Source organism: Pleurodeles waltl, chromosome 6 (assembly GCF_031143425.1).
Source record: "Pleurodeles waltl isolate 20211129_DDA chromosome 6, aPleWal1.hap1.20221129, whole genome shotgun sequence".
NCBI lineage: Eukaryota > Metazoa > Chordata > Amphibia > Caudata > Salamandridae > Pleurodeles > Pleurodeles waltl.
The window spans coordinates 84582870-85698505 of NC_090445.1; the positions used below are offsets into that span (position 1 = coordinate 84582870).

The following is a 1115636-nucleotide window of genomic DNA, read 5'->3' on the forward strand; positions in this document are numbered from 1 at the left end:
CCTCCAGGTGTGCATTCTCGAACTTTCTCGCATTTTGCAATTTTTTACCGAATCGCAAAAAAATCGCAAATTGCGAGAATGCAAATTGCGATTCGGTAAATGGGCCTTGCAAACCAAAAATAGCGATTTTTAAGAAATCACTAATTCCAAATCGCAATTTTGTTACATGGCCAATTGCGACTCAGAAATAGCGATTTCTTAAAAATCGCATTTTGCGATTCGCAGACTCCAGTTTTCATACATCTGGCCCAAAGTCCTTTTAAAACCTTTTCATACATAAGATCACTTGCTGTGGGATCCCGCTATTTGGATTTTAGGAATATGAAAGCTTGCAAGCCCCAGTTGCTCCTGAGAACTTTCCTTGTGTTTTACTAATGCCCAAGTTATCTTTAGATAAGTCCCATGCTTAAAACAGTAAAGTGCAACTCACCAGTGAAGGTAAGCACCCCAGGTAAGTTTCCCTTAGACCAACGTGTAAGGTGCAATTGTCATGTGCAAAGGAGGACTATTGAGGTAATCTAACCTTACCCAACAAATTAAAACCGTTGCATTACAGTTTTAAAAACACCATGTCTGGTACAGTCAATTATAAAAAGGTGAATAAAGTTCATTTAAACAAAGAACATCTATTAAAGCAAATCCCCTCCAGCTAGGCAATTATAAAAAGAGGTTCTCAACATGCTCACCTAACATATGAGTCCAAACATTTTAAAAATCTTTACCCAGCATGGTGGCATGTGCTAAAGGATTCTGCTATTTTAATGTAATACATCTGGGAATATGAGAACTCGCTAACCCCAATTACTCCTAGGCACTTTCCGTGTATATTACCAAGGCCAGATTGATCTTTATATGGGTGCCTTATTTAAAACAGTGAAGTGCAATTCGCCAACACAGGTAAGAACAGGTAAGTTCCCCTTAGACCACTTTGTAATGTACGAGTATCATGTGCAAAGGAGATCCAAAAAGGTAGCTTGAATCATATTCCCACCAAAAATATTTTGTGGACAATTTAAAAATCAACCTCTTAATGCGGGGTCATAAGGTGCATGTGTAGCCCTTGAACCAGAATTAAGAGCAATAGGCATGGGCAAAAGTGATATAATCAAAGTTGCCCGGCCTTGGCCCTCAGTGAGTTTTTGGGCGATTTCACAAGTCGACCTCCTGAAGCGGGGCTGAAAAGCAGCTGGTGGATTGTAAAATGAGCATTCTTGGGAATAGCACTTCCTTGGTCTTTTACTGATCCAGCTCTTTTAGAAGCGGTCTTAAAAATGTTATTCCCTTGCAGGCTATGGGAATTGAACTGCTGCTTAACCAGGTTACTACTGCTTGCTGGCAGAAATGAATTTGCAGCGTTATGAAAGTTGGTTTCAACGTCCTTTTACATTTGGCAAAAGGGACTGGACATAGGCATAATATGTGCATTGGCGACTCTTAGTGATATCCACATAGACGGCATCTTTGGTTTTGCAACAGTTTTTTTCCATGATGGGATCAGATCTTTAGTGTTGGTGATCCCTAGTAGATGTAGCATAAATTGATGTTTCGTGACCTAGGAGAAGTGCGTAAATAGATATTTCTGAGGTCGCAAGCTTTTGTATGAGTTAATCACTGTCCAGGCATGTCTTCTTCTTGTGAGGGAGTTTTTATCTATTTGCAGAGACAGCAAACGTATTGAGGAGTTTATTGCTCTATTAAAGACTTCTTTTCCTATACCAATGGCCCATAATTCCTGAATACCTAACTCCTCGATGGCCTGACTTAAATATTCTCCCCAAGAGCCTTTTTGGTGGCTGCTCTGTTGCTCCTCGATTTCAAGCCAGCATAGATTGTCAATAGAGACACTTTTGGAAGTGTGAAATCTTGAGCACAGTTTGGCAAAAGTGCACTTACTTTGACTTGATGGATTTTTTAAAGTCAAACTCTAGTCGAACCTGTACTGGTGAAACTCTTTTTGGGATTGAAATCACTGATTAATACACCCTTGTTTGGATCATGTTCAGTGTAAATATTTCCCGACGTGCATGATTTCCGTGCCATAGGCCACTGTTGGCATTAGCTGAGATTACATTACAGTTAACAAATGGCTGAAAGACAGACCGTTCAATTTCTTTTTCAGAATTTTGAAGCTGAAGGTTAATAACTGTGCTTTTGCGTGAAGGGCCGCCACATGATACTTGAAGGTCAAACGGCGCTCCAAGCTAATGCCTGGATATTTGAATGTGGTTGCCACCTCAACTTTCTTGTCTTCTATAAACCATGTGAATGACTTAATGTTGGCATCGACCAGATACATTACTTTCATTTTATTTAAGTTTAGCTCTAACCTTTGAGTATCCAGATGTTTTTCCTACAGCATTCATGCTTTGTTACAAGCCTATCTGGGCCTGGCGCAGGAGGACATTGTCATCTGCATACTGCAGGCTGTTAATCTTCTCTGACACCAATATAGGAGGGTGGCTGTTGTCTTGCCGGAGGGCACCTGCAAGATCTGCAAGGCATAAGTTAAATAAGCTTGGTGCCAGCACACAGCACTGTTTAAAGCTGTTCATTGTGGGGATTTAATTTGTAAGGCGGCTACTGTCACCTATTTTGACCTGTGCCCAGGTGTCAGTGTGCAGAGCCACTATTGCCTTTAACAAATCTCCTGGAATGCCCAAATGTTTGAGTTTTGTCCAGAGGTGACTTTGGGGGACCCTATCGAAGGCGGACTTAAGATCTACAAAGCACGCAATTAGCGGGGATTTCCTTTGCTTGGCCTTCTCTACTAAAATGTTTAATGCTGTCAAGTTCATTAGTGATCCCATGCCTGCTCTGAAGTCTGTTTGAATTCTGGTATCAGGTTTTTCTCCTTTACCCAAGCTTGTAGGTGTTGAAGTAGACATGACACAAATAGTTTTGCCTCTACGTCAATTAAAGTAATAAGCCTGTAGTTGTTTGATGAGGTTGGGTTTCCATTCTCAGAGATGGGTTGGAGTGAAAAAGGTCGTTGAAAAGAGGTGCTAGATAGTAGGCCCAGTAGTTTACATTGCATTTCAAAAGGACATTTCTGAAGGCCATTCGCATCCACCGCCCCTTCAGCTTTTAGTTTTTTCAAAATCTTTTCTAGCTGATCTATATCCACAATTGGGTCAGCATTTTGTAGTAGCTTTTTAGTGGGACTTTCAGGTCCGTCAGGAGATACCAAGTCACCGTTCGTCAATTTGACTTGCTGTCCATTTTGGGCGCTCCAAGATGCAGCTTTGGATAGATGTCTATCCTCGACCTCATCAGTGCCTGGCTTTGCATACATTGTGCGGATGTCAGCTTTCCAGGCGTCTGCATCAATGCCAGCATTTTGGTGTCTGGCTTTTCCAAAGAGCAACTCATTAACCGCTTGCCAGAATGTTTTTCTGTTTGGCTGTTTGCTGGACCATAAGAGCTTGTTCCACAATTCTTCTTGATAGCTTCTTTTTGTAGCCAAGCATTCTTTATGGAATTGCTGTCTCAGGATTCGTAAAGTGGTTTTATCAGCCTGCTCCCCCTTGTTGGACTCCTTGGCCACTCGTCTCGTTTCTCTTGTAATTTGTGCTTTTAATTGACATAGCCCACTGCCAAACCACTTCTGACCTTCTGAACTTGTCTTCTTAAGTGGTACTGATCTGGCTGGGAATTTTCTAAGTAAAGTCATGGGTAGGGTAACCCATTTGTTTTCATGTTTCAGTTGTTTTTCTAACTCCTCTAAGGTGCCATCACAGTGGTAAACCTCTCCCAACACCATCTCAATCCCATGTCCGTGCCATTTTAATCTTTTTAGGTTTTCATTGAATGGGGTATAAATCAGTCAGTTTGCTGGACTCAACTGTCGGATTTTGCAGGCTATCTGGAAGGCTTGGGAGAAGTGGTGACTCTCCGTGCGAGTTGAACTTTGAAAATGATGGACCAGAGGTAAGGCAGCTTTGCTTACCAACGTGTGGTCTATTGTGGATCTTTTTCTACTGCTTAAGTAAGTGATGGCTGCTGGAATGCCCTCCTTTCTATTGCCAGTCAAACGCCGTAGACCTAGTTTTTCCAGCTGCTTTCGGAGCCTATTGCAACGCGGGTGGATACCTTTTTTTTTGCTTTGGTGGCTTAGATCTACGTTAAAACCCAGGAAATGATAAATGTAGCTTGCTTGTAAAGGTTCTGTAGTATTTTTGATAAATTTTGCAAGATTGCTATGTGTTCCCCATTCCTGACTGTGCCAGGATGGATGTATACGTTGATGATGACGAGTGGCATGTGGGTAGGTATCTCTTTTTTGGGTGCTAGCTTGGTGGCTTGTATCCAATTGACCCCAAGATCGATTTTTCTTCTGTTGCCCAATTTAGATTTGTGGAGCAAAATGTGGATGGTCCCCCCCTGAGATGCCCAAAATGTGAACACTTTTCCGCAGTGACGCAATGCTCTAGGTAGCCTTCTATTGACGTTGGATCTTGTCTCCAGTTTTCCTCTTTAAAACAATGGCAATTGTCTAGAGAAATAACAAAGCATCTCCATCTTGTAGCATGCTTTCTAATCCATGGGAGTTCCAAGAGCATATACTGATGCAATCCAAATCCGTCACCACACTATTACTATTGCCATCAGGACAGATACGATTCATGAATGTTGGCAGGCCTGGGGAAACCTGATTTTTGAGTGGCGTGATCTCGTGATGTACCTGTTAGTCCTTCACCTGATGTGCCTTACTTGGTTATTGAACAATTGTTAGGTTCTCAAAGTGTAATGGCTCTGGATCAGTCTCCAATGTACCCTCTAGGACCATGCTCTGCCTATGGTGAGTGGACGGTTTAGGCCTCTTGCTTTTGCAGGAAGCGGCAGTCCTGGATAAACAAACCAATTGTGCTGCTCCTTACTGTCTGGGGTTCTGCAGGGAGAGGGCTTTGTAATGTTTACTGGGCTTTTAGAGGTAGACTGGGGCTCTCTTGCACCATGCAGTGATGATGAAACTAGCCAGATGCTTGACCAACCAAGTTCTGTGTTTTGTCCATTGGTTGGGAGGCTGTTTTTTTCACTGCATTAGTCTGCAAGCTGAAGGGGCTTTGAGTGGGTACTGGCCCTTGTTTGTTCCCCGGGGTAATGACAGCAGAACTGATTCCTTCGTTTTTTTCCTCCACAGCTTTGGTCACTACTTCTGGTCTGTGTTGGGCGAATAACTGTAAAATTCAGTTTTGTTGCGTCACTTAACTTTTCTTATGAGATTTTCTTTGCCTTTTCATTTCCCTTTTTGTTACGGCAGAATCTTTTCTTCCCTTTCCTCATTCATGTTTGCTAAACTAATTTGTTCCCAAGCCCAAGGTACTAAACTCTTCCGGCCTGCATCTGCTGCGTCTAGTTGTGGGGAACTTTTGTTGCTAATTACACTTTGTTGCCTGTGGGGCCCAGGTCTGCTGGAGGCGGTCAGCTCCAATGAGTGCCCTGCTGCTTGCCCACTGTGGGGATGTACTGTTTTTGTGATGCCCTCTTCTAAAACCCTCATCCTTTCAAGTGATTTTACAGATTGAGACCTTTCCTCCACCAAGATTTTGTTGAGATTTGTTGGGAGGACCTGAAGCTTGTCCTCTACGCATATGTGCAATGTGATTTGCTGTGTATAATTGTGATTTTGGGACCGCTTTATTAGTTTGTTGAGGGCTTGCAATTTCTTATTGATGCCTACTTTATGTGTTGCCATGATGTTAAGGAGGTCCACCTGGAGTTCCTGGTTATCAGCTTGATGGTGGTTTGCTGAAGACATTGGGGCTGATTATGAGTTTGGCTGACAATTTACACCGTCTGCCAAACTTCCGACAGGGAGGTTGCCACCATACTGGCTACCTCCCCGGCGGCCCCATTAGGAGTTTCCCGCTAGGTCAGTGGGCAGAAACTTGAGTTTTTGCCCGCTGAACAAGTGGGAAACAGCCTACAGCATTGTATCCGGTTCGTAATCGAGCCAGCGGCAATGCTGTAGAGCTGTAGTATCTCCTTCATTGAGGAAGTACCCACAAAAGGAATAAAGTACTCTCGACCATATATTACTGGGATATAGTGAGCCACGGATGAGTTCTAGAACGATGTAGAGGTATGAGGAAAAAAGTCAATATCCTTTAAAAAGCCATGAAACTCTGAGCTGACCTGCACTATCCTTACAACGTATGGCAGCGGGTGCTTTATTCCCTCTGATTTATGGTCATGCACCCACACTTCTCTAACACTTTATATATACTGTTTTAATGCTTCTTGTTATGCAAGAGACACTATACAGTAAGGTCGCTGTACTTTATTCCTTGTAGGGGCAACTTTATCCCATACATAATGCCAAAGAGATCACCAATACTTTTTATAATAATGATAAACGGCATGGGTGCACCCTTACCAGTTATGGTGATAAACATGTGAGTACTTTTACCATTTCTAAAGGCAACCCAGATGAGGATACATTTACCCTTTCAGAAGGTAACAAATTAAGCACTTCCTTATCTTTGGTGCTAAACTACATTGGTGTACTCCTATTTGTACAGCAGGACGCAGCACCCTGACAACGCATGTGCACAGATAGTTCTTCATGTGTCAAGATATAATGGGCAGCATTACTTGATAAACAGTTTTATGGGCACACCCTTACTATTTCTAGTGATGAACTGAAAGCAGGCACTTATAATATTTGTTAATGTTATGTCTTCCTTAAAGTTTATAAAGAGAAAAAACGTCTCTCCCCATATCAAAGCACTATCCAATTCACACATGTTGTAAAAATATTAAAAGTGGAATACAAAAAAAATCAGTTGCATCAACCAATGTTTATATTTTTTCATTAGATTCCTCTGAATGTAATCTGTAAACTTCAATACAAACTCTTAGCTGCAGCTCTCACAACACATAATTGATATTTTAAAGGGACAGGTCAGATTAAACAAACCACTCATGTAACTGCTTGACCATAGCAATTCATCACTACCATTTGTCCCTGCCCATGCTAACCCTGGTAACTGGAAGCACCCTATTTTTCTGTCCTGCTACTAGTTAAATAATATGTAGTTAGTATTTCTCCAGTCATCTCTCATGGTCAAAAGGAAGATTTGAATACAAAGTGAAATTAACTGGTTTTCCTTAATAAATCTTCTCTCACTCATTCATTAAAGTCGGCTTCCTCACACTTCACAACAGCCTTACATCATTCCTGGGAGGTCGTGGTATTTGTTGCATGGGCAATATAAAGAAAAAACAATTCTCTACTAAATCAAAGTTTCTTGTTGGCCTGACCCCATGTTAAGCATCTGATTTACCTTACATGGAGAACTGTATTCCTCTTAATGATATTTTGCAATCCAATGCTTCTCGCTCAACCTGCGTCTGGCGTTGTGTGCTTTGAGTGCTCACTATGGTCTCTATCCTCCCTGTCTTTTCAAGGTCCCATATCAGAACAAGACTAGCACCTTTCAGGACCGTGCTGAACTCATAAAATGTATAAACTTTCATATGACTGATTCTATGGATACGGCTGTCTCTTCTACGATATAGTAACTCTCATATCATGTATTTTAATTCTCTCTAGCTACTGCAACGCTAAGATATTTATTTTGGAATTTTGACAGGTTAATTTCTCTCTTACAGGTTTACAATGATTATAAGACCTTCCCTCCTTCTGTTACATTTCATTCCGTTGTTGGTGTGTGATCCTTGTCAGATGTACCGTCTTAATCTGTGTTGTCATCACCCTACAATCTTCTCTATTAATCATTAAGTTATGTGTCTTCAGTCATCAGTTTGTGACTTGTATTGTACTTTCTTTTTCTACTTCTTGTTTCCATTCCTTTTATTTTTCCCATCTATTTCCCCGTCCTGCACCCTAATTCATATAGGCTCTAATCTGTTTTTTTCTTCTTTTGTAGATTATATTTTCCTGCCTTAATCTTGTCATATTTTACATATAGAAAAGTCCTCCTAAATCACTCCCATCTATCCTTTATATGTTACATTCAGAGTTACTTTATGGAATGTAAAAGGTTTCAATAATCCTACTAAATGACAGAGAGGGTTATCTCACTTAGCCAAGCTTAACTCAGGCCTGGATTTGTTGCAGGAGACTCATCTCACCGACACTGAAGCACTAAAACTTAAACGAGGTTGGGTGGGTTCGCTGTTGGTGTCTCTCACTGATAATAAAAGGAATAGTATTACTATCCTCCTTAAAAGAAACCTAGATTTTAAAGTTGTGTCACAAGAAATTGATGATAAGGGAAGATGGCTTATTGTCAAAGTTCTCATTAATAAAATCTCAATAACAATATTTGATATCTATGCCCACACAGAAATCAATTATACCTTTTGGCCAGCAATCTCCCAGAAATGTTCACTATATCCTGATGCATACTTTATTTTGGGTTGGGATTGTAACTAAATTATGGATCCTTTCTTAGCTAGAGAATCTTCAGTCAGATTTAATTCTCATAAAATGCACAAACAATTTCAGTCCCCCATCTCACAAATTACTTTAATTGATTCGTGGAGACTCTGTAATCCCACGCTAAGAGAATATTCTTTTTATTCAAACTCACATTGATCTCTCACTAGATTAGACCATATTTTTTATTCTAAGCCTTGTCCCAATGTTTTATTAAATCCACAGTTGGCCCTATTTTGCTCTCAAATCATGCCATGGTCATCACAGATTTGCACTTGGTACCACTCATCCTGACATACATAGATGGAGGTTCAATGATTCCTTACTAATTTGTTAATTCTTTTCATCCTTTATATTGTTTACCTTAGAATTCTTCTCCATTAATGAGACTCATGATATTTTACCTCTACTTTTATGGGATACATTTAGGGCAGGTGCTTGTGGGTTTTATCATTGATTTTGTATAAAAAAAAGAATAGAGTATGCCTCAAAGAACATAAAAACTTATTGGCGTCAATCAAAACTTTAGAACATAAATACTACACTTCCAAATTAAATAGTGATCTTCAAGATCTCCTCAAAGATAAATTCCAATTCAATGAACTTTCAACTAAAGAATCCTCTCCAGTCTTGCTAAATAGTAGTGCTTGCTATTACCATGGAAGGAATAAAGTTAGTAAATTACTAGCTGATTATCTCAAAACTTAAAAACAACGTTTAAAGATGGATTCTATATACAATTTACAGGGCAACCCATTGATAAGAGAAGAAGAACTATTGAAAGAATTCACTCAATTTTTTGTACACTTCTGAATCCCCAGTAGCGTGTACTCATATTGAATCTTACCTAAATTCTACACCTAAATCTATTCCTTCACACTTGGACTTCAACTCTTTAGAAGCAGATGTTTCATTGCTTGAAATCTCAGAAGCGCTTGAGTCACTGAAGAAAGGGAAATTGCCTGGTCCAGATGGATTCACTGTAGAATTTGTTTCTCCACTTTTCTAATATTCTAATTGTTTAAAAATTTTGCCTCATCTAGCCTTACGACTGGTACTTTTCAAGAGGCCACAATATGCTGTATACATAAAGACGACAAGGATCCTATGTATTGCCAAAATTACCTACCCTTTTATTTGGTTAATGTTGATTATAAATTATTTGCAAAACTTCTAGCGATTCATTTGGAATCCTTTCTTCCACACCTTATCAGTAAGGAACATTCAGGTTTTATAAAAAGTTGGCATCAGAAAAACACTTGTTTGTTTTTTAATGTCCTAAGCAAAGCATCTCTACTTAATTACCCACTGCCAGCAATTACTGTAGATGCTGAGAAAGGTTTTATAGGTTAAGTTGGGAGTTTCGCTGGTTTCGGTCCTAAATTTGTAGCATTAGTTTCACTACTCTATCAGTCCCCGAAAGCGTCAGTGTTAAAATGAGAGTATCTCATCATATTTTCCTCTTCAACATGGTGTTCGTCAAGGGTGTCCTCTCTCCCCCTTATTATTCGTATTGGCTCTTGAACCTTTCCTCTCTCGGACCAGAAATGATTCGTCAATATTGGGTTTTCAATATGATAACCAACATCTAAAGTTAGCATCATTTGCTGATAATATTCTTCTTTTTATTTCTCACTCAGAGACATTTTTACCAATAATACTTAATGACATACCTTCTTTTTCTAAATTTAACTTGGATAAGACAGACATTCTCCCTTTAAATAAGTACATGACTATACAGCATTTTACGGGGCCATAATACTTTGGGCCATTTCTGCCATCCTTGGGGCCAGATCGGCCTATTTGTATTAGGTCCTTCAGCCCCCAGGGGGGTCAGAAATTACTAGACACCAGGGATTTTTTAAATTATTATTTTATTTACGGGGAGTGGCCCCTTAGGCAAGGGTCACACCCCATGGGGTCATAATTCATTAGTCCATTCCTATTAGGCCCATCTGCCCCCAACAGGGACAGAAACCACTTAGGCAGCAGGGATTGTGGTGTCTGTGTGTTTTGTTTGGGGGGCAGTCCCTTGGGCAAGGGTTGCTCCCCATGAGGAACATTACTGAGGGCCATCATTTTTGCCCCCCTTGGAGGCTGATTAGTCTATTTTTATTATGCCCATCTGCCCCCCAGGGGGGCAGAAACCACTTAGGCACCAGGATTGTTGTGTGTGTTTTTTTTTTGGGGGGGGCGGCACGTAGGGCAAGGGCCACTCCCCACAGGGCACATTACTGATGGCCAATTCTGCACCCCCCCTTTGGGGGCAGATCAGCCTATTTTTATTAGGTCTGTCTGCCCCGAAGGGGGCAGAAACCTTATAGGCACCAAGGATTGTTTGTGTGTGTGTGTGTTTTGTTTGGGGGGGTGGCCCCTTAGCCAAGGGTTGCTCCCCATGGGGACACATTACTGATGGCCATTTCTGACCCCCTTTTGGGGCAGATGGGGTAATTACCACCGATCCATGAACCGGGGGGGCAGATACCCACTAGATACCAGGAAACTGAAAAAGAAATAGAGGGGTGGGGTGGGGGCTGCCAACCACTATGGGCATGATTATGCCCCCCACCCCATCTGAAGGGGGTAACAGTTCCCCTTGCAAACAAAAGTATCTCATTCCAATGGCAAACAAACGGTCAGTTGACTCTTTTGGGTTTTGATTTTACATATGAGCCAAGAGAGCTTGGCTAACTCCCAATATCGTTCCACTTGGAATGGTGAGCGGCTGCACTTTTTGGACTTTGGTATGTTGCCACCTAGAAAAACATAGCAGACCTAGACACATCTGAAAATTAAACATCTGGGTGAGTGCAGGGTGGTGTGCTTCACATGCACTTCACACCATTTTCTTACTCACAATGCCCTGCAAACCTCCAACTTTGCTTGAAATCACACATGTTCCTTACATTTTTGTGAATGTTCCCAGAATCTGCAGGAATCCACAAAATTTCTACCACCCAGCATTGTTGCATCTATACCGAAAAACATTCTGCCCCACTTGTCAGCCTAAAACCGTTTGGAACAAAATGGCCCTTTTGGACCCCCTCAATTTCTACATGTTTTTGGCCGTTCCCTGTCACAAGCACTTGGCCCACATAAACAAGGGAGGTATCATTTTTATCGGGAGATGAAGGGGAACTCCGGGTTGTAGGAAATTTGTGCTGGTGAGGTTATCAAACACAGAAATATGAGGAAAATGTGATTTTGTTTTAGCTAATTTTCAGGTTTGCAAGGGATTCTGGGAAAACACACGCTGGGGTATCCATGCAAGTCACACCTCCCTGGACTCTCTCACATGTCTAGTTTTCAGAAATGTCTGGGTTTGGTAGGTTTCTCTAGATGGCTGCAGAGCCCAGGACTAAAAACACAGGTGCCCGCCTTGCAAAAACAGGTAGGTTTGTAATAGATAATTTTTGTGTGTCCATGTTGTCTTTTGGGTCCTTCTCTGTTGCAGGCACTAGGCCTACCAACACAAGTGTGAACCATTTTTATCGGGAGACTTGGGGCAATGCTAGGTTGAAGGGAGTTTATGGCTACCCTCAGATTCCAGAACTTTGCAGCACCAAATTATGAGGAAAAAGTGTTTTTAGCCAAAGTTTTAGGTTTTCAAAGGATTCTGGGTGACAGAACCCAGTGCGAGCCCCACAAGTAACCCCATCCTGGATTCCCCTAGGTTGTCTAGCTCGAAAAAATGTATAGGTTTGCTAGGTTTCCCTAGGTGCCGGCTGAGCTAGAGGCCAAAATCCACAGCTATGCACTTTGCAAAAAACATGGCCGTTTTCATTGGGTAAATGTGATGTGTTCATGTTGTGTTTTAGGGCATTTCCTGCTGCGGGCAGTAGGCCTACCCACACAAGTGAGGTACCATTTTTATTGGGAGACTTTGAGGAATGCTGAGTGGAAGAAAGTTTGTGGCTTCCCTCAGACTCCAGAACTATCACAGCATCGAAATGTGAGGAAAAAGTGTTTTTTAGTAAAATTTTGAGGTTTGCAAAACATTCTGGGTGACAGAACCCAATGAGAGCCCCACAAGTCACCCCATCCTGGATTCCCCTAGAGGTCTAGTTTCCAAAAACGTATAGGTTTGCTAGGTTTCCCTGGGTGCCGGCTGAGCGAGAGGCCAAAATCCACATCTAGGCACTTTGCAAAAAACACATCAGTTTTCATTGGAAAAATATGATGTGTCCATGTTGTATTTTGGGACATTTCCTATTGTGGGCACGAGGCCAATCCACACAGGTTAGGTACCGTTTTTATTGGGAGACTTGGGGGAACACAGAATAGAAGAACAGGTGTTATTGGCAATTATGTTTCTCTACATTTTTGCCTTCCAAATGTAAGGCAATGTGTAAGAAAGGAGTCATTTTGAGAAATGTTGTGTAATCCACATGCTAGTATGTGGACCCCCGAATTCAGAGATGTGCTTCTAAACTCCATATCTTGTGCCCATTTTGGAAATACATACGTTTCCATGATACTTATTTTTCACTCTTTATATTTTACCAAATTAATTGCTGTATACCTGGTATACAGCGAAAACCCATTGCAAGGTGCAGCTCATTTATTGGCTCTTGGTACCTTGGGTTCTTGATGAACCTACAAGCCCTATATATCCCTGCAACCGGAATGGTCCAGAAAACATAACAGTGTATTGCTTTCAAAATCTGGCATAGCTGGAAAAAGTTACAGAAGAAAACATAGGCAGAAATGGCTGTGTTTTTTTTGCTCAATTTCAATATTTTTTTATTTCAACTGTTAGTTTCTACAGGAAAACCTTGAAGGATCTACACAAATGACCCCTTGCTGAATTCAGAATTTTGTCTACTTTGCAGAACAATTTAGCAGTCTGGGATCCACCATTGGTTTCACACCTATTTCTGTCACTAACTAGAAGGAGGCTGAAAGCACACAAAATAGTAAAAATGGGGCATGTCCCAGTAAAATGCCAGAACTGTGTTGAAAGATTTGGTTGTCTGATTCAAGTCTGCCTCTTCCTGAAAGCTGGGAAGATGGTGATTGTAGCACAGTAAACGTGTTTGTTGATGCAATTTGCAGGGAAAAAACAGATGTTTTCTTCTGCAGCATTTGTTCCCCATTTTTCGCCAAAAAACATTTTGGCTACTTTCTTGGTCTCCTCCTGGGGAACCCACAAACTCTGGGTACCTTTAGAATCCTCAGGATGTTGGGAAAAAAAGGACACATATTTGACATGGATAGCTTATGTGGACGAAACGTTATGGTTGCCTAAGTATGAACTGCCCCAAATAGCCAAAAAAAGGCTTGGCACAGGAGGGGGAAAAGGCCTGGCAGTGAAGGGGTTAAAACTCTACATAGTACCATAACTGTATATTGTTATTAAATTATATCATACACTTTTATGTTATTACCTCAGTTGTTGATTACTAGCTGAGGACTCTACTTTTCCTCATATAGTGTATCTTCCACACCTCCCTTATTTCTTTCCCCTTATTCTTCCTTCTTTTCCCTCCTTCTCTATGTGTAGTGAAAACACTAAAAGCTTTCTTTTACTTCAAATGTACTTTTAATAAATAACAAAATATTATTATATTTGAATGTACTTACTCCACGTGATATATGTTACTTCTACTATTATTAAGTTGGGCTTCTAAACAACTAAAAATGTATCAATGTCATAAATCTATTGTTAAAATGTTGAAGAGTTCAAAAAGTGAGTTGGTTATGTTTATGTATGCCTAATGTTTTTCAATAAATCACGCAGAATAGCATATAGTTTGAATGGACAGCATGCATAAGAAATACATGGCTAGTTTCTACTGAAAAAATCCATCTGTCTTAAGAACAGGTTTTAAAAATCTCTTTTTAAAAGATTTGTAGTATTTATAGAAAAATACAAAACTGGACAATTAAATTGTCATCCTGCATGGATGTGGGAATATAAACCGTTGTGGACACGTCTATTTTAGAGGAAATGGATACCTTTTATGAAACAAATATGATCTTGTGTATAAACATTGGTCTGGTGTTATTCTTGATAGTATTACAGGAGTATGGAATGTACTATACCCCTGCTTATCAGGGACATCTTAAGGATTTTGGGGGCCCTGGGCAAACCTTAATTTGGGGACCCCTGTTCGGAACAGCTCTGAATTTAGAATTCACTTACAGGTATTTTATTCCCTCTTTGGCCAGGTTACTGACAGTGCAAATTATAAATCTCAGTCAGTAGTTTCAACCGTGTCCCCTCCAACTTGTTTATATATCTGACTGCTGTTAAATTGCCCATGCCTTATAGGCGGGAACATCTTACCTTTCCCTTTGCCAAACTTTGGATTACAAAGGAGCCTGCAAAAAACTCTAAACAGTTTATGTGCCCTGACAACTCCCTCTCTAATCATCCTCCTTCAGTACAAACAGTGCACCCCGGATGTGAAGATTGGCATCAGATTCTAACACTATGTCTGGGGAAGTCAGAAAGATAGTTCAACTGTTCTAGGCTACCATGTGGTCAAACTACCATTTTATTTCCTCCGGAGCTTCCATATCTAACAGAAACATTTGTGAGTAAGCTAACTAGTGTCTTAAATGCTTTATCTTGAAACTCTGAAGTGCTACAGCCATGGAAATAATGCCTTATAAAAGAAGCTAGGAGACCCACTGCTCTGAGGAGGTGTCTCAGGGATGTGTAACAGAACCTCAAGACATTTCTTAATTCCTTTTTGATAGCATTGAGTTTTACATTTGGGAGTTTCAATTTTCCCTGCTCTGTATCCACCAGAAATGCTAGAAACTCCGTACCTTTTGAAGGTACCAAATTCAATTTCTCTACATATATGATAAAGCCCAGATCCTGAAGAAGGTCCACTGCTTTTCCCACCCTTTGTTATTATAAGATTCTTGCCCTGATCCATGAAGAACATGCCCTGACCCATAAAGAAAGTATCCTTCAGATACACCACCATTTTGATGCCCTGTGACCTGAGAAAGACTGCTACTGGTTTTAAAAGCTCTGTAAAGCAACAAGGGAGTGAGAAAAGACTGAAAGGGAGGTACCTGACCTGGAACACCTGTGTTTCTCATATGAATTGAATCTATTTCCTGTAAGGATAAAAGACGGGAACTGGTAGATTTGCTTCTTTCAAATCTAACCTCATCATCCAATCCCCTAACAGCAGTATGTCTCTCAGATCAACCACTGTTATTCATCTTGAAGTGCCTGTACACTAAGAATTGATTGTATCTCCTTAAGTTTATAAACAGTCTGAATTTCTTGCACTTTTTTGTACTAAGAATATTTTACTTACAAATCCCTAAGAGTGCAAATTGCACTTCTCTCTAGTCCCTTTGAGGAGAAGATTGCCCATCTCCTTGGACACTAAAAAAACCCTGTTTTTGTGGAAAAACATTGGCAGTGGAGGTGTGTCCTGAAGGAGGAACAATAGAAAATCTATTTGAAAACCCCACACAGTTTGAAGAACCGATGGATCTTGAGGAAAGGGCTCCCCCCTCTTGGTAACAAGGGCCAATCTGCCTCCAACTTGTGCATGCAAAAGGTTGAACACTCTTACCTGATGCGCCCTCTCCCCAGTCTGTCCGGAGAAAGGCACAAATCTTCTAACTCTTCATCATTGTGGGAAGAAGTCTACGCTGTAGGGATTCACCTGTTGCCTTGAATAGGTTCTGAAATAGGTCCCTTGTCCGGCAAAGTGACCCCACGGCTCTGGGAGAGGCCCGACCAAATACTCACATGTGGAAACGAGTGAGCCTTATCCAGAGTTGTGAAAGTATGAATGTATTTATTTATCTATCTCACATATTCATTCCCAAAAAGCATACCCAGCTTCAGAATCAGCCGTCCCTTCCAACTTAGGGTCAGTTCTCAACAGAGAGCTTTTATGCCTCTCAAAGGAGAAGGAAGTGTTGGTATTACCTGAAAAATAGTTCGCTCTGTCTGCCCAATTAGACACTACGTCCAGGTCTAATTCCTCCCCTGGAGCCTTCGCTTCCTCTGCATAATGGAAAATTAAGATTTTGTTAAAGATGCTGTCATAATGTGAAGACTTTTATCCTATTATAAAATGAACTAGCCGTGTCTGGAGAGAATGGGCCCACGCTTAACAAAAAGTATCTGTTAGAGCTAGTGAGAGAGCTCAGTAACCTACTCACTCTCTACTCTAGTACGGACATACTCCTACCTCAGACTCAGCCTTTCACCCTTCCAAGGCTGATAAAATTAATTGTCTAATGATCTTACCATGTTATTTACAGATCAACAAAATATCTTAATTAACTTGTGCCAAACGTGCAGGACAGCTGTATAAAACTGATCTCTCCCGACTGCTGGTAGGCTTCTCATATAAAGACTTTCACAGTCAAGTAATGTAAATTAACAGACGTTTTCAAATTTCAAAACTGGTTCAATTTTAACATCAACAGACTACATAATTACCTTTATTACTAATGGTTTAAAATAAATATTTAGTTTCCTCTTCCCACAGCCACAATACCATCAGTGGTAGTAGCTTGTTCTCCATGATTTTTCACAGAGTTGCTCAGTGCTCCTATGGGACATGCATAAAACTGAGAAAATTAAACACAGACCAGAAACATAGAAGGAAGCATGAAGATGCGCTCTTTTTTATTTTATTTTCACATCCTTCTCTCCTTCCTGCGCATCAGCCCACTCTGCGTTTATTTGCTCTTGCAGTGCAGTACCTGCCTCACAGCACTAATAGTTCCATCCACAAGTACAAACTCACTGTTGTATTACTGCTCTATTTCACCCTCTTTCTCTTTTCTCAGACTTCAATGTCTTCAATGACTGCTGTTCATGCAGACCACAGAAGAAAGGGTAAACCTGCAGTCTTTCTGTTCTCTCTTGCTACTATCACGCTCTCCTGCTTCCTTCACCTCACACCACACTTCTGATGCTACAGGGCAGTGGGTTTAGCAAGCACTGCTTGTGTCTACTCCTGCAGCAACCATCCAGCTTTCGTTCACCTATATCAGTTACAAATACTCCACTTGAAATTGCAAAGCAGCTCGTCCACACCCAGCACATGGAAAACCGACATGCATTGCAGAGAACAACAGAAGAGGATGAGAAAAAACACAGTGCTCCAAAACATTCAGAACTTCTAGGCATAGTCATGAACACAAAAGAACATCGTCATGCAGCTTTTGAATTCATCATACAAACAACAGACCATGGCATGATAATGATTTGTTAAGTACTGCAGCCAACATACTTTTTCTGTGCACATCTCAGAAGCACCAACAGAGCACCTTACCATTTCCATCATGGGACTTGGAAAAAAACAGCAACCTTAGGTATAGTTTCCATCCTCATAGAAGACACTGACAGCTAGCAGTCAACGGATGTTAACACTGACATTATGCTCAGTAAACTATTTATTGATGCAAATTAAGAAATCTTGGAGGCTGCACTCATAAAGCATTTTCCAGTTCACTATGAAATTTTCTTTTAGTAACGGGACAGAGAAGCCATGGTTGCAAATTGTTACTACCAACATTCAGTTTAATACTTTCACCTCCTTTAGCTACCATTCCACTTTACTTGAAAACTTTGCATGGCTAAATAATGTACACTACCTACTACTTCTTCACTAAGGGCCAGATGTACGACCTCTTCTTTTGCGACTCACAATTTGTGATCCGTTTGGGAATCGTAAATTGCGAGTCGCTAAACAAAGTGTACAACAGTGTTAAGTACACTGTTTGCGATTCCCAATAGGGTAGCAAATGACCTAACTCATCAACATTCATGAGGTAGGTCGTAATTTGTGACCCCATTGGGAATGGGCGCACTCACAGGGATGGGAGCCTGCTGGGGTCAGCAGACCACCATGCCTGTCACTGCTTTTTAAATAACTCAGTTTTTTCTTTTTGAAAAGTTTTCTTTTCATTTTTTCAGAGTACGAAGTGGTCTGTGGGACCACTACCTGTTCTGAAAAAATATTTTCACTACCATTCACAAAGGAAAAGGGGTCCTGTGGGGACCCCTTCACGTTTGCAAATGACTTACCACCAATTTGAAATTGGTGGTAATCTGCTAATGTTTTGCGACCTCATTTTGCTCGCAAAACATTCATAGATACTGTTCAGTGTTGGTATTAGACGAGGTAACAAGTTACGGAATCGCAAATTGGGCTTTGTACATCGCAAAAAGCATTTTTCTACTCGCAAACGGTTTGCGACTAGGAAAATACTTTGTACATGTGTCCCTAAACATACTAACTGTACCGTTAAAATACATTGCTCTTTAGTAGACTCATTAACACGTTGGTTGCACAACTTAGCACAAACCCCTGCAGTTCTAAGAAATATGCGATTTTCACCCCTTCCCACTAAGAGCAGCACTTTTTTAAACAACCTCTAAAATATTTTACTACAAGTATTCCACTTTATCATTAACCCTTTACTTCATACGTACACTTCATACCTTTCCAGCATAGCTGTATAGGTTTAACATTGTTTGCATCTTCTTACATTTTAATGTATACTTCACTATCATTTGCTGTTGTCCTTCAGCAATCAGACTCTACAGTTCCTTGCTTCTGCACACATCAATATCCACCCCATGCCATCTACTTGTAGAGGTTCACATTTCTATACAACATTGCTTTAAAGCCAGATGTGCTGGCATTATTCTCTTATGCACCCTTGTCAGTGTCTCGGTTCCATAAATCGAGTGAGTGGCAATAACATGTTATTGACTGCATCACTAAAATGGTGGCTATGTTAAAGGTAAATGCACAACAATCCATAATTTCTTTTTACAAACTGTGTGTGGGGGGGGCAACATTTGACTTTATAATCCCCCAAATAACATAAAGTGTACCTTTTTGCAGTTTTTTCTTTATTACACAAACTTGGCCTAAGGGCATTGGAGCACTTTACAACAAAACCAACGCATGCTGCACATTTTTGTTTTCTGACACAGAATAAATCATTTGCTGAGAATCACAGGATTTGGAGCCAAAACCTTCGGTCCTAAGGCTGGCAACTCTAGCCACTAGGCCACATCTCCTGCCATTACTTTATAAAGAGCACCAGTGCCATTTAAGGTAGACTAGCTCTATACAAATACCCCAGTATAATAAAAAATAAACTATTGTTACTCTGATGATAAACTCTTTAGGCAGAAGTCACAAAACTCATCACCAGCAGACTGGACCACGGTAATGCATTCTACGCCGGAATCAACAAGAAACTCACCCGCAAACTACGTAACATCCAGAACACCGCCGCCAGACTGCTCCTCGACCTGTCTCGACACTGCCACATCTTGCAACACCTGCGCAAATTACACTGGCCTCCCATAGAGAAAATAATCACCTTCAAGATCCTCACCCACGCACACAAAGCCCTCCACAACACTGGACCAGCCTACCTGAACCAGCGACTCAACTTTTACGTACCCCACAGGACCCTACACTCAGCCCAGCTCTCTCTCACCGAAGTACCCCACATCAGGAAAACCAGAACAGGAGGATGCTCCTTTTCCTACCTCACTGCCACCGCCTGGAACGCCCTTCCTCTCCACATCAGACAAACCACCCCCTTCCCAACTTTACGAAGGAGCTGAAGACATGGCTTTTCCAAGAACCACCTCACCGGTGGACGCTACACTTTCCCCCTCCAGCACCTTGAGACCCTCACGGGTGAGTAGTTGCGCTTTACAAGCACTGATTGATTGATTGATTGAAAACTCCTAGTATATCTGCACATTAGCCTGCATAAGCCAGTGATATTGGAGGAGGAGGTGCGCATCTAAGATTTCCTAGTGAGCCAGTCTCAAATAGGTGTAACAAACGGGTGGTAGATAGCTGGTGGTTGAGTGTCTGCTAGAGTGACCGGTGTTTAGCCTGCAGGTCACTATTCCAATACTAGCATGATCGTTTGGTATGTTAATGTACCTACTGCCTAAATCTCCCCTCACGATTACTTATAGACAGCACACTGTAGCTACTTTTCACATTACACATATTGTTAGGTTTACACAAATGTAGAACTTGAGGTACAAAGAGCCTATGGATTTGCCACAATCTATAGAGTTTTAGTCACATGGTGAATCCAGGGTGAGAATACAGGTGCAGGTACCAAGTTCAAAATGAGTACCATTGAATAGGGTAATAAATGCTGTTTGCAACTAACATCTTAAATAGTCACTAGCTCCATTGCTAAATAGTTGTGTCCTTGGTGCAGGCTCTCGCATTTCTCATTAACGACACGCTGACGACGACACTAGACCCCCGTATCCCTGACAACTGACTTTACTTCACAAGTCCCATCAGCAAGATTCTCAATGTCCACGGAACAGGACCTCGCATTACCCCGGCTGTGCAGCGCATCTTCGACACAGATCCATGCAACGTTCCGTAAACCAGGACTGAAGGTTCTTTTGTTCAGCAGGTCTAACTCGGTCCCTGTAGCCGGCCAGCACTCCATTACAGTTAGCCAGAACTTGTGAACGTGTGACTTTGCTCTTGTCTGGTGCAACCAAATACCCATAGTTGGCCTTTTGACACTATTTTTCTTTAAAAGTGTTAAAAATCAATGTCTCTAATTCTACTGATCGGATTTATGTAATTTAGGTCTTGTTTCATTTATTTAAAACTACTTTGTTTTTCTAGCTCTATTGGGGGCTCTTTTTATGGTGTGTTTTCACTGTGTTAATGTTTGAAGTGTAGCACAAATACTTTACATATTGCCTCTAAATTAAGCCTGACTGCTCTGTGCCAAGCTACCAGGGGTTTGAGCACAGGTTAATTTGGGGTTTGTTGTTTCTTACCCTGACAAGGATTGTGGTTGCTACTTGACCAGGGCTCACACCCCAGTCACCAACAACCCAATTTCTTACAAAAGTCTATAAGCCAGATGTCACAATCCATCAGCTTATTGAACAACGATAGTAAGCACAAATACAGCCACTCTACAGTGTAGCACAATAATAGTATAATACAACCTTGGTTTTCAAGTTCAAAGAAAAACTGTCAATATCATACCAAAATGTTGCTATAGTCATTTATGCGAAAAGGCAACTAAATGTAAAAATACACCACATATTAATGCAATAGAAAAGAGACAAGATGACTGCATAGCAAACAACTCAATCCAAAATACACTTCCTTAGCTGAGTATCGATGTGGCTAATCTCATAACTGAATAGCGATGTGGCTGCCATCTTAAAATATGTCATCCCGTATGTATACAATCATGCATGGACATAAGCAACAGGAAGAAACACAAAATAGAAATCAAGCTCTCCCCAGCATGTTCAACCCTGAATACACACGGTCATTAAAAAGAGAAAAGACATGCAGAGATCAAACATTATACTGCGTAGCATGCCGCCAACACAGCTGCAACTCCGCTCTGTCAAAATACGATCTCTTAAGTCAAATATGTACCACAGTCCCCAACATCTGTAACAGTAGCTGCACCGCATAATATACCATTGAAGTGTGATGTAGAAAAAACAAAGCCTCAGCCAGTTAAGCAACAAAAACATTTCAAACACATCAACCAGTTTCACATGGCAGCTCAGCCAAAACGTGTGTCAATAATGGCGTTCTGCCACAAACCGACATGCCCCAATCCTCTGTATCCTTCCCCCGCTACCAATAGCAAGATGTTTACATGTGGAGAAGGGCAATACCAATCCGCGAAAGAAGCCGCCATCTTCATCTAGTCAAAAATACTCAACTTTGGAAATTATAAAACCAATCTAAGTGTTATGTATACTGTCACATCTAATGCCAAGCAACATTACGAATCCCATTAAGTTCATCTATACATTTAAGGCCTGATTTAAGAAAAGTGGCGCTGCACCTAGTGCAGCGCCACTTTTTTTGGACCCCTTAGCACCTCTCTAATGGCACCATGTGTGCGCTGTATCTAAGATACAGTGCACCATGGCGGTAGTTAGGTATGTAGCGTCAACATTTTTTACTCTAGTTCGGAGCTTTGCAGGATTAGCGTAAAAAATGTTGACGCTAATCCTGCAAAGCCCTTTGAGGCTCATTGTAAACAATGGTGTGCCTCCTTTTAACGCCTGCTCTCAGCAGACGTTAAAAGTGGTGAAAAAAATAACGCAAACAAATCTCTTTGATTTCTTTGCACCATTTTTTTGCCCCCCCACAAACGGGTGAACGCCCCCTTTGCATGCATTATTCCTGGCGCAGGCATAATGTGACGCAAAGGGCTACAAAGTGGTGCAATGCATGCATGCATGTAAATTTGGCGCAGCGATTTTGGCCTTCTTGGGTCACATAAGCATTAAAAAAAGTATGCTAATATGGCGCAAGGAGGCGCAATGGGCTCTTAAATCTGCCCCTTAGTTTTTGATGTATCACCCACATTCATAACCCAGCAACCAGTAAAACACTTGCATGTGTAAATTAGCAGCCAAGTAGGCCTCCATCGTAGTCTAGTCAAAAAACCAACTCGACTATAAATCCAATACAGTCACATCAAATATTAAAAAGCATCACAAATCCCATTTATTGATCTGTGCATTTCATCGTTTAGTAACTCATCCAAATTTGTAACTCAGCAGCTAGATAACTGACCAACATTGTTGCTTCAACAACCAGTTAAGTGCCATCTTTTTCTAGTTAATTCCACTAAACACTACAATAATTAAAATCGTAGTTGTCCCTAACTCAAAAGGATGCATGTATTTAATATTGAAATAATGGTCTGTGTAATATGCACAGCCTAGGGTGAAAACTTTATTGATTCACCACTAGGTCAAGATCAGTACAGTTATACAAAGTTCAGTGTAAAGAATAATGAAATTCATCATCAGTATTAAAACCCATCTGAATAGATCTCAAATATCCATTTGCATTTAATTGCCTCAGGATCAATGCATAAACTGGGGGTAGCGTGACATGTTAGCATGGAGGAGTCTTGTTCATTTTCAGAATTACCCTGACAAATCGCTCCACCAACTAAGAATGGCCATGTATCACCACCCACAGAATAGAGAAAGAGCTATCAATGTGTCAGTCCTTCACGCGGCGGGCCTGGTGAGGCTTCATGTTGTTGTGACTCCTCCATACTAGCTAATACTGATAATGAATTTAATTATTTTTTAGAGTGAACTCTTCAAGTACTCTGTGGGACACTCCCTTACTTGATCAAGAAGGATTTGGAAATCGGACAAACTGGGGAAGTTGAATCAGCCTTTTTATACACATTTTCCAGACATGGATGTGGAGCCACAGTTGAAGGCTTAAGAATTAGGTTGATTCTTTTTCAAATGTGCTGTCCAGGCTGCTCTGCAGCCACAGCCTTTGTGCAAAGTGTTGGCTGTTATAGCGCATACCACTGAGGCTGGCTCCAAGCAGGAGTGTCTGTTAGGGTGTGGAAAAGGGAACTATAAAGCCACAAAGTGTCCTGACAGTGTGTGACTCCTCATGAGATCTATAATCAGTTTCCACCACCACACAAAGCCACGTTAAAAACGAAACCGAAACACAACTAAAAAACAACTTTGCTCCACTTCTGTTTAGGAGAAATCTGAGACCGGCAGTTCCACAAACTGAGACACTGTAACCGACTATCAGCATGAGAAGTAGGAGGTGTTGTACCCCACGTGCAAGAATGCTGAACAATACATAACATTCACCCCCTGTCATAGATCTGGGCCTAAATCTATCATTTTTTTTGCTCGCCATACCATTCCTGTTTAGACCCAGCTATATGCAAATTAGTCTTGACCCTGCTCGTCATAGGAACAGTCCAGCCTAAACAGCCAGGCCAGGTCCTCCCGAACCAGAAAACAAGTATCCTGGGACCGGTTTTAGGGTATCCCCCTCATCAGCCAGACTAGCTTGAGTGTAGTGGCACAGCGAGCATGAGCTTACCCTTCTCACTTACGGTGACTAATGCAAAAAAAACAGATGCTGGACTGAATGCTAAACACTAACAAACATTCACCCAGTCACAGATCTGGCCCTAAATCCACTGTTTTGTTGCTCGCTGCCAAATTCCAGTTTGGACCCATCCATATGCAAATCAATCTTGGCCCTGTTCTCCATGGTAACAGTCCAGCCTGAAGTGCCAGGCCAAGTCCTCCCTGAACCAGAAAACAAGCATCCTGGGACCGGTTTCAGGGTATCACCCTTCATCAATCAGGCTAGCTTGAATCCAGTGGCGTACCACACACGCCGAAATTGAAGAGATGCTCCTGAATCTGCTCTCCAGAGGGACTCCTATGAATAGATCCAGATTTACTATGCTTTGTGTTTCACAGATATTCTTTTAGTACAGCTAGAAAGCATCACCAAATATGGCTTTCCAACATACTACTAAGTGACATGTGACACTTTTCCATGTTGGTATTCCCACAATGGGGAATTGTATGCACGATACAAGTCGGAGGGGTAGAAGGCAGACTAAGCAAGGGGTGTCGAACTGCAAGGCTTCCTCCAGGCTTGCCAACGTAAGGAGTTGGCAGACAGTGCAAGGCTTGCACTGCACAGGGCTTGCAAGCATGAGGCTGTTATAGGGTAAGCAGCTTGAATAGCTGCACACATTGTGGAAGGCTGATAGTGTGGAGGATTGGCAGAGACATACAGTGTACATGCTGGCAGTGTGCTGGACTGACTGAGCGGGATAGCTGTGAGCAGGCTGGCTGACAGTGTGCAGGCTGACAGACATTGTGCAGACTTACAGCATATAAGGCTGAAATAATGGCAGTGCACAGGGGTACCAGAAGCTTTTCTGCAAGGCTGGCACTCTGTGTGAAAGACTAGCAGAGCGCAAGTCTAACTTCAGTACACTGTGCAGGGCTACCAGAGAGTTTATAGGCTTAACAAACACTGTGATGCTTAGAGTGTGCAAAGCTGGCAGTGGGCAGGGCTGGCAGAGTGCAGATTATGGCTGGCAATGAGCAGGATGACAGCGAGCAGAGCTAGTCAGCTGTGCAGGCTGGCAGTGAGCTCAGCTGGCACAGTGCAAGACTGCTGTCATGGATGAGACATTCCAGCTGGTAGACAGCTTGCAGGCTTACAGGGTGCAGAACGGGCAGTGCACAGCGCTGGATTTCTGCAGGGCTGGCAGTGTGCATGGATGGCGCACAGTGGGAGAACTGACCTAGTGCAAAGCTGTCTTCAGTGCTGACGGTGTGTAGGGCTGGCAGAGTGCGTGCAGGCTTTCATTGTACATGTTGATTCGTTTCTAAAAAAAAATATCTCTCTCTCTCTATATATATATATATATATATATATATATATATATATATATATATATATATATATATATATAAAAAAATGCAAAAACTTCCACAGTAAAGACGCACACTCAGGAATTCACAAAAGCTAATAAACACTATTAGCTTTTGTGAATTCCTGAGTGTGCGTCTTTACTGTGGAAGTTTTTGCATTTTTTATAAATAATTAACTGGAGTGCTCTGCCGGTTGTGACGCACCACCCCTCTTGAGCCTCCAGGAGCCCGGTTGTGAGCATTTTTGTTGTTGATATACATATATATATATATATATATATATATATATATATATATATATATATATATATATATACATGTTTGCGACCCACCAGACCGCCTCTAATGCTGCCGAATGCCAGAATTGCCTAGTCTTGGTTCCACCTCGTGCCTCTGTCTTCCATCCCTCTACACTCACTCTCCCTTTTTGTCAAGCTGTAGGCTCTTTTCAACCCCTGCTTTCTTCCTTTGTCACTGTTTTCATATGTTTTTCTTCGTCCTTCCTTGTCCCATTTCTGCTTTCCTCTCTTTTGCTCTGGATAAAAATGTTGGATGATGAAAAATAATACCTGTTCATCAAAAAATGTGTGCCAGTGCCCACCACTGCAACTACTAACAAAAACCAGTAGGTCTCGCCTATGAGAGCCTTGCTTTGGCAGTGTTTTGCACATCAGGCCGTATGCTTGGCAGTGTGGGTCAAACTGGTTTTAAAAAGCTCCGTAATGCAGCAAAGTGAATTGGCCCTGGGTACAACAGTCTTTTTTTATTATTACCTTTAGCTATGCTGCACAGAATACATGGATACAAATATTTGCCTAAGCTGGCAATGCCCGTTCTATACAGCATGAACAAAAGGCAATGACAGAGCCAGTTGTTATAAAGGAGAGCCCTATTGACTTTGCCAATGTTTGTCAGGTCTCTGCACAACACTTGTGAGTTTGAGTAAATCAGTTAAGTTAATCTGCGTAAAAAAAACAAGCATTTGCAGTATAATCGGTATTGCATTTGCTAGAGCTAGAGCTACTGGCGTTGTAAATTACAGTTTTTTACCCATGTGTTTTAGTTTAGAATGGAGTGGATGTATGTGGTGTGGCGTGGAATTATGCGTGTTATGTCATGTTATGTTATGCTATGCTAAGTTGTGTTGTCTTGTGTTATGTTATGCTATGTTGTGTTATGTTATGCTATGCTATGTTGTGTGTTGTGTTATGCTGTTTTGCGTTATGCTATGCTAGGCAATGTTGTCTTATGTTGTGTTATGTTATGCTTTGTTGTCTTATGTTGTGTTATGTTATGCTATGCCATGGTGTCTTATGTTATGCTATGTTGTATTATGTTATGTTATGCTATGTTGTGTTATGTTATGCTATGCCATGCTGTGTTGTGTTATGCTATGTTATGCTATATTGAGTTGTTATGTTGTGTTATGTTATGCTATGCTGTTATATTGTGTTATGTTATACTATACTATGTTGTGTTATGCTATGTTGTGTTATGTTGTGTTTTGTTATGCTATGTTATGTTATGCTATGCTGTGTTATATTACGCTATGCTATGTTGTGTTATGTTATGCTCCAAGTATCCCAGAAAATACTAATTGCCAACAAATACTTCTACCGTATCCACAGCCACTGCCCCAACCTAAAAGGCTTGCACTTTATCTGTTTGCAGTAGTCTCTCGAAAATCCGAAGTGCCATTGTTCATATTAAGTTTTTCTTTCAACAAATCAAATGGCCGTTTCAATTCTGTGCAGTAGGTGTTCTTGAATTTTTAAGAGAGCTCAAAAAAGAAAACAACATATCGAAGCTTCTTGTCACGTGGAATGTAGTTCACAACTGCTTTTCAGGATCTCCTGCTGTGCAGGGAGCAGGGGTGACTGCGAGGCTCTGGTTTGGTGCTGTTTGTATGCAGCGGACTAGCATTTACTTGCCTGTACTTCTCCTGTGGGGGTTCAGTAGAGTAGGCAGGGAGGGGAATAGTTGCCTGAGCTGTGCCAAGGTCAGCCTCTACGGCTGACAGTTTCTGTCTCCACGCGGACAAGAGAATCAATACTTTTGGAATGCGGCTGTGCCCTTGTTGTAAAACAACAAACTCATGGCGTCTGATGTTTGTAGGCACCTCATGGCAGCGCCTCCCCTCTGATGTGCATCCATTACACATGAAGGGATAATTGACAAGCCAGCCCTGGAACAGCGACAGACCATGGGAGGGGAGAGGGGCGTCCGTGGCATTAGCAACAAAAAGATGAAAAGGCCGGCGAGGTGCATTTTAAGTGACGTATAACCAAGTATCAGATGGGAGGAGGAGCCATGACACCATGTAATAGGAGGAAGCCTGACATAGTGTGATGGCCATCAAAAATGTTCTCTTAGTGAAATCCCCTGGGAGGGAACTAAGCACAAAAGGGAGGGTCATTTTGAAAAATGGACCAATAATAAGGAGGTATTTAAGACAAGCACAACAAAGAACAAATGGCAAGAGTGGGTATGGGTAAAAGTCCATATTGAATACAACACATCTTGCAGACAGCGCTGCGCCCTGCCACGATCAACCTAATAAGACTATGATTGTACATGCCTGGTAGTGGGTATGGCTGACACAGTGGAAGGCTGGCCACAGGGCATGCAGCATGCAAGATGGCATGTGAAAGGAAGGCGCACCACATAGCAGGAAGTGTGCAGGGTTATCATAACAAGAACCTGTCAGACAGTGAGCGGGAATGGCAGACAGTGCACAGGCTTCCAGTGTGCAGATGCAGAGCTAGCTGGGCTGTATGTTTGACAGAATCTACAGCGGCAGTCTATGCTTACAATGTGCAGGCAGGCAGCGTGCAGGCTGAATGTGTGCATGGAAGTCCGAGCCAGGCTGGCAGAGTACAGGGCACCCTACACAGCCGCAACCCTGCATGTCATAGGAGCTTTGCTCTGTGAAAATTCTGGTTCAACAAGCACCCTCTGATGAATCTTTTGTTCCAACTGAGGCTGACATAAATATATTTGTTAAAATATATTTGATAAAAATATATACATGATATTTCAATAATGTGAAGCCCACTTGGCCCCACAGGGAAGACAAAGAATGTTGAAGATTAAGACAATAAAGGTTCATTAAAAGATTTGGAAAGTAACAAACTCAGAATGAATTGTATTTCAATAGACAATGCATGAATGCATTAGTCAATTTATTCAACACAATTTAAAGTCATATGAGCAGAGACAAACCCTATACTGCTAGGTTAGGCGAAAATCAGGAACATTTTGGGAAGAAGTCATGATAAGAGGATTCTGCCAGAACGCCTCTGAAGGGCAATAGCAAGCATCTGCTCTCAAGAAGTGGAACAGGGCATAATGCAGGCAAAGAAGCTTCTGCTAGCCAGTGAGAAGAGGTATCTGTGTCTGCATTTCATTAACTTATATCACACATTTTCGAACACTTTGCTGCACCGACGCATGAGTCCCATGAAGAAAACCAATCAGGTTAAAGTAGGAGCACATAAAGTAAGTTCATTAGTTTCTCAAGCTAAGGCACAATGAGCTCACACTAAAGACAAACAGCTGTCTGCAACATAATGAGATACGTCCAGTCCAAGTTGTTCTGCACAGGTGCATGCTACAAGGACTGGTTAACATTAAGCATTCCCATGAGAACAGAAAACAATAGATGCGCTGTTTGAGATTGCTGGTCCAGCAACTTCTGAAAGAAAGAAATACACACAACATGGAAGAAATGGCACCAAAGGTTAGCACTAATAAAATGAGACCTGCATTAGTTATGCTTATCTCAAACATGAACAACACACAGTAAATACATTTACATGTGCACATGTTAATGTCGAAATTAAAGTAAATCATCTAATTAAAAAAACAAAATCACCACGGTAAGGCAGTGTGCATGACTGGCACACAGTGTAAGGGGCTAACCGCATACACACCTGGCACTCAGTGTGGTTGGCTGGCAGTCTGCATGGCTGACACACTTTGTGGGGGACCGGAAGTGTGCCTCTTCGTTTGCCAGCCCTGTCCAAGGCAAGCAGTATGCTGGCATGCAGGCTGCATGTTTGGCAGAGCACCAGGGGCGTAGCTGCTGTTGGTGCAGTAGGTGCAGTGGCTCTGATGCCCAGAGCCCTGAGGGGCCTATTGAAACCTGATAATTGCTCTATTTTACTAAACTCAATGGCAGTCAAATAGGCCATTTTCTGTGCTTGCAGCAGGTCCTACGACATCCTTGTTTGCATCTGCAGAGCACAAGCCACCCAGAGCCACAATGTAAGCCTGTATTCAGGACTGACAGCAGGGTGGCAGAGAGCAGGTCAGAGTAAGAGAGTTGAACTGCAGCCAGGAAATAAAAGTGGAGAAAGGAAGCCGAGTGAAAATATGGACTGAAAGAGAGTAGCAAGACCAGAGATTGAGGGGACCAGAGGGTATAGGGATGACTAAGTTTTGAAGACAGATTCTGTCTCTCTCCTTGTGGGCACTGTGCAGATGTGTAGCTATTATTAGTGCAGCGAGTGTAGTGGCAGCGAGGATGCTGCTCTGATTACTTACCGTATTATCCTAGTTCTACTCGTGTTTGTCACAGTTATTACATTTTGAGGTGAACTCTCGTCCCAGACAGGAAATGAAATGAAGCCCCACCTACCCCCTTGGGTACTATATTGGGCTACCATTCCCAGAATTAGCTTGTTATTTCCAAGTCTATGTCAAAGGCTAACTAAGGAAGGTAAAAAGTATACTTCACCAGTATCATTATAATGCTCACCCATATATAGTTAATGCATTATTAAACATGAACAAGAAAAATAAAATATAAGCCCAGTAATATAAAATAAAGAACAAGTTATGGAAAACTGATGACAAGACACAAACACCAACATTTGCTTGATTATCCAAAACATTATTCAGTCTGTAATGCTTAATAAAAGTATTGTCTGATGACTAGTTTGCAGCTCTACAAATCTCTTGAACCCAGACCCCCTGCAACTCTGCCCAGAAAGCAGCCATACTCCTTGTGGATCTGCCTTGTACAGTATTACGTTCAGAAGCAGTTTGAATTGCCTGGATGATTGTGGATTTAATCCACCTGCTCAAAGTTATCATTGTAGCTTTCCACCTCTTCCTGATTTTCCAAATGTGCCAAAACGAATCAGATTTTTTGAACTCTTGAGATCTGTTAAGATAAATAGGCAATGCACTCTTAACATCCACAGTATACCAAATCGAAACCTCCTGAGGAGGAGAGGAAAAGAAAGCCAGAAGGATCACCTTTTGTGAAGTGTGAAGAGAGTTCACTTCGGAAATAAAAGATGGGTCTAGTCTCAGAATTACTCCATCCTCAAAAAACCCTAGGAAAGGAGGGTGACAGAGCAAAGCTGAACGCTCCCCAATTGTGTGTGCTGAAGTGATAGCTACCAAAAAGTAGACCTTAAAGTGGAGAAATTTGAGATCCACAGAATCCAAAGGTTGAAATGGAGAAAGCTGGAGATTCTTGAGCACAGTAGGAAGGTCCCAAGGAAGTAAACGAGGATACAGAACAGACTTAGCAAATGATAAACACCTAAACGTTCTGTAAACCAAAGAATATATCTGTTTCTGGGGCTCCTAAAATGCTCTAAATGCCTTAATTGTAAACCACTATGATTTCGGCCTGGAACTAGAGACATTAAGATGAACGCCTTCCACCAAGAACTGCAAAACAGAAGAAAAGGAACAAGATGAAGCTAATAAGCCATGCAATTGGGAAATAAAGCCCAATGCTCAGAATACGTTTTTATGGTAGAAGGTCTCATGGATCTCTGAATAAAGTTTACCACATTGGCCTGTAGACCTTGTTTTAACAGGTTCAATCTTTTAACCTCCAAACCAACAGACTCAATTTTAGGGAAAGAGGCAGAGAGGAGGTCTCCAGGGAGAAAGAAATAGAGGAAGAATCCCAGTTTTTTCACTTCAGCCATCGAGGATCCGCCTGCCAAACGTGCCACTACATAATCCACAAGAATATTGTCCATCAAAAGAGTGTCCATGTTTTTTAGAGAATACAGTTTAGACATGAATCTTGGTAGGGCAATTCTCACTGTATCTTTCCATTCTTGGTTAATGACCTACATCACAACTGATGAATTGGAAGGCCTTCATTGACAGGTTTCTGGGATTGGTGAAGGGCCGCCTCCTGTGAAGCAGATGGACGTTCAACAGCATCCATACCCACATACTGTCTGATGTAGGTCAAAACCTCAGGTAGCATCCCTTTAAAAGTATACTTCCCCTTCTGTTCTGGCACAAGGAAAGTACCATTCAAGTTAGAAGACACATCGGAAGCAAACAGAACATCAGACAATGGTTTTTCAGTCTTTTTGGGATCACATTTGTGGAATTTCCTTAAGGTATCAAGAACAGTTCTTTTAATCCTCTCTTTCTCTTGGTGAATGATGATATAACTCGAGTCAGAGGAAGATAGGGATGCAGGCAGGAGAGAAACATGCTTATTCTTATGCAGGCTCCTGGGTGGCGTCTGAAGGAAGTCCACCCCCGGGGGTCTTTGGGCGGGTGGTAAGGTCCAGACCTCAGGGATTGACATTCGTCAGTTCAGATAGTGGGGTGGGGTTAGGTAGCAGTTAGAAGGTGCCAGCCATTCTACATCATTCTGAAGGTGTGGTCCTGAATGTTGCAGTTAGGTTCGTTTGTCAGAATTAGCGGTAGGTGTAAAATGTCAGAATAGTCGGATGCAGTTAGAAACTCGATCCGAATATTGTGTGAGGCAGGCAGGCAAAAGTGCAAACTATAGAGGATGCGCTTCTTACCAGTTGAAGATCATGACAGAGGCCGAGTGCATTCACTGGCTCACGCTGGGAAATGCTTTGCTAATGAAAAGTAGGCCCTGGGGATTATGGCTGTCAATCACAAGTCAGCGTGTTACGTGCGAAGTCCGCGCCACCTTCTGAGGGCGCGGTGAGCCTAAACAGCCAGGAGGGGGCAGCAGAGAATGTTAAAGCGGGTAGCAGCACCAACTATTAGTAGAGAATGGTGCCCATTTTTAAAAGTAGTCTGAGGCAAACTGTGTCCAAGGCACAATCATTAGCAAGCCAGTATCATATGTTGCCAGCTCTCAAATGTTCAGCACAGGGGCAAGTTAGTGCCTCTTTTAATACAGAAAATCAGTTGGTTGTGCAAGGGGAGGCAATAATTGACTTAGAAAGAATGGATAATCGCAAAGTATTGGAAGAGAAAAAAGATAGTACTGAGGTAGTAGTATTAATGAGTCCAAAGACACATGTTAAAGAGTCTTTTGCTGCATCACATAAAAGTGAATTAAGAAGATGGATTTGGGTTCTGCAGAATGAGGAGTTACTTCAGTTTAGTGACAGGTACTCAGGCAACAGGACCACAGTCCTTGCAGGTTGTGGCGGCCTGCAGGACAATGAAGGAAGAATGCTGCTTTGTGCACAGAAGGACAGCAAGGTCCAGCCGGCTGGGTATCAGGCATCCCACGTCGACCGGCTAGAAGAGAAGAAGAGGTTTGGAGCAACCATCCCGACAACGCAGGAGAGGAAAACTTCTGCAATGACGAGTGTGATTCATAAAAAAGTGGATTGGAAGTGCTATGATGGGAGTGTTGGGGATGGGGAATGTCCTAGTGTAAGTGCTGTGCAGGTTGGAGGGGCTATTGATTGTGAGTTGGATTACGAGGAAGAAAATGAGGATCTGGAAGAAGGGGAAATTCTGCATTGGAGGAACTAGAAGAGAGAGCAAAAGATGGAGGTATTGAGTTGAGCGGGGATAATAAAGGTTTGTCCCAAGATCATGTTTTTCAGAAAAGAGATGCACAAGGGGGACTTCAAGAAAGAAGACAGGGTGTTATGAGGCCACAGGATAAGAGAGGAAAAATGAGAGGTTCGCCGGAGTCAAAGAACAGATTAAGAACAGGTGAGACTCAATGATGGAGTAGCTGGTGGGTTATTGAAGCAAGGGCTCCACAAAAAGTGCAAAGTAAGGGCACAATTTATATGCTCATTGATAAAGGTGTGGGGTCAGAGCAAGGCATTGGAGAAAGTGATGACAGGTAAAGAAGGTGACAATATGTCAAAGACAGTAGGTGATGACCCGAAAGGAGCAAGTAACACTGAAGAGAAACAAAAATCGGGGGTGAGTAAAGAAGAGCAAGGGAAAGTTGGTGGGGAAAAGAGTAAAAACAAAGGTTTGAAAAGGTTACCATACATGGGTTTGTCCATGCCTTTGGATGTACTTCTTAGCACAGGCACAAAAGAGAAGATTTGGAATGGAGAGTTAGTAGATGTGTACAAGTTACTACACTGAGATTTACAATCCAAAGAAGGCTCCAGAGAAAAGGCTAGGGAACTGGTAAAAAGGCCTAGAGTTCTGACGACAATAGACACTTGGACATCAGCATTTTAAATCTGTGCTAGTGTATATTGCGAAAAATATCCTGAAAGGTCACTATCCTTATTTAAATACATAGGCACAATTTGCAAGGCTCACACGGAATTTGGGGGTTTTCCGTGGCTCCACTATGCTTAGGATTGTAAGACCAGCATGGTGCTATTACCTGAGAAACCTTGGGGGTGAGGTAGACAATGAGTTATGGGTGCAGTGGATGTACTCTCAAAGGCCCCCTCCAACTGTGCAAACTGCCAGCAGTTTAGCAGTAGCATATTGGCCTTTTCCTGGGAAACCCACCTCTTCAGGGGTGGGAAAATGTGGTAGAGGTCAAAGTCCCAACTCTGGAGCATGCTGGGGGTTTAACAGGGGTTACTGCCCAATGAACCCTTGCAAATACAAACATAAATGTTCACAATACGGGGTTAAGCATGCAATATTGCAATGTTTCAACGAGCAGGCAAATTTTGGGGGGAGTGGTCAAGGCAGAGGCAAGGGGGGACCATTTTACCCTGGTTACAAAGGCTTTTACACCAATCAATATTGCATGTCTGACATTCTGGTTAAAGTTCTATCCAAATAGAGAAGAAGCAACACAGTTGGAATGGGGTTTCAGAGAAGGTTTTAGACTTAGATATCAAGGACCTAGAGATAAACAGTTTGCAGTCAGTCTTAAATAGGCAAGGTAGCATCATCAGGTTATTAGGCAGAAACTAAACAAAGAAGTGGCAGAAGGGAGAATGGCTGGCCCATTTTCAGATTGGCCTTTAACTGATTTAATGAGTTCTCCAATTGGTGTGATTCCTAAAAAGAATGAAGGTGAGTGTCACATGACACATCACTTATCATGGCCCCATGGTATGTCAGTTAATGAATACATAGCAAGAGAGGATGCTGCAGTACAGTTTGCCACAGTTAATGCTGCTTTTGCTCTGATCGGAAAGGTGGGTTCTGGTGCTAAGCTAGCAAAATGTGATATTAATTCAGCTTTTCGTCTGCTGCCTGTTCATCCTCTGGACTTTTCTTTGTTAAGTATTCAGTTTGAAAATCAGTTATATGTTGACAAAGTGTTACCTATGGGTTGTGCGATTTCTTGCATTTTGTTTGAGGCTTTTAGTTCATTTTTACAGTGGGGTTTTAGTTTCAGGACAGGCTGTGAACTAGTGGCACATTACCTGGATGATTTTCTGTTTGTTGTTAAAGACAAGAAGCATGATTGTGAGTGGGCTCTTCACGAATACAAAATATGGCAGCTGGGCTTGGTGTACCTCTAGCCTCTGAGAAAACAGAAGGTCCAAGTACTTGCTTGCTGTTTCTCCGAATTGAGATGGATACAGTGAAAATGGATGCAAATTGTAGCTTTGCTAGAACAAGCATTGGTGGCGACAAAGCTTCAACTGCATCAACTCCAGTGCCTATTGGGGCATCTTAACTTTGCTTATAGAGTGGTCAGAGCAGGTATATCCTTTTGTAGATGCCTGGGCTTTACGATGTCCGGAGCTCAGTTGCCGGACCACAGGATCGGAATTTCAGCTGCAATGAGAGAAGACATGGAGGTTTGGGTAATGTTTTCGAAAAGTTTCAATGATGTGACCATGAGGTCACTAGATTTGGATTTTTATTGCACAGTACAGATATTTTCAGATGCAGCTGAGTCTACAGGCTTTGAACTATTTTGGGAAGGGAGATGGTGTGCTGAGCATTGGCTGCCACAATGGATCAGAGAGAAGAGGAGCATTGCCTCTTTTTAGTTTTTTTTCATATTTAGTAGCTTTGGCAGTTTGGGGTCGTTATTTGAAGAACAAAATGGTGACCTTCATCGTGGATTACATAACAGTGGTGGATATGGTCAGTGGACAGAAAGTCAGAGATAAACACCTCTTGCAATTGATGCAAAGATACATGCTGGGTTGCTTAACGTTTAACATTGTCTTTAGAGCCAAACATGTGCCAGGTGTGAACAATAATGTAGCAGACGCATTGTCTTGTTCACAGTGGCAGAGAATCCATGGTTTGGTGCCAGGAGCAGACTTAAAGAAAACACAAGTGCCTCAAGAGGTATGTGAGCTAGCAGAATAAGGATGCTCGACATGGTTGAGAATTCACTAGCAAAGAGTACTAGAGTTGCTTGCAAAAGAGCATGGGAGGAATTCATGGAAATGGTGACAACTTTCAGACCTCATGGCAAACAAGGTTGTCTATTATGCAGGGAGGATGTACTGATAATTATTATGAATAATATTGCCAAAGGAATATCAGCAACCACGGTCACTGGTAAGTTAGCTGGTTTAAGTTTTTACGGTAAGTTTTTCTGGGGCTACGAACCTACAGCAGGAGAGAGGGGCAGAAGGATGCTACAAGAATGGGCCTAGGAACATCAGAGATGTAAAGTAGTAAGGGACCTTAACTCTATGAAATTATTGCTGCGATTGGTTAAGACACTCAAGTTAGTGTGCTTTTCTTTGAGTAATTGTTATTTGGGTTATGTATGTGTTTTTTTTTTGGTGCTTTCTCAATATCAGAGCTTGTAGGGTCTACTCAATCAGGTGGTTTGAAAGTCAAAAATGTAAAAGTAACAGATGATAAGGTGCAAATTGTTTTGGAATATTCAAACACTGATCAGAAAGGAAAGGAGGGAAAGGTGTTGCCAGGCAAGATAAATAGTACAGTGTGTCCAGTAACAGTATGGCACAAGTTTAAGGAGACAAGGGGGGTAGGGACGTTTCAATGAAGATTTATGTCCACCAGGATGGATCTTGTTTGACAGCTGCACAAGTTTTAGGTGTTACGTGAAAAGCCTTGTGTTTTATAGGGGAAGACCCGTTCCGCTCTTGGACCCACTCGTTTAGGATTGGCACTGATTCTGAAGCTGCCAGGTTGGGTTTTACTATACAAGAGGTAAAAAGATTAGGAAGTTGGTCTTCGGACTGTTACCTGCGATACATCAGGGAACTTGAAGATGCTTAGCTTTTACGATACACTAACTGTTGTTTTTTGTTTCAGGTTGTGAAGCGGGCCAGCATTAGCTTTCCTATCCATATGGATAACTGGACATTCTTTTGTCAAAGGGTCAGTGAAGCAAGCTGAGAAGCGTCCTTTTAGGAAGAACCTAGGCTTCTGTAGTAATGAGCTAAAGAGTGAATGGCAGGAGAGGAAGGGTATGAAATGGGGGCAACTTTTGCCTTTTTTATCTAATTTGTTGACTGTTGGAATTTGTGCTGATCTGCATTTTATTACATTTTAGTGAGAATGATCTTGTGCAGCTATCAGGGCTTGGGCTTATTAAAGCAACAAAGAGAGATCTGGACATTATTGGGCAATCTTGGAATGGAACAAAAATGATTCTCACTGGGCTAGTTCCTAGAAGAGTTTGGACAGGTGCAGTAAAGTTTACTGCAATAGAACGAGCCAGGCGAAAGGTTAATGGAGAGATGCAGCGTTTTTTCTAGATCTAGAGGTATTGCCTGTTTGGAATATTCTGACATAAAAAAAGGAGATTTTCAGTTTTTCAGGCAGGATGGTGTGTACATCTTTCTTTTGTTGGGAATGAGTTATATCTACTGGAGATCAAAGAAAAAGTTGGCTTCCACGTTGGCTATTCAAAGATGGTGCTGAGAGTAAATATAGGCTGTTTGGCGACAGCCCATCTCTTATAAGATATGTAAAAACTGAGTAGCTTGCTGTTTTGGCGACAAGCAAGAACAAGTATTCAAAGAAAATATTGGGGTGGGGGACAGGAAAAATGCCTTTACAGGGTTATTTCCTGGTGGCAGGAAGTAAGGAGGCTGGAAGGGTTGGAGACACTGCAGAAGTAACTTTGGCTGAGGGACACAGGGGAGGCAGGGTGAGGCAGAAGGGAAAGGCTGTGGGTGAAAGAATGGGCATGGTGAAGATTGGAAGTGGTAAGAATGGTTTTGATGCATTTTACTGTTGTGGGGAAGGTTTATGGGTGGGGTGTTAGGAGATGTTATTTATATTAGTGAGGAGATTAATTTTAAATTGTAAATGTTAATTAAAGCGGACTTTTACTCTAAAACTGGTCTTATCACTCGCCATTACACCCGAATAAATGTTTCCCCATGAAGGCAAAATAAAGAAAGCCATAAAATCACCAGTCCAGACACACAGCAGGAATAACGATCAACTACATCATTCAGCAAAAAGACACAGTCTTACTTATCTTTAAATACAAATTTCAAAATTCAGAGACGTACATCCTCTTGCTCTGAAAGTGGAAGTCCGCAGATTGCCATATTATCGTGCTTGCGCAGGAAATGAGCCACCTTCCTCCACGACATGGAATACAAAGCAGCCGATACCAGAACACAGGCCTCTTCACTCTTGCATCCTGAACACCAGGGGTTCCCCGCCCCCCACCTGAGGAGACAGCCCTGGGTGGGAACTCCTGGTGTTCAGCCCAGGGTACAGGCGAAAAAGAGGAGCAGAAAGAAGGCCCAAGGCCCACTGGCCTGACCACAAAGACAGTTGACCTCTAATAGGCCCTGTTGGCCATTTCTAGAACACAGTGCACAACAGTGCACCCAGAAGGAGGAAAAGAGACTCAAGCAACTAGAAGGTCAAAGTCATAGTCAAGAAGAAGCTGCATGCCAGACCATAGAAAAGATGAAAGGAATGGGATACGACCAGCTGATCCAGACTGGGACACCTGGTGATCCACCAATTGCAGAAGGAGAGAAGATCAAGAGTGACCTAGCCTGAAAGTCACCTTTGAAAAGTCATGTGCTATTGACTGAGTGCATCTACCCACACAAGCAAGCCACCAATGTGAAACATCTCTGCCCCAAGCTTCCCACCACATATGTCCAGACACAGTCACTGGCTGCCTAGAAAACCATAGCAAGCAAACCATGAGACACAGATGTCTTGCACAAGTTAAAGAAATAATGCACCAGCCCCACACCATGTAAGGAGGCTATGAAGGCCATCTAGTCAGCATCATTCCATCAGTCGACACGCCAAGGAAGAATCCCTGCAACCAAGTTGTTTGCACTTGTTCTTTTGTCTAGGTTTTTGGAGGCATGTGATGTCTGAGGAACACACCACAGGTCAGCCCCGCCCTACAGGCTACACTCCCCCATCCATTAACAGGTGACCCTGTCAATAAAAGAGGCCAGGTGCATGTGCCTGTGGCCCAGTTATGCACCCTTACATCTTGTGTCATTATCTTTAATTCTTTAGCATGTGGGCCTAGGGTCACAAAGTTACAGTATGACACCCTTGCTATGCCACTGTCAATATGTCCGGTGCCATGGCATTGTTTAAAAGTGGCCATCAGCCTCATACTGCAATGAACTACCCGGTCTCCCTATTCAGATGCCAAACTGGCTAAAGATCAGTATAACTCATGATATTCAGTGTAGCATAATCATGTAGAATTGCCTTAGAACTGTGCGAGATTAAGCATAAATATGTAAGAAAAGTAATTCTGTGTATTGTGCTATTTCTTAGCAAAAATGCCCTGCTTGCATCCAAAACATGCTTAGAATGCATTCTGAGCTAAGAAATAGCTTGAAATGCAACAGAACAAGTGTGCTCTTGGGGTAGGATTTTCCCCCAACTTACTCCTCGCATTTGGCTCTAGTTTCGTAGCGCAAAATGCCCTCTTGCATCCAAAATGGATGGGAGGATACATATTATTCTAAGAAATAGCACTAAATGTGCTCTTGCTGTACAAGTTGTCTTCCCTCAGATTACTCTTAATTACCTGAGCAGGATTAATCCCGTTATCAGTATTTCCGCTTCGAAGAGTAACACAGAATTACTGAAATGACTCTGATTACTCTGGCGTAATTGGAATTCCTCCCAGCCTTAGAGTTCAGTGCTCGAGAGGATCCTCATTCTTGTCCCAATTTAGCCTCCTCTATAGAGACAGGCTGCAGTTCAGCTCTTCGGCACGAGTAGTCGCTATCTCTGCCTCTGCCTGCTGCTGGACCCCTGACTGACCTTCAACAGGCTCAATGTCTTCTCTCTGCAGGTCATTGGGTGGGAAGGGAGGATGGCGCCATGCCCTATGAATAAGCAAATGAACCAAAGTGACACGGATCTTATGTTATACATGATTTGACTATTACCTCATCACAGACATTGTGAACCTACTTCTGGTAGAGTGCATCCCCAAACATGGACCTTCTCTAACCTATAACGCTTTTGTTCCTCTTCCTTTGTTCCTTTTCATTGCCACAGAGGATGTGGTGTGAAGGGTTCAGATGACATCCCCATGGTCCTAGTGTCCTAACAATAGGGGGAGGGCAATTATTCAATCTGTTTTGTACTTCATGCACTTGATGTGGCACCTAGTTGTGCTTGTACGAACTTTCAACAGTTGATTAAACTTTGCTCAAATAATAAATGGAAGCAAAAATCATTTTTTTTAATTTTAGCAACAAGGCCCTTCTGTTATTTGCACAAACTCCAGTTTCCTGGTTATGGTCTAGCTTCCCAGCACAGCTGTCACTAGACATTTATGTGAGAACCACCAGGAAACGGGGTTTGGCTCCACCCACATGTTGGGAGTCAGGACTAAATGTTTTTATTGGACAGAAATTGTGTGCATCCACAAAAAAAGTGCTTGCCCTCCACACAGCTGTGATAATTTTGTTTATTTATCCTATTTATCCAGTTGACTGAGCTTGAACTTTAAGGGGCACACACATGCCATTGCAGTGCTATTAAAGTCTCTTAGATAACTAAATCGTTTATGGTATTTTTCTAAAGCAGCAGCACAAATAGGAGGAGGCAGTCATCAACATACATGGATTTTTAGGTCTGCCTTGTCGGTGTTTCATAAGCCAAAACTATTGGCATTGCCAATGCGTGTTTTGAAGAAGAAACTAAAACTAATCAGAAAGAGAAAGCAAATGTATAGATACTTTTTTGGTACACCCACCCAGTCTCAGTCTATTATGAAAAGGTTCTGTTTTTCAGATTCTGTTTTTCAGATCCTGTTTTATACATACAGGAACAGATTATGGTCAGATGAACATGCTCTTTGTAGTTAGCATTTTGCAAGCTTGCTGCCACTGACCACTCTTGCAGGGTCTTATGGTCACTGCCACATAGAAAATTGCCTTTAAAGTAAGCTGCTGCACAGTGTGCATTTTTATTTCTACAGCGCACAAGCTTCTGAGGTCATATGGCTCCAGCCGGTTTTCATCCAAGCTCTACTTCGAATTGGAGACCCTTGCTTGGCGGTTTAGGCTGGATTGTTCTGACTGAAGCAGGGTCAAGACTGATTGGCATGTGACTGGCTCCAAGCTGAGGTAGTCTGGTCGGCAAAAGAATCATAGGTTGGAATGCTACTCTGAGTGATTGCCAGTGGCTATACTTGTTGCTAGCATTCCTACCATCACCTTATTTGTGGTCAAAGATATCAAGGGGCCCATAGAGGTCAGGGAAAATGCACAAGTTTTATTAAGGCATGTGACAACCCTAGGTAACTGTTCAAAATGTGTGTCTCTAGTTGGCAGTCACCTTACACCCTGTCCAAGAAGGTACTTTCACTCTAATCAGGGCAAGGGAGTTACATACCTAAGATAACCCCTGCTCACCCCCTTGGCAACTTGGCACAAGCAGTCAGACTTATCTCAGAGACCATGTGTAAAGTATTTGTACACACAGGAAGACTATGCAAGCATCACAAAAGTCAAAGGTACTCCACACTAGTTTAGAAAAATAGGCAATATTTATCTGAGTTAAACAAGACAAAAACAACAAAAATCCAACATACACAAGAAAATAAATACATTTTTAAAGTTAAAAGTCTTAATCCATAGGAATCAGTGGATGCAATGCATTAGCACAAAGTACCTTGCATGTCTCAAAAATAAAGCCTCAGGAGAGGTGATGAGTCAGAAAAACAAGCGATGCGTCGATTCCTTAGTCACAAGTGAGGCCGTGCATCGTTTCTTTCCCCGCCGGGCAGGCGATGCGTTGATCCTTTCCCCGCAGGACAACGATGGGTTGATTTCCAGCAATGCAGCCTCAGTTCCTTGCACTGATGTTGAAGATTTGACGCCCAGAGACAATGAGTGAGAAATCCAGACGCACAGCAACGATGAATCCACACTGAATCAGGCAATGCGTCGATTTTGTTTTTTTCTTCAGGTCACCAGTTTCCACTTCCCAGGTCCCAGGGACTGGATTTGGCACCACATGACAAATCAAGACTCTCAACAGAAGAGCTCAGGCACTGGCAGACTTTACAACAGTAGCCAAGCTCTGTTCAAGCCCTTCGAGAATCTTGGAAAGCAAGATGTAGAAAGCAAAGTCCAGTCCTTTCACACCCAGAGCAGAAGTAGCAGCAGCAGGCCAGCACAGCAAAGCAACAGGCAGAGTGGTAGGTCTTCCTCAAACATCCCGCTATTCTCCCTGGCAGAATGTCCTCAGTCCAGAAGTGTTCTGAAGTTGTGGGGTCAGCAGTCCAATACTTATACTCATTTTTGCCTTTGGAGTAGACAGACTTCAAATTAAAGTCTTTGTAGTATACAGGATGCCGCCTCTCCCTTTGCCTGGCCCCAGACACACTCCAGGGGGTCGGAGACTGCTTTGTGTAAGGACAGGCACAGCCCTATTGAGGTGCAAGTGTCAGCTCCTCCCTACACTCCAGCCTAGGACGACCCATCAGGATATGCAGGACACATCTTAGCTCCCTTTGTGCGACTGACTAGAGTGAATTCACAAACATCCCAACTGTCATCCTGATCCTGAAGTCAAAAAGACAGGGGAAACCACAGCAAGAGCTGACAGGTCTAACAAGTGTCCCCCCCCAGCTGAAAGTGGGGAGAACTACCCAACCTCATGGGAGTTCTCATCACTAAGGTGGAAGAATCTGGACAGACCATCAGCATTAGCGTGTTCTGTGCCAGGGCGGTGCTCCACCATAAAGTCCATATTCTAAAGGGAGAAGGACCACCTAAACTGTTTAGGATTCTCACCCCTCATCTGCATCAGCCATCTGAGGGGCCTGTGGTCTGTCTGAATCAGGATGTGAGTCCCAAAAACGTAGGGTCCTAGCTTCTTCAGCGCCCAGACCACATCAAAAGCCTCCCTTTCAATTGTGCTTTACCTCTGTTCCCGGGGCAGTAACCTTCTACTGATGAAGGCTACTGGTTGATCTAGGCTCTCTTCATTAAGCTGTGAGAGCACGGCTCCCACACCATGCTCTGAAGCATCTGTCTGCACTACGAATTCTTTGGAAAAGTGAGGAGCCTTGAGCACGAGTGCTGTGTTGTGTTGCCATTTTAGCTATAGCTCCATGCACGTTAGTTTGATACACTAGCCCGCTGTGCACTTTGACCTAGATATATTTTATTCGGCTTCGCATTGTTATTTTTACAATAACCAGTTTTACGGTCTTGTTTTAAATTCATCTAACTGTTTTGCTTAGCCCAGCACTGTGTTATCAACAAGACATTCTTGATCGCTTTGTGCTTCAGTCAAGGCTACAGTTTGGTACATTGCCGGTAAACGTGGTAGAAGTTTAGTCTCCAACATTCGTAGAAAATACACATCCTTACGTAGGGACATTTTCTTAGAACATTAGCTGTGTTATTATAAAAACACCTCCTAGTCCCATTACAGGTTAAGAGGGAGATTCCAGCCAGGGAACCACGACTGTATGCCGATTGCTGAATGCTTCGCTGCAGATGCTAACGCAGACTACAGGCCTTTGCTCAGGTAAGAGGGTCGATGTCCTCCCGGGGGAACCTGAAAGGCAGAATTAGAGCTTAACATGCTGTGCTCAAATTATGACTCGGATAGAAAATAGTCCATCGATTCTAGTAGCAACATGATAGCGTTATTCTTATGCTTCACTCTCATCGTAACCATTTTAATATTGTCATGCTGTGTTGTTCTGGTTATTGTAGCTCACGCTTTGCTACATAAAATGCAGTCATTTTATTAAACCAATCCTTTAAAACTCATATTGCTTTTATTGTCATTTATATATGAGACTGAATTGCGAATGAGAGAACCGGATGCGACCTGAGTGACCACGGCTTCCCTGAGAAGTATGATATGTCATGTGCTTGGCTGCCCAATCATCTCTACCTTTTGGGAGAGACGAGGCACTGCTAGTTAGCTGGAGCAAAACTCAGATTTGGAGCGACAGGTGTCACCTACTGTGGGTCAGACTCAGTCTCCCACACTGCGGATGATCTTGCTGCTCAAAATCCAGTAGTTTCATTAGAATAATGAGAGCCTATGCGACATGGCGCCGCCAACGTTTGGTCAGGCTCTAATTTTCGGGTTCTCCGGAGTATCCCAGTCTCATTATATATGATGACACCTCAGTGCCGTATGCGGAGACGTCTGTGGTACTGAGGATTTCCACCACAGCTGTGTAGGTAATCCTACTACAACTGGCAGTTGTTCAAGCTTGAACTTTAAAAGGAAACCCCATTTTGGTGTGCCTTATCTGAACTAATAGTGTTACTATCATGGCGAATCCCCAACATGTACAAATAGCTGTTAACATGAGACAACCTCGCACAGAACACTTACTAGCAAATGGCCTAACAGCCCAGGGAGGTCCAGTCACATCTGTGGTGGACGCCCATGCAGCTTTTAGAACAGAACTGTTTTACTCTTGGGTCACATTTCCAGCAGTTGATGGGACCACTAATACATTTCATCAATATACACCTGCGAACGCGCCTGGACAATACAGAGCGTACGCATATTTAGAGATACCTCTCTCTTATCAAGAACATAATAATTGGCTTGATGGCGCCCTACCCCATACAATATTACCAGTAAGGTTAGGTTCACTAAGTAATGACGGTCCTACCTGGCCTTTATTGGCCACCTATACACCACATCCTGTGGTTGGAAATTTAGCAGTAGCTGAGGTTCGTCGCTTATACATTGAATTAACAGCAATATACAGACGATTAGTACAATTTGCGATGAAAACATTAAGTGCAAACCCAGCACGTGTTGCTCTAGCACATCCACATGCAGTAACGCCAGGTATAAATCCTGCAACTGTACATTCGATTATTGGTAAAATACCCGCCAAACAAGAGGAATCTCCATTTTGGTTAGCACAATAATATGCTGGAGGCAGTATTTCCCCATACGGGACCTCAGGATAAACATAGAATATTAACGATGTGCTTGCCAATCGGGATGGTCCCTACAGTGGAAAACTGTAATACTTGGGGCACGGTATTTGCCGCGCTCTACACAACTGCACACGGTACAACGACACTTGCGAATTCACTAGAAGTGATGAAACAGATTCAAGATGAATATGGGGCTGTTCCGGCCCTAGATTTGGGGGTGCAATTGATGGGCAATTTTGCCATAGTGTCCTCAATCATTGTAAGTAACCTTAAAGGGGAAGCAGTCGCACTTGCAGTGTGCATGCAGCTTTGTGACGTTCCACAACAAGATCAAGAACGAGAGCTTCCTAAAATAGTAGCAGAGACCTATTCAAGTATCGGTCGAGATAGCCTAGGGGCCAGACCACAAAATCCTCAATTTCAGAGTAAATCAAAAAAAGATACCCCCAAACAAACACCTGAGGGTAATAAGAAACGCTGGGATAAAAAGCAACAAACGCCTAAAAAAGAAAGGGGAGAATCTCCGTGTACGGAGACCCCACAGAATAGGTATAATTTCAGAAATAGAGATAATATCAAAATGCCTGATAGATATCAATATACTGATACACGCCAATCTCGCTCCTTTCAGGACTTATCGGAAAAGAGAAATGAGAGAGGTGGGCGATCAGAGCGAAGAACAGAGTACGTGAAACCGAAACAGGAATCACAACGCTCTTCGGAGGTTTCTGTTAAAAAGGAAGAGAAACCTGCCCAACAAAAACAACAATTTAAAAAGAAAAAATTGGCAGCAGTCGCGGTCCGACATGTCACACAGGAAGAGGGTCCTCTTGAAGAACAAGAATTGGGCCCTAGTCTTGCTGGACAGCGCGGCAGAGGTCACAATAGTTCTTCTTGAGCATCTGGAGGTGAAAGCAACTGATGACTTTATACAAGTAGAAACAGCGGACATGCGTGTCTCCGAGCCTGACAGGATGTACAAGGTAAAGCTACAGTTAGAAGGAGACATTGAACTCACAATAGACGCGATCTTTTGGGATCACATAGTAAAAGAGTATGATGTCTTGTTGGCCGAACAAGATTGGCTGCCTGACTTCGTCCTTACCTGCCCATATGGAGAAGATGTCATTAAGCCTTCCTTCTCGACCCTTGTTCCAGGGGAACTAGCTGAATCATATTCCATTGAATGGGCTCTAGAACAAGCACCTGCATTATACAGAAATCACGTAGGATGAAATAAGGAATCCCCCTACCATGTAATTCCAATTAAAAGTGAACCTCAGCCACAACCGCAGTATCCTATAAAACATGAACCAAAAGCACCAGTGAGAGAAATACTCACGCAATTAGAGTACCAGGGTGTGATTGAACCCTGTGTCTCGCCAATGACTAACCCTTTATTCCCCGCAGCAAAACCAGACCATTCATACAGAATAGTCTTAGACTACAGACATCTAAATAGTCATACACGTCATACACCTATGCTATACAAAACTCACATAGCACTGCACTAATGAGCAACATAGTGCGTAAAAAAATACAAAACAACACTAGACATTTCCAATGGGTTTTTCTGCCAGAATATTGCGCCTGAAAGTAGAGACTTAACAAGCTTTAGAGCACTAGGCTCTCAGAAAATTCTGTCGTTTACCTCAGGGGTATAAGAACAGCCCAGGACTGTTTGCAGCTCGGGTCACTGCTATTTTGCACGAGATCGACCCTGAAGCATTGTCCTATGTAGATGATATATATCTCACGGATGATGAACTACTACAACATTTAAGACGGGTAGCCTGCATTGTTGTAGGGTTTTCCGCATTTTGCTACACATTTAATAAAAAAAAAAAAAATAGCCTTCCTCAGCCTCCTGTTTCTAGGATATAAGCTGTCAAGTGAAGGGAAGAGCCTAGTGCCACAATTCTTAGAAAAGTGCGCACAGTTACAACCACCGAATACGATTAAAAAACTCCAATCATTATTGGGTTTCTTAAATTTTGGCAGAACCTACATTCCAGAATATGCTACGCGCATAAAACCTTTATATGACCTAATACGTCCCGATTTTTCAAGTAAATTCTGGACAATACATGTATTCTTAGAGAATTGCAGACAGACATGCTTGCAGCACAACATTTACACACAAGGGACAACAAAAAACATTTGGTCATCAGTGTAATAGCTGGTGCCATCGGGTTCACCTATGTGACATTTAATGAAGGTGAGACAGTCCCGATTGCATACAAATCACATTTGTATTCAGCAGCTGAACAACGCTTCGCTACCACAGAGAAAATTCTCACTGCTGTACAGATGGCTGTCATTAAAGAAAGACCTCTTGCCCAAGGAAAACGCATTATTGTTGTTTCTCCAATCCCAGCCCTAGAGGCTGATACAAAAGCTAGCGTTCCAAACGCGAAAGCACTACATCCACGTTGGATACAATGGGCTAAGTCTCTGGCAGCCACTGATGTAGACAAATTGTTTTACCTAAAGCTACAAACTCAGGAATTCCTACAATATGAAGTAGAATATCCAGTTCCAGCAAATATTGCCTATTGATCAGTATCATAGAGTCATGTACACCGATGGCTCTGCACAACCTGCAATTGGAAATAAACATCAATATTCTGCTGCTTGCGCAGTCGTAAGTGGCTATGTGGAAGGGGATACATTTTGTCTTCTACATACCTTTACATAGACCCTAGGGGTTTGTACAGCACAATTGGCTGAGCTAAAAGCTCTGCTGATGGCACTGGAACACACAGATCCGGCACAGCCTACGCTGATTGTTTGTGATTCATATTACTGTGTCCAGTCCTTTAATGAATACCTGCATTATTGACGCCACAATGGGTTCGGAGACTCCAAAGGCAACACCATTAAACACAGACTACTGTGGGGGAAAGTAGCTGACCTGAAAGAGACGCTACCGAATGTCCATGATGTGCATACACTTGGACACCAGCGTGTTGGAATACATGTTGCTGGAAACACATTGGCTGAAGAAGCCGCAAAGTCAGCAGTGGCAGTAGCCACTGTAGCTGCAGTGACTCGCTCAAGTTCAAAACCAGACGCAGACATTTGGGCTGCAGTGAAAGCTTCGGCTGATGGTACGCCCCATCCTAAAGGATTTCCTAACAAATATCACTACCATATGGGAAGTATGCTGAACGCTGAGGTCAACATACCAGGCGTAGGTGTAGGGGACATCCCTAACAAAGATATGAGACCACAATTGATTAAAGCAGCACATGAGGGGGTAGCATCTGCACATGCTGGTGTGGCGGCTACAATTTCGATCATACAGGCCCGTTATTGGTCACTCCACCCCAATCACAAACAATCTGCCCCAGTCTAATACAAAACATTATGCCTTACTCTAGTCCGCCTAACTCCAAACCGCCCGCTCCAATCCAGTCCTCCCCACTTCACGCCAATCCAGTCCACTCCACGCCAATTCACCCCACTCCATCTTAATTCACCCAATCCAATCCACCACAATCCACTCCACACCAATCCAATCCACCACAATCCAGACCAGTCCAATCCACCCTACTCCAATCCAATCCAATCTACCCCACTCCAATTCACCACAACAGACTCCTCCCCAGTCCAACCCACCCCACTCCAGTCCAACCCACCCCACTCCAAACCAACCCATCCCACTCCAAACCACCATATTCCAATCCAAACCATTGCAATCCAAACCACCTCACTCCAATCCCACCCACTGCAATCCACTCTAACCCAATCCACCCTCCTCACCCCAGTCCATCCCACTCCAATCCACCGTTATCCACCCCACTCCAATCCAAACAAAACCACCTTAATCCACCCCACTCCAATCCATCCCACACCACCTTAATTCACCCCACTTCAATCCAATCCACACCAATCCAATCCACTGCACTCCACACCAATCTAATCCACCCCACTCCAATCCAGTTCACCTCACTCCAGTCCAATCCACCAATCCTAATCCAGTTCACCCCACTCCAATCCACCCCACTCCACCCCAATCCACCATACCCATATCCAATCCACATTATTCCTCTCTACCCCACTCCAGTCTACCCCACTCAAATCCAGTTCACCCCCTCAATCCATCTCACCCCATCAATGCAGTCCACCCCACCTAAGTGCATTCCACCTCACTCAAATCCATCTTACCGCACCCAATCCTATCCAACCCACCCCACCCCAATCAAGTCCACCCCATTGAAATCCACCCCACTCAATGCATCCCATCCAGTCCACCCCACCCCATTTCCATCCATCCATCCCACTCCAATCCTCTCCACCCAATTCACTCCACCCCACTCCACTCCACCACACACCCCTCTACTCCAATCCACCACACTGTACTCCAGTCTACCCCACTCTAATCCGATCCTACCCATGCTACTTCAGTCCACCCCACTCAACTGCAATCCACCCACTCTACTTCAACACATTACACTTTACTCCAATCCACCCCACTCCACACCACTTCACTCCAGTCCACCCCCACTCCAACCCAATCAAATCCACCGACCCTAGTTCAATCCACCCCACTCCAATCCAATAAAGTCCCCCTTAATCTACCCCACTCCTGTCCAGTCCACCCACTCCAAACCACCTTAATCCAACCCACCCCAACCCACACCAATCCAATCATCCCACACCAATAAAATCCACTCCACACCAATCCAATCCTCCCCATGCCAATAAAATCCATCCCAATCCAATCCACCCCACTCCATTCCAGTCCACTCTACTCAAACCCCCCCACTCCAATCCAATTCATTTCATTCCAGTCCAGTCAGCCCCACTCAGTCCAATCCACCACAACCCACCATACTCAAATCCAGTCCAGTCCAATCCAGTCCACCCCACAAAAAAATCCATTCCACTCCCGTCCACCCCAACCCACCCCACTTCAATCCACCCCACCCTAATCCAGTCCACCTCAGTCCAATCCACCTCCAATCCGCCCCAACCCAATCCACAAAACAGTCCACCCAAATCCAGTCTACCCCACTTAATCCAAACCTTCCAATCCTTTCCAACCCACTCAATTCCACCCCACTCCAATTCACCTCACCCACTCCAGTCAAATCCACCCCACTGCCGTCAAATCCAGCTCACTCCAGTCCAATTTACCCCACTCCACCAAATCTACCCCATCCAATCCACCCAACCCAATCCAATCCACCCTACTCCAATCCAGTCAACCCCAACCCAATCAAATCTACCCCAGTCCAATCCACCCTGCCCAATGTAATCCATCCTCCTCAATCAATCCTCCTTCCCACCCCACTGCAACCCACCCCACTCTAATCCAATCCAGTCTAGTACAATCCACCCAATCCAGTCCACCCTAACCCATTTCAATTCACTCCATCCAATCCACTCCACCCCACTCCCATCCATCTCACCCCACTCTACTACAATCCACCCCACAGCACTTCACACTACTGCAGTCCACCCCACTCTACCCCAATCTGCCACAATCCAATCCAAAACACCCAGTTCAGTCCACGCCCTCCACTCCAATACACTCCAGTCCATACCACTCCAATCCAATTCACCTCAACTCAACTCACCCCACTCCAATACAATACAATCCTCCTCAATCCACCCGCTCCTGTCCAATCCACTCCAATTCACCACACTCTAAACCACCTTAATCCAACTCACCCCAACCCACACCAATCCAATCCATTTAACACCAATCCAGTCCACCCCACACCAGTCACAGCCATCCCAATCCAATCCACCACATGCAATCCAATCCACACCAGTCCAATCCAATTCAACCCTCTCCACTCCAGCCTATTCCACTCAGTCCAATCCACCACAATCCACCCTACTCAGATCAAATCCACTCCAGTCCAATCCACCCCCAACAATATTCATTTCACTCCAATCCACCCCACCCCATCCCACATACCCCACCCCATCCAACTTAAATCCACCGCACCCAGTCATTACCCCTGAATCCAATCCAATCCACCCCAATCCAGTTCACCCCACTTAAACCAATCCACTCCGCTCTGTTCCAGCCCACTCAATTCTACCCAACTCCAGTCCACTCCAGTCCAATCCACTCCACTTCTGTCCAATCCACCCAACACCTCTCCAATCCAATTCACCTTAACTCACCCCCCTCCAATACAATACAGTCCTCCTCAATCCACCCACTCCTGTCCAGTCTACTCCAATTAACCACACTACAAACCACCTCAATCCAACTCACCCCAACCAACACCAATCTAATCCATTCAACACCAGTCCAGTCCAAACCAATCCAGTCCACCCACACCAGTCAAATCCATCCCAATCCAATGCACCACATGCAATCCAATCCACCCCAGTCCAATCCAAATCAACCATCTCCACTCCAGCCCATCCCACTCAGTCCAATCCACCCTACTCAGATCCAGTCCACCCCACTCCAACCAGCCCCCCTCTAACCCACAGCAATCTGCCCCACTCCAATCCAAACGATCTGCCCCACTCCAACCCAAAACAGACTGCCCCACTTCAGTCTGCCTAACTCCAATCCAAAGCAATCTGCCCCGCTCCAATTCAAAACAATCTGCCTCACTCCAAAACAATCACCCCCACTCCAATAAGCCACACTCCAGTCCAATCCACCACACTCCAATCCAATCCACCACACTCCAATGCACCCAGCCCACACACTCAAATCTCCCCCCTTCAATCCACCACATTCTGCCTCACTCCAATACAATAATCCAAAATAATCTGTCCCACTCCAGTCCACAACAATCTGCCCCATCCCAATCCAAAACAATATGGCCCTCTGCAATCCACACCAATGTGCCCCACTTACATCCTAAACAGTATGCCCCACTCCAATCCAAAACATTCTGCCCCACTCCAATCTGTCTCACTCCAATCCAAAACAATCTGCCCACTCCAATACAAAACAATACGCTCCACTCAAGTCTGCCCCACTACAATCCAAAAAATCTTCCCGAATAAACCCAAAACAATCTGCCCCAGAACAATCCAAAACAATTTGCCCGATTCCAATCTGTCCCAGTGCAAACCAAAACAATCAGCCCAATCCAATCTGCTGCACTCCAATCCAAAACAATCTGCTTGCTCCAACCTCACCCATTTTAATCCAAAACAATCTGTCCCACTCCAATCCGGAACAATCTGTCCCACTCCAAACCAAAACAATCAGCCCCATTCCAATCTGCCCCAATGCAAACCAAAACAATCTATCTCACTCTGATCTAAAACAGTCTGTCCCATTCCAATCTGCCCACTCCAATCCAAAACAACCTGCCCTACTCCATTTCAAAACAGTCTGCCCACTTCAATCCAAAACCATCTGCCCCTCTCCAGTTCAAAACAGTCTGCCCCTCACCAATCCAAAACAATATGCCCAATCCAGTTTGCCCCACTACAGTCCCAAAAATCTGCCCTACCACAATCCAAATCAATCTGCCCCACTCCAATGCGTCCCAGTACAAACCAAACAATCTGACCCACTTTGACCTGCCCCACTCCAATTAAAAGCAATCTGCCACTGCAACCCAAAGCAATCTGCTCCACTCCAATCCAAACCAATCAGCTCCACTGTAATCCAAAACAATCAGCCGCACTCCAGTCCAAAACAATCTGCCCCACTCCAATACAAAACAATCTGCCTCACTCCAATACAAAACAATCTGCCCCACTCCAATCCATAACAATCTGCTCCACTCCAATACAAAACAATCTGGCCCACTCCAATCCATAATAATCTGACCCACTCCGATCCATAATAATCTGCCCCACTCCATCCTGCCCTTCTCCAATCCAAAACAATCTGCTCCAAACCAATGTGCACAAACTCCAATCCAAACCAATCTGCTCCACTCCAATCTGCCCCACTGCAAGCCAAAACAAACTGCCCCATTCCAGTCCAAAAAAGCCTGCCACATTCCAATCCAAAAGAATCTGCCCCACTCCAATCCAAAACAGTCTGCCACGCTCCAATCAAACAATCTGCCATAGTCTAATACAAAACATTGGCCCTCATTACAACCCTGGCGGTCGGTGACACAATGGCGGTAATACTGGCAACAGGCTGGCGGTAACTACAGCCAAATTATGACCATGGCGGTAAGAACTTAGATAGACAGCCACTTTACCACACCGACCACCAGGGCAGAAGCAACAGGCACCATGGCGGTAGCCGCCTACAGCCAGGCGGAAGCCAATGTTCCGCCCACCATATTAAGACACCGGAAACTGCTACCTTTTCCGGGGTGGTATGACCAACATCAAAAGCCTGGCGGAAACACTGCACAGACGGGAAAGGACTCACCTTTGGAGACACAGGCAATAAGCACACCGCCATGGAGCCCAAGCTGAAAATATTCCCAATTATTTTCTATGTCCTGCTCCACCACGAACGCCAGTGACAGCGAAGACGACCACAGTGAGTACAGCCGCCTAGCACACAGGGGAGTGGGGGGAGGAAAAAGAGAGCGACAAGCAACACACACCCCTCACCTCCAACACCATACACACAATCAGCTGCAGTAACAAAGCATATTTACCCTGTACCTCGGATGAATAATGCAGGGACAAAACGTTTTAGAAAAAGTGAATGTAGTGAGACCAACACAGTAGAAATAAGAAAATGCAATGTAACTGTTATATACATATGTACAGTTCAAGGGACACTGCCCAGTCCTCATTGTGTGTGGGCCACAGGGCCACAGGCAAAAGTCCAAGGCCCCACTTGTCACCTGCATCAACACAGAGAGAACACTGCAGGGGCATCAGTTGGAAAATAGGCATTCACCTCAGGGGGACGGAGAACGGGGGGCACCTCAGCTGGCAGATGAAAGAAGACCACTGGTTCTGGAGGGGGCAACATGCCCATTGCTCTGTTCTGGGGAGTGCAAGGCCACAGTCTCTCAGGTGGGTGACTTGCCCACATTCTCTGGAGGGGGCATCGTGCCCTGTGCTCTTGATCCTGGGAGGCTGGGGTTGGTGGGTGTCTTACCCACTGGTTCTGGAGGGAGCATCATGCCCTGTGCTCTTCATCCTGGGGAGGCTGGGGTTGGTGGGTGACTTACCCACAAGTTCTGGAGGGGGCATTGTGCCCTGTGCTCTTGATCCTGGGGAGTCTGGTGTTGGTGGGTGTCTTACTCACTGGTTCTGGAGGGGATATCGTGCCCAGTGCTCTTGATCCTGGGGAGTGCAAGTTCACAGTCTCTCAGGTGGGTGTCATACCCACTGGATTGCATGGGGCAGGCCGCACAGCAGCCCATGGACGCAGGACTACATACCGTCCGCCGGCGGTGACGGCTGCTCAGTGGTGGTAGTGGTGCTGCTGTATTGATGGGTACTGTACTCACCCTCTTGTGGCTGCTGTGATGCCCTCAAGCGCCCATTCAGTTCAGGATAGGCCACTGCCAGTATGCTGGCCATCAGGGGGGTCAGGGTTTGACAGGCACCCCTTCCTCGTTGGGAGGCCATCCCCAGCTGGGCCTCCACGGTCTTCCGTGCCCAGCGTCTCAGGTCCTCCCACCATTTCCAACAGTGGGTGCGCCGCCTGCCGTAGACCCCCACGGTCTAGGGTCCGCACGTCTTTGGCGATGGCACGCCATATACCCTTCTTTTGATGGGCGCTGTCCTGCAGTGGGAATACACACAGCAAAATAGTTTCAGTCAGACAGTTCTGCCTGTTATACTTACGACCCACCATACCCCTTCACATCACCATTTGCACACACATGGCCCAGCACACAACCAATACTTCACCCAGAGGACATCCACCCACCCCCCTTACACGAGGCCTTTACACACGCCACCCCATGCATTCATGCCACATGCATCATGCTCACAGTGTACTCACCTGTTGGTCTGGAGACCCATACAGCAGTCCATACTGGGGTAGGGCCCCATCCACTAGTCTCTCCAACTCCTCCGAAGTGAAGGCAGGGGCACACACACACACACACACACACAAACACACAGCAGCACATGCAGTGTAGGTCCTCTCATGTTGAAGGTTAGGTAGCAAGTGAGGAATCAGATAGAAAATGGCAGTCATGTCCGCGGCGGTGAATAACGTCACCGCCGGTGTAGATTACCATTGGCCACTGTACTCCATAGGGCCCAATGTTAACCAATGAGGAGTTGCACGGCGGTTCCCGACCGCCTCTCGTAAAGGCGCAGCGGAATTACCTAATTTCCATCTGTCCCACCATACAGGACAGGCGGACACCATTTCAGGGGAGGGGGGCAGGCCCTTGATAATAAATGCATCACAGTTAAAATTTGGACATACAGGACATATCCCACTTACCCAATACAAATTGACATCATGCATTGTACTGTTGTGGCTCCAGTGTTCAGTGTGTGACCGGCTCCTCACTCCTTTGTCCCTTAGATTGCTACCGCTGCGGATCAATAGGAGATCGAGACATACCCCAGTGTACAGACCCCTGGTGGACTTGGTAACAATGGAGGACAGGCACATGATCCTCACCTATAGTCTTGACAGGGACACAATCACAGACCTGTGTGCCCAATTGGAGCCTGACCTGATATCTGCTATCCGTCACCCCACTGGGATCCCCCCTCTTGGTCAAGTTCTATCAGTGCTCCATTTCTTGGCAACTGGTTCTTTCCAAGTGATAGTGGGCTTGGCAGCAGGAATGTCACAGCCAATGTTCTCAATAGTGCTGACCAGAGTGTTGTCTGCCCTGATTATACACATGTGCAGCTGCATTGTAGTTCCCCGGGTGGAGGATTTAGCCACAGTGAAGGCTGACTTCTATGCAATGGGACATATCCCCAATGTAATTGGGGCGGTTGATGGAACTCATATTGCATTTGTGCCCCCCGTCAGAATGAACAGGTGTATCGAAATCGTAAGAGTTTTCACTCCATGAATGTACAGATGGTGTGCTTGGTGGACCAGTACATCTCCCATGTCAATGCTAAGTGTCCTGGGTCGGTGCATGATGCCTTTATCCTGAGGAATAGCAGCATCCCAAATGTGATGGGCCAACTACAGAGGCACAGGGTGTGGCTAATAGGTTAGCCCTGGTTCCCACCAGGGTTCCTGGTTGGTGAATGGGTATGGTGTTGGCCATATGGGAAAGTGTGTGGCTAAATATTGTCCCTCAATATTTGCAGGTGACTCTGGTTACCCCAACCTAGCGTGGCTGCTGACCCCTGTGAGGAATGCCAGGACAAAGGCAGAAGAACGTTACAATGAGGCACATGGACGAACAAGACGGATAATCGAAAGAACCTTTGGCTTCCTGAAAGCCAGGTTCAGGTGCCTCCATCTAACAGGTGGATCCCTGTGCTACTCACCCAAGAAAGTCTGCCAGATAATCGTGGCATGCCGCATGTTGCACAACCTTGCCTTGAGACGCCATGTGCCATTTCTGCAGGACGAGGGGGCTAGAGAGGGCCGTGTGGCAGCAGTAGACCCTCTGGACAGTGAGGATGAGGAGGCATAGGATGAGGATGAGGACAACAGAACAGCAGTGATATGACAATACTTCTAATGACACACATGTAGGGCAGTGTTACTTCACATTTCATTGTCAGTTATTTGTATATGTTTGGCACTGGCATGCTGTTATTTCCCACTTCTATGCCCACTTACTGTACCCTTTGGCAATTTATTTTACAGATGTTGGTGCCCCACTATCGCTCCTGGTGTGATCACTGCAGCCAATTACAGGTCTTTCCTATGTGCACAATTACTGTACAGTTGAATTGCAATGTTTGAACCTGGTTAAGCGAATACATACTTAAAAAATGGAACATACTCCATACTTGTATTATTTCCAAGGGTGTTTATTGAAGTGCTAAGAAGAAGAGGGGCAAATGCAAGGGGATGGGGTGATGATGGAGGGAAGTCCAGGGTATTGTTCCAGTCTATTTGTAGCACAGGTGCATTGTCCATGGGGACATAGGAAGGGGAGCAATGGCAGTTCAAGGTGGACGGGGTGACAGAGTGGGACACAAGGGTGACAATCAGGAGAGTCTCATTTCCTGGCGGGGGTCTTGGCAATAGTCTCTGGCTTCTGCCTGGATAGCAGGGACCATTTGCCGGGTGGTTCTCCTTCTCTAGGGGGAGGGGTGCTGGTGGCCTGTTGGTCCTGTGGCGGGGCCTCCTGTCCACTAGCGGCAGCAGAGGTGGAAGGCAGTTCAAATGTCTGGCTAGTGGCAGGGGCCCGCTGTTGTGAGACTGCCTCCCTCATTATGTTGGCCATGTCTGCCAGAACCCCTGTAATCGAGACCAGAGTGGTGTTGATGGCCTGCAAGTCCTCCCTGATCCCCTGGTACTGTCCCTCCTGCAGCCGCCTGTTCTCCTGCACATTGTCCAGGATCTGGCCCATCGTGTCCTGGGAATGGTGTTATGCTCCCAGGATCTCGGTGAGTGCCTCCTATAGAGTCGATTCCCTGGTCCTGTCCTCCCCCTGGCGCACAGCAGTCCTCCCAGTTTCCCTGTTGTCCTGTGCCTCTGTCCCCTGAACCCTTTGTCCACTGCCACTGACCCCAGGTCCCTGATTGTCTCGGGTATGAGGTGTGCCCTAGGGTCCCTGTAGAGGTGGACACACTGCTGATTGACGTGTCCTGGGGACAGAGGTGTGGGTACACTGGGTGGGTGCTGTGGTGGTGTTTCCAGATAGGGGAGGCTCTGAGGTGGTGTGTGACTGTGCCTGGGTAAACGAATGTCCAGAGGTCCCTGATGGGCCAGGTTGGTCATCCAGATCCAGGCGAAGAGGGTTGCTGTCATCACTGTGGGCCACTTCAGTTGGGGGACTGGATAGTGCTGGCACCTCTTCTCCGGTAACATTAGCTGGGATACCTGTGGGGATGTAAATGCTGTGTTATTGTTTCTGTGTGTGACATATTGTGCATCAGTGGATTCCCCTATTTGGTTGTATTTGTCCTGGCAGCTTTCACTTGTATAAATTGGTATGTGGTGGGCTATCTGATTCTCTTCTAGGGTGCATGCTTTAGTGATTGGTGTCCATGCAGGGCTGTGAGTGGTGTCAATGTATTGGTATGGCATGCAGGTCTTGGCATTGGGATGAGTAAGATGTGATGGTGGGGTGTGTGGGAGGTGGTAGAGTGATGGGAGTGAGGGTGAGGGTGGAGGTATGTGATGGCATGCAGGTAGGGGGGTATTAGTAGTATACAGTTGACTTACCAAAGTCCAGTCTTCCTCCTACTCCAGCCAGGCCTTCAGGATGCATGATTGCTAAGACTTGCTCCTCCGATGTTGTTAGTTGTGGGGGAGGAGGTGGGGGTCCACTACCAGTCCTCTGTACATAAAGTTGGTGTCTTGCTGCAGTGGAACTTACCTTCCCCCGTAGGTCGTTCCACCTCTTCCTGATGTCATCCCTGGTTCTTGGGTGCTGTCCCACGGGGTTGACCATATTCACAATTCTTCGCCATAGCTACATCTTTCTAGCTATCGATAACTGCAGCACCTGTGCTCCAAATAGCTGTGGCTCTACCCTGATGATTTCCTCCACCATGACCCTTAGCTCCTCTTCTGAGAATCAGGGGTGTCTTTGTGGCACCATGGTTGTTGTGTAAGGTGTGTAGGTGAGGGTGTGTATGCTAATGGGTTGGGGTGTGTGATGTGGGGTGCGTGAGTGGTGTATAGGTGTGAGTGGTATGTGGCTCTGGTTGTGTGAGTGCTCTTGCTGTCTCTCTCTGTTGGCAATTATTTGTATTCGTAAAGGGTTGTGGGTAATGTGGGTGTGTGTTTTATAGTGGTGTGTGTGTGTGTCTGGGTGTGGTGTGTGTATGGGTGTCAGGTGTGTGTCATTTCAATTGTCCAATGTGGTGTTGTTTTGTATGTGTGTGTGTGTATTTTGAGTGCGGCGGTATGCACCGCCAATGGTTTACCCCGGTTGAATGTCCGCCGTGGTGATTCGTGGGTCATAATGTAGTGGGCGTTGTTCTGTTGCCGTAACTGTGTGGGTTTTGATACCGCAAGTTTATCACTGACCTTTGGTGTAGCAGACTTGTGTCTGTGGCTAAATAGTGACGGATTGGTGTGTGTGTGTGTCATAATATGGTGAACGGATATCCGCGGCGGCGGTGGTATGTTGACGGCAGTCAGTATGGCAGTAAGTGGGATTTACCACAACGTCATAATGAGGGCCATTATGCCTTACTCTAGTCTGCCCAAATCCAGACCACTCGTTCCAATCCAGTCCACCTCACTTCACTTCACGCCAATCCAGTCCACTCCACTCCATGCCAATTCACCCCACTCCATCTTAATTCACCCAATCCACCACACCCCAATCCGGACCAGTCCAATCCACCCCACTCCAATCCAATCCAATCTACCCCACTCAAATTCACCAAAACAGACTCCTCCCCAGTCCAACCCACCGCCACTCCAGACCAAACCACCCCACCCCACTCCAAACCAACCCATCCCACTTCAAACCACCAAATTCCAATCCAAACCATTACAATCCAACCCACCCCACTCCAATCCCACCCACCGCAATCCAATCTAACTCAATCCACCCTCCTCACCCCAGTCCATCCCACTCCAATCCAATCCACCATAACCAACCCCACTCCAATCCAAACCACCTTAATCCACCCCACTCCAATCCATCCCACACCACCTTAATTCACCCCACTTCAATCCAATCCACACCAATCAAATCCACTGCACCCCACACCAATCTAATCCACCCCACTCCAATCCAATTCACCCCACTCTAGTCCAAACCATCCATCCTAATCCAATTCACCCTACTCCAATCCAATCTACCCCAATCCAATCCACCATACCCTAATCCAATCCATCCCAATCTACCCCACCCCAATCCAATCCACTCCCTCCATTCCTCTCCACCCCACTCAAATCCAGTTCACCCCCTCAATCCATCTCACCCCACATCAATCCAGTCCACCCCACCTAGGTGCATTTCACCTCACTAAAACCAATTTACTGCACCCAATCATATCCAACCCACCCCACCCCAATCAAGTCCACCCCATTGTAATCCACCCCAGTCCAGTGCATCCCATCCATTCCACCCACTCCAATCCACTCCACCCAATTCACTCCACTCCAGTCCGATCCACCACACACCCCTCTACTCCAATCCACCACACTGAACTCCAATTCACCCCGTCTAATCCGATCCTACCCACGCTACTTCAGTCCACTCCACTCTACTGCAATCCACCCCACTATACTTCAACCCATTACACTTTACTCCAATCCACCCCACTCCACACCACTTCACTTCACTTCACTCCACTCCAGTCCATCCTCACTTCACCCCAGTTCAATCCACCCCACTGCAATCCAATACAGTCCCCCTTAATCTACTCCCCTCCTGTCCAGTCCATCACAATCCACCCACTCCAAACCACCTTAATCCAATCATCCCACACCAATCAAATCCACTCTACACCAATCCAATCCACCCCACGCCAATCAAATCCACCCCACTACATTCCAGTCCACCCCACTCAAATCCCCCACTACAATCCAATTCATTCCAATCCAGTCCACCCCACTCAGTCCAATCCACCACAATCCTCCTTACTCCAATCCAGTCCAGTCCACTCCAATCCAATCAACCACACAAAAAAATTAATTCCACTCCAATCCACCCCAACCCACCCCACTTCAATCCACCCCACTCGATCCAGTCCACCTCAGTCCAATCCACCTCCAATCCACCCCAATCCATCTACCACAAAACAGTCCACCCAAATCCAGTCCACCCCACTTAATCCAAACCTCCCATTCCTTTCCAACCCACTCAATTCCACCCCACTCCAATTCACCCCACCCACTCGAGTCAAATCCACTCCACTGCAGTCAAATCCACCTCACTTCAGTCTAATTCACCTCACTCCACCCAATCTACCCCTATCCAATCCACCCAACCCAATCCAATCCACCCTACTCAAATCCAGTCAACCCCAACCCAATCAAATCCACCCCTATCCAATCCACTCTGCCCCACCCCAATCTAATCCACCCTAATCAATCAATCCTCCTTTCTACCCCACTGCAACCCACCCCACACCAATCCACCCCATCCAGTCCACCCCAACCCATTTCAATCCACCCCACCCCACCACAATCCACTCCATCCAATCCACTCCACCCCACTCCAATCCATCTCACTCCACTCTACTACAATCCACCCCACAGCACTTCACACTACTGCAATCCACCCCACTCTACCCCAATCTACCACAATCCAGTTCCCAACACCCAGTTCAGTCCACCCCCTCCCATCCAATACACTCCACCCCATCCCACTCCAATCCAATTCACCTTAACTCACCCCACTCCAATACAATACAACCCTCCTCAATCCACCCACTCCTGTCCAATCCACTCCAATTCACCACACTCCAAACCACCTTAATCCAACTCACCCCAACCCACACCAATCCAATCCATTCAAAACCAATCCAGTCCACACCAATCCAGTCCACCCCACACCAGTCAAATCCATCCCAATCCAGTCCCCCACATGCAATCCAATCCACCACATGCAATCCAATCCACCCCAGTCCAATCCAATTCAACCCTCTCTACTCTAGCCCACCCCACTCAGCCCAATCCACTACAATCCACCCTACTCAGATCCAATCCATTCCAGTCCAATCCACCCCAAAAAACATCCATTCCAGTCCAATCCACCACACCCCGTCCAGTCCATTACACCTCAATCCAGTCCAATCCAATCCACCACAATCCAGTTCACCCCAATCCAGTCCACTCCACTTAAACCAATCCACCCCACTCTGTTCCAGCCCATACAATTCTACCACACTCCAGTCCAATCCACTCCACTTCAGTCCAATCCACCTAACTCCTCTCCAATCCATCCCACTCACACCAATCCAATCTACTGCACTCCACACCAATCTAATCCATCCCATTCCAATCCAATTCACCCCACTCCAGTCCAATCCACCCCTCTCCAGTCTAATCCACCCCACTCCAGTCCAATCCAATCCACCCCTGCGCAATCTAATCTACTCCTCCAATTAAGTCCACCCCACCCAATCCAATCCACTACACTCAATCCAATCCCCCTCACTCCATTCCTTTCCAGCCCACTCCAGTCTTCCCCACTTCCATCCAGTTCAACCCACTCAATCCATCTCACCCCACACCAATCCAATCCACCTCACTTCAGTGCATTACACCTCACACCAATCCACCTTACCACACCCAATCCAACCTACCACATCCCATTTCAATTCACCCCCAATCCACTCCACTCCACCTTATTCCAATCCACCTCGCCCCACTTTACTCCAATCTACCACACTCTACTCAAATCCAGTTCACCCCACTCTAATCCAATCCTACCCTCTCTACTTCTATCCACCCCACTCCATTCCAATCCACTCCAATCTACTTCAATACATTCTACTCTATTCCAATCCACCCCACACCACTTCACTCTACTCCAATCCACCCCACTCTAGCCCAATCCACCCCATTCCAATCCACACCACCCCAGTTCATTCCACCCCACTCCAATTCAATCCACCCCAGTCCGTCCTACTCCAATCCAATTCACCTTAGCTCACCCCACCCAAATCCAATACAATCTACCTTTATCCACCCCACTTCTGTCCAATCCACCCCACTTCAAACCACCGTAATCCAACCCAACCAACACCAATCCAGTCCATCTCACACCAATCCAGTCCATCTCACACCAATCCGATCCACCCCACACCAATCGATTCCACCCCATACAAATCCAATCCACCCCAATCAAATCCATCCACCCCACTCCAATCCAATTCAACATACTCCAGTCCAGTTCACCCCACTCTGTCCAGTCCACCACAATCTGCCCTACTCAAATCCAGGCCACTCCAATCCAACCCACCCCCAGAAAAATCAATTCCTCTCCACCCCAGCCCCATCCAGACCACTTTAATCCAATGCAATCCAGCCCAGTCCATCCCAAGCTAATCCACCTCAACCAATTCCGCCCCAATCAATCCAACCCATTCCATTCTAACCCACTCAGTTCCACTCCACCCCAGTCCAATACTCCCCAATCCAGCCCAATCCACTTTACTCCAGTGCAGTGCACCTCCATCCAATCCACCCCACCCAGTCTACCCCAATCCAATACACCCAGCCCACTCCAATCCACCTAGCCCACTCCAGTCTACCCCACCTAATTTAATCAAGTCCACTTCAGTCCACTCCAGTTCAATCCAGTCCACCCCACTCTAGTCCAATCCACCCTACCCAAGTTCATCCACTAAAATACAGTCAAATCCACTCCACAATCCACTCCAGTCCAATCCACCCACTCACTCCAGTCCTGTTCACCCCACTCCAAGCAAATAAATCCAATCCACCCCACTCCAATCCACTCCAGGGCTCCCCACTCCATTCCAGTCTAATCCATCCCAACCCAATCCAATCCAATCCAACCCACCCCACCCTAATCCTATCACTTCTGTCCATTACCCCCACCCCAATCCAATCTAATCACCCCACCCCACTCCAATCCACCTCACACTATTTCAATCCAACCCACTCTATTGAATCCACTGCACTCTACTCCAATCCAATCCACCCGACTCTATTCCAATCCATCCCACTCTACTCCAGTCCACGCCACTACCTCAGTCCAGATCAAACCTTTCCACCCTAATCCACCCTATGCCACGGCACTCTCTGCCACTGAACCATTGAACTCTCCTCTCCTCCACTCAGCTATACGACACTCTACCCTACTCTACTCTACAACACTATACTCCCCCACTCCACTCTATGACGCACCACTAACGTTTAGCCATGCTGAACAGCAGACACAATGGTGGACAACTTGGCAAAAACACATTGCCAAAGCCGTAGCTCTAGTATAGGTGAGACCTATTGCCGTTGCCAATGCTTGTTTGTTCTTCCTGCTTTACATTCTTTCAGTATTTATTTAATATATAAATGATGTTGCAAAATCAAAGAAATCATGCAAGCAGCTCACTTTTTGCAGATAATTGTACATCTAGTAAATCATTTAGGCATAATTTGACTGCTACTAACTCAAAGAAGGAAATGGTTATTTTTGACCTACGCAGATTGTAGTGTGCTAGTCTGTAATGAGAGATCGAGTGTCTCAGAGACAGAAAATACAGTTTCCGGGCACTTTGCACTTTTGTGGACCTGTCATAGGAAAGTGTAACTTCAGTCTTCTACATTCAATGGGCTGTTAGCTGAAAGGCCAGACACGGCTGAAGGTGTAATTTATGACAAAGGGGCCCAAACTTAAGGATGGTCTTGCGCCATCTAACACCACATTAGTATGATTTTTTTTACGCTAATGTCACATTAGATTGCCAAAAAGGCTGCGCCATAGCTACACAGCGGCGCAATACATGCATTGGGCTACTTTGTGACCCTTTGCACAACATTATGCATGCGCCCTGCATTATGATTGGAAAAGGGGCGCTCCGGCACAAGGCCTGCTAAAATGGCGCAATCTACAAGATTTCATTGTGCCATTTTTGGCGTCATTTTAAACATCTGCTGAATCAATGGGCCTCCTTGCACTCTGCTCCACTAGCGTCAGAATCTTTGATGCTAGTGGAGCAAAGCGCCACAATAGCGCCACAAATGTTAACATTATGGCCCTCATTACAACTTTGGCGGGCGGCGGAGGCCGCCCGCCAAAGTTGCGCGTCGTGAATACCGCACCGCGGTCGGAAGACCGCGGCGGGTATTCAGAGTTTTCCCCTGGGCTGGCGGGCGGCCGCCGAAAGGCCGCCCGCCAGCCCAGGGGAAAACGACCTTCCCACCATGAAGCCGGCTCGTAATCGAGCCGGCGGAGTGGGAAGGTGCGACGGGTGCTACTGCACCCGTCGCGTATTTCACTGTCTGCTATGCAGACAGTGAAATACATTTTGGGGCCCTCTTACGGGGGCCCCTGCAGTGCCCATGCCGTTGGCATGGGCACTGCAGGGGCCCCCAAGGGCCCCGCGACTCCCCCTCCCGCCATCCGGTTCCCGGCGGGAGAACCGCCAGGAACTGGATGGCGGGAGGGGGAGTCGGAATCCCCAAGCCGGCTTGGAGGATTCCTTGGGGGCAGCGGGAAACCGGCGGGAGACCGCCGGTTTCCCTTCTCTGACCGCGGCTAAGCCGCCGCGGTCAGAATGCTCCCGCGTGCCGCGGCCCTGGCGGTTCTATACCGCCAGGGTCGTAATGAGGGCCTATATGTTCTAATACTGCCATGGTTTGCCATATCTTAAATACAGCACACACATGTGGCGTTAGGGGGGAGCAGACGGCGCAAGAAAAGTGGCATTTCACGATGTGAAGCTCCACTTTTCTTAAATCTGGGCCAAGGTCTCTTGAAAATAGTGCTGATATTGGATGAAAACAGGCTGGATTAAGATTCTGGAAGCTTCTCCGGGCTGGCTACAGAAACTCATCCTTCCTGTCTCCTCGTCCTGTCTACTCCTCCTCCTCCTCTATCACAAACACAACCATTATGTGATTGCTGTGGGGAGCAGACCTATGGTATGGTGGCCTGGCTTCGTTTGTAAGTATGCATCTAGCAAATGCCTCACTTCAAACATAAATGTCCATTTTTGTTGATTCATTTTCCTTTGATTCATTCGTGGGCTGCCTGTGGTTGTTAGGGGAACACAGATAGAACAAATAGGCAGCTTTCCAAGCGATAATCTGAGATTTGAAGGTCTTTTTTTATGTTCTTGGCTCTCTATTTATATCAGACAGGGAGCGCTATCCTGTCAATAGGAATGTTAGTCATGCCTGTCAACTTTAAAATAACCACTTAGAGTGCACATATTTCAAATTGATTATTTATTGCCACTTGATTGCGTTAATACTACCAGATAGAGCCCGTTTTACCAACCTCAGAATAATGAAAGGTGAGTTCCCTAGCAGTTGCTTGTAGTAGATCCATAACTCACTGAGCTATTTTATCAGGATTCTACTTGTGATCTGAGAGGTGCATAAATATCTCTACAACTATGTGTTTAATTTGCTGACCTGCCTTGCATAGAATACAGGGCTGTAACCTCTCACACCCAATGCTATATAGTGGGCACATTAACTTCTAAGTTCTTTTATGATCCATCTCTATAATAGTATCCTAGCTTCTATCTGACCTGGGCGTCGCTTCTGTGGCCACCCTGCACTGAGCATCTGAGTATGGACAGCAGAAGGCGCAGAGACGTCTAAGGCTTCTTAGAATTTGGGGCAAGATCCAGAACAACGCATCCGGAACCACGCCTGCGTTCTTCACGCAAGCGGAACAACGCTTGCCTGAACAATGCAGGCCTTTGGCACCCCTAATGATCTCCTTCCCCAAGGATTCTCTCATTTTACAGTGCCACTCATCTCTCCATAGCTCCTCTTTCACATGATTTTAGTTTGTTTTATAGCGCTATTCATTCCAGTGTAGGGTGCCAGAGCACTTTACATCACTCACATTACAAGGAGTGCAGAATTATTAGGCAAATGAGTATTTTGACCACATCATCCTCTTTATGCATGTTGTCTTACTCCAAGCTGTATAGGCTCGAAAGCCTACTACCAATTAAGCATATTAGGTGATGTGCATCTCTGTAATGAGAAGGGGTGTGGTCTAATGACATCAACACCCTATATCAGGTGTGCATAATTATTAGGCAACTTCCTTTCCTTTGGCAAAATGGGTCAAAAGAAGGACTTGACAGGCTCAGAAAAGTCAAAAATAGTGAGATATCTTGCAGAGGGATGCAGCACTCTTAAAATTGCAAAGCTTCTGAAGCGTGATCATCGAACAATCAAGCGTTTCATTCAAAATAGTCAACAGGGTCGCAAGAAGCGTGTGGAAAAACCAAGGTGCAAAATAACTGCCCATGAACTGAGAAAAGTCAAGCGTGCAGCTGCCACGATGCCACTTGCCACCAGTTTGGCCATATTTCAGAGCTGCAACATCACTGGAGTGCCCAAAAGCACAAGGTGTGCAATACTCAGAGACATGGCCAAGGTAAGAAAGGCTGAAAGACGACCACCACTGAACAAGACACACAAGCTGAAACGTCAAGACTGGGCCAAGAAATATCTCAAGACTGATTTTTCTAAGGTTTTATGGACTGATGAAATGAGAGTGAGTCTTGATGGGCCAGATGGATGGGCCCGTGGCTGGATTGGTAAAGGGCAGAGAGCTCCAGTCTGACTCAGACGCCAGCAAGGTGGAGGTGGAGTACTGGTTTGGGCTGGTATCATCAAAGATGAGCTTGTGGGGCCTTTTCGGGTTGAGGATGGAGTCAAGCTCAACTCCCAGTCCTACTGCCAGTTCCTGGAAGACACCTTCTTCAAGCAGTGGTACAGGAAGAAGTCTGCATCCTTCAAGAAAAACATGGTTTTCATGCAGGACAATGCTCCATCACACGCGTCCAAGTACTCCACAGCGTGGCTGGCAAGAAAGGGTATAAAAGAAGGAAATCTAATGGCATGGCCTCCTTGTTCACCTGATCTGAACCCCATTGAGAACCTGTGGTCCATCATCAAATGTGAGATTTACAAGGAGGGAAAACAGTACACCTCTCTGAACAGTGTCTGGGAGGCTGTGGTTGCTGCTGCACGCAGTGTTGATGGTGAACAGATCAAAACACTGACAGAATCCATGGATGGCAGGCTTTTGAGTGTCCTTGCAAAGAAAGGTGGCTATATTGGTCACTGATTTGTTTTTGTTTTGTTTTTGAATGTCAGAAATGTATATTTGTGAATGTTGAGATGTTATATTGGTTTCACTGGTAATAATAAATAATTGAAATGGGTATATATTTTTTTTTGTTAAGTTGCCTAATAATTATGCACAGTAATAGTCACCTGCACACACAGATATCCCCCTAACATAGCTAAAACTAAAAACAAACTAAAAACTACTTCCAAAAATATTCAGCTTTGATATTAATGAGTTTTTTGGGTTCATTGAGAACATGGTTGTTGTTCAATAATAAAATTAATCCTCAAAAATACAACTTGCCTAATAATTCTGCACTCCCTGTATACAGAGACAATGACTCATACGTGTGCAAATCAGTCAATAGGAAATCTTATATAAAACAATGAGCAGGACAGTACTGGGTACCTAAAGCAGCTCTGGCAATTTTATCTGACCAGCCTCTTGTTCAGGAGTGGGGGTGGTGCAAGTGTGAAGCTCTGCTGCTTTTGTTACTGGGGGCCAATATTGCAGCACCTCTGTGAAATTGGCCCCAGGCCCCCACAGCTGCAATCACGTTATACATACTGGTAGCCAGTATATTTTAATAGTGTGTTTGTCTAGAGAAGCACCAACTCAGGATTTAAAACGTACCAGGTGCGGCCCCTCCATGTGGGTGGAGGAGCCTCACCCCGCCCCAAAAATGCCCCCCATAACGGAAAAATAAAATGGTACGCTGGTATGCATCAAAAATAAAGTTGCAGGAGAGGTGGTGCTTCAGAAAAACAAGCGATGCGTCAATTACTTACTCACAAGTAAGGCTGTGTGGTGAGTCTTTCCCCACTGGGTAGGTGATGCGTCGATCCTTTCTCCACAGTACAACGATGCGCTAATTTCCGCCCATGCACGCTCGGTTCCTTACACTGATGTTGAAATTTGACGCCAAGTTACGATGCAGGGAAAATCCAGATGCACTGCAGCAATGTATCTGTGCTGAAGCAGGCAATGCGTCGATTTCGACAGCGCTGTACCTATTTCCCAGCCGCTGTGCAGGCTCTGCACCGATTGTTCTGCCACAGCGACCGCGGTGCATGGATTTTTTTTAGTTCACCAGTTTCCACTTCCCGGGCCCAGAGACTGGATTTGGCACCACATGGCAAGTCAGGACTCTCAGGAGAAGGGCCGAGGCACTAGCAGATGACGTCTTTGATGTCCCTGAGACTTAACAACAGGCAACAAGCTCTGTTCAAGCCCTTGGAAAGCAGGATGTAGAACGCAAGGTCCAGTCCTATCACTCCCAGGGCAGAAGTAACAGGAGCAGGCCAGCACAGCAAAGCACCAGGCAGAGTGGCAGGTCCTTCTCAAGTATCCAGCTCTTCTCCCTGGCAGAATGTCCTCAGAAGTGTTCTGATTTTGTGGGGTCAGCAGTCCAATACTTATAGTCATTTCTGCCTTTGAAGTAGAAAAACTTCAAAGGAAAGTCTTTGTAGTATACAAGACGCTGCCTCTCCCTGTCCTGGCCCCAGACACACTCCAGAGGGTTGGAGACTGCTTTGTGTAAGGACAAGCACAGACCTATTCAGGTGCAAGTGTCGGCTCCCCCTACACTCTAGCCCAGGAGGGCTCATCAGGATATGCAGAACCCATCTCAGCTCCCTTTGTGTGACTGTCTAGAGTGAATTCCCAAACAGCCCAATTGTCATCCTGACCCAGACGTGTATTCCACAGAGAGGTAGAGGCACAAAAAGGTTGCGCAAGAAAGTACCCACTTTCGAGGGAAAATGGCAGAGAACATGGTAGTCAGCAGTTGAGCTGATCGTGGCGTTTGTCGGGTGAACGACATGCTGCGCGAAGCAAGAATAGTAGAACCGCTGTGGGAGCGGTCTCGGCGGTCTCATCGGAATACAGAGTGAGCAAGGGGAAAGGGATTCCGTCCTTACCAGCGTGTCCTCAGTTTTGTTGGCGGCAGCAGGCAAGTCGCGAATTGTGCTATGGGTTATTCCCGAGCCTAGGTGCTGGAGCCGGAGGTGTGCAGTACACGCTGAGGACGGTGCTCGCTGGAGCAGAGCCGCCTGGAAGTGAGGAAGATCTGGAAACTCACTTCCAGGGTCACGTTGAGGGGGATGAGTGGGGGAAGCAGCGGAAGAGGCAGCACCAGTGATGATACTTTGGCATCTTCTTGTATACAGCAGTACCTGCTTTCCACAGTGGAAGGAAGGTGGAGACAAGCTGAGATTCTGGGAAAGGCAAGGAGAAGATACAGAAGGTTCCCCAAGACAAGCAGTATGGAGAATTGGGGGAAAGGAGGATGACGGGTCTTCACAAAACCAGGGCGGAGAGGCTAGAATTTTTTTACCTGCGGGCATCAGTCAGGACAGGGGCATCCCTTGGAGAAGCTGGTGAGCAAGTCTGTCAGGGTGATTGGATTGAGGATACCCCCAAGAGAGAGAGAGAGAGACACCTCCAGCCAAAAGAGATCCCAAGCCAAGGCAGCAGCCCCGGGGAGGAAAAAAACAGCGACGGCACCCCCCAAGAAGCTGCAGAAAATTACCCCCTTGCTCAGGCCTTTTTCTAAAGCACAGGAGGGCTTATCTGGGACCTCAGCTACACCCCCGTATCTTGGTGTAGGGACAGGTAGGGGCATGGAGGATAGAAATACGAAGGGAGTGGAGATGGGCTCTGCGTTACCAGCTCTAGAACTACATCATTGCTTGGAGGATTCAGGAGGGGAGGTGCCCAATGAAATTGAACCTGGGGAAACTGTCGAAAATCTAATCACAACAGAACTGACAGAAGCCCCAAAACTGTTAATCCTCAAAACAGACAGTTACCAAGTGGAGTAGGAAATGGATATTTGAATCCTCAGAAGTCCTGGAGGTCTCAGGGTATCCATATGGATGACGATGAATCACATGGTTCACAGGTTGGTTCCCTGGAGAAACTGTTGCAGTCCTTAGCAAAGTAGGTTAGGAGTGGTTTTGCCAGCCAGGCCAACCAGAAAGAGATACAGGAAGTCTGTGAAGGGTTAGCAGACAAGCTGGATGTATTGACACAAAGAAGTCAAGCCCTCGAAGTCCAAGTAGAAGAACTAAAAGCAACCTCCATAAATGATAGGCAAGAGGTAGACAAACTGAAGGTAAAATATAAAGAGCGGTTTGACAAGCTTGAATCCTTAGAGAATAATGCAAGGAGGAAAAACATCAGCCTGATGAATGTCCCAGAAGGGAAAGAAGGTGAAAATATTAAGACTGTAGTGGTTGAGATATTGATAGAAAGTGGTGCCTGGGAGGGCTCAGATGAAATGCTAGCTAATGATATTCAGAGAGTGCACCGAGACTGCCTTCGGAAGCTTGCAAATAAAAACAAACCTAGGAAGATTCTTGTGAAAATATTACTTACTCAATCAAAGAAAAAGTACTGACTAAGGCTATAAAGTTAGGAATGTTGAGTGGGAAGGACATTTCCTTTGAGGTTAGGTCAGATATATCTCATACAACTTTAAATAAAAAGTGGGAGATAGGTAAAAGGCTGGATGAATTAAAAAAATTGGGGGCTACAGCACAGTTAAAATTCCTCGCTACTTTAAGAGTCATGATGAACAATAAAAAGTATAACCTAAGGCGGATAATATATTAGAGATACTTAGAAACAAGCTATGAGTGATCTTTAGAAAGGCAATATCTTCCTTCTCTTCTCTTTTTTCTTCTTCCTTTCCTCTTTGTGGCTCTCTTTCTTATTGCGAGTAATAAACTTTCCGCTCTTTTTCTTTTTTTTCATATTTAGTTAGGCCCGACAGCACCCAATGGCTTCTCACAGCCAAACTGGAGCAGGGTTGGGTTCTCCAGGGAGGGGGGTTTTCAGGTAAGGGGGGATGGAGCAGAGCACCGAGTGGGGGGCATTGGGAGAAATAGAGAAAAAAAATGTGGTATGCCTCAGAATATAATGGGATCACAGGGAGAATATAATACACACAAAATTATAAAAAACAGGGAAAGTAAAGCCAAATGAATGATAAAGAATTTCAAGTCCTATCTTAGAATGTGAATAGTCTCCAAGTGAGGCCCGGGAGAGATGCCATTTTTCAATATTTAAGGGACGTCCGGCTCAGATAGTAAGACTCCAGGAGTCACATCTCACCAACAAGGAATCTCACGTAATTTTCAAATCTCAGAGATGAGTGAAACAGATGGTGTGTACAGATAATATGACTCATTCATGGGGGGTCCTAATTTGAATTAAGAATCAGCTAAATGCCTCAATATTGAGTCATAAATCAGATGGGAAGGGCAGGTGGTTTATAGTAAATATTAAAATCCTTGAAAATGCTTACACATTATTAGATGTGGATGACCTAGAGCCCTTGCAAGAACTGTGCCGAGAATTGCTGGACGCCCCATACCCTATCATAATGTCAGGTGATTTTAATGTAGTCTTAAGACAACCCACTGGATAAATCAAGTAAAATAGATCCTTAGAAAGCCCAAAATCACAGACATATATTAGATCAATAATGAAACAATTTGCGCTGTCTCACATTGGGCGAGAAAATCATGGTCAGGATCGCGACTACACATATCATAATAAAAAATATAAACATCATTCTAGGATAGATTACTTCCTAGTAAATAGGTTACTTAAAGGAGTAATCTCTGACATCCAGCACATAGAGGCACACTTGTCTGACCACACAGCAGTGGTTTTGAAGATGAAGTTTAAATCCGGTGCTCAAATAAGGAGGTGGACATTATATCGTTCATTCTTAAATGACCAGGAAGTGATATAAACCTTGAAGGCTAAAACCAGCCAGTTTTTCAAATTTAATATGAATACTGCTGCGCTTCATTGGTTTGTGATTTCTATAAAGCTTTCATAAGGGGCACTCAGATTAGCCTTTCAGCCCAAAAGAACAGAGAGTATAGGAAGACAATACAGGAATTGGAGCATGTCATCGCCTTCCTAGAGGGGAAAATGATAGAATCACAGATGCAGGAGGAGGTGAGAGAGGCCTTGTGGAATGAAATTCTATTGCAAATGGCCTCTTTAGCTGCTGTAGTAGAAGCTAGAGTGAAAGACAGATGGGAAGCAAGTAAATTAGAGCACTTTGAATACAGTGAAAGTGCAGGGAAACTCCTGGCCTGGAAAATTAAGACAGATTTAATAAGAAATGAAGTAAGAGAGATAAGATGTAACATCACGGAAAATGCTGAGGGAGACCTCAGAGGAACAGTAGGCCTTTGTAGATTTTTTTGGGTCACTGTATACTGTAGACCCAATGACAACAGCACTGCTAAGACCCAAGTGGTTTGAAAATTTGCAGACTGAAAAACTTGCAGAGAGGGAGAAGGAAGAGTTAGAGGAGACGATAACATCTGAGGAGGACCAGATGGGTTGCCTATTGAGTTTTATTAGGGGATGAAGGAGATTATTAACCCGGTACTAACTCAGCTGTTCGAGAGCATCCTTAGAGGCGACAGCCCCCTTCCAAAATCATGGGATGAAGCAGTGATTACCTTGATACTAAAACCAGGGAAGGACCCTTTGACATGCGAATCATATAGACCAATCTCACTGTTGAATAATGATTATAAGTTATTTTCCAATATTTTGGCAAAAAGGTTGGGTAAGGTGGCGGGGAAACTGATCCGGGAAGACCAGAAGGGTTTTTTAAACGGAAGTTATATGTATGAACTATCTCATGAATTAGTTGGAGCTATAGATTTGGCAAGGGCAATAAAGTCCCTCTAGCCATAATTACCATGGACACCACTAAGGCCTTTGACAGGGTGAACTGGGAATATCTAAACACCCTGTTGGCACATCTCAATTTAGGTGAGAACTTATGTAGGGTACTTAAAGATATTTATAAGACCCCGATGGTCAGATTACTGCTAAATGGGAATCTAACTACGGCTATCAAGATCACGAGGGGGACTAGACACGGCTGCCCACTTTCCCCTCTATTGTTTAATCATTATATTGAGCCATTAGCCCAGAAGATTAGGAAGGATCACTTAATTAAGCTATTTCTTATGCCAGCTGGGAAAAGAAAATATCACTATATGCGGATGACATTATGATTTATACAAGAAATCTGGGCCCCACGCTGGATAGGCTAGAATGTTTAGTGTCGGACTTTGGGAAGGTGTCGCATTATGCAGTTAACATGTCCAAAATGGAAATTATGACATGGAATATAGAAGAGGATCATAGCCTGGGAAACAAAGAAATAAAATATCTGGGCATTAAATTTTGCAAAACCCTGGAAGAAATTGCACAGGTAAACCTCATTTGTGTTATGAAAGAGGTCAACAAGCTCCTATTAAGTTGGTCCTACCTCCCGTTATCTCTGTGTGGAAGAGCAAACTTGATAAAAATGTCCATTCTCCCGAAACTCTCCTTCCTCTTCAATATGATACCTTTGCATTTCAAGAACACCTGGATACAAAAATTACAAACCAAAATGGACTCCTTCATTTGGGCATCTAAGGGAATTAGTATTGTAAGGAGGAAGTTGAGAAGGAAATACAACAGGGGAGGAATAGTTTTCCAGACATCCAATTATACGTGTGGGATTTCCAGTTAAAAAATGTGAAAAACCTGTTATCTGGGAAAGGAGGGAATCAGTTAAAGGCGACTATGTTGAAAGTAGTGGGAAGAGAAGGGTCAAAATGTATGTATAAATTTGGCCACCCCAGATTTTACAAAAAAGTGTGATTGAATGTTTTACATGCTGCCACTCAGCTATGTGCCCAGATAAGGAAAACAACTAATTTATCATAGTATAGCACTTACGCTCCTGTGTGGGACTCCCCTGTGTAGGAGGCTGGCCTGGTTTGTATTGGTACTTACACCTTACACCAGGTTCAGTTATCCCTTATTAGTGAAATGTAGACAGTGCCTAGAAGCCAGGCTCTCTAGGGGTAGCTATAGCTGAGCAGCCAAGGCTTATCTAGGAGACATGCAAAGCTCATGCAGTACCACTGCAGTCACACAGTACTCACAAACATGAAAGAAAACACTCAGGCCCTCATTACAACCCTGGCGGTCGGTGTTAAAGTGGCGGTAATACCGCAAACAGTCTGGCAGGAAAAAAATTGAATCATGACCATGGCAGAAACTGCCAACATAGACAGCCACTTTAACACTCCAACCTCCACGGCGGTACAAACAAACACCGCAGCGGTAACCGTCAACAGACAGGCGGAACACAATGTACCGCCCACCCAATCACAAGAGGCCTATCCGCCACCTTTTCCGGGGCAGAACCAACGTGAACAAAAACACGGCGGAAACAGTACACAGAAGGGAAACCACTCACCTCTCCATACCCCACGAGGAACCAGAACGCCATGGAGCCCGAATTGCAGATACTGCCGATGCTGGTCTTCCTTCCCTTCTATCAGGAGCACCAAAGATGGCGGCGACGACCACGTTGAGTACAGCACCTACAACACAGGGAAGAGGGGAGGGAAAAGAGAGTGACACACACACGCAACACCCCTGCCCCCACCCCAACCCTCACTCACAACACCATACACACAAATACACGCAGCAACATTACATATACACTCTCCCCACCCTCTGGAAGAACGCAAGGACAAAAGGAAATGATTTGAACGAATGTAATCATGTGAAATCTCATTATCAAAATTCAAAATCCAGTATATACAATTATGTACACCAACTACACAAGTCCGGATAGTGCACCAATCATTGTCCGTGGACCACTGGGCCCAAAATGCAACCCTGGTGGACCTGTCGACAATGGAAGAGAGACACATCATAGTCACATACAGACTTGATTGTGCAACTATCCAGGAACTGTGTGCCCAGTTGGAGCCAGACCTGATGTCAGCTATCCGCCATCCCACAGGGATACCCCCTCTAGTGCAGGTCCTGTCAGTACTCCATTTCCTGGCAAGTGGTTCCTTTCAAACAACAGGGCTATTGCATCAGGGATGTCCCAGGGATGTCCCAGCCAATGTTCTCTAACATGTTGTCCAGAGTGTTGTCTGCCCTGCTGAAACCATGCGCAGCTACATCGTGTTCCCTCAGGTGGAGGATTTGCCCACAGTGAAAGGTGACTTCTATGCCCTGGGACATATCCCCAACATCATTGGTGCCATTGATGGGACACATGTGGCATTAGTACCCCCACGCAGGAGTGAACAGGTGTACAGAAACTGGAAGAGCTACCATTCGATGAATGTGCAGATGGTGTGTTTGGCAGACCAGTACATCTCCCATGTGAATGCCAAGTTTCCTGGCTCAGTGCATGATGCTTACATTTTGAGGAATAGCAGCATCCCTTATGTGATGGGGCAACTCCAGAGGCACTGTGTGTGGCTAATAGGTGAGGCCAAGGACCCGATACAGTGTGAATAGGTGTCTGCGTATGGGGATGTCCCTAAGGGTTAGTGTGTGACTGGTTACCCCAACCTGTCATGGCTACTGACCCCAGTGAGGAATCCCAGGACAAGGGCAGAGGAACGCTACAATGAGGCACATGGGCGAACTAGGAGGGTGATCGAACGCACCTTTGGCCTCCTGAAGGCCAGATTCCGGTGCCTCCATATGACAGGTGGTTCCCTATACTACTCACCAAAGAAGGTGTGCCAGATCATTGTGTCCCGCTGTATGCTGCACAACCTGGCTTTTCTGCAGGAGGATGGGCCAGATGGTGGTCTTGTGGCAGCTGTGGAGCCTGTGGACAGTGAAGAAGAGGAGGCAGAAGAAGAGGATATCGTCAACCGAAACACCATAATCTCGCAGTACTTCCAGTGAGACACAGGTAAGAAGATGTCACTGCCTCCCACATCTCATACTATTGTTGGAGCTAGCATAAGTCTGTGATTTTCACTCAGTGTATGGACCATGACTTGTCACTTTGCCTTTCCATTTCACAGATATGGGACCCACTTTGTGCGCTCTGCTATGTTACCTCCTGGCCTACAGCTGTGTTACATTGGTATGTGCACAAGTAAATTGACATTGCTATATTCCATGGTTATTGCAATTACACATTTGTGAAAGCACAGTCTGACTCCAGATTGTTTTGTGATTGAAGTGTGTTTATTTCTGTGCTAATAAGTGGAGGGGGTTGTAAAATGGGCTTGGGTGATGGGGGGGAATGTCCATGGCAGAGTCCAGTCTATTTGTTTCACAGGTGCATTGTCCAAAGGGACGTAGGAAGTTGAGCATTGGCAGTTTACGGATGGACAGGGTGACATAGTGGGACAGAAGTGTGACATTCAGGGGGTCTCATTTCCTGGCGGGAGTCTTGGCAATGTTCTCTGTCTTGTTCCTGGATCTCAGGGACCGTTTCAGGGTGGTTCTCCATCTGCAGGGGGTGGGGTGCTGGTATTGTGTTCCTGTGGTGGTGCCTCCTGTCCACTAGCACCGGCCGAGGTGGAGGGCTTTTCATCGTCCAGGCTAGTGTCAGGGGCCCCTTGTTTTGCCACTGTGTCCCTCCTGGTGTTGACAAGGTCTTGCTAGCATCCCTGCAATGGTGACCAGGGTGTTGTTAATGGACTTCAAGCCCTCCCTGATCCCAAAGTAGTGTTCCTCCTGCAGCCGCTGGGTCTCCTGAAACTTGGCCAGTACCGTTGCCATCGTCTCCTGGGAAAGATGGTAAGCTCCCGTGATGTTGGAGAGGGCCTCGTGGAGAGTGGGTTCCCTGGGCCTGTCCTCCCCCTGTCGCACAGCAGTCCTCCCAGCTTCCCTGTTGTCCTGTGCCTCTGTCCCCTGAACCGTGTGCCTACTGCCACTGCCCCCAGGTCCCTGATCGTCCTATGTTAGTGGGGTTGCCTGGGTTCCCTGTAGTGGTGGACACACTGCTGATTGGCGTGTCCTGAGGACAGAGGGATGGGCCCGCTGGGTGGGTGCTATGCTGGTGTTTCCTGAGGGGGGTGGCTATGTGGTGGCTTGTGACAGTGTCAGGGGAACCGACTGTCCCGAGGTCCCTGATGGGCCGGGCTGGTCATCTTGATCCAGTTGTGCAGAGCTGCTGTCATCACTGTGGGTCTCTTCTGTGGGGGGACTGGATATGTCTGGCACCTCCTGACCGGTGTCGCTGGGTGGGGGTCCTGTAGGGGTGTAAAAGCATAATTATTGCATCTGTGTGTGCCATCGTGTACAATGGGTGTGTGACCCTCTACTCCAGTGCTTGCATTCTTGGCTTGGTCCTAGTGTGATAGTTGGTTTGGGGTCAGTGTGGATATCTGTACTGGACATGCTTTGGTGATGGGTGTCCATGCATTGGTGTTACATGCAGAGCTTGTTTTTGGGATGTGTGGGTTGTGTTGGTGGGGTATCTGTGGGTTGTTGGGGTGATGGGTGTGAAGGTAAGGTAGGGTGTGGGATAAAGTAGTAAAGATTTGCCTTACCAGAGTCCAGTCCTCCTGCTACTCCTGCAAGGCCCTCAGGATGCAGTATTGCCAAGACTTGCTCCTCCCATGTTGTTAGTTGTGGGTGAGGAGGTGGGGGTCCACCGCCAGTCCTCTGTACATCAGTCTGGTGTCTGGAGACCACTGAATGCACCTTCCCCCGTAGGTCGTTCCACCTCTTCCTGATGTCATCCCTAGCTTTTGGATGCTGCCCCATTGCATTGACCCTGTCGACAATTCTCCGCCATAGCTCCATCTTCCTTGCAATGGAGGTGTGCTGCACCTGTGATCCGAATAGCTGTGGCTTTACCAGGATGATTTCCTCCACCATGACCCTGAGCTCCTCCTCAGAGAACCTGGGGTGTCGTTGAAGTGCCTTGATGTGGTGTGGGTGATGTGTGAGGTGGTGGGTGGTGGGTGTTATGATGGGTGAGGGGATGTGTTGGTGTGTGTTGTTTGAGGTGTGTGGATGTTGTGTAAGTGATGGTGATGTGTGTCTGTGGATGCTGCTGTTGTTTAAGGTAGTGTATCTCTCTGGCCTTCTTTCAGATTTTTGGTTGTAAGGGTTTGTGGGTAATGTGGGTGTGTGTTTTATATTGGATTGGGTGTGTGGGTGTGGTGTGTGTATGTGTATCAGGTGAGTGTATTTTGATTTGTCCAATGTGGTGGTGTTTTGTATATGTGTGTATTTTGAGCGTGGCGGTGTGTACCACCAATGGTTTGCCGCGTTTGAAAGACCACTGTGTTGATTCGTGGGTCGTGATAGTGTGGGCGTATTCTTGTTGGCGTGACAGTGTCGGTTTTGGTATCGCCAGTTTATCACTGACCTTTGTTGTGGTGGACTTGTGTGGGTGTCTGTATTGTGGCGGATTCCGAGCTGTGGGTCGTAATACCTGTAGCGGAATTCCGCGGCCGCAGCGGTATGTTGGCGCTCTGCACGGCGGTAAGCGAGATTTACCGCCAAGGTTGTAATGAGGGCCTCAGTGTTACAGAAATAAAGGTACTTTATTTTAGTGAGAAAAATGCCAAAAATACCATAGAGACTATACTCCCTTAGGAGGTAAGTAATACACAAATTATTGACATTAGTATGCAGAAATAGGCATAAAAACAGTTAGAAAACAGTGCAATTAGTGAAAATCACAATAGTTAGATATAGTCCTTGGGGGATCACAAACCATATACTAAGAAAGTGCAATGCTAATGTTGGTTTCCCACCTAGGCAAGTGTAGAGGGGTGCTAGGAGTATTAGAAAACACCAAAGGTAAGTAATAGAACCCACCACAGAGCCCAGGAAAGCAGAAGTGAAACACAATAACTTTCCTAGAACACACAGAAACACGAGAAAGAAGATTATGCAAGAACCAGAAGAGACTGCAACACACCAACAGTGGATTTCTGGACCTTAAGACCTGTGGAAGAAGGGGACCAAGTCCAAGAAGCACAGAAGAGACCAGGGAGATCCGGAGCCCCTGCTAACTCGGATAAAGGTGCAAAAGAAGAACCACTGGTGAAGAAGAACAGTCAGTGCTGCCCCCAATAAGACGGATTGAGGTTCCTGGGTGGTGAAGATGATGTCCCACTCTGGAAGGAAGATTGCAGTCTGGTTTGCATCACTGGAGTCCGCCAACAAGCTTTGGCATATGCAAAGCTTGCTGTTAGCGGAAAACGGCGCTGCCCGGGACCAGGAAGGGCCAGGTGGACTCTACCCAGGAGGGGGAGGTAGAGGGGGCTCTCAGCACCTCAGAGAGCCCACCAAGACCAGACAGCGTGCACAGGACTCCCACAGCGCAGAGCCAAAGAAGGTGCAAAAGGAGGCCCATGCAGCACTACGACAAAGGCTCCCACACCGCCGGAGAACCACTCAGGAAGATGTGCATCCCAGGATAGAGTGCTGGGGGCCAGAGCTGCACGGTCATGAAGAACTTCATGGAAGGATACCAACAAGTCTTGGCATCTGCAAAACACACGGTGCACGGGGGGTACTGTCTTGCCTGGGGAGGCAAGCTCTTACCTCCACCAAAGTTGGACAGTAGGACGTCAGGACCACTTCAGTCCAAAACCTGTGATTCAGGATCCACACAGCTTGTCAGGAGAGGGGATCCACGCAGATGGTCGCCGTTGCAGTGAGGTGCCTGCTGAAGCAGGGGAGTGACTCCTTCACTCCAAGGAAGATTCCTTTGCTCTTCTGGTGCAGGCTGAAGACAGACTGTCCTCTGAGGATGCACCCTATGGGGGAGATATGCCTTGCAATAGTGAAAAACGAATTTTCACTATCAGGATATGTAGAACACACATATGTCCTACCTTTTCAATACACTGCAACTTGCCCATGGGATTGCCTTGGGCCTACCTTAAGGGTGACTTACATGTAGTAGAAGAAAAGGTTTGAGCATGGCAAGTGGGTTCACTTGCCAGATGAAACTGGCAGATTAAAACTACACACACAGACATTTCAGTGGCAGGTCTGAGACGTGTACAGGGCTACTCATATGGGTGGCATAATCAGTGCTGCAAGCCCAATAGTAACATTTGATTTGCATGCCCTGGGCACATATAGGCCCTCATTACAACATTGGCGGTAAAAGCCACTTACCGACGTGCAGAAGACCGCCAACACACCGCCGCGGCCGCGGAATTCCACCACAGCTATTATGACCCACATTTCGGAATCCACCAAAATTAAAACACCCACACAAGTCCGCCACACCAAAGGTCAGTGATAAACTGGCGAAAACAAAACCTCCACCGTCACGGCAACAGAAAAACGCCCACACTATCACGACACACGAATCCATGCGGCGGTCTTTCAACCGCGGTATTCTATTGGCTGTACACACCGCCGCGCTCAAAATACACACACTTTTACAAAACACAGCCACATTGGACAATTCGCAATACACAAACCTGATACACATACACACACCACTCCCACACACCCATTACGATATAAAACACACACCCACATCACCCACAAACCCCTACTACCAAAAATTCCGAAAGAAGGCCAGTGAGAGACAGCACCAGCAAGAACAACAACATCCACAGGCACACAACACCATCACCCACAGAACTTCCACACACCTAACACAACACCCCACTACATATCAGCACACTTATCACCACACACTCCACCCCACACATCACCTACACCACCCCATGGCACGGCAACAACACCCCAGGTTCTCGGAGGAGGAGCTCAGGGTCATGGTGGAGGAAGTCATCCAGGTAAAGCCACAGCTATTCGGATCACAGGTGCAGCACACCTCAATTGCAAGGAAGATGGAGCTATGGCGAAGAATAGTGGACAGGGTCAACGCAGTGGAACAGCACCCAAGAAATCGGGAGGACATCAGGAAGAAGTGGAACGACCTACGGGGGAAGGTGCATTCCGTGGTCTCAAGACACCACCCAGTGGTTCAGCGGACTGGCGGCGGATCCCCACCTCCTCACCCACAACTAACAACATGGGAGGAGCAGGTCTTGGTGATTCTGCATCCTGAGGGCCTCGCAGGAGTAGGGGGAGGAATGGACTCTGGTAAGACAAATCTTAACTATTACATCCCCCACCCTACCTGCATGCCGTCACATACCCCCACCCTCACCCCAGCACTCCAACTCCTCACATATGCCCCAACATCACAAACCACCCATCCCAACACCAAGCCCTGCATGCAACAACAAAGCATGGACACCCATCACTAAAGTATACCCACTGCACATACCCATACAACCCTCTAAACCATCATCACACAAGGTCCCACACAGGAATGCAAGCACTGGGGTACACGGTCACCCACCTATTGCACACCATGCCACACAGATGTAATAACCATCCTTTTATACCCCTGCAGGACCCCTACCCAACGTCACCGGACAGGAGGGCCCACACATGTCCACATCACCAACAGAAGAGGCCCACAGTGATGACAGCAGCTCTGTCCAACCGGATCTAGAGGACCAGCCTGGCCCATCGGGGACCTCGGGACAGTCGGTTCCCCTCACCCAGTCACAGGCCACCACAGACCTTCCCCCCTCTGGAAACACCAGCACAGCACCCACCCAGCGGGCCCATACCTCCATCCCCAGGACACGTCAATCAGCTGTGTGTCCACCACTACAGGGAACCCAGGCTAACCCGCCAACAACAACAGGGACCTGGGGGCAGTGGCAGTGGGCACACGGTCCAGGGGACGGAGGCCCAGGAACACAGGGGAACTGGGAGGGCAGCTGTGCGACAGGGGGCGGACAGGCCAAGGGAACCCACTCTCCACGAGGCCCTCTCCTCCATCATGGGAGCCTACCACCACTCCCAGGAGACGATGGCAACGGTACTGGCCAAGTTTCAGGAGACCCAGCGCCTGCAGGAGGAACAGTATATGGGCTTCAGGGAGGAACTCAGAACCATCAGCTCCACCCTGGGCACCATCGTAGGGGTGCTGAAGGAACTTGTGAACACCAGGAGGGACACTGTGGCATGGACGATGAACTGCCCACCACCTCCGCCGGCGCTAGTGGACAGGACGCCCCGCCACAGGACCACCACACCAGCACCCCACCCCCTGCAGAGGGAGAACCACCCCACAAACGGTCCCTGAGATCCAGGAACAAGACAGAGCACGATGCCAAGACCCCCGCCAAGAAATGAGACCACCCTGATTGTCATCCTACTGTCCCACTTTGTCACCCTGTCCAAACTTAAACTGCCCCAGCTCCACTTCCTATGCCCATATGGGCAATGCACCTGCGAGACTAATAGACTGGACTCTGCCATGGACATTCCTCCGCCATCACCCCTCACCATTTCACTACCCCCTCCAATATTGAGCACTTAAATAAACACAATTAAAGCACAAAATAATCTGGAGTCTGTTTGTGATTTCGAAATAGTGTATTAGCAATTACAGTGACAAAATGCTCTTTGAATTGTAATGTCAACATAGCTATGTCACACAGCTCTAGTCCATGAGGAATCTAAGCAGATGTCACACAGTGGGACCCACATCTGTGAAATCGTAAGGGAAAGTGACAACTCAGTGACCATACACTGGGTGAAAACGACAGACAGTAGAGAGGTAGTAGTGTTAAAATACATGTAGTAGGCAGGCCTGTACTCTTACCTGTGTCTCACTGGAAATATTGCTGGATCACTGAGTCCCTGTTGTTCATGTCTTTCTTCCTCTGCTTCCTCGTCTTCACTGTCCACAGGCTCCACAGCTGCCACAACACCGCCATCTGGACCATCCTCCTGCAGAAAAGGCACCTGTCATCGCAAAGCCAGGTTGTGCAGCATACAGCAGGCCACGATGATCTGGCACACCTTCTTTGGTGAGTAGAATAGGGATCCACCTGTCATATGGAGGCACTGGAACCTGGCCTTCAGGAGGCCGAAGGTCCGCTCGATCACCCTCCTAGTTCTCCCATGGGCCTCATTGTAGTGTTCCTCTGCCCTTGTCCTGGGATTCCTCACTGGGGTCAGTAGTCCTGACAGGTTGGGGTAACCAGAGTCACCTGCAAATGGCGAGGGACAACTGTTAGACACGCACTAACCTGTAAGGATATACCCAGACAACCATTCCCACTGTCTTGCTTCCAGGTGCTCACCTAATAGCGACACACGGTGCCTCTGGAGTTGACCCATCACATAAGGGATGCTGCTATTCCGCAGGATGTAGTCGTCATGCACTGAGCCAGGGAACATGGCATTCACATGGGAGATGTACTGGTCTGCCAAACATACCATCTGTACATTCATGGAATGATAACTCTTCCGGTTTCTGTACACCTGTTCGCTCCTGTGGGGGGGGACCAAAGCCACATGGGTCCCATCAATGGCACCTATGAAGTTGGGGATGTGTCCCAGGGCATAGAAATCACCTTTCACTGTAGGCAAATCCTCCACCTGAGGGAAAACGATGTAGCTCTGCATGTGTTTCAGAAGGGCAGACAACGCTCTGGACACTACTTTGGAAAACATAGGCTGGGACATCCCTGATGCTATGGCCACTGTTATTTGAAAAGACCCACTTGCAAGGAAATGGAGCACTGACAGGACCTGCACTTGAGGGGGGATTCCTGTGGGATGGCGGATTGCTGACATCAGGTCTGGCTCCAACTGGGTACACAGTTCCTGAATTGTGGCACGGTCAAGCCTGTATGTGATAATCACATGTTGCTCCTCCATTGTCGACAGGTCCACCAACAGTCGGTACACCGGAGGATGCCGCCATCTCCTCACATGTCCCAGCGGACGGTGCATATGAAGGACAACAGTGAGCACAGAGTCAAACAACTCAGAGGTACGTACCCACAGTTTACACAGAACACCATTCATACACAAAAGGTGGCCTGTATGTGTGTTGAATCTAGGCCTAAGTAAGTGTGATGCAGTTGAAAATGAAGCCATGTGGGACGATGAAATGGAGGCTGCCTGACCTCTAAAGTGGGACAATGGGATGTGAGGTAACTGCGCTGGTGTTGTACACCGTCGCAGTAGGCGGTCGAAGACCGCTGCGCAATGCTGCATTGGTTAACATTGGACCCTTTGGGTCCCAAGAGCCAATGACGATGTACGCTGGCGGTGACTGTACGCACTGCCGTGGACGTGACCGCCATTTTCTATCTGTTCAATCACTCGATACCTGATCTTCGACAGGAGAGGACCTACACTGCAAGTGCTGCTGTGACCTCAGTCTGGAAGAGACAATGGCTCGAGTGTCTGGGGAAAGGGCCCCTTCCTTCACATCGGAGGAGTTGGGGAAACTTGTGGATGGGGTCCTCCCCCAGTACACACTACTCTACGGTCCGCCAGACAAACAGGCAAGTACACAGGGAGCATGTTGTATGGGCTATGCCTGTGTGGTGAGGGCTGGATGTAAGAAGGAAGGGGGGAGAGTGCTGCGTGCATGAAAGACGGTGAATGCATGTGCCACATGGCAAGGGTAGGGATGGAGGCCAATCAGTTTGACGGTGCAGTTGGTAATAACTTCTCTTTTTCCCCTGTACATTTCATGTAGGTCAGCGCCCACCAGAAAAAACATATTTGGCGTGCCATCGCCAAGGACGTCCGGACCCTTGGGGTCTACCACAGACAGAGCACCCACTGCTGGAAAATAAGGGAGGGCATTCGCCGCTGGAGCAAGAAGACGGCGGAGGCTCAGCTGGGGATGGCCTCCCAACGTAGGAGGGGTGCCCGTCGCACCATGACCCCCCTGATGTTCAGGATCCTGGCCGTGGCCTACCCGGACTTGGATGGGCGCTGAGGGCATCACAGCAGCCAAAAGGTGGTGAGTACACTCTCATTCTGCTGACTTTGCGTGCAGTGGAGGTTTCTGGGTGGGGGAGGTGGGCTGTGGGTTTCCCTAGGCCAGGGTGAGTTCCGTAGGCAAGGCCCCTCCGTAAGGCAGGCCATGTGGCACCCCACCCCACCCCACCTCTGTAGAGTGACAACTACACCTAGTCATGCCCCTGTATCATCTATGTGTGCAGATGTCGTCCATAGCCTTGTAGGCCATTTCCCAGGAATTGAACAGTGGAACCCAAGAGTGCGGCGTAGTGCAGGGGGCTTCTGTGTCTGTCGTGTCCGCCAACAGTAGCGGTAATGCATGCACTCAACATGTCTTTCTTCTGTCGCCCCCCCCCCTTTTTGTGGTCTCCCTGTTCTTGTGTGCATTAGCATCATCAGGTGGAGGAGCAGTGACACCGGAGCACCAGGTGGCTGCATCCCACATGGCCATGGAGGGCCACACTACGGACTCTGACTTCACCAGTGGGACGGAGTGTGAGGGGAGCTCCACGGCGGGGATAGGAGCTGACACCAGTAACACAGACTCGTCCTCTGATGGGAGCTCCCTTGTGGTGGCGGCAACATCTGTGCCACCCCATCTACAGGTATAGCCGCCACCCCCCTTCCAGCACCGCCCTCCCAGCAGCCCCTCAGCTTTTGCCCCGTGCCCGCTCACCCGGGAGGGTGGGCATCACCTTCGCCCCAGGCACCTCAGGCCCTGCCCCAGTCACCCCTGCTGCCCTCAGTGAGGAGGCTATTGACCTCCTCAGGTCCCTCGCTGTTGGGCAGTCTACCATTTTGAATGCCAACCAGGGTGTAGAAAGGCAGTTGCAACAAACAAATGCATTCCTGGAGGGCATTCATTCTGGTCAGGCGGCCCTTCAGCGAGCTTTTCAGACTCTGGCCTCAGCACTGATGGCAGCCATTGTCCCTGTGTCTAGCCTCCCCCCTCCAACTTCCTCCACCCCGACCCAATCCCCTGTACTTCAGCCTATCCCAAGCACACCTACAGACCAGCATGCACACATGTCAACACACAAGGGAAGCTCAGGCAAACATAAGCACCACACATCCCACAGGCACTCATGCAAGCATCACACACTTGCAGACACACCAACATCCACTGCCTCCACTGTGTCCCCCTCCTCCTCATCTCCCTCCTCCCTCCCAGTCTCATCTACACTCACACCTGCATGCACTACCTCTACAGCCACTACGTCCCTCTCCAGCACACCCACCACCACACCCCGCTCATGTGCAGTCACCACCCCCACTACCATTCACACGTCCTCTGTGTCCTCTCCCAGTGTGTCTGTGACACCCCCTCCCAAGATACACAAACGCAGGCACACACCCACCCAACAGCCATCCACCTCACGACAGCCTCCAGCGCATGCACCTTCACCCAAAGTCAGCAAACGTACACCTCCTACAACTACCACCTCTTCCTCCACTCTCAAACCCCCTCCAGCTACCCATCCATGTGTGTCTAAAAAACTTTTCCTGTCCAGCCTTATCCTCTTTCCCACACCTCCCCCACCCCGTCCGTCTCCTAGGTCCCGAACTAGCACCTCAGCCACAACATCTCCGGGACCAGTGTTGCCTGTAGTCACCGGAATCTGGAGTGGACCAGGCCACCAGGGCAGCCAGTGTGGCACGGAGCCACAGCACAGACAGTCCCCCACCTGTGAAGCATCACAAGTTGGCCAGTGCCTGGCAAGAGAGGGGGAAGACTCCAGCCACCAAAGCCGCTCCCAGGGGTCCCGGTGGGAATGTGGAGTCAGCTGTGACACCTTCCAAGGTGGGGAAGGGCCTCAAGAAACCCGGCAAGTCAGGCAGGAGCAGCACGGCGGAGAAGACCGCCATCATCCCCGCTGCCCAGGAGGCCACCTTCAGCACAAGCCCAGCTGCCCAGGACAGGACCGCCAGCACAAGCCCAGCTGCCCAGGACAGGCCCACCAGCACAAGCCCAGCTGCCCAGGACAGGACCGCCAGCACAAGCCCAGTTGCCCAGGACAGGACCGCCAGCACAAGCCCAGCTGCCCAGGACAGGACCGCCAGCACAAGCCCAGCTGCCCAGGACAGGCCCGCCAGCACAAGCCCAGCTGCCCAGGACAGGCCCGCCAGCACAGGCCCAGCTGCCCAGGACAGGACTGCCAGCACAAGCCCAGCTGCCCAGGACAGGCTGCCAGCACAAGCCCAGCTGCCCAGGACAGGACCGCCAGCACAAGCCCACCTGCCCAGGAGGGGCCCGCCAGCACCAGCCCACCTGCCCAGGAGGCCACCGCCAGCACAAGCCCCGCTGGGCCATGAAGGACTGCCAGCAAAAACCCCGATGGGCCATGAAGGACCGCCAGCAAAAGCCCCGCTGTGCCATGAAGGACCGCCAGCAGCTGAGTCTCTGCAATGGAGACCCGCCGCCTCAAGCACCGCGAAACAGGGCACCGCCATCTCAAGCACCGCTGCACAGGGCACAGCCGTCTCAAGCACCGCTGAACAGGGCACCGCCATCTCAAGCACCGCTGAACAGGGCACCGCCATCTCAAGCTCCGCTGCACAGGGCACCGCCATCTCAAGCACCGCTGAACAGAGGCACCGCCATCTCATGCACCGCTGAACAGGGCACCGCCGTCTCAGGCACCGCTGCACAGGGCAACGCCTTCTCAAGCACCACTGCACGGGGCACCGCCATCTCAAACACCGCTGAACAGGGCACCGCTGTCTCAAGCACCGCTGGCCCATGAGCGGCAAGCGCACTGACGCAACTGAGTCCGTCACGGGGTGAATGATGCACTCTGGGCACCAAGACCCCTCCAGAACCAGTGGAGACTGTCATCCACTATCTCTGTCCTTAGCAGGATCAAGCACTCTGGGCACCATGCCCCCTCCAGAACCAGTGGAGAGATCCATCCACTACCTCTGTCCTTAGCAGGATCAAGCACTCTGGGCACCATGCCCCCTCCAGAACCAGTGGAGAGATCCATCCACTACCTCTGTCCTTAGCAGGATGAAGCACTCTGGGCACCATGCCCCCTCCAGAACCAGTGGAGACTGTTATCCACTTGAGAGACTGTGGCTTTGCACTCCCTAGGACTGAACAGTGGGCAAACTACCCACTGTAGAGACTTCAGAGACTGTGGCTTTGCACGCCCCAGGATTGAACAGTGGGCAAACCACCTACTGTAGAGACTTGTGAGACTGTGGCTTTGCACTCCCCAGGATTGAACAGTGGGCAAACCACCCACTGTAGAGACTTGAGAGACTGTGGCTTTGCACTCCCCAGGATGGAACAGTGGGCATGTGGCCCCCTCGTGGATTTGGCATTGTGCACTCAAGCGGCTGAGGTGCCCCCCCTTTCCCTCCCCCTGAGGTGCCTGTTTAGTTGCTCTCTTATGCCCCTGCAGTGTTCTCTCCGTCATGGTCGGGGATCTTGTGTGGGCCTCGCCCATACCGTGTGGTCCCATGTTCCACGGACTTTCTTAGAGCACTACCTGGACTAATATGCTTGGTATATAATTTGTACATGGTGTATAAATATATATATATATATATATATATATATTTCTGCCTACTTGCTTTTAATATATTACAATGGTTACACTATTTTTCTATTGTCTTTGCATTCTTCCGGGGGGTTTAGGGGTGTAACTGTGATGTATTGATATGCATTAGTGTGTGTGTTGTAGTGGGTGAGGGTGTGGGTGTTGCATGTGTATGTCCCTGTTTTTTCCCTCCCCCCTCCCCTGTGTCGTAGGTGCAGTACTCACCGTGGTCTTCGCCGCCGGCATTCGTGCTCCTGGTAGAGGAGCACGAAGACTATTGCAGGTAGAATTTGGAGTTCCAGATCCATGGCGTCCTTGTTCCTCGTGGGGTGTGTAGAGGTAAGCGTTTTTCCTTCGGGATTCCTGTTTCCGCCCTGTTTTTATCCACGGTGAATCAGCCCCAGAAAAGGTGGTGGATTGGCCTGTCATAATAGTGTGGGCGGTACATTGTCTCCCGCCTGTCTGTTGGCGGTGACCGCTGCGCTGTTTGTTTGTACCGCCGTGGCGGTCGGAATGCTAAAGCGGCTGTCTTTGTTGGCGGTTTCCGCCACGGTCGTAATTGCAATTTTTTTACCGCCGGCCTGTTGGCGGCCTTACCGCCGCTTTAACACCGACCGCCATGGTTGTAATCACCACCCAAGTGCTCTTTGCTGGGGACTTACTAGTAAAACAAATATGCCAATCATGGATAGACCAAACACCAACACAATTTAGAAAGAGAGCACTTACACTTTAGCACTGGTCAGCTGTGGTAAAGTGCCCAGAGTCCTAAAGCCAGGAAACACGAAGTTCAGCACAGTATCATAACAGGAGGTCAGAAGCCAAAAAGACAGCGGAGACCACGACAAGAGCTGACAAGTCTAACAGTAACTTACAGTCTTTTCTTCCCACTTTTTACTTCCCCTCCCTACATTTCAATTGTCCTCTTAAGGAGAGTCCAATACCCCCTGCTTTCTGCACTAAGTTGCAGATATTAACAAATAATGAAACTACCTTTCCAGAAGGCTTGTGAAATAGCCACATTGCCTACAGAGAAGTGAGATATGGGAAGAAAAGAGTACGTGACGGTGCAAAGACACTCTTTCAAGGTGGTAGGTCTGAGACGTGTACAGGGCTACTCATGTGGGTGGCATAATCAGTGCTGCAAGCCCACCAATAACATTTGATTTACATGCCCTGGGCACATATAGTGCTCTTTGCTAGGGACTTACTAGTAAAACAAATATGTCAATCATGGATAAACCAAACACCAACACAATTTAGACAGAAAGCACTTGCACTGTAGCACTGGTCAGCTGTGGTGAAGTGCCAAGGGTCCTAAAGCCAGGAAACACAAAGTTCAGCACAGGATCATAACAGGAGGTCAGAAGCCAAAAAGGCAGGGGAGACCACGACAAGAGCTGACAAGTCTAACAGTAACTTACAGTTTTTCTTCCCACTTTTTACTTCCCCTTCTTACATTTCAATTGTCCTCTTAAGGAGTGTCCAAAACCCCCTGCTTTCTGCACTAAGCTGATATCAACAAATAATGAAACTACCTTTCCAGAAGGCTTGTGAAATAGCCACATTGCCTACTGAGAAGTGAGATATGGGAAGAAAAGAGTACGTGATGATGCAAAGACACTCTTTCAAGGTGAAATTTGTCAAGTAAGTATCCAGTCTTGGGATTTATTTTGCTTTGTGGTACTTATAGTTCTGCATAAGGATAGGGGAAGAGCACAATAACAAGCCCAGGAAAATTTGGTGGTACCAGACAGAAAATAAACCCTGAAAAATGCCCCACACCGCATCAGTTTGTTTTTGTTTTTCAGTAACAAGCTTCCGCTTTAGAAGTTTGTTGTTGAAAAACAAGTTATGTGGCTGCCTGAGAGATGGCAGTCGCATACCAAACTTGGCATGGCTTCAGAGAAACATCCATGGCGGAAATTCATCTGAAGGCACAGAAAGCACTGCTGAGCCAGTGGTAATCTCTATTTATGTTGAGACGGCCAGGGAGGCAGGTGTACGTAATGTCTTCTGCCAACCTTACTGATAAGGGGGAGGTCCACCAAAGTCAAAATCAGACCCCTATTTTTTTCCTCACAGCACAGCAGGGAATCAGTGCCATTTTTTAGGGTCGAGCCTGCGATAGCATGCGCTAGTGCATGCGTGTTGCTAGTGAGACACTGTTATAGTTATAAATGGCTTGGAGCCCGTCTGTTACTTACCATTTGTTTCCTTGCATGGCACTCTTCTTTACAGCTTCGTAATGCGTCTCTGGAGGCCAACAAATCATTTCCATTCCCATCCGTGGAGCAGGGACTAAGCACTGATTGATTGAACTTTTAATCAGTGCCTGTCCACTGCTCCTAACTTCTTTTAACTTTTAGTGCCCTGCAAACAGAAGGCGCATGACTAGCAAAAATGTGCCGAGCAGGAAAACAAAATTGGAAAGCTGTATTTTCAATAGTTAACTTTTTACATTTATTTTAACAAGTCTTCTTTTTTCATGTTCAACTCATGTTTTGTGTTTTTTCACTTTTTGTGCCCTGCAAACTGAAGGTGTGTGACTGGCAAATACATGCCCAGCAGGTTAAAAGAAAACAGAAAAATGTTTGCTCATGGGCGCTGTTCTCAAAAGATAACTATTATTTTGTTTGAACTGTTGCAAAGCAACATTGTTTCTTTCTTGTGTGTCCGTTTTGAAATTGCTACTTTAACACATAATCAGGCAGTATACCTCAATCCACCCCAATCCACCTCAATCCACCCCAATCCAATCCAAACCACTCACCCGATCCACTGCAGTCCACCACACTCCAGTCCTCCCAAACCACCCCACTCTAATCCAAATCAATCTTCCCCACTCCAATCCACAAAGATCTGCCCCACTGCAATCCAAAACAACCCACCCCACTCCAACCAGCCCCACTCTAATCCAAAAAATATGCCCCACTCCAACCCAAAAAAATCTGGGCAGTCCAATCTTCCCCACTCCAATCTAAAACAATCTGCCTCACTCCAACCCAAAGCAATCTGCCCATTCTAATCCAAAACCATCTGCCCCATTCCAATCCAAAGCAATCTGCCTCACTCCAAAACAATCACCCCCACTCCAATCAGCAACACTCCTGTCCAGTCCGCCACACTCCAATCCAATTCACTACACTCCAGTGGTCCCAACCCACACACTCCAATGTGCACCCTTCAATTCACCACATTCTGCCCCATTCCAATACAGTGATCCAAAATAATCTGGCCCACTCCTGTCCACAACAATCTGCCACACCCCGTCCAAAACAATATGCCCCTCTCCAATCCACAACAATCTGACCCACTTCAATCCAAAACAGTATGCCCCACTCCAAATCCAAAACAATCTGCCCCACTCCAATCTGTCCCACTCCAATGTAAGACAATCTGCCTACTTCAAAACAAAACAGTATGCCCCATTCAAGTCTGCCCCACTACAATCCAAAGAATCTGCCCTAATAACAATCCAAACTATCTGCCCCAGTACAATCCAAAACAATCTGCCCCACTCCAATTTGTCTCAGTGCAAACCAAAACAATCAGCCCAGTCCAATCTGCCCCACTCCAATCCAAAACAATGTGCCCACTCCAATCCAAAACAATCTGCCCCACTCCAACCTGCCCAATTTCAATCCAAAACAATCTTCCCCATTCCAATCCAGAACAATCTGTCCCACTCCATACCAAAACAATGTACCCCACTCAATCCAAAATAATGCATTCCACTCTGATCTAAAACAGTCTGCCCCACTCCAATCCAAAACAATCTGCCCCACTCCAATCCAAAACAATCTGCCCCACTCGGATTCCCCCACTAAAATCCAAAACCATCTGCCCCACTCCAATTCAAAACAGTCTGCCCCACTTCAATCCAAAACCACCTGCCCCACACCAATCCAAAACAATATGCCTCACTTCAGGCTGCCCCACCACAATCCAATAAATCTGCCCCATCAGACTCTAAAACAAACTACCACACTCCTATGTGTCCCAGTGCATACCGAACAGTCTGCCCCACTCTAATCCAAAACAATCTGTCCCACTCCAATACAAAACAATCTGCCCCACTCCAATACAAAATAATCTGCCCCACTCCTATACAAAACAATCTGGCCCACTCCAATCCATAATAATCTGCCCCACTCCATTCTGCCCCACTCCAATCCAAAACAATCTGTCACGCTTCTATATAAAACAATCTGGCCCACTCCAATCCATAATATTCTGATGGATACACCTACCTGTGGATTCCTCACCTAAAGAATTCTCCCCTCGCGCCAGCCTTCGATGGAAATTTCTTCTAGCTCTGCACGTCGACGATGACGTCACAATCACCCGACTCCACGCGACGCCACATGACGTCATCCAGGCAATAAGAAGCCCTCGTCGACGTGCAGACGTCAGTTCCCTTTTTTCCGTGGCCGAATAACGGTTGTTTCTTCGAGGCTCACAGGGAGCTACTGTTACCAACGGACGGTTACGATGTCGCAGCCTAGAAAATCCGGCTTTAAACCTTGTAACCAATGCGGGGGTCGGATGTCGGTTACCGACCCCCACGAAAACTGCCTCCGGTGCCTTAGTTCCGATCATGAGGTCGAGGCATGCGGTTCGTGCCAGCGTATGAACCCTAAGGCACTCAAAGAAAGAGAGGCGAAGTTATTCTTGGCCCGGTCCAAGAAGAAGAAAGAGAGGCGTCATAGGAGGGAGTCTTCGTCGAGATCCTCTAGGTCTCGCCATCACCATAGTGGCTCTCGGCGCCGTCATGGATCTCGGCGCCGATCGAGCAAAGGACGGTCCGGGTCTAGATCGGCTTCTCCGTCGACTCGGCGTCGTCCGACGTGGGAGATAAGCCCGACCGTCAACCCTCCACCTCCGGCGACCCCAACGTCACCTGGGTTGGTCGTTGAGGTCGAGCCTCCCCAGAGGCCTGAAGGTTCTCCTGGCCAGGAGTTACCTGGACCCTCTTCGGCGGCTTTGTCGGCGCCGGTACAGCAGCAACAGTACCCGGCTTTCCCGACTCCGGGATCGGATCCTGCAGCGTTTTTGAACTCTATGTTTAACATCTTTGCTTCCATGGCGCTGGGTGGAACTCATGCAGGTCCGTCTGGTCCTTTGGCCTACGACTTGGGTGTTCCGGCGTCTTTCAAGTCGGCGCCGTTCACCCCGTTTATGTCTGCTGCGTCTGAAGCGACGCCGATGCCTACGACGTCGCTCAGGATGGCTACACCTGTTACAGCGCCGTCGGATTCACCTCGGATCCCATTGACGTCCAAGAACGCTGTGGAGCCGGAGCCTCCGGCTTCGGACAAATCCGAGGTTCGGCGCCGACGGAGATCCAGGCTTGGAGTCCAGACTTAGATCAAGGCGCCTGGCCCTTCGTCTCTTGGAAGAGGAGGAGTACGCGAGGCAACACCTGGAGGAAGGAGAAGTTGTAGAGCCCTCAGGTGACTTCCAGGGTCTGGACTCAGCTAGTGGCCTTGACACTACCCCGGAATGGGACCTACCTTCTCCTGGAGAGATCACAGAGGAAGCAGCTTCTTTCCATAAGGTCATTCGTAAGGCTGCGGACTTTTTGGATATTACTCTTCCTACCGCGGAGGTTAAAAGAAATGTATTGACAGAGGTCCTCCATCCGACATCTGCTTCTGCTGAGCCTCTTCTTCCATTCAATGAGGCTCTGCTGGACCCTATTAAGGATATTTGGGTGAAACCTGTTTCCACCGCTGCGGTCAACAGAGCGGTGGCTCGGCGTTACAGGACGGCGCCTGGGGATCCGTTGTTTCTTTCCAGGCAACCAACTCCGGAGAGCCTTGTGGTCCAAGCTTCATGTTCCTCCAGATCCTCTCCTGGTTCGTTTCCTGGGGTTCCTGCTGATAGAGAGTCAAAAAAGATGGACCATATGGCTAAAAAGACATTTTCATCGTGCAGTATGGCCCTGAAATCTTCCAATGCCACATGCATACTGGGGCGTTACATGCATGCCCTTATGGAAGAGGCAAAGGGCCATCCTAATGTGTCACAGGAGATGCTGCAACTCTTTTCGGATGCTCAAGCGGCTGCGACGCAAGTGATCCAGTCTGGTTTGGACACTTCGGACTCGGTGGCTAGGTCTATGGGCACGACCATAGTCTCTAGGAGGCAGTCTTGGCTTAGATCATCGGGCTTCTCGACGGACGTGCAGGCTACACTCCTTGATCTTCCGTTTGATGGGGAAAAGCTCTTCGGTTCTAAGGCTGATTCAGCCTTAGAACGTTTTAAAGAGAGCAGAGCGACAGCTAGATCCTTGGGACTCCAGTCGTCGGCCTCATCCACCTTTAGAGGCTTTCGGAGATTTAAAGGATTTGGTCGTGGTTCCTTTCGAGGAAGGCTGCAAGGACCACAACAAACTGCTTCTACCCTGCCTTACAGATCCTTCAGGGGCAGGGGCAGAGTCCGTACGAGAGGAGCCACCTTGCAGCACTCTTCCTCTTCCTCAGGAGGGGTGCAGCAAGGAAAGTCCTCCACCATTCCCTGTCCACTCATCTCCAGTAGGGGGGAGACTTACCCTTTTTCTTCCAATGTGGAGGTCATAACATCAGACTCCTGGGTCATCGACATTGTGAAGAAGGGGTACGCTCTTCCCTTTCGGGAATTTCCTCCCACCCTCCCTCCCCGCCCATCCTTCTGTTCGGAAGACCATTTTCTCCTGTTACAGCAAGAGGTATTATCCCTATTACAAAAAGGTGCAATAGAGTTGGTTCCCGAGCAAGAGAGGGGTCAGGGGTGCTATTCAAGATACTTTCTGATTCCCAAGAAGGATGGTCAGCTGAGACCGATTTTGGACTTGAGGTTTTTGAATTGGTTCCTCAAACAGGAAAAGTTCAAAATGCTGACCCTCTCACAGGTTCTTTTGGCGTTGAACGAAGGAGATTGGATGGTGTCGGTCGATTTGCAGGGCGCGTATTTTCATATTCCAATCCTCAGATCGCACAGGAAGTATCTCCGTTTTGTGGTGGGATCACAACATTATCAGTTTGCGGTCCTCCCGTTTGGTCTTACTTCAGCACCTCGAGTCTTCACGAAGGTGATGGCGGTGGTAGCGGCTGAGCTCAGAAGAAAAGGGATCGCTGTGTTTCCCTATCTGGACGATTGGTTGATCAAAGCCAGTACTCCAGAGCTCGTGCGGTGCCATCTCCAGTCGACGACTCAATTGTTGTACGACCTGGGGTTTTCAGTCAATGTACCCAAGTCTCACCTGGAGCCATCTCAACACCTCCTGTTCATAGGGGCAGTATTGGACACGACATTGAATCGGGCCTTTCCTCCACCACAGCGGGTTCAGGACATACAGGCTTTGATTCCAATGTTTCGAAATGGAGCGGTAGTTCCAATCCTCAAAGTCCTTCGTCTGCTCGGTCTGTTTGCTTCTTGCATACTGTTGGTCACTCATGCACGCTGGCACATGAGGGCTCTCCAGTGGTGCGTCGGCAGGCAGTGGTTTCAGCACAAAGGGGATCTCGAGGACTCGATAAAGATCTCCAGAGACACTGCAGTGGATCTTCAATGGTGGGCAGCGGTCGACAACCTGTCTCAAGGAAGGCCGTTCTCGCTACCCCCACCAGTGACCTCAGTGGTAACGGATGCTTCCATTTTAGGGTGTGGAGCTCATCTGGGGGACCTGGAGATCAAGGGCCTTTGGTCTCCAGTAGAACAGAAATTACACATCAATCTGTTAGAATTGCGGGCAGTACGGCTGGCACTCAATGCCTTCCTCCCTTCCATTCGCGGTCAGTCAGTCCAGGTTCTAACGGACAACACGACCGCGATGTGGTATATAAACAAACAGGGAGGAGTGGGGTCGTATCTTCTCTGTAGAGAAGCTCTTCGACTCTGGTCCTGGCTTCAGGACCACAAGATCTGCTTGATTGCACATCATTTGGCCGGAGTCCTGAATGTGCGTGCAGACATTCTCAGTCGACGCAGTTCGGTCGACCACGAATGGCGTCTTCCTCCAGATCTAGTTCTGTATATCTTCCAGATGTGGGGATATCCACAAATAGATCTGTTTGCAACTCAAGAGAATGCGCAGTACCCACTATTTTGCAGCCTCCAGTATCCGGTGCAAGGAGCTCTGGGGGGCGCGTTTCAGATGTCCTGGAAGGGTCAGTTGCTTTACGTGTTTCCCCCCATACCCTTGATTCCTCGAGTTCTCAGGAAAATCCGCCAAGACCGAGCTCAAGTCATCTTAATAGCTCCGGATTGGCCCAGAAGGGTGTGGTATTCGGACCTACTCCAACTCTCTCAGTGCCCTCCGCTCCGTCTCCCTTGCAGGGTGGACCTCCTCTCGCAGTCGCAGGGGCAGATTCTACACCCCCACCTCCAGAGCCTGCATCTTCATGACTGGAGATTGAACGGGGCAATTTGAGTTCCTTTTCTCTCCATCCAGATGTGGTGGAAGTTATTCTATCGGCCAGGCGACACTCCACAAAGTCAATCTATGCAAATCGTTGGGCTAAGTTTATAAGCTGGTGTGGAGAGAATAGTTTAGATCCTTTAAGAGCTGGTTTATCTGACAGTTTGTCATTTGCGCTCTATTTGGCACAGAAAGGTTTTTCAGTTACCACTGTTAAGGGTTATCTATCTGCACTATCTGCTTTTTGTGCCTTCCTGATCAACCATCCTTCTTTAAATCACAAATTGTTTTAAAGTTTCTAAAGGGACTCACTAATAAGTATCCGCCCACGCCATTTGCTATGCCTCAGTGGGACCTTAACTTGGTTTTAACTTTTCTTATGGGGGCCCCGTTTGAACCCTTGCACGCTTGTTCTTTACGGTTCCTAGTATTTAAAACTGTTTTCCTGGTGGCAATAACGTCTGCCAGAAGGGTTAGTGAGCTTCAGGCTCTAACTGTAGAAACCCCATTCCTTTCCTTCTTCAAGGACAAAGTGGTGTTGAGGACCAAGGCGGCTTTCCTACCGAAGGTTGTTATACCCTTTCACCTGGGGCAGTCAATTACTCTCTCTTCCTTTTACCCTCCACCTCACCCATCCAAGGAGGAAGAGAGGCTCCACCGGCTGGATCCGCAAAGAGCACTGAGCTTCTACATCGCCAGGACGAAAGAGTTCAGACAGGATGAACAGCTCTTCGTTGGATACGTGGGGAAGAGGAAAGGTAGAGCGGTCCACAAGAGAACGCTATCCAGGTGGGTCATTCTATGTATTAAGATCTGCTATTCTTTGGCGAAGAGAGATCCACCTGTGGGGCTTCGTGCCCATTCCACCAGGGCCAAAGCAGCTTCATCGGCCTTGGCTAGAGGTGTTCCTGTGGCTGACATCTGCAGGGCAGCGACCTGGGCATCCCTCAATACTTTTGCCAAGCATTACTGTTTGGACTCTGAGGTCAGGAGGGATGGCCATTTTGCTCGCTCGGTGCTGCAAGATTTCTTGGTTTGACCATTCGAGCACCCACCTCCGGAGGTTATACTGCTTGGGGACTCTATTCTTTAGGTGAGGAATCCACAGGTAGGTGTATCCATCAGAAGAATAAGTTACTTACCTTCAGTAACGCTTTTTCTGGTGGATACAGTAACTACCTGTGGATTCCTCACGATCCCACCCACCTCCCCGTTGCCTGACTGGTCAAACCAAGATCTCTTTGGGTGTGCATCCTTGATCTTGTATATATATATATATATATATATATATATATATATGTATATATATATATATATATATATATATATATATATATATATATATATATATAGCTTTTTCATGCATATAGTTGTATTCATTGTATATACTTTTCCTTTGCAAATTAAGATAGTGAAAAGGACATTTTGGACTGGAATTATACATATATATATTTATTTCTATCTCGAATTGAGCATTCATAACTGTGATTTATATTGAGTTTTATATTAAATGTTTTATTTTCATCTATTCTGGATGAATGTGTGCTCTTTAGGTTTAACCTGTTCGCCTCTATGGCACATAAAAAAATTGTGAAAACTGACGTCTGCACGTCGACGAGGGCTTCTTATTGCCTGGATGACGTCATGTGGCGTCGCGTGGAGTCGGGCGATTGTGACGTCATCGTCGACGTGCAGAGCTAGAAGAAATTTCCGTCGAAGGCTGGCGCGAGGGGAGAATTCTTCAAGTGAGGAATCCACAGGTAGTTACTGTATCCACCAGAAAAAGCGTTACCGAAGGTAAGTAACTTATTCATCTGCCACACTCCATTCTGCCCTACTCCAATCCAAAACAATCTGCCCCAAACCAACCTGCATCAACTCCAATCCAAAACAATCTGCTACATTCCAATCTGCCCCACTGCAAACCAAAACAAGCTGCTCCACTCCAATCCAAAACAGCCTGCCACTCTCCAATCCAAAACAATCTGTCCCACTCCAATCCAAAACACCCTGCCCCACTCTAATCCAAAATAATCAGCCAAACTCCAATCAAAACCAATATGCCCCAGTTCAGTACAAAACAATCTGCCCTACTCCAGTATGCCCAGCTCCAGACCACCCGCTCCAATCCAGTCCACCTCACCTCACCTCACCCCAATCCAGCCCACCCCACTCCATCCCAAATCACCCCACTGTATCCTAATTCACCCAACTCTAATACACCACAATCCACCACACACCAATCCAATCCACCCCAATCCAGACCACTCCAACCCACCCCAATCCAATCCACCCTGTCCCAATCCAATCCACCCCATCCACTCCAACCTACCCCACCCCAATCCAGTCCACCCCACTCAATCCAATCCACTTCAATCCATTCCTCTCCACCCCACTCTAGTCTACCCCATTCAAATCCAGTTCACCTCCTCAATCCACTTCTCCCCACATCAATCCAGTCCACCCCACCTCAGTGCATTCCACCTCACTCCAATCTACCTCATCACACCCAATCCAACCCACCCCTCCCCAATCAAATCCACCCCATTGCAATCCACCCCACTTCAATGCACCCCACCCAGTTCACCCCACCCCATTTCCATCCACTCCATTCCACCCCACTTCAACCCCCTCTCCGCCCACTCCAATCCACCACACCCCTCAACTCCAGTCCACCACACTTTACTCCAATCCATCCCACTGTAATCCAGTCTAACCCACTCTACTTCAAACCACTCCACTTCACTCTACTCCAGTCCACCCACTCTGCCCCACTCTACCCCAATCTACCTCAATCAAATACACACCACCCTAGTTCAATCCATCCCCCTCCAATCCAATTCACCTTAGCCCACCCCACTCCAATCCAGTAGAGTACCCCTCAATCCACCCCACTCCTTTCCAGTCCACCGCAATATACCCACTCCAAACCACTTTAATCTAACCCACCCCAACCCACATCAATCCAATCATCACACACCAATCCATTCCACTCCACACCAATCCAATCCACCCCATTCCAATCAAATCCACCCTAATCCAATCCACCCCACCCCAATCCACCCACTCCATTTCAATCCACCCCACTCCAATCCCCCCACTCCAATCCAGTTCAATTCACTCCAGTCCACTCCACTCAGTCCAATCCACCCTATTCAAATCCAGTCTACTCCAATCTAATCCACCCCCAAAAAATCCATTCCACTCCAATCCACCCCACCCAACCCCACTTCAATCCACCCCACCCCAATCCAGTCCACCTCAGTCCAATCTTCCTCCAATCCACCCCACTACAAATCAGTCCACCCGAATCAAGTCCATCCAACTTAATCCAAACCCTCTAGTCCTTTCCAACCCACCCAATTCCACCCCACTCCAGTCCAATCCACCCCAGCGCACTCCTGTGCTATCTACTCCACTGCAGTCAAATCCACCTGACTCCAGTCCAATTCACCTTTTTCCAGTCCACCCCACTCCATCCCAATCTACCCCGTTCCAATCCACCCAACCCCAAACCAATCCACCCTACTCCAATCCAATCAACCCCAACCCAATCAAATCCACCCCAATCCAATCAACCCCTCCCCAATCAAATCCACCCCAATCTAATCCACCCTACTCAATCAATCCTCCTTTCCACCCCACTCCAATCCAATCCAGGCCCTTTCGGATCCACCCAATCCAGTCCACTCCAACCATTTCAATCCACCCCACCCCACCCCACCCCAATCCACTCCACCCCACTCCAATCCATCTCATCCCACTCTACTCCAATCCACTACAATCTACTCCAATCCACCCCGTTCAAATACATCCACCCTACTCTACTCCATTCTACCCCACTCTACTTCAATCCACCCCACAGCACTTCACTCTACTGCAATCCACCACACTCTACCCCAATCTACCACAGTCCAATCCACAACACCCCAGTTCAGTCCACCCCCTCCAATACACTCCAGCCCATCCCACTCCAATCCAATTCACTTTAACTCACCCCTCTCCAATACAATCCACCCACTTCTGTCCAATCCACTTCAATTCACCACACTCCAAACCACCTTAATCCAACTCACACCAATCCAATCCATTCAACACCAATCCAATCCACACCAATTCAGTCCACCTCACACCAGTCAAATCCATCCCAATCCAATCCACCACATGCAATCCAATCCACCCCACTCCATTTGAAACCACCACACTCCAATCACTTTCAACCGCTCCACTCCACTCCAGCCCATCCCACTCAGTCTATTCCACCACAAACCACCCTACTCAGATCCAAACCACTCCAGTTCATTCCACCCCACAAAAAAATCCATTCCACTCCAATCCACCCCACCCAATCCTGTCCACCTTCCAATTCACCCCAATCCAAACCACCACTACACAGGCCACCTAAATCCAGTCCACCCCATTTAATCCAAACCCCTCACTCCTTTACAACCCACTCAGTTCCACTCCACTCCATTCAAATGCCCCCACCCCACTCCAGTCAAATCCACTCCACTGCAGTCAAATCCACCTCACTCCAGTCCAATTCACCTCACTCCAGTCCACCCCACTCTATCCCTATCCAATCCACCCTACTCCAATCCAATCAATGCCAACCCAATCAAATCCAACCCAATCCAATCCAATCCACCTCACCCCACCCCCCCAATAAAATCCAGCCAACCCACACCAGTCTAATTCACCCTACTCAATCAATCCTCCTTTCCACCCCACTCCAACCCACACCACCCCAATCCAATCCAGTTCAATCCAATCCACCCCATCCAGTCCACACCAACCCGTTTCAATCCACTCCATCCAATCCACTCCACCCCACTCCAATCCATCTCACCCCTATCTACTCCAATCCACTCCAATCTACTCCAAACCACCCCACTCAAATCCATCCACCCACTCTACTCCATTCTACCCCACTCTATTTCAATCCACCCACAGCACTTAACACTACTGCATTCCACCCCACTCTACCCTAATCCAATCCACAACACCCCAGTTCAGTCCACCCCTCCAATCCAATACACTCCACTCCATCCCACTCCAATCCAATTCACCTTAACCCACCCCACTCCAATACAATCCTCTTCAATCCACCCACTTCTGTCCAGTCCACTCCAGTTCACCACACTGCAAACCACCTTAATCCAACTCACCCCAACCCACACTAATCTAATCCATTCAACGTCAATCCAATCCACTCCACACCAATCCAGTTCAACCCACACCAGTCAAATCTATCTCCTTCCAATCCACCACACACAATCTAGTCCACGCCACTTCATTTGAATCCACCACAACTCAAATCCCCTACTCCAATCCAGTTCTCTCCACTCCAGCCCATCCCACTCAGTTCAGTCCACCACAATCCACCCTACTCAAATCCAATCCATCCCCCAAAATATCCATTTCACTCCAATCCACCCCACCCAACAATACCCCATCCCACCCCACCCACTCCAATCCACCACACCTCAGTCCAGTACACCTCAATCCAGTCCACCCCAATCCGGTCCAGTCCACTCATTTCTACCCCACTCCAGTCCAATCCACTCCACTCCAGTCCAATCCACCCAACTCCTCTCCAATTCACCTCACTCCAGTCCACCCCAATCCAATCCACCCTACTCCACACCAATCCAATCTTCTGCACTCCACACCAATCTAATCAATCCCATTCCAATCCAATTCACCCCACTACTGTCCAATCCATCCCACTCCAGTCTAATCCACCCCACTCCAGTCCAATCCAATCCACCCCACCTCGATCCAATCCACCCCACCCCACCCCAATCTAATCTACCCCTCCAATTCAATCCACACCACTCAGTCCAATCCACCTCACTCAATTCCTCTCCACCTCACTCCAGTCTTCCCCACTCCAATCCAATTCACCCCACTCAATCCATCTCATTCCACTCCATTCCTCAACACCCCACTCCAGTCTTCCCCACTCCAATCGAATTTACCTCACTCAATCCATGTCACCCCACACCAATCCAATCCACCTCACTTAAGTGCATTCCACCTCACTCCAATCCACTTTACCACACCCAATCCAATCCAACCTACCAACCCCATTTCAATCCACCTCATTCAATCCACTCCACGCTATTCCAAACCACCTCACCCCACTTTACTTCAGCCCACCACACTCAACTCCAATCCAATCCATGCCACTCTAATCCAATCCTACACACTCAACTTCAATCCACCCCACTCTACTCCAATCCATCCCACTCTATTCCAATCCACCCCACTCCACCCCACTTCACTCTACTCCAACCCACCCTACTCTAGCCCAATCCACCCCAATCCCATCCACACCAGCTCAGTCCACCACACTCCAATCTGATCCAGTCTATCCTACTCCAATCTAATTCACCTTAACCCATCTTTATCTAGCCCACTCCTGTCCAATCCACCCCACCTCAATGCACCTTAATCTAACCCACCCCAACCCACAGCAATCCAGACCATCCCACACCAATCCAATCCACCCCACACCAATCGATTTCACCCCACAACAATCAAATCCACCCCAATCCAATCCATCCCACTCAGTCCAATCCATCACACTCCATTCCAATTCACCCCACTCCAATCCAATTCAACGCACTCCAGACCAGTTCACCCCACTCAGTCCAATCCACCACAATCTAACCTACTCAAATCCAGTCCACTCCAATCCAATCCACCCCCACAAAAATCCATTCTCCTATACTACACACAACTGTACTCCACCCCACTCCAATCCACCCCACTCCAGTCACTTTAATCCAATGCACTCCCCCCAGTCCATCCCAATCTAATCCACTCCAATCCAGCCCACCCCAATCAATCCAATCCACCCCACTCCATTCCTACCCACTCATTTCCACCCCACTCCAGCTCAATCCACTCTACTCCAGTGCAGTGTACCTCACTCCAACCCAACCCACCCACCCAGTCCACCCCAATCCAATCCACCCATCCCACCCCAATATACCCACTCCAATCCACCCCACTCCAGTATACCCCACCCAATTAAATCCAGTCAACTCCACGTCAGTTCACCCCACTTCACTTCAGTCTATCCCACGCCACTTTGGTCCAATCCACCCCACTCTAGTCCATTCCCCCTCACCTCACCCCACCCCAATCCATCCACTCAAATCCAGTCCAATCCACCCCACTCCAAACAAGAAAACCTAATCCACCATACTCCAGTCCACACTAGGGCTCCCCACTCCAGTCCAGTCTCCAATAGCATCTGAATTTTTGACGCTATTGTTTCTAATACTGCCATGGTGCACCATATCCTAAATACGGCACACACAGGGTGAAGTTAGTGGGGAGCAGGTGGCAAAAGAAAAGTGGTGTTTCACAATGTAAAGCACCACTTTTTAAAACATCTGGGCCAGGGTCTTTTGAAAATAGTTCTGATATTGGATGGAAATGGGCTGGATTAAGGTTCTGGAAGCTTCTCCGGGCTGGCCAAAAAAACTATATATTTCTACAACTATGTGTTTAATTTGCTGACCTACCTTGCATAGAATACAGGTCTGAAACCTCTCACACCCAATGCTAAATAGTAGGCACATTAACTTCTAAGTTGTTTTATGATCCATATAATTGTATCCTAACTTCTATCTGACCTGGGCGTCACTTCTGTGGCTGAGGGAAGACCGACCTGCACTGAGCATGTGAGTATGGGCAGGAAAAGACCCAGAGACGTTTCAAGGCATGGGCAAAGTGAAGTCTGGCACAGGGCCCCAGTCTTTCAGTGGGCCCCCTGATAGATCCAGCTCTATTCTCCACACAGTGCTTCTATGATGACATTTTTACCCCTTAGCTGCTGGACCTCCACCTCCCACCCCCAGTGCTGAGCCCTTCTTTGGCTATTTAGGGTAGTTCGCGCTTAGGCCTTCATAACTTTTTGTCCACATAAGCTATCCATGCCAAATTTGCGTCCTTTTTTTCCAACATCCTAGAGATTCTAAAGGTACCCAGGGTTTGTGGGTTCCCCTGGAGGAGACCAAGAAATTTCCCAAAATACCGCAAACATTAAATTATTTTCAGAAAAATGGGAAAAGAGGGCTGCAGAAGAAAGCATGTGTTTTTTTCTTAAAATGCCATCAACAAAGGGGTTGCAGTGCTAAAATCACTAGCTTCCCAGCTTTCATGAAAAGGCAGGCTTGAATCAGAAAACCACATTTTTCAACACAATTTTGGCATTTTACTGGGACATACCCTATTTTTACTATTTTTTTGCTTTCAGCCTCCTTACAGTTAGTGACAGAAATGGGTGTGAAACCAATACTGGATCCCGGACACCTAAACATTTCTGAAAAGTATAAAAAATTCTGAATTCAGCAAGGGGTCATTTGTGTAGATCCGTCAAGGTTTTTCTACAGAAAGTAACAGCTAAAATAAAACAATATTGAAATTGAGGTAAAAAAAGAGCTATTTCTGTCCACATTTTCTTCTATAAATTTTTCCAGCTATGGTAGATTTTTTAAAGCAATATACAGTTATGTCAGCTGGACTCTTCTGGGTGTGGGGATATGTAGGGCTTGTAGGTTCATCAAGAACCTTAGGTACCCAGTGCCAATAAATGAGCTGCACCTTGCAATGGGTTTTCATTATATACCGGGTATACAGCAATTCATTTGGTGATATATAAAGAGTAAAAAATTGGTATCAAAGAAACCTTTGTATTTCCAAAATGGGCACAAGATAAGGTGTTGAGAAGCAGTGGCTATTTGCACATCTCTGAATTCGGGGGCCCCCATACTAGCATGTGAATTACAGGGCATTTCTCAAATAGACTTCTTTTTTACACACTGTCTTACATTTGGAAGGAAAAAATGTAGAGAAAGACAAGGGGCAGTAACACTTGTTCTTCTATTCTGTATTCCCACAAGTCTCTCGATAAAAATGGTACCTCACTTGTGTGGGTAGACCTACTGCCCGCGACAGGAAATGCCCCAAAACACATCGGGGACACATCACATTTTTCCAAAGAAAACTGACCTGTTTTTTGCAAGGTGCCTAGTTGTAGATTTTGGCCTCTAGCTCAGCCGGCACCTCTGGAAACCTACCAAACCTATACATTTTTCAAAACTAGACACATAAGGGAATTCAGAATGGGATGACTTGTGGGGCTCTCACCAGGCTCTGTTACCCAGAATCCTTTGCAAATGTCACTGGCAAAAAAAAGCTTTTTCCTTACACGTCGGTGACGGAAAGTTCTGGAATTTGAGAGGAGCCACACATTTCCTTCCACCCAGCATTCCCCCAAATCTCCCGATAGAAATGTTACCTCACTTTTGTTGGTAGGCCTAGTGCCCACGACAGGAAACGCTCCAAAACACAACATGGACACATCAAATTTTTACATTGAAAACTGATGTGTTTTTTGGAAAGTGCCTAGCTGTGGATTTTGGTCTCTACCTCAGCCGGTACCTAAGAAAACCTACCAAACCTGTGCATTTTTTAAAACTTGACACCTAGAGGAACCAGGGATGGGGTAACTTGTGGCACTCTCACCAGGTTCTGTTACCCAGAATCCTTTGCAAACTTAACAATTTCACAAAAAAACACCTTTTCCTCATATTTTGGTGATAGAAAGTTCTGGAATCTGAGAGGAGCCACAAATTTCCTTCCACCCAGCATTTCCCCAAGTCTCCCGATAAAAATGGTACATCACTTGTGTGGGTAGGCCTAGTGCCCGTGTCAGGAATGGATCACACAATGGTCAATGTTAGTCCATAGATGAGGGCAACTGATGACCCTGGGGTGATCCATTCCTGACGCAGGCACTAGGTACAGGCACTCAAGTGGGGTAGCGTTTTTAGCACGACAGGTGGGGAAACACTGGGTAGTAGGAATTTTGTGGATCCCAGCATATTCCTGTAGTTTGTGTGACAGAAATGCAAGAAAAAATAGAGTTTTTAATCAACATTTCACCTTTCCAGGGTATTCTGGGTAAGAAAACTTTGGGTAATCCACACAAGCCACACCTCTGTGGACCCCCCCGGGTGTTTAGTTTCCAGAAATGTCTGGGTTTGGTAGGTTTTCCTATATGGCCGCTGATCCAAGGACCAAAAACGTAGGTACCCGCCTTAAAAAACCAGGTAGTTTTGTGATTGATAATTTTGATGTCTCCACAATACGATTTGGGCAGTGGAGTTTGGGACTGAATTCCAGAAATCATTATTGGTGCTTCCACTCCCATGACCTCCTCCTCGGATTCCCTCACTACCACCCAGCAAAAGTGCCTTTCATCTCTCCATAGCCCCCCTCGCACATACATTTAATTTGTATTATAGCGCAGGTAATGGCTGGCTTTACTAATCCACTCAGCTATTCACATAAAATAAAATACAGATTTGATATTTGCAGTAGGCATATAAACCTCCTGCACTACTTTATGGCATCAAAACTGCCACTAGACAAAAGTCTGATCCTTTTGTAGGAGAAACATAATCACAAGAGTTAGCTTGACTTTTTTATTGCTGCCTAAAAGCTACAGTTGCAACGCGTCAATTGGAGTATGTGCATTGCTTTGAAGACACAAGTTGCAAGAGAACTGGAGACGAATATATATATATATATATATATATATATATATACAGAGAAGAAGACTGTTTAGTCGAAACACGTTGTTTTTTGTTTGTTGCACTGAATAATTCAAACTAATTCACCTTAACGGAGTGCGCTGCCATAAGATTTTGTTCAACAGATTAACCGAGAGCACAGTCAGCTTCCGTGCATCGCACCAACTAACGAGCGCGTCGTGAAAGTAAATGTTTCAGCGACGGCGCCAAACATCGTAGAAGCTGTTTTGTTAGAAACAAATGCGGTTCCTGGATTAGCATTGCAGAAACAAGAGAAAGCTGAGTACAGGGTTAGTCCGCATGGAATTGTGAACAGAATAAAACAAACAGCAATTGTTGTTTCTATCGACGTTGAAGTGGCCACTGTCTGGGAAACAGTATATAAATCTCCCAGTGTTTGTGGCGGTTAAGGCTATTTAAAGCTGGTAAGAATCCAGTTATCAACAGTTTTTAGGAATTGGACAGTGCAAAAGGGTAAAAATATTTTAAACATTCACTTGATTATGGAAGCCAGAAAAAGTAATGATGGCCACGAAACTATTTGATGCAAGTGATCAAAATATCACGTCGGAAATTACGGCATCACAACAACAACAAAAACTCATCTTGAAATATCAATGTTTTCAGCTTGAGAAACAATATAAAAGGGAAATTAGTAAAAGTTATGAGGTGCTTACATTGGAAAAATACATTGAAGTAAAGAGAATTCCCAGGGGGTTACGGATATTAACTATTCCAACATACTCAGATGTGAAATTGGAGTTATTCCAAGAGTGGGAAGAGAATAACACGCAATGTTCATTAAATATGATGAGAATACTAATCAAATATGCTAAATTGGACGTGGATGAGACACAAGGTAAAATTAAAGATCTGGAGGAACAAATAGCTAAAAATGAAGATAAAAATGAGCAGGAATCATTAAGAAAAAGTATGGAAAAAAAATTGGATAAATATGAAGATGTAATACAGGAACCTAAGAGAAGTAAATTCATCAGAGATGAGAAGGATTCCAAATATGGAAGAATCTTAACATTTGCGAAAAGATTTGAAAGTTTGAAGTATGATGCTAAATGGAACAGTGCAAAACAAAATGTTAATAACACTAACACTCTTAGTGAATCTGATGTAGACTTAAGTGAAGAACTATCTTTGGAACATGTTGATATTACAGTGAAAAATACTTTTTTAGAGGAGATGAAAGTGCTGTATTTGGACCAACGATTAATGAGAGGAAGAGGGAGAAACAAAGGCAGTGGCCTCGGAAGAAACACGGATTTAATAGGAAAAGGAAGAGAAAGACAAGAAGAGCCATAAGAAAAAGTAACAGAAAGGAGACAATACCCTCTCAGGAGTCAGAAAAAATAACAGGGAAACTTGACTTAGTAAGAAACCTATAAGATTATGAATTAACACCAGCAGAACATCGTATGCTGAACAAGGGTTTATCGTTTTGTCCTGAGGTTCATTTTAACTATGTGGAGACTCGTATTAATGTTTATAAATGTATTCGTAAATTGAAATTGATCAAATTCCACTCTATGGAATCGCAGGAGGGGGACTCTAATAAAGTTGACACAATAATTAATTAATCAGTACATTTTGAGTTACAAATTGATCAAATATCTGATTTGAAAACCATGTTTGATTTATGTCATAATTTATCAGATGAAGACTATACGGAAATGGAAGTGCTTCAGGAATTGATACCAACAAACATAAACTCAGTCATTTTAAAGAAAGATCTACATTTTGTCCAGTTCTATCACCTGGCAATAAAATGTATACATTTTCGCAACTTGTATTGGGAGATATAGACAAACTACAAAAGATAAGACATCATTGATCACGAGAGAATTTAACAAAAAGTGAACTGATGGCAATAAAAAATTTGATGAATAACAATAACATCATAATTAAGCCGGTGGATAAAGATGGAAACATTGTGATTTTAAACACACATAGTTATATTGCGGAAGCATATAGACAGTTGAAGAATGAGTCAAATTATAAAAAACTCAGCCATAATCCTATAAATCGAATGATCCACCACCTACATTCTAAATTAGATGATTGGCATCAACAATAGTTGCTTAATTTTGATGAATATAAGTTTCTGAAGAAGGAAAATCCAACTTTACCAACAATTTATTTCTTACCTAAAATTCATAAGTCTTTGATTAATCCACCAGGCAGACCAATTGTTTCTGAATGTGACTCACTCTATGAAAGAGTATCTGATTAAGTAGACTTTTATTTGCCACCCATTGTAATGACATTGAGTTCATATATAAAGGATTTAGAAGATCTACTAAAAATTTTGACGAATGTAAATTGGAGTGATGAATACTTATTGGTTACTATTGATGTAGTCTCTTTATATACATCTATCAATCATGACACTGGTTAGAAGGCATGTGAATACTTTTTAAGGCAAAGAAACATCGCTGAATTGGAGCATTCAAAAATGCTATTGTCTATGATAGATATGTGTCTTAAAAATAATATTTTCATATTTAATCATGAGATCTATCAACAAATATGTGGGACAGCCAGGGGTATTTCCCTTTCTCCGAATTATGCCAACCTAGTAATGGGATGGTGGAAGTGAGAAGTAGCATGGGGGAAAACAAATTATGTATATATGGACAAAATTGCCTTATGGGTACATTTCATTGATGATTTGTTTATCATTTGGCATGGCTCACAGGAGGAATTCAAGATATATTTTTAAAACTTAAATAGAAATGATATAGGATTACAATTCACATGTAATATGAGTAAAACTTCGATTGATTTTTCGGACTTCACAATTTATGTTGAGAATGATAAACTACAAACAACAGTTTTTCGTAAGGAAACTGCAACAAATAGCATATTACATGGGAAAAGTTTCCATCCCAAATCCTTGCTAAAGAGTATTCCATATGGTGAACTAGTCAGAATGCGAAGAAATTGTTCCAGTGAATAACCTGTAATACTAAATTCACTGTATATGTGATTGAATGCCACTGTGGCGCAAAATATGTGGGTAGTACAATTTGTATGCTTAAAAAGAGAATTTTAGAGCACATCAGGGCAATTATACATATGACTTATCCTATGCTGTAACTAAACATCTAAAAATACATGGAAATATTGACTGGAAAACTTTAAGATATTTTTGTTTAGATCATATTCCAGAACATGAAAGAGGCGGTGACAGGATTAGGAATTTAAGGTAACTAGAATCTAGATACATTATTAAAATGAGGACTAAGATACCGTTTGGGATGAATAATGATGAGGAACTTTTTGTATATCTTTGATTAATATTTTGAATAATGAGGATGAGAGTAATGTTGTTTTAGTGATCACAAGAATGTTGACCTCGAATAAGTAATATAAAATTGATCTCAAATACTATATAATTGGCCATATAATTAAACATAGCACTTAGCAACTAAATTTGAAATAACTGTGTAGAAATCACTTACCATCTTCAAGTGGATTGATGATTTAGAATTAGAGCACGTTTAGCACATGAATGTGGTGTTCCTTTCTTGTTAAAATTATGATAAATTAATGTTTAGGTGTACTTGGGTATAAATATTGATGTATTATGGATTATTATGTTATTGTAATTTGGTATAAAAATATTCGTTTATTGTCTTTTAAAAACAGCGTACTACAATATCCACAATGCATTGTAAAAGTCTATTAAATATGAAAGTATAAATAGTGACAGAAAGAAAAGACTTTGAAACCGAGAAGAAGACTGTTTAGTTGAAACGCATCTTTTTTTGTGTGTTGCACTGAATAAATCAAGCTAATTCACCTTAATGGAGTGCGCTGCCATAAGATTTTGTTCAACATATATATACATACATATATATATATATATGTCACAGGAAGCCTGCCCCAGCCTGCACACTGTTCTTCGGGTAATTCTGAGAGACGGCACAAATCCAGTCCGACTAGTTGCTTTTCAAAAGGGATTTATTGTTTCATTCAATAAAGTGCAAAGTGGGAGATTCCACAAAGAAAACCTGTCCTACGCGTTTCAGCAAAAAGCCTTCGACTGGGCCATCCCATAGTGCAGTGCAAAACATAGATTTAAACGGATCTCCTCATTTTTGTCTACACCTTACCTTAAATGTATAAACACACACAAACCACTTGTGTAACCATGTAGAGTTACTCCTATACAATCAATCTTCCTTATGACAGTATGAAAATCCAAATCATGCAATGACCTTGTAATGAGTTACAGTTTATAGAATCATATGATCATTTACGTTAATTCACTCATTTTTTGATATGGTACTTCTTTTGATAAAATACTATTTCTTAATACAATGCTTATCATAGGTTTGACTCCTTAATATCATTATTATGTACATTCGCTACAGCAAATAATTTACTATCTTTTACTATTAGCACATGATCATTGTTAGAAATGGGGTCTTTGATTGGCAGTCAGGTTACCCCCTGTCCAGGCAAGGACCCTCACTCTAGTCAGGGTAAGTCACACACAATCCAAATTATCCTGTGCCCACCCTCTGGTAGCTTGGCACTGAGCAGTCGGGCTTAACTTAGAAGGCAATGTGTAAAGTATTTGTGCAATAAATCATACAATAACACGATATAGCACCACAAAAATACACCACACAGTGTTTAGAAAAATATATAATGTCTATCTGGATAAATGCAGGTCAAAACGATTAAAGATGCAATAAGTAAATGTTGAGATATCACTGAAAAGAGATATAAAGGTGGTCATTACAACCCTGGCGGTCGGTGTTAAAGCAGAAGTAAAACAGGCAACAGGACGGCGGCCCACTGCTTTATCCTGGGGAGTGCAAAGCCACAGTCTCTCAAGTCTTTTCAGTGGGTGGTTTGCCCACTGCTTTATCCTGGGGAGTGCAAAGCCACAGTCTCACAAGTCTGTCCAGTGGGTGGTTTGCCTACTGCTTTATCCTGGGGAGTGCAAAGCCACAGTCTCTCAAGTCTTTTCAGTGGGTGGTTTGCCCACTGCTTTATCCTGGGGAGTGCAAAGCCACAGTCTCACAAGTCTCTCCAGTGGGTGGTTTGCCCACTGCTTTATCCTCTGGAGCGCAAAGCCACAGTCTCACAAGTCTCTCCAGTGGGTGGTTTGCCCACTGCTGTATCCTGGGGAGTGCAAGCCACAGTCTCTCAAGTGGATAACAGTCTCCACTGGTTCTGGAGGGGGCTTTGTGCCCAGAGTGCTACATCCTGCCAAGGAGTGAGGTAGTGGATGTACCTCTCCACTGGTTCTGGAGGGGGCTTGGTGCCCAGAGTGCTTTATCCTGCTCGTGGCAGCCTCAGTAGCGTCGAAGCGTTCGGCGCTCATTGGCCTGCGGTGCTTGTGGCGGCGGTGTCGTCTGAAGCGGTGCTTGTGGCGGCGGTGTCCTCTGAAGCAGTGCTTGTGGTGGGTATGTCCTTGGCAGCGGTGCTTGTGGCGGTCTTGTCCGCCGTGCAGGTTTGCGGCGACTTGCCTTTCTTTCTGTGCCCCTTCCCCACCTTGGATGGTGGCGCAGCTGTCTTACCACTCCCAACTGTACTCCTGGGAGAGCCTTTGATGACAGAGGTTTTGCCTTTCTCCCGCCGGGCAGTGGCCAACTTTTTATGCCTCTGAGGTGGGGGACTGTCCGTGGTCTGGCTCCTTGGCACACTGGCTGTCCTGCTGCTTGGCGCACTCCAGAATCCGGTTACTGCTGGCACCACTGTTCCCGCTGATGTGGTGGCTGAGGTGCTGGGTTGGGACCTGGAAAAGAGGGCCCTAGGGGACTGAACGGGTGGGGGAGGTGAGGGGAAGAGGTCAAGTTTGGACAGGAAAAGTTTTTGGGACACACTGGGACGGGTAGATGGAGTAGGTTTGGGAGTGGAGGAAGAGGTAGTGGTTGTAGGAGGTGTACGTTTGCTGACTTTGGGTGAAGGTGCATGGGCTGGAGGCTGTCGTGAGGTGGATGTCTGTTGGGTGGGTGTGTGGCTGCGTTTGTGTACCTTGGGAGGTGGGCTCACAGACACACTGGGAGAGGACACAGGGGATGTGTGAATGGTAGTGGGGGTGGTGAGTGCACGGGGTGTGGTGATGGGTGTGCTGGTGATGGACGTAGTGGCTGTAGATGTAGTGCATGCAGGTGTGAGTGGAGACGAGACTGGGAGGGAGGAGGGAGACGTGGAGGAGGGGGACACAGTGGAGGAAGTGGATGTTGGTATGTGTGCATGGGTATGATGCTTGTGTGAGGGCTTATCATAGATTTAACTCATTGATATCATAATTATTTACGATCACTGCAGCAAATAATTTTCTATCTTTCACTATTGCCACCCCATCGAGAAGTAAGGTGCGAAGTGCCGTAAAGAAATCTAACCCGGTAAAGTACCTCATAATTCATCCTTATCTAAAAAAACAGTCAGCCCCATGGGAACAAATCATATAACAAATAAATAATCCATCAAATATTTGCTTGAGGTGGAACTATCTCCCAGGAAAGTACTTATATTTAATCAAGGATTCATTATACTGGCCTCATATAAACTGTCACATTCTCATATATTTCCCATGTAAACACTTATATCTCAAAAGAAAAAGAAGATTATATAACGGACAACCTAAATATAAATTATGTGAAAAAACATGTGTGCAAAGATGGAACAGGTGATAGGCAAAGGGATGGCATCATCTTTCTTTGAATGTCTGTTATAAAAATCAGAGATTTCCTAACAACATTTATAATTTTCATATTATTTATAAATGGACATGAAGTTCCGCATCCGTGTTCAAACCCCAAGGTATTTCTGTTCCTATTGTTATGATCCATTTGGATTCCGCTCTCTTAAGGGTCAGCTCTCGATCTCCTCCCCCCTTATGTTGGTTTTCACATGATGGATACCATAATAACGAATATCCTTATAATCTCCAGCATGGTGATCCCAAATGTGTTTTGCGATAACATAGGAGTAGTCTCTATTTACTATTGCTCTTAAATGTTGCAATATATACGTAGTTTGTTTGTTTACAGTGCTACCAATGTACTTTTTGCCACATTTACATTCTAAGATGTAAACAACAAATGGGGTTTCACATGATATCCGGTTCCTGATCCTCCTCACGGATCCATCAAAATATTTGAACTCAATCATACTCTTACTATACCGGCAGGCTTTGCACTTCATGCATTTGACAAAACCTTCAGTTTGGAGCCAGCTTCTTTTTCCACTTCCTTGCGAGGGCAGATAGCTTTTGACTAGCAAGTTGTTCAAAGATGATGTTTTTCTATAGGTGATCCTTGGATATTCCATCATCCATTCTTTCAGTTCTTGATCTTTCCTAATGATCCTCCAGTTCTTTCCAGGGGCTGTTCTGATTTCTTCATCTGAGCAGTTAGAATCCATGATGTACCTAATGATTTGATCCTGTTTATTTTTCTTTTCTTTTTTTATTATTTTTAGGAACTAATAAGTCCTCCCTGTTCTTTTCGATGGCTCTTTTCATAGCGTCCTCCAGTATAGATGCTGGGTATCCCCTCTTTATAAATCTCTGCAACATTTTCTCACCCTGAATTTTGAAATCGCTCATTTCAGAGCAATTTCTTCTGACTCTTAAAAGTTCTCCATAGGGCACACTCCATTTAAGTGCTTTTAGATGTGAGCTATTAGCAAATAAAATGCTATTACAGCTGGTAGGTTTGCACTATAGTTTTGAACAGATCTTCTCACATTCAATATACACTTCAATATCCAAGAAGGTTATTCTTTCTTTGCTTATTTCAGATGTAAATTCTAATCCAAGCAGGTTGTTTTTAAATGAATTTAGGAACTACTCTAGTTCATTCTGCTCTCCTTCCCAAATTAGAAAGAGATTGGCAATAAAACGAACCCAAAGGACCACCTTGTCCAAAATCTCAGTATTTTCCTCTGTTCATATACACTCCGCTTCCCAGTGGTCCATTGTAAGGTTCGTATAAGTGGGAGCAAAGGTTGTTCCCATGGCTGTTCCTTTCTTTTGGATATAATAGTTACCATCAAAAGATGTTATCAGTGAGATAGAAATCAATTTCCAACAACATGTGTGTGTGCTCCAATAAACTTAGTGATCTGCTGCGTAGAAAGTATGCACAGGCTTTCAAGCCATCCTCATGTTTAATTGAGTTATATAAAGACACAACATCCACCGTTATATTTCCATGGTATTCCATTAATCGAATTTAAAAAATCCATGGAATCTCTAATGTAAGATGGAAGTGCTGTGACATATGGGATTATGGGAGAAAATGTCTAGAAATCTTGATGCTTTTTCCAGTAATGAGTCACAGTTACTGATTATAGGACGTCCCGGAGGATTTTTCATACTTTTGTGTACGTTCGGTAACACATAAATTGTTGGTGTTATGGGATGTTGTTTTTTGATATACATCAATTCCTCATCTTCCAATAAACCTTTTTTGTGCCAGTTGTTTAATTTTTCATGAAATGTTCTCATGACTTCTTTCAAAGGATCTTTCTCCAATTTTTCATAGTTGTCTTGGATAGCTAATTGTCTATTAATTTCATTGCTGTATCCACTGTGAGCCATCACAACTATGTTTCCCCCTTTGTCTGAGGCTTTTATTACAATATTTTGTCTTTTTGTAAATCTTGTAATTCCCACCAATCATTATTAGTTATGTTATTTACATGTCTGGAGTGTTTCTGTTTTTAATTTTTAACAATATCTCTCAGGTCATCAACCAACAGTTCCTGAAACACGTCCACCTTATTCCTCGGTGGTAGTTGTGAACAAAATTTAGATTTTCAACCACTCATTCCTGATTTGTTTGTTTCCACTCCCATTTTTTAACAGAATTGCAAGTCCGATAATTTCCCTTCATTCAGAGGTGATGTTATACTAGACTCTTGTTCCAGGTCCCATAAGTCCTGTAATGGTGTAAGATACTTTGATGTCAAATTCAATAAGGATTGAAGTGCTCCCAAGTTTGTACCTTTGGGGGGTTTATCCGCAAAATATTTCTTTAATTTTATTTTCCTGCAGAATGTATAGAGATCAATTTGTGATGTTGCCAAGTCCATTCTCGCACTAGGATAGAACAAAAGATTATTATGTTGACTCTTGAGAGCTTTTGAGGATGTATTGATCACAAGATTATCATTTAAATCTAATATCACTTTCTTGTGCTTCTGTTTCCTCTTCCTTTTCAGGCTCCGCCTTGTTCCCTTCGGTCGGTCTGGTTCCCTGGCCTCATCTTGTCTCCGCCTTTCTGTGAGTTGACATCTGTAGCAACCTCATTTCTCCTGAAAAATCTAACTTGGTGGTCGGTGCCATTGACAGTCCTTCGTCCCCCGAACTTACTTCGGAGCTTTCCACACTGGAGGGTTTATCTGACTTATCTTGAATTTGGTCAATCGCCTGTCTGCTGTACATTGTATCAAAACGTCTTGCAAACGTGTAAACCCTCCCTACTGAATATCATTTTTATCTCTATAAAAAATGTTTTATTTTTTTCTGTTGAACTTCCTTTTCATGCTTGTCCAATTTCTTTTCAAGTTCCTCAAGATCTCTTGCCTCTTCCTCAGTGTCTATATATCTATATATCTATATATATATATATATATATATATATATATATATATATATATATATAAAGAGATCACTTTTATATGTGGGTGTGATTTGCCTAGGGTCACAGCCCCCAGGTAAACCACACACGCATTGACAAAAGTGATCTCCCTTTATATATATATATATATATATATATATATATATATATATATATAACAATATGGTCAAAAGTTTTTGGGCGGCGCACTCCACTGTCGGTGCCAGGTGACGAAGAAGACCACTCTCATAAATATTATAAGCCAAAAAATTCACTGCACTTCCATGAAGTCCAAAATTAACCAAACATGGTGGTTGTTGCTTTGAAATAAATACACGTTAATTTTTAACTTCATGGAAGTGCAGTGAATTTTGTGGTTTATAATATATATATATATATATATATATATATATATATATATATATATATACATATAAATCTATCTATATATAGATATGTCTATATCTATATACATAGATATAGACATATCTATATATATATATATATATATATATATATATATATATATATATATTTCTAATAGCTGTATGGTTTCCCTGGGGGCCGACTGTGGCCCCCCAGGGAAACCATACAGCTATTTTAAAAATTGCCCCCATAAGGGGTCAGCCCAGCTCACAGGAGATGCACCAGCGGACTTTTCAAACCCCCCTCCCTGGTGTCGGCCACTGGTCGTGACTCGCACCAGGGAGGGTGTGCAGGCGTATTTAACCTATAGGGTTAAATACCATTTCCTTTATTTTTAATCCAGGTAATGTGTGGGAGTCTAGTGCAGACATTTTGCAGAGAAGTGTTATGTTTATATTTTCAACTCCTTGCACAATCCATAAATAGTTCCTTTTAGATTAAAGCAGGACCTCACATATGAGAAATGGCAGGGGTCTGCTGCTGTGTTACAATATTGAAAACACACACTATCCCTAAATGTTAAATGGCAACACATTTAGAATTTGACCTAGTTTGCCTGTAGCAGTGTCAGTGACCTGGCCAAAGAGGGCACGAAAAAGCTGAAACTATATATTAAATCCAAAACTACTTCGAATAGGGGGCCCCAAAGTCAGGCGCAGCTAGCGAGAGGAAAATTAAACGTAGCTTTTTGCCAAGCCGCCATGCACCTCTCCATTCGCTCCTCTATCGCAGGTTGCAGGCAAAGGCTCCCAGCCTGCCCTGTGGCCAATACTGACGTTGCTCAGAGCAGCGTTAGGATTGGCTGGGAGCGCCCAGCCAGAGTGCTCCCTGGCAAACTGGGAGCCTGTGCATGCTCTCTCCAGCCTGGCAACTGTTTGCTGGGCTGGAGAGAGCCTACTGTGCATGTGTGTTTGGCCGGCCCGAGACCGCCAGCCAAACACACATGCGCTCTGAGGAGGGGTGCTCTGTCACGCCTGTGGTCCTGCCCCTTTTATAGTAGAAACATAATAAACAGAGTTTATTATGTTTCTACTATAAAAGTTTGCAGCTGCTGGCGGGGGGGCGATGCTCCTCCGCCATAGCAGAGGAGCCTCCCCTGCCCAAAGTATGCCTGACCAAAGGCCCCCTAAATCCTTAAAGTGTCCCTGAGAAGGCGGGCTACACAGAAAGCGTATGAACACCAGCGAGAGGTGTTTTGCCGTAAACTTCATGCGCAAAAATATATTAGGATACATATAAACCAACAGGCTCAAACCTGAAGCCAGACGCTGTAATCTCTTCCTCCCTATTCTGCTGGAGAATGGCAATAAAGATGCTGTAACTGCATTACCTGTGTCTCTGTTTTTTGTAAGCTAACTATGGCTACAACACTGGTGACGACACATTGCTACTGCTGCTTGTTCTTCACACAAAACTGTCCTAGGTCTCATGTTGTCTTCGGAAGCTGTGGTGAAAGCTTAACCCCATGTTTCGGTGCCTGTGGATGTCCAAGTGGCCATACCATGCACATGTTGGCTAACTCCCCATCTTTGTTTGCCCATCTGACCTTTAGGCTTATAGGGCCAGATGTATCATCACGGCCCTTTGCGATTCGGAAATAGCGATTTTTTGGAAATCGCTATTTCCGACTTGCAAAGTGCCATGTATCACATTTGCGATTCGGTAATAGCAATTTCTTTAAAATCGCAAATGCTATCACCGAATCGCAAATTGCGATACCGCCCCCATTTGCAGCTATGGGCCTGTTGGCCCATATCTGCAAATATTTAGCATTTCCAAAATTGCAATTTCTGAACCAGAAATCTCAATTTTGGAAATGCAAAACCCCAGGGTGCTGGGGGCTAAGGCCCCCTCTGCTGCACCCCAAAGTTTTTGGGGGGGACATGTAAGGTTCACACATGCCAAAAGGGCATGTGTACTTTACATGTACAATTTAAAAATGCATTTTAAATGCATTTTAAAATTGTGCACATGGTTACCACCAAGTTCAACTTGGTGGTAATTAGCGATTCCTAAATGCCAAAATTGCATTTAGGAATTGCTTCATACATGTGCTAAGGAATCGCAAATAAGGAATCCTTATTTGCGATTTCTAATTTAGAGAAATTGTGACTCTCTAAACAGGGTCACAATTTTAAGGAATCGCTATTTTAGCGATTCCTTAAAATTGCGTTCAGAATGTATTTCATACATTCTGAACTGGCATTTTGCATTCGCAAACGGGCATTCGCACCGTTTGCGAATGCAAAATGCTTTCATACATCTGGCCCTTAGACACAGACACTCTACTCAAGATGGTGAAGATGGATAAAAGAGTTTGACAGGTATGTGAAAGCCCCTGGTATCAAAAGCGACAAGACACTGCTTGCCTTCTGGACATAGTGTGAGCCCTGCTACCAGGAACATCATAGTTCACCTTGACGAGAGCGAAAGACAGTCCTGTGCCAAGCTCAAGGAAAGTTTGATGGCATACTTTCTGGCAAAAAGGAATGACTCAGAAACGTACATTTTACTACACAAAAACTATGGGAGATGATTGTCACACTTCTTGGGGCTTAAAGGAGCGTGTTCAATAGTGTGACTTTTAGAATTATAACTGTGAGAGGGCAATTCCTTCAAAGGACATTGCAGGCTGTGACTCTGTCATTGTCCATCAAATGTAACTGCAAACGTCATGCAAACATGATGATATTCTAGCCACGGCTCATGCCTCTTGCACCAGTGACTAGCAGGTCAAAATAATGAGATGAGGCAGGCATATAAATGCGACAGAAGCCACAAACAACAATGTCAAAGACCAGCGTGCTGAAAACAGTACAGTGAAATGTTTAAGCAACAGTTGTGGGTACTGCCGACCCCACAGGTTTTCAAATAGTTTGCAAGGATCAAACAGAGCACAGAGGGACGCTCCATCATTTCTCACTGAACACTAGTCCTGAAGTCAAAATGTTTATTAAGCCAGGGCCAGCTTTGCAATCCCCTAATGACCTCCTTTTCCAAGGATTATCTCGTTAGAGTACCCCTCATCTCTCCATAGCTCCTCTCTCACATGAATTTAATTTGTTTTATAGTTCTATTCATTCCAGTGTAGGGTGTCAAAGCACTTTACATCACACACACATTATACAGAGACAATGAATCATAAGTGTGCAAATCAGTCAATAGGAAATCTTATATAAAAGAATGAGCAGGACCGGACTGGGTACCCAAAGCAACCCTGGCAATTTTATCAGCCCAGCCCCCTGGTCAGGGGTTTGGGGTGGTGCAAGTGCGAAGCTCGGCAGCTTTTGTTACTGGGGGGCGATATTGCAGCACATCTGCGAAACTGGCCCCATGCCCCCACAGCTGCAAAACCGGCCCCATGCCCGCACAGCTGCAAAACCGGCCCCCGCCATTCCAGCCTCTTGGGAAAATGCCAGACGCTCGCTATGGCCAGATCAGCCCTGACAATGAGGATTATAAGATGCAGGAATCACGTTATACATACTGCCAGCCAATATATTTTACGAGTGTGTTTTGTTTAGAGAAGTACCAACTCAGGATTTAAAATGTACCAGGGGCACCCCCTCCATGTACCTGGAAAAAAAATGCCCCCCCATGATGGAAAAATAAAATGTTAATAAACTTTGTTTATTACCATTTTATTTTACAGCGTCCCGTCCTGAACCGAGTGTCAGGACAGGGTGTGACAATTGCTGCCGAGTGACAGCAGGGAGCTGTGCAATTGTTTAAAATGTGTCTTGCGACGGCCAGCCTGACGTGCACTTTAAACATCTCTAACCCAACTGTCTTAAGACAGCTGGGTTAGAGAAAGCACAGGTCTACAGTGCTCTTTTGAGCGCAGAGAGAGCCCACCAATCCTGACACCGGTTTCATGCTGATTACCAGCATGAAACCAGCGTCAGGATTGGCTTGTGCAGTTTCCTGGGTCCCATGATCGTTGCGTGTTGCTGGGAGAGACAACGCAAGGAGGGAAGTTCTTCGACAGGTAAGTGCCTTTTTTTAAATGTTATTTTTATGGTATCCCCCTACTACCTTCCCCCATTGTAAATACGAGCTAGCGCCACTGAGACATACCACAGTGGATGGGTTGGTTTTACTAATAAGAATGTATTTGTACACGAACAAACTCTTTGTAATAAGATTTGAATAATGAAATACCGGGGGTGCATAATCTGTAGCATGCAGTTTGCATGCAGCTCTTCCATGACAGTTCATCGGTCACTGTGCTCTCTTAGGATTGCAAGATTTCCTTCATGTTTTATGTGTTTTAAGGCCACATCTTTGCTCATGAGAGCGCGCACCCTGACCCCCCGCCACCCACAAGACCACTGCACCGACTTCACTTCCAACACCTCCATGTGTTTACCGGACCCTCCTTCCTGGATCTTTTCAGTTATTATGTGAGATCCGTTCTGGATTTTGCCACTTTCGGCACCACTTTATGAGACTTCATGCATGTGCTGAGAACTTTAAAATATTTGATCCTGGACTTCACATAGAAATGGTGGTAAGTGCAAGTCTGTGTGCCTGTGAGTCACACTGGTCCGGAAGGACGATGACCCGACTGCCCCATATTGCACTAGGGCCTATGCAGGTCGGAGTGTCACACGCTCCGAACAAACCTTCTCACAAGAAAAGTCCATTTTGTGGGCCTGTGAGCACTTTCAACTGATGTACACGGTACACCACTCGCCCTCATCACTGATTATCAGGCGCTGGTTTCAATTTTCAGAAACCCCAGAACAATGATGACTCGATGGATTGAGAGGTGGTCTGTTCACCTACGGGATTACAAGTTTCACATTGTACACCGTCCAGAGAAAGATAAAAAACAGGCAAATGTTCTCTCCATATATCCAATCATGTCACCTGAAACAAGACTTTTAAAGGCAGAAGGTAATTCTTTTAAGAAAGGCTCCATAGAACAAGCAGCATAATGAGACCAAGAACGTTTCCATACTATTAGAAATGGGGTTTTTGGTTGGCAGTCGGGTTACCCTCTATCCAAGCAAGAACCCTCAATCTAGTCAGGGTAATTCACACACAATCCAAAATTATCCTGTGTCCACCCTCTGGGAGCTTGGCATGAGCAGTCAGGCTTAACTTAGAAGGCAATGTGTAAAGCATTTGTGCAATAAATCATACAATAACATAATATAGCACCACAAAAATACACCACACAGTGTTTAGAAAAATATATAATATTTATCTGGGTATTTGCTCGTCAAAACGATCAAAGATGGATTGAGAGGTGGGGTGTTCACCTACGGGATTACAAGTTTCACATTGTACACCGTCCAGAGAAAGATAAAAACCAGGCAAATGTTCTCTCCATATATCCAATCATGTCACCTGAAACAAGACTTTTAAAGGCAGAAGGTAATTCTTTTAAGAAAGGCTCCATAGAACAAGCAGCATAATGAGACCAAGAATGTTTCCATACTATTAGAAATGGGTTTTTTGGTTGGCAGTCGGGTACCCTCTATCCAAGCAAGAACCCTCAATCTAGTCAGGGTAAGTCACACACAATCCAAAATTATCCTGTGTCCACCCTCTGGTAGCTTGGCATGAGCAGTCAGGCTTAACTTAGAAGGCAATGTGTAAAGCATTTGTGCAATAAATCATACAATAACATAATATAGCACCACAAAAATACACCACACAGTGTTTAGAAAAATATATCATATTTATCTGGGTATTTGCACGTCAAAACGATCAAAGATGCAATATGAATTTGTAAAGATATCACTAAAAAAAGTGATATGAAGTGTCTTAAATCTTTAAAAAGCAAACAAAGTCTCTTTCAAGCACAAAGTACCTGGTTTGGAGTGGAAAATCTCCGCAGAGGGCCACAGAAGAAGAGATACGTGGAAAAATGGTGTGTGCGTTGATTTCTCCCCTGCACACACGGACTTGCGTCGTTATTTTTCATGCGGGGAAGTCGTGCGTCGTTTTCCGGCATGCGGACAGTCTCTTTCTGTGGGTCGCGGGATTACCATGTCCCGGGGTCTGTGCATGGATTCGTTGGCTTGTTTTCCGGCTGCACGTCGTTCCGGGAGGCTGTGCGTGGAATTCTCGTTTTCACGGCAGGTGTTGTGTCGATTTCCCCTCTGGAAGTCGGGCGGCGTTGTCCTTGCGAGGCCATGCGTAGAAGTTCCGGTCGCCCCGAAGGTGTCGCGTCGATCAGCATCAATGTGCGGCGATTTTCTTGCCGCGGAGCAAGCTGTGCGTCGAAATTTTCGGCGCACGAAGAGTCCAAATGAAAAAGAGAAGTCTTTTTGGTCCTGAGACTTCAGGGAACAGGAGGCAAGCTCTATCCAAGCCCTTGGAGAGCACTTTTACAGCCAGACAAGAGTTCAGCAAGGCAGCAGGGCAACAGCAAGGCAGCAGTCCTTTGTAGAAAGCAGTCAGGTGAGTCCTTTAGGCAGCCAGGCAGTTCTTCTTGGCAGGATGCAGGTTCTGGTTCAGGTTTCTTCTCCAGCAAGTGTCTGATGAGGTAGGGCAGAGGCCCTGTTTAATACGAAATTGTGCCTTCGAAGTGGGGGTGACTTCATAGAGTGGCTAAGAAATGCACCAGGTCCCCTTTCAGTTCAATCCTGTCTGCCAGGGTCCTAGTAGGGGGTGTGGCAGTCCTTTGTGTGAGGGCAGGCCCTCCACCCTCCGAGCCCAGGAAGACCCATTCAAAATGCAGAGGTATGCAAGTGAGGCTGAGTACCCTGTGTTTGGGGTGTGTCTGAGTGAATGCACAAGGAGCTGTCAACTAAACCTAGCCAGACGTGGATTGTAAGGCACAGAAAGATTTAGGTGCAAAGAAATGCTCACTTTCTAAAAGTGGCATTTCTAGAATAGTAATATTAAATCTGACTTCACCAGTCAGCAGGACTTTGTATTACCATTCTGTCCATACTAAATATGACCTTCCTGCTCCTTTCAGATCAGCAGCTGACACGTCAACAATGTATGAGGGCAGCCCCAATGTTATCCTATGAAGGGAGCAGGCCTCACAGTAGTGTAAAAACGAATTTAGGAGTTTTACACTACCAGGACATATAAACTACACAGGTACATATCCTGCCTTTTACCCACCCATCACCCTGCTCTAGGGGTTTCCTAGGGCACACATTAGGGGTGACATATGTAGAAAAAGGGGAGTTCTAGGCTTGGCAAGTACTTTTAAATGCCAAGTCGAAGTGGCAGTGAAACTGCACACACAGGCCTTGCAATGGTAGGCCTAAGACAAGGTTAAGGGGCTACTGAAGTGGGTGGCATAACCAGTGCTGCAGGCCCACTAGTAGCATTTAATCTACAGGCCCTAGGCACATATAGTGCACTCTACTAGGGACTTACAAGTAAATTAAATAGCCAATCATGGATAAACCAATCAATAGTACAATTTACACAGAGAGCATATGCACTTTAGCACTGGTTAGCAGTGGTAAAAGTGCACAGAGTTCAAAAGCCAACAACAAAAGGTCAACAAAAATAGGAGGAAGGAGGCAAAAAGTTTGGGGATGACCCTGTCAAACTGTGACATTTATGCCTTATTATACAATTATTTCTCTCTCCATCTCTACTGCGGTGTGTAGTAATACACAGCAAATAATCAGCTCTAACATACTAATACTTGCAAGAATACATTCATTGGCGCTGAATGAAGTGGCAGAAATGATGGAGCCCGTAAATAGTTAAACAGTCACCAAATCAAGTTGAGACATTAATAAAGTGCTTCTCGAGATGACCCTACTAATCTAAAAGTGCTACTGCCAGTCCATTGGGCAGTCTTGAAGCATTCATTCTTGTAAGAACACATTACTGCAGCTGACCTGAAGGACATCAGTTCCTGGGCCGTAGAGATTATTTTAAAACCAACCAACAAATTGGCTCTCTGATGAAGTACATCTCAAAGTAGACCTAATATTATGTAAAGTGTACGTGCATTACCATCACCCAGCTCCAGATTGATAAGATTTATAGAAGTAAATTTGTTATAGCCGACCAGAACAACATCTGGTTAGAAGGTTGCTAAAAAGATATATGAAAACATTTCAAATTAGGTCATATCATGCAAATGACCCTCCCGCTTGCCACAACCAAATACAGGCGGCTGCAGAAGTCAATAAACTTCATTTAAAACTACTAGATACCATAATTAGTGCAATTGTATAGGTACTCTCCAATTCACAAATATATATATTTAACCTGATCACTAATTTGATCAGAATCAGTGTGCATACACAATCTCAAGGAATCCTTATAATTTCTTGCGGCTTAAGCAATAAAAAGCTAGTGGAGGTATTCTCTTACAGCTTTCAGTGTCAAAGTACACAACAACATAAAGTGTATTACACACACTTGCCCCCAAATTCACATCCATATCCACAATTAGATGGACTATTTCCACCCCTTTTCCGTAAACTAGTTTCAAATAGATGATTAAGGGAGGCTGTGATATTTGAAAATGCGCATGATGAATAACAGTTCTAGCATATTACAAGAAGACTACTTTAGAAGTGCTCATGAGGGGCTAGAGTTGTAGTATTTGTATCTCCCCTTCTTGGTCACCAAGCTCACAATAAAATATAGATGCTTATGTGGTACCATGATGTGCATTTCTTACTAAGACAAATAAAATGGTGTTGTTCCTATGTCTGACTCTTAAATAATAAGAGTATTTTCAAATAGGATATAAAATAATTACATACATTAAGTGTGCTCTTACAATTATTTAGTATATAAGTATTTTAGATTGGGAATATATTATATGTGTGTATTCTGACTCCTGGGTCTGTCAGTGCCCGGACTTTCCTAAACTACGCATTGCCTCTGTTATTCTCCAGGTTCCTCTCTCAGGGTGCTTTGAGAACGGATGCCCCTATGAGTCATTAAAGTTTTTCCAAAGCCTCTGCTCAGCTCCTCATTGGTGTCGCCTCGACATGGCCGCCTCCCCCTTCCTACCATCACTTTCTCTCCCCCCGCTCAGTGTGAGGATTCCAGGAGCAAATGTCTCCAGTTCCAGGACTTGTTTGTCAGAATGAATAGTTCGGAAACTGATTCTTTTTTTTTTTGTTTTATTCAGACGGCCTTATGTTTGACAGAGGAAATGAACTGGCTTCTATATTTTTCTGAATGTACTTCCTTCTAAGTCCCCTCCCTTGTGGGCGCGGTCGAGTGCTGTCCCGTAGGTGAGCGGCTCGAGAGACCTCCTTCATTGCATCCCGTGGCCCGAGCGAGGCAGTCACAACGTATAGCGCGGCGACCGTACAGGTGGGTGCGCGCGCCCAGGAAACATGGTTCGCTGTTCCGTGGACCCCCTTCAACTTTTCTCTGCTGCTACCCTTAAACGATGCTTCACAATCTTTGTTAGTTTTTTTTCCGTCCGGTGTGAACTAATTTTACACAGAGCCATCGTGTTTATATGGATATATGCAAAGATGTTTCGGAGTTGCCATATGCCAAAGATATTTTTCAGTGCTTAATTTAGATATATAAAAAAAGATAAAAATAAACGCCGGTGCCGCAACGTAGACCCCTGAGGGCGTAGGGCCCCCCCGACAGTTCAGGGGCCCGTTCCGTCCGAAGTCCACTGAATATATGTGCTTTATGGCACCTAGGAGCCCCTCTTCGCATACTGCAGGGGGGCGCCATCATTGTAGGTTAAGCCACTGAGAACGGTCTGGCGTCGCAACCGTTAACAGAGCCATTGCTTCTCTCTGTGGGCATCGTCTTCTCTCTCTGGGCATCGTCTTCTCTCTCTGGGCATCGTCATTTCTGCTCTGAGCCCATCAGAAGTCTCCTTGGCCCCGTGACAATGTAAACGTTAGAGATGCCGTGCCCGCATGCCAGTAGGCGTGCGCCTATGCTCTTTTGTAACTATCTTTAGATAAGCAATGTAATTGTTTTAAGAAGTGAATACAACTAAAAGCGACCCTAAACAAGCACTAGGCAAACATCTCTGCCCATTAGCGTCCTCCGCAGTGGCGGAACATAAGCCCCCTCAGCCTCCGCGGGGGGGGGGGGGAGGGGGGGGGGCGGGCCGTCCCTCCGTGTACTTTATTGGGGGGGGGGGGGGGGGTGCTGTCAAGCTTCCTTATACAACTTGAGTTCCATCATTTTGACCTATATTCGTTCGTGCTTGCCAGGGCACCCTCTAGCAGAAGGGTCTCTAACCTTTTTCTGTAATACGAGCTACTTATATTCAAGGAAACTCATTGAGAGCTACTATTACTTGTGTCGTAATCATGACCACATTTGACGGGATTTCTCTAGTGGTGACTATATACTAGATTACTAGCAGTCATTACTTCAGTGTATCATTGGCAGCAGTACTGTTAAAAAGGCGTTGTTAATATGGAATGCCTCTACGTGGGTAATACATAACCATAGCTGCAGGCTCTAGCACCAAGGTAATCCCATTTGTAAAAATATCTCCAATACCACATGACTATCACTCAAATAGCAGCTTTAAATATATTTTGGAAATTCAGAAATGTTCTCCAGAATTCGAGTTATGAGTTCTGAAAATAAATACATTTGTGTCTCAAATATACACTCTTAGTTTTGGTATTTCTATATTAATTCAGCCAAGCAAAAGCTTTTAATTTAGTAGGTGGGCTCCGCCCACGAGAGCTGCTTACAGGTACCCGAGGAACTAGCAGTAGCTCATGAGCTACTCGTTGGAGATGCCTGCTCTAGCACGATGGGTTGTTCCCCACTTCGGCGCACCAGTCCATTCCCGTTCGCCACTCCGGGTGGGGCCTTAAGTTTTTATGACAAATATTAAAAACATTGGTAAAGCTAACAGGCCTCGCCTTCCCAACCTGGTGCGATGGTTCCCATCCATGACATAAAACATGCCACCACCTAAACATGGCAGCCACGTCCTTGCTATATAAAAACGTACATTAAAAATAATAACCTGTGCATGTAGTTTTAATAAAACGGTCAGGGTGCTTCCCTACAGGCAGGTGTAGGTGAAACAGTCAAAGAGACCCGAAAAGGTTCTATTGACAGTCAATCAGGTAACATGAAGACAAAGTTTAAACACACAGTGATGACTGAAAAAACAAGCATACAAAGGCACATGCACGGATATATGGCACACTGGGAGAAATTCAAGACGCACTGTGTTATGTTGCTTATTGGGGTTTATGAACGACTCCTAGCCTTATCCATGAAGGATACTGAAACACAGGAGTTACGCGTTCCAAAGCTGCGCTTATTGCGTGTTGTTGGAATTAAAATGAAGACATGCTGTTTGAGCGTGAAATGTATTTATTTACATCAATATATTTTTATTTAAAAAAAAGAAGCAGTCCTGTGCCCTAGTATTGAATGGACCTAATTTTGTGTGGGTGTGTTCCATGTGAAAGGAGAGAATGCCCTCACTCACTGCAAAGTTAGAAGTGGGCTGACCCACTGCCTCGTGCTGTGGAGGGCGAAAGGGAAATGTGATCAATAGAAGAGGGCTGTCTGAGAGCCCTTTCTGAAAATATATTATACATATAATTTTAGTAAAATAATAAAATGCCTGTTAAAGTACTAGGAGGTGAAAAGGTACAAGCAAGTAAGGGAACTTCGAGTTCGACACGACAGTTTAAGAAGTTAGACCTGTGGATGCTGGTGTTGGGTGCTGCCTGACACCTCTTGGATAAAGTCTGTCTCCCCTCACGTGGCTGTCCTTTCCCTGGGAGATGACTGGAGGTATAAAGGGAGAGGCAGCTTGGGCCCTGCAGCGGAAGCTGCACAAGTCCGCCTTTATGCTGCCACGCCAGCTTCCTTAACTGATGCAAGTGAATGTGTTCAGTGCTTAATTTGTACAAAAGAGGTACCATGGCCCTCGCCACCAGGCCCCTGCAGCTTGCATCACCCACTGCCCGCGCTGCCATTGCCTGTACCAGAAAAACTGTTACCCATCCCATTCCTAAAGCGTGGCAGTTCAGACTATTCAAGGGCACCCAAGCTGTAAGAATGGCTTTGGCAGCAGGTAGTTGTCATTTGTAATGTAGATCATTGGTTCCCAACCTTGTGACCACTGAATCATCATTGGAACCCGGGGACCCCCACTGAGTCATTACTGAAAGGTGGGGACCTAATTTGTTAATCTTGTTTAATTTTTTCAGCAGTCACGGACCCCCTGAGGAGGCTTTGTGGACCCCCAGGGGTCCCCGGACCACAGGTTGGGAGCCACTGATGTTGATTAAATAACTGTTGTGCTCATTTCAAAATTAGACAGACAGCGCCCCCATGTGGCAGAATGTAGTGAGAGCCGGCGTTGACTGTTATGTGCTAGTGCCAAACACCAGAAACCACTGGAACAAATTAAGCACTGATTATGTGTTTGGTAGACTGAGTATGCCAAATCATTGCTGTCTACCCGGGAGGCATCAGCTGTAGGGAGTAGAGGAGACTGAAAACAGATGTAAGTTAGCAAAACTTAATGCCTAGTGAGTCAGTGCCCCTGAGGGACTGAGGAAGAGCATATTTCACAACAAGTTGCTGACATTTTAGAAGCTTCTGTGAACCGAATGCATGAACTTTTTTAATGACTCCCATGGTGAGCTCACACAGATCCAAATGTGTGCAGGTGTAAAGAGGAAAAATGTTGTTACTCAAACGCCGATATTCCATAAACTGAAAGGCTGTCTTGTGGGCTGACGTAACAAGTGGATGAAATGGCAACCAACCGAGTGGCTGAAGAGCGGGACCCATTGCCCCACTCAGTGTATGCTGTGCTGTGGGCTGATCCAAATATGGTTGGCAGTGTCTCTACCCAATGGCTGAAGAAGGCTGACCGAAAGAATACTATAGGTCTATTCTTATAGGATTTTTTTTGTAAGAACAAAATGGCTTGGCCTATCCTAGACTTAAAAATTACATCTTCTTTTAAAGAACATACATTGTTACTGAAAATCAGTTATGGCGCTTTCAGCTAGCCCTGGAATTTGAGCCAACAACCTGTTGCCTTCTTTCAGGGAGGGGAGGGAGATCGCGGTGCTGGTCCGAGGAAATCCCTTCCAGCCCCCTGGGGAAATGCCTGAATCCCTTTAGGAATAACCCGGCTCTGATGACGGAGGTTTCTTCTGCTTAGACAGGCCTGCTCCTCAGTGCTTAATTTTTAAATAAAAATGTGCCCAAAGCCCTCATTTTAAACACGTGGCTGCTGCAATTAAATGTGTGATCACGAAATGCTGAGGCAGCGTAATCCTGAAGCCATCTCGGGCCTCTTCAATCCATTTACAGCCACTCCCTGCCCCTTCAGCTCACTCTAGCAGCTTTCTGCTTTCTACCTTTTTGACGCTTTTTCGTTTTTCTCTTTCTCCGTCTTTCCCATGTGCGTCTTTTTTAAAGGCAGAAGCCTAAGCGCCGGCTCTCAAAAATACGTGCCGGTGCTCAGCACCGGAAACAACAAGCACAAATTAAGCAGTGCTGCTCCTTTTTCCTTCTTTCTCCCTCTCTTGTTTCGACGCTCCTTCTCTTAGGGAGGGTTCTAGGTCCATTATATTCCGTGTGCTGTTTCTCTGTGCTTCTCACACCTGGTTCCCTCCCAGTTTATAGATATAAAGATCTGCATAGTTCACCATCCACTCTCTTCCCTGCTGGTTCGCGTTCTTTGTACATGGTAAACCACAAAGCCATCTGCAGGATATTGAATTGTAGTTACATTTATATAGGGCTTCACTTTTGTCCACTACTGCATTTTGTCCTAACATCCATGCTGGCTGCGACTCGTAAGACAAAACACAAAGGGCCGCTTGGAACATACATGTTTCTGTCATATCTAGATTTATGGTTTGCTGAAGGTTTTCTCCTGTGTTCTGATTCCCATTGTTATCATTCTTCCTGGTAAAATTGTGTGTTTATGTTCATCTTCTTTGTTTGAGGAAAGTGGTGGTGGGGTTTGCATTCTCGCTATGGTTGGATTCTGGGGGCTTGATACCGATGTGAGGGAAGCCCGTCCACCCTCAGAACCCAACAGAGACTACAAGGACTTCCCAGCCCCCATGTTCCTGGCCCACCTCACTGACCTTGGGTAAGGTTACCAGGGGATGCCATGTCATTGACATCTTCCAAGACTTGGTTGTCCTTTCGCAAACCATTGTGTTTAGGTGTGCTAGTCCAATTGGTTAGATTCAACTTAACCAAGAGTACTGCTCACAGAATACACTTGTCTATTAAATTAAATTCCTTCAAATAATGTGTTCTGGCGGCATGGAAATAATACACTGCTTTATTTTGTAAATTATTTTGGGGCCTGTACCCAAAGTGTTGCTCAGGCACCCATGGCCGAAGCTATAAAATGTCAGGGTCCTAACACTAAAGGTCAGATTTACAAGGCCCTAACGCCTCCTTGCGCCACATTAGCATCATGTTTCTTTACGCTAATGTGGCTCAACGAAGCAAAAATCGCCACACCATATTTACAAAGTGGCACAATGCATGCATTGCGCCACTTTGCAACCCCTTGCACCACATTATGCCTGCGCCAGGCATAATGTATGCAAGGGGGGCGTTCCAGCGCTAGAAGGCCCACAAAAATGGCGCAAAGAAATCTACAAGGTTTCATTGCACCATTTTTGGCGTCATTTGTAACGCCTGCTCAAAGCAGGAGTTAAAAGGATGCACCCATTGAAATCAATGGGCCTCCTTGCACTATGCTCCACTAGCATCTACATTTTTGATGCTAAAGGAGGAAAGTGCAACAATAGCATAAAAAATGTTGACGATATTGGCCTAACGTGCACCATGGTGCACCGTATTGTAAATACAGCGCACCCATGGTGTCGTTAGGTGGCAGTGGGGGGTGCAAGAAATACTGATGCACCAGATTCTTGTAAATCTGGGCCTAAGGGTGCATAGTCCTAACTCCATCTCAGGCCTCTTTAATTCCCTGCCCAGCACTCCCTGCCCCGTTCTCTCACTGTTACAGGTTTCTGCTTTCTCCCTTGGTAATGGATTTTATGTCTTTCTCTTACTCTGTCTTTCTATTTTGTGTTTTTCACTCTCCGGCTATGTCTGATGCAGGAAAATAAGTGCCGACCCGCAAAAATAAGTGCCGACACCCCCCACTTGCAACCACTGGCTCAAATTAAGCACTGATTAATAACCTGGGCCCCTTCAAATTGAAGTACAGACACTGTGAACTGACCTTGTCCAGAGAGCTAGCAAAGACCCGGTAAGAAGTGCCTAGTGATCTTATGTCGGTATTCCTAGTTTTCTGTCTGGTATTCCATGTTTTTACGTTGAACTCAGGGCAGCACGTCCTAGCAATACAAAAGTATAACTTTGCAACCCTACTTTAATATACCTGATTAATGTTTACCTTTTCCTGCGATATTCCAGATTAGAGTCAGAATAGTAAATAAACCTTCATAGCTGTTTTTGGGGAAAGGGGCACTTTCTAGGACTAGAGTTAAAATAATAATACTGCCTTTCTTAGTCCCTAACTGATATCCGGACCGCACATGCGACCTCTTCACTCTGACCTGACATTTTAACCAGCGGCACGTTGCATTCCTCAAATTGTAGTTTCACATTTAAATTATAACCCTTGACTCAAAGAACCTAGCAGGCAACCTGCTGTTGACTAAAACTCCCTGGCTGCCTGCGTGTATTGTACATGGCTTGTGTTTAGTTGCTGGCAGTTAAATACCTCTGGGCTGCACGCAGGTCCTTTTCATGGAAAAGTGGTATACGGTAGGCTCAGTGTTGAATTACATGGTGTTTGGGCGGCTCTGCTCCAGGGAGTTGGCTATGATTTGTCTTATGTTAGTTGAGCGGCCGCCATATTTAATTCATCTGCTCAGCATATTTGTTTTGTTTTACAAAAACAAACTTCAGGGGTGTGAGTTTGCTTCTGTAAAACAAACAACAAAAAGTAATGACCTTAGTACCCTGGGAGTATTTTTTTCTGTGTGGGGCTGCCAGGAATGAACTGGCAGTCCCGAAGAAAAATAAATGTACAGCCTACCGTCCACTCCAAATAGAGCGGGCGGAGTGGTGTAATTACACGAATGGCTGCAAGTCCTCCAGGCCAATGGTGTAAGGTTTCCATCACTGGGCCATTATCTGTCGCCGATACTGAATAGAGAGGTGTGTGTTATGTAAATCAGTCCATATACAGCAGTGCTTTTCGTATTTAACGATTTATTACATGCGTTAAAAGAGCAAACAAGCGAGCATCCATCACAGCTAACGGTCTCCCCTCGTTGCCCACATCTCGCGCCCCTACATTCTGGCCTTAGAATCCCACCATGTCATCACGTTCTATAATGACGTATTACAACCTTCTTTAGTATTAAAGACCCACAACACATTCCCCTTTCTAAAAAATATAAGTATATTTGTATTGAATAAATACCCTATGTTTAACTACTAGATGAACTATTACGTCTTGCATCAAAAATAAATAAACTAGAAAATCTGGCAAAACAACATATATATAATTTCAAAGGAAAATGTTCAGAGATGTAGAGCCTGATTACGACCTTGGTGAAGAGGATTACTCCCTCCCGAACGTGACGGATATCCCGTCCGCTGTTTTACAAGTTCCATAGGCCATAATGGAACTTGTAATAGGGCGGGTGGGATACCCGTCACATTTTGGGATGGAGTAATCCCCTCCACCAACTCGTAATGAGGCCCGTAATCTGTTAACCAGATTGGAGGTTTCTTTTGTTGCTTAGTGTCCTTGGACACTTCAGCATTCAAGTCATTATCTTTGTCATCATTATTATCGTTGTTTCCAATAATCTCATTCTCCTGGTTCACTCAGGTTTCTTCACATGCAATGTCAAACCCTGTAGTATTGCTACTATCAGAAACATTTGCCCTGTCAACATTTTCGTTAATAGAATTCTCACCACAGTTTACCATGGCATCATCCAGTACTTTATATATAGATTCATTTGAATTATAGTAGAGTTTGGTGCATGGCACTTCACTATTCTCTTAAGGTTCCAAAACCTCCCATCTGTAAGATGTACTGCATTATTCAACACTTCCATAACTCCCATAGATTTATAAAAGTGACTTTCACTCTTCGAAAGCTTGTAAGGTTTCTTAACACATACTTATTGACCCACACTAAGTGGACATTCCTTAGTGCCATGTTTCACATCATACTAATTCTTCCTTTAACTGTGTAGATTCCATCCTATTGTGTACTTCTTCCTTTGACCATTGCACAATATTGGATTCAAACAGTCATCCTGGATTGTACTTGGTTCTAGGATTTCTTCCTCTCATGAGAGCAAATGGTGAATATCCTGTAATTTCACAATTGGACACTATACATCCTTACCGTTTTCTTTAACCAAGTTTCCCAGTCACAGCCCCCTGAAACAGATAGTTGGATGGCATTTTTGATTATTCTATTGAAGCGCTCCACAACACCATTACTGCTCAGGTTGTACCGTGATGTTGTTCTGTGTGTGATTCCAACTCTATTAAAATATTCTTTTGCTTTGTTAGACATGAACTGTACTCCATTATGACTTAATAAATGTGTAGGTATCCCCTTCACAGATTTTTTTTTAACTATAAATCTGAGGACAGTATCTACTTTCTGCACCACCATAATCACTGGCCACCAAGAGAACATGTCCATTAGTACTAAGGCAAATCTTTGCATGTCTCGTGTTGGATCCATGATATCATCAATATATACAGAATCCCAAGGTGCCTTTGGCACTGAAAATATTCTCATGGGTGGCTTCATTGTCAACTAGGTTTTAACTGCATTATTACATTTAGAACATTCACGTACATACCTTTGAATTCTAATATCCACCCCCGGCCACCAAAATGAACTTTTCACCCTTTGTTTTGTTCCTAATATTCCAAAATGACCTTCATGACAAAGATTTATTATTTGGTCATAAATATCATTTGGTGGTATAAAGCATTTTCCTCTCCAAATGTAACCTTCTTGCATACACAAATCCATTCTAACTTCATAAAAAGGTTTACATTTCATCTCCAATTTAGATTTGTCGGCCATCCATTTTGTAAATACGATGCTACATTAATCAATAGTTTAAACTCCTTGTATGCAAGATCCCATACTTCTTTCTTAATGCAAGAATTCTCACAATCATGTACATACGTGATGTGAAGATCCTTCCACACTTCATCCTCACATTCAACCAATTGTTTGGGCATACAGGATAAAAATCAGCTGTTACATTTACTTTTCCTGGTATATACCTGGTATTTGTAATCTTGCAATTTTACTGATAGTCTAGCTAATCTTGCAGAAGTATTGATAGTACATTCTGTTGTTAAACCTTAACTAAAGGTTTGTGGCCACATCTTAATGTAAAATGCCTTCTCCACACAAATGTTCTAAAACAGTCAACCGCCCATGCACACGCAAGGGCATCTTTTTCTATCACCAAATATTTTTCTTCCGTGGACGACAATGATCTAGATGCATATGCAATTACATTTTCTTTACCTTTGTTCTCTGTCTGAGTAAGTACTGATCCTAGTCCCTTGCAACATGTATCATTATGCAATGGATAGTAGGATCAAAACATTTGATTGATGCCACACTAGTGATGCATTTCTTCACAATTTGAAAATCCATCTCACATTCAGCAGTCCACTCAAATTTGCATTTAGCTTTTAGTAACTGTCTAATATAAAATGTTTTCTCAGCAAAATTCAGTATGTACGTTGAGCAAAATTCAGCTAAACCAATAAAAGACCTCACTTCTTCTTTAGTAGTGGGTGCTAGTGCATTTTGAATACCATTCACCAAAGGTGGTTTAGGTCTGATCCTGTCACAATTAATCATATGCCCCAAATATGTAACACTAGTTTATGCAAATTAACATTTTGAATACTCAATTGTCAACCCACAAGATTATAAATATTTATCACCTCTTCGAAAAACTGGTCATGTTCAGCTTTATTTCTTCCATAGATTAAAATGTCCTCTTGAAAGAACTGAACACATTTTAATTTCCCAAATAGGTGTCTTTAAGCGTTGAAATACAGCTGCTACTGATGCCAAACCAAAGGGCATTCTTTTAAATCGGTAGTAGCCTTGTGGCGTGACGAATGCAGTAAGTTCTTTGCTGTCCTCAGACAAACATTTGATGGTATGCTGCTGATAAATCTAGAAAACCATTTAGCATCCTTCAGCATAGATAGCATTTAATTTAACATAGGTAACAGGAATTGATCCACTATTATATTGCCATTAAGGTGGCGTAAATTCACAAATAATCTCAGTTTACCATTTGATCGGAATGCTACAACTAGTGGTGAAATCCATTCTGAAGCCTCTATAACCTCAATTATATCAGCGCAACCAATTTTTCTAATTCACTTTTAACTTCCTTTTGTAATGAAACAGGAATGTTTCTAACTTTGTGGATTTTTGACACTGCCCCTTCCTTAAGCTTTATTTTGTGTTCGAACCTTTATAAATTCCCAATAGTTTTGCTGGATACTATATGAAATATCCTTACCATTCTCTCTCCTATTTTCACTCCTTCATCTACTACAAGTACTTGCTGTTTGCCATTTGGATCTAAAATAATGTGGAGGTTTTTCTGATCCTGATAACCTAAAACTGATGGTCCCATTTGTGCAACATATAGTTTGCCATGTGCTTGGGAAATTTTTGACTCAAATTTAAGACACCTAAATTCACTGGTATTTATCTATTCACCACTATATCCTTCCAGTTGCATTTCCATTGCAAAACATGTTGTTCCTACTTTATTTACAAATACTTTATTCCAGACCTCTTCATTAACAATAGGATAAGGTAACCCTGAATCTGCAAAAAATAAAAGCGGTATACCACCTATTTTCATCCAACATTCAGGCTTATTTCCTAATAACAAACAACCATCTTTGATGTTCAAAATAAGTTTCTCCTGAAGTTTAGTAACTGTATCTTCTTCTTTTCCTGCAGAACCTTCCCCTTCAGATTCACACTCATACACATATTTACCCATTTTGGACTTCTTTCTACATAGTTGAGCATAATGTCCCACTACACCACCGTCTTTGCACTTTACCTTCTTGGCAAGACATGGCTTTCCAAATGCTAAGTGGTCCCGACTATCACATCTATAGCATCTAGGAGTTTCTTTAAAAGAATATCCTGGACCTCCTCCTACATTTTTGTACTTTCTGTTAATTTTTTATTCAATGTCAGGTTCTTTAGTTTCATTCTTTAAAGCAATAGCACACTTGCTAGAAGTTTCTGCTTTGCAAACGATAGCTAAAACATCATGTAAAGATGCATCACCATTATCCTCAGCCGTTCGTGAATGGCAGGATTGCATGCATTCATCATTACTTGGTCTTTTACGTGATCCTGTAACAAAACCCCAAATGCACAGTTGTTAGCCAGCCTTCTTAATTCACTAACATAATCATCAATTGATCCAAGTTTTGATTGTTTTCCTTGAAAAAAATTGTACTGTGTTACTCCAATGCATACTTTTGGAGCAAAATGGTTACCAAAATCTTCAATAACTAAATTAAATCAATTAACATCTCCACTGCCTTCAGCTGACTTATGCATTTGATTATAGGTTTTCAATCTTTAACAAGAGTGCAAAAAAAAATATTTTCTTGTGATCTGGTGCCATTTTCCTTTCAAAGTCTATTGTTGCAATGTAATTCAGAAAATACTTCTTCCATTCACTCCATTTAAACATGGGTTCTGTTCCAGGAGACTAAAATGCCTCTGGTGGGCATAATGAGAAAGTTTGCTGGCTCATTGTTGTTGGATGTGGAATTCTCGGATGCTCTTACTTCCCTGTCCAAACTTCACCACTCTACACAAAGAAAATATATGTATGTGTTAAGATGGCTTCTTGTTATGATATTAGAAAAATTCTTCTCAAATAGGCAATTACTTCACTCATGGGCGTAGGAAGTGTGGGGGACGCGGGGGATGTATCCCCCCCAGATTTTGGAGGGTGGGGGACACGGGGGACGAAGGTGGGGGGGACAAGGGGACACAATCATTTCCCCTCTCACATCTATTATTCAGAGGGCCATTAGCGCACAAAAGCGCTACTTATAATAGCCCTGTAGGGACCATCCTCCAATCTGATGTAACAGAATGAAGGTGAGTCCGGAGGCCCGCTGCGCTCTCTGCCCTTTTGTCCTGTTCACAGCTGTGGGCATTAAGGGTGCTCATAAGAACAAAGGGCATGAGGAGGAGAAGAGTTTTGGATGATTACTGTCTGAATCACCTGCCGCCTTGAAGAGGAGCTGCAGGACAATGAGGAAGATCTAAAGAGAGAACAGAGTCCCACTCAGCCTGACACCTGCAGGCTAGAAAGGAGACTCTGTGAAACACTATATTTGTATTTGCCTAAGATCACACCAGTTGGTGAAACAGTGAAGCCGAGATTGAGCCCAGATTGAGCCCAGATTTTACCTTTTCACTCAATAATTTAGCTATTAGAAGAGTATATTTTTCTAACATTTATGTTTAATGTTTTATTATCTAGGTAATGAAGGGCTTGATTACAGCGTGGCTAACAGGGAGAAGCCATATTTCATTTTGGGCCGTTATGCCTAGCGTTATTATTTATGTTGTTGTTATCGTTACATACTTCAGTATATTGAAGTATATTATCTTTTCTTCACTCTAATCTGAAACAATCTACCCTATGCCACTGCACCCTACACCACTTTTCTCCACTCTGTGCTACTCTACGCCACTGCAATCTATGCTGTACCACTCCACCCTACTCTGCACCACTACACTCAATGCCACTGTACTCTGTCCCACTGCACTCTCTTCTGTATCACTGCACTCTAATCTACTCTACACCACTCCACTGTAGGGCACTTCACTCTACTTTGAAATCATCTCCTCTATGCCACAGCAATCTACGCAACTCTACTCTATGCTATGCCAGTCTAATCTACCCTGCACCACTCCAATGTACCCTGCGCCACTCCAATCTGCTCTGCACCGCTCTATGCTACTGCACTCTACATCACTATGCTCCACTCTGCAACAATCTACTCTTCACCACTATACTGTACTCTGCAGAAATCCACTCTATGCCACGGCACTCTATGCAACTCTATTCTACTCTGCACCACAGTACTCTAAGCCACTCTTCTCTACTCTGCATCACTCTACATCACTGCACTCTACACCAATGCATTCTATGCCACTCTACTCAACAGCACTGCCCTTTATGACACTCTACTCTGCAACACTGCACTCTGTCACTGAACTATACCCCTCTCTGCTCTGTACCACGGCACTCTACTCTGCACCGCTCAACTATATGCCACTCTACTGCACTCTACACCAATGTACTATATGCCACTACACTCTATGCTACTCTACTCTGCATCACTGCACTCTACACCAGTCTACTCTACCTTACACCACTCCACTCTACCATCACTCTATGACACAGCACTCTGAACCACTGCAATCCATGCTGTGCCACTCCACTCTGCTCCCCTCTACTCTTCACCACTCTACGCTACTGCACTGTACGCTAAACCAGTGCAGTCTTCGTCAATGCACTCTACACCACTTTACTCAAAAGCAACGCACTCTATACCACCACACTCTACACCAATCTTCTTTGCACCACTGTACTCTATGCCACTTCACTCTAGACCACCCAACTCCACTCTATGACACTTCACTCTGACATTACACTCCATGATATTAGACTCTGACACTCTATTCCATTAAACTCTAACACTTTCTCCACTCTGTAACTCCCTACACAACTCCCTATACGCCACTCCATTCCACTTTACTCCACTCTATGCCACTCCACACCACTCTATGCCACTTCAATCTACAATACTCTACTCAACGCCACTGCACAACCCTCTATGCCACTCCACTATACAACAATGTACTATGCTCAACAACACTCTACCCAACTTGCTCTATGCCACTTCACATTACTTTACTTCACTCCAGTTCACTCTTCTTTAAAGCTTTCCACTCTATGACACTGTCACTCTACGACACTCTATTACACTGTGACACTACTCCACTCTACTACTACTTTATGGCATTGGCGCTTGATTAGAGATTCAGATCTCCATTGATTGCCTTGTCACTCATATGAGACGTGAGTCAGATTTATCTTCGCCGTTTTGGTTACAATCACTCTGTAACCCTTTTAACTCAAGCTTAACGAAGGCTTAGGATGATCCTGATACTTGTCTAGGGGATCGAAATATCGTCGGCCAAAGTACCTTGACTTGAATTTGTGATATTGTACATAAGTTGGCATAAGCATAGGTACTATGAGCTAATGACTTCTTGATTCACTATTTGAGTCATTCATGTAAAAGTCGGTGTATAAAAGCTTGTAAATCATTATTGTGGATGCTAACCTTGTAGGAAAGTGGTCTCTTTCTAGCTTGGTTACCCCCACATTTGCCCTGTTTGTCAGTGTGTTTGAGTGTGTCTACTGGGATCCTGCTAATCAGGACCCCAGTAGTTATGCTCTCTCCCTTAAATTATGGTTGTTGCATACTGGTAACCCAGTATTTCACCCAAAATTGGCATACTGGTACCCCTTATAAGTCCCTAGTATATTGTACTTAGGTACCCAGGGCATTGGGGTTTCAGAAGATCCCTATGGGCTGCAGCATTTCTTTTGCCACCCATAGGGAGCCCATGAAAATGCTTCTGCAGGACTGCCATTTCAGCCTCCGTGAAAAGGTGCATGCACTAGCAGAGGTGCCCCCACGACCTCCAGGACCATTTTCCCAGACTTCATGAGTGCGGGGATGCCATTTTACATGTGTACTTGAAATAGGTCACTACCTATTCCCAGCTACATAATGGTAACTCCGAACATAGGTATGTTTGGTATCAAACATGTTGGAGTCATACCCCAAGGCTTTTGCAAGCATTGGTTGTATGATTTCATGCACTCTGGGGGCTCCTTAGAGGACCCCCAGTATTGCCATTCCAGCCTTCTGAGGTTTTCCAGGCAGCCCCAGCTGCTGCCACCTCTCAGACATGTTTCTGCCCTCCTGTTGCTTGAGAAGCTTAAGTCCAGGAATGCAGAACAAAGGATTTCCTTTGGGAGAGGGGTGTTACACCCTCTCCCTTTGGAAATAGGTGTTACAGGCTTGGGAGGGGTAGCTTCCTTCCCTAGGCCACTGGAAATGCTTTGAAGGGCGCATTTGGTGGCCTCCTTACATAATCCAGTCTACACTGGTTCAGGTACCCCCAGTCCCTGCTCTGGCACGAAACTGGACAAAGGAAAGGGAAGTGACCGCTCACCTGTCCATCACCACCCCAGGTGTGGTGCTCAGAGCTCCTCCAGAGGTCCCTGGGTTTTGCCATCTTGGATTCCAAGTTGGCAGCGAACCCTGGGAGCATCTGAGTGGCCAGTGCCAGCAGGTGGCGTCAGAGCCGTCCCCTGATAGGTGCTTACCTGTTTAGCTGACCAATCCCCCTTTCAGGGCTATTTAGGGTCTCTCCTTTGGGAGGTTCTTCAGATTCGGATTGCAAGACTCCAACATAAATCTTCTGCATCCTTTACTTTACCTTCTCACTGAAGAAACTGCATCTGGACCCTCCAGGAACTCTACAAACTGCAATAACAAAGCAAAGACGACTTCTGCAACATTGTATCTTCAGCTCTTGCCAGCAAATGCAACTGTTTCCCGGTCGTGCATCCTCAGAGGATAGCCTATCTTCAGCCTGCACCAGAAGAATGAACTAATCTCTCTTGAAGTGAAGTAGTCACTCCCCTGCTTCAGCAGGCACCTCTCTGCAATGACGACCATCTGCGTGGGTTCCCTCTCCTGTCGAGTTGCATGGATCCTACATCACGGGTGGTGGACTGAAGTGGTCCCGATGGTCCTGACGTCCTACTGTCCAACTTTGGTGGAGGTAAGACAGTGCCCCTGTGCACTACGTGTTTTTCAGTTGCCAAGGCTTGTTGGCATCCTTCTATGAAATTCTTTGTGCACAATGTAGTTCCGGCCCCCAGCACTCCTTCCTGCGATGCACAGCTTCCTGAGTGGTTCTCTGGCGGCGTGTTTTCTAACTGTTTTTATTGCTATTGCTGCATACTAGTGTATATAATTGGTGAATTACTTGCCACCTAACGGAATATAGTCTCTATGCTATTTTTGGCATTTGTGTCACTAAAATAAAGTACCTTTATTTTTGTAACACTGAGTATTTTCTTTCATGTGTGTGAGTACTGTTTGACTACAGTGGTATTGCATGAGCTTTGCATGTCTCCTAGATAAGCCTTGGCTACAGCTACCCCTAGAGACCCTGGCTTCTAGACACTGCCTACATTTCACTAATAAGGGATAATCGGACCTGGTATACGGTGTAAGTACCATAGGTACCCACTACAAACCAGGCCAGCTTCCTCCATACCACTGTACTATATAGGTTACTTTTTACATTTTTCTTGTAAATGGTGACATTAGGTCATCCAGATAACTTGTCTAATGCCCGAATACCAGTCTTTCTTGATTTCCCCTGTTGATGTTTTCCCACTACATTTGATCTTTTATATTTTGATTGAATAAATGCATGAAACATTCCATTTGCATACTACTTTAATATAATTGTTTATGGGAATGGTGTTGCATTTTATTCAAGGGACCCCTGTCCCTTTAAAGTTAGTTTACAGCTCCATTCTAGGACACTCTACTTACTCCATGACACTACGCCACACCAGTCGATGACAAAGATTCTCCTTTATGCCATTAACTTTGAGCCATGCTGAATAGTAGTTGCGCTAGTGTACAGCATCGCTAAAACACATTGGCAAAGGCAATAGAACTTGCATAGGCGAGACCTATTGCCTTTGCCAATGCTTGTTTATAAGGTATGAACTTCAAGGTGACTTGCAATATCCTTATGTACGCAGGGGGTATTTTACCCCATATAATACATGGTCACACCACCAACTTTCCCACAAACCACTTAAAACCTTAGTGCATAGGTTCTGTCATTCCTAGCTATTAAAGTAGAGCAGAAGAAAGAAAAGCAACATTCCATTTTTTGCTTTAAACAGCTGCATTAATTATGCTCTGTAACCTGATCTACCTTTTACCTTGGCTGCTAGCTCTGTCAGAAGGCACTGTAATGTCAGAACTCGACTGTAATAAGCCTATCATGGTCATTTTCTGATGTCTTTTCCTTATAATCAGTGAATGCCTTTTCTTTATATGCAGTGACTTGGTGCATCACAAACAGCCGTTTCTAAAGAAATTAGTGACTGCAGTTTATACAGAGATTAGAAAATCCATGTTTATATACCCTGTAACTCCAAGAGCTTCTTCAGTTGAAATGCTTCTAGTTATGACTGATGTGGAGCTGAGCTTCCCAAGATCACACACAGGAGTAGAAGTGTTATTAGAACTCCGGTTTCGGAGCACAGGTTACAGCTGTTGTACCTGATCGCTTTTGCTATCTCCAGTGCAGTTCCAATTGGCATGAGGCTAGGGGCATGATGGGTGTGGGGCGCAAAGGGTATGTTCTTCCTTTTTACCCTCCTACCTTTATTTGCTTGGTGCATGAAGATACAAGGTTAATCAACATGTTATTTTCACATTTGAGCTAATTACTTTGTGAATGTAAATAACAATAAAATATACTTTCAGACTGTGAAAACATGCCTTCCTTTCTCCCTATTTCACTTCCAATATATGATTGTGTATATTTATCGGAGCCTGCAGTTTGTAAACAACGAGCGATTTGTATAGGGTTGATTGAAACTCCCCAAGGCTGTCCCTGTCCCCCCCAGAAATGTATTGTCTCCTACGCCCCTGACTTCACTGTAAATTACTTTTTTTTAAATCTATATATTTTTATATATATCGTATTCCTCAAATTAACACGTGGCACACCGTACAGTTACAAGGTGAGTGTGTCACCGCTCGGTCACTTGTCTCCTCAGGCACTCTGCAATGTATTCTGGTCACTCAGGCTGTCACCTGGGAAAACAAGGCTTGTTGCTAAGCAGCTGTGATTCTGTGCTGCCTCCAGCACAGGTGGATAAGTGTGCGCGCTCCCTCCACATGGTTGCATAGCTCGAGAGACGTGTGCGCTCACCAAACGACAATTCTAGCAATGCCTCAATCTTCCGCTCGTACGTTTTTGCCTCGGCGCGATCCATCCTGAGCTCGCGCCTGAATCATGCTCACAAACAGTTCCTTCGTTTTGGCATGAGACCGTCTCGAACCGTGCTCTCCAACGGTCCTACACTGTACGTTTTTTGCTATAACTAATCGAATGCTTGCTACGCACTGAGCGGCGATACACGATTTCCTCCTCTGCAGATGCTCCTCAGTATAAATGCTGTCTGCTCTTGTGTCACCAATAGTTCGGATCCTAACTCGTCACTAACTTTGTTATGTAAATGAGTCCACACACAGTAGTGCTTTGCGTATTTAACGAATTATTGCATGCTTTAAAAGAGCAGACAGGCGAGCGGCCATCACAGCTAACGGTCTCCCCTCATTGCCCACATCTCGCTCCCCTACATTCTGGCCTCAGAATCCTACTATGTCATGTTCTACCATGGCATATTACAACATTTTTTAGCATTAAAGACCCACAACAGTGGGCCTGTCAGGTTGGTGGACGGAGTAATCCGCCAAGTCACACATCTTGGATGAGAAGGATACACATAGATATCTGCAGCTGGCACACTAACCCACTGGTTTGCAAAAATAATCACTTCTCCCTCCCTCTTACTGTTTATGAATTTAACAGCGTACAGCTGTGGGAGTAGGGGTACTGCATACGCCAGGTGCATTTTCGTAGACCAGTGGTAATGCCACTTGGATCTGGCACCTTATCTTTCATGAATATTGAAAAGACTCGACCCCAGGGTGAAAAAATCACACACACAAACATAGGCACACCCACCCACACACACACTGTTATATCCTAGATCCGGGTGGGAGCGCGAGAAGGCGAGTGTTGGAATGTCTGTGTTGTGTGTGCGCGAGGAGAGGAATGGGAGTTGGAGCGTGAGGAGAATGTGCGAAGGAGGGCGGACGACGGTTGCGGAGAGAGGCGGAGGTCGGGATGTTTTCTAGACAGAAGAAGTGAAACTCAATGAATAAATAACTCGAGGCATCTTTGAAGGCGTGTTTTGGTTTCAATCTCGCTCCGATATTACACTGGCGACGAGAGGCTTTTCCCACGCCAGCTTCGGAAAACATCCTGACTGGAGAAGACATATACGGAAGGAAAAGGGAGATGTCAATGAACTTGCGTGAACTGTAACCGTAAGCTGCCTACAAGTTCAGGGTTTTCTTTGTTTTCAAACGTGTTTCGTTCGTCTTTCATACTTTTGATTTGAGCGCAGATGGTGCTCTCCTCGAGCTCACGGTTACTAAGACAACAGAAATGCTTGCTGATGTCAGAAGGATTCTCAGGCAGATGCCAGCGCATATCTAACCGTTTTTTAAAGCAACTTACATGCTTTTGAAACTTAAATCCTTCAGCGTTTCCCATGTCCAGGATAATTCTATTTCTTATCGTTGGAAGTCATATAAAGTGCTAATTTCGGAGTTCTTTGCCATCACACAGTTTTTTTTGCCGTTCCTTCTTGCGTGCCATCTCTCCTTCGACTGCCTCGCAATATTGCCAGAAACAAACCTCTTTGGTCTAGTGTTACACTAGCTAATTATATATATATTATTGTTTTTCTCCCCAACACAATACAGAATATTGCTGCTCCACCTTTTTTTCTCTCCACTCATGGAGATCCTCCAATCAAGTGGAGCAAATGGAAGAAGGTATTTGAAAGATATTCTAGAGTTTGTGGTACATCACTTAGTACTGAAAGGAGGACTGCTTTGTTACTTCACTGCCTAGGTACGGAAGGTCAAGAGATTTTCGACCATCTTCCAGATATTCCTGACACTGATTCTATTGCCTTAAATGAATATGAAATTTGTATTAAAAAATTAGACTTACATTATCTACCGAAAATCAGCACAATTTTGGAGAGGTACTATTTCGGTAGGAGACTACAAGTTGAAGGAGAAACAGTTGAGAATTACTTAACAGACCTGAGACGTTTGGCCTCCTCATGCAAGTTTGGCTCTACTTTGGATGAACGGATTCGTGATCAGTTCATGCTAGGATGCAAAATGGATAAAGTACGCGACGAACTATGGTTGTTAGATGATCCTCATCTAGATGATGTCATTTTACTTGCAAAGAGAATTGAACACTCAGTAAAGTGTGTTGATGTCATGAAGAAACAAGAGTATAAGGAAGTTTCTGTAGTGCGGAAAGATAGTAGACCCAATAACTCCTTTCAAGGGTCTGCTAACAATAAAAGATGTTTTAGATGTGGCAAAGAAGGACATTTTGCCAATGATAAATCATGTCCGGCTGCTAAAGCTTCCTGCTCCTACTGCAAGAAGAAGGGTCATTTCTTTGCGGTGTGCAACCAAAGGAAGTTTAAGAAGTCTGTCAACTCCATTGATATTGACCTTGATGAAACTCAGAGAGTTGATGACTTCCAGTGTGGTCAGATTGTTTTACAGATTTCTGACTGCAAAGTTAAGGGTCCAGTAGATTACGTATTAGTAGATGGAGCAAGAACCTTAATGCTTTTTGACTCTGGCGCCAAAATAACAATAATATCTAATCAACTGTATCAGGAACATCTAGAAGGGAAAGTTCAACTTTTCGAACCTGACATCAGACCATGCGCTTATGGGGGTGAACCCATAGAGCTACATGGTTACTTCGTAGGTGTACTGGAATATGCTCAACGATTTGCTACGGGGAAGGTGTATGTTTCAAAAAAAGGGGATAGCATAATTAGCTGGTGGCATCAAAAAGATTTGGGAGTGATGCTTGACCCCAATAGTTCTCCTTCTATTGTTCTTAAGGATCTGCCGGATGTGAGAGAAGTAAATAACACTGAAGTAGTTCCAGATTTCATTTCCACTCTTCGTCAAGACTTCAGAAATCTATTTAGTGACAAGATAGGTTGCATGCGAGGTTATTCACACAAAATCAGATTGGTTCCTGGTTCTGTTCCTGTTTGCAGCAAAGTTCGTAGTGTACCTTTTTCCATAAGGGATGATCTTCAAACGGAGTTGATGAAACTAAAGGATCAAGGAATAATCGAAGAAGTGGAGGGCACAGAATGGTTGGCCCCCATTGTTATTGCAAGGAAAGCTAATCGCCAGATCAGACTTTGTGTGGATCTCCGCAGGCTTAACAAGTGTGTTGTTGTGGATAGGTATCCTCTTCCTAACATTACGGAATTGCTGTCTACAGTCTCAGGGGCTAAGTTTTTTTCTACAATAGATCTCACATCGGCTTATCATCAAGTCGAACTAGATGAATCATGTAGAAACTACACAGCCTTCATTACTCCATATGGCACCTTCAGATTTGTACGATTACCGTTTGGTCTGATCTCTGCTGCTTCTGTTTTTCAAAGGTTGATGGAACGTGTGTTAAAAGGTTTGTGTGGAGTATGTATATATCAAGATGACATACTAGTTTATGGTAAGGACTTCAAAGAACATATGACAAGACTCAGAGAGGTACTTAAGAAGTTAACAGAAAGTGGTCTAACAATAAAGGCTGAGAAGTGCAAGTTTGGAGTGGAGGCCATTGATTATCTAGGGCACACTATTTCTGGTGGGGGTGTTTTACCCAAGAAAGAACTGGTTGACTCTATTCGGTGTTTGTCTTCCCCCACTTCGAAGGAGGAACTAGTGCGATTCCTCGGTATGGCTGAATTTTACGGTAAATTTGTCAGGAATTTTGCCAGTTCATGTTTTCACATGAGAAGTTTGCTAAAAAAGGGTACTGATTTCAAGTGGGATGAAGAGTGTGAGAGGGAATTTAGCAGTATCAAGGAGTCTTTGGTGATAGCGCCTGCACTCAAGAATTTTAATCCTAATATGCGTTCTATTTTGACGACCGATGCCAGTAACAAAGGGTTGGGAGCAGTTTTACAACAAGGTGGTTTAAATCCTGAAAATACCATTGTCTTCATTTCTAGGAGTCTTAGAGGTGCTGAGAGCAAATATTCTGTGATAGAGAGGGAAGCACTGGCGGTATTTTGGGCGATTAAGAAGTTAAAAAAGTTTTTGTGGGGAGGTTCTTTTGTCGTGCGGACTGATCACAAACCTTTATGTCAAGTTCTCCACTCTAAGGGAATTGATGCTGTCTCTAGTAGGATCACTAGGTGGATTGTTGGGTTACAGGAATATGATTTTATTGTAGAATATGTTCCTGGTTCTCACAACTTGTCGGCTGATGTTTTGTCTAGATTGGTTTCTACAGAAGGTAAGAACAATGAGAGTGAATGTCTGGAGGGTGATGATACAGAATGTTTTGATCAAGTGTGTGAAGTCAGTTTTGAAATAATCCCTGAGGTCAAATGGCGTGAAGAAACCTTAAAAGATGTGGTGCTACAAGATGTCATCAAGTTGATACAAGATGATTGGAGGATTAAAAATAAAAGTTGTGGTGGAAGTGCTGAATTTTGGAATGTGAGAAATGAATTGGTTTGTGTTGATGGACTGTTATTGAGAGGTACGAGGTTGGTTCCTCCTAGAAGTGTGAGGAGTCAATTGGTAAATCAGGCTCACGATAGTCACATGGGCATATCTAAAACCAAAGAGAGGTTGCGTTCCTCCTATTGGTGGCCAGGAATGGACATGCAAGCTGAAAGGGTTGTCAGAGATTGTCTACAGTGTGCGGTGAGTGAAAAAGCTTTGAAACCTCGTGTTCAACCCATGGTCACTAAGGAAACTCCAAAAGGACCGTGGCAAGATATTGCACTTGATATCTTAGGACCCATTCATAGTGGTGGTATGGCTGAATACGTGATTGTGGTTATTGATATGTTTTCAAGGTGGCCTGAGGTAAATTTTACTGGTAGTATCGAAACTAACAAGGTGATTAAATTTATCAAGAAGTTAATAATTCAAGAAGGCTTACCCACTACCATTCTCACAGATAATGGAGTGCAGTTAGTTTCAGGAGAAATGAATGAGTTTTTGCATGGGTGTGGTGTCAAACACAAACTCTGTTCGTTGTATCATCCCGAGGGTAATGGTATGGTGGAACGTTTCAATCGAGTTCTCAAAGAAACTATTTCAATTGCAAAAGATAACCAATTGAATTGGAAGGAAGAAGTGCTAAAAAAGGTTTATCTCTATAGACATACCCCTCATACGTCTACAGGGGAAACACCTTTTACTCTGTTTCGAGGGAGGCGTGGAAACTCTGAATTGGAACCTTCTTGGGTTAATAATTTACTTGATGGCAGGGGTAGGATGATGGTGAATGATGAGTGGAGGTCCAGGGAGTGTGCAAAGAAGGTGAAGAGTAAAATTAATTTTGATAAAACCCATGCTGTGAAGAAAACGGAAGTTCATGTTGGTGATTATGTTCTTATCAGAAATCCTCTAATGAAAAAAAAACTCTCTGGTCCCATGAAGGTTGTGAAGTTGTTTACTAATGCTGTGAAAACAGATGATAATAGAGTTTGGAATTTGAATAGAACTGTGAAATTTAGAGGAAATCTCAATTCCTTGTGTAGGAATGTGTCTCATAAGAAGGCCATTGGAGTCTCCACGCAGAAATCAGACTCAAGTAGTCGGAAGGATATCGCTGAAGAGTTGCCGTGCGGTTCAGATGTGAGGAGATCGAACAGATCTGTCAAACCTCCGTCATATCTCAAAGACTATAACTTGTCGTGAAGAATCTATTGTACAAAATACAGTAATTATTTACAATTAGTTTGCATGTTAAAAAAAAAAAAAAAGGTTTATGTTCTGTTACTGTTGTTTTGGTTAAGGAAGGGAGAAGTGTTATATCCTAGATCCGGGTGGGAGCGCGAGAAGGCGAGTGTTGGAATATCTGTGTTGTGTGTGCGCGAGGAGAGGAATGGGAGTTGGAGCGTGAGGAGAATGTGCGAAGGAGGGCGGACGACGGTTGCGGAGAGAGGCGGAGGTCGGGATGTTTTCTAGACAGAAGAAGTGAAACTCAATGAATAAATAACTCGAGGCATCTTTGAAGGCGTGTTTTGGTTTCAATCTTGCTCCGATATTACACTAAGGACTTCAAAGAACATATGACAAGACTCAGAGAGGTACTTAAGAAGTTAACAGAAAGTGGTCTAACAATAAAGGCTGAGAAGTGCAAGTTTGGAGTGGAGGCCATTGATTATCTAGGGCACACTATTTCTGGTGGGGGTGTTTTACCCAAGAAAGAACTGGTTGACTCTATTCGGTGTTTGTCTTCCCCCACTTCGAAGGAGGAACTAGTGCGATTCCTCGGTATGGCTGGATTTTACGGTAAATTTGTCAGGAATTTTGCCAGTTCATGTTTTCACATGAGAAGTTTGCTAAAAAAGGGTACTGATTTCAAGTGGGATGAAGAGTGTGAGAGGGAATTTGGAACTACTCCCCAGGGTGAAAAAAGCACACACACAAACATAGGCACACCCACCCACACACACACACAAACAATTGGATTATAAAACATCAATAATACATCATGGCAGAGAACTTAGGACCTATGAACACGGATGAGGATGTCAACAAGATCCTTTCTGTTCCATCCCTCCTGTCAGATTTTAACAGAGCTCAAATAATAGCTCAGACGAAGTCCTGGAAATCTCTCACCAAACGGAAAAGAAATCTGATTAGCACCATACTACATGGGGTGATAATGACCGAATATTTAAGATTCAATGCAGCCTGAGGGGTGTGTAAATGACCAATGCCCGCTGATTTTCTTAAATGATGCCACTTTTAGAGAGAGTGGGCCCGAATAGCTTGGCACTGCACCAAAGGACTGGTTAATACCGATCATAAAAACATCAAAAAGATTGTCAGAAGCAATCCTGGTGGTAATTCGTCTGAGTGACAACCAGTTAAATCCACAGTAACAACATATTTGAAAAAAGGCTTGATGAGATTGATAAAGAAATGGTTGAGGACAAGGATTTTCATGTGCAATCAAAAATACAAAAATTTCAAAAAGACATGAAAAAAGTTTCACTTGCTAAAACCTGTCTGTACTCTGCACCAGATTACAGGGCTCCAGCAGATAAGGAAGATGAACAGGCAGACTCCAATTCAGATAAAAGATCTACAGACTCAGAAGAGTGGACTACTGGCAGTGAACAGAGAAGTAGACCACGGTCAAGGACTGAAGAAAACAGTGGCCACAACAATAGCAGGAATATAATAATCCTCCCCCTGTTTCTCCAATCACCGTTTCCACCAGTAACACCAGTGATGGGTTAAAGCAACCCTATAATCAGACAGACCCCCAAAGATACCATCAGAACTACCAACCTACTTTTTTAGGACGAGATCAGGGACTCATAGGCAGAAGAAAAAGAGAAACACTGGTCCAATTGGAAACATAAAAACCCAGGGTACAGAAATGCAGCATGACCAATGCAACACCAGGGACCAGTACAAAAAAACGTGGCCTACTCAACAAAGGGTTAGGTTTTGTATCTACCACTCCCTTGGACAAGTTCAGACTACATTGCAAACTTGCTGCTTTCTTTTGGAAACTTCGGCTAAAAGCCTATTTTGGGGAATAGCACAAAACAGAAGAACAGGCAGAGAGCGGCCTGAGAAAAAAGTCTACTTTCAATTCCCCCAAGCACATGATCTCAGTTGAACTGTTAACCTTCGAACAGCATTTATCACTGTCGCGCACAACATCCTCATCAATAGACTTCACAACATCGGCATTCAACAACACGCCCTTAAGTGGATCACCTCTTTCCTCTCAGGATGCACCTGGAGCATCCGCTTGCCTCTGTTCACCTTCGCTCCCAAGAACATCATATGTGGCATGCCCCAAGCATCATCACTCAGCCCCACACTGTTCAATATCTATATGTCCCCTCTCATGTACTTCAGTAGAGCCAATGGACTCAACATCATCTCCTACCCTGAAGATACATAGCTTGTCCTCTTTCTGGCCAAAGACCCCTCTAAAGCAAAAACAAACTTCTGCAATGCCATGACCGACGTAGCTGACTGGATGAGAGATAGCTGCCTCAAATTGAACTCTGACAAAACCGAGGTACTGATCTTTGGAAAGAACACCTCCGCTCGGGACCACGGCTGGTGGCCGGAAGAACTTGGACCCACTCCCTCACCGAGCTCTCAACCTCAACATAATCTTGGACAGCCAACTGACCATGAAACAACAAGCCAACACAGTTGCCTGTTCCAATTTTCACACCCTCCGCCTGCTGCGCAAGATCTTCAGATTGATCCCAGTAAACACCAGAAGGATCCTTGCACAAGCCCTTGTCACCAGCCACCTCAACTACAAAGCATTCTACTCTGGTATCCCCTCCCAGCTCCTTAGAAGACTCCAGACAATACAGAATGCGGCAGCCAGACTTATCCTGGGCCTGCCCACGTGTACCCACATCACCCCTCTACACAGGAAACTCCACTGTCTCCCTGTCCAGAAAAGATGCCAGTTCAAGACACTCACACACGCCTACAAAGCCCTCCACAAACTGGCACCGTCCTACACCAACCAGTGGCTAAACTTTAATCTTCCCTTGAGACACCTGTGCCCTTCTTCACTCATTCTGGCACAAGTCCCCCGAGTCCATCGCACCTCCAGTGGGAGCCTGCCATTACCTCCTCTTCTACCTCCCAATGGCACCCTCCCTAGCAGTCTACAGAAAGCAACTGAAGACCTGGCTTTTCGACGCAGATGCAGCAGCCTCATCGCCCAGATACCCCAAGGGGAGATGGTGTTGTGCCTTACAAATTACTGATTGATTGATTGATTGAATCATGGGGAGATTGCTGTCTTTCACAGCATGAGCAACAGAGAGAGAGAAGCTCTGGAGAACTTAAAAAATGACAGTAGTGTAGTCATTAAGCCTGTGGACAAGGGCGGTGGTAGTGTCCTCCAAACCATCACTGCTTACAAGGACGAGGGCAAAAGGATACTAGCAGACCAACACAACTACCGCAAGTTAGACTGAGATCCCACGAATAGTCTCTAGAGGGAGATAAATACACTAGTAGAGAGGTTGAATGTGAAGGATGGATTACTAAACAAGAGGCGAAATTCCTTCAGAATACCAATCTGGTGACCCTTTTTTTACAGACTTCCTAAAATTCATAAGAATAACACCCCCCACCCCCAACCAGGATGTCCCATTGTTTTCAGAATAGGGTCCCTATAAGGACCTCTGCCCCAGTTTTGCGACCATCTTTTGAAACACTTGGTGCAAAAAACTGAAACCTATGTAAAAGATACCAATGATTTCTTTCTCCTTCAAGAAAACACGCTGTTAGCAGGGCTTGATTTTGAAAGTCAGGTTTATATCCTTCCTCAAGAGGATACTCTGGAAATCATCTGGGAATTCCTAGAGAGTTCAGAATGGAGCCACACTACACTCCAGGGAATTCATACTAGAATGTGGCAGACTAGCATTACTGAAGAACTTTTTCTCATTTGAAGAGACAACATTCTTTCAACAATATGGCACATGGATGGGAAGCACCTATGCTCTAAATACGGCAGGCCAGTACGTGTACAACTTTGAAAACATAAATTATGAACAATGATAACCCATATAGGCTTCACATAAAATTATGGAAGTGATATATATATATATATATATATATGACATTCTATTGATTTGGTCAGGAAGCACAGAAACCACCACTGAGTTCATCACATGGCTTAATGTTCATAACAGCTCGAGGTTTATGCATACTATCAGTAATGAATCCCTGTCATTTATAGACACAAGAATGTTCCCAGAGCCTGGCATATTGCAAACAGACACCTATCAGAAACCCACAGATAAAAACAGCCTATTACTTTTCAACAGCTTCCAACCCCACCCGCTAAGGGAAATACTTCCATTTGGGTAGTTCTTGCATCTCTGTAGAAACTGCAGTAGGTTGTCAGATTTCAAAAGACATACTGAATCCCTAGAAGAGAAACTGAGGGCATGGAAATACCCAGAACATGTTATACAAACCATTAAGAAAAGGGCCGGGAACCAGAACAGACGCGTCTTCTAGAAACTATGAACAGACAAAACCAAGAAGTCAATCTGGTATGTGTTACCACGTAGAATATAGCATTAGAAAGGGTGAAAAGAATTATTAATAAGAATTGGCATCTTCTGAACACCAGCAGAAGAAATTTAAGGGATACCCTGGTCCACATTCCCTAAAAACTGCAGAGGAATGACCCCACCATAGCTAGACCTTTTGGCCTGCTAATAGTAGTATGCCACGTCCCGTGTGGACAGTGCAGTGTCTGTCCACTTACATTCAGCACCAAGACCACTGATCTAGGTCTCCCTACACCTTGGCAGCTCTTCAGACACACCAATTGCTATTCACAACAGGTAAGTAACATGATTCAATACCCACCCACAGAGCACTTTACAATAAAGGTTCTCCGCTTTTGCCATCCCTTGCCTCCTTCCATTATCCTGTTAGACATCCCAGGTCGTCTTCAGCGGCGCTAGCCGTAATTCCTTTAGTAAAAATGTCTAAATGGGGCGAAAGATCTATGTCCTACCTTTGTGCCAAGTTGTGGGACTCTCTCTCCCTGGTTTTACGACAAACCAGCCACGAATTTTTAACCCCTGTCACTAAGTCTGTGTTCTGAAGACTTCTGCTTAGCACTGGTACGCCTTTGGGTAGCCATGCGCTCAATAAGTTCTCATAACATAACATAACATGCGGGGACAAGTATATCGAATGACTGCACACAAGGCAAAACAAGATTATGTGAACATAGAAGCCACATAAGTTGTAGACGAATCACAGCAAAAATGGCCACACAACACTTGATTTGAAATGGGTTGGGTTGTGATTGAACAAATAGACAGGGACAGCAAACACGTAGACAAGATACTGTACGAAAGGGAGCGACGTTGGATATACAGATTATCCACAGATACAAAAGGTCTGAATGATGATGTACCTTGGGGACAGATACTATAAGTATGCCTCCATGTATGGAAAGGTCACCAACATGTTCCAAGCTTGAATCTGGCCACAAGGACACACAATGCTCGTGTTCACGTACCATGGGATTCGTCCTTGTCCACGATATACTTACATTACCTATTAAGGGAGGGAAAGATCCCACAGCATGATGGGCGGCCTGTGTTTTTAGTCTGTCCTGGCCAGAGCTTTAGTTTCTGCTCAGACTATTGTTTTAAAAAAAAATCGTATACATAAAAACATATGTATCTGTGCATACATAGAGGACCTTAATACAGTCTTCATTCCAGGCACACTTTTTCTCCAGCACAGCGTACAGCATGGGTTAATGGGCCAGCCCACCCCAGCCATTGGCTCTGCTCGCTTTGAGGAACTGCATTTTGCTTGTGCACATATGTACATTCACCAAAAAACGAGAGCTCCTTAGTCCCAAAGCTCAAATAAACATCTCACTTTTTATTTGTCTCTTTTTGAAGTTGCTATAATAAAGGTTTTTACTGAAATTTTGGGTTTCAGTTTGTTGAGCTCAATTAAGTGTTTGTTTATGGCTTCTGTACTTACCAATTGCTTTGATTCTTGGTGTACATTTTGTGGTGCGCCTGCGCTTTGTAATGTTTACGCTCATGCTCTGGTAATTGACGACTTCAGTTGTCTTCGTTTTCAGAAAACTTTTTACAGGCTGGTTTACTTAACTTGAATTTCTGTTTAAACAACTTTTATTGCCTCTCTGAAGTCTGTGCCGATTGTAACCGTTTTGCTTCCGTGAGGAGTGTTACGTTTTCATTGTGTGGCGACCCCAGGCTTTGGACTTAAATTGTGCTGCTGTGTTTTACAAGCAGACAGTAAAATTAGTGCTTAATTTGTGCTTGTGGTTCCCGGTGCGGGCCGGTACTTATTTTTCTGCTTCAAACATTTACTTCGAGCAAAAGACACATATGGGAAATTCGGAGGACGAGAAAATAAAAAAGCGTCACAATAGGAGAAATGAGAAATCTGCAAGAGTAAGCTGAAAGGGCGGGGAGTGCCTTTAAATGGAATGAAGAGCCCAGAGATGGCTTCCGTATTACGCTGCCGCAGTATTCCGTGTTCGCACATTTCACTGAAAGAAGCAGCATGTTTAAGAGGAGGGCTTTGGACTCCGGGACGTTTTTATTTACAAATCAAGCACTGACTAAAATATAATAATAATGATGCCAGGTTGAGGTTTCTTACGTCAGGTCTTTAATACGCAGTTAGCTACATGAAGAATTTTAGGGAGTTTTTTCCCCCCAAAATTACTGTTTAAGTATTTTGCCAGATATTGTACATTTTTGTTTTCTATGATGAGATCAAATTGCTCCTTAGTATTTTCCGTCCTCAATACAACTTCTAATGGTGAGGTGGTTACATGTACATTTGTTTTACATTTATTTGGGCTTAACCTACTTTTGTTGTGCGAAAGGTGTTCACGGGATTTCGATTCAAATTTGGTCCTTCAGTTTACTCTGAGCGTAATTGTTTTTATTTTGTGTGTATTTTTATGTGCCCACTTCCGTTGTTTGTCTTTGTATAGTGTGTTAGATATTTTTAAACTTCACACCTTCGTACTTCTATTACGTGGTTCAGTATAGGTTTGTTACATTTTTAGATCTGGCTTAGGGACAGCTTCAATTGTTCTAGTTTAATTTTTTATTACAAAAACCAAATGTACATGAGTACAGTTTTTTATATTCCTGCCACTTTTCCCCATATTGTATATGCTTACAAAAAAAAAAATTGCGGACTTGACAAGACCAGATCAATTGGCTTTGCCAATGCTTGTTTGGTAATGTTTAAGTATAAATAGTGCCTCTAGGAAGTCTTACAGTAGTGACCTAGGTCTAATGTGTGAACATGTGTGCCTCAAAAGATCTAAGCAAAATTAACAAATATTGTATGGAATCCTGAATAATACAAACGTTCACCCCAGTCACAGAGATCTGGGTTCAGTCCATATTTTTTTTGCCTACCACACCAACCCACTTTGGACCCAGCCACATGCAGATCAGTCTTGACACTTGTACAGCCCACACTGCCTGCCAAGTCATCCCTGGACCAGAAACAAGCATCCTGTGACCGGATTTGATTATTACCCCTCATCAGCCAGGCAAGCTTGAATCCAGAGATGCAGTGAGCACAGTACCCATGTCTTGGCATACCCTTCGCACTTAGAGCAACAAAAGCAAAAAGAACAGATGATGGATGGATGGATGGAATGCTGAACAATGCAAACATTCATCCCATAGTAAGAGATCTAGGTTTATTCCATTTTTTTTTTGCCCAACACACCAACCCAGTTCAGACCCAGCCATATGCAAATCAGTCTTGACCCTGCTCCCCATGGCAACAGTCCAGCCTGAAGAGCCAGGCCAGGTCCTCTCTGGACCAGAAACAAGCATCCTGGGACCGGTTTCAGAGTATCACCCATCAGCCACAATTAATTAAACCCGAGTCTTTGTGACTGGGGTGAATTTTTGCATTGTTCAGCATTCCGTCCATTACCTGTACTTTTTGCTTTTGTCGCCCTCTTAAGATCTAGCCATTTGACCTAATTGAATAGGGTGGAAACTTAGGACAATGGAACGAAACAAACATCTGATATTATATTGAGAGGTTTAAGCACTAGCTCAGTACCAATCTGGTTTAATGTTGCAAAGGTTCAGTTTACTGGTTTGCAGAAATGTAAGGATTGATTCAGGGAAAAATCACTGTCTCAAAGAGTTGTTGAAAGAAGACTGGCTCTCAGGACTGTAAATAAAAGTGGGCAGAATATTCCAGAACATGTATTTAGCCACAGCAAGGGCCCTCTTGCCAGCCGTCCAGGGTGGCAAAACTACAGGTCTAGTATGTAGGAATTCTGGAAACTACTCCTATTAAGGCTTCGTCGACCTGACTTTTGGTTTACCTGTTTATCAAAGGGAGTTCAATTCAGCCTGGCCACCATTGGATTGTAGTTTATTTTATATCATGCCAGGTGGCAGTGTTATCTATCATACAGCTTACATCAAAAGTGCTTGATTGAACTCGTATTGTGGTTTTGTCACTCCACCTTGTCAGGCATTGAAGTGAAAAGATGCGAGAGACGGAAAAGATAAAGCATTAGTTGCTAGTGCATGAATGGATAGAAAGTGTGTGAGTACAGGTTGGCCTATGTGTCAGATGTTTTGGTTTGATCAGTATTTGGTAGAGAATGCTCGCTAGACTGCTCCTCTACTCTTCATACTCCTCATGTACAAATACAAAGCCTTACACAACATTGGCCCAACATACCTCAGCAACCGCATAAGATTCCACAAGCCTACCAAACACCTGCACTTGGCTGGACTGGTACTCTCACACACAGCCTGCATATGCAGAACCAGAGGTCATGTCTTCCCCTACCTCCCTTCTAAAGCCTGGAATGACCTGCCCCTGCACATCAGAGTCACCTCCTCAGTTCTTGAATTCTGCAAGAAACTGAAGACCTGGTTCTTCACCTGCCCCATACCCTCTCGCTCTTACAGCTCCTGCTTTAGTACCAGGATAACCTTCCCCGTGTGTTTTGCACATTACAACTACAACTCACATAGTATCTCTACTCCTACCGTTCCACAGAGATGTCAATGGACGGACGTCAATGGATGTAGAAGAGAATGCTCTAATGAGTTCACCCAAGAACAGCAGTGCAGTAACCATTTGACATTCTGCTACCTCTCATAGTATCTTCCTTATTAGTCCGCCCAGGAGCTGCATGGAAGATTCCACAGGGTCCCCTCAAGTTTCCTTACACCACTGGGTATATATGCCAGTGATCACCAAATGCACATGCAACACTGAAGAAAGAATGTGAACCACTCCTGGCCATAGGGTATGCTCGGCTCCCCTTGTCCCCAGAGGCTGGCTGCAAAGGAAGGTGAGGACAGCCTTGGGAACCTGGCCCCCTACTGAAGCCAGCTGCCAGGAGTCAGGAGAGATGTAAAAAGTGTGGCAAAACAAAGTGAGTGTAGAATAAAGGACATAGACAGAATGGGGACAGAGAGTGACCACAGCCACCATTTTCTGAGTCTCAGAATTCCCAAGTGAGATGTTTCAAACCCAACAACCTTCAACATCCAGTGGCACCCTGTAGGAGGCTGGACTGGCTTGTAGTGAGTACCAAGGGGTACTTACACCTTGCACCAGGCCCAGGTATCCCTTATTAGTGTATAGGGTGTCTAGCAGCTTAGGCTGATAGATAATGGTAGCTTAGCAAAGCAGCTTAGGCTGAACTAGGAGACGAGTGAAGCTCCTACAGTACCACTAGTGTCACATGCACAATATCATAAGAAAACACAATACACAGATATACTAAAAATAAAGGTACTTTATTTTTATGACAATATGCCAAAGTATCTCAGTGAGTACCCTCAGTATGAGGATAGCAAATATACACAAGATATATGTACACAATGCCAAAAATATGCAGTATAGTCTTAGAAAACAGTACAAACAATGTATAGTTACAATAGGATGCAATGGGGACACATAGGGATAGGGGCAACACAAACCATATACTCCAAAAGTGGAATGCGAACCACGAATGGACCCCAAACCTATGTGACCTTGTAGAGGGTCGCTGGGACTATTAGAAAATAGTAAGGGTTAGAAAAATAGCCCACCCCAAGACCCTGAAAAGTGAGTGCAAAGTGCACTAAAGTTCCCCAAAGGACATAGAAGTCGTGATAGGGGAATTCTGCAGGAAAGACACAAACCAGCAATGCAACAACAATGGATTTCCAGTCGAGGGTACCTGTGGAACAAGTGGACCAAGTCCAAAAGTCACAAGCAAGTCGGAGATGGGCAGATGCCCAGGAAATGCCAGCTGTGGGTGCAAAGAAGCTGCTACTTGACAGTAGAAGCTGAGGATTCTGCAGGAACGACAAGGGCTAGAGACTTCCCCTTTGGAGGATGGATCCCCCACGCCGTGAAGAGTCGCGCAGAAGTGTTTTCCCGCCGAAAGACCGCCAACAAGCCTTGCTAGCTGCAAATCGTGCAGTTAGGGTTTTTGGATGCTGCTGTGGCCCAGGAGGGACCAGGATGTCGCCAATTGCGTCTGGGGACAGAGGGGGCGTCGAGCAAGACAAGGAGCCCTCTCAGAAGCAGGCAGCACCCGCAGAAGTGCTGGAACAGGCACTACGAAGAAGAGTGAAATGGTGCTCACCCGAAGTTGCACAAAGGAGTCCCACGTCGCCGGAGGGCCACTTAGAAAGTCATGCAATGCAGGTTAGAGTGCCGTGGACCCAGGCTTGGCTGTGCACAAAGGATTTCCGCCGGAAGTGCACAGAGGCCGGAGTAGCTGCAAAAGTCGTGGTTCCCAGCAATGCAGTCTGGCGTGGGGAGGCAAGGACTTACCTCCACCAAACTTGGACTGAAGAGTCACTGGACTGTGGGAGTTACTTGGACACAGTTGCTGGATTCAAGGGACCTCGCTCGTCATGCTGAGAGGAGACCCAGGGGACCGGTGATGCAGTTCTTTGGTGCCTGCGGTAGCAGGGGGAAGATTCCGTCGACCCACGGGAGATTTTTTCGGAGCTTCTAGTGCAGAGAGGAGGCAGACTACCCCCACAGCATGCACCACCAGGAAAACAGTCGAGAAGGCGGCAGGATCAGTGTTACAGAGTTGCAGTAGTCGTCTTAGCTACTTTGTTGCAGTTTTGCAGGCTTCCAGCGTGGTCAGCAGTCGATTCCTTGGCAGAAGGTGAAGAGAGAGATGCAGAGGAACTCTGATGAGCTCTTGCATTCGTTATCTAAGGAAATCCCCAAAGCAGAGACCCTAAATAGCCAGAAAAGAGGGTTTGGCTACTTAGGAGAGAGGATAGGCTAGCAACACCTGAAGGAGCCTATCAGAAGGAGTCTTTGACGTCACCTGCTGGCCCTGGCCACTCAGAGCAGTCCAGTGTGCCAGCAGCACCTCTGTTTCCAAGATGGCAGAGGTCTGGAGCACACTGGAGGAGCTCTGGACACCTCCCAGGGGAGGTGCAGGTCAGGGGAGTGGTCATTCCCCTTTCCTTTGTCCAGTTTCGCACCAGAGCAGGGCTGAGGGGTCCCTGAACCGGTGTAGACTGGCTTATGCAGAAATGGGCACCATCTGTGCCCATGAAAGCATTTCCAGAGGCTGGGGGAGGCTACTCCTCCCCTGCCTTAACACCTTTTTCCAAAGGGAGAGGGTGTAACACCCTCTCTCTGAGGAAGTCCTTTGTTCTGCCATCCTGGGCCAAGCCTGGCTGGACCCCAGGAGGGCAGAAACCTGTCTGAGGGGTTGGCAGCAGCAGCAGCTGCAGTGAAACCCCTGAAAAGGCAGTTTGGCAGTACCAGGGTCTGAGCTACAGACCCGTGGGATCATGGGATTGTGCCAACAATGCCAGGATGGCATAGAGGGGGCAATTCCATGATCTTAGACATGTTACATGGCCATATTCGGAGTTAACATTGTGAAGCTACACATAGGTATTGACCTATGTGTAGTGCACGCGTGTAATGGTGTCCCCGCACTCACAAAGTCCGGGGAATTTGCCCTGAACTATGTGGGAGCACCTTGGCTAGTGCCAGGGTGCCCATACACTAAGTAACTTTGCACCTAACCTTTACCAGGTAAAGGTTAGACATATAGGTGACGTATAAGTTACTTAAGTGCAGTGAAAATGGCTGTGAAATAATGTGTGCATTATTTCACTCAGGCTGCAGTGGCAGGCCTGTGTAGTATTTGTCGGAGCTCCCTATGGGTGGCAAAAGAAATGCTGCAGCCCATAGGGATCTCCTGGAACCCCAATACCCTGGGTACCTCAGTACCATATACTAGGGAATTATAAGGGTGTTCCAGTATGCCAATGTGAATTGGTGAAATTGGTCACTAGCCTGTTAGTGACAATTTGGAAAGAAATGAGAGAACATAACCACTGAGGTTCTGGATAGCAGAGCCTCAGTGAGACAGTTAGTCATAACACAGGTAACACTTTCAGGCACACTTATGAGCACTGGTGCCCTGGCTGGCAGGGTCCCAGTGACACGTACAACTAAAACAACATATATACAGTGAAAAATGGGGGTAACATGCCAGGCAAGATGGTACTTTCCTACACACCCGCCCGACTAAACCTGCCCTACTGATGGAACAAGAAGTCAAAATTTGCCTGATGCCTGCAGGTTACCAAGGAGGTGTTGCTGCCCTTCTGGATTTCAGTTTAACAACCTAATGCATTCTGGGAGGTGCAGGCATGGTTCCTAACTCACCTCCCCCTTCATCTATTGTAGGAGGCTGGACTGGCTTGTAGTGAGTACCAAGGGGTACTTGCACCTTGCACCAGGCCCAGTTATCCCTTATTAGTGTATAGGGTGTCTAGCAGCTTAGGCTGATAGATAATGGTAGCTTAGCAGAGCAGCTTAGGCTGAACTAGGAGACGTGTGAAGCTACTACAGTACCACTTAGTGTCATATGCACAATATCATAAGAAAACACAATACACAGTTATACTAAAAATAAAGGTACTTTATTTTTATGACAATATGCCAAAGTATCTTAGAGTGTACCCTCAGTGAGAGGATAGGAAATATACACAAGATATATATACACAATAGCAAAAATATGCAGTATAGTCTTAGAAAACAGTGCAAACAATGTATAGTTACAATAGGATGCAATGGGGAAACATAGGGATAGGGGCAACACAAACCATATACTCCAAAAGTGGAATGCGAACCACGAATGGACCTCAAACCTATTTGACCTTGTAGAGGGTCGCTGGGACTATTAGAAAATAGTGAGAGTTAGAAAAATAACCCTCCCCAAGACCCTGAAAAGTGAGTGCAAAGTGCACTAAAGTTCCCCTAAGGACAAAGAAGTCGTGTTAGAGGAATAATGCAGGAAAGACACAAACCAGCAATGCAACAACTGTGGATTTCCAATCTAGGGTACCTGTGGAACAAGGGGACCAAGTCCAAAAGTCACAAGCAAGTCGGAGATGGGCAGATGCCCAGGAAATGCCAGCTGCGGGTGCAAACAAGCTTCGACTGGACAGAAGAAGCTGAGGTTTCTGCAGGAACAAAAAGGGCTAGAGACTTCCCCTATGGTGGACGGATCCCTCTCGCCTTGGAGAGTCGTGCAGAAGTGTTTTCCCGCTGAAAGAACGCCAACAAGCCTTGCTAGCTGCAAATCGTGCGTTTGGCGTTTTTGGACGCTGCTGGGGCCCAGGAGGGACCAGGAGGTCGCAAATTGGACCTGAAGAGAGAGGGGACGTCGAGCAAGACAAAGAACCCTCACTGAAGCAGGTAGCACCCGGAGAAGTGCCAGAAACAGGCACTACGAGGATGCGTGAAACGGTGCTCGCCGAAGTTGCACAAAGGAGTCCCACGTCGCCGGAGACCAGCTTAGAAAGTCGTGCAATGCAGGTTAGAGTGCCGTGGACCCAGGCTTGGCTGTGCACAAAGGATTTCCGCCGGAAGTGCACAGGGGCCGGAGTAGCTGCAAAGTCGCGGTTCCCAGCAATGCAGCCCAGCGAGGTGAGGCAAGGACTTACCTCCACCAAACTTGGGCTGAAGAGTCACTGGACTGTGGGGGTCACTTGGACAGAGTCGCTGGATTCGAGGGACCTCGCTCGTCGTGCTGAGAGGAGACCCAAGGGACCGGTAATGCAGCTTTTTGGTGCCTGCGGTTGCAGGGGGAAGATTCCGTCGACCCAGGGGAGATTTCTTCGGAGCTTCTGGTGCAGAGAGGAGGAAGGCTACCCCCACAGCATGCACAAGCAGGAAAACAGTCGAGAAGGCGGCAGGATCAGCGTTACAGAGTTGCAGTAGTCGTCTTTGCTACTATGTTGCAGGTTTGCAGGCTTCCAGCGCAGTCAGCGGTCGTTTCCTTATCAGAAGGTGAAGAGGGAGATGCAGAGGAACTCGGATGAGCTCTTGCATTCGTTATCTAAAGTTTCCCCAGAGACAGAGACCCTAAATAGCCAGAAAAGAGGGTTTGGCTACTTAGGAGAGAGGATAGGCTACTAACACCTGAAGGAGCCTATCAGCAGGAGTCTCTGACGTCACCTGGTGGCACTGGCCACTCAGAGTAGTCCAGTGTGCCAGCAGCACCTCTGTTTCCAAGATGGCAGAGGTCTGGAGCACACTGGAGGAGCTCTGGACACCTCCCAGGGGAGGTGCAGGTCAGGGGAGTGGTCACTCCCCTTTCCTTTGTCCAGTTTCGCGCCAGAGCAGGGGCTAAGGGGTCCCTGAACCGGTGTAGACTGGCTTATGCAGAATTGGGCACATCTGTGCCCAAGAAAGCATTTCCAGAGGCTGGGGGAGGCTACTCCTCCCCTGCCTTCACACCATTTTCCAAAGGGAGAGGGTGTCACACCCTCTCTCAGAGGAAGTTCTTTGTTCTGCCATCCTGGGCCAGGCCTGGCTTGACCCCAGGAGGGCAGATGCCTGTCTGAGGGGTTGGCAGCAGCAGCAGCTGCAGTGAAACCCCAGGAAGGGCAGTTTGGCAGTACCAGGGTCTGTGCTACAGACCACTGGGATCATGGGATTGTGCCAACTATGCCAGGATGGCATAGAGGGGGCAATTCCATGATCATAGACATGTTACATGGCCATATTCGGAGTTACCATTGTGAAGCTACATATAGGTAGTGACCTATATGTAGTGCACGCGTGTAATGGTGTCCCCGCACTCACAAAGTTCAGGGAATTGGCTCTGAACAATGTGGGGGCACCTTGGCTAGTGCCAGGGTGCCCTCACACTAAGTAACCTTGCACCTAACCTTTACCAGGTAAAGGTTAGACATATAGGTGACTTATAAGTTACTTAAGTGCAGTGTAAAATGGCTGTGAAATAACGTGGACGTTATTTCACTCAGGCTGCAGTGGCAGGCCTGTGTAAGAATTGTCAGAGCTCCCTATGGGTGGCAAAAGAAATGCTGCAGCCCATAGGGATCTCCTGGAACCCCAATACCCTGGGTACCTCAGTACCATATACTAGGGAATTATAAGGGTGTTCCAGTAAGCCAATGTAAATTGGTAAAATTGGTCACTAGCCTGTTAGTGACAATTTGAAAGTAATGAGAGAGCATAACCACTGAGGTTCTGGTTAGCAGAGCCTCAGTGAGACAGTTAGGCACCACACAGAGAACATATACATGCACACCTATGAGCACTGGGGCCCTGTGTGACAGGGTCCCAGTGACACATACATATAGGCCACAAACCTATGAGCACTGGGGTCCTGACCAGCAGGATCCCAGTGACACATAACAACCATACTGAAAATATAGTGTTTTCACTATGGGCACTGAGGCCTGGCTATCAGGATCCCAGTGAGACAGTGAAAACAGTGACAAACACTCTGACATACACTCACAAACAGGCCAAAAGTGGGGGTAACAAGGCTAGAAAGAGGCTACCTTCTCACACAACCCCCCCTAAACGAAGGACAATAAGGCTAACCTTGGCCAGTTGAGACTTTATTGTCTAAGTGGTGATAAGTAGAGAGTAGCTCTGCAATAGACTGGTTACTCCCTTTATCATCCACTATATGGTTACTTCCCTGTGGGGATGTAAACCACCCTGTTTGAAGTTTTTTAGCTAAGCAACAATGTGAAGATGTATTTTCAGAGTTTCTATCAGTAAGTTTTAGTTTAGAGCAGTGGGAATTGTCCACTGAACCTATTTGTAGTGATGGAAATGCCAGACAGGGATGCTGTCTCAGAAAAGCCATAGCTGGGCAAAAACTTTGTCCATCTGGCTGGAAGAGAGAACAGGGATGCTGTTTCTCTTGAGTTGGAGCAGGGCAGGGATGCTGTCCTATGAGCTCCACACTAGGGCAGGGATGCTGTCCTAAGTGTTGTGAGGTAGTGCAGGGTTTTTGCACTAAAGTTTCTCTGGGAGGGTTGGAGGGATGCTCCATGTTAACTAAAATGGTGCTCTTTTTCTCACCAATGTTAGTTATCCCACAGAGAGGTACTTCCACCTCAGGGAGTCCAGCTTTGCCAGCTGATGATTCCCTTGGAACAGGTGCCACCCCAGGAGAGGTTTCTCCCACCACAGGAATAGTATCCTGAATGGTAGGGTGGTTAGGGGATACTGTGATACCCTTTTTACCTGTTGATGGAGAGGGATCCTGAGTTTTCAGGCCTTCTCTCCTTTGCTTTTTCATTTCAGTTGAAATGAGAGGGAACAATTCCTCAGGGATCCCCAGCATGGCTGCATGGGCATAAAACTCTACATCAGCCCAACCTGAGGCCTCTAGGTCATTACCTAAGAGACAGTCTACAGGTAAGCTAGGTGATACCACCACCTGCTTAGGGCCAGTAACTCCACCCCAACTAAAACGGAATTATAGCTAAGGGAAGAAACTTAGTGGAGTTATGGACATCAATAATCTTATACTGTTGTCCAATGATGTGTTGTTCAGGAGGCACTAGGTTTTCAGTCACCAAAGTGAAACTGGCACCTGTGTCCCTGTAGGCCAAGGCCTCAACACCATTTATTGAAACTGTCTGCCTGTACTTATCCATTGTAAGGGGACAAGCAGCCAGTGTGGCAAGGCCAGTGCCACTAGGTGTGACAGAAACTGTCTTGGGACTGATTACATCAGTTTCCACTATGGACCCATAAGTGAACCCAACTACACCCTTTGCTTGACTGTTGCCAGCAGTCCTACCACTAGTACCACTACTGCTAGGGGCACTAGAGCTTGATGTATTAGTGGTGGTAGGCTCAGGGGGTTTACCTGGACAGGACTTATCCCCTGGCCTATGGCCTCTATTTTTACACACAAAGCACCAAGGCTTTTTAATGTGTGCAGGTTGGGAAGAAGAGGAAGAATTTGTTTTATCCCCACCCTCTGAAGAGTGTTTAAGATTTGAAGTGGGATCTTTGGTTTTACCCTTATCCCCATGCTTATCTTGAGATTTTTCACCATCTTTCTTCTTATTGCCATCTTTGTCACCCCCTGTATGAACTTTTCTGTTCACCCTTGTTCTGACCCATTTGTCTGCCTTCTTTCCCAATTCTTGGGGAGAGGTCAGATCAGAGTCTACCAGGTACTGGTGCAACAAATCAGACACACAATTCTTAAGTATATGCTCTCTCAGGATTGTATTATACAGGCTTTCATAATCAGTAACTTTACTGCCATGTAACCACCCCTCCAAGGCCTTCACTGAATGGTCAATGAAATCAACCCAGTCTTGTGAAGACTCCTTTTTGGTCTCTCTGAACTTTATCCTGTACTGTTCAGTGGTTAAGCCATAACCATCCAGGAGTGCATTCTTAAGAACTTGGAAATTATTAGCATCATTTTCTTTCACAGTAAGGAGCCTATCCCTACCTTTTCCACTAAATGATAGCCATAGGATAGCAGCCCACTGCCTTTGAGGGACATCCTGTACAACACAGGCCCTCTCAAGTGCAGCAAACCACTTGTTAATGTCATCCCCCTCCTTATAAGGGGGAACTATCTTGTGCAGATTCCTGGAATCATGCTCTTTTGCAGGATGACTATGGGGAATACTGCTGCTGCCACCATGGGTATCTAAACCCAACTTCTGTCTTTCCTTCTCTAATTCAAAAGACTGTCTATCCAAATCCAGCTGTTGCTTTTTAAGCTTCAGTCTGGTTTGTTCCACCCTCAACTTATTGAGTTCCCTCTCTAACATTCTGTCATCAGGGTTGGTGGGAGGGACATTCCTAGAAACAGAGCTATGATGGGAATGAACAGAAGGAGACCTGTCCCTTACAGAAGCCACCCTAACAGCTTGGTTTACAGAAACATTACTACCAGTATGGTGAGAATAAATGCTTTTGCTATGATGTGAGACAACACTATTTATATGGTGTGGCTCATCATCATTACCATCTATGCTAGATTGTCTAGTAATGGGCAGGCTAGGAAGTTTCTTTCCTGAATCTTTTCCTGGGGGAGTCCCTGAATCAGATTGAGAACTATTAGGTACTTTTTCAACAGATGGGGCACCTATGGCCTTATCTTGTTCTCTAAGCATGTTAATTAACAGTTCCAAGGCAGGATTCTTCCCTACACTCAAACCTCTCTCTATACAGAGACTCCTTGCTCTTTTCCAGCTAAGGTTGTCATATGCAAGTTTGGACAGATCAACACTTTGGCCTGTGCCAGACATTTGTTAGAGAGAGTTAAAGTGATAGAGAAAGAGACAAAAGTTTTCAGAACTTTTTGGAAAGACAGAAAAAAACTTGTTAAACTTTTAAGAACTTTTTGAAAGTTTAGGAGTACTTTTCAGCACTTTAGAAAAGAGTGAAAAGAGGAAATGCAAAACTTTTTGGCTATGTGTATATACACTGACCTTGTTTTGTATATTTTTCTCTTATGAAAAGTACAATGACAAGAGTGGTAAGTAGTCTCAAGCACTTATCCCACCACTGCACAACCAATGTAGGAGGCTGGACTGGCTTGTAGTGAGTACCAAGGGGTACTTGCACCTTGCACCAGGCCCAGTTATCCCTTATTAGTGTATAGGGTGTCTAGCAGCTTAGGCTGATAGATAATGGTAGCTTAGCAGAGCAGCTTAGGCTGAACTAGGAGACGTGTGAAGCTACTACAGTACCACTTAGTGTCATATGCACAATATCATAAGAAAACACAATACACAGTTATACTAAAAATAAAGGTACTTTATTTTTATGACAATATGCCAAAGTATCTTAGAGTGTACCCTCAGTGAGAGGATAGTAAATATACACAAGATATATATACACAATAGCAAAAATATGCAGTATAGTCTTAGAAAACAGTGCAAACAATGTATAGTTACAATAGGATGCAATGGGGAAACATAGGGATAGGGGCAACACAAACCATATACTCCAAAAGTGGAATGCGAACCACGAATGGACCCCAAACCTATGTGACCTTGTAGAGGGTCGCTGGGACTATTAGAAAATAGTGAGAGTTAGAAAAATAACCCTCCCCAAGACCCTGAAAAGTGAGTGCAAAGTGCACTAAAGTTCCCCTAAAGACAAAGAAGTCGTGTTAGAGGAATAATGCAGGAAAGACACAAACCAGCAATGCAACAACTGTGGATTTCCAATCTAGGGTACCTGTGGAACAAGGGGACCAAGTCCAAAAGTCACAAGCAAGTCGGAGATGGGCAGATGCCCAGGAAATGCCAGCTGCGGGTGCAAACAAGCTTCGACTGGACAGAAGAAGCTGAGGTTTCTGCAGGAACAAAAAGGGCTAGAGACTTCCCCTTTGGTGGACGGATCCCTCTCGCCTTGGAGAGTCGTGCAGAAGTGTTTTCCCGCTGAAAGAACGCCAACAAGCCTTGCTAGCTGCAAATCGTGCGTTTGGCGTTTTTGGACGCTGCTGGGGCCCAGGAGGGACCAGGAGGTCGCAAATTGGACCTGAAGAGAGAGGGGACGTCGAGCAAGACAAAGAGCCCTCACTGAAGCAGGTAGCACCCGAGGAAGTGCCAGAAACAGGCACTACGAGGATGCGTGAAACGGTGCTTGCCGAAGTTGCACAAAGGAGTCCCACGTCGCCGGAGACCAACTTAGAAAGTCGTGCAATGCAGGTTAGAGTGCCGTGGACCCAGGCTTGGCTGTGCACAAAGGATTTCCGCCGGAAGTGCACAGGGGCCGGAGTAGCTGCAAAGTCGCGGTTCCCAGCAATGCAGCCCAGCGAGGTGAGGCAAGGACTTACCTCCACCAAACTTGGGCTGAAGAGTCACTGGACTGTGGGGGTCACTTGGACAGAGTCGCTGGATTCGAGGGACCTCGCTCGTCGTGCTGAGAGGAGACCCAAGGGACCGGTAATGCAGCTTTTTGGTGCCTGCGGTTGCAGGGGGAAGATTCCGTCGACCCACGGGAGATTTCTTCGGAGCTTCTGGTGCAGAGAGGAGGCAGGCTACCCCCACAGCATGCACAAGCAGGAAAACAGTCGAGAAGGCGGCAGGATCAGCGTTACAGAGTTGCAGTAGTCATCTTTGCTACTATGTTGCAGGTTTGCAGGCTTCCAGCGCGGTCAGCGGTCGTTTCCTTATCAGAAGGTGAAGAGGGAGATGCAGAGGAACTCGGATGAGCTCTTGCATTCGTTATCTAAAGTTTCCCCAGAGACAGAGACCCTAAATAGCCAGAAAAGAGGGTTTGGCTACTTAGGAGAGAGGATAGGCTACTAACACCTGAAGGAGCCTATCAGCAGGAGTCTCTGACGTCACCTGGTGGCACTGGCCACTCAGAGTAGTCCAGTGTGCCAGCAGCACCTCTGTTTCCAAGATGGCAGAGGTCTGGAGCACACTGGAGGAGCTCTGGACACCTCCCAGGGGAGGTGCAGGTCAGGGGAGTGGTTACTCCCCTTTCCTTTGTCCAGTTTCGCGCCAGAGCAGGGGCTAAGGGGTCCCTGAACCGGTGTAGACTGGCTTATGCAGAATTGGGCACATCTGTGCCCAAGAAAGCATTTCCAGAGGCTGGGGGAGGCTACTCCTCCCCTGCCTTCACACCATTTTCCAAAGGGAGAGGGTGTCACACCCTCTCTCAGAGGAAGTTCTTTGTTCTGCCATCCTGGGCCAGGCCTGGCTGGACCCCAGGAGGGCAGATGCCTGTCTGAGGGGTTGGCAGCAGCTGCAGTGAAACCCCAGGAAGGGCAGTTTGGCAGTACCAGGGTCTGTGCTACAGACCACTGGGATCATGGGATTGTGCCAACTATGCCAGGATGGCATAGAGGGGGCAATTCCATGATCATAGACATGTTACATGGCCATATTCGGAGTTACCATTGTGAAGCTACATATAGGTAGTGACCTATATGTAGTGCACGCGTGTAATGGTGTCCCCGCACTCACAAAGTTCAGGGAATTGGCTCTGAACAATGTGGGGGCACCTTGGCTAGTGCCAGGGTGCCCTCACACTAAGTAACTTTGCACCTAACCTTTACCAGGTAAAGGTTAGACATATAGGTGACTTATAAGTTACTTAAGTGCAGTGTAAAATGGCTGTGAAATAACGTGGACGTTATTTCACTCAGGCTGCAGTGGCAGGCCTGTGTAAGAATTGTCAGAGCTCCCTATGGGTGGCAAAAGAAATGCTGCAGCCCATAGGGATCTCCTGGAACCCCAATACCCTGGGTACCTCAGTACCATATACTAGGGAATTATAAGGGTGTTCCAGTAAGCCAATGTAAATTGGTAAAATTGGTCACTAGCCTGTTAGTGACAATTTGAAAGTAATGAGAGAGCATAACCACTGAGGTTCTGGTTAGCAGAGCCTCAGTGAGACAGTTAGGCACCACACAGGGAACATATACATGCACACCTATGAGCACTGGGGCCCTGTGTGACAGGGTCCCAGTGACACATACATATAGGCCACAAACCTATGAGCACTGGGGTCCTGACCAGAAGGATCCCAGTGACACATAACAACCATACTGAAAATATAGTGTTTTCACTATGGGCACTGAGGCCTGGCTATCAGGATCCCAGTGAGACAGTGAAAACAGTGACAAACACTCTGACATACACTCACAAACAGGCCAAAAGTGGGGGTAACAAGGCTAGAAAGAGGCTACCTTCTCACATCTATCTCTTTTGATCAGAAACCATGCATGGTCTAAAAGAGTAAAGTACCAACCTAATGTCTTCAGCACCCCTTCAGTTTCCAACCCAATCCCACGAATCTGACGGTAACCACCAAGTGAAGAGAAGGCAATCCTCACCAACATGCAGCTACAACAAATTATTTAGCCCATCCACCAAAGTCCTCCACCAACCACTGAATGATGCTGCTTAAAATGAGCTGGTGGTTGCCAGTGGGGGCAAACAGCACTTATTTTTGGGGACTTGCACTTATTTGTCTATATCAAATATTTACAGAGAGCATGTAATGAAAACTCAAAAGACCAGGAAAGAAAAAGACGAAAATCAGTCACAAAGGGGAAAAGCAGGAACCAACAAAAGTGAGGTAATGGGGCATGGAGTGCCTGGCAGTGGATCAAAGAAGCAATAAGTGGATTTAAGACTACCAGCCTTTACATTCAGCATACTGATGTTTCATTGCATTGACTGTTCGCTTCGGAGCAGAGCTTTAGACATTGGGCAACTCCCAGTCCTGAGGCCAGATGGTGCCTTCTTGGATTAATGGACCTAGCACACCAAAGTGATGACGAACAAAAGCAGCGAAGGCTGCAGGCTTAGACTTTCCCATCTGCCAGTAGATCAGTGACAAAAGGTCTTGGCCAAAATAGGCTGTTTTGGGCTTGGTTCATACACCAATACGGGCTGCTTTTGTGACTAAGATGTGTTGGTTCCCTAAGGGTAATGCTTTCCTACAATAATCTAGTGAAGCAGATCAGCAGAGCTCTTGCTATGGCTGTAGTGGCAGGTACATTTGCATAGAGGCTTGTAGCAGGAAAGACCCAGGCACACACATACATTGCAGATCTATCCAAAAGCATGTTTCACGATAACCCAAGTACTCAGCTCACTCCCCACCCAGTAATGTTTATTAAATCACGTAGGTCTCAGTTTTATTAGATTCATATCTGTCTGCTTGCAGAAGGCCCAAATCAAGTCAAGTCACTTAACCACTGTAATTAGGTTACTCAAAAGCTTAATCATATTAAGCATTGTAAATCCATAAATCAAGAGCATGTCTAGTTATAAATCATTGCTTGTCAAGTAAACCACGAAGTCTCTAGGAGCTGGGGATTTTCCAGTGTTGACCTGGGGAGTACCTCTCTCAGCTGCCAGGCTTACCTCGCTACCCTGTGTTTCATCAGAGCCCTGGTGTCTGGTGGGCCTGGGCTGCAAGTGCCACGCTCCACGTACTCCCATTTAGCTGGCTTATCCTTCTGTAATGCATCCCAAGGCTAGTCCACTGTGTCTTCCACCCCTCTGGGACCGGGTTCCCCCTTAAGCTGATCCATGTGGAAACCGTGTGCTCTCTTCTGCTGCTGAAAATCTGAGACATCAAGCTCTTTATAATATCATTTAATTATTGTTTTAGATTTTTTGCATCCTCCTTTTTAGGGTCGAGCCTGCGTTGCATGCGCTCGCGCATGCGTATCGCAGCGAGACGCTTTTGTATTTAGAAAAGGGCTCGGAGCCCTGTCAACTTCACGTCAGGTTTTTTATTGGTTCGTGGGCTTGCCTAATAAAATCTGCTTGCTTTCATTAGTCGAAGGCAAGCACACGTCATGCCTTTTCCGGCGGCTAGCCCTCCTCGAACGCAGGGACCAAGTACAGAAAACATGCGAGGCTCGCTGTTTTCCATCGGGCTCGTGGACTTCTTTTTCTCTAATTTACGAGCGCGATCTCGCTTGGCAGAAGTCGAGCGCTTTACATAGTTAATTTCACTTTTTCGGGTTGTGTACACAAATGCACTTTTGCCCTATAGGTAAAAAGTCGGGTTAGAAGTTTACAACGCGATCAGCTCTAACATGAGCAAACGCGAGACCCATTGCATTGTAAATGCTTGTTAAGTTTTGCTTGCACAACCACTGCTCGGTGCATGTGAAATCTATTGTAATAGATAGTATAAAAGGCCTTGCGTTCTGCCCCCTTGCTTTTCATTGGTTCCTGTGCTTGCCACTTACTTTTCCTCCGCTTCTATTGGCTGTAGCAGACTTTTCTGTTGATCCTTGTGTGTTTGCTCCTATCTCTGTGCCGAAGCTCAAGTACTGTTTTCATCCGCTTTTGGTTAACTTTTTTTACGTTTTGCCCGCACAGATCTTGCCTGTGCTTCGTTACATAATCTCCCCATGGCTTCACGCATTTCAAGCATGCTTGTTTTCATTTCATGCGGGCACTCCATATCTTAACCACAACAATGGCTTTTTCGCAGAGTCGATCGTGAATAGAATATGAAAGCTGTAAGATAGGGCTGCACATACTGGACACCTACTGCCATCAAGTGGCTGTGTGCAAGCACGGGATTACTGTGGTGCACCATTCACTCTTAGTCAAAAGCAATTTATGGAGCTCATTAGAACGAGTGAACAGAATCCTGCCTGGTAAAAAGCCTGCCACCAAACTTCCTCCTGTCTTTGCAGGCTGCATTGTATGGTGCCTGCCCCACCAAAACAGACAGGTCACTCTGATTGTCGGTGTTTTGTAGGATAGAGAAGTGTCTGCAGAGTAGAGGCTCTGCCCTGCTGCATACATAGGGCACCGCAGAATGGTGCTCATACCATGCAGGAGAGAGCAATCACTGCAGGAGAGAGAGGCCCCAGCCTCTGACAAGTAGAGGCATGGGGTCTCCTCTCCATCATAATTGAATTACCCTCGATAGGCCTGGTATCAGTGCTTAATTTGTAAGTAAAAAGGTGCCGGTTCTCAAAGCTCTTCTCTTAAACACGCGGCTGCTGCAATTGAAAGTGCGAGCACATAATACTGAGGCAGGGTAATCCTGAAGCCATCTTGGGCCTCTTCAGTCCATTTACAGCCACTCCCTGCCCCTTCAGCTCACTCTGTCAGCTTCCTGCTTTTCCCCTTTCTGACGCTTTTTAGGGTCGAGCCTGTGTTGCATGCGCTCGCGCATGCGTTTTGCAGGGAGACTCTTTTGTATTTATAAAAGGGCTCGGAGCCCTGTCAACTTCACATCAGTGTTTTTTATTGGTTGGTGGGCTTCCCTAATAAAATCTGCTTGGTTTCATTAGTCGAAGGCACGCATATGGCGTGCCTTTTCCGGTGGTTAGCCCTCCTCCAGCGCGGCGACCAAGTACAGAAAACATGCGAGGCTCGCTGTTTTCCATCGGGCTCGTGGACTTTTTTTTCTCTAATTTACGAGCGCGATTTCGCTTGGCAGAAGTCGAGCGCTTTACATACTTGATTTCACTTTTTCGGGTTATGTAGATAAATGCACTTTTGCCTGATAGGTGAAAAGTCGGGTTAGGAGTTTACAACGCGATCAGCTCTAACATCAGCAAACGCGAGACCCGATGCATTGTATTTGCTTGTTCTTTTTTCTCTCCCTCAGTCTTTCCCAAGCGTCTTTTGCTCGCAGTAAATGCTTGAGACAGAAAACTAAGCGCCGGCCCTCAGAAATAAGTGCCGATGGTCCGCACAGGAAACAACAAGCACAAATTAAGCACTGCCTGTTATAAGCGTGAAGAACTAAAGTTCATCTCCCCAGAACACTGTTTTCGTTCTTGGCTTCTCTCTTACACGTCCTCACGTCTCCATGGGATGTAAGTTGAAAGCAGCTCCCAGTGCTGACTTTAATCACAACTGCTCAGGCAGCACTGAGAACCTGGCTCTGAACTTTGGGCCATTCGAGACTGTGCATCACTGGAGGACAGTGCCACCCTGTGATGCATTTGTGGGAGTAAGATAAGTATTATTACTGGAAGCAATAACACAGACAAACATTGCTTAATTTGTGGCAGTAGTTGCCTGGTTGGAGACATTAATTTTTGCGGCTTATCCTGTGTTTAACTTTATTTATTCATTTATTTCTAAAGGAGATTTCCGTTATGCCTTTTTGTAATCTACTTAAGTCTCAGCGTTTTTAAAGCTAATTAAAACACTAGTAACTGTCAATACCTGATAACCTTGTCCATAGTTCCTTGCCGTTATCGTTAAAATTTGTGTTTCGGTTCAGACCACCACTTTGAATCCGATCCTTAAATATTAATGCTTAGAGTCTAGAGAAGGTTCACTTACTTGCAATCACTTCATGCATGCATTTGTCTGTTCACTCTCATCAGCAACCATACAATGTACCCTTCATTTGGCTCTCGTCAGTTTCCCTTTCTCACTTATAGGAGTAATTTCCCATCTGATAGTAATATTGGACACTGTTTCAGGCGGTGGCATAAAAGTGTTAATATGCTCATTATCCTTCTTGCATGTACGTGCCCCCAAACCACTTGTGGACGTCTCCCTTCCTTGCCTTATTTTGTCTTTTCTGTTGGCTTTGTGGTCTTTGATAGCATCTTAACCTGACAGGGGCAGCTCCTCCTTAATGGTGGAGGAATGTCACCCCCCGCCAGCAGAGGCAGTTGCAAACCTTTTCCACAAAAACAATAATAAACTTTGTTTGTTATCGTTTTTGTGGAAAAGGGGCGGAGCCACTGGGGTGATGAGCAATGAGAGGGAGTGGGACTCAAACAAAGCTATTTCGAAATGGGCGTTGGCTACCGCTTCCACCATAGTCAAGTTTTCCCAAGAGCTCAAAAGCTCAAAATCTATGGGGAGACTTCTGTCCTGGCTAGCACCCCCTAGGCTCTTCCACTTTTTCATTGCCATCCTCACTAATGAGGTCCCTGCCCATTGCCCATTTTGCAAAATACATAACAGTAACTAGATGGGCCTGCACCCATGACTTCTTCTTTTTGGCCATAAAGGCCCATTTAGCAAATGTTTTCACTGCCCCGCTTGTCATATCTGTGTCCTCAAAGGATTATACCCTGTTACCTACTTTACCATATGCACATCTCTCCTGTATGCATTGCAGACTCCACCACCAAGGTATGCTCAATTAGATATGATCGGTCTGGCTGTTCAGCTGCCACAGTTCCTCTGGGAATTGTGTCATCTCCCTGTACACCTCCGGGGCTTGCATCCTGAACATGTCCATCTGGAAGCGAGAGAGAGCCTCTGCTTGAGAGTTCTATACCCATCTGCATGTGCCTTGCCCTGATCTCAAGGTTGTTCTGCAGTCTCAGTTTAACAATTGTTTGCATCAGCCTCAATACCTAAGGGATCCTGACTGCTCTACTGTCGATCGAATTGACCATCCCTTTTTGGTCTGATCATAGCGTGATTTTCAGGTTCTGCAACCGCTCATGCCAAGTTTTTAGGGCCACAACTATGATAAATAGCTCTAAGAAGGTTATGTTCTTGGTGACCCCTCCTCTACCTATTCCTGTGGCCATTCTTTAGCACACCATGCCCTCCCGGGCACTGCCCCAAATCCCTGGCTGCCGGCTGTGACTTTGAATAGTTCTAGTTGCTTCACTGTTACCCAGCCTACCCTCCAGATTACCATACCATTAACATCTGCCAGGAAAGACAACCACATGGCCAGGTCCCTTTTCACTCCTGCCTCCAACCTAATATGGTGGTATTTCTTTCTTAGGCCTGCAGTGAGCTTGCTGAATCACCTGACAAACGCCCGTCCTGCTGGTATCCCCTTTGCTGAGAAGGTTTAATGTCCCTATTCACTCCTGAATTTCTTTCAAAGTTCCTTTCTCTGGCTTCATCATGGCATCTATGTTCCTTGTGAAAGCCACCACCTTGTCCTCAGGGATCCATGAGGCGCCTGCCACACCGTCCAGCTCTATACCCAGGAAAGCCAGTTATGTGGTTGAGCCAACCGTCTTGTCTGCTGCCAGTGGGACCCCCAATGCTTTGGCCAACTGTGGGAATGCCATCAAGGTGCTTCCTTTACCTGAGCATGTCCTACCTATGAAGAGAAAGTCATCTAGGTGTTCTAACTACTAACTACTCCTTGGTGGGGTGCTGCCTATGTGACTCCCACTCCAAAAATGTGCTGAATCACTCAAGTAGGAGCAGGATATCGAGCAACCCATGGGGATCATCTTGTCGTAATAAGTCTGCCACTCAAACTGGAAGCCCAGCAGGTGGGGGCTGTCCGAGTGTAGTAGGGAGTAGTCTGAATGCCAATTCTGTCTGCTTCCGCCATCTCTGCCACCTTCCTGCTGCTCTCACTAAGCCTGTGGCTTCATCAGTGGTTGTATAGCCCACTGCTCATTAGTCTGGGTCCATCCCATCATCCACTAAATTCCCCTCATGAAAGGGCAAGTGGTGTATTAGCCTGCACTGCCCCAGCTCCTTTTTGGGGACCACGCTCAAGGGGGATATTACTAAGTGCTGCATTACAGGGTGCTGGAGACGGCCCATCACCCATCCTAGCCTCACTTCCTTTTCAATCATTTGACACACTACTGCGGGGTGGTTGCTGCCTGATTTAAGGTTCTTCACTACTGTAGTGTACTCTCACCCTTGAAAGGGATTTTAAAACCATGCTCAAACCCATTCATGAGCAATTGCATATCCTCTCTGTTCTGACAGCCGAACAGGAGCGCCCTCAGCTTTGGCCTGTTTATGGATGACCTGGCTACCCTGAATTTCGCACACTCCCTAACCCCAGACCGCTCAGGCCCTCACTATCTCTTTGTGCCCATTTCGTTTTTTGTCATGTGTCATGATGGGTTTTTCTCCTTCTGCATTTGGCAGAGGGGTATCCCCCTGTAATTAGCACATACTGGACACCAGCTACATTTGTTTTTCTCATAATTTCAGCAAATCCCTGTTTTTCCCTTATTTTGGGCTGGCCCCTTCCAGCCTGACCCTGGGGAAGCTCCTGCTTTTCTTTTGTTTACCTTTGAATGCTGATTGACGACAAAAGGACAGCTCTCCCCACCTGACCATTACCTCACCTCCCCCACTATCCTAATTCTGTGCATGTACCACGCAATGTCCGCCTCATCCCAAATCATGTCTGGGTACCTTTGCATCTTCAGCCTAAAGCCTTTATCATATTCCAGCCAAGCATCACCTGTGAATTTCCTGTGAGCTTCGTGGATTTGCTGCATCCAAACCCTTCATTGGTATTTCTAGCAGGGAGAGGATATCAATGAACCCCTTGCTTCATATCTTCTGCGTAACTGCTAGAGAGGATCAGACTGGTGAGACCTGTGGCACTCATTCTAATAGAAGGCTGGCCTGGGGAAGGCCTGTTGTGTGTCTCTGCTGGTTGACCTGTCAGTGAAGGCTTTTTCTCTTTAGGCTCTCACCTACTCCCCAGTGCAATTTCCCATGCCTTTATTGGGGACCTACTTGGTGCGCTTGGTGTCCTCCCCACTGATAGGTCCCTTTGATCCCCAGTGTTGTGATTGGTCAGCAAAGATGCTAGCTGGGCACCTCCATGCCCAGCTCTTCCGATGCCTCACCTGCCAGTTCTACTGGGAGCTGCCCCATTTGGCTCATCTGTGGCATGCTGCTTACTTCAGGGAGGCTGGGTCGTGGCGTCCCTTGGTGAGAGCTGCTGAGACCAGAGGTGGCTGGCTGGTACTTTGTGATGCTGCTGTTTTCATTGCTTAATTTGCTGCAGGGGCCTCCCTGCTGCTGCAATGCTGGCCACACCTCCTCAGCTACCTGCGCGTTCAGCCCTCTCGTCATTGGATTGTTGATGCCGATAAGGGAGGGCAGGCGGTTGAGTCAGCACTTGGACCCACCCCTCTTGAAGCCCATGGCTGCGCCCCGGCAGTTGCTGGTGGCAATAAAACTCCAAGGCAATGTGTCCCTGTGACCCCCTCCTGCTGCCAGTGATGCTTCCAACACTGGGTTCTGGTCTCATCACCTCGTGGACTGTCCCCGATCTTCTGCCCCGGTATTGAAATTGGGAGCCCTTGCTGAGAGACTAGGATGCCTGCAAAATTGGCCACAACAATACTCAGGCTGTCTCTAAATTCAGCCACTGCTTCTCCTAGCCTGTGGACACCTTGTATCTTTGTAATGCTCCCCTAGGTGCTGGGTTGTGTCGCTATGGAGGCAAGGATGTGTCTGTCCCTTTGCGCTCTTGCAATTCTACCTCATGCTCTGTCCATCTGATCCCAGGCCCAGGTCATATCTCTGAAGAGAGATGGCTGTCTCTAGCCCTCAGCTCTCTTGGTGGGCCCTCGGGCCCTGGTCTGAGCTGGGATCATCTAGAGCAGTGTTTTCAAACTTGATAATGCCGTGCCCACCCAGTGGGAAAAAATAAATCAGCGGGCCCCCCACAGAATGTTTTATAACTATTCTATTAAGTTGGCACTGCTTAATAAGTGTAGACTTATTTAAACATTGCAGTTAAGTTCTGTTACCCTTTTACAAATGCAGTAAACATTTTTCTGCTCAAAACAGAGCACTATTATTTGCATAATCTTTATTTTGACCAGAGCCAGGCGCCCCCACTAGGATCCCCCTAGGTGGGCTCACTCCCCAGTTTCAAGACCCCTGGTCCAGAGAATTGCGCCGAGATTTGCAGGGCTCGTACCTTCCTCTCTTCAGCTGCACTGCAACTCCGCTCACTGTATTTTCTGCTGTAAATTTCACCTGTGGTCCCAAGGTAGCCACATTAGTCAGTCGGTCATTTAGGATGTCGCCTCACCCACACCATTGGTTACTTTTTTGCATCCTTAGTCTGAATTTACAGCCTTGGCCTCACCGTGTGTTCGTGGAGGGGGGGCAGGCAGAGTAGGGGGATCATAAGGGCCTGCCTTCTTGTGAGCTGCTTCTTGCACTGTTGTCATCGGGACCTTCGGCTGGGTTAACTCTGTGGCCCCTTTATGCCCACTCTCTGGCCCCTTTATGCCCACTCTCTTCCTATCCTCAGCTACATCTGCGTGGCTGTTGTGCAGGATGGGATGTTCTATGCTCAAGGACAGGCAAAGACGTTGGGTGGGGAAATAGTCTGGCCATTGTCTTATTCTACACCCAACAGGATAAGCCTTGCCAGTCCTTTCTCAGGGCCCCTTGCAGTATATACCCCAATCACTTTTCTTCTCCATACACAAGCTACCCACATTTTAGCTAACAACATCGTTGTTAAGACAAATATGCTAACTGTTGACAGTGAGTGTTCTGTACACCCTAAGAGGGTCACATTAGCAGTTTGGAATAAAGGATCTCCACTATCCCAGACACTTTCTGAATATCTGTTCCCAGTATACTGCTATTTTAGGATATTCCCAGGCTGTATCACTGCTCTGCCCCCTTATGTATTTTTTTAAACCTTTTTTCCGGACAGGGGACTGAATTCCCAAGTCCTAAAATGGCTGCCGCCACATCTTTGTTGATGTGGTGGCAGCCATTCCGTTCTTACCTTACGATCTGTCAGCTCTGTGGATTCTGCTCAGCATGAAATATCTATATTTTTTCAAATCGCACATTCTGGACCAGGATCTAGCTTTCTGCCAAATCTGGTCTAATTCTATTCGGCTGTTTTGGCTGTAGTTGTGCCTAATTTTCCTACTGAAAGAGTGAATGGCCAAAATGCATTTTGGGATCCCTCTTTTTCTCTGCCCTCGCTTGATGGAGAAGCCAGAACTTTACAGAACAGTAGCTGAGGTGGTTGAATTTTTTGGAAAGGTTTTTCTAGCAGTGCATTATTAGCAACTAAAAAATGCTTCGCCTATGGAAACGTGGTCCTAACTGGCAGTTGCTACTTAGTAATGTATTATGTATAAATGTATGTGTGAATATTTACATATATATGTATGTGCCTGTGTGTGTGTGTTGGTGTGTATTAGGTTGGGTAATAAGATATTAATTTACGTAAAAAGAACCCTCAGAAATTCACTGAAAAATAACCCAAGGGTTGAAGTGGATTTATAGTTAGATAATGTAATAAGACTTAAGCTTATGTTAAAAAATCTAGAAATTCTCTGAAAAAACAAAGATTAAAGTGATGCTGTAGATAGTGTTGAGCTAATGCAAAACCAAACGTTTGCTGAGCCTTGCTCTGCTTATGACCTCACATATTTCACCACTCTTGTCATGTTAAATGGCATCAAAAGACATCACTGACAATATTTTGAATGGCCTTATCGATGACATTACTGATGATATCATCCAACGAATATATAAGTTTTCGTTAAACTTTTCATACTTGCAGGCATTAAGGTACACAAAGATTCCGTTTTCCTTAACATCTATACAGGGAGTGCAGAATTATTAGGCAAATGAGTATTTTGACCACATCATCCTCTTTATGCATGTTGTCTTACTCCAAGCTGTATAGGCTCGAAAGCCTACTACCAATTAAGCATATTAGGTGATGTGCATCTCTGTAATGAGAAGGGGTGTGGTCTAATGACATCAACACCCTATATCAGGTGTGCATAATTATTAGGCAACTTCCTTTCCTTTGGCAAAATGGGTCAAAAGAAGGACTTGACAGGCTCAGAAAAGTCAAAAATAGTGAGATATCTTGCAGAGGGATGCAGCACTCTTAAAATTGCAAAGCTTCTGAAGCGTGATCATCGAACAATCAAGCGTTTCATTCAAAATAGTCAACAGGGTCGCAAGAAGCGTGTGGAAAAACCAAGGCGCAAAATAACTGCCCATGAACTGAGAAAAGTCAAGCGTGCAGCTGCCACGATGCCACTTGCCACCAGTTTGGCCATATTTCAGAGCTGCAACATCACTGGAGTGCCCAAAAGCACAAGGTGTGCAATACTCAGAGACATGGCCAAGGTAAGAAAGGCTGAAACACGACCACCACTGAACAAGACACACAAGCTGAAACGTCAAGACTGGGCCAAGAAATATCTCAAGACTGATTTTTCTAAGGTTTTATGGACTGATGAAATGAGAGTGAGTCTTGATGGGCCAAATGGATGGGCCCGTGGCTGGATTGGTAAAGGGCAGATAGCTCCAGTCCGACTCAGACGCCAGCAAGGTGGAGGTGGAGTACTGGTTTGGGCTGGTATCATCAAAGATGAGCTTGTGGGGCCTTTTCGGGTTGAGGATGGAGTCAAGCTCAACTCCCAGTCCTACTGCCAGTTCCTGGAAGACACCTTCTTCAAGCAGTGGTACAGGAAGAAGTCTGCATCCTTCAAGAAAAACATGATTTTCATGCAGGACAATGCTCCATCACACGCGTCCAAGTACTCCACAGCGTGGCTGGCAAGAAAGGGTATAAAAGAAGGAAATCTAATGACATGGCCTCCTTGTTCACCTGATCTGAACCCCATTGAGAACCTGTGGTCCATCATCAAATGTGAGATTTACAAGGAGGGAAAACAGTACACCTCTCTGAACAGTGTCTGGGAGGCTGTGGTTGCTGCTGCACGCAATGTTGATGGTGAACAGATCAAAACACTGACAGAATCCATGGATGGCAGGCTTTTGAGTGTCCTTGCAAAGAAAGGTGGCTATATTGGTCACTGATTTGTTTTTGTTTTGTTTTTGAATGTCAGAAATGTATATTTGTGAATGTTGAGATGTTATATTGGTTTCACTGGTAATAATAAATAATTGAAATGGGTATATATTTTTTTTTGTTAAGTTGCCTAATAATTATGCACAGTAATAGTCACCTGCACACACAGATATCCCCCTAACATAGCTAAAACTAAAAACAAACTAAAAACTACTTCCAAAAATATTCAGCTTTGATATTAATGAGTTTTTTGGGTTCATTGAGAACATGGTTGTTGTTCAATAATAAAATTAATCCTCAAAAATACAATTTGCCTAATAATTCTGCACTCCCTGTAGTGCTAATAGGCATACGTTTTGCAACAAGCAGAGCAAGCAAAATATGAAGCATATCTGTGAAATCACCCACATTAAGTAAATATTATGCTGTTTTTGATTAGTAATGAGATGCATAAAAACGTAATGGCTCTGCAGACATTAATAAGATCAGCAACTTATTACATTAAATACCATTCAAAAACAGTGTTTGATCATTGTTTACCTTAATGAGATGTGCCTTTTAAATGGCTGATCTGACGGAATTTTAAGTGAACTACCGACCTTGTATGTAAAAATACACTACACATATTACCAAAGTGAAAAGAATGGTGTACACTATTTGAGCAATCGTGCCGCTCACTGGAGTAGCAGGCCAATTCGCACCTCGACAACTTGTTTCATGATTATCAGAATGCTGAGAAAAATCTTCCTGCTCATCCCCTTCCCAGCACGGAAACAAGTAGCCCCGGCATTGGATATGTGAAGGATTGAGTACTGTAATATGCTCTATTTAGACACCAATAACAGCCCACAAGACAAACTACAGTTAGGGCAGAACATGCTGACGAGGACTATTTTAGGGATTCCAGTCAGTTTCTAAGGGACTTAGGGCCAGATGTAGGAAAATGCCAATTTGCGACTTGCAAATTGCGAGTCCCTGCGACTCGCACTTTGCAACTCGCAAATTGGTATGCAGTACGGTGTCTCAGACACCGTCTGCGAGTCGCTATGGGGTCGCAATGATCCACCTCATTAATATTAATGAGGTGGGTCGCAAATTGCGGCCCTATAGCGAGTCTAGGCACTCGCAAACATGGAGGCCTGCTGTCGTCAGCAGACCTCCATGTTCGTGACTGCTTTATCAATAAAGCAGTTTTTTTTTTTTAAGTGTAGCCCGTTTTCCTTAAAGGAAAACGAGCTGCACTTAAAAAAAAATCCGAAACCTTTAGTTTCGGTATTTTTTCAGGGCAGGTAGTGGTCCCTTGGACCACTACTTGCCCTGAAAAAATTGTTTTTGGTCCATTCGCAAAGGGGAAGGGGTCCCATGGGGACCCCTTTCAATTTGCGAGTGGGTTACCGTCCACTTGAAGTGGATGGTAACTGCAATACCATTTGCGACCACATATGCGGTCACAAATGGTATTGCATGCCACTCCGAATCGCAAATAGGAAGGGAACACCCCTTCCTATTTGCGATTCCGAAATGCATATTGCGAGTCGGTCCCGACTCGCAATATGCATTTCTGCATAGGAAAATGCGATTAGCGAGTCGCAAATGGCAATTTTTGCCGTTTGCGACTCGCTAATCGTTTCCTGCATCTGGCCCTAATTGATCTACACTGTCTCCCCATGAAATAGCGCATTATGTTTAAGGCCCTATGCCTACTGCACCAGGCCCTTTACCAGACCAGCCCAGATGGAATTAAGGCAATGTTGCACTGGTACATTGTGGGTAGAAATCTTCATTCAGTTCAGCTTAATAGGATGTCAGTGCCTAGAATCCAAAGAAGAGGGGGGGGGGGGAGAATGAGCCTTCTCTGTTGCGATGGCAAGACTGTGGAACTCACTCCCTCATCATCTGACATGCATTAATTCGCACTTTCCCTTTAGAAAAGTCTTAAAACCTGGGATATCTCTTAGCTTTTTTTCCCTGCTGTTCTGTTAATTAGTTTCCTTTCTGTTCGCACTACAGCGCCTTGACGCCTATGGGTAACCACTGCGTTTTATAAGTATTGTTCATATCATATCATGCAAAGATACTTGGATTTAAACCATCTGTAAGTGGGTCACCAGTAGATGATAAATTCTACAGCAATCCATAATGTCTCAGAACTTTTACTGAAATTATGGAAACAAGTATCTGCACTTTATCAGCCTCCAGCGTACCTAGAAATTGTTGACAATATTACATGAAAGCTCTTTAACGTTAGTGTGAGCACATAAATCCAGAGGGGAATAATTTTGTAAGGAGGAGCTATTTGAAATGTATGTCTGCAACTCATAATAGTTTTGCTCAGTCTTGTTTAAATGAAGTACTGCTTGCACTTCGCTGGTAGCTCAAGTGTTCACCGTTTAACTTTCACCACGAAGCATTGTTTTAAAAGTTGTGTGGGGCTGCTGGGAGAGCAACAGTCACAGCTCAAACATTTAAGAATAAAGTGCAGTAAGGCCTCTAGTTCTTTGAATACCATTTTTAAAGCATGTCGAGTTGGAGCTGTATGCTTTATTTAAATATTTTTTATGATTATTATTATTAATAAGTATTGCCATTGGTGTATTTAGAGGAAATACATTGGATTATGGCAATTGATAACTTATTGCAGTTACTTTTCGACAAAGCCAATTGGTCTGCTTTATGTATGATAAAGCCAATGGACCAGCCTTTTATATTGTGGTGTTCTGACCATTTGACAAAGGCAGGAGGTCTGCTTTACTTAAAATTACACCCTTATATTTTTACTGTATGTAAAAAAAACTTCAGAAATTTGCTTAAAAAACAAAGGTTAAATTGACGTTATAGTTAGGTTATAGTAGTAATATGTTACTTTACATTAAAAAACCTCAGAAATTCACTGAAAAAAACAAAGGTTAAAGTGATGTTATAAAATGACAGTTACTATGTTACACGTTAAACTAAAAAACACTGAAATTCACCAGTTATAGCTACTCTCGCTATCACCACACACTGCTTAATATTTCACAAATTACATCACTCATGACATGTTCTGTGACATAATTGATAACATCTATACAACAACTGACATGGCATCATTGATGACAAAACTGTGCATAATGTCAAAGTCAATAATCTCCACATTGTATGTCCTCTGAATATGGATGTAAGCATATGGACATGGACTGTGTAGAAATAAAATGCCAACAGAGGAAAACTATAGTACACCAGAGTGGATGCAAACATGTTTATTTCATAGATAAAATGGCAAACATAGTTGAAAAAAAGGTCACATGGTACCTCCATGCCTACTCATAGTGCTTCCTAGCCAGGGAGCTTCTTGAGGTGAGGGGGTGGTGTGGGTCCATTTGGGAAGATCAAGGATGAATCTGGCCACTGAATAATGTTTGTTCTGAATTCTCTTCGGGAGGTGCATGGTGATTCCTACATAAAGTGAGTTGCCGTAGTCCAGCAGGCTGGTGACTAGGGCTTGAGTGATGGGTCGTCTGGTGTTGACATTGAGCCATTTAAAGATTTTATGGAGCATGCGAAGAGTGAGGAACTAGGCGGAAGAGACTGCATTGATCTGTTTTTTTATGGTAAGCTTGCTGTCCAGGATGATGCCAAGATTGCGAGCATGCTCTGTCAGAGTGGGTGCTGATCCTACTGTGGTGGGCCACCTGGTGTCGTTCCATGGGGAGGTGTTGTTTCCGAAAATCAGCACTTCCATTTTGTCTGTGTTGAGTTTTAGGTAGTTGTCATTCATCTGGTCGGTGATGCCAGTCATGAACCTGCGGAAGTTGGCCTTCGTGGTGGAGGGGTCTTCAGATAGTGAAAGGATGAGTTGAGTATCATCTACGTAGGATATAATGTTCATTACGTGGGTTCTGACGGTGTTGGCTAAGGCGGTCATGTAGATGTTGAACAGTGTAGCGCTGAGTGACAAGGCTCGAGAGACGCCACAGATGATGTTCCTGGGTTCTGAGGTAAAAGGTGGTAGGCAGAATCTCTGCGTTCTTCCATTGAGAAAGGATGCAATCCATTTGAGGGTGTCTCCTTGGATTCCAGTGTGATGCCTCTTAAAAGGGTGTGGTGTTGAATCCTGCTGAGAGGTCACGGAGGATCAGGGCTGCCTTTTCTCCCCGGTCAAGGAGGGTTCTGACGTCATCTGTGGCATCAATCAGGATAGTTTCAGTGCTGTGGTTGGTGCACAATCCAAATTGGTAAGGGGTCCAGAAGCTTGTTGATCTCCAGGTATTCTATGAATTGGCAGTTTATGGCCTTTCCAAGGACTTTGGTGGGAAAGGGGAGCATAGAGATGGAACGGTAGCTCTTGAGATCGGTGGAAGGTTTCTTGAGACTTTGTCAGACTTCTCAGTATTTCCATACTCTGGGGAAAGTGTCAGTGGTAATAGATGAGCTCACGGCAGGACTTGGAAACCAAAGCAGCCCTGGCAACTTTTTTTTGCCAAGCCCCTTGCGAGAAGGGGCGGGGTGTTGGTAGGGGAGGGGTAACCTTTGCACGCACAGGGAGGTCTTAATACTGTTCGTGCAAAGGTACCACAAACAGTTTTTAGACCTCATAGGTGATGTGCAAGGGCAAGCTTGCTGCTATTTTGGGGGCAGAGTTCTCAGCTGTGCTGCAAAACCAACCCCTAGACACAAAACTGTCCCCGATGGCTCCAAAACCAGCCCCTGCCATTCCAGCCCACCTGGAAAATGCCCAATGCCTGCTATGGCCAGTCCGGCCCTGGATGAGTTTAAGGTGGTGGTGAGGTCGCTGGTGATCATGTTGCTGCAGAGGTTGGATTGTGGTGGGGCAGGGGTTCATGGGTGCTCTTGAGTGGACAGAGTTCATGATAGCTGCAGTGTTTTGTGCGGTGAGCTGGTCCCAGGTGGTGAGCAGGTTGCCTGAAATAGCATAGAGGTTTGAATCAATGGGATTGAGGAGGCTGAGAGTGTTGATGACGGTGGGTTGGGGTTTGAAGGTTTTTTAGATAGTGGAAATCTTGTTGTGGAAAAAGTCTGCCAGGATGACGCAGAGTTCCTGAGAATGGGTGATGATGTTTTTGGTGGCTGAAGAGTTAGAGAACCCTCTGATGATGCTGAAGAGTTCTTTGCTGTGGTTAGAGCTGACTTTGATGCAATCAACCAGGGCACTCCTCTTCAACTCTTTTTATTTTTGGTGATTTTCTTTGAGGGACAACTTGTAGGTGGTCTGTGGGCTTCCTGCTGGTGCAGCATTTTTTGTAGTCACTTGCAGTTGTGGTTCACGACTCTCACTTTTGTGGTTTACCAACTGGCCTGTTTGGTGGGGCTCATGACTTTGGTGAGTTTGCCGGTGCACTCTGTCGGCGCATTCGGTGATTCTGGCGAAGAAGTTCTTCACATTGTGTTCTAGGTTTTTTGTGGTCTCGGGGTTGGAGGTGTCCACTGGTTCTCTGATACTTTGTTCCAGCTGTGGCGTGAGGTGCTGGAAGGCTTGGTGTCTGTGCAGGGGGATCCTGTGATGGTGAAGGGACGATGGCGTGGTCTGTCCAGGTGAGCTTAGTGACATGGCTGTACTTGACTCTCACTAGATGTCAAGATTTGGGTTGAGTGGTAGTCCTGCATGGTGTGTGGGGTCAGTGACTAGGTGGGTGAGGCCGATTTTGTTCATGCTTTCAAAGAGGTTGGTGGTGTTGGCAACGTTGATGTCGTCAAGGTAAAAATTGAGGTCTCTGAGGAAGATGCAGTGTTTGGAGTTGATGGTGAGCAGGGTGATGAATTCGAGTGTGGTGTCACAGAAACTAGGGCGTGGTCCTGGAGGTCTGTAGGTCAGGATGCCTCTGATGCTGGTTTTGCCATCGATTTGGAGTTGGGAATTGAGGTATTACATGATCAGGCTGGTGTTGTCTGCGACAGTGGCGCAGTGGATGCTTTCTTTGTGGATGATGGTGATTCCACCTCCATGTTTGTTGATGCAGATGCAGTCCCAGTGTGCTATCCTTAGCCATCTGGAGTGGCTGAGGCGATGTCAGAAGTGGATGCATGGCTGAACCTGGTCTTGGTGAAGAACACAATGTCGGGATGAGGGAATTGATGGTGTCCCAAATCTTGTTGGCATGCTTACCGAGTGATTGTGGGTTGAGCAGGAAGCAGTGGAGTTGCTCTTAAGCAGTCGTGGTTGGCATGGTTGACTGGTCGGCGTGGTGGTGGTTGTTGTGGGTGCACCAGTGTTGCAGTAAAAGAAACAGTGCTGGCGGATTGAAGTTTCTACTGTTGATCGTGGAGAAATGGGGCAGCTGCAGAGTCTGAGGTCCAGGGCTCGGAGCTTGGCGGCGGTGTATCGGCATGTGGCAGGAGAACTAGGGTTCCTAGTTCTGGGCGTGATCCAGGTGCAGACTGGCTTGCCTTTGGCGTCGCCAGCGGCATGCCCGATGTGTGTGACCACACTGCAGCCTCCATTAAGTAGGTCCTGGGTGGTGGGAGGTGGGTGGCGGGAAGCAGGAGCAGCAGAGTGGGTGGGGAAGGAAAAGAAGTGACAAGGAGGCCAGTTTAGATATCAACAAAACAGATGCGGAACAGCAAAAACAAAAAAGTAGAAGAAGAAACAGTGTATGATTGAAGACAATGACTTAATAAAGCAAGTGAAAAATTAACAGACACAGACACTGAAAATAACACAGCAAGTAACAAAAAAAACGAAAAATTGGCAATTACACGGCTAAATATGGCTAACCAGAATAACAGGATGAGTAGTGTTATAAAAGAAAGAAAACAAGATAGTTGCATTTACATTTGTATGTATATATAATACCGGGACAGACCAACACATCTGACATTCTTACAGAGCATGCATATTTCTTATACGCAGGGACTGATCAAAGTCAAAACCATGCCTCTTTTAAGAACTTGTGAAGTAAAATGGGGATGCAAGTGTCCAATGTTGTTTATTTGGAATCCAGTTGATGAAGTGTCAGTACATGATCCCCTTCTTTTTCATGTTTGTGAACCAGTTCTATTGCATATAAAAAAAACATTAATTCATCCGAGCCATGTAAATTCTTCAAGTGTCTCAATACTAGTTTTGATCCATGTTATGGATCGCCACTAGGTGTTTCAAAATTATTTCTCATGCGGGGAATGTGGTACTTCCCAGGTATTTCTTTGAACAGGGACATGTCAAAACATATATTGCATAATCCGATTACAGTTCCATATTTTATATATGTTGCTTGTGCCTATGTTGTGGGGATAATCATATGTTTTACACATCAGGCCGTGTTTGCAATAACTGCATTTGTAAAACCTTGTTTCCTGCATCGGCCATATGTTTTGTGACACATTGGGTAAGTGACTTGTTACTAATGAGTCTCATAATGATCTTGCCTCCCTCCTGCATGTCTGTTTGGGATGTCATCCTCCCCACACCCATACAGCAACTGCTTTTTAAAATACTCCAATCTTGGCACATGATCCTTTTAATTTGCTTTGCTTCCCTGCAGCACTTGGTCATGAAACTGATTACTAGGTAATGTATGAGCTAAACCATGCTTGGTCCTCTTAGTAGTCCCAAATAAAAGATCCTCTCTTGTTTTATGGGGCATCTTATCTGCTGCAGTTTCTCGGAAAAAGTATGAATAACCATTTCACTCAAGTACTCCACCATCCTTCCCTTCTCTGTCCTGAAGAACTTTGTTGTACTACAATTTTCTTTCACCCTCATAAGTTACCCATAAGGGATACTCCATTTGAGAGCTGGGAGATGAAAGCTCCTACCGTGTAGAAGACTGTTCCATACCTTACTTCCTAAACAGAATATATTCTAACATATTTCTATATAGCATAAGCTCCAGATTTAAGAATTTGATTCAGTCTCTGCTGAACTGACTGGTGAATGAAAGATTGACATTACAGTTTAGTTCTGTAGTAAAATCCCTAATGTAACTCTCCTCCATCTTCTAGATAAAGAACAGGACATCACTAATGTCACGATATTCATGTGCTATTTGGTTAGGTTACTGCCTCTGGCAACGTGCTCCTTCAATCAGTCCATTAGAAGATTGGTGTTGCTGGGGATCAAACAGGTGCCCAGTCCCCTCAGTTATCTATACAGTACATTTCCAAACAAGAAAAACTTCTTTGTCAGGCAGAACTCAATGTTATTTATGAGTATGTTGGTATTCATGCAATGAGTGCGTCTGTAGAAAATGGTTACACACTTTCAGACCATCTTGGTGTCTAATGCTTCTGGATAGGGATGTGACAGCCATAATTACCAGGAAATACGTTTTGGTCTTACAAATAATTCACATAGGTATTCTCGAAGAGGCCATCTATTGCACATATAATTGACCTATCAGGTGCAATTCTTGCAGCTCTTCAGCAGCATATAGTGTTGGTTCAGCAGGAGTATCTTGTTTTAAAAAAATGTATTCCTCGTACCACAAGATTTTACCATCTTTCTTCTTCATCAACAAATAGCATATGCTTTTTTTTGCTTACTTACTCTGATTTACACTGGGACCCTGACCCAAGGGTAGGTCGCTCCCCCTGCCGCTGCAGCTCCTCCAGCTCCTCCAGGTTCCTGAGACCCACCTCACAGTAAGTACCCCCCACCTCCCAGCCCCTCGCCCTGCCCCGCGCTACTCACCCTCTCTCCTGCTTCTTTTCTTCTTTTCTTCTTCTCTGTTCTTCCTCCTCGCTCCTCTTCTGTAATCTTCTTCTGTACTCTTCTTTTCCCCGTCTTCTCTCTTCTTCTGTGTGCTTCTCAGCCTCTCCTGTCGCCTCTCTTCTTCTGTGGTCTTCTGCCTGTCTTCTGCCTTCTGTTCTTCGTCTTCCGTATCTTCATCTGTGATCTTCTGCTCTTCTGTGATCTTCTGCTCTTCTGTGATCTTCTGCTCTTCTGTGGTCTTCTGATCTTCTGGTCTTCTGTTCTTCTGTTCTTCCGATCTTCTGTTCTTCTGTTCTTCCGGTCTTCTGTTCTTCTGTCTTCTGTCTTCTATCTTCTGTCTTCGGTTCTTCTGCCTCCTCCGTCTTCTTTTCCCCGCGCCTGCCCTCCTGCTCCTGCCTCATCCCCCTCCCTCACTCGCCTCCCTCTCTCTATCACCCCTATCTACCCCGTTCGCTATCTACCTCCCTCACTCCTCCTATCTACCTATCTCTCTATCTCACTATCTAACTCCCTCACTCTCCACCTCCTCCTATCTACCTATCTCTCTATCTATCTATTTCTCTATCTATCTATTTCTCTATCCCCCCGCTTCCCGCCACCCCCTCTATTACCTATCTTCCTATCCTCTCACTCTACCTCTCACCCTCACCCACCTCTACAACCCCCCCACCCCTATCTTCACAACCCTACTCCTATCTCTCTCAATAATCTCCTAAACTTCCTAACACTCACCCCCCTCCACCCTTAAACCCCCCTTCCCCAGCTCTTCTCACTCTACCTGTCCCCCCCTCCCTCGCGCTTTCCCGGCGCGACCTCCTGCACGCCCCCACCCCCAGCTCCCATTCGCCCCCAGCTGACCCCTCCCCCCCTCCTACCTCTTATGGCGGCTGCTGCGCGACCGCGCCGCTGGCGCGCCGGAGGCCCGCCCGCGCCCAGCGCCACGACCCCTGGTCCCCAGCTGTCCCGAGCCCCGCCGATCCGCTACGACCCCACCACCCTCCACGCCCTCAACCCAGGGCGCTCCAACACCTGCTTCCAAGCTCACCCCAAACGCACCCATGGACCCTTCACCTGCAACTCCTGCAAACGCATCTTCCACCATGCAACCACCACGACCACAAGCCCACGCGCCATCAACCACCTCAAGTGCATCCTGGTCAACGCTCGTTCCGTCCACAAGCACGCCGTTGAACTCTGGGACCTCCTGGACTCCACAGCACCGGACGTCGCCTTCATCACGGAGACCTGGATGAACGCCTCCTCTGCTCCAGACATCGCCACCGCCATCCCCGAAGGCTACAAGATCTCCAGAAAAGACCGCACCAACCAAGTAGGAGGAGGTATCGCCATCGTCTTCAAAGACTCCATCAGCGTCACCACCTCCACCGAAGACACCCCTCTCGCCGCTGAACACCTGCATTTTTAGATTCGCACCGACCCCAGGACCACCCTCAGAGGATCCCTCGTCTACCGTCCTCCCGGACCGCGCGCCCCTTTCAGCGACGCCATCGCCGACTTCATCTCCCCGCACGCCCTCCCTCGCCGGACTACATCCTCCTAGGCGACCTCAACTTCCGTCTGGAACAAAACAACGACCCCAACACCAACACCCTGCTCGACAACCTCGCCAACCTCGGCCTCAAGCAACTGGTGAACACCGCCACCCACATCGCCGGACACACGCTTGACCCTATCTTCTCCGCTAGCAAACACGTCTTCTTCAGCCACACCTCCGCTCTACACTGGACCGACCACAGCTGTGTACATTTCACATTCCGACGCGAGACCCGCCACCTCCGCACTCAACCCATCCCTCGTCGACAGTGGAACAAAATCCCCGAAGAGCAACTCTTCTCTGCACTCGCCGCCAACCAACCCACCCTCACCACCGATCCCAACGACGCAGCCCTCAGCCTCACGAACTGGATCTCCATCTGCGCAGACAACCTTGCTCCCCTCAAACGCACGCATCGACAGGCCAACACCAAAAAACCTCTCTGGTTCTCTGACACCCTCAAAGAATCGAAGAAAACTTGTCGCGCCCTCGAGAAGGCCTGGCGCAAGGACCACACCGCTGACAACATGACCGCCCTCAAGAACGCTACCCGCGAACACCACCACCTGATCCGCGCTGCCAAAAGGAACTTTTTTACCGACAGACTGGACAAAAACAGCCACAACAGCAGATAACTTTTTAGCATCGTCAAGGAGTTCTCCAATGCCAACGCCGTCACGCCCTCACAAGATCTGTGCAACTCCCTCGCCACCTTCTCCCATCGCAAGATCAGCGACCTCCACGACAGCTTCAGACACCAGACCCAACCAAGCATCACCAAACCCACACCTCCGACCATCACCCTCAACGACTGGACCCACATCAACACTGAAGAAACCAAAACCACCATGAACTCGATCCACTCCGGCGCTCCATCGGACCCCTGCCCTCACTTCATCTCCAATAAAGCCGACAACATCATCGCCCCGCACCTCCAGGCCGTCATCAACTCCTCTTTTTCTTCTGCTACCTTCCCCGAATGCTGGAAACACGCTGAAGTCAACGCCCTACTAAAGAAACCTACGGCTGACCCGAGCGACCTGAAAAACTTCCGCCCCATCTCGCTCCTCCCTTTCCCCGCCAAGGTAGTAGAGAAGACCGTCAACAAACAGCTGACCACCTTCCTGGAAGACAACAACCTGCTCGACCCTTCACAAACCGGATTCCGAACCAACCACAGCACTGAAACCGCCCTCATCTCAGTCACAGACAACATCAGAACCCTGATGGACAACGGTGAAACAGTCGCCCTCATCCTCCTCGACCTCTCGGCTGCCTTCGACACAGTCTGTCACCGCACCCTAATCACCCGCCTCCGCTCCACCGGGATCCAAGGCCAGGCCCTGGACTGGATCGCCTCCTTCCTCTCAAACCGATCCCAAAGAGTTTACCTCTCTCCGTTTCGCTCAGACCCCACCAAGATCATCTGCGGCGTACCTCAAGGCTCATCGCTCAGCCCAACACTCTTCAATGTCTACATGAGCCCCCTCGCCGACATCGTACGCAAGCATGACATCATCATCACCTCCTACGCTGACGACACCCAACTTATACTCTCCCTCACCAAGGACCCCACCAGCGCCAAGACCAACCTACAAGAGGGCATGAAGGACGTCGCAGATTGGATGAGGCTCAGCCGCCTAAAGCTGAACTCTGACAAAACGGAAGTCCTCATCCTCGGCAACACCCCGTCCGCTTGGGACGACTCCTGGTGGCCCACGGCCCTCAGCACCGCACCGACCCCCGCAGACCACGCCCGCAACCTCGGCTTCATCTTGGACCCTCTTCTCACCATGACCAAGCAAGTCAACGCCGTGTCCTCCGCCTGCTTCCTCACCCTCCGCATGCTCCGCAAGATCTTCCGCTGGATCCCCGCCGACACTAGAAAAACCGTGACCCACGCCCTCGACACGAGCCGCCTGGACTACGGCAACACCCTCTATGCTGGGACCACCGCCAAGCTCCAAAAACGCATGCAACGTATTCAAAACGCCTCGGCCCGCCTCATCCTCGACGTACCCCGCAACAGCCACATCTCCGCACACCTGAGACACCTGCATTGGCTCCCAGTCAGCAAAAGGATCACCTTACGACATCTCACCCACGCACACAAAGCCCTCCACAACAAGGGACCGGATTACCTCAACCGTCGCCTCAGCTTCTACGCCCCCACCCGTCTCCTCCGTTCCTCGGGCCTCGCGCTCGCTGCCGTCCCTCGCATCCGCCGCTCCACGGCGGGTGGGAGGTCCTTCTCCTTCCTGGCAGCCAAGACCTGGAACTCCCTCCCCACCAGCCTCAGGACCACCCAGGACCACTCCGCATTCCGGAGACTCCTAAAAACCTGGCTTTTCGAGCAGCAGTAACCCCCCCCCTTTTTCCCCTAGCGCCTTGAGACCCGCACGGGTGAGTAGCGCGCTTTATAAATGTTAATGATTTGATTTGATTTATCTACCCGTTCCAAGCACAGTGCATCACCTTGATGACATTCTTCATCGTGTATATATGTACACCTTGATCACAACCTAATTGTATGTATTACTGGATGCAGATAAGGTCCTGCATGTAAAAAATATTTCCTACTTTTACTGTCTTTGAAAATACTGTTTGCAACTACATCAAAAACTAGTGAATGGATTTACAGCAAACCTGGCATTAAAGTAGAACTCTGCTCAGCGTGGTTTGGTGTAAATTGGTTGAGCAGGTTTTGAGATATTAACGTTTGAAAAAGATGCTGGGTGGGCTTGAAATGGTTAGCACTGTTAGAGAAGCTGGTTAAAATCACGATCTCTGGCAGTCACATTCTAATTTTTTGATGAATGGGATTGGCGGATGAAGTTTATGTTCTACTTTGTTTAACATTGTGATTTTGGTGAAAATAGAAATTATAGCTCAGTGAAAAGCAAACATCCACAGCAAAGGGAGGCACAGCGGAGGAGGGGGGTGTCCAACACAGGGAAGTGGTTGAGAGGAGCACGTAGACACTTAGAATATTGAAGAATAAAAAAGAAAAATAGCGTTTTTGCCCCTGTAAAATTTTAATTTGACTGACAATCGCAAATAAGCAGCAGCCATTTTCCATTGGGAAACAGGCACAGCTTGGAGGAATAAAGTTAAAACAATCAGTGTTGTGTTTTGGTGATGGTCACCTCTGTTAGGCATAGTCAAGGACCGTTTACAGCACAGAATGGGTAACTGACCGGAGAACGCAGTACATCATAAAATAATCCCACAAATTCACTGAAAATACAGTTATGGTTCTGTGAACGCAAACCTAAAACCTCTTTTTCCTGTTCCATTGCCAAGTGGTGCATTGGGCACGGTGCACAGAGTGGTTATGATGTGCGACGAGCGCAGCCGATCATAACTGGTGCATTGTCAACGCTTTTTCAGGGTTGTGTTCACTGAACCATAACTAACCTTTAATTGTGTGTTTTTTTCAGTGAAAATGAGGATGTAAATACTGGGACAGATGAAGATGTAAATACTGCAGAGCGCAATGCGATATTTAAAGCCGCTGTTGAGTGTGGGAAGAGTTTGTAACACATGCAAGGGAAAACCTTAACCGTGTCACGGTGCACTTCCTCTTCCTCCACAACACAAATGCAAACACATAGTAGTCAGCAGATATGTATGCAGGGATCATACCATGCTTTTGTCGTGTAAAGTCGTTTTAAACACAGATATTCAACATAACTAAACACAGGAGGTTAAAACTGTGCAGTGAGATAAAAGCCTGATAATATGGCCTTCTGAGAATGATCCCAGGTGGTGTCTTCTTAAATTGGATCCAGAATGTACTATGTGAGGCATCAATCAGTGTGTTCTCAAGTTAGCTATGAGGTACTGTGCTAATGTATTTTTTTTAGCAAAGTAGTAGCAAATGCGTGACTACTGCAGTTCGTATACCTGTTCCAAATAATATGTTATGGGCCACGTTTATTTAATAGTTTCATAACCACTCTGCCTGCTTTGGTTCTAAACTCCGCAGCCTGTCAGTGGTAGGGTCTTTTCACAATACATTTATTTTATAAGGACCTTTAGTGCCATCAGAATTTCTTAGCAAGGTAAAAGGGGATCTTGTCTGCTTGGAGTCTACAGTGATGACTATAGGCTGTCTTGCTGTCTACCTGAAAGGGCCTGCAAGCAGTAGGAGCCCATGAGCAGACTGTGTCCTCCCAACCTAATCACTTTTATTCTGTTTGCTTTCTCCTTTGATCTCCAGGACCATAAGGAATGAACAATGATGTTTCCCAGCTTGATGTGGCTCTTGGTTCTCCTACTAGCCCTGCACATAGAAACAGATACAGGTACCCTTTCTGGGCAGCAGTGTTGTCTCTCTCTCAGCAGAGCTGTCACTTTTTGCTGACGGTGTTGTCTCTTTGCTGATGATGCCTTTTCTCTTTCCTGATGGTGCTTCCTCTTTCCTGGCAGTGTTCTCTCAGTACTCACAGTAGTGTCTCTCTACCAAGGTGTAAGGAAATGCCTCCTTGGCATGGTTACCCCCTAACGTTTTGCCTTTGCTGATGCTAAGTTTTGATTTGAAAGTGTTCAGGGGCCCTGCTAACCAGGACCCAGCACCAGTCTTCTTTCCCTAAACTGTACCTTTGTCTCCACAATTGGCACAACCCTGTCATCCAGGTAAGCCCCTTGTAACTGGTACCCCTGGTACCAAGGGCCCTGATGCCAGGGAAGGTATCTAAGGGCTGCAGCATGTCTTATACCACCCTGGGGACCCCTCACTCAGCACATGCACACTGCCTCCCAGCTTGTGTGTGCTGGTGGGGAGAAAATTACTAAGTAGACATGGCACTCCCCTCAGAGTGCCATGCCAACCTCACACTGCCTGTGGCATAGGTAAAGTCACCCCTCTAGCAGGCCTTACAGCCATAAGGCAGGGTGCGCTATACCACAGGTGAGGGCATATATGCATGAGCAGTATGCCCTTACAGTGTCTAAGCAAAACCTTAGACATTGTAAGTGCAGGGTAGCCATAAGAGTATAGGGTCTGGGAGATTGTCAAACACGTACTCTACAGTTCCATAATGGCTACACTGAAAACTGGGAAGTTTGGTATCAAACTTCTCAGCACAATAAATGCACACTGATGCCAGTGTGCAATTTATTGTAACATACACCCAGAGGGCATCTTAGTGATGCCCCCTGAATTCCAATACGACTTCTAGTGTAGGCTGACCAGTTTCTGCCAGCCTGCCACACACCAGACATGTTGCTGGCCACATGGAGAGAGTGCCTTTGTCACTCTGTGGCCAGGAACAAAGCCTGTAGTGGGTGGAGGTGCTTCTCGCCTCCCCCTGCAGGAACTGTAACACCTGGTGGTGAGCCTCAAAGGCTCACCCCTTTTGTTACAGCACCCCAGCGCATCCCAGCTAGTGGAGATGCTCACCCCTCCGGCCACTGCCCCCACTTTTGGCGGCAAGGCTAGAGGAGATAATGAGAAAAACAAGGAGGAGTCACCCACCAGTCAGGACAGCCCCTAAGGTGTCCTGAGCTGAGGTGACCCCTGCCTGGAGAAATCCTCCATCTTAAGTTTGGAGGATTACCCCAATAGGATTAGGGATGTGCCCCCCTCCCCACAGGGAGGAGGCACAAAGAGGGTGTAGCCACCCTCAAGGACAGTAGCCATTGGCTTCTGCCCTCCCAGACCTAAACACACCCCTAAATTCAGTATTGAGGGGCACCCCAGATCCCAGGAAATCAGATTCCTGCAACCTGAAACAAGAAGAAGGACTGCTGACCTGAAAGCCCTGCAGAGACGACAACTGACTTGGCCCCAGCCTTACCGGCCTGTCTCCATACTCAAAGAACCTGCACAGCGACGCATCTGAGGGGACCAGCCACCTCTGCCGAATCAGAGGACTGCCCTGCAACTTCTAAGGACCAAGAAACTCCCGAGGACAGTGGCACTGTCCAAAACAACAAAGAAGAAACCAACTTTTAAAGAACTCACTCTTCGCGCCAAAAGCGTGAGACTTCTCACTCTGCACCCGACGCCCCCGGCTCGAGCTCCAGAGAACCAACACCACAGGGAGGACTTCCCAGGGACTGCAACCTCGTGAGTAGCCCGAGACGACCCCCCTGGACCCCTATAGTGATGCATGCAGAGAGAATCCAGAGGCTCCCCCTGACCGCGACTGCCTGTAACAAGGAACCTGACGCCTGGACCAGACACTGCACCCGCAGCCCCCAGGACCAGAAGGAACCGAACCTCAGCGCAGGAGTGACCTCCGGCGACCCTCTGCCTAGCCCAGTCGGTGGCAGGCCCGAGAAGCCCCCCCCTGTGCCCTGCCTGCATTGCTAGAGTGACCCCCGGGTCCCTCCATTGAATCCAATACAAAACCCAACACCTGCTTTGCACACTGCACCCGGCCGCCCCGGTGCCGCTGAGGGTGTGTTTTGTGTGCCTACTTGTGTGCCCCCCAGTGTTCTACAAAACTCCCCTGGTCTGCCCTCCGAAGACGCAGGTACATACCTGTTGGCAGACTGGAACCGGACCATCCCTGTTCTCCATAGGCGCCTATGTGTTTTGGGCCCTCCTTTGACCTCTGCACCTGACCGGCCCTGTGTTGTTGGTGTGGTGGTTATGGGGTTTTCTTGAACCCCCAATGGTGGGCTGCCTATGCCCCAGAAACTGAACTCGTAAGTGTCGTACTTACCTGAAGAACTAACTTTTACTTACCTCCCACAGGAGCTGTTTATTCTTGCACTGTGTCCACTTTTAAAATAGCTTATTGCCATTTTTAAAAAGACTGTATATGATATTGCTTTTATTCAAAGCTCCTAAAATATCTAAGTAAAGTACCCTGCATTTAAAGTGTTTAATGTAAATCTTGAACCTGTGGTACTTAAAATAAACTAAGAAAATATATTTTTCAATATAAAAACCTATTGGCCTGGAGTAAGCCTTTGAGTGTGTGTTCCTCATTTATTGCTTGTGTGTGTACAATAAATGCTTAACACTATCCTCTGATAAGCCTACTGCTGGACCACACTACCACAAAATAGTGCCACTATCTTACCTCGAGGGGAACCCTTGGACTCTGTGTACACTATTTCTTACTTTGAAATAGTATATACAGAGACAACTTCCTACACAAGGGTTTTGTATTTGGACCTCTGGTGATTCCTCTCTCTCCATGAAGCACTTTTTACTTTCAGTACCTGCTACTGACCATGAGTGGTTTTTCATACCTTCTAGGACTTTCCCGTCGCCCGCTTGTGATTTCTTATGATCCATCACCATTTCTTATCACAGTTGCTAATACATGTGGTGCTGTCCAAAATTGGTGTTCATCTCCTATCCTTTCTCCTGCTTTCACTTTGTGTGTAATGTTTTTCCTTCTTTCTCATTTGTTTTCTCATCCCCCCATAGTGCTCTATTATTATTTGTGGTAATTTCTCATCACCTTTCTTAGTGTTTTGCTGATCTTGAGTAAGTCATTAATATCCATTTTACTGTTTGTTCTGTGGAATTTAGTCTCTTGTGTCATCACACAAAGAATGAGGTAAAATGCTGCCACTATGCTCATCACATTGCTTCTAACATGTCACTTTTCACCTGTGTTGCACTGTCTTTCTTCCTCTGTGGTATAGTGTGTTCTCTTTGCTCACCTGGGATGTTTTCAGTCCGCCTTCTGTGCTGTCCATTGTCTCCTGTGTTTGCTTTCCTCATCTAAGATTTGTTATTTTTGGTCACCTGTGGTGTTTTCTGTTCACCACTTTACCCTCAATGAATTGCCTTTCTTCATTAGTGGTGTATTTTAATTACATTGATTACTTTAAACTACACCACTACACCACTGTTAGTTTCTGTCATATGCAGTAAATACATTTCACCTGCTATGTCTTCTCTACACATATTTTAATTTCATACCTTTATTTATTTTTCTCTGCTGTTCTATGTCTAGTAGACTACAGGCTATGCACCCCTTTGTAGACTGAATCATGCATGTTTTGGTAAAAGCAAGACAATTGGTAAATGTTTTACTCAAATTGTGATTTTAATTATTGTAGGCACATGCCTCAAGCATCACAAGCCACCATATTGGAAAATGGCCACCAAATACATTTTTCACTCATAACCGTAGAACAAATTCATAGATTTCACTGTAATTTGTTCAGCAGTCAATCCTATCCAAAGAAAGGTTAAGACTACATTTGTGGGAGAAAAATATGAATCTCTTTAATCCTTAATAACAATGAAAAAAATAAATGTTTTAATCAAAAAGACCATTATTTTAGAATGGTACATATTGAATTGTAAGACATCAGGCTTATATGATGGTAGGTTTTAATGAAACGTATGCTCAAATATCAAAGGAAATTCTTGATCTTATTGTTAGTAGTATATTAAAGTACATTTTCTAACCAGTTCATAAAATGCAAACAAGTTAACATTAGAAATTGAATTTATTTCTCTACCCTCTATTAAATTTCTGTTTATAGTAAAAATTATTTTTGTAAAGTAATGAAACTTATTAGGTTGAAAACCTTTGCACTAAGAGTCTTTTTCTCTCAAAATGTTAACTAGGTATGTTCTTAACAATCATCATACTCCTAGTCACCACCTTATCAAAAAGCACTGCAGGGTAAATCAGCCTTTGTACATTTGCACAGTGAAGCACATCCACTTTTGTACTTGCCTTTGACCAGTTCTTGTGACTTTGTGCCTGCAAGTGATTGAGTGATTTATTGTGACTGCTAATGTAAAGAATGTATATTTTGTGTTAAAAAGGTATTTAAGCCTGGATGCCTGGGACATCTTGTTTGGGGTCAAGGGCAACAAGTTTTTATGTTTACTTTGTCCTTGGGACAAGTAGGCCCAACCCTCTGCAGCACAAACCCTTTGGCTGCCTGTTTACAGAGAGGGGAACTCTCTGCAGTTGAAGTAATGTGTTTCCAAAAGATAATGCTGTTCGAACTTTTATTTATGGTTCATTATTTGAAAGCCTTCATTATTAGGATGAGTGCTGTAAATAAATGTTTTAAGGTCACACTTCACTACTGACGTTGGTTCCAGTACAAAAAAAAAAAAACGTGTATACACATGTTTGAAAAGTTTAGGCTATGAGGCTAAGTATAATGCTCCCAGAATGCTCTCTGATTAGATGCAAATTAAGTGTTATTTAGTAAAATGTGTTGATGTATGCTAGTATTTCCCAAAAATATTTCTAATCGAAAATCAGTGTAACCATTTTCAACACGAATATGGGAAGCATGAAAATAAACAAACACTGACAAAGCCAACTGATCTGACATATTTTTATAAGTCTTTTAGTTTCATCAATGCGTGTCTTGTTTTGACATGGCTTTTGTAACACTTTATTGTTGTGGGAGCTACCAGGACCTCAACATTGTAACAAACACTGGCAAAAAAAAACCAAAAAGTTTTTGAACTCTAAAAGCACACGTTGCCACCAGTGGCATAACAAAGGCCCCGTAGCCGCCCTCCTGGGGGCCCCTTCAGTACAGCACCTGCCCTGAGTGAGTCTGGAGAGGGGGCTCCGCCATGTTCTTTGCAAAGGGGCACCCTCCAGTTTCGTTACGTCACTGATTGCCACTGTAGTTCCTGACACTGAACAAAACTACTTTGTGTGCCAATATGCTCCTTGTGGAAGGGCAGAATGCGATCATTCACAGTAAAGCCAGCAGAAAGAGAGAGAAATAGAAGTTTAATAAAAACAAAATGTCTTTGTTAACACCAGACCTAATTAGAGACCAAGACCCACATGTAGGTAGTTTTTTGCATGTCGCAAACAGCGACTTTCGCTGTTTGCGTCGTGCAAAAAGCACATTGTGATGCACAAACCCAGTTTTGCGATTCGGTAACCTGGTTACCGAATCGCAAAACGGGTTTGCGACTCGCAATTAGGAAGGGGTGTTCCCTTCCTAATTGCGACTTGCAGTGCAATGTAGGATTGTTTTGTGACCGCGAACGCGGGCGCAAACCAATTGCAGTTTGCACCCATATCAAATGGGTGCTAACACTTTCGCAAAAGGGAAGGGGTCCCCATGGGACCCCTTCCCCATTGTGAATGACACTGTAAAATTTTTTTCATTTTTGTAATGCATCTCGTTTTCCTTTAAAGAAAACGGGCTGCATTACAAAAAAAAAAAACTGCTTTATTGAAAAGCAGTCACAGACATGGTGGTCTGCTGTCTCCAGCAGGCCACCATCCCTGTGAGGGCCGCTATTCGCAAGGGGGTCGCAAGTTGTGACCCACCTCATGATTATTCATTAGGTGGGCATTTGCGAAGCCCTTGCGAATCACAGATGGTGTCAGGGACACCATCCTACATTCGGATTTGCGACTCGCAATTTGCGGGTCGCAAATCTGAACCTACCTACATGTGGCCCCAAATTCTTAATGAAAGTCACAAAAGTGCACCCATGGTATATGTCGTACCCCTATAAAATATTTGTGAACTGTATTTTAGCATGGGTAAATACGCATGTGTAGATTTGCTCATGTGAAAATCTATTGAGCATTTGCAAGTTAATTTTCCCTCCGGCCACTTTCTTCCCAACCCTGGAAGAAGTTCTAATTCTGCCATTGTCAGGAGTAAATGTCCAACCTTTCTTATTATGGGAAAATATTAGAGAGAAGCTGGTGAAAATCTTTAAAACATGCAGGTTAGTAGGTTTGCAGACTCTAAGGCATTCCAGCCCTGGAACTATTGCTTACTGCTTCCTCCAGCCCCAGTATGCAGATCTGCAGAAAGGTGGCAAAATAAGGAAATTGCTACAGTAGGGATTGAAACTGCAAGTATTCAAGCCCTACTATGGTAGTAGCCCTGGCATAATCAGAGAGGCTATTATCAGAGCTCTTACATAATGAGATTGCTGCCATATTTTGTCGCCACACTACTTGGCACCAAAGGGACAAGTAGATCTTTTTACAGGACAAGTAGATTTGAGAAGCAACCTGTCCCCTGGACAAGTAGATATTTGAATAAATTCCACACCCCTGGCCCGGGAATTGAGATGACTTTTGAAGTTTCTTGCACTAAATATGTCCTGCCTGGTAGATTGTTCTGAGCAAATGCTATTGAACGACATTCAGAATTGGAGAGATATTATCTAATTCTCTATTTTAATATGCCAATTACACAAGCCTGGCATTTTTAACACTTATTTCTTGGCTGCAGCAGCCATATAGAAGGTTGATAACCTTTAAAATGTTAAAAGCAGACATAACTGCTACGATCGCTTCAAATGTATGTGAGCAGGAAATGGTACAAATGGACAGTGTCGCTTCGGGTAATAATTCCACTTCACCACCATGTTATTTTGTTTCTTCCTTAAAACTTTGATATGGTGTCACTCTCCATCAGTGCATGAAAGCCTGGTAGTGTTATGCATCAGTTCATTCCTATGGCTTAAGGCTTTCCACTAATGTCAAAAATATGAAAAGATCTGCATGCACTGAATACAAACCACAGTTGCTTACAGTTTAAGTTCTTTTCAACGTATGAAAGCAATGCAACAACATGAGTGTCTACATAATGTATGAGATGAGAATGTTCTGCCTGCCTTCAGCAACACCATAAGCAGCATGCAGAAACATTCTTGTGCCAGTTTTCTCTTGGTTACAGGTTTCCAGTTGCACTGTTATGGTTGCAACACCAGAGTATGAGCCTCCTAACATTTTTCTCTTGATAAACTACAACTTTACCATAATATGTTACTGCTGCTATTTGGGTGGCCAGTGGGTCATTTGATCTAGCTGATCATCTGGAGGCTATTCAGGCCATTTCTTTTGCACTGTTTTTGCCAGATCGTCTATGAATCTTTTACCTCTTTTAGCTCGGACTTTTAGCTTGGACTTTCAGCTGTTTATGTTGTAGACATCAAATATGATTTGTATTTGGTGCATATTGAGTTTACTAAACTGATTTTGTATGTAGGCAATTATGTTCATTGGTCTTGTCTTATATGATTCTATACACAATGGCAGGTCCATCTAGGATCTTCATATTAACATGAGGACCATTATGTGCATCATCTCTTTCATCATCTGCTGGAACCAAGTTCCCATGACTTTAAAGTAGTTAAGACTATTCTTTAGAGTTCATGGACCGCTGATCTAATGAAGATGGTCCATAAATATTATTCTGATGGATCCAAACTACCTGTGGATTCCTCACCTTATGAATTCATCCTTGCGCCAGCATCGGACGGAAAGTCTCCTTCCCAGCTCTCCACGTCGACGAGGATGTCACAATTGCACGGCTCCAAGCGACTCCGTCTGACGTCACTGTGCCAATAAGAGGTCCTCTCCGGCGTGCTCACGTCAGTTTACTTTTTTCCGTGCCTTCAACGCTAATGTTTTTTTCCTGGCTCGTTGGATAGAGTTGTAGCATTAGTAGTTACAATGTCTCCCCATATAAAATCGGGTTTCAAGCCTTGTAATGAATGTGGCGGTCAGATGTCGGTCACTGATTCGCATGGGGACTGCCGTTGGTGTCTTAGCTCTGAGCACGATGTCAAAGGGTGTGGATCGTGCCAGAGCATGAACCCTAAATCACTAAAAGAAAGAGAGGCCAAGCTTTTCTTAGCGAAGGCTAAGAAGAAGGGCCTTGAAAGGGCTTCATCTCATGCTGCTTCCAAGAGGCACAAGAAGCGTCGTCGTCATGACTCACGGCGCTGTCATGACTCACGGCGCCGTCATGACTCACGCCGCCGTTTGACACGGAGCCGATCGAGGTCGAGGTCTCCATCTACTAGACGTCAAAGCAATTGGGAGGTGAGCCCTACTGTGACTCCGCAGCCCCAGAGTCCAGAAATATCTCAGACACCATCTGTCTATGAGGTGGCTCCTCATAGCCCTCAGTTTTCATCGGCGCCACAAGAGCCTGATGTGCAGCAGCAGGCTTAAGACCAGAGATATCCTGCCTTCCCGGCTCCGGGAGCGATCCGGCGGCATTTCTAAATGCTATGCTATGTATGCTGTTTTTCAGTCTTTGGCCCCTGCTGGTGCACCGGCGGGTCCCATGGGGCCATTAGCATTTTCTCTGGGCTCCCCAGCTCCATATAAGATGGGGCCGTTTATGCCCTGTTGGGGGTGCCGGGTCGACGCCAATGATGTCTCCACGAGGTATGGCGTCACCATCTAGATCCGTGGCGCCATTGCCATCACCGCGTCAGCCGACGCCGATGCTATCCCCTGGCCGGCCCCATTACCTGCGTGCCAGCCGACTCCAAAGAAGGTGCCGTTGGAGTCCGTGTCAGCGCCAGATCCGAGTGTTTCTCGGATCCATCCATCCTCTTCTGTGCCCGGTCGGGATTCGGAAGCGGTGCCTTCGGCGATGTCGACGCCGAGGCTAGAATCCCGCTTGAGATCTCGAAGGAAGGCCTTGCATCTCCTTGAAGAGGAAGAATACTGGCAGTTGGAAGAGGGCGAGCTTGTAGAGCCTTCGGATGAATACCAAGGATTGGGGTCAGCCAGTGGGCTGGATACTTCCCCGGAATGGAACATTTCATCTCCAGGGGAGTTTACGGAGGAGGCAGCGACATTTCATTCAGGCATTAGAAAGGCAGCGGACCATTTAAACCTGCCTTTGTCTGCAGCAGAGGTGAAGACAAATCTGCTAATTGAGGTGCTGCATCCCTCTACGTCCTCGGCTGATCCTTTGCTGCCCTTCAACGAAGCATTGTTGGAGCCTATTATGGACTTGTGCAGGAAACCAGTTTTGTCTCCAGCTGTAAATAGAGCTGTAGCAAGGAGGCATAGGGGAACACCCGGGGATCCTGGGTTCCTTTCAGGTCATCCAACCCCAGAGAGTTTAGTGGTTCTAGCGTCTTGCTCCACAAAGTCTGCTCCTGGTTCATTCCCTGTAGTCCCGCCTGATAGAGAGTCCAAACGAATGGAACAGTCTTAGAAAAATATATTTTTGTCTTGCAGCATGGCGCTCAAGGCTGCAAAAGCTACCTGTGTGCTGGGCAGGTCTGTCCACGCCCTTATGGACTCGGCCAAGGCTATGGTCGGGGATCTAATGTAGAAGAAATCTACGAGACGAGCTACAACAATTAACCTATAGGAATAATGATCCTCAGGTACAAATCACTACAGATGCGGATAACTATAATGTTGTATGTCGAAAACTGTCAGTGACACATGGATGAACAGTACGGCTGAACATGGATTTAGAATAACAAATGAGAGTATTCTATCACCAAAATGTAATTTTATTTAATGATTTTGCAAAATGCTAAAATACATGGAGGACATAAAACCAGATATAAGAAAATGAAGAACTTGGTACCTAACTCAGTCATACCAAACTCATACTAGACTAAAGACAAATAGAATAAAGAATACAAAGGTAAAAACTACACAAAATATACTGAGATTTACATGATAACAAAAGAGAGCTTAGAGAGGCAAAAATTACAAATCAATAAAGAAGAAGAATATACTAATCTAAGAAAATACAATAACAATCTATACTCTAATACAAACAGAATCTATGATTGGAAAAGAACGGTGATGAAGTTGTTCTGTCAGAGAGGTACAGTAGGGACAGAAGGCCTACGCGCGTTTCGGTGTTCCTCAGTTGTAAAGGTCACCTTCATCAGGGCCATTCCCAATGTTACAATCCAATGATAATCTAATCTTAGCAGCTGAGCATCCTGGTCATTTTTTATGATAAGTTCTGGATATACATGAATGGTGTAGTCATGATATCTAATAAAGGAAAATATATATATAGAGAGATATAATGCTAGTGTCCTGTAAATCACCAATTCTGATTTTTATTTAACAGAGAAAAAGTTTTTATTTGGGAATAGTATTTGTGGACCTATAATCGGTCCTCACTTTATCATGCGATAGGCCAATTGTAGATAAGTTATAGGCCAATTATATGGAAGAGAGACATGGTTCTCTATTAGGGAAAGTATTGTGACAATCAAAGTTGGCATTCAACTGTAGAGTTAGTAGAAAGATCAAAGATGGGAAATGAAGAGATTATTGAGATGATTAATTTGGTGTGAAAATAGAAAATCTGGTAATCAGTAAACTAATATATGGAAGTGCCTTACTCAATGCTGCTTCTACTACCTTTCCCAAGTTTAAAAACAATGCACCCAGGTGTGTTTTGAAATTAGTTATAATAAATTAGTATTTTTTATTATTCTTTATGGTACCTGCTACATCCGTCTATAAGATACGACTGACATAAAGCTGTTCCATTCTCACGATTGAACGTGAAGATGCCTTTTGTTGTCAATAGGGGTAAACATACTGGTGGGAAGAAAACACTGTAGTCAATATTAAAAGACTTAGGTGCAGGGTGACAGTATAGCTATATACTGTTATGACTGATGATAGATTAAAAGATTAGCCTATATATAAAGAATTCTTTATATTTAAAAACTAGAGATCACCTGAAAATCAGTTAGATGGAACAGACTTGCAGGTTCTGCTCTATGGTCTTTAAAGTATCCTCGAACTCGTGTTGGGCCCAATAGCAATTCCAAGATATATGTTTTTAATAGGAAAGCTAGACAGGATAAAGGAAAATATCACAAACAACTCTTAAAAAGGAATCTCATTCTAATGTGGGAGGATCTATAAATAGGAAGAATTATAAGGTGGTCTCTCAAGTCGAAAAGATATGCCTAGTATGCTTACCTGCATGCAGAACGGCTTGGCATTCGATAATTACTGCTGCGTTCTGTTTTATACTGGCTCTAATTGATGGGCGCCAGGGAGCTCTAGACCGCGCATGGAGAATGAGGCATGCCAATCCACGGCGGCCGCCATATTAGGCTAACGGGAGTAAACGGAGCCTTGCTGGAAAGAGAAAGCAGATGACAATATAATTGTCAATATAGCCTGACTCGGACCAACTATATGGGAATAAATGGCATTAAGGTTGTAAATATTGTCCTGTAACTGGATAGTCTGTATTTAGCAGGGCATTTCAGATGACGTGATGTATTAGACAGCAAATACATAGAAATCCAATGGAGGCCAAATGGTCGCCATGGTAGAATGGACAGGATTACATATTACTTACTAGATTAGGATTTTTTTTGCATTAAAAGAGGGTTTATAGGGCAGATGGTAATAAGAATAAGCCAAATTATATTTTATTCGGTATTTCAGCACTAAAAAGTAAATATTAAGAAATATATTGAGAATAGTTTAAATATAGGCTACCATTGATATCATCCAAGTGATTATTCTAGTGTCTTCATGGTATAATTGCTGAAGAAAGAAAGGTGTCTCATAAGGTGACTACAAAAGAATAATCAAATGAGTAAACACCATAACTCACTAAAAGTGAATAAAAAATATGACACCGATTATATAATGGCATTTTCCCAAGGAATGTATTCATTCAGCCCCTTTACGCAACTATCCAAGGTAAAGATCCAAAAGACCTCCAGTTTCTTCCTGATTTTATTATCCTCAATCTGTCCTGATTTCTTAATCTTTTCCAATATGGTGCAAGTGAGATCATCAACTTTATGTCCATGTTGTTTCCAGTGTTGGACTAATGGGGCACTCTCCTTGTCATTGCGTATGTTGGACATGTGTTCCAGTATTCTTATTTTAACTTCTCTCCCTGTTTCGCCAACATATAACAGGGGACAGGGGCAGCAGATCAAGTAGATACAATTAGCTGTTCTGCAATTAGTCATATCAGTACATTTGTAGATCTGCCACAGGATGCACAGAGGCCTTTTGGAACACTCTTTTCGGACGCACAGGCTGCGGCGCAGCAGATTATACAATCTGGCCTTGATACAATGGACTCAGTTGCCAGAGCAATGGGGACATCTGTTGCTACAAGGAGGTACGCTTGGATGAGTTCCTCCGGATTCTCCTCGGATGTACAGACCACCTTACTAGACTTGCCCTTCGATGGTGAAAGGCTGTTTGGGGAGAAAGCAGACTCTGCCCTTGAACGTTTGAAGGAGAGCCGGGCTACAGCAAAGTTCTTAGGCTTACAGGCTACCCCTGTTGCCCCTTCTAGGCCTTTTCGCAGGTTCAGAGGGTTTGGTCGTGGGGTAGTTTTTCGGAGGCCCCAGTACTCGGCCCAACAACCTGCCAAGCCATCCTATTGATCCTTTAGAGGGCGAGCGAGGGCTAGAGCTAGAGCTAGAGGGGCAGCCCAGCAGCACCCTTCATCATCATCATCATCCTCTTCCTCTGGTGGACGACAGCAGGGGAAGCAGCCCTAGTTTTCCCCACTTTATCGAACATGCCTCTCCTGTAGGGGGAAGTCTTTGTCTTTTTCTCCATGAGTGGGAGTTGATAACAACAGACTCCTGGGTGTTGAGTGTTGTGGAAAAAGGATATGCTCTCCCCTTTCAGGAGTTCCCTCCTCCCTTCCCCTCCGTCCCTCGTTTTGTTCAGAAGACCATCTCCTGTTGTTGCAACAGGAGGTTCTGGCCATGTTATCAAAGGGTGTGGTAGAGTTGGTTCCAGAGCAGGAAAGGGTCAGGGTTGTTATTCAAGATATTTCCTGATCCCCAAGAAGGACGGTCGCCTGAGACCGATCCTAGACCTGAGGCTTTTGAATTGGTTCCTCAAGCAGGAGAAATTCAAAATGCTGACTCTAGCGCAGGTACTTATGGCGTTGAACAAAGAGGATTAGATGGTGTCTGTCGACTTGCAGGATGCGTAATTTCATCTCCCTATACTCAAGTCGCACAAGAAGTATCTCCGATTTGTGGTGGGGTCGCAACACTACCAGTCTGCGGTCCTTCCGTTTGGGCTTACTTCAGCACCTCGAGTCTTCACAAAGGTGATGGCAATGGTTGCAGGACATCTTAGGCGAAAGGGAATAGCGGTATTCCCCTACCTGGACGATTGGTTGGTCAAAGCCAAGTCTCCAGAGCTGGTGCTGCATCACCTGCAGGTGACAACCCAGTTGTTGTTCGATCTGGGATTTTCGGAAAACGTGCCCAAGTCTCACCTGGAGCCCTCTCAACGCCTCCTGTTAATAAGGGCAGTACTGGACACAACATTGTATCGGGCCTACTCCCACCCCGCCTCAGCGGATTCGGGACATTCAGGCGCTGATTCCAATGTTTCAAAATGGAGCGGTTATTCCAGTCCTCAAGGTCTTACGCCTGCTTGGTCTGTTTGCTTCTTGCATTCTGTTGGTCACTCATGCGTGCTGGCATATGAGGGCTCTTCAGTGGTGCCTCCGCAGGCAGTGGTTTCAGCACAAAGGAGATCTCGAGGATTCAATAAGGATCTCCATGGACACTGCAGCGGATCTCCAGTGGTGGGCAGTGGATGGCAACCTTTCCCAAGGAAGGCCATTCTCACTACCACCTCCAGTCGCCACAGTTGTTACGGATGCCTCCACTCTAGGGTGGGGTGCTCATCTGGAGGATCTGGAGATCAAGGGTCATTGGTCTCCGGTGGAACGGATGTTTCATATCAATCTGTTGGAACTGCGAGCGATACGTCTGGCTCTCAAGGCCTTCCTCCCTTCCCTTCGCGGTCAGTCGGTTCAAGTCCTCACGGGCAACATTACTGTGATGTGGTATGTAAACAAGCAGGGGAGGGTAGGGTTGTACCTTCTCTGCAGAGAAGCTCTGCGGCTCTGGTCCTGGGCTCAGGACCATCAGATTTGCTTGATAGCAAATCATTTGGCCGGGGTTCTGAACGTACGTGCGGACAGTCTCAGTCGGCACTTCTCGGCCGATCACGGGTGGCGTCTCCATCCAGACCTGGTCTGGTACATCTTCGGGATGTGGGGATCTCCGCAGGTAGATCTATTTGCCACTCGGGATACCGCGCACTGCCTGTCGTTCTGCAGTCTCCGATGCAAGGAGCGTTGGGGGACTTGTTTCAAATACCCTGGGACGGCCAGTTGCTTTACGCGTTCCCCCCTATACCCTTGATTCCTCGGGTCCTGAGGAATATTCGCCAAAACAGGGCCAAGTCATCTTGGTGGCACCGGATTGGCCGAGAAGGGTGTGGTACACAGACCTTCTGCAACTGTCAAAGTGCCCTCCGCTCCGTCTCCCGCTCAGGGCAGACCTCCTCTCGCAGTCGCAGGGGCAAGTTCTACACCCCCACCTCCAGAGCCTGCACCTTCATGCCTGGAGATTGAAGGGGGCAACCTGAGTTCCTTTTCTCTCCCACCAGATGTAGTGGATGTTATTCTATCATCCAGGCGACACTCCACTAAATCCATTTAGGCCGGTAGGTGGGCTAAATTTGTGATTTGGTGTGGAGAGAAACAGAAAGATCCCTTGAATGCCCACCTTTCAGATGTTTTGTTATTTGCTCTTGATTTAGCAAAGAAAGGCTGTGCAGTGGCTACAGTTAAAGGTTATTTGGCTGCTCTATCGGCTTTTCTTTGCCTCCCGGCCCAGCCCTCTTTATTTAAATCTCCGATTGTAAATAGATTTATTAAGGGCTTGCTTAATAAGTTTCCTCCTACACCCTTTCATATGCCTCAGTGGGATTTAAATCTTGTTTTAACATTTCTGATGGGTTCACCATTCGAGCCAATACATTCATGTCCTTTAAGGTATTTGGTCCTTAAGACTGTTTTCCTAACTGCTATAACCTCTGCTAGGAGGGTTGGGGAGCTTCAAGCCCTTTCCTTAAAGCCCCCCTTTACCTTGTTTTTCCCTGATAAAGTGCTACTGAAAACCAGGGCGGCTTTCCTGCCAAAAGTTGTCACTCCTTTTCATATAGGGCAAGCTATTACCCTTCCCTCTTTCTACCCTCCTCCCCACCCCTCTAAAGAGGAAGAGAGACTCCATCGATTGGACCCTAGAAGGGCTCTCAGTTTTTATATTGAGAGGACAAGACTTTCGCCTGGAGGATCAACTGTTCGTGGGGTATGTTCAGCGGAAGGGCAGAGCAGTCAATAAAAGAACAATCTCCAGGTGGGTCATTCTTTGTATAAAGGTTTGCTACTCACTGGCAAAGAAAGTTCCTCCTGAGGGTATCAGGGCCCACTCCACCAGGGCTAAGTCGGCCACTCTGGCCCTGGCAAGTGGGGTCCCGGTGGTGGACATTTGCAAGGCGGCAACTTGGGCGTCCCTCCATACCTTTGCAAAGCATTACTGCTTGGATTCTGAGGTTCGGAGGGACGGCCATTTTGCACAATCTGTCTTACAGGATTTCTTGGTGGAGTCAGATGGGCACCCTCCGAGGAGTGCGGTACTGCTTTGGGACTCTATTCATAAGGTGAGGAATCCACAGGTAGTTTGTATCCATCAGAAGAACAAGTTACCTACCTTCGGTAATGCTTTTTCTGGTGGATACAATAGCTACCTGTGGATTCCTCACAGTCCCACCCGCCTCCCCGTTGCCTGTCTGATTGCACTAGGATATGTAGTTGTGTAGATATATGTATATATTGATGTTTTTTCCTGTATATATAAATGATGGTTTTTGATTATGTTGCATCATGAAGGTTTTATGTATATATGTATTTATTGGAGTTATTGTGGAAATCGGGTCTCACCTGTTCGCCTCAAAGGCACGTAAAAAATGGGTGGAACTGACGTCAGCACGCCGGCGAGGACCTCTTATTGGCACAGTGACATCAGACGGAGTAGCATGGAGGCGTGCAATTGTGACGTCCTCGTCGATGTGGAGAGCTGGGAAGAAGAATTTCCGTCGGATGCTGGCGCAAGGACGAATTCATAAGGTGAGGAATCCACAGGTAGCTATTGTATCCACCAGAAAAAGCATTACCGAAGGTAAGTAACTTGTTCTTTTAGTCACATAAAAGTATATCTTCAGCTCCATAAAGAATGTGACAAGCTATGTACAGTTTGATGAACACAATTATCTCTTCTTTTAGTGACTTTGGGCCAGATGTAGGTAAGTAAAAATTTGCGACTTGCAATTTGCGAGTCATACCGACTCGCAAATTGCAACTTGCAAAAGTGCATGCAGAAAGGTGTCTCAGACACCTTCTGCGACTCGCTATGGGGTCGCAAAGACCCACCTCATGAATATTAATGAGGTGGGTCGCATTTTGCAACCCCATAGCGAGTCCATGCACTCACAGGGATGGTGGTCTGCTGGAGACAGCAGACCTCCATGTCTGTGACTTCTTTTTTAATAAAGCAGTTTTTTTTTTTTTTTTTTTGCAGCCCATTTTCCTTAAAGGAAAACGAGTTGCAAAAAGAAAAACTTCCGAAACCATTTGGTTTCGGTTTTTTCAGAGTAGGCAGTGGTCCATAGGACCAATGCCTGCTCTGAAAAAACTTTTTTTTTGCATTCACAAAGGGGAAGGGGTCCCATGGGGACCCCTTCTCTTTTGCGAATGAGTTACCACCCACTTCCAGTGGGTGGTAACTGCGAGTTGGTTTGCGACCGCATTCGCGGTCACAAAGCAACTCAGCATGGCGATGCGGTCGCAAATAGGAAGGGAACACCCCTTCCTATTTGCGAGTCGCATCCTCAAATTGCGAGTCGGTACCGAGGGGGGCAGAACCAACTAAGCACCAGGGATTTTTTTTTTTGCGCCAATGTCACGCAAGGGGTACGACCCCGTAGGCAAGGGTCACTCCCCAGAGGGGGGTTGGGGGGGCCGGGAGGGCAAATTTATTTTAGGCCATTTCTGCCCCCCCAGGGGCAGATCGGCCTTTTGTTATTAGGCCGATCTGCCCCCGGGGGTGGCAGAAACCTCTAGGTGCCAGGGCTAAAAACTTTTTTTTTTTTTTTTTTTTAGAGATGGGGAGCGACCCATTAGGCAAGGGTCGCTCCCCTGGGGGGCAAATTGTATTTAGAACATTTCTGCCCCCCTCGGGGGCAAATTGGCCGATTTTAGATCAAAACAACTAGGCACCGGGATCTTTTTTTTTTTGTGCCAATGTCACGCAGGGGGAGCGACCCCGTAGGCAAGGGTCGCTCCCCGGGGGGGGAAAGGGGAGTGGCAAATTTATTTTAGGCCATTTCTGCCCCCCCTGGGGCCGACTGATCTAGAGGCCAAAATCCACAGGTAGGCACTTTGCAAAAAACACCTCTGCTTTCTGTGAAAAGATTTGATGTATCCACGTTGTGTTTTGGGCCATTTCCTTTCGTGGGCGCTAGGCCTACCCACACAAGTGAGGTACCATTTTTACTGGGAGACCTGGGGGAACGCTGGGTGGATGGAAATTTGTGGCTCCTCTCAGATTCCAGAACTTTCTGTCACCGAAATGAGAGGAAAAAGTGTTTTTTTTGGTCAAACTTTGAGGTTTGCAAAGGATTCTGGGTAACAGAACCTGGTCAGATCCCCACAAGTCACCCCATCTTGGATTCCCCTAGGTGTCTAGTTTTTAAAAATGCACTGGTTGGCTAGGTTTCACCAGGTGCCGTCTGAGCTAGAGGCCAAAATCCACAGGTAGGCACTTTGTAAAAAACACCTCTGTTTTCTGTGAAAAAATGTGATGTGTCCATGTTGTGTTTTGGGCCATTTCCTTTCGTGGGCGCTAGGCCTACCCACACAAGTGAGGTACCATTTCTATCGGGAGACTTGGGGGAACGCTGGGTGGTAGGAAATTTGTGGCTCCTCTCAGATTCCAGAACTTTCTGTCACCGAAATGAGAGGAAAAAGTGTTTTTTTGGTCACATTTTGAGGTTTGCAAAGGATTCTGGGTAACAGAACCTGGTTAGATCCCCAAAAGTCACCCCATCTTGGATTCCCCTATGTGTCTAGTTTTCAAAAATGCTCTGGTTTGCTAGGTTTCACCAGGTGCCGGCTGAGCTAGAGGCCAAAATCCACAGGTAGGCACTTTGTAAAAAACACCTCTGTTTTCTGTGAAAAGATTTGATGTGTCCACGTTGTGTTTTGGGCCATTTCCTTTCGTGGGCGCTAGGCCTACCCACACAAGTGAGGAACCATTTTTATCGGGAGACTTGGGGGAACACAGAATAGCAAAACAAGTGTTATTTTCCCTTGTCTTTCTCTACATTTTTTCTTTCCAAATATAAGGCAGTGTGTAAAAAAGACGTCTATTTGAGTAATGCCCTATAATTCACATGCTAGTATGGAGGGCACCCCGGAATTCAGAGATGTGCAAATAACCACTGCTTCTCAACACCTTATCTTGTTGCCATTTTGGGAATACAAAGGTTTTCTTGATACCTATTTTTCACTTTTTATATTTCAGCAAATTAATTGCTGTGTGCCCGGTATAGAATAAAAACCCATTGCAAGGTGCAGCTCATTTAATGGCTCTGGGTACCTAGAGTTCTTGATGAACCTACAAGCCCTATATATCCCCGCAACCAGAAGAGTCCAGCCGAAATAACGGTATATTGCTTTAAAAAATCTGACATTGCAGGAAAAAGTTACAGAGTAAAACGTGGAGAAAAATGGCTGGTTTTTTTCACCTCAAGTTCAATATCTTTTTATTTCAGCTGTTATTTTCTGTAGAAAACACTTGTAGGATCTACACAAATGACCCCTTGCTGAATTCAGAATTTTGTCTACTGTTAAGAAATGTTTAGCTTTCTGGGATCCAGCATTGGTTTCTCACCCATTTTGGTCACTAACTGGAAGGAGGCTGAAAGCACAAAAAATAGTAAAAATGGGGTATGTCCCCGTAAAATGTCAAAATTGTATTGAAAAATGGGGTTTTCCAATACAAGTCTGCCTGTTACTGAAAGCTGGGAAGATGGTGATCTTGCCACCGTAAACCCTTTGTTGGTGCCATTTTCAGGGAAAAAAACACGAGCTGCCTTCTGCAGCCCTTTTTCCCCATTGTTTAAAAAAAAAAAAAAAGATTTTCACTGTATTTTGGCTAATTTCTTGGTCTCCTTCAGGGGAACCCACAAAGTCTGGGTACCTCTAGAATCCCTAGGATGTTGGAAAAAAAGGACGCAAATTTGGCGTGAGTAGCTTATGTGAACAAAAAGTTATGAGGGCCTAAGCGCGAACTGCCCCAAATAGCCAAAAAAAGGCTCGACACAGGAGGGGGAAAAGGCCTGGCAGCGAAGGGGTTAATAAGTGATCACATAATAAAGAGAAGTAAGGGCCAGATGTACTAACATTTGTGTTCGCGATTATCAAATAGCCATTTTTTGCGATTCTCTATTTGTTAATCACAAACACTAATGTACTAAAGTGTGTTTTACACTTTTTGCGATTCCTAGTGGGTCGCAAGTAGATTTACCACATGAATATTAAAGAGGTAGGTTTCAGTTTACCCACATTGGGAATTGCAAAAATCACAGGGATGGTGGCCTGTTAGGGTCGGCAGACTACCATGTATATGATTATTTTCAAATAAAGCAATCTTTTTTATAAAATGCAGACCGTTTTCTTTAAAGGAAAACGGGATGTGTTTAAAAAACTGGAAAAGTTTTCTTTTCTTTTTCTACGAGTAGGCAGTGGTCCATGGGACCACTTCCTGCTCTCCAAACATATTTTTTCAACCATTCTCAAAGGGGATGGGGTCCCTTTGGGACCCCTTCCCATTTACAAATGGGTTACCACCAACTTTGAGTTGGTGGAAAAATGCTAATGTTTTGCAACTGTATTTTGGTTGCAAACATTTATACATACCAATGCAAATCAGTATTAGGATGGGACACCCTAGATGCTCCCATTCTCAATCCCAAACTGGACTTTGGTAATATGTTACCAAACCACCATTTGGGCTTGGTACATACGAAAATGTTTTTTTTACGTTCACAAACAGCCAGATTCTGAGAATCGGGACATTAGCGAAGGCAAAAAAGCTTTGCGTATCAACACTAATTCTCAATCCAATTAGAGCAAGATTTTTCAGCCCTTTACTAAGTACAAAGGCAAGTCCATTCAATACTATACCAATGCTCCATAAACTGAATAATGTGATGTTCTGTATTGTGAAATTTGTATCTGATAGAGCCTTCTAGTTGCAGATTCCTTACCTTAGAATTTCCACCAGGTGTCATACTGGACCCAGAGAATTTTCTTCAAGCAGTACCCTTGCGTGCCGTCATCGGGTGTTAGTCAACTTCCATGCATCGTTGGCGTCATGTTCACCATGATTACGTTGCGGTAGTATATAGGCGCAACCCCAGTGCAATGATGTGTGGTGTCTGGAGCATGACCATTTTTCAAAGTCATGCACAGAGTCCAGGGCTATGAACTGTGTGGCTGTAGCTGATCTTTCTTGACAGGTCTTGACAAATCATAAAGATGCTACCAGATCTGCAGGTTTAGTGAACTGAATAATCTACTCGACTTAACTGTAATGCATTTGATACATAAACTGGTCTCAAATTGTTTGATCCTAGGCAAATATTTTATTTCACTGAGTCACCTCTTATGTAACATATAAGCGTATGTTTCAACAAATAAGGTCAGCATGTCTGTGGTACAAACAACTCTTTTTTTTAACTTAATAGACTAAACTTTTATTCCATGTATAATAAGCATCTAGTACTGGGTACACTTGACCCTGAGTTGCCTCTTAGGTCACGAATAGCATTGTCATCACTGCAGAGCAGGAATGTTCGCCAGTTCATGTTTTAAAACTCTACTTTTAATAAATATATTACTAAAGCATGATGTGATAGCTCACTGTCATTTACAGGCAGCTCATTTTCCACTGACCTGGCCAAAACCTATCCCACTGACATGCACTTTTACAGATACAAATATATGTCATAGAAAAGACTTTGCGTCCTTTTAGATCTCAAGCTCTCTCTCTCTATAATTGGCTGAAGGTCATTGAGCTCATCCTGAAAAAAAATGAGTGTTACGCTGCAGAGACAAGTGGACCTGTCCTGGGAGTGGCTCAAGATCTTGCAAATTCAGCCTCTAATAATTGCATCAGTAGTAATTTTAGAGCATGCACCTTACATGCTAAACCTTAAAGCCATCATGAGATACCTGGTGAGGGGAGATGTTTCCAGGGGAGGGGGCCTTGCAACTTTGGCTACGGAGGGTGGTTTCTCGGGTGACAGCAGGAATCTGGAAGCAGTTGTAGGGGGTGCCTCAACCACGGGAGGAGGGGGTTCCCACTCTACTTACTCCACCTGCCTCCTGCCAATATGTGGTGTTACTAGCCAATTACCCAATATTGGCACCTATGTCTGTGGAGACTACAGAGCAGTTGGAAAACAATGTTACTCGTTGGCTCAGCCGCAATTTTAGTTTTATTTCTAGTCTACCTAATAACATCATAATGGTAGGCAGAGCCAGGTGCGTGGGCCCATGCTAAAAATGCTTCAAAAGTGACTGTGTTATTGTTTATTTAAATCATCCACTAATAGCAGAAAGCCTAATCCATCAGGCCAACATGGGCTTGGTTAGGTCAAAGACAAAAAAGCTTCTGCCGTTATCCTTTATTAACCATCTTAATCAAACCTTGGGTGGCTGTAATGCTCCAGAAATAAGCCCAATTATTATAGCATAAGTCGCAGGGATCCCGATATTGAATTGTTTTGAGGCCCCCCTCCAATTTGACAGAGCCAGACTGACTTGTGGACCCTGTTCAGAGCATGGCTGTGTTTGATACATCCCCCAAACAGCCCGATCAGTTGGATCAACATGGTCTTTTGCTTGACACCACCACTGTATTGACCATCCTGTTGATAAATCCGTATTGGAGAGATGTTGATTTAAATCTTGTTGACAATTTCTCATACAGTGTTAAAATTCTTAGTTGGAACATAATGGGTGTCAAGGCTAAGTTGAGGTCATTGGAATGGTTGTATCACAGTAAGCACAGCAGGAAACCTGAGCTGAAGGTGAGGTATTTTTTTGCGATGCCTTTCCATCTTTTTTGGGACATCTGGGCTTCTAGCTTGGTTTAAGGTAGCCCAAGATTGCTTTGTAAACCTAGTGGATACTGGTAGTGGGTTATTTCAAACTTTCTATCTATATTGGGCCTCGTATCCAGGGTTATTTATAATCAATTTTTGTAATGATGACTTTTCTGTACATACCAACACCAATTTTAGTTCTGTTTTTTTCTTTTATTGATATCCCATACCCTAGCCCCCTTCTTAAGGGGGAGGGTTAAATTGGTGTTAGCTGGGAATTTCAATGCCAAGTTGGGTGATACCTCATCCTTACTGGGGCAAAACCCTTATGAAGTGACCAGTTCCTTATACCCTTGCCAGAACTGAGGTGCAAGACACTCTCTGATTTACCCTCTGTTAGGCAGTCACAATCTATGTAATGCCCTTACGTCTGGTTCTGACACCCTAAAAATAACCACGTTTAACGGCAGGGGCGAATGCTCTAAAACTGGTTATGTTTTTGTCAAAAGGGAGTTATGTAACCTGATTCAGCGACCACAACCCCCTCACCATCTCACTTAGAGGGTCATTACGACCCTGACGGTCGGTGGTATAGAGGCCGTAGTACTGCCAACAGGCTGGCGGTACCTACCGCCATATTATGACATTGGAGGTTTGGCCAAAACCAAACCGCCAATGTACCACACCCACCACCACGGTGGTAACGACCGCTAGGCTGGAGACTACAGTCTCCAACCCAGCGGCTGTCACTAGGCCACCGCGGGATTATGACTCCGTCTACTGCCATCGTTTCTGTGGCTTTTTTTACCGCCACGAAAACCATGGCGGTAGGCACTATCAGTGCCAGGGAATTCCTTCCCTGGTACTGATAGAGGTCTCCCCCGCCCCCTCCCCAAAGTCCTTCCCCACCCTCCCCCTCCCGAACCCCGACATAAACACACCTCCACGCGCATACATACACACACGCATACCCACATACACCCACCCATGCATACATTCATACACACACACACCGCAACACACAATAACATACATAAAAGCACACACACATTCACACAACACAACATAACAGCATACACGTACCCATTCATGCACACCCGCATTACACACGCCGCACACCCGCATGTACACATACATAAACAATCACACACAACAACACCCCTCCCCTGTTGGAGAACCAGAATTACCTGCTTGCAGGGGGTCCTCCGGCAGGAATCGGGACGCGTCACTGCTGCCAGTAGCAGCATCCACCAGTGTAACACCGCCAGGCCGTATCACGTGTCATGATACGGATGGTGGCGTTCTTCTGGCATGGCGCTGCTGCTGGCAGAAGCGACACCTTACCACCGTCAGCCGCCATGACCGTAGACGGAATACTGCCATCCTCCTGGCGGTATTCTGCCTACAATCATAATTTGGCAGTCGGCTGGTAGCCACGGCAACAGTCTTTTGGTGGCCATTGCCGTGGCGGTAGGCGACATTTACCGCCTATGTTGTGATGAGGGCCTTAGGGCGGTGCGGCTCGCAATTTCAGAATCGCAAATCCTGATGCAGAACGGTGTCTCAGACACCGTCTGCGACTCGCTATGGGGTCGCAAAGACCCACCTCATAAATATTAATGAGGTGGGTCGCATTTTGCGACCCCATAGCGAGTCCCTGCACTCACAGGGATGGTGGCCTGCTGAAGTCAGCAGACCTCCATGTCTGTGACTGCTTTTTAAATAAAGCAGTTTTATTTTTTATTTTGCAGCCCGTTTTCCTTAAAGGAAAACGAGTTGCAAACAAAAAAAAATAACGAAACCATTTGGTTTCGTTTTTTCAGAGTAGGCAGTGGTCCATTGGACCACTGCCTGCTCTGAAAAAACCTTTTTGGCAACATTCACAAAGGGGAAGGGGTCCCATGGGGACCCCTTCCCTTTTGCGAATGAGTTACCACCAGTGTGACACTGGTGGTAACTGCGAATTGCGATGCGAGTCGCAAATAGGAAGGGAACACCCCTTTCTATTTGCGAGTCGCATTTACAATTTGAGATTCAGTACTGACTCGCAAATTGTGAATAAGCATCGCATAAGGTTGTTTGCATGGCGCAAACTGCGATTTTCGCAGTTTGCACCATGCAAACGGCTTCCTACATCTGGCCCTTAGTCTCCTAAAGCGAGCCAGTCGGGATGTAATGGTTAACGGTAAAGGTTATCCGACAAGGAGAATTTGAGCTGGTATGGAAAAATGCTAACATACCCATAGTTTTTTATAAACTTGTATCCAGCAACTTGAATATTATCCTTACCTGCCTCTCTAGTGAGGTAAGGGGCATGTCTATAGTTGCCGCTTTTGAGTCCCTGGGTGATGCCACAAAGTGGATACTTATGAAAAATATTTGGCCAGTAGAGTAAGGGCTGCATCTTGGTTTAACAAAGCATGTGAACAGGTAAACAGAAGGCTGCATCTCGCTTTGAGGAAAACCCAAGGTTTAGGGATTATATTGCAATGTGCTGTAGGAAATAGAAACAGACTTTGCCAACAAGGAATGATGAACTGAGGACTGAGCTACGGGAAAACATAGCATATGTTTGCTTGACCAAAGATACCACGATGTTCTGGAAAACTGTTAACAATGTTTCCTTGCATACCTCCGATAAACCCGCTTTGAATTGTAATATTGCTCCAGAGGCATGGGTGACGCACTTCAGTAGGATATATTGTTCTGCTGATAGTGGGTCAGTATGGATAGATCCTAAACCACCCCAATTTCTAATGAGCATCTCCTTTTCCCTAGAAGAAGTAACTACTGCCATTGTGATGAGTCTGTCTAACAAAGCACTTGACCCCATGGCATCCCAATGGACCATTACAAGGGTGACATCGTATTCTGAGCACCTCTTCTAACTAACTTGTTTGATCATGTCTATGAGGTTGGCTTTCCCAAGTTCTAGAAGACATTGATTATTGTACCGGTATTAAAAAGGGGTAATTGTCCTATCTTTTTGCTAGGCTTCTCAGTTGAAATAGTTGGTTGAATATTCTCAGATAGGCTGGTAACCTGGCTTTCGTACAATAACATCCTGTCTGAGTTACAGTATAGGTTTTGCTCTGGTTTTGGGAATATAGAACAATATCTCAACTTGCATATTTTGATCAGTCAGTATAAAATGGTTAAACATAGTTCCATTCATCTTGCTCTTGTGGACCTTTTAAGTGCGTTTGAATAGATCAGAATAGATCAAAGCTCTGTGCCCTGTTGACTTCGTTGGTTGACTTCATTGGGGGTCGAAGAGGGGTTGGTGCACTCCCTACGAGCGTTGCATTTTGCTCTTTCTGCCTCAGTGAGGTTTGGGTGTAAAGGAGAATGTACTGACAGGGTAACTTGTGGAGTTCATTAGGGCTGTGTCCTGGCCCCTATTTTATTCGTCTTGTATATTAATAAACTAGAGACTTCCTTTTGAAAGAAAGGAAGGATCTGCCTGTTGTAAAAAATAGGCTGTTGCCTGTGCTTCTTTATGCCGTTGATGCAGCCTTGCTAACCAGAACCCTTTATGGGTTCAAGACCCTTTTAGATGGGAATGTGGGTTTTATGGAGAATGTTAATTTAGAGACCAATAGGTCCAAAACCTTCTTTGTGGCATGTGGCTCAATAAAACATAACAACCTGCACTTTTACAGTGACAGGAAATTGCTTGGAAAGAGCGTAACATTTTAGCAAAATAATACCTGGGCTTCTTGTCTGTTGAGCAAGAGACCATGGGCTTCATTACGAGGCTGGCGGTCATGAGACCGCTAGCCTCACTATGGCGGTCCTTCCGCCACGGACTCGGCAGTAAGGACCGCCACATCACGAGTTGTGAGGCTTGACAGACGCCAAGCCTCCACAACAATGCCTGGCCTGCCGGTGCGGTTGCACCGCCGCACCTCCTTACAAGGCTGCTTTCCGTGTTGGTCACTCCGCCACGAAAACCCTGGTGGTCACACATCCTGTGACAGGAATCTTCATTCATGTCGCTGGCACACACATGCACACATGTCCCCACACATGCACAATTCCCCGCCACCCATCCACACACCCACAAACACCCCCACCCCGTCATGCATGCATGCATGCATTCACATACACACCCCTCAGCATATGCATACATCCACACAGACACCCCCACTTGCTCAAAAAACCTGCACACACACACCCCAACTCACTCGCAAACATACACTCAGACACCCCCCTACTCGTGCACATACACGCACACACACATTTACACGCATGCATTCACCACTTACCTTCTCCGTCGAGGAGGACGTACGGGAGGGGATGGGTCCTGGGGGTCTTGCACCGCCAGCACCACCACGCCAGCAGGACTCCGCCATGCTGTATTACGGCTTCTAATACAGAGGGTGGAGTCCTGCTGCCGTGGCAGTGCTGGCGATGCAACTGCCACTACGGAGTCGGACTTCCGTCTAGAAATGGGTGGAAGTCCTCCAAGGACTCCTAATGTGGACGCCAACAGACCACCAGCCCTGGCGGTCTGTTGGCTGCAGCGGCTTCGGCGGTCCTGGAAAAGGACCGCCAAAGTTGTAATGAGGCCCAATGTTTTTCACAGACAGTTGACTCTATATTCAATTTTCCTCCAGGGTCAGAACAAGCCCATCCGCCCGCTCATGAAGATTTACAAATAAAAGTGTATTCCCTTTCTCACATATGGTGCAAGGATCGGGGGGGACAGTAATGTTAAGCATTTGCAGGCTAAAGAAAACAGGGTGCTTAGAAGGATCCGGGGGTTTCCAGCAAGCACTCTCTATTTCATGGACCACGAAGAAGAAGGCTTGAACTGCATAGAGGAACATGCTAAACTAGCACCTTTGCTTTTATGGTGCTCAATTTGGTGCAATGACCAAGCCACACTTAATAGGAATATTACTAAGGATTGCTTTGCATGTGCCCTATGCTCCCTCAATAACTTGTCTACAGTATATTCAGTCTAACTTCCTGAAATTGGGTAGAGCCTCTCTTTTCCTAAATAAGAGGACCCTTTGGAAGGACGATAAGTATATAAATATAGGTCACTAATAATATTTAGGTGAACAGAGCATGGAAGAGGGAACTATTTGAGTCTGCAGAGTGCTTCTCCAGGGGTACGCACAAATTCAAATGAGCCCTAGGCTGGAGCCACATTTGGAATGGGTTAGTACCCCCTGGGAAAGAATGTTACACACCAGATTCTGAAGGGGATCAATTAGATGGAAACCTTCCTTCACCCTAAGTGAGTATGATCTAGCCAGCGTATGCTGCTGGCCCTGTGAAGAAACCTCTCACCAATCCCTGCTTCATTTTGTATTCTTCTGCAAATATTGTAAAGATCTGTTGAGAAGCCTTTTGATCTCACATTTTAAAGAAGCTACAGTTTGAAAGATGTAGAGCAGCATGATCTATTTGCAGACTCAGAGGAGGTATGCCACAGAGTTGGTTGCTTTTTAAAATCTGCTGTTAGACCTCAGAATTCCTTATTGTGTTAATGATTATGGTTGGTGTTTTTATTTAGATATTATTTATTGGATTTAATCTTGATGTACCATCATCAAATGATTTTTCAAGGATGAAAATTTGCTGTACATTTATTTATATTGATATAATTCTGTAAATCGAATGCCCAGAGGCGTTTTGGCGCTGACATAGAGTCCAGGTAGATAGCATCGAAAACACCGGCCTTAAATAGGGGTGGTAAACAACCACATTTTAAGATGCTTTCTGAAACTAGCTAAGTTCACTTGAGTTCTGTGAGCCAGGGGGAGTAAGTTCCAAAACTTGAAAGTGGAGTAGACAAAGCTCCTACCTCCCCAGGAGACTTTGTTGCGGTTAGGTATATCCAAGGTTCTAGATACAGTGGAGTGCAGGTATCTTCTGGCTATGTACCACCTGAAGCTTTTCTACAGGGGTTTTGTACCAATCACATGAAGAGATTTATGAACCAAACAAAGCACTTTGAAGGCTGCCCATTTCTTTATCCGAAGCCAATGGAGATCAACTAACACTTGAGACGAGGAATGCAACTAAATTGCTTAGAAGAGGAGCAGCAGCATTCTGTAAGATCTGGAGTTTAGTAAGTGTGCCTAACTGTAAGCCCTGATACAGAGCATTGCAGTAGTCCAGCCAAGATAGCCCCAGCGCAATAACAACTGTTTTTGTAATTCAAAGGGAATGAAGGGACGAATCTTCCTTAATGTTTTCAGAATGACAAAACAGGACAAGGTGATTTTGCTAACCTGGTCTCTGAAAGTAAAGTTGGTGTCAAACATTACCCCTAAATTCTTGACTGGACTGGGGAGTGTACCCGGAATGAGGGCCACCAAGAAGAGTTCCAGAACGAGGTGTCCTTGTCAACTAGAAGAATCTCAGTTTTGTCGAAATGTAACTTAAGGCAATTAAGCCTCTTCCATTTGGCCACTTCACACATACAAATATTGAAACTCTTTGCGGCCTCCTTGACACTATTCCAAATAGGCACAATCATTTCTGTGTCATCTGCATATGCTATGGTGGAGAAACCAAAGGATTTAATATGTTTTACTAAGGGGGTAACATAAATATTAAACAACGTAGGGCTCAAAGAAGAGCTCTGGGGAATGCCACAAGGTAACAAGAAGGGTTTTGATCTAAAGTCTCCAAAACAAACTGACTGTTCCCTGTAATATAGAGAAAAGGGACCAAGAGGTCTAAAGCTGTACCACGAACCCCGATGTAGACTAAGCGCTCGGTGAGAATGTCATGACTCACCGTATAGAAAGCAGCTGTCAAATCAAGCAAAATCAGTACCGCCTTCCCGCCGTTGTCTATAATAGTTCCTCTGAAGCTACCACCAAAGCTGTTTCAGTACTATAGTTGGATTTTAACTTTTGTTGGGCTTCATCTAGAAGACTGTACCTATTCAAAAATTCAGACAGAACGATGTTAGAGTGCCTTTCAAGAATTTTGGCTGTCATAGGGAGGAGTGGGAGAGGGCGATAGTCTTGCTCTTCATTGGGATTAAGAGAGGGTTTTTTCAGAATGGGGAATATCAGAGTCTTTTCCCATTCATTAGGGATCTAGCTCATGGTAATAGCCCTGTTCATTAAATCTGTCAAAGTGTGAGCAACAGTCTCAGCTCAACCTTATTTCTGAAATAGTTAGCCAGATTGTTGCATAGCTGCTGATTCTGTAAAATAGTAGTGGGGGAGGAGGGGTTGGAAAGCTTTTTGACAGTTTTAAATAGTTTTTTCGATGGGTTTTTAGCTGAATTATTCTTCTCAGTAAAATACTTGGATTTCTCTTTAATAATCAGTTTTTATAGGCTGGTAATAATTCTTGGTGTTTAGACTTTCCCAAAGGAGTATAGCCCTTTCTCCAATTTCTCTCTTTTAAACAACATTTTTATTTTAGTTCTCTAAGAGTAGAGGAGAACCAAGGTGCCCTAGGTTAGCTCTGTGACTTCTTACTTGTCTCACAGTGGCCAATTGAGATACAACTCAACTAATCCAGTTTGCATACTTAGTTGTGTCAGTATTGGGATCATCAGTCAAGTGAGGTTGGGTAGTTGCCAAAGTTCTCCTAAGTTCATTTGTGTCAACTTTATTCCATGCCTCCACTTTTCCTAACATAGTCCTAGCAGTAACTGGGCTCAAAACTGGAATCCTAAAACTAAGACCTATAGCCTTGTGATCAGACCAGGTTAGAGGTATTGCAGCGCCAAACTTCAGGTCAGGGTAACTTGAGAAAATGCCTCCAAGAGTTTGATCAGCCTCCTGCGTCAGGTTAATGACAAGTTGTTTACGATTAAAACAGTTTAGATTATCTAACAGCTGTATGGTATTTCTATTGTCAAGATCTTCTAGGTGAAAATTAAAATCACCTACAATGGTGTAGTTGCAATGGTGAGCACTGGCTATCATCAACTCGTTTAAGTCGGTACAAAAGTTGGCTTTAGGACCAGTTGGCCTATATATATATCAGAAGACCATTAAAGTTGGCCTTATTATTCAACTTGTGTTTAAAAGCAAGAGCCTTACAGTCTTTTAGCCTTGTAGGCTAAAAGGTGATGTAAAAGTGTTCCTGACATATAACGGCAATGCCCCCCCCCCCCAAACACGTTTACCGATCCGGTCCACTATAAAAAAAAAAGACATAGCCTATAAGAACTGTGACAGTTAGGTCCGGATTTGACACCTCATCTGCACAGGTTTTTGTGAGGAGCACACGATCTGGAGTGTGTGAATCTAAGTAATTGTGCAGGTCATATTTGTGCTTTATTACTGACCTTGTATTAAGCAATACACAGTTAAGTGTTAAAGTAACATTGTTGCGAAAAGAAATAGAAACTTGTTCATCACTATTCCTGTTGGCAGTTGCCAGCTTAAGCAATGTTTGACACTTAAAAGAGCAGTGCTCAGTGCCTGGCTTCGGAAGCCAACATGGCTGCCGCATTTTAGCGGGGCTCTGCGGCTTGCCCCGAATCCGGCACCATCCTACCTGACCTTGATGGCCGGTTTGGCACCCGGACTGTTGAAAAGGTACTGCAGCAGCTGGTGGATCGGATCTGGTCGGGGCTGGTGCCGGTAAGCCGCACCTGGGCATCACGCAGGGGTGTAGGAGACAATACATTTCTGGGGGGAACAGGGACAGCCTTGGGGGACTTTCAATCAACCCTATACAAATCGCTCGTTGTTTACGAACTGCAGGCTCCGATAAATATACACAATCATATATATATATATATATATATATATTGGAAGTGAAATAGGGAGAAAGGAAGGCATGTTTTCACAGTCTGAAAGTATATTTTATTGTTATTTACATTCACAAAGTAATTAGCTCAAATGTGAAAATAACATGTTGATTAACCTTGCATCTTCATGCACCAAGCAAATAAAGGTAGGAGGGTAAAAAGGAAGAACATACTCTTTGCGCCCCACACCCATCGTGCCCTTCGCCTCATGCCAATTGGAACCGCACTGGAGAGATCAAAAGCGATTAGTTACAACAGCTGTAAACTGTGCTCGGAAACCATAGTTCTAATAACACTTCTGCTCCTTTGTGTGATCTTGGGAAGCTCAGCTCCACATCAATCATAACTAGGAGCATTTCAGCTGAAGAAGCTCTTGGAGCTACAGGCTATATAAACATGGATTGTCTAATCTCTGTATAAACTACAGTCACTAATTTCTTTAGAAACGGCTGTTTGTGATGCACCAAGTCACAGCGTGTAAAGAAAAGACATTCACTGATTATAAAGAAAAGACATCAGAAAATGACTATGATAGGGTTATTACAGTCGAGTTCTGACATTACATTGCCTTCTGCCAGAGCTAGCAGCCAAGGAAAAAGGCAGATCAGGTCAAGGAGCCTAATTAATAAAGCTGTTTAAAGCAAAAAAATGGAATGTTGCTTTTCTTTCTTCTGCTGTACTTTAATAGCTTGGAATGACAGAAGCTATGCACTAGGGTTTTAAGTGGTTTGTGGAAAAGTTGGTGGTGTGACCATGTATTATATGGGGTAAAATACCCCCTGTGTACATAAGGATATTGCAAGTCACCTTAAAGTTCATACCTTATAAACAAGCATTGGCATAGCCAATAGGTCTCGCCTATGCAAGTTATATTGCCTTTGCCAATGCGTTTTAGCCATGCTGTACACTAGTGAGACTACTATTCAGCATGGCTCAAAGTTAATGGCATAAAGGAGAATGATGTGTCACCGACTGCTGTGGCGTAGTATAATGGATTAAGTAGAGTGTCCTAGAATGGAGCAGTAAACTAACTTTAAAGGAACAGGGGTCTCTTGAATAAAATGCAACACCACTCCCATAAACAATGATATTAAAGTAGTATGCAAATGGAATGTTTTATGCATTTATTCAATCAAAATATAAAAGATCAAATGTAGTGGGAAAACATCAACAGGGGAAATCGAGAAAGACTGGTATTCGGGCATTACACAAGTTATCTGGATGACCCAATATCACCAATTGCAAGAAAAATGTAAAAAGTAACCTATATAGTACAGTGGTTTGGAGGAGGCTGGCCTGGTTTATAGTGGGTACCTATGGTACTTACACCTTATACCATGTCCATTTATCCCTTATTAGTGACATGTAGGCAGTGTCTAGACGCCAGGCTCTCTAGGGGTAGCTGTAGCCAAGGCTTATCTAGGAGACATGCAAAGCTCATGCAATACCACTGTAGTCACACAGTACTCACACACATGAAAGAAAATACTAAGTGTTCCAAAAATAAAGGTACTTTATTTAGTGACACAAATGCCAAAAATACCATAGAGACTATACTCCCTTAGAAGGTAAGTAATACACCAATTATATATACTAGTATGCAGCAATAGCAATAAAAACAGTTAGAAAATAGTGCAATTAGTGAGAATCACAATGGTTAGAAATGGGCCTAGGGGAAACACAAATCATATACTAAGAAAGTGGAATGCGAATGTCGGTTTCCCACCTAGGCAAGTGTGGTGTGTACAGGAGCACTGGGAGTATTAGAAAACACCAAAGGTAAGTAATAGAACCCACCTCAGAGCCCAGGAAAGCAGAAGTAAATCACAGTAACTTTCCTAGAACTCACAAGAACATGAGAAAGAAGATAATGCAAGAACCAGAAGATATTTCAAGACACAAAGGGTGGATTCCTGGACCTAAAGACCTGTGGAAGAATGGGACTAAGTCCAAGAAGCACAGAAGAGTCCAGGGATGACAGGAGCCCCTGCTAACCCGAATCAAGGTGCAAAAGAAGAACCACTGGTGAAGAACAACAGTCAGTACTGCACCCAAGAAGATGGATGCGGGTTCGTGGTTGGTGCAGATGATATTCCACACCGGATAGATGATTGCAGTCTGGTTTGCATCGCTGGATTCCACCAACAAGCCTTGGCACAGGCAAAGCTCATGGTTAGTGGAAAATGGCCACCCAGAAGGAGGAGTCAGAGGGGGCTCTCAGCAACTCAGAGAGCCCACGGAATACCAGGCAGCGCATATAGGAGTCCCCAGCATGGGGACAAAGGAGTTGCAAAAGGAGGCCCACGCAGCACAAAAACAAAGGATCCCACGCCTCCAGAGAACCACTCAGGAAGCTGTGCATCTCAGGAAGGAGTGCTGGGGGCCGAAGCTACATGGTACACAAAGAATTTCATAGAAGGATGCCAACAAGCCTTGGCAACTGAAAAACACGTGGTGCACAGGAGTACTGTCTTGCGTGGGAAGACAAGCTCTTACCTCCACCAAAGTTGGACAGTAGGACGTCAGGACCATCAGGACCACTTCAGTCCACCACCCGTGATGCAGGATCCATGCAGCTCGTCAGGAGAGGGGACCCATGCAGATGGTCATCGTTGCAGAGAGGTGCCTGCTGAAGCAGGGGAGTGACTCCTTCACTCCAAGGGAGATTCGTTCATTCTTCTGGTGCAGACTGAAGACAGGCTGTCCTCTGAGGATGCACAACCGGGAAACAGTTGCATTTGCTGGCAAGAGCCGGAGATACAATGTTGCAGAAGTCGTCTTTGCTTCGTTGTTGCAGTTTGTGGAGTCCCTGGAGGGTCCAGATGCAGTTTCTTAGGTGAGAAAGTGAAGTAAAGGATGCAGAGTCTTGCAATCTGAATCTGAAGAACCTCCCAAAGGAGAGACCCTAAATAGCCCTGAAAGGGGGATTGGTCAGCTAAACAGGTAAGCACCTATCAGGGGACGGCTCTGACACCACCTGCTGGCACTGGCCACTCAGATGCTCCCAGAGTTTGCTGCCAACTTGGAATCCAAGATGGCAAAACCCAGGGACCCTCTGGAGGAGCTCTGAGCAGCACACCTGGGTGGTGGTCCAGTTTCGTGCCAGAGCAGGGACTGGGGGTACCTGAACCGGTGTAGACTGGATTATGTAAGGAGGACACCAAATGTGCTCTTCAAAGCATTTCCAGTGGCCTGGGAAAGGAAGCTACCCCTTCCAAACCTATTTCCAAAGGGAGAGGGTGTAACACCCCTCTATCAAAGGAAATCCTTTATTCTGCCTTCCTGGGCTTGAGCTTCTCCACCAACAGGAGGGCAGAAACCTGTTTGAGAGGTGGCAGCAGCTGGGGCTGCCTGGAAAACCTCAGAAGGCTGGAATGGCAATACTGGGGGGTCCTCTAAGGAGACCCCAGAGTGCATGGAATCATACAACCAATGCTTGCAAAAGCCTTGGGGTATGATTCCAACATGCTTGATACCAAACATACCTATGTTCGGAGTTACCATTATGTAGCTGGGAATAGGTAGTGACCTATTTCCAGTACACGTGTAAAATGGCATCCCCACACTCCTGAAGTCTGGGAAAATGGTCCTGGAGGTCGTGGGGGCACCTCTGCTAGTGCAGGGGTGCCCTCACACACAGGTACTCTGCACCCTGCCCTCAGGGCTGGAGGGCCTTCTATAGGGGTGACTTATAAGTGACCTGGTGCGGTGTAACTGACAGTGAAAGGGTGCATGCACCTTTTCACCCAGGCTGCAATGGCAGTTCTGTAGAAGCCATTGCATGGGCTCCCTATGGGTGGCAAAAAAATGCTGCAGCCCCTAGGGATCTCCTGGAACCCCAATGCCCTGGGTACCTAAGTACCATATACTAGGGGCTTATAAGGGGGCACCAGTATGCCAATCCTGGGTGAAATACTGGGTTACCAGTATGCAACAACCATAATTTAAGGGAGAGAGCATAACTACTGGGGTCCTGATTAGCAGGATCCCAGTAGACACACTCAAACACACTGGCAAACGGGCCAAATGTGGGGGTAACCAGGCTAGAAAGAGGCTACTTTCCTACAAGGTTAGCATCCACAATAGTGATTTACACGCTGTTATACACCCACTTTTACATGAATGACTCAAATAGTGAATCAAGAAGTCATTAGCTCATAGTACCTATGCTTATGCCAACTTATGTACAATATCACAAATTCAAGTCAAGGTACTTTGGCCGACGATATTTCGATCCCCTAGACAGGTATCAGGATCATCCTAAGCCTCTGTTAAGCTTGAGTTAAAAGGGTTACATAGTGCTTGTAACCAAAACGGAGAAGACAAATCTGACTCACTTCTCATATGAGTGACAAGGCAATCAATGGAGATCTGAATCTCTAATCAAGCGCCAATGCCATAAAGTAGTAGTAGAGTGAAGTAGTGTCACAGTGTAATAGAGTGGAGTGGCAGAGTGTCGTAGAGTGGAAAGGCATAAATAAGAGTGAACTGGAGTAGAGTGAAGTAAAGTAACATGAACTAGCATAGAAAAAGTTGGGTAGAGTGTTGTTGAGCATAGTACATTGTTGAATAGTGGAGTGGCATAGAGGGCTGTGCAGTGGCGTTGAGTAGAGTATCGTAGATTGAAGTGGCATAGAGTGGTGTGGAGTGGCATAGAGTGGAGTAAAGTGGAATGGAGTGGCGTACAGGGAGTTGTGTAGGGAGTTACAGAGTGGAGAAAGTGTTAGAGTTTAATGGAATAGAGTGTCAGAGTCTAGTATCATGGAGTGTAATGTCAGAGTGAAGTGTCAGAGTGGAGTTGGTTGGTCTAGAGTGAAATGGCATAGAGTACAGTGGTGCAAAGTGGATTGGCATAGAGTGTGGTGGTATAGAGTGCGTTAGTTTTGAGTAAAGTGGTGTAGAGTGCATTGACGAAGACAGCACTGGTTTAGCGTACAGTGCAATAGGGTAGAGTGGTGAAGAGTAGAGGGGAGCAGAGAGGAGTGGCACTGCATAGTTTGCAGTTGTTCAGAGTGCTGTGTCAGAGTGATGCGGTGCATGGTAGACCGGAGTGGTGCAAGGTAGAGTAGACTGGTGTAGAGTGCAATGGTGGGGTGCAGTGATGCAGAGTAGAGTGGCATAGTGTAGTGGCATATAGTACATTTGTGTAGAGTGCAGTAGAGTGGCATATAGTTGAGTGGTGCAGAGTAGAGTGCAGTGGTGCAGAGTAGAGAGGAGTATAGTTCAGTGGCAGAGTGCATTGTTGCAAAGTAGAGTGTCATAAAGGGCAGTGGTGTAGAGTAGAGTGTCATAGAATGCATTGGTGTAGAGTAGAGTGGCATAGAGTGCATTGGTGTAGAGTGCAGTGATGTAGAGTGATGCAGAGTAGAGAAGAGTGGCTTAGAGTACTGTGGTGCAGAGTAGAATAGAGTTGCATAGAGTGCCGTGGCATAGAGTGGATTTCTGCAGAGTACAGTATAGTGGTGAAGAGTAGATTGTTGCAGAGTGGAGCATAGTGATGTAGAGTGCAGTAGCATAGAGCGGTGTAGAGCAGATTGGAGTGGCGCAGGGTACATTGGAGTGGTGCAGGGTAGATTAGACTGGCATAGCATAGAGTAGAGTTGCGTAGATTGCAGTCGCATAGAGGAGATGATTTCAAAGTAGAGTGAAGGGCCTACAGTGGAGTGGTGTAGAGTAGAGTAGATTAGAGTTCAGTGGTGCAGAAAAGAGTGCAGTGGGACAGAGTACAGTGGCATTGAATGCAGTGGTGCAGAGTAGAGTGGCGTGGAGTTCAGTGGCAGAGTGCAATGTTGCAGATTAGAGGGTCGCAGCGTACAGTGGTGTATTGTAGAGTGGCATAGAGTGCAGTCGCCTAGAGTGCTGTGGCGCAGAGTACAGTGGCATTGAAAGCAGTGGAATAGAGTGCTGCGGTGCAGAGTAGATTGGCATAGAGTGCATTGGATTTGAGTAAAGTGGTGAAGAGTGTAGGGGTGTATTGTGCAATGGTTAGAGTAGAATAGCATAGATTGCAGTGGCGTAGTGTAGAGTGCTGCAGAGTAGAGTGGTGTAGAGTAGAGTGGTACAGCATAGATTGCAGTGGCGTAGAGTAGCACAGAGTGGAGAAAAGTGGTGTAGGGTGCAGTGGCATAGGGTAGATTGTTTCAGAGTACAGTGAAGAAAAGATAGAGAAAAGATAATACACTTCAATATGCTGAAGTATGTAACGATAACAACAACATAAATAATAACGCTAGACATAACGGCCCAAAATGAAATATGGCTTCTCCCTGTTAGCCACTCTATAATCAAGCCCTTCATTACCTAGATAACAAAACATTAAACATAAATGTTAGAAAAATATACCCTTCTAATAGCTAAATTGTTGTGTGAAAAGGTAAAATCTGGTCCCAATCTCGACTACACTGTTTCACCAACTGGTGTCATCTTAGGCAAATACAAACATTGTGTTTCACAGAGTCTCCTTTCTAGCCTGCAGGTGTCAGGCTGAGTGGGACTCTGTTCTCTCTTTAGATCTTGCTCAATGTCTTGCAGCTCCTCTTGAAGGCATCCTGCAGTGCTCCTCTTCAAGGCGGCAGGTGATGCAGACAGTAATCATCCAAAACTCTTTTCTCCTCCTTGTGCCCTTTGTTCTTATGAGCACCCTTAATGCCCACAGGTGTGAACAGGACAAACAAAAGAGCAGAGGGCGCAGGGGGCCTCTTGACTCACCTTCATTCTGTTACCATCAGATTGGAGGATGGTCGGTACAGGGCTGTTATAAGTAGCGCTTTTGTGCGCTAATGGCCCTCTGAATAATAGATGTGAGAGGGGAAATTATTGTGTCCCCTTGTTCCCCCCACCTTCGTCCCCCGTGTCCCCCACCCTCCAAAATCTGGGGGGGATACATCCCCCGCGTCCCCCACACTTCCTACGCCCATGGCATCACGATGCGCCAGCAGCTGGCCCGCCTGACTTTAAGATGGCGGGCGCCACGTGAAGGCCCTAGTTTCCAGTGCCTTACGAACATTGGAGTGGGGGTCCCCTACCGCCAATAACTGATGCCGGCCCCCAATAACTGATGCCGGAAGGGGTCCCGGTCGGGCCGAAGAGGAGAGCGGAATTGCCACCCTCAGGTGGTGCGACGCACCCGCGGCAGGCCTGCCTCTGCCGCAGGGGGTGCCCCACGAGACGGGGGACAGGATGAGGGAGGACCCCCCCACCCCGGGATCAAGTATGCCGCACCTGCCACGGACTGGCTGCGGGAGCGGGACACAGCATGAGGGGCCTTGGTGCTGTGGGCCCCGCAACCGCTGGAGCGGCAGGAGAAGCGAATCAGGGCCTATGACCCCTGGGACTGACAGAGTTAGCCAGAACCTGTGGAGAAGTGCAGCGTCGCCTAGTCTTTTTTGGTGGGTGCCATGCAACGAGTCCTTGGACCAGCTGGGCGTGAAGAGAGGGTGTGGCTGACCACTAGCCCGGGCAGGCGGCCCCAGAGGCGGCAGTTAACCAATTTAAGGGCCGGACCGGCAAAGGAGACTTGTGGAGCCCCCAAGGGAGGGGGCGGGTTGCCTCCTGATATCACCCCCCTCTCTCCAGGAAAGCAGAGGATGGCCGATGATGGACCCGGTGGATGGTGCCCGGAGGAGGTCTTTGAGGCGACATTGAAGTTGGGGCAGTAGAGATTCAACGTCTGGTCCCCCCCCCTGCTTTTTTCCTTTTTGCTCCCCAACCCCATTGAGTGGAGACGATTCGAGGTTTGGTGGTCTCTTTCCTCCTCCCCCCCCCAAATGAGCGCTGTGCTGAGGCTGCGAGTGGTTGAGAACTAAGGGGGTCATTACAACCTTGGCAGACGGTGTTAAAGGTGCGGTAATACCGCAAACAGGCCGGCGTACAAAAAAAGGGAATCATGACCGTGGCGGAAACCGCCAACATAGACAGCCACTTTAACACTCCGACCGCCATGGCGGTACAGACAAACAGCGCAGCGGTCACCGCCAACAGACAGGCGGAAGACAATGTACCGCCCACAGTATCACAACCCGCCAATCCGCCACCTTTTCCGGGGCGGATTCACCGTGGATAAAAACACGGCGGAAACAGCTTTTGCAATGGGAAAATGCTCACCTTCTACACACTCCACGAGGAAGGAGGACACCATGGAGCCGGAATTACAAATCCTACCTGCCCTTGTCTTCCTGCTCATTTATGAACACCAGCAATGGCGGCGGAGAAGACAACGGTGAGTACTGCACCTACGACTTAGGGGAGGCAAAAGTCAGGGGGACACACACGAAACACGCCCACCCCCACCCCCACCCTCGCACATTATAACACACACAGCTATGCATGTCAAAACATCACAGTAATAACCCACAACCCCCCCGGAAGAATGCAAAGACCAAAGGAAATCAGTCCAAAAATTGTAATGTATCAAAATACTTTTACCAAATATATACACATTCAAAAGTATATACATTACGAGAAGCAGTGCAGGTATGCACATATCAATGTCCGTGCACCACTGGTCCAAAAATGCATGGGCGAGGCCCACACTGTCCACAAACGGAGAGAACACTGCTGGGGCATCAGATAGAAATACAACAGGCACCTCAGGGGGAAGCAAAGGGGGGGCACCTCAGCCGGATTACAGCACCACGCCAGATCCACGACGGGGCTCCATGCCCATTGATGTATCCTGGGGAGTGCAAAGCCACAGTCTCTCAAGTCTCTACAATGGGTGGGTTGCCCACTGAACAATCCTGGGGAGTGCAAAGCCACAGTCTCTTAAGTCTCTACAGTGGGTGGTTTGCCCACTGGACCATCCTGGGGAGTGCAAAGCCACAGTCTCTCAAGTCTCTACAGTGGGTGGTTTGCCCACTGGACCATCCTGGGGAGTGCAAAGCCACAGTTTCAAGTGGATAACAGTCTCCACTGGTTCTGGAGGGGGAATGGTGCCCACACTGCATTTAGCTCCCTGTGACGGTTCCTGTACCGTCACAGTCCCAGCTGTACATGGGATAACGATGCTTTAAGTGGCGGTGTTTCCTTGTTCAGCGGTGCTTTGCCATGGCGGTCTCTGATCTGTTCAGCGGTTCTCTGCCCTGTTCAGTGGTGCTGTGACCTGTTCAGCGGTCTTCACCATGGCAGTGATTCCCTTGTTCAGCGGGGCTTTGCCATGGCAGTCTCTGATCTGTTCAGCGGTTCTCTACCCTGTTCAGCGGTGCTGTGCCCTGTTCAGCGGTCTTCACCATGGCGGTGATTCCCTTGTTCAGCGGGGCTACGCCATGGCGGTCTCTGCCCTGTTCAGCGGTTCTCTGCCCTGTTCAGCGGTGCTGTGCCCTGTTCAGCGGTCTTCACCATGGCGGTGATTCCCTTGTTCAGCGGGGCTTTGCCATGGCGGTCTCTGACCTGTGCATTGGTGTGTGGCATGACGGTCCCTCATTTTCCAGCAGGCTGTGGCAGCCGGGGCCCTCCTGGGCACTGACTCCGGCGGTGGTCTCCTGACCAGTGACGATACTTGTGCCCTCCTGGGCAATGACTCTGGCGGTGGTCTCCTGACCAGTGATGATACTTGTGCCCTCCTGGGCAATGACTCTGGCGGTGGTCTCCTGACCAGTGACGACGGTGCTGGTGGTGGCGTTCCAGCTGCTGAGGAGGGTGGCGCCCTTCTCCGCCGTGCTGCTCTCACCAGACTGTGCAGACTTCCTCTGGCCCTTCACCACCTTTGGAGGAGTCACAGCTGACTCTGCAATCCCCCTGGGACCCTTGTGATCAGTTTTGCCACCCGGAGTCTTCACCCTGTCCCGTCGGCCACTTTCCAACTTTAGATGCTTTACAGGGGGTGGACTGGCAGTGCTTTGGCTCCGTGTCACACTGCCTGCCCTGGTGGCCGGTGCACTCCACACACCTGTAACACGCACCACTGGTACTGGAGTCTTTTTGGCTGAGGCACTACTACAGGACTTATGAATTAGAGGGGTGGGGATGGGGGCAAAGAGGTGAACGTTGCTGAGGGAGAGTTTATGGCGAACACTGGGATGGGTCGCTGGAGTGGGTCTGGGAGTGGAGGAAGAGAAGGTGGTTGTAGGAGGTGTCACTTTAGGTGTTTTGGGTGCAGGTACTGGAGGCTGTCGTGAGGTGGATGGATGTTGGGTGTGTGGGTGCCCGCGTTTGTGTACTTTGGGAGGGGGCGTCACAGACACACTGGGAGAGGACACGGAACGTGTAAATGGGAGTGGGGGTGGTGAGTGCAGGTGAGCGGGGTGTGGTGCTGGGTGTTCTGGTGCGAGTCCTAGTGCCTGTAGATGTAGTGCATGCAGGTGAGAGTGTAAAAGACACTGGGAGGGAGGAGTGAGACGATGAGGAGGGGGACACAGTGGAGGCAGTGGATGTTGCTGTGTCTGTATGTGTCTGATGCTTGTGTGAGTGCCTGTGGGATGTGTGGTTCCTATGTTCGTGTGTTGAGGTGTGTGCATGCTTGTCTGTTGGTGTGCTTGGGATAGGCTGGGGTACAGGGGACTGGGTCTGGGTGGAGGAAGTTGGAGGGTGGAGGCTAGACACAGGGACAATGGCTGCCATCAGTGCTGAGGCCAAAGATTGCAGGGTTCGATGAAGGGCAGCCTGACCAGAATGAATGCCCTCCAGGAATGCATTACCATGTTGCAACTCCCTTTCTACACCCTGGATGGCATTCACAATGGTAGACTGCCCAACAGTGAGTGACCTGAGGAGGTCAACGGCCTCCTCACTGAGGGCAGCAGGGGTGACAGGGACAAGGGCCTGAGGTGCCTGGGGCGAAGGTGATGCCCACCCTCCTGGGTGAGCGGGCACGGGGTGAACACTGAGGGGCTGCTGGGAGGGCGGTGCTGGTAGGGGAGGTGGCGGCTGTACCTGTAGAAGTGTGGGGCACAGATGGTGCTGCCACCACAAGGGAGCTCCCATCGGCGGATGAGTCCGTGTCACAGGTTGGTGATCCGGTGCCCGACGTGAAGCTCCCCTCGCCCTCCGTCCCACTGGTGCATTCTGAGTCCGTGGTGTGGCCCTCCATGGCCATGTGGGATGCAGCTCCCTCGTGCTCCGGTGCCACTGTACCTCCGCCTGATGATGCTGATGCACAAAAGAACAGGGAGAGCAGAAAAAGGGGGTGGGGACGACAGAAAAAAGACAGGTTGAGTGCATGGCATACCACTACAGTTGGCAGACAATACAGACACAGCAGCCCCCTGCACTACGCCGTGCTCCTGGCCTCTACAGATGCAATTCCTGGGATATGGCCTACATGGCCATGGTGGACATCTGCACACATGGAAGCCACAGGGGCATGTATACGTGTACTTGGCACGCTACTGCAGTGGGGTGGAGTGCCACATGGCCTGCATTACGGAGGGGCCTAGCCTATGGAAGTCGCCCTGGCCTAGGGAAACCCACAGCCCTCCTCCCACACCAAGACCCCTCAACTGCGCGCAACGTCCCCTGAATGATTGTGTACTCACCCCCTTGTGTCTGCTGTGATGCCCTCAAGCGCCCATCCAACTCAGGGTAGGCCACCGCCAGGATCCGGAACATCAGGGGGGTCATGGTGCGACGGGCACCCCTCCCACGTTGGGAGGCCATCCCCAGCTGAGCCTCCGCCGTCTTCTTGCTCCAGCGGCGAATGTCCTCCCATCTTTCACGGCAGAGGGTGCCCCGTCTCTGGTGGAGCCCCAGGGTTCGGACGTCCTTGGCGATGGCACACCAAATGTCCTTCTTCTGGTGGCACTGACCTACATGACATGCACAGGGGAAGAAGAGAAGTCATTAGCAAGAGCACCGTCGAAGTGAGTGGCCCCCATCCCTGCCCTTGCCATGTGGCACATGCATTCACAGTCCTTCATGTTCACTGCACTCTGCCCCCTTCCCTCATACAACCAGCCCTCTCCACCCAGGCATAGCCCATACAACGTGCTCCCTGTGTACTTACCTGTTGGTCTGGAGGACCGTAGAGTAGCGTGCACTGGGGGAGGACCCCGTCCACGAGCTTCTCCAACTCCTGAGCAGTGAAGGCAGGGGCCCTTTCCCCAGACGCAGCAGCCATTGTCTCTTCCAGACCGAGGTCACAGCAGCATTTGCAGTGTAGGTCCTCTCCTGTCGAAGATCAGGTATCAAGTGATTGAACAGATAGAAAATAGCGGTCACGTCCGCAGCGGTGACATCCGCGGCGGTGCCTCTCATCACCGCCGGCGCACTTCATCATTGGCTCCTGGGACCCATAGGGCCAATGTTAACCAATGCAGCATTGCACCGCGGTCTACGACCGCCTACCGCGACTGTGTACAACGCCAGCGCAGTTACCTCACATCCCATTGTCCCACTTTACAGGTCAGGCAGCCGCCATTTCAGGGGCCCACATGGCTTAATTTGCAACTGCGTCACACATACCTGGGCCTACACTCGACACACATACAGGAAGAATTTTTGTCTTTGGTGTCATGTTCTGTGTATCTGTGGATACATACCTGGGATTTTGTTGACTCTGTGGTCGCTGTTGTCCTTCCTAGGCACCGTCAGCTTGGACATTTGAGAAGATGGCGGAATCCTCTGGTGTACCGACCGCTGGTGGACCTGTTGACAATGGAGGAGCGACATTTACTCATCACCTACAGGTTTGACCATGCCACTATCCAGGAACTATGTACCCAGTTGGAGCCAGACCTGATGTCACCAATCCGCCATCCCACAGGAATCACACCTCAAGTGCAGGTGCTGTAAGTGCTCTATTTCCTTGCAAGTGGATTGTTTCAGACAACAGTGGCCATGGCATCAGGGAGGTCCCAGCCTATGTTTTCCAACGTGTTGTCCAGAGTGTTGTCTGCCCTGCTGAAACACGTAAGGAGCGACATCGTTTTCCCTCAGGTGGAGGATTTGCCAACAGTGAAAGGTGACTTCTATGCCCTTGGACATATCCCCAACATCATAGGTGCTATTGATGGCACCCATGTAGCTCTGGTCCCCCCCCACAGGAGTGAACAGGTGTACAGGAACAGGAAGAGTTATCATTCCATGAATGTACAGATGGTATGTTTGGCAGACCAGTACATCTCCCAGGTAAATGCTATGTTCCCTGGATCAGTGCATGACGCCTACATCCTGCGCAATAACAGCATCCCTTATATGATGGGTCAACTCCAGAGGCACCGGGTGTGGCTATTGGGGTACTCTGGTTACCCCAACCTGTCCTGGCTATTGACCTCAGTGAGGAATCCCAGGACCCGGGCAGAGGAACGCTACAATGAGGCCCATGGGCGGACTAGGAGGGTGATTGAACGCACCTTCTGCCTCCTGAAGGCCAGGTTCAGGTGCCTGCATATGACAGGTGGTTCGCTATTCTACTCACCGAGGAAGGTGTGCCAGATCATCATCGCCTGCTCGATGCTTCACAATCTTGCTTTGCGACGCCAGGTGCCTTTTCTGCAGGAGGATGGTCCAGATGGCGGTGTTGTGGCAGCTGTGGACAGTGATGAGGAGGACGCTGAGGAAGAAGACATAGACAACAGGGAGTCAGTCATACGGCAATATTTCCAGTGACACACAGGTGAGAACAGTTTTTTCTTTTTACCATTACATTCACTTTCACACTTCTACCTCTATCCTGTCCGTCAGTTCATAGCAGTATTTGGTCACTGAGTTGTACCTTTCCATTACGGTTTCACAGGTGTGGTTAGCAACGTGTGTCATCTGCTTGCATCCTTCAAGGACTTGTGATGTGTGACATAGGTATGTTGGCTATAAAATTGGAAAGCATGTTGACACTGTCATTGATTATACATATTTACCAAATCACAGACTGACTCCAGATTGTTTTGTGGTTCAAGGGTGTTTATTTCAGTGCTCAAAAATTGAAGGGGGTAGTGATATGGTGATGGGGGACGGTGGAGGAATGTCCATGACAGAGTCCAGTCCATTAGTCACACAGGTGCACTGCCCATATGGGCATAGGAAGTGGAGATGGGGCAGTTCCAATCGGGACAGGGTAACAAAGTGAGACAGTGGGAGGGCAATCAGGGTGGTCTCATTTCCTGGCGGGGGTCTTGCCATCTTGCTCTGTCCTGTTCCTGGATCTCAGGGACTGCTTGCGGGGTGGTTGTCCGTCTGCAGGGGGTGGGGTGCTGGTGTGGTGGTCCTGTGGCGGGGCGTCCTGTCCACTAGCGCCGGCGGAGGTGGTGGGCAGTTCATCGTCCATGCTAGTGTCAGGGGCCCCTTGGAGTGCCACGGTGTTCCTCATGGTCTTTTGTATGTCCTTCATCACCCCTACGATGGTGCCCAGGGCAGAGCTGATGGTTCTGAGCTCCTCCCTGAACCCCAAATACAGTTCGTCCTGCAGGCTCTGGGTCTCCTGAAACTTGGCCAGTACCGTGGCCATCGTCTCCTGGGAGTGGTGGTATGCTCCCATGATGGAGGAGAGGGCCTCGTGGAGGGTGGGTTCCCTTGGCCTGTCCGCCCCCTGTCGCACAGCAGCCCTCCCAGTTTCCCTGTGTTCCTGTGCCTCCGTCCCCTGGACGGTGTGCCCACTACCACTGCCCCCAGGTCCCTGTTGTTGTTGGGGTGGTGGGTTATCCTGGGTTCCCTGTAGTGGTGGACACACCGCTGATTGATGTGTCCTGGGTACGGAGGTATGGGCCCGCTGGGTGGGTGCTGTGCTGGTGTTACCAGAGGGTGAAAGGTCAGTGTTGGGCTGTGCCTGTGCAAGGGGAACCGACTGTCCCGAGGCCCACAATGGTCCGGGCTGGTCATCAGGATCCAGTAGGGCAGAGCTGCTGTCGTCATTGTGGGCCTCTTCTGTGGGTGGAGTGGAGATGTCTGGACCCTCCAGTGTGGTGACGTTCCGTAGTGGTCCTGCAGGGATATAAGAGCATGATTAGTGCATGTGTGTTAGTAATGGTGTGCAATGGGTGGGTGTTTGTGTACCCCAGTGCAAGCATTCCTATGTGTGGGTTTGTGTGATGATGGTTAGGGGGTTGTTATGGGTATGTGCAGTGAGCATGCTTTGGTGAGGGCTGACCATGCTTTGTTTTTCCATGCGAGGCTTGGTGTTGGAATGGGTGGTTTGTGTTATGAGGTCATTAGTGAGGAGTTGGAGTGATAGGTGAGGGGGTGAGGGTGGGGGTGTGTGATGGCATGCAGGTAGGGTGAGGGATATAATAGTTGAGATTTAACTTACCAGTGTCCATTCCTCCACCGACTCCTCCGAGGCCCTCTGGATGCATGATGGTCAAGACTTGCTCCTCCCATGTTGTTAGTTGTGGGGGAGGAGGTAGGGGTCCGCCGCCAGTCCGCTGTACCGCGATGTTGTGCCTGGATACCACTGAACGCACCGTCCCCTGTAGGTCGTTCCACCTCTTCCTGTTGTCCTCCCAATTTCTTGGATGCTGTCCCACAGTGTTGACCCTGTCCACGATTCTTTGCCATAGCTCCATCTTCCTGGCTATGGAGGTGTGCTGCACCTGTGAGCCATATAGCTGTGGCTCTACCCGTAGAATTTCCTCCACCATAACCCTGAGCTCCTCCTCGTAAAACCTGGGGTGTTTTTGGCGTGACATGAGGTGCTGTGGGTGATGTATGGGGTGGTGTAAGTGTTGATGTGTGTGGTGATGGGTAGTGGTGTGTGGTATATTGTGCGTGTAATGTTGTATGGATGATGGTGTTGTGTGCCTCTGTGTGGTGGGGTTCTCAGTTGCTGTGCTCTCTGTCTATCTGGCCTTCATCTCTAATTTTTGGTTGTAGGGGTTTGTGGGTGATGTGGGTGTGTGTTTTATATTGTGTTTGGTGTGTGGGAGTGGTGTTTGTATGTGTATCAGGTATGTGTATTTGTAATTGTCCAATGTTGTGGTGTTTTGGAGATGTGTGTATTTTGAGCGCAGTGGTGTGTACCGCCAATGGAATACCGCGGTTGAAAGACCGCCACGTGGATTCGTGGGTCGTAATAGCATGGGCGTGTTTCTGTTGGCGTGACTGTGTCTGTTTTGTTTTCGCCAGTTTATCACTGACCTTTGGTGTGGCGGTCTTGTGTGGGTGTCTTAGGTTCGGCGGATTCCGAGATGTGGGTCAAAATAGCTGTGGTGGAATTCCGCGGCTGCGGCGGTGTTTTGGCGGTCTTCTGCACGGCGGTAAGCGCCTTTTACCGCCAATGTTGTAATGAGGGCCTAAGTCCCCACAAAGGGGGGGGAGAGATCGCACAAGCGCCCATGGGCTGCACCAAGCAGCACCAGCCTACGCAGGCCCAGACGACAATGGACCAATATACCCTCCCTGCTCATCCAGGGGGGGAGGGGTCTGGAGCGGCCGGCTCACCCCATGCAATGACGGGCCTCTGCCCGGACCTTGAAGCGATCCTTAAGGCATCCCAGGATTCCCGGGTGGCCGTAGAACATAAGGTGGATGAGCTGCGAGTATATCTATCGCTGATCCGCCAGGACCTACGAGGTGTGACCGGGAGAGTGAATGAGGCGGGGAAACGTATTTCAACTGCAGAGGATGATCTGGTCCTCCTTAAATGCCAGGTTTCGACCCTTACAATGTCGGTGGCGGACCTACAGGAAAGGGGACGGAAGATGCAGAGAACCGCGCTCGTTGCAACAATCTGCGGCTGGTGGGCCTGCCGGAGGCCCTAGACACAACTGACTTGGCCGTGGCACTGGAGGAGTGATTCCGCACCTGGATGCCGACAGGCAAGCTGTCCACCAACTTCATTATAGAGCAAGTGCATCGGTCGCTGGCGCCCTGTGCACCCCCCGTCCCATAATACTACAGATCCTGAATTTCAGGGACAGAGATGCAATCCTGCAGTAGGCCAGGACCCAGGCAGACTTACGAAACCGAAACTCTGTTATGATTTTCCCCGACTACTCCAGGGCGGTTCAACAGAAGTGCAGATCGTTTGAAGCGGTTAAAAAGAAACTTTGTATGTTGAATCTCCACTAGATGCTACTTTTCCCTGCCCACCTCAAAGTGATATTTCAATCCACTACCCATTTCTTTGAAACCCCAGAGCAGGCCTGGGATAGGGCAGTGGAAAAACGAGAATTGCGACAGGTGACGGGGAGTTTAGGTGGGGTCAAAAACAAAGGACCCTGGTGGAGCTCCCCTCTTGGCACGGATGTGCAGAAAGTGATCCAGGTCACGGCGGGCCCGGTCAGTGGCCGGGGTCGCCAAGGGAGCGTCCAGGATCACTTGGCTCCCAAATTACAGGAAGGACAGGTCCTGGACGCGGACTTGACAGACACTCCAACTTTGTTTTCATCGACTGGAACAATCCTTACCTCCCAGGAGTGAACTGGAGGATGCGGAGAGATTCAGTATGTGGCACTGGAGTGGCAGTGTCTAGCAGATGCCGAGGCGCACGGCCTTGCGGGGGCGGTGACCCACATCACTGCACCATTTAAAACTTATTGTTAATCGAGGTCAGGTAGCACATCTGCCAGTAGGGCACTGCCACTTGATACACACCCCCACATTTGACTAGACTGTTTATTGCTCGTTAGCAATGTGTTGGGGTAGGGCGACAGATGCTTCAAGGGGAGCAGTGTGGGGGGGCATTGGAGGGGAGGTTGGAATGTTGATATGAGTTGTTTCCACTCTAGTTGTACTAACCTTTTCCTTTATATGTTCCTTACATTTGCAGTGAGTACTATGTGCAATCACATGCGGTCCAGGGAGGCCTTGATGGGCCTCTGCGTAGGGCAAAACAGGTTGGTAATGGAGCGCTGGGCACGCCAAGCTATACCTAACAAAGCAGCAACATGTTCAAACTCTTGGCCTGGAATGTTAATGGCCTGTTAGACCGTATTAAGAGGTCTGCATTGCTGGGCTACATTAAAAGGCATCGACCAGATGTGGTCCTTATGCAGGAGACCCATCTAGCCGGGACCCAATGTACGTTCCTTGGGAGGTTTGAATATGAGCAGGTGTTCCACGCCAGGTTCTTGAGGGGTACGAGGGGGTGGTGCTCTTGCTCCACAGGTCGCTACCCCTATTGGTGACTCAGGTGCACACTGACCCCCAGGGGAGAAATGTGGGGCTGGAGGGGCTCCTGGCTGGGAGACAGATTAACATAGTTTTGCACCCCCGTGACTCCTGGGGTCCACACTTACTGACACGTAGCTTGCTTATTTTCCTCCCACAGGGCACCATGTTTGTTGGCGGGGACTTTAACGTGGTACCGAACCCACTTCAAGACACCATGGCCGACTCCCGTCTTGGTAGGCGGGCCGGGTCGTCGAGTCTTGTGACGTGGGCAGACTCACTAGGCTTGTGCGACGCCTGGCGAGTGTGGCACCCGCAGACAAGTGCAAATGCGCATCAATCAGCAGCACACCACACAGAGTCGTGGATTAATCAGATCTGGCTCCCAGCAGCAGACCTTCTGGGACTGACCTCTGTGCAAATACTGGTGCGCAGGATTTCTGATCACGCGCCGATCTTGATGGCTTGGGGGGCTCCTTTGCAAACCCAACGTTCGATATGGTGATTCAGTGCCTGGTACTTGAAAAATCTCGACTGCGCCGAATATCTTTCACTCCCCTCTATTCCGGCGTTCCTAGCCGCAGAGTTAGACATGCCTCTGACAGAGGATGAGGTAGACCGTGCTATATCGGCCCTTCAGGCCTGGAAGACTCCGGGCCCAGATGGCTACCCTATAGAATATTATCAGAGGTTTCGTCAGCGCCTCGTTCCCCATCCTGTGAGCGCCTATGGGGAAGCAGCTCAAAGGGGCGCATTCCCCCCGGTTCTGGACTGCGCCACCATTGTAGTCATACCAAAGAGTAACCTACCCTGAGACCAGTGCTTCTCATACTGCCCCATATCGCTGATTAATGCGGACATTAAGATATTCACGAAAGTGCTGGCCACTTAAATGGCCCGTACATTGCCCTTCCTTGTTCATCCAGACCAGTGTGGCTTCATGCCGGGGAGGAGCATGCGTTATTGCTTGAGACGGGTCCAGGTGGCACTCTCGCAGACTGATAGACTGGAGGGGGATTTGGCGCTCCTGCTCGTGGATTTCCAGAAGGACTTTGAAACAGTGGCATGGAACTTCTTGGAAGAGGTGTTGGCCCGCATGGGCCTTGGCCCAAAATTTAGAGGGATGGTACACCTTCTCTATCGCGACCCGTCGGCGCAAGTGCGGGTCAATGGCATCTTGTCAGACCCCTTCCCAATCAGGAGGGGAATGCTTCAGGGCTGTCTTCTTTTGCCCCTCCTATTCGCCCTGGCCATCGAGCCGCTGGCCCGCCTTCTTTGGGGAGACCCGCTTATGAGAGGCTGGATGTGGGGGAGTGGATGTGAGGACCATGTATCTTTGTACGCGGACGATGTCCTGGTGTTTCTGGGGAGGCCTTGAGACTCTGGCCTCTGATGCCTTGAGCTCCTGATGCTGTGTGGTGAGGAGGTGGGCCTGTGCCTGAACTCAGAGAAATCAGTGCTGGTGGAGGTGTGGGGACAGGCGGGGGGAAACGAATGGTGTCCTACCATCCCGGCGAGGCGTAACGCCTTCAAGTACCTGGAAATCCACCTCTCGACCATCTCAGAGTTGGCCTGGGAACTGAACTTCCAACCCCTTGTGCGGACTCTGTCTGCGGACCTGGGCAGGGGACAATGCATCCTCCTGAACCCCTTGGCCCACTCCGCACTTTTCAAGATGGTCTGTCTCCCCCGATACTTGTACGTCTTGACAAACTTCCCATACTTGGTCCCTCAGGCCTGGTTCCGATCCCTTACTTCAGCCTTCAGCTCGGCACGGAAGTCTTAATATGGAGGGGAGATGGAAATCCCTGACTTGTACATCTACTACCTGCCGGCTCAGACGGTCCCCTTCAATGAATGGTTCTACAGGGGTTGGGATGACCAGGCTTACCGGCTGGAGATTTGTCAGGCGGGTTTTGAGGGTCTCCCAGCACTGCTATACAGGGGCCAAATTCTCTGTGCTGCCCTCACTGTACACAAGTGGCAGTGAAGTACTGGAGGGCGATGCTGCGGTTGATGGGGTGCGAGTGACGCCTCACTAAGTTGACACGTTAATTGCAGGACACTTGGTTCCGGCAAGTTGCTGAGTTAGAAGGCTTTAAACAGTGGGACACTATTGGAATTACTTATTTGGGTGACGTGACCAACACAGCGGGGATTCTGTCATTCCAACAGCTGAAAGACCACTACGCACTGGCTAACACACAGTTCTTCCGTTTCCTCCAGCTGCGCCATGCCTTGGGGACTCACCTGCCTCCGGCCCAGATCCTCCATGACCACAACCCACTTGAGACAAAACTCCTGATGGGAAAACTGGGAAGGGGTGTCATTACCCAAATTCACTGTTCCCTACTCACTAATGCACCAGGTGGACTTGCAGGGCTACGTGACAGGTGAGTAGCCTGGGTGGGCAACTTCGAAGAGGACGATTGGAGGGAGGCCTACCTTGCACCCCGGGAACTGGCCATATCATCACGCTTGAGGATGGTGCAGATTGACTACTTTCACATGTCATACCTCACCCCACGGTGCTCGCGACACATGAATACCAGGACTTCTTCAGGGTATGTTAGGTATGGCCAAGTAGGGGCACATCTCTTGCATGTTGCCTGGGAGTGTCCGAAGGTGCGCCCCTTCTGGGAGGGTGTGTGGAGGGAAGTTTCTACTGTACTCGGGCACATGATCGTTTTGAATGTGAAGGTGGCGATATTGGGCCTTCTGGACGAGCTGGGGGGGGCCAGAGAGGAGAGAACTTTCATTGGGCTGGCAGGCCTAGTGACCAAACGAGACATTGTGCAACAATGGAAAAATCCCGAGACGCTGTCCGTTATGAAGTGGCGAGTGGGGATGGACTGGTGCTCTCAAGTAGAAAAGCTGATCTATGAGGCGAGGGTCTGTCCCCGGAAATACGATGCGATCTGGGGGAAGTGGAGGGCACACCGTGGACTGAACTACTGAACGATGTATCTGCCCTAGGCCAGGGTGGTGGGTATTTGACTCCCGACTGCACATTATGTACGGGCCCATCCAATGTACTTGTGCTCTACTGTACTCACTGTATTGTTGTTGTCTTTTGTTCTCTAATTCAAAAAAGAAAGAAATTTGGATTAAAAAAGAAAAAAAGAGCAGTGCTCACATGAAAAATTGCCTGTCCCCATAGTGAGCCCAAACTGATTGTGTGCTGTAAGCCTACCTCGCTCACTAAGTTGGAGCAGCTGGTCTCTGGAGTATGTCACGACCAAAAGTTGGGCAGGGCTTTTGGAGCATGGTGCACTCCAAGGGCAGACGGGTGCCGAAGAGCTTACCTTTGTGTGTCTGCCGCGCATCTGTGCATCGGTCTGGTTTTTAAAGGCATTTGGGTCCATGGCAGAGTTCACATTGGAAGGCTGGACCTGCTCTTCACAGCATCCAACCCAAAATGGCTGATGTGCCAAAAAGGCTCCCCACGCAGAAGCAAAGAGAAGGTAACAAACGAAAAGAAGGAAAGAGATCTCTAACAAATTCATCGACACCCCGAAAACACAAAGTGCAAAAGTCAATGAAAACTCCTTAAAAACGACGGCCCCAGACAAACAACAATAGCAGCAACCAAGACGCCAGTGCCACAATAAAAGAATAGGAACAAAGTTAAATTAAGAATTCCACAAAACAAAATTGACAAAGTATGTATGATAATGATGACACTTGAGTCAAGAGGTGGCCTTTAATACCCCTGAGAACATAACGGACCCCCACTTGAGGTTTTTGTTGAAAGGCCTATGCAGTACAAGCCCACCCAATGGTAACTGTGTTTGATCTCTTTATGTTAGTTGCGTACCGTAATCTTTGTTTTACACACAGCAGTTTGTACTGCTTCTGTATATTTGTAATGAATTTGAGCTATGTTTTTATACATATGTGCTTTTATAGTCTAAATTAACAGAAATAAATATATATTTTTATAATTGGTCATTTTACTCATAATAAAAATGCCTGAGCAAATATTTCACTCTATTAGTACCTGCTTTACAACCAAATTCAATATGTGGCAAATGCAGCAAGTCCATTATTATGCGAACAATGTGGCCACAGAATCGCATAATTACAGTGGCCCTGAAAGTAACCAACAATTTGTAAGAAGACATTTGCTGACATTTGACCTGTGTCTTTGAAACCATTGCAAATGTGACCAGATAAAAACAAGATTTAGAGGCTTATTCACTTTCTGAATCGACAGAACTCCTGTTCTTTGCCAGCTGGACCTCTCTGCCAAAGCGAGCTAGTGCGCCCCCAAAGTAGCTCACCCTGATAAACGCTGACTCTCTGGAGGGAGTGGGTGAGTAGATTTTTCGAGTTACACTAGTGGGTCTGATATACTACAATCTTTCATTAACTTAAAACTTCTCTACTTAGTTCCATCCCATACAGTCAGTTTCCAATCACCAAATGCTTCTGGCAGGTAGAGATCCCACTAATTCCTCTGTTGTACCCGGAGCCTTGGGCTCTTGTTAAACCTGTAACACACATAACTTTCTCTACTGCTTACACCCTACATCTGCTGTTACAAATGTGCTCAAGATGAATTGTCTATGCCCTCAGTCATACCACTGCTCTTTTGTGCAGTCGTTACTGTCTGCAATGGAAGAAATTAAGCCACAAGTCGTGGTCCGTTTCCTGTATTTTTCTTTATTTAAGAACTTCGACCCTACAGAGCAGTGAATTCCTTACGATGGTACCTTAGCATAGTTTTGAGATGCAATGGTGGCTTGTAATGAAAATGCTACTTTTTGTAGAGAATTAATTGCTGAACGCTTTTTAAAAAAAGTGAAAATGCTGATCGGTTCTGGAGTTATAAGTGAAAAATTTGCTTCTGTTGCCATTCTCCAATATGGTGGCCCACGGTGGTTAGGAACAGTGCCCAAAATGCCTAAAATTACAAGCGATACATAAACATATTTGTGCAAAATGTCATGCTTTTACCTAAAAATGTGCATTTTAGACATTGATGTAAATGTTGGAGCGAGTGGCTGACTTGGGGGATGAACAGAATAATTTACACTGAGGCTTCTGAACCTCACCTCATTATTGATGTGCTTGATAAAATATTAACAATACAACTTCCACTGACATTTTTCTGCACTAGGAACATTCTTACACTAGATCTCACTTTTTATCTTCTAGATCCTGAGCCCTCGAAGAAAAACATAGAAGCAGGTAAGTGCGAGGTGGCCAGAGGGCAAGGCAATACTCATTCCCATTGGTGAAGTGTCCGTGAATTCTCACATACCACAACCAAGGGTATCTACTAGTCCTAGCCTAGATTACCACCAGAGCAAGCCCCCCCCCCATAGGTGCCACAGATATAGGTTAGTGCCACCTCGGTCACCTTAGACTGTGAAGATCGCACCGATGGAAGCAATAGTCACCCAAGGCACAGTCTAAGCCTCCTATCCTAGAAGGGTGCTCAGGCCTGGTGGAAGGTCGGGTAAGCACTGAAAATATTGGATTAGGCAGGAACAGACACACGATTCCAAATGATTGAATACCTGCAGTGATATTATGGAAAACGTGAGCATTTGTCACAAAGGTAATTGCATAACTTACAGAAGAGTGGAATCATTTAAGATATGTGAAGAAGAAGCTGGACTTACAACTTGCACATAATGTACTGGGGCTGAAGACGTTCAAGGTGCAAGTATCAGTAACGTAGGAAGTTGGCTCTGTATGTATTATTTCATAGTACGAAATAGCATGCACAGAGTCCAAGGGTTCCCCTTAGAGGTAAGATAGTGGCAAAAAGAGATAATTCTAATGCTCTATTTTGTGGTAGTGTGGTCGAGCAGTAGGCTTATCAGAGGGTAGTGTTAAGCATTTGTTGCACATGCACACTGGCAATAAATGAGGAACACACACTCAAAGACAATTCCAGGCCAATAGGTTTTTGTATAGAAAAATATATTTTCTTCATTTATTTTAAGAACCACAGGTTCAAGATTTACAATCAATACTTTAAATGAAAGGTATTTCACTCAGGTATTTTAGGAACTTTGAATCAACAAAATAACATGTACAGTTTTGGCAAAAATGGCAATAAGCTATTTCAAAACTAGACACTGTGCAAAATTCAACAGTTCCTGGGGGAGGTAAGTATTTGTTAGTTTTTCAGGTAAGTAAAGCACTTACAGGGTTCAAAGTTGAGTCCAAGGTAGCCCACCGTTGGGGGTTCAGAGCAACCCCAAAGTTACCACACCAGCAGCTCAAGGCCGGTCAGGTGCAGAGGTCAAAGTGGTGCCCAAAACACATAGGATTCAATGGAGAAGGGGTTGCCCCGGTTCCAGTCTGCCAGCAGGTAAGTACCTGCAACTTCGGAGGGTAGACCAGGGGGGTTTTGTAGGGCACCGGGGGGGACACAAGTCAGCACAAAAAGTACACCCTAAGCGGCACAGGGGCGGCAGGGTGCAGAGTGCAAACAGGCGTCGGGTTCGCAATAAGTTTCAATGGAGACCCAGGGGTCTCTTCAGCGATGCAGGCAGGCAAGGGGGGGCTCCTCGGGGTAGCCACCACCTGGGCAAGGTAGAGGGCCACCTGGGGGTCGCTCCTGCACTGGAGGTCGGATCCTTCAGGTCCTGGGGGCTGCGGGTGCAGTGTGTTTCCCAGGCGTCGGGTTCTTTGAAGCAGGCAGTCGCGGTCAGGGTGAGCTTCGGGATTCCCTCTGCAGGAGTCGCTGGGGGGACTAAAGGGGGGTCAACTCTGGCTACTCACAAGGTCTTAGTCACCGGGGAGTCCTCCCTGTAGTGTTGGTTCTCCGCAGGTCGAGCCGGGGGCGTCAGGTGCAGAGTGGAAAGTCTCACGCTTCCGGCGGGAAACGTGTGGTCCTTTAAAAGTTGTTTCTTTGTTGCAAGTTTTAGTCTTTGTGGAACAGGGCCGCTGTCCTCGGGAGTTCTTGGTCCTTTTAGATGCAGGGTAGTCCTCTGAGGCTACAGAGGTCGCTTGACCCTGGGGGATGCGTCACTGTTGCAGTTTTTCTCGAAGTGGGGAGACAGGCCGGTAGGGCTGGGGCCAAAGCAGTTGGTGTCTCCGTTGTCTCTGCAGGGCTTCAGGTCAGCAGTCCTTCTTCGTCTTCAGGTTGCAGGAATCTATCTTCCTCAGTTCTGGGCACCCCTAAATACTAAATTTAGGGGGGTGTTTAGGTCTGGGAGGTTAGTAGCCAATGGCTACTAGCCCTGAGGGTGGCTACACCCTCTTTGTGCCTCCTTCCGGTGGGGAGGGGGTCACATCCCTAATCCTCTTGGGGGAATCCTCCATCTTCTAAAAGTCAGTCACCTCAGCTCAGGACACCTTAGGGGTTGTCCTGACTGGCCAGTGACTCCTCCTTGTTTTTCTCATTATCTCCTCTGGCCTTGCCGCCAAAAGTGGGGCCGTGGCCGGAGGGGGCGGGCATCTCCACTAGCTGGGATGCCCTGTGCCGCTGTAACAAAGGGGGTGAGCTTTGTGGCTCACCGCCAGGTGTTACAGTTCCTGCAGGGGGAGGTGAGAAGCACCTCCACCCAGTACAGGCTTTGTTCCTGGCCACAGAGTGACAAAGGCACTCTCCCCATGTGGCCAACAACATGTCTGGCAGGCTGGTGAAACGAGTCAGCCCACACTGGAAGTCGGGTATGTTTTCAGGGGGCATCTCTAAGATGCCCTCTGGGTGTATTTCACAATAAAATGTGCACTGGAATCAGTGTGCATTTATTGTGCTGAGAAGTTTGATACCAAACTTCCCAGTTTTCAGTGTAGCCATTATGGTGCTGTGGAGTTTGTGTTTGACAGACTCCCAGACCATATACACTTATGGCTACCCTGCACATACAATGTCTAAGGTTTTGCTTAGACACTGTAGGGGCATAATGCTCATGCACCTATGCCCTCACCTATGGTATAGTGCACCCTGCCTTCGGGCTGTAAGGCCTGCTAGTGGGGTGACTTATCTATGCCATAGGCAGTGTGTAGTTGGCATGGCAACCTGAGGGGAGTGCCATGTCGACTTAGTCATTTTCTCCCCACCAGCACACACAAGCTGGCAAACAGTGTGTCTGTGCTAAGTGAGGGGTCCCCAGGGTGGCATAAGACATGCTGCAGCCCTTAGAGACCTTCCCTGGCATCAGGGCCCTTGGTACCAGGGGTACCACTTACAAGGGACTTATCTGGATGCCAGGGTGTGCCAATTGTGGAGACAAAGGTACAGGTTAGGGAAAGAACACTGGTGCTGGGGCCTGGTTAGCAGGCCTCAGCACACTTTCAAATCATAACTTGGCATCAGCAAAGGCAAAAAGTCAGGGGGTAACCATGCCAAGGAGGCATTTCCTTACAATGTATGATAATGATGACACTTGAGTCAAGAGGTGGCCTTTAATACCCCTGAGAACATAACGGACCCTCAACCCCCCACTTGAGGTTTTTGTTGAAAGACATATGCAGTACAAGCCCACCCAATGGTAACTGTTTGATCTCTTTATGTTAGTTGCGTACTGTAATCTTTGTTTTACACACAGCAGTTTGAACTGCTTCTGTATATTTATAATGAATTTGAGCTGTTTTTATACATATGTGCTTTTATAGTCTAAATTGACCGAAATATATATATTTTTTAATTTTTAATTTTACTCATAATAAAAATGCCTCAGCAAAGATTTCACCCTATTAGTACCTGCTTTACAACCAAATTCAATATGTGGCAAATGCAGCAAGTCCATTATTATGAGAAAAATGTGGCCACAGAATCGCATGATTACAGTGGCCCTGAAAGTAACCAACAATTTGTAAGAAGACATTTGCTGACATTTGACCTGTGTCTTTGAAACCATTGCAAATGTGACCAGATAAAAACAAGATTTAGAGGCTTATTCACTTTCTGAATCGACAGAACTCCTGTTCTTTGCCACCTGGACCTCTCTGCCAAAACGAGCTAGTGCGCCCCCAAAGTAGCTCACCCTGATAAACGCTGACTCTCTGGAGGGAGTGGGTGAGTAGATTTTTCGAGGGACACTAGTGGGTCTGATATACTACAATCTTTCATTAACTTAAAACTTCTCTACTTAGTTCCATCCCATACAGTCAGTTTCCAATCACCAAATGCTTCTGTCAGGTAGAGATCCCACTAATTCCTCTGTTGTACCCGGAGCCTTGGGCTCTTGTTAAACCTGTAACACACATAACTTTCTCTACTGCTTACACCCTACATCTGCTGTTACAAATGTGCTCAAGATGAATTGTCTATGCCCTCAGTCATACCACTGCTCTTTTGTGCAGTCGTTACTGTCTGCAATGGAATAAATTAAGCCACAAGTCGTGGTCCGTTTCCTGTATTTTTCTTTATTTAAGAACTTCGACCCTACAGAGCAGTGAATTCCTTACGATGGTACCTTAGCATAGTTTTGAGATGCAATTGTGGCTTGTAACGAAAACGCTATTTTTTTTGTAGAGAATTAATTGCTGAACGCTTTTTTTAAAAAGTGAAAATGCTGATCGGTTCTGGAGTTATAAGTGAAAAATGTGCTTTTGTTGTACTTTTCCACTATGGTGGCCCACGGTGGTTAGGAACAGTGCCCAAAATGCCTAAAATTACAAGCGATACATAAACATATTTGTGCAAAATGTCATGCTTTTACCTAAAAATGTGTATTTTAGACATTGATGTAAATGTTGGAGCGAGTGGCTGACTTGGGGGATGAACAGAATAATTTACACTGAGGCTTCTGAACCTCACCTCATTATTGATGTGCTTGATAAAATATTAACAATACAACTTCCACTGACATTTTTCTGCACTAGGAACATTCTTACACTAGATCTCACTTTTTATCTTCTAGATCCTGAGCCCTCGAAGAAAAACATAGAAGCAGGTAAGTGCGAGGTGGCCAGAGGGCAAGGCAATACTCATTCCCATTGGTGAAGTGTCCGTGAATTCTCACATACCACAACCAAGGGTATCTACTAGTCCTAGCCTAGATTACCACCAGAGCAAGCCCCCCCCCCCATAGGTGCCACAGATATAGGTTAGTGCCACCTCGGTCACCTTAGACTGTGAAGATCGCACCATTGGAAGCAATAGTCACCCAAGGCACAGTCTAAGCCTCCTATCCTAGAAGGGTGCTCAGGCCTGGTGGAAGGTCGGGTAAGCACTGAAAATATTGGATTAGGCAGGAACAGACACACGATTCCAAATGATTGAATACCTGCAGTGATATTATGGAAAACGTGAGCATTTGTCACAAAGGTAATTGCATAACTTACAGAAGAGTGGAATCATTTAAGATATGTGAAGAAGAAGCTGGACTTACAACTTGCACATAATGTACTGGGGCTGAAGACGTTCAAGGTGCAAGTATCAGTAACGTAGGAAGTTGGCTCTGTATGTATTATTTCATAGTACGAAATAGCATGCACAGAGTCCAAGGGTTCCCCTTAGAGGTAAGATAGTGGCAAAAAGAGATAATTCTAATGCTCTATTTTGTGGTAGTGTGGTCGAGCAGTAGGCTTATCAGAGGGTAGTGTTAAGCATTTGTTGCACATGCACACTGGCAATAAATGAGGAACACACACTCAAAGACAATTCCAGGCCAATAGGTTTTTGTATAGAAAAATATATTTTCTTCATTTATTTTAAGAACCACAGGTTCAAGATTTACAATCAATACTTTAAATGAAAGGTATTTCACTCAGGTATTCTAGGAACTTTGAATCAACAAAATAACATGTACAGTTTTGGCAAAAATGGCAATAAGCTATTTCAAAACTAGACACTGTGCAAAATTCAACAGTTCCTGGGGGAGGTAAGTATTTGTTAGTTTTTCAGGTAAGTAAAGCACTTACAGGGTTCAAAGTTGAGTCCAAGGTAGCCCACCGTTGGGGGTTCAGAGCAACCCCAAAGTTACCACACCAGCAGCTCAAGGCCGGTCAGGTGCAGAGGTCAAAGTGGTGCCCAAAACACATAGGATTCAATGGAGAAGGGGTTGCCCCGGTTCCAGTCTGCCAGCAGGTAAGTACCTGCAACTTCGGAGGGTAGACCAGGGGGGTTTTGTAGGGCACCGGGGGGGACACAAGTCAGCACAAAAAGTACACCCTAAGCGGCACAGGGGCGGCAGGGTGCAGAGTGCAAACAGGCGTCGGGTTCGCAATAAGTTTCAATGGAGACCCAGGGGTCTCTTCAGCGATGCAGGCAGGCAAGGGGGGGCTCCTCTGGGTAGCCACCACCTGGGCAAGGTAGAGGGCCACCTGGGGGTCGCTCCTGCACTGGAGGTCGGATCCTTCAGGTCCTGGGGGCTGCGGGTGCAGTGTGTTTCCCAGGCGTCGGGTTCTTTGAAGCAGGCAGTCGCGGTCAGGGTGAGCTTCGGGATTCCCTCTGCAGGAGTCGCTGGGGGGACTAAAGGGGGGTCAACTCTGGCTACTCACAAGGTCTTAGTCACCGGGGAGTCCTCCCTGTAGTGTTGGTTCTCCGCAGGTCGAGCCGGGGGCGTCGGGTGCAGAGTGGAAAGTCTCACGCTTCCGGCGGGAAACGTGTGGTCCTTTAAAAGTTGTTTCTTTGTTGCAAGTTTTAGTCTTTGTGGAACAGGGCCGCTGTCCTCGGGAGTTCTTGGTCCTTTTAGATGCAGGGTAGTCCTCTGAGGCTACAGAGGTCGCTGGACCCTGGGGTATGCGTCACTGTTGCAGTTTTTCTCGAAGTGGGGAGACAGGCCGGTAGGGCTGGGGCCAAAGCAGTTGGTGTCTCCGTTGTCTCTGCAGGGCTTCAGGTCAGCAGTCCTTCTTCGTCTTCAGGTTGCAGGAATCTATCTTCCTCAGTTCTGGGCACCCCTAAATACTAAATTTAGGGGGGTGTTTAGGTCTGGGAGGTTAGTAGCCAATGGCTACTAGCCCTGAGGGTGGCTACACCCTCTTTGTGCCTCCTTCCGGTGGGGAGGGGGTCACATCCCTAATCCTCTTGGGGGAATCCTCCATCTTCTAAAAGTCAGTCACCTCAGCTCAGGACACCTTAGGGGTTGTCCTGACTGGCCAGTGACTCCTCCTTGTTTTTCTCATTATCTCCTCTGGCCTTGCCGCCAAAAGTGGGGCCGTGGCCGGAGGGGGCGGGCATCTCCACTAGCTGGGATGCCCTGTGCCGCTGTAACAAAGGGGGTGAGCTTTGTGGCTCACCGCCAGGTGTTACAGTTCCTGCAGGGGGAGGTGAGAAGCACCTCCACCCAGTACAGGCTTTGTTCCTGGCCACAGAGTGACAAAGGCACTCTCCCCATGTGGCCAACAACATGTCTGGTGTGTGGCAGGCTGGTAAAACGAGTCAGCCCACACTGGAAGTCGGGTATGTTTTCAGGGGGCATCTCTAAGATGCCCTCTGGGTGTATTTCACAATAAAATGTGCACTGGAATCAGTGTGCATTTATTGTGCTGAGAAGTTTGATACCAAACTTCCCAGTTTTCAGTGTAGCCATTATGGTGCTGTGGAGTTTGTGTTTGACAGACTCCCAGACCATATACACTTATGGCTACCCTGCACATACAATGTCTAAGGTTTTGCTTAGACACTGTAGGGGCATAATGCTCATGCACCTATGCCCTCACCTATGGTATAGTGCACCCTGCCTTAGGGCTGTAAGGCCTGCTAGTGGGGTGACTTATCTATGCCATAGGCAGTGTGTAGTTGGCATGGCAACCTGAGGGGAGTGCCATGTCGACTTAGTCATTTTCTCCCCACCAGCACACACAAGCTGGCAAACAGTGTGTCTGTGCTAAGTGAGGGGTCCCCAGGGTGGCATAAGACATGCTGCAGCCCTTAGAGACCTTCCCTGGCATCAGGGCCCTTGGTACCAGGGGTACCACTTACAAGGGACTTATCTGGATGCCAGGGTGTGCCAATTGTGGAGACAAAGGTACAGGTTAGGGAAAGAACACTGGTGCTGGGGCCTGGTTAGCAGGCCTCAGCACACTTTCAAATCATAACTTGGCATCAGCAAAGGCAAAAAGTCAGGGGGTAACCATGCCAAGGAGGCATTTCCTTACAATGTATGATAATGATGACACTTGAGTCAAGAGGTGGCCTTTAATACCCCTGAGAACATAACGGACCCTCAACCCCCCACTTGAGGTTTTTGTTGAAAGACATATGCAGTACAAGCCCACCCAATGGTAACTGTTTGATCTCTTTATGTTAGTTGCGTACTGTAATCTTTGTTTTACACACAGCAGTTTGAACTGCTTCTGTATATTTATAATGAATTTGAGCTGTTTTTATACATATGTGCTTTTATAGTCTAAATTGACCGAAATATATATATTTTTTAATTTTTAATTTTACTCATAATAAAAATGCCTCAGCAAAGATTTCACCCTATTAGTACCTGCTTTACAACCAAATTCAATATGTGGCAAATGCAGCAAGTCCATTATTATGCGAACAATGTGGCCACAGAATCGCATAATTACAGTGGCCCTGAAAGTAACCAACAATTTGTAAGAAGACATTTGCTGACATTTGACCTGTGTCTTTGAAACCATTGCAAATGTGACCAGATAAAAACAAGATTTAGAGGCTTATTCACTTTCTGAATCGACAGAACTCCTGTTCTTTGCCAGCTGGACCTCTCTGCCAAAACGAGCTAGTGCGCCCCCAAAGTAGCTCACCCTGATAAACGCTGACTCTCTGGAGGGAGTGGGTGAGTAGATTTTTCGAGTTACACTAGTGGGTCTGATATACTACAATCTTTCATTAACTTAAAACTTCTCTACTTAGTTCCATCCCATACAGTCAGTTTCCAATCACCAAATGCTTCTGTCAGGTAGAGATCCCACTAATTCCTCTGTTGTACCCGGAGCCTTGGGCTCTTGTTAAACCTGTAACACACATAACTTTCTCTACTGCTTACACCCTACATCTGCTGTTACAAATGTGCTCAAGATGAATTGTCTATGCCCTCAGTCATACCACTGCTCTTTTGTGCAGTCGTTACTGTCTGCAATGGAAGAAATTAAGCCACAAGTCGTGGTCCGTTTCCTGTATTTTTCTTTATTTAAGAACTTCGACCCTACAGAGCAGTGAATTCCTTACGATGGTACCTTAGCATAGTTTTGAGATGCAATGGTGGCTTGTAATGAAAATGCTACTTTTTGTAGAGAATTAATTGCTGAACGCTTTTTAAAAAAAGTGAAAATGCTGATCGGTTCTGGAGTTATAAGTGAAAAATTTGCTTCTGTTGCCATTCTCCAATATGGTGGCCCACGGTGGTTAGGAACAGTGCCCAAAATGCCTAAAATTACAAGCGATACATAAACATATTTGTGCAAAATGTCATGCTTTTACCTAAAAATGTGCATTTTAGACATTGATGTAAATGTTGGAGCGAGTGGCTGACTTGGGGGATGAACAGAATAATTTACACTGAGGCTTCTGAACCTCACCTCATTATTGATGTGCTTGATAAAATATTAACAATACAACTTCCACTGACATTTTTCTGCACTAGGAACATTCTTACACTAGATCTCACTTTTTATCTTCTAGATCCTGAGCCCTCGAAGAAAAACATAGAAGCAGGTAAGTGCGAGGTGGCCAGAGGGCAAGGCAATACTCATTCCCATTGGTGAAGTGTCCGTGAATTCTCACATACCACAACCAAGGGTATCTACTAGTCCTAGCCTAGATTACCACCAGAGCAAGCCCCCCCCCCCATAGGTGCCACAGATATAGGTTAGTGCCACCTCGGTCACCTTAGACTGTGAAGATCGCACCATTGGAAGCAATAGTCACCCAAGGCACAGTCTCAGCCTCCTATTCTAGAAGGGTGCTCAGGCCTGGTGGAAGGTCGGGTAAGCACTGAAAATATTGGGTTAGGCAGGAACAGACACACGATTCCAAATGATTGAATACCTGCAGTGATATTATGGAAAAAGTGAGCATTTGTCACAAAGGTAATTGCATAACTTACTCACAGAAGAGTGGAATCGTTTAAGATATGTGAAGAAGAAGCTGGACTTACAACTTGCACATAATGTACTGGGGCTGAAGATGTTCAAGGTGCAAATATCAGTAACATCGGTAAAAATCAATTAAATATACTTAGACTCCCCTATTAATGAACATGGTAGCAACTTCACTGTATTTGCCAACTATCGCTACCAAAAATTCTGTAGAAAATAGAATTGGAACATTTAAAGACCAAAGATATGTCGTTGTTTCTAACTTTACAGTCAAGCTTTCATCACAGAAATGGGACTGAGGCGGCATTACTTGCATTTTGGGATGACACCCGTGGCGGCCTGCAGCTTTAGGAGGGAGGGGGCGGGCGGGAAGCACACACACACTCATTCTTTCACACACACACACGCACGCACATCGATTAACAACACTCATAACATTCAAACATGCAGGCACGCACCAAACATTCATTTTAAAAGATCACACACACACTTACCTTCAGCCTCGGAGGTCCCAGGAGGGTTGGGTCTGCTGCTTTCCCTTTCTGGGGGAAGGCAGCAGTCCCAGCCTCGTCACAGAGTGGGATGGGGTCAGTGAGACTGCTGACCACACCCCACTCTGTGACGAAGTGTCACTGATTGACACTGACCCTGGACGCTTCAGGGCTTAAACCTGAAGCGCCCAGGGCCAAGTCAATGGGTAACGCTTTCCTCGTCACCCAGGGCAGGGCCTCGAGGCACCTTTGCTGAACCGAGGAGGTCACGCCCAAAGGAGCTGTGACCTCCTCAGCCCATAAAAAGTTCAGCTCAGGCAGCCAGGAGTCTGCGCAAATCGCGCATGTCTGCTCCTGGCTGCCTGAGCTGAAAATGAAGAGTGTCTGTCAGGCTGACCTTTGTTCAGCCTGACAGACACACTTCATGAGGGGCAAAAGGTGGGGGTCGTGGCCCCTTCGCTCTAAAGGACGGGCCGCGCCTGGATGACACTGTGCACTTCATAGACGAATGCCCATCCTGCTTTCTTGTCCGTTGACACCTCTAGGCAGTCTGTGTTACTACTGATCCCTCAAGTCTGCTGAGCAAGCTGTCTACGGTAGCTCATCTCAGTGAATCGTGATAGTGAGAAGGAGGGAACGGAAGAGAAATAGGAGAACCCCTGTGGTAGGGGAGATTAAGTAAAAAAAAAAAAACTGAGTGGGACAGTAAGGGTGGGGGCAGGAAACAACCTGCACCATGGGAGGACACTGACTGCAAGGTGGGGCTGTGAATGGGGAAGCAGCACACAGTGTGGAGAGGGCAAGCATGAAAACATATGTGCTCCTGTGTAGTGTTAAGAGAAAAGAGAAACAAGTGATTCCTTCCCTGTAAATAGTGGAAGGATACAAGTCCATCCAGTTAAAAGGAAGGTAATTAAGCTATGGTCTGGGGAGGGAGGAATGCAAGAAGAGAAAAGAAAGTCAAATGAGATTGACAAGAAAGCCAACCAATGATGAGCAATGGGCTGAATCAAAATCCACTGTAAGCATTGATATTTTTGATAATAAGTCTTTCAACTAGGCAAAGTTAAAGCCTTCTGTAGTCAAAGCGTAAGAAGTGAATTGAGAGTTGCTGAAGCAAAACCAAGGACAAAAGGCAGATAGTTTAGGGTTACAGCCATCTCTTTTCTATTTTCACCATTATCATAAAAGCAAACAATGCAAGTGGCATATGAACCCAGCAGGATACCAGGAATTAATATTCAACCACTTTCTCACCACAGATTCTGTAGTGGGCATGCAGGGGATTGAGCAGTAAGGGCCAGACAAGTTTGACTTTTTTGTGTTTGTGGCATGATTATAGATTAAAAACTGCCCTGCTCTGTGCTGTACAATTTAGGAGGTCTCATGTCACTCAGACGTACCAAAGTTAAGACACTTGTGATATGACATGTTGTTTCCTGCCAGTACAACCTAGCAGAGGAGCACAGGCTCATTCAAATAGTAGGGCGTCCGTGACAGTCAGCAGACCATAGCTGGCACTGCTAGTTAGAAGGGATCATTTAACCGTAATGCAATCTAATGCTGTTGCTTTAAATTCAAGTAACTACAATACCCTTAATAGACAGTACTTCAGATTAGTTAAGTTGTACTTCTGCTGCCCCCATTTAAAATATCTTTATCCTTAAAAAGGGTGGTTCCTGTATTGTTTCATAAGGATTCTATTCCAGTCTCGTCTCTCCTGATCCCACCAGCTAGATTCCATCGGAGGAGGTATCTGTCAGTGTTGTCACCTCCTGTCTCTGCCGTGGTGCTTCCCTCGCCCTCCGTCCCACTGGTCCCCTCGGCATCGGTGGACTCTGCCTCCTGGGTCCTGTGGGATGCAGCTCCCTCTGTCACCGGTGCCCCTGCTCCTCCACCAGATGATGCTAATGCACACATGGATAGGATGACAGAAGAAACAAGGGCCGCCGCCCACGCTGACCAAGCTTTGCAGCTCCAAACACGCCACGGGTCCAAGCGGCCTGCCGATTTTCTTTGGGCTGAATGCGCAACCAAGAAGGCCAAGGGCAGGGGCCAAGCAGGAGGAGGAAAGCGCTGAAGCTGCCAGGGAGAGCCCAAAAAATCCCCGGCTGCAGCTGCGCTCGTCACGGCCGAGAACGCCGACCTACCGGCGTCACAGGATCTCATGAGAGCTGTGATTCCGATATGCCGATTCAGCGTTAAACACTAGTCAAAGTATTGCTGAGGGAGCAGTAGAAGATCATGAGGCCCGGGGTGCTGGGTAAATACAAAATAAAATACAAACAAAAATGGTGTAGCAGTGAGCAAGGTGGGGGGAAGGAGGATGAAACATGTATCACACAGGGTGGGGAATGTATTTGGGGGAGCAGCACACAAGGGAAAGAGCAAGAAAAGACATACTCTGAGTGCAGAAAGGAAAAAGTATTTCCCTGATTATGAGCAGTGGAACGATACAGATCGTCCTTTCAGAAGTATGGTAAAGGAAACAGGGCCAGGGGTGGGAGGGCAAGAATAAAGCAAATGACTGAGAAAGCTACAAAAGATGCACTCTGTAGAGTGTCTGAATCTCGGTGCCAGCTCAGCATCCTGTGACAGGGTAAATACAAAATAAAATACAAAAAAATAGATCACGTGTAGCAGTGAGCAAGGTGGGGAAAGGGAACATGGATCACACAGGGTGGGGAATGTATTTGGGGGAGCAGCACACAAGGGAAAGAGCAAGAAAGGACATACTCTAATTGAGTGCAGAAAGGAAAAAGTATTTCCCTGATTATGAGCAGTGGAGCGAGAGAAATCGTCCATTTAAAAGTATGGTAAAGGGACTATGCTCCATGGGGAGGGACAAAAACAAGAAGAGACAGGAAAGCCATTGAATAAGAAGGAAGTAAATGAGAGTGACAAGGAAGGCTACCAGTAATAAGCCTTAGATGGCCTCTAAACCAACGGTATGTTTTTTTGGTAAGGTCCAAAAAAGGGCTTTCACTGACAACTAAAAACTGCGTGTAAGTGAGATCTAATAACCATAGCTGCTGCCGAGGGGGTCCACACACACCCCGGCAGCAAGAGAATAATTAAAGCTTCTTACTGGTCTAAGAAGCATACAGATTATTATTTTACAATGCCCTTTAGTTCCAAAGCTTGAAAGGAAAAAATATATCTCTCACCCCCCCCACCCCTCTCTCTGGGAATGTCTTGTCATGGCCCCTTCTTACACTTAACCGTGATACCAAACTGCATATTATGCTATGTGCATATATACTGTCCGTGTGTTGTTTATTAGCCTACCCTTGTTTATATGAAACACTAGTCGCCTGTCTGTGTAGTTAGTTACCTTAGGACATGGCGCCTGTAACTAGTGGGCACATAATCGTTAGGCTCTTTGCTTTTGTACTCATCTAAATTCATGGGTTCAGTTTGGTCGCACCACTGGCATTTTGATTGCGGCAGTGCGAGACCTACACTAAGGATAATTATGTACAAACCAACCTTGGCCAGTAACTTTGTGGGAAAGCTCTGTTTGCCGACAGAAGCAGCAATCTTTATAGCGCTGTATGTTACCCGGCACCTTTTATTTATCATCAAATGTTTTATTCCCATGGGCAGAAGCCTACAGGTAACTAATCACTGTGTCTGCTTTCGATGATAGCATTTATTCTGGTGCCAGCTGACTTTGACCGACTTTGAGTACTTTGAGGTTGCAAACAGAAACTTGTACAAGTAACACACTGCCACATTAACACTGTGTTCACCAGTGACTTCACCGTCAATGTAACCGTATCAGTGACTCTCCACCCTGACCTCTCATCTTACAAGTGAGTCAGGGGCGGCCTCGGGCGTCTAGTTCCAGCAGCTCCCCCCAGGTCTGCCTCTACGGCCTCAGGTCACCTCTTCTCTCTCATTGAACACTCAATCAATCAGAAATTTTTAAAGCGCACTACTCACCTGTGAGGGTCTCAAGGCACTGAGGAGGGGGTAGTGGAGGAGGTGCTGCTACTGCTGGAACAGCCAGGTCTTGAGAAGTTTCCTGAAAGTAAGGAGGTCTTTGGTCTGACACAGATGGGTGGGAAGAGTGTTCCACGTCTTGGTGGCGAGGTGCAAGAATGATCTTCCGCCGGTTGTAGTTCTACGAACGTGTGAGGCGGTTGCGAGGGTGAGGTCGGCGGAGCGGAGATGCCTGGTTGGGGTGTAGAAGGAGAGCCATCTGTTGAGGTATTCTGGTCCGGTGTTGTGCAGTGCTTTGTGAGTGTGGGTGATGAGTTTGAAGTTGATTCTCTTGTTGACTGGAAGCCAGTGCAAATCTCTCAAATGGCCTGTGATGTGGCAGTGGTGGTGGATGCCCAGGATGAGGCGTGCGGAGGCGCTCTGGATGCGTTGCAGCCTCTTCTGGAGTTTGCCCGTGGTGGCGGCAATGAGGGCAGTTTTTTTTACTGTGGTTGCTGCAGAATCCGGATTGGGAAGAATCCAGGGTGCAGTTCTCCTCGAGGAAGGGGGTTAGTTTCTGTTGACAGCCTTCTCAAGGACTTTTGCCGGGAAGGGGAACAGGGAGATAGGCCGGACGTTCTTGAGGTCCTTTGGGTCTGCCTTTGTTTTTTTGAGGAGAGCGTTGATCTTGGCGTATTTCCAGCTCTCCGGGAAGGTGGTGGACTCAAAGGAGCTGTTAATGATCTTCCATAGTTGGGGTGCAATGACGGAGCTTGCTTTGTTGAGGATGTGGTGAGGGCAGGGGTCAGATGGTGAGTCGGAGTGGATGGTGTTCATGATTTCGATGGTGTATTTGTCGTTGATGGGAGTCCAGGAGAGCAGGAGGTGAATCTGTGGTGTTGGTGGTTGCCCGGGGGGTCTGGGTGCTGAAGCTGTCGTGGATGTCTGCAATCTTGCTGTGGAAGTAGGAGGCTAGGGAGTTGCAGAGGTCTTGAGATGGTGGGATGTCGTTGGCGTAGAGCTGGGTTGGAGAGTTCCTTCGCGATGTTGAAGAGCTCCTTGTGGCTTTGTGTGTTGTTGTTGATTTGGTCTTTGAAGGCGGTTCTCTTGATGGTTCGGATGAGTTGGTGGTGTATGCAGATGGCATTTTTGAAGGCTGTGTGGTTGTCCAGAGTCTGCTCTTGGCACCACTTTCTTTCAAGTCTGCGGAAGGTTTGCGTAGATTCGAGGAGGTCGGCGGTAAAACCAGAAGGCCCTTCTGTCGGTGCGTCTGTTGGAGGGATTCTCGATCGGGGTGAGAGAATTGGAGCAGGTGTCGATCCATTGCCTGAAATTGCACACAGCTGCATCAGTGTCAGTGTTGTCGGTGGGTGGGTTCCGGGAGAGGGTCACAATGAGTTGGTCGGTAACCTTGTTCCAGTTGCGGTGGGGGATCCATTGTGGGTAGTGGTGTGTTGTGGGCTTCTTGAAGGAGAAGTGTATACAGCGGTGATCTGTCCAGTCGTGTTCCGTGGTGTGGCTAAAGGAGACGTGATTGCTGGCGGAAAAAATAGGGTCGAGTGTGTGTCCTGGGTTGGTGTTGTGACGAACTGTTTGAGGCCGAGGTTGGAGAGGTTGTCGAGCAGGGTGGTGGTGCTGTTGTCGTTGGTGGAGCATTGTCAGTTTTCTAAATGCTACACTCTGTAGTCCATTGTTCTCTCTTCCTTCTTTTTTTTTTCACCTTGTTTACACAGCTAGAAGTACCAGTTATAAACATATTGGCCTCATATACAGGCACAGGCTTGTGTCTGTGGTGACGCTGATAGAGGTTCCCCACACCTTGGAAGCCATTGGTGCTAACTGCAGCAGGACGTCCTCCAATAATTAGTGCTTCGCACTGATTCCCAAAAAACTGTTGGAAGGAGATTTCAATGAACAACAACAGGTCAGAGACTCTTGGATTACACTAAGGTCAGTCGGTGACACACAGGCAGGTACATGGTTCCTTGATATAGCCTGGACTCGAGATCTACTTGCTGTTCACGAAGCCATGTACAAAAGATTTGGGTTTAGATCACTGGTGGGAATGGCTGAATTTCTATCATGATGAGCATTGCTATACTGGGATTTGAGCAAACAAGAAACATTGGTTATGTCTGACTTAAGGCACATTCAAATGCGATGTGATGAAAACATTCCAGAAATGGATCAGGCCAACGAGATTATCAAAATTTACCACGAGGCATGACTTACCCCTAGAGATTCAAAAAGACGGTTAGAAGATTCTTTTCCAGGTGCACCTTTGCCCAAACAAGATTTGCCTTTTTTTAATGGCAGTCATTAATTTTCAGCACACAATACACCAATTAAATTGGACCATCTAAAATCAGATCCTCATTAAGAAACATGCAGAGATGTTTTAACAACGGATTGTGGTTTGATCACTGATTTGCTTGATACCTTTCTCTTTGGCTCCTACTGTGTTTGAAGCTTTATACAGCTTTCAGGTATGCCTTGACACAGAGTATTTTATTTACCTATGTTATTTTGTGTATAGTTACCACTGCTCAGATACTTTTTGACAGAATATGTAAAGGTGACCAAACAGAGGAGCACAGGAGCCCTTTTCAAAAGTTTCCTTGACCACTCACAGGGGATTTGGTAGTGCCTCGAAGGACAGCACAACATGAAGTACTCAAAAGGACAGCTGCAAAGATACGTTTTTAAACTATCCCCTACGTTATATAAAAATTGTTTGAAATTGAAGAGGGAAGAACTTGCGAATTCCAGGTGGATACGAAATATGTTGAGGGTGAATGACCGTAAGCCTTTGGTTGGTCAATATGGCATCTTTTTTGGAGAGATAAGATAGTGCTCACAATAAAACTCATATGTACAAGGCATGAGGTCATGAACTTGAGCTATTGTTTAGGAGGGCGGCAATAAGGAGACATTGGCGTAGTTGAGGTTTTTGGTGTACTTTAGGGCAGGATGAGGCAAGCTGCAGGTTTTTTTTTTTTACACTTGCATATCATCCTGACCGATTAATTGGATTTCAACAACTGATTCCGGTAAGCACTACTGCTTGAACAAGTGTGATATATTAAGGAGCATTAGGGGTAGGTTTCTGGGAAGGGCAGAGAGTTGGCAGAAAAGTTTTTGGTGATGTTCTTCACCCACGGTATCAATGGCAGGCTTGCATTGCATGACTCTGAAGTATGACCAAATATATTTTATTAATATATATTTTCTTGGGCCTCAAATTAACTCATAGTACTGTCTTAACACAACCACTTCTGAGGTGTTAATATTATCAGCTGGCTGAAGGACCAGGATACTGCATTTCTACTTTTAAAGAAGAAACTAAATAAAGCTGAAAAAAGAGGACTGGAGAGCACAATATTTTCATACTACACCCTTGGGTCAAGCAGCTTTCACCAGCCTGGTCAAACACCAGGGCAGCCTGCCCCCATGATCTCCTGTCATTGTGTATACTAAATCAGGTACATACCTGGCGGTATCTGTAGGCGCTGTGCGCACTACATGCCTGATTAACATGGCTTACCTCATCAAAGCAGGCCTCATCGCTGGGTCATCACTATATGCACGAGCAGCATTACACGCACTGCTGTGTCTCACACTCTCAGCAACACATCATACACGTATGTGCGATGAAGCATGCTGCACCATGTTTGGAGCACGACGTCTTCGAACTTCACAGACCTCACAAAGATGTGATAACGCGTCCCGTCTTAGATAATTCAATTTGTCTGGGACTCGTTTTAGGCCAATTAATCTTTTGACCCTGATTGAAGACACCTTAGGACGAGACAACTAAGCAACATGTAAATCACTAGGTCAATATTTTTCTCAATATTCAATATGTGAAGGTAAACCAATCTAGATAAATACATCAATAAAGTTTGATCACACCATGACCTTTCAACTATGAATGACCACACAACAATTAGTAAGATTTACATTATTTTATTCCCTGTTAGTTACACTCTACTAGCAAGTTTATTAGTCTCAAAACCAGAAAACAAATGAATAATGTCACAATATGGCAACTAGAATAAGATTTCATTAACACAAAGATCATAAATATCAGAACAGCGTCCGTTTAATGAACTCCTTAACTGCATGCAAAACAATTTATCAACACAAATTTAGAAAACATCTAACTATGGTCCCAATCAAAAGGTAGCAGTTGCTACCTAGGAAGGAAAGGCAAACAGACAATTACAGTTGTATCATTATATAGTTACCCTCTGTAATGGGTCAGCATACAGAGTCAGTCTTCATCCTCAGGACATCAGTTGATTCACCATCGGCCAGGAAACACAGCAAAGTTCAACAAGACAGGCAATACGGGGCACTTCCCTCATAAGGAGGAAAAGTATGAATCGGACAAGGACAAGGATAACGATGCCGCCATGGAGGATTCCCCCGAGCAGCGAGAAGTCGGCGGGAGACCGCGACTTTCCGCTTCTGACCGCGGCTTGGCGGTGCTCCCGGTGGCCGCCAGGGTCAGAATGACCCCCTTAGTCTCTCAGGCTCAATCAGTAGTTCCATTGTCTTTACCAGTTCAGGGGACCTTGTACCGGATGCAAGTTTACGCTGTTGCATTCAGCAAGAATGTCTCCTTGAGCAAGTTGAGTCTCATGAGAAAGAATTTACTACGGTTCCACACATCTTCTAGCTTCTGGAAAAGTACGGCTACATGTCCTTCAGCAAGTCAGCACATTACACGTTAGAAAAACACATTTAATATGAGACCGGCAGCTATGCTCCGACTCATGCTAACTAAGGACTAGAAATTTCCATTAAGGTCCACAATAGGCAATTTGTGAAGATATTTCATGTTTATTTACAAAGTATAGCCGTTCAGTTTCTGTGCGCTATAAAAGACCATTGCTTACGTTATTCAAAACAGATGTGCAAATTTGATGGCCATATCCATCCCTGCTTAACCAGATACCGTTCTTTGTCGTCGACTACTATTTAAATTCTAAAATGTTGAAAAAGGTGCTCGCCTTTTATTCCGCCCACGCCCCTGTATTTTAAACAGCCTGTCTCAGAGGACAGTTCTCAGGCGCTCATGATTTATTCAGACAGTGGATTTGTCAGGCTGTGCACGCAGAACACCCCATCAGGGTAAGTGGCAGCAGCCCCTGGCTCTACCCAGATGGAGGGCTTAAATTAGGGGCGCCTTTTGGAGCCAGGCGTGTTCTCCTCTGCAGAGCAATTACAGACTCTGGTGTTGCAAAATATTTGCTGGTGGCAGAAACCTACAACAGCTGCTTGCGGAACCGGACCGACGTTATGTGCCTGACTGGACACCTATGCACGGCCAGTGGTGTTTGCAGTTTATTAGTCTACACAAGGCACAGCAAGTCTTCACTTTAAAGATGACGTTTCAAATTACTAGCATTTGCAATGCACTAGGGTCTCGCATTTCTCCGAGTAAGAGCTATTAGCAGTTGTAAACTCCCAACCGGATTTTTCTTTCCACATTGAAAGAAAAAAACAGCACGATCGCGCTGCTATTAGCAATTGTAAACTCCCAACCGGATTTTTCTTTCCACATTGAAATAAAAAAAACAGCGCGATCGCGCTGCTACTGTTCACTTGTAATTAAACCTATCGGCAAAAGTGCAATTATCTACGTAACCGGCAAAAGTGCAATTAACTAAGTAACATCGTCAATGTTATGCCAAGCGCTCGACTTCTGCCACGCAAGATCGTGCTGCGAACAAAAGATAAAAATTAGTCCACAAACCGGACAGGAAACAGCGAGCCTCGCATGTTTTCAGTACTTGGTCGCTGCGCTCGAGAAGGGCTAACCACCAGAAAAGGTATAACGTATGCGTGCCTTCCACTAATGAAAGAAAGCAGATTTTAACAGGCAGGCCCATGAACCAATGAAAGACAACTGACGTGACGGTGCTCCGAGCCCTTTTCTGACTCCTAAAGTGTCTTGCAAGCGAAACGCATGTGCAAGCGCATGCGACGCAAGCTCGACCAGCACCACAAATGGCATACACATTACCGTCACACACAGGGATCAGGATTGAGCACCATGCATCGCACTGGCATTACATTTGCTAGGTACCACAGCAAGATGAGAGCAAACACCGCCAACTGCACCCCCCCTGGGACTCACTAATCCCTGTCTGATATGGAATGCAACCTAGCTAGGTTACCAGGTTTAGCAATACAACCGTTACCCTTGAGCTGGATCACACTGCGTTCTCTGAGCTGGCATTAAGGGGAACCCACTGACACCCTCCACCAGCTTCCTATGCCACCTACTAATCATAGTTGTAACGCACACTGTACTCACCCCCTTGTGGCTGCTGTGATGCCCTCAAGCGCCCATCCAGCTCTGGGTAGGCCACCGCCAGTATGCGGGCCATCAGGGGGGTCAGGTTTCGACTTGCACCCCGCCCTCGTTGGGAGGCCATCCCCAGCTGGGCCTCAGCGGTCTTCCAGGCCCAGAGTCTCAGGTTCTCACACCTCTTCCTACAGTGGGTGCTCCGCCTGCTGTAGACCCCCAGGGTCTGCATGTCCTTGGCGATGGCACGCCATAATCCCTTCTTCTGATGGGCGCTGACCAGCAGAGGAAACAAAGACAGGAGGACACCATTAACCATTAAAAAGACATTAACCAATGAGGAATAGCACGGCGGTGCAAGACCGCCTTCCACCATGACACGCAGTGCCAGCGGAGTTAGCTCACTTCCACCTGTCCCTACATACAGGACAGGCGGTCGCCATTTTATGGTGGTGGACAATATCCAGATAATTGAGAACTGTGTTGTTAGAAATGGGGTTTTTGGTTGGCAGTCAGGTTACCCCCTGTCCAAGCAAAAGCCCTCACTCTAGTCAGGGTAATCCAAGATTATCCTGTGCCCACCCTCTGGTAGCTTGGCAAGAGCATTCAGGCTTAACTTAGAAGGCAATGTGTAAAGTATTTGTGCAATAAATCATACAATACCACCATATAGCACCACAAAAATACACCACACAGTGTTTAGAAAAATATATAATATTTATCAGGATAATTGTAGGTCAAAAAGAATAAAGTTGCAATGGAAAATTGTAGAAATATCACGGAAAAGTGATATAAAGTGTCTTAAAGTCTTTAGAATATAAACAAAGTCTCTTTCAAGCACAAGTACCTGGTTGGGAGTGGAAAAATCTCCTCAGAGGGCCACAAGAGAAGAGGTGCGTGGAAAAAGGGTGTGTGCGTCGATTTCTCCCCAGCACACACAGACTTGCGTCGTTATTTTCCACGCGGGGAAGTCGGGCGTCGTTTTCCGGCGCGCGGACAGTCTCTTTCTGTGGATCGCGGGGATTACCAGATGTCCCGGGTCTGTGCGTGGATTTTCCTGCTTGTTCTCCGGCTGCGCGTCGGTCTGCGGGGCTGCGTGTCGAAATTACGATCTCACGGCAGGCGTCGCGTCGATTTCTCCTCTAGACTTTGATCTGCGGGGCTGCACGTTGAAATTACGATCTCACGGCAGGCGTCGCGTCGATTTCTCCTCTAGAGGTCAGGCGGCGTTGTCCTTGCGAGGCCGTGCGTCGGGTCTTCGATCGTCCCAAGAGCGTCGCGTCAATCAGCGTCGGAGTGCGGCGTTTTTCTCGCCGCGAACCAAGCTGTGCGTCGAAATTTTCAGCGCACGGAGCGTCCAAGTAAAAGAGAGAAGTCTTTTTGGTCCTGAGACTTCAAGGAACAGGAGGCAAGCTCTATCCAAGCCCTTGGACAGCACTTTCACAGCCAGACAAGAGTTCAGCAAGGCAGCAGGGCAACAGCAAGGCAGCAGTCCTTTGTAGGAAGCAGGCAGGTGAGTCCTTTGAGCAGCCAGGCAGTTCTTCTTGGCAGGATGTAGTTTCTGGTTCAGGTTTCTTCTCCAGCAAGTGTCTGATGAGGTAGGGCAGAGGCCCTGTTTTATACCCAAATGTGCCTTTGAAGTGGGGGAGACTTCAAAGAGTGGCTAAGAAGTGCACCAGGTCCCCTTTCAGTTCAATCCTGTCTGCCAGGGTCCCAGTAGGGGGTGTGGCAGTCCTTTGTGTGAGGGCAGGCCCTCCACCCTCCCAGCCCAGGAAGACCCATTCAAAATGCAGATGTATGCAAGTGAGGCTGAGTACCCTGTGTTTGGGGTGTGTCTGAGTGAATGCACAAGGGGCTGTCAACCAAGCCCAGCCAGACGTGGATTGTAAGGCACAGAAGGATTTAAGTGCAAAGAAATGCTCACTTTCTAAAAGTGGCATTTCTAGAATAGTAATATTAAATCCGACTTCACCAGTCAGTAGGATTTTGTATTACCATTCTGGCCATACTAAATATGACCTTCCTGCTCCTTTCAGATCAGCAGCTGCCACTTCAACAGTGTATGAGGGCAGCCCCAATGTTAGTCTATGAAGGGAGCAGGCCTCACAATAGTGTGAAAACGAATTTAGGAGTTTTACACTACCAGGAGATATAACTACACAGGTACATGTCCTGCCTTTTACCTACACAGCACCCTGCCTTAGGGGTTACCTAGGGCATACCTTAAGGGTGACTTATATGTAGAAAAAGGGGAGTTCTAGGCTTGGCAAGAACTTTTAAATGCCAAGTCGATGTGGCAGTGAAACTGCACACACAGGCCTTGCAATGGCAGGCCTGAGACAAGGAAAAGGGGCTACTTAAGTGGGTGGCACAAGTGAGCCACTTAAGTGAGTGCTGCTGGCCCACTAGTAGCATTTAATTTACCAGCCCTATGCACATAAAGTGCACCTTACTAGGGACTTATAAGTAAATTAATAGTCCAATCAGGTATGATTCCAGGTTACCATGTTTTAGGGGAGAGAGCATATGCACTTTAGCGCTGGTTAGCAGGGGTAAAGTGCGCAGAGTCTATAAACCAGCAAAAACAGTGTCCAAAAAGTGGAGGGAGGCAGGCAAAAAGTTAGGGGTGACCACCCTAAGGCTGTCAGGTCTAACATGTGTCCCCCCCAGCTGAAAGTGGGGAGAGCTACCCGACCTCCTGGGAGCTCTCATCGCTAAGGCGGAAGTACCTGGAGAGACCATCAGCATTGGCGTGGTCAACCCCTGGGCGATGTTCCACCGTAAAGTCCATCCCCTGTAGGGAAATGGACCACCTCAAGAGTTTTGGATTCTCACCCCTCATCTGCATGAGCCATCTGAGGGGCCTGTGGTCTGTCTGAACCCGGAAGTGAGTCCCAAACAGGTAGGGTCTTAGCTTCTTCAGTGCCCAGACCACAGGAAAAGCTTCTCTCTCAATAGCACTCCACCTCTGTTCCCGTGGTAATAGCCTTCTGCTAATAAAGACTACCGGTTGATCTCTGCCCTCCTCATTCAACTGTGCTAGGACTGCCCCTATGCCATGCTCTGAAGCGTCTGTCTGCACGATAAATTCCTGGGAGTAGTCAGGGGCCATGAGCACGGGGGCCGTGCACATGGCTTCCTTCAGGGCGTCAAAGGCTTTCTGACAAGCCTCTGTCCAATTCACCAACCTAGGTTGTTTCTTGGAAGTGAGTTCTGTCAAGGGTGTTACAATGGTACCATAGCCCTTGACAAATCTGCGGTAGTATCCTGTGAGGCCTAGAAAGGCTCTCACCTCAGTCTGCGTTCGCGGTGGTAGCCAGGCCTTGATAGTTTCAATCTTGGCCTGGAGTGGCTGCACCTTGCCACCACCCACTAGGTGTCCCAAGTACACCACGGAACCCTGCCCAATCTGGCACTTACTAGCCTTGATGGTCAAGCCTGCCTGTTGCAGGGCCTGAAGCACCTCCTTGAGGTGAAGCAGGTGTTCCTCCCAGCTGGAACTGTAGACAGCTATGTCATCCAGGTAGGCTGCACAGAAGGCATCCTTGCCAGCTAGGACCCCGTTAACCAACCGTTGGAAGGTAGCGGGGGCATTTTTCAACCCAAATGGCATCACCCGGAACTGGTAATGGCCATCAGGGGTTGAAAATGCGGATCTTTCCTTAGCCCCCTCAGTCAGGGCGATCTGCCAGTACCCTGAAGTAAGATCAAACGTACTCAGGAACTTGGCAGCGCCTAGCCTGTCCACGAGCTCATCAGCTCGGGGGATGGCGTGAGCATCAGTCCGTGTGACTGAGTTGAGACCCCGGTAGTCCACACAGAACTGGAGTTCTGGCTTCGCACCTGGGGCAGTAGCCTTAGGGACCAACACCACTGGGCTGGCCCAGGGACTACTGGATTTCTCGATAACCCCTAGAGTCAACATCTTGGAGACCTCCTCCTTGATGCTGGCCTTCACCTTATCCGACAACCTGTAAATTTTGTTCTTCACAGGGAGACTGTCACCAGTGTCAATATCATGAACACAGAGGTGGGTCAGTCCAGGAGTAAGGGAGAACAGGGGGGAGAACTGCTCCAACAGCTCATAGCAGTCTCCTTTCTGGTTTAGAGTCAGGGAGTCAGACAGCATGACCCCGCTTACTGACCCATCACCTTCTTGGGCAGAGAGGAGGTCGGGGAGAGGTTCACTCTCCTCTTCCATTCCTTCATCTGTGACCAGAAGCATGTTGATCTCCGACCTCTCAAAATGAGCTTTTAGTCTGTTCACATGGAGCACCCTTAGGGGATTCCTAGGGGTTTGGAGGTCCACTAGGTAAGTGGCCTCCCCTTTCCGCTCCTTTATTTCAAATGGGCCAGACCAGCGGTCCTGGAGAGCTCTGGGCTCTACTGGCTCCATTACCCACACTTTGTCTCCAGGTTGAAACTCTACCAGGGTGGCCTTCTGGTCATACCAGTGTTTCATTACCTCTTGACTGGCCTCAAGGTTACTTTGGGCCTCTTTCCAGAAGCGGGTCATCTGGTTGCGGAGGGCCAACATGTAGCTGACCACATCCTGAGGGGGTGACTTTGGAGCTTTCTCCAATCCCTCCTTGACAATGCTTAAGGGTCCCCTGACAGGGTACCCGTAGAGAAGCTCAAAGGGACTGAACCCTACCCCCCTCTGGGGGACCTCTCTGTAGGCAAAGAGAAGGCATGGTAAGAGGACGTCCCACCTACGCCTCATGGCCTCAGGGAGACCACCAATCATGCCTTTCAGGGTCTTGTTGAATCTCTCCACAAGACCATTAGACTGGGGGTGATAGGGTGTGGTGAACTTGTAGGTTACACCACACGCATCCCATAGAGACTTCATGTATGCAGACATGAAGTTAGTGCCTCTGTCAGACACTATCTCCTTGGGGAACCCCACACGGGTAAATATCCCCATCAGAGTTCTGGTCACCACCGGGGCGGTTACGGTCCTCAGAGGGATTGCCTCTGGGTAACGGGTGGCATGGTCCACCCAAACCAGGATGAACCTGTTGCCTAAGGCAGTTTTGAGGTCCAAGGGACCAACAATGTCGATGCCCACCCTTTCAAAGGGGGTGCCAACGACAGGAAGTGGAATCAGGGGGGTTTTAACCCTTTTTCCTGCTTTACCACTGGCCTGGCAGGTAGGACAAGATCTGCAGAACTTATCTGAGTGTGTCCTCATTTTGGGCCAATAAAAGTGGGTGACAAGCCTGTTAAAGGTCTTGCCCTGCCCCAAATGTCCTGCCAGGGGAATGTCGTGAGCCAGACCCAGTAGGAAGGTTCGGTAACATTGGGGGACCACCAGCATACGTGCTGCCCCAAAGGCCGGAACCTTAGGCTCACTGTAGAGGAGATCATTCTCCCAATATAGGTGGTGATTGCCAGAGGCGTCACCTGCTGCCTGGTTTGAGGCTTGTTTCCTCAAACCTTCCAGAGTGGGACATTCTTTCTGCGCCTTGCAGAATTCCTCCCTGGTGGGTCCACCCTCAACTTGCCAGCCAGCAAGCTCAGGTAAGTCACCTAGGGTGGCAATGTCTTCCCCAGTTGGCTCGGGCGCCTCCTCCTCAGGAGCCTCGTCAGCCACTGCGGGAACTTCTGGGGCCGGTTTCCCGCGCCCCTGGTCCCTCCTCCTGGCAGCTCTCTGGGCCATCGTTCCAGGCTCCAGATGCCCTTGACTTCCCTCTCGGTCAGCCATGGACCGTGTGGTCATGCAGACCCACTCAGGTAACCCTAACATCTCCAGGTGAGACCTGAGCTCCACTTCTTTCCAAGCAGTGTGCTCAAGATCATTGCCTAACAGACAATCTACAGGCATGGCAGGACTCACAGCTGCTTTCAGAGTACCAGAGACCCCCCCCCACTCAAAGGGAACCAGAGCCACCGGTAGGTGACTCTCGCGATTGTCAGCGACTATGACCTGGTGGAATGTATTAGGGACTATCTGCTCTGTTGACACCAGCTGACTCTTGATAGTACTCATACTGGCTCCTGTGTCACGCAGAGCCTCCACCTTCTACCCATCAATGGTGACCCACTGCTGGTACTTGGAAGTATTTTTGGGCATGTGGGCCTTGGGCACCATTTCTCCTTCTCCCAGGGACACTAGGGAAATCTCTACCTGCTCCCCAAAGCTACTTGGGTCCATCTCCCCCCCGAGCGCTACACTAGTCAACCCAGGTGCCTGTCCGGTAGTGGACGGTGCCCTCTTGGGGCACTGTGGATCACCTTTGTAGTGACCATACTGGTAACACTCCATGCATTTGGGGCTAGATTTCCCTGACTTGTCATATGTCCCTGGCTTTTTCCCAAATTTGGAAAAGGAAGGGTTGCCACCCCCTCCCTGGGAATTCTTTTGTGGGCCTTTGGAGAGTTCCTTATCTGCAAGTTTATCTCCCCCCTCTTTCTTCTGTTGGGAACCCTGACCACCTTTGTGGGAGTCCCCCCCAGGTACCTTCTTGGAAACTCTGGTGCTAACCCAGAGGTCCGCCTCCTCAGCAAGCTTCCTGGGATCAGTCAGCTTACTATCCACTAGGTGCTGGCGCAACTCTGTATAAGTAGTATTAAGCATATGCTCTCTCAGAATCAAGTCATATAAACCTTTATAATCTGCTACTTTGTTGCCCCGCACCCATCCATTCAGTGCCTTACTGGAGAAATCAAAGAAATCTACCCATGTTTGTGTGGTTTGTTTGGTGCTGTCCCTGAACCTCTGACGGTATCCCTCAGGGGTCAGCCCAAACTTGGCAAGTAAAGTGGCTTTCTGAAGTGGGTATGTGTTTTGATCAGGTTGATCCAATGTGAGAAGTGTGTCCCTCCCCAATGGCGGCACATAACCCCACATAGCTACCCCCCATTGCCCTTCAGGAACCTCATGAGCCCTTAGTGCAACTTCATAAGCAGCTAACCATTTATCTATGTCATCTCCCACCACAAAACTGGGCACCACATTTTTGGGTATACAAACCTTCTTTTCTCCAGCAGGTCCTGTCTGTATGCTGCCACCATTATTGCTGGATTCAGACTGTCTTGCCTTGATCTCCAGCTCCTTGAGACTCAGTTCATGAGCCAACAATAGTTTCTTTTCAGCCAAAGCTCTTTCATCTTCCACCTGTTTGGCTGCTCTTTCAGCTTCCGCTTGTTTGGCTGCCCTTTCAGCTTCTGCTTGAATCTGTTTGGCTGTTCTTTCAGCTTCAATTTGTTTGGCTGCTCTTTCAGCCTCAGCTTGTTTGGCTTCTCTCTCTGCCCTCCTCTCCTCCTGTTGAGCCTCAATTTTCAGTTTTGCCATTTGCAATTGGAACTCCCTTTCCTCTCTCCTTTCCTCTGCGGTCAGGCTTTGCATAGAGACACTGCTCCCTGGTCTGGAAGGGGGCACAATTGCAGTGGTAACACCATCCACTGATAGTGAAAATTCCTCTGAGGGGCCATGTTCTGGCTCCTCTTCCTCATCATCCTCTAAATGGGCTTCTGCCCAGGCCCTCAGCGCCACTTGAAAGTCCTCCTTTCTGGAGGCCCCTTGGGTGGGTACCCTCAATGCCCTGCTGAATCCTCTTAGTTGTTTGACCGTATATGCATCCAACTGGACTAGGTCAAAGTCCCCTGTCTGAGACCCAGTCAGAGACATGTTGAGTGAGGATTTAGTTTTTGAAAATTGTCAGGAAAAAATTTGGGTTTTCAAAAAGAGATAAAAACCAAGTTGACCTTCAACTGTGGGTAGGTAGTGAAATACTTAGCTACTGTATGTCACTGCACAAATACAAGTCCTATCCTCACCGCTGATCACCAATGTTAGAAATGGGGTTTTTGGTTGGCAGTCAGGTTACCCCCTGTCCAAGCAAAAGCCCTCACTCTAGTCAGGGTAAGTCACACACAATCCAAGATTATCCTGCGCCCACCCTCTGGTAGCTTGGCACGAGCAGTCAGGCTTAACTTAGAAGGCAATGTGTAAAGTATTTGTGCAATAAATCATACAATACCACCATATAGCACCACAAAAATACACCACACAGTGTTTAGAAATATATATAATATTTATCAGGATAATTGTAGGTCAAAAAGAATAAAGTTGCAATGGAAAATTGTAGAAATATCACGGAAAAGTGATATAAAGTGTCTTAAAGTCTTTAGAATATAAACAAAGTCTCTTTCAAGCACAAGAACCTGGTTGGGAGTGGAAAAATCTCCTCAGAGGGCCACAAGAGAAGAGGTGCGTGGAAAAAGGGTGTGTGCGTCGATTTCTCCCCAGCACACACAGACTTGCGTCGTTATTTTCCACGCGGGGAAGTCGGGCGTCGTTTTCCGGCGCGCGGACAGTCTCTTTCTGTGGATCGCAGGGATTACCAGATGTCCCGGGTCTGTGCGTGGATTTTCCTGCTTGTTCTCCGGCTGCGCGTCGGTCTGCGGGGCTGCGCGTCGAAATTACGATCTCACGGCAGGTGTCGTGTCGATTTCTCCTCTAGACTTCGATCTGCGGGGCTGCGCGTTGAAATTACGATCTCACGGCAGGCGTTGCGTCGATTTCTCCTCTAGAGGTCGGGTGGCGTTGTCCTTGCGAGGCCGTGCGTCGGGTCTTCGATCGTCCCAAGAGCGTCGCGTCAATCAGCGTCGGAGTGCGGCGTTTTTCTCGCCGCGAAACAAGCTGTGCGTCGAAATTTTCAGCGCACGGAGCGTCCAAGTAAAAGAGAGAAGTCTTTTTGGTCCTGAGACTTCAAGGAACAGGAGGCAAGCTCTATCCAAGCCCTTGGAGAGCACTTTCACAGCCAGACAAGAGTTCAGCAAGGCAGCAGGGCAACAGCAAGGCAGCAGTCCTTTGTAGGAAGCAGGCAGGTGAGTCCTTTGAGCAGCCAGGCAGTTCTTCTTGGCAGGATGTAGTTTCTGGTTCAGGTTTCTTCTCCAGCAAGTGTCTGATGAGGTAGGGCAGAGGCCCTGTTTTATACCCAAATGTGCCTTTCAGTTCAATCCTGTCTGCCAGGGTCCCAGTAGGGGGTGTGGCAGTCCTTTGTGTGAGGGCAGGCCCTCCACCCTCCCAGCCCAGGAAGACCCATTCAAAATGCAGATGTATGCAAGTGAGGCTGAGTACCCTGTGTTTGGGGTGTGTCTGAGTGAATGCACAAGGGGCTGTCAACCAAGCCCAGCCAGACGTGGATTGTAAGGCACAGAAGGATTTAAGTGCAAAGAAATGCTCACTTTCTAAAAGTGGCATTTCTAGAATAGTAATATTAAATCCGACTTCACCAGTCAGTAGGATTTTGTATTACCATTCTGGCCATACTAAATATGACCTTCCTGCTCCTTTCAGATCAGCAGCTGCCACTTCAACAGTGTATGAGGGCAGCCCCAATGTTAGCCTATGAAGGGAGCAGGCACACAATAGTGTGAAAACGAATTTAGGAGTTTTACACTACCAGGACATATAACTACACAGGTACATGTCCTGCCTTTTACCTACACAGCACCCTGCTGTAGGAAAGTACCATCTTGCCTGGCATGTTACCCCCATTTTTCACTGTATATATGTTGTTTTAGTTGTATGTGTCACTGGGACCCTGGTAACCCAGGGCACCAGTGCTCATAAGTGTGCCTGAATGTGTTACCTGTGTAGTGACTAACTGTCTCACTGAGGCTCTGCTAACCAGAACCTCAGTGGTTATGCTCTCTCATTTCTTTCCAAATTGTCACTGACAGGCTAGTGACCATTTTTACCAATTTACATTGGCTTACTGGAACACCCTTATAATTCCCTAGTATATGGTACTGAGGTACCCAGGGTATTGGGGTTCCAGGAGATCCCTAGGGGCTGCAGCATTTCTTTTGCCACCCATAGGGAGCTCTGACAATTCGTACACAGGCCTGCCACTGCAGCCTGAGTGAAATAACGTCCACGTTATTTCACAGCCATTTGTCACTGCACTTAAGTAACTTATAAGTCACCTATATGTCTAACCTTTACCTGGTAAAGGTTAGGTGCAAAGTTACTTAGTGTGAGGGCACCCTGGCACTAGCCAAGGTGCCCCCACATTATTCAGAGCCAATTCCCTGAACTTTGTGAGTGCGGGGACACCATTACACGCGTGCACTACATATAGGTCACTACCTATATGTAGCTTCACAATGGTAACTCCGAATATGGCCATGTAACATGTCTATGATCATGGAATTGCCCCCTCTATGCCATCCTGGCATAGTTGGCACAATCCCATGATCCCAGTGGTCTGTAGCACAGACCCTGGTACTGCCAAACTGCCCTTCCTGGGGTTTCACTGCAGCTGCTGCTGCTGCCAACCCCTCAGACAGGCAGCTGCCCTCCTGGGGTCCAGCCAGGCCTGGCCCAGGATGGCAGAACAAAGAACTTCCTCTGAGAGAGGGTGTGACACCCTCTCCCTTTGGAAAATGGTGTGAAGGCAGGGGAGGAGTAGCCTCCCCCAGCCTCTGGAAATGCTTTGTTGGGCACAGATGTGCCCAATTCTGCATAAGCCAGTCTACACCGGTTCAGGGACCCCTTAGCCCCTGCTCTGGCGCGGAACTGGACAAAGGAAAGGGGAGTGACCACTCCCCTGACCTGCACCTCCCCTGGGAGGTGTCCAGAGCTCCTCCAGTGTGCTCCAGACCTCTGCCATCTTGGAAACAGAGGTGCTGCTGGCACACTGGACTTCTCTGAGTGGCCAGTGCCACCAGGTGACGTCAGAGACTCCTGCTGATAGGCTCTTTCAGGTGTTAGTAGCCTATCCTCTCTCCTAGGTAGCCAAACCCTCTTTTCTGGCTATTTAGGGTCTCTGTCTCTGGGGAAACCTTAGATAACGAATGCAAGAGCTCATCCGAATTCCTCTGCATCTCCCTCTTCACCTTCTGATAAGGAATCGACTGCTGACCGCGCTGGAAGCCTGCAAACCTGCAACATAGTAGCAAAGACGACTACTGCAACTCTGTAACGCTGGTCCTGCCGCCTTCTCGACTGATTTCCTGCTTGTGCATGCTGTGGGGGTAGTCTGCCTCCTCTCTGCACCAGAAGCTCCGAAGAAATCTCCCGTGGGTCGACGGAATCTTCCCCCTGCAACCGCAGGCACCAAAAAGCTGCATTACCGGTCCCTTGGGTCTCCTCTCAGCACGACGAGCGAGGTCCCTCGAATCCAGCGACTCTGTCCAAGTGACCCCCACAGTCCAGTGACTCTTCAGCCCAAGTTTGGTGGAGGTAAGTCCTTGCCTCACCTCGCTGGGCTGCATTGCTGGGAACCGCGACTTTGCAGCTACTCCGGCCCCTGTGCACTTCCGGCGGAAATCCTTTGTGCACAGCCAAGCCTGGGTCCACGGCACTCTAACCTGCATTGCACGACTTTCTAAGTTGGTCTCCGGCGACGTGGGACTCCTTTGTGCACCGTTTCAGTAGTACAGTAGTGCCTGTTTCTGGCACTTCCCCGGGTGCTACCTGCTTCAGTGAGGGCTCTTTGTCTTGCTCGACGTCCCCTCTTTCTTCAGGTCCAATTTGCAACCTCCTGGTCCCTCCTGGGCCCCGGCAGCGTCCAAAAACGCCAAACGCACGATTTGCAACTAGCAAGGCCTGTTGGCGTCCTTCCGGCGGGAGAACACTTCTGCACGACTCTCCAAGGCGAGAGGGATCCGTCCACCAAAGGGGAAGTCTCTAGCCCTTTTCGTTCCTGCAGAAACCGCAGCTTCTTCTGTCCAGTCGAAGCTTCTTTGCACCCGCAGCTGGTATTTCCTGGGCATCTGCCCATCTCCGACTTGCTTGTGACTTTTGGACTTGGTCCCCTTGTTCCACAGGTACCCTAGATTGGAAATCCACAGTTGTTGCATTGCTGGTTTGTGTCTTTCCTGCATTATTCCTCTAACACGACTACTTTGTCCTTAGGGGAACTTTAGTGCACTTTGCACTCACTTTTCAGGGTCTTGGGGAGGGTTATTTTTCTAACTCTCACTATTTTCTAATAGTCCCAGCGACCCTCTACAAGGTCACATAAGTTTGGGGTCCATTCGTGGTTCGCATTCCACTTTTGGAGTATATGGTTTGTGTTGCCCCTATCCCTATGTTTCCCCATTGCATCCTATTGTAACTATACATTGTTTGCACTGTTTTCTAAGACTATACTGCATATTTTTGCTATTGTGTATATATATCTTGTGTATATTTCCTATCCTCTCACTGAGGGTACACTCTAAGATACTTTGGCATATTGTCATAAAAATAAAGTACCTTTATTTTTAGTATAACTGTGTATTGTGTTTTCTTATGATATTGTGCATATGACACTAAGTGGTACTGTAGTAGCTTCACACGACTCCTAGTTCAGCCTAAGCTGCTCTGCTAAGCTACCATTATCTATCAGCCTAAGCTGCTAGACACCCTATACACTAATAAGGGATAACTGGGCCTGGTGCAAGGTGCAAGTACCCCTTGGTACTCACTACAAGCCAGTCCAGCCTCCTACACCTGCCTTAGGGGTTACCTAGGGCATACCTTAAGGGTGACTTATATGTAGAAAAAGGGGAGTTCTAGGCTTGGCAAGAACTTTTAAATGCCAAGTCGATGTGGCAGTGAAACTGCACACACAGGCCTTGCAATGGCAGGCCTGAGACAAGGAAAAGGGGCTACTTAAGTGGGTGGCACAACCAGTGCTGCTGGCCCACTAGTAGCATTTAATTTACCAGCCCTATGCACATAAAGTGCACCTTACTAGGGACTTATAAGTAAATTAATAGTCCAATCAGGTATGATTCCAGGTTATCATGTTTTAGGGGAGAGAGCATATGCACTTTAGCCCTGGTTAGCAGGGGTAAAGTGCGCAGAGTCTATAAACCAGCAAAAACAGTGTCCAAAAAGTGGAGGGAGGCAGGCAAAAAGTTAGGGGTGACCACCCTAAGGCTGTCAGGTCTAACATGTGTCATATCTATAATTTGCACATACATTGCCATTACCAATGTCCCATCACGTTACTGCCCTATGTACACTGAGGTGGTGGTTCCATTGTTCAAATTGTGACAGCCTACTCACTCTTGTGTCCCTTAAATACCTGCCACTGCAGAGGAATCGGAGGAGGAGGCAAGACCCCGTGTACAGACCCCTTGTGGACTTGGCGAAACACTGGAAGACAGGCACATAATACTCATCTATAGACTGGACAGGGCCACAATCACAGAGCTGTGTGCTCAATTAGAACCTGATCAGATATCTGATATTCGTCATCCCGCTGGGATCCCCCCTCTTGTGCAGGTTCTGCCTGTGCTCCATTTCCTGGTAACTGGCTCTCTCCAAGTGACTGTGGGCTTGGCAGCAGGAATGTCACAGCCAATGTTCTCAATCGTGTTGGCAAGGGTTTTGTCTGCTCTGGTGATACACATGTGCAACTGCATTGCTTCCCCTCAGGTGGAAGATTTGGCCACATATCCAACATTATTGGGGCGATTGATGGTACACATGTTGCGTTTCCCCCCCTGCCGGAATGAACAAGTGTTCAGGAATCAGAAGAGTTTCCACTCACTCAATGTGCAAATGGTGTGTCTGGCTGACCAGTACATCTCCCACGTCACTGCCAAGTATCCTGGGTCGGTGCATGGCGCCTTTCGACCTGAGGAATAGCAGCATCCTAAATGTGATGGCACAACTACAGAGACACAGGGTGTAGCCAATTGGTGAGCCAGAGTCCCCACCCAATGTATGTCAGTGTATGCCTTCTGGTGTTGACCCTATACCATTGCGTATGGCTAATGTTAGTCCTGCAATACTTGCAGGTGCCTTGCTACCCAAACTTATCATGGCTCCTTACCCCTGTGAGGAATACCAGGACAGGGGCTGGGAATCATTATAATGATGGGCAAACCAGGAGAATTATTGAAAGGACCTTCGGCTTCCTGAAGGCCAGGTTCAGATGCCTCCATCTGACAGGTGGATCCCTTTGCTACTCAACAAGAAGGTCTGCCAGATAGTAGTGGCATTCTGCATGTTGCACAACCTGGCCCTCAGACGACAGGTGCCTTATCTGCAGGAGGTGGAGACTGAAAATGCCCCTGTGGCAGCAGTGGACCTTGAGGACAGTGAGGATGAGGAGGCAGAAGATGAGGATGTGGACAACAGAACATCAATTATACCCCAATACTTCCAATGGCACACAGGTGAGACAGTGGAACTGACCATTCCTCTGATTAATTATGTTTTTCTGTGTGGCTGTAGCAGGATGGCATTAACTTCCTTTGCATCTCTACTTACTGTCACTATGGCTTCTCATTTTGCAGCTGTTGGTGATATGACAACAATGCACTGATATGATGACTACAGACAGATACAGGTCATAAAATGTATGCTATCACAGTGTTCAGACCATTTGCACATGATGTGACTGTTTCCATATATGCACATTTTCATCACATAAAACACTTTCACTTAGGTTGTGTTCAAGGGTGTTTATTGTAGTGCAAATAATTGATGGAAAAGTGCAATGGAATGGGGTGATGGTTGAGGAAAGTCCAGAGTATTGTTCCAGTCTGTTTGTAGCACAGGTCTAGTGTCCAAGGGGCCATTTGAAGGGGAGCAAAGGCAGTTCAAAGTGGAAAAGGTGGGACACAAGGGGGACATTCAGGAGGGTCTCATTTCCTGGTGGTGGTCTTGGCAGGTGTCTGGTTTCTGCCTGGGTCGCAGAGAACTTTGCGAGATGGTTCACCTTCTGCAGGAGGAGGGGTGCGGGTGGTGTGTGAGTCCTATGGTAGGGCCTCTTTCCCGCTAGCTGCAGTGGAAGTGGTGGGCTGGTCAGTAGACTGGCTAGTGGTAGGGGCCCGCTGGTGTGCTGTCCAATCCCTCATGATGTTGGCCATATCTGCCAGGACCACTGCTTTGGAGACCGTGGTAGTGTTGAGGGCCTGCAAATCCTCCCTGATCTCCTGATGATGTACCTCCTGCAGCCGCTTGTTCTCCTGCATGTTGGTAAGGATCTGGCCCATCTTGTCTTGGGATTGTTGGTAAGCCCCGAGGACATTAGTGAGTGCCTCCTGGAGAGTCGGTTCGCTGGGCCTGTCCTCCCCCTGGTGCACAGTAGTCCTCCCAGTGTCCCTGTTCCCCTGTGCCTCTGTCCCCTGAAGGGTGTGCCCACTGCCACTGACCCCAAGTCCTTGATTGTCTTGGGGGTGAGGTGTGGACTGGGGTCCCTGTACAGGTGGGCACACTGCTGATTGACGTGGCCTAGGGACAGAGATGTAAGGACATTGGGTGGGTGCTGTGGTGTTGGATACTGATGGGGGAGGCTCTGTAGTGGACTGTGAGTGGGCTGAGGTGGCCGACTGACCAGTGGTCCCTGATGGGCCAGGTAGTTCATCCAGATCCTGAAGTCCAGAGTTACTGTCATCACTGGGGGCATCTTCTGTTGGGGGACTGGTTAGTCGTGGCACCTCCTCGCCACTGAGATTGGCTGGAGCACCTGTGGGGATGTAAGTGATGTATTATTCTTCATGTCTGTGACATAGCGTACATCTCTTGCTTCCCCTCTATCGTTGCTGTTGCCCTGCCGGCTTTGTTTGTGTATGGTGATGTATTGTGGGATTGTTAGTTCTCCATGTTGTGCATCCTTTGGTGATGGGTGTCCATGCAGGGCTGGGAGGGCTGTCCATGCATTGGTATAGCATGCAGGGCTTGGCATTGGGGTTTGTCAGATGTGTAGGTGCAGTGTGTGGGATATATTGGAGCGATGGGAGTGAGGGTGAGGGGGTGTGATGGCATGCAGGTGTGGGGGTGATAAGTAGTAAATCTTGACTCACCAGTGTCCAGTCCTGCGGCATCTCCAGTGAGTCCCTCAGGATGCAGTATTGCCAAGACTTGCTCCTCCCCTGCTGTGAGCTGTGGGGGAGGAGGTGGTGGTCCACTGCCAGTCCTGTGGATGACGAGCTGGTGCCTTGTTGCCACGGAATGTACTTTCCTCCGTAGGTCATTCCACCTCTTCCTGATGTCGTCCCTTGTTCTTTGATGCTGTCTCACGGCATTCACCCTGTCCACGATTCTCCGCCATAGCTCTATCTTCCTGGCAATGTATATTTGCTGTACCTGTGCTCCAAACAGCTGTGGCTCTACCCAGACTATTTCCTCGACCATGATCCGTAACTCCTCATCAGTGAAACGGGGGTGCCTTAGTGGGGACATGGGTGTTGAGTGATGTGGCGGGGTGTGGGATGTGGGGTGCATGACGGATGGATGGGTGTTTGTGGTGTGTGTGTGTAGTTGTCTCAGTGGTCTTCGTGTTAGTCTTTTGGTGCTTTTTGGTATTCGTAAAGGGTGGTGTGTAATATGGGTGTGTGTTTTATAGTGCTGTTGGTGTGTGGGGGTGGTGTGTGTATGAATGTCAGGTGCGTGTTTCTTGTCTTGGCCAATGTTGTGTTGTTTTGTATTTGGGTGGCCATTCTGAGCGCGTCGGTGTGTCTTGCCAATGGTTTACCGCCATTGAATGTCCGCCGTGGTGATTCGTGGGTCATAATGTGGTGGGCGTTGTTTTGTTGGCGTACCGCCACTTTAGTACTGACCTTTGGGCTGGTGGATTTGTGTATGTGGCAGTATTCTGTCGGTTTGGTGTGTGTGTGTCTGTCATAATATGGTGAACGGATACTCGCCACCGCGGCGGTATGTTGGTGGCCATCACTGCGGTAGTAAGCTGCATTTACCGCCAATGTCATAATTAGGGCCTATATTCATAAGGATCTGGATGGCATAATCTCCATATGTCAACTAATGATTTATATTAGATGGTAGTTTTAAATTGTGAGTGCATCTTAGTGTGAACAAACTTGACTGTTGAGTTCCTATCCAGTATAGGATCATAAATTTGATTGCAGTCACCATCAAATATAACGTAATCATCATTATATTTGAGTAATTTATCTGAAATTGTGGTCCAGTAGGTATTATCAAAGGAAACTGGACCATATACATTACAAATAGTTAGGGGTTTGTTATCTACACGAAGATTAACAACAATCCATCAAACACTTGAATCAAATTCTTGGGTAACAACTGAAATATGTATTTTTGTGACAAAGGATCACTACTCCATTTTTTTACTTGTGGCAGGGGAAGCAAATACATTACCCACCCAGTGGTCTTTTTAGTTTGGCCACCTCTAATTTGGAAAGATGTGATTCTTGAAGCAATGCTGCATCTGTTTTTGGTCTGGCTAGTAACTTAATGCCTCTTAATAGGGTTACCTAACACTTTAATATTACATGAAATACCCCAGAAGGTATTACTGAAGCAATAGTATTAACAGTGAATATGTCTATTGCAGTAAGATTAGTAGAGAAATTAAATAAATATTGGGAAGAATAGATGTTCTGCTGAATGAGAGATGAAAGGGAGAGAAGGGTAGTGGAGGGGAAAACCAGGATAAAGAGAGGACAGAAAGGAACTATAAAAAGAAACCTCAGTAAGAAACAGAAAACAGAAAGACTGTACAAGTCATACAAATGGAAACTGAGAAACATACCTACAAGAGACAGAATGAGAGGGAGGGTGGCGACACCGGAAGACAACGGTGACAACATCTGGACTCCATAGGATGGCAGGACATCGTAGACTTGGATGAAAACACCACATAACCGTGAGACCTTAAGGGAACGAGGTATGAAGAGAGATACCTGTATCATAAGAAAAGAAACATTGAGAAATTAAACTATGTTATAATAAGAGAAATAATATCTTAGAAATAAGACATAAGAGAAGGCTAATAACCTAGTTAACTGTAAAAAGAAAATAGGCAAGAAAACAAGTTAATATTCAAGTAATTCTTGAAGTGTCCATAGCTTTTCTTCCATGCTGCTGAAGAATTTTTGGAAATACGGCAAGTGGTTGTCTTGTCCATGTACATCACTTTAAAGAAGCCAAATCTGGTATTTATGGCTCTAAACTGAGGTCGCATATCCTGGAATTGTTTTCGGTGATCGGCTGTAACTTTAGCAACATCCTGAGACAAAAATAGTCTATGGCCGGCCCAGATAATTTGCATTTCAGCTTTGACAGCCGTCATCACTTGTATAAGGTCTGGATATTGCAAGAAGAGCAAAATAACTCCTTGTGGTTTCGTTGAAATTCTGGGGCCAAGCCTGTGGGTCCTATGTATATTGAGGGAAGTAGTTGTAGACATATCGAAAAGATTGAAAATAGCTGGTCGGGTTAGAGCCTTCTGTGTTTTCAGGAAGATCATTTAAGCAAAGTTTATTCATGCAATTACATTTTTCAAGATACTCGGTGTGCTTTTTGAGAAGAGAACTCTCAGACCCCAGATGAAAAATATGGGAAGTTGCAAGCTGAATATTATCTGTTTTCTGCTGTACCATTACAACTCATGATTCTAGAGCAGACCATTTATCATCTAAATATTGCAATGTCTTAGTAGTCTCTTCCATGAAAGGTTTCAGTGCACATATTTCTTCAAGGATCACACCCATAGAAGCTGGTGGGGATGTTACTGGTGATGGGGGGTGATCTTTTTAGCTCTTTTATTTGACCTCAATGATATTTTACGTAGCAAAATGGTTTTAGGATTGTTACCTGTATGGGATTCCGATTTATGTGAAGTAGTTTCATCCATATCATTGTAGTTAGAGTCCGAGTCTGATAATATAACTTTGTTGCGGGTATCAAAAAAGTTAAGGTTTCTTGTTTTCCCCATATAAGATAAAAGGCTAAAAAAGAGTGAAAGATTTCAGGAGGCTACTTATTCCATATAAGTATGTGAAACAGAAAATTAAGTAGAGCACATTGGATGCATTTATGGGGCATTGAAAACCATAGATATAGGCACTGAGACAGAGTAAATCATAAATGTTGGAAGTTTTGAAAAGTCACATTTATTTTCCTGTAAAAGAGGTAGCTCTTTCATGCAAAGAAATTCAGCAAGATAGAGGACTGCAAATAATGAAGAAAAAGCTTAGGGAAATATACTGATCTAAAGAGCTTTTGTTAATAGCAGGCAGGTAGAATTGTTAGTCACGAAGAGGCTCCTAATGGCATCTCAGCAAGGTAAAGTGAAACTCTGAGGTAATGAAACATCCTGACGTGCAAGGAAAAGTTTGCGGAGCGCTCACCTTTTGCTTTCAGACTAATGTAGTTTTCATATTAAAATACAGGACTTCTAGAGACCAAGCGCCTGTTTGTCAGGAGGAGAAAAGCAGGGTTTTAATAAATGGAGCACAACAGCTCCAGTTGCTGGCATTGATGAGGGGATGCCCTCATCGCATTTCAAAATGGCAGGTGTGAGCTCCCGTTATGTGGAATCGGCGCCAGATGCGGGCAAAAACGAGGAGTTGCAAGGGCACAGAAAAGCTCTAGTAACTCACCAAATCATGAGGATGAGACGTGTCATTTCCTTCTCCTTCGGCAAGCGCTGGAGCGGTTTCACAGAGGTAGAAATCTCCCTGCGTCTGCCAAGGTTCAGAAAGGTGACACCCTGGTTGGTGCCAAGACGAGGCACCCAAACATCTCATTTTATTCCATGGTGAATACAGTTTATCAAATAAAGAAATAACTTTCCCAAGAAACTCTTCCAGCTGCCAGGGTTATTTGAAAGTGCCAAACATTAACAAGTGCAGGCACTCCTCACAGGGTCCCCACAGCTTAGGCCCTCAGCCCCCTCAACAATGCAAGTAACTATTGACGATGCTGTCATCAGCAGTTTGTACGCAGGAAAAGTTTTGCCTATACGTAAAATTTGAAATGTAAAACCACAGGTTCTAGAAGGCAAAGAATATTGTTGGAGTGTAGCATTTATATCCAATATTAACATGAAATGCTTGCAAAATAATGTATAATGAAACTGCATAGAAAATGTGTTAATGTGCTACTAATGTATGCGTTTGAAATGTGCCCACGGGGAGTGGCCACCAATGTATACGATGATTAATGAAATTGACTAATGGTGAATTAATGATGTTCTAATGTACGATTTTATATTAGCATTAAGAGTTATATGTTAAGGTTTTGCTAAATTAATCCCTAGGCCTTAGTTAGCAAGGGTCTGGGCCTAGCGGCCTGGTCTCATATTAAATGTGTTTTTCTAACGTGCAATGTTTTGTCTTCCTGAAGGACATGAAACTGTACTTTTCCAGAAGCTAGAGATGTGTGTGTAACCGTAGTAAATTCTTTCTCATGAGACCGGACTTCCTCAAGGAGACATTCTTGCTGAATGCAACAGTGTAATTCGTAACAGGTGAAAGGTCGCCTGTACTGGGACAAGACAATGGAACTACTGACTGGAGCGACAAGTGTAACTTTTCTTACCTGACATTCTACCCGCTGAAGACGTCAATTACAGGAGCCAATAAACAATGTGAGAACTGTCTTAGGTGAAAATTCTAGTAAGGTGAGCACTGGATCATTGGACAGAGATAACGATGCACCAAATATTGCCCAATTGGAAATTAGAGGCTTGTTAGCCAGATTCGATATAATGACGTGTCACAAGGAGAAATCAGCCATTATAGGGACACTCTTGCTGTTACTCTGATATTCTGCCTTAAGACTTTGCTGTTTGATTCTTCTAACCAACCTCACCTTTCTTGCCTTGCCCGATACTTACTTCTCCTCCTTATGAGGGAAGAGCCTAATGCCCTGTCTTGCTGAGACTTTGCTGTTCTACGCTGGCTGATGGCGATTCGGCTGATGTCCTGAAGATGAAGACTGACTCTGTATGCTGACCCATTAGGGAGGGTAACTATATGATAATGAAATTGTAATTGTTTGCCTTTTCTTTCTAGGTACCAACTGCTCTTTTGATAGAGGCCATAGTTAGATGTTTTCTAAATTTGTGTTGCTAAATTGTTTTGCATGAAGCCCAACATGCAGATGCTAATTAGAGGTTAGTTAAGGAATTCACTAATACTGGATGCAAATAGACAAATGACTTAATCTTTGCTTTGTTGAACAATGTGCTAATGATACTCTGCTAAAGTTGATTCATGTTGACGTCATGCTTTGTTCTAAGGTTCATGATCTTTGCATTGATAAAGTCTTACTCAAGTTGCCATATTGTAACGTTGTTGATGTGTTTGCTGGTATTGAGACTAATAAGCTTGCTAGTAGAGTGTAACAAATAGGGAATAAATATCTTAAATCTTACTAAAGTTGTGTGGTTATTCATGGCTGAGAGGTCATGGTGTGTTTTGATTCTTATTAATGCCATGAACTAATTTGATTGATTTGTTATTGTGAATATTGATGAGGTTATTGACCTATTGATTGAAATGCTGAATAGATATCTCGTCTTAAGGAGTCTCCAATCAGGGTCAAAAGGTTAATTGGCCTAAAACGAGTCCCCGTGTAAGTAAATTATCTAGGTCGGGACACGTTAGCAATAGTTGGTGAAGAAGCCAGGGTGGGCTGGTGGTACCGGCATGAACATGTCTATACCTAACACCTATGTAGCTCTCAACTTGTGAAACGTACGTAGAAGGCTGTTGTTTGGCTTAGAAAGACGTAAATGTTTTTTCCAAATCATTAAATGGGTTTAGAAGACCATTACTAATTGGTGTTTGGAATGGAGTGCTAAGGGCTTCCTTTTCAAATACCAATTTCTTATGATAGGTTTTATTGTTTTGTACCCGAAATCCAGTTAACCGATGCCTCACCGAGGTGGTAACCCATTAAAAAATGGTGAGGTGTCTCCAAAGGCCTTCTTCCCCTTTGTGAATGTTAAAAAAACATTTTTTAGGAGAAGTCACTGGTCAATGGGACCACTGCTGGCTCATAAAAATGTTCGTAAAAGTTTGAATTTTTCTAAAATGCATCCTGTTTTCCTTTTTAGACAAATGGTCTGCAATTATTAAAAAATAAGATTGCTTTATTGAACATAAATCACAGACAGGGTGGACTGCTGACCTCTTGATAATTGTGGCCAAGTTAGTAGGATTTATCCTTCTGTTCTTCAGGGGCATCCTTTTCTCTTAATCATACCAGAGAATAGGCAAGGAAACAGCATTTCACACTCTCCAGTTGTAATCAACTGAATGAAAAAAGGAAACCAGCAGAAAGAGGACAATATCATTTTTGTCAGCAAATTAAGTTGCAAGTTATTAGAAAAAAAATGTGACTTGAACTGTGGAAATACCATCTGTCTGGAACAAGTGAGATATTTCTAGATACATTATGCAGTCCACTCCAATTTTCTACTGCACTTACTACACTTGGTTTGTTTTTAGCGAGGGTTAGGGTACAATTTGATCATGGTAATAGAGTGGGTGATATCTTGTAAGGTGGTCTGGAGCATCAGAGTGAACAGCATGGCACGCTGTGCACACAACACTGTTGTACTAGACAATGAAAATTGATTTGTGACTATCCAGGTTCCACCCGCCATTGCTTGTCAGTGGATACAGGAAGTGAAGGGATGCAGTGCCTGCTTGAAAAGCCATCGGGTATGCTGAAGAACACAGCAGCCCAGGCAAGAGGCATATGCCAGACGATGTAATGTTCTATCCCTTTAATTAGAATCTTACTGTATATGTTCAGGTGTTGGGGTAGTTGGACAAGCTATGTGAAAAAGAAATAGCATTTACCTTTAGAAAAAATAATTTGGATACAAAGACTGTGTAGAGCAAACTGATTCTGACAGACTTCAGCTCCCTGAATGTCTTGTCATTACTGTGGTTGTATGACAGAACCACGCATTCCATTACCTCGCATGCCTTTACAACACATCCATTACAACAATTATACCTTTACCACGCATGCCTTTACAGTGAAAGTGTATTTTGCAAGTAAGTAAAAATACACATGCATACATATGTGAATATGTTTGTGTGTGTGTGTGGGTTTGTGTTACTACCCTTGTGGGGACTAGGTGATAACACACTTGCATTGTGGGGATTTGATTGCACTATGGGGACCTGAACCCAAGTCCCCATAAGCCAATGTCTTCCAAATTATAGAAAATTACTTTTGAAACATGTGTGCCGATTTTTACAACTTTTTAAGAAAGTTACCTTGTGGGGACCTTTGTTTCATTAAGTGTTATTATTTTCCCTCAGCTCTGCCCCTGTAGGCAGGGGATAGAACTGCAGTGTAAGGAAATGCCTCCTTGGCATGGTTGCCCCCTAACCTTTTGCCTTTGCTGATGCTAAGTTTTAATTGAAAGTGTGCTGGGACCCTGCTAACCAGGCCCCAGCAACAGTGTTCTTTCCCTAAACTGTACCTTTGCTTCCACAATTGGCACAGCCCTGGCACTTAGATAAGTCCCTTGTAATTGGTACCCCTGGTACCAAGGGCCCTGATGCCAGGGAAGGAATCTAAGGGCTGCAGCATATCTTATGCCACCCTGGGTACTTCTTACTCAGCACATGCACACTGCCTGACAGCTTGTGTGTGCTGGTGGGGAGAAAATGACTAAGTCGACATGGCACTCCCCTCAGAGCACTATGCTCCTACAGTGTCTAAGCAAAACTTTAGACATTGTAAGTGCAGGGTAGGCATAAGAGTATATGGTCTGGGAGTTTGTCAAACACAAACTCCGCAGTTCTATAATGGTTACACTGAAATCTGGGAAGTTTGGAATCAAATGTCTCAGCACAATAAATGCACACTGATGCCAGAGTGCAATTTATTGTAACTTGCACCCAGAGGGCATTTTGGAGATGCCCCCTAAACACCAATCCGACTTCTAGTGTGGGGCTGACCAGTTTCTGCCAGCCTACCACAACCAGACAAGTTGCTTGCCACATGGGGAGAGTGCGTTTGTCACTCTGTGGCCAGGAACAAAGCCTGCACTGGGTGGAGGTGCTTCACACCTCCCCCTGCAGAAACTGTAACACCTGGCGGTGAGCCTCGAAGACTCACCCCTTTTGTTACTGCACCACAGGGCATCCCAGCTAGTGGAGATGCTCCCCCCCCTCCAGCCACTGCCCCCACTTTTGGCGGCAAGGCTGGAGGAGATCATTAGAAAAACAAGGAGTAGTCACCCATCAGTGAGGACAGCCCCTAAGGTGCCCTGAGCTGAGGTGACCCCTGCCTTTAGAAATCCTCCATTTTAGTTTTGGAGGATTCCCCCAATAGGATTAGGGATGTGCCCCTCTCCCCACAGGTGTGAGGCACAAATAGGGTGTAGCCACCCTCCAGGACAGTAGCCATTGGCTACTGCCCTCCCAGACCTAAACACAACCCTAAATTTAGTATTTAGGGGCACCCAGGAACCCAGGAAATCAGATTCCTGCAACCTGAACTACAAAGAAGGACTGCTGACCTAAAAACCAGCAGAGACGACTGACGATGACAACTGCTTTGGCCCCAGCCCTACTGGCCTGTCTCCAGAGTTGAAAACCTGTAACCAGCGACGCATCCAACAGGGACCAGCGCCCTCTGAAGCCTCAGAGGACTGCCCTGACCCCCAGGTCCAAGAAACTCCCGTGAACAGCGGCTCTGCTCAAAAACAGCTACATCTTTGCAACAAAGAAGCAACTTCCAAAGAACTCAGTCCCCCCACCGGAAGAGTGAGACTTTACACTCTGCACCTGACGCTCCCGGCTCGAGATTCAGAGAACCAACACCACAGGGAGGACTTCCCGGCGACTGCGACCCCGTGAGTAGCCCAACACGAGCCCCCTGAACCCCTACAGCGACGCCTGCAGAGAGAATCTAGAGGCTCCCAATGACCGCGACTGCCTGTAACAAGGAACATGACGCCTGGACCAACCACTGCACCCGCAGCCCCCAGGACCTGAAGGAACCGAACCTCAGTGCAGAAGTGACCCCCAGGTGACCCTCTGCCTAGCCCAGGGGGTGGCTGTCCCGAGAAGTCCCCCGTGCCTGCCTGCACCGCTAGAGTGATCCCCGGGTCCCTCCATTGTTTCCTATCTAAAACCTGACACCTGCTTTGCACACTGCACCCTGCCGCCCCTGTGCCGCTGAGGGTGTGTTTTGTGTGCCTACTTGTGTCCCCCCCAGTGCTCTACAAAACCCCCCTGGTCTGCCCCCAAGGACGCGGGTACTTACCTGCTGGCAGACGGGAACTGAAGCACCCCTGTTCTCCAAAGGCGCTTGTGTATTTTGGACACCTCTTTGACCTCTGCACCTGACTGGCCCTGAGCTGCTGGTGTGGTAACTTTGGGGTTGCCTTGAACCCCCAACTGTGGGCTGCCTATGCCCAGGAACTGAGACTTGTAAGTCTTTTACTTACCTCACAATCTAACCATTACTTACCTCCCCCAGGAACTGTTGATTTTTGCACTGTCTACTTTTAAAATAGCTTATTGCCATTCTAACAAAAACTGCACATGTTATTGCTCTAATTCAAAGTTTCCAACTTATCTGTGTGGAGTACCTTGCACTTTATGTATTTACTTCAAACCTTGAACTTGTGGTTCTTAAAATAAGCTAAGAAAATATATTTTTCTATATAAAAACCTATTGGCCTGGAGTAAGTCTTTGAGTGTGTGTTCCTCATTTATTACCTGTATGTGTACAACAAATGCTTTACAATGCCCTCTGATAAGCCTACTGCTCGACCACACTACCACAAACTAGAACATTAGAATTATCTAATGTTGCCACTATCTTACCTCTAAGGGGAACCCTTGGACTCTGTGCACGCTATTTCTTACTTTGAAATAGTATGTACAGAGCCAACTACCTACATGCAGTGTCAAACACACCATAGCATTTAAACACACTTCTGCAATCTGAAACGATTGCTTGCCGCTGAATGGGAGCCAGGGAAAGGCAAAGCTAACCACGCATGGTCATCTCAAAGTAGTGATATTTTCAGTGCTCTGTTGCCTTTCTTATTGTCATGAAAAGAAAGCATTCACCTTGCAAAACAAGTGAATTTTGACAATGTATACTTTCATCATATATATATATATATATATATATAGACGATTTTAAAAGCATATTTGTACATAATTTGACCTAGTTTCTTAGACTGCCAATGCAGGCTCACTATTTCTAATCCAAAAACTCAGTTTAATTGTTCACTTAAACTGGATCATACCTTTCTGCTATTTTAGGTGCCATAATATGATTTCTGTCCTTATGAGCACTTCATTTAAATAGCTTGTCTATACATATATATTTTAGTATCAAGAATGCTGGGGTTTTTCTTTTGTAGAATCTGGTTGTTTTTGTACACAAACTCAAGAAAAACATGCTTCTTATGATACCCCTTTTTTGCTGGATGTATGAGAGAATTTAAACTCTTTAGTTACATTAAAACATTACAGACCGACTACAAAATTAGAGCTATTTTATCTTGCTGCCATATTTACATGCAACAGACATACTGAGTAAAATTCGTCAATGGCATAGCAAGTAATTCCTAATATTAGCTTATTGTGTATTTGCATTTTGAAAATTATTTGTATACATACACGTTATACAACTTAGTATACTGGAAAGGTGTGTTGTCATATCTGTTTTTGGATAATAGCCGTCTAAAGAAAAAATGAGGATTTGTTTGAGCTCTTTTGACAGCCATGATTTTGCTTTCCTGTCCAGCCATGTATACAGAGTGTAATTACACTGGACAATTGCAAAATACTTGAAACCGTGTAATATAAAGTGAATGGCTTCACAGTGTGAAAATTTGATAATCTGACTGTAAATTAAAAAGTATACTCATAATTTACTTATTAAAAAGTTCTGAACAGCAGAGTGGGTGTTGCTACTTAAAGTTATATCCGGACAAATAACTCCTTCTACCCAAAATTGTATTTTATCTCATATCAGGTGAAAAATATGTGCAAGGCCTTTCTATATTTAGAAGATGCTACTTTCCCTCTAGACAACTGCTAACTATCACCAGCTTGAATACTGGAGTTTCAGCATGTCTTTGCGTAAATAAATGGTGCAAAATAACAATCTCTTCACCCACTATTTGCCTGGAGACTTAGGGCCTCATTACGAGGTAGGCTGGCCATCCGTTGGCCTGCCAGCCCCGTGGATGGGAGACCACCGCAGATCTGGCAGTCTCACCCCAAGGCCAATTACAAGGTTTCCACTGGGCTAACTGGCAGAAACTTCAGAAAGCTGAGGTTTCCACCAGTCAGCCTAGTCGAAACCGCGCAGTGGCATTGGCCTTGGCTCGTCCTGGAGCCGAGGCCAATGTCAGCGCACAGAGGCTGCTTCCAGCACCCTCAGAATACACACTGCTGCAGCAGACAATGAGCCTTCTGAAGGTGCCGGGAGGGGGGCCCCTGCACTGCCCACAACATTGTCATGGGCAGTGCAGGGGCCCCCCTGTGGCCCCCAGCACTGTGTTTCTGCCAGCCTTTTCATGGCGAGGTGCCCTCCGTGAAAAGGCTGACAGAAACTGGACTCATGATCAGCACTGCAGTGCTGAACTCAGCGCTGCTGTGGCTGAGCACGACCCTGCCCGCGCCACCCTTTCGGGAACCTTGTTCTTGGCAGTGGCGACGGTCCTTTGGTGGTCTGACCACCAGCCTGTTGATGAGGCCCTTAAACAATATCTTCACAAAATATCCATGTGGGGACTTGAGACATTTGAACATTCCTATAAAGGCCAACTAGCTCTATGAGCAGCACTATCCTCACACACAATCTTTTTAAGATATGAACATCCCAAAAATCACAGAGTATATATGTTTGCAGGTTTCAGCATGATCATAGGCCCACACAACCCATTCTTAAGTGGGTGGCTCAATGAGTGCTGCAGGTCCACTAGTAGTATTTAATTTAAATACTGTGGGGACATGTTGCACCACTTTTTTAAAGGAAAATGTGTTGGTGCCTTAATAAATGAAAGCAATCTGAACTGGTAGTGCATCTTCGTTGTTGGAGACAAAGTTGGATGAAATAAAGCCTGGAAGACAGCACCACCACTAGAAAGAAAATGAAGGTGGGTCCGATGTGGTTTGGGATTGTCAGTCATAAAATGGATCATTCAGTGGCAGTGAAAATGTATATTTAAACAAATCCGGCATCATTTTGGTTGACAAACCCACTGGAGGGTAATATTGGGCCTCTCAGCATTACGAGTCCCAGCATGCAGCAGCATTGAAGGCCTATTTAGGAGACCCACCGGGGGAGGGCGGGGGGGCAACACTTATAACTGCATACCGATGAGTAAGCTGAAACAGCTGTAATAATCTTCCAAGACATGTGCCTGTGACCAAACACAGAGAGACTCCGAAACACATTAGGCAGAAAAACAGGCAGAGAATGTTTGAAAGAAAAATGTACCCGATTTGTTGGTGCTTTAATAAAGGAAAGCAATCTGAGCTGTGAGTGTGTCTTTGTTGTTGGGGACAAAGTTGAAAGAAATATATATATATTCCGAAAGGGAACGCCACAAGTGGAGTGTTTTATATATATATATATATATATATATATATATATATATATATATATATTTATGATGGATACAACTCCCTGTAGATTCCTCACCTTATGAATTCTCCCAATGCACCAGCATTCAACGGAAAACCTTATTCCCAGCTCTCCACGTCACCGAGGATGCCACAATTGCACGGCTCCACGCGACTCCGTCCGACATCACCGTTCCAATAAGAGTTCTTCGCCGGCATGCTGACGTCAGTTCCCTTTTTTCCATGCCTTCGACATTAACGGTTTTCTTCTAGCTCTTGCTACTGTTGAAGGTGTTCTATCTTGTTTCTGGTTACAATCTTGTTTCTAGTTACAATGTCTCCTCCTAGGAAGTCAGGGTTTAAGTCTTGTTGAGAGTGTGGGGGTCGCATGTTGGTTACTGACCCTAATGATGATTGCCTTTGGTGTTTAAGTTCTGAGCATGACGTTGAGGAGTGTCTATCCTGCCAGAGCATGAATCCGAAGGCGCTGAAGGAGAGAGATAAGCCAAACTCTTTTTGGCTAAGGCGAAGAAAGGACATAAAAGCCATCATAGATCGTCTTCTCAAACTTCGTCGAAAAAACATAAGAAGCAACGTCGTCACGACTCTCGGCGTCGTTCGGCTCGAAGCCATTCAAACTCCAGGTCTCCATCTAAACTGCGATGTGGGAGGTTAGTCATATGGTGACTCCACAGCCTCAAAGCCCTCAGGCTTCTCCGGCACCGTCGGTCTTCGAGGTGGTCGCGCCTCAAGGGAGTCCTCGCTTTTCACCTGCGGCGCAGGATTCAGATGCTCAGCCGGCGCAAGTGCCGCATGGAGACCAGTGGTATCCTGCCTTTCAGGCTCCGGGAGCGGATCCGGCAGCATTTTTAAATGCCATGGTTAGTATGTTTAATGCTATGGCCCCTGCTGGTAGACCGGCTAGTCCCACGGGTCCTTTGGCATTTACGTTGGGCTCACTGGCTCCTTACAAGGCAACGCCATCTATGCCCTTTTATCCAGCTGAGGGTGCCGGTTCGGCGCCAATTACGTCGCCTCAAAGACCCGCGACGCCGATGACATCACCTTATAGACCTGTGGCGCCGATGACATCACCTTATCAGTCGATGCTGATGACGGAGCCTCAGGTGACCACGGCGCCAATGAGATCTGCTTGGTGCTGGATGGCTCCAGATTGGAGCGTAGTCAGCCTTCTTCTCCTGGTCCGCGTCTTTCAGTCCTAAAGCCAGTGTCGTCGGCGTCGGCTAATTCTATGTTGAAGTCAAGGTTAGAGGCCAGGGTGAGGTCGCGCAGAAAAGCTATAAGGCTTTTGGAGGAGCAGGAGTACCAAAGGCAGCTGCTGGAGGAAGGATAGATTGCGTAGCCCTTGGGGGAATATCAAGGACTTGACTCCGCCAGTGGGCTAGACACTTCCCCAGAGTGGGACCTTTCTTCTCCAGGGTAGTTTATGGAGGAAGCGGCCTTTTTCCATACTGTGGTCAGGAAGGCAGGAAGTTTTTTGGATCTTCTGTTGCCTGCTGCAGAGGTGAAAACTAATATTCTAACTGAGGGTTCTGCATCCTTCTTCGGCTTCAGCAGAACTATTGCTCCCATTTGATGATGGTCTTACGGAGCCTATTTTAGAGGTATGGAGGAAGCCTGTGTCGTCCCCAGCTGTCAACAGATCTGTGGCAAGAAGGTATAGGGTGTCTCCTGGAGATCTGGGATTTTTGTTGAAACATCCTACCCCGGAGAGTCAAGTAGTTCAGGCCTCATGTTCTACACGGTCTGCACCAGGCTCCTTCCCTGTGATTCCTTCAGACAGGGAGTCCAAGAGAATGGAGCAGTCAGCAAAGAAGACTTTTTATTCCTGTAGTATGGCCCTCAAAGCAGCAAACACTACCTGTGTATTAGGTAGCTATGTGCACGCCCTGATGGACGCAGCTAAGGCTATGGTTCCAGACCTGCCGCAGGAGATGCAAGGACAATTTGGTGAACTCCTGTCAGATGCTCAGGCGGCGGCTACACAGATTATCCAATCTGGTCTGGATTCTACAGATTCGGTGACCAGGGTGATGGGTACCTCTATCGCTACCAGGAGGCATGCGTGGTTGAGGTCCTCTGGCTTTTCTTCGGATGTCCAGACTACTCTCTTGGACTTGCCTTTTGATGGGGAAAAGATTTTTGGTGCTAAAACTGGCTCTTCCTTAGAGCGCTTTAAGGAAAGTAGGGCCACAGCAAAGTCTTTGGGTCTGCAGGCTTCCACTACCACCCCTTTCAGGTCCTTTCGGAGGTTCCGGGGGTTTGGGCTTGGAGCCGTTTATTGTGGGAGACCTCAGTCCACAGTCCAACAGTCTCCCAGCCTCCCATATAGATCCTTTCGAGGGTGGGGAAGGTTCAGATAAGAGGGGCCACCCAGCAGCACCGTGCATCATCCTCTTCCTCTGGAGGACAACAACAAGGGAAGCAGCCCTAGTTTTCTGCCCATTTCAGCAATACTTCTCCTGTAGGGGGAAGATTACGTATTTTTCTCCGCGAATGGGAGTTAATCACATCAGACTCCTGGGTTATAAATATTGTGAGGAAAGGATATGCTCTTCCTTTTCAGAAGTTCCCCCCTCCCATCCCTCCCTGTCCCTCGTTTTGTTCCAAAGACCATCTCCTATTGTTGCAGCAGGAGGTTCAAATCCTGTTATCAAACGGTGCAGTGGAGTTGGTTCCAGAGCAGGAAAGGGGTCAGGGTTATTTGAGATATTTCCTGATTCCCAAAAAGGATGGACGATTGAGACCAATCCTGGAGCTGAGTATTTTGAATTGGTTCCCCAAACAGGAGAAATTCAAGATGCTGATTCTAGCGCAGGTACTTCTGGCGCTGAACAAAGAGGATTGGATGGTGTCTGTTGACTTGCAGGATGCTTACTTTCATATCACTATTCTTAAGTTACACAGGAGGTATCTTTGGTTTGTGCTGGGGTCGCAACACTACCAGTTTGTGGTCCTTCCATTTGGTCTTACATCAGCACCTCAAGTCTTCATGAAGGTGATGGCGGTGGTTGCAGCAAGTCTCAGAAGGAAGGGAATGTCGGTATTCCCTTACCTGGACGATTGGTTGATCAAAGCCAAGTCTCTGGAGCTTGTGCTGCATCACTTGCAAATGACAACTCAGTTGTTGTTCAGTCTGGGTTTTTCGATAAACGTGCCCAAGTCTCACCTGGAGCCCTCGCAGCGCCTCCTGTTCATAGTGACAGTACTGGATACAGCAATGAATCGCCTCAGCTGATTCAGGACGCTGCAGCGGATATACGTTGGTGGGCTGTGGACGCCAATCTCTCTTTAGGAAGGCCGTTTTCACTGCCTCCTCCGGTGCCCACAGTCATAACGGATGCTTCCACTCTAGGGTGGGGAGCCCATCTGGGGGACCTGGAGATCAAAGGTCTTTGGTCTCCACTGGAATAGACTTTTCATATCAATCTGTTAGAATTGCGGGCAATACGTCTGGCTCTCAAGGCCTTCCTCCTGTCCCTTCGCGATCAGTCAGTTCAAGTCTTGACGGACAACACTAGCCTGATGTGGTACATCAACAAGCAGGGCAAGCAGGGAGGAGTAGGGTCGGACCTTCTCTGCAGAGAGGCTCTGCGGCTCTGGTCCTGGGTTCAGGACCATCGGATTTGCTTGGTAGCGAATCATCTGGCCAGAGTGCTCAATGTACGTGCGGACACTCTCAGTCGACGTTTCTCTGCCTTTCATGAGTGGCTTCTCCATTCGGATCTGGCCGTGACATTTTTCAGATGTGGGGTTCTCGGTGGATAGATCTGTTTGCCACTCGGGAGAACCCACACTGCCCATTGTTCTGCAGCCTCCAGTATCCGGTGCAAGGAGCGTTGGGGGATGCGTTTCAGATGTCTTGGTGCAGCCAGTTACTTTACGCATTCCCCCCCCATACCCTTGATTCCTCAGGTTCTGAGGAAGATTCGCCAAGATCGGGCTCAGGTCATTTTAATAGCTCCGGATTGGCCAAGAAGGGTGTGGTACACAGACCTTCTCCAACTCTCACTGGGCCCTCCGCTCCGTCTCCCTCTCCCTCTCTGGGCAGATCTCCTCTCGCAGTCGCAGGGGCAGGTTCTACACCACCACCTCCAGAGCCTGCACCTACATGCCTGGAGACTGAATGGGGCAGTTTGAGTGCTTTCTTTCTCCCATCAGAGGTAGTGGATGTTATTTTATCAGCCAGGCGACACTCCACTAAGACTGTTTATGCCGGCAGGTGGGTAAAATTCGTGGCTTGGTGTGGAGAGAAACAACTTGATCCCTTGAGGGCCCATCTGTCTGATGTTGTGTTGTTTGCATTAGCTTTAGCACAGAAGGGTTGTGCAGTAGCTACTGTTAAAGGCTATTTGGTGGCACTGTCAGCCTTTCTTTGCCTTCCGGATCAACCCTCCTTGTTTAAATCGCCTATTGTTATTAGGTTCTTAAAGGGTTTAACAAATACATTTCCTCCCACACCCCTTCTTATGCCTCAGTGGGATTTGACTCTGATTTTAACTTTTTTTAATGGGTTCACCATTTAAACCCATGCATTCTTGTCTGTTAAGGTTTTTAGTTCTTAAGACGGTTTTCCTGATAGCTATTACATCGGCTACCAAGTCGGTGAGCTTCAAGCCCTTAGTGTTAAACCTCCCTTTACTTAATTCTTTCCTGACAAAGTGGTGCTGAAAACCAGGGTGGCTTTCCTACCTAAAGTTGTCACTCCTTTCCATATGGGGCAGACCATTACCCTTCCATCTTTCTACCCTCCTCCTCATCCCTCAAAGGAGTTAGAGAGACTCCATTGTTTGGACCCTAGAAGGGCTGTCAGTTTTTATATTGAGAGGACAAAGGACTTTCAGTTGGAAGACCAGCTATTCGTGGGATATGTAGGAAAGTGGAAGGGCAGAGCGGTCCATAAAAGAACTATATCCAGTTGGGTCATTCTTTGTATTAAGGTCTGTTACTCTTTGGCCAAGAAGGTTCCCCCTGAGGGTATTAGAGCCCATTCGACCAGGGCTAAGTCTGCCACTTCGCCCCTTGGAACCCTCTGGGTTCCGGTGGTGGATATTTGCAAGGCAGCGACTTGGGCGTCCCTCCACACCTTCACAAAGCATTATTGCTTGGACTCAGAGGTTAGGAGGGACGGTCATTTTGCATGTTCTGTATTGCAGGATTTCTTGGTGTGACCAGTCAGGCACCCACCTCCATGTGCGGCACTGCTTTGAGACTCTATTCATAAGGTGAGGAATCCACAGGTAGTTGTATCCATCAGAAGAACAAGTTACTTACCTTCGGTAGTGCTTTTTCTGGTAGATATATTAGCTACCTGTGGATTCCTCATAGTCCCACTGCCTCCCGTTGCCTGTCTGGTCATACCAAGACCTTTGTTTTACAAGTGTGTATTTGTTTTGGTAATTTTATGTATATATGAATGATGGTTATAATTGTGTTACATCAATATGGTTTTATGTGTGTATTTGTTTGAGCTATTGTGAGGTCGGTTTTCACCTGTTCGGCTCAAAGGCGTGTAAAAAATGGGTGAAACTGACGTCAGCACGCTGGAGAGGACCTCTTATTGGCACGGTGACATCAGACAGAGTCACGTGGAGCCGTGCAATTGTGACGTCCTCTTCGACTTGGAGAGCTGGGAAGAAAATTTTCCGTCAAATGCCGGCGCATTGGGAGAATTCATAAGGTGAGGAATCCACAGGTTGCTATTGTATCCACCAGAAAAAGCGTTACCGAAGGTAAGTAACTTGTTTATATATATATATATATATATATATATATAATAAAAACCCAGTGGCAGTCACCACTAAGTAGTTATAGTTAGGACCTAGTTTCCATAGACTGCGCACGTTTTGTTTTGCCTATAACGATGGCGCCGCTTGATCAATCTTCACAATTTTCTAATTGTATACTTAGGTCAATTCAGGTGCAGTCTTGAAAGCTTTCTGGTGATCTGTCAAGCAGCGGGGGTCCAAAACAGGTTTTTCCCATTCATTTTTCCATATGGTCTTTAACATCCAGCCAAACACTCTCACACCCACTCTGACAGCACAATAGACACTGTCACACCCACACTTTCACCCAGAGAGATGCTGTCACATCCACTCTCCCACTAACACAGGCACTCTCACACTCACTTTTGCACTCACACACCCACTCTCACATCCAGGCAGACATTGTCACATTCACTCTCACACTCAGAAAGACAGGCCAGGGCCAACTCATGCTGCACACAGCCAAAGGCCATGCGCCGCCTGGGTTTAGGTGGTTAGAGGGGTTGGCTGCAGGGCCTGGCCATAGGCCAGGTGCTTCAGCCAACTGCCCCTGTGCACAGCCGAAGGCCGTGAGCAGCACAGGATTGGGTTGTTATACGGGGTTAGTTGCAGGTCAGCTGTGCGCAGCATGGGTTTAGGTTGTTACAGGGTTTAGCCTGGGGTCCTGGCCACAGTTTGGATTAATGTATAGTAATGAAAATTACTTTACATTAAAAAACATAGGAATTCACTTAAAAAACAACGGTTACAGGGATGCTGCAGTTAGGTTCACATTTTAAATAAACAAAACCATATAAATTCACCTGTTATAGAGTAATCTCAAATAACTATAACTCGAGCCCTAAGGTAACTAAGCCTTGCCTTCGCCATGCACTGCTAATTACCCCACAAATTACGACACTCATGACATCTTTGATAACATCATTGATATTATCAATGTAAAATTTGCAGAAAAAATGTTCATGATAAAACTGTGCATGGCGAGGGCACAAGTCCTTTAGACATTATAAAAATGAAAGGATGTTATTTTCATACAAATTATGGTAACAAGTTGACCATACTGGGTAGGCGGGAGGGTCAATGGCAGCACAACGGACCATGGAGGGCAGCAAGAGAGGCTGTGGCAATATAACAAACCATTGAGGGCAGAAGGAAGAGGCAGTGGCAGTACTACCATACATGCCAACAGACCTGATTAAAGCCCAAAAGGAGTGTATTTTACCTGTCTCCTGCCTAAAATATCCTCTTTTTCAGTGTAAGTGAATGAGGAAAACCAATGTTTCAGGTTTGTTTTTCAAAGTCTCCCTCTTACCAAGTATGAAATGTTGGCAAGTATGGTACATTGGATCACCAAGAGCAGAAAGAATGGCTTAGGAAATGGACTCAGATAACAGATAACAGACAGCAGGAGGGAAATGAGCAGGGGCACCAAACTGACCTTACAGAACAGGCATCAGGGGTTGCAGCAGCACAATACTCCACACAGGACAAGCAGGACGGCAGTACAGCACAACAGACCAAGGAAAGCAACATGGAGGAGACAGGGCCATGCATATGGACAACAGAAAGCAGAGGTGAAAGAGGCAAGGGCAGCAAACTGACCATACCAGACAGACAGGAGGGACATTTGCAGAATATCGAACCATGAAAGGCAGAAGGAAGGGGGCAGGGGCAGTACAACCATACATGCACATGGAAAGCAGAGGGCGGAGGCAAGGGAGCAGGGCTGGAGAAGCAGGCTGACCATGGAGGATAGGTGCAATGGGCACAGGAAACACAACACACCATAGAGGGCAATAGTGATACTATAATGGCATACACACAGGCAACAAAGGGAAGATGGGAGGGGTTTGGGGGCAGCAAGCTGAGAACACAAGCCAGGTGGGAGGGGCTGTGGCAGCACAGAAGGCCATGCATGGCAAGCAGGAGGGTTAATGGCAGCACAACAGCTATGGTGGGAAAGAGGGAGGGGGCAGGGGCATGCACAAAGAACCACGGAGGGCAAAAGGGATGGGTAGGGTCTGGACACAGGCAAGGAAGGGCAGGCAAGGAGTATCACGATGGCCCATGCATGGTAGATAGGAGGAACAGTTGCAGCACAACAAAGCATGGAGGGAAGAAGGGAGAGGCAGACATATGGACCATGGCGGACAGGAGGGAGGTGATAGGGGCATAGAACTGAGACAGGCAGTACAGAGGTGGCAGACAGGCAGCAGTCATCTGACTGTGCCAGGCAGGTGGCAGTGGAAGTGGCAGCTCAACAGAACACTCAAAGTAGATGGGGGGGGTCAGTGGCAGGTCAGTGAACATGGTGAGCAAAAAGGAGGGAGCAGGGGCAAGCACACCGACAACGGAGGGCAGGGGGAAGGACAGCAGGGGCAGCAAGCTAAGCACAGATGCTAAGCAGGAAGGTAGTGATGGGGCATAGAATTGGGCAATAGAGGGCACAAGGAGTAGGCAGAGATATCAAGCTGAATGGAGGGCAGTGGCAGCACATCGGACCATGCAGAGCAGAAAGGGGGGGCTGGTGAATGGACTCAGATGACAGAGAGCAGTGAGGAGGTGGATGGGGCAGCAAACTAACTGTTCAGGGCAGGTGGGAAGGGCAGTGGTAGAACAACGGCCATACAGGGCGCCCTCGCCATGCACTGCTAATTATCCCAGATATTACAGCACTCATGGCATCTTTTCTAACGTTTATAACTTAATTGCAGTAACATTATTGTTGAGAAAACTGTGAATGGTGGGGGGTGCAAGTTATAGTTACCTTAGAGCACAAGTTATAGTTATTCGAAATAACTCTAACTGCTGAATTTCTATGTTTTTTTACGTTAGCAATGTGAACCTAACTATAATGTCCCTGTAATCTTTGTTTTTTAAGTGAATTTCGATATTTTTTCAAATTCTATTTCCTAACTATAACGTCCCCGTTACCTTTGTTTTTTCAGTGAACACATCTATCTACCTATCTATCTATCTATCTATCTATCTATCTATCTATCTATCTATCTATCTATCTATCTATCTATCTATCTATATATATATATATATATATATATACATATACTGAAAAAAACAAAGGTTAAAGTAACGTTATAGCAAGATGAAATTGTCAGTGAAAAAATTCGCGTTTTTATCGGGGAAAAAACACAGAAATCAACCTGTTATAGTTAGCAACTTGCCGCCCCGCCATGTACTGCTTATGACCTCACATATTACATCACTCATAACATGTTCTATGACATCATATATGACATCACTGATGACATCTCAAATTACATTATTGATGACATTCCTGCTGATCCCCTCCCAGAACCATTATCAGCCATGGGGACCCCATCCACTGGGGCCCTCAACACTTAAAGGTGGTGCCCTGGTGCACACCCAGCGCACCCACCATACTCTCATTGGAACTATGGAGGGATATCCAAGGCCCCGCAGCCCCACCTGGCTCCCTGCATGCAGCAGGAGCCGCCATTACTTTCGCCTTGAGGGAGCAGCTCCTTATGCTGCTCTCTCCAGGCCGGAGCAATATTTTGATCTGTGTCCCTACTTGCAGCAGTGCGGGCAGGGAAACAGATCAAAAGTCGACTCTCAATAGGTGAGAGCATTTTTAAAGGTCTTGTGATCGCCAGACTTGTAATCAGGCCCTAAGTCCCCAAGTCCTATAATGGCCACCAGAAACATCTCTCGCATGTTGCTGGCGGGATATCAGAGCTCCCGTGGGAGCAAAATGGCCTAGGGGTAATAAAGCTCCCTGGGTCAATCAGTACGCTGTATTTTTAAATCTGCGCTCTGGCAAGAGTCTCTGCAGACTCTCATAGACCCAACCATCTAGTGTAACAATTATTTTTGTACCTTAATTTAAAAAAACTACTGAACAGATTTACATGAAATCACAAACACAATCTGTGGACCAAGATCTAGCTTGCTGCCCAATCTGGTGTAATTCTGTTGAGCAGGTTTTGCTGCAGCCCTGCCTAAAGAAGTCTATGGAAAACTCATGGGGATTTTGCATTTTGGGACCCCCTTTTTTCTTGGCCCCGGCTTGAGACATTACCCCAAAAACTTTCCATGCACATTCTAGTAAAAAAGTAGCACCATTTTGGAATTGGAAATTCGTCTAATGGGGCCAAAGTTATTAGCAACACAAATAATGCTTTTCCTATTGAACAGCTGACCTAACTATTACTATCTCGTTGCGAGTGCCACCAGCTAATAATATACATTTAAATATATATGTCCTTAAAAAGTAAAATAAATTGATTAATCTTAACATTATTTCCTATGAGGTTCTAATTGAAGTCCCTACCATCATTATTTTCCATGGAAGAGTGTTGCAGTACCATTGGTTAGCCTTGTGTGGTTGTGGACTTATTCCAGGAATGAGCTGGAGAACATTTATTGCTGTTGTGATCATGTTTGCTGTTATAACTGCAGTGCAGTTTGTGGACAGCAATGGGTTTACTCTTTTGTGCGTGGCTGCTGCTCCCTAAGCCACTCCATTTAGTAGTGACAATGCCCTTTTTTCCAGCCAATCTCCTGGTTCCTCTCACATTTTTTACTAAGTAGTAAACATACATGTGCGAGGATCTCTGCATAGAAAAGATAGGAGAGGTGGATGTTTACACTTTGTGAATTGTGTTAGTACTAAGTAAGCCGTTCTTCTGTTTTACTATTTGTCATACTACAAAATGCTGTTTATGAATCTGGCCCATTATCTTTACACACCATCTCAGTGGGAACTGAGCATGATTAGCTTCACACACTCGCTGTGTGGGGACGCGTGTCCTTATAATCATACATTATCACACTGTTCCTTGTGGGGATTTGAACATCGCTATAAACACGTGCTATTTAGGTGGAGGGTTTAACAGGGGGGACTTGCACATTCCTTTAATCACATACTATCTCTGTGGGGATTTGAACATCCCCATCACCAAACACCCTCTCTGTGGGGGCCTGCACACCACTAACACCACACACTATCCCTGTGAGGACTTGGATGCCACTTTAGTCACACACTACATTTGTGGGGACTTGAGCATGATTGCCTCTGTGGGGGCTTAAACGTTGCGATAATCAAACAGTATCTCTGTTTGAACCCTGACCTGATCCCTGATCTGCCTTAAGGCCAGGAATCACTCGACACGCCGAGCAGCTCCACCAGCCTGCCTCCGTGCCCCCGACCCCACCATCGCTACTGACGTGAGTTTGAGGCGCTCCACCATGCGCAGGCACCCGCCTGCGTCTGATCCCTGGTGTCTTGTGGTTGCTGTAAGTATTGTGTGTGTGTCCTGAAATTTTGTCTTAGTGTTTTTTTGTGCCGTTTTCTGTGCCTTTTCCTGTTTTTGTAAGACTCGGTCTTGTGCCTTCCCTGTTTTAACTCTGTTTATTGCCTTTTTCTGTTTCCGACCTCTTCGCCGGTTCTCTTCCTTCTCCCTAGTTCCGTCACTGCGTCCCCTGCGGCCATGCCCCCCTCGCACCCCCATTTGCCACTGGGTCGGTGCATGATGCCTTTGTCCTAAGTAATAGCAGCATCCCAAATGTGATGGGCCAACTATAGAGGCACAGGGTGTGGCTGATAGGTGAGCCCTGGTTCCCACCCAGTATATGTTGGTGTATGGGTATGGTGTGGGCCATATAGGATAGTGTGTGGCTAAATGTTGTCCCTCAATATTTACAAGTGACACTGGTTACCCGAACCTATTGTGGCTGCTGACCCCTGTGAGGAATGCCAGGACAAGGGCAGAAGAATGTTATCATGAGGTACATGGGCGAACCAAAAGTATCATAGAAAGGACCTTTGGCCTCCTGAAGGCCAGGTTCCGGTGCCTCCATCTAACAGGTGGATCCCTGTGCTACTCACCAAAGAATGTCTGCCAGATAGTGGTGGCATGCTGCATGTTGCATAACCTGGCCCTCAGACGCCATATACCATTCCTGCAGGAGGAGGAGGCTGGAGATGCCCGTGTGGCAGCAGTAGACCCTGTTGACGGTGAGGATGAGGAGGCAGAGGATGAGGATGAGGACAACAGAACATATGTGATCCGACAATACTTCCAATGACACATGTAGGACAGTGTTACTTCACATTTCAATGACTTTTGATTTGTGTGGTATTGGCATGCTGATATTTTCCACTTCTAGGCACACTTACTGTTCCCTCTGGCAATTTATTTTGCAGATGTTGGTGAGCCTTGACATATACTCCTGGTTTGATCCTTACAGCCAGCTACAGGTTATTAATCTATGCTCATTCTCTGTACAGTTGATTTGCAATCTTTGTACCTGTTACATTGAATACATATTTGATATACATGACATACTCCCAATTATTATTTTTTTAAGTGTGTTTATTGAAGTGCTAATATATGGAGGGGCAAGTGTAATGGAATGGGGTGATGATGGAGGACAGTCCAGGGTATTGTTCCAGTCTATTTGTAGCACAGGTCGGTTGTCCAAGGGTACATAGGAAGGGGAGCAATGGCAGTTCAAAGTGGACAGGGTGACTGAGTGGGACACAAGGGTGACAATCAGGATAGTCTCATTTCCTGGTGGGGGTCTTGGCAAGTGTCTCTGGCTTCTGTCTGGATCACAGGAAACGTTTGTGGGGTGGTTCACCTTCTGCAGGGGGAGGGGTGCTGGTGGCCTAAGAGTCCTGTGGCGGGGCCTCCTGGCCACTAGCGGCTGAGGAGGTGGAAGGCTGTTCAGATGTCTGGCTAGTGGCAGGGACCCACTGGTGTGAGACTGCCTCCCTCATAATGTTGGCCATGTCTGCCAGCACCCCTGCTATGGAGATCAGGGTGTTGTTAATGGCCTGCAAGTCCTCCTTGATCCCCCTGGTACTGTTCCTCCTGCAGCCGCCTGTTCTCATGCACGTTGTCCAGGATCTGGCCCATCGTGTCCTGGGAATGATGGTATGCTCCCAGGATCTCTGCGAGTACCTCCTGGAGAGTCGGTTCCCTGGTCCTGCCCTCCCCCTGGCGCACATCGGTCCTCCAAGTGTCCCTGTTGTTATTTTCTTGGGGGCGAGGTGTGCCTTGGGGTCCCTGTAGAGGTGGAAACACTGCTGATTGACGTGTCCTGGGGTTAGAAGTATGTGGTGTTGTCTCCTGATGGGGGAGGCTCTGTGGTGGTGTGTGACTGGGCCTGGGTAACCTGCTGTCCAGTGGTCCCTGATGGGCCAGGTTGGTCATCCAGGTCCTGAAGACCAGAGTTGCTGTCATCACTGTGGGCCTCTTCAGTTGGGGGACTGGATAATGCTGGCACCTCCTCTCCACTGACATTGGCTGGGGTACCTGTGGGGATGTAAATGATGTGTTATATTGTACATCCGTGGCTTCCCCTCTTTGGTTGGAATTGCCTTGCAACTTTCACTTGTGTATGATAGTGTATGGTGGGATAGTTGATTCTCTATGGTGTGCATGCTTTAGTGATGGGTGCCCATGCAGGGCTGTAAGTGGTGTCCATGCATTGTTACAGCATGCAGGGCTTGGCATTGGGATAAGTGAGATGTGATAGTGGAGTGATGGGAGTGAGTCTGAGGGTTTTTGATGGCATGCAGGTAGGGAAGTGATAGCTGTAGAGAGTTGACTTCCCAGAATCTAGTCCTCCTCCGACTCTCGCCAGGCCCTCAGGATGCACTACTGCCAAGACTTGCTGCTCCCATGCTGTGAGTTGTGGGGGAGGAGGTGGCGGTCCACCGCCAGTCCTCTGTATGGCGAGCTAGTGTCTTGCAGTGGAACGTACCTTCCCCCGTAGGTTGTTCCTTCTCTTCCTGATGTCATCCCTAGTTCTTATGTGCTGTCCCAGGTCATTGACCCTGTCCACGATTCTCCACCATAGCTCCATCTTCCTAGCTCCTGATATCTGCTGCATCTGTGCTCCGAATAGCTGTGGCTCTACCCTGACAATTTCCTCCACCATGACCCTTAGCTCCTCCTCTGTGAAACGGGGGTGTCTTTGTGGTGCCATGGGTGTTGAGTGATGTGTGTTGGGTAATGTGTTGGGGTGTGAGATGTGGAGTGCGTGAGTGGTGTATAGTTGTGAGTAGTGTGTGTGTCTAGTTGTGTCATTGGTCTTGGTGTCTCTCTGGTGGCAATGATTTGTATTGGTAAAGGGTTGTGGGTTATGTGTGTGTGTGCTTTATAGTGGTGTGGGTGTGTGGGTGCGGTGTGTGTATGGGTGTCAGGTGTGTGTTGTTTGAATTGTCCAATCTGGTTTTGTTTTGTCTGTGGGTGTCCATTGTGAGTGCAGCGGAATGTACCACCAATGGTTTACCGCTGTTGAATGTCCACCGTGGTGATTCGTGGGTCATTATGTGGTGGGCGTAGTTCTGTTGGCGTAACGGTACGGGTTTTGGGACCTCCAGTTCATCACTGACCTTTGGTCTGGCTGATTTGTGTATGTGGCTGGATACTGACAGATTGGTGTGTGTGTGTCATAATATGGTGAACAGATATCCGCCACTGCGGCGGTAAGTTGGTGGCCGTCAGCGTGGCGGTAAGTGGGATTTACCGCCAATGTCATAATGAGGGCCTTAGGGCCTAATTTAGATCTTGACGGAGAGGGTTACTTAATCACAAACGTGACGGATATCCCATCCGCGTATTACAATCCCATTATATCCTATGGGAATCATAATACAGTGGACGGGATACACATCACATTTGTGATAGAATATTCTCTCCGCCAGCACCAAAATCAGGCCCTTAATTTTTTTGGTTTTGTTTTGCAGTTTTATATAGCACAGACTTGACCTGAAGGTATTGCAGTGTTTTACATGGGCATCAGCTGCATTACACAAGAAAACATTCCTTGTGGGCTTTAGGCATAGGGAGATTACGTAATTTGCTCGGAATCATAAGATGTCGCGCTGATGCTGAAGCTCAAACCTGGTTCACCAGTTGCAAAGTCTGCATCTCTGGCCATAACACCACATTCTCTCCCCTGAGTGCAACATATAATCAAGTGATTACCGGGATAAAAAAATCAAAATAGCAAATAATTTGAAAGTGCCTTGTTGCTATTTGAGAACTCTGAAAATATGTAATCATTTTAGGTTTTTTAGAGCACTAACCATAATTTCCATGGAAATAATTTCTACAGGAAATGCTTTAGTTATATAAGTGCATCAGACCTTAATAGGTAAACTTACAAGGAGACGCGAATAGGTTGATGGACCTTTTGACTCACTTCGAGGTTTTCCCACCATATATCCTGTACCAATACAGATCAATATCCAATAACAATAAGTAACATTTGTAATCAATAGGAGCCAGTAATTGTCACTCACCATGATCTTGCGGTCATGAATAACCACACCTTTATGTAAAAGTTAGAATGTTTATTTCCCTATATTAACAATGCTAATGTTACGTAACTTAATCTCAAAATCAAATGATAAACATACAGAAACAACAGTGGATGACCAAAGCAGCGAAAGAATCACAATCTAATCAAATCTTAAGCTACTACGCATTCTTACTTTTCAGTGCAAATTAATAGCAAGAATAACTGCGCAAACGATATTATATACATTTAGATTCATCAAAGAAAAGGCATCAACTGTTATTACATGTAGCGAACTTCATCAGTGAAAACCCTAACTAACATAAGTCCCACAAATTTGAAAACCCATCTAACTATGGCTCTATCAAAAAGCAGTTGGTACCTAGAAACAAAAGCATATATAGCAAACAGTATCATAATCAGTATACCTCTTCTCAGTAGGATCAGCAAGCTGTGACAGTCTTCGTCAGCAGGAAATCAGTTCGGTCATCTAGGCATCAGGATTCAGCATCAAAGTTCAGAAAACGCAAAGGGGGTGATTCCGACCCTGGCAGTCCTTGACCGCCAGGGCCGGGGTCGGCGGGAGCACCGCCAACAGGCTGGCGGTGCTCCTAAGGGCATTCTGACCGCGGCGGTATGGCCACGGTCAGAAACGGAAAACCGGCGGTGTCCCGCCGGTTTTCCGCTGCCCTGAGGAATCCGCCATGGGGGATTCCGACCCCCTCACCGCCATCCTGTGTCAGGAACAGGATGGCGGTGAGGGGTGTCGTGGGGCCCCTGGGGGCCCCACAAAGATTTTCAGTGTCTGCCATGCAGACACTGAAAATCGCGACGGGTGCAACTGCACCCGTCGCACCCTTCCCACTCCGCCGGCTCCATTCGGAGCCGGCTTCCTCGTGGGAAGGGGTTTCCCGCTGGGCTGGCGGGCGGCCTTCTTGCGGTCGCCCGCCAGCCCAGCGGGAAACACAGAATAACCGCTGCGGTCTACTGACCGCAGAGCGGTATTCTGGCGGCTCCCACCGGCACCGCGGTTACCGCGGTCGGCGGGAGTCGGAATGACCCCCAAAGTCTCTTTAAGCATTAAAGTTAAGCACGTCTCTTCTCGGGGAAAATGGGTGAAATGAGGTGTCTCCTCGCAGTGCATTCTGGCTAAGTTAGATTTCCTAAAACGACTTCCCCATCCTGATTAGTTCAAGAACCGCATGTTCACACTTTGTCCAATAAAACTAAAACTTAAAATCTACATTTCTACTAGTACATGGTTCACATATCGATGACTGGTTTCTCGTCTCCCACTCTCGTCATTGTGCTCATCAGGTAACAATATTTTTTGCAGCTTATACTCCAGTCAGTACATTCATTGTCTTCTCCTGGGAAAGTCAGTCTTACACACATTACATTAAACATTGTTTCATTAGCAAGTACATCATCTCCTAGCAAGCAGTTCTCACGAGAAAGACTTTTAGCTACAAGCACTTGGTCAGCACAGTGGAAAATCACAATTTAATTCTCTAAGCAATGCAGCTTGTCATGAGGCTGTGCAACTAGACCAAGACCTCGCTAAATTAAAGCCTTCGATTAATAAAGCTAATACATAATTCATAACCCTTAATATGACACTTTACTACATAAATCAAACATAAGCTCAACATTACATATTAATAAGCCATTAATAAGTACACTTTGTGAACATTGGCGGCGCACCTTCAAATCTGTGCATTATTTTTTTCTATGTTATTACATTTTCTATACAAATTCAACACTCAGAATACATGAATATTCATTATAAATTTCAACGTTAACAGGTATTACAGTTTTGATAACATCAAGATGATGACAGGCGAGCCACACCATTGTAATAAATATAGAATGTTAGCAATCCAGTTGTTCATCAGAATACACTGGGGAGGCAGATGTCAGGGGCACAGACTCATAATTTAGAGCAGGGAGGAGGGTGCAGAGGCAACAAGTTGACCATGCTGGGCAGGCAGGAGAGCAATGGCAGCGCAAGGGACCACAGAGGGCAGGGCAAAGGGGGGAAGGGGCAACATATTAACCATGCAGGATAGGCAAGAGAGGCAGTGGCAATATGATATAATAGTGAGAGCAGAAGGAAGAGGCAGTGGCAGTACAACCATACATGCCAACAGACCGGATTCAGGCAGGGGACTCCTGATGTTTGTAGCCCAAAGGAGCTTTATTTTATCTGTCTCCTGCCTACAATATCCTCTTTTTCAATGTAAGTCAATGGGGAAACTCAATTCCCCAGTTTTTGGGGTAGGGACATGGACTTAGATAATAGAGGGCAGAAGGGAGATGGGCAGGGGCAGCAAACTGACCTTACAGGGCAGGTGCCAGGGGTTGCAACAGCACAATACACCTCTCAGTGCAAGCGGGATTGCAGTGCAGCACTGCGTACCATGGAAAACAATAGGGTGGTGTAGGAAAGTACCATCTTGCCTGGCATGTTACCCCCATATTTCACTGTACATATGTTGTTTTAGTCTGTGTCACTGGGACCCTTCCAGCCAGGGCCCCAGTGCTCATAAGTATGTGCCCTGTATGTGTTCCCTGTGTGATGCCTTACTGTCTCACTGAGGCTCTGCTAACCAGAACCTCAGTGGTTATGCTCTCTCTGCTTTCCAAATGTGTCACTAACAGGCTAGTGACTAAATTTACCAATTCACATTGGCATACTGGTACACCCATATAATTCCCTAGTATATGGTACTGAGGTACCCAGGGTATTGGGGTTCCAGGAGATCCCTACGGCCTGCCAGTGCAACCTGAGTGAAATAACGCCCACTTATTTCACAGCCATTTACCACTGCACTTAAGTAACTTATAAGTCACCTATATGTCTAACCTTCACCTGGTGAAGGTTGGGTGCAAAGTTACTTAGTGTGAGGGCACCCTGGCACTAGCCAAGGTGCCCCCACATCGTTCAGGGCAAATTCCCCGGACTTTGTGAGTGCGGGGACACCCTTACACGTGTGCACTGTACATAGGTCACTACCTATGTACAGCATCACAATGGTAACTCCGAACATGGCCATGTAACATGTTTAAGATCATGGAATTGTCACCCCAATGCCATTCTGGCATTGGGGGGACAAATCCATGATCACTCGGGTCTCTAGCACAGGGGTACTGCCAAACTGCCTTTCTGGGGTCTCCGCTGCAGCTGCTGCCAACCCCTCAGACATCTTTCTGCCCTCCTGGGGTCCAGGCAGCCCTGGAAGGAAGAACAAAGGACTTCTCTGAGAGAGGGTGTAACACCCTCTCCCTTTGGAAATAGGTGTGAAGGCTGGGGAGGTGTAGCCTCCCCCAGCCTCTGGAAATGCTTTGATGGGCACAGATGGTGCCCATCTCTGCATAAGCCAGTCTACACCAGCTCAGGGATCCCCCAGCCCTGCTCTGGTGCGAAACTGGACAAAGGAAAGGGGAGTGACCACTCCCCTGACCTGCACCTCCCAGGGGAGGTGCCCAGAGCTCCTCCAGTGTGTCCCAGACCTTTGCCATCTTGGAAACAGAGGTGTCTGTGGCACACTGGACTGCTCTGAGTGGCCAGTGCCAGCAGGTGACGTCAGAGGCTCCTTCTGATAGGCTTTTACCTCTCTTGGTAGCCAATCCTCTTTCCTGGGTAGCCAAACCTCCTTTTCTGGCTATTTAGGGTCTCTGCTTTTGGGATCTCACCAGATAATGAATGCAAGAGCTCACCAGAGTTCCTCTGCATCTCCCTCTTCACCTTCTGCCAAAGGATCGACCGCTGACTGATCAGGATGCCTGCAAAACCGCAACAAAGTAGCAAGACGACTACTAGCAACCTGGTTTCGCTTCATCCTGCCGGCTTTCTCGACTGTTTCCAGGTGGTGCATGCTCTGGGGGTAGCCTGCCTCCTCTCTGCACCAGGAGCTCTGAAGAAATCTCCTGTGGGTCGACTGAATCTTCCCCCTGCATCACCGGTCCTCTGGGTCCCCTCTCAGCACGACGAGCATGGTCCCTGGAACTCAGCAACTCTGTGCAAGTGACTCCCACAGTCCAGTGACTCTTCAGTCCAAGTTTGGTGGAGGTAAGTCCTTGCCTCCTCACGCTAGACTGCATTGCTGGGTACCGCGTGATTTGCAGCTGCCCCGGCTCCTGTGCACTCTTCCAGGATTTCCTTCGTGCACAGCCAAGCCTGGTCCCCGACACTCTAACCTGCAGTGCACAACCTTTCTGAGTTGTCCTCCGGCGTCGTGGGACTCCCTTTTGTAACTTCGGGTGGACTCCGGTTCACTTTTCTTCTAAGTGCCTGTTCAGGTACTTCTGCGGGTGCTGCCTGCTTCTGTGAGGGCTCCCTGAGTTGCAGGGCGCCCCCTCTGTCTCCTCATCCAAGTGGCGACATCCTGGTCCCTCCTGGGCCACAGCAGCATCCAAAAACCCTAACCGTGACCCTTGCAGCTAGCAAGGCTTGTTTTCAGTCTTTCTGCGTGGGAACACCTCTGCAAGCTTCTTCATGACGTGGGACATCCATCCTCCAAAGGGGAAGTTCCTAGTCCTCTTCGTTCTTGCAGAACACCAAGCTTCTTCCAACACGTGGCAGCTTCCTTGCACCCTCAGCTGGCATTTCTTGGGCTCCTGCCCACTCTCGACACTGTTGCGACTCTTGGACTTGGTCCCCTTGTCTTACAGGTACTCAGGTCCGGAAATCCACAGTTGTTGCATTGCCGTTGTTTGTTCTTCCTGCAGAATCTCCCTATCATGACTTCTGTGCTCTCTGGGGTTAGTAGGTGCACTTTACACCTACCTTTCAGGGTCTTGGGCTGGGCTATTTTTCTAACCCTCACTGTTTTCTTACAGTCCCAGCGACCCTCTACAAGCTTACATAGGTTTGGGGTCCATTCATGGATCGCATTCCACCTTTGGAGTATATGGTTTGTGTTGCCCCTATACCTAGGTGCTCCTATTGCAATCTACTGTAACTTTACATTGCTTGCATTACTTCCTTTTGCTATTATCTGCATAATTTTGGTTTGTGTACATATATCTTGTGTATATTTCTTATCCTCATACTGAGGGTACTCACTGAGATACTTTTGGCATATTGTCATAAAAATAAAGTAACTTTATTTTTAGTATATCTGTGTATTGTGTTTTCTTATGATATTGTGCATATGACACCAGTGGTATAGTAGGAGCTTTACATGTCTCCTAGTTGAGCCTAAGCTGCTTTGACATAGCTACCTTCTATCAGCCTAAGCTGCTAGAAACACCTCTTATACACTAATAAGGGATAACTGGACCTGGCACAAGGTGTAAGTACCTCTGGTACCCACTACAAGCCAGGCCAGCCTCCTACAGGTGGGGGACAGGGCCATGCTCATGGACAACAGAAAGCAGAGGGGAAAGAGGAAAAGGGCAGCAAGCTGGCCACACCACACAGACAGCAGGGACAGTTGCAGCATAACAGACCATGAAGGGCAGGAGGGAGAGGCCAGGAGCACAGCAACGGAACAGAGGGCAGGAGCAGGGGGACAGGACTGGAGCAGCAAACTGACCATGGAGTGCAGATGAGATGGACACTTGAAGCGCAACAGTGAGACTACAATGGCATACACACAGACAATGGACAGAAGGTGAGAGGGTGTCAGGGGCAGCACACTGACCACACAGGACAGGTGGGAGGGGCCATGGCAGCACATATAGCCATGCATGGCAAGTGGAAGGGTTAGTGGCATGGCCATGGTGGGCAAGAGGGAGGGGGCAGGAGCCAGGACCATGGAGGACAGAAGGGATGGGTGGGGGCTGGACACAGGCCAGGGAGGGCAGGGAAGGAGCTTCACAACAAACCATGCGGGCTAGGGAGAGGGAGCATTTGCAGCACAACAGAGAATAGAGGGCAGAAGGGAGTGGCAACAAAATGGACGATGGAGGACAGGAGGGAGGGGATATGGGCATGGAACTCTGACAAGTAGGGTGAAGGTGGCAGGGACAGGCAACAGTCATCTGACCATGCTAGGCAGGTAGGAGGGGCAGTGGCATCTCAACAGAACACTCAGAGTAGATAGGAGGGCAGTGGCAGCTCCATGGAACATGGTGAGCAAAGAGAAGGGAGCAGGGGCAAGCACACAGACATCGGAGGGTGGGAGAAGGAGCCTTGGGGCAGCAAGCTAAGCACAGTGGCTAAGCTGGAGGGCAATGATGTTGCATAGAATTGGGAAACAGTGGGCAGGAGGAGTGGGCAGGCACATCAAGCTAAATGGAGGGCAGTGGCAGCACATCGGACCATGCAGGGCAGGAGGGAGTGGGGTGGTGTATGGCCTCGGATGACAGAAAGTATGGAGGAATTGGATGGGGCAACAAACACCAAAGTGTTCAGGGCAGGAGGGAAGGGCAGTGGCACAATAATGGCCACACAGAGCTGTAATGAGGGAGCAGGGGCATGGACTTGGACAATGGATGGCAAGGAATGGGGGTGCAGAAGCAGCAAACTTGGGTGGGGGCAGCACAATGCTAGGCCAGACCCTGCATCCAACTCTCCACATCAACGTGCAATGTGATGGGCATTTTACTTATTATTTGTTTTTAAACTTAGAAATTCACTGAAAAAAACAAAGGTTACAGGCATGTTATAGTTAGGAAATAAAAGCAAAAATACTTTAGAAATTTGCTGAAAAACCAAAGGTTACAGGGATGTTATAGTTAGGCTCAGACTTTACACACACAAAACCAAAGAAATTCAGCTGTTATAGTTAGAGTTATTTCAAGTAACTAGGTTGTGCCCTAAGATATCTATAACTCGGGCCCTCGCCATGTACTGCTAATCAACCCAGATATTACGTCACTCATGACATCTTCTATGACATCATTGCTAATATCACTATAACATCTGCAGTAAAATTATTGATGAGGAAACTGTGCATGGCCAGAGCGCAAGTTATAGTTACCTTAGAGAACGAGTTATAGTTTGTGTGTGTGAAATCTAAACCTAACTAGAACGTCTCTGTAACCATATATTTATATATTCACTGAAATAAACAAAGGTTGCAGGGACTCTGTAGTAAGTTTCTGAATTTTCACATGCAAAACATAGAAATTCAGCAGTTATAGTTCGAGTTCTTTGAAGTAACTATAGCTCACACCCTAAGGTAACTATAACTTGCGCCCTCATTATGCACAGTTGTCGCTTCAATAATTTTATTGCAAATGTTGCAGTCATAATATGAAAGATGCGATCGAAGATGTAATTAATAATATAATATGTGGCGTCATTAGCTGTGCATGGCAAAGGCACGAGTTATAGTTACCTTAGGGTGCGAGTTATAGTTACGTGAAAGATCTCTAACTGCTGAATTTCTGTTTTTGTATGTGTAAATTCAGAACCTAACTATAACGTCCCTGTAACCTTTGTTTTTTTCAGTGAATTTCTATGTTTTTTTAATGTATACTAATTTTCATCACTATATGTTAATCCAACCACTGCTGTGCATGGCCTTTGGCTGTACGTTCCAGCGGTTGGCTGAGGCCAAGCTCCTATAAGCACACAACTGTACACAGCCTTCACCCTTGCGCAGTAGGGGTCGACCACAAGGACTGGCCTGTAGGCAGTCCGTGCAGCAAACCCCCCTAACGCCCCAACCCCATGCTGTGCACTGCTCTTTGGCTGTGCACGGCGACAGTTGGCCGTTGCCTCTCTGGGTGTGAGAATAGGTGTGAGGAGGTGCATCTGGGGATGAGAATGGCTGTCAGAGTGTCTGTCTGGGTGTGAGAGTGCATACATCAGTGTTTTAGTGGGTGCATCAGTATGTGCGTGGGTCTGTGAGTGGGTGCATGAGGACGTCAGTGGGTCTGTGAGTCGGTGTGTGGCAGTCTGAGTGGGTGCGTAACTGTGAGTGGGTCTGTGAGTGGGTGTGGGGGTCTGACTCGGCTGTGAGTGAGTTCATGAGGGTCTGAGTGCGTCTGTGAGTGGGTGCGTGAGTGTTAGAGTGGGCCTGTGGGTGGGTGCATAAGTGTCTGAGTGGTATGTGAGTGGGGAAAAGATTGAAAGAGACAGAGAAAGAGTGAGAGCAAGAGAATGAGAAGGAGAGAGATCAATAGTTTTTTAGGCTTTGATGTATGACATACTTAGAATGAGATATTTCTGGACAAATTAAAAAGAAAAATGTATTTGTCTTTTAAAAAGAGTAAAATTATCTTTCAGTATGAGCCTTAAAGATCTGTAGTAAAAAAATAAAATAAAAAAAAAGAGGAAAACGAGTCTGGTTGGACTTCAACCCTCAACGTTTAGTGTGAAGATCCGGGAGTTTCACACTTATTCTTTTCTTAGTTTTTGTGGTCTTTTTTAGCCCTTTATGGGCTATCTTGGACTGTGGGGAAGTCCTCAAGGGCTCCCCCATGGTCCCTACATATTGTTTTTTAAATATTTTTCCCCGCAGTGCCATTGCTTCAGTGAGCACTGAGCTCCTTTAACAGCAGCTGTGTCCTTGCTGAAGCATTTGAGCAGGCCCTGGAGGGTGGCAGTCCCAAGGGCCATCAGTGGCTCCTCAAGGGGGGGCACGCAGCCCCCCTCCAACATGCATATAGCCCCAGGGAGGTTGTGATATAGAGGGCTTGGGGGTCTGAAGTGGACCCCCTTCCATATTTTTATTGCTTGCCCTGGGGAGGTGGTGATACCTGGGACTGCGGGGCTGCACTTCCCCCCCTCTCCATATTTAGACATTGCCTCAGGGAGGTTCTGACCCCGGACTCGGGGGCTGCATGGCTCCCTCGCATTTATTATAATTAAAGCCTAGGGAGGTGGTGGTCCCCGGGCCAATGGGCCTCCTCCAACCACTTAAGGCAGTTTGCCCTGGGGAGGTGGTGGTCCCCAGGGCACAGGGGGGCTGCGGGCCCCCCAGCATATATTGGAAAAAGTCACCCTGGGGAGGTGGTGGTCCCCCAGCCTGTGGGGGGCCAGGAGGCCCCCACACTTTAAATTATTAAATCCCCCAGGACCAGGCCTACCTGTGGGGGTATCAAAAACAAGCACTTGTTGTTTTTTTTTTTTTAATTTGCTGCAAATTCATGAATATCTCAATTTTGTGGCATAAAAAACATTTAAAAAGTGCTTTTTTGCCCGGCGGAGGGTCTCATAGTTGGACTCTCACTATAGGCAAGACTACTTAATTTTGTTTGTAGGTGACTAGCCACTCCTACAACAAGTCACAACTGTTGGCCCAACCCTCCCGGCTCACAAGCAGTACCTCAACAAAAACTCAAACAATAAATGGTGACATCACAGGAGACTCGTGGTGCAACGGAAGTTAACATTTTCTCACGTTAGCAACTAGTCTCAGTCACACACAGGCAATGAAGGAGATGCAGGAGATTTTTCAATAGGTTTATTGAAAAGACTGCATTCTACGGTAAAATGCATGAGCTGCAATGATTAGAATAACGAACATTAAAAGCAGAGTAATTGGGACAATAAGAGTTGTGAATACAAAGAACCCCACCATCTTGCAATAAACATGAGATGTAAAATCCCTAGCATAGAGAACCTAATCCCTAACTTAATGAGAGCTAGGTATGATAAACCTAATCAGCCAGTAGCATGTCCATGAGAAGCGCCCCCAAACACTCTGTACCTTGGAATGAGGTCTAGGTCAGACTCCGTGGTGACACGAAGGCTGAGTTCTGCAGGGAGGTGACATGCAGCATAGTTGGCATAGATGGCATCTGGAAGGAATCCCTCTGATAACCTTGTCTGTATGAAAAGTATTTATACAGATCTTTTAGGACCCCTGACGCAGGTATGTTCCCAAACAATTAATAAGGAGAAAGACTTATGGCGGCAATTATGTAAACAATACCCAACAAGTGTTCATAATGTTCCTGTCACACGTAAGCGAGAAAGAGTCATGGTGCGAATACCTAAGTACATCACTTGATTATGATGCTGATAGTGAAGCCTTCACAGAGTGGCACTGATAACGCAAATCAAAACATTTTTATAACTATAAGCAATGACAGCGACATTAAAAGAAAAATAAAATAAAACTGAAACAGAGCACGCTAAGTAGGTTAAAAATCACTAGGTAATGGGGGCACAGGCCTGCAAGGTAAAGGACTAAGCTAATCTCCTGAGTCCCAATAAAAGCTAATCTGGATTCACTGCACCCTCCACATGCCGGAACAAGGATGCTAATATGCTCCAGAGAGTGCATGAGTTCAACCTAAAATGCTCTGGGCTAAAATCATGCTAAAATCTAATTAAAACCAGGCTAAAAACATACAAAGAGATAAAATGTCGACCATGACAAGCACTGCAGACCAAATGAGAATCAAACTAATAAGGCAAACTTTTAAACATTAGAATAAGACCAATGGTCAAATCATTTAACAATATTGGTGATCTTGAAGATGGTCTCTGAGGTCATCAAATGGGAGTGCATCCAGGAATTCCACACCATCAGACGTCAGATCAATGACAGGATTGGCAGTTGGAGCCACGGAGCAAATGTGCGCAGGAGCCCCAAACGCAGGGTCACCCGCGTAGGCAGCATCGTCCATAGTGCCTGGTGGAGCCAAATAGTTCACAAGAGGTGGCCCATAGGTGGCCTCGCGAATCAGCCTCAGTCTCATGGGGCACCACCGTAAATGAACCCTCATCAGGAACATCAGCAGTTCCTTGTCCATAGGAGGCATTGGCGGAACAGCAAGACACACCAAATATAGACATTAGGAATTGCAGCAGCAGTATCCCGCCAATCAGTGCCAAAGTCAGTGGAAAGCCACCAAACACACTAGAGAAGAGTGAATGGATAGCTGATAGAATGACTCTGAAGACAGTCAGGTAGATGGAAATGAATGCAGACCCAACAGCCTTAAAGAAATGTACAATCCCAGTAGTGCTCAAGGCATTGAATATTCTGAAGACCAGCTCTCCAAAGCGCTTAGTGAAGTTGGTATTTAATATGGATTGTATCTCGCACCTTTAGTCTGCTCAGCTTGTCATACTTTACATTAGTGGTATCAATGTGAGACCACATTTTTGCTACTCTTATCTCTTGTGTGGGGGGAATAGAACATGTCCACAACAAGTTACAATTTGAGAGACTGAAATTGTGTAGGCAATTCCTGGTCTCATTCCCCAGCAGCTCTGATTGCTCAGGACCATATAACTTCCATTCAAAAGTATATGACATGCTGGAGGAATCAAAGGGACAAGAGTACCCTTCAGAAAGCATGCCAAGTTCGCGACTCCTGCATTGCAAAAGCCGTGAAGTGACACCTGTTTGCAGATCATTGAATGACTAACAGTAGTCTCACATTCGCTTCCACTCAGAAAGACTACTATTTCGCCATTCAGACATTTGAACTCGAAAGGCAACTCCCCCTCGTCTTTACTATATCATAATCTGTAATTTCCAACCTAACTGCATGATGGAGCACAGCTGACTTTGTCCATGATGTAAAAGGGACATGTCATTCTGTATGACATCAATCGCAGAAGGCACAATGTTATTAAGGATGTATATGCTGGACAGAGTATCCATGCCGTTATCAAAACCAGCTAAAGCCTTTTCCATATTTTTCTTATCTATTTACCTTAAACGTGCAGGTACTTCCATTTAAGAAAGCTTCCATATTTTGTTGTATATGGCTGACAAGAATCGCTTAGAGTGTTGTTTTCTTGGACCTAGCAAGACATCTTGTAAGTTAACTTCCTCTGATAGAAGACTAAGATGTTCCTTAACTGCTGCTAAGCTGTTAGTGCATAACTATTGTTGGCACAGTTTACCCACACTGTGGCCCTTATTACAACCCTGGCGGTAAATGCTGCATACCGCCGTGCTGATGGCCGCCAAGATACCGTGACCGCGGCGGTAATCCGCCATGGGTATTATGACCCACACATAGAATCCCGCCACAATACAGACACCCACACAAGTCCGCCACACCAAAGGTCAGTGATAAATTGGCGATAGCAAAACCCACACCGTTACGCCAACAGGAATACGCCCACAGTTTCACGACCCACGAATCAACGTGGCGGTCATTCAACCGTGGTAATCCATTGGCGGTACACACCGCTGTGCTCACAATACACACACAATTACAAAACCACACCCCATTGGACAATTCAAAATACACACACCTGGCACACATACACACACTACACCCTAACACCCATACCACTATAAAACACACACACACATTACCCACAACCCCTTACAATGAAAAAAAAAGAGCCCAAGCACAGATAGACAAGCAAAGAGCACCCACTCAATCAGAGGCACAAAATCCCATCAGCCATACACCATCCACACACATCACAGTATACACCCCATCACATCACCCCACACATTACCTCACACATCCTCACACATATCACTCACACCACATCCATGGCACTCCAAAGACACCCCAGGTTTTCAGAGGAGGAGCTAAAGGTCATGGTGGAGGAAATCATCCAGGTAGAGCCACAGCTATTAGGATCACAGGTGCAGCAGACGTCCTTTGCAAGGAAGATGGAGCTATGGTGGAGAATCGTGGACAGGGTCAACACCGTTGGACAGCACCCAAGAACAAGGGATGACATCAGGAGGAGCAAGTCTTGGCAATAATGCATCCTGAGGGCCTCGCATGAGTAGCAGGAGGACTGGACACTGGTAAGTCAAATTTTTACTATTATAACCCCCACCCTACCTGCAAGCCATCACATACCCCCACCTTTTCCCTCACCCCCATCACTCCACCAACTCACATATATCCCACTATCACAACCCACCCATCCCAATACCAAGCCCTGCATGCAACAACAATGCATGGACACCCATCACAGACCTGCATGGACACCCATCACCCCAGCATGCCCAATAGAGAGGCTCACCTAGCCCACAAAATCACCACTCACACAAGGCCAAGCCGACAGGGAAAGCACAATCATACAGGGAAACACACCCATTGCACAAGATGGCACACACAGATACATTAACAATTCATTTGCTTCCCAACAGGACCCCTACCCAACGTCACCAGAGAGGAGGTGACAGCTACATCCAGTTCCCCCCCCCCCCCAGAAGAGGCCAACAGTGATGACAGCAGCTCTGCACGTCTGGAACTGGATGACCAACCTAGCCCATCAGGGACCTCTGGACAGTTGTTTACCCTGCCACACTCCCAGACAACCACAGAGCCTCCCCCTCAGGAAACACCACCACAGCACTCACCCAGCGGGCCCATACGTCTGTTCCCAGGACACGTCAATCAGCAGTGTGTCCACCACTAGAGGGATCCCAAGCAACCCCACAAACCCAGGACGATCAGGGACCTGGGGTCAGTGGCAGTGGGCACACGGTTCAGGGGACAGAGGCACAGGACAACAGGGAAGCTGGGAGGACTGCTGTGTGACAGGGGGAGGACAGGCCCAGGGAACCAACCCTCCCGAGGCACTCTCAAACATCGTGGGAGCATACCACCATTCCCAGGAGACCATGGGCCAGGTACTGACCAAGTTACAAGAGACCCAGCGGCTGCAGGAGGGACAGTACCCGGGGATCAGGGAGGACCTATCTAAAATATACACCATCCTGGTCACTATTGCAGGGGTGCTGGCTGACATGGGCAAGACCATGAAGGAGGCAGTGGCACAACAAAGGGGCCCTGACACTAGCCAAACCGAGGAACAGCCTTCCACCTCCGCCGGCGCTAGTGGACAGGAGGCATCGCCAAAGGACCAACAGGCCACCAGCACCCCACCCCCTGCAGAAGGATAACCACCCTGTAAACGGTCCCTTCGATCCAGTTAGATGACAGAGAACATTGCCAAGACCCCTGCCAAGAAATAAGACTCTCCTGATTGTCATCCTTCTGTCCCACTATGTCACCCTGTCCACCTTGAACTGTCATTGCTCCCCTTCCAATGCCCCATTGGACAATGCACCTGTGATACTAATAGACTGGACTCTACCCTCGACATTCCTCCACCATAACTCCAGGCCCTTGCACTTACCCCTATGCCCCCATGTTTAAACACCCTTAAAACAGAAACCATACTGGAGTCAGTGTTGTGATTAGAAAGATGTATTATTACAACATTATCAAAGCATTGCAACGTGTATGTTCAGTGAAATATACCACAGGATGACCTTTGGTGGGCAGCAGTACATATACCAGTAGCCAGAATGGGGTACACAGATCTGAAAATAGAGAATCCAAAGGGAACAGTCAGTGTCCCTAGACAGAGGGTAAGAGGCTGCCATGTACAATGTCCAAAAGTTTACTGTAATGTAAATTTGAGTTGCAGTCTCTTACCTGTGTGTCACCGGAAGTACTCCTGTATAGTGTTTGTTCTGTTGTCCACATCTTCTTCATCTACCTCCTCTTTCTCACTGTCTACAGACTCCACCGCTGCCACAAGACCATCTCCAGGCTCATCCTCCTGCAGAAAAAGAATCTGGCGTCTCAAGGCCAGGTTGTGCAACATACAGCATGCCACAATGATCTGGCACACCTTCTTGGGTGAGTAGTACAGGGATCCACCTGTCAGATGGAGGCACCAGAACCTGGCCTTCAGGAGGCCGAAGGTTCTCTCAATTATCCTCCTCGTACGCCCATGTGCTTCATTGCAATGTTCCTCTGCCCTTGTCCTGGGATTCCTCACTGGGGTCAGTAGCCATGAGAGGTTGGGGTGACCAGAGTCACCTGCACATATAGAGGGAAAACTGTAAGACATACACTACCACTTAGGGACAACCCCATACTTAGACCCCAACTTATACTGTGTGGGGACTTTGGCCACACCTGATGCCTCTGGAGTTGCCCCATCTCATAAGGGATGATGCTATTCCTCAAGATATAGGCATCATGCACTGAGCCAGGATATTTGCCATTCACATGGGAGATGTACTGGTCCGCCAAACACGCCATTTGCATATTCATCGAGTGATAGCTTTTCCTATTCCTGTAGACCTGTTCATTTCTGCGGGGGGTACAAATGTCACATGTCTACCATCAATGGCACCAATGATGTTGGGGATATGTCCCAGGGCATAGAAGTCAGCTTTCACTGTGGCCAGATCATCCACCTGGGGGAACACAATGTAGCTGCGCATGTGCTTCAGCAGGGCAGACAACACTCTGGTCAACACGTTGGAGAACATCGGCTGAGACATCCCTGATGCCATGGCCACTGTAGTTTGAAAGGAACCACTTGCCAGAAAATGGAGCACTGACAGAACCTGCACTAGAGGGGGTATTCCTGTGGGCTGACAGATAGCTGACATCAGGGCTGGCTCCAATTGTGCACACAGTTCTTGGATTGTGGCACGATCAAGTCTGTATGTGATAATAATGTGTCTGTCCTCCATTGTCGACAGGTCCACCAGGGGTCTGTACACCGGAGGATGCCGCCATCTCATCATCTGCCTCAGCGGCTGTAGCCTATGGAGGAGAATGGTGAGCAGAAGGTCATTTTCCACATAGATGGCACAACTGTTTTTGAATTAATGTCACAGAAGCAGTGTGTGAATTCGAGAGTCAGTAGGTGTGCCAATATGTGCTGTGACGCAGCTAGGTGCCATGCCATGTGCCCCCCTGAAATAGCGGCTGCCTGACCTGTGAGGAGGGACAATGGGAAATTAAGTAACTGCGCTGGTGTTGTGCTGCGTCGCGGTAGGCTGTCGATGACCGCCGTGCAACTCCGCATTGGTTATCATTGGGCCCTATGGGTCCCAGGAGCCAGTAGCGATGCACGCTGGCGGTGACGGTACGTACCGCCACGGACGTCACCGCCATTTTCTAGCTATTCACTCACTTGCTACCTGACCCTCAACAGGAGAGGACCTACACTGCAAGTGTTGCTGTGACCAGAGTATGGAAGCGACAATGGCTAGAGTGTCTGGGGAAAGGGCCCCTGCCTTCACTGCGGAGGAGTTGGAGAAACTGGTGGATGGGAGTCCTCCCCCATTACATGTTACTCTACGGTCCTCCAGACAAACAGGTGAGTACACTGTGAGCATGATGTGTGGGCAATGCCTGTTTGGAGTGGTGTGGATGTATGCCACATGTTAGAGGGTGCTAAGGCATCCTAGCCTGAGTGCTGCATGAGAGGTGGTCAGTGTATGTGCATCAGGGCATGGGTGGGAACTAGTGGGCAATGAGTATGACAGTCCAGACGGATGAGTAATTACATTTTCCACTGTCTTTTTGCTCTAGGTCAGCGCCCGTCAGAAAAAGGGTATTTGGCGTGCCATCGCCAAGGAAGTGCGGGCCCTGGGGGTCTATCACAGGCGGAGCACCCACTGCCACAAGAGATGGGAGGACCTGTGCCGCTGGATGACGGCAGAGGCCCAGCTGGGGCTGGCCTTCCAACGTGGAAGGGGTGCCCATCGCACCATGACCCCCCTCATGTTCCCCATCCTAGCGGTGGCCTATCCGGAGATGGATGGGCGCTTGAGGGCATCACAGCAGCCACAAGGGGTTGAGTACAGATTCAGAAAGCTGACTTTGCGTGCTATAGGAGCTAGCAGGGTGGGGGATGGGGGCGGTGGATGCCCCTAGGCCAGGGCGATCATGGCAGGGTAGGTCCCTTGTGTGCAGGCTCTTAAGCACTCCTACCCCAATGGTACATGTGGCCAACTATTACTGGGAAGGGTCCTGTGGGTGTCAGGTGTGCAGATGCTGGCATGAGGCATTGTACCCGTGGGCTGGTGACTACCTTAGTAACTGGTTGGGCATGGCCTAGTGCACAGGGCTGCTTGTTGCTAGCATTGACCAAGTGTATCCTCTGTCTCTCCTCCCCTTTTTGTTTTGTCACCCTGTCCTTGTGTGCATTAGCATCATCTGGGGGTGGAGCAGAGGCACCAGCGATGGAGGGAGCTGCATCACACATGGGCCTGGAGGCCAAATCCACTGAGGGTGAAGCCACCAGTGGGACGGAGGGCGAGGGAGCTCCATGATGGCGACAGGAGGGGAGACCAGTGACAGCGATTCCTCCTCCCATGGAAGCTCCCTGGCGGTGGCGGACACCTCTGTGCTCACCGCAACAACAGGCACAGCCGCCATCCCCCCTACCAGCACCGCCCTCCCAGCAGCCCCTCAGCGTGTTTCCTGTGCCTGCACACCCAGGAGGGTGGGCATCTTCTTCGCCCCAGGCACCTTAGGCCCTGCCCCAGTCAGCCCTGCTGCCCTCAGTGAGGAGGCTATTGACCTCCTGAGATCCCTCTCTGTTGGGCAGCCAACCATTCTGAATGCCATCCAGGGTGTCGAGAGGCATTTGCAACAAACAAATGCATACCTGGAGGGCATTCATTCTGGCGTGGCAGCCCAACAGAGAGCATTTCAGGCTCTGGCCTCAGCACTGATGGCAGCCATTGTCCCTGTGTCCAGCCTCCCCCCTCCAACATCCACTACCCAGACCCAATACCCTCTATTTACCCTATCCCAAGCACACCTTCAGACCAGCATGCACACAAATCAACACACAAAAGTGGCTCAGGAAAACATGAGCAATCACACATCATCACACAGGCACTCACACAAGCACCATACCCATGCAAACATACCAACATCCACTTCCTCCACTGTTTCCCCCTCCTCCTCTTTGTCCACCTTCCTCCCAGTAGCGTCTCCACTTACACCTGCATGCACTACATCATCAGCCACCACCCCCCACAACCATGCACACGTCCCCTGTGTCCTCTCCCAGTGTGTCTGTGAGCCCTCCTCCAAAAGTACACAAATGCAGGCAGACACCCACCCAGTAGCCATCCACCTCACAACAGCATCCAGCCCATGCACCTTCACCCAAACTCAGCAGACGTACACCTCCTACAACCACCACCTCTTCCTCCACTCCTAAACCCCCTCCATCTAACCACCCCAGTGTGGCTAAAAAACCTTTCCTGGCTAACATTGATCTCTTCCCTACGCCCCCCCCGTCCTTCCCCTAAGGCCAGGGTGTCAAGATCCCATGCCAGCACCTCAGCCACCAACTCGGCGTCCTCTCTGGTACCTGCAAGTCCCATGGGATCACAAGGGGCACCCGTCAGGGCTGGCAGTGTGTTACCGAACAATGCAAAGGACCAACCAATTCCGCCCCCTGCCAAGGTGAAGAAAGGGCCAGCATGCAGCACGGACAAGACGCAGGACCCACCCAGCAAGGCCTCATCCAAAAAACAAGAATACAGTGCCAGCAGCGTCTGGCAAGGTGGGGAAGGGAAGAAAACCAAAGGCAAGGCACTTCAGGGTTCGAAGCCTCCAGGTGAGGGACTGGTGACCACCATTAGTCCTGAAGGCCCAGCAACCTATACCGCGGAAAGCACCGCCACCTGCACCACTATCTGCACCATCTCCACCCACACCGCATTACTCTCTGGTGCAAGATGCGGTAAATATCGAATGGGACGTATCCAGAAATGTGCAAAGTGAGCCTGTGCAGAGTGATAGTAAAGCTCCAAATCTGGAGCAGCAAGGCCACCCAATTCAAACAGGAGCGTCAACTTCTCCCAAGAGATTCTGGGCTGCCCGCCCGCCCAAGCCAACTGTATCAACGCAGAGCGGAGTCTTTGCAAAAAAACTAGCAGTAAGGATAAGGGGTAAATTCACAAACAAGTATAGAAATTTGGGAAGCACCACCATTTTAGCGATTGCGATACATCCAGTGAGCGAAAGCGGCAGCAAACTCCATGTCTCCACCCTGTCTTCCAGCCACGCTATTGCCTTGCCATAGTTTGCCGACCAGAATGTCTCTATCTCTCCACTTAAGCAAATGCCCAGATAACGCACCGGGCTGTCAGCCCATCAAATAGGATGGAGGAATGGAGGATGGAGGAAAAGTGCGGCGTTCCCAGAAGAAAGGGGCATCACCACCGACTTGGACCACTTAATCGTAATCCCGGAGAAAGCGCCAAGTCTCACTATTTCATCCAGCAGGACATCAAGATGATTCCGCGGCTCGCGGACATACAATGCAATATCATCCGCGTACATGGAGATTGATATAGGGCACTGGCGAAATGACAGTCCACGGTGGTTATGGTGCTGTCTCAGATACGCCGCAAGTGGCTCCATAGCAATTGCGAAAAGCAGCGGAGATAAAGGGCAACCCTGTCAAGTTCCCGAGCTACCCGAAAGGAGCCAGAAACAATCCCATTTACTCGCAGCCTAGCAATAGGCTCCGAATACAGCAAGCGGATCAGTTGCACAAACCTAGCGCTCATTCCTACTATGGCTAGTAGCACGAACATATACTTCCACACCAGAGAATCAAAAGCCTTAGTAGCGTCTAAAAACACCGCTGCCGCATCATCCTCAGCCTCAATCGTACTCGCAACAGCGAAGTACGTACGTAGATTATGTGACGTAGACCGGCCCAGGACAAAACCAGACTGATCCGGTAACACCTGCTTCGGGAGCAAAGGCTGCAATTGCGCCCCTAACATCTTGGCTAAACACTCCCCCTATCCTTGGCAGGATGAAGCAGACTGGGCACAAGGCCCCCTCCAGAACCAGTGGAGATATGCATCCACTCCCCCTATTCATGGCAGGATGAAGCAGACTGGGCACAAGGCCCCCTCCAGAACCAGTGGAACATGTCACCCACTTGAGAGACTGTGGCTTTGAACTCCTCGGGACCAAGCAGTGGGCAAACCACCCACTTGAGAGACTTGAGAGACTGTGGCTTTGCACTCCCCAGGACCAAGCAGTGGGCAAACCACCCACTTGAGAGACTGTGGCTTTGCACTCCCCAGGAGCAAGCAGTGGGAAACCACCCACTTGAGAGACTTGAGAGACTGTGGTTTTGAACTCCCCAGGAGCAAGTAGTGGGGAAACCACCCACTTGAGAGACTGTGGCTTTGCACTCCCCAAGAGCAAGTAGAGGGCAAACCACCCACTTGAGAGACTGTGGCTTTGCACTCCCCAGGACATCGCTGTGGGCATGTTGCCCCCTCCAGGAGCAGTGGCGTAGTACCATCTTCAGTCTGAGGTGCCCCCTCCTCCCCTTCCCCCTGAGGTGCCTGTGTGTTTTTGACCTGATGCCCCTGCAGTGCTCTCTCCCTTTTGAGGCAGGAGTCAAGTGTGGGCTTCGCCCATGTTTTTTTGGCCCACTGGTCCACGGACATTTGCAAAGGACAGTGTACGGCCCTCTGTTCATATTGTCAATATTTGTATATATTGTTGTTTACAATCGTTAACTTTATCTTCATTTTCTAAATATCACTGATTTAACTCAATTCTTTTTGTCCTTGCGTTCTTCCAGGGGGTTACGGGGTGTAAATGTAATGTTGCTGCATGTTTTTGTGTGTATGGTGTTGTGGGTGAGGGTGGGGGTGGGGGTATTGCATGTGTGTGTCACTTTCTTTTTCCTCCCCCTCTCCCCTGTGTGCTAGGTGCAGTACTCACTGTGGTCGTCACCGCCGCCTTATATGATATTCCTGGTGTATTAGCAGATACACCAGCATCGACAGGGCCTGTAGTTCGGGCTCCATGGTGTCATGGTTCTTCGCTGAGTGTTGAAAGGTGAGTGGTTCCCCTTCAGTGTAGTGTTTCAGCGTGCTTTTGATGTTGTTGGTACCGCCCCGGAAAAGCTGGTGGATTGGTGCCTTGTAATAGCGTGGGCGGTACATTGTCTTCTGCCTGTCTGTTGGTGGTGACAGCCGCGGTGTTTGTAGCTACCGCCGTGGCGGTCGGTGTGTTAAAGTGGCTGTCTATGTTGGCGGTTTCGCCGTGGTCATGATCCCATTTTTTTACTGCCAGCCTGTTGGCGGTATTACTGCCACTTAATCACCGACCGCCAGGATTGTAATGAGGGCCTGTATGTAGTAACCATATCCTAGTGTTGACCCAAGGCAAAGCGAAGGTCCGGCCAGCTAATTTTGAAACCCCCTGAGGAATTCACATAACGCGCCTGACACTCATTTGTGTCTATTGCCCCAAAAAAAACACCCGCCGGGACTTAAAAGTGTGGGATTATAGGTTCCATCCTGAACTCATCCATTCAGTTTATCCTCGTGACATTTAGGAATGATTACCAAATTTGAAAATTTGGGTGGTATGGGGATGCTGAACACATTAATTTCCTTTATTTTTGCTAACCTTAGATAGGCTGTTTGTTGAACCGTGTCATTTAAAAATATCATTTGAACAGGACTAAGGCATGCTCTGAACAAAGGTTCCCTACCTTGAATTTGCCAATCTTGTGTTACCCATACACTTTTCACATTGATACTGCTCTTCCAGTATTCATAACCTTCAACAGCAAGTTGGGAAACAATGGAATCTGAATAGTTCAATTTGGTATTGGTCAACAAACCTTTTCGTATTTTGTAAGGTGGTCATTTGAAATAATATAACTCTGCATTAGTAGTGTCATGGCCAAACAAGTATGTAAATTTGTATACATACTTATGTAGTCAAATGCTATATGTTTTGGGGCTCCCCCTGGGTGGAGTTGAACGGTGTTCCCACTGTGCGTAGTTAAATAGTGATCTATGTCTAGCTGCTCGGGCAGATTGTAATGTTCCCAATGATTATAACTGAACATTTCCCCATAATTTGCTGTGTTAATATATACATCATCACTTTCAAATACAGTGTAATCCAGCAGCTCAGCAAGCAATGAATCAACTGTTTTATCATCCCAGTCATCAGTAAGAACACCAGGTATATTTACATCAGTTATTGAAATTTTGAATACATATTGAATTTGAATAACCTCAGTAGGCCCGTAAATATCAAAGGGAACTTTATCCCAAACAATCCCATCTGGAATTGGTACTGCTGAAATGTTCATAAGGGACAAGTCTCTTCAGAACGTATGTGAGAAAAGATATGGTGTTAAAACTTCATCCACTGGCTCAACGGAAGAGCGTTCAGGAAGATAATGACCATTTATGAAGAGAAAGAAAACAGTCACAAAACCAATCCATAATAGAAAGGCAAGAAATGTCAGAACTATCCAGAAATAATACCATGGAAAAAACAAATAGTTATTTTTAAGCCATATGTACAGCTTACGTGTCTTTGAAACAATTTTAGTTGCAGATGTAGATGAAGTTGTAGAAAAGTCATCTTGGTCGATGAAGAAACCAGAAGCAGTCTATGCAAACACAGGAGCCGGTGCATTACACGGGGAGGGTGGAGAATGAGCTTCTGCTGATTCCTGTTACCACTTCACCAACAAGAACTTTCCGAGATGGGGCTGTCTTCTACTCTAATGCAACACAAACTGACACCAACTTCTATGAACCTCCTCGCGTGGAGTTTAATATAAACTGCTGCCACCTTTTTCTTTTTAAATTGTGGCTTTTGTTGTGGGGATTTGTCTTCTTTCTTGTCTGAAGACCACTGTAAGTCTTTCTGTTTAGTCAGGACATTAGTCTGACCGGCCCAGTCTCTCACTATGTCTATCCGGTGTCTCGTGAAAGAAACAAGAGGGACGTGAATCAGTATATCTGTCAGGAGCCTTTAAAGGTTCTCTATTTCTGAGATTATATCTCCTTTCGGAGGTCTCCGGGTGTGGAGAGTCTGCTCTCTAACTTTGTCTGTCTTTATTCTGTTTTTGTTTATCCCAGCGTTTTTTAGAACCCTCTTGTGAATGTTTAGCACCGTCCTTAGTGGTGGTAGTCTGAATTTCAGGCTTTTTTATCTTGACTCCGAAACTATCCTGTCCTAAACTACTATACGTGTCAGAAATAATTTTCGGTAGTTGACGCACCTGTTCCAGCTGTGGAATCTCCCAGAACCCCTGGCTTATAGCCAACGCTACCACTTCTCCTTTAGCATTACTAAGTATTATTGAGGAAACTATGTCAAAGTTATGCATCAATTTCATCTCCAAGTCTAGTGCTGGAGCAGCCTGTGTTCATTTTTAATCTGTTTTAACACTTTCTGTAAATTGGCAAGTCTCGGGGTACCATGCGTGGTGGTGTAAATTGCAGCAAAGACTGTACCCCATGTGTTGCAGTCGTCATCCACTGAGGGAACCATTCCAAATGGCAAGCACATTTTGAGAATCATATGTTTATCTTGTGCTCCCATATGGGGAAACACTGCTTCCAGCTGGTTAGTTTTTTGTGCTATCCACAAACGGAATCTTCTCACGTTTTGTGGGTGCTTTCTCCATGATAGAATGTGTTATTTGTGGGATAATCCTAGTAACGGCCAATTGGTGACCAGCTGGTGCAGCCCATGCTGGGGCAATGTTCAAGGTCGGCATGGCAAACTGTATTCATCAACTGTAAAGTTGTACTAGTTATGCGCATATGTCAACTATTTGCATAGCTTGTACGCCAGGGTGGGGTGTGTATGTGGCAAACATGGGCCACCCTGGTCCGTCATTAGTTAAAGGACCTAATCACATGGTTTGTATTAAATGTGGTAGGGCGCCACTGAACCAATTTTGATGTTCATGAGAGGAAAGCAGTATCTCTAAATACGATAACCTTGGTACTGCTGTGGTACGTTCGCTGTTGTATATGTGTGAAATGTATATGGTATATTGTCCTCCTCAGAAAAGGTAACCCAGGAATAGAAAGTTTCTGTTTGGTAAGCCTCATGAGCTTCCACGATAAATGTGACATCCCCGCCCTCATCTGTTAAGCCATGCGCTACTAAATGTTTGTGTTAAAGCATGTCTGACATTTTCTGAAACATCTATGGCGTTGGCCATGTTGTGTAATGGAAACAGAGAAGGAACACCAAATAGAGAGAAAGTCCTTTTAAGAGTCCATGCTGCAACAACCTACAGCCTAGTTAGGTGTTCCCTATTCAGCTGAGGAGGATTATCCCCAAGGCCACGGACATCTCCTTATAATGGTACTTAAGATACCTCCTGTGTGTGACACAGAGATACTCAGGATATCCGTAAATTAGTGCCAAAACACTATCGTTGGTGGTGCTATGTCACAGTTGGACTCCCGCTCCTAGGCAAGACTATTGGTTTAGGGATGACAGCACTTTTGTTTGTAGGCGACTAGGCCACTCCTACAACAAGTCGCAACTGTCGGCCCAACCCTCCCAGCTCACAAGCAGTACCTCACCAAAAACCCAAACAGTAAAAGGTGATTTCTGGCAGCCTTACTCATGGACTCTATATTGCGACATCTCAGGGGAGTCGTGGTGGAACGGAAGTTACCCTTCTCTCACATTAGCAACAAGCCTCAGTCACACACAGGCAATGAAGGAGATGAGGAGTGTTTTCAATAGGTTTATTGAAAAGACTGCAATCTACAGTAAAATGCATGAGATGCAATCATTAGGATTAACACTAAAAGAAGCATAATTGTGAAGAGAGTTGTGAGTACAAAGACCCCCACCATCTTACGTCTTGCAATAAACATGAGATATCAAATCTACAGCATAGAGAACCTAATTCCTAACCCACTGAGAGCAAGGTATGATAAACCTAATCTGCCAGTACCTTGTCAATGAGAAGCACCCTCCTCGTTACCTTGGAATGAGGTCCAGGTCAGGCTCTGTGGTGACACGAAGGCTGAGTTCTGCAGCGAGGTGACATGCAGCATAGATTGTGTAGATGGCATCTGGAAGAAATCCCTCTGATAACCTTGGCTGTGTGAGATGTATTTATACAGATCCTGAAGGTACCCAATGCAGGTATGTTCCCAAACAATTTATTAGAGTTCTTTCATGTACCTATAACTAGCCCTAAGGTAACTATATTCGCGCTGTTGCCATGCACAGTTGTATTATCCAAAATTTTATTGCAAATGTTGCAGTGAAAATATGAAAGATGGGATAGAAGATGTCATCAATTATATAATATGTGGAGTATGTAGCTGTGCAAGTTATAGTTACCTTAGGGCGCAAGTTATAGTTACTTCAAAGAACTCTAACTCTAACTACTGAATTTTTATGGTTTTGGCCGGTCTGTCGGGATGAGGGTGTCAGTGGGTCTGTGAGTGGGTGGGTGACAGTCTGAGTGGGTGCGTAACTGACTGAGTGGGTCTGTGAGTGTGTCATAAATGACTGAGTGGGTGTGTGAGTGAGTAAAAGATTGAAAGAGCTAGAGAGAGAGAGAGAAAAAGAGTGAGAGGGAGAGAGCTTTTTAGGCGTTGAAATATGACATACTTAGAATGAGATATTTCTAGACAAATTAAAAATAAAAATGTATTTGTTATCTAAAAACAGCAACATTACCTTTAGTATGGGCCTTAAAGAGTTGTAGTTAGAAAAATAAAAAGAGGGAACAAGTCCAGCTGGATTCGAACCCTCAAAGCTCACTGTGAAGGTCTGCACCTTTCACACTTTTTATTTTTTTATAATTGAACAAAATGCCCTTTACCTGCTATCTGGCACCGCAGGGGAAGCCTTAAGGCTTCCCTCGCTGTGCCATTGCTTCAGGAAGCAGGGAGCTGCTTTAATATCAGTTCCCTGCTTGATGAAGCATTTCATTTCCGTCCCATGCACATGTGCAGGGGACAGAGATGAAAGCTCCACTGTTTGACAGCGGGACCTGCTTTATAAGTCCCACTGTCAAACAGCGGAGTGTTTGCTGTGGTGGGCACCCCGGGACATAGCAGGAGCTGGCCCTGGGGGGTGGCAGACCCCAGGGCCAATATTGGCTCAAAGAGGGAGGCTGCGCTGCCCCCCTCCGGCGTAAAGATAACCCAGGGAGATGGTGGTGCCTGGAGCTAAAGGGGTCCAAAACAGCCCCCCTTTCCATTTTTCATTGTTAGCCCTGGGTAAGTGGTGATCTGCGGGGGGCCACGCGGCCCCGGCACCATATGTAAACATAACCCCATGGAGGTGGTGATCCCTGGGGTTGGGGGGACACACAGCCACGCACCTTATTTAAACATTGCCCCAGGGAGGTGGTGGTCGTTGGGGCTTGGGAGGGCGTGCAGCCCCCCATTTATTATAATTATAAACCCATGGAGGTGGTGGCCCATGGGGCTGTGGGGAGGCCGGCGGGCCTCCCCACACAGCTAAAACAAATTGCCCCAGGGAGGTGGTGGTCCCTGGGTCTGTGGGGGGAGGACTCTCAAAATTGTTAATGCCCCTGGGACCTAGCCCATCCGAGGGCCTATCAAAAACAAGTACGGGAGCCTGCCCTTGTTTAAAAACAAAAAAAAAGAATTGCAAATTGTCTCTACCTGGTTTATTACCTTTTTAAAAAAAAACTTTTTTAGTCCCAAGATGGCTGCTAACACTCCCTAGTTTGAAGTGTTGGCAGCCAATCCGAGATGTGCATTTCCCTGCACGAGCTCGTCTTTGTTCACCAGTACTTCGAGGCCAGAGATATACAAATTTGAATTTCCATAAGCTTCTCAAAAACTACTGAAGGGATTTACACCAAATAACAAAAAGCCCAATCTGCATACCGGCAGCTAACTGTCTGCCAAATATGGTGTAATTCCGTCCAGTGGTTCGGGCTGTAGACGTGTTGACTGGTCTTATTAGAATTAACATGGAAACACAACTTTTTTTGAGCCCCCTTTTTTGCGGCCCCCACTTGATGGATCACCCCGAAACTTCCCATGTGCAACAAGAATCACCTGGATACTTTTTGGGGAAAATTTTGTGAAGATTCTTCAAAGGGTGCCAAAGAGATAGGCAAGTCAAAAGATGCTTTTTCTATGGATACATGGTGCTAACTATAACTACCTACTGGCGACGCCTTTAGCTAATATACACACACATATAAATATAAATTCTGCAGGCGCATTCAATCAATCAATCAATCAGTGTATTTGTAAAGCGTGCTACCACCCGCGAGAGTCTCAAGGTGCTGAGAGGGGGGCGGGGGTGCTGCTACTCCTCAAATAGCCAGGTATTGAGCCGTTTTCTGAAAGTCAGCAGGTCTTCGGTCTGTTGTAGGGGCAGGGGAAGGTTGTTCCAGGTATTGGCGGCGAGGTGGGAGAAGGATCTGCCTCCGGTAGTCGCTCTTCGGATGGGGGGGTCGGTGGCAAGGGCGAGGTCGGTTGAGCGGAGTTGGCGGGATGGGGTTTAGAAGTTGAGTCGTCTGTTGAGGTCGGCTGGGCCGGTGTTGTAGAGAGCCTTGTGTGCGTGGGGGAGGAGCTTGAAGGTTATCCTTTTGTTGACGGGGAGCCAGTGTAGGTTTCTCAGAAGGGGGAGTGATGTGGCTGTGGGCATTGAGGATCAGGCGTGCAGAGGCGTTTTGTATGCGTTGCAGTCGTTTGAGGAGTTTGGCCGGGGGCTCCTGCATAGAGGGCGTTTCCGTAGTCAAGTTTGCTTCTGACGAGGGCTTGGGTGACTGTTCTTCTTGTATCTGTGGGGATCCATCTGTAGATCTTGTGGAGCATGCGGAGGGTGTTGAAGCAGGATGACGAAACAGCTCTGACTTGCTTGCTCATGGAGAGAGTTGAGTCAAGGATGACGTCCAGGTGTGTACTTGGTTGGTCGGTGTTGGGGGTGCTCCTAGAGCGGTCGGCCACCAGGAGTCATCCCAGGCTGAGGGGTTGGTGCCTAGGATGAGGACCTCTGTCTTATCTGAGTTCAACTTCAGTTTGCTGTTCCTCATCCATTCGGCGATAGCCTTCATTCCATTGTGGAGGTTGGATTTGGCTTGGTGATGGAGATGATCAGTTGAGTGTTGTCGGCATAGGAGTTGATGTTGAGGTTGTGTAGTCGGGCGACGTGGGTGGGCGGGGCCGTGTAGACGTTGAACAGTGTAGGGATGAGGGACGATCTTTGGGGAATGCCGCAGATGATCTTAGACGCTTCGGAGTGGAAAGGGTAGAGGCGGACACTCTGGGTTCTGCCGGAGAGGATGTGATCCACTCTAGGGCTTTGCCTCTGAACCTTGCCTTGTGGAGGCGTGTACGTAGGATGTGGTGGCAGACTGTGTCGAAGGCGGCCGAGAGGTCCAGGAGGATGAGAGCCGCGGTTTCGCCGTGGTCAAGCAGGGCCCTAATGTCGTCGGTGGCGGCGACGAGGTCGTTTTCAGTACTGTGGTTGCTGCAGAACCCTGACTGGGATGGGTCCAGGATGTTGTTTTCTTCGAGGTAGTGGGTCCATTGTCTGCTGACGATCTTCTCGATTACCTTGGCCGGGAATGGGAGCTGGGAGATGGGGCGGAAGTTCTTGAGGTCTCTCGGTCTGCCATGGGTTTCATGAGTAGGGGTTTGACTTCAGCATTCTTCCAGCTTTCGTGGTAGATTGCGGTCTCGAAGGAGATGTTGATGACTTTGCAGAGGTGGGGTGCGATGGTGGTGCTTGCTTTGTGAAAGATGTGGTGCGGGCATGGGTCTGATGGAGATCCAGAGTGGACAGTGCTCATGGTTTTGATTGTGTCGTCTTCGTTCACATTGTCCCAGGCGAGCAGAGGGTCATAGTTGAGGTTAGGTGGAGAGTCTGAGGCGTCGGTGATTGGCGGGTGGTCTGGCTGTTGAAGCTGTCATGTATGTCTGTGATCTTTTGGTGGAAGAAGGCGACGAGGGAGTTGCACAGGTCTTGTGAAGGTGGGATGTCGTTTGTGTTGGAGCTCGGGTTGGAGAGTTCCTTCACGATGTTGAAGAGCTCCTTGCTGTTGTGTGCGTTGTTGTCCAGGCGGTCTTTGAAGGAGGTTTTTTTGGCAGATCTGATGAGGTGATGGTGATTGTGGATGGCATTCTTGAAGGCGGCATGGTTATCCGGTGTCTGTTCGAGGAGCCACTTTCTTTCCAGTTTCCTGCAGGTTTGCTTGGAGGCTTGAAGGTCTGGGGTGAACCAGCTGCCTCTCTTGTTGGCAGCTCTGTTGGAAGGTTTGTTGAGCGGGGCGAGTGTTTTGGTGCAGTCGTCGATCCAACACCAGAGATTGCAGGCAGCGAGGTTGGAATTGGTGGGTTCGTTGGGTGGTTTTTGGGCGAGGATGGTGTTCAGCTGGTCCTGGTTCATTTTGCTCCAGTTGCGGCAGGGGATCTGTTGGGTGCGGTGGTGCGTGGTGGTTTTCCGGAAGGTGAAGTGGACGCAGCAGTGGTCGGTCCATGTTTTGTTTGGTGGTGTGGCTGAAGGCGACGTGGGGGCTAGCGGAGAAGATGGGGTCCAGCATGTGGCCGGCGCAGGTTATAGTTACCTTAGGGCATCAGTTATAGTTCCTTGAAATAACTCTAACAGGTGAATTTCCATGGTTTTCTATGTTTAAAATGTGAGCCTAACTGTAACAATCCTGTAACATTTGTCTTTTAAGTGAAAAACATAATAAAAAATGTATATATATACATATATATATTTCCATATATATATCTGTATTGTACACTTACCTATGAAATACATGCGTAGTAAAGGTATATGCATTGTACAATTTTGTGTGGTAAAGGTATGCATGGTAAAGGCATATCCATCGTAATGGATGAGTGGTAATGGCATTGTGTGGTAATGGTCGTGTTGTAAAGGCCTGTTTTCCATTATTATTGCATACTCATAATGACCAGCCACTGACACCCAAACTTTATATTTATTGATGATTTCCATCTGACTCCAAAGAGGATGGGGGCAGCAGTCAGGCTAGAATTGATCAAGGAAAATATCTAGGACCTAAGACCCTTGTTGCCAGCCCAGAGCCAAAATAAAACTGTGACCCCAGCAGTGCTGTCTTCTGCCACCATGGTCTTCGCAGTGTTAGAGAACATACTTGCATATTAGCAATTTACATCATAAGGGTTTCTGATTTCACTTTAAAAATCCCTCAGTTTTACGTCTATGTAGGAAGTTGGATTGGTGGGCGCGTCTGACCTAATTTGGCTCATTGTTAATATTTTAAAAGGGGACGCTTTAAAAGGTCGATGGACCTTTGGACTCATTTAAGATGTTCACACCCTAAGTCCATACATATCATGAATATCATCAAACAAACGATAACATTCTGTGGAGTCAGTAACTTTCACATACCATGATCCATTAGACCATGAATAACCACACCTTTTGTGTCAGTTTGAAAATGTATTTCCTTAAATTACCAAGCTAGTACACGTAAATTAGTCTCAAAACCACATGATATAAGTATAAAAACAACACTGGTTGACCGAATCTTCTAAAGAATCTCAACTTGACTAAAGCATTGACAACTAGTCCCTCTAAAGCCAAAGTACAAATCAACGATACGAGTAATTGCGTAATGGAAATAACATACATTTGATTTCAGCAATTGAGTAACATCAAATAGCAATTTAGTTGGATGGAGGATATCTCACTAACTTCAGATTAGCATCAGCATGGTTGGGTTTCATGCAAAAAGATTTAGTCAACATAAATTTGTAAAACATCTAACTACTACTATCAAAAAACAGCAGTTGATACCTAGAAACAAAAGACAAATCAACAATAAAGACATTAGCAATTTGATATACCTTACCTTATGGATCAGCAAACTGTGATAATCTTCGTCAGACGGGCATCAGTTCGACATGTAAAGGGGTAATGGTTCAGAATCAGGGACTCTATGCTCTCCGAACCATTAGCAAGAAATGTCTAATGTAGACAGCATTTTTGCATCAGAAGTCTAAGCAAATTGAAGTTAAAGATCAAAATTCTCTAAGTAAGAGAATCAAAGGTGCGTACACATCATCAGCAAAGAAAATCGCCAGTAGAATGCAATAATAAGCTCACACCTCTCGGTGCAGTCTAGTTAAATTAAAGTTGACCCACTTTGTCATTGGTCAAAGAATCATGCGATAGCCATTAGTCCAATAAAATTAATATTTTGAATCTAAGATATAACTAAACAGTCTTTCAAATGTTGAGGATTGGCTTCTCTTCTTTTGCGCACATCGTTCAACTCGTCAAGAATCAATTTTAATATCCTTCTGTCCTTCCGTCAGTCCATCCATTGTCAGTTCCTGGGAACATCGCTTTCTCATACACTAACCTTTACATTGTATCTATAACTATTACACGATTTTCTAACAAGCAGTTATCACGGGAAAAGAAAAAAAAACTATTTTGCTACTACTATGATTTGTTCAACCTTCAGTTTGAACAATACATCTTTATTATTTATTAACATTAGATCATATTTTATTCTGACATTGCATTTCTAATTAAAGGCAGTGCATTATCAAGGCCTAGACCTCTCTAACATAAGGCCTACAGTTAATTTAAGCAAATACATAGCATTTAATCGTAAGTATAACACACTACTACAAATTTCACATTCATATAAGCTCTGAATAAACATTAATACGCTTTTAGTAGAACATTACATACTAGTGGGTGGCCAGTCAAGTGGGCACATTTTCGAGTTGCCTATCATTTTCTATATAGATTCAAAATACAGAATTTATGAAATACATATTAGTAATAATTTCAGCGCTTACAATCCCTCCTCTGATGACTAAATATGTCACCACACTTATATTTCCCCCGCAAAAAATTGTTGGTTTTTCTTTTCAAAATCTGGTCCCTTTTATATTTTTATTTATTCTTTCCCTTTTTGAATTTTCCCTAAACAATTTTTCCATTCTAATTTCTTCCCTCCTCTGATCCCTTTTCAATCTTTTCATTTTAATCACATCATAAAACTTACGTATTCCCCATACTCCAATAAGGCAAATCACAATAATCAGAATCACTTGTATTATCTTCATTAATATCCCTTTTCCCTGGTTGCCAAGCCAGTTCCCCACAGAAGCAATTCCTTTGCCAACATGTTTCCATGACTTTGGTTCAGGTAGTTCTTTTAAGTCCGCTTTATCTTTGGTTAGATTGTTAATAAGGCCTCTAATTTCTCTACTATTATCAGGTATATATGAGCAACAATGTTGCAGACGCAGCAATTTACAAACTCCACCCTCCTTTGCTAAAATGATGTCTAACGCAAGGTGGTTCTGAAGAGTCATAGCTCTTACCACAGCCATCACTGTATCCATTAGGATAATGGCTCCTGAATATTCGGTCAGCATGTTGTCCACAATAGTTGACAACTTTCGAATCTTTATAGAATTCAAAGCAACTCCCAATGAAGGAATCATTGCTCCAAATATGTCTCCAACTGTGCCAGAAACTGATTCTCACTTTTGTCTTTTATGATGTAATTCAGTCATTTTAGGTAATTGGTTCGTCGGTACATTTTTAGGAAAACTATCCCCAGATAACGTGTGCCATACCATCTTCTAGGAAGAGGTAATACGCATTTGGTCCACATATGTAATAGACTCCTGGAACTGCCGGATCTTGTCTGTGTAACATGAATGTCAATTTATTCTGAAAGAGAAACACATGCCTGCGTTTACTCATTACCGCAAACAGCGAATCAACTCTAGATTTAGATCCATATACACAAAGCTTTCCTACGTGTTGTGCAGCTAAAGCTAATTTCCCTTGTATTGTTATGTCACTAAATGCATGATCATGTTGAGACGGGCCACTCACCTGAAAAGCAGGATGTGTGCAGGGGCGATGGTATGCCTCCCAACCTCCTGGAACACCTCTTGGCGCTTCCTGGTGGACACAGAGGTCCGAAAAGAAAAGGGGGAGTGCAAGAGAAAGAGACAAAACACTGCCACGTCTTGCCGGTCCAGCCAGGCACCCTGTATCTTCAAGGGGCAGGTCGTTGTTGACAGAGTGATATTAGAGTTAGTACACTCAACTTCCTTGAAACTGAATCTCTCTTTCTGATATGGGCACGGGAGCGGTAGAAGAACACCAGAATGCTCCAGCACGTTTCTTGGATAATAATAACTGTTGGCACAATTACTAACACTGCATTACCAAAACCCCAAAGTGAGTACCATAACAATAAGTACTGCGACACTAGGGCTGGCTTCACAGAGATTCACTGTTGCACACTTCAGTTAGAACGGTGGTTGCACTTATCATGCACAGGAAAGACAAACAAGGGCATTAATTAAATCACGTATAACTTTCCTGCATTCATAGGGTTAAACTAAAAGGAACAAAAACAATCCAAGAAATACAAATGTCCACTCTGGGTTTAAACAGTTAGGCTGGCACAGTTTGATTTGGTTTCATTGTGTGTGTGAAAAACTCTTCAAAAGCAAATTCATCAAACCTGAAATACAGACATGGATGACACAATTTAAATCCAAGAGTTATGCTATTAGAGAAAGAAACGTCACGTGAATGCTCTTTTAAAATTGCACTGTCACTTTTTGTAGTACTTGAGCTCAAGCAGATTTTCTGAAGCACATTTAGGCAAGTAACTACAATAATAATGTAGAATGTTCAGAAATGCATTTGTCTCTTCAAGATAAGCACTCTGCCAAAATACGAGGTCTGAAATACACCAGCTGTTCTAGGAAAGCACGGCGCTCAAAGAACAAACTCCCTGGAGAATACTAGTCACTGAGCTGCAGTCTTTTCCGGAGTGCTGGAGGAATGCCTGGTGTCAGCTGGTACAGGAACAAAGAAATTAAATTGCCTCAAAAGTCCTGAATACGAGGATGACAGCAGGGGCTGGACTTCCAAATCAGATGCTGAGATCAGGAAGCAAAACAAAGCCAAGCAGGGAGCCAAGCTTCACTCTGCTATTAATAGCCAATCAGGAAAGCAGTTGAGTTTCCACATGTGGATGAGTCACCACACCCAATTTGAAGCACATGTCTACACCACACCCAGTTAGAAGCACATGTCTACACCTGCTCACATTAGCAAACAAGCATTCGTAAAACAAGCATTGATAAAACCAACTGTGTAACAGAGCACATTATGTTTACTTAAAAACATGAAGGTTTAACCAAGGACAGAGATATGATTTAACCCTAATTCCTGGGGATGCTGACAGATAACCCAGGAGGCACCGTGGGGATTCCTGACAGATAATTTCCTGGTGTTCTTATCACTAACCCTTGGTCTATTTTTGCCCTTAATGCCCCTTTTCTATATTCTGTGTGCTCTATAAAGCTTTTGTCTACTGGTGACAGCAAGCAGATGAGGTTATTGTGGTGTGCAAAAAACGTTCCAAACGTTAACGTAGGTTCAAAGAACCCTCTCACTATTTGTATGTCATTGGCCTTAGGTATTTTAAGCAGATATCTAATTACAAGAACAAACGAAAACACAACGTCATAATTGGAATAGAAATATTGGATATAAATCTTGTTAGTAACAGACTACAACTTATACCATGAGTAAGGAGCAAACTATGATAGGTCACTCCTTCCACAACTGATGCAGGAATATGTGTACAAACATAACACTCTCTTGCATCCATTGTGTCAACATACTCACGCAATAAGTGAAAGAAAACATTAGAAGAAGGTTCTCCTTGGGTGTCATCTACTTGTAGCTATTTCTCATCTAACCTAAACTTATCTATGTCCGAGAGCGTAGTAGTCTCTATTGCTGAGGTATGGTTGGCCTCATTTTTATTAAGAACAGTCACACCTACAATCAACACCAAACACAATATCATGCATACAATCGCCAAACCAATACCCATATATTTACATCACCTATTCTTTTTACACTGCTGGTTATGGTTACTCATGGTCTGTAAAGGATCAGATAGTAACAGCAAGGAAAAATGTATAGCTATGCAGAAAAAATCAAAAACAAAATCCTTCATTTTTCAACAATTATTTACAGCTTTCAGTCTCTCGTCTAGGACCCTTGTCAAAAAAAGGTAACTTTGTCAAAATCGGTTTAGTAGCTTGTCAAATCAGGTTATCAAAAGGTCTCTTCTGGTTAATTTCAATAGTCTCTTTTTCTCTTTTCTTAAAATTACAGGTTTACAGCAGTTCAGTTCATCAGTTCCCTTCCCGTGCCAAAATAGTGACCTGGGATATCTCGATCAAAACAAAAGACAAAAATTATTTCTGCCACTCACTGGAAGATACATATTCTCATTCATGACCCACGTATCTTTAATTTGCAACTGTCATTATTTTCAGCTTTCGATCTACAATTAATTCTCTATCACTCAAATCTTCCTTTCTTGTGTTATCAACTTCTTCCTCAATTGTTGTCACTTTGATTGCTTTCTTCACTTTTGTTTTTGATTCTGGCCACTTATCTTCTTTCAATGGCACTTTCGCCCATGCTCTTTTCAGTGCTGGACCTATAGATTCCCTTTGATCTGCAATATCTTCTTTTGACGTGCCCGCAACCAGCTCCGGAGGAGTCAAATTGTTTTGGCTTTGATCAGCCTCAACTCCTTCCCCGCTGGTGTCTGTTGTTTGTTCTGCTTGTCTTTCAAGATCGTCTGCTTCTGGGAGAGCCCTCTTCTGACCAGACTTTCCTGCTACCTCAGTTGAGTTTGGTTAATTGTCATTCTCCTGTATCTCTTCCACTTTGTTTCTCACAGGAGGGTACACGTTGGATGTATTCTGCTCAGGTACAGTCTCTAGTTTGCTTTCTCCTCCCTCCAATCCTGGAGTGTGTCTGGACGTTGTGGGTACTCTCAACAACCCTTCTTCCTCATCCAAAGTATTTCGTACTTTCCGAGTGTGGCATGGATCCAATTTGGATATCCAGTGCACTTTTCAGCTGTTGTTCTGATCAACACTATCTGGTAGGGGCCTTTCCACTGAGGCTCCAAGCACGACTTCCTCACGACATCAGAACTAATGGTAGTGCATCAGGCCATTTCAGATTTGTGGACACACACATTTTTGCCATTCTTGACTTTAAGGTACCATTCATTTGTTCCACATGTCCTGATGTTTCGGGGCTGTAACTACAGTGCAGTTTCCGCTCAATGTTTAAAGCTGAACATAGCAATTTGATTACTACATTGTTGAAGTGACTTCCTCTGTCTGATTCGAAAGAGACCGGAAACCCAAAATGTGGTATCAGTTCCCTAAGCAGTAACTTTGCTACTGTAAGGCTGTCACGTCTTCGTGTAGGGTAAGCTTCAATCCAATGACTAAAGATACACACAATCACCAATACATATCTCAATCCTCCACACACAAGAATCTCAATGAAATCCATCTGCATCCTGCTAAATGGACCTCCCTCTGTTCCATTGTGACCCATGTTTACCACTGTTCTTTTTCCCACATTCATCTGCTGACAAACAATACACGTATGGCAAATTGCTTCGGCAACCTGTCTAAACTTCAGATTGAACCAATATTGTTTGAAGGTTCGAACCATCACATCCCTTCCAACATGTGCTTGACCATGATAATATCTAAATATAAGGGGGGGGGACTGGGAGATTAACTGGTCCAGTGTACAGTCTCCCAATAATAATGTTGCAAATAAAGGTACACTGTTCACTGTGTTCTGTTATGGCCTAGGGGACCTGGAGTCACAGGAGCAAGAGCCCTCAAGCATCACAATGGATGACTAGTATCATCATCGGGAAATGCTCCTCGCCAGGCCGGCGCTGCAACGCCTGGCGGGATCCCCGTAAGGGGGCTCTAAGCCGTACTGTTCTGATAGTGACTGGTGGATTCTAACTATCTGGACAGAAATGCCTATATTCTGGCACCAGCACACAAAGGAGAGAACATAAAGAAAGATGATCTAAAATTGGTTATTCATCACCACATATGTCATATTTTTAATCAATGTAGGTGGATAAAGACCGAGGTTAAAAACAGAAAGAGAGTAAAAAATTGAGTATATAATGCTCAATTACTCTAAAAAAAGTAACAGATGTGCGAGGTCTATGAATATTATAGTACCTCTAGGAAAAGGTTGACATGTTTCGCGTTGTGCGGTCCAAAGCGTCCCGCTGTTCTGGAGGGTAGGTCCTGAGTCATGGACCAGAATCGGATATACACAGTGTTGTTCTGAGTCCTTGGAACGCACCTCCCAAGGAGCCTGTTTTCAATTTGGGGATGGGCGACTTGACTTTGACCTAGCCAGTTTACTTTAATGTAAGTGACCGGTTTGTGTATTTTAATATTGAGACTTTTTCTTTAATTGGAAAGGAGCTAAATTTTGGTCCTGGTGAAGTGTCATTGGATCCCTTTGGACCGCACGACGCGAAACATGTCGACCTTTTCCTAGAGGCACTATAATAAGTTCTGGTTAATGACTCTCTGTCTGCTAGTCTCGCTATTTCCATGTGCAAACAATGGTATGGCTGGACTGGTATGGTAACTGGTAATGACACTACATCTGGACTTGGTCTGACATTTGGGTCTCGTGGGTGCATTATTCTTGTATTCTGACTCATCAGTGCAGACATCTCTGCCTGTGATCCTGTTATTGGGGTATACCTTGGAATTGTCTGTGACTGCATTGAAGGCATTAAATGCGGAGTTGACTCTATCTGAACCAATGCTGGTTTCTGGTAAACTTGGCCTTTCGGCACTATCAGGTTAGTTGCAGTATCTATAATGGGTGCAGCTAGGTAGATTCTGGGAAAGTTCAACTGTGGCATTGGATTTTGAAGTACTGAAGTAGTAGGTCCACTAGAACCACTCTGTATCTGACTCTGTGTCGGTTCAACTTGTATCGGTGCTGTTGGGTGTACATTAATGTTTGAGCCCTTTTCGTGTGCTGCATATGGTGGGGGGACGATTCCTCAATAACTGTAAACTGAACTCATCATCATCTGAGTCTTCGTTAAGAGTCAAAGACTTTCTAGTTTCTGTCTATCTCTACTTTTTGCCCTCAAAAGGACCCGTATCCTTCTTTCAGGTAGTTTTTCTCGCTTTGTTTTCATTGTCTTGTGTAATTGCAGGAAACAATTTAATTCCCTTTCAAGTCTCAGTTCTCCAAAATTTCTGATCACTATCTCACCTACCCTCCGCTAATGTCTTTTCAGCCTTTCTCATTCTTCTCTCAAATTGTAACTACTGTTGCTGTCTAGCTACTAGTTCCCAAATTGCTAATGCTTTGAACTGTGCTGGCCTTGGGTGGGGTTTCAAATCATACAATACCCTCTTCAAATTCTCTAAAATCCTCAGATTAAATGTCCCATGGGGTGGAAATTCTATACAACAAAAAACATGATACACTGTTCCAAAAAGAAGAGACAGAAAAAAGCACAGGGGAGTCCTAATTTTAAGAGCAAGAGTCTTCACACACCGACTGGGTGTCATGCTTCATCATTGGATGTGCTCCTCGTCAGACCGGCGCTGCAATGTCTGACGGGCACCCCCCATAGGGGGGCTCTTTGCCAGAGATCCTTTCTCGATGATGCCAATACCCCAAGAGTGAGTTTGGAAGAATAGAGATCAAAAAAGAAACTAAAATTGGCTCAAGACCCAACCTAAATAATGATTTTATTAGACCATGATGGGCAATGGCTAAGGTTAAAAACGAATAAGGAGAGTGAAGTAGAGATAATGCTCAATCACTCTCTACCACATTTATAAGGAATGGGGATATAAGGAACTTCCAGACCATCCTTTGAATGGGGTCAACATGATTCGCGTCTCTATGGTCCAAAAGGATCCCGTGGCGCTTCTTCAGGACCAAATGAATATAAACTTCTCCTTTAATAAACTGAATTGACTCCTATAATCTGAAACTGTCAGTTACAATGTCTCCTGTCACGTACACTAGTCCGGTATGACTCGAACTTGCTATTCCTATAAGTCACCCCTCCCTGCTCAGGAACGGGCTTCATGGGACAACGCAGGCCTAAAGCCGGACGAAAAAACTTTCAACGCTCCTGGTAACAAACGGTTAACCTACCCCTGGCCGCGCTCCCGAATCGCTATACTCTTATCTTTTTCTGTCACTTTGCACCAATGTTTTAACCAAAGGCATGGCGCAGCAACCTGCTCTTCGAGTACAGCATATACGGATGTACCTTCTGGTGGAGTAGCTTCCCCTATTGTCACTGGAACATACACATCTCCTTTCAGGGCACTCTTTAAAGCTTTGAAAAATGTAATATTTGCAAATGTTATGCTACTTTCAATCAAATCAAGAAGTGACTTAATCCTAAAATCCTTTTCGCCTACTTTCTCAACCAATGACGCTTCATGGTTGTCCACCAATCTGTGCGTGACCCACCTTACTAACCAACCAATCCCAGCATGGCTCCAGTGACGTCACACTCACACGTACAGCGGCTGACAAAGTCTTGCGGATTGTCTTCCTCAACTTGGATTTACACCAAAGTAATGCGAAATTATTGCGAGCACTTAACAAAATCCCAAAACCCAATTTGTCTGTTTGCTACAGGTAGGGTAACACAGTTGCTTCAGAAACCTTACGGATTTTTCACTGACTACCTTTCGCTCTAGCAGATACTCTTTCTTTCTCAGTTTCCCAGATTCACAAGCAAAATTCGACCCGCAAGTTTTACTCTCAACTGATCAGTGGGTCTGTCCTGGTGCACAGAGGACTTGCCAGATCTCAGTCGAAAAAACCTTTCACTCACTTCAACACGCACTCTCACATTTGTCAACCACGCCCGATTGACCTACTAAACAGACAAATTACAACAAGAAACAAGTGTCTCGTACACTTTTCAATATACTCTGGAGTCTTAGACCTCGCAGGATCTGTATAACAACAACCATGCGGACAATTTTTGAGCACAAGGCGCCACACACGTGAAGTTCGACGACTACCCCACTTCGGAGTATGCAAACTCCTTCAACAACTTCTTTTGGAGTACACAAACTCCCTAAACCCTCACAAACATCACAGTTCACTGGCAGTATGCTTAAGCTGTACAAGCGCAAAACCTATTCCATTCACACTGTCACTAAAACACCAAGAACATCCTTGAACAAGCATAGGCAAATTCCAAGGACCTGAGAAAGTCATCCTAGGCTTTCAGGGACACATTTTCTCTCTACTTTGTATTATTGAATCTGAAAATCTTAACCAAATTGTTGAATCAATTTTTACCTCTCAATCTTTTACACAGGGAACCTATGGTGATCTCTTAAAGAGACAAACCAATGATTATACTTAATGATGTGCTCTTAAAGAGACAAACCATCCTCTGCTACCATTTCTGTGGGCGCGCCTGACCTTATTTGGCTTATTATTATTATTTTATAAGGGGACGCATTAAAAGGTCCATGGACCTTTGGACTCGTTTAAGATGTTCAAACCCTAAGTCCGTGCAGATCATAAATATAATCAAACAAACAATAACATTCTGTGGAGTCAGTGACTTTCACACACCATAACCCATTACACCATGAATAACCACACTTTTTGTATCAGTTAGAAAATGTATTTTCCCAGATTAACAACGCTAGTATCACGTAAATTAGTCTCAAAACCACATGATATAAGTATAAAAACAACACTGGTTGACTGAATCTTCTACAGAATCTCAACTTGACTAAAGCATTCACAACTAATCCCTCTAAAGCCAAAGTACAAATCAACAATAAGAGTAATTGCGCAATGGAAATAACATACATTTGAATTCATCAATTGAGTAACATCAAATAGCAATTTAGTTGGGTGGTGGAAATCTCACTAAATTCAGATTAGCATCAGTATGGTTGGGCTTCATGCAAAAAGATTCAGTAAACATAAATTTGGAAAACATCTAACTATGGCTCTATCAAAAAGCAGGAGTTGGTACCTAGAAACAAAAAAAATAAATCAACAATAAAGATATTAGCAATTTGATATACCTTTCCTTATGGATCAGCAAACTGTGATACTCGTTGTCAGGCGGACATCAGTTCGATCAGCATCGGCAACAGGACATGTAAAGGGGTAATGGTTCAGAATGGTGGACTTTCTGAGCCATTAGAGAGTAATGTCTAAAGTAAACAGCATTTTAGCATCAGAAGTCTAAGCAATTAAAGTAAAGATCAAAATTCTCTAAGTTAGAGAATCAAGGAAACATACACCTCATCAGTAAAGAAAATCGGCAGTAGAATGCAATAACAAGCTCACACCTCTTGGTGCAGTCCAGTTAAGTTAAAGTTGACCCACGTTGTCACTGGTCAAAGAATCATGCAATAGCCATTAGTCCATTAAAATTAATATTTTTAATCTAAGAAATAACTAAACAGTCTTTCACACATTGATGATTGGCTCCTCTTCTGCGCACATCATTCGACTAGTCAAGAATCAATTTTAATATCCTTCTGTCCTTCTGTCAGTACAGCCATTGTAGGTTCCTGGGAAAATCGCTTTCTCAGACACTAAATTTTACATTGTATCTATAACTATTACACGATTTTCTAACAAACAGTTCTCATGGGAAGAGAAAAGAAAACTATTTTGCTACTCTTATGATTTGCTCAGCCTTCAGTTAGAACAATACATCTTTATTATTCATTAACATGAAATCATATTTTATTCTGACATTGGATTTCTAATATAAGGCAGTGCGTTATTAAGGCCTAGACCTCGCTAACTTAAGTCCTACAGTTAATTTAAGCAAATACATAGCATTTAATCGTAAGTATAACACACTACTACAATATTTCACATTCATATAAGCTCTGAATGAACATTAATACGCTTTTAGTAGAACATTACATAGTAAGTAGCGGCCATTCAAGTGGGCACATTTTTTAGTTGAACATTGTTTTCTATGTTAATTCATTTTGTATGCACATTCAAAATATAGAATACATGAAATATGTATTAGTGTTATTTTCAGCGCTCACAGAAGCCGCTTGTACAAGAGCCAAAGAAATGTTGACTTGGGTGGGTAATAACTGTGTGAGGCTGTCCCTACCACCCGCAGAATTTTAGTGTCTCCTGCGTCCTTAAGGAAAAGGGCAGACAAGGAGAACAAAAAAAGATGAGCCATGTACAGGAGGAAAGCAGCGGGCAGAAAACTTGGTAAATGCAATTAACTGCTAAATTATAACAGGTTTGAAGGAAGTGTTTCGCAGAGATCACAAACAACCAGTATATGGGGTGCATGTACTTATTTTGGACTCTAGGGTATGAATGACATTCCAGATGTATTACCACCAGAGATACCTCTCTAGGCACAATACTGATGGGTCAGCAGTTCTCCCCCGGATGTTCTTATCCCAGCACTTGACCCTGATCATGCTTCCTGCTCCTCCCATGACTCCAGCTTTGGTCTCGTTCCCGCTGAAGTGCCATGTTTTCTGGATTACTACTCTTCTTTCTATGGACCTAACCCTTCCTAGTCTTTCACCCCACGGTGTCCACTGAGAAGAATGGCAATGTTTAAGGGTCTCTTATATTTTTCCTCTTTGATCCTGTTGGGACCTGTAAAGGATCTTAGGCTAGAACTTCTGCCATCCCACCTCACTCACTCACTCACTCCTTGGCAACTATGAGTGGATCATCTGTTGCTGTTGAATTCGTTTTAAATACAATTCCTTGGGGGTTTAGGAAAATCTCCAATTAACTGGTCTGATGTCCTAGTAGGTGGATTCAATATACAATTCATGTGGTGGATTAACAAGTCCTGCATTGAACTGCCCCTCTCTGTTCTTGCTTGGACTTTAAATACGACTCCCTTGGTGGCTTGATAGTGCTTCAATTAGTTGTTCCTTTTCCCGCGGCTGGATGGATTCCATGTAGAACTCCCTAGAGCACCTCCTTGAGCTGGTCCTCTGTGGATCCATATGACAATCAAATGAAAGGATCTTCTGCTGCTACTGCTTGAACTCCATACACCTTTGCTTATTAAATGAATGCACATCATGGAAGGTACTACAATTAACACTGACCAGCACAAAGGTATGTACTTTAATATGTAAAATATAGATGGTGCTTTAGGCCCCGCACGAAGTAAGTAAAGCACTATTGTTAGACCGGTCAACCCCAATGTCGTTTTCCCAAAACATTTTGCCTTACTCTTTCATTTTTGCTGATCTTGTGTTTGTTGGTCTTAGAACTCTGTGCGCTATACCACTGCTAATCAGTGTTAAAGTGCATGTGCTTTCCCCTCTAAACATGGAAAAATTGTCTTATACTCAATTGGCACTTTTAATTTACTTGTAAATCCCTTGTAAAGTGGTAGTACACGTACGTTGGGCCTGTAAATCAAATGCTATTGGTGGGGCTGCAGCACTTATTGTGCCACCTACTCAACAACTAAACGAAGATTGAGCAAATTAATAAACCCCTCATGTCTTAAGTTGTATGCTTCTTAAACTTTATGGCATTCCCTTATCAATGCCTAGATGGAGAATGGGTAGGGATTTTGCTCTTAACGAACATCACAAAGAGAAGCTGTTCAATGTTATTAATGATTATTTTATGTGTAACAGAATAGAAGAGCACATGCAAAATAAAACATTGAGTTACTGTCAAATCTTGTACAACTAATTCCATATTGATACAAGAAAATAAAAATGTTAGAACAATGTCTTTGAGCCAGAGAAGGAAATTGCTCAATTATTACCTCTGATAACAGTAGCTATAAATTTAATTTACAGATATTCTGATATGGATATAACACATGGCTTAGTAAAAGGTGGTTATCCAAATTTAAAATGAAAAACATAAATAGTATTTTAATGCTAAAGCTTCGGTAAATTATTGGCCAATTGTTTGCGTATAAACAAAAGACAAAACTATGGGCCAGATGTAGGTAGGCTTTTGCGCCTCGCAAACAGCGAAAAACGCCGTTTGCGAGGCGCAAAAGCCCTCACGCGATGCAGAAACACATTTTGCGAGTCGGAACCGACTCGCAAAATGTGTTTCCGACTCGCAAATAGGAAGGGGTGTTCCCTTCCTATTTGCGACTCGCACAGCAATGTAAGTTGATTTGTGACCGCCAAAGCGGTCGCAAATCAACTCGCAGTTACCATCCACTTGAAGTGGATGGTAACTCATTCGCAAACGGGAAGGGGTCCCTTTGGGACCCCTTCCCCTTTGTGAATGCTCACGAAATAATTTTTTCAGAGCAGGCAGTGGTCCTATGGACCACTGCCTACTCTGAAAAAAAACGAAACAAAAGGTTTCGGTATTTTTTCTATTTGCAGCTCATTTTCCTTTGAGGAAAACGGGCTGCAAAGAGAAAAAAAAAACTGCTTTATTTAAAAGCAGTCACGGACATGGTGGTTTGCTGTCTCCAGCAGGCCACCATCTCCGTGAGTGCCTAGACTCGCTATGGGGTCGCAAACTGCGACCCACCTCATAAATATTTATGAGGTGGGTCTTTGCGACCAAATAGCGAGTTGCAGAAGGTGTCCGAGACACCTTTCTGCAACGCGAATTGCGAGTTGCAATTTGCGAGTCGCTTTGACTCGCAAATTGCAAGTCGCATTTGTGTTCTACCTACATCTGGCCCTATATTTCATGCTATAAGATATTCTGATGGTACCTTATTCCTTTCAACAAAGATGTTGCTAATAAATGTGTGTCTTTTCATTTGATATTTTGTGATAAACCAAAAGGTATTCAAAATACAATTCTAGAACAATTTCGTTTGTCCTACAGTTTACCTACTTCAATTCATAAAGGCATAGAACTTCTTGAAGCCTCCAAGTTATGCAAAACAGATTTTAAAAGCTATTAAATCTCTTAATCATTGCTAGGTATTGATGCTTTATATTTCTTTTGTTAGCATGACTAGGCCTGAAAAACTAGTATTTTGCAGTCATGTAAAAGTGATGAATCATTGATCTTTCCCTAACGTGGATTATTTCATTCGGTTTAATTCTCAAGAGCAGCAGTAGGCTCATTGTTTAAGTTACAGAGACTTTTAGTTTAGTAGCCTTGATCTGGGACATTTAGACCTGTGAACGGAATGCAAAATAAAATTGTTTCAATCGACATACAAACTCACATGGAACAGAGACCAGTCTATTGTATACACTGGGAAGAAATTTGAATGTTGCAAAAGGAATACAAATGTTTCTATCAATTGGATTCACATGGAAAGAAGAGATGACAACATTTCCAACATGGGAGAATTTTGCTATGTTTCAATTATGATGGGCATTTAAACTTTAATTTGACATTGCCCCTTTTTCATAGTTTGGACTCATCGAATTGACCAGTCGAGATGCTTTGGACATTTCTAGTTAGGTACAGACATTTGCAACTTTTAGTCAGTTCCCTTCAAACCCTCTTGGAGAGTCTTTCTCTGTTCTTGTCCCTGAATCTGATATTCTCTGTGCAGCTCATGTTCGGCACTTTCCCTGATGGTGCTTCTATTGGACTTTGCTGCTGATCTTGATGCATTGCTAATGACATCTCTCTTGAATGCTAACCTTAGGAGAGGTATATTTTATTGCTAATGCTGTGTTTTCCCTGACATGTGTCTTTTCTAGTAGAAGTTAGAATGCTGACACCCACTCATTTTATTTTCCTAGATAAAATTCTGAGTCCTAGATATATTCTTTTTCCAAATTATTTTTGTCTTTCTTTTGTGTTTTGACCACATGTTTTAGCCTGTTCCCACACATGCATGTACTAATTTGGTTAGCTATAGGGACAACATATGTCCAAATCCTAATTGATGTACTCTGTTCAATTTGATATGACAAATACTGAAGCAGTCTGAACTGAGACATGTTTCTATTGCTCAAATTATTTCTTTAATGATATGTATTATTCTGCTTGAATGCCTAATTGTGTTGATGTTGATCAGATTAAATTTGTTTTGTCATTTTGGCCAACTGATGGTTTGGATTTATCTTTATAATTTGGTTTTGAACACAGTCTATGTGTCTTTAGCTTTGTGGCTATAAAATAAAGCTTTGAATGTTTTCATTGATTGGAGTTTTCCTTCCGTGGTCATATTGGCCATGATGTCTAAATTGTTATTAAAAGGGTTGAAGTAAATTGTTGATGGTTAACTACACTCCTTACTGAACCAAAATGTTAATTGACTTCATAAAAGCATTTTGATTCCTGTGAAGGATGAGAAATTGCATCCACAGATCTGGTAGCAGAAGCATGGTTATGACTCATAGGAGGGGTAACCATATATTTGCATAGTGTTGGAGATAATAGTTTGGTAGTAGAAGTGTTCTATAAGAGGGGAACCATACCTTTGTTTAGTGGTAGGATTGTTTGGTTGAAAAGTTGCCCAGCTTGTAAGTGGTTCCATGGTTTGTTTGAGAGGCTGACTAAATTCCAGTGTTGTTACAAGTGTAGTGCAGTGTATGTGTAAGTAGGGATTTGTGCTTGCAATGCTTTTCACTTATAGTCTGCACTGAAATGTGATGTTGTAAAGTGTTTTTCTGGAGTTGTCGTACTCAAAGTGATTGTGGCACTTTGTGCTGAAATATTATCTGGGGTTGTTGTTGGCAGGCCCTTCGAGGCCTAAGATTCCAGAATAACGCACAAGTGTTGAAGACACTTGGTTAATTTATTGTCTGCAGTGAGGTACTGGTCATGAGTTACCATTGACAGTGGCAGTAGTTTTCCTTGAGTTAGTGCACATGGAGGATCTATACTAACCAGTGTGAGAATTGGTGGTCGAGTTTCACTCCTGTGTGGTTGCGAAAGCCACAGTAGGAAGAAGTAGCTGTGTAGCTTTCATAGCGTTTGAGTTCCTACCTGTAGTGTGCAGACAGGGTTTTGTTAGCAATATTTTGCATTTAGTGTATGTGTAAATAATTGTGTGAGAGACACTTGTGAAGCAGCTGGTGAGTGAAGTGTGTGTGATGTCATTTGTTCAGTGCTGGGATAGGTTGGTTGGTGAGAAAGCTGCGCTCGTATTGGTGGACAATACTGTGTTTCTATTGGTTGAGAACAGCTCGCGTAAAGGATTGTGGGATTGGATTTACTTCTTGGTTTAATTGAAAATTGTTGTTATTGTTTGAATTTGTGCAAAAATCCAAATTTTCAAAGCTTTAAGAAGTGCGCTGAGATGAGATATGTTTATTCCAGTTAGGGAGTATGAAGAGGTAGCTCCCGAAGGAACACCAGCATACTAAGTGTCAGAGGCGAGAGGAGGTCCAGCATGCATTTGGGTGAAGCAATGGTGCAAGATCACTGGGAAAGAAGGCTCATTAGCTATCCCTTGTTATGGAACCTTTAATATAAGAATTTGAGAGAATTTGAGGAGAGTATTGAGCGAACTAAAGCCTCCTTCAGGACCCGCACAATTAGAAGCCCTTGCATTTTGGGAACATGTTGCAAGACAAAAAGAAACAGCAAAATTTGAGAGCAGAATGAAGAAAGCATTTAAGACATTGGAAGAAGCTAGATGGGATGCAGAGCAGAAAATGTGGAGATCAGAAATATTAGACGGAGTGAGAATGTTTCCAGCCATCACAGAGGAAAATGATGAGAGTAAAAAACCTAAAGCGAAAAAGAAGCAGACAGCTAAAGCAGATCAGTCAGCAGATGAGAATGAAAAAACAGACACATATGAAAGTGATTTGGAAGATAACTTTATAAATCAGCTTCTGATGAATCGTCCCCCACTGTATCACTCACTTGAGGAAGCAGTACAGAATGTAACCCTGCATGTGCCATCTGCTCCAGTTACACGGAGCCCGATTCTGATAGTCTCAAGTACACCTGTAAATCTGGTGACAGAAGTACCTGTGGTTTATCCACCGGTCCCAGCTACTAATACAGCACAGTACATCCCAAACCCAGTTATGAATCAGGTTATGCCAAGTCCCTGTGTGAGTCAGATGTTGGCTACACCTAATGTGATTACATCTGTGCAGACTTTTAATCAGAAACAGACTATGCCTATGTATACACCAGTGGAGACAAAGTCAAATGTTTTCCCGAGTCACAGGACTTTCTGTCTGTTTTGACAGGTCAAAGTGCTGGAATACAAATTCCACAGAATCAGACGAATTTGACAGGCCCGATGCATTAACAGTTCCTGTGACTATACATCCAGTTTTCCATTGTATGCTTCAGGTTACACTGAAAGTAATGCACAGTGCATGAATAGTTCAGCAGTCCCAGAAACACCCACATCCGCATGCATGTCACCAATTGATATGCAAAGATCTATATATTAAAATAATTTGGAGATGGAGAGAACGGCTTCTTTTGTCCCAACTATAACCCCTACACGAATTGCAGACCCTAACCAGATGATAAATCAAGCAGGACCAATAGTAGATGTGAGATATCTGCAGGGAACTCCACTTCAGCGCATTCCCACACCGAATCGGATTGCCAGTGTACATTGCAGTAACCCGCAAAATGTGCCCCAGAGAAATGACATTAGTTTGCAAAGTTTTTCAACACAACAGTTAACTGAGTGGCTAGACACTTTGAACCAAAAAGGAGCAACAGGTATAACAAATAGTAATGTCAGAACAGAAGAAGCCCCAGAGCAAGACAGAACAGTGTATGTGCCCAGACTGAAATTAGAATTAAATGAGTTGATTAAGGGAACACTTGAGTTGGAGATATTGGAAATATACACAGAGGAGGAATTGTGCTTTATGTGCAAAGATATTACACACCATACAGGACTGACTTATGAGAAATTAGCATAATTGGCTGAGAAATATGATGTGGATTTAGAAAAAGATAAGCCCTTAAGAAGAAGTTACAGATTTGAGTTCAGTACCAAAGACATTGCGAATATGAGATCACCCAGAATGAGGATGCATATTATGGAATTAATTAAAAGCATTCAGACATGGAGAGCATAAGACGAATGGGAAAGCAGATGGGTGAAGAAAAGAGATCAAAAGAAAGCAAAGCAGAAAGTGTGTCCAGCAGGAGTAAATCAGGCTAAAGACAATGTAAAAATGCTGCCAATGAGGGAAATGCCAAGTGGAGCAGAAATGACATACTGTCATTCACAAATTATTACCCGAGATTGAGAAAGAAGCCCATAGAATGGTACAAGCAGACAGAAAGATTTGTGAAGCTTTCAAAATTCCTGTGGGAAGATTTGAACACATTGTTTGATATCCTGGTTCCAGTTCATTTGTAGGTTGAGTGGAAGCGAAGTGTTGATTGGCCAGCTAGTGAACCGCCGAGAGATCCAGTAACAGGCGCACTATCTGAAGAGGTGATGAAAGGGTATTATAAGGTGATTGAATTCCTGATGAATACATTTTCCCCTAAAGATGTTGATTGGCAGAAGATTGACAGTAGAGCACAGGAAACTAAGGAGTTGATCCATGCTTATTAGGAAAGATTGTTGCAAGCGTTCAAACAACACATTCGTTCGGAAACTACCGAGCTGAAAGACATGAGTCATTTAAATTTGTGCAAGGATTGAAACCTGAGTTTAGTAACATGACACAGCAGCATTTGATCTGTTGACAGAATAATCCCATTGATGAAGTATTGCAGTACGCAAGGTACCTTAGTGACAAAATTGAATTGAAGCAGAAAATGTTGAAAGAGAAATTGATGGTGATGAAAATTAAATCTGCTCAGACAGGAAATAAGAGCCCGCAGATGATGGTGAACAATAGTGGAGTGCAAGGTGCGCAACAACAGTAGGTTAACAACATGCCTCAGTTTAGAGGTAGAGGATGCGGTGATTGGATAGATCAGAGTGGTAATGTGATGGATGTGCAGTCAATGAAGAAGATGCAGCCATGTCATGGGTGCGGCAAGTTCAGGCACTGGAAACGGGAGTGTCCGTATAGTAATGTAAATAATTTGGTTCAGAATGGTGGTGGTGTCCAGACTGTTGCCAGTGGTCAATTTCAAATTCAGAGAATCAAAAGACCGAAAATTCAAAATATAGCTGTTTATACAGGACAACAGCAGATGCAGGTTCCACAGCAAATACAAGTTCCACAACAGATTGAAGCCCCTCAAACCTCAAATGCAAGCTCCACAAGCCCCAGTGACAAGGCAGCAAGTGATGATTTCCTCAGCAAAGCAGGAGTCAGAGGGCAATTGCCAATGTAAATCAGTTGGTAACACAATTTCCCCTAATTGATTTGAGTTTTTGAGTTATGAGAAGTTTTCAGAATCATTCAACAGTGACAGTTCTGATGAGGAAGGTTGCAAGTTAGCAACATCCTTGAGGTAGAGCAACGTGGTCCCTATGTAAATGCCAACGCTTTGCGACATGATGTTTCATTCCTGGTTGACACAGGAGCAACACGTTCCTCTGTCAGAACCACAGAAAGTACAGAATGTGCCCTTGTCAGGAAGAAAGATTCAGATGGTAGGAGTAGCAAATCAGCAGTTAACTAACCCAATTGCAGCACTTATTCCAGTATAAATAGTCATTTGAGGACCGACACCAACTTGTGGCTTAAGATTCAAGTCCTGTTAGTTTGCTAGGTTGTGATCTTTTGTGTAAGCTAAATTGTTCCTTTTAGCTGCACACAAAAGAATAGCCATTCGAACAACTTGTGCCCTCTCATTTCATTGTTTCCAATGATGACAATTAATGGTTTACCTGAAAAACTGCCGGGGACAGTTATGGCAAAGGTTTGTGATTTTTCAGGAAACGATCTAGGACTCATAAGAGGCGTCGAGCCAGTTAAAATCACAGTAAAGCCAAATGCAGTGTATCCGGGGATACCGCCTTATAACATGACGCCCGAAGTAATAGCATGAATAAACCCTGTAATTTAAAATTTCCTTGAGCTAGGTGTTCTAAAGGGGATCATGGGAAGCCCTCGTATTTCTCCCATTTTAAGATTGCTCAAGCCCAATAGAAAATACCACATAGTTCAGGGTTTCAGAAAAGCGAATGAGATTGTTGTTTCATGTTGCCCGATGGAACAGAGTCCAACAGTGATTTTGTTCCAGATTCCATGTGAAGCAGAATGATTTTTGGTCATTGATTTGTGCCAAGCATTTTTCTCCATTCCACTGCACAAAGATAGCCAGTAACTTTTCGCTTTTAAATTCCGAAGCTGTGTTTTGCACGGTGTTGTACATCTTAAGGGTATTAGGAGTCACTATCCATTTTTAATCAGATTTTGAAAAAGAGTTCCTTAAAATGCCTTTTCATTCAGTTATGGAGCAATACATCGATGATGTGATGGTTGCATTAAACACATATGAAGCCTGTAGGAGAGATGCCACTGCTCTGCTTATTCTCTTGTGCAAGAATGGTCACAAAGAATGGTTTCCCCCACAAAATTGTAGTACTGCCAAAAATAAGTGAAATACTTGTGTCACCACATAAGAAAAGGTGCAAGAAAAGTGTCCCAAAGGAGAAATTTTGTGATCATGCAAATGAATTCACCAGTAACACAGAAAGATGTCAGAATGTTTTTGGGAATGGTCGGCTACTGTCGCCGGTGGATTCCAAATATTTTCCTTTAGTCCAGGCCCTTATTGAAATTGACACACTAGGATGTGTCTGATCTGGTACCATTTGATGACACATGCATGAAAGCCATCACCGAGCTGAGAGGAAGCCTGTGCCGAGCCGCAGCTCTGGGAATGGCTGATTACAACAAATGTTTTTCTTCACTCTGTTGTGCAAAAGATGGTTCTGCGCTTTCTATTTTGATACCGTTACATGTAGGTGTCAATAGGCCAGTGGCGTATTTTTTATCCACACTGAACCCTGTAGCTGCTGCTTTGCCCGGCTGTTTAAAAGCAGTCACAGGCGTGGGTGTTAGCAATGGCCAGTGCAAAAGCATTGTTATGGGCCACTCTATGAATGTATTTGTGCCTCATTCTGTTGAAGTCCTTTTGACCAGAACAAAAATGCAATATCTAACCAATGCCTATTTGACCTGCTATTAGCCGACCATTTCTGGTTTGATTAATGTCAACATAAAGCGTTGTAACAATTTGAATCTTTGCCTAGTACAGTTGAAAATGTAAATGACTGTGAGGATGAGGGGGAGCATGACTGCCTCGATGTGACTGAACTGTGTACCAAAGACCTGATATTCAAGATACCCCACTAGATGAAAATGACTGTCATGTTCATTGATGGCTCCTGTTTCAGAGACAGTGATGGAACTCTGAGAGCTGGTCATGCAGTTTGCACAGTCTCAGGAGTGATAGAAGCTTCATGGCTTCAATGAGTCTTTTCTGCCCAAGTACCAAAATTGGTTGCCCTTACAAGAGCATGCTGTGCTTCTGTGACCATTTTTACTGACAGCCAATATGGTTTTAGTGTGGTTCACGACTTAGGACAGTTGACGTCCCAGAGAGGCTTTATGACCTCTTCTGGATCACCTATCTGAAATAGTGACAGCGTTTACCAATTGTTGAAAGTAATACAGTTACCTGTGAACATTGCAGTTGTCAAATGTACAGCACATCAAAGGTGAAATGATTACATCTTGTTAGGCAATGCCTATGGTGACCAAGTGGCCAGATACTGTGCACTCCATGGCACATCCTTTAATGAGGAATGATGGAAGTAGCACCAGTGAGACAAACCGAGGTTTCTTTATAACATCAATTGATACCTGGGAAGAGGTTAAGAGATTGCTAAAAAAAAAATGACAGAAGATAAACAAAGAGGTTGGAGTAGAGTAGATTGTGTTCAGAGAGAAGAGGATGAATGTTGCCCAATAGTTTGTTGTCTCTGATGGCAAGGTTTTACCATGGACAGGCTCATTTTGACAGAGATGCAATGATCAGAACATTCAGGCAAACATTGTACAATCCCTGATTTAGATTGATGGCTAAAGCAGTGTGTCATAGATGTGACACATCAACAAATGAATGTAGGGAAATGCACTGTGGTCAACCTGAGTCACATAGGTAGATCTGGAGGTCCTTTCAACAGGATGCAGCTTGCTTTCAATGAGATGCCTGTGTGCAGTGGATTGAGACATGTTCTGGTTGTATTGTGTGTCTTCCCACATTGGGTTGAGGCTTACCCAACATGCAGGAATGATAGTCTCACAGCTGCAAAGCTGCCTTTTAGGGGATTGATACCTTGATGCGGCTTCTCTGGAATCAGACTAAGGAACTCATCTCAATAAAGAGATCATAAAATTATTGTGTGTGACATTCCAAATTGCACTGCAGTTAGATACCAGAAGCCTCAGGATTAGTTGAGCAAATGAATGGAACTTTGAAGTCTTGCCTGGCAAACGTATGTGCATCTGCAACATTGAAATGGTCAGATGCTTTGCCTCTTTTCCTGGTAAGCATACACAGCACACCCAACTGAAAGACAGAATTGTCCCTACACAAGAATATTATGGGGCGTGATATGAGATTGCCAGCTGTGCCAGCAAATGCACTTATGAACATTACAGATGACTTAGTGCTGGATTACTGCAAAGGACAAGTTGATGTGGTTCGTTCTTTATCTCGCCAGGTTGAAGAAGCAAATGCTCAACCACCACAAGAGCAGTGCCAAAACTTGAGTCCAGGAAACTGGGTTTTGGTGAAGAAGCATGTAAGAAAGTCATGCTTAGAGCCACGTTGGAAAGGGCCTTACCAGGTTATCTTAGTAACCACGACTGCTGTCAAGTGTACTGGTCTTTTGAACTGGGTTCATGCGAGTCACACACGCAAAGTTCCAAGTCCTCCTGATGATACAGCGCCTGTTCCTCCAGAGGTGAATACAGTGATAGAGGGGGTCCAGGTTGGCCAAGCTATGAGAACTGGACAAGTGGGTATTACAGAGAATGCACAGTCTGATGAAAACCTGAGCATGTCAAAAACAATCAAGGTTCAGGAGGGTCAAGTCAGAGTCAGTTGGCTCCTGCTAGCTCAGAAAATGTTGAAATCCCAGTTGTGCCTGAGAAAAGAATTGGGATTGTAGACCAGTGGCCCGAGAAAAGTCTGGACCCAGTGATAAATGTGTCTCCTGTTATTGCTGATGTAACTGAAGAATCAGATCAAATTGACACTGACAATTGTGCTCAAGGAGGTCGAAAAAGAAAGTACCCAGTCAAAACTATTCAGCAAATGAAAGTACTTATTACATAGCTGATGATTGGGTGAAGAAGCTTGTTGCCTTTTGTGCTGACAATTCCAATTCAGCTGAATATTCTGGAACTTGAAAAATTGCTTTAGAACTGAACTTTGAAATCTTGTTGCTGCTTGATGAACAGAGACATTATTTGGTGGAAATTCTAATTAGTGATTACCAGATGGAATATTTGAACCCTTTTAGTTGGAGCTCTAGAGCTTTGTGAATAAGAGATTCTTGAGGAATTTTGTTTTTGAAGAGACAGTTTTTTAATTTGCTTTGCTCACATAACCAAAAGCTGTAAATTAATTGAAAATCACGTTTGCATTTTTGTGTTTTTGCATTTTGTTTTTTAAATTAAACATTTTGGATCTGACTGTAGACATCCCATGATTTCAGATCAAGGTAAACTGAGTAAATGTAAGGATGTGTGTGTGTAGGATTAGCAATAGAATGCATGAATGTGAGTATTTTGTTGATAGTTGGATTGAGTCTGCCAGTGAAAGAAAAGATTGAGAGCACAATTACACCAATTACAGTGGTGTGGGTAGAGTGTAATAGCATACAGTGGAGTGGTGTACATTGGAGTGGGGTTCAATCGAATACCATAGAATTAAGTGGCGTGCTATACACTGGAGAGCATAGAGTGGATTAGCATACAGTGGAGTGTTTTAGAATGGAGTGGCAAACTGTGGAACACAGTAGAGTGGAGTGGTGTACAGAAGAATGGCGCAGAGAGGTGTAGCGTATAGTGGAGTAGCATCGCGTAGACTGGAAGTGCATACAGTGTGAGAGTGCAGAATGTAGTGGCATAAAGTGGGGTTGCGTACTAGTGTAGAGTGGAGCGGTGTATAGTTATGTCTCCTACAGTTTAGAGGCATAGAGTAGAATAGCTTATACTGAAGTGGCTACAGTGGCATGGCATACAGATATATATGCGAGATTTAGCAGCAATGTACATTGTGGTGTGCAGAGTAACGCAAAACAGCGAATTGCACTGCCTTGCAATTCTGAAGATTTACCAATCAAAGCAGGGCCACTCATGGTGGCCTTATGTTTCTTTCTAAATCTAACTTAAGTATTGCATATGTGCTACAAGATATCACTACGTTGTTGGCCCTTATAACTTCATAACATCACTTTCAATAGCAAAATAAATCATCTACATAGTCTAATGTGCATTGCTGTGAAATTTCCTTACACTGCGTTCAGCCGTTTTGCTGGTAGGTGAAATACAAAAGTATATGTACAATGTATTGGATTCCTAGTGTGTTTTGGGACCCCCTTTTTTCTTTGCAGTTCCTTGACTGATTGCCCCGAAACTTTAAATTCTCTGACAATGTAACAGGTGCAACAGGCCTTCAGAGTTTTGCAGCTATTCGTCCAATGGGTGCAAAGTTATAAAGGGGCAAATAATTGTAAAAATCCCTATCTCTGGTAACCTTAACTATAACGTCAGAGTGGATACACACACACACATACCTACATACATAGATATCATAGATCTTATCTTTTTACAGCTATTTATAAATAATATTTAGTAAGGGTTTATGTGAATGTCTTCAGAGTTTTGCAGCTATTCGTCCAACGGGTGCAAAGTTATTAAGGGGCAAATAATTAAAAAAAATCCCTATCTCTGGTAACCCTAACTATAACATAAGAGTGGCTACACATATGGGTACGTATACATATGTGTGTGTATATATATATATATATATATGTGTATATATATATATGTGCATATGCATATATATATATATATATATATATATATATATATATATACATATACACCCACATACATACATACATATCATAGTTCTTATCTTTTTACAGCTATTTATAAATATTATTTAGTAAGGGTTTGTGTGAATGATTTCTTGTTCTACTGGCTAATATATACATAATTGAATATTTCAAACACAAAAAGTATTGCTACAATACAGTAACCATCTCAACCAGGGACTTTCACCACTGATACCACAAAGAGTATCACCACTGTGAACACCAGATCCAGAAGCTGGTACTACCTACAACAAAGAAACTTTCACCTCCATAAATACAATAGCCACAGACTGATATAACTCGCATCGCTGAAAGTGACACCAGCATGAACTGAACAACCAAAGACAGATACCACTTACTGCCTCTGCCACCCACATGGATTACACCACCATAAAACAGCTACGGCGCGTATTTATATTCTGCCCTACCCCTTCCACCCCAGTGATGTTGAGCGCTTTTTTGTGTATGCCTAGGTTGTGCTACTTTGGTTTCTTGCTTAATGCCAGAGTGATGTGACCCAACTTTTCCCTAATTCTGGAGGGTGATGTTGAGACCAAAATAGATGTTATTTAATAAGGTATGTCGACAAGTGGAGCACAACCACTTACTGATCCTTTTCCATTCTGTTTTTTTCCATGTTTATTTTCAGAGTTTGCTGTCACGTGCTCCAAAAAGGTGGTCGATGCTGAGGTTGGAGGAATTGCTACTCTAGAATGCGGCCTAGCTCCGCCAATGAATGCTGAGTCCATGAACATTACGTATAACAGGTCAAACATAACAGTACACCAATACCTGAAAAAGAAGGATAACTACAGCACACAGGACCCCCACTACCAAGGGAGAACCACCCTCATAAAGGACTGCATCAGTAACGGAATCGTTGGGCTGCAGATACACAACATTACATCCTCAGATGAAGGAAACTACACCATCACGTTCATGTCAAGGTCATTTTTTAACAGTGCATGCATTGTGCTGAAAGTTACAGGTGAGTGTGCCTGACTGATCCGCATACACCCCAGCAGAAATATTCCTGCCAAACACCACGCATCACGGGTCAGACTAACATATTTTGGTGCTGGTGTCCGCATCTCAATACTAAAATGCATTAGTCACGCATATTTACTAGCTCTCTATGTGGGACAAGGTACAGCAGCTCTCGGGGTTATGTGAACAGCAGTCACCCTCAGGCAGTTTTTCTGTGCCTGGTACCGGACAAGGAGAGGTGATTACTTGCTATGGAAATCTGCTTGGGCCCAGCTAAAGTATTTACTTTGTAATTAATTGTAATTGCTTGTCACTTGGCTGGGCTGTGAAGTCGATTGGTATTTTCCTGATGTCAGCGGGATGAGGCTCAGGCTGGAAGGATCAGTTCGAGTCACACAGTTGCGACTTTGCCTCTAGCTGTCTCGGTAAGTTAAAGATATGTGGGGGTTGTAGCGTCCTCCTCAGCCCAAGGAGCATGCAAAGGGGGTACCGTGTGCCTCCCTCCCCTAATAGGTCCTCGGGCTGAAGTAGGCATGGGGGGGGGGGGGGGGCACGTGCCCTCCTCCCCATGAAAATTACACCAAGCCCCAAGAGATGGGGTCCCCACTGCCAGAATCGGCCCAGGGAGGGAGACCGCATGCCTCCTTCCCCTAAGAATGACGACAGGCCCCGAGATGAAGGGGTCCCCAGGGCCAAAGTCGGCCAGAGGAGGGGGCCACGCATGCCTCCTTCCCCTAAAAAAAAAATGTGGGCCCTAGGGGATCTAGTCCCCTGCATCAAAATCAGCCCAAGAGGGGGCGGTCATGCTCCCCCTCCTTTTTATTCAAAATAGTTCCCCTGGGGATTGGAACTCAAAGGCCCCACTCCTCTTTATTTAAATAAGTGGCCCCAGGAAGTAGGGTCCCCAGGGCCAATTATGGCTGGGGCAGAGGGCCCACCACCCCCCCACCACCCCTTATAACAATACACTGCATTGGAGGATTGGATCCCCAGTGCCCAGAGAAGCTCAGGGAAGGTTGCAGTGCTGGCCCCCTAGCCTTTATTTTTAGAAATGGCCCTGGGGATGGCGTCCCCATTACCTAACAAGCCTCCCTTTTAATTAAAAACAAAGGGCCCTGTGGCTAGTCCCCTGCAGCCAGCCCCCTAGCCACGCCTCAGGGGGGAGTATGCATTTACATATGGTACTTACGCAATTAGTTGCTGGGCTTTTTCCCCCATAGTTTGTGCTTAGGTCTCAAATTAGCCACATAAGGTAGCCATGGCAAATTTATGTCCATTTTTCCAACATCCTATGGATTCTAAATATACCCAGGGTTTGTGGATTCTCCCGGAGGGACCCGAGAAAATACCCAAAATAAAGCTACATTTTAATTTGTTGGGACAAATAGGAAAAAAGTACTCTGGATAAAAGTGTCAGTTTTTTCATAAAAATGCCATCAATTAACAGTTTGCTGTGCTAACGTCATCAGCTTCCAAGTTTTCAGGAATTTGCAGATCTGAATCAAAAAAACTATTTTTTTTTATCACATTGTTGACATTTTTCAAAGAGGTAGCCCATATTTCCTATTTTTTATGCTTTTAACTTACTGCCAGTTTATGGTGGAAACCAGTGTGAAGCCCATGAGTGATCCAGGAAAGCTGTATATTTCTGAAAAGTGGACACAATTCCAAATTCAGTCAGGGGTCACATCTGTAGCACATGTGTAGATCCCTCAAGGTTTTTACAATGAAATTAATGGTCTGATTTAGAGTTTGGCGGAGGGGTTATCCCTTAGGATATAATGGGATTTATGTTCCAGCGGACGGGATATCCATCAAAGCTGTGACGGCATAACCCCTCTGCCAAACTTGAAATCAAGCCCTGAGTGTTGCAATAAATAAATATTAAAAAATAAGTAGGAAAAAACAGCCATTTGTGACAATGTTTCTGTCTGTAACTTTTTGTCATGATGGCCGATTTACAAAGGCAATGTACCATTATGTTCGCTAGGTTGGGGGGATAAATAGGGTTTGTGAGCTGCACTATACAATCATTGTTGATTGTGTACTGGTACAAGATAACTTATGTATTTCTGAAAATGGAACAGGGTATAGCAGTGGTTCCCAACCTGTGGGCCGGGGACCCCTGGGGGTCCGCGGCTGCTTAAACAATTTATTAATATTAGGTCCCAGCTATCAGTAATGACTCCTTGGGGGTACCCGTGTTCCAATAATGATTCAGTGGCGGTCCCCGGGCTCCAGTATTGATAAAATGGGGGTCCACAGAAGTCAAAGGTTGGGTATAGCATTTAGGATCTGTGGTTCTTTGTACATCTCTGAATTTGTGGGTACTCGTAGGAGGATATGATTTAGAGGACATTTTTCAAAATGTCTCCTTGCTTACACACTGGCTTACATTGAAAGGCACAACTTCAGCAAAATCCAATTGGGAATAACAAATATCCTACTATTCTATACTCCCACATGTCTTCCGATAAAAACTGTACCTCACTTGTGTGAGTAGGCCTAGTGCCCATGACAGGAAACGGTCCAAAACGCAACATGGACACATCACATTCTTCCACTCAAAACTGACCTGTTTTTTGCAAAGTAGGTAGCTGTGGATTTTGAGCTCGAGCTCAGCCGGCGCCTAAGGAAACCTAGCAAACATGTACATTTTTGAAAACTAGACACCTAGGGCAATCCAGGATGGGGTGATTTGCATGGCTCTCACCATTTTGTTGTACCCAGAATCCCTTGCAAACCTGAAACTTTGACTAAAAGACACACTTTCCTCACATTTCTGTGATGGAAAGTTCTGGAATCTGCAGGGAGCCCCAAACTTCCTTCCACCCAGCATTTCCCTAAGTCTTCCAATACAAATGTTAGCTCACTTGTGTGGGTAGCCCTAGTGCATCCAATACGCAACATGGGCACATCATATCTTTCCACTCAAAACTGACCTGTTTTTTTGCAAAGTAGGTACCTTTGGATTTTGGGCGCAAGCTCACCCGGCACCTATGGAAACTTAGCAAACATGTCAATTTGTGAAAACTAGACATCCAGGGCAATCCAGGATGGGGTGATTTGCATGGCTCTCACCGTTTTGTTTTACCCAGAATCCCTTGCAAACCTGAAACTTTGATCCCTTCCTGTTGCTGGGCAAATCGGGGGAGGGGGAAGAAAGACTGTTCACCCTTATTTAGGTGTGGGGGACATGGCCGTGCCCATTCTGGGCAGCCCCCACCCCTCTATTCTTATTTAAGTAAAATCTCCCTGGTACCAAATGGGTTTATGCCCCCCGCTTGAGCAGATCGGAGACACTTGCCCTCATCTATCCCCCAGGAGGGGCACAAAAACTGTTCACTCCTCTTTTCGGGTGGTGGCATGCTTGTGCCCATTCTGGGCAGGCACGATCCCTATAGTCTTATTTAAACATTTAAAAAAAAAAAACTGGTGCCTAGTGGGCTTTGTGCCCCCCAGGGTGCAGATCAGGGGCAATTGCCCCATCTGCCACCCTGTGGGGCAGAAAGACTGTTCACCCTTATTCAGGGGTGGGGGCATGGCTGTGCCCATTCTGGGTAGCTCCCACACCTCCGTTCTTATTAAAAAATCAAAATCCTGGTGCCAAGTGGGCTTTCTGTCCACCTGGGGGACAGATTGGGGGCAATAGCCCCCATCTTCCCCCCATTGGGGCAGAAAGAGTCATATACTAAAACAATTAAGGGAGAGCACAAGCCCTTGCAAGGGGGCTGCTCTCCCTTTCCGTGATGCCTAGTGGGTGGATCCCTCCTTGGGGATATCCATCCTGTGGCGATCCCCAAGCAGGGATCAACTGGACAGAAGTACCATTGGAAAGGGGATACCATCCCCTTTCCAATGATAACTCTCCTATAACAATCAGGGCTGGGGGCTGAGATATCTCCCCCCTCCTAAGCACTGATTCAGTGAAAGTTAAACAAGCCCTTCGGCTCGTTTTTCTTTTACTTTCTCTTCACAAGTGACCTCAGTGCGCTCTGTGCGCTGATCATTATTTCATTTTAAAAAACACCAGGCTGCTGTGGAAGCTCTTCCCGAGCAGCCTGAGCCTGGGGGGAATGAAAAGAAACCCACTGGTGCAAAACACAAGGGGCCCCTTCAAACCCTCCCCAGTGTCAGCCAGTGGCGGACAGACACACTGGGGAGGGTGTGCGAGTGTCAGCCATTGGCCGACACCCACATCAAAGGGGTTAAGTATTACTTTATGTTAAAAAACCCTCTAAATTCGATGAAAAAAACAAAGGTTAAAGGTATCCTATAGTTAGGTGTGATAAAAAGATCGTTTTTCATTTTTTTTAAACTTCAATTCAATGAAAAAAAAAAAAGGTTAAAGTAAAGTTATATTTAGGTGAATTTGTCAATGACAACATTAATGTTTTGAACTAAAAAAAACACAGAAATTCACTAGTTATAGATGTCGCAGCACTAACTATAACTTTCACCCCCACCGTGCACTGCTTATGACCTCACATATGAAATCACTCATGACATAGTGTATGACATCCTTTATGACATCACTCATGACATCTTCAATGGCATTATTAATGACAACGCTGATGACATGATCTACGCTTCATTTTCCCGCATATTGCTCTATAAATTACTAAGGCATTAGAGTAAGTTCAAGATAGGTCAGTAGAATATTAGCTATCATTACGGCCATCAAAAATACAACTCCCTTAGGTGTAAAAAGCATGCATTATGGGGAACATTGACCCTATACCGTACATTTACATCTAGCATAGTTCACATGAACAATCAACTACAGATATATAGGAAACCCTCATTGAGTCAGGAGTTTAATCTCTATACAACTGTTCAAAGCCAAGTTCCTAAAAATAGTGACTGTAAGGTCAAAAACAAATGTCCTAATACGGACAGCTTTTATCTGTATCAAACCCCTGGATCTCACTGGATCTACACTGAGAAATGAAGTTGATATCAGTAGAGAACTGAGTACTGTAAACAGTGCTTACTTTATGGAAAGAGTTTACTCTATGCCACTCTGTTTGCAAACAGTGACACTTTCATGAGAAATACACCATGCATTAATAAAAGGTATCTACTAAGAACAGTGTATCTATGTAACAGTTTTTGTTAAAAATAACAAAGATCTGAAGGTGCTAAACATTATACTACCTGTACCTTTCAGACTGTGATGAAAACTTTACAGATAGACCATCTTCTCAAGTAAAGCATGCACATGTACATAGGTTAGCACCTGGTGCCCACAGGGCCTCATTACGAATTAGGTGGGTTCATAACCGCCAGGGTCGCCGATGGCGGTCAGAACGCTGCCAATGCGGCACTCCGAGCGCGATATTATGATTGCTGTGGTTGTGCCGTGGTTGGCCCGCCAGCACCACCAGGATTAGTTATCCAGACGGGCTGGCAGTTAAAGGCGGTCCTAATCCGCCAGGGCAGTGCTGCATGCAGCGCCACCCTGGGGATTACGACCTTGTTCTCTGCCAGCGGTTTCATGGCGGCCATGAATAGGCTTGCAGAGAACGGGTGCAGGGGGTGCCTGGGGGGCCCTGCCATGCCCATGTACCTAGGCATGGGCAGTGCAAAGGCCCCAATGGCCAGCACAGTGAACATTGCTTTGGTGCTGGTGCACCGTGTGCACTGCCGCCGGCTCTATTACAAGCTGGAGACAATGTTGTAGGCTGTTTCCCGCTAGGGCAGCGGGGCAGAAACAGCGGTTTCCGCCCGCTGACCTAGTGGGAAACTCGTAATGGGCCAGGCGGGGAGGCAGCCACAATGGCGGCAACCTCCCCATAGGGATTTCGGCAGACAGCCTTTTCCGTCCCCCGAAATCGTGATTAGGCCCATAGTCTTCTATGTTAGACAGAATTGTGTCAGCATGACAGTTTCTACATGATAACTCAAGGCTGCTTACAAAAGTTAGTATGTAGCACGTAGAATTTTACTCCTGTTGAAAATGTTTTCTGCAGAGCGAAAAAACCTGTGTGGAACATAATGACACAGGTCAACTGTCACCTGCACACAGGGTTTCTCTTGAATAGAAAGATGTATAATGTGTTCAATTCCTCTACACACCTATGGTGCATTTTGAGCACATGTGTTTTGTAAACAGTTGCACTTATTAGCTGGACCCAGACTGTACAAAATTAGGTACACAATTACTATAGTAACTTACCCGGCCCTATGTAAACTATAAAGCAAACTAGCACACGCATTGGATGATGTCATCAGCGATGTCATCAATTATGTTATTTGAGATGTCATCAGTAATGTCAGAAATGATGTCATGGAACATGTCATGAGTGATGTCACATGTGAGATCATAAGCAGTGCATGGCGGGGACGCAAGTTATAATTACTGCTGCTAACTGTGACTGGTGAATTTGTCTGTTTTTACCTTATTTCAAAACGTTAATGTTGTCATTGACAAATTCAACTAACTATAACAGTACATTGACCTCTGTTTTTTTTCTGTGCACCTTTTAAGTTTTCTGTTTTTAAAAAAAAAAAAAAATCTTTTTATCACACCTAACTATAATGTTAACGAAAACTCGCACCCTAAGGTAACTATAACTCGCTCCCTCACCATGCACAGTTGTCTCAACAATAATTTTAATGCAAATGTTGCAGTGAGAATATGAAAGATGGCATAGAATATGTCATCAGTGATATAATATGTGGAATAATTAGCTGTGCATGGCAAAGGCACGAGTTATAGTTGTCTTAGGGTTACGCACCCAGATGTTGTGCACAGCCCTTGGCACATGCACAGCAGAAGTTGGCCACAGCCTCTCTGGGTGTGAGAATAGTTGTGAGAGGCTGTGTCTGGGGGTAAGAGTGTCTGTCTGGGTGTGAGAGTGCATACATCAGTGTTTTAGTTGGTGCGTCAGTATGTGTGTGGGTCTGTGAGTGGGTGCATCATGGTGTCAGTGGGTCTGTGAGTGGGTATGTGACGGTCTGAGTGGGTGTGTGAGTGAGTGTGTAACTGTCTGAGTGGGTGTGTGAGGATCTGACTGGGGCTGTGAGTGAGTTCATGAGGGTCTGAGTGGGTCTGTGAGTGGGTGCGTAAGTGTCTGAGTGGGTCTGTGAGTGGGTTCAGAAGTGTCTGAGTGGGTGTGTGAGTGGGAGAATTGATTGAAAGACGGAGAGAGAAAGTGAGAGGGAGAGAGATAGAGGTTTTTTAAGGTTTTGATGTCTGATATACTTAGAATGAATTATTTGTTTCCAATTTAAAATCAAAAATGTATTTCATTTGTTTTAATATATATTTTTTATTAACAATAAAAACAAAATTTAAATTAATCCAGCTGGACTCGATCACCTAAAACTCAGTGTGAAGGTGTTTTTTTGTTTTATGGGCTATCTGGAACCTTAATTATTTATTTATTTTTTATACAAAAATCTTAATTTAAAATAAAGTGCCCTTACGGGCTACCTGACACTGCAGTGCCAATGCCAATGCGTCAGCAAGCACTGATCTGCTTTGACAGCAGCTCCCTGCTTGCTGAAGCATTTCATCTCTGTGCCCTGCACCCGTGCAAGGGACAGAGATGAAAGCTCTGCGGTTTGACAGCGGGACCTGCTCTTAAGGTCCAGCTGTCAAACAGCAGAGTGTTTGCTGTGGCTTGGCTGCAGCTGCACTGCTGCAGCCAAGCCACAGCAAACAGCTATGTACCGGGGATGGGCACCCCCAGGACGTAGCAGGAGCCGGCCCTTTGGGGGGGGGTGGTCCTCAGGGCCATCTGTGGCTCCAAGAGGGGGCCGCGTAGCCCCCCACCAACAAGGACTTAGCCCCAGGGAGGTGGTGGTCCTCTCGGCTTGGGGGTCCCAAAGGGACCACTTTTATTTTATTTACACTTTGCCCTGTGGGGTGGTGGTCGCCTTGGTGCGGGGGGGCCGCAGTCCCCCCACATGTATTTTATGAGAAGTCTCAGGGGGTGGTGGTTCCCAGGGTGCGGGGTTGTGGTTCCCAAGGTCCAGGGGTCCCCCGTATATAGTTAATTGAAAGCCCTGGGGAGGTGGCGGTCCCCAGGGCAGCGGGGTGGTCACCGGTCCCCCCCATAATTTGATTAAAAGCCCTGGGGAGGTGGCGGTTTCCAGGGCAGCAGGGTGCCGCAGGCCCCCCGCTTATTAAAAAAATGAAAGCTCCGGGGAGTTAGTGGTCCGCCGAGCTGTGGCCCCCACACTAAATTTTGAATGCCCCGGTGCCTATTAAAAAACAAGCGGGAAGTCCACAATTGTTTTTCAAAAACATTTTTGCCACAAATTTGCGAATATCGCGAACTCGCACCAAACAAAATAATTTTAAACATTTTTTTTAATCTGGAGGGGTCCCTCTGGGAACCCCCCACCAGTGCTAAGGGGTCAGGGTGTCTCTACCCTGGCCCCTTTTATTTTATTGTTACTTTTGTTACAAGCTGAGTCCCAAGATGGCTGCCAATGCTTCCCGGTTTGAAGTGTTGGCAGCCAATCAGGGCTGTGCCTTTCCCTGCATGAGCTCGTCTTTGTTCGCGAACACTTCGTGGCCAGAGATATACAAATTTTAATTTCTCTACATTTCTCTAAAGACTACTGAGCAGATTCACATCACATAAGCAAAAGCGTAATCTGCATACCAACAGCTAGCTTTCTGACAAATTTGGTGTAATTCCATCCAGTGGTTCGGCCAGTACTCGTTCTACAGAATCCGATGAAAATTCTTATGGGAAACGCGACCTTTCTTGAGTCCCCTGTTTCTTGGCCCTCGCTTGACGGATCACCCCAAAACTTTCCATGCGCAACAAGAATCATCGCAACACTTTTTGGGTAAAATTTTGTGAAGATTCGTCAAATGGTGCCAAAGATATAGGCAAGTCAAAAAACGCTTTTCCTTTGGAAACATGGTCCTAACAACCTACTGGCGAATGAGTGAACGGCTTTCTTGGAATTCTGCTTTTGTAGCTATATATATATATATAGTGTTCTTTTGAAATTAACTAAAAGATGAATACTCAGCAACGATAATAAATGGATTTACAAACATACAGTGACCGTTGAAATTTAAGTAATAAAAGAACACGACTCCGCACTGATTAATATGAAATGAGTATATTTAATGAATGCGTGTTTCAGAAAGCGTTAAAAAGATCTTGTGACTTTAAGGCCACAGGATATAAGGGTGGCCCAGTTTACCACATGGTTGTTTTTGAAATCTGATCAATTGAGCACCTATGATTAAGGCTTGCATGGAAGCCGAAACGCGTCAGGAAAGGAGAGAACACTTGATTTTCATGTCGGAAATTGATGAATAAAGTGCCTCTTAATGCTGTAAATTTGGCGAAACGGCGCAACTCTTTTATTGGAGTATGTTGTTTATATATATATATATATATATACATATATATATATATATATACACACACAGCTACAAAAGCAAAATTCCAAGAAATCCTTTCACTCAGGATTCCTCTGCAACAGTTTTCCTTTATTAACACCACTCTAAGCAATGCGTTTCGGCTAACAAGCCTTGCTCACGCTTGCATGTTCTTACTATAAGCCCTATTTAAAATTTAAAATCCAGATAGTCGAAATGAACAAAGGATTACACATTCAAAAAGACTGCTCAGCCGGGGAGAGAATAGAGAATAAATCGACCATTTTGATAGGGTGAAAACATATGTAGGTCATAATCAACATCAAAGAATAGCCTGCATATTACCTAACATCTTGTATAAATCTAATGGAACAAATGCCATTATATCTTAAATTTAATTTAGAGAGACATTTAATAATAGAAATATTAATTTATGACATATAACAAACATGAAATATCATCCCTCCGTCAGTTATATCGGAGAAACTCAGAATCAAATGCATAGCTGTCACTTCAGAATTGCATAAAAGGCATGAACAAAACACTTCTTATATTCAGTAACATAATCTACCTCATCCCTGCATCTCTAATATTACACATGTATCAGGCTTCTCATCCCACAGTAATTAATTCATTCAGCCCAAGTGGGCAATCAGTTCAGAAGACCCTAAAATCATGTTGCAACATCCCAAATTGTCCATTCAACAAACTTAATCCCACTATACAATGTATCAATATACCCAAAATGAAGCACAAAGATATGACATTAAATATATAGAAAATTTTTAATGAATGTGAATTTCAAACCAGGAGCTCAGTTGATAAATCTGGAAGAGATGTGTAAGGTGCCTCAACTGAGGCGTTCTCTCTATGCCGCATAGTCAAGAGAGTCCCTTCCACTCCTCCTATAAGAGAACAAGTAACAAAATAAATAAAGGGAGATTAAAACCATCCTGTGAATATAAAAATCAAACATTTTAAGAACATAAGCTCATAGGAAATCAAAAGGCATTGATATAAAAAATCTAAATCTTTCACAAATCTGAACCCAGTTACCCCATATGTACAAACAATTACTCAGTCAAATTTAGGCCTCTTGGGTCTTTGGTATCCAAATCAATGATATTCCATGATTCTTTTTTGTGTAATCATAAGATTCTGTCCCTTTTGTTTCACTATCTATCCGGTACACAAAAGGGAACTTGAGCACATTCGAGCCATTACTAACAAAGATCAACAATACCCCATCGCTAGACATTTAGAACACTTTCATTTCAGTAATTGGTGAGGTCTGAGATATTATGCCATAGAAGGAATTGACCAACACCACAGAGGTGGGGACAGAATCTTACAACAGCTTTCCTTTGTACTCATTTTTCATTCATAAGATAAATACCTTACAAATTGATGCTTGGCCAATAAAAATCAGTACAAGCTGCAGCAGTGTTGGTAACTTTAGGAATTTCGTGTTTTTGGACACCCAACAAAGACTGTATAGCGCTGCAGGGACGTAATAGTGTATTACTTTTGTAGATCCGCTTTTGGGGCAGAAAATTATAAATTAAATCATGGCCACCTATTTCTTTTTTTTATATATATGCTTTCATTATTTTTTGACTTCAATTAATAATTTATTTTGGAAAACCACAAGTGATCTACACCAGTGACCCCTTGGCTTAATTCATAATGTTGTCTAGTTCTCAGAAATGTACAGGTTACCCATAGCTTTCACAATTCTTTCCTCCACAAACAGCAAGTAGATAGAAACGGCTAAATAGGTAATGTTGACTACCACTTAGAACAATGAAAAAATATGGTAAAAAGTTATTTTTTTCTTTTTATATCTGTGTCTGTTCCGGAAAGCTGTGAACTTGGAATCCTTAGACCAGCAAACCTTTTGTTAATGCCATATTTAGAAAGAAACAAACATACACACTTTCATGCACAACGCATGTGTAACCTTTCCCACAGAAAACCAACATTATATTTGTTTTTGGATATTTATTGGTGCCAAAGAAAACCACAAATCCTGGGTGCCTTTGGAATTCCCAATGTGTGGGAAAAAAAATCACACAAATTTTGCCAGTATATATTTTGTGGAACAAACATTATGAAGGCTAAGTGCGACCTGCCCCAAATATGAAATAAGAGCTCAGCACTGGTGGGGAAACAGTCAAGGATTTCATGATGCTCATTCATCCTGGCTACCTGCCTTCTACTCTCAGGCTGTGCCACTCTGACAAGTAGTGTTTGTGGTACCGCCATTATTAATCAACTAAGTTGTAACCAAAGCCTTCTGCGGCTCTTACCATGCATATCTAAATACACACCATTCCCCTTTCCCATTTGAGAGTGTGAGCCCTAGACACCTTCCCATCTTCTATCGACGGTTGTGATCCTCAACCTGCTTACCTTGTTTCAGATGCTCCATGCCATGTGGCCCTCTTCTCTTTTTCTGTTATGCTTGTTTTAGCTGCTTCTGTTCATGCAGGCTATGGTTCAGTGCATCAGTTTCAAGCCATGCACTTCAGAGCACTAGCTGTTAAGAGCAGCTGATCCTCCTTCGATCTGCATATCCTCCCTGACGATCACGCATCCAGCCACTGCAGACCTGCACTCTGTGTTGCACCATCACAAGGATATCTCTGAAGACCCGTCACTTACTTATGCTCATCAGTGTTCAGTTGGGAAGAGAGGAACATATACAATTGCACATCTAGCCCCCATCCAGGAAGTTGTGTTTCACATTCATGAACCAAAGGCTTACAGTGAAGCAATGGTACATGTACTTCAGAGATACAATTGACCCGGTCGGTCAACTTTGACTCTGGTGTGGTGATTTTAGTCTGCTGTTGCATCATGGGATTAAGATTGTCCTTCGTTTTGGGCACAGTTACTTTGTTCCAAGAAGAAGCTGAGGATGCTGTCTTTTCTTTGCATTTTCCAGAGACTTGGGGACCAATCTGGAGCTTGGTAGAGAGAAAAGGTAATTAGGCCTTTAACGGTAGATGTTTCTTACAGTATTACAGGCTTCCGATATGTATGTTGTTTCATGTATTCTCATAGATTACCATAAGTGCGTCTGGTTTGATTATACACTCTGACAAACCTCGGGCGTAAAATATTTTCATTGTAATGATTTTTGTTAGGCCAGGCGTCTCCATTCTTTTCTGTAGTAAGTGCTACTTGTATTCAGTTAATATCATCCTATTGTACAGTGACCACATCAGACATGATTACATTAGTGGCCCTTATATGCAAGGATACTTGCAGTGGTCACCTCAGTGGATCAGTCAGGATTGTCAGCAGTAATGTAGAACAACTATTTGCAAAGCAATTAGGTCTTGCCTGAGCAACTGCTATTGTCTATGCCAATGTGGTTTAGCCATGTTGTACACCAGTGTGGCTGCTGTACAGGAGGGATAAAAGTTAGTGAAGTATTGGAGAGTGGTGTGGAGTGTCGCATAGTGGAATGGCAAAGAGTGGGGTAGAGTGTTGTAGAGTGGAGTGGCATAGAGGGTTGTACATATTGGAGTGGCACAGAGTGGAGTTGCGTAGCATGGCTTAAAGTGGAATAGAGTAGAGTGAACTGGTGTAGAATACATTGGAGTAGAGTGTTGCAGAGTAAAGTGGTGTAGAGTGTAGTGGTGTAGAGTGCAGCGGCATATAATTCATTGGTGTATGATAGAAGATTGTAGAATGCAGCAGCATAGAGTGCATCATGAACTGCAGAGTGGCCTAGAGTGCATTGCTGTAGAGTGGTGCATAGTAGAGTGCAATGGCATGCAGCGCAGTGACGTAGAGTGGAGTACTGCAGAGTGAAGCAACATAAAGTGGAATAATACAGAGTAGAGTAGGATAGAGTGCAGTGGTGTAAAGTGCAGTGCCAAAGAATTCAGTAGTACAGAGTAGAGTGGCGTAGAGTTCAGTGGCGCAGAGTGCAGTGTTGCACAGTAGAAGATTGTAGAGTGCAGTGGCGTTGAGTGCAGTGGCATAGAGTAGAGTGGAGTAGAACAGTGCAGAGTAGAGTGCAGTGGTGTAGAGTGCAGTGGCATAGAGTAGAGTGACATAGAGTAGAGTGGTGCAGAGGAAAGTAGAGTGCAATAGCTTAGGGGTAATAGTGGAGTAGAGTGGTGTGTCGTAGAGTAGAGTGGACTGGTGTAGAGTGCATTGGCATAGAGTGTTGCAGACTATAGTGGTGCACAGTGCAGCAAAAAATATTTCATCCGCGTACAATGTATTGGGATAATACAAGAGAGATCACAGCACACAGTATACAGTAGTAAAAAATCAACAAGATTAAGATATTTTGTCGTTGTATGAAATGGTCAAACAGATAAGAGTTAGAGTCTTGTCTTCAGAGAAAAGTTCATTTATTCGGAACGAAGTAACGTTCAGTGAGACAGAAACCGTTTTTCCAAAAACAGCCAAGCAGCCAACACGTGTTTCGTCACACCAGTGACTTTTTCAAGGCTGTAAATAAACATATATATGTATACCTAATATAAGTATAGTAATTCAGTACAGAACGCAATATAAAGTGTGGCTTGATAGTGACATTATATACAGAGAACAGATGCGTGAAAAGTGACAAAATTAAAGGCACTGTAAAAGAAGCAAAACCTTCAACCGTAGGGGACATGGCTTCAGCGTGCACCAGATTATTACTGGAAAAATGTTACAGGGCACCCAAGTCAAAAAGATAGTCCAAAAGAAACAAACGAAGAAAAAGAAAAAAAAAAAAAAAAAAAAAAAAACAGCCCAGGTGACCTAAAAGAATTGAGAAGAGAGTATAGTGAAGACAATTATCCAAATGGAGGTAGTCACAACAACTTTTACTGTAGTGGTGAAAACCCAGCAAACCAAGAGGTGTAGTGATGAGAAAATGTTAAAAAGTATATGTGTACATCTCTAATCATACCCGAGAGTTTGCGGAAAGAGTTTTGCGAGCAAAAAGTCCACTGCGTCTTAGAAGCTTTATGAAGTCCAAATAATACTTAGTTTTCTAAAAGGGGGAAAAATTATATAATGAGAAAAAACAAATGGGAAAAAGTAAAAATATATGCTTTCGGTGAGAAATATTGTGATGAGCTCAAAGTGTTAGTTTGAGTGGAAGATAAATAGGAAAAAGATACCTTTAAGTAGTTTTTTTCCAACGCCGAAAATAGGCGATTCAAGGGAAACGAGGGAAATGATCCATCTATGGTAAGGGACCCTGGTAAGTCCGCATGTGATTTTCTATAGGTAGATAAAAGATAACAAATGCACGAGTAATTACGGGGGAAGAGAAGGAAATTCCATGTAAGCTGAATGGAAATATGAGGCACCGGGCTTGTACCTCTAACGTTAAGCCTTACTTTAAAAAAAGGGGGGGAAGAATGATGAGAAGGTAATTCACCATTCAGTCGGTATACTCTGGGTAAATGTCCAGGTTGTGTAAAGAAACTGGTTATGATATCCCAGTGTGAATTAATCGTGATTTAAAAAAGGTAATGTTTTTAAACTTTGGAAAGGCAGTGATAGTGACATGGGTGGTAGTTGTCAGAAGATGTTAATGCTGTCCGTAATTTCACAAGGGTGTGCGGACACTTATCGTAACTATTCAATAGGACAGAGTCATATAGTCGGCAAATAGCTGCTACACGAAGACACTCTAACAAATAGACTATAAAATTGCCTACAAAGAGGTACTGGGGTTGGAACAGACCGGGGTTCAGATTCCCCGTAGGACAAATGTAAATGTCGAGTTCAGTAGAAAACGGGGGGCCAATTAACCGTAATGCACATATTAATGTCCGGCCGGATGCCTCGAACATGCGCACACAGGTGTAACGAGGTAACCAAACTAAAGCCGGCAGGATTAGAATAGTTACGAGTTCTGACTTACCAATGGTTGAGAAAGGGGCAGCCGCCCAGTCCGTGTGCCGGTGTTGTGATCTCTGAAGCGAGATCAAACGTAGTGAGTATGTTGAAGTCTCGTGTGAATTAACACGTGACTCACAGCATCAGCGCAATGAAAAGGGGACTACAACCATCAGCGCAATGAAAAAGGACTCCGTAGGCAAACTCAAACGACGGGATGTATAAAACATATTTAAGAATGAAACCATATTATTTTTGTATAATAATTATTATACAAAAATACTAAGGTGTAGAACATGGGTAAACTTAGTTGAACATGCAAGTATAATAGTAAAATGAAAATTGTAATATAAGACAGAATAACAGAAAAAAGGGGGGGGGGCCGTGACCCACAAACTGAGGTGTAGAACACGGGTAAAATTAGTTGAACATGCAAGTGTAATAGTCAAATGAAAATTGTAATATAAGGCAGAATGACAGAAAAAGGGGGGGCCAGTGACCCAAAAAGGAAAAGGCCATTAGTCCTAAGATTCACCAGGTTTCTTACAGAGAAATGAAAAATATCTTTGAACAAAGGTTAACATTGGCGTAACATATCCACAGGTAGCAACAATGATATTTATACATGTAAAACAGGTCAGGTTGGTAACAAACATCAGTGGTGATTGCTGTTTTATTTCAGAAAAACACAGAATTCCCTGTCCACATTAAGACCCATCTCTACCGCCCTAAGTTTCAGTATCCATTTCGCTTCACTTTTTCGTAGGTCCAGTGTCCTATTTCCATACCTAGGTGCAGTAGCGACATGTGTGATACCATGGAATCTGATGTTATGGATGTCATCCTCTCCATGTTGTTGATTGAAATGTGTGGCAAGAGGGTACAACTGATTCTGATTTCTGATGGCCCTAATGTGTTCCTGTATGCGTTCCTTCAGAGGGCGGATTGTACTGCCCACGTATATTAGACCACAGACACATATTATGCAGTACACTGTGTATTTGGTGTTGCAATTAATGAATTGTCTGATATGGTAAATGACCCCAGTATTGTAGGAGAAAGTTATGGTTTTGTTGAGGGCCAATGTGCACGAGATGCAGCAGCCACATTTGTAAAAACCCGCTGGTGCATTGGGGAGCCAGGTACTCCGGGCTGGGTTAGTAGGTGAAGTCAGAAAGCTAGGACATAAATGATTTCTCAGAGTTTTCCCCCGACTATGTACAAGTGATGGAGTCTTATGGATTGCGGAGGTTAGTTTGTCGTCCAAAAGTAGCAGATGCCAGTGTTTTTTTAAAATCCGATAGACAAATATACTGGCAGGGCTGAACTTGGTAATAAAAGGGATAGCCTTCCTCTTGGTCGTATTGTTTTTCTTTTTATTCTGGCCTCTGATAAGCAATTGGTTCCGTGGTATGGTAGTAATCCGTTTGCTAGCCTTAACAATAAGGTCTTTAGAGTAACCCCTGGCCAGGAACCGTTGTTTAAGGTCTTCTAACTCTTGTATAAAGATAGTGTCATCACTACAATTACGTCGTAAGCGTATCATTTCCCCATAGGGTATGGCCTGGATTTGAGATCTAGGGTGGGCACTGTGTGCATGAAGAATTGAATTACATGCTGTGGGTTTTCTGTAAAGTCGGGATGCTATTTTATTCCCGATAACATAGAGAGACAGGTCCAGGAATTCAATCTGTAGTTTGTCGCTCTTGTGAGTAAACTGTAGATTGAAATCATTGGTATTAAGGTGTTCAAGGAGTAGTGTAAGGTTAACAGTATCTCCTGTCCAAATGGCCAAGATATCGTCAATGTACCTTCCCCAAAAAAGAATATGTGAAGTGATGTAAGCGGGACATTGGGTCCAAAGATGTTGTTTTTCGAATTGCCCCATATATAAGTTTGCAAAAGAGGGCGAGAATTTGGCACCCATGGCCACTCCCTGACATTGTTGGTACCATTGTCCATTGTGTAAAAAACATTGTTTTCAAGTACCAGTCGGGTGAGGTCCAAGAGCATTTGGGTGTGTTCAAACAGAGTCGCGTCTCGATCGGCAAGTGCCAGAGAAAGCATGTGTAAGCCTTTTTCTAGGGGAATAGAAGTATAAAGAGAACTAACGTCCAGTGTCACAAAGACACATTCGTCTGTCCAGACTAGGTCCTCTAGCTGACAGAGTAGGTCCCTGGAATCTTGGATATAAAATGGTAGATTATGTACTAAAGGCTGTAAAAAAGAATCAATGTATTCCGAGATCTGCTCTGTAGGGGAACCTATGCCAGAGATAATGGGCCGGCCTGCAGGAAAGGGTCCTGGTTTGTGTACTTTCGGCAAAATGTAAATGCACGGGGCCCGTGGTGTGTTGTTAAACATGAATTTGTATTCCTGTTCTGTGATGAGACATAGGTTTTTCCAGTGTGTCAATTTGTCCTGAATTAGTCTTCCAGTTTTATTGAGGGGATTTTCAGGTAAGTGTTTGTAGGCTTTTATGTCATTAAGTTGTCTATCAATTTCAGACAGGTAATCCATTTTGTTCATGACCACTATATTGCCCCCTTTGTCGGCTTCTTTGATAACCTACAACATAGATGTTTTCTATAAGGCTGTCAATATGGACCTATGTGAATTAGAGGACAAATTTAGACTTCAGAATCACAAATCCAAACAAAATCTTACACATACCGAATTTCTGGCATTACGACATTTGGCGTCATGTGCAGAAATTGTTATCAAAGAAGCCGACAAAGGGGGCAATATAGTGGTCATGAACAAAATGGATTACCTGTCTGAAATTGATAGACAACTTAATGACATAAAAGCCTACAAACACTTACCTGAAAATCCCCTCAATAAAACTGGAAGACTAATTCAGGACAAATTGACACACTGGAAAAACCTATGTCTCATCACAGAACAGGAATACAAATTCATGTTTAACAACACACCACGGGGCCCCGTGCATTTACATTTTGCCGAAAGTACACAAACCAGGACCCTTTCCTGCAGGCCGGCCCATTATCTCTGGCATAGGTTCCCCTACAGAGCAGATCTCGGAATACATTGATTCTTTTTTACAGCCTTTAGTACATAATCTACCATCTTATATCCAAGATTCCAGGGACCTACTCTGTCAGCTAGAGGACCTAGTCTGGACAGACGAATGTGTCTTTGTGACACTGGACGTTAGTTCTCTTTATACTTCTATTCCCCTAGAAAAAGGCTTACACATGCTTTCTCTGGCACTTGCCGATCGAGACGCGACTCTGTTTGAACACACCCAAATGCTCTTGGACCTCACCCGACTGGTACTTGAAAACAATGTTTTTTTACACAATGGACAATGGTACCAACAATGTCAGGGAGTGGCCATGGGTGCCAAATTCTCGCCCTCTTTTGCAAACTTATATATGGGGCAATTCGAAAAACAACATCTTTGGACCCAATGTCCCGCTTACATCACTTCACATATTCTTTTTTGGGGAAGGTACATTGACGATATCTTGGCCATTTGGACAGGAGATACTGTTAACCTTACACTACTCCTTGAACACCTTAATACCAATGATTTCAATCTACAGTTTACTCACAAGAGCGACAAACTACAGATTGAATTCCTGGACCTGTCTCTCTATGTTACCGGGAATAAAATAGCATCCCGACTTTACAGAAAACCCACAGCATGTAATTCAATTCTTCATGCACACAGTGCCCACCCTAGATCTCAAATCCAGGCCATACCCTATGGGGAAATGATACGCTTACGACGTAATTGTAGTGATGACACTATCTTTATACAAGAGTTAGAAGACCTTAAACAACGGTTCCTGGCCAGGGGTTACTCTAAAGACCTTATTGTTAAGGCTAGCAAACGGATTACTACCATACCACGGAACCAATTGCTTATCAGAGGCCAGAATAAAAAGAAAAACAATACGACCAAGAGGAAGGCTATCCCTTTTATTACCAAGTTCAGCCCTGCCAGTATATTTGTCTATCGGATTTTAAAAAAACACTGGCATCTGCTACTTTTGGACGACAAACTAACCTCCGCAATCCATAAGACTCTATCACTTGTACATAGTCGGGGGAAAACTCTGAGAAATCATTTATGTCCTAGCTTTCTGACTTCACCTACTAACCCAGCCCGGAGTACCTGGCTCCCCAATGCACCAGCGGGTTTTTACAAATGTGGCTGCTGCATCTCGTGCACATTGGCCCTCAACAAAACCATAACTTTCTCCTACAATACTGGGGTCATTTACCATATCAGACAATTCATTAATTGCAACACCAAATACACAGTGTACTGCATAATATGTGTCTGTGGTCTAATATACGTGGGCAGTACAATCCGCCCTCTGAAGGAACGCATACAGGAACACATTAGGGCCATCAGAAATCAGAATCAGTTGTACCCTCTTGCCACACATTTCAATCAACAACATGGAGAGGATGACATCCGTAACATCAGATTCCATGGTATCACACATGTCGCTACTGCACCTAGGTATGGAAATAGGACACTGGACCTACGAAAAAGTGAAGCGAAATGGATACTGAAACTTAGGGCGGTAGAGATGGGTCTTAATGTGGACAGGGAATTATGTGTTTTTCTGAAATAAAACAGTAATCACCACTGATGTTTGTTACCAACCTGACCTGTTTTACATGTATAAATATCATTGTTGCTACCTGTGGATATGTTACGCCAATGTTAACCTTTGTTCAAAGATATTTTTCATTTCTCTGTAAGAAACCTGGTGAATCTTAGGACTAATGGCCTTTTCCTTTTTGGGTCACTGGCCCCCCCTTTTTCTGTCATTCTGCCTTATATTACAATTTTCATTTGACTATTACACTTGCATGTTCAACTAATTTTACCCGTGTTCTACACCTCAGTTTGTGGGTCACGGGCCCCCCCCCTTTTTTCTGTTATTCTGTCTTATATTACAATTTTCATTTTACTATTATACTTGCATGTTCAACTAAGTTTACCCATGTTCTACACCTTAGTATTTTTGTATAATAATTATTATACAAAAATAATATGGTTTCATTCTTAAATATGTTTTATACATCCCGTCGTTTGAGTTTGCCTACGGAGTCCTTTTTCATTGCGCTGATGGTTGTAGTCCCCTTTTCATTGCGCTGATGCTGTGAGTCACGTGTTAATTCACACGAGACTTCAACATACTCACTACGTTTGATCTCGCTTCAGAGATCACAACACCGGCACACGGACTGGGCGGCTGCCCCTTTCTCAACCATTGGTAAGTCAGAACTCGTAACTATTCTAATCCTGCCGGCTTTAGTTTGGTTACCTCGTTACGCCGGTGTGCGCATGTTCGAGGCATCCGGCCGGACATTAATATGTGCATTACGGTTAATTGGCCCCCCGTTTTCTACTGAACTCGACATTTACATTTGTCCTACGGGGAATCTGAACCCCGGTCTGTTCCAACCCCAGTACCTCTTTGTAGGCAATTTTATAGTCTATTTGTTAGAGTGTCTTCGTGTAGCAGCTATTTGCCGACTATATGACTCTGTCCTATTGAATAGTTACGATAAGTGTCCGCACACCCTTGTGAAATTACGGACAGCATTAACATCTTCTGACAACTACCACCCATGTCACTATCACTGCCTTTCCAAAGTTTAAAAACATTACCTTTTTTAAATCACGATTAATTCACACTGGGATATCATAACCAGTTTCTTTACACAACCTGGACATTTACCCAGAGTATACCGACTGAATGGTGAATTACCTTCTCATCATTCTTCCCCCCCTTTTTTTAAAGTAAGGCTTAACGTTGGAGGTACAAGCCCGGTGCCTCATATTTCCATTCAGCTTACATGGAATTTCCTTCTCTTTCCCCGTTTTTACTCGTGCATTTGTTATCTTTTATCTACCTATAGAAAATCACATGCGGACTTACCAGGGTCCCTTACCATAGATGGATCATTTCCCTCGTTTCCCTTGAATCACCTATTTTCGGCGTTGGAAAAAACTACTTAAAGGTATCTTTTTCCTATTTATCTTCCACTCAAACTAACACTTTGAGCTCATCACAATATTTCTCACCGAAAGCATATATTTTTACTTTTTCCCATTTGTTTTTTCTCATTATATAATTTTTCCCCCTTTTAGAAAACTAAGGGCCTGATTCTAACTTTGGAGGACGGTGTTAAACCGTCCCAAAAGTGGCGGATATACCACCTACCGTATTACGAGTCCATTATATCCTATGGAACTCGTAATACGGTAGGTGGTATATCCGCCACTTTTGGGACGGTTTAACACCGTCCTCCAAAGTTAGAATCAGGCCCTAAGTATTATTTGGACTTCATAAAGCTTCTAAGACGCAGTGGACTTTTTGCTCGCAAAACTCTTTCCGCAAACTCTCGGGTATGATTAGAGATGTACACATATACTTTTTAACATTTTCTCATCACTACACCTCTTGGTTTGCTGGGTTTTCACCACTACAGTAAAAGTTGTTGTGACTACCTCCATTTGGATAATTGTCTTCACTATACTCTCTTCTCGATTCTTTTAGGTCACCTGGGCTGTTTTTTTTTTTTTTTTTTTTTTTTTTTTCTTCGTTTGTTTCTTTTGGACTATCTTTTTGACTTGGGTGCCCTGTAACATTTTTCCAGTAATAATCTGGTGTACGCTGAAGCCATGTCCCCTACGGTTCAAGGTTTTGCTTCTTTTACAGTGCCTTTAATTTTGTCACTTTTCACGCATCTGTTCTCTGTATATAATGTCACTATCAAGCCACACTTTATATTGCGTTCTGTACTGAATTACTATACTTATATTAGGTATACATATATATGTTTATTTACAGCCTTGAAAAAGTCACTGGTGTGACGAAACACGTGTTGGCTGCTTGGCTGTTTTTGGAAAAACGGTTTCTGTCTCACTGAACGTTACTTCGTTCCGAATGAATGAACTTTTCTCTGAAGACAAGACTCTAACTCTTATCTGTTTGACCATTTCATACAACGACAAAATATCTTAATCTTGTTGATTTTTTACTACTGTATACTGTGTGCTGTGATCTCTCTTGTATTATATTAATTGTGTACCAACCCTACACAGTATTGTTGCCTAAGGGTAGTAGGGCATATGATCACTTGCACCACACCCTACTTTCAAGACTTATAACTCATATGTACGCTCGCCATGAGTGCGGCCGCTTTGCACCCTGACTACCCATTATAGTGATTATACAATGTATTGGGGCAGAGTAGAGTAGCATAGTATAGAGTGGCGTAGAGCTGTGCAGACTAGATTGGCTTAGAGTGCAATGGCATACAGTGGTGTAGAGTGGAGTGGCGTAGAGGGCAGTGGCGTAAAGTGAAGTGCTGCACAGTGCAGCGGCATAGAGTGCACTAATGCAAAGTACATGTGGCCTAAAGTTCAGTAGTGGACAGTGCAGTGTTGCACAGTAGAGTGTCATAGGTCACAGTGACATAGAGTGCATTAGCGTAGACTACAGTGGTTCAGAGTAGAGTACAGTGGCATGAGTGTAATGGTGAAAGTGGCATAGAGCGCAGTGGAGTAGAGTAGATTGTTTCACAGTAGAGTGAAGGAGTTTGGAGTGAAGCAGAATAGAGTGAAGTGGCATAGAGTGGAGTGGTGCAGGGCAGAGCGCAGTGGCATATAGTAAAATGGCATAGAGTAATGCTGTAAATTGGTGTAGAGTGCTGTGGCATAGACTGTAGTTGTGCAGAGCAGATCAGAGTGGTGTACAGTGTACTGGCATAGAATGCAGTGGTGTAGAGTGAAGTGTTGCAGAAGAGGGCAGGGTGAACTGACTTAGAATGGAGCTGTGCATAGTAGAGTCGAGTGGCCGAGATTGGAATGGTGTAGAGTGCAGTGGTAAAGAGTGCAGTTGTATAGAGAACAATGGCGCACAATACATCAGCATACAGATGAGTGGTGCAGAGTACAGATAAGTAGAGTGAAGTGGCACAGAGTGGAGTAGAGTGCAGTGGTGCAGAATCCAGTGGCGCGGTATAGCGTGGAGTGGCATAGATTGGAATATACATTGTGTGGTAGCACACTTCCATTACAGACAACACATCGTCAATTGAAATCCCCATTACATTTGCAGACGTACAGTTTCACTCATAAAAGTATGCAGCACACAAGCGGCAATGTGTGGAATAGTATATTGATTTGTTTTGACCATTTAAAAAAACTTGTTTCCACAACAATTTAGAATGACCAAAAATATGCTTCATTTGGGCTTTTCTCATTCTGAAATATCTGCATAGATAATTTACAGACATTTAAATTGTGTTATGACATCATGCAGCCTTCCTCAGCACTCTCCAGGAGCCAGCATGATTGTCACATAAATCCTCTCTCTTTGAAGTCAGAGAAAGAAAAGTAAACACCAAGGGGCCTATTTACGAGAATGTCACACAGTGCAGCAGGTCACATTGCTGTGCTGCACTGCATGACAGGAAAAGGGCTTGAATGCACCATTTTAAAGCAATACAGAGCATTCTTGCCTTTTCCCCTGCGCTGGTGTCCTTATGGCAGCCTATCACCAATGAAGGCACCCTTGTACCATGATGCAAGGCTGCCTGCATTGAATGTAGGATTGTTTTATTCAGGAAGGGGCACCTTCCTGCACAAAACAATCCTCAGAGGCATATTCTCATTTCGCAGCACACATAGAAAGAGCAAGTAACGAGGAGAAATAAAGATATTTCACCTAGTTACGCCTCACCTGAGAAGACGTATATTTTTTGGCACATTCCCAGATCAACCATGGGTGTTGCGTGGGAAATGTCCCAGGAAAGAGTAGGGCAATGCAGTGATTTGTGATGCATTGTCTTGCTCCAGATTCATAGAGCCACGCAAATTGGCCTTGTGTGGCTTCATAAATCAAATCTAATGTTTGCATCGCTCTTCCACCACATTGTGTGGTGCAAGAGTGACGCAAACCACCTCATAATAGGCCTCCAAGCTCCCTGTAAGAGAGAGCCTGACATTTGACCATCTTTGAATGAACAGCAAATGTGACAAGATAAGAAGGCCTTTAAAGGCCTGTTTCACGAAACTGCACACTGGTGGACAAATACAGCCTAAAAAAAATAAAGCCAGCAAATACAAAGCAAACAAATGTGAGTTAGAGCCCACAAGGCCAGTGGTAAACAATGGGCGGAATGCATTACCAGAGAAGCTTCAGAATGTCCTCAAGATGTTGTTAGCAAACCAGACAGCTGCACTGTCTGGTAGGCTTCCTCCTAAAAAGGCTTTGCCCGTTTTGAATGCTGTTACAGGAGTAGCACATAACAGCCTGCTAAGAGAAATGCCATGGCTAGAGATTGTCTTTTATTGCCTGGGTCTTCCTTGACCCAGCCCAGTAGGCCAAGTAATGGAGATGTGACCAGAGTTTAGTTAAGCATCACCTTTGGTACCGCAAAAACGTCTGACCAGTATTTCATGATATTCAAGCATTGCCAGGGAAGGTGCATGACGTTGGCCCTGTTGCCCCCACAAGTGGAGCACTTATCTTCCTTCCTAAGCCCCTGTGGTTTACAAGATGGTGTGTGATAACTAGCTTAACAGCATATACTATTAAATGATATGGAATGTGGTCTTAGTCTGCGCTCAGCAAAAGAGCCATTGATCCTCGTTGATTTTTTCACCTATCACCCTGTGTTAGGAGGAAGAAGTGGACTTACCCATCATGCTAACATCTTGATATATCAGTGAAACCCACATGACCACCCTACTGTGTCTGGATGATTTGTGTGACTATGTTTAATGGCTCAAGTTCATTGGGATGCCAAACTGTGTGTGGCTTTTATGTGTGGAACATCCTAAAGTATAAACAATAGGTCCAAGATGCAGATTTTGCTTATGTCTTGGAGGTCTTGCAAGGATATGTACTTCTCATTACAATAAAAGTTGTAGGATACAAATTCGCCCTATTGCCCAATAGCTTTACGTTCAAAGGTGCCTTTGCTCAACTGGTGAATTCCTGTTGGGGATAAGGGGTGGGTCCCTATCGCTGTGAGGTTGGGCCACTATAATAAGGAAATATACCTCAAGGAACATTTTGTTTAAAAGATTATTCAAATGAAGGTCAAATCAATCAATTGATCTACCAAGTGATCATTAATCATATATTATTGTTTTTACAAAAATATCACATTATGAGGGTCATTCTGACCCTGGCGGCCGGTGGCCGCCAGGGCCACCGACCACGGGAGCACCGCCAACAGGCTGGAGGTGCTCCAACGAGCATTCTGACTGCGGCGGTTCAGCCGCGGTCAGAAGCGGAAAGTCAGCGGTCTCCTGCTGACTTTCCGCTGCTCGTGTGAATCCTCCATGGCTGCGGAGCGCGCTCCGCAGCCATGAGGATTCTGACCCCCCCTACCGCCATCCTGTTCATGGCGGGAAAGCCGCCATGAACAGGATGGCGGTAGGGGGGGTCGCGGGGCCCCTGGGGGCCCCGCAAAGTATTTCAGTGTCTGCCTTGCAGACACTGAAATACGCGACGGGTGCCACTGCACCCGTCGCACCTTCCCACTCCGCCGGCTCGATTACGAGCCGGCATCCTGGTGGGAAGGTCGTTTTCCCCTGGGCTGGCGGGCGGTTTTTCAGCAACCGCCCGCCAGCCCAGGGGAAAACTTGTAATACCCGCCGCGGTCTTTTGACCGCGGCGCGGTATTTTGGAGGGCGGCCGCCAGGGTCATAATTAGGCCCTATATTTTGTATATTGTTGTGATATGCCATAGGAACATAATTTGTAAAGATAGTAATTTGAATCAAGGCTTTCCTTAAGTGACAATTAAGTGAACTATCACCAATACGTTCATAATCTTGCAACATTAAAAAACAGAATGTTATTCGATAAGAAAATTAATTACAGGCTAAACCTGATAAATATACCAGTCAATAGATTACCAATGTGCGTAATGTTTATGTTTTGTCATAGTCCATACACCGTTAGAAAACGTCCAGGGGGTAGACCAACACTGCCAAAGGAAGAGAACCTTATATTATAATTAAATCCTCATTTTGACCCGCTGGCCAACGTGTTTCAACCCTGTAAAAAACTATAGGATATCCTCAGGAACGAGGGGAACTGGTGTGGCCTGTCCCAACCCCTCTGTTTGCATGACAGGTAGGGGTATTGCTCATAAACCTATGTCGGTTTGCATGACAAGTAAGGGTATTGCTCATAAACCTATGGAGTGCCTGACAAATTAAGCAAAATCCTATGGAGAGGTTTGGTGGGAACATGGTGTTGCGTTTCTCTCTGACTTTCATGAAACACTCGGGTTGGCAGACTGAAGCGTGTTGCGTTGTTGAATCAGTCCAGTCTGTTTGATGTTTGCTGCACGTTCCCAATAACATCTCAGCTGGTGCGTCCCCATGATCTGCTTACACTTCTTTTAAGCAGCAAACTAAGGGCCTGATTTAGAACTCGGCGGTGATGGATATCCTGTCTGCTGAAATCTATATCCCATAGAATATAATGTTGTGACAGAGTAAGCCAGCTGCCGAGTTCTAAATCAGGCCATAAAACATTTCTCTTGAGCCATCAACATCTGTCTGTAGTTGGATTGCCTCCTTAGGTAATGACATAGTATTTATGAAGCCTATTTTCTTTCTTTTTTGGCTTACATAAAAGGGTTGCATTTAATAGGAATCGTGGGGGAATATATGTTTTTAAGCCATAATACTCTGCAATGTGTGCTTTGCCCAACAGAATACAAACTAGCAAGTTTATCTGGCCTTTAGCCCTGGCATGTCTTCCTGTAAGTTTGGTGTTCTACAGGATCGTTTGAGGTTTCACCCTCTTCCTTTATGTGAGGTACCCAGTGATATAACCATACCAATTCTTCAATGTTGTGCTTGTGCCATGAAGTAATATAAGATAATATCAGGCCCCACCACCCCCACCTTTGCATAAGAAAGAGTCAGGGTCTTCCAGCTTAACTAAGTTATTAACCTGCCCAAATTAGGCGCATGAGTGCATTTCTCGGCTGTTTGAGAAGTGTTGTTTGTAGTGGAACCGGGATGTTACAGAAAAGGTGGAGAAGCAGGTTTAACACCATCCTTTTAAGGAAGGCACTCTACCATACAACAAGAATCTAAGTCAATCCACTTGCCTATTTGCTCCTTCAATTTAGTGTACTACATCATGATTCCCATGGATTATGATCCCTGTAAAGCACACTGATGTCTCCCTCCAAATGAGGGGGTGGTCTAGATGAGACGCACTCAGGGTCCAGTAAATGGAAATATTACTGTCTACATTGCCACCACAAAAAAACAGTGGGAATAGGGGGCACCTCTCTCTGGTACCCCTGGCTATAGATATAGAGTAGGATAGCAGGCCATTCACCTTCACCCATACAGCTGGCTGTGTACAGAGCAAGCACACCCAATCCATTATTCCCTTATGAACTCCCTGGCGTTCAAGGGCTACAAATAAATATTTCAACAAGACCAAGTTGAACGCCTTTTCAACAGCACGGAAAATGGCGACCAAAGTAAAGTCAGATCAGTCTGACACGCTGCAAAGAGCGTATGACTATTGTGGGTTGTCATATATCCTGGAATTAAGCCACTTTGGTTGAGCAAAACTATCCCTGGCACAAGAGTGAAAAGACATTTAGACAGTATCTTGGCCCGGGTTTTGGTGTCTATGGTACCAAGTGACAGAGGACTACATTGGGTGCATTTTGCCGGTGGCTTGTCTGGCTTGAAAAAAAATAGTGATCAAACTTTCTCTCAGCATATGGAGTAAAATACACTTTGATTTGGCCTCTTTATACATATTTAGCATTGGGGGTACCAAACTACCACTATAAACCTTGTATGTGTTTGCAGGTAGTCCATCACCTCTGGAGTCCACACCACCTACCAGCTCATGAATAGAAATTCTGATCTTAATCTCTGTCAGTGAAGTACACAATGGTTCACACTAACAGGACTTGTGCCATGCCACAGTTGACCTGTCAAGATTGGCTTAAGATGCTCTCTGGCAAGAGTCCCTCATTGAGTTCTCTGTTTAGAAAGTCTATTGCCCTTGCCATATCTGTGAACCACAGTGACTTTGTCCTGAAGCCTGGTCTCTAACACAGCTGTCACATTATAATCAACAAGTGTCTTAATGGTTTCTAAAATCATCATATAATTGTCTTTGTCCTCATCGCAGATCTCACTTTCTGATCTGGCAAGCGTGTCATGCAGAGCTTTAAGAGCACCCATCATCCTGGACATTCTCATCTCCCAGATCCCAGTTCTGGGCTGTCCACAGACCAAACATTGACATTGAAGAATTCCATCATGGTCTGGTGAATTTCTGTCTTAAATACTGAATAAAAGATTGCTTTGGAGGAAATCTCCAAACATTTATCCAATTACTCTAGGTTTGGGTTTATGCACTCCTATAACACCAGTGAGTTATCAGACTGTGTGCGTGCAAGTTACCTAACTGAGGTCGCCCATGTGCATGCATCCTTAACAACAAACAACACTGGATGAAACATTGTGCACTCATGAGTAGAAAGTAAATTCTTGGGCATCTGAGTTTTGAGACCACCAGATGTCAACAAGGCCATATTGCTGCAAGGATGCTGGAGGCAGCCGTCTGCGTGAGAATAGAGGTACCAGAGCGGTCTATACAGCGGTCCAGCTCTGTGTTAAAGTCCCCTCCCCAGAACACTGTAGTTGGGGATGGATCATTCCCTAGTTTCATATGTGTGAAAAAATCTGGGCTGTCTGTATTTGGGCTTTATATGTAGATGAATGTAACATGCAATCTTCTAAATTTTCCTTGGACCATTATGAATCTGCCATGATCGTCTCTGATTGTGACTAGATTCTGAAAGGGCACATCCCTATGGATAAGTGTAGCTACCCCATTAGCATGTGAACAATAGGATGCAAAATATCAGGACTCGCCGCGTCTATGAACAATCCTCTTTTCTTTGTTTGTGGTCATTTGTGTTCCTTGTGAGAAGAACGGAGATGTTGTGTCTATGAAGATACGCCAAATAGTGCATAATCTTCTTAATATCATTTAGATCCCTATTATTACATGATTATTAATTCAGCTTCGTATTTTCCTGTTTGGTCACCTCATATCTAATCACCGGTGCATCATCAAAGGCTCAAGAGCCAGAGTGAGCCCCTAACCCAACTGCGGGGCACATTGTTCTAGACAATCCTTACTGGGTGGACAGCCACTGTAGTGGTATTGCCTGTTTCTGAACAACCCCCTCTTCCCATTCTGCTATCCAAACTGAGCAGTGTGTACCAATGAAAAACTAGAAAAACCAAAAATACAAAACCCCCAAACTTGTGGATTTTGTCATTAAGGGGGGTATGTGGAATCACCTGCTTCCCACTGCCACGCTAGGCCACACAATCTAACGCCATCTAAAGCAATCAAACAATAGCATATGTTTCCATCCCTAGGAAATTCACATACATGCATATCAATTCAATATTCAGTACATAGCAGAAGCTGTAGAAATGCAATAACCCATGTGGGCAGATATTTATTGAGGCGATGCAGTTAGCAGCACGCCTCAGAATCACAACATTTGCAGTCCAGGCACTCCACTGGTATGGCATCATCAGACTCCCTTCCATCTGCATATAGCTGCTTTTGTGGTCTGTTTTTGCCCGGGGAAGTAATGTCCCTTGACAATTTGTAAAGCCTTGACAGGGTCAATTTAAATTCTCACTGATCCACCTAGGGTTATTTTCAATCTAGCTGAGTAAAGCATGGCGTACTGTACCTGATGCTCTCTCAGCAGTCTCTTGACTGGAGGGAAAGCACTTCTAGCCTGTTGAACTTGTGGGGTAAAGTCAGAGTATATAGCTATTTTCATGCCCTGAAATGTGAGGCCCTCTTTTGTTCTTGCCTTGTGCATGACCGTGTCTCTAGCTATATATTTAATAGATGTGCCATGATAGATCGTGACTCGCCCCGGGTTGTAGCCTATGGCCTAAAACACTATGGGGGCCCTCAATTAGCTAAAGATTAGGGAAAACCTCTCTGTCTAAGAGGTTCCTAACAGCGTCTCAATCAAGTTTGGTAAAAGTTGTAGACTCTGATACTCTCACAATGCATCTGTTGATTTGCCTACAGTGGGCTTCTAAATCTTCTAGTCTCACTGCAACCATCTTGATCTGCTTCTCTAGTCAAGTGAGTCTTTTGTCCTGGGGTGACAACCCCATCCTCCAAGTCAGACACCATGAGTTCCACCATGTTGAGTCTTGTAGCCTTTTTAACATCTATTTCCTTTTAATCAGCCGTTTGAAGGATGAGGGTGACTATCTTGCTATTGATGCTTACCAATCTACTATTCATTTCAAGCAACAGCTGCTGTAGGTTTCCGTCATACTTTGTAGTCTTGAGAGATGACTGGAGGTGATCTTCTCTGTAATCACTCTGTTATTTTCCATCTTACTTCAGTTCTGCACTGGAAGTAGCAGTCCCTGCGTGTTCTTCCCCTGCTCATTGGTTTCATTAGGGGTACCGTCAACCACCTGCTTTACCAGCCACTGTGGGGTTGGAGTTCTTCACTGTCCTCTTCTGTCTGCAGCTCGGCAGACAAAAACTCATAATTAACTCTATTAACGACTACCAGTGTCAATAGGGTTTCACACAGGATCAAGGAAGAACAAAATATGGGTAGGTAGAGAAGGGAAAGAAAGAAAGAAGGATTATTGAATGGAAGGAAGGGTGAAAGGAATATAAGGGTGATCGGAAGGGTGGAGAGATGAATGGAAATAAGTGTGTAGATGGACTTGTGGCTGAAAAGATGAGGGTGCCGATGTACAGATTAAAGGATGGCCGAGTAAAGGGACATCTGGGGGTATGGCTGAATGGATGGATGGCTTGCTTTATTGATGGATCACTAAGTCAAAGGATGGATTGTATGGGAGGATGGATGTGCGGATGGATGCATGCATAGATGATGCATGTGCAAATGGAAGGATGGGCAGATGGCTGATGGATGTATGGAGAAAGATTGAAGGAATGAGTGGCTGACAAAGCATAAAGGTGAAATAGTGGAAATCAGCAAATGGATTGTAAGGTTTAAAGGATGAATTGATAGATGTTTGGATGGAAGAGAGAAGATAGCTCTTCTAGAGAGGATTGGACTCACTTGCTTTGTTTGCTTGGTGCCATCTGAGCTTTGGTTCAAAGTGGGGTGGTTAAAAAAAATTCGGCTACATCCTTGTGTCCCACCTTCAAGTGTGCCATTTAAGCTATTCATATTGCAGGTTGCTGATATGATGCCCTTTCTAAGGCAACAGTTTGTTGTGTATGCTTTGTAAAGTCAAACGTATGAGTCTTTCTTCGTGCCTGAGACTCTGCACACGTGAGGTGGCTGCAGTGTCCTGTATTTGTCTCCCTGGTTAAACTGTATGCCTTAGTGTAACTTTTATTTCAGTGTACAATCTTAGCAGTTGCTTTTCATTTGTCCATCTGTTATTTTACCCTCTTTTAATTTGGAGCTTAGGGTTGTTGCAGGCACTGTGGTTGCCTGTATCAAGGGGACCTAGGCTCACCTTCTGTCTTCTCAGCCTTTAGTATCTTTCTCTTTTGCATGGAGGAACATTTTATCAGGCCCTCCGTGCAAAACAACTCAAATCTGTTCAGCTGTCACATACCATTTTTCACTTGGCTGACATCAGGCAGGCAACGCCGGGTTATTTGTTTCTTAGAGGCTCTTATTTAAGGCCTTATCGGGTGTTTTAAAATGGCCTGTTGCGTATAGTCTTATGTGGTCCTGAAGTCCCTCATTAGGTGGCAGGAGAGGATCTGCCCAGTGTCAGTCAATGGTTGCAGTGCTCACAGCTCAGAACTTGCACTCACTGAGCCCACCCCACCACTCTGTACCCGGCCGTGCTGTATGTCTAGACATGGGCCTCTGCACTCCTCAGCTCCCCGACTGCATTTGTTCTGTTGTCCTATGTCTGTTCTTTCCCTCTCTGAGAGGAAGAACATTTATTGGTCAAAGACCTGCTGCTTGGTGCTGTCCATACTTTTAAACAAGCATTGTCAAAGTCAATAAGTCTAGCCTATGCAAGAGGCACTGAATTTGTCAATGTGTTTTAGCCATGTTGTACAGCAGCAGACCTAGAGTGCAGCATGGCTAAACATTTGTAAAAAAGCTCTATTATGCAGCCAATGCTGTCTGCGTCATAGCCCTTTTTAGGCCGAGCGTAAGCATTCAACGTGTTGTATACTTTTAAGTATACTTATACTGTGGATCAACGCTATTTCATTTCTTGGTTGCAGGTTCTTTCAAATATCCCTGCTTGCTAGTGGTCAGTTCTGCATCTTTGTCCTGCCTTTTTCACTTTGGGAGCAGCACCAACTACTGTTTAATTACGCTATATCCTGTTTATCTCTTCTGTAGGGGACTTTTTTTTTTTTAGTATTTGCCTGTTCGTCTTACACTGTGGGTGTGTGTGCAGTCCCTCCTCTCCACTAGCTCCTTCTGCAAACATAAAACCAACAGCAGAAGGGGGCTTTTCCAGGCCCAGCTCGCGTTCGCTCTCTTTCTCTTGTTCTTATTTTACTATGGGAGCTGTGTTGGAGTTTTAGTTACTTTGGGCACCATGTTCAGAAAAGACTTGCTGTGCCCCCACCAATTTTGTTTAAGACTTGTTCTGAATAGCTGCAAACCTCCACTTCCTCTCCTCGGGCTGCACTTGCCCCCCCCTCCGTATCGCAGAGAGACGCTTTAGTATTTAGAAAAGGGCTCGGAGCCCTGTCAACTTCACGTCAGTGTTTTTTATTGGTTTGTGGGCTTGCCTAATAAAATCTGCTTGCTTTCATTAGTCAAAGGCACGCTTACGTCATGCCTTTTCGGGTGGCTACCCCTCCTTGAGTGCAGCAACCAAGTACAGAAAACATGCAAGGCTCTCTGTTTTCCATCGGGCTCGTGGACTTCTTTTTCTCTAATTTACGAGTGGGATCTCGCTTGGCAGAGGTCGAGTGCTTTACATAGTTAATTTCACTTTTTCGGGTTACGTACATAAATGCACTTTTGCCCGATAGGTGAAAAGTCGGGTTAGGAGTTTACAACGCGATCAGCTCTAACAAGAGCAAACGCGAGACCCGTTGCATTGTAAATGCTTGTTTACGTTAGCTGCTTCCTCTGCTCGTGTTAAGTGTTCGTGTTTTATTTACTTTGTTTACTTTGTGCGCTGGCTTGACGAATGGTTTGTGGCTGCTTCATTTGTTGTGCTTGATCTTTCTTCACCGCCGCCAGTATTTGCCTGTTCATCTTACACTGTGGATGTGTGTTCAGTACCTCCTCCCCTCCAGCTCCCTCTGCAAACATAAAACCAACAGCAAAGGGGGGCTTTTCCAGGGCCAGCTTGCCCTCACTTTTTTATCCAAGGGCTTGTTTGTTAAAAACAAAGATGAAGTAGCCAAAACACTTGCAAATGTGTGGAGTTTTACACTTAGGTAGCAGAAAAATATGAGTTAACTCTGTCCTCCGAAGCCGAGACCACAAATGACACGTGTCAGTGGGTTCTTTGATAGGGCTTCTCGCCACGGTGTTTTTGTGCTGTCAAACTGCAGTTTCGAACAAACACCTCCTCTGGGCCAGAGTGATAAATGCACAGACTGGCCGGCTTGAGCCAGTCTCAGCAATCTCCCACAAGCCCCACCCTCCCTGTGCTCCTGCCACCCCCTCCTCCCTGAGGTAGACGTTTGTGCAGAACCAACCAGGGATTTCAACACTGTCAGCTCTGAGTAATTATTGATACTCCCTAAATGTTAGGAAACAGGATAACAAAACTGCACAGTTTAGGCAGAGCTCTTGCTGCCTTTCAGGCTCGCGAACTGTCCTTAAGAACTGTCGCCAGTCTACTCACTTTTCTCTATTGTCTTGCTTAATGCTTCCAAGACGTTTATCTAATCACTGCCGCAAGTTATGTTTTTTTTTTTTTTTCCAAAATGGTTACAGACTGAAGGCCCAATGGTTTAACCTTTTTAAACAGTATCTACCTCAGAAATCTGTTTTGATTACCCTCGCTGCATCTCAACGGGAACTGAGCGTGAGTTTACGTTCCTGAATATTGATAATAGAGGTTATTGCCCTCAACCCTCCCCCGCACTCCCGGACTCGTGTGTTGAAACGGGGACACCAACAGCTTGCCGCTTTTGCGCTTTGCAGAATTTTTGGATGAGAAAGTTTCACTTTTGGAATCATTCGGCTTCATTTGCAATCTCCCTTTTTACTTTTAAGGTTGACCTCAAGAGTATGCCTAAAGATTAGTTAGCTGATGTCCATTGAGAAGGTAGTCACGGGAAGCAGCTCATCGCTAAAAGGAATGCTTACTGGGTCAGGGTAAGAAGATAGCGGGACCTGCGAGTTGCTAGATCTGTAGTTCAGGTATTTTCTTCCTTTGTGCCCTGTAGAAAAGAAACACTGCTTCTCCTATCACTGTACCAACCTGTAACCTCAGCCCTTTTACTGCCATGTTTTGTTTTCGGATTAAAGAATGTTTGCATTTCCAGCACTCTTTTTAGCACTCTAGCCAGCCCGTATTTGGTACTTGTGTTCTTCAGATGTTGTCTAGCTCATTCATAATAAAATGTTTTCTGGAGCACAGTTACGCGTGACAAGCCAAACCCAGCTTATATGTGTCATATGCAAAGATGTTAGGCCTAAGCTTGAAAATAAGGGTAATAAATGTTCTTCCAGAAGTGACTGTTGCACCAACATCAATACTTTGGCCACTTTCTGCAGTCCCTTTTTGTATTTAAGCAAAGCTTTTAAACAACATAATGCAAATCACCTGTAAGTGAAAAATAATAGATATTTTTCTGTATCTTTAAAATTCCGTGTTCATTCCTTTAAAAAGATTATATTTAGGTCCATCACACATACATGTTCTTGATGCTCACTTATTAAACAAATATTAATGTGTGGATAGAGGAAAATCATCTAGGCCTGCTGGTCAAAGTATGTTTCTCCATTTGGCTGTTTTTGACCAAAATACTTCACATTATATTTCACATCATATTTCAGATTAGTTACCATTAGGCTGTTCCGTAGACACCTGTGATGATGAAGATCACAGCTGATGTTCATAAAGAATTGCACATTTCAGTTCAATGATTTCTAGATCTTTGCCAATCTTGCATTTAAGTTGCACTAATGTATCACTCAATTGTGAATTAGTTAATTTATAAATGACAGGGGCCTCCCTCTAATTAATAATTGATAGGGACTATGAACTGCAGATGTAGAAACACAAGGATCTTCCTTTTACACCTTTGAATCCCCAGGACCAACCCAGACAGATTATATTTATCTGTCACATATTGTGTCAAAATATTTCCTCCTTTTTAATGCTGAGTATTAACAGCACAGCTGTCAAAAATACATATTGCCAACTATGTACCCTTTCAACAAATAACTTTTTCAACCAGAGTCTTTCAACCTTTGGTTTGAGACTTTGTCACCAACACCTTTGCTCAGCCCACTGGAGTTTTCTTCTGTCATCTAATGCTATTGGTTGTTTTGGTGTATTCTTCATCAACCACTCAAGTGTCTCATTGAACTGCATAAGGGACTACCTTATAACGAAAGTCTCCACTATCTTCCTGATCCTACATGTCTGTCTTGTTAATATATGTGCGGCCACTTTTAACCCCTTTAGCTCTCAGTGCTTAATTTGTAAAAAAACATATTCTGGTCCCTAACGTTTTCCTTTGCAACACGTGGCTGCTCCATTTCAATTTGCCACGCGCGGCTATTGCTGTTCATTGTGAATATTGAGGCAGTATTATTCTAATGCCATCTCGGGCCTTGTTTAATATATGTACAGCCAGTTTTAACCCCTTTAGCGCAGTGCTTAATTTGTACATAATCAGATGCCAGTGCCTAAAGCTTTCCTTTTCAATGCACAGCAGTTCTAGTTCAATGTGAATATTGAGGCATCATTATTCTAAAGCCATCTCGGACATTTTTAATATATGTACAGCCACTTTTAACGTATTTAGCTCACTCTTGAGGTGCTTAATTTGTAAATAATCTCATGCAGGTGCCTAAAGCTTTCCTTTGCAGCACTTGGCTGCTGCAATTCAATGTGAATACTGAGGCAGCGTTATTCTATCGCCATCTCGGGCATTTTTAATATATGTACAGCCTCTTTTAACCCCTTTAGTGAGGTGCCTAATTTGTAAATAATCACATGCCGGTGCCTAAAGTTTTCCTTTGCAACGCATGGCTGCTGCAGTCCAATGTGAATACTTGGACATTTGTAATTTATATGCAGCCACTTTTAACCCCTTTAGAGTAGTGGCTAATTGGTAAATAATCATGTGCCAGTGCCTAAAGCTTTCCTTTGCAACGTGTGACAGTTGCAGTGCAATGTGAATACTGAGGCACCATTATTCTAAAGTCATCTCAGGCATTGTTAATACATATACAGCCACGTTTAACCCCTTTAGCTCACTCTTACAGTGCCTCATTAGTAAATAACCATGTGCAGGTGCTTAAAGCTTTCCTTTGCAAAGTGCGGTTGGTGTAGTTCGATGTGAGTACTGAAGCAGTATTATTCTAAAGCCATTTTGGGCATTTTTAATATATGTACAGCCGCTTTTAACCCCTTTAGTGCACTGCTTAATTTGTAAGTAATCTTGTGCCGGTGGCTAAAGCTTTCCTTTACAAGGCACGGCTATTGCAGTTCAATGTGAATACAGAGGCACCTTTATTCTAAAACTATCTCAGGCTTTTTAAATGTATGTACAGCCACTTTTAACCCCTTTATCTTGAGGTGCTTAATCTGTAAACCATCACGTACCGGTGCCTAAATCTTTCCTTTGCAACGCACGGCTGGTGCAGTTCAATGGGAATACAGAGGTACCATTATTCTAAAGCCATCTTGGGCATTTTTAATATATGAACAGCCACTTTTAACCCCTTTGGCTCGCAGCGCTTAATTTGTAATTACAGTCTAATGCCAAAAGTTTATTTCTGAAAACGTTTTTACTGGGGTTATATGATGATTGTATATGTTTTATTACTCTCTCCCTATTACAATTATGACCATGATTCAGGCCAACTTAACATCCTTATTACACTATGTTTGAACACTCTTGATATGTTAGGGTGACCCTTCTAGTTTATTTCTCTTGTTACTCCACTGTGGCTGTCTTGTGTCTTTTTGGGGGGAATTGTGTTAGCAAGCCAGCAGCTCTGATGGTGGGGTGGTGAAAGTGGTAGTCTATTAAAATTAGCATGGCAGATTAAATTTGGATGCTTAATGGCAACATTTTCATTTTTTGCTGCAGATAGAGGAAGAAATTAAATAGAAGTGCTTTAGTTATTTGCAGGACCACTGGAATTATGTGGCAGGAAAAGACCAAATTATGAGGCAGGGTTGACCAATTTATGTGACAAGAAAAGTCCAGTACTGAATTTACAACGCCAATAGTTCTAACTTAAGCACATGCAAGACCTAGTGCATTGCAAATGCTTGTTCACTTTTAATTTACTGTTCCAAGAATGGTGGCATCCATCTTGGAACACTGCATTAAACACTATAAAAGGTGTGTGAAAGCACAATGAGAGTGGTTTGGGCAGTGTTTGGTGTTCTTACATCTTCTAAATGTTTTTGTTTTTGTGTTTTGCTGTTCTGGTTTATGCCTAGATATCCATCCTTCCTGCCTATCTAGCTATGTGCAACTAGTATTATTACATAAAAATATCTCTTAGAAATGTTGTGCTGCTTGTGGAAATAAATACAAATCTGTAGGTTCTTTGTGGTGGTGATGTGGTCCTATCTGGGGCTGTCAGAAAAAGAGAATATTCTGAACATGTTCTAGTGGAATATAAAAATGCTACTGCCATGGTCCAAGGAATGAGTGGTTGACCCTTAAAGTGAAACCACAATATAGGTTGCACGCTTTATCACAACGTGTAGCACACAGGCCCCCAAATAGAACTGTAATCAACAAAGATTGGGGCCTGTTACAAGCAGACACCAAACAATTAGGTGCTCTCCACCCTTGACCTATAATAAAGCCCGAACTTTGAGGGATTCACTGGTTGCTAGACCTGACTGACTTAGGATGGTCATCCCCCTACTTTGTACCCACCTCCCTTCTCTTTTCTGACACTGTTTTTTGGTGGTTTTAACTACCACTGCTAACCAGTGCTAAAGTGCATATGCTCTCTCCCTTACACATGGAAACATTGGTTCATCCCCAATTGGGATATTTGATTTACTTATAAGTCCCTAGTAAAATGCACTACATGTGCCCAGGGCCTGTAAATTAAATGCTACTAGTGGGCCTGCAGCACTGATTGTGCCACCCACATAATTAGGCCCTTAACCAACCATGTCTCAGACCTGCCATTACATGGCCCACGTGTGCAGTTTCACTGCCACCTCGACTTGGCATTTAAAAGTACTTGCCAAGCCTTAAACTCCCCTTTTTCAACATATAAGACTGATGAATGTTAGATCTGACAACCTTAGGGTGGTGTTCCCCCATCTTTTTGCCTGCCTCTCTCCATTTTTTATCTAATTTTTGCTGGTTTTAGAACTCTGCACACTTTACCACTGTTGACCAGTGCTAAAGTGCTTGTGCCCTCTCCCCCAATCATGGTAACATTGGCACATACCCAATTGGCATATTTAATTTACCTATCAGTCCCTTTGTAAAGTGCACTAGATGTGCCCAGGACCTGTAACCTAAATGGTACTAGTGGGCCTACAGCACTGGTTGTGCCACCCACATATGTGCCCCCTTAACCATGTCTCAGGTCTGCCATTGCAAGGCCTGTGTGTGCAATTTCACTGACACTTCGACTTGGCATTTAAAACTACTTGCCGAGCCTTATATCCCTGTTTTAGGTTGAGCATAGCAGCGCGCAAGCGCTGCTTCTCCGACATGTTGGTATCTATGTGGTCTTTTAACCACGCCCACCTCACGCCCATCACTTTCATTCATTCTTGGGCATGCCTTTCAAAAACCCTATGATGACATTGGTAAATGCTTTACGTTTGTCCTGTCTTGAGGCGGTTTTGTTACCGCCTTGGGGACCGACCCTGTTACAAGGATAATTGCACGTTTGCCGATATGGTTGACTGCGAGCGAACTTCTTTTTCCTTTTATGTCTCTCCTTCATGCTTACACTCATGGCAGGTGTGGCGCGTTGAATTGACTTGCTTAGGTCAACTGTTTTACTTTTCATTTTCAATTTATGTGGCCAGTTAGGAATTTACAACGCTAATAGCTCTAACTTGAGCAAACGCAAGACCCATTGCATTGCAAATGCTTGTTTTATGGTGAGATTGGGCAAAGGGCAAGCAACAACGACGGAGGTGATTAGGGAAGGGTAAACAATGGCAGGAAGGGAGGGGATGGGAACAGGGCAAGCAATAACAGCATAGGAGGGTAGGGTCACAGGGCAAACAATAATGGGGAAGGGGGAAGGGGAAAGCAACAGTGGGGCAAGGGAACATGTCAAGCACTAACACAAGAAGAGGGATGGGTCAAGCAGGTACGATGGGGCAACAACACAGGACCAGGTAAGAAATGATGTGGGGGAGAGGGTAACGCGGGATGGGGGAAGCAACAATGGGGGATGGAGGTTCTGGCAAAGAGTCGACCAACAATGTGGGAGAGTGGATGGGGACAGTGCAAGCAGCGCAGACAGGATAATAATGCAGGAGGGTTATGCGGCAAGCAACAACACAAAGTGGGATGGGTAGAGGAGGGGAGACCGCCTGCAATCACATGCACTCCTAGTGAGTGCTGCAAGTAGAAAAAAAAAGTAGCCCAGGCCAGAAAGCGTAAGCTGCGGAAGGACAATCACAATGAAAGAAAACAGTACTTGGACAATGCTCCACAGAAGGGAGAAACATATGAAGAGGAAGTGAGGTTGACACATGCTGATCAAACACAAGCCAGCAAAGGAGGGATACGATGAAGCCAACCAATGGTAAACAATGGACAGGCTATAAACTCACTTTAACCTAAAAAAAAGTCTCACAAGCAGCAGCATTGCACCATCTAAGGTGAGACGTAAAAAGAAGAAATCAACTCAGTTTGGCTTGCATTTTTGTGTAGAGGGATTTATTTCAAAATGTTAATGCTATAAACTTTTCACCAAACTTTTTCAATAAATAAATGATTCCCATGTGTTTCGGGATAGGACTCTGATTCGGGGAGCATTTATTTCATTTACAAATTCTGTCCAAGTTCCATCTAATCTGTTTTTAGAAGTGTGCACTGCCGTCAAGAAAGAGTTCTTGAACAAATAAATACAACATTTTAAAGACTTCCGAGGACTACTTAGGTCAGATTGTGATTATCAACGCGTTTTACCATTGGTGTCCTGGGGATTAACTTTATTACTGAGTCTAAACCTGAGCACAAAGTACACCCCTTTAGCACTTGACAGTCAGGGTAGTGAAGTCGAGCAGATCAAGGCTTATTCAGTGATGATGCAGATCACAGCTGATGTTCATAAAGAATTGCACATTTCAGTTCAATGATTTCTAGATCTTTGCCATTCTTGCATTTAATTTGCACTAATTTATCACTCAATTGTGAATTAGTTAATTCATAAATGACAGGGGTCTCCCTCTAAATAATAATTGATAGGGACTATAAACTACAGATGTAGAAACACAGGGATCTTCCTTTTACACCTTTGAATCCCCAGGACCACCCCAGACAGATTATATTTATCTGTCACATATTGTGTCAAAATATTTCCTCCTTTTTAATGCTGAGCACAGCTGTCAAAAAGACCTATTGCCAACTATATACCCCTTCAACAAATAACTTTCTTCAACCAGAGTCTTTCAACCTTTGGTTTGAGACTTTGTCACCAACACCTTTGCTCAGCCCCAGTTTTCTTCTGTCTTCTAATGCTATTGGTTGTTTTGGTGTATTCTTCGTCAACCACTCAAGTGTCTCATTGAACTGCATAAGGGACTACCTTATAACGAAAGTCGACACTATCTTCCTGATCCTACCTGTCTGTCTTGTCATTATATGTGCGGCCACTTTTAACCCCTTTAGCTCTCAGTGCTTAATTTGTAAACAACCATGTTCTGGTGCCTAAAGATTTCCTTTTTAACACATGGCTGCTCCATTTCAATTTGAATACTGACGCCGTGTTATTCTAAAGCCATCTTGGGTATTTTTAACCACTTTTAACCCCTTTAGCTCACTTAATGCTTAATTTATAAATAATAACATGCCAGTGCCTGAAGCTTTCCTTTGCAAGGCGTGGCTGCTGCAGTCCAATGTGAATACTTACAAATGTTTAATTTATATGCAGCCACTTTTAACCCCTTTAACGCAGTGGCTAATTTGTTACTAATCATGTGCTGGTGCCTAAAGCTTTCCTTTGCAACGTACGACAGTTGCAGTGCAATGTGAATACTGAGGCACCATTATTCTAAAGTCATCTCAGGCATTTTTAATACATATACAGCCACTTTTAACCTCGTTAGCTCACTCTTACAGTGCTTACTTTGTAAATAACCATGTGCAGGTGCTTAAAGCTTTCCTTTGCAATATGCGCCTGGTGTCGTTCAATGTGAGTACTGAGGCTGCATTATTCTATAGCCATTTTGGGCACTTTTTAATATATGTACAGCCACTTTTAACCCCTTCAGCGCACTGCTTAATTTGTACATAATCAGGTGCCAGTGCCTAAAGCTTTCCTTTTCAATGCACAGCTGTTCTAGTTCAATGTGAATATTGAGGCATCATTATTCTAAAGCCATCTCTGACATTTTTAATATATGTACAGCCACTTTTAACGCATTTAGTTCACTCTTGAGATGCTTAATTTGTAAATAATCTCATGCAGGTGCCTAAAGCTTTCCTTTGCAGCGCTTGGCTGCTGCAGTTCAGTGTGAGTACTGAGGCAGCATTATTTTATCGCCATCTCGGGCATTTTTAATATATCTACAGCCACTTTTAACCCCTCTAGTGAGGTGCTTCATTTGTAAATAATCAAATGCTGGTGCCTAAAGCTTTCCTTTGCAAGGCGTGGCTGCTGCAGTCCAATGTGAATACTTGGACATTCTTAATTTATATGCAGGCACTTTTAACCCCTTTAGCGCAGTGGCTAATTTGTAAATAACCATATGCCAGTGCCTAAAGCTTTCCTTTGCAACGTGCGACAGTTGCAGTGCAATGTGAATACTGAGGCACCATTATTCTAAAGTCATCTCAAGCATTGTTAATACATATACAGCCACGTTTAACCCCTTTAGCTCACTCTTACAGTGCCTCATTTGTAAATAACCATGTGCAGGTGCTTAAAGCTTTCCTTTGCAATGTGCGGCTTGTGTAGTTCAATGTGACTATTGAGGCAGTATTATTCTAAAGCCATTTTGGGCATTTTTTATATATGTACAGCCGCTTTAAACCCCTTTAGCGCACTGCTTAATTCGTAAGTAATCTTGTGCCTGTGGCTAAAGCTTTCCTTTACAACGCACGGCTATTGCAGTTCAATGTGAATACAGAGGCACCGTTATTCTAAAACTATCTCAGGCTTTTTAAATGTATGTACAGCCACTTTTAACCCCTTTAGCTTAAGGTGCTTAATCTGTAAACCATCACGTACCGGTGCCTAAATCTTTCCTTTGCAACGCACAGCTGGTGCAGTTCAATGGGAATACAGAGGTACCATTATTCTAAAGCCATCTTGGGCATTTTTAATATATGAACAGCCACTTTTAACCCCTTTGGCTCGCAGTGCTTAATTTGTAATTACAGTCTAATGCCAAAAGTTTATTTCTGAAAACGTTTTTATTGGGGTTATATGATGATTGTATATGTTTTATTACTCTCTCCTTATTACAATTATGACCATGATTCAGGCCAACTTAACATCCTTATTACACTATGTTTGAACACTCTTGATATGTTAGGGTGACCCTTCTAGTTTATTTCTCTTGTTACTCCACTGTGGCTGTCTTGTGTCTTTTTGGGGGGAATTGTGTTAGCAAGCCAGCAGCTCTGATGGTGGGGTAGTGAAAGGGGTAGTCTATTAAAATTAGCATGGCAGATTTAAACTTAAGATGCTTAATGGCAACATTTTCATTTTTTGCTGCAGATAGAGGAAGAAGTTAAATAGAAGTGCTTTAGTTATTTGCAGGACCACTGGAATTATGTGGCAGGAAAAGACCAAATTATGACAAGAAAAGTCCAGTTATGAATTTACAACGCCAATAGTTCTAACTTAAGCACATGCAAGACCTATTGCATTGCAAATGCTTGTTCATTTTTAATTTACTGTTCCAAGAATGGTGGTATCCATCTTAGAACACTGCACTAAACACTATAAAGGGTGTGTGAAAGCACAATGAGAGTGGTTTGGGCAGTGTTTGGTGTTCTTACATCTTCTAAATGTTTTTGTTTTTGTGTTTTGCTGTTCTGGTTTATGCCTAGATATCCATCCTTCCTGCCTATCTAGCTATGTGCAACTAGTATTATTACATAAAAATATCTCTTAGAAATGTTGTGCTGCTTGTGGAAATAAATACAAATCTGTAGGTTCTTTGTGGTGGTGATGTGGTCCTATGTGGGGCTGTCAGAAAAAGAGAATATTCTGAGCATGTTCTAGTGGAATAAAAAAATACAACTGCCAAGGTCCAAGGAATGAGTTGTTAACCCTTAAAGTGAAACCACAGTATAGAAAGGTTGCACGCTTTATCACAACGTGTAGCACACAGGCCCCCAAATTAGAACTGTAATCAACAAACATTGGGGCTTTTCACAAGCAGACACCAAACAATTAGGTGCCCTCCACCCTTGACCTATAATAAAGCCCGAACATTGAGGGACTCACTGGTTGTTAGACCTGACTGTCTTAGGGTGGTCATCCCCCAACTTTGTACCCGCCTCCCTTCTCTTTTCTGACACAGTTTTTTGGTGGTTTTAGGACTCTGCGCACTTTACCACTGCTAACCAGTGCTAAAGTGCATATGCTCTCTCCCTCAAACATGGAAACATTGGTTCATCCCCAATTGGGATATTTGATTTACTTATAAGTCCCTAGTAAAATGCACTACATGTGCCCAGGGCTGTAAATTAAATGCTACTAGTGGGCCTGCAGCACTGATTGTGCCACCCACATAAGTAGGCCCTTAACCAACCATGTCTCAGACCTGCCATTACAAGGCCCACGTGTGCAGTTTCACTGCCACCTCGACTTGGCATTTAAAAGTACTTGCCAAGCCTTAAACTCCCCTTTTTCAACATGTAAGACTGATGAATGCTAGATCTGACAACCTTAGGCTGGTCTTCCCCCAATTTTTTGCCAGCCTCTCTCCATTTTTAATCTCATTTTTGCTGGTTTTAGAACTCTGCGCACTTTACCACTGCTGACCAGTGCTAAAGTGCTTGTGCCCTCTCCCCCAATCATGGTAACATTGGCACATACCCAATTGGCATATTTAATTTACCTATCAGTCCCTTTGTAAAGTGCACTAGATGTGCCCAGGACCTGTAACCTAAATGGTACTAGTGGGCCTGCAGCACTGGTTGTGCCACCCACATATGTGCCCCCTTAACCATGTTTCAGGTCTGCCATTGCAAGGCCTGTGTGCAGTTTCACTGACACTTCGACTTGGCATTTAAAACTACTTGCCGAGTCTTATATCCCTGTTTCAGGTTGAGCATAGCAGCGCGCAAGCGCTGCTTTTCCGACGTGTTGATATCTATGTGATTTTTTTAACCATGACCACCTCACGCCCATCACTTTCATTCATTCTTGGGCATGCCTTTCAAAAACCCTTTGATGACATTGGTAAATGCTTTACGGTTGTCCTGTCTTGAGGCGGTTTTGTTACCGCCTTGGGGACCGACCCTGCTACAAGGATAATTGCACGTTTGCCGATATGGTTGACTGCAAGCAAACTTCTTTTTCCTTTTGTGTCTCTCCTTCATGCTTACACTCATGGCAGGTGTGGCACTTTGAATTGACTTGCTTAGGTCAACTGTTCTACTTTTCATTTTCAATTTATGTGCCCAGTTAGGAATTTACAACGCTAATAGCTCTAACTTGAGCAAACCCGAGACCCATTGCATTGCAAATGCTTGTTTTATGGTGAGATTGGGCAAAGGGCAAGCAACAACGATGGAGGTGGTTAGGGAAGGGTAAACAAGGGCAGGAAGGGAGGGGATGGGACCAGGGCAAGCAATAACAGGGTAGGAGGGTAGGGTGACAGCGCAAGCAATAATGAGGAAGGGAGAAGGGGAAAGCAACAACGGGGCAGGGGAACATGTCAAGCACTAACAAAAGAAGAGGGATGGGGCAAGCAGCGACGATGGGGCAACAACACAGGGCCAGGTAAGAAATGACATGGGGGAGAGGGTAACGCGGGATGGGGGAAGCAACAATGGGGAATGGAGGTTCCGGCAACGAGTTGACCAACAATGTTGGAGAGTGGATGGGGACAGTGCAAGCAACACAGACAGGTTAATGCAGAAGGGTTATGCGGCAAGCAACAACACAAAGTGGGATGGGGAGTGGAGACCGCCTGCAATCACATGCACTCCTAGTGAGTGCTGCAAGCAGAACAAAAAGTAGCCCAGGCCAGAAAGCGTAAGCAGCGGAAGGACAATCACAATGAAAGAAAACAGTACTTGGACAATGCTCCATAGAAGGGAGAAACTTATGAAGAGGAAGTGAGGTTGACACAAGCTGATCAAACACAAGCCAGCATAGGAGGGATACGATGAAGCCAACCAATTGTAAACAATGGACAGGCTATAAGCTCACTTTAACCTAAAAAAAAGTCTCACAAGCAACAGCATTGCACCATCTAAGGTGAGGAGTAAAAAGAAGAAATCAACTCCGTTTGGCTTGCAATTTTGTGTAGAGGGATTTAGTTAAAAATGTTAATTCTATAAACTTTTCACCAACCTTTTTCAACAAATAAATGATTCCCATGAGTTTCGGGATAGGGCTCTTATTCAGAGAGAATTTATTTCATTTACAAATTCTGTCCAAATTCCATCCAACCTGTTTTTAGAAGTGTGCACTGCCGCCAAACAAGAGTTATTGATCAAATAAATGCAACATTTTAAAGACTTCCGAGGACAGACCGGGATTACTTAGCTCAGATTGTGATTATCAACGAGTTGTACCATTGGTGTTCTGGGGATTAACCTTACTACTGAGTCTAAACCTGAGCACAAAGTACACCCCTTTAGCACTTGACAGTCAGGGTAGTGAAGTCAAGCAGATCAAGGCTTACTCAGGGAAGTGTTGTGGAGTTCCCCAGGACTCAACAAACTACCAACCAATGTTGGGAAGCAGCAAATGCCCCAGTAGATCTTACAGCTTGGAAATCTTTCTCAGGCCAGACTCAAACCCAACAACCAAAGAGTACCGAAATGTGGTTTGCTGGGATCTCTCGGCCTACTGGTCTCTTATGAGACTTTTTCCCATGGTGCATGCTTAGGTAAAAAAAAAAAAGTTATGCAAAACCACGTAATGCAAAATTTTGCATATTTCACAGCCATAATTCAAATTTCACTCATGCCTAGTGAGCATGCACTTTCTAAAGTTGGCCTCTTTGCCGTGACACTTCGGTTTGTATTTGGTGCAGACGTGGGGCAGTGATCTGGTTCTTTCAGTACTTCACGATTCTTGGTGCTCCAGAAGTTTCCTGTAGTGCTTTACAACTTTGCGGTGCTTGGACATTGTAGAGGAACTTGAACCACCTTCAGGTCCAAGGTTTACTCCATTCATGGGTGTACACAGTCAAGTCACACCATAGAAGCACATCAGGGGCTCCTGAATTTTACCCTTGCAGAATAATGTCAATCTATCTGTGAAGCAAAGCGTGCATCTCCAGCTTGTCCCACCTCAGCTCCTTAATGGCCTCACTCCTTCTGAACCGCATCTTCCTCATGGGATGACACCTTCAACATCCCCCATGAGCAGCGGGTTACCTGTTTCCCACATACCAGAGTCCTGGCAGTGTCTTCTGGCGGTACAAAGTGAAGTTACCCAGGTTACTGGTTCTGAAACTGGCAAGGGAAGTTGGCAATGGATACCCCGACCCTGAAGCAGAGATTTTTGCCTCCATTAGCATAGAAACCTAAGAATTCCATATAGAAAACTTGGCACACTGGCTGGAAGGTTCTGCCCCATCTTTATACTAAAGTTGCAGAGAGTAGTTATGTTTTCCAATAATCAGTTGTGAGACCGGTTCTGGGATATTCTGCCCTATTGTTTATCCCCCTCAGAGTGTTGCAGTCAAAGTCTTTGTCATTGAGTGTGTGCTGGAAGTTACGGTGGAACTGGGAGTCTCCAGTCTGGAGCAAAACAAAACAAGGGCACAAAAGTATGGGGGGCTGTTCCATTTAACTACCTGTTAACCTGTGGGAGAGCCCTTCCAGAGAACAGTGCACCAGGAAGGACAAGGGGATATTCCGTAGTTTAAAAGGGGCACTATGCCGCCTCTCATAAACACTTCTTAGTCTGACCCATTATTAAGAATCCCTAGAATGTCCTAAGGAGAGACCAATTTAAAGAAACATGGGAGAAGCAGGTAGACTACCTGACCTAACAGACAGCAACTAAAAAAGGCCTGTCCTGCTGCTATAATCAGCTCACTGGCACAACTAACAGCCCTCTGAGTCCCGTTGAGCTTACAGTAGTCACACTCTGCAAAGACACTGTTTCCCCTCTAGACCACAAGAGCGCTTCTCTGGGTCTCAGTCATTGTTGTAAATGTTGCTCTAGGGCAATGTCACGTGTGCTGAGGCAAGGGTCCAAAACTACATCTGGCTTATGATGATTTCAACGTAGTGGTGCAAGCTCACCTGAGCCTTGCTTGAGACCATTCTCTGTCCCAGCAATCTAGTTTGAGATAGTATTGCCTTATTGTGCATATCTTCCATGCTCTGTAAAAGACCTTAACTGGGTAGTTTTGGAACAAGTAACAGCGTAGAATAGACAGTGCTGGAAATGGCCCCTTTTGCAGGATCACCCCACAAACTTTTTGCCTTTTACCCTCCACTTTTTGCTGAATTTGTTTTTGTTGGCTTAGGACTTTGAGCACCTTACCACTGCTGATCAGTGCTAATGTGCATGTGCTTCTCCCCTAAACTTGGTAATATTGGTGTATACACAATTGGCATATTTAATTTACTTGTGAGTCCCTTGTAAAGTGATATACCCTGCCTGCACGTAGCAGAACCAGCACATCGACCCATTTACAGGGGTAGAATCGGCGCTTCACTCTCGGAAACCAACTTTTTGCCTTGAGAGCCTGACTCATTGGAACCGTGCATCACCGTCGCAGCATTCTACAGAAATCGGCGCATCACTCAACTGCATGGAGAAACGCGGCGCATCGCACTTTGGAACCAACGCATAACGGCCCCAGCGCTTCTCTCCAGAACTGACACATTACCATCACTGCATGGGAGAGATCGACGCATCGCCATCCCTGCGAGGACCCAATTAATGCATCTCACCACGCATCTCACATTGCGGCCAAGAAAGGTACTTTGTTCACTGGGGCCTGCATGTGTTCTGTAGCTGGCCTTTGCTCCATCGAAGTCGGCACAATTTTGACTTTGTCCTGGTCCAGCATGACCTAAAGTAACCCCTAAAAGTGCTATTTGCTTGTAAGCTCTAGAATTCTTTTATTCTTTGAAAATGTATACCTTAACTTCTACTTATTAGATTTTTGTCATTTTGGTCTTGAATTATTTATTTATTTATTTATAAAGTTATTGTCTATTTTTCTAAACCTGTGTGGAATCTTTTTGTGGTGTTTTTATTGTGTTCTTGCATGCGTGTTGCACAAATAGTTTACGCATTGCCTCTTTAGATACGCCTGGCTGCTCTATGTCAAGCTACGAGAGGATGAGTACAGGTTATATCTAAGTGTGTATCTAGCTTATCCTGACTAGAGTTGTGGTTCCTGCTTGACCAAAGTGCATACTCTAATAACTAGAAACCTCATTTCTAACACATATATTGAGAAAATTATTTTTGAGAAAGAGCAAAAGTGAATTTATAAACTATCCACACATAAACAAGGGTTGAACGGCAAACGTCCATGTTGGAACATACTGTAATATTATTATCCCACCTTTAACTATACAAATCTGACATAGACAGTTGTGTGAGATAATTTGAATCTACTGCACTGCGTCATAACAACCTCCCTACCCCCACTATTGTTTGAATATGCATTTTCTTTTTTAACACCAAATCTTGACAATGCATCCATGAGTACCTTGAGACAGTGGTGGCCGGTAATTTTAGGAGGGGGGGGTCGGGCGGGAAACACACTCACATTCATTCATTCACACACACACGCACATCCATTCACAACACTCATCAACATTCAAACATACACGCACACACCAAACATTCATTTAAAATACACGCACACACAGTTACCTTCAGCTCGGAGATTCCAGGAGGGTTGGGACATCTGCCTTCCCTCTCTGGCTGACCTTAGGTCAGCCAATGAGGGAATGCAGCAGTCCCAACTTCGTCACAGAGTGGGATGGGGTCAGTGAGACTTCTGACCCCATCCCATTCTGTGACGAGGTGTAACTGATTGACACTCGTCCTGGGCGCTTCAGGGCTTAAACCTGAAGCGCCCAGGTCAAAGTCAATGGGTGACGCTTCCCCTCGTCACCGAGGGGGAGGGCCTCAAGACACCTTTGCTGAGCCGAGGAGGTCACACCCATATGTTGAACAGTGTCAATGACATTGTTTGCGATTCGAAAGGGGGTCGCAAATGCCCTACCTCATGAATACTCATGAGGTAGGTCGCAATTTGCGACCCCCTTGAGAATGGCCGACCTCACAGGGATGGTGGCCTGCTGGAGACAGCATCACCATGTCTGTGACTGCTTTTAAATAAAGCAGTTTTTTTTTTTTTTTAAAGCAGCCCGTTTTCCTTAAAGGAACAAAAAATGAAGCGTTTTCGTTTCATTTTTTCAAAGCAGGCAGTGGTCCTTAGGACCACTGGCTGCTCTGAAAAAATGTTTTTACTGCCATTCACGAAGGCATGGGACCCCTTCCCGTTTCCGAATGGGTTAGCACCAGTGTGACACTGGTGCTAACTGCGATTGTTTTGCGACCGCATTCGCAGTCACAAAACAATCATACATGGGACTGCGACTCGCAGTTAGGAAGGGAACACCCCTTCCTAATTGGGACTCGCAATCCCTTTTTGCGATTCGGTAAATAGTTTACCGAATCGCAAAAATGGGTTTGAACATGCAAAAGTGCATTTTGCACGTCGCAAACAGCCTGATTCGCTGTTTGCGATGTGCAAAATGCTATGTACATGTAGCCCCTTGTGTTTATGACTTTATTAATGCTCCGTCTAGGTAGGAGCCACAACTTAACATCGGAGCATTAACAGAACTCTCCTTTGGGTACTATTCAAATAACAGGATGTACCTGGTAAAGCCAATGGGAGGAGGAATCCTCACTTACGGCTCATGATCAAGACTGCCACAAACCCTGGACTCCATTTCCCGACTGCCTTCGAAATGAACACGCCCCTACACATACGGATGCGAGCTCATAGCAGCAGAAGAAGTATTGGGAAAACATCTCAATATTTGAATGCACTTTGGGTGTTTGAAAGTTAATATTGCACAACTTATATCTAATCAAAGATTGACTCAGATCTTAATTTTCGATATCACGGTGCAGGACTACTTCTCCCAAACTCCTTAAAGAAACACCAGCACACACGTAGCAAATGCGTCGCATAACGCACTCTGGATCACCTCTATTTAAAAGCAGTTCTCAATGGGAGCTAGCAGCGTGCAAGGCCAAGTAGGTCAGACGGCAGGACCACATCCCTTGATGAAGTAAGTCTCGGGGGCATATTTTTAAATGGGGCTCACACAGACAGTACTCAAACCCAGGAATTCTTAATAGACACTACATCATATATTTTGCCTTAGTGTGTGACTACAGGGACTGCCTTCCCCCGTTGCCTTAGGGAGCCTAAATAGTCCATGCTATATGTAGGTGACAGGACAGACCTTTATATGCAACTTGTTTGTGCATGTAGTCACTGTTTATCATGTTTCTTGCTTTTTCTTATTGTGTGTGCCTTTTAAAATGTTTTTATATCTTGCTAAAATGCACTGTGACGATCTGCCATCATGAAAGTGGGGTGATCTCACATGTGTGCATGCCTTGACGCATGCACAAAGCATGATGTGACATTTTAAAAGGGGCAAGAGAATATACCCCCAATGAAGTTATAAATTATATCTTCTTTTCTAAATTCCTAGATAATATAAAAGAAAAGATTGCAACAGTCTGTATTTGCATGCATGCTTTGTACTTGCATGTGTGAAGAGACCACATCACCTAGAAATTGATATATTTTGGTAACACCAAACAACAGATTGTAGGGATAAAGGGTCCTGAAGAAAGCCTGCTGACCTTTAGAGGCACATACAAGGCTGAAACATGTCGACCCATCGATGTTTCGGATCATTATACCCAGACACGTCACTTTGCTTTTAGCCGTGCCAAAGGATCTCAAATGAAATCAGGAGGGGATCCAGAAGTCAATTTTAATTCCTACTTAAATCCCTCATTTTTAGTTAAGTGCTCTGCTAATAAACTGCGTCAAGCCCACCCACTCCAGTGTGAGTGCAGTGGCTGAGGATCCGATGATGGAGCATGCCACAGGTGGTACCAGTGGGTGAGGATCCTACAAAAATATCTAAGGCATGCCAGGATCCTACTAATGATCTTTTAGAATAGAGGTATCACAGCAAAGAAGTCTAAACCTCCTTGATTGTAGTGATTTGACGTACTTCGGGAGGCCGAAGGTTTCCCTTTCACAGCTTCTCGCTCTTCTCAAGTGTGACATGGAAGACTTTAATATACATGGCTCGCTCATGAATCCTATCTGACTGCACAGCCGACCAATGGGATTGGTTTACAGTGGGGGTTGCGCATGGGGGTGCATGCAGGACATAAAATAATACTTTGTGCCACTATTATTAACATGCTCCTCTGAACAGGAACTTCAGTAACCCCACTGGATTGAACCATGTGGGCCTCTTCAAATGGGTGCAGTTTAAGTCCTGTGGCACAGTAAGCATGGAACCTATATCTAGGTGTAATTGTCACACTGAGGAAGACAAAACATTGCTATTTGGAGTGCTTGAATTATTTTGAGCCAAAGGCAGTTACTGTTACTATGGCCACAATCTAGTCCCAGGTCAGTCTAGCAGTGTGTAGCCCCCTGTGGGCAGAGCCAGGCCTTCAACTGCATTTGCTCAGCCTTCTTTTTCACTCAGCACAGGGACTCTGTTAATCTGTTACTTGTTTCTGAAGTGAACACCGCAGAAGGTTCGGCAATCCTGCACTTAACCTCTGCACCTCCAAGCCTCTTGTATGCTCTCATTATGGGGAACAGAAATCATATGGGATGGACACTCGTATCTGCCCTTGGCCGTCAGGTCTTTTGTATGCCTTCCTGACTGTTTCTCTCCTTCCAAGCCTCGTAAGAATCAATAGTTAGAGGACTTTGTAATGACTAATAGGTCCTTGGTGAGCAAGGATACCTCTGCTCTGCCTACAAGCAGTGAGCAATGAATGAGTCCCCTGATTGCTCAGAATGGTTTGTGGTGCACAGGCCTTTAAAGATAGCCCTGACGATGGCCCCGTTTGATGGCCCAGCTCTTGAGCAGTCATCAGTTTATCAAATTAGGTAGTCAAAGAGGTTAAGTGGTACATTCACACCTCCACACTGGGATCTCACTACCTTTCCCGTGTTTCAGTTTATCGATGCTGCACCAATGAGAGCATTTCATTCATGGCATTGTGAAGCATCTGACTGTAGTTCCTACAGGATGAGTTTAAGCGAAAGGTGTCCTAGGGCCATCAATTCCTACAAAAGCAAAAACAACAGATGATGGACAGAATGCAGAGCAAATCAAACATTCACCCCCAGTCACAGATCTGGGTTTAATCCATCAGTTTTTTTGCTTGCTATGCCATTCCAGTTTGAACCCAGCCATATGCAAATCAGTCTTGACCCTGTTCCCCATGGGAACAGTCCAGCCCGAACTGCCAGGCCAGGTCCTCCCTGGACCAGAAAAAATCATCATGGAGCCAGTTTCAGGGTTTCACCCTTCATCAGCCAGGCTAACTTGAATGTGGTGGCATAGCAAGCACTGGACCATGTCTGGGCATACCCTTCCCACTTGTGCGACAAAAGCAAAAACAACAGATGATGGACGAAATGCAGAGCAAATCAAACATTCACCCCCAGTCACAGATCTGGGTTTAATCCATCAGTTTTTTTGCTTGCCATGCCATTCCAGTTTGGACCCAGCCATGTGAAAAATGCTTGTTTCCCGTCCAGGGAGGACCTGGCTTGGCAGTTCGGGCTGGACTGTTCCCATGAGGAACAGGGTCAAGACTGATTTGCATATGGCAGGGTCCAAACTGGGGTGGTGAGGTGAGCAAAAAAAAAACGATGGGTTAAATCCAGATCTTTGTAACTGGGAGTAAATGTTTGCATTGTTCAGCATTCCGTCCATCATCTGTTCTTTTTTGCATTTGTCGCCCAAAGTGAGGAGGGTATGCCCAGACATGGGTCCTGTGCTCACTGCGCCACTGTATTCAAGCTAGCCTAGATGATGAAGGGTGATAACCTGAAACCGGTCCTAGGATGCTTGTTTCTGGTCCAGGGAGGACCTGGCTTGGCAGTTTGGGCTAGACTGTTCCCATGAGGAACAGGGTCAAGACTGAGTTGCATATGGCTGGGTCCAAACTGGGGTGGCATGGTGAGCAAAAAAACTATGGATTAAACCCAGATCTTTGTGACTTGGGGTGAACGTTTGCATTGTTTTGCATTCCGTCCATCATCTGTTCTTTTTTTGCACAATTCATAAAAGGTGCAAACTACCAGTCTTCATTGGCCCATGCAGGTTTACCTGCCCAGTCATCCTATTTTTCACCCCCCAACAGGATGACCTCCTGCCTCTAAGTTATTGTAAACTCTGTCATTCCTTTCACATAAAAAACACTGTTTTTTGGTAGTGTTAGCCTAGCTAGTTAAAGGGAAGCAAATCAAAAGCACTCAGAATCCCTAAGGGTATCTCACTAACATAGGGAACTGGAGAGTGAGGGTGGCTCCACCCAGTAGATGCCTTAAGCTTGTTTGCGTTTGGAGACTTTGCATATCACTCTGCACTCAACATAGTGTTGTGGTGCTTCTTAGTTTTACATGTTTTTACTTAAATCTTGACTTCCAGTTTTAGTCTTGGTAACCTCGTTGCAAGTCTATGAGAGTAATCCAAACACACATTTCTTTTCTTTATCTTTGCTCGGTTGTTACCAGGGGTGTAACTACCATTGGTGCTGCAGTTGCAGTGCACCGGGTCCCTGAGCAAAGAGGGGCCCATTGGACCTTGCTAATTGCTGTATTTTACGACCCCAACAGCAGTCAAAGAGGCCATTTTCATTGCTTGCACCAGGGCCCATAGCATTCTTCCAACGCTACTGGTTGTCAGATGTTTTCTATACTCCCTTGTAAGGTGCCGTGGCAGCAGTCTGAGTGTCTGTATGTCAGTTTTGTTTTACATAATGATAAGGTAAGGGAACTACAAACACAAAACAAAATTTAAAGCTAGATGTAAACCACATTACGGCTTTTAGAGAACTCTGGAGTGGCCTAGTTATAGTGAACAGTCGACCCAATGCCTGCTCTGGAAATTAATTCACAGAAACATCTATTATTCATCAGGGAGTGCCTTCTTGGATTCTTCCGTTCTAGCTCCATGTTGTACAAGGTGTCCCTCTGGGCTTCTTATGTCTGTTTCCTTTAGATCTGTGATTTGCCTGGTGCATGCAGAGTATGAGGTTGATCCCCTACTTTAATTTAGGGGGGTGTCTGCCAGAGGATGTCTTTCTCCAAGGATGAGATTCAGTGAGTTTCATTTTCTGAGATCTGCAAAACAGTCACTTTGACTGAGAGAAGAGAACATTGAGTTCAGTACAAATGTATAATTGTAAGCCCCTTGTGACCGTACAATGGCTAGTCAGTTTGAATACGTTTATTGTCAATGCAATTTCAGGTGTGGAATTTATTTTTGGTCTTCTTACCAGGTTATATAACAAGCACTTATGAGTACTAATAGGAGGAGGAAGTTGGACCAACTTGCTACTTATCTGTTGATTTACACACCAACACTTGAAACAACTGAAACTCAAATGAAAGAGTAAACGCATCACAGACAAACAATTGACTTGGCCCAAGCCCAACGGGCCTGCCTGCAGCTTCAAAAAGCTACAAAAAGGCGATGCATCCTGCAGGACCAGCAACATCGCCAAAGCCCCAGAGGACTGCCTGCCTACCCAAGGGCCTAGATCTACCGAGGACAACGGCCCTGTCCTCAAAGAAACCTCCAAGAAGGACTCCAGAACCGCCTCAGATCCGCGAGTCCTGCCCACTCTGCAACCAACGCCCACGGCCCATGCCCAGGTGGCCCACCGGACCGGAGAGAGTCCCCAGGCGATTCTGACCCCGAGTCCATCCTGGGTTTACCCCTTCTGACCCACATGACACCTGCAGCCTAAATCCAGAGGACACCCCTGACCGCGACTGGCTCCGGTGAAGTTTTTCTGATGCCTAAAGGTACTCCTGCAGCCGCAGCCCCCTGGCCATGGGGAACCCAACCGACGGACCAGCAAGGTTCACTGGGCTCTTGACTTATCTGTCCAGCTATTGGTCTGCATCAGCCAACTCCGTGGACCAAGCCTGCAGCCTCTTTGAGACCCCCAGGGTCACCCCATTAAAAAGCATTGGGTGCCCAATGCTGTGTTTGCACCCTACACCCGGCCGACACTGTGCCTCTGAGGGTGTGTGTTTAGTGCTGACCTGTGGCCCCCCATTGCTAATCTAAACCCTCCAGGTCTGTGCCCTGAAGTTTGCGGATACTTACCTGCTAGCTGTTTCTTTCTGAGTGCCCCCAATCTCCATAGGATTACATTTGCCGCCCAACACCAACTTTGACCTCTGCACCCACCTGGCCCTGTGTGGCTGGTGGTGCACCCTTCCTAAGCTTTGCCCTGTGGACACCCTAACCCTGAAGCCTGGGTTCTTAAGTCGAGGTGTTGTTGTGTTGATACTTTTCCTCCCCTAGGACTGCATTGCTTTCAATGAAAATTGCACTGTGTCAACTTTTGAAATTGAAAAGTATTACTTATCTGAAAACCGTTTTAACTCTGATTTACAAACAAAGTGCATGTGATATTTGAAATTGATACACTCTTGAAACTGTACTTACCTTCAACTAAGATTCTTTTGGTTCTAGAAATATAGTAACAAAGTATATTTTTTGATACATAAATATTGGCCTGGAGTTAGTCATTGAGTTTGTGCCACATTTCTTGACTGTGTGTGTACAACAAATGCTTTGCACTACCCTCTGCTCAACCACACTACCACAAAAGAGAGCATTAGTATTATCTACTTTAGCCTCTGGAGATCCACTGGACTCTGTGCACACTATACCTTACTTTGGTATAGTATATACAGAGCCAGCTTCCTACAAGTACCTCCCAAGGTGATGGGGCTGTGGAATGGGTCAGAGCAAAAGGTCCAGGGATTGAACGGCCCTCTGCAAAACCCACTGCAGACTGCCGGCCCCAGTTGTGCAGGACTTATGGCCTGCACAATGGCAGGTGCCTGCAGGACTCTTGTATTTTTTAAAAACCATGCTTTTTGGTACCATGGTACCACATGATGTACTGCTGTGGGCACCTCTGCTACCACGATCCCGGTGTCCCAAAATAATATTTTTTTATTTAACTAAAGGGGTTAAATACATGGCTCTTGGGGTCAGGTTGTGCCTGCCCTGCCCTCTTATGGACCTTTTCGATAACAATTCAGGACTCTGCACAGAGTACCCCATTCCTGTAATGGTGGCCTCAGCATTTCTTCAGATCATTTGGTACTGTACTATCGATAGGAAAAAAAAACTCCATTGACCAGTCAGACAGCTGTATTTTTAAAATGTTGTGTTACCCCAGGACAAACCCTTCAGATATACCAAACTTTTTCTGAGCATTAACCCCTTCATACCCAACGTGAGCCCCTACTTAAACACTAATTTCGCAAAAACGGGGAACAGATTTACGCCAAATCTTAAAAAGCATGCTTTCTGAGTAAACATTTTGGCAAATTTGGTGTAATTTAATTTTTTCCGTATAAGAAAGCAACATTTCCTATGAGAATTAACATGTGAAGTCACGTTTTTGGGACCTCAATCTTTTTCTTGCCCCTCTCTTGACTGGTCGGCACAAAAGTTTCCATAAAGGAGCCAAAGTTGTCGGACTGTTATTTGTGCAAATTCATCAAATGGTGGCAAAGTTGTCAGTGAAAAAAACTCTTCATATTAAAACTTTCAACCTATACACTGTAGTTAGCACTTTGTAATTCATATAGGTTTACATACGTAATCTATATATTATTTTTCTTATATCACTGATTTATTGCTTGCCTAGTTATTTTATCACCGGTTTTGATTTTTCTTGTTCTTGTAAATGTTTTTGCGTTGCCTTTTACTCTATAATCAATACATTATTAAGAACAGAAACTATCATGTCTAATAAAGGCTACTGAATGCAGCGATACAATCTAGTGTACTAAAGTTCCACACTTCTGAATGTTAGAAAGACATACTTTTTTTAATTTTGAATAGTTTCCATCTTATGTTTACATATCGTTTGTTGTACGATTTTCATGCCAAAGCATTGATGGTTCGGCTTATGCTATGGTTCTTGGGGGCAAGCCTGACCATTGGCTCGGTTCTCCCTACTCATTTGCTGACTTGCCTCTAGATGCACTCTGGGTATAGTGGATGAATCAAATATTGGTGGTGGTGAACCACGATGGAGGGCTAGTGCATTGCTCACCTGCGTAGGATGGTCCGAAACCCAGTCATGTCCATTTAGATGATTTCCTCAGCCACAAACCCAGTATTCCCCTGGCCTCAACCTATCAGCCAAGAGTAATTCTGAGCCCAGATATCATGTTTTGTGCTCTTTGGGGTGTAAAAGTGATTACTAATGTGTTGTAAAATGTTTTTTTTTCACTTCACAGATCGCAGCTGCCCAAGGGTGAGCTGTGGATGGATTTATTTTTTTGGTATTCTCGCTGTACTTTTCGCCGTCGTCGTTACCTACTTCTGCACGAAGAAGTGTTATGAAGGTAAGAGGGGAATAGCCTCCGCCTTACCTTTAAGAGGCACAATAAAGTCCAACCTCTGCACCAGGTTGTTCCCAGGTCTCTCTAGGGGCAATATCTAAGGCAGACAGGGTGGAGTTCAACCTCTGTGCCCAGTCTTTCCTCATCCTTTCTAGGGGCCATCTCCAGAAGTCAGAGTGGATGTAGTTAAACCTCTGTGCCTATCAGGGGTCACTGCAACAAATCAGGTTGAAATTGTGTCTCTGTGTCCATTCATCCCTAGGCCTCTCTAAGGGCCACCTCAAGAATCATTTTTAGGCCTTTCTGGTAGGGGAGCTCATCCTATGTGCCAAATAATGCCTAGTCTTCTCTAAGGGTCATATCTAAGAGGCCGAGTGTAGTTCAGCCTCTGTGTCTATTCATTCCTAGGCTAGTCAGGGGGTCACTGCTACAAGACAGATTGGAGTTTGACTTCTGAGCCCATTCATTCCTACACCTTTCAAGATGTCACCTCTAAGAGACAGAGGGCCTGATTTATATTTCTTGGGTGATGGATAGCCCACTTGCCGAAATATAAATCCCATAGGATATAATGGGATTTAAATTTCCCCGAACAGGATATCTGTCAACGTTGTGATGGAGTAATCCATCCACCGAATTCTAAATCAGGCCCAGCTTGGAGTTCAGTATCTGTGGCTAGTCATCCTAGGACTCTCTAAGGGACACATCGAGGAAGCAGAGTAATTTTCCACCACGGTTACCCATTGAGGAAGAGTGGAGTTCATCCTCGGTGCTCTGTTAATCCGAGGCCTCTCTACTATTCACCTCTTGGAGGCAGAGTGAAGTTCAGACTCTGTGCCCAGTCAGTCCTAGGCCTCTTTACAGATCACAACTACGAGAGATGGAGGAGTTCACATTCAGTCCCCGTTTAGGCCTCTGTTGAGATCACCTTTCAGGATGAGAGTGGAGTTCAGCCTTCGTGTCACTTCAACTATTGTCTTGCTATAGACCAGTGCTTAATTTGTGGTTGTTGTTTCTGGTGCGGGGCACCGGCACTTATTTTTGATGGCTGCCACTTATTTTTCTGCCTCAAGCATTTACTGCGAGCAAAAGACACATATGGGAAGGCCAGAGGAAGAGAAAAACGAAAAACCATCACACTGGGAGAAAGCAGAAAGCTGCAAGAATGAGCTGAAGGGGCAGGGACTGGCTGTAAATGGATTGAAGACGTCCGAGATGGCTTCAGGATTACGCTGCCTCAGTATTCCGTGTTTGCACATTTAATTGCAGCAGCCGGGTGTTTAAGAGGAGAGCTTTTGGCGCCAGCATGTTTTTATTTACAAATTAAGCACTGTTATAGACAGTCCCTAGCAGTGAGAGGGGAATGCAACCTTTGTTCCCATTCAACCTCTCTAAGAATCACCTCTTGGTCCCTTGGGCTTTCCATTTGTAACCCTTCCACCACTTACACTGCCCCTTCTCCTTTGTTTAACTTCTTTTACTGACATAAATTTGTTTTTTTCTTTTTAGAAGCCGGAAGAGGAGGAGCAAAGGTGAAAGGTAAATTTATGGAATTATTATTACTCCCGCCCCCACAAATAAAAACACTTACATGGCTCCTTCCCTTCTTGTATATCTGTATTTTGCATGCCCCAATATTAACAGTCCTATAAAGACTTTGTAGTGGGTTTTGAGAGAGTGAGATATGTTTGGGGAGCAGAGCAGAGTGTGCTTGGAAAGAGATCAGATGTGAGATAGTGTGGTTTCTTTCTGGCCTTTCCATCCCTTTTCATATCTTAGTTTGATTTGCTCTACCTTTCTCCCTCTTTTCTCCCTCTTGGAGAACTGGGTTCTGCAATCATATTGGTCTTGAAGTGGCTTTGCTTGACTGTCATTGAGTAGATGAGGTGGGAGGACCTCATTAGGCTTCTTTTTGTGTGGTCGCCATGGTGGCGCTAATGATGGTGTCGGTGGAGGTGGTGGTAGTACCAGTAAAGGAGGTTGTAATGATAATATTTGTGGCGCTAATCATGGTGGCAGTAAAGCTGGTATGACTTGCACCGGAGTCCTAACAAAAACAGTCTAGTGTGGAAAAAAATGCAAAACAGGCATTGGCAAAGAGGTTTCAACTTTGGGACCTATTTGGATTTGCCAATGGTTAGTGATGCTGTGCAGCATGGCTAAAAAGGAAAACAAATAAAAAAAAGGTGGTATGATGCCGCTGCTCTAGTTGTGGATTGGTAAATTTAACGAAAATGGGTGAGTGAGCAATGGAGAAAGATGGTAGAAGCAACACAGGGAGCGGGTGGGGGAAGCATCAAGGAGGGCGGAGTCGCAGCAGCTTGGAGGGAGGTGGGAGAAGTACACAACACGGGCAAGAGGCAGCAATATGGGGAGAGGGGAGGACGTAAGCATATGGGCAAGAGCGAGTGTAACGAGGTATAAGGGAAGCTTAATGGCGAGAAAGCAATGGGGAAGAAGCATATAAGTGGAAGCAGAATACAGATTGGGGTGAGGGAGAAGCATACGGGTGAGAGCAACATGAAATGGAGTGGTGTGGCTATGGTCGTGGTAAGGTTGGGTGGTGGTGAGAGTGATAGCGGTATGGTTCTGGCTAGGGTAGTTAAGCTGGTGGTGGTTAGGATGGTGATTGTGGATGTTAGGGTAGGGTGGTGGTGGGTAGGGTATGGTGATGCTAGTGGGGAGGGTGGTGGTCATTAGGGTGGAAGTGGTTATGGTAGATTGGTGATTCGGCTAGGTAGTGGTGCTTAGGTATGGTGGTGGTGATTAGGGTGGTGGTAGGGTGGTGGTGGTTTTTAGGGTATGGCGGTGGTTAGGGTGGAGTAACATAGGGGGGTATTGAAGCAGACACATCCAACCTCCTGAAGCTCTGGCTGGACTCAAGGAGTCTAATAAGCCGTCATTGAGACTTTAAGGGCAGCCACTCATTTGCCCATGCCTTGCATTCCTTTGGTGGGTGAACAGATGTTAGGGCTCGGACTGACCAGATGACCAGGCTTTAAGAACAGCCGTCTGGTCACACTGTGGCTTATGAAATAGATTCTGTTCAGCCTTGGAGGAGCCAGGAACTCTGGCCTGTTTTCTGAGAGCCAGAGTTGGGCCTCATGCAAGGTCTGTATATGAGCTTCACAGAGCCCTTGTCCAGAGTCCAGGTGCACCTTTTCACACCGGTGAAGAAGGAGAGCGCTCCTTGTACCTGCAGGAACCTGTCCTGGTCACTTAGTAACACCAGACGCCATAAAATGGGGCCCAAGGATAGCTGGACATCTGACCCAGAGCACATTCAGAGCTTCTGAACTGACACAAGTAGGGAAAAACTCCCCAGGCCTGTGGAACCCCGTCCTGAGTCCTTTGGGACATGGTGTTCTGGAGAATGGAGCCCGGAGCCGGAGATTCCATGCCTGGGCTAAATGGAGCTCTAACCAGGGGACCAGTCACACCTTCTGAACGCAGGTAAGCAAGGTAGATCTCCCCAGGCCTGCTGGACCCCGTCTCATACTTTGAGACATGGTGGGCTGGAGAATGTAGCCCAGGACTATGAGCTTCCACAAGTCTTTCTGCTAGAGCCGGGACTGGTCAGAGCTTCTTAACCCAGCCAAGCACGGGAGGGCCTGTGGGACACCTTCCCGGGCACTCTGGGACATAGAGGGCGGGAGAAGCATCCTCCTAGAAGAAGCCGGAGCTCTGACCTTAGGCCTGGTCAGAGTATCTGAACCAAGCTAGGCAGGAGAAACACCTAATTTCCTGCTGGACAATTTTCCTGTCCACTTTGTGAGGTGACGGGCTGGAGAACGGGGTCTGGGCTGCCACACCAGGATCAGCTGGAGCTCTGACCAATGGCCAGTGGGACCCTTTCCCGGGCACTTTAAGAAATGGTGGGCCAGAGAACAGGGTCCAGGGCTTCTGGGGCAGCTGTAGCTCTGACCTGGTCAAAGCTTTTTAACCCAGCCAAGCAGGGAAGGTCTCCTCAGCCTGAAGGACCCTGTCCTGATCTCGAAATGACACTGTGGGCGGGAGGCTTCCACCCCAGGGCCAGCTAGAGATCTGACCAGGGGCCTGGCAGGGAAAACATCTTGGTTCCTGCGAGACCCTGTCTTGGGCATTTTGAGACAAATGGACTGGGAAATGAGGTCCAGGGCTTCCACCACTGGGCCACCTGGAGTCCTGACCTGGGGACCAGTCACATCTTCTTAACCCAGTCAAACAGTGGCAACCTCGCCGGTCCTGTGCTCTAAGTTAATGGGCGGGCGGAGAATGGAGCCCAGGGAGGGGACTTTCATCCTCTGGCCTGCTGGAGTGCAAACACTGGGCCCAATGAGAGCTTCTTAACCCAGCCAAGTAGGGCTTGCAGAATGCCATTCTGGGCACTTTGGGACACGCTAAGTCAAGAATGCAAAAACAACAAGATGATGGATAATATGCCTGAACTAATCTCAGCCACTGGCAATCACTCAGGCCTCATCCCAATCCTTCATTTTTTGACAATCATGCCATATGCAAATCAGTCTTAACCTTGCTCCTCATGGGCCTGATCTGTCAGGACTGGTTTCACCCTTGTAGTGGGCTTTTTAACTGTGTAAAGCGTGTTTCCAGTGGCACAATGGGCCAAGAATGGAGCCCATTGCCGGTGGCACCTATGCACTCATGTGAGCTTCTTAACCCAATTGAGAATGGGAGTCCTCCCCATGTATGAGGGAACCCATCATGGGCACTTTGGGGGCACAGCAGGCTGGAGTAAAAGGCCCATGTTTAGGGGCTTCCACCCCCGGGCATCTGAAACTCTGACCCAGGGACCAGTAAAAGTTTATTTACCTAGACAAGCAGGGGAGACCTCCTTGAGTCTGCCGAACCCCATCCCGGGTTGGCGAATGGAGCACAGGGCCAAGGGCCTTCCACTTTCAGGCCAGTTAGAGCTCTGATCCGAGGCCAAGTCAGATCTTATGAGCCCAGACAAGCAGAGGAGACCTCCCTAGGCCTGCAGAAGCCCGTCCTGGGCACTTTGGACAAATAGCAGGCTGGAGAATGGGGTTTTCACCCCCGGGCCAGCTAGATTTCTGAACCCAAGGACCAGTCAGATATTCCGAACCTGGACAAGCAGGGGAGACTTCTGTGGGCCTTCGGTGGGCCTTCTGTGACCCTGTCCTGGGCCCCTTGGCACATGACCGGCAGTGAATGGAGCCCCGGGCCAGGAGCTTCCACCCCCGGGCCAGCTGGAGTACGTACCTGGGGCCCAGTCAAAACTACTGACCAAAAAGACAAGCAGGGCAGACATCACCACGCCTACGTCCCAAACACTTTGGGACATGGAGGGCCGAAGAATGAAGCTTAAAATCAAGGGGCTTCCACACCCGGGACAGCCTGAGTTCTGACTGAAGCCCCTGGCTGGGTGCTTCCACACTGAGGTCAGCTGGAGCTCTTACCTGGGGACCGGGTGGAGCTTCTTAACCCAGTCAAGCAGGGTAGACTTCCCTGGGCCTGCAGGACCTCATCCTGAGCACTTTGGGATTCAGCAGGCTGGAGAACAGGAGCCAGGGCCTTCCATCTCAGGCCAACAGGAGTTCTGGTCCAGGGCTCGGTTAGAGCTTTTTAACCAAACCAAGCAGAGGATTCTCTCTGGGCCTGCAGAACCCCGTCCCAGGCACTCTGGGGCATGACAGGCTGGAAAACAGGACCCAGGGCAATTGACTTCCACCCCAGGCTAGTTCGAGTGCTGACCCAGGGACGGGTCAGTGATTCCTAACCCAGCCAAGAAGAAGAGCTCTCCTAGCACCTACAGGACCTCATCCAGGCACTTTGGGACACAGCAGGCTGGAGAACAGGGCCACAGCCTTCTACCACAGTAGCTCTGACATCGGGCCCGGTCACAACTTTTTAACCCAGCCAAGCAGGTGAGTACTTACCGGGCTAGCGGAACCGCGGCTGGACTCATAAGTGACAGTGTGGGTGGGAGAAGTGAGTGCAGGGCCAGAGATGTCAACCTCAGGGCCATCTGGAGCTCTGATCTGGGCCCCCTCAGAGATTCTTAACCCAACCAAGACAGGAAGACATCATGGTACCTGCAGGACCCCGTCCTAGACACTTTGCAACATGGTGGTGCAGAGAATACAGCCTAGAAAAGGGGCTTCCATCCCAAGAAAAGCTGAAGCTCTGACCTGGGGACAGGTCTGAGCTTGTTAACCCTGCCAAGCAGGACTGATCAGACCTTAACCCAGCTAAAATATTTAGGACATTTGCCCTATCCCCCATTCTAAAATGGATGTAGGGTCATCTTACAACCAGGTTTCTATAATAGATGCTCTGAATAAATAGGACTGTAATGGGGCACTGGTGCTATATAGTAGACCTCACGTTCAACTGCATGGTGTTCAAACAAGCCTTGCTGTTTTTCTTCACATATGACAAAGAGGACACTTCCTGAACTGAAGCTATGCGATATGTGGTCAGCTTCCAGCACCTAAATGATATCTGACTGTAACTGTACATTCAAGTAAATTACAGAAAGTAGAGGTTAGGTAATATAAATTATTTATGATCATTACTTGGAGTAGAGGTGTAAAACTACTCAGTCATCTTATAGGTAGGAGTAGTGAATCAAGGACACGTACCGGCAGGTTTGCCATGGTCCCCCCAGCAGCGTGACTGATGTGCTGCATCATGCAGCTGATTTTAATTATGTAAAAAAAAAAAAAAAAACAATGGTTCTCGTGGGACTTATTTGAAACCTTCACAAATAGACTTTTACCTGAAAGAGTGTAATCACGAGAAAAAACAATACTGGTGCAGTGGTCATAAAGTTAAACCACAGTGACAAAATTTTAATCAAACTACAATGGGGCTTACTTACAAGGCCATTGCACCACCGCAGCATCATTTGTTTTACGCTGTGGTGGTGCAAAAACAACTCCAAATCTACAAAGTGACGCTAGAGGCCTCTAGCATCACTTTTCACCCGTGGGTGCCAGCATTCTGCAATGATATGCAAGGTGGGCGTTCCCGGTCAAAAAGCTACGCAGAACTGATGCAGTGAAATGTACAACATTTCATTGTGTCGTTCTGCGACTTTACTGTGTTAAAAATTTAACGCCTGCTTAGAGCAGACGTTAAACTGACGCAGGGCTTTTTCGTATGTGACTCTTCCTCGCATTGCGGGAGTAGCGTAATTTTTTTGACACTAGTCCAGCAATGTGTCAGGTTAGTGCCAACAGATGAGTCAGAATTTCTGACGCATCTGCGAAAACGTGTGCCATGGAGCTCTGTGTTATGAAATGTAGTGCATCCATGGCATCGTTAAGGAATCGTTAGGCAGCGCAAGAAATCTGACGCATCAGAGCCGATGTTTCAGTTTCTTGTAAATGAGGCCCAATGTGTTAATGTATGAGTATACATCTTCTCAAAAAAAGGGCGAGACTAAACCAAAGAGCTGTGAGATTTTACTGTTTCAACTGCAGTTTCAGGTGCTGTAGCCAGTGACGAAGTGCCTAGCTCTGTCTATGACGTTTCTACAATATACGTTAGAGGATGGTCATCATCAGGTTAAGGATACTTTTAAGAGTGCTATGGTGTCTGTGGGAAACAAAAAGGGGCAGAGCTGATTAGAAGGATGAAACTAAGTAAAAGATTAGAAGGGAAATACTGAGATATACTTACTACACAAAAAAACAGTAATGAGATACATGCAGGTGATGTCCCAGATATTAATATTATAGGACAGACCAATTGCACTAGCATGACTAGGCTGTTTAAGAGTGACACACAGACAATACCATACAATAAAATGCATTTTTAGAGTTCACAGCTACCTCCGAGGAGGCATCCCGGCACTAGCGGAAGGTCACCTCCAAGGAGCCTAGCAGAAGAGAAACTTGAAGAATTGAAAGATTTGACTTGGTTGGATCGTAATGATCTCTTCTGGGCGTAGGGTTTGAAGCAGAGCATGAAATAGAGGGGGGCTTTGTGGTAGTATGCCCTAAAATCAAAGAGAAGTGCCTTGAAACAGATCCTTCTTTACACTGGAAGCCAGTGTAGATGCTGTAAATGGCCTGACACTGCGGCCCGGGGAGGGGATCTTCAGAATTAGCCCAGCAGCAGCGTTCTGGATGATTTGAAAAGGCTTTACCAGAAAAGCAGGCAGGCAGGCCTAAATACAAGCTGCTGGTGTAATCCAAGGCGTGGGCAATTGTCTTGTAAGACTCCACAGGAATAAGATGTAGCATCCTTCTTAAGGATTTAAGAGTGAAGAAGCGGGTGGCAGATAGTGCTTTGATTTGGGGCTCAAAAGTAAGGTTGGAGCCAAACTTCAGCCCAAGATTTCTTACCACTGGTGTCAGAAAGGGGGGAATGGGTTTTAGTGACAAAAAAAGGAATCTCAGTCTTCTCTGAGTTAAGCTTTAAGTGGCTTACATTCATCCAGTCGATAAAAGAATCCTGGCTAGTGCAAGGCATTTTCCTGATAGGCCAAGGGGCGCTTGGTATCAACCACGTAGGAGACAATTCTCACTCCCCACGATTCAACTAGCTTTGCCACTGGATCCAGATATATATTAAAAAGAGTGCGTCTGAGAGCTGAGCCCTGGGGGACTTCACACTCTATTAGTTTAGCCATAGAGGTAGAAGTTAGAAGGTGGACAGCCTGGAGTTGTTCATTAATGAAGGATTTTAACTATCCCAGGGCTTGGTCTCTAATACCGATCATTTCAAGTCTCTCAAGCAAAATGGTGTGAGAGACCGTATCGTATGCCGAGCAGAGATCAAGAAGCATAGCCAAAACCAAAGTGCTTGAATCCAGATTTTCTTTAATATATTCTGAGACCTCAGACTCACATTCCGGAACCCTGGGTCTTATTGTCTAAAAAATTCAAAATAAATGTTCTGATTGAGTAGAGGATTGAGTTATGAAATCTAAAATTATGCAACTTAAAACTTACTTGAGTCAAACATATGATATTTCTGTTCTCTGTAAACTTAAAGATGTAAATAAGACCCTCATTAGCCATTGTTTCTTTTCTCTATGACTTAACCGAAGTTCACTTGGCATAACGAGTTTCCATTGTTTTATAAGGTGCTGAATTTAATTAAGCCTCAGCTGCCTCACCACATTGCCAGTAATACAACAACTAGACCACTTACCAGCCAGAATGGCAACTATTGGATGGCATGCAAAGGTGCACTACAAAGATGGCCGACTATTGATGTGTGTCACTTTACAGATGAAAAGTGCCTTACTGGGCAAGACCCACAGAGCAAAGCAGTCACACAGCCAGCAACAAACCCCCCTTCAGCTGTCAGTCATCATTATGAACATGTACCTTCTAACCAGTGGAGCAGTCAAATGTAAGAATGACAAGTAGAGAAGAAACGCATAGCAAAGCAACTGACATAAACACAGCCCATGTGTGTTAATAGCAAAAAATAAAGGAATAAATTGATGCTACTGGGAAAATAAACTTAGTGTAGAACAAAGTAATCTCAAATACGAATTGAAGAAAGAAAACAGTAGTGTGCCACTCCACGATACCTAAAATGTCAAGTGGACTTGTACACACGTATTATATTGAAGTTTATGTAGTACTGTCCATAGCCCTTACAGTACCTAAATTACTAAAAAAAAAAAATGAAATAAATTGCAACTGCACCATTATCTCCCACTGCCTGATGTGGTAAAAATGAGTAATGTGAAAGTGTGAGGCAAATGGGTTAAACCCAATATACCATTGGTGCCATACCAAAGTTGTCCAGGACAAAACATGATCATTGGTGCCAAAACAATGATGAAGGGAAATAGCTGGGTCCGGAAAGACCCTGCAGGAGTGAGAGAAAAAGGCAGGGAATGTCTAGTAGTGGATTTAAGAGGCATGAGGTGGAATCAAGACTATCCGGCCTTGGTATACAGCAACCCTGACCTGGCATAGTGTGGGCTACGAGCTTCTGAGTAAAACTCTCTGGGCCCGGCACTTATCCTTTCACAAATGAAACACTTCCTAAAGTTTTTTTTCCTTCTTTTTTTTTCTTTTCTCTCTCTCTCTCTCTCTCTCTTTTTTTCTTTCTTTCTTTTTCCCTGTACAGGAGAGCACGAACTACTCCAAGCAGGTGAGTCTGTTGAACTGAGTGGCAAATGCTGATTCATAAAAGATCTTGTACACCTAAATGTAACTTAGGATGTGAACTTTAGACAGCAGCCGAGTCACAGAATCAAAATTAGTGGACATTTAGAACTGTAAAGTACACTTAAATTGGAAGTAAAGTCTGTGAGGTAAATTGTTCACTATGCTAAGTATATGGTTGTGAATGGGAATATCAGTGTTCGAGGTCAGGCGGCCTTCTCAAATGCTGGCAGTGCTTAATTTGAGCTAGTGTTTGTCAGTGCTCAGCAACTCCACTTAATTCTCAACACTGGCAATTTTAACATCCCACCACATGGTGGCGGTGCTCATCTAAGGCAAGCCTGTCAACAGAGTATTTAATTATTCAGTATACAATAAGAAGTACTAACATCAGGTTTCTAGGCAATGCTTTTAGCTTTTTATGGCCTGGAATAGTTTTAATTGTCACGGCTAGAGGTCTGAGATGTTTAGTAGTTGTGTTGGTATTGATGGTGGCAATGCTGGCAGGGACAATGAGTGGTGCAACCTAAAGTGGTCTCCTGAAAAGGGCCCTGGCACTTACTTTTTCACAAAGTAAGCACCGAAAGCTAGTAACATCCACAAACTTGTATGTTTATGGACTTCTGGTTGCAGCTGATCCTGTGGAGGACCACGTTTCTGGTCCGGTAGTCGAGAGTCTTCTTGACTACGCTAGTGGCAGGCGCACTCTTGCGGGCAGCCTTGGAAGCCATCTGTTTGTGACGCAGTTTCCTACCAGTAGACTTGCGGGCATGGGCAGTTTCTGCATTAGGGCTTTGGGGGCCATGCCCCTCCAATTTTGTGACCTATAAAATGTTTCCCTTAATCTTACTTAAAGAGGGCTTGCTGCCTCATCCTTCATCCGTACCAAGCATCATCAGAAAGTTCAGCCAAGCATGTATCAGAATCTCTCCCTTAGGGCTTATCGTTTTACAACCCTTGATTATCAAAGGAAAGGCTCTGCAGGAGTGACAACATCATGTCGAGAAAATCCTTTCTCACAGGGCTGTGTACGTTCAATCCCTATGTAATAGAGTTATCAGCCATGTCACTCGTACAGTCTGAGACATCCTTTTGCAGCAGTCCATTAGAGTGACTGAGTGTGCATGGGACGTACGTCTGGGCTTACCCGCCCCACTTGACATGACACATGACACATGACAGGGTAATGAATACATCAAAATGACTCCCAACCCATGATAGACATCTTCCATGGTGTGGGGGTCATTAGTTTTTGTATTTTCAAAAACAGAGTCCTACTTTGGGATTTTGATTTTGAAAGTTTGGCAGAGGGTTCTATCATTTTGACAATACCGTCCTTCGAACTTTTGATACATTGACAAGAACCACTCCCATGGCGATTCCTACCAATGTTAAGAGATGTCCGCTGGGCTGGGAGACATCCCTAAATATGAGGACCTTAGTATGGTGGGAGTAAAGTACTCTCCTGCACACACAAATTTACCTCTGTCCACATAAGTCTAAAGCAGGTCCTTAGCCCTTTGAGTCCCAATCCCACACAAAAGTCAATTTCTAAGGTCCCCCAAGACCTCAAATGAAACACTTAGACATTCACAAGAGCACAACAGCAGAGCCCAGCCCATGTTCAGTTGCCACTGGCCAGTTGCAGGAAAGGCCTATAGTAGCTTGTTGTATCCCTGCAGTTTGAGCAGGAGGTCAGCCTTATGACCCTTGGAGTCCATTTCTTTGTCCTGGGCACAAGGCAGAGAAGGTCCAGTCCTTCAGGACTCCTCTCTCCTGTCATGTACAGCAGGTCCAGTCCTCTCATGTTCTTCCTCAGGTTGAGCAGTGCTCTGAAATGGGTACCTTGAAATGCCACATTTATGCCTGGCATGAGCGTGAGGGTCCAGATGACTCCTAGGCTCACCTTAATCAATGGGGTAAAAGTTCCTGGGGACACCATTACAGACTTTGTGCATTTTCAAAATGGCAAAAGCCTGCATCCACACTAAACTTGGGCTCAGAGGACCGGAGATGTGTGTGGGGAGTACTGTGGTACTCCTAGTTTCCTCCCACATGTAACACCAAAATCTAATTTGAAGCCGCCACTGAACCCCAATAAACCTTGAGACAGACGTGTGGTAGGACTAAAGCAGAGTTTTCTAGTAAGCAGGCAGTAGACCGTTGAGGACTGTCTTGGCATCCTGTGCTGTGTCTGCTACTTATGACTCCAGGGTTACATGAAAACCCAGCAGACCTGTCAATCAGGATCTGCCACTGTACTGTCAAAAAGATGCTCACAGCACCCACAGTTCTGCTGAACTCAAAGGAATCTTCCCTGCCCATTCAGACCGATCTGCCAATCACTATGACCTATTATGTAGCTCCTAGGAGGAATTTCAAACCTCATTCACACCAATTGAACTGCTAATTACTGGCTGAGAAAGTTGGAGAGTAAAAGCAAATTAGCCTCCTTTAATTTCAGCCAAGGAAAAGGTAACTTTCTAAAAGGTTTTTTTTTCCATAATGTTTATTAAAACATAGACTTCACCATTGAACTGGATTTTTAATAACAATTGAATTATTTTTCTTGATAGTCCAATTCCTGAGATGCAGTATTAGGACTGTAATCTGTACTCTGGTTTTCTAGATAGGACAGTTAGACCTTTCGCAGTAAAAATAACTTTTAGAAGGAAGTCACTACAATAACGTTACCATTAAATATGTATCTGTCCTACTTGTAAATACCATGCCCCCTGCCTTGTGTGATAAGGGCATACATAGGGATTGCTTATTAGATTGCTTATTCATATTTAAACAGGAGGGTTTGTCCTGTCAAAAGGGTCTTTTCTGACAGATTCAGAGGGTCATAGAACAGACAATGCCACTGCAGAGGTGGCAAACTGCCCACACTCTATTGCCTGAGCAGGGAAGCCCATCAAAGGATTTATTAGTCTTCTCTAACTCTTGGTTGGGGGGTGTCCTGTGTAGGACATCTGCCTTTCCTGTATGGTCATCCTGTATTTTACAGCTTTTTCTGCATTCTATATTTTTACTGGTGTGGAAGTCTGTACACTTTAACCTTGCTAACTATTAAAGTGCCTCTGCTCTCCTTTAAACATAATCATGTTGGCACGTTCCTAATTGATTTATTTAAATCATCTATTGGCCCCTAGTATGGGGCATAAAATGTACCCAGGGCCTGTAAGTTAAATGTCACTAGTGTACAGGAGAAATTACTGTGCCATTCACTACAGTGACAATGTAAAACATGAGTTCAGGTCTACCATTGTAGTTTGACTGGAGCAGTGCAAACATTGCAACATGTTTCAGCCACCAACCTTGCCCATGGGAGTCCTAACCTGGAGACCCCAAATGGAAGAAAACTAACGCTAGCTCACAAATACATCCCAGTAGGAGGACAGTACAACCATGGCCAACAAAGTAATGTGGTCCATTCTGCCCCCTGCTCAGAGCATGTTCTTCCCAAAAGGATAACAACCAACAGAGGTGACTGTCAGTGTAAGGAACTAGACCCTTGACCATCTACTGCCAAGTTGAGGCTCCAATATGGGGCCTTGGGCAGGACTTACTTCCAGTCATGGGACTGGCAAGAATTCTCCCACTTGCTCCTGAGGTCTCTCTGGCCTCTAAGGTTTCTCAGAGAGGGGAGCACAAGGTTAGTTTCTAGACCTCATCCTTCCACTTTTTCTTTCGTCATCTTGAGCATGTCACCCTGTAGAGGACCTTTCAGGTGTCACCTTGTAGATGTCCTTTTAGTTCAGAGTCTGTACCCTGAGGCTGAACAAATGCATGGCAGTACAGGACTTCTAGGAGGGACACTCAGTCTATGTCAAGGTGATACACTCTGTGTCATGTAGTGCAGTGGTTCCCAACCTGTGGGCCGGGGACCCCTGGGGGTCCGCGAAACCTCCTCAGGGGGTCCGCGACAGCTGGGACCTAATATTACATTTTTTAAGCAATCAGTAATGACTCAGTGGGGGTCCCCGGGTTCCAATAATGATTCAGTGGGGGTCCCCGGGCTCCAGTATTGATAAAATGGGGGTCCACAGAAGTCAAAAGGTTGGGAACCACTGATGTAGTGGTCTGCTTGGCACAGGTCTCCTGTCCTCTTTCTCTGTGACAGGGAAGGCAGCATGTTCAGGTCACAAGCGCCCTTACCTGGGTCAGTCTTGGGGTGCTCTCCTTTCAGAGCAAGTAACCCCTGACCAAATGGTCTACCCAATGTGGATGACATCCATCTCCTACCCAGGGACGTTTTAAGGCATTGGCGAAAATTGGAAATTTCAGGGAGCTGGCAATATCAGGGGCCCCATAATATTGCCAGCTCTGTTTTGTAGACAGTCTTGCCCTGATGACCTTGAACAAATCTTAAACAGATTGTTTTAAATACCATTTTCCCCTAATCTATTTTTAGGGTGAGTGATGCATGGGAGTCTATTACTGTTATTCTGAAGAGAAATTTTTGTTTTTCAAAACCATGTAACATCCATAAAAAACTTGTTTTATATCAAAACGGGGCCTTACATATGAGAAATTGAAGGGGCCCACAAAGATTATATGCAATAACATTAGTGGACTGGTGCTGCATTATAATATATGAAAAAATACCACTATCCCTGAAAATTAGATCTAAACAGATTTAAAATTTGGACCAGTGTGCCTGTGCAGTGGGCAAAGAGGGCATGATAGAGCTGAAATGGTATCATAAATTCAAAGCTGTTCTAAGCATGGACTTCCAAAATACTCTTGGCCCGGGCCCCCAAAATTCTTAAGATGTCCCTGTTCCTACCCCTGGGCCACCATAACCACTGTTTAGGCACAGTACCCCTAGAAATCTGTGTTTATGTGGTGCCCTGGTAAACCGCCACTCCCACGGGTTTTATTGCTGGTGGGAGTTAATTCCCAAGGATGCAGTCAATAGGCACATGGGGGCTGACAATGACTTTCCTCTGGGCAAGTACCCCTCCAATTCTAGGCTCACCAGGAGCATAAGATCGGAAAATGTCATGCCCCAGGGCCTGTGTTACCTTATAGACCTGATGTTAGAGTCACCAGATCCTCAGAGTTTGTGCACGTTCCCAACACGTCCACCACTGAACAGCTCCAAGACTCTGATAGATAAATCACAGAGCCTGAGAGAGTTCAACAGGGGATTAGGGAGGGAACGGCTGGGAAGGAGACCTGTAGTAAGAAAAAGTTTAAAACACACAATATGAAAATTATATCTCCTGAAATCAATACTAAACTATGATTCTAAGACTAGTCACTCTGAAAACATGAACAATCTAGAGTTAAGTTTAAAATGACTAAGTTTCAGGATGGCCGGATACCTGTAGGGGAATCAAGATGAATTAAATGAAAACTTTCTTATTCAAGTAAATTCCTTTACATGAGAATCAGAAAAAACATTCTGACTAAATTTTAAGCCAGTCATATAAACCCTGTTTTGAGAATGTATACTAGGACCATACAATATTGCATCTAGAAACTATGGCCTTCTGTGTACTCTTAAAAGTTTTCAACACTAATTACGAATATTGCAGATATATATATATATATAGATATAGTAAACACCATAAAAGGATTGTGCACCATGAATAACACAATATGGATTCAGGAAGCAAATCACATAACTTGTCAACTCAAATATTACATAATAAATGTTGATTGTCATGTTCTTCTGACAGGGCATATATATGACAGTTGGGAAGTATCGCACCTGGGGCTAGATCAATTTGACAGTCATAAGATCTATGAGGAGGTAGAGTCTCTGCTCCTTTCTCATCAAATACATCTTTGTAAGATGAATACTGTTTGGGCAGCTGAATTTCTTTCTCTGCGGCAGTAGCTATGTAAGAGTTACAAACTTTTGGTACTTGAATCTTTTGGAGACATTGTTCGTTACATAGCGCAGATGAGAACACAATTTTTTGTTCTGCCCAATTGATCTCCGGATTGTGATGAGTTAACCATGGCAAGCCGAGGATAATCCCATATTGGGGAGCATGGATCACGTCTAGGATGATTTTCTCTTCATGTTTCTTTCTTTGAATCTTATCTTCACAAATCATCGACAAGGGGATAGTCTGAAGAGTTACCGGACCTCCAGTCAAGAGTTTTCCATCGACTGCCTGGATGATTTCTGGGGTTTTCTTTTCAATACATGGGATTCCCCATGCACGAACCAATTGGACATCAACAAAATTCCCAGTAGCCCCAGAATCGACTAGAGCTTTTTTTAAATAGATCTTTTTCTTGACCTGAATTCTTATTTCCAGTTTAAGATGTCTATATTGTGAAGGGTCCACGGTGACAACCAAGAGCAACCCTTCTCTGCATCTCAGGTGTTTTAGTTTTCCAACTCAACTGGTGCATTGGCTGCGACCTTCTGAACTGGACCTTGCTTGTTCTTTGGTTTGATTGGACAATCTTTGGCAAAATGACCTTTTCGCCCACAATAAAGACATTGTCCATTTTTAATGCGTAGGTCCTTTTCATCTTTGGTCAAAGGTCTTCTGATGGTCCCAATTTCCATCAGTTCCGGCGTTCTTTCTTTCGGAGTTCTTGAGTCTCTGTTATCATGAACGCGCCATGAATATTTTTCAATCTTTTTGCGCGTTCCTTTACGTTCTGCTAAACGATGATCAAGTCTCAAGACAAGATTTATTAATTCTTGACAGTCTGTAGGTTGTGGATCGATTTGCGCTAAGATATCTTTTAATTCCTCTTTGAGTCCCTTGTAAAACAAGACCGCTTGTTTTTCTTCAGGCCAGGATGTCTCGGCAACCAGCCAGTTAAAGTTGGCTAAATACGACACTAGGTCTTGATTTCCTTGGCGTAACTCTAATAATTCACGATCTGCTGACTGTGTTACAGTTCTACGATCAAAAACTCTCTCAAATTTACAAACAAAATTTCTCCAGTTATACAACAAGGGACTATTTTTACGCACAAGAGGAATTGCCCAAGTAGCTGCATCCCCAGTCAGATATGATAAAAAAGCTACTTTGGACTGGGCATCGGGAAAAGTATTTGGTCTGCAGGTGAAGTGTAGTTCCACTTGAACCAGGAAAGATTGCTCTTTCAAAGGGTCACCTGAGAAACGTTCTGGGGGAGCTAAAGGAATTGCAGAAGGAACACTTAGGGAAATCGGATTACTTCCAGAAGCCTGAGAAGAAGTACCTGGCCAAGACACCCCTGTGGGACTTTGTTCCTTCTTCTCTACCTTATCTTGCAACTGGCTCACTCTCTCTGCTAAGCTAGTTGTCAATTCTTTGGATGATACCACCTCTGCTTGGAGCTGGGTGATAGCCTTGACTAACTCGCCTAGCGTGGCCATGCTGAGAACATACACAAGCCAGGAGGATAATAATTAGTGGGCTCACTATTCTGTCAGTCACCAGATCCTCGGGGTTTGTGCACGTTCCCAACACGTCCACCACGGAACAGCTCCAAGACTCTGATAGATGAATCACAGAGACTGAGAGAGTTCAAGAGGGGAAGAGGGGATTAGGAAGGGAACGGCTGGGAAGGAAACCTGTAGTAAGAAAAAGGTTAAAACACACAATATGAAAATTATATCTCCTGAAATCAATACTAAACTATGATTCTAAGCCTAGTCACTATGAAAACATGAACAATCTATTAAATTTAAGATGACTAAGTTTCAAGATGGCCGGATACCTGTAGGGGAATCAAGATGAATTAAATGAAAACTTTCTTATTCAAGTACTTTTCTTTACATGAGAATCTGAAAAAACATTCTGACTAAATTTTAAACCAGTCATATAAACCCTGTTTTGAGAATGTATACTAGGACCATACAATATTGCATCTAGAAACTATGGCCTTCTGTGTACTCTTAAAAGTTTTCAACACTAATTATGAATATTGCAGATATATATATATAGATATAGTAAACACCATAAAAGGATTGTGCACCATGAATAACACAATATGGATTCAGAAAGCAAATCACATAACTTGTCAACTCAAATATTACATAATAAATATCTTAGAATATTGGCATACAATAAACAACATGAATTAAACTCAAGGAGAGAATTGTGTGTCTTGCCAATTCGAGTGTTACCATGTAAAATACCAAGAAATGGTAACATGCAATAAATATCAAAGTCAAATCCTCATTAATCGAATTGTGTGTCTTGCTGATACGTAAAACACTGTATAAATGTCAAGGATTCACAGCTCACAGTAAATAACAAGAAACAAATCGCGCTTCTTTTGCAGATTCTTAAGCCACCATGTAAATGTCAAGAAATGGTAGCACGCAATGAACAACAAAGTTAAATGCTCATGAAACGAGTTGAGCGTCTTGCCAACTCGTAAAACATAATGTAAATGTCAAGAAATATCAGCGCGCAATGAACAACAATGTCCAAACACCATAAAACGGATCGCGCGTCTTGCCGATTCTTAAGCCACCACGTAAATATCAAGAAATGGCAGCGCGGAATGAATAACTAAGTCAAATCTTTATGGAATAAATCGCGCGTCCTCCCTATTTGCAAACCACCATATAAATGTCAAAAAATGGCAGCGCGCAAGTAATCTGTTATTCATTTAAGAATTAAAATCAAGAATATGAAAATTCTCAATAACGGTGTTGGGAAATGTCCAACCACCGTCTTACTGCCTGGAAACAATGATCACCAATGAGAGATGCGGGCAGAAGACTGTAAGATCCAAATAGGTCGCTGGGACAGAAGCTCAGGAAGAAGCTGCTGCTCTGCACAGGGACCTCTGAATAGTGAGCACTCTGAGTTGGGCTGACTCTCTTTTATAGAGTCCTGACCCAGCCCAGAACCACGCCCAGGCATGTTACAGGGAAAGTCTCTGGAAGGCCCTGGAAAGGGGCCACACCCTAACACACTCTGAAAACCTGCAGCAATACATTGCAAAAGAATAGTATTTGTAAACATATTAAAAATAAGTTGTCAGGATTGACCTCTGCAATGCAAAAGGGTAAACCACAACTTATCAGCACAATGCATAAATTAAGTTGTTTTGAGAGTGCTGGGTTTTTGCATTTTTGTCGCCAATAGAGCGCGTACTGCCCTGGTGTTGACACCTGACTTGGCAGATAATGTTCTGGGGAAACCAGCCTTGCTTTAATCATTGTCTGGCTGGCACAGATATCCATCAGAGCAGTGGCAGGGACCCCATTCACTCTGACCTCCTTGGAAGAGATGTCTACTACCCTCAAAGATCACCAGCTTACCTTCTGGGCCCACCTTTATACTAAGGGATACTAGTGAATGTTCTACCTTCTCCTCCTTGGAACAACCTCCCATACAGCAGCATTCGTCACCTCTGTGGAGGTCCCAACTCTAGGTGGCTGCCTCCTGAGATATAGAGAGTGCACCTTCTAATGCCCTGACTGGAGATGGTCATAGCACCGGCACCAGGGAAAGGGCTCCCGCCCATTAAAACCTCCCTTCCTGTGCTCTGAAGAGGTCTGGGAAACCTTCCATTAAAGACCCTTTTGGGGCCCTTTTTAAACCTTCTCTGTTTTATCCTGGCCTTCCCTCTGTGGAAGGGAATCTGACCATACTTCCGGTGTCACTCCCTGCTACCTTCTTGGATATTCTGGCATTGAACCAGAGGTCAGCTCTCTTCCTCTCAATCCCTTTTGTGCTGTATATTTGGAACTTTTCTGTATTATCCTGGGCATCACCTTTCCTCTGTGGAAGAGTATCTAAGCCAGCCTTTCTGTGTCACTACCGGGTACATTCTTGGACACTCTAGTACTGATCAAGAGGTCAGCTTTCTTTCCAAATCTCTTGGCACAGTGAGCTTGTTGTCTGTTAGGTGCTGGCACTAATCTGTTAAACAATTACTTAAAATGTGCTCCTTCATAACCATATTGTACAACCCACAAAATCCACCCATGACTGGTGTGACTGCTTCTGGCTATCCTTGAACTTCGGGTCATACTTCTCAAGGGTCAAAATAAACTTCATAGGGGCATATTTCATCTGGCCAGCTAAATCCAGGGACAATCAGGCATCTGTCCCTGCAATGGGCACCTGCTTCCAGACTGAACCCCCAGTCTTGCTCTGGGACTCTATGCATAAGTAGGATCACTTCATATGCTAGAAATCAGTTATTCATGTCATCCCCCACCACATAGCTCCCGTATATTGCTCCTTGGCACCTCACAGTTGCTACCACCATCTTCATTGGACTAAGAGATTCTCTTGGTTTTCAGGTCTAACTCTTGCTGGCTCCTCTCATGGACCAGTATGAGTTTTTTTCTCCTCCAGTGCTAAATGTCTGACCTCTGGAGCCAGATTTTCCTTTTCCGAGGCTAGGGTAGCTAGTCGCAACTTCAGCTCCCAGTCCCCCTATCTGTCCTCCAGCTCTAATGGGGACACACTGTGGGAGGACACACTGACTAGAGCACCCCTGGCCAATTCAGGTGATGCTGCTCCTAGGGACACACCCCACTGGAACTGGAGCTTCTACCCTATCATCAATATTTTTCTCTTCCACCGCATCCTTCTGTTCCTGTAAGGTATACTGTAGCAGGTGTATATCCTCCAAAACTCTGAATATAGTGGTGTAGTCCTCCTCTTGGACTTAGCCCTCTGTCCTTGCACATCTTCCTCAGCTCTGCCTTGCTGACACCCTGCATGTTCTTCAGGTCTATCACCATCCCTGCAAATTTGAGCATAGAAATTCATTTAGGGAAAGTAAGAGAAAAGGTCAGTTAAAAATCAAAAGGCAATTTTAAAAATTAAAAAGTCTGGGGCATATTTATACTCCGTTTGCGCCGAATTTGCGTCGTTTTTTCCGACGCAAATTCGACGCAAAACTAACTCCATATTTATACTTTGGCGTTAGACGCGTCTAGCGGCAAAGTTCATGGAGTTAGCGTCATTTTTTTGCGTGAACACCTTCCTTGCGTTAATGAGATGCAAGGTAGGCGTTCCCGTCTAAAAAATGACTCCGAGGCATGTGCGTGGTATTTATACTCCCGGGCAAAAATGACGCCCGGGAGTGGGCGGGGCAAAAAAACCTGCATTAGCGCCGGATTTTAACGCCTGGGTCAGGGCAGGCATTAAGAGACCTGTGGGCTCAGAATAAGCCCAGAGGTGCCCTCCCCTGCCCCCAGGGACACCCCCTGCCACCCTTGCCCACCCCAGGAGGACACCCAAGGATGGAGGGACCCACCCCAGGGACATTAAGGTAAGTTCAGGTAAGTATTTTTTGTTAAAAAAAATTGTGGCATAGGGGGGCCTGATTTGTGCCCCCCTACATGCCACTATGCCCAATGACCATGCCCAGGGCACATAAGTCCCCTGGGCATGGCCATTGGGCAAGGGGGCATGACTCCTGTCTTTTCTAAGACAGGAGTCATGTTAATGGGGGTTGGGCGTCGTAAAAAAATGGCGCAAATCGGGTTGAGGCGATTTTTTTGCCTCAGCCTGATTTGCCCCATTTTTGGACGCCCAAACGCCATTTTCCCCTACGCCGGCGCTGCCTGGTGTACGTCGTTTTTTTTCACGCACACCAGGCAGCGCTGGTCGGCTAACGCCGGCTAACGCCATTCAATAAATACGGCGCCCGCATGGCGCTTCAGAATGGCGTTAGCCGGCGCTAATTTTTTTGGCGCAAAACTGCGTTAGCGCAGTTTTGCGTCAAAAAGTATAAATATGGCCCTCTATTTTTATGTCAGTTTATAAGGGGTTATTAATTGAACTACACAACATAAGTTCTGAATCCCACAGGTGAACAACAAGGTGAACATTTTAATTATTAGGTTCGGTGGGTAACTACCTACCTCATGGAATAATCGCAACCATTGTCAGGGTGAACCTTTAAAGTCACTATATTAGCTCAACCACTTGTAGCGATGGCACAGTGCAGACATGCTTAATTTAGGGCAATGTATGATGTTTTTATGGCATACCAACCCATAATAAAGTTGAAATGCAACAAAATAATAACTCCAAACTGAATTTGAAAAATACAGTAAATGTAATTTACAAAATTACAATAAAATGGGACAAATCAAATAAGGGGGGCCAGAGATATTCATTGTTAAAGTTTTAAGTAGAAATAATGCCAAGAAGCATAAAGTGTAAGTGATAGTCAATGGTTGTGGTAGACAGAGACCTAGGTGTAACTAGACCATGAGAGCCATAAAGCACAGTTCAGAGACACCTATGAGGTTTGTCCTGGTCAAAGAATTTACCTCCTCACTTTAGTCCTTTAAATTCCAGTCCACCAGGGGAGTACACTTTTAAAGTCCCCTGTACCTCAGTGAATAACACTGACTTGAAGGCTGCATGTTTTTGTTCCCTGTAGGTTGTGAGCAAAAGGCATGAACGTGTGTCAGATCACACATGAAAACTATCACTTCTAATAAATGTCAAACAGTGCAGTGATATGATCCAATTGACTTAATGTAAGCCTTCTGCATCTTAAAGGAATACAGTTTTTGAATGTTGATGTCTTTATCATACTCTTGAATTGCCTTTGTTGGATGATTTAAATGCCAAATATATATATTTTGTTTTGTAAAGCCTCTTAGGGCTAAGCCAAATCCTTGGTTCGGCTTTCCATGTTCATTTGCTGGCTCATCCATCTCTATTTCTTCGCTTGCTCACATGCTTCAATCCATATCTCAATGCCTTATGCTTTCCTGCCCATTTCTCAAATCGAGGATAGGCTATTTTGGTGTATTAAAAAGTGGTATGGTGTACGTTAGGAAATGTGGGGAATATGGTCAGCCTCACTCTGCCCTTTTTAGTCCCACCAGTTCTGAGTAGTATCAACAGAAGCTGTTGGTTATTAGGCAATATAAAACTTTGCCAATCTTACAAATACAGGCAGTAGCAACACATACATATACAAAGGAATCTGTAATGTGATTGCTTTTCAAAGAAGAGCTCTGAGAATGCATTGTGCTCATGTTATAAACTAATTACATAAAATATCCATGTTTTTACCGAACTATGGGCCAGATGTAGAAAGCCTTTTGCGCGTGGCAAACTGCAAAAAACGCAGCTTGTGACGCGCAAAAGGCTTAACGCGATGCACAACCTCAAATTGCGAGTCGGTACCGACTCGCAATTTGAGGCTGAGACTCACAAATAGGAAGGGGTATTCCCTTCCTATTTGCGACCGCATCGCCATGCTGAGTTGGTTTGTGACCGCGAATGCGGTCGCAAACCAACTCGCAGTTACCATCCACTTAAAATGGATGGTAACACATTCGCAAAAGGGAAGGGGTCCCCATGGGACCCCTTCCCCTTTGTGAATGCCCCAAAAATATTTTTTCAGAGCAGGCAGTGGTCCTATGAACCACTGCCTACTCGGAAAAAAACGAAACCAAATGGTTTCGGAAGTTTTTTGTTTTGCAGCTCGTTTTCCTTTAAGGAAAATTTAAAAGCAATCACAGACATGGTGGTCTGCTGTCTCCAGCAGGCCACCATCCCTGTGAGTGCATTGACTCGCTATGGGGTCGCAAACTGCGACCCACCTAATCAATATTCATGAGGTGGGTCTTTGCGACCCCATAGCGAGTCGCAGAAGGTGTCTGAGACACCTTTCTGCATGCACTTTTGCGAGTTGCAATTTGCGAGTCGGTATGACTCGCAATTTGCAAGTCGCAAATGTTCTTTTTGCTACATCTGGCCCTTTATAATTATGAACTTAATTCTTTACAAACAGATGTGATCCATGAGCATGTTCCATTCCCATAGACATGAGGTCTCTGCATTACCCCACATTTGAATTTATGAACCCCAGCCCAAAGAAATCAATGTGTTTACCAACGTCAGAGGAGTTAATAATGCAGAGTTGTTGCTCATTTTGAATTCCATTACACAGAGATGAAAGCAGGGCAGCTGGGAACAGCCTCATTCAGACATGGAGGTGATTATATGAGAAAAGTGAAACACCCGCCCCACAGTACCTTCAGAGGCGCACTGGCAATCTGTGCGAACAAAGAGCATTGTGTGAAAGCCCAAATGACAGAAACATGGCCAATCACTGTGCAGCTTTCAGATAAAGCTGCACAGTGACTGGCCATGATCTGTCACTATCCCGCCCCTGCTCTGTACTGTATGCACAAGCCAGACGCTGGAACTACCTAACAAATCGAGACACAGCTCTCATGTTGTTTATAAAAGTAATCAGCATGCGAACAGTGCAAGGATTGGTTAGAGTAGGAAATCTCAGCTCTCAGCAGGAGACCAGGAGAGATGGGTCAGCCTTCCTCCCAGCTCCTATAGCCTAAGTTGGAAATGCCTCAAGTACACATGTCAAGCGGGACATAGCAAGCCTCCAGTCCTATATGTTGTGCACTTGACTTCTATCTGTGCCACCAGATGCCCTCATTACATGCTGTCATTCAACACGATTGCCCCTTCCAGAGAGCTAACGTAGTAGAAAGAATGCTGTGGCAAACCATTTTTAAATATGAAGAATATTTTAAATTCTATAAATGAATATGATGGATTCATAGTAGGGCAGGGGGCGACACACTTACACTCCAAGGGAAGAGCCACCCTGAAAAGCGGCTATTTAATTATTTGTCAAGCTAGTCCCGTTTCCCCAGTGTTATGACTTTAATCTGTACCTGTGAAAAATAGCGTTTGGGAGCTAGGCACTATAAGGATATGCTAACATTAGACTTCTGAATGTCCTACATTTAAATAGCTTGCACCTTGCTTTTTGGACTGAAAGGCCTAAATAAGGATGACTTAGGGCCTGATTTAAATTTAGATTTCGGCAGATGGGATATCCATTATCGTTGTGAAGGAGTGACAGAGTAATCCCTCTGCAAAGTTCCAAATCAGGCCCTTAGCATTTAAAAGAGTGGTTTTGACCTGTCAAACTGGTTTATTTTGACAGGTAAAAGTGCAATTTTTACACTGCTACGGTCAGGCTGCAATGGTAGGCCATGTTTTACACTGTATAGTGGATGGCACAGAAGGTGCTGCAATCCACCAATAACATCTAATTTACAGACCCAGGATAAGTTTTGTACCATATACTAGGGGCTTATAGGTGAGTTAAATATAACAATTAGGAGTATGCCTACTTGATCCTGTTTAAAGGGGCATCCCAGGCACTTTACCACTGGTTAGTAGGGTTAAAGTGCACAGAGTTCTATTGCCTGCAAACATATAGGGTCCAGCCAAAGGAAAACAATATGTTGTGAGCACACAGAAAAGGTGTTTTTACTACATCCACTTCGCATTTGCTTCCAGTCTACCTGAAGACTTAGCTTAAATTACGATGTTTGGTCCACAAGGCATTTATACTATTCATGCATAACCTCTTACCTAAGACGTTTGCAATGCCACATGCCTTTTTTTCGTAAACTCTGATCAGTGAAAGCAGCTCTTAGAGGCCGAGTACTGACATTTTTACCACTTTCATTTCTGTCCTCAGATTCCTCGTTACAATTTAGAAAATTACTGAAAACTTGCTCTTTTCACAATAATCAGTAATCTGAGCTTTTTTGCTTTAGGACAGCTGACTGTTGTCATTTTGATGAGGTTTTAGCACCAAGATACCTTTTCGATGGATGTTCACATATATAAATATTCAAAATATACTTATCAAAACGACAACAGAAACCAAAGTAGAGGTAAGCTAAGTCTTTCAACCATGGAGAAGGCCTCCTGATGTACTCCACGGGGACCCTTTATTTCTATAGATTCCTCAGGAGAAACTCAGTGCCCTCCACCCTTCAAAACAGTGTCATGTGCTTTCTTTTTTAGGTTAACCATTCTCTTATTCCACCACTTCTACCTGAAACACAAACTGCATTCTTCAGCCTATCTTCCATCATTATTTGAGGACCAAACTTTTGCTCATCCTTTTTCAGACTACACAGCAATTTAATTCTCATCCAGTTTCCCACTTGGAATTCACCCATTTTCACACTGTGTAATATATTGTGGCAAGTTTCCTCTCACAATTGTTTATCCGTCACTCTATCATTCATTTTGTAATTCTTGCATGTATGACAGTCTACCTTCTTGGAATCGAGTCAGCGCCACTATGGTTCAGCCAAAGCGAATGCTATGTAACTCTTCAAGACCTCAAACTGAGCGGTATCAGTGGATGAATGTAGAGTAGAATAAGACCCCAACACCTCTCGTTACCACCTCCTCCAAAGGCAACATTCCTGCCATTGCCAACCTAAGGCAGCCCCCAGTTAACCTGTTGGCTCTTTGAACCAAATCATACAGACCTGTTTTGCTAAGTTGGATCCAGTATCTTTCAGAAAATATTGCATTTCAAAAGAAGCTATTTGGACACCATTATCAGTGATCAAGATAGTAGGAAGATCTTCACTTAATGACACTTCCATTAGAAATTCAACCACCACTTGGGTGTGTGGCCATTTAGCAAACCTGACCTTTGTCCAGCTAGACCTGTTATCGATCAAAACTAATGAACATCTACAACTAATCCACTTACTTTGAAATGGACCCAAAAAATCTAATACAACTTCCCTCCACACTGTTTACACTAAATCTACAATAACCACGGGAGAAGTTTTGGTTCAAATTGTAAGCCGCAGCCTTGCAAATGGCTGAACTCTGAATTTCTTTCTCTACATTAGGATCCATCCCAGGCCAGCCCTAAGTCTCATGAAGACTCTTTGGGGCATATTTTCTTGGGCCCCTTAGACACCCTTAATGTCACCATGGTAGCGCTGTATTTATAATACGGCACACCATGGCGATAGTTAGGGTGACTATTGTCATAATTGTTTATGCTAGTTCGGCGATTTGCAGGACTAGCTAAAAAATGATGATGCTGTAAAAGGTGCGGGGCCATGGGCGTGACAGGGACAGAGAAGGAGTGCACAGCAGTCCCCCAGTGCGCACTAATGTTTGGAAGGCACATTCCTAGTAACTGGCCCATAAGTATGAGTGTTTGGCCTGGCCTGTGCTTGTTATGACTTAAGGGGCTGACAACAAATATCCCTGCTGGCTGCTTTTTTACATCACACCTGATTGTGCAGCCCAAAAGGATCTACTTGTACCGCTTGGTTCCCATGTTACTGTAGACATATGTTGTACCATGCTATTTACAATTCCAGTAAACAGCTTTATGAAACAATGTGCAGGTAGGAACTGTGTTCTTGGTGATTGCTTTGTGCTGACAACCATTCTGTCCTTTTCCTTTCTAGATGTAGAAAACCAAAACAACCAAAATGAAACAGGTGAGTGTGTGCAGGTGCAGAAGCAGCTTCAGGCGGCCTGGGATTTGGAATGGGCAAATGCTGTAATACATTGTATTGCAGAATTTATAAAACGCATGCTAACCCTGTGTGGGGCATTGAAGTGCTTACCTATTTGAAGTTCAAGCCATGCCCTGTAGGGTGTTTGGTTGGTAATGTGTTGTTTTTGTGCACCTATGTGGGAAGTGTTTCCGTGTCATGAGTTAGGACCACTGAGGTGTGGTTATCATGTTATGAGCTGCTGAGTGGTGACTGATGAGGTGTGAGCGACACATGCAGTTTATGGTTTTCAGTGTGCTGGCAACTTTCTATAGCACTGAGGGCCCTTTTGTGGTATTTCTATGATTATTACCTGGTAACTGCACTGGGTTGTTCAATTTGAAATTTTGTGTATAGTTGTGGTCCTCTGCTGGCTTGTTTGGAGCGCAGAGAAATGAGAGACATCAGTTGGGATCGGGCACTGTTACTAGCACCCTGCATCTGAGTGTCTTTGTGAGATGTAATGAAGTGGACATCGTACTGTAAATGGATATTTGGGACACTATTAAAATCCTCTGATTGTCCAGCAGTGTGTGACAGATTTCATCAATTATTCCATTCCTGTTTATTTGGTGATGGTTGGCTTATCGGCTATACAATACTGCTAATGGAGAACGCTCATAGCAGATGAATTATGTGAATGCTAAAGGTATCCGTTACAGGTGGCTGCCAACCACAAAGTATTAGTGTCTTAGTATCATTGCGTGCCAGAAATATTATATATTAAAGTGCATAACTAAATAATGGACTGGCGAACAATTGGTCAGTCCTTCTTAACTTACCTGCATATTGAAAGTGGTTTGCTTGCTGGATTGTTTCCAATTTGTGGATCGTAAGCTGGAGATTGAGCTTGAGGGTACAAATGTCATTCTGGGTTCTGTTGCTGGGATGTGTGGTGGTGTTGTTGCCTTGGAAATAGCCATGTTTTCAACTGTGCTCTGAAATTTATATGTTACTGGATGCTTTGAATGCTGGCTAGTAGTGAGTTCCAGAGCTTGGGGGCTGGTACTGAGAAAGCAGTGCCTCCTAAGGATTTCCTAAGGTGTTCATTATCCTTTTTTGTTTGTATTGCTTGAATTGGCCCCTTTCCTTGGGAGGCTGTAGGGACAATGCAGAGTGGCTTTGAACATTGCCCTCCTAGCTATTGGTAACCAGTAGTGCAAGTGCAGAACTGGAGTCATTCATTTTTTTAGGTGAAAGCAGAGAAAACAGAGAAGAAATCTTGTGGCATTTTAGATGAGTTGTATCTTGCTTATGATAAATTTGGGTGTGTCAACGTATAGGCTGTTAACATAGTTCAGCTTGGGAATTACGAGTGTGAGGAAGACTTTAAGTTTATGTTGGGGTCTAAGGTATGAGAATATGCAACATAGTGTTCTCATTATGTAGAAGACACTGTTTGTGATGTTGTTACCATGTTGTATCAAGGATAGGTCTGAATCCTTGGTTACCTCCAAGGTTTCTGATTTCTATTGATGTTGTTGGAGGGGCCTCAAGTTCCTTTGGCCATATGGTGTGAGGCTCGTATTTTTGCCATTGTTGACAGGTCATAATCTCTGTTTTTGGGGTATTGAACTTTAGATGGTTATTCATCATCCATGTTTTCATAGGACGAAGGCAGTCATCAAGTTTTGAAAGTAGAGGTCTTCGGGCCATCCACGTAAAAAATAATTTGGGAGTAATCTGCTTACTTGTTGTAACAGGTGAGATTGAATGACTTGATTGGTTTGGTTAAGTTGATGTTGAATAATAGAGGGGATATGCTTGGCCCTTGAGGGATGCCACTCTGATGTTAAAGATGGTAGACTGCACTTTGACTGTGAGATGATAAGAAATCAATTTTTTAAATAAACATCTATATTGATTTTATTAATTAACAACACATCACAATCATACCACCGACATAGCACTTGTGAACAAATTAAGGCATAGACTCAGTAGTCCCTTCCCCAAATAAATTGCACACTCTGAAGGGGCTCAACATTCAGCTGCCAGTGTCCCAGTCCTGAAGTCTATTCTTTTTTGGGCATTGCAAATCCCTTCCATTTACCCCACACTTTATCATACTTGTCTGGGCATATAAGTGCTCACATACCTGTCTCTTCTGCTGGGCGCACCAGTCCATCCCCATCTCCTCCAGGTCAGTGTAAGGGCCTTTGCCAATCTCCAATTGGCGGCTATGTCCCGCTTCACTACCAGTAACGCAGTCCCCAGGAAGGTGCGGTCAGCCCTGTTACTCCCTATTCCCTCAAGGACACCCAGCAGGATTGGCAAAAGAGCCCTCTCCACAGTCAACACAGTTGAGATTTCAGCAATCACCGCCCACCAGTAGCCTTCTGTGTATGGGCAAGACCACACCATGTGGAACAAATCTGTGTTGGGCTGTGAGCAGCATGGGCAGCCAGAGTGGGCATGAAGACCCGCCTTCTGCATTCTGTCAGGGAAGAGATATGTATTGTGTAAATAGTATGCCTGAATTAAACAGAGACGAGAGGATATAGTTAAGATCCTTGGGGCCATCAAGGCATCCCACCAGTCCTCCTGCCCCATTTGCCCCAGCCAGCCCTCCCACCACTCTTTAAGGCTCGTAAGGGGCTCCAGTGTGTCAATTATCAGAGTACGGTATATTTGGAATACCCCGCCTCTGCCCAGGCCACCCATCAGAGCCTTCGCTTCCACTGGGCTAAACTCAGGGGGAGGACCATGCCAGCCTGAATGTGGACCCCCAAGGCGTGTTGAAGTCGCAAATATTTGTGGAATTGTGTATTTGAGAGAGAATACTGTTGTTCCAGCTCTTGAAATGATAACACATTAGAGCCTCTACAGACATCCCCCAGAAGTGTAATGCCTATGGTATCCCATTTGTGAAACCCCTACAGAGCAGAGACCTCCCAGAGCCATGTTCCTTGCCACTGGTGGGTTTGCTGGGTGAGTTTTGCCCACCAGCCCATTTTGTGTTGGGCCGCTCTCAATCCCACAAACACACTCTAGGAGAAGGCTGTGCACGGTTGGGTGATTATAAGGGGTTGGGGTTAGGGCCTGGCCGCAGGCAGCAGTTGGATTCACGTATAGCAATGAAAAGTACTATACGTAAACAAAACCATAAAAATTCATTTCGAAAACCATAGGTTACAGGGGCGGTATAGTTAGGTTCTGAATTTACTCGTGCAAAATCATAGAAATTCAACAGTTAATGTTAGAGTTCTTTCAAGTATCTAAACTTCACACCGTAAGGTAACTATAACTCGCGCCTTCACCATGCACAGCTAATTACTCCACCTATTATATCATTGATGAAATATTCTATGCCATCTATGACATTGTCAATGCAGCATTTGCCATAAAATTATTGATGAGACTACTGGCCATTCTGAAGGTGCGAGTTATAGTTAATTCAATGGTTTTCTACAAGTAAATTCAGAACCTAACTATAACGTCCCTCTAACCTGTGTTTGTTTCAGTGAAAAAATATATATATATAACATTTCAGTTTAAACACATGTTCTGCTAATGAATTAACTGTTTAAACACTTCTGTTTAAACACATATTCTGCTAATGAATTAAATCTATGTGAATGTCGTCTTTATTAATGGAAGTACGAGCATGAGAGCACTGAGCATAAACAACACAGAGACTGGTATAACTTCTCATAGTTTGTTTACGTGTGAAATAAGCAGAACGCAAATATTTAGCTACATTTAAAGAAGGACTCTGAATGTGGCACTTTGAACTATAACTCCCAGAATGCCCCTGTGTCTATATAAGGCAGGTAAATGAGAAGCATGTGTGCCTCCAAACTGAAACCACCTGAGGAAGACAAAATGTTGAAACGCGTAGTGGTGTTTTAAGTGCTGCTCTGTGAATTAATGGAATCTGCTGATCTTAACCTTTGGGAATGCAGCAATTCTTGTTGGCTTATTTTTCAAGAGTCCTGGTCTCAACCCTATGGTGGCACCGGCAGTCAGAGCGCGCTGCTTTTCAGGCCAGTTGTTTTGCAATATATATATTCCACCTTTAGAATCTGCTTTCTTCTTTGATTTTACAAGTAGTTACTCTGGCCATAAGAGAGCGAGAAAATACACCTGTATTGACCTATGACTGACTGCGCTCACTCCCTATAGGGAGCAGTCCTCAGATATGAACCAGTGTGCTGAAGGAAAGCTCCTTGAGGCTACTGGAAGTTTAACTCATGTTCATTAAGCAAATAACTGAACTGGCTAACCAGACTGCCAGAGCCCAGCAGATAGCAGTGTGCATATAATGCTGACTTTCCCCCAGATGAATGAATTTGTATGCATTTTCTTCACATAAAAGAACATTAGAAGGAGCACACCTGATAAAAGAGAACATTTAGACAGTGGGAATAGGACAGCTCTTGTAGGAAGTGCTTGCAGATATCTTGAAACTAAGAAACACAGTGGCAGTTTTTGACCATCTAATTAAATCGGAGTTCAAGTTGTTGAATGCCAAGTTGAAGTCCAGAGGTAGCCCTTGGAGAAAACATGAAATTTTAGTGTCACATTAATTACAATTTCAAGGAAGGCCCTCATTAATAGAAGACACCGCCACTGGCATCTCCATACACCCCACAACCAGAAAGAATCACCACATTGATACTAAAGGATGTCACTATGAACACCAGAGACTGTCTCCATCATAGATACCAAACGCTTTTAAAGCCCCAGACTCCCTGTCACCATAGATACCAGAGACTTGTCATCACAATACCAACGTCTTACAGTGATGAAGTCACTCTTATAATCATAGCCACCACAGATGTCCACTTTCACCGCCACAGACCCTATAGCCAAAGATTATTATCACCATAAACTGTTGCTGTCACCACTAGGGACTCCAGGCGCTGTCTCTGTCACCACCTTAGACACCATAGCCTTCCAATGACAAGAAACTGCCGCTGTCCTCCCCATAGATAAGACTTCCACTGATGCAGAAATGACAGCCAGAGAATTTAACCAGCATTGATACCACAACAAGGTAATGGGCAGGATGGTCTCAATTTAGGTGGAGCCAGTTCACAATGAAAAGCCTCCTGATGTTATATCCATCTTCTGCCGTTGTTTCCCAACTCCTTGCTTTGAGTGTAGTGGTTCAGTAAATTGATGCATCATGAATCCTCTCACTTTGTTTTCCTTTCTTTACTGCAGCGCCGCTTATACAGCAGGACGGCCCAGGTAAGTTCAGAGGTATGATTGTATCGAAGTTTCATGGTCCATGTAAACCAATGAGATCTGTAATCATAGCCCACTGATCTCTGCATACACCCAAAGGCGCACACTGTCTGAAGACACACCTAAGCAACTGTGCACATATCAAGACATATAAGCACACACACACAACTTATACAGCTATAAAGACTGGATCATCCTGCTCGCGACTGGCGGAAATTATGTTTGAAAAGATCGGTGGCCACTTTATCAGAGTTTGTAGAGAAGGCGCCACCGTAAGAAATCAGGAGTCCATTACAGTTCTTGTTCCATCAATAGCTCCCACCATTGAGCACTTTGGGTTGCCAGGGTTTTCTGGTGGTTCCCGGATGTTGGTTACTGTAGGAAGCAGAGATAGAAAACTGTGCTTCTACTAACCGCAGTACCCTACGCGTTGTTTAGAGTAGGCTTACAAACAATTAATTTAAATAAGAGTTTAAGCCAGAACAAAGGGGCACCATGTCGTAGTGAGCATCAAAGCTGGGAACCAATTAACTGGTTCCTAACATTAAATCAAAGCTGTTAGTTGTGACCAAGAAACTGTATTATATGGAGCTCTTCACCCCAAGACATGGTATTACAATATTGACCGTAGATGCTTGCTCAGCTCCTTCTGTAATACAAATTGCGCCAGTTCTATATGTGCACCACACAATCTCAAGGGAATGTTCTCTAATTTGAGAGGGGAGATGGCCCATTACAAATGAGGGAATTTATTGCCTTTGTGCCTGCCCCATAATACGTGCACCAAAGTAAAGAGACCGCCAGAGACTCACTGATTGTGTGCTACATAAAAGCGGTGCACAGCCAGTGTGCACCTGGAGAATACCTTTTGGAGGGGTGAAGGAGTGGCCCTAAGTAACCCAAAGGCATCCCTCAGCAGGCAGGTACAGTCACTCATTGCACCCACGAGCAGGAAGTTTTCTATCCCCCTTTGAATGTCAAAATGGGTGTCATCTGCACACTGAAAGGCAGAGTGGCTGTTTTAAACAGCATCTCAGCCTCCTATTAAACTATTAAAGCACTAGTCCCACTGCAGGCGAGAGTCGCACCTGGACTGGGAACAGCACATTTAGGGGCATATTTATGAGCCCCTAGCGCAACTGGAGCCTCACTGTATGTGACCTCCAGTGGCACTAACCTCTGCTCATATTTACTAGAAGGTGTAACACCACTTTTTGTGGCGTTACACCTCCTTGTAAATATGGGCCCCTCCGACGCAGGTATCTGAGTCAGAGGGGTGTGCAATGGGTGTTGCTGTGGGCGTGCCACAGCAACACCCATTGCATTTTGACGCTGCCTCAGATTAACAAGATTTCGTAACTCTCAGGCAGCGCCAAAATCTAACTCCACCCCAAGGGGTGGCGTTAGCAAGGCACAACAAGGAGGAATACTTTTATTCCTCTTCATTTTTTGCTTTTTCTATGCTGCTATAGAAAGGGCAAAACAATCATTTGAAAATGACGCTTTGGCACTTCTGTGTGTGCTGCATCCTGCAGCACACACAGAAGTGCAAAAGCGCCATCAGTGATGGTTTATGTGCGGAAAGGGACACCTTCCCGCACATAAAAACAATCACACCCCTCAACGCAGACATCCTTGCACAATGGTGCAAGGATGCCTGCGTTGGCAGCTAAATTTAACGCCAGCGCAAGGGACAACACAAGGGTGTGCCCTATTCACTTAAATACGGCGCATCCCTGCATTGTGAAAATGACAGAGCGCAGCACTGCCAATTCTGGTGCAGCGTCGCACTCTGTCATTTCCCATAAATATGGCCCCATGTCTCAAATTCATGTGGCACTATATATTAGCCAATGAAAACTGCCCATTACATATATTGCAAATAGCAGGTGTACTTTCTCGAGTTCCCTCAATGTTTCTCTTAATTTTCATCAGATAGCCTTAAAAGAGTTCTTTAAAAGCATCAATAATAATCAATTCCAACGTGTTTCACCCAATGGACTTTTTCAAGGCATACAGTCCAAAATGGGTTCCCATTCTGAACATTTTGCCCTGTGGAGGTTGCCCTTCCAGTTTTGGCGATTTATTTGCTCGATATGAATGAATGAATGAATTATCAGATTTGTAGAATGCAACACATGCTTAAAAGGGCGTCCAGGCGAGAAGGGCAACTTAAGACTCAGACGGCCACATCAAAAAGTCTAGTTTTGAACTGCTTTATAAAAATGGGTTTCATTTATGGTATGGCGTGAAGCAGAGGCAAAAGTACTCCAGGTGGAGTTTTAAGCAGGCAGGCGTCAGACAATCTTAGGGTTCTAGGCAGGCAGTGGGGGGTTAACCTGTTCCTAGAATGTTATGGCCCTGTTCTGTCGAATAAACTGTGGGCCATCACCATTCATTTGAAAAATATATATTTTCTGAATTGACAGCCACCGTATTTGTGTAAGATGTTTAGACATTGACTGGTGCTAGGGTATCCTCAGAATAAGTCTGGCCGTCGCATTCTGCACAATCTGAAGGCCATCAACTAAGTATATTTGCATAGTCCAGCCTAGCTTTATGAAGACGCGGACTATTATTTTGCGTGCCTCAATTGTTAAAAAATCCAGTATCTTTTTCCTATATCATAAAAGAGAAGAGCATGTGTGAGTCACAAACAGAATTGGGAGGAGGGAAAGATAAATCCGTTGTAAACTTGACTCCCTTATTTTTGGCTACAGCAGTTGGCTAAGGGGGTGGGGGGTGGAATGTCTCAGTGGGGAAGCCACGAGTTGGTAGACCACACCTTCTGTGCGTTTCTGTAGAGCAAGATTTCCGTTTTATCTGAACAGCATTTCGGATGGCTCTATTTCATCCAGTCCACCCATTTAATTGGGCAGTCACTATACCTTCTTGTGTGGAGCTAGAATTCTCCCTGATGGGGAAGAGCTGCATATTGTTCCCATAAGAGGCATTAGTCAATGATAATTCACTGTAAAAGGTATGTCCAGCCCCTGAAGCTAGTAAACTGCATTTGAGTCACATTGCTAGTTTTATTTGGTGACCAACTCCCTAAAGTTTCCAGTTCTGGACTTTCATGCAATTATCTACTGCATTCTGGGTTTGTTAGTACTGCCCCCTTTGAAGAAATTAGATGATCACTCCTAAAAACAATGATTATTGAGCAAAAAGTTAGAGATGGTATTCGAAGTGATCTGGTGCTTATTATGGAGAGTGCCTCGTGTCACAAGGTGTGTGTGCCCACTTCCTGCACATGCTTTCACAGCCCCTTTTGCGATAGAGGTCACACTGGCGTGATGTGTGATCTCAAGGGTGCGTTCTCTCATTTGCATGGGGGTGTTGCTATATGCAAATGAGGAAACACTTTACCTCTGCACTGATGCACATCATATTACAGGTGCATGCACAGAGACAAACTAGCCAAAACAGCTGCGGATAGGCACACTGTCTATGAGCCACAAAGAGTAGGCGCACAGTCAGTGCTCCTCCCAACAGTAACCCTAATAGTGGGTTAAAGAGACCCCACCAGACATCTCCCTGGACCCCCCTGCAGTAGGATATCCGCCCCTCTTTTGTAATGTAAGCTGGGTTGCTGCCTTAAAAGTGAAAGACAAACAGGTTGCCCAAAATAGTAGATCCACCAGTGGCGGCTGCCACTGAAAGGGTGTGGCAGAACGGGATGGGAGGGTTAATAAAAAATAAAAACGCATTTGTCTACCCTCCGACCTCGTCCTCTTCCTGGCAGCAGACAGGCTCCCAGCCAATCACAACTCTGTACCAGCGTGGCAGCAATGTTGTTATTGGTCTGAGTTGCCTGCTTCGCCGCTCAGACTGGGAGTGGGAGCCTGTGCGTGTTCTCCACTCTACAGTGCAATACAGCTTTGTAGAGAACATGCAAAGTGCTCATGTCTGTTTGGCAGGCCCAACACAGCCGGCCAAACAGACATGCGCACTTTATAGTGCACGTACCTCTCCTTCAGCGTTCCCCTAACCCCTCCAGCCCAGCCCTGCTCCCCTCCCTTGCTTCCAGGGAAAATAAAATGCTAATAACATAGCGTTATTATCATCTTATTTTTTCTTTTACAAAAATCCAGTGGGGCTACGCTCCTCCACCTTAGCAGAGGAGCCACCCCTGAGGTCCACATTACATTAGTGCACTGCCACCAGGGCAGGTGCGAGTTTGTGACTACACCGGGGATAGCGCATTAGCTGTAATAGAGCACAGTGGCCCAGTCTGTGCCTGGCATGCCTAGTTGGAGGTGCACAGGGTTCAGAATTGCACCTTATATATCATATGCTTCATGAAGGGAAATGTTCCCCATATTATATATGTCACCTAGCGTTATATATACACCACTCTGACCACAGTACACATAATTTAACAATGCCAGAAAGAGCAAGACAATAAATCTTGGGCTGGTTACGTAACAAACACTATATCTTAGGTGAATCAAATGTCTAGAACATAACAAATGCAAATGACGATGCATAATTCTATGAATAGCTCACAAATGCTGAGAACTATAAAAGATCATTCAAAGTGATTAACAAATAGGTATACGAAGCTGATAATCCCATAAACATATGCACTCACAGAGCCACACACCCACAGACAGGAAGGGAACGAAGGACGGATGGACAGAAAAAGGAATATACATACCCCAATACAGAAGACTTTAAGAAACATATTCAGAGCCACATCTTCAAAAGAAATGCACCTAGATTTATGTTGGCGAAGGTTATATGGCGATACCTGCGCATTTTCACGCGTATAGAATATTGCATACTCCTAAAGCACACACCCAATTAGAGCGATTCACTTACACCGCGGTGCAGGGACGCATGAAACACATTCACTGGTAGATACATGGTGAGGACTGCACAAGGGAACATGTCTGCACTGAAACCAAACAGAGGACAATTCCATGAATAGACATTCACAACGCAGAATGGTACTTGAGCTTAGACACAGACCCACACTAAAGGATTATGTGCTGACATTTACATATATATGGTGGCACACAAACACGACCGCAGACAACCGGCCATACCACTCAGGGGCACCCACATGGCACTGGCAGACATATCCCTTCTGCTCTGCCCTTGCTGGCATTGATCATCTGTCTCTCTTGTTTCAGCTCCTTTCACTGAGGTTCCTTTTATACTGGACAAGGACTCCGCTAGCACCTATCTTGAAATCAGCAGCGATCAGAAGAGGGTAAAATTTAAAGGCAATGCAACGCCTAGCAAAACTGTCAAGGAGAGGCAGCCGGTTGCATTTGGGAAAGATGGGTTCACCCAGGGAAAGTACCTTTGGAAGGTGCATGTAGGCAAAGCCAAGATGTGGGCCCTTGGTGTTGCAGAAGCATCTGTGGACATGACCATGAACAGTGCCTTTCTCGAGAAGGAGGGAGTATGTGCAGTGGGACTGGCCGCTGAGGGTCGGTACGAAGCATTCACCTCTCCTCTGACCAATCTGTGCCTAGACCCACCTCCAGAGACACTGATGGTGTATCTGGACATTGAAGGAGAACAACTGTCCTTTTATAATGCAGACAATCGAAGGCACATTTACAGCTACATGGTTTGCTTCCAGGAGAAGGTCTTCCCTTTCATCAGGACCATGGACCGGGATAACTGGATTACTGTGTCTCCTCCATCGGCTGCTGACACCAGTGATAGACTCAGTGAGCCAATCTAGCAAAGCAGTTGGCTTCAACCCACTTGTTGGCCAAGCCAGTCCGGGAGCCTGCCCATGCTCCAAGGTGGGGTCGTAAGATGTATGTATGTATATATATGGTTTGTATATGGTATTTCTATATGCACATGGGCATGGCTCTGGTTGTAAGCTATCTATGAAACATTGTGGTCAAGGAACTTACTTTACTTTAAAGTGCATTGTTCACAAGAGAGTAGTTTAAAAGAGGGTTCAGAAGAATTATTGAAAGGTAGGGTTGACACTTTTATTTTAAAGTAAAGTTACTGTCCGCTCCTTGAGATCTGTAAGGGACAGAAACTGGTGGTTGAATAGGAATTATTGTGGATCCAGTGCTTAATTTGTAAATAGTGTAAGTACCAGCAGGGCCCTTCTCAGGAACTATGCAACCTGCACCACCCATTGCCCATGCCAGCGCTGCCAGTGACAGCACCAACACAACTACTAGCCATCACACTATTACATGATTGACTATTCAGACTATTCCAGGCAACACAATGCTACAATAGTGCCTTGAGCAGCAGCTATTAATCATTTTTATATATATATTGACTTATTAAACACTTTTGTGATGTTCATCTAAAAATTAGATAGACAGCGCCACCATGTGGAGGACAGTCGATTGAGCCAGTGCTGACAATTAAGTGCCAATGCAGAGCACCGGAAACACCGCCTCAAATTAAGTACTGTGAGGATCACTCTGAGGCCATGATTTACATGGCTTTTGTACCCCTGTGTTTCAATACAAAGTAGAAGATTATTAGTATAGTTTAATTGCTATTCTGTTTCTGTCACATGAAAAATGGTGCATGATATCTCTGCCCCGAGACCCTAACTCTACATAAGTCAGGAGGAATGTCACAAGTTTTGATTCTTGAGCAGTGAGTCCAGTTCCTGCGTCAGTGACAGAGCATCAGAATCCTTTTGGCAGAGGTAAAATGTCTAGACATTCTGTAACATTGTACAGAGATGGTGCGGTCCGATGCCAGGCATACCTGTGCGCTGTTTACGTAATCCTGACTACTTCCTGTTGGGATGTAGGGGAGCTGCTCAAGTATGCTGATGATGCTACTCATCCATTTCATTTCTCCACCTCATTTGTGCTAAAATGTGCTGATCAGTTATGTAAAAGTTCTGCTCACGTATCCTACTTTTTCCACAAATACATTTTAGTTCTACTCTAATATACCGATGCAACACAAAATGATGGAAGGGGAGAATTCTGCTAAATGAGTGACCTCTGAAATCCTACCACCCGCTGCAACACTCCAGCAGTAAATGTGACCTGACCTCTCTCAAAAACAAAATCCTCAGTTTGGGTGACAGGGGACCTTTGAACAGATTTGTTGATTTTAAATGTTAGCAGTGGTGTGTTATTAACCTGTAACGAAATATATTGGTCCAGTAAAATGGTTCAAAGCTTGACTGGATTTAAAGACCACTTTTAAGGAGAGCAGATTCATGGTTTTTAAACCACACCGAGGGCCTCATTTACGAGGCGCTAGCAGCACACTGCGCCACAGGATGGTCATTTTAGTCGATACTCCGGTGGTGCAGTGTGCCAGCCCAAATTTACAAGGCTATTCCAAGCCGCCTTGCGTTCCATGGTTGTTGCTTGGGGTGTTCCCATGCAACACCCATGGAACCCGAAGGAATCTGATACATTCCCAGATTTACAAGTCTGGGAATGCGTCACATTCCCACGCCACCCCAGGGGTGGAGTAAGAATGATGCAACAGAGAGAAATATCTTTATTTCTCTCCGTTGTTTCCTCTTTCTATGTGTACTGCATTTTGCAGCACACATAGAAAGAGGAAAACAACTCTAGTGATTGTTTTTGTGCAGGAAGTGGTCCTTTCCTGCACAAACACAATCATCCCCACAACGCAGGCATCCTTGCACCATGGTGCAAGGGTGCCTGCATTGGTGCTAGACAGAGTAGGGGGAAGAATATAAAAGTACGCGGTATCTTGTAGATATGGCAGGTTTCTGCCCTTTCCCGGTGGCGCAGGGCATCGTCGCCCTGCGCCACGGGCTCGTAAATGAGGCTCTATGTCCGTAAAATTTGTGAAATATATGCTAGGATTTCACAAAATCTTTATTGGTGAAGGTTCATTAGAGTGTTCCTTATTACTCCTGGATTGCAAATACTGCGTTATGCACCTCTGTGTGATAAAGCAAATATTGTCAAGTTCAATTTGCCCAGTGGCTGGTATTCCCAGTTTCTAAATACCAAGTAACCGGCTGATTACCACACTTGCCCAGCGACAGGTATTGCCAGTTTCTCCATGTGCAGTGACAGTTAAAGCTATTTTTTGCCTTCCCACTAAAATGCATTGCTAGGATACACAAACATTTGGTCACTTGGACACACTAGGTGGTTATGGCTAGGACAAGGGCAGAGTAAGCCCTACACATAAATCCAACAGACACATCAGCGCTGATTCACAAAAGCAATCACGACTGGGATCATATTGATCTCCTCTAAATTTACTCTGAAGAAGTTCTTGATTAACAAAACACATTGTCTAATGGCTGGAAGATATTTTTAATCATACAATCAAGGAAGGAGTAAAGAAAACACAGTAACTAAATCATTGAACTGTTGAATTTTCTTGCCAATTGGAATCGATTCCATTTCTCCATGGACACTGTATATTTCTTTACGGTGCTGAGCAATTGTTTTAATATTTATTGCATGCTATGCTTGAGGTAGGACACATGAAGTACACCCTCCGAGGACACCCCTTTCTCTCGCGCCATATTTAAAAAGTGGTGTAATGCATGCATTGCACCACTGTGTAAACCCTTACACCACATTTTGTCTGCGCCAGGCATAATGTATGCCGGGGGGCGTTCTGACTCATGGAGGCCTGAAGAAATGGAGCAGTGAAATTTACAACATTTCACTGCAACATTTTTTCAGTAACTTTTTAACACCTGCTGAGAGTAGGCGTTAAAGTGATGCACCCTTATTAACCTATGGGCCTCCCTTTGCTTTGCTGCAGCAAAGCGCCATAATAGCATCTAAAATTATAATGCTATTGTGCTAACAACCGCCATGGTGCGCTGTGTTATAAATACGGCATAACCATGGTGTCGTTAGTTGTCGGTAGGGGTCGCATAAAAAGTGGCGCATCAGGACCGATGCACCACTTTCTTGTAAATCTGCCCCTGCGTGTGGACTGTAATGAGATTCACTGTCCTGGTGTGCACTCGATTCAAAGTGGATCAGTGTACTCTCAGTGTACTCTATTGGTAATCGACGACTAGTAGATCACCAAAAGTACTGCACAAATCAGTGTAGAAATACAAAGGGTTTGCAAAATAAAGTGAGATACTGATGTGGAAGTCAGATTAAAGACTATTAAGACAGTCATATTTGGAAGAGTTCACCAACATGGATATTATCCCCTCCAGTCCGTCGCTGCCCCTCCAAAGTTGCAACCTTGTACTTTATAACCCCTTGTTTCTATGTTCATATCCACCTGAGCATTAATCTGATTTCCACCTAAAGATTCCTAGTACAAGACTTGACTGCCAAAGATCTAGAACTCCGAAAGCACCATAATCCAGTCATACAAACTGTGAGCTCAGCACTTTCATTCTAAATATTGTTTAAATAATTGCTAAAGCATTATGCACAGATATTTCTACACTCCCACCTCCAAGGGCTGTGTCATCGAGATTGCCAGCCTTCACAGTGAACATGCCTATTTTGACTCCCAATGAGTCATTAGTTGAAGCCAAGCACCCCAGCCTAAGCATTTTTTATGATTTGAAACACAAAATAATAAACTGAAAATACATAATCAAGCACTCATTGAAAAAATACACAAATGATTAAATATTCACAAACAAATGCATAAATAATAAAAATGAAAATGTTGGAGGTTTCTAAATTCAATTGCGGTCACTAGTCGTCTATGCTGTATTCTGTTTGAAGCACTTTCATTGCTCCAGAGAATCAACCTTTGGATATTATCCTAATTTTAAGCCTCCTATTTCAAATTCCATCACATTTGCAGAGCATTTTAAAAATTTTATTTTGACATTTTGCTTCTCAATTTATATACTCTTTATCATTTTGTTAATATGACTTAATTTTCGAAGCAGTCGCCCTCAGTAGGCTTCGCGGCCCCTGAGGGGTCCCCAGACAACAGGTTAAGAACTACTGCTACGTGTTGTAAAATGATTGAGGCCCTTCTTCCTGTCTCGAATGGCCTTGGATCCCCTATCTCTAGTTGTGCTGAGTACTTCCTCCATAGTTGAGCTTCAATATCATAATTATCTTTTTCAATAAATTTGCCTGGATGAAAGGAGGAATTTGTTGAAACGTCTTTAATAAAATAGTGAATTTGATATTGTGTACAAGACAAACGAACACTCAGTCGTAGTTCAATGATGTTAAAATAGATCTGGGTGGACACTCTAATAGCCTGACCTACAAGAGGGTTGAGTTAGATGTGCCAGTGACAACAAGCCTAATTGATGTGCATCGCACAAACATTCCCTTGCTGCACATCCTAAGGTCCATTTAGTTAGGTATACGATTTACTTACAATGGGACTTGACCTTATTTCTCTAACCCTAGTTTGAGTAATGTACATAATGTGTCGATTACATGTTCATAAGGTTAGGAATCGTCATGAAATGTGTTTGTTTGAGTGATGTTTTACTCATCTATTAAATATTCCCAAATGGTGCCAGTTGTTGTGCACTTCCTGAAATAGCTTGAATGACTGATGCATTTTCCCACACTAGCAAACATTCTGTAAATCCATTGATATTTGGATTATTTAAAATGTATGTCTGCATAAATTATGGGTTTTTTTCCGCCAGGGAGTGAAGCCCTGGGTCCAAGAAAAACGTATCTGAACTGGGATTCTAATGTTTATGTTGAGTATACTTTACAAGATGAATGTTTATAGTTATTTTGCAAAGACGGTTTACAATATTCTATTTGTAGCCAATGTAAAATATATATTTCAATTAAACATGGTTTACATCTTTTATGACCTTTTCACAAAGTAAATGAAAGATTGTATTATGTCATGATGCCATATTATCAGTCAGTCAGTAGTAGGAATTTAGATAGGAAGTTTAATAATTTTTACAATGACGGCACAACTGTGTCAAATATTTATCTGTGCGTATTTATGGGATGCTGCAGTTGTGCCAAACCTTTTATATTTTAATATAAAAATTGTATTCTGAATACATTTGGAAGTAAAATAAAGAGGAGATTCCTTCCTCCATTCAGAATGTTGTCTTATTTTTAGAAACGTGTGTTTGCAGTATCTATATTCTGTCCTTTCCTAACATGCTTGTGTAAACTTTGTTTGCAAAACTTAAAAGATACTAATTGTAGAAATTAAAAATAAATATTTTTTGCAGGGAAAACAACGAAATAAAATATGAATATGTGTCATCTACATATAAGTGACTGAAATTTGCAGTTTTAACACAAATGTGAAAAAAGGCTTGGCTCTAGGAATCAAGAACTTATTTTCAGTGGCTCAGCTGCCAAAATTCACAAATGTTTTAGAGGAAAAATTTACCCATTAGGGAGCAGATTTATGAAAAGTGGTGCTGCACATAGTGCAGTGCCACTTTTCTTGCACCCCTCAGTGCCCCGTAAGACCACCATGATAGCGCTGTATTTAAAATTCAGTGCACTGTGGCGGTAGTTAGGCTGACTAGTGCCATAATTTTTAACGTGATCCTGAGGGGACCCTCCGCTACCCCCAGATCACCCCCGAAGGGTGGGGTAGGTGGTAGATGCGAGGATGGGCAGGTACACATGAGTGTTCCATGCCTGGTAGTGAAGAACCCCCCCACCTGGGTTCTCCCTGCCTGCTCCTCCCATAAGTTTTTGCTGATTCCCTAGCCGGTGGTCTTAGCGCCCTGGGCCATTTCCCACTGTCAATACAGTAGCCAGACCACCATTTGTTGACTATTGTCTGATCAGCCATTATCTCTTTCTTCCCCCTACCCTTGCCCCAGGGTCCTGAATAAGTGTAATTCTGGTTGCGAGTGGCCTAGTATCTGGGGAAAGGGTGCTTTCATCTCCAGTTTGTAGGGTAGTAGGAACTGGTTGGAGGAAGCTTTGGTCCTACTGTGGTCTGCGAGTGCAGTGACCACTACCCTGCTGGATATCAGTGCACCACATTAGGGTGCTGGGAGCTAGTGTGTATGAGTGCGTGTTAGATTAACCTGTCTGATATCCGTGACACCGTGTAGCGATGTGGAACGAATGAGTGGGAGTGATTGCCTGCAATTGACTAAACTGTCCTACGGTGTACCATACAAGTTGTTTCTTTGTCTGAGGACTATCACGTTGAGATTTGGTTTTACCTGTGCGGTCTTGGCTACGGAGCTATTTAAAAGTGCTGCTGTTCTCTGTATGTACACATTGTCTCGTTAGAACTGTACGACATTGAATTGGGGTAATCAGTAGGGTGGGTCTCGTGCTGACAATGTTTTGGCATCGCATGAGGGTACTGGGGAAAAGTATATTGTTTTTCTCACGATGTACATACTGCTAATGTTGATTTAACACAATTGGGCCTAGTACTGCAAGTCATATTTCTAAATGCAGTTTATGCCTAGATTTACATGATGTTCATGTTTTGTTGACTAATGTGTTTGAATACAAAGTTTATTTACATACGCCTCATGTGAAGTCTCTTTTATGGCACTCGTGTGTTTGTTGTGTGGTAGTGCTATTCCAGTGCTTTACATGTTGCCCTTGTGATAAGCCAGACTGCTGTGTGTCAAGCTATCCAAGGGTAAGCGCAGGGTATACAGTAAATGTAATCACCCACCCCTGATTGGAGTGGTAGGTTCTGCCTGGCTAGAGCGTTGCCTCAGCCAACTAGAATGTGCCACCTCCAAAAGGCACCCCTTGATAGTCTCCTCAGAGACTCCCCATTTGCGCCTGTAAATCTCCAGTGAGTGCTCAAAAACACCATGATACCCTCAGTGACTCCTGGCCTACCCTTGGACAATCTAAGCTCCACCAGCTGGCCCCTAGAGTCACTCATGTGTCCAATTCACAGCCAAGCAGGCCCTCAAGAGCTTCAAAATGTCTTGGAACCCCTCAACTGGCCTTTGGGCACCTGTAGCTGACTATCACAGACTCGCCTTCAAGCTCAACTTGCTTGTCTCATTTAGGTCCTCGGCCAGCTGTTATATCCACAGCAGGTGATTAGACATACTCAATCTGACCTCAGAGGTATAGAGACCCCAAATGGCCCTCAGTCACCTGCTGCTAGACCTCAGAGACTTTCACCTTACCTTTAGTGGATGATCATCAACCACAGATGGCCCTCAAAAACACTTGGCGTGCATTCAGATAACACCGTTGGCTCTTTGAAAGATTTACCCAGCCTATAGAAACATAGAATCCAGCTTCAGACACCATAGTCACTATGAAACATCTCTAACACACTCTAATACTTCATCATCTTGCCCACAGAGATCCTCAGCATGCCAAAGAAACATTAAGGCTGTCATTAACGATGTGGTAACAAGCTCTTTGATTAGGCATGTATTGTCTGAACAGCAGTCGTCTTTTTAACAAGATCAAGACCTGTGAACTGCTACATTTTTACAGGAGCACAAATGGAAGAAATATGTTCCACAACAGGCTGAATTGTGAATAATCTGTCACGGTACAGATGTTCCCAGAGCAATGCAGTACAATTGTCATTGAAATGCAGCAGACACCGCAAAATCAAGAACCTGACTACTATTGTCTTGTGAAAAACAGGTTGTCACCCACACCACACAGCAGGGCTGTACGGTGGATTTGTGCACTATTCCCACCTTCAGCGTTAGGCCCAGACACTTTTTCAGCTCCCCAAGTGAAGTGGGAATCCACAGGAGTGGCCGAGAGTGAAGCGCCAGCGTGCCTCCATATTCCCTCAGCAAATGTTCAGCATACAAATGTGTTTGCTGCACAATTCCCTCAAGGAAATCCAGAAAAAGATGGAAGTAGTTAATAGGCAAAAAATGCAGTATGAACCTTACATCCAGTATCTTCAGTGAACTGGAGAATTAACTGGCTGATCTAAATTAGGTGTCTGTCAAGTAAGCACTCTATGTCAGTGCCATATCTGTCTGCACTCTACATTGGTCTACCCTGTCACTTGCTCTTTGCGTACAGTTAGTGCTTGTAAAGGGACATCGCGCCTAACAAGGCCACATTCCTCTGAATCACTGGAAGATGAGTCGTCATCAGAAGGAATCATTCTTGATACTGCTCCATTTCGATCTCTCTCTGATGCTGTCTCAGTATCAGATCCTGCTCAGAGCTCTCCTCCATTAAGTTAGAGCCTCAGAAGCAATCGTCTCTTTTCTAACTGAGGCTTTCTACCCTGGGCAGAATGCAGAGATTCTCTTAGAAATGAATGCTGTGTCTATGTGTGAAGGGTGACAGGATGTGCCAGGAACTGAATGTAGGTGATGTAATGCTGTGAGTGTAGTAAAATGTGATCACAACTACAACAGTCTCAAACTCGCACTCATCTGACACAAAAAAGAGAGTAAAAGACGAGTAAAAAATTGGCTCATGTTGCACTACACACAATTAGACAATTGCACATTATTCCTCATTTGTCCCCGATTCCAGGAGAAGCTTCTTTGGGAGACATGCTCCTTGTGAAAGGGCAGATGTGAAGGCAGATGTGAGTGACTCACAATAAAGTTAACCATTTGCACCATTTGCACCATGTCCCCCTCTGCATCTACCCACCACAGCAAACACATTATCAGTTTGTGTCATTCACATTTTACTTTCACCCAGCACAACATATATTGTTGAGAAATTGGGTGAGCACACACCAGCCATTTATAAGTTATTGTACCATTCACATGGTATTTCTACCTTACAGTGTATACATCATGGGTCAGTGGCTAATTACACTGCTCAGGTGTTTAGCCATACACATTTGCCTCTGCCCACCACAGCAGACAGCCATGTGTCAGCCCACCCACCCACCAAACTTCCTAAATACCATGGCCATAGCAAAATGTTAATGGCTGAATAACTGATCACTACTGGAAGTGGGCTCGCCTACTGCCCCGTGATAGAGACTGAGCTGCATGGAAATAAAAAGTGAATGGCACAATAAAAGTCAGTGGCAGAAATAGGCTGACACTGCTGCCTGGGTAGTGGGCACCTACAAACACTAAGGCACCATTACAAAAGAAATGGCAGTCATATTCTCCCTTCCATGGGTCCCAATCAGCCCCCTATGGAAGGTAAAACAATCAAATCTAATATATTGACCCCTAGATGGGGTCAACCCCCCTGCCCGAATCTTTTGGTTCTCTTCCCTTTGGGGTGAAGTTAGCAGCCCAAGGCTCCCTCAAAGGGGGGCGTGGACACAGATTTTTGAACAGAGCCTCAAAACGCAAAATCTGTGCAGCAGGAGCAATAAATCATTGTCTAGCCAAATACTCACTTTTATAAAAAAAAACTGAAGTATTTTATTCCTACCACTAACCAACCCAAAGGAAGAATGCAACATTCACAAACAATTACACAGTCCTTCCCTGAGGTCCGGTCTATAGTGCTTCTTTGGCGATTCCCTGTCCCACTCAATCCTCACATAAGCAATCATTGTTACTCGTCATTCACTATTGGTAACATACAGGGTATGCCCCACTAGTAGTTTGAGTCTCAAGAGTCCACAAAAACTCTAACTTAAAGTCAGTAGTGTTCCACAGCTATTGCAGTTCAACTAGCAGCAAGTTCCCCCGGGGCCGATATGCTTGAAACATGTCCTACCCGCACTAGCAGGAAGGAAGCATTCTGAGTTCTGGAGTGCTCGCCAGCAGCTCCAGTCCAAGTAAGGTGAGTCAGCCTCATGCGGATTTAGCAGCTGAGCTCTGCTGGTGCAGGCACTCTCCCAAGCACTCCAGCAGCGATCAGAGGTTTCCTGCGAGGTAAGTGTTGGCTCCCGACGGGAGTGGAGGGATTGTCTATGATGATCCAGTTCTAGGACCCACCCTCGCTTGAGGTTTCTTCCACTGCCTCCTCACTTCTCAATAAGGTAGAACAAATGGCAGTCCCTGGTGCTCCTGGTGACTTACCCCAACACACAGGATCACCACCATTCACTGCCCTTGGGTTCTGGACATGGTGAATGTTAGAAATGGGGTCTCTAGTTAGTAGAGGTATACACCTTTGTCAAAGAAGGGACCACAATCCTAGTCAGGGTAAGACACATGCAATCCAAATTATCCTGTGCCCACCCTCTGGTAGCTTGGCACTGAGCAGTCAGGCTTAACTTATAAGGCAAAGTGTAAAGTATTTCTAAAATAAACCATACAATAACATAGTGAAAACACCACAAAAATACACTGCACAGATTTAGAAAAATAGATAATATTTATCTGAATAAAATAAGGTCAAAACGACAAAGATCCAATAAGCACGAGTTGAAATATCACATTCAAAAGGTTTAAAAAGTTGTCTCTTTGTTACACACAGTACCTGGTATGCGTCAAAAATAAGGATGCACGGAGACCGCAGAGGAGGAGATGCAAGGAAAAATATGGTGTTGCGTCCTTTCTTTCCGCGCCGCAAGTGGTTTGTGTTGTTTTTCAGCGCACAGTCTTTGTTCCTCACTGTGATGCGGGGATATTTTGATGCCCAGGGATGATGCAGGGAAAATACTTGACGCGTTGGAAGAAGGCACTGGTGCTGCATCGATCCGGAAGGCGTTGCGTCTAATTTTTCCATCGCAAGGCAGGCGCTGCGTCAAATTTCCACTCAGGAAGTCGGGCTGAGTTGTTCCGGTCAGCTGTGCAGCAATTCCTCAGTAGCAAGGCAGGTTTTGCGTCATTTTCGGCAGGCGGAGCATCGATTTTTGACGCACAAGGAGTTTCCTGAAGAGATTAAGGTGGTCATTTCGAACACTGCGGGATTTCCCGCCGTGTTCGGGCTGGCGGTCTTTCCATCGACCACCAGCCTCCTGGAAAACCCGCCAACCGTATAATGTTTTCCCCGCCAGGCGGGCAGGTGGAGACAGTGTCTCCTCCCGCCAGCCTGGTGGGGAACACGGCCGCAACATTGAGGGCAGCTCCATGAGGAGCCGCCGCCAATGTTGGTGTGCGGCGGGTGCAGCAGCACGGGGGCCCCAGCACTGCCCACGCAAAGTGCATGGGCAGTGCAGGGGCCCCCAGGGTTGCCCCTGGGCACCCCCTCCGCCAGCCTTTTCCTGGCCGGTCATGCCAGGAAAAGGCTGGCGGCATATGAAACATTATCCGCATGGTAGCTCAGCTACCCTGGCGGATGGTGTTTCATCTGGTGGCGGGAGCATGGCGTTGGGTGGCGGCTGCCGCTGGCTGCTGTCACCCTCTTCATTATGTGGTGGTTCGGCCCGCCATGCCGGCTGGCGGCTTTAGCCGCCACTGCCGGCATGGCGGGCCGAACTGCCAAGTTCATAATGACTACCTAAGTCTTTTTGGTCCTGAGACTTCAGAAAACAGGAGGCAAGCTGAATCCAAGCCGTTGGAAAGCACTTTTGGGGAAGGCAGGGTCCTTCTCCCCAAATTCCAGAGGCCAGCAGGGCAACAGCAGGGTAGCAGTCCTTCTCAGCAAAGCAGTCCAGATGAATCCTTTGGGCAGCCAGGCAGTTCCTTTTAACAGATTGCAGGTGTAGATCCAGAACTGTCTGAGTTGGTGGGGTCAGAGACCCAGTTTATATATCCCAAAATGTCTTTTAAGTGGGGGAGACTTCAAAGAGTGGTTTTGAAGTGTACAAGTTCCCCTTTCAGTTCAGTCCTGTCTGCCAGGGTCCGAGTAAGGGGTTTGGCAGTCCATTGTGTGAGGGCTGGCTACTGGCCTTAGAAATTAAAGTGTCAGGCCCTCCACCCTTCCAGCCCAGGAAGACCCATTCAATATGCAGATGAGTGAAGGTGTGAATGAGTGTCCTGTGTTTGTGGTTGTCTGGGTGAAATGCACAAGGGAGCTGTCAACCAGCCCAGCCCAGACATTGATTGGAGACAGGGTGTAAGGCACAGGTGTTTTTTGAGTGCAGAGAAATGCTAACTTTCTAAAAGTGGCATTTCTAAAATAGTAATATAAAATCCAGGTTCACCAATAAGCAGGAATTTTCTATTACCGTTCTGGCCATACTAAATATGACCTGGTTACCCCTATCTGATCAGAATATACCACTCAAACAGTATATGAGGGCAGCCCTAATGCTAGCCTATGAAAGGAGCAGGCCTCACAGCAGTGTATAACGAATTTAGGAGTTTTTCACTACCAGGACATATAAAACACGTAGGAACTTGTCCTGCCGTCTATCTACATAGCACCCTGCCCTATGGGTTACCTACGGCCTACCTTAGGGGTGACGTATATGTAGAACAAGGGGAGTTTAAGGCTTGGCAAGTACTTTTAAATGCCATGTCAAAGTGGCAGTGAAACTGCACACACACGCCTTGCAATGGCAGGCCTGAGACATGGTTAAGGAGCTACTTATGTGGGTGGCACAATGAGTGCTGCAGGCCCACTAAAAGCATTTAATTTACAGGCCCTGGGCACATGTAGTGCACTTTACTAGGTTCTTATAAGTAAATCAGATATGCTATTTGGGGATGAACCAATGTTACCATGTTGAAGGGACAGAGCATATGCACTTTAGCACTATTTAGCAGTGGTAAAGTGAGCAGATTCCTAAAACCAGCAAAAACTGTGTCCGAAAAGTGGAGGGAGGCAGGCAAAAAGTTGGGGGATGACCACCAAGGCTGTCAGGTCTAACAGTAAAGTTTTCCACATGGCATACAGGATCATCACATCTCTACCTTACAAGGCTTCAGCCCTACTGCAGGTCAGTAATTCAGATGGCTATCTTTGAGGTGGCCCTCTCCTGGCATAGCGTGGTTCACCAGCGCCGTCCTGCACATCTCAAAGGCCACACTGGTCTAGGCAAGCAGGCAGGGGCTGGTGCTCTAGGCTGCCTCCACCTCAACAAGGAAGTGGTGGCACCCATCTTAGGAAAAAACATAAGAGGGCAGGGAAGAGATACCCTGACCATCTAGGCCCGGTAGTGAGGGTCCACTCATGGGGTCTAAAATGCTTTTTTTAAATGTTGCTGTGAATTTGCGCAGGATCCACAAATCCCTTGCAAATTAAAAAAAAGACTGGTGTGGGCTCCTGTGCTTGTTTTACTAAAATCCCCAGCGGTGGGCGAGGGCCCTGGGGTGGTGCACATATATTACTTAAGGGGAGGGGAGACACATGGCTCTCCCAAGCCTAATACGTCCCCAGGGACCCATCCCTTGCAGTCAGCATTTTAATAAAGTGGAGGAGAGTGCACAGCCCCTCTTGCTGAGCCTAATTACGCCTCAGGGACCCCACCCCCCCGGGCTGAAATGTAATAAAAGGGGAGGGGGCTACAGTGCCCCCTCTCTCCCCAAGCCTGAAAAAGGCTCTGGGGACCCTATCACCCAGAGCCATAACTTAAAACAAAAGGGAAAGGAGCTGAGCGGCTCTCATCCCTGGACCTTTAATGGCCTGGGCAACCCCATCACCTGTGACCAGCTTACTTACTGTGCCTTGGGGAGCCCACCCCTGGGACACAGTAGTTTCCCTACCTGCACGGACCAGGAAATATTTGTTTGCTCCCATCTGGTGGGTGCCTTTACAAATCTCCCGCCAAATGGATGTAAACAGTAAGGGCCAGATTTACAAGACCCTAGTGTCACAGGAGTGTCACTTTTTGCAAGGCTCCGGTGGCACTAACCACTTCTCCATACCACCATAGGGACCGCACCAACAGACCAGGAGGAGGCATTGTCATCATCCACAGGAATACCCTCATAATCACAACCAGCACCGAAGACACCCTCCGCGCCACTGAACATCTGCATTTCCAGATCCACACTGATCCAAACACCACCCTCAGAGGGACCCTCTTTTACAGACCTCCCGGAACCTGCAGAAGTTTAGTGACTCCATCTCCGACGTCATCAGCACGCACGCCCTCGCATCCACGGACTACATACTCCTCGGGCCTTGAACTTCCACCTCGAGAACACCAGCGACAACAACTCCACCACCCTGCTGAACAACCTCGCCAACCTCGGCCTCAAGCAGCTCGTCACGACACCCACCTACTCCGCAGAACACACGCTCAAACTCATCTTCTCCGCCAGCAAACACGTCTCCTTCAGCCACACCACCAAACACTACTGGACTGACCACCGCTGCATCCACTTCTCCTTCGAGAAACCCACAACACACCATCACCCGCAGCGGATTCCCACCGCAGATGGAACAAGGTTACCGAAGACCAGCTGATCACCACCCTTACCTGGAACCCACCAATCAGCACCACAGACACCAACACAGCAGCCCGCAACCTCAGGCAATAGATCGACGACTGTGCCAACACTCTTGCCCCAAGCAAGAAACCTTCAAACTGATGCACAGACAGAAAGGCCTTCTGGTTCACCGCCGACCTCCAAAAATCCAAGTGAACATGTCGAAGACTCAAGAAAAGTGGCGCCAAGAACAGACACCGAACAACCTTCAAGAACGCCATCCGTAGATACCACCAACTCATCCGAACCGCCAAAAGAACCTCCTTCAAAGAACGCATCGACAACAACGCACACAGCTATAAGGAGCTCTTCAACATCGTGAAGGAACTCTCCAACCCCGGCTCCAACATCAATGATATCCAGCCATCGCAAGACCTCTGCAACTCCCTAGACACCTTCTCCTACTGCAAGATCTCAGACATCCATGACAGCTTCAATACCCAGATTCCCCTGCCAACCACCAACATTACAGACTCGCCTCCCCAAGCCACACCAGCCTCCTGCTCTCCTGGACCGACGTCAACGACGACAACACCATCAAAAAAATAAACACCAACCAATCTGGCTCACTATTCGACCCCTGTCCTAACCACATCTTCAACAAAGCGAGCTCCGTCATCTCACCCCAACTCTGGAACATCATCAACAGTTCCTTTGAGACTGCCACCTTCCTGGGGAGCTGGAAACACCCCGAGATCATCACCCTCCTCAAGAAACTCAAGGCGGACGCAAAGGACCTCAAGAACTTCCGGCCATCTCCCTGCTCCCCTTTTCAGCTAAAGTCATCGAGAAAATTGTCAACAAACAACTGACCAGCTTCCTCGAGGAGAACAGCACTCTGAACTTGTCCCAATCTGGATCCTGCAGAAACCACAACACCGAAACTGCCCTCATCGCCACCACCAACGATATCAGGACCATACTTGACAACGGCGAAACCGCAGCCCTCATCCTCCTAGACCTCTCGGCCGCCTTCGACACCGTATGCCACCACACCCTACACACACGCCTCAATGATGCAGGGATCCACGACAGAGTCCTGGACTAGATCACCTCATTCCTCACTGGCAGAACATAGAGAGTCTGCCTCCCTCCATTACGCTCTGAAACCACCAAGATCATCTGCAGCGTACCCCAGGGGTCGTCCCTCAGCCCGATCCTCTTTAACGTTTACATTGCTCCTCTCGCAAACATAGTCTAATCTCACAACCTCGACATCATCTCAAATGCAGATGACACCCATCTGATCCTCTCCCTCACCAAGGACCCCGCCACCGCCAAAACCAACCTCCACAAAGGAATGAAGGCCATTGCCGAATGGATGAAGAACAGCTGTCTGAAACTGAATTCCGACAAAACTGAGGCATCATCCTCAGCTCCACCCCCTGGTGGGACAACTCCTGGTGGCCTGCCACACTGGGAACTGCACCGCCTCCGACCGACCACGCATGCAACCTGGGATTCATCCTGGACTCATCACTATCAATGGCCCAGCAAGTCAATGCCGTCTCTTCCCCCTGCTTCAACACCCTCCGCATGCTTCGGTAGATCTACCCCACCGGAACCAGAAGGACGGTCACCCAAGCCCTCGTTAGCAGCAGACTGAACTACGGCAACGCCCTCTACGCAGGAACCACAGCCAAGCTCAAGAAAAGACTGCAACGCATACAGAAAGCCTCCGCATACCTCATCCTGGATTTCCCCTGCCACATCACAGCCCACCTGAGAGACCTTCACTGGCTCCCCGTCAACAAGAGAATCACGTTCAAACTCCTCACCCATGCCCACAAAGCACTGCACAACACTGGACCAGAATACCTCGACAGACGGCTCTCCTTCTACCTCCCGACCTGACCCCACCACTGTCTCACTCATCCACAGAACGACCGCCGGTGGCAGATGTTCTCCCACCTCGCCGCCAAGACATGGAACACTCTTCCTATCCACTTGCGACAGACACTGGGCCTACTAACATTCAGGAGACACCTCAAGACATGGCTGATCGAGCAGTAGCAGCACCCCCTGCGCCTTGAGACCCTCACGGGTGAGTAGTGCACTTTACAAATGCTTTGATTGATTGATCTCACGCCTCATCTCTGTTGGCACCCTCTTTTCACTCTCTCCTGCATTTACTTTCTTCTATCACTTCACCACACCCGACACACAACACACCCATTTGCCTGTGAGCACTGTATTTTCTTTAACGTTCACCATGTCAATATTTCAACAGCAGCGTACCATATCACTCAATTTTACATAGAATTGTATTTTGCACACCTGACCATTGCTTTGTGTGCTCTTCAGAGGATTTATGTGCATACAGTATACGTACACTATTCTGAACCCTTGTGGGAAACCCACACTGCCTTTGGTCTGAACTCCAGAGTGCTTAATGGTGGCTTGTTATAAATACACACCCAGAACCTGAAGTTACACATACACTAAACAAGACAAATATGCTGCACACAAAACTACAAAAAACAGCATCCTGTAATAATCAAACGCTTAGGTAATTCAAGATGAAATAAACATGAAATTTAAACAAAAACCACACAAATTGCTTTAACGTTTTTACAGTAATTATTGAGAAATCAATCAGAGTTTTTGCCTGCAAGGATAAGGGAGTATATATATGTAGATATATATTGATAGAGCATGATAGGAGCCTGTTTGTGTTGTTAGGTCTGGTGTTAGCCAAGACCTTTTGATTTTACTAAAATATATATAATACTTACATATAAGGGATTTCAGCCACCTCTCTTTATTTAATAGGTCTGTTGTGTTTTTCACATTTTGCTTCCACCCACTACAGCATGTAGCAAGGGACAGTGGGTCAGCCTACTTAGGCCCCTGTTAACTTCACTTTGAGAGCCTGCATTTTGCTCTCTCGAAAGGAGAACATCCACACACTAACTAGTTCCCTTCAATACCAGTTTTTTCATTTTTAGTTTATAATTACCAAAGTGTTACTTTTGTGCTTAGAGCCTGAAGTGATAGAAAGATGCTTCAGATGCACCTTCTATCTTTATCAGGTCTCATCTCCTGCCAATGTTGTTGTAAATTCCTTTTCAAGTGTTTTTTTAATCTTTTCTGACTGCTGCTATTTCACAGCATACTAGATTGTGTCAATTTGAAACTGTTATGTATTAAATTAACCTTTTTTTACATGTTTTCTTTTTGTTTCTCTTTCTTTTCTTCTTACTTTCTCTTTCTTTCTTTCTCTCTCTTTCTTTCGTAATTTTTTGTTTCTTACCTGCTTTTATATTTGTGCTCTTTCTTTTTTCTTTTCTTCTTTCCTTTATCTTTCCTTCTTTCTTTTTCCTTCTTTTATTCCTGTCTTCTTTCATTCTTGCCTTCTTTCATTCCTTGTTTCCTTCTGTTTCCTTCTTTCTTTGTCCTTCTTTTTCTTTTCCTATCTTTCCTTTTCTTCCACTGTTGCTTTCTTTTCTACTATTTTTCTCTTTCTTTGCTTCTCCCTCCTTCTCTTTTTCTTCTTTCCTTCCCCTTTCCTTTTCTTTCTTTTGTTTTTGCTTTCTTTCTCTCTCTCTTTCCTTTTCTCTTTTATTTTTCCTTCTCTTCCCTTCTCTTCCTTTACTTGTCTTCTTCTTCCTTTCTTTCCTTTTTTCCTTTGTTTTTCTTTCTTTTTTCATTTTTATTTCTTTCCTTCTCTCCTTTCTCTATTCTTTCCTTCTTTCTTTCTTAATTTCTGTCTTCTTTTCTTTCTTTTTCATTCCTTGCCTTTTCTCATTCTTGCCTTCTTTATTTTTTCTTTCTTTCTTTCTTTCTTTTTTCTTGCCTCCTGTTTCCTTCTCTTTCTTGTTCCTTTTCTCTTTCTCTTTTTCATTCTCTTGTTCTTCCTCTTTCTCTTGTCTTGGCTTCACTTTTATTTATTTCCTTCTTTATTTATCTTTCCTTGTTTCTTTTGTTCTCTTTACTCCTCACTTTGTTTCCACTGGCGGCTCCTCCGTTATGGCGGAGGATCCTCACCCCCCCTCCAGCTGAGAGCCAACAGAGGGAAATGTGAAATATAAAATGATAATAAAACCATTTTATATCATTTTATTTTTCTGTCTGCGCTAGAACCAGACAAGTCTAGGGTGGGGCAGGGCAACGATGACAGAAGGGGGAGGAGGAGTTGTGGGCACTGTAGGTGCGCATGTCGGTTCAGCTTTCTATGGATGGACAAAGTGACATGAGTACTTAGATCTCCCCACCCGAGCTGCACAGCCTGGTGGAGAAGAAGCACAGGCCCCCAAGCCCGTAGTGAGCATTAAACCAGTCCACTCAGGCCAATCACGGCACTGCTTGCATGCTGGTGAATAGTATTACTAACATGAGAGCAGCATCTTGATTGGCATCTGGGAGCCTACGCAGTGTGAAGCCATCCCGTGGGGAATCAGGAGTTTTGACCGGACCAGAAAAAACATTGACAGCAGCCAGCAGCGGCAGGTAAGTACTTTATTTATTTTTTGCCCCTCCACACATCCCCCACCCCACCCCATCACTTCTCATTAATAGCAGCGGCAACTGTTTATTTCCTTCTCTTTCCATCTCTCTTTCTCTTTTTCCCTCGTTCTTCCACTTTCCCTCTTTTTTTCTTTTTCTTCCCTCTTTTCTTTTTTTCTTTCTCAAAGGCCAGGGCTTGCAGCCAATGACAGATTGATTGCCTTTTGAAGTAGTTCCCTTCAGTGCCAGGTAGTACTATAGCAATGTGTGTTTTATTTAAACCAAAACAACTTCGTTGACTGTAGCAGGTGTCTTTTTAGATAAGTTTTGCAAAATGCATGACAAGGCAAAAAAAGACTTCCCAGGAGCCTGGCAGCCAGCGCCATACCTATTGGTTTTGCGAGGGCTTGTTTTTTAATTACTGCCAAAATCGAGGAGAGGTGGGGTGGTGTTTTGGGCCTGTAGCCGGCCCGGGCCGCTTAAAGCTTTGGGAGAGAGTGACAACACCACAACTCGTTCCATGTGTGTGTAAAAGTCCGCTTTATTGGAACAGGTGTCCCTGACAACTACCCCACCTAGGCCTTTGCCTTACAAAACTAAAACCTCACTAGACATCAAATAACCTATCCCCTGCCCCTCCCTCTCCCCTATCCCACCCTCCCCCTCCTTACTCTTGTTCTGTCTTTTCCTTCTCCTTAATTTCCCCCGTCCTACCGCTTCTTTTTGAACCTGTCCGCTAATGAGCAGTCTCCTGCCTGTCCATGTCTAACTAATGCTCCTTCCCCCTCTAATACCTGAATTGCACTGCCAACTCCGTCCTCCACCCGAGCTTTTAATAGCTGCCCTGCAGCTGTCATCGCCGCGGCACGCACCTGTCCAAAGCGACAACCTACCCCTAAACAGACACACCTGCTCCAACAAATACCCCCTGTCACGGGAGGGAGGGGAAAAGGAACCGTGCCAAACTACACGCCCTGGCCACCAGGTCACCTTCTGCAAAATGGTGACTGTGGCCACAAAATGTCCGCTTTTATTTCCGTACCACCCACCCAGATTGGCTCCCCGGATGCCCAACCGCGTCACGGGTCGCACCACCTCTCCCAATAACCCCCGGGGGTAACTCCCGGGACCCCCATTGGGAGAGAGTGATAAGACCACGACTCGTTCCATGTGTGTGTAAAAGGCTGCTTTATTGGAACAGGTGCCCCTGACAACTACCCCACCTAGGCCTTTGCCTTACAAAACTAAAACCTCACTAGACATCGAATAACCTATCCCCTGCCCCTCCCCCTCCCCTACTGCACCCTCCCCCTCCCTACTCTCGTTCTGTCTTTTCCTTCTCCTCTCGTCTCCTTAATTTCCCCCGTCCTACCTGCTTCTTTTTTAACCTGTCCGCTAATGAGCAGTCTCCTGCCCTTCCATGTCTAACTAATGCTCCTTTCCCCTCTAATACCTGAATTGCCTTGCCAACTCCGTCCTCCACCCGAGCTTTTAATAGCTGCCCTGCAGCTGTCACCGCCGTGGCACGCACCTGTCCAAAGCGACAACCTACCCCTAAACAGACACACCTGCTCCAACAAATACCCCCTGTCACGGGAGGGAGGGGAAAAGGAACCGTGCCAAACTACACGCCCTGGCCACTAGGTCACCTTCTGCAAAATGGTGACTGTGGCCACAAAATGTCCGCTTTTATTTCCGTACCACCCACCCAGATTGGCTCCCCGGATGCCCAACCGCGTCACGGGTCGCACCACCTCTCCCAATAACCCCCGGCGGTAACTCCCGGGACCCCCATTGGGAGAGAGTGATAAGACCACGACTCGTTCCATGTGTGTGTAAAAGGCTGCTTTATTGGAACAGGTGCCCCTGACAACTACCCCACCTAGGCCTTTGCCTTACAAAACTAAAACCTCACTAGACATCGAATAACCTATCCCCTGCCCCTCCCCCTCCCCTACTGCACCCTCCCCCTCCCTACTCTCGTTCTGTCTTTTCCTTCTCCTCTCGTCTCCTTAATTTCCCCCGTCCTACCTGCTTCTTTTTTAACCTGTCCGCTAATGAGCAGTCTCCTGCCTGTCCATGTCTAACTAATGCTCCTTTCCCCTCTAATACCTGAATTGCCTTGCCAACTCCGTCCTCCACCCGAGCTTTTAATAGCTGCCCTGCAGCTGTCACCGCCACCAGAAAAAGGCCCTGACTTTTTCTGCCCCCCCAGGGCTCCTTTAGTAGCGCTTTCACCTGCTCCCTCAGCTGCAGCAAGTACAGCTCCATCCCCACAAAGGAGAGATGAACCCCATCATCCCTAAAAAAAATCTGCGTCGTCAAAACATAAGTCCACGTGCCCCAGAAACGTCAAACCCCGTTCCACGCAGAAGCCTTTCATCTTTTTATTTAATTTGCGCCTGGCCCTTTCTATAGCCCCCGGCTTCCTAGCCCCTCTCCAAACCCGACGCGGAACAAAGGCAGTGAAAATCACATGACAGCCCCTTCACTGGTCTACCAAGATCTGCAAATCCTTCTTCATAACCTTCAAGAGGTTAAGCCCTGTGGTTACCACCAGATCGTTCTCCCCTAAGTGGATACACAATAGGTCCGGAAAATGCCCCCTCCCCATCACGCACTGCAAGCGAGGCAAAAGCTTGTTCCATCTCATCCCCCCTTTCCCGAACCAGCGGGCATGGTATCTTGCTGTGTCCAGACCCAGATTGTCCCCAATCGCGGTCCTTCGGGCTTGACGCTGAGCCCATTTGATAAAGGAGTGGCCGATCACCCATATGGCAAGATACTCCGCTTCTGGCCCCAGGACCATACCTGAAAAAGAAAAAAGAATTGAAGACACGTATACACTACACACCAATCTCCCCAAACTCAGAACTTCACACATAACGCCGAAAGCAATCAGATCGCCACCTCCCCAAAGCCATCAGCTCTTCCCTACCCCAACCCTTACTCCCCGCTTCCGTCGCAGCCCCAATGCGAAACGAATGCGTACCAAATAGGGTGGCATCCATCCCCAGGTAGGTCAAACCCCTGCGCAAGACCGCTAACAGCTGGGAAGCTGAAACCCGCGTCCCATCCGCGTGACGGAAAACCGGCCCATCCCTGAACCCTGACTCTTTGTGCCACTGTCCTTCCAATCGCCCAGGGCAAATGGTCCTGACGGGGTAACGTCGAAGAAAAACCGTAGCTCTAACTCCCCTCTGATCCTTCTTTGACTGCCTGATGACCAACATCACTCCCTCCGCTACCGGCCGCACGTTGCACCACTGAATTCCCGAGCGCCCTGGTAAGCCCAGCAATTCAGAAACCTGCAACGCCCAAAAAATAACCATGACATCAAGGTCCGGAAAAGTAGCGCCTCCCGTGCATCATGACAAATCTCCCCCAAAACCGGGAGCAGACGCTTTAACAACGCCATAGATATTGGACGCCTCACCCGCACTGTAGCCCCCAATTCTTTTGCCCACCCTTCGAGGATCCTGTGCACCAATTCCCCCGCAGAGGGTGGGTAGCCCCACAAAAGCTTAACCATAAACACCAGAGCCGCTAACTTACCCGCTATCGTAACTCTGGTTTGACCTTTTTCGATCAGAACCATAATAAACTGTACTACATCCTCCACGACCTCCTCCTGCCTCACCCGTCGCCGTGCCCCGGATCCCAGGAACTCCTCCCAAGCTTTTGCATATGCCCTCCTTGTGAACGGCGCCAAAGAATTCATAACCAGTCGTAGCATCCTGCAGTGCCTACTCCCCACAGCGTGACGGGCATGCGAATCCTGCGCATAGCCACGCCCGTGGCTAATCCATGAAACCGCTCCCACTGAGAACGAGACAAAGCATCGGCAATGTCATTATTAACACCCGGAACATGTCGCGCTCTAAAGAATATGTCATTCCACAAGCATTGCAGAACAAAAACGCGCATCAACTGTAAAACCCGGGCTTCGCGCGCCATCTGCCGATTGACCATTTGCACCACCACCAAGTTGTCCACGCGAAAAAGAATCCTTGAGTGCTGAAGCTCAGTACCCCACAAGCACACCGCCACAATCAGCAGGAAAAGCTCCAAGAACGCAATACTGCGCCCCTCATTCTTCCATTCACACGCCCACTCTTCCGCACACCAACACCCCTCCCAATAAAGCTCAAACCCCGATGACCCCGCCGCGTCGGAGAAAAGCTGCACATCCCATTCACAGTCGCGCCAAACTCTCAAAGGGATCCCGTTAAAAGATTCCAAAAACTTGGCCCACATTCGCTAATCTTCTCGTACCCCCGCCTGCAACTGCACGTGAGGGTGAGGGAGCGCCTGACCCGATAACGCCAGAGCAAGTCTTCTGCAAAACATCCGCGCCGCTCTCACCACCCTACAGGCAAAATTCAAATGCCCCAATAACACCTGGACGTCACGCACCGTGACCTTAGGCCTGCCCAACATGTCATTGATTCTGCGCACCATGTCCGTTTTCTTGTCTGATGGCAACCTGGCCATCCCCGCCACCGTATCCAGCTCGATCCCCAAAAATGACAGCGCCGTACATGTCTTGTCGGGAGCCAAGGGCACACCTAGGTGTCCCATGATCGCCACAAACTGGCCAAGTACCACTGCGCAACGCGGGCTGGCCGCCGGCACCGCAAAGAAGAAGTCATCCAAATAGTGTGTTACCCATTGGTGACCCGTTATCCGCACAAAGATCCACTGTAATGCCGTACTGAAACATTCGAAGAGTGCGCAAGAGCTGGAGCATCCCATGGGAAGCGCTTTGTCAACATACCAGCGCCCCTGAAACTGGATGCCCAAGAGCTAAAAATCCTCCGGATGGACGGGAAGCAGCCAAAAAGCAGACTTAATGTCCGTTTTTGCCATCAATGCCCCTTGACCCAGCTGCTCTACCATAGCAACCGCCACGTCGACCGACGCATAGGACACCTTGGTCACTGCCCCTGGGATGAAGTCATTGATCGACATCTCCTACAGCCAGGACAGGTGATGTATCAACCTGAACTGGCCACTCTCCTTCTTGGGCACCACTCCAATGGGCAACAGAATGAGGTTTCGCATCGGCCAATCTGGAAAAGGGCCAGCAATGTGACCCTCCTGTACTTCCTTAACCAACTTCTGCCGCACCAACTCCTCCTTACCGCGCACGGAACGCAGGTTCTCCGCCCACCGCCGCACCCGAGGGCCCTTATACCCCAACCAAAAACCGTCGCGAAAACCCCAATTGAGCAAGTCTGCGTCCAAAGGTCTGTCATACTGTGCCAAATACAACTCAAGACGAGCTACGTCAACCGGAGTACGAGCCCTTTCCTGTAACCCCCTGCCGCTGCCGCTGCCCATCCCTGCCCCCGTAGTTGTTTGCCTGCCCACCGCTGCCAGACTGCCCTTGGGCCCCTCCCGAGCTAGAGGTACTCTGCTGCCCACTACAGCTCATAACTGGGTGACGTCCTGCGCACTTCGAGCACTTGTGCCGGAATTTACAATATTCCTGGGTACACAGATCTTTGTTGTAGTCCCAGCAAGCCCCGGAACGACCGGACCCTGAAACGTTGGCTCTCCCCGGGCTAGAGCTCCCGGACCCCACCCCTAGGCAAACCGCTAGCCGTGAAGACTGTCTTCCCAAATTTGGCTGGGCCCAAAGTGTGCTGCCACAGATCGGAATCAATCTCACCCCCTCGGGATCCACGGCCATGCGCACCCTGAACTCCTCATCGTATTGCCTCCACGCGTAATCCCCGTAATTAAGGTGAGCCTTCCTAATAATGTCCATATACTTAAACAAGGCCACCGCTCTCTCCGGAAAGCGTTCGCAGTAAACACTGGCAAAAATCAGGAAGGCAGCCGTCCAGTTTTCAATGTTCACCGGCACCTTTGGCCTTTTAGAAAGCTCCCATTCCTCCTCCTTGGAGCCCTCCTTCGCCCTCACCTCCCGGTGCAACAATTTTAGCACATCCACATATTCCCCTTTCCATATTTTCTCCTTCGTGAATTGCATCAAATGAGCCCCTAACGCCCATGTAGGGCAACTTAACTTTCTTTGGGGCCGGCTCCCCTTCCTTCTCTTCCTTCGCGCCCTTCACCTGTCCCGCTCGCTGATCGTCACTACCCGCCGGCCCGCCGCGACTTCTGTTCCCTTTTGGGGCGTCCTTCGCCTACTCCCTGCTCGCCCCGGCTTCGATGGCCACCCCCGTATCTTGCACATATACACCTTTCACCAAGCGCACTGAATCCTCTCTCGCTTCCGACGCCACCGAAACCATAGAACACAATGACTCCTTACCTGGAGAGAGCAACGGGGGCTGCTCCTGAACCGTCCGTGCCTCCACTCCAGCTCGATCCTTCTTGCGACCCCCTGTCTGCCCCATAAACTGTTTCTCCACCTGTAACGACTTAGGGACAGGGTTAGCGTCCCCCGCCCCTTCCCGTGCTCCCACCATTTGGTCTCACTCCCGCTATTTACCACTTCCCCTTCCTCCAGGCTCACGTCAGACTCCTCTTCGTGCCATGCAACTGTACCCGCGGCACCACCCATACCACATCCACCGCAAACTGCGCAACCAACAGCCTCCAATCTACTTTTTACCCGTGTACCTGACGGGCCCGGACATTGCTCCCCACAGGCAGCGGCGTCGGGGGCGCAAAACCCACACCACCACACCACCCAGAAGGAGCGTCCACAACCTTGCACCGTCCTCCTCGCCGTCCTGCAGACGTCATCCGGCCGGCTGCCCCAGGCCCCACCTTCACTTCCTCCAAGGGTGACCGAGCCGCACCCTGCTCGCCTGGGTCCTCCTCCTCGAAATCCAACGTATCCTGCCAAAGAAGTTCCGATGTGCCAGGGGTTGTAAAGGACTCTTCCATCCCCTGCTCCAAAAGGCCACCCTCCCCTGATGGAAACTCTTCACCCGTCCCCGACTTACTCTGATCCCCCTTTCCCAACCTCGCCTGAGCCCCATAAACCCACCTGGGGGCCCTGTGGGCCCTGACCGCCAAAGGTTCCTCACCCCCGACCACCTCCCCTCCTGTTCACTGCTACTCCACTGTAGCATGGTAGGCCATTTTGTGGAAATAGGGACCCTTGGGTCCCTGGGGCCAGCCAGTTCCCGGTGCAGAGTCCTGTTCACCCTCCCCCACTGCCTCACCTACCCCTGGCCCCCTCCTAATTTCCACGACCCCCATGGTCGCCAATGGAATGTTATCCCCACCGCCCTCTTCCTCCTCCCCCTCCTCCCCTTCCCTGTTACCTGAAATGCGCCCGAGAACTGGGCCCCCGAGCCCAACCAGGCCCACGAGCCCAGCCCGTTTTTGCCGCTGTTTCCTTGCAGCCCCCGGGGCGCCCACTCTCACCTTTTGCGCTTTTGCGGCTGGGAGGCGCACCGATGCAGGCGCGCCTCTACCGCCGCAGCGGGCCACTCCGCCTCTCCTACTCAAAGCCCGAGGGCGCCCCGCCCCAGGGGAAGCCCTCAGAACACCCGAACCCGCCTCCCGATCCTCCCCCTCGCCACCCAGACCGCACCTTCAAGCCCCGGCCTGCCCGCCCTCCGGCCTACGCCCCTTACCTGAATACCGGACGATCCAGCGCGGAGGCGAACACGCCACAACCGCCGCTGCGAAGCCAACAGAGGCCCTGCGCGCCGGGCGCCCGGTCGCGAGGGCCTCCATCCTCACCAGATCCATGCGGCCGGCCTGCCGAAGTAGCGCCAAGGCTGCCCGAACTTTTTCTTCATCGGCCATCCTGCCCGTAAGCACCTCCGAAGAGACCCCGACCCTACGATGCTGGCAAAAAGTACAGTATTGCAGTGCACGCTTCAAGCTGTCTCCTTCCCAAACTATGGGCCAGATGTAGCAAAGGGTTTGCGCCTCGCAAACGGCGAAAATCGACGTTTGCGAGGCGCAAAAGCCTCTTTGCTATTCAGAAATGCATATTGCGAGTCGGGACCGACTCGCAATTTGCATTTCAGAATCGCAAATAGGAAGTGGTGTTCCCTTCCTATTTGCGATTCGGAGTGGAATGCAATTCCATTTGTGACCGCATATGCGGCCGCAAATGGAGTCGCAGTTACCATCCACTTGAAGTGGATGGTAACCCACTCGCAAATTGGAAGGGGTCCCCATGGGACCCCTTCCACTTTGAGAATGGACCCACAAATATTTTTTTTTTAAGTGCAGCTCGTTTTCCTTTAAGGAAAACGGGCTACACTTAAAACAAAAAAAACTGCTTTATTTAAAGCAGTCACGAACACGGAGGTCTGCTGACTACTAATTTGCGACCCACCTCATGAATATTCATGAGGTGGGTCATTGCGACCCCATAGCGAGTCGGTGTCTGAGACACCGTACTGCATACCAATTTGCGACTTGCAAATTGCGAGTCGCAGGGACTCGCAATTTTCAAGTCGCAAATTGGCGTTTTGCTACATCTGGCCCCTATATCCCCTCACCTGTATATACTGAACTCTAGAATATATATGTAGGAAGTTGGCTCTGTATGTACTATTTCAAAGTAAGAAATAGCATGCACAGAGTCCAAGGGTTCCCCTTAGAGGTAAGATAGTGGCAAAAAGAGATAATTCTAATGCTCTATTTTGTGGTAGTGTGGTCGAGCAGTAGGCTTATCAGAGGGTAGTGTTAAGCATTTGTTGTACACACACAGGCAATAAATGGGGAACACACACTCAAAGACAATTCCAGGCCAATAGGTTTTTATATAGAAAAATATTTTTTCTTAGTTTATTTTAAGAACCACAGGTTCAAGATTTACAAACAATACTTTAAATGAAAGGTACTTCACTTAGGAACTTTAGGAACTTTGAATTAGCAAAATATCATATACAGTTTTCACACAAATGGCAAATAGCTATTTTAAAACTGGACACTGCAATTGTCAACAGTTCCTGGGGAAGGTAAGTGTTTGTTAGTTTTGCAGGTAAGTAAACCACCTACAGGGTTCAAAGTTGGGTCCAAGGTAGCCCACCGTTGGGGGTTCAGGGCAACCCCAAAGTTGCCACACCAGCACCTCAGGGCCGGTCAGGTGCAGAGGTCAAAGTGGTGCCCAAAACGCATAGGCTTCAATGGAGAAGGGGGTGCCCCGGTTCCAGTCTGCCAGCAGGTAAGTACCTGCGTCTTCGGAGGGCAGACCAGGGGGGTTTTGTAGGGCACCGGGGGGGACACAAGTCAGCACAAAAAGTACACCCTCAGCGGCACGGGGGCGGCCGGGTGCAGTGTGCAAACAGGCGTCGGGCTTGCAATAGGTTTCAATGGGAGACCAAGGGGTCTCTTCAGCGATGCAAGCAGGTAAGGGGGGGGGGCTCCTCAGGGTAACCACCACCTGGGAAAGGGAGAGGGCCACCTGGGGGTCGCTCCTGCACTGGAAGTCTGATCCTTCAGGTCCTGGGGGCTGCGGGCTGCAGGTGCAGTGTCTTTACCAGGCGTCAGGTCTTTGAAGCAGGCAGTCGCGGTCAGGGGGAGCCTCGGGATTCCCTCTGCAGGCGTTGCTGTGGGGGCTCATGGGGGTCAACTCTGGCTACTCACGGTCTCGCAGTCGCCGGGGAGTCCTCCCTGTAGTGTTTGTTCTCCACCAGTCGAGCCGGGGGCGTCGGGTGCAGAGTGCAAAGTCTCACGCTTCCGGCGGGAAACGTGTGTTCTTTCAAAGTTGCTTCTTTGTTGCAAAGTTGCAGTCTTTGTGGAGCAGAGGCGCTGTCCTCTGGAGTTCTTGGTCCTTTTAGATGCAGGGTAGTCCTCTGAGGCTTCAGAGGTCGCTGGACCCTGTGGAACCTGTCGCTGGAGCAGTTCTTTAGAAGTGGGGAGACAGGCCGGTAGAGCTGGGGCCAAAGCAGTTGGTGTCTCCGTCTTCTCTGCAGGTTTTTCAGCTCAGCAGTCCTTCTTCGTCTTAGGTTGCAGGAATCTATCTTGCTGTGTTCTGGGAGCCCCTAAATACTCAATTTAGGGGTGTGTTTAGGTCTGGGGGTTAGTAGCCAATAGCTACTAGCCCTCAGGGTGGCTACACCCTCTTTGTGCCTCCTCCCTGAGGGGAGGGGGGCACATCCCTAATCATATTGGGGGAATCCTCCATCTGCAAGATGGAGGATTTTTAAAAGTCAGAGTCACCTCAGCTCAGGACACCTTAGGGGCTGTCCTGACTGGCCCGTGACTCCTCCTTATTTTCCCATTATCTCCTCCGGCCTTGCCGCCAAAAGTGGGGCCGTGGCCGGAGGGGGTGGGCAACTCCACTAGCTGGAGTGCCCTGGGGTGCTGTAACAAAGGGGGTGAGCCTTTGAGGCTCACCGCCAGGTGTTACAGTTCCTGCAGGGGAGGTGAGAAGCACCTCCACCCAGTACAGGCTTTTTTACTAGCCACAGAGTGACAAAGGCACTCTCCCCATGTGGCCAGCAACATGTCTGGTGTGTGGCAGGCTGCTAAAACTAGTCAGCCTACACTGGTAGTCGGTTAAGGTTTCAGGTGGCATCTCTAAGATGCCCTCTGGGGTGTATTTTACAATAAAATGTACACTGGCATCAGTGTGCATTTATTGTGCTGAGAAGTTTGATACCAAACTTCACAGTTTTCAATGTAGCCAGTGTAGCCATTATGGTGCTGTGGAGTTCGTGCATGACAGACTCCCAGACCATATACTCTTATGGCTACCCTGCACTTACAATGTCTAAGGTTTTGCTTAGACACTGTAGGGGCATAGTGCTCATGCACTTATGCCCTGACCTATGGTATAGTGCACCCTGCCTTAGGGCTGTAAGGCCTGCTAGAGGGGTGACTTATCTATACCTATAGGCAGTGTGAGGTTGGCATGGCACCCTGAGGGGAGTGCCATGTCGACTTAGTCATTTTATCCCCACTAGCACACACAAGCTGGCAAGCAGTGTGTCTGTGCTGAGTGAGGGGTCCCCAGGGTGGCATAAGACATGCTGTAGCCCTTAGAGACCTTCACTGGCATCAGGGCCCTTGGTACCAGGGGTACCAGTTACAAGGGACTTACCTGGATGCCAGGGTGTGCCAATTGTGGAAACAAAAGTACAGGTTAGGGAAAGAACACTGGTGCTGGGGCCTGATTAGCAGGCCTCAGCACACTTTCAAATCATAACTTGGCATCAGCAAAGGCAAAAAGTCAGGGGGTAACCAAGCCAAGGAGGCATTTCCTTACAATATATATATATTTTTTTCTTTTTTTAAACTAGTAGATCGAATTCACTAATATCAACTTCCACAAACCAACCCACTGACAGAAAAGGAACCCGACCGAACTACACACCCTGGCCACCAGGTCACCTTCTGCAAAATGGTGACCGTGGTCACAAAATGTCCACTTTTATTTCCGTACCACCCACCCAGATTGGCACCCCTGATGTCCAACCGCGTCGCGGGTCGCCCCACCTCTCCCAATAACCCCGGGGGGAACTCCCCCCCCCCCCCCCCACCCCCCCGACCCCCATTGAAAAGAGAGCACTCTGGTTTAGGACTGGAGCGTGATGAGAAGGAGGCCCTCAGATTGCTTATTTCTCGGTCCTGTTGCGCCTTCTAGGGGTTCGGACTGTGTATGTCTAAGTCCGTAGGCTGAAGTGCTCTGACTGAGTATGTCTCAGGACTGAGTGGTTATGCCCTGCTGTTCACAGGTGATGTAGACATCAGTGCACAGACAGTCTTATCACTCACTCCATCCACTGGCTCCTGTAGAGAACAGCTCCTCCTGTTTCCGTGGTGCCCGTGAATACCACCTGCAGGACTGTGTGCCCCCTTCAGGAACACCAGGGGCGCCCTCTCATCACCTGTGCGCACACGGACAATGTGTCCTGTCAAGAGTAGCCCATGGCCTCTAGGCGCTCGCCGCTCGTAAAACCATCCGTCGGAGTTCAGGGTCGGACCTGGTCCAGCTGCTAAATCCGGGATCCTTTCACTAACTCTACGAGATGCCGGGGAGGGGTGGCGGAGACACCAGTGGGCATTAGGGCAAGACTATCTGCTGAGCAAAGCTGGCACTAGCACCCTTACCCCCACCCACCCCAAAAGGCTAGAGGCCTGGGCCAGAGCCCGCTGTGCCCAAGCCTTAAAACGTCTCTGATTAAACTGCGTGAAGTTCAACCCTCGTCTCCTTTCAGATAGTTGAGAAGGGAAGGGCTGTGGGTACGAAGTACATCTGTGGGACACCCGGTGTACCCAAGCAAAAGTATGTATCTTCCCAGTGCTTAATTTGTAAATAAAAAGGTGCCAGTGCCCAAAGCTCTCCTCTGAAACTCGAGGTTGCTGTAATTGAATGTGCGACCACGGAATACTGAGGCAGCCTAATCCTGAAACTGCTTTAATCAATTTACAGCCACTCCCCGACACCCTCAGCACACTCTTGCAGCTTTCTGCTTTCTCCCTTTGTGAAGCTTTTTCGATTTCCTCTTACTCCGTCTTTTCCATGTGTGTCTTTTGCACGCAGTAAATGCTTGAGGCAGAACAATAAGTGCCGGCCCTCAAAAATAAGTGGCAGTGTACAGTAACAGAAATTAGCAACACCAATTAAGCACTGTCATTTTCCAAATTTAATGATATTTATCCCGCCATCTTTCTTCTTTCGGAAGTTATGATGGCTGAGTGGTTTAAGACAGTAAACTCAAGAACTGCCTCCGAATGGAGGGTGGGTTCAAATCCCACTCTCGATACAACATTTTTTACCTACTTTAATTTTTAAAAAACGTATGCGGCATCACAGTTCCTTTACTTCCTTCAAGGTGGAAAAGGCACTCAGACCGCGCTGAAAATACGGGTGTTGGTATGTGACTAAACAAGCATTGGCACAGCCAATAGGTCTCACCTTTGGGACCTTATAAGGGTTTAAGCAGAGCTATTGCTTCTGCCAATGTTGTGGAGCATGGTGGCTGCTGTGCAGCATGTTAAAAAGTTATCAAATTCTATTCTCCAACACCTTGCCTTCAGGGAGCTTTTAAAACCCTCTGGTAATGCCTCTCCCTTGAATGATGAGTGACTTCCCTTTTCTCACAAAAAAACTTCTAGTCTTTCCAGTCGGTCACCTGTAACCGTACTTCCTTTTGTTAGCTCTTTGCGCCTGCGCCTGTTTTGTTATGCTACTTATTTCATTGTAACGGCGGTAATGTAAAGGACCCTATATACCGTTTACTGTAGAAGTGCTGCGTTGATAATCGAAATAGATCTTTTGACCCGCGTCTTTTGAGCATGAAAATAGAAGTTGTGCAACAAAATAAAAGGTTGCGTCATGTTTTGAGTTCTGGTAAGAGTAGCCTTTGTATATAATGGCCCAGATTTACAAGAAAGTGGCGCATCACACTGCTTTTCTTGCTTCGCCCCTGCCCCACCGAACAACAACATAGTTGCGCTATATTTACAATACGGCGCACCAGGGCGGTCGTTTCCAAAAAAGCGTCATAATTTATGATGCTATTGTGGAGCTTTGCTACATTAGCGCCATAAATCATAGTGCTAGTGCATCAAAGCCCTAGGGAGGAGGCCCATAGGTTACTATGGGTCCGTCACTTTAGTGCCTGCCCTGTACAGACGTTAAAAATTATGGAAAAAATGACGCAGTGAAATCTTGTAGCCATTTTTCTGGGCCTCCTAACGGGGGAACACCCCCCTTGCATACATTATGCCTGGCGCAGGCATAATGTGGTGCAAGGGGTTACAAAGTGGCACAATGTAAGCATTGTGCCACTTTGTAAATATAGCGCTGGCGAATGGCCTCCTTAAATCCACATTAGCGTAAAAAAAAAAAAAAAAGACTAGTTTGGCGCAAGGGCCTCCTAAATCTGGCCCAATGTTTAGAGAAGGAAACCAGAAGCACTTCTTCCAGCCCCTCTGACTCCATACAACAAAGTATCACAGACTTCCTGTGTTTACACAGCTCATTCATCAGCTGAGCTCAGCTCTAACACTGCGATTTCAAGACAAACTTTCAGTATCACACATTGGGCAAGGCAGGCACTGCTCACATTTCAAGAAGTGATCTGGAAATAAATGAAAAAGCATACAAACTAGAACGAGCACATATAGATTATCAACCATTATGTACACAATGTTGTCTCTCTTACCAAACATAACAGGGCCGATGAAAGCATGTTTTTGTAAGTGTGCCACAGTCTTGACTTACCCCGATTTACGCCTGAATTTCTACACAAACTTTGTGAATCGGGTTAAACGACTTCAGACCTTAGTGACTCCAGCCAACAAGGTGTTATCAAGGCTTCCCAGGCTCAGAAAGCAATAGTGGAAGCTGCAAGTACAAGTGCCTTACACTGATGGTATTGGTAACATGATACACATAACATAACAAACTTAACTGAAAACCTTTTATTTCCAAACTCAATTGTTGTTTAATTCGCATCTCTATGGTCACCACAACACAACGCATTCTCCCCCGTCAAGACAATTTGGCTTTTCAGTGCTTTTTTTTTTTTTTTTTTAGGAGACTTTTGTTCTGAAGCTAAACAGACACTAGCTTTGCCTCACTTAGGGCAGATTTAAGAAAAGTGGTGCTACACCTAGTGCAGCGCCACTTTCCTTGGGCCCCTTAGCGCCCCCTATCGCCACCATGTGCGCCGTATTTAAAATACATTGCACCATGGCGCAGGGTAGGGGGCAATAGAATCAGAATTCCTGACTCTATTGATGTTTTCTGCAGGAGTAGCGGCAACTTTTCAGCGCTACAACTTTTCAGCGCTACTCCTGCAGAGTACATAGACGCTCATTATAAATAATGGAAGCCCCCTTTTAACGCCTGCTCTGAGCAGGTGTTCAACGTGATGGAAAAAAAGGCGCAAGGGACTCTCTTAGATTTCCTTGTACCAATTTTTCAGCCCCCCTTAAAGGGAGACGTCCCTCTTGCATACATTATGCAAAATGTGGCACAATGCAAATGCAAAATGCAATGCAATGCAAAATGTGGCACAATGCATGCATCGTGCCACTTTCTAAATATAGCGCAGGGAAAATGGCACTTTAGCGCCACCTTCGCGTAAAAAAAAAATGATGCTTATGGCGGTGCTAAGGTGGCGCTAAGTGCTCTTAAATATGTCCCTCAAGGTTTAACAGATTTGTGGCCCCGGGCAACCATTTATTTCCCCTGAATCCACTTGGGGACATATTTGCAAGCCTCTTGCCCTGCCTTAACGTAATTTTTTATGCTATGGCAGCGCAAAGGTGGCCTTTTCTCTGTTCCATATTTGAAAAGTGGTGCAATGCAAGCATTGTCCCACTTTGTAATGTATGCAAGGGGGGGGTGTTTCCCCCTTAGGAGACCCGAAAAAATGGTGCAGTGAAATTTACATTTCTGTCATTTTTACGCCTACTCCGAGCAAGCGTTAAAATGACGCACCCATTGAAATCAGTGGGCCTCCCTATGCTTTACTGCACTAGCATCAAAATTTTAGACGATTGTGGAGCAAAGCACCACAATAGCGTAAAAAATGTTGACTCTATTGTGCTAACGACCGCCACGGTGCACTGTATTGTAAATAGGGCGCAACCACGGTGCCGTTAGGTGGCGGTAGGGGCATGCAAGAAAAGTGGTGCATCAGGACCGATGCGCCAATTTCTTTTAAATTTGCCCCTTGGTCCATACGGCGTGGGTGATATTTAAAATATTTGTGCTGTGGTGTAATTCATCATGAATATTCTGTGGACAACATGAAACAGGCTGGGCTGCCCTCCTTTCTCCAGATACTGGAAGAAGGAAAGGCACAAACACAAGAGAGGACTCTGGTTTGGATAGCAGAAGCGCATGACAAGGAGAGGCACCCAGGCTGTTCAAGGAGGGGCACCAAGATTTTAGGATCGCAAGCCAAGGAAGAGCACCCAGACTGTGGGAGTAATATTTTTGGAACTCAAAAAGTTCACCTCAACAGATTTTTATGGTACAAAGCGTGGCAGTGACTGCAATGAATAGCACAGCCAGCATGAATCAGATTGAAGTATACAAAGACATATGGAAAACTAACATAACCTGATTTTGATGTCATACTATTCGGCGATTCCTAACACCTTGATCACTGTTCATAAGATCCTACCAAATGCAGGAGTTTGACAACAGTGAATGAACTAGCAATATTCGTGTGCTGGGTCTGACTCAAATAGCCAGGAAAGGAAAAACCAGAGCGAGCACAAAACAGAACAAGTTTGCACTCGATGAAACTTCAAAGAGAAAGCGGCATGGCTGCCACGGAGCACAAAGGAGAGACAAAAGAAATACTGTGACATAACTAGTAGTCATTCAAGGCACTTCAATATCGCTGGGTGAGGTTGCTCTGTATGAAACTTCAAAGCTCCATGTCCGCTATGAGCATAAGCGTGAAGGGGAGAGACACAACAAAACAAGCATTTGCAATGCAATGGGTCTTGCATTTGCTCAAGTTAGAGCTATTAGCGTTATAAATTCCTAACTGGACTTTTCTTGCCCCATAAATTGAAAATGAAAAGTAAATCAGTTGACATAAGCAATACGATTCAAAGCGCCATGGCCACCATCAGCAGGAGCACGAAGCAAAGACCCAAAGAGAAAAAGAAGTTTGCTTGCAGTCAAACATATCCGCAATCATGAAATTATCCATGTAACAGGGGCAGTCTGCAAAGCAGTAACAAAACCACCCCAATGAGGGACAAACGTAAACCATTTACCAATGATGGTAAAGGATTTTTGAAAGGCAAGCCCACGAATGTCTGAAAGTGATGGGCGTGCGGTGGGCATGGTTAAAAGCCCACAATACTTACAACAGGTCAAAGCGTTTGCTCACTCGACCTAAAAATAGTTCCCCCCACGCTGAAGTATATTGGCAATCGTGCAATATTCCATGTAATATAGTCAGTCTGCAAGGTGGTAACAAAACCATCTCATGGTGGGACAAATGTAAAGCATTTACCAATGACTTCAAGGGATTTTTGAAAGGAAAGCCCATGGACGAGTGAAAGTGATGGGCGTGAGATGGGCATGGTTAAAAGCCCACAGAATAATTACAACAGGTAGAAAAGCTCTTGCGCTCTCGACCTAAAAAGCGCCCAGAGGAGGCGGGGCTAAGTCCAGCTCCCATTAGTGCCTTCCCAGGCAGAAAGACGATACAGCCATCCAGGTAAGGACTGTGGATGGCCACTGACTGGAAAAATACACATAGCTAGACATCAGACAGGAAATACTTTAAAGACATACAGATAAAAAAGTAACAAGCAGGCTGGGCCAATGGCAGCATTGCCTGACTATGCTGTCCAACCTGACTGGTCCAATAAAGGGAACTCTTGCGATCCTGTCGAGACTTACAGGTAGGTGATTCTAGACAGGTGAGATTAGACCAATAGAGGGGGCCATGGCCTGACTGCGTGTTTCTGAAGGTAGCACTGGCAAGGGCAGATTTTGCACATAGTGAGCTGTGACTTGGCTGTCCTCCTCTCCAGCAAATACTATAAAGGACAGACTGTGTCTATACAGGGAGAAGAGGCCTGGCTGTGTGGTTCAGCAGGTAAGGCTCAAAGGTGAGAACTCTTGGCTTTACCAATGCTTGTTTTCAGAAGCTAGAAGTCATGTAGCTCTTTGCATTGCACCAGTCTACCCTGCTGCCTTCTGTTCCTGGGATACTTCACATCAGTGCTGTAGCTCTCTGCATCGCACGTGTCTGACCTGCACCAGTCTTCCCCTTTGATACTTCTACACCTGCATGGTGCAGGGCTTTGCATTGCACCAGTCTGCTCTGCACCAGCCTGCACCTGTGATGCATCACATCAATGCTGTAGCTCTTTACATTGTGCTAGTCTGTGCCTCTGACGCTTCATATCAGTGCTGTAGCTCTTTGCATTGTGCCAGTCTGTACCTGTGATGCTTTTACACAGCCTTGGTGCAGATCTTTGCACTGCGCCAGTCTACCCTTCTGAGACAGGCCGTTCCAGGGCCTCACAGGCGCCCTGTGACTGTTACCCAGTGGTACCTTCACTCTGTTCAGCTGGTGTAGCTCACTGTAGGCCACCAGTGAGGCGCTATGGGCTCAGTTTGCTCTTCACAGTCTGGCTGTGGGAGTCTGTGCTTGTCGTTTCCCTGAATGCAGTGAAAGAAGGAAATGGAAATGAAACGAAGAAAAGCAACATCCTCCAATTGATGGACAGATAGACATACCTTGAACTGACTGCACAGGCACAAAGCTCCCAGGGGTGACGCGGGGTATACAATGGCTGCTTGGTCAATGAGACTGTGGCAGAGAGGGAGGGGTGAAAGCAAAGAGTGTACAATAAAATTTAATTCGGCAGCCCAAAATCGCGGGTTCCTCATAGGGCACAGAATGAGGGCTGGAAGGCAATGCTTGTGCAGCCCGGCTAGCTCAGTCGGTAGAGTATGAGACTCTTAATCTCAGGGTCGTGGGTTCGAGCCCCACGTTGGGCGCAATGATATTTTTTTTTTTAAGCCATGTTCACATTTTTTTTTATAAACTCTCGTGTTTTATCTATATTATCCGAGTTGACAGAAAAAATCACCTTCTATATTTTGCCTCCTCCCCTGGCTCATGCAGCACACACAGAACACGGGCCTCCTCCTCCTTCACAGCCCTTTCAACCGTGGGAGGGGCTGATCGAAAGCTGGCTGAACCCCGCCTCTTCTGGGCGCTTTCTTAGTTACTTACAAAAGTGGTATTTTTTAGCGAGGTCTCAGTGCTTGATCCTCCGCAGTAGGAAGTAAAGGAGCTGTGACGCCGAGGGCAATTCAATTTAAATTGGTAAAATGTGTCCCTTTGTCAGAAGTGGGATTTGAACCCACGCCTCCAATCGGAGACCAGAACACCCAGCTGAGGGGAAGAGACAGCTCTTGAGTCTGGCGCCTTAGACCGCTCGGCCATCCTGACAACCAATGTGGGGTCTTTGGAACGCGGCTCTGGAGGGTGATTATGATGTCATGCTACAGGAAGAGTTCATAACACGCCCTCTACTGGACATTAATCACAACACACTGCAGCACAAACACCAGGGAAACTGTACTACAGACTGGAGTCAAAGGGTGTAATACTTAACAGAAAGCAACAGCTAAACCTTCTACATCACATGCCCACCACTAGGCTTTTACAGCCCACCCCGGGGCTTCTTTATAGCACGACATGTCAGCCAAGGCATTTATCCGAGCAGCAGCAAGTTGCAACAATATTGTGAAATCTACACACTTGTGCACAAGCTTCTGGTGCAGTTACCAGATACTAAAGGCCACAGGACTGAGGGCTGCACCTCAGTGCCCTTCGTAACTGCTCTTTCTAATCCAGGCCTGGCCCATCAGACCCCGAATTAGACCCGTCTGGAACAGACACCGGGGATTTAATATCATCTCACTGACATCTCCGGTGTCTGTTCCAGACGGGTCTAATTCGGGGTCTGATGGGCCAGGCATTCAGACATCAGGGCCCAGATGTACACTTTTTAGCGCCGCTTTTGCGTCATTTTTTGACGCAAAAGAGGCGCAAACTTTCAAAATACATTTTTTTAGAAATTTGTGCCGCTTTTGCGTCAAAACATGACGGAAATGCGGCGCTAAAAAAGTATAGATATGGGCCCAGGGACGTAGGTATTTTTCAGCAGACATCTGGCACTGACTTCTCAGTAAGGGCACCGCCATTGACATGTGCCGTTCGAGACATGTATGCTGCAGAAGTATTTAAATGTGCCAGGACAGACATCTGAAGCAGATTTGCAAGAGCCGCCCCGCGATGCTTTGTTCTGCAACTGGCATTCACACTTGAGAAGACTGGAACAAACATTAGGTATTAACTGCCCCCCACCCCCCCCCAACCCACACCTGAAAGGGCCTTTCCCAGAATAGCCATCACCAGTGATGAGGTATCACAAAACTGGCACCAGCAATGTGGAAATCGAACTACAACTTTCCAAATTTAACATTCTGTAACATCACCGGGGGCGAAGCGTTTCGGAACATCCCCGTGAAATGTTCCAGAAAAGACATCAGGAATGAGAAGTTCTCCGTCAGACATCAACCACTGAGAACTAAGGAACAGACGAAATTGATGCTGCAGAGCAGACACCAGGAAGGGCTTAGGTCAGGCCCAGCCCCAGAGGTAGAACATTCTAGGTCAGACTTTCACAATGGGTGACCCCTGAAGCGGGATAATGGGGTGCACTTCAGGAGCACTTCCGCGTATCTAGCGCGTGGTGTCTAACAACGTCAGCACAGAATCCTGAGGGGGCACCCTGCAAAGTACATGGACCCCACCCCCTCAGGAGCTCTCCTACAGGCTACTGAGCCGAGGGGGCTGCGGGGGGCTTTGTTATGCCACCGAGTCAGCAATAACATGCTCAACCTCATGTTTACTTTACATCTCAGTTGTGTGGGGTTAACATCTGGGGGCGGTGGGAGGGTTTTTAAAATAAATCTAGCAAAATGTCTGGAAAGTGAAATCGTGGCCTGAAAATGAAGCCCTGCAGGTGGGAGCACAGAGGCGCCTGCCATGGGGGTCTGGAAGAAAAGGACGGAAGCAGCAGAAGAAGGGGGTGGGCGGGGCAGGGGTGTTGTAAGGTCTCTTACACCATCGGTTTTCAGACACCTTTTAATGCAGCGCAGGAAACGTGCCCCTCTCTGAGGCTTGTACTTGTAGGGATTCAGCCGGGCCACAGATTCCTGGATGGGCACAGTCTGTACTGTACAGTAATACCAGTGGGACCTCTCAGTCGGGCCACAGCTGCCTGTATGGGCACAGTCTGTACTGTACAGTAATACATGTGGGACATCTCAGCCGGGTCACAGCTGCCTGTACGGGCACAGTCTGTACTGTACAGTAATACATGTGCGACATCACAGCCGGGTCACAGCTGCCTGTATGGGCACAGTCTGTACTGTACAGTAATACATGTGCGACATCACAGCCAGGCCACAGCTTCCTGTACGGGCACAGTCTGTACTGTACAATGATACCTGTGGAACATCACAGCCAGGGCACAGCTCCCTGTATGGGCACAGTCTGTACTGTACAGTAATACCTGTGCGACATCACAGCCGGGCCACAGCTTCCTGTACGGGCACAGTCTGTACTGTACAGTAATACCTGTGCGACATCACAGCCGGGTCACAGCTTCCTGTACTGCCAGTCTGTACTGTACAGTGATACCTGTGGAACATCACAGCCAGGCCACAGCTCCCTGTATGGGCACAGTCTGTACTGTACAATGATACCTGTGGAACATCACAGCCAGGCCACAGCTCCCTGTACGGGCACAGTCTGTACTGTACAGTAATACCTGTGCGACATCACAGCCGGGCCACAGCTTCCTGTACGGGCACAGTCTGTACATTACAATGTTACCTATAGCACATCACAACCAGGCCACAGCTGCATGGACAGCCAGTCTGTCCTTTACAGTATTGCCTGGCGAAAATCACAACCAGGGCATAGTTCCTGTATTGGACTAGTTTGTTGTTTACAGTATTTCCTGAGCCCGGCCAAAGTCCCCTGTTTAGGACCAGGTTGTACTATACAGTATTGCCTGTGGGACATGACAGCCAGGCCATAGTTTCCTGCATCAGGCCAGCTTATACTGTACAGCATTACACGTGGGAGATTACACCCAGGTCTTAGTTCCCTGTATTGGGCCAGGCTGTGCTGTACAGCAGTGGTTTCCAACCTCTGGTCCGAGGAGCCCTGGGGGTCCGCGAAGCCGCCTCAGGGGGTCCACGACTGCTTAAAAAATTAAACAGAAGTCCCAGCTTTCAGTAATGACTCAGTGGGAGGTCCCTGGATTCCAATAACGATTCACTGGCGGTGTCTGGGTTCCAGTAATAATAAAGTGGGGGTCTACAGAAATCAAATGGTTGGGAACCCCTGCTGTACAGTGTTTCCCTTTGGACATCACCACCAGCTACAGTCCCCTGTAAAGACCTAGGCCCGTATTTATACTTTTTTTAGCGCCGCATTTGCGCCGCTTTTTGACGCAAAACGGCGCAAACCTACAAAATACAATGGTATTTTGCAAGTCTGCGCCGTTTTTGCGTCAAAAAACGACGCAAATGTGGCGCTAAAAAAGTATAAATACGGGCCCTAGTTTGTTTACAGTGTTACCTGTTAGACCAATGCTGGAAAGTAGGGTGATCCCACTGGATCCCGGTTCCAGCAGCTGTTTCTGGGCCCAGGGAAGTATGTCGAATTTGTCCTTTAGTCATTTTCCGACACCGGAACACAATTCAGTACCACCTTTACAATGTCTGTTCTCCTTTCAGAACGCTACCCTGCAGGAGGTGAGGGGACTTTCTTTTTTAGGTGGAGCTTGGGCAGCACGCAAGTATTGTCTCTCAATATGTTGTGATCTACATCTGAAGGCATTAACCACACCGATCTCAGGGCCATCACTTTCATTCGTTCTTTGTCCTGCCTCTCAAAATTCCCTTGATTTTGTAGGGAAATGCTTCACATTTGTCCAGCCTTGAGGCTGCCTTGTTACCGCCTTGCAGACTGACCCTGTTACATGGATTATTCCACGACTGGCCATATAGCTTAGTGTGGCACACTATTTTTTATTTTTGTCTCAGTGCTTCACGTTGCATGGCTGTTAGAAACGAGGTCTCTGGTTGGCTATGGTATGCACCTCAGCCAGGCAGAACACACCACTCTAGTTAGGGCGAGGAAGCTACACACCCAACAAAACCTCTGCTCACCCACTTGGTATCTTGGCACGATCCGTCAGGCTTATCCCAGAGGCAATGTGTAAAGCCTATGCACAGCATCCGCAGCCCACGTGACACAATAAATACACCACAAAGAAAACTTCATATTAAGTTACATAAAAATGTACTGTATTGCACAAAACATCATTAGACCAAACACTACATGAATTAGTAATACCCTGCTACACAAGCAGTTGTCAGAACATCCCACAGGTTAGTAGTTCTCTGCAAAAGCAAGCAGTAGTGAGGTAAACATATAGGTTACTGGTATTCTGCAATACAAGCAGTAGTCAGGTAAGTATTGTTACTAGAATAAATGCACATAGAAAGAAACATTCCCCAAAGACAGATCAGCATTATCATCAAGATACATGCACATATCATGAAAACATTTCCTTAGGGCATATGTCATATACTAACATTACCCTCCCTCCGTACGCAGACAATGTACATCCTGAAAGTACACTGGTTATTACAGTAAGGTTCACAGTAGTTCCCCAGGAGGCTGGGCAGGCACAGGACCTCCGTCAAGGGTTTCTTCCCTGTTCTGCCAGCCATATCACTGTGCTGCCAAAAAGGTACAACGAAGGGCTTACTCTCACCCAACAAGGCCCCCGTAGCCACCGGTACTTCTGCTGCAGAAGGGGGAAATGGAAAAGAAGGCAGCCCCCCTAGGCAGGAGTCGACCCCACTCCTCACACAGGGGTTGCCTCCAACAAGCAACCCTCAGCGGGGGGGCCTCTGTCAAGGCTTCCCTCCCGTCCGGCACGGCACAGAGGTGCGCGTGGCTTCCCGCATCCTTGGACACTGCGCATCTCTAACCCCAACAATGCGGCGGGTAGGGCATGCCTCCTGGTTCAGGTCGCCACCTAACAGAGAGCCAGGCCTTCAAGTCCTCTTGGGAACTGGGAGGCCTCCTCACCTGCATGACCAGCAGGACTTTCTGCTCTCCTCAGCCCCTGCAGTAAGTCTTGCAGCACGGGACGCGCCAGTGACTCCACACAAAAGTAAGTGTCCATCAGTACCCAGGGAGCACCAAGCAAATTGTGCTTAGTCGCGCTCTCAAGAGAACAATCAGCACAGAAGGAGGTTGGGTGCACTCCACTCTCACTGCCACCCCAGCCACATGTAAAAAGTTGGCACAACTAATGAAACAAGCATTTGCATTGCAATGGGTCTCACATTTGCTTGAGTTAGAGGCATTAGCGTTTTAAATTACTAACTGGACTTTTCTTGCCACACACACTGAAAATTAAAAGTAAAACAGTTGACAAAAGCGAGCCGATTCAAAGTGTCGCTGTGAGCGTGAAGGAGACACACAAAAGGAAAAAGAAGTTTGCTTGCAGTCAAAATTATCGGCAAACGTGCAATTATCCATGTAACAGGGTCCGTTCCCAAGGAGGTAAGAAAAAGGCCCTAAGGATGGACAAATGTAAAGCAGTTACCAACGAAAAGAAAATAATTTTTTAAAGGCAAGCCCATGAACGAGTGATAGTAATGGGCGTGCAGTGGGCGTGGTTAAAAGCCCAGATACATACCGACACATCAGAAAAACAGCGCTTGCGCTGCTATGCTCGACCTAAAAAAAACAGCACTCTTTGTGCCCTGCAAATAAAACAAGTGAAGCGATTTCTCCGAGCTTGGTCTAAATGAGGGGGCACTCTGGGCAAAGATGCAAGTGCTCTTTACGTGCTGATGCCCCGGGGTGCTGTCCACATGCTTCTCGTGCACACAGGACACTCCACTTGTGCCCAACTAGAGGAAGCATCACCCAGCCACAGAGATGAAGGGGAGCAGGGGGGCACTCCACCCAGCCCGTGGAGATCACTGGGGGAACACAGGGCAGAGGGCAAACAGCAGGTCAGCTCACCAGGGTGCTTGGAGGGTAAGTGGTGGTCCCTCTGGGGCTTAGCAGACCCCAGGTAAGCACATCAAGTCAGTCTTGTGGCGGTTCCTTGCAGCATCACTGGCCCCCTCCAGCAGCATCTGGTTCCAAGTCCACACAGTGTCCATTAGTGTCTAAAAATATAGGGGACAACCCCCTGTACTTATACTCATTTTGCACAGCTTCCACAAAGGGGGACAGGGAGGAATGTCCCCTTTCTCCTCCAGCACTAGCTCCAGATATCAGTAGGGGGTAAACAAGCCCTTTGTATGAGGCCAGGGCACACCCTTTACAATTGTAAGTGTGCCTCGCTTCTCCCTCTCCCAGCCCAGGAAAACCATTCAGTATGCAGATGTACTCCTCTTACACTTCCACCTTTCCTGTGTAATAGCTGTCTGAAAACTATGCACGAAGCCCAGCTACCATTCTGCCGCAGATGTGAATTGGAGTCAAGCTGCAAATGAACCAGAGTTATAAGCACAGAGAAATGCCCATTTTCTAAAAGTGGCATTTCTACCATGGTATCCACCGACACCAGTAAGCAGCATTTCTCATTACCAGTCCAACCATGCCAAACATGCCTACGCCACCCCTCACAGATGGGACAATCACACTAAGGCACATGTCAGGGTATTTCCAATGCAATCCTATAAGAGAAGCAGCACTCACAGTAGTGAGAAACCAAATAGGACATCTAGTACATAAAGACATATGCCCTACCTTTTACAGACACAGCACCCTGCACACAGAGCTATCTAGGGCCTTCCTTAGGGGTGACTTAGGTGTGGTAAAAAGGGAGTTTAGGCATTGGCAAGTAGTTGGACTTGCCAAGTCAATGTGGCAGTAAACTGCGCACGCAGGCTCCGCGGTGGCAGGCCTGAGACAGGTTGGAAAGACTGTTTCTGTGGGTGGTGCAAGCTGTGCTTCAGGCCCACTAGTAGCATTTAATGTACATTTAATGTACAGGCCATGGCTATTGAAGATACCACTTTACAAGGGACTTACAGGTAAATTAAGTGTGCCAATCCAGTGAAAGCCAATTAAACCAAATTTAGAAGGGAGAGCACATGCACTTTAGAACTGATCAGCAGCGATAAAGTGCTCAGAGTCCTAAAGCCAACAAAAAGAGGTCAGAAAACTAGGAGGAGGGAGGCAAAATGTCTCAGGATGACCCTGCGAAAAGGGATAGTTCCAACAGTGACCATATGTTGTTTCTTCCTCTTCCTTGTTTTGGACATACCCCTGTTTCTTTGTGGTGTCTGAGTGCTTTACATGAGGACGTGAAGTATCATATAGCGTGAACTTGATCGAAAGAGTGCTTTACATGACTTCATGAAGTTTCATATAGCGTGACCTTGTACTTGTTTTTTTTTCAAACAGCATATTACTCGTCTCCCCTCCCTCAAAACCTGAATGCGCAGTGTAAAACTTTTCTCAAAATGTGCGTCACCCTTCACATTGTGTTGAATTCAACATTGCAGGGTGCAGTACCTTATGTGGCTAAAAGAGGTCCCAAGGGACATCTAGTGGCAGCATGTGGTACTGCACCCGGTTAGACCTGACAGCCTTAGGGTGGTCACCCCTAACTTTTTGCCTGCCTCCCTCCACTTTTTGGACACTGTTTTTGCTGGCTTTTAGACTCTGCGCACTTTACCACTGCTAACCAGTGCTAAAGTGCATATGCTCTCTCCCTTAAAACATGATAACCTTGAATCCTACCTGATTGGACTATTAATTTACTTATAAGTCCCTAGTAATGTGCACTCTATGTGCATAGGGCCGGTAGATTAAATGCTACTAGTGGGCCTGCAGCACTGGTTGTGCCACCCACTTAAGTAGCCCCTTTTCCTTGTCTCAGGCCTGCCATTGCAAGGCCTGGGTGTGCAGTTTCACTGTCACCTCGACTTGGCATTTAAAAGTACTTGCCAAGCCTAAATCTCCCCTTTCTCCACATATAAGTCACCCCTAATGTGTGCCCTAGGTAACCCCTAGAGCAGGGTGCTGTGTGGGTGAAAGGCAGGACATGTACCTGTGTAGTTTACATGTCCTGGTAGTGTAAAACTCCTAAATTCGTTTTTGCACTACTGTGAGGCCTGCTCCCTTCATAGGCTAACATTGGGGCTGCCCTCATACAGTATTGAAGTGGTAGCTGCTGATCTGAAAGGAGTAGGAAGGTCATATTTAGTATGGCCAGAATGGTAATATAAAATCCTGCTGAATGGTGAAGTTGGATTTAATATTACTATTCTAGAAATGCCACTTTTAGAAAGTGAGCATTTCTTTGCACTTAAATCTTTCTGTGCCTTACAATCCACGTCTGGCTGGGCTTAGTTGACAACTCCTTCTGCATTCACTCAGACACACCCGAAACACAGGGTACTCAGCCTCACTTGTATACATCTGCATTTTGAATGGGTCTTCCTGGGCTGGGAGGGTGGAGGGCCTGCTCTCACACAAAGGACTGCCACACCCCCTACTGGGACCCTGGCAGACAGGATTGAACTGAAAGGGGACCTGGTGCACTTCTTAGCCACTCTTTGAAGTCTCCCCCACTTCAAAGGCACATTTGGGTATAAAACAGGACCTCTGCCCTACCTCATCAGACACTTGCTGGAGAAGAAACCTGAACCAGAAACTACATCCTGCCAAGAAGAACTGCCTGGCTGCTCAAAGGACTCACCTGTCTGCTTTCTACAAAGGACTGCTGCCTTGCTGTTGGCCTGCTGCCTTGCTGAACTCTTGTCTGGCTGTGAAAGTGCTCTCCAAGGGCTTGGATAGAGCTTGCCTCCTGTTCCCTGAAGTCTCAGGACCAAAAAGACTTCTCTTTTTCACTTGTACGCTCCGTGCGCCGAAAATTTCGACGCACAGCTTGTTCCGCGGCGAGAAAAACGCCGCACACCGACGCTGATCAACGCAACGCCTTCGGGACGACCGGAACTTCGACGCACGGCTTCGCAAGGACAACGCCGCCCGACCTCTAGAGGAGAAATCGACGCGACGCCTGCCGTGAGATCGTAATTTCGACGCGCAGCCCCGCAGAACAACGCGCAGCCAGAAAACAAGCAAGAAAATCCACGCACAGACCCGGGACATCTGGTAATCCCCGCGATCCACAGAAAGAGACTGCCCGCGCGCCGGAAAACGACGCACGACTTCCCCGCGTGAAAAATAACAACGCAAGTCCGTGTGTGCTGGGGAGAAATCGACGCACACACCCTTTTTCCACGTATCTCTTCTCCTGTGGCCCTCTGAGGAGATTTTCCACTCCAAACCAGGTACTTTGCGCTTGAAAGAGACTTTGTTTGCTTTTTAAAGACTTAAGACATTTTATATCACTTTCCAGTGATATCTCTACAATTATCCTGATAAATATTATATATTTTTCTAAACACTGTGTGGTGTATTTTTGTGGTGCTATATGGTGGTATTGTATGATGTATTGCACAAATACTTTACACATTGCCTTCTAAGTTAAGCCTGACTGCTCGTGCCAAGCTACCAGAGGGTGGGCACAGGATAATCTTGGATTGTGTGTGACTTACCCTGACTGGAGTGAGGGCTTTTGCTTGGACAGGGGGTAACCTGACTGCCAACCAAAGACCCCATTTCTAACACACCCTTTCCCTGCTTCATGCACATTAGAACAGTAATTGTTGCAGGTTTTTTCAGCCAGCATATTAGAGGTGTAAGAGGGTTAATGTAACTATGTTGTTCCTGCTTACATTTCACATGCTTTACTTAAATCTTGCATTCTGTATGAGTGTTTAGTTTTCCAGGTTGTTGCTAGTTATTATTTTTTTCACAGCCAGCATATTAATCTTGTCTCCCCTCCCTATTTCCCATTTTCTGGTTCTCCAGTGCTGCAGGGCCATAGAAATGGCAATACCAATATGCAAATATCATCACTCCACTGCATACAAAAAAGTTTTAAAAAATGCCATTTTCAACACCAAGAGCTCTAACTTTCAGAACTGCGAGACCAATTGCATTGCAAATACTTGTTTTCCCTTCCAACTGAGCCCAAAACCAAGGGCTGAATAAAAGAGTCATCAACCTTTCTTTTGCCTGAGTACCACTGGTCTGGGGGCGATCTGCAGCCTAACACCTAGATGCAATGGAAGGAAACAAAACAAAGGCACACAACTTATCACTTACAAGTAAAGTGGAGAAACTATGACTTAGAGGCTGCTTTTTTTACCTTGTTCACTGCCCCATGTAGAGATGTGCTTGAACTGTAAGTATGAAAGATCTGTGTGTATGAGTAATACATAAATAGTGATTTAAATGGCACCTACTAACTTATTTTTGTATTTAATTATTTTATAGCGCTACTTATCTCAGTGTAGGGTATCATAGTGCTCAGATAGAATTGCAAAACACTGTACATATGTGAAAACAAATGTACAGGAAAAGTTGCATAAAACAAGGGTTATAAATTGTAGGAATCCCATATCGTCCATGCTTGTAGACATTATAATGCCCTCAAAATTGCTGGGCACACAAAGATCTTTGCAGCAGGTGCCTTGAAGATATTTTTAAATGCAGCCTCTTTGTGACCAAGTAAGTAAACTAGAGCAGATGTGCTGTCACATCTATCCTTGTTGCCAATTTCTTTGAGCAGATTTAAAACACAATGTATAAGTTGACTGTGAGACTCTGTTTTTCGAGCTCTACCGGCCATGACTCCACACCTTTCCTCTTCCACACCTTGACCCCCAAATGATGGGCTGCTGGAGTGAATGTTTCCAATCCCAGCACTGTGTGGGACATCACGGCCAGACCATAGTTCCCTGTATCAGCCCAGTATGTACTGGACATAACAACAAGGCCAAAGCTTCGTTTATCAGCACAGACTGTACTAACCAGTGACTGTCTGTCTTACTGCACCATCAGGCCGCAGCTCTCCGCATTGACCAAGTCTGTCCTTTGCACCCTGACCCTGAGGGATCCCACAGCCCAGCTGTCACAGTGTAACCTCTATAGTATTACTAATGTGGTCTCGCACCCAAGCCGTGTGGCTCTCTGCATCGCCACAGCCGGTCTGTAGTACACAGAATGGATGCACAGGGCCACACAGTCCTGCCTTAGCTCTCTGCATTGTGCCAGTCCGTACCTGTGACACTTCAATCAGCGCTGTAGCTCTCTACATTGTGCCATCTGCACTGCACAAGTCTCTACTCATGATATTTGTTCACTGCCATGGTGTTGCACTCACCACTGCATCAGTCTGCCCCTCGCCAGTCTGTACTTGTCACACGTCACATCTGTCCTGTGGTTCTGCACTGTGGCAGTCTGTGATGCTTCACATCACTGCTGCAGCACTTTGAATTGTACTAGTCTGCCCTGTGCCAGCCTTTACCTGTGGTGCTTCATATCAATGCTGTTGCTCTTTGCATTGTGCCAGTCTATACCTGTGATACTTCTACACAGCCTTGGTGTAGCTCTTTGCACTGTGCCAGTCTGTACCTGTGATAATCCTACCCCACCATGAGTCTCTGCGCTATGCCAGTATGCCGTGGGCCAGTCTGTACCTGCCATACATCATATCTGTCCTGTGGCAGTCTGTGGTGCTTCACATCAGTGCTGCAGCAGTTTGCACTGCACCAGACTGCCGTGTGCCAGTCTGTGTCTATCATACTTCTACCTTGTGCAGCTCTTTGCACTGTGCCAGTCTGCCCTTCTGATGCAGCCCTTGCCTGGGGCTCACACGTGCAGTGTGACTGTGTTACCCAGTTGTCCCTTCATTCTCTTCATCTGTTGTAGCTCACTGTAGCCAGGATGTGAGGCGCTACAGGCTCAGTCTACCCTTCACAGTCTCTCTGTGGCAGTCTGTGCTCGTCATGCCTCAGAATGCAGAAGGAAATGTAACTGAGATGCTCTTGTTGATTGACAGACACATCCATGGATTGAACCTCCTGCTCAGGTGCAAAGCTGCCAGGGGGTGTAAGGGATGACACGTGTGGGGAGGCATACATGGGCTGCTTCTGAATATTTCTATTCAAGTGAAGAGGCAGAGAGAGGCAGAGGGGAGCACAGAGACTGGCAGTGGGTCCAGCACGGGAGATTGGACCATGAGAGTGGGGCAGAGCGAGAGGCAGAGAGTGAGACAGAGGAAGGAGTGAAGGCAGAGGCTGTGAAATAGACCCTGTGACCCCTCCACCCCCCCCCCCCCCACTGATCCATCACAGGAGGCACAACTGGGGCCAGTGGATAAGCTCCTATGTGCCTGGCTAGCTCAGTCGGTAGAGCATGAGACTCTTAATCTCAGGGTCGTGGGTTCGAGCCCCACGTTGGGCGTGATGTTTTTAAGGCTTATTCACATTTTTCATCAACATTTCCACTTTTTCACCTACGTTACTGAAGATTGGAAAAATAATACACCTCCTGCACTTTGCCTCGTGTCTGTCTCTCACAACACAGCTTTACACAGCGATGTGTACCTTAGAAGGGCGCCGATGGCAGCGGGGCTCAACCCCCTCCCCCAAGCGCTTTCCCAGGCCACCAAAGACTGGTACTTTCAGAGAGGTCCGAGTCCCTTCTTCACCAGAAGCAACTCAAATACCTCATCAGGTGGGAAGAATAATTACAGTGGGAAAAATACAGATGTGTTAGAAGAGGGGTTAGAACCCATGTCTCCTTCGGAGATCTGAACACCCAGCTGCAGAAGAGAGCAGCTCTTGAGTGTAGCGCCTTGAGATGGGTGGGAAGAGGCCGGGTGTGCTGGCTTCATTTATTTGAGATACAGACTTGTGGTGGTGAGGGCGCTGGGTGTTATTCAGCTGCACTTCCCACCCAAAGACCACGCTGCGTTTCCGCTTGTTTTATGCTACAGCCTATATGTATACTCCGCATGTACGCTATGGTCTTCTGGGCGCTACATCCCACATGGTGAATACAGAGATTGTATTGCAGAGATTCCACTGATGACCCCCCTCCCCCTCGGGGAGCTAGAAAATTTAGTGCTCTCATCCCAGATTTAGCAGTTGAACCAAGACCGACCCCTTTCTCCGACTGCTGGTCTTATGACCACAGGCGCCTAGAGGCCGGGGCTAGCTTGGCAGGAGAGAGGGTCGCGTGAGTGCTTGGGTGATGAGAGCGCCCCTGGTGTCCTGTAGCTGGTATTTATGGTGCCAAGAGGGCATGGGCGACCCCAGAGAAAGGACCGGGGCCTGCAAGGGTGCTGGAGGGGCTCCTCTGAAGGGGCAACCAGACCTCCAGCTGGTATTCACGGGCACCAGGAGGGCAGGGGGTCGCTCTCTGCAGGAGCCGGGGCATGGAGTACGTGTCTCAGTCCGTCTGTCCATGAGACGCCACCCATCGACAAACTATGTATATGACACAAACTCCCGAGACAGACCTCAGCCTTGTACAGCGCTCACAGTTATTCCCCATTGTTCATAGGCGCAGCTGAATGGCCTAACAATAAATAGCAAGGCAGGATGTAAAAGGGGGTAAATCAGAGAAGGAAAAGGCACGTCGTTTTACAGGAACTTCGTGAATTTAAGGACAATTTAGTACTAATCAAGAGACACGTTAGCTATGAAGATAAATAAAAAAGACCTCAGCAGCTGGGGTACTAACTAGCAGCTAATACTCGGCATGCCTCTTGAGAGAAGGGCTGGTGTTCCTGCTCGGTTTGGGACATGGCAAGTGTTGTGTGTCGCAGCGCTGTAATCAGACGCTGACACCTGGCCACGAGGAGTGTAGCCCCGGGCCCTTGAATAACTCCCCCGCCTGTCATGGCCGTTCTCATCGTGTCCAGATGCGTGGGGCACACCACGCAGACCCCCCTGCCGTGGGGCGCCAGGTGGGCTAGTCCATCACAAAACATGACACAAGCTGTTCACACACCCAGTGGCACTAATATTACAAATATGTCTTTCATCCATCAGACCTGAAATCCGCCCTCTATGTGGCCCTAATTTAGATGATCCACAGACAAATATACAACTTCTTTGGCATGGGTTTAGCCTGCTGCAGGGCCTTGTAATTATTTGGGAAAACTTTAGCTGTTCAAGTGACAAAATCCTGTGCAACATAACATGAAGCGCCTAAAGGTCTCTATTCTAAGACTGAGCACATTGTTTAGTTGATTAACGACGGTTCATGTACGGGCGGCGGTTAGAGGGAGCCGTGACCGGGCTGTCCTCCTCCACAGTGAATACTGTAAAGGACAGACTGTGGCTACACAGGGAGATGTGGCCTGGCTGTGTGGTTCAGCAGGTAAGGCTCAAAGGTGAGAACTCTTGGCTTTACCAATGCTTATTTTCGGAAGCTACCCGCATTGACCCCCGCCCTCAACAAACTACTTTTTAAATCCTTCACCCCACACTTGCTTCAACCCTCCTTGACCAATTCCCAAGCCCCTACAGGCTTTGCCACCCATGCCACCTGTCCACGCCCACGCCGTGTGGCTCTCTGCACGTCACACTCGGTCTGTCACACACAGAATGTACGCGTCGGACCTCACAGTCCTGCCTGAGCTCTTGGTAATGCACCAGTCTGCCCTGTGCCAGTCTGTGCCTGTGATACTTATACTCCGCCATGGTGCAGCTCTTGGTAATGCACCAGTCCGCCCTGTGCCAGTCTGTGCCTGGGATACTTATACTCCGCCATGGTGCAGCTCTCTGCATTGTACCAGTCTGCCCTGTGCCAGTCTGTGCCTGTGATACTTATACTCCGCCATGGTGCAGCTCTCTGCATTGTACCAGTCTGCCCCGTGCCAGTCCGTGCCTGTGATACTTATACTCTGCCATGGTGCAGCTCTTGGTAATGCACCAGTCTGCCCTGTGCCAGTCTGCCCTGTGATACTTATACTCTGCCATGGTGCAGCTCTTGGTAATGCACCAGACTGCCCTGTGCCAGTCTGCCCTGTGATACTTATACTCCGCCATGGTGCAGCTCTCTGCATTGTACCAGTCTGCCCCGTGCCAGTCTGTGCCTGTGATACTTATACTCTGCCATGGTGCAGCTCTTGGTAATGCACCAGTCTGCCCTGTGCCAGTCTGCCCTGTGATACTTATACTCTGCCATGGTGCAGCTCTTGGTAATGCACCAGTCTGCCCTGTGCCAGTCTGCCCTGTGATACTTATACTCCGCCATGGTGCAACTCTCTGCATTGTACCAGTCTGCCCTGTGCCAGTCTGTGCCTTGATACTTATACTCCGCCATGGTGCAGCTCTTGGCATTGTACCAGTCTGCCCTGTGCCAGTCAGTGCCTGGGATACTTATACTCTGCCATGGTGCAGCTCTTTGCATTGTACCAGTCTGTCCTGCAGAGCCAGGGGTACAAACAGAGAGAAGCACATGCCTAACAGAGAGCAGGAACAACAAGACACCCAAAGGACCCCCGTACTCTGGTTAGAACAGTTGGTAAAGCATGAGCTATCCCATCTCGTGGGTTCAAGCCCCACTTAGGACATGTGTTATTTTTAGTCTATTATTTTTCTTCTCTTATTTCTCCCTACAAGTCTTGTTTGTAAATCTAACAGGGGCTTTATAGAAGTTTACAACTTCCTTCAGTCCGCACAGGCTGGAGACTGAGATCTCTTCGGAGGGTCATATGGACACTTTAGGGATCACAGCTCCTCTGCTCCCGCGTCGCACTCTCATGACGTGAAAGCGCCCACAATCCTCGCACGGGAAGGAAGCTATAGCTGCTATAAATGAGGTTATGTCACAAAAGCGCTGTGTTAAAGTGGGCTCTGACCCCACCTGAGGGGCGGTCCCTTCTTGAGTCTGGCACCGGAGACCGCGCGGTCATCCTGGCACCTGAGGAAGGGGGAGGGGTGATGTAATCAGAGCTGTGAAATGGATGCATGTGATGGTGATTTTTCCAGTGTTATTCAGATACACTTCGATCCCACAGACCTTCCCTTCTCCACTATCTGCAAGGGGCGGGGGCCGAACTTCAAACCGTTTAAGCCTCGGATTGCCCAACGGAGGAACTACAGCCCTCGGGGCAAACTGGTTTATTCAGTCTTCAGCTGCACGTGGCCTTCAGTGGGGTCTTCTAGGCGCTACGTCTGAGATGCTTTTACAGCTGCAGAGATTCCACCGATGAGTCTCCCCCTCCTGCAGCTCGTAGAGTTAGTGACCGGATCCCAGATTTAGCAGTGGGACCAAGTCCGGATCCCTGCTTCGACTGCTGTTATGAGCGGCGAGCGCCTAGAGGCTGGGCTCCTCCAACACGAAAGAGGTGTAGGTGAAGAAAGAGCGTCCCAGATGTTTATTGAGTGGGGGGCAGTCCTGCAGCGGGTATGTGAAGCACAGAGAGACAGAGGAGAGATCTGTAGCTAGGAGTGGGTCCAGACAGTGTGACACAGCTGTCTGGAAATGGAGAGAGACAGAGATGGGGAGAGGAGTGGAGACAAAAGAGAAGGTTGTGAAATAAAATATACCTTAGTCCACTGCTCCCTAACACATGATACAGACAGGGCTCAAACACACTTGTGTCTGCCCGGCTAGCTCAGTCGGTAGAGCATGAGACTCTTAATCTCAGGGTCGTGGGTTCGAGCCCCACGTTGGGCGTGTCAAGTTTTATCTATATTTTCCGAGGCGACAACATATTCACCTTCTACAATTTGACTCCTGATCTGACTCCTGCAGCTTCCTCTTACAGCCCCGCACACAGACCACCTCCTCCTCCAGAGCCCTTTCCACCGGGAGGGGCCTATCGCAGCCGGACTTGGCCTCGCCTCTTCTGGGCGCTTTATTAGTCACATACAAAACGGTGGTATCTTCAGCGAGGTCTCGGTGCTTTTGAAGAAGTTATCAGACACTAAAAGCCACAGGACCGAGGAATGCAGCTCAGTGTGCCAGAAATGCCCATTTCTACTCCAGGCTGGCCGAATAGACCCGTCAGGAACAGACACCGGGAATTTAATATCATCGCACTGACATCTTCGTTGAGATATCCTAGTTCAGACATCAGGACCCCAGGTATCTTGCAACAGACATCTGGCACTGGTATCACAGATTTAAATGTGCCAAGATAGACATGTGAAGCAAATTTGCAAGAACAGCCACCAGCGATGCTACGTTCCGCATCCGACATTCACACTTGAGAAGACTGGAACAAATATTACGTATTAACTGCCCCCCACACACCCACTGCCAACACCTGAAAGGACCTTTCCCAGAATGAGCATCACCAGTGAGATATCTTCCATTAGACATCAGGCATAGAATGTCTCAGGAAATACATCATCAATAGCGTCTGCCACGAGAGCCAATAGTCTTGGTCAGCCATCGGCAAATGGAGCTCTAAAACGGACTTCGGTATTTAAATGTCTCACAGCAGACATGTGCAGCAAGAGGCCCGAACAACCATTAGCTGTGTAATATTCTACACCAGGCAGGAAGAATGGGACGGGGAGGATGGTTAAGTATCATAAACAGACATCAGCAGTGAGAAGTTTTCAGTCAGACATGCATCAACCACTGAGAACTCAGGAACAGACGAATTTCATGTTTCAGAGCAGACACCAGGAATGGCTTAGGTCAGGCCCGACCCCGTCTGTAGAACATTCTAGCTCAGACTTTCACAATGGATGACTTCAGAAGGGGGGTTATGAGGTGCACTTCAGGAGCACTTTCTCATATCTAGCTCGTGGTGTCCAACAAAGTCCGCACAGAAACCTGAGGGGCAGTGCTCAATTTGTGCTTGTTGTTTTCAGTGCGGAGCACCAGCGCTTATTTTTCTGCCTCAAGCATTTACTGCGAGCGAAAGACGCATATGGGAAAGACAGAGTAGGAGACAAAAGAAAACGCGTCGCAATGAGAGAAAGCAGAAAGCTGCAAGAGTAAGCTGAAGGGGCAGGGAGTGGCTGTAAATGGATTGAAGAGGCTCGATATGACTTCCAGATTACGCTGCCTCAGTATTCCATGTTCGCTCATTTAATTGCAGCAACTGCATGTTTCAGACGAGGGCTTTGGGCACCGGCACATTTTTATTTACAAATTAAGCACTGCTGAGGGGGCCACCCTTCAAAGTACATGGAGGCCCCCCACCCTCTGAACTCACACAGGAGCTCTCATGCAGGGTACGGAGGAGTGGGGGACCCAGGGCACAAGTCCTAAAAAAAGAAGTGGGTGGGACTAACCAAGCTAGGCAGTATGCATGTGGCATCACCGTGTGAGACATTGCATGTGCACATCATCTAAGGCAGTGATTCCCAACCTTTTGACTTCTGTGGACCCCTACTTTATCATTACTGGAACCCAGGGACCCCACTGAATCATTATTGGAATCTAGGGACCCCCCCAACTGAGTCATTGCTGAAAGCTGGGGACCTAATCTGTTAATATTATTGAATTTTCTAAGCAGTCGCGGACCCCCTGAGGAGGCTTCGCGGATCCCCCGGACCACAGGTTGGGAACTAATGATCTAAGGTGCAGATGACATTGTTATTCTGTGTAGATAGGTAAGCGGGTTACTGCTTTTAACACAGAGATCCTTGTGTTTGTTGCATTGTAACTCTTCTAATATAGCACAGTGAGCTATGAAGGACATGCAACTCCTACACCTTGTAACCCCGTCGTCCTATGTCACATTCCCTTTACATTGATTTACAAACTCGTATGTTTTATTGTCAATGTGATGGGTATGTGTGAGGTAAAGCACTCTGACACCCTGCATTGGGATGACTAGCGTTATGAAAGAAATAAGAAAAATGCAGTATTTAAATTTGAGTACCTACTGGGACAGACCAACACATCTGGCATCCTCACAGTGCATGCAGATCTCTTATATACCAGGGAGTGAACAAGGTCAAAAGTGTGCCTCTCTTAAGTGCCTGTGAAATGCTAACAAGCTGTGTGCCTTTGTTTCCCCTCTACTGTATTTGTTACATCTAGGTGTGAGGCCCCAGAAAGCTCCCAGCTCAGACTCACAAATAAAAGGAGGCCTGATGGTCCCTTAAATTCAGCCTGTGTATTGGGGCCACCTGGAGTCTCAAACAGGGAACACCCCCGCAACCTGCACGTTGTTCCTCGGATGACAGCAGACAATGTGCAGCCTGCTGATCCTGTCCGGGTGTTTGAAAAATACACCAGGACAAATTCAGCATGTTTTACAGTGTGGCCCAACTTCGTGGTAGGGTGGACAGTGACATCACAGTCAGGCCACAGCTTCCAGTATGGGCAGTCTGTACTGTACAGTAATACCTATGGGACATCACAGCCAGGCCACATCTGCCTGTATGGACACAGTCGCTACTGCACAGTAATACCTGCAGGACATTACAGCCAGGCAACAGCTGCCTATATGGGCACAGTCTGTACTGTACAGTAACACCTATGGGACATTACAGCCAGACCACAGCTTCTTGTACAGGCACAGTCGGTATTGTACAGTAATACCTGTGGGACATTACAGCCAGACCACAGCTTCTTGTACAGGCACAGTCTGCATTGTACAGTAATACCTGTGGGACATCACTACCAGACCACCGCTTCCTGTATGGGCACAGTCTGTACATTACAATGTTACCCGTAGCACATCACAACCAGGCCCCAGTTGCCTGTATGGACACACTCTGTCCTTTACAGTGTTGCATGCAAAAAATCACAACCAGGGCATAGTTCCTGTATTGGCCTAGTTTGTTGTGTACAGTATTTCCTGATTCAGGCCATAGTCCCCTGTATAGGAGCTGGTTGTACTATACAGTATTGCCTGTGGGACATGACAGCCAGGCCATAGTTCCTGCATCGGCCAGCTTGTACTGTACAGCATTACACATGGGATATCACAACCAGGTCTTAGTTCCCTGTATCGGGCAAGTCTGGGTTGTACAGTATTTCCCTTCAGGCATCACCGCCAGCTACAGTCCCCTGTGTTGGCCTAGTTTATTGTTTACGGTGTAACCTTCTGGACCAGTGCTGGAAAGTAGGGTGATCCCACCAGATCCCGATTACAGCAGCTGTTTCTGGGCTCAGGGAAATATGTTGAATTTATCCTCTAGTCAATTTTTGACACCAGGACACAATTCAGCAACACCTTCACAATGTCTGCACTCCTTTCAGAACAGTACCCTGCAGGTGGCGAGGGGACTTTCTTTTTAGGTCGAACTTGGGCAGCACGCAAGCACTGTCTGCAAGACATGTATTCAATATGGGCTTTTAATCACGTCCACTCTTAAAACCCGGATGCCTCCAGTAGGCTCCATCCCCAACATCCGCCAAACGTAAACCGGCAAAGTCTGATTGTTTTTGGCATTGGAATAATTCTATTTACAAATGTCAGTTAATTAAAATCATAAAAACATATCCTGTAAGTCAAAATTAAATCCTGTCATAAATCTCATAATTCATGATAACGACACAAACAAGGATCCTCCTGTGTCCCGAATGCTGTTGGACCACACAGATGAACCGTACTTCACCTGTATCCTTGGGGAGGCGGTTCCAAACACCTCAACGTCCCTTGTCCTTGTGGTCTGGGTTCCGCTCCCACCCCAACACCAAGCTGCCGTGGGGGAGTAACGGGGTGGCCAGGAGCTGGAGCCCCGTGCCCATACTAGCGATCTGGGCATCCTAACCCCCAAACTGGTGTGTACATCCACCGGTTGATTCAGGACTGCAGGATCCTACCTTCTGTGTTATCCAGGGTACCCTGCCTTGGGTACCCCTCTGTTGCTTAGGGTGAATTTATTATCTCATCTCATGCCTAGTATTCCACCTCACACATTATCCTCAATCTCATGTCTAAAGGGATGGGAGGGTGGGTAACGCCGATCTCTGGTCGCGCCGCCCACACCGCATCCATGAAAAAGGCTGAGGCCTGATCTAGGGGGCACTTAAATACCCCCAATGGATGCAGCGGCGCAGGCGGCAGCGGGAAGTGACGCATGCATCCTCCCCCTTAATTCTTGCTCTTCCGTCCTATTGCCTTGCGAGAGGGCGGAAGTGCCAGGCCAGCAAACGTAGAACCAGCGCACAGGGCTCAGGCCACGGAGGCCCCGGGTCCTAAATGCCGCACCCCCGTCCCCCCAACTGGGGAGGTGCTCTGTCATAGAACCCGGATGTCCCCAGTAGACCCCGCCTCAGCACCCGCCAAACGTAAACCAGCAAAGTCTGATTGTTTTTGGCATTGGAATAATTTAATTTACAAATGTCAAATAATTAAAATCATAAATCATAAAAACATATCCTGTAAGTCAAAATTCAATCCTGTCATAAATCTCATAAATCATGATAACGACACAACCAAGGATCCTCCCGCTTCCCAAACGCCGTTGGACCACACAAGTGAACCATACTTCACCTGTATCCTTGGGGGGGGGCGGTTCCCAACACCACACCATCCCTTGTCCTCATGCTCCGGGTTCCACCCCCCACCCCAACACCAAGCTGCCGTGGGGGTGCAATGGGGTGGCCAGGAGTGGGAGCCCTATGCCCACCCCATTGATCTGGGCACCCTAACCCCTAAGCTGGTGTGTACATCCACCGGTTGATTCAGGACTGCAGGATCCTACTTTCGGTGTTATCCCGGGTACCCTACCTTGGGTACCCCTCTGTTGCTTAGGGTGAATTTATTATCTCATCTCACACCAAAAGGGCGACCATGGGCCCAGAGGTCCTTCACCCTCCCCACCCCAAAACTAACTGTGGGAAAAAGGCCCAATCCTCCTCAATGCAATGGTCTGTGCCCGCATCAGAGAAAATCACCCTCTTCTTAGCAACTGTCTGCACCTTCAAACAGTCTGTGAGGGGTATTTCCCACGCACCCTGGACGGGGCACTACAGCGGTATACTTGTCTCTCCCAGGTCTAGGTCTCCCTTTTGTACGGCAATGAGTTCTGGGAACAGAACTCCCCTGGACCCCTTCATCCTCCAGACCAGTCGCTGCAGCTGAGTGACTCTCAGACCACTGATCCCACACCATTGGGTACGCTGCGAAAATGATGCCAGCTGAGGCTTGCGGAGCAGTGGCAACCTGGAAGCCGCCTGCCAGACAAAGGAGTGACCGAGCACCCATACCATATAAGACGTCCTGCTACTGAAACAAAGGAAACAAGCATGAGTATGTTGTACAGAAGTGAAGCATAAGCAAAGCGAAAATAGCTTTTGTCATTGCAGCACATTCCGAATATAACATCAATAGAAGACGGAGGACCACCGGCCACTCGTTTTCATTTCCCCAGAGGACATATCGGTGTTTGCCGTTACAGCGGCTGCCCCTCTATGAAAATGACTGACAAATAACCAGCTGGGCCCTCCCAGCTGCTCCTAAAGCCGCCACCCTACCTGAAGCGAACCAATACCGTACCAAGCAATCTTCATCCATGTGAAGGAAAACACTGCTGGGGCACCAGTATTTAGGCGAACCGCCATGGACAATCCCGAATTATCTACCGGGGCACAAGGGGGAACTTTTAGACGCTCAAAGTTTAATGGCTGTCCTTTGCCCCCTTTTGGGCCGTGACTGGCTCAGAGGGGTTGGGCCGGCCATCCGGCACGACAAAGAGTGACCGAGCACCCATACCATATAAGATGACCTGCTACTGAAACAAAGGAAACAAGCATGAGCATGTTGTAAAGAAGTGAAGCATAAGAAAGGCAAAAATAACTTTTGTCATTGCACCTCATGCCAAATATAACGTCAATAGCAGACAGAGGACCAACGGCCAAACGTTTTCACTTCCCAAAAGCAAATACCGGTGCTTGCTACTACAGCAGCTGCCCCTCTTGGACATGACTGTGGCAAATAACCAACTGGGCCACCCACTCTTCACCCATGTAAAGGAAAACACTTCTGGGGCAATAGTAGTTGGGTGAACCGCCATGTATGACACCCAAGTATCTACTGGAGCACAAGGAGAGAACCATGTGCAGCTCAAACTTTAATGGCTGTCCCTCCCCCTCTCTTGGGTTGTGACTGGCTCAGAGTGGTTTGGACTGGCTGTCCAGCACGACAACGCGGTTGTGTAGGCCATCACTAGGCAGGCTTCAACCCCCGCAAAACGGGCTCAGGGGGGAAGAACTTAATGAGTGTTAACAATGAATCTGTATCAGGTGTCTCTCCAGAGTGGCTCTTGAGCAACTTATAGTTCTCGGCCTCCCCCATAAGTAGCTTTCCTGTGTGATCTACAATGTTCAGTCTGCCTCCAATAGAGCACTTATCCTGGCAAAAAGTGTTATAACGACTTAACAGTGCCCCAAACACACAACCGTTTGCAACAATACTTGAAATTTTCCACACCAGCAGTACACTTATACTTAAGTGCTGAAAGAACTCAACACAACATGAACACTTCCTAAAATATACTCAAACATCGCTCTGAATGTTTTCCATTGGTAACCCACCAACCAAGTGCACAAACACAATCTTACACAACCGCTTCTAACATTGCTAGCGGTGTAACATCTTGTGCAAAATCCCCACAACAGTTGTCAAGTACTTTCCACAGCACTAAACAAGTCATTCCAAATACAACACTATGTACTTTAACAAGATTTAACATTTTCCTTTAATATGACACCACAAGTGTGTCCAGACGTGCGTCCCATGCACACTGTCACTAGAACCAAGCTATACCCATCTCATGAGCCCATAACAAGGAAGAAGTTGGTCTGCGGTTGCTTGTGTTCTGGTTCAGGGAGGACTTGGCTTGGCAATTCGGCTTGGACTGTTCCAATTGAAGCAGGGTTAAGCCTGATTTGCATATAGCTGGATCCAAACTAAAGTGACAGGTGTGAAAAATAATGACAGACTGGGGTGTGGCCCGAGTAATTACCAGTGGCCGAGATCAATTCAAGCATTCCATCTATCACTTTTTTTACTATAACAAGTACTTCCCACAACACCAATCAAGCTGCTCAAAATACCCCACCACGTGCTTTAATAGGATTTCATCCCTCAAAACCCACCCATTTCCTTAGTAAATGCCTTACCTGAAACTCAATATCACTGCAACAGCTTCCAAAAGCTCAAACACACCATGTGCTTACTATACTGATACCACTCAAACAACTGCCTCACATTGGCAGCTAAGTCCAGTAGCACCTTCAGCATCTCCCCAGAAATGGCAAACCAGGTTAAAGTTCTAACCCCAAAATCCAGCAGCATACGGATCCCACCCGTGGCCCAACAACTGGCTCAGAGAGGACTCAAGCAACATCCACAACCTTGGCGGCGTGCCCTGCACCGCTAAACACACTGCAGCAGAAACTGGGCTCAAAACTTTACACACTACCACCACCCACACCACACGGCTAAATACGGTGGGTGCAAGTGGAATATAAGATCTATTTACTCACGCCTATATTGAAATTAACTCGAGAAACAGCCCCATAGCGGAAAAAGAAAAAGGAGGAAAGATAAAACTTGTGTCAGCATTTAAAAACACCCTACACAAAATCAGGCTATCAACAAAAGTGGATGAAGAAAGTGTAATAAGACTGGAGACCCTGTGGCCAGAGGGAAAAACCAGGGCAGGGGCTGTGGTCTGTTTGCAAAGGTGCACAAAGGAATTTATCACCCAGGCTCCACATTGCACAATCAAAGAAAGAGCTGCTCAACACGGGTTACTTTGTACGGACAAAAGAAGGTCTAGAACTGCAGAAAGTATGCCAATGCGTGGCCTCGAAAGACGGTATACGCTCCTATAAGGAAGCGGTGTAGGGTTAACAGAAATTATTTTCTGTTTACCAGCGAGCATGCAACTTTTTATTTATAAAAGCTTACAAATCTCCATTCATGTTACCTCACCATCGCCCATGGTAAACACTACCCCCAAAAATATCTTCAAGGGACGATGTCCGTTCAACGCCGGCACCTAGAATTGGTATGGTTTGTATCATGTGGCTTATGTAATAAAGGCACGGCGCAGCGGCAGAACGACTCAGTAAAGCAGCCACACGTTGTCTCTATCGAAGGAGGACTGCCAGGTCGCAGCTCCCCTCCCCTTTATTACTTAGGGCTGAAGCCCGCCCGCGACCTTGCGAGCAACAAAGTATTGTAGAGCCCGCGTGGCTTTCTACATCCCTCCAGGATTTTATTCCACAACAACAACCAACATAACTGAACTAGTCATAACCACAACTGTCATAGTAATACCAAAAATAACAAGTAGAGACAGACGAATAGGCCAAAGCTGGCCGGAGAGATGGGCATACAGGAGGGGGGAGGAGGCGACCAACAGGGACAGAGAGGTAGAGAGAGAGAGAGACAAAGGTAGAGCGAGAGGGAAAAAGAGAAAAGAGAGATAGATCGAGATACATCTACAAGATGATAAATGTCCTCCGCACTTCTTGCATCCTGGCCATCGTGATGGCCCGCCAAACTCTGTTCTGACTCAGTCGTAGACAACACTATTCCCAGTCTCTTCAGGGCGCCATCCTTGCATGGGCACACTTCACCTTATAATTCAGTGTCTCTCAGCACGCACAATCTCGAAGCCTCTGACTGGGGGCCGGGTTGGGCCGAAGAGGATACCTCTCACCCAGACTACTCAACCTCATGTCCCTGTCTTCCTCAGCGGGCTGAGGTACAATCTGGCTGGATGCCGCTTGGTCTCCTGACCCCTCGTTGACTCCTTCGTCAGCTTCTCCAATGGTATCCTTTTCTTCGGTTTCTGGACAATCATCAGCGAGTACACCTGTTCGTTTGAAATGCGAAATGTTCCTTGTCACCTGTCTTTCACCACGTCGGGCGGTCACCATGGACCCCTGGGTTCGCACCACTCTCCACACCTCCAGCTCAAAAGGAGTCAGGAACTTGCCTCCTAGTCGTCGGCTTCTCACCACCACCTTGCCGCCCACCTGAAAACCCCGGGATCGTGTTCTTCTTTGGGCGGTGCGGTGGCCCGTTCGTTGACTTGTTTTCGCCGTTGTTGCGTGGCGGTGACATCCAGTGCTGGCAGTCCCCAACAAGCTCCAGCCGGGATGCAGTTATGCGGGGCAACTTTGAACAGCAGGGCGGCGGGAGCACACCCCGTGGTGCTGTGGTGTTTGCCGATAGGCACGCAGGAATTGTTGGAGACTACATTCGAGGCCGTCGCCCCATTCTACGGCGATTCTCAATGCTCGATTCAAATTGCGCATGAACCTTTCGACGTCGCCATTGGTCTGTGGCCAGTATGGCGTTATTTTGCTGTGGCGTATGGCTAGTTCATTCAGAAAAGCCTTAAAGTCTTGCCCTTGGAATGGGGGGCCATTATCAGTATGAATCTCATCCGGAAGGACGAATGTGGCAAAGGCTCTCTCCAATACCGGCCACAGGTTCTCGAACGAGGTGGAGACCACGTCTCTACTACAGGGAATTTTGTGAATGAGTCAACCAGGACTACTGTGAGCTTGCCATCTGGAAAGCTCCCAAAATCCATGCTCACTTTTGACCAGGGCTGGCCGCAAGGTGGTTCAGTAATCACCGGGTTGGTGGGACTGTCGATAGATGTGATAATGCACGAGTGGCAGATCCCCACAAATGAGTCTACTCTGGAACCATACCTTCGCTTGCAGTCTCGCTTTTGTTTTTGCCGCTAGTGATTGATGGCCTTGATGAGCTAGTTTCACTACTCTGTCCCACAGACTGTTGGGAATTAGCATCTTCTGACCTCGTAGCAGGAGACCGTCACCGCCGACAGACAATTCCTCCCTGACTTTCCACAGTCCTTGCATTGCCACTCCACCTCTTTTGCCCGGGTGATGACACGGTCCTTGTTTGACTCCTCCGCTAGCTCTGCCACAGTCAAGGCCACCGGACATGCCACCTATGTTTGCAGGTTAACAAAACTTTCCATCTTTTCTTCATCCTCGCTCTCCGGGAACCCCCAGGGAAGTTGTCTGTGGATGCCTCGACAGATAGTCTGCGGGGTTACTTGCCCCTGAGCGGTAGATGACTGTGAAACGGTACAGCTGTAGCAGGACCGCCCACCTCTCAATTCTTGGGGGAGCCAGTGAATAGAGACACTAGTGGCTTGTGGTCTGTGACGACTTGGAATTCCTGGCCATACAGATATAGTTGGAAGTGTTTGCACGTCCATCTGATGGCCAGCGCCTCTCGTTCCACCTGGGCATACCGCATCTCTACTGCTGACAGGGCTCGGCTAGCGTACGCAACCGGGGTCCATTCTTGGGGATTCTGGTCTTGCATCAGGACCGCCCCCAGCCCCACTGGCCTTGCATCCACCACCACTTCCATCCTTTTCTCCGGGTGAAAGTACGCCATGGTTACCTTACCTAGTAGTGTTCCTTTTATGTCCTGGAAGACTCTGTCAGCTTCAGCAGTCCATTCCCATCTGTGATTGACCTTCGTCAATTGTCTTAGCGGTTCAGCCATCGTTGCCAGTTGGGGAATGAACCTGCCACAGTAAATGGCCATCCCCAGGAAACTCCTGACTTCTGTGGCATTTTGGGGAGTCGTTGCTTGGCAGATGGCTTCCACTTTCTTTGGATCTACCTGTAGCCCATCTTTTGAGAAAATGTACCCGAGTACTGTGCAGAGTAGTTGCTGGTGAGTCTAGCGTTTTCAGGAAAGTTCGTGGTATAGTTTTTGAGTTCATAACTCTTAGTGATAAAGCCACACTTTGTTTATTACTTATCTTACACAGTGCTGGTTGTTGGTGGTGCATTTGTCCAGTTACTTATTGTAGGAAAGATCATGGCTGGCTGTAGGATGATCGCTCAGCAGGTTGTTGGTGTGCTTTTTGAACGGTCTTCTGACCATGAATATGAGACTGACTCTGCATCTGAGGAAGAGGAGGAAGTGCAAGATTCTGGAAGTGAATTTTCTGTCAGAGAGGAATCATCTGATGATGAAGCCACTCTCAGTGCTGATGAAGGGCCTGTTTTAGAGGAGCACACTGATGTGCCAGTGGTGCAGCAGCCAGCGGCTAAAAGGGTTCCCATTGGAAGACCTGAACTCTGGTTGCCCCAAACATGGAGCAGCCGCAGTTGCCTGCCTTTACTGGTCTCCCAGGGTGTAAAGTAAATACGTAAAACTTTTTGCCTGTCAATTTTTTTGAGTTGTTTATGGACGATGTATTTTTGGAAGAGATTGTTGAGCAGACTAATTTGTATGTGGAGCTGTATTTGAGGGACACTGCTGCCAGACTTAGGCCACACTCTACAGCTAGCTGGTGGATTCCGACAAATCTGGAAGAGTTGAAAAAGTTCTTGGGGTTAACTTTTTTGATGGGGCTGATAAGGAAGCCACCACTGTCTTCATATTGGTCTACTAGTCCCTTGATGGCAACTGCTATATTTACTGCAACCATGAGTCGTAACCGGTATGAGCTTCTTCTTTGGATGTTGCATTTTGTTGATAATGCTTTAGCCTTGCCACGAGATCAGCCTGATTCTGACCGTCTTTTTAAGATTAGACCTGTCCTTGATCATTTTGTAGATCGTTTTTCAGAGATCTATGTTCCGGCAAATAAATATCTGTAGATGTCTCTTTGGTCCTGTTCAATGGTCGTTTGGTTTTTAGGCAATACATTCCTAGCAAGAGGGCAGGGTATGGAATTAAATTGTATAAGCTGTCTGAAAGTAGTATAGGATATGATTATAATTTCCGGGTCTACACTGGTAGGGATTCCAGTATTGACCCCCCCGGTTGTCCGCCCACTTTTGGAGTTAGTGAGATAATTGTGTGGGAACTTGGTAGACGACTGTTTAGCAAAGGTCACCATTTATATGTAGATAACTTCTACACTGGAGTTCAGTTATTCAAGGAATTGTTCAGAGTGGACACTGTTGCTTGTGGCACAATCCGCTCTAATCGGAAAGGCTATCTGTTGGACTTTTTTGTTTATGCAGGGTCATCCCCTATTTTTTCTGACCTGTTGCTGTTGGCTTTTGAACTCTGAGCACTTTACCACTGCTAACCAGTGCTAAAGTGCATATGCTCTCTGTGTAAATTGTATGGAATTGGTTTATCCATGATTGGCATAATTGATTTACTAGTAAGTCCCTAGTAAAGTGCACTAGAGGTGCCAGGGCCTGTAAATCAAATGCTACTAGTGGGCCTGCAGCACTGGTTGTGCCACCCACATAAGTAGCTCTGTAATCATGTCTCAGACCTGCCACTGCAGTGTCTGTGTGTGCTGTTTTAACTGTAAATTCGACTTGGCAAGTGTACCCACTTGCCAGGCCTAAACCTTCTGTTTTCTTACATGTAAGGCACCCCTAAGGTAGGCCCTAGGTATCCCCAAGGGCAGGGTGCAGTGTATGGTTAAGGTAGGACATATAGTAATGTGTGTTATATGTCCTGACAGTGAAATATTTCTAAATTTGTTTTTTATTGTTGCAAGGCCTGTCCCTCTCATAGGGTAACATGGGCGCTACCTTTAAATCTGATTAAAGTGTAGATTCCCTTTGGGAGCGGATGGATATGTGGAGTTTGGGGTCTCTGAGCTCACAATTTGAAAATACATCTTTTAGTAAAGTTGATTTTAAGATTGTGTGTTTGAAAATGGCACTTTCAGAAAGTGAGCATTTTCTTGCTTATACCATTTATGTGCCTGTTTGTGGATTCCTTGTCTGGGTCAGTTTGACAGTTGGGCTGGTTGCACCTCACACTAGACAGTGACACAAAGGGAGCTGGGGTGTAGTATGCATTTCCTGATGAGCCATCTGTGATAGGAGGGAGGGGAAGAGTGGTCACTTACACCTGAAAGGGCTGTGCCTGTCCTCACACAATGCAGTCTCCAACCCCCTGGTGAGTGTCTGGGGCCTGGCCTGGGCAAAGCAGGATTTCACATTCAAGAGAGACTTTGCTTTGAAGTAGGCCTACTTCAAAGGAGAAATTGGGTATAAGAAGAGCAACCAAAACCACAGACTTTAGAACACTTCTGGAAACCAAGAGGAACCTCTACCTGGAGAAGAGCTGAAGAGCTGAGGAAGAAGAGCTACCCTGCCTGTAACTGTGCTTTGTGGAGCTATCCTGCTGTTGCTGCTTCTGCCAGGGTAAGAGGGCAAAAACTGGACTTTGTGTGCCTTCCATCTTGTGAAGATCTCCAAGGGCTTGATTTAGAGCTTGCCTCCTGTTATTTGAAGTCTCAGGGACAGCAAAGACTTCTCTCTGCCAGCACCTGGTGTCTCTGGAGAGATTCCTACTCTGCCCTGTGGTGCCCATCAAGTTCCTGGGACCCTGAAAGGAGAAGCTGGCAGCCTAAGAGGAGGAAATCCATGCACAGAGCACCGTGCGGGGAAAAGATCGACGTGACTCCAATCTGCGGTTGAAGAAACGATGCTCCGCCGGATCCGCGGCTGAAAATCGACACTCGCCTGAAACGTGACCGAAGAATCGACGCACGGAGCTGGAGAAACAACGCGCAGCATCGCTGATGGAGACTGGGAGATCGCAACCCGCGCTGCGTGGTTTTCGGATCATCATGCGGCTGTATTTCTGACGCAAACACCACTTGGCGTGTAAAAACAATGCAAGGCCTGCCCGGACCCGAGAGTGCTGAACGGATCGATGCATCACTCTCCTGCAGAGAGAAGAAATGGCGTGCCCCGACCCGAGGAAAGGAGAAACGACGCAAGGTCCCGCTCGGGAGTGGAATTGACGCATCGCAAGCCCTTTTTGACACACACTCGCCCGTTCAGGGTTATTTTTGACACATTCAAGGTACAATTTCACACTAACGGTGTTAGTGTGTGTTTAAAACTACATAAAGACTCTTTTTGCTTTTTAATTGATAACTTGACTTGTGCATTGTGGATTTTTGTCATTTCGGTCTTGTTTTGTTTAGATACATATTTCCTATTTTTCTAAACTGGTGTTGTGTCATTTTGTAGTGTTTTCATTAAGTTACTGTGTGTGTTGGTACAAATACTTTACACCTAGCACTCTGAAGTTAAGCCTACTACTCTGCCAAGCTACCAAGGGGGTAAGCAGGGGTTAGCTGAGGGTGATTCTCTTTTACCCTGACTAGAGTGAGGGTCCTTGCTTGAACAGGGGGAAACCTGACTGTCAACCAAAGACCCCATTTCTAACATTGGTGATCAGTGGTTGGGATTGGACTTGTATTTGTACTTGACATACAGTGATGTAGTGTACACTACTGTTTTGATTTCAGACCACTACATGACTACATACTACTTGTCTCCTTTTTGTTCTACTTCCATGATTTTGCTGATCCCTTGACTGATTCTTTTTACTTCATTGGGAACTTGTTTTCTGCCTTTGGAACTTTGCACTTGTTGCCATCATGTCTCAATCTGGAGATGCAACAGCTGGAGCTGTTTTTGAATTAGAGAAACTGGAAAGGTACTCAGTTGCTTAATTGAAACAGTTCTGTAAAGATCTTGCCTGTCCCGTTATAAGCTCCACCAGGAAGGGGGAGCTGCAAGAGGCACTGAGGGCCTGGGTGACAGCCAAGGAAGCTGGGGGCACACAGAAGATATGGATGGGGAAGTGCAGAGTCTACACAGTGGTGTAGTAGAGGTACGTGTTACACCTGGGGGGAGGGTCTCCTGGAGTGGTAGCAGTAGGTCCTCTAAAGGTCTGACTCCTAGGGATTTGCAAGACAGACAGGCAGAAAGGGCTTGCCGGTTGGAGTCAGAAAAGTTGAGGATGCAAAGGGAGCTTGACGAGTGGAAATGGGACTTAGAGATAAAAAAAGATGATTTGGGCTTATGAGCTAAAACTGAAGGAGCTGGAAGTCATGAGGGCTGAGTCCAGCTGGAATGGTGGCAGCAACAATTTTATATCCAATGCTGCTGAAGAAGTGCACATGCCCAGAGTCGTGGTGCCCTACTTTATGGAGAGAGTTGACACACATCAGGAGGGTCAGGGATATGAGGTAGTTCCAGTGATGCACAGCGTCCCTGAGGTGAATTGGGGAACTGGCATAGGGAGTCATATTCCTAGTGATGGGAGGGACACTCTACTGGCTCTAGGTTAGAGTGACAGGGAGAGGGGTTCCCCGCAGGTAGAATTCCTGGTTATTAAGTGTGAAGACATCCCAGAAAAGTGTGGTTTGAGTGTCAGGGACAGTCAGGTACTGTCTCACCAGTCTCAGGATGGTGATGCGGATGCTTTTTCAAAGCAGAGTCACTGGGTGGTTGGGTGAAGGGTAGTTTGGTTAAACCATGTGAGGGGCTGTGTGATGTAATTGCTGGAGAGCATATGTCTAGTCCTTGTTTTCCAGAGCTACGCCAAAACCAGGTGGAGTGTGAGCTCTCTGACCCCATGGAACTTACTCTGGAGGCAGACCTCTGGATGAGTACCAGAGAGTCTGAAGAGGCATTTGGGGATTCTCCTAAGAGGAGTGGTCTAGGTATTTCCCAACCAGGTGAGGTAGGGAAGGATTGTAGTGTCCCAGGTAGGTCCCAGTGTAGTGGGGTGGGTGAAGGACCCCATGTCCAGTCTCAGAAGAGAGGGAATGGGGATGGGCAGAGGCCCAATGTGCCCGAGATCCGGTCCCAGGTCCTGGAGGGTTCCATGAGGGAACACCAGGAGGGCAGCCTAGCCTGTACCGTAAGCCCATCTGTTGAGGGAGACCCCACAGTGTCAGGAGAACTTGGGGGGGGGGGTGGATGTAGCCAGCGTCCCACCAATTCTGGTGTCTGGCAGTACCACTCCTAGTGAGGGGGTGGAGAAGTCCAGCACAAGGGTTGAGAGGGGGTTGCGGACCCCAGTGGAGAACCTGGAGGGTCAGGGGTCAGCTCTGAGAGCAGAGCCCCCCAGGAATAACCTTGGTGAGACCATTTCTGGGTTGGGGGGAATCCAGAATCTGCCAGATGGGCAGGGGTCAGGAGACCTGCGCCAGCCAGACTCTTGTGTGGCCCTTGGGGATGGTGTGTCCCTTGTGGGGGGTAGGTGTGCCCCCCAGGAAGTCCTGGTGTGCCAGGCAATGGTTCAACCACAGGGTGGTGACTCTGGGTTGAATGATCAGGTTCAGGGTGTAAACTCTGACCTGATGGGGGGGTAGGTGTGCTCCCGAGGAAGTCCTGGTGCGCCAGGCAGTGTTTCAACCGCAGGGTGGTGACTCAGGGTTGGATGCCCCCCAGGAAGTCCTGGGTTGCCAGGCGGTGGTCCAGTCTGTGGGTACAGACCCTGGACTGGAGGATCAGGTGCAGGGGGTAAACCCTAACCTGAAGGGGGGAACGGTTTGCCCAATCACCTCCCCTGGTGTGATCTCTGGGGGTACTCTCCCCGAGGGGGGGGGTGCAGAACCCTGAGAGTAGGGGTAGGGGAGAGAGAGATTCACCCCTGACCCCAGTGCAATCTAGGGGTACAGAGGTACAGACCCTGGATTGGAAGGGCAGGTTCAGTTTGCTAACAGTGCCCCTACCATGCTGTCTTGTGGGGGGGGGGGGGCACTCCTAGTTGGGGGGTGCAGAACCCCAGAAGGGAGGGCAGGGGGAGGGAAGCCTCACCCCTGGCCCAACCTGAAGGTACAGACCCCAGTTTGGAGGACCAGTGGCAGGTTAACATCCCTGCACTGGTAGAAGAGTTGTACAGGACTGCTTCTACAAGCACCCTAACAATTTCTGACTCTGGGGGTGCCGCTCCTGCGGGGCTGGTACAGAGCCCCAGAGGGGAGGACCAGGGTCAGGTTGTCATCCCTGACCTGGTAGAAGGGAGAGTGGTCAAAGGGGACCAGGCACTTGGGGCTACCGCCTCCCACTCTCCACAGTCACAGTGGTTGGAGAGGTCTGAGGTCGGGCTCTCATCCCTGACAGCTGTCAGGGGTCACTGTGGCTTGCTGACCTGGTGGACAAAGTTGCCCCTGGGGAGGGAACGAGACTCAAGCAAGTGCGAGACCCATTGCACTGCAAATGCTTGTTTCAATTCCAGCATTGAATACTTCTCCCTCACTCAGTGCCTGGGTTCTCAGAATAAATTTCGCCTTTACCTGCACATTTTGTCAGAATGTATTTTACTTTCTGCAAAGTTTGTTGTAAATCCTTGTGTTTTTACTCTGGGAGCCAGGGCTGGCTTTAGGGCGGTGCGAGCGGTGCAGCCGCACTGGGTGCTGACCTGGATAGGGGGGCGCTGACCTCAGGGGGCGCTGTGTTTAGCAATAACTTCGAAACTTGTGATTTAAAAGCACCTCCTGAAAAGTTTCTTCTGCGTCCAGCCGTCAGGAAGCAATTAAAATGTCAAGGTACCTCTTATGATTAATGTTCCTGCTAGGGAGGGAGATAGGAGTTTTGTTTAGAGGCAGCTTTGACTCGCCATAAAATAGCACAGAAGGTTAAAATACCTGCTGCAAAGAACAGAGCTATGGGGCTGATTTAAGAGTCCCCAGTGCCTCCTAAAATCTAAAACATTTCTTTGTGCCATTTATTTTGGAGCATTTAACATCTGCTCATAGTAGGCGTTAAATGGGGTCATGCCATTGTTTTCAATGGGCCTCAATGGGCTTTGCAGGATTAGTGTCAACATTTTTTACGCTAATCATGCAAAGCTCCAAACAAGCGTCAAAAATGCTTACGCTAGTTCCCCTAACTACTGCCACGGTGCGCTGTATCTTAGATACGGCGCACACATGGTGGCTTTAGGGGAGCGCTAAGGGATGCAGGAAAAGTGGCGCTGCACCCAGTGCAACGCCACTTTTCTTAAATCAGGGCCTATGTTTTATGTGGATAGTTGAGTGGATTAGTAAAGCCAGCCTTTCCAAGCACTTTAAAACAAATAAAATGTATGTGAGAGGGAGGCTATGGAGAGATGAGGGGCACATTTGCCAGGTGGTAGTGAGGGAATCCGAGGAGGTGGTCACGTGGTTGGGGGCTCCAAAAAAGACTGTCGCACAGGGCGCCACCAGCGCTAAAGCCGGCCCTGCTGGGAGCAGCTCTGCATTCACACAGCCTTCTTATCGCTTCTGAATGAACTGTACGATTAGGGAAGTCCCCTGTTTTGTGGGCGTGACCAGAGTCCAGCGACAAGTGAGCGACGCCGGCAAAACATTCCAGGGCAGGAGACTGGGAGAAGCGGCAGAAGGGGACTCGGAGGAGTACAGGTGAGGGGACATTGTTTCTCAGTCCGTTTATTCTCGGTTTAGATATGGTTCATTGAATGGAAGGTGGCTATTACGTGGACCCCTCTCATCTATAGCTCCTTCGCTTGAACGATGTGCCCCAGGGTTATAGAAAGATTTCTTATCCTCTCTCTGTGAATGAAATAATCAAAAACCCTTGCGTGTATTTATTGTTCCTGTTTTATATCGGGCGGGGTAGACCCATAAAGGGTGATAGAGCACTTTAAACAACGGAGTGTCAATAGCACAAATGCTGGTGTCTCACTAAGAGATGTTATCCCTGGTTGTGTTGTTGGTTGGTTGAGTTTCCTCAGCGCTCTACGGGGCTGAACTTTGGGGTTATACCAAAACCCAAGACCTAACCACCGCTGAAAACAACTTCTTAAGAAATCTTGTGTCCCTTCCGCTAAGCACCCCACTGTTCCCTCTTTTCAAGGACCTCGGCATCAAACGCATTGGTCACAAAGCCCGCCTGCGACCTCTGCTGTACTGGCGACGTCTCTGGACCACTCCGGAACTTGACATCTTCACCGAAGCTCTACAGGTCATCCTAAAAGCCGACCACCTGCACAGAATCCCCTGGCTACGATCCATCAAGGATTTACTTCACTCTATCGGGCTCGATGATCTCTGGAACTCACCAGCCACGTCAGTCTTTCCCTCGAAAAGCGAACTAAAGAAACTTTACTGGCAAAGGGCCAACAACGAAGACACTCGGGCTGCACTCCACACTACATTATCTTGTGACTTTGCCAACCTAAAAGAGTCATGCAAGTACGAAACTTTTTGGGACCTAATCACGGTCCCAAGGGAAAGGAAACTGTACTTCCAGCTCCGCATTGGAACACTCCCATTAAGACTTTTCACCAGCAGCTGGTCACACAACGAATCCACCGCATGCCCTGCTTGCAAAGCCCCCGTCGAGAATCTCCCTCACCTCCTTTTTGCATGCCCCGCGTATACTGCCCCCCGTAGGAAATGGCTGGCCCCGGCATGCAGACTACTGGGAGCACGCTGCTCTGCGCTAGCTCTGCGAATCCTTAGATCAGACACCAGGCCAACGCTAGTGATCGCTATCGCCAAATTCCTCGGAGCTAGTTGGCTTATTAGAGGGAAAACTCTCCTGGACAAAGACTCCAAATAAGACTGTCCCAACATCCTGCACAGTGCATTTCATTTCATCTCATTTCATCTAATTTCATTCCATTTTATTCTATCTCATTTTTATTCCATTTTAATTTTTATTTATGTTTTACTCCCTTTTATCACCATATTTACCTGCAATTTTATTTTATTATGTGCATTTACTTGTATTTATTACTGCTCGTGCTTTTTTGGCTCTTGTAGCCGCAATAAAGCTTCTTTGAAATTGAAATTGAAATTGTGTTGTTTTTATGGGCGAGCGCAAAGCGCTACTTCCATAAAGTAATTTCTCTTTGGGCTTCAAACCACGCCCAGGACACGTCAGTCTCTTTCATTGGTTCCTGGGCTTGCTCTTTAAAATCTGCTTGCTTTTATTTGTGAAAGGCATGCATACGTCATGCATTTTCTGGTGTTTAGCCCGCCTACACAACACCGGTAAACTACTAGAAACATACGAGGCTCGATGGTTTGAGCCTGGTTTCTGGACTACTTTATCTGTTAATTGTCCCCGCAGCGCGATCACGCTGGGGTTTACATGGCGCAATCACGCTCCGTTTTTTCGTTTTCAATTTCAGCGCGATCGCGCTGCATTTTACATAGCGCGATCGAGCTGTGTTTTTTTCTTTTAATTTGTGTGGCAAGAAAAGTTAGGTTAGGAGTTTACAACGCAAATAGCTCCAACTCGAACAAATGCGAGCCCCGTTGCATTAAAAATGCTTGTTTCCCTTGTGACTCTGGTAGATTTTGTTTCTTCTTTTGGAAGTGCAGGGCCACAAGCTCTTAAATGTAAAGGACTGCAAAGGACTGGACACCGGGCACGTGCTCCTTTTCTGTCAACTTAGTTTGGCTTCAGCGGCCAGGACGCGTTATTTAGCAATAGCTGCCAAGGTGACCCCTACGGCTGTAGGTTTTTAGGAAAAGGTACTTTGCAGTCTGGCACATATACTCTATATCCACGTTTTCTCATTGCAAGAATGTGTTTACACGCCCTAGAATTCTGATTGGTGGCAGCTGCAGAGCTAGCAATGTCCTAAGAAACCGCAAACCACACGTGACATGAGGCCATATTGCTGTGAGGGTCACACTGCACCCTTATAACATGGGTACTCGCAAACATTTTCCCAGGGGCCAAAAAGTTTGGTCTGTGATGTGACTGAGGGCCACGTCAATGCCAGCGGAATGGCAGTCGGGCAAGGGGGTTGGAAGGACTGGCGGTTAAGTATTGGTAGGTGAAGCAAAGGGTATGCATCTAGTGGCTGAATTGAGCAATATGAAACTAGAAAACCTGGGATTAATCTTAGCTTCCCCACTTTTCCAAATTGTGTGATCCTAGGCAATTGTTTAATTTTAGGTTCAGGGTCTGCACAGTGCAAATTCTGTGTTTGATTTAATCAACTATAATGTTGTTCATCTATAATAGGAACCCAGGCCACTCAAAACGTGCACATAACATCTGACTTACTTGTTTAATTCACTATTGGCCTATTTGTCAGGGTAGAAGTGAAAATTAATGTTTCTAAATTCTTGTTTTAAAACTATCATATTTAAATTAATACTTCTCATTGCACTTATACAATAAATTATACTTAGGTGAAATGGACTGCGTGTTATTATCTTAATACACTTGTTGAATTTTGAAGTGACTGTTACATTTGTAGACTTTTGCTGCAAGATGTCTTTAAAACTTAACTTGCTTTTAAAGTGAAGCTCAGGACTCCCTGGTTACTTTCTTTCCTTAACACCAGTTAACCTTGAAATAAACCATTGCCTCTTTATTTACGATCGAGTTAGGAGCAACCCTGTACTTCTGTTGTCCAGGGGGCTGCATGTAAAGGCCAAGTGGGCCGCATGCAGCCCCCGGATGTACTTTGAGTATCCATGCTTTATAAGATGAGAAGTCCATGATGTCAGGATACCCTGCACTTTGGTGTTACTCTTAATTGTCTGGTACATCATTCCACTGGCCTCAAAGAAATTAACTGGAACTACAACATCCATGATGTATTAAGTTGTCGTACAAAGCCGAAGGACTTTGTCTAATGGTTTCTTCACAGCCTGAGTAATGTGGCAAATCTAGTTATGTGCAGTGGGGTAAATGATTGAGTTAAAGCAAGCAAATACTACAATTTCCAGAATGCATTAATTTGTTAAATAAAAGCTCAGCGTATCGCGTGAACATGGAATAATATCACAACTCTGTGCCTTATACCTGTGGACGTTCCCATGTAACCCATGTTCTTTTCCATACTGCCTTAAGGACAGAGATGATGAGACATAGCTGTAGTAACTGTCTTAAAAATGGCAATAATCATATGTTTTAAAAAAAAGTCTGTGCCTTGCCAACAGGCACATAATGACTGAATCTGCCGAGGTCACCCTGACTGGACTTTCAAAGGCAGTGGTTGCTTTATTCGCTGCTGGTTTCCCCTCTAGGCCAGTCCACAGCTACTGAGGGCCAGCTAATGTCTCCAATGCACAGGTGATACTGGGACTAATTCGTAAAGACCCAAAACTATAGCCACCGTCCTCAGGGTTTGAGTGTGCAAGACTAATAAAGGTCACAGTGTCAATTATATATGTTGATCTGTACCTACCCTCATCCTAGAGATGCGTAGCTATTTAGTAACCACGTGTTATGCGTGATGCTTTCAACCAGTGGTCGAAGTGCATTAAAAAAGAGATGGGAAGTGTGAAACCCCCCAAAAATATTCTGTAAGGTTTTTTTTTCTATTTTACTGTCGGGTAGCTACATATAAATTAACACACAACTAAAATGAAAATGTAATAAAAAAGTTGTTACTTACTGGGAAACACTAGAGTGCATTATGAAACCTGTCTTAGTTAATACACTGCAGAGGTATGCGTGTAACCAGAAAGCCACAGAATTAAATCTTGGTTGGTGCAGTGGAAAGTAGTGATTTGTGTATTTTTGATCTACGAGGTCACAGCCTGTGACAGAAAGCACTGTAAATATGTAAATAGTTATTGTAAGCTTACGTTACACACACTATAAGAAAAAATGCTACAAAATTCTCAAAAAGGTTTAAGATAAAATGATGCTTCCAAAATATAGATTTTAGTACTACCCAGACTGTACGTAATGCAGTATTATTTTTACATTATTGTCTCTTCAACACCTCCAGTTGTAGTAAGAGCTATATAAATACAATTATAATTAAAAGTACGGTTTTTAAGGCTCAGTTGTTAACTCTTTGCACTACCACTCGAAAAGAATACATCTTTGTCATTACAAAGCTTCAACTGATTCCATCAAGTAAAGCCAGTACCAGCTCCCATGTGCCCTTTACATTTGCAGATTACCCTTTACATTTGAAGATTAACTCGTAGCACACATTTGCATTTCTTTCAGACAAGCAGGCACCCTGGCAGGTCGGCTTGTATACCTGCCTGCCTGACTTCGGTTTCACAGCACAGGAGGCTCACTGAATGACACTTCAGCTGAAGCATTTCAACTATCGGAATTAACCATCCCAGGAGGGTTGTCTTTTTACAAAAAGTAGGGCAATGTTTTTTTCATAAATCAAAAAAACTATGGGCACTCAGTGCCCCTCTGATTCCGTTCACCTCGACCTCTGCTTTCAACCAGTCCAGTTGCATTGTGGGACTTGTAGTTTTGGAATTAAGATGGGTTCAGAATCTCAGTAATGCAAAGTCTGCTAACAAAAGCCGAGACTAGCTGAAAATATCATACAAGACATTTGACCATTGTAGGAAAGTACCATCTTGCCTGGCATGTTACCCCCATTTTTCACTGTATATATGTTGTTTTAGTTGTATGTGTCACTGGGACCCTGCCAGCCAGGGCCCCAGTGCTCATAAGTGTGCCTGACTGTGTTACCTGTGTATATGACTAACTGTCTCACTGAGGCTCTGCTATCCAGAACCTCAGTGGTTATGCTCTCTCATTTCTTTCCAAATTGTCACTAACAGGCTAGTGACCAATTTTACCAATTTACATTGGCATACTGGAACACCCTTATAATTCCCTAGTATATGGTACTGAGGTACCCAGGGTATTGGGGATCCAGGAGATCCCTATGGGCTGCAGCATTTCTTTTGCCACCCATAGGGAGCTCTGACAATTCTTACACAGGCCTGCCACTGCAGCCTGAGTGAAATAACGTCCACGTTATTTCACAGCCATTTACCACTGCACTTAAGTAACTTATAAGTCACCTATATGTCTAACCTTTACCTAGTAAAGGTTGGGTGCTAAGTTACCTAGTGTGTGGGCACCCTGGCACTAGCCAAGGTGCCCCCACATCGTTCACGGCAAATTCCCCGGACTTTGTGAGTGCGGGGAAACCATTACACGCGTGCACTACACATAGGTCACTACCTATGTGTAGCTTCACAATGGTAACTCCGAATATGGCCATGTAACATGTCTAAGATCATGGAATTGCCCCCTCTATGCCATCCTGGCATTGTTGGTACAATCCCATGATCCCACGGGTCTGTAGCTCAGACCCGGGTACTGCCAAACTGCCTTTTCAGGGGTTTCACTGCAGCTGCTGCTGCTGCCAACCCCTCAGACAGGTTTCTGCCCTCCTGGGGTCCAGCCAGGCTTGGCCCAGGAAGGCAGAACAAAGGACTTCCTCAGAGAGAGGGTTACACCCTCTCCCTTTGGAAAAAGGTGTGAAGGAAGGGGAGGAGTAGCCTCCCCCAGCCTCTGGAAATGCTTTCATGGGCACAGATGGTGCCCATTTCTGCATAAGCCAGTCTACACCGGTTCAGGGACCCCTTAGCCCTGCTCTGGCGCGAAACTGGACAAAGGAAAGGGGAGTGACCACTCCCCTGACCTGCACCTCCCCTGGGAGGTGTCCAGAGCTCCTCCAGTGTGCTCCAGACCTCTGCCATCTTGGAAACAGAGGTGCTGCTGGCACATTGGACTGCTCTGAGTGGCCAGGGCCAGCAGGTGACCTCAGAGACTCCTTCTGATAGGCTCTTCCAGGTGTTGCTATCCTATCCTCTCTCCTAAGTAGCCAAACCCTCTTTTCTGGCTATTTAGGGTCTCTGCTTTGGGGAATTCCTTAGATAACGAATGCAAGAGCTCATCAGAGTTCCTCTGCATCTCTCTCTTCACCTTCTGCCAAGAAATCGACTGCTGACCGCGCTGGAAGCCTGCAAAACTGCAACAAAGTAGCGAAGACGACTACTGCAACTCTGTAACGCTGATCCTGCCGCCTTCTCGACTGTTTTCCTGGTGGTGCATGCTGTGGGGGTAGTCTGCCTCCTCTCTGCACCAGAAGCTCCGAAGAAATCTCCTGTGGGTCGACGGAATCTTCCCCCTGCAACCGCAGGCACCAAAGAACTGCATTACCGGTACTCTGGGTCTCCTCTCAGCATGACGAGCCAGGTCCCTGGAATCCAGCAACTCTGTCCAAGTGACTCCCACAGTCCAGTGACTCTTCAGTCCAAGTTTGGTGGAGGTAAGTCCTTGCCTCCCCACGCCAGACTGCATTGCTGGGAACCGCGTCTTTTGCAGCTACTCCGGCCTCTGTGCCCTTTCGGCGGAAATCCTTTGTGCACAGCCAAGCCTGGGTCCACGGCACTCTAACCTGCAGAATTCCCCTATCACGACTTCTGTGCTCTTTGGGGAACTTTAGTGCACTTTGCACTCACTTTTCAGGGTCTTGGGGTGGGCTATTTTTCTAACCCTAACTGTTTTCTTACAGTCCCAGCGACCCTCTACAAGGTCACATAGGTTTGGGGTCCATTCGTGGTTCGCATTCCACTTTTGGAGTATATGGTTTGTGTTGCCCCTATCCCTATATGTCCCCATTGCATCCTATTGTAACTATACATTGTTTGCACTGTTTTCTAAGACTATACTGCATATTTTTGGTATTGTGTACAAATATCTTGTGTATATTTGCTATCCTCATACTGAGGCTACTCACTGAGATACTTTGGCATATTGTCATAAAAATAAAGTACCTTTATTTTTAGTATATCTGTGTATTGTGTTTTCTTATGATATTGTGCAAGTGACACTAGTGGTACTGTAGGAGCTTCACTCGTCTCCTAGTTCAGCCTAAGCTGCTCTGCTAAGCTACTATTATCTATCAGCCTAAGCTGCTAGACACCCTATACACTAATAAGGGATACCTGGGCCTGGTGCAAGGTGTAAGTACCCCTTGGTACTCACTACAAGCCAGTCCAGCCTCCTACATTGGTTGTGCAGCGGTGGGATAAGTACTTTGCAACTACTTACCACTTTTGTCACTGTACCATTCATAAGAGAAAAATATACAAAACAAGTTCAGTGTGTGTACACATAACCAAAAAGTTTTGCATTTCCTCTTTTCACTTCTTCTCTAAGTGCTGAAAAGTACCTCTAAACTTTCTAAAAGTTCTTAAAAAGTTTAAAAAGTTTTTTTTTCTGTCTTTTAAAAAAGTTCTGAAAACTTTTTTCTCACTTTTTCTGACACTTAAACACTTTCTGAAATGTCTGGCACAGGCCAAACTGTTGATCTGTCCAAACTTGCTTATGATCACCTTAGCTGGAAAGGAGCAAGGAGTCTCTGCATAGAAAGAGGTTTAAGTGTAGGTAAGAATCCCCCCAGAGAACTGTTGGTTAACATGCTTATAGAACAGGATAAGGCAAAAGGTGCCCCTTCTGTTGAAAAAGTAGCTAATGGTTCCCAATCTGATCCAGGGACTCCCCTAGAAAAAGATTCAGGAAATAAACTTCCTAGCCTGCCCCTTATCAGACAGCCTAGCATAGTTGGTACAGATGTTGAGTCACATCATACTGATAGTGTGGTCTCACATCATAGCAAGAGTATTTCTTCTCACCACAGTAGAAGTGATGTTTCTGTTAACCAAGCTGTTAGGATGCCATCTGTTAGGGACAGGTCTCCTTCTGTCCATTCTCACCACACTTCTGTTTCAAGGAATGTCCCTCCCACCCACCCTGATGACAGAATGTTAGAAAGGGAGCTCAATAGATTGAGAGTGGAACAATCCAGACTGAAGCTCAAGCAGCAACAGCTGGATTTAGATAGGCAATCCTTAGAAGTAGAGAAGGAAAGACAGAAATTGGGTTTAGAAACCCATGGTGGCAGCAGCAGTATCCCCCATAGTCATCCTGCAAGAGAGCATGATTCAAGGAATCTGCACAAGATAGTTCCCCCTTATAAGGAGGGGGATGACATTAACAAGTGGTTTGCTGCACTTGAGAGGGCCTGTGTTGTACAGGATGTCCCTCAAAGGCAGTGGGCTGCTATCCTATGGCTATCATTTAGTGGAAAGGGTAGGGATAGGCTCCTTACTGTGAAAGAAAGCGATACCAATAATTTTACAGTTCTTAAGAATGCACTCCTGGATGGTTATGGCTTAACCACTGAACAGTACAGGATGAAGTTCAGAGAGACCAAAAAGGAGTCTTCACAAGACTGGGTTGATTTTGTTGACCATTCAGTGAAGGCCTTGGAGGGGTGGTTACATGGCAGTAAAGGTACTGATTATGACAGCCTGTATAACTTGATCCTGAGAGAGCATATTCTTAATAATTGTGTGTCTGATTTGTTGCACCAGTACCTGGTGGACTCTGATCTGACCTCTCCCCAAGAATTGGGAAAGAAGGCAGAAAATTGGGTCAGAACAAGGGTGAACAGAAAAGTTCATACAGGGGGTGACAAAGATGGCAATAAGAAGAAGGATGGTAAGTCTTCTGACAAGGGTGGGGACAAATCTAAAAATTAGTCTTCATCAGGCCCACAAAAACACTCTGGTGGGGGTGGTGGGCCCAAATCCTCATCTAATCAAAACAAAGAAAAGAAACCATGGTGCTATTTATGTAAAATAAAAGGCCATTGGACAACAGATCCCAGTTGTCCAAAGAAAAGCACCAAGCCTCCTACCACTACAACCCCTACTGCTACACCTAGTATCCCTACTAATAGCAGTGGTGGTGGGAGCAAACCTACTAATAGCCAATCCAAGGGAGTAGCTGGGCTCACTATTGGTAACTTAGTTGGGGTTGGTCTAATTAGGGAGACCACAGAGGCTGTGTTAGTATCTGAGGGGGCTATTGATTTAGCCACCTTGGTTGCTTGTCCCCTTAACATGGATAAGTACAAGCAACTACCCCTAATAAATGGTGTTGAGGTTCAGGCCTACAGGGACACAGGTGCCAGTGTTACAATGGTAATAGAGAAACTGGTCCACCCTGAACAACACCTACTTGGTCACCAGTACCAAGTAACCGATGCTCAAAACAACACCCTTAGCCACCCCATGGCTGTTGTGAATCTCAACTGGGGGGGGGGGGGGGTTACTGGCCCAAAGAAAGTTGTGGTTGCCTCAGATTTACCTGTAGCCTGTCTATTAGGGAATGATTTAGAGACATCAGCTTGGGCAGAAGTGGAGTTGGAGGCTCATGCAGCAATGCTGGGCATTCCAGGGCATATTTTTGCTTTGACCAGGGCTCAGGCCAAAAAGCAAAAAGGACAGGGTGACTTGGATCCTGGAAGAATGGACCAAGTCCTCCCTAAAGCTAGGGGTAGCAAATGTAAATCAGTACCTACTATCCCTACCTCTACAGTGGATTCTACTTCTGAGGAAGAAGAATTCCCACCCTGTGTAGAACCTTCACCAGAGGAGCTGGAAGCAGACACTGCTGAGCTTTTGGGTGAAGGGGGCCTGCCAGGGAAGAACTGAGTGTGGCACAGCAGACCTGTCCCACACTAGAGGGTCTAAGACAGCAAGCTGTCAAACAAGCTAATGGGGATATCAGTGACTCTCACAGAGTTTACTGGGAGGACAACCTCTTGTACACTGAGGCAAGGGATCTTAAACCTGGAGCTGCCAGGAGATTAGTGATTCCTCAGGAGTACAGAAAGTTCCTCCTAACTCTTGCTCACGACATTCCCCTAGCTGGACATTTGGGGCAAATGAAAACTTGGGACAGGCTTGTTCCCTTGTTTCATTGGCCTAGAATGTCTGAGGACACAAAAGAGTTTTGTAAGTCCTGTGAAACCTGTCAAGCCAGTGGCAAGACAGGTGGCACTCCAAAGGCACCCCTTATTCCACTGCCTGTGGTTGGGGTTCCCTTTGAAAGGGTAGGGGTTGACATAGTTGGCCCCCTTGACCCTCCTACTGCTTCAGGCAATAGGGTTATCTTGGTGGTAGTGGACCATGCCACCAGATACCCTGAAGCAATTCCTCTTAGGACCACTACAGCTCCTGCAGTGGCAAAGGCCCTCCTGGGAATCTTTTCCAGGGTGGGCTTCCCAAAAGAGGTGGTATCAGACAGAGGAAGCAATTTCATGTCTGCTTACTTGAAGGCCATGTGGAAGGAGTGTGGTGTAACGTACAAGTTCACTACACCCTATCATCCACAAACAAATGGACTGGTGGAGAGATTTAACAAAACTCTCAAAGGCATTATTATGGGTCTCCCTGAAAAACTCCTAAGGAGATGGGATATCCTGTTACCATGCCTCCATTTTGCCTACATGGAGGTACCCCAGAAAGGAGTGGGCTTCAGCCCCTTTGAACTCCTCTTTGGACACCCTGTTAGGGGCCCACTAACACTTGTCAAGGAGGGTTGGGAACAACCTTTAAAAACTCCAAAGCAAGATATTGTGGATTATGTACTTGGCCTCAGATCAAGGATGGCTGAGTACATGAAAAAGGCCAGTAAACACCTTCAGGCCAGCCAAGAGCTCCAGAAGCAATGGCATGACCAGAAGGCTGTTTTGGTTCAGTACCAACCAGGGCAGAAAGTGTGGGTCTTGGAGCCTGTAGCCCCAAGAGCACTCCAAGATAAATGGAGTGGACCCCACACAATTGTTGAGAAAAAGGGTGAAGTCACCTACTTAGTTGACTTAGGCACTGCCAGGAGTCCCCTTAGGGTGCTCCATGTCAATCGACTGAAACCCTACTATGACAGGGCTGATCTCACCCTGCTCATGGCAACTGATGAGGGACAGGAAGAAGACAATGATCCTCTACCTGATCTCTTCTCTTCCACATAACAAGATGCTCTAGTGGAAGGTGTAGTACTAGCAGACTGTCTTACTGCTGAGCAGAAAGACCACTGCATAAATCTCCTGGGTCAGTTTTCTGAACTCTCTCTATTGTGCCATGTACCACTTCTTGGTGTGAGCACACTATAGATACTGGAGACAGCTTGCCTGTCAAAAGTAAGATCTATAGGCAGCCTGACCATGTCAGAGACTGCATAAAGCAAGAGGTCCAGAAAATGTTAGAACTAGGAGTAGTTGAGCACTCTGAGAGTCCATGGGCTTCTCCTGTGGTACTTGTACCAAAACCCCATTCCAAAGATGGAAAGAAGGAAATGCGGTTTTGTGTAGACTACAGAGGTCTCAACCAGGTAACCAAAACTGACGCTCACCCTATACCCAGGGCAGATGAGCTCATAGATACACTGGCATCTGCCAAGTATCTAAGCACTTTTGATTTGACTGCAGGGTATTGGCAGATCAAATTATCAAAAGATGCTAAAGCTAAAACTGCATTTTCAACCATTGGAGGCCATTACCAATTTACAGTAATGCCTTTTGGATTGAAAAATGCACCTGCCACTTTTCAGAGGTTGGTGAATACAGTCCAGTCAAGCATATTTGGACGATATAGCTGTCTTTAGCTCCAGTTGGGATGATCACCTGGTCCACCTATGGAAAGTTTCGGAGGCCCTGCAAAAGGCAGGCCTCACTATCAAGGCTTCAAAGTGCCAGATAGGGCAGGGGAAGGTGGTTTATCTGGGACACCTGGTTGGTGGAGAACAGATTGCACCACTTCAGGGGAAAATCCAGACTATTATAGATTGGGTTCCCCCTACTACTCAGACTCAGGTGAGAGCCTTTTTTAGGCCTCACTGGGTACTATAGGAGGTTCATAAAGAACTATGGCTCCATTGCAGCCCCTCTTAATGACCTCACTTCAAAGAAAATGCCTAAGAAGGTATTATGGACAGCAAACTGTCAGAAAGCTTTTGAGGAGCTGAAGCAGGCCATGTGGTCTGCACCTGTCCTGTAAAGCCCTTGTTACTCTAAAAAATTCTATGTCCAAACTGATGCATCTGAATTAGGAGTAGGGGCAGTCCTATCACAACTTAATTCTGAGGGCCAGGATCAACCTGTTGCTTTTATTAGTAGGAAGTTGACCCCTAGAGAAAAGCGTTGGTCTGCCATTGAGAGGGAGGCCTTTGCTGTGGTCTGGGCACTGAAGAAGTTGAGTCCATACCTGTTTGGCACTCACTTCATTGTTCAGACAGACCACAAACCTGTACTTTGGCTAAAACAAATGAAAGGTGAAAGTCCTAAATTGTTGAGGTGGTCCATATCCCTACAGGGAATGGACTATACAGTGGAACATAGACGTGGGAGTACCCACTCCAATGCAGATGGACTCTCCAGATATTTCCACTTAGACAATGAAGACCCATCTTGTAATGACTAGTCTTATTGTCCTTCGTTTTGGGGGAGGGGGGGGCTGTGTAGGAAAGTACCATCTTGCCTGGCATGTTACCCCCATTTTTCACTGTATATATGTTGTTTTAGTTGTATGTGTCACTGGGACCCTGCCAGCCAGGGCCCCAGTGCTCATAAGTGTGCCTGACTGTGTTACCTGTGTATATGACTAACTGTCTCACTGAGGCTCTGCTATCCAGAACCTCAGTGGTTATGCTCTCTCATTTCTTTCCAAATTGTCAATAACAGGCTAGTGACCAATTTTACCAATTTACATTGGCATACTGGAACACCCTTATAATTCCCTAGTATAAGGTACTGAGGTACCCAGGGTATTGGGGTTCCAGGAGATCCCTATGGGCTGCAGCATTTCTTTTGCCACCCATAGGGAGCTCTGACAATTCTTACACAGGCCTGCCACTGCAGCCTGAGTGAAATAACGTCCACGTTATTTCACAGCCATTTACCACTGCACTTAGGTAACTTACAAGTCACCTATATGTCTAACCTTTACCTAGTAAAGGTTGGGTGCTAAGTTACCTAGTGTGTGGGCACCCTGGCACTAGCCAAGGTGCCCCCACATCGTTCAGGGCAAATTCCCCAGACTTTGTGAGTGCGGGGACACCATTACACGCGTGCACTACACATAGGTCACTACCTATGTGTAGCTTCACAATGGTAACTCCGAATATGGCCATGTAACATGTCTAAGATCATGGAATTGCCCCCTCTATGCCATCCTGGCATTGTTGGTACAATCCCATGATCCCACGGGTCTGTAGCTCAGACCCGGGTAATGCCAAACTGCCTTTTCAGGGGTTTCACTGCAGCTGCTGCTGCTGCCAACCCCTCAGACAGGTTTCTGCCCTCCTGGGGTCCAGCCAGGCTTGGCCCAGGAAGGCAGAACAAAGGACTTCCTCAGAGAGAGGGTGTTACACCCTCTCCCTTTGGAAAAAGGTGTGAAGGCAGGGGAGGAGTATCCTCCCCCAGCCTCTGGAAATACTTTCATGGGCACAGATGGTGCCCATTTCTGCATAAGCCAGTCTAGACCGGTTCAGGGACCCCTTAGCCCTGCTCTGTCGCGAAACTGGACAAAGGAAAGGGGAGTGACCACTCCCCTGACCTGCACCTCCCCTGGGAGGTGCCCAGAGCTCCTCCAGTGTGCTCCAGGCCTCTGCCATCTTGGAATCAGAGGTGCTGCTGGCACACTGGACTGCTCTGAGTGGCCAGGGCCAGCAGGTGACGTCAAAGACTCCTTCTGATAGGCTCTTCCAGGTGTTGCTAGCCTATCCTCTCTCCTAAGTAGCCAAACCCTCTTTTCTGGCTATTTAGGGTCTCTGCTTTAGGGAATTCCTTAGATAACGAATGCAAGAGCTCATCAGAGTTCCTCTGCATCTCTCTCTTCACCTTCTGCCAAGAAATCGACTGCTGACTGCGCTGGAAGCCTGCAAAACTGCAACAAAGTAGCGAAGACGACTACTGCAACTCTGTAACGCTGATCCTGGCGCCTTATCGACTGTTTTCCTGGTGGTGCATGCTGTGGGGGTAGTCTGCCTCCTCTCTGCACTAGAAGCTCCGAAGAAATCTCCCGTGGGTAGACGGAATCTTCCCCCTGCAACCGCAGGCACCAAAGAACTGCATTACCGGTACTCTGGGTCTCCTCTCAGCACGATGAGCGAGGTCCCTGGAATCCAGCAACCTTGTCCAAATGACTCCCACAGTCCAGTGATTCTTCAGTCCAAGTTTGGTGGAGGTAAGTCCTTGCCTCCCCACGCCAGACTGCATTGCTGGGAACCGCGTCTTTTGCAGCTACTCCGGCCTCTGTGCACTTCCGGCAGAAATCCTTTGTGCACAGCCAAGCCTGGGTCCACGGCACTCTAACCTGCATTGCACGACCTCCTAAGTTGTCCTCCGGCGGCGTGGGACTCCTTTGTGCAACTTCGGGTGAGCACCATTTCACTCCTCTTCGTAGTGCCTGTTCTGGCACTTCTGCGGGTGCTGCCTGCTTCTGAGAGGGCTCCTTGTCTTGCTCGACGCCCCCTCTGTCCCCAGACGCAATTGGCGATATCCTGGTCCCTCCTGGGCCACAGCAGCATCCAAAAACCCTTACCGCACAATTTGTAGCTAGCAAGGCTTGTTTGCAGTCTTTCTTCAGGAAAACACTTCTGCACGACTCTTCATGACGTGGGACATCCATCCTCCAAAGGGGAAGTTTCTAGCCCTTGTCGTTCTTGCAGAATCCTCAGCTTCTACTGCCTAGTAGCAGCTTCTTTGCACCCACAGCTGGCATTTCCCGGGCATCTGCCCATCTCCGACTTGCTTGTGACTTTTGGACTTGGTCCCCTTGTTCCACAGGTCCTCTCATCTCGGAAATCCATCGTTGTTGCATTGCTGGTGTTGGTCTTTCCTGCAGAATTCCCCTATCACGACTTCTGTGCTCTTTGGGGAACGTTAGTGCACTTTGCACTCACTTTTCAGGGTCTTGGGGTGGGCTATTTTTCTAACCCTGTTTTCTTACAGTCCCAGCGACCCTCTACAAGGTCACATAGGTTTGGGGTCCATTCGTGGTTCGCATTCCACTTTTGGAGTATATGGTTTGTGTTGCCCCTATCCCTATATGTCCCCATTGCATCCTATTGTAACTATACATTGTTTGCACTGTTTTCTAAGACTATACTGCATATTTTTGGTATTGTGTACATATATCTTGTGTATATTTGCTATCCTCATACTGAGGGTACTCACTGAGATACTTTGGCATATTGTCATAAAAATAAAGTACCTTTATTTTTAGTATAACTGTGTAATGTGTTTTCTTATGATATTGTGCAAGTGACACTAGTGGTACTGTAGGAGCTTCACTCGTCTCCTAGTTCAGCCTAAGCTGCTCTGCTAAGCTACCATTATCTATCAGCCTAAGCTGCTAGACACCCTATACACTAATAAGGGATAACTGGGCCTGGTGCAAGGTGCAAGTACCCCTTGGTACTCACTACAAGCCAGTCCAGCCTCCTACAACCATAGTCAGCTATGTTTCTTTTGTTAAAAAAAAAACAAAGTAAAAAAAAAACACCTTCTGTGTGCACCACCTTCATATGATCACTTCCCTCCAGGTCAATAAAGCAATTGGTTTCAGCCCTGGACTTCTGTTTGGTAGCCTAATGCATTCTGAGTGCTACAGTCACGGCCACTGGAATTATGCGATTGTGCAGCTGCAGCGATTTCCGCATACTTATAGATGTGCAGAATTTGCCACATAGTCCACCATCTGCTGCAGATTTTAAGAAAAAAGGTTTTTAGTTAAAATGATTCAAAAGTTACAAAAAATGCAGCAACATGTGTTGCTGCGTGGTGGAAGGCCCTTTGTAAAACTGGACTGGTCACCTGTTGCAAGTCCCTTAATATTTGAATAATAAATGAGGCTCTCCAAGCAGGATACAGTGTAGAACTTCTTTATTAAGCCTAAAAAAATAGGAGTCCACAACCAACATGACAAGAGCACCGGTGAGACAGAGTAAACTGTCATAACTGATGTCACACTTACATTATCTCTTTCAAAATACAACATGTAACACGCTCACAAGCTATTACTTTGAACTACCAAATCCCAAACAGAAACTAACGAGATTACAATAAAAGAAAACATATGCTATTTAAAAATATACAGAGCGTGCTGCTACAGAGAACATAATGACGTAAACCTGCAGCACACGTCACAGCAAGAGCTCGCGCCAAACACAGTGCCCTGCAGTAGGAGCACACCCTGTGAGAGCTGAACCTAAACTGAAAGTAACACCTATGCAACATCACCTGTATGAAGTTGGCTCTGTATGCACTATTTCAAAGTAGCATGCACAGAGTCCAAGGGTTCCCCTTAGAGGTAAGATAGTGGCAAAAAGAGATAATTCTAATGCTCTATTTTGTGGTAGTGTGGTCGAGCAGTAGGCTTATCAGAGGGTAGTGTTAAGCATTTGTTGTACACACACAGGCAATAAATGAGGAACACACACTCAAAGACAATTCCAGGCCAATAGGTTTTTATATAGAAAAATATCCTTTCTTAGTTTATTTTAAGAACCACAGGTTCAAGATTTACAAACAATACTTTAAATGAAAGGTATTTCACTCCGGTTTCTTAGGAACTTTGAATCATCACAATAGCATGTACATTTTTCGCAAAAATGGCAATAAGCTATATTAAAATTGGACACTGCAAAATTCAACAGTTCCTGGGGGAGGTAAGTATTTGTTAGTTTTTCAGGTAAGTAAAGCACTTACAGGGTTCAAAGTTGGGTCCGAGGTAGCCCACCGTTGGGGGTTCAGGGCAACCCCAAAGTTACCACGCCAGCAGCTCAAGGCCAGTCAGGTGCAGAGGTCAAAGTGGTGCCCAAAACGCATAGGCTGCAATGGAGAAGGGGGTGCCCCGGTTCCAGTCTGCCAGCAGGCAAGTACCCGCGACTTCGGAGGGCAGACCAGGGGGGTTTTGTAGGGCACTGGGGGGGACACAAGTCTGCACAAAAAGTACACCCTCAGCGGCACAGAGGCGGCCGGGTGCAGAGTGCAAACAGACGTTGGGTTTGCAATAGGTTTCAATGGAGACCCAGGGGTCTCTTCAGCGATGCAGACAGGTAAGGGGGGGGGGGCTCCTCGGGGTAGCCACCACCTGGGCAAGGGATAGGGCCACCTGGGGGTCACTCCTGCACTGGAGGTCGGATCCTTCAGGTCCTGGGGGCTGCGGGTGCAGTGTGTTTCCCAGGAGTCCGGTTCTTTGGAGCAGGCAGTCGCGGTCAGGGGGAGCCTCTGGATTCCCTCTGCAGGCATCGCTGGGGGGGGCTCAGGGGGTGTAGGAGGCTGGACTGGCTTGTAGTGAGTACCAAGGGGTACTTGCACCTTGCACCAGGCCCAGTTATCCCTTATTAGTGTATAGGGTGTCTATCAGCTTAGGCTGATAGATAATGGTAGCTTAGCAGAGCAGCTTAGGCTGAACTAGGAGACGTGTGAAGCTACTACAGTACCACTTAGTGTCATATGCACAATATCATAAGAAAACACAATACACAGTTATACTAAAAATAAAGGTACTTTATTTTTATGACAATATGCCAAAGTATCTTAGAGTGTACCCTCAGTGAGAGGATAGGAAATATACACAAGATATATATACACAATAGCAAAAATATGCAGTATAGTCTTAGAAAACAGTGCAAACAATGTATAGTTACAATAGGATGCAATGGGGAAACATAGGGATAGGGGCAACACAAACCATATACTCCAAAAGTGGAATGCGAACCACGGATGGACCCCAAACCTATGTGACCTTGTAGAGGGTCGCTGGGACTATTAGAAAATAGTGAGAGTTAGAAAAATAACCCTCCCCAAGACCCTGAAAAGTGAGTGCAAAGTGCACTAAAGTTCCCCTACGGACAAAGAAGTCGTGTTAGAGGAATAATGCAGGAAAGACACAAACCAGCAATGCAACAACTGTGGATTTCCAATCTAGGGTACCTGTGGAACAAGGGGACCAAGTCCAAAAGTCACAAGCAAGTCGGAGATGGGCAGATGCCCAGGAAATGCCAGCTGCGGGTGCAAAGAAGCTTCGACTGGACAGAAGAAGCTGAGGTTTCTGCAGGAACGAAAAAGGCTAGAGACTTCCCCTTTGGTGGACGGATCCCTCTCGCCTTGGAGAGTCGTGCAGAAGTGTTTTCCCGCCGAAAGGACGCCAACAAGCCTTGCTAGTCGCAAATCGTGCGTTTGGCGGTTTTGGACGCTGCTGGGGCCCAGGAGGGACCAGGAGGTCGCAAATTGGACCTGAAGAGAGAGGGGACGTCGAGCAAGACAAAGAGCCCTCACTGAAGCAGGTAGCACCCGCAGAAGTGCCAGAAACAGGCACTACGAGGATGCGTGAAACGGTGCTCGCCGAAGTTGCACAAAGGGGTCCCACGTCGCCGGAGACCAACTTAGAAAGTCGTGCAATGCAGGTTAGAGTGCCGTGGACCCAGGCTTGGCTGTGCACAAAGGATTTCCGCCGGAAGTGCACAGGGGCCGGAGTAGCTGCAAAGTCGCGGTTCCCAGCAATGCAGCCCAGCGAGGTGAGGCAAGGACTTACCTCCACCAAACTTGGGCTGAAGAGTCACTGGACTGTGGGGGTCACTTGGACAGAGTCGCTGGATTCGAGGGACCTCGCTCGTCGTGCTGAGAGGAGACCCAAGGGACTGGTAATGCAGCTTTTTGGTGCCTGCGGTTGCAGGGGGAAGATTCCGTTGACCCACGGGAGATTTCTTCGGAGCTTCTGGTGCAGAGAGGAGGCAGACTACCCCCACAGCATGCACAAGCTGGAAAACAGTCGAGAAGGCGGCAGGATCAGCGTTACAGAGTTGCAGTAGTCGTCTTTGCTACTATGTTGCAGGTTTGCAGGTTTGCAGGCTTCCAGCGCGGTCAGCAGTCGATTCCTTATCAGAAGGTGAAGAGAGAAATGCAGAGGAACTCGGCTGAGCTCATGCATTTGTTATCTGAAGTTTCCCCAGAGACAGAGACCCTAAATAGCCAGAAAAGAGGGTTTGGCTACCTAGGAGAGAGGATAGGCTAGCAACACCTGAAGGAGCCTATCACAAGGAGTCTCTGACGTCACCTGGTGGCACTGGCCACTCAGAGCAGTCCAGTGTGCCAGCAGCACCTCTGTTTCCAAGATGGCAGAGGTCTGGAGCACACTGGAGGAGCTCTGGGCACCTCCCAGGGGAGGTGCAGGTCAGGGGAGTGGTCACTCCCCTTTCCTTTGTCCAGTTTCGCGCCAGAGCAGGGCTAAGGGGGTCCCTGAACCGGTGTAGACTGGCTTATGCAGAATTGGGCACCTCTGTGCCCAACAAAGCATTTCCAGAGGCTGGGGGAGGCTACTCCTCCCCTGCCTTCACACCATTTTCCAAAGGGAGAGGGTGTCACACCCTCTCTCAGAGGAAGTTCTTTGTTCTGCCATCCTGGGCCAGGCCTGGCTGGACCCCAGGAGGGCAGCTGCCTGTCTGAGGGGTTGGCAGCAGCAGCAGCTGCAGTGAAACCCCAGGAAGGGCAGTTTGGCAGTACCAGGGTCTGTGCTACAGACCACTGGGATCATGGGATTGTGCCAACTATGCCAGGATGGCATAGAGGGGGCAATTCCATGATCATAGACATGTTACATGGCCATATTCGGAGTTACCATTGTGAAGCTACATATAGGTAGTGACCTATATGTAGTGCACGCGTGTAATGGTGTCCCCGCACTCACAAAGTTCAGGGAATTGGCTCTGAACAATGTGGGGGCACCTTGGCTAGTGCCAGGGTGCCCTCACACTAAGTAACTTTGCACCTAACCTTTACCAGGTAAAGGTTAGACATATAGGTGACTTATAAGTTACTTAAGTGCAGTGTAAAATGGCTGTGAAATAACGTGGACGTTATTTCACTCAGGCTGCAGTGGCAGGCCTGTGTAAGAATTGTCAGAGCTCCCTATGGGTGGCAAAAGAAATGCTGCAGCCCATAGGGATCTCCTGGAACCCCAATACCCTGGGTACCTCAGTACCATATACTAGGGAATTATAAGGGTGTTCCAGTAAGCCAATGTAAATTGGTAAAAATGGTCACTAGCCTGTTAGTGACAATTTGGAAAGAAATGAGAGAGCATAACCACTGAGGTTCTGGTTAGCAGAGCCTCAGTGAGACAGTTAGGCACTACACAGGGAACACACACATATAGGCCACAAACTTATGAGCACTGGGGTCCTGACTAGCAGGGTCCCAGTGACACATAACAAACATACTGAAAACATAGGGTTTTCACTATGAGCACTGGGCCCTGGCTAGCAGGATCCCAGTGAGACAGTGAAAACACCCTGACATACACTCACAAACAGGCCCAAAGTGGGGGTAACAAGGCTAGAAAGAGGCTACTTTCTCACACAACCCCCCCCCCCCCCCAAACGAAGGACAATAAGGCTAACCTTGGCCAGTTGAGACTTTATTGTCTAAGTGGTGATAAGTAGAGAGTAGCTCTGCAATAGACTGGTTACTCCCTTTATCATCCACTATATGGTTACTTCCCTGTGGGATGTAAACCACCCTGTTTGAAGTTTTTTAGCTAAGCAACAATGTGAAGATGTATTTTCAGAGTTTCTATCAGTAAGTTGTAGTTTAGAGCAGTGGGAATTATCCACTGAACCTATTTGTAATGATGGAAATGCCAGACAGGGATGCTGTCTCAGTAAAGCCATAGCTGGGCAAAAACTTTGTCCATATGGCTGGAAGAGAGAACAGGGATGCTGTTTCTCTTGAGTTGGAGCAGGGCAGGGATGCTGTCCTATGAGCTCCACACTAGGGCAGGGATGCTGTCCTAAATGTTGTGAGGCAGTGCAGGGTTTCTGCACTAAAGTTTCTCTGGGAGGGTTGGAGGGATGCTCCATGTTAACTAAAATGGTGCTCTTTTTCTCACCAATGTTAGTTATCCCACAGAGAGGTACTTCCACCTCAGGGAGTACAGTTTTGCCAACTGATGATTCCCTTGGAACAGGTGCCACCCCAGGAGAGGTTTCTCCCACCACAGGAATGGTATCCTGAATGGTAGGGTGGTTAGGGGATACTGTGATACCCTTTTTACCTGTTGATGGAGAGGGATCCTGAGTTTTCAGGCCTTCTCTCCTTTGCTTTTTCATTTCTGTAGAAATGAGAGGGAACAATTCCTCAGGGATGCCCAGCATGGCTGCATGGGCATAAAACTCTACATCAGCCCAACCTGAGGCCTCTAGGTCATTACCTAAGAGACAGTCTACAGGTAAGCTAGGTGATACCACCACCTGCTTAGGGCCAGTAACTCCACCCCAACTAAACTGAATTATAGCTAAGGGAAGAAACTTAGTGGAGTTATGGACATCAATAATCTTATACTGTTGTCCAATGATGTGTTGATCAGGGTGCACTAGGGTTTCAGTCACCAAAGTGATACTGGCACCTGTGTCCCTGTAGGCCAAGGCCTCAACACCATTTATTGAAACTGTCTGCCTGTACTTATCCATTGTAAGGGGACAAGCAGCCAGTGTGGCAAGGCCAATGCCACTAGGTGTGACAGAAACTGTCTTGGGAGTGACTACCCCAGTTTCTACTATGGACCCAAAAGTGAACCCAACTACACCCTTCACTTGACTGTTGCCAGCAGTCCCACCACTAGTACCACTACTGCTAGGGGCACTAGAGCTTGATGTATTAGTGGTGGTAGGCTCAGGGGGTTTACCTGGACAGGACTTATCCCCTGGCCTATGGCCTCTGTTTTTACACACAAAGCACCAAGGCTTTTTAATGTGTGCAGGTTGGGAAGAAGAGGAAGAATTTGTTTTATCCCCACCCTCTGAAGAGTGTTTAAGATTTGAACTGGGATCTTTGGTTTTACCCTTATCCCCATGCTTATCTTGAGATTTTTCACCATCTTTCTTCTTATTGCCATCTTTGTCACCCCCTGTATGAACTTTTCTGTTCACCCTTGTTCTGACCCATTTGTCTGCCTTCTTTCCCAATTCTTGGGGAGAGGTCAGATCAGAGTCTACCAGGTACTGGTGCAACAAATCAGACACACAATTATTAAGTATATGCTCTCTCAGGATTGTGTTATACAGGCTTTCATAATCAGTAACTTTACTGCCATGTAACCACCCCTCCAAGGCCTTCACTGAATGGTCAATGAAATCAACCCAGTCTTGTGAAGACTCCTTTTTGGTCTCTCTGAACTTTATCCTGTACTGTTCAGTGGTTAAGCCATAACCATCCAGGAGTGCATTCTTAAGAACTGTAAAATTATTGGCATCACTTTCTTTCACAGTAAGGAGTCTATCCCTACCCTTTCCACTAAATGATAGCCATAGGATAGCATCCCACTGCCTTTGAGGGACATCCTGTACAACACAGGCCCTCTCAAGTGCAGCAAACCACTTGTTAATGTCATCCCCCTCCTTATAAGGGGGAACTATCTTGTGCAGATTCCTTGAATCATGCTCTTTTGCAGGATGACTATGGGGAATACTGCTGCTGCCACTATGGGTTTCTAAACCCAACTTCTGTCTTTCCTTCTCTAATTCTAAAGACTGTCTATCCAAATCCAGCTGTTGCTTCTTGAGCTTCAGTCTGGTTTGTTCCACTCTCAATCTATTGAGCTCCCTTTCTAACAATCTGTCATCAGGGTGGGTGGGAGGGACATGCTTTGAAACAGAGGTATGGTGAGAATGGACAGAAGGAGACCTGTCCCTTACAGAAGCCACCCTAACAGCTTGGTTAACAGAAACATCACTACCAGTATGGTGAGAATAAATGCTTTTGCTATGATGCGAGACAACACTATTTATATGGTGTGGCTCATCATCATTACCAACTATGCTAGACTGTCTAGTAATGGGCAGGCTGAGAAGTTTCTTTCCTGAATCTTTTCCTGGGGGAGTCCCTGGATCAGATTGAGAACCATGAGCTACTTTTTCCACAGATTGGGCACTTATGGCCTTATCCTGTACTCTAAGCATGTTAATTAACAGTTCTAAGGAAGGATTCTTCCCTACAGTCAAACCTCTCTCTATGCAGAGACTCCTTGCTCCTTTCCAGCTAAGGTGATCATATGCAAGTTTGGACAGCTCAACATTTTGGCCTGTGCCAGACATTTTTTAGAGAGAGTTAAAGTGATAGTAAAAGATACAAAGTTTGTCAGAGCTTTTAGAAAGACAGAGAAAAAAACTTTTTAAACTTTTTAGAACTTTTTAGAAAGTTAGAAGTACTTTTCAGCACTTAGAAAAGATTGAAAAGAGGAAATGCAAAACTTTTTGGCTATGTGTATATACACTGACCTTGTTTTGTATATTTTTCTCTTATGAAAAGTACAATGACAAGAGTGGTAAGTAGTCTCAAAGCACTTATCCCACCACTGCACAACCAATGTAGGAGGCTGGACTGGCTTGTAGGGAGTACCAAGGGGTACTTGCACCTTGCACCAGGCCCAGTTATCCCTTATTAGTGTATAGGGTGTCTAGCAGCTTAGGCTGATAGATAATGGTAGCTTAGCAGAGCAGCTTAGGCTGAACTAGGAGACGTGTGAAGCTACTACAGTACCACTTAGTGTCATATGCACAATATCATAAGAAAACACAATACACAGTTATACTAAAAATAAAGGTACTTTATTTTTATGACAATATGCCAAAGTATCTTAGAGTGTACCCTCAGTGAGAGGATAGGAAATATACACAAGATATATATACACAATAGCAAAAATATGCAGTATAGTCTTAGAAAACAGTGCAAACAATGTATAGTTACAATAGGATGCAATGGGGAAACATAGGGATAGGGGCAACACAAACCATATACTCCAAAAGTGGAATGCGAACCATGAATGGACCCCAAACCTATGTGACCTTGTAGAGGGTCGCTGGGACTATTAGAAAATAGTGAGAGTTAGAAAAATAACCCTCCCCAAGACCCTGAAAAGTGAGTGCAAAGTGCACTAAAGTTCCCCTACGGACAAAGAAGTCGTGTTAGAGGAATAATGCAGGAAAGACACAAACCAGCAATGCAACAACTGTGGATTTCCGATCTAGGGTACCTGTGGAACAAGGGGACCAAGTCCAAAAGTCACAAGCAAGTCGGAGATGGGCAGATGCCCAGGAAATGCCAGCTGCGGGTGCAAAGAAGCTTCGACTGGACAGAAGAAGCTGAGGTTTCTGCAGGAACGAAAAAGGCTAGAGACTTCCCCTTTGGTGGACGGATCCCTCTCGCCTTGGAGAGTCGTGCAGAAGTGTTTTCCCGCCGAAAGGACGGCAACAAGCCTTTCTAGTCGCAAATCATGCGTTTGGCGTTTTTGGACGCTGCTGGGGCCCAGGAGGGACCAGGAGGTCGCAAATTGGACCTGAAGAGAGAGGGGACGTCGAGCAAGACAAAGAGCCCTCACTGAAGCAGGTAGCACCCGGAGAAGTGCCAGAAACAGGCACTACGAGGATGCGTGAAACGGTGCTCGCCGAAGTTGCACAAAGGGGTCCCACGTCGCCGGAGACCAACTTAGAAAGTCGTGCAATGCAGGTTAGAGTGCCGTGGACCCAGGCTTGGCTGTGCACAAAGGATTTCCGCCGGAAGTGCACAGGGGCCGGAGTAGCTGCAAAGTCGCGGTTCCCAGCAATGCAGCCCAGCGAGGTGAGGCAAGGACTTACCTCCACCAAACTTGGGCTGAAGAGTCACTGGACTGTGGGGGTCACTTGGACAGAGTCGCTGGATTCGAGGGACCTCGCTCGTCGTGCTGAGAGGAGACCCAAGGGACCGGTAATGCAGCTTTTTGGTGCCTGCGGTTGCAGGGGGAAGATTCCGTTGACCCACGGGAGATTTCTTCGGAGCTTCTGGTGCAGAGAGGAGGCAGACTACCCCAACAGCATGCACAAGCAGGAAAACAGTCGAGAAGGCGGCAGGATCAGCGTTACAGAGTTGCAGTAGTCGTCTTTGCTACTATGTTGCAGGTTTGCAGGCTTCCAGCGCGGTCAGCAGTCGATTCCTTATCAGAAGGTGAAGAGAGAGATGCAGAGGAACTCGGCTGAGCTCATGCATTCGTTATCTGAAGTTTCCCCAGAGACAGAGACCCTAAATAGCCAGAAAAGAGGGTTTGGCTACCTAGGAGAGAGGATAGGCTAGCAACACCTGAAGGAGCCTATCACAAGGAGTCTCTGACATCACCTGGTGGCACTGGCCACTCAGAGCAGTCCAGTGTGCCAGCAGCACCTCTGTTTCCAAGATGGCAGAGGTCTGGAGCACACTGGAGGAGCTCTGGGCACCTCCCAGGGGAGGTGCAGGTCAGGGGAGTGGTCACTCCCCTTTCCGTTGTCCAGTTTCGCGCCAGAGCAGGGCTAAGGGGTCCCTGAACCGGTGTAGACTGGCTTATGCAGAATTGGGCACCTCTGTGCCCAACAAAGCATTTCCAGAGGCTGGGGGAGGCTACTCCTCCCCTGCCTTCACACCATTTTCCAAAGGGAGAGGGTGTCACACCCTCTCTCAGAGGATGTTCTTTGTTCTGCCATCCTGGGCCAGGCCTGGCTGGACCCCAGGAGGGCAGCTGCCTGTCTGAGGGGTTGGCAGCAGCAGCAGCTGCAGTGAAACCCCAGGAAGGGCAGTTTGGCAGTACCAGGGTCTGTGCTACAGACCACTGGGATCATGGGATTGTGCCAACTATGCCAGGATGGCATAGAGGGGGCAATTCCATGATCATAGACATGTTACATGGCCATATTCGGAGTTACCATTGTGAAGCTACATATAGGTAGTGACCTATATGTAGTGCACGCGTGTAATGGTGTCCCCGCACTCACAAAGTTCAGGGAATTGGCTCTGAACAATGTGGGGGCACCTTGGCTAGTGCCAGGGTGCCCTCACACTAAGTAACTTTGCACCTAACCTTTACCAGGTAAAGGTTAGACATATAGGTGACTTATAAGTTACTTAAGTGCAGTGTAAAATGGCTGTGAAATAACGTGGACGTTATTTCACTCAGGCTGCAGTGGCAGGCCTGTGTAAGAATTGTCAGAGCTCCCTATGGGTGGCAAAAGAAATGCTGCAGCCCATAGGGATCTCCTGGAACCCCAATACCCTGGGTACCTCAGTACCATATACTAGGGAATTATAATGGTGTTCCAGTAAGCCAATGTAAATTGGTAAAAATGGTCACTAGCCTGTTAGTGACAATTTGGAAAGAAATGAGAGAGCATAACCACTGAGGTTCTGGTTAGCAGAGTCTCAGTGAGACAGTTAGGCACTACACAGGGAACACACACATATAGGCCACAAACTTATGAGCACTGGGGTCCTGACTAGCAGGGTCCCAGTGACACATAACAAACATACTGAAAACATAGGGTTTTCACTATGAGCACTGGGCCCTGGCTAGCAGGATCCCAGTGAGACAGTGAAAACACCCTGACATACACTCACAAACAGGCCCAAAGTGGGGGTAACAAGGCTAGAAAGAGGCTACTTTCTCACAGGGGGGGTCAACTCTGGCTACTCACGGGCTTGCAGTCGCCGGGGAGTCCTCCCTGCCCTCTGGGTGTATTTCACAATAAAATGAACACTGGCATCAGTGTGCATTTATTGTGCTGAGAAGTTTGATACCAAACTTCCCAGTTTTAAGTGTAGCCATTATTGTGCTGTGGAGTTCGTGTATGACAGACTCCCAGACCATATATTCTTATGGCTACCCTGCACTTACAATGTCTAAGGTTTTGCTTAGACACTGTAGGGGCATAGTGCTCATGCACCTATGCCCTCACCTGTGGTATAGTGCACCCTGCCTTAGGGCTGTAAGGCCTGCTAGACGGGTGACTTATCTATGCCATAGGCAGTGTGAGGTTGGCATGGCACCCTGAGGGGAGTGCCATGTCGACTTAGTCATTTCCTCCCCACCAGCACACACAAGCTTGCAAGCAGTGTGTCTGTGCTGAGTGAGGGGTTCCCAGGGTGGCATAAGACATGCTGCAGCCCTTAGAGACCTTCCCTGGCATCTGGGCTCTTGGTACCAGGGGTCCAAGTTACAAGGGACTTACCTGGATGCCAGGGTGTGCCAATTGTGGAGACAAAGGTACACTTTTAGGGAAAGACCACTGGTGATGGGGCCTGGTTAGCAGGCCTCAGCACACTTTCAAATCATAACTTGGCATCAACAAAAGGTCAGGGGGTAACCATGCCAAGGAGGCATTTCTTTACATCACCCATCTATTGCTTATTGCTATTTTGGGGTGCTAAACTGGTACTAATGAGATGACCTCTCCTGCTGCATCATTCCAGTGGCCCTGGCTATATTCTTGTTTTGCTTCTGATGGTCTCTAATTAGACAAACACACCTGCAATCGGAGACTTGTCGATGAAAGTAAGAGGGTTAGAACAGTGCCATCAATGACCCAGAGTGAGATGATCACTCTGTACTAACCCCACCCTTACCAGTTGTAGAAGTGCAGGCATGGCTGCATCTTACTGACCTGCACACGTGCACCCAGTGAGATGCAAGTTTCTGTGCTCTTCTTCTTGAACAGACTTGTACTTCAATGGTATATTGTCTGTTTTTTTCTTCTTTTCATAGATGGGGCCGTCACAAACAAAGCTCAAGATCTGTGCATCTAAAATCCCTGATCCCTTTTTGGTTTGCTCACAGTCTGCATGGAGACCATCCACTAACAGCCAACACACAACAGCACAGTGTGAGTAGGATCTGCTGGGTTTGAGAGTGGGACTGATGAGGCAGGCCAGCGCCCAGTGTAAGACCAAGGGAGTGGCCAGAAAGTTAAAATAGCCTCACTGGGAACATACTTCTCATCACATCAAGCATGGAAAGCGTGGAGGCCAGCCACATCTTACATGAATGTGTTTCATCCATTTATCATCTTTCGTTCGACCTATCCATCATTTACGCTTGCATCCATTCATCCATCTGTCCATTCTTCACTTTTCCATCAACACACCCAAACTCCATCCAGACCTTTATCCATCCAGGCGTCAATATATTCATGTATCCATGCATCTGTCCTTCTACTTATTCATCCATTCATACTTCTCCATCTGTGCAATTTTCGTTCACTTTCACCAATCGATTCCTTTACTCTTCCATCCAGCTTTTCATACTTGCATCTATCCATTCTTTCACCCTTCAGTCCTACCTTTCACCTTTTTTCCTTTCGTGTTTCATTTCTTCCCATCACAATTTATTCCTCATCCTATTGTTTCTTTCTCCTTTATCTCTACCCACTTTCTTCTCCCATCGATATTGTTCTTTATTTTTCCTCCATTTCTTTAAATGTATTCTCTTTCTCTGTTTCCCTCACTGTGCATGCCAGCCCACAGGCCAGCACTCCTTTCCTTTGGTTTTCGCCAACAGTGTTATTTAATGGGTTTTGTCTGCCTACATTGGAGACTCTAAACACCTACTTAACACCTAAGTAGTGACCAGTCCACAAGCCGCTCGGGCCCACTGGGGCAGCCTTCCTTGTCCTGCTAGAATGTTGGGAGTGGGGGTCTCTATGCCACTGTGTAAGACAACTACTCACTTTAACCTGTGCGTTTCCCAGTACTGGCTTCGGCACACTCTTGGACAAACAGTGGGCCACAGTCTTGGGGCACTCACTGGAATCTGGAGCAGGAAACCCCACTCGTGAGGTTATATTTTTACAAATCATACCATATAACGCACCCTTCCTTCCCTCAGCACTGGTTAGCATCCTGCATGAAGCAGAAGAAAAGAAACAGGAAATGACGTTGTGCGCTCGCCTTATACGAGGTTGTAGGTAGGAATTCTGTCTTACGAGGGAGTACTGTCGCTTAAAAATGTTGGTAAAATCTATCAGGCTTGTAATGACGTTCTCTTGAAAGTTCCAGTGCCTGTGTTGTGTTTTTAATTTATTTTTCCCCGGGACCTCGTTTTAGATTGTTTTGGACGTCACGTTGACACCAGCATTTTCACGTTTTATTACTTTTACTCTTTTTATGCTTGTTGAGTGGTTATAATAATAAAAAAAAACTTTGAGTGCTTGCCAAGGACTGACAGATTGTCTGCGCCAAAGCTTGTTTTCCTAATTCTAGTTCTCTTTTAGCCTAATGGCTTAAGTTAATGTGAATCTTTCAGTCGCACTGGCTTTTTGGCCAACAGCCCACTGCGCTCTTGAGTTGCAATTTCCCTTAAGCACTGCAGGGCGGCTTGTTTGGGCCCATGCATGCCAAATCCTGGTAGTTTAAAAAACACTACGATTGGCCAAAGGTGTCAAATATGACATGATATCACTTGGCACCATGGCGTCAAATCATCAACATGCCAAGGGTAGCGGAAGTGGCATCACGCGCCCTTTGACCTTCACTTTCGTTCACAAACACATGCTTACACATACACACACTCACCTACAAGCACGCACACAACATACATTTAAAAGCATTTTTACTTACCTCAGCTGCCATGGAAGGACACATTCACAGTTTTATTACACCGATAGTGAAGAATGTATTTTTCATTATTAGTGTAGTAAATAATTGACAGAAAACAAAAGAGAGCTAAGCCATAACTCACTTCCTTAAGGACGAGCAGCCACAGTGTTCCTGGCACTGAATTTGCCAAGTCTGAAGCAAGGGGTCAAGGCAGTTCCAGGAGTGGCAAAGGGTAGGCCAGGGGTCGCAAAGGCAGTGCCTGAGGTCGTACCTGTAACCCCTGGCGACCCCCAAATGACGCCGATGCTTGGCATCAAAATATTTTCACGTGGCTTGTCCCTTTGAAGGAAAAATGTAATTGAGATAAAGCACAACATTGCATTGCATAGGTTACCTGGTTTTCAGCTGGGCATTTGCTATGATATGTGACTAAGGCTTAACCACTTCGCTGCCAGGCCTTTTCCCCCTCCTGTGCCAGGCCTTTTTTTGCCTATTTGGGGCAGTTCGCGCTTAGGCCCGCATAACTTTTTGTCCACATAAGCTAACCAAGCCAAATTTGCGTCCTTTTTTTCCAACATCCTAGGGATTCTGGAGGTACCCAGACTTTGTGGGTTCCCCTGAAAGAGGCCAAGAAATTGGCCAAAATACAGGGAAAATTTTGTTTTTTTCAAAAAAATTGGAAAAAGTGGCTGCAGAAGAAGGCTTGTGGTTGTTCCCCTGAAAATGGCATCAACAAAGGGTTTGCGGTGCTAAACTCAGCAGCTTCCCAGCTTTCAGGAACAGGCAGACTTGAATCAGAAAACCCAATTTTTCAACACAATTTTGGCATTTTTCTGGGACATACCCCATTTTTGCAATTTTTTGTGCTTTCAGCCTCCTTCCAGTCAGTGACAGAAATGGGCATGAAACCAATGCTGGATCCCAGAAACCTAAACATTTCTGAAACCTAGACAAAATTCTGAATTCAGCAAGGGGTCATTTGTGTAGATCCTACAAGGGTTTCCTACAGAAAATAACAACTGAAAAAGAAAAATATTGAAATTTAGGTGAAAAAAACATAAATGTTTCTCTACGTTTTACTCTGTAACTTTTCCCTGCAATGTCAGATTATCGAAAGCAATATACCGTTACGTCTGTTGGACTCCTCTGGTTGCGGGGATATATAGGGCTTGTAGGTTCATCAAGAACCCGAGGAACCCAGAGCCAATAAATGAGCTGCACCCTGACGTGCGTTTTCATTCTATAACGGGTATACAGCAATTCATTTGCTGAAATATAAAGAGTAAAAAATTGCTATCAAGAAAACCTTTGTATTTCCAAAAAGGGCACAAGATAAGGTGTTGAGGAGCAGTGGTTATTTGCACATCTCTGAATTCCGGGGTGACCATACTAGCATGTGAATTACAGGGCTTTTCTCAAATAGATGTCTTTTTTACACACTCTCCTATTTTTGGAAGGAAAAAATGTAGAGAAAGACAAGGGGCAATAACACTTGTTTTGCTAATCTATGTTCCCCCAAGTCTCCCGATAAAAATGATACCTCACTTGTGTGGGTAGGCCTAGCGCCCGCGACAGGAACACCCCAAAGCGCAACGTGGACACATCCAAATTTTTGGAAGACAACAGAGGTGTTTTTTGCGAAGTGCCTACCTGTAGATTTTGGCCTCTAGCTCAGCCGGCACCTAGGGAAACCTACCACACCTGTGCATTTCTGAAAACTAGAGACCTAGGGGAATCCAAGGAGGGGTGACTTGCGGGGCTCGGACCAGGTTCTGTTACCCAGAATCCTTTGCAAACCTCAAAATTTGGCTAAAAAAAACACATGTTCCTCACATTTCTGTGGCAGAAAGATCTGGAATCTGAGAGGAGCCACAAATTTCCTTTCACCCAGCGTTCCCCCAAGTCTCCCGATAAAAATGATACCTCACTTGTGTGGGTAGGCCTAGCGCCCGCAACAGGAAACGCCCCAAAGCGCAACGTGGACACATCCAAATTTTTGGAAGACAACAGAGGTGATTTTTGCGAAGTTCCTACCTGTAGATTTTGGCCTCTAGCTCAGCCGGCACCTAGGGAAACCTACCAAACCTGTGCATTTCTGAAAACTAGAGACCTAGGGGAATCCAAGGAGGGGTGACTTGCGGGGCTCGGACCAGGTTCTGTTACCCAGAATCCTTTGCAAACCTCAAAATTTGGCTAAAAAAACACATGTTCCTCACATTTCTGTGTCTGAAAGTTCTGGAATCTGAGAGGAGCCACAAATGTCCTTCCACCCAGCGTTGCCCCAAGTCTCCCGATAAAAATGATACCTCACTTGCGTGGGTAGGCCTAGCGCCGGCGACAGGAAACACCCCAAAGCGCAACGTGGACACATCCTAAATTTTGGAAAAAAACAGAGGTGTTTTTTGCGAAGTGCCTACCTGTAGATTTTGGCCTCTAGCTCAGCCGGCACCTAGGGAAACTACCAAACCTGTGCATTTCTGAAAACTAGAGACCTAGGGGAATCCAAGGAGGGGTGACTTGCGGGGCTCGGACCAGGTTCTGTTACCCAAAATCCTTTGCAAACCTCAAAATTTGGCTAAAAAAACACATGTTCCTCACATTTCTGTGGCAGAAAGTTCTGGAATCTGAGAGGAGCTACAAATTTCCTTCCACCCAGCGTTCCCCCAAGTCTCCCGATAAAAATGATACCTCACTTGCGTGGGTAGGCCTATCGCCGGCGACAGGAAACACCCCAAAGCGCAACGTGGACACATCCTAAATTTTGGAAAAAAACAGAGGTGTTTTTTGCGAAGTGCCTACCTGTAGATTTTGGCCTCTAGCTCAGCCGGCACCTAGGGAAACCTACCAAACCTGTGCATTTCTGAAAACTAGAGACCTAGGGGAATCCAAGGAGGGGTGACTTGTTGGGCTCGGACCAGGTTCTGTTACCCAGAATCCTTTGCAAACCTCAAAATTTGGCTAAAAAAACACATGTTCCTCACATTTCTGTGGCAGAAAGTTCTGGAATCTGAGAGGAGCTACAAATTTCCTTCCACCCAGCGTTCCCCCAAGTCTCCCGATAAAAATGATACCTCACTTGCGTGGGTAGGCCTAGCGCCGGCGACAGGAAACACCCCAAAGCGCAACGTGGACACATCCTAAATTTTGGAAAAAAACAGAGGTGTTTTTTGCGAAGTGCCTACCTGTAGAGTTTGGCCTCTAGCTCAGCCGGCACCTAGGGAAACCTACCAAACCTGTGCATTTCCGAAAACTAGAGACCTAGGGGAATCCAAGGAGGGGTGACTTGCGGGGCTCGGACCAGGTTCTGTTACCCAGAATCCTTTGCAAACCTCAAAATTTGGCTAAAAAAACACATGTTCCTCACATTTCGGTGACAGAAAGTTCTGGAATCTAAGAGGAGCCACAAATTTCCTTCCACCCAGCGTTCCCCCAAGTCTCCCGATAAAAATGATACCTCACTTGTGTGGGTAGGCCTAGCGCCCGCGACAGGAAATGGCCCAAAACACAACCTGGACACATCACATTTTTTCATAGAAAACAGGGCCTACCTGTGGATTTTGGCCTCTAGCTCAGCCGGCACCTGGGGAAACCTAGCAAACCAGCGCATTTATGAAAACTAGAAACCCAGGGGAATCCAAGATGGGGTGAATTGTGGGGCTCTGACCAGGTTCTGTTACCCAGAATCCTTTGCAAACCTCAAAATTTGGCTAAAAAAACATGTTTTCCTCACATTTCAGTGACAGAAAGTTCTGGAATCTGAGAGGAGCCACAAATTTCTTTCCACCTAGCGTTCCCCCAAGTCTCCCGATAAAAATGATACCTCCTAGGTAGGCCTAGCGCCCGCGACAGGAAATGGCCCAAAACACAACGTGGACACATCAGATTTTTTCATAGAAAACAGTGCCTACCTGTGGATTTTGGCCTCTAGCTCAGCCGGGCCCAGGGGGGGGGGCAGAAATGGCCTAAAATAAATTTGTCCCCCACCCCCAACCCCCCTGCCCCCCCGGGAGCGACCCTTGCCTATGGGGTCGCCCCCCCTTGCGTGACATTGGTGCCAAAAAAAAAAATCCCCGGCAGAAATGGTCTAAATACAATTTGCCCCCCAGGGGAGCGGCCCTTGCCTAATGCGTCGCTCCCCATCTCTAAAAAAACAAACAAACAAAAAAAAAAACACAAAAAAACTATTTGCCCAGGCGCCTAGAGGTTTCTGCCCCCCCTGTGGGCAGATCGGCCTAATACCAATAGGCCGATCTGCCCCCAGGGGGGGCAGAAATGGCCTAAAATAAATTTGCCCCCCTCACCCCCCCCCCCCTCCCCCCCCGGGGAGCGACCCTTGCCTACAAGGTCGCTCCCCTTGCGTGACGGCGCAAAAAAAAGATCCCTGGTGCCTAGTGGTAGATTGACCTACAATCGGCCAATCTGCCCCCAAGGGGGCCAGAAATGGTCTAAATACAATTTGCCCCCCAGGGGAGAGACCCTTGCCTAATGCGTCGCTCCCCATCTCTAAAAAAACAAACAAACAAAAAAAAAACACAAAAAAACTATTTGCCCAGGCGCCTAGAGGTTTCTGCCCCCCCTGTGGGCAGATCGGCCTAATACTAATAGGCTGATCTGCCCCCAGGGGGGGCAGAAATGGCCTAAAATAAATTTGCCCCCCTCACCCCCCCGGGGAGCGACCCTTGCCTACAAGGTCGCTCCCCTTGCGTGACGGCGCAAAAAAAAGATCCCTGGTGCCTAGTGGTTTCTGCCCCCCTTGGGGGCAGATTGACCTAAAATCGGCCGATCTGCCCCCAAAGCGGGCAGAAATGGCCTAAATACAATTTGCCCCTCCAGGGGAGCGACCCTTGCCTAAGGGGACGCTCCCCATCTGTAAAACACAACAACAACAAAAATCCCTGGTGCCTAGTGGTTTCTGCCCCCCGTGGGGGCAGATCGGCCTAATAAAAATAGGCTGATCTGCCCCCATGGGGGGCAGAAATGGCCTAAAATTAATTTGCCCCCCAAGGGAACGACCCTTGCCTAAGGGGTCGCTCCCCTTACGTGAAAAACAAACAAACAAAAAAAACTCCCTGGTGATAAGCCAATCTGCCCCCAAAGGGGGCAGAAATGGCCTAAATATAATTTCCCCCTATGGGAGCGACCCTTGCCTAAGAGGTCGCATCCCACACCTAAAAAACAAAAGAAAACAAATAAAAAAACAAACCAAAAAAAAGTATCCATGGTGTCTAGAGGTTTCTGCCCCCACTGGGGGCAGATCGGCCTAATAATAGGCCGATCTGCCCGCAGGGGGGGCAGAAAAGGCCTTAAAAAAAAATGACCCCCTGGGAGCGACCCTTGCCCAAGGGGTCGCTCCCTTCTGTCAATTTCATAGAAAAAAAAATAATCCCTGGTGTCTAGTGGGGTTTCAAAAGCCGGATTGCAAGCAATCCGGCTTTTGAAACCCTCGGAGAGACTTCAAAGGGAAGGAAATACATTTCCTTCCCTTTGAAGCCCCTCCGGGCCTCCCCCACGTGATCGAAAGAGAAATGCTGAGCATTTCTCTTTCGATCGCGCTGGAAGCTCTGCTTCCAGCGTGATGGGGGAGGTTGTGTGATTGTCAGCGCGCGCTCGCGCGCTGACGTCACAGGGGGGGTGGGGGGGGTCGGGGGTTGAAGGGGAAGGGATTCCCCTGTCAGCCCTGACCTAGGGGGGTGGGGGGGCTGCCCTCGGGAGGAGGGCTAGCGCTTCTCCCGAGGGCAGCATTCAGGACGTAATGGTTACGTCCATGGCGCCACACGGGCGCTGCCATGGACGTAACCATTACGTCCGTGGCAGGGAAGGGGTTAATTTAGCTGTAGCAAGGGACTTCCCTCTCTTGTCAACTCTTATCTTTGGAGGAAAGACACGCAAGAGAATTTGTAAAGCTTCCTCTTTTTCCTCATCCCAGTATTGATGGAGGGTGTTATAGGAGGCCTTATAATTAAGATCCCCTACCAGAATTATGTGGGGGCCAGCTCCCTGTCAGAGAATTTATTATTAAAAGAGAATACCTTAAGTAGGAGGGCATCATAGGAAGCATCAGGGGCTATATAAGCATTCACCAGTAAAAGGGGTGCAACTCCAACCTCCTCTCCTTCACTGACAAGGTTAAAGCATTCATACCTCTGTTTAAGCCTATTGGCCAACAAGCAAGCCATCCACTCTTCCCTTTGCATGACCCCTCCGGGAGGGCGTCCAGTTGCAATATAAAGAATAGTAACTATCACGAAAAAGCTCCCCATCACACCATGTCTCCTGAAGGCAAATCACATCTGCATTTAGGGAATTAAAGAGGTCTAATTTCTCCCTACTATTCCATATTCCTGCTACATCCCATGAAATGACCGTAAGCTCATTGCTAGCGGTATAACTGGGCTGGGCAAGTCATAGAAGATGAACTATTTATTATAGTGGTTCCCAACCTGTGGACCGGGGACCCCTTGGCGTCCATGAATCCTCCCCAGGGGTCCGCAATTGCTTAGATAATATTAACAAATTAGGCCCCAGCTTTCAGTGATGGCTCAGTGGGTTGGTCCCTGGATTCCAATAAAGATTCAGTGGGGGTCCCAGGGCTCCAGTAATGATAAAGTAAGGGTCCACAGAAGTCAAAAGGTTTGGAACCACTGATTGCCAAGCTGTCCTCCACTTCTATCCCCCCTTCTCTCATTTCGACTGGGGAGCTTGAGGGACCAGAGAGCACACCCACTTCTAACGGGACTGATTGACAGTTGTGTGATGGCCCTTCTGAAGTTTGAAACACTTGTGGAGATTGAAACTCTCATGGAGTGAGCACCGCCACTATAAATTGCACTTTTCTCCAGCCCCTCTTTTGAAATGCTATGATTGTGTTTTTTCACCCTCCTCCGTTTTTTCTTTTTGTTCGTAGACCTTAGCTCTAGTGAACAAGGTTCTCTGACAGCTGTCTCCACCCTAGAATGAGCCTTAAAGATTGGAATTATTTCCTGTACCACACTCTGGTTCTTTCCACCAGGGCCCCTCCCTGATGGAATATCATCAAAGATAAATCTAATGGAGTCAACTTGACTTTTGGCAGCGGAAACATTTGTGAGCGGCTCTTAAACCTGTGGCTACTCAGCCTGAGAGCCAAAATCAATACCGGGATGGACGTCTTTATTCCCCACAATGCTAAATGGCAATAATGGCACTTCAGTTGGAGGGGGGCGATTATGATCAGCTCCCTTACCATTGGTCTGTTCTGTAAATATGGCTGCCACTGTGTCAAAGATACAGTCATTCCCTCCAACAAGTTTTCCCAGCAAGTTTAAAATCAAAGAGAGAAGTCTCTAAACTGAGTAGCGATGCAGAAACCTTTACATCTTGTTCCTGTGGATGACACCATAGGTTATCACCTATATCGAAGTCTGGAGTCACAGAGAGATGGGAGTACAATGAGGAGTGATTTGAGGGGGTGCTACTAAAGAGCTGCAGTCCTGTAGATAATGGCAGGGGAGAGGACCCCCTGGGCTGCAGATTATGATCCCCCTGTTGTGGCCCATTTCGCCTACATAAATCCATATCCAGATCTGGCAATGTAAAATCCTCAATCCATGACACTGAGGGCCTGATTACGACTTCGGCGGATAGGGTTAATCAGTCCCAAATGTGACGGATATCCCGCCCACCGAATTACGAGTCCATTAGATCCTATGGAACTCGTCATAGGGCGGGCGGGATATCCGTCACATTTGGGACGGATTAACCCTCTCTGCCAAAGTCGTAATCAGGCCGAGTCCATTCTTTTTGGAGGACCTTTCAAGTGAGGAGCAGAGGACCTGTCCGCCTTGTCGGAAGCTGGCCTCGGAGTAGTGCATACATGAGTTGGAGGCTTCGCAAGAGGCAGGGAGAACACTTTTTGGGAGCCATGATCTTCTTCTTGGTGATGGGACACACGGGGGGAGAGATTACTCTGTCCAACTCTCGAGGAATCTCACATGGGGTGACCCCCCTGTAGCTTGGCCTGCTTGGACCTTCAGACCACGTAACCCCATTTAATCACTCATGGATAATCACCTTTGTTTCTAAACCTCTGGCAAATGCTTCTACTTTTCCCAAAGAGGAAAAAAGAGATTCTTGCCCTTCAAAGCAGAGACTACAAGACATCTATTTCGTAAGGGGTTAGATTTGCTTTTTGAGCAAGCTCTCCTCTGGAGCAGATGACCCGATCTCAGCTTCTTTGTAGTCATTGTGCTCTTGTAGTGCCACAAGCACGCCTTGATTCTCTGTGTTTCTTGAGATCAGAAGGGGGAATGACTTCCTGGCCCTCTTCAAACATAAAAGCTTAGTCACTAGACCATGCTGGGGCCTGAGGACATCCTGTCCTGACCTCTGGTGTTACTTGTCCCTTCCACGGATCACTGGCACATGACACCAGTCTGCAAATCCCTCCGCAGGGAAGTGTCTACAGTCCACCGGACTAAGGAGCAGGTACAGATCCAACCAAAGAATTAAGTTTATAATAACAGCTTTCAGCCTTTCAAGAAAGTACCTCCTTACAAACAGTAGAGCAGGCCCACTTAAAAAAACATAGACCACTGTAGGGAGTTGCCTCTTCTTCAGAAGATCCAGAAATCCCTTTGTGACAGCCCAGTTCAGTTGAGTAAGATGAGTGAGCAGGGTTAGAACAAAGAGGTGCGCAGGGCAACAAGCCACACCATGAACTACCTGCAGCCTCCTCCGCTGTCAGGCGCGCAACCCTCCTAGCCAGGCCCCCCCTTACTGGGGGGGCTCCAGCCACGGAATCCCTTCCCCTGCTCCCCTTTCCTCAATTTCAGTTGTAAATACCTTTCCTCTCCACCGAGGTATCCTTCAGTAAGATTCTCTACAGGAGCCCACTGAATGTTCAAGAAGAATCCAACCAGTGCCCAGTAAATTATGGACCTAGACGTGGACCCAGGTTGGGACAACACACGATCAGCAGGGCTTCTCACGTTATCGTCCTGTCCAACAAACTGTTCCGTAAAGGCTTGGGAGACGGCAAGGCAGAAGGCACCACAGCTCAGTGGGCTGTATAGGTGAAAGCAGGCGCCTCTCATGCCACCCTTATGCCACCCTCCTCTCCAACAAGCCGCCCCTGGGCAGCGGGAACGGCAGCAAGGCATGAGGCGCCACAGCTCGGGGGCGGCTGGGCAGGCGATATGGGGCGGTAAGGTGGAGCGGGGAGGCAGCTGCAGCTGGTCACGGTCGTGGCCCGAGCGACCAGGCTCTCACTGAGCTCCCAATTCCCAGCTCCGCATCGCTCTGTGTCTCAGTCTGCTTCGAAGTACTGCGCACTTAAAACGAGCAATGTTTCAGACGGCTGAGAAGCTGTTTGAGAGGCTATGGCAAGAGAAGGGGGTTTTGGGGGGGAGCGCCGGAACCGGCAGTCTCCCCCCCGGGGAAGTTTGCGAGAGTGGTATGGCCCATTCGCGCCAATTTTGGGCGCTAATTGGGCTATACCTGGGTTTTTAACTGTAGCCCAGGGCTACAGTATAAGAGCTGGGTGACATTTTAAGTCGCCACCATTTTGCAGTAGATCGCGCTGACCAGTGGTCGAGCTTTCTAGGCAGTGTGGGCTCAGTATTAGTGGTTGTTTGTAGCTGTGATCGGTAAAAGCAGGGCTAGGTCTTAACTAGTTGGGATCTAGCGCATTGTTGCCAGCTGGGTTAGTGATGCTTCGGTGCTTGCAGGGTGAAAGGAAGATTAGCTGGGGGCTTACTCACCGGTAGTTAGCGGCGCAGCGTTTCTTCGTTCCAAGGCGACATGGACGCGAGGGTGGTCCGTGCCATGGAGCTCCTGAAGGAGGCGGGGCGCCTCGATTTGTTGGCGGCCCCCGCTGCTCCCCGGGATCGACCGGTGAGACAGGCGGCGAGCGGAGTCGCGGCCGCGGTGGCGGCGTGCTCCCTGCCGAGGGAGAGGAAGCAGGTGAGTGGGGTGGGCCGTGGGCGGAGCGGGAGGTTGGCTCTGGGCTACCCTGGGCGGGCCGCAACCAGTTTGAGGAGCCGGCCGCGCCCCTTGGGGGTGCGCCGGCCACGGGGATCTCCCAATGGTGTGGGGAGGGGCGGGGAGGAAAATCCTGCTGGGCCCCGACAGCGGCGGCGGCCCAGCAGGCTTCAGGCAGGACGAGCGGCCGTGGGGGGCGGGCCGGTGATGTTGCGGGCTGTCGGGGACAGTGGGAAGGGTGTACAGAGCACGCGAAGACCTGCAGGGAAGGGAGGGCCAGCAGGCTTGACCGCCGCGGCCGTTAGTGAATGGGAGGGGCAGGGAGGGCAGGGAGGGCACGGGGTGGGCTCACGGAGTGGGGAAGGTGGACAGGCAGCAGGGGGACCAGATCTGGACCTCCATAGCTGGGAGGAGGGTGGTATGGCGCAGATGGAGGGTGTGGGTGGGGGCGAAATGGAGTCGGTAAGAGAAATAAGTCACATCCTTGAATGGAGTGAAGATTCCAGCCAAGGGGGGGGCGAAGACAGGGGCCAGGAAGGGGAGGGACTCACACTCAGGGTGCGCCCGCCAGCCCGCACTTATGTTAATTTTGGTGGAAGGGGAGCAGGGGCGGACGGGGAGCAAGAAAGGGGGGCAGGAGGTAGTAGTAGGAGTCAGGGTGGAGCAGTTAGGAGTCAGAATGTCACTGATATGGACTTTTTTCAGGGGGCACAAGGTAGAAGCGAGGATGGGGACCCAGGCGAGCTTGTGGCGGGCTCCGAACCCTGGGAAGAGGAAGAAGAGGTGCTGGCAGGGCCCAGTGCGGCCAGCTGGACAGGATGTCGACGGGGCGGTAAGGCGGTGCGAGCCACGGATGTAATTACGCATGCCAACTCCGGGAAGGGTCTTGCGCCCCCCGGGGGACGGGGGAGTAAGGGAAAGCGGCCGGGCTACGCATTACAGCGTGAGGGGGTTAACACGCCCCTGAGGCGACCGCGCATTCCGGCGCCGCCGATTGAGGAGTTCATTAAGAAAGCGCGTTTTGGGAGTACGTTTTGTGATGAGGATGTCGAGGGATTGGAGAGCGGGGACAGTTTGGACTTTGACGAGGACAGTGTTGAGGAGGGTGAGATCAGGGATGAGGAGGTCTGGTGGGAAGGGGGGGCACCTAACGTTGTGACTAAGTCGTTACAGGTGCCTGATGGTGCGTCAAAGGAGAAGACGAATGCAAAGCGGACGGTTACGGAGCGGCCCCCGTTGTTGCAGAAAGGTAAGAGGAAGGTTGCAGTGACCCAGGTGGGGGTGGCAGTGGGGACGGACGGGATAACGGGGGAGAGGTTATTTAAAGGGGTATATGTGGCGGATGCGGGGGTAGGTACGGATCAGGCAAAAGAAGAGGTGTCTCAAAAAAGCGCAGGTAAGGAGACAGAGGAGGTCTCGGGGAAAGGGGGGGGGAGGAGTTTGGTCCGGGAAAAATAGGGGGCAAACATAAGCGTCTTCCTTACATGGGGACGGCTAAGCCTCTGGGAGCTCATCTCATGCCAGCTACTAAGGAGAAGATTTGGAAAGGGGAGTATGTCGAAATGCTTAAATTGCTCCACAGGGAGGTCAGGGCAAAAGAAGGGTCAAAGGAAGAGGAATATGAGCTGGCTAAGAGGCCCAGGGTCCCGGTTACGATCGAAAACTGGACAGCGGCGTTTTTGATTTACGTGAGTGTATATTGCGAGCGCCATCCGGAGAGGGCGGTGGCGCTATTTAAATATATGGACGTAATTCGGAAGGCATACTTGAATTTTGGTGGGTACGCATGGGTGCAATACGATGAGGAGTTTAGAGCGCGCATGGCGGCGGATGAAGAAGCGCAGTGGGGTGAGATCGACGTGGATTTGTGGCAGCACACAATGGGTCCAGCAAAATTCGGTAAAACAATTTTTACGGCTAGCGGGTTACCCATAATTTACCGGCCCTTTCGGGATCGCCCCACCCAGGGTGGGGCCAGTGGTAACAGCTCAGGGGATAAAGGAGCGACAGGCGCAGGCGCAGGTGGAAAGAAAACAGGAGCATGCTGGGATTTCAATAAAGGGTTGTGCACACAGGAGTACTGCAAATTCCGGCACGAATGCTCCAAGTGTGGGGAAAGCAGAGGCTATGGCAAGAGAAACAAGCATTTGCAATGCAATGGGTCTCGCATTTGCTTGAGCTCGAGCAATTAGCGTTGTAAACTCCTAACCGGACTTTTCTTGCCACATAAATTGAAAATGAAAAAAAAACAGTTTCACATAACTAACAGAACTTTTCTTACATCTTATATTCAGGGATAGTGATGTGTGTTTTCAGTACTGTAACACAGCACAAGCTCACTGATATTACTGCAAATAATCTTTGTGACACCCATTCTTTTATCATATGTGAGGTTCTGCTGTCATCTAAAAAAAACGCTTTTAATGGATGGTGCATACAACATATACACAACATTTCTTTGCAAGAGGTGTGCAAAATAATCGTGCACGTCACCCACATTAAAAAATAAATTAAAGGAAAATGATCTTTAAAACATCCTGTTGAATAATTAAAGGCCATCACGGCAAGACTCTTCAGAACTGAGCTAGCTCTATCAGAGGCCCCCCTGAAAGGCTGGAGCCCTGGGCCAGAGCCCACCTTATATTACTTTAAAACGTCTCTTTCAGGTGACCATAGTTCTAGGGAGTTTGGTTCCCCTCCACGTCAGCAAGATTTTGTCCACTATAGGCGCGCCGTGCATTTTTGTTGAAAAATGCAGAGGAACATCATTCTCTCCTATCTTTTAAACAAGAGTTCTGTTCTACCTCCTGTACAGAACCAACAAATTATTCTTACAAGCGTTCAGCCGCCTGTGGGCTTACCTTCTATACAATCAAATAAAAATTAACAAGGTAGGCCTGACTAGAATTTTGATGGGATTTGTAATCAATAGGGTAATGTATGCTGGGCAAACGCGAGTAGGTAACGTGTGGTGGCGAAACAGTAACCCCGGCAGTGCAGCACGCCCTCCCATTTCCCCCGCAAGGCCCCCTTCAGTCCGGTGTCTATGAAGGACTCAGGGGACCCTCACCACATTCTGCATGGGAGCCCTATCATAATGCATTACTTTGCTGAATATGGAAAGGAATGAAATACAGTCAATTTGAACATTTTCTGTTTCCTGCCTGCACCACACTTCGACATTGATGGGGATGCTGAACGCTAACACTCCTCTTTTTTCTCGGGTACGTCTGAACACTGAGGTTTATTGGCTGCACATTATACTGAAACACTGCGCTTGCCTATTTTTGCCTTACCTCTGTTGGCATGTTTGAAATTCAGACTCCAGCTTGATCAGTCCCTCGTCCTTCACCCATATTAAATGAATCACAAAACCGTTCGTTAATTAAATCAGTGCCAATGCGTGCTCTGCCAGCAAAGTTCACTCGTAATGAAACTTATCGGCAAAAGTGCAATTATATATGTAAGCAGCAAAAGTGCAATTAACTATGTACCAGGGTCGATATTATGCAAAGCGCTCGACTTCTGCCAAGCGAGATCACGCTGCGAAAATAGAGAAAAAGTAGTGCACAAACCCAGCGAGCCTCGCATGTTTTCAGTACTTGGTTGCTGCACTCGAGGAGGGCTAACCACTGGAAAAGGCATGACATATGTGTGCCTTCCACTAATGAAAGCAAGAAGATATTAACAGGCAAGCCAATGAACCGATGAAAGACACTGACGTGGACGGGGCTCCGAGCCCTTTTATAACTCCTAAAGCATCACACAAGCGATACACATGCGCAAGCGCATGCGACACAGCTCAACCATAAAAAGCATTAGGAAAGCCAACAGCTATGATGCCAGCACCAACCGTATTGGCTTTTCCAGTGAATATTCTGAGTGTTCTCTTGTGCTCTGTATGGTGACTGCAGGCTTGTATTCAGCATCATACGCCTACTACACTGATATACCAAGTTATAGTAGTCTTTTATTGGCTGCCCATTGGCAGAACTGAAAATCTATCCATTAACTAACAAGATATTGTTCCACATAGATTTGACCTTTCTTGAGATCAGTTTGGTTCTGATGAAGACCTAGATGTAAATAGATTCACAGAGCTCAAAACGTTGACGTATATGTACTGGTTTTAAAGAATGTTTGCTAAGGATGGAACCAATTTAGTCATTTTGAGCCTAGGTTCCCTACTACTGAACTTACGCTGCTTAAGTCAACATTTTTTGGTTTATTTATCAATGCACATTACTGTCCACAATGTTTCACCGATCAGTAACACTGCGCCATTCACTTGGAACATCTACTTGGAGTTGTTTGTATGGTTTTCGGTACTTGTTAGTAAGATACTATCAACTTATATATATTTATACATATTCCTACTGGCGGTCACCAGTAGATATAGTTGGAACCATATTTCCATAGAAAAAGCATTTTTTGACTTGCCTATATCTTTGGTGTCGTTTGAGGAATCCTCACAAAATTCTTGTTCCGCATGGAAAGTTTCGGGGTGGTCCGTCAAGTAGGGGCTGAGAAAAAGGGAGGGGGTAAAAAAACGTGCGTTTCCCATGTTACTTCCCATAAGAGCTTTTGAACACAACTAAAGCCTGAACCACTTGACGGCATTTCACCAAATTTGGCAGTGAGCTAGCTTTTGGTGCGCAGTTTACATGTGTAGTTATTTGTTGTAAATCTGTTCAGTAGTTTTTAAGAAAAGAAAGGAAATCCAAATTTGTATATCTCTAGCCACGACGACTTTGCGAATAATGATGAGCTTGTGCAGGGAAACGCAGAGCTCTGATTGGCTGCCAACACTTCAAACCAGGAAGTGCTGGCTGCCATCTTGGGACTCGCCTACAGCTGAGTCCCACAAAAAAAGATAAAAAATAAGAAAAGAGGCCAGGTTAGAATCAACCTGACCCCTTCACTCTGTTTCCCCCATGGCAATTTTTTTTTTTAAATATAATTTTTTACCGCGAATCCATGACGGCGTTACAAAATCGCAGTAAATTTAAAAAACAAAAAAAAGTGTTGTCTCCTGCACATGTTTCATTAAAGCCCCCGGGTGGGCCAGGTCCCGGAAGCATGTGAAAAATAAAGGAGGGGGCCTCACTGGTCCACTCCTGTATTTATGTCTGCCCTGGGCACTACCACCTGCCTGGGGCTCTATGGAAAAGAAAGAGGCTTCTGTATGACTGTTGGCCAAAGGTACGATTTCAGTCTGCTCACCAGGATGCTTCCTAATGTGCTTGTCTGAGGTTTCACACGTGCGTTTTTCAGAATGTTGAACTCAAAAGGTTAACACACTTGAATTCAAAATGTGTGACTGTCATGGCTCAGTGTTGATACCTTATGCATCTTCCATTGGTCCTGGGACTGAATAAGTGAGTGTCATTCAGTTGTCAATATTACCACCTTTTATTTACTCTGCCAGTTATCTGCAATAGTCTAAAGCAAAAAAATAGTTGTTAGCCACTCCCATTGACTAGTTCTTGTATGAGACGACTGAGCTACATCCATGCAGGAAGCCACTAGACCTAAAGAAGTCGCAAACACATAGGGCCTGATTACAACTTTGGAGGACGGTGTTAAACCGTCCCAAAAGTGGCGGATATACCACCTACCGTATTACGAGTCCATTATATCCTATGGAACTCGTAATACGGTAGGTGGTATATCCGTCACTTTTGGGACGGTTTAACACCGTCCTCCAAAGTTGTAATCAGGCCCATAGTTGCCTTCCCATAACTCCGCAATGAATGGTGTTCTACCATGCAAAGCACGCAGTTGTACCTTCAAGCTCCAGAACACCTAGAATGTGCGGCTAATGGGTAGTACCCTGTAAAGAGGTCCCTCCAACAGAAGCAGGAACAGTGTATCTTAATAGTAAATTTAATCACAACTACACGATTTTAATTCTGTTCCTTAGTCCTCAACACATGAAGTGTCGAATACACAAAAATGGCAATGATGTTTTTAAATCCTGCAGGGGTAATGTGAAATATAAAATACAACATGTTAGGAATGTCGCCAAAATGTATTTTATGAACAATGGCTCTAGTCTCTTTAATGGTCGCTCCTACATGCATGTACTAATTATAGCATTTAGCCTTCCCTTAAATGGGGCACAAGTGTGACACCAGGCAGAAAGCATGGTTACCAGATTTGTCATTGTAATACTGCACAAATAGTGCACAAAGTAGTGTTTTGATTGTGTAATGCTTTTCCATTGGTTGCGTATTTTCCTCAATATCAGAGTTGTGCTGCTTTTGATGGATCCAGCCTTAGTTTGGTGGCATAATAGGGTTTCACAAGAATGTTGCTGCCAAACTTAACAAGTTCAGAGGGGTAGGACACAGCGATGGAATGCCTACACAAGGGGAGTGCTGGTGTGCTGCCTTAGCATAGATACCATCCTTGTGAAAATACACATAAGGTGTATGTTAAAGCAAATTCTAAATCTGTTTTACAATGATGTCTGAGAAACTGTTCTCAGAGTCGTTTGCTTTAGGGTGCAAAAGTATAACTCTGGTTAGAGATAATTTGTATGTTCAGTGTTAGAAATGGGGTCTCTAGTTGGCGGGGGTATACACCCTTGTCCAAGTAGAGACCACAGTCCTAGTCAGGGTAAATCACAAACCAATCCAAATTATCCTGTGTCCAGCCTCCGGTAGCTTGGCAATGAGCAGTCAGGCTTAACTTAGAAGGCAATGTGTAAAGTATTTGTGCAAGAATGTATACAATAACACAAAGAAAACACCACCTAAATACACCACACAGGTTTAAAAAAATAGAGAATATGTATCTGAATAAAATACAATTGAAATTATGACAATCCAATGTTCGCAAGCAAAATTATGAGTTTTTAAAGATTAAAACCCACTAAAGTGCTTAGAAACACAGTAGCTCTGACTGGGGCTATCACGGCATAGTTGACAGAGTAGTTCCCAATAATCCAACGCCACAGGCGGTGGTCACAGAGTCAGCCAGACCCCCATGTACAGTACCTTTGAAAACAAAGAAACAAAGCCATCGCACAGAGTCGTGGAGGTGATGCATTGCTGGGGTCGGTGCAGCGTCAGTCCCTTATGGTGTCCAGGGAGATGAGGCGACGGTTCCACACTGTGAGGCAGGGGGAGGCGAGGCGTCGATTCTGTCCGGTTGCAGGGAGGAGCTGGTGCGGCATCGGTGGTGATGCATCGGTCCCTTGTGACTCAACAGGGTCGAGGGATCCAGTCGGTCAAGACGTAATTTGTCGACTTCACAGTGTTGTGATGACCCTGCGTGATGTCACTGGTGTCGCAGCAACATGAGACTTACGTTGCAGGCAGCGGTCATTGCGTGCAGTGATGTCTATGGAGCAGGCTGCAGCTTTGGGGCTGGTGTCGCTAAAGTCGTTCCTTGTGTCGCTGAAGTCGGAAAACTAGCTAGAATCTAGTAGGTGAAATCTTTGCTGTCCCTGAGGCTTGGCAAGTAGTTTTAAATGCCAAGTCAAAGTGGCAGTGAAACTGTACACACAGGCCTTGCAATTGCAGGCCTGAGACATGTTTAAGAGGCTACTTATGTGGGTGGCACAATCAGTGCTGCAGGCACACTACTAGCATTTAATTCACAGGCCCTGGGCACAAGTAGTGCACTTTACTAGGGACTTACAAGTACATTAAATATGCCAATTGGGTAGGAACCAATGTTACCATGATTAGGGGAGAGAGCACATGCACTTTAGCATTGGTTAGCAGTGGTAAAGTGTGCAGAGTCTTCAAACCAGAAAAAACAGTGTCAGAAAAGTGGAGAGAGGCAGGCAGAAAGTTGGGGGATGACCACCCTAAGGCTGTCAGGTGAAACATTCAGGCATCACATAGTTGAGTTATCTCTCAGTCTACCCATAAGTCAGGCATCATACACCTGAGCTATTGCACAAGTGACAATGCTCCATCCCCAAAAGACAGAACCATAACCCATCATTTCTGCTGGACTTCTTCTAAAATTGCCACCAGCACTTTGTTTAGTGGCTGAGGGCACCCTTTAAATATATTAACAATCAATGCATGCAAGATGTGAGTTGAGATGTTGCTTAGAAAGTGCAGCAAACACCCTAAGACTGAACTGACTAACATTAGCAAAATATACTGGGATAATCAATAAAATTAATGAATTTTAATTTAAGAATGTGCCCAAGCATAGATTGGTGTTTTATTTTACACAGGCCAAGATCGAGCACATTGTAGACAGAGGAAGCAAGATCAGAGTATAAAGGTCTAAATCTTCCGTCTTAACAAGCCTTCCTAAATTGGGGGACTGCTGTGAAGAGGGAAAAGTGAAAATGAAGGAAATTACACGTGGAAGTAAACACATATGCAACATGGGGCCTGTTTCATAATAGGATATGTGTGCAAAGCAGCGCGCAGCATAAGACCCTTCTACAAGCTGGCAACCGGTGCGGCTTACATCAAGCCTTAGAGAACCAAATTTCCTGACATTCATGACAAGTCATGTTGCCAAATTCTGAACACTTTGAGGCTTACAAATATTTACTCCAGAAGACCAACATAGCATGCAAAGGCATTGTACAATCTAGAAACTATGATAGCATTAACAACACACGCTTTCAAGTAGCACGGAATAGAATATCTTTCTTCAAAATCCTTATTTAGAGGTAACAGGATGACACAACTGCAACACCAAGATAAGGCAGGTGATAAGGTCTTCAATGTAATCTTGTCACACGTTATTCAGTTCAGCCACAGGGTGCCTATACCAGACCTTAAACTCATCCAGCTAGCATCTACTGACTGTTGCTCCACGGGATGTTTGAAAAGCCAGTGACCCAGAACTTCTCACCAAGTTTAGTACCTACTGGCAAGAAAAGTGAGCAATAGTTAGATTCTTACTGGGGCCCAAGTTTGACTTCTTCAAAAAGGGGTTTGAGGAGCCCTTTCTTCTATCAACTTAGGACAGTGGCAAATGAAAACAGGTGTTAAGGGTGAAACTAAAGGCAGGTGTAAGAATCGTAAACAAAGATGGCCTGACAGGACAAACATCATCTGGGGAGCATGACTTTACAGAAGTAAGCAAAGAAGAAACCTCCTCCTCTTTCTTAATTTTTGGGAGATCTGTGAGAGGAATGTAAAAAGAGTGAAGGCTTGTAATTATGGTGCATGAGACAGGATGAAACCAGAAGCTGGGCAATACTGTCCTTGGTCTGCTCATAGAATAATTAGGCCAAATTGTCACAAACAACTTGGGAGGGGTGACAGTTATTTTGGCAAAGGGCAGATTCATGTGACAGTAAACTGCCTAGAAAAGAGCCCTTGAGGAGTTGGATGAGCGGAAAAGAGAATTTTAAAAACAGAGGTCTTAGTAGCAGTAGGGTAGAATTTGTAAAGTGTGAATTATTGACATTCTAAATTCTGATGTGTGTGTCTGTACATACAAGTTAGTGTTTTTCTAAATACAAACTTGTTTATTTTTTACATACAAAAGTGGATGGGTTGTAACCCTGTTTCTCTTCCCCGGACCTCAGTCGGATATAACTAAACTACCTCCAGCTTGTCCTACTTCCTAAAGAATAAGGCTTTGTTGTTTATCAGACAAATGTTTGTTGTTTACTTTAGCATATGCCACATGCTGACAGCTTCAAGGCACCAGGAGCAAAGACAGAGGTGAAACTAAAGACCTGAGTTTGGCAGACTGGGTGCACCATAACACTGTGGTGCTTCTGCCTGTCAAACTCATAGTTTGCGCGCTCTGTTTAGAGTTGGCAGAAGGGTAGTGTTCACAGAAGTGGAGCCAACTATGGATCTACTGGTGTAAACGTCAGACCTGGTAACCCATCTGCCATGGACCCACAAAATACCAGTGATGTTTGTCACGCCCTACTGAATAAGGCCCGAGGCATGGTAGATACAGGCAGGGGGAATGCAGAGTGGCCCCACATGCAGGGAGAGAGATCCCGGCAGGTCAGGCCATCTGTGTTTTGTATTGAAAGCACAAACTCCCACTTTTAGAGTTTGTTTTCTAAATACAAATACGTTTGCAGAGTAGGTGCTTTAACACTGGTGTCTACTTAGCAAGCCTGCATTGTTTGAAATGGGTGCCGCCACCACCACGACTGCCCTCACAGCATAGAAATCCTACCCAGGCAGGTGGGGATCTCTAAATAGAGCAGAGAGTCCCTGTCTGATTGGCAGAGGCCATTGGCTTATTTCCTCTGGCAGATCTGCTGATTGTCCACAAGGTTCTTAATGACCCCCTAGGTATGGTCTACAAGGTTATACTAGACAGGGCGTCTGACATATCAGGCACGTCTGATGGTCTCTGTGGTTCCTCAATATTTGGGCGTATCGGTGCATCTGTGTAGCTATCCTCTAAGTTGTTATTATCTAAGAGCCAAGACAGAACTAGTGACCGCAGGAAAATAGGCAAAATAGGTGGATCCCATCAGTCTTCTCCCACATACACATCCTAGACCCCTTTCTTTATTTATAATATGTATTTGCATTTTCAAGACAAAGATGGAGATTTACTAAAAGTTATGAGATTACATCAGGTAGAAAGATGGGCAAGGCTGAGTTATGCTGTTAATAAGTTTTGTTGATATGCCTCTACATGAACTTGAAGAACAATTGTGAGCTAGGTAGACCCCCCCCCCCCAGGATCTATTTCACGATTTGCACACAAAAAAAGCAAAACCTGCACTTTTGTGAAAAGTCCGTGCTTTTTAAAGAGAGGGCCTGCACAATTTCGACATTTGATGAAAAAAAAATGTCCCTTGGTGACCTGTGGGCAACAAGCCCAAACCTGTTAAAAATGAATGCTCCCTGACCTACTGCCCATGGGACACCTGGGGGGCATTACCTTTTAATCAAGATTCAGGCCCAAAGGGAATTTATTTTTTTAATGATTAGGGCCTGGGAACATACATTGTTTTTCAAATGATTAGGCGCACCACCCACAGGGCATGCGGCGGGCCCGGGGGAGGGGGGCATACATTTTTTTTTAATGATTAGGGCCCGCTGCCCATGGGGCACACAGCAGGCCCAGAGTCATGAATTTTTTGTAAATGATTAGGGCCTGATGTCCATGGGGCGCGTTGCGGGCTATGGGGGCATTTCTTTTTTTTTATGATTATGGCCCGCCACCCAGAGGGCATGTGGCGGGCCCTGGGTGCTTTAATTCTTTTAAAGGATTAGGGCCTGCCACCCAAGGGGCACATGGCGGGTCAGGGGACATTCATTTTTTGAAAATGATTAGGGCCCATCACCCACTGGGCATACGGCAGGCCAGGGGGTATTAATTTTTAAAGATACCCTATCTTATACAGTGAGCAATATCATTTTTTTAAAAAGATTTGCAGATTCACAATGCTTTCAGCTCCAGACTAGCACCTCATAGCACTATAAATACACGTCAGTATTCCTCAGTGCACCAACCAGGATTCAGTTCAGTGATTGTCTAGTTACATACACAGACATCAGCAGTGATCACATTAACCAGTGAGCTTTCTTTCATAACAGAATGCATTTCTCACCTGTGACTTTAACTTGCATTTATTTTCATTTAATGTGTGTGGGCTATATTGTATATGTATTTAAATGAAGTTGAAGTTAAAGATGGGCGAGCCACTGTAAGATCGAGCTTGGCACGAGGCTGATGCCTGGCCCTTACTCAGCTTGAAGTCCTCTCATCATCTTTACCACAAAATGAGCTCATGGGAAATGATGTAGTCCAGTGATGATAGCTAATGGCCATGTAACATGGGGAACGAGGCACAAGCCCCAGCCTCGGCTCAGCATCGTGTGAATCCCGGCAAAGATCCAAATGCCGAAAAGTAATTGTGTAACATAGTTTGTGTTTCTTGCGAAGTGCTCTAATGTCCTTGGGCAAAGTTTGTGCTGTGTAAAACTTCCAAAACGTGGCTTGACACCCATGCTCTAGTTCCATACTCCAAGAATTAAGGATAAAGTAATAACCTTTGATGTCAGGAAGAGATTGTAAAGAGGCTAAATTGCACAGTGTGAATCTGGAAAACCTGGGATTGATTCAGGCTGTCTCACCCTGACCAAATTGTGTGATGGAGGCTGATAATTTACTTCAACGAGTATTCTTTTTGTCAATTACCGCAAGTGAGAACATATTCCAGTAAGTAAATTCAGGAAGTGTGCTGTGTAAACAACTTGTATGTTTAATAGCCTGTAACAGTCATGTGCCCCGTACTGGGGTTTATTATAACACATTGAAGTGCTTGCACCCGCATTCCCGCACTAAAATGTGTCTCACACATTTCACCTCCTCTTGTTATAAAGCCCAGACTCATCAGAGCTTTTCTTTTGAGGCATGCAGACTGGGGAGCAGCATTTCGGAGCAGGTTTTTGTAAGTGCATACGGCTGTGCCCAGGGCCAGCGTCCATCCAAGTTCTCTGATCCAGGAGGCCTGGCAAGTTTGAGGCACTCAGTGCTCCGATCAGAGCCCCAGTGACTGCACGCAAAACCCATACAATCTCTCTCTTTAGCACACCTTGAAGGATCGGGAGCGGTGTAGTCCCGAGGAGGGCTTTGGTGTTCCCCGCTGGACCTCCCTCGTCTTAAGAAATTGCAGTGGAAATATCAAATATTGGAATTATAGAACGCATTTTGTCTTACAAGAAAGACAGACACTGTAGTTTCAAAGTTAAAGGTTTTATTTTAAGAATTTCAGTCACATCGGAATTAATTCAATGTAGTTAAAATCAATTAGTGGATCAGTGCGCAAAGTTCAGCTAAGGTACAGAATCAATCAATCAATACCTCAGTAAAGTTTAGATCGGCAAAATACAGAGTTTGGGGACAAAATCTGGTATAGGATCATTTTTTAAAGCATGGGTACTCGCAAACATTTTCCCAGGGGCCAAATAGTATGGTCTGTGATGTGTTCGAGGGCCCCATTGATGCCAGTGGGGTGGCAGTCAGGCGTGGTGGGAATTGGCAGTAAGTAGGGATTAGGGGAAGTCAAGCCTATACATCTATTGCCTTAATTGAACAATATGAAACTAGGAAACCTGGTATTAATCCCGATTCCCCCACTTTACCAAACTGTGTGATATTAGGCAATTGTTTTATTTCACTTTCCCATCTTTTTCGTCATTACCACATAAGAAGAGCTCAAAATACATGACTTCAGGATGTATGCTGTACAAAACCTCCTATGATTGAGTTAATAAACTATAATGTTCTTCACATATAAAAGAAATCTAGGCCACCCAAAGAGTAGACACAACAACGGAAGTGCCTCTTTAGTTCACTATTAATTAGCATTGTTATCAGGGTGGGAGGAGAATTCATGTTTGCAAATTTATGTTTGAAAACTATCACCTTTAAAATAATACTTCTCAGTGCACTCATATAATCTGATGTATTAAGGTGAAAAGTTTCTGCAACTTAATTACATATACTTTTTGAATTTAGAATTGACTGTCATATTTTTACTCTTTTACTGCAACATAACTTTAAAAACGAAAGTGTTCCTATAGTTAAACATTGCAGGATTCCCTAGTTACTTATTTTTTTTAACACCAATTAACTTTAAAATTAATGCTTGCCTGTTTATTTAACTTCATTTGTTAGTGCTGAGTGGCGTACGCAGCAGTCCAGTGCTGCCACTGTCCAGGGGCCGCATGAAAAGGTCAGGAGGGCCTCATTAGGCCCCAGGCCCCACTTTGAGTATCAGTGTTCTAAAGTAAGGGGAAAGAACTCCTTTCACATCTAGGAATCGCACTCTTAGATAGGGTTCTGAACAATTTCATACATTCATTACAGTAGTACATGATTCACAGGCTCTTAACCAATCATAAATAAGCAAAAGAGAAACATTTACACCTGAATAGTTTAGACAATATTTTCATAGTTCTACTACATCAATCTTCTCACAAGCAACATCTGCACATGGAACAGTAAAATTAAATAGTATACGATTCTCTTTGGGGCAGCTAGATTTAACCTTGAATGTGTATACTTTAGTCTGTTTGTGAAAGACTTCTATGTGGAACATGTATATTTTTTATTCTAGTGAGACACGAAAATACAGATCTATTCATGTGGAACTATGAAAGATAGAATCTGAGGAGTAGTTTTCGTTAAGTTAGCTAAAATACGAATTTCATTACTGTAAGGCACTACAATTCACATAAACAGCCTGCTATATCAACAGTCAGACTCTGGGACTGACAAAGCTGTCACATTGTAGCAGCCTAGCGGGTCCATGGAGACTGCAGCTGGGACTGTTAGCTAGATAGACTTCTCAACACTTAAACCAGGTCATTTATGTGAGTGATGCTGTCCTGTTTGCATTTCACAATTTTGCTTCATCTTACATTCCCTAAGTGTATATGTTTTTGCAAAATGTGTGTGTTTAGTTTCTTTCCAGGCAACTTGTGATTCTTGTACAGTGCATAAACTGCAAACTGAATGTCCTCTTTTTGTCTAGGTAAATTCATGTTATGGGTGGGTGTGCATGACAAGCATGATTGACAGGTCTGGAGTAGAGGATTAAGGCAGCGTGAGCTTCTCAACGCCTGTTGGTTATTAGTAAAGGTATTCAAACAACATGCTCATTTGATTATCAACCTCTTTACAGAGTTCCCAGTACAGTGGGAAACTCTCCCCTCTAGGTAATTCATGTCGGTGATGCAGTCCCGTTTGTAATTTCATGGTTTGCTTGATTTGCATTCCCTAAAACCACTGCTTTAAATGGGCCGGTACTTACAGGTACTGAGTACCCGCACTTCCTATTTTTACCACTCTGTGGCACATCTCCACTGCCAAGGAGAGTACCAGTGCTCATGAAAGGTGCGCTTATTGGTGCTAGTGCTGCTGAGCTCGAGGCCGTCAGAGTGGAGTCGATCTGTACAGCACTCTGTCAGCCAGAGCGCCTCCCTAGCCCTTAGCTGGGACACTGCTGAACCATTCAGCAGCGGCTCATTTGCATTATGCAAAGTATGTCTGGGTGTTGGGAATTTCACCAGCCCGCTGTGTTTGACAGAGTGGAGCCCACTGACTGAGGCACTGCTCTGTCAATCAAATCCACACTGTTGGTGTGCAGTAACGCAGGAATAACCGCAAGGGAAACTTTTATGTCAGTATTTGTCTCCGTTTGTGTGTTTGCCTGTTTGTGTGGATGTTTATGTGTGAGTGTTAAGTCATGTTTATGGTTTCAGCTTCCAGCCATACAATAATTAAAACACGCTTAAAAAAGATACAATAAATACAGTGCATTTTTTTAAAAAGAGAGAAAGAGAACGTAATAAACATCAATTTAAAAAACACGGTCATAATAGATGTGACATTGCATCCGAGTATAACAATCATAAAATCATGAGGTCTCTGAAAATGCAAATGCAGAAAGTAAGAAAATACTTGGATGATAAGAGCCAAACCGCCATGAAGAGCAATGTAACATTCCCACCAAGAGGACAGCAGCTATGGGACGCTTAAGGTGTGGGAGTTTGTCCCACTGTGGGAGGACAGATTTTTCACTGGAGGCCAATGCGGGGTATATAATTTAGTCGTTGAACAAGTGTATGGGGCCTCTGAAATTAACAAGGTGAGCTGATCCGTAACACGCAGGGCAGATCCCTCAGATAGGGCCACACCACCCACAGGAATGATGCTACAGCATTAACCACCGGTAGAACATCCCACCTCATGCACACTGCTACTTCTGACTTAACTTCTCTAACCGCATGGTATTTAAAGGGAGGGATCAGCCAGCACTGTCGGGTGGAATCATGTTTATTTCAGAACAGGAGGAGGTGGGTTACGGTGTCTATCCCACCAAAGCTACAGTCGCAGTGGTCCCTTCCTGCTGCAAGCCTGTGAGTGCATGCTAGGTAGTCCCTAGTCGGCATGATGCCCAACCTGAACTTTATATACACAGTTCTTCTTAATGCAGGATATAGCAGATCCCAGTACTCAGTACACACTGGACCATAGGAGTTACTAAAATAAGCCTGTGTAATAGACCTTGGCATCACCTCAGTCCCGCTGTCCCCAGTACCGCGCCTCAATTAAGTCTGCAGTGTTTTGCCTGACATTACTGGGAGCAGCCTGTAAGGATCCCATCTGTAAACCATTTAAACATTCTGGACATGAGCTGACCATGTTCTCCCCCTGCACTCCTTTTTGTGGGTAGCATCTTCTACGGTTTCCAAATAAACAGCCACCTTTGGGTTTCTTATCAGCCTGACCCAATACAGGATTGGTCTTAACATTGTGGTTTCAGAGATTGGAGTAAAGTTTAGCTTCCAGTAGAGTGCCACCGGTGAGGTGCCTGGCCTCAACGCCAGTAGGGCTCTAAGAAAGTTGTTCTCAGCCACCTGGAGTAGTCGCACATTCGCAAACCCCTAGAGTTCTGCCCCATATAGAACAGCCTCCACTGCCCTCTGCTTGTATATTGGCAGAATGATCCTGATGCTTCTGGCTCCAACTTTGCACCTAAATTTCTTTACTGCACCATTTGTCGTAGGGCTTCAGCCCTTCTGCAGCTGGCAACTCCAATTCTCTGAGAAAATCAAACTGCTTAACAATTTCTAGATGGGCTCCCCGAATCGCAGGGGCCCCCTTAAAGCTAGCGGACGGCCGGAGTACTATACTCTTTGTTTTGCTACCATTGATTGTCAAGGATTTCCCGGTACAATGTTCCCCAAACCACTGCAAAAGCCTATAGTTGACGTTCTCAGTTGGTGCCATTAATACTGCTGCATCCACATATAGCAGCAATGGCACCGTTTTCCAGCTACAATGGGGATGTCTAGGGTGTCCTCCATCAAATATTCTGCTGCATCATTCAGGAACAGACTGAAAGCAGGGGAGCCAGCACACACCCATGCCGCATGCCCTTCTCAACCGGGAAAGGGTTAGTACATTCCCCCCAAGGCCATACCTAGGACATATTACTGATGTGGAGAGCCATTATAACTGATACCAATGATGGGTCTACCCTCAAGTCCTGCAAGGACCTCCATAATGGCTCTCTTTCCGCTAAATCAAAGGCCGCTTTAAGATCTATAAGAATAAGGTACAGAGATGAGTTCCTGACTTCCTTACATTTATAGGCAATCATATAAAGCCTAACAGCCTGGCCAATGGTCCCTATTCGTCACCAAAAACCAGCTTGTACTTCTGTCAGGATATTATGAGCATCCACTCATTCCTGGAGGCGGTTTAGCAAAAACTTCCCTCGCACTTTACCTGCCTCATCACGAAGGGAGATTGGGCAGTAATTGGATGGACAATCCCGATCGCCCTTCTTGAAGATTAGCACAAAAAAGTGGGGTGCCAGGATGGGGCAAGGCATTGCCAATTAATGTAGCATTGAGCACCTTAGTGAGGATATCGGCCTCCCAATAGTGTTCCTCGCAATAGGCACTACATCAGGGCCTGGTGTCTCTTGTCTTTCAGGGCTCTTTCCACCTCTAGTTCAAGAATGCCCATTGTTGTAAGGGTGTGAGAGTGAGCACTTTCCTGGGGCGTGTGCAGGCCTGCAGGCTGTGGGGTTAATACAATGTAGAGAACTGAAGTGCCTGGTGCACTCCACTGGGCCGATGTGGGTTTCTGCACTATTAACCACTCCATTCTCAACCCGTGTAACCAACTCCCAGAACCTTCTGGTGTTTATCCACTGGGAGGCCCCCCTTCGTTCCTCCCAGAGTGCCAGCTGGTGCAACGATTTCTTAGTTTTCAACAGGAGCTTGTACTTTCCCCAGAGCTCCTGACTCAACAATTCACATTGGTTACCGGAGTGGTGCCGAAACATGGCGACAGAAACATCTTTCTTCATTTTATAGCATTCATCATCAAACCAACTGTCCCCGGTACTTCTGCTCCCTCACGGCCCGTGATATTAAAACTGGGGCGCTTGGACGACAGGGCCATCAGCTCCCTCACCATCGCCTCAAAAGCTACCATCACTTTCTCCTTGTCGGTACAACATGGGTCCAGAATGATAGGGCCAAATCTGCCCAAAATGTCATCAAGTAGAGGGAGATCATGCTTGTATTTCTCAGTGCTCCATCGTATTCTTCATCTGCTATTCAATGGAGCTATCAATAGACCACAAGTAACCCCTTGGGGCTTGACCACATTGTCTGGCCACCATGAGCAAAGTTTTAAACACATTACCACAGGGTCATCATCGCTCCACATGCTTCTCGCAACAGTCAAATCGTATACAAACTCCCACCCTCTACTTTGTTTAGGATGTAATCGATTAGTGTTGGACTTCTCCCATTCTCAAAAGTTGCTGTGGCAGACAATCTGAGGGGATGAGTCCAATAACAAAACACAGATGATGACTTATCAAAAGATCGGAGAACACGTCCCCCTTATTATTAGATTTAAAATTAACCAGGGCCGGTACTGGGATACTCTGCCAGCGATCTCCCATTAAAACCTGATTATTAATGATCACCTCGGATGGCTGTGTATTGAAATCGCCAGACCAGAAGCAGGTACTTCCCAGTTTTTTCCCCTCCCTTATTAGCTTCCAGTTGGCCACCTCCTCCTTTACGCTCTCGACATATGATACAAAATGTTCCCATATCCCCTGGACTGTTGAGGACCATCCTGGGGGAATGTAAACATTTAGTATATCAACCACTCCATCTACAGAGCCTGACAACCAAATTCTCATGTGCTGGACAGTAGAGGTCAGTATTTCTACCCCCAGTTGTGCTGTTCTACATTTTAATTTACAGAATAGCCACACGGAAAGACCCCCAATCCTCCCCCCCCCCCATCCAAGGGCAATCCCTTCTTGATCCTGGTAGCCTGAGCATAATTTTCCAAAAACCCATTTACACTGACTTCCACAAAGGCCCAAGTTTCCTGGAAGCAACAATTGTAAAATGTCCTACTAAACTTTAACCAGTCATCATCCACAGTTTTACCAACCAAATCTGAGATGTTCCAGGATAGCACAAAAGGATAGCCATCGCCTCCCCAGTCCATCATGCTCGCTTTGGGAGAGCCTACTTGGGTTGGAGCAGCTGTCACGGGGGCAAGGGTAACCCTACTCACTCCGTACCCCCTCTGCTGTACTTACCAGGGGAGGGGCCAGCACTGCTGCTAACCATGACCAGTCACTGCAAACAGGCTTTATTTCTCTGCTCTCAGGGTGTAGCACTTCTATTGTTCTTACATTTCTTACTGACGTAATGTGCAAGTTCCTATGTGCAGCACCATATGTTAACTCATGGTCGCTTTTCTTCGCCCTCCTTAAAAACTTGTGAGTCTGGAGGTGCTCCTGGTCGGTGAGTGTGGTTTGCACTCGATGATGACCTGCTGTAGCAACACCCTCATAATCAAGACCTGATCAAGGCAAAACATCGATCCCCATACTATGGAAATCCTCATCATGGCTGCGCACCAGTCTGGTAAAGCAGGGAAGGGTGATTTTGACCTTTGTGGTGTAAACATTGTTACCCCTTGGGGCTGACCTAGAGTCCTTGGTGGACAATTTCACAGCCCTCAAGTCACCCGACGACACCACTTTCAGCTTAGGGACTGCATAGAAAAGGATTTAGAGCCTAGATCTATTAAAGGACTTTGCAGAGCCAATGTCTGGGAAAAGGTCAATAAATTCCAGGCACTGGCCCGCTGCCTCCCGAGCAGCTGAGGCGAAGTTGCAGTCTTGCTGGCCGCCCTTCATTACAGTTTGACCGCCCCCACCAAAAGTACTTTCTGCCCTGGCAAAGACTGGTTGTTGTTCCAGTCGCCCCTACACAGTTGGCACTTGAACAACCAGTCTACCCAGCAGCAGGGCTAGATTCTTGCACTGCCAGTGGCCCCGGCTGTTCTGCCCTGGCTGGGTGGGCCACCTCTGGGACTCTTTTTATGAGATGAGATCTCCTCTTGGCTTCCTTTTGATCTGTATGGGGGGATTTTTCCCCTGGTTTCTCATCAATGAGGACCTTGGTCCTTACCGCCTAGTGTTGAGCTGCCTGGCTTATTAGTGGTACTGGCATCTTTCCCCCCCTTATTGGGGTTGGTAGAGAATAGAGTACAGGCAACTTCACTTTCTGTAGGGTCAGTCATTGCCGCACCATCTCTTTGAGCCACATCATTCTTGCTGGTTCGAAAATAACCATAGTAGGGAGTATATAGGAGGAGAGGGACCGAGTTTCCCCTTTTTCTTTTGTTTGCCCTTCTTCTCTGCAGCCCTAGTGGCTGAACGTACGCTATTATCAATGGTGGGCAGCAAAACAGGGGGCCCTAGATGGCACAGTTGAGTAACAGCGAGTCCCTGGGCGCCAACTCTAAATGTGGGCTCACATCCCTCCATGCTGGGGGTAACTCCCATTCCTGAACACCTGGTTTTGTTGCTGTTGCTTGGAGGGATGGTAGTTTCACCAGAATTTGCTCCGTTTGCTAGGGAAGCAGATGGTCCAGATTTAGCTTTGCAGATCGAGTTCTTGTCCACCATCATAGGGAATTATTAAGATGCGGTACATCATGGACTATTGATTTACTTCGATCCATTGGGGTTATGGGGTCTGTCTGAGAGGCTACATCCCGTTTTCTGGCAAAATGTGCTAGGAAGTGGAGTATCTGAGTCAGCAATGATATTATGTGAGAAGACCCACCCATCGACTTTTCTAGGAGCGAAAGGATCAAAGAACAGAATTCTATTAAGATTGTTCATAGCCTCTGAAAGTGCAAAGTCTCGTGGGACCCCCACATTGGGTGAAAGACACTCCAGGGACTGGTGTCCTGTATTCAATAAGATTGGGTAACAAAAAGTGGGGCCCTCCCCTGGACCTCCACAGTGTCTTCCAATATGATGAATGGGTCCTCTGGGTTCCTGGACTCCTCTTCAGGCCCCTCTTTATTTGCCCGACCACATGCTGCACCACCCAACGGTACGTCGGGAAGGGTATAATCCAAAAACATTAGGGAACTGGTGCTCAGTTGGTCATTGCCTGGACATTTATTCCCCTGATAGGTAGGCACTCCTACAGTGCAAGCCGGAAGGAAACTGTTCAACTCATGAGAGGGGGGAGAGGTGACAATATTTTTGCTGGCCTTCTCTATGGGCATCATGGTGGACTCTACAAGGTGTTGTGAGGCAACCATTATACCTGGAGACCTTATTTGAGAAAGGGATTGGAATAGCTCCTTGGACTGGGTTGCAGGCCCTTCGACATCGCTGCCATACCCATAAGCACTGATGCACTGATCGTCCTTCCCTTCCAGAGTTCAGCGGTCCACTCTATCTCCATTGCAGAAAGTCGACCTGTTTTTACCTTGGATCAGTTCTGGAGCAGTCTGTTTTCCAGGTCGGCCACACGCCGGAGTTGCAGAACTCAGCATATTGCCGTTGGGTGGCACTGATGTGCTCTCTTTTGTGACCTTCCTGTAGAAACTTGTTATTAATTTTGAGGCAGATCATCCTGCTACCTTAGAACTCGGGGAGACGGTGCGATGTACCACCTCAGATTCAACACACACTCTGTCAACCACTGCTTCAGAAGCATTTATGTTATCCCTTCATATACTACCCTTTCCTGTTGGGTAATTCGACAGTAATTCGTTATAGACTCTCAATGAGCACCTTGGGCCATCTGTGTGGTTCATCTGTTTCTCAGCGTCATGTCAAGGCTGCGGCCTGCAGTACTTTTAAGGGTGCCTAGAACTGTCTTTCTTTCCGCTCTTCCGGACAAGCTGTAACAGTGTTTTTTTCTGTAATACTCTGCCTTCCAAGCACCAACCAATAGGAAGAACGGGCTGATGCTTCAGGCTCCTAGCACAGCCACTCCACACAACAGCAGAATGAGAGGAGCGGGTGCAGGGTTCAAAACAGTGGCGGCTGGTGTTCAAGGGCTAAGGGGCTGCGCCCCTAGCCTTTTCTGGCCTCTCTAGTGAAGCATAAATTTAATTACATTATGAAAGTAAAACATTTTCTGCACAACATTTTCTGAGTGAAAGTTGTTCACTTTGAAAAGCCCCACTGCGCCTGCGTCAGCCTGTGGCTGAAAGCTGCACAGAAGGGCTGACAGGGCTTGCCCACGCAAAGCCCTTACGTTTTCTCAGAATGCAGTGACGTCCCTGGCTTATCTCCTTCTCCACCAGGAGCCCTGATAGTAAACAGCCTGGAGCGTTTTTTGTTCAGCCAGGGTTTTTGAAAACTTCATGTCACTCCAATATTATTATCCACCCTTTCCTATTTACTCAAATGGTGGCGTGTGATCAGAAGGGTCTACGTACCAGAGGTCACATTTTATTAAAAGAATGTGGCATTGCGCAAAGAAAATCCCCCCTCTGTGGCAGAGAAATGGAATAAATACAATAAATAACTACAGCCAGGGCTCTCTGGGAGACAGGAGTGTGACCTTAAGACCTCAAGTCATAAATATGCCAAAGACAACCCTGCACACAAGCAAGTTGGAGCTCTATCTTTTTTTACAGACAATAAGAAAAGAATCTGTTCTATCAGCTCTCCTCTCCTTTCACTGCCTCTGTAGGTGATTTCGTCTCTCAAAGGCAGTACTGGTTCCAGTAATTTATCATGGCTAGTTATTGTTTTATTTCTTCTGCAGACTAATGACGTGATATGTCATATTAAACATGTAATCTGCAGCTCAAATAAACGTGTACCTTTTATCACTGAAACTGTTGGAAACTGGATGGGTGAGGCAATGTGTGTTTGTTTGAATTAGAGTTTGCAGGGCTTGACAGAGTGGCTGAGAAAATGTGAGTGTCTGCGTATAAGAGTTGTGTGAATGGCAGTGGATGACAATGTGGATGAGTAAATGGGTAGGTGACCAAAGGCAGTGGGTGAGTAGGTGAATGGAAATACATGGGTTGTGAGGCTCTCTCACAAGGTGCAATTCCGTCTTGTATTTGTGCCCCAACACTGCTTTCAGTCACCAGCCACCACTGGGTCAAAAGTCCAAAGTTCACAAATTCAAGATTCAACATTCCAGAGTTCTAAAAATCGAGGCCAGACAGGGGCCAGGGCAAAGGACTTCAAAGGCTGCAAGCCACACCCGAACCTAGTGGGGCCGATTCTGTTGCCAGGGGGCTTGACCTGATGGAGCAGCCCTAACGACGCTGCATCCCTATAACACCCCCTCTGTTGCAGTGCTACTTAGGGAGAGACCTGCTGTCTGTGCCCACCCCAAGTCTGTATGCCACAAAACACCAGGCAGGGAACAGGAGAACCATGATACGGGGGTACCCTTACTGTATGGTAGTACTGTGTGTGAGAGAGAAAGCGAGCTCAGCGAAGAAGAGAATCAGGACACTCAGGAGGTAGTTTCAAAGAAATGCATGAAGTGCTTGGTGTGTGCATGTGTGGGAGTTTCTATGTGTGGGCACTCAAGAATGTGTATGTATTGTGCCAAATGCAAGCGAGTAGGAAGAGCGCGGCAGTAATAAGCTGCAAATATTGCAAATCAAGGAAACATTAACATATCTTGTTTGTCCTTCATTTTGTGTAATGAGTTAACACTTTTTGTCTATGTTGATACATTTTCACATCTTTTGATATGTCCTGAAACTGGTATAGAACTCATTATAAATGCTATTATTCAAGTCTCTTTTGTCTTGGCGCACACTGATTATTAGCCTAAAAGTGCTAATAGTAATGTTGATGGTTTGGCTGCATCCATGGTTTAAATTTCCTTCCATTATGAATTTACTCTTTATAAGCATAGTAGAATATGTAGCTGTCAATCTGCACACATGGAAAGTTTGAGACTACTGTCAAGGGCAATGCAAGGGCACAATGAATACGCACTAGAAAAGTATTTTTATCATCATGTCTCGCCCCGCCTCTAAGCCCGCCCACCAGCCACACCCCTAGCTCAATTTAATGCGTGCCTGCACTTACTTTTTCCCATTTAGAGCACTGCCTAAGAGCATATGCATTTCCTAGACGGCGTATTTCTGTTTTATTTCATGCACCATGCATTTCTTGTATAGTGTTCTGTGAACGGAATCGCCTCTAGGTGTCTGGATAAGTTCAGGGTATGGATGGGTGTGATTGATGTGGCATGTTTGACAGCTATGGAGTTGAGGCTGAAGTTTGTGAAAGTTTTACACACTGACTGTTGGTGGGCCAAAGTTTTTGGACTATATGCTAACCCATCCATAGTCTATCTGTAAAGCTCACATATACAACAGGTGCTAATTATAATTAAAATTTTATGTGAAAGTGGAACACAGCTGTCGATATACTGTCAGCACTAAACTAAAGAAAAGAAAATGCTGTAGCTACAGATGAGGGCAGAGAGAACGTGTTCGAGCATGGCTAGAAGAGTGACACAAGTACATGCAGAAAGGCAGTGAAAGGAAATGGCTAGTGAAATATGCAGATGGGGCATATCTGAAAGATGTAAGGTGAAAAATTGTATAAATTACTAGCCAAGTGAAAAACAACAGAAGTGATTTGAAGAGAACAGGAGTGCTTGCGAGACTCTAGACTAAGTACCATTTCCAAAGGCCTAGCAACAATCGACAGTCTTATTTTCTCAGGATTAAAACATTTTGTATTCTAATTATTCACAGCATTGATGTCATGCTGTTAACAAGCAGGTCCAGCGCCAGTAGTTCTAGTCTGCGTTATACTTGTGTTCGTGATGTGGTAGATCTGAATACGGTAACAAAACTCACATGCTTTCAAGGCGCGGCTCGATCGCAGGTCCTTGGAACCAGAACCAACCGTTGCTTCGGCTCTCTGTTAATTAGTTGGCTCGCCCACTTCTAGGTGACATTGCTGACAAAATAATTGCGGAATATGTTGGTCCCCTGTCCCCCGCCAGCACTCTGGGTTACTGTTCTCACACGTTTGACGTGGGCGTTCTAAGCTCAGACCGTTCATTGGCCATTGGCTCTGCTCCTGGGAATCCCCCACCCCGGCAGCGCCGTCCTCTTGCAGCCATTGTCCTTCTCTTTCCCTGTGCACCGGTTGTCAGTATACCTTCGCCTGTTCTTGCACTTTCTGTCAGACTGTCGTTTTTTCTCTGAATGTTTATGTCCGTACATCCTTATATTTTTCACTCCGGGAGCAGCTCGAGACTCTAACACGGTCGTTTTTTGTTAAGAATGAACTTTTTTCTTATGGAAGTACCCTGATTTGTGGGCGTGGCCAAAGTTCCAGCGGCAGGCGAGCGGCTGCGGCAGGGGGCTCGCAGGAGTACAGGTGAGGGGACATGGTTTCTCAGTCCGTTGATTCTCGGTGCAGATATGGTCTATTGAATGACAAATGTCAGGGAGGTGGGCTTTCAGTTATAGCCACTTCCATTGAACGATGGGCCCCCGGATTTTAAAAATGATTTTCTTTTCCTGTGTGAGTGAAATAACCGACAACTCTTCTATTTGTTTGTTTATTTCTTGCGTTTTTATGTAGCGCGGAGGAGACCCAAGAAGCGTTACAGGGCGTTTTGAATTAAAGGAGGGACAACCACATAAATATTCGTTTCTCATGAAGGGACGTTTTCCCGGCTTTTTTTCTTGGCGCTCTGGTACGTTTTATTCCCTTAAGAAACGTGGAGCCACAAATTCCTGGGTGCAAAGAATACCAGACATAGATCCGTTAAAAGAATGGCCCGGTTTTCTTGCCAGTTTCCTGCCTTGTGGCTCCTAGATGGACCATTCATCTATAGCAGTGGTTCCCAACCTGTGGGGCGGGGACCCCTGGGGGTCCGCGGCTGCTTAAAACATTTAATAATATTAGGTCCCAGCTATCAGTAATGACTCCTCGGGGGTCCCCGTGTTCCAATAATGATTCAGTGGGGGTCCCCGGGCTCCAGTATTGATAAAATGGGGGTCCACAGAAGTCAAAAGGTTGGGAACCACTGATTTATAGCTACCAAGATGCTCCATGTGATTGTAGTTTTCTTAGGGAAAGGTACTTTGCAGAGGAGAACCTATAAAGTGGTTTCGCGCTTCCAATGACAAGTACATCTTGACAAGCCCTCGAATTGTGATGGGTGGCTGTTTCACAGCTAGGAATGACGCCCATCGCTTTTGTGTCATTTCCGCTATTCAGAGTCACCTGGGGTCGAGGATCAACAAAAGAAGCATTCCTCCGTGCCTGGTTCAGGTGACGGTAGAAAAAAACAAGTGGCAGGATTTTTATCTGGCTTTGCTTCACCCCTCCCACTCTCACATGAACCTCCTCTGCCAGCCTGGGATTATGACAATAAATAGCAATTTTAGCTCCTGGAGATTCTTGGGGTAAAAGGCCAATTCCACTTATTTGCCGTGCCATAATTATCTCCTGCATTAAGTCCCACCTTCCCAGCAAATTATGTGATAGCCAATGAGCCGCCTTATTTATTAGGGCCTGGGTTGATTCAGCTATATTATCGCCTAAAGGTGGAACATTTGTCAGAACTACTACATATGGACATGCTGCTGGGGGAAGATGCATCACTGGTAACTCCTTTTTAGCCTTCACTGAACCAGGGGGAATGCCGAATTACCCGGTAAGGGTGGCCCATTTTCCTGAAGTCCTAGGGTAACCTGCGGGTGATTTGGAATATTTGCCGTGAACTGACTACGACTTTTAACAGGAATAGCCAGTTGCTGAGAATTTAAAGAAATCTTTGTGGCAAGCCCAGAGCCTGCACTCTCCTCTCTGCGTTTCCCCCTGTGAATTAAAGGTAGACAACTCCAGCACAGCAGGGGTTGCTACAGATGCAGCAGCTGAATCTCTCTGAAGATTCTTCAGGCTTTGGAGTTCTGCCTCTATGGCTGTAAGACACATTAATATTGGCCCCAACTTCTTATCCAACATACTGGCCAATGGGCTGTAAAAATTTACCCAAGATAAATCCTAACATTTGGGAGGCTATCCACTTTGTCAACCCTCCTGCCCCTAGGTATCGTTTTTTTAGCACCATATAATTTTAGACTGGATGCCCGTCTTCTACGTTTTACTGCTGGCTCTTGGGCCAAAGGGAGGTTTGGGACGTCCTCTACATTTGCGAATGAAACAGAATTAACCAAAACACAACCCCCCCCCCCAAAATCCCCACCAGTCAATGATGGGCGGTGGGGCTGCCAAGAGATGCTACAACTTTTCCCCGCAAGTCAGGAGAATGCGGGTATTCCATTTGCACCTCTTTTTATAGGGAGGGGAGAAACCATGTCCTCCGTTGTAATGGAAAGCCTCGATTCTACTGAATTAATTTAATTTGTGATAGCATCAACCGTCCTGACCAGAAAATTGTCAATTGTGGAAGAAGCCTGCCTATGCGAACTAGCCACAGACCCTGATCCTGCAAGCTTCCGTTTCCCCATCTTTGCCAATCAAATTCTAATGCATGCAACAAAACACAAAAACAGCTTTGCCCAGGGAGAAAAAGGAAATTGCAACTAGAACATGAGGAATCATTTACATACTAGAACGAAAGCCTTAATAAATGATGACCTACCCAAAAGTGCCTTGTTACCAACTTGCAAAATAGAGGGGTGGCCCAGCCCAGCCTCTGCTGGTCTATGACTGGCTAAGACGGACCCGGTCTTGGCCTGGGCATGAGCCCGGGCTCGTCCCGTGTTGCGGGCATCCCACATGCCTTTTATAGCGCTCTGATGGCGAAAGCACTCCAGGTCCTGTAGTGTAAGTTGTCACAGCCTGCCCCTCACAATAGGCTCCCTAGGCAGATGCCTCCTGAATTAGTGTGTCCCCTAACTGTGAGTGTTTCTTTTTTTTTTTTCTCTTTTTTTCTCTTAAACTCACCTCTACTTTGTCACAAGCAGGTGCTTTGATATATCTAATCAGGGCAAGTGAGAGTCCAGATTTTACTTCTTGAGAAAATGCCTGTTCACTGGTAATGTTAAGAGGTCGTGGGAACTCAAACCGGGGGATTGGACCCTAGTCCCCCATATATGAAATAGTCGAACTGGTAAAGTTGAGTTCCCACTTGCTAGTATTTATTTATAGGCGTCTCATTGCACTGAGAAACGGATTGATTACCTTTTATTAAATATATTGAATTCTTCTACATAGATGACGCTGAATATATTTCCATGCCTTGAGAAAGCCCTGGTGGATACACCATCTTCTAAAACAACCCCGTTTGTTTGACTCCCACCTTCAAGACCTCAAAAAGAATTGCAAAAGTCTGTAAAGAAGGTGGTGAAAAAACTATGATCTAGTCCGTAAACTTGAGTACAGATAAGCTAATACTATTAAGAAGTCTCAGCCACCTTCTTTGCAGCTAAAATAGGCCTAGTCTCTAACTCTATGAAAGATTTTTTTGCAATCATTAAATCAAAGCTTGATCCAACGGCAAAAAATACGGTGGTGCTACTGTCTATTTCCTGCTATAATAAACTACACAGCATTTTGTCCAAGAAGATCTATGCCATTTTTTCTTCAGCTCACCCAGATTCCTCTAGCACTTTGGCTACTGATATATCATCTGAGCCTTTAGGTGACCCACTATCTTCCTTTCAACTAAAAGAGGATGATAATTTGGTAGACCTGGCAAACATCATTAAATCTGGTTCCCCATTGGGCCTGGTTTCCCGCATATAAGTAAGACTTGCAATGGTGATGTAATCCATACTTAGAAAGTTATTAAATCTCTCCCAGTCCACTACACTTTCTCCATATTCCTGTAACTTGCAATAATTAAACCCTTAAAAAAAACTACTCTGTAGCCGAGTGTGGCGGAAATGACATCCTGTATCACTTCTCTGTTTTCCCTGGAGGTCTTAGAAAAGAATGACAACGCCATCTGTTGGATCATTCAGAGCTGTACAATCTTCTCCATACATCTCAGTCAGGCTTTTGGCATCATCATAGTTCAGAGTCTGACCTAGTTGCAGTCTCAGAATTACAGAGGATTTTGGACCAAGGCGGCAAAGCAGCTTTAACCTTGCTTGAACTACAGTCTCTCATAGCATGCTGCTTGGCAGATTGAAAGCTTGCGGAATCCTCAACTAGGCTTTGCAGTGGTTCTCTATGCTTCTTCTTCAAGATCAGGGTTTGCCAGTATATGTCAAGCCTTTTTATTCGGGCGTTGTTCCTTTAGTGTGCGGGGTTCCTCAGAGGTCTTCTTTGAGCCTCACGCTATTTAACATTTATGCCCACTAGCGGGCATTGTGCAGTCCGGGGTTACCTAGATGTCCTACGCTGATGACATGCAGGTGATGATATCCCTTTCGCCGGTTGGAGGCAAGAAAGCTTGCCAGTTAAATAATTGTCTTTCTGTTGTAGCAGAGTGGATGAGAAACAGATGCCTTTAGTTGAATGGAAGCTAAACCTAAGTAATGCTAGGGGGAAACAGTTCTCATTGTTGGATTCTTGATTGTTGGCTGAACTGTCTCAGACCTCTACCTCAACCTAAATCTCTTATTAACAGTGTGGGGTTTTATTTTGAGGACAAGCTAACATTCAAAGTAAGCCCTCTGAGAAAGATCTTATGGACCCTCCAAACTGGTACCCAGAGAACTGTAGTTCAAGTTATTGTTACTTCACATCTGGATTATGGAAATGTGTTACACTTAAGATCCACTGAGGCAGTGCTAAACGGATTACAGATAACTCAGAATGTGGCATCTCAGACTCTTCCTCTGTAGCCATAGGCTGGAGTCTGTGGCTTCTTCTCTTGGAATGTTGCACTGGCTACCTATTGAAAAGTGAGTACAGCTTAAAGAAATCTGTGTTGCTTTTTGTGCATTTATCAACTCTGGTACAGTCTCCCTAAGACAGCTAGTGCAAGACTGCACTCCTCCTAGATCTTAAAGAGCTCCTAATTAGCCGCAATTCCTAAGATCCATAAATCAAGAAAAGGTGGACTTCCCTTTGCCTACTTGGTTCTCAAGGTATGGAATTCCCTTCCCATTCCATCCATCACTCTACTAATGAAAAGGCGTTTAAAAAAGCCTTCAAGACCTGGCTGTTCTAACATCAGTAAACCACTAAATCTTCTGGATCTCCTCTGTCTATATGTCTATAAGCACTCGGAAGCCTACTCGGGCAGCCATGTGCTTAATAAATCATATCAATATTAGCTTGAGTATAAAGGGTCCAGCAGGGGCGTCTTTCTGTAGGTACGGCGGTCAGAATTTGTGATGGTACTTGATTTTTGTGAATGAGATCATGTAGATTGTCTCATGTATCTTGTTGCAAATAATGAGGTATTAACCATTCTTCTGAGGAAATGTAATAGTTTAACAGTTTGAATGGAAAAAAATGTGCCAACAATGGTTTACTTCCTGGAAGCAGATGCTATTAAAAACTGTGCCAGCCAGGAACATAAGTTTATTGGTTGAAAGTATTAGGGTTTTTTGCTTGAAGGAATTTTGATCCTTTACTGATTCTATCTCTCATTGTGAACCTTAGGAGTTGTAGTCATTTGCCCAGACTGCAATCACTACTGAATTATGATATGCTGAATTACTCAAACACTCACTTACCACCAGAGTGATTTTGTTTTGCTTTGGAGACTAGATGGAGGGCTGCAGCATTGTGAGGGCCAATTAATGGCTAAGTCATGTCTGCAAGAGACATTGAAAGTTCAAGTGCACATAAAAGTGTAAATGAAAGGAGTGAGGGGGAGCTCCTGTCAGGCCTCCCACAGCACACCAACACTGATCTTGTAATTTATGTATTTTTATTTTTATTTCACAAAGTAATCACATAGATTAGCTTTGTAGCCACAACCTGGAGGCTGGAGTATGATATTAAACTTCAGCGAACTTCCCTTCCTACTCCCACCCCTTTAAATCACTTATAACAATAATTCCAGGAAGATGCATAGTCCGATGAGAATTGAACTCAGTTTCAATTGCCACTCTAATGCGATGAGGTCCATCACACTTAGTGCTAGGACCCGCCATTTGAAGAGTCTGTTGGTGATTTCCATTGGTGGGTGTTTGCTAATGAAGGTTGTTGGATATGCAGTACTTTCAAATAGCTGAGGTGGGTAAGCTCTCTAAACTCTGTGGAGAGAAACATGAGAAAGGGGGCCTAAATCTCTGAGGATTCTCTATCTGTGTGTACCAGCGACATTGTCAGCTTTTCCATGCCCATCAGTTCTCATAGATGGTGAAGCCAATGTCTATGCTCTGGAAATTTGTCTGACCCGCAGTGTGTTAAGATCACTTTATGTGCAGTGCATATCACTAGTGCTATCTGCTTGCCTTTAAGAGATTGACGTGGATCCAACTGTTTATCGGGGAGACCTAGTATATAGTATACGCTGGAAAACTCTAGATTTACAAACTTGTGATTTCTTCATTCAAATCATCTAGTACTTCACCCCAGTATCCAATCAGTTTGTAGCAGTGCCAAAGCAAATAAATGAGCGTTCCTGTGTTTTCATGTCCTCCCTGCCCCCCCCCCCACACCCCCCAAAACAAAAATTCAATCTTTGGGGGGGCCACTTGTGTATTCTGGGAGGGGGTGTAATATCACTATAATACTGTCTTTGTCATTTTTCCCTGTTGGTTACGGAGTGGCTGTTGAGTGGGTTCTGTGAAATATGTCATCCCATTCTTTGCCTGTTAGTGGTCATCCCAGTTCCACTTCCCACCTTTTTTGATTTGTTGTTTTTAATCCTTGGGAAGGCCACCTGTACAAGGGAATATACCTCTGAGAGTATATATTTGTCGTTGGTTTTAGTTAATAGCCACCACCCATAAGACATTAGACACCTGCTTGCCACCTCTTGGATATCCAATGTCTGATTTATGTGTAGTGTAAGCCCTCTAATTCCGGGAGGATCCTGTCTGTTTTGAGTTGTTCAGATGTGTTCACGCACTCCTTATCCACAAGGTCCCATAAATGTTTGCATACTTTCTGCTGCATGTTTGTTAGGGGTTTCTGATCATTGTTGGGGGGAACTCTGGGTTATTAATGATTGATGTGACTGAAGTGGAAAGGGGACTCTCAACTTTTCCCTTTCTACTGAGTCTCACACTAGCTTTGCAAATCTTATAACTATTGAGGCGTAAGGGCCACGTGGCATGTGTCACCACAAGGGCTGCCAGATGTGGATCCTCACTGATTGCTGTTCCATGATTTTGTAGGGCCTTCTTGGGCCTATCTTGGTTCTCCATTTTAGTTATACATTTTTGGATGACCTTGCTTTTTAGCAGTGGTATTTTACATGTTTTTATGCTTGCATGAATTTACTGGGAACACGCTGTACATGCTGTTAATTTCCAGTAAGTCTTTCTCACCACGTAATTTGTACACTCTGTACAAGTCTAGGAACATACATTAAGATATCCTAGTACTTGTGTTGTCCATTTGGGGAGAGCTCCTGAAACTTGCACATATTGCATCAGGGCTGCGCCTCTAACACAGTGTGATTTTGTTATATAGGCTGTATGTTGCCATACAGAGGTCAGAGGAGCACTTTGGCTGAGCCTGCCCTGTAAGGGCGCTGTGTTTGAGATACAGCTCTGTTAGCGCTGACCTCTCACCCTTCTGAGGATTATAGCCTACTCTACATCAGAATGGCTCCTTGGATAATGTGTCCAGGTATGGGGGAGTCGGATAATCATTCTATTCTAGGTCTGGCAGAAGGTACTGCTACCATGCTCTGAGTGTAGGTAGTAAAAGATAGGAGCCTATAGAAATATAACCTTGTAACGTTGCCAAGGTTGGATTTTTTTATTCTATTCACCATTTTAGTAATGCTGGTAACAATGATTTGCTTCATGTGCTTGATAATCACAGCTCATTCTCTCTATGCAAGAATACAAGAATTTCAATACATTTTTGAAACCTTTATTTGTATCTTTCTTGTGTTTACCTTGGGCATGCATAAGTAAAAAGTGGGTAGATCTGTTTCCACGATTTCCTTGGGAATCAGAATGGTCATGTTCGAGGTTGCCAGAATCATCTGCTACCCTGGGAAGGTTTGGAGTTAAGGCGAGGCACTGTGAGCTAGCTAGGAATTGGGCTGACATTTCCTAATGGTGTAGACAAATTCAGTCCCTACATCCTTAAGTTTCTGTCGTCCAAATTACGCAGTATGTTGTGGGACCCATATAACAAGGAAGCACCATTGCTTCTCCATTTGTTATTTGGACCAGTCCACCAGGGAGCAGAGGTGTGCTGCCTGGTAGTCCTGTGTAATCTTGGGAATGCCCATGCCTCCCTCCCTCAGGTGCCCATATACAAAGCGCCAGTGGCGTGCAGGACTTTTTACCTGCTGAGACAAATGTGTTTGTTTAGCTATGCTGTTCTTGCAGCTCATTAGGAGGAGTCTGCAATGGAAGTGTTTGGAACATGAACAGTATCTGTTTGAGAGCCGTCATCTTGAGGGCAGCGAGAAGTCCTTGATAATACTCCTCCAGTGTGGCTTGTAAGCCTCTGGCCCTTTGTATTCCCTAGTATGTAATGTATGTGGTGACCCATAGAATTGGATGAAGGGTATGAAGGGTCTCTTATAGGGGCAGAATTGTGAGGTTTAGTATGTGGAATTAATGTAAATGTAATTTAAATCCGGAGCTCTCACCAAAGGTCTGCATCTCTTACTACATTCTGGTGGGGATGATTAGGATCACCTAGCGTGAGGATCACATCATCTCTTAGAGACTGAATAGGATACCTTCCACTGTGGCGCCTACAGGTCCATTTCACTTATCAACGCAGACATCAAGCATCTTAGCAACAGCACTCACCTCCTGCATGCAAGGTCTGATCCAGATCAATCGGACTTCATCCCAGAAAAGGGGGTCAGAAAATACCACAAGAATCCTTCATCAAACAGAGAATGACAACAGATCCAAAACCAATACTCCATTAGCCATAGATGTTGAAAACGTGTTTGATAGGACCCACTGGCCGTTTCTCATGACACCCTTCCAGTAATTCGGATTTGGAGACAGGTTTGGATGATATGCTCAGCCTGGGTACTCCTCCCCTGAAGGCCAAATATGGGTCCTACCTGCCCCATTCTCTAATGAGGGATGTATCAGTGATGACCTTTATGTAAATAATAAACAGTGATTATATAGGTTAAAACATCCGTAAAGAACAATATTGCTTTGAGGCCTAGTTATCATAAGCCACAAAAAGGCACTTTAACAGGTCATCGTAAAATTGTTCTAAAGTCAGTGACATCATATAAGTTTAGACATGTAAGTTTGAGAGCACAATCACACTGCTCATTCTAATAATAATTCAGAAATAATAATAATGCCCAAAAACACTTACGCAATCAATACTGTTAACGGATTTCAGATTAAATCTTTAGGAAATGACTTGATGGCTGGTCCTCCACTAAACTTTTCCAAATGAGTCAGAATGCCTCCTAAATTTGGAAGCTCCATGTTCTTGTGGCATTTGAAGATAATGAATAAACCAAAAAGATGTTTTGCAAAATGTAGTTATGATATTAAGACAGCACATTGAATAGGCTAAATATGGTAGAAGTCGATTTAGTGTCCTGTATGTCCATACCTATATCTTAGCTGAATTTCCTCAGGGTGGGAGAACAATAGATGAGTTTGACACCACTATGGACTGTGTATTGGACTCCTAGATGCAGTGAGCAGCATGGTTAGGTAGACCCAACTGTGCTTTCAGAGTAGGCACTATCATTGGGGCTCTGTGGCATCTGATGTACCTGGCATATCAACAAGAAAGGATACACATACTTGTCCGCCTCTCACCAATCATTTGCCAGACACAACTATTTCTTCCGTCCCAGAAATTAACTTTAGCATGGGTGAAAGGCTCCTGTATTCTTCCGATTTGAGTTGCTGTTGGGCTGTTCCCGGGAAAGGGAAACATGGACTTTAGCTTAAATTCATGGTGGTTAGTGGACGAAGACAGCGAGGGACATATCCTTCTTTTCTTCAGTCCTGTGGATGACCTTGTACAGCATTGCATGTGGTCGAAATGTTGTCATCATCACAAGAGACAGACTTGGTATTCCTACACGCATTGAGGATTCAAAAAATATTTATACCCACCTTCATTACTTGGACCATAGTCATTTGTTCTTTCTATATAATCACTTCAACCAAGTTTTTTTTTTTTTTGTTGTCTTTTCATTGGAGGCAACGGAACACGTTTGTTTTAGTGTCAGTGTGCAGTGGTTTTATACTTAAAAGGGATATTTTGTTATAAAGGCTACTTTTCTGATTGTTTTCACATTAGTTGAACCACTGATTCTCATACTTAAATTTGTTCGGGGTCTTACTAGAATAATGGATGATTTTGTTAACACTAGAAATTGCATCAAGAAAATGCATATGTCACTATCGCGAGCATGCAAGTTCTCTTGGCTCAGTGTGTTTATGCTGGTGAACTTCAAGAAAGACTCCTTCAGCTGGATGTGCTTGCATCATGTACTTTGTCAGATGAATTTTGGTGCTTCTTTTCTGGCCTTTCTATCCTTTAAAATATTCTGATGGTTTAAATTCGAGCCAGTGTTGTGTAGTCTTCCCTCATCCTGACAGTGGCCATAGGCAGGGGTGCCACCTGTATGTCTGTTATTCGCATAGACTATGGAACCACTTGAAACTCAGATCATGCTTGATACCCTTGTCCAGGGCTTCTAAAGGGAGGAGGAGTGTCTCTGTATGCAAATGTCATGCTCCTCTCTTTGTGCTACCCTAAGTGGACTGGTAAGAGACTCATGGGGATTCTCAGTCTATACAGTCTTTAGAGTTTCTTGAGATAGTGAGCAAGTTATACATTTGGATGTAGTTGACGTGAGCATGAAGCAATATATGAATATCTGGATAATAAGTGGTGGCTTTTAATATGTCTTGCATTCAATCTGCAGCTCACCTCCAAAATGTCTGCCTTTAGGTGAGGTATTCGTGAATTTCTGTATGGAGTCCTGAATTCCGAAGCACTTGGATATTGGTTCCACTGTCCTTACGTTACGGCATCGCGTAAATTGAATTTAATTCTTGATTCCACCGGACACCAGTGCATTGCTTCAAGGTAGGTGTGACATGTTCCTGTTTGTTAAGTGCGAAGTCTGTTGAATACTTAGTGAAAGAATCTTTTAAGGATTTTGTTAGCGAGCAATGTATTCAGATTTTTCAGTACCGCAGTGCCAGTTGATTTCTAATTTTGTTTAATCAGTGGACATCTGTGATAGTCTACGAGGGGAGGAACGGAGCCCATGGCTGTCGTGGAGGGGTGTACAGGTGCAGTTTTAGGTTTAGTACCTCATCAAGTTTCTCTCCTGTTCTCCAGCACCAGCGAGACACACAATGAAGTATTTCGTCTCGATCATACTGACCTGCATTGCCATAGTCTTTCTCACAATTGCAGGTAACGTTTACAACTGGGGGTGGGAAAATGTGTTTTTTCTTCTTCTTTTTTCCAAGTTTAATATGTGTGTTTCTCATTAGGATGCATGGGTAGGCTGTGTGAAACTTGTAATGAGATATACCCTAGAAGAAAACCAAAATACCTTGAGAGCAGTTCAGTATGTTGTTGAGACAGTTTCACAGTTATTAATCTACATTTTCTGTGAAGAGTCCTGCAGGTAAGAATTACGTGATCAGAGCACGGTAAAGAATAAAAATAGCTTGTGCCAGATACTGGTAAACCAATAATCTGGGTTCATACAAGATTACTCTTGTGTAATATATTTCGCACAGCCCTACTTTGCACTTGTGGTACATGCTCTTCACAGGTGGTGCGTTATCTTCATCCATGCTGCTTTCACTTCTCATCATTCTTATCCATTGTCATTATCCATGGTGCTTTCTCTTCTGTTGCTCACTTTGGATTTGTGCTCTCTTTTTCTGATGCTCAGATGGTGTTTTTTGTTTACTGTTCACCAGTCATGCTTTTGTATCTGTACTTTCTCTTCACTTATAAAGATATTTCACTTTTTGCATTGCTTTCTCATTGCTGTGTGTTCTCTCTCTCTCTCTCTCTCCCACCCACCCATCCTGCTCTCTTCTTCTGTGGTGCCTACTCTTCACTCTTCTGTTTTTCCTTCAGTCTTTAGATCCTTTAAGATATCCTGATGACTTATATTCGAGTCAGTGGTGTGCAGTCTTCTTTCATCCTGACAGGCAGTAGGCAGGGGTGCCACCTGTATGTCTGTTATTCGCATAGGCTATGGAACCACTTGCAACGCAGCCCGTCCTGCTCTCTTCTTCTGTGGTGCTTACTCTTCACTCTTCTGTTGTTCCTTCTCCTGTGGTGCTTTCCCTTCTGCCATAGTGTTTTCCTTTCTCCATCTGGTCTCTTCTCCAGTGATGCTTTCTCTTTACTTTAAGGGCTCTTTTCCCTTATGTTTCTTCTTGTCACTTTTCTTTTCCTGTCCCATGTGGTGCTTTCTAATCACCGTTGCTTTCTTTTTCCAGATGGTGCTTTCTCATCAATTGCCAAACTCTTAATTCTTTTTTACTCACACATTTTATTGTTGTATAATAATGAAAAACATACCAACATCATGACAGTACTTCTTTGCCTAGGTCATTGTGATAGACAGCAATTAACAACCACTAGCACATTATCATTTTACCACCCGCGATCTTAGTTCTAGTTTTACTGAATGGTTCCAAAGTGAACACACCACTAGTCCCAGACTTTCTCTTGCGTTTTTGGGCAGCTGTTTGCTGACTTTGTATATGAATTATGCTTTTGCGCAGTAGCCCATGCTAAAGAGCCAGTCAATCAAGGAAGTGAGTGGTGACAGATTTAGAATACTACTCGGTGTCCCTCTTTGCAGCCATCTTAACCATTGTTACAGGCTGATACGCCTGCTCCTTTCCCAAACAATTCATCCATTATCTCCAGTGGTGCCACTTTAGGGTCCTTTATGAATGGTCTGCCATATCTATATAAATATGTGGTCTATGGACCAGTAACACTCAATTACTGGACATTTCCAAATTGTATGGAAGGAGGTTCCAAGTCCACATTTACGGTTTGAGGCTCTCCTCCTCTCCCAAAGCCTTTTGGGAGTATAATACGCTATATAAAAGATTTTTAATTGTATCAAACGCATACGGGGTGTATATTACCAGAGTGTTGGCAGCCATCCTGGATTTAGAGCAGTCTGCCTTTTCCAGCAGTTCTTGATCTTGCTCCCGTTTGCTCCAAAGTTGTCTCAATGGGTCAGGGGTATAAGTGATCTATACATTCTGGAGATGCCTTCTCGTTCAATTGTTGCTTTGAGTTTTTGGCTCTAAAGTGTTGTATTCAGCAACTGCATTTAGTTTGTCTGTGTATAAGGCAGGTGGCATAACTGCAAATATCTGTAGAGTTGGGACCTATGTAATGATCAGTCTAGAAGTAATTTTTCAAAGGTTTTAATATAGTTTCTGTCCCAAATATCCCCCTACTTGGATAGCCCAATCAGGTCTCGGGACTTGAATCCCTCTAGGCATGAGGTCTGTTTCTACCACATTCCATGCCAAATGGGGCCCTCGCAGGTAGGGAACACAATTGGGATGTATCCACTGCAGCACTATGTACTCACAGATAATTGGGGTTTTGCTAAGGAGAGGCTATGTGTGTACAATAGTTTTAGCAGACATAGCCTATCTGGGAGTTGTAGTTCAGGCCTGGCCCTGACACTGTGTTCTTCAAAGATCAATTTATTATTTGGAAGCATTAACAATGCTGATTAGGATAAGCGGATGTCTGCTAGTCCTAGCCCACCATTGTATGGATAATTGTGTGCACTTATGAAATGATGTGCTCAATGGCCCACCAGTCCAAAGAGAATTCTGGATGGATGCACGACTCAACAATATTTTATGACCTGGGGTGCTTTCCTGTCTTTGATTGTGGTTCTTCATTAACTGCTATGTTTTTATTAGGTCACAGTGCCTTCTAAACTCTTCATAGGATTTTCTTTTAGGTGGAAGCTTTTTCTTAACCTATGTGCTTCACTGTCACTTTGGATGCTTTATTACCTCCTCCTTCTACTTCCTCACTCCCCAGTGGTGGGTGCGCAGAATTTCTTGTTTCATTTTAACTCTTAATTTCATTTGCCCGTAGTGTGTTGTCCTCACCAGCAGCTATTCCCTCTCTCACTTTGTGTTTTTGTTTGTGTGCTCTTGAGTCCAGCTATTGACTAATTTAGTTGAGGCGGTTCTTTGCATTTGTTGCTGGAGGCAATTAAGAGATTCTGATTGCCTTTTAGACTGATGATGCTCTAAGCCATAGCTAAGCAGAGTCCAAAACACACCAGAACATCATTTGGTGTGCCTCTGAATCCGATGAGATCACTGTAATGGTGGGAATGATGACAACTCGTGTGCACATAGGTTGGACTATCTGAAAATTACCTCACAGATAAATGAAGCTCAAGAAAGCCAACTTTGGCAAGCCACTAAATTCTGAAATGTAGAAACTAAAACTGAGCTGAAATTTAGATGATACCCAATATTTCCTGGACAGTATGGTATTCTTGGAAGACAAGGATGTGCAACATTACGTGGAACAAGTTGAGAAGATGTTCCTGTGAAAACATGGAGGACTGAAGTTCACCTGAGAAAACCAGGCATCAAAAATTCAGAAAAAGTCACTGAGGCATTTTACTTCTCCATTGGTAATGAAGAAAAGGAAGAAACCAGGACATGCGTAATATTACAGGAACTGCCCCATATTGCCACACAATTCCTTTTATTTAATATATCAGTAAGCCAATCTAAGGTACGTTCTAAGCACTAGCTGCAGAAAAGGATAAAACTTTCTCCATTAAGATTCTAAACTAAAGACTTAGCAGTAGTCTAGTTGAAATTCTTGTCAAAAGAAGAACTTGAGGCTTGATTTAGATCTCAGCAGAGGGGTTACTCTGTCATAACGGTGACTGACCCCGTCTGCTGGAATCTATATTCCATAGAAAATAGTGGGATTTAGAATTTGGCAGAGGGGATATCCGTCACCATCGTGATAGAATAACACTTCTGCAGAGACCTGAATTGGACCCTTAGGGACAGATTTATGACAGTCAGTGTTTGCGACTCGCAATTTGCGATTTTTAGTGACTTGCAAATTATGAGTCGCAAACTAATGCACAACAGTCTCTGAGACACGTTTACAAATCCCAAATGGGTTGCAAGGGACCTGCTTCATTTATATTCATGAGACAGGTCGCAATTTGCAACCCATTGGGAATGGCTAGCACTCACAGGGATGGTGGCCTGCTGGCATCAGGAGACCACTATGTCTGTGACTGCTTTTAAATAAAGCAGTTTTTTTTAAAGTGTAGCCCATTTTACTTCAATGAATGCATTTAAAAAATAAAAATAAAAAGTTTTCTTCATTTTTTTTTTTTTGTAGAGTGGGCAGTGGTCTGTGGGACCACTGCCTGCTCTGAAAAAATGTTGGCTTCCCAATTTAAGGTGAAGGGGTGTCTGGGGGATAGGGGACCCTTCCCATTTGCGAATGGATTACCACCTCCTTCACAGAGTCGGTAAAATATGAATATTTTGCGACCACATTCCCAGTCGCAAAACATTCATACATACGACTTGTTATTAGGAAGGGACGCCCTTTACAAACCCTATTTTGCAAGTCGGTAATAGGTTATCAGCTTGCAAAATAGGGTTGGTACATAGGAAAATGCATTTTACCGGTTGCAAACAGCCCGCTAGGCTCTTTGTGACTGGTAAAATGTGTTGTACATTTGGTCCCTAGTCCTTTGAGGTTTACTAAAGTCCGTCTCCATATAAAGTCATTGGAGTGAGTTTCTAAAGATGGTGCGGGATGTCCTCTAGTTGACTTTGGAAGGGATTCTGGAGTTCAGCTGGGGCACAGGGTGTTCAACTCAGTCCTCTGCTCTGAGTCCAGTGGAGGAATTTGAGATCTGGCATGATATGATCAGTTACTTCTAGACAAAATATGACACAGATGCATAGTTTAGTTTCTATGATAAAACAACTTTGGGATGTTGTCATGAATGAATAGACTCAGGATTATCTGAAGTAGAAGAGATGAAAAAACACATTTTTGGGCACATTGTTGGGATGGAAGATGAATGCTCACTCCACTCAGAGCTGACTTCTGTATTGATGTAGAGTGTATCAAAGGAGGGTTTTTTACACCAGACCCTCTTATCTTTCATGCCTATGCCCACCTAGGATTTGTAACCACACAAAGGGACTAACTGATTATCACTAGGTCTGTTTTTATTGGGAGGACTGATTGTGTTTCTTTGCAGTTACTGTTTTCTTCCTAGTGAAAATGTAAGCAAGACAACCTTATGTTGGGAGTGTAAGAGAAATTCTGGGTCCTCAATGGGTCTTGACTTCAAAAAATATATTAAAGCCTGCTGTGATCCTGCCTGGGGGTCCAGCCCAATTAAACGTTTGGTTTGCAGTTGGGACATAGCTCCTGATGTGTCCCTCCTGAAGCTCAGTCAGGACAGTCAGTCACTTCACCCAACATGAGAAAATGGCCTGAATTAGTGGTTCAGGGAGTTATTGCTAGAGAAGATGTTTCCCTCAAGAATTACAAGTTTCAAGCCAGAACATGACTACAGGAAGTAGATTTCAGAGCTGGATTTCTGTGATGTGTAACTTTATCTGTGCTCTCGTCACAATTTAAGTTTGTGGGACTAGTGTGCCCTCATGCACCCAAAGGCAATTAGGGAGAAAGAAGTAAAGATTTAACCCCTTCGCTGCCAGGCCTTTTCCCCTCCTGTGCCAAGCCTTTTTTTGGCTATTTGGGGCAGTTTGCGCTTAGGCCCTCATAACTTTTTGTTCACATAAGCTACCCACGCCAAATTTGCGTCCTTTTTTTTCCAACATCCTAGGGATTCTAGAGGTACCCAGACCTTGTGGTTTCCCCTGAAGGAGACCAAGAAATTAACCAAAATACAATGAAAATTTTGTTTTTTTTTTCCAAAAAAATTGGAAAAAAGGGCTGCAGAAGGCGGCTCGTGTTGTTTTCCCTGAAAATGGCATTGTTGGACTTTTTTGCTTATGCAGGGTCATCCCCAATCTTTTTGCCTCCTGCCTCCTATTTTTTTCTGACCTGTTGCTGTTGGCTTTTGAACTCTGAGCACTTTACCACTGCTAACCAGTGCTAAAGTGCATATGCTCTTCGTGTAAATTGTATGTAATTGGTTTATCCATGATTGGCATATTTGATTTACTAGTAAGTCCCTAGTAAGGTGCACTAGAGGTGCCAGGGCCTGTAAATCAAATGTTACTAGTGGGCCTGCAGCACTGGTTGTGCCACCCACATAAGTAACCCTGTAATCATGTCTCAGACCTGCCATTGCAGTGTCTGTGTGTGTATTTTTACACTGTAAATTCGACCTGGCAAGTGTACCCACTTGCCAGGCCTAATCCTTCCCTTTTCTTACATGTAAGGCACCCCTAAGGTAGGCCCTAGGTAGCCCCAAGGGCAGGGTGCAGTGTATGGATAAGGTAGGACGTATAGTAATGTGGTTTATATGTCCTGACAGTGAAATACTGCCAACTTCGTTTTTCACTGTTGCAAGGCCTGTCTCTCTCATAGGATAACATGGGGGCTACCTTTAAATATGATTAAAGTGTAGATTCCCCTAGAGAGTAGCTGGACATGTGGAGTTTGGGGTCCCTGAACTCACAATTTAAAAATACATCTTTTAGTAAAGTTGATTTTAAGATTGTGCGTTTGAAAATGCCACTTTTAGAAAGTGAGCATTTTCTTGCTTAAACCATTCTGTGACTCTGCCTTGTTTGTGGATTCCTTGTCTGGGTCAGTTTGACAGTTGGGTTGTTTTTCACCTCGCACTAGACAGTGACACAAAGGGGGCTGGGGTGTAACCTGCATTTCCTGATTAGCCATCTCTGCTAGGAGGGAGGGTTGGAGTGGTCACTCTCATCTGAAAGGACTGTGCCTGCCTCTGACAATGCCGGCTCCAACCCCCTGGTGTGTGTCTGAGGCCTTGCCTGGGCAAGGCAGGATTTCACAAGTAGGTGTGAGTCCCCTTTGAAGAAAGGTTACTTCAAAGACTAAAATGGGTATAAGAAGGGCAACCAAATCTACAGACTTTAGAAACACTTCTGGAACCAAGAGGAACCTCTGGCTGGAGAAGAGCTGATAGCTGAGGAAGAAGCGCTGCCCTGCCAGTGACTGTGCTTTGTGGATCTTTCCTGCAGTGCTGCTTCTACCAGAGTAAGAGGGCAAAGACTGGACTTTGTGTGCCTTCCATCTTGTGAAGAAATCTCCAATGGCTTGAGTTAGAGCTTGCCTCCTGTTGTTTGAAGTCTCAGGGACAGCAAAGACTTCTCTCTGCCAGCACCTGGAGTCTCCGGAGAGGCTCCTGCTCTGACAAGTGGTGCCCGATCCAGTCCCTGGGCCCTCAAAAGGAAAGCTGGTAGAAATCCAAGGAAATCGACTTCGGATGACTCCGGACCGCCGCCGCTGCTGAATCCGGTGACCCCGCCTACACCGACACCCTGACCTTCACTGGAACGCGACGCTCTTCGCAGGCCCGACGCCGCTGCAGCCCGCTGAAGTCCATGACTCCGTAGAAGTCGCTGCACCACGTCGTGACCGACGCCGCTCGAAATGCGTGGATTCAACGTTTCGCACAGACGCCGCGATCCCCGACTTCGCGCATCGGCTTGTTTTTCACTCTTCACCAAAGGTCCTGTACTTGGGGGTCTACACAACTCCGTTTCCGGCGCCGCTGGTGTCGGCTTGTTGGGAACGACTCCGTCACGACGCCATGTTAACATCTCATCGAAGCATTTTTGTTTCTAAGCGCTATTTTTTAGTTTAATCTCTAAAAATTCATACCTTGACTTGTGTATGTCGGATTTTTGTCGTTTTAGTCTTTTTTTGTTGAGATAAATATTTCCTATTTTTCTAAACTGGTGTTGTCATTTTGTAGTGTTTTCATTAAGTTACTGTGTGTGTTGGTACAAATACTTTACACCTAGCACTCTGAGGTTAAGCCTACTGCTCTGCCAAGCTACCAAGGGGGTAAGCAGGGGTTAGCTGAGGGTGATTCTCTTTTACCCTGACTAGAGTGAGGGTCCTTGCTTGAACAGGGGGTAACCTGACTGTCAACCAAAGACCCCATTTCTAACATTGGTGATCAGCGGTTGGGATTTGGACTTGTATTTGTACTTGACATACAGTGATTAAGTGTACACTACTGTTTGAGTTCAGGCCACTACGTGACCACATACTACTTGTTTGGTGATCTTTTGCTTTTACTCTTAAGGACTCCTTTTTGTTCTACTTCCATGATTTTGCTGATCCCTTGACTGATTCTTTTTACTTCATTGGGAACTTATTTTCTGCCTTTGGAACTTTGCACTTGTGACCATCATGTCTCAATCTGGAGATGCCACAGCTGGAGCTGTGTTTGAAATAGAGAAACTGAAGGAGTACTCAGTTGCTCAATTGAAACAGTTCCTTAAAAATCTTGACTGTCCCACTGAGAGCTCCACCAGGGAGGGGGAGCTGCAAAAGGCACAGAGGGCCTGGGTGACAATCAAGGAGGCTGGAGGGCACACAGAGGAGGAGAATGTGGGTGGGGAAGTGCAGAGGATACACAGTGGTGTAGTGGAGATACCTGTTACGCCTGGGAGGAGGGGTAGCAGGGTGTCATCCAAGGGTCTGACTCCTGAAGAGTTACAGGACAGACAGGCAGAGAGGGCTCGCCGGTTGAAGTTCAAGGAGTTGAGGATGCAAAGGGAGAAGGAGTTGGAAGAAAGGAGGAGGGACTTGGAGATCAAAAAGAGGATTTGGGCTTATGAGCTCAAAATGAAGGAGCTGGAAGTCATAAGGGCTGAGTCCAGCTGGAATGGTGGCAGCAATAATTTTATATCCAGTGCTGCTGAAGAAGTGCACATGCCCAGAGATGTGGTGCCCTACTTCAGGGAGGGAGTTAGCACACGCCAGGAGGTTCAGGGGTATGAGGTTGCTCCAGTGATGCACAGGGACCCTGAGATGGATTGGGTAACTGGCATGGGGAGTCATATTCCTACTGGTGGGAGGGACACACTACTGACTAGGTGAGAGTGACAGGGAGAGGGGTTCCCCCAGGTAGAAGTCCTGGTTATGGAGTGTGAAGACATCCCAGAAGAGTGTGGGTTGAGTGTCAGGGACAGTCAGGTACTGTCTCACCAGTCTCAGGAGGGTGCTGTGGGGTGCTTTTTCAAAGCAGAGTCACTGGATGGTTGGGTGAAGGGTACTTTGGTTAATTCATGTGAGGGGCTGAGTGATGTAATTGCTGGAGAGCATATGTCTAGTCCTTATTTTACAGAGCTACGCCAACACCAGGTGGAGTGTGAGTTCTCTGACCCCAGAGAGCTTACAATGGAGGCAGACTTCTGGGTGAGTACCAGAGAGTCTGAAGAGGCATTTGGGGGTGCTCCTGAGAGGAGTGGTCTAGGTAGTTCCCAACCAGGTGAGGTAGGGAAGGATTGTAGTGTCCCAGTGTAGTGGGATGGGTGAGGGACCCCATGTCCAGTCTCAGAGGAGAGGGAATGGGGATGGGTTGAGGCCCAAGGTGCCCGAGATCCGGTCCCAGGTCCTGGAGGGTTCCATGAGGGAACACCAGGAGGGGAGCCTAACCTGTACCATAGGGCCATCCGTTGAGGGAGACCCCACAGTGTCAGGGGAACTTGGGGGGGGGGGGGCAGCTGTAGCCAGCGTCCCACCAGTTCTGGTGTCTGGCAGTACCACTCCTAGTGAGGGGGTGCAGAAGTCCAGACAGAGGGTTGAAAGGGGGTTGCGGACCCCAGTGGAGAACCTGGAGGGTCAGGGGTCAGCTCTGAGAGCAGAGCCCCCCAGGAATGACCTTGGTGAGACCATTTCTGGGTTGGGGGGAATCCAGACTCTGTCAGATGGGCAGAGGTCAGGGGACCTGCGCCAGCCAGACTCTTGTGTGGCCCATGGGGACAGTGTGTCCCTTGAGGGGGGTGAGTGTGCCCCCCTGGAAGTCCTGGTGTGCCAGGCAAAGGTTCAACTGCAGGGTGGTTACTCTGGGTTGAATGATCAGGTTCAGGGGGTAAACTCTGACCTGATGGGGGGTAAGTGTGCTCTCAAGGAAGTCCTGGTAAGCCAGGCAGTGGTTCAACCGCAGGGTGGTGACTCTGGGTTGGATGACCAGGTTCAGAGGGTAAACTCTGACCTGGTGGGGGGTAGGTATGCCCCCCAGAAAGTCCTGGGTTGCCAGGCGGTGGTCCAGTCTGTGGGTACAGACCCTGGACTGGAGGATCAGGTTCAGGTTGTCCCCCCTGACCTGGAGGAAGGGGCTACTGCTAACAATGCCCCTACCATGTTGTCTTCTGGGGGGGGCACTCCTAGTTGGGGGGTGCAGGAGCCCAGAAGAGAGGGCAGGGGGAGGGAAGCATCACCCCTGGCCCTGGTCCAACCTGAAGGTACAGACCCCAGGTTGGAGGACCAGTTGCAGGTCAACATCCCTGCACTGGTGGGAGAATTTTGCAGGACTGCTTCTACAAGCATCCTGAAAAATGGGTACTCTGTGGGTGCCGCTCCTAGAGGGAGGGTACAGAGTCCCAGAGGGGAGGACCAGGGTCAGGTTGTCATCCCTGACCTGGTGGAAGAGAAAGTGGTCAAAGGGTGCCAGGCACCTGGGGCTACCGCCCCCCACTCTCCGCAGTCACAGTGGTTGGAGAGGCCTGAGGTCGGGCTCTTATCCCTGACAGTTGTCCGGGGCCACCGTGGCTTGCTGTCCTGGTGGACAGAGTTGCCCCTGGGGGGGAACGAGAGTCACACCCCAGGGGTGGAGTGGGCAACACCACTGTGTTGGCCCTGGTGGTACTATCTGCCCATTGGGATACATCTGTGAGCAAAGTAAAGTTAGGTGCTGCACAGATGGTGTCTGCAGATGTGGAGAAGGGTTCCCCATGGGTTAGCTTAGTGGGCCCTGAGAGTATGGACAGAGGGATCCACTTGGAGTCAGGAAGGTGTAGAACTGGAACATGCCCCTGCTGTTGTGGGCCTGGGTCCTTGTTCTATCGCCCCAATCAGGGAAGTACATCAAGGTATTGATTGTTCTCCCCTGGCTTTAGGCTGGTAGGGGGTCGTGTTGGACTTTTTTGTTTATGCAGGGTCATCCCCAATCTTTTTGCCTCCTTCCTCCTATTTTTTTCTGACCTGTTGCTGTTGCCTTTTGAACTCTGAGCACTTTACCACTGCTAACCAGTGCTAAAGTGCATATGCTCTCCGTGTAAATTGTATGTAATTGGTTTATCCATGATTGGCATATTTGATTTACTAGTAAGTCCCTAGTAAGGTGCATTAGAGGTGCCAGGGCCTGTAAATCAAATGCTACTAGTGGGCCTGCAGCACTGGTTGTGCCACCCACATAAGTAACCCTGTAATCATGTCTCAGACCTGCCACTGCAGTGTCTGTGTGTGTAATTTTACACTGTAAATTCGACTTGGCAAGTGTACCCACTTGCCAGGCCTAATCTTTCCCTTTTCTTACATGTAAGGCACCCCTAAGGTAGGCCCTAGGTAGCCCCAAGGGCAGGGTGCAGTGTATGGATAAGGTAGGACATATAGTAATGTGGTTTATATGTCCTGACAGTGAAATACTGCCAACTTCGTTTTTCACTGTTGCAAGGCCTGTCTCTCTCATAGGATAACATGGGGGCTACCTTTAAATATGATTAAAGTGTAGATTCCCCTAGAGAGTAGCTGGACGTGTGGAGTTTGGGGTCCCTGAACTCACAATTTAAAAATACATCTTTTAGTAAAGTTGATTTTAAGATTGTGCGTTTGAAAATGCCACTTTTAGAAAGTGAGCATTTTCTTGCTTAAACCATTCTGTGACTCTGCCTCGTTTGTGGATTCCCTGTCTGGGTCAGTTTGACAGTTGGGTTGTTTTTCACCTCGCACTAGACAGTGACACAAAGGGGGCTGGGGTGTAACCTGCATTTCCTGATTAGCCATCTCTGCTAGGATGGAGGGGTGGAGTGGTCACTCTCATCTGAAAGGACTGTGCCTGCCTCTGACAATGCCGGCTCCAACCCCCTGGTGTGTGTCTGAGCCTTGCCTGGGCAAGGCAGGATTTCACAAGTAGGTGTGAGTCCCCTTTGAAGAAAGGTGACTTCAAAGACTAAAATGGGTATAAGAAGGGCACCCAAATCTACAGACTTTAGAAACACTTCTGGAACCATGAGGAACCTCTGCCTGGAGAAGAGCTGATAGCTGAGGAAGAAGCGCTGCCCTGCCTGTGACTGTGCTTTGTGGATCTTTCCTGCAGTGCTGCTTCTACCAGAGTAAGAGGGCAAAGACTGGACTTTGTGTGCCTTCCATCTTGTGAAGAAATCTCCAAGGGCTTGAGTTAGAGCTTGCCTCCTGTTGTTTGAAGTCTCAGGGACAGCAAAGACTTCTCTCTGCCAGCACCTGGAGTCTCTGCAGAGACTCCTGCTCTGACAAGTGGTGCCCGATCCAGTCCCTGGGCCCTCGAAAGGAAAGCTGGTAGAAATCCAAGGAAATCGACTTCGGACGACTCCGGACCAACGCCGCTGCTGAATCCGGTGATGCCGCCTGCACCGATGCCGTGACCTTCGCTGGAACGCGATGCTCTTCGCAGGCCTGACGCCGCTGCAGCCCCGCTGATGTCCGTGACTCCGTAGAAGTCGCCGCACCAAGTCGTGTCCGACGCCGCTCGAAGTACATGGATTCAACGTTTCGCAGAGACGCCGCGATCCCCGACTTCGCGCATTGGCTTGTTTTTCACTCTTCACCAAAGGTCCTGTACTTGGGGGTCTACACAACTCCGTTTCCGGCGCCGCTGGTGTCAGCTTGTTGGGAACGACTCCGTCAAGACGCCGTGTTAACATCTCATCGAGGCATTTTTGTTTCTAAGCGCTATTTTTTAGTTTAATCTCTAAAAATTCATAACTTGACTTGTGTATGTCGGATTTTTGTTGTTTTGGTCTTGTTTTGTTTAGATAAATATTTCCTATTTTTCTAAACTGGTGTTGTGTCATTCTGTAGTGTTTTCATTAAGTTACTGTGTGTGTTGGTACAAATACCTTTACACCTAGCACTCTGAGGTTAAGCCTACTGCTCTGCCAAGCTACCAAGGGGGTAAGCATGGGTTAGCTGAGGGTGATTCTCTTTTACCCTGACTAGAGTGAGGGTCCTTGCTTGAACAGGGGGTAACCTGACTGTCAACCAAAGACCCCATTTCTAACAGGCATCAACAAAGGTTTTGCAGTGGCAAGATCACCATCTTCCCAGCTTTCAGGAACACGCAGACTTGAATTGGAAAACCCAATTTTTCAATACAATTTTGACATTTTACTGGGTCATACCCCATTTTTACTATTTTTTGTGCTTTTGGCCTCCTTCCAGTTAGTGACCAAAATGGGTGAGAAACCAATGTTGGATCCCAGAAAGCTAAACATGTCTGAAAAGTAGACAAAATTCTGAATTCAGCAGTGTAGATCCTACAAGTGTTTCCTACAGAAAATAACAGCTGAAATAAAAAAATATTGAAATTGAGGTGAAAAAACAGCAATTTTTCTCCACATTTTACTCTCTAACTTTTTCCTGCAATGTCAAATTTTTTAAAGCAATATACCATTACGTCGGCTGGACTCTTTTGGTTGTGGGGATATATAGGGCTTGTAGGTTCATCAAGAACCCTAGGTACCCAGAGCCAATAAATGAGCTGCACCTTGCAATGGGTTTTTATTCTACACCGGGTATATAGCAATTCATTTGACGAAATATAAAAAAGTGAAAAATAGCTATCAAGAAAACATTTTTATTTCCAAAATGGCCACAAGATAAGGTGTTGAGAAGCAGTGGTTATTTGCACATTTCTGAATTCCGGGGTGCCCATACTAGCATGTGAATTACAGGGCATTTCTCAAATAGACGGCTTTTTTACACACTGCCTTACATTTGGAAGGAAAAAATGTAGAGAAAGGCAAGGGGCAATAACACTTCTTTTGCTATTCTGTGTTCCTCCACGTCCCCGGATAAAAATTGTACCTCACTTGTGTGGGTAGGCCTAGCGCCCATGAAAGAAAATGGCCCAAAACACAACGTGGACACATCAAATTTTTTCACAGAAAACACAGGTGTTTTTTTTACAAAGTGCCTACCTGTGGATTTTGGCCTCTAGCTCAGCCGGCACCTGGGGAAACCTAGCAAACCAGCAAATTTTTGGAAACTAGACACCTAGGGGAATCCACGATGGGGTGACTTGTGGGGCTCTGACCAGGTTCTGTTACCCAGAATCCTTTGCAAACCTCAAAATTTGGCCAAAAAAACACTTTTTCCTCTCATTTCGGTGACAGAAAGTTCTGGAATCTGAGAGGAGCCACAAATTTCCTTCCACCCAGCGTTCCCCCAAGTCTGCCGATAAAAATTGTACCTCACTTGTGTGTGTAGGCCTAGCGCTCACGAAAGGAAGTTGCCCAAAACACAACCTGGCGCCTAGAGGTTTCTGCCCCCTAATAACAATAGGCCGATCTGCCCCCTTGGGGGTGCAAGAGTGGCCTAAAATAAATTTGCTGGCGCTCCCTCTGGGCCCTGTGCCCTGTGCCCAGGACGTAATGGTTACGTCCTGGGCACACGAGCACTGTGCCGCAGGACGTAACCATTACGTCTGCTGCACAGAAGGGGTTAAGTCACCAAACATAAGTCCTACCTGTGCTCCAAATCACAGGTCAGTCCTGGGAAAGGTCTCACTCCTGCTCGAAGCCTTCAGATAAGTCGAAGTTGCAGCTGCCTGTAATATCCAAAAAGCTAAGTGGGACTGAACCCTATCCCATCCTCTCAATACATCATATGCAAAGCTGTGAGGGTGATGCTCAAATGATCCTTCACCTCCAGTGTCTGCTGTTTCCGATTGCTTCCACAACTGGTTCCAACGTGCCCTGAGATTCCTGGGGCTGTTGTCTACACTGCACCTAAAAGTACCCTCAAATTCTCTAGATGCTGCTACCGCCCTCTAAAGCGCCTTTGGGCTGAACGGAGCATAGAGCTGCAGGGGCTGACTGTTGGTCTACCACCGTTCTACATTGTCCCAACGCAAATGCACTCTTGAAAGGAACCCATTTTTGGCCCATACCCATTTTGGTCCATGCTCCTGCCCTGGTTCCATAGTCCATTGCTGTCGCTGCAATGCTGGCATTGCTGGCATTGCTTCTAACTCTGGTCTCTGACCCCAAACCTATGCAGGCTCATTCCACATCATATGGCGCTACAAAATTACAAAGTTGCAACCAGCAGCCATTCTCACAATCTGTCACTCTCCGCCAATGCTTCCAGAGGGTAGAGACTATTTAGTGCTGACTCTAATGTTGTCCAGGGCCTATAACAGGTGGTGATGATAGCAATCTGCTCCTCCCTTATTATACAGATGAGGGACTTTATTTAGACTTGCCAAATGCCAGTGGGCTAGGTACCTCTCCAGAGACTGAGCTGGACTCTACCTGGTCCACAAACAGAGAAAAGTTCCTCATTTGCTATAGTGGTGCGCAGAGCAACGGATTTGCTAGATTTACAGTAGACACTGCTGCTGTGTTTACAGAACCGGTGTTTTTTACATTAGAAGACACTATTAATGCAATATCCCTCTAAAGGTCTGGGAAAACTGCAGGAGCCAACAAGATCCACGGTGACCTTTATAAATCCGAACCCTGCATTTGGGCATGTTATATTAATCTTGTCTCAATTGCAATATCTGTTGGGGGGGAGATCCCCGACTCCTGGACGGGTGCAGAAATTATTCCGGTGTATAAATAGGGTGACCCTGGCCTGCCTTCTAATTATAGGCATTTCAGCCTGATCGACAAACTGCAGAAAATCTTTGTTGGGCAGTTATTAGGCAGACTTATGTAGTGGACTGAGAGGGGTCACATCTGATCACCAATTCGGGGCTGGTTTTAGACCCAAGACCTGTACTTCTGATCAAGTTTTCAGGCTAGCCATCTTATATTGGAAGCATATATTGCCATGTAAAGAAAAGCTATATATAGAGTTTGAAGATCTTAGAGCAGCCTTTAACTTGTCCCTTGTGGCAACTTTGGAGTGGTCTACAGAAAATTGAGGTCTCTGACAACCTGGTAACTTTAATAATTAAATTGCATATGGGCAACTATGCTCAGGTTCGTTGGAGTAGCAAGAGGGAGTTGACTGATCGTATTCCAGTTGCACGTGGGGTGAGGTAAGGATGTGTTCTTGCTCCGACCCTGTTCACCCTTTACATTAATGATATTGTGCAGGAATTAATAGAGTGCCAGAATGATTCCCCCATGCTAAGTAGGAAAAGGACCCCCATTTTATTATTTGCTGATGACTCCTTTTTAATTTCCAAAACCCCTGTGGGGCTGCAGGCACTACTTGATAATTGTATGTGTTTCTGCAGATCATGTGGCCTGGACATGAATGCGACAAAAACTAAATTCATGGTGTTTGAAAGGAGGTCGCAAAAGATTTATAATGTGAAAGCTGAGGACAAACTCCTGGAGAGAGTTAATGGTATCGATTATCTTGGGTTGAGGATTTCTGAGTCCTTAATGTGAGATTCCCAACTTAATAAAAGTGTGCTTCTCATCCAGCATAGAACAAGGGCCATTTTGTGCCTCTTTAAGGCTACCTTTTCTCGTTCTATGTCACCAGCCATCGAGGTGTATTGTGCTCAAGCACAGAGTGCATCTTTCTTTGGGACAGAGATATGAACACCAAGAAATTAGCTAGTGTTGAAAATTGTTTTGCAAGGCAGTTACTTGCCTGTCCAGTCAGTGCTCCCTTGATACCACTGTATTATGACCTTGATATGAAGCGCCTTTCATAATTGGCGGCAGTGAAATCTTTGAGATATTGGATCAGTTTATGGAGCACCCAAGAACCTCAAATATACATGGAGGCTTAAAAGAATTGGTTGCCCCACCCAATGCTTTACAGATACCCTGGTTAAAATTTGTACGCGATTGGTTTAGGGAACTGGTTTACTGCCGTTATGACTTGAATCAGACACCATATGTAAAGCTGAAATGAGCATACTGAAATCCCAATACTGAAAATTTATCCTCAAGCAAATCTTTGTGAATACAACTAATGGGCGTTTAACCAATTTTTAGAGATAGGTTTTGCCATCATTTGAGCCCTACTTGGATAACATTGCCCCTTTGAAGGCAAATTGTTTATACACCTGTTTTCCTGCTGGAAATCCGTTTCACCCTTCGTCTTGGCTATATGCCCATCTTGTGGAGTTGGGCGGGAGACGGAAGAACATATTCTATTTGCGTGTCCAGCTTATTCCAGTCTTGGGCATGGGTGGATCCACTCAATATGCTTGTGCTTTGGAACTACCCATTATTTATCGCCCTTTAGGATTCTAAAAACTGACACCTCAGACCCTGTGATATTTGGAGTGCGTTGCTTCCTAGTAGCTGTTTGGCACCAGCATAATCGTTTTGTGATGTAGCCAGGCTTTTGTACCATATGATCTTATTGGTGGGCTAGATAACTCATTTGAGTTTTGTATATGGAGGAATGATTTTTGTAGATACTGCCTCATACTATGATATTGTTTTGCTTTCACTAATGACCGATCTGACAAAAATCTCTGATATGCACTTCGCAGTTCAAAGAAGACATTTATTATTACATGTTCCTAAAAGAAGGTTCCTAAAAGAAGATTACCATGTTGAAAGCACACGTTAAAAAATAGTCACAGCAATGAAAGGAAAATATACCAAAATGATTCTCCACTGCAGTGTGCACAGCAAGTATATGTATTTATATTATACTGCAAAGCAAATAATGAAGTAAAAATGCATCACCGTAGGGCCTGCCCAAGCTCTTCATCTTTCTCATGCCAGCAAGATGACCCCGTTCAACTGCGAGAAAGAGATCCCCACCCTCACGGGACAGATATCAGGCATCCGACGTGAAGAATCCTGATTGAGGCCACTCACACTCTCATTGTCGCATTGGGTCTTTTTATATCTTAACAAACCAAAAGGAGCTTTCCGGAAAAACTCCCTAATTTCGGAATTCAAACATGCTGGCTAGTTTAGGTATGCTTTGAAAATAACACGTTGGGATTTGGCCACAATCCCAAGGTGTCAAATCAAAACGGACATCCATCAGCACTGCTAGTTGTTCTTCTCCAGTATTGGATCTTTCATAGATTCACATGCTTGAATCTTACTCATCGTTGAAGTGAGAGTCTTATGGTATCCATACTAGAGCAGTGCATCATACACTAATATAATACAATGCTATGGATAGCCTCTGCAATAGCCTATTAAGATCCTTTTGTAAAAAAGAACCAAACCTATGTCACAACCAATCAAATGACAGCAACCTGTAGAACCTTTTCCAGAGAGGCTGAGTTCCTCAGATTTTTTACCACACGTCGTGCGTGAGGTCGACTCCCTAAGCTCTGCTCAGTATTTCTTCAAACTTCTGATATATATTCAACTATTTCTCACCATGTCCGACTTTGCCAACAAAGGTCTTTTCAGATCATGTTGATCTTGTGGTAAGAAGAGGATTCACCAGGAGGATCCCCATAAGGATTGTATATATTGCTTGTACCTACATCATGAGGTAAGAGACAAAAAATTGTAGGACTTTTCAACTAAAAACCTAAAAGATAGAGAGGGTAGGTTGTTAATTTGGTTACAGAGGCTCATAACTAAATCTGATGTCCTCTCTGAAGATGAGGACACTGCTAGCTCTCATACCTCTTCTAAAAAGCATGAGAGAGGTCTCAAGAGTCTCCTGAGGGTCATAAAAAGGCTTCTAAGAAAATGTGCCAGGATCCTTTACAAACTTCCTCACAAAAAGGAAAACCTTCTTCTAGATCTCTGTCAAAGAAAAAACTTGATTTAGTGGTGGTATTAAAAACCTCCACTCTGTCAACAGGAAAAAACCTCATAGACGAAGCACCCGCCGTTGATGAAGCGTCCTCTGTCAACACCTCCACCATCTACGATGCTCCCACCATCGACAAGACCTCCACTTTCGACAAGGCCTCTAAATCAGTGGCATCTCCACCATCGACGACTGCCTCGTCGTTGGTGACGACTACATTTTCAACATTCGCTATGCAGTCGATGACTGCAACATCATCGACGACTACAAAGCCATCAGCGACAGCAACATAAACAACTTCATCAATACATCAAACTGTTCCCTCGTTGACGGCGCGCTTCTCGTCGACACCTCCATCACTTAGAATGAAAAGACCTTCAAGCTTGCAAATTACACATCATCTTCAAACATCATCAAGACTATTTTACCAAGTTCCAGTGCAGGTATCACCTTTACCTCCTGCCAATTTTGTGGAAGAATCTGATGATGAAGGGTTATTTGACCCAGCACCCAGCCCATCACAGCTGAATGCCAAATACCAAGACGATGAGGATGATGAATATGACCAACCTAACACTGAGTAGTTTCGCCCACAACGTGCAGTGGCCAAGACCCAACAATATATAGAACCTATTCCGGAATGTTTGCATGGGCAATCCAAAGCCAAGACTCTGTGATCATCCAGGCTGCACAGAGAAAATCTAAGAATCAGTCTGCGCCTATCACTTCCTCGCCTGACAAGGAGGGTGGAAGACTTGATAATATAGGCAAAAGATTCATGACCATCTCTGGAACTATGGTGCGGGCAGCCAATGCTTTGTCAATATTGGGAAGATATGATCGCCAAATGTGGTCATATATTGCACCTTATCTAGATTTTCTGCCATATGATAAAAAACAGGAGGCACGAAAAATCTTACTAGAGTGGGAGGGAGCAGCTTTGGAAATCATTGACTCATCTATGGACATTCCTTCCCTCAGTTAGCTTCTGCAGCCGTCCATAGGCGCCAAGGTAAGCTTAAGACAACCACATTCCATCCAGAGGTACAAAGTAGGATTTTGGATGTAGGAAAGTACCCTCTTTTTGGCATGGTTGCCCCCACTTTGTGCCTGCTTTCAGTATGCTTGGATCCTGCTAACCAGGACCCCAGTGATTGTGCTCTCTTGCTCTACATTTGGTTGCCTAGGACTTTGCACACCCCACATTTGGCATACTGGTGCCCCCTTATAGGTCCTTAGTATATGGTACTTAGGTACCCAGGGCATTAGGGCTCCAGGGGTTCCCCATGGGCTGTAGCATGTATTGTGCCACTCATGTAAGCCCATCCAAAATGTGTCTGCAGGCCTGCCATTGCATCCTGCGTGAAAAGGTGCATGCACCCTTTCACTACAGGTAACTAAGTCACCCCTGTGGTAGGCCCTCCTAGCCCAGAGGGCAGGTGCAGTTCCATGTTTGTGAGGGCACCCATGCATGAGCAGAGGTACTCCTATGAACTCCAGCTCCATTGCACTGAACTTCATAAGTGCGGGGAAGCCATTTTACCCGTGTAACCGGACACAGTAGTTGGACCTATGTCCAACTACATAAGGGTAACTCCGAACCTGGGCAAGTTTGGTATCAAACATGTTGGAATCATACCCCTTACTGTTGTCCGTATTGGTTGTATGATTCCGTACACTCTGGGGGCTCCTTAGAAGACCTCCCAGTATTGCTCCTAATAGTCTTCCAAGGTCTTGCAAGCACCCTCGCTGCTGCCATCCTCCAGTAAGGTTTCTGCCCTCCTGCTGCTTGATCAGCTCAAGCAGGGGAAGACAGAACGAAGGATTTTCTGTGGGAGAGGGAGGCAACATGACTTAAGGCGGGTAGCCTCCCCAAGCCACTGGTATGCTTTGAAGGGCACACTTGGAGCCCTCCTTGCATAAACCGTTTCACACCAGTCAGGGACCCCTGGTCCCTGCTCTGGCGCAAAACTGGTCAAAGGAAAAAGGAGTGACCACTCCATCACCTCCTCTGGTGTGGTGCCCAGAGCTCCTCCAGATGGTCATTTGGTTCTGCCATCTTGGAACAAAGATGTGCAGAGGCCCTTGGGAGCATCTGAGTGGCCAGGTCAGGAAGGTGACATCATAGCCCCCTCTTGATAGGTGGTCACCCTGCTAGGTGATCAATCACCCTTCAGAGGCTATTTAGGGTCTCCCTTTTTGGTGGGTCCTCAGAATCAGCATGCAAGATTCACCAGGCCACCTCTGCATCGTTTACTTCACCTTCTGGTCCCTAGGACTGTGCCAGGACCCTCCAGGAACCGACAATCTGCAACTCCGGCAAAGACCTTCCAGCAACTGCAACTTTTCCCCAGCTGTGCATCCTCTGAGGTCAGCAATACTTCAGCCTGCAAGAAGGAATCTCCATGGGAGTGAAGGAGTCACTCCCCTGCAAATGCAGGCACCAACTGCAACGATAAACTGCTAAAAAGAGTGGCTATGCTTACAGGTTCGCACCTCTTATACGTGTGTATAACATGTTAGGGAAATAATGTCCATATGTAGCAGATAGTACTCAGAGGGTGCCAGACTGGTACAACACCCAACCACCTCGGTGCAGTTGTGTTGATTTGAAGAATCAAACAACACAAAGGAGTGAATACTGGTTTACCAAGGCACACCGCAGTAGTCCATAAAGTCAATTTCTTAGTACACTGTCAATCAAAGTTCAAGATACTCCTCTGTTTAAGGTAGAAATTGTATTCATCCAACGCATCATGAATCCAATAAACATCAGCCAAATTTGATTAATCCAAGGCACCATGAATCCAGTTAACATCAGACGACACGTTTTTCGTCATCAAGACTTTCTCAAGGCTGCAAGATGGACATGCAAAAGGGAATGCAGTCAGGTAAATTGCTGACAACAGGAAATCTGATTGTTGTTCTGACACACATCAAAGCCCGTGCACATTTTCCAATCGAGTGAGCCCAAATTATTTAGACCAGAGGATGACGAAGGGGGAGAAAAGAATACATGTGTCCCTCCAAGCCATAAGGTAAAGAGCCCATGTAGAGGAGAACAGATCTAATGGTGTCACACGTACATAATAGTGTCATATACATGCTAGAAACTGCTGACCAAAAGATTCAAAGGAATTCAGGTGCAAGAAAAATAAAGGTGTCCCGAAAAGATGGGCCCGTACACCTGATCGTCACAGAGCAGTAACCAAAAGGTGATGTCAAACACGGGTGAGAGCATGCAGTTCATATAAACCTAAAGTGAAGCCCTCTTAAGAAAGGTGAGATAGGGTAAGGATGAGTAATACATATAAAAGTATGGACGTACCATACGTTTGTGAGCAGTATAATGTCCCAAAAATTACGCGAAATTCCCAATTTCGAGGAAATGCAAGACTGTTGGGTTGTTTTGCCAAATGTTGAAGGGTTAATGAGTATTGCTGGTAGGCACAGCCATGATACGCCTAAATGTAAACAAGTAACCATAATCAAAATAGGCGCCGTGTGGCTATAATGGTATTTTTGTTACGATGAGTCCAGCAACTTCAGTGTTCAAGGTAAGTTTATTACATATATTAAGCCTGACACAGAGAACAGCACCTCCGTCTCGCTCCTTCCAACATGTCTGCCCAACTGACAATTTACATTCAAGTTAGGATTCTAACTAGAACCTTCTGACATCATAATCTATGATGGCACTATGTACAACCACAAAAATTGCATAAGCTTTGCATGTCTCCTAGATAAGTCTTGGCTGCTCATCCACAGCTACCTCTAGAGAGCCCTGGCTTCCTAGACACGGCCTACACTTGATTAATAGGGGATCCCTAGTATAAGGTGATAACACCATAGGTGCTCACTACACACCAGGCCAGCTTCCTACACTGGACATGCCTTTCAATGGCGATATGCGTTTTGGCAAGCATATAAATGACGCCTTACTAAACATCAAAGCAGATACTAAGGACTTCCTAAGTGTTCCTAAGGACCACTACAGTACAGGAAAATACCCTTTCATGGGGCACCAGGCAGCGGAACCTGTGCCTTTTGTAAAAACCTGTCAAAGGTACCAACCTCAAAATGATCAATCATTTCGTTCCACTTACCAGCAGTACCAATATGGTGCACCACCGCAAGCTGCATTGTCCAGACAGCAGCCCAGACGGAGGCAGACAGCACAGCCTAGAGACACATCCAGGAATAAGTGACAATTCAATGGAGCCTACTACAGGTTTCCCTATCCTACCCCCCAAGGGAGCACATATCTCATTACTACAACCAATGGAAACAAATGGCCAAAGACAAGTGGGTCTTGGATATAATAAAATACAGCCATACTGTACTTTGGAGTTTGTCCAATGTCCACCTCCTTATCTGCCACAAACATCACCTGTGGCACAAATCCACTTACTCAAGAAGGAAGCAGCCATTATGCTACAAAAGGGTGCCGTTGAGAAAGTTCTTTGGTCTCGGAGAGAAAAGAGGTTTTGCTCTCGCTTCTTTCTAATAGAGAAAGGACCTGGAGAATGGCACCCCATTCTAGACCTCAGAAAGCTAAACAAATATATACAGAAAAAATAATTCTGTAAGGTAATGCTCTAGGAGATACTACAGGTTTTCGACAATGCAGACTTTATGGCTACTTTCTATTTACACAATGCCTACTTTCATCTCCCTATCCACCCAGACCTTTAAAGGTCTGCCCTTTACTGTGGCAGGAGCTCACTTTCAGTTCAAAGTCCTACCTTTCGGTCTCCGTTCAGCCCCCCAAGTGTTTACCAAATGCCTTGCCCCAGTAGCACCACATTTGAGGCTCAAAGGACTTTTCCCATATCTCGATGATTGGCTTGTAAAAGCACTGTCTCTTCACAAGGCATCAGAAGCCACGTCGATTTGCCTCCGTCTGTCTAGCTCTCTAGGACTAACAGTACATTTTCAAAAATCTGTACTTTCAGCCACTCAGAGACTACATTTTCTCAGGGCAACTTTAGACACCATTGAAAACTAGGCATTCTTGTCTGCAAAAAGAAAAAAGAGCATAAAATCACTGGCTCATGATCTATCTAGAAAAGAGTAAGTTTCTGTCCGTATCCTCCAGTCTTTTCTCTGCATGTCTTCAGCCATGCTCATGCTGCCTCCCACACGTCTCAGAATGACACCATTCCAAGAAGTTAGACAAACCGTGTCTCCAAGTAACTGGATCATTCAACAATCTTGTCCAAATTACTCCGATCATGAAAAAGGCACTTTTTTGGTGGCAGGGCTAACGTTTCTCTCTCCCCTTCCAGATTTCATCATTACCACAGATGCCTCCCTGGAAGGATGGGGGAGCCCATCTTCAAGATCTCCAAATAAGGGACACATGGAGTGCTTTTCTTTCCAAAATGCACATCAGTTTCCTAGAATTCAGAGCCATTTTTCTGGCACTGCAGTCGTTCCTTCTGAGGATACAAGCATTATCCGAGTGAGCGTGTCTGACCTTATTTGGCTTTTTGATTTTAATCTATAAAGGGACGCATTAGAGGTTCGATGGACCTTTTGACTGCGCTTAGAGTAGGTCCCACCATAAGTCACAAATCCAAAACATATCATCAATAATGTCAATCATCAATATCAATAATCTTGGGAGTCAATGATTGCCACACACCATGACCTATTTGGCCATGAATAACCATGCCTCGGATACAATTGAAAGTTTATTTCCTTATATTAACGATAGTAATATCATGTAAATCATTCTCAATATGAACTGATAAGCATACAAGAACAACACTGGTTGACCAAACCTTCCAAAGAATCTTAATCTAATCAATGCGTTAATCATTAAACATTTTAAAACCACAATACAAGTCGATAGCAAAAATAGCTGCAAAACAGAGATAGCATATATTTAAGATCAGCAACTGAATAATATCAATTTAGGTAATTGCAACATTTTAGTTTATCCAGGGTTATTTGACTACCCTCCTAAACAGCATAGCTTGTTTGGGCTTTATGCATAACAATTTAATAACCATAAATTTGGAAAACATCTGACTATGGCTCTATCAAAATAGCGGTTAGCACCTAGAAAAAAAAAGTCAAAATTCACATCAAGTAATAGCATTTTTGTTATATCTCTCCTCATTGTGAATTGATAAGCTGTGATTATCTTCGTCAGATGGGCATCTGTTTGGTTAGCATCAGCAATTGGACTATGTAAGGGAATAATTCGGAAAGTGGGCTCTAAGCAACCTAAACCATCATAAGCAAAGTCTAGGGATCCTCATTCAGTATCAAAATGTAAGCAATAAAGTTTCTAGGAACTCATCAGCTCCTTTGGCAAAATAGATCAGGAAAAGAATAGCTTTGTTCCTTGCTCTGTAGTCTGGTTAACTTAAAATTGTCCAAAGAATTTTCCACGTTGCCATTGGTCAGAAAATCGTATGTTTACAATTAGTCCAATGAAAGCTCATTTCTGAATCTAAGATATAACTAAACTGTCTTTCACATGTTGATGATTGGCTCTTCTTTTCCTGTTCCCATCGTCAGATCCATCAGGTAACAATTTTGTAGCACTCTATTCTGCAGTCAGTACATCCATTGTTACTTCCTGGGAACATTGCTTTCTCACGTATTAACTATACAATATATCTTCTGCTATTATAAGACATTCTAGCAAGCAGTTCTCATGAGAAAAATTAAAACATCAGTTAACGTTTGGTCAACACAGTGGAAAACAATACATGAATTAATTTCTCTATGCATCCATTTTATGTGAACCATTTAAGCAGTGCAGCTTAACATGAGGCTGTGCATCTAGGCCCAAACTTCACTAAATTAAGGCCTACAATTTAATAAAGCATATACATAATAAGTAATCGTCAGTGTGACACACACTACTACATTAAACTAAACATGAGCGCATCAATTTATGACAGCAAGCATTTAATAAAGACGTTCTTCGTGAATTATGACAACCACTCAAGTGGGCACCTTTTCAAATCGCACATTATTTTCTATATTAGTCAAATTCTATACAGATTCATACTTCAAATTACATTAGCATTTTATTAGTGAAAATTCAGCGTTCACATCAGTCATCATTCGAACAGACAACACAACTTGCATGCATTATCTAAACAAGCAGGGAGTTATGAAATCCATTCTCTTCCTAGATGCTCTGAGAATGTGGAAATGGGCACTGCTACACGGCATCTCGATCAAAGCGGAGCATCTGCCAGGAATAAAGAACAATCTAGCAGACACCTTGAGCAGAACCAGTCAAACCACCACGAATGGGAACTCAATTAACTAAATCTCGACTCCATAGTCCAGAGATGGGGCACACCAAACTTAGACCTCCTCGCTTCGCAAGTGAACCGGAAATGCTGGTTCTTTGCCAGCAGGGAATCACAGAGGGGGTCATGGGGAAATGTGTTTTCAATAAGATGGTCGGGCGTCTTTGCTTACACTTTTTCCCCATACCCTCTCATCTCCAGGATCCAGATGAAGAGGGAATGTGCTGCCTGATCCTCATTGCTCCACACTGGTGCCAAAAACCTTGGTTCACAGAACTTCTGCTCTCGGAAACTAACCCACATCGCCTACTGGTAACAACTCTATTAACCATGAACAAGGAGCAGAGCCTCCATTCACATCCTACCTCTCTCCAATTGCATGCATGGCTCCTAAATTCAATGAGTTCAAGCAGTTAGACTCCCCCCTTGATTGCAGAGACATATTATCCAAGGCGAGATCTGAATCTACCAACAGATCCTATAGATTCAAATTGAGACGTTTCTGCTCTTCGTGTCTGCAAAACAAAATCCACCCTTTTGATTTATCGCCAGAACAGGTTCTAACTTATCTGCTATCTCTGGCTAAATCAGGGCTGGTATCCGACTCACTTTGCTCGACCGGATCATCAAGCAGTTTATGGAAGGGTTAATTAAAGCCTTTCCTCCAATTGGCCCTCCTCCGCCGTAGTGGAATCTTAATGTATTTCTTTTACAACTTATAAAAATCACCCTTTGAGCCTATGCACAAGACTGAGCTCAAGTATCTCACTTGGAAAGTTGCATTAATATTAGCGCTCACCTCTACAAGAAGAGTAAGCGAGATCCAAGCATTTACTATCCAGGAACCCTATTTACACTTCACTTATTATGTTCTTCTTAGAACAAATCCAAGGTTTATTCCTAAAGTTCCATCCCAATTTCATCTTAATGAAACTCGTACTTCGCACCTTTTTTCCAAATCCATCCTCATCAGCTGAAAAAGCACTTCACTCTCTCGATGTCAAACGATGTCTTACATTTTATTTACAAAGAACTGAACAAATTCGGAAAATTGACTAGTTACTAGTCTCCTATGACCCTAACAAGCTAGGTGCGTCAGTCACGAAAGCGACTATTTCAAGATGGATTTCAGCAACCATCCATCTCTGCCATTCTAAAGCAGGTAAGCTGCTCACACACAAGACTAAAGCACGTTCTACAAAGGCAGTATCCTCAGCTGCTGCCCTTTTTGCAGGTGTTTCCTTGGAGAAGATCTGTTGTGCCGCTACGTGGAAAAACACACATCCTTTCACGCAGCATTACTGCTTGGAGTTGTCAGTCAGCACGGACACGGCTGTAGGACAAGCAGTTTTACGTCATCTTTTCTAATAAGGTAAGCCTCTTCTCAGAGGTGAATTTATTTTATTTCTCATTTTATCTTGAATAAGTGTGTTTATATCACTCATGCTTAACTTTATTTACTATCATATCTCATATGATGATTATATCATATTATTACCCGCCATCCTAGGATATTCGTGTTATTTACATTTGTGAACTGTTACTGCTTGCTATTCTAATTCCAGCATGTGAATCTATGAAAGATCCAATACTGGAGAAGAAAACAAGTTACTTACCTGTAACTGCAGTTCTGTGGTATATTGGCATTTTTCATTGATTCGCATGCGACACACCCTCCTCCCCGGAGAGGCTTACCTTATTTCATTGTTTACACCTTTATTACACGTGTGCTGTAAAATCTGCAGAACTCAGCCTCTCTTGGGAAGGTTCTACAGGGTGCTGTCATTTGATTGATTGTGACCTAGGTTTGGTTCTTGTTTACAAAAGGATATGTGTATGTATTGCAGTGGGTATCCATAGCATTGTGTAATATTAGTGTATGTTGCACTGCTCTTGTACTGATACCGTGGGACTCCCACTTCGACGACACAGAAGATTCAATTATGTGAATCCATGAAATATGCCAATCCTGGAGAACTGTAGTTCCAGGTAACTTGTTTTCTTTTGCACCTTGCTATCTCATGACTAACAATATGACCCATGCCAGGGTTATGAGCTTTGTGCTACTGTATAATTGCTCATTTGTATTTATGCTTAATGTTCTCTATTATTATCAATCACAAAGTGAGCAGAAGGCTGTTTTATCAGCTTTAAATGACTATTTTATATTACATTGTATTTTGAATATTTATCAATGGGCCTTTAACTGTGGATTTTTCTTCTGATATTAATTGATGGTTTTGTATGTTACTTTTTTTATCTTCTTGTTTGGCTTTGTTGGTCCTGAGTGACTGAATAAAGTAGGATGTTTACAGCTGGCTATGTATGAAACACCAATCTGGCAATTCTGCCATCAGGAAATTTAAAGGCTACTCAAGAGATCTCTCTTTCCAGCAACTTCAGCCATCTCAATGGGCGAAGCCACAGTCTCAGACCTTGGGGTGTTGGCTGAAACTTTTCACATCAGCAAGGGCTGCAGTCTTTCAAAGTATGCATTCTGGGCTGGCCAAGAAAGATTGCAACATTTGGGCATCCCCAAGAAGTTTTCGGGAAGACCTAAGTGAACATGTCCTTCCACAAAAGCCAAACTAATGGGAATTTGTGCAGTAACTAGCTTTGTGGTCATACTAACTAATTGGAGTATTTATTAATTAAATCTATTTAACAGAAACATACATTCTTGTTGTTTAACTTCCAGTTGTTCTGTATTTTATTTATTGCTTGCACCATAGCCTGAAGTAGAATAACCTCCAATTCCATGACAATATGGCAGTCTGGGAAACTTTCAGAAATGCTCCTCTCAATGGATCACTTGAGTCAGATGCTAAATCACCAGTCTCCCTGTAGAGATAGTTCAAGAGACAAGTACTCCCTCAAGAAGGACGTCCAAAAAGGAGAAAAAGGCTACTGGGGAAGAGGTACATGAGAGAAAACTGAATACACCTGGTGGAGGATATGCAAACATTATGAAGGGTTATACGTATGTAAGGAGCCTCACATTCTGATGTAAGCTCTAAAACAACAGAGTTCGGCCTAGAAATATAATCGAAAAAAGTGTAACATTTACACTGAATAGATATGAAACTCACTCGATCCTTCAGATACCTGAAGATTAATATTCCCAGTAGTTACATGAAACTGCTTGGGGCTCATAAAGAACGGCTGGTAAAGATGTCATCAGACCAATGGTAAACAAGTTTAGCAGTATTCCACTAAATGCAGGGAACCACAATAAGTCATCTAGGGGATCACAAAAGGAACCCAAACTGGGGTAGGATAAAAACAACAAAAGAGAAGGATGCCATTTTATAGTTTACTCTGCTTTTATAGAAGCTTACAGCCCCTTCCTCACACTACTAACCCTAATTTGGAAATTCCTGTCTCTGTCCTTTTATGAGTGTATGGATTGGCCACCAAGAACCCATCCACCTGAGTTTCCAATCCAGACTTTAAATAGAAGTGGCCTATAATGATTCCTGAAATTTTTGCATAGTTGTATCCTTCTTGTCTTGCTGGACATGATGGATCTGTCCGAATTCATATCATTTTAGTACACCTCTTGCTGATAACCACATCAAAATGTAAAATTTCCTAGTAAACATGTAGCAGGAAAGAAAGTTTCAGTTCTGTGAAGGTCACGGAGGCAAGCATTATGCCTTGCTTTCTCCCTTTATTACATTCCAGCAGCTTCAACTTTAACAATATCGAACTAACTTTCCCATCAGTCTTAGGGAAAGGACTACCAATCGAACAACCAATAAACAATGCACAGTCCTTTACAATCCAGGCCGCTCCCCACATAACTTCCTCTTTATTGAATGCGACAAGAGCCTCTGTCCCTCTTCTCTCTCATTCAAGTACTTAGACCTTACGTGTACCTTTTCCATGAAGTAAGAAACCCGCATTCAAGATAAGAACAGTCAGGTAGGGTAAAAAGGATCTTTCTAGAGCCTTGGGTGGGAATAATCCTCTCCTCGGTGTCCTTAATATTTCCTTCATGTTTACTAGGAAATGTTATATTCTGTGTCGGGACCGGAGGCACTGATTTTGCCTGTTCAAAGCTTATCCACAACCAAAGATGCTATGTCGAGCACTGGTTTGAAATAAAACCACTTGAACCTGAAGTCGAAGACCAATCCGCTACAATAATTATATCCTCCAGCCGAGCACCCAGGCAAAAAGCCTAAGAGGCCAGCCATTGCTCCTCTGACTGAGTGTGCACCAAAGAGCGAGATGTCAGTTCCCACTTCCTGCATTACCCAGCGGATCCATCCGACAATGGTGGGGGATAAGACTGCCCTGTAGGGTTTTCTTTAGGAAATTAATAGTTGCCTTTCTCCCAGAGGATGGAATTCCTCTGTCATATCCTCATAAGCTTTGAGTCAACGGACCACGCACAATTTTGGGGACTTGTGAGAAGTCGGACATGAAACCACTCTAGAATTTGTTTTAGTCCGCCTGTTGATATGGAAGGTCACACCAACTGGGGTGAACGACTGTCTTGTGAGGTCCAGAGCCCGCATGTCCGACGCCTGGTGATATGACACCAGGCACAGGAGCATGGCCAATTTCGATGACAGGTCTTTACGTGACAAAAAGTAATTTCGCTGCCAAGCACAAAAAAGGTTTAGGACTTTACTGATGTCCCAGAGAGTTGAATAGCTAGGCTCTGGAGGCAGTGTCAAATGTAACTCTCTCATCACCTTACACACTAGGGTATATTCACCCACAGGAGAGCCCCCCCCCAAGGGGAAATGACCCGCTGATATGGTGGACCTGTAAGAGTATTTTGATGGTCCTGTAGGCCAAACTTTGAGAAGCTAAAGCAGCCAACAAATTCAAGATGGAGACCACTTCACGCCCATGGGATCCTGGTTGTTTTGAACACACCAACACACCCATCAAGCATCTGCCCATGCAGATGGTAACATTCTCTAAGCTTCAGTCAATAACCCTGGCACTCTCCAGTGTTGCCTGAAATCTGCCAGGCCATGAGTGGCATCTGACCCTGGAGTATCAATGGGTGACAGTTGCCCAGGGGATCTTGCAGGAGATCTGGAGTTTGGGGTAGAAGGATTGGAGAATCCCGCAAAAGTTCCAGAAGAACAGGACCTCAACTTGTGACCTCAAACAAGGTGTGATCAGGACTTCCCGGGCCTTTTGTTGATGTGCTGATAGTCTTGTGATCATCGCAAAGGGGGGGAAATGCATATCCCTGTTCCTTTGACCAGTCTTGTAAGAATGCATAGGTCGCTATTGGCAAGGGATCGAGCCTCCAGCTGAAGGAGCAGGGAAGTTAATGGTCCAGCCTAGACACAAATAGGTTGACAAAGAAAGGATCCCATAGGGTTTCTAGGCATCTGAAAATCGACGCGTTCCAATGCCAAAGTCTCTTGTCTGACCACTGTCTGGATTATTAGTCTGCTACTGAGTTGGATGTGCCGGGTAGATCTCCGCTGTAACAGAGATCTCCTTGGCCAGACAGAACTCCTAGAGATCCCTGACTAAGTCTGCCAGCGCTTTCGACTTGGCACCCCCCAATTTGTTGATATGCCTGACTGCATAGCGATTGTCCATCTTCAACAGGACACTGCAGTGTACTCTGTCCTTCATTCCTTATCATGAAGGACCAGCCATGAGCTGTAGGCAGTTGATATGCAGCAATGCTCTTCTGCAGACCATTTTCCACATGTACAGGAGTCTGCGCAGCGCACCCCCTAGCCAGATTTGCTGGCTTCGGACTTGATCACCAGGTCGATGTCTGACCTGAAGATGGTTCTGCCATTCCAGGCCTCCATGTGTGTCAACCACCACCTCATCTTGCCTAGCATGTCGTCCAAGAGGACTGCAAGCCCTTGCACAAATGGGAGGCTTTGAGACGTTGCAAGGCCCTGTAGTGAAGGGGGCCCAGAAAAATCACCTGAATGGAGGAGGATAGCAGTCCCGCCACACTGGCCACCTAGCATAGTGAGTTTGAGCTTTTGGACAGAGTCCTCCTGAGTTTCCTGCGGATCTTCGCTATCTTGTGTGAAGGAAGACTTAGGGATTCTTCCACTGAATCTATGACAAAATCTAGAAAGTTAGTCTGTTGAGCTGGAGAAAGTAGAGACTTGCATCAGTTCATAATGAAGCCTGAACTCTCCACCAGATTGTCACCTGGAGTTGATCCCACAGACGATAAGAACCTTGGTCCATGATCAGAATGTTGTCCAAATACACTACTGTATAAGGCGAAAGCCCTGAGCTTGTAGATGTTCCATGACTGGTTTGAGAATCTTGGTGAAGCACCAGGGGGCGGACGACAGCCCAAATGGCAAAGTCTTGAACTCGTAGACCTGGTGCCTCCACCTGAATTGCAGAAATCTGCGATGCGGGGAAAAGATCGGGACCGTTAGATAGGCATCATGAAGGTCTTGCCAGACCATCCAATCGCTGAGTCTTAGAAGGTCGTGTAAGAGATGGATACCGTCCATCTTGAAAATGGCAATAGACGACGCCCGACATCGCAATAGCCATCCCGGAGGGCTACAAGATCATCCGAAGGGACTGCACCAACGGATTCGGAGGAGGAATAGCCATCGACCACAAATCCACCCTCACGGTCTACACCCACACTGACGACTCAAGATCGCCGAACACCTCCGCATCCACACCGACCCCAACACCACTCTCAGGGGAACGCTCATTTACAGACCCCCCCGGACCACGAGCACCTTTCAGCGAATCCATCGCCGACCTCACCAGCACCCACACACTCACCTCAACGGATTACATCCTCCTCGGGGACCTAAATTTCCACCTGGAGAACAACAACGACACCAACTCCACTACTCTGATCGACAACCTCACCAACCACGGCCTCAGACAACTCGTTAACACACCAACCCACATCGCCGGCCACACGCTTGATCCCATCTTCATTTCAAGCGCCCACGTCACCTCCAACCATCCCACCATACTCCACTGGACCGACCACCACTGCATCCACTTCACCTACAAGAAACATACCGAGCACCATCGCACCCAACAACCACCCCGCCGATGCTGGAGCAAAGTTTCGGAAGACCAGCTTACCAACACCCTCGCCCAGAACTCACCGTCTGACCCCACCGACTCAGACACCGCCGCCCACAACCTCACTCTGTGGATCAATGATTGCGCCAACACCCTCGCGCCACTCAAGAAACCCACCTTCAACCAAGCCAGAAGAAAAGCCACCTGGTTCACCGACGAGCTCCTAAACTCCAAACGCGACTGCCGGAAACTAAAAAAAAAAGAATGACTCCTCAAACGCATACCGGACAGCCTCACAGCCCACAAGGACGCCACCAGCATACACCACCAACTCATCAGACAAGCCAAACGAACCCACTTCAAAGACCGCCTGGACAACAACGCACACAACAGCAAAGAGCTCTTCAGCATCGTGAAAGAACTCTCCAACCCCAGCGCCAACATCAACGACATCCCTCCATCCCAAGAACTCTGCAACGCACTGTCCACCTTCTTCCACCGGAAGATCACTGACATCCACAACAGCTTCAACACCACCTCCACGCCAGACCCCACCCCCGAAAGCTCCACCCGTGCAAACCGCCTGACCTCCTGGACCAACGTCAACGACACAGAGACACGCAAGATCATGAACTCCATCCACTCAGGATCTCCGTCAGACCCCTGCCCCCACCACGTATACAACGAAGCCGACTCCACCATCGCCCCCCAACTACGGAAGGTCATCAACATCTCCTTCGAAACAGCGACTTTCCCGGAAAGTTGGAAGCACGCCGAAATCTGTGCCCTCAAGAAGCCCAAAGCAGACCCCAACGACCTCAAGAATGTCCGACCGATCTCCCTACTCCCCTTCCCAGCGAAGGTGATTGAAAAAAAATAGTCAACACGCAACTAACCAACCACCTCGAAGACAACGACATCCTGGCTCCCTCCCAATCCGGCTTCAGATGAAACCACAGCACTGAGACCGCCCTTCTCGCCGCCATAGACGACATCAGACGTCAAATGGACAACGGCGAAACATCAGCCCTTATCCTCCTGGACCTATCTGCCACCTTAGACTCAGTCTGCCACCACACCCTGAAAAACACGCCTCCACAAAACCGGAATCCAAGGAAAAGCCCTCGACTGGATCATCTCATTCCTTTCCGGCAGAACCCAGAGAGTCCACCTCCCTCTTTCCGCTCCGAAGCCACCAACATCATCTGCGGTGTCCCCCAAGGCTCATCCCTCAGCTCGACGCTGTTCAACATCTACATGGCCCCCCCCTCACACATGTAGCCCAACAACACAACCTCAACATTCTCACCTACGCCGACGACACCCAGCTCATCCTCTCGCTCACCAAAGACCCGCACACAGCCAAAACCAACCTCCACGAGGGAATGAAATCCATCGCCGAATGGATGAGAAGCACCCGTCTGAAACTCAATTAGGACAAGACGGAGGTCCTCATCCTCTGTCCCACCCCCTCTGCCTGGGATGACTTCTGGTGGCCTACTGCACTAGGAACCCCACCAACACCAACCAACCACGCACTCAACCTGGGCTTCGTCCTCGACTCCTCCCTCACCATGTCTAAACAGGTCAACGTAGTCTTCTCTTCCTCCTGCTACAACACACTCCGCATGCTCCGTAGGATCTTCAAGTGGATCCCGACAGAAACAAGAACGGTGGCACAGGCCCTCGTCAGCTGCAGGCTAGACTACGGAAACGCACTCTACACAGGCATCCCAGCAAAAGACCTACTACGCCTCCAACGCATCCAAAACGCCTCCGCCCGGCTGATCCTCGACGTACCCCACCGCAGCCACATCTCCTACCACCTGAAAAACCTTCACTGGCTCCCCGTGGACAAGAGGATCACTTTCAAGCTTCTTACCCACGCTCACAAAGCACTTCACGACACCGGACCAGCCTACCTGAACAACAGACTCAGCTTCTACAGTACACCCCCACCCGTCCGCTCCGCAAACCTCGGCGTCGTCCCCTGCATCCAACGAAAGACCTCCGGCGGCAGATCCTACTCATATCTCGCCGCCAAAACCTGGAACACGCTCCCTACCAACCAGCAACAGACCCAAGACCTACTCACCTTCAGAAGACTCCTTAAGACCTGGCTCTTCGATCAGTAACAACAGCACCCTGCCCTCCCCCCCCCCAGCTCCTTGCAACCCTCACGGGTACGTAGAGCGCTTTATAAATTCAATGATTGATTGATTGAACTCCCTAAGATTGATTACCAGATGCTGACCACCATACTGTTTCTCTACTAGAAAGAGATTGCTCAGAAAACCCAGGGGGTGAAGGTGTGCCCTGAATATGGCATCCTTTCGCAGAAGATCTTTGACCTCCTGATCTATTAAGGCGGCCTGGTCTTCTGCAGAAATCAGCAAGCATGGGGGAATCAGCTGTACTGTAGTGCCATAGATCTCTATTCAAAAACCTTGGATGTTTGTAAGACCTAAGCATCTGATGTGATCCCTTCCCATTTGTGTCTGAACAACGCGAGCCTGCTGCCCACCTTTAGGTGGGAAGAATCAGAAACTCTTACCTCTTTGAGTTTGAAATTGTACCCTGGAAGAGCCTCTGGAATTGCTTCCCCTGTAGGGTCTTCGCGCTTTGAAGTACTGTCCCTGACGGGGTTGATCTTGCGGTCGTTTGGAGCCTCTGCGAGGGCTTAACGTAGAAGTGGCTGGCCCAGCGCCCTCTGCTACGACAGGCCCTATTGAAAATGTTTGAGCGAAATATCTTTTTAGTGGAGGTTTGTGCCTTGTCCAGCGAAGTGAACGTAACCACAAACCTGCCCAGCTCCTTTATGAAGGGCTCTGCAAAAATACCTCTCTGCGCAGCTGGGCCCTTCCTCTGTGGGCGCCAGATCTCCAAGTTTCGGGTTGACCTTGAGGAGGAATAAGCGTTGACGCTTCACCAAGAGAGCGTAGTTGGCATTGCCTAAGAGTGCCGGGGAGATTGGGATTCCTGTGGCTTTTGCCTCCTCTGCTAGGTCTAGGATCCTCTCTAGGTCTAGGTTCTTTGTCAGTGGACCACTTGTATTCAGGAGTTTGTCCTGGCACGAATGCCAGGACCTATCAATCCCTTTCTTGGGATCTTTAATATATTTCTGCAGGAAGGTGGCCATGTGGGAGTCTAGTTCAGTGTGAGAGCTACTGTCCCAGGAAGGGAGGGACGGAGGCATTCAGCTTTCAAGCACGTCCTGACTTCCTTGTCCAGAGGTTTCCTGTGGCGGCTAGCTACATACTGAGCCACCTTATCTATGGGGTCCATTCGGAGAAACGCAGATGGATCAGGTCCTCTGGCTTCAATATATCAGAGATGGACTCGTGGGTTTTTGGATCCTCTGTTATCAGAGAGAGACGTCACTTCATCTGACGAATCACCATCCTCTTGGTCTGGCGACAGGGGTACCTTTAGCGGACCCTGGGGTTTGTCTTCCCGTGGGGGCTTAGGTCTTGGTATGTTTTTTTTCAGGGGTTCAAATACTCCCAAATCCAGTTGTTTGCCTTCTTTACGCTTCTGCAGCAGATGCCACAAGGGGGTACACCTGGTGCAGGGATAGTCTGCTATACTGCCTAACGGTAGGGGGCAGGGACAAGCAGGTTCAATGACACACCACTCTGAGCGTTCTATTGCCGCTGCTACAGCCTGGTGTATAGGGGCTTCGACCGTGTGGCAGAATTTGTCATTGATAGGAACTACATGGAGAGACTCCTCTTCAGAATAATCAGATAGTAGTATGATGATAGGCAATAGACCACAAGGAGCGAATTCCCTGCATAGAATTTCGACCTGGCTGTCTGGCTTTGCGAGATCAGGGAGGAAAGAAAGGGCAGGAGAGCAGAGAAACCTCTTGGGTTCCCAAGACAAGTATGAAGCTAGGCTAGGTAGCAGCGTTATTCAGCATGAAGCTCTAGGCGGGTCACAGCCCTGGGGCTCACTGACCCTACAGCTCAAAAGGGTTAGAAGGCTTTCAGGTGGCTTGGGGCAAAGAGCTGTTGCACCTCGTCCACCCACTCCTCCGGACACACACTCTACCCCATCTTCACCGCCAGCAACCACATCTCCATTAGCCACATCACTGAACTCCAATGGACCAACCACCACTGTATCCACTTTACCTTCAGCAAATCCCCCGACCGACACCCTGCTCACCTACTACCCCTCAGGAGCTTGGAACAAGATCACCAATGACCAGCTACTCACCAGCCTTGACAATTCAGCCCGCCCCCAAGACAACCTTGACCCTAACACAGCTGCCCAGGAACTCATCAACTGGATCTCAGACTGTGCCAAAACTTTAGCCCCTACCAATAAACCCCTCCAACAGACGCTCATCTAGGAAAGACAACTGGTTCACCCCAGCCCTCAAGGAGTCCAAACAAAACTGCAGAAGCCTCGAAAGGAAATGACGCACCGACAAGACCCCCACCTACCACAAACCCTTCGAAAAAGCCTTAAACATACATCACCAACTCATCAGGACCACCAAGAGAAACGCCTTCCAGGAACGCATCAACAGCAAAGAACTCTTCATGATCATCAGAGAACTGACCAACCCCAGAGCGAACTCCACGGACATCCTCCCATCACAAGAATTCTGCAACAACCTCTCCACCTACTTCCACTGCAAGATAGCAGACATCTACAACAGTTTTCTGACCCAGGACCATCCTTCGCCCAACACCATCATAGCCTCCACCGAAGCTCCACCAAACCCCCACCACCTACTCTGCTGGGCCAACATTTCTGACGAGGAAACCCTCAATATCATGAACTACGTCCACTCCGGCTCTCCCTCCGATCCCTGCCCCCACCACATCTTCAACAAAGCAAGTAGCACCCAAGCTTCGGCACTTCATCAACCGCTCCTTTGAAACCGTCACCTTCCCAGAAATCTGGAAACACGCCGAAATCAAGCCCTTACTGAAAAAAACAACCGCATACCTCAAGAACTTCCGGCCCCACCCTCTACTCCCCTTCCCAGCCAAAGTCATCGAAAAGGCTGTCAACAGACAACTCACCTAACACATCGAACTCTACAACATCCTTGACCCCTCTGTCTGGCCTCCGGAGTAACCACAGCACCGAGACCGCCCTCCTCGCCGCCACAGATGACATTCGCATCCTCCTAGACAGGGGTGAGTCTGCAGCTCTCATTCTCCTCGACCTGTCCGCCTCCTTTGACACCATCTCCCCCCGCACTCTATGGACTCGCCCCCATGACGTCAGCATCCGAGAGAAGGCACTAGAATTGATCACCTCCTTCCTGTCTGACAGAACCCAAAAAGTCCGACTGCCCCTTCCCCCCCCCCCTTCTACTCAGAGGCCACCAAGATCATCTGCAGCATCCCACAAGGCTCCTCTGATCCCTCACTCTCTTCAACCTCTACATGGCCCCACTAGCTACCATTGCTAGACACCACGCACTCAACATCGCCTCACACGCCGATGACACACAGCTAATCATCTCCCTCACCAACAACCGCACACAGCCAAAGCCAACTTCCACAACGGAATGAAGGCGGTCTCTACCTGGATTAAGGATTAAGGAGGGCTGCCTCAGGCTAAATACTGAAAAAACAGAACTGCTTGTCATCGGCAACAACCCCTCATTGTGGGACATCTTCTTGTGGCCCACGCCCCTCGGAAGCGCTCTGGCCCCCACCGACCACACCCGCAACATCCGATTCATCCTGGACTCATCATTCTCGATGAACCGTCAAGTCAGTGCAGTCTACTCCGCCTGTTTCAACACCATGCTCATGCTTCGGATTATCTTCAAATGGATCCCTACCAAAACCAAAAGAACAGTCACCCAGGCCCTCGTCAGCAGCCGCTTGGACTATGGCAACTCACTCTGCGCAGGAACCAGCACCAAGGTACAAAAAAAGACTACGACTCAGACGCGCTTTACAAGTACTTGATTGATTGATTGAGACCTGCAACTAGAAATTAAAATAACCGGGTATGTAATGTTTTTTTTAAACCCGCTTTACTATAACTGTGACAAAGCCAATGCGAGAGAGAGTTCTAAAGTTTTGAGGAAAAAGCTGAAAAGACCTGAAACCCACCCCAATCTGTCTCTTCCGAACCTAGGCAGTAGAACCTGTAATTGGTTAGAGGACCTAAAAGCCCTTGCTGGAATATAGAGCTGAGTCAGGCGTGCAGTTGCATTTTGTATGATTTACAAACGCTGTATTGAGGTCTTCACACCTAAATACAAGACTTTCCTATAGTGCAGGCAAGCTGTAATGTTCGCCTATACCTCAGTTGTGTGGGTGTTGCCGGAGAGGGTCCAAAGTTGCTTTTTAAGGCTCTTAAGGGGCTCAAAGTAGCAGCTGGACAGCTTTTTGGTCCGAAGGTCAAGAGTAAGTTTATTGTCCACCCAGATACTCAAAGGTTTGGTATCAGCTTTGGGACAGGAAATGGGCAAAGAGCATATGGCCACCAAGCAGAAGGGCAGAAATGGGGCTGATACCCACACTACGATCACTTCTGTCTATCCACTGTTCAGCTTCAAACAATTCTTTCCCTCTAGCTTGTCACTGTCAAGAGGTAGTTCCTATTTGCCCGATGACTTTCCCTGCTCAGACGATGGTGACAATACAAGATGGGTATCATCAGTGTAAGAAAATAAAGTGAAATCAAAAGACTCCACAAGGTCTACCAGAGGAGGAATAAAAATGTTAAATGAGGTTGGACTCAGAGTACCCCACAAGAGATGGGCAGGGTGGTAGAGAAAAATGGCTTGTCATAGACCTTGAACCAACAATCTGTTAAAAAGGAGGAAAACCTCTCCACAACCTTGATATTTTTTCTGCAGCCCAGAAGCCTCCATAGGAGCATGTTATGAGACATTGTATCACACACGGCACCCAAATCTCGCAAAATAACAGCCAGCAGTCACCTTGATAGAGGGTCCATAGAAATTCATCTGAGATTGTGAGTGAGGCAGACTGTGCTATGGTGAGGGCAAAAACTCAAATGAGGAGGAGGAAACAGATTATGAGAGTGTAGATATGCAGAGCTTTAACAATTTATGTTTCTCTAAACTTTTGACCAAAAAGGGAGGAGAGATACAGGATGATAGTTCTCAGATAGAGTTGCATATAACAAGGGTTTTTTTGCAGTAGGGGAATAACTGCTGTGGGGGAGGTTTTGTGAGCTTGGAGGCGGGGGTAGTAATGACCCTGTGGTAATGTACCGTAGTCATAGGTTAAGAAGATACCTTATTACCAGGTAGATTATGGAAGTATCATTCTTGATGGTGTAGGTCAGAGCAGAATCCAAAGAGGAGTCTCATTTAAGTGTGTTAGCTAAGCTACGGCTTAAAGGTACTGTAGTTTAATGAGCTATAATATGCCAAGTCAAAGCTTATTACATGTAATAAACTAGTAGTGCTATATGTATAATTAGATCAATTAAGTCTATTTGCATAGTAAAGAAAACAGATTGAACAGTGTTGTACTCAATAGTATTTAATTAATCAGAAGCTCAATGGTTTGGTTTTAACAATATCAGAGGAACAAAATTTTAAGTTAACAGTTGAGATGATGCAAACTTTTGATTTGGTACAGTTATGTGCAATGGTTTGCAGCAGACTCAGAAATCCACTGTGCTACTTTATTTGCCAAGATTGGATCATTTAACTTGTAAGATCACCAGGATCTCCGCAACAAACAGATTATTCTACTAAGCAAATTTTGTATTATACAGATGTGTGACCTGCTGGATACGCTTTTAGGTGATCAGCAGGAGAAATGCAAGGGGTGTTACTCCTGCTATTTCATGGTCCCCAAAACAGGGACGACTCAGAACACCTCCCAACGGTTGATCCTGCCTTGGATTTAGGGTATTTGATGGTGTACTTGAACCTGCTGGACGTGTACTTTAATGTGCCTATCCTGCAGTCCCACAGATGCTACCTTTTAGTTTTTTGTGAGTTTGGAACTTTTTCAGTTTGCTGTCCCCCTCTTTGGCCTCACCTCTATCCCTCAAGTGTGTACAAAAGTCACAGCGGTTATTGCAGAATGTCGGTGTACGTGAATACCAGTACCTCGACGACAGGCTGCTGAAGGTGAGCTTGCCAGTCTGTCACAGACCACATTCAGATGAAAGTCACCTTTCTTTCATTTCTGAGGTTTTTGAACAGTGAACTGAAGGCCTGTTTTACACATGCAAAGAGAATACCCTTCAGAAGGGCCATCGTGGATATGGTGACTTTCAGGGCCTTTCTACTTCCTTAATGAGTCTGGGACATTCAGGATATGATCCCAATCTGTTTTTTGCTCAGTCCTAAGTTCCGACCCAGATTGTTCGGGGCCGTCTTGGGCTCCTCGCATCATGCTTCCTTCCCATCCTGGTCTCTCTTGCCCTTTGGCACTTTCCGACTTCAGTGGGGTCAACACCAGGGCTGTCAGTTGGAAAACATCTGTATATCAAAGGAAACAGCCCAGTACCTGTCATGTGGCAGGCTGTTCTCCCAACTCCAACAAGAGCTCGCAGTAGTGACAAAACGCATCTTTTCTGGTTTGGTGCTGTCATCTGGTAGAAGTGGAGATTAGCATTGTATATGATAGAGCAAAAGCTCCACATGAATGTTATGGAGCTTTGTTCCATTAGGTTGGCCCTGTAAGTCTTTCTCTCGTACATCATTCTGAGCCTGTGGAAATCCTACCAGACAACATGCCCGCCATGTGGTGCTGCAACAAACATGCCTCTGCAGGGTCTTGAACCTTGTGACAGGAAGCACTGTGCCTTTGGACATGGCTGGACTGTCATGGGCTGTTCCTTGCAGCCAACCATCTGGCGGGGTTGCTCAGCAAGCAGCAGCTGACAGACTACAAATTTTGCCTTCAAGTAGCGGTGGTTCAGGAATTCTTCTGTCAGTGGAACATGCCTTGGCTGTAATTCTTCATCACAACTAAATACCTGCAGTGTTACATCTACTCGCTTCAGTTTCCACCAAGTGGATCCCTGGAGATGCATTTTGTCTGCACTGGGACTCCTGTACGCCTTTCCACCACACCTTTTGTTGGCAGGGTCTTGAGGAAGATTAAAACAGACCAGACAAGGCTCATCTTGACAGCTCCATATTGGGACAGGGGACCATGGTATTCTGCTATGTTGAGCATCTGACCTGTGGACACTATGAGTGAGAGACGGGCAGGAACTGTGATGAGACTTGGAGTTTTGAAGTTTACCTGTAACTAGCTGAATTATTACCTCTTGGTCTGTTTTCCTCACCCTAGAACTTACACTGCGAGGAATTACCCAGGCTATTATAAGTGACCAGTGGGTCCAGACGTAAGAAGAAGGCATACAAAGATTTGCCTCACCCAGTGCACAAAACAGAATTTAATGTTTAGAACACAAATAAGTCAATGAGTGAAGTCTGCAAAGAAGCCTCTACTGCTCCCTGAAAACGATACTGTGTTATGAATGTGGTAGGGCCAAATGACATTCCATGTAGTACCATTAAAAACTATGATGTGGAATTTCCCTAGGAAATTGTCTTTGCACTGATCCTAGCAAAGTAGCACCCACAAATTAATATGTCATTGTAAAAGCCTAGCAGATTCAGTGACTGAGAGTGACCGAAGTTTAACACTTGCATTTGAAAACTTAGTTGTTCTAGTCAAATAGATGGGCAAGGCTCCGTGAACGTCCATCATATGGAGTTTTTCCTTCTACATCTGAATAAGGAGTAAAGACCATAAGGACTATATCTGGGGAAATGTAAAAAAAAAAAAAAATATAGGAATTTTAATAAGCTGATGGCGAGTGAGGCACTGGAGAAAGAAAGGCTCATAACAAAGTAAATCATCAATCTCCTTTACTCAGTTTCCTGAACAAATGGCCACTACAAATATTATTTTGGTTGTATGATACTTAAAGACTGCTAATTGAAAAGTTTCAAAAAGGGGTGTGGACCCTGCAGAACTAGGAGAATATCCCAAGAAAGGCTAGAATCTAGCCCTTGAATAGAAATAATGTCTGCCTTTCTAATGGCAGCCTCTTGATTTCACACAGTAGTTAAAAACAGCCATTCCTAGTACAAATGATCTCTTAGAAAGTCCAGTATTCTATCTGGCTCACAAGAAGCAGCCTCATGCCCCACAGAGGAACACCAGGCCTCACAATTCTACCAGTGTCTGAAGTAAACCCTCAGACTTTCAGGCTACTGAGATTGTTGGATACAATGAACTGCCACTGTAGAACAATTCTGATATTCTCTCAAGTTTGAAACTACCAATTGAAGATGCCTGAGGAAAGCCTTTGATAGAATATGAGTTTATAATTGGAATGAAATAACTGGGAATGTCTCTGGAGGTTGGCCCACCATTAGAGAAGAGACTGAGAACCAAGGGCAACTAGGCCAGCATGGGACACCAAAGAACATCTGAGCATGATAATCCTGTAGCTCCTGGAGAGCTCTGGAAATCGGGGGATATGGGGAAAAGGTGTGGTGAAGACCCTTTAGCCAGCAAAAGGCCAGAGCATCCACTGCTCCACTCCCCAAGCTTTTGGAGATGATACTCGGAAACAGAAATTTGAAAGTAGGGCATTCTCCCTCAGAGAGTACAGGTCTAGCCAAGGTTGACAAAACCTGAGAGCTGCTGTCTTAAACCCAGGTGGGAAACAGACCCTGAGATTCTGAAGAGGGGAAAATTGGACCACAATGGTCTGTAGAACTATTCTCCCTCCCCAGCACATAAACTGTTTCCTAAGAGAATGTTGGACTCTGCCTGCAGACAAATTGTTTTGGGCAGAGCTTCCACGTCCTGAACTGTAATGTCCCTTTGCTGATTCACATAGGCCTTGGCCACCTGATTATCCGATCTCACTCAGGCTTTCCAATCCTTGATGAAAGGAAAGAAATGGACAAGGGCTTAATAAATGGCTGCCAATGTCTTGCAGTTGGAACACTTCTGAATTCCCCCTCAGGGGACAACAACCCTGAATTAACTCTTCTACCAGGGTTGCAACCCATCACTTGCTGCCGACATCCTTTGTTAAGACCAATTTCTTTGGGGGAGGGTGAGCCAGCAAAATCTCTTTGTACAGATTATCTGTCGCCATCCACCTCTGAAGGGCTTGACAAATTGTGAGTAAGTCAGTACAAGAGTGTTGTAGTAAGCCTAGTGACTGCTGATGACATTGGACCATGGCCCTTGATATTTGGGACATGATATTTTGGTAGCACAATGTTTCTGTAGTCAATATTACAACATACAGGCTAGTTGATACAAACAATGTGTGAATCTGGAGCACTTGAAACACTTCTGGACAGCCTTGCATACCTTAGAAAGAAGGGAGGCACACATTACCCAGTTGTGTAAGCATGGAAACACATGAATGCTCAAAGCATGTATCAATATCACCAAAGGTGCAAGGAGTTTGTGAAGACTTGCAATGTAAAAGCAAGGCTGAATCTCAGAATTCCTGTTTGTTACTGAGAACCTAACAGTATTATATCTCTTCGGAGAAGTGCTGGTACTTTAGTTTTCAATATAGAGAAATGCAGGTACTGGGTCCCTGACAGTACCTGCCAGCCTAAAGTGCTGCATTCAGCCATTACATGGGGGTGAGAGCATAGTGAACCATGCTGCCACATAGCCATAGCTATCTATCTAAATGTTTGGAGTCTTGCTTGAGTCTTCACCCTCATTTCACACCTTTTTATTGTCAAGAAATTCTCATTCATTAAGTCAATCAATCGATGATTTGTAAAGCGCGGCTAATCACCCACATAAGGTCTCAAGGCACTGAAAGAATGCATGCTGCTCAGTCGAAGAGCCAGGTCTTGAGGTCCTTACTGAACTGCTTCAGTGATGCGGTCTGCCTGAGCTTGAGGGGCTGCTAGGTAGGAGAAGAATATTCCTCCTGCTGTACTTTTTCAGATCTTGGGGATGGCTGCAAGGGTGAGCTGACAGGAACGGAGACGTCTGTTGGGTACGTAGCAGGTGATGTGGTGGTTGAGGTATGCTGGTCCTATGTTGTGGAGTGCCTTGAAGGTGTGGATCAGGAGTTTGTATGTGATGTGCTTGTTGACTGGGAGCCAATGTAGGTCTCTGAGGTGGGAGGAGATTTTGCTGTGTCTGGGGATGTTCACGATGAGTCTGCCTGCTGCATTTTGGACTCGTTGTAGTATTGATTGAAGTTTCTTGGTAATGCCGGCACATAGTGCGTTGCCATAGTCCAGTTTGCTGGTGATGAGTGCGTGGGTGACTGTCTTCCTTGTGTCGGGGGGGGGGAATCCATTTGAAGATCTTCTGCAGGAGCCTGAGGGTGTGGAAGCTTGATGAGGAGACGTCGCTAACTTGACGGGTCATCGATGGAGTTGAATCCAGGAGGATGCACAGGTTGCACGCATGGCCCGTAGGGGCGGGGGCGTTGCCCAGTGCAGTGGGCCTCCAGGAGTCGTTCCAGACAGAAGGTGTGAAGCCGATGACTAGGATCTCTGTCTTGTCTGAGTTGAGCTTGAGGTAGCTGGCCTCCATCAAGGCGGCATCTACTCTCATCCAGTTACAGATTACAGACCAGTGAAAAGGTGGATCATGCAGTTCCATGCCACTCTGAGCTCTACAGAGTACCAAAGTATTGCTTCGTTCTCCAGCACTATCACCTCTTTTTAGGTCTGGGTTTTTGGCAGGTCAAACAGACCTGTTTTTAACTATATGTAGAGTGGGTTTGGGACCACCCCTTTCAACCATTGACTTTGACAAAGTCTAAAGCCAATGGCTGAAAGAGGCGGACAGCTGCTTCCTGGCTCAGTCTGTGTTCATCTCTCACCTAATGCTGTCCGTGGTTTGGGTGTATCCTTCCTAGGAGTCCTTGTTTGACATACACAGAGGTGCTTTGCAACTATAGCAGAACCTTGTCCACTCCTGCATCCCTCCTGTGAGTCTTGCTATAATGTGCTAATACTGCATGCGTTAACACATTAAACCCGGACCTATTGGTCTTGGTATTACTTGTTTGTTATTGTCCTGTAAATTGTTTGTACGATCTCCTGCAGCATGAACGAGGTTCTAATCCCGATTCTGTGATGCCATTCAGGATACCGATTCTTCTTCAAATAGTGGTCCCAACTCAACCAGCGAAGTTTCTGTGTTTATAAACTGCCCTCCACCAGGATACTTTTAGCTCAGTGTCCTGAGTGGTAGCCTTCTGCTCAGGCAGATCTTGAAAAAGCAGTTGCTCAGGGGAATATGGCCATTGTTAGACTCTGGCATCCTTGGTGTGGTTTTCTCCCTAACATTTTGTCTTCAGCCCTCCTGTTTTGCTGGCTTCGTTTTTGCTGGGTTTAGGACTGTGCACACTTTACCAGTGCTTGTGCTCTCTCCTTAAACCATGGTAGAATTAGCTTAGATCCAGTTGGCATATTTCGCTTACTTGTAAGTCCCAAGTAAAGTGTCACTACCTGTGCCAAGGTCTTGGGCCTGCAGTACTGATTGTGCCATCCACTTAAGTAGTACTATAAACATGTCTTAGGTCTGCCATTGTAGCCTGTGTGTCCAGTTTTGAATCCAATCCGACCTGGTAAAATAAAGCTTTTGCCAGGCCCAGACCTTCTTTTTTAATACATATCATTCCCCCCTGGGGTAGGCGCTGGACAGCCCAGAGGACAAGGTGCCATGTATTTAAAAAGTAGGCTATATCCTTTTAGGTTTTACGTGTCCTGGTATTGAAAAACTCTTATTGCCTTCTTTACCGCAAGACCTACCTCTCCCGTAGGATAACATTGAAGTTACCTTATTACACTTAATAAGCTGTAACTTCCAAATGGGAACAGGTAACCCATTCATGTATGGTGTCTTTGGAAGACGAATCCTGAAAATGCCACTTTTATAAAGTTGGCACTTTTCTGCCTTGGTCATTTAGTGCCTGTAGCCTGATTCTGGGTCACATGACTTGGTGTAGCTAACAGGTTTTGTGTATTCCTCCTAGACAGTCACACACAGTAGAGAGCTTAAGTGTGCTTAGGATGTTTTCCACCTACAGAGTTGGACTTTTGTTTGTCCATGGGTTTGATCTCGAGTTTTGCCAAGTTACAGGGTTTTTTGTAAGCGATAATTCGAATTGGGTTTTAGCCAGACCGAGGACAGACCAGATCGTTCCCATGGGTCCATTCCTTAATATAAATGGTTCTTGAAGGTTTTATTTCCTTGACTTCCCTGGTCCTGAAGAGTCCTCAAATGATATAGGCCAAAACGCGTCGACATGACATACTTTTGAATGAGTCTCACAATGATAGAAAAGTGTTAGATTCAGTCTAGTGGTAGGAGAATTAGCAGAGCTTGGGCCTTGTTTATCTGTTTGGACAAGACTATCTTCTGGTGGACTGAACATTAGAAACCCTTCGATAACCACTGTAGGAAGCTGGCCTAGTGTGTGGTGGACATTTATGGTGTTGGCACCTTATACCAGGTCTAGGAAACCCTTATTAGTTACTAGTTACTATTAGTTAGGAGGAGTGCAAAGCACTTGCAATACCACAGTAGTCACACAGTAATTTATCACACTTGAAAGGAACCACACAGTGTTGCAAAAATAAAGGTACTTTGTTACAGGAACACTGAACTAGGTTACTATAGGCAATCCTCCCTTTCTGGAGGTAAGTAGACACAAAATACCCACAGGTAAGTACTAGGAATCCGCATAATAACACCAGAAATAGCAAGAATTAGCATGGGCCCTATGGGGGGGACAAACCATATACTAAAATAGTGGAATGCAAGAATAGGTCCCCCACCAAAGAATATGGAGTAGTTAGCCAAGGGCTGGAAGAGTAACCCCAAGAGGTAAGTATCTAGAAGACTCTCAGCGACCAGGAGAGCAGAGGTTGCTTACTTGGTTGTCCCATAGGCTAACATGTGGACTTGGAATTTGAATACTGCAAGAACAGAACCAGGCTGGTGGAACCCAATGGTGGATTCCGGATGAAGAGGACCTGCAAAAAAAGGGGACAGAGTCCAGTCCACACAGGAGTGTCTAGGTAGGGCAGGAGGCAATGTCCACCCTCTTGTGGGTGAAGATCTGGGTCGAGGGTTGTGGATGAAGGCCAGCTGTGGAGTCCAGGAGCTGCAGAGGAGTCCCTGAAGTCACCTAGGAGCTGTCCCTTGACGGTCGCCCGATTGCAGACGGGTCAGTGCTCAGGAGGACCGCCAACAAGTAAATGCAACTAGAGCTGTTGGAGATTTGCAGAGCTGAAGAGGACCAGCAAGATCCTGCGGACACGACCCTTGGAGGGGAGTCTGGGCTGACCCGAAGAAGACAGAAGAGCCAGCATAAGCAGCCGGAGTCCCCACGAACAACCCACTGACAGCAGGCACAATGTTTTGCAGTGAGGCCCAGGCAGCACACCTGAAGAGGAGTCCCACATCACTGTAGCAGCAGAGAGGAGACTGTCCTTACAGAGATAGAGTGCTGGGGGCCTGGGCTACATGGAGCCTGAAGATCCCTCGTGCAGGAGTCAACAAACCTTGGTTGCTGCAACAGCCGCAGTGTACAGGGATTCTGTCTTGGAGGAAGAGGCAACAACTCACCTTGCCTCCTTCACCATCCCCTAACTTGGACAGAAGGCAGAGAGGACCCAGAGGACCACTCAGAACCACCATGTGTGTTGGAGAATCTTCGCAGGTCCAGAGGACAGCAGATCTCAGTAGCCGGGTGTTGTTGACTTAGGTGCCTGCAGATGAAGGGGAGTGACTCCAAGGGAGAGTCTTTCTTGCTTCTTTGGTGCAGCTGAAGTCTTGCTGACCCCAGAGGATACACAACCTTGGAAATGTTGAAAGGAGTGGTAATCTCGATGTTGCAATCTTGTTCCGTTCCTGTGAAGTCCAGCAGCGGTTCCGGTGACCAGAAGGAGAAGAGGTTGTTGCAATGGAGTCCTGGTGAGGTCTTGCATGCCGGATCTGGGGACCCACTCACAAGAGAGTCACTAAATAGCCCACGAAAGGGCTTGGTCGCTTTGCAAGGTGCCCACCTATCAGAGGGGGTTACTGACGCCATCGGCCTAACCTGACCAGTCCGATGCTCCAAGGGGCCTCTGCTGATCTTGATTTCAAGATGGCAGAATCAAGTGGCCACCTGGAGGACCTCTGGCCACCACCCTTGTGGTGGTGATGAACAGGGGAGTGGTCACTCCTCTTTCCTTTGTGCAGTTTTGCGCCAGAGCAGGGATGGGGGTTCCTGGACTGGTGCAAACCGAATTATGCAAGGAGGGCACCAGATGTGCCCTTCAAAGCAAGCCAGTGACGTGGGGAGGCTACCCCTCCCCAACCTTGCAACACCTATTTCCAAGGGAGAAAAGGTTGCACCCCTCTCCCACAGGGAATCCTTTGTTCTGCCTTCCCCTGCTTGAGCTGGTCAAGCAGCAGGAGGACAGAATCCTGTCCGAGGGGCTGCAGCAGCGTGGGCTGCTCGCAGACACTGGAATACTGGTATGAGCAATACTGGGGAGGTCCTCTAAGGGGGGACCCCAGAGTGCATGGAATCATGCCACCAATACTGTCATCAGTATTGGGGTATGATTCCAACATGTTTGAGTTACATGCCTAGGTTCGCAGATACCATTATGTAGCTCGACCGTAGGTAGTGACCTATGGCCAGTACATAGCTAAAATGGCTCTCCTGCACTTACGAACTCCAGGGAATTGGAATTGGAGTTCGTATGGGCACCTCTACTCTTACAGGGGTGCCTACACACACAGGGACCTGCACCCTGCCCTTAGGGCTGGAAGGGCCTATCATAGGGGTGACCAGCAGTGAAAGGGTGCGTGCACCTTTTCATGCAGGCTGCAAATGGCAGTCCCGCAGACACAGTTTGCATTTCCTCTCATGGGTGGCATAGTACGTGCTGCAACTCATGGGGAACCCGTGGTGTACCAATGCCCTGGGTGCCCAAGTACCATATACTAGGGGCTTACAGAGTTACACCAGTATGCCAATTGTAGGATGTGAAGGGTACAAAGATAAGCAATTTTAGAGGAGATAGCACAATCAATGGGATCCTGGTTAGCAAGATCCCAGTGAAAACAGTCTAAGCACACTGACAATAGGCAAAAAGTAGGGTAACCATGCCTGAAAGGACTTTCCTACAACCACCTTTTCTTCAAACACAGGAAGCTTCATGGAATTACTGGAACTGAATAGAACTTTGCTTTTGTTTGTTTCAATGGAATCATTGATAGATCAAAAAAGAAGCTTGCAGAAGTGTATTAGATGATGTATACAGAAACACAGTCTCTGTATGTTAAAAACGTATTAACATTTTGAAGTTATTAAAAGGACACATTTCCAGTTTAGTTTACTTAGTTTAAAGTTTTTGCTAGCCGCAGCTCTTGGGGGAGGGCGTTCCAGAGCTTAGCTCCTAAGTAGGACAAGGATCTACCACCCTACCTATCTCTCTTCACTGCAGGAAGCCTGACCAAGGCCGCAGTCGAAGATCTGAGAGGCCTGGGAGGCATATAAAAGGAAGGAATTGATTTTAGTAAGGATGGACCTCTACTGTGTAGGGCTCTATGCATCAAGCAAAGGGATTTAAACTGTATCCGTTGTTCCACCGGAAGCCAGTGGAGAACGGAAATAGAAGATTTGACTGATTGATGTCTGGGGATGTTCAAGAGGAGCGGCATTCTGGACCCCCTGCAGTCTTTTTTACTACATACTTGGGGGAACCAAGATAAAGAGTATTGCCATAGTCCAGACATGAGATAATCTGGGCCTGGACTAGAAGCTTCCTAGCTAAGAAAGGGAGAATTTTAAAGACTTTCCTTAAAAGTTTAAGAAAACTAAAAAAGGTAGCTGCTGTCGTTTTGGATTGATGGTCCGTGACAAGCCGTGAGTCAAGTCCGACTCCGAGGCTTTTTATCTTATCCTTGGAAAGAGGCACGGCTTTCAGAGACTCCGGGATAGATGACTTGAGCCCTTGAGAGAGGTGGTTCCCTAACAACATTACTTCAGTTTTGTCTTCGTTAAGTCTTAGTTTGCAGTCAGACATCCATCTAGTCACTGCTTGGAGACAAGGGGTCAGAAAGGAGTGATCGGTATTAGATTTAGTGGAGAAAGAAAAATCAATTCAGTATCATCCGCGTAGGACACCAGAGTCAGACCAAATGGTTTAATAACTTCCGATAACGGATACATGTAAAGATTAAAGAAAGTGGGGTGTCCGACATTCTCTGGATCAGCATGGAATGGTCAACCATATCTAAGGCCGCACTGAGATTGAGTAGGATGATGGGTGCTGCGCCCCCTTGATCGAGGCGCCTTCTGACCTCTTCCATAACTGCGAGAAGTGCAGTCTCAGTACTATGTTGAGGCCTGAAACCCATTTGCGTGGGGTGAAGGATATTATCCTCAAGGAAGCATGTGAGATGTCTATTTACGTGTTTTTCAATTAATTAGACACAGTGGGCAACAACGAGATTGGCCTGTAATTATTAGGAAGAGCTCCATCAAGGTGGGGCTTTTTCAAAAGGGGCTTAACTATGGCATGCTTCCACTGATGCAGGACATGGCCCAAGGTAAGGGGAGAGTTGAGGAGATTGGTCAGGACCGGAGCTATGACTTCTGACCCCAAGGCCCTTCATCACGGAGACCTGGATGAACGCCTCCTCGGCCCCTGACATCGCCACTGCCATCCCCGAAGGCTACAAGATCTCCAGAAAAGACCGCACCAACCAGGTAGGAGGAGGTATCGCCATCGTCTTCAAAGACTCCATCAGCGTCACCACCTCCACCGAAGACACCCCTCTCGCCGCTGAACACCTGCATTTTCAGATTCGCACCGATCCGAGGACCACCCTCAGAGGATCCCTCGTCTACCGTCCTCCCGGGCCACACGCCCCTTTCAGCGTCGCCATCGCCGACTTCATCTCCCCGCACGCCCTCGCCTTGCCGGACTACATCCTCCTAGGTGACCTCAACTTCCATCTGGAACAAAACAACGACCCCAACACCACCACCCTGCTAGACAACCTCGCCAACCTCGGCCTCAAACAACTGGTGAACACCGCCACCCACAATGCCAGACACACGCTTGACCCCATCTTCTCCGCCAGCAAACACGTCTTCTTCAGCCACGCCTCCGCCCTACCCTGGACCGACCACAGCTGCGTCCACTTCACATTCCGACGCGAGACCCGCCACCTCCGCACCCAACCCATCCCTCGTCGACAGTGGAACAAGATCCCCGAAGAGCAACTCTTCTCCGCACTCGCCGCCAACCAACCCACCCTCACCACCGACCCCAACGACACAGCCCTCAACCTCACAAACTGGATCTCCAACTGCGCAGACATCCTTGCTCCCCTCATACACACGCATCGACAGACCAACACCAAAAAACCTCTCTGGTTCTCTGACACCCTCAAAGAATCAAAGAAAACTTGTCGCGCCCTTGAGAAAGCCTGGCGCAAGGACCGCACCGCTGACAACATGACCGCCCTCAAGAACGCTACCCGCGAACACCACCACCTGATCCGCGCTGCCAAAAGGAACTTTTTCACCGACAGACTGGACAAAAACAGACACAACAGCAGAGAACTCTTCAGCATCGTCAAGGAGTTCTCCAACCCCAGCGCCAACGCCGTCACGCCCTCACAGGATCTGTGCGAATCCCTCGCCACTTTCTTCCATCGCAAGATTAGCGACCTCCACGACAGCTTCGGACACCAGACCCAACCAAACACCACCGAACCGGCATCCACGGCCATCACCCTCAACAACTGGTCCCACATCAACACGGAAGAAACCAAATCCATCATGAACTCTATCCACTCCGGCGCCCCTTCGGACCCCTGCCCGCACTTCATCTTTAACAAAGCCGACGTCATCATCGCCCCGCACCTCCAGACCGTCATCAACTCTTCTTTTTCTTCTGCTACCTTCCCCGAATGCTGGAAACACGCCGAAGTCAACGCCCTACTAAAGAAATCTACGGCTGACCCGAGCGACCTGAAAAACTTCCGCCCCATCTCTCTTCTGCCTTTCCCAGCCAAAGTAATAGAGAAGACCGTCAACAAACAGCTGACCACCTTTCTGGAAGACAACAACCTGTTCGACCCCTCACAAACCGGATTCCGAACCAACCACAGCACTGAAACCGCCCTCATCTCAGTCACTGACGACATCAGAACCCTGATGGACAACGGTGAAACAGTCGCCCTCATTCTGCTCGACCTTTCGGCTGCCTTTGACACCGTCTGTCACCGCACCCTAATCACCCGCCTCCGCTCCACCGGAATCCAAGGCCAGGCCCTGGACTGGATCGCCTCCTTCCTCTCTAACCGTTCCCAAAGAGTTTACCTCCCTCCGTTTCGCTCAGAACCCACCGAGATCATCTGCGGCGTACCCCAAGGCTCATCACTCAGCCCGACACTCTTCAATGTCTACATGAGCCCCCTCGCCAACATCATACGCAAGCACGACATCATCATCACCTCCTACGCCGACGACACCCAACTTATACTCTCCCTCACCAAGGACCCCGCCAGCGCCAAGACCAACCTACAAGAGGGTATGAAGGACGTCGCAGATTGGATGAGGCTCAGCCGCCTAAAGCTGAACTCTGAAAAAACGGAAGTCCTCATCCTCGGCAACACCCCGTCCGCCTGGGACGACTCCTGGTGGCCCACGGCCCTCAGCACCGCACCGACCCCCACAGACCACGCCCGCAACCTCGGCTTCATTCGGACCCTCTTCTCACCATGACCAAGCAAGTCAACGCTGTGTCCTCCGCCTGCTTCCTCACCCTCCGCATGCTCCGCAAGATCTTCCGCTGGATCCCCCCCGACACTAGAAAAACCGTGACCCACGCCCTCGTCACGAGCCGCCAGGACTACGGCAACACCCTCTACGCCGGGACCACAGCCAAACTCCAAAATCGCCTGCAACGCATTCAAAACGCCTCGGCCCGCCTCATCCTCGACATACCCCGCAGCAGCCACATCTCCGCACACCTGAGACACCTGCATTGGCTCCCAGTCAGCAAAAGGATCACCTTCCGACTTCTCACCCACGCACACAAAGCCCTCCACGACAAGGGACCGGAATACCTCAACAGACGCCTCAGCTTCTACGTCCCCACCCGCCTCCTCCGCTCCTCTGGCCTCGCACTCGCTGCTGTCCCTCGCATCCGCCGCTCCACGGCGGGTGGGAGATCTTTCCCCTTCCTGGCGGCCAAGACCTGGAACTCCCTCCCCACCAGCCTCAGGACCACCCAGGACCACTCCGCTTTCCGGAGACTCCTAAAGACCTGGCTGTTCGAGCAGCGATAAACCCCCCTTTTTCCCCTAGCGCCTTGAGACCCGCACGGGTGAGTAGCGCGCTTTATAAATGTTAATGATTTGATTTGATTTGATTTGATTTGATTTGAAGATATGGGGAGGTGCCGGGTCAAGGGGGGAACCTGACTTTAGAGACGGAAGAAGGTTGATAAGCAGAGCTTCTGTGAGATGGGGGAAGAATGAGATAGTGTGAAGTTGTGGCACAGGAAAACTGAGGGAGTCTTGTCTGGTAGGGATTGTCCTTGAAATCAGAATAAATGTCAACAATTTTCCTTTGAAAAAAGAGAGCAAGATTGTTGCTATGTTCTTGTGAAGCATCTAGGTCAGTGTGCGAGAGGGGGTGGACAATCTCTTTTAAGAATTTGAAAGACTTCTTTAGGGGTATTTGAGGAATTATCAATTTTGGATGCCTATTAAGATGCCTGAGCTGCTCCGATTTCAGAGTGAAAGTGTCTGATTGCTTTCCGATACTCGTCTTTTAAAAGCACGTCAGAGGTCTTTCTCCAGCTCCTCTCAAAGCGTTTACATTGCTTTCTTAAAAGATGAAGGTGGGGAGAAAACCAAGTTGCGCTTGTTTCATGTTGACCTCGTGATGTAGTAACTACCGGTAATATTGTGTCAAGAGCATCAGTGATCCATCCTTTAAACATTTCAGAGAGGTAAGTGGGGTGGTCCATAAGATCAGGTTTAAGGCCATCTAGGGCAGTGACCCAGTCATTAGGATTGAGCTTATGCCAGTGGCGTTGCAGTTGTTTTATTTTAGGGGGTGCTCTAATAACAGGAGGGGTGGGAAGCCTCAGTGTGAATAATGAGTGGTCAGGTGAGACCGGGGGAGTAGCATTACGGAGGAGGAGGTCAATAGTGTGACCCATGGAGTGGGTTGGGCCGCTAATTAGCTGAGCCACGGCCAAAGCTGCCAAATCTAATAGAAGACTTTTGGCGGCTGAGTTGCATACATCGTCTACATGAATATTAAAATCCCCAAGGCGGGTAAAATTTGGTTTACTGCAAACTAAATCTGAAATCAAATCGGGAAGAGATTGAATAAAAACACCAGAGGAGCCGGTAGGGCAATACATCAAAGCCCCAGAAAATGTGTTTGAGGGGCTAAGTGTGAAGGAGAAAGACATGCTTTCGTAGCCAGGGAGAGTCAAAGTATGGAAGGTGCATTTTAATGTCTCCTTATGTATAATGACAATTCTGCCACCTGTGGCATTAACTCTGCCTAACCTGTTTATCAGGTAGCCATGGGGAAGCACCGGAGCCACATCTGGAGAGGACTCCTCATGGAGCCAAGTTTCAGTTAAGAATAAGGCTTCAGGATGTAGCTCATCTAGGAGAAGGTGTATGTCTAATTTGTGCGCAGCAAGGGACCGACAGTTGGTTAGGAGGAATAGACTGGAGGACCTGTTTTGCATACCTCATCGATGGCAGCCTTGATTAAGACGCAGGACTCGGCATCTCACCCTCGGAGCTAGGCATCACCCCAACTGCGTATCACATCCTCTGGCGAACTTCACATTGTGAGCCCTTGTTGACAGGATCCTCGACAATGATGCAGGACCTTGATTGCAGCCTTGCTGCAACACATTACTTTGACTCAGCAAACCAGGATTAAAGGTAGTTTGTTCAGTGGTCCTAACTGGGTTCTGGTAGTCGGCCTGCTCTATTGTGCTCGGACAGAACTTGTGATATTGTCCCGGTCTGATGTGACCAGATATCCACAGTTGGTGACTTGTGCTTTTTGGCTCTATTTTCACTGAAATCTTTCAAATTGGTTATCTCTGGTTCTACTAATTGCATTTTAGTTGTTGTGGTCTTGTTTTAAATTATTAAAATTTCTCTTTGTTTATAATCTGGTGTGGGATCCTTTGTATGTGGTATTTTCACTGTATTACTATTTGAATTTTTGTGAAAATACTTTGCACGTTGCCTCTGAATTAAGCCTCACAGCTGTGTGCCAAGCTACCACAGGGTTGAACACAGGTTCATTTAGGATTGGCTTATGCACTACCCTGACAGGGGTTTTGGTTGTGCTTGGCCAGGGCTCACATCCCAGTGAACCAGTAATTCTATTGATCACACCACGTTCCCTGGTAATGCTACACACTCCCAAACAGAAGATGAGACCCTAACCTGCATGAGTTCAGCTGTCTGGCTAGAGACAATAAGCAGGTCAGTCTCTACAAGACTGTCCTGGTGTGCCTCTTTTCCAAAGCAGCAGATAGCACATCCCTCCTGGTTCATTTCTCTGCAGCTCTGCCAGGCCATTGGCTGAGTTTTGTCTTTTCGTCCAGACCAACACTTAGATATGAAGTCAGTAGGCACCAAACTTGCCTCCAGCGCCATCTTGAATGAAGGATATTGGCTCAGTGAAAGATACAAACGTTTTTGGAGTTACAGTGTAGTTTGGTGGATTTGCACACTAGGACAGGGCCATCCTGTGCCCAGAGAGCATAGAGTTTACAAATTTGGCGCTCCCCTACCCCACTCCACCCCTGCAATAACTGCCTATGAAGCGGGAGTCGTAGCCCTAGAAGATGCATCCTGCTAAGCGCGTCGCTAGCTTGACCCTCATCAGTGTATTTTAAATCATTTCCATTTGTTTGTTATAAAAATCTTACGTTCTTATGTATATTTGAAGGGTTATTGCTGGTTCTTCTTTCTGGAAGCATGTAAGATTTTGTATATAAGTGTTTAAAACTGACTCGAGTAACCTGCATTAAATGTGTTCATATGTTAGCATTCAATGATAATGACTAGTGTGCTAAAAAAAGAGTTTGCATGTAAGATAAAAATATTTTAGAGACCATCTAGTATTGATGAAACAAGAACAGTCACCCACGCCCTCATAAGCAGCAGACTGGACTACGGCAACGCCCTCTACGCAAGGACCACAGCCAAGCTTCAAAGAAAACTCCAGCTAATCCAGACACAGCTGCACGTCTCATCCTCAACCTCCATCACCACAAACACATATCCACCCACCTCAGATCCCTACAATGGCTGCCCATCAACAAAAGGATAATTTTCAAAATCCTTGTCCACGCTCACAAGCCCTCCACGACACTGGACTGGCCTACCTCAAAGAACGAGTCAACTTCCACATACCAACTCGACAGCTCCGCTCCGCCGACCTCACCCTCGCTACAGTCCCCCGCATCCAACACACCACCTCTGGTGGCAGATCCTTTTCCCACCTCGCCGCCAAAACCTGGAACTTCCTCCCCACCAACCTATGCAAGACCCAGGACCTCTTAACCTTCAGAAAGCACCTCAAAACATGGCTTTTCTAGCAGTAACCAGCCCACCCATCCATCCCCTCATAGCGCCTTGAGACCATACCGGGTGAGTAGTGCGCTTAAGAAATTTATTTGATTGATTGATTGATGGAAATAATAAAAGTAGTAGTGAAACGATTAGAAGTGGCATTACTATCACTCATATTAAGTGTTACTAACTGATGCAGCACGGAAGTTAGCTTTAGTAATGCTTTTATGTTATTGCAAGTATTTCCTTTTAAATGAGTATATGAAATGGGACTCTATGAAAATGATTCGATGTAATGGGCCCCCAAATGTTGAGTTGGTATTTGTTAGTGGATGCGTTTGCATTTCATGAAACACCATAGATCCACTCTGACGCCTGATCTCACTGTTTATCTTCTAGATTCAAATGCTTCTTCCCCACGCGGACCTATAGGTAAGTGTGACAAGTCACAAGAGGCATCACCCTGAATACTGAAGACTCAGAAAAACTTTGAGCTGACATGCACATGACTGTATATCGGAATCGAGAGTACAAAAATGAATTATATTCTGCAGGTAAGTATATATCGGTAAGTATAAATGAACTATTCTTAACTTCACATCTCTGTAACTTGGTACATCTATGTTTACATATATTTATCTTGAGATATATATATATATATATATATATATATATATCCTGTTCGATGGCATGTGTAGCTGCAGATACACGTGCTATGCGTAGTCTGCCATCTAGTGTTGGGCTCGGAGTGTTACAAGTTGTTTTTTTCCGCAGAAGTGTTTTCGAGTCAATGGATCGAGTGACGACTCCTCTTCGGCTCCATTGCGCATGGGCATCGACTCCATGTTAGATTGTTTTCTTCCCGCCATCGGGTTCGGACGTGTTTCCTTTCGCTCCGATAGTTCGAGTCGGAAAAGCTTCAAAACTCTCTAATCTTCGTTGGTATTGTTTCAATCGCATACCATCCTCTATCGACACTTCGGTACCGTCGGGTTAAACATCTCTACTCGCCCTTCGGGGCGCGTGCGCCCAACTCTGGTCTGGTCGGGAAGACTCATGGACCGGACCCCATTCCGCTTTCGCCCTCAGTGCCAGGCAAAATTTCCATACACAGACCAACATCTCGTCTGTAATCTCTGCCTTTCCCCAGACCATCAGGAAGAAAATTGTGAGACCTGCAGATCCTTCTCTTCCAAAAAAACGCTCCGAGACAGAAGAGCCCAGAGACTCGAGATGGCATCCAAGAGCACCGAAGGTCTCGATGTGGAAGAGGAGGAGATCATGCACATGGCTGTCTCCGTTCGAGGTTCTGACTCCGAGCAGGAGTTCGAGGAGGACAGACTGGTCACGGCAGGACAGCACATGAGTACGCCTGCCCCTGTCCCAGCCAAGCCCAAACATAAGGCCTTGGGAACGCGACTGCCGGAAGGCCATGGCTCGACCCATAAAAAGACCTTCGGTGACCAACCCACAACTTTGGCACCGAAAAAGGCCACGCCACCCAAGCCATCGGACTCGAGCCGAGGCTCTGTCTCAGAGTCCACCAAGCATCGATCCTTCGAGTCGAAACCTTTAAAATCGTTTTCGGAGCTGAGGCCATCATCCACCCTGAGTCTTTCGATACCGAAAAAAACTGCTTTGGAGCCGAAAAGGCCAATTTATACAGAGGAACATGGACTTTCACAAACACTCAAAGAAAGCCATAAACTGACTGAGGAACACTCACAAATGGAGGCAGTAGATGAAAGGCAAGCTAGGATTCACATCCATAAAGACACTGGCAGAATTATAACAGCACCTCCTCTAAAGCCAAAGAGGAAATTAGCCTTTCAGGAAGAATTGGACACTGCTCAGCCGCCAGCTAAAGTGCCAAAAACCAAAGAGAAACCTCCACCTCCACAATTTTCTCCTCCTCAGTCTCCTCCTCACTCTCCTCATTTGCTTATCTCTCCCCCTACTAGTCCTACACCTGTGCATTCACCAGCACATTCATTTGATTCACAGCAGGAAAATATGGATCCATGGGATCTTTATGATCCAGATCCCATTCCAGATAACAACCCAGACTGATATCCCTCTAAGCCATCACCACCAGAGGATAGTACAGGCTACACTCAGGTCATAGCTAGGGCGGCACCCTATCACAATGTCGCCATGCACACTGAGCCGTTAGAGGATGGCTTCCTTTTTAATACACTCTCCTCTACACATGCAACTTATCAGTCGCTTCCCATGCTCCCCGGCATGTTAAAGCATGCTGACCAAATATTCAAGGAGCCAGTTAAGACTAGAATAATTACTCCTAGGGTGGAGAAAAAATGTAAGCCACCTCCCTCTGATCCTACCTTTATCACGCAACAATTGCCTCCGGACTCTGTATTGGTAAGTGCAGCCAGAAAAAGAGCAAACTCGCAGTCATCAAGGGATGCACACCCGCCAGACAAGGAGGTCCACTGGGATGAGATGAAAGACATAATACAACATCTCCCCAAGGAACAACAAAAAAGGGCACAACAAATAGTTGAGAAAGGGCAAGCTATCACAAACAATCTGATCAGGTCAGCCCTAGACTCTGCAGATGCAGCAGCTAGAACTATCAACATTGCTGTCACCATAAGAAGACACGCATGGCTTAGGTCTTCGGGATGTAAGCCTGAAATACAACAGGCTGTTCTCAATATGCTGTTTAACCAAAAACAGGTTTTTGGCCCAGAGGTAGGCACGGCTATTGAAAAAATGAAAAAAGATTCGGACACAGCTAAAGCCATGGGTGCTTTGTATACTACACAATACGGGGGATCCTTTCATAAGCCCCAATACAGAGGTGGATTTAGAACCAAACACCTGAGGCATCCACCTCACAAAGTTGGCCTACCAACCTCAATATCACAGAGGTGGTTTTAAAAGCACTTACAGAGGCCAGTACCCCAGAAGCAGGGAAACATATCAGTCCGCAAAATAAGCCTCACAACAAGCAAAGCAGTGACTTGATCCATCCCTTCCCAATTCACACCTCGCCAGTGGGGGGGAAGACTACAAAGGTTCCACAACAATTGGCTACCCTTTACCACAGACAGCGGGGTATTATCAATTATCCGCAATGGCTATTGCATAAAATTGGCACAAACTCCACCAAATATTCCACCAAAACCACACAACCTCTCCACACAACATATCGCCCTGTTGCAAGAGGAAGTAAAATCTCTATTACTCAAACAAGCGATAGAGCCAGTGCCACAAAATCAACTAGGAACAGGTGTTTACTCACTGTATTTCCTCATTCACAAAAAGGACGGAACCTTAAGACCAATATTAGATCTCAGAACCCTCAATCTTTACATCCTGTCAGAACACTTTCACATGGGAACACTACACGATGTTGTCCCACTATTTCAACAGCACAATTTCATGGCAACATTAGACCTCAAAGATGCGTATTTTCACATACCCATCCATCCAGCGCACAGGAAATCTCTCAGGTTTGTGATTCAAGGTAAGCATTATCAGTTCAAGGTGTTACCCTTTGGAATAACAGCTCCAAGGGTATTCACAAAATGCCTGCCAGTAGTTGCAGCCTACCTAAGAAGGCAACACATTCATGTCTTCCCATATCTGGGCGATTGGCTAATCAAATCCAACAGTCATAGACCGTGTCAATACCATGCGCATTATGTAATACAAACCCTACACAACCTAGGGTTCTCCATAAACTACCAAAAATTACACCTACAACCTGTGCAAATTCAACAGTATTTAGGGGCAACACTAAATACGCAAACAGCGCTTGCAAGCTCAAGTCCACAAAGAATACAAGCATTTCGCAATATATTGCCACAAACACAGCCAGCCCAACAGCACACTGTCAAATTCGTCATGAAACTATTGGGCATGATGGCATCCTATATCACCATTGTCCCACATGCAAGACTAAACATGCAGCCTTTACAACAGTGCCTTGCACAGCAATGGTCACAGGCACAGGGTCAACTTCACGATCTAGTGTTGATAGACCGCCAAACATGCATGTCCCTTCAGGGGTGGAATTCCACAAACCTAAACAAAGGGCGGCCATTTCAAGACCCCGTGCCTCAGACCATACTTACAATAGATGCATCAAAGATTGGCTGGGGGGCACACCTCAACAATCACAACATTCAAGGACAAAGGGATGCCAAACACAATTACACATAAATCACTTAGAGTTGCTAGCTGTATTCCTAGCACTCAGAGCTTTTCAGCCTCTTCTCACTCACAAGAATATCCTTATCAAAACAGACAACATGACAACAATGTATTACCTAAACAAACAAGGTGGGACCCATTCATCCCAACTCTCCCTCCTACCCCAAACAATTTGGCAATGGGCAATCCACAACAAAATTCACCTGTTAGCACCACACATTTCAGGGATACACAACCAATTGGCGGATGTTCTCAGCGGAGATCATCAACAAACACACGAGTGGGAGATTTACCCTCAAATGCTTCAACTATACTTTCAACATTGGGGGCCACCACCGAAAATGTAAAATGCCCAAACTTTGCATCCAGGTACCCAGATCCCCTATCCAAGGGCAGTGCTCAATGGATGAATTGGTCAGGGATATTTGCTTAGCTTTTCTCCACTCTCCCGCTCATTCCATTTCTAGTCAACAAACTGTGTCAAAACAAGCTCAAACTGATACTCATAGCACCAACGTGGGCATGTCCACCCTGGTACACAACGCTATTAGACCTGTCAGTAGTACCACATATCAAACTCCCAAACAGACCAGATCTGTTAACACGAAACAAACAACAAATCAGGCATCTAAATCCCAGCATACTCAATCTAGCGATTTGGCTCCTGAAGTCATAGAATTTGGGTATCTGCAACTACCAACTGAATGTATGGAAGTAATTAAACCAGCAAGAAAACCCACTACCAGGCAGTGCTATGCCAACAAATGGAAAATATTTGTACATTACTGTCAATCTAAACAAATTACCCCTCTTTCAGCATCAGTACAAGACATTGTATGTTATTTGCTTCATTTGCAAAAAGCAAACTTAACCTTTTCATCCTTAAAAATACATCTCACTGCAATCTATGCTAAATTGCAAAATATACAACACAGCTCTTTATTTAGAGTTCCTGTTATCAAAGCCTTCATGGTAGGGTTAAAATGCATCATCCCACCTAGAACGCCTCCAGTGCCTTCGTGGAATCCAAACATACTGCTCACACGACTTATGGGCCCACCATTTGAACCTATGCACTCATGTCAGATTCAATACCTAACATGGAAAGTTGCCTTCCTAGTCATTATTACTTCATTGCGAAGAGTTAGTGAAATCCAAGCATTCACAATTCAAGAACCGTTCATACAAGTACACAAACATAAAGTCGTACTTCGAACTAACCCTAAATTTCTCCCAAAGGTTGTATCACAGTTTCATATCAATCAAACAGTGGAACTACCAGTCTTCTTCCCACAGCCAGATTCTGTGGCAGAAAGAGCCCTGCATACATTAGATATTAAAAGAGCCTTAATGTGTTACATAGATAGAACAAAATCATTTAGAAAAACGAAAGTTATTTGTGACGTTCCAAAAACCACATACTGGTAACCCCATTTCAAAACAAGGTTTAGCAAGATGGATAGTAAAATGCATAAACATGTTACCTTAAAGCTAAAAGGCAGCTCTTAGTTACACCTAAAGCACATTCCACAAGGAAAGAAGGGACTACAATGGCTTTCTTAGGAAATATACCAATGGCTGAAATTTGTAAAGCAGCTACTTGGTCAACACCACATACATTTACCAAGCATTACTGTGTAGATGTGTTAGCAACGCAGCAAGCCACAGTAGGCCAAGCTGTACTAAGAACATTATTTCAAACAAATTCAAGTCCTACAGGCTAACCACCACTTTTATGGGAGGAAAAACTGCTTTGTAGTCTATGCACAGCATGTGTTTCTGCAGCTACACATGCCATTGAACGGAAAATGTCACTTACCCAGTGTACATCAGCTCGTGGCATGTTCCGCTGCAGATTCACATGCACCCTCCCACCTCCCCGGGAGCCTGTAGCCGTTTAAGTTCAACATTCACTTGTGTGTGTGTGTGTGTGTGTGTGTATATATATATATATATATATATATATATATATATATATATATTCCATTTGCATATTTTCTTTATACTCTATCACTCATACCTTGCCCTCTGCGGGAAAACAATCTAACATGGAGTCGATGCCCATGCGCAATGGAGCCGAAGAGGAGGAGTCACTCGATCCCGTGACTCGAAAACACTTCTTTGAAAAAAAACTACTTGTAACACTCCGAGCCCAACACTAGATGGCAGACTATGCATAGCATGTGAATCTGCAGCGGAACATGCCACGAACAAATGTACACTGGGTAAGTGACATTTTCCATATATCTTTAAGGTACATTGACGTGGAGTTGAGAGTAATAACTTTATATTTACCTATATGTACTTACCTTCAGTGTTTAATTTGTGCCAGTGGGACACTCGTTTTAGGGGAGTGGGACTTTTTTGGTTTTGAAAAGGCTGCTTTTTGAAAGCCCATTAGTGGATGTATAAGTGATGTGTGACTGATTTTGCCTTGTTTATACACCACAGATCTTTCATTGCAGCGTGACTGTGAAATTGAGAGCGCATGTGTGAGATAGGGAGAATTTTTGTGTAATTTTTGTATGTTTGTGAGTGTGCGAAGGCTTTGCTTGTGTGGTAGGTGCTCAGCACCTGCAGTACTTAAAAACGCTTAAAGTAATCGAAGTTGTTGATGTAATTAGTCACTGTTTCATTTCACATTTTTCTTGTGTTGCATGGTCTGAGTGTCCCTATTTCTTAACAGTTCCTTTACCCACGTGTTGTGTTTCTGTAGTTTAGTTTTAGTCTAACATATCATTCTTGTATAGTGCATACCACAAACTGGTTGCCTCTAGATGCCGGGTGAGTATAGGAAGTGATAGGGTGCTCATGACAGCAAGACTAAGAGTTTTGGAGTTGGCGGTGACGGCACTGCTAGCTTTTGTCATTATTATCACTGTCTTGAAGGCATTCATACTACATCATCCAGTCATGTGTCTTTCTGCAGAATACTTAATATGATGGAAATATAGAATGCATCAAAGGAGACATTTTGTAAAGTTGAGAATCCGCCCCTTGGTCTCTCTTCTGGGAAACTGGTTAGCTTGCCTGTTGTATTCTAACTTTGTCATTCTCTGTGGAGGCAGGGGTGGTGCCTGTCTACGGTTATTTTGTAGAACGACATTTAGAAGTCTGTTGTCTGGTAGTATAGTGTGTACATGCCAGGGACTGTTCCTGATCCTATCATGGATACCACTGCCCCGATCTGCCCCACTGTCAATACCACATCCAGACACTTCCTGCAGTGTAGATACAACCTGGGTCTGTCCTAACCATAGATACCTGAGAATAATGATTCTACCGCAGATAACAGCCAGGGATTCCTCCTAACTCCATCCTTGATTCTACAGCTAATGCATGTCCTTACCAAACCAAAGAACCTCTCCCCTGACATACCAGTGTCATGAACTGCTATTGACCTTACCGTGGTCAACACGGCCAGGGGTGTCCCTATGCTGCCTTCCATAGACAACTAAGTCAAAGACCCACTAATACTGTACAGATATATCTCAGTTTGTGACTGGAGCCACCATTTATGGCACACTAGAGAGACCCAAGAGGTACCTACCACCCGCTTTATAGAAGTGCACTCCTATACCTTCCCCACAGTACCTAATTGTCACCATGAAGGGCTGACACCTCCATACCACTGGCAAGGACCTCTTACTGGTCAACCATGGATGAAAAAAAACACAAACTGTTAATTTCAAGGATTCACAGTCCCTGGAACTGAAAGCTTTAAGGAGAGCGTCACTACTACCACCATCATATGTTCTAAGCTGCTACCAAAGTCTGTCACTTGCATCTCCATAGATAGCCCACTGAAAGAATGACCACATCAACTAAGGATCTCATTGCCAGGGGTGCAGCCTTTGGTACTCCAGCTGCACCCTTCTTGTGGCGCTATGTGGCACTCTGCCGGTTGTAGGAGTTGCATGACTCAGGGCAGACTCTAGTGCAACTGTCAATTTTGCAGTGATGCATGAGGAAAGCATGTGGTATAACCCCTCACTGACCCTTTCACGCTTTATTTTTCCCTGTGTTGAATGACAGCTTTTAAAGTCAACTGCCCAGTACTTCTTCTTGCAAAGAGACTAGAGAATGTCGTTCTCTCATGTCAGATCAGCCCTCCAGAAGCTGCGAAGCAAGCGATACCAAAATGGTACTGGTCCAACTCCGAACCCCCACCAAATGACCCGTGTAAAAATGAGACATTCCTGAGTAGCATACTCGAATTAAATAACACCTCAAAGGATGACAGTGGGAACTATGCCCTTCACATGGGGTTTGTAAACCTCGTGGACGAAGGAAACTACATATGCTGCCTTAAATCGCTTGTATGGAAGGAGGGTTGTTCCATTGAGCTTGTTGTAGGTAAGTGAATCGCACAACTTCATCACCAGTCTCTCCACTGTACCTGTCACACTTGTAGACTCTTGGGACCTGATTTAGAACTCAGCGGACAGGTTACTCCCTCACGACGGTGACGGATATCCCGTCCGCCGAGGTCTAAATCAGGCCCGAGGTCATTGGGAGAAAATGCCCACTTCAGGCTTCGAAATGTACAAAAGCCCATTACTTATGTCCTGAAGTGCACTTGGATAGGTATTGTTTTGTTTACTATCTTATTGTGGAAAATGTTGTAGTAAAACTATATGAAGTTAAGTTGAGCACCGTTTAATATGTAAACAATGCTACTAATGATTACACTGAGCCGTATGTCATCATTTCATCTGTTCTGCTGCAGGCAGGGACCAGTCTCGTGCAAATAAAACTTGTTGATTTCTGCAGAAGAACCAGTCTAGCGTGAACTACTGTTTCGTATTCCTTTTGACTGAAATTAAAGCAAACCTGGACAGTCTTCAGCTGTCTAACCTCGTTATTGAGGTGCAGCTTGAGTCTTACTAGCACAGCAGGCACATATAGACAGCTTCGAACATATAGATGGCCAGGATTGTACCCTCCTAATATACACGTGCACGTCATCAAAGGTTCCTGTCTTGCATCACTATCTCCATTCCCCATGCGTAATGCACAGCCACCCCTAAGGTAATTACAAACAAAACTCAGAATTTGTTTACTGGGTCAGAAACGATGAGGCCAAATACACTACCAATTGGGCATGTACTGTTACAGAAGTACACACCTAACTCAAATGCACACAACACTAGATGTTCAAGTAATAGGTCAGTACTGTCAATTGAGTACAAGGCCAGCACAAACACAGTGTACCAAATAGGCATGTAACTGTTCAGGACTGTACACTACTTCATTCATGTGCTTTTGGAATTCTGTATACAAGGGTTAGGTGTGTGCTCTCAGACCTTTTACATCCATATCTGATGTCCTGTGTATATTTACCAAGTGTGTAAGAGATTTACAAGCTCAGCAAAAAGACACAGAAAACCCAAGACATGTATTCAGTCAGAAAGGACAAGAGCAAACATACCCACAAGATATACTGAAGACTTTTGTGATTTTACCCTCACAATTATTTGCTTGGTCTCCACTGTCTTTCCTTGTGTTTGCGGGCGTTTGACGCATTAAAGGCTAACCTGCTCCTTTTCTGTGGAGAGCTGGGTAGTTTCCTTGACAATAACTTCTACTTCTCATGTCTTTCTGTAGAATCAGGCCCCATCTTCGAAATAGGAAAAACTGATGATGGTGAAATTTATCTAGTCTGCATCACCTCACTGTGGTACCGGGAGATGGAGCTGGAAGGAGGCAATGGGGAAAAACTCTCTTTTGAGAAACGTATGGAGAATGGACTGTACATAGGTGTTGCAACTGTTCATACAGCTGGCAGTTACACCTGTCATGTGAAGAGCCCACACAAAAGGAAAAAAACTATCACAGTGATTGTGGCAGGTCAGTAATGCAGACGATTTTACAGCACATCTGCGTGGCATATGTAAACATGTAATTGGTGAGGACTGTCGAGACCTCTTAGAGCACTCAACGTTTATTTATTTATGGGTTTTGCATAACGCGGACTATACCTGTAGCCTAGTTGGTAGTGAACTTTATTTATAGTCAGGTAAAGGGTGGTGTTGGAGTTATGTTGAAGAAAACCCATTAGGGAAGCAAAACGGTAAGTAGCTTAACAGGAGGCATATGTTTAAGTACATAAGTAGAGTACTTTCGCCTGGAGTGATTATTTACATCAGTCTTGCATTTCAATTTAGCATTGTTAGGCTCCTATGTTGCCCAGACTCCATACACATACGCATGGTCCATGTCATATTAATTTATACGTCATAATAAGTTTCTTATCCATTAACATCTAGACGCCGCCTTCTTTGTAAGCTCCACAGCTCTATTTGTTGTGTTCAAAAATCGTTTTTCTAATCCTGCCAGCCAGTTGGTGTTTTGCGCCTTCTCTGGACGCATTACTTGGGCTGTTCAAGGCTCGGAGTCTTTTTTTCTGATGGTAAGCATGTCCTGTCCAGATACTCTTACTTCTTTGGCATCACCCCTGGGGAGATGGATGGGAGCCAGAGGGTAAGGAGCCCTGTGGACGCAGGCGGGCTGAGGAGGGAACAAGAGATCTTAGCAGTAGGGGCAGATTCCCGTAGTTGTACATTTGAGTCCCCAGCATAGGGTGGAAGCACCGCTGCAGCTTGCGGCATTGGCCAGGGGAGTAGAGTTTAGACGAGAATTGTCAAGAAACAGCAGCTCAAATATCTAGTGCTTTACACCAACTTTCTTACAGGAGATTGATTTAAAGACAATTGCGCTTGACTTGAAACTCGACCCCGCCATTCAGCTGTTAACATCTTTTATTCCTTTTGTGGTTTTCCTCCCTTGTAACAGTGAAAGTTTACATAAAGAGGGCCTCAGCTTCACACATGCTTGTATTTTAAATGCTTTTTAAAGTATTTTCATGCCATGAAGCAGGCTTTTCTGCTAGGAACCATTAAAGCCCAATGGACCCTAAAACGTGGGTTTCACTGCCTGGTACTGTGCTTGGACTCCCACCTAGCCAACACAAGTGGGCATTTCATGCAGAAAGAAGCACATAGATGCCCTTACCCATTAGAAAACCAATTGTGGGGTTCATCCTCTCTCCAGAGGCTTCCAGATCTTGAATTACAGCCTAACAAGCACAAGTTACCTTAGGGTACCCGATGATGTAAGGATGATGTTTTCCACCACAATGAGCCCTAAGGTACCCACAAAACCGAAGCCAGCGGTGGGAAACGGCTCAGAACACCACCTTAAACTGCACAAGAATCTAATTCAGGAAAAAGAAATGCAAACCCTCCACCTCGCCCCATTAATGTGTGGTGAACTCATCACCTAATCACTTGACCTCAGTTTGCCAAAAACTAACTTTTTTTCTTCCTCAACCCTTGTAACCGCATTGCTCAATTTTATTACAAAACAATTGAAAGGGGCCTCCGTTGCACAGAATGATATTAATGTTTGTACTCTCCAATGACCTCTTGATTTCCAGGAGGATCATTTGCAGAACAGTCAGTCTTTACACTCTCCTGTGCAAGATTAATTTAACTTACAGAACCTCACTAACTCTTCCCCCCATCCTAGGAGAATCTCGCTTTTCTTCATTTTCCAGAATACCTTTAATGCTACTATTTCTTCAAACAACAAGTCATCTTAATTCTTCTTCTCAGAAATCCCCCTGCCCCCTTAGCTGAAAGTCTGAGATGCAGTTCAGCTGAAGTTGAACACAAGACTTCTGTATACCTTCCTGCCTTTACATCTCCTGCCCAAGGTTCTAAAGAGGATCAGGAATGACTGAGCCAAAGTATTCCTTGTGGGACCCGTATTGGGCCAGGAGAGTGAAGTACCCGGATGATATGAACATGTGCATCTGCCCACCGATCAGGATACCAACTCGGCATGTTCATTTGTTGTAGCAATAGGACTGGGTTCTCCACCCAAATCTGTGAAATCTACACGCCCATGCTTGGAGATTAGGTGGCAGAAAGCAGTTGACTGTGTTTTATTTGCTAACCAAAGTCCTGGATGTCACACTCCCAGAGTTCTCTGCCCTGCCTCCTGGCTTGAAACAGTAGGAGAAACTCTGCCAGCTGGACCCCAAAAGAGCCTTGAACGTATACATCAATTGCACCACAGTCCATCAGGGGACAAACAGCTATTTTCCGTGTCCTCTGGGGCACAGAAAAGTAAGGCATTGCAGAAAAGGTTTGTGTTAATGTATATAGTCATTTGTATTAACATCTGCTGTGTGTAGAGTTTTAGGATGGAACACTTTTGGCTCCAAACGGATTCCGTAGAAGCGTTGCGTAGTGGTTAGAGCGGAATACAATGAAAGCTTGGTTTAGAATGTTGAGTTCGCAGTTACATGCAGGAGAATAAAGACATGTAACATTCAGCTCCTTGTGTGGTATAGTCATTGACAGATACTCAGACTGGGGAGGACGCTACAACTAGTGGCAAGATAGGGGATAAGTAACCAGAAGAATGATTGTGCTCTCCCAGAGGGTTTGTCATGGACCAAACACACTGCTCATGTGTGCAACGTGTGTCGCTGTCGAAGTACAGAATCCATGCTTCATGCATGTGGAGTCAAAGCGCAGCTCCAGCTGCTCTGAAGCAGATAAAGATAACAAAATAATTGCAAGGAATCTACACGACGTTGGCCGAGAACCTGCAGGTCAGACCCTACATAAAGGTACTGCACTGCCACGCAAGACAAAAATATACAATATACAGAGCATTAACGCTGAAGATGGAAGTAACCAGGTTTACAAAGTACAGTGAAAGAAAGTCATAACTTGCCAATAACACTGAACAGAAACGCTGCAAGGCGGAGAACAACCAGATGTCAGGAAGTGCAAACTGATGTTCAGAAAAGAAGAAATAAATGACTTACTGATTCCACTAAAGAGAATCAAAGTACCACAGCACTTGATGAAGCGCTCCAAGGGTTGTGCTTACAGAGCTGTCCATACCCGAAGCGGTTTGCCCACAAAGTTGACAAGTGGGGCTCAGAACAGCTTCATAGGTCTTCCAAGAATAAGGAATCAGTCATGATTGTGAAAGGTAAGGCAAAGCAAAAGACTGAAGGTCACAAAGTGGTGTCTACATGTAAAAATAAGTTATAATTTAGATGTGCGCTTTCGTTACCACATAAAGGCAAATGCCCTGCCATTAGACAGAGCTGTAACGGCTGTGGGAAAGAGAACCATTTTATGATGGTTTGTAAAGTGAAGAGAAAAGTAAGTGCATCACGGCGCAAAGACAAAATGGCTGCTAGAATGTTCCAGAAGCGACGCACACCATCAAGACCTACATGGTAGGTGGTGCTACCACTGGGCCCATGGAATGTTCGGCTGAGGTGCTTGGCTGGGTCCTTGCTACCCTGCCCATATGTGCAGGACGGGGGTGAGGGGTAGGGAAGAGGTCAATCGTGGAAAGGAAAAGCTTTTTTAGGGACGTTGGGGTGGGAAGAGGGAGGAGTAATGGGAGTGGATGATGAGGGAGTGGTTGTTGTAGGTGTTTGGTAGATTTGGGTGCAGGTGCATGGGCTGTATGCTGTTGTGAGGTGGATAGCTGTTGGGTGTCTTAATGCTTGCGTTTGTGTTCTTTAGGAGGGGGGGCAGACACAGTGGGAGAGGACACAGAAGATGTGTGCATGGATGTTGTGGAGGTGTCTGCCAGTGAGGTGTGTGTTCTGCTTGGTGTGGTGATGATGCTGGTAGTGGCTATTGATGTAGTGCATGAAGGTGTGAGCGTGGACATAACTGGGTGGGAGGAGGAGGAGGAGGGAGAGACAGTGGAGATAGTGGATGTTGTGTCTGCAACTGAATGGTATTTGTGTGAGTGCCTGTGGGGTGAATTGTGGTGCTTGTGTTTGCATGTGACACTCTTGGGTGTTGTCTTGTGTGCATGCTCGTCTAGCTGTGTGCTTGGGATGGGTTGGGGTTGAGGAGAATGGGACTGGGAAGTGGACATTGGAGGGGGTACGATTGAAACAGGGACAATGGCTGCCATCAGAGAGGAGGCCAGAGCCTGAATCGATCTCTGTTGGGCCCGTGAATCCACCGTGAATGCCCTCCAGGAATGCATTAGATTGCTGCATCTGGGCTGCCAGCCCCTGGATGGCATTCACAATGCTTATTTGCCCTACAGAGATGGATCTCAGGAGGTCAATAGCCTCCTCACTCAGGGCATCAGGGCTCACTGGGGCAGGGCCTGAAGTGCCTGGGGCAAAGGAGATGCCCACCCTCCTGGGTGAGCGGGCATGGACAACTCACGGAGGGGCTACTGGGAGGGCAGTGCTGGTCCTGGGATGGCGGCTGCACCTGCAGCTGGGGTGGTCACAGAAGTGTCCGCCACCACCAGGGAGCTCCCATCGGAGGAGGTATCGGAGTCTATATTGTCCCCTCCTGTCTCCGCCGTTGTGCTCCCCTCGCCCTCCATCCCACTGGTGCCCTCAGAGTCTGTGGACTGTGCCTCCAGGGTACTGTGGGATGCAGCTTCCTCTGTCACCGGTGCCTGTACTCCACCAGATGATGTTAATGCACATAAGGACAGGATGACAAAACAAGAAAGGGGAGGAGCGAGACAAAGGATACACTGGGTCAGTGACTGCACCTATACCACCTTTGGAGTACACAGCACCCTCACACACACAGGGAACAGGCCTACGCACTATGCATAGCACTACTAGTAAAATGGCTACTCAACAAGGAATGAGGAGGGGTACACACCACCAACTGCAGTACACCTGGGACCCACACAGCCCTGACCAGTAGTGAATACTAACACGCTATGTAAGCAGTATTTCCCAATCAAACCCTTAGCCACCAGAGTACCTATACTGCTATGTCTGGCCTGGTCTAGGAGCACCCACTGACACACAACCACCACCTGGATACCACCCCTCCAGCCATGAGTTACAATGATAGCCACTGTACTCACACCCTTGTGGCTGCTGTGATGCCCTCAAGCGCCCATCCAGCTCAGGGTAGGCCACCGCCAGTATGCGGGCCATCAAGTGGGTCAGGGTCCGATGGGCACCTCTTCCTCCTTGGGAGGCCATCCCCAGCTGGGCCTCTGCCGTCTTTTTTGCCCAGCGTCTCAGGTCCTCCCACCGTTTGCGACAGTGGGTGCTCCGCCTGCCATAGACCCCCAGGGTCCACACGTCCTTGGCGATGGCATGCCATATTCCCCTCTTTTGATGGGCGCTGACCTGCAGAGGCAATACAGACGGGAGAATACGATTAGACAAACAGTCCAGCCAGTCACCCAAATGGCCCACCATACCCATTTCCATCACCATTGGCACACACATAGCCCAGCACACAACATGTACACTGCCAAGAGGACATCCACCCACCCCCCCCTTATACGAGGCCTTCACACACAACTCCATGCATACATGCCACAAGCATCTTGCCCACAGTGTACCCACATGTTGGTCTGGAGGCCCATACAGCAGTCTGTACTGGGGTAGGACCCGATCCACCACTCGCTCTAGCTCCTCAGAAGTGAAGGCTGGTGACTTTTCTCTGGTCACCCTGGTCCTATGGAAGGTCAGTAAACAAGTGAGGAATCTGATAGGAAATGGCAGTCACGTCCGTGGAGGGGCATACCGTCACCGCTGGCGTAGATCGCCATTGGCCACTGTACCCCATAGGGCCCAAGTATACCCAATGAGGAATTGCACGGCGGTTCACAACCGCATACTTCCACGGCGCGCAACGTCAGTGGCATTACCTCAGTTCCACTTGTCCCTCCACACACGACAGGTGGACGCCATTTCAGGTGGGGTGAACAGGCCTATGGATTAATGCTGCGTCACAGGATAAATAGGCACATACTTCACAAATTACACTGTACCATAACATGTGTGCACATTGCGGACTGCTGTTGTGGCTCCATTGTTCAGTTTGTGACAGCCTACTCACTCTTTTGACCCTTAGATACCTACCGCTACGGATGAATAGGAGGTGGAGACATGCCCCGTGTACTGACCCCTGGTGGGCTTCGCTACACTGGAGGACAGGCACATAATACTCACCTAGAGACTGGCCTGGACTACAAGTACAGAGCTGTGTGCCCAATTGGAGCCTGACCTGATATCTGCTATCCGTCACCCCACTGGAATCCCCCCTTTTGTGCAAGTGCTATCAGTTCTCCACTTCCTGGCAACTGGTTCTTTCCAAGTGACAGTGTGCTTGGTAGCAGGAATGTCACAGCCAATGTTCTCAAATGTGCTAACGAGTTTTGTCTCCGCTGATAAAACACATGTGCAGCTACATTGCATTCCCCCAGGTTGAGGATTTGGCTACTGTAAAGGCCGGATTCTATGCAATGGGACATATCCCCAACATAATTGGGGCGATTAATGGAACACATATTGCATTTGTCCCCCCCCCCGCCAGAATGAACAGGTGTTCAGGAATCGTAAGAGTTTCCACTGCATGAATGTGCAGATGGTGTGCTTGGCGAACAAGCACATCTCCACGTTAATGCTAAGTATCCAGGGTCGGTGCATGATGCCTTTGTCCTGAGGAATAGCGGCATGCCAAATGTGATGGCCCAACTACAGAGGCACGGGGTGTGGCTAATAGGTGAGCCCTGGTTCCCACCTAGTATATGTTGGTGCATGCCTATGGTGTTGGCCATATAGGATAGTGTGTGGCTAAATGTTGTCCCTCAATATTTGCAGGTGACTCTGGTTACCCAAACCTATTGTGGCTGCTGACCCCTGTGAGGAATGCCAGGACAAGGGCAGAAGAACGTTATAATGAGGCACATGGGCGAACCAGAAGGATCATAGAAAGGATCTTTGGCCTCCTGAATGCCAGGTTCTGGTGCCTCCATCTAACAGTAGATCCCTGTGCTACTCATCCAAGAAGGTCTGCCAGATTGTAGTGGCATGCTGCATGTTGCACAACCTGGCCCTCAGATGATATGTGCCTTTTCTGCAGGAGGAGGAGACTGGAGATGCCCCTGTGGCAGCAGTGGACCCTGAGGACAGCGAGGATGAGGAGGCAGAGGATGAGGATGTGGACAACAGAACATCTGTGATACGTCAGTACTTCCAATGAGACACAGGTGAAACAGTGCAACTTTACATTTCTATGACTTTGGTTGTATTCTGTGTGGCATTGGCATTCTGACATTTCCCACTTACTGTTACCTCTGGATATTCATTTTGCAGATGTTGGTGATTTGACAAATTCTCCTGGTGTACCAGCTACAGGTCATTAATTCTACGCTCATACTATGTACAGTTCATTTGCATTGGTTGTAGCTGTTTCAATCAATACATATTTAAAATTCACAAAATACTCGTAGTCAATTTTTATCCAAGGGTGTTTATTGTAATGCTAATATATCGAGGGTAAAATGCAATGGGATGGGGTGATGATGGAGGAAAGTCCAGGGTATTGTTCCAGTCTTTGTAGCACAGGTGCATTGTCCATGGGGACATAGGAAGGGGAGCAATGGCAGTTCAAGGTGGACAGGGTGAATGAGTGGGATACAAAGGGTACAATCAGGAGAGTCATTTCCTGGCGGTGGTCTTGGCAAGTGTATCTGGCTTCTGTTTGGTTCGCAGGGAATGTTTGCGGGTGGTTCACCTTCTGCAGGGGGAGGGATGCTGGTGGCCTGTTGGTCCTATGGCGGGGCCTCCTGCCCACTAGCGGCAGCGGAGGCTGTTCAGATGACTGGCTAGTGGTAGGAGCTCGCTGGTGTGACACTGCCTCCCTCATAATGTTGGCCATGTCTGCCAGCACCCCTGCTATGGAGATCAGGGTGTTGTTGATGGCCTACAAGTCCTCCCTGATCCCCTGGTACTGTGCCTCCTCCAGCTGCCTGTTCTCCTGCACGTTATCTAGGATCTGGCCCATCGTGTCCTGGGAATGTTGGTAGGCTCCCAGGATCTCGAAGAGTGACTCCTGGAGAGTCCGCTCCCTGGCCCTGTCCTCCCCCGGCACACAGCAGTTGTCCCAGTTGGCCTGTGCCTCTTTCCCCTGAACGGTGTGCCCACTGACCCAAGGACCCTGATTGTCTTGTGTGCGAGGTGTGGCCTGGGGTCCCTGTACAAGTGGGCACACTGCTGATTGACGTGTCCTGGGACAGAGGTTTGGGGATGCTGGGTGGGTGCTGTGGTGTTGGTTCCTGAAGAGGGAGGCTCTGTGATGGTTTGTGACTGGGCTTGTGTGACCGACTGTCCAGTGGTCCCTGATGGGCCAGGTAGATCGCGCAGATCCAGAAGTCCAGAGTTACTGTCATCACTGTGGGCCTCTTCTGTTGGGGGACTGGATCGTGATGGCACCTCTCCAGTGCCATTGGCTGGGGTACCTGTGGGGATGTAAATAATGTATTATGCTTCATGTGTATGACATTTGTGCGTCCCTGGCTTCCCCTCTATGGTTGGGGCTCCCCTGCCAGCTTTTGCTTGTGTATGTTAGTGTATGGTGGGATTGTTAGTTTCCCTATGCTGTGCATGCTTTAGTGAGGAGTGTCCATGCAGGGCTGTGAGGGGTGTCCATGCATTGGTACAGCATGCAGGGCTTGGCATTGGGATTAGTGGGATGTGATGGTGGAGTGTGTGGGATGGAGTGGAGTGATGGGAGTGAGGGTGTGAGATGGCATGCAGGTATGGGGGCTGATAATTGTTGATAGTTGACTTACCAGAGTCCAGTCCTCCTCCAACTCCGGCTAGGCCCTCAGGATGCAGTATTGCCAAGACTTGCTCCTCCTATGCTGTGAGTTGTGGGGGTCCACTGCCAGTCCTCTGTATAGCGAGCTGGTGTCTGGCTGCTATGGAACGTACCTTCCCCTGTAGGCCGTTCCACCTCTTCCTGATCTTGTCCCTTGTTCTGGGTTGCTGTCCCACGGCGTTAACCCTGTCCACGATTCTCCGCCATAGCTCCATCTTCCTGCTATTGATATCTGCTGCACCTTTGCTCCAAATAGCTGTGACTCTACACTGACAATTTCCTTCACCATGACCCTTAACTCCTCCTTAGTGAAACGGGGTGCCTTTGTGGTGCCATGGGTGTTATGTAATATGATGTGTGTTGGTGTAGGAAGTTGGCTCTGTATGTCCTATTTCAAAGTAAGAAATAGCATGCACAGAGTCCAAGGGTTCCTCTTAGAGGTAAGATAGTGGCAAAAAGAGATAATTCTAATGCTCTATTTTGTGGTAGTGTGGTCGAGCAGTAGGCTTATCAGAGGGTAGTGTTAAGCATTTGAGGTAAGTATTGGTTGTTTTTCAGGTAAGTAAATCACTTACAGGGTTCATAGTTGGGTCCAAGTTAGCCCACCGTTGGGGGTTCAGGGTAACCCCAAAGTTACCACACCAGCAGCTCAGGGCCGGTCAGGTGCAGAGGTCAAAGTGGTGCAAAAAACGCATAGGCTTCAATGTAGATAGGGGTGCCCCGGTTCAAGTCTGCCAGCAGGTAAGTACCCCCGACTTCGGAGGGCAGACCAGGGGGGTTTTGTAGGGCACTGGGGGGACACAAGTCAGCACAGAAGGTACACCCTCAGCGGCAGAGGGGCGGCCGGGTGCAGAGTGCACACAGGCGTCGGGTTTGCAATACATTTCAATGGGAGACCCAGGGGTCTCTTCAGCGATGCAGGCAAGGGGGGTGCTCCTCGGGGTAGGCACCACCTGGGCTAGGAAGGGGGCCGCCTGGGGGTCGCTCCTGCACTGGAGGGGCATAGTGCTCATGCACCTATGCCCTCACCTATGGTATAGTGCACCCTGCCTTAGGGCTGTAAGGCCTGCTAGAGGGGTGACTTATCTATGCCATAGGCAGTGTGAGGTTGGCATGGCACCCTGAGGGGAGTGTCATGTCGACTTAGTTATTTTCTCCCCACTAGCACACACAAGCTGGCAGGCAGTGTGTCTGTGCTGGGTGAGGGGTCCCCAGTGTGGCATAGGACATGCTGCAGCCCTTAGAGACCTTCCCAGGGACTTACCTGGATGCCAGGGTGTGGCAATTGTGGAGACAAAGGTACAGGTTAGGGAAAGAACACTGGTGCTGGGGTCTGGTTAGCAGGCCTCAGCACACTTTCAAATCAAAACTTGGCATCAGCAAAGGCAAAAAGTCAGGGGGTAACCATGCCAAGGAGGCATTTCCTTACACAACCCTCCCTCCCCCCCCCCCCCCCCAAACGAAAAACGAAAGAGGATGAGACTAACCGTTCCCAAGAGAGTCTTCATTTTCTAAGTGGAAGATCCTGGAAAGGCCATCTGCATTGGCATGGGCAGTCCCAGGTCTGTGTTCCACTATAAAGTCCATTCCCTGTAGGGAGATGGACCACCTCAACAGTTTTGGATTTTCATCATTTGCATTAGCCATCTGAGAGGTCTGTGCTCAGTTTGAACTACAAAGTGAGTACCAAAAAAGGTATGGTCTCAGCTTCTTCAGGGACCAAACCACAGTAAAGGCCTCCCTCTCAATGCCACTCTTACTGGGGAGTAACCTCCTGCTAATGAAAGCAACAGGCTGGTCAAAACTGCCCCTATCCCATGTTCAGAGGCATCAGTCTGCACAATGAATTGCTTGGAGTAATTTGGAGCTTTTAGAACTGGTGCTGTGCACATAGCTTGTTTCAGGGTGTCGAAGGCCTGTTGGCATTCTATAGTCCAGTTTACCTTCTTAGGCATCTTCTTGGAGGTAAGTTCTGTGAGGGATGTCACTATTGATCCATATCCATTCACAAACCTCCTGTAGTAGCCAGTCAAGCCAAGGAATGCCCTGACTTGAGTCTGGGTTTTTGGAGCTACCCAGTCCAGAATAGTCTGGATCTTGGGTTGGAGTGGCTGAACTTGGCCTCCTCCTACAAGGTGTCCCAAGTAAACCACAGTTCCTTGCCCTATCTGACATTTGGATGCCTTGATAGGCCTGCTGCTTGCAGGGCCTTCAAAACCTTCTTCAGGTGGACCAGGTGATCCTGCCAGCTGGAGCGAAAGACAGCAATATCATCAAGATAAGGTGCACTAAAGGACTCCAAGCCAGCAAGGAATTGATTCACCAACCTTTGGAAGGTGGCAGGGGCATTCTTTAAGCCAAAGGGCATTACAGTAAACTGATAATGTCCATCAGGCGTGGAGAATGTAGTCTTTTCTTTTGCTTCTGGTGCCATTTTGATTTGCCAATACCCTGCTGTCAAGTCAAAGGTACATAAGTATCTGGCAGCACCTAGTTTGTCAATTACCTCATCTGCCCTTGGAATGGGATGGGCATCAGTCTTGGTGCCATAATTAAGTCCTCTGTAGTCCACACAAAACCTCATCTCTCTCTTACCATCTTTTGTGTGAGGTTTGGGGACTAAGACCACTGGGCTAGCCCAGGGGCTGTCAGAGTGCTCAATGACTCCCAATTCCAGCATCTTGTGGACTTCCACTTTGATGCTTTCCTTAACTTGGTCAGACTGTCTGAAAATTCTGTTTTTGACAGGCATGCTGTCTCCTGTGTCCACATCATGGGTACACAGGTGTGTCTGACCAGGGGTTAGGGAAAAGAGCTCAGCAAACTGTTGTAAGACTTTCCTACAGTCAGCTTGCTGTTGGACAGAGAGGGTGTCTCAATAGATTGCTCCATCTACTGAGCCATCTTTAGGGTCAGTGGAGAGGAGATCAGGGAGAGGTTCACTCTCAGCTTCCTGGTCCTCATCTGTAACCATCAACAGGTTCACATCTGCCCTGTCATGAAAGAGTTTGAGGCGGTTCACATGGATCACCCTTTTGGGGGTCCTGCTAGTGCCTAGGTCTACCAGGTAGGTGCCCTGACTCTTTCTCTCTAGCACTGGGTAAGGGCCACTCCATCTGTCCTGAAGTGCCCTGGGAGCCACAGGCTCCAGAACCCAGACTTTCTGCCTTGGCTGAAACTCAACCATAGCAGCCTTTTGGTCATACCACATCTTCTGGAGTTGTTGGCTGGCCTCAAGGTTTTTGCTTGCCTTTTCCATGTACTCTGCCATTCTGGAACGTAGGCCTAGTACATGGTCCACTATATCTTGTATAGGCTCATGAAGAGGTCTCTCCCAGCCTTCTTTTACAAGAGCTAGTGGTCCCCTTACTGGATGGCCAAACAGAAGTTCAAAGGGGGAAAACCCTACTCCCTTCTGAGGCACCTCTCTGTAGGCGAAAAACAGACATGGCAAGAGAACATCCCATCTCCTTTTGAGCTTTTCAGGGAGCCCCATGATCATGCCCTTCAATGTCTTGTTGAATATTTCCACAAGACCATTGGTTTGTGGATGGTATGGTATGGTGTGGTGAATTTGTAAGTCACCCCACACTCATTCCACATGTGCTTCAGGTATGCTGACATGAAGTTGGTACCCCTGTCAGACACCAGCTCCACCTCCCACTCTGTTAAAGATACCAATGAGTGCTTTGGCTACTGCAGGGACAGTAGTGGACCTAAGGGGAATTGTTTCAGGGTATCTAGTAGCATGATCCACTACTACTAGTATGTATTGGTTCCCTGAGGCTGTGGGAGGTTCAAGTGGACCCACTATGTCCACACCCACTCTTTCAAAGGGGACACCCACCACTGGAAGTGGAATGAGGGGGGCCTTTGGGTGGCCACCTGTCTTACCACTGGCTTGGCAGGTGGCACAGGAGACACAAAACTCCTTTACTTTCTGGGACATGTTGGGCCAATAGAAATGGTTGACTAACCTCTCCCAAGTCTTGGTTTGTCCCAAATGCCCAGCAAGTGGAATATCATGAGCTAAGGTCAGAATGAACTCCCTAAACTCCTGAGGCACTACCACTCTCCTAGTGGCACCAGGTTTGGGATCTCTTACCTCCGTGTCGAGGAGTCCATCTTCCCAATAGACTCGGTGTTCCATTGATTTTTACTTTGGTCTCTTCAGCAGCTTGCTGCCTAAGGCCTTCAAGAGAGGGACAGGTTTCTTGCCCCTTACACAACTGTTCCCTGGTGGGTCCCCCTGGGCCTAAGAGTTCAACCTGATAAGGTTCCAACTCCATGGGCTCAGTTCCCTCAGAGGGCAGAACTTCTTCATGGGAAGAGAGGTTCTTTTTCTTTTGTTGTGTTGAAGCTGGTTCCCCAGCCTTCTTTCCTTTTCTCTTGGAGGGCTCGGCCATTATTCCAGGCTCCAACACCACTTTTTTACCCTGAGCCTTGCACTGTGCCCTTGTCTTGACACATACCAGTTCAGGGATACCCAGCATGGCTGCATGGGTTTTGAGTTCTACCTCAGCCGCCCATGCTGAGGACTCCAGGTAATTTCCAAGCAAACAGTCTACTGGGATATTTGAGGAGACTACCACCTGTTTCAGGTCATTGACCCCTCCCCATTCTAAAGTTACAATAGCCATGGGATGTACTTTAGTCTGATTGTCAGCGTTGGTGACTGGATAAGTTTGTCCAGTCAGGTATTGTCCTGGGGAAACCAGTTTCTGTGTCACCATGGTGACACTGGCACCTGTATCCCTCAGGCCTTCTACACTATTCCTATTAATTAAGAGTTGCTGCCTGTATTTTTGCATATTAGGGGGCCAGGCAGCCAGTGTGGCTAAGTCCACCCCACCCTCAGAAACTAATGTAGCTTCAGTGTGAACCCTGATTTGCTCTTGGCACACTGTTGATCCCACCTGGAGACTGGCTATTCCAGTGCTAACTGGAGTAGAGTTTGAAGTGGAACCTTTCTTGGGACAGGCCTTGTCTCCAGTTTGGTGTCCCTGCTGATTACAGCTACGACACCAGGCCTTTTTGGGATCAATGGTTTTACCCTTGTACCCAAAATTGGGTTGTGAAGAGGCTTTGGACCCTCCCTCCTGAGCAGGTTTTTGGGGCCCTGTAGAAGACTCTTTACTTTTACCCTTGAATGTCTCAACACTCTTCCCCTGGGGAGTCTTTGTGACCCCTTTCTTTTGGTCACCCCCTGTGGAGGTCTTGGTCACCCTAGTCTTGACCCAATGGTCCGCCTTCTTTCCCAATTCTTGGAGAGAAATTGGTCCTAGGTCTACCAAATGCTGATGCAGTTTATCATTGAAACAGTTACTTAAAAGGTGTTCTTTCCGAAACAGATTGTGCAGCCCATCATAATCATTTACACCACTGCCATTAATCCAACCATCCAGTGTTGTGACTGAGAAGTCATCAAAATCAACCCAGGTCTGGCTCGAGGAGTTTTGAGCCCCCTGAACCTAATCCTGTACTCCTCAGTTGAGAATCCAAAGCGCTCAATCAGGGTAACCTTCATGAGGTCATAGGATTCTGCATCTTTTCCAGAGAGTGTGAGGAGTCTAGCCCTACACTTTCCAGTGAACATTTCCCAAAGGAGAGCACCCCAGTGAGATCTGTTTACTTTTCTGGTTGCACAAGCCCTCTCAAAAGCTGTGAACCATTTGGTGATGTCATCACCATCTTCATATTTAGTTACAATCCCTTTGGGGATTTTTAGCATGTCAGGAGAATCTCTGACCCTATTTAAATTGCTGCCACCATTGATGGGACCTAAGCCCATCTCTTGTCTTTCCCTTTCTATGGCTAGGAACTGTCTCTCTAAAGCCAATCTTTTGGCCATCCTCGCTAGCAGGAGTTCATCTTCATTGAGACTGCTCTCAATGCTTCCAGAGCTGTTGGAGTCTCCTGTGAGAGAAGCAACATCTCTGACTAACACTTCTGGAGTCAGGGTTGGAGAAACCCTGGGCTCCCTAACTAGGACTGGAGGTGGGACTTCCTCCACATCACTAGCATCCCCCTCTGTGAGGCCATCATCAGTGGGGTTGTTTTTAGCAAACTCTGCCAAAAGCTCCTGGAGCTGTACTTTGGTAGGGTTTGAACCAGTTTTTATCTTTTTGATTTTGCAGAGAGACCTTAACTCTGACATCCTAAGATGCAGGTAAGGGGTGAGGTTGAGTTCCATCACTATCTCTTCTGCAGCAGACATTTTGTTTCTAAAAGTTGGAGTACTTTTTAAGAATCTAAAACTATCTCTAGAACTTAATTCAAACATTTACACATCGTTTAAACTCTAAAAGAAATGCTAACAGGGACTAACACAAGGCCCTAGTAGGACTTTAAAATTTTTTGAAAATAGCTCAAATTTCAAAAATCAGTTTCTAATGACAATTTTGGGAATTTAGTCGTGTGATGAGGTATTGGCTGAGTAGTCCAGCAAATGCAAAGTCTTGTACCCCACCGCTGATCCACCAATGTAGGAAGTAGGCTCTGTATGTACTATTTCAAAGTAAGAAATAACATGCACAGAGTCCAAGGGTTCCCCTTAGAGGTAAGATAGTGGCAAAAAGAGATAATTCTAATGCTCTATTTTGTGGTAGTGTGGTCAAGCAGTAGGCTTATCAGAGGGTAGTGTTAAGCATTTGTTGTACACACACAATCAATGAATGAGGAACACACACACACTCAAAGACTATTCCAGGCCAATAGGTTTTTATATAGAAAAATATATTTTCTTAGTTTATTTTAAGAACCACAGGTTCAAGATTTACAATCAATACTTTAAATGAACGGTATTTCACTCAGGTATCTTAGGAACTTTGAATTATCACAATAGCATGTACAGTTTTGGCAAAAATGGCAATAAGCTATTTTAAAATTGGACACAGTGCAAAATTCAACAGTTCCTGGGGGAGGTAAGTATTGGTTAGTTTTGCAGGTAAGTAAGTACAGGGTTCAAAGTTGGGTCCAAAGTAGCCCATCGTTGGGGGTTCACGGCAACCCTAAAGTTACCACACCAGCAGCTCAGGGCCGGTCAGGTACAGAGGTCAAAGTGGTGCCCAAAACGCATAGGCCCCAATAGAGATAGGGGTGCCCCGGTTCTAGTCTGCCAGCATGTAGGTACCCGCGACTTCGGAGGGCAGACCAGGGGGGTTTTGTAGGGCACCGGGGGGGGACACAAGTCAGCACCGAAAGTACACCCTCAGCGGCACAGGAGCATCCGGGTGCAGAGTGCAAACAAGCATCGGGTTTGCAATAAGTTTCAGTGGAAGACCTGGGGGTCTCTTCAGCGATGCAGGCAAGGGGGGAGCTCCTCGGGGTAGCCACCACCCGGGCTAGGAAGAGGGCCGCCTGGGGGTCGCTCCTGCACTGGAGTTTGGATCCTTCAGGTCCTGGGGGCTGCGGGTGCAGTGTGTTTCTCAGGCGTCGGGTTCTTTGAAGCAGGCAGTCGCGGTCAGCGGGAGCCTCTGGATTCCCTCTGCAGACTTCGCTGTGGGGGCTCCGGGGGTTCCACTCTGGCTACTCGCGGGCTCGTAGTCGCCGGGGAGTCCTCCCTGTAGAGTTAGTTTTCCGCAGGTCGAGCCGGGGGCGTCGGGTGCAGAGCGGAAAGTCTCACGCCTCCGGCGGGAAACATGTGGTCTTTGAAAGTTGCTTCTTTTTTGCAAAGTTGCAGGTTTGTTGAACAGGGCCGCTGTTCTCGGGAGCTTCTTGGTCCTTTTAGATGCAGGGTAGTCCTCTGAGGCTTCAGAGGTCCCTGGACCCTGGGGGATGCGTCGCTGTTGCAGTTTTTCTCGAAGTGGGGAGACAGGCCGGTAGGGCTGGGACCAAAGCAGTTGGTGTCTCTGTCTTCTCTGCAGGGCTTCAGGTCAGCAGTCCTTCTTAGTCTTCAGGTTGCAAGAATCTAGTTTCCTAGGTTCTGGGGGCCCCTAAATACTGAATTTAGGGGTGTGTTTAGGTCTGGGAGGGCAGTAGCCAATGGCTACTGTCCTTGAGGGTGGCTACACCCTCTTTGTGCCTCCTCCCTGAGGGGAGGGGGGCATATCACTATTCCTATTGGGGGAATCCTCCAAAACCAAGATGGAGGATTTCTAGAGGCAGGGGTCACCTCAGCTCAGGACACCTTAGGGGCTGTCCTGACTGGTGGGTGACTCCTCCTTGTTTTTCTCATTATCTCCCCTGGACTTGCCGCCAAAAGTGGGGGCTGTGTCCAGGAGGCGGGCATCTCCACTAGCTGGAGTGCCCTGGGGCATTGTAACACGAAGCCTGAGCCTTGGAGGCTCACTGCTAAGTGTTACAGTTCCTGCAGGGGGGGAGGTGTGAAGCACCTCCACCCAGAGCAGGCTTTTGTTTCTGTCCTCAGAGAGCACAAAGGCCCTCACCACATGGGGTCAGAAACTCGTCTCTCAGCAGCAGGCTGGCACCGACCAGTCAGTCCTGCACTGAACAATTGTGTAAATAATGTAGCCATTATGGAACTGTGGAGTTCGTTTTTGACAAACTCCCAGACCATATACTTAATATGGGCACACTGTACTTACAATGTCTAAGAATAGACTTAGACACTGTAGGGGCATATTGCTCATGCAGCTATGCCCTCACCTGTGGTATAGTGCACCCTGCCTTAGGGCTGTAAGGCCTGCTAGAGGGGTGACTTACCTATGCCACAGGCAGCATTTTGTGTGCAGGGCATCCTGAGGGGGATGCCATGTCGACTTTGCCTTTTTCTCCCCACCAACACACACACTCTGCAATGGCAGTGTGCATGTGTTAGGTGAGGGGTCCCTTAGGGTGGCACAACACATGCTGCAGCCCTTTGGACCTTCCCTGGTCACTGGGCCCTTGGTACCACTGGTACCTTTTACAAGGGACTTATCTGTGTGCCAGGGGTGTGCCAATTGTGGAAACAATGGTACATTTTAGGTGAAAGAACACTGGTGCTGGGGCCTGGTTAGCAGGGTCCCAGTACACTTCTCAGTCAAGTCAGTATCAGGCAAAAAGTGGGGGGTAACTGCAACAGGGAGCCATTTCCTTACAGTGTGCATTTATTGTGCTGAGAAGTTTGATACCAAACTTCCCAGTTTTCAGTGTAGCCATTATGGAACTGTGGAGTTCGTGTTTGACAAACTCCCAGACCATATACTGATTTGGCTACCCTGCACTTACAATGTCTAAGGTTTGGCTTAGACACTGTAGGGGCATAGTGCTCATGCACATATGCCCTCACCTGTGGTATAGTGCACCCTGCCTTAGGGCTGTAAGGCCTGCTAGTGGGGTGACTTACCTGTGCCACAGGCAGTGTGAGGTTGGCATGGCACTCTGAGGGGAGTGCCATGTTGACTTAATAATTTTCTCCCCACCAGCACACACAAACTGTGAGGCAGTGTGTATGTGCTGAGTGAGGGTTCCCCAGGGTGGCATAAGACATGCTGCAGCCCTTAGAGACCTTCCCTGACATCAGGGCCCTTGGTACCAGGGGTACCAGTTAGAAGGGACTTACCTAAGTGCCAGGGTTGTGCCAATTGTGGAGACAAAGGTACAGTTTAGGGAAAGAACACTGGTGCTGGGGCCTGGTTAGCAAGGTCCCAGCACAATTTCAATCAAAACTTGACATCAGCAAAGGCAAAAGGCTGGGCGGTAACCATGCCATGGAGGCATTGCCTTACAAGAAGTATTTACAGCTTTCAGTCTCACTTCCAGGACCCTTTTGTCAAAATCGGTAAGGTTGTCAAAAATCATTTTAGCAGCTTGTCAAATCAGGTTATCTTGTCAAATAAGGTTTTCAAAAAAAGTATTTTCCAGTTCTTTCAAAAGTCTCCTTTCTTTGTACCTTTCTCAATTTGTGGTTTCAACAGTTCAGTTCATTGATTTCTTTCAAGTGCCAAAATATTGACCTGGAATGTCTCTATGAAAACAAAAAGACAAAAATTATCTTTGCCATTAATTTGTTGTTGCATACACTCATTCAGGACCAGCGTACCTTTGACTTGCTATTCTCTTTCATTTTTACTTTCGATCTCCATTCAACTCTCCTTCACTCGGGTCTTCTGTTCTTGTCGTATCTACTTCTTCCTCAATAGACGTTACTGGGACTGCTTCCTTTCTTTTTGATTGTGACTCCGGCCACTTTTCTTCTTTCAGTGGACCCTTTGCCAATGCTCTTTTCAGTGCTGAACTTGAAACTTCTACTTGCTCTGCAAGATTTTCTCTTGACGGACCTGCGACTGGTTCAGGAGTCAGACCACATTAGCTTTGATCCGCCTTAACTCCTTCCCCGTCGGGGTCTGACGTTTGCTCTGTTTGTCTCTCAAAATCATCTACTTCTGGGAGCGCCCTCCTCAGACTAGACTGTCCTGCTGCTTCAATTGAGATTGGCTCACTGACACTGTCCTGTAGGTCTTCTCCTTCATCTCTCACAGGAGTGACTGAACTGTTCTCAACGTGCTCATATCCAGTCTCAGTTCCTCCTTCTTCTCTTCCTGCTTTGAGGTTGGTCTGGTCCTTGTTAGTACTCTCAACAACCCTTCTTCATTGTCCTGAGGACATGCTACTTTTCTCGTATGGCTTGCGTGGATCCAGTTCGAAACTCCAGCCTACTTCACAACTGTGGTAGTGATCAGAACTACCTTGAAAGGGTCTTTCGACTGAGGCTCCAATCACGTCTTCCTCACATGTTTTCGGATCACAACCCAGTCACCAGCTCTCAGGTTGTGTCCTTGATCTTGAGATGTATGCAGTGTGGTGGCTTCCACCTGATGAGAGAAAGAGCAGACCGCATCAGCCAGACCTTTGCAGTAGTCCAACACCATCTCATCTGTTGTGTTCACAAGAGAAAGAACTGCTGGAACCTCATTGCTCTGCCCATGAGGATTTCATGCAGTGACAATCCTGCCTTCCTGTCGGGAAGTAGCTGAAAAATATGCTACTGGGCGGTTTACACCTCCATGGACTTGAGTCAAGACAGACAAAGAACTTGCATCACGCGCATGACAACAACGTGAAGGGCTTAGTGTAGTCAGACATTCCCAAAGCTGTAACTTTGCACAAACTCTCAATTCAGAACATGCTTTCATACAGGCCTGGTCTAACACTAGGGGGTTAGTGACTTCTTTGTGAGTCAGCGTCTGCAATGGCTTGGAAATGGCTGACAAGTTGGGAATCTATTGGCGACAGTAGTCTACCATCCCCAAAAACATCCTGGCATCTCTCTGTGTGGCTGGGGGACCCATCTGCAATATGGTTGCCGCCCTTTCTCTGGATATTTTCCTTATCCTCTTCTCAATCTGGTGACCCAAGTACTTCACTTCTTTCTGACAGTATTGTAATTGAAGTGGGGTCACTTTAAGACCATTCTTTCCCAAATAGTTCAGTAAGGCAATCGTATCATTTTTGCACTCTTCCTTCGTTTTGGATGCAATCAACAAATCATCACTATACTGTACCAATGTTGATTGGAAAGGCATTTCCAGTGACTCCAGGTTCTTTTTCAAGATTTGGTTGAATATGGAAGGTGACTCTGAAAACCATTGAGGAATTCTTCACGAGCAGTAAACTCGATCTAAAAATTTGAAACAGAAGAGATATTGACTATCCTCCTAAAGAGGCACCGAAAAGAAGGCTTGTGACAAGTCTATGGCGGTGAACCATTCAGCATCGCATGGTATCTGAAACAAAATCACAGCTGGATTTGGTACTACAGAGCAACATTCCGATCACAATGTCATTTATTTTTCTCAAATTCTCAACAATCCAAACTTTCCCACAGGGTTTTCTCAATCCCATTATCACTGAATTACAGGACTGCTCAGCACTTCTTTCAAGACACCTTGGTTTACAAATTCCGCAATTATGGGAGCACCCATCTCAATGATATCCTGTGGTTTTTGGTACTGGGGAATCTGGGGAAAAATGAGTTTGGTTTTACAGGAACTTTAAGTGGCTCAACTCTCTCTATCAGGCCAATGTCTTTCCCTGTCAAATCCCACACTCTCTTTAACTGTTCCCTGTAAATCAGGAGGAAGATCTTTTACTGTAAAAACTGGAAAGAAACAAATCCAAGGGTACTCCTCATTTATTATTTCACACTCTGTCTCTGGAGCTGGGTCATCCTCATCATCACTGTTCGTCTGTATTTCGATTCCATCGTATGAGCTAGTATTCGAGCACCTCGTTTTGCACAGCAAGTCCCTTCCCAGTAGGGATACTGAACTTGAATTACAGACTATGAATTTGTGTAATCCTTTAAAGTTGCCAATTTTAACCTGTGATTGTATTGGGCAAATACTGATTTGCTGCCTACAATCTGGACTGCCTTTCCTGCAAGGAGCAGGTTTAGAACTTCTGCAGTTCTCACAGTAGTGTGTGTAGCTCCTGTGTCAACCAAGAAGGAAACTTTATGACCTGTTACTCTTCCCTTCACATATGGACCTTTCTGATCTACTTTTAAGGAATCTGCAAGCACACATTCCTCTTCATCAGAACTCTAGCTCATCCAGTCATCGTTTATTCCATTCTCACTGTGTAACGGGAATTCGTGTATTGTGTTATTACTCTGGGTAAGGCTTTGACCTATGACCTGCTGAGGAAGCATCACCTGCTGCTTTTCCATTGCGGCTTGAGGGTCTTGGATTTGCTATCTAGGTACATTTGAACCTCCTGTTGGATTGGCTGTGACTGTGCCATCTGCACATGTGGCATTTGCACCTGCTGCATGGGTTGACAATTCTGCATCTGATTCACATTGTTTTGGAAATTTGGAATATGACCTCTCATTCTTGGTCCTCTCATATTTTGGAATAAATTGATGTCACTTATTTGCTGAACAACACCTTCCTGTACCATCATCTGACACTCTCGCTTCCAGTGTCCGACCGCTCCACAAGCGTGACAAGACAACAATCTCTTCATTCCCTGTACTTCATTCTGAACCACTACAGTACTCAAATCGGGACTACGGTTTCCATTTCCAATTCCTCTGCAAGCTCTACCTCTCATCTGATTTTGAAATGCCACATTTTCCTGCTGTTGCTGCTGCTGCATCCCCTTTTGTGCTGTTCTAATCTGCGTCACCATCACCATTGCCTTTTCTTCCAGCTTCCTCTGCTTCAACTCATCTTGTCACTACAGTACTTTGCATAATGCAATACCTCATCAATCAGCTTTGATTGACAGCAAATCAAATGATTCTTAATCATCTGGCTAATTTTAGGTCTCAATCCTTCCACAAATCTAAACACAAAATGAATCATGTCTTTCGGCTCAATTGTCTCTGTACCACTTTAATGCTTAAATGCCTGCAACAATCTCTCATATTGCGCATGTATTGGCTCTTTAGCTTCCTGAGCTGCCCTGTCTGTTCTCTGCTAGTCAATGTTTTTGGGTGAAATTTTCAAAAATTCAATAACTTTTATAGTAGTATTTCATCATCTATGGAGATGGTGCGTCTGTAATTGGATCTCTCTGGTTCCTTTGTTGGCCAATCACTACTCCTCTTGCACTCCATCCATAAATTAGCTGGAACTAAGTTTTCAAATCCTCCCACAGGCATTTTGCAAGTTTCACGAACCTGTCTGTCTGCTGGTACCACTCTACTGGTTTCTCTCTCACCCTGGGATAGTCATTTGTAAAAGATAGAGGCCCTCATTACGAAGTGCTGGCAGACGAAACAAGGACTGCCAGCACATTGAAGACCCTGCCGGCCAAATAAACAACATTTTGCTGGGCCTGTACATTGCCGACGGTAGCAGTGCGGCGGGTGCAGCAGCACCTGTTGCGCATATCACTGCTCATAAATCGGGCAGTGACGTGTACGACAGGGCTGTGCACGGGGGCCTATGCCAAGTGCAGGTGCCCCCAGGGGGATCCGGGGGACCCATTCCGCCAGCCTTTCGCTGACGGGCTAAACCGCCAGAGAAAGGCTGTGGGAACACAGGCTTATTATTTGGCACGCAGTGATGCTCTTTCAGGTAAGGAACTCTGCCATCGCCAGGCTGCCTGGTGGCGGTAGCCTGGCGGTGGAGGAGTTCTGCCTGTGGCGGTCTCGCCATGAACATTATATGGCGTTCCAGACCGCCAGTGTTCATAATGACCGCCAGAATGTCACTTCTGCTCCAAAGGATATGAACAAAATTCCCCCTGGAATTTCTCTCATTGGTAAAATTTTCATTGGATCCTCAACCTGCTGCACATTTGCAGCAAGAGTTGCGGAATCCCTTTTCCTTTTATCTCTTCTTCATCCATCTGCCTTCCCACTTGTCTAATGCTCCCCATGTCTGGACACTTTGGAGCGATTCTCTTAGGTGTGCCTTCATTCTTGCAGATCCCATGTATTCAGAATCTTTTGAGTCAGTCTACACTGTAACTCTTCTTCAAATGTTTTGTTTTCTCTATCTCTATCCTGTACTTCTCTGCCAAGTCTGCTAGCTTCTGATGTACTTCACTTTCCTCTCTGGTAATTTGCTGACACAAATACCTCAGTTCTGCTTCGGTGTAAGAGTTGAGTCTGTTCACAACAATAGTTCCTTCAATGGCATCCATCCCTAGTCTCATACAGTTGAAGTACTCCTCTCCCCTAGGTGCACGCTACTTGATATTCAGCTTGTCTAACCATTCAGTCAGTTGTTGTGCGTCAAACCTTACAGCAAAATGTTGTTAGGCTGAGTATTGGGCAACAGTTGCACAACTAGATTTGAAGACTGCGGTGCCAGTAATTTCAGGCTATGACTAATGTTCAACCCTGTTACAGTATCCGGAGGAACTCCGTATGGACTAAGGTCTAACAGAGTTCTCCCCTCTTTGAATTCTGACTCAGGACTCCCTGTCCACTTGCACTGTTATTCTCCTGTGCAAACAAAGGTACAATTGGGCCAGTGGTGACAGGTAGTGTCTGGGCTTGGTCTGGCATTCAGGTTCTGTGGGTGCAAAATTCCTGTGATGTGACTTATCAGTACAGATATGTCTGTCTGAGTTCCTGTTATCGGAGTGTACTTTGGCATTACTTGTGGCTGCACTTGAGGCAGTAATAATGGAGTTGGTTCTGTCTGAACCAATGTCAGTTTCGGGAAAACCTGTCCTGTTGGAACTATTAGGTTTATGGCAGTTTCCACAATGGACACATCCGAGTAAATTCTCGGGACATTCGGCTGAGGCATCTTGTTTTGTGCTACCAGTCTAAAAGGTACATTACTACTGCTCTGCATTGGGCTCTGTCATGCTTGGATTAATCTATCTGGACTCGTTAAGTTAACCGATGCCGATGCCAAAGAGTTTACACTGGTGTTCGGACCGTTCTCTTGTGCAGCATATGGTGGGGGACGATTTCTCAAATAACAGTAAAATGAACTCGTCATCTTCTGACTCTTCCTCAAGTGTTAAGGATCTCCTAGACTACTTTGATCTCCGCTCCCTACTGTTGGAATGGCTTCTGTTTGTCTTTCTAGTGGCTTTTCTTCCTTCTCTCTCGCTGTCCTGAGTAATTGTAGGAAACAATTTAATCCATTGTAAAGTCTCTGTTCTCCAAAATTTCTGATCGCTGTCCCATCTAGCGTCAGCTAGTGTCTTTTCTGCCTTTCTCATCCTCCTCTCAAACCTCTGTGGTTGTCTGGCTACTAATTCCCAGATTGCTAAAGCCTCAAACTGTGCTGGTCTTGGAGGAGGTTTCAAGTCATATAGCACCCTCCTCAGATTCTCTAAGCTCCTCAGATTAAATGTTCCATGGGCAGGAAATGCTAGGCTTCCATCTTTCTCTCTCACTTTGCACCATTGTTCCAGCCAAAGACATGGCACAGCACCCTTTTCTTCGATTACAATGTAAGCTTGAGTACCTTCTGGCGGTCTAATATCTTCTATACTCGTTGTAATATATGTATCCCTTAAAGCACTCTTTAAAGCTTTGAAAAATGTAATTTCTGCAACCTTTATATTATTCTAAATCAAATCAGGAAGTGACTTTAATCCCACAACCCTTTTCACTAAACTTTTCAACCAGTTGTACTCCATGATTGTCCGCCAATCCGCGCTCGACCCTTCTCTCTAACCAACCTATCCCAGCACAGCTCCAATGACGTCACACTCGGACGTACTGTGGCTGACAGTCTTGCAGCTTGTCCTCCTAACCTTAGATTCACACTAGACTGATGCAAAATTATTGTGAGCACTAAACAAAATCAAAACCCAATTTGTCCGTTTACTACATGTAGGGTAACACAATCGCTTCCGAAATCTTACGTATTTTTCACTGACGGCATTTTGCTCTAGCAGCTACTCCTTCTTTTTCAGTTTCCCCGATTCGCAAGTAAAATTCGATCCGCAAACTGTTATTCTCAACTGATCAGTGGGTCTGTCCTAGTGCACATAGGACTTGCAAGATCTCAGTCGAAAAACTTTTGCTCACTTTGACTCACACTCTGACTTGTCGACCACGCCCGATCGACCTATTAAACCAGACAAATGACAACACAAATCAAGTGTCTCATACACTTTTCAATATGCTCCGGAGTCTTAGACCACGCAGGGTCCATATACCAACAACCACGTGGACAATTTTTGAGCACAAAGCGCCACATGTGAAGTTCCATGACTTCCCTACTCTCACTTCGGAGAACGCACACTCCTTCTCCAACTTCATTTGGAGTATGCAAACTCCCTAAACCCTCACAGACATCACACTTCACCTGTGATATGCATAAGCTGTGCAAGCGCAAAACCTATTTCATTCACACTGTCACTAGTACGCTGGGAACATCCTCAAACAATCATTGACAAGCTCAAAGGTTCTGGGAAAGTCATTCTAAGTACTTAGGGGCACATTTTCTCTCTACTGAAAAATCAAGACTTTCACCAATTTCTCTTACCAAATCTGTGGATTATTTTGCTCTTTGTAGGAGACTGACCATTACCACACTACCATCTCTGGGAAACCTGTTATTCCTTGCTTACTATCTCTAGGGCCAAATACTTTTTTATCTATCTCTGACCTTTATGATGGCCTTTTAAAGAGACATACCATGTACAGGGCCTTTATGATGGGCTCTTAAGGAGACAGACCATCATACTCTGCTACCATCTCTGTTAGCGCGTCTGACCTTATTTGGTTAATTGACAATAATTTATAAGGGGACGGGTTTGTAGGTTGATGGACGTTGTGACTGTGCTTAGAGTAGTTCCCACCATGAGACTCCGTACCAATGCAGATCAATAGCAGTGACAATCACATCAACAAGCATAGGAGTCAGTAATTTCCACACACCATGACCTTTCGATCATGAATAACCACACCTTTATGTAAAAGTTAAAATGTTTATTTCCCTATATTTACAATGGTAATATCATGTAACTTAGTCTCAACATCAAATGATAAGCATACAGAAACAATACTGGCTGCCTAAATCTCCTAAAGATTCTCAATTTAATCAAGGCTTGGACCACTACACATTCTAAGGTTACCGTACATATCAGTAGCAAAAATAACTGGGCAAGAGAAATGGCATACATTTGGATTCAGCAAAGAAAAGCCATCAACTGTTTCTACATGTAGCGAGCGTCATCAGTGAGTACTCTAACTAACCTTCAGATTAGAATAGCATTCTTGGACTTCATGCAAAACAATTCAGTCAACGCAAATTTGGAAAACATCTAACTATGGCTCTATCAAAATTAGCGGTTGGTACCTACAGACAAAAACAAATAGACATAACAATCATTAACATCGTCTTATACCTTGCCTCAGTATGGTTCAACAAGCTGTGACTGTCTTCGTCACTTGGACATCAGTTCAGTCAGCAAGGCATCAGAATTCAGCATTAAAGTTTGGAAAAGCAAAGTCTCTTCATGCAGTTCAGAAAAAGTAATAACTAAACACTCAAGAAGAATGGGGAGAATGGCTTGTCAGGGCAGTTTGAAAGAATAACGCTAATTGCCTCTCTTCCATCGGTGCAGTCTGGCTAAGTTAGATTTCCTAAAACTACTTCCCACATTGTTATTGGTCAAAGAATTGTACGTTTACATTTAGTCCAATGAAAGTAAAGCCCCAAATCTAAGAATTTACTAATACACGGTTCACATGTCGATGATTGGCTCCTCCTCTCCTGTTCCCATTGTTGGGCTTGTCAGGTAACAAATTGGTATCAGCTTATATTCCAGTCAGTGCATCCATTGTCTACTTCTGGGAAGGTCATCTTTACACACACTAAGTTATACAATGTATCCCTAGCTAGTACAGCGTATTCTAGCAAGCAGTTCTCATGGTAAAGAATTTCAGCTACTAGCATTCGGTCAATTCAATGAAAAATCACAATTTAATTCTCCTAAGCAGCCATTTTGTTAAATTGCCTAAGCAATGCAGCTTGACATGAGGCCGTGCAACTAGGCCCAAGACCTTGCTAAAGTAAGGCCTATGATTAATAAAGCAAGTAACCCATGACCATTAATATGACATACTACTACATTTGTACCTATTGTAGGTAAGCTTTGTGATGTCAACAGAACCTACACATTAGCTTTTATCGTGACAGCCACCATTTTACAACAGAGTCAGGTATTGACTCAACACTGATCAATAAGCAAGGGATCTCCTTTCAACAGTTATGATTATATAACATTTTGGCAAAACGGGGAAGGGAGAGGTATCATGTCTTAAGCCGATGGAGAACATTTTACTAATACTTGCCGGCTATCTCTGTAGTTGTCCTTTGGGTGGCTTTTCAGGATCATCCCTTAACCGGGACACCTTGTTGGGTGCCATATTAGGTTGCAAAGACCCAGTAGATTTTTCTCACCCTCCTGCCCCATTTACTTTAATTAAACAAGTCTTTTGTACAGAGTGGAATAAACGGACAGGGGTCCTGTGATCCTTCGCCATAACTTACTTGAAAAAGGAAGGTAACAAAATCATTGAAAAATAAACAACAGATATTCCCCACCCCATTGTTTTCGGTGTTCAAGAAACTGGTATTTGTGGTGATTGTGCTACAGCCAGCTTTTCCATTGACAAGGTGCTTTTGAAAATGGCATTGAATTCACGTAAATGTTAGGCTGGCCAGGCAGCCTACATTTTTTTGTGGATCCACCTCTGTGTAAGATTCTCATGTAACAATTGCGTAAAAAGTCCTCCTGACGTTCACAGAACACATTTGCATCACATCATTAAGACTTTGATCAACTAATACTGTAAATGATGCATGAAGGTGTGACGTGATGGAGGTGTTTCATTGCACTCCAACTTAAAATGAAAATGCGGCTTCAATCTGCTATTTTGATTGTGGTTACTTCTGGCCTTCTTTGCCAGGATTCTTTCCCCTGATAGAGCTGCCAGCTGTCCAGCCTTCATATACTCTTGATGCTGAGATGATCATGACACATTTTTGATCATTGTAAACTTGTTAGATCTTCTAGTCCGGTTGTTGTTTGCGCATCATTGAGTAGAAGGTTGTTTGAAATACAATCTTTAGATGCAATATGGCTAATTTTAAAGATAGTTATGTTATCATGGCAAACCAAGTGGACGCGGCATGATAGGAAATTTGCTATTTTGTTTTTTGTGTAGCGCTATATCATTCATATTTGGGTATGTCAAAGCACTTTAGATAGTTGTGGGGAAACAATCAAGGTTCAAGTCATGGCATAATTGAAGTCAAGCATTTGCAATGCAATAGGTCTCGCATATTTTGAGCATGTTAATTGTCATCTTTTGGCAACAGCACCCACGGGCAAAAACAAAAGAAAACATGAGAGGAAACCGAGAAAAGACGACTTGGCAATATAAAGTTAGCTTTAAAAAAATACAACTTTGCAATTTTGTGCCTGCTGGGCATGTTTTTGCCATTCACAAGCCTTTTGTTTGGGGTGGCACTGGAAGCTAGAACAAAATAGTACCTCGATCATGGACGGGCACTAATTAAGTTGCATCAATTAGTGCTTGATCCCTGCTCCACACAGAGAAACGGAAGTGATGCCAGGCTTGCCTTGATGAATTGTGAGGCTTAAAAGAAGAGTGCCACGCAAACCAACAAATGGTGAGCGACAGATGGGCTCCAAGCCCTGCACTGAACACTGCAGAGTCTCACAAACCAGAAGCATGCGCTAGCGCATGCACTCACGGGCTCAACCCTAAAAAAGATCTAGTAGACAATCGAAGGCTAAGAGTGTACAACGACTGGAACACTAGAATAGTTTTGACTCATAGAGGGCATAAACATAGATGCCAGGCAAAAAGGAGAAAGTTGACAAAGTTTCATAGATGGAATGGCATAGGTTGTAATCTCAGAATATACATAATATATATTTAGTGATGAGCGAAAGGTTCAAAGGACTCAGCTCTGTAGTTTACTCCATAGATGAGGTCATTGAGGGTAAAAGATGATGGTATTTTTTGGTAGTTCATAAGCATTACTTTGGCTATGGGTGGATTCAGACCGCAAAATAGATGGGCTGATTTTTTTTTTTTTCAGAATAAGCAATGCATTGTCAGACAGATACGAGTGTCAACTTAGAAATGTGAACTAACCTTCTGTAAACACTGCTGCCCGTGTTCTGGTGCCCACGCTGTAGCCAAACCAAACAAGTGCAACAAGAATTCTATGGGGTTAACTTTCCTATTCACCTTTCAAAGCACCGCCTGCTCGCTGCTTTATTCTAACACCTGAATCTGTGAAAGATCCATGTTGCTGAGTACCAGTTTACTTCCTATGATACTGGTTTTGCTTCCACCTCATTTGTCTTTGTCACCGTTCTTATTTCATGCAGAGCTGTGACTACAGTTTTAAGGAGATGGGACCATATGTTCTGTTCCTCTTTTGTATATGTTTAAAAGTTTGAAATTGTGTTTATTATCACTGAGAGGAGGTTGTGAGCTGGCACGAAGGTGCAGTGAGCCGTAGAGGGGTTCACCTTAAATTTTGCACAGGCCTTGTGAGCCACAATACTCTCACCTAATATCAGGTCCAGGCAAGGGGTTCTCCAGACACCAACGATAATAGCATGTGCTCTTCTGGAAGTTCATTTAAGCAAAGAGTGCACAGTGATGAGTGATGTTTTTCTCTCCACAGAGTCACTCCAGCAGAAGAACTCTTACATGGTCTTTTGGATTCCTCTGGGCATCTGCACCGTCATCGGTCTGTGTATTGCAATAAAATGGATCTGCAAAAAAGTACGAAACTCCTGTCCGGTGGACACCTACTCTAAGGGTAAGACAAATGTTCATTGGTCATGATAAAATACCCTGTGGGCTGGAGAGGTGTCTTACGCAGCTGTCCTTAGCTTCTGTAGTGGCCCCATCTGCTACTGTATTGCATTCATCATTTTCCATACTTTCATTAAAAAGACATGTAGCGCACTAGGTGGGGTTATGTCTGTTCACGGTGTACTTCTCTGTTGACTCTGAAACCGAATGGGGTATTGGCTAACACGTCTTTTACCATCAATATCTTTTCCGCATGCTCTAAGGTGATCGAACAAAATGACCACACAGACTCAGAACATTTACCTTTCACCTTCAGTTTCTGCATGTACGCACTTTTGATGTTGTACTGGGGCAGTTATAGCCCTCAAGGAACTGGGCGTTGGTTGCCAAGATTACAAATGGCAGTCAATGACATTCTGCCACAAGTTGATCAAACGCGTCACATAAGCTGGTTCTGATTTTTCCCCCTGGTGTCAGGTCCTGGACACGAAAAGCCTTTGCTCAGCCCTTATTGTATGTCCACTGCCTCCTAGACTTGCCTTCCAGGCTATAAAGGGTGGGCGATAAATTGCCCCCACCAGTGAAATTTTGGCCATGCGTAATGTGGAGTTCTGGACAAATTCTGCCAACCACCACATGGCAGAGATTTTTCTGGAACGTGGATCAAAAATGATAAGTTGGTGAGATCTGGCATCCCCTATGGTGATTTTTGGTACTTGGAGGGCACCCAGCGAGAGTTCTCCAACATGGGAGGACCCAATCATCTGCAGTCAAAAAGCTGACTCCTGACTAGAAAATCTACATGAGCGTCAGCAAAATCAATTTGAGAAGCTGTGCAAACTGGCCCTTCCCACTGATTTTTCAATGGGGATTGAGGTCCCGGCACTAAATTACAGGGCGAGCACCGTGACATGCCTATTTCCGTCTGTTTACAGAATCCCACTGAATCTCTCTGAATTTTTTGGTAATCCTGTGGAATTCTGCAGACTACAACTTTGCATGTCTGCCCAGGCCTAGGTATTATATATAGTGTACTTATAATCAGAAAGGGCAAAACCACTCTTCTTTATATAAGGTAAGACCTTTAAACACAACAATACTTGTCTTTACCCTGTCATGTGAATTTGCCATCATTCTTGTTTTCATTCAAACACTATCTGGGAGTGTAACAAGCAGCATAATACAGGGAAACAAGGCTCCTTGAAGGAGGTTCATCTTAAATGATGGCTTAAGATCTAACCATAATATGGATGCCCGGTGGCGATCCTCTAGAGCATCCACAACAGCAATAAGAGTTATTTTGTAGGGTGCATTATAAAGCCCATTTTCTCCTCTAATTGCAAGGGCTAATTCTCATTGGGCCTAATTGCCATCCACTCTATGGTGAACTACAAATTGCTATCACTGTTGACCTCACCAACAATATGCCCTTGACTCATCAATAAAATAGTAACGTTAAGAATGCTCAGTGCACTGTTACTTTCTGCGCTCCAACTTTCTCTAGGCAAGCACACTGCACCAGCTCTTAACTTTATCCATTCGGATCTATTACTTTGGAATTTCTCTTTGCCAGCAGTGTATTGAGTCTAAAGCATTTCCTGATATCTTTCTTCTGCTGCTGTTTATATATCACACACTCTGTGTTGTAGATGCCTCCCTCCCCACCCTTGCCTTCTGGTGGACCAACTTTATTGTGATCTTTTTAGGTCTCTTACGATTACTAGAAAATAGTTCTCACCCTTGAATTCAATTAATGAGTAAGAGAGAAGTGGTTCCCACTGTCCCTCTTTTCCATTCTTTCTGGATTCCCTACTACTGCTTTATACACCAACATCGGGTAATATACTTGCTTGGCTGTGGCACTAACCTGTGCCGAGTGGGCCAACATCCTAGTCCATGCGTAAACTGTACCATAGGACACATCACTTTTAAGCAAACTACGATAGTGCATTTGTCTAAAGCCTGGGCCCAGAAAACCCTCCTTTGAGTATCCTACAAATAATAGTCCCATACAGAAACCTGGTTGGGTGCCACACTCTGAGTTTTGATTTACAAGTTCATGATGCAGGGTACATTTTGAAATGTTGGCCTATTTTACATCCATAATCCTTCTGTGATCCTTAAGAGGTTTCAATACTACAAAAGATAGTGAATAAATGCGGTAGCTTTGCTTCAGGAATGGTATACATAAACTGTTGTGAATGACCCCTTTCTTACCTAACGTGTAATGCCTTTCCTCAGGGCTACTGTAATGGCAGAGTCATGAGTGAGGCCACTGAACAGATATAAGGTTAGGATTTGGGCAAAGCTGTTGCATATTAATCTGGATATGTAGATCCAGTAATTTCTAGGACCTCTGCATCTGGAACTAAATCCCGCAAGATAGAAACAAGAAGAGGTGGCTAGGAAAACTGTATCTAGATTGCTGGTGAATCAAGACTACTGTTGACATTTTCCTTTTTGGTTTGAAAGTTGTCTGCTTGTGCCCCTTTCTGTCCCCTTCTAGCCTGAATGCAATCCTTGTTGTATGGGGCTCATTCAATTTTAAACTGCTTGGGGAAGGAGTGACTCCCTTTCTCTTTTAGGCTTGAAGGACTTGGCCTGCTTCTTAACCTCAAAGGACTTATAGAGACCATTCTCTTTTACTGTAGATGTGGCCGGTAATCAAAGGCAAGATTTATAGACCCTACCCATTCTTTCAAATGTATTTGTTTGCAAGTAACCACAACCTGGAATGATGCTGCAGATGAGGGCTTGATATCTGTTAAGGCCAAGTCTGGGAAAACTTGCCTTTGATCTGAACAGTCCTCCCTAGTCTTTCTAGATGTGGAGAGAGCCTTAAAATACATGATTTAGGATTAAACAGAGTAAAGCCCAGATAATGAGGGTAAATGGATCCGTGGATAAACCCTTAGGGCATATTGTGCTTTCTTAACAACCAACTCATCAATCAAATCATTCTATGTTATCATGAAGTGTGGCATACACCATTAACACTCATTGGGTCAAGCACCAAGAACTGAGATAACTTTTGTTCACTGATAACTAAAGAGGGCTGGCAACTTATAAAATGAAGTATACAAAAAAGTGATGGGTGGAATGCTTGAATTAATCTCAACCACTTTTAATTACTCGGACCGCATCCCAGTCCATTGACACCTCATTTGTTTACCAAATCATATATAAAATCAGTCTTGACCCAGCTCCAATAGGAAATGTCCAGCCTGAACTGCTAGGCTAGGTCCTCCTTGAACCAAAACACGGGCAATCCAAAAGCAATATGTTGTCTGGAGCAATAAAAGGAGGAGGGTCCAGGAGTCCAAGGATGGTTAAAACAGGAGCTATATTCTATAGAATGAACTCATGAGTATTTCCCTGTACCACAGCACGGCAGGTGCCAGCTCAGTGCTTACATTCTAGAATCCCCACACATGTTGCATCATCACCTAACACAGTATTGTCTCTACTGCTATACTACTCCAGCCCCTCTTTTTTTTTATAAACAAAATAAAACACATAACTAGTACCTTCAGAAAATCTATGTACAAAACCATGAACCAAAAATCAGCGAAAAGTATTTATCAGATAATAGAAGGAGTGCAACACCCAGAACAGGTGAATCAAACAAAAATTAATGTCAAGAATAAAATCTTAAAATGGAAGAAAACCCTCAACAGAACATGGCAAACGTGAAATACCCATTAGTAAGTCACATAGTCCCTGAATTTAATGGGAACATATCTAATTCAGTTGCTCCTTGTCACACTGCTACTGCCACCACTGCCTCCTTCACTACACTTAGAGCAAATACCTACAGAATTGCTCACTATAGCATTATTCACAGCCCTACAATCACCACTGGCCGGAGAAGGAGCAGAAATTGTGATATCTTTTCTGTCACTCAAATCTCCAAAATGAAACCAATCCTCTTTGCTTTGCTTTTTCTTTTCTTTGGAATTACATCTTTCACCAATTATTTTTGCGTGTTCTTTACTCACTTTAACCAAAGAATCATAGTTCCAACAACCTTTCTCAGCTACCAACACAGCCATTCTAGATACTAGCATCACTTTAGCTAGCTCAGAAAATCTAGACTCCCCTTCCACAACTCTCAGGGTTTTTTTTAGTCAGAACCCAATCTTCAGGCACCAAACACATTTCGGTCACTCGTCTGTTGCTGTTAAAATACTTCTTACTAGACTCCTGCTTAGTTTTGGCATGTTCACAAACTTTGTCCCAATCCACCTTTGTATCTTGATGTCTTACTGTACCTTCCAACCAGGCAGGACTCAACATATACTACGGTTTTCTGCCTCAACAGAATGAAAGGAGCAACACCCATAGTCCTATGCTGGATGGTATTATAACTACACACTTTCTGTTGTAAAAATTTAGCTACATTCAACATGTTGGAAATGTACACCCTCTTTAAGCATACAGTTTGCCCTTTCAACCAAGTGGTTCGAGGAAGAACTGTACAATGGCACTTTTAACATGTTTAATGTGCTGCCTACTGAGGAATGAAGCCATATCCTCAGACACAAAATTTTATGCCATTACCTGAAGCAATTTCTTTAACCTTACCTTCCAGCAGAAACAAATGTTTAACAAATTGTTTAGCATTGCAAGAATCGTCTGCCCTAACAAATGCAGAATACAGCCATTTGGAAAGATAATCCACTGCTACAATAAGGTACCTTAATTTGTTGCTCAGCAAATTGTATGGACCAGCCTAATCCAGACCAATTTTCTGTAGATGTTTTCCAATGCTGTCTCAATGCTGTTTCTACACATTTCACTGTATTTCTTTACCTGTCCGTCAATACCAGGCCACCAGTAACATTGTTTAATTTTTTGATAGTTGCAGAAATTCCTAAATGGCCATCTTGGGCTAAAGTGATTATTTTATCACGTAACCCAACAGGTGAGACAAACACCCTTCACCATTAGCAACAGACAACTCAGATTCAACCTAAGGAAACATTCTCATTTCAGCACTCAAATTCCTATTGCAAAGCCATCCTTTCTCTAGATACTTCTTCACTAACCTTAAATTCTCACCCCAAGACCATATTCGTCCTGTTCAACCTCCACACTCATCCTTGTCTTCACGCCTACCAATAATTTGCTCATCCTTAACAGGGAGATGTGAGAACCAGTCAGCTCTAACATTCTTCCCTCCAGGAATATATTTGATTTCAAAATTGAACTTTTGCAATCTCATCGACAGCCTAATCAACCCTGAAGAAGCCTTATTAGAACAGCTATCACCCAACATATAAATTAACAGCTTGTGGTTAGTGACTAAGTCAAATTTTGTTCCCCATATAAACATCTTGAATTTTTAGAGTGCCCATGGGCATGCAAGTGCTTCTCTTTCAATAGTACTGTGTTCTGCCTCAACTTCACTTAACATTTTGGAAACAAATTCAGTCGTTCTTTCGTCACTTGCCACCAATTGGCTCAACACTGCACGCACACCTCTAGAGCTAGCAGCCACTGTGGTAACACTTTTCACACTATGAGGGAAAGAACAGATAGCAGATGCATTTCCAATTAGTTTCTTTATTCAATCAAAATCTTGGTAGGTTTCATCTGACCACACATACTTAATGTTTTTTTGCGAAGGGATCTCAACGGCTGCACAGTAACTTCGTACCCTTGCTCAAATCTGGCTTAATACTCACTGAGCCCTAAAAATGCTCTGAGAATATCTTTATCATCTGGGGCATCATCAATTGCTTTCAGTAGACATTCTTTAGGTTTTATACCCTCATGTGATATATTATGACCTAGGTAGTCAACTTGAGTCCCCATAAACCTGCACTTATCTTGAATGATAGTCATACCATGCTTCTATAGGTTTTGCATAACAGTCTCCAAATGTTCTATATGTTGATCAACATCCTCAGTGTGAACCAGGATACCATCCTGAAATGCTTGAATTCCTGCTTGGCCCTCAAACACTTTATCCATTAATCTTTTTAATACACTTGCAGCTGATGCAAGTCCGTATGGCATCCACTTCTACACATATGCCCCAAAAGTGGTATTAAACGTGATCAGAACTTGCAAGTCTTTTGTCAGAGGGATCTGATGATAAGCTGGTCGCATATTTGTGTTGGCAATCAGATCATGAATCCTAGGTAGAGGATGACAATCCACAAGATTATTGTGGTTCAAAACTCTTAAATCTGCACATAAACAAATGTTTTCACTTTTTTTTTCTGGGCCATAACCACAGATGACACCCAGTAAGAGAACTCCACTGGAGTTACCTTGCACGCACATATTATCAAGCAATATCTTTAAATCCTTCTATTCAGACAAAGGAACAGGTCTAACCTTTTGAACCACAGGTAAAGTGTTGCTTTTCAACTTAATAGTTTGTTCAAAACCTCTCATAAGACCTACTTTTTCACTAAGCACATTTGAGTATTTGTTGAGTATGTCCTTCAAAGCACTCATGCATGGTGTGAATAGATTGTTCTACAGACAACACAGATAACTCTCCTAACACTACAGGTTCCTTGTGACCTGGTTTGAGTATGATACCCAGGTCCACTTGATCTTGCCATCCTAACATGTCCCATCCATTCTCAGCTACATACATTTTGGTAAATATCTTCCTCCCTTTGCAAAAGATAACGTCTGTGAGATAACCTTTAATGAGCATATCGTACTCACCAAAAACATTTGGATTAACATCAGAAGGAAATAGACCATAACGTTTCAAGAGTTTCATCAGCTAGAATGGTTATTGAAGGTCCAGAGTCCGCCATCCCACCTACATTGACATTAGCAATCTCATTGTCACAAAGAGGACATTTGCATCTTTTATGTTGATCACTTAAACTGACCTCCACACTCAACAAAATGATGTTCACTCCCTCACACAACCTTTATTCTTCCATATATCTGTGGCTTGACATAGTTTCAGGTTTGACAGATTTACAAACCATATAAAAATGACCAATTGTTTTTCCATTATTGCATCTCCTGCCTTTTGCGGGACAAGAGGCACTGTTTCCCATATGATTTTTAGACCCACATTTGTAACATGTTGCTGAGAATTTTTTCTCACTGTTCTTTTTAGACTCATTTTTGTCGAACACACCATTGACATCAACTTCATCCATTTCACACACACTGGCGATGTGTGTAGTGGTTTGTCTTACTTACACGATTTCCCGTAAGAATTCTTCACGATATTACAGAACATTCAGTGCTATGAGCAATGCCCATAACCTCATCCAGAGATGGATTTTTGCACGTTTAAATGCACTCCTGAATTTTCTCATTATAACATTTAAACTCTAACTGGTCTCATAAGTAACTATCTAAACTGGAACCAGATTCACATTTTGTTGCTAAGACTAAGAATAGCTAAATAGTCCTCCACGGATTCTTCAAACATTTGCTTACTTTAAAAAAAATTATGCCTTTCAGGCATCACTGAGGGCTCATCAGAATATTGTTTAGACATCCTAGCAGGTGCTTCTATGTAGATGTCCCAGTTCGCACAATTGGGTGCAACTTCAACCAGAGGATTGTTAAAAACCTGTTGACCAGTTTCATCCAAATGATTGAAAAACAACACGGCACAACATAACACATTGAAACTAGAATAGTCTATGGCAACCACATAATTTTCAAAAACTCTAAGTCACTTATGCCAAGGCATAGGCGGCTTACCAGGATTTTGCAAGAATGGTGGTGGTTGTACAGCATTGCTAGACATATTGGCCATAATAGTTTGGAAACAACTAAACTAGAAAAAATTGTTAAATACTTAAAATTCATAGTGAAATCTCAGTGACACTCTTTAACGTAAACTGTTCTTTTGTTCCTGTCACAGAATGCCGCCAGGCAGAACACATTAAATACTTTGACATTGTTGCAAATAAAATAAATTGCAATTGTGTGTCTGTCACAGAATATCGGCAGGCAGAAAACGATACAGGAGAATACATTGCATAAAGACTAAAGCACACAACGTTGTGTGTAAATGTACCTCCAATAGAAAATACCCAAAGTGTTCAACATGGCCGCCGAAGACTTGCTCTACATGCTTTCTATGAAAAGTAGAGCCTGTTGTAAATGCAACATCCCAATACATGACAGCCCAAGACTTCAACCATGATGGCAGAGAAGGTGGAATGACTTCCAGAAGCAGGGAACCAATCAACTCTAATACAAGCGTCTCATGCAACTACATGCAGGTTTTGAGAGTGCTATGCCAATGCAGTCTAGCTCTGGGTTTGTGGGTGGGTCACTCGTGGTGTGGGTGTGCCACAAGGGGGTGAGGCCATGACGGGTTGGGCCTCTTTGGGTGGCTGGGGAGTAGAGTCTCAATGCGGTAGGGGTGATGTGCAGGTGGTTAGAAAAAAAATGTATCTGCCTTTTTCTTTTGTAAGCAGGTTTTCAGTGCTGGCTTCGGGCGAGGGGGTATGGATTTTTCGAGCTATTGACTTCAAGACTCTTAATTTGACCATCAAAAGATCATTGGCCAGACTAATCTTCCACCTCATTGCTTTTTCAAAATTACTTCCTGCAATGCTAATGGACTTCATAACTCCAACAAATACCGAGTTATACTGCAATGGCTAAGATCCTCCCAAATCCAGGGAGGATCTTACTTCTAGCAACAGGAAAACCTTCCAAGCACTCCTAGCTTTATCTCCCATTACTTTTTTGACTCTGCTAGTGCGGCTGTATGTTGGGTTGTGGTCCTCTTAACTCGTGAGTTTCAAGATGTGCTGCAGGTTCATCTCGACCCCCAAGCCAGATGGGTAGTGGCTAGTGACAAAATGGAGGCCCAACTAGTTCATATCTCGAGCTTTTATGGTCCTATTGAGGATCAGAACGTCTCCCTGCAGAATCTTTATGATCTTTTGATTACGTTTCCTGGCCTCTTTGTAGTATGAGGCGATTTTAATATAATCCAAGACCGATGAATCCTGCAAAATCCTGCAAAAATTTAACACAAAGTAAACTGCGAGCCTCGCGATTTTTGGCAAAATGTATCTGTGATTTGGCACTTCAGGATGCATGGCAGCTCAAACATCCCCAGGCCCAAGATTATACCTGTTTTTTCGAAAAGATTTAATTTGGCCTCAAGGATCATAAAGTTCCCAGCTCCCTCACTACGGCAGTGATAGCTTTCTCAAGAAGAGCAAGCCGGGGGAAAAATCATATTCTTATCGCCCCATCAGCCTCCTCAGTAATGATTATTTGGGCAGCCTGTATTACCATATTAGTTCAGAGCCTTGTGAATAGTGATCAATGTGGGTTCCTCTCAGGGAGGTCTTTATCTACTAATACAAATGTTTTGCTCCAGGTGATATATTACTTGAGGAACAAAATTAAGGCCACTATAATAATGCTCAATGCTGAAAAAGCATTTGATATAGTACATTGGGAGGTTCTTTTTTTTTAATCTTGCGAAGATTACAATTTCCTCATAAACTTGTGCAGCTTCTGTCAAATCTTCATGAAGGGGCTGAAGCAAAAATCCTAGTTAATTCACGAGTAGTTGGTAAGGTTGCGGTACATTGTGGGACCCGACAGGGATGTCCTTTATTCCCAGCCCTTTTCACATTATTCATTGAACCATTAGCTTTCGCTCTGAGACAAAATATATCTCTTAAGGCTCCACTACTAGGAACACCCAAGTAAAAACTCTTCACAGATGATATGATATTGTATCTCGCTGCAGATGCTAAGAATATTGTGCGTGCCTTTAAAAAGATCAAAGCGTTCTCTGATCTACGAGGCTATCAGATTAACAAATCTAAATCCGAGGCACTACTTTTTAACAGTCTTGAATCAATATTGCCATACAAAATGCAAATCAACTACTGGACCTCTCACTCAATCAGCTATCTTGGCATTTATGTTTCCCATAACATAACATTTCAGATCTTTATCTGCGAAACTATCTTTCCACCCTTAAGAAAACACAAGCTGTTATGCACAATTTGCAGAATTCCCCCATTGACAATAAGCGGCCGCACTGCTTTGGTTAAAATGATGATACTGCCTCTGTTTCTATTCATTTTCTCGAATGTTATGATCTAAGTCTCCCCAAAAAAAATTATGGAGTTAAACTTAATGCTCCGTCACTTTATCTGGGCAAGTAAGAAGCCTTGTATTCAGATGGAATCACTCCAGCTGACTGTCGAAGATGGAGGTTTAGCTTTACCCCATTTGAAGAAATATTACGAGGTAGCATTTACGGATTGAATTGTTAATTCTGCCAGCATGCTTCAAGGTGACTCTAATTTCCGTCTCAGCCAGAAGCTCTTAGAGAATAACATCCAATTATCCCATTTTCTCAAAATTCCATGGCTCCTGAAGTGCACTAGATATAAACTTCCATACCTTATATGGTCTAGAGGTGTTGAAATGCAACAGTTTTATCACTTTATCTGCTTTCATCCATCAATCTCCCTAAAGGAAGCAGGGCATTTGGGCTCCAGGTCCCTAGGAAAGTTATAGACGACTGGGCAGAATTGGGGTTCTCCAAATTTCAAGATTTTATATTAGCAGGGGACGTGAAAACATGGGAGCAACTCAAACCCAGTAATACCGCATCTCAGATTCTTTAAGCTTTTCATTTTTCCAGATTTCCCATTATATCCAGTCAATGTTTTCTCCTATGCATTACTCATCCGAAACACTCTCCTCTAACATTACTCAAACTCTGTAGGTTCAAAGACAAACCGGGGGCGGGAATTGGTACCGAATTCTTCAGCAAGAGCTACCAGCAAGAATCGTCCCATCTGCTTAATAGAATGACTACAACAGGTTGTATGATAGATCCCCAGTGCGGGAAGCAATATAATTTACTTTCCCATAAAGCCTTGAGAGGTACCAACTTTAAGAGAATGGCCTTTTATACAAAATGGATGCTTTATTATACCCTCCTACGGGTAAACAAGATGTTTCCATCAATTTCATGTGAATGCTTTAGATGCCATCACGAAGTTGGCAACTGGCTACACATCTGCTTCCTCTGCCCTTTCATCACTAGCTTTTGGGATAAAATCTTCCAGTGGATTAGTAAGCAACTTCTCTACTTCTAGTGCCGGATCCTACTGGGGCCTTGTTTGGCAGATCTAGTTATTTAGAGTTGTCAATACAATCAGGACAGATCTTCTTTATTGCATCTTTAATTGCAAAATTAAATCGGTCCATCTTAAAGAACAAGACTATTCCCAAAGAATTGGGGCCGCTCTGAAATACCGTCGCATTTGGGGTAATACCATAATGCTTCCAGGGCAAGCATGGTATGAAGAAGACGTAAGGAATGGCTAATCATGAAAAATGTAAGAAAAGTGGCAATTCCGATGTACTTATTTCAATGTATTATATTGTAAATTCATGTCCTTATTTTGTTTTAAATTCAGCATTAAGCAGCTGTCTAGCATATTATAGATGTATGTCCTTATCTTAGAGGTCGACTCCCTGACTCAATGTTTTCTTTGAATTTTGATGTGTGATCATGCATACCTGCACATATATGCACATTAAATATTATTTTGTTTTGTTATACTTTTGATACTTTTAAAAAGTTGCCATTGTCTTGTCCTAACCATTTGCTGCCTGCGGCCTGTTCCTGAGTCACTTGACTAGGTGTAGTTGGCTGTTAGGCTCTGTGTATTCTTCCCTGACAGCCATGCAATAGAAGGCAGTAGGTGTGGATGGGCCATCTCAGGCAGGATGGGGGAGGGGGCAGACCTGTACATAGCTCCAATTGCGCTTCAAAAGACTGCACCCTGCTCTCACACGAAGAACTTCAACACCACCCTATTGTGCCTGCGGACAGACTGGTACCAGGACAGGGAAGCAGGAAATTCCAAGCATGTTTGAAAGGGGAAACCTCTAGAAACTTCTACTTCGAACGAGGTACCAGGTACAAAAATAGGACCCTCATACTCAGTCTTGAGCTCTCTTTCTTGACCAGCAGAAGAACTCTGAGGACTGCCTGTGGCTGTGACCTGCTGTATACTTCAGAAGACTGCTTTGCTGCAGCAAGAAGGACTGTCGTCCTGCCTGAATCACTCCCTTAGCTTCTAGCGGTCTGCCCTGATCTGCTTTTCCGATTGATCCTAGGACATTCATAATAATTCCAAGGGCTGGTAGGCTGGCCTCTGATCAGATCGTTAGGGACAGAAAAGGATAGTTATAGTTAGGATCGTGTTTCCATAGGAAATTTATTTATTCTGTTGTTAATAACTGTGGTGCCATTTGACGATTCTCCACAAAACTTACCAAAAAAGTCAAGCGGGGGCAGAGAAAAAGGGGGACCCCACAACACATTTTACCCATTCATTTTTCCATAGGAACTTTAGACACAGCTACGGCCAAACCTTCTGAATGGATTTACATGAGAGTGGTCAGAACGCTAGATCCTGGAACAGAAAGAGTGCTTTTTGTGATTTGATGTAAATCCGCTCAGTAGTTTTTTAGCAGCTTTTCAAAAACATTTTATATCTAGCAATGCTAAGCTTTTGCGCCTCCGATAAATCTCTTGCTGAGATCTGATTGGCTGTCACCACGTCAACCAGGAAGTAGTGGCAGCCATCTTAGGACTTAGGACTCAGTCCTAAGTCCTTAAAAAAAATAAAAAGTAAATAAAAAGACTTAAGGGTCAGTGTGTGGTTGCTCAGACACCCTAGGCCTGGTAGTGGGGTCAAAAACGTTTTTTTGTTTTATAATTTTTCAGACTATCTGCGAATCTACCGCAATCAAAAAACAAACCCCCAAAAAAAGACCAGGCTAGGAGTGTGCCCCCCCACCCCACCCCCAGCCTTAAAGAGGCCCTAGGGACCATGTTCCCTGGGGCCATCACATATGTCAAAAAGAGAGGGTGGGGGGCTAATCTCTCCCTGAGCCATTGATGGCCCCAGGGACACCACCCCGGGGCTAGCTTACATGCTGTGTCTTGGGAAGCCCACCCTCGGGACAGCAATTTCCCTGCCTATGTGGGCAGGGAAACTTGTGTTTGCCCCCACTTGGCAGGAGCATTTTCAAAACTCCCGTCAAATGAGAGCAAATACAAAGCCTGCTCCCAGCCAGCAGGAGCTTTAAAAATGCTCCCACTGGCTGGGAGCAGAGTTTTGACCTGTTTCCCTACCCGCACTGGTGCGGACAGGGAAACAGGTCAACTAGTTGCTCCTGCCCAGAGGGAGCATCATTAATAGCTGCTCCCTGCAGGCAGAAGCAATGCTGGCTTCTGCAGCATATGAGGAGCGGGCTGGACCGCACGGGCCTTGGAGCACCCTCTGTGGCCCCCATCAAGTGTATGGTGGGTGCCCTTGGTGGGCACCCACCTTTAAGAAATGTAGGCCCTTGGGACGGGGTCGCTGGGGCTGATATCTGATTGGTGAGGGATCCTCGGACAATGGGGTCCCGAGGGCCTAATGAGGCTCAGGCATGGGTGCCTTACCGCCCCCTCCACTTTAACATAAATTAGGCCCTGAGGTTTGGGATCCCCATGGCCTAATGAAGCTCATGCAGGGGAGCCACAGGGGCTCGGGGGCCATGTGGACTCCCTTAAAAAAAATTAAAGAATGGCCCTGGAAGATGAGGTCCACAGGATCTTACAAAGCTTGGTGAGGAGGGCCATACAGACCTCGCCTCTTTAAAATAAAAAAAGCCCTCAGGGATGGAGGCCCCAGGGCCTGATGAGGCTCAGGGAGGAGGGCCACGCAAAAGCTCCTCTTTAAAATAAATAAATAAATGAATACAATTAAAAAATTAAAAAAAGTAATTAAATAAGGGCCGGGAGATGGGGTTCCTAGGGCCAAATCAAGCTGAAGAAGGGGATGCACAGCCCCCCTCCCCTTTTAAAAATGATAGGGCCCCAGGAGGATGCGGTCCCTGAACCTATAAAGGGTAGATGAGGGGGAGCGTGAGGCCCACTCCCCTTTTTATATTTTTGCCTCGGGATATGGGGTCCCTGGGGCCTAATTAGGCTTAGGAAGAGGGGCCACACACACACCCTTTATTAATTACTCAGCCTCACGGGATGAAGTCCAGGCCCTAATAAGGTGCACAGCCAGGCCATGTGGCCAGTGCCCTGCCACGCACGGGTGAAGGCCCTACTCAGCATGGGATTGCCTGCCTTTGGGAGGTGCAGGTAAGGCTCTGTTGCCAACCGTCCAGCAGTGCGTAGTATGCAGTTGGCTGCATGCTGGGGGTTGGCTACAGGGCATGAATGAAGGCCCTGCGCAGCATAGCGTTGGCTGCCTTTGGACGGTGGGGGGGGGGGCTGCAGAACAGAAGGCTGTGCTCAGTGTGGGGTTGGCTGCATGCTGGGGCCGTCTCCCTCTCCCCCCAAGGCAGCCAACCCCTTTCTAGCGCGGCAAGGGGTTGCCCGCAGGGCCTGACCTGCTCCCATTCTAAGGTAGCTATAACTCATGCCCTCGCAGTGCATTGCTGATTAGCCCACATATTCCATCACTCATGACTTCTTTTATCAGGGCTGGCTCTAGAGCGCTGCGAACAGTTCCACTGCACCGGGTGCTGACTTCAGGTGGGGGCGCTGTGTTTGCAAGTGTATTATGATCTTTAAAGCACCTGCTGCCGGCGTTCCTTGCCTCCAGCTATTTTCAGGCAGCAAGAAAAATGTCACGATAACTCAGGGATTAATGTTCTTTCTGGAGAGAGAACGGAGTTCTGCCCAGTGAAAGCTTTGACTTTATCGTAAGGTAACGCAGAAGGTGACTACTTCTGCTGCAAGGAGCGTGTACCATGCAGATCACAAAGTGCATATAGTGTAAAAAGGTCAGTGTTACTGCTTTTGTCAGAGAGGTCCTTTAGTTTCTTGCAGTTTATAAGTTACAATCCTAATATACAACAGTGAGCTATTAACTGTTATCAAACAGCTGCATGCTAACATCAAGGTATCGATTAGAGTGTTATGATTTTTCCCCCGTCTTTCGTTATCCTAATATTGCAAAAAGGTTTCAATTGGGTAAAAATCAATTCTTATTATTAAAGAGAACCCCCAACCATGGTGCTACATTTTAAATCCTGTTTGTGCTTCTCCAGAACAAGCACTCAAACTATAATGCCTACCAGTACGGATGACCTGTGACTCCTTCATCTTGCAGTCCTCTGTCTTACGTAACATGTCCTATACACTGATTTACACATGTAGGATCGATTGTCTGTGTACTCTGACACCCTACCCCACACTCTATTGAGTGATACTATAAAACTAATTAAATGCATCTGAGAGTGAGCAGCTATGGAGACTTGAGTGGCTTTGTTAAAGGGTGGTAGAGAGGGAATCTATAGCAGAGGTAGTCATTGGGGGACACCTACATTTGTTTTCACACTTGGTACCACCAGCACCAAAGTCGGCCCTGTCTTCTAAGACATCATTGTTAATATCACTGCAACATTCGAAGTGAAATTATTGATGAGAAAACTGCATGGTGGGGGCGTGAGTTATTGTTACCTTAGGGCAAAAGTTAAAGTTAATTGAGATAACTGATGAACTTCTGTGGTTTTTAGATTTTCATTTTTGAGTGTATTGAACATTTCACCTAAATGTAACATTACTTTACCCTTCATTTTTTTTTTTTAATGACTCGCACTTGAGTCCTAATTATAAACTTTTCTCACTCCAGTAAGGCATGTGCGCGCGCTCTCTCTCTTCCCTCCTCCTCCCCCCCATAAAACAGTGTACCCACGTGTTTATCAAACCCACATTCATTCAGAAGTTGCTGTAGGAGACACTCCGCACTTAAACCTCAAAGTTCACTTGCTTTGTTTGAATGGAAAGCTCTGTAATCCTGGAAACTGCTAATAGAAGCTCAGGCGGCTGAATCTGCACAGAGCCCCTTTCTCTATACAAAGCTCTTGAAGGAGACTTTGAGAAGGGATTAGAAGAGTATGCCCACGTGCCATGTTGCAGACTATGCCACGTCTCACAGAGAGAAAGATGAACACTGCAACTGAAAGTCTTCCTTCATAAACAAAATGTGACATGATATTGTAAATTAACGCAACATAGCAAACTATGATGTACACTGAAAACAGTTCTAATGTTCCAAGACCAAAACGTTTAAATGACCACACTATGGGTCAGACAGACGGTGTTGTGTGTCAGTAGCACATAAACGGTGCCTCAAAATGGAATCTTCTTTCAGTGTGCGAAAAAGTGCAATGTTACAATTAAAAACAATAATATAACAGCATCTTTTAGCCTTGTGCACATTTACACAAACTAAGTATAATGTGTAATGCAAGTTTCTCTACCACATTAGAAATGCCAGTTCCCATCTCACTTTATGAGAAAACGGGGCCTTCTAAGCACTTTCAACTGTGCTTAAATATTTTGAATTATGTGTAAATGTTGGAAGGTATGAAGTTCCTTTTTCTTTTACGTCATCTTTGTGTGCTACGAAACTTTTAATACACATCTTCATCTGCCATTCATCGTCTCCTGGCTCCCGTCAATTGGGTCCCTAAGTTGAAGTTATTTTGTTGCAGAAAGGCAAATGTATATATCTTAAAATAGTTAGCAGCAGTTCCTAAGAGGTCTTTCACTGAGTCAGCTGATATTTGAATGTCTGAACACACACAAAGCATGTTTTAAGAAATAAACGCCAGGTTTACAGCACTTCCAGTAATCGGGTCGATGAATTGGTTTCTCTCTGATCCAAGGGGTGAAGGGATGAACATAAAATTTCAAATAACAATTACTGTGTAGCCCATCAGGTCAAACATTCAATCTGGGAGACAGATTTAAAGTTTAAAAGGGTTTTATTGCAGACTGAAAGCCGGGCTTACATAGGTGAGTCTCAAAAACTGTCCATAAATGTAAAGTATTACCAAAGGCGAATCAAAGCGGAGCACCACATGGACTTTAATTAGCGCACAGAAGACAAATATGTCAATAGCAAAAATACAGAAACTGAGGAAAAGAGTATGGTGCCTTGAGTTCAGGCTTGAGCTCTCTTGCTTAACCATCTATTCTAAATGTGTAACTATTCTATATTAAAAGGATTTTAGAGAAAAATGTCAACACTACAGAATCCTCTGTAGAAGATCTGGCAAGAGGTATGTGAGCAGCATATAGCCACAGAACTAAGCGAAGAGTGAGACGTCTGTACTTCTCATAGATCCGCTGTCGTCAAGGGGCAAAGGGAATCTGAAACGTCAGCTGACTTAACAATACTTAAAAACCTGAATCTCCAAAAGTCTGACCTCAAAGCCAAAATTCTTCCATTGTATAATTGAATGGGCATGGAATAACAACAGCTTCTTCATTAGAGTGTAGTTGGTATTTCAAGTTCCGCGGTTTAAAGAAATACACATCAAAGCAAGCTCCTCATGGAGAGTTAGATCATTAAAAGAAAGTCAGGCCTTCACTCCGACCACCTTAATACACATACGACTGCATGTTTGATTTAAATGAGTATACGTATTTCTCCTGTAATGCAAAGAATGTAAGTGATTATAAAATGTTATTTCTAAACACTGTAGCATACTTGGAAAAATTATTAATAATGCAGTTTACTTGGAGACATTGATTAGCTTTTAGTCATGTGTCCATGTGCATGATGACTGCATGTTTGATTTAAATGAGCATACGTATTTCTCTTATAATGCGAAGAACATAAGTGATTATAAAATGTTATTTCTAAACACTATATCATTCTTACTTAAAAATTATTAATAATGCAGTTTAAATGGAGACATTTGTAAGCTTGTAGTCATATGTGCACCTTACCACTGTGTTGTAGTGCACCACGTCATTTAGGAATAATTTATACATAATATATGTGAAGTTGATTACTTCACCGCCTACATTTCAGAAGACCATTATGGCACGGTCAAGTTATGCTCTTTCACCAGCAATTCGGATCTCCCATATAATCTGGGAATGCCACAGCATTTGCCATGCCACTAGTTTTCAGTGCCTCTCTTGTGACTGACTGAGATAGATGTATATAAGCAACGTGCTTCAAGAAAGTGGTTTTGATGTTGTAACATGCTGAGGTGCAGTTCTCACTTGGTGGTGCTTGTTGCAGAGTTGCAGCTCCTCTCAGTAGCCACACATCGGCCAGTCACTCCTGTAATCTGCATGGTGTGTGGAACATGGCTCCTCTTTTGCAAAATGAATTAAATGTTTGTCTCGCAGTTAGGTCATTTTGCAATGGACACCATCAGTGTATTGCAATGGACACCATCAATGTACATGTTTTATTAAAACAATGTATTGTAAAGTATGATGCTGCAAATAGCCACGAGAAACCTACTCCTGGTTCTTCAGACATGTTTGTTCAGAATGTAGCCATAGGTTTCCAGATTTTTAAACTGTATTTGCGCGATACCGGAGTCTTGACAGGAGCTGTGACTGTATTCCCACAAACGCAAAACTGTCTGGCGTGTAAATGCCATGGAATACGGAATATCCAGATATGTTGTGCTCGATTAGTGCTGAACAAGTAACTCATGGGAATGCAGTTTCAGTGAAATGGACACCATTTCAATGTCTGTGTGTGAGATGTACATGTAAACCATGTGCCAGAGTGATGGGAGGAAAGGATGGGGAGAGGAAGCATGGGCAGGAAGAGGAACGAGAAGCAGCAGGTACTGCTGGTCCCATGAAACTCACTCTCTACAATAGTATCTCCATACATAATCTGACATGTTCTGTTTTTGTTTGTTTTTAGAAACCAAGCAACAAATGATGCACACAGGTAAATATCTGGTTTGTTTACAGTTCTCTCTATTAATCTCCATTCCACCTGAATCCCTTTGCCTACTTTGCTTTTTTGTAATGTTACTTCTTTCCCTCACCATACACACACTCCATCTTCCACTCTCTTAGATTCTCCCTCCACGCTTCTTCCCCCCACTCCTCTATCCCCAATTTTGTTTATCCCTAGAGTAATCCCTTTTTTAGAGAGGTGACCCTTTTTGAGACATGAGACCAAACAACTCTGATGCACTCTGAGGAATTGCAGGTCTTGTCATTGAGCGACATGAATGCAGGCAATGCGCTTCAAGAAGGCAGTTTGGATGTTGTGGCATGCCAAGATGCAGTTCTCGCTTTCAAGTGCTGGTGCAGATTACAGAACCGCAGGTCCCCACAGTGGTCATGTATGGGTCAGCCGCTGCTGTAACCTGCATGCTGTGTGGAACATGACTGTTTGATGAAAAAATGATTAAGTAGGTCTCTTTTCCAAAGGGAATGAATTGTCTTGCAATTCGGTCCTTTTTTGGCAGTGGACATTGCCAGTGTATTTGTTGCATTATAACAATGTACTGTATTGTAAAGTATGGTGCTGCAGTTTGTCATCAGAAAACTACTTGTGGTTCTTTATACATTTTTGTTCAGAATATGGGTGTCGGAAACCAGGTTGTTGAACTGGACGTGAAAGAAGCTTTAGTCGTCATAGGAGCTGCTTCTATGGCCTTCCCTTTAGTAATGCCCATGTGATAAGAGAACTACAACACCAAAAACAATATTACAATAAGGCAATAAACAAATTAAGATTTGCAATCCAAGTTTGTTGAAAACCAACAATTTAGTGATGAATATGACTAAAACAATTAGACACATTGTCTCTAGGCACCTCACCGTGACAATAAGTTGTATCATTCGAAAAAGAAAAAAATGTGCTTTTCAGAGGTTCAAAAATTTAGGCTCAGGGCACTGTGATGAATCACTATGGGAATAAAGTCTTCAGTTGCCAGAAACTAAGGAGTCAGTACATGCAGTGGCGTAACATAAGTCCCTGCAGCCCCCGTTGTCATGGGGGCCCCTACCTCCAGGGGCCCCACTGCAAAAGTGGTATGTGGTGGGTCAGGGAGGGGGGCCCCTCCATGTACTTTGCTGGGGGCCCCCTCAAGTTTAGTTACGCCACTGAGGGGGTGCCTCTGAATTCTAAGGACAAGTTATTCCGCAAATGAGGGCCCAAGCAAGTGAACCTCCACTCACCTTTCTACCTCTTGTTATACATAGGACAGCCAGCAGTCCAGTGCCTGCCAATGCAAATCTCAAGGAGAGGGATGGGGGTTGGAACAGAGGGGGCAAGGGGACGTAGAGGAAGGGGGGAAAATAAATAAAATACAATAAAACTACCTTACCGCCGTCTCCTGTCCCCTCATGCTCCTGTTTTTTCCATGTGGTGTCCCAGGATTCGTTGGGACACCAGCACGGGCTCCACAGCAATCCTGGCGCTGCTCACATGCTAAACATAGCATGTAAGCAGCGTCAGGATTGGTCTGAGTGGCAGTCACTTCCGCTCAGACACAAACCTGGGGTCTGTGCTGTTTCTCCAGCCCGGCTGTGTATGCAGCTGGGTTGGAGAAACCTAAGTGCACATGTGTGTTTGGCCGGCCTCAGACGTCCGGCCAAACACACATGTCCACTTAGGGTGCTCTCCTCCCCCCTTCCACCTCCCGTGGCCCAGCCCCACCCCTCCCCTGTACAGCTTGCTGAGCCAGCAGATGAAAAATGAAACCATAGAAAACTATTGTTTCATTTTTCATCTCCTGGCTCTTGGCCAGAGGGGCGACGGTCCATCGCCATGGCAAAGCCGCCGCCCCTGCAGCATTCAACAATACTGATGTGAAACTCCTAGACGGAATGTGTTTACAAGTTCTACGGTTAAATTCCTGGACACAAAACAAGCTGCAGAATTTTTTCTACTCTCTAATTCAGAGACCCATTTACATAATCATGCAAAGGGACCAATGGCCTATTAATTCCTGGAAGAGGCCCCTATTCATTCCTGGAAGAGGCCTTATTATAACTTCAGAAGACCTAGTAAAATTTACAACCAAATAATTCCTGGGACCAAAAGCTCTCTTAAGATAGGCATCCACCAACAAGACATTACAAGAGATGAATCTCCAAATTAAACTGAAATGCTCAATAATACTGAGGCACAGTTATCACAATAACCAAACAAAACTCCAGCAAAATTCATACATGAGACTGTCGGCGTCCCTGAGGCAGAAGTATAAATAATGGCTAAAAACTCAAAAGGTACATTTCTTCACTACTGCTTAGCAAGGGAAATAAGATTTCCAGAAGAGAATTATTAGTGAAGGTCATCTGATTCTTCCCATTCAAATCAAGAATATCCTCGGTTTTTCAGAAATGCCCTCAGATTTAATTATCAGTAACAGAACACTAGAGACATATAAACAAGACGTTGATTACTGAGAGCCTGTTAAAGATAGGATACTGAGAACTAGGATAGATAATAGACTCATCTACATGGAAACAGGACTGAGCTCACACAAACACCCACTGCAAGATCCAAGAGTGGGAACTAGTGCAGAGGACACTGCTGAATTCAAAATACAGTGAAGACTGAGCCTACAAATAGGAGAAGATTCATCTTGAGAATAGAAAACACTACTTAAAACACAGAGTGAATTGAATGAAAGGAGAAACTAATTGTCAAATAGTGATTGAAAAGACATTCATGAATGAAGATAATAGAACATCTAAATATGAACAGGGCATTACAAACTACCATGCAGAAATAGCCAAATATGTTTCTCAAGAAAAACAGTCTGAAGGGATAAAGATTTAATGTGAAGAGGAAACTGAGAAATACTAAAAACTAGTTTAACAAGCATTTGCAATGTACTAGGGTCTCGCATTTCTCCGAGTTATAGCTATTAGCAGTTGTAAACTCCCAACCGGATTTTTCTTTCCACATTATAATTAAAAAAACAGCGCAATTGCGCTGCTACAGTTCACTCGTAATGAAACCTATCGGCAAAAGTGCAATTATCTACGTAACCGGCAAAAGTGCAATTAACTATGTAACATCGTCGATGTTATGCAAAGCGCTTGACTTCTGCCAAGCGAGATCGCACTGCGAACAAAAGATAAAAAGTAGTCCACTTGATCTCAAGTGAATAGTGACTTCACAATGGAACACCAGTGGAACTGCTGCCACTTGATCTCAAGTGAATAGTGACTTCACAATGGAACACCAGTGGAACTGCTGCCACTTGATCTCAAGTGAGCAATGACTTCACAATTGAGCACAAGTAGACCTGGTGCCACATGATTTCGAGAAAACAGTAACTTCACAGTGGATTTGTACTGGAATTGCTAGTGCCTGTTATTTTAATGTACAGTGGCTTTACAAAGGAGCATCAGTGGAATTGCTGGCATCTGATCTGAAGTGTACCAAACCTTCACAGTCGAACACCAGGGGAAACACTGTCACCCAATCTCAAGTCAGCAGTGACTTCACAAAGGAACACTAGTATACAGCTGTAGTTTTCAAGTCCGCTGTGATGTCATTAGTGAACACTATAAGAACTGCTGCCATCTGATCTCAGTTAGCAATGATATCACAAAAAGAGCAGAAAAGCTGTTGTCACGTGGGTCTTAAGTCCTTAACGGTGTGCATAAAGCACGCAAACAAAACTTGCCACTTTACCTGAAGCAAGCAATGACATCACTTTCACGAACCACCTAAAATTTGAAGATGCTTTAGTTTCACCTCAAGTGTGGTATGATAGTGACAAACCTCAGATCCGACAGTCAGGCCGGATTGGTGAATCCACAGGTAAAACCATTGTCTGCTCGTTGTGCGGGTGCCAAGGTCACAAGACATGGGAACAAATTCTCCAAGCACTGTGTAAAAATAGAGGCACAAAAGGCAAAATACACCATTAGTCAACACCAGGTCTCTCAAGGAGGCGGATGCATTGTTCGGAGGTGACAGAGGGTACATATTGGAGTGCAGGTGCTCTGACAAGCCGGTCATTGCTTTTGACCTACTCACCATAGGGGTTCTCTTCTCAGCACCTCAGTTCCTGCTCAGGTATCAAAGGTACAGTGTATGTAGAGTAGCCTGTGGCCGTACATTAAGAGTAGGGATTGTGTGCAAGACTGACAGCACTAATCCTGCCTCGCCCTCGTGGACTGATCTCTTCTTAGAAACAGTGGCTCTCGGAAGCTTCTCCTGCTCTACTGCAGATGTGTACAGTAGATGCCATTTTGTTTGCCGGCGCCATCACAAAACTCAACACGCCATACACACCCTGCCAAAGCCTGTTATTTCCACATGCCAACAAAGTTGTAAAGTAAAGATGACATACGTATTTTTGAGAATACCTACTTGAGCCCGTCCTGCAGAAAGCAGCCATTGTCACCGGCTGAGCATTCTTCAGGGACTACTTCATGGACTAGGAGTGGTGCACGCACTGCACGCCCCCTTCCGCTGTGGCTCCCTTGCGCTCACGGCTGGGCAACCCGCATTCCCTTGATGCACATAAACAATCATTCAGTAATGACGATTTGCTACTTCTATGTGTGCTGCATTCTGCAGCACACATAGAAGTGCCAAATATCCATTGTAGATTGTTTATGTGCAGGAACACTTTGGTGCAAGGAAGCCTGCGATGATGCTGGCAGCTAAATGTAACCCAAGTGCGAGGGGAAACACAGGGTTGCGCTGTAGTTTTGTAAATACGGCGCATCCCTGCGTTTCAGAACTGACACAGTTTCCTGTACAAATGCCCCTGAGCGTTTCACTTTGGGCTTGAGTTAGAGCAGAATTGTAGCTCAGCAGCTGTTTTTACATGTGTTTTAGTACTTTGGTCCATTCAGAGCTGTGAGCAAATGCCCTACCTCGCAATTTTCAGGGCCTTTGGCAAAAGTGGAAATAGCACATGTGAAACGTATTCAAATTGCTTTTCTGTGCTTTATTTCACAATATTTTGTATCGATCATTAACATGTGTGCAAAAACGCTGCATGCATGTGGAACAAATGCTTTAGGAAACAAATGCATCAGGTTGTGTTTTGTCCACAATTGTTCTGTGGTATTCCACGTGTGCATGTCCTCTTAGCTTCCTGGCGCTGATACAAGGTGACATCTTACTTAGACATAAAAATGTGCAACAGAAATGGTATACATCTAGATTCAGCAAATGAGCAACATCAACTCTTTTATTAATAATTTTTTAGCATCTCCAGTGGAGTAGAATAGCATGTTTGGACTTCATGCAAAACAAATCTAGTCAAAAGTTAATTTGGAAAAACCTCTAACTATGGCTCCATCGAAATAGATATTCGGAAATATGTAGGTGGTGAGAAATATGGACAAAATGTCAGGGTCGCTCCAAGGGCTATTGTCTTAGTACACCAGCACCCCCTATAAATGCATTTTCCATAATCCAGTTAAAAACAAAAATTTAAATCTACAACCAAGACAATAGCATTTTGTTATGCCTCTCCTCGGTATGGGTCGGCAAGCTGCGATTCTCTTCGTCAGTTGGACGTCCGCCTGGTCATATTCAGCAAAGGGCAGTGAAAGGGAATGGTTCAGACACAGGGGACTCTAAGCAATCTGAACCATTTAAGAACAATCTCTGAGGCACAGCATCCACCATTAGCCATTAAGCTTAAGAGTTAAAGTTAGAAAACAAAGTCACCAGGAACTGATTGAGCTCCTCAACTAATCCTCTACGGGGTAAATCAGAAAAGAAAAGGTGCGCTTCTCCTCTGTGCAGTCGGGCTAAGTTAAAATCTCCTAAAGAACTTCCCACTTTGCAATTGGTCAGAAAGTCATATGTTTACAGCCAATCCAATAGGAATTAAACCCCAAATCTAAGATATAACTTACTGTCTTTCACACATCAGTGATTGGCTTCTCTTCTCCGTTAGGTAATTTTCTTGTAACAATCCGTGTTCCAGTCAGTGCATCCATTGTTGGTTGTTGGGAACATCGCTGTCTCACGCATCAAACTTGAAAAAGTAACGACTTCTAGTACAAGACATTCTAGCAAGCAGTTCTCATGAGAAAGTTAAAGACATCTGCTAAAAGTTTGGTCAACACAGTGTGAACAATTAATGCATTAGTTTTTCTGGACATACATTCCCACAATTTTATTCAGACATTGCAGCTTAATATGAGGCTGTGCAAACTAGGCCCAAAACTCGCTAACTTAAGGCCCACGATTAATAAGCAGGTACATAACATAAATCATTAATATAACTTACTACTACAATTTTCTCTACACATTAACTTTGAATAATAATTAATATGCATTCTCTAAAAGCATTACGTATTAATGGCAGCCACTCAAGTGGGTACATTTTCCATATTGCACATTATTTTCTCTATTAGCCCAGTTCTATGCAAATTCTTAACTCTTAATATATAAAATTCATTAGTAATAAATTCAGCATTCACAGACTTGCAAATTACATAAGTAATGGTTAGAGCGGCAGACCCTGAAGCAGAGATCTGGCTCAAGACCAGGGTTCAAGTCCCGCTTCGGCAGGTCTTGGGCTCAATTCCCCTTGACCAGATAATTCTCGCCTCGGTGCCTAATCTAATTCATGGGTCCCACTCTGCAACTCTGGGCAATAGCTTGCTTAATCTCCACAACGGCCCCAACAGCGCTTGGATGCCTGGCTTCACCCTGGGGGTGCTCAGGAGTGGGCGCCTCACAGGGAAAAGCCAGGAGGGGTTCCATAGCGGTATGAGTACAGCGCCTTGAGACCCTAACGGGTGAGTAGTGCGCTATACAAGTGCTAATTTACATGTAACACTTTCCATACCCCATGCAGTGCCTAAACCACTAAAGGCAACTGTACCATTACCTTCCTGTGCCTGGTGTTGTAAATATGAGGAATGTAAAAGTGTGACGGAAATAGGTAAACCCCATTATACCATTGGTACCAAAACATGATCTCAGTCCCTCCGGAGGAGAGTCACTCTCAGTAGTGGTATCCACAGTCTGGAACAACATCAAGCTGGACTGAAAGAAATGCCTCAGGAAGCTGCATGCTGGGCTATCAAAGAGGATTGAGCCTCCCCTGGCCCATTTTTGCAAGGTCAGCAGTCTACCAGCTCCTATGTAAGCCAAGAGTTCAGTTGTGACTGCTTTTCGAACTTCACCTAGTATTTATTTAATTTGAGCCGGTGGTTGCAGGTAGGGCACAGGGACACTCATTTTGGGGGGATCAGTACTTATTTTCTCTTAGCATCCTCAGTTACAGAGCGAGAGAAAAACACAAGGGTGGAGAAGGAGAAAAACAATGACAAAAGGAACAAGCATTTCCAATGCAGCGGGTCTCGCATTTGTTTGAGTTAGAGCTATTAGCATTGTAAAGCAAAAACAAACGCAGCGCAATCTTGCTATGTAAAATGCAGCGCAATTGCACTGCGTGGAAAATAAACAGATAAAGTAGTACGGACTCCAGGCTGAAAACATCGAGCCTCGTATGTTTTTGGTACTTTACCGATGCTGTGTAGGAGGGCTAAACACCGGAAAAGGCATGACGTATGCATGCCTTTCACAAATGAAAGCAAGCGGATTTTAAAAGGCAAGCCCACAAACTGACGTGGCATGGGCGTGGTTTCAAGCCCAAAGAGAGATTAGCACTTTGTGCTTGCCCATAAAAAGCAGGGACGAAAAACACCATGCAAGAGTGAAATAAAGAGGCAGGGGCTGTGGGGGTATTCTGGTAGTGGATTACAGAGGCAAGAGATCGTATCACGACACAGCCTTGGTATTTGACACCACCACCTCTGATAGTGCCTACGGCATCCTTCTGAGCAAAACTCTGTGCCTTAGCACTTACTCTTTCACAAATTAAACACTGCCTAAATGTTTTCTCTCTCTTTTTCCTGTGCAGAAAAGCTGCTGCATGTAACTGATTGTGTTTTGTCTAGTCCTAGTTTTGAATCAAAGTAGCGTAGAGGGTTAGTAGGTGTCCTGCAAAGCACATTATGAAACACACATATGACAGATTTTTATTTTTATGTAAATGGGTAAGTGGGTTACTGCTTTTAAAACAGCAAGCCTTTTGTTTCTTGCAGTTCATAAATTGTAATCCTTTTATATAGGGCTGTGAGGTTTGAAGGACATGGGGCTCCTACACTTTGTAACCCTCACTGTTTTATGTTACACATCCTTTATCTTGATGTATACACATATGATTTATTGTCAATGTATAATCTGTACGTGTGATGTGAAGGGCTCTGACACCCTGCAATAGGAGTAGCACTACTCATCCCAATGTAGGGTGTCAGAGCATTTTACATTTCAAAGTGTATTTCAGTGGTGTGCAACGGTGCCATGCTAAAGCAAAGAGGCAACATTGGTCTACTTAGATGGTTGCAGTGCTTGCTTAACACTGGGCCTGACGCAACTGCACTTGTTGCACCAATAATACAAAACGCTATTGTGGCCCTTGATGTTTTGCCCATAGCAAGGGATGGCAGAAGCATTTTAAAGGCAGTTTCATAAGCCAAATATGGATCTCCCAAACAAATGCATTTTGTTTTGGAAGGCAGCTGAGCTTCCTCAACCCCTTCTGCACATTTCACATCACAGGTTAACTACACACCACAAATAATCTCCCAGCAGGGCTGAATGTGTAAGTTATAGTTGAGCATCATTGAGGGATGTCTAATTTGCTAAGTCTCCCCTGCTAGATAGTTTTACTGTCATTTTTACTTTTTTACTTGCCTGCTTCTTATTTGTTAACTTGTGTGGGCTTTACTTCCTCTTGTGTTTGTCCCTCTGCTAGAGCATGAACGCATTACTTGTGGCCTCCTTTAACTACTTGCTTTTCAAGCACCACTTTCTAGGAGTCTCCTGCACTTGCACCCTTGCGCGCTGTGCTTGCGAAATCTTTCATGGAAAAAAAAAATCTTAAAAGGGGCCTTAAACCGTCACTAACTTACCTGAACTTACCATTGGTTTAGTCCAACCTTGCTCTAATTTACATGCTTCTGATTGGCCAGCATGTCGTCTGCTTTTACTTCCTGCCCTCTGCGGCTTTGTCGTCTATGCCGTTATGTGGAGCCTGGAACAAGTACTCCTTCCGGTCATTGGCTACTGCCCAGTGTCCTGCCACTGGCTACTTCACTGTGAAGGTACTTTATTTTTTTATTTACGATTGAGCACTCCCGGTTGTGTTTTTTAAATCTACACATGCCCCCCCCCCCCACCCCCCCATGTTGTAGCAAAACTTGAGCGGGCCCCCTCCAAAGTAAATGGAGGGGCTCCCCTTCCCCAGCCAACCACCTATCAATTTTGCTGAGTGGGCCCCCTGGAGCTCAGGGGCTCCCTGCACCACGGCGGCTGTGGGGGGCATATGTTATGCCACTTCCCAGCACTGTTCATTGTCTCCTAACCTCCGACCCTCCTCCCATTTCAGTTTGTTCCCTGATACTCCCTGCCCTCCCCCACCGATGTCTGATGTTTAATTTGGTGCCGTTCTGGCCTCACTACAGCATGCCAGGGCAAAGGGCCCTATATTAGGTCACACCTTCGTTGCTCTACTTGTGTAGCGCAGAGCTGCAGTGCTTCTGTTATCTTTAGCCACTGATGCGACACACTGACACAGTTTATAGGCTACAATAAAGATATTACAGGTAGAAACCTGCAACTGCCACATAACATCAAACTGGGGAAACAACTGAAGACTTTCCAGTGTATGCAGTTTTTTTGTAACTGAAAGAAACACACACACGGGGTCTGAAAGTGGAAGGGGGCGGACTCATATAAACAAAGTGTACTTTTGAATAAGTGAGTGGTAAACGTCGACTTGAAAGGTCCAGACCTGAACATGCTTAAACACTTAATTTCGCGCTTCGATGCCACAAAGGAAACTATTTCGATTAGGTTTACTGAGCCTACTTACACATAACACTGGCTAATGTTTGCCCCTTTACTGACACATTCTATAATGACTTCCTTTAGCCACGAGCCCCAACACAGATCAAATACATGCAACTATGAATGTGAAATTCTGAATGAATAAAGTTATGTTCAGATTTTTAATGAAGCACTTGAATTAGATCAGAAAGTTCAGCTTCTCAGTGCTTATTAGGTACTAGGCCACAATATGGCGAATAACATAAGCCATACTGTACTGGTATATACATTACTGCTACAAACCATTGGCAAAGCGATACGCCCCAAAAGCCAACCTATTGGCTTTGCCAGTGCTTTTTTCAGAGTTGTCATGAAGGGAAGTTCACAATCTTAAGAGATGAAGGGATTAGTAGTGTTTTGTAAATTGTTACCATCCATGTTTTTTCCTATTTAATTTTGCACATGCACTAAATGCATGTGTCTGTATTCTCTCTCGTTCAGCCCTGCACTCCTTCCCCGACTCTTGTCTTTTTATAGCCCAACTTACCTCCTCCTTGACCGCGTCGACTCCCTTCTTCTGTGCCTTAACCACGCATGTACGTGGTTCACACATGTGTGGTTAAGGCCCTAAAACAAGGAAGTAGTGGAAAACGAAAGCGTTGTTTCGCTTTAGTTTTCCACGACTGTGGTTTACGACTCGTTGTTCCGGGTGTTTCCCTACGCAAGACCTTCAAATGGATCCCCCTCGAACATAGAAAGACCGTCACACACGCCCTCATCACCAGCAGACTGGACTACAGCAACACACTCTATGCCGGAATCAACAAAAAACTCAACCCGCAAATTGCAAAACATCCAAAACGCCGCCGCTAGATTGGTCCTCGACCTACCCTGACACTGCCCCATCTTGCAACACTTATGTACACTGCACTGGCTCCCCATAGAGAAAAGAATCACTTTCAAGATCCTCACCCACACACACTAAGCCCTCCACAACACCGGACCAGCCTACCTGAGCCAGCGACTCAACTTCCACGTACCCCACAGGGCCCTACGCTCAGCCCAGCTCTCTTTCACAGACGTACCCCGCATTTGGAAAACCAGAACAGGAGGATGCTCCTTCTCCTACCTCGCAGCCAATGCCTGGAATGCCCTACCCATCCACATCAGACAAACCACTTCCTGAAGGAACTGAAGACATGGCTTTTCTAAACCACCTCGCCGGTACAAGCTACATTCCCCACCCTAGCGCCTTGAGACCGTAACAGGTGAGTAGCTGCGCTTTAAAAACACTGATTGATTTATTGATCGATTGCATTTTGACCCACCCTCAACCGTCTGCGCCCCCCTTCGATTGCCCTTTCTCTCCTCGAAAATCTGTCTGGCCTCCCTTCTTGATTACGATCTGCATGCCCCCTTCCATCCTGCCCCCCCCTTCACTAGTCAGGCTCTTTTCATCCTTGTGCCCCTCTCCCATTACCCCTTTCTGGATATTTTTGTTGTGCTCTTCGTTTCTTTTTCCATGTCATATTCAGTCAATTTGATCTGCTGGACTTATTTGCTATTTCCTGTTTTTGTCAGACAGCATCATAGTGCTTTTTTTTGGTCTCGTGCCTTTGTCTTGTTGGCGCTATGTTTCTGCTTATTTTATAAAACTTTTTCCAAGTTGCCTCTGACCCCCATACACTGTTTGTTTTCTACTGCTTATTGCAAATAGCTCCTTGGTTTTCTGTTTTTGCCTCCCAGTGACCCTTCAGCACTGACAATTTTTTTCTTTTTTCCCCTTTCTTCAAGACTTTTTTTTAATTTGTCTGCTTTGGCTTCCCTTCGACAGTCTGTTGGTGCTTACCTTTCTGGTTTTCTATTATTCTCTCCAATGGTACCCTTCAGTAGCCTCTTGGTGTGGGCTTTTCTTCCATTGTTTACTTCTGATATGCCTCTTATCCAGGGGCTCGAGGTTGTGTCCCATGGCTTCTTGAAATGGCTTCCTGGAGCTAGACTGGGCATGACTGTACAGCATTTGGAAACATGCAGCATTTCGTTTTCAGTTACACTCTGAAACATACACAGGTGTGCATGGACATATATCAGTAGCTGTTGTTAGACGTAAGCTCGTGCTGCTGCCAATATGTTAAAAATATCATTGACCTAGCCAATAGATTTTGCGTAGGCAAAGCCTGTTGGCTTTGCTAGTGCTTTTTTGTTTTTGGTCAAGCACTCCACTAGAGTATATATGATTTGCAACTCTCTTCTTTGTATACTTTCCTGGACACCCCACTGTGTGTTGGTCTCTGTTGCTCGTGTGATTATTCTCCATTTTCCTCTGTTACGTGCTCCCCCCTCATGTGCTTCTTTCCCCAGGCTCCACTTTGCTGTCCTCTGTTTCAGTCGCGGCTAGCGGAAGGGCCTGATTAGATATTGGCATCCCCTTATCTAAATCCCATCGAGTACAATGGAATTTCGATTTTGGCAGATGGGAAATCTGTCACCGTTGTGACGGAGTAACCCGTCTGTTAATACGTAAATCAGGCCCTTGGTCTTTACCTTTAGGAGATGGGACATCTTCAATTAACTTAACTAACCCCAGTCCGTGACTAATTACTTGCTCTCCTATGACATTTCCAAGATACTCCAAAGTATTCTGCCCAGAGTCGCATTTCTCCATTCTCAACCGCAACCCTTTTCTTGAAGGACCTGCCACACCATATGTAGTCTCCTGTTGTGCTGCTGTGGACTCCACAGTCCACTCCAAGAGCATTAGGGTCCCTGTGAGTTCTATTTACCACTGATGTGCAGAAGGCGTATATCTAGTAACTGGATGAATACCCATAAGTATGGGTCTGTGCCTGAATTGAAGGAGCTGACAAATATCCATGCTTGCTGCTTTTATACATCACACCCGATTGTGCAGCCCAAATGGGTCTACTTGTGCCACTTGGTTCCAAGGTTACTGTTAGTGTTGTTGGTGAAGGCTCAGTGCTGAAAACTCATCTGTCTTTTTCCTTTCTAGAAGAAGAAAACCAAAATAACCAGAATGAAACAGGTGAGTGTATGCAGGTGCAGAAGCATCTTCAAGTGGCCCTGGGGTGTGGAATGGGCAAATAGTGTATTGTATTGTATTGCAGAATGTATATACCACGTAGTAACCCTGTCTGGGGCATTGAAGTGTTAACCAATATGAGCAGCAAGTCATGCCCTGTAGGGTGTGTGGTTGGATGTTTGTTCTCTTGGTTTTGTGTTCCTAAGTGGGAAGTGTTCCATGTTGTGAGTGAGGACCGCTGAGGTGCAGTTATCATGTTATGGGGTGCAGTGTGGTGGATGATGAGGTGTGAGAGACACATGCAGTTTATAGTTTGTGGTGAGCTGGCCACTTTCAAGCGCTCTGAGGGAACCTTTGTGGTATTTCTATGATTATTTGCTGGTAACTGCTATGGGTTATTCAGTTTGAAATTTTGTAAACAGTTGTGGCCCTGTGCTGTCTTGTTTGGAGCGAGAGAGAAATGGAGAGATCTTTTGGAAATGGGCATTGTTACTAGCACCCTGTACCTGAGTGTCTTTGTTAGATGTAGTGAAGCAGTCATAGTGTATAGATATTTGGAACAATATTAAAATCCTCCAATTGTCCAGCAGTGTGAGACAGATTTCATCAGTTATTCCATTCCTGTTAATTTGGTGATGGCTGGTTTATCGGCTATACAATACTGGTGATAGAGAATACTCGTAGCAGATGTTTTAAGGGTGTTATGTTTGTTTTGTGCTCATATGCAGGAAGTGTTTCTATGCCATGAGTGAGGTGCGGTTATCGTGTTCTGGGCTGCAGCGTGTAGCAGTGTGGTAGATGATGAGGTGTACAGTTTGTGGTTTTCAGTATACTGGCAAGTTTAATTAGCTCTGCAGGTCCCTATATTTATTTCTTATAATTGTTAACTGGTTACTGCACTGGGTTGTCCCGTTTGAAATGTTGTGTATAGTTGTGGTCCGGTGGCATGGTTGAAGGAAGAGAGAAATGGTGAGGTCTGCTGGGATGGGCGTTATTACTAAAAGCCCATATCTGAGTGGCATTGTGAGATGTACTGAAGCAAACATAGTGTATAACTCTTTGGGACCTGCAGTGGTTTACTAGATTCACGTCCTCTGATTGTCCAGCAGTGTGTGACAAATCTTTTAAGTCATTGTATGCCCGTTGATTTGGTGATGGCGGCTTTATTGGCTGTACAACACTGGTGATGGAGAGCCCTTGTAGCAGATGTCTTATGTGAATGTTAGAGGTATACGTTACAGTTGGCTGCCAACCACAACGTATTATGGTCTTAGTGTCATTGTGTGCCAGAAATGTCATATATTAAAGTAAATAACTATGTACTGTCCTGGCAAACAATTGGTTAGCCCTTCTTCACTTACCTGCATAATGAAAGTGATATGCTTGCTGGATTATTTCCAATTTGTGGGTTGTAAACTGGAGATTGAGCTTGAAGGTACAAAAAATGTCATTCTGGGTTCTGTCGCCGGGATGTGTGGTGGTGTAGTTGTCCTAGAAATAGCAATATTTTCAACTGTGCTCTGAAATGTGTATGGTGCTGGATGCTTTGAATGCTGGCTGGTAGTGAGTTCCAGAGCTTGGTAGCTTGTACTGAGAAAGCAGTGCCTCCTATTGATTGCGTATGGTGTTCATTGTGCTGTTTTGTTTGTATTCCCTGGGAGACTGTAGGGACAATGCAGAGTGCTTTGAACATTGCCTTTCTAGCTATAGGTAACAAGTACTGCAATTTCAGGACTGGAGTCATGCGTTCTTTTGGGTGAAAGCAGAGAAGAAACCTTACAGCAGCATTTTAGATGAGTTGTATTTTTGCTTAAGATGAATGCGGGTGTGCCAAGGTATAGGCTGTTGACATAGCTGTGCTTGGAGATTGAGTGTGAGGAAGACTTGCAGTGGATGTTGGCATCCAAAGTATAGAAATATGCAACACTGTGTTTTCATTATGTTGAAGGCACTCTTTGTGACGTTAACATGTTGTATCAAGGATAGGTCTGAATCCATAGTTACCCCAAGGTTTCTCTTTTCTGTTGATGTTGTTGGAGTGGCCTCAAGTTCCTTCAGCTATATGGCGTTGGGCTGGTACTTTTGCCATTGTCGACAGGTCATAATCTCTGTTTTTGCTGTATTGAACTTTAGATGGTTATTTGTCATCCCTGTGTTCATAGGACAAAGGCAGTCATCAAGTTTTGAATCACAGAGGTCTTCGGGCCATCCATTTAAAAAATAATTGGGTGTAATCTGCTTACTTGTAAGAGGCGAGTTGGAATGATTAAGTGGGTTTGATAAGGGGCTATGTTGATGTTGAATAATAGACAGGATATGGTGGGCCCTTGAGGGATGCCACAGCGTTGTGTGCGTAGAACTGATGTTAAAGATGGTAGACTTTGGTCACTTTGTCTGTGAGATGAGAAGTAATCCATTGTAGAGCGGACTTCAAGATAATGGAGTCTTTGTAGTAGCTGATAAATCCAGAAGCAACAGGGAAGCCACTCCGTTCTTGTGTACCGTGAGTTAGAACGACAAAGAGAGGGAAGAAGTTAGAGGGGGGAATACAGGAGAGTGAGACAAAGAGACGCAGTTGAAGAAAAATAAAGGCAATTAAAAAAAAATATTTAGATGTGCTATGTGTAGAAGGCGTAAGTGTTATAACTAGCTCCCCTAATGTCACTGAATGCTGATGCCACAGAGTACAACTGCCACCTATGTGAATACCACAGCCTACGGCAGTCATTGCTGCTCCTCCGTAGATATCACAGACTGGGACAATCGTTGGTGTAATCTCTGTGGAAACCACAACCTGAATGTGCTGAGGTTCCACCTTTGTGGACACCACAACCTGAATGTGCAGAGGTTCCACCTCTGTGGATACCACAGCCTGAGGATGCACTAGTTCCACCTCTATAGATATCACAGCCTAAGTGATATCTGGTTCCACCTCTATAGATACCGCAGCCTGAGGGTGCACAGTTTCCACACTTACAGATAGCATACCCTGAGCCTGCACTAGTTCCACCTCTACAGATATGGCCTTGAGTGTGCACTGCATACACCTCTGGGATTCTAGAGCCCAAGGCTACACTGGTTCCACCTCTATAGATAACACAGCCTGGATATGCACGAGTTTCACCTCTGTAATTACTGCAGCTTGAGTGTGCACTAGCCTATGTGTGCACTAGTTCCACCTCTGTAGATACCACAGCTTGAGTGTGCGCTGGTTCCACCTCTTTAGATACTGCAGCCTGAGTGCACTGATTGCGCCTCATTAGGTACCACAACCTGAGTGTGCACTGGTTCCACTTCTGTAGATATCACCGTGTGCACTAGCTCCACCTTTGTAAATACCACAGTCTGAGTGTGCACTGATTCCACCTCCGTAGATAGCACAGTCTGAGCATGCACTGGTTCCACCTATATAGATACCTCAGCTAGAGTTTGTAATTTCTGCCACCTCCATAGATACTGCATCCAGTCAGGCTGTAAGGGCTGCTATATATATCACGTTTAAAACCTGCTTTATTCTTTGATTTTACTAACGTCACTCTGGTCGTAAGAGAGAGAGACAATAGACCTGAGGTGACCTGTGACTGATGGGCTCACTCCCTACAGGGAGCAGTCCTCAGATGTGAACCAGTGTGCTGAAGGACGGCTCCTTGATCCTACTGGAAGTCTAACACAGGCACATTAAGCAAGTCACTGAATTGGTTAACCAGACTGCCAGAGCCCTGCACATGATAGTGTGCATATAATGCCGGCCTTCCCCCAAATGAATGAATTTATATGTATTTTCTTCACATAGGACAACATTGGAAGGAGCACACTTGATAAAAGAGAAACTTTAGACACTGGGACTAGGACAGCTCTTGTGGGAAGTGCTTGCAGACATCTTGAAACTAAGAACCATGGTGGCAATTTTTGACCAGCTTATTAAATCAGAGTATAGGCTGTTGAATGTCAGGTTTGAAGCCTAGAGGTAGCCCTTGAACAGACATGAAATGTTAGTCTCACATTATTTACAGTTTCAGGGAAGGCCCCCCGTAGATAGAAGACACCGCCACTGGCATCTCCATACACCCCACAAGCAGAAAGAATCACCACATTGATACTAAAGCATGTCACTATGAACACCAGAGACTGTCTCCATCCTAGATATCAAAGGCTTTTAAAGCCCCAGACTCCCTGTCACCATAGATACAAGAGACTGGCATCACTATACCAATGAATAACAGTGATGAAGTCACTCTTATAATCATAGACACCGCAGATGTCCACTTTCACTATCACAGACCCTATAGCCAGAGATTATCATCACCATAAACTGTTGTTGTCACCATTAGGGATTCCAGGCGCTGTCTTTGTCACCACCTTAGACACCATAGCCTTCCACTGACATGAAAATGCCACTGTCCTCCCTATAGCTAAGACTTCCACTGATGTAGACATGACAGCCAGAGAATTTCACCACCGTTGAAACCACAACAAAGAAAATGGCCAGGGTGATCTCAGTTTAGGTGGAACCTGTTCACAATGAAAAGCCTCCTGATGCTAAAACCATCTTCTACCCTCATTTCCCAACTCCTCTCTTTGAGTGTAGTGGTTCAGTAGATTAATGCATCATGAATCCTCTCACTTTGTTTTCCTTTCTTTATTGCAGAGTCACTTACACAGCAGGACGCTCCAGGTACGTTCAGTGGTATGGTTGTATCAAAGTGGGCTTTATGGTCCATGTAAACGAACACGATCTGCAGTCATAGCACGCTGATCTCTGTATACTCCCAAAGGGGCACACCATCTGAGACTTGGTGACACCCTCTGAGACACACCTAGGCAGCTGTGCACATCTCAAGTCATATAAACACACACACACGCAATCTGTAGAGATATATTAACTTTGGATCATGCTCATAACTGGCGAGTGGTGGAAATGATGTTTGACTAGACAGGTGGCCACTTGTCAAAGTCTGTAGAGAAAGCACCACTGTAAGAAATCAGGAGCCCACTAGAGTTCCTGTTCAATCAGTAGCTCCCACTACTGAGCACTTTTGGGATCTCTGATATTTACTTCCTTGTTAAGGGATGTTGGTCATTGTAGTAAGGAGAGATAGAAATCTGTGCTTCTACTGACCGCAGTACCCTATGTGTTGTATAGAGTAGGCTTACAAACAATTCATTTAAATAAGGGTTTAAGCCAGAACAAAGGCGCACCTATTGCAGATAAGGGAATTCATTTCCTTTGCACTTGGGCCATATTACGGGTGCCAAAGTAAAGAGATTATCAGACTCTCGCTGATGTTATGCCATATAAAAGTGGTGCACAGTCAGTGTGCACTCGGATAGCAACTTTTGGAAGGGTGAAGGCGTGCTCCTAAGAAACCTAAAGGCATCCCTCAGTAGGCAGCTACAGTTATTCGTTATCCACCAGCAGAGTTTTCTGCCCCCCTTTTGAATGTCAAGCTGGGTGCCAGGCAGACATTGGCTTTAAACAGCTTCTCAGCCTTCTATTAAAGCTCTATTCCCAGTGCAGGTGAGAGTCGCACCTGGACTGGAACAGCACATTTAGGAGCATATTTAAGAAGCCTGTAGCGCCACCTTGTGCCATATTGTCGTTATTTTTTATGCAAATGTGGCGTTAAAGTGGCATTTCCACCGCGCCATATTTCCACTTTGTAAATGCTTGTGCCACATTATACCTGCGCCAATGTATGCAAGGGGGCATTCCGGCTCTAGGAGGCCCGAAGAAATGGAGTAGTGAAATTTAACAGATTTCACTGTGCCATTTTTTCAGTCATTTTTAAAGCCTGCATTTTTAAAATGACGCACCCATTAACATCAATAGGCCTCCTTGCACTTTGCTACCTTAGCGTCAACATTTTTGACACTAATGTAGCAAAACGCCACAATTGCGTCAAAGCTTTTGATGCTATTGTTATAACAACCGCCAGGGTGTGCACTGTATTTTAAATATGTCCAAACCATGGTGTCGTTAGGTGCTGATGGGGGGGCACAGGAATAGTGGCATATCAGAGCTGATGAGCCAGCCACTTTTTCTTAAATATGGGCCTAAGTGTGATATAGCACACCATGCCACGGTGCCGCCTTATACACATTTAAGCGTGCCCTGCAGCGCAGAGTGCCACAATGTACTGTATCCATAATGGAGCCCTAGGTCTCAAATTAATGTGGCACTATATATTAGCCAATTAAAACTGCTCATTACATATATTGGAAAAGATTGTAATGATCAATTACAACGTGTTTCACTCTATGGACTTTATCAAGGCATACAGTCCTAAGTGGGTTCCCATTCTGAACATTGTGCCCTGTGGAGCTTGCCCTTCCAGTTTCGGAGATTTATTTGCTTTTTATGAATGAATTAATGATCAGATTTGTAGAGAGCAACGCCTGCTCAAAAGGGCATCCAGGCGAAAAGGGCAACTTGGGAGAGGCAATATCTCCAGGTTTTAGCTGATGAACAAATAAGAGAGGGGGCTTCCTTTAGCTGGCCTGAACCAGGGAGTTTGAAGCAGGCAGGGGTCAGACAATCTTAGGGTTCTAGGCAGGCAGTGGGGGGTCAACCTGCCCCTAAGGATATTATGGCCGTGTTCTGTCGAAAACTCTTTGGGCCTTCACCATTGATTTGGAAAAAAAAATATATTTTCTGAACTGACAGCCACCGTAATTGTATAAGATATTTAGACTTTGACTGGTGCCAGGGTATCTTGAGAATAAGTCTGGCTGCTGCGTTCTGCACAATCTAAAGGCGATCAATTAAGTGTATTCACATAGTCACACTTAGCTTTATGAAGGGGCGAACTATACTTTTGTGTGCCTGTGCCTGAATCGTTAAAAATCCAGTATCGCTTTCAAATGTCATAAAAGAGAAAAACATGTTCTAGTCACAAACAGAATTGGGAGGAGAGAAAGATAAATCCGTTTCAACCTTGAGTCTCATATTTCTGGCTACAGCAGTTGGCTGAAAGGAAGTCCTAATGCAGAAGCCACCATTTGGTAGACCACACCTTCTGTGCATTTCTGAAGGGCAATATTTCAGTTTTATCTGAGTTGCATTTCAGATGGCTCTGTTTCATCCAGTCCACCAATTTAATTGGGCATTCACTATACCTTCTTGTGTAGAGCTAGGATTCCCCCTGATGGGGAAGAGCTGCATATTGTTCCCATAAGAGGCATCAGTCAATGATAATTCACTGTAAAGGTATGTCCAGTCGCAGAAGCTAGTAAACTGCGTTTGAGTCACATTGCTAGTTTTATTAGGTGACCAACTCCCTAAAGTTTCCAGTTCTGGACTTTCATGCAATTATATACTGCATTCTGGGTTGGTTAGCACTGCTTCCTTTGAAAAAAATAGATTATCACTCCTGAAAACATTGATTATTGAGCAAACAGTTCAGCATTAGAGATAGAGTTCGTAGTGATCTGGTGCTTATTATTGAGAGTGCCCGGAGTCACAAGGTGTGTGCCACTTTCTGCACATGCTTTCACAGCCCCTTTTTCAATAAGAGATCACACTGGCGCCGTGTGAGATCTCAAGGGGGCATTCTCTCATTTGCATGGGGGTGTTGCGATATGCAAATGAGGAAACACTTTACCTCTGCACTGATGCACATTGTATTACAGGTGCATGCACAGAGATGAAACAGATGCTGATAGGCACACTGACTATGAGCCACAAAGAGTAGGCACACAGTCAGTGCTCCTCCCAAGGGTAACCCTTATAATGGGATAAAGACAAGCCCCCCAGACATCTCCCAGCACCCTCCTGCAGCGGGATATCTGCCCCTCTTTCGTAACGTAGGTCGGGTTGCCGCCTGAAAAGTGAAAGGCAAAGAGGCTGCTTAAAAAAGTAGGTCCACCAGTGGTGACTGCCACTGAACAGGGGTGGCGTGGCAGGATGGGGTAAGACAGGAGGGGGGGTTAAAAAAAAAATAACAATGAAAAATAAAAAACCTACTTACCTTCTTAGAGAGGCGTTCGTTTCTCCTCCGCCCTTGTCCTCTTGCTGGCAGCAGACAGGCTTCCAGCCAATCACAACTCTGCTGTCACCAGCATAACAGCGTGTCGTGATTGGTCTGAGCGGCCGGCTTCGCCGCTCAGACTGGGAGTGGGAGCCTGTGCGTGCGTGTTCTCCACTCAGATGTGCAATACAGCTGGGTAGCGAACATGCAAAGTGCGCATGTCTGTTTGGCCGCCCCAACATAGCCGACCAAACAGACATGCGCACTTTATAGTGCACATACCCCTCCTCCAGGCCTACCCAGGCCCCTCCAGCCCAGCCATGATCCTGTCCCCTTACTCCCAGGAAAGAAAATCCAACGGGGTGACACTCCTCGGCCTTTGCGGAGGAGCTGCCCCTGCGGTCCACATTTTATTAGTGCACTGCCACCAGGCTGGGTGCGAGTTTACTACCCCGGGGATAGTGCATTAGCTGAATAGAGCACATTGGCCACATCTTCAAAGGAAATGCACCCAGATTTATGTTGGCACAGGTTATATGGCGATGCCTGCACATTTTCACGCATATAAAATATTGCATACTCCTAAAGCACACACCCAATTAGAACGATTCACGTACACAAAGGTGCAGGGACGCATGAAACACATTCACTGTTAGATACATGGTGAGGACTGCACAAGGGAACATGTCTGCACTGAAACCAAACAGAGGACAAGTCCATGAATAGACATTCACAACACAGAATGGTACCTGAGCTTAGACACAGACCCACACTAAAGGATTATGTTCTGACATTTACATATATATGGTGGCACACAAACACGACCGCAGACAACCGGCCACACCACTCAGGGGCACCCACATGGCACTGGCAGACATGTCCCTTCTGCTCTGCCCTAGCTGGCATTGATCACCTGTCTCTCTTGTTTCAGGTCCTTTTACTGAGGTTCCTTTTATACTGGACAAGGACTCCGCTAGCAACAATGTTGACATCAGCAGCGATCAGAAGAGGGTAAAATTTAAAGGCAAACCAATGCTCAAGACCACTGACACTGGGAAGCTGCCGGTCGCATTTGGGAAAGATTGGTTTACCAAGGGAAAGTACTATTGGGGGATGCATGTAGGCAAAGCCAAGTTGAGGACTCCGAGTATTCCGGAGGATCTGTGAACATGACCATGAACAGTACCTTGTTCGAGTAGGAGGGAGTATGGGCAGTGGGCCTGGCTGCTGAGGGTCATTTTCTTGCCAATTGGAATTGATTCCATTTCTCCATGGACACTGTATATTTCATGACGGTGCTGAGCAATTGTTTTAATATTTATTGTATGCTACGCTTGAGGTAGGACACATGCAGTATGCCATCCGAGGACACCCCTTTTTCTCGCGCCATATTTAAAAAGTGGTGCAATGTATTTCCCACACTAGCAAACATCCTGTAAGTCCATTGATATTTGAATTATTCAAAATGTATGTCTGCATAAATTATGTTTTTTTTCTGCAAGGGAGTGAGGTTCTGGCTCCAAGAAAAACGTATCTGAACTGGGCTGCTAATGATTATGTTGAGTATACTTTACAATATGAATGTTTATAGTTATTTTGCAAAGACCGTTTACAATATTCTATTTTGAGCCAATGTAAAATATATATTTAAAAAAAACATGGTTTACATCTTTCATGACCGTTTCACAAAGTAAATGAAGGATTTCATTTTGTTATGATGACATATTATCTGTCAGTCCAGTAGTAGGAATTTAGATAGGAAGTGTATGCATTTTTACAATGACGCACAACTATGTCAAGTATTTATCTGTACGTATTTATGGGATGTTGAAGTTGTGCCAAAACTTTATTTTATTATGAATATTTTATTCTGAATACATTTGGAAGTAAAATAAAGAGGAGATTCCTTCCTCCATTCAGAATGTTGTCTTATTTCAAGAAACGTGTTTGCAGTATCTATATTCTGTCCTTTCCTAACATGCTTGTGTAAACTTTGTTTGCAAAACTTAAGAGTAATGTAGATTTTCCTAGTAGATTATGACGGAAAGTCTTAATTTTATTAAAGTCACAGAGGTGAATATTATGCCTAGTCTTTTCTTTATTTCAAACAGCAGCTGCAGTCAAGAATAAAACTACCAATCCCATAAGGCGAACAAAAGTGCCCAATGGGAAACAGAAGGTAGTTCAATGTAATGCACCGATCACTGACAAGCAGTCCTAATGATACCTATCTTGACTGAGAACAGCCCTCTTTTCTTGTGCGAGATTAATAAGTAACAAATAACGGAATAATGGAACAACAAATACAAATTGACATGTGTTGGAAAATGGGTTATTGGTAAAGGCAGGTAAGTACCTACACTTAGCAATAGGCCACTAACCTCCACTTAGGTCCAGTTAGGTCTCAGTAAATTAAACCCAGCTCAACCCTTGGTAGCTTGGCAACAAGCGTCAAGGCTTAACTTAGGAGACAGAGCATGACGCATTCAACTATCACAAAACAGTAATGAAATAAAACACAGGAAACAGTTTAAAAAACCCAAACCAATTCATTAACATAGATTATATTTTTATCTTTAAAATTACACAAAAACGAATAAAATCGGATAAGGGGAACCGGAGATATGAATTTTTAAACATTTATTGTTTTCTAGCGCCTAGAAACACAAAGCGCCAATCTGGTCGCACCTCGACTGGGGCAAAGTCAAAGTTTAAGGCCGACCGCGATGGAGCCCGGCTCGGCTACAGCCCTTGAGAGGCCTCGGTCAAAAGTTTACCTTTGCACTTAGTCGTTTTTCCGAAAATTTTCTTCAACGGGACGAACCTGCCAGTCCAATCCGTCCTCCTGGCACTCTTCTCCGGATACGCGTCGCAGAAGCCCTCGGTGGAGATTTTTACCTTCGGACTTAGTCATTTTTTCAAGGTGAAAATCCTTTGACCGGGGTAAACCTGGATCTTGATCCGACGTCCTTGGAGCCCTCCTCGGATACGCTGGCTATGTTCAACTTTCTACGTTCGGACTTAGTCTCTTTTTTTGGAGATTTTCTTCACCGGGACGAACCTGCAAATCAGGCCAGGTCGCTGTTGAAGCAAGCCGGCTAGAGTTGCCGCAGCGGGTCGGTCCCTCTATGGAGCTTTTTTTTTTCAAAAGTTCTCCAAACTCCTTCAAACTTCTGGATCTTCTCCCAGATGTTCCTTTAATGTTCTTTTGGGGTCCACAGCTCACCCCAAGGTTCCAGAAGCTCTGAGATGATCCTTGGGGGTGTGGCCTACAACTCCCAGAATGCACCTGGCGCAAACTCCTTTTTGGACAGTGGTCAGCTGGTTGATTTCTTCAGGAGTTGGTGCAGGGCACTCTGGTTAGCAGTTTTTCACCTGTAGCAAACAGGGAGTCCCTCCTTGAACCAGTTGAAGCCAGGCAAAGTCCTTCTTGTGGTGAAGCCCAAGTGTGCAGCTGGTGCAGTCCTTCAGAGTGCAGGGTCCAGGTGCAGGCCAGGGGTTCAGCAGGGCAGTCCTTTTTCTCCTTTGGTTCTTCCTTGTTGGAATCTGATCGGGATCTGAGGTGTGGGTTCAGGTCTGCCAGTTTTATCCTTGCTCCTGGGTGCAAAACAGTGGGGTTCTGGTTCTCCAATCAGGTGCAGGGTCCTTCCCCCTGTGATGACCACTTCCTGGGAAGTGTGGCAAAAATCAATCCCAGGAGGCAACATTCCTCAAAAATCCATCATGGCTGAAAGTGATCTTTGGAGGTTACATCTGGCTGAGCCCTCCCACTGGTGTGGCTAAAAATCCTAAACACACCCTTCTCCTGCCCTCTCCTAATCCAATCAAGGGGGCACCTAGTTGTCTGGGGTTGCAGGATGTGGGGGTGTTGCTGAGTTGCTCCAAATGTCCTTCTCTGCCTTTAAAGACCAGTTTGGCAGCCCTCCCCCTTCCTGCCTCACCATCTGCTGAGGGGAGATCTCCTGCCACAGGCACATCTATTTTTGGGAAGCCAGACCACTTCACACCTCATCAAGGCAGCCTGGCCAGGCTGCCAGAGGCTGGCCAATCAGAGCACAGCAGCAAAAACAATGCAGGGCTGAAGTTGGCAACTTTTCAGGTAAAGTTTAAAACTCTTTACCTGAACAAGTCATATTAAATCCCACAACTGGAAGTTGTGGGATTTATTATAACAATGTGATACCAAACTCTTTGTATCTGTCACTTAAGGAGACTTTTAAAATTAAAATAAAGTCTCCCCATTCTAGCCTATGAAGGCCATTCACTACAATGAGGGAAAAACGAATTTGGCTGTTTTTACCTCACCAGGGCTTCTAAAACTATTTTTATAAGGTCCCTGCTTATAGTTACATGGCACCCAGCCCTAGGGGCACATAGGGCACACCTTAGGGGTGACGTTTATGTAAAAATAAGGTAGTTTAAGACTTTGGAACTACTTTTAATTCCAAAGTCTAATTTGCATATAACTTTAATTTAAAAGCAGCCAGCAAGGCAGGCCTGCGTTTAAAGGACACTGGGCACCTCAGCAGTGCACCTATGGGTACACTACCTATGCTGTGGTCCATAAACCTACATGGCCTACCATATACTAGGGACTTATAGGTAGGTTGACTTAGCCTAATTTGCATATCCACTTTACACAGAGCATTGGCCCTGGGACTGGTAACCAGGGCACAGCCAAGAGTCAGTAACCACCAGTACCTGTCCAAAAAGTGTTGGGGTGACCGGGGCAAAAAGGAGGACTTTCCTACAACATGCAAATCGATAAAATTAGAAGAATGAACAAACGTCCGGAAACAAAGTCCAGCAGTCTCTGTGGATCTGAAAGCTGAGTGTTTCCGAGAGCAGGTGAGGTTGGTATCCTTGTAGGTGGCGGATTGAAGAAAGGATCTCTAAGAAGAGGTCTGTTGAGTCGAAGATGCTGGAAGGGAGGGAAATAAAACAAGAGCATCAGCATTTGTAGAGGTGGGATAATACTCGCCTCCGTGTCTTTAATAAAATTAAGACTTTCCTTCATAATCTAGACGGAAAATCTGCATTTTATGGCAAGACCGGAGGCTCCTATTATGCTATTTTAAAGCGCATCAATAACATTTAATGAGGCATGTTGTATTGGTTTACAGTAAAAAAAAAAAAACTCTAAAAACATTATCATTAGACCAGTCAGCCAATCTGAGAATATCGTCAAGGCGAGAACCAGCTCAGAAAGCTTTGGATGCCATGGCTCCTCTAGCTGAATGGGCACCGAAGGCGGAGGTATCTATTCCAGCAAGGGACATAATCCAACGGACCCAATGAGCCAAGGTGGGAGAGGACACGGGATTTCAAGGTTTTCTGAAGGAAATGAGGAGTTGGGATGCAGAGGAGTTTCTCAAACCGACTGTCTGTTGTTCGTAGACTTTCAAACATTGGCCTACACATAACTTAAGGGTGATCAGGAAAAAAGGGATAAAAAACTGATGAAAGCTTAGTCTTAGTACGTCTATACACATTAAAAAGAACACCTGAAGGTGTAATTTGACAGGCTGTGATATCTAAAGCTCTAACATCAGCTAAGCGTTTGAAAGAAACAAGGCATAAAAGCATGGTGAGTTTAGCAGATAGCTGTTTTAAAGATAATATTGAATTGTCCGGCCAGGAAACAAAAAGGTTCAATACAGCATTTACATCACACAATGAACTGTATTTAGGTTTTGGAGGATTGGAAAATGTTACTCCCTTTAAAAGACGGCAAACCAACGGATGCTCTCCAACCGGTTCTCCCTGGATGTAAGAGTGGGAGGATAAGATTGTGGATCTGTACAGGTTGATAGTACGAAAGGACTTACCTTTACTGGCCTCTGCGGCCATGAAATTGACAATCAGAGTTACATCAGTTGTAAAGGGATCAACGTGTTTTCCCAGACACCAGCTATGCCAGAGAGACCAAGCTGATCTGTATGCTTTCTTTGTTCCTGGAGCTCGTGCCAGGTTGGTGAAGTTTGAAGCTTCTGCCGAAATAGGTAGGAAAGATTGGGATTCCCCGATATTTTCCAAGCCGAAAGGGAAAGGACATTCTGAAGTATCGGACTGTGACGGAGGCCGAGGGGGTTGGTCAAGAGATCTGGAAACGAGGGAATTAAGAACAGAGAGTCGATTGACAGTTCCAGTAGAGTGGGGAACCACACTTGGGAATGCCAGAAAGGAGTTATGAGAAATAAAGTGGCTGTTGACGTCTGACCTGTGCTAGTACTCTGGAAATCATGATGAAAGGAGGGAAGGCGTAATTGAGGGAGGATGAGTATTGAGACGGGGCGCAAAAAGATCTATTGTGGAGTATGGCCTTGAACACCTGTGCATCGAGCTTCCAATCGCTGGAGTCCCGGAAGTGGTGAGATTGCCCAGCAAATACTCTGCTTGACTGAGGTTCTGTTTTGAAGACAAAACTCCCAAAACCCTTTTGCTAATTCCGCGAAAGGCTTGGATTTTGTGCCTTCCAGATGGTTGATGTAATGAACCGCCGAAAAGTTGTCCATTCTGAGGAGTACCGAACAACAAACTCTGTCTCTGGCCAGGTTCTTGATTGCAAAGGAGCCGGCAGCATCTCTAAACAGTTGATGTGCAACTTTGACTCCACTAGAGACCATGTGCCTCCAGTCGAGATTGGACCACAACGGGCTCCCTAACCCAGCAGGCTTGCATCTGAATCTAATACAAGATCTGGGGCTGATGCGAATATAGTCCTGCCGTTCCAGCCATCTAAATGGTCTATCCACCATTGAAGCTCCGAACGAGAATCTTGGTCTAGTACGATGGTATCTGAATAAGCGAGACCTCTTTGGAGATGACAAATATTTAGTCTCTGCAGTGCCCGATAATGTAACGGACCTTGAAAAATGACCTGAATTGAAGAAGAGAGGACGCCTACAATTCTTGCCAGGGATCTGAGGGATAGACGAGAACTGCATAAGATCAGAAGGATTTCTGATTTGATGGTTTTTGTCTTTAATGACGTAAGGAGAAGAGTGTCCGAAACGGAATCCACTAGAAAACCTAGAAACTCGATCCTTTGAGCCGGAACTATGAAAGATTTTTCATAATTGACAATAAAAACAAGGTCTGAGAGAAGAGTGCAAGTAAGATGAACGTGGGACAGAAGGGATCTACGATTCTGATTCATGATTAGGATGTTGTCCAAGTAAATGATCAATCGGATCCCTTGAGCCCTGAGAAAGGCCACTACCGGTTTCATTAGTTTTGTGAAGCACCATGGTGTGGACGACAGGCCAAAAGGTAGAAAAGTGAAATGGAAAGTCTAATTGGACCATTGAAATTGGAGACATTTCTGTGAATCTGAGTGCATGGGAACTGTGAGGTACGCATCCTGTAGGTCGACCCGCACCACCCAGTCTCCTTGGAGCAGTGAATCCCTGAGATGTAGAATAGTTTCCATCTTGAAGTGGCGATATACTACAAATTGATTGAATTGTTTTAGATTAATAACCGGACGCATCTTTTTGTTCTTTTTCTGAACTAGGAAGACTGAGCTGACAAAACCTAAAGGGTCTAGCGAGCAAGGGGCAATTGCCTTTTTCTGTAGAAGAGATTGAATTTCTAAAGAGACTAATTTTGTCATTTGGACAGAAAACTGAGGAGGATGAGGGAAACTTGACTGAAAAGGCTCTGAGAAGAGCTCGATAGCATAACCCTGAACTGTATTTAAAACCTAGGGATCTGCTGTGAGATCTCGACATTTTGGAAGGCACTGAGAAATACGACCCCCCACAACAGAAAGATAAGAAGGTTGACTTACCGGGTTGTGCAGAGAATCTGGAATTGCGATTTGTTTTGCTTCTGAAGCCCCTGTTCCTTTAGAGATAGAATTGCGGTCTGAACTCCTGGTAAGAATTACTGCTGTAGAAACCGCAGGAATCTTGGTTGGGATAAGTACGGCCGGCAAAATGGTTCCTGCCTCTGCCAGCCCTGGTGAAAACCTGTGCTGAAAACATATTTTTCAGAGACTTTTGTGCCTTGTCGAGGGAGGCAAACGTTGCGACGTATTTACTCAGCTCTTTAATGAAAGAGTCTCCAAAAAGTAAGCCTTCAGCCTTAACACCAGGGTCTGAGCCAGCTAGGTTAACCAGTTTGGGGTCAAGTTTAAGCAGGAGTCCCTTCCTGCGTTCATGGGTAATGGACGAGTTTGCATTCCCAAGTACACATAAGGCACGCTGAGCCCACAAAGATAGCTCCATAGGATCAACTGTAGAATGTTCCAGCCGGGCTCATTCGGCCATGTCGAAAATACAGGTTAAAGGCCCCACAATGTCTAAAAGTTTGTCTTGGCAAGTAGACCAAGCTTTGTCAACTCCTTTGCGAGGGTCTTTGCCAAATTTGGTAAAGAAAGTAATTAGGGACGAGTCAATGATAGGTGTTGTAGTGATCTTTGAAGGTAGGGTTGGACGGGGACATTCAGACTTAAGTTCCGCCCGTACCTGTTTGTCCAAAGGAGTACGTAACCTGGACGTTACATAATCCGCCACTATTTAGCGGGAAGTCACTCGGTGTAGTGCGGATGTTGGATGTCGTTCAGATCAAACATTGGAACCCCTTGTGCATCCATTATTTTGCATGACCCTGAAAGTTCTTGATTTCCGGATTTGGCTTTTTTGTGAGAAGGATGTTTTCCCCTCAGCAACCGGTAAAAATATGGCGACCGCGCTGAGGGGAGAAATGGTCAGTTAAATATGAAGTGCGCGACACAAGGTGTGAGTATAGAATGTGGCTACAAGCTGACTGAAACAAGCGAGAACACTAAAAAAGCAAGTATGAACACGGGAAGTGCAGCAGCGAGAGAAACATGTTCTAAACCACATTAACAATATGAGATAATAAATGCAGAAAAAATAATACTTATCTTGACTGCAAGTAGCAAGAAAAGAGGGCTGTTCTCAGTCAAGATAGGTATTATTAGGACTGCTTGTCAGTGATTGGTGCGCTACATTGAACTACTTTCTGTTTCCCATTGGCTACTTTTGTTCGCCTTATGGGATCGGTAGTTTTATTCTTGACTGCAGCTGCTGTTTGAAATAAAGAAAAGACTAAGTATAATAGGAGCCTCCGGTCTTGCCATAAAATTGTAGAAATTAAAAACATATATTTTTGCAGGCAAAAAGTGCACACCAAACGTTCAAAGTTTTTTGTACCCATAGTTTACCATTTTCTTGAAAGGTTCCAGAACACATTACAAACTCAGGGGGCAACAGGATTACCATATTACAGCAAAACGACTAAATAAAATGAGTGTGTGTCATCTACATATAAGTGACTGAAATGTACAGTTTTAAAGCAAATGTGAAAAAAAGCTTGTCTCTAGGAATCAAGAACTTATTTTCAGTCGCACAACTGCCAAAGTTCGCAAATGTTTTAGAGGAAAAATGTACCTATTAGGGGGCAGATTTATGAAAAGTGGAACTGCGCATAGTGCATCTCCACTTTTCTTGCGCCCCTTAGTGCCCCCTAACACCACCATGGTAGTGCCGTATTTAAAATTTAGTGCACTGTGGCGGTAGTTAGGGTGATTAGTGCCATAATTTTTTACGTTAGTCCGGCGCTTTGCAGGATTAGCGTACAAAATGATTAAGCCAATCCTGCAAAGCACCCAGAGGCCCACCGTATTCAATGGGAGCCTCTGTTTAGCGCCTGGACTTTGCACTATTTTTATCGGCATTTTTCAACGCCTGCTAAGGAATCTCATAGATTTTTACGGCCCCCCCTAGTGCCGGAACGCCTCCCTTGCAAACATTATGCCTGGTGCAGGCATAATGTGATGCAAGGCGTTACAAAGTGGTGCAATGCATGCATTGTACCACTTTGTAAATATGCATATGTATAACAGTGAGTACAAAAATGATCCGCTAAAGTCACTGCAATTGTCCTTTGAAAGAAAGCAACATACTATGTATCTTAGGATGGTGTGAAATACAAACAAAAAATTGAAGAGGCGGAGCAGTCTCCAATGTGATTCTGAAAATCTTGAAATGTAATATCAATGTCTAAATTCAATCTAGTCAGTTATTCAGTAATATTGCCATGAGTCATAATCTTGGTTTCTCTTTGTTCCAATCAGACCCCACAGCCAACACGTGTTTCGTCCAGGGGATACCCCATCGACTTCATCAGGGCTGAAATTTTACCAAACATACACCACATAAACAAATTTGGACAATCATCAAGTACCGACAAGAATTTTTTCTTCTTTCTGTAGACCCTTCACCATACCAAAACGTGGGATGGATAGATGTGTACTTATGGTGAAACAAGTACTAAAAAGTAAGAAGCACAATATAGTGTCCATGCCCGTGACGATATCCCTAAATTGTGAACATGAGTTTAGAAGTTCCCAAAAAAACTTATTAGCATAAATCCAAACGTGTCTCAAATAGTTATAGTGTAACAAAATATATATATAAGCAGAAGGAAACACTAAAAAGTAACACTTAACCTCAAATAACTAAAGTCCCTTGTATCAGATAAGCATTGAGGAGTAGATATATACAATAGCCTGCCAGTGTTCATGCATAGAAACAATATTGTGAAGTCAGGGATAGCCAATAAAGGGGTTACCTGTAAGGCAAATCCGCCGTAAGTCACAAATCCTGAGATAGTATAGTTATAGGTCACCTATTTGTAAGCAATTCTAATGCTTCTCCGAACATCGTCTCCGTTATGTGACTTTTCAAATCTGCTAAGCGATAAGTATAATTCAAACTCAGAACTACTTCCAATAATATAACACGTTAAGTTATTAACATAAATGTTACTGCACTACGACCAAAAACATAGTGCAATTATCAAAATAGCCATTAGCATGGAAACTCAGAACAACCCACCTAAAGAAAGAATTCAGTATATGCTGCCGACGTACCGGCCCGGGGTTCCAACACTCTGTTGCTTTCGCGAGTACCCATCGGTCTCGTGTCCGGAAATTCCTTATTACATCGGCTTATGAAAATAGACACAGGACTAAAAAATACTCCTCTATTTCAACCGCTATGCCTGTGTATGGCATTACACGGAAGAAAGCGAAATAGAAAGGGGACTTCTGTTAAGAGTCCGCGGCCATTTTGTAAAAGCGTATCCAGGAAATTCCTTTTCACATCGGCTCATGAAAATAGACAGAGGCCTGAAAAAAATCCTCTATTTCAACCGCTATGCCTGTGTATGGCATTACACGGAAGAAAGCGAAATAGAAGATGGACTTCTGTTAAGAGCCCGCAGCCATTTTGTATAAGCCTATCGATATCCACTCCCCAATGACTTACTAACTAAAAGAAAAGACTGTGTAGCTCCAGTTCAACACAGAGAAGAGGGGATCCTAATAGATATTTATGGATTTCCAAATATTACAAGTACATAACAACCACCAAACATGCTGGCCAAATTTAGACAAAGGATAGATAGGTGCCTACCATTTAAATAAGTGATGAATAATAGTGTTAACAACAAATGTTAGAGGGGCAGTCCCTCTTCTGTATATCCATAGGATTCAGTATGAGTTACAGCGCCCCTGGCATCAGTGTGGATTTATTGTGCTAAGAAGTTTGATACCAAACTTTCCAGTATTCAGTGTAGCCATTATGGGACTGTGGAGTTTGTGTTTGACAAACTCCCAGACAAAATACTCTTTATGGCTACCCTGCACTTACAATGTTTAAGAATTGGCTTAGACACTGTAGGGGCATAGTGCTCATGCAGCTATGCTCTCACCTGTGGTATAGTGCACCTGCCGTAGGGCTGTAAGTCCTGCTAGAGTGGTGACTTACCTATGCAACAGGCAGTGGGTTGAAGGCATGGCACCCTGAGGGGAGTGCCATGTTGACTTAGTAATTTTCTTCCCACCAGCACACACAAGCTGTGAGGCAGTGCACATATGTTGAGTAAGGGGTCCCCAGGGTGGCATAATTCATGCTGCAGCCCTAAGAGACCTTCCCTGGCCACAGGGCACTTGGTATCAGGGGTACCATTTACAAGGGACTTATCTGTGTGCCAGGGCTGTGCCAATTGTGGAGACAAAGGTACAGTTTCAGGGAAAGAAAACTGGTGCTGGGGCCTAGTTAGCAGGATCCCAGCACCGTTCAATCATAACTAGCATGAACAAAAGGCAAAAAGCTAGGGGGTAACCATGCCAACTGTGGTATTTTCCTACAAGCAGCCTATATAATTAAGAGTGTGACTTAAAACACATAAAAATAAATCTGGTGTGTCCCATAGCATATCGCCCAACTAGTATATTTGGGCCTCTTTGTGAGCTTTGTTATTGCATCCAAACATATCACACAGAAAGAGAAATTCACCTAAAACAAGCCCAAACTATTGCCTTTGCCAGTGCTTGTTAGTAGTCAACAGAAAAATGAATAACATTAATGATTTTGTTGTGAATAATTACCATTAAAAGGGTTTCAATTCTGGAAACATGAGACTGTTAGACATTATGAGCTCAGTGGAATGTGTAGCAGTCGTGGGGGTGCTCACACATACCAATTCTTCACTTCACCCCACTTTCCTCTGCAGTCTCTCTGTTAGACATTGTAGGAAAGTACCATCTTGCCTGGCATGTTACCCCCATATTTCACTGTATATATGTTGTTTTAGTCTATATGTCACTGGGACCCTGCCAGGCAGGGCCCCAGTGCTCATAAGTATGTGCCCTGTATGTGTTCCCTGTGTGATGCCTAACTGTCTCACTGAGGCTCTGCTAACCAGAACCTCAGTGGTTATGCTCTCTCTTCTTTCCAAATTTGTCACTAACAGGCTAGTGACTAAATTTACCAATTCACATTGGTAATACTGGTACACCCATATAATTCCCTAGTATATGGTACTGAGGTACCCAGGGTATTGGGGTTCCAGGAGATCCCTATGGGCTGCAGCATTTCTTTTGCCACCCATAGGGAGCTCTGACAATTCTTACACAGGCCTGCCAGTGCAGCCTGCGTGAAATAATGTCCACTTTATTTCACAGCCATTTACCACTGCACTTAAGTAACTTATAAGTCACCTATATGTCTAACCTTCACCTGGTGCAAAGTTAATTAGTGTGTGGGCACCCTGGCACTAGCCAAGGTGCCCCCACATCGTTCAGGGCAAATTCCCTGGATTTTGTGAGTGCGGGGACACCATTACACGCGTGCACTATACATAGGTCACTACCTATGTATAGCGTCACAATGGTAACTCTGAACATGGCCATGTAACATGTCTAAGTTCATGGAATTCTCATCTCAATACCCATTCTGGTATTGGGGTGACAATTCCATGCTCCCCCCGGGTCTCTAGCACATAACCCGGGTACTGCCAAACTGCCTTTCCGGGGTCTCCACTGCAGCTGCTGCCAACCCCTCAGACAGGTTTCTGCCCTCCTGGGGTCCAGGCAGCCCTGGCCCAGGAAGGCAGAACAAAAGACTTCCTCTGAGAGAGGGTGTAACACCCTCTCCCTTTGGAAATAGGTGTGAGGGCTGGGGAGGAGTAGCCTCCCCCAGCCTCTGGAAATGCTTTGATGGGCACAGATGGTGCCCATCTCTGCATAAGCCAGTCTACACCGGTTCAGGGATCCCCCAGCCCTGCTCTGGCGCGAAACTGGACAAAGGAAAGGGGAGTGACCACTCCCCTGACCTGCACCTCCCAGGGGAGGTGCCCAGAGCTCCTCCAGTGTGTCCCAGATCTCTGCCATCTTGGAAACAGAGGTGTTGGGGGCACACTAGACTGCTCTGAGTGGCCAGTGCCAGCAGGTGACGTCAGAGGCTCCTTCTGATAGGCTCTCACCTGTCTTGGTAGCCAATCCTCCTTCCTAGGTAGCCAAACCTCCTTTTCTGGCTATTTAGAGTCTCTGCTTTGGGGAATTCACCAGATAACGAATGCAAGAGCTCATCAGAGTTCCTCTTCACCTTCTACCAAAGGATCGACCTCTGACCGCTCAGGACGCCTGCAAAACCGCAACAAAGTAGCAAGACGACTACTAGCAACCTTGTATCGCCTCATCCTGACGGCTTTCTCAACTGTTTCCAGGAGGTGCATGCTCTGGGGGTAGCCTGCCTCCTCCCTGCACCAGGAGCTCTGAAGAAATCTCCCGTGGGTCGACAGAATCTTCCCCCTGGTAAAGCAGGCACCAAAAGACTGCATCACTGGTCCTCTGGGTCCCCTCTCATCCTGATGAGCGTGGTCCCTGGAACTCAGCAACTCTGTCCAAGTGACTCCCATGGTCCAGTGACTCTTCAGTCCAAGTTTATTGGAGGTAAGTCTTTGCCTCCCCGCGCTAGACTGCATTACTGGCAGCTTCCTTGCACCCTCAGCTGGCATTTCCTGGGCTCCTGCCCACTCTCGACACTGTCGCGACTATTGGACTTGGTCCCCTTGTCTTACAGGTACTCAGGTCCAGAAATCCACTGTTGTTGCATTGCTGGTGTTTGTTCTTCCTGCAGAATCCCCCTATCACGACTTCTGTGCTCTCTGGGGGTAGTAGGTGCACTTTACACCTACCTTTCAGGGTCTTGGGGTGGGCTATTTTTCTAACCCTCACTGTTTTCTTACAGTCCCAGCGACCCTCTACAAGCTCACATAGGTTTGGGGTCCATTCGTGGTTCGCATTCCACTTTTGGAGTATATGGTTTGTGTTGCCCCTATACCTATGTGCTCCTTTTGCAATCTACTGTCATTCTACACTGCTTGCATTACTTTTCTTGCTATTACTTACCTAATTTTGGTTTGTGTACATATATCTTGTGTATATAACTTATCCTCATACTGAGGGTACTCACTGATATACTTTTGGCATATTGTCATAAAAATAAAGTACCTTTATTTTTAGTAATTCTGTGTATTGTGTTTTCTTATGATATTGTGCATATGACACCAGTGGTATAGTAGGAGCTTTACATGTCTCCTAGTTCAGCCTAAGCTGCTTTGCCATAGCTACCTTCTATCAGCCTAAGCTGCTAGAAACACCTCTTCTACACTAATAAGGGATAACTGGACCTGGCACAAGGTGTAAGTACCTCTGATACCCACTACAAGCCAGGCCAGCCTCCTACAGACATTTGCCCCCTTTTTCTCCCCCAAATGTTTCTGAAGTCTTACATCGGCCTTCCTGACCAAGAACTGGAAGAACTTCTCCTCAGCGCTGACATTGCCATAGCCATCCCGGATGGCTACAAGATCACTCGTAGGACCGCACCAACAGACCAGGAGGAGGCATTGCCATCATCCACAGGAATACCCTCAGAATCACAACCAGCACCGAAGACACCCTCTGCGCCACCGAACATCTGCATTTCCAGATCCACACCGATCCAAACACCACCCTCAGAGGGACCCTCGTTTACAGACCCCCGGATCGTGACAGCAGTTTAGTGACTCCATCTCCCACGTCATCACCATGACAGAGCCCTGGACTGGATCACCTCATTCCTCACCGGCAGAACATAGAGAGTCCGCCTCCCTCCATTCCGCTCTGAAGCCACCAAGATCATCTGCGGCGTACCCCAGGGGTCGTCACTCAGCCCGACCCTCTTTAACGTTTACATGGCTCCTCTTGCAAACATCGTCTAAACTCACAACCTCAACATTGTCTCAAACGTCGATGATACCCAGCTGATCCTCTCCCTCACCAAGGACCCCGCCACCGCCAAAATCTTCCTCCACGAAGGAATGAAGGCCATCGCCGAATGGATGAAGAACAGCTGCCTGAAACTGAGGTCCTCATCCTCGGCTCCACCCCCTCCACCTGGGACGACTCCTGGTGGCCTGCCACACTGGGAACCGCACCGACACCCACTGACCATGCATGCAACCTGGGATTAATCCTGGACTCATCACTATCAATTGCCCATCAAGTCAATGCCATCTCTTCCTCCTGCTTAAACACCCTCCGCATGCTTCGGAAGATCTACCCCAATGGAACCAGAAGGACGGTCACCCAAGCCCTCGTTAGCAGCAGACTGGACTACTGCAACGCCCTCTACGCAGGAACAACGACCAAGCTCCTGAAAAGACTGCAACGCATACAGAACGCCCCGCACGCCTCATCCCGGACATCCCCCACCACATCACAGCCCACCTGCGAGACCTGCACTGGCTCCCCGTCAACAAGACAATCACATTCAAACTCCTCACCCATGCCCACAAAGCACTGCACAACACCGGACCAGAATACCTCAACAGACTGCTCTCCTTCTACACCCCGGCCGACAGCTTCGCTCCGCTGACCTCGCCACTGTCTCACGCATCCACAGAACGACCGCCGGTGGCAGATGTTCTCCCACCTCGCCGCCAAGACATGGAACACTCTTTCTATCCACCTGTGACAGACACATGACTTACTAACATTCAGGAGACACCTCAAGACATGGCTGTTCAAGCAGTAGCAGAATCCCCCCGCCCTCCCCCCCTCAGCGCCTTGAGACCCTCACAGGTGAGTAGTGCGCTTTACAAATGCTTTGATTGATTGATTGATCTCACGCCTCATCTCTGCTGGCACCCTCTTTTCACTCTCTCCTGCATTTACCTTCTTCTATCCCTTTCACTTCACCACACCTGACACACAACACACCCATTTGCCTGTGAGCACTGTATTTTCTTTAACGTTCACCCTGTCAATATTTCAACAGCAGTGTACCATATCACTCAATTTTACATAGAATTGTAATTTGCACACCTGACCAAAAGCAAGCTTTGTGTGCTCTCCAGAGAGGCAAAGTATTCATGTGCATATACGTACATGTATTCTGAACCCTTGTGGGGAACCCACACTGCCTATGGTCTGAACTCCAGAGTGCTCAATGGTGGCTTGTTATAAATACACACCCACAACCTGAAGTTACACAAACACCTGCACACACTAAACAAGGCAAATATGCTGCACACAAAACTACAAAAAACAGCATCCTGTAATAATCAAACGCTTAAGTAATTCAAGATTAAATAAACATGAAATTTAAACAAAAACCACACAAATTACTTTAACGTTTTTACAGTAATTATTGAGAAATCAGAGTTTTTGCCTGCAAGGATAAGGGAGTATATATGTAGATATATATTGATAGAGCATGATAGGAGCCTGTTTGTGTTGTTAGGTCTGGTGTTAGCCAAGATCTTTTGATTTTGCTAAAATATATATAATACTTACATATAAGGGATTTCAGCCATCTCTCTTTATCTAATAGGTCTGTTGTGTTATTCACATTTTGCCTCCACCCACTGCAGCATGTAGCAAGGGACAGTGGGTCAGCCTACTTAGGCCCCTGTTAACTTCACTTTGAGAGCCTGCATTTTGCTCTCTCGAAAGGAGCACATCCACACACTAGCTAGTTCCTTTCAAACCAGTGTTTTCATTTTTAGTTTATAATTACCTGTTACTTTTGTGCTTAGAGCCTGATGTGATAGAAAGATGCTTTGGATGCACCTTCTATCTTTATCAGGTCCCATCTCCTGTCAATGCTGTTGTAAATTCCTTTTCAAGTGTTTTTTTTTTCTTTTCTGACTTCTGCTATTTCACAGCATACTAGATTGTGTCAATTTGAAACTGTTCTTATTAAATTAACCTTTTTTACATGCTTTCTTCTCTTGTTTTTCTTTCTTTTCTTCTTCATTTCTCTTTCTTTCTTTCTATTTCTTTCGTAATTGTTTGTTTCTTACCTGCTTTCATATTTGTGCTCATTCTTTTTTCTTTTCTTCTTTCCTTTATCTTTCCTTCTTTCTTTTTCCTTCTTTTATTCCTGTCTTCTTTCATTCTTGCCTTCTTTCATTCCTTGTTTCCTTCTGTTTCCTTTTCTTTGTCCTTCTCTTTCTTTCCCTCTCTTTCCTTTTCTTCCACTGTTGCTTTCTTTTCTACTATTTTTATCTTTCTTTGATTCTCCCTCCTTCTCTTTTTTCTTTCCTTCCCCTTTTTCTTCTTTCCTTCCCCTTTCCTTTTCTCTTTTGTTTTTGCTTTCTTTCTTTCTCTCTTTCCTTTTCTTTTATTTTTCCTTCTCTTCCCTTCTCTTCCTTTACTTGTCTTCTTCCTTTCTTTTCTTCTTTCCTTCTTTCCTTTGTTTTTCTTTCTTTTTTCATTTTTATTTCTTTCCTTCTCTCTTTTCTCTACTCTTTCCTTCTTTCTTTCTTAATTTCTGTCTTCTTTTCTTTCTTACTTTTTTCTTCCTTGCCTTTTCTCATTCTTGCCTTCTTTCTTTTTTCTTTCTTTCCTTCTTTCTTTTTTCTTGCCTCCTGTTTCCTTCTTTCTTTCTTGTTGCTTTTCTCTTTCTCTTTTTCATTCTCTTGTTTTTCCTCTTTCTCTTGTCTTGTCTTCGCTTCACTTTTATTTCTTTCCTTCTTTATTTATCTTTCCTTGTGTCTTTTGTTCTCTTTACTCCTCACTTTGTTTACGCCAGCAGCTCCTACGTTATGGCGGAGGATCCTCACCCACCCCCCCCCCCCAATTCTAGCTGAGAGCCAACAGAGGGAAATGTGAAATATAAAATGATAATAAAACCATTTTATATAATTTTATTTTTCTTTTGGCGCTAGAACCAGACAAGTCTAGGGTGGGGCAGGGCCATGATGACAGAAGGGGGAGGAGGAGTTGTGGGCACTGTAGGTGCGCATGTCGGTTCAGCTGGTTTTCTATGGATGGACAAAGTGACATGAGTACTTAGATCTCCCCATCCGAGCTGCACAGCCTGGTGGAGAAGAAGCACAGGCCCCCAGGCCCGTAGTGAGCATTAAACCAGTCCGCTCAGGTCAATCACGGCTTTGCTTGCATGCTGGTAAATAGTATTACTAGCATGGGAGCGGCATCTTGATTGGAGTCTGGGAGCCTACGCAGTGTGAAGCCAACCCGTGGGGAATCAGGACTTTTGACTGGACCAGAAAAACATTGATGGCGATCAGCAGCGGCAGGTATTCTTTTTTTTTTTTGCCCCACCACACATTCCCCCACCCCGCCCCATCACTTCTCATTAATAGCAGCGGCAACTGTTTATTTCCTTCTCTTTCTCTTTTTCCCTCGTTCTTCCACTTTTCCTCTTTTTTCTTTTTCCTCCCTCTTTTCTTTTTTTCTTTCTCAAAGGCCAGGGCTTGCAGCCAATGACAGATTGATTGCCCTTTGAAGTAGTTCCCTTCAGTGCCAGGTAGTACTATAGCAATGTGTGTTTTATTTAAACCAAAACAACTTCGTTGACTGTAGCAGGTGTCTTTTTAGATGAGTTTTGCAAAATGCATGACAAGACTTCCCAGGAGCCTGGCAGCCAGCGCCATACCTATTGGTTTTGCGAGGGCTTGTTTCTTAATTACTGCCAAAATCGAGGAGAGGTGGGGTGGTGTTTTGGGCCTGTAGGCGGTCCGGCTCACTTAAAGCTTTGAGAAGAGACCACTCTGGTTTAGGACTGGAGCGTGATGAGAAGGAGGCCCTCAGATTGCCTATTTCTTGGTCCTGTCACGCCTTCTAGGGGTTCGGACTGTGTATGTCCATTTCCGGAGGCTGAAGTGCTCTGACTGAGTATGTCTCAGAACTGACTGGGTATGTCCTGCTGGTCACAGGTGATGTAGACATCAGTGCACAGTCGGTCTTATCACTCACTCCTTCCACTGGCTCCTGTAGAAAACAGCTCCTCCTGTCTCCGTGGTGCCCGTGAATACCACCTGCAGGACTGTGTGCCCCCTTCAGGAACACCAGGGACGCCCTCTCATCACCTGCGCACACACGCGACCCTCTCTCCTATCCAGAGTAGTCCATGGCCTCTAGGCGCTCGCCGCTCGTAAAACCATGTGTCGAAGTTGGGGGTCGGACCTGGTCCAGCTGCTAAATCTGGGATCCTTTCACTAACTCTACGAGATGCCGGGGGAGGGGTGACAGAGTCATCAGTGGGCATTAGGGCAAGATTATGTGCAGAGCAAAGCTTGCACTAGCACTCTTACCCCCACCCACCCCAAAAGGCTACGGGCCTGGGCCAGAGCCCGCTGTGCCCAAGCCTTAAAACATCTCTAATTAAACTGCGTGAAGTTCAACCCTTGTCCCCTGTTAGCGTGTCAGAGCCTAGATAAGTAAACTTACCAGGAGACGCGTTTAGGCCGACAAACCTTTGGACCACGTTTGGAGACTTCCCAGAATGAAATATTTTCTTGTCATCACCAATCAATAGATCAATAATAAATCAATAACAACAATCACTAGTCAATAAACATCTAATAAAATTCATTATTGAACACACCATTGACTTCGCAGTCACGAATAACCACACCAGTTTAGTCAAAGTTAAGATATTTATTTCCCTATTGGTTTCAATCTAATATCATGTCTATTAGTCTCATTAGAAATAAACCCACGCCAAAAAAAGTCAATCAATAATCAAAACATGATTTTAATCAATACATCTACTAATTTCATTTAGCATCTAGGCACATCATTATACGAATCGACTTAGCAGAGTCTCAGTACATGAATCAACAAAGCAAGAGCTCAGTCATTTGTCTATTTGCACAAAATACTAGTGAACGCCTTAACTAACCTCAAATTAGCATTAGCATGTTGGGCTTCATGCAAAACATTTAGTGAACACAAATTCAGAAAACATCTCAACTAAGGCCTCTATCAAAATAGCAGTTGGTACCTAGAAAGAAAAGGCGAACACAATTACAATTTGCATCAGATAGTTACCAATCCAACAGATCAGCAAACAGCGTCAGTCTTCGTCCTCAGGATATCAGTTGTTGCACTATCAGCAGAGATAGGACGGGGCAGAGTCTCAATATAGCATAGCTACAGAACGGATTACTTCCCTCAGATAGAGTAGAAGTTTAAGGTGACTGGACAACTAAACTAAATTATGACAACTGGCAAAAGTTCTCTAGCAAAAGTTTCATAGCAAAGGAATGGCAAATGGCAAGGGTAAGAGTCCCTGTTAAAGTGGAAGAAGAAGTGTCCCCCGTTTTCCTCGGGTTACGCCGTTAAATCAAAACTGTCTAACTATTCCCTAATTCCTCATTGGATGAAGTTTGGTGCATTATTATCTCTATCCAATAATTCGGTGAACACCTTTCTAGAACTTTCCACAATTTACAGTTCCCATGTCGCGGATTGGTCCAAGTTATTGACGTCTTCAACGGTTGGAATGTCAGGTAGAGAATGTTACATTTGGCCCTCCAGTCAGTGTCTTCATTGTCTTCTCCTAGTACGGTTAACATTGCACCTGTTACAAATTACACTGTTGCATCTAGCAAGAACGTCGCCTTGAGCAAGCCGGTTCTCATGAGAAAGAATTTACTACGGCTACACACACATAACTCCTGGAAAAATACAGCTTTGTGTCCTTCAGGAAAATAGCACATTACACGTTAGAAAATACAGTTCAATATGAGGCCAGGCAGCTAGGACCAAACCCTCGCTAAGCTAAGGCCCGCTGATTTAATAAAGCAATCTCTTAACACACAACTCTAACTATGATATACTAATACAAATTCAAACATTATTGCATATTAATTCAGAATTAACAAGCCTTTTCATTAGTCTTCGTATACATTAGTAGCCACTCCCCGTGGGCACATTTGAACATGTGCATTATTTTCTGTGTTAACACATTTTCTATGCGGCTTCATCACACAATATATTGCAAGCTTTTCATATTAATATTGATTAAAAAACACACTCCAACAATCCCTCCTCTGATGACACTTGTCATCACACAAAACCTTCCCCACTAATTTTTACATTAATCAGAACTCTTTCATTTCAATCTCTTCAGTTATTGGCTTCCCCTTTAACTTTTCCCTAAACAATTTTTCCCCTTCTTTTTCTTCCCTCCTCTTATTATTTTCCACCTTACTCAATTTTATCCTTTTGCTAATTTTACATGCCACCCATAATCCAAATAGGCAAGCTATAACAGTCAATATCCCTTGTATAATTTTAGACAATATCCCATGCCAAGTGTTGCTAAGCCAATTCCCCACTAAAGCAAAACCCCTTCCAACCTTTTCCCAAACAAGTTAGTAAGCATCCCAAACAAGTTCGTAAGCATACTTCTAATCTCATTACTATTATCTGGTATATATGCACAACAATGACGCTCATTAAGCATCCTACAAACTCCTCCATTTTTCACTAAAAAAATGTCTAAAGCAAGCCTGTTTTGAAGAGCCATCGCCCTCTCTGCAGCAAGTTCGGTATCCATTAGGAGTATACCTCCCAAATAATTTGTCAGCATGTTATCCACAATAGTAGACAACTTTTGAATCTTTATGGAATTCAAGATAACTCCCACTGAAGGAATTAATGGCCCAAATATGTCTCCCACTACGCCAGCAGCAGTTTCTTTCTTCTGTCTAGTACGATGTAATTCAGGCAGTTTCGGAACTTTTTCAAATCGTCAAGTTGGTATATCTTTGGGAAAACTATCCCCAAGTAACATGTCCCATACCATCCCTTTGGAAGACGGTAGTAAGCATTAGGCCCACATAGATAATAGATCCCTGGGATCGCCGGATCCTGTCCATTTAACATAAACATCCATTTACTCTGAAACAAAAACACATGCTTACACTCACTCTTTCCCACAAACCCACTGTCATAATATGATTTCGGCCTAGATATACAAAGCTTCCCCATGTGTAATGCATCTAAAGCTAGCTTCTCTTGTTCCCTGATTGCACCATAACTTTCACTACTAGCAAAAACTCGCTGCTGTAATCCTTTTTCTAATTTGCCCTTTAACGCCTTCCTTCTATCCTCCGTGTGATCTAAAAAGCTTTTCTCTACAGGTGTAAGCAAGCATGTCAAATTATTGCGAAGTGCATAAGATGTACTAATTGTCAATGTCGGCTCAAAGAATCCTTTAACTAACTTTATACTATAGTATCTAGCTACCCCCCTCAAATCCTCTATTACAGGTAATATGAAAACACCAAATCATGATTAGAGTAAAAATATTGGATCTCCTCTTGGTTATAAGATTTTGTTAGTAGCAGACTACAACTTATCCCAGAAGTTAACAGCAAGCTATGATAGGTAACCCCCTCTTGTACCGAAACAGGAATCTGTGTGCACACAAAGCAATCCTTCGCTTCCATTGTCTCAACATACTCACTCAGCAAGCGATAGAAAACGTTAGTAGATAGTTCCCCTTTTGCATTAGTTTCCTCATGCAAATATCTCTCATCCAGCTCAAACCTCTCCCAAGCTGTTAGTGCAGTGGTAGTCTCAGGAACTGTAGCATTGTTAGTCCCACTCTTATCCATTAGTGTCATACTCACAACCACAATGAATATTACACACACAATGCCTAAACTAACACCCAAGTGTTTACAACGCCTACTCCCTACCTTCTCCTGCCTAATGTTAGCCATGATCTGTAAAGAATCAGAAAGTGAAGAATAGCGAATTCAAAACAACAACAACAAAGGAATGGTTAGTAATTCTCTCCTGCAGCAAAAGTCAAAACAAGCAAATCTTCTTTCAGCAATTATTTACAGCTTCAATTTCACTCCCAGGATCCTTTGTCAATTCAGGTTAGCAGCTTGTCAAAATCATTTTTCAAAAGTCAAATCAGGTTCTTAAAGTCTCATCCGGTAATTTCTCAGTCTCTTTTATCAAGTTCGATAGCAGCTCAAGTCTTTACACCCTTTTTCAGATCCTATCTCCAAACTCAAGTGCCTAAGTATTGACCTGGGACTTCTCGATCAAAACAGAATGCCAAGAACTCCTGTTGCCATTCAGCTGTTGTTGCATACGCCCATTCAGGACCTGCGTACCTTCTATTTGCTACTCTCTTCCTTTTCAATTTGCGATCACCTTGCAGCTCTCCTTCACTTAGGTCTTCTCTCCTTGTGGTGTCTACTTCTTCCTCTATTGCATCTTCGACAACAACTTCTCCCCTTTTCACTTGTAACTCTGGCCACTTGTCTCCTTTCTGTAACTCTTTGGTCTTTCATCTTTCCTGTGGCAACCCTTCTTCCTCCTCTTTGCTCTATGGTAATTTCGCTTGATGGACCAGCAATCTGCTCAGGAGGAGTCTGGACCCTCTGACTCTCTTCCACCTCAACCCCTTCGCCTTCTGGGTCTCTCAAGTGCTCTGCCTCATTCTCATAATTGTCTACTTCTGGGAGAACCTCTCCTTGACTAGGCTCCCCTGTCGCCCAGTTGAGATAGGCTCATCGTCACCCCTCTGGATTTCTTCTCCTTCGTCTCTTACTGGAGTGACCAAGCCGTCCTCAGCGGGCTCTCCTTCAGTCTCAGTTCCCCTTCAATCACCCTCCAGCCCTGAGACATCCTTGTCTGTTGTTGGTACTTTCAACAACTCAGCTTCCTCATCAGTTGGACATGCCACCTTTTTCGTGTGACTGGCATGGATCCAGTTCGGAACTCCTGCACACTTCACAGCAGTGGTAGTCGTTATATCACTTGGTAAGGTCCCTTCCAACGTGGCTCCAAACACATCTTCCTTACGTGTTTCTTGATGACAACCCAGTCACCAGCTTTCAGGTTGTGTCCTGGATCATGAAACGGTGGCAGGGTGGTAGCTTCCAACTGGTGAGAAAAAGAGCGGACCACATCAGCCAGACCCTTGCAGTAGTCCAACACCATATCATCTGTGATATTCACAAGAGCCTTTGCAGGCACTGCAGGCAGTCTCATAGCTCGACTCATGAGAATCTCATGCGGAGACAGTCCTGTCTTCTTGTTAGGTGTATTTCTCATTGACATTAACACTAAAGGTAATGCGTCGGGCCATTTCAAATTCGTAGCTGCACACATTTTTGCCATTCTTGATTTCAGGGTACCATTCATCTGTTCCACTAGTCCTGATGCTTCAGGGCGGTAGCTACAATGCAACTTCTGCTCAATGTTCAATGCTGCACACAGTAACCTAACCACCTCATTGTTAAAGTGACTTCCCCTATCTGATTCTAAAGAGATCGGAAAACCGAAACCCGGTATCAATTCCCTAAGCAACAACCACGCTACTGTGAGACTGTCATTTCTACGTGTAGGGTAAGCTTCAATCCAGATACACACAATCACCAACACATATCTCAACCCTCCACACACAGGCATCTTAATGAAATCCAATTGCATTCAGCTAAATGGACCTCCAGCTCTCCCAGTGTGGCTCAAATTCACCACTGTCCTTTTTCCCGCGTTCATCTGTTGGCAGATGATACAACGATGGCATATTACCTCTGCAGCTTGTCTAAATTTTGGATTAAACCAGTCAATCTTGAACAACCTGATCATGGCATCCCTCCCAATGGCTTGGCCATGATAAAACCTTGCAAACTGTGACAAAAGACTGTTCAGCAAGACCATTTTCCCTTCATCTGAAACCCACAAATCATCTGGTCTTTGTACGCGTTGCATTCTAACCCAAGAACGCTTCTCATCTTTGCTGGCACGACCCTGCAACAATCTCAGCTCTTCTAACGTGTCAATCACCTTCAATGCATAACCTGTACATGTCTAATTTTTTTTTTCAAGCAACAATTCCCATTGATCCTTAAACGATATACAGTTCAATGCGCAAAACCTTGCGACTTGATCTGCATATCCATTTCCATTTAAACAAAGTCTTGTGACTTCAGGTGTGCACTGCATTTCACCATGGCAATTTCATGAGGTAACTGAATCGCATGCAACAACTCCTTGATTCTTTCACCATTTTTTCACTGGCGAGCCAGAAGAGGTCAAATAACCCCTTTGTGGCCATAGTAGGCCAAAATCATTAACAATTCCAAATCCATATCGACTATCAGTATAGATAGTCACTCTCATCTGGGCAGAGACGTGGCAAGCTCTGGTAAGAGCTACCAGTTCAGCTACCTGAGCGGAATACACTCCTTGAAGCCAGGACGCTTCCATAATACCAGAAATCGTGCATACACCATATCCAGCTCTCAGCAGGCCCACTGAATCTCTCAAACATGAGCCATCGACAAAGATTATTTGGTCATTTTCCTCCAATTGGGTATCTTTCATATCAGGTCTTGGTTTGGTGCACATTTCGGTTACCTCAAGACAATCAGGTTCTACATCTTCCATATTTTCAACCTCAGTATTTTCACTTGGAAGCAAAGTTGCTGTGTTCAACACTGTACATCTCTTTAGTGTTACATTTGGTGACCCCAATATAATCGTTTCATATTTCATCAACCTTGCATTTGTCATGTGCTGCGTTTTTGTTCGGGTTAGGAGGATCTCAACTGAGTGAGGGACCATGACTGTTAGAGGATGTCCCATCACTATGCCTTCACACTGTGTGACGCTCTGTCCAACTGCTGCTACTGCACGCAGACAACCCGGTAAGGTTGCTGCAACTGGGTCCAAAGTAGCTGAAAAATATGCTACTGGTCGGTTTACACCCCCATGGACCTGTGTCAAGACAGACAAAGAACATGCATCACGTTCATGACAATACAGAACAAAAGACTTTGTGTAATCAGGCATACCCAAAGCTGGAGCCCTACACATGCTCTCTCTTAACTCAGTGAACGCTCTCATTTCCTTCTCTCCTAAAACTATGGCATCTTGATTCTCCTTGGCCGTCAGCCTCTGCAACGGCTTAGAAATGACTGAGAAATTTGGGATCCACTGGCGACAGTGACCCACCATTCCTAGAAACATCCTGACATCTCTCCGCGTCGTTGGGGGATTTATCTGTAACACTGCAGTTATTCTTTCCCTGGATAACTTCCTCGACCCTTTATCTATCTGATGACCCAAATACTTCACCTCTCTCTGACAATATTGCAATTTCTTCGGGGACATCTTGAGCCCATTCTTTCCCAGGTGATTCAGTAAGGCAATCGAATCGTACTTGCACTCGTCCCTTGTTTTAGATGCGATCAACAAATCATCAATGTACTGCACTAGAGTCGATTGGAAGGGCAGTTCCAGTGACTCCAAATTCTTCTTCAGTAGCTGATTGAATTTGGAAGGTGACTCCGAAAACCCTTGAGGAATTTGACACCAACTGTAGACTTTGTCCAAGAATTTAAAACTGAAGAGAAATTGGCTGTCCTCATGAAGAGGCACAGAAAAGAACGCTTGGGATAGATCAATTACTGTAAACCATTCTGCATCGCATGGAATCTGAAACATAATCACAGCTGGATTTGGCACCACTGGGCAACATTTCACCACTTAATCATTTATCTTCCTCAGATCTTGAACAATCAGAATCTTCCCACAAGGCTTTCTCAACCCCATTATAGGTGAATTACACGGACTACTCAACACCTCCTTCAGGACTTCCTGTTTCACAAAATCTGCAATGATTTGCGCAACCTTTATAAGGATATCTTGCGCCATATGATACTGCGGTATCTGGAGGAATGCAGAGTTAGGCTTCACATTGACTTTGACTGGCTCTACTCCTTTTATCAACCCTACTTCTTTCCCTGTCAAGTCCCACACCTTTTCTTGAACTGTTCCCTGTAAGTCCACCGGGAGATCAGCCACGGTGAACATCGGAAAGAAGTTAATCAGAGAATATTCCTCATCTGTTGTCTCAGTTTCAGAACCCTGTTCCTCCCCTTCATCATCACTGTTTGTCTGGCCCTCAATTCCCTCATTGGAACAGGTGATTGAACACCTCGTCTTGCACAATAAGTCCCTTCCCAGTAAGGATACGGGACTTGAATCGCAAACCACAGATCTGTGCAATCCTTGGAAAGTGCCAAGTTCAACCTGAACCGGATCTGTGATCGGGTTAGTCAGGAGTTGGTTTGCTACTCCCACCACCTTAACTGTCTGTCCCAAAAGGGGCAGTTTCGGAACCTCTGCGCTTCTGACTGTAGAGCGTGTAGCTCCTGTGTCAACCAAGAATGAAACCTCCTCTCTGATCTATCTCTAAGAACGCTGCAAGCCTACACTTTTCACTGTCTGAACTCTCATCCGACCATTCATCGTTTATTCCATTCTCACCACGCAATGGGTACTGTTGCACCATGTGATTTTGACTCATTCTTTGACCTGTAACCTGTTGAGGAAGCATCACCTGTTGCTTTTCTATTGGGGCTAAAGGCACTTGCATTTGCTTTCTAGGTACCATGGGAACCTGCTGTTGCGCTTGTTGTAACTGCATCTGCACCTGCTGCATAGATTGGAAACCCTGCATTTAATTCACATTATTCAGAAAATTTGGATTTAGACCTCTCAATCTTGGCCCTCTCATATTTTGAAATGATCTGACATAATTGCTTTGTGGAGTAACACCATCCTGCACCATCATTGGGCACTCCCGCTTCCAGTGTCCAACGACCCCGCAAGCATGACAAGGTAACATCTTCTTCATTCCCTGTGCATTGTTTTGAACTACTACAGTGTTCAAGTCTGGACTACGCTTCACAAAACCTCCTCGACCTCTACCTCTCACTTGCACCTGAAACATCCTGTTTCCCTGCGGCTGATGCACCATCTGCTGTAGAAAACCTCCCTGCATCACTGTCTGCGCTGCCTTAATTTGCATCATCATTGCTTTCTCCTTCAACTTTCTCTGCCTCATCTTAATCTCGTCACTACAGTACTGCAACACCTCGTCAATCGGCTTTGCCTGCCAGCAAATCAGATGATTCTTAATCATCTGGCCAATCTCAGGTCTCAGCCCTTCCACGAACCTGAACACAAGGTGATTCATGTCCTTCGCCTCAATAACCTCTGAACCGCTGTAATGCTTAAATGCCTTCAACAACCTCTCATAATAAGCATGTATCGACTTCTTGACTTCCTGAGCCGTTCGATCAATCCTTTGCCAATCAATATTTTTCGGCGAAACTCTCGTTTTCAGAAACTCAATCACCTTATAATAATACTACATCACATCAGGAGACGGCACCCCTGTGTTTCTGTCCGTTGCCGGTTCCTCAGTCGGCCAATCTACACTCCTTTTGCACTCAATACACAAATCGGCTGGAACTATGATCTCAAAGAGAGTATTCAGATCTTCCCAGAGACACTTTGCGAGTTTCACAAACCTGTCTGTCTGCTGATACCACTCTATTGGTTTCTCCCTCAGCATGGGGAAATCATTCCTGAATGACAGAATATCCCCTCTAGTCCAAGTTACATGGACGAGAACCCCTCCGGCAGTCTCTCTCATTGATAACATCTTTACCGTACCGGTGTCCGGTAATGTTTTAGCTGGCTGTGCTATGCAATCACTCTTCCTCTTGTCTCTTTTCTTCACCTTCCCACTTATCTAAGGCTCCCCAAACTTGCGCACTTTGCAGTATCTCCTTGAGGTGCGCTTTCATCCCAGTAGACCTCATGTGTTCAAAATCTAACCTGTAACTCCTCTTCAGATGTTTGGTATTTTCTAAATCTACACTGTATTTGTCTGCCAAGTTTGCCAACCTCTGGTGCATCCTACTCACTTCTCTAGTTATCTTTGGACACAAGTACCTCAATTCTGCTTCTGTGTATGACTCTAGCCTGTTCACACCCATGCTTCCTTCAACAAGTTCATTGGCTTCCATACCCAACCTCATATGGTTCAGGTACTCTTCTCCTTCCGCTCTCCCTGCTGCTACAGGAGCAGTCTGTGGAGTATTAAGCTTGTCTAACCAATCAGTCAGCTGTTGTGCTGTTAGACCTTGCAACAAGATATTCCCATCCTGCACTAAAGGTGTCTGTGGTACATTTGCACTCGAGATCTGCGGAGTTAACAGTCTTGAACCTGTCTTTCTCATGGTTTCTGGAGGAGCCCCAATCAGACTGAAATCTAACAGGGACCTAGATCCTTCAAATGTTGGTTCCACTGGAGTCGTTCCTTGGGAGCTTCCTACGAACGCTCCTCTTGTCGTGTCTTGTATCATTACCCCTTGATTGCATACACTAGGCTTCGCCTGCGCATACAATGGCATCTGGTGTCTGTCTGTTTTCCAAAACCTGTGGAGGAATAACTCCCATATTCTGGCTCATCACTGGCGTCATGTCTGCCTGCGGTCCTACGACCGAAGTATATCTCGGAATCATTTGCGGCCGTACTTGGGGCAGTAAAGGTGGAGTTGGCTCAGTCTGTATCAACTTTGATCTCCCACATACTGGATCTGTCAGCACCATCAGATTAGTGGTAGTCTCTAAAATGGGTACATCAGGGTAAAGCCTCTGAATCTGCGCTGGTTGCAACTGAGGTTGCATAACCTGGGCAGTGGACACACCAAAACTACTCTGCACCGGGACTTGTGTCGAGACAGGACTAACCTGTGACGGATTTATTGTCACCTTCTCTTGTATCAAACCTGCATGACATTGACTGGTACTCGGTTTATTTTTGTCTATCGCATATGGCGGTGGTCAATCATTAAGTAACTGATTAAGGAATTCGTCATCTGAGTCATCTACCTCTGACCAGGGCTTCCTAACCCCTTTGTCTTGGGAAGGACTTTTGTCAGTCTTACAAGTAGCTTTCCTCCCTTTGTCTTCACCCTCTTGAGCTATTGCCTGAAACAGCCTAATTCCATCTATTGTCTCTCTCCTCCAGACTCTCTGTACACTATCCCACCTAGCCTCTGCTAGTGTATTTTCTGCTTTCCTCATTCTCCTCTCAAACTTCTGTTGCTGTTGCCGTATCGCCATTAGTTCCCAAATCGCTAACCCCTCAAACTGTGCTGGTCTCGGAGGCGGCACCCTCCGCAAATTTTCTAAAACCCTCAAATTGAACGTTCCGTTTTCAGGAAACGCTAAGTACCCCTCTTTCTGCCTGGCTTTGCACCATTGCTTTAACCAAAGACATGGCGAGACACCTTTTTCCTCCTTTGCAAGGTAAGCCGGTGTACCCTCTGGCGGTGTAACCTCTCCCACACTTGCGGTAATATATACGTCTCCCCTCAAAGCACTCTTTAAAACCTTGACATTTTTTTATCTTTACATCTTTTATTTTGTTCGCAATCAAATCAGGAAGAGACTTTAATTCCCAGAACTCTCTTCGCCTACCTTCTCAACCAATTGCCTCTCACGGACGGCTGCCAATCCCTGCGCGACCCCTCTCACTAACCAACCTATCCCAGTGCAGCTCCAATGACCTCACTCTCACACACACTGCGGCTGACAAAGTCTTGCGGCTTGTCTTCCCACTCTTGATTCACACAAACTAATGCAATATATTGCGAGCACCAACCAAATAAACTCAAAATTTGCCGGTTTACTACAGGAAAGGGTAACAATCGCTTCAGAACTTTACAGCGACTTCGCTTAGCCTCGGCTGCTACTCTCTCCTTCTCAAATCCCACACTCGCAAGCAAAATTTGACCCGCAAATTCTACTCTCGACTTTTCAATGGATTATTGTTCTAGTGCACTTTAGAACTCACCAAATCTCCATCGAAGTTTTCATTCATTCACCTTGACTCATACTCGACTCGTCGACTTCACCATCGACCTATTAAACTGCGCAAATTACAACATAAACCAAGTGTCTCATACACTTATCAATATACTGAGGAGTCTTACATCATCAACAACACGTGGACAATTTTTGAGCACAAAGTGCCACACTCACATGAAGTTCGCCGACTTCCCTACTCTCATAGCTGCGAATGGGGCCAGTATCGCAATTTGCGATTCTGTAATTGCATTTGTGATTTTTAAGAAATCGCTATTACCGATTCGCAAATGTGATACATGGCCCATTGCGAGTCGCTAATAGCGATTTCTTAAAAATCGCAATTACCGAATCGCAATGGGCCAGAATCATACATCTGGCCCTATGTGAACACGAATTTAGAAAACTTCTAAACTAAGGCCTCTATCAAAATAGCAGTTGGTACCTAGAAAGAAAAGGCAAACAGACAATTACAATTTGCATCAGATAGTTACCAGTCCAACAGATCAGCAAACAGCATCAGTCTTCATCCTCGGGCCATCAGTTGTTTCACCATCAGCAGAGATAGGACGGGCAGAGTCTCAATATAGCATAGCTACAGAACGTATTACTTCCCTCAGATAGAGGAGAAGTTAGCATCAAGCAAAGCATGGACAGAAGGATGGTTTAAGGTGACTGGACAACTAAACTAAATTAGGGCAACTGGCAAAAGTTCTCTAGCAAAAGTCTCATAGCAAAGGAATGGCAAATGGCAAGGGTAAGAGCCCCTGTTAAAGTGGAAGAAGAAGTGTCCCCCGTTTTCCTCAGGTTACGCCGTTAAATCATAACTGTCTAACTATTCCCTAATTCCTCATTGGATGAAGTTTGGTGCATTATTATCTCTATCCAATAATTTGGTGAGCACCTTACTAGAACTTTCCACAATTTGCAGTTCCCATGTCGCGGATTGGTCCAAGTTATTGACGTCTTCAATGGTTGGAATGTCAGGTAGAGGATGTTACACCTTGCGCTCCAGTCAGTGTCTTCATTGTCTTCTCCTAGTACGGTTAACCTTGCACCTGTTACAAATTTCACTGTTGCATTTAGCAAGAACGTCGCCTTGAGCAAGCCGGTTCTCATGAGAAAGAATTTACTATGGCTACACACATATAACTCCTGGAAAAATACAGCTTTGTGTCCTGCTGTAATTGAATGTGCGACCACGGAATACTGAGGCAGCCTAATCCTGAAGCTGCTTTAATCAATTTACAGCCACTCCCTGACACCCTCAGCACACTCTTGCAGCTTTCAGCTTTCTCCCTTTGTGAAGCTTTTTCGATTTCCTCTTACTCCGTCTTTTCCATGTGTGTCTTTTGCACGCAGTAAATGCTTGAGGCAGAACAATAAGTGCCGGCCCTCAAAAATAAGTGGCAGTGTACAGTAACAGAAATTAGCAACACCAATTAAGCACTGTCATTTTCCAAATTTAATGATATTTATCCCGCCATCTTTCTTCTTTCGGAAGTTATGATGGCTGAGTGGTTTAAGACAGTAAACTCAAGAACTGCCTCCGAATGGAGGGTGGGTTCAAATCCCACTCTCCATATAACATTTTTTACCTACTTTATTTAATTTTTTTTAAACGTATGCGGCATCACAGTTCCTTTACTTCCTTCAAGGTGGAAAAGGCACTCCGACCTCGCTGAAAATACGGGTGTTGGTATGTGACTAAACAAGCATTGGCACAGCCAATAGGTCTCCCCTTTGGGACCTTATAAGGGTTTAAGCAGAGCTATTGCTTCTGCCAATGTTGTGGAGAATGATGGCTGCTGTGCAGCATGTTAAAAAGTTATCAAATTCTATTCTTCAACACCTTGCCTTCAGGAGCTTTTAAAACCCTCTGGTAATGCCTCTCCCTGGAATGAGTGACTTCCCTTTTCTCACAAAAAAACTTCTAGTCTTTCCAGTCGGTCACCTGTAACCGTACTTCCTTTTGTTAGCTCTCTGCGCCTGCGCCTGTTTTGTTATGCTACTTATTTCATTGTAACGGCGGTAATGTAAAGGACCCTATATACCTTTGTTAGAAATGGGGTTTTTGGTAGCCAGTCAGGTTACCCTCTGTCCAAGCAAGAACCCTCACTCTAGTCAGGGTAAGTCACACACAATCCAAAATGATCCTGTGCCCACCCTCTGGTAGCCTGGCACGAGCATTCAGGCTTAACTTAGAAGGCAATGTGTAAAGTATTTGTGCAATAAATCATACAATAACACAATATAGCACCACAAAAATACACCACACGGTGTTTAGAAAAATATATAATATTTATCAGGATAATTGTAGGTCAAAACGAATAAAGCTGCAATGTGAAATTGTAGAGATATCACTGAAAAGTGATATAAAGTGTCTTAAGTACCTGGTTTAAAGTGGAAAATCTCCGCAAAGGGCCGCAGAAGACGAGATACGTGGAAAAAATGGTGTGTGTGTCGATTTCTCCCCTGCACACACGGACTTGCGTCGCTATTTTTCACGCAGGGAAGTCGTGCGTCGTTTTCCGGTGCGCGGACCGTCTCTTTCAGTGGGTCGCGGGATTACCAGATGTCCCGGGGTCTGTGCGTGGATTCTTCGGCTTGTTTTCTGGCTGCGCGTCGTTCCGGGAGGCTGTGCGTGGAATTCTCGTTCTCACGGCAGGCGTTGCGTCGATTTCCCTTCTGGAAGTCGGGCGGCGTTGTCCTTGCGAGGCCGTGCGTTGAAGTTCCGGTCGCCCCGAAGGTGTTGCATCGATCAGCGTCGGTGTGCGGCGATTTTCTCGCCACGGAGCAAGCTGTGCGTCGAAATTTTAGGTGCACAAAGAGTCCAAATGAAAAAGAGAAGTCTTTTTGGTCCTGAGACTTCAGGGAACAGGAGGCAAGCTCTATCCAAGCCCTTGGAGAGCACTTTTACAGCCAGACAAGAGTTCAGCAAGGCAGCAGGGCAACAGCAAGGCAGCAGTCCTTTGTAGAAAGCAGTCAGGTGAGTCCTTTAGGCAGCCAGGCAGTTCTTCTTGGCAGGATGCAGGTTCTGGTTCAGGTTTCTTCTCCAGCAAGTGTTTGATGAGGTAGGGCAGGGGCCCTATTTTATACTAAACTGTGCCTTTGAAGTGGGGGTGACTTCAAAGAGTGGCTAAGAAATGCACCAGGTCCCCTTTCAGTTCAATCCTGTCTGCCAGGGTCCCAGTAGGGGGTGTGGCAGTCCTTTGTGTGAGGACAGGCCCTCCACCATCCCAGCCCAGGAAGACCCATTCAAAATGTAGATGTATATGCAAGTGAGGCTGAGTACCCTGTGTTTGGGGTGTGTATGAGTGAATGCACAAGGAGCTGTCAACTAAACCTAGCCAGACGTGGATTGTAAGGCACTGAAAGATTTAAGTGCAAAGAAATGTTCACTTTCTAAAAGTGGCATTTCTAGAATAGTAATATTAAATCTGACTTCACCAGTCAGCAGGATTTTGTATTACCATTCTGGCCATACTAAATATGACCTTCCTGCTCCTTTCAGATCAGCAGCTGCCACTTCAACAATGTATGGGGGCAGCCCCAATGTTAGCCTATGAAGGAAGCAGGCCTCACAGTAGTGTAAAAACGAATTTAGGAATTTTACACTACCAGGACATATAAACTACACAGGTACATGTCCTGCTTTTTACCCACACAGCACCCTGCTCTAGGGGTTACCTAGGGCACACATTAGAGGTGACTTATATGTAGAAAAATCTGAGTTTTAGGCTTGGCAAGTACTTTTAAATGCCAAGTCGAAGTGGCAGTGAAACTGCACACACAGGCCTTGCAATGGCAGGCCTGAGACAAGGTTAAGGGGCTACTAAAGTGGGTGGCACAACCAATGCTGCAGGCCCACTAGTTTTAATCTACAGGCCCTAGGCACATATAGTGCTCTCTACTAGGGTCTTGCAAGTAAATTAAATAGCCAATCATGGATAAACCAATCAACAGTACAATTTACGCAGAGAGCATATGCACTTTAGCACTGGTTAGCAGTGGTAAAGTGCCCAGAGTACAAAAGCCAATAAGAACAGGTCTTTTGACCCGCGTCTTTTGAGCATGAAAATAGAAGTTGTGCAACAAAATAAAAGGTTGCGTCATGTTTTTGAGTTCTGGTAAGGGTAGCCTTTGTATATAATGGCCCAGATTTACAAGAAAGTGGCGCATCACACCGCTTTTCTTGCTTCGCCCCTCCCCCACCGAACAACAACATAAATCATGGTGCTAGTGCATCAAAGCCCTAGGGAGGCCCATAGGTTACTATGGGTCCGTCACTTTAATGCCTGCCCTGTACAGACGTTAAAAATGATGGAAAAAATGACACAGTGAAATCTTGTAGCCTTTTTTCTGGGCCTCCTAACGGGGGAACACCCCCCTTGCATACATTATGCCTGGCGCAGGCATAATGTGGTGCAAGGGGTTACAAAGTGGCACAATGTAAGCATTGTGCCACTTTGTAAATATAGCGCTGGCGAATGGCCTCCTTAAATCCACATTAGCGTAAAAAAAAAAACGCCTAGTTTGGCGCAAGGGCCTCCTAAATCTGGCCCAATGTGTAGTGAAGGAAACCAGAAGCACTTCTTCCTGCCCCTCTGACTCCATACAACAAAGTATCACAGACTTCCTGTGTTTACACAGCTCATTCATCAGCTGAGCTCAGCTCTAACACTGCGATTTAAAGACAAACTTTCAGTATCACGCACCACAACACAACGCATTCCCCCCCGTCAAGACAATTTGGCTTTTCAGTGCTTTTTTTTTTTTTTTTTTTTTTTTTTTAGGAGACTTTTGTTCTGAAGCTAAACAGACACTAGCTTTTCCTCACTTAGGGCAGATTTAAGAAAAGTGGTGCTACCCCTAGTGCAGCGCCACTTTCCTTGGGCCCCTTAGCGCCCCCTATCGCCACCATGTGCGCCGTATTTAAAATACGGTGCACCATGGCGCAGGGCCGGGGGCAAAAGAATCAGAATTCCTGACGCTATTGATGTTTTCTGCAGGCGTAGTGGCAACTTTTCAGCGCTACTCCTGTAGAGTACATAGAGTCCCATTATAATAATGGAAGCCCCCTTTTAACGCCTGCTCTGAGCAGGTGTTCAAAGTGATGGAAAAAAAGGCGCAAGGAACTCTCTTAGGTTTCCTTGTACCAATTTTTCAGACCCCCTAAAAGGGAGACGTCCCTCTTGCATACTTTATGCCAGACGCAGGCAAAATGTGGCGCAATGCATACATTGTGTCACTTTCTAAATATAGCGCAGGGAAAATGCCACTTTAGCGCTGCCTTCGTGTAATAAAAAAAATGATGCTTATGGCGGTGCAAAGGTGGCGCTAAGTGCTCTTAAATATGTCCCTCAAGGTTTAACAGAGTTGTGGCCCCGGGCAACCATTTATTTCCCCTGAATCCACCTGGGGACATATTTGCAAGCCTCTTGCCCTGCCTTAGCGTAATTTTTTTATGCTATGGCAGCGCAAAGGGGGCCTTTTCTCAGTGCCATACTTGAAAAGTGGTGCAATGCAAGCATTGTGCCACTTTGTAATGTGTGCAAGGGGGGGTGTTTCCCCATTATGAGACCCGAAAAATAGTGCAGTGAAATTTACATTTCATTGCACCATTGTTTTCGTCATTTTTACGCCTACTCCGAGCAAGCGTTAAAATGACGCACCCATTGAAATCAGTGAGCCTCCCTATGCTTTACTGCACTAGCATCAAAATTTTGGACGCTGGTGTAGTAAAGCGCCACAATATCGTAAAAAATGTTGACTCTATTGTGCTAATGACCGCCACGGTGCACTGTATTGTAAATATGGCGCAACCACGGTGCCGTTAGGTGGCAGTAGGGGCATGCAAGAAAAGTGGTGCATCAGGGCCGATGTGCCAATTTCTTGTAAATTTGCCCCTTGGTCCATACGGCGTGGGTGATATTTAAAATATTTGTGCTGTGGTGTAATTCTTCATGAATATTCTGTGGACAACATGAAACAGGCTGGGCTGCCCTACCTTCTCCATATACTGGAAGAGGGAAAGGCACAAACACAAGAGAGGAATCTGGTTTGGAAAGCAGAAGCGCATGACAAGGAGAGGCACCCAGGCTTTTCAAGGAGGGGCACCAAGATTTTAGGATCGCAAGCCAAGGAAGAGCACCGAGACTGTGGGAGTAATATTTTTGGAACTCAAAAAGTTCACCTCAACAGATTTTTATGGTACAAAGCGTGGCAGTGACTGCAATGAATAGCACAGCCAGTATGAATCAGATTGAAGTATACAAAGACATATGGAAAACTAACATAACCTGATTTTGATGTCATCCTATTCGGTGATTCCTAATTCCTTGATCACTGTTCATAAAATCCTATCAAATGCAGGAGTTTGACATCAGTGAATGAACTAGCAATATTCGTGTACTGGGTCTGACTCAAATAGCCAGGAAAGAAAAAACCAGAGCAAGCACAAAACAGAACAAGTTTGCACTCGATTAAACTTCAAAGCGAAAGCGGCATGGCTGCCACGGAGCACAAAGGAGAGACAAAATAAATAATGTGACATAACTAGTAGTCATTCAAGGCGCTTCAATATCGCTGAGTGAAGTTGCTCTGTATGAAACTTCAAAGCTCCATGTCCGCTATGAGCATGAGCGTGAAGGGGAGAGACAAAACAAAACAAGCATTTGCAATGCAATGGGTCTTGCATTTGCTCAAGTTAGAGCTATTAGTGTTATAAATTCCTAACTGGACTTTTCTTGCCACATAAATTGAAAATGAAAAGTAAAATAGTTGACATAAGCAAGAGATTCAAAGCACCATGGCCACCATCAGCAGAAGCGGGAAGGAAAGACCCAAAGAGAAAAATAAGTTTGCTTGCAGTCAAACATATCCGCAATCATGAAATTAATCATGTAACAGGGGCAGTCTGCAAAGCGGTAACAAAACAACCCCAATGAGGGACAAACGTAAACCATTTACCAATGATGGTAAAGGATTTTTGAAAGGCAAGCCCACGAATGTCTGAAAGTGATGGGCGTGCGGTGGGCATGGTTAAAAGCCCTCAATACTTACAGCAGGTCAAAGCGTTTGCTCACTGGACCTAAAAATAGTTCCCCCCACGCTGAAGTATATTGGCAATAGTGCAATATTCCATGTAATATAGTCAGTCTGCAAGGTGGTAACAAAACCGTCCCAAGGTGGGACAAATGTAAAGCATTTACCAATGACATCAAGGGATTTTTGAAAGGAAAGCCCATGAACGAGTGAAAGTGATGGGTGTGAGATGGGCATGGTTAAAAGCCCACAGAATAATTACAACAGGTAGAAAAGCTCTTGCGCTCTCGACCTAAAAAGCGCCCAGAGAAGGTGGGGCTAAGTCCAGCTCCCATTAGTGCCTTCCCGGGCAGAAACCCGATACAGCCATCCAGGTAAGGACTGTGGATGGCCACTGACTGGAAAAATACACATAGCTAGACATCAGACAGGAAATACTTTAAAGACATACAGATAAAAAAGTAACAAGCAGGCTGGGCCAATGGCAGCATTTCCTGACTATGCTGTCCAACCTGACTGGTCCAATAAAGGGAACTCTTGCGATCCTGTTGAGACGTACAGGTAGGTGATGCTAGACAGGTGAGATTAGACCAATAGAGGGGGCCATGGCCTGACTGCGTGTTTCTGAAGGTAGCACTGGCAAGGGCAGATTTTGCACATACAGTGAGCTGTGACTTGGCTGTCCTCCTCTCCAGCAAATACTATAAAGGACAGACTGTGTCTATACAGGGAGAAGAGGCCTGTGTGGTTCAGCAGGTAAGGCTCAAAGGTGAGAACTCTTGGCTTTACCAATGCTTGTTTTCAGAAGCTACCCACATAGACCCCATACCTCAACAAACTACTTTTTAAATCCTTCACCCCACACTTTCTTCAACCCACCTTGACCAAGTCCCAAGCCCCTACAGACTTTGCCACCCATACCACCTCTCCACGCCCACGCCGTGTGGCTCTCTGCACCGTCACACTCGGTCTGTCACACACAGACTGTACGCGTCGGACCTCACAGTCCTGCCTGAGCTCTTGGTAATGCACCAGTCTGCCCTGTTGTAGGAGGCTGGACTGGCTTGTAGTGAGTACCAAGGGGTACTTGCACCTTGCACCAGGCCCAGTTATCCCTTATTAGTGTATAGGGTGTCTAGCAGCTTAGGCTGATAGATAATGGTAGCTTAGCAGAGCAGCTTAGGCTGAACTAGGAGACGTGTGAAGCTACTACAGTACCACTTAGTGTCATATGCACAATATCATAAGAAAACACAATACACAGTTATACTAAAAATAAAGGTACTTTATTTTTATGACAATATGCCAAAGTATCTTAGAGTGTACCCTCAGTGAGAGGATAGGAAATATACACAAGATATATATACACAATAGCAAAAATATGCAGTATAGTCTTAGAAAACAGTGCAAACAATGTATAGTTACAATAGGATGCAATGGGGAAACATAGGGATAGGGGCAACACAAACCATATACTCCAAAAGTGGAATGCGAACCACGAATGGACCCCAAACCTATGTGACCTTGTAGAGGGTCGCTGGGACTATTAGAAAATAGTGAGAGTTAGAAAAATAACCCTCCCCAAGACCCTGAAAAGTGAGTGCAAAGTGCACTAAAGTTCCCCTAAGGACAAAAGAGTCGTGTTAGAGGAATAATGCAGGAAAGACACAAACCAGCAATGCAACAACTGTGGATTTCCAATCTAGGGTACCTGTGGAACAAGGGGACCAAGTCCAAAAGTCACAAGCAAGTCGGAGATGGGCAGATGCCCAGGAAATGCCAGCTGCGGGTGCAAAGAAGCTTCGACTGGACAGAAGAAGCTGAGGTTTCTGCAGGAACGAAAAGGGCTAGAGACTTCCCCTTTGGTGGACGGATCCCTCTCGCCTTGGAGAGTCGTGCAGAAGTGTTTTCCCGCCGGAAGGACGCCAACAAGCCTTGTGTAGGAGGCTGGACTGGCTTGTAGTGAGTACCAAGGGGTACTTGCACCTTGCACCAGGCCCAGTTATCCCTTATTAGTGTATAGGGTGTCTAGCAGCTTAGGCTGATAGATAATGGTAGCTTAGCAGAGCAGCTTAGGCTGAACTAGGAGACGTGTGAAGCTACTACAGTACCACTTAGTGTCATATGCACAATATCATAAGAAAACACAATACACAGTTATACTAAAAATAAAGGTACTTTATTTTTATGACAATATGCCAAAGTATCTTAGAGTGTACCCTCAGTGAGAGGATAGGAAATATACACAAGATATATATACACAATAGCAAAAATATGCAGTATAGTCTTAGAAAACAGTGCAAACAATGTATAGTTACAATAGGATGCAATGGGGAAACATAGGGATAGGGGCAACACAAACCATATACTCCAAAAGTGGAATGCGAACCACGAATGGACCCCAAACCTATGTGACCTTGTAGAGGGTCGCTGGGACTATTAGAAAATAGTGAGAGTTAGCAAAATAACCCTCCCCAAGACCCTGAAAAGTGAGTGCAAAGTGCACTAAAGTTCCCCTAAGGACAAAATAGTCGTGTTAGAGGGAAAATGCAAGGAAAACACAAATCAGCAATGCAACAACGATGGATTCCTGACTGAGGGTACCTGTGGAACAAGGGGACCAAGTCCAAAAGTCACAAGCAGCTCGGAGATGGGCAGATGCCCAAGAAATGCCAGCGGTTGGTGCAAAGAAGCTCTTACTAGGCTGAAGAACTGTGAATACTGCAGGAACGACAAGGGCTAGAGACTTCCCCTTTGGAGGATGGATCCCCCACGCCTTGGAGAGTCGTGCAGAAGTGTTTTCCCGCCGGATGGACGCCAACAAGCCTTGCTACACGCAAATCGTGCGTTTGGCGTTTTTGGACGCTGCTGGGGCCCAGGAGGGACCAGGAGGTCGCAAATTGGACCTGCAGAGAGAGGGGACGTCGAGCAAGACAAAGAGACCTCACTGAAGCAGGTAGCACCCGGAGAAGTGCCAGAAACAGGCACTACGAGGATGCGTGAAACGGTGCTCGCCGAAGTTGCACAAAGGAGTCCCACGTCGCCGGAGACCAACTTAGAAAGTCGTGCAATGCAGGTTAGAGTGCCGTGGACCCAGGCTTGGCTGTGCACGAAGGATTTCCTCCAGAAGTGCACAGGGGCCGGAGTAGCTGCAAAGTCGCGGTTCCCAGCAATGCAGCCCAGCGAGGTGAGGCAAGGACTTACCTCCACCAAACTTGAGCTGAAGAGTCACTGGACTGTGGGGGTCACTTGGACAGCGTCGCTGGATTCGAGGGACTTCGCTCGTCGTGCTGAGAGGAGACCCAAGGGACCGGTGATGCAGCTTTTTGGTGCCTGCGGTTGCAGGGGGAAGATTCCGTCGACCCACGGGAGATTTCTTCGGAGCTTCTGGTGCAGAGAGGAGGCAGGCTACCCCCACAGCATGCACAAGCAGGAAAACAGTCGAGAAGGCGGCAGGATCAGCGTTACAGAGTTGCAGTAGTCGTCTTTGCTACTATGTTGCAGGTTTGCAGGCTTCCAGCGCGGTCAGCGGTCGATTCCTTATCAGAAGGTGAAGAGGGAGATGCAGAGGAACTCGGCTGAGCTCATGCATTCGTTATCTAAAGTTTCCCCAGAGACAGAGACCCTAAATAGCCAGAAAAGAGGGTTTGGCTACCTAGGAGAGAGGAAAGGCTACTAACACCTGAAGGAGCCTATCAGCAGGAGTCTCTGACGTCACCTGGTGGCACTGGCCACTCAGAGCAGTCCAGTGTGCCAGCAGCACCTCTGTTTCCAAGATGGCAGAGGTCTGGAGCACACTGGAGGAGCTCTGGACACCTCCCAGGGGAGGTGCAGGTCAGGGGAGTGGTCACTCCCCTTTCCTTTGTCCAGTTTCGCGCCAGAGCAGGGGCTAAGGGGTCCCTGAACCGGTGTAGACTGGCTTATGCAGAATTGGGCACATCTGTGCCCAACAAAGCATTTCCAGAGGCTGGGGGAGGCTACTCCTCCCCTGCCTTCACACCATTTTCCAAAGGGAGAGGGTGTCACACCCTCTCTCAGAGGAAGTTCTTTGTTCTGCCATCCTGGGCCAGGCCTGGCTGGACCCCAGGAGGGCAGCTGCCTGTCTGAGGGGTTGGCAGCAGCAGCAGCTGCAGTGAAACCCCAGGAAGGGCAGTCTGGCAGTACCAGGGTCTGTGCTACAGACCACTGGGATCATGGAATTGTACCAACAATGCCAGGATGGCATAGAGGGGGCAATTCCATGATCATAGACATGTTACATGGCCATATTCGGAGTTACCATGGTGAAGCTACATATAGGTAGTGACCTATATGTAGTGCACGCGTGTAATGGTGTCCCCGCACTCACAAAGTTCAGTGAATTGGCTCTGAACAATGTGGGGGCACCTTGGCTAGTGCCAGGGTGCCCTCACACTAAGTAACTTTGCACCTAACCTTTACCAGGTAAAGGTTAGACATATAGGTGACTTATAAGTTACTTAAGTGCAGTGTAAAATGGCTGTGAAATAACGTGGACGTTATTTCACTCAGGCTGCAGTGGCAGGCCTGTGTAAGAATTGTCAGAGTTCCCTATGGGTGGCAAAAGAAATGCTGCAGCCCATAGGGATCTCCTGGAACCCCAATACCCTGGGTACCTCAGTACCATATACTAGGGAATTATAAGGGTGTTCCAGTAAGCCAATGTAAATTGGTAAAAATTGGTCACTAGCCTGTTAGTGACAATTTGAAAGTAATGAGAGAGCATAACCACTGAGGTTCTGGTTAGCAGAGCCTCAGTGAGACAGTTAGGCACCACACAGGGAACATATACATGCACACCTATGAGCACTGGGGCCCTGTGTGACAGGATCCCAGTGACACATACATATAGGCCACAAACCTATGAGCACTGGGGTCCTGACCAGCAGGATCCCAGTGACACATAACAAACATACTGAAAACATAGTGTTTTCACTATGAGCACTGAGGCCTGGCTATCAGGATCCCAGTGAGACAGTGAAAACAGTGACAAACACCCTGACATACACTCACAAACAGGCCAAAAGTGGGGGTAACAAGGCTAGAAAGAGGCTACCTTCTCACACAACCCCCCCCCCAAACGAAGGACAATAAGGCTAACCTTGGCCAGTTGAGACTTTATTGTCTAAGTGGTGATAAGTAGAGAGTAGCTCTGCAATAGACTGGTTACTCCCTTTATCATCCACTATATGGTTACTTCCCTGTGGGGATGTAAACCACCCTGTTTGAAGTTTTTTAGCTAAGCAACAATGTGAAGATGTATTTTCAGAGTTTCTATCAGTAAGTTTTAGTTTAGAGCAGTGGGAATTGTCCACTGAACCTATTTGTAGTGATGGAAATGCCAGACAGGGATGCTGTCTCAGAAAAGCCATAGCTGGGCAAAAACTTTGTCCATATGGCTGGAAGAGAGAACAGGGATGCTGTTTCTCTTGGGTTGGAGCAGGGCAGGGATGCTGTCCTATCAGCTCCACACTAGGGCAGGGATGCTGTCCTAAGTGTTGTGAGGCAGTGCAGAGTTTCTGCACTAAAGTTTCTCTGGGAGGGTTGGAGGGATGCTCCATGTTAACTAAAATGGTGCTCTTTTTCTCACCAATGTTAGTTATCCCACAGAGAGGTACTTCCACCTCAGGGAGTACAGTTTTGCCAACTGATGATTCCCTTGGAACAGGTGCCACCCCAGGAGAGGTTTCTCCCACCACAGGAATGGAATCCTGAATGGTAGGGTGGTTAGGGGATACTGTGATACCCTTTTTACCTGTTGATGGAGAGGGTTCCTGAGTTTTCAGGCCTTCTCTCCTTTGCTTTTTCATTTCAGTAGAAATGAGAGGGAACAATTCCTCAGGGATGCCCAGCATGGCTGCATGGGCATAAAACTCTACATCAGCCCAACCTGAGGCCTCTAGGTCATTACCTAAGAGACAGTCTACAGGTAAGCTAGGTGATACCACCACCTGCTTAGGGCCAGTAACTCCACCCCAACTAAACTGAATTATAGCTAAGGGAAGAAACTTAGTGGAGTTATGGACATCAATAATCTTATACTGTTGTCCAATGATGTGTTGATCAGGGTGCACTAGGTTTTCAGTCACCAAAGTGAAACTGGCACCTGTGTCCCTGTAGGCCAAGGCCTCAACACCATTTATTGTAACTGTCTGCTTGTACTTATCCATTGTAAGGGGACAAGCAGCCAGTGTGGCAAGGCCAGTGCCACTAGGTGTGACAGAAACTGTCTTGGGACTGATGACATCAGTTTCCACTATGGACCCATAAGTGAACCCAACTACACCCTTTGCTTGACTGTTGCCAGCAGTCCCACCACTAGTACCACTACTGCTAGGGGCACTAGAGCTTGATGTATTAGTGGTGGTAGGCTCAGGGGGTTTACCTGGACAGGACTTATCCCCTGGCCTATGGCCTCTATTTTTACACACAAAGCACCAAGGCTTTTTAATGTGTGCAGGTTGGGAAGAAGAGGAAGAATTTGTTTTATCCCCACCCTCTGAAGAGTGTTTAAGATTTGAAGTGGGATCTTTGGTTTTACCCTTATCCCCATGCTTATCTTGAGATTTTTCACCATCTTTCTTCTTATTGCCATCTTTGTCACCCCCTGTATGAACTTTTCTGTTCACCCTTGTTCTGACCCATTTGTCTGCCTTCTTTCCCAATTCTTGGGGAGAGGTCAGATCAGAGTCTACAAGGTACTGGTGCAACAAATCAGACACACAATTATTAAGTATATGCTCTCTCAGGATTGTGTTATACAGGCTTTCATAATCAGTAACTTTACTGCCATGTAACCACCCCTCCAAGGCCTTCACTGAATGGTCAATGAAATCAACCCAGTCTTGTGAAGACTCCTTTTTGGTCTCTCTGAACTTTATCCTGTACTGTTCAGTGGTTAAGCCATAACCATCCAGGAGTGCATTCTTAAGAACTTGGAAATTATTGGCATCATTTTCTTTCACAGTAAGGAGCCTATCCCTACCTTTTCCACTAAATGATAGCCATAGGATAGCAGCCCACTGCTTTTGAGGGACATCCTGTACAGCACAGGCCCTCTCAAGTGCAGCAAACCACTTGTTAATGTCATCCCCCTCCTTATAAGGGGGAACTATCTTGTGCAGATTCCTGGAATCATGCTCTTTTGCAGGATGACTATGGGGAATACTGCTGCTGCCACCATGGGTATCTAAACCCAACTTCTTTCTTTCCTTCTCTAATTCTAAAGACTGTCTATCCAAATCCAGCTGTTGCTTCTTGAGCTTCAGTCTGGTTTGTTCCACTCTCAATCTATTGAGCTCCCTTTCTAACAATCTGTCATCAGGGTGGGTGGGAGGGACATTTCTAGATACAGAGGTATGATGGGAATGAACAGAAGGAGACCTGTCCCTTACAGAGGGCACCCTAACAGCTTGGCTAACAGTATAATGTGAGAGCACACCATCAGTATGGTGTGATTCAACCTCTGTACCAACTATGCTAGACTGTCTAGTAATGGGCAGGCTGAGAAGTTTCTTTCCTGAATCTTTTCCTGGGGGAGTCCCTGGATCAGATTGAGAACCATTAGCTACTTTTTCACCAGATTGGGCACTTATGGCCTTATCCTGTACTCTAAGCATGTTAATTAACAGTTCTAAGGAAGGATTCTTCCCTACACTCAAACCTCTCTCTATGCAGAGACTCCTTGCTCCCTTCCAGCTAAGGTGATCATATGCAAGTTTGGACAGTTCAACATTTTTGCCTGTGCCAGACATTTTTTAGAGAGAGTTAAAGTGATTGAAAAAGAGAAAAAAGTTTTCAGAACTTTTTGGAAAGACAGAAAAAAACTTTTTAAACTTTTAAGAACTTTTTGAAAGTTTTAGAAGTACTTTTCAGCACTTAGAAAAGAGTGAAAAGAGGAAATGCAAAACTTTTTGGCTATGTGTATATACACTGACCTTGTTTTGTATATTTTTCTCTTATGAAAAGTACAATGACAAGAGTGGTAAGTAGTCTCAAGCACTTATCCCACCACTGCACAACCAATGTAGGAGGCTGGACTGGCTTGTAGTGAGTACCAAGGGGTACTTGCACCTTGCACCAGGCCCAGTTATCCCTTATTAGTGTATAGGGTGTCTAGCAGCTTAGGCTGATAGATAATGGTAGCTTAGCAGAGCAGCTTAGGCTGAACTAGGAGACGTGTGAAGCTACTACAGTACCACTTAGTGTCATATGCACAATATCATAAGAAAACACAATACACAGTTATACTAAAAATAAAGGTACTTTATTTTTATGACAATATGCCAAAGTATCTTAGAGTGTACCCTCAGTGAGAGGATAGGAAATATACACAAGATATATATACACAATAGCAAAAATATGCAGTATAGTCTTAGAAAACAGTGCAAACAATATATAGTTACAATAGGATGCAATGGGGAAACATAGGGATAGGGGCAACACAAACCATATACTCCAAAAGTGGAATGCGAACCACGAATGGACCCCAAACCTATGTGACCTTGTAGAGGGTCGCTGGGACTATTAGAAAATAGTGAGAGTTAGCAAAATAACCCTCCCCAAGACCCTGAAAAGTGAGTGCAAAGTGCACTAAAGTTCCCCTAAGGACAAAATAGTCGTGTTAGAGGGAAAATGCAAGGAAAACACAAATCAGCAATGCAACAACGATGGATTCCAGACTGAGGGTACCTGTGGAACAAGGGGACCAAGTCCAAAAGTCACAAGCAGCTCGGAGATGGGCAGATGCCCAAGAAATGCCAGCGGTTGGTGCAAAGAAGCTCTTACTAGGCTGAAGAACTGTGAATACTGCAGGAACGACAAGGGCTAGAGACTTCCCCTTTGAAGGATGGATCCCCCACGCCTTGGAGAGCCGTGCAGAAGGGTTTTCCCGCCGGATGGACGCCAACAAGCCTTGCTACACGCAAATTGTGTGTTTGGCGTTTTTGGACGCTGCTGGGGCCCAGGAGGGACCAGGAGGTCGCAAATTGGACCTGCAGAGAGAGGGGACGTCGAGCAAGACAAAGAGCCCTCACTGAAGCAGGTAGCACCCGGAGAAGTGCCAGAAACAGGCACTACGAGGATGCGTGAAACGGTGCTCGCCGAAGTTGCACAAAGGAGTCCCACGTCGTCGGAGACCAACTTAGAAAGTCGTGCAATACAGGTTAGAGTGCCGTGGACCCAGGCTTGGCTGTGCACGAAGGATTTCCGCCGGAAGTGCACAGGGGCCGGAGTAGCTGCAAAGTCGCGGTTCCCAGCAATGCAGCCCAGCGAGGTGAGGCAAGGACTTACCTCCACCAAACTTGGGCTGAAGAGTCACTGGACTGTGGGGTTCACTTGGACAGCGTCGCTGGATTCGAGGGACTTCGCTCGTCGTGCTGAGAGGAGACCCAAGGGACCGGTGATGCAGCTTTTTGGTGCCTGCGGTTGCAGGGGGAAGATTCCGTCGACCCACGGGAGATTTCTTCGGAGCTTCTGGTGCAGAGAGGAGGCAGGCTACCCCCACAGCATGCACAAGCAGGAAAACAGTCGAGAAGGCGGCAGGATCAGCGTTACAGAGTTGCAGTAGTCGTCTTTGCTACTATGTTGCAGGTTTGCAGGCTTCCAGCGCGGTCAGCGGTCGATTCCTTATCAGAAGGTGAAGAGGGAGATGCAGAGGAACTCGGCTGAGCTCATGCATTCGTTATCTAAAGTTTCCCCAGAGACAGAGACCCTAAATAGCCAGAAAAGAGGGTTTGGCTACCTAGGAGAGAGGAAAGGCTACTAACACCTGAAGGAGCCTATCAGCAGGAGTCTCTGACGTCACCTGGTGGCACTGGCCACTCAGAGCAGTCCAGTGTGCCAGCAGCACCTCTGTTTCCAAGATGGCAGAGGTCTGGAGCACACTGGAGGAGCTCTGGACACCTCCCAGGGGAGGTGCAGGTCAGGGGAGTGGTCACTCCCCTTTCCTTTGTCCAGTTTCGCGCCAGAGCAGGGGCTAAGGGGTCCCTGAACCGGTGTAGACTGGCTTATGCAGAATTGGGCACATCTGTGCCCAACAAAGCATTTCCAGAGGCTGGGGGAGGCTACTCCTCCCCTGCCTTCACACCATTTTCCAAAGGGAGAGGGTGTCACACCCTCTCTCAGAGGAAGTTCTTTGTTCTGCCATCCTGGGCCAGGCCTGGCTGGACCCCAGGAGGGCAGCTGCCTGTCTGAGGGGTTGGCAGCAGCAGCAGCTGCAGTGAAACCCCAGGAAGGGCAGTCTGGCAGTACCAGGGTCTGTGCTACAGACCACTGGGATCATGGAATTGTACCAACAATGCCAGGATGGCATAGAGGGGGCAATTCCATGATCATAGACATGTTACATGGCCATATTCGGAGTTACCATGGTGAAGCTACATATAGGTAGTGACCTATATGTAGTGCACGCGTGTAATGGTGTCCCCGCACTCACAAAGTTCAGTGAATTGGCTCTGAACAATGTGGGGGCACCTTGGCTAGTGCCAGGGTGCCCTCACACTAAGTAACTTTGCACCTAACCTTTACCAGGTAAAGGTTAGACATATAGGTGACTTATAAGTTACTTAAGTGCAGTGTAAAATGGCTGTGAAATAACGTGGACGTTATTTCACTCAGGCTGCAGTGGCAGGCCTGTGTAAGAATTGTCAGAGTTCCCTATGGGTGGCAAAAGAAATGCTGCAGCCCATAGGGATCTCCTGGAACCCCAATACCCTGGGTACCTCAGTACCATATACTAGGGAATTATAAGGGTGTTCCAGTAAGCCAATGTAAATTGGTAAAAATTGGTCACTAGCCTGTTAGTGACAATTTGAAAGTAATGAGAGAGCATAACCACTGAGGTTCTGGTTAGCAGAGCCTCAGTGAGACAGTTAGGCACCACACAGGGAACATATACATGCACACCTATGAGCACTGGGGCCCTGTGTGACAGGGTCCCAGTGACACATACATATAGGCCACAAACCTATGAGCACTGGGGTCCTGACCAGCAGGATCCCAGTGACACATAACAAACATACTGAAAACATAGTGTTTTCACTATGAGCACTGAGGCCTGGCTATCAGGATCCCAGTGAGACAGTGAAAACAGTGACAAACACCCTGACATACACTCACAAACAGGCCAAAAGTGGGGGTAACAAGGCTAGAAAGAGGCTACCTTCTCACACCTTGCTACACGCAAATCATGCGATTGGCGTTTTTGGACGCTGCTGGGGCCCAGGAGGGACCAGGAGGTCGCAAATTGGACCTGCAGAGAGAGGGGACGTCGAGCAAGACAAAGAGCCCTCACTGAAGCAGGTAGCACCCGGAGAAGTGCCAGAAACAGGCACTACGAGGATGCCTGAAACGGTGCTCGCCGAAGTTGCACAAAGGAGTCCCACGTCGCCGGAGACCAACTTAGAAAGTCGTGCAATGCAGGTTAGAGTGCCGTGGACCCAGGCTTGGCTGAGCACGAAGGATTTCCGCCGGAAGTGCACAGGGGCCGGAGTAGCTGCAAAGTCGCGGTTCCCAGCAATGCAGCCCAGCGAGGTGAGGCAAGGACTTACCTCCACCAAACTTGGGCTGAAGAGTCACTGGACTGTGGGGGTCACTTGGACAGAGTCGCTGGATTCGAGAGACCTCGCTCGTCGTGCTGAGAGGAGACCAAAGGGACCGGTGATGCAGCTTTTTGGTGCCTGCGGTTGCAGGGGGAAGATTCCGTCGACCCACGGGAGATTTCTTCGGAGCTTCTGGTGCAGAGAGGAGGCAGGCTACCCCCACAGCATGCACAAGCAGTTTCCCCAGAGACAGAGACCCTAAATAGCCAGAAAAGAGGGTTTGGCTACCTAGGAGAGAGGAAAGGCTACTAACACCTGAAGGAGCCTATCAGCAGGAGTCTCTGACGTCACCTGGTGGCACTGGCCACTCAGAGCAGTCCAGTGTACCAGCAGCACCTCTGTTTCCAAGATGGCAGAGGTCTGGAGCACACTGGAGGAGCTCTGGACACCTCCCAGGGGAGGTGCAGGTCAGGGGAGTGGTCACTCCCCTTTCCTTTGTCCAGTTTCGCGCCAGAGCAGGGGCTAAGGGGTCCCTGAACCGGTGTAGACTGGCTTATGCAGAATTGGACACATCTGTGCCCAAGAAAGCATTTCCAGAGGCTGGGGGAGGCTACTCCTCCCCTGCCTTCACACCATTTTCCAAAGGGAGAGGGTGTCACACCCTCTCTCAGAGGAAGTTCTTTGTTCTGCCATCCTGGGCCAGGCCTGGCTGGACCCCAGGAGGGCAGCTGCCTGTCTGAGGGGTTGGCAGCAGCAGCAGATGCAGTGAAACCCCAGGAAGGGCAGTCTGGCAGTACCAGGGTCTGTGCTACAGACCACTGGGATCATGGAATTGTACCAACAATGCCAGGATGGCATAGAGGGGGCAATTCCATGATCATAGACATGTTACATGGCCATATTCGGAGTTACCATGGTGAAGCCACATATAGGTAGTGACCTATATGTAGTGCACGCGTGTAATGGTGTCCCCGCACTCACAAAGTTCAGTGAATTGGCTCTGAACAATGTGGGGGCACCTTGGCTAGTGCCAGGGTGCCCTCACACTAAGTAACTTTGCACCTAACCTTTACCAGGTAAAGGTTAGACATATAGGTGAATTATAAGTTACTTAAGTGCAGTGTAAAATGGCTGTGAAATAACGTGGACGTTATTTCACTCAGGCTGCAGTGGCAGGCCTGTGTAAGAATTGTCAGAGCTCCCTATGGGTGGCAAAAGAAATGCTGCAGCCCATAGGGATCTCCTGGAACCCCAATACCCTGGGTACCTCAGTACCATATACTAGGGAATTATAAGGGTGTTCCAGTAAGCCAATGTAAATTGGTAAAAATGGTCACTAGCCTGTCAGTGACAATTTGGAAAGAAATGAGAGAGCATAACCACTGAGGTTCTGATTAGCAGAGCCTCAGTGAGACAGTTAGTCACTACACAGGTAACACATTCAGGCACACTTATGAGCACTGGGGCCCTGGGTTACCAGGGTCCCAGTGACACATACAACTAAAACAACATATATACAGTGAAAAATGGGGGTAACATGCCAGGCAAGGTGGTACTTTCCTACACCTGTGCCAGTGATACTTATACTCCGCCATGGTGCAGCTGTTTGCATTGTACCAGTCTGCCCTGTGCCAATCTGTGCCTGTGATGCTTATACTCCGCCATGGTGCAGCTCTCTGCATTGTACCAGTCTGCCCCGTGCCAGTCTGTGCCTGGGATGCTTATACTCCGCCATGGTGCAGCTCTTTGCATTGTGCCAGTCTGCCCCGTGCCAGTCAGGGCCTGGGATGCTTATACTCCGCCATGGTGCAGCTCTTTGCATTGCACCAGTCTACCCTGCTCCATTCTGGTCCTGGGACACTTCGCATCAGTGCTGTAGCTCTCTGCATCGCACGAGTCTGACCTGCACCAGTCTTCCCCTTTGATACTTCTACACCTCCGTGGTGCAGGGCTTTGCATTGCACCAGTCTGCTCTGCACCAGTCTGTACCTGTGATGCATCACATCAGTGCTGTAGCTCTTTGCATTGTGCTAGTCTGTGCCTCTGACACTTCATATCAGTGCTGTAGCTCTTTGCATTGTGCCAGTCTGTACTTGTGATGCTTCACATCAGTGCTGTAGCTCACTGCATTGCACGAGACTGTCCTGTGCCAGTCTGCCCTGTGCCAGTCTGTACCTGTGATGCTTTTACACAGCCTTGGTGCAGATCTGTGCACTGCGACAGTCTACCCTTCTGAGACAGGCCGTTCCAGGGCCTAACAGGCGCCCTGTGACTGTTACCCAGTTGTACCTTCACTCTGTTCAGCTGCTGTAGCTCACTGTAGGCCGCCAGTGAGGCGCTATGGGCTCAGTTAGCTCTTCACAGTCTGGCTGTGGGAGTCTGTGCTTGATGTGTCCCTGAATGCAGTGAAAGAAGGAAATGGAAATGAAACGAAGAAAAGCAACATCCTCTAATTGATAGACAGACAGACATACCTTAAACCGACTGCACAGGCACAAAGCTCCCAGGGGTGACGCGGGGTATACAATGGCTGCTTGGTCAATGAGACTGTGGCAGAGAGGGAGAGGTGAAAGCAAAGAGTGTAAAATGAAATTGAATTCGGCATCCCACAATCACGGGTCCCTCACAGAGGACACAATGAGGGCTGGAAGACAGCAATTAAGCAGCCCGGCTAGCTCAGTCGGTAGAGCATGAGACTCTTAATCTCAGGGTCGTGGGTTCGAGCCCCACGTTGGGCGCAATGATTTTTTTTTTTAAGACATGTTCCCATTTTTTATAAACTCTCGTGATTTATCTATATTATCCGAGGTGACAAAAAAAATCACCACCTATAATTTGCCTCCTCCCCTGTCTCATGCAGCCGCCTCTCACAGCAGCGCACACAGGCCTCCTCCTTCACAGCCCTTTCCACCGTGGGAGGGGCTGATCGAAAGCTGGCTGACCCCCGCCTCTTCTGGGCGCTTTCTTAGTTACTTACAAAAGTGGTATTTTTAGCGAGGTCTCAGTGCTTGATCCCCCGCAGTAGCAAATGAAGGAACTGTGACGCCGAGGGCAATTCAATTTAAATGGGTAAAATATGCTCGCTTGTCAGAAGTGGGATTTGAACCCATGCCTCCATTCGGAGACCAGAACACCCACTTGAGGGGAAGAAACAGCTCTTGAGTCTGGCGCCTTAGACCGCTCGGCCATCCTAACAGCCAATGTTGGGGCTTTGGAACGCGGCTCTGGAGGGTGATTATGATGTCAGCTACAGGAAGAGTTCATAACACGCCCTCTATTGGACATTAATCACAACACACTGCAGCACAAACACCAGGGAAACTGTACTACAGACTGGAGTCAAAGGGTGTAATACTTAACAACAGAAAGCAACAGCTAAACCTTCTACATCACACGCCCACCACTAGGCTTTTACAGCCCACCCCGGGGCTTCTTTATAGCACGACATGTCAGCCAAGGCATTTATCCGAGCAGCAGCAAGTTGCAACAATATTGTGAAATCTACACACTTGTGAACAAGCTTTTGGTGCAGTTACCAGATACTAAAGGCCACAGGACTGAGGGCTGCAGCTCAGTGCTCTTCGCAACTGCTCTTTCTAATGCAGGCCTGGACCATCAGACCCCGAATTAGACCCGTCTGGAACAGACACCGGAGATTTAATATCATCTCACTGACATCTCCGGTGAGATATTCTAGTTCAGACATCAGGACCCAGATTTACACTTTTTAGCGCCGCTTTTGCGTCATTTTTGACGCAAAATAGGCGCAAACTTTCAAAATACAATTATTTTGTAAAATTGTGCCGCTTTTGCGTCAAAACATGACGGAAATGCGGCGCTAAAAAAGTATAGATATGGGCCCAGGGACGCAGGTATTTTTCAACAGACATCTGGCACTGGCTTCACAGTAAGGGCACCGCCATTGGCATGTGCCGTTCGAGACATGTATGCTGCAGAAGTATTTAAATGTGCCAGGACAGACATCTGAAGCAGATTTGCAAGAGCCGCCCCGCGATGCTTTGTTCTGCAACTGGCATTCACACTTGAGAAGACTGGAACAAACATTAGGTATTAACTGCCCTCCCCAACCCACACCTGAAAGGGCCTTTCCCAGATGGCCATCACCAGTGAGATATCACAAAACTGGCACCAGCAATGTGGAAATCGAACTACAACTTTCCAAATTTAACATTCTGTAACATCACCGGGGGCGAAGCGTTTCGGAACATCCCCGTGAAATGTTCCAGAAAAGACATCAGGAATGAGAAGTTCTCCGTCAGACATCAGCCACAGAGAACTCAGGAACAGACGAAATTGATGCTGCAGAGCAGACACCAGGAAGGGCTTAGGTCAGGCCCAGCCCCAGAGGTAGAACATTCTAGGTCAGACTTTCACAATGGGTGACCCCTGAAGCGGGATAATGGGGTGCACTTCAGGAGCACTTCCGCGTATCTAGCGCGTGGTGTCTAACAACGTCAGCACAAAATCCTGAGGGGGCACCCTGCAAAGTACATGGACCCCACCCCCTCAGGAGCTCTCCTACAGGGTACTGAGCCGAGGGGGCTGCGGGGGACTTTGCTATGCCACCGAGTCAGCAATAACATGCTCAACCTCATGTTTACTTTACATCTCAGTTGTGTGGGGTTAACATCTGGGGGCGGTGGGAGGGTTTTTAAAATAAATCTAGCAAAATGTCTGGAAAGTGAAATCGTGGTCTGAACATGAAGCCCTGCAGGTGGGAGCCCCGAGGCGCCTGCCATGGGGGTCTGGAAGAAAAGGACGGAAGCAGCAGAAGAAGGGGGTGGGCGGGGGCGGGCAGGGGTGTTGTAAGGTTTTCTTACACCATCGGTTTTCAGGCACCTTTTAATGCAGCGCAGGAAACGTGCCCCTCTCTGAGGCTTGTACTTGTAGGGACTCAGTCGGGCCACAGAATCCTGGATGGGCACAGTCTGTACTGTACAGTAATACATGTGGGACATCTCAGCCGGGTCACAGCTGCCTGGATGGGCACAGTCTGTACTGTACAGTAATACCTGTGGAACTTCACAGCCAGGCCACAGCTCCCTGTATGGGCACAGTCTGTACTGTACAGTAATACATGTGGGACATCTCTGCCGGGTCACAGCTGCCTGTATGGGCACAGTCTGTACTGTACAGTAATACCAGTGGGACATCTCAGCCGGGTCACAGCTGCCTGGATGGGCACAGTCTGTACTGTACAGTAATACCTGTGGAACTTCACAGCCAGGTCACAGCTGCCTGTATGGGCACAGTATGTACTGTACAGTAATACATGTGGGACATCTCTGCCGGGTCACAGCTGCCTGTATGGGCACAGTCTGTACTGTACAGTAATACCAGTGGGACATCTCAGCCGAGTCACAGCTGCTTGCACGGGCACAGTCTGTACTGTACAGTAATACCAGTGGAACATCACAGCCAGACCACAGCTCCCTGTATGGGCACAGTCTGTACTGTACAGTGATACCTGTGGAACATCACAGCCAGACCACAGCTCCCTGTATAGGCACAGTCTGTACTGTACAGTAATACCAGTGGGACATCTCTGCCGGGTCACAGCTGCCTGTATGGGCACAGTCTGTACTGTACAGTAATACCAGTGGAACATCACAGCCAGACCACAGCTCCCTGTATGGGCACAGTCTGTACTGTACAGTGATACCTGTGGAACATCACAGCCAGACCACAGCTCCCTGTATAGGCACAGTCTGTACTGTACAGTAATACCAGTGGGACATCTCTGCCGGGTCACAGCTGCCTGTATGGGCACAGTCTGTACTGTACAGTAATACCAGTGGGACATCTCAGCCGGGTCACAGCTGCCTGTATGGGCACAGTATGTACTGAACAGTAATACCAGTGGGACCTCTCAGCCGGGTCACAGCTGCCGTGTATGGGCACAGTCTGTACTGTACAGTAATACCAGTGGGACATCTCAGTCGGTTCACAGCTGCCTGCACGGGCACAGCCTATAATGTACAGTGATAGCTGTGAGACATCATAACCGGCCCATAGCTCCCTGTATGGCTACAGTCTGTACTGTACAGTGATATAAATGAGATATCACAACCAGGCCACAGCTCCCTGTATGGGCACAGTTTGTACTGTACAGTGATACCTGTGGAACATCACAGCCAGGCCACAGCTCCCTGTATGGGCACAGTCTGTACTGTATAGTAATACCTATGCGACATCACAGCCGGGCCACAGCTTCCTGTACGGGCACAGTCTGTACATTACAATGTTACCTATAGCACACCACAACCAGGCCACAGCTTCCTGTACGGCCAGTCTGTACTGTACAGTGATACCTGTTGAACATCACAGCCAGGCCACAGCTCCCTGTACGGGCACAGTCTGTACTGTACAATGAGACCTGTGGAACATCACAGCCAGGGCACAGCTCCGTGTATGGGCACAGTCTGTACTGTATAGTAATACCTGTGCGACATCACAGCCGGGCCACAGCTTCCTGTACGGGCACAGTCTGTACATTACAATGTTACCTATAGCACATCACAACCAGGCCACAGCTGCCTGGACAGCCAGTCTGTCCTCTACAGTGTTGCCTGGCGAAAATCACAACCAGGGCATAGTTCCTGTATTGGACTAGTTTGTTTACAGTATTTCCTGAGTCTGTCCGAAGTCCCCTGTTTAGGACCAGGTTGTACTATACAGTATTGCCTGTGGGACATGACAGCCAGGCCATAGTTTCCTGCATCAAGCCAGCCTATACTGTACAGCATTACACGGTGGAGATTATACCCAGGTCTTAGTTCCCTGTATTGGGCCAGGCTGTGCTGTACAGCAGTGGTTTCCAACCTGTGGTCCGAGGAGCCCTGGGGGTCCGCGAAGCCACCTCACGGGGTCCACGACTGCTTAAAAAATTAAATAGAAGTCCTAGCTTTCAGTAATGACTCAGTGGGAGGTCCCTGGATTCCAATAATGATTCACTGGGGGTTTCCAGGTTCCAGTAATAATAAAGTGGGGGTCTACAGAAATCAAATGGTTGGGAACCCCTGCTGTACAGTGTTTCCCTTTGGACATCACCGCCAGCTACAGCCCCCTGTAAAGACCTAGTTTGTTTACAGTGTTACCTGTTAGACCAATGCTGGAAAGTAGGGTGATCCCACCGGATCCCGGTTCCAGCAGCTGTTTCTGGGCCCAGGGAAGTATGTCGAATTTGTCCTTTAGTCATTTTCCTACACCGGAACACAATTCAGTGACACCTTTACAATGTCTGTACTCCTTTCAGAACGCTACCCTGCAGGAGGTGAGGGGACTTTCTTTTTTAGGTGGAGCTTGGGCAGCAAGCAAGTATTGTCTCTCAATATGTTGTGATCTACATCTGAAGGCATTAACCACACCGATCTCAGGGCCATCACTTTCATTCGTTCTTTGTCCTGCATTTCAAAATTCCCTTGATTTTGTAGGGAAATGCTTCACGTTTGTCCAGCCTTGAGGCTGCCTTGTTACCGCATTGCAGTCTGACCCTGTTACATGGATTATTCCACGACTGGCCATATAGCTTAGTGTGGCGCACTATTTTTTATTTTTGTCTCAGTGCTTCACGTTGCATGGCTGTTAGAAACGAGGTCTCTGGTTGGCTATGGTATGCACCTCAGCCAGGCAGAACACACCACTCTAGTTAGGGCGAGGAAGCTACACACCCAACAAAACCTCTGCTCACCCACTTGGTATCTTGGCACGAGCCGTCAGGCTTATCCCAGGGGCAATGTGTAAAGCGTATGCACAGCATCCACAGCCCACGTGACACAATAAATACACCACAAAGAAAACTTCATATTAAGTTACATAAAAATGTACTGTATTTCACAAAACATCATTAGACCAAACACAACATGAATTAGTAATACCCTGCTACACAAGCAGTTGTCAGAACATCACACAGGTTACTAGTTCTCTGCAAAAGCAAGCAGTAGTGAGGTAAACATATAGGTTACTAGTATTCTGCACTACAAGCAGTAGTCAGGTAAGTATTGTTACTAGAATAAATGCACATAGAAAGAAACATTCCCCAAAGACAGATCAGTATTGTCATCAAGATACATGCACATATCATAAAAACATTTCCTTAGGGCATGTCATATACTAACATTACCCTCCCTCCGTACGCAGACAATGTACATCCTGAAAGTACACTGGTTATTACAGCCAAGGTTCGCAGGAGTTCGCCAGGAGGCTGGGCAGGCACAGGACCTCCGTCAAGGGTTTCTTCCCCGTCCTGCCAGCCATATCACTGTCCTGCCAAAAAAGTACAATGAAGGGCTTACCCTCACCCCACAAGACCCCCGTAGCCACCGGTACTTCTGCTGCAGAAGGGGGAAATGGAAAAGAAGGCAGCCCCCCTAGGCAGGAGTCGACCCCACTCCTCACACAGGGGTTGCCTCCAACAAGCAACCCTCAGCGGGGGGGCCTCTGTCAAGGCTTCCCTCCCGTCCGGCACGGCACAGAGGTGCGCGTGGCTTCCCGCATCCTTGGACACTGCGCATCTCTAACCCCAACAATGCGGCGGGTAGGGCATGCCTCCTGGTTCAGGTCGCCACCTAACAGAGAGCCAGGCCTTCAAGTCCTCTTGGGAACTGGGAGGACTCCTCACCTGCATGGCCAGCAGAACTTTCTGCTCTCCTCGGCCCCTGCAGTAAGTCTTGCAGCACGGGACGCGCCAGTGACTCCACACAAAAGTAAGTGTCCATCAGTACCCAGGGAGCACCAAGCAAATTGTGCTTAGTCGCGCTCTCAAGAGAACAATCAGCACAGAAGGAGGTTGGGTGCACTCCACTCTCGCTGCCACCCCAACCACATGTAAAAAGTAGCTACCCTCATGCCGGCCGCAACTAATGAAACAAGCATTTGCATTGCAATGGGTCTCACGTTTGCTTGAATTAGAGCTGTTAGCGTTTTAAATTACTAACTGGACTTTTCTTGCCACACACACTGAAAATTAAAAGTAAAACAGTTGACAAAAGCGAGCCGATTCAAAGTGCCCCTGTGAGTGTGAAGGAGACACACAAAAAGAAAAACAAGTTTGCTTGCAGTCAAAATTATTGGCAAACGTGCAATTATCCATGTAACAGGGTCAGTTCCCAAGGAGGTAACAAAAAGGCCCTAAGGATGGACAAATGTAAAGCAGTTACCAACGAAAAGAAAATAATTTTTGAAAGGCAGGCCCATGAACGAGTGATAGTAATAGGCGCGCAGTGGGCGTGGTTAAAAGCCCAGATACATACCTACACATCAGAAAAACAGCGCTTGCGCTGCTATGGTCGACCTAAAAAACCATCACTCTTTGTGCCCTGCAAATAAAACAAATGAAGCAATTTCTCCGAGCTTGGTGTAAATGAGGGGGCACTCTGGGCAAAGATGCAAGTGCTGTTTACGTGCTGATGCCCCGGGGTGCTGTCCACATGCTTCTCGTGCACACAAGACACTCCACTTGTGCCCAACTAGAGGAAGCATCACCCAGCCACAGAGATGAAGGGGAGCAGGGGGGCACTCCACCCAGCCCGTGGAGATCACTGGGGAAAACAGGGCAGAGGGCAAACAGCAGGTCAGCTCACCAGGGTCCTTGCAGGGTAAGCGGTGGTCCCCCTGGGGCTTAGCAGACCCCAGGTAAGCACATCAAGTCAGTCTTATGGCGGTTCCTTGCAGCATCACTGTCCCCCTCCAGCAGCATCTGGTTCCAAGTCCATACAGTGTCCATTAGTGTCTAAAAATGTAGTGGACAACCCCCTGTACTTATACTCATTTTGCACAGCTTCCACAAAGGGGGAAAGGGAGGGATGTCCCCTTTCTCCTCCAGCACTAGCTCCAGATATCAGCAGGGGGTAAACAAGCCCTTTGTATGAGGCCAGGGCACACCCTTTACAATTGTAAGTGTTCCTCACTTCTCCCTCTCCCAGCCCAGGAAGACCATTCAGTATGCAGATGTACTCCTCTTACACTTCCATCTTTCCTATGTACTGGCTGTCTGAAAACTATGCACGAAGCCCGCTGTCATGCTGCCCCAGATGTGGATTGGAGTCAAGCTGCAAACGAACCAGAGTTATAAGCACAGAGAAATGCCCATTTTCTAAAAGTGGCATTTCTACAATGGTAATAAAAAAATCCACCCACACCAGTAAGCAGCATTTCTCGCTGCCAGTCCAACCATACCAAACATGCCTATGCCACCCCTCACAGATGGGACAATCGCACTAAGACACATGTCAGGGTATTTCCAGTGCAATCCTATAAGAGAAGCAGCACTCACAGTAGTGAGAAACCAAATAGGACATCTAGTACATAAAGAAGTGTGTCCTACCTTTTACATACACAGCACCCTGCACACAGAGCTATCTAGGGCCTTCCTTAGGGGTGACTTAGGTGTGGTAAAAAGGGAGTTTAGGTATTGGCAAGTAGTTGGACTTGCCAAGTCAATGTGGCAGTGAACTGCGCACACAGGCAGTGGCCAGCCTGAGACAGGTTTGAAAGACTATTTCTGTGGGTGGCACATGTTGCGCTGCAGGCCAACTAGTAGTATTTAATGTACAGGCCATGGCTATTTAAAATACCACTGTACAAGGGACTTACAGGTAAATTAAGTGTGCCAATCAGGTGAAAGCCAATTAAACCAAGTTTAGAGGGGAGATCACATGCACTTTAGAACTGATCAGCACCGATAAAGTGCTCAGAGTCCTAAAGCCAACAAAAAGAGGTCAGAAAACTAGGAGGAGGGAGGCAAAATATCTCAGGATGACCCTGTGAAAAGGGCCAGTTCCAACAGTGGCCGTATGTTGTTTTTTCCTCTTCCTTGTTTTGGGCATGCTGCTGTTTCTTTGTGGTGTCTGAGCGCTTTACATGAGGACCTGAAGTTTCATACAGCACGAACTTGATTGAAAGAGTGCTTTATATGACTACATGAAGTTTCATATAGCGCGACCTTGTACTTATTTTTTCAAACAGCATATAACTCATCTCCCCTCCCTCATAACATGAATGCACAGTGTAAAACTTTTCTCAAAACGTGCGCCACCCTTCATATTTTCAGCTTGGCGCCCAAAAGTCATTAGGAATGTGTTGAATTCAACATTGCAGGGCGCAGTACCCTATGTGGCTAAAGGAGGCCCCAAGGGACACCTAGTGACAGCATGTGGTACTGCACCCTTCCAATGCTTCATGCACATTAGAACAGTAATTGTTGCATGTTTTTTTCAGCCAGCACATTAGAAGTGTAAGAGCGTTAACGTAACTATGTTGTCCCTGCTTACATTTCACATGCTTTACTTAAATCTTGCATTCTCTATGAGTGTTTGCTTTTTCCAGGGTGTTGCTAGTTATTTTTTTTCACAGACAGCATATTACTCTTGTTTCCCCTCCCTATTTCCCATTTTCTGGTTTTCCAGCGCTGCAGGGTCATACAAATGGCAATACCGATATGCAAATATCATCACTCCACTGCATACAACAAAAGGTTTTAATAAATGCCATTTTAACGCCAAGAGCTCTAACTTTCAGAAATGCGAGACCAGTTGCATTGCAAGAACTTGTTTTCCCTTCCAGCTGAGCCCAAAAACCAAGGGCTGAATGAAAGAGTCATCAACCTTCTGCAAGCTTCTGCAGGCAGGTCGCTCCCCACTCCGCCATCCACGCCACCGCCATCCCATTTCCTTTGCCTGCTTCTTTTCCCGCTGATGCGTCCCCTGCGGCCCCTTCCACCTCCCCCCTCCCTCTCACCGTTTCCTTGCCTGTTTCTTTTCCCGCCGCTGCGTCCCCTGCGGCCCCACCCCCATCCCTCTCATTCGCCAGGCCCTCCTGCCTCCCAGCTGCCACTCCCACCCTCCCCTCCTCTTATGGCAGCCGCGGCGCGGCCGTGCCGAAGGCGCGCCTAAGACAAGCCTGTCTGCGCCCGTCCGCGTCTGGACCACGCCCAGCGCCAGAACCCCTGGCCCCAGCAACAGCCACCCCGTCAGCATTCGCTATAACGCCGACACCCTCCGCACATTCAACACCAGCCGAGACACCACCTGCTTCCAGGCCTCTACAAAGAGCACGCCAGGACCCTTCTCCTGCCACAACTGCTGCTTCACTTGCAACGGAGCCCACAGACCTCCTAAGATCAAGACCAACCAGCTCCGTTGCATACTCCTCAAAACCCGCTCAGCACGCAAGCACGCCATCGAAGTCTGGGACCTGCTCGACTCCACCTCCCCGGACGTGGCCTTTCTCACCGAAACTTGGTGGCATAGCCATCGTCCACAAGTCCACCCTCAAAGTCAAAACCACCCTGGACAACTCCTTCAGCGCTGCCAAACTCCTTCACTTCTAAGTCCGCACCGACCCCAACACCACACTCAGAGGAACACTCATCTATAGACCCCCAGGACCCAGGGCACCTTTCAGCAACGCCATTGCCGACCTGGCCAGCACCCAAGCACTCGCCTCCACGGACTACATCCTCCTCGGGGACCTGAACTTTCACCTCGAAAACAACAATGACACCAACTCCACCACCCTGACCGAAAACCTCGCCAACCTCACCACGTCACCTTCAACCATACCACCGAACTCTACTGGACAGACCACCACTGCATCCACTTCACCTTCAAGAAACAGACAGAACCTCACCTCACCGAACAACCACCTCGCCGACGATGGGGCAAAGTCACCGAATTTCAACTAACCAACGCCCTGGCCCAGAAACTGCCCGTCAACCCCACCGACCCTGACATCGTGGCACACAACCTCAAGCTATGGATCAACGACTGCGCCGACCGCCTTGCTCTACTCAGAAAACCCTCCAACATCCACATCAACAAAAAAAGCCACCTGGTTCACCGACGACCTCCAAACCTCCAAACGCCACTGCCGAAAACTCAAGTAAATATGGCTACTCGAACGCACTCCAGATAACCACACGGCACTCAAGGATGCACACGCAAACACCACCAACTCATCAGGCTAGTAAAAAGATCCTCCTTCAAAACCCGCCTTGAAAACAACGCCCACGACTGCAAAGAACTTTTCAGCATTGTAAAAGCACTCTCCAACCCAAACGCCACCGTCAATGACATCACCCCCTCCCAAGAACTATGCGACACCATAGCAACCGCCTTCCACCAAAAAATCACGGACATCCACGACACCTTCAACTCCCCTCACACTCCGGACACTCCTACCCCACCCACCACGAACTCCACCCGCTCCAGCCGACTGACCCCCTGGACCAACATCAGCGACAACGAAACCGGCAAGACCATGAACTTCATCCACTCCGGATCACCATCAGACCCCTGCCCACAACACATCTTCAACAAAGCAGACACAACCATCGCACCACACCTACGGAAAGCCATCAACATCTCCTTCGAAACTGCAAGATTCCTGGAAAGCTGGAAACACGCCGAAATCAACTCCCTTCTCAAGAAACCTAAGGCGGACCCCAAGGACCTGAAAAACTTCCGGCCCATCTCTCTGCTCCATTTCCCGGCAAAGGTCATCGAGAAAATCGTCAACACTCAGCTCACTCGGTATCTCGAAGACAACAACATCCTCTACCCCTCCCAGTCCGGCTTCAGACGCAACCACAGCACCAAAACCACCCTCCTCTCTGCCACAGACGACATCAGAAGCCACCTCGACAATGGAGAAACATTAGCCCTCATCCACCTAGACCTATCAGCTGCCTTTGACACCGTCTGTCACCACACCCTAAAATCCCGCCTCCACGCAGCAGGAATCCAGGACCAGGCCCTCGAATGGACCGCATCCTTTCTTGCCAGCAGAACCCAAAGAGTCCGCCTCCCCCCGTACCAATCCAAAGCCTTCAACATCATCTGCGGCGTACCCCAGGGCTCATCCCTCAGCCCGATGCTGTTCAACATCTACATGGCCCTCCTCGCACAAGTGGCCCATCAGCACAACCTCAACATCATCTCCTACGCCGACGACACCCAACTCATCCTCTCCCTCACCAAGGACCCGCACACCGCCAAAACCAACCTCCATGAGGGACTAAAAACCATTGCTGACTGGATGAGAGACAGCCGGCTAAAACTGAACTCGGACAAAACAGAGGTCCTCACCCTTGGGCGCACCCCCTTCGCCTGGGACAACTCATGGTGGCCGTCCACACTTGGTCCCCCACCGACAGAGCACGAAACCTCAGCTTCACCCTCGACTCCTCACTCTCCATGTCAAAGCAGGTCAGCGCCATCTCCTCCTCCTGCTACAACACCCTCTGCATGCTTCGCAGAGTTTACAAATGGATAACCAACAGAAAAAATAAAAACAGTAACCCAGGCCCTCGTCAGCAGCAGACTCGACTACGGCAACTCCCTCTACACCGGTATCTCATCCAAACTCCTCCAACGCATCCAAAACGCCTCCGCCCGACTCATCCTCAACATCCCTCGCCACTGCCACATCACCCCCCACCTAAGAGACCTTCACTGGCTCCCCGTCAACAAGAGGATCACCTTCAAGCTCCTCACCCACGCACACAAGGCACTCCACAACACCAGACCATCATACCTGAACAACAGACTAAGCTTCTACACCCCCACCCGGCATCTCCGCTAACCTCGCCCTCGCCTCCAACCCCCGCAAATTTTCCGGTGGCAGATCATTCTTGTACCTCGCCGCCAAGACCCTCCCTCTGGATCTACGACAGACCCAGGACCTTCTTTCCTTCAGAAAACTCCTCAAGACTTGGCTCTTCGACCAGTAGCAGCACCCTCTCCCCCCCCCCCCCAGCGCCTTGAAACCCTCACGGGTATGTAGCGCGCTTTACAAATTGATTGATTGATTGATTGATTGAACCTTTCTTTTGTCGAGTATCACAGCCTAACACCTAGATGCAATGGAAGGAAACAAAAAAAGGCACACAACTTATCACTTACAAGTAAAGTGGAGAAACTATTACTTAGAGGCTGCTTTTTTACTTTGTTCACTGTCCCATGTAAGAGATGTGCTTGAACTATACGTACAAAAGATCTGTGTGTATGAGTGATAAATAAATAGTGATTTAAATGGCACCTACTAACTTATTTTTGTATTTAATTATTTTATAGCGCTACTCATCCCAGTGAGGGCATCATAGTACTCAGATAGAGTTGCAAAACATTGTACACATGTGAAAACAAATGTACCGGAAAAGTTGCATAAAACAAGGGTTATAAATTGTAGGAATCCCATCTCATCCATGCTTGTAGACATTATAATTCCCTCAAAATTGCTGGGCACACAAAGATCTTTGCAGCAGATGCCCTAACCCTGGAAGTTATGTTTAAATGCAGCCTTTTTGTGACCGAGTAAGTAAACTAGAGCAGATGTGCTGTCACATTTATAATTGTTGCCAACTTCTTTGAGCAGATTTAAAAAAAAACAATGTATAAGTTGACTGTCAGAATCTGTTTTTCGAGCTCTGCCAGCCATGACTCCACCCCCTTTCCTCTTCCTCAACTTGGCCCCCAAATTATGGGTTGCTGGAGTGAATGTTTCCAATCCCAGCACTGTGTGGGACATCACGGCCAGACCATAGTTCCCAGTATCAGCCCAGTATGTACTGGACATAACAACAAGGCCAAAGCTTCGTTTATCAGCACAGACTGTACTAACCAGTGACTATCTGTCTTACTGCAGCATCAGGCCGCAGCTCTCCGCATTGACCAAGTCTGTCCTTTGCACCCTGACCCTGAGGGATCCCACAGCCCAGCTGTCACAGTGTAACCTCTATAGTATTACTATTGTGGTCTCACACCCAAGCCGTGCGGCTCTCTGCACCGCCACAGCCGGTCTGTAGTACACAGAATGTATGCACAGGGCCACACAGTCCTGCCTTAGCTCTCTGCATTGTGCCAGTCTGTACCTGTGACACGTCACATCAGCGCTGTAGCTCTCTACATTGTGCCATCTGCTCTGCACAAGTCTCTACTCATGATATTTGTTCACTGCCATGGTGTTGCACTCGCCACTGCATCAGTCTGCCCCTCGCCAGTCTGTACTTGTCACACGTTACATCTGTCCTGTGGTTCTGCACTGCGGCAGTCTGTGATGCTTCACATCACTGCTGCAGCACTTTGAATTGTACTAGTCTGCCCTGTGCCAGTCTGTACCTGTGATGCTTCATATCAATGTTTTTGCTCTTTGCATTGTGCCAGTCTATACCTGAGATACTTCTACACAGTCTTGGTTTAGCTCTTTGCACTGTGCCAGTCTGTAACTGTGATAATCCTACCCCGCCATGAGTCTCTGCGCTATGCCAGTCTGTTGTGTGCCAGTCTGTACCTGCCATATGTCACATCTGTCCTGTGGTTCTGCACTGTTGCAGTCTGATGCTTCACATGAGTGCTGCAACAGTTTGCACTGCACTAGACTGCTGTGTGCCAGTCTGTGCCTGTGATACTTCTACCTTTGTGCAGCTCTTTGCACTGTGCCAGTCTGCCCTTCTGAGGCAGCCCTTGCCTAGGGCTCACACGCGCCCTGTGACTGTGTTACTCAGTTGTCCCTATATTTTCTTCAGCTGTTGTAGCTCACTGTAGCCAGGATGTGAGGCGCTATGGGCTCAGTTTACCCTTCACAGTCTCTCTGTAGGAGTCTGTGCTCGTCATGCCGCAGAATGCAGAAGGAAATGTAACTGAGATGCAGAAAAGCAACATGCTCTTGTTGATGGACAGACACATCCATGGATTGAACCTCCTGCTCAGGTGCAAAGCTGCCAGGGGGTGTAAGGGATGACACATGTGGGGAGGCATACATGGGCTGCTTCTGAATATTTCTATTCAAGTGAAGACTCAGAGAGAGGCAGAGGGGAGCACAGAGACTGGCAGTGGGTCCAGCACGGGAGATTGGACCATGAGAGTGGGGCAGAGCGAGAGGCAGAGAGTGAGACAGAGGAAGGAGTGAAGGCAGAGGCTGTGAAATAGACTCTTCACTGATCCATCACAGACGCCACAACTGGGGCCGGTAGATAAGCATATACCAGCCCGGCTAGCTCAGTCGGTAGAGCATGCGACTCTTAATCTCAGGGTCGTGGGTTCGAGCCCCACGTTGGGTGTGATGTTTTTAAGGCTTATTCACATTTTTCAGGAACATTTCCACTTTTTCACCTACGTTACTGAAGATTGGAAAAATAATACACCTCCTGCACTTTGCCTCGTGTCTGTCTCTCACAACACAGCTTTACACAGCGATTTTTACCTTAGAAACGCGACGATGGCAGCGGGGCTCAACCCCCTCCCCCAAGCGCTTTCTTAGGCAAACAAAGACTTGTACTTTCAGCGAGGTCCGAAGCCCTTCTTCACCAGAAGCGACTCAAATACCTCATCAGGTGGGAAGAATAATTACAGTGGGAAAAACAAAGATGTGTTAGAAGAGGGGTTAGAACCCATGTCTCCTTCGGAGATCTGAACACCCAGCTGCAGAAGAGAGCAGCTCTTGAGTGTAGCGCCTTGAGATGGGTGGGAAGAGGCCGGGTGTGCTGGCTTCATTTATTTGAGATACAGACTTGTGGTGGTGAGGGCGCTGGGTGTTATTCAGCTGCACTTCCCACCCAAAGACCACGCTGTGTTTCCGCTTGTTTTATACTATAGCCTACATGTATACTCCGCATGTACGCCATGGTCTTCTGGGCGCTACATATCACATGGTGAATACAGATGCAGGGATTCCCCGGATGACTCTCCCTCCCCCTCGGGGAGCTCCAAGATTTAGTGCCCGCATCCCAGATTTAGCAGTTGAACCAAGGCCGACCCCTTTCTCCGACGGCTGGTCTTATGACCACGGGCGCCTAGAGGCCGGGGCTAGCTTGGCAGGAGAGAGGGTCGCGTGAGTGCTTGGGTGATGAGAGCGCCCCTGGTGTCCTGTAGCTGGTATTTATGGTATTTATGGTGCCAAGAGGGCATGGGCGACCCCAGAGAAAGGACCGGGGCCTGCAAGGGTGTTGGAAGGGCTCCTCTGAAGGGGGCAACCAGACCTCCAGCTGGTATTCACGGGCACCAGGAGGGCAGGGGGTCGCTCTCTGCAGGAGCCGGGGCATGGAGTACGTGTCTCAGTCCGTCTGTCCATGAGACGCCACCCATCGACAAACTATGTATATGACACAAACTCCCGAGACAGACCTCAGCCTTGTACAGCGCTCACAGTTATTCCCCATTGTTAATAGGCGCAGCTGAATGGCCTAATAATAAATAGCAAGGCAGGATGTAAAAGGGGGTAAATCAGAGAAGGAAAAGGCACGTCGTTTTACAGGAACTTCGTGAATTTAAGGACAATTTAGTACTAATCAAGAGACACGTTAGCTATGAAGATAAATAAAAAAGACCTCAGCAGCTGGGGTACTAACTAGCAGCTAATACTCGGCATGCCTCTTGAGAGAAGGGCTGGTGTTCCTGCTCGGTTTGGGACATGGCAAGTGTTGTGTGTCGCAGCGCTGTAATCAGACGCTGACACCTGGCCACGAGGAGTGTAGCCCCGGGCCCTTGAATAACTCCCCCGCCTGTCATGGCCGTTCTCATCGTGTCCAGATGTGTGGGGCACACCACGCAGACCCCCCTGCCGTGGGGCGCCAGGTGGGCTAGTCCATCACAAAACATGACACAAGCTGTTCACACACCCAGTGGCACTAATATTACAAATATGTCTTTCATCCATCGAACCCGAAATCTGCCCTCCACGTGACCCTGATTTAGACGATCCAGCGATAAATATACAACTTCTTCAGCATGGGTTTAGCCTTCTGCAGGGCCTTGTAATTAGTTGGGAAACTTTAGCTGCTCAAGTGACAAAATCATGTGCAACATAACATGAAGCGCCTAAAGGTCTCAATCTTAAGACTCTGAGATGCATTGTTTGGTTGATTAGCGGCGGTTCACGCACGAGCGGCGGTTAGAGGGAGCCGTGACCGGGCTGTCCTCCTCCACAATGAATACTGTAAAGCAGTGTTGTCCAACCTTTTTATCGCCGCGGACCGGTAAATGTTTGATAATTTTTCCGTGGCCCGCTTGGGAGGGCGCAATGCTCTGCCCCTCGGCCGCCCGCCACAGTGAAATGAAGTTGAAGTTCCTCGGGCGGCCCGGTGCCGATTGATCCACGGACCGTCACCGGTCCGCGGCCCGGGGGTTGGGGAACACTGCTGTAAAGGACAGACTGTGGCTACAGAGGGAGAAGAGACCTGGCTGTGTGGTTCAGCAGGTAAGGCTCAAAGGTGAGAACTCTTGGCTTTGACATTGCTTGTTTACGAAAGCTACCCGCATTGACCCCGCCCTCAACAAACTACTTTTTAAATGCTTCACCCCACTCTTGCTTCAATCCCCCCCTTGACCAATTCCCAAGCCCCTACAGACTTTGCCACCCATGCCACCTGTCCACGCCCATGCCGTGTGGCTCTCTGCACCATCACACTCGGTCTGTCACACACAGAATGTACGCGTCGGACCTCACAGTCCTGCCTGAGCTCTTGGTAATGCACCAGTCCGCCCTGTGCCCGTCTGTGCCTGTGATACTTATACTCCGCCATGGTGCAGCTCTTTGCATTGTACCAGTCTGCCCTGTGCCAGTCAGTGCCTGTGATACTTATACTCCGCCATGGTGCAGCTCTTGGCATTGTACCAGTCTGCCCTGTGCCAGTCTGTGCCTGTCATACTTATACTCTGCTATTGTGCAGCTCTCTGCATTGTACCAGTCTGCCCTGTGCCAGTCTGTGCCTGTGATGCTTATACTCCGCCATGGTGCAGCTCTTGGCATTGTACCAGTCTGCCCTGTGCCAGTCTGTGCCTGTGATACTTATACTCTGCCATGGTGCAGCTCTTTGCATTGTACCAGTCTGTCCTGCGATAGTCTGTGCCTTGAACTCTCTAGACCACCGTGGTGTATCTATCTTCCCTGTGGCAGTCTGCAGGTGTAATGCTTCATGTCTACGCTGTAGGCACTGTGCATTGGCCAGTCTGCCCTGTACCTGACTGTACACATCTGTGCTGTGGTTCTGCACTGCCTGTTATGCTCCATATCAGTCATGTAGCTTTTTGCATTGCACTAGTCTACCCTGCTGCATTCTGTTCCTGGGATACTTCGCATCAGTGCTGTAGCTCTCTGCATCGCACGAGTCTCACCTGCACCAGTCTTCCCCTTTGATACTTCTACACCTCCATGGTGCAGGGCTTTGCATTGCACCAGTCTGCTCTGCACCAGTCTGTACCTGTGATGCGTCACATCAGTGCTGTAGCTCTTTGCATTGTGCTAGTCTGTGCCTCTGACGCTTCATATCAGTGCTGTAACTCTTTGCATTGTGCCAGTCTGCCTTGTGCCTGTCTGTACTTGTGATGCTTCACATCAGTGCTGTAGCTCTCTGCATTGCACAAGCCTGTCCTGTGTCAGTCTGCCCCTTTGATGCTTTTATACCTCTATGGTACAGTGCTTTGCATTGCAACAGTCTGTTCTGCCCAGTCTGTACCTGTAATGCTTCTTGACTACTGTTGTGTAGCTGTCTGCACTATGCCAGTCTGTACCTGTGATGCTTCTTGACTACTCTGGTGTAGCTGTCTGCACTCTGCCACTCCGCCCCGTGCCAGTCTGTACCTGTGATGCTTCTTGACTACTGTGATGTAGCTGTCTGCATTGTGCCAGGCTGTCCTGTGCCAGTCTGTACCTGTGATGCTTTTACACAGCCTTGGTGCAGATCTTTGCACTGCGCCAGTCTACCCTTCTGAGACAGGCCCTTCCAGGGCCTCAGAGTCGCCATGGGACTGTTACCCAGTTGTACCTTCACTCTGTTCAGCAGCTGTAGCTCACTGTAGGCCGCCAGTGAGGCGCTATGGGCTCAGTTTGCTCTTCACAGTCTGGCTGTGGGAGTCTGTGCTTGTCGTTTCCCTGAATGCAGTGAAAGAAGGAAATGGAAATGAAACGAAGAAAAGCAACATCCTCTAACTGATGGACATACAGACATACCTTGAACCGACTGCACAGGCACAAAGCTCCCAGGGGTGACGCGGGGTATACAATGGCTGCTTGGTCAATGAGACTGTGGCAGAGAGGGAGGGGTGAAAGCAAAGAGTGTAAAATAAAATTGAATTTGGTAGCCTACCATCACGGGTCCCTTACAGAGGGCACAATGAGAGGTGGGAGTTAATTAATATGTAGCCTGGTTAGCTCAGTCGGTAGAGCATGAGACTCTTAATCTCAGGGTCGTGGGTTCAAGCCCCACGTTGGGCGCTGATACATTTTTTTCTGCTTTACTGTTTTTTCTCTTCGGGTTCGCACTTCCAACAGTGGTTTTATAGAAATTAACAGCGCCCTTTCGGGACTTCACTTTACAATTTTGTTATTTATGTCTGCACACAGGCGGGGACGAGAGCTCTCTTCATGTTCACACTTGTAGGGGGTCGCTGCTCCCCGTCCTCTAACTCCGCTGCTGCGCCGCACTCCCATGACCTGTGTGTAAATATGGAGAGTTTAAGTGAGCAAAAACAATGTTGTGTCAGAACGCCTCCAATCGGAGACCAGAACACCCAGCTGAGGGGAAGAAACAGCTCTTGAGTCTGGCGCCTTAGACCGCTCGGCCATCCTGACAGACAATGTGGGGGCTTTGGGACAGGGCTCTGGAGGGTGATTATAATGTCACGCCACAGGAAGAGTTCATAACACGCCCTCTACTGGACATTAATCACAACACACTGCAGCACAAACACCAGGGAAATTGTGCTACAGACTGGAATCAAAGGGTGTAATACTTAACAACAGAAACCAACAGCTAAACCTTCTACATCACACGCCCACCACTAGGCTTTTACAGCCCACCCCAGGGCTTCTGCAAGTTGCAACAATATTGTGAAATCTACACACTTCTGAACAAGCTTCTGGTGCAGTTACCAGATACTAAAGGCCACAGGACTGAGGGCTGCAGCTCAGTGCCCTTCGTAACTGCTCTTTCTAATCCAGGCCTGGCCCATCAGACCCCGAATTAGACCCGTCTGGAACAGACACCGGGGATTTAATATCATCTCACTGACATCTCCGGTGAGATATTCTAGTTCAGACATCAGGACCCAGATTTACACTTTTTAGTGCCGCTTTTGCGTCATTTTGTGACGCAAAAGCGGCGCAAGCTTTCAAAATACAGGGCCATATTTATACTTTTTGACGCAAAAGTGTGCTAACGCAGTTTTGCGCCTAAAAAATTAGCGCCGTCTAACGCCATTTTGAAGCGCCGTGCGGGCGTCAAATTTATACTTTGACGTACGGCGGCGCAACCAACAGGTGGGAGTCATTATTTCGTGACGCACACAGCGGCGTTCCGTCGTAAAGGAAACCAACGTAAAGGCGACGCACATCACTGTGGGTCGATTTACGACAGCGCAATCCGGAAAGCGCTGTTTTTTTTCACGCTATTGCGTTAAATTTTTGCGCGAAAACTGCCCTCTCAGCAGAGGAGAGCCAAAATGGATCCCAGATGCCACTACAGACCCCAGGAGGATGACAGCAGACCAGGAACCAGCCAGGAGGATCCATACAGGAACCAGGACATGTTTAGAAAAAAAAGAAAGTGTCGCTTCAGTGAAGAGGAGCAGGAAATCCTGGTGAAAGAGGTGACGGAACACCAGCACCAACTTTTCATCTCCTCTAAATTGCCACTCAGTAGGAGAGAGGCCATATGGAAACAAATAGTGGACAAGATCAACAGTGTGGCTGAAGAACGCCGCACAGTCACTGAGTGTAAGAAACGCTGGCATGACTGCAAACGTAGGACAAAAGAGAAAATGGCCAGGAACAGGAAGGCAGCAATGCAGACTGGAGGGGGGAGTCCAGCACAACAGGAGGCCCTGGACCACATGGAGGAGATGGTCGCAGCCGTCATCCCGGAGGAGATCGTCACAGGGATTCAAGGACAGGACAGCGCAGACTAGGGGGATACCTACTACACAATGCATGTAAGTCAGCACATATATGAAGTGGCATGGGTAAAGGGGCACGGCAGGGGGGCATGCCCAGCACAGACTGAATCTGGGGCACGACAAAATACAGCACCAAAAACAGTCCCATGGGGACATCCTGTAATTACAACAATAGAGCCAAGGGAAAGCAGCGACAGGTGTGAAGGCCACTACGTCAAACTCACATCCAGGCACTTGTCTTGCAAAATCTATCCTACATCAACTAGGTCCCTATCAGTAATCCAGTAGCCAAAACAACAACTGCAATGTAACTGCCACAACAGTTGACAATAACACCTCTCATCTCTGTGCAGCTATAGTACCAAATGGCAGGAACCTCCCCATGGAACATACATACCCAAATTAGGGGGTGAGGATGACATCCGCAACTATTCATAGAAATAAGACAAAGGCACCAGTACACTCAAATGCCGAATGTCCATACTTGACACATACATAAGCCAAAGTAAACAGCAATAGGAGCCACACAGCACTAACGACACACACATGCTGCATACGTCAGGGTCCCTCACGTGCCTGGCTAACAAGGCTACATCACTAATGTCATACTGCTCAGACAACACCTGAGGAGGGGACACAGGCAACTGGTCACTGAAACACACCTGCAAAGTCTGACAACCAAATAGGACCTTCATACGATAAACAGGCCAATCCAATTAAACACACATGAACCAACATCATCTTCAAACATCAACAATGTTTACATCCATACCACATCCTAACATTAACATGCATAGGTAATTCCACGTAACATGTACAGTTCATGCAATGTGAATAAAAAGTGTATGGGGCAGGTCCTGAGAGGCAAGTATGCAGGCAGGGCAGTCACAACACCCACAGTCAGTCAAAGTGTATTGTGGCAAGTGTAACGTATACTTTGCGCATTAGCCTCAGGCTGTAGACCTTTGTGCACCTTACCCTGAATGTACTTTTACTCATTTGCTCACATCTAAGAGCCTCAGAGCACTTTGCAATAAATGCTTCTCATTGCTCTTCCTATCAGTGAATATAGCAAATAGCCAGTCCTAGGGTGTTGTTAATTAGTCAAATCACACTGTTTTGCCTACTTCTGCACTGGAGTTTGCCAGAACATATTCACTCTGTGCCCCAGTCAAGGATACAGTCTGGTACTTTGCTGATAGATGTGGTAGGGGTTAAGATTTGGCATTCCTGCGTAGGGAAACTTTGTCATCACGATGACATATGACTTATAAAATCACTTCCTTGTCCCAAGACACGCAAGAGGGAGTTTCCAAACAGAGAAACACAACTAGATGCTGCCTGCCTTGCTGCTGATGCACAACCAGATCCCAGGCCATTCCTCTGATATGAGGGATGATGTCTCCCCAGTGATTCAGACAGGCAAACTCCAAACTTAACATGCTGTGCTATACATAGAACAAGCAGAGGGAGAGTAGAAACTGTTAGGCACCATGATAGCTGTGTACTAATGTATTACTCTCCTGCGGACTATTTCAATTCTAACAGTGTGTATTGTTTGGGTTATTGTGGCTCACACCTAAATATCAACAAGTCAGTTGTACAATGAAACCTCATATTAACAAATACTGTCTTTGTCATTTGTGTATGGGAACATACCGGAAAAGAGAGAATTGTGTAGGATCTGAGTGACCACGACTTCCCTGAGAAGTTTCAAAGATGTCATGCGCTCGGATGTCTAAACATTCCTTTGATGTGGGAGACCAGAGGCACTGCTAGTTAGTCTGAGCAAAAAGAAATATCAGGGTGACAGAGTTATTTACAAGTGGGTCAGACTTAGTCTCCCACACCATTAGCTATCCTGCTGCCTAGAAAGCCAGTAATCACATGTAGGATAATGAGAGCCCACCCAACAAAATGTCCCTCCATAACAATAGTTAAACACCGAGGGAGGAGTAGGACAAAAACACGCCTATTCCTAAATAATTACAAAGCAACACCTAGAGGCGATCTGGCAGACATGTCTGATAGCTCCATATCATACATGTGACACACAGGTGGGCCATAGGCGTACAACAATGCCCTATGACGGACAGCAGATACCAAGACAAACACAGAGCACAAAGTTAAGGCATCCAAAGGCTTGTATCTTAGTGCAAAATTTTCACAACACAGACACACTAATTGTACCCTGTTTCATTGCAGAGGAACACGGATCTCCTGCCGATATGCCTGTTCCTGAGTTCCCTGATGACATGGATGACGAGCCCATAAACATCCCACAGGAGACCATTCAAATGGTCCTTGAAAGCCTCCAAACCCCACCTTCAGTCACAAGGAGGAGCACAGAAGAAGCAGCCACCACAGGAGAACCACCCGCCACCCCAATTGTAAGACCTGCCAGCTCCAACACAGCTGAGGACTCTGACGACACTGGCACCAGCTTCGAAAGAACCGTCGTTGGGGTCCAGCGGGAGCTGGCCAAGGAGGTGCGGGTGGGGATGCAAACTATGGCAGCCAGCCTTGAGGGGGTGCGTTCGTGCATGATGTCTACTGCTGATCAGGCAGCTGCTATGCAAGCCCGAACATCGCTCTTGCAGGAACTTTTAAAAACACAGAAGGAAATCTGCACAGCTGTCATCCAGTTGACACAACAACTCCAACTGCAAACCAGTCAACGTGTGCACGAATGCAACATAGAACCCCTCAGGGCCGACCTGGCTGCCTACCATCGTGATGTGGCTGCCATTCTGAAAAACCAACAGGCCCTCCTTGCTGCAGTACTGCCCTTCATAACTCCACAGGGAGCAGCCCCCGGGATGTCTGCCTCCATGTCTTCTAACACTGAGGTGTGTGTTGCCCCTTCACAACCAACAACAACAAGGACACACCAGGCAACACACACATCAGAAGAAGAAGACATGGAACAGATAACATTCACACGGAAGAGTACCCGGAAGCACTAGTCCCTGCACCATGGCCTAATTTGACCAAGGTCCTACGTTTTGTCAAATGCCAGTCTCACTACAACTACACTCAATGACTGTTCGGCAATCCACTGTATGACTTGTCCCCATTGCCAGTGAATGTCTCTCTCCTACTATTTGGCAATTCCTGTCCCTCTGCACTGTCTGTGACATCACCCCAGCATGTCAGGAGCATCATCCACACCCCTTCTGTAGGATCACCATGTAAGAATGCACCAGAACGGACTCAGCAAACATGGTGAATGGACATTTTGCACTACACCACCTATAAATAAATAGCACTTGCACACCTATTGTGTCTCTGTGTCATTTCACACTTCAACTGTGCAGTACATAACTCCAAAGTGGCTGTGTGGCAACCATGTAGATTCTCTATACTACTGTCCTGATTTCATGTATACTGAAACATCTGTGCAGTGGCCAGGATTGCATCATAGCCTTACCATACTGAGGAAAATAACTGATGAAGGGACTAAGCACACACAATCATGCTGTGTTGGACAGAATGATGCACCATCTATAGCTATTCTAGACAACTAACGGTGGCTGAGAAATGTAGGCACCATGCAATACTTAAATAAGAAATAATGCCGCAAAATGTAAGGAATCATTAACAAATTACACTGCATCAATCACCCTTACGGAGTATACTTCCATGAAGGAAAGTCATGCTGAATCAGTACACACATGATGTAGGTCAGCAATGAAAGCAACAAGACAAGAGTGTGAACAACTCCTCATCTACAAAGATCTCCCTGAACTTCACACTGCTGTCCGACCTATCAATTTACCCACAATAACAAGTCTGGAAGCACTCTTTGTGAAGTAGGATACATACCGAAACAAACCCTTGGTGATCAATGCACACTACCAATGGTGGGTCTCCCACATGGTGGATACTTACCAAGTTAGCACACGGGTAGCTGGGATGTGAAACCTCAATTTCCTGGGGATGGCGAGCATAGGACACAAATGTCATACTAAAACATTCTGCTACACTGATGTCAAGGCCATGATAATGTAGCACCTAACGCATCATGTAAAGGGTTAACTAAATATTTATTTCAATCGAGTAATACAAGAGGCAACTAAGGGAAAGGTAAACCTACACTAATCTAACCTGACTACTACTAACCCACAACTGTCCCTAACTAACCTAAGCTAAACTTACTCTACACATGTAACGAAACGATCTAAACATCAACCCCCCACCCACCATTATGAGACAAGACACATGCAGGACAACACTTACTAACCTACACACATACTATACTATCCTAAACAAACATATATTTTTTTGTAATTTTCTGATTTTTTTTTTGTTTTTTGTTTTTTAAACAGGAATCCCAACATTGCCCCCCACCCACCCACCCGCACAAAAATATAAGATAGAAAGAATAAGGACCCCCCACCCTCTTCCCTAACACTAACTAAGCTAATTACCTATACTTATCCTATAACTAATCCCCAAAACCCAACTAACAGTATAAAATAGGAAAGAGGTGAGAGGGGAGGGGTAAAAGTTCAAGAGGGCAAAAGTGCTACAGATTTGCCCTCCGTAGTGTGCGCCTGATGGAGCGGACCCTCTTTTTGATGTAACTCATGTTCTCCCTCAGGTTGTCCACCTTTTTCACTAACTTGTCCAATTTTCTGGTCAATGCCAGGAAGGCAGCTGGGTCCACAGGAGGGTCTGTGCTGGTTTGCGTGCCGGCAGAGGTTGATGTTGTGGCAGGAGTTGGTTGGCCACGGGACAGTCCTGCTACCACCACACGGCTGGGTCCAGGTCTGGAGGAAGATGCAGGGTCCATTGCTGCAGACGTTGCTGGGTCCACTTGGGCAGACCTGGTGGATGTGGTGTTGGTGGTTGTTGGTGGCACTGTAGGGGGAGCCTGTGGTGTGGCCCACCACGCCCCGGAGGCCCGATCAGAATGGTACTTGCGGCCCATCCTCCGATACCCACACTGCACCTGCAGGATGTGCCTGTATCTCATGGCACGGCACTCAAAATGGTTGCGATCTGCGGCACTCATGTTTGCAGCTGTGAAGAGAAAAGGCAAATATTTACCTTTGGATTTGCATTGGGTGGAATAGCACAATGGGTTATTTGTCCATTACTAGAAATGTATTGGTTGCAGCAATTGTCACAACATAGTTCACAGAAAGGCTCAGAGGAAGTACATGTGAAGCATGCATACATAAGGGCATATCACACCTAGCATATCCATGTCTCTACATGATGGATGACATCACCCTAAACTACTCATCCAAATCATACCTAAGGCATTTGACATCATGGCAGCACCTCTTCCCCATACTGACTTCACTACATATGTCACTCTATGTGATAACAATCACACTCCTCACTCAATGCCATTTGGAATTAGTTGTGGGCTAAGATTGTACCCATGGGCCATAACCAAATGTCTACACTAGGGGCCAGATGTAGGAATTTGGAAAATGCAACTAGCAATTTGCAATGCAGAACGGTGTCTCTGACACCGTCTGCGAGTCGCTATGGGGTCGCTAAGACCCACCTCATGAACATCAATGATGTGGGTTCCAAGTTGCGCCACCTTAGCGACTATGGGCACTCACGGGGATGGAGGCCTGCTGGGAACAGCAGACCTCCATGGCCGTGACTGCTTTTAAATAAAGCAGGTTATTTTTCCCCAAGTGTAGGCCGTTTACCTGAAAGGAAAATGAGCTGCACTTAGAAATAAATTACAACAACTTCAATCTTGGATAATTTCACGGTAGTTAGTGGTCCCTTGGACCTCTGGCTGTTTTGTACAGGATTATTTAGGTCCACTCACAAAGGTGAAGGGTTACAATGGGGACCCCTTCCAGTTAGCAAGTGGGTTACCATCCACTTCAAGTGGATGATAACTGCGACTCACTTTGCAACCACGTACTCGGTTGCAAATGGAATTGCATACCACTGTGAGTTGCAAATAGGTCTGGAAAACCCCTTCATATTTTGGATTTGGAAAAGCATTTTGCAAATATGTTCATAATCACCAAATACATTTCGGAATAGGAAACAGACGTTTGCAACTCACAAACAGAAATTTATGACATTTGCAACTTGTAAACAGTTTGCTACATCTGGCCCTAGGTACTAACTCAAGTCACAAAAGGTGTCAAGTACGTGTAACATACTGGTTGCTACAGTCCTAGGTACCCTGTTTCACATTAACATCCCAGTCTTTGAGGGTGGTGTGGGAAGAACAACCAACAATCCCATGTTCAATGCACACCCAGGAGTGTGTATAAAGTTCAACAAGTATGTGCCTTCACACACAACACCTATGAATGGCTAGCAACACGTTGTAGTCAGCCAAACATTGTCACATCCAAGGTCCATACATGTCAAAATGATATGACTTAGGCCAACATGACATACTATCAGTGAGGCATGTTTTACAACACACACAGAGGAGGTAGAACACCCATTCTCATGATTCGACAGAACACCTAGGCCATTGCACTCAAGTCACACACACTTCTAGTTCACCTTGTGGAAGTACATGCCCCCGGAAGATCCAACCTACAGTGTACACAGTCCATCCTCAACTAGGAAGAAGCACTTGTCATCAAAGCCATGTGCCTAAGCTATCTGGGAGACTGTCAGTCTGATATGCAGACTCAGTTCATGCCAAGTCCCCGACCAAGTCTTACATTGACCAGTGTATTCCAAATGAGTCATCCCATTCCCCATTGCGGCCCAACTGGAATGACCTACAGCCCCTCAATCTCAGAGATGGCTAGGTATTGCTTTACAGAAACATAAGTCCTATTTGATATCACACTAAAACAACAATGCCAATGAACGGCCAGCGCATCAAATCATGAATTCTCTTGAACACACAGTAGTCCATCATGCTTCATTACCAAACAATGAAAATAGCACTCAGGCGACACTCACTGTAGGTATCGGGGTCCTCAAAATGTGCCACCTCTCCCACGGTGTACGGGGCTGGTCCACCTGTAAAGCATGAAAGGAAGAATATACTCAGACTGGGTGAACTGACAAATAATTTCAGTTACAATGACACTGTGTGAATATGACATGGTAATGATACACTTTCCCACATGCTCATACTGCATGGATGACTTTGTATTCAACATTAACATTGGATGAGTCTCCTGCTACAGTTACACACCCTACTACACACATGCAGTGGCCAGGACAGTCAGGTGTCGTCCAAGTTAACCCTCCATTAGTATGCCCCAACAATAATGTTATCCATACATCTCAGCATGTGCATCCCAGAGAGACATCCCAAAACTGGTTCCATGAGGACTGCATGACCACTCACAATCAAACAAGCTAGGTGGACATGTTCAACACACAGCAACCACACACACATGTGACATTTCTGTGGACAACATATCTAACTTCATGTGACGTGAAGGCAACACACATGTATAGCATCATCATGGGTTTCAAATTTTCTGTCTAGCTATGGCGTCTACATATGTAGGTATGTTTTTTCTACATGACTTACTCACTGGCCATTATGACCTGTAGAGTACAAATAGAGCCGTTAACGTGTTGCTTGTCTGACACAAATGCAACACTACATTACATACAGCTACAGGCATCTGGTATGTGTAGAAAAAATGAGCCATCTGACTGCTAGCATTGGTCTTCATACACATTGTGCAACAAATACACATTAGGGCACATATGTATACCTTTGTAGCGCAGCATTTGCATCATTTTGTCATGCAGAGAGGGGGCAAACTTGCAAAATACAGATATATGTTGTAAGTTGCTGCTGTTATTGCGTGAAAATGTGGTGCAAAAATGGGGATATATGTGTATAAACATGGGCCTAGGTTTCCCTAGCATTATACACAGTCAGCTACTTATCTAGCAGATTGGGTAACAATCATCACATGTTCCCACACAGATTTCTATTATTCCCATGTGATTGATTTGTACTCACCAACATGGCCACCAATCCTGATTCCCAGGTGGTCCAGCAGGTCCTGTTCCCTGGTTATCAGATCTGCCCAGCGGTGCTTCAATTGATGGACATTGCGCATGCTCCCGTAGACCCGGACCAGGTGATGGCGCACCTTCTCCCACCGGATTTTCCTTGCCTCCGTGTGATACCCCTGTATCACACGGCCCCCAGCCTCCAGCATCAGTGGGAGGAAATGGCAAACTAGCCATATGAATCCCCCCAATTCATCTTCACCCATCCTGGACAGGCGAAGCCTACCTGACATATTGACAGCAAGAGTAATTGACAAATGAAATAAGAAAGTAAAAGTGGGAAATGGGGAAAGGTAGAGGTGTGAAGGAAAATGAAAAAGGAGAAAAATAGCCCAACTAACCCCCAAAACTATGCTACCAACAACAGACTCCCACAGACAATACAAACAAAAACAGGAATAGACAAAACTAGACTAAACAGACTGAGACAATGTTATGCAACAAGAATAGATTCACAAAAAGACAAAATACAAGGTACACAGGACACAAAAGCAGTAAAACACAGGACAACACCGTTCACACAACCACACAGTCTAGATAAATCTAAGACTGCAAAGTGAAAGTGAAAGTTCACTCCCAGTACAGATTTTGTAAACAGGATATCCTATTACATCACTTCCTGCAGAAAATGGCCGCCGTTTTTATTTTCCCGTTATGCGTCATATTTTCACGCATACACAATTGTGCGTCATTTTTTTTGACGCATTACATTGCACATGATGCTGAGTCAAAAAATATGATATGAATATTAATAATTTTTTAATGTACATGAGGTGACCAACATATTGTCCATGTTGCGTCAATTTTACCACGCATACATCATGGGCGTCATTTTTTTCCACGTACAAGAGTGCACATGATGCTGAGTTAAAAAATATGATATGAATATTAATAATTTTTGAATGTACATGAGATGACCAACATATTGTCCATGTTGCGTCAATTTTACCACGCATACATCATGGCCGTCATATTTTTGCCACGTACAAGAGTGCACATGATGCTGAGTCAAATAAATATATGATGTAAATTATACTTTGATGGCTAAATAGGTGAAACTTTTGGATACATTTATATTTGACTCTGCATTCTGTGCACTCATGTACGTGAACAAATTATGACGCCCATGCTGTATGCGTAGAATTTTGAGCAAATTTTTTTCTTATGTCTTCATGTTTTTAACTTGGGGAAGGTGATTTGTCATGGTCAAACGGTGCTATGTGATACACATTTGTGGTTGGATATGACACATGTCCGTTGTTGTATGTATAGAAGGCATTCACACTGTAATGTTTTGGATACGTTAACTAATGTATTGACCATATTTGTCCACATATTTTGGGTAATTGCTGATGGCTATTTTTAAATGATGGATGGGATACCATGATGTATTCCTTCCCCAAAATGTGTCCACAATTATGATGGTGATGCTTTTATCTGTAGTCCTAACAGGGAGTGCAATAGTCACTTACAGTTTTTATGGGGCTAACCATGTCCCATTATGATTTTGTGTTTCTGATTCGTGTTGGACTTTTGACATGTAGCCCACACATGTGCCTTATGCATGTGTTTAGTTCACAAGTACAAGATTCTTGTATGTTTGGGGGGCGGTAGAGGTGGACTTAGGCCCCCAGCACCCTAGGATTTGACCATCCTGAATAGCTACTGTATCCATGGGTTTTATTTATTATATCATGGCAAACCTGCAGCAGCAGGCTAATGTAAGGCCATATGGTATGAATGACTGTTGACCATTCATTCATCTCATTAGCCCATTTGACGTTTGCAGTAATGATGAATTGGAGCAAACTTGCATACCATTTTCCAATTACTATGTTTGCAAGACTCTCAGCGTTCCTGATGTGCTGATGAAAATTATTTAGTTGTTGTCTGTGTCCCTTTCTGCATAAACTGGTTTAGTGTCATGTTACATTCTTCCTGCTAGGTTCAAACTGGGACACAACTGTGATGGTCTACTTTCAAATATTAGGTTGATTGTATGACATATGTGTACATGTGTGTTGGAATGTGGATCCACTATCACCTGTCTGGGTGTATGTTGTCACTGTGACTTCAAGGTCTCCTCCTGAGTTAGTGGCAGCTAATGTTGTTCCAATTGTGTATTGCTCATATCACACACTTGAGAGAAGCCATTGATGACATGGTCACGTACACATGGATGGTCCCACCCTGTCTCTGAACACGTGTGATGTGACTTTCAAATGATCTACATTTTTGGGCTGGGTGAGAGACTGTCTCAGGTGTTTGGATCCGGCATGTGTAATTGCCACATTTGTACTCCTGTTGGCCTCTGTGTATGGTAATGTATCATGTCACATCCTACCCTCTGTGCATACATTTGTGATGTTAATTTTGGTTGTGATGATTGTTATAGCATTATTGCTCAATGAGACGACATTCTTCTTCAGCAATTTCAAACTAAAGGTGGTCAGAAATGCATAGGCCAAAGCATGATGTGGTGTTTGTTATCTGTGTTTATTTACAAGTGTGGATTACAAGTTATTCTGATACATTAAGAAAAAAAATTATTGACAAGCTGTTGGCGCCTACGCACTCCTGCTGCCGTGTTAGGTTGTTCCCCATCCTGTTGCAGGCCAGCATCCTCCTCTTCGTCATCCTCAGGCATGTCTGGGTCCAGTTCAAAGAGGGGAATATTCCTTTTTACACAAATATTGTGCAATATGGCACAAGTGAGTATGATCTTACAGACCATCTCTGGGGAATAGAGTAGGCTACCGCCAGTGATGTCAAGGCAGCGGAACCTTGACTTTAGGATCCCAAAGGTCCGCTCCACAATGCTGCGTGTCCTCTTGTGGGCGTCATTGTATGCCCGCTCAGCAGCAGTATTTGGGTTCCCAAATGGTGTCATTATCCAAGGCTGGATGCCATACCCCTGATCAGCTGAAAGAGAAACACAGAATGGGATCAATTAGATGTAGGAGGCACTGTTGTACGGATCTTTGATGGCAGTAGTTGTCTTGTGTTGTCTGTGACTCTTTTGTGTACTAATGTGACAACCTATGGCTGTTGGTGAAAACTTTTGCATTTAGTTTTTTTCCTTGGATGTGCAAGTGTTTGTTGGCTAACTGTTTGTCAGCAGGATGTATTGGTTTTTCCAGTACAGTGTGCCCTCCCTAGCATTGTGACTTGTGATACAGGTGTCCGTGTGTCCTCACTGGGGGTGTGATGATAGTTCCATGCAGAGTTGAAACATGAAAGTGTATTTGAAACGTTCATATGAACATACCCAGGCCATCCCATACCTTTAAACTTATGCATTGTATTAGTGTACAGGTTATTGTGAGACTTCCAATTTACAAGGTGACATTTAGGCAACCACAGTCATTAATGTCTTCACACTAAGCTGTAGAGTAAATTCCAATGTGTGACAGGTTCAATGGTGACTTCTGAAACATGGCTAGTGATGTGAGTACCTCAGTGTGTTCCTGGCTAGGTGTTGCTATTGTGGTGTATGTGTTGTTTGTCCTAGAGGGTTTCTGTGCAGTGTGTATATGAGTTTGGTTTTTGTCCTTACCAACAAGTAGTCCATTGCCATATCGTCCATCCTGGAAGTGTTGGTTGATGGTGCAGTGACGGAAGATGAATGCGTCATGTACACTCCCAGGATATTTAGCCACAATGTTGGTGATCAGTCCTTGGTGATCGACTATGGCCTGCACGTTGATTGAATGTGTGTGCTTCCTGTTGCGGTAGAGGTGTTCTGTTGCAGCAGGTGGCACAAGGCGTACGTGTGTGCAGTCGATTGCACCAAGGACGTGCGGGAAGCCACTGATGGCGTAGAACCCCTGTTTAGTTTCCTGCTGCTTCTGCAGTGTGTTAGGGAAGCAGATGTGGCGGGGTGTCAGGCGAATGATGGCATCCAGTACTTTAGGCAGGAATGCGGAGAATGATGGTTGTGATATTCCACCAACCAGGGCACCAGTTGTCTGAAACGAGCCACTTGCCAGCAGGTGAAGTACGGCAAGCAGCTTTGTTTCTGTTGGGATAGTGCGGGGAGTCACTAAAGTGGGGGCCAACTGCTGTTCAATATTTCTCAGCAGCTGCTGAATGGCCTGCCAGTTCAACCGGTACCTCTGGATGATGTCCCGTTCCCTGAGGCCATGCAGGGTTGTTCTTGGGCGGAATATCCTCTCCTGCCTTCTGCGCTGTCTTTGGGGTCCCTGCTGTTGTTGTTGTAGCTGCTGTTGTTGCTGCAGGGCTCTGCGTCTACGTGCACGACGAAGAAAAAGCACCTCCATGTCTCCCTGTTGCTGCTCTGCTGCTCTGCTGCTCTGCTGCTCTGTTGTTTGTTCTGTGTGTTCTGATTAAGTACAGGTGTGTTTGCCCCATTTTAACGCCTGCCCTGACCCAGGTGTTAAAATTTCACGCTATTCGTGCTTTGCGTCATTTTTTTGCGCCGCCTACCGCGCGGGAGTCATTTTTGCCCGGAAGCATAAATACGACGCACCTCTGTGTGCGTCGTTTTTTGGACGGGAACGCCTACCCTGCATGTCATTAACGCAGGGCGGGGTGCCGCTTCCAGAAACTGACGCACATAGCGCCATTTTCCTTTTGCTCCGGCTCGGGCGTCAGGGTTTAAATATGGGGCAACGTTTGCGCTGAATGTGCGTCAAAATTTTTGACGCACATTCGGCGCAAACGGAGTATAAATATGCCCCACAATTCTTTTGTAAGTTTGTGCCGCTTTTGCGTCAAAACATGACGGAGATGCGGCGCTAAAAAAGTATAGACCTGGGCCCAGAGACGCAGGTATTTTTCAACGGACATCTGGCACTGACTTCACAGTAAGGGCACCGCCATTGGCATGTGCCGTTCGAGACATGTATGCTGCAGCAGTATTTAAATGTGCCAGGACAGGCATCTGAAGCAGATTTGCAAGAGCCGCCCCGCGATGCTTTGTTCTGCAACTGACATTCACACTTGAGAAGACTGGAACAAACATTAGGTATTAACAACGTCAGCACAGAATCCTGAGGGGGGCACCCTGCAAAGTACATGGACCCCACCCTCTAAGGAGCTCTCATACAGGGTACTGAGCTGAGGGGACTGCGGGGGACTTTGTTATGCCACTGAGTCAGCAATAACATGCTCAACCTCATGTTTGCTTTACATCTCAGTTGTGTGGGGTTAACATGTGGGGGCGGTGGGAGGGTTTTTAAAATAAATCTAGCAAAATGTCTGGAAAGTGAAATCGTGGTCTGAAAATGAAGCCCTGGAGGTGGGAGCACAGAGGCTCCTGCCATGGGGGTCTGGAAGAAAAGGACGGAAGCAGCAGAAGAAGGGGGTGGGCGGGGGCTGGGCCAGGGGTGTTGTAAGGTTTCTTACACCATCGGTTTTCAGGCACCTATTAATGTAGTACAAGAAAGATGCCCCTCTCTGAGGCTTGTACTTGTAGGGATTCAGCCGGGCCACAGATTCCTGGATGGGCACAGTCTGTACTGTACAGTGATACCTGTGGAACTTCACAGCCAGACCACAGCTCCCTGTATAGGCACAGTCTGTACTGTACAGTGATACATGTGGGACATCTCTGCCGGGTCACAGCTCCCTGTATGGGCACAGTCTGTACTGTACAGTGATACCTGTGGAACATCACAGCCAGGCCACAGATTCCTGGATGGGCACAGTCTGTACTGTACAGTAATACCTGTGCGACATCACAGCCGGGCCACAGCTTCCTGTACGGGCACAGTCTGTACATTACAATGTTACCTATAGCACATCACAACCAGGCCACAGCTGCATGGACAGCCAGTCTGTCCTTTACAGTATTGCCTGGCGAAAATCACAACCAGGGCATAGTTCCTGTATTGGACTAGTTTGTTGTTTACAGTATTTCCTGAGCCTGGCCAAAGTCCCCTGTATAGGGCCAGGTTGTACTATACAGTATTGCCTGTGGGACATGACAGCCAGGCCATAGTTTCCTGCATCAGGCCAGCCTATACTGTACAGCATTACACGTGGGAGATTATACCCAGGTCTTAGTTCCCTGTATTGGGCCAGGCTGTGCTGTACAACAGTGGTTTCCAACCTGTGGTCCGAAGTCGCCTCAAGGGGTCCACGACTGCTTAAAAAATTAAATAGAAGTCCCAGCTTTCAGTAATGACTCAGTGGGAGGTCCCTGGATTCCAATAATGATTCACTGGGGGTGTCCGGGTTCCAGTAATAATAAAGTGGGGGTCTACAGAAATCAAATATTTGGGAACCCCTGCTGTACAGTGTTTTCCTTTGGACATCACCGACAGCTACAGTCCCCTGTAAAGACCTAGTTTGTTTACAGTGTTACCTGTTAGACCAATGCTGGAAAGTAGGGTGATCCCACCGGATCCCGGTTCCAGCAGCTGTTTCTGGGCCCAGGGAAGTATGTCGAATTTGTCATTTAGTCATTTTCCTACACTGGAAAACAATTCAGTGACACCTTTACAATGTCTGTACTCCTTTCAGAACAGTACCCTGCAGGCGGCGAGGGGACTTTCTTTTTTAGGTGGAGCTTGGGCAGCACGCAAGTATTGTCTCTCAATATGTTGTGATCTACATCTGAAGGCATTAACCACACCGATCTCAGGGCCATCACTTTCATTCGTTCTTTGTCCTGCCTCTCAAAATTCCCTTGATTTTGTAGGGAAATGCTTCACGTTTGTCCAGCCTTGAGGCTGCTTTGTTACTGCCTTGCAGACTGACCCTGTTACATGGATTATTCCACGACTGGCCATATAGCTTAGTGTGGCACACTAGTTTTTATTTTTGTCTCAGTGCTTCATGTTGCATGGCTGTTAGAAACGAGGTCTCTGGTTGGCTATAGTATGCACCTCAGCCAGGCAGAACACACCACTCTAGTTAGGGCGAGGAAGCTACACACCCAACAAAACCTCTGCTCACCCACTTGGTATCTTGGCACGAGCCGTCAGGCTTATCCCAGAGGCAATGTGTAAAGCATATGCACAGCATCCATAACCCACGTGACACAATAAATACACCACAAAGAAAACTTCATAATAAGTTACATAAAAATGTACTGTATTGCACAAAACATCATTAGACCAAACACAACATGAATTAGTAATACCCTGCTACACAAGCAGTTGTCAGAACATCACACAGGTTACTAGTTCTCTGCAAAAGCAAGTAGTAGTGAGGTAAACATATAGGTTACTGGTATTCTGCAATACAAGCATTAGTCAGGTAAGTATTGTTACTAGAATAAATGCACATAGAAAGGAACATTCCCCAAAGACAGATCAGCATTGTCATCAAGATACATGCACATATCATGAAAACATTTCCTTAGAGCATATGTCATATACTAGCATTACCCTCCCTCCTTACGCAGACAATGTACATGGTTATTACAGCCAAGGTTCGCAGGAGTTCCCCAGGAGGCTGGGCAGGCACAGGACCGCCGTCAAGGGTTTCTTCCCCGTCCTGCCAGCCATATCACTGTGCTGCCAAAAAGGTACAACGAAGGGCTTACCCTCACCCAATAAGGCCCCCGTAGCCACCGGTACTTCTGCTGCAGAAGGGGGAAATGGAAAAGAAGGCAGCCCCCCTAGGCAGGAGTCGACCCCACTCCTCACACAGGGGTTGCCTCCAACAAGCAACCCTCAGCGGGGGGGCCTCTGTCAAGGCTTCCCTCCCGTCCGGCACGGCACAGAGGTGCGCGTGGCTTCCCGCATCCTTGGACACTGCGCATCTCTAACCCCAACAATGCGGCGGGTAGGGCATGCCTCCTGGTTCAGGTCGCCACCTAACAGAGAGCCAGGCCTTCAAGTCCTCTTGGGAACTGGGAGGACTCCTCACCTGCATGGCCAGCAGAACTTTCTGCTCTCCTCGGCCCCTGCAGTAAGTCTTGCAGCACGGGACGCGCCAGTGACTCCACACAAAAGTAAGTGTCCATCAGTACCCAGGGAGCACCAAGCAAATTGTGCTTAGTCGCGCTCTCAAGAGAACAATCAGCACAGAAGGAGGTTGGGTGCACTCCACTCTCACTGCCACCCCAGCCACATGTAAAAAGTTGGCACAACTAATGAAACAAGCATTTGCATTGCAATGGGTCTCACGTTTGCTTGATTTAGAGCTTTTAGCGTTTTAAATTACTAACGACTTTTTTTGCCACACACACTGAAAATTAAAAGTAAAACAGTTGACAAAAGCGAGCCGATTCAAAGTGCCCCTGTGAGCGTGAAGAAGACACACAAAAGGAAAAAGAAGTTTGCTTGCAGTCAAAATTATCGGTAAACGTGCAATTATCCATGTAACAGGGTCAGTTCCCAAGGAGGTAACAAAAAGGCCCTAAGGATGGACAAATGTAAAGAAGTTACCAACGAAAAGAAAATAATTTTTGAAAGGCAAGCCCATGAACGAGTGATAGTAATGGGCGTGCATTGGGCGTGGTTAAAAGACCAGATACATACCAACACATCAGAAAAACAGCACTTGCACTGCCATGCTCGACTTAAAAAACCAGCACTCTTTGTGCCCTGCAAATAAAACAAATGAAGCGATTTCTCAGAGCTTGGTGTAAATAAGGGGGCACTCTCGGCAAAGATGCAAGTGCTCTTTACGTGCTGATGCCCCTGGGTGCTGTCCACATGCTTCTCGTGCACACAGGACACTCCACTTGTGCCCAACTAGAGGAAGCATCACCCAGCCACAGAGACGAAGGGGAGCAGGGGGGCACTCCACCCAGCCAGTGGAGATCACTGGGGGAACACAGGGCAGAGGGCAAACAGCAGGTCAGCTCATCAGGGTCCTTGCAGGGTAAGCGGTGGTCTCTCTGGGGCTTAGCAGACCCCAGGTAAGCACATCAAGTCAGTCTTGTGGCGGTTCCTTGCAGCATCACTGGCCCGCTCCAGCAGCATCTTGTTCCAAGTCCATACAGTGTCCATTAGTGTCTAAAAATGTAGGGGACAACCCCCTGTACTTTTACTCATTTTGCACAGCTTCCACAAAGGGGGAAAGGGAGGGATGTCCCCTTTCTCCTCCAGCACTAGCTCCAGATATCAGTAGGGGTGGCGTATTCCTGTTGGCGTGACGGTGGAGGTTTTGTTATCGCCAGTTTATCACTGACCTTTGGTGTGGCGGTCTTGTGTGAGTGTCTAGATTTTGTCGGATTCTGACCTGTGGGTCGTAATAGCTGTGGCGGGATTCTGCGGCCGCGGAGGTGTGTTTGCGGTCTTCTGCACGGCGGTAAGCGGGATTTACCGCCAATGTTGGAATGAGGGCCTATGTCTATTTTATCCATTATTTGTCACTTATGTCTGTCATCTCTGTATTCTAAATAAGGACATTGCTACAACCAGGTCTGTCACATGCAACAGCTATGTCTTGTATATATGAGTATTTCTACCTTACTATTCACTAGGTCATTTATTTTAGTTACGAACATATTTAATTCTCTATTATCACTACTTACTGTGAATATATCAAAGTTACATCTAAACTGTCCATATGTCAGGGTAGGCAGTGGCCCTTAACATTTAACACCCAGTTAAATTAAAGCTCATGTTATTGGTCCTCAATCACTCACCCTACTATTGCATTAATACTAAGATCATTCTTCTAAAAAAATGTTATTTTCCCACAGTACCATAATATTATATATAGGCTGCCTTATATCAATTCACCCTCCTATATATTTTATACTATACACACAACATGGCCTCCGCTCGAGCCATGTTTTGCAATAGTATAATTAACATTACTACAAATATGCTAGCCTTAACAGATTTTGGCCCTCATTACAACCCTGGCGGTAAATCCCACTTTCCACCATGCAGAAGACCGCCAACATACCGCTGCGGCCGCGGAATTCTGCTGTAGGTATTACGACCCACAGCTTGGAATCTGCCATAATACAGACACCCACACAAGTCCGCCACCCCAAAGGTCAGTGATAAACTGGCGATACCAAAACCGACTCCGTCACGCCAACAGGAATACGCCCACAGTATCACGACCCACGAATCAACGCAGCGGTCTTTCAACCGCGGTATTCCATTGGCGGTACACACCTCTGTGCTCAAAATACACACACATTTACAAAACACATTGGACAATTCGAAATGCACACACCTGATACACATACACACACCATACCCACACACCCAATCCAATATAAAGCACACACCCACATCACCCACAAACCCTTACAACCAAAAATTTGAAAGAAGGTCAGAGAGAGAGATTAGCTAACACAACACCAGCATCCACAGACACACAACACCATCAATTACACAACATCCACGCACCTCAAACAACACACACCAACACATCCCCTCACACATCACAACAGACACCACCTCACACGTCACCCACACCACATCATGGCACCTCAAAGACACCCCAGGTTCTCTGGGTAGGAGCTCAGGTTCATGGTGGAGGAAATCGTCTGGGTAGAGCCACAGCTATTCAGATCACAGGTGCAGCCGACATCCATTGCAAGGAAGATGGAGCTATAGCTCAGAATTGTCGACAGGGTTAACGCAGTGGGACAGCATCCAAGAACACAGGATGACATCAGGAAGAGGAGGAACGACCTGCGGGGGAAGGTACGTTCCGTGGTATCCGGACACCAGATTGCTGTACAGAGGACTGGCGGTGGACCCCCACCTCCTCCCCCACAACTAACAACATGGGAGGAGCAAGTCTTGGCAATTATGAATCCTGAGGGCCTCGCAGGAGTAGCAGGAGGACTGGACTCTGGTAAGTCAAATCTTTACTAGTCTATCCCCCACACCCCACCTGCATGCCATCACATACCCCCACCCTTACCCTCACACCCATCACCCCAACATCCCACAAATACCCCACTAGCACAACACTCACATCCCAAAACCAAGCCCAGCATGTAACACCAATGCGTGGACACCCATCACCAAAGCATGTCTAGTACAGAGACTCACTCATGCCCCAAAATCACCAATCACACAAGGACCAAGCCAATAATGCAAGCATAGGAGTAGAGGGTCACTCACCCATTGCACAAGATGGCACACACAGATACAATAACTGCATTTACACCCCAACAGGACCCATACCCAACGTCACCGGACAGGAGGTGCCAGACATATCCAGTCCCCCCACAAAAGAGACCCACAGTGATGACAGCAGCTCTGCACACCTGGATCAAGATGGGCAGCCCAGTCCATCAGGGACCTCGGGACAGTCGGTTCCCCTGACACAGTCACAAACCACCACTGAACCTCCCCCCTCAGGAAACACCACCACAGCACTCACCCAGCGGGCCCATCCCTCTGTCCCCAGGACACGTCAATCAGCAGTGTGTCCACCACTACAGGGAACCCAGGCAAACCCACTAACACGGGACGATCAGGGACCTGGGGGCAGTGGCAGTGGGCACACAGTTCAGGGGACAGAGGCACAGGATAACAGGGAAGCTGGGAGGACTGCTGTGCGACAGGGGGAGGACAGGCCCAGGGAACCCACTCTCCACGAGGCACTCTCCAATATCATGGAAGCTTACCACCATTCCCAGGAGATCATAGGCACGGTACCGGGCAAGTTTCAGGAGACCCAGCGGCTGCAGGAGGAACACTACCCGGGGATCAGGGAGGACTTGAAGTCCATCAACACCACCCTGGTCACCATTGCAGGGGTGCTGACAGACCTTCTCAACACCAAGAGGAACACAGTGGCACACCAACGGGCCCCTGACACTAGCCAGGACGATGAACAGCCCTCCACCTCCGCCAGCGCTAGTGGACAGGAGGCACCGCCACAGGAACAACAGAACACCAGCACCCCACACCCTGCAGATGGAGAATCACCCCGCAAACGGTCCCAGGAACAAGACAGAGTACATTGCCAAGACCCCTGCCAGGAAATAAGACCCCCCCCTGAATGTCACTCTTCTGTCCCACTATGTCACCCTGTCCATTCTTAAACTGCCATTGCTCCACTTCCTATGCCCCTTTGGACAATGCATCTGTGAAACAAATAGATTAGACTCTGCCATGAACATACCTCTAACATCACCCCAGCCCATTTTATAACCCCTCCACTTATTTATATCACAAAACAATCTGGAGTCAGTCTGTGCTTTCACTAAAGTGTAATTGCAACATCTCGGAAATATAGCAATGTCAATTTACTTGTGTAAATACCAATGTTACACAGCTGTAGGCCAGGAGTAAACATAGCAGAGGGCAGAAAGTGGGACCCAGATCTGTGAAATGGAAGGTCAAAGTGACAAGTCAGTGTCCATACCCTGAGTGAAAATGACAGACTTATGCTAGCTTCAACAATAGTATGAGATGTGGGAAGCAGTGACATCTTCTTACCTGTGTCTCACTGGAAGTATTGCATGATGATGTTGTTTCGGTTGTCGATATCCTCTTCTTCTGCCTCCTCTTCTTCACTGTCCAAAGGCTCCACAGCTGCCACAAGACCAACATCTGTCCCATCCTCCTGCAGAAAAGGCACCTGGCGTCGCAAAGCCAGGTTGTGCAGCATACAGCAGGCCACGATTATCTGGCACACCTTCTTCAGTGAGTAATACAGGGAACCACCTGTCAGATGAAGGCACCGGAATCTGGCCTTCAGGAGGCCGAAGATGCGTTTGATTATCTTCCTAGTTCGCCCATGTGCCTCATTGTAGCGTTCCTCTGCCCTTGCTTGGGATGCCTCACTGGGGTCAGTAGTCATGACAGGTTGGGATAACCAGAGTCACCTGCAAATGTCGAGGGACAACTCATAGACACACACTAACCCCTAGGGACAACCCCATACCCAGACACCTATGTCAACTGTATTGGGACCTTGGCCTCACCTATTAGCCACACACAGTGCCTCCGGAGTTGCCCCATCACAAAAGGGATGTTGCTATTTCTCAAAATGTAAGCGTCATGCACAGAGCCAGGATACTTTGCATTGACATGGGAGATGTAATGGTCTGCCAAACACACCATCTGCAAATTCATCGAATGGTAGCTCTTCCGGTTTCTCTACACCTGTTCACTCCTGCGGGGGGAGGGGGGCGAATGCCACATGTGTCCCATCAATGGCACCAATGATGTTGGGGATATGTCCCAGGGCATAGAAGTCACCTTTCACTGTGGCAAATCCTCCACCTGAGGGAAAATGATGTAGCTGCACATGTGTTTCAGCAGGGCAGACAACACTCTGGACAACAAGTTAGAGAACATTGGCTGGGACATCCCTGATGCCATGGCCACTGTTGTTTGAAAAGACCCACTGGCCAGGAAATGGAGTACAGAAAGGGCCTGCACTAGAGGGGGTATCCCTGTGGGATGGCGGATAGCTGACATCAGGTCTGGCTCCAACTGGGCACACAGTTCCAGGATTGTTGCACAATCAAGTCTGTGTGTGATTATGATGTTTCTCTCTTCCATTGTCGACAGGTACACCAGGGGTCTATACACTGGAGGATGCCGCCATCTCATCACCTGCCCCAGCAGACGTGCCCTATGGAGGAGAACAACGACTAAGGTATCACAATGTGTTATTTGCAGAAACGTTAATAATCTGCAATGTGCCGGTATCTGTCTGTATTCCCAGCCTAGATAAATGTGACGCAGTTAATATCCATCCCATGTGGCCCCCTGAAATGGTGGCTGCCTGACCTGTAAGGTGGGACAAGGGGATATGAGGTAACTGCGCTGGCGTTGTACACTGTTGCGGTGGGCGGTCAAAGAAGGCGGCGCAATTCTGCATTGGTTAACATTGGGCCCTATGGGTCCCAGGAGCCAAAGACGATGTACGCCAGCAGTGACGGTACGCACAGCCGCGGACGTGCCCGCCGTTTTCTGTCTGTTCACTCACTTGATACCTGACCTTCAACGGGAGAGGATCTACACTGCAAGTGCTGCTGTGACCTGTGTCTGGAAGCGACAATGGCTCAGTGTCTGGGGAAAGGGCCCCTGCTTTCACTTCGGAGGAGTTGGCGAAACTAGTGGATGGGGTCCTCCCCCAGTACACGCAACTGTAGGGTCCTCCAGACAAACAGGTGAGTACACTGTGAGCATGCTGCATGGGCAATGCCCGCTTTGAGTGGTGTGGATGGAAGATACATGGGGGGGGGCTGAGGCCTGCATGTGCGGATGGTGAGTGTATGTGCGTCAGGGCCTGGGTGGGAACTGGTGGGCAATGAGTATGACAGTCCGGACGGGTGAGTAATTTCCTTTCCCCCGTACCATTCCATTAGGTCAGCGCCCACCAGAAGAAGGGTATTTGGTGTGCCATGGGCAAGAATGTCCGAACCCTGGGGGTCTACCACAAACGGAGCACCCACTGCCGTAAAAGATGGGAGGACCTGCGCTGCTGGAGCAAGAAGACTGCAGAGGCCCAGCTGGGGATGGCCTCCCAACATGGAAGGGGTGCCCATCGCACCATGACCCCCCCTGATGTCCCGGATCCTGGCTGTGGCGTATCCGGAGTTGGATGGGCGCTTGAGGGCATCACAGCAGCCACAAGGGGGTGAGTACATTGTCATTCAGCTGACTCTGCGCGCATAACGAGGTGTCTGGGTGGGGGAGGTGTGCAGTGGGTTCCCCTAGGCCAGGGCGAACTTGGTAGGCAAGGTCCCTTGTGAGGCAGGCTATGTGGCACCCCAACCCCACTAGTGGTAAGAGCCATCTACACCTTGTCAGGCTCCTATGACTTCCAGGTGTGCAGCAATTGGGCTTAGGCCTCATACCCCAAGGTCAGGTGAAATTTCTAGGAACTGTTAGTGCATGGCGTAGTGCAGAGGGCTGCTCCATGTGTGTTGTGTCCGCCAATAGTAGTGGTGTTGCATGCAATGAATATGTTTTTCTTCTGTCTTTCCCCCCCTTTTTGTGGTCTCTCTGTTCTTGTGTGCAATAGCATCATCAGGCGGAGGAGCATTGGCACCGGAGCAGGAGGGAGCTGCAACCCACTTGGCCCTGGAGGGTAAAGCAACGGAGTCTGAAGCCACCAGTGGGATGGAGGGTGAGGAGAGCTCCACGACAGGGACAGGAGCATACACCAATGGCAGCGACTCCTCCTCTGATGGGAGCTCCCTTGCGGTTGTGGGCACCTCTGTGCCCACTGCATCAACAGGTACAGCTGCCACCACCCCTACCAGCACTGCCCTCCCAGCAGCCCCTCAGCGTGTGTCCCGTGCCCGCTCACCCAGGAGGGTGGGCATCTCCTTCGCCCCAGGTATCTCAGGCCCTGCCCCAGTCAGCCCTGCTGCCCTCAGTGAGGAAGCTATTGACCTCCTGAGATCCCTCACTGTTGGGCAATTTACCATTTTGAATGCCATCCAGGGTGTTGAGAGGCATTTGCAACAAACAAATGCATACCTGGAGGGCATTCATTCTGGGCAGGCGGCCCAACAGAGAGCATTTCAGGCTCTGGCCTCAGCACTGATGGCAGCCATTGTCCCTGTGTCCAGCCTCCCCCTCCAACCTTCTCCACCCAGACCCAATCCCCTGTAACTCAGCCTATCCCAAGCACACCATCAGACCAGCATGCACACACATCAACACACAAGAGTGGCTCAGGCAAACATAAGCACCACACATCCCACAGGCACTCACACAAGCACCATCCCCATGCAGACACAGCGTCATCCACTGCCTCCACTGTGTCCCCCTCCTCCACGTCCTCCTCCTCCCTCCCTCTCTCGTCTCCACTCACACCTGCTTGCACTACATCCATAGCCACTACCTCCATCACCAGCACCCCCATCACCACACACTGCTCACGTGCAATCACCACCCCCACTACCATTCACACATCTCCTGTGTCCTCTCCCAGTGTGTCTGTGAGCCCTCCTCCCAAAGTACACAAACGCAGGCACACACCCACCCAACAGCCATCCAACTCACAACAGCCTCTGGCCCATGCACCTTCACCCAAATTCAGTAGACGTACACCTCCTACAACCACTACTTCTTCCTCCACTCCCAAACCCCCTCCATCTTCCCGTCCCAGTGTGTCTAAAAAACTCTTCCTGGCTAACATAGACCTCTTCCCTACACCTCTCCCCCCCGTCCTTCCCCTAGGGCCAAGCTTTTTAGGTCCCAGCCCAGCACCTCAGCCACTAAATCCCCAGGCACAGTGGTGCCAACAACTGCGGGCTCATCGAGTGCGCCACCCATCAGGGCTGCCAGTGTGCCACGTAACGAGGGCAAGGACATTCTGCCACCTACCAAGGTAAAAAAAGGTGCCCACATCCCGGAGGGAGAAGCCGAAACTACCAGCCACCAAGGGTTCAGCAAAAACAAAAGGGGATAGTGGCAAGACAACTGCGGCACCATCAGAGGAGGGGAGGGGCCAAAAGCAGAAGAGCAGGTCAGGAGAGGGCATGGTACCACCGACTGAGGGACCAGTGTCACACCTTCTGTCCACGACCACACCAACCTGTACGGCGGCGAACACCGCTAGCTGCCCCGCCATCACAACCGCTACCTGCACCACCACCGGCATGTCTACAGCCTCAGCGACAGTCCCTAGCCTCTTCCCCAGTGGGCAGCCGTCCGAGGCTGCGGGAGACGTCCTGCTGTGTCCATCAGCAGGTGCTGACCCATGCACCGCCGCCACAGACACCGCCGCAAGCACCGCCACCGGCCCCGCGACGTACTCGGACAGTGGCACCACCGCTGACATGGCTACCATCCCCAGTGGTCAGTCGTCCGAGGCTGGAGGGGAGTTCCTGGACCATGGGCAGCTTCCAGGAGGCATGACTTCCATCACTGTTTGCACCTGCAGGTGGAAGGCGAAGCTGCAGCAGTGTGGGGTATGTTGCTGCCTCCATGGCATATCATGCTACCTTTACCTTGCCAATCTCGTGGCATGCACACCCAGGTGAGGGAATTGTACCGGCCACACTGCACGTGGAGCACTCTGGGCACCAAGCCCCCTCCAGAACCAGTGGAGAGATACATCCACTACCTCAGTCCTTGGCAGGATGAAGCACTCTGGGCACAAGGCCCCTCCAGAACCAGTGGAGAGATACAGCCACTACCTCAGTCCTTGGCAGGATAAAGCACTCTGGGCACAGGGCCCCCTCCAGAACCAGTGGAGAATGACATCCACTTGAGAGACTGTGGCTTTGCACTCCCCAGGATAAAGCAGTGGGCAAACCACCCACTGGAGAGACTTGGAGACTGTGGCTTTGCACTCCCCAGGATAAAGCAGTGGGCAAACCACCCACTGGAAAGACTTGAGAGACTGTGGCTTGGCACTCCCCAGGATACAGCAATGGGCATGGAGCCCCCTCGTGCAGCAATGGCGTTGTACGTTCATCTGGCTGAGGTGCCCCCCTCCTTCTCCCCCTGAGGTGCCTGTATATTTTCGATCTGATGCCCCAGCGGTGTTCTCTCCGTTTAGAGTCAGGTATCTAATGTGGGCTATGCCCATGCATTGCGGGCCCAGTGGTCCACGGACAATGATTGGTACACTATCTGGACTTGTGTAATTGGTGTACATATTTGTATATACTGAATTTTGACTATCTGATTTTTCATGATTACAATAGTTACAATCATTTCCTTTTGTCCTTGCGTTCTTCCAGGGGGTGGGGGTGTGTATATGTAATGTTGCTGCATGTATTTGTGTGTATGTTGTTATGGGTGAGGGTGGGGGTAGGAGTATTGCATGTTGCGTGTGTGTGTGTCACTCTCTTCCTCCCCCCGTGTTGTAGGTGCAGTACTCATCATGGTCGTCGTCGCCGCTGCCGTTCGTACTCCTGGTAGATGAGAAGATACACCAACATGGGCAGGACCTGCAACTCGGGCTCCATGGCGTCCTTGTTCCTCGTTGGGTGTCGAGAGGTGAGTGTTTTCCCTTCTGTGTACTGTTTCCGCCGTGCTTTTGATCGCGTTGGTTCCACCCCGGAAAAGTTGGTGGATAGGCGTCTTGAAATACAGTGGGCGGTACTTTGTCCTCCTCCTGTCGTTTGGCGGTTACGGCTGCTGCGTTTGTTTCTACTGCCGTGGCGGTCGGAGTGTTAAAGTGGCTGTCTATGTTGGCAGTTTCCACCATGGTCGTGATTCCATTTGTTTTTCCGCCAGCCTGTTGGCGGTATTAGCGCCGCTTTAACACCAACCACCAGGGTTGTAATGAGGGCCTTAGTCTCCTGACAAATTGTAAATATCGACTTATTCAGTCAATTAAAAAATAGGATGATCGACTGACTTGGCAAAGTATGGGCCTGTATGCATACTTGGTATTCTGTTCAGTCGCGTTTCCTTTTCGTTTCCAATATAGCGCCCTATTTACAGTCTAGCTTCCTCACATTTAGTGTTCCAAAAATGGCCGACGCTCGAGCCATGTTTTACAATTGCACAATTGAAATTACTGCAACTATACTAGCTTTAATAGAGTTAGTCTCTGTACAAATTATTATAAATATCGACTCATTCAGCCCAAAATAAGATGATCGACTAATTTGTCAAAGTATGCACTGGCATGTATATTTGGTAATATGCTTACTTGCGCTTTCTCGCTTTTTCGTTTTTAAATATGGCGCTCGTTTTACAGTTTAGCTTCATCACATTTAGTGCTCTAAAAATAGAAGGAGGACTTGTCCGCAGACGTTCACTTAATAATCCCTCACTACGCTTTCAAAATGGCGCCCGAATAACACGCTGAATCGTCAGGCCCATGTCGATTCCTCCCAATGTCCCTAATGGTATTTGGGTGAGTCTCAGGAGACACTGCTATTTTGTTATAACGCTAAATTAATCCTTCAAACTACTCTACATGGGTCTTCCTTGATTACAAATTACTCTCAAGTCTTCAACAGTAGACAATATTAACTTCATAGCATAGTGTTAACTTAACAGTAGTCACACACTAGCGATAATATTACTGGACTAGTTTTTTGTTCAATACTATTCTTTTAGTAGTGTACTTTAGTATTACGCCAAATGTATTTATTTCGTCTTGATATATCATCACAACTATCCCAGATTGATTGTATTACTTAGCGCCATTGTAGGAAGTTGGCTCGGTACATACTATTTCAAAGTAAGAAATAGCATGCACAGAGTCCAAGGGTTCCCCTTAGAGGTAAGATAGTGGCAAAAAGAGATAATTGTAATGCTCTATTGTGTGGTAGTGTGGCCGAGCAGTAGGCTTATCAGAGGGTAGTGTTAAGCATTTGTTGTACACAAACAGGCAATAAATCAGGAACACACACTCAAAGACAATTCCAGGCCAATAGGTTTTTATATAGAAAAATATATTTTCTTAGTTTATTTTATGAAACACAGGTTCAAGATTTACAATCAATACTTCAAATGAAAGGTACTTCACTTAGGTATCATAGGAACTTTGAATCAGCAAAATAGCATGTACAGTTTTGGCAAAAATGGCAATAAGCTATTTTAAAACTAGACAGTGCAAATTTCAACAGTTCCTGGGGGAGGTAAGTATTTGTTAGTTTTGCAGGTAAGTAAACCGCCTACAGGGTTCAAAGTTGGGTCCAAGGTAGTCCACCGTTGGGGGTTCAGGGCAACCTCAAAGTTACCACACCAGCAACTCAGGACCGGTCAGGTGCAGAGGTGAAAGTGGTGCCCAAAATCAATGGATAGGGGGGCGCCCCGGTTCCAGTCTGCCAGCAGGTAGGTACCCGCGACTTCAGAGGGCAGACCAAGGGGGTTTTGTAGGGAACCGGGGGGGGACACAAGTCAGCACAAAAAGTACACCCTGAGCGGCACGGGGCGACCGGGTGCAGAGTGCAAACAGCCGTCGGGTTTGCAATGGAGTTCAATGGGAGACCCAGGGATCTCTTCAGCGAAGCAGGCAGGCAAGGGGAGGGGGCTCCTCGGGGTAGCCACCACCTGGGCAAGGGAGAGGGCCATCTGGGGGTCGCTTCTGCACTGGAGGTCGGGTCCTTCAGGTCCTAGGGGCTGCGGGTGCAGTGTCTTTACCACGCGTCGGGTTCTGAAAGTCAGGCAGTCGCGGTCAGGGGGAGCCTCTGGATTCCCTCTGCAGGCGTCGCTGGGGGGAGCTCAGAGGGGTCAACTCTGGCTACTCACAGGGTCGCAGTCGCCGGGGAGTCCTCCCTGTAGTCTTGTTTCTCCACAGGTCGAGCCGGGGGCGCCGGGGGAGTCGGGTGCAGAGTGGAAAGTCTCACGCTTCCGGCAGGAAACGTGTAGTCCTTTAAAAGTTGTTTCTTTGTTGCAAAGTTGTTTCTTCTTTGGAGCAGAGCCGCTGTCCTCGGGAGTTCTTGGTCCTTTTAGATGCAGGGTAGTCCTCTGAGGCTTCAGGGGTCGCTGGACCCTGGGAGTCGCGTCGCTGTTGCAGTTTTTCTTGAAGTGGAGAGACAGGCCGGTAGGGCTGGGGCCAAAGCAGTTGGTGTCTCCGTCTTCTCTGCGGGGCTTTCAGGTCAGCAGTCCTTCTTCGTCTTCAGGTTGCAGGAATCTATCTTGCTTGGTTCTGGGGGCCCCTAAATACTCAATTTAGGGGTGTGTTTAGGTCTGGGGGGTTAGTAGCCAATGGCTACTGGCCCTGAGGGTGGCTACACCCTCTTTGTGCCTCCTCCCTGAGGGGAGGGGGGCACATCCCTAATCCTATTGGGGTAATCCTCCATCTGCAAGATGGAGGATTTCTAAAAGTCAGAGTCACCTCAGCTCAGGACACCTTAGGTGTTGTCCTGACTGGCCAGTGACTCCTCCTTGTTTTTCTCATTATCTCCTCCGGCCTTGCCGCCAAAAGTGGGGCGTGGCCAGAGGGGGCGGACATCTCCACTAGCTGGAATGCCCCGTGGCGCTGTAACAAAGGGGGTGAACCTGTGAGGCTCACCGCCAGGTGTTACAGTTCGTGCAGGGGGAGGTGGAAGGCATCTCCACCGAGTACAGGCTTTGTTACTAGCCACAGAGTGACAAAGGCACTCTCCCCAACATGTCTGGTGTGTGGCAGGCTGGTAAAACTAGTCAGCCCACACTGGAAGTCGGGTATGTTTTCAGGGGGCATCTCTAAGATGCCCTCTGGGGTGTATTTCACAATAAAATGTACACTGGCATCAGTGTGCATTTATTGTGCTGAGAAGTTTGATACCAAACTGCCCAGTTTTCAGTGTAGCCATTATGGTGCTGTGGAGTTCATGTATGAGAGACTCCCAGACCATATACTCTTATGGCTACCCTGCACTTACAATGTCTAAGGTTTTGCTTAAACACTGTAGGGGCATAGTGCTCATGCACCTATGCCCTCACCTATGGTATAGTGCACCCTGCCTTAGGGCTGTAAGGCCTGCTAGAGGGGTGACTTATCTATGCCATAGGCAGTGTGAGGTTGGCATGGCACCCTGAGGGGAGTGCCATGTCGACTTAGTCATTTTCTCCCCACCAGCACACACAAGCTGGCAAGCAGTGTGTCGGTGCTGAGTGAGGGGTCCCCAGGGTGGCATAAGACATGCTGCAGCCCTGAGAGACCTTCCCTGGCATCAGGGCCCTTGGTACCAGGGGTACCAGTTACAAGGGACTTACCTGGATGCCAGGGTGTGCCAATTGTGGAAACAAAGGTACAGTTTTAGGGAAAGAACACTGGTGCTGGGGCCTGGTTAGCAGGCCTCAGCACACTTTCAAATCATAACTTGGCATCAGCAAAGGCAAAAAGTCAGGGGGTAACCATGCCAAGGAGGCCTTTCCTTACAGAACCCCCCCCCCCAAACGAAAGAGGATGAGACTAACCTTTCCCAAGAGAGTCTTCATTTTCTAAGTGGAAGAACCTGGAAAGGCCATCTGCATTGGCATGGGCAGTCCCAGGTCTGTGTTCCACTATAAAGTCCATTCCCTGTAGGGATATGGACCACCTCAACAGTTTTGGATTTTCACCTTTCATTTGCATTAGCCATCTGAGGGGTCTGTGGTCAGTTTGAACTACAAAGTGAGTACCAAAGAGGTATGGTATCAGCTTCCTCAGGGACCAAACCACAGCAAAGCCCACCCTCTCAATGGCACTCCAACGCTGCTCCTTGGGGAGTAACCTCCTGCTAATGAAAGCAACAGGCTGGTCAAGGCCATCATTATTTGTTTGGGACAAAACTGCCCCTATCCCATGTTCAGATGCATCAGTCTGCACAATGAACTGCTTGGAGTAATCGGGAGCTTTTAGAACTGGTGCTGTGCACATAGCTTGTTTCAGGGTGTCAAAGGCCTGTTGGCATTCTACAGTCCAGTTTACCTTCTTGGGCATTTTCTTGGAGGTAAGTTCTGTGAGGGGTGTCACTATTGATCCATATCCCTTCACAAACCTCCTTGTAGTACCCAGTCAAGCCAAGGAATGCCCTGACTTGAGTCTGGGTTTTTGGAGCGACCCAATCCAGAATAGTCTGGATCTTGGGTTGGAGTGGCTGAACTTGGCCTCCACCTACAAGGTGTCCCAAGTAAACCACAGTTCCCTGCCCTATCTGACATCTGGATGCCTTGATAGAGAGGCCTGCTGCTTGCAGAGCCTTCAAAACCTTCTTCAGGTGGACCAGGTGATCCTGCTACCTGGAGCTAAAGACAGCAATCTCGTCAAGATAAGCTGCACTAAAGGACTACAAGCAAGCAAGGACTTGATTCACCAACCTTTGGAAGGTGGCAGGGGCATTCTTTAAACCAAAGGGCATAACAGTAAACTGATAGCGCCCATCAGGTGTGGAGAATGCTGTCTTTTCTTTTGCTCCTGGTGCCATTTTGATTTGCAAGTACCCTGCTGTCTAGTCAAATGTACGTAAGTATCTGGCAGCACCTAGTTTGTCAATTAATTCATCTGCCCTTGGAATGGGATGGGCATCTGTCTTAGTGACAGAATTAAGACCTCTGTAGTCCACACAAAACCTCATCTCTCTCTTTCCATCCTTGGTGTGAGGTTTGGGGACTAAGACCACTGGGCTAGCCATGGGGCTGTCAGAGTGCTCAATGACTCCCAATTCCACCATCTTGTGGACTTCCACTTTGATGCTTTCCTTAACTTGGTCAGACTGTCTGAAAAATTTGTTTTTGACAGGCATGCTGTCTCCTGTGTCCACATCATGGGTACACAGGTGTTTCTCACCAGGGGTTAGGGAAAAGAGCTCAGCAAACTGTTGTAAGACTTTCTTACAGTCAGATTGCTGTTGGCCAGAGAGGGTGTCTGAATAGATCACTCCATCTACTGAGCCATCTTTAGGGTCTGTGGAGAGGAGATCAGGGAGAGGTTCACTCTCAGTTTCCTGGTCCTCATCTGTTACCATCAACAGATTCACATCTGCCCTGTCATGAAAGAGTTTGAGGTGGTTCACATGGATCACCCTTTTGGGGGTCCTGCTAGTGCGTAGGTCTACCAGGTAGGTGACCTGACTCTTTCTCTCTAGCACTGGGTAAGGGCTACTCCATCTGTCCTGAAGTGCCCTGGGAGCCACAGGCTCCAGAACCCAGACTTTCTGCCCTGGCTGAAACTCAACCATAGCAGCCTTTTGGTCATACCACATCTTCTGGAGTTGTTGGCTAGCCTCAAGGTTTTTGCTTGCCTTTTCCATGTACTCGGCCATCCTGGAACGTAGGCCTAGAACATAGGGCCAGATGTAGCAAAAATAAAAATTGCGACTCGCATTTTGCTAGTCGATGCGACTCGCAATTTGGTATGCCAGGAAAAAAAACGGTCCGATTTAGCGACTCGCAGCCGGACTCGCAACGCTGTGTGCGAGTCCGCAGATTGCGAGGTCGCAGTTTGCGAGTGTGCAAAAAACGAACTCGCAATTAGCGAGTAGGTGTCGCAAATTGCGAGTACCTTCAAAATTGCTTGCAGGTGCAGCAGAACACTCCAGAAAGCACACCAGAACACTCTGGAAACACTTCCTGGCACATGATGATGACATCACAGCCAGGAAGTTAACAAATACACCTGGGAGGAGGCTGGACCACACCCTTTTATAACTGCCAGTCTTCACACTGAACAAGCAGCAGCAGCCATGGAGGGAACCCCACGAAAAAGAATAATCAAATTTTCTGAGAGGGAGCTTGAGGTGCTGACTGAGGAATGTTGTCAGCACCATGATGAGCTCTTTGGGAGAGCAGCCCTCACTGTTCCTGAGGCCACCAAAAAGAAAATCTGGCAGGAAATGCAAGAAAAAATTATTTCCCTGGGTGTGAGCCACAGGACAATTGAGGACAAAAGGAAGAGGTGGTATGACCTCTGCTCCCGGACCAAGGAGAGGGTGGCAGAAAGGCTCCGGGAGATGAGAGGCACTGGAGGGGGACCTTCATCTGTGCCACCACCCACACCCCTTGAAGAAAGGATTGAGGAAACCTTTGAGCCGGAGGCAGTGTGTGGATTTGGGGACCTGGACACCTCAGAGCCCAGCACATCAACCGGTGAGTACCATGTGATAAGCCTGTACCCCTATCAATGTCATACCCCACCCACCATGTACACAGGTGTATGCACAACCAAAATAGCTCCATTTCAGGGTAGAAAAAGCCAGAATGATGCATTATGGGAAATGTGGTCAAATAGGCAGTTCATAGGCAAATGTTTATTAGGAATTGTGCAATAGATACTAGACACTGACAGTGTGTTCCCCATGTCCCACAGGTCTCCAGCAAGACACCCCCAACACCCCAAGCACCCAGGCCCAGGAGGACACCCCAGGACCCGCCAGCACCCCCACCTGCACAGTCAGCAGCATTCCTGCAGTGGTAACGCCTGCTGCAACAATAACGCCAGGAGCTGCCCCAGCAACAGGCAGGGAGGATACAGGTGGGAGCACAGGGCAGCCACCACTGCGCAGGCGTCGCAGGGCAAGACCATCTGGATCCGGGATACTTCCTCCAACCAGCAGTGAGGCACATCTGCTGCGGGGTCAGCGCCTGCAGAACAGAATATTGGGCAGGATTAGTGGGGTGCTGCACCGCTTTGTAAGAAACAACCATGCAAGCATGCAGCACCTCAACAGACGCATGGACCTGATGTGCCAGAACACTGGGGACATTGCCTTTGCCATCAGGGAACTGGCGGGTGGACTGCTGGGCCAGGCAGAGACTGGGCGGCGCAGAGATCGCCAGATAATGCTAAGACTGGACAGGATGGCCACATCGATCGGCAGGCTAGCCATCAATACAACAGGCCTGTCGAGGAGGACAGTTGGCCTGCAAATAGAGATGGGCCATTTTGCTGGGGATGTTGCCAGGGGCCTGGGACGTCTCACACACATAATTGAACTAATGGAGACACGGGAGATGTCGAGGGCCACCGGGGAAACACCCCAAGACAGTGAGGAGGGCTCCACAGTGAGCAGTGTCTCTGCCACTGACAGTAGGGTGCTAAGGAGTGGTAGGCAGAGCACCATGGACGCAGCAGGGACCAGCCTGGCTGGCAGGAGGGGCAGGAGATCTTAGAGAACAGCCAGGAGAAATAAATGTGGCACATGGCGTTAATGTGACACATGATTGGTTGGCATTTTCCTGCCCATGGACAATTTCATCTTGTATATAGTTCATTCATTACATTAATAAAACAGTTATTTTTCTTCCACTTAACAAAAGGAGTGTTTGGTTAATGGGTGAGTATGGTGGGAGTTTACACGTACCGTCCAAAATATTGCGTTGCAATGTGGTCCCGTCTCAGTCTGCCTTGATTAGCTAGACTCCTATCCCCATGATGGCGATGTGGTTGTTCTTGCTCTTCATCATCAGGATCTGGGTCTGCAAGGGTGAGAGGTAGCCCACGTCGGGTGGCTATGTTGTGGAGGATGGCGCATGCGACCACAATTTTGAATGCGGTAATGGGGGTGTATTGGAGGGCACCTCCACTGCGGTGGAGGCATCTGAATCTTGCCTTCAGGAGTCCGAAGGTGCGCTCGATCAGGTTCCTGGTCCTCTTATGCGCACTGTTGTATTGCCTCTCAGATTCAGTTCATGGTGTTAAAAACGGAGTCATGATCCAAGGCCTTAGAGCATATGCACTGTCACCTGTTGGGCACAAAAGTACACTGTTAGGAAGTCCAGATAGTCGTGCACAGTGACCTGTGTGTATGTCTGCAAGTGTCTGTGGCTCTACCTAGGAGGTAGCCGTCTCCGAATTCCCCACGTTCCAGGCGTTGATGTATCCCACTATGCCTAAAAATTTATGAGTCATGGGTACTGCCTGGAAACTTAGCTACGATGTCCGTGATGACGTAATGGGCATCACAAACAACCTGTATGTTGAGTGAGTGGGTACACTTTCTGTTGCGGAAAATGTGTTCCAGATTAGCAGGGGGGCATATTTGAATGTGTGTCCCATCTACACATCCAATGACATGGGGAAAGTGGGCAATGCGGTAAAATTCCAGCTTGGTGCTGTTAATTTCTGCCTCATTCCTTGGTAAGTACATGAAGTGAGACCTGTGCGTGACTAAGGCATCTAGGAATGCCCTGAGGAACCTTGACACTGCACTTTGGGATACCCCACCTGCCACGGCAATGACCCCCTGATAGCTCCCTGAGGCCAAGAGGTGCAGTGCGCATAGTACTTGCACATGCGTAGGGATGGCGCAGCCACGCAGAGTCTTGTGTTCTAGCTGTGGTTTGAGTAAATCTATTAATTCTAGAATGGCTGCGCTGCTAAGGCGGTATTTATCATAGATCTCCTCTTCAGTTTGCTGGAAAAGAGTCTGCCTGGTTCTATATATCTTCTCCTGTCTGTGGCCCCTCCTCCTCCTCTGCTGGGCTGCTTAGACTCTCCTCCTCACTGCTATCAGGTATATCTCCGCCATCTTGAGTAACCCAGATGGCTTCTGGGTCTCCTTTTATACTTTGGTAATGGTTACCACCTGCTCTGAGTTAGTGGTAAATGGGACATGCAAACTGGGCTTTTTGCGACTAGTCGCAATTTGCGAGTTGCAATTGCATATGGGTTGCGACTCGCAAATTGCGACTCGCAATTTGCGGGTCGCAAAATGGGGTCGCAACAGATGCGACTCGCAAACGGCTTCCATCGCTTTTTGCGAGTTGGAAATGGGCTTTTTGCATCCCATTTCCGATTTTGCACTGTCACAAATTGCGATTCGGCCCGTTTGCGAGTCGCAACTGGTTGCTACATCTGGCCCATAGTCCACTATATCTTGTTTAGGCTCATGAAGAGTGTTGTATATTATATACTCAAGTTACAGTGTTTACGAAGTTGCCATGACAATTGGAATGGGGGGAATGGAATGTAGATGGGCGAAGTGACAGTTGCTGAGGACTTCTCTCTGAGCCGGCTGTGTATACATCGTACTAAATAAAGATGTAACGTTTGGATTGGTATTCAGTGATTTTGGATGAGAAGGAGACGTTTTAGTGGCGATGAAGGACGGGATCAACATATGACAGCCGGCTCAGTAAACAATGGTATGCATTGTGTCAATTACCACTATTGTTTAGTGGGTCTCTTGAATAAGTCTTGGGTTACGGAGAAGAGGAGCAGAGAAGGCATGGTGGCATATGCGTGTTAACTGGTGTTTTGGCTAACTAGGCGACGCGTGTTTGGGCTACAGCTGCAGCATAACCGATGAAATTTGTGGAGCAGTGTACATGCGTTTGTCAACATTGCGGAAGAAGTCTTAGGAAGACGCAGCGCCATTGTCAGAGCGTGTGGGGAAAACACACGTTTATTTCTGGCAGTGTTGTGTCGATGTGGAGCAAGGAGTTTTCATGGGAACGTGTTACAAGTTAATTGAGGCGTGTGGAAAGAGAACACGGGGAGCGCGAGCACGGAGGGGCACGCAACGTTGCTGTTTGATTCGACGAGAACTGTAGAAAACTTGAATGTACACACTGAGCGCGTGTACAGAAGAAGGCTTGGCACTCACTTGTTTATGAGAGGAAGAGAACGTCGCAGAGAGTTCATGTAGCTCGTTCCTGGTGTTCTGTCGGTACTGACGCTAGCACCCTATGCTGATAAATGAACTGAAAGTGAAGAAGGACTTCTGTTCAGTGTTGCCAAAGAAAAGGAAAAAATACTTATTCATGTAAAGTGGTAAAAGTGCAGACAATGGTGACGACTTTGTTATGTTAGTTATTATTTTTGGTGGAAATTTTTTCATAGATAAAATAAACAATTTACTTATACATACATACATATACACATACATATTTAAAAATGTTCATAGATAAAATAAACAATTTACTTATACATACATACATATACACATACATACAAAATAAATAAAAAAAAATGATGCAATCAATTTTACCACCACCTACATTTTAGGAAGGCCCTGGGAACCCAATTATGCAATGGGAAGATTGGCGTGAAGCATTTGAAACTTATCTAGAAGTAATGGATGGGTGTGCTTTCACTGCTAGAAGGAAATTGGCCATATTGAAACACAACTTGGGTGTTGAAGGTAGAAAAGTTTTAAAAATATTACCAGGTATTATAGGTACAGATCAAAGCAATATTGAGAATTCAGATATGGAATAGGAGTTACTAGATGAATATGATGTGGCGATAGGAGCACTGGAAGAACACTTCGGTAGGAAAGTAAGTGTAGTTGTGGAGAGACACAAATTTTATTCTTGTACACAAGGTGTAGATTAATCCATTGATCAATTTGTGGCTGCCTTACGTAATTTAGCCATTACATGTAAAGTTAAAGGTCTGCAAGATGAAATTATTCGAGATCAGTTAATTAATAGAACGAGTAACGTCAAAATTCAAGAAAAGTTATTAGGAATGAAAGAACCAACATTAGAAAAAGCTATTATTGTGGCTAAAAGAGTAGAAAATACATCTACATATGTAAATGAATTACATAATCGCGACAGTGTTTGCAAAATAAGAGAGACGAGTTCTAGAAATAAATTCAAGGAAGAAGAAAAAAGAAACGTAACAATGAATGAGAATTATAAAAGAACATGTTATCGTTGTGGGAGTGTAAAACATTCAGCATCAGCTAGAAATTGTCCTGCAATAAAAATGAAGTGTTACAAGTGCAAAAGAATAGGTCATCTTGCTAAAGTCTGTAGAAGTGAAGGGAATATTACCAAAGTGAATTGTGTAACTGACCAAGGACAAATTAATACAATTTGTGAGGAAGAAAAGTCAGACTTGGAAGATGAGGTAGAAGTGTTGGTGGTTCAGGACGGTGAAGAAATTTTAAAACTAGAATCCTATGATACATAATATCACCCTCCAAAGTGTTCTGTAAAGATATGTGGGAAAGAAATATGTATGTGGGCGGATTCTTGTTCCCCATATTGTAGGAAAGTACCATTTTGCCTGGCATGTTACCCCCATTTTTCACTGTATATATGTTGTTTTAGTTGTATGTGTCACTGGGACCCTGGTAACCCAGGGCCCCAGTGCTCATAAGTGTGCCTGAATGTGTTACCTGTGTAGTGACTAACTGTCTCACTGAGGCTCTGCTAATCAGAACCTCAGTGGTTATGCTCTCTCATTTCTTTCCAAATTGTCACTGACAGGCTAGTGACCATTTTTACCAATTTACATTGGCTTACTGGAACACCCTTATAATCCCCTAGTATATGGTACTGAGATACCCAGGGTATTGGGGTTCCAGGAGATCCCTATGGGCTGCAGCATTTCTTTTGCCACCCATAGGGAGCTCTGACAATTCTTACACAGGCCTGCCACTGCAGCCTGAGTGAAATAACGTCCACGTTATTTCACAGCCATTTTACACTGCACTTAAGTAACTTATAAGTCACCTATATGTCTAACCTTTACCTGGTAAAGGTTAGGTGCAAAGTTACTTAGTGTGAGGGCACCCTGGCACTAGCCAAGGTGCCCCCACATTGTTCAGAGCCAATTCCCTGAACTTCGTGAGTGCGGGGACACCATTACACGCGTGCACTACATATAGGTCACTACCTATATGTAGCTTCACAATGGTAACTCCGAATATGGCCATGTAACATGTCTATGATCATGGAATTGCCCCCTCTATGCCATCCTGCCATAGTTGGCACAATCCCATGATCCCAGTGGTCTGTAGCACAGACCCTGGTACTGCCAAACTGCCCTTCCTGGGGTTTCACTGCAGCTGCTGCTGCTGCCAACCCCTCAGACAGGCATCTGCCCTCCTGGGGTCCAGCCAGGCCTGGCCCAGGATGGCAGAACAAAGAACTTCCTCTGAGAGAGGGTGTGACACCCTCTCCATTTGGAAAATGGTGTGAAGGCAGGGGAGGAGTAGCCTCCCCCAGCCTCTGGAAATGCTTTTTGGGCACCGATGTGCCCAATTCTGCATAAGCCAGTCTACACCGGTTCAGGGACCCCTTAGCCCCTGCTCTGGCGCGAAACTGGACAAAGGAAAGGGGAGTGACCACTCCCCTGACCTGCACCTCCCCTGGGAGGTGTCCAGAGCTCCTCCAGTGTGCTCCAGACCTCTGCCATCTTGGAAACAGAGGTGCTGCTGGCACACTGGACTGCTCTGAGTGGCCAGTGCCACCAGGTGACGTCAGAGACTCCTGCTGATAGGCTCCTTCAGGTGTTAGTAGCCTATCCTCTCTCCTAGGTAGCCAAACCCTCTTTTCTGGCTATTTAGGGTCTCTGTCTCTGGGGAAACTTTAGATAACGAATGCAAGAGCTCATTCGAGTTCCTCTGCATCTCTCTCTTCACCTTCTGATAAGGAATCGACTGCTGACCGCGCTGGAAGCCTGCAAACCTGCAACATAGTAGCAAAGACGACTACTGCAACTCTGTAATGCTGATCCTGCCGCCTTCTCGACTGTTTTCCTGCATGTGCATGCTGTGGGGGTAGCCTGCCTCCTCTCTGCACCAGAAGCTCCGAAGAAATCTCCCGTGGGTCGACGGAATCTTCCCCCTGCAACCGCAGGCACCAAAAAGCTGCATTACCGGTCCCTTGGGTCTCCTCTCAACACGACGAGCGAGGTCCCTCGAATCCAGCGACTCTGTCCAAGTGACCCCCACAGTCCAGTAACTCTTCAGTCCAAGGTTGGTGGAGGTAAGTCCTTGCCTCACCTCGCTGGGCTGCATTGCTGGGAACCGCGACTTTGCAGCTACTCCGGCCCCTGTGCACTTCCGGCGGAAATCCTTTGTGCACAGCCAAGCCTGGGTCCACGGCACTCTAACCTGCATTGCACGACTTTCTAAGTTGGTCTCCGGCGACGTGGGACTCCTTTGTGCAACTTCGGCGAGCACTGTTTCACGCATCCTCGGAGTGCCTGTTTCTGGCACTTCTCCGGGTGCTACCTGTTTTAGTGAGGGCTCTTTGTCTTGCTCGACGTCCCCTCTCTCTTCAGGTCCAATTTGCGACCTCCTGGTCCCTCCTGAGCCCCAGCAGCGTCCAAAAACGCCAAACGCACGATTTGCAGCTAGCAAGGCTTGTTGGCGTTCTTTCGGCGGGAAAACACTTCTGCACGACTCTCCACAGCGAGAGGGATCCGTCCACCAAAGGGGAAGTCTCTAGCCCTTTTCGTTCCTGCAGAAACCTCAGCTTCTTCTGTCCAGTAGAAGCTTCTTTGCACCCGCAGCTGGCATTTCCTGGGCATCTGCCCATCTCCGACTTGCTTGTGACTTTTGGACTTGGTCCCCTTGTTCCACAGGTACCCTAGATTGGAAATCCACAGTTGTTGCATTGCTGGTTTGTGTCTTTCCTGCATTATTCCTCTAACACGACTTCTTTGTCCTTAGGGGAACTTTAGTGCACTTTGCACTCACTTTTCAGGGTCTTGGGGAGGGTTATTTTTCTAACTCTCACTATTTTCTAATAATCCCAGCGACCCTCTACAAGGTCACATAGGTTTGGGGTCCATTCGTGGTTCGCATTCCACTTTTGGAGTATATGGTTTGTGTTGCCCCTATCCCTATGTTTCCCCATTGCATCCTATTGTAACTATACATTGTTTGCACTGTTTTCTAAGACTATACTGCATATTTTTGCTATTGTGTATATATATCTTGTGTATATTTCCTATCCTCTCACTGAGGATACACTCTAAGATACTTTGGCATATTGTCATAAAAATAAAGTACCTTTATTTTTAGTATAACTGTGAATTGTGTTTTCCTATGATATTGTGCATATGACACTAAGTGGTACTGTAGTAGCTTCACACGTCTCCTAGTTCAGCCTAAGCTGCTCTGCTAAGCTACCATTATCTATCAGCCTAAGCTGCTAGACACCCTATACACTAATAAGGGATAACTGGGCCTGGTGCAAGGTGCAAGTACCCCTTGGTACTCACTACAAGCCAGTCCAGCCTCCTACATTGGTTGTGCAGTGGTGGGATAAGTGCTTGAGACTACTTACCACTCTTGTCATTGTACTTTTCATAAGAGAAAAATATACAAAACAAGGTCAGGGTATATACACATAGCCAAAAAGTTTTGCATTTCCTCTTTTCACTCTTTTCTAAGTGCTGAAAAGTACTTCTAAACTTTCAAAAAAAGTTCTTAAAAGTTTAAAAAGTTTTTTTTCTGTCTTTCCAAAAAGTTCTGAAAACTTTTTTCTCTTTTGCTATCACTTTAACTCTCTCTAAAAAATGTCTGGCACAGGCCAAAATGTTGATCTGTCCAAACTTGCATATGACAACCTTAGCTGGAAAAGAGCAAGGAGTCTCTGTATAGAGAGAGGTTTGAGTGTAGGGAAAAATCCTTCCTTGGAACTGTTACTTAACATGCTTAGAGAACAGGATAAGGCCATAGGTGCCTCATCTGTTGAAAAAGTACCTAATAGTTCCCAATCTGATTCAGGGACTCCCCCAGGAAAAGATTCAGGAAAGAAACTCCCTAGCCTGCCCATTACTAGACAATCTAGCATAGTTGGTAATGATGATGAGCCACACCATATAAATAGTGTTGTCTCACATCATAGCAAAAGCATTTATTCTCACCATACTGGTAGTAATGTTTCTGTTAACCAAGCTGTTAGGGTGGCTTCTGTAAGGGACAGGTCTCCTTCTGTTCATTCCCATCATAGCTCTGTTTCTAGGAATGTCCCTCCCAGCAACCCTGATGACAGAATGTTAGAGAGGGAACTCAATAAGTTGAGGGTGGAACAAACCAGACTGAAGCTTAAAAAGCAACAGCTGGATTTGGATAGACAGTCTTTTGAATTAGAGAAGGAAAGACAGAAGTTGGGTTTAGATACCCATGGTGGCAGCAGCAGTATTCCCCATAGTCATCCTGCAAAAGAGCATGATTCCAGGAATCTGCACAAGATAGTTCCCCCTTATAAGGAGGGGGATGACATTAACAAGTGGTTTGCTGCACTTGAGAGGGCCTGTGTTGTACAGGATGTCCCTCAAAGGCAGTGGGCTGCTATCCTATGGCTATCATTTAGTGGAAAAGGTAGGGATAGGCTCCTTACTGTGAAAGAAAATGATGCTAATAATTTCCAAGTTCTTAAGAATGCACTCCTGGATGGTTATGGCTTAACCACTGAACAGTACAGGATAAAGTTCAGAGAGACCAAAAAGGAGTCTTCACAAGACTGGGTTGATTTCATTGACCATTCAGTGAAGGCCTTGGAGGGGTGGTTACATGGCAGTAAAGTTACTGATTATGACAGCCTGTATAACTTGATCCTGAGAGAGCATATTCTTAATAATTGTGTGTCTGATTTGTTGCACCAGTACTTGGTGGACTCTGATCTGACCTCTCCCCAAGAATTGGGAAAGAAGGCAGACAAATGGGTCAGAACAAGAGTGAACAGAAAAGTTCATACAGGGGGTGACAAAGATGGCAACAAAAAGAAGGATGGTAAGTCTTCAGACAAGGGTGTGGACAAATCTAAAAATGAGTCTTCATCAGGCCCACAAAAACACTCTGGTGGGGGTGGTGGGCCCAAATCCTCTTTTAATCAGAACAAGGAAAAGAAACCATGGTGCTATTTATGTAAAATAAAAGGCCATTGGACAACAGATCCCAGTTGTCCAAAGAAAGGCACCACTGCTCCTACCACTACAACCCCTACTGCTACACCTAGTGTCCCTACTAATAGCAGTGGTGGTGGGAGCAAACCTACTAATAGCCAATCCAAGGGAGTAGCTGGGCTCACTATTGGTAACTTAGTTGGGGTTGGTCTGATTAGGGAGACCACAGAGGCTACTTTAGTCTCTGAAGGGGCTATTGATTTAGCCACTTTGGTTGCTTGCCCCCATAACTTGGAGAAGTACAAGCAACTAACCCTAATAAATGGTGTTGAGGTCCAGGCCTACAGGGACACAGGTGCCAGTGTCACAATGGTGATTGAGAAACTGGTGCACCCTGAACAACACATACTTGGACACCAGTACCAAGTAACCGATGCTCACAACATAACACAAAGCCACCCCATGGCTGTTGTAAATCTCAAGTGGGGGGGGGGTAACTGGTCCAAAGAAAGTTGTGGTAGCTTCAGATTTACCTGTAGACTGTCTATTAGGGAATGATTTGGAGACATCAGCTTGGTCAGATGTGGAGTTGGAGGCCCATGCAGCAATGCTGGGCATCCCAGGGCATATTTTTGCTTTGACAAGGGCTCAGGCCAAAAAGCAAAAAGGACAGGGAAGCTTGGATCCTGGAACAATGGACCAAGTGCTCCCTAAAGCTAGGGCTAGTAGAAGCAAACCACTTCCTACTATCCCTCCCTCTACAGTGGATTCTACTTCTGAGGAAGAAGAATTCCCTCCCTGTGCAGAACCTACACCAGAGGAGCTGGAAGCAGACACTGCTGAGCTTTTGGGTGAAGGGGGGCCTGCCAGAGAGGAGCTGAGCGTGGCACAGCAAACCTGTCCCTCATTAGAGGGTCTCAGACAGCAAGCTGTCAAACAGGCTAATGGGGATGTGAGTGACTCTCACAGAGTTTACTGGGAGGACAACCTCTTGTACACTGAGCATAGGGATCCTAAACCTGGAGCTGCCAGGAGATTAGTGATTCCTCAGGAGTACAGAAAGTTCCTCCTAACACTGGCACATGACATTCCCTTGGCTGGGCATCTAGGACCAATGAAAACTTGGGACAGGCTTGTTCCCCTGTTTCATTGGCCTAGGATGTCTGAGGACACAAAGGAATGTTGTAAGTCCTGTGAAACCTGTCAAGCCAGTGGCAAGACAGGTGGCACCCCAAAGGCACCCCTTATCCCACTGCCTGTGGTTGGGGTTCCCTTTGAAAGGGTAGGGGTTGACATAGTTGGCCCCCTTGACCCTCCTACTGCTTCAGGCAATAGGTTTATCTTAGTGGTAGTGGACCATGCCACAAGATATCCTGAAGCTATTCCTTTAAGGACCACTACAGCACCTGCAGTGGCAAAGGCCCTCCTGGGAATATTTTCCAGGGTGGGCTTCCCAAAGGAAGTGGTATCAGACAGAGGAAGCAATTTCATGTCTGCATACTTAAAGGCCATGTGGAAGGAGTGTGGTGTAACGTACAAGTTCACAACACCCTATCATCCACAAACAAATGGACTGGTGGAGAGATTTAATAAAACTCTCAAAGGCATGATTATGGGTCTCCCTGAAAAACTCCGCAGGAGATGGGATATCCTTCTACCATGCCTCCTTTTTGCCTACAGGGAGGTACCCCAGAAAGGAGTGGGCTTCAGCCCCTTTGAACTTCTTTTTGGACACCCTGTTAGGAGTCCACTCACACTTGTAAAGGAGGGTTGGGAACAACCTTTAAAAGCTCCTAAGCAGGATATTGTGGATTATGTACTTGGCCTCAGATCAAGGATGGCTGAGTACATGAAAAAGGCCAGTAAATGCCTTCAGGCCAGCCAAGAGCTCCAGAAGCAATGGCATGATCAGAAGGCTGTTTTGGTTCAGTACCAACCAGGGCAGAAAGTGTGGGTCTTGGAGCCTGTGGCCCCAAGAGCACTCCAAGATAAATGGAGTGGTCCCCACACAATTGTTGAAAAGAAGGGAGAAGTCACCTATTTAGTTGACTTAGGCACTGCCAGGAGTCCCCTTAGGGTGCTCCATGTCAACCGCCTGAAACCCTACTATGACAGGGCTGATCTCACCCTGCTCATGGCAACTGATGAGGGACAGGAAGAAGACAGTGATCCTCTACCTGATCTCTTCTCTTCCACAGAACAAGATGCTCTTGTGGAAGGTGTAGTTTTGGCTGATTGTCTTACTGCTGAGCAGAAAGATAATTGCATAAATCTCCTAGATCAATTCTCTGAACTCTTCTCTACTGTGCCAGGTACCACTTCTTGGTGTGAGCACACTATAGATACTGGAGACAGTTTACCTGTCAAAAGTAAGATCTATAGGCAGCCTGACCATGTCACGGACTGCATAAAGCAAGAGGTCCAGAAAATGTTAGAACTAGGAGTAGTTGAGCACTCTGACAGTCCATGGGCTTCTCCTGTGGTACTGGTACCAAAACCCCATTCCAAAGATGGAAAGAAGGAAATGCGGTTTTGTGTAGACTATAGAGGTCTCAACTTGGTAACCAAAACTGATGCTCACCCTATACCCAGGGCAGATGAGCTCATAGATACACTGGCATCTGCCAAGTATCTAAGCACTTTTGACTTGACTGCAGGGTATTGGCAGATCAAATTGTCAGAAGATGCTAAACCTAAGACTGCATTTTCAACCATTGGAGGACATTACCAGTTTACTGTAATGCCTTTTGGTTTGAAAAATGCACCTGCCACTTTTCAGAGGTTGGTGAACACAGTCCTGCAAGGGCTGGAAGCTTTCAGTGCAGCATATTTGGACGATATAGCTGTCTTTAGTTCCAGCTGCGATGATCACCTGGTCCACCTATGGAAAGTTTTGGAGGCCCTGCAAAAGGCAGGCCTCACTATCAAGGCTTCAAAGTGCCAGATAGGGCAGGGGAAGGTGGTTTATCTGGGACACCTTGTTGGTGGGGAACAGATTGCACCACTTCAGGGGAAAATCCAAACAATTATTGATTGGGTTCCCCCTACCACTCAGACTCAGGTGAGAGCCTTCCTAGGCCTCACTGGGTATTACAGGAGGTTCATTAAGAACTATGGCTCCATTGCAGCCCCTCTTAATGACCTCACATCCAAGAAAATGCCTAAAAAGGTATTATGGACAGCAAGCTGTCAGAAAGCTTTTGAGGAGCTGAAGCAGGCCATGTGCTCTGCACCTGTCCTGAAAAGCCCTTGTTACTCTAACAAATTCTATGTCCAAACTGATGCATCTGAATTAGGAGTAGGGGCAGTCCTATCACAACTTAATTCTGAGGGCCAGGATCAACCTGTTGCTTTTATTAGTAGAAGGTTGACCCCTAGAGAAAAGCGTTGGTCTGCCATTGAGAGGGAGGCCTTTGCTGTGGTCTGGGCTCTGAAGAAGTTGAGGCCATACCTGTTTGGCACTCACTTCATTGTTCAGACAGACCACAAACCTCTACTTTGGCTAAAACAAATGAAAGGTGAAAATCCTAAATTGTTGAGGTGGTCCATATCCCTACAGGGAATGGACTATACAGTGGAACATAGACCTGGGAGTAGCCACTCCAATGCAGATGGACTCTCCAGATATTTCCACTTAGACAATGAAGACTCATCAGGTCATGGCTAGTCTTATTGTCCTTCGTTTGGGGGGGGGGGGTTGTGTAGGAAAGTACCATCTTGCCTGGCATGTTACCCCCATTTTTCACTGTATATATGTTGTTTTAGTTGTATGTGTCACTGGGACCCTGGTAACCCAGGGCCCCAGTGCTCATAAGTGTGCCTGAATGTGTTACCTGTGTAGTGACTAACTGTCTCACTGAGGCTCTGCTAATCAGAACCTCAGTGGTTATGCTCTCTCATTTCTTTTCCAAATTGTCACTGACAGGCTAGTGACCATTTTTACCAATTTACATTGGCTTACTGGAACACCCTTATAATCCCCTAGTATATGGTACTGAGGTACCCAGGGTATTGGGGTTCCAGGAGATCCCTATGGGCTGCAGCATTTCTTTTGCCACCCATAGGGAGCTCTGACAATTCTTACACAGGCCTGCCACTGCAGCCTGAGTGAAATAACGTCCACGTTATTTCACAGCCATTTTACACTGCACTTAAGTAACTTTTAAGTCACCTATATGTCTAACCTTTACCTGGTAAAGGTTAGGTGCAAAGTTACTTAGTGTGAGGGCACCCTGGCACTAGCCAAGGTGCCCACACATTGTTCAGAGCCAATTCCCTGAACTTCGTGAGTGCGGGGACACCATTACACGCGTGCACTACATATAGGTCACTACCTATATGTAGCTTCACAATGGTAACTCCGAATATGGCCATGTAACATGTCTATGATCATGGAATTGCCCCCTCTATGCCATCCTGGCATAGTTGGCACAATCCCATGATCCCAGTGGTCTGTAGCACAGACCCTGGAACTGCCAAACTGCCCTTCCTGGGGTTTCACTGCAGCTGCTGCTGCCAACCCCTCAGACAGGCATCTGCCCTCCTGGGGTCCAGCCAGGCCTGGACCAGGATGGCAGAACAAAGAACTTCCTCTGAGAGAGGGTGTGACACCCTCTCCCTTTGGAAAATGGTGTGAAGGCAGGGGAGGAGTAGCCTCCCCCAGCCTCTGGAAATGCTTTTTGGGCACCGATGTGCCCAATTCTGCATAAGCCAGTCTACACCGGTTCAGGGACCTCTTAGCCCCTGCTCTGGCGCGAAACTGGACAAAGGAAAGGGGAGTGACCACTCCCCTGACCTGCACCTCCCCTGGGAGGTGTCCAGAGCTCCTCCAGTGTGCTCCAGACCTCTGCCATCTTGGAAACAGAGGTGCTGCTGGCACACTGGACTGCTCTGAGTGGCCAGTGCCACCAGGTGACGTCAGAGACTCCTGCTGATAGGCTCCTTTAGGTGTTAGTAGTCTATCCTCTCTCCTAGGTAGCCAAACCCTCTTTTCTGGCTATTTAGGGTCTCTGTCTCTGGGGAAACTTTAGATAACGAATGCAAGAGCTCATCCGAGTTCCTCTGCATCTCTCTCTTCACCTTCTGATAAGGAATCGACTGCTGACCGCGCTGGAAGCCTGCAAACCTGCAACATAGTAGCAAAGACGACTACTGCAACTCTGTAACGCTGATCCTGACGCCTTCTCGACTGTTTTCCTGCTTGTGCATGCTGTGGGGGTAGCCTGCCTCCTCTCTGCACCAGAAGCTCCGAAGAAATCTCCCGTGGGTCGACGGAATCTTCCCCCTGCAACCGCAGGCACCAAAAAGCTGCATTACCGGTCCCTTGGGTCTCCTCTCAGCACGACGAGCGAGGTCCCTCGAATCCAGCGACTCTGTCCAAGTGACCCCCACAGTCCAGTAACTCTTCAGTCCAAGTTTGGTGGAGGTAAGTCCTTGCCTCACCTCGCTGGGCTGCATTGCTGGGAACCGCGACTTTGCAGCTACTCCGGCCCCTGTGCACTTCCGGCGGAAATCCTTTGTGCACAGCCAAGCCTGGGTCCACGGCACTCTAACCTGCATTGCACGACTTTCTAAGTTGGTCTCCGGCGACGTGGGACTCCTTTGTGCAACTTCGGCGAGCACTGTTTCACGCATCCTTGTAGTGCCAGTTTCTGGCACTTCTCCGGGTGCTACCTGCTTCAGTGAGGGCTCTTTGTCTTGCTTGACGTCCCCTCTCTCTTCAGATCCAATTTGCGACCTCCTGGTCCCTCCTGGGCCCCAGCAGCGTCCAAAAACGCCAAACGTACAATTTACAGCTAGCAAGGCTTGTTGGCGTTCTTTCGGCGGGAAAACACTTCTGCACAACTCTCCACGGCGAGAGGGATCCGTCCACCAAAGGGGAAGCCTCTAGCCCTTTTCGTTCCTGCAGAAACCTCAGCTTCTTCTGTCCAGTAGAAGCTTTTTTGCACCCGCAGCTGGCATTTCCTGGGCATCTGCCCATCTCCGACTTGCTTGTGACTTTTGGACTTGGTCCCCTTGTTCCACAGGTACCCTAGATTGGAAATCCACAGTTGTTGCATTGCTGGTTTGTGTCTTTCCTGCATTATTCCTCTAACACAACTTCTTTGTCCTTAGGGGAACTTTAGTGCACTTTGCACTCACTTTTCAGGGTCTTGGGGAGGGTTATTTTTCTAACTCTCACTATTTTCTAATAATCCCAGCGACCCTCTACAAGGTCACATAGGTTTGGGGTCCATTCGTGGTTCGCATTCCACTTTTGGAGTATATGGTTTGTGTTGCCCCTATCCCTATGTTTCCCCATTGCATCCTGTTGTAACTATACATTGTTTGCACTGTTTTCTAAGACTATACTGCATATTTTTGCTATTGTGTATATATATCTTGTGTATATTTCCTATCCTCTCACCGAGGATACACTCTAAGATACTTTGGCATATTGTCATAAAAATAAAGTACCTTTATTTTTAGTATAACTGTGTATTGTGTTTTCTTATGATATTGTGCATATGACACTAAGTGGTACTGTAGTAGCTTCACACGTCTCCTAGTTCAGCCTAAGCTGCTCTGCTAAGCTACCATTATCTATCAGCCTAAGCTGCTAGACACCCTATACACTAATAAGGGATAACTGGGCCTGGTGCAAGGTGCAAGTACCCCTTGGTACTCACTACAAGCCAGTCCAGCCTCCTACATTGGTTGTGCAGTGGTGGGATAAGTGCTTGAGACTACTTACCACTCTTGTCATTGTACTTTTCATAAGAGAAAAATATACAAAACAAGGTCAGGGTATATACACATAGCCAAAAAGTTTTGCATTTCCTCTTTTCACTCTTTTCTAAGTGCTGAAAAGTACTTCTAAACTTTCAAAAAAAGTTCTTAAAAGTTTAAAAAGTTTTTTTTCTGTCTTTCCAAAAAGTTCTGAAAACTTTTTTCTCTTTTGCTATCACTTTAACTCTCTCTAAAAAATGTCTGGCACAGGCCAAAATGTTGATCTGTCCAAACTTGCATATGACAACCTTAGCTGGAAAAGAGCAAGGAGTCTCTGTATAGAGAGAGGTTTGAGTGTAGGGAAAAATCCTTCCTTGGAACTGTTACTTAACATGCTTAGAGAACAGGATAAGGCCATAGGTGCCTCATCTGTTGAAAAAGTACCTAATAGTTCCCAATCTGATTCAGGGACTCCCCCAGGAAAAGATTCAGGAAAGAAACTCCCTAGCCTGCCCATTACTAGACAATCTAGCATAGTTGGTAATGATGATGAGCCACACCATATAAATAGTGTTGTCTCACATCATAGCAAAAGCATTTATTCTCACCATACTGGTAGTAATGTTTCTGTTAACAAAGCTGTTAGGGTGGCTTCTGTAAGGGACAGGTCTCCTTCTGTTCATTCCCATCATAGCTCTGTTTCTAGGAATGTCCCTCCCACCAACCCTGATGACAGAATGTTAGAGAGGGAACTCAATAAGTTGAGGGTGGAACAAACCAGACTGAAGCTTAAAAAGCAACAGCTGGATTTGGATAGACAGTCTTTTGAATTAGAGAAGGAAAGACAGAAGTTGGGTTTAGATACCCATGGTGGCAGCAGCAGTATTCCCCATAGTCATCCTGCAAAAGAGCATGATTCCAGGAATCTGCACAAGATAGTTCCCCCTTATAAGGAGGGGGATGACATTAACAAGTGGTTTGCTGCACTTGAGAGGGCCTGTGTTGTACAGGATGTCCCTCAAAGGCAGTGGGCTGCTATCCTATGGCTATCATTTAGTGGAAAAGGTAGGGATAGGCTCCTTACTGTGAAAGAAAATGATGCTAATAATTTCCAAGTTCTTAAGAATGCACTCCTGGATGGTTATGGCTTAACCACTGAACAGTACAGGATAAAGTTCAGAGAGACCAAAAAGGAGTCTTCACAAGACTGGGTTGATTTCATTGACCATTCAGTGAAGGCCTTGGAGGGGTGGTTACATGGCAGTAAAGTTACTGATTATGACAGCCTGTATAACTTGATCCTGAGAGAGCATATTCTTAATAATTGTGTGTCTGATTTGTTGCACCAGTACTTGGTGGACTCTGATCTGACCTCTCCCCAAGAATTGGGAAAGAAGGCAGACAAATGGGTCAGAACAAGAGTGAACAGAAAAGTTCATACAGGGGGTGACAAAGATGGCAACAAAAAGAAGGATGGTAAGTCTTCAGACAAGGGTGGGGACAAATCTAAAAATGAGTCTTCATCAGGCCCACAAAAACACTCTGGTGGGGGTGGTGGGCCCAAATCCTCTTTTAATCAGAACAAGGAAAAGAAACCATGGTGCTATTTATGTAAAATAAAAGGCCATTGGACAACAGATCCCAGTTGTCCAAAGAAAGGCACCACTGCTCCTACCACTACAACCCCTACTGCTACACCTAGTGTCCCTACTAATAGCAGTGGTGGTGGGAGCAAACCTACTAATAGCCAATCCAAGGGAGTAGCTGGGCTCACTATTGGTAACTTAGTTGGGGTTGGTCTGATTAGGGAGACCACAGAGGCTACTTTAGTCTCTGAAGGGGCTATTGATTTAGCCACTTTGGTTGCTTGCCCCCATAACTTGGAGAAGTACAAGCAACTAACCCTAATAAATGGTGTTGAGGTCCAGGCCTACAGGGACACAGGTGCCAGTGTCACAATGGTGATTGAGAAACTGGTGCACCCTGAACAACACATACTTGGACACCAGTACCAAGTAACCGATGCTCACAACATAACACAAAGCCACCCCATGGCTGTTGTAAATCTCAACTGGGGGGGGGGTAACTGGTCCAAAGAAAGTTGTGGTAGCTTCAGATTTACCTGTAGACTGCCTATTAGGGAATGATTTGGAGACATCAGCTTGGTCAGATGTGGAGTTGGAGGCCCATGCAGCAATGCTGGGCATCCCAGGGCATATTTTTGCTTTGACAAGGGCTCAGGCCAAAAAGCAAAAAGGACAGGGAAGCTTGGATCCTGGAACAATGGACCAAGTGCTCCCTAAAGCTAGGGCTAGTAGAAACAAACCACTTCCTACTATCCCTCCCTCTACAGTGGATTCTACTTCTGAGGAAGAAGAATTCCCTCCCTGTGCAGAACCTACACCAGAGGAGCTGGAAGCAGACACTGCTGAGCTTTTGGGTGAAGGGGGGCCTGCCAGAGAGGAGCTGAGTGTGGCACAGCAAACCTGTCCCACATTAGAGGGTCTCAGACAGCAAGCTGTCAAACAGGCTAATGGGGATGTCAGTGACTCTCACAGAGTTTACTGGGAGGACAACCTCTTGTACACTGAGCATAGGGATCCTAAACCTGGAGCTGCCAGGAGATTAGTGATTCCTCAGGAGTACAGAAAGTTCCTCCTAACACTGGCACATGACATTCCCTTAGCTGGGCATCTAGGACAAATGAAAACTTGGGACAGGCTTGTTCCCCTGTTTCATTGGCCTAGGATGTCTGAGGACACAAAGGAATTTTGTAAGTCCGGTGAAACCTGTCAAGCCAGTGGCAAGACAGGTGGCACCCCAAAGGCACCCCTTATCCCACTGCCTGTGGTTGGGGTTCCCTTTGAAAGGGTAGGGGTTGACATAGTTGGCCCCCTTGACCCTCCTACTGCTTCAGGCAATAGGTTTATCTTAGTGGTAGTGGACCATGCCACAAGATATCCTGAAGCTATTCCTTTATGGACCACTACAGCACCTGCAGTGGCAAAGGCCCTCCTGGGAATATTTTCCAGGGTGGGCTTCCCAAAGGAAGTGGTATCAGACAGAGGAAGCAATTTCATGTCTGCATACTTAAAGGCCATGTGGAAGGAGTGTGGTGTAACGTACAAGTTCACAACACCCTATCATCCACAAACAAATGGACTGGTGGAGAGATTTAATAAAACTCTCAAAGGCATGATTATGGGTCTCCCTGAAAAACTCCGCAGGAGATGGGATATCCTTCTACCATGCCTCCTTTTTGCCTACAGGGAGGTACCCCAGAAAGGAGTGGGCTTCAGCCCCTTTGAACTTCTTTTTGGACACCCTGTTAGGGGTCCACTCACACTTGTAAAGGAGGGTTGGGAACAACCTTTAAAAGCTCCTAAGCAGGATATTGTGGATTATGTACTTGGCCTCAGATCAAGGATGGCTGAGTACATGAAAAAGGCCAGTAAAAACCTTCAGGCCAGCCAAGAGCTCCAGAAGCAATGGCATGATCAGAAGGCTGTTTTGGTTCAGTACCAACCAGGGCAGAAAGTGTGGGTCTTGGAGCCTGTGGCCCCAAGAGCACTCCAAGATAAATGGAGTGGTCCCCACACAATTGTTGAAAAGAAGGGAGAAGTCACCTATTTAGTTGACTTAGGCACTGCCAGGAGTCCCCTTAGGGTGCTCCATGTCAACCGCCTGAAACCCTACTATGACAGGGCTGATCTCACCCTGCTCATGGCAACTGATGAGGGACAGGAAGAAGACAGTGATCCTCTACCTGATCTCTTCTCTTCCACAGAACAAGATGCTCTTGTGGAAGGTGTAGTTTTGGCTGATTGTCTTATTGCTGAGCAGAAAGATAATTGCATAAATCTCCTAGATCAATTCTCTGAACTCTTCTCTACTGTGCCAGGTACCACTTCTTGGTGTGAGCACACTATAGATACTGGAGACAGTTTACCTGTCAAAAGTAAGATCTATAGGCAGCCTGACCATGTCACGGACTGCATAAAGCAAGAGGTCCAGAAAATGTTAGAACTAGGAGTAGTTGAGCACTCTGACAGTCCATGGGCTTCTCCTGTGGTACTGGTACCAAAACCCCATTCCAAAGATGGAAAGAAGGAAATGCGGTTTTGTGTAGACTATAGAGGTCTCAACTTGGTAACCAAAACTGATGCTCACCCTATACCCAGGGCAGATGAGCTCATAGATACACTGGCATCTGCCAAGTATCTAAGCACTTTTGACTTGACTGCAGGGTATTGGCAGATCAAATTGTCAGAAGATGCTAAACCTAAGACTGCATTTTCAACCATTGGAGGACATTACCAGTTTACTGTAATGCCTTTTGGTTTGAAAAATGCACCTGCCACTTTTCAGAGGTTGGTGAACACGGTCCTGCAAGGGCTGGAAGCTTTCAGTGCAGCATATTTGGACGATATAGCTGTCTTTAGCTCCAGCTGGGATGATCACCTGGTCCACCTATGGAAAGTTTTGGAGGCCCTGCAAAAGGCAGGCCTCACTATCAAGGCTTCAAAGTGCCAGATAGGGCAGGGTAAGGTGGTTTATCTGGGACACCTTGTTGGTGGGGAACAGATTGCACCACTTCAGGGGAAAATCCAAACAATTATTGATTGGGTTCCCCCTACCACTCAGACTCAGGTGAGAGCCTTCCTAGGCCTCACTGGGTATTACAGGAGGTTCATTAAGAACTATGGCTCCATTGCAGCCCCTCTTAATGACCTCACATCCAAGAAAATGCCTAAAAAGGTATTATGGACAGCAAGCTGTCAGAAAGCTTTTGAGGAGCTGAAGCAGGCCATGTGCTCTGCACCTGTCCTGAAAAGCCCTTGTTACTCTAAAAAATTCTATGTCCAAACTGATGCATCTGAATTAGGAGTAGGGGCAGTCCTATCACAACTTAATTCTGAGGGCCAGGATCAACCTGTTGCTTTTATTAGTAGAAGGTTGACCCCTAGAGAAAAGCGTTGGTATGCCATTGAGAGGGAGGCCTTTGCTGTGGTCTGGGCTCTGAAGAAGTTGAGGCCATACCTGTTTGGCACTCACTTCATTGTTCAGACAGACCACAAACCTCTACTTTGGCTAAAACAAATGAAAGGTGAAAATCCTAAATTGTTGAGGTGGTCCATATCCCTACAGGGAATGGACTATACAGTGGAACATAGACCTGGGAGTAGCCACTCCAATGCAGATGGACTCTCCAGATATTTCCACTTACACAATGAAGACTCATCAGGTCATGGCTAGTCTTATTGTCCTTCGTTTGGGGGGGGGTTGTGTAGGAAAGTACCATCTTGCCTGGCATGTTACCCCCATTTTTCACTGTATATATGTTGTTTTAGTTGTATGTGTCACTGGGACCCTGGTAACCCAGGGCCCCAGTGCTCATAAGTGTGCCTGAATGTGTTACCTGTGTAGTGACTAACTGTCTCACTGAGGCTCTGCTAATCTGAACCTCAGTGGTTATGCTCTCTCATTTCTTTCCAAATTGTCACTGACAGGCTAGTGACCATTTTTACCAATTTACATTGGCTTACTGGAACACCCTTATAATCCCCTAGTATATGGTACTGAGGTACCCAGGGTATTGGGGTTCCAGGAGATCCCTATGGGCTGCAGCATTTCTTTTGCCACCCATAGGGAGCTCTGACAATTCTTACACAGGCCTGCCACTGCAGCCTGAGTGAAATAACGTCCACGTTATTTCACAGCCATTTTACACTGCACTTAAGTAACTTATAAGTCACCTATATGTCTAACCTTTACCTGGTAAAGGTTAGGTGCAAAGTTACTTAGTGTGAGGGCACCCTGGCACTAGCCAAGGTGCCCCCACATTGTTCAGAGCCAATTCCCTGAACTTCGTGAGTGCGGGGACACCATTACACGCGTGCACTACATATAGGTCACTACCTATATGTAGCTTCACAATGGTAACTCCGAATATGGCCATGTAACATGTCTATGATCATGGAATTGCCCCCTCTATGCCATCCTGGCATAGTTGGCACAATCCCATGATCCCAGTGGTCTGTAGCACAGACCCTGGTACTGCCAAACTGCCCTTCCTGGGGTTTCACTGCAGCTGCTGCTGCTGCCAACCCCTCAGACAGGCATCTGCCCTCCTGGGGTCCAGCCAGGCCTGGCCCAGGATGGCAGAACAAAGAACTTCCTCTGAGAGAGGGTGTGACACCCTCTCCCTTTGGAAAATGGTGTGAAGGCAGGGGAGGAGTAGCCTCCCCCAGCCTCTGGAAATGCTTTCTTGGGCACAGATGTGCCCAATTCTGCATAAGCCAGTCTACACCGGTCCAGGACCCCTTAGCCCCTGCTCTGGCGCGAAACTGGACAAAGGAAAGGGGAGTGACCACTCCCCTGACCTGCACCTCCCCTGGGAGGTGTCCAGAGCTCCTCCAGTGTGCTCCAGACCTCTGCCATCTTGGAAACAGAGGTGCTGCTGGCACACTGGACTGCTCTGAGTGGCCAGTGCCACCAGGTGACGTCAGAGACTCCTGCTGATAGGCTCCTTCAGGTGTTAGTAGCCTATCCTCTCTCCTAGGTAGCCAAACCCTCTTTTCTGGCTATTTAGGGTCTCTGTCTCTGGGGAAACTTTAGATAACGAATGCAAGAGCTCATCCGAGTTCCTCTGCATCTCTCTCTTCACCTTCTGATAAGGAATCGACTGCTGACCGCGCTGGAAGCCTGCAAACCTGCAACATAGTAGCAAAGACGACTACTGCAACTCTGTAACGCTGATCCTGCCACCTTCTCGACTGTTTTCCTGCTTGTGCATGCTGTGGGGGTAGCCTGCCTCCTCTCTGCACCAGAAGCTCCGAAGAAATCTCCCGTGGGTCGACGGAATCTTCCCCCTGCAACCGCAGGCACCAAAAAGCTGCATTACCGGTTCCTTGGGTCTCCTCTCAGCACGACGAGCGAGGTCCCTCGAATCCAGCAACTCTGTCCAAGTGACCCCCACAGTCCAGTGACTCTTCAGTCCAAGTTTGGTGGAGGTAAGTCCTTGCCTCACCTCGCTGGGCTGCATTGCTGGGAACCGCGACTTTGCAGCTACTCCGGCCCCTGTGCACTTCCGGCGGAAATCCTTTGTGCACAGCCAAGCCTGGGTCCACGGCACTCTAACCTGCATTGCACGACTTTCTAAGTTGGTCTCCGGCGACATGGGACTCCTTTGTGCAACTTCGGCGAGCACCGTTTCACGCATCCTCGTAGTGCCTGTTTCTGGCACTTCTCCGGGTGCTACCTGCTTCAGTGAGGGCTCTTTGTCTTGCTCGACGTCTCTTCTCTCTTCAGGTCCAATTTGCGACCTCCTGGTCCCTCCTGGGCCCCAGCAGCGTCCAAAAACGCCAAACGCACGATTTGCAGCTAGCAAGGCTTGTTGGCGTTCTTTCGGCGGGAAAAGACTTCTGCACGACTCTCCAAGGCGAGAGGGATCCTTCCACCAAAGGGGAAGTCTCTAGCCCTTTTCGTTCCTGCAGAAACCTCAGCTTCTTCTGTCCAGTAGAAGCTTCTTTGCACCCGCAGCTGGCATTTCCTGGGCATCTGCCCATCTCCGACTTGCTTGTGACTTTTGGACTTGGTCCCCTTGTTCCACAGGTACCCTAGATTGGAAATCCACAGTTGTTGCATTGCTGGTTTGTGTCTTTCCTGCATTATTCCTCTAACACGACTTCTTTGTCCTTAGGGGAACTTTAATGCACTTTGCACTCACTTTTCAGGGTCTTGGGGAGGGTTATTTTTCTAACTCTCACTATTTTCTAATAATCCCAGCGACCCTCTACAAGGTCACATAGGTTTGGGGTCCATTCGTGGTTCGCATTCCACTTTTGGAGTATATGGTTTGTGTTGCCCCTATCCCTATGTTTCCCCATTGCATCCTATTGTAACTATACATTGTTTGCACTGTTTTCTAAGACTATACTGCATATTTTTGCTATTGTGTATATATATCTTGTGTATATTTCCTATCCTCTCACTGAGGATACACTCTAAGATACTTTGGCATATTGTCATAAAAATAAAGTACCTTTATTTTTAGTATAACTGTGTATTGTGTTTTCTTATGATATTGTGCATATGACACTAAGTGGTACTGTAGTAGCTTCACACGTCTCCTAGTTCAGTCTAAGCTGCTCTGCTAAGCTACCATTATCTATCAGCCTAAGCTGCTAGACACCCTATACACTAATAAGGGATAACTGGGCCTGGTGCAAGGTGCAAGTACCCCTTGGTACTCACTACAAGCCAGTCCAGCCTCCTACACATATACACTAGTTAGTAAGGATGTATGGTATGACTTGGGGGGCATGGAGCTACAAGAGACACACATTCAGCCTGAAGGTTATGGTGGAGGTAAAATACCAATAATTGGATGTTTTTAAACCAAAATATCATTTAAGGACAGAAGTGCTAAATGTATGGTTTATGTTGTTGATAAAGGAAAGTTGTTGTTAGGATGGAGAAATCAACGTGCTTTAGGTATTACATTACATCCTAATAGGGAAGATCAAGTATTATCAACAGCTTCTGATAATATAACCACATGGGCACAGAAATTTCCAACGTTATTTAGTACTAATTTGGGTTGTTTAAAATTTTTTTTACACAAAATTATATTGAAGGAAAATATTACTCCAATAGCTCACAAAGTTAGAAGTGTACCTTTGGTGTTGAGAGGTCCTTTAAAGAAGGAATTAGAGAGATTGTGTAAACTCGATATAATTGAACCTATTGAAGCGTCTGATTGGTTAAGTCCAATTGTTTTAGTACGGAAACCGAATGGAAAGATAAGGATGTGTGTTTACTTGAGGGATTTAAACAAGTGCATATGGATTGATCGCCATCCTTTACCAAATATTGCAGAATTGTTATCAGGTGTGTCTGAAGGAAGATATTTTTCAACGACTGACCTTTCAAATGCTTACCATCAAATTATGTTACATGAAGATTCTCATCATTTGACATCATTTGTTATGCCGGAAGGTGCATTTCGTTTTAAAAGAATGCCATTCGGATTGGCATCTGCCTCAGCTGTTTTTCAGCGTGTGATGCAAAAATTGTTGGGGGGTGTAAAACAAGTAAGATTTTTTCAGGATGATATTTTGATTTGGGGTGTTGACAAACAAGACCATGACAGAATTTTATATGATGTGTTGTGCATTCTGGATAAAGCTGGTGTAACTCTTGAATTGAATAAATGCAAATTTGCTATTCGAGAAGTAAAATACTTAGGTCATACATTGTCGGAACAAGGTATAAAACCCAAACATAAATTAATGGAGGCTATTGAGATGGCTCCAAATCCATTGGATAAGGATCAGCTACGATCATTTCTAGGTCTGGCTGAATTGTATTCAAAGTTTGTAGACCATTTTGCCGATAAAGTTAGACCTTTGAAAGAATTAATGAGAAAGGGTTGTAAGTTTGTATGGTCAACAGAATGTGAAAAAGCCTTTAAGAATATAAAGGATTGCATTATAAATGTGATAGCCTTAGCACCATATACACCAGATGACAAACTAATTATTGCAACTGATGCAAGCATGTATGGTCTAGGTGCTGTTCTTATGCAGAAGAATAAATATGGCCGTGAAAGAATAATTGCATTCGCTTCAAGGACGCTAAAAGGTGCAGAATTAAATTATTCAACTATTGAGAAGGAAACTATGGCGTGTTGGTGGGGTATTCAACACTTTAGAAATTTTGTATGGGGTGTTGATTTTGAACTTTGGACTGACCATTAGCCATTAATTGACATATTTACAACAAAAGGTGCAGGAAGAGCTACTCCACGCGTTGCAAAATGGCTAAGCAGATTACGGGAATATACATTCACAACAAAATATATTCCTGGAATAAAAAATGTCAATGCAGATTTTTTATCTCGATGTCCATTAGATGAAATGAACCATGTGGAGGAAGATGATATCTTAGTGGCAGATATAGTAAATGCAAGTCTCAAAGCAATATCACAACAAGAATGTAGACTTGCAAATGAGGAGGATGAAATTTGTCAGAAGTTAATAAATTTGTTGCTAAAGCGTTGGAAGTGGGAATGGAACAAATCAGATGAGAGCTCCAATTCTAAGTCTTTTTGGACAGAATTGTCATGCATTAATGGAATTTTAAGACGTGGTGATAGGTTGTTAGTGCCAAAATCATTACGGTGTAGAGTATTAACTGCGCTTCATTAGGGTCCTGGTGGGACGTCTGCTATGAAACGCAAAGTTCGATTGGATTTTTGGTGGCCAGGTTTAGATCATGATGTGGAAAAATTTGTGAGGGAATGTGTTGCATGTGTGCATAGTGATAAGTCTCACAGTCCAGTTAATACGCTGATAATAGCTATGGATTATCCTGACTGTCCATGGCAGAGATTGGGTATAGATGTGTGTGGACCTTTTGATATATTAGGTAGTGAGAGTAGGTATGCTGTGGTGCTGATGGACTACTATTCTAAATGGCCAGAAGTTACTTTTGTTAGAGAAGTAAAAACAAAAGCAATTATAGAATTTTGTAAAGAAGTGTTCAGGAGAGAAGGATATCCGGAGATTTTGGTTTCTGATAATGGTCCACAATTTGTAGCAAGAGAATTTGAGGAATTTCTAAAACAGTGTGGAATTTTGCACAGAAGAACTGCTGTATATCATCCACGTGAGAATGGTCTTGTTGAGAGGTTTAACAGAGTTTTGGGGGAAAATATACAATTGGCTGTGAAATGCAAATTGGATTGGAAGGAAGAAATGAAGAAAATGGTGTGGAATTATCGCACTACTCCACATTCTTTGACCGGTGAAACTCAGTTTTTCTTGTTGAGGGGCAGGAAGGCTTGCACCATAGCTGTTCCAGCTTGGATGAATAAAGACAAAGTAGTAAGAGTGGATGAAGAAAACATGAGAAAGGGTGTTGAAATAAAACAACAAAAATATTGTTCAAAGGGAAAAGAACATAATGAAAATATATGTTGGAACATAGGTGATGTAGTAAAAGTTAGAAGATTCCAGGATTATAAGAAAGGTGAATCAAAATGGTCTGATCCTAAGAAAGTTCGGAAAGTAATGAAATATTCAGTGATTTTGGATGATGGGAAGAAATTGAATCTAAGGAATGTTGTGAAATGTAGCGATTTAGAAACAGACAAGTTTGGAAAAAACAATCATGAATTAATAACAAAACACACATATGTAAATAAAGATGTTATGGAATATAAAGGGAAAAGTTATGAAGGAGTAATGTTACGGAGGAGCAGTCGTCAAAGGAGAATTCCAGGGAGATATAGAGAATTAATTTCAACATTGTATTAATATAACATGTAAATAGTTAATGTACCATTTTTGTGATACCGTTATGTTTTATGTTGTTAATAAGGGAGATATGTTGTATATTATATACTCAAGTTACAGTGTTTACGAAGTTGCCATGACAATTGGAATGGGGGGAATGGAATGTAGATGGGCGAAGTGACAGTTGCTGAGGACTGATCTCTGAGTCGGCTGTGTATACATCGTACTAAATAAAGATGTAACGTTTAGATTCGTATTCAGTGATTTTGGATGAGAAGGAGACGTTTTAAAGAGGTCTCTCCCAGCCTTCTTTTACAAGAGCTAGTGGTCCCCTGACAGGATGGCCAAACAGAAGTTCAAAGGGGGAAAACCCTACTGTAGGAGGCTGGTCTGGCTTGTAGTGGGTACCAAGGGGTACTTACACTCTGTACCAGGTCCAGTTATCCCTTATTAGTGTAGAAGAGGTGTTTCTAGCAGCTTAGGCTGATAGAAGGTAGCTATAGCAGAGCAGCACTAGGAGACATACAAAGCTCCTACTATACCACTGGTGTCATATGCACAATATCATAAGAAAACACAATACACAGATATGCTAAAAATAAAGGTACTTTATTTTTATGACAATATGCCAAAAGTATCTCAGTGAGTACCCTCAGTATGAGGATGCCAAATATACACAAGATACATGTACACAATACCAAAAATATGCAGGAATAGCAAAAGGAAGTAATGCAAGCAGTGTATTACAATAGATTGCAATAGGAGCACATAGGTATAGGGGCAACACAAACCATATACTCCAAAAGTGAAATGCGAATAACGTATGGACCCCAAACCTATGTGAGCTCGTAGATGGTCGCTGGGACTGTAAGAAAACAGTGAGGGTTAGAAAAATAGCCCACCCCAAGACCCTGTAAAGTAGGTGTAAAGTGCACCTATATTCCCCAGAGAGCACAGAAGTCGTGATAGGGGAATTCTGCAAGGAAGACCAACACCAGCAATGCAAACAAAGTGGATTTCCGGACGAGGGTACCTGTGGAACAAGGGAACAAAGTCCAAGAGTCACGACAAAGTCGAGAGTGGGCAGATGCCCAGGAAATGCCAGCTGAGGGTGCAAAGAAGCTGCCACCGGATGGTAGAAGCTGTGGATTCTGCAAGAACGAAGAGGGCTAGAAACTTCCCCTTTGGAGGGTGGATGTCCCACGTCGTGAAGAAGCTTGCAGAGTAGTTCCCACGCAGAAAGACCGCAAACAAGCCTTGCTAGCTGCAAGGGTCACAGTTTAGGGTTTTTGGATGCTGCTGTGGCCCAGGAGGGATCAGGATGTCGCCACTTGGATGAGGAAACAGAGGGGGCGCCCAGCAAGTCAGGGAGCCCTTAAAGAAGCAGGCAGCACCCGCAGAAGTGCCAGAACAGGCACTACGAAGAGGAGTGAACCGGAGCTCGCCCGAAGACACAAAAGGGAGTCCCACGACGCCGGAGGACAACTCAGGAGGTTGTGCACTGCAGGTTAGAGTGTTGGGGACCCAGGCTTGGCTGTGCACGAAGGAAATCCTGGAAGAGTGCGCAGGAGCCAGAGCACCTGCAAATCACGCGGTACACAGCAATGCAGTCTAGCATGGGGAGGCAAGGACTTACCTCCACCAAACTTAGACTGAAGAGTCACTGGACTGTGGGAGTCACTTGGACAGAGTTGCTGAGTTCCAGGGACCACGCTCGTCGTGCTGAGAGGGGACCCAGAGGACCGGTGATGCAGTCTTTTGTTGCCTGAGGTTGCAGGGGGAAGATTCCGTCGACCCACGGGAGATTTCTTCAGAGCTCCTAGTGCAGAGAGGAGGAAGGCTACCCCCACAGCATGCACCACCAGGAAAACGGTTGAGAAGGCGGCAGGATCAGCGATACACGGTTGCAGTAGTCGTCTTTGCTACTTTGTTGCGGTTTTGCAGGCGTCCTGAGCAGTCAGCGGTAGATCCTTTGGCAGAAGGTGAAGAGAGAGATGCAGAGGAACTCTGATGAGCTCTTGCATTCGTTATCTAAAGAATTCCCCAAAGCAGAGACCCTAAATAGCCAGAAAAGGAGGTTTGGCTACCTAGGAAGGAGGATAGGCTAGCAACACAGGTAAGAGCCAATCAGGAGGAGTCTCTGACGTCACCTGCTGGCACTGGCCACTCAGAGCAGTCCAGTGTGCCAGGAGCACCTCTGTTTCCAAGATGGCCGAGGTCTGGAGCACACTGGAGGAGCTCTGGGCACCTCCCCTGGGAGGTGCAGGTCAGGGGAGTGGTCACTCCCCTTTCCTTTGTCCAGTTTCGCGCCAGAGCAGGGCTGGGGATCCCTGAACCGGTGTAGACTGGCTTATGCAGAGATGGGCACCATCTGTGCCCATCAAAACATTTCCAGAGGCTGGGGGAGGCTACTCCTCCCCAGCCCTGACACCTTTTTCCAAAGGGAGAGGGTGTAACACCCTCTCTCTGAGGAAGTCCTTTGTTCTGCCTTCCTGGGCCAAGCCTGGCTGGACCCCAGGAGGGCAGAAACCTGTCTGAGGGGTTGGCAGCAGCTGCAGTGAAACCCCGGGAAAGGTAGTTTGGCAGTACCCGGGTCTGTGCTAGAGAATCGGGCGATCATGGAATTGTCTCCCCAATGCCAGAATGGCATTGGGGTGACAATTCCATAATCTTAGACATGTTACATGGCCATGTTCGGAGTTACCATTGTGACGCTGTACATAGGTAGTGACCTATGTCCAGTGCACGCGTGTAATGGTGTCCCCGCACTCACAAAGTCCGGGGAATTTGCCCTGAATGATGTGGGGGCACCTTGGCTAGTGCCAGGGTGCCCACACACTAAGTAACTTAGCACCCAACTTTTACCAGGTAAAGGTTAGACATATAAGTGAATTATAAGTTAATTAAGTGCAGTGGTAAATGGCTGTGAAATAACGTGGACGTTATTTCACTCAGGCTGCAGTGGCAGGCCTGTGTAAGAATTGTCAGAGCTCCCTATGGGTGGCAAAAGAAATGCTGCAGCCCATAGGGATCTCCTGGAACCCCAATACCCTGGGTACCTCAGTACCATATACTAGGTAATTATAAGGGTGTTCCAGTATGCCAATGTGAATTGGTAAAATTGGTCACTAGCCAATTTGTAAAGAGAGAGCATAACCACTGAGGTTCTGGTTAGCAGAGCCTCAGTGAGACAGTTAGGCATCACACAGGGAACACATACATATAGGCCACAAATGTATGAGCACTGGGGTCCTGGCTAGCAGGGTCCCAGTGACACATAACAAACATACTGACAACATAGGGTTTTCACTATGAGCACTGGGCCCTGGCTAGCAGGATCCCAGTGAGACAGTGAAAACACCCTGACATATACTCACAAACAGGCCAAAAGTGGGGATAACAAGGCTAAAAAGAGGCTACTTTCTCACACCTACTCCCTTCTGAGGCACCTCTCTGTAGGCGAAAACCAGACATTGCAAGAGGACATCCCATCTCCTTTTGAGCTTTTCAGGGAGCCCCATGATCATGCCTTTCAATGTCTTGTTAAATCTTTCTACAAAGCCATTGGTTTGTGGATGGTATGGTGTGGTGAATTTGTAAGTCACCCCACACTCATTCCACATATGTTTCAGGTATGCTGACGTGAAGTTGGTACCCATGTCAGACACCACCGCCTTAGGAAATCCCACTCTGGTAAAGATGCCAATGAGTGCTTTAGCTACTGCAGGGGCAGTAGTGGACCTAAGGGGAATTGCTTCAGGGTACCTAGTGGCATGATCCACTACCACTAGGATATACTGGTTCCCTGAGGCTGTGGGAGGTTCGAGTGGACCCACTATGTCCACACCCACTCTTTCAAAGGGGACCACCACCACTGGAAGTGGAATGAGGGGGGCCTTTGGGTGTCCACCTGTCTTATCACTGGCTTGACAGGTGGCACAGCAGACACAAAACTCCTTTACCTTCTGGGACATGTTGGGCCAATAGAAATGGTTAACTAACCTTTCCCAAGTCTTGGTTTGTCCCAAATGCCCAGCAAGTGGAATATCATGAGCCAAGGTTAGAATGAACTCCCTAAACTCCTGAGGCACTACCAGTCTCCTAGTGACACCAGGTTTGGGATCTCTTGCCCCAGTGTAGAGGAGTCCATCTTCTCAATAGACTCTGTGTGTTCCAGTGATTTTTCCTTTGGTCTCTTCAGCAGCTTGCTGCCTAAGGCCTTCAAGAGAGGGACATGTTTATTGCCCCTTACACAACTGTTCCCTTGTGGGTCCCCCTGGGCCTAAGAGTTCAACCTGATAAGGTTCCAACTCCATGGGCTCAGTTCCCTCAGAGGGCAGAATGTCTTCCTGGGAAGAGAGGTTCTCTTTCTCTTGTTGTGTTGAAGCTGGTTCCCCATTCTTCTTTCCTTTTCTCTTGGAGGGTTGGGCCCTTTTTCCAGGCTCCAACACCACTTTTTCACCCTGAGCCTTGTACTGTGCCCTTGTCTTGACACACACCAGTTCAGGGATACCCAGCATGGCTGCATGGGTTTTGAGTTCTACCTCAGCCCATGCTGAGGACTCCAGGTCATTTCCAAGCAAACAGTCTACAGGGATATTTGAGGAGACCACCACCTGTTTCAGGCCATTGACCACTCCCCACTCTAAAGTTAACATAGGCATGGGATGTACTTTAGTCTGATTGTCAGCGTTGGTGACTGGATAAGTTTGTCCAGCCAGGTATTGACCAGGGGAAACCAGTTTCTCTGTTACCATGGTGACACTGGCACCTGTATCCCTCAGGCCTTCTACACTAATCCCATTAATCAAGAGTTGCTGCCTGTATTTTTGCATATTAGGGGACCAGGCAGCCAGTGTGGCTAAGTCCACCCCACCCTCAGAGACTAATGTAGCTTCAGTGTGAACCCTGATTTTCTCTGGGCACACTGTTGATCCCACCTGGAGACTGGCTATTCCATTGTTAGCTGGAGTAGAGTTTGAAGTGGAACCTTTCTTGGGACAGGCCTTGTCTCCAGTTTGATGTCCGTGCTGATTACAGCTACAACACCAGGCCTTTTTGAGATCAAAGTTTTTACCCTTGTACCCAAAATTGGATTGTGAAGAGGCTTTGGACCCTCTCTCCTGAGCAGGTTTTTTGGGGCCCTGTAGAAGACTCTTTACTTTTTCCCTTGGATGTCTCAACACTCTTCCCCTGGGGAGTCTTTGTGACCCCTTTCTTTTGGTCACCCCCTGTGGAAGTCTTGGTCATCCTAGTCTTGACCCAATGGTCCGCCTTCTTTCCCAATTCTTGGGGAGAAATTGGTCCTAGGTCTACCAGATGCTGATGCAGCTTATCATTCAAACAATTACTTAACAGGTGTTCTTTCACAAATAAATTGTACAGCCCATCATAATCATTTACACCACTGCCATGAATCCAACCATCCAGTGTTTTGACTGAGAAGTCAACAAAATCAACCCAGGTCTGGCTCGAGGATTTTTGAGCCCCCCTGAACCTAATCCTGCACTCCTCAGTTGAGAATCCAAAGCCCTCAATCAGGGTAGCCTTCATGAGGTCATAGGATTCTGCATCTTTTCCAGAGAGTGTGAGGAGTCTATCTCTACACTTTCCAGTGAACATTTCCCAAAGGAGAGCACCCCAGTGAGATCTGTTTACTTTTCTGGTTGCACAAGCCCTCTCAAAAGCTGTGAACCATTTGGTGATGTCATCACCATCTTCATATTTAGTTACAATCCCTTTGGGGATTTTTAACATATCAGGAGAATCTCTGACCCTATTTATGTTGCTGCCACCATTGATGGGAACTAAGCCCATCTCTTGTCTTTCCCTTTCTATGGCTAGGATCTGTCTTTCCAAAGCCAATCTTTTGGCCAACCTGGCTAGCAGGAGGTCATCTTCATTGAGGCTGCCCTCAATGCTTGCAGAGCTGTTGGACTCTCCTGTGAGAGAAGCAACATTTCTGACTATCACTTCTGGAGTCAGGGTTGGAGAAACCCTGGGCTCCCTAACTAGGAGAGGGGGTGGGAGATTTCCCTCCTCATCACTAGCTTCCCCCTCTGTGAAGATATCATCAGAGGGGTTGTTTTTAACAAACTCTGCCAAAAGCTCCTGGAGCTGTACTTTGGAAGGGTTTGAACCAGTCTTTATCTTTTTGATTTTGCAGAGAGACCTTAACTCTGACATCCTAAGATGCAGGTAAGGGGTGAGGTTGAGTTCCATCACTATCTCTTCTGCAGCAGACATTGGGGGTCATTACAACATTGGCGGTAAAAGCCGCTTACCGCCATGCAGAAGACCGCCAACACACCGCCGCGGCCGCGGAATTCCGCCACAGCTATTACGACCCACATCTCGAAAACCGACAAAATTCAGACACCCACACAAGTCCGCCACACCAAAGGTCAGTGATAAACGGGCGAAAACAAAACCTCCACCGTCATGCCAACAGAAATACGCCCATGCTATCACGACTCACGAATCCATGCGACGGTCTTTCAACCGCGGTATTCCATTGGTGGTACACACCACCGCGCTCAAAATACACACACATATACAAAACACTACCACATTGGACAATTCAAAATACACACACCTGATACACATACACACACCACTCCCACACACCCAATACAATATAAAACACACACCCACATCACCCACAAACCCCTATGACCAAAAATACAGAAAGAAGGCCAGAGAGAGACACCACCATCCACAAACTAGCAGCCGCAGGCACTCAACACCATCACCCACACTACTTCCACGCACAAAACACCACACACCACTACATATCACCACACTTATCACCACATACACCACCCCACACATCACCTACACCACCCCATGGCACGGCAAAGACACCCCAGGTTCTCGGAGGAGGAGCTCAGGGTCATGGTGGAGGAAATCATCCGGGTAGAGCCACAGCTATTTGGATCCCAGGTGCAGCACACCTCAATTGCAAGGAAGATGGAGCTATGGCGAAGAATAGGTGACAGGGTCAACGCAGTGGGACAGCACCCAAGAAATCGGGACGACATCAGGAAGAGGTGGAACGACCTATGGGGGAAGGTGCGTTCCGTGGTCTCAAGATACCACATCGCGGTACAGCGGACTGGCGGCGGACCCCCACTTCCTCCCCCACAACTAACAACATGGGAGGAGCAGGTCTTGACTATTCTGCATCCTGAGGGCCTTGCAGGTGTCGGTGGAGGAATGCACTCTGGTAAGTCAAATCTTAACTATCATGTCTTCCACCCTACCTGCATGCTATCACAGACCCCCACGCTCGCCCCCTCCCCTATCACTCCAACTTCTCACAAATGTACTAATAACACAAACCACACATCCCAACACCAAGCCCTGCATGACACAACAAAGCATGGACACCCATCACTAAAGCATGCCCACTGCACATACCCATAACACCCCTCTCAACCATCATCACACAAGCCCTCACACAGGAATGCTAGCACTGGTGTACACGGTCACCCACCCATTGCACACCATGACACACACAGATGCAATAATCATGCTTTTACACCCCTGCAGGACCACTACCCAACGTCACCAGACAGGAGGGTCCAGACATCTCCACCCCACCCACAAAAGAGGCCCACAATGATGACAGCAGCTCTGTCCAACTGGATCCAGATGACCAGCCCGGACCATCGTGGGCCTCGGGACAGTCGGTTCCCCACACCCAGTCACAGGCCACCACAGAGCTTCCACCCTCTGGTAACACCAGCACAGCACCGACCCAGCGGGCCCATACCTCCGTCTCCAGGACACATCAATCAGCTGTGTGTCCACCACTAAAGGGAACCCAGGATAACCCACCACCCCAACAACAACAGGGACCTGGGGGCAGTGGCAGTGGGCACGCGGTCCAGGGGACGGAGGCCCAGGAACACAGGGGAACTGGGAGGGCTGCTGTGCGACAGGGGGCAGACAGGCCTAGGGAACCCACTCTCCACGAGGCCCTCTCCTCCATCATGGGAGCATACCACCACTCCCAGGAGACGATGGCAACGGTCCTGGCCAAGTTTCAGGAGACCCAGCTGCTGCAGGAGGAACAGTATTTGGGGTTCAGGGAGGAAGTCAGAACCATCAGCTCCGCCCTGGGCACCATCGTAGGGGTGCTGAAGGAAATACTTAACACAAGGAGGGACACTGTGGCACTCCAATGGGCCCCTGACACTAGCATGGACGATGAACTGCCCACCACCTCCACCGGCGCTAGTGGACAAGACGCCCCGCCACAGGACCACCACACCAGCACCCCACCCCCTGCAGATGGAGAACCACCCCGCAAACGGTCCCTGAGATCCAGGAACAAGACAGAGCACGATGCCAAGACCTCCGCCAAGAAATGAGACCACCCTGATTGTCATCCTACTGTCCCACTTTGTAACCCTGTCTATATTGGAACTGCCCCAGCTCCACTTCCTATGCCCATATGGGCAATGCACCTGTGAGACTAATAGACTGGACTCTGCCATGGACATTCCTCCACCATCACCCCTCACCATTTTACAACCCCCCTCCAATATTGAGCACTTCAATAAACACCCTTGAAGCACAAAACAATCTGGAGTCAGTCTGTGATTTCGAAAATGTGTATTAGCAATGACAGTGACAACATGCGTGTTCAAAAGTAATGTCAACATACCTATGTCCCACATCTCAAGTCCATGAGGAATCTAATCAGATGACACACGTTGGAAACCACACCTGTGAAACCGTAAGGGAAATGTACAACTCAGTTACCATATACTGGTTGAAATCGACAGACAGGATAGAGGTAGAAGTGTGAAAGTACTTGTAGTAGGCAGGAATGTGTTCTCACCTGTGTGTCACTGGAAATATTGCTGGATAACTGAGTTCCTGTTGTCAATGTCTTCTTCCTCTGCTTCCTCCTCATCACTGTCCACAGGCTCCACAGCTGCCACAACACCGTCATCTGGACCATCCTCCTGCAGAAAAGGCACCTGTCGTCGCAAAGCCAAGTTGTGAAGCATACAGCAGGCCACGATGATCTGGCACACCTTCCTTGGTGAGTAGAATAGGGAACCACCTGTCATCTGGAGGCACCTGAACCTGGCCTTCAGGAGGCCGAAGGTGCGTTCGATCACCCTCCTAGTCCGCCCATGGGCCTCATTGTAGCGTTCCTCTGCCCCGGTCCTGGGATTCCTCACTGGGGTCAGTAGCCATGACAGGTTGGGGTAACCAGAGTCCCCTAATAGCCACACCTGGTGCCTCTGTAGTTGACCCATCACATAAGGGATGCTGCTATTCCGCAGGATGTAGGCGTCATGCACAGATCCAGGGAACATAGCATTTACCTGGGAGATGTACTGGTCTGCCAAACATACCATCTGTACATTCATCGAATGATAACTCTTCCAGTTCCTGTACACCAGTTAACTCCTGTGGGGGGGACCAGAGCTACATGGGTCCCATCAATGGCACCTATGATGTTGGGGATATGTCCAAGGGCATAGAAGTCACCTTTAACTGTAGGCAAATCCTTCACCTGAGGGAAAATGATGTAGCTCCGCAAGTGTTTCAGCAGGGCAGACAACACTCTGTACAACACGTTGGAAAACATAGGCTGGGACATCCCTGATGCCATGGCCACTGTTGTTTGAAATGGCCCACTTGCAAGGAAATGGAGCACTGATAGCACCTGCACTTGAGGGAGGATCCCTGTGGGATGGCGGATTGCTGACATCAGGTCAGGCTCCAACTGGGCACACAGTTCCTGGATTGTGGCACGGTCAAACCTGTAGGTGATGATCAAATGTCTTTCCTCGATTGTCGACAGGTCCACCAGCGGTCGGTACACCGGAAGATTCCGCCATCTCCTCACATGTCCCAGCGGACGGTGCCTAGGAATGACAACAGAGACCACAGATTTAAACAACTCAGAGGTATGTACCCACAGTCTACACAGAACACCATTCATACACAAAATCTGGCCTGTATTTGTGTTGTGCGACAAGGCCTAGGTCTGTGTGACGCAGTTCGTAATTAGGCCATGTGGGCCCCTGAAATGGCGGCTGCCTGACCTCTAAAGTGGAACAATGGGATGTGAGGTAACTGCGCTGGCGTTCTACACCGTCGCGGTAGGCGGTCGAAGACCGCGGCGCAATGCTGCATTGGTTAACATTGGACCCTATGTGTCCCAGGAGCCAATGATGAATTGCGCCGACGGTGATGATACGCACCGCCGCGGACGTCACCGCCGCGGACGTGACCGCCATTTTCTATCTGTTCAATCACTCGATACCTGATCTTCGACAGGAGAGGACCTACACTTGCAAGTGCTGCTGTGACCTCGGTCTGGAAGAGACAATGGCTTGTGCGTCTGGGGAAAGGGCCCCTGCCTTCACTGCAGAGGAGTTGAAAAAGCTTGTGGACGGGGTCCTCCCCCAGTACACTCTACTGTACGGTCCTCCAGACCAACAGGTAAGTACACAGGGAGCACGTTGTATGGGCTATGCCTGTGTGGAGAGGGCTGGTTGTAAGAAGGAAGGGGGCACAGTTCTGCGTGCATTAAGGACTGTGAATGCATGTGCCACATGGCAAGCGTAGGGATGTGGGCCACTCACTTAGACGGTACAGTTGTTAATGACTTCTCTTCTTTCCCTGTACATGTCATGTAGGTCAGCGCCCACCAGAAGAAGGATGTTTGGCGTGCCATCGCCAAGGACGTCCGCACCCTGGGGGTCCACCACAGACGGAGCACCTACTGCCGGAAAAGATGGGAGGACATTCGCCGCTGGAGCAAGAAGACGGCGGAGGCTCAGCTGGGGATGGCCTCCCAACGTGGGAGGGGTGCCCGTCGAACCATGACCCCCCTGATGTTCCGGATCCTGGCGGTGGCCTACCCTGAGTTGGATGGGCACTTGAGGGCTTCACAGCAGACACAAGGGGGTGAGTACATCATTCAGCGGACTTTGCGTGCAGTGAAGGTGTCTAGGTGGGGGAGGAGGGCTGTTGGTTTACCTAGGCCAGGGCGAGTTCCGTTGGCTAGGCCCCTCCGTAATGCAGGCCATGTGGCACCCCACCCCACCTCTGTAGAGTGCCAAGTACAGGTATTCATGCCCCTGTGTCATCTATGTGTGTAAATGTTGACCATAGCCATGTAGGCCATATCCCAGGAATTGCATCTGTAGAGCCCAACAGCGTGACGTAGTGCAGGGGGCTGCTGTGTCTGTATTGTCCGCCAACCGTAAGCCATGCACTCAACCTGTCTTTCTTCTGTCATCTCCCTGTTCTTGTGTGCACCAGCATCATCAGGCGGAGGTACAGTGGCACAGGAGCACGAGGGAGCTGCATCCCACATGGCCATGGAGGGCCACACCACGGACTCAGAATACACCAGTGGGACGGAGGACGAGGGGAGCACCACGGCGGTCACAGGATCTGCAACCAGCGACACGGACTCGTCCTCCGATGGGAGTTCCCTTGTGGTGGTGCCAAAATCTGTGCTCCCCACTTCTACAGGTACAGCCGCCACCCCCCCTACCAGCACCGCCCTCCCAGCAGCCCCTCAGCGTGTGCCCTGTGCCCGCTCACCCAGGAGGGTGGGCATCACCTTCGCCCCAGGCACCTCAGCCCCTGCCCCTGTCACCTCTGCTGCCCTCAGTGAGGGGGCCATTGACCTCCTCAGGTCCCTCACTGTTGGGCAGTCTACCATTTTGAATGCCATCCAGGGTGTAGAAAGGGAATTGCAACACACAAATGCATTCCTGGAGGGCATTCATTCTGGTCAGCCTGCCCTTCATTGAACCCTGCAAACTCTGGCCTCAGCACTGATGGCAGCCATTGTCCCTGTGTCTATCCTCCCCCCTCCAACTTTCTCCACCCAGGCCCAATCCCCTGTACCCCAGCCGATCCCAAGCACACCATCAGACCAGCATGCACACACGTCAACACACAAGGGAAGCTCAGGCAAACATAAGCACCACACATCCCACAGGCACTCACGCAAGCATCACACACATGCAGACACTCCAACATCCACTGCCTCCACTGTGTCCCCCTCCTCGTCGTCTCTCTCCTCCCTCCCAGTGTCGTCTACACTCACACCTGCATGCACTACCACTACAGCTACTACGTCCCGCACCAGCACACCCACCACCACACCCCGCTCACGTGCAGTCACCACTCCCACTCCCATTTACACGTCCCCTGTGTCCTCTCCCAGTGTGTCTGTGACGCCCCCTCCGAAGATACACAAACGCAGGCACACACCCACCCAACAGCAATCCACCTCACGACAGCCTCCAGCCCATGCACCTGCACCCAAATCCACAAAAGTTACACCTCCTACAACCACCACCTCTTCCTCCACTCCCAAACCCCCTCCATCTACCCGTCCCAGTGTCTCCCAAAAACTTTTCCTTGCCCCCCCTAACCTATTTCCCACCGCCCCCCCATCCATCTCATAGGTCCCGTACTAGCACCTCAGCCAAAAAATGTCCGGGACCAGTGGTGCCTGTTGTTACAGGTATGTGGAGTGCACCGGCCACCAGGACAGCCAGTGTGGCACGGAGCCACAGCACAGCCAGCCCCCCCCCCCTGTGAAGCACCAGAAGTTCGACAGTGCCCGGCGGGAGAGGGGGAAGACTCCAGCCAGCAAAGCCGCTCACAAGGGTCCCGGGGGGAGTGTCGACTCAGCTGTGACTCCTCCCAAGGTGGGGAAGGGGCAGAAGAAATCTCCAAAGTCTGGGAGGAGCAGCACGGCGGAGAAGACCGCCATCATCCCCGCTGCCCAGGAGGCCACCGCCAGCCCCATCGTCACTGGCCAGGAGGCCGCCGCCAGAGTCACTGCCCAGGAGGCCAGCCCCATCGTCACTGGCCAGGAGGCCAGAGTCACTGCCCAGGAGGCCAGCCCCATTGTCATTGGCCAGGAGGCCACCACCAGAGTCACTGCCCAGGAGGCCAGCCCCATCGTCACTGGCCAGGAGGCCACCGCCAGCCACAGCCCAGCTGGCCAGGAGGGCCCCGCAAGCCACAGCCCAGCTGACCCATGAACGACCGCCAGCCACAGCCCTGCTGGGCAATGAAGGACCGCCTTGGCAAGCACCGCTGAACAGGCTAGGGACCGCTGAACAAGGCAAAGACTGCCATGGAATGCATCACTGAACAGGTCTGACACTGGCAATGCAAGCACTGCTGAACAGGCCAGGGACCGCTGAACAGGGCAATGACCCCCATGGCAAGGACCGCTGAACAGGGCAAAGACCGCCATGGAAAGTACCACTGAACAGGTCTGACACTGGCAACTCAAGCACCGCTGAACAGGCCAAGGACCGCTGAACAGGGCAAAGACCGCCATGGAAAGCACCGCTAGCCCATTTGCAGCAGGGGCAGTGATGCAACTGGGACCGTCACGGGGTGTGTGCTGCACTCTGGGCACCAGTCCCCCTCCAGAACCAGTGGAGACATGCATCCACTCCGTCTGTCCTGCACAGGATGATGCACTCTGGACACCAGTCCCCCTCCAGAACCAGTGGAGACATGCATCCACTCAGTCTGTCCTGCACAGGATGAAGCACTCTGGGCACCAGTCCCCCTCCAGAACCAGTAGAGAACAGCATCCTCTCCATCTGTCCTGCACAGGATGAAGGACTCTGGGCACCAGTCCTCCTCCAGAACCAGTGGAGACATGCATCCACTCCGTCTGTCCTGCACAGGATGAAGCACTCTGGGCACCAGTCCCCCTCCGGAACCAGTGGAGAACAGCATCCACTCCGTCTGTCCTGTGGAGGATGAAGCACTCTGGGCACCAGTCCTCCTCCAGAACCAGTGGAGAACAGCATCCACTCCGTCTGTCCTGCACAGGATGAAGCACTCTGGGCACCAGTCCCCCTCCAGAACCTGTGGAGACATGCATCCACTCCATCTGTCCTTCACAGGATGAAGCACTCTGGGCACCAGTCCTCCTCCAGAACCTGTGGAGACTGTTATCCACTTGAGAGACTGTGGCTTTGCACTCCCCAGGATGGTACAGTGGGCAACCCACTCACTGTAGAGACTTGAGAGACTGTGGCTTTGCACTCCCCAGGATGGTACAGTGGAAAACCCACCCACTGTAGAGACATGAGAGACTGTGGCTTTGCACTCCCCAGGATGGTACAGTGGGCAACCCACCCACTGTAGAGACTTGAGAGACTGTGGCTTTGCACTCCCCAGGATGGTACAGTGGCCAACCCACCCACTGTAGAGACATGAGAGACTGTGGCTTTGCACTCCCCAGGATGGTACAGTGGGCCACCCACCCACTGTAGAGACTTGAGAGACTGTGGCTTTGCACTCCCCAGGATGGTACAGTGGACAACCCACCCACTGTAGAGACTTGAGAGACTGTGGCTTTGCACTCCCCAGGATGGTGCAGTGGGAAAACCACCCACTGTAGAGACTTGAGAGACTGTGGCTTTGCACTCCCCAGGATACTTCAATGGGCATGGAGCTCCCTCGTGGATCTGGCGTGGTGCACTCATCCGGCTGAGGTGCCCCCGCCTTCCCTTCCCCCTGAGGTGCCTGTTGTATTTCTATCTGATGCCCCGGCAGTGTTCTCTCCGTTTTGATCAGGTATCTTGTGTGGGCCTCGCCCATGCATTTTGGGCCCAGTGGTCCACGGACAATGAATGGTGCAATACCTGCACTACTAATCGTGATGTATATTTTGTTGAATATGTATATATATCTGTATATATTTGGTTACTGTATTTTGATATATTACAATGGTTGAACTAATTTCCTTTTGGCTTTGCATTCTTCCGGGGGGGTTTGGGGGTGTTACTGTAATGTTTGGATATGCATTGGTGTGTCTGTTGTAGTGGGTGAGGGTGGGGGTGGGGGTGTTGCGTGTGTGTGTCCCTGTCTTTTGCCTCCCCCTCCCCTATGTCGTAGGTGCAGTACTCACCGTTGTCTTCGCCGCCGGCGTTGATGATCGTCGTATAGGAGCAGGAAGACTATCGCAGGGAGAATTTGGAGTTCCGGCTCCATGGTGCCCTCCTTCTTCGTGGAGTGTGTAGAGGTAAGCGTTTTCCCTTTGAAATGGCTGTTTCCGCCGTGTTTTTATCTGCGGTGAATCCGCCCCGGAAAAGGTGGAGGATTGGTAGGTTGTGATACTGTGGGCGGTACATTGTCTCCCGCCTGTCTGTTGGCGGTGACCGACAAGCTGTTTGTCAGTACCGCCGTGGCGGTCGTAATGTTAAAGTGGCTGTCTTTGTTGGTGGTTTCCGCCACGGTCATAGTTCCCATTTTTTTACCGCCGGCCTGTTGGCGGTTTTACCGCCACTTTAACACTGTCCGCCAGGGTTGTAATGACCCCCATAGGCTTCAATGGAGAGGGGGGTGCCCCAGTTCCAGTCTGCCAGCAGGTAAGTACCCGCGACTTCGGAGAGCAGACCAGGGGGGTTTTGTAGGGCACCGGGGGGGGGGCACAAGTGACCTCAGCGGCACGGGGGCGACCGGGTGCAGAGTGCAAACAGGCGTCGAGTTTGCAATGGAGTTCAATGGGAGACCAAGGGGTCTCTTCAGCGAAGCAGGCAGGCAAGGGGGGGGATCCTCTGGGTAGCCACCACCTGGGCAAGGGAGAGGGCCACCTGGGGGTCGCTTCTGCACTGGAGGTTGGGTCCTTCAGGTACTGGGGGCTGCGGGTGCAGTGTCTTTACCAGGCATCGGGTTCTGTAAGCCAAGCAGTCGCAGTCAGGGGGAGCCTCTGGATTCCCTCTGCAGGCGTCGCTGGGGGGGCTCAGGGCGGTCAACTCTGGCTACTCTAAGGGTCGCAGTCGCCGGGGAATCCTCCTTGTAGTGTTGTTTCTCCGCAGGTCGAGCCGGGGGCATCGGGTGCAGAGTGGAAAGTCTCACGCTTCCGACGGGAAACGTGTAGTCCTTTAAAAGTTATTTCTTTGTTGCAAAGTTGTTTCTTCTTTGGAGCAGAGCTGCTGTCCTCAGGAGTTCTTGGTCCTTTTAGATGCAGGGTAGTCCTCTGAGGCTTCAGAGGTCGCTGGACCCTGGGGGACGCGTCGCTGTTGCAGTTTTTCTTGAAGTGGGGAGACAGGCCGGTAGGGCTGGGGCCAAAGCAGTTGGTGTCTCTGTCTTCTCTGCAGGGCTTTCAGGTCAGCAGTCCTTCTTCATCTTCAGGTTGCAGGAATCTATCTTGCTTGGTTCTGGGGGCCCCTAAATACTCAATTTAGGGGTGTGTTTAGGTCTTGGGGGTTAGTAGCCAATGGCTACTGGCCCTGAGGGAGGCTACACCCTCTTTGTGCCTCCTCCCTGAGGGGAGGGGGGCACATCCCTAATCCTATTGGGGGAATCCTCCATCTGCAAGATGGAAGATTTCTAAAAGTCAGAGTCACCTCAGCTCAGGACACCTTAGGGGTTGTCCGGACTGGCCAGTGACTCCTCCTTGTTTTTCTCATTATCTCCTCCGGCCTTGCGCCAAAAGTGGGGCCGTGGCCGGAGGGGGCAGGCAACTCACTAACTGGAATGCCCGGTGGCGCTGTAACAAAGGGGGTGAGCCTTTGAGGCTCACCACCAGGTGTTACAGTTCCTGCAGGGGGAGGTGAGAAACACCTCCACCCTGTACAGGCTTTGTTACTAGCCACAGAGTGGCAAAGGCACTCTCCCCATGTGGCCAGCAACATGTCTGGTGTGTGGCAGGCTGGTAAAACTAGTCAGCCCACACTGGAAGTCGGGTATGTTTTCAGGGGGCATCTCTAAGATGCCCTCTGGGGTGTATTTCACAATAAAATGTACACTGGCATCAGTGTGCATTTATTGTGCTGAGAAGTTTGATACCAAACTTCCCAGTTTTCAGTGTAGCCATTATGGTGCTGTGGAGTTCGTGCATGACAGACTCCCAGACCATATACTCTTATGGCTACCCTGCACTTACAATGTCTAAGGTTTTGCTTAGACACTGTAGGGGCATAGTGCTCATGCACCTATGCCCTCACCTATGGTATAGTGCACCCTGCCTTAGGGCTGTAAGGCCTGCTAGAGGGGGTGACTTGTCTATGCCATAGGCAGTGTGAGGTTGGCATGGCACCCTGAGGGGCGTGCCATGTCGACTTAGTCATTTTCTCCCCACCAGCACGCACAAGCTGGCAAGCAGTGTGTCTGTGCTGAGTGAGGGGTCCCCAGGGTGGCATAAGACATGCTGCAGCCCTTAGAGACCTTCCCTGGCATCAGGGCCCTTGGTACCAGGGTACCAGTTAGAAGGGACTGGATGCCAGCGTGTGCCAATTGTGTATACAAAGGTACAATTTTAGGGAAAGAACACTGGTGCTGGGGCCTGGTTAGCAGGCCTCAGCACACTTTCAAATCATAACTTGGCACCAGCAAAGGCAAAAAGTCAAGGGGTAACCATGCCAAGGAGGCATTTCCTTACAGCCATCGTATCTCTGTAATTTTCTACCACATCCAATGTATACTAGCTATTTACGTGTGGTATTTTTCATATACATCATTATCATGCACAATTTGATATGAAAATCTCAATGGTATGATTTTTCTTTGTTTTTGTTGAATTTCTATAAGAGTGCATGATTAACCAACTTTGCAGGACTATTTGGACATCTTGGATTATTTAACATCACACTACATCACAGTTTGATGTGCCAGCACCACTGTTAACTTTACACCCGTCTATCGACCATTCGGTCTTCTATTCTTAATCTTACTTTTTGTACAGGTCTTCCTTGATATTTACTCAATACTGACTAACAGGTTAGGGGCTATAGTGAGTAAACACCTTCTTGTCTTTTTTCCTCTAAAGGTGCCTTAAACTAGGTTCACAGGGCGCACTCTCACACCTCCCCCCTGGTATATAATCTCACTATCCTCACGTAGTTCTTTGAATATTTGCACTGATAGGTGAGAGCCCTGCATGACCTTCTCCTGCCCCAACTCATTCATACTTGGAAGGTTCATTTCTTATATCTGACTTGCTCATTTTCAATCACTTGCAGGCTTGAGAAAGCCCTAGGTGAACACACCATACGGGGCAAAACACGTGCCGGCTGTGTTCTTTGTGTAACTTTGAAGTCATTCTCAATATTGGATATCAATGATTAAACCAATAAATATACTTGAATCAAAACACATGGACTGGATGAATACTTGACTGCTTGCAAACTGCATTATGCAATGTTACCTTACCAGCATTAATCAAGGAGGTTCTCAGTTTCAATATGTATACGAACTGTACGTGCGCTCCCTCTACACATATACTCGGCTCAATGAAGGATAAAAGAGAGGGACTGGCTGGTCCAGCATCTGGCTCAGAATGTCAAATTGCAAGTGATCGTCTGCACACAGCGCCTGTGCTATTCTAAGGCTGCTTCAGAGTGCTACAAATGAGGTGGGGCAAGAGGAGAGGGTACAGGATGTTTCAAGTTGCTTGCATAGCGCTTAGTCAAACCCACAGGAAATTCGCATTGCCGGGGTGGGATGGAAGAAGTCGACTTTAATCGGAGTTTCCAATACCCTCACCTACTCATGCATTCATTCAGTTACTTATCCAGCGTACAACCTTATTAACGTACAATTTTCCGGTATAAATACTTTGGTAACAATACAAATACTTAGAAAACAGATGAAAAAGTGAGTAGGTACGATAGCCAGAGAAAACGTAATGTTATTGAGTTAACGTAGCTTCCGGCGCTTCCCGGAGGCAAGGATAAAAATGACAGCATAGCTAGTTGCTTCTATGTCTGTTTCGTCACACGGTCAGAAAGATGGCAGGGCAGGTAAGGATATTGGGGTGCAGGGGAGGCAGACTGTTTTGACGCATAAGCAGCCCCGGTCTCTTTTTTAATGCCAAGCCAGGAGAGGCGCGCAGGATCACATTTCACCTGCCTAGAGCCTCAGACGGAGCAACGACAACAACACGGACTAAAAGCAAGGAATTGTTGCTTCACTTCGCGTGCACCTTGCATATCGTACCTCACCAAGCAGCAGCACAACCTAGAAACCCAAATAGCGAAGTCAATGAAAGTCAACCAACACACACAAACGTGTCCTGCATAACGAGGAACAACGCTTCAGTGGTGGAGGTGTGTTTACTATCCACTTTTTAGGTCTTGTTTTCCCTCCCAGCCCCCCCACCACAAGTTGATAAGTCGCTCACTCCCTCCTTTGTTTCGTGAGGACGGGTCACCAACAGTGCAGCAGCGTGGGCGTTGTTTGCACGGAAGTGTTGGGCATCTGGAAAAATCAGTGCCCGTGAATGAATCACCTCGCCGTGCGAGTGATCCCTGGGACTTCAAGAGGAAATATTTTCCGAGATGCTCCCGCAGGGGCGTAGGAGACAATACATTTCTGGGGGGGACAGGGACAGCCTTGGGGACTTTCAATCAACCCTATACAAATCGCTCGTTGTTTACGAACTGCAGGCTCCGATAAATATACACAATCATATATAATGGAAGTGAAATAGGGAGAAAGGAAGGCATGTTTACACAGTCTGAAAGTATATTTTATTGTTATTTATATTCACAAAGTAATTAGCTCAATTGTGAAAATAACATGTTGATTAACCTTGCATCTTCATGCACCAAGCAAATCAAGGTAGGAGGGTAAAAAGGAAGCACATACCCTTTGCGCCCCACGCCCATCATGCCTCATGCCAATTGGAACCGCACTGGAGAGATCAAAAGTGATTAGGTACAATAGTCGTAAACAGTGCTCAGAAACCATAGTTCTAATAACACTTCTACTCCTGTGTGTGATCTTGGGAAGCTCAGCTCCACATCAGTCATAACTAGAAGCATTTCAACTGAAGACGCTCTTGGAGTTACAGGCTATATAAACATGGATTCTTTAATCTCTGTATAAACTGCAGTCACTAATTTCTTTAGAAACGGCTGTTTGTGATGCACCAAGTCACAGCGTGCAAAGAAAAGACATTCACTGATTATAAAGAAAAGACATCAGAAAATGACTATAATAGGGCTATTACAGTCGTGTTTTGACATTACAATGCCTTCTGCCAGAGCTAGCAGCCAAGGTAAAAGGCAGATCAGGTCAAGGAGCATAATTAATAAAGCTGTTTAAAGCAAAAAATTGAATGTTGCTTTTCTTTCTTCTGCTCTACTTTAATAGCTTGGAATGACAGAACCTATGCACTAAGGTTTTAAGTGGTTTGTGGGAAAGTTGGTGGTGTGACCATGTATTATATGGGGTAAAATACCCCCTGTGTACATAAGGATATTGCAAGTCACCTTAAAGTTCATACCTTATAAACAGTGGATCCCAAACTGGGATCCGCGGCTCCCTGGTGTGCCATCAAAACTAGCCAGGGGTGCCGCACACAGTTTGGGAACCACTTAGCTATTTCCAGTTCGGACACAATAAAACTACAGCCAGTGGTTCCCAAACTGTGTGCGGCGCCCTTGGCTAGTTTTGATGGCGCATCAGGGAGCCGCGCTCCCAGTTTGGGAACCACTGCACAAGCAGTGGCAAAGCTAATAGGTCTCGCCTATGTAAGTTCTATTGCCTTTGCCAATGTGTTTTAGCCATGCTGTACACTAGTGAGACTACTATTCAGCATGGCTCAAAGTTAATGACATAAAGAAGAATGATGTGTCATCGACTGGTGTGACATAGTATCATGGAGTAAGTAGAGTGTCCTAGAATGGAGCAGTAAACTTAACTTTGAAGGAACAGGGGTCCCTGGAAAAAAATGCAACACCACTCCCATAAACAATGATAATAAAGTAGTATGCAAATGGAATGTTTTATGCATTTATTCAATCAAAATATAAAAGATCAAATGTAGTGGGAAAACATCAATAGGGGAAATCGAGAAAGACTGGTATTCGGGCATTACACAAGATATCTGGATGACATAATGTCGCCAATTACAAACAAAAATTAAAAAGTAACCTACATAGTACAGTGGTTTGGAGGAGGCTGGCCTGGTTTGTAGTGGATACCTATGGTACTTACACCTTATACCACATCCAGTTATCCCTTATTAGTGAAACGTAGGCAGTGCCTAGACGCCAGGCTCTCTAGGGGTAGCTGTAGCCAAGGCTTATCTAGGAGACATGCAAAGCTCATGCAATACCACTGTAGTCACACAATACTCACACACATGAAAGAAAATACTCAGTGTTACAAAAATAAAGGTACTTTATTTTAGTGGCACAAATGCCAACATACTATAGAGACTATACTCCCTTAGGAGGTAAGTAATACACCCATTATATACACTAGTATGCAGCAATAGCAATAAAAACAGAAAACAGTGCAATTAGTGAAAATCACAATGGTTAGAAATGTGCCTAGGGGAAACACAAACTATGTACTAAGAAAGTGGAATGCGAATGTTGGTTTCCCACCTAGGCAAGTGTGGTGTGTAGAGGGGCACCGGAAATATTAGAAAATACCAAAGGTAAGTAATAGATCCCACCTCAGAGCCCAGGAAAGCAGGAGTAAATCACAGTAACTTTCCCAGAACACACAAGAACATGAGAAAGAAGATAATGCAAGAACCAGAAGATACTTCAAGACACAAAGGGTAGATTCCTGGACCTAAAGACCTGTGGAAGAATGGGACTAAGTCCAAGAAGCACAGAAAAGTCCAGGGAGGACAGGAGCCCCCGCTAACCCGAATCAAGGTGCAAAAGAAGAACCACTGGTGAAGAACAACAGTCAGTACTGCACCCAAGAAGATGGGTGCAGGTTGGTGCAGATGATATCCCACACCGGATGGATGATTGCAGTCTGGTTTGCATCGCTGGATTCCACCAACAAGCCTTGGCACAGGCAAAGCTCATGGTTAGTGGAAAATGGCACTGCCCGGGACCAGGAGGGACCTGGTGGACTCTACCCAGGAGGAGGAGTCAGAGGGGGCTCTCAGCAACTCAGAGAGCCCACAGAATACCAGCCAGCACACACAGGATTCCCCCAGCATGGGGACAAAGGAGTTGCAAAAGGAGGCCCACGCAGCACAAAAACAAAGGATCCCACGCCGCCAGAGAACCACTCAGGAAGCTGTGCATCTCAGGAAGGAGTGCTGGGGGCCGGAGCTACATTGTGCACAAAGAATTTCATAGAAGGATGCCACACGCCTTAGCAACTGAAAAACACGTGGTGCACAGGGTACTGTCTTGTGTGAGAAGGCAAGCTCATACCTCCACCAAAGTTGGACAGTAGGACGTCAGGACCATCGGGACCACTTCAGTCTACCACCGGTGATGCAGGATCCATGCAACTCGTCAGGAGAGGGGACCCATGCAGATGGTCATCATTGCAGAGAGGTGCCTGCTGAAGCAGGGGAGTGACTCCTTCACTCCAAGGGAGATTCGTTCATTCTTCTGGTGCAGACTGAAGACAGGCTGTCCTCTGAGGATGCACGACCGGGAAATAGCTGCAGTTGCTGGCAGGAGCTGAAGTTACAATGTTGCAGAAGTTGTCTTTGCTTCGTTGTTGCAGTTTGTGGAATCCCTGGAGGGTCCAGATGCAGTTTCTTCGGTGAGAAGGTGAAGTAAAGGATGCAGAGGATTCCTGCTGGAGTCTTGCAATCTGAATTTGAAGATCCTCCCAAAGGAGAGACCCTAAATAGCCCTGAAAGGGGGATTGGTCAGCTAAACAGGTAAGCACCTATCAGGGGATGGCTCTGACACCACCTGCTGGCACTGGCCACTCAGATGCTCCCAGAGTTCGCTGCCAACTTGGAATCCAAGATGGCAAAACACAGGGACCCTCTGGAGGAGCTCTGAGCACCACTCCTGGGGTGGTGATGGACAGGGGAGTGGTCACTCCCCTTTCCTTTGTCCAGTTTTGTGCCAGAGCAGGGACTGGGGGTACCTGAACTGGTGTAGACTGGATTATGTAAGGAGGGCACCAAATGTGCCCTTCAAAGCATTTCCAGTGGCCTCCGGAAGGGAGCTACCCCTTCCAAACCTATTTCCAAAGGGAGAGGGTGTAACATCCCTCCCCCAAAGGAAATCCTTTGTTCTACCTTCCTGGGCTTGAGCTTCCCAAGCAACAGGAGGGCAGAAACCTGTCTGAGAGGTGGCAGCAGCTGGGGCTGCCTGGAAAAACTCAGAAGGCTGGAATGGCAATACTGGGGGTCCTCTAAGGAGCCCCCAGAGTGCATGAAATCATACAACCAATGCTTGCGAAAGCCTTGGAGTATGATTCCAACATGTTTGATACCAAACATACCTATGTTCAGAGTTACCATTATGTAGCTGGGAATAGGGAGTGACCTATTTCCAGTACACGTGTAAAATGGCATCCCCGCACTCCTGAAGTCTGGGAAAATGGTCCTGGAGGTCGCGGGGGCACCTCTGCTAGTGCAGGGGTGCCCTCACACACAGGTACTCTGCACCCTGCCCTCAGGGCTGGAGGGCCTGCTATAGGGGTGACTTATAAGTGACCTGGTGCAGTGTAACTGGCAGTGAAAGGGTGCATGCACCTTTTCACGCAGGCTGCAATGGCAGTCCTGCAGAAGCCTTTGCATGGGCACCCTATGGGTGGCAAAAGAAATGCTGCAGCTCATAGGGATCTCCTGGAACCCCAATGCTCTGGATACCCAAGTACCATATAATAGGGACTTATAAGGGGGCACCAGTATGCCAATCTTGGGTGAAATACTGAGTTACCAGTATGCAACAACCATAATTTAAGGGAGAGAGCATAACTGTTGGGGTCCTGATTACCATGATCCCAGTAGACACACTCAAACACACTGGCAAACAGGCCAAATGTGGGGGTAACCAAGCTAGAAAGAGGCTACTTTCTTACAAGGTTAGCATCCACAATAATGATTTACAAGCTTTTATACACCCACTTTTACATGAATGACTCAAATAGTGAATCAAGAAGTCATTAGCTCATAGTACCTATGCTTATGCCAACTTATGTACAATATCACAAATTCAAGTCAAGGTACTTTGGCCGATGATATTTCGATCCCCTAGACAAGTATCAGGATCATCCTAAGCCTTTGTTAAGCTTGAGTTAAAAGGGTTACAGAGTGCTTGTAACCAAAACGGCCAAGATAAATCTGACTCACGTCTCATATGAGTGATAAGGCAATCAATGGAGATCTGAATCTCTAATCAAGCGCCAATGCCATAAAGTAGTAGCAGAGTGGAGTAGGGTCACAGTGTAATAGAGTATCATAGAGTGGAGTGGCAGAGTGTCGTAGAGTGGAAAGGCATAAATATGAGTGAACTGGAGTAGAGTCAAGTAAAGTAACATCAACTTGCATAGAGAAAGTTGGGTAGAGAGCTGTTGAGCATAGTACATTGTTGTATAGTGGAGTGGCATAGAGGGTTGTGGAGTGGCGTTGAGTAGAGTATCGTAGATTGAAGTGGCATAGAGTGGTGTGGAGTGGCATAGAGTGGAGTAAAGTGGAATGGAGTGGCATATAGGGAGTTGTGTAGGGAGTTACAGAGTGGAGAAAGTGTTAGAGTTTAATGGAATAGAGTGTCAGAGTCTAGTATCATGGAGTGTAATGTCAGAGTGAAGTGTCAAAGAGTGGAGTTGGGTGGTCTAGAGTGAAGTGGCATAGAGTACAGTGGTGCAAAGTAGATTGGTGTAGAGTGTGGTGGTATAGAGTGCGTTGGTTTTGAGTAAAGTGGTGTAGAGTGCATTGACGAAGACTGCACTGGTTTAGAGTACAGTGCAGTAGCGTAGAGTGGTGAAGAGTAGAAGGGAGCAGAGTGGAGTGCCACAGCATAGATTGCAGTGGTTCAGAGTGATGTGTCATAGAGTGATGCGGTGCATGGTAGAGTGGAGTGGTACAAGGTAGAGTAGACTGGTGTAGAGTGCTGTGATGCAGAGTAGAGTGGCATAGAGTGTAGTGGCATATAGTACATTGGTGTAGAGTGCAGTAGAGTGGCATATAGTTGAGCGGTGCAAAGTAGAGTGCTGTGGTGCAGAGTAGAGAGGAGTATAGTTCAGTGGCAGAGTGCAGTGTTGCAGAGCAGAGTGTCATAAAGGGCAGTGGTGTAGAGTGGAGTGGCATAGAATGCATTGGTGTAGAGTGCAGTGATGTAGAGTAATGCAGAGTAGAGAAGAGTGGCTTAGAGTACAGTGGTGCAGAGTAGAATAGAGTTGCATAGAGTGCCGTGGCAAAGAGTATATTGCTGCAGAGTACAGTATAGTGGTGAAGAGTAGATTGTTGCAGAGTGGAGCATAGTGATGTAGAGTGCAGTAGCATAGAGCAGTGCAGAGCAGATTGGAGTGGCGCAGGGTACATTGGAGTGGTGCAGGGTAGATTAGACTGGCATAGCAAAGAGTGAAATTGCGTAGATTGCAGTGGCATAGAGATGATTTCAAAGTAGAGTAAAGTGCCTACAGTGGAGTGGTGTAGAGTAGAGTAGATTAGAGTGCTGTGGTGCAGAAAAGAGTGCATTGGGACAGAGTACAGTGGCATTGAAAGCAGTGGTGCAGAGTAGAGTGGCGTGGAGTTCAGTGGCAGAGTGTAATGTTGCAGATTAGAGGGTCGCAGAGTACAGTGGTGTATTGTAGAGTGGCATAGAGTGCAGTCGCCTAGAGTGCTGTGGCGCAGAGTACAGTGGCATTGAAAGCAGTGGAATAGAGTGCTGTGGTGCAGAGTAGATTGACATAGAGTGCAGTGGAATAGAGTGCATTGGTTTGAGTAAAGTGAAGAGTGCACTGGCAGAGTGCAAGGGTGTAGTGTACAATGGTTAGAGTAGAATAGCATAGATTGCAGTGGCGTAGTGTAGAGTGCTGCAGAGTAGAGTGATGTAGAGTGGAGTGGTACAGCATAGATTGCAGTGGCGTAGAGTAGCACAGAGTGGAGAAAAGTGGTGTAGGGTGCAGTGGCAAAGGGTAGTTTGTTTCAGAGTAGAGTGAAGAAAAGATAAAGAAAAGATAATATACTTCAATGTGCTTAAGTATGTAACGATAACAACAACATAAAGAATAACGCTAGGTATAACAGCCCAAAATGAAATATGGCTTCTCCCTGTTAGCCACACTATAATCAAGCCCTTCATTACCTAGATAAAAAAGCATTAAGCATAAATCTTAGAAAAATATACCCTTCTAATACCTAAATTGTTGTGGGAAAGGGTAAAATCTGGGCCCAATTTCGACTTCACTGTTTCACCAACTGGTGTGATCTTAGGCAAATACAAATAATGTGTTTCACAGTCTCCTTTCTAGCCTGCAGACACCAGGCTGAGTGGGAGTCTGTTTCCTCTTTAGATCTTCCTCATTGTTCTGCAGCTCCTCTTAAAGGCCTCCTGCAGTGCTCCTCTTCAAGGAGGCAGCAGATGATGCAGACAGTAATCATCCAAAACTCTTCTCCTCCTCGTGCCCTTTGTTCTTATTAGCACCCTTAATGCCCACAGCTGTGAACAGGCCAAACAAAACGGCAGCGGGCCTCCTGACTCACCTTCATTCTGTTACCATCAGATTGGAGGATGGTCTCTACAGGGCTATTAAAAGTAGCGCTTTTGTGCACTAATGGCCCTCTGAATAACAGATGTAAAAGGGGAAATTATTTTGTCCCCTTGTCCCCCCCACCTTCGTCCCCCGTGTCCGCCATCCTCCAAAATCTGGGGGGATACGTCCCCTGCGTCCCCCACACTTCCTACGCCCATGCTCCCGGCGGTTTATGTTTTAACCACTCGACACCAGGGAAAAGTTCTAAATGTTTGGTGGCGGGGTGTTTGTCAACTGACAAAGTATTTGTGATTATAACAGTTTATTTCTCCTTTTTGTTCTAGTTCAAAGCTTTTGCTTCCTTTGCTGTGGCTTGTTGCGGTTTTGGCAGTGGTTGTCCTGCGGTTTGTGTAGTTGCATGTTTTAGGTAAGTAAATAAATTTACGCCAAAGGAGTATTGTTGCCATGCGTGAATGACATGTTTGTAGGTGGTGTACTAAGTGCAGGATTGTGTGTGAAATTGTCCTTAGATTTATGCACAATGATTTTCTATTGTCTTATGTCTAATTTGCTTTTCTTTTTTCTTTTTTAGTGGGATATCATTGGTGATTGCTGTGGATGTGCAGAGTAGTTGCTGGTGAGTCTAGCGTTTTCAGGCAAGTGAGTGGTATAGTTTTTGAGTTTATAACTCTTAGTGATAAAGGCACACTTTGTTTATTACTTATCTTAAACACTGCTGGTTGTTGGTGGTGCATTTGTCCAGTTACTTTTCGTAGGAAGGATCATGGCTGACCGTAGGATGACCGCTCAGCAGGTTGTTGGTGTGCTTTTTGAGTCGTCTTCTGACCATGATTATGAGACTGACTCTGCATCTGAGGAAGAGGAGAAAGTGCAAGATCCCGTAAGTGAATTTTCTGTCAGTGAGGAATCGTCTGATGATGAAGCCACTCTCAGTGCTGATGAAGGGCCTGTTTTAGAGGAGCACACTGATGTGCCAATGGTGCAGCAGCCAGCGGCTAAAAGGGTTCCCGTTGGAAGACCTGAACTCTGGTTGCCCCAAACATGGAGCAGCCGCAGTTGCCTGCCTTTACTGGTCTCCCAGGGTGTAAAGTAAATACGTAAAACCTTTTGCCTGTCAATTTCTTTGAGTTGTTTATGGATGATGTATTTTTAGAAGAGATTGTTGAGCAGACTAATTTGTATGTGGAGCTGTATTTGAGGGACACTGCTGCCAGACTTAGGCCACACTCTACAGCTAGCTGGTGGATTCCCACAAATCTGGAAGAGTTGAAAAGGTTCTTGGGGTTAACTTTTTTGTTGGGGCTGATAAGGAAGCTATCACTGTCTTTATATTGGTCTACTAGTCCCTTGATGGCAACTGCTATATTTACTGCAACCATGAGTCATAACCGGTATGAGCTTCTTCTTTGGATGTTGCATTTTGCTGATAATGCTTTAGCCTTGCACCGAGATCACCCTGATTCTGACTGTCTTTTTAAGATTAAACCTGTCCTTGATAATTTTGTAGATCGGTTTTCAGAGATCTATGTTCCAGGGAAATAAATATCTGTAGATGAGTCTTTGGTCCTGTTCAAGGGTCATTTGGTTTTTAGGCAATACATTCCTAGCAAGAGGGCACAGTATGGAATTAAATTGTATATGCTGTCTGAAAGTAGTACAGGATATGTTTATAATTTCCGGGTCTACATTGGTAGGGATTCCAGTATTGACCTTTCTGGTTGTCTGCCCACTTTTGGAGTTAGTGAGATATCTGTGTGGGATCTTGGTAGACAACTGTTTAGCAAAGGTCGCCATTTGTATGTAGATAACTTCTACACTGGAGTTCAATTATTCAAGGAATTGTTCAGGGTGGACACTGTTGCTTGTGGCACAATCCGCTCTAATCGGAAAGGCTATCCAAGAGAACTTGTCTGTAAAAAACTTGAGAAGGGACAGTGCAGTGCCTTGCGGAATGATGAGCTGCTAGCTCTGAAAATTGTAGACAGGAGGGATGTGTACATGCTAACTACCATCCATGATGAGAGTACTTCACCTGTGGCTGTTTGGGGTCAAGTTGCTGAAGTGCGCAGACCTGTGTGCATTTTAGACTACAATAAGCACATGGGTGGTGCTGATAGAGCAGATCAGAGGTTGAAACCTTACACTGCTGCTCGTAAGTCTTACATTTGGTATAAGAAATTAGCAGTTCATCTGTTCCACTTGGCAACTTTTAATGCTTTTGTTGTGTTCAAGAATAGTTCTCCAGAGTCGAGGATGACATTTGTGAAATTTTAGGAGTCTGTCATAGCGAGCCTTGTTGTGCTGGAACAGGCAAGAGTTCCTAGAGAAGCAGAGGTGGAGGATGTGGCTAGATTGAAAGATCGTCACTTTGCTGAGCACATTCCTCCCACGTCCAAAAAAGACTTTCCTGATAAGAGATGTAGAGTCTGTGTTCAAAGAGGTAACAGGAAGGAGACTAGGATTTACTGCCCTGATTGTCCTTCAAAGCCTGGGCTGTGTGTGGGTGGCTGTTTCAGGAGCTACCACACACAAAAGAATTATTGGGAAATACTGTGAACGTAAACTGCTGCTTTATATTTTCATATGTTCAGTTTCACGGTTGGCATTACTGTCATGTATTCAGTTAGAGCTTTTGTGTTTGTAGTTTTGTACTTATTTATAATTAGTGGTTTCTTTGTTGTTTAAAAACAAAAAAATAGTGATGGCGGTGTGCATGGACTGGTGCTTGGCTGCCGGTGTGTGTGGAGTGGCACTTGGCTGGCGGTGTGTGTGTGGATGGCGCTTGGCTGGTGGTGTGCGTGGAGTGGCACTTGGCAGGCAGTGCCAGACAAACGCCAGTCCACACACTCCCATCAGCTGGTGTGATTGCTGTATGAGGCATGTGGGCGTATGAAAGTGATGGGCCCTTAAATGGCGTTGATGTTGATGCGAGTGTTGTAATGTGCTGGGCCCGTGGCTGGCGGCGTGAATGATCTTGTGCATGTCATGTTTGAAAGGTGTGTGAATGGACTGTAAAGCGGTTGGTGCCTTGACGCGGCTTTACAGCTCACGAGCTGTGAGTCATTGGTTCCGTTTGTTGGCCTTTCAGTTTTTACCAGTGCATTTCACTTTTGTGAAATCTCTTGTTAATAAAATTTGATCTACTGAACCATCACTCACCATCGTGCCAAATCCAACCATTATGTGTGGTAAAAATGACAAAACCTTCTCCGCTGTAATCAGGCGCTGCAGCACACCTGTGACATGCAAGGTGTCTCGGGTGGGACCCTGATGATGAAGCATGCCACCAACTTGGTTGGTGGGTGAGGGGTCTTTTTAACATAACCTAAGTGTGTTTCTTTTCACAATTTTAGTGTTTGGAACATCACAGAAGTACGTGGACACATAACAAAACGACCTTTGTTTGGCGGGGGGATGCCTATGTTTTTGGTCCCGGGTGCGGCCTTCATCTAGGAAAACCTACCAAACCCAGACATTTGTTAAAACTAGACACCCAAAGGAGTCCAGGGAGGTGTGGCTTGCGTGGATCCCCCAACATTTTCTTACCCATACTCCTCTGCAAACCTCAAAATTTGCTTTAAACAGCATATTTTCCTCACTTTTCTCTATAGGATCACCGCTCTGGCACAAATTTCCTACCACCCAGCATTCCCTTCAGTCTCCCAAGTAAAATGATACCTCACTTGTGTGGGTCCCCAAAGCAGAGTCAGCCTAAAGATGTATAAAAGAAAAATATGTGCTTATCAACTCACTGTGCTATCTCCTCAATCTCTACAGGTTTTTGGCCTTTTTCTGTTGCAGGCACCTGCAAGACTTGGGGGAACGCTGGGTGGAAGGAAATTTGTGGCTCTTCTCAGATTCCAGAACTTTCTGTCAGCGAAATGTGAGGAAAAGGTGTGTTTTTGGCCACATTTTGAGGTTTGCTGAGGATTATGGTAAGCAAACACTGGGGGATCCATGTAAGTCACACCTCCCTGGACTCCCTCAGGTGTCTAGTTTTCAGAAATGTTTGAGTTTGGTAGGTTTCCCTATATGGCTGCTGAGCCCAGGACCAAAAATGCTGGTGCCCCCACCTCCTCCCGCAAAAAAAGGTAGTTTTGTATTTGATCATTTTGGTGTGTCTGCATAGTGTTTTGGGGCATTTCCTGTTGCGGGCACTAGGCCTACCCACACAATTGAGGTACCCTTTTTATCGGGAGACTTGGGGGAAAACTGGGTAGAAGGAAATTTGGGACTCCTCTCATATTCCAGAACTTTCTGAAACCGAAATGTGAGGGAAAAGTGTTTTTTTGCCAAATTTTGAGGTTTGCACAGGATTCTGGGTAACAAAACCTGGTGAGAGCCCCACAAGTCACCCCATCTTGGATTGCCCTAGGTGTCTACTTTTCAAAAATACACAGGTTTGGTAGGTTTCCCTAGGTGCCGGCTGAGCTAGAGATCAAAATCCACAAGTAGGCACTTTCCAAAAAACACGTCAGATTTCAATGTAAAAATGTGATGTGTCCATGTTGTGTTTCCTGCTGCGGGCATTAGGCCTACGCACACAAGTGAGGTATTATTTGTATTGGGAGACTTGGTGGAATACAAAATAGCAGATCAAGTGTTATTGCCCCTTGTCTTTCTCTAAATTTTTTCCTTCGAAATGTAAGACAGTGTGTAAAAAAGACATCTATTAGAGAAATGCCCTGTAATTCACATGCTAGTATGGGGACCATTGAATTAAAAAATGTGAAAATAACAACTGCTTCTCAACACCTTGGGGGTGATTCTGACCTCGGCGGTAAAATGCCCTTACCGCCGGTCATAAGACCGCCATAACACCGCCGCGGCCAACCGCCACGGTCATTCTGACCCACAACGGCCAAACCTCCAAAAATCCGTCCTCCACTGCAGCCCGCCACATCGGCGGGCAGCGATAAACTGGAGATGACCAAACCTCCACCGTCACGCCAACAGAAATACGCCCATGCCATTACGACCCACGAATCCACACGGCGGTCATTCAAACGCGGTATTCCATTGGCGGTACACACCGCCGCGGTCAGAATACACACACATCACCAAAACACAGCCACATTGGACAATTTGAAATACACACACCTGATACACATACACACACCACTCCCACACAATCAACCAACTATAAAACACACACCCACATCACCCACAAACCCCTGCGACCATAATTACTGAGAGAAGGAGAGAGAGACACAGCAGACAATCCATAGCAAGACACACTGAGGCACACTACACCATCACACACACCACATAGTAGCACAAAGCACCACTCACCAACACACTCCTCATCACATACACCACCCCACACCTCACCCACACCACCCCATGGCACCCCAAAGGCACCCACGCTTTTCGGACCAAGAACTCCGGGTCATGGTGGAGGAAATCCTAAGAGTGGAACCCCAGCTCTTCGGCTCGCAGGTGCAGCACACCAGTATAGCCAGGAAGGCGGAGCTATGGCAGCGGATCGTGGACAGGGTCAACGCGGTGGGACAGCATCCCAGGAATAGGGAGGACATACGCAAAAGATGGAACGACCTACGGGGGAAGGTCCGATCGATGGTCTCCAGGCACAACATCGCGGTCCAGAAGACTGGCGGCGGACACCCACCCACCCCTCCCGAATTTACATCGTGGGAGCAAGAGGTCTTGACCATCCTGCATCCTCAGGGCCTCGCAGGAGTAGCCGGAGGAATGGACTCTGGTAAGTCCCATCTCAACTACTATATCCCCCCCACCCCACCAGCACCCCCAACCCCCCAGCACATATCCTCCCTGACAATGTCTCACCAGCACAACCCACCCATCCCAACACCAACTCCTGCATGCCAACACAAATCATGGGCACCCATCACCTATGCATGACCACTGCACTAACCCCTCCCCCCCACTAAATACCCTCACAACACCTCCCTCAAGGGAATGCCTGCACTGGGGAACAAGGGCACCCATAACACGCACGCTATTGCACACACAGAAACAATAACCAAACTCTCTTACCCCATGCAGGACCCGAACGACAACACACCAGCCAGGAGGGTCCAGAAGTGTCCATCCCACCACCGGAACAGGCCCACACTGAGGATAGCAGCTCTGTCGACAGTGAACCTGATGACCAGCCCGGACCATCGGGGACCTCTGGGCAGTCGGTTCCCCTCAGGCAGCCACAGGCCACACCAGACCCGACCCCCTCTGCCGACACCAGCACAGCTCCCACCCAGCGGGCCCATGCCTCTGTCTCTAGGACAGCTCAATCAGCGGTGTGTCCGCCACTACAGGGCACCCAGGCTAACCCAACACCCCAACAACAACAGGGACCTGGGGGCAGTGGGAGCGGGCACACCGGCCAGGGGACAGAGGCCGGGGGAAACCGGGCAGCTCGGAGGGCTGCTGTGCGACAGGGGGGGGAGGAGAGGCCCAGGGAACCCACTCTCCAAGAGGCCCTCACCACCATCATGGGGGCATACCACCACTCCCAAGAAACGATGGCGACGGTACTGGCCAGGTTCACTGAGATCCAGGCACAGCAGGAAGAACGCTACATGGGGTTCAGGGAGGAGCTGAGAATCATCGGGACCGCAATGGGGACCATCGTCCTGGCCCTCCACAGGATAGAGGATGCGTTGCGGGACCATGGTGCACCACACAGGGCCCCTGTCACTAGGCCGGACCAGGAACAGCCTACCACCTCCGCCGGCGCTAGTGGACAGGAGGTCCCAACACCTCGACAGCCCCCCAGAACCCCACCTCCTGCTGAAGAACAACCACCCCGTAAGAGGAGCCTGAGACCAAAGAAAAAGACAGAGTAGGATGTCAAGACCCCCGCCAGCAGGACATACCCCCTGAACTCTTCCCACTGTCCCACATTGCCACCCTGTCCAACCATGAACTGCCTATGCTCCATCCTTCCACAGGCAAAAGAACAATGCACCTGTGAGACTGAGAACTGGACTCTGCCATGGATATTCCTCCACCCCCACCCATCACCCTTAGAATCACATGTACCGATATCTAGCACTGTAAATAAATCACATTTTGCACACTAATCTGTTTTGAGTCATGCTGTCTTATTAACAAATGTATTACATATTACTGTTCAATTTCTGTTCTGTCAATTAGTCATGACAACATACCAATGTCAATACGCTGTATTTCATGGGCGAACCAAGCAGAAGTCAGGTACTGAGTCAGACAGCACTGAGAAGGGAAGGGAAAGGCAAAAGTTACTGAAAAACATCTGTGGGGAACTACAGAAAGTACAGATGCAGGAGGCTAGAAGCAATTGGGAAATGGCGTGGGTGATTCTTACCTGGGTGTCACTGGAAATACTGTTGTATCACTCTATCCCTATTGTCTGTGTCGTCCTCTGAGTCTTCCTCCTCTTCACTCTCCACAGGCTCCACGGCTTCTACAACACCACCATCTGGACCATCCTCCTGCAGGAAAGGCACCTGGCGTCGCAAAGCCAGGTTGTGAAGCATACAGCAGGCCACGATGATATGGCACACCTTCTTTGGTGAGTACATTAGGGATCCACCAGTCATATGCAGGCACCTAAACCTGGCCTTCAGGAGGCCAAAGGTTCGCTCAATCACCCTCCTAGTACGCCCATGGGCCTCATTGTAGCGTTCCTCTGCCCTTGTCCGGGGATTCCTTACTGGGGTCAGTAGCCACGGCAGGTTGGGGTAACCAGAGTCACCTATTAGCCACACACGTTGTCTCTGTAGCTGCTCCATCACATAGGGGATGCTGCTATTTCGCATCACATACGCGTCATGCACTGACCCTGGGAACTTGGCATTTACATGGGAGATGTACTGGTCAGCCAAACAGACCACCTGGACATTCATCGAATGATAATTTTTTCTGTTTCGGTACACCTGCTCATCGTCTTTTGGGGGTACCAAAGCCACATGGGTCCCATCAATGGCACCAATGATGTTGGGGATATGTCCAAGGGCATAGAAATCACCCTTCACTGTAGGCAAGTCACCCTCCTCGGGGAAAATGATGTAGCTCCGCATGAGTTTCATCAGGGCAGACAACACTCTGCTCAAAATCTTAGAAAACATAGGCTGAGACATTCCAGATGACATGGCCACTGTGGTCTGGAATGACCCACTGGCCAAAAAATGGAGGACTGACAAAACCTGCACCAGAGGGGGAATCCCTGTGGGTTGGCGGATGGGGGACATCAGGGCTGGCTCCAGCTGGGCACACAGTTCATGGATAGTGGCACGGTCAAGTCTGTATCGAAGTATTATATGGCGTTCTTCCATTGTCGACAGGTCCACCAGCGGTCGGTACACGCGAGGATTCCTCCTTCTCCTCGCAAGTCCCAGCGGATGGTGCCTAGGAAGGACAACATGGAGCACAGAGTCAGCCAAACCACAGGTACGTACAGACAGCTTGCACAGTTAAAGAATGGCAATGGGTTGAAAGGCGTGTATGTGTGGCAATGCAAGGCCTAGGCCTGTGTGTCGCAGTCAAAATTAAGCCATGTGGGCCCTTGAAATGGCGGCTGCCTGACCTGTGAAGTGGGACAATGGGATGTGAGGTCAATGCGCTGGCGGGGCACACCGTGGCGGTAGGCGGTCGAAGACCGCGGCGCAAAGCCGCATTGGTTAACATTGAAGCCTATGGGTTTCAGGAGCCAATAACGAAGTGCGCTGGCGGTCGCGGTACACACCGCCGCGGTACGCACCGCCGCGGACGTGACCGCCATTTTCTATCTGCTTAATCACTCGAGACCTGATCATCCACAGGAGAGGACCTATACTGCAAGTGCTGCTGTGACCTCGGTCTGGAAGATACAATGGCTGCTGCGACTGGGGAAAGGGCCCCTGCCTTCACGTCTGAAGAGTTGGAGAAGCTCGTGGATGGGGTCCTCCCCCAGTATGCGCTACTCTACGGTCCTCCAGACCAACAAGTGAGTACATCGGGTGCTAATGGAATGGGCTATGCCTGTGTGGATTGGGGTGGATGTAAGTTGGTGGGGTGTGGGGCGAATGAGGAGTGCAACGCCCGACAGATGAGAGCATGTGCCATATGGCAAAGTGGGTGGGGGGGGGGCAATTACATCTAACATGCAGGTCATTGATGATTTCCTCCTTTCCACCCTGTACATGTCTAATAGGTCAGCGCCCATCAGAAGATCGTCATTTGGCGTGCCATCGCCAAGGAAGTCCGGACCTTGGGGGTCCACAACAGACGGGGCACCCACTGCCGCAAGAGGTGGGAGGACATCCGCCGCGGAACAAGGAAGACCGCAGAAACACTGCTGGGGATGGCCTCCCAACCTAGGAGGGGTGCCAGTCGCACCATGACCCCCCTGATGTCCCGGATCCTGGCGGTGGCCTACCCTGAATTGGATGGGCGCTTTAAGACATCACAGCAGACACAAGGGGGTGAGTATCAGCACATTCTCCTATCTTTCTGCGCAGTGGAGGCGTCTGGGTGGGGGAGGAGGGCTGTGGGTGACATTAGGCCACAGCGCTTTCTGTAGTGTAGTCCTCTCCCTTAGGCATGGCCCTGTGCCCCCGGCCCCCACCTCGGTAGGGTGACAAGTACAGCCATTGAAGGTCCAGCATCTCCCATGTGCGTGTTTGACGTCTCTTGGCCTGTTGTCTTAGTCAGTAGTACTGAGTAGTGTACCCCGAATGCGCGGCTTAGTGCATTAGGCACCTGTGTCTGTCCTCTCCGCCAACGGTGTTGACATTGCATGCACTCAACCTGGTCTTCTTTTTTCTCCCCCCACCCTTTCTCTTCATCTTCTTGTGCATGTGTGCATTAGCATCATCAGGCGGAGGAGATATGGCATCGGAGCACGAGGGAGCTGCAGGACACAAGGCCCCGGTGGGCCCAGGAACAGACACCGAGGGCACCAGTGATCCGGAGGGCGAGGGGAGCACCACGACGGGGACCGCTGGTGAGAGCAGCGAAAGCGACACGTCCTCGGATGGGAGCTCCCTAGGGGTGGCGGCAACATCCGTGCCCCCCGCCTCTACAGGTACAGCCGCCACCCAGCGCACCAGCCCCGCCCTCCCAGCAGCCCCTCAGTCTTCGCTCCGTGCCGGTTCGCCCAGGAAGGCGCGCGTCTCCTTCGCCCCTGTTTCCCCTGCTGCCCTCAGTGCGGAGCTCATTGACCTGGTAAGGACGCTCATTGTTGGGCAGACGACCCTTTTGAATGCCATCCAGGGTGTGCAAAGGGAGGTGCAACAGAGCAATGCGTACCTGGAGGGCATTCATTCGGGTCAGGCTGCCCATCAACGAGCGTTCACTGCTCTGGCCTCAGCACTGACGGCAGCCATTGTCCCTGTTTCCAGCCTCCCTCTTCTGACTGCCTCCAGCCTGTCTCTGTCTCCTGTTCCTCAGCCTATCCCATCCACACCATCAGACCAGCCTGCACACACCTCAACACCCAAGAGCAGCTCATCCCAACACAAGCACCACAGATCCCGCAAACATCACCCGAGCAACACCCAGATGCAGACATGCCAACAGCCACTGCCACCCCTGTGTCCCCCTCCTCCTCGTCTCCCTCCTCCCTCCCTGTGACGTCTACACTCACACCTGCATGCACCCCAACATCAGCCAGTGCTTCCATCACCACCTCACCCTCCAGTACAGTCCACACTCGTGCAGTCACCACCCCCACTGCCATGTACACGTCCCCTGTGTCCTCTCCCACTGTGTCTGTCACCCCCTCTTCCAAGACACACAAACGCAGGCAGCCACTCACCCAACAGCCATCCACCTCACGACAGCCTACAGCACCAGCACCTTCACCCAATGACAGCACACCTGACTCTCCTACAACCACCTCCTCTACCTCCACTTCCATCTCCACTTCTCCTACCCTTTACCTTGGCCCTAAAAAACTTTTCCTGGCTAACCTTAACCTCTTTCCCCCCGATGAGCTCCCCCATCCATCTTCAAAGAGTCCCAAGAGCACCGCAGCCACCACCAGCCCAGCTTCGGGTGTCACTGTTGTGCCTGGGTTCTGGAGCCCACCCTTTGCCAGCAGTGACACATCGATCAGCAGCAAGGACACGTCCAGCCCCCCCCCCCGGCAAGAGGACCCGCAAAAACAAGGACCGCCGTGCGAGGACCGACAGGGCTGCCCCCAAGGAGCAATGTGCGGCCACTTCACCACCCACACCATCTGGGGGAGGCAAGGGCCCGAGAGCCCCATCAAAGGAGCGGAAGGGCAGCAGGAGCGCGGAGAAGGTGGACCCCACATGCCACATCCCAGCTGGGAAGGAGGACACTAAGGAGGCCAGAAACGTCACGGTCCGAGGGCGACTGAGCAGGGAGTCGAGGCCAGGTCTGGCTCCCTTGACCTGCTGGATGAGCACCGCTGAACAGGGCCCGCGGTGCAGAAGAGCACCGCTGAACAGGGCCCGCCGTGGAGATAGGCACCGCTGAACAGGGCCCCGCCGTGGAGAAGAGCACCGCTGAACAGGGCCCGCCGTGGAGAAGAGCACCGCTGAACAGGGCCCGCGGTGCAGAAGAGCACCGCTGAACAGGGCCCCGCCGTGGAGAAGAGCACCGCTGAACAGGGCCCCGCCGTGGAGATAGGCACCGCTGAACAGGGCCCGCGGTGCAGAAGAGCACCGCTGAACAGGGCCCCGCCGTGGAGATAGGCACCGCTGAACAGGGCCCCACCGTGGAGAAGAGCACCGCTGAACAGGGCCCGCCGTGGAGATAGGCACCGCTGAACAGGGCCCGCGGTGCAGAAGAGCACCGCTGAACAGGGCCCCGCCGTGGAGATAGGCACCGCTGAACAGGGCCCGCGGTGCAGAAGAGCACCGCTGAACAGGGCCCCGCCGTCTCAAGCACCGCTCCGCTGGGCACCGCCGTCTCAAGCACCGCTCCGCTGGGCCCTTCCTGTCAAGCACCACTCCGCTGGGCCCCGCTGTCTCAAGCACCGCTCCGCTGGGCCCTTCTTCTCAAGCACCGCTCCGCTGGGCCCTTCTTCTCAAGCACCGCTCCGCTGGGCCCTTCCTGTCAAGCACCGCTCCGCTGGGCCCCGCCGTCTCAAGCACCGCTCTGCTGGGCCCTTCTTCTCAAGCACCGCTCCGCTGGGCCCTTCTTCTCAAGCACCGCTCCGCTGGGCCCTTCTTCTCAAGCACCGCTCCGCTGGGCCCTTCCTCTCAAGCACCGCTCCGCTGGGCCCCGCCGTCTCAAGCACCGCTCCGCTGGGCCCCGCCGTCTCAAGCACCGCTCCGCTGGGCCCCGCCGTCTCAAGCACCGCTCCGCTGGGCCCCGCCGTCTCAAGCACCGCTCCGCTGGGCACCGCCGTCTCAAGCACCGCTCCGCTGGGCCCTTCCTCTCAAGCACCGCTCCGCTGGGCCCCGCCGTCTCAAGCACCGCTCCGCTGGGCCCTTCTTCTCAAGCACCGCTCCGCTGGGCCCTTCTTCTCAAGCACCGCTCCGCTGGGCCCTTCCTGTCAAGCACCGCTCCGCTGGGCCCCGCCGTCTCAAGCACCGCTCCGCTGGGCCCTTCTTCTCAAGCACCGCTCCGCTGGGCCCTTCTTCTCAAGCACCGCTCCGCTGGGCCCTTCCTGTCAAGCACCGCTCCGCTGGGCCCCGCCGCCTCAAGCACCGCTCCGCTGGGCCCTTCTTCTCAAGCACCGCTCCGCGGGGCCCTTCTTCTCAAGCACCGCTCCGCTGGGCCCTTCCTCTCAAGCACCGCTCCGCTGGGCCCCGCCGTCTCAAGCACCGCTCCGCTGGGCCCCGCCGTCTCAAGCACCGCTCCGCTGGGCCCCGCCGTCTCAAGCACCGCTCCGCTGGGCACCGCCGTCTCAAGCACCGCTCCGCTGGGCCCTTCCTCTCAAGCACCGCTCCGCTGGGCCCCGCCGTCTCAAGCACCGCTCCGCTGGGCCCTTCTTCTCAAGCACCGCTCCGCTGGGCCCTTCTTCTCAAGCACCGCTCCGCTGGGCCCCGCCGTCTCAAGCACCGCTCCGCTGGGCACTGCCGTCTCAAGCACCGCTCCGCTGGGCCCTTCCTCTCAAGCACCGCTCCGCTGGGCCCCGCCGTCTCAAGCACCGCTCCGCTGGGCCCTTCTTCTCAAGCACCGCTCCGCTGGGCCCTTCTTCTCAAGCACCGCTCCGCTGGGCCCTTCCTCTCAAGCACCGCTCCGCTGGGCCCCGCCGTCTCAAGCACCGCTCCGCTGGGCCCTTCTTCTCAAGCACCGCTCCGCTGGGCCCTTCTTCTCAAGCACCGCTCCGCTGGGCCCTTCCTGTCAAGCACCGCTCCGCTGGGCCCCGCCGTCTCAAGCACCGCTCCGCTGGGCCCTTCTTCTCAAGCACCGCTCCGCTGGGCCCTTCTTCTCAAGCACCGCTCCGCTGGGCCCTTCCTCTCAAGCACCGCTCCGCTGGGCCCCGCCGTCTCAAGCACCGCTCCGCTGGGCCCCGCCGTCTCAAGCACCGCTCCGCTGGGCCCCGCCGTCTCAAGCACCGCTCCGCTGGGCCCTTCTTCTCAAGCACCGCTCCGCTGGGCCCTTCCTCTCAAGCACCGCTCCGCTGGGCCCCGCCGTCTCAAGCACCGCTCCGCTGGGCCCTTCTTCTCAAGCACCGCTCCGGTGGGCCCTTCCTTTCAAGCACCGCTCCGCTGGGCCCCGCCGTCTCAAGCACCGCTCCGCTGGGCCCTTCTTCTCAAGCACCGCTCCGCTGGGCCCTTCTTCTCAAGCACCGCTCCGCTGGGCCCTTCCTCTCAAGCACCGCTCCGCTGGGCCCCGCCGTCTCAAGCACCGCTCCGCTGGGCCCCGCCGTCTCAAGCACCGCTCCGCTGGGCCCCGCCGTCTCAAGCACCGCTCCGCTGGGCCCTTCTTCTCAAGCACCGCTCCGCTGGGCCCTTCCTGTCAAGCACCGCTCCGCTGGGCCCCGCCGTCTCAAGCACCGCTCCGCTGGGCCCTTCTTCTCAAGCACCGCTCCGCTGGGCCCTTCCTCTCAAGCACCGCTCCGCTGGGCCCCGCCGTCTCAAGCACCGCTCCGCTGGGCCCCGCCGTCTCAAGCACCGCTCCGCTGGGCCCCGCCGTTTCAAGCACCGCTCCGCTGGGCCCCGCCGTCTCAAGCACCGCTCCGCTGGGCCCTTCTTCTCAAGCACCGCTCCGCTGGGCCCTTCCTCTCAAGCACCGCTCCGCTGGGCCCCGCCGTCTCAAGCACCGCTCCGCTGGGCCCTTCTTCTCAAGCACCGCTCCGCTGGGCCCTTCCTCTCAAGCACCGCTCCGCTGGGCCCCGCCGTCTCAAGCACCGCTCCGCTGGGCCCTTCTTCTCAAGCACCGCTCCGCTGGGCCCTTCTTCTCAAGCACCGCTCCGCTGGGCCCTTCCTCTCAAGCACCGCTCCGCTGGGCCCCGCCGTCTCAAGCACCGCTCCGCTGGGCCCCGCCGTCTCAAGCACCGCTCCGCTGGGCCCCGCCGTCTCAAGCACCGCTCCGCTGGGCCCTTCTTCTCAAGCACCGCTCCGCTGGGCCCTTCCTCTCAAGCACCGCTCCGCTGGGCCCCGCCGTCTCAAGCACCGCTCCGCTGGGCCCTTCTTCTCAAGCACCGCTCCGCTGGGCCCTTCCTCTCAAGCACCGCTCCGCTGGGCCCCGCCGTCTCAAGCACCGCTCCGCTGGGCCCCGCCGTCTCAAGCACCGCTCCGCTGGGCCCCGCCGTCTCAAGCACCGCTCCGCTGGGCCCTTCTTCTCAAGCACCGCTCCGCTGGGCCCTTCCTCTCAAGCACCGCTCCGCTGGGCCCCGCCGTCTCAAGCACCGCTCCGCTGGGCCCTTCTTCTCAAGCACCGCTCCGCTGGGCCCTTCCTCTCAAGCACCGCTCCGCTGGGCACCGCCGTCGCAAGCACCGTTTATGGTTCACTGTGCCCACCATGCCTCCTCCTTGACCAGTGGAGACTGTCATCCACCTGATGGACTGTGGCTTTGCACTCCCCAGGATGGTCCAGTGTGCAGCCCACCCACTGTAGAGACATTGAGAGACTGTGGCTTTGCACTCCCCACGATGGTCCAGTGGGCAATCCACCCACTGCAGAGACTTGAGAGACTGTGGCTTTGCACTCCCCAGGATGGCCCAGTGGGCAGCCCACCCACTGTAGAGACATTGAGAAACTGTGGCTTTGCACTCCCCAGGATGGCCCAGTGGGCAGCCCACCCACTGTAGAGACATTGAGAGACTGTGGCTTTGCACTCCCCAGGATGGTCCAGTGGGCAATCCACCCACTGCAGAGACTTGAGAGACTGTGGCTTTGCACTCCCCAGGATGGCCCAGTGGGCAGCCCACCCACTGTAGAGACATTGAGAGACTGTGGCTTTGCACTCCCCAGGATGGTCCCGTGGGCATGGTGGCTCCTCGTGGATCTGGCGTCGTGGACTCATGTGGCTGTGGTGCCCCCCCCTTCCCTTCCCCCTGAGGTGCCTGTAGTTTTTACATCTGATGCCCCTGCAGTGTTCTCTCCAAAGGACTCAGGTCTCCTGTGTGGGCTTTGCCCTTGTTTCTCAAGACTTTGGCCCACGGACATGCTGAAATCGTAGGTTGTGCAGGACTTGGTACTTCAGTTATACACTGATGTGTGTGTCATTAGTTTTGTTGTGGATATCTTTCATGGTTGTACGCTAATTATCTGGAGCTTTTTGGTACATAAATATTTATTCAAAATATGATTATGTCCTAGCATTTTTCAGGGGTGTTTGGGTGGTGTCACTGTGACTTGGTGCGCTGCATTGGTGAGTACATAGTTGGGGGGGGGGGTCGCATATGTGTGTGCCCGTAACCTTTCGTCCTCCCCCTCCCGTGTGTCATAGGTGCAGTACTCACTGTTGTCGTCTGCGCCGGACTTTGTACTCGTGGTAGATGAGAAGGTAGACGAGAGCAGGTAGGATGTTTAATTCGGGTTCCATGCTGTCCTCCTTCCTCCTGGAGTGCGTAGTGGTGAGCGTTTTCCCGTCCGTAGTCTGTTTCCACCGTGTTTTTATCGGCGGTGCTCCCGCCCCGGAAAAGGTGGCGGATTGGTGAGTTGGAATAGTGTGGGCGGTACATTGTCTGCCGCCTGTCTGTTGGCGGTGACCGCCGCGCTGTTTGTTTGTACCGCCGTGGCGGTCGGAGTGTTAAGGTGGCTGTCTGTGTTGGCGGTTCCCGCCAGGGTCAGAATCCCATATTTTTTACCGCCAGCCTGTTGGCGGGTTGGCCGCCGCTTTAACACCGACCGCCAGGGTTAGAATCACCCCCCTTATCTTGTGCCAATTTTGGGAATACAAAGGTTTCCTTGATACCTATTTTTCACTCTTTATATTTCAGCAAATGAATTGCTGTATACCCGGTATACAATGAAAATCCATTGCAAGGTGCAGCTCATTTATTGGCTCTGGGCACATAGGGTTCTTGGTGAACCCACAAGCCCTATATATCCCTGCAACCAGAAGAGTCCAGCAGACGTAACGGTATATTGCTTTAAAAAATCTGACATGGCAGGAAAAAGTTAGAGTAAAACGTGGAGAAAAATGTCTGTTTTTTCACCTCAATTTCAATATTTTTTTATTCCTGTAGGAAAACCTTGTAGGATCTACACAAAAAAACCCTTGGTGAATTCAGAATATTGTCTACTTTTCAGAAATGTTTAGCTTTCCGGGATCCAGTATTGGTTTCACACCCATTTCTGTCACTAACTGGAAGGAAGCCAAAAGCCAAAATATGGTTAAAATGGGGTATGTCCCAGTAAATTACCAAAATTGTGTTGGAAAATGTGTTTTTCTGATAAGTCTGCCTGTTACTGAAAGCTGGGAAGATGGTAATTTTAGCACTGCAAACCTTTTGTTGATGCCATTTTCAGGAGAAAAACACAATCCTTCTTCTGCAGCCCCTTTTTCCAAATTTTTGGAGAAAAAAAAAGAAATTCACTGTATTTTGGCTAATTTCTTGATCTCCTCCAGGGGAACCAACAAACTCTTGGTACCTCTAGAATCCCAAGGATTTGGGAAAAAAAGGATGCAAATTTGGCGTGGGTAGCTCCTGTGGACAAGAAGTTATGATGGCCTAAGTGCGAACTTCCCTAAATAGCCCAATAAAGGCTTGGCACCTGAGGGTGAAAAGGCATGGCAGTGAAGGGGTTAAATGCTTTCTTTTTATTGGTCCATTTTTCAAAATGACCCTCCCCTTTGTGCTTAGTTCCCTCCAAGGGGATTTCACTAAGAGAAAATGTTTGTTGCCCATTACACTACAGTCACACTTCATCCAGTTACAGTGTGTGATGGCCCTTCCTTCCTCCTCCTGCCTGGTACTTGGTTCTATGTCACTTAAAACACACCTCACCAGCCTTCTCGTTTTTCTGCTAAGGCCACAGATGCTCATCTCCCCTCCCATGGTCTGTCACTGTTCCAGGAGTGGCTTGTCAGTTATCCCCTTGCGTGTTATCAACTATATGAGGAAACAAGCATTTACACTGCAATAGGTCTTGCATTTGCTTGAGTTGGAGCTATTGGCATTGTAAATTCAGAACTGAACTTTTCTTGCCATTTAAATTGGTCAACCTTGTCTCATAATTTCATATTTTCCTGCCATGTTTTGGTGGTCACTGGCAACTACTGACATCAGAAATCACAAGCCCTTGAGGAGAGACGAGAAGATGACTGCACTACTGCGGGTTGTGTAAATGTCTGAAAAAGGATTCTTGCGTCACATTTCTTGTCTTGCAAGGAGCAGAGCCACCTGAGAAGATTTATTGCCCCAATAAAGGAGAAAGCAAGAGCGATATTGTGAGTGCTGGCAGGGTCGAGCCCTGGAGAGAGAGACTCCAGATGCAATGCAAGATTAAGCAAGTTTCACATCATTGCTTCTAGGATTAGCTACATTCTACCAGAAAGGGCATATTGTGGTTTTCCTGAGCAGTGATCTAAATGACCGGGTATTTCTTTTGTAAAATAAGCTTATTTTAGGAGCCAGAGGTAAATGAGGACAGCACTGGAATAAAGCCAAAACGAATGTCAGCGACATGGGAGGTGATGGGAGGAACGACATGCTGCATTAAAACGCAGACAGCTACCAGCCTAAAACACTCACAATGAAAGGGGAGCTTCAAAGAAATAACAAAAATAGTCTGTCACAGCAACAGATAAAGAAGCCAAAGTGAAATAATACAGTAGTTGGTCACTGCTCTGGAACAGGAAAAGGAAGGAGAAAAAGGCAGAACTGACCACTAGCGAGCAAGAGTTTTCTTCGGCCGTGAGTCTTGGAGCCTGGTGGGGTCGGACCGACCCTCGGCAAATGTTTTCATTTTTGCTCTAATTATTGCATCTTGCCTGCACTTTGTCCCTCGGTAGCTCCCAGCGTGCCCAGATCAGTATGCACAGCCTGTGCTCTGAGGTGGGATGTATTGAGTGGCACGTGGCTGTGTGGCGGAGCACACACCTCGGTACATGAGAGAAGTATCTAACCTGGGAGGGAGGGGGTGCACGGGCAGCGAGGTACACTACCACAGCAATGGCAGCTCCTGGATACAAAGCAGAGGGAAGGCGCCGCCATGAATCGCCTAGAAACATGTCAGAGTTGTTTTACACCGAGGGCACAAGTGCAGTTCAAAAGTATTGATTCTCTTCTCTGCGTGGAGACAGAAACTGTCAGCCCTAGCAGGTTGTCCATGGCAAGCTCAGACAACTATTCCTCACCCCGCCTACTCTACCGAACCCCCACAGGAGAAGTACAGGCAACTAAATGCTAGTGTCCACTGCACACAAACAGCACAAAACTGGAGCCTTGCAGTCACCCCTGCCCCCTGCACAGCAGGGGCTCCTGGCAAGCAGTTGTGAACTACATTCCACGTGACAAGAAGCTTTGATTTGTCTTCTTTTTTGAGGTCTCTTTAAAATTCAAGAACACCTACTGCACATAATTGAAACAACCCAGTGATTTGTTGAAAGAAAAACTTACTTTGAACATGGTTTAAATTATACTTCAGATTTTCAAGAGACTACTGTGGACAGATAAAGTGCATGCATTTTAGGTCGGTGTAGTGGCTGTGCTTGGGGTATAGGTATTTGATGTTGGCAATTAGTATTTTCTGAAATACCTGGCCGGTTGTCTTACTTGTGTAGCCAGGTGCCAACATCATCCTTTTTAGAAAGTGATTGAAATGCTAAAGAAGCGGAGGAAATGCACGAAATTGTTACCTTGAGAGCACAAGTTTATTCACAATAACCACTGGATTGACCAAACACCTCAGGTTCCAGAGTAGTATGCTACTGACTGTCAAGTGCTTCATTGTCTCACCGGGGGTAGTAAGCTCAAAATAAGTGCCAATACAGGAACAGCCCAGCTCGAGCTGCCTGCCCTGGTGGATTCTAGATGGGAACGCAATCCCTTTCTGAGGTGGCAGGTGGGCAAAAAACAATGGACGGAATTGGGGACCGAAGTAATTACCAATGGCTATGATTAATTCAAACTATCCACCTATTTTTTTCTGTTGTTTGTTGTTTAGTGTCAGAGGAGCAGAGCAGACTGACCCACCACAGTCATGCACATTAAAGAAATGCACTGATTTAAGGTGCTGAGATGTCTGTAAGAGGAAGAGAGGTGATGTGCTAGTTGTTAATCACTTATCGATTTGGCTCTTTGTAATGCACTATGGTTTCCACATCGGTAGCAGTAGCACAGACATCTTTCAGTAAAGTGATATAGCAATATGCCTGGCATCTACATAAAAACATAACAGAGCATAGCATAACATATCTGATAGATACTTCTAGTTGCAGATTCCTTACCTTAGAATTTTCCCCCAGGCGTCAGACTGGATCCGGAGATTTTTCCTTCGAGCAATACCCTTGCGCGTCGGTAGGTGGCATCGGTCGACTCCGCAGGCGTCATAGGCGTCGTGGTCGCCGTGATGACGTCGGGAGTAGTACATAGACGCCGCCCTTGCGCAGTGATGCCGGTTCTTTTCTTTCCGCGTCACGCTCTGATCCAAGAGAAAGCTACCCTCTGCTATTTTTTGGATGAATTAGACTGTTTTGTCAACTTTTTTGGTGCAAACTTGGTGCGTCGAGGATGTCCCCGAATACTGGGTTCAAGCCCTGCAAGGACTGTTACCGCATGATGTCGGTGATGGACCCCCATTGTGTCTGTTTGTGGTGCCTCAAGCGCGACCACGACCTGAAGTCGTGCTCTGAGTGCCGGGCGATGCATTCGAAGGCTTTGAGGGAGCGGTCCTTAAAGCTGATGGCGGCCCGGCACTCGCCTCGGCGTAAGTCCCGATCTCGCTCGAGAGGAAGGTCTCGAGATAGGTCGTAGAGCCACCTCCACTCGTCGTCATCGAAACTGTCAGGTCACGGTAAGAAAAAGAAGAAGTCGAAGAAGTCCCATCGCTCTCCGACTTCACCCCGTCGCTCGGCCGACGCTACTCGGGACGAGCGTCAACAAAGTAGGCCTCCGTCTTCGGAGCCTACGCCTGGGTCGGCTCCGCGCTTCCCCGAGTTTCCCAGAGCCGGAGCGACCCCCGCCCAACTCAAAGAGTTTTACGAGGCCATGCGCCTCATCTTTGGGTGTGCCGACCCCGATACAGCGCCATCGGGCCCAAGGGGCTTGGCCGAGGGGCCTTCGGGTTCTGCACCGGCGGCTTCGGCCCCAGCCACCGAGGTCACCTCCGGATCCATGCGCGGATCCGCCCGGACGCAGAGTCGAGACCTTCCCCGGCGCTGGGTCGTTCAGCGACGCTTTCGACGTCGGTGGTGCCCACTATCGACGTCGACCCCATTCTCATTCCCGACGACTCAGAGTCGGATCGGCGTCGGCCTTCGGTGGGCCCTATTCGCCCGAGGTCGGATTCTGACCAATTTTGCTATGGGTACGAATATGGGGAAGAATTGGAGGGGTCCCTGGACCCTTATGAATACCAGGAAGACCCTACTATGGACTGGGAACAGGACTTGGGCGAAGCCAGTGGTCTTGATACCTCTCCTGACTCTGGCATGCTGTCTCCTCCTACTGTGGCTACGGCGGAGGGAGCTACCTATGGTATGGTGGTTAGTAGAGCGGCTGAGGACCTTGGCCTTGAGCTACCTACTGTCGAAGTCAGGTCTAACCTCCTGATGGAGGTGCTTCAGCCTGGGGCTTCTACTTCTGAACCCCTTCTTCCATTTAATGAAGCACTCACTGACGTCCTTTTGGGTACGTGGTCCAAACCCAACACAGGGGCTCCTGTGAACAGGATGATCGCTCACCGCCATCGGCCTGCGCCGAACGACCCGAAGTTCCTGTCCCAACATCCTATGCCTGAGAGTCTTGTTATCCAGGCGTCCTCTTCTTCTGGTGCGTTCCCTTCTGCATCCCTGGATAGGGGATTGAAAAGGCTGTAACAGTTTGGTAAGAAGGTGTTTTCTTCCTCCAGCCTCGCGCTGCGGTCCATGAACACCCCATGCTTTTTGGGCCGTTATTCCCACTCCCTATGGGATACGGTTGCGCAACACTACTGCCATGTGGTACTCCAACAAACAAGGCGGGGTAGGGTCCTGGACCCTATGTCAAGAGGCACTACACCTCTGGACTTGGCTGGAACATCAGGGCATTACCCTGATGGCTCAACATCTGGCGGGCTCCCTCAACAGACGAACTCAGCCGCCGACGCACTGTCGATCACGAATGGTGTCTCCATCCGGAGGTGGTGCAAGGTCTCTTTTTCATGTGGGGAGAGCCTTGGTTAGATCTGTTCGCCTCAGCAGAGAACGCGCAATGTCAGCTATTTTGCTCTTTGGAGTTTCTAAGGCGGCACTCGCTCGGAGACGCTTTTCATCTCGAGTGGAACTCCGGCCTCCTTTACGCCTTCCCGCCTATCCCTCTTCGGCCCAGAGTTCTCAAGAAGATCAAGAGTGACTGGGCACAAGTTATCTTTTTGGCTCCGGACAGGGCTCGAAGAGTGCGGTATCCCGAGCTACTGAGCATGTCCATCGATCCTCCACTCAGACTGCATCTTCGGGTGGCTCTTCTGTCGCAGCAGCCGTGGACGGTCCTCCACCCGAACCTGTCCAACCTCCGCCTTCAAGCGTGGAGATTGAGCGGCAATAGTTGACGGCATTTGCCCTTCCACCGAAGTCTGTAATGTTATCTTGGCAGGCAGGTATCCCTCGACTAAAACTGTATACGCCTGTCGTTGGAATACATTTGTGGCATGGTGCACCAACAAATCTGTTGACCCCCTATCTGCCCTTCTTTCAGAGGTTCTTCTGTTCATTCTTTCTTTAGCCCAGCAGGGCTCTGCATTGGGCACCCTTAACGGGTATCTGTCTGCCATTCCACATTTCTTAGACTTCCTGATCAGCCCTCACTCTTTAAATCTCCTCTTGTGAGTAGGTTCTTAAAGGGGCTCACCCACTTATTTCCTCCCACTCCCTTCATCATGCCTCAGTGGGATCTTAATCTTGTGCTTAGTTTCTTGATGTGTACTCCCTTTGAGCCTGTGCATAATTGTCCCTTACGGCTCCTCACGTTCAAAACTGTCTTTCTTATCGCCATCACCTCTGCTCGCAGGGTGAGTGAGCTTTAGGCCCTTTCTTCAAAGCCTCTGTACTTGTCCGTACACCCCGACAAAGTGGTGTTACGCACTAGCGCTTCCTTCCTTCCTAAGGTGGTTACACCGTTTCATGTAGGCCAGCCCATCACTTTGCCTACCTTCTACGCACCCCACATCCTTCCCATGAGGAGGAGAGACTCCACCGTCTGGACCCAAAAAACGCTTTCCTCGTCACCCAGGGGAGGGCCTCAAGGCACCTTTGCTGAGCCGAGGAGGTCACGCCAATAGGAGCTCTGACCTCCTCAGCCCAACAAAGTTCAGCACAGGAAGCCAGGGGTCTGTGCAAATCGCCTGGGACGACTCCTGGTGGCCCACGGCACTGGGCACCGCACCAACCCCCTCGGATCACGCACGCAACCTCGGGTTCATCCTGGACTCCCTCCTCACGATGACCAAGCGAGTCAACACCGTCTCGTCATCATGCTTCAACACCCTACGCATGCTCCGGAAGATCTTCTGATGGATCCCCACCGAAACCAGAAAGACGGTTACCCATGCCCTCGTCACAAGCCGACTGGACTACGGAAACACCTTATACGGAGGAACCACCGCCAAGCTTCAGAAACTACTACAACGCATACAGAACGCCTCCGCATGCCTCATCCTCGACATTCCTTGCCACAGCCACATATCCGCCCACCTGAAACACCTGCACTGGCTCCCCATCAACAAGAGGATCACCTTCAGGCTCCTCACCCACGCACACAAAGCACTCCACGACATGGGCCCCGAATACCTCAACAGCCGCCTCTCATTCTACACGCCCACCCGTCAGCTCCGCTCAGCCAGCCTCGCCCTCGCCACCATCCCATGGATCCGCAGAACCACCGCCGGAGGAAGATCATTCTCCTACCTGGCAGCCAAAGCATGGAACTCCCTCCCTGCACACCTAAGAACTAACCAGGACCATCTTGCCTTCAGGAAACACCTCAAGACATGGCTCTTCGAGCAGCAGTAACACCCCCCCTCTCCAGCGCCTTGAGACCCTCAGAGGGTGAGTAGCGCGCTCTATAAATGGACTGATTGATTGATTGATTGAATCGCGTATGTCTGCTCCTGGCTGCCTGACCTGAACATGAAGAGTGTCTGTCAGGCTGACCTTTGTTCAGCCTGACAGACACTCTTCATGAGGGAGCAAAATGTTGGGGGCGTGGCCCCTCCACCCTAAAGGACGGACCACGCCTGAACATAACATACCACACCATAGCATAACATGACACAACATAACAAAGCATAACATAAAATAACACAACATAGTATAACCTAGAAAAACATAACACAACATAACATACCATATAGTATAACATAATACAACATAGCATAACATAACACAACATGGCATAATACAATCTAGCATAACACAACACAGCATAGCATAACACAACATAGCACAGCATAACATAACACAATACATCATAGCATAACATAACACAGTGCAACATAACATATCATACATAAAACAACATAACACAACATAGCATAGCATAACGCAACATAGCATAGGGTAATATAACACAACATAACATGGCATAACATAACACAACATAACACAACACAACATAACATAGCATAACATAAAAAAACTCAACATAGCATAGCATAACATAACACAACATAGCATAAGATAACACAGCACAACATAACAGATCATAACATAAAACAACATAACACAACATAGCATAGCATAACATAACATAGCATAGGGTAAAATAACAAGGTAACATAACACGACATAGCATAACATAACAACATGGCAAAACATAAAATAACACAAAATAGCATAGCAAAACATAACACAACATAGCCTAACATAACATAACAACACAACATAGCATAGCATAATACAATCTAGCATAACACAACATAACACAATGTAGCATAGCATAACATAACACAACATAGCATAACATAGCACAACATAAGGCAGCCTAACATAACACAACATAAGACAACATAGCCTAGCATACCAACACAACACAGCATAGCATAACACAACATTGCACAGCCTATCATAACATAACATAGCATAGCATAACATAGCACAGAATATCTCACATAATTCCACACCTCACACATCCACTACATACCAAACCAAAAGACAAGAGTAAAAAACATTGTCATTTACAACGTCAATAGCTCTTACTCTAGCAAATGCGAAACCAATCACATTGCAAATGCTTGTTTTTCCCTTTCAGCTGACCCCAAAAACAAAAGCCTGAATGAAAGGGTCATCAGCCTTTCTTTTGTCCGAGTACGACCGGGCTGGGAGCCATCTGGAGCCTAACATCTAGATGCAATGTGTAGGAAGTTGGCTCTCTATGTACTATTTCAAAGTAAGAAATAGCATGCACAGAGTCCAAGGGTTCCCCTTAGAGGTTAGATAGTGGCAAAAAGAGATAATTCTAATGCTCTATTTTGTGGTAGTGTGGTCGAGCAGTAGGCTTATCAGAGGAGTAGTGTTAAGCATTTGTTGTACACACACAGGCAATAAATGAGGAACACACACTCAGAGACAATTCCAGGCCAATAGGTTTTTGTATAGAAAAATACATTTTCTTAGTTTATTTTAAGAACCACAGGTTCAAGATTTACAAGTAATACTTCAAATGAAAGGTATTTCATGTAGGAACTTTAGGAACTTTGAATTAGCAAAATAACATATACAGTTTTTACATAAATGACATATAGCTATTTTAGATCTAGACACAGTGCAATTTTCAACAGTTCCTGGGGGAGGTAAGTGTTTGTTAGTTTTTGCAGGTAAGTAAACCACCTACGGGGTTCAAGTTTGGGTCCAAGGTAGCCCACCGTTGGCGGTTCAAAACAACCCCAAAGTTACCACACCAGCAGCTCAGGGCCGGTCAGGTGCAGAGGTCAAAGTGGTGCCCAAAACGCATAGTCTTCAATGGAGAAGGGGGTGCCCCGGTTCCAGTCTGCCAGCATGTAAGTACCCGCGTCTTCGGAGGGCAGACCAGGGGGGTTTTGTAGGGCACTGGGGGGGACACAAGTCAGCACAGAAAGTGCACCCTCAGTGGCACGGGGCGACCGGGTGCAGTGTGCAAACAAGCATCAGGCTCGCAATAGAAATCAATGGGAGACCAAGGGGTCTCTGCAGCGATGCAGGCAGGCAAGGGGGGGGCTCCTCAGGGTAGCCACCCCCTGGGCAAGGTAGAGGGCCACCTGGGGGTCGCTCCTGCACTGGAGGTCGGATCCTTCAGGTCCTGGGGGCTGCGGGTGCAGTGTCTTTACCAGGTGTCGGGTCTTGGAAGCAGGCAGTCGCGGTCAGAGGGAGCCTCGGGATTCCCTCTGCAGGCGTTGCTGTGGGGGCTCAGGGAGGTCAACTCTGGCTACTCACGGTGTCGTAGTCGTCGGGGAGTCCTCCCTGTGGTGTTTGTTCTCCACAAGTCGAACCGGGGGCGTCGGGTACAGAGTGCAAAGTCTCACTCTTCCGGCGGGAAACGTGTGTTGTTTCAAAGTTGCTTCTTTGTTGCAAAGTTGCAGTCTTTGGGGAACAGAGCCGCTGTCCTCAGGAGTTCTTGGTCCTTCGAGATGCAGGGTAGCTGGACCCTGGGAACGCGTCGCTGGAGCAGTGTCTTTAGAAGTGGGGAGACAGGCCGGTAGAGCTGGGGCCAAAGCAGTTGGTGTCTCCGTCTTCTCTGCAGGTTTTTCAGTTCAGCAGTCCTCCTCCTCTTAGGTTGCAGGAATCTGAGTTCCTAGGTTCTGGGGAGCCCCTACATACTGAATTTAGGGGGGTGTTTAGGTCTGGGGGGTTAGTAGCCAATGGCTACTAGCCCTGAGGGTGGCTACACCCTCTTTGTGCCTCCTCCCTGAGGGGAGGGGGGCACACTCCTAGCCCTATTGGGGGAATCCTCCATCTGCAAGATGGAGGATTTCTAAAAGTGAGAGTCACCTCAGCTCAGGACACCTTAGGGGCTGTCCTGACTGGCCAGTGACTCCTCCTTGTTTTTCTCATTATCTCCTCCGGCCTTGCCGCCAAAAGTGGGGCCGTGGCCGGAGCGGGCGGGCAACTCCACTAGCTGGAGTGCCCTGGGGTGCTGTAACAAAGGGGCTAAGCCTTTGAGGCTCACCGCCACGTGTTACAGTTCCTGCAGGGGGAGGTGTGAAGCACCTGCACCCAGTACAGGCTTTGTTACTAGCCACAGAGTGACAAAGGCACTCTCCCCATGTGGCCAGCAACATGTCTGGTGTGTGGCAGGCTGCTAAAACTAGTCAGCCTACACGGATAGTCGGTTAAGGTTTCAGGGGGCACATCTAAGGTGCACTCTGGGGTGTATGTTACAATAAAATGTACACTGGCATCAGTGTGCATTTATTGTGCTGAGAAGTTTGATACCAAACTTCATAGCTTTCAGTGTAGCCATTATGGGGCTGTGGAGTTTGTGCATGACAGACTCCCAGACCATATACTCTTATGGCTACCCTGCACTTACAATGTCTAAGGTTTTGCTTAGACACTGTAGGGGCATAGTGCTCATGCACTTATGCCCTCACCTATGGTATAGTGCACCCTGCCTTAGGGCTGTAAGGCCTGCTCGAGGGGTGACTTATCTATACTTATAGGCAGTGTGAGGTTGGCATGGCACCCTGAGGGGAGTGCCATATCGACTTAGTTGTTTTATCCCCACTAGCACACACAAGCTTGCAAGCAGTGTGTCTGTGCTGAGTGACGGGCCCCAGGGTGGCATAAGACATGCTGCAGCCCTTAGAGACCTTCCTTGGCATCATGGCCCTTGGTACCAGGGGTACCAGTTACAAGGGACTTACCTGGATGCCAGGGTGTGCCAATTGTGGAAACAAAACTACAGGTTAGGGAAAGACACTTGTGCTGGGGCCTGGTTAGCAGGCCTCAGCACACTTTCAAATCAAAACTTAGCATCAGCCAAGGCAAAAAGTCAGGGGGTAACCATGCCAAGGAGGCATTTCCTTACCCATCCCCCCCCCCCCCAAACGAAAGAGGATGAGACTAACCTTTCCCAAGAGAGTCTTCATTTTCTAAGTGGAAGAACCTGGAAAGGCCATCTGCATTGGCATGGGCAGTCCCAGGTCTGTGTTCCACTATAAAGTCCATTCCCTGTAGGGAGATGGACCACCTCAACAGTTTTGGATTTTCACCTTTCATTTGCATCAGCCATCTGAGAGGTCTGTGGTCAGTCTGAACTACAAAGTGAGTACCTAAGAGGTACGGTCTCAGCTTCTTCAGGGACCAAACCACAGCAAAGGCCTCCCTCTCAATGGCACTCCAACGCTGCTCCCTGGGGAGTAACCTCCTGCTAATGAAAGCAACAGGCTGGTCAAGGCCATCATCATTTGTTTGGGGCAAAACTGCCCCTATCTCATGTTCAGAGGCATCAGTCTGCACAATGAACTGCTTGGAGTAATCTGGAGCTTTTAGAACTGGTGCTGTGCACATAGCTTTTTTCAGGGTGTGAAAGGCCTGTTGGCATTCTACAGTCCAGTTTACTTTCTTGGGCATTTTCTTAGAGGTAAGTTCTGTGAGGGCTGTCACTATAGATCCATATCCCTTCACAAACCTCCTGTAGTACCCAGTCAAGCCAAGGAATGCCCTGACTTGAATCTGGGTTTTTGGAGCTGCCCAGTCCAGAATAGTCTGGATCTTAGGCTGGAGTGGCTGAACTTGGCCTCCACCTACAAGGTGTCCCAAGTAAACCACAGTTCCCTGCCCTATCTGGCATTTGGATGCCTTGATAGAGAGGCCTGCTGTTTGCAGAGCCTTCAAAACCTTCTTCAGGTGGACCAGGTGATCCTGCCAGCTGGAGCTAAAGACAGCAATATTGTCAAGATAAGCTGCACTAAAGGACTCCAAGCCAGCAAGAACTTGATTCACCAACCTTTGGAAGGTGGCAGGGGAATTCTTTAAACCAAAGGGCATAACAGTAAACTGATAGTGCCCATCAGGTGTGGAGAATGCTGTCTTTTCTTTTGCTCCTGGTGCCATTTTGATTTGCCAGTACCCTGCTGTTAAGTCAAAGGTACTTAAGTATTTGGCAGCACCTAGTTTGTCTATCAATTCATCTGCCCTTGGAATGGGATTGGCATCTGTCTTGGTGACAGAATTAAGTCCTCTGTAGTCCACACAAAACCTCATCTCTCTCTTTCCATCTTTGGTGTGAGGTTTGGGGACTAAGACCACTGGGCTAGCCCAGGGGCTGTCAGAGTGCTCAATGACTCCCAATTCCAGCATCTTGTGGACTTCCACCTTGATGCTCTCCTTATCTTGGTCAGACTGTCTGAATATTTTGTTTTTGACGGGCATGCTGTCTCCTGTGTCCACATCATGGGTACACAGGTGTGTCTGACCAGGGGTTAGGGAAAAGAGCTCACAAACTGTTGCAGGACCTTCCTACAGTCAGATTGCTGTTGGCCAGAGAGGGTGTCTGAATAGATCACTCCATCTACTGAGCCATCTTTAGGGTCTGTGGAGAGGAGATCAGGGAGAGGTTCACTCTCAGCTTCCTGGTCCTCATCTGTTACCATCAACAGATTCACATCTGCCCTGTCATGGAAGAGCTTGAGGCGGTTCACATGGATCACCCTTTTGGGGGTCCTGCTAGTGCCTAGGTCTACCAGGTAGGTGACCTGACTCTTCCTTTCTAGCACTGGGTTAGGGCCACTCCATCTGTCCTGAAGTGCCCTGGGAGCCCCAGGCTCCAGAACCCAGACTTTCTGCCCTGGCTGAAATTCAACCATAGCAGCCTTTTGGTCATACCAAACCTTCTGGAGCTGTTGGCTGGCCTCAAGGTTTTTACTTGCCTTTTCCATATACTCTGCCATCCTTGAACGTAGGCCTAGTACATAGTCCACTATATCTTGTTTAGGCTCATGAAGAGGTCTCTCCCAGCCTTCTTTCACAAGAGCTAGTGGTCCCCTTACAGGATGGCCAAACAGAAGTTCAAAGGGGGAAAACCCTACTCCCTTCTGAGGCACCTCTCTATAGGCGAAAAGCAGACATGGCAAGAGGACATCCCATCTCCTTTTGAGTTTTTCAGGGAGCCCCATGATCATGCCTTTCAATGTCTTGTTAAATCCTTCAACAAGACCATTGGTTTGTGGATGGTATGGTGTGGTGAATTTGTAAGTCACCCCACACTCATTCCACATATGTTTCAGGTATGCTGACATAAAGTTGGTACCTCTGTCAGACACCACCTCCTTAGGAAATCCCACTCTGGTAAAAATACCAGTGAGTGCTTTGGCTACTGCAGGGGCAGTAGTCGACCTAAGGGGAATTGCTTTAGGGTATCTAGTAGCATGATCCACTACTACTAGTATGTATTGGTTCACTGAGGCTGTGGGAGGTTCAAGTGGACCCACTATGTCCACACCCACTGTTTCAAAGGGGACCCCCACCACTGGAAGTGGAATGAGGGGGGCCTTTGGGTGCCCACCTGTCTTACCACTGGCTTGGCAGGTGGCACAGGAGACACAAAACTCCTTGACCTTCTGGGACATGTTGGGCCAATAGAAGTGGTTGACTAGTTTCTCCCACTTCTTAGTCTGTCCCAAATGCCCAGCAAGAGGAATGTCATGAGCTAAGGTTAGAATGAACTCCCTAAACTCCTTAGGCACTACCACTCTCCTAGTGGCACCAGGTTTGGTATCTCTGGCCTCAGTGTAAAGGAGTCCATCTTCCCAATAGACTCTAAGGTGGTCATTACAACCAGTACCAGTGCAGGTACTGGAGGCTGTCGTGAGGTGGATGGATGTTGGGTGAGTGATTGCCGGCGTTTGTGTACTTTGGGAGGGGGCGTCACAGACACACTGGGAGAGGACACAGGGGACGTGTAAATGGGAGTGGAGGTGGTGAGTGCAGGTGAGCGGCTTGTGGTGCTAGGTGTCCTGGTGCGATTCCTGGTGCCTGTAGATGTGGTGCATGCAGGTGTGTGTGTAGACAAGACTGGGAGGGAGGAGGGAGAAAGGAGGAGGGGGACACAGTGGAGACAGTGGATGTTGCTGTGTCTGTATGTGGGTGAGGCTTGCGTGAGTGCCTGTGGTGCCTATGTTTGCTTGAGCTACTTGTGTGTGTTGATTTGTGTGCATGCTGGTCTGTAGGTGTGCTTGGGATGGGCTGGGGTACAGGGGATTGGGTCTGGGTGGAGGAAGTTGGAGGGGGAGGCTGGACACAGGGACAATGGATGCCATCAGTGCTGAGGCCAGAGATTGCATGGTTCGCTGAAGGGCAGCCTGACCAGAGTGAATGCCCCCCAGGAATGCATTACCATGTTGCAACTCTCATTATACACCCTGGATGGCATTCACAATGGTAGACTGCCCAACAGTGAGTGACCTGATGAGGTCAATGGCCTCCTCACTGAGGGCAGCAGGGGTGACTGGGGCAGGGCCTGAGGTGCCTGGGGCGAAGGTGATGCCCACCCTCCTGGGTGAGCTGGCACGGGGCGAACGCTGAGGGGCTGCTGGGAGGGCGGTGCTGGTAGGGGAGGTGGCGGCTGTACCTGTAGAAGTGGGGCGCACAGATGGTGCCGCCACCACAGGGGAGCTCCCATCGGGCGGACGAGTCCGTGTCGCTGGTTGGTGATCCGGTGGCCGACGTGAAGCTCCCCTCGCCCTCCGTCCCACTGGTGCATTCAGAGTCCGTGGTGTGGCCCTCCATGGCCATGTGGGATGCAGCTCCCTCGTGCTCCGGTGCCACTGTACCTCCGCCTGATGATGCTGATGTACAAAAGGACAGGGAGAGCAGAAAAAGGGTGGGAGACAGAAGAAAGAGAGTTTTAGTGCATGGCATTCCGCTACCGTTGGCGGACAAGACAGACGCAGCAGCCCCCTGCATAACGCCGTGCTCCTGCCCTCTGCACATGCAATTTCTGGGATATGGCCTACATGGCAATGGTGGACATCTGCGCAAATGGATGCCACAGGGGCAACTATACCTCAACTTGGTACTCTGCTGAGGTGGGGTTGAGTGCCACATGGCCTACATTACGGAGTGGCCTTGCCTACCGAACTTGCCCTGGCCTAGGGACACCCACAGCCCACCTCCCCCACCCAGACTCCTCCGCATAATGAGGTTGTACTCACCCTCTTGTGTCTGCTGTGATGTCCTCAAGCGCCCATCCAACTCCGGGTAGGCCACCGCCCGGATCCGGAACATCAGGGGGGTCATGGTGCAATGGGCACCCCTCCCACGTTGGGAGGCCATCCCCAGCTGAGCCTCTGCCGTCTTCTTGCTGCAGCGGCGAATGTCCTCCCATCTCTTCCGGCAGTGGGTGCCCCGTCTCCGGTGGGCCCCCAGGGTCCGGACCTCCTTGGCGATGGCACGCCAAATGTCCCTCTTCTGGTGGGCGCTGACCTACATGACATGCACAAGGGAAGAGGAACAGTCATTACCAACTGCACCGTCGTTGTGAGTGGCCCCCTCCCTACTCTGGCCATGTGGCCCATTCATTCCCATGCATTAATGTTCTATGAACTCTGCCCCCTTCCCTCTTCCACCCAGGCCTAGCCCATACAACGTGCTCCCTGTGTACTAACCTGTTGGTCTGGAGGACCGTAGAGTAGCGTGTACTGGGGGAGGACCCCATCCACAAGTTTCTCCAACTCCTGTGCAGTGAAGGCAGGGGCCCTTTCCCCAGACGCAGCAGCCATCGTCGCTTCCAGACTGAGGTCACAGCAGCACTAGCAGTGTAGGTCCTCTCCTGTCGAAGGTCAGGTATCCAGTGATTGAACAGATAGAAAATGGCGGTGAAGTCCGCGGCGGTGCGCATCATCACCGCCGGCGCACCTGTTCATTGGCTCCTAGGACCCATAGGGTCCAATGTTAACCAATGCAGCATTGCGCCGCGCTCTACGACCGCATACCGCGACGGTGTGCAACGCCAGCGCAGTTACCCCACAATCCCATTGTCCAAGTTTAGAGGTCAGGCAGCTGCCATTTCAGGGGCCCACATGGCTTCATTTACTACTGCGTCACACATAGCTAGGCCTACACTCAACACACATACAGGAAGGGTTTTGTGTCTGGTGTAGTCTTGTGTGTAACTGTTGGTACATACCTGGAGGAATAGTGACTGGTACTTCGCTGTTGTCCTTCGTAGGCACCGTCAGCTCGGACATATGAGAAGATGGCGGAATCCTCCGGTGTACCGACCGCTGGTGGACCTGTTGACAATGGAAGAAAGACATGTCATCGTCACCTACCGGTTTGACCGTGCCACTATCCAGGAACTATGTACCCGGTTGGAGCCAGACCTGTTGTCACCGATCCGCCATCCTACTGGAATCCCCCCTGACATGCAGGTGCTGTCAGTGCTCCATTTCCTTGCAAGTGGGTCATTTCAGACTACTGTGGCCATGGCATCAGGGATGTCCCAGCCTATGTTTTCCAACGTATTGTCCAGAGTGATGTCTGCCCTGCTGAAACACGCAAGGAGATACATAATTTTCCCTCAGGTGGAGGATTTGCCTACAGTGAAAGGTGACTTCTATGCCCTTGGACATATCCCCAACGTCATAGGTGCCATTGATGGGACCCATGTAGCTCTGGTCCCCCCCCACAGGAGTGAACAGGTGTACAGGAACAGGAAAAGTTATCATTCCATGAATGTACAGATGGTCTGTTTGGCAGACCAGTACATCTCGCAGGTAAATGCTATGTTCCCTGGCTCTGTTCATGACGCCTTCATCCTGCGGAATAGCAGCATCCCTGATATGATGGGTCAACTCCAGAGGCACCGTGTATGGCTATTGGGGGACTCTGGTTACCCCAACCTTTCCTGGCTATTGACCCCAGTGAGGAATCCCAGGACCAGGGCAGAGGAATGGTACAATGATGCCCATGGGCGGACTAGGAGGGTTATCGAACGCACCTTCGGCCTCCTTAAGGCCAGGTTCAGGTGCCTCCATATGACAGGTGGATCCCTATTCTACTCACCGAAGAAGGTGTGCGACATCATCGTCGCCTGCTCCATGCTCCATAATTTGGCATTGCGACGCCAGGTGCCTTTTCTGCAGGAGGATGATCCAGATGACGGTTTTGTAGCAGCTGTGGAGTCTGTGGAGCCTGTGGACAGTGATGAGGATGAAGCTGAGGAAGAAGAAAACGACAACAGGGAGTCAGTCATACAGCAATATTTCCAGTGACACACAGGTGGGAACATTTTCTGGTTTAACATTACATTAACTTTCACACGTCTACCTCTATCCTGTACCTCCATTTCAATCACTATTTGTTAATTGAGTTGTACCCTTCCATTTCAGTTTCACAAGTCAACTGCTTGCATCCTTCAAGGGCTTGTGATGTGTGACATAGGTATGTTAGCCTTACAATGGGTAACCCATTATGACACTGTAATTGATAATACAAAGTACCAAATCATAGACTGACTCCAGATTTTTGTGTTTCAAGGGTGTTTATTTAAGTGCTCGAAAAAAGAAGGGGGTTGTAAAATGGTGATGGGGGATGGTTGAGGAATGTCCTGGCAGAGTCCAGTCTATTAGTCTCACAGGCGCACTGCGCATCTGGGCATAGGAAGTGGAGCTGGTGCAGTTTAAGTATGGACAGGGTAACAAAATGGGACAGTGGGAGGACAATCACGGAGGTCTTATTTCCTGGCGAGGGTCTTGCCATCTTGCTCTGTCCTGTTCCTGGATCTCAGGGACCGCTTGCGTGGTGGTTGTCCGTCTGCAGGGGGTGGGGTGCTGGTGTGGTGGTCCTGTGGCAGGGCGTCCTGTCCACTAGCGCCGGCGGAGGTGGTGGGCAGTTCATCGTCCATGCTAGTGTCAGGGGCCCCTTGGAGTGCCACGGTGTCCCTCAAGGTCTGCTGTGTGTCCTTCAGCACCCCTACGATGGTGTCCAGGGCGGAGCCAATGGTCCTGAGCTTCTCCCTGAACCCCAAATACTGCTCCTCCTGCAGACGCAGGGTCTCCTGCAACTTGTCCAGGACCGTCGCCATCGTCTCCTGGGAGTGGTGGTATGCTCCCATGATGGAGGAGAGGGCCTCGTGGAGAGTTGGTTCCCTTGGCCTGTCCTCCCTCTGTCGCACAGCAGCCCTCCCAGTTCCCCTGTGTTCCTGTGCCTCCGTCCCCTGGACCGTGTGCCCACTACCACTGCCCCCAGGTCCCTGTTGTTGTTGGGGTGGTGGGTTACCCTGGGTGCCCTGTAGTGGTGGACACACCGCAGATTGACCTGTCCTGGGTAGGGAGGTTTGGGCCTGCTGGGTGGGTGCTGTGCTGGTGTTACCAGAGGGTGGAAGGTCGGTGTTGGGCTGTGCCTGTGCAAGGGGAACCGACTGTCCTGAGGCCCACGATGGTCCAGGCTGGTCATCAAGATCCAGTAGGGCAGAGCTGCTCTCGTCACTGTGGGCCTCTTCTGGGGGTGGAGTGGTGTTGTCTGGACCCTCTGGTGTGGTGACAGTCCTTCGGGTTCCTGCAGGGGCATAAGAGCATGATTATTGCATGTGTGTGTGTAATGGTGTGCAATGGGTGGGTGTGCGTGAACCCCAGTGCAAGCATTCCTGTGTGGGGGCTTGTGTGATGATGGTTGGGGTGGGGTTCTGTGTATGTGCAGTGACCATGCTTTAGTCAGGGGGTGACCATGCTTAGTTGTGTCATGCAGGGCTTGGTGTTGGGATGGGTGGTTTGTGTTATGGGTACATTAGTGAGGATTTGGAGTGATAGGGGAGGGGGTGAGGGTGGGGGGGGTGTGATAGCATGCAGGTAGGGTGGGGGATATGATAGTTAAGATTTGACTTACCAGTGTCCCATCCTCCACCGACTCCTCCGAGGCCCTCAGGATGCAAGATGGTCAAGACTTGCTCCTCCCATGTTGTTAGTTGTGGGGGAGGAGGTGGTGGTCCGCCGCCAGTCCGCTGCACCGCGATGTTTTGCCTGGAGACCGTGGAACGCACCTTCCCCCGTAGGTTGTTCCACCTCTTCCTGATGTCCTCCCTATTTCTTGGGTGCTGTCCCACTGCGTTGACCCTGTCCACTATTCTGCGCCATAACTCCATCTTCCTGGCTATTGATGTGTGCTGTACTTGTGAGCCAAATAGCTGTGGCTCTACCCGGACGATTTCCTCAATCATGACCCTGAGCTCCTCCTCTGAGAAGCGTGGGTGTCTTTGGCGTGACATGGGGTGGTGTGGGTGAGGTGTGGGGTGGTGTATGTGGTGATGAGTGTGGTGAGTGTAGTGGTGTGTGGTGTTTTGTGCGTGGATGTTGTGTGGGTGATGGTGTGGTGTGCCTCTGTGTGATGGGGTTGTCAATTGCTGTGCTCTCTCTCTGGCCTTCTCTCAGAATTTCTGGTCGTAGGGGTTTGTGGGTGATGTGGGTGTGTATTTTATATTGTGTTGGGTGTGTGGGAGTGGTGTGTGTATGTGTATCAGGTGTGTGTATTTGGAATTGTCCAATGTGGCGGTGTTTTGGGGATGTGTGTGTATTTTGAGCGCGGCAGTGTGTACCGCCAATGGAATACCACGGTTGAATGACCGCCGCGTGGATTCGTGGGTCGTAATAGCATGGGCGTGTCTCTGTTGGCGTGGAGGTGGAGGATTTGTTTCCGCATGTTTATCGCTGACCTTTGGTGTGGCGGTGTTGTGTGGGTGTCTGAATTTCGGCGGATTCCGTGATGTGTGTCATAATAGCTGTGGCGGTCTACTGCGGCAGCGGCGGTGTATTGGCGGTCTTCTGCACGGCGGTAAGAGCCTTATACCGCCAATGTTGTAATGACCCCCTATGTGTTCCGGTTACTTTTCCATTGGACTCTTCAGCAGCTTGCTGCCTAAGGCCTTCAAGAGAGGGACAGGTTTCTTGCCCCTTACACAACTGTTCCCTTGAGGGTCCCCCTGGGCCTAGGAGCTCAACCCGATAAGGTCCTAACTCCAGAGGCTCTGTTCCCTCAGAGGGCAGAACTTCTTCCTGGGAAGAGAGGTTCTCTTTCTCTTGTTGTGTTGAAGCTGGTTCCCCAGTCTTCTTTCCTTTTCTCTTGGAGGGTTGGGCCCTTTTTCCAGGCTCCAACACCACTTTTTCACCCTGGGCCTTGTACTGTGCCCTTGTCTTGACACATACCAGTTCAGGGATACCCAGCATGGTTGCATGGGTTTTGAGTTCTACCTCAGCCCATGCTGAGGACTCCAGGTCATTTCCAAGTAAACAGTCTACAGGGATATTTGAGGAGACCACCACCTGTTTCATGCCATTGACCCCTCCCCACTCTAAAGTTACCATAGCCATGGGATGTACTTTAGTCTGATTGTCAGCGTCGGTGACTGGATAAGTTTGTCCAGCCATGTATTGACCAGGGGAAAACAGTTTCTCTGTCACCATGGTGACACTGGCACCTGTATCCCTCAGGCCTTCTACACGTGTCCCATTAATTAAGAGTTGCTGCCTGTATTTTTGCATATTAGGGGGCCAGGCAGCCAGTGTGGCTAAATCCACCCCACCCTCAGAGACTAGTGTAGCTTCAGTGTGAACCCTGATTTGCTCTGGGCACACTGTTGATCCCACTTGGAGACTGGCCATTCCAGTGTTAGCTGGAGTAGAGTTAGAAGTGGAACCTTTCTTGGGACAGGCCTTGTCTCCAGTTTGGTGTCCAGGCTGATTACAGCTACGACACCAGGCCTTTTTGGGATCAAAGTTTTTACCCTTGTTCCCAAAATTGTATTGTGAAGAGGCTCTGGGCCCACCCTCCTGAGCAGGTTCTTGGGGCCCTGTAGAAGACTCTTTACTATTTTTCCCTTTGGATGTCTCAACACTCTTCCCCTGGGGAGGCTTTGTGACCCCTTTCTTTTGGTCACCCCCTGTGGAAGTCTTGGTCACCCTAGTCTTGACCCAATGGTCCGCCTTCTTTCCCAATTCTTGGGGAGAAATTGGTCCTAGGTCTACCAGATGCTGATGCAGTTTATCATTGAAACAATTACTTAACAGGTGTTCTTTCACAAATAGATTGTACAGCCCATCATAATCATTTACACCACTGCCTTGAATTCAACCATCCAATGTTTTCACTGAGTAGTCAACAAAATCAACCCACGTCTGACTCGAGGATTTTTTAGCCCCCCTGAACCTAATTCTATACTCATCAGTGGAGAATCCATGGCCTTCAATCAGGGTAGCCTTCATGAGGTCATAGGATTCTGCATCTTTTCCAGAGAGTGTGAGGAGTCTATCCCTACACTTTCCAGTGAACATTTCCCAAAGGAGAGCACTCCAGTGAGATCTGTATACTTTTTTGGTTGCACAAGCCCTCTCAAAAGCTGTGAACCATTTGGTGATGTCATCACCATCTTCATATTTAGTTGCAATCCCTTTAGGAATTTTCAACATGTCAGGAGAATCTCTGACCCTATTTATGTTGCTGCTACCATTGATGGGACCAAAACCCATCTCTTGTCTTTCCTTTTCTATGGCTAGGAGCTGTCTCTCTAAAGCCAATCTTTTGACCATACTGGCTAGCAGGAGGTCCTCTTCATTGAGGCTGCCCTCAATGTTTCCAGAGTTGCTGGACTCTCCTGTGAGAGAAGCAGCATCTCTGACTATCACTTGTGGAGACATGGTTTGAGGTACCCAGTTCTCCCTAACTAGGAGTGGGGGTGGGAAATACTCCACATCACTAGTTTCCTCCTCTGGGAGGTCATCCTCAGAGGGGTTGTTCTTGAAAAACCCTGCCAAAAGCTCCTGGAGCTGTAATTTGGTAGGGTTTGAACCAGTTTTAATATTTTTTAATTTGCAGAGAGACCTTAACTCTCTCATCCTAACATGTAGGTAAGAGGTGATGTCGAGTTCCACCACATTCTCTTCTGCATTCGACATTACGCTTCTAAAAGTTGGAATACTTTTTAAGAATCTAAAGCTATCTCTAGAACTTAATTCAAACTTTTACAAAACTTTTAAACTCTAAAAGAAATGCTAACAGGGACTAACACAAGGCCCTAGCAGGACTTTTAAAAATTTAGAAAAATAGCTCAAATTTCAAAAATCAGTTTCTAATGACAATTTTTGGAATTTAGTCGTGTGATCAGGTATTGGCTGAGTAGTCCAGCAAATGCAAAGTCTTGTACCCCACCGCTGATCCACCAATGTAGGAAGCTGGCTCTGTATGTGCTATTTCAAAGTATGAAATAGCATGCACAGAGTCCAAGGGTTCCCCTTAGAGGTTAGATAGTGGCAAAAAGAGATAATTCTAATGCTCTATTTTGTGTTAGTGTGGTCGAGCAGTAGGCTTATCAGAGGAGTAGTGTTAAGCATTTGTTGTACACACACAGGCAATAAATGAGGAACACACACTCAGAGACAATTCCAGGCCAATAGGTTTTTGTATAGAAAAATATATTTTCTTAGTTTATTTTAAGAACCACAGGTTCAAGATTTACAAGTAATACTTCAAATGAAAGGTATTTCATGTAGGAACTTTAGGAACTTTGAATTAGCAAAATAGCATATACAGTTGTTACATAAATGACATATAGCTATTTTAAAACTAGACAGTGCACTTTTCAACAGTTCCTGGGGGAGGTAAGTGTTTGTTAGTTTTTGCAGGTAAGTAAACCACCTAAAGGGTTCAAGTTTGGGTCCAAGGTAGCCCACCGTTGGGGGTTCAGAGCAACCCCAAAGTTACCACACCAGCAGCTCAGGGCCGGTCAGGTGCAGAGGTCAAAGTGGTGCCCAAAACGCATAGGCTTCAATGGAGAAGGGGGTGCCCCGGTTCCAGTCTGCCAGCAGGTAAGTACCCGTGTCATCGGAGGGCAGTCCAGGGGGGTTTTGTAGGACACTAGGGGGGACACAAGTCAGCACAGAAAGTACACCCTCAGTGGCACGGGGGCGGCCGGGTGCAGTTTGCAAACAAGCGTCGGGTTCGCAATAGAAATCAATGGGAGACCAAGGGGTCTCTTCAGCGATGCAGGCAGGCAAGGGGGGGGGCTCCTCGGGGTAGCCACCACCTGGGCAAGGGAGAGGGCCACCTGGGGGTCGCTCCTGCACTGGAGGTCGGATCCTTCAGGTCCTGGGGGCTGCGGATGCAGTGTCTTTACCAGGCGTCGGGTCTTGGAAGCAGGCAGTCGCGGTCAGGGGGAGCCTCGGGATTCCCTCTGCAGGCGTTGCTGTGGGGGCTCAGGGGGGTCAACTCTGGCTACTCACGGTCTCGTCGTCGTCGGGGAGTCCTCCCTGTGGTGTTTGTTCTCCACAAGTCGAGCCGGGGGCGTCGGGTGCAGAGTGCAAAGTCTCACGCTTCCGGCGGGAAACGTGTGTTGTTTCAAAGTTGCTTCTTTGTTGCAAAGTTGCAGTCTTTGGGGAACAGAGCCGCTGTCCTCAGGAGTTCTTGGTCCTTTTAGATGCAGGGTAGTCCTCTGAGGCTTCAGAGGTTGCTGGACCGTGGGAACGCGTCGCTGGAGCAGTGTCTTTAGAAGTGGGGAGACAGGCCGGTAGAGCTGGGGCCAAAGCAGTTGGTGTCTCCGTCTTCTCTGCAGGTTTTTCAGTTCAGCAGTCCTCTTCTTCTTAGGTTGCAGGAATCTGCATTCCTAGGTTCTGGGGAGCCCCTAAATACTGAATTTAGGGGTCTGTTTAGGTATGGGGGTTAGTAGCCAATGGCTACTAGCCCTGAGGGTGGCTACACCCTCTTTGTGCATCCTCCCTGAGGGGAGGGGGGCACATTCCTAGCCCTATTGGGGGAATCCTCCATCTGCAAGATGGAGGATTTCTAAAAGTCAGAGTCACCTCAGCTCAGGACACCTTAGGGGCTGTCCTGACTGGCCAGTGACTCCTCCTTGTTTTTCTCATTATCTCCTCCGGCCTTGCCGCCAAAAGTGGGGCCATGGCCGGAGGGGGCAGGCAACTCTACTAGCTGGAGTGCCCTGGGGTGCTGGAACAAAGGGGGTGAGCCTTTGAGGCTCACCGCCAGGTGTTATAGTTCCTGCAGGGGGAGGTGTGAAGTACCTCCACCCAGTACAAGCTTTGTTACTAGCCACAGAGTGACAAAGGCACTCTCCCCATGTGGCCAGCAACATGTCTGGTGTGTGGCAGGCTGCTAAAACTAGTCAGCCTACACGGATAGTTGGTTAAGGTTTTAGGGGGCACCTCTAAGGTGCCCTCTGGGGTGTATGTTAGAATAAAATGTGCACTGGCATCAGTGTGCATTTATTGTGCTGAGAATTTGATACCAAACTTCATAGCTTTCAGTGTAGCCATTATGGTGCTGTGGAGTTCGTGCATGACAGACTCCCAGACCATATACTCTTATGGCTACCCTGCACTTACAATGTCTAGGGTTTTGCTTAGACACTGTAGGGGCATAGTGCTCATGCACTTATGCCCTCACCGATGGTATAGTGCACCCTGCCTTAGGGCTGTAAGGCCTGCTAGAGGGGTGACTTATCTATACTTAGAGGCAGTGTGAGGTTGGCATGGCACCCTGAGGGGAGTGCCATGTCGACTTAGTTGTTTTATCCCCACTAGCACACACAAGCTGGCAAGCAGTGTGTCTGTGCTGAGTGAGGGGTCCCCAGGGTGGCATAAGACATGCTGCAGCCCTTAGAGACCTTCCCTGGCATCAGGGCCCTTGGTACCAGGGGTACCAGTTACAAGGGACTTACCTGGATGCCAGGGTGTGCCAATTGTGGAGACAAAAGTACAGGTTAGGGAAAGACACTGGTTCTTGGGCCTGGTTAGCAGGGCCTCAGCACTTTCAAATCAAAACTTAGCATCAGCAAAGGCAAAACGTCCGGGGGTAACCATGCAAGGAGGCATTTCCTTACACAATGGAAAGAAAAAAAAACAGAACACATCACTTACAAGTGAAGTGGAGAAGCTATGACCTATAGGCCACTTTTTAACTTTGTTCAATGCCCCATATAAGAGATGTGCATGAACTCTTATGAGAGGTTTGGGAGTGGGATAATTACCCAAACGGTTAGGCCATCTTAGATCTAATGTTACATGTGGATTATTTCCCAAAACATCACTTCAGTTTTGTCTCCGTTTAGTTTAAGGCAACAATTTGCCGACCCATTGAGCAGGTTTTCAAGGTCTTGACCTTTTGTTAATGATACAACGAGCTGGGTATACTCTGCATACGATACAATGGCTAGCCCATGCTCCAGCACAATATTAGCTAGAGGTCTTAGGTAAACATTGAATAACGTAGGGCAGAGGGACGATCTCTGAGGAACCCTGCAAGTAGAGGCCATTATATCTGAAAAGTAAGGTTTTTCCATTACTTGAAAAGTTCACTCTTCTACAAAGGAGTGTATCAATTTCAAACCCTTATCTTACACTCCTACATCTTTTAGTCTGTGTATTAAAATCTTGTGATCCACAGTATCGAAAGCTGCACTTAAGTCTAGCAAAATAATAGCGGCTACCCTTCCCTGGTCTAGAATACATTTGAGTTCCTCTGTGAACGCCAGTAGTGCAGATCCTGTACTATGCTATGCCCGAAATCCCATTTGCGAAGGATGTAGGAGTTGGTTCTCTTCCTGGTGGTTAGACAGAGTCTGATTAACATGTTTCTCTAAAATCTTTCCCAGAACTGGAAGAAGCGATATAGGGTAATAATTATTCTTATCCATTGGATCTAGGTGGGGTTTCTGTAACAGCGGTCTGATGATAGCATGTTTCCATTTGTTGCGGACTACTCCTGACTCTAGAGACCTATTTAAAATGTTAGTTATATGTGGGAGAAGTATATGTGAGCTTTCCTCCAGAATATGTTGGGGAGCTGGGTGTAGAGGGGAGCCAGATTTCACCTTTCTAATAATCTCCTGTACCCTTTTCTCCTCCAGCTCTGGAGTGGTTGTCAGAGACAAGGAATTTATTGTTGATTCCTGATGTAGCGATTGATAGGTACAGTCATCAATGCTAGCTAAAAGTGAGCTATAGATTTTTAAAACCTTTTCCTGGAAAAAAGTGGCTAGCTCATTACATCTAGCTATTTTAGGAGGTGGGAGGACAGTGCCCGGCTTATCTGTGCTGAGTGCCTTAATGATCTTAAAAAGTTCTCTTGAGGAGTTTGCAGCTTGTGAAATCATTTCTTCATAATACTTTGCCTGGACCTTTTTGATTTTTTTTATAGTGTTTAGTTGCTATTTTATAGTCCTGGGGTTATTATTTCCTCCATATCCTCTCTAATGCTTTACATTTTTTCTTCGAAGATGCTGGATGAGGGTTAAACCAAGGGGAGGCTTTGGTTTAACATTTGTTCTCTATTGTTTTTTTCATAACTCTGTTTATTTGCATTTTATTTCTACATGACAACAAGCATGACTCATTGGCGCGCAAAGAGATAGTATTGTGTAGTTACAATGCCCTGAAATATCCATTCAGACTGAGACAAACAAGGAAAAAGTTCAGGTGACTTGGCAAACTGCTGCCTGGTCTCTAATCACTCCATTGGTCCATGTAAGGACCGAGCTCCAACAGCATACTGTTTTCGAGAGAGCCACACTGATACAGAAATAAATGCTTACTCTGATGGCCCTCAAGTAATGGGCAGCATTGACGAAGTATTGAACAAAGGCAGTACATAACAAGACGAGTCGCTATGCTAAGTTACCTCCATTCGCACTGTAGCATGAATGTGGCTGGCTGGTAAGCTAATGCTATAAACAGGTTACAAACAAACAATATAAACAATAACAATTGCTGGTTACTAAACATACATGCAAGGAACTGTCATGTGGGCACATCCTGACTAGACTGAGGGCCACTCTGCTTCAATCCGGCACACCGGCGGGGGGTTAGAGCCCATCATCAACTCCAGTCAACAACAAACTGCTGATCTCCCACGCTACATCAGACCCCTCCAATGAGCACACACAACGTCCCATCTCAGCGCACCATACACCTAGCGAACACTCGTCCATGCTAGACCAAGCTCTCCACTTCCGGAGCCCCGTTCATATTCCGTAGTCGCGACATCAGCTCCTCCCAACTAGCCGACAGTGGAAACTGACGCAGCCCCAACACCACTTCCCTCCTCAGCGCCGCACCCTCGGCCCCGGCCCACACCTCAAAGCAGCATTTCCAAGCCTGCAACTGCGGGGGGTCTGGTGACCTCCACCTTTGCCGTAATTAGTCCCAGATCCGTGAATCGCACCGCAGCTCTATGCCTCTTGCCTCAGGAAACAATCCCAGAATACACGCTTCCCAAGTAAATGGAACCCGCCGAGCTGTGCATTCCGACAGGCAGGTGACCACTACTCTCCAGTAGGAGCACAAAGAAGGGCAAGACCACAATATGTGTAACAAATCCGCGCCCACAGCACGACAACGGGGACAAGCGGCATCCTGACGAGCAAAATATTTATTCACTCGGGCCGGGGTGAGTAAGCTCTGTGGACAATGTAGAACTGAATTAAGCGAAATCTGGAGTTACGGGGTATGTTACGGTGGCCAGAAAGGGCCAACCTCCACTGTGCTTCCAAAATTTAACTGCCCGTATCATCCTCCCAAGCCATACGCAGCGCATCACTCTCCAGGACAGCATGCGCCGCAGCGTGTCTGCAAACCAGCTAATCAAGCTCCGACCCTGACCCATCACATGTAAATATTGAATCAGCAAATGCGTAGGGGGAGCCACCGACACATCTCCCCATTGTATAGCAGGAACTGCCCAGACGGCAGCCCCAGCTCCTGAAGCCGAGTGAACGACAGCAGTTGGCCATCCTCATAGAGATCGCCCAATGTGCACAGCTCCACTTCATGCCACGCGCTCAGCTCCAAGTCCAGTGTAATCCTGGGACCTCGTGGCATGCCAAGCAGCGCTAAGGCTAGTGCAAACGGGACCACCCGCCCGGTGAGTCAAAGGGATCTATGAAAACATCTGTATGCCACCCTGAGGAACACCTGTCGCGGGGCCCGCGCATGCGTAAGCGGATGAAATAGATGCAGAATCTGCTGCGTTGACCAGGGGCCACGCTCAGATGCAGTATCGGTGAGCTGGACGCCCGCCAGCCATCTAGACACCCACTGAAGCTGAGCGGCTAAGTAGTAGTGCTCTAGATTAGGAACCGCTAGCCTGCCCCTTTCAGGCGGCAAATACATTTTCTTCAGGGCAACCCTGCAGCGGCCTCCATTCCAGATAAAGTCCTGCAATTCTGACTCCAGAGTTCTGAAGAAGCCGGGAGGGACATAGTGCGGTAGGTTTTAAAAAAGGTACAGTAAGCGCGGCAAGACCACCATCCTTAAAAGTGCTACTCTACCAGCTACCGACAGTGGAAGCGTCCTCTAAAAGGACATCTGAGACTTAATCGAAGACACCGCTCTCGTGAGGTTGCCATCTATCAGGTCCTTCTCACAATGGTAAACCCAGATATCAGATCATATATGGCTGCCACGGAACAGGACTCCCAGCCAATATGAGTTCCGGATCCCGGATCCCAGGATCAAAGGGGAAGAGACTCAATTAGGACCAATTGATTTTGAGACCGGATATCATCGCGAAGCACTGTAACAGCGCCCCCACCCTTGGGGGGATCTGCGTGGTATCACGGAAGAACAGGGGGAGGTCGTCGGCATACAACAATACTATGTGCATACCGTCCCCCAGAGCGATACCCCAGTCAGTCCCCTCTCCACGCAGAGCCGCTGCCAAGGGCTCCATGGCAAGAGAAAACAGCAACAGTGAGAGAGGGCAGCCCTGTCTCGTGCCCCTGCACACATTGATCGGCTCCGATATCACGCCCGAGCTTCACCCGAACCTGCGGCCAAGTATATAACAGTTTAACCAGCCGGGCAAAGGAGGGTCCTACACAAAACCGCCGCAACACTCTGAACAGGTAAGGCCACTCCAGAGAGTGGGAAGCCTTCTCCAAATCCAGGACGAGGCAGCCCGCTCTCGGCCAGTCCCGCCTCGCATACTGCATGATGTGAAACAGCCATCTAATATTATGTGAGGTGTCTCTGGCCGGCACAAACCCTTTCTGGTCGGGGTGGACCAGGTCCGGCACCCTCGGGGCAAGACGCACCGCCAACACCTTAGCCAGAATTTTGTAGTGGGGGTTCAGCCTCGCTAGGGGCCGGTACGATCCCAGTTTCGTTGGGTCCCTCTCGGGCTTACGAAGAGACACCAGCAATGCCTCCCTCTGAGAGGCTGACATGCAACCTCTCTGGATAGCCTCTTCATACATATGAAGCAACCGGGGCGCCAATTGAGGTGCAAAGGCCTTGTAAAAGTCAACAGGCAAACCATCCGGAACCGGGGTTTTAACGGATGCAAGCTCACCAATACTGGACTTTATTTCCTCAAGATCAAGAGGCACTTCAGGCGCCTCCACTTGTTCCTCCTCCAAACATGGAAGCTCCACACCAGCGAGAAAGTCGTTAAAGAGACCCTTCACGGGAGACGTATCCGAAGCATATAGCACCCCATAGTGCTTCGTGAACTCGGCGTGTATTTCCCACAATCGGTCCCCTGTCGCAGTCACGACGAATCAACCAAGCCAGCAGCTTGCCCGCCTTATCCGCCGAGGCATGAGTTCTCACGGAATGCGCGGCATAATTCAAATAGCGTAACCGCTCAAGTAACGACAGGTGCTCTGCGCGGGCCGCAGACAACCTCGACTCTTCAGTCAAACCACCAGCCACCTCGCCCTCCGGACGCAGCACAGTACGCTCCACTCTGATTAAGTCACGCTTAATGAAGCGGCGCAGACCACACTGGGTCCCCAGGCAGTGCCCGTGGATAAAGACTTTAAACGCATCCCATTCCAACAATCCCGACGAGGCTGTGCCTTCATTGTGCTCAAAGTACTCCGGAATCGCGCCACTCAGCGACGCCCTAAAGGCAGCATCTTCCAACAATTCCGGTCTCAACCGTCAGGTGGAAACGGCCGGAGGAGAAGAATCCCAACTCAGACTCGCAAGCAGCGGATTGTGATCTGAATGTGTACGCCCCAAGTAATCTGTGTCTACAATCACTGGGGCCAGATTCTGAGTGCAAAACATCCTATCTAAACGCACATGCAGGGAGTGCGGAGAAGAGTAGAATGAGTAAACCCTGTCCCCGGCATGGCGCTGCCTCCAAATATCAACCAACTGCCAATGCTGAGCCCATGACACTAGGCCACACGGAACTGTCACAACCGGAGACGTAGGTAACGGAGGGAAGGAGCGATCTAGATCAACATCAAGTACACTATTGAAGTCCTCACCTAGCAACCATGGAAACTCACTCCAACCCGCTAAGTGCTGGGATAATCCGCACAGGAAAGAGGTCTGGTCTACATTCAGAGCCTAGATGGAGCCCAGCACCACAGCATGATCCGGCAACCTTCCTCGGATCAGAACAAATCTGCCCTGTGGGTCTAGGATCCGTTCCTCTGCTGCAAAGGGAACTCCCGCTCGAATCCAGATCAGGGCGCCCCTAGCGTACGCGTGACCCGTCGCATAGGGCTGCCCTCTCCAATGTCGCTGCAATCGGGAGATCTCCAAGCCCACCAAGTGCGTCTCCTGCAGAAACGCCAAATGGATTGAGTGCCTTCTAAGATAGGAGTAAGTAGCATATCGGCACTTAGGGGTCTTTATGCCCCTCACGTTCCAAGTGATCGCAGTGTATGAAGACATGTCATAAATAGCCAACCACCCCCATCCACAGACACCCCGCCCCGCCGCATAGCGCCATACCTGCATTAACAGTGGCCCAACCTCCGACCGGGTGCTCTATGTTTGTCTTCCAGCATAACCAAAACATAACCAATACCATCAGGGCAGTTAAACAACAGGTCACCGCCCAATCCCAGCAACAAGAACAGTAGCGTGCAACAACACAACCACTCATTGTGTATCTCCACTAGTAGGAGTATGAGGTAGGCCAATCCCACAGGCAGACAATCCCTACGTGAATCACGCTGCCCGGCTTTGGCAGATAATAGTGAGGGAGACAAAAAGGGAAGATCAGAGGGGGGGAAAGACCACTCTCATCAGCTATAAGAATGAGCAGGAGATGAGGACTGGCTCATGCTCAGCAACCACCCGCGCAGAGCCCCAAGGACAGGGGTCCATATTCGACAAACAGATCCGCCATCTAATCACAACATCAAACACACTGACTGGACTCACACACATACTACAGGCCAGGTGTGCAGTTCCAGCGGCGCATAGTTTCCCGCAGCCTTTAAAAAAGTTAATCCGTCGTGGCAGGTGTTACAGGTGGGCCCTCAACAAGGCCCAATTCAGAGAATCGATCAGGCGTGGTAGGTCAGTCACTGGGTAGCTGCGTAATTTCAGTCTCCGATTCTGACGCCAGCGGGGAGGCACTAATAGCCGCGGCCGAGTGAATCGCCTCTCTCCTCTCCTGTATGAGCTGCTCCAGGTCTGGTACATGTGCCAAAGGTCCCACACTAGCTTCACCTCTCTTCCGGGCACGTCTGGCCCGGTTGCGTTTACTTTGCGGCACCAGCACCTTTCGCTCCGCCGCATGGCCCAAAGCACGGCCCGTCAACTCGAGCCACTCCCACACTGCCTCAGACGTGGAAAAAAAGTGTGACTTGTTCTCCGCCACGATGCGCAGCTTGGTTGGAAATAACAAGGAGTAGTTTAGGCCGAGAGACCGAAGCCTGCAGTTCAAAGGCAGATAGGAGGCCCGATCCCTCTGCACCGCTAGAGTATAGTCCGGGAGCAGCAAAATATGCGCATCATCTACCCGAGGGGGCGGTGAGGCTCGCACAGTGCGAAGTATGTTGTCTCTGTGCGCATAATGGAGGAGGCGGATGATGAACGGACGAGGACCACTCCCCGGTGGCCTGGGCCGCATGGGAATCCGGTGTGCTCGCTCCACAGAAAAGAAGGGGGTGAGCGTGCCCACCGGCATCAGTTCCCGCAGCAAACTCTCCAAGTAGGCCACCGCGTCCTGGCCTTCAGTGCCCTCCGGCAGGCCAATCACCCAAATATTCATCCTCCTGGAGCGCCCCTCCGCATCCTCCACTCGACGCTCCAATTCAGCTACACAGGCCAGCACATCCTCCATCTCCGACTTCAAACGAGAGGTTGTCGGCGTCAGATCGTCCACCCTTGCCTCAATTTAGTCAGTTCTGTCCACCAGCTTGCGGTGATCAGCATGCAGTACTACAAGGTCGCTAGTCACCTTTTCTATTTTGGCTTTTAATGACGTGCGGGCCCGCTCCAGCGAGTCCCCAATGCGCTCCACCGCAGCAAGAACTGCATCTAGCTTCTGGCTGTCCTGCACCGTCGTGTCCTGTGTCCTCCCCGTTCTGGTACCAGAACGCAAGCATCCTGTCCCCGCCATGTTCCAGACCTCAGGTAGGTTCCACCTGCTCTCAAGACGACACTTGCCGTCTCACCACCAGTTGCACCTGTAATGTTCTTTCAACTGACCTCAATTGGCACAGAGGGTCTAATGCAAGAATTTGCCACCAAGGGTGCAGCTGTCCGATGCCGAATGGTGCAGCCAATGTCCACCTCCAACACCACACCACCAACACCTAGTGGCAACTGGGTCCGCAGCAGCAGGTACCAAGGGTGATCTTCCACGCGATACTTTCGTCGCCGTTAAATGGTGGCTTACCCTGCAGGGCCCCACAGCTTCTCCACTCCTACAGCTGCTCAAGAAGTTGTGTCCTAGACTGGGCCAGGCCCGCTTGCCGGGGTCATCAGATCATCACCACCCGGCAGCACAAGCAGCCTGGCCCTCTGGTATTGCACCTCTGTCGTCTGAACACCCCGTCCAGCTCCACGGGCTCCACCACCTGCCTCCGAGCCCGCAGAGAGATCGGCCAAGTCCAGGGCAGGCGCGGACTCAATTCAGCAGTCTCCACCGGGCCCGACACGGCCCCGATCACCTCACGACCACCAACAGCATGGTCGTGCTCCAGAAGAGGCGCCGGCCCCTTAAGACGCTCTCGAGTGGGCCCCGCCCAGGGACCACTGCATCCCCTCCAGGCCCCCAAGAAGGCCACACAGGCCCGGCTTGGGTCCCCAACCGGCTCCCGTGGGGGCGCTCACCAGCAGCTCGCACGTTCCGCTCACCTCTCCTCCACTGGGCCACCCTCGCTTCCACCAGGGTGGTAGCGGGCGCGCAGTAGCACTGCCACGGGGCTGCTCTGACCCACGGCTGACTCTGCGCGCACCGCTCCACGCAGCACGCCAACACCGCCGCTTGGCTCGGCCCACAGGCCCTGGCCCACACGACTCCGGCTCCGGGTCCCCCGCAGTCCGACCCTGGAAGGCAAGCCACTGGTCAAAGGTGGCTCAATCTCGTCCAGGTCCGAACCCGGTTACCCACAGGGCCTCCCAGGTCCTCTGCCCCCTTAGATGGCGCCGGATAAGCCGGGTGCGGCGCGGAGCTCGTTCAGCTCGTATCCGCCATGTTTAGCAGCTCAGCCACGCCCCCTTAACATTTATTCTCTATACCAGTGTAAGGAAATGGCTCCCTGCAGTTACCCCCCACTTTTTGCCTGATACTGATGCTGACTTGATTAAGAAGTGTGCTGGGACCCTGCTAACCAGGCCCCAGCACCAGTGTTCTTTCACCTAAAATGTACCATTGTCTCCACAATTGGCACAACCCTGGCACCCAGGTAAGTCCCTTGTAACTGGTACCCCTGGTACCAAGGGCCCTGATGCCAGGGAAGGTCTCTAAGGGCTGCAGCATGTCTTATGCCACCCTAGGGACCCCTCACTCAACACAGACACACTGCTTGCCAGCTTGTGTGTGCTGGTGGGGAGAAAATGACTAAGTCGACATGGCACTTCCTTCAGGGTGCCATGCCGACCTCACACTGCCTGTGGCATAGGTAAGTCACCCCTCTAGCAGGTCTTACAGCCCTAAGGCAGGGTGCACTATACCACAGGTGAGGGTATAGGTGCATGAGCACTATGCCCCTACAGTGTCTAAGCAAAACCTTAGACATTGTAAGTGCAGGGTAGCCATAAGAGTATATGGTCTGGGAGTCTGTCAAAAACGAACTCCACAGCTCCATAATGGCTACACTCAATACTGGGAAGTTTGGTATCAAACTTCTCAGAATAATAAACCCACACTGATGCCAGTGTTGGATTTATTAAAAAATGCACACAGAGGGCATCTTAGAGATGCCCCCTGTATTTTACCCAATTGTTCAGTGCAGGACTGACTGGTCTGTGCCAGCGTGCTGCTGATACGAGTTTCTGACCCTATGTGATGTGGTGAGGGCCTTTGTGCTCTCTGAGGATAGAAACAAAAGCCTGCTCTGGGTGGAGGTGCTTCACACCTCCCCCATGCAGGAACTGTAACACCTAGCAGTGAGCCTCAAAGGCTCAGGCTTCGTGTTACAATGCCCCAGGGCACTCCAGCTAGTGCCCCACTTTTTTACCGGCAACTCCAGGGGAGATAATGAGAAAAACAAGGAGGAGTCACCCACCAGTCAGGACAGCCCCTAAGGTGTCCTGAGCTGAGGTGACCCCTGCCTTTAGAAATCCTCCATCTTGATTTTGGAGGATTCCCCCGATAGGAATAGGGATGTGCCCCCCTCCCCTCCGGGAGGAGGCACAAAGAGGGTGTAGCCACCCTCAAGGACAGTAGCCATTGGCTACTGCCCTCCCAGACCTAAACACACCCCTAAATTCAGTATTTAGGGGCTCCCCAGAACCTAGGAAACTAGATTCCTGCAACCTAAGACAAATAAGGACTGCTGAGCTGAAAAACCTGCAGAGAAGACAGAGACACCAACTGCTTTGGCCCCAGCTCTACCGTCCTGTCTCCCCACTTCAAAAGAACTGCTACAGCAACGCGTTCCACAGGGTCCAGCGACCTCTGAAGCCTCAGAGGACTACCCTGCATCTAAAAGGACCAAGAACTCCCAAGGACAGCGGCTCTGCTCCAAGAAAGAGGCATCTTTGCAACAAAGAAGCAACTTTGAAAGAAAACACGTTTCCCGCCAGAAGCATGAGACTTTGCACTCTGCACCCGACGCCCCCGGCTCGACTTGTGGAGAACCATCACTACAGGGAGGACTCCCCGGCGACTGCGAGCCCGTGAGTAGCCAGAGTTGACCCCCCTGAGCCCCCACAGCGACGCCTGCAGAGGGAATCCAGAGGCTCCCCCTGACCGCGACTGCCTGCTTCAAAGAACCCGACGCCTGGTAAGGACTCTGCACCCGCAGCCCCCAGGACCTGAAGGATCCGACCTCCAGTGCAGAAGCGACCCCCAGGTGGCCCTCTCCCTTGCCCAGGTGGTGGCTACCCGAGGAGCCCCCCCCTTGCCTGCCTGCTTCGCTGAAGAGACCCCTGGGTCTCCCATTGAACTACATTGCAAACCCGACGCCTGTTTGCACTCTGCACCTGGCCGCCCGTGCCGCTGAGGGTGTACTTTTTGTGCTGACTTGTGTCCCCCCCAGTGCCCTACAAAACCCCCCTGGTCTGCCCTCCGAAGACGCGGGTACTTACCTGCTGGCAGACTGGAACCGGGGCACCCCCTTCTCCATTGAAGCCAATGCGTTTTGGGCACCACTTTGACCTCTGCACCTGACCGGCCCTGAGCTGATGGTGTGGTAACTTTGGGGTTGCTCTGAACCCCCAATGGTGGGCTAATTTGGACCCAACTTTGAACACTGTAGGTGGTTTACTTACCTGCAAAACTAACACTTACCCCACCCAGGAACTGTTTAAAATTGCAGTGTCCAGTTTTAAAATAGCTTATTGCCATTTGTGTGAAAACTGTATATGCTATTTTGCTAATTCAAAGTTCCTAAAGTTCCTAAGACAAATACCTTTCATTTAAAGTATTGTTTGTAAATCTTGAACCTGTGGTTCTTAAAATAAACTAAGAAAATATATTTTTCTATATAAAAACCTATTGGCCTGGAATTGTCTTTGAGTGTGTGTTCCTCATTTATTGCCTGTGTGTGTACAACAAATGCTTAACACAACCCTCTGATAAGCCTACTGCTCGACCACACTACTACAAAATAGAGCATTAGAATTATCTCTTTTTGCCACTATCTTACCTCTAAGGGGAACCCTTGGACTCTGTGCATGCTATTTCTTACTTTGAAATAGTACATACAGAGCAAACTTCCTACATTGGTGGATCAGCGGTGGGGTACAAGACTTTGCATTTGCTGGACTACTCAGCCAATACCTGATCACACAACTAAATTCCAAAAATTGTCATTAGAAACTGATTTTTTAAATTTGAGCTATTAAAAAAAAAAAAAAAGTCCTGCTAGGGCCTTGTGTTAGTCCCTGTTAGCATTTCTTTTAGAGTTTAAAAGTTTGATTTAAGTTCTAGAGATAGTTTTAGATTCTAAAAAGTATTCCAACTTTTAGAAACAAAGGCCCTCATTCTGACCTTGGCGGTCTTTTCGCAAGACCGCCGAGTTACCGCCGCGGTGAAGACCGCCGACCGCGGCGGTATGCCGCTGTGCGCATTCTGACCGCTGGGAGCGTTCCGCCGGAAAACCGCCAGCAGCCACACTGGCGGTCGGCGGGAAAGTGGAGACTGGTCAACCTCCACCGCCACGCCAGCAGAACACCGCCCACAGAATTACGACCCACATTTCTGTGTGGCGGTCTTCTGTTGGCAGTGTTCTGTTGGCGGTCACCTCCCCATGGCTCCCGTCGCCTCCCGGAGGACCAACGCACAAGGTAAGTTGACCGTCCGTGAGGGGAGGGGGAGGGGGGGTGTTGTGTGATGTGGGTGTGCATGGGGGTGTGCGTGTGAGTGTGTAGAGGGGGTGTGTGAGTGCGTGTATGCGGGCGGGGGGTGCTGCTGTGTCTATGGGTAATGTGTGCTGTTCGGCAGGTGCGCATGTCTGCATGTATGTGTGCGGGTATGTGTCCCCGTTGTGTATGTGTGTGTAGGGGGTGTGTATATGTGCATGTTGGGGGTGTGTGCATGTCGGGGTGCATGTATGTGCATGTCGGGGTGGGGGTGGGGAGGGAGTTCGTACCACCTCTGGGGGGTGGCAGGGGGGTGGAGGGTGTGGGGGAGGACTCGGGTGGGTAGTGGGGGGTGGGGGAGACCCCTATCAGTGCCAGGGAAGGAATTCCCTGGCCCCGATAGTGCTTACCGCCATGGTTCGCATGGCGGTTCCCGCCCGCAAGAAACCGCGGCGGTAGGCAGGGTCATGATACCGTTGGCGGTCTTGGGACGACCGCCGGGCCGGAGTGCGCAAACTCCAGCCCGGCGGTCATGACCGCCGTGGCGGTCGGAGTGGGGAAGTGGCGGTCGGTCGCGGCGGTGACCGCCGCGGTCAGAATGCCATTTTTAATACCGCCGGTCTGTTCGCGGTCCGACCGCCGTCTCTCCGCCGACCGCCAAGGTCAGAATGAGGGCCAAAATGTCTACTGCAGAAGAGACGGTGGTGGAGCTTAACCTCACCCCTTACCTGCATCTTAGGATGTCAGAGTTAAGGTCTCTCTGTAAAACCAAAAAGATTAAAACTGGTTCAAACCCTACCAAAGTACACCTCCAGGAGCTTTTGGCAGAGTTTGCTAAGAACAACCCCTCTGAGGATACCTTCCCAGAGGGGGAAGCTAGTGATATGGAGGATTTCCCACCCCCACTCCTAGTTAGGGAGAACAGGGTCCCTCAAAACCTGTCTCCACAAGTGATAGTCAGAGATGCTGCTTTTCTCACAGGAGAGGCCAGCAACTCTGGAAGCATTGAGGGCAGCCTCAATGAAGAGGACCTCCTGCTAGCCAGGATGGCCAAAAGATTGGCTTTGGAGAGACAGCTCCTGGCCATAGAAAGGGAATGACAAGAGATGGGTTTTGGTCCCATCAATGGTGGCAGCAACATAAATAGGGTCAGAGATTCTCCTGACATGTTGAAAATCCCAAAAGGGATTGTAACTAAATATGAAGATGGTGATGACATCACCAAATGGTTCACAGCTTTTGAGAGGGCTTGTGCAACCAGAAAAGTAAACAGATCTCACTGGGGTGCTCTCCTTTGGGAAATGTTTACTGGAAAGTGTAGGGATAGACTCCTCACACTCTCTGGAAAAGATGCAGAATCCTATGACCTCATAAAGGCTACCCTGATTGAGGGCTTTGGATTCGCAACTGTGGAGTACAGGATTAGGTTCAGGGGGGCTCAAAAATCCTCGAGCCAGAACTGGGTTGATTTTGTAGACTACTCAGTGAAAACACTGGATGGTTGGGTAACTGGAAATTAAATGCACGACTATGTTGGGCTTTATCATTTGTTTATGAAAGAACACATTTTAAGTAACTGTTTCAGTGAAAAGTTGCATCAGTATCTGGTAGACCTAGGTTCAATTTCTCCCCATGAATTGGGAGAGAAGACAGTCCACTGGGTCAATACTAGGGTAACCAAAACTTCCACTGGGGGTGACCAAAAGAAAGGAGTTACAAAGCCTCCCCAGGAGAAAGTGGGTGACACTAGAAATAAAGAAATAGAGTCCTCTGTAGGCCCCCAAAAACCAGACCAGGTGGGTGGGCCCCAAGACACAACCCAAAACAAAGGTGGGTACCAGGGTAAGAACTGGGATGCCACTAAGGCATGGTGCCAAAACTGTAGACAGACAGGGCATCACACCAAGGACACTTCTTGTCCCAAAAACAAACCCCCTAGCAAAATCCCAGGGTGGCCAGTGTAGCCATTGGGGATGACTCCTCAGATGAGGAGGTCTTCATAGCCTTCAACTGGAAAAAGGGCCCAACAGGTGAGTTGGAGATTCCAAAGGGAATTAGACACTTCCACCACCTACTGGTGAATGGAATCCCAGCCACTGCCCTAAGAGACACTTGTGCCAGTCACACTATTGTGCATGACAGGCTGGTGTTCTCCAACCAGTACATCCCAGGTGAGACTGCCAGAGTAAGAGTTAGCCCAGACAGGGTCACTGATAGGCCTGTGGCTTTTGTGCCCATAGAAGTGGGTGGGACTTTTAGCTGGAGAAGGGTGATAGTCAGTACAGACCTCCCCCTTTATTGTCTCCTTGGAAATGACTACCCAGAGGTTTTTCAGAGCCCAAGAGAGGAACTGGTCCTGTGCCAGTCCTCTCCGAAGAATTCTGGAGGTGCTAGCCCTGCAGTAACTGCAAGTAGGCCCCAGAAGAAAAAGAAAACAAAACAGTGTAGGAAAGGTTGACAACCTTTAGCCAATGTTCCAGCAAGCCAAGGAGATTCTGCTCCAGTAGGGGAGAACTCCAAAAGTGGCACTGGTAAAGTCCAACCTGACCCACAAGAAGTCCTGGCTAGTCAGGCAACTGTTAAACCTGAGTGGGTGGCTCCTCAGTTAACAGAGGAAAAAGGGTGTTTACTACAAGATGTAGTAACCCCACACTCTTACACAGCAGACAGGCACCCTTAACTCAAAGAAGCCTGTAACTTAGCTCCTTCCCTTGCAGATGAAGAGCTAAAGGTGTGGTTCTGGGCACTGACAGCTGTCAGTGGCCTCTGCTGGGTGTTAGCCTTTATGGCTGCACTATCCTTGGCATGGTGGTCTGACCCCATGCCAAATAGCAAGTTAGGCCCCCTGACCCTAATGGTCATGGTGGGGTTACTCCAGTTCTGGGTAACCTCTTTGGGTAAGTTAGGGGTGACCCTGGCTAAGATAAGATTAGCAGAGGTGGATACCTCTAACCCCAAAATAGAGAGAATGGGTGAAGACATTAAAGGCACAGACAAGAGGCAATTCAGACTAGGTCCTGTCACTGTGGAAGTGGGTCAGTTCCCCAAAGGGAATGACCTGAACCGGAGGATGTAAGGCAGAGTAGGCCCTGCAACAAACCAGCCTATTTCCTCTACTCTTCCTCGCCTGACAGACTAGGAAGACTCTCCCAGCTTTGGCTAAGTCTCCTGGCCTGTGGGCTGGGGGGGGCTTGTGTAAGGAAATGGCTCCCTGTTGCAGGTACCCCCCTCTTTTTGCCTGATACTGATGCTGACTTGACTGAGAAGTGTGCTGGGACCCTGCTAACCAGGCCCCAGCACCAGTGTTCTTTCACCTAAAATGTACAATTGGCACAACCCTGGCACCCAGGTAAGTCCCTTGTAACTGGTATCCCTGGTACCAAGGGCCCTGATGCCAAGGAAGGTCTCTAAGGGCTGCAGCATGTCTTATGCCACCCTAGGGACCCCTCACTCAGCACAGACACACTGCTTGCCAGCTTGTGTGTGCTGGTGGGGAGAAAATGACTAAGTCGACATGGCACTCCCTTCAGGGTGCCATGCCAACCTCACACTGCCTGTGGCATAGGTAAGTCACCCCTCTAGCAGGCCTTACGGCCCTAAGGCAGGGTGCACTATACCACAGGTGAGGGTATAGGTGCATGAGCACTATGCCCCTACAGTGTCTAAGCAAAACCTTAGACATTCTAAGTGCAGGGTAGCCATAAGAGTATATGGTCTGGGAGTCTGTCAAAAACGAACTCCACAGCTCCATAATGGCTACACTCAATACTGGGAAGTTTGGTATCAAACTTCTCAGAATAATAAACCCACACTGATGCCAGTGTTGGATTTATTTAAAAAAGCACACAGAGGCCATCTTAGAGATGCCCCCTGTATTTTACCCAATTGTTCAGTGCAGGACTGATGGTCTGTGCCAGCGTGCTGCTGATACGAGTTTCTGACCCTATGTGATGTGGTGAGGGCCTTTGTGCTCTCTGAGGACAGAAACAAAAGCCTGCTCTGGGTGGAGGTGCTTCACATCTCCCCCTGCAGGAACTTTAACACCTAGCAGTGAGCCTCAAAGGCTCAGGCTTCGTGTTACAATACCCCAGGGCACTCCAGCTAGTGGAGATGCCCACCCCCTGGACACAGCCCCCACTTTTGGCGGCAAGTCCAGGGGAGATAATGAGAAAAACAAGGAGGAGTCATCCACCAGTCAGGACAGCCCCTAAGGTGTCCTGAGCTGAGGTGACCCCTGCCTTTAGAAATCCTCCATCTTGATTTTGGAGGCTTCCCCCGATAGGAATAGGGATGTGCCCCCTCCCCTCAGGGAGGAGGCACAAAGAGGGTGTAGCCACCCTCAAGGACAGTAGCCATTGGCTACTGCCCTCCCAGACCTAAACACACCCCTAAATTCAGTATTTAGGGGCTCCCCAGAAGCTAGGAAACTAGAATCCTGCAACCTAAGACGAAGAAGGACTGCTGAGCTGAAAAACCTGCAGAGAAGACGGAGACACCAACTGCTTTGGCCCCAGCTTTACCGGCCTGTCTCCCCACTTCAAAAAGAACTGCTACAGCAACGCGTTCCACAGGGTCCAGCGACCTCTGAAGCCTCAGAGGACTACCCTGCATCTAAAAGGACCAAGAACTCCCGAGGACAGCGGCTCTGCTCCAAGAAAGAAGCATCTTTGCAACAAAGAAGCAACTTTGAAAGAACACACGTTTCCCGCCGGAAGCGTGAGACTTTGCACTCTGCACCCGATGCCCCTGGCTCGACTTGTGGAGAACCAACACTACAGGGAGGACTCCCCGGCGACTGCAAGTCCGTGAGTAGCCTGAGTTGACCCCCCTGAGCCCCCACAGCGACGCCTGCAGAGGGAATCCAGAGGCTCCCCCTGACTGCGACTGCCTGCTTCAAAGAACCCAACGCCTGGTAAGGACTCTGCACCTGCAGCCCCCTGGACCTGAAGGATCCGACCTCCAGTGCAGAAGCGACCCCCAGGTGGCCCTCTCCCTTGCCCAGGTGGTGGCTACCCCGAGGAGCCCCCCCCCCCCCTTGCCTGCCTACTTCGCTGAAGAGACCCCTGGGTCTCCCATTGAACTACATTGCAAACCCGACGCCTGTTTGCACTCTGCACCTGGCCGCCCCCGTGCCGCTGAGGGTGTACTTTTTGTGCTGACTTGTGTACCCCCCGGTGCACTACAAAACCCCCCTGGTCTGCCCTCCGAAGTCGCGGGTACTTACCTGCTGGCAGACTGGAACCGGGGCACCCCCTTCTCCATTGAAGCCTATGCGTTTTGGGCAACACTTTGAGCTCTGCACCTGAACGGCCCTGAGCTGCTGGTGTGGTAACTTTGGGGTTGCTCTGAACCCCCAACGGTGGGCTACCTTGGACCCAACTTTGAACCCTGAAGGTGGTTTACTTACCTGCAAAACTAACAAACACTTACCTCCCCCACGAACTGTTGAAAATTGAAGTGTCCAGTTTTAAAATAGCTTATTGCCATTTGTGTGAAAACTGTATATGCTATTTTGCTAATTCAAAGTTCCTACAGTTCCTAAGTGTAATACCTTTTATTTAAAGTATTGTTGTAAATCTTGAACCCGTGGTTCTTAAAATAAACTAAGAAAATATATTTTTCCATATAAAAACCTATTGGCCTGGAATTGTTTTTGAGTGTGTGTTCCTCATTTGTTGCCTGTGTGTGTACAACAAATGCTTAACACTACCCTCTGATAAGCCTATTGCTTGACCACACTACCACAAAATAGAGCATTAGAGTTATCTCTTTTTGCCACTATCTTACCTCTAAGGGGAACCCTTGGACTCTGTGCATGCTATTTCTTACTTTGAAATAGTACATACAGAGCCAACTTCCTACAACCAGTTAGTGGGATACATTTATCCAATGTATATGTGATTACATTTCTCCCAACTTTTATAGGCAACATCTAAGTCTGCATCCACTCTTACTAGCAACAGTGTCCTTGATAGCGTTCCCTCCCAATCTTTCTGAGATAGGTTGTCTCATTTCTGTCTTATTCTGGGCTCTGATCTAATTAATTTTTCCCTGGGGCTCTTTCTAAAGTAAAAGATATAAAATGATGGTCTGTCCAGGGTAGCGGCGTTACATTGCTTATTTGTACTTTTGAATTGTTACTGAAGATGGGGTCCAAAGGATTACCTTTGTCATGTGTGGAGGCTTCTATTTTCAGGGTCAAATGAATTGCCTCTAACTCATGTTTTAACCTTGTCACCGCTGCATTGTTATGTTCTCCTAGGTGTACATTAAAATCCCCCAATAATTAGGTTTTTATTTGAGATACTGGTAGCGAGTGCGCCCGGCAAGGCCTCTATAACTTGGGTGCTAAAGCCAGGAGGCCTATAAATTAGCACGCTTGAAAAAGTGCAGATGTTGGATAAAGAAATGTCGAATTGGACATTTTCGCACTCTGGGATTGCAAGTTGTGAGATTATTGCAATCCTGACTCCTTTTTGACTGGTCTGTCAATTCTATTAATGTAATAACCTGGTGGTAATGTCATTTGTATGTCAGCCACTGCCCTTTCGTTCAACCATGTTTCAGTGAGGAAAAAATGTCTTGTATCTTCTCTTCTAACAAAATTCTAATTTTTGTTTTATGCCCTGGCAGGGACCTGCAATTAACCAACCCCAGCCTCCAGCATTTCTTGTCCTTCCCTGCCCCTTTAGCTCCCTCCTTAGGAATGTCCTGTTTTTTGCATGAAAAGTCACAAGTTGGAAATTATATTTCCTCAAAGGTTGACATGGTTGAGATCTACTTGACTGCCTTAAGGACACAAGTTCTTGGGCGGTATAGCTTACCAAATGGGTGGTTATTTGGGCAGAGTTCCTGGCCCTTGGTCCCGTTCAGGCACAGACAAGCTTGCCTTTAGCATGCCATCTGTGCACCCACTGAACACGTCTGCTGCGCGCCCGCCTTCCAGCTGCCATTAAATGGCCTGTGCTTCAAAACAACTAGAGCGCTGACCCACTGGCTCTCTATGATAGGAATATAAAAATTAAGGAGAAACCCATGCTCTATGGTCACCCTCCCCCAGTTCCCAAGATCCTGTCAATTTTGAAAGATTAGCAGCAATAAAAAAAATCTAGCTATTGAGTCAATAATTTTCAATTCTATTAAGGACACGGTGGCGAGGATTATGCTTCTCTTCCTTTACTGATCAAAAATACAGCAGCCAAAGAGTTAACAAGAGTAAACTACAACTCCCATAAACATTAGTAGTCCAGACTGCCCAATCCCAGGCAAGCCCCTACTATAAGAGTCTCCATGACAACCGATCCTCCTCTTTCTTTGCGATAGACGAATCACACTGCAATCCTTCAAAACTTGCCACGGAACATGCTGGCGAACTCGGAAATACCTTAGGAAAGACCGAAATCCGAATTGAAACATCAATCACCTTTGGAAACGGTACCTAAATGGAAAGAAACGCATCATAATACCTTTGGAAACTAATCAATCTTAAGGGGGGGGAACATGAATTTTAATGCACTTCATCATCATGAAAATTGTATGTGAATAACCAAACATCAGACATTGTAATTGTCAATAAAATAGGGGTGGGATAATCCTCGCCTCCGTGTCCTTAATAGAATTGAAAATTCTTGACGCGATAGCTAGAAATTCTTTTATTCTATGTCAGGACCTTAGGCTTCGGATTATGCTAGTTTAAAGCTGATCCACCACATAAGTGGCTATATCCACAATGGGTTTGTGATAAAATACTTTAAATGTATTATCTGAAGACCAATCCGCCACTGCCATGATATCCTCTAATCTGGAACCCGCTCCAAAAGATTTGGAAGCCATAGCTCCCTTAATGGAGTGGGCCCCAAATACCAAAGCATCAATACCAGCCTCTCCCAAAAGCCATTTGACCCATCTAGCCAGAGTGGCCGACGAGACAGGACCAAATGGCTTCTGAAGGGATATTAACAACTGACCTCCTGCATTTCTACGAAATCCATGGGTAACATTCTCATAAACTTTCAAACACTGAACCACACATAATTTTTGATTATGAGGAAAAGCCGGATAAGAAATACATCTCGATGCAGTCTTTGTTCTTTTAGAAATAGTGAATGAAACTCCCGTAGGAGTAAATACTCTACCTGTCAGGTCCTAAGCCTTTACATCTGAAACGCGTCTGCATGAAATAAGGCACAAAAGAACAGTCAGTTTGGTCGATAACTGCGTGACAAATAATCATTGCAAGGCCACGACCTAATAAAACAAAGGACAACATCAACGTCCCACAAAACTGAATAACGTGCTTGAGGAGGTTTTACCATTCGAATACCTCGAACAATTTTGGAAATCAATGGGTGTTCACCAACAGGTTTACCATCCACATGGGGATGTCCTGCTGAAATTGCAGATCTGAAATTATTAACCGTTCTGTAGGCTAGACCCTGTGTAGCTAATTCTGAGAGAAAATTACCTATCATGGAAATATGGGCCCCACGGGATCAATATCCCGTTCACTGCACCAACCCACCCATCTCTTCCAGGATGCCTTATATCGTTTATGGGTGGAGGGGGCCCAGGATTGAGACAAAAAGAACAAAGTGTCTCCTGAAACTCCCGGCACTTGCCATCGTCTCCTGAAAGTCTCCATGCTATGAGATGTAGTTGTTTCTGAATGACTAGAGGATAGGGGGGGATCCCGAGAGATCCAAAAGAAGGGACGGGAACAAAGGAAGACGTACTGGGGAGGCACATGATAGTGCCATCGCCACCGGAAACCATGCTTGGGCTTTCCAGAGCTGTGTCACTAACAATATGTAATTCAAAGTAAGAAGGTTCCCCTTAGAGGTAAGATAGTGGCAAAAAGAGATAATTCTAATGCTCTAATTTGTGGTAGTGTGGTCGAGCAGTAGGCTTATCAGAGGGTAGTGTTAAGCATTTGTTGTGCACACACAGGCAATAAATGAGGAACACACACCCAAAGACAATTCCAGGCCAATAGGTTTTTATATAGAAACATATATTTTCTTAGTTTATTTTAAGAACCACAGGTTCAAGATTTACAAACAATACTTTAAATGAAAGGTATTTCACTTAGGAACTTTAGGAACTTTGAATTAGCAAAATAGCATATACAGTTTTCACACAAATGGCAATAAGCTATTTTAAAACTAGACTGCAATTTTCAATAGTTCCTGGGGGAGGCAAGTGTTTGTTAGTTTTGCAGGTAAGTAAACCACCTACAGGGTTCAAAGTTGGGTCCAAGGTAGCTCACCGTTGGGGATTCAGGGCAACCCCAAAGTTACCACACCAGTACCTCAGGGCCGGTCAGGTGCAGAAGTCAAAGTGGTGCCCAAAATGCGTAGGCTTCAATGGAGAAGGGGGTGCCCCAGTTCCAGTCTGCCAGCAGGTAAGTGCCCGCGTCATCGGAGGGCAGACCAGGAGGGTTTTGTAGGGCACCGGGGGGGGACACAAGTCAGCACAAAAAGTACACCCTCAGCGGCACGGGGGCGGCCGGGTGCAGTGTGCAAACAGGCGTCGGGTTTGTAATGGAGTTCAATGGGAGACCAAGGGGTCTCTTCAGCGATTCAGGCAGGCAAGGGGGGGGCTCCTCGGGGTAGCCACCATCTGGGCAAGGGAGAGGGCCCCCTGGGGGTCGCTCCTGCACTGGAGGTCGGATCCTTCAGGTCCTGGGGGCTGCGGGTGCAGTGTCCTTACCAGGGGTCGGGTCTTTGAAGCAGACAGTCGCGGTCAGGGGGAGCCTCTGGATTCCCTCTGCAGGCGTCGCTGTGGGGGTTCAGGGGGGTCAACTCTGGCTACTCACGGGCTCGCAGTCGCCGGGGAGTCCTCCCTGTAGTGTTTGTTCTCCACAAGTCGAGCCGGGGGTGTCGGGTGCAGAGTGCAAAGTCTCACGCTTCCGGCGGGAAACGTGTGTTCTTTCAAAGTTGCTTCTTTGTTGCAAAGTTGCAGTCTATGTGGAGCAGAGCCGCTGTCCTCTGGAGCTCTTGGTCCTTTAATATGCAGGGTAGTCCTCTGAGGCTTCAGAGGTCGCTGGACCCTGTGGAACGCGTCGCTAGAGCAGTTCTTTAGAAGTGGGGAGACAGGCTGGTAGAGCTGGGGCCAAAGCAGTTGGTATCTCCGTCTTCCCTGCAGGTTTTTCAGCTCAGCAGTCCTTCTTCGTCTTAGGTTGCAGGAATCTATCTTGCTGTGTTCTGGGAGCCCCTAAATGCTCGATTCAGGGGTGTGTTTAGGTCTGGGGGGTTAGTAGCCAATGGCTACTAGCCCAGAGGGTGGCTACACCCTCTTTGTGCCTCCTCCCTGAGGGGAGGGGGGCACATCCCTATCCCTATTGGGGGAATCCTCCATCGGCAAGATGGAGGTTTTCTAAAAGTCAGAGTCACCTCAGCTCAGGACACCTTAGGGGCTGTCCTGACTGGCCAGTGACTCCTCCTTGTTTTTCTCATTATCTCCTCCGGCCTTGCCACCAAAAGTGGGGCCGTGGCCGGAGAGGGCGGGCAACTCCACTAGCTGGAGTGCCCTGGGGTGCTGTAACAAAGGGGGTGAGCCTTTGAGGCTCACCGCCAGGTGTTGCAGTTCCTGCAGGGGGAGGTGAGAAGCACCTCCACCCAGTACATGCTTTGTTACTAGCCACAGAGTGACAAAGGCACTCTCACCATGTGGCCAGCAACATGTGTGGTGTGTGGCAGGCTGCTAAAACTAGTCAGTCCACACTGGTAGTCGGTTAAGGTTTCAGGGGGCATCTCTAAGATGCCCTCTGGGGTGTATTTTACAATAAAATGTACACTGGCATCAGTGTGCATTTATTGTGCTGAGAAGTTTGATACCAAACTTCACAGTTTTCAGTGTAGCCATTATGGTGCTGGGGAGTTCGTGCATGACAGACTCCCAGACCATATACTCTTATGGCTACCCTGCACTTACAATGTCTAAGGTTTTGCTTAGACACTGTAGTGGCATAGTGCTCATGCACATATGCCCTCACATATGGTATAGTGCACCCTGCCTTAGGGCTGTAAGGCCTGCTAGAGGGGTGACTTATCTATACCTATAGGCAGTGTGAGGTTGGCATGGCACCCTGAGGGGAGTGCCATGTCGACTTAGTCATTTTATTCCCACCAGCACACACAAGCTGGCAAGCAGTGTGTCTATGCTGAGTGAGGGGTCCCCAGGGTGGCATAAGACATGCTGCAGCCCTTAGAGACCTTCCCTGGCATCAGGGCCCTTGGTACCAGGGGTACCAGTTACAAGGGACTTACCTGGATGCCAGGGTGTGCCAATTGTGGAAACAAAACTACAGGTTAGGGAAAGAACACTGGTGCTGGGGCCTGGTTAGCAGGTCTCAGCACACTTTCAAATCATAACTTGGCATCAGCAAAGGCAAAACGTCAGGGGGTAACCATGCCAAGGAGGCATTTCCTTACACAACCCTCCCCCCCAAACGAAAGAGGATGAGACTAACCTTTCCCAAGAGAGTCTTCATTTTCTAAGTGGAAGAACCTGGAAAGGCCATCTGCATTGGCATGGGCAGTCCCAGGTCTGTGTTCCACTATAGAGTCCATTCCCTGTAGGGAGATGGACCACCTCAACAGTTTTGGATTTTCACCTTTCATTTGCATTAGCCATCTGAGAGGTCTGTGGTCAGTCTGAACTACAAAGTGAGGACCAAAGAGGTATGGTCTCAGCTTCTTCAGGGACCAAACCACAGCAAAGGCCTCTCTCTCAATGGCACTCCAACGCTGCTCCCTGGGGAGTAACCTCTTGCTAATGAAAGCAACAGGCTGGTCAAGGCCATCATCATTTGTTTGGGACAAAACTGCCCCTATCCCATGTTCAGAGGCATCAGTCTGCACAATGAACTGCTTGGAGTAATCTGGAGCTTTGAGAACTGGTGCTGTGCACATTGCTTGTTTCAGGGTTTCAAAGGCCTGTTGGCATTCTACAGTCCAGTTTACTTTCTTGGGCATTTTCTTGGAGGTAAGTTCTGTGACGGGTGTCACTATAGATCCATATCCCTTCACAAACCTCCTGTCGTACCCAGTCAAGCCAAGGAATGCCCTGACTTGAGTCTGGGTTTTTGGAGCTGCCCAGTCCAGAAAAGTCTGGATCTTAGGCTGGAGTGGCTGAACTTGGCCTCCACCTACATGGTGTCCCAAGTAAACTACAGTTCCCTGTCCTATCTGGCATTTAGATGCCTTGATAGAGAGGCCTGCTGCTTGCAGGGCCTTCAAAACCTTCTTCAGGTGGACCAGGTGATCCTGCCAGCTGGAGCTAAAGACAGCAATATCGTCAAGATAAGCTGCACTAAAGGACTCCAAGCCAGCAAGGACTTGATTCAGCAACCTTTGGAAGGTGGCAGGGGCATTCTTTAAACCAAAAGGCATAACAGTAAACTGATAATGCCCATCAGGTGTGGAGAATGCTGTCTTTTCTTTTGCTCCTAGTGCCATTTTGATTTGCCAGTACCCTGCTGTCAAGTCAAAGGTACCTAATTATTTGGCAGCACCTAGTTTGTCTATCAATTCATCTGCCCTTGGAATGGGATGGGCATCTGTCTTGGTGACAGAATTAAGTCCTCTGTAGTCCACACAAAACCTCATCTCTCTCTTTCCATCTTTGGTGTGAGGTTTGGGGACTAAGAGCACTGGGCTAGCCCAGGGGCTGTCAGAGTGCTCAATGACTCCCAATTCCAGCATCTTGTGGACTTCCACTTTGATGCTTTCCTTAACTTGATCAGACTGTCTGAAAATTTTGTTTTTGACAGGCATGCTATCTCCTGTGTCCACATCATGGGTACACAGGTGTGTCTGACCAGGGTGTTGTAGTTTAGCAGCGATTAGATTAAGTATTAGCAGAAGACATATTGTATTTAGCAACTATTGTGAACATTTCGCAGAATCCATTTTGTATTCATGGCAGCCATTTTCTCTGCCACATGCTGCCATGTGCTCACCATGTGCTCTGTCCTACCTTTCTGTTAACTACTCTTTAAAATCTGCCTAGTGACAAGTTATATTTAGCATCTGTGGTATCTTCATATACTGGGCATCTAATCTCTATCTGTAGAATGCTATTATGTAAAGGATTGTTGGAGTCTTGTGGGGATTCTGGAAGGTGGGTGGAGAACTGGTTGAGAGGAGGAAGATAGAGGGAGGTGTTGTGAGCTGCTGGATCGTTTATGGTGGATGAGATAATTACTTTGGACTTAATAAAATCCCTTTAAAACAACTTACTTTGGATTATAACTTCACATTGGCGACGAGGATGGGATACGTTGGTGAAATTATCTCAACACAGATATTGGAACTTCTACTTTGAACACAGAACAGGAGCTCTTATATTGGATGACTTTATTTTGGATCCAACAATTGTAACAACAAGGTATGTGGCAAAAATAGGAGGACTTGTAAGGATTTATTTCCATAATTTGTTCTTTGGATTGTCTGACTTAAGCCCTGTCTCCTAAAAGAAATGACTTGGAATTAATAACGGTGATTTACAGTCTATGCAGAGGGCTTAATTGACTAAGGTCAGGTTTGCTGTACACATTCATCAAGTTTAATAATATTCTATGGACTTGATGTGTTAGCTTTACCAACAGTTGCCACACGACGCCGGTATATTTTTGAATATTTTGCTCACCGCGTGAAGCTGGCACGCGTCGCTTTCAATTGCCTAGTTCTGTAACTGAGGCGAGCGCTCGCGCTTCCTCTGAAGCCACGTTCCATCTCGTGCGCTCGCATCTCACCGATTTCCAAAATAAACAAACAGGAACTGCCGCGTGGGTGTCTTGAAAAATGGAGCACGAGCGCACGCGCTTCTTCTGAAGCTGCATTTAAATCGCGTGCGCTTTCCGATCCATAAACAAACAAAGACTACGATTCACCTCGCCTTCCGGATTTTCAGTGCAGATGATTAAAATGTTACGTGGGCATTTTTTCTGTGTATAAACACAAAAAATACATTTACGAGTGTTTACTACAGCCTCATTTTCATAAAACAAGACGAACTCAACGTAGAAAATAGCCTCTTCGTTTTGTGTATCACATTGAAGGCTCAAAGGTACTAAATGTTTACTTGGATTTTGGCCTGAGTTTGGGGAAGACTATAAAGTAAAGGAGCTGTACATTAGACTTTACATTTTACATTTTTGTTCAAATAAACAGAACTTTACATTTTACACTTTTGTTCAAACATGCAGAATATACCACCTCCTCCTTTTTTCTTAACTGTACCTGGTGATGCTCCTATAATTTGGTCGAAATGGAAAAAGTCATTTCTTCATTACACAAGAGTTTGTGGTTCATCTATATCTAATGAAAGGAAAGTCTCACTCCTCATGCATTGTTTGGGATGTGAAGGTTTGGAAGTCTTTGAAACGTTACCTGAGCCTGAGGATGAAGGGGCAGAATTAAATGAATTTGAACTTTGCATAAAGAAACTGGATCTTCATTACCTTCCAAAGATTAGTACAATTTTGGAACGCTACCATTTTGGTATGAGAGAACAAGGACAGAATGAGTCTATAGAGGAATATATAACAGCCTTGAGGAAATTGGCTGCAACTTGCAAATTTGGGGTGACTATTGAAGAACGCATAAGGGATCAGTTTATGTTGAAGTGCTCCAGTGACAAAATCAGACAAGAACTTTGGAGTAAGGATGATCCTACGCTTTATGAAGTGATAACTATTGCTAAAGGTGTTGAGCACACGATGGCGTGTGTTGGTGAATTAGAGAAAAATAAGTATCCTTCTGTGAATAAAATTGGTCCGAAGAATGAATCACAAGAGAACAATGTTTTAGAGGTTGATGGAAAGAAGGATGAACTTAAGTTATCACAGATACAGAAATCTAAGTTCAAAGATACAAAATGTTTTCGATGTGGAAACCTGGGTCATTTTGCGTCTTATAAAAAATGTCCTGCAATTGCTGCTGTGTGCAAATTATGTGGAAAACGTGGACATTTTGCAAAATGCTGTAGATCGCCAAAGGAATTACCTTCTACTTCTGTTAAGGTGGTGCAAGATCGTATCTTGATGGTGGAGGATCGTGTCACTGAGAAGAAATATCCTAAGGACATTGTAAACCTGGGGGGTGTTATGTGTGAAGTCCTTTTTGATTCAGGAGCTTGGTTAACTCTCATGTCTAATGAAACATTTGATAAATATTTGAGTCATTCAGTGAAACTAAAAAATCCCGATGTGATTCCAGGGGGTTATGGTGGCCAAGCTATAGATCTGAGGGGATATTTCGAATCTAAAATAGAGTTTAAATCTAATTCTATTGTGGGTAAAATATATGTACCAGTAAAAGGTGACAGTGTTATTAGCTGGCCACATCAAAAGGATCTTGAAGTTGTTTTGGATCCTAATAATCCTACGCCTGTGATGTTGAGAAAAGATTTTAAATATGATGTTAACAGAATATGTAAAATATCTGATGTGGTTAGTGACAGTGGTTTTCCAGATTTTGTGAACGAATTCAAGAGCGTGTTCACTGATGCATTGGGATGCCTTACTAAGTATGTACACCGTATAAAGCTTAAAGAAAATGCAGTACCAATCGTATGCAAGGTGCGACCCATACCAATTTCTATTAGGGAGGATGTTCAGAAAGAGCTACACAAGTTGTGTCAGTGTGGTATCATAGAACCTGTTGAAGCCTCGGAATGGGTTTCACCGGTTGTGGTGGCACGTAAACCATCTGGTGAGATTCGTCTCTGTGTGGATTTGAGGAATCTCAATAAAGCTGTTGTTAGTGATGTATTTCCTCTTCCCAATATCTCTGAGATGGTAACTTTGTTGCATGGAGCTAAATATTTTAGTACATTAGATTTAGCTTCGGCATACCATCAGATTATGCTCCATGTGGATTCTAGGGATCTCACGACCTTTGTTACACCTTTTGGCACTTTCAGGTTTGTGAGGATGCCTTTTGGGTTGGTTTCAGCTTCCTCAGTATTTCAACGTGTGATGCATGATTTGTTTGGCTCTGTGGAGGGAGTGAAGTATTTTCAGGATGATATTTTGGTTTTTGGTCGGACAAAAGAGGAACATGATGTGAGGGTTAAGGGAGTTCTTAGAGTGTTGGGTGATCGTGGTCTTACGTTGAAACTGAACAAATGCCATTTTGCGAAGGAGGAGATAGAATATTTGGGACATAGAATTACTTCTTTGGGGTTGTATCCCAAAAGAGAGCTGGTAGAGAGTATTTTGAATCTGCGACCGCCTGAGAGCAAAGAAGAGCTTCAGGCTTTCTTTGGTATGGTGGAATTTCATGGGAAATTTCTTCCAAATCTTGCTGCCAAAACTGAAAGTATGCGTAAATTGCTAAAGAAAGGTGTTAGTTTCAACTGGTGTGAAGGTTGTGAAAAAGAATTTATTGAGGTTAAGAATAGCTTATCAAAGGTAGGGTGTTTGAAATCTTTTAATCCGAATGAACAGTGTGTTGTTATGACTGATGCTAGTACTAAAGGTTTGGGTGCTGTGCTTCTACAAAAAGGTGATGTGCATGATTTAAAACCTGTGGCATATTGTTCTAGGACTTTAAGAGGTTCAGAACAGAATTACTCAACTATTGAAAAGGAAGCCCTGGGTGTTGCTTGGGCGATAGGGAAATTGAAAAATTTTGTATGGGGAAGATCCTTCAATGTGTACACTGATCACAAACCATTAGTTGAGGTGTTCATGAAAAAGGGCCTTGATCAAATTTCATCCAGGATTAGTAGATGGGTAGTAAATTTGCAAGATTTTGATTTCAAGGTATTTTACGTTCCAGGGGCATGCAATAACACGGCTGATTGCTTATCAAGACTTACGTTGGTTTCAGAGGAGGACAGTTCTGAGGAACAGGAGGATAAGTTTAGTGTGTGTAGCATTACGGAAGGAGTTATTAGTCATGAAGAATGGGCACGTGAGGTTGCTAATGATCCTGTTCTACAGAGTGTAAGTGATTTCATAAAGAGCAAATGGAAATTTGCAAATTTAAGGAACTCTGAAAAATTAAAAGGGTTTTGGATGATAAGAGATGAATTGTCAATTTCTGATGGTGTGTTACTACGTGGTGAAAGACTGGTAGTTCCTGGTACTTTGGTGGATAGGATCATTCAACTTGGACATTCTGGTCATCAAGGAATAAGTAAAACCAAATCAAGAATTCGCTTGAATTATTGGTGGCCAGGAATGGATGTGGGTATAGAAAGGGTGGTCAGGGATTGTCCTGACTGTTGTAACAGTGACAAGATCTATAGAATGAGAGTACCATCGATGTGTATCAGAAGTCCGGCTAAAAGACCGTGGGATATTGTTGGCTTGGATATTGTGGGTCCTATTTATGGTAAAGGTGGGATTAGCTATATTTTGGTTTTGGTAGATCATTTCTCCAGGTGGGTGGAGATCGGTATTGTGCATAGTGTTGAAACCAAGAGGATTATAGTTCTTCTGGAGGAAATCTTTGCTCGGGAGGGTTTTCCCAATGCTATTCTCACGGACAACGGACCACAATTTGTTTCCAAAGAAATGGAAGAGTATCTCATGAGGTTGGGAATTAAACACAAGTTGTGTTCCCTCTATCATCCTGAGGGAAATGGAATTGTTGAAAGATTTAACAAATGTGTCAAAGAGTGTGTTCAATTAGAAATGGCAGCAAGAAGATGTTGGAAGGAAGGATTGAAGAGATTTTTGGTGGCTTATCGTTTTACTCCACATACTTCCACAGGGGTTGTTCCGTTTGAGTTGTTTAGGGGAAGGAAGGCTAATACAATGCTGGTCCCTGGTTGGGTTGGTGGAGGCAAGAATGATGCCGTGTCTTGGTCTGGTAGAATACATGAGGAGAAGGCGGCGGAGAGGAGGAAAGATTATTTTGATATGACGAAACGTACTTGTGATGTGAAAGTGGAAGTTGGGGACAAGGTTCTGATTAAGAGACCGACCTTTGGTAAAAGTGGGAGCAAGTTTTGGGGACCATTTACTGTTATAAAGTTGTTTCGAAATGCTGTAAAAGTGTGTGATGGAAGAATTTGGAATCTCAATCGCATTGTTGTGTCTAAACAAAAAACGTGTGTGTAAAGATTCAATGGTAGATCTTTTCCTTGTTTATTATTCTACTTCTCTATATGCGTTTTTTTTATCTTAGTATTATGATATTGTACAAAGTTTCTGCAGTTACATGTTTTTGTTTATTCTGTTTGTTTTAGGGGGAAAGATGTGTGGTATCTTCATATACTGGGCATCTAATCTCTATCTGTAGAATGCTATTATGTAAAGGATTGTTGGAGTCTTGTGGGGATTCTGGAAGGTGGGTGGAGAACTGGTTGAGAGGAGGAAGATAGAGGGAGGTGTTGTGAGCTGCTGGATCGTTTATGGTGGATGAGATAATTACTTTGGACTTAATAAAATCCCTTTAAAACAACTTACTTTGGATTATAACTTCACAGCATCTCCCACTTTCGCACATGCCCAGTAAGCTCTGCAGCTGTTAGTCCTTGAAAACTGTTAGCCCCTCCTACCTGTCGACTGTGCATTTCCACATGACCTTATATGTATAGAAGTCTTGCTTCTATAATTGTACCACCTCCTTTTAGCCCCTGCGTGGGTATAAAAGGACCATGCTCTCTCAGTTCAGTGTGCTACTTCAAACATTACCGAAGGGTGCTGTTTGAACTGTAGTACCACCTAATGAGGTTTAATAAACTTTGGGGGTCATTACAACCTCAGCGGTCTTTTTACAAGACCGCAGAGGGACCGCCGTGCGGAAGACCGCCAGTAGTGACGGTTTGCCGCTCGCCGTATTATGACTGTTGGTTGCCCTCCGTCATTTTTGCGACGGAGAGCCGCCAACAGCCATACTGACGGGCGGCAGGGAAGTGGAGGTTGCTCCACCTCCACCGCTACGCCAACAGAACACCGCCCAGCGAATCACGTCCTGTGATTCAGCGCGGCGGTGTTCTGTTGGCGGTATGGTGTCGGCGGGGCTGCCCCCATGGCTCCCGTCCCCTCCCGGAGGATCGACGGAGCAGGTAAGTCAATCGTCCATTAGGGGAGGGGAGGTGGGGGGTGTTGTGTGTTGTGTGGGTGCATGGGGGTGTGCGTCTGTGTATGTAGAGGGGGTGTGTGAGTGCCTGTATGCTTGCGGGGGTGTTGCGTGTTTTGGGAATGAGTGCGTGTATGTCTGTAGGTATGTCTGAATGGATGTGTGCGTGTATGTTTGAATGTGGGTGTGCGTGTCTGACTGTGTGTGTGGAGGTTGGCATGTATGTTGGTGTGTGTGCATGTATGTGTGTTGGTGGTGCCAGCGTGCGTGTCGGGTGTGTATGTGTAAGGTAATGTCAGGGGTCGGGGTGGGGAGGGGGGCCCTGCCACCTTTAGGGGGTGGCAGGGGTGGTGGGGGGTGTAGGGGAGGGAGTCGGGGTGGGGGTGGGGAAGACTCCTATCAGTGCCAGGGAAGGAATTCCCTGGCACTGATAGTGCTTACCGCCATGGATTTCATGGCGGTTCCCACCGCTGGAAATTCACAGCAGTACGCCGGGTCAAAATACCGGCAGCAGTATTGTGACGGCCGCCGGGCTGGAGACCCAGGTCTCCAGCCCAGCGTTCGTCACCGCCCTGGCGGGCGGAACGGAGAAGCGGCGGATGACCATGGCGGTAACCTCCATGGTCATAATACTAAAAAAAAGACCGCCAGCCTGTTGGCGGTCTTACCACCGCTTTAACACCATCCGCCAGGGTTGTAATGACCCCCTTTGTCTTTTATTTCAGTTTCTGTGCCAACATCTTCCTATATTGTCTGAGGACTTTGTGCAGAGAAGGGTGAACCCCTTGCACTAGTAGGCCTTGCTGAGGCTTACTTCAACAAGGGGTTAGGGAAAAGAGCTCAGCAAACTGTTGCAGGACTTTCCTACAGTCAGATTGCTGTTGGCCAGAGAGGGTGTCTGAGTAGATCACTCCATCAACTGAGCCATCTTTTGGCTCTGTGGAGAGGAGATCAGGGAGAGGTTCACTCTCAGCTTCCTGGTGCTCATCTGTTACCATTAACAGATTCACATCTGCCCTGTCATGGAAGAGTTTGAGGCAGTTCACATGGATCACCCTTTTTGGGGTCCTGCTAGTGCCTAGGTCTACCAGGTAGGTGACCTGACTCTTCCTTTCTAGCACTGGGTAAGGGCCACTCCATCTGTCCTGAAGTGCCCTGGGAGCCACAGGCTCCAGAACCCAGACTTTCTGCCCTGGCTGAAACTCAACCATAGCAGCCTTTTGGTCATACCAAAATTTCTGGAGTTGTTGGCTGGCCTCAAGGTTTTTGCTTGCCTTTTCCATATACTCTGCCATCCTTGAACGTAGGCCTAGTACATAGTCCACTACATCTTATTTAGGCTCATGAAGAGGTATCTCCCAGCCTTCTTTCACAAGAGCTAGTGGTCCCCTTACAGGATGGCCAAACAGAAGTTCAAAGGGGGAAAACCCTACTCCCTTCTGAGGCACCTCTCTGTAGGCGAAAAGCAGACATGGCAAGAGGACATCCCATCTCCTTTTGAGTTTTTCAGGGAGCCCCGTGATCATGCCTTTCAATGTCTTGTTAAATCTTTCTACAAGTCCATTGGTTTGTGGATGGTATGGTGTGGTGAATTTGTAAGTCACCCCACACTCATTCCACATATGCTTCAGGTATGCTGACATGAAGTTGGTACCTCTGTCAGACACCACCTCCTTAGGAAATCCCACTCTGGTAAAAATACCAATGAGTGCTTTGGCTACTGCAGGGGCAGTAGTCGACCTAAGGGGAATTGCTTCAGGGTATCTAGTAACATGATCCACTACTACTAGTATGTATTGGTTCCCTGGGGCTGTGGGAGGTTCAAGTGGACCCACTATGTCCACACCCACTCTTTCAAAGGGGACCCCCACCACTGGTAGTGGAATGAGGGGGGCCTTTGGGTGTCCACCTGTGTTACCACTGGCTTGACAGGTGGCACAGGAGACACAAAAGTCCTTTACCTTCTGGGACATGTTGGGCCAAGAGAAGTGGTTGACTAATCTCTCCCATGTCTTGGTCTGTCCCAAATGCCCAGCAAGAGGAATATCATGAGCTAAGGTCAGAATGAACTCCCTAAACTCATGAGACACTACCACTCTCCTAGTGGCACCAGGCTTGGGATATCTTGCCTCAGTGTAAAGGAGTCCATCTTCCCAATAGACTCTATGTGTTCCTGGTATTTTTCCATTAGACTCTTCAGCAGCTTGCTGCCTAAGGCTTTCAAGAGAGGGACAGGTTTCTTGCCCCTTACACAACTGTTCCCTTGAGGGTCCCCCTGGGCCTAGGAGCTCAACCTGATAAGGTTCTAACTCCATGGGCTCAGTTCCCTCAGAGGGCAGAACTTCTTCCTGGGAAGAGAGGTTCTCTTTTTCTTGTTGTGTTAAAACTGGTTCCCCAGTTTTCTTTCCTTTTCTCTTGCAGGGTTGGGCCCTTTTCCAGGCTCCAACACCACTTTTTCACCTTGAGCCTTGCACTGTGCCATTGTCGTGACACACACCAGTTCAGGAATACCCAGCATGGCTGCATGGGTATTGAGTTCTACCTCAGCCCATGCTGAGGACTCCAGGTCATTTCCAAGCAAACAGTCTACAGGGATATTTGAGGAGACCACCACCTGTTTCAGGCCGTTGACCCCTCCCCACTCTAAAGTTACCATAGCCATGGGATGTACTTTAGTCTGATTGTCAGCGTTGGTGACTGGATAAGTTTGTCCAGCCAGGTATTGACCAGGGGAAACCAGTTTCTCTGTCACCATGGTGACACTGGCACCTGTATCCCTCAGGCCTTCTACACTTGTCCCATTAATTAAGAGCTTCTGCCTGTATTTTTGCATGTTAGGGGGCAAGGCAGACAGTGTGGCTAAATCCACCCCACCCTCAGTGACTAATGTAGCTTCAGTGTGAACCCTGATTTGCTCTGGGCACACTGTTGATCCCATTTGGAGACTGGCCATTCCAGTGTTAGCTGGAGCAGAGTTAGAAGTGGAACCTTTCTTGGGACAGGCCTTGTCTCCAGTTTGGTGTCCTGGCTGATTACAGCTACAACACCAGGCCTTTTTGGGATCAAAGTTTTTTACCCTTGTACCCAAAATTGGATTGTGAAGAGGCTCTGGACCCTCCTTCTTGAGCAGGTTTTTGGGGCCCTATAGAAGACTCTTTACTTTTTCCCTTGGATGTCTCAACACTCTTCCCCTGGGGAGTCTTTGTGACCCCTTTCTTTTGGTCACCCCCTGTGGAAGTCTTGGTCACCCTAGTCTTGACCCAATGGTCCGCCTTCTTTCCCAATTCTTGGGGAGAAATTGGTCCTAGGTCTACCAGATGCTGATGCAATTTATCATTGAAACAATTACTTAACAGGTGTTATTTCACAAATAAATTGTACAGCCCATCATAATCATTTACACCACTGCCTTGAATCCAACCATCCAGTGTTTTCACTGAGTAGTCTACAAAATCAACCCAGGTCTGGCTCGAGGATTTTTTTAGCCCCCCTGAACGTAATTCTATACTCCTCAGTGGAGAATCCAAAGCCCTCAATCAGGGTAGCCTTTATGAGGTGATAGGATTCTGCATCTTTTCCAGAGAGTGTGAGGAGTCTATCCCTACACTTTCCAGTGAACATTTCCCAAAGGAGAGCACCCCAGTGAGATCTGTTTACTTTTCTGGTTGCACAAGCCCTCTCAAAAGCTGTGAACCATTTGGTGATGTCATCACCATCTTCATATTTAGTTACAGTCCCTTTAGGGATTTTCAACATGTCAGGAGAATCTCTGACCCTATTTATGTTGCTGCCACCATTGATGGGACCAAAACCCATCTCTTGTCTTTCCCTTTCTATGGCTAGGAGCTGTCTCTCCAAAGCCAATCTTTTGGCTATCCTGGCTAGCAGGAGGTCCTCTTCATTGAGGCTGTCCTCAATGTTTCCAGAGTTGCTGGACTCGCCTGTCAGAGAAACAGCATCTCTGACTATCACTTGTGGAGACAGGGTTTGAGGGACCCTGTTCTCCTTAACTAGGAGTGGGGGTGGGAAATCCTCCACCTCACTAGCTTCCTCCTCTGGGAAGGTATCCCCAGAGGGGTTGTTCTTTGCAAACTCTGCCAAAAGCTCCTGGAGCTGTACTTTGGTAGGGTTTGAACCAGTTTTAATCTTTTTGGTTTTGCAGAGAGACCTTAACTCTGACATCCTAAGATGCAGGTAAGGGGTGACGTTGAGTTCCTTCACAATCTCTTCTGCATTAGACATGAAGGTGGTCATTATGACAGTGGCGGTATTACTACCGCAGGGCCAAAACAACGGGAGCACCGCCAACAGGCTGGCGGTGCCTCCCGGCGTATTATGACTGCGGCGTCGCACCGCCGGGGCCGGCGGTTTACCGCCACAATGGCTCCAGCAGATGTAATCCATTTGGAGCCGGCTCCTATGTTGCGGCCGTGATCCCGCTGGGCCGGCGGGCAGAAACCAGGTTTCCGCCCGCCGGCCCAGCGGGGATCTCCATATGGCCGCGGCGGGGGTGCGGCCGCATTGGAGGCCGCATGGCGGTCAGATCTTGGTGGGCGGCTGATGCCGCCCGCCAAGGTCGTAATGACCCCCGAAGTTTCTAAAAGTTGGAATACTTTTTAAGAATCTAAAACTATCTCTAGAACTTAATTCAAACTTTTACAAAACTTTTAAACTCTAAAAGAAATGCTAACAGGGACTAACACAAGGCCCTAGCAGGACTTTTAAAAATATAGAAAAATAGCTCAAATTTCAAAAATCAGTTTCTAATGACAATTTTTGGAATGTAGTCGTGTGATCAGGTATTGGCTGAGTAGTCCAGCAAATGCAAAGTCTTGTACACCACCGCTGATCCACCAATGTAGGAAGTTGGCTCTGTATTTGCTATTTCAAAGTAAGAAATAGCATGCACAGAGTCCAAGGGTTCCCCTTAGAGGTTAGATAGTGGCAAAAAGAGATAATTTTAATGCTCTATTTTGTGGTAGTGTGGTCGAGCAGTAGGCTTATCAGAGGGTAGTGTTAAGCATTTGTTGTACACATACAGGGAATAAATGAGGAACACACACTCAAAGACAATTCCAGGCCAATAGGGTTTTATATAGAAAAATATATTTTCTTAGTTTATTTTAAGAACCACAGGCTCAAGATTTACAAACAATACTTTAAATGAAAGGTATTTCACTTAGGAACTTTAGGAACTTTGAATTAGCAAAATAGCATATACAGTTTTCACACAAATGGCAATAAGCTATTTTAAAACTAGACACAGTGCAATTTTCAACAGTTCCTGGGGGAGGTAAGTGTTTGTTAGTTTTGCAGGTAAGTAAACCACCTACAGGGTTCAAAGTTGGGTCCAAGGTAGACCACCATTGGGGTTTCAGGGCAACCCCAAAGTTACCACACCAGTAGCTCAGGGCCGGTCAGGTGCAGAGGTCAAAGTGGTGCCCAAAACACATACGCTTCAATGGAGAAGGGGGTGCCCCGTTTCTAGTCTGCCAGCAGGTAAGTACTTGCGTCTTCGGAGGGCAGACCATAAGGGTTTTGTAGGGCACTGGGGGGGACACAAGTCAGCACAAAAAGTACACACTCAGTGGCACGGGGGCGGCCGGGTGCAGTGTGCAAACAGGCGTCGGGTTTGCAATGGAGTTCAATTGGAGACCAAGGGGTCTCTTCAGCGATGCAGGCAGGCAAGGGGGGAGCTCCTCGGGGTAGCCACCACCTGGGCAAGGAAGAGGGCCACCTGGGGGTCGCTCCTGCACTGGAGGTCGGATCCTTCAGGTCCTGGGGGCTGCGGGTGCAGTGTCCTTACCAGGCGTCGGGTCTTTGAAGCAGGCAGTCGCGGTCAGAGGGAGCCTCTGGATTCCCTCTGCAGGTGTCGCTGTAGGGGATCAGGGGGGTCAACTCTGGCTACTCACGGGCTCGCAGTCGCTGGGGAGTCTTCCCTGTAGTGTTTGTTCTCCACAAGTCGAGCCGGGGGCGTCGGGTGCAGAGTGCAAAGTCTCACGCTTCCAGCGGGAAACGTGTGTTCTATCAAAGTTGCTTCTTTGTTGCAGAGTTGCAGTCTTTGTGGAGCAGAGCCGCTGTCCTCGGGAGTTCTTGGTCCTTTTAGATGCAGGGTAGCCTTCTGAGGCTTCAGAGGTCGCTGGACCCTGTGGAACGCATCGCTGGAGCAGTTCTTTAGAAGTGGGGTGACAGGCCGGTAGAGCTGGGGCCAAAGCAGTTGGTGTCTCTGTCTTCTCTGCAGCTTTTTCAGCTCAGCAGTCCTTCTTCGTCTTAGGTTGCAGGAATCTATCTTGCTGTGTTCTGGGAGCCCCTAAATACTCGATTTAGGGGTGTGTTTAGGTCTGGGGGTTTAGTACCCAATGGCTACTTGCCCTGAGGGTGGCTACACCCTCTTTGTGCCTCCTCCCTGAGGGGAGGGGGGCACATTCCTATCCCTATTGGGGGAATCCTCCATCTGCAAGATGGAGGATTTCCAAAAGTCAGAGTCACCTCAGCTCAGGACACCTTAGGGGCTGTCCTGACTGGCCAGTGACTCCTCCTTGTTTTTCTCATTATCTCCTCCGGCCTTGCCGCCAAAAAGTGGGGCCGTGGCCGGAGGGGGCGGGCAACTTTACTAGCTGGAGTGCCATGGGGTGCTGTAACAAAGGGGGTGAGCCTTTGAGGCTCACCGCCAGGTGTTACAGTTCCTGCAGGGGGAGGTGTGAAGCACCTCCACCCAGTACAGGCTTTGTTACTAGCCACAGAGTGACAAAGGCACTCTCCCCATGTGGCCAGCAACATGTCTGGTGTGTGGCAGGCTGCTAAAACTAGTCAGCCTACATGGATAGTCGGTTAAGGTTTCAGGGGGCACCTCTAAGGTGCCCTCTGGGGTGTATGTTACAATAAAATGTACACTGGCATCAGTGTGCATTTATTGTGCTGAGAAGTTTGATACCAAACTTCATAGCTTTCAGTGTAGCCATTATGGTGCTGTGGAGTTCGTGCATGACAGACTCCCAGACCATATACTCTTATGGCTACCCTGCACTTACAATGTCTAAGGTTTTGCTTAGACACTGTAGGGGCATAGTGCTCATGCACATATGCCCTCACCTTTGGTATAGTGCACCCTACCTTAGGGCTGTAAGGCCTGCTAGAGGGGTGATTTATCTTTACCTATAGGCAGTGTGAGGTTGGCATGGCACCCTGAGGTGAGTGCCATGTCGACTTAGTCATTTTATTCCTACCAGCACACACAAGCTGGCAAGCAGTGTGTCTGTGCTGAGTGAGGGGTCCCCAGGGTGGCATAAGACATGCTGCAGCCCTTAGAGACCTTCCCTGGCATCAGGGCCCTTGGTACCAGGGGTACCAGTTACAAGGGACTTACCTGGATGCCAGGGTGTGCCAACTGTGGAAACAAAAGTACAGGTTAGGGAAAGAACACTGGTGCTGGGGCCTGGTTAGCAGGCCTCAGCACACTTTCAAATAATAACTTGGCATCAGCAAAGGCAAAATGTCAGGGGGTAACCATGCCAAGGAGGCATTTCCTTACACACTATGGGGGTCATTCCTACCCTGGCGGTCATGGACCGCCAGGGCAGGGAACGGAGGAAGCACCGCCAACAGGCTGGCGGTGCTTCAGGGGCAATTCTGACCGCGGTGGCAAAGCCGCGGTCAGAAAAGGGAAACCAGCGGTTTCCTGCCGGTTTTCCCCTGCCCCAGGGAATCCTCCACGACGGCGCTGCAAGCAGCGCCGCCATGGGGATTCCGACCCCCTTCCCGCCATCCTGTTTCTGGCGGTTTTCACCGCCAGAAACAGGATGGCGGGAACGGGTGTCGTGGGGCCCCTGGGGACCCCTGCAGTGCCCATGCCCCTGGCATGGGCACTGCAGGGGCCCCCTAACAGGGCCCCATTAAGATTTTCAGTGTCTGCAAAGCAGACACTGAAAATCGCGACGGGTGCCACTGCACCCGTCGCACACCAGCAACTCCGCCTGCTCCATTCGGAGCCGGCTTCATCGTTGCTGGGGCTTTCCCGCTGGGTGGGCGGGCGGCCTTTTGGCGGTCGCCCGCCAGCCCAGCGGGAAAGTCAAAATGACCGCCGCGGTCTTTTGACCGCGGTACGGTCTTTTGGCAGTCACCGCCTGGCTGGCGGCGCCCGCCGCCCACCGGGGTAGGAATGACCCCCTATGTCTGCCATTTGTCTCTTTACTTGAGCAAGGACCCTCTGAATCATAGAGAATGGGGGAAAAGCATACTGAATGTTGTGAGACCAATTTTGGAGAAAGGCGTCCGTTCCCACAGCTACTGGGTCCGGTCTCCAGCTGAAAAATCTCGGAAGCTGGGTATTGAGCCAGGACGCAAACAGGTCTGCTACACAGGGACCCCATCTCTCTGAGAGAATCTGAAACAATGATTGATGCAGCATCCATTCGCTGCTGTCCTTCAAAAAGCGTGAATTCCAGTCTGCCACCATATTGGAACGACCCGGAATGTACTCCGCTATTACATGTATCTGGTTCTGAAGGCAAAAATGCCAAACGTCCCTGGCAATCTCCGCTAGCATGTGAGATCTGGTGCCTCCCAGCCGGTTGACATGTCTCACTGCTGATGCATTGTCCATCCTCAAAAGAATGCAACAACTGGCGTTGTCGGGAGAGAGCGAGCGAATCGCAAACGCTCCTGCTAGCAGTTCTAAACAATTGATGTGGAGATTGAGTTCCTCCGAGGACCAACGGCCCCCCGTCTCCACTGAGCCACAACGAGCTGGCGGCTGATTCTATGACAATCTCCGGAGAGGATGCAAAGATGGCTCTGCCATTCCAAGCCTCCATGTGATGAAGCCACCAGATAATCTCTGTCCTGGCGTCCCCTGATAATGGAATCTGGTCCATAAAAGATAGACCCTTGCGCAGGTGCAATATCTTTAGGCGTTGGAGAGCTCTGTAATGCAAAGGGCCCGGACAGATCGCTTGAATGGAAGAAGCCAGAAGCCCCACCAGTCGTGCTAAAATCCGTAATGATATAGTCGGAGAGACAAGGGCTTTCCGTAATTCTTTCTTGATTGAGGCTCGTTTCGCTAAAGGTAGTCTGAGTTGAGCGTGAATAGAGTCCACTTGAAAACCTAAGAATTCTATACTTTGCGAGGGAACCGTGATTGATTTCTTGCTGTTGATCAAGAACCCCAGATCCTGAAGAATTTGAATCGCCCAGGAGAGATGAAGAGAGACCAACTCCCTGGATTGCGCCATGATCAAAATATAATCGAGATAAATGATGAGGAAGAAAGTGGGCCACCGGACGGAGAAGTTTCATGAAACACCACGGGGCGGAGGAAAGACCAAAGGGGAGAACCCTGAATTCGTAGCATAGGAGTTTCCATTGAAACTGCAGGAATCGACGGTGCGGGGAAAAAATGGGAACGGATAGATAGGCGTCTTTGAGATCTAGACGCACTAACCAATCCTTCTCTTGAAGGAGGTCTCTCAACATATGGATACCCTCCATCTTGAAATGATGATAAACTATCCAATGATTGAAATCTTTCAGATTTAACACCAGACGAAAACCTCCTCCTTTCTTTTGAACTAGAAAAATGGTACTAGCGAAACTGTTTGGATGAGGTTCTGTAGGTACAATTGCTTGTTTGCGCAGAAGGCTTTCGATTTCTGCACCTATAAAATTGCTCTCTGCTAGGGAAAAAAGGAGAGGAAACGTAGGGAAACTTTGTCAAGGGGTGTCGTAAAATTCTAGTTTGTAACCTCGGACAGTCTGAAGGACCCAAGGGTCTGGAGAAATGCGATCCCATGCAAGAGCATGTTTCTCCAATCTCCCCCCAAGAATCACCTCCGAAAAATGAATAATTCTCACCTGCATTGGAGGAATCTTGGGCACGATCTTAACCTCGGTTTCTGAAGCCACGTCCACGGCCTCGACAGCCTCTGGAGGGATAGAAGCCTGAAGGTTGGTGGTACCCCTGACCTCTAGGAGCGTAGTTGGGAGAGGTCTGTTGGAAACCACGGCCTGGCACTCAACCCCTATACCATCCGGCCCTGGTAAAAAGGCCACCTGTGAACATTTGTTTCATGGAGGATTGGGCCTAGTAAAGGGGTGTAAAGGTAGAGACGTACTTGTCCAAGTCTTTCACAAATTTCTCTCCAAAGAGGAGACCATTAACCAGGGGACCTGGTTCAGAGGGTGCCAGCTCCGCTAATTTAGGATCTATCCGCATAAGGAAAGATTTTCTGCATTCGGAAGACATGGCGCAGTTCGCATTTCCGAGTAGACAGATGGCTCTTTGGGCCCATTCAAGAACAGTCTGAGGGTGTAAGATCGAATTGGTCTCCTTAGCTTGCACGGCTAAATCCAGAATCTTTGTAATGGGACCGGACAGGTCCAGTAATTTGTCTTGGCATCCCTTCCAGGCACGATCCAGCCCTTTTTTAGGGTCTTTAGTAAATTTCTTGATAAATGTCTTCACACTGGGGTCAAGCTCCGGAGTGTCAGCCACCTAGCCCACAAGAGAGGGACGGGGGCATTCTGACCGAAGAGTACTACGAACATCCTTATCAAAACCCTGGTGAAGTCTATCCTGTACATAGTGGGCTACTTCAGTGCAAGGTACCCATTCAGTCGACCTGGGGTGTACAATGTTCTCTGGGTCAAAAAGTAGATTCCCTTGGAGGGATACCTCTTCAAAGGCATAGCTTTTAGATTTTCGTTTGCGTTTGCCTGAAAGTTTGGGTTCCGAGATATCTGAATCCGAGTGAGAGTCGGAAGACTGAGAAAGCTCCTTAGGCGTTCCTGAAGGAGTAGGAAAATTTTCAGAAGGAGGGAGAAGATACAAACTGTATTCATGGTCATTGAGCACGGCCGAGGCCATTTGGGAAAGGATCTCTCCTGAGGATAAAGGACCCGCCGGTCCCAAGTTGGTAAAACCAGGATCTCTGGGTTGAGATTCATTGTTTCGTGACCCAGAAGGAGGGGGTCCCATCAATTCTCTCTGTCCATATCTGACCAGTAGTCTGGTAAACGGTTTAAGTGCTTTTATCAAAGCTTGATTGACAGAATCTTGAACATGGTGGCCAAGGGCTTGCACCAATCTCTCCTCCAGCTGTTCAGGGAAGGGACCTTCCACTTCCTCTTGATAATATTCATCCTCCCCAGCAAAATAAGCCATGGCAGGATACAAATGGATTTCAAGGGGGTGGCAACCCCAGCAGGTAAATAAACTCTCTGATAAAGAGTATAATAATTACTCTGCACAATGTGCAATTTGTTATTTTAGGACCCCAAATCACGTGGAGGGGGCATCTGCAGTAGCCTCCTAGGCGAGGCCTGAACGTTTATTCGCCCCGTCGGGCGTTCTGGAGGGCAGAAAACATATTTTTGCGCTCCGCGCGCTGCGCAAGACGGAGACTCCGGTGAAAAATCGGAATCTCCGATTCTGCGCATGCGCGGGCCAGAAAAGAGCTTAAAAATAGAGAGCGGACTGCTCTCTGCGCGGCACTCGCTCACTCTCCCTAGGAGACCGAGTAAATCAAATCCTCTCTTCGCCCCGCGAGCGCAGAAGAATCAAACTGCGCTGCGGGTGTAAATATCACCCCGTAATATGGAGCGCGATCGGGAATCAGAAGTTAAAATTCCCGACGTGCGTACGGGTTAAAGAGACCACAAATCAATCGGGAAGGTTAACGTCCCGTCTCCCGACGATCAAGTGCTGCTCAGCCCTGCTCCCACTCCACGGGTCACAATAATAACAATACAGAAGACAAACAATTCTATTATAAGTACAGTTTGTAAAATAGAAGAAAATGGGGACTCAACTTCGGCTGCGCAGCAGCAAAGAAAGAGGAGGATCGGTTGTCATGGAGACTCTTATAGTAGGGGCTTGCCTGGGATTGGGCAGTCTGGACTACTAATGTTTATGGGAGTTGTAGTTTACTGTTGTTAACTCTTTGGGTGCTGTATTTTTGATCAGTAAAGGAAGAGAAACATAATCCGAAGCCTCTGGCCCTGACATAGAATAATGAATTGTTAGCAACACTTTAAAAATACAACGCACTATGGCCCTCATTACAACCCTGGCGGTCTGTGGTAAAGCGGCGGTAAGACCGCAAACAGGCCCCCATGGTGGTGATGACCGCTGTGCTGGAGATTTCGGTCTCCAGCCCGGTGGCCGTCACTAGACCGCCAACGGTATCAGGACCCTGCATACCGCCATGGATTTCGGGTGATTGTGAACCGCCATGAGATCCATGGCGGTAGGCACTATCAGTGCCAGGGAATTCCTTCCCTGGCCCTCATAGGGTTTTCCCCCACCCCCCTCTACCTCCCATGAGTCCTCCCCCCACACCCCTCACCCCCAACCACCCCCCAAAGGTGGCACAACCCCCCTCCCCACCCTCACCCCAACATGCACATATACACATATACACACCCCTACACGCACACACAGCACGCACACATACATCACGACAACACATACCAGCACACATACAAACAGACATGCACACCGACCGACCCGCACACATTTCCCATCCACACAGCACCCCCGCACGCATACACGCACTCACACACCCCCTCTACACACTCACACGCATACCTCCATGCACGCACACAACACACATCACCCCCCACCCTCCTCCCCTAACGGACGATCAACTTACCTTGTCCATTGGCCCTCCAGGAAGGGACAGGATCCATGGGGGCAGCTCTGCCACCAGCACACCGTCACCAGAACACTGCCACACCGAATCATGGGATGTGATTCTGTGGGCGGTGTTCCGTTGATGTGGCGGTGTAGGTTGAGCAGCCTCCACTTTCCCGCCGACCGCCAGTATGGCTGCTGGTGGCTTTCCATACGGAAAAGGACGGAGGGCTGCCAGCAGTCATAATACGCGGCGCGGAAGACCGCCACCACTCGCAGCCTTCAGCACAGCGGTACCTCGGCGGTCTTGCGAAAAGACCGCTGAGGTCGTAATGAGGGCCTATAGCTAAAATGTAAAATTGTTAAATATCATTATTCCAACACGAGAAACCTTCATCTGTTTCAGTTTTAAAAGAAAAGGAGCTGTGTTGGAGTGTAACCTTTAAAAATATATCAACATGAAAGGCTTGCAATATATTGTGTAATGAAGCTGCATGTAAAATATGGTAACGTAGAAAATAATACGCACATTTGAAATGTGCCCACGGCGAGTGGCTACCCATGTATACGAAGACTAATTAAGCTTATTAATGATGAACTAATTATGTATTAATGTTTGAATTTGTATTATCATATTATAATTGAAGGCATGTATTAGGGGTTTTGCTTAACTAAAGTACTAGGCCTTAGTTAGCGAGGGTCTGGGCCTAGCTGCCTGGTCTCATATTAAACTGTATTTTTCTAACATGTAATGTGCTGTTTTCCTGAAGGACACTAAGCTGTACTTTTCCAGAAACTAGAAATGTGTGTAGCCGTAGTAAATTCTTTCTCATGGGACTAGACTTGCTCAAGGAGATATTCCTGCTGAATGCAACAGTGTAATTTGTAACAGGTGCAAGGCCACCTGTAGTAGGAGAAAACAATAGGGACACTGACTGGAGCGTAAAGTCTAACTTTCCTTAACTGATATTCTAATGGATGAAGACATCAATAACTGGGACCAATCGACAGCATGAGAACTGTGACTTGTGGAAAATTCTGGTGAAGCACAAACTGGACTATTGGATGGAGATAACGATGCACCAAATATTGCCCAATGGGAAATTAGAGACTTGTTAGACAGTTTTAATATAACCGCTTGACCCGAGGAGAAATGAGCCATTCCATTCCGACTACTACTTTTTCCAGCTTTTCCATTTGTGCCATTCCCTTCCTGCTGAGCCAATTCTGCCATATACTTTGAGACTCTGCTGTTTAGTTTTCCTGATAGTTTAGAACCATCCTCTGTCCTATCCTTGCCCGATGCTTACTTTACCTCCATATGAGGGAAGTTCCTATTGCCTAGCTATGCTATACTGAGATTCTTTGCCCCGTCCTATCCTTGCTGATGGTGAATCGACTGATGTCCTGAGGACAAAGACTGATGCTGTTTGCTGAACCGTTAGATGGGTAACTATCTGATGGAAATTGTGAATTTGTCTGTTTGTCTTTTCTTTCTAGGTACCAACTGCTGAATTTTGACAGAGACCTTAGTTTAGTTATTTTCTAAATTCATGTTCACTAAATGTTTTTGCATGAAGCCCAACATGCTAATGCTAATTCGAGGCTAGTTAAGGAGTTCACTAATATCTGATGCAAATAGACAAATGCCTAAGTTCTTGCTTTGTTGAATAATGTACTAATGAGACTCTGCTAAAGTTCATTCTTTCTAATGAAGTGCTTAAGTTCTGAATGCTCATGATCTATGCTTTGATTAAGTTTTGTTCTGATTGCCAAATGATAGTGGTTTTGATGTGCGTATTGCTATTGAGACTAATAAACATGATATTAGAGTGTAACTAATGGGGGAAATAAATATCTTAACCTTTAACTAAATTGGTGTGGTTATTCATGACTGAAAGTTCATGGGGTGTTCGTCTTATTATTTTTATTGATGTTATTGATTAGATGTTTATCAGTTGCTGTGCTTATTGATTGAGTTATTGATCTATTGTTTTGTGATGCCAAGGGGAAATACCTTGCCCTGGGAAGTCCCCGAACGTGGTCCAAAGGTTCCTTGACCTATACACGTTGTAAGGAAATGCCTCCTTGGCTTGGTTACCCCCTGACTTTTTGCCTTTGCTGCTGCCAAGTTATGATTTGAAAGTGTGCTGAGGCCTGCTAACCAGGCCCCAGCACCAGTGTTCTTTCCCTAACCTGTACCTTTGTCTCCACAATTGGCACACCCTGGCATCCAGGTAAGTCCCTTGTAACTGGTACCCCTGGTACCAAGGGCCCTGATGCCAGGGAAGGTCTCTAAGGGCTGCAGCATGTCTTATGCCACCCTGGGGACCCCTCACTCAGCACAGACACACTGCTTGCCAGCTTGTGTGTGCTGGTGGGGAGAAAATGACTAAGTCGACATGGCACTCCCCTCAGGGTGCCATGCCAACCTCACACTGCCCATGGCATAGATAAGCCACCCCTTTAGCATAGCAGGCTTTACAGCCCTAAGGCAGGGTGCACTATACCATAGGTGAGGGCATAGGTGCATGAGCACTATGCCCCTACAGTGTCTAAGCAAAACCTTGGACATTGTAAGTGCAGGGTAGCCATAAGAGTATATGGTCTGGGAGTCTGTCATACACGAACTCCACAGCACCATAATGGCTACACTGAAAACTGGGAAGTTTGGTATCAAACTTCTCAGCACAATAAATGCACACTGATGCCAGTGTACATTTTATTGTGAAATACACCCCAGAGGGCATCTTAGAGATGCCTCCTGAAAACATACCCAACTTCCAGTGTGGGCTGACTAGTTTTGCCAGCCTGCCACACACCAGACACGTTGCTGGCCACATGGGGAGAGTGCCTTTGTCACTCTGTGGCTAGTAACAAAGCCTGTACTGGGTGGAGGTGCTTCTCACCTCCCCTTGCAGGGGCTGTAACACCTGGCGGTGAGCCTCAAAGGCTCACCCCCTTTGTTACAGCACCACAGGGCATTCCAGCTAGTGGAGATGCCCGCCCCCTCCGGCCACGGCCCCACTTTTGGCGGCAAGGCCGGAGGAGATAATGAGAAAAAAAAGGAGGGTTCACTGGCCAGTCAGGACAAGCCCTAAGCTGAGGTGACTCTGACTTTTAGAAATCCTCTATCTTGCAGATGGAGGATTCCCCCAATAGGATTAGGGATGTGCCCCCCTCCCCTCAGGGAGGAGGCACAAAGAGGGTGTAGCCACCCTCAGGGCTAGTAGCCATTGGCTACTAAACCCCCAGACCTAAACACACCCCTAAATTGAGTATTTAGGGGCCCCCAGAACCTAGGAAAATAGATTCCTGCAACCTAAAGACGAAGAAGGACTGCTGACCTGAAAGCCCTGCAGAGAAGACGGAGACACCAACTGCTTCGGCACCCAGCCCTACCGGCCTGTCACCCCACTTCAAGAAAAACTGCAACAGCGACGCGTCCCCCAAGGTCCAGCGACCTCTGAAGCCTCAGAGGACTACCCTGCATCTAAAAGGATCAAGAACTCCCGAGGACAGCCGCTCTGCTCCAAAGAAGATACAACTTTGCAACAAAGAAACAACTTTTAAAGGACTGCACGTTTCCCGCCGGAAGCATGAGACTTTCCACTCTGCACCCAACGCCCCCGGCTCGACCTGCGGAGAAACAACACTACAGGGAGGACTCCCCGGCGACTGCGACCCTGTGAGTAGCCAGAGTTGACCCCCCTTAGCCCTCCCAGCGACGCCTGCAGAGGGAATCCAGAGGCTCCCCCTGACCGCGACTGGCTGCTTCTAAGAACCCGACGCCTGGTAAAGACACTGCACCCGCAGCCCCCAGGACCTGAAGGATCCAACCTCCAGTGCAGGAGCGACCCCCAGGTGGCCCTCTCCCTTGCCCAGGTGGTGGCTACCCCGAGGAGCCCCCGCCCCCTTGCCTGCCTGCTTCGCCGTACACAACCCTGGGTCTCCCATTGAACTCTATTGCAAACCCGAGCTCTGTTTGCACTCTGCACCCGGCCGCCCCGTGCCGCTGAGGGTGTACTTTTTGTGCTGACTTGTGTCCCCCCCGGTGCCCTACAAAACCCCCCATGTCTGCCCTCCGAAGTCGCGGGTACTTAACTGGAACCAGGGCACCCCCTTCTCCATTGAAGTCTATGCGTTTTGGGCACCACTGCACCTGACTGGCCCTGAGCTGCTGGTGTGGTAACTTTGGGGTTGCCCGGAACCCCCAACGGTGGGCTACTTTGGACCCAACTTTGAACCCTGTAGGTGGTTTACTTACCTGCAAAACTAACAAATACTTACCTCCCCCAGGAACTGTTGAAAATTGCAGTCTAGTTTTAAATTAGCTTATTGCCATTTTTGCCAAAACTGTACATGCTATTTTGCTGATTCAAAGTTCCTATGATACCTGAGTCAAGTGCCTTTCATTTAAAGTATTGATTGTAAATCTGGAACCTGTGGTTCCTAAAATAAACTAAGACAATATATTTTTCTATATAAAAACCTATTGGCCTGGAATCGCCTTTGAGTGTGTGTTTCTCATTTATTGCCTGTGTGTGTACAACAAATGCTTAACGCTACCCTCTGATAAGCCTACTGCTCGACCACACTACCACAAAATAGAGCATTAGAATTATCTCTTTTTGCCACTATCTTACCTCTAAGGGGAACCCTTGGAATCTGTGCATGCTATTTCTTACTTTGAAATAGTACATACAGAGCCAACTTCCTACACACGTCTCCTTGTAAGTTTACTTATTAAGGCTCTGACGCGCTAACTGTTTTTGGTAGCAGTGCGGATGGTTTGGCCCTTTGGGGCCCCAGAACGAGGGGCCACTGTTTGATGAAATTGTTGGTTCAAAAGGATTGGTAGAAATTGATGAGCGTAGTTTGGAAGTAAGCAAGGTGTATCAGAAAAATTGAGTTTTGGGAAAATTGTTCTTTTTAAATGATGCAAATTGGAAAAATGATGTGCCCCTAAGACCAAATGACGTTCCCGGAATATCGGAGCCTGCTGAAGTGAGTTTGAGTATGTTCTCGCCGTTCTAGTGATAGTGTGAATGAAGTAGGGTTTGCGCTTGCACAACTTATGCATATCGCAGGTGAATTGTGGAGTTTGTGAGGATTTTAGGCCAAATGATGATGTTTTAGTAGGAGTGTGCGTACTCTGCAGTATGAGAGTAGGGAAGTCAGCAAACTTCATGTGAGTATGGCGCTTTGTGCCATGTGGTTGTTGATGATGTACGGACCCTGCGTGGTCTAAGACTCCGGATATTTTGATAACTGTATGAGACACTTGGTTTATGTTGTAATTTGTGCGGTTTAATAGGTTGATGGTGAAATCGACGAGTCGAGTTTGAGTCAAAGTGAGTGAATGAAAACTTCGATGGAGATTTGGCGAGTTCTAAAGAGCACTAGGACAACCCATTGACAAGTCGAGAGTAAAAATTGCGGGTCAAGTTTTGCTTGCGAGTGCGGGATCTGAGAAGGAGAGAGTAGCGGCCGAGGCTAAGCGAAATCTCTGTAAAGTTCTGAAGCGATTGTGTTACCCTTTCATGTAGTAAACCGGCAAATTTTGAGTTTTGGTTGGTGCTCGCAATATAGTGCAATAGTTTTTCGAGAGTGAGGAAGACAAGCCGCAAGACTTTGTCAGCCGCAGTGTGTGTGAGTGTGATGTCATTGGAGCCGCGCTGGGATAGGTCGGTTAGTGAGAAGGGGCACGCACGGATTGGCAGCCGTCCGTGAGAGGCAATTGGTTGAGAAGGTAGGCGAAGAGAGTTCTGGGAATTAAAGTCACTTCCTGATTCGAGTGTGAACAAAATAAAAGACGTAAAAATGACATTTTTCAAGGCTTTAAAGAGCGCTTTGAGGGGAGATGTATATATTCCCGCCAGTTTAGGGGAGCCTACAGCGCCAGAGGATACTCCGGCTTATGCCGTAATGGAGGAGAGGGGTGTCGCGCCCTGCCTTTGGCTAAAGTAGTGGTGTAAAGCAACAGAGAAAGACGGGTGTCTGGCATTTCCAGAGCATAGAACGTTCAATATAAGGATTCTGGAGAATTTGTGGAGGGTACTAAATGAGCTGAAGCCACCTCCGAGGCCAGCACAGTTTGAGGCGTTAGCAATTTGGGAACTGATGGCAATACGACAACAGCTGCAGAAATTTAAGAGGAGAATGAGGAAACCAGAAAAGACACTAGCGGAAGCTAGGTGGGATAGTGCTCAGAGAGTTTGGAGGAGAGAGACAATAGAAGGGATCAGAATGTTTCCAGCGATAGCTCAGGAAGGTGAAAACAAAGGAGGGAAAACTACTTGTAAGACTGACAAAGGTCCTAGCAAAGACAAAGAGGCTAAGAAGTCCTGGGTAGAGGCAGATGACTAGACGATGATGCGTTTCTAAATCAGTTACTAAATGAACGACCACTGCCATATGCAAAAGATGACAACAGACCAAGTACTAGTACATGTCCTATAAATTCGACTCAAAACATGGGGACAGCAAACACGGTACAGGTTAGTTCTGTCACAACACCAGTTCCGGTGCAGAGTACCATTAGCGTGTCCACTGTGCCAGAGATGCAAACTCAGTTACAGCCACCGCAGGTCTAGAGACTTTACCCTGACATCCCAATCTTAGAGACTACAACGAATCTGATGGTGCCCACAGAGCTGGCATACTCGAGACCAAAGTCGATTCAGACTGAGACAACTCCACCTTTACTGCCCCAGAAACAGCAACAAATGATTCCGAATTACACTTCAGTCACAGGACCGCCGTCATCCATGGCACCAGTCATAAACCAGAAAATGGGAGTTAATGCTCCGCAGGTTTTGGGGAACAGGCAGACGCCAGCTGCCCTATCCTTGCCCATTACAGTTGGTCCGCCAGTACCATTGTTTGCGCAGGCGAAGCCTGGTGTGTGTGATCAAGGGATAATAACTCAGGAGATGACAAGAGGAGGGTTTGTAGGGAGCTCTCAAGGGATGACTTGAGTGGAACTGACATTCGAGAGATCTAGATCCCTGTTAGACTAAAGTCCGATAGGGGTTCCTCCAGATGCGATGAGACAATCAGATTTGGGATTGCTGACTCCGGAGATCCCAAATGCGAATATGCCGCAGACACCTATAGCGCAGGCTGGGAATATCTCACTGCAAGGTTTAACTGCGCAACAACTGAACGATTGGTTAGACAAGTTAAATTCCCCACAGACTACTCCTGCCGTAGCAGGGAGGTCAGAAAAAGAGGAGTATCTGAATTTTGTAAGGTGGGCATGGAAGCAAATGAACTTGTTGAAGGGAGCATGGGTGTGAACAGGCTAGAGTCATACACGGAAGCAGAGTTGAGATACCTGTGCCCAAAAATAACCAAAGAAGTGAGCAGGGTGCACCAGAGGTTGGCAAATCAGGCAGATAAATATGGCATAGACTTAGAAAATACTAAACATCTGAAGAGGAGTTACAGGTTAGATTATGAGGCTGAGGATTTTGAACACATGAGGTCTACTGGGATGAAGGCACACCTCAAAGAGATACTGCAGAATGCACGTTTGGGGAGCTTTAGAAAAGTTGGAAGGCAGATGGGCGAAGAAAAGAGAAAAAAGGAAAAGTGATTCTATGGAACAGACAGTTAAAACATTGCCGGGTACAGGTACTGTTAGGATGTTACCCATGAGAGAAACGGCCAGAGGGGTTCTTGTCCATGTACCATGGACTACAGGTGACATTCTGTCATTCACAAATGACTTTCCCAGGCTGAGGGAGAAGCCAATAGAGTGGTATCAGCAGATGGACAGGTTTGTGAAGCTTGCGAAATGTCTCTGGGAAGACTTGAATACGCTCTTTGAGATCATAGTTCCAACTGATTTGTGGCTTGAGTGCAAGAGGAGTGTGGATTGGCCGGCTGCAAAACCGGCAAGGGATAGGATCACAGGAGCACCATCTCCCGAAGTGATGAGGTACTACTATAAGGTGATTGAATTCCTGAAACAGAGGGTTTCGCCGCAGAATATTGGTTGGCAAAAGATTGATCGGACGGCGCAGGAAGCCAAGGAGTCAATACCTGCTTACCATGAGAGGTTGTTAAAGGCTTTCAAGCACCACAGTGGTACAGAGATTATAGAGGCGAAGGACATGAATCACCTTGTGTTCAGATTTGTCGAAGGGTTGAGACCTGAGATTAGTCAGATGATTAAGAATCACTTGATTTGCTGGCAAGCAAAGCCGATTGACGATGTGTTGCAGTATGCGAAGTACTGTAGCGACGAGATTGAGCTGAAGCAGAGAAAGCTGAAGGAGAAAGTGATGGTGATGCAAATTAAAGGATGCAGGGAGGTTGCGTACAGCAGATGGTGCAACAGCGGCAAGGAAACTGGATGTTTCAGGCGCAAGTGAGAGGCAGAGGTCGAGGAGGTTTTGTGAACCGTGGTCCAGATTTGAACACCGTAGTAGTTCAAAACGATGTGCAGGGAATAAAGAAGATGTTACCTTGTCATGCTTGCGGGGGCGTTGGACATTGGAAGCGGGAATGCCCGATGATGGTGCAGGAGGGTGTTATTCAACAAGGCAATGATGTCAGTGCATTTCAAAGTGTGAAAGGACCGAGACTGAGAGGTCCAAATCCAAACTTTCAGAATAACATGAATCAGATGCAGGGTTTTCAACCTATGCAGCAGGTGCAAATGCCACGTATAGAGCCAATGCAGATGCAGCAAATGCAAGCAGGTTTCCATGGTGCCTAGACAGCAAATGCAAGTACCCCCAGCGCCAAAGGAACAGCAACAGGTGATGCTTCCTCAACAGGTCACAGGTCAAAGAATGAGTTAAAATAACACAGTGCAACAGTTCCCATTGTGTGATGAGAATGGAATAAACGATGAATGGTCGGATGAGAGTTCAGACGGAGAAGAGTGCAGGCTTGCAGCATCCTTAGAAGTAGATCAGAAAGGGCCCTATGTTCAGGGAAAGGTTATGGGTCACAAGGTTTCGTTCTTGGTTGACACAGGAGCTACACATTCTACAGTCAGAAGTGCAGAGGTACCGAAACTGCGTATTTTGGGACATACAGTTAAGGTAGCAAACCAGCTCCTGACTAACCCTATTACAGATCCGGTTCAGGTTGAGCTTGGCACTTTTCAGGGATTGCACCGATTTGTGGTTTGTGATTCAAGTCTCGTGTCCTTACTGGGCAGAGACTTACTGTGCAAGCTGAGGTGTTCAATAACCTGTTCCAATGAGGGGATTGAGGTTCAGAGAAATAGTGATGATGAAGGAGATGAAGGGCAGGTTTCAGAGCCTGAGACAGAGACTAAAGATGATGTAGGAAGTTGGCTCTGTATGTACTATTTCAAAGTAAGAAATAGCATGCACAGAGTCCAAGGGTTCCCTTAGAGGTAAGATAGTGGCAAAAAGAGATAATTCTAATGCTCTATTTTGTGGTAGTGTGGTCGAGCAGTAGGCTTATCACAGAGTAGTGTTAAGCATTTGTTGTACACACGGAGGCAATAAATGAGGAACACACACTCAAAGACAATTCCAGGCCAATAGGTTTTTATATAGAAAAATATATTTTCTTAGTTTATTTTAAGCACCACAGGTTCAAGATTTACAATCAATACTTCAAATGAAAGGTACTTCGCTCAAGTATCATAGGAACTTTGAATCAGCAAAATAGCATGTACAGTTTTGGCAAAAATGGCAATAAGCTATTTTAAAACTAGACAGTGCAATTTTCAACAGTTCCTGGGGGAGGTAAGTATTTGTTAGTTTTGCAGGTAAGTAAACCATCAACAGGATTCAAAGTTGGGTCCAAGGTAGCCCACCGTTGGGGGTTCAGGGCAACCCCAAAGTTACCACACCAGCAGCTCAGCGCCTTTCAGGTGCAGACGTCAAAGTGGTGCCCAAAACGCATAGGCTTCAATGGAGAAGGGGGTGCCCCGGTTCCAGTCTGCCAGCAGGTAAGTACCCGCGACTTCGGAGGGCAGACCAGGGGGGTTTTGTAAGGCACTGGGGGGGTCAATAGCCAGCACAAAAAGTACACACTCAGTGGCACGGGGGGGCCGGGTGCAGAGTGCAAACAGGCGTTGGGTTTGCAATAGAGTTCAATGGGAGACCTAGTGGTCTCTTCAGCGAAGCAGGCAGGCAAGGGGGGGATTCCTCGGGGTAGCCACCACCTGGGCAAGGGAGAGGGCCACCTGGGGTTCGCTTCTGCACTGGAGGTCGGATCCTTCAGGTCCTGGGGCTGCGGGTGCAGTGTCTTTACCAGGCGTCGGGTTCTTAAAAGCAGGCAGTCGCGGTCAGGGGGACCCTCTGGATTGCCTCTGCAGGCGTCGCTGGGGGGGCTCAGGGCGGTCAACTGTGGCTACTCACAGGGTCGCAGTCGCCGGGGAGTCCTCCCTGTAGTGTTGTTTCTCCGCAGGTCGAGCCAGGGGCGTCGGGTGCAGAGTGGAAATTCTCACGCTTCCGGCGGGAAACGTGCAGTCCTTTAAAAGTTGTTTCTTTGTTGCAAAGTTGTATCTTCTTTGGAGCAGAGCCGCTGTCATCAGGAGTTCTTGGTCCTTTTAGATGCAGGGTAGTCCTCTGAGGCTTCAGAGGTCGCTGGACCGTGGTGGACGCGTCGCTGTTGCAGTTTTTCTTGAAGTGGGGAGATAGGCCGGTAGGGCTGGGGCCAAAGCAGTTGGTGTCTCCGTCTTCTCTGCAGGGCTTTCAGGTCAGCAGTCCTTCGTCGTCTTCAGGTTGCAGGAATCTATTTTCCTAGGTTCTGGGGGCCCCATAATACTCAATTTAGGGGTGTGTTTAGGTCTGGGGGGTTAGTAGCCAATGGCTACTAGCCCTGAGGGTGTCTACACCCTCTTTGTGCCTCCTCCCTGAGGGGAGGGGGCACATCCCTAATCCTATTGGGGGAATCCTCCATCTGCAAGATGGAGGATTTCTAAAAGTCAGAGTCACCTCAGCTCAGGACACCTTAGGGGTTGTCCTGACTGGCCAGTGACTCCTCCTTCTTTTTCTCATTATCTCCTCCGGCCTTGCCACCAAAAGTGGGGCCGTGGACGGAAAGGGCGGGCATCTCCACTAGCTGGAATGCCCTGTGGTGCTGCAACAAAGGGGGTGAGCCTTTGAGGCTCACCGCCAGGTGTTACAGCTCCTGCAGGGGGAGGTGAGAAGCACCTCCACCCAGTACAGGCTTTGTTACTAGCCACAGAGTGACAAAGGCACTCTCCCCATGTGGCCAGCAACATGTCTGGTGTGTGGCAGGCTGGCAAAACTAGTCAGCCCACACTGGAAGTCGGTATGTTTTCAGGGGGCATCTCTAAGATGCCTTCTGTGGTGTATTTCACAATAAAATGTACACTGGCATCAGTTTGCATTTATTGTGCTGAGAAGTTTGATACCAAACTTCCCAGTTTTCAGTGTAGCCATTATGGTGCTGTGGAGTTTGTGTATGACAGACTCCCAGACCATATACTTTTATGGCTACCCTGCACTTACAATGTCTAAGGTTTTGCTTAGACACTGTAGGGGCATGGTGCTCATGCACCTATGCCCTCACCTATGGTATAGTGCACCCTGCCTTAGGGCTGTAAGGCCTGCTAGAGGGGTGACTTATCTATGACATGGGCAGTGTGAGGTTGGCATGGTACCCTTAGGGGAGTGCCATGTTGACTTAGTCATTTTCTCCCCACCAGCACACACAAGCTGGCAAGCAGTGTGTCTGTGCTGAGTGAGGGGTCCCCAGGGTGGCATAAGACATGCTGCAGCCCTTAGAGACCTCCCCTGGCATCAGGGCCCTTGGTACCAGGGGTACCAGTTACAAGGGACTTACCTGGATGCCAGGGTGTGCCAATTGTGGAGACAAAGGTTCAGGTTAGGGAAAGAACACTGGTGCTGTGGCCTGGTTAGCAGGCCTCAGCACACTTTCAAATCATAACTTGGCATCAGCAAAGGCAAAAAGTCAGGGGGTAACCATGTCAAGGAGGCATTTCCTTACAACCCCCCCCCCCCCCAAACAAAAGAGGATGAGACTAACCTTTCCCAAAAGAGTCTTCATTTTTTTAAGTGGAAGAACCTAGAAAGGCCATCTGCATTGGCATGGGCAGTCCCAGGTCGTTGTTCCACCATAAAGTCCATTCCCTGTAGGGAGATGGACCACCTCAACAGTTTTGGATTTTCACCTTTCATTTGCATTAGCCATCTGAGAGGTCTTTGGTCAGTTTGAACTACAAAATCAGTACCAACGAGGTATGGTCTCAGCTTCTTCAGGGACCAAACCACAGCAAGGGCCTCCCTCTCAATGGTACTCCAACGCTGCTCCCTGGGGAGTAACCTCCAGCTAATGAAAGCAACAGGCTGGTCAAGGCCATCATCATTTGTTGGGACAAAACTGCCCCTATCCCATGTTCAGAGGCATCAGTCTGCACAATAAACTGGTTGGAGTAATCTGGAGCTTTTAGAACTGGTGCTGTGCACATAGCTTGTTTCAGGGTGTGAAAGGCCTGTTGGCATTCTACAGTCCAGTTTACCTTCTTGGGCATTTTCTTGGAGGTAAGTTCTGTGAGGGGTGTCACTATTGATCCATATCCCTTCACAAACCTCCTGTAGTACCCAGTCAAGCCAAGGAATGCCCTGACTTGAGTCTGGGTTTTTGGAGCTGCCCAGTCCAGAATAGTCTGGATCTTGGGCTTGAGTGGCTGAACTTGGCCTCCACCTACAAGTTGTCCCAAGTAAACCACAGTTCCCTGTCCTATATGACATTTGGATGCCTTGATAGAGAGGCCTGCTGCTTGCAGGGCCTTCAAAACCTTCTTCAGGTGGACCAGGTGATCCTGCCAGCTGGAGCTAAAGATAGCAATATCGTCAAGATAAGCTGCACTAAAGGACTCCAAGCCAGCAAGGACTTGATTCACCAACCTTTGGAAGGTGGCAGGGGCATTCTTTAAACCAAAGGGCATAACAGTAAACTGATAATGCCCATCAGGTGTGGAGAATGCTGTCTTTTCTTTTGCCCATGGTGCCATTTTGCCAGTACCCTGCTGTCAAGTCAAAGGTACTTAAACTAGGTGCTGCCAGATACTTATCAATCAATTCATCCGCCCTTGGAATGGGATGGACATCTGTCTTGGTGATAGAGTTAAGTCCTCTGTAGTCCACACAAAACCTCATCTCTCTCTTTCCATCCTTGGTGTGAGGTTTGTGGACTAAGACCACTGGGATAGCCCAGGGGCTGTCAGAGTGCTAAATGACTCCCAATTCCAGCATCTTGTGGACTTCCGCTTTGATGCTTTCCTTAACTTGGTCAGACTGTCTGAAAACTTTGTTCTTGACAGGCATGCTGTCTCCTGTGTCCACATCATGGGTACACAGGTGTGTCTGACCAGGGGTTAGGGAAAAGAACTCAGCAAACTGTTGTAAGTCTTTCCTACAGTCAGATTGCTGTTGGTCAGAGAGGGTGTCTGAATAGATCACTCCATCTACTGAGCCATCTTTAGGGTCTGTGGAGAGGAGATCAGGGAGAGGTTCACTCTCAGCTTCTTGGTCCTCATTTGTCACCATCAACAGATTCACATCTGCCCTGTCATGAAAGAGTTTGAGGCGGTTAACATGGATCAACCTTTTGGGGGTCCTGCTAGTGCCTAGGTCTACCAGGTAGGTGACCTGACTCTTTCTCTCTAGCACTGGGTAAGGGCCACTCCATCTGTCCTGAAGTGCCCTGGGAGCATCAGGCTACAGAACCCAGACTTTCTGCCCTGGCTGAAACTCAACCATAGCAGCCTTTTGGTCATACCACATCTTCTGGAGTTGTTGGCTGGCCTCAAGGTTTTTGCTTTCCTTTTCCATGTACTCGGCCATCCTGAAACGTAGGCCTAGTACATAGTCCACTATATCTTGTTTAGGCTCATGAAGAGGTCTCTCCCAGCCTTCTTTTACAAGAGCTAGTGGTCCCCTGACAGGATGGCCAAAGAGAAGTTCAAAGGGGGAAAACCCTACTCCCTTCTGAGGCACCTCTCTGTATGCGAAAAACAGACTAGTTGACCTAAGGGGAATTGCTTCTGGGTACCTAGTAGCATGATCCACTACTACTAGTATGTATTGGTTCCCTGAGGCTGTGGGAGGTTCAAGTGGACCCACTATGTCCACACCCAGTCTTTCAAAGGGGACCCCCACCACTGGAAGTGGAATGAGGGGGGCCTTTGGGTGTCCATCTGTCTTACCACTGGCTTGACAGGTGGCACAGTAGACACAAAACTCCTTTACCTTCTGGGACATGTTGGGCCAATAGAAGTGGTTGACTAATCTCCCCCACGTCTTGGTCTGTCCCAAATGCCCAGCAAGAGGAATATCATGAGCTAAGGTCAGAATGAACTCCCTAAACTCATGAGACACTACCACTCTCCTAGTGGCACCAGGTTTGGGATATCTTGCCTCAGTGTAAAGGAGTCCATCTTCCCAATAGACTCTATGTGTTCCTGTTATTTTTCCATTGGACTCTTCAGCAGCTTGCTGCCTAAGGCCTTCAAGAGAGGGACAGGTTTCTTGCCCCTTACACAACTGTTCCCTTGAGGGTCCCCCTGGGCCTAGGAGCTCAACCTGATAAGGTTCTAACTCCATGGGCTCAGTTCCCTCAGAGGGCAGAGCTTCTTCCTGGGAAGAGTGGTTCTCTTTTTCTTGTTGTGTTAAAACTGGTTCCCCAGTTTTCTTTCCTTTTCTCTTGGAGGGTTGGGCCCTTTTTCCAGGCTCCAACACCACTTTTTCAACTTGAGCCTTGTACTGTGCCATTATCGTGACACACACCAGTTCAGGAATACCCAGCATGGCTGCATGGGTTTTCAGTTCTACCTCAGCCCATGCTGAGGACTCCAGGTCATTTCCAAGCAAACAGTCTACAGGGATATTTGAGGAGACCACCACCTGTTTCAGGCCATTGACCCCTCCCCACTCTAAAGTTACCATAGCCATGGTATGTACTTTAGTCTGATTGTCAGCGTTGGTGACTGGATAAGTTTGTCCAGCCAGGTATTGACCAGGGGAAACCAGTTTCTCTGTCACCATGGTGACACTGGCACCTGTATCCCTCAGGCCTTCGACACTTGTCCCATTAATTAAGAGCTGCTGCCTGTATTTTTGCATGTTAGGGGGCCAGGCAGCCAGTGTGGCTTAATCCACCCCACCCTCAGAGACTAATGTAGCTTCAGTGTGAACCCTGATTTGCTCTGGGCACACTGTTGATCCCATTTGGATACTGTCCATTCTAGTGTTAGCTGGAGTAGAGTTAGAAGTGGAACCTTTCTTGGGACAGGCCTTGTCTCCAGTTTGGTGTCCTGGCTGATTACAGCTACGACACCAGGCCTTTTTGGGATCAAAGTTTTTAGCCTTGTACCCAAAATTGGATTGTGAAGAGGCTCTGGACCCTCCCTCCTAAGCAGGTTTTTGGGGCCCTATAGAAGACTCTTTACTTTTTCCCTTGGATGTCTCAACACTCTTCCCCTGGGGAGTCTTTGTGACCCCTTTCTTTTGGTCACCCCCTGTGGAAGTCTTGGTCACCCTAGTCTTGACCCAATGGTCCGCCTTCTTTCCCAATTCTTGGGGAGAAATTGGTCCTAGGTCTTCCAGATGCTGATGCAGTTTATCATTGAAACAATTACTTAACAGGTGTTCTTTCACAAACAAATTGTACAGCCCATCATAATCATTTACACCACTGCCTTGAATCCAACCATCCAGTGTTTTCACTGAGTAGTCTACAAAATCAACCCAGGTCTGGCTCAAGGATTTTTTGAGCCCCCCTGAACCTAATTCTATAGTCCTCAGTGGAGAATCCAAAGCCCTAAATCAGGGTAGCCTTCATGAGGTCATAGGATTATGCATCTTTTCCAGAGAAGAGAGTGTGAGATGTTTATCCCTACACTTTCCAGTGACCATTTCCCAAAGGAGAGCACCCCAGTGAGATCTGTTTACTTTTCTGGTTGCACAAGCCCTCTCAAAAGCTGTGAACCATTTGGTGATGTCATCACCATCTTCATATTTAGTTACAATCCCTTTAGGGATTTTCAACATGTCAGGAGAATCTCTGACCCTATTTATGTTGCTGCCACCATTGATGGGACCAAAACCCATCTCTTGTCTTTCCCTTTCTATGGATAGGAGCTGTCTCTCCAAAGCCATTCTTTTGGCCATCCTGGCTAGCAGGAGGTCCTCTTCATTGAGGCTGTCCTCAATGTTTCCAGAGTTGCTGGACTGTCCTGTGAGAGAAACAGCATCTCTGACTATCACTTGTGGAGACGGGGTTTGAGGGACCCTGTTTTCCCTAACAAGGAGTGGGGGTGGGAAATCCTCCACCTCACTAGCTTCCTCCTCTGGGAAGGTATCCTCAGAGGGGTTGTTCTTTGCAAAGTCTGCCAAAAGCTCCTGGAGCTGTACTTTGGTAGGGTTTGAACCAGTTTTAATCTTTTTGGTTTTGCAGAGATACCTTAACTCTGACATCCTAAGATGCAGGTAAGGGGTGACGTTGCGTTCCATCACAATCTCTTCTGCATTAGACATTATGGGGGTCATTACAACCCTGGCGGATGGTGTTAAAGGTGCGGTAACACCGCAAACAGGCCGGCGGACAAAAAAAGGGAATTAAGACCATGGCGGAAACCGCCAACATAGACAGCCACTTTAACACTCAGACCGCCATGGCGGTACAGACAAGCAGCGCGACGGTCACCACTAACAGACAGACGGAAGACAATGTACCGCCCATAGTATCACAACGCGCCAATCCGCCACCTTTTCCGGGGGGGATTCTCCGTGGATAAAAACACGGCGGAAACAGTTACTGCAATGGGAAAACGCTCACCTGAACACATCCCACGAGGAAGGAGGACACCATGGAGCCGGAACTCCAAATCCTACCGGCCCTTGTATTCCTACTCATTTACGAAGCCAACGCCTGCGCTGGCGAGGACAACAGTGAGTACTGCACCTATGACATAGGGGAGGGGGGAGGCAAAAGTTAGGGGGACACACACGCAACACCCCCACCCCCACCCCACCCTCGCATTTTACAACACACACACCAATGCATTCACAAAACTCACAGTACCAACCCACTACCGCCCCGGAAGAATGCAAAGACAAAACAAAATCAGTCCAAACATTGTAATGTATCAATATACATGTCTCAAAAATATACAGATATATTAGAAAATCATACAAAAGTATATACATTCCGAGAAGTAGTTCAGATATGCACATAGAAATGTCCGTGCACCACTAGTCCAAAAATACATGGGCGAGGCCCACAATAGATACCTGTCCACAAACGGAGTGAACACTGCCGGGGCATCAGATCGAAATACTACAGGCACCTCAGGGGGAAGGCAAGGGGGGGCACCTCAGCCAGAGGAGTGCAAAGCCAGATCCACGACAGGGCTCCATGCCCATTGATGTATCCTGGGGAGTGCAAAGCCACAGTCTCTCAAGTCTCTACAGTGGGTGGGTTGCCCACATTTCCATCCTGGGGAGTGCAAAGCCACAGTCTCTCAAGTCTCTACAGTGGGTGGGTTGCCCACTGCCATATCCTGGGGAGTACAAAGCCACAGTTTCCAAAGTAGATAACAGCCCCCACTGGTTCTGGACGGGGACTGGTGCCCAGACTGGATTAGTCTCCCCGTGGAAGTTCCTGTCCCGTCACTGTCCCACCTGCACATGGGATAACGATGCTTGATGTGGTGGCCTTTTCATTCTTTTTTTCCGGTGCATGCCCTGTTCAGCGGTGCTTTGCCATGGCGGTGCATGCCCTGTTCAGAGTGCTTTGCCATGGCGGTTCTGGACTGTTCAGCGGTGCTTTGCCATGGCGGTGCATGACCTGTTCAGCGGTGCTTTGCCATGGCGGTGTCTGGACTGTTCAGCGGTGTTTTGCCATGGCGGTCTCAGGACTGTTCAGCGGTGCTTTGCTATGGCGGTTCTGGACTGTTCAGCGGTGCTTTGCCATGGCGGTGCATGCCCTGTTCAGCGGTGCTTTGCCATGGCGGTTCTGCACTGTTTAGCGGTGCTTTGCCATGGCGGTGCATGCGCTGTTCAGCGGTGCTTTGCCATGGCGGTTCTGGACTGTTCAGCGGTGCTTTGCCATGGCGGTCTCTGGACTGTTCAGCGTTGCTTTGCCATGGCGGTTCTGGACTGTTCAGCGGTGCTTTGCCATGGCGGTGCATGACCTGTTCAGCGGTGCTTTGCCATGGCGGTTCTGGACTGTTCAGCGTGCTTTGCCACGGCGGTGCATGACCTGTTCAGCTGTGCTTTGCCATGGCGGTGTCTTGACTGTTCAGCGGTGCTTTGCCATGGCGGTCTCTGGACTGTTCAGCGGTGCTTTGCCATGGCGGTGTCTGGACTGTTCAGCGGTGCTTTGCCATGGCGGTCTCTGGACTGTTCAGCGTTGCTTTGCCATGGCGGTTCTGGACTGTTCAGCGGTGCTTTGCCATGGCGGTACATGACCTGTTCAGCGGTGCTTTGCCATGGCGGTTCTGGACTGTTCAGCGGTGCTTTGTCATGGCGGTGCATGACCTGTTCAGCGGTGCTTTGCCATGGCGGTGTCTGGACTGTTCAGCGGTGCTTTGTCATGGCGGTCTCTGGACTGTTCAGCGGTGCTTTGCCATGGCAGTTCTGGACTGTTCAGCGGTGCTTTGCCATGGCGGTGCATGACCTGTTCAGCGGTGCTTTGCCATGGCGGTTCTGAGCTGTTCAGCGGTGCTTTGCCATGGCGGTCTCTGGACTGTTCAGCGGTGCTTTGCCATAGCGGTCTCTGGACTGGGCATTGGTGTGTGGCATGACGTTCTCTGGACTGGGCATTGGTGTGTGGCATGACGTTCTCTGGACTGGGCATTGGTGTGTGGCATGACGTTCCCTCATTGCCCAGCGGGCCTGTGGCAGCCGGGGCCCTCCTGGGCACTGACTCTGGCCGCGGTCTCCTGACCAGTGACGATACTTGGGCCCTCCTGGGCACTGACTCCGGCGGTGGCGGTGGTCTCCTGACCAGTGACGAAACTTGGGCCCTCCTGGGCACTGACTCCGGCGGTGGTCTCCTGACCAGTGACGATACTTGGGCCCTCCTGGGCAATGACTCTGACGGTGGTCTCCTGACCAGTGACGACGGTGCTGGCGGTGGAGTCCCGACCGCTGGTAAGGATGATGCCCTTCTCCGCCTTGCTGCTCCCACTAGGCTGTGCAGACTTCCTCTGGCCCTTCACCACCTTTGGAGGAGTCACAGGTGACTCTGCAATCCCCCTGGGACCCTTGTGAGTTGTTTTGCCCCCAGGAGTCTTCACAGGGTCCCGTCGGCCACTTTCCAATTTCAGAGCCTTTACAGGGGGTGGGCTGCCAGTGCCTTGGCTCCGGGTCACACTGCCTGCCCTGGTGGCCGGTGCACTCCACACACCTTGAACAGGCACAACTGGTTTTGGAAGCTTTTTGGCTGAGGCGCTACGACGGGACTGATGAATTGGAGGGGGGGGCAAAAAGGTCAACTTTACACAGGGACAGTTTCTGACGAATACTGGGGTAGGTAGTTGGAAGGGGTCTGGGAGTGGAGGAAGAGGAGGTGGTTGTAGGAGGTGTCACTTTAGGTGTTTTGGGTGCAGGTGCAGGTACTGGAGGCTGTTGTGAGGTGGATGGATGTTGGGTGTGTGGGTGCCCGCGTTTCTGTACTTTGGGAGGGGGCGTCACAGACACACTGGGAGAGGACACAGTGGAAGTGTAAATGGGAGTGGAGGTGGTGAGTGCAGGTGAGCGGGGTGTGGTGCTGGGTGTAATGCTGTGTGTCCTAGTGCCTGTAGATGTAGTGCATGCAGATGAGAGTGTAGACGACACTGGGAAGGAGGAGGGAGACGACGAGGAGGGGGACACAGTGGAGGCAGTGGATGTTGCTGTGTCTGTGTGTGGGTGATGCTTGCGTGTGTGCCTGTGGGTTGTGTGGGTATGTTTGCCTGAGCTACTTTTGTGTGTTGAGGTGTGTGCATGCTGGTCTGTAGGTGTGCTTGGGATAGGCTGGGGTACAGGGGATTGGGTCTGGGTGGAGGAGGTTGGAGGGGGGAGGCTAGACACAGGGACAATTACTGCTATCAGTGCTGAGGCCAGAGATTGCAGGGTTCACTGAAGGGCAGCCTGACCAGAATGAATGCCCTCCAGGAATGCATTACCATGTTGCAACTCCCTTTCTACACCCTGGATGGCATTCACAATGGTAGACTGCCCAACAGTGAGTGACCTGAGGAGGTCAATGGCCTCCTCACTGAGGGCAGCAGGGGTGACTGGGGCAGGGCCTGAGGTGCCCGGGGCGAAGGTGATGCCCACCCTCCTGGGTGAGCGGGCACGGGGCGAACGCTGAGGGGCTGCTGGGAGGGCGGTGCTGGTAGGGGAGGTGGCGGCTGTACCTGTAGAAGTGGGGCGCACAGATGGTGCCGCCACCACAAGGGAGCTCCCATCGTCGGATGAGTCCGTGTCGCTGGTTGCTGATCAGGTGGCCGACGTGAAGCTCCCCTCCGTCCCACTAGTGCATTCTGAGTCCGTGGTGTGGCCCTCCATGGCCATGTGGGATGCAGCTCCCTCGTGCTCCGGTGCCACTGTACCTCTGCCTGATGATGATGATGAACAAAAAAGGGGGGGGAGACAGAAGAAAGACAGGTTGAGTGCATGTCATACCGCAACCGTTGGCGGACAATACAGACACAGCAGCCCCCTGCACTTCGCCTTGCTCCTGGCCTCTACAGATGCAATTCCTGGGATCTGGCCTACATGGCTATGGTGGACATCTGCACACATGGATGCCACAGGGGCATCTATACCTGTACTTGGCACTCTACTGAGGTGGGGTAGGGTGCCACATGGCGTGCATTACGGAGGGGCCTAGCCTACGTATTTCTGCCTGGCCTAGGTACACCCACAGGCCTCCTCCCCCACCCAGACCCCTCCACTGCGCGCAAAGTCAGCAGAATGAGAGTGTACTCACCCCCTTGTGTTTGCTGTGATGCCCTCAAGCGCCCATCCAACTCCGGGTAGGCCACCGCCAGGATCCTGAACATCAGGGGGGTCATGGGGCGACGGGCATCTGTCCCACGTTGGGAGGCCATCCCCAGCTGAGCCTCCGCCGTCTTCTTGCTCCAGCGGCGAATGTCCTCCCATCGTTTACGGCAGTGGGTGCCCCGTCTCTGGTGGACCCCCAGGGTCCGGATGTCCTTGGCGATGGCACGCCAAATGTCCTTCTTCTGGTGGGCGCTGACCTACATGACATGCACAAGGGAAGAAGAGAAGTCATTACCAACTGCACCGTCAATGTGCGTGGTCCCCCTCCCTACCCATGTGGCACATACATTCACATGCATTAATGTTGCCTGAACTCTGCCCCCTTCCCTCTTCCAACCAGCCCTCTCCACCCAGGCCTAGCCCATACAACGTGTTCCCTGTTGGTCTGGAGGACCGTAGAGTAGCGTGTACTGGAGGAGGACCCCATCTACCAGTTTCTCCAACTCCTGAGCAGTGAAGGCAGGGGCCCTTTCCCCAGACGCAGCAGCCATTGTCGCTTCCAGACCGAGGTCACAGCAGCACTTGCAGTGTAGGTCCTCTCCTGTCGAAGATCAGGTATCTAGTGATTGAACAGATAGAAAATGGCGGTGACGTCCGCGGCGGTGTGTATCAACACCGCCGGCGCACTTCCTTATTGGCTCCTGGGACCCATAGGGTCCAATGTTAACCAATGCAGCATTGCGCCGTGGTCTACGACCGCCTACAGCCACGGTGTGCAACGCCAATGCAGTTACCCCACAATCCCATTGTCCCAGTTTAGAGGTCAGGCAGCCGCCATTTCAGGGGCCCACATGGCTCCATTTACTTCTGCGTCACACATAGCTAGGCCTACACTCAACACACATACAGGAAGGAATTTGCGTTTGGTGTCGTGTTCTGTGTAACTGTGGGTACATACCTGGAAATTAGTTGACTCGATCCTCGCTGTTGTCCTTCCTAGGCGCCGTCAGCTGGGACATTTGAGAAGATGGCGGAATCCTCCGGTGTACCGACCGCTGGTGGACCTGTTGACAATGGAAGAGCGACATTTAATCGTCACCTACAGGTTTGACCGTGCCACAATCCAGGAACTATGTACCCAGTTGGAGCCAGACCTGATGTCATCAATCCGCCATCCCACTGGAATCCCCCCTGATGTTCAGGTGCTGTCAGTGCTCCATTTCCTTGCTAGTGGGTCTTTTCAGACAACAGTGGCCAGGGCATCAGGTACACCTATGTTTTCCAACGTGTTGTCCAGAGTGTTGGCTGCCCTGCTGAAACACGTAAGGAGATACATAATTTTCCCTGAGGTTGAAGATTTAGCTACAGTTAAAGGTGACTTCTATGCCCTTAGACATATCCCCAACGTCATAGGTGCTATTGATGGGACCCATGTAGCTCTGGTCCCCCCCCACAGGAGTGAACTGGTGTACAGGAACCGGAAGAGTTATCATTCCATGAATGTACAGATGGTCTGTTTGGCAGACCAGTACATCTTGCAGGTAAATGCAATGTTCTCTGGCTCTGTGCATGAAGCCTACATCCTGCGGAATAGCAGCATCCCTGATATGATGGGTCAACTCCAGAGGCACTGTGTGTGGCTATTAGGGGACTCTGGTTACCCCAACCTGTCCTGGCTACTGACCCCAGTGAGGAATCCCAGGACCAGGGCAGAGGAACGCTACAATGAGGCCCAAGGGCAGACTAGGAGGGTGATCGAGCGGACCTTAGGCCTCCTTAAGGCCAGGTTCAGGTGCCTCCATATGACAGGTGGTTCCCTATTCTACTCACCGAAGAAGGTGTGCCAGATCATCATCGCCTGCTCGATGCTTCACAATCTTGCTTTGCGACGCCAGGTGCCTTTTCTGCAGGAGGATGGTCCAGATGACGGTGTTGTGGCAGCTGTGGAGCCTGTGGACAGTGATGAGGAGGAAGCTGAGGAAGAAGACAACAACAACAGGGAGTCAGTCATACAGCAATATTTCCAGTGACACACAGGTGAGAACATTTTCATTTTTAACATTACATTCACTGTCACACGTCTTACTCTATCCTCTATAATTTACTGGGATTATTTGGTAACTGAGTTGTTCCTTTCCATTACGGTTTCACAGGTGTGGTTACCAACGTGTGTCATCTGCATGCATCCTTCAAGGACTTGTGATGTGTGACATTGGTATGTTGCCTTAACAACTAAAAAAGCATTTTGACACTGTCATTGATAATACATTTGTACAAAATCATAGACTGACTCCAGATTGTTTTGTGGTTCAAGGGTGTTTATTTAAGTGCTCAAAAATGGAGGGGGTAGTTAAATGGTGATGGGTGATGGTGGAGGAATGTCCATGGCAGAGTCCAGTCTATTAGTCTCACAGGTGCACTGCCCATCTGGGCATAGGAAGTGGAGCTGGGGCAGTTAAAATATGGACAGGGTAACAAAGTGGGACGGTGGGGGGACAATCAGGGTGGTCTCATTTCCTGGCGGGGTCTTGCCATCTTGCTCTGTCCTGTTCCTGGATCTCAGGGCCCGCTTGTGTGGTGGTTGTCCGTCTGCAGGGGGTGGGGTGCTGGTGTGGTGGTCCTGTGGCGGGGCGTCCTGTCCACTAGCGCCAGCGGAGGTGGTGGGCATTTCATCGTCCTGGCTAGTGTCAAGGGCCCCTTGGCGTGCCACGGTGTCCCTCAAGGTCTGCTGTATGTCCTTCAGCACCCCTACGATGGTGCCCAAGGCGGAGCTGATGGTCCTGAGCTCCTCCCTGAACCCCAAATACTGTTCCTCCTCTAGGCGCTGGGTCTCCTGAAACTTGACCAGGACCGTCGCCATCGTCTCCTGGGAGTGGTGGTAAGCTCCCATGATGGAGGATAGGGCGTCGTGGAGAGTGGGTTCCCTTGGCCTGTCCGCCCCCTGTCACACAGCAGCCCTCCCAGTCCCCCCATTGTTCCTGTGCCTCCGTCCCCTGGACCGTGTGCCCACTACCACTGCCCCCAGGTCCCTGTTGTTGTTGGGGTGGTGGGTTATCCTGGGTTCCCTGTAGTGGTGGACACACAGCTGATTGACCTGTCCTGGGTACGGAGGTTTGGGCCTGCTGGGTGGGTGCTGTGCTGGTGTTACCAGAGGGTGGAAGGTCACTGTTGGGCTGTGCCTGTGCAAGGGGAACCGACTGTCCCGAGGCCCACGATGGTCCGGGCTGGTCATCAGGCACCAGTAGGGCAGAGCTGCTATCGTCACTGTGGGCCTCTTCTGTGGGTGGAGTGGAGATGTCTGGACCCTCCGGTGTGGTGACGGTCCTTCATGATCCTGCAGGGGCATAAGAGCATGATTATTGCATCTGTGTGTGTCATGGTGTGCAATGGGTGGGTGTTTGTGTACCCCAGTGCTAGCATTCCTGTGTGGGAGCTTGTGTGATGATGGTTAGGGGGTTGTTCTGGGTATGTGCAATGAGCATGCTTTGGTGAGTGGTGACCATGCTTAGTTGTGTCATGCAGGGCTTGGTGTTGGGATGTGTGGTTTGTATTATTAGTACACTAGTGAGGAGTTGGAGTGATAGGGGAGGGTGTGAGGGTGGGGGGGTGTGATAGCATGCAGGTAGGGTGGATCTGATAGTTAAGATTAGACTTACCAGTGTCCATTCCTCCACCGACTCCTCCGAGGCCCTCTGGATGCATGATGGTCAAGACTTGCTCCTCCAATGTTGTTAGTTGTGGGGGAGGAGGTGAGGGTCCGCCGCCAGCCCGCTGTACCGCGATGTTGTGCCTGGAGACCGCTGAACGCACCTTCTCCCGTAGGTCGTTCCACCTCTTCCTGATGTCCTCCCGATTTCTTGGGTGTTGTCCCACAGCGTTGACCCTGTCCACAATTCTGCGCCATAGCTCCATCTTCCTGGCTATGGATGTGTGCTGCACCTGTGAGCCTAAAAGCTGTGGCTCTACCCATACGATTTCCTCCACCATGACCCTGAGCTCCTCTTCGGAAAAGCGGGGGTGTCTTTGGCGTGCCATGAGGTGGTGTGTGTGATGTGTGAGGTGGTGTATGTGGTGATGAGTGTAGTGATGTGTAGTGGTGTGTGGTGTTTTGTGCGTGGATGCTGTGTGGGTGATGGTGTTGTGTGCCTCTGTGTGGTGGGATTGTCTAATCAGTGCTGTCTCTCTGGCCTTCTTTCTAAATTTCTGGTCGTAGGGGTTTGTGGGTGATGTGGGTGTGTGTTTTATATTGTGTTGGGTGTGTGGGAGTGTTGTTTGTATGTGTATCAGGTGTGTGTATTTCGAATTGTCCAATGTGGCGGTGTTTTGGAGATGTGTGTGTATTTTGAGCGCGGCGGTGTGTACCGCCAATGGAATACCGCGGTTGAAAGACCGCCGCATGGATTCGTGGGTCATAATAGCATGGGCGTGTTTCTGTTGGCGTGGAGGTGGAGGTTTTGTTTTAGCCATTTTACCACTGACCTTTGGTGTGGCAGACTTGTGTGGGTGACTGAATTTCGGCGGATTCCGAAATGTGGGTCATAATAGCTGTGGCGGACTTCCGCGGCCGCGGCGGAGTATTGGCGGTCTTCTGCACGGCGGTAAGTGGCTTTTACCACCAATGTTGTAATGACCCCCTATGTTTCTAAAAGTTGGAATACTTTTTAAGAATCTAAAACTATCTCTAGAACTTAATTCAAAATTTTACAAAACTTTTAAACTCTAAAAGAAATGCTAACAGGGACTAACACAAGGCCCTAGCAGGACTTTTAAAAATTTAGAAAAATAGCTCAAATTTCAAAAATCAGTTTCTAATGCCAATTTTGGGAATTTAGTCGTGTGATCAGGTATTGGCTGAGTAGTCCAGCAAATGCAAAGTCTTGTACCCCACCGCTGATCCACCAATGTAGGAAGTTGGCTCTGTATGTACTATTTCAAAGTAAAAAATAGCATGCACAGAGTCCAAGGGTTCCACTTAGAGGTAAAATAGTGGCAAAAAGAGATAATTCTAATGCTCTATTTTGTGTTAGTGTGGTCGAGCAGTAGGCTTATCAGAGGGTAGTGTTAAGCATATGTTGTACACACACTGGCAATAAATGAGGAACACAGACTCAAAGACAATTCCAGGCCAATAGGTTTTTAAATAGAAAAATATATTTTCTTAGTTTATTTTAAGAACCACAGGTTCAAGATTTACAAACAATACTTTAAATGAAAGGTATTTCACTTAGGAACTTTAGGAACTTTGAATTAGCAAAATAGCATATACAGTTTTCACACAAATGGCAATAAGCTATTTTAAAACTAGACACTACAATTTTCAACAGTTCCTGGGGGAGGTAAGTGTTTGTTAGTTTTGCAGGTAAGTAAACCACCTACAGGGTTCAAAGTTGGGTCCAAGGTAGCCCACCATTGGGGGTTCCGGGAACCCCAAAGTTACCACACCAGTAGCTCAGGGCCGGTCAGGTGCAGAGGTCAAAGTGGTGCCCAAAACACATAGGCTTCAATGGAGAAGGGGGTGCCCCGGTTCTAGTCTGCCAGCAGGTAAGTACCCTCGTCTTCGGAGGGCAGACCGGGGGGTTTTGTAGGGCACCGGGGGGACACAAGTCAGCACAAAAAGTATACCCTCAGCGGCACAGGGCGGCCGGGTGCCGTGTGCAAACAGGTGTTGGGTTTGCAATGGAGTTCAATTGGAGACCAAGGGGTCTCTTCAGCGATGCAGACAGGCAGTGGGGGGCTCCTCGGGGTAGCCACCACCTGGGCAAGGGAGAGGGCCACCTGGGGGTCGCTCCTGCACTGGAGGTCGGATCCTTCAGGTCCTGGGGGATGCGGGTGCAGTGTCCTTACCAGGCGTCGGGTCTTTGAAGCAGGCGGTCACGGTCAGGGGGAGCCTCTGGATTCCCTCTGCAGTCGTCGCTGTGGGGGATCAGGGGGGTCAACTCTGGCTACTCAAGGGCTCGCAGTCGCCGGGGAGTCCTCCCTGTAGTGTTTGTTCTCCACAAGTCGAGCCGGGGGCGTTGGGTGCAGAGTGCAAAGTCTCACGCTTCCGGCGGGAAATGTTGCTTCTTTGTTGCAAAGTTGCAGTCTTTGTGGAGCAGAGCCGCTGTCCTCAGGAGTTCTTGGTCCTTTTAGATGCAGGGTAGTCCTCTGAGGCTTCAGAGGTCGCTGGACCCTGTGGAACGCGTCGCTGGAGCAGTTATTTAGAAGTGGGGAGACAGGCCGGTAGAGCTGGGGCCAAAGCAGTTGGTGTCTCCGTCTTCTCTGCAGGTTTTTCAGCTCAGCAGTCCTTCTTCGTCTTAGGTTGTAGGAATCTATCTTCCTGTGTTCTGGGAGCCCCTAAATACTCGATTTAGGGGGTTGTTTAGGTCTGGGGGGTTAGTAGCCAATGGCTACTAGCCCTGAGGGTGGTTACACCCTCTTTGTGCCTCCTCCCTGAGGGGAGGGGGTCACATCCCTATCCCTATTGGGGGAATCCTCCATCTGCAAGATGGAGGATTTCTAAAAGTCAGAGTCACCTCAGCTCAGGACACCTTAGGGGCTTTCCTGACTGGCCAGTGACTCCTCCTTGTTTTTCTCATTATCTCCTCCGGCCTTGCCGCAAAAGTGGGGCCGTGGCCGGAGGGGGCGGGCAACTCCACTAGCTGGGGTGCTGTAACAAAGGGGGTGAGTCTTTGAGGCTCACCGCCAGGTGTTACAGTTCCTGCAGGGGGAGGTGAGAAGCACCTCCACCCAGTACAGGCTTTGTTACTAGCCACAGAGTGACAACGGCACTCTCCCCATGTGGCAAGCAACATGTCTGGTGTGTGGCAGGCTGCTAAATCTAGTCAGCCCACACTGGTAGTCGGGTAAGGTTTCAGGGGGCATCTCTAAGATGCCCTCTGGGGTGTGTTTTACAATAAAATGTACACTGGCATCAGTGTGCATTTATTGTTCTGAGAAGTTTGATACCAAACTTCACAATTTTCAGTGTAGCCATTATGGTCCTGTGGAGGTCGTGCATGACAGACTCCCAGACCCTATACTCTTATAGCTAACCTGCACTTACAATGTCTAAGGTTTTGCTTAGACACTGTAGGGGCATAGTGCTCATGCACATATGCCCTCTCCTATGGTATAGTGCACCCTGCCTTAGGGCTGTAAGGCCTGCTAGAGGGGTGACTTATCTATATCTATAGGCAGTGTGAGGTTGGCATGGCACCCTGAGGGGAGTGCCATGTCGACTTAGTCATTTTTTCCCCACCAGCACACACAAGCTGGCAAGCAGTGTGTCTGTGCTGGGTGAGGGGTCCCCAGGGTGGCATAAGACATGCTGCAGCCCTTAGAGACCTTCCCTGGCATCAGGGCCCTTGGTACCAGGGGTACCAGTTACAAGGGACTTACCTGGATGCCAGGGTGTGCCAATTGTGGAAACAAAAGTACAGGTTAGGGAAAGAACACTGGTGCTGGGGCCTGGTTAGCAGGCCTCAGCACACTTTCAAATCATAACTTGGCATCAGCAAAGGCAACAAGTCAGGGGGTAACCATGCCAAGGAGGCATTTCCTTACACACTATGGAGGTTATTACAACTTTGGAGGAGGTGTTAATCCGTCCCAAAAGTGAAGGTAAAGTGACGAATATACCACCAGCCGTATTACGAGTCCATTATATCCTATGGAACTCGTAATACTGCTGGTGGTATATCCGTCACTTTACCGTCACTTTTGGGACGGATTAACACCTCCTCCAAAGTTGTAATAACCCCCTATATCTGCCATTTGTCTCTTTACTTGAGCAAGGACCCTCTGAATCATAGAGAATGGGGGAAAAGCATTCTGAATGTTGTGAGACCAATTTTGGAGAAAGGCGTCCGTTCCCACAGCTACTGGGTCCGGTCTCCAGCTGAAAAATCTCGGAAGCTGGGTATTGAGCCAGGACGCAAACAGGTCTGTTACACAGGGACCCCCATCTCTGAGAATCTGAAACAATGACTGATGCAGCATCCATTCGCTGCTGTCCTTCAAAAAGCGTGAATTCCAGTCCGCCACCACATTGGAACGACCCGGAATGTACTCCGCTATTACATGTATCTGGTTCTGAAGGCAAAAATGCCAAACGTCCCTGGCAATCTCCGCTAGCATGTGAGATCTGGTGCCTCCCAGCCGGTTGATATGTCTCACTGCTGATACATTGTCCATCCTCAAAAGAATGCAACAACTGGCTTTGTTGGGAGAGAGCGAGCGAATCGCAAACGCTCCAGCTAGCAGTTCTAAGCAATTGATGTGGAGATTGAGTTCCTCCGAGGACCAACGGCCCCCCGTCTCCACTGAGCCACAACAAGCTCCCGAGCCCCAGCGGCTGGCGGCTGATTCTATGACAATCTCCGGAGAGGATGCAAAGATGGCTCTGCCATTCCAGGCCTCCATGTGATGAAGCCACCAGATAATCTCTGTCCTGGCGTCCCCTGATAATGGAATCTGGTCCATAAAAGATAGACCCTTGCGCAGGTGCAATATCTTAGGCGTTGGAGAGCTCTGTAATGCAAAGGGCCCGGAAAGATCGCTTGAATGGAAGAAGCCAGAAGCCCCACCAGTCGGGCTAAAATCCGTAATGATATAGTCGGAGAGACAAGGGCTTTCCGTAATTCTTTCTTGATTGAGGCTTGTTTCGCTAAAGGTAGTCTGAGTTGAGCCTGAATAGAGTCCACTTGGAAACCTAAGAATTCTATACTTTGCGAGGGAACCGTGATTGATTTCTCACTGTTGATCAAGAACCCCAGATCCTGAAGAATTTGAATCGCCCAGGAGAGATGAAGAGAGACCAACTCCCTGGATTGCGCCATGATCAAAATATCATCGAGATAAATGATGAGGAAGAAATTGGGCCACCGGACGGAGAAGTTTCATGAAACACCACGGGGTGGAGGAAAGACCAAAGGGGAGAACCCTGAATTCGTACCATAGGTGTTTCTACTGAAACTGCAGGAATCGACGGTGCAGGGAAAAAATGGGAACGGAAAGATATGCGTCTATGAGATCTAGACGCACTAACCAATCCTTCTCTTGAAGGAGGTCTCTCAACATAGGGATACCCTCCATCTTGAAATGATGATAAACTATCCAATGATTGAAATCTTTCAGATTTAACACCAGACGAAAACCTCCTCCTTTCTTTTGAACTAGAAAAATGGTACTGGCGAAACCGTTTGGATGAGGTTCTGTAGGTACAATTGCTTGTTTGCGCAGAAGGCTTTCGATTTCTGCGCCTATAAAATTGCTCTCTGCTAGGGAAAAAAGGAGAGGAAACATAGGGAAACTTTGTCAAGGGGTGTCGTAAAATTCTAGTTTGTAACCTCGGACAGTCTGAAGGTCCCAAGGGTCTTGAGAAATGCGATCCCATGCAAGAGCATGTTTCTCCAATCTTCCCCCAAGAATCACCTCCGAAAAATGAATAATTTTCACCTGCGTTGGAGGAATCTTGGGCACGATCTGAACCTCGGTTTCTGAAGCCACGTCCACGGCCTTGAATGCCTCTGGAGGGATAGAAGCCTGAAGGTTGGTGGTACCCCTGACCTCTAGGAGCGTAGTTGCGAGAGGTCTGTTGGAAACCACGGCCTGGCGCTCGACCCCTATAGCATCCGGCCCTGGTAAAAAGGCCACCTGTGAGCATTTGTTTCATGGAGGATTGGGCCTAGTAAAGGGACATAAATGTAGAGACGTACTTGCCCAAGTCTTTCACAAATTTCTCTCCGAAGAGGAGACCATTAGCCAGGGGATCTGGTTCAGAGGGTGCCAGCTCCGCTAATTTAGGATCTATCCGCATAAGAAAAGATTTTCTGCATTCGGAAGACATGGCGCAGTTCGCATTTCCGAGTAGACAGATGGCTCTTTGAGCCCATTCAAGAACAGTCTGAGGGTCTAAGATCAAATTGGTCTCCTTAGCTTGCATGGCTAAATCCAGAATCTTTGTAATGGGACCGGACAGGTCCAGTAATTTGTCTTGGCATCCCTTCCAGGCACGATCCAGCCCTTTTTTAGGGTCTTTAGTCAATTTCTTGATAAATGTCTCCACACTGGGGTCAAGCTCTGGAGTGTCAGCCACCTTGCCCACAAGAGAGGGACGGGGGCATTCTGACCGAAGAGTACTACGAACATCCTTATCAAAACCCTTGTGAATTCTATCCTGTACATAGGGGGCTACTTCAGTGCAAGGTACCCATTCAGTCGACCTGGGGTGTACAATGTTCTTTGGGTCAAAAAGTAGATTCCCTTGGAGGGATACCGCTTCAAAGGCATAGTGTTTAGATTTTCGTTTGCGTTTGCCTGAAAGTTTGGGTTCCGAGATATCTGAATCCGAGTGAGAGTCGGAAGACTGAGAAAGCTCCTTAGGCGTTCCTGAAGGAGTAGGAACTTTTTCAGAAGGAGGGTGAAGATACAAACTGTATTCATGGTCATTGAGCATGGCCGAGGCCATTTGGGAAACGATCTCTCCTGAGGATAAAGGACCCGCAGGTCAGTAAAGTTGGTAAAACCAGGATCTCTGGGTTGAGATTCATTGTTTTGTGACCCAGAAGGAGGGGGTCCCATCAATTCTCTCTGTCCATATCTGACCAGTAGTCTGGTAAACGGTTTAAGTGCTTTTATCAAAGCTTGATTGAAAGAATCTTGAACATGGTAGCCAAGGGCTTGCACCACTCTCTCCTCCATCTGTTCAGGGAAGGGACCTTCCACTTCCTCTTGATAATATTCATCCTCCCCAGCAAAATAAGCCATGGCAGGATACAAATGGAGTTCAAGGGGGGGTGGCAACCCCAGCAGGTAAATAAACTCTCTGATAAAGAGTATAATCAGTACTCTGCACTTTGTGCAATTTTTTATTTTAGGACCCCAAATCACGTGGAGGGGGCACCTGCAGTAGCCTCCTAGGCCGGCCTGAACGTTTATTCGCCCCGTCGGGCGTTCTGGAGGGCAGAAAACATCTTTTTGCGCTCCGCTCGCTGCGAGAGACGGAGTCTCCAATGAAAAATCAGAATCTCCGATTCTGCGCATGCGCGGGCCAGAAAAGAGCTTAAAAACAGAGAGCGGACTGCTCTCTGCGCGGCACTCGCTTGGTCTCCCTAGGAGACCGAGTAAATCAAATCCTCTCTTCGCCCCGCGAGCGCAGAAGAATCAAACTGCGCCGCGGGTGTAAATATCACCCCGTAATATGTAGCGCTATCGGGATGAGAAGTTAAAATTCCCGATGTGCGTACGGGTTAAAGAGACCACAAATCAATCGGGAAGGTTAAAGTCCTGTCTCCCGACGATCAAGTGCTCCTCAGCCCTGCTCCCACTCCACAGGTCACAATAATAACAATACAGAAGACAAACAATTCTATTATAAGTACCGTTTGTAAAATAGAAGGAAATGGGGACTCAACTTCGGCTGCGCAGCAGCAAAGAAAGAGTAAGATCGGTTGTCATGGAGACTCTTATAGTAGGGGCTTGCCTGGGATTGGGCAGTCTGGACTACTAATGTTTATGGAAGTTGTAGTTTACTGTTGTTAACTCTTTGGCTGCTGTATTTTTGATCAGTAAAGGAAGAGAAGCATAATCCGAAGCCTCTGGTCCTGACATAGAATAATGAAATGTTAGCAACACTTTAAAAATACAACGCACTATGGCCCTCATTACGACCCTGGCGGTCGGTGGTAAAGCGGCGGTAAGACCGCAAACAGGCACCCATGGCGGTGATGACTGCTGGCCTGGAGATTTTGGGGGTCATTCCAACCCTGGCGGTCGGTGTTAAAGTGGCGGCCAACCCGCCAACAGGCAGGCGGTTAAAAAAATTGAATTCTGACCCTGGCGGAAACCGCCAACAGAGACCGCCACTTTAACACTCCGACCGCCACGACGTGACAAACAAACAGCGCAGCGGTCACCGCCAACAGACAGGCGGGAGCCAATGTACCGCCCACCCTATCACAACCCACCAATCCGCCACCTTTTCCGGGGCGGTAGCCCCGCCGATAAAAACACGGCGGAAACAGCCATTACGAACGGAAAACGCTCACCTCTACACACTCCACGAGGAATCTGGACAGCATGGAACCCGAACTACACATCCTACCAGCTATTGTCTTCCGGCTCCTCTACCAGGAGCACGAACGCCGGCGCAGAAGACAACGGTGAGTACTGCACCTACGACACAGGGGAGGGGGGAGGGAAAAAATTACTGGGACACACATACGCGACACACCCACCCTCACCCTCACCCACAACTACATACACATCAATGCAGAGCAACAACTCAGAGTGACACCCCCAAACCCCCCGGAAGAATGCAAAGACAAAATAAAATGATCATGAAATATGAAGTATATTGTACGGCTAAGTAAAAAAATATATCAAACATGTATAACCATATATACATATGTAAATTGTCCTGTCCAAATTGGGTATCAGCCATTGTTCGTGAGCCAATGGGCCTAAACACATGGGCAAAGCCCACACAGGATACCCGACTCCAATGGAGAGAACACTGCAGGGGCATCAGATAGCTAAACTACAGGCACCTCAGGGGGAAGGGAAGGGAGGGCACCTCAGCCAGATAAGTCCACGACGCCAGATCCACGAGGGGCCTCCATGGCCACTGTTCAATCCTGTGGAGTGCAAAGCCACAGTCTCACAAGTCTCTACAGTGGGTGGATTGCCCACTGTGCCATCCTGGGGAGTGCAAAGCCACAGTCTCACAAGTCTCTACAGTGGGTGGATTGCCCACTGTGCCATCCTGGGGAGTGCAAAGCCACAGTCTCACAAGTGGATAACAGACTCCACTGGTTCTGGAGGAGGCATTGTGCCCAGAGTGCTTCGTGCAGCCCTGCCCGACACAGATGCGGGCCTGCCCCCTCTGCCAATGGGCCAGCGGTGCTTGAGACGACGGTGCCCAGCGGAGCGGTGCAGAGATGGCGGTGCCCAGCGGAGCGGTGCTTGAGATGAAGGGCCCAGCGGAGCGGTGCTTGAGATGAAGGGCCCAGCGGAGCGGTGCTTGAGATGATGGGCCCAGCGGAGCAGTGCTTGAGACGGCGGTGCCCAGCGAAGCGGTGCAGAGACGGCGGTGCCCAGCGGAGCGGTGCTTGAGATGAAGGGCCCAGCGGAGCGGTGCTTGAGATGAAGGGCCCAGCAGAGCGGTGCTTGAGATGAAGGGCCCAGCGGAGCGGTCCTTGAGACGGCGGTGCCCAGCGGAGCGGTGCAGAGACGGCGGTGCCCAGCGGAGCGGTGCTTGAGATAAAGGGCCCAGCGGAGCGTTGCTTGAGACGGCGGTGCCCAGCGGAGCGGTGCAGAGACGGCGGTGCCCATCGGAGCGGTGCTTGAGATGAAGGGCCCAGCGGAGCGGTGCTTGAGACGGCGGTGCCCTGTTCAGCGGTTCTTGACTTGAAGGGCCCTGTTCAGCGGTGCTTGACTTGAAGGGCCCTGTTCAGCGGTTCTTGAGACGGCGGTGCCCTGTTCAGTGGTTCTTGAGACGCCGGTGCCCTGTTCAGTGGTTCTTGACTTGAAGGGCCCTGTTCAGCGGTTCTTGACTCGAAGGACCCTGTTCAGCGGTTCTTGTGAAGGCGGTGCCCTGTTCAGCGGTTCTTGACTTGAAGGGCCCTGTTCAGCGGTTCTTGACTCGAAGGGCCCTGTTCAGCGGTGCTTGACTTGAAGGGCCCTGTTCAGCGGTTCTTGAGACGGCAGTGCCCTGTTCAGTGGTTCTTGAGACGGCGGTGCCCTGTTCAGTGGTTCTTGACTTGAAGGGCCCTGTTCAGCGGTTCTTGACTCGAAGGGCCCTGTTCAGCGGTTCTTGAGACGGCGGTGCCCTGTTCAGCGGTTCTTGAGACGGCGGTGCCCTGTTCAGCGGTTCTTGACTTGAAGGGCCCTATTCAGCGGTGCTTGACTTGAAGGGCCCTGTTCAGCGGTGCTTGACTTGAAGGGCCCTGTTCAGCGGTGCTTGACTTGAAGGGCCCTGTTCAGTGGTGCTTGACTTGAAGGGCTCTGTTCAGCGGTTCTTGAGACGGCGGTGCCCTGTTCAGCGGTTCTTGAGACGGCGGTGCCCTGTTCAGCGGTTCATGACTTGAAGGGCCCTGTTCAGCGGTTCTTGACTCGAAGGGCCCTGTTCAGCGGTGCTTGACTTGAAGGGCCCTGTTCAGCGGTTCTTGAGACGGCGGTGCCCTGTTCAGTGGTTCTTGAGACGGCAGTGCCCTGTTCAGTGGTTCTTGACTTGAAGGGCCCTGTTCAGCGGTGCTTGACTTGAAGGGCCCTATTCAGCGGTGCTTGACTTGAAGGGCCCTGTTCAGCGGTGCTTGACTTGAAGGGCCCTGTTCAGCGGTTCTTGAGACGGCGGTGCCCTGTTCAGTGGTTCTTGAGACGGCGGTGCCCTGTTCAGTGGTTCTTGACTTGAAGGGCCCTGTTCAGCGGTTCTTGACTCGAAGGGCCCTGTTCAGCAGTTCTTGAGACGGCGGTGCCCTGTTCAGCGGTTCTTGACTTGAAGGGCCCTATTCAGCAGTGCTTGACTTGAAGGGCCCTGTTCAGCGGTGCTTGACTTGAAGGGCCCTGTTCAGCGGTGCTTGACTTGAAGGGCCCTGTTCAGTGGTGCTTGACTTGAAGGGCTCTGTTCAGCGGTTCTTGAGACGGCGGTGCCCTGTTCAGCGGTTCTTGACTTGAAGGGCCCTATTCAGCGGTGCTTGACTTGAAGGGCCCTGTTCAGCGGTGCTTGACTTGAAGGCCCTGTTCAGCGGTGCTTGACTCCAAGGGCCCTGTTCAGCGGTGCTTGACTGGAAGGGCCCTGTTCAGCGGTGCTTGACTTGAAGGGCCCTGTTCAGCGTTTCTTGAGACGACGTGCCTTGTTCAGCGGTTCTTGACATGTGTGTCCAGGTTACCAGATCCGGCCATTACATGGATTTCACTCGCCACCTGACATGTGGCTGCCGGGCCCTTCGTGCACATCTGTCTTCTCGCTTGCGGGGCCCTCCTGTGCTGCCGTCCCAGGCCCGTGGGTGTCCTCCCGCACACCTGGAATTGGGCTGGTGGGGCCCTCCTGGGCAGCTCGCCTACTGCCGGACTTGTCGGGCGTGCTGCCCTTGCCACTCTTCCCTGCTCGTCTGTGGCCCTTTCCTCCCTTTGGCGGTGTGCCAGGTGGCACCCCACTTCCTGACGATGCCAGGGTAGTGCTTTTGGAGCCTGCTGTCTTTGGCCTCTCGCGCCGGGCACTGGCTTTCTTGGCTTTTTTTTAGGGGGTGGGCTGGCCGTCTCTTTACTGCTAGCCGAAGTCGCTGGCCTTGAAGGTGGTGGACTCCAAAATCCTTGGACTATTGTCCTTGTAGGTCCAGGTTTTGTGGTGGCTGAGGTGCTGATTGGAGTCTTATGAGATGGAGGGGGTGGGTCAGTTGTTGGAAAGAGGTCAAGGTTGGAAAGGAAAATCAATTTAGAAAGACAGGGACGGGTAGTTGTAGTGGGTATGGGAGTGGAGGAAGAGGATGTGGTTGTAGGAGAGTCAAGTCTGGTGTCTTTGGGTGCAGGTGCTTGTGCTGGAGGCTGTCGTGAGGTGGATGGCTGTTGGGTGGGTGACTGCCTGCGTTTGTGTGGTTTGGAAGAGGGGGTGACAGACACACTGGGAGAGGACACAGGGGACGTGTAAATGGTAGTGGGGGTGGTGACTGCACGTGTGCGGAGTGTTCTGGTGGGTGTGCTGGTGATGGACGTAGTGGCTGAAGATGTTGTGCATGCAGGTGTGAGTGGAGACGTCACAGGGAGGGAGGAGTGAGACGAGGAGGAGGGGGACCCAGAGGAGGCAGTGGCTGTTGGCATGTCTGCATGTGGATGTTGCTTGGGTGAATGCTTGTGTGATGTGTGGTGCTTATGTCTGGATGAACTTACCTTGGGTGTTGAGGTGTGTGTAGGCTGATCTGTAGGTGTGTCTGGGATAGGCAGAGGTACAGGGGAGTGGGACTGGATGGAGGAAGTTGGAGGAGGGAGGCAGGAGACAGGGACAATGGCTGCCGTCAGTGCTGAGGCCAGAGCGTTGAACGATCGCTGATGGGCAGCCTGACCCGAATGAATGCCCTCCAGGTATGCATTACTCCGGTGCACCTCTCTTTCTACACCCTGGATGGCATTCAAAATGGTAGACTGCCCAACAATGAGCGTCCTCAGGAGGTCAATGACCTCCTCACTGAGGGCAGCCGGGGTAACTGGGGCAGGGCCTGAGGTGCCTGGGGCGAAGGAGATGCCCACCTTCCTGGGTGAGCGGGCACGGGGCGAACGCTGAGGGGCTGCTGGGAGGGCGGAGCTGGTGCACTGGGTGGAGGCTGTAACTGTTGTTGCGGGGGCACGGATGTTGCCGCCACCACAAGGGAGCTCCCTTCCGAGGACGTGTCTGTGTCGCTGGTGTCACCACGTGTCCCCGCTGTGGAGCTCCCCTCGCCCTCCGTCTCACTGATGAAGTCCGAGTCAGCTGCATGGCCCTCCATGGCCATGTGAGATGCAGGTCCCTCGTGCTCCGATGCCACTTCTCCTCCGCCTGATGATGCTAATGCACACATGAACAGAAAGACCACCAAAAAAGGGGGGGGGGGGGTGGAGAAACAAAGACATGTTGAGTGCATGCATTGGCGACACCGTTGGCGGAGAGGACAGACACAAAGCCTCCTGCACTACGCCGCGCACTTGGGGTACACTACTCAATCTGTGGGACATGGCCTACAAGCCTATGGACGACAACTCCACACATAGGTGACACAGGGCCATGAATAGCTGTACTAGGCAACCTACAGAGGTGGGGGGTGGGGGCACAGGGCCATGCCTAACGGAGGGGCCTAGCCTACAGAAATCGCCCTGGCCTAGGGATACCCACAGCCCTCCTCCCCCACCCAGACACCTCCACTGCGCGCAAAATCAGCAGAATGTGCTTGTACTCACCCCCTTGTGTCTGCTGTGATGTCCTCACGCGCCCATCCAAATCGGGGTAGGCCACCGCCAGGATCCGGGACATCAGGGGGGTCAATTGACGACTGGCACCCCTCCTACGTTGGGAGGCCATCCCCAGCAGAGCCTCCGCGGTCTTCCTGCTCCCGCGGCGGATGTCCTCCCACCTCTTGCGGCAGTGGGTGCCCCGTCTGTTGTGGACCCCCAGGGTCCGGACGTCCTTGGCGATGGCACGCCAAATGTCGATTTTCTGATGGGCGCTGACCTATGTGACATGTACAGGGGGAGAAAATATAAAATCATCACCTTCTGCATACTCGATGTGAGTGGCCCCCCATCCCCACCCTTGCCATGTGGCACATGCTCTCATCTGTCGTTTGATGCATGCCTCATTCGCTCCCCTCCCCACCATCTTTCATTCACCCCACTCAACCCAGGCATTGGCCACAAAGCATGGTCCCAGTGTACTTACCTGTTGGTCTGGAGGACCGTAGAGTAGTGCATACTGGGGGAGGACCCCATCCACGAGTTTCTCCAATTCTTCAGAAATGAAGGCAGGGGCCCTTTCCCCAGTCGCAGCAGCCATTGTCTCTTCCAGACCGAGGTCACAGCAGCACTTGCAGTATAGGTCCTCTCCTGTGGATGATCAGGTATCGAGTGATTAAGCAGATAGAAAATGGCGGTCACGCCCGTGGCTGTGCGTACCGCGGCGGTGCGTACCGCGACCGCCGGCGCACATCATCATTGGCTCCTGAAACCCATAGGGTTCAATGTTAACCAATGCGGCTTTGTGCCGCGGTCTTCGACCGCCTACTGCCACGGTGTGCCACGCCAGCGCATTGACCTCACATCCCACTGTCGCACTTCACAGGTCAGGCAGCCGCCATTTCAAGGGCCCACATGGCTTAATTTCTACTGTGTCACACATACCTAGGCCTTGCATCAACACTCATACAAGCCATTCAATGCATTGAGAATCGTGTACTGTGCAAGCTGTGGGAACGTACCTGTGGGTTGATTGACTCTGTGCTCCATGTTGTCCTTCCTAGGCACCGTCCGCTGGGACTTGCGAGGAGTTGGAGGAATCTTCCCGTGTACAGACCGCTGGTGGACCTGTCGACAATGGAAGAAAGACATGTCATACTGACATACAGGCTTGACAGAGCCACTATACAGGAACTGTGTGCCCAGCTGGAGCCAGACCTGATGTCACCCATCCGCCAACCCACAGGGATCCCCCCTCTAGTGCAGCTTCTGTCAGTACTTCATTTTTTGGCAAGTGGGTCATTTCTAACAACAGTGGCCATTTCATCAGGGATGTCTCAGCCTATGTTTTCCAAGGTGTTGTCCAGAGTGTTGTCTGCCCTGCTGAAATACATGCGGAGCTCCATTGTTTTCCCTGAGGTGGGCGATTTGGCTACAGTGAAGGGTGATTTCTATGCACTTGGACATATTCCGAACATCATTGGTGCAATTGATGGGACACATATTGCTTTGGTCCCCCCCCCCAGCAGGAGTGAAAAGGTGTACAGGAACAGAAAAAGTTATCATTCCATGAATGTCCAGGTGGTCTGTTTGGCTGACCAGTACATCTCCCATGTAAATGCCAAGTTCCCTGGGTCAGTGCATGACGCGTACATCATGCAAAATAGCAGCATCCCTTACGTCATGGAACTACTTCAGAGACACCGTGTGTGGCTAATTGGTGACTCTGGTTACCCGAACCTGTCATGGCTACTGACCCCAGTGAGGAATCCCAGGACAAGGGCAGAGGAACGGTACAATGAGGCCCATGGACGTACTAGGAGGGTGATCGAGCGGACCTTTGGCCTCCTGAAGGCCAGGTTTAGGTGCCTCCATATGACAGGTGGATCCCTAATGTACTCACCAAAGATGGTGTGCCATATCATCGTGGCCTGCTGTATGCTTCACAATCTGGCTTTGCGACGCCAGGTGCCTTTGCTGCAGGAGGATGGTCCAGATGGTGGTGTTGTGGCAGCTGTGGAGCCTGCGGAGAGTGAAGAGGAGGAAGACGAAGAGGACGACACAGACAACAGGGACACAGTAATACAGCAGTATTTTCAATGACATACAGGTAAGAATCAACACCGGCATTTTACATTTACTTAAAGTCTCCTGCCTATCTACTGTCTGAGTTTCCCCCCAGTGTATGTTAATTGAGTTGTGACTTTCCCTTCCAATTTCAGAGATGTGGGCCCCACTCCGTGACCTCTGTTTTGTTTCCCCATGGACTACAGCTGTGTGACAGTGGTATGTTGTCATCACAATGTAACTGGACATTTTGGCACGGTTCTGTGTAATACATTTGTTCAAAAATACAGGCAGACTCCAGATTATTTTTGTGCAATAAGTGTGTTTATTAAAGTGCTCAATTTTGGGTAATGGTTGCAATTCGGTGATGGTGGAGGAATGTCCATGGCAGAGTCCAGATTTTCAAGTCTCACAAGTGCATTGTCCATATGCCTGTGGAAGGTGGAGCAGGGGCAGTTTAAGGTTGGACAGGGTGACAATGTGGGACAGTGGGATGACAATCAGGGGGTATCCTTTGCTGGCGGGGGTCTTGGCATCTTACTCTGTCTTCTTCCTAGATCTCAGGCCCCGCTTGCGGGGTGGTTCTCCTTCTGCAGGGGGTGGGGTTCTGGTGGCCTGTTGTTCTTGTGTCGGGGCCTCCTGTCCACTAGCGCCGGCAGAGGTGGTAGCCTGTTCTTGGTCCATGCTAGTGACAGGGGCCCTTTGTGGTGCCACATGGTCCCGCAATGTGCTGACAATCTGATTGAGAGCCACAACGATGGTGCCCATTGCGGAACTGATGTTTCTGAGTTCTTCCCTGAACCCCATAAACTGTTCCTCCTGCAGTACCTGGATCTCCTGGAACCTGGCCAGGACCGTCGCCATCGTCTCCTGGGAGTGGTGGTATGCTCCCATGATGGAGGATAGGGCCTCGTGGAGAGTGGGTTCCCTGGGCCTGTCCCCCCGTCTCACAGTAGCCCTCCCAGTTCCCCTGTTTCCCTGTGCCTCTGTCCCCTGGATCGTGTGCCCACTACCACTGCCCCCAGGTCCCTGTTGTTGTTGGGGTGGTGGGTTAACCTGGGTGCCCTGTAGTGGTGGACACACCGCTGCTTGACATGTCCTGGAGACAGAGGCATGGGCCCGCTGGGTGGGTGCTGTGCTGGTGTTCCCAGAGGGGGGTAGGTCTGCTGTGGCCTGTGGCTGTCTGAGGGGAACCGACTGTCCCGAGGTCCCCGATGGGCCGGGCTGGTCATCTGGGTCCAGGGAGACAGAGCTGCTGTCATCACTGTGGGCCTTTTCTGGTGGGGGAATGGACATTTCTGGACCCTCCTAGGCGGTGTCGTGGCGTTCGGGTCCTGCAGGGGTATAAGAGTATGGTTATTGCTTCTGTGTGTGCCATAGCGTGCAATGGGTGGGTGCCCGTGTACCCCAGTGCTGGCATTCCCTTGTGGGGGCTGTTGTGACAGTGGTTTGGGGGGGGATGGGTATATGCAGTGGGCATGCTTAGGTGATGGTTTGTCGTCGCATGCAGGGCTTGGTGTAGGGATGGGTGGGTTGTGATGGTGAGACATTAGCAAGGAGGATGTGTGATGGGAGTGGGGGGGGAGGGTGGTGGTATGATTTGGCATGCCAGTGGGTGGGGGGGGATGAAGTAGTTGAGATTAGACTTACCAGAGTCCATTCCTCCGCCTACTCCTGCGAGGCCCTCAGGATGCAGGATCGCCAAGACCTGTTCCTCCCATGTTGTAAATTCTGGGGGTTGAGGTGGGGGTCCGCCGCCAGTCCTCTGCACCGCGATGTTGTGTCTGGATACCATGGAACGCACCTTCCCCCGTAGGTCGTTCCACCGCTTCCTGATGTTGTCCCGATTACGTAGATGCTGACCCACAGCGTTGACCCTGTCCACTATTCTTTGCCATAGCTCCATCTTCCTGGCAATGGTGGTGTTCTGCACCTGTGTCCCGAAGAGCTGGGGCTCTACCCGAACTATTTCCTCCACCATGACCTTGAGTTCAACGTCTGAAAACCTGGGGTGTCTTTGGGGTGCCACGGGGTGGTGTGGATGAGGTGTGGGGTGGTGTTTGTGGTGATGAGTGTGGTGAGTGTGGTGGTGTGTGGTGTTTTGTGCGTGGATGTTGTGTGAGTGATGGTGTTATGTGCCTGTGAATGCTCTGTACTAGCTGGTGGTGTCTCTCTCTGGCCTTAGTCAATTAATGGTGGTCGTAGGGGTTTGTGGGTGATGTGGGAGTATGTTTTATATTGTGTTGGGTGTGTGGGAGTGGTGTTTGTATGTGTATCAGGTGTGTGTATTTCAAAATGTCCAATGTGGCAGTGTTTTGGAGCTGTGTGTGTATTTTGACCGCGGCGGTGTGTACCGCCAATGGAATACCGCGGTTGAAAGACCGCCGCTTGGATTCGTGGGTCGGAATGGGATGGCCGTATTTCTGTTGGCGTGACAGTGGAGGTTTGGTCATCGCCAGATTTTCGCTGGCCGTTGGTGTGGCGGACTTTTGTGGATGTCGGGTTTTTGGCGGTTTGCCTGTTGCGGGTCAGAATGACCGTCGCGGTTTCCCGCGCCGGCGGCGGTGTTATGGCGGTCTTCTGACCGGCGGTAAGCGCCTTTTACTGCCGAGGTCAGAATGACCCCCCTTTGGTCTCCAGCCCGGCGGCCGTCACTAGACCGCCAACGGTATCAGGACCCTGCATAACGCCATGGATTTCGGGTGATTGTGAACCGCCATGAGATCCATGGCGGTAGGTACTATCAGTGCCAGGGAATTCCTTCCCTGGCACTCATAGGGTTCTCCCCCACCCCCAGCTACCCCCCATGAGTCCTCCCCCACACTCCTCACCCCCCAAAGGTGGCACAACCCCCCTCCCCACCCTCACCCCAACATGCACATATACACATATACACACCCCTACACGCACACACCCCCAACATGCACATACATGCACACATACATCACGACAACACATACCCGCACACATACAAACAGACATGCACACCGACCGACCCGCACACATTTCCCATCCACACAGCACCCCCCGCACGCATACATGCACTCACACACCCCCTTTACACACTCAAACGCATACCTCCATGCACGCACACAACACACATCACCCCCCACCCCCTCCCCTAACGGACGATCAACTTACCTTGTCCGTTGGCCCTCCAGGAGGGGACAGGATCCATAGGGGCAGCTCCGCCACCAGCACACTGTCACCAGAACACTGCCACACAAAATCATGGGACGTGGTTCTGTGGGCTGTGTTCTGTTGACGTGGCGGTGGAGGTTGAGCAGCCTCCACTTTCCCACCGACCGCCAGTATGGCTGCTGGCGGCTTTCCGTACAGAAAAGGACGGAGGGCTGCCAGCAGTCATAATACGCGGCGCGGAAGACCGCCACAACTGGCGGCCTTCAGCACAGCGGTACCTCAGCGGTCTTGCGAAAAGACCTCCGAGGTCGTAATGAGGGCCTATAGCTAAAATGTAAAATTGTTAAATACCATTATTCCAACACGAGAAACGTTCACATGTTTCAGTTTTAAAAGAAAAGGAGCTGTGTTGGAGTGTAACCTTTAAAAATATATATTAACATGAAAAGCTTGCAATATATTGTGTAATGAAGCTGCATATGAAATATGTTAACGTAGAAAATAATACACGCATTTGAAATGTGCCCACGGGGAGTGGCTACCCATGTATACGAAGACTAATTAAGCTTATTAATGATGAACTAATTATGTACTAATGTTTGAATCAATGTTTGCTCAAGGAGATATTCCTGCTGAATGCAACAGTGTAATTCGTAACAGGTGCAAGGCCACCTGTAGTAGGAGAAAACAATAGGGACACTGACTGGAGCGTAAAGTCTAACTTTCCTTAACTGATATTCTAGTGGATGAAGACATCAATAACTGGGACCAATCGACAGCATGAGAACTGTGACTTGTTGAAAATTCTAGTGAAGCGCAAACTGGACTATTGGATGGATATAACGATGCACCAAATATTGCCCAATAGGAAATTAGAGACTTGTTAGACAATTTTAATATAACCGCTTGACCCGAGGAGAAATGAGCCATTCCATTCTGACTACTACTTTTTCCAGCTTTTCCATTTGTGCCACTCCCTTCCTGCTGAGCCAATTCTGACATATACTGTGAGACTCTGCTGTTTAGTTTTCCTGATAGTTTAGAACCATCCTCTGTCCTATCCTTGCCCGATGCTTACTTTTCCTCGATATGAGGGAAGTTCCTATTCCTTAGCTATGCTATACTGAGATTCTTTGCCCCGTCCTATCCTTGCTGATGGTGAATCGACTGATGTCCTGAGGACGAAGACTGATGCTGTTTGCTGAACCGTTAGATGGGTAACTATCCGATGGAAATTGTGAATTTGTCTGTTTGCCTTTTCTTTCTAACTGCTGAATTTTGACAGAGACCTTAGTTTAGTTGTTTTCTAAATTCGTGTTCACTAAATGTTTTTGCATGAAGCCCAACACGCTAATGCTAATTCGAGGCTAGTTAAGGAGTTCACTAATATCTGATGCAAATAGACAAATGCCTAAGTTCTTGCTTTGTTGAATAATGTACTAATGAGACTCTGCTAAAGTTCATTCTTTCTAATGAAGTGCTTAAGTTCTGAATGCTCATGATCTATGCTTTGATTAAGTTTTGTTCTGATTGCCAAATGATAGTGGTTTTGATGTGCTTATTGCTATTGAGACTAATAAACATGATATTAGAGTGTAACTAATGGGGGAAATAAATATCTTAACCTTTAACTAAATTGGTGTGGTTATTCATGGCTGAAAGGTCATGGGGTGTTTGTCTTATTATTTTTATTGATGTTATTGATTAGTTGTTTATCAGTTGCTGTGATTATTGATTGAGTTATTGATCTATTGTTTTGTGATGCCAAGGGAAAATACCTTGCCCTGGGAAGTCCCTGAAAGTGGTCCAAAGGTTCCTTGACCTATACACGTTGTAAGAAAATGCCTCCTTGGCATGGTTACCCCCTGACTTTTTGCCTTTGCTGCTGCCAAGTTATGATTTGAAAGTGTGCTGAGGCCTGCTAACCAGGCCCCAGCACCAGTGTTCTTTCCCTAACCTGTACCTTTGTCTCCACAATTGGCACACACTGGCATCCAGGTAAGTCCCTTGTAACTGGTACCCCTGGTACCAAGGGCCCTGATGCCAGGGAAGGTCTCTAAGGGCTGCAGCATGTCTTATGCCACCCTGGGGACCCCTCACTCAGCACAGACACACTGCTTGCCAGCTTGTGTGTGCTGGTGGGGAGAAAATGACTAAGTCGACATTGGCACTCCCCTCAGGGTGCCATGCCAACCTTACACTGCCCATGGCATGGATAAGTCACACCTCTATCAGGCCTTACAGCCCTAAGGCAGGGTGCACTATACCATAGGTGAGGGCATAGGTGCATGAGCACTATGCCCCTACAGTGTCTAAGCAAAACCTTAGACATTGTAAGTGCAGGGTAGCCATAAGAGTATATGGTCTGGGAGTCTGTCATACACGAACTCCACAGCACCATAATGGTTACACTGAAAACTGGGAAGTTTGGTATCAAACTTCTCAGCACAATAAATGCACACTGATGCCAGTGTACATTTTATTCTGAAATACACCCCAGAGGGCATCTTAGAGATGCCCTCTGAAAACATACCCAACTTCCAGTGTGGGCTGACTAGTTTTGCCAGCCTGCCACACACCAGACACGTTGCTGGCCACATGAGGAGAGTGCCTTTGTCACTCTGTGGCTAGTAACAAAGCCTGTACTGGGTGGAGGTGCTTCTCACCTCCCCCTGCAGTGGCTGTAACACCTGGCGGTGAGCCTCAAAGGCTCACCCCCTTTGTTACAGCGCCACAGGGCATTCCAGCTAGTGGAGATGCCCGCCCCCTCCGGCCACGGCCCCACTTTTGGCGGCAAGGCTGGAGGAGATAATGAGAAAAACAAGGAGGAGTCACTGGCCAGTCAGGACAACCCCTAAGGTGTCCTGAGCTGAGGTGACTCTGACTTTTAGAAATCCTCCATCTTGCAGATGGAGGATTCCCCCAATAGGATTAGGGATGTGCCCCCCTCCCCTCAGGGAGGAGGCACAAAGAGGGTGTAGCCACCCTCAGGGCTAGTAGCCATTGGCTACTAACACCCCAGACCTAAACACCCCCCTAAATTGAGTATTTAGGGATCCCCAGAACTTAGGAAAATAGATTCCTGCAACCTAAAGACGAAGAAGGACTGCTGACCTGAAAGCCCTGCAGAGAAGACGGAGACACCAACTGCTTCAGCACCCAGCCCTACCGGCCTGTCTCCCACTTCAAGAAAAACTGCAACAGCGACGCGTCCCCCAGGGTCCAGCGACCTCTGAAGCCTCAGAGGACTACCCTGCATCTAAAAGGACCAAGAACTCCCGAGGACAGCGGCTCTGCTCCAAAGAAGATACAACTTTGCAACAAAGAAACAACTTTTAAAGGACTGCACGTTTCCCGCCGGAAGCATGAGACTTTCCACTCTGCACCCAATACCCCCGGCTCGACCTGCGGAGAAGCAACACTACGGGGAGGACTCCCCGGCGACTGCGACTGTGAGTAGCCAGAGTTGACCCCCTTGAGCCCCCCCAGCGACGACTGCAGCGGAAATCCAGAGGCTCCCCCTGACCGCGACTGCCTGCTTCTAAGAACCCGACGCCTGGTAAAGACACTGCACCCGCAGCCCCCAGGACCTGAAGGATCCGACCTCCAGTGCAGGAGTGACCCCCAGGGCACATCCCTAATCCTATTGGGGGAATCCTCCATCTGCAAGATGGAGGATTTCTAAAAGTCAGAGTCACCTCAGCTCAGGACACCTTAGGGGTTGTCCTGACTGGCCAGTGACTCCTCCTTGTTTTTCTCATTATCTCCTCCAGCCTTGCCGCCAAAAGTGGGGCCGTGGCCGGAAGGGGCGGGCATCTCCACTAGCTGGAATGCCCTGTGGTGCTGTAACAAGGGGGGTGAGCCTTTGAGGCTCACCGCCAGGTGTTACAGCTCCTGCAGGGGGAGGTGAGAAGCACCTCCACCCAGTACAGGCTTTGTTATTAGCCACAGAGTGGGTGAGTAGTTTAAAGGTGATCCTCTTGTCCACGGGGAGCCAGTGGAGGTCTTTCAGGTGGTGGGAGATGTGGCATCGGCGAGGTATGTCGAGGATCAGGCGGGCGGATGCGTTCTGTATGCGTTGGAGTCGTTGGATGTCTTTTGCTGGGATGCCTGTGTAGAGGGCATTGCCGTAGTCCAGTCTGCTACTGACGAGGGCCTGGGTCACCGTTTTTCTGGTCTCCGTCGGGATCCACTTGTAGATTCTACGGAGCATGCGAAGGGTGTTGAAGCAGGAGGAGGAGACTGCGTTGACCTGTTTGGACATGGTGAGGGAGGAGTCGAGGATGAAGCCGAGGTTGCGTGCGTGGTTGGCTGGAGTAGGTGGGGTCCCAGTGCGGTGGGCCACCAGGAGTCGTCCCAGGCCGAGGGGGTACGTCCGAGGATGAGGACTTCCATCTTGTCGGAGTTTAATTTTAGGCGGCTGTCTCTCATCCATTCGGCGATGGATTTCAATCCCTCATGGAGGCTGGCTTTGGCGGTGTGTGGGTCTTTGGTGAGGGAGAGGATGAGCTGGGTGTTGTCGGTGTAGGAGAGGATGCTGAGGTTGTGTTGACGGGCCAGTTGTGCGAGGGGTGCCATGTAGACATTGAACAGCGTCAAGCTTAGCGAGGAGCGTTGGGGGACGCCGCAGATGAGGTTGGTGGCTTCGGAGCGGAAGGGTGAGAGTCGGACTCTCAGGGTTCTGCCGGAGAGGAATGATGAGATCCAGTTGAGGGCTTTGTCTTGTATTCCGGCTTCGTGGAGACGAGTTAGTAGGGTGCGGTGGCAGACTGTATCGAAGGCCGCGGAGAGGTCTAGAAGGATGAGGGCTGAAGTCTCGCCGTTGTCCATTTGCTGTCTGATGTCATCTGTGGCGGCGAGGACCGCAGTTTCGGTGCTATGATTTCGTCTGAAGCCGGATTGGGAGGGGTCTAGGATGGAGTTGTCTTCGAGGTAGTGGGTGAGCTGGGCGTTGACGATCTTCTTGATGACCTTCGCTGGGAAGGGGAGGAGGGAGATCGGGCGGAAGTTTTTGAGGTCGTTGAGGTCAGCCTTGGGTTTCTTGAGGAGGGCTTGGATGTCGGCGTGTTTCCAGCTGTCCGGGTAGGTCGCAGTATCGAAGGATAGATTGATGATCTTGCGAAGATGGGGGGCGATGGTGGAGTCGGCTTTATTGTAGACGTGGTGTGGGCAGGGGTCTGAGGGGTATCCTGAGTGGATGGAGTTCATGCTTTTTCGGGTTTCGGCGTCGTCTACGTGGGTCCAGGAGGTGAGGCGGTTGGTTTTGGAGTAGTTGCCGGGGGCGGGTTCTGGCGGAGGTGTGGTGTTGAGGCTGTCGTGGATGGCCGCAATTTTCTGGTAAAAGAAGGTGAAGAGTGCGTCGCAGAGTTTCTGGGATGGTGGGACGTCGTTGACATTGGCACTGGGGTTGGAGAGCTCCTTCACGATGCAGAAGAGCTCCTTGCTGTCGTGTGCGTTGTTGTTTAGGCGTTCTGTGAAATGGGTGCGTTTGGCGAGTCGGATCAGTTGATGGTGCTTGCGGGTGGCTTCCTTGTGAGTTGCCAGGCTGTCGAGTGTGCACTCGAGAAGCCATTTTTTCTTACGTTTCTGGCAGGTGCTTTTGGAGGTGATCAGTTCGTCTGTGAACCAGGCTGCTTTTTTCTTTTCTTGGTTGACGGTGGGTCTCTTGAGTGGGGCGAGGATGTTGGCGCTGTTGAGGATCCACTGTTGGAGGTTGATGGCTGCGGAGTCCGGGTCGGTAGGGTCGGTCGGCAGGTTCTTGGTGAGGGTGCTGGTTAGTTGGTCCTCAGTGACTTTGCCCCAGCGGCGGCGCGGTGGTAGTGGGGTGCGGTGGTGTTCGGTCCGTTTCTTGAATGTAAAGTGGACGCAGTGGTGGTCGGTCCAGTGGAGTTCGGTGGTGTGGCTGAAGGAGATGTGGTTGCTAGCAGTGAAGAGAGGGTCTAGAGTGTGACCGGCGATGTGGGTGGGTGTGTTGACCAGTTGTCTGAGTCCGAGGTTGGAGAGGTTGGTGGCCAGTGATGTGGTGTTGCCCTCGTTGTTGTTCTCCAGGTGGAAGTTGAGGTCTCCAAGGAGGATGTAGTCCGCTGAGGCGAGGGCATGGGTGCTTGCGAGGTCGGAGATGGTGTCACTGAAGAGGGCTCTTGGTGTTGGTGGTCGGTATATGAGAGTTCCTCTGAGGGTGGTGTTGGGGTCCGTGTGGATCTGGAAGTGAAGGTGTTCAGATGTCTTGAGGGTGTCGTCCATGTGGGTGTGGATCTTGAGGGTGGATTTGTGGACGATGGCTATTCCTCCACAGATTCCGTTGGGGCGATCTCTTCTGGTGATCGTGAATGTATTCGGCTACCTCCGAAGGCGGAGCCCAGGAGTAAGATCTAGGGTGGACGATATCTTCGGGTTCGAAAAGTGAGTACTTTCAGAAGCTGAGAAGCCACTTGAGTGTGCCGTGATTTGGCTTTTCATTTACGAGGAGGAGAATCAGTGTCCTTATCCGGATTGTTAGAGGAAGACAAGGAATCTGAATCCTCCTTACTCTCAGCTTTTAGATGAAGCGACTATGAGGATGAGAAACAGATCTCCTTAGTCAAGGATTGTACAATTTGTTCAAAATCAGCTTGGTGAGGGTTTGCAACAGAACTTGAGCCGGCAGGATCTTGCGAAAACGGCAGCTCTTCCTGGCTGCAATGTGGGACCCAGCCCTGCTGATGAGCGAAACCTAATAAGTGATGCTTAATCGTCTGGATAGCTTGGGCTAAGGCCACATTGAAAGTGTGCCGAACATCAGCATCGAGGGCATAGACAAGCTCTTGCTCAAATGACCCCACGGAGTCATCATAAAAGGTACCTTCCCCAGATTCTCCTTCAGAACCAGCCACGCTGTAGAGCAGTGGTTCCCGACCTGTGGTCCGGGGACCCCTGGGGGTCCGCAAAGCATCCTCTGGGGGGCCGTGATTACTTAGAAAATTAAATAATAGTAACAGATTAGGTCCCCAGCTTTCAGTAATGGCTCAGTGGGAGGGTCCCCGGATTCCAATAATGGTTCATTGGGGGTCCCAAGGTTTCAGTAGTGATAAAGTGGGGATCCACACAAGTCAAAAAGTTGGGAACCACTGCTGTAGAGTGTCAGGTCAGAAAAGTGGGAATTTGAAAGGGGCAGAGGAAACTGCCAACAGGAACTTCAAATGAAGTGGGGAGTAAAGCTGACAAACTTCAAAGCTGGCTAATATGCTCAGGGAGGGCACCAAGCCAGTAGTAAAGTGTGAAGGGAGGCCTGCTTAAAATAGAAAAAAATCCACGAATAAAGTGGGATTCTAGAACGGCAAAGTAGGTAGGGACGTGCGCAGGGGGTGGGCTGCTTTAGAGTATTTCCATTCAAGTGAAGAGACATAGACAGGCAGGCGACTGTAAGTGGAGACAGGTGCATATATGTAACCAGAGTCCTATCCAGAGAGACAGATGCATATCTGTGCACAGAAGAAAGTCCGGACAGACAAATGTATGTACCCAGAGGCAGGTCCAAAGAGACAGATACATGTATATACCCTGAGACAAGCTGAGAGAGAGAGATGCATGTTTGTAGCTAGAGGCACGTCTAGGGAAAGTGGTCCATGAGACTGGAGCAGAGCAAGAGGTAGAGAAAGGGAGAGGATCATGACTGAAGTCAGAGGTCTTAAAAAGAAATGACTTCTACTGCCAGCACTCCCTGATGCCTCACAGAAAAGAGACATATAGCAAACGCTAAAGGAGCTGGGTGATCTCACTTGGTAGTGCATGAGACTTTTAATATCAGGGTCATGGGTTTGAGCCCCCAGTTGAGCAGTCAGTATTTTTTTGAATAAGTTTTATTCCAATTTTTTTTACCGTCTTCCTGCATTTCACCAAAACTACTCAGGCTCTGAAAACACAACTCCTGCAGTTTGCCTGACAATCTCTCCCATCATATTCCACAGCGCTTTCCACTCATGGACGGTGCCTCGAAGCCGTGTTTAGCCCTGCCTCTTCTAAGCACATCCAGAAACCTGTACTTTAATAAAAAAAAAATCTAGCTATTGCGTCAAGAATTTTCAATTCTATTAAGGACACGGAGGCGCGGATTATCACAGCAGCCAATCAATGTTAAAAACTACATATCCCACATTCCCAGTAGTCCATAACATGCCCAATCCCAGGACTGCTCTCCATATAAATATCTCTGCCTCCTTAGTCCTTCATCTTTCTTTGCAATAACCAAACAAAATAACCTGCACTCTAAGAAATTGGATTCTTCCAACTCCAACGAAGAAAACGAATTGAAGCCACGAACCGAACCCTGGTGCACGTTTCATGCCGCTATGGTCTCTCCTGGAACTCATGCGCCTTTGTTATCCGATCCTGTTAATGAAAGGAAACAGTGCTAATAATCTGCTATTGACTATTAAAAAAACCATGGAAGGCTATCTCAATAATACATATAAAATCATCATATATGAATTGTGCTGTAACTTTCTGTATTATGCCAGCGTGCCCTATGCCAGTCTGTGCTTGTGATAGGTCCTGTGAGAAGGTAGCCTCTTTCTAGCCTTGTTACCCCCACTTTTGGCCTGTTTGTGAGTGTATGTCAGGGTGTTTGTCACTGTTTTCACTGTCTCACTGGGATCCTGATAGCCAGGCCTCAGTGCTCATAGTGAAAACACTATGTTTTCAGTATGGTTGTTATGTGTCACTGGGATCCTGCTAGTCAGGACCCCAGTGCTCATAGGTTTGTGGCCTATATGTATGTGTCACTGGGACCCTGTCACACAGGGCCCCAGTGCTCATAGGTGTGCATGTATATGTTCCCTGTGTGGTGCCTAACTGTCTCACTGAGGCTCTGCTAACCAGAACCTCAGTGGTTATGCTCTCTCATTACTTTCAAATTGTCACTAACAGGCTAGTGACCAATTTTACCAATTTACATTGGCTTACTGGAACACCCTTATAATTCCCTAGTATATGGTACTGAGGTACCCAGGGTATTGGGGTTCCAGGAGATCCCTATGGGCTGCAGCATTTCTTTTGCCACCCATAGGGAGCTCTGACAATTCTTACACAGGCCTGCCACAGCAGCCTGAGTGAAATAACGTCCACGTTATTTCACAGCCATTTTACACTGCACTTAAGTAACTTATAAGTCACCTATATGTCTAACCTTTACCTGGTAAAGGTTAGGTGCAAAGTTACTTAGTGTGAGGGCACCCTGGCACTAGCCAAGGTGCCCCCACATTGTTCAGAGCCAATTCCCTGAACTTTGTGAGTGCGGGGACACCATTACACGCGTGCACTACATATAGGTCACTACCTATATGTAGCTTCACCATGGTAACTCCGAATATGGCCATGTAACATGTCTATGATCATGGAATTGCCCCCTCTATGCCATCCTGGCATAGTTGGCACAATCCCATGATCCCAGTGGTCTGTAGCACAGACCCTGGTACTGCCAAACTGCCCTTCCTGGGGTTTCACTGCAGCTGCTGCTGCTGCCAACCCCTCAGACAGGCAGCTGCCCTCCTGGGGTCCAGCCAGGCCTGGCCCAGGATGGCAGAACAAAGAACTTCCTCTGAGAGAGGGTGTGACACCCTCTCCCTTTGGAAAATGGTGTGAAGGCAGGGGAGGAGTAGCCTCCCCCAGCCTCTGGAAATGCTTTGTTGGGCACAGATGTGCCCAATTCTGCATAAGCCAGTCTACACCGGTTCAGGGACCCCTTAGCCCCTGCTCTGGCGCGAAACTGGACAAAGGAAAGGGGAGTGACCACTCCCCTGACCTGCACCTCCCCTGGGAGGTGTCCAGAGCTCCTCCAGTGTGCTCCAGACCTCTGCCATCTTGGAAACAGAGGTGCTGCTGGCACACTGGACTGCTCTGAGTGGCCAGTGCCACCAGGTGACGTCAGAGACTCCTTGTGATAGGCTCCTTCAGGTGTTAGTAGCCTTTCCTCTCTCCTAGGTAGCCAAACCCTCTTTTCTGGCTATTTAGGGTCTCTGTCTCTGGGGAAACTTTAGATAACGAATGCATGAGCTCAGCCGAGTTCCTCTGCATCTCCCTCTTCACCTTCTGATAAGGAATCGACCGCTGACCGCGCTGGAAGCCTGCAAACCTGCAACATAGTAGCAAAGACGACTACTGCAACTCTGTAACGCTGATCCTGCCGCCTTCTCGACTGTTTTCCTGCTTGTGCATGCTGTGGGGGTAGTCTGCCTCCTCTCTGCACCAGAAGCTCCGAAGAAATCTCCCGTGGGTCGACGGAATCTTCCCCCTGCAACCGCAGGCACCAAAAAGCTGCATCTCCGGTCCCTTGGGTCTCCTCTCAGCACGACGAGCGAGGTCCCTCGAATCCAGCGACACCGTCCAAGTGACCCCCACAGTCCAGTGACTCTTCAGCCCAAGTTTGGTGGAGGTAAGTCCTTGCCTCACCTCGCTGGGCTGCATTGCTGGGAACCGCGACTTTGCAAGCTTCTCCGGCCCCTGTGCACTTCCGGCGGAAATCCTTCGTGCACAGCCAAGCCTGGGTCCACGGCACTCTAACCTGCATTGCACGACTTTCTAAGTTGGTCTCCGGCGACGTGGGACTCCTTTGTGCAACTTCGGCGAGCACCGTTTCACGCATCCTCGTAGTGCCTGTTTCTGGCACTTCTCCGGGTGCTACCTGCTTCAGTGAGGGCTCCTTGTCTTGCTCGACGCCCCCTCTCTCTGCAGGTCCAATTTGCGACCTCCTGGGCCCCAGCAGCGTCCAAAAACGCCAAACGCACGATTTGCGTGTAGCAAGGCTTGTTGGCGTCCATCCGGCGGGAAAACACTTCTGCACGACTCTCCAAGGCGTGGGGGATCCATCCTCCAAGGGGGAAGTCTCTAGCCCTTGTCGTTCCTGCAGTATTCACAGTTCTTCAGCCTAGTAAGAGCTTCTTTGCACCAACCGCTGGCATTTCTTGGGCATCTGCCCATCTCCGAGCTGCTTGTGACTTTTGGACTTGGTCCCCTTGTTCCACAGGTACCTTCAGACAGGAATCCATCGTTGTTGCATTGCTGATTTGTGTTTTCCTTGCATTCTCCCTCTAACACGACTATTTTGTCCTTAGGGGAACTTTGGTGCACTTTGCACTCACTTTTCAGGGTCTTGGGGAGGGTTATTTTTCTAACTCTCACTATTTTCTAATAGTCCCAGCGACCCTCTACAAGGTCACATAGGTTTGGGGTCCATTCGTGGTTCGCATTCCACTTCTGGAGTATATGGTTTGTGTTGCCCCTATCCCTATGTTTCCCCATTGCATCCTATTGTAACTATACATTGTTTGCACTGTTTTCTAAGACTATACTGCATATTTTTGCTATTGTGTATATATATCTTGTGTATATTTCCTATCCTCTCACTGAGGGTACACTCTAAGATACTTTGGCATATTGTCATAAAAATAAAGTACCTTTATTTTTAGTATAACTGTGTATTGTGTTTTCTTATGATATTGTGCATATGACACTAAGTGGTACTGTAGTAGCTTCACACGTCTCCTAGTTCAGCCTGAGCTGCTTTGCTAAGCTACCATTATCTATCAGCCTAAGCTGCTAGACACCCTATACACTAATAAGGGATAACTGGGCCTGGTGCAAGGTGCAAGTACCCCTTGGTACTCACTACAAGCCAGTCCAGCCTCCTACAGGTCCCATCTGTCCTTTAGGTCTCTACTTTGTGTCAGTCTGCCCTATGCCAGTCTGCACCTGTGATCCTTCTACAGCTCCATGCTTCAGATCTTTGCACAGTGCCAGTCTACCCTGTGCCTGTCCCGACGTTCATACTTCACATCAGTGCTGTAGCTATGCCCTATGCCAGTCTGCACCTGTGAGGCTTATTAAACACCATATTGCGGCTGCCTACATTGTACCAATCTGTCATGTGCCAGTCTGTAGCTGTGATGCTTCATATCAGTGCTGTAGGTCTTTGCATTGTGCCAGTCTGCCTTGTGCCAGTCTGTACATGTGATGCTTCACATCAGTGCTGTAGCTCTGCATGGCAGCAGTCTACTCTGCTCCAGCCATTCCTGTGATACTTCACATCAGTGCTGTAGCTCTCTGCATTGCACCAGTCTGCCCTGTGTCAGTCTGTATCTTGACACTTCACATCAGTGTTGTAGCTCTCTGCATTGCACGAGCCTGTCCTGTGCCAGTCTGCACCTGTGATCCTTCCACACCTCCAGGGTACAGGGCTTTGCATTGCACCAGTCTGTTCTGCACCAGCCTGTACCTGAGGTGCTTCTTGATTACAGTGGTGTAGCTGTCTGCACTGTGCCAGTCTGTACCTGTGATGCTTCTGCGCAGCTTTGGTGCAGCTGTTTGCACTGCGCCAGTGTGGCCTTCTGAGACAGTCCCTGCCAGGGTCTCACAAGCGCCCTGTAGCTGTGCTATTGATTTGTACGTTGACTGTGTTCAGCTGCTGTAGCTCACTGTAGGCTGGCTGTGAGGGGCTGCGGGCTCAGTCTGTCCTTCACAGTCTCTCTGTGGGAGTGTGTGTTTGTCATGTCCTTGAATCCAGCGAAAAAAGGAAGTATAAATGAGATGCAGAAAAGCCCCATTATCTAGCTGCTGGACAGACACGCGTCCTTGAGCCTCCTGCAGAGGTGCAGAGCTGCCAGGGGTGCCAGGGGCTGGAGGCGGAGAGCGTCTGCTTTGGAATATTTCCATTGAAGTGAAGGGAGAGGGCGAACGGGGAGCGGAGAGGCGGCTTCCTAGCAGTGAGTGTGGAGTGTCAGCTTGGTCCATCCAGAGGCAGGCAGGGGGGTGTGATGAGACTGAGGCAGAGCGAGAGGTAGAGACAGAGGGAGCTGCAGCACTGGAAGCGGGAGCTTTAAAATACACAGTAGAATCGGCACACGTGTGTTTCTGCAGAGGAGTCACAAAAAGGACCGCAAGGTCTGTGTTATGTAGCCCGGCTAGCTCAGTCGGTAGAGCATGAGACTCTTAATCTCAGGGTCGTGGGTTCGAGCCCCATGTTTGGCGCTGATACAGTTTTTTGTGCTGTACTGTTTTTTTTATCTTCGGGTTCGCACCTCCAACAGTGGTTTTATAAAAATTAACAGCGCCCTTTCGGGACTTCACTTTACAATTTCGTTATTTATGTCTGCACACGGGCGGGGACGAGAGCTCTTTATGTCTGCACACGGGCGGGGACGAGAGCTCTCTTCATGTTCACACTTGTAGGGGGTCGCTGCTCCCCGTCCTCTAACTCCGCTGCTGCGCCGCACTCCCATGACCTGTGTGTAAATATGGAGAGTTTAAGTGAGCAAAAACAATGTTGTGTCAGAAGTAGGATTTGAACCCACGCCTCCAATCGGAGACCAGAACACCCAGCTGAGGGGAAGAGACAGCTCTTGAGTCTGGCGCCTTAGACCGCTCGGCCATCCTGACAACTGAGAAAGAGGGGGCCGGATATGATATCATCACGTATGTGACACGCCTCCGCGAGCTCTGTTTCTGGGTTTTATCGGGGTGCCCTTTAGCAGGACACACCTTCCTGTCTCACCTGGCAGCCAGGGCCCGAGGGCCCAACTTCACACTCTTTAACCCTAATCCCCGCTTTACACCAAACAGGAACCGCAGCCCTCGGCTCCGCTGCCTTTCCAGTGCTCGTCTCTCGCTCCTTCTCAGAGGCTCGTGCCGGCTGCAGGGAACCCAAACTGCGCGCCACGGCACCCTGCTGCGCCCCCAGAGCCACCCAGGGCCGCTGTCCTCGCACTTGCTCAGCAGGGTCCATTATCAATTACCCCGGCCTCTGGAGTGCAGGCCGGGGGCGCTACGTCTGGCGCCTTCTAGGTGCTGCACTTGCTGCCTCTTAGCGACACACCGGAGAGCAGGATGCATTTTGGGCGAAGGCCCGCGACCGAAGGGAGCTCAGGAGGGCCCGGAGCGGAAACCCCACCACGGCCCTGAGCAAACAAAGCGCCAAAAAAGGCGCGCAACGTCACAATAGAAAATAGGGGTACCGGAAGCCCCCCGCGAGCACCCCACCATTTCCGGCCAAGAACGCAAAACGGACGTTCTGGCGGAAACAGAAAGGGGAGACAGGAAATAAAACAACTAAACCAATGGGGGTGCAAGCATTTTTTGAATCGCGCACCCCCCCCCACCCCCATGGGCCCGGAGGGCAGAAATGGGGGATAAAAGGCTGCCCGGCTCCAACAAAGGTAGCGAGTTAAGCCTAAAGAAACGAGTACCTTCCTACTGGAAAAAAAGGAATAACGGCTAAAGACCAAACGGGAGATTGATTGAAAACAAAGGAACGACGGCATGTAACAAAGAAGTCATTGTTAAGCGGAAAGGCGAAGTGAGGTACGACACAAATGTACCAAGCTGAACCACAAACATGGCAATGTATCGCTCGCAACAACTTGACAGAATGATTTATGGCCCTCATAAAAGTAGGGCGGGCATGCTGTAAACTAACTGTTCAATAAACTGCGGCCAAAAGATTTCCAAACACATACCAACTCCAGTGTTATCATTTGCGGGTATGGGCCGTATGGAGGGGTTTAAGCATGCAATCTTCCATTCCGCTAAAGTCAACCATGCAAGTGCTTAGAAAAAATATATCACCGCTCTCAACAGGCACGGACCACCTTCTCTGAGAGCTACCGCTCCCAGCCGCAGCAGAAGATAAACACCAAATACCCTGGCAGAAATCGCCAGCCGCACATGGGCCGGATAGCAGGCTACCCCACAGCATCTTCCTGCTGAGTTGGCCTCTAAGAGAAGTGGGCGCTTGCTGCAGCGTGGACTTTCCCCTTTCAGCAGGGGCCATCCAGTGAGGTCCATGGTCAGCCAGGCGATCTACCTGGCACGGTAGCTCAAAGCTGGCTTCTCTTGCTTTTAAAAGTGAAAAAAGACCGACATTCCTCCGGCGAGTGGAACCCACCCCTGAACATGAGACTGGAGTCAAACTTTGCCCATGTGAACAAGTGACACACCCATTTGCAGCACACTGTTTTCACACAGCTAAGTATATGTGCATACATTTTTTAATTCCAGATCTTTTATTAGAAATAAAACAAAGAACAGAGACGAATAGCTTCAGTTGTTACCCTATATGCCAGATTTCTTTCGATACATGAACCAATCAGCTGTTTCCCAGTCTACGAAGGTATTACAGGTACGGATGGCATTTTGTGCCATTATGAGACCAGATGTTAATTCTACATTGATTGAACCTATATTTATGAGGCTGCATACGAAGTTATATTTTGAGAGGCTACTTATTTACCAAGTGTTCTCCTTACTTCAGTGGTTCACAAGATGCATACAAAATAAGATGACATTACATACTGTGTTCCAGTATCTGCTCAGTATCCACAGAGCATTGTGCACCTTATATTTAATGTTTTATTATGGAGTTTTGGTCTGTTTGAACATTAATACAAATACAAATTTTTAACAAATGGGTTCTATGGTTGTATAAAGTTTAGGTTAAGAATGTTTCAGAGTGAGCCTGTTGTAAAGCAATAAATTATAGAATTGTTTTCCTTGGCACTTTTTTTTAGAACACAAAAACAAAATGTTTTTAATGAATGATTTTTGTGGAATCAACTTCATAACGCCTCTTTGTTCTACCCAGGGTCCTTGGTGTTAAGGTCCAGTTCTGGATTACAGTACCTCCCATCTGCAGTGAAGCAGTCACTTTAATTCTTCTGTTGAGCCAACTTTCTCAAGTTTGTGAAACACAGTCACTATAAATACTACCGCCCTGTTCTCCATTTGTAAAATAATGTTTTCAGATTATTAACACTTCCCTGGAAATGGTGCTGGAGCGTGGACAGCAGTGATTCCCAAACTGTGCACTGTGGCACCCCGAAAGTTCCTTGAGAAAAGGAGAGCCAAAAAGCAGTCCCTCAGCCAAAGGACCTGATTCAGATGAGGCCAAATCTGTCAGTTTGGGATCCATCTTGATTAAAAATGGAGCGCCGCCACTCACTAGAGATAGCTCACTTTGGGTTTTCCAGAAAGCACAAGGCTCTCTGGGCCCAACCAACCAGAACTTCAGGGTTAACAGGGGTACCTGATGCCTTAGCCTAAAAACCCAGCTCCAAGATCTTAGTAGGAGGGCCTGAGACATCCAGGAGTTTGTCCTGACAACCTCACCAGGCACGATCAATGCCCTTTTTAAGGTCTTTGGAGAAATTCTTAAGATAGTTTACCAGGGTGGGATCTATCTCCGTAGTTTCAGTAACCTTTGAGGGAAAATCATGTCTAGGACATTCAGATCTCAGCCGAGACCTGACATCTTTGTCAAAACAATGCCGAATGTGTGCTTGAACGTATTGGGCTACCTCCGAAGGCGGAGCCCAGGAGTAAGATCTAGGGTGGACAGTATCTTCGGGTTCGAAAGTGAGTACTTTCAGAGGCTGAGAAGCCACTTGAGTGTGCCGTGATTTGGCTTTTCATTTACAGGGAGGAGAATCAGTGTCCTTATCCGGATTGTTAGAGGAAGACGAGGAATCTGAATCCTCCTTACTCTCAGCTCTTAGATGAAGAGACTATGAGGATGAGAAACAGTTCGCCCTAGTCAAGGATTCTACAATTTGTTCAAATCAGCTTGGTGAGGGTTTGCAACAGAACTTGAGCCGGAAGGATCTTGCGAAAACGGCAGCTCTTCCTGGCTGCTGCAATGTGGGACCCAGCCCTGCTGATCAGTGAAACCCAATAAGAGATGCTTAATCGTCTGGGTAGCTTTATCTAAGGCCACATTGACTGTGTGCCGAACACCAGCATCGGGGGCATAGACAAGGTCTTGCTCAAATGACCCCACGGAGTCATCATAAAAGGTAACTTCCCCAGATTCTCCTTCATAACCAGCCATGCTGTAGAGCAGTGGTTCCCAACCTGTGGTCCGGGGACCCCTGGGGGTCCGCAAAGCCTCCTCTGGGGGCCGTGATTACTTAGAAAATCAAATAATAGTAACAGATTAGGTCCCCAGCTTTCATGAATGACTCAGTGGGGGGTCCCCAGATTCCAATAATGGTTCATTGGGGGTCCCCAGGTTCCAGTAGTGATAAAGTGGGGGTTCACACAAGTCAAAAGGTTGGGAAGCACTGCTGTAGAGTGTCAGGTCAGAAAAGTGGGAATTTGAAAGGGGCAGAGGAAACTGCCAATAGGAACTTCAAATAAAGTGGGAAGTAAAGCTGACAAACTTCAAAGCAGGCTAATATGCTCAGGGAGGGCCACAAGCCAGTAGTAAAGTGTGGGGGGAGGCCTGCTTAGAATAGAAAAAATTCCACTAATAAAGTGGCATTCGAGAACGGCAAAGTAGGTAGGGACGTGCGCAGGGGGTGGGCTGCTTTAGAGTATTTCCATTCAAGTAAAGAGACATAGACAGGCAGGCGACTGTAAGCGGAGACAGGTGCATATATGTAACCAGAGTCCTATCCAGAGAGACAGATGCATATATGTGCACAGAGGAAAGTCCGGACAGACAAATGTATGTACCCAGAGACAGGTCCAAAGAGACAGATACATGTATATACCCTGAGACAGGCTGAGAGAGAGAGATGCATGTTTGTAGCTAGAGGCAGGTCTAGGGAAAGTGGTCCATGAGACTGGAGCAGAGCAAGAGGTAGAGAAAGGGAGAGGATCATGACTGAAGTCAGAGGTCTTAAAAAGAAATGACTTCTACTGATAACACTCCCTGGTGCCTCACAGAAAAGAGATATATTGCCCAAGCCTAGCTAAAGGAGCAGGGTTATCTCACTTGGTAGTGCATGAGCCTTTTAATATCAGCATCACGGGTTCGAGCCCCCAGTTAAGCAATTAGTATTTTTTTGTTTAAGGTTTATTCCAATTTTTTTTACAGACTTCCTGCTTTTCACCAATACTACTCAGGCTTTGAAAACACAACTCCTGCAGTTTGCCTCACAATCTCTCCCATCATATTCCACAGCGCTTTCCACTCATGAAAGGTGCCTCAAAGCCGGGTTTAGCCCTGCCTCCTCTAAACACATCCAGAAACCTGTACTTTAATCCCCAAAAATTCTAGCTATTGCGTCACGAATTTTCAATTCTATTAAGGACACGGAGGCGCGGATTATCACAGCAGCCAATCTATGTTAAAAACTACATATCCCAACATTCCCAGTAGTCCATAACATGCTCAATCCCAGGCCTGCTCTCCATATAAATATCTCTGCCTCCTTAGTCCTTCATCTTTCTTTGCAATAACCGAACAAAATAACCTGCACTCTAAGAATTGAAATCTTCCAACTCCAACGAAGAAAACAAATTGAAGCCACCAACCGAACCCTGGTGCACGTTCCATGCCGCTATCGTCTCTCCTAGTACTCATGCACCCTTGTTATCCGATCCTGTTAATGAAAGGAAACAGTGCTAATAATCTGCTATTGACTATTAAAAAAACCATGGAAGGCTATCTCAATAATACATATAAAATCATCATATATGAATTGTGCTGTAACTTTCTGCATTATGCCAGCGTGCCCTATGCCAGTCTGTGCTTGTGATAGGTCCCATCTGTCCTTTAGGTCTCTACTTTGTGTCAGTCTGCCCTATGCCAGTCTGCACCTGTGATCCTTCTACAGCTCCATGCTTCAGATCTTTGCACAGTGCCAGTCTACCCTGTGCCTGTCCCGACGTTCATACTTCACATCAGTGCTGTAGCTATGCCCTATTCCAGTCTGCCCCTGTGAGGCTTATTAAACACCATATTGCGGCTGCCTACATTGTACCAATCTGTCATGTGCCAGTCTGTAGCTGTGATGCTTCATATCAGTGCTGTAGGTCTTTGCATTGTGCCAGTCTGCCTTGTGCCAGTCTGTACATGTGATGCTTCACATCAGTGCTGTAGCTCTGCATGGCAGCAGTCTACTATGCTCCAGCCATTCCTGTGATACTTCACATCAGTGCTGTAGCTCTCTGCATTGCACCAGTCTGCCCTGTGTCAGTCTGTATCTTGACACTTCACATCAGTGCTGTAGCTCTCTGCATTGCACGAGCCTGTCCTGTGCCAGTCTGCACCTGTGATCCTTCCACACCTCCAGGGTACAGGGCTTTGCATTGCACCAGTCTGTTCTGCACCAGCCTGTACCTGAGGTGCTTCTTGATTACAGTGGTGTAGCTGTCTGCACTGTGCCAGTCTGTTCCTGTGATGCTTCTGCGCAGCTTTGGTGCAGCTGTTTGCACTGCGCCAGTGTGGCCTTCTGAGACAGTCCCTGCCAGGGCCTCACAAGCGCCCTGTAGCTGTGCTATTGAGTTGTACGTTGACTGTGTTCAGGTGCTGTAGCTCACTGTAGGCCGGCTGTGAGGCGCTGCGGGCTCAGTCTGTCCTTCACAGTCTCTCTGTGGGAGTGTGTGTTTGTCATGTCCTTGAATCCAGCGAAAAAAGGAAGTATAAATGAGATGCAGAAAAGCCCCATTCTCTAGCTGCTGGACAGACACGCGTCCTTGAGCCTCCTGCAGAGGTGCAGAGCTGCCAGGGGTGCCAGGGGCTGGAGGCGGAGAGCGTCTGCTTTGGAATATTTCCATTGAAGTGAAGGGAGAGGGCGAACGGGGAGCGGAGAGGCGGCTTCCTAGCAGTGAGTGTGGAGTGTCAGCTTGGTCCATCCAGAGGCAGGCAGGGGGCTGTGATGAGACTGAGGCAGAGCGAGAGGTAGAGACAGAGGGAGCTGCAGCACTGGAAGCGGAAGCTTTAAAATACACAGTGGAATCGGCACACGCGTGTTTCTGCAGAGGAGTCATATAAAGGACCACAAGAGTCCTGTTCTGTGGCCCGGCTAGCTCAGTCGGTATAGCATGAGACACTTAATCCCAGGGTCGTGGGTTCGAGCCCCACGTTGGGCGCTGATACATTTTTTTTGTGCTGTACTGTTTTTTTATCTTCGGGTTCGCACCTCCAACAGTGGTTTTATAAAAATTAACAGCGCCCTTTCGGGACTTCACTTTACAATTTCGTTATTTATGTCTGCACACGGGCGGGGACGAGAGCTCTTTATGTCTGCACACGGGCGGGGACGAGAGCTCTCTTCATGTTCACACTTGTAGGGGGTCGCTGCTCCCCGTCCTCTAACTCCGCTGCTGCGCCGCACTCCCATGACCTGTGTGTAAATATGGAGAGTTTAAGTGAGCAAAAACAATGTTGTGTCAGAAGGGGGATTTGAACCCACGCCTCCAATCGGAGACCAGAACACCCAGCTGAGGGGAAGAGACAGCTCTTGAGTCTGGCGCCTTAGACCGCTCGGCCATCCTGACAACTGAGAAAGAGGGGGCCGGATATGATATCATCACGTATGTGACACGCCTCCGCGAGCTCTGTTTCTGGGTTTTATCGGGGTGCCCTTTAGCAGGACACACCTTCCTGTCTCACCTGGCAGCCAGGGCCCGAGGGCCCAACCTCACACTCTTTAACCCTAATCCCCGCTTTACACCAACCAGGAACCGCAGCCCTCGGCTCCGCTGCCTTTCCAGTGCTCGTCTCTCGCTCCTCCTCAGAGGCTCGTGCCGGCTGCAGGGAACCCAAACTGCGCGCCACGGCACCCTGCTGCGCCCCCAGAGCCACCCAGGGCCGCTGTCCTCGCACTTGCTCAGCAGGGTCCATTATCAATTACCCCGGCCTCTGGAGTGCAGGCCGGGGGCGCTACGTCTGGCGCCTTCTAGGTGCTGCACTTGCTGCCTCTTAGCGACACACCGGAGAGCAGGATGCATTTAAGCATGCAATCTTCCATTCCGCTAAAGTCAACCATGCAAGTGCTTAGAAAAAATATATCACCGCTCTCAACAGGCACGGACCACCTTCTCTGAGAGCTACCGCTCCCAGCCGCAGCAGAAGATAAACACCAAATACCCTGGCAGAAATCGCCAGCCGCACATGGGCCGGATAGCAGGCTACCCCACAGCATCTTCCTGCCGAGTGGGCCTCTAAGAGAAGTGGGCGCTTGCTGCAGCGTGGACTTTCCCCTTTCAGCAGGGGCCATCCAGTGAGGTCCATGGTCAGCCAGGCGATCTACCTGGCACGGTAGCTCAAAGCTGGCTTCTCTTGCTTTTAAAAGTGAAAAAAGCCCGACATTCCTCCGGCGAGTGGAACCCACCCCTGAACATGAGACTGGAGTCAAACTTTGCCCATGTGAACAAGTGACACACCCATTTGCAGCACACTGTTTTCACACAGATAAGTATATGTGCATACATTTTTTTAATTCCAGATCTTTTATAAGAAATAAAACAAAGAACAGAGACGAATAGCTTCAGTTGTTACCCTATATGACAGATTTCTTTCGATACATGAACCAATCAGCTGTTTCCTAGTCTACGAAGGTATTACAGGCACGGATGGCATTTTGTGCCATTACGAGACCCCATGTTAGTTCTACATTGATTGAACCTATATTTATGAAGCTGCATACGAAGTTATATTTTGAGAGGCTACTTATTTACAAAGTGTTCTCCTTACTTCAGTGGTTCACAAGGTGGATACAGAATAAGATGGCATTACATACTGTGTTCCAGTGTCTGGTCAGTATCCACAGAGCATTATGCCGCCTGCACCTTATATTGAATGTTTTATTATGGAGTTTTAGTCTGTTTGAACATAAACACAAATACACATTTTTAACAAATGGGGTCTATGGTTGTATAAAGTTTAGGTTAAGAATGTTTCAGAGTGAGTCTGATGTTAAGCAATGAATTATAGAATTTTTTTCCTTGGCACTTTTTTTTTAGAACACAAAAACAAAAAAAATTAATGAATGAATTTTGTGGAATCAACTTCATAACGCTTCTTTGTTCTACCCAGAGTCCTTGGGTTTAAGGTCCAGTTCTGGATTACAGTTCCTCCCACCTGCTGTGAAGCAGTCACTTTAATTCTCCTGTTGAGCCAACTTTCTCAAGTTTGTGAAACACAGTCAGAATGAGCTCACACTCCTCAGTAACTATAAACACTACCGCCCTGTTCTCCATTTGTAAAAAAATGTTTTCAGATTATTAACACTTCCTTGGAAATGGTGGTGGAGAGTGGACAGCAGTGATTCCCAAACTGTGCGCTGCGGCACCCCGGTGCCCCTGGCTGGTTTGGGCTGGATGTGTCCAGCTCCAGGTTGAGCATCACTATCAGCAAACAGATGCAGCCACTGCATGGCCAGAAGGCACACAAATATTGAGAAAAGAGAGAGTAGACATTTCCTTGCATTGCACGCACTATTCTCCATACCTTCATCGCAGTTGTGTTCGGGATTAAAAGTACTAATGAGGTCAGGCTTATACCTTCACCACCAAAAACAAGGAATGTAATGGGGAGCCGTGGCTGACAGCCAATTGGTCAAGGGAGCTGCAGGTCATTAAAGTTTGGGAACTACCGGCCCAGAGGCTACTCTTGGCATGGACTACGTGTGTAAGGGCCGCCCGTGCATGAACTGCCGTTAATCAACCAAACAGTGCATCTGAGTCTTACGATAGAGACCTTTAGGCTCTTCATTTTATGTTGCTCAGGATTTTGTCACTCGAGCAGCTAAAGTTTCCCCAAATAATCACAAGGCCCTGCAGCAGACTGAAGAAGTTGAATATTTGTCTCTGGATCGTCTAAATTAGGGCCACATAGAGGGCGGATTTCAGGTCTGGTGGATGAAAGGCATACTTGTAATATTAGTGCCGCTGGTGGTGTGAACAGCTTGCTGTTATGTTTTGTGATGGACTAGCCCACCTGGCGCTCCACAGCAGGGGGGTCTTCGCGGGGTCACAAGCACCAGCTCTGCTCTCTGACGACGAACTTGAGTCAGAACTCTGGGTATCATCGTGAATGGATGAAAAGCGTATCCCAGTAACTGAGACCAGTCCTGCAGAAATGCATTGGCTGCCTGAGCTTCGAGATCCAGCCGCCAACTGAAAAACCGATCCAACTTCTGGTTGAAACGAGACCCAAAGAGGTCTATTGTAAACAGGCCCGACAGGCATTGGAGAGAATGAAATATTCTCGGGTGAAGTCTCCAATCGCTGAAGTCTCAAAGGTAACGAGACTGCTAATCGGCTACTGTATTGCTCTGACCTGTGACATACTCTGCTACTACCGAAATCCGATGTTGAAGGCAAAAGTGCCAAAAGTCCCTGGCAACCTCCACTAGGAGGCGAGATCTCATCCCACCCAGCCTGTTGACGTAACAGACTGCCGAAATGTTGTCCATCCAAAGAAGGATGCAACAATTCGACTTCTCTGGGGAGAGGCTGCGAATCGCAAAGGAACCCGCCAAGAGTTCCAAGCAATTGATATGAAGGTCCAGCTCCGCCCTGAACCAACGACCCCCTGTAACTATCGAGACGCGGTAGGCTCCCCAGCCCCAGTGGCTAGCATCAGATTTGATCACAATCTCCGGAGACGAGCCAAAAATCGCTCTGCCGTTCCAAGCATTAATATGATTGAGCCACCAATGGATCTCGGTCCTGGCCTCGAATGAGAGGGGAACGAGGGCAGAATAGCTGAGGCCCTTTTGGAGATGGAAGATCTTCAGGTATTGACGGGCTCGATAATGGAGGGGACCCGGAAATATTGCCTGAATGGACGAGGAAATGAGGCCCACCATCCAAGCTAGGCATCTCAAAGATTCCATCTGTTTGGACAACAATGTCCTCAGCTCCTTCTTTATATTGCGTACTTTGGAAGGAGGAGGGATCAACCCAGTTAGGACAGAGTCCACGTGAAAGCCCAGAAACTCCAGTTTCTGGGAAGGAACCAGGATGGACTTCTGACTGTTGATGATGAAACCCAATTCCTGAATGAGAGAAATCGCCCACTCCAGGTGGGTCATTAGAAGAAGAGGGCACTGAGACATGATGATAAGGTCATCGAGATATATGATCAGACGAACCCCTTTGGCCCGTAGGTGTTCCGAACTGGGCGCATCACCTTCATGAAGGCCCAAAGTGCCGAAGACATGCCGAAAGGAAGATCCTTGTATTCATAACAACGGCCCTGCCATAGGAACTGCAGAAATCTCAGATGAGGAAGAAAAATAGGAATGGTCAGGTAAGCATCTTTTAAGAGTATGCAGATCATCTAATCTTTTTCTCTTAAGATATTCCTTAGTAAGTGTATGCTCTCCATCTTGAAATGGTGGTAAATGATCCAGCCATTGAAATCTTTTAGATTTAGGACCAGTCGGGAACTGCCGCCCTTCTTTTCTACCAGAAAAATCAGACTGAGAAAACCGTGAGGGTGAGGATAGGAGTCCACTATGGCCCCATGTGACTTCCAAGGAGATTAACTCCCGATGTTGTAGGGAAAAAAACATTTCCGGAGGTGTGATACCCTCTGAACAGGGGAATTGTAAAATTCCAGTTTGAAACCTTGGATAGACTCCAGGCCCCAGGGGTCCTGAGTGATCTTTTGCCAGTTGTGAACAAATAAAGCTGACCTGCTCCCCAGGATCACTTCTGAAAATGAAATAAGTCTCACCTGTAGTATTGGGCTCCTGATTGGTGGTGTTGGATCCCTTAGATTTCCCTTTCCAGAATTGGTTGCGACCTCCACGGGACCTGGTGGGGGAAGAAGGTGGAGGAGGAATCCTGATATCCCCCTCTAGGATGCTGGTAGGTACCTGGCGGGGGCCTTGCTAATAATTGCGGCCAAAGGCTTGCCCTCTGTAGCGTCCGGCCCTTGAAAAAAGTGGGCAAAGAACCTTTTTTATGGAGCCCTGAGCCTTGTCAAGGTTGCCATAAGTGGAGGCGAACTTCGAGAGTTCCTTGAGAAAAGGAGATCCAAAAAGCAGTCCCTGAGCCAAAGGACCTGATTCAGACGAGGCCAAATCTGTCAGTTTGGGATCCATCTTGATTAAAATGGAGCGCCGCCACTCACTAGAGATAGCTCAGTTTGGGTTTTCCAGAAAGCACAAGGCTCTCTGGGCCCAACCAACCAGAACTTCAGGGTTAACAGGGGTACCTGATGCCTTACCCTGAAAACCCAGGGCCAAGATCTTAGTAGGAGGGCCTGAGACATCCAGGAGTTTGTCCTGACAACCTCACCAGGCACGATCAATGCCCTTTTTAAGGTCTTTGTACAAATTCTTAAGATAGGTTACCAGGGTGGGATCTATCTCCGTAGTCTCAGTAACCTTTGAGGGGAAATCATGTCTAGGACATTCAGATCTCAGCCGAGACCTGACATCTTTGTCGAAACAATGCCGAATGTGTGCTTGAATGTATTCGGCTACCTCCGAAGGCGGAGCCCAGGAGTAAGATCTAGGGTGGACGATATCTTCGGGTTCGAAAAGTGAGTACTTTCAAAAGCTGAGAAGCAACTTGTGTGTGCCGTGATTTGGCTTTTCATTTACGAGGAGGAGAATCAGTGTCCTTATCCGGATTGTTAGAGGAAGACGAGGAATCTGAATCATCCTTACTCTCAGCTTTTAGATGAAGCGACTATGAGGATGAGAAACAGTTCTCCTTAGTCAAGAATTGTACAATTTGTTCAAAATCAGCTTGGTGAGGGTTTGCAACAGAACTTGAGCCGGCAGGATCTTGCGAAAACGGCAGCTCTTCCTGGCTGCTGCAATGTGGGACCCAGCCCTGCTGATGAGCGAAACCCAATAAGTGATGTTTAATCGTCTGGATAGCTTGGGCTAAGGCCACATTGAAAGTGTGCCGAACACCAGCATCGAGGGCATAGACAAGCTCTTGCTCAAATGACCCCACGGAGTCATCATAAAAGGTACCTTCCCCAGATTCTCCTTCATAACCAGCCATGCTGTAGAGCAGTGGTTCCCAGCCTGTGGCCCGGGGACCCCTGGGGGTCCGCAAAGCCTCCTCTGGGGGGCCGTGATTACTTAGAAAATTTTATAATAGTAACAGATTAGGTCCCCAGCTTTCAGTAATGGCTCAGTGGGGGGGGGGGTCCCCGGATTCCAATAATGGTTCATTGGGGGTCCCCAGGTTCCAGTAGTGATAAAGAGGGGATCCACACAAGTCAAAAGGTTGGGAACCACTGCTGTAGAGTGTCAGGTCAGAAAAGTTGGAATTTGAAAGGGGCAGAGGAAACTGGCAACAGGAACTTCAAATGTGTGGGGAGTAAAGCTGACAAACTTCAAAGCTGGCTAATAAGCTCAGGGAGGGCCCCAAGCCAGTAGTAAAGTGTGGAGGGAGGCCTGCTTAAAATAGAAAAAAATCCACAAATAAAGTGGGATTCTAGAACGGCAAAGTAGGTAGGGACGTGCGCAGGGGGTGGGTTGCTTTAGAGTATTTCCATTCAAGTGAAGAGACATAGACAGGCAGGCGACTGTAAGCGGAGACAGGTGCATATATGTAACCAGAGTCCTATCCAGAGAGACAGATGCATGTATGTACACAGAAGAAAGTCCGGAGAGACAAATGTATGTACCCAGAGGCAGGTCCAAAGAGACAGATACATGTATATACCCTGAGACAAGCTGAGAGAGAGAGATGCATGTTTGTAGCTAGAGGCAGATCTAGGGAAAGTGGTCCATGAGACTGGAGCAGAGCAAGATGTAGAGAAAGAGAGAGGATCATGACTGAAGTCAGAGGTCTTAAAAATAAATTACTTCTACTGACAACACTCCCTGGTGCCTCACAGAAAAGAGATATATTCCCCAAGCATAGCTAAAGGAGCAGGGTTATCTCACTTGGTAGTGCATGAGACTTTTAATATCAGGGTCATGGGTTTGAGCCCCCAGTTGAGCAGTCCGTATTTTTTTGTATAAGGTTTATTCCAATTTTTTTTACCGTCTTCCTGCTTTTCACCAAAACTACTCAGGTTCTGAAAACACAACTCCTGCAGTTTGCCTGACAATCTCTCCCATCATATTCCACAGCGCTTTCCACTCATGAACGGTGCCTCGAAGCCGGGTTTAGCCCTGCCTCCTCTAAGCACATCCAGAAACCTGTACTTTAATTAAAAAAAATTCTAGCTATTGCGTCAAGAATTTTCAATTCTATTAAGGACACGGAGGCGCGGATTATCACAGCAGCCAATCAATGTTAAAAACTACATATCCCAACATTCCCAGTAGTCCATAACATGCCCAATCCCAGGCCTGCTCTCCATATAAATATCTCTGCCTCCTTAGCCCTTCATCTTTCTTTGCAATAACCAAACAAAATAACCTGCACTCTAAGAAATTGGATTCTTCCAACTCCAACGAAGAAAACGAATTGAAGCCACCAACCGAACCCTGGTGCACGTTCCATGCCGCTATGGTCTCTCCTGGTACTCATGCGCCCTTGTTATCCGATCCTGTTTATGAAAGGAAACAGTGCTAATAATCTGCTATTGACTATTAAAAAAAACATGGATGGCTAGCTCAATAATACATATAAAATCATCATATATGAATTGTGCTGTAACTTTCTGCATTATGCCAGCGTGCCCTGTGCCAGTCTGTGCCTGTGATAGTTCCCATCTGTCCTTTAGGTCTCTACTTTGTGTCAGTCTGCCCTATGCCAGTCTGCACCTGTGATCCTTCTACAGCTCCATGCTTCAGATCTTTGCACAGTGCCAGTCTACCCTGTGCCTGTCCCGACTTTCATACCTCACATCAGTGCTGTAGCTATGCCATATGCCAGTCTGCACCTGTGAGGCTTATTAAACACCATATTGCAGCTGCCTACATTGTACCAATCTGTCATGTGCCAGTCTGTAGCTGTGATGCTTCATATCAGTGCTGTAGGTATTTGCATTGTGCCAGTCTGCCTTGTGCCAGTCTGTATCTTGACACTTCACATCAGTGCTGTAGCTCTCTGCATTGCACGAGCCTGTCCTGTGCCAGTCTGCACCTGTGATCCTTCTACACCTCCAGGGTGCAGGGCTTTGCATTGCACCAGTCTGTTCTGCACCAGCCTGTACCTGAGGTGCTTCTTGATTACAGTGGTGTAGCTGTCTGCACTGTGCCAGTCTGTACCTGTGTTGCTTCTGCACAGCTTTGGATTAGCTGTTTGCACTGTGCCAGTCTCCCCTTCTGAGACAGTCCCTGCCAGGGCCTCACAAGCGCCCTGTAGCTGTGCTATTGAGTTGTACGTTGACTGTGTTCAGCTGCTGTAGCTCACTGTAGGCCGGCTGTGAGGCGCTGCGGGCTCAGTCTGTCCTTCACAGTCTCTCTGTGGGAGTGTGTGTTTGTCATGTCCTTGAATCCAGCGAAAAATGGAAGTATAAATGAGATGCATAAAAGCCACATTCTCTAGCTGCTGGACAGACACGCATCCTTGAGCCTCCTGCAGAGGTGCAGAGCTGCCAGGGGTGCCAGGGGCTGGAGGCGTAGAGCGTCTGCTTTGGAATATTTCCATTGAAGTGAAGGGAGAGGGCGAACGGGGAGCGGAGAGGCGGCTTCCTAGCAGTGAGTGTGGAGTGTCAGCTTGGTCCATCCAGAGGCAGGCAGGGGGTGTGATGAGACTGAGGCAGAGCGAGAGGTAGAGACAGAGGGAGCTGCAGGACTGGAAGCGGAGCTTTAAAATACACAGTAGAATCGGCACATGTGTGTTTCTTCAGAGGAGTCACAAAAAGGACCGCAAGGTCTGTGTTATGTGGCCCGGCTAGCTCAGTCGGTAGAGCATCTCAGGATCGTGGGTTCGAGCCCCACTTTGGGCGCAGATACATTTTTTCTGCTTTACTGTTTTTTCTCTTCGGGTTCGCACTTCCAACAGTGGTTTTATAGAAATTAACAGCGCCCTTTCGGGACTTCACTTTACAATTTTGTTATTTATGTCTGCTCACGGGCGGGGACGAGAGCTCTCTTCATGTTGACACTTGTAGGGGGTCGCTGCTCCCCGTCCTCTAACTCCGCTGCTGCGCCGCACTCCCATGACCTGTGTGTAAATATGGAGAGTTTAAGTGAGCAAAAACAATGTTGTGTCAGAAGTGGGATTTGAACCCACGTCTCCAATCGGAGACCAGAACACCCAGCTGAGGGGAAGAGACAGCTCTTGAGTCTGGCGCCTTAGACCGCTCGGCCATCCTGACAACTGAGATAGGTGGAGGCCGGATATGATATCATCACGCATGTGACACGCCTCCGCGAGCTCTGTTTCTGGGTTTTATCGGGGTGCCCTTTAGCAGGACACACCTTCGTGTCTCACCTGCCAGCCAGGGCCCGAGGGCCCAACCTCACACTCTTTAACCCTAATCCCCGCTTTACACCAACCAGGAACCGCAGCCCTCGGCTCCGCTGCCTTTCCAGTGCTCGTCTCTCGCTCCTCCTCAGAGGCTCGTGCCGGCTGCAGGGAACCCAAACTGCGCGCCACGGCACCCTGCTGCGCCCCCACAGCCACCCAGGGCCGCTGTCCTCGCACTTGCTCAGCAGGGTCCATTATCAATTACCCCGGCCTCTGGAGTGCAGGCCGGGGGCGCTACGTCTGGCGCCTTCTAGGTGCTGCACTTGCTGCCTCTTAGCGACACACCGGAGAGCAGGATGCATTTAAGCATGCAATCTTCCATTCCGCTAAAGTCAACCATGCAAGTGCTTAGGAAAAATATATCACCGCTCTCAACAGGCACGGACCACCTTCTCTGAGAGCTACCGCTCCCAGCCGCAGCAGAAGATAAACACCAAATACCCTGGCAGAAATCGCCAGCCGCACATGGGCCGGATAGCAGGCTAACCCACAGCATCTTCCTGCTGAGTTGGCCTCTAAGAGAAGTGGGCGCTTGCTGCAGCGTGGACTTTCCCCTTTCAGCAGGGGTCATCCAGTGAGGTCCATGGTCAGCCAGGCGATCTACCTGGCACGGTAGCTCAAAGCTGGCTTCTCTTGCTTTTAAAAGTGAAAAAAGCCCGACATTCCTCCGGCGAGTGGAACCCACCCCTGAACATGAGCCTGGAGTCAAACTTTGCCCATGTGAACAAGTGACACACCCATTTGCAGCACACTGTTTTCACACAGATAAGTATATGTGCATACATTTTTTAATTCCAGATCTTTTATTAGAAATAAAACAAAGAACAGAGACGAATAGCTTCAGTTGTTACCCTATATGCCAGATTTCTTTCGATGCATGAACCAATCAGCTGTTTCCCAGTCTACGAATGTATTACAGGTACGGATGGCATTTTGTGCCATTATGAGACCCGATGTTAATTCTACATTGATTGAACCTATATTTATGAGGCTGCATACGAAGGTATATTTTGAGAGGCTACTTATTTACCAAGTGTTCTCCTTACTTCACTGGTTCACAAGATGCATACAAAATAAGATGACATTACATACTGTGTTCCAGTATCTGCTCAGTATCCACAGAGCATTGTGCACCTTATATTTAATGTTTTATTATGGAGTTTTGGTCTGTTTGAACATTAATACAAATACACATTTTTAACAAATGGGTTCTATGGTTGTATAAAGTTTAGGTTAAGAATGTTTCAGAGTGAGTCTGATGTTAAGCAATGAATTATAGAATTTTTTTCCTTGGCACTTTTTTTTTAGAACACAAAAACAAAAAGTTTTTAAAGAATGAATTTTGTGGAATCAACTTCATAACGCTTCTTTGTTCTACCCAGAGTCCTTGGGTTTAAGGTCCAGTTCTGGATTACAGTTCCTCCCACCTGCTGTGAAGCAGTCACTTTAATTCTCCTGTTGAGCCAACTTTCTCAAGTTTGTGAAACACAGTCAGAATGAGCTCACACTCCTCAGTAACTATAAATACTACCGCCCTGTTCTCCATTTGTAAAAAAATGTTTTCAGATTATTAACACTTCCCTGGAAATGGTGGTGGAGAGTGGACAGCAGTGATTCCCAAACTGTGCGCTGCGGCACCCCGGTGCCCCTGGCTGGTTTGGGCTGGATGTGTCCAGCTCCAGGTTGAGCATCACTATCAGCAAACAGATGCAGCCACTGCATGGCCAGAAGGCACACAAATATTGAGAAAAGAGAGAGTAGACATTTCCTTGCATTGCACGCACTATTCTCCATACCTTCATCGCAGTTGTGTTCGGGATTAAAAGTACTAATGAGGTCAGGCTTATACCTTCACCACCAAAAAGAAGGAATGTAATGGGGAGCCGTGGCTGACAGCCAATTGGTCAAGGGAGCTGCAGGTCATTAAAGTTTGGGGACTACCGGCCAAGAGGATACTCTTGGCATGGACTACGTGTGTAAGGGCCGCCCGTGCATGAACTGCCGTTAATCAACCAAACAGTGCATCTGAGTCTTACGATAGAGACCTTTAGGCTCTTCATTTTATGTTGCTCAGGATTTTGTCACTCGAGCAGCTAAAGTTTCCCCAAATAATCACAAGGCCCTGCAGCAGACTGAAGAAGGTGAATATTTGTCTCTGGATCGTCTAAATTAGGGCCACATAGAGGGCGGATTTCAGGTCTGGTGGATGAAAGGCATACTTGTAATATTAGTGCCACTGGTGGTGTGAACAGCTTGCTGTTATGTTTTGTGATGGACTAGCCCACCTGGCGCTCCACGGCAGGGAGGTCTTCGCGGGGTCACAAGCACCAGCTCTGCTCTCTGACGACGAACTTGAGTCAGAACTCTGGGTATCATCGTGAATGGATGAAAAGCGTATCCCAGGAACTGAGACCAGTCCTGCAGAAATGCATTGGCTGCCTGAGCTTCGAGATCCAGCCGCCAACTGAAAAACCGATCCAACTTCTGGTTGAAACGAGACCCAAAGAGGTCTATTGTAAACAGGCCCGACAGGCATTTGAGAGAATGAAATATTCTCGGGTGAAGTCTCCAATCGCTGAAGTCTCAAAGGTAACGAGACTGCCAATCGGCTACTGTATTGCTCTGACCTGTGACATACTCTGCTACTACCGAAATCCGATGTTGAAGGCAAAAGTGCCAAAAGTCCCTGGCAACCTCCACTAGGAGGCGAGATCTCATCCCACCCAGCCTGTTGACGTAACAGACTGCCGAAATGTTGTCCATCCAAAGAAGGATGCAACAATTCGACTTCTCTGGGGAGAGGCTGCGAATCGCAAAGGAACCCGCCAAGAGTTCCAAGCAATTGATATGAAGGTCCAGCTCCGCCCTGAACCAACGACCCCCTGTAACTATCGAGACGCGGTAGGCTCCCCAGCCCCAGTGGCTAGCATCAGATTTGATCACAATCTCTGGAGACGAGCCAAAGATCGCTCTGCCGTTCCAAGCATTAATATGATTGAGCCACCAATGGATCTCGGTCCTGGCCTCGAATGAGAGGGGAACGAGGGCAGAATAGCTGAGGCCCTTTTGGAGATGGAAGATCTTCAGGCATTGACGGGCTCGATAATGGAGGGGACCCGGAAATATTGCCTGAATGGACGAGGAAATGAGGCCCACCATCCAAGCTAAGCATCTCAAAGATTCCATCTGTTTGGACAACAATGTCCTCAGCTCCTTCTTTATATTGCGTACTTTGGAAGGAGGAGGGATCAACCCAGTTAGGACAGAGTCCACGTGAAAGCCCAGAAACTCCAGTTTCTGGGAAGGAACCAGGATGGACTTCTGACTGTTGATGATGAAACCCAATTCCTGAAGGAGAGAAATCGCCCACTCCAGGTGGGTCATTAGAAGAAGAGGGCACTGAGACATGATGATAAGGTCATCGAGATATATGATCAGACGAACCCCTTTGGCCCGTAGGTGTTCCGAACTGGGCGCATCACCTTCATGAAGGCCCAAAGTGCCGAAGACATGCCGAAAGGAAGATCCTTGTATTCATAACAACGGCCCTGCCATAGGAACTGCAGAAATCTCAGATGAGGAAGAAAAATAGGAATGGTCAGGTAAGCATCTTTTAAGAGTATGCAGATCATCTAATCTTTTTCTCTTAAGATATTCCTTAGTAAGTGTATGCTCTCCATCTTGAAATGGTGGTAAATGATCCAGCCATTGAAATCTTTTAGATTTAGGACCAGTCGGGAACTGCCGCCCTTCTTTTCTACCAGAAAAATCAGACTGAGAAAACCGTGAGGGTGAGGATAGGAGTCCACTATGGCCCCATGTGACTTCCAAGGAGATTAACTCCCGATCTTGTAGGGAAAAAAACATTTCCGGAGGTGTGATACCCTCTGAACAGGGGAATTGTAAAATTCCAGTTTGAAACCCTGGATAGACTCCAGGCCCCAGGGGTCCTGAGTGATCTTTTGCCAGTTGTGAACAAATAAAGCTGACCTGCTCCCCAGGATCACTTCTGAAAATGAAGTAAGTCTCACCTGTAGTATTGGGCTCCTGATTGGTGGTGTTGGATCCCTTAGATTTCCCTTTCCAGAATTGGTTGCGACCTCCACGGGACCTGGTGGGGGAAGAAGGTGGAGGAGGAATCCTGATACCCCCCTCTAGGATGCTGGTAGGTACCTGGCAGGGGGCCTTGCTAATAATTGCGGCCAAAGGCTTGCCCTCTGTAGCGTCCGGCCCTTGAAAAAAGTGGGCAAAGAACTTTTTTTATGGAGCCCTGAGCCTTGTCAAGGTTGCCATAAGTGGAGGCGAACTTCGAAAGTTCCTTGAGAAAAGGAGATCCAAAAAGCAGTCCCTGAGCCAAAGAACCTGATTCAGACGTGGCCAAATCTGTCAGTTTGGGATCCATCTTGATTAAAATGGAGCGCCGCCACTCACTAGAGATAGCTCAGTTTGGGTTTTCCAGAAAGCACAAGGCTCTCTGGGCCCAACCAACCAGAACTTCAGGGTTAACAGGGGTACCTGATGCCTTAGCCTGAAAACCCAGCTCCAAGATCTTAGTAGGAGGGCCTGAGACATGCAGGAGTTTGTCCTGACAACCTCACCAGGCACGATCAATGCCCTTTTTAAGGTCTTTGGAGAAATTCTTAAGATAGGTTACTATGGTGGGATCTATCTCCGTAGTCTCAGTAACCTTTGAGGGGAAATGATGTCTAGGACATTCAGATCTCAGCCTAGACCTGACATCTTTGTCGGAACAATGCCGAATGTGTGCTTGAACGTTTCAGGCCATTGACCCCTCCCCACTCTAAAGTTACCATAGCCATGGGATGTACTTTAGTCTGATTGTCAGAGTTGGTGACTGGATAAGTTTGTCCAGCCAGGTATTGAACAAGGGAAACCAGTTTCTCTGTCACCATGGTGACACTGGCACCTATATCCCTCAGGCCTTCTACACTTGTCCCATTAATTAAGAGCTGCTGCCTGTATTTTTGCATGTTAGGGGGCCAGGCAGCCAGTGTGGGTAAATCCACCCCACCCTCAGAGACTAATGTAGCTTCAGTGTGAACCCTGATTTGCTCTGGGCACACTGTTGATCCCATTTGGAGACTGGCCATTCCAGTGTTAGCTGGAGTAGAGTTAGAAGTGGAACCTTTCTTGGGACAGGCCTTGTCTCCAGTTTGGTGTCCTGGCAGATTACAGCTACGACACCAGGCCTTTTTGGGATCAAAGTTTTTACCCTTGTACCCAAAATTGGATTGTGAAGAGGCTCTGGACCCTCCCTCCTGAGCAGATTTTTGGGGCCCTATAGAAGACTCTTTACTTTTTCCCTTGGATGTCTCAACACTCTTCCCCTGGGGAGTCTTTGTGACTCCTTTCTTTTGGTCACCCCCTGTGGAAGTCTTGGTCACCTTAGTCTTGACCCAATGGTCCGCCTTCTTTCCCAATTCCTGGGGAGAAATTGGTTCTAGGTCTACCAGATGCTGATGTAGTTTATCATTGAAACAATTACTTAACAGGCGTTCTTTCACAAATAAATTGTACAGCCCATCATAATCATTTACACCACTGCCTTGAATCCAACCATCCAGTGTTTTCACTGAGTAGTCTACAAAATCAACCTAGATCTGGCTCAATGATTTTTTGAGCCCCCCTGAACCTAATTCTATAGTCCTCAGTGGAGAATCCAAAGCCCTCAATCAGAGTAGCCTTCATGAGGTGATAGGATTCTGCATCTTTTCCAGAGAGTGTGAGGAGTCTATCCCTACACTTTCCAGTGAACATTTCCCAAAGGAGAGCACCCTAGTGAGATCTGTTTACTTTTCTGGTTGCACAAGCCCTCTCAAAAGCTGTGAACCATTTGGAGATGTCATCACCATCTTCATATTTAGTTACAATCCCTTTTGGGATTTTCAACATGTCAGGAGAATCTCTGACCCTATTTATGTTGCTGCCACCATTGATGGGACCAAAACCCATCTCTTGTCTTTCCCTTTCTATGGCTAGGAGCTGTCTCTCCAAAGCCAATCTTTTGGCCATCCTGGCTAGCAGGAGGTCCTCTTCATTGAGGCTGTCCTCAATGTTTCCAGAGTTGCTGGACTCTTCTGTGAGAGAAACAGCATCTCTGACTATCACTTGTGGAGACAGGGTTTGAGGGACCCTGTTCTCCCTAACTAGGAGTGTGGGTGGGAAATCCTCCACCTCACTAGCTTCCTCCTCTGGGAAGATATCCTCAGAGGGGTTGTTCTTTGCAAACTCTGCCAAAAGCTCCTGGAGCTGTACTTTGGTAGGGTTTGAACCAGTTTTAATCTTTTTGGTTTTGCAGAGAGACCTTAACTCTGACATCCTAAGATGCAGGTAAGGGGTGACGTTGAGTTCCATCACAATCTCTTCTGCATTAGACATTATGGGGGTCATTACAACCCTGGCGGACGGTGTTAAAGGTGCTGTAACACCGCAAACAGGCCGGCGGACAAAAAAAGGGAATTATGACCGTGGCGGAAACCGCCAACATAGACAGCCACTTTAACACTCCAACCGCCACAGCGGTACAGACAAGCAGCGCGGCGGTCACCGCCAACAGACAGGTGGAAGATAATGTACAGCCCATAGTATCACAACCCTTCCAATCCGCCACATTTTCCGGGGCGGATTCTCTATGGATAAAAACACGGCGGAAACAGTTACTGCAATGGGAAAAAGCTCACCTGAACACATCCCACGAGGAAGGAGGACACCATGGAGCCGGAACTCCAGATCCTACCGGCCCTTGTATTCCTACTCATTTACGAAGACCAACGCCTGCGCCGGCAAGGACAACGGTGAGTACTGCACCTATGACATAGGGGAGGGGGAGGCAAAAGTTAGGGGGACACACACGCAACACCCCCACCCCCACCCCACCCTCGCATATTACAACACACAAATGCATTCACAAAAATCACAGTACCAACCCACAACCCCCCCGGAAGAATGCAAAGACAAAACGAAATCAGTCCAAACATTGTAATGTATCAATATACATGTCTCAAAAATATACAGATATATTAGAAAATCATACAAAAGTATATACATTCCGAGAAGTAGTTCAGATATGCACATAGAAATGTCCGTGCACCACTAGTCCAAAAATGCATTGGCGAGGCCCACAATAGATACCTGTCCACAAACGGAGAGAACACTGCCGGGGCATCAGATCGAAATCCTACAGGCACCTCAGGGGGAAGGGAAGGGGGGGCACCTCAGCCGGAGGAGTGCAAAGCCAGATCCACGACGGGGCTCCATGCCCATTGATGTATCCTGGGGAGTGCAAAGCCACAGTCTCTCAAGTCTCTACAGTGGGTGGGTTGCCCACTTTTCCATCCTGGGGAGTGCAAAGCCACAGTCTCTCAAGTCTCTACAGTGGGTGGGTTGCCCACTGCCATATCCTGGGGAGTGCAAAGCCACAGTTTCCAAAGTAGATAACAGCCTCCACTGGTTCTGGAGGGGGACTGGTGCCCAGACTGGATTAGTCTCCCCGTGGAAGTTCCTGTCCCGTCACTGTCCCACCTGCACATGGGATAACGATGCTTGATGTGGCGGCCTTTTCATTCTTTCCCGGTGCATGCCCTGTTCAGCGGTGCTTTGCCATGGCGGTGCATGCCCTGTTCAGCGGTGCTTTGCCATGGCGGTTCTGGACTGTTCAGCAGTGCTTTGCCATGGCGGTGCGTGACCTGTTCAGCGGTGCTTTGCCATGGCGGTGTCTGGACTGTTCAGCGGTGCTTTGCCATGGCGGTCTCTGGACTGTTCAGCGGTGCTTTGCCATGGCGGTTCTGGACTGTTCAGCGGTGTTTTGCCATGGCGGTGCATGCCCTGTTCAGCGGTGCTTTGCCATGGCGGTTCTGGACTGTTCAGCGGTGCTTTGCCATGGCGGTGGATGACCTGTTCAGCGGTGCTTTGCCATGGCGGTGTCTGGACTGTTCAGCGGTGCTTTGCCATGGCGGTCTCTGGACTGTTCAGCGGTGCTTTGCCATGGCCATTCTGGACTGTTCAGCGGTGCTTTGCCATGGCGGTGCATGCTCTGCTCAGCGGTGCTTTGCCATGGCAGTTCTGGACTGTTCAGCGGTGCTTTGCCATGGCGGTGCATGACCTGTTCAGCGGTGCTTTGCCATGGCGGTTCTGGACTGTTCAGCGGTGCTTTGCCATGGCGGTCTCTGGACTGTTCAGCGTTGCTTTGCCATGGCGGTCTCTGGACTGGGCATTGGTGTGTGGCATGACGTTCTCTAGACTGGGCATTGGTGTGTGGCATGACGTTCCCTCATTGCCCAGCAGGGCTGTGGCAGCCGGGGCCCTCCTGGGCACTGACTCCGGCGGTGGCGGTGGTCTCCTGACCAGTGACGATACTTGGGCTTTCCTGGGCACTGACTCCGGCGGTGGTCTCCTGACCAGTGACAATACTTGGGCCCTCCTTGGCACTGACTCCGGCGGTGGTCTCCTGACCAGTGACGATACTTGGGCCCTCCTGGGCAATGACTCTGACGGTGGTCTCCTGACCAGTGACGACGGTGCTGGCGGTGGCGTCCCGACCGCCGGGAAGGATGCCGCCCTTCCCCGCCGTGCTGCTCACACTAGGCTGTGCAGACTTCCTCTGGCCCATCACCACCTTTGGAGGAGTCACAGGTGACTCTGCAATCCTCCTGGGACCCTTGTGAGTTGTTTTGCCCCCAGGAGTCTTCACAGGGTCCCGTCGGCCACTTTCCAATTTCAGAGCCTTTACAGGGGGTGGGCTGCCAGTGCCTTGGCTCCGGGTCACACTGCCTGCCCTGGTGGCCGGTGCACTCCACACACCTTGAACAGGCACCACTGGTTTTGGAGGCTTTTTGGCTGAGGCGCTACGACGGGACTGATGAATTGGAGGGGGGGGGGCAAAAAGGTCAACTTTACACAGGGATAGTTTCTGACGACCACTGGGGTGGGTGATTGGAGGGGGTCTGGGAGTGGAGGAAGAGGAGGTGGTTGTAGGAGGTGTCACTTTAGGTGTTTTGGGTGCAGGTGCAGGTACTGGAGGCTGTCGTGAGGTGGATGGATGTTGGGTGTGTGGGTGCCCACGTTTGTGTACTTTGGGAGGGGGGCGTCACAGACACACTGGGAGAGGACACAGGGGAAGTGTAAATGGGAGTGGAGGTGGTGATTGCAGGTGAGCGGGGTGTGGTGCTGGGTGTACTGCTAAGAGTCCTAGTGCCTGTAGATGTAGTGCATGCAGGTGAGAGTGTACACGACACTGGGAGGGAGGAGGGAGACGACGAGGAGGGGGACACAGTGGAGGCAGTGGATGTTGCTGTGTCTGTATGTGGGTGATGCTTGCGTGTGTGCCTGTGGGTTGTGTGGTGCCTATGTTTGCCTGAGCTACTTTTGTGTGTTGAGGTGTGTGCATGCTGGTCTGTAGGTGTGCTTGGGATAGGCTGGGGTACAGGGGATTGGGTCTGGGTGGTGGAGGTTGGAGGGAGGAGGCTAGACACAGGGACAATGGCTGCCATCAGTGCTGAGGCCAGAGATTGCAGGGTTCGCTGAAGGGCAGCCTGACCAGAATGAATGCCCTCCAGGAATGCATTACCATGTTGCAACTCCCTTTCTACACCCTGGATGGCATTCACAATGGTAGACTGCCCAACTGTGAGTGACCTGAGGAGGTCAATGGCCTCCTCAATGAGGGCAGCAGGGGTGACTGGGGCAGGGCCTGAGGTGCCTGGGGCGAAGGTGATGCCCACCCTCCTGGGTGAGCGGGCACGGGGCGAACACTGAGGGGCTGCTGGGAGGGCGGTGCTGGTAGGGAAGGTGGCGGCTGTACCTGTAGAAGTGGGGCGCATAGATGGTGCCGCCACCACAAGGGAGCTCCCATCGTCGGACGAGTCCGTGTCGCTGGTTGCTGATCCGGTGGCGGACGTGAAGCTCCCCTCGCCCTCCGTCCCACTGGTGCATTCTGAGTCCGTGGTGTGGCCCTCCATGGCCATGTGGGATGCAGCTCCCTCGTGCTCCGGTGCCACTGTACCTCCGCCTGATGATGCTAATGAACAAAAGAACAGGGAGAGCACAAAAAGGGGGGGGGGGGACAGAAGAAAGGCAGGTTGAGTGCATGGCATACCGTGACCGTTGGCGGACAATACAGACACAGCAGCCCCCTGCACTACGCCGTGCTCCTGGCCTCTACAGATGCAATTCTTGGAATCTGGCTGACATCTGCACACATGGATGCCACAGGGGCATCTATACCTGTACTTGGCACTCTCATGAGGTGGGGTAGGGTGCCACATGGCGTGCATTACGGAGGGGCCTAGCCTACGTATTTCTGCCTGGCCTAGGTACACCCACAGGCCTCCTCTCCCACCCAGAGCCCTCCACTCCACGCAAAGTCAGCAGAATGAGAGTGTACTCACCCCCTTGTGTCTGCTGTGATGCCATCAAGCGCCCATCCATCTCTGGGTAGGCCACCGCCAGGATCCTGAACATCAGGGGGGTCATGGGGCGACGGGCACCTCTCCCACGTTGGGAGGCCATCTCCAGCTGATCCTCCGCCGTCTTCTTGCTCCAGCGGCGAATGTCCTCCCATTGTTTACGGCAGTGGGTGCCCCGTCTCTGGTGGACCCCCAGGGTCCGGACATCCTTGTCGATGGCACGCCAAATGTCCTTCTTCTGGTGGGCGCTGACCTACATGACATGCACAAGGGAAGAAGAGAAGTCATTAACAACCGCACCGTCAATGTGCGTGGCCCCCCTCCCTACCCATGTGGCACATACATTCACATGCATTAATGTTGCCTGAACTCTGCCCCCTTCCCTCTTCCAACCAGCCCTCTCCACCCAGGCCTAGCCCATACTATGTGCTCCCTGTGTACTAACCTGTTGGTCTGGAGGACCGTAGAGTAGCGTGTACTGGGGGAGGACCCCGTCTACCAGTTTCTCCAACTCCTGAGCAGTGAAGGCAGGGGCCCTTTCCCCAGACGCAGCAGCCATCGTCGCTTCCAGACCGAGGTCATAGCAGCACTTGCAGTGTAGGTCCTCTCCTGTCGAAGATCAGGTATCTAGTGATTGAACAGATAGAAAATAGCGGTGACGTCCGCGGCGGTGCGTATCAACACCGCCGGCGCACTTCCTCATTGGCTCCTGGGACCCATAGGGTCCAATGTTAACCAATGCAGCATTGCGCCACAGTCTATGACCGCCTACAGCGACGGTGTGCAGCGCCAACGCAGTTACCCCACAATCCCATCGTCCCAGTTTAGAGGTCAGGCAGCCGCCATTTCAGGGGCCCACATGGCTCCATTTACTTCTGCGTCACACATAGCTAGGCCTACACTCAACACACATACAGGAAGGGTTTTGCGTTTGGTGTCGTGTTCTGTGTAACTGTGGGTACATACCTGGAAATTAGTTGACTCGATCCTCGCTGTTGTCCTTCCTAGGCGCCGTCAGCTGGGACATTTGAGAAGATGGCGGAATCCTCCGGTGTACCGACCGCTGGTGGACCTGTTGACAATGGAAGAGCGACATTTAATCGTCACCTACAGGTTTGACCGTGCCACAATCCAAGAACTATGTACCCAGTTGGAGCCAGACCTGATGTCACCAATCCGCCATCCCACTGGAATCCCCCCTGACGTTCAGGTGCTGTCAGTGCCTCATTTCCTTGCTAGTGGGTCTTTTCAGACAACAGTGGCCAGGGCATCAGGGATGTCCCAGCCTATGTTTTCCAACGTGTTGTCCAGAGTGTTGGCTGCCCTGCTGAAACACGTAAGAAGATACATCATTTTCCCTGAGGTTGAAGATTTGGCTACAGTTAAAGGTGACTTCTATGCCCTTGGACATATCCCCAACGTCATAGGTGCTATTGATGGGACGCATGTAGCTCTGCCCCCCCCCCCCCACAGGAGTGAACAGGTGTACAGGAACCGGAAGAGTTATCATTCCATGAATTTACAGATGGTCTGTTTGGCAGACCAGTACATCTCATAGGTAAATGCAATGTTCCCTGGCTCTGTGCATGACGCCTACATGCTGCGAAATAGCAGCATCCCTGATATGATGGGTCAACTCCAGAGGTACTGTGTGTGGCTATTAGGGGACTCTGGTTACCCCAACCTGTCCTGGCTACTGACCCCAGTGAGGAATCCCAGGACCAGGGCAGAGGAACGCTACAATGAGGCCCATGGGCAGACTAAGAGGGTGATCGAGCGGACCTTAGGCCTCCTTAAGGCCAGGTTCAGGTGCCTCCATATGACAGGTGGTTCCCTATTCTACTCACCGAAGAAGGTGTGCCAGATCATCATCGCCTGCTCGATGCTTCACAATCTTGCTTTGCGACGCCAGGTGCCTTTTCTGCAGGGGGATGGTCCAGATGACGGTGTTGTGGCAGCTGTGGATCCTGTGGACAGTGATGAGGAGGAAGCTGAGGAAGAAGACAACGACAACAGGGAGTCAGTCATACAGCAATATTTCCAGTGACACACAAGTGAGAACATTTTCATTTTTAACATTACATTCACTGTCACACGTCTTACTCTATCCTGTGTGTAATTTACTGGGATTATTTGGTAACTGAATTGTTCCTTTCCATTACAGTGTGGTTACCAACGTGTGTCATCTGCATGCATCCTTCAAGGACTTGTGATGTGTGACATTGGTATGTTGCCTTAACAACTAAAAAAGCATTTTGACACTGTCATTGATAATACATTTGTACAAAACCATAGACTGACTCCAGATTGTTTTGTGGTTCAAGGGTGTTTATTTTAGTGCTCAAAAATGGAGGGGGGTAGTTAAATGGTGATGGGTGATGGTGGAGGAATGTCCATGGCAGAGTCCAGTCTATTAGTCTCACAGGTGCACTGCCCATCTGGGCATAGGAAGTGGAGCTGGTGCAGTTAAAGTATGGACAGGGTAACAAAGTGGGACAGTGGGGGGACAATCAGAGTGGTCTCATTTCCTGGCGGGGGTCTTGCCATCTTGCTCTGTCCTGTTCCTGGATCTCAGGGCCCGCTTGCGTGGTGGTTGTCCGTCTGCAGGGGGTGGGGTGCTGGTGTGGTGGTCCTGTGGCGGGGCGTCCTGTCCACTAGCGCCGGCGGAGGTGGTGGGCAGTTCATCGTCCTGGCTAGTGTCAGGGGCCCCTTGGAGTGCCACGGTGTCCCTCAAGGTCTGCTGTATGTCCTTCAGCACCCCTACGATGGTGCCCAAGGCGGAGCTGATGGTCCGGAGCTCCTCCCTGAACCCCAAATACTGTTCCTCCTGCAGGCGCTGGGTCTCCTGAAACTTGACCAGGACCGTCGCCATCGTCTCCTGGGAGTCCCATGATGGAGGATAGGGCCTCGTGGAGAGTGGGTTCCCTTGGCCTGTCCGCCCCCTGTCGCACAGCAGCCCTCCCAGTTCCCCTGTGTTCCTGTGCCTCCGTCCCCTGGACTGTGTGCCCACTACCACTGCCCCCAGGTCCCTGTTGTTGTTGGGGTGGTGGGTTATCCTGGGTTCCCTGTAGTGGTGGACACACAGCTGATTGACCTGTCCTGGGTACGGAGGTTTGGGCCCGCTGGGTGGGTGCTGTGCTGGTGTTACCAGAGGGTGGAAGGTCAGTGTTGGGCTGTGCCTGTGCAAGGGGAACCGACTGTCCCGAGGCCCACGATGGTCCGGGCTGGTCATCATCATGATGTGGGTGTGTGTTTTATATTGTGTTGGGTGTGTGGGAGTGTTGTTTGTATGTGTATCAGGTGTGTGTATTTCGAACTGTCCAATGTGGCCGTGTTTTGGAGATGTGTGTGTATTTTGAGCGCAGCGGTGTGTACCGCCAATGGAATACCGCGGTTGAAAGACCGCTGCGTGGATTCGTGGGTCATAATAGCATGGGCGTGTTTCTGTTGGCGTGGAGGTGGAGGTTTTGTTTTAGCCATTTTACCACTGACCTTTGGTGTGACGAACTTGTGTGGGTGCCTGAATTTCGGTGGATTCGGAAATGTGGGTCATAATAGCTATGGCGGACTTCCGCGGCCGCGGCGGGCTATTGGCGGTCTTCTGCACGGCGGTAAGTGGCTTTTACCGCCAATGTTGTAATGACCCCCTATGTTTCTAAAAGTTGGAATACTTTTTAAGAATCTAAACTATCTCTAGAACTGAATTCAAACTTTTACAAAACTTTTAAACTCTAAAAGAAATGCTAACAGGGACTAACACAAGGCCCTAGCAGGACTTTTAAAAATTTAGAAAAATAGCTCATATTTCAAAGATCAGTTTCTAATGACAATTTTGGGAATTTAGTTGTGTGATCATGTATTGGCTGAGTAGTCCAGCAAATGCAAAGTCTTGTACCCCACCGCTGATCAACCAATGTAGGAAGTTGGCTCTTTATGTACTATTTCAAAGTAAGAAATAGCATGCAAAGAGTACAAGGGTTCCCCTTAGAGGTAAGATAGTGGCAAAAAGAGACAATTCTAATGCTCTATTTTGTGGTAGTGTGGTCGAGCAGTAGGCTTATCAGAGGGTAGTGGTAATCATTTGTTGTACACACACAGGCAATAAATAAGGAACACACATTCAAAGACAATTCCAGGCCAATAGGTTTTTATATAGAAAAATATATTTTCTTAGTTTATTTTAAGAACCACAGGTTCAAGATTTACAAACAATACTTTAAATGAAAGGTATTTCACTTAGGAACTTTAGGAACTTTGAATTAGCAAAATAGCATATACAGTTTTCACACAAATGGCAATAAACTATTTTAAAACTAGACACAGTACAATTTTCAACAGTTCCTGGGGGAGGTAAGTGTTTGTCAGTTTTGCAGGTAAGTAAACCACCTACAGGGTTCAAAGTTGGGTCCAAGGTAGCCCACCATGGGGGTTCAGGGCAACCCCAAAGTTACCACACCAGTAGCTCAGGGCCGGTCAGGTGCAGAGGTCAAAGTGGTGACCAAAACACATAGGCTTCAATGGAGAAGGGGGTGCCCCGGTTCTAGTCTGCCAGCAGGTAAGTACCCGCGTCTTCGGAGGGCAGACCAGGGGGGGTTTGTAGGGCACCGGGGGGGGACACCAGTCAGCACAAAAAGTACACCCTCAGCGGCACGGGGGCGGCCGGGTGCAGAGTGCAAACAGAGCTCGGGTTTGCAATAGAGTTCAATGGAAGACCCGGGGGTCTCTTCAGCGAAGCAGGCAGGCAAGGGGGGGGCTCCTCAGGGTAGCCACCACCTGGGCAAGGGAGAGGGTCACCTGGGGGTCGCTTCTGCACTGGAGGTCGAATCCTTCAGGTCCTGGAGGCTGCGGGTGCAGTGTCTTTACCAGGCGTCAGGTTCTTAGAAGCAGGCAGTCGCGGTCAGGGGGAGCCTCTGGATTCCCTCTGCAGGCGTTGCTGGTGGGGCCCAGGGGGGTGAACTCTGGCTACTCACAGGATCGCAGTCGCCGGGGAGTCCTCCCTGTAGTGTTGTTTCTCCACAGGTCGAGCCTGGGGCGTCGGGTGCAGAGTGAAAAGTCTCACGCTTCCGGCGGGAAACGTGCAGTCCTTTAAAAGTTGTTTCTTTGTTGCAAAGTTGTATCTTCTTTGGAGCAGAGCTGCTGTCCTCGGGAGTTCTTGGTCCTTTTAGATACAGGGTAGTCCTCTGAGGCTTCAGAGGTCGCTGGACCCTGGGGGACGCGTCGCTGTTGCAGTTTTTCTTGAAGTGGGGAGACAGGCCGGCAGGGCTGGGGCCAAAGTAGTGGTGTCTCCGTCTTCTCTGCAGGGCTTTCAGGTCAGCAGTCCTTCTTCGTCTTCAGGTTGCAGGAATCTATGTTCCTAGGTTCTGGGGGCCCCTAAATACTCAATTTAGGGGGGTGTTTAGATCTGGGGGGTTAGTAGCCAATGGCTACTAGCCCTGAGGGTGGCCACACCCTCTTTGTGCCTCCTCCCTGAGGGAAGGGGGCCACATCCCTAATCCTATTGGGGGAATCCTCCATCTGCAAGATGGAGGATTTCTAAAAGTCCGCGTCACCTCAGCTCAGGACACCTTAGGGGTTGTCATGACTGGCCAGTGACTCCTCCTTGTTTTCCTCATTATCTCCTCTGGCCTTGCTGCCAAAAGTGGGGCCATGGCCGGAGGGGGCAGGCATCTGCACTAGCTGGAATGCCCTGTGGCGCTGTAACAAAGAGGGTGAGCCTTTGAGGCTCACCGCCAGGTGTTACAGCTCCTGCAGGGGGAGGTGAGAAGCACCTCCACCCAGTACAGGCTTTGTTACTAGCCACAGAGTGACAAAGGCACTCTCCCATGTGGCCAGCAACATGTCTGGTGTGTGGCAGGCTGGCAAAACTAGTCAGCCCCAACTGGAAGTCAGGTATGTTTTCAGGGGGCATCTCTAAGATGCCCTCTGGGGTGTATTTCACAATAAAATGTACACTGGCATCAGTGTGCATTTATTGTGCTGAGAAGTTTGATACCAAACTTCACAGATTTCAGTGTAGCCATTATGGTGCTGTAGGGTTCCTGTATGACAGACTCCCAGACCATATACTTTTATGGCTATGCTGCACTTACAATGTCTAAGGTTTTGCTTAGACACTGTAGGGGCATGGTGCTCATGCACCTATGCCCTCACTTATGGTATAGTGCACCCTGCCTTAGGGCTGTAAGGCCTGCTAGAGGGGTGACTTATCTATGCCATGGGCAGTGTGAGGTTGGCATGGCACCCTGAGGGGAGTGCCATGTCGACTTAGTCATTTTCTCCCCACCAGCACACACAAACTGGCAAGCAGTGTGTCTTTGCTGAGTGAGGGGTCCCCAGGGTGGCATAAGACATGCTGCAGCCCTTAGAGACCTTCCCTGGCATCAGGGCCCTTGGTACCAGGGGTACCAGTTACAAGGGACTTACCTGGATGCCAGGGTGTACCAATTGTGGAGACAAAGGTACAGGTTAGGGAAAGAACACTGGTGCTGGGGCCTGGTTAGCAGGCCTCAGCACACTTTCAAATCATAACTTGGCAGCAGCAAAGGCAAAAAGTCAGGGGGTAACCATGCCAAGGAGGCATTTATTTACAACGTGTATAGGTCAAGGAACCTTTGGACCACGTTCGGGGACTTCCCAGGGCAAGGTATTTCCCCTTGGCATCACAAAACAATAGATCAATAACTCAATCAATAATCACAGCAACTGATAAACAACTAATCAATAACATCAATAAATATAATAAGACGAACACCCCATGACCTTTCAGTCATGAATAACCACACCAATTTAGTTGAAGGTTAAGATATTTATTTCCCCCATTAGTTACACTCTAATATCATGTTTATTAGTCCCAATAGCAATAAGCACACCGAAACCACTATCATTTGGCAATCAGAACAAAACTTAATCAAAGCATAGATCATGAGCATTCAGAACTTAAGCATTTTATTACAAAGAATCAACTTTAGCAGAGTCTCATTAGTACATTATTCAACAAAGCAAGAACTTAGGCATTTTTCTATTTGCATCAGATATTAGTGAACTCCTTAACTAGCCTCGAATTAGCATTAGCATGTTGGGCTTCATGCAAAAACATTTAGTGAACACAAATTTAGAAAACAACTAAACTAAGGTCTCTGTCAAAATTCAGCAGTTGGTACCTAGAAAGAAAAGGCAAACAGACAAATTCACAATTTCCATCAGTTACCCATCTAACGGTTCAGCAAACGGCATCAGTCTTCGTCCTCAGGACATCAGTCGATTCACCATCAGCAAGGATAGGACGGGGCAAAGAATCTCAGTATAACATAGCTAAGGAATAGGAACTTCCCTCATATGGAGGTAAAGTAAGCATCGGGCTAGGATAGGACAGAGGATGGTTCTAAACTATCAGGAAAACTAAACAGCAGAGTCTCAAAGTATATGGCAGAATTGGCTCAGCAGGAAGGGAATGGCACAAATGGAAAAGCTGGAAAAAAGTAGTAGTCAGAATGGAATGGCTCATTTCTCCTCGGGTCAAGCGGTTATATTAAAACTGTCTAACAAGTCTCTAATTTCCCATTGGGCAATATTTGGTGCATCGTTATCTCCATCCAATAGTCCAGTTTGCGCTTCACCAGAATTTTCCACAAGTCACAGTTCTCATGCTGTCGATTGGTCCCAGTTATTGATGTCTTCATCCATTAGAATATCAGTTAAGGAAAGTTTACGCTCCAATCAGTGTCCCTATTGTTTTCTCCTACTACAGGTGGCCTTGCACCTGTTACGAATTACACTGTTGCATTCAGCAGGAATATCTCCTTGAGCAAGTCGAGTCCCATAAGAAAGAATTTACTACGGCTACACACATTTCTAGTTTATGGAAAAGTACAGCTTAGTGTCCTTCAGGAAAACAGCACATTACATGTTAGAAAAATACAGTTTAATATGAGACCAGGCAGCTAGGCCCAGACCCTCGCTAACTAAGGCCTAGTACTTTAGTTAAGCAAAACCCCTAATACATGCCTTAAATTATAATATGATAATACAAATTCAAACATTAGTACATAATTAGTTCATCATTAATAAGCTTCATTAGTCTTCGTATACATGGGTAGCCACTCCCCGTGGGCCCATTTCAAATGCGTGTATTATTTTCTACATTAACATATTTTATATGCAGCTTCATTACACAATATATTGCAAGCTTTTCATGTTAATATATATTTTTAAAGCTTACACTTCAACACAGCTCCTTTTCTTTTAAAACTGAAACAGGTGAACGTTTCTCGTGTTGGAATAATGGTATTTAACAATTTTACATTTTAGATATAGGCCCTCATTACAACCACGGCGGTCTTTTCGCAAGACCGCCGAGGTACCGCTGTGCTGAAGACCGCCAGTGGTGGCGGTCTTCCGCGCCGCGTATTATGACTGCTGGCAGCCCTCCATCCTTTTCCGTACGGAAAGCCGCCAGCAGCCATACTGGCGGTCGGCAGAAAAGTGGAGGCTGCTCAACCTCCACCACCACGTCAACAGAACACCGCCCACAGAATCACGTCCCATGATTCGGTGTGGCGGTGTTCTGGTGACGGTGTGCTGGTGGCGGAGCTGCCCCCATGGATCCTGTCCCCACCTGGAGGGCCAACGGACAAGGTAAGTTGATCGTCCGTTAGGGGAGGAGGGTGGGGGGTGATGTGTGTTGTGTGCGTGCATGGAGGTATGCGTGTGAGTGTGTAGAGGGGGGGTGTGAGTGCGTGTATGCGTGCAGTGGGTGCTGTGTGGATGGGAAATGTGTGCGGGTCGGTCGGTGTGCATGTCTGTATGTGTGCGGGTATGTATTGTCATGATGTACGTGTGCGTGTAGGGGTGCATGTATGTGCATGTTGAGGGTGTGTGCGTGTAGGGGTGTGTATATGTGCATGTTGGGGTGAGGGTGGGGAGGGGGTTGTGCCACCTTTGGGGGGTGGCGGGGGGTGAGGGGTGTGGGGGGAGGACTCATGGGGGGTGGCGGGGGGTGGGGGAGAACCCTATGAGTGCCAGGGAAGGAATTCCTTGGGACTGATAGTGCCTACCGCCATGGATCTCATGGCGGTTCACAATCACCCGAAATCCATGGCGATATGCAGGGTCCTGATACCGTTGGCGGTCTAGTGACGGCCGCCGGGCTGGAGACCGAAATCTCCAGCCCAGCGGTCATCACCGCCATGGGGGCCTGTTTGCGGTCTTACCGCCGCTTTACCACCGACCGCCAGGGTCGTAATGAGGGCCATAGTGCGTTGTATTTTTAAAGTGTTGCTAACATTTCATTATTCTATGTCAGGACCAGAGGCTTCGGATTATGCTTCTCTTCCTTTACTGATCAAAAATACAGCAGCCAAAGAGTTAACAACAGTAAACTACAACTCCCATAAACATTAGTAGTCCAGACTGCCCAATCCCAGGAAAGCTCCTTCTATAAGAGTCTCCATGACAACCGATCCTCCTCTTTCTTTGCTGCTGCGCAGCCGAAGTTGAGTTCCCATTTTCTTCTATTTTACAAACTGTACTTATAATAGAATTGTTTGTCTTCTGTATTGTTATTATTGTGACCCATGGAGTGGGAGCAGGGCTGAGCAGCACTCGATCGTCAGGAGACGGGACGTTAACCTTCCCGATTGATTTGTGGTCTCTTTAACCCGTACGCACGTCGGGAATTTTAACTTCTCATTCCCGATTGCGCTCCATATTACGGGGTGATATTTACACCCGTGCGCAGTTTGATTCTTCTGCGCTCGCGGAGCGAAGAGAGGATTTGATTTACTCGGTCTCCTAGGGAGAGCGAGCGAGTGCCGCGCAGAGAGCAGTCCGCTCTCTATTTTTATGCGCAGAATCGGAGATTCAGATTTTTCATTGGAGTCTCCGTCTCTTGCAGCGCGCGGAGTGCAAAAATATGTTTTCTGCCCTCCAGAACGCCCGACGGGGCGAATCAACGTTCAGGCCTCGCCTAGGAGGCTACTGCAGGTGCCCCTCCACGTGATTTGGGGTCCTAAAATAACAAATTGCACATTGTGCAGAGTATTGATTATACTCTTTATCAGAGAGTTTATTTACCTGCTGGGGTTGCCACCCCCCTTGAACTCCATTTGTATCCTGCCATGGCTTATTTTGCTGGGGAGGATGAATATTATCAAGAGGAAGTGGAAGGTCCCTTCCCTGAACAGATGGAGGAGAGATTGGTGCAAGCCCTTGGCCACCATGTTCAAGATTCTGTCAATCAAGCTTTGATAAAAGCACTTAAACCGTTTACCAGACTACTGGTCAGATATGGACAGAGAGAATTGATGGGACCCCCTCCTTTTGGGTCACGAAACAATGAATCTCAACCCAGAGATCCTGGTTTTACCAACTTGGGACCAGCGGGTCTTTTATCCTCAGGAGAGATCCTTTCCCAAATGGCCTCGGCCGTGCTCAATGACCATGAATACAGTTTGTATCTTCTCCCTCCTGAAAAATGTCCTACTCCTTCAGGAACTCCTAAGGAGCTTTCTCAGTCTTCCGACTCTCACTCGGATTCAGATATCTCGGAACCCAAACTTTCAGGCAAATCAAACAAAAATCTAAACGCTATGCCTTTGAAGCGGTATCCCTCCAAGGGAATCTACTTTTTGACCCAGAGAACATTGTACACCCCAGGTCGACTGAATGGGTACCTTGCACTGAAGTAGCCCACTATGTACAGGATAGACTTCACAAGGGTTTTCATAAGGATGTTCGTAGTACTCTTCGGTCAGAATGCCCCCGTCCCTCTCTTGTGGGCAAGGTGGCTGACGCTCCAGAGCTTGACCCCAGTGTGGAGACATTTATCAAGAAATTTACTAAAGACCCTAAAAAAGGACTGGATCGTGCCTGGAAGGGATGCCAAGACAAATTACTGGACCTGTCCGGTCCCATTACAAAGATTCTGGATTTAGCCGTGCAAGCTATTCGATCTTAGACCCTCAGAATGTTCTTGAATGGGCCCAAAGAGCCATCTGTCTACTCGGAAATGCGAACTGCGCCATGTCTTCCGAATGCAGAAAATCTTTCCTTATGCGGATAGGTCCTAAATTAGCAGAGCTGGCACCCTCTGAACCAGGTCCCCTGGCTAATGGTGTCCTCTTCGGAGAGAAATTTGTGAAAGACTTGGGCAAGTACGTCTCTACCTTTACACCCCTTTACTAGGCCCAGTCCTCCATGAAACAAATGTTCATAGGTGGCCTTTTTACCAGGGCCGGATGCTATAGGGGTCGACCTCCAGGACGTGGTTTCCAACAGACCTCTCCCAACTACGCTCCTAGAGGTCAGGGGTACCACCAACCTTCAGGCTTCTATCCCTCCAGAGGCTGTCGAGGCCGTGGACGTGGCTTCAGAAACCGAGGTTCAGATCGTGCCCAAGATTCCCCCAATGCAGGTGAGAATTATTCATTTTTCGGAGGTGATTCTTGGGAGGAAATTGGAGAAACATGCTCTTGCATGGGATCGCATTTCTCAAGACCCTTGGGTCCTTCAGACTGTCCGAGGTTACAAACTAGAATTTGACGACACCCCTTGACAAAGTTTCCCTACGTTTCCTCTCCTTTTTTCCCTAGCAGAGAGCAATTTTATAGGCGCAGAAATCTAATGCCTTCTGCGCAAACAAGCAATTGTACCTACAGAACCTCATCCAAACGGTTTCGCCAGTACCATTTTTCCCGAGGAGAAATGAGCCATTCCATTCTGACTACTACTTTTGCTAGCTTTTCCATTTGTGCCATTCCCTTCCTGCTGAGCCAATTTTGCCATATACTTTGAGACTCTGCTGTTTAGTTTTCCTGATAGTTTAGAACCATCCTCTGTCTTATCCTTGCCCGATGCTTACTTTACCTCCATATGAGGGAAGTTCCTATTCCTTAGCTATGCTATACTGAGATTCTTTCCCGGTCCTATCCTTGCTGATGGTGAATCGACTGATGTCCTGAGGACGAAGACTGATGCTGTTTGCTGAACCGTTGGATGGGTAACTATCTGATGGAAATTGTGAATTTGTCTGTTTGCCTTTTCTTTCTAGGTACCAACTGCTGAATTTTGATAGAGACCTTAGTTTAGTTGTTTTCAAAAATTTGTGTTCACTAAATGTTTTTGCATGAAGCCCAACATGCTAATGCTAATTTGAGGTTAGTTAAGGAGTTCACTAATGTAAGGAAATGGCTCCCTGTTGCAGTTACCCACCACTTTTTGCCTGATACTGATGCTGACTTGACTGAGAGGTGTGCTGGGACCCTGCTAACCAGGCCCCAGCACCAGTGTTCTTTCACCTAAAATGTACCATTGTTCCTACAATTGGCATACCCCTGGCACACAGATAAGTCCCTTGTAAAAGGTACCAGTGGTACCAAGGGCCCTCTGACCAGGGAAGGTCCCTAAGGGCTGCAACATATGTTGTGCCACCCTCAGGGACCCCTCACCTAACACATGCACACTGCCATTCCAGATTGTTTCTGTTGGTGGGGAGAAAAAAAGCAAAGTCGACATGGCATCCCCCTCAGGTTGCCATGCACACGAAATGCTGCCTGTAGCATAGGTAAGTCACCTCTCTAGCAGGCCTTACAGCCCTAAGGCAGGGTGCACTATACCACAGGTGAGGGCATAGCTGCATGAGCAGTATGCCCCTACAGTGTCTAAGTCTATTCTTAGACATTGTAAGTACAGCGTGGCCATATTAATGCATGAGCAATATGCCCCTACAGTGTCTAAGTCTATTCTTAGACATTGTAAGTACAGTGTGGCCATATTAAGTATATGGTCTGGGAGTTTGTCAAAAACGAACTCCACAGCTCCATAATGGCTTCACTGAATACTGGGAAGTTTGGTATCAAACTTCTCAGAATAATAAACCCACACTGATGTCAGTGTTGGATTTATTAAAAAATTTACACAGAGGGCATCTTAGAGATGCCCCCTGTATTTTACCCAATTGTTCAGTGCAGGACCGACTGGTCTGTGCCAGCCTGCTGCTGAGAGACGAGTTTCTAACCCCATGTGGTGAGGGCCTTTGTGCTGTCTGAGGACAGAAACAAAAGCCTGCTCTGGGTGGAGGTGCTTCACACCTCCCCCTGCAGGAACTGTAACACCTAGCAGCGAGCCTCAAAGGCTCATGCTTTGTGTTACAGTGCCCCAGGGCACTCCAGCTAGTGGAGATGCCCGCCCCCTGGACACAGCCCCCACTTTTGGCGGCAAGTCCAGGGGAGATCGTGAGAAAAACAAGGAGGAGTCACCCACCAGTCAGGACAGCCCCTAAGGTGTTCTGAGCGGAGGTGACCCCTGCCTTTAGAAATCCTCCATCTTGATTTTGGAGGATTCCCCCAATAGGAATAGGGATGTGCCCCCCTCCCCTCAGGGAGGGGGCACAAAGAGGGTGTAGCCACCCTCAAGGACAGTAGCCATTGGCTAATGCCCTCCCAGACCTAATCACACCCCTAAATTCAGTATTTAGGGGCTCCCCAGAACCTAGGAAACTAGATTCCTGCAACCTGAAGATGAAGAAGGACTTCAGGTTCTGAAGCCCTGCATAGAAGACGGAGACACTAACTGCTTTGGCCCCAGCCCTACCGGCCTGTCTCCCCACTTCAAGAAAAGCTGCAACAGCGACGCATCCCCCAGGATGCAGCGCCCTCTGAAGCCTCAGAGGACTACCCTGCATCTAAAAGGACCAAGAACTCCAGAGAACAGCGGCCCTGTTCAAGAAACTGCAACAAATTGCAACAAAGAAGCAACTTTTAAAGACCACGCGTTTCCCGCCGGAAGCGTGAGACTTTCCACTCTGCACCCAACGCCCCCGGCTCGACCTGCGGAAAACTAACACCACAGGGAGGACTCCCCGGCGACTGCGAGCCCGTGAGTAGCCAGAGATGACCCCCCTGTGCCCCCACAGCGACGCCTGCAGAGGGAATCCAGAGGCTTCCCCTGACCGCGACTGCCTGCTTCAAGGAACCCGACGCCTGGAAAACACACTGCACCCGCAGCCCACAGGACCTGAAGGAACCGAACTCCAGTGCAGGAGCGACCCCCAAGTGACCATCTTCCTAGCCCAGGTGGTGGCTACCCCGAGGAGCCCCCCTGTGCCTGCCTGCATCGCTGAAGAGACCCCCGGGTCTCCCCATTGATTCCTATTGGAAACCCAACGCCTGTTTGCACTCTGCACCCGGTCGCCCCTGTGGGTGTACTTTCTGTGCCTGCTTGTGTTCCCCCCCCCCCGGTACCCTACAAAACCCCCCTTGTCTGCCCTCCGAAGTCGTGGGTACTTACCTGCTGGCAGACTGGAACCGGGGCACACGTATTTCCATTGAAGCTTATGTGTTTTGGGCACCACTTTGACCTCTGCACCTGACTGGCCCTGAGCTGCAGGTATGGTACCTTTGGGGTTGCCTTGAACCCCCAACGGTGGGCTACCTTGGACCCAACTTTGAACCCTGTAAGTGTTTTACTTACCTGTGAACTTAACAATTACTTACCTCCCCCAGGAACTGTTGATTTTTGCACTGTGTCCACTTTTAAAATAGCTTATTGCCATTTTTACCAAACCTGTAAAATCTTACCTCTAAGGGGAACCCTTGGACTCTGTGCATACTATTTCTTACTTTGAAATAGTACATACAGAGCCAACTTCCTACATTGGTGGATCAGCAGTGGGGTACAAGACTTTGCATTTGCTGGACTACTCAGCCAATACCTGATCACATGACTAAAATCCAAAAATTGTCATTATAAACTGATTTTTGCAATTTGAGCTATTTTTCTAAAAATTCTAAAGTCCTGCTAGGGCCTTGTGTAAGTCCCTGTTAGCATTTCTTTTAGAGTTTAAAAGTTTGTAAAAGTTTGGATTTTATTCTAGATATAGTTTTAGATTCTTAAAAAGTACCCCAACTTTTAGAAAAACAATGTCTCGCACAGAAGAGATGGTGGTGGAACTCAACCCCACCCCTTACCTGCATCTAAAGATGTCAGAGTTGAGGTCTCTCTGTAAGCTAAAAAAGATAAAAACTGGGCCCAACACTACCAAAGTACAGGTCCAGGAGCTTTTGGCAGAGTTCAGAAGGGACAACCCCTCTGAGGATAATCCTTTAGATGGGGAAATTAGTGAACAGGAGGATGACTTCCCCCCTCCTGTCCTAAATAGGGAGAACAGGGTCCCTCCAACCCTGACTCCTCAATTCGTAGTCAGAGAAACCGGTTCTTCCATAGGGGAGTCCAGCACCTCTGAAAACATTGAGGGCAGCCTCAATGAAGATGACCTCCTGTTAGCTAGGATGGCCAAAAGATTGGCTTTGGAGAAACAGCTCCTAGCCATAGAAAGGGAAAGAAAGGAGATGGGTTTAGCTCCCATCAATGGTGGCAGCAACGTAAATAGGGTTAGAGAGAATACTGACATCCTAAAAATCCCCAAAGGGATTGTAACAAAATATGAAGATGGTGATGACATCACCAAATGGTTCACAGCTTTTGAGAAGGCTTGTGCAACCAGAAAAGTAAACAGATCTCACTGGGGAGCTCTCCTTTGGGAAATGTTCACTGGAAAGTGTAGGGATAGACTCCTCACACTCTCTGGTAAAGATGCTGAATCCTATGACCTCATGAAGGGTACCCTGATTGAGGGCTTTGGATTCTCCACTGAGGAGTACAGGATTAAGTTCAGGGGGGCTCAAAAATCCTCAAGCCAGACCTGGGTTGATTTTGTAGACTACTCAGTGAAAACACTGAATGGTTGGGTAACTGGAAATGAAGTGCATGACTATGTTGGGCTTTATAATTTGTTTATGAAAGAACACATTTTAAGTAACTGCTTCAATGAAACGTTGCATCAGTATCTGGTAGACCTAGGTTCAATTTCTCCCCAAGAATTGGGAAAGAAGGCAGACCACTGGGTCAAGACTAGGGTAACCAAAACTTCCACTGGGGGTAACCAAAAGAAAGCGGTTACAAAGCCTCCCCAGGAGAAAGTGGGTGACACTAGAAACGAAGAAAAAGAGTCCTCTGTTGGCCCCCAAAAACCAGACCAGGTGGGTGGGTCCCAAGACACAACCCAAAACAAAGGTGGGTACCAGGGTAAGAACTGGGGTGCCACTAAGGCATGGTGCCAAAACTGTAGACAGACGGGGCCCACACCAAGAACACTTCTTGTCCCAAAAACAATCCCCCTAGCAAAATTCCAGGGGTGACCAGTGTAGCCATTGGGGATGACTCCTCAGATGAGGAGGTCTTCATAGCCTTCAACTGGAAAAAGGGCCCAACAGGTGAGTTGGAGATTCCAGAGGGACGTAGACACTTCCACCACCTACTGGTGAATGGAATCCCAGCCACTGCCCTGAGAAACACTTGTGCCAGTCACACTATTGTGCATGACAGGCTGGTGTTCTCAAACCAGTACATCCCAGGTGAGACTGCCAGAGTAAGAGTTAGCCCAGACAGGGTCACTAATAGGCCTGTGGCTTTTGTGCCCATAGAAGTGGGTGGGACTTTTAGCTGGAGAAGGGTGGTAGTCAGTACAGACCTCCCCCTTGATTGTCTCCTTGGAAATGACTACCCAGAGGTTAGTCAGAGCCCAAGAGAGGAACTGGTCCAGTGCCAGTCCTCTCCCAAGGATTCTGGAGGTGCTACCCCTGCAGTAACTGCAAGTAGGCCCCAAAGGAAAAAGAAAGGAAAACAGAGTAGGAAATGTGGACAACCTTTAGCCAAGGTTCCACCAAGCCAAGGAGATTCTGCTCCAGTAGGGGAGAACTCCAAAAATGGCACTGGTATAGTCCAACTTGACCCACAAGAAGTCCTGGCTAGTCAGGCAACTGTTAAACCTGAGTGGGTGGCTCCTCAGTTAAGAAAAGAAAGAGTGGAAGGAGGGTGTTTACTACAAGATGTAATAACCCCCCACTCTTACACAGCAGACAGGCACCCTGAACCCAAAGAAGCCTGTAACTTAGCTCCTTCCCTTGCAGGTGAAGAGCTAAAGGTGTGGTTCTGGGCCAGTGGCATCTGCTGGGTGTTAGCCTTTATGGCTGCACTATTCTTGGCATGGTGGTCTGACCCCATGGCAAATAGCAGGTTAGGCCCCCTGACCCTGTTGGTCATGGTGGGGTTACTCCAGCTCTGGGTAACCTCTTTGGGTAAGCTAGGGGTGACCCTGGCTAAAATCAGATTAGCAGAGGTGGATACCTCTAACCCCAAAATAGAGAAAATGGGTGAAGACATTAAAAGCACAGACAAGAGGCAATTCAGACTAGGTCCTATCACTGTGGAAGTGAGTCAGTTCCCCAGAGGGAATGACCTGAACAGGAGGATGTAAGGCAGAGTAGGCCCTGCAACAAACCAGCCTATTTCCTCTACTCTTCCTCGCCTGACAGACTAGGAAGACTCTCCCATTTTTGGCTGAGTCTCCTGGCCTGTGGACTGGGGGGGGGGGACTTGTGTAAGGAAATGGCTCCCTGTTGCAGTTACCCCCCACTTTTTGCCTGATACTGATGCTGACTTGACTGAGAAGTGTGCTGGGACCCTGCTAACCAGGCCCCAGCACCAGTGTTCTTTCACCTAAAATGTACCATTGTTTCCACAATTAGCACACCCCTGGCACACAGATAAGTCCCTTGTAAAAGATGCCAGTGGTACCAAGGGCCCTCTGACCAGAGAAGGTCCCTAAGGGCTGCAGCATATGTTGTGCCACCCTCAGGGACCCCTCATCTAACACATGCACACTGCCATTACAGATTGTTTATGTTGGTGGGGAGAAAAAAGGCAAAGTCGACATGGCATCCCCCTCAGGATGCCATGCACACAAAATGCTGCCTGTGGCATAGGTAAGTCAGCCCTCTAGCAGGCCTTACAGCCCTAAGGCAGGGTGCACTATACCAAGGGTGAGGGCATAGCTGCATGAGCAATATGCCCCTACAGTGTCTAAGTCTATTCTTAGACTTTGTAAGTACAGTTTGGCCATATTAAGTATATGGTCTGGGAGTTTGTCAAAAACGTACTCCACAGCTCCATAATGGCTGCACTGAATTCTGAGAAGTTTGGTATCAAACTTCTCAGAATAATAAGCCCACACTGATGCCAGTGTTGGATTTATTAAAAAATGCACACAGAGGGCATCTTAGAGATGCCCCCTCTATTTTACCCAATTGTTCAGTGCAGGACTGACTGGTCTGTGCCAGCCTGCTGCGGAGAGACGAGTTTCTGACCCCATGTGGTGAGGGCCTTTGTGCTCTCTGAGGACAGAAACAAAAGCCTGCTCTGGGTGGAGGTGCTTCACACCTCCCCCCTGCATGAACTGTAACACCTAGCAGCGAGCCTCAAAGGCTCAGGCTTCGTGCTACAATACCCCAGGACACTCCAGCTAGTGGAGTTGCCCGCCCCCTGGACACAGCCCCCACTTTTGGCGGCAAGTCCAGGGGAGATAATGAGAAAAACAAGGAGGAGTCACCCACCAGTCAGGACAGCCCCTAAGGTGTCCTGAGCTGAGGTGACCCCTGTCTTTAGAAATCCTCCATCTTGATTTTGGAGGATTCCCCCAATAGGAATAGAGATGTGCCCCCCTCCCCTCAGGGAGGAGGCACAAAGAGGGTGTAGCCACCCTCAAGGACAGTAGCCATTGGCTAATGCCCTCCCAGACCTAAACACACCCCTAAATTCAGTATTTAGGGGCTCCCCAGAACCTAGGAAACTAGATTCCTGCAACCTGAAGACGAAGAAGGACTGCTGACCTGAAGCCCTGCAGAGAAGACGGAAACACCAACTGCTTTGGCCCCAGCCCTACCGGCCTGTCTCCCCACTTCAAGAAAAGCTGCAACAGCAACACATCCCCCAGGGTCCAGCGACCTCTGAAGCCTCAGAGGACTATCCTGCATCTGAAAGGACCAAGAAGCTCCCGAGAACAGCTGCCCTGTTCAAGAAACTTCAACAACTTGCAACAAAGAAGCAACTTTTAAAGACCACACGTTTCCCGCCGGAAGCGTGGGACTTTCCACTCTGCACCCGAAGCCCCCGGCTGGACCTGCGGAAAACTAACACCACAGGGAGGACTCCCCGGTGACTGCAAGCCCGTGAGTAGCCAGAGTTGACCACCCTGAGCCCCCACAGCGACGCCTGCAGAGGGAATCCAGAGGCTCCCCCTGACTGGGACTGCCTACTTCAAGGAACCCGACGCCTGGAAAACACACTGCACCCGCAGCCCCCAGAACCTGAAGGAACCGAACTCCAGTGCAGGAACGACCCCCAGGCGACCCTCTTCCTAGCCCAGGTGGTGGCTACCCCGAGGAGCCCCCCCTGTGCCTGCCTGCATTGCTGAAGAGACCCCTGGGTCTCCCCATTGATTCCTATTGGAAACCCGACGCCTGTTTGCACTCTGCACCCGGCCGCCCCTGTGCCACTGAGGGTGTACTTTCTGTGCCTGCTTGTGTCCCCCCCGGTGCCCTACAAAACACCCCTGGTCTGCCCTTCGAAATTGCGGGTACTTACCTGCTGGTAGACTGGAACGGGGGCACCCCTATTTCCATTGAAACCTATGTGTTTTGGGCACCACTTTGACCTCTGCACCTGACTGGCCCTGAGCTGCTGGTGTGGTAACTTTGGGGTTGCCTTGAACCCCCAATGGTGGGCTACCATGGACCCAACTTTGAACCCTGTAAGTGTTTTACTTACCTGTGAAACTAACAATTACTTACCTCCCCTAGGAACTGTTGATTTTTGCAGTGTCCACTTTTAAAATAGCTTATTGCCATTTTTGCCAAACCCGTACATGCTATTGTGATAATTCAAAGTTCCTAAGATACCTGAGTAAAATACCTTTCATTTAAAGTATTGTTTGTAAATCTTGAACCTGTGGTTCTTAAAATAAACTAAGAAAATATATTTTTCTATTTAAAAACCTATTGGCCTGGAATTGTCTTTGAGTGTGTGTTCCTCATTTATTGCCTGTGTGTGTACAACAAATGCTTAACACTACCCTCTGATAAGCCTACTGCTCGACCACACTACCACAAAATAGAGCATTAGAATTGTCTCTTTTTGCCACTATCTTACCTCTAAGGCAAACCCTTGGACTCTGTGCATACTATTTCTTACTTTGAAATAGTACATACAGAGCCAACTTCCCACATTTAATATCTGATGCAAATAGACAAATGCCTAAGTTCTTGCTTTGTTGAATAATGTACTAATGAGACTCTGCTAAAGTTGATTTATTCTAATGAAGTGCTTAAGTTCTGAATGCTCATGATCTATGCTTTGATTAAGTTTTGTTCTGATTGCCAAACGATGGTGGTTTTGATGTGCTTATTGCTATTGAGACTAATAAACATGATATTAGAATGTAACTAATAGGGAAATAAATATCTTAACCTTTAACTAAATTGGTGTGGTTATTCATGACTGAAAGGTCATGGGGTGTTCCTCTTATTGATTTTTATTGATGTCATTGATTAGTTGTTTATCGGTTGCTGTGATTATTGATTGAGTTATTGATCGATTGTTTTGTGATGCCAAGGGGAAATACCTTGCCCTGGGAAGTCCCCGAATGTGGTCCAAAGGTTAATTGACCTATACGTGTCTCCTTGTAAGTTTACTTATTAAGGCTCTGAGGCACAGACACTGGTACTTTTAGCGAGGTCCGAGTCCCTTTTTAGGGTCGAGCCTGTGAGTGCATGCGCTTGCACATGCATCTCAAATGCGAGACGTTGATGTAATCAGTAAAGGCCTTGGAGCCCACCTTTCGCTCACCATTTGTTGGTTTGCGTGGCACTCTTCTTTACAGCTTTTTAATTCGTCAAGGCATGTCTGGCATAATTTCCATTCCTTGGTGTGGAGCAGGGATCAAGCACTAATTGATTTCAACTTAATTAGTGCCCGTCCACTGCTCCCGACGTGATCGAGGTACTATTTTGTTCTAACTTTCAGTGCCCCAAAAACAAGGCTTGTGACTGGCAAAAACGTGCCCAGCAGGACAAACAAAATTGCAAAGTTTTATTTTTTTAAAGCTAACTTTATTTTATTTTTTTAAGTCGCATTTTCTCAGTTTCCACTCGTGTTTTTTTCTTTATGCTGGTGAGAATTAACTTGTTTGAAATATGCGAGACCTACTGCATTGCAAATGCTTGTTCACCAGAAGTTATTTAAAGATCTCAGCAGGTGGAAAGAACAATTACAGTGGGTAAAACAAAGACGTGTCAGAAGAGGCCAGTGTGCTGACACCATGTCTTTGAGATACAGACTTGTGGTGGTGAGGGCTCAGGGAGTTACTCATTTGCATTTCTCACCCACAGACCAAGCTATGCTTCCACTTGTTTTATGCTATATGTATACTCCACATGTACGCCATGGTCTTCTGGGTGCTACATCTCAGATGGTGAATACAGATGGTGGGATTCCACTGATGACTCCAGCCCCTCACTCCCTCCAGTAGCTTGTAGATTTAGTGACCGGATCCCGGATTTAGAAGTTGGACCAAACCCGACCCCTACTCCAACTACTGGTTTTATGATCTGCAGGCGCCTAAAAGCCATGGGCTACTCTTGACAGGAGAGAGTGTTGCGTGTGTGCTTGGGTGCTGAAAGAGCGCCCCTGGTGTACCTGAAGGGGGCATCCAGTCCTGCAGCTGGCACTTATAGCTGCCAAGAGGGCATGTGCTGCCATGGAGAAAGGACCGGTGCCTGCACGTGGTTTGGAATGGCACCTCTGAAGGGGCTCTTGGACTTCCAGCTGGTATTCACGAGCACCATGAGGACAGGGGACCACTCTCTGCAGGAGCCAGGGCATGGAGTAAATCTGTCTGTCCATGAGACGCCATCCATCAACAAAACAATGGGCCTCATTTACAAGCGGCCGCTGGTGTGTCACTATTTTTGACACACCCGCGGTGCAGACTGCAGGGCCATATTTACAAGGCCATGCAAAGCCACCTTGCGTGGCTTTTCATGGCCTAAAAATATGGCACCCTTTCAAAAATTACTCTGCTGGAAAGGGATGCTCCATATTTACAAGGGTTCGTAAGCCTGGGAATGTGTCGGTTTTCTACGCCATCCAAGAGGTGGCGTAATGGTGGTGAAACGGGGAGAACTGACATTATTACTCCCCGATTTTTCCTCTTTTCTATGTGTACTGCATTCTGCAGCACACATAGAAGGAAGAAAACGCCTCTTGTGATTGTTTTTGTGCAGGAAGGAGTCCCTAACTGCACAAAACAATCATCCCCACAACACCGACATCCATGCACAATGCAAGGGTGCTTGTGTTAATGCATGGCAGCAATTTGTGCGCCAGTGCAGGGGACAAGCACAGGAATGCGCCGTATTTTATAGATATGCCGCATTCCTTCCCTTTTGTTTTGACACAGGGCAGCGCAGCAAAAAGGTTTGCAGTGCTGCTCTGCACCAAAACTTTGTAAATGAGCCCCAACGTACCTCAAAAAAACTATGGACCCAGACATAAACCTTGTACAACGCTGACACAGTTATTCCCCAGTGTTAATAGGGGCAGGTAAATGGCCTATTAAAAAACAGCAAGGCAGGATGCAAAAGGGAAGTAAATGAGACAACTAAAAGGCATGTAGTCTTACAGGAACTTTGTGCATTTAAGGACAATTTAGTACTAATCACGAGACACGTGTTAACAGGGCCGGATTGGTAAAGTGGGCACTCGGAAAATGGCTGATGGGCCGGTATCTGAGTGGCAGCTACGGGCTGCTTTTTTGGGCAGCGTAGTGACCAATTTGGTCCTTGTCTGTGAAGTTTAGGTGCTGTCAGCGGCCCAGTGAGGGGTTGAGCGGCCTCTCTGGAGGCCTGTTGCTGGTGACAGATGAGCCTCTGTTAGCACCCTTTCACCAACATGCTGGGGATGTAATTTCCGGTCCCCCACTGGGCCCGCCCATAAATAGGAAAAGCTGACTTGGGCGGCTGCAGGCACATTAATGTATGCAGATGCTCAGAGTGTTCTAGCAGAAGCGGTTTAACTGATATTCAGGTGTGATTCACTAGTGTGAACCAATCCAGGCACAAGGAGAGCTGGCAATGTTTGCATTCATTTTTATTCTCAGTGAAGTTAAGAAAACAAGTGTTAAGTGTCAATATGTGCTTGAGAGACCTTTACAGCTAGACTGGCAACCCTGTAGGTTATTTTACTCAATACATGATTATGTTAATCATCAAAAGGCCACAGCTACACTCCAGTATCCCATACTGCCGTGGTTATAATAATGTTAACTGCACTCATAACCACCAAGTGCTGTGCTCAGGCGACGGATATTCTGAGGCTTTTGGGGAACATTAGCTTCCCTAATTGGTAGTTTTTCATGGTTGTCTGTGCATCTTCTAATGCTGACCTTAAGAACACCATCTGAATGCAACAACAGAAAAATAACAGTGAATTATCCAAATACCAATCAGGCACAGAAATTTAGTTCACGTTTTTTCAACAATATCATTAATTACATGTAGCAGCCAGGAAGAGCTGCCGTTTTCGCAAGATCCTGCCGGCTCAAGTTCTGTTGCAAACCCTCACCAAGCTTATTTTAACAATTTGTACAATCCTTGACTAAGGAGCACGGTTACTCATCCTCACAGTCACTTCATATAAGAGATGAGAGTAAGGAGGATTCAGAGTCCTCGTCTTCCTCTAACAATCCGGATAAGGACACTGATTCTCCTCCCCGTAAATGAAAAGCCAAATCACGTCACACTCAAGTGGCTTCTCAGCCTCTGAAAGTACTCACTTTTGATCCCGAAGATATTATCCACCCTAGATCTTCATCCTGGACTCCGCCTTCAGAGGTGGCCGAATACGTTCAGGCGCACATTCTCAATTGTTTTGAAAAAGATGTCAGGTCTCGGCTGAGACCTCAATGTCCTAGACCTGATTTCCCCTCAAAGGTTACTGAGACTCCGGAGATAGATCCCACTCTGGTAACTATCTTAAGAAATTCTCCAAAGACCCTAAAAAGGGCATTGATCGTGCCTGGTGAGGTTGTCAGGACAAATTCCTGGATGACTCAGGCCCTGTTACTAAGATCTTGGAGCTGGGTTTTTAGGCTAAGGCATCAGGTACCCCTGTTAACCCTGAAGTTCTGGTTGGTTGGGCCCAGAGAGCCTTGTGCTTTCTGGGAAACGCAAACAGTGCTATCTCTAGTGAGCGGCGGCGCTCCATTTTAATCTAATCAGGTCCTTTGGGTCAGGGACTGCTTTTTGGATCTCATTTTCTCAGGGAACTTTCGAAGTTTGCCTCCACTTATGGCAACCTTGATAAGGCTCCATAAAAAAGGTTCTTTGCCCACTTTTTTCCAGGGCCGAATGCTACAGAGGGCGACCCTTCAGCTGCAATTATTATCATGGCCCCCCACCAGGTTCCTACCAACATCCCAGAGGGGGATATCGGGATTCCTCCTCCACCTTCTACACCACCAGGTCACGTGGCGGTCGCAACCGATTCTGGAGAGGAAAATCTAAGGGATCCTACACCACCTATCAGGAGCCCAATACTACAGGTGAGACTTATTTCATTTTCAGAAGTGATCCTGGGGGGGCAGGACGGCTTTATTTGTTCACAACTGACAAAAGATCATTCGGGACCCCTAGGTCCTGGAGTCTATCCAGGGTTTCAAACTGGAATTTTACAATTCCCATGTTCAGAGGGTATCCCCTCCAGAAATGTTTTTTTCTGTACAAGATTAATAGTTTATCTCTTTGGAAGTCACAGCTCTTCTGGCCAAAGGAGCCATAGTGGACTCCATAGTGGACTCCTATCCTCACCCTCACGGTTTTCTCAGTCTGATTTTTCTGGTAGAAAAGAAGGGCGGCGGTTCCAGAATAGTCCTAAATCTAAAATATTTCAATTGCTGGATCATTTACCACCATTTCAAGATGGAGAGCATACACTTACTAAGGAATATCTTAAGAGAAAAAGATTGGATGATCTGCATAGTCTTAAAAGATGCTTACCTGACCATTCCTATTTTTCCTCCTCATCTGAGATTTCTGCAGTTCCTATGACAAGGCCTTTATTACGAATACAAGGTTCCTCCTTTCAGCCTGTCTTCTGCACTTCAGTTGTGGAACACCTTTGGGCCAAAGGGGTTCATCTGATTATATATCTCGACGACCTTATCATCATGTCTCAGTGCCCTCTTCTTCTAATGACTCATCTGGAGTGGGCGATTTCTGTCAGAAGTCCATCCCGGTTCCTTCCCAGAGACTGGACTTTCTGGGATTTCACGTGGACTCTGTCCTAACTCAGTTGATCCTTCCTCCTTCCAAAGTTTGCAACATAAAGAAGGAGTTGAGGACATTGTTGACCAAACATATGGTATCTTTGAGATGCCTAGCTTGGATGGTGGGCCTCCTTTCCTCTTCCATTGAGGCGATATTTCCGAGTCCCCTCCATTATCAAGCCCTTCGATGCCTGAAGATCTTCCATATCCAAAAGGGCCTCAGCTATTCTGCCCTCGTTCCCCTCTCATTCGAGGCCAGGACCGAGATCCATTGGTGGCTCAATCATATGGATACTTGTAATGGCAGAGCGATCTTTGGCTTGTCTCCGGAGATCGTGATAGAATCCGATGCCAGCCGCTGGGGAGCCCGCTGTGGCTCGATAGTTACAGGGGGTCGTTGGTTCAGGGCGGAGCTGGACCTTCATAGCAATTGCTTGGAACTCTTGGCGGGGTTCCTTTGCGATTCGCAGCCTCTCCCCAGAGTAGTCGAATTGTTGCATCCTTCTCCGGATGGACAACATTTCGGTAGTCTGTTATGTCAACAGGCTGGGTGGGGTGAGATCTCGCCTTCTGGTGGAGGTTACCAAGGACTTTTGGCACTTTTGCTTTCAACATCGGATTTCGGTAGTAGCAGAGTATCTCCCAGGTCAGAGCAATACAGTAGCCGAAGTTACCTTTGAGACTTCAGCGATTGGAGACTTCACCCGAGAATATTTCATTCTCTCCAGCGCCTGTCGGTCCTGTTTACAATAGACCTCTTTGTTTCTAGTTTCAACCACAAGTGGATCGGTTTTTCAGTTGGTGCCCAGATCCTGAAGCTCAGGCAACCGATGCATTTCTGCAGGACTCGTCTTAGTTCCTGGGATACGCTTTTCATCCATTCACAATGATACCCAGAGTTCTGGCTCAGGTTCATCGTCAGAGAGCAGAGCTGGTGCTTGTGACCCCCCTTCTGGAGGGCTCAAGCCTGGTTTCCTGTAGTTCTAGAGATGACTTGCTCTCCTCCAGTTATACTTGCGCAGCGTTGAAACCTATTACTAGACCCGATTGGCCTTCCCCATCCTCTAGTGCAATTGCACTCCCTGACTGGTGGCGTGGAGAATTTTAGGGAACGATGATCTCTCCCAGGACTTTTGCGCGAATCTCATGACTTCATTGCGAGATCCTGGGCCGATAGCACTCACAAACGTTACGCATCCGCTTGGAAGCGCTGGCATACTTGGTGCAGTAAACAATGTGTTGATCCATTCCCAGCTGATTGTTCTTTGATATTCAATTACTTATCTCATTTGGCTGCTTCAGGTATGGCCTACATATCTGTTAATAATTACAGATCAGCCATCTCAGGAGGTCATGTTCCTATCAAGGGGAAGCCTATTGGCGAACTTCTGAGTGTGTGTAAACTCCTACAAGGGATTATTTTTTCTAATCCTCCTCAGCCGCGCTATTCTACCCTTTGGGATGTTAATATTGTATTACGCTTTTTTGGAACCTTGGCCGGCCAACAAATACCTTTCAAGGAAGCAGCGCTCTGCTAAACTTACTATGCTGTTGTGTTTGGTATCATATAAACGGGTTTCAGATGTAAGGGCGTTAGACCTGTCAGGTAGAGTTTTTTCTCCCGAGGGAGTATCCTTTACTATTTCACGCAATGCCAAATGTAATACTAGGTCCGTGTTTCATCCTAGTTTCCAGGATAATTCTCAGTTGTGTGTTGTGCAATGTTTAAACGATTATGAGGTAAGTACAACTGAATTTCGCTCTGACATAGGCGGTCAGTTACTAATTTCTTTACTAAAGCCTTTCCGCCCAGTATCTTCATCCACCCTGGCTAGATGGATGCAGTGGCTTATGAGTGAGGCGGGCATTGATACCACTCGGTTTGGGGCTCACTCTGCGAGAGGTGCCATGGCTTCTAAGGCATTTTCTTTAGGATCTTGCCTAGAGGACATTTTGAGGCCGGCTGACTGGTCTTCTGAGTCTACCTTTAAGGCTTTTTGCTACAAGCCCATTTTAGACATCACAACAATAGTTCTAGACCAGCTTTAAACTAGCGTAATCGGAGCCTCCGGTCCTGACACAGAATAAAAGAAATTCTAGCTGTCGCTTTAAGAATTTTTCAATTCTATTAAGGACTCGGAGGTGTGGATTATCTATCGCTCGGAGAAGTGTTTTGTATACTTGTATCACACATGTTATTGATATGTCTTAATTTCACGTTGTGCTCCTTTTCTTACCCTCCCTTTTGAAATGATATGTAATGTCAAAGGGTATAGTCCAGTATTTATGGCTCAATTTATTTGTTTAATCCTAGGCAATGAAGACAAGGACCTCCTGATTCTTATGAGTTGACCTCATTCCTGTAATTCGAGATCTCCGTCTTGGAACCGGTCCGTTGGTCCCTTCGCTGGTTGGATCCTCAGTGGACCCATTGTAGTTCCTGTGTGGTTTGCAGTTTTGCCCTTCCATTGGAGATTGTTCTTGAGACTTTTTACTGATACTGGACTCTTGCAAAGAAATAGGTGTTATATCCCTAAGGGGTTTATATAGGGCTAGGTTCCATGGTAGTCATGTGATACTGTCACAGGAAGTGATCTTTTGTTTTGTTTTCTGGTTGGCTGCTAAGAATTAAAAGCATGGAAAGAGAAGCATAATCCTTGCCTCCGTGTCCTTAATAGAATTGAAAAATTCTTGATGGGACAGCTATAAAAACTTTTACTCACCCGCCTACGTCATGGCCGTTCCCATCATGTCCAGATGCGTGGGCCATACCACAAAGACCCCCTGCCGTGGGGCGCCAGGTGGGCTAGTCCATCAAAAAACATAACAGCAAGCTGTTCGCACCGCCAGTGGCACTAATATTACAAATATGTCTTCCATCCATCAGGCATGAAATCCACTTCCTATGTGGCCCTAATTTAGACGATCCAGAGACAAATACACAAATACACAACTTCTTCACGATGGGTTTAGCCTGCTGCAGGGCCTTGTAATTATTTGGGGAAACGTTAGCTGCTCGAGCGACAAAATCCTGTGCAACATAACAAGAAGCGCCTAAAGGTCTTTATCCTAAGACTCTGAGATGCATTGTTTGGTTGATTAACGGCGGTTCATGCACGGGCGGAGGTTACACACGTACTCCATGCCAAGAGTAGCCTCTAGGCGCTTAACGGTCATACTCCCTGCAGTCACTAAGGTGGTCATTACGACCTCGACGGTCTTTTCCGAAGACCGCCGAGGGACCGCCGTACAGAAGACCGCCAGTGCTGGCGGTCTTCTGCACGGGCCATTATGACCTTTGGCAGCGCTCCGTCCTTTTACGGACGGAGAGCCGCCAACCGCCATACTGGCGGCAGGCGGGGAAGTGGAGGTAGCTCCACCTCCACCGCCACGCCAACAGAACACCGCCCAGCGAATCACATCCTGTGATTCGCTGTGGCGGTGTTCTGTTGGCGTGGCGGTGTCGGTCCCGTTCCCTCCCTGGGGATCACCGGAACAGGTAAGGTGATCGTCCGTTAGGGAAGGGGGGTGGGGGGTGTTGTGTGCATGCATGGGGGTGTGCGTGTGTGTATGTTGAGGGGGCATGTGAGTTCGTGCATGAATGCGGGGGTGTTCTGTGTATGTGAATGAGTGCGTGCATGAATGCAGGGTGTTGTGTGTATGTGAATGAGTGCGTGCATGAATGCGGGGGTGTTGGGTGTATGTGAATGAGTGCGTGCATGAATGCGGGGTGTTGTGTGTATGTGAATGAGTGCGTGTATGCCTGCGTGCGTGTATGTGTGTAGAAATGTTGGGGATCGGGGTGGGGAGGGGGGTCCTGCCACCTTTGGGGGGTGGCAGGGGTGGTGGGGGGTAGGGGATGGAGTCGGGGGGTGGGGGGTGACCCCTATCAGTGCCAGGGAAGGGATTCCCTGGCACTGATAGAGCTTACCGCCATGGATTTCATGGCGGTCCCAAACCGCATGAAATCCATGGCGGTAAGCCGGGTCAGGCGGGTTGTGATACCGCCGGCGGTCTAGTGACGACCGCCGGGCTGGAGACCCAGGTCTCCAGCCCGGCGGTCGTCTCCGCCCTGGCAGGCGGAACGGTGAAGCGGCGGTTGGCCATGGCGGTAACCGCCATGGTCAAAATCTCATTTCTTACCGCCGCTTCACCGCCGTCCGCCAGGGTCTAAATGACCCCCTAAGTCTGCAAGCTGGCGGAGGGGGAGAGGCAGGTGGATGTTGTCCGTGGATTCCCTGCAGCTGCCACGACCCTCTGAGAAGGAGCGTGAGACGAGCACTGGAAAGGCAGCTGAGCCAAGGGCTGTGGTTCCTGGTTGGTGTAAAGCGGCGATTAGGGTTAAAGAGTGTGAAGTTCAGCCCTTGGGCCCTGGCTGACAGGTGAGACAGGAAGGTGTGTCCTGCTAAAGGGCACCCGGATAAAAACCAGAAACAGAGCTGACAGAAAGCTGTGTCACATACGTGATGATATCATATCCGGCCTCTGTAATCCTCAACTGTCAGGATGGCCGAGCGGTCTAAGGCGCCAGACTCAAGAGCTGTCTCTTCCCTTCAGCTGGGTGTTCTGGTCTCCGATTCTGACACAACGTTGTTTTTAGTCACTTAAACTCTCCATATTTACACACGTCATGGGAGTGCGGAGCAGCAGCGGAGTTAGAGGACGGGGAGCAGCGACCCCTTACAAGTGTCAACATGAAGAGAGCTCTAGTCCCCGCCCGTGTGCAGACATAAATAACAAAGTTGTAAACTGAAGTCCCGTAAGGGCGTTGTTGATTTGTGTAAAACCAATGTTACAAGAGAAAAAGCACTAAAATTGAACCTGCGTCCAACGTGGGGCTCAAGCCCACGACCCTGAGATTAAGAGTATCATAATCTACAAACTGAGCTAGCCAAGCCACGGAACAAAATCCTTGTGGTCCTTTTTGTGACTCCTCTGAAGAAACACACGTGTGCCGATTCCACTGTGTCTTTTAAAGCTCCCGCTTCCAGTCCTGCAGCTCCCTCTGTCTCTACCTCTCGCTCTGCCTCATTCTCATCAGACCCCCCTGCCTGCCTCTGGATGGACCAAGCTGACACTCCACACTCACTGCTAGGAAGCCGCCTCTCCGCTCCCCGTTCGCCCTCTCCCTTCACTTCAATGGAAATATTCCAAAGCAGACGCTCTCCGCCTCCAGCCCCTGGCACCCCTGGCAGCTCTGCACCTCTGCAGGAGGCTCAAGGACGCGTGTCTGTCCAGCAGCTAGAGAATGTGGCTTTTCTGCATCTCATTTATACTTCCTTTTTTCGCTGGATTCAAGGACATGACAAACACACACTCCCACAGAGAGACTGTGAAGGACAGACTGAGCCCTCAGCGCCTCACAGCCGGCCTACAGTGAGCTACAGCAGCTGAACACAGTCAACGTACAACTCAATAGCACAGCTACAGGGCGCTTGTGAGGCCCTGGCAGGGACTGTCTCGGAAGGGGAGACTGGCACAGTGCAAACAGCTAATCCAAAGCTGTGCAGAAGCAACACAGGTACAGACTGGCACAGTGCAGACAGCTACACCACTGTAATCAAGAAGCACCTCAGGTACAGGCTGGTGCAGAACAGACTGGTGCAATGCAAAGCCCTGCACCCTGGAGGTGTAGAAGGATCACAGGTGCAGACTGGCACAGGACAGGCTCGTGCAATGCAGAGAGCTACAGCACTGATGTGAAGTGCCAAGATACAGACTGACACAGGGCAGACTGGTGCAATGCAGCGAGCTACAGCACTGATGTGAAGTGTCACAGGAATGGCTGGAGCAGAGTAGACTGCTGCAATGCAGAGCTACAGCACTGATGTGAAGCATCACATGTACAGACTGGCACAATGCAAAGACCTACAGCACTGATATGAAGCATCACAGCTACAGACTGGCACATGACAGATTGGTACAATGTAGGCAGCTGCAATATGGTGTTTAATAAGCCTCACAGGTGCAGACTGGCATAGGGCATAGCTACAGCACTGATGTGAAGTATGAACGTCGGGACAGGCACAGGGTAGACTGGCACTGTGCAAAGATCTGAAGCATGGAGCTGTAGAAGGGTCACAGGTGCAGACTGGCATAGGGCAGACTGACACAAAGTAGAGACCTAAAGGACAGATGGGACCTATCACAAGCACAGACTGGCATAGGGCACGCTGGCATAATGCAGAAAGTTACAGCACAATTGATATATGATGATTTTATATGTATTATTGAGATAGCCATCCATGTTTTTTCTTAATAGTCAATAGCAGATTATTAGCACTGTTTCCTTTCATTAACAGGATCGGATAACAAGGGCGCATGAGTACTAGGAGAGACGATACCGGCATGGAACGTGCACCAGGGTTCGGTTGGTGGCTTCAATTTGTTTTCTTCGTTGGAGTTGGAAGAATCCAATTTCTTAGAGTGCAGGTTATTTTGTTTGGTTATTGCAAAGAAAGATGAAGGACTAAGGAGGCAGAGATATTTATATGGAGAGCAGGCCTGGGATTGGGCATGTTATGGACTACTGGGAATGTTGGGATATGTAGTTTTTAACATTGATTGGCTGCTGTGACAATCCGCGCCTCCGTGTCCTTAATAGAATTGAAAATTCGTGACGCAATAGCTAGAATTTTTGGGGATTAAAGTACAGGTTTCTGGATGTGTTTAGAGGAGGCAGGGCTAAACCCGGCTTTGAGGCACCTTTCGTGAGTGGAAAGCGCTGTGGAATATGATGGGAGAGATTGTGAGGCAAACTGCAGGAGTTGTGTTTTCAAAGCCTGAGTAGTATTGGTGAAAAGCAGGAAGTCTGTAAAAAAAATTGGAATAAACCTTAAACAAAAAAATACTAATTGCTTAACTGGGGGCTCGAACCCGTGACCCTGATATTAAAAGGCTCGTGCACTACCAAGTGAGATAACCCTGCTCCTTTAGCTAGGCTTGGGCAATATATCTCTTTTCTGTGATGCACCAGGGAGTGTTGTCAGTAGAAGTCATTTCTTTTTAAGACCTCTGACTTCAGTCATGATCCTCTCCCTTTCTCTACCTCTTGCTCTGCTCCAGTCTCATGGACCACTTTCCCTAGACCTGCCTCTAGCTACAAACATGCATCTCTCTCTCTCAGCCTGTCTCAGGGTATATACATGTATCTGTCTCTTTGGACCTGCCTCTGGGTACATACATTTGTCTGTCCAAACTTTCCTCTGTGCACATATATGCATCTGACTCTCTGGATAGGACTCTGGTTACATACATGCACCTGTCTCCGCTTACAGTCGCCTGCCTGTCTATGTCTCTTTACTTCAATGGAAATACTCTAAAGCAGCCCACCCCCTGCGCACGTCCCTACCTACTTTGCCGTTCTCGAATGCCACTTTATTAGTGGATTTTTTTCTATTCTAAGCAGGCCTCCCCCCACACTTTACTACTGGCTTGTGGCCCTCCCTGAGCATATTAGCCTGCTTTGAAGTTTGTCAGCTTTACTTCCCACTTTATTTGAAGTTCCTATTGGCAGTTTCCTCTGCCCCTTTCAAATTCCCACTTTTCTGACCTGACACTCTACAGCAGTGCTTCCCAACCTTTTGACTTGTGTGAACCCCCACTTTATCACTACTGGAACCTGGGGACCCCCAATGAACCATTATTGGAATCTGGGGACCCCCCACTGAGTCATTACTGAAAGCTGGGGACCTAATCTGTTACTATTATTTGATTTTCTAAGTAATCACGGCCCGCAGAGGAGGCTTTGCGGACTCCTAGGGGTCCCCGGACCACAGGTTGGGAACCACTGCTCTACAGCATGGATGGTTATGAAGGAGAATCTGGGGAAGTTACCTTTTATGATGACTCCGTGGGGTCATTTGAGCGAGACCTTGTCTATGCCCTCGATGCTGGTGTTCGGCACACAATCAATGTGGCCTTAGATAAAGCTACCCAGACGATTAAGCATCTCTTATTGGGTTTCACTGATCAGCAGGGCTGGGTCCCACATTGCAGCAGCCAGGAAGAGCTGCCGTTTTCGCAAGACCCTTCCGGCTCAAGTTCTGTTGCAAACCCTCACCAAGCTGATTTGAACAAATTGTAGAATCCTTGACTAGGGCGAACTGTTTCTCATCCTCATAGTCTCTTCATCTAAGAGCTGAGAGTAAGGAGGATTCAGATTCCTCGTCTTCCTCTAACAATCCGGATAAGGACACTGATTCTCCTCCCTGTAAATGAAAAGCCAAATCACGGCACACTCAAGTGGCTTCTCAGCCTCTGAAAGTACTCACTTTCGAACCCGAAGATACTGTCCACCCTAGATCTTACGCCTGGGCTCCGCCTTCGGAGGTAGCCGAATACGTTCAAGCACACATTCGGCATTGTTTCGACAAAGATGTCAGGTCTCGGCTGAAATCTGAATGTCCTAGATATGATTTTCCCTCAAAGGTTACTGAGACTACGGAGATAGATCCCACCCTGGTAACCTATCTTAAGAATTTCTCCAAAGACCTTAAAAAGGGCATTGATCGTGCCTGGTGAGGCTGTCAGGACAAACTCCTGGATGTCTCAGGCCCTCCTACTAAGATCTTGGAGCTGGGTTTTTAGGCTAAGGCATCAGGTATCCCTGTTAACCCTGAAGTTCTGGTTGGTTGGGCCCAGAGAGCCTTGTGCTTTCTGGAAAACCCAAAGTGAGCTATCTCTAGTGAGTGGCGGTGCTCCATTTTTAATCAAGATGGATCCCAAACTGACAGATTTGGCCTCGTCTGAATCAGGTCCTTTGGCTGAGGGACTGCTTTTTGGCTCTCCTTTTCTCAAGGAACTTTCAGGGTGCCACAGCGCACAGTTTGGGAATCACTGCTGTCCACGCTCCAGCACCATTTCCAGGGAAGTGTTAATAAACTGAAAACATTTTTTTACAAATGGAGAACAGGGCGGTAGTATTTATAGTGACTGTGTTTCACAAACTTGAGAAAGTTGGCTCAACAGAAGAATTAAAGTGACTGCTTCACAGCAGGTGGGAGGCACTGTAATCCAGAACTGGACCTTAACACCAAGGACCCTGGGTAGAACAAAGAGGCGTTATGAAGTTGATTCCACAAAAATCATTCATTAAAAACTTTTTGTTTTTGTGTTCTAAAAAAAAAGTGCCAAGGAAAACAATTCTATAATTTATTACTTTACACCAGGCTCACTCTGAAACATTCTTAACCTAAACTTTATACAACCACAGAACCCATTTGTTAAAAATGTGTATTTGTATTAATGTTCAAACAGACCAAAACTCCATAATAAAACATTAAATATAAGGTGCACAATGCTCTGTGGATACTGAGCAGATACTGGAACACAGTATGTAATGTCATCTTATTTTGTGTGCATCTTGTGAACCAGT

The 1115636-nt window shown here is 46.9% G+C and overlaps 2 protein-coding genes, 1 long non-coding RNA gene and 5 other non-coding genes across 15 annotated transcripts; 6 read left to right on the forward strand and 2 right to left on the reverse strand.

Annotated features, from left to right (window-relative positions):
* The first annotated feature begins 127242 nt into the window (after positions 1–127242).
* LOC138299253 (erythroid membrane-associated protein-like) lies at positions 127243–474857 on the forward strand. Of its 4 annotated transcripts, XM_069237386.1 has the most exons (12): positions 127245–127351; positions 198371–198455; positions 252730–252762; positions 257403–257435; positions 262082–262114; positions 372509–372847; positions 431211–431318; positions 432825–432854; positions 441378–441401; positions 458604–458636; positions 463860–463886; positions 469022–474857. In XM_069237386.1, the coding sequence occupies exons 2-12, from the start codon at positions 198389–198391 to the stop codon at positions 469582–469584; spliced, it is 1290 nt and encodes a 429-aa protein (XP_069093487.1). In that variant the 5' UTR covers positions 127245–127351; positions 198371–198388; the 3' UTR covers positions 469585–474857. The 4 variants fall into 4 exon arrangements, with proteins under 4 accessions (XP_069093490.1, XP_069093488.1, XP_069093487.1 ...); XM_069237389.1 differs by lacking the exon at positions 262082–262114 and having other exon boundaries at positions 127243–127351; XM_069237387.1 differs by lacking the exon at positions 257403–257435 and having other exon boundaries at positions 127244–127351.
* LOC138299255 (uncharacterized) lies at positions 382613–606224 on the reverse strand. Its single transcript, XR_011204729.1, has 3 exons — positions 606013–606224; positions 384614–385164; positions 382613–383106 (listed from the first exon to the last, which is right to left on the reverse strand). It is a non-coding gene; the product is annotated as an uncharacterized lncRNA (long non-coding RNA).
* On the forward strand, positions 506707–506779 carry TRNAK-CUU (transfer RNA lysine (anticodon CUU)). The gene has a single exon. It is a non-coding gene; the product is annotated as a tRNA-Lys (tRNA).
* TRNAL-CAA (transfer RNA leucine (anticodon CAA)) lies at positions 507127–507236 on the reverse strand. The gene is made up of 2 exons: positions 507199–507236; positions 507127–507172 (listed from the first exon to the last, which is right to left on the reverse strand). It is a non-coding gene; the product is annotated as a tRNA-Leu (tRNA).
* Positions 519158–519230, forward strand: TRNAK-CUU (transfer RNA lysine (anticodon CUU)). Its single transcript has one exon. It is a non-coding gene; the product is annotated as a tRNA-Lys (tRNA).
* Positions 523391–523463, forward strand: TRNAK-CUU (transfer RNA lysine (anticodon CUU)). Its single transcript has one exon. It is a non-coding gene; the product is annotated as a tRNA-Lys (tRNA).
* LOC138299254 (butyrophilin subfamily 2 member A2-like) lies at positions 606181–756675 on the forward strand. 5 transcript variants are annotated; one of them, XM_069237392.1, is made up of 11 exons: positions 606181–606541; positions 617106–617269; positions 617528–617605; positions 675354–675386; positions 683172–683492; positions 684744–684986; positions 714832–714969; positions 733664–733690; positions 746601–746633; positions 751279–751305; positions 755529–756675. In XM_069237392.1, the coding sequence occupies exons 3-11, from the start codon at positions 617545–617547 to the stop codon at positions 755762–755764; spliced, it is 1119 nt and encodes a 372-aa protein (XP_069093493.1). In that variant the 5' UTR covers positions 606181–606541; positions 617106–617269; positions 617528–617544; the 3' UTR covers positions 755765–756675. The 5 variants fall into 5 exon arrangements, with proteins under 5 accessions (XP_069093493.1, XP_069093492.1, XP_069093495.1 ...); XM_069237391.1 differs by having other exon boundaries at positions 617132–617269; XM_069237394.1 differs by having other exon boundaries at positions 606181–606505; positions 617132–617269.
* Positions 756676–807182: 50507 nt separating this feature from the next.
* TRNAK-CUU (transfer RNA lysine (anticodon CUU)) lies at positions 807183–807255 on the forward strand. Its single transcript has one exon. It is a non-coding gene; the product is annotated as a tRNA-Lys (tRNA).
* The last annotated feature ends 308381 nt before the right edge of the window (positions 807256–1115636 follow it).

Excerpts from the sequence above, each read along its gene's own strand:
- LOC138299253 (XM_069237386.1), top strand. The coding sequence starts at position 198,389 with ATGATGTTTCCCAGCTTGATGTGGCTCTTGGTTCTCCTACTAGCCCTG. Across the intron at positions 372,848-431,210 it reads CATTGTGCTGAAAGTTACAG|ATCGCAGCTGCCCAAGGGTG; the intron begins GTGAGTGTGCCT and ends TTCACTTCACAG. Across the intron at positions 431,319-432,824 it reads CACGAAGAAGTGTTATGAAG|AAGCCGGAAGAGGAGGAGCA; the intron begins GTAAGAGGGGAA and ends TTTTCTTTTTAG.
- LOC138299254 (XM_069237392.1), top strand. The coding sequence starts at position 617,545 with ATGAAGTATTTCGTCTCGATCATACTGACCTGCATTGCCATAGTCTTT. Across the intron at positions 746,634-751,278 it reads AAATAACCAGAATGAAACAG|AGTCACTTACACAGCAGGAC; the intron begins GTGAGTGTATGC and ends TCTTTATTGCAG. Across the intron at positions 751,306-755,528 it reads TACACAGCAGGACGCTCCAG|GTCCTTTTACTGAGGTTCCT; the intron begins GTACGTTCAGTG and ends CTCTTGTTTCAG.